This window comes from Balaenoptera borealis (genome assembly GCF_965194805.1).
Source record: "Balaenoptera borealis genome assembly, chromosome: 18".
NCBI classification, from domain to species: domain Eukaryota; kingdom Metazoa; phylum Chordata; class Mammalia; order Artiodactyla; family Balaenopteridae; genus Balaenoptera; species Balaenoptera borealis.
In genome coordinates this window covers 68,686,935-69,840,367 of record NC_138877.1, presented here as the reverse complement: position 1 = coordinate 69,840,367, position 1,153,433 = coordinate 68,686,935, and the positions used below count along the sequence as shown (strand labels likewise).

Here is a 1,153,433-nt window from a genome sequence, read left to right as displayed (position 1 = left end):
TTTTAACTCACCTCCAAATAAGAATGTCTGATATCCCTGGTATTTATCCCAAAACATCAACCACTGGGAAGATTTCTCATTTTTTTCATCCTGAATTCTTGTTCCATTCCTCCCTTTAACTCACTCCTTTGTGGGACACAGACAGCTTGTTCTCAGATTAAGGTAAAACACCAGTGGAGACAAAGCAACACAAATCTGCCCCTGGAGCCCCAGATGTATGAGGTGGCTCTTCCTTTCTTGTAAAAGCTTTATTCCAGAGAATCCTACAGGGCACAGTGTTGCAGGAACACAGAGAGTGACCCATGGGAACCAAGCCTGGAATAAGCAGGGCCTGTGGTCGGGGCCACGATTCAACCACACACCCCTGGCAGGTGCAAAAGTCACACCACATGGGTGACGAAGGCTAGGTGACAGGAGGCCACCTTTGATCCTTAGCCTGTGACCCATCAGATAAAAACCAAATCCTGACTTAGGCAAGGAGGGACTGTATTCAAAAAGACTATTGCAATAGGAAGAACGTTCTAATCTTCTCAAAGGTCAGGCAACAGGGAGGGGTAAGCAAAGCTAGGAAGAACCACGTATGGCTGTCGGGTGGGGGATGAATGGAGGGTGTGATTAGAGATTTGAGCAGGGAAACGTCTTCCCCTGAGGTCAGCCTTAAGGAGTGGTTTCCACATTCCCATTTGGCTCAGGCTTAGGGTGGGTCAAAGTTCGGGGGTCTGGGGGAAGGAGAGAAGTCTGACGAAAGTTTGACCTGGTCAAGCTAGCAGATAGTTTGTCTTAACCAGTCTAATAGTGAGCTAATCACTTATGAGGCAAAGAATGGGAATTGGAGGATCTGTGTCTGGCCTTGTCATAGGGAAACAAGGGACAGCAGAGAGTCCTATCTAAGTTGTGGCGAAGGGTGGTTCTTTGTAGTAAAGAGTTTTTCAGAGCACAGGGGCGGGGTGGAGGAGGTCTTGAGCACCACTGTTTCCCTGGAGCACAGGGCAGCTTTCCCACAAGTCACCGCACCTCACAGGCCTTCTCCTTTCTCTGCTGTAAAATGAGATTCGAATGATACCTGCTTTGCCCGCCTCTCACTAAGACTGTGAGAGTCACATGCGATGTTTGTGAGCATGTTCTGTAGCCTGGAAAAAGGCACACATGAGTAACGCGGGCCATCATCAGCTCTGAGAATGGCTCTTCAGCTCTGTGTTCACAGCGGGTTTCAGAGATCACCCTCGCTGTCATTAAATCTCCATTCTTCACAAAATCTCCGTGCTTCGGGGCCAGAGGTGACAAGACAGCCGTGTGGGAAGCAGGCGTGGGACATCCCGAGCCCTTCAGTAAACCACAAGACGGGCATGCTTCTCCCTCTGAGCCCATTCCCAGTCTGTAAACTGTCTGATCTCACAGAAGGCACCGTCTACCACGCAGCAATAGGCAAAGCAAGCGCTTGTGAGCTACCCTTGGAGATCAGAGTTCTTAAATCTCTCTCCTTCAAAGGTTTTCGGCGGCTCCCGTCAGAAATCCCCACCACTGTCCCCCAGGGGTAGGAGCCTAGCCGAGCAGCGGGTGTTACAATCTGCACGGCTGCTGGCAAAGTGTGACTAATGCTTCGGACGGCAAGCCAGATGGAGATGCCCAGCGAGCAAAGCTTTCTCCAAAACCCAAGGAAGAAAATCAATGTCCCAGGAAGGGGGGCGGGCGGCAATCTACAGGAAAGAGAAATGAGTGATATGTCATGCAATGTGACGATTTTTCCCCCTCAAGCAACTGACTCAATAGAGAGTGAAACCTAACAACCTCTGGTTGGGAAGGTAAAGACTGAAGAAGGGAACGAGCTGGTTCTCGTATCAACTGGCCACGGACTCACAGGCCCCTGCTGACATCCGGGCCTGTTTTTTGTTTGCTTCTGTTTTTTTTCTGATTTATAAGAGTAGAGCTGAATCTCCCAAAAATGGGACATCAAGTTCAGAGTTGAAACGACTGCTATGTCGGTTTATTAATTCTTCTCCCTGCTATGAAGAAAGCCCAAATAAATATGACAGTGTTTGCATTTGATTTCATGACTGATCACCCCAAACTGTTTTTCAACAGGTTTTTGAGACCCTATTTGTAAGCTTCAGAAGCAGTTTCATCAGAAATATTCTAGAGCGAATATCCATTTTATGCATTTATTTAAATGATTGTGATGGAGGCACGATACACCTTCCCTAAATCATCAAATCTAGAATATTACATCTAAAATATTCATCCATCGTTATTATATTATTGACAGAGGGGACCATGTCATAATTATCTTTGCATGTCTTAATTACCAGGCATGGATACATGCACTTTCAGATAATGACATCAGCATCATTTGTCACATGGGCTACTGACCACTCTGGCCCACCTTCTATTTCTCCATCAACATCTTCATTCTTCTTACAACTGATTCTCCCTCAAATATATGGCTGGAAAAAACCAGATCCTCTCAAACAAAGATAAAGAGCACAAAATGACTGACTTATCCTCCAGCTCTTCCTTACATTCTCCTTGTTTTTCTGCCTCTGAGACCACACTGGACCATGGGAATGATAGACAGATAGTGCTTTCTGTCAACTATGCTAGAAACATTGTCTTAGGAAAGATTGTATTGAAAATGAAAGATTGCATGTTGACAGTTGTTACCAGCATTTACTATTAAAATAACCCCACCCCATGAAAAACAAAGGGATAACCCCCCCGACTAAACAGAGGTAATGAAAGAGTTCCTTGTTTATAACCAGTGTGTGTTTATCATTCCACATCTCTTCAAATCATCTGAATATATCAATGTCAGAAGTTGGCCAAGGGAATAATGTAATTTCTCTTTGATATGTTTGTTCACCGAACAGAAGCCCTTGGGGTTAACCTTTCTCTTGCCTTCATTGATCCTCCAAGATCTAAAGGCTTTTAGTAAAATTGACCTGACCAGGGCCTAATTCTTTTTATAATTTGGTTAAATCCTAGCCTGCATCCCAGATTGTAACAGATTTCCTTGTATCTATAAATGATGACAAGGAAACAGGCCCAAGATACTATTGAATTTCTAGCCTTTTTTATTTGAATAAATGATTGGCCATTCTTTAAACATAACTTCTGAACTGTCGATGTAAGGATGGTTTCTCACCAGATACAATTTTTGCCCCAAGAGGAGAGGGAAAAATTAAATTATTTGGGGAATCAGGTGAGAGATGTTCCATATGCCAGCATCCTAGTTGGTCAGACCAGGAAAACCCTAACCAGTAGCCATCATTCTGACTTCTGAAAGAATCATAAAACTTTTTACTTGTAGGTACATTCTTTCAGGCCACATTGTTTTTGGGTTTTTGGGTTTTTTGCATTAGAAACAAGGAAATGAATGGAAAGATAGTCACTGGTGGGTGGATGTTTCTATGACCTCTTCTTAAGCTTTCTCTGCAGAGGGGCTAACTCCCTAATCACAAAGTTGAGACGAATCCACCATTTGCCAAAATCCTGTCATCTCTCAAAAATAATTACGTGATTGACTTGCAATTTCTATAAAAAGTTTCACTTCACAAATTTGTTGTTTTCTAGATTACATTTTAAAATTCATTGACTATCTGCTGTATGGACATTAATTTTTAATACTTGAATAGAGTATTTCTCTGCATTTGGGCAGAGTTCATCTCTCAATTAGCATAACAGGTGGGCCCATTTTTCTGCGCATGCCCACTGTAGTACTCAAACATTTGCATCCAATCTGCAATTACTCTGCTAGTTTCTTTATTCTATCCCAGTAAATTTGTTTCCCAAATAGATAACAAGAATGATCTAAACAAGAAATTAGGGAATTACGATGATGTAAAGGGAAAAGCATGGGATTTGAACTCAGGAGAGCTATTCTTCAGTTCTTTTTTTTTTTTTTTTTTTTTTAATTTATTTATTTATTTTATTTATGGCTGTGTTGGGTCTTCGTTTCTGTGCAAGGGCTTTCTCTAGTTGCGGCAAGCGGGGGCCACTCTTCATCGCGGTGCGCGGGCCTCTCACTATCGCGGCCTCTCTTGCTGCGGAGCACAGGCTCCAGACGCGCAGGCTCAGCAGTTGTGGCTCACGGGCTTAGTCGCTCCGCGGCATGTGGGATCCTCCCAGACCAGGGCTCGAACCCGCGTCCCCTGCATTAGCAGGCAGATTCTCAACCACTGCGCCACCAGGGAAGCCCTATTCTTCAGTTCTTAATTCGCTATTTTCTATCTAGAACGTCTTGAACAAATAATTAAACATTCGCAATCCCCAGTCTCATCCATAAAAGGGAACAGTAGTGCCTCATAAGGAGTTTCTAATGAGGCCAAACGACACAATACATGTGAAAGCTCATGAATAACTATAAAGTTCTTTACAACACATTTATTTTTACCACTGAGAGACAAGTTAATAAAATAGTTACTATGAGCTTTGGGCTCAGACAAACCTAGATTCAAAATCTCACCCTAAGCCTTACTGTTTAAACTATGTGGTCTGGGCCACGTGGTAGGCAGAAGTCTTACGTGGCCCCAGATCTCCAGCCCTAATCACCAGGACTATGACTGCGATAAGATATTACACCCACGGCAAAAGGAATTAGGGAGATGTTATTAAGGTTACTAATCAGTTGGCTTTGAGTTAGTAAAAATGGAGATTACACAGGTGAGCTTAATCTAATCGTGTAAGCTCTTTATTAATTTTTTATAAATTTATTTATTTATTTATTTATGGCTGCATTGGGTCTTCGTTGCTGCACGCGGGCTTTCTCTAGTGGCAGCGAGCGTGGGCTACTCTTCCTTGCAGTGTGCGAGCTTCTCATTGCGGTGGTTTCTCTCATTGCGGAGCACGGGCTCTAGGCGCGCGGGCTTCAGTAGTTGTGGCACGTGGGCTCAGTAGTTGTGGCTTGCGGGCTCTAGAGTGCAGGCTCAGTAGTTGTGGCACATGGGCTTAGTTGCTCCGTGGCATGTGGGATCTTCCTGGACCAGGGCTCAAACCCGTGTCCCCTGCATTGGCAGGTAGATTCTCAACCACCGTGCCACCAGGAGAGCCCCATGTAAGCTCTGTAAAAGCGGGGAGTTTTCTCTAACTGGTAGCAGAAGGGGAAATCAGGGAAATTAGAAACAAGAGAAGAATTTGATGCATGGTTGCTATCATGGAAGAGGGAGAAACTTAGGGTGGTCTCTAAAAGTTGAGAGCAACCCCTAGCCAACAACCCACAATGAAATGGGGACTTCAGTCCTACAACCACAAGGAACAGATTCTGCCAACAGCTGGAATCAGCTGGGAAGTGGCTTCTTCCCCAGGGCCTCCAGGAAAGAGCCCAGCCACACCAACACCTTGATTTGGGCCTGTGACACGCTAAGCAGAGAACCCAATTGAGTCTGTCCAGAGACTGTGAGATAATAGGGGGTGTTGTTTCAAGCTACTAAGTTCATGTTAATTTGCTAGGGCAGCAGTAGAAAACTAACACAGGCAAGTTGAAGATAAAGTGAGTTAAGTAGCCTGCCTGGTGCATAGTACAAAAAGAACAACTTGTAAATATGAAACTCATTCCTTCCTTTAGAGCCGCATTTCTCAAATTTTAATGTATGCCTCTATTTCCTGGGGATCTTATTAAAACGCAGATCCGGATTCAGGAGCTCAAGGTGGGGCCTGAGATTCTACATTTCTAACAAGCTCCCAGGTGATGCGGCTGTCACTGCTCTGCGGCCCACACGTGGAGTGCAAAGCTTGGGAGCTCACTTCCGCCAGTGGATCTCAACCCTGATTACACAATAGCATCTCCTGGGAGACCCCTAAAATGCCCAGAAGCTGGGGTCCACTTTTAATTTAACTGGTCTCAGTTGGAACAGAGGCCTCAGTTCTTACAACAAATCTCCTCTGTGCAGCCAGGGATGAGAATTATTGCCGCAGACCTGTGCTCTCGAAGGCACGGCTCCTAGACCAGCAGCAGCAGCTTCTTGTGGAAGCATGTTAGAGATGCAAATCCCCAGGCCCCTCCAGACTCAATGAATCAGAATCTCTACGTGTAGGCACAGGAATCTGTGCTTTCACTAGCTTTCCAGACGGTCCTAATGCTTCCTTAGTGTAAAAAACATTGCCTCAGGGGCTTCCCTGGTGGTGCAGTGGTTGAGAATCTGCCTGCCGATGCAGGGGACACAGGTTCGAGCCCTGGTCTGGGAAGATCCCACATGCCGCGGAGCAGCCCATGAGCTCACGGGCCCGTGAGCCACAACTACTGAGCCTGCGCATCTGGAGCCTGTGCTCCGCAACAAGGGAGGCCACGATAGTGAGAGGCCCGCACACCGCGATGAAGAGTGGTCCCCGCTTGCCACAACTGGAGAAAGCCCTCGCACAGAAACGAGACCCAACACAGCCAAAAATAAATAAATAAATAAATAATAATTAAAAACATTGCCTCAGATCAATACTCTCATTCTACAGGCGTGGAAATGAAATCCAGAGAGACTGAATGATTATCTAAGACAGAGGCTGGCACACGACAGACAGCCTGTGGGCCAAATCTGGTCACTGTCTGCTTTTGTAAATACAGTTTTATTGGAACACAGCCACGCCCATTCATGTACGTGTTGCCTGGGGCTGCTGCAGTGGCAGAGTTGAGGCGAGGCCACCAAGACGAAAATATTTACTATCTGGCCCTTTACAGAAGAAAACTTGCTGATCCCTGCTCTCATAATACATTTTAAGTTAGTGAAAGACAAGGCAGAATTCAGCTGTTTTGCAACAGTAGCTGATGCAGACTTAAAAGGAACAGAACTCCCAGATGAACGGTGACTGGGATCTGCTCCATCCCTGTGTCCGCAGGGCAGGCCGGGCTCTGGGTCCTGATCCTGGGCACTGGTGTGGAGATGATCAGGGGTGGCAGGGCAGGCCCCCAGGAGAACGGGCATCATCCTGAGGAGCACTGGCCTCAGGCCAGGTCTTCACAGATCTCCAGTCTGCCCTCGGCTGTGGGAGATCATGGTTTCCTTAAGCTCTCCCTAGAGGCCTCTGGCTTTCACAGCGAGCCTGGAGTTGACAGCTGGCTGATCCAAGGGTATCATTTTCTTTTATTAAGGCTTCAGTGAAGTTAAACCCAGCTGACTCTGTGATTCTTACAGCTGTCATTGCCCTCATACAGCTGTCAAAGCCCAGTCACCAATGACCACCAGGGATCACCTGCAGCCAAATGAATTAGCTGAAACTTAGCAGCTTAGAACATCACCCACTGATCATCTTCTAGCTCTGTGGGTCACAAGTCTGGGTGGTCTCAACCGGGTTCTCTGCTGGGTCTCACAGGTCCAAACCAAGGTGCTGGCAGAGCTGGAGTCCCATCTGGGGGCTCCGGGGAAAACCCACGTCCAAGTTCATTTAGCACATGGCAGCAAGGGGGACGCACAGCAGAGAACTGAGCTGAATACACGGACGGATGACGGCCAGACCACATACTGCAGCAGAACTGACCCACACCCTCTGGCAACCAGCCCAGGAAGACAAACCACAGCCCCTGAAGTGGAACAACAAAGACTTGATTAATAGCTAGCAGCTTCCTTAACTTTTGCCCACACTTCCAAGTCAGGACCAAGCAGAGAAAGCCAAATATGCTCCCCTAACCAATCACATGCATGCCCGCTTCTAGTTATCCCGCCTACAGCCTCCCCAGGCGCCCGTCGGGGCATTCTCGAAGCTTTCTCTTGTTATTCTCAATAAAGCCTCCCATTCGCTGCTTCCCACTGGGTCTGCCAAACACCAGTGATGGTGGCTGACTCCCTTCCCAGAGCAAGTTCTGGGTAGACAGTCTTTTCTTGTTCTCAGTTGGGTGGTCTTGTTTATTTCCACAGACCCATGGGATATCTTAGTCATGGGGAACTGAGAGGGGCTTCTTACAGTATTTGCCCCTGTGCTGGGTGATTCTACAGAGATTTTAAGGAAGCAAGGGCAGTTCAAGACTAAATGGGTAAAGACTAAATCAGGATGGGTGCACAATTCACCCATCAGAATGGGTACTGGTCACCTTGGTAATTTTTAACTAGGAGGCAGGAGGTTTGAAGGTGGGATAGAGTAACAGTCAGTAAGAAGTGATAGTCTTTCATGTTAGTTGGAAGAGTGGAATGTTTAGTTATTTGGGGAGAATTGCTAGTGTCCTTGTCTCCATGTTGTCCCCGTACCATTCTAGAATGTTCTTCTCTCTGTCTTGTTCTACTACGGCCATGGAGTTGCCTTGTCTCATTATTGTTTATACCCTGTGTTGTTCATGTTCATTGGTAACATCACAGCATCATAGCTTTCGTGGCCATTTCTCACTTTCTCATTGTTCAAGTGGCTCTCAGTCACCTAAGCCAGAGGTCAGCAAGCTCTGGCTGTAAAGGCAAGATAGTAAATATTTTAGGTTTCATGGGCCACATACACTCTCTGTAGCATATTCTTTATTTTTCATTACCCTTTAAACGTGTGAAATCCATTCTTACATACAAAAACAGGCCACAGGTCATAGTTTGCCGACCCCTCACCTAAGTCATCTTCCAGTGGCAGCACATCTCACTCAACACAGGTGAGAACGGTAGTAGCAAGAAGCCATTGGGTACCAAGGATTATCAGCACCCCTCTTATCACCACCTCTTATCTTTATTGCTGCCTGACTTGAGTCACCCGGCTCTTCCCAGGCTGACTCTCTTAGCCTCAGTTTCCCCCAGAGCTGAGCGCAAGGATTGTACTGGGGAAGTGATCCAAGGAGTCAGAGGAGAACAAGCAAAGCGGAGAAGGGTCGAGTCCACAGGGAGACATCTTTATAGAGTTGGAGTCGGCTGCCACTGTAGGCAACGAGCTGTCCCATTCTGCACAACCCTTGTTCCAGGGGAACAAAAGAGGACATGTTTATCCATCGGCTGCTCTTCCCCCCACCCCACCGCTCATACAACGGCTACCGCACCCGGAGATCCCCCCGCTGCACTGAGTTAACTCAGCACGCACGGAGCAGGTCCTAGTGGCCCCACCACGTGCCAGGGCGATGGCGAAGTCCAAGGTGCAAAGCGAGAGTCAGGTTGCTTAGTGGCACGGTAAGTGCTGTCAGGCTCACCTGCTGGAAGGTGGCTGGAACTGTGCACAACAACTTGCCCCGCAGTCGCCACAATGAAAGATGAGACCTAGAGGAGACGGAATGGTGCTCAAGAGATGACCAGCATGCCTGCAAACTCTACCCTTCCTCCAAGCCAACCACTGGATGAAAGCAGAGAGGGAAAGCTCCGTCCCCAGGTGGGACCCCCAGGAAAGTCCTTGGCAATGAGTCCAGAGGAAGTTAGACGGAGCATTCCAGAAATCCACACCTGGTCCTAGCTACTCAAGAATCATAGACTTCTCAGCAGCCCCGGCCACTGCTGCTTGAAACTCGTCCTTACCCTGGATTCCGTGGTGCCTCTCACTCCTGGTTTTCCTCTCACCTCTCTGACTTATGCTTTCCTCTCTCTTTGTAGGCTCCTTTTCTGAATCTGAAACGTGGATGTTCCCCAGGCATCTTTCCTAGGTTCTCTTTCCTTCTCTTTCCAAATGTTCTCCTGGGGGGACCTTATATAGATGTTCATGCTTCAACTACCACCTATGGACAGACAACTCTAAAATGTATGTCACCATTTGTCAAATGGAGCACTAGGTCCCTGATCGTCAGCTCAGCTTCCACATCAGCAGCGGAGTGAAGGCATGACTCTGTGTATCTGCACGAATAGGCATGAAATGACAGCAAGAAAACCTGAACAGCCAGTAAATTTTTTCCTCTAATTAATACAGCTCCAGAGGAAGGAGGAACAGAAGCATCTTGTACTGAACAGACCCTTGGCTCTTTCAGCAACCTGTAACCTGGCCGTCTCTATCGCTGATGGCGGGCCACAGCTTCCCCTTGGGTCTTCTGTGAAATGTCTTAAGGGAGATAGTAAAAGGAATCTTTCATGGAACTTATTGAGATTTAGCTTTAGTCAGGCTTGAGCGAATAGATGGCTGCCTTTGGTGCCAGCACCCATTGAGAAATGGGTAGGAAGTTGTATATGAAAGAAGAATGCATTTTTGCTTCTTAGCAAGAAAATGGTTTGGAAGAAGGAAAGAATGTGTGTGTGTGTGTGTGTGTGTGTGTGTGTGTATGTGAGAGAGAGAGAGAGAGAGAGAGAGAGCTGACAATTTGAATTACTATCATCTAAGCTGACACGGGAAATTCAGAGATGTGAAAAAGGAAGAAGGAATAAGAGTAAAAGCATCTGTAATTTTATTTTGGAAAATAAGATACACATCTCTTATGGGCTGAACTGTGTCCCCAAAATTCATATGTTGAAGGCCTAACCCCAAGGACTTCAGAATGTGACTGAATTTGGAGACAGGGTCTTTAAAGAGGTAATTAGGGTCAAATGAGGTCATGAAGGTGGGCCCTAACCCAACAGGACTGGCGTCCTTATAAGAAGAGATTAGGACCCGGACAAGTGCAGATGGAGGACCATGTGAAGACACAGGGAGAAGACGGCCATCCTCATGCCAAGAAGAGAGGACTCCGAAGAAATCAACCCTACAGACACCTTGGTCTTACACTTCCAACCTCCAGAATCACAAGGAAATGAATTTCTGTGGGTTAAGCCACCTGATCTGTGGTACCTTGTTATGGCAGCCTGAGCAGACTAATATAACACTTTATATTCATGTTCCTCAATTTCAGAAATGACCTTACTTGAGAAGACATTTCTTCTCCAGTTTGCTCCTATACAGAAAGGATTTATTCCCTTTGTCAAAGGGTTGGCTGAATGGAGTCCCCAGAAAATCTAATACTGAAAAATTCCAACTAAGACTTCCCTGTACAACTTCAGGTGTGCTGTGGGCAAGCCCTGTCTTCTCTGCCGTCTTCCCTCCCAGCCACAGTGGGGCAGGCTGGAGGCTGCTGACCTCCCACGAATCCCCCTGGCTGCGGCAGAGACTTATCATGTCTCTTTATCTGAAATAACATTCATAGCCGTGGACTTCTACGATCTGAAAACCTAACTCTTTCAACAGAGTAGATTAGAAAGGTAATGTGGGAGATGCAGGAGGGAGGGGATATGGGGATATATGTATACGTATAGCTGATTCACTTTGTTATACAGCAGAAACTAACACACCATTGTAAAGCAATCATACTCCAATAAAGATGTTTTTTTAAAAAAAAAAAAAGAAAGGCAATGTGGAAAACGTAACAACCAATTACTTCAAGAAACTCCCCTTTCCCTTCCCCTTTTGACTTATCTCAAAATTTCAGGCAGTTTATGCACACAATCTTCCAATTTTTTAAATTAATTATAAGTGCCTGAAGGTACAGAAGCCCTGAACATTTACGAGACTACATGACCAGACAGAAACAGAAGGACTGCTGATTGTCCAACCAGACAACGTAACTTCCCAATTATCTTCCTCAGGCAAATTGTGGATCTAAATATAACATATTGTAATCTTTGCCACTTTTCCACAGGGCTGAAGCATCAATGCTTGATCTCTTGTTTTCTCTCTTCTGCTCAAGAAAACAAGGGTGAGTGAGGGTGATCTAGATGCTTGTCAAATAAGACATTGCTCACTTAAAAGGGAAATCTTCATGGCATTACCCTGCCAGCAACAATGAGGGGAAATGGGAGGGCTTGAGTTCCTTGTGCCCCGGACACCGGGAAGGAATAACGGTTCTGAATTTAGACCCTTCAGGCAGCATCTCTAAGTGGAGGGAGATGGCTGACTCACAGGAAGCCCTAGCTTGTTATTTCAGGATGACACTAATTGACAGACAGTGGGTCCCCACTAAGCATAATGTTTATGGCAGCTGATGAGAGCCCCCGGAGCAAGCCAGAAGTGGTCCACTTTCCCGAGATGGACCCCCAGACTGTTGGGGGTGGAGGCAGGCTCCAGCAGCATCTGAATGTGGCTGACTTGTACCTCTGTGCTCGAGGGAAGACCTCCCTTCTCAGCTCAAACCCTGACCCGCAACAGCTTCCTGGAAATCTCCAAGTGCGAGTCCTGAAGGCACCTTCCTCGTGGTAGAATCCAGAGCCACTAGACCAGCATCTCCACTGCTCTGTATTCAAATAGTTCTTGACCCCCTACAGTCAAGGAAAACATTGGGGGTCTATCGAACCCCTCCACGTGGCACTCTAGCTCCTAAACACCTCCTGGCCACCTTCCTCATGCCTGCTACCCACCTTTTCAACTTTTCTGATGCTGCATTTTGTTTCTGAACCTTTTTTTGCCCATGTGGTTTGAATTTATGTTCTAGTCTTTTGCCTCCTGTTATGGGCTAAATTGTGCCCCTCCTCAAAGCTATATGTTGAAGTCCTAACCCCCCAGTAACTCAGAATGTGACTTTATCTGGAAATGAGGTGTTTACAGAGGTAATTAAGATTAAATGAGGTCACTGAGGTGGGCCCTAATCCATCATGACATGTCCTTATGAGAAGAGGAGATTAGGACACGGACATACACAGAGGGACGACCATGTGAGGATACAGGGAGAAGGTGACCATCTGTAAGTCAATGAGAGAGGCCTCAGAAGAAACCAACCCTGCCAACATCTTGAGCCTGGACTTCCGGCCTCCAGAATGGTGAGAAAGCACAATTCTGTTGCTTAAGCCAGCCAGTCCGTGGGCCTTTTTATGGCAGACCAAGCTGACTAAGACACCTCAACAGCCTTCTAAGACATATGTTTCTATGCTTTCTTTTTTTTCTTCTCTCACTTCAACCACGGGTGAGGGACATCCTCCCCACAATGCCTTCATCCCTTGGGACCAGGGGTGATATTCAAAATATTTAAAAACTGTTATAGCATGGGCACTTCCCAACCAGAACTGACTCCTGTGACAGCGATGGAGCCACCACTTCCATTTATTAATAAGTTATGAGTGGATCAAGGGACCCAGAGGAGGTGATGATGGTTGGGGGGTTTCAATGGCATGGGACTTGTGATGGAAGCTATTTGCCATGGAAATATTTCAGTATTTCAGTGTATCCATAACCTTAGCGCCACCCCAGCTAAACCAGCTGAGCATCAGCCTGCTTGATCCTCACAACTGAGCAGCTAGAGCTTCCTCATACTCTGTCTTCCTCTGTCATGGGAAAGAAGCACCATCATTTACACACTCAAGCAGCCTAGAAATCTCCACATCACCTAGATTCTTCCCACTTCTTTGTATCATTGGTGACCCTTTCTCACTGATCGTATTTCTGAATGTTCCCATCACCCCTGTTGAACTTCACTTCATTATCTCTCACCTGTACCATACAACGGCTTATACCTAGTTCTTCTGACTTGATCCTCTTCCACCCCATCCAATCTTGGCACTCATTCTAGAGCTAATCTGCCAAAGAATGGTTCTGATGGAATTACCTCCCTCCTCAAAAAAACAAAAACAAACAAACAATAAATAGTTCCCTGTTGTACACCAAGGAAAGTGAAAATATGCTAATTGATTTTTTCAGGATTATCCACAACCTGAGCCCAGCCCACCTTTCATTCAGTTCATTCGTTCATTCCACAAATACTCTACTGAGTGACATGTCCTGGGCTAGGCACTGGAAATCCAATCATGAATGAGATGTAGCCTCTGTCTTTGAGTTTCTTACATGCTAACAGAGTAGACAGGAAATTATAATACAGTGTGAGAAGTGCTATGAGTGGCATAAGCAGTGTGCTCCGGAACACATAGGAGGAGCGTCCAGATCAACTCACTGATGACACCTGAGCTTGTTCCCAATGGATCAGAAAAGTTGATCACTTGACCAGAGGGAAGGCAGTTGAGCATTCAAGACAGAGCGCACAGTTTTGAACAAAGGTCAAGAGCATTATCATTTTTGGTAACTGCAAAGGATTTACTAAGGTTGTATGGTAGATTTCAAGGGAAAGAATGGTAAGACCTAAAACAGGAGAGGCAAGCAGGAGCCAATTCCTGAAGGGTCTTGTGACTCATGCTAAGGGATCTGGACTCACCTGGGAGCAGTGGGAACCACTGATGGTCCACAGAAGGGACAGAACATGGTCAGACCTGCATTCTGGAAGGGTCGTGCTGGCCTCAGAGGGATGCAGGGACTGGAAGAGGACAAGACTGGAGGGCATGTGAGATGATCATGTGGGCAGATGATGAGCTCAGTATTGGACATGTTGAGTGTGAGATGGAAATGTCCAGTATGCAGGCGGAGATGTGGATCTGGAACTTAAGGGGAAGATGTGAGCTGCAGATGTAACTTGAAGAGTCATCCGTGTATAGCCACACCCATTAACCTTGTCTCCTAATATAACTTCCTAATACCCTATGCTCCAGCCACACCAGACCACTCACATTGCCCCCAAACACACTAGGCACCTCCATGCAGCTCTTCCTTTACCTGTACATTTCTTCTACAAAGAGTCACTGTTACCACTTCCTCCCCTCCTTGAGTCTTAACCTGTCAAAATTCTACTCATCTTTCAAGGCTCATCTCTATGAAGTCTTAGCAGATTCCACTATTCAGAATTCATTGCTTCCAGATTTTTTCTTTATACACACACCAAAAAAACACATCTGTTTCCCTCACTGAAATATCTGTCCCTTGAAGATGCTTATTTATCTTTCCGCCTCCTATCACAATGCCCAAAAGAGAGCAGATAAACAATATATATTTTTTAAAAAGGAGTTCCCTGGTGGTCTAGTGGTTAGGATGCAGCACTTTCACTGCCGTGGTCTGGGTTCAATCCCTGGTTGGGGAACTGAGATCCCACAAGCCACGCAGCATAGCCAAAATAAAAATAAAACAAACAAACAAACAAAAAGCCCAATAAATTTTAGTGGAAGGCCAAGATAAGCCTGAGAAAAACAAGGATTGGTGATTTAGCCAGGGTATAGTTAGAAAAATAACCACCCTAGGTAATTCGAAAATGGAGAATTGGTCCCACAGGTAAAGGAGAAAATAAGAAGCCAAAAGGGGATAGTGAGGGAACCCAGCAATTATCTACAGCAGGAATCCTCTGCTATTCTTCAGCTTCCGGGACAGAAGCAGTGTTACCGTATCCCAGGAACTGGGCTCATCTGGTAGATGCCGGGTCTACGAGGACCTTTCAGTCTCATAGCAGAAGCTGGACTCCACCAGGAGCTAGAGCCACAGACAAGACACAGTTTCTGGTGAAGAGGTTCCCCCAAGGTAGAGAGTGGAGGGGAAATTCCCTTGATTTCTCCTTCTCTCCCACCTAATACCTCCCATCAGTATCTCCCATTGGCCAAACCAAATGGAAGCCAGTTGATGTGGGAGCTTGGGAAACACACCCTGCAGGATCCTCCATCTGTGAGAGGATGAAGACTAAAGTAGAGGCAGAGTAGAATGGATCTGAGCACACGTAGTATAAATGGTCAGTTTCACTAATAACCAAATGGAAGTTCATTCCACAAGCTTAAGTTTAAGGGGTTTATTTTCTAATAAGGGGAAGAGATGACAATGACCTCAAAAATGTTTGCTCTCTGGGGCAATGAGCTGGGGCCTGGAATACAAAAGGAAATACATTTCACTGTTTAGCATCTTAAGATCTATAACAGGGCATATGGAAATGAAATGGAAACATAGGAGGGTAAGTAAAGGCCTAATTGTGAGGGGATATTTGAGATGGGTTTTGAAGGATACCCAGGAGTCCTCAAGTAGACAGAACATCATAAGGGCCACTAGAAAAAAATATTTTTTTAATGTTATAGGAGTTTAGAAATGAGAGAAAGTATTTCTAGCTGAAGGGCTTGGGGAAAATATCTTTACAGAGAAGTTAAAATTTTCATCTAGCCTATTTTAAGAGGTGGCAAATGAGGTGAAGGGGGAAGCAAAAGCTAAGAAGTGAGCAAAAAAATTCAGAGGAATGCTCAATTGTTCACTGGGAAGTGGTACCTCCAAATCAAGCAAGCAATTCTCCCTGGTGTTCCTTCCAGAAACAGATATTTGTGCTCACTGGCAAGCGTGGCTGAGAGAACAGTCCCAGCTCCTGTGGTCAGTCAAACCTCTAATATGGTGCCCCCAGACACCACCCAATGAGTCTAGATTACCCAGCAGGACAGACCCCAGCGGGACAGGCCCCAAAGCACATCTCCATGAGCTGTACTCTGAGGCAAAGGGACGCCGATCAGGTGGGTGTCCCCGTCTCTCTCTAAGAAGTAACTTTTGTCCTTCAAAGTTGAGCAGTGGAGACAACAGGCTTCCTCATAACTGCTTGGGAATTATGTTTTTTAATCCTTTGGAAGCTTTGAAACTTGCATCAGCCCTTTCCTTTTGCTGTCCGCACACAGCAAAAACTTCCTAAATCTAACAGCCAGAAGAAAAGCATAGAGAAACCTACAGAAGCTCTGTTTATTGTCTGATTTGAATCTTCCCTGGGAAAGATATTGCTATTATTATTCAGTTACATGATTGCTCCTTCTTAGACATATGACTACAACTAAATATATTCCATTGGTAATCGATTCGGTGGTTCTCCAGTGAAACTCACACTCAGTGTCCCTGTAAAATGTCTTTATGTATACAGAGGACTCATTTAGGGAGACAGCAGTAGAAAGGTCCAAGGTTCCTGATTTTTTTCTCTCCGATTCTCGGAGAGAATAGAGGTTCGCTGCCCTGCAAACATTGTCTAAAGGCTCTGTCAGCAGAACTGCATTTTGAATGCAGGTAACAAAAATTATTTTAGTATATTCTGCACCTGTAGCTCATTTCATCCCTAAATAATAATATTTCTATCACTTTGCTCTTACTCAAGAGCTGTAGCTCCTTTCTTCCCCCAATGAATAGACAGCTGCAGTTTTATTAGGCATGGACCTCAAAAAATATATTTGTATATTATTCCACGAGGCTAAGGTATGTTCACTCCAGGCATAATATTTCAGAGACAACTAAAATAATTATATGTGAAATGCTAGCAGAAGAATTCAAGGCTGCATGTCAAGGTACAATGAAGCAAAGACACTGTCGAAAGAACAATTGCAAAACTTAATCCTATGGTAAATATCTATCAGATCACAATTCTGTATGAAAACAGATGCACCTAGAGTTGTATGTCATGTTGAAAAGTAAGATAAATTTAAATTAAGCAAATAAAAGGGGAGGGGGCAAAGGCACATTTGGGAGATATATAGGACTCTTGGGGCTTTTGTTTGTTTTTAATGAATTGGAAAGTCAGCTGGGGAAAGAGCCACAGGTATGAAAAGAAATGTGATCAAGGTAAGAACTTTAGAAGGTAAAAGAAAGCTCTAACACAGAATATGACTTTAAAAGAAGCAAATAGTTGAATTTTTCATTGGCCAGATAAAATTACAGATCACAGATTTTAGAGAAGACTTGCTGAACAGAGTTAACTTTTGATTTTTCATTTGGGAGATGTGGTGGGGCATGGAGTTTGTGGTTGATACATACATGAACCAAGTCCAAGGTCAATGTCATCCCTAAGTTTACACTCCATGTTGATGCCTGCTCCAGGAAAGACAGCAAAAACACTGAATCAAATTCAACACATGCCATTCAACAGAGACATGGCTCCTCAAACCTCTTGAGAAAGAAGAACCTCCCCCCTTTTTAATTCTCCCACTTCCTTTGCAAGCTCCTTTTTAGTCTTTCTGGTAATTAATGCCCAAATTCTGACCAGGTGAGTAGATTTCTTAAAGTCACCAAAGATTCTTTTTGATGGGAAAAGCTACAGATCACTTTTTCTTATCACATGTAGCTCATCTTAACTTAAAGTAGGGCTAAAATTCCATGCCCCTGCACTGGGGCTTCCCAACCCCTCTCACTCTGTGACAAAGCACCACACACCCACATGTCAACTCCTTCCTGAAGGATCCCCCCTTCAGGAAGGGATCCCCTACCATGGACAGTCAAAAGTTCTCACTTTAAGTTCTATGTAAGCTGGGCTTCCCTGTGGCGCAGTGGTTAAGAATCTGCCTGCCAACGCAGGGGACACGGGTTCGAGCCCTGGTCCGGGAAGATCCCACATGCCACGGAGCAACTAAGCTCATGCGCCACAACTACTGAGCCCGCGCTCTAGAGCCCATGTTCCGCAACAAGAGAAGCCACCGCAGTGAGAAGCCCATGCACCGCAATGAAGAGTAGCCCCTGCTCGCTGCAACTAGAGAAAGTCCGCGCACAGCAATGAAGACCCAACGCAGCCATAAATAAATAAATAAATAAATAAATTTAAAATAAATAAATAAATTATATGTAAGCTTCCTCTAGCCCCTTGATATGCAAGAGTCATGAAGATATTCAAAACATGCATTCACATTTATTATCCTCAATAAAAAGCAACAATTTATCAACTCTCAACTCTTTTGTTCTCTGATCTGATCCACTAGCCTGTAACTAGTTTTTAAATGCTCAGAGACAAACTGTACCCCTGCAAGTCACACTATAGTGAGCAAATGAAATATGTAACCATAGTTTTACATAATATTCATATGAAAAGAGATGGATACATCTCTTAGAAACATAGTTTAATAGACTGTTCTAATAATACACTGGGGAATTTTAATGTATTACACAATAGCAATTCCAAATTCAATAAAAAAGAATAGTGGATACACTCTCTTGAACTAATAAGCAAAATAGAATTTAAAATTCTTTTCTTTGTGCATTTTTGTACAAGAGTTTTTTTTTTCCTTCATCTCTCACAATAGGGTACAAAGAATGATAAATTGTTTGATTCTGCATAAAGCTTGAAAATAGAGTATTAACCTTAGATTGAAGTAAAGAATATCCTATAGTGTAAAAGAGCAAATTGCAGGGAAGGAATGAGACTATGTATGGTTATAAATTCTGAATACCTGTGTAATGTTATGCTCACAGGGATACCAAGTATGATGAATTAAAGTCAGGTTATTCTTCAGAAAGAGGTCCTATGTCCTTTCCCAGCCACATGGGGAATAATTTTGAAGGTATGTTAATATATGTCCCCAAATGTCCTCCATTCATAGCCAACCACCCAGTCTTTACTGTTTGCTAGATTTTATTTTAGTTTTATTTTGTTGTGATATGGTTTCCTGAGTATTATCCTGAAAATTCTCATTATCACCACTGCTATCAATCCACTGCTATTAGCAAGCAAAGTAGGTTAAGTATAGGATCAACTGGATATCCACATGGAAGAAAACAATCTTGACCCCTACGTCACACCATAAGCAAAAATCAATTCCTATAGATTATAGATCCAAATGTGAAAGGTAAAATTTCAAAGTTCTAGAAGCTATCATAGGAGAATATATTTATTCTCTTGTGGGATAGCCAGGATTTCTTGAATAGGTGCTTAAACCACTAACCCTAAAGAAGAATATTTATAAATTTTGACTGTATTAAAATTAGGAATTTCTGTATATCAAAAATTGACATTAAGTAAATAAAATGCCAAAATACAAGTGGGAGAATATATTTGCAAAACATAACTGTCAAAAGATTTAAATCCGAACTTCCCTGGTGGCGCAGTGGTTAAGAATCCACCTGCCAATGCAGGTGACATGGGTTCAAGCCCTGGTCCGGGAAGATCTCACATGCCATGGAGCAACTAAGTACACATGCCACAACTACTGAGCCTGGGCTCTAGAGCCTGAGAGCCACAACTACTGAAGCCTGCACGCCTAGAGCCCGTGCTCCGCAACAAGAGAAGCCACCGCAATGAGAAGGCCTCGCACTGCAACGAAGAGTAGCCCCCGCTCGCCCCAACTAGACAAAGCCCGTGTGCAGCAACAAAGACTCAACGCAGCCAAAAAGATAAATTAAATAAATAAATAAATGAAATAAGATTTAAATCCTGTTTAAAGTATTCTTACAAAGAAATATAAATAACAGAAAATTGTGCAAACGACTTAAATAGGCGCTTCACAAAAGATGGTACCCAAATTGGCAATAAAGAAGAAAAGGTGCTATGGGAATTCCCTAGTGGTCCAGTGGTTAGGACTCCGTGCTTCCACTGCCAGGGTGCCCAGGTTCAATCCCTGGTGGGGGAACTAAGATCCTGCAAGCCGTGTGGTGCAGCCAAAAAAAAAAAGAAGAAGAAGAAGAAGAAAAGGCACTCAACCTCGTTAGTCATCAGGAAAATGAAAATTAAGGCTACAATAAGGTACCACTACACACTTGTTAGAATGAGTAAAATCTTAAAAGACTAAGAGTAGCAAATATTGGGAAGAATATAGAGTGATCGGAATTATCACTGCGTGCTGGTGGGGTCTATGAAAACTCTTATGTACTGTCTATTAAGCTGAGAGTGTATATAATAGAATTAATTTTTATTTTTTTAATTAATTTTTTATTGGAGTATAGTTGATTTATAATGTTGTGTTAGTTTCAGGTGTACAGCAAAGTGATTCAGTTATACATATACATATATTCATTCTTCTTCAGATTTTCATTCTCATATAGGTCATTACAGAGTAGTGAATAGAGTTCCCTGTGCTATACAGTAGGTTCTTATTAGTTATCTATTTTATATGTAGTAGTGTGTATATGTCAATCTCAATCTCTCTAGAATTAATTTTTAAATTGTGGTTTATTCATACAATATAAACAGCAATGAAAACATGCTGCATTTAACTACACTGATGATCTCAAAAACAAAAGTAGACATAGACGTGCACACAAAATTACATATTGTATGATTCCATTTATATCATATGCAAAAACAGGCAAAACTGCCTTCGGTGTTAGAAGTCAGGATAGGGGTTACCTTTGGGAAAACAATAACTAAAAGAGAGCATGAGGAGGGCTCCTGGGTGCTAATCTTCTACCTCTTCATATAAGTTGTAAATATATAGATGCGTTCACTTTATGAAAATTCATCACACTGTGCCCTTATAGCATGGACACTTTTCTTAATGTATGCTATACCTCAATAAAAAGCTATTTTTTAAAAAAAGAATGCATGACAACTTTGTTTCCATACTTAAAATGAAGGAGGTGGATAGTGGCAACTACAGACTAATGATATTCATGTTGATTTCATGGGGGGGGGTTAGTAAATAGAAGTGGAAATCACTTCTATAAGACACCTTTAATCAAACCTATTTTCTGGTAGACCTTTTATATGTTCCTGTAGACAGGTCGATCCTGAACAGTATTATGAAACCAAAAACCAGTCAGTTTTAAGAAAAACAATTAAATTAGTTTATTTTATACAACACGGTACAATTAACTCTACACTCCTATAATATCTTAACTCCCCAGAAGTTGACCTTAGGAGTAACCTAGACCTCCTGGGGTGTGTAGAGAATGGAGAAAGCGAAGGTACAGGCTACTTCATGCCCATCAAGTCTGTTCACTGCAAACTGAAGTCAGAGACTTTGAATATTTGGTGTATTTTCTCTACATTTCTTTTATTAGTTGCAGGATAAAGATTGATTGTCTTAGACTGGAGATAAGGGAACCCCGTAACTCACCCCTCTCTTTCTTTCAAAGAAAAAGACAGAGAACTAATAAAAAACTTAGGCAAAAGTCTTAAATAGGCACTTCACAGAAGACAGGGAGGACCATGGCTGGAGTGTTCAGGTATTCCGGGAGAGGAGCCTGAGGGAAAAGGGCCCAGTCAATGGGAGCGGGCCCCGGCAAGAGAGCAGAAACCAGAACTACTGCAAGAAAGTGCACGTAGAAATATAGTGTCTGGACTTCATATGCTGAGAGATTTTTTCCTTTTCCATTTCTAATTTCCTTACGCTATCCTCAAGTCTCCACTGGGGATGCAGCCGTGAGAAAGCTGCTGGTGATGAGAGACAGCCAGGAACGACAGCTTGCAGGAGCTCAGCTAGTTGGACGCTGGTGGCTAGCAGAAGGGAAACTAGTGCTGCGGATCCTCAGAGGCGCACAGGGAGGGAGGGTGACTTCCCAATCACGTGGGACAGGAGCTCACATGTGACTGCCACATGGTAGATGGAAGGCGTCAGAACACCTGGCTGATGTGTATAAAGAGTCTTGCACACAGTAGGTACCAAAAGCAGGTAGCTATTATTCTGACCATCTAGATAATGCCACAAGATTGTCATGACAGCTTTCACAATACTGTTCAAAATGGAACGGTCTATAGGAACCTATACAAACTCCGTCAGAAAACAGCTTGAGGGACTTCCCTGGTGGCGCAGTGGTTAAGAATCCACCTGCCAATGCAGGGGGCACGGGTTTGATCCCTGGTCCGGGAAGATCCCACATGCCGCGGAGCAACTAAGCCCGTGCGCCACAACTACTGAGCCTGCTCTCTAGAGCCTTCAAGCCACAACTACTGAGCCCGTGAGCCACAACTACTGAAGTCCGTGTGCCCTAGAGCCTGCGCACCACAACTACTGAGCCTGCATGTTGCAACTACTGAAGCCTGCATACCTAGAGCCTGTGCTCCGCAACGAAGAGTAGCCCCTGTTCGCAGCAACTAGAGAAAGCCCACGTGCAGCAGTGAAGACCCAACGCAGCCAAAAATAAACAAATTAAAAAAAGAAAATAGTTTGAATTAAAGACATCTTATAATACAGACACGATATCATAACTAAAGAAAGGCACTGTTTGAAAAATAAGACATTAGTGCAAGAACAATGACTCTCAAGAAAGTGTGGAGGGTTTGTCAATGAGGAAAATGCTGGTAGAGATAGGAAAGAATTTCAGAGGGAGATTTACCTACAAACTGTCAGGACTGTGGAAAATTGTGTGTCACCATAGAGATGCTGCTCTGTGACTTGTTTTTCTTGCTAGTTCTTCTCTGATAGTGAGGATGCAGGTGGCAAATCAAACACCTGATGCCTTTTGCAATGTGAAACTGTCAGGAAGGAAATCTGACACATCAGCAAGGAGCATAAAATTCAAGTTTTTAGTAGATTTATTAAACTATAAAATTTCATCCAGGCCATCACAAATCCCCTACTCCACACATGGTTTATTGTTCAGTGTTAAAGGGTGGAAAATATTCATTAAGCGAGACAAGGCCATGGATGCAGGGTGAGCAGGGATATGTACAATGTATCACTTGGTGCTTAAGAGATGAACTCTCTAGGAAGCACAATGTGAGTGTAGTGTGTCTGGGGCAACTCCGGTGGGCTGACTCAGCTGTATTTAGACGAGGTCTACAAGACAGCAAAGGCAATGAGAGGTTACCAGGGAAACCAATGGAAGGACAAAGCTAGTAAGTGTGGCTAGATAATAGTGATGCTTATGACTTGTACATGAAGTATGTACATGAAAACTTGAAACATCTGGGATGGGGCCTTCTGAGTAAGTCTAGGGAAGCAGTAATTAGTAAAAGTTAAGAATAAAAAGAAAAAAAGTATTGGACTGTTACTTAGACTTTGCTCTGTTTCATTCAACAATTATTTCCTGGAAATCTTTGCAGCTGGGGTAAGCATAAGGACTTAAAAATGAATAAAATACAGTCTCCATCCTCCAGACACTAACAAGGAAGTGGGGACAGATGCAGACTTTCTGGGTGTGTAGGAAACCTAGACACAGGAGGAACGTACTTCATGCAAACCAAGTGGAATGTGATGGGAACAGAGTAAAGAGAAGCAAGCTTCCATGGCATCAACCTTCATTTTCTTTAATCAAATAGCCATAATCCATACTTGATTACAACAGGCTCAACCTGCAGGATTTAAAGCCACTCCATGGTTAAATATGCTTCCGTTCAAAATGGCATTCTGAGTGTAGACATCTGTCCTCTTTCTCCCAAGGCTCTATTAAAATGTTAAGAAAACAATCGTTTCATTTTTAAAAGTATAAGCCCACAAGATAAATAACAATGGGAGAGGGAGATAGCATAAAATAGGAGATTGAACAAGTAAACAGAAATATGCACAGAGGAGGCTGCAGCTGAGGAGGGAGCCAACCTTTCTGGGGGCCCTGAGAGCAGCTCCCTAGTCAGGTGGCAGCTGTGATGGACAGCAGCAAGGGGCAGGGGTATTAATTAAAGTTCTGTATCTGTAATGGTCAAAAACCCCAATCCCATGTAGAATGTCTGGCCGCCAGATATTCACTCATAAAGAAAATAGCAAGTGGGGGCTTCCCTGGTGGCGCAGTGGTTGAGAATCTGCCTGCTAACGCAGGGGACACAGGTTCGAGCCCTGGTCTGGGAAGATCCCACATGCCGCGGAGCAACTGGGCCCATGAGCCACAACTACTGAGCCTGCGCGTCTGGAGCCTGTGCTCCGCAACAAGAGAGGCCGCGACAGTGAGAGGCCCGCGCACCGTGATGAAGAGTGGCCCCCGCTTGCCGCAACTAGAGAAAGCCCTCGCGCAGAGACGAAGACCCAACACAGCCAAAAATAATAAAAATAAATAAATAAATAAATAATTTTAAAAAAAAAAGAAAATAGCAAGTGTTTTCACCTAAAGAAATAGAAAACTATCAAGGGACAATCAAAACAGTTAATGTGGGTTTTGTCATCCCGGAGTGAAGCCCACCACATTCCAGTGTTAGGGTAATCCTTCATTTCATCACTAGGTCTCCACCATAAAAAACATCGCTGCCAATTGACAAACCCCACCAGGAAAACAGGGCGCTAGTCAGTGTTTCCATAAGGTCAATATGAATATGACTGAGAATGCAAGAATGACCAGAAAGCTAAAGGAAGCCTGCAGCATGACAGAAAACCACCATGACAAATCACGTAGAAAAGATAATCCCAGAGGAAAAGGAGGTGAGCTTACACAAATTTCTGATGCATATGAAAATTGATATTAATATGAAAATTAATATGAGAATATATTACATCCAAAAAAGAAGGGGGGAGATACTATGAAAAAAGAACAATTGCTTAAAAATCATACCACTTTTTAGTTGCTTCATATTTGGACCAGGGCTACTTCTATTTAATTTGTTTGCTTTGGAAGAGACTAAGAAAGAAATGTTCAAAGGATCAGTTTGAACTTTTTTCTTAAGTTGCACGGGGGTCATGACATTGGAACCATAGGGAAGCAATGTGATCAGAAGCTACTTGATTCTCAGTTCTCAATAAGTAGTGTTTATATAATCACAGTAATGGAAGTTGTACTTATTCATTCAACAAGTGTTTGTTGAGTATCTGCTATGTGCCAGGCATTGTCAAGGCACCTGGGCTAGATCAGTAAACAAGATAGGAAACAAAACAAACAAAGCATCTTCCCATCTAGAGCTACATTTTCATGGTTTAAGTGCAAGAGGAGAGTTGAGGGAGCTGAGTCGAGGGAGGCAGGCCTGTGTGTCGAGATTTATAAGCCCTTAGAAGGACTTTGGCTTTTACCCTGAGTGAATGGGGGCCATTGCAGGGAATGGGGCCAGAGGAGTGACATGATTTTAACAAGATAGTTCAGGCTACAGCATCAGTAACAGACTAAAAGGGGCAAAGTGGAAGCAGAGACCAGTAAGGAAGCTATGACAGTTTATTGTTTTCAATCATCTATACCCAAAGCACCAGAGACTTAACCCAGATTGTAAATATCAGCAACATGGCAATATCAAAGTAAATGCAGCGCCCACGAAGTCAGGAGGTGAAGGAGGGAGGAGAATGCAGAGAAAACTGTGAGCAGGGACCACTGCTTTTCCCTTCAAGCCCTTTTGTACTCTCCTGTTTCTCAGCTGCCTTTATAAATAATGGATTTTTAAAATGTAGGTCAAAGATGCCCACTTCATTCTAGAAAGTAGTTCAGGTAAATGTCACATGATTAGATCCAAATTGCTCTTTTTCAGCATTTGGGGCAGGACTCATTCTCTAGAGTGGCTTTCCAGGTGATTTTAAAACATTTTATCACCTCTTTGCAGTAATGTGAGTGTTTTCTGTCCTCTTCATTTACACATCTGCAGTTCCCAGTATTAAACAGCTGATGTTATGGTGCAAAGCAAGGACCTTGCCAGACTTAAATAAGCAGCATGACATGGTAGGAAGAAAACACAGGGATACCAGGCTCTGCCACTTAAGAGCAACGTGTTTTGGAAAACCTCCCTAAATCTCCCTGAGCACCTGTAACACAGGCAGGAAATAAATGTCAGATTTGAGCATTCAGTATGCTAATAGATGTGAAACGCTTTGTCAAAGAAAAAGTGCTAAACATTCACGCTTACATAGTTAATGTTTCCTATGCCACCCACCATGACTGCATTGCACAGTGCTTCGTAAGTTCTACACATTTTACTCTTCTTTGATCCTTTATAATAACCTTTGGTGAAGGCATGCTATTAAAGTAAAATAGAAATTACCTTGAACTTTGATCCAGGTAGGACAGGTGGCTGGGCCCATCAATCACTTTGTGATGCTTCAAATCCAACTTCATCCTCTTCCAGTTTTAGGTAAACATAGTTTCTATAATGAATTCTTCATAGTCAAAAGAAACATTTTAGAGGACTGTACCTTATTCCATGCAAAAGTATTCTCATGCAGATGACTTTACTTTTAATCATATAACTAGGATGTTGGTCTTTATAACATGATATTTTGACATATTATTTGAAATTTAAAGGGAATTATTTCAGTTACCACGAAACATCTCTACATATGTCTTATGTCTGAGGCCCCCTACAGTCAGAATGCATAATTCATCCTTCCAACACCCTAACCATTCATGGTATCAGGTCACTGAATGTTTAGAAACCAAGCTTCCACTAGCTTGCAATCAAATAATCTTCAGGCTGGCTGACAACAGCCTATGGACTATACATACTTACAAGAAAACAGAAAAGGTGGCCTCGTATTTTCCCTGAAACTTCATTATGGTGCTAACCTTTCAGCAAGAAATGGCATTTTAGAAATGCCACATGCATTTTAACTCTTGTTCCAGTTGCTAATGGCAAAGATGACCTATCAAAAAAAATAAGAGGAAAAAAGAGCATCATTAACCATGTAATAACCTCAGTCCTTCAGGGTCATTAATATCCTATTTTTACTCAGGCCAATGTCATTTTATTTGTCAATTCACTCCAAAAAATATTACTTTCGATTGCTATCAGAGAATTGGGGTATCCCGGGAGACTTTATAAAGTCCTATAAGAATCTCACTTCCATTATATTCCTATATGTCTGTCTTTTCCTAAACTTCCTCTTGTCAGGTTGATTAGCAGGAATTGCTTCTGATTATCAGTTTCTGAGCCCAAGTTCATATAGCAGACAATGAAGTATGGAGGGTTTTTTTTTTTCTCATCCGCAAATACCTTTCCAAAACATTTTCAGAGATTCTAAATAGAGAGCAAATCTTCTTATCTGTTCTAGTTTGAAGAATCTACAAGCAAGATAATCCACCCCGCTGGACCATCCAGTTTTGGGAAGGATATAATTAGGGTAACGAATAAGTTAAGAAAGCCTCTTGCTGAATCTTGCATAGTAGCTAAATCAACCCTGACCACTAACAGGGTGGTAGTTGAAGCTTTCCATGTGGTCAACATTTGGAATTGCCAAGCATTCAAATCTAAGGCCCTAATTTTAATAAACACTCAAACAAAGGCATTCATTTTCAAAATTGTTTGTTCATCAGATACCAGTTGAGACATAAGTATTTAAGTCAAACACCACTCTAGGTGGTAGGATTAGCAGTGACCAAGAAACCACGTCATTGCCTTCATAGCACTCCCATTCCTGATGGGGCTGAGTGAGAAATAGAGTGAGGAGCTTTGGAGCGCCTGGTGTTGGGGGGATATAGCCATTTTGTACACGGTGGTTAGAAATGTCCTCTCTGATCAAAATGACTGCCTTAGTCCATTTGGGCTGCTATAACAAAAATACCATAGAGTAGGTGGGTGGCTTAAACAGCAAACATTTATTTCTCACAATTCCTGGAGGCTGGGAAGTCCAAGATCAAGGCAGATTCGGTGTCTGGTGAGGAACTGCTTCCTGGTTCAGAGACAGATGTTTTCTCCCTCTGTCCTCACATGGCGGAAGGGGGACAAGAGAGCTCTCTTGCAAGACACTAATCCCAATCCTGAGGGCTGCACTGTCATGACCTGATCACCCCCCAGAGGCCGTACCTCCAAACACCATCATCTTGGGAGTTAGGATTTCAACACAGAAATTTTTTAAAAATTTTGATTGGAGCTTAGTTGATTTACAATGTTGTATTAGTTTCAGGTGTACAGCAAAGTGAATCAGTTATACGTATACATATATCCACTCTTTTTTTAGATTCTTTTCCCATATAGGCCATTACAGAGTATTGAGAAGAGTCCCCTGTGCTATACAGTAGGTCCTTATTAGTTATCCGTTTTATATGTAGTAGTGTGTATATGTCAATCCAGGTCACCCAGTTTATCCCTAACCCCCCTGAGCCCCGCTTTCCCCCCAGTAGCCATAAGTTTGTTTTCTACATCTGTGAGTCTATTTCTGTTTTGTAAATAAGTTCATTTGTACCATTTTTGTTTGTTTGTTTTTGGCTGCATTGGATCTTCGTTGCTGCGAGCGGGCTTTCTCTAGTTGTGGCGAGCAGGGGATACTCTTCATTGCGGTGCATGGATTTCTCATTGCGGTGCCTTTTCTTATTGTGGAGCATGGGCTCTAGGCACACGGGCTTCTGTAGTTGCAGCACGCAGGCTCAGTAGTTGTGGCTCATGGGCTCCAGAGCGCAGGCTCAGTAGTTGTGACACATACACTTAGTTGCTCCGCGGCACGTGAGATCTTCCTGGACCAGGGCTCCAACCCGTGTCCCCTGCATTGGCAGGCAGATTCTCAACCACTGCACCACTAGGGAAGTCCCTGTACCATTTTTTTAGATTCCACATATAAGCGATATCATATGATATTTGTCTTTCTCTGACTTACTCAGTATGACAATCTCTAGGTCCACCCATGTTGCTGCAAATGTCGTTATTTCATTCTCTTTTATGGCTGAGTAATATCCCATTGTATATATGTACCATATCATCTTTATCCATTCCTCTGTCGATGGACATTTAGGTTGCTTCCATCAACATAGGAATTTTGAGGGTACACAAACATTCAGTCCTTTGCAGGCATGGAATGAACATTTATAAAACGCCTATGACATTTAATGCTAGGAACCGTGGTGGGTGCTTGACATATATTTCTCAGTTAATTCCTGGAATAGTCACGTGAGACAACTATTGGTGTCCTCCTTTTGTGAAGGAAATACATCTCAGAGATGGCAGAAAGCTGGCACAACCAGCAAATGACAGAGCCCTGATTCAGACTCAAGGTTGACGGGCTCTGAAATCCATCTTCTTCATGCCTTTTCCCTCTAATGACAAAAGGAGAAGAATCCACCGTAATAACTGTAACTGAATGGGCCCCATATGCTGCTTCCACTGCTGCCCCTCCTGCGAGTTCTCCACGGGGCAGCCGACGGGGCCTCTTAGAGCACGACACGTTCATCCACAGTGCCTCCCTGCTCGCCGTCCTCCAACCCTTTCCACGTGGGGCAGGGGGGGCAGCTCTCCCCACAGCCCGCAGGCCCCTCTCGTGTCACCTCCTCTTCAACCTCAGTGCTCACCCCCCTTTGCCACACTGGGCTGCTTGCTCTTCCGGGAGGGAAAAAAAAAGCCAGCCTTTCCTGTCTGCAGACCACATCACTTTCTGGAACACCTGCCCCTATGCCTTTGTGTGGCTCATCCCCTCACTTTATTTGGGTTTCTACTCCAATGCCATCTCCGCAGAAAGGTCTTCCCAAAGACCCTACCTGAACCATAGCGGCCTTGCATTCTGCAACACCTGCCCCTGCTCTATTTCTCTTCCTAGCACTGCCACCATCAGATATCAAATTACATATTTTTTGTTCATTTGTTTATTTTCTGTCTCGTCCAAAAGCATAAGCCCCACGAGGTCAGGACCTCATATCTCTCCTTCATGGCTGTCTCCCAGATCCCAGAAAAGTAAACAAATGGATGGTGGATGGATGAATAAGCATACTTCCCAGCCAAGGAAATTTAAGGATGCTCTTCTGGTCTTACACCTCTGCCTCAGAGGTGTTTTGTTTTGTTTTCCAGGGCTGTTGCTAATTCTGTTCTATGTCGCCTAGTTCTTTGGGCTTTGGGAGAAAGCAGGCAAGCACCTGCTTCGTGTCTTTGCTCTTTCGTGGCACTGGCATCATCCGCAGAGGCCACCTCCACAAGTGTTTTGCACTTTTCACTGAAGCATCACTTAAGCATTCCCTTTCAGGTTCACCATGCACTCCTAGAAACTTGTTATTTCTGAATCAAAGGAGGAAACTATTTTGTTTTTTTCTGGTACTATCTTATGCCTGGATTTTTTAAAATGTTCATTGCACAATTAACTTCTTTGAAAAACTAAATAGCAACCAATTCTCAGATTAATTACTTACTCCTGTGGAAGATTTTTGATGACCTGATCCAGAAGCTACTCCTTCTTCCTTCCTCTTCCTTTTTCTTTTTCCCTGGAATGCAGACACAATGACTGGAACAGCAGCAGTCATGATGCATCCATGAAGACCAAACCATACACTAGAATATGATTGTAGGAAGGTAGAAGGAGGCTAATATGAAGGTCAGCAAATCCAACTTGCTGCCTGTTTTTATTCAGCCTACAAGAATGGTTTTTACCATTTTTTATTTTTATAATTTTTAAATGGTTGGGAGGAAATCAAAAGAAGCATAATATGTCATAGCACATAAAATTATATGAAATTAAAATTTCATTGTCCATAAATAAAGTGTTATTGGTAAGCTGCCATGCTCATTTGTTTACATTGTCTATGGCTGCTATTCACTTGTCTATTTGTATATTGTCTCTGGCTGCTTTTGCATTACAAGGGCAGAGCTGAGTGGTTGCGACAGTCTGTATGACCCACAAAGCCTAAAATACTTACTCTCTGGTCTTTTACAAAGTTTGCCAATCCCTGCTTGGATAACATCCTCGACACCTAACTTCAGACTTTTTGTTGTATAAGAAAACTAAACCCTTTACTTATGTAATTCACTATTTTTTCATATTTTTATGTCATTTGCAGGCAAAGGCCATCTAATTGGCACACAGCTAAAGGAGACTTGCTATACTGGAAGAACCACCACTTGGCTGGTGGACATTCTGCAGATGTCAGGGCTCTATTTTCCTATAATTTTCCAAGAACTTTAACTCTTTCCTTGGAATAGGCAGTGGCTGGAAGGCTAGAGAGGAGGGTAGAGGTGAAAACTTTAAAGAAAGATAAATCCCTACAGAACTTGGCAGCCAAGTGGATGTATACAGTCGAGGAGAAGGAGGTTGGTGCAGTGGAATAATAATACTTCAGTGTATTAGTTATCTCTTGCTGCAGAAACAACATTTATTACTCATATTTCCCGTATGAGAGGGGCCCATTGGAAGCCCTGTCAGAAATTGCTTACCACACTCATCAAAATTAGTATTCAAAACATTCACGGATTATCTTCACTTGGATCATCTCTGCTGTCAGTCTTGTTGAGAAAAGCCAAGAAAACGGACTCGGGACCATAACGGAATACATTCAAATGGCGCTCCCTGTGTCCCTGAGTAGAAGGTGGTGCCCATTCCCAGCTCCCTACAACACACGTATAACCCACCTCCACCCACTCCATTCCCACCTTCAGAATTCTTATCTCAGCCAAACAATGAGAACATTTCTAACCCTGTCACCTATAATCTAGATACTCTGGGGAAAGTTTTCCTTGCAGGTAGTATACCCTTTACCTTTTGTCTTAAAAACAGTTGTTGGTTTTCCCATGAGCTGAATTCGGAAATGCAGACTGGCGTTCTCCTGAGTACCTACCTGCCGATAAAGGTGACCTGAGAGTCCTTAGCTTACCCCTTCTTCCCCAGTCTCGGTCTTTCCCAGGCTCCAAACTTTCCTCCTTAGCTTTCCTCCTCCAAGAGAGGGCTCCCTCACGTCACATTCCCTCCTCCCTGTGGGAAGCACTTTCTGAAACAAAGAATCCCTCGCCAAGCCCTAAGACTGCTCAAGTGGCCACTTCTGACCAAACAGGCTTCAGGTTGGTGCTACAACCATCTGAGGTCTTGCGATTAGACTCTTTAAAATGTGTAACGCTGCTCTGATCTTGGCAGACAACAGCCCTCATTTCAATGCCCCCTACCTCTTCACTTAAGTGGACACTTCGGCTTCCCTTTGCTGGGCCAAACCAGAGTTAATCAAACCCCTGAAATGAGTCCCAGGGAGTTGGAATCATGGCATTATGCCCTGCCTGCCTATTTCACAAATTTAAAACACTGGGCTTCCAAAGAGCTAATACTGGAGGGTCTTTTAAACGCAAAGAACACTGAGGTTGGGAGGGGGCGGTTTCTGTCATCAGCCTTGAACAGCTGAAAGGGGAGCACAAGAAGGAAACATAAAGTATTTCATTTTCTCCTTTTGGCCAGATTCATGTCTGATCTAAAAGCAGAATAAACCAATAGGCTCAAAAAGAAAAATATGCACAAATGTATACATACCCAATAGTTATTCTCAACTGTTGGCAGAGCTTTTTATCTTAATTCATCTTTTTTTTAACGCAACAGTATGAGAGACCTGTCCTTCCCGGCCACCCAGGAGCAGGTCACGGGGGCAGTCACCAATGGACCAGCTTGCCTGAGAAGGTCCCCAGAGAAACAGAAACAGGAAAAAGATTTTGAGGACTGATGAGATTAAGACTTTCAAGGGAACCAAACTGTAGAGATAAATTTTACCCCCAAGTCTCAGTGGGAGAGGTGCCCCAGGAGGACAGAAGGTCTTAGCTTCCAGGTAGGGAGGATGTTGAGGGAGGGTACCCATTCTCAGGGACAGGTTTATGGTCAGGAGGGAGGGAGGCTTTTAAATATGATAGGAGAAGGAAGGAAGACCACCTCAAGGAAGTAGTCTGTTTAGAAAAAGTAATCATAAAAATAAACAAACAAATGACAGACTGAATATACAAATGGACGATGAGCAGACCCTTTATGCAAATGAACTCTGACCCACAACCTGCAGCAGCCTGTGAGGAAGCCAACCCCCCATCTACAATCAGCAGCCCGGGAAGCCAGCCTGCTGTCAGTCAGACTTGCAGAAGCCAGGTTGCCATCCCTAGTGACAATCCAGGAAGCTAAACAGTAACTTCTGTAACAATCTACCCCAAATGGCCAGGTCTTGATTAATAAATCATAGTTTCCCTAATATTCACCCCTGCTTCCACCTTCCCACCAATCAGAGAAAGCCAAACAGGCACCCTACCCAATCACATAGGGGCCCTGCCTCCAACTTAGCCCACCTCCAGCTTCCCAAGCCAACAGGCTACAATCGGCACACACGCGGGGCCTTCCCTCTTCTCCGCTGCGAAGCTCCCCCTCCCCTGCCCACCTTTGAGTCTCTGCAAACGCAAGTGACGGTGGCTGCCCCCCTGCTGTAACAAGCTCTGAATAAATAACCTGTTTTTCTCACGTGGCTGGTCTTCTTTTATTTCCACAGAAATAGCCTGAAAGGACTCAGGTCTATTTAGGAAGCCTAATAAAAAGATCTCTAGCAAGAGCTCAGAGGACCTCCTGGATTGGGGGAAAAGCACAGTCACTTTGCCTGTAACCATAACCCACGTCTCTGTGTCCCCCGGGCCTGAGGCAGCCTCAGAAGGAAACCTAAATCAATTCAGCTCCATGAGTTCGAGTACTGGTTCCTCATCTCAGTTTAGCTCCTGGCTCTCAGTGCGGCTCTCAGTGTGTCTTTGGCAAGTCTCAAAATTCCCCAGCCCGTCCTGTAACAATTGCTTGAGTTCTGAACATTAACCTCCACAGTCTACGTACTTTATTCATTTATCCTTGTTTTCCTGTATTCCTTTAGTATCGTATTTAGTCTACGACCATCGTCTCTACACAACGCCTTCAAGAATGCTTTGCACACGGAGGCCTTCTGATCACTAATATTAACTGACCTTTAAGAAACTCTTGTCTTTATAAGGATTTGGAATAGATAACTACTGCAAATGCATAGACCTCTATTTGTTTTAACAAAGGTGAATCTAAAATTGCTTGCCGTGGTGAGCCAAGATGTCAGTACGCATTAAACTTAGGTATATGCTGGTTTAGAGTTTTAGTTAAGGAAGAACTAACTAAGGATGTAACAGATAAAACCCTAAGTCTCATGGCTTCAGAGAACACACGTTTATTTTTATCAGTAAAGCCTACTCCCAACCAGTGGGCATTTCCCCACCAAGAGGTGATTCAGGGACCTTAGGGCTCCATCATTTTCAACACCAGGTTCTCAGCGTTACCACATTTGTCTGCATCAAGCCAGAAGGGAAAGACTGTGGAACCAGGCATAGAGGTATGAATGCGATTTCTAGCACATTCTATCAGCTTCATCTCAATCATGTGGACATACCTCACTGCAAGGAAGGCTGGAAAATGTGATCTAACACTGGGCTCAGAGGGGAGAGAAGTGGGTTTGGTTAAGAGCTACCCAGTGTCTGCCTCATGTATTAGGGCAAAACATCACTTCTGTGAAGACCTCCTTGCAAATACCACTCCCCTATCCAAACACCTGGCTTAGTTTCTGGAAAATGTGCACAGGCTAAGCTCTCAACTGGATTCTTCATACATCAAAGGATACAGTCAGCTCAGCAGCTCAGCCTTCTCAAACATGAAGGACAGCTAGCAATGATGACAGCAACAAGAAAAAGCCCTGCCAATTCTCTCTGCCCTTTAAAAAATGTGCTTTAATTTTATTGCGTCTAGAAGCAGTACAGCTTTCATGAGCCAGTGAACTAGTTAATTGGCTGCAGTAATAACTGGGTCTTGGAAGGTGGCACTTAACCAAACAAATATTAAGAAACTGTGAGTCTGGAGTATGAGCTTTCATGGGTGTCACAGGTCAACATGACACCACACATGACAGTTAAAGACGAAGGAGGAAATGACATTTTAGAAAAGGGAAAACTGTGGCAATGCTTAGATTTGCCTCACATTCAGAGCCATTAAAACCAGAAGGTCCTATAAAGCTGATTTTTTTGAGCTACTGTTAAAATACAAAAAAAAGGCTTTTTTTTTTTTTTTTTGCTTGACATTCTGTGTCTGCCTTTTTTCCCATTTATATATGTACATCCTGAGCACATATGATGAAAAAAGTAACTGAGATTTTGGTTCTGAAGCAGATCTTGATTTATGAGACTTATCTGCTGAGTCTAGCAAAATGATCTATGACTTCCCACGGAAATGAGATGTCAAGATGCAAAGAATGCTGCGTGCTGTCCTCAGACAGCCACAGCCTGTCTCCCAGCCTGTCCCATGGGCAACCTTCAAGGACAGTCAAGATGGGGTTCCTTCGTCAGACTGCTACATGCCAAGCTTCACGTCCATTTCTACAGGAGTAAAAGTTGGGAGCCATACTGCATTCGAATTTTCCCTGGAGTTGACCAAAATGTAAGGTCTACTTTCAGGTGATTCACTGAAAAATCAGTTATAGAATAAAAGTAGTCTGGCAATTTTTTTAAATGAAAAAAAATGGGACATGATGTATGAACCTGGCTCAAACACAGCCACCTGTTTCCCATTGTCGTTGGCTGCAAATCCGCTCTCAATTTTCTGCTTCTTGTACAGCTCCCACTGCCTCTGCCAGTGATCACAATGTACACTGTCCCTGGGCAACCTCACTTCCCTACCTTCCCGGTCCCAGACCACAGACCACCCCAGTTGAATTGCAAAGTTATTATGGCAGATATTTATAATATTTGTAATATCTAAAAAGCATGTAGGCCTATGTGGTCTCTTTCCTCTGTTTCTCTCTTACTGTTCACCACCTTGTATTACTAGTGCCTCTTCTCCCCTCCATTAGCACTGGTAAATAGTTGTTGATTAGAGTCCACTTGCTTTTCTAGTGGGTTAAGTGCAGTAAAATGAGCAAAAAAGTAGCAAACAAGGCCTCAGGGTGACATCAACAGCCTGTAATGGCTTATTTTTACCTCTGATATTTTTGCAGATGATTCTGCCTGAAATTCTTCAGTTTGGGGTAATGATGCTGAAAGTGTGTAATATGAGAAGTTGGGGTAGAAGCAACAGATGATGATGATGGTAACAGAAGGGTTATATGTAGATAAAAACCTAGCTCTGTGGAAATGTTGGTCGGGGCTAATAACCTAAGAGCTAAAATGAGCCTCGATTCTACGGTTCCATTAGTAAAAAGATGATGTTTTCAAATTTACTTTTAAAAAATGAAAAGAACATATCTGACAGTATATTTAGAAATGAGGGACCTGACTTCTGGGTAAAGAAAACCATTCTGGGGCTTCCCTGGTGGCGCAGTGGTTGAGAATCCGCCTGCTAATGCAGGGGACACGGGTTCGAGCCCTGGTCTGGGAAGATCCCACATGCCGCGGAGCGGCTGGGCCCGTGAGCCACAACTGCTGAGCCTGCGCGTCTGGAGCCTGTGCTCCGCAACAAGAGAGGCCACGATGGTGATAGGCCTGCGCACCGCGATGAAGAGGGGCCCCCGCTTGCCGCAACTAGAGAAAGCCCTCGCACAGAAACGAAGACCCAACGCAGCCAAAAATAAATAAATAAAAAAAATTAAAAAAAAAAAAGAAAACCATTCTGGCTGTAGCTCTCCAGGGGCACAGGGATCTTTCACCTGGAGTCATCAATCTTTTTAAGACCCCCCCTTTTTTTTTTTTTTGCATTAGATTGTTGGACCAAATGTCATGGGCTTCTGGGGCTTGATGGCATCTCTAGACATGAATCCATATTTATGTAACCATGAGGACCACTGCTACATGGTGGCCTCATGAGCGACTCATCTCTTCTTTAAAAAAAAAAAAAACAAGTTTACCCCAAGCTTTCTTTTTTTTTTTTTTTTTTAATAGTTTTATTTATTTATTTTTGTCTGCGTTGGGTCTTCCTAGCTCCATGCGGGCTTTCTCTAGTTGCGGTGAGCGGGGGCTACTCTTCGTTGTGGCGCAAGGGCTTCTCATCATGATGGCTTCTCTTGTTGCAGAGCACAGGCTCTAGGCGTGTGGGCTTCAGTAGTTGTGGCACGCAGGCTCAGTCATTGTGGCTCACGGGCTCTAGAGCACAGGCTCAGTAGTTGTGGTGCTCGGGCTTAGTTGCTCCACGGCATGTGGGATCTTCCCGGACCAGTGCTCGAACCCATGTGCCCTGCATCGGCAGGCGGATTCTTAACCACTGCACCACCAGGGAAGTCCCCAAGCTTTCATTTCTTAAGGAGCTTTATGTAGAGTAATTACGGTCACAATAAAATGCTCTGGAGTAAGGGGAAAATTAGGAACGACCTGAAATCTGTGCCAGGGGCCCCAGAAAACTTGGTTTTGTGTCTCTCCCATTCTGTGCATGGACCAAACTCACCACCTGTTAACCCCAACCCCTAGCCCCCTGGACCCTCTCTAGTCTCCAATTTTACATTGCCCCATGCTACTTCAACTAATTCCTGCCAAATAGCTCTGGAGAATGTGCAGAGCTATTTTGTAATGGACGTTCACAACCCCCTGGAATTGCTCACCTTTTAGATCTTGACTTATGTCCAACATTGTCTGGGCAGTTCTTTGACCACTTTCTCTCCATTCACCCTGAACTCCAAAGCACTGCACCATAAGACCATGGTAGCATGCCAGTGGGGTCCCCTACAGGTTGATGCAGAACTTTTATTCCTCTCTTGTCTCACAAGTATATTTATTCCCTGCTGATGTTATTGCTAATTTTTCACTCTTATCAAGACCCATGTCCACACCCACCTCCCACACTTTATCTTCTATACTGAACTTAGGTACCTCCAAGATCCTCAATATCCTATTTCCCTGCCCCTCTTATTTCTAAGGAAGAGAACTTGATTATCTTGTTAAGACCCACACTTTCTACCTTTGCCCCTGATCCCATCCTCACACCGTCTCTGGGACTTGGTTCCATCATTCCTCCTCAACTGTACTTCAAATTTCTCCCTCCTTGATACTGTAGGAGACCACGATGTGCCACCTCAAATATGCCTCTTTGGCACAAAGATTATTTTGAGAAACAAGACACAGGAGAAGCTCTGAAAACAGCATAAGTACCTTTTGTAAGAGAAATTTACATTTATAAAGGATATCTCCATTTGCAAGTGTCTCCCTCTTTGTACCAGGAAGAAAAGGATGATTCTAAATCACAAGAAAATCTTATCAACAGAGAAGAATTTCACTTAAATCTACATAACTAACCTTATCCTGTTTACTGTCACCTCCCCTTAACCAGCATCCAACACGATCTTCTTCCTTTGATTTGGCTGAAGATGGTTAAGCCTGAATTCTAAGCCATCCCTTTGAGCCATACTCATTTCCCTGAGTATCTCCCACGTATATATGAGATAAACATGTTTAAAAACTTCTGTTTGTTTTTCTCTTGTTAATCTATCGTTACAGGGTCCCCCAATGAGAACTTAGAAGGATAGAAGGAAAACTGCTTTTTTCCTCCTGTATAATATCTTTCTACTCTTGAGTTATTCCTTACCTTTAACCAAAAGGAAAAAAGTGAATGAAATAAAAATCTTTCTCTGACCCAGTTATGCTGAAGTTGCTCTTTTTTATTCCATTTACTGCCAAACATCTTGAGCTAGACAAAAACCTTCATATCTCCTCCTTCTTTCCACCAACAGAAACTCAGAGCTCTCTTCTCTGCAAAATTGCTTTCTCAAACACCAATATACAGTTTTTTTAAATGTTCTTAGGTCACACCACCAGAATGTTGTATCACTTCATTACCTACTAAATTTTATTGCCTTTTAAAATGCCCATTGAAGAACACACATACAGGAAAATGGATAAGTCATAACTGAAAAGCTCAGTGAATACTGAATGTGTACAGACTGCACACACAGCCACTATGTATCAGCACCCAGACCAAGAGACAGAACTATTACCAGAACTCTGGACTTCCTACCCATGTGCTCTAGCACCTACTGCCCCCTCCCCGCAAAAGTGAGCTGCTCTTCTGACTTCTGAAACCTCACACTGGTTTTACTGGTTTGCAAGGTTTCTATAAATGGAAATATACAGTATGTAGTCTTTTGAGTGTGTCTTCTTTCACCAAACCTTGTGGTCATATGTTTATCCATGCCCTTGTGTGTAGCTGTAGTTCATCCATCCTCAATCCTGTAAATTTCCATTGTGCAAATGTGCTACAATGTGTTATCTATTCCACTTCTGACGGGCATTTGAGTTGTTTCAAGCCTGGGGGATTTTATGAATAGGGCTCCTGTGGACATCTTTCAGTGAACATATGTACAAATTTCTGTTGAATATACATCTAGAGATGGCATTTGGGGGGCCACCGAGTATTCACACCTTTAGTTTTAATGTTATAAATATTGCCAAACCACTTACAGAGTGGTTGTACCAATTTACACCACTACTATTACACCCCTACTAGCAGTATGTGAGCGTTCCTGTTGTTCCTTATCCTCATCAACATCTGGTATTTTTAAAAATCTTTTTCCCTTTGCAATTCTGGTGGGTGTACATCAATGATTTTAATGTATCAGACCCAGCAGCCTCATCCTCCTTCAATATTTAACACTGTAGGTGCCCTTCCTTACATCATGAACGCACTTCTTTCAGGTTCGCTTTATGCTGATCTTCATCGTCTTTCCTGCCATGTCTTGTCCCTCTGTTATCCCTCCCAGTTTGCAGCATTTTTCTTTTTTTTTCTCTACAGACTGCCTCTCTCTCTCTGATCATACTCTTTACTACAGCTTCATTTGCCAACTCTGAATATCTTAAGTCCTGATACCCTCAGACCTTGACAATTTGAGCAGTTTTCTATCATTTTATTCATTTATTCACCCGTTTGTTATTTGATCCTTTAATAATTGTTAATTGCTTATTGTGTACCAAGCACTTTGATAGGAGGTAGAGTTGGGGATTCTAATAAGAAATAGTCCTTGCCCTCTGTTACGAACTGAATTGTGTCTCCCTCAAAATTAATGTTAGAGCCATAACCCCTAACGTGACAGTATTTGGAGATAGGACCTATAAAGAGGTAATTAAGGTTAAATGAAGTCATAAGGGTGGAGCCTGGTCCTACATGACTGGTGTCCTTATAAGAAAAGGAAGAGACACCAGGGATGCTTCTGTGCATAAAGGAAAGGCCATGCGAGGGCACGGTGCAAGAAGGCAGCCACCTACAAGCAAGAAAAGAGAAGCCTCAGAGGAAACCAACCCTGCTGGCACCTGGATCTTGGACTTCTAGCCTCCGGAACTGTGAGAAAATCAATTTCTGTTGTTTAAGCCAACCAGTCTGTGGTATTTTGTTATGGCAGCCCTAGCAAACTAACACACCCTCAAACAGCTTACTATCCTGGGGAGACAAGAAGGAAATCAACATTTACAGCACTATGTGAAATACACTGTGATGGAGGTGTACGGGGATAACATGGAGGTAGAGAGAAAGCACCAGGACAAAAGGATAAGGGTAAGAAGTGACAAAAGAGGTCTTCCCTTGGAAGAGGATGCCCAAACACAGTCTAGAGAAATTAGCAGAGTTATCTGGGCAGAGGGCAGGGAAGGGTATTCCACAGAGAGGAAGCTACACCTGCAAAAGTATGGAGAGCACGGCACATACACGGAAACTAAGGAGTTCAGAATGGGCTCAGGGTAGGTGGTGAGAGAGGGTAGACTCAAAAGATGAGAATGGAAACACATATTGAAGAGGTTCCCTACCTTGTTAGGAAGTGACTGAATCAATAAATCAAGGAATCCATGAATATTTTGGGGTAATGCTGTTTAATTTACTGGAAAGATCATGACTAGGTGTTGGGGCCCAGGGCAGGCCACCCCAAACTATGCCTCAATGGCATATTATTTCGATCAAAGTTATTTAAGAAACAGCTGGTGTAAGAGGAACACTTTGACCCTCTTCTCTGCCTCCTTGCAAGCAGGAAATTAATCTTCCATGTGAAAGGTGCCCTACCTATACAAGAGGTAGAAAGATATCCTTATCACCAGAGAAAGGGAATTCAGGGCCAAGAAGTCTATGAACAAAAACCTTGTTACTTCTAATTTACTACTCAAGCCCAAACATTGCTTAAATTCCTTACTAACTAAAGCACCCAAACCTAAGTTTCTTTGTCCTGTCAAATCCTCACAGATTTATTTTTTCTTTGTATAAGAAGATATTAAAGTTGCCTGCTTTTGGTCACTCACTGAGCATTATTTTATGATCTCCCATGGACTCGAAATTAAATTAGTTTTTCTCCTATTAATCTGTCTGGTGTGTCCATTTTATTATTAGTCCAGCCACAAGAACTCAAGGATAGAAGGAGAGATTTCCCCCATCCCCGACATAAGGAATCCTATTTTAGCACCAAAACTAAGGCAGCCATATGTCCTGGGTTTTACAAGACTCTACTGATTTAAAATATTTTGCCTTATCAGACCATGTGTCAGAACACAGCCCAATTTAGGGTTAGGAAAATTTTGTTACCATAACCTTGTTCCATCCCACACACCATATTGTTTTTTCCAAATAAATGGTGACATCGTTTCTGTTTGGTATCCTGTACAGAAAATAATCCTAATTTGTGAGTTTGCAATTCATACTTATGAATATTCAAGTGCACAACTCCAGTTAAAGCCAGAGCTGAGCAAGCCTGGGCTACAGGCAACAAAAATAATCCTCCCACAGTTACATTTATTTTATTAACAGGTTACAGCCTGAAGTCCTAAGAAAAAAGAATTAATGTTTTATTATAACCTTGTCTCTAATTGAGTGGGAGGTTTTCCCCTTCTTTCATTTACTGAAGTATTAGGGCTTTCGCGACTAGAATAGCAGAAACTTTAGCTACGTTGGCCAATTCAGGTGTAATTCCCATGTATCCAGGGGCTTCTTATGACTCAGTCTCTGCAGGGAATCAAATGCCAGAACCCAGTCCAATAATCAAGAGAAAATTTAAGAGGAATTCCAAGCTTTAGGCTGATCTGAGAACAATTAGCGGTTCCAAGTCACACCCCAGAGCAGTAACGTTTCTCACAAGCTTCCTTCCCCACAGCTTCTCGCATCCCGAACCTGCTCCAGTGCCTCTCCCTTGCCAAGACGCCACATTCACCTCCTCTCTCCTGCCCTACCTCTTTCTTATGGAGATTGTCTTAGTTCTTGGCTTTATTTCTGCTTGTCTTCGCCCATCCCCCCACCAACTCTCCTCCACAAAAGGACACCTAGGGCTTAACCAGGCCAGCTGGAACCCGTTCCATTTTCTTCCCACAATTTCATTCTTCTCTCTACCCATTCTCCTCTATCTACTTCATAAGCAGCCTGGGAATTGAGAGAGCAGAGGTCAAGCACTCCCTAGAGAGTGAGGAGAAGGTGAGCAAGCAATAATGAAATTTCATTTAAAATCTAGTGAGAGTATGGAATTTCCTTAAAAAAATTAAACATAGAATGTCCATATGTTCTAGCAATTCCATCTCTAGGTATATTTGGGTAAATACACCCAAAAGAATGAAAAGCAGGGACTCAAACAGGTCTTTGTACACCAATGTTCATAGCAGCATTAGTCATAAGAGCCAAAAAGTAGAAGCAACCCAAGTATCCATCAACAGATGAATAGTTAATAAAATGTGGTCCATCCATACAATAGAATATTATTCAGCCTTTAAAAGGAATACAATTCTGATGCACGCTACTACTTGGATGAATCTTAAAAACATTATACTAAGTGAAATAAGCCAGACACAAAAGGACAAACACTATATGATTCCACTTATATGAGGCAGTTAGAATAGGCAAATTCATAGCGATGGAAAGTAGAATAGTGGTTGCCAGGGGTTGAAGGGAGGGGAGTACAGGGAATTGTGCAATGGGTACAGACTTTCAGTTTGGGATGATGAAAAAGCTGGGGACATGGATATAGGTGATGATTCCACAATATTTTGAATGTATTTAATGCTGCTGAATTATGCATTTAAAATGGTTAAAATGGTAAATTTTATATGATGTACACAATTTTTGAAAAGGATTTTTAAGCTCATAAGAAGGAGAGAAGAAAGGTTACTAATAGCATTCTCATCATACAGAAAAATTTTAGGTAGAAATGAACAGAGCTGTCTATTGATACCATAAAACTTCTTAATTTGATGAAACTAAGACTATTACTCACTGGATAAAATATCTGCATGATAATTGTTTTTAACCTATGACATGATGTAGCCTCCTTATTCGTAATACACTTTGTTACTGTGTTCATGATCATTGACTGACTGCTTTTTAAGGTTATTATTGTTCGTGTTTATAATAAGTGTTTCCCAAGTATAACATTCTGGAAGAAGTTAGAGAGGCAATTTGAACAGAATATTTTGTGTCCATTTCCACCCATAATTGCAGAAATTCCAGCCACCCTAAAAATTTATCCCCAAATACTTCTAGGAGTCCCCAAGACTCACTTTAGTTGCACTCACAAGTACCCACGGCAACCATTTTCCTCCTCTTTTAATCTGGCTATTAGGGTGATGTCTTCAATTGCTATAGAAGCTACTGTGCCTGGGTCTACCAATTTTGTGTGTATAAGATGTCCTCTTCTGCTTCCTCTCTCTCACATGAAAGATGATCCAGCACCTTACTCATACTCATTATGTTCTCAGATAATGATTTTAAGATTTACCCATGTTGTTGCATGTATTGGTTGTTTGATCCTTTTTATCATTGAGTTGTATCCCCTTGTATACATAGACCACATTTTGTTTACCCATGGGCATATAGGTTGTTTCCAGTTTGGAACTATTACATATAAAGCTGCTATGAGCATTCATGTACAAGTTTTTGTGTAGACATAGTTTTCACTTCTCTTGGGTATATACGATGTAGTATGGGACTGAGTTATATGTTAGTGTGTATTTAACTTTTTAAGAAATTGTCAAACTGTTTCCAACTTGTCTGTGCCATCTTACATTCCTGCCAACAGTGCAGGAGTATTCCAGTTGCTCCTTATCCTCACCAACACTGGGTGTTGTCAGTCTTTTTAATTATAGCCCTTTTCTTGGGTATACAGCGGTATCCCATGTGGTTTTAATATGGATTTCACTGATGGTTAACAATGTTGAATATCTTTTTATGTGCTTATTGGTCATTCCTACATCTTCTTTTGTAAAGTATCTGTTCAAATCTCTCACCTATTTAATTTGTTGTTGGGCTGTTATATTTTATAGTTATACAGGGTTTTTTTGTTTGTTTGTTTTTATATATTCTAGGTAAAAGCCTTTTGTTTGATATATGTATTGCAAATATTTTCTCCCAGACTGTAACTTGACCATCACCAGTGGGCTCAATAAATCTTTGCCCTTTTTTTCTTAAGTCATTCAACTAGGTGGATACTCAAGTAATCACTGGAAGAATGCAAAGTAAGCCTGGGAAGTGTTACCAAACTTGGTAGGAGCTCCAGGTGGCTCCAGGTTTAAACAGCATCCTTCATGTTTTTATGGATGAACATTATGGAGATTATTTTCTGAAGCTTCAGTAGAAGTGCTATTGGAAAGAACATTTTCCATTCATAATATTTCCTTTTATCAGATAATGGACATAATATTATGCTGTTGAATGTGTGGGTAGACATGAAAGCTCTAGCAGATGGTTTTGACTCAGCTGTTGTCACCGTGGGGGAACACTGTGAAGAGGTAACAGTGATGGGTGGAAGGTGAAGATATGTTGATAGATTTATGAGGGAGAGAGTGTCAAAAGGGAAATAAACTAGAAATTCATCTCTTCCCAGAAAGAAAGGAAATAAAAATAACAAGCACCAAAAAAGCCACAGCTGTGGGAGGGAATCAAGCCACCAGTCACACACACACACCCACAAAAAGAGTGCGAATACAAGGATAAATGAACAGCAATCTGCTTTCTTTATTTCCTACTAAAATCATGCATGTCCTAATGGTGGATTTTGGTATATTCTAGATAATAGAAGGCACAGCTGACTATCATTCTTCCTCTGAATCCTGAAAAAGTCAGAGAAAATGTGCAAGATGAAGACTTCAGGGAAGATGAATGACACAAAACCAGTGATCAGTGAGAAACCAACCCAGGAAATCTCCCCACGTCTGCAGCCAATGTCAGCAAAGACAAAAACATTTTAAAAAATAATGATTTAGGCATAACTAGACATTTTGTAGACTCTCTGATCCCTGTTCACTTAATGCCTGGGGTTAGGCAAGGTGTTTGGATATTGGCATAGAAAGACCACGAGCTTTGGCATCAAACAGACCTGGATTCAAATTCTAGACCTAAATGTTTAAATGACTCTGTAAATTTAGTTAAATTTCCTTAAACTTAATTTATTCATCCATAAATAGGAGATAAATAATATCTATTTGATAGAATCATTGAGAGTATTAAATGAAATCACATATGCTCATTTCCTACAACAGATCTCAGTACAAACTAGACACTCATTAAATTTTAGTCATTACCCTTACCCAGCTTCTACTTGCCCTTAATAAGAATGCTATTTGGGAATTCCATGCCTTTTTTCAACATCATAAATTCTTGGGGTTGCACTCTGGCAATTGGCCAGCAAAAGCCACATTTCATAACACATCAGGAATTATCTAATTTAATGTATCCATATTTTTCCCTGGCCTTCCAGGAAACTCTAAGTTAAAAAGTAAAATCTTTGGAACTAGAGATGATTGAGATTTGGGTACATTTATTTGCTCTTCTAAACACGGTAACAATAGCTTTAATTTTTTTTTTAAGTTGTGCTAATGTGATAGCATCAAGCTAAATACTTTGTCACAATAACCCCAAGGTGTAGGTACGATTGTTATTTCCAGTTTATATATAAGGGACTGGGTCTGAGGGGGTTAATTTTCCTACGGGTGTCTTATTTCAAAGACACCCCTGTTGTTTGTAATGTTGATAGATTTATGAGAGAGAGAGTGTCAAAAGGGAAATAAACTAGAAATTCATCTCTTCCCAGAAAGAAAGGAAATAAAAATAACAAGCACCAAAAAAGCCACAATTGCAGGAGGGAATCAAGCCACCAGTCACACACACAAAGAGTGCGAATACAAGGATAAATGAACAGCAATCTGCTTTCTTTTTTTCCTACTAAAATCATGCCTCCACTATACAGCTTCTAATTTCTGACTACTATTTTTAAAGTGTTATTATCATTGCATCTTTTACTGTGTGCTGCTCAAATTCTTTTGGGAAGTGGGAGTGGTGTCAATTATAAATAACTATTCCCAAAACAGACAAATCATCAGAAGCCCACAAACCAAAGCTAGAAAAGAAGAAGCAAACTAGGCAACCAATGAACTAGACCTGGACAATAAAACTACCAGTTTGAAAATAAAACCCATAGATATTATTCTCAACTTAATGTTCACCACCACAAGCTGTGTTATTTATGGAAAACAATACAGAACCTATGTTTCTAGCCCAAGCAGCATGTAAGGCTCCTATCAGACATCTAGGAATAAGATGATAGAAAAGGTAAAACTTGAGAAGTGAAATCAATACACAAAGTCTAGAAAGACTAACAATGTATCTGAGTCTGTGCCCTGAATATGATAGTATTTGGAAAGGCCATACGCTTTATCTGTCCTCCTACCCTGGCTGATACCAAAAACGATACTACCTCATTTCTTCAGCTTAAGACCTTGATTCCTGCCAAAATGCATAGTCCTGGGAGGGCTAACAAAGTTCCATCCATCACTGAGAATGTTGTGGTGAAAAAATTCCCTCCCTCAGAACAGAGGGAGAAAAGCAGCACAAAACTCTGTGTAATGCACATAACTACAGATAGGGAAGAACTACTTCTCAATTTTGCCTAAAGTAGGCATAAGATTGAGCTGACATTCTTCAGCCTTCAAGCTTTCCAGGAAAATAAGCTGACAGAGGGTTAAGTGTTCTTATTTACACAGAAAAATGCTGCCAATAACCTTAGACGCAGGTAGGATGGAAAGAGTTGATTTTCCTTTTTTCTTTCATGATATTTTGTTAGAAGTTTTGAAGACTGACTAGAAAGGGCAATTCTGCAATGGTGGCCACAGAAGGTATTGCATCCAACTACTCTGCTACACCTGGCTCAAAAACAAGATCACTAAATGGCAACATGAATAGACTTGAGTAAAATGTTTAAAATAAGTTTTAAATGGATTTCCTGAAAAATATGATTGCAGGAAAAAAGGGAAAAAGACATTTGAAAGAGAACATTAAACATTAATGTAACATTAGAATATATTAAAAGAATAAAATAACTGTAACATAGCTTCAGGAACTTCCACTACTGATCAGTAGATCCATGAATGAGGGGGAAAAGTTTGTTGCTTTAAGTCACTGAGAAATAGTATGGTTGTTTGTTACGCAGCATTACCAGAGCAAGAACTGATTGACAGAACTCATGGCACAAAATGATTATGGGACAAGACAGTTCCATAACTCCTGGCCTGTGGAAGCAGAGGTAGGCTCAGTAACTGATGAACCAAGGTGAAGGAAGCCATGGCTCAGAATACAAGTGGAGGACTGGCAGACTAACCAGTGAGTCTCTAGAGATTCCCCACACTCAGAGACGCTAAAGACAGCAAAATAGTGGGAGGAGACATGGAACTCAAAACGGGAGAATCAATTGAAAGACATAGGTAACTCCTTCACTCACAAGTGCAGAACTAGGTGTCTGCTTTCCATGGAGAAAGAAAGAAGGGGGGAAAGAAAGAAAAGAGAAAAACACAGATTTCTCCTTTTAAAAAACTGAATCTGGGTAAAGCTGGGGCAAATTTTGGGAGTAGGATCCTGAAATCAAACCCCTCCACATCCTGTATTAATGTATGAATGTTGCCCCAACCTACTGGCTGACTCCATGTCTGCTCAACATGAACTGAAACCTGACAGCTGACATGACCCAAATGCGGCCAACATTTTAAGGCAAACGTGAACATGGCAGATCAAAAAAAAAAAAAAAAATTAACCAAAAGAAAAATGACACTGGTAAATATAAAAGCTAGTACGATTATATTTTTAGTTTGCAATTCCCCTTTTGTTTCCATTATGATTTAAAACACAAATGCACAAAACCATATTTATAAATGGATGCTGAGGGACCCACAATATATAAATATGAAATTTGTGACAACATAAAGGGAGGTACAGAGCTGGATAGGAGTAAAGTATGAAGCTAAGTTGGTATCAATTCAAACTAGATTGGTATTAACTTATGATATTAGCTGTAATTCCCACAATAATCACTAAGAAAATAGATTTTTTAAAATACAGAAAATAAAATGGAAAAAGAATCAAAATTGTTCATAAGCAAAAAATAAATAAAAAAGAAGGCAGTATTGGAGGAAATGAGGAGCAAAAAATATACGAGGTCTATTTTTTAAAATGTATAGCAAAATGCAGATGTAAGTCCTGCATCATCAGTAGTCACTTTAAATATAAATAAATTAAACTCACCAATTAAAAATCAGAGATGGCAAGATAGATTTTTAAAAATCAATCCAACTATATGCTGCTTACAAGAGACTTACTTCAGACCCAAAGATAAAAAAAAAAAAAAGTGAAAAAATAATGAAAGAATAGAAAAGATATTTCATGCAAATAGTAACCAAAAGAGAGCTGGGTGGCTATATGAATATCAGATAAAATAGATTTTAAGTTAAAGACAAAGTACATTATATACTGATAAAAGTGTCAATTAAACAAAAATATATAACAATTATACACATCTATGCACCAAATAAAAGAGTCCCAAAATATATGAAGCAAACATTGACTGAATTGAAGGAAGAAATAGTTCTAAATAATACATGGAGACTTCAATATTTTCCACTTTCAATAATGGATAGAACATACAGACAGAAGATGAATAAGGAATTAGAGGACTTGAACAACACTATAAACCAACTAGACTCAGCAGACATATGTAGAACATTCCAATCAACAGCAGCAGAACACACAATCTTCTCAAGTGCACATGGAACGTTCCCCAAGATATACCACATGTTACATCTTAAAACAATGAATTAAAAAGATTGAAATCATCAAAGTACCCTCGCTAACCACATGGAATGAAGCTAGAAATAAATAACAGGAGGAAAACTGGAAAAGCACAAATGTATGGGAATTAAACAACACACTCTTAAACAACCAATAGGTTAAAAAAGGAATCACTAGGAAAAATAGAAAATACCTTGAGACAAATGAAAATAAAAACACAACATTCTAAAACTTATGGGATGCAGTGAAAGCAGTGCTCAGAGAAAATTTATAGCTGTAAATGCCTACATTAAACAAGAAGAAAGATCTCAAATCAACAATCTAACTTTACATCTTAAGTAACTCAGGAAAAGAAAAACAAAATAAACCTAAAGCCATAAGAAAGAAGGAAATAATAAAGATTAGGGATAAACAAAATAGAACATAGAGAAACAATAGGGAGAATCAAGGAAATAAAAAGTTGTTTTGAAAAGATCAACAAAATTGACAAACCTTTAGCTAGTCTAAGAAAAAAAGAGAGAAGATGAAAATAACTAAAATCATTAATGAAAGTGGGGACATTATTACAGAATCCTTACAGAAATTTAAAGGATTTTAAGAGAATACTATGAACAATTATATGCCAACAAATTAAGATAATCTATATAAAATTCCTAGAAACATACAAATTACCAAAACTGGCTCAAGAAGAAACAGACAATCTTAACAGATCTAGGGATCTGGTCTTAGGGAACAGAGGAGAATAAGCCCTTATTGACACGCATAGGAGAAGAAGCATGCTCCAGAAACCAGCACAGACATAAAATCCGAGGTTGGAAGTTGGAAGCAGGGCTACATAAATACCACGCTGTGAACTGAACATCGAGGAGGTTGATGGAATCAGCTCTCTGAGGTCTCCGTCACCACCCCTCTCCGGGGGCTGAATCCATCATCCTTGGTCTGAGTCTGGATCCATTACTAACGTTCTGTCAGGTGTCCTCATCTAGTGTCTATGAACCTGCTCCAGAAATATCTCACCACCCTCTTGAGAAAGCATAAACCACACATCTCATCCACCTGCAGACAAGTGTCAGTTCTACTTCCAAAGTGTGTCCAGTGGATTTTCTTTTTGCCATCTTCACTGCCAACAATGATCACCACCACCACCGCTGCCACCAAAAACATGTCTGGACTAGTGCAGAAGCGTGTTGAGGGCTGCCACCCATCCCCACTCCACATCCAGCTCCGTCTCCACTCACCACCCAGAACGATCGTTTTTTTTTTTTTTAATTTTTATTGGAGTATAGTTGATTTACAATGTTGTGTTAGTTTCAGTTGCACAGCAAAGTGAATCTGTTATACATAAACATATATCCATTCTTTTTTTGATTCTTTTCCCATATAGGCCATTACAGAGTATTGACATATACCAAAATGATCTTTTTTTTAAATAAATTTATTTACTTTTTGCTGCGTTGGGTCTTCGTTGCTGTGCGTGGGTTTTCTCTGGTTGCGGCGAGAAGGGCCTACTCTTCGTTGTGGTGCATGGGCTTCTCATTGTGGTGGCTTCTCTTGTTGTGGAGCATGGGCTCTAGGCATACGGGCTTCAGTAGTTGTGGCACATGGGCTCAGTAGTTGTGGCTCGCGGGCTCTAGAGCGCAGGCTCAGTAGTTGTGGCCCATGGGCTTAGTTGCTCCGCGGCACGTGGGATCTTCCCGGACCAGGGATCAAACCCGTGTCCCCTGCATTGGCAGGCAGATTCTTAACCACTGGGCCACCAGGGAGGTCCCCAAAATGATCTTTAAAAATGAGTAAAATCCAATCACATCACTCTCCCGCTTGACTCCTTTCAATAGATTCCTCTTATTCCTGAAATCATCCACAATTCTTCCCACGGCTTACAAGGCTCTGCATGGTCTGGCCCCCTGCGGAGTGTTGCCCTTTTCCTTCCTGCTGTGAGGTTCTGGGTGTGTTGGTCTTCTTTTCATTCCTGTTCACCCCAGGATCTTCACACACGCTCTCCCATGCGCCTGAATGTGCATTCCTCCCGCAAGCCCCCCGCTGTGTCCTTAGCTGGCTGACTCCTTCAGGTCTCAAGTGAAAGAACACCTACTGTGGAGGGTTCTGCTACCTCTCCCTTCACCAGCTTAGGTCTTCTGCTGTCCAGTCTCTTGCTTTGTCTTGGTAACATTTAGCAGAATTATAACTAAATTGTGTTTAATTATTTACTTGACTTCCCTCTCTCCCACTAGACTGTACACTCCATGAATAAGATAGGATCTAGAGGGATTTTCAGGCTACTGATTCTTCATCCCTTAACACAGGGTTTAGAACATAGTAGATACCCCATAGATAGTTGTTGAATGAATAAATGAATGATTAAAAATTATTTCTATCCTCTCTAGAAAAAGCCTTATATTTATGGCTGAATGTCTACTACTTTTGCAAGTAAACATTTAAAATTTTAGTTTTAAGCTGCTTAGAAATCTTAATTTCTTAAAGGACAAATGAAGGCATGTCACACAACGCGTAAAGGTAGGAAATGTTAAAAATGAAGAAAAATCCCTTAAAATAAAATTCTTAAAATTCTATCTACCAGTGAATCTGCTCTAATTACAAAGCATCAGTTTGAGGCCATGACAAGGGATTTTGATGCAAGTGCTTTAATAAAGAACTTATTTAAAAAATTTTGTTACCCCAGGTAACAATATATTTTTAAATTTCAGAGCACAGTCACATCATTAAAACAAGGCTGAGGCACAAAGACATTAATAATTTGATGTGTGATTTTCAATATTCCAAGGATCTAGCTATATCATTCTGGCCAGTCACTCTCAGAATGCTACACATGTAAAGCAAAGTGGGAAGTTTCCATAGCAATGGCTTTTCACCAAGAGTATGTAAACATTACTGCTGCCTAGTTCTTCCATGGTCCAAATTTTTCTTGGTTCAGTCAGACTGCAGCTACACATTAGCCCTAAGCTATTGCAACAATAATTTTTCAGAGCAGCTCCAGAGATGGGCATGAGCCCACTGGGCTTCCACACATCTGCAGCAGCTGCCCCTTAACCACATGACATTTGCATAGTGAGGTCTATTTTTTGGAATGTTTTCATGAAAATCTGAGAGTCACCCCGAAGTCATGAAGTAGGAGTTACAGACCCTAGTCTCTCCATATGTGAAAAAAACAGACTTCAGGAGATTGAAGTGTCTTGTCCAAAGGTCCCACAACTTCACATCCGAGTCTAGAACTAGGACTTTTCAGCTTATTCACTCATTAAACTAATATGCAATGAATACCTGCTATTTCCAAGCACTGTTCTAAGTATGTATCAGTTTTTTTAAAGATAATAATGTCTGCTTTCATAAAGTTTACATTCTAGTAGAAAAATACAGGGATTTCCCTGGTGGTCTAGTGGTTAAGACTTCGCCTTCTAATGCAGAGGGTGTGGGTTCGATCCCTGGTCGGGGAGCTAGGATCCCACATGCTTTGGAGCCAAAAAACCAAAACATAAAACAGAAGCAATATTGTAACAAGTTCAATAAAGACTTTAAAAATGTCCACATCAAAAAAAAGACACTATGGGTAAAAGCTCTATCTGTACACAAAAAGCATCCTCAAACTATTCTGCATTCATACACAAAGTAAAGCAAAACTTTCAGCAACCCTAGGTTCAGGAAATAGGCTCCAGCCTGGGGAAAATCACAAGTAGCTGAGAGATCCAAAAAAGCCACGCTCAATGCATCTAAATAACCTTGTCTTTGGTTAACAACGAATTGATGCCAGTGGAATGATCATATTTTAAAACTTTTCCTATAAAAGTAACATATGCATCCCCATGTGTCAGCATAATCTCTGCTGATAACATTTCAGTGAATGACAAGTTGATTGGCCCCAATTTGAAAAGCACAGTGTATAAAAACATAATTTCAGTGTGGCCAACAATATGACAGATTCTATATTTTGCTCATACACAGAACTGGTTTGAACTGTTTGGGGAATTTTGATAGTCTGTGAATGCTTTCAGCAAAGAAAATTGGCCAGAAAGGAGAGGGAGGAAAAAGGAGGAATGGAGTTAACAACTGTTGGACAACGATTATAAGCTAGACATTATTGGAGAGAAAATGATGGGGTAAGTGATTGACTGATAAACACTGTTTTTTACAACCAAAGGAACAGCATGATATAGATGGAAAGAATATTGGCTTTGCAAGTGAAGAGTAGTGCAAATCTCAGCTTTGTCACTACTTTAGTGAGATACCAAATTATGTCATGTCTTTGACCTCCAGTTTTTACATCTGTAAAAAGAGGATAACAATAGATACTTTCTAGGTAGTTGTGACAATTGAACTAGATTTTACTTGTGTACACACACACACACAGCCTGGTTTAGTTCTAATTTCACTCTATTACAAATGGTGTATTAAGGAGGCTTCAATGTGATGTGGAAGGTATTCAGTAACGTACACACCATGGTGGTATAGACAACCAAAAAAACTCCAAAAACCCACAGGTCATTTCTGCTAAGGTGCCATGCAGGGTCTTACTGATTCAAAAACTTAGAGACTTGAAAAGATAAACATAGGTCCCTTCTCTTCTGTCCACTATATGACATCAGCCACATTGGGACCCTTTCCTGTGGTCTCCTCATTCATTTTAATGAGTTTATATAAAAAGCTGTGGCCTTGTGGGTTAAAACCCACCAAAAGAAATGTTAGAAAATAAGATATAGTAGTGAAAATGCACCTTGATAATTTGGGGAGTAGAAGACATCAATAACCTGTTAAATAATCCTTCAACAGTTTTCTATCAGTATACATCTTGCCCCCATATTAAGGAGAAACAAGGGGTCTGTTCTGTAAACTGCTGACTTGTAAGGAATTTGAATCCATTTATTACTTTCATTTTCTTCCACCTGCTGTGAATAACAGTAAGGATGAGGGCCAATTCCAAATCCTGAATCCCAAATAAAAAGTCCAAAAGAATGGATGGCATATGGAGGTTGGGGATTAAGTGGAAGTTAAGATGGCAACAAGAATAAAAACCCTGGAGAGAGAGAAAGGAGGTGGGCCAAAAATGAGGGAAGCTTGGCTTTTCTATTTGATACCATGGGGACCTTAACTTTCAAATAAGAATGCTGCCTCTAATTTGTTCTTTAAACAAGTACTGATTGGGTTTTCAGATTGGCTTTAATGTGAGAAATTCCATGGTGCTGTTAGAAGTAAAAGTGGATAGATCAGCTCCCTTTCAATTGAATTTGCCATCAGAGCCAGATGAAGATATAAAAAATAACAAGTGAGAGGGTAGGGTGAGTAATTGAATGACTTTTCTTCAAATGTTTTGTTTTGCACTAGTCTTCTCTTGCATAACAAAATCATCTCAAGAACTAGGTTTATATTAGCATCTGTATTTGGGGAATTGAAGAAAGAAAACTGAAGTGCCAAACTGCAACATACTTGCTGACAATGAAGTGCTTTCATTTTTTAAAATCTGAGCTACATAAGGCAAACCTCACTGGGGAAGGTAGGACAAATCGTGTGGGACAGGCGGACTTGCAGTGGCACAAGCCGAGAGTAGATGAGAGCTCAGGGCCACGTGCAGGCACACCTGGGAGACGCGTCATGCAGTAGGGTCAAGGTCAAGGACAAAGAGCTATGGTGCTAGTGCTGCAGCTTAACTGTGACCAGACAAGATGTTCAAACCCAGGTCTCTGCATGGAAAGGCGTCCGCCTCTGGAGCATATCCTAAATCAGCCCCCGGTCTGGAAGAGGCAAAGGGGGCTTCAGCCATCTCTGCTGTGTGTTTTAGAGGACAATCTTTGCCCTTGATGCTCTCTTCCTTGGGGTCCTCTTTTCCCGTCTCTTTGGTCCTAAGAGGACTAAGAGTCAAAGGTAAGACCAGGTGTGAACTGAGAGGAAAGGCGTCACATTTAGCAGAGATCCCAAGCCAGGAAGACTAAAGTAATCATTATAGCCTCATGTACTGCAGCCTGGAACAGCGCATGAGCAGTGTGGGAGACGCATTCAGAATCGCTGGGGGATCCCTCTTAGTAAGAAGGGCAGGGTGTACTTCTCACCTAGCAAACTGGCTACACATACACATTTCTGTGCTTCCCATGTTTTCTACCACGAACATATTATTTTGACATCACAAAACTACAATAGGTGCCATAAAAATGAAGACTAACAGCTAAAACACGTGAAATCTAAAGTATAGATACTTTAGGTTATTTACTTGGCTAACTACACTCCATAATTTCTCAGATTAGCGTCTCTCCCAGCGCTTATGGGGTTTGAACCATTCAACAAATAAATGCCACCCATCGTTCACTGTGAAATATCCATTTATCACCATTGGATGCTGGAGCAGATACAACCTATCTTAATATCAGCACATTCCTTACTATGAATCAGTTGAAAGCACTACATAGTTGCTTTTGTTTTTTTCCTCTTTAAGCAAATATTGAAAACTACTGTTTGAGTTTAAAGAGTACAGATAGGTATATACCCAAAATAATTGAAAGCAGGGTCTCAAAGATATATTTGGGTACCCATGTTCATAGCAGCACTAGTCACAATACCCAAAAGGTAGAAGCAAACCAAATGTCCATCAGCAGATGACTGGATAAACAAATGTGGTATATCCATATAATGGAATATTATTCAGCCTTAAAAAGTTAGGAAAAACTGACACATCCTACAACCTGGATGAACCTTGAGGACACTGTACTAAGTGAAAAGTCAGTCACAGAAAGACAAATACTGTAGGATTCCACTTATATGAGGCACCTAGAGTAGTCACATTCACAGAGACAGAAAGTAGAACGGTGGTTGCCAGGGGCTGCTGGTGGGGTGGGGGAATGGAGGGTTATTGTTTAATGGGTATGGAGTTTCAGTTTTGCAAGATGAAGAGAGTTCTGGAGATCCACTGCCCAACAGTGTGAATCTACTTAACATAAATGAACTGTACACTTAAAAATGGTTAAGATAATAATTTTTATGTGTATTTTACCACAATTAAAAACAAAAAATAAATAACATGTACAGAGTATTTTTACTTATTTATTTGTTTGTTTATGGCCACACCGTGTGGCTTGTGGGATCTTAGTTCCCCAACCAGGGATCGAACCCAGGCCCTCGGCAGTGAAAGCGTGGAGTACTGACCACTGGACCACCAGGGAATTCCCCCAGAGTACAATTGATTACTCTGTTAGATGAAAGAGCTTTGAGGGAGAAGTGAAATTTCAGCAGGTAACCCTTGACAGGAGTGGGATTGAGGGCTGGAAGTTTGGGGAAGGGATTCAGAGGCAAAGGGAGCAGTATTCAGAAATCCATTTGGAATCCACTGCATGCTCCCCATGGATTCCTGACATAGTGAGGAATGGTGCTAGGACCAATGTGAGTGCATTTGTATCAGAATGCCGAATAGGTCTAGAAGGTGAGAGACCCTAGAGAGTGAGGGTCTTGAAACCAAGGGGACGACTTCGGGTACGACTGGACATGAAGGGTAAATAGTGAGCCACCATGAGGGTTGGGGAGAGAGGTGACACTGTCCGAGTAGCAGGTGAGAAAAATGCATTTGGCAGCTGCGTGAAGGATTGACTGCTGGGGAGCAAGGCTAGAAACGGAAGCCGGTGAGGAATGGGTTGTATTTATTGGTCTTGGAACATAAGCATTTCCTTGCCATTAAATTGATCTTACCACAATAAGTCACAGTATTTATGCAGCCCTACAATAAAATGGCTCAGTATTTTACAGTAAGAACTCTCCAAGGAAACTCCAATATTCAAGTTCCAACAGATGCAAAGGGGAAACACTGAAGAAAGGGAGACTCAAAAGAGAAATAAAAAATGAAGGAGAAATATAAAGACTAACAAACATGTCAGGGAAAGAATTGCAAAACCAAGTGATTTGTACTTTTAGAGACCTAGCATTCTTTCTTCAAAAATAACTGAACGATTGAACACTAAAAAAAGGTAATTTATTAACATCTCATACCTTGATGCGCATTTTCTCCTAACACTCTAATGAGAAAGAACAGCGTGCACACAAAAAAAGCACAGAAGAAAGAAAGCACTGAACATTTTATGGAACAGGAAGGGTCCCATTCCCAGTGGAGTGTAGGGTACGAGTGAGTTAGGGGCAGAGGAAGGGGTGAGTGTGTGCACGCATGCGTGTGTGAGCATGTATGCAGCACACACGGCTGGTGGGTGCATATGGTGGGAAACACAGGACAGAGCCAAACGGACCCAAGGACAATGTGATGGTGCTGATTTACATATAGACTTTACTGTCAAAGACATTTGCTGGGAAGAATGAGGTCATGATTCAGTTATACATATACACCTGAAAGTAACACAACATTGTTAATCAACTGTCCTCCAATATAAAATAAAAATTAAAAAAAAAAAAGAATGAGGTCATGAAAGAGCATGAACGTGGCTGAAAGTAAACCTACTTTTAAACCCCAGTTTGGGACACTTTTTTGTGCCTTAGACAGGTAGCCTCATGACGCCTCAATAAATACGTGTCTAAAACAAGATGAACACACTTAATGAAAGTGTTGAGAGGATTAGAAAAAAAGGATGTAGGGTGCCTGTAATAATGCCTGACACATAATAGGTACTGAAAAAAATAACAGTATCATGAAACTAGGATTGTATTATTTATATACACATAAAATATTATTGCTAATGATCGTTTCAGGAAATGTACCAAGTCACATGCCTTTAAATTTACTGAGCATGTATTGTATGTCAAATGCTAGGTACTTAAGGGATATGGCCGGGTCCCTGTCCTTAAAAGCAAATGCAACCTGATACAGTCCTTTATTAAATCTGCAGAGCCTCCTATATTGATATCAAGAAGGTCAAGTGCCTGAAAATCCCAGGTGACGGAGGATGGGAGAGCCCTGGTAAGCATCCACGGCAGGACCCCAGCCAAGGTGCTGGTCAGCCTACGGGAGGGCAGCACTGCCCCCTTCTGAAGGGACGACTCGGTGACCAAGGGGTCTCAGACCTCCAGAGTCACAGCTGTGCCCCCCAGACTGTTCAGCCACAGTACATCAGAAAGTGGGGAAGCGGAGGAAGAACACAGTGTAGAGGTGTGTCATCAGGTGAGAGTGGGATAGCCAGCTGACCCAGGGAGGAAGGGCATCTGCTGGCTCTCCCTTTGCAGACACAAGCCATATCCCAAACCCACAGGGATTCCTCGCAAAAGCTAAGATCCAGAGCACTGAGGGTGCTGTGGCCAGAACAACAGGATCAATGTGAAGAATGAGTGTTTCCACCCCAAAGGCCAGCCCACATTGCTAGTTTGATCTCATGTTGCAAACAGAGATTCAGCAGTCTGCAGGGCCCATGGACTGGATGTGGACCATTTTCCTTCAGCCAACCACGTTCATGTCCCTCAGCTACACATGACCACCCCCTTCATGTCAGATGCCCTCACTTCCATCAGAGACGGTAGAACACAGACACACAGAATGACATGTGATGTCACAGTGCTGCTCAGGGGACATTACCGTTAGGTGGATTATCAAGGCAAGTCATATAAGGATGGTGAGCTTCAAAGGAAAGGACTCATAGACAAGAGGAATGGAGAGGGTCACAGGAAGGCTAGAGGGTTCGTGCAGAGGAGTTGGGGGAGAGAGAACAGAAGAGCAGGGCAGGTCTCAAAGATACAAAATGCCAGGCTCACTCTATAGACGGTGGGTTCTTTTCTGAGATGAGCATGATCAGGCAGAACGCAGAATTTGAGGAATACTCACTGGACCATTCCAGCAATGAAATTATTGTCCCTCCCTTCCATCCCTTCTTCTGCTTAATTCATATCTCGCTTAATAACACCACCGCCCACCAGTTTCCCTACATAGACACTTGCGAGTCATCCTTACCTCTCCTTGTCCCCGAACTCAACATCTATACAGACACTAAGTCCTACCTATACTGTCTTCTCTAAATATTTCTGAAAATCCTCTTCCCCTCGACATCCTGCTACCACCTCTATAATTCAGACCCTTATTATCTCTTGGTCATCTCGCCTCAAATTTAATGCGCCTCAGTTTATCCGCCAAGCTGATTGCTCTCAAATTCAAATATGACCATGCTATCACCTACTCACACTATTTTACCAGCTCCCCGTTGCTTGCATAAGAAAGTCCTTGGCTTGTCATATGAGACCCTTTGTGGTCTAGTACTTACTTACTTGCATCCCCTGGCTCACCTACCATTGTCTCTTCTAAACAGCTTGTTTTCCACCTTATCAAACTACCTGCCGTTCCTTGTCCCTAAAACAGGCCAGGCTGTTTCACACCTCAGGGTCTTCGCGTGTGCTGCTCCACATTCTCAGATCCCCATTCTATTCTCTGCATGTCCTTCATCCAATAATATTTACTTATTCCTGGAGGCAGGAATCCAGGCACAGGCATTACCTCTTACCTGAGGCTCTTCTGGCAGCTCAGGCTGATTTTAGAATCCCTCTTCTCTCTCTCCATGGTACACCCTACTCCTTCATTACAGCACACATCACACTGGGTGAACTGTGGACTTAGATGTCTGTTTCCCCCCTCTGGGCCATTTTATCCAGTCCTGAGTCCCCAGCACTGTGGTAGATGTTTAATAATTATATTGCATTTAATATAAGAGGAACATAAACACATTATAAAAATCTGTGCCAAACAGGGATAAAGCTTGGAACTCTCAAGATGTCATAACCTGAGCATCCCTCTGAATGGAAACTTCCAAGAGCAAAATGGAGCCATATCCTGGAGAGAAGTTTCACTGAGGCCCAGGTGACATGGCCCGTTGTGTGCAACCACTTGCAGGGTCAGATTATAAAGGTGGAAATACTTATTCTCCCAGGTATATGTGGTTTGTTTTATTCTGATTGTACTCTGATTGGGCTCAGCATGACCCCTAAGTATTTCAGTTTGGTACATACGGGAGAATTGAAGTTATCTTGCGCGTAACCCAAGATGTCTGCTCAGTATCTTTCATCCGGCCAAACTGGTGTCCCCATTGAGCCCTCTCTCCCACCTCTGCCACCAAACACTCTTCCCATCCTTGGATGTGAAAGTGCACCAGAATGTCAGGACAGATGTCCTACCAGACAGGGCTCTGAGACATCCTGCTATTCTACAGAGCCAAAGAGCTCCCTGCATTGCCTCAAGTGCTTCAGCGTGAACCCAGAAAGACAAGTGGAGGGCAAACACACCACAAATGCGCACCTGTAAAAATAACCCTGTAATAACAGCCGCCCATGAGCTAGGTGGGCGCAGTAACAGATGGCTACATCTGTCTCATTTTCTAATCCCTGAGGTCGTACCTCTCTACTTTCTTTCCATATCTTTTCCTGGAACATGGTTTTGGCAGGCAGTGGGTCCCTTGGAATCAACAGTATCCTTCAAAGTCATTCCAGGATGGTATGCAATCGAAGCCAACCCACATGCTACCAAGAATCAGAAACCCAGAGTTAAAAGCATGAGTCATGCCCCAAACATGTCAGTGACCTTGTCAGGACATTCCTACATTTTAACAAAGCACATCGGTTGATCAATGTCCCTTTTTTTTAAAGCATTTGGGCTCAGATGAAAGTCAAGAGATATGTAGGCAATGTTATTTGCTGGTTGCCAGCCAGGTGCCTGGGTGCAGACGGGCCCCGCTGTCCTAAATCCCGCTTCCGTGCTGGCTCCTACCTGCCCACCACTAGGGCACCATCTGTGGTCAGTCAGTTTCCTCATTTAGAAAAGAGTCTGGAACTCTGGATAAACATTGACTAAAGCTGATCTTCCTGATGGGTGTTCCCCAGAACAGACCACCAGTGTCCTGGCAGTTATTAACATGTGTAAACATTTTATAGTGATTTTAAAAAAATGTAAAACAGAACGTTTTCAAAATCACTCAAACTTATTTTTGAATTCTATTTTGATAACATCCTCTGTAAACTTCCTGAGTCCAGTAATTGAAAGACTATAGCATTTTAAAGTTTTATACAAGTAAAATATTTAATATGTTTCTCAGCATTTAATTTTCCTTATTATAGTTAATAGGATAAAGGAAATGTACTCAATTTCGCCAACTGAGGTTGATGCCCCCAGATCTCCTTCAGGTGACCCTAGTGTTCCATACAAATATTATCACTTTCTGTGAGTACCAAGAGATGAACAAATTTGGGAGGTAATATGCTAAGAAAACCGGGCTTAATCTGTTAGACGTTTATTGAGCACTTACTAAATATTGTTCGAGGCCTCCTAGGAGGATAAGGGTGTCAGCCCTGCCCTCACAGACCTTTCCATCTAATGAGAGAGATAACTAACTCTAATGCCTAGCAGGATACAAGGGGTGGGGATGCACTTACAGAGAACGGAGCATATGCAGAGAACTTAATAGTCTTACTTTGCTTAGTCCCCACCACTGCCCTCAGATGTGGATATTATCACCTTCCCAAATTAGGGAAATCGAGTTCCTGCGAGATTAAGTGACTTGCCCAAGTCCCCACAGAGTAAATCATTGATTCTCCGTGAGCCCAGGTCTGCCTGACTCCACATAGCCCACATTTTTTCTCTTAACTGAGCCGTGTTTCTTCTCAATAAAAGTAGTAAGAGGCTGGGGTGACTAAGCAAGAAGCAGCTCATTCCAGTGGGGTTGCCGCTGTAGGTATCAGAGAGGGAAGAGGTGGCATTTGAGCTGAGACTCGAAGGAATATGAGTTCAATAGGGAATTCATGGGGAAGAAAATGTCAGACTAAGGAAACTGAAGGCGTGTGAGGTTGTGAGCTAGCAGTTGGTGTGGTGTGGCTCTGGAGCGAAGGGAACCTGGAGGGATGGAGTGAGACACGGGGAACATGGAGGGTGGATGAGCAAAATTACCCTGCCGGCAAAGGCACAATGTGGCAGCTCTGGCATTTTCTACACAGCAACCAGGCAAAGCATGTCCATCCTCCATACCTCCTTCACGCTAGATTTAACACTACTAGTTCCCTCCTTCCTCTTTCCAAAATGTTCACCTCTTGTCCTTTCTCCCTATCCCAAGCGGACTTAATGAATGTTTGAATATCATGTCTTCCCAAAACAATTCAGTTGAGCTTGCACAGCATTTTTGTCTCCAAGCTACTCACAACATTTATCTCTAACCAGCTACAGGAGCTACTTCCAGACTCCTGGAATAGCAGCTTGGGACACTGTAACCTTTGTGCCTTTGCATGAGACATACATGGAGCCCAGATGACTTGTAAAATCCACCCAAGAGATAAGAACAGGAGTTACTTTGCTGGTTTCTGTGCAAATTCTACGTCATTATTTGTACCACTTAGTCCTTAGGAGGAACATAGTGGTGCAGATACATGGAAGAGACCATTTGCCTGTCCCACCTCCCAAAGAATGGATCAGGGGCAATGGTCCACACTTACTGTAGCCTAAATTATCCATCAGCATAATACAATGGTGATCTGGAAAAGAGGGTTTTTTTGGTGTGGTAGGAATGGAATAAGACTGTGTAGAGTTATGGTGTGAACAGGAAGAACAGGATTAGATGAAATATATATAGAAAACTGATTGGAATGAGATAAGACAGGATCTAAAAAAAACATGAGGGAGATGGTAGGTTTGGGGGGTTTATTTTTTTCAACACTGGAGAGATGTAATCATGTTTCAATACTGATGGCAAAAGCAACACGAAGGAAGATGCTGAAGCTACAGGAGCAAGGCTAATTGAGAGAGGGATGTCCCTGGGGTGGGGGGAGCCCAGTGGAGGGCATGTGCTCACCTAGGAGAAGGGAAGTCCAATTCATATTGAAATGAATGAAGGGTGTTAGAATGAATGAAGGCAAGTGTTAGAAAGAGGGGACCGTTGAGATAATTTCCATCTATCTTTTGTTTCCCCAGGTGCCAGCAGGAGCATGGGGAAACTGAGGAAACCTTGAGGCAAATACGGTGAAAGCCGGGAGAAAAGTAACTGAGGACCACCAAAGGGCTGTTGCCCTCAGCTCAGGTTAGGACCATGATCAAGGATGGGTAGTAGTTGCAATCCAAGCATTGCACGATTTTCTGCAATAATACTAAGCAGGCTGGGGCACGAGCAGGGAAACTAAATGGACAGATAAACCAAGCTTGGCCTTTTGGTGGGTGAATGGGGCAGAAGTTAGACAGCAAAGGTGTTGAGGGTATTGGCAAAAGAATTCATTCAACAGATATTTACTGAGTGACCAATAGGTGTTAAGCGTTATTCTAGGCATTAGAGACACAGTGGCAAACCAAACAGACAAGGGTTGTTGGTGGTATTATGCTGTGGAGACAAACAAGAAACAAATAGGCAAACAAGAAAACCATAACTGCTGATGGTGGAAGGAGCTCGAATGAAATGCCGTGCTGAGGAGGAGCCTGCATACTGGTGGGTTGTCCGGAAAGGGCTCTCCGAGGAGGTTGAAGTGATGACCCGTGAGGTCTAGGCAGGGTGGGGACCAAGGGAAGACTCCAGAGTCTGGAGGATAAGGAGACTGAAAGTCTTGAAGGGATCAAAGAGGATGGGACTGCTGGAAGACTGGAGAGCTGAGGTCGGAGCAGGGTATGTATTACATGGTTTCAGAGACTGAACAGTTCCTAACCAATAGCTTGAAAGGATGACATCAGGGCTCAGTAAGATTTTTCTACTTTTCTCAGAATTGCAACTTAGGTCCAAAGCTGACTACAAAAGTACTAAGAGCCCCACATTTTAAGTTCAGAGAAACTTCCAGTTATTGGGAAGCTACCTCCCCTTCAGGTTTGCTGGGAGGTATCCCTGCAAAGAGAAGAAACAAAGCACAGAGAGGCTGATGGCCTGGACATGAGCCGGCAGTCAAGTAGGAAAGGTCTGTCTTCTTTTCACCCTCACACCAAAGCCCCACTTGTCCCTGCCCAGTAGAGGGCAGAGAAGACACAGGTGCTATAGACTGAATGCTTGTGTCTCCCACAAGACACATATGTTGAAACCCTACCCCCATTGTGATGGTATTAGGAGATGGGGCCTTGGGAGAAAATTAGGATTGGATGAGGTCATGAGGGTGGAGCCCTCATAAAGGGGATTGGTGCCCTTATAAGAGTCACGAGAGAGTTTGCTTCCCCTCTGCTCTCTACCATGTAAGGATACAGTAAGATGTCTGCAATCGGAAACCGGAAGAGGGTTCTCACCAGAACCTGACAGCTAACTCCCTGGTCTCAGACTTCCAGCCTCCAGACTGTGAGAAATAAATTTCTGTTGTTTATAAGCCCAACCTATTGTACTTTGTTAGGACAGCCTGAATGGACTAAGACACTGGGATTAGAGTCACAGACTGGCCTGCACTAGGTAAGAAGGAGGCCTTTAAACCATAGACAAAGATTAGAAAGGACAGGACTGGAATAAGCCTACTCTAAGACCAGAGAGTGAGCACACAGTTACGAGGGTCATGTTGAGGAAGTCTGCTCTTCAGTAATAACACTTTTGGGAGAAGAACTTGCGTTTTATGTCCATACCCTGAGTTGAGACTTGTTTTCTGGCCTCAAGACAAGGCGACCGAGGAAGGGCTTGTTTATTCATTCATTCAACACACATTTATTTAGCACATATGATGTGCTGAACTCAGCTCTCGGTGCCAAGGAGACACAGGTGAACAAGACGGGCGAATGCCTTCCTACACACGTGGACATTGTAACTGGGGTTGCAAAGTGTGCACGGCTTCAGGTCGAGAGTGATGTTGGGGACCGGGAGAAGAAGGGGCTATTCTATACAATGATCACGTGGTTCTCTGGGGCGAGGACACTCAAGCAGGGAGCAGAACAGAGTGAGGAGCGAGCATGGGGATGTCCTCCGGGGAGTTCTCCAGGCAGAGGCTGTGAGGAGAGATGAGCTTCGCAGGGTTGGAGGATTCCAGTATGACAGGAGCAGCCCAGCAAGGGGGACATTGTGGGGGATGAGGCAGGGAGATGTGTGCATGCCTACCCCAGAGGGCTTTGGATTTCAGTCTAGTGTGATGAAAGCCCCTAGAGGGTTCTGAGGAGGACATGACATGGCAGGATACATCTTGGGGAGACTCCTCTGGTGACTGAGTGGGAAATTGACTACAGGGGCAAGAGGAGAAACAGGAAGCCAACTTATGAGGCTGTAGCGCCTCAGGTAAAAGGCAGTGGTAGCCTGGACTAGGTGGAAGCAGTAGAGGCAGAAAGTAGTCAGCTTTGGGATATATTTGGATAGTAGGTCCTACCAGGTTCCTGGTCTGTTAAGGAAGAAAAGGAGTTAAGAGCCTAGGATGAAGGGTGGATTCTACATACCTGAGATGAAAAGCTTGACAGTGAGCCCAGGGGCTCCCTGACAATGACCAGGAGGTACTGTGGAGGAGGAAAGATCTGCAGGTGACTTTGGGAGCCAGGAAGGCCCCAACCCAAATGAGAGTGTCTACTTGAGAGGAAAGGTTTCAGTGAGAGCTGGGAAATGGATGTCGCACCTGTGACTAGGTTAAGGGTGTGGGGAAGTGGTTTGCAATTAGGTAGAGGTTCCGAAGAGAACAGTGGGAAAGGTTAGGAGGGAAACAATGACATCTGGTCCAGGGAGAAGGAGGCACAAAGATACAGGAGGCTGGGACTTTGGAGAGGTGGGGAACTGGAGGAGCATTTTTCAGCCTGGATGAAAAATGTGGATGAGTCATGCACAAGATAACCGGCCTAGAAATTTCCAAAGAACTGGACCTGGAAGTCTCAGACGGATTGAGGTCTCTGATGGATTGAAGGACTTGGACTTCTCTGGAACAAGTCAGCTGCTCCTGGAAATCCTAGACCAGGTGGGCTGGCAACAGCATTGTTTGGTTCCCAGGAGCCTCACTGAGTGCTGGAAATAGCATTAGCTTCAGATGGATGGCAGGTCTTTCTGGATGGAATCCTTCACAGCTTGTCTAACTGTGAGTCCAAGGGAATGCGTGGGAAATGGTGTCATGGATTTTAAAATAACTCTAGGTGAGATGATTGTACTTTCTGTTTCCCTTGACTCAACTCCCACTCACTTCTCAATCCACAGAAATCTGATTTTCACCCATTTCATTTCACCAAAACAGCTCTGGCCAAGTTCACTAGTGGACTCCATGTTGCTTGATCCAGTGGGCATTTTGCAGTCTTCATCCTTCCTGACATCTCAGTCCTATTGACCACACTCTTCTTCGTGAAACACTTTCTTCCTTTGGATTTCCACAGTGACACCGCCCTCTCGTGATTGCACTCCTACTCCTCTGACCACTCATTTGCTCTGTCTCTAAAATCCTCATTTACTTAGCCTTTAAAATGTTGGGGGTCCTTAATCCTTGAATGTAGCCCCTCTCCCTTTCTTACTTTATCTATTCTCTCCAGGCCACCTTGTTCAGATGCCTAATATAATGGAGACAAGTTAAAAATGCTATAGGAGTGTTCAGAGGTGTGCATGACTAAGGCATAACCAAGGTTGCTTGACTTGGGTCATTGCTACCCAAATGATAAGTGTAACCTTGGGTGGATAACAAAGCCCAAGGAAAGTTTATGTACAGGCAGAAAAGAGAATCCCAGCTGGAACTCTGGGAAAAACTATTCATTGGGTTGGAAGATGAATAAGCACCAATAAATAAAAGTAAGTGCTGTTATCATGTGTCACAATTACCATTATTCTATAAGTTAAGTTAAGTGCTTGTCCATACATTTCAAGACCTGTATTCATTACCTATGCATTAACTTTTTATTAGCATTTCCTACATTCCACCCATTGCCTTTGTCCAGAATACTCATGCCTACCTTCCATTCAGCATACCACCACGCTTTGGTTCATCAATTCAATCCGTCATCAGTCATTTTTATTGACTGCCTTTAGGATGTATGGTGATGTTTAAAGCACTGTAATCGATCTCTATCCTCAGAGATTCTGATGGAGTACTGCAATAATCCTACTACTTATTGTTGTCAGCTTTTCCATCAGCATCAATCAGAAAAGACACAAAGGAGCCATATGTTTATCAATTATTTTATCAAGGGAACAAGTATAGTAACATTACTTGCAAATGATCAACAATCATTACTGCATGAAACTAAAAAGGGTATGTTCTACTTATTAAAAATCCACAATATAGCCAACTCTCATGTATAAACAAGGCAGTTATCTACAATGTATCTCATGGCAATCCTGCTGTTAAGCTTATTGATCTGCTCTAATGAATTACCTGCTTTGTTGACATCTGCACTCTTCAAAGTTAACCACATGTTTCTTTGATAACCATTCTCTCTATTTCCATTTATTTGCAGACTGTCTGCAGTGACAATCCAGTATAAAGGGGATAACGCTCACTTTGGGACCAGAAGGCTCAGGCCCAAGCTTTGACTTGTAATTCATTCAATCATGCACAAAATCTCATTTTCCTCATCTCTGTATCTGTGTGAATAATCCTATACTTCTTCCTCACCTCCCTCCAAAAGGCAGGTGGTGAGAGTATTACTATTAGGAAAAGCTTTGGAAACCCAAACACAGCCATTACGCTTGCTCGCTGGAAAATTTAAGACTCATCTGTTCTCAATAGCTTTATGGCGTGGACTGCAAGAAACTGCCTCATCAAACAACAATCAATTCATTACGCGTATATTTGCAGAATATTAGACATACCTAGTTTCAGGTCTAAACTTGAAGATGCTTTCCACCTAATTAGATGCTCAGAATTGCCCTGGGAGATAAGGAGGGAAGGGCCTATTTTTCCCATCTTGCAAATGAGAAAAAAGGAGGCTCAAGGTTTAGCCAACTGACCAAGAGCACACAACAAGAACATGGCCAAATTAGGACTTAATCTTTCAAATTTTCTAATTCCTAGTTGCACACCCTTCTTTAACAAAAAGGAATAAAGCAGTGCATAAATCCCTTCTCAGGGCAAGGCATGACAATTTAATAGCCAGAGAAAGTTAATGTACCTCCAAAAAGATTCATTTCTCCCCTACTTATACTGAAGAGTCAGGTTTATTCAAAATCCTCACAAATTGATTTATAACAATCAGGAGAAGGCTCACTAAACTTTCTTTACACAATAAAAATAATAATACTTAGCATTCACGTATAACTTCATACTCTGTAGATACTGACAATAAGCAACTAAGAATGTATTATAACAGATTATATGTATTAATGTATTATAATAGATGGCTATTATAATTATTTCACAACACGAAACACCTAGACAGGCTTCCTTTTTATTGGATAGAGATGTTTTAAAGATCAGTCTAACAATACCACTTTAAATGTGCAGCGCTCCGAGCCTTATTCTGGTGGAATGCATTCTTAAAATCTTGCACATTTAGGGGCTTCCCTGGTGGCGCAGTGGTTAAGAATCTGCCTGCCAATGCAGGGGACACGGGTTCAAGCCCTGGTCCGGGAGGATCCCACATGCCGTGGAGCAACAAAGCCCGTGTGCCACAACTACTGAGTCTGCGCTTTAGAGCCCGCGAGCCACAACTATTGAGCCCGCGTGCCACAACTACTGAAGCCCGCACACCTAGAGCCCGTGCTCCGCAACAAGACAAGCCACTGCAGTGAGAAGCCCACGCACCACAACGAAGAGTAGCCCCCGCTCGCTGCAACTAGACAAAGCCCGCGCACAGCAACGAAGACCCAACGCAGCCAAAAATAAATAAATAAAAATCTTGCACATTTAATTTACAGTGAGCTTCCATAAATTGTTCTCCTTAGCCGTCTCACGTGATGGAGGTCGGCACACAGGCTGAAGCTTAGCTGTAGACAGACACTATACCGTGTGTTCTAGTCCTTTCCAGCATTCGACACAGAAGATTCCAAACTCTGACTAAACGCGGACAATCTCTTGGACCCAGTGAACTGAAAAGCTATCGACCCCGGTTTAAATCCTCAAGTTTTCAGGGAGAGAGAGTGATTCCAAAGCAGCTACCGTAGGAGTTTATCTGCATGGGTAAGATATTACATAGCCTGACACTACTGTGATGCTTGGGAGGTGAAGGACGGGTTGGAGACAAGAGGGTTTTGATGCGCAAAGGGGCAGAGACAGAAGGAGACTCACGTGCAAACTCTTCATACTTGACTTGCCAGATCCTGGCTGGGCTGCCCTACTTGGTTTTTATGAGTGTTCAGTTCATTAATAAATGAAATGCAAGATCCAAGCCCACCTTTTTAATTACAAAGTGCTTCTCCCTCCCGACAATCAGACTTCTACTCATTTCAAGGCTGAAAAAAAAAAAATGTCATCATCATAATTCCTAGTAGCTTGCTCCTGTTTCCGCTTCGATAGATACCCTGTAAATGGGAAGTCACATAACAGCTTTGCATCCCGTCAAGTTGCCTCCACACGAAAACAGCTGCAATGCTTATCTAATTAAACCCCAATGCCAAACTGTGAGCTTCTGCATCAATCATTAATATTGTATTTTGGATCACTTTAAATTCTGACTGGGAGTACGCGGCTCCCCACACACTGGTCTCTGAAGGAGATTTTTCAAATAATCTTTAAGCGGCGTTGAAAAAATAAAACCAGCCACCTGCTGTTTGATGAGAGCTCCACTACCCTGCTGCACCCTGATTAGCTGTTAATACTAATTGAGAGAGGAATATTGCTTATTCCAAAATGTGAAATTTTTTTTTATTATTATGAAAAGGAAAATGCTGTTCTTCTTGCCTCGAAAATGTGGCTCCTTGCCCAAATTTTAAACAGCACCAACAGAATAGCGGTTTCTGGGTCTCTCTTCTATAGTCTGCAGAGCCATTATACTGAATCACTTCTTTTCTCTGGGGGGCCATCCACAAGTTAGTGAGCTGTGAGCTCTACGTGGGATTTGCACATGCATACCCTACATCTGGAACATGGAAATGCTCTTCACAGAGATCTGATGGCCCAGAAATATTTATGTAAATTTCTGTCCTGCTAAGGCACACGCTGATGAACTTGGGTTCAAGCTCATAAACCAAGAGGAACAGATTCCTACATCGCCATTCTAATAGACTAAAGCCAACAGGCCAAGCCAAATAGGACAATTTAGACAAAGAGAGACTGGCAAAAACCAAATGAATGTCTGCTTCCTTCTAGCGTTCTAGGAAAAATACCAAGCAGCTGTGCCAAAGCATACTGCTCTTCTTTGTTAGGAAAAATACTTTGACCTACTCGAAATCAGGGGACGCAGTCACCTGGTTTAGTAAATATATATGCAAGACAGGCTTCCTCATGAGGAGCAACTGACTGCAGAAACACAACATGCACCTAGCTCAGCATAAATACAGCTTAAAAATTATAGGGCAGTAGGATGAAGCATGGGAACCGTGAGGTTCTCGTTCCCAAAAGCCAAGAACGACTGGACCCCTGCCAGGGTACTGCCTGGCAGTAAACCACATCTGCTGCAGAGTGATGGGGAGTCTCCGGGAATACGAATAAGGGAAAGAGCACGATTCAAGAATAGCAAAAATAGAAGGAAAAGACAGAGGTCTGAGGGTGGCTTACTGCAGAGAAGAGAAAGCTAAAAGATTTAGGCACAGTTTGAAAGCCCATATGAAAGACCTTCATGAAGGGAGTAATCAGAGGTATCTCCCAAGTCTGTTGAAGATTTGGGTGCAGGGGTTAGGACTGTCAATTTAACTAAGCTGAAACTACATCTCCCAGAATTCATTTGCGTGTGTGTGTGTGTGTGTGTGTGTGTGTGTGTGTGTGTGTGTGTGTGTGTGTTTGAGACTCTTGGGGGAGGGAAAGAGACATCTTGCTGGAGATTAGGAAGATGCAAGTGAAGTAGCAGCCATGCTACCGTGCAGGATTTGAAGGGCAGGGCTGGAAGGCAGCTCTGTCGCAGCCCCTGACATTGCCGTTGACCTGCCTGCTTACCTTGTTGGCCTGAAGCAACTCTAGCTCCTGCTAAACCCGCTCCTTCAACTTCTGTGACTCTGAGGCCAGGAGAGTGTCTAGGTCACTGACAAAGGGTGCCTGCTGCTTCTGGCAGACACCGCCACCACCAAAGTGGGGACTTAGAAGGCTGTCAGAGGCCACAGATCCCAGCCAGGACCCGTGGCTCCCAGCTGGTCCTTCTTTCCCCACTTCCCAACCGTCTCCCTCCCAGCCCCTAATCTCACCTACCCTCCTACGAGTGGCATCACCTTGGCCACGCTCAGAGAGAAGAGTACTTTTCTTTGGCCTGTAATGGTTTAACTACAACATCTTAGATAACTTACCGTGCAGCTCTGTAGGGATTGGGGTGGGGTTGGGAATCCATCTACGATACTTTGTGAGTCATAAACAGTCTGATCCAGAGACCTCATGCTTGCTTCCTGTAAGAATATACATAATTGTTTCAGACTAACCTATTAAGTTGTAAAGCAGGGTGAAATCTCACACGCATCTCAGTTTCAGACCTAACACTGTTTACACAGATCCCCATCATGTCCATATCCCGAACCCATTCTTTGATAATGAGACAAACCAGCAGAGCAATCCCCCTTTCCCTGTTTCCTCTATTTCCTAAGCAAGGCAAAACAAGAATGTGCCAGATTCTCTGCTTCTACTAGAATGAACCCTCAGAGGTGACTGGGAAATGGAAGACTCCATCAGTTATACTTTTTCTCCTCCGTGCCATTTCTACAATCCACACGAGGAAAGAATTCTGTGTCCTTCTTCCAGAAGACTCTTTTTCAGTAACATCACTCCAGAGTAACATCACTCCTCACTAAGTGTTCTGCATCAATGCAGATTCTGAATCCAGCTTCATCACCTGTCAGCTCAGGGACCTTGCACAACTCATTTCTGAGCCCCAGTTTCCTCACATGAAAATATGAGAGAATGTTACTTGCTCTGCCCACCTTACAGGGTGGGAGCATCAAAGGAAATGGAGTCTGTGCCCATGGTTCATAAATGTAAAGGGCTCTAGGGCCCAGCTCACTCTGGTTACTGAAAAAGATCTTGACTTAGTGAAGCAATAAATTGGGAGTCTCTACCTGATTATCATGGTATCCCCGGGGCCTGCATACCAAGGGTGAGCCTCTCAGCTGTGACAGACCCTTCTGCATCCCCATTTCAAGAGTCCATTTATTTCCCTGCCTTGTACTCTAGTTTTTTCCCACTGTAGGATAGAACCTAACCTTCAATCTCAACTAGTATGACTAGGGCCTAACCCTACTAGTTTTCCTTCAGTCTTTCTCTAGAGGACTGGATTCTGCTCCCAATATCCCCTACCTACTGGATGAGTTCTTTTCTAGGAGATGACAAATTATCCAAAATCATAATATCACACACCCACCCTTCATTTTGCTGTCTGGCCTATCTCCTTTATGGTCGGGTGACCTGCTGCTGAACTGGAACCCCACCGTCTCTTCTGATATCAAAAGTTGATAATTGCTTGTGATTTAGAAAGTTGTACTTGACTCCCAGTTGAGCACTGCGTCTTGGAGCACCCAACTGTCCTTCATGGGCCAGCATTAGAGGTAATGTCCTTTCTCACTTTCCATCCATGCATCAATTACTCTAATGGCCTTGTTCTTTACCTGTCCCGCTATCCTCACCTTTTAGTGGACAGGGTACATAATTCCTTACCCCTGGACCGGCCATGTAACTTACTTTGGCCAATGGTTGTTAGCCAGTGTAGCACAGAGTCCCAAAAAGCACTTGCACATTGGTGTTCGCTTGCTCTTGGGCACAGCCATGACCGTGCGAACACAACCAGGCCAGCCTGCTGGAGGGCGAGAGGCATATGGACCAGGGTTAAGTTGCTCCAGTGATCAGCCAAGGCTGTCCTAGAACAACTAACAGCCAATCAACCTCCAAATATACAAGCTCACCCAAAAACAGTAGCATAGGTAATAAACACTTTATTTTAAGCCATAAAGTTTGGAGGTGCTGGATAGGTAGCACTACTATGGCAATAAATAACTGATTCAGAAGTTGGTACACAGAGTGAGGTGTTGCTATAACAAAAACCTAAAGTATGTGGCATTGGCTTTGTGACCAGGTGGTAGGTTTAGCCTAGAAAAATGGAAATGAAACTCTTGTAGGAACCTGGAAAAAATGGCAAGAAAACTGTTATAAAAGGATGGAAAATTGGTGACTCATGCTATCATAGCGGCAAACTGTAAAACGGAAGATAGAAAATGTTCCTGATGAAACTCTGGACTTTGGCAATGAAATTTCAAGGCAGAATATTGAAAGCGTCAGTTGGCTCTAGCTAGCTGGGTATAACAAAGTATTAAAAGGAAAAAATGAACTCAGAAAATAACCGGACAACTTGCAAGTTGAATTCAGAATATAGAGATGCCATTCTCTGCTAATTTGGAAACTAAAACTGTTTTTCATCTCCAGCCTTTTAAGCCAATAAAATATTCTCAAGTTAAGACATGGCCATGGGTACAGACCAAATTATGGGTGTACCCATGAGACCCTTTGTTAAGACTTCTTGGAGCATTAAGGAGATGCCTTGTAGTCCCACTAAGTTCAACAAAAGGGCTTTCAAGATTCTTAAGGACATCATCCCACAGCAATATAAAAAGCAGAAAACATCAGGGATTAAAGAGACAGAGAAGCATGTTTCTAAAGACTGTGGGCTTTGGTTTTTGACACATGGAGTACCTGAACTAAAAGGAACCAAGAGTGTTTAAAATGAAAAAAAAAAAAAAATTAAAAAGGCTTCTGCATACCCAACTTTCCACAAGAAGCAGGCTGAGAACATTGTTCAAAGGGTACCTCTTCCAGGGACTTCCCTGGCGGTCCAGTGGCTAAGACTCCATGCTCCCAATGCAGGGGGCCCAGGTTCAATCCCTGGTCAGGGAACTAGATCCCACATGCTGCAACTAAGAGTTCGCATGCCACAACTAAAGATCCCACATGCTGCAACTAAGACCCCACGCAGCCAAATAAATAAATAAATATATTTTTTAAAAAGGGTACATCTTCCACTCCCTCTTCAGCAGTGATCAAGGAGTAAAACTAAGGACATCTCAGAGGACAGAGATAAGCGTAGTAAAGAACAATGGATTGGGGAACCACCCATAAAAAGCAGAATCTAGGTCTAATCAAGGAACACTCCCCATTCCCGAGGCACATTTGGCCTTGCGACTTGCTTTGGCCAATGGGTATTAGCAGGTATATTGCAAGTAAAGTCCTGAAAAGCACTCACGCTTTGGTGCTTGCTCACTCTTGCCCTCTGCCATCCTCATGAGAAGATGCCTGGGCCAGTCTGATGGAAGGTAAGAGATGTAGGAGCAGACTGGAGCCTCCCCAGTCATCCCAGCTGAACTCATTCCAGATCAGCTGACAGCTGGGCAACCACCCCAGACGCATGAGCAGTAAATTCTAACCATGTTAAGCCTTGAGTTTCGGAGCGGTTTGTTGTCCAGCACAGTTCCCAAACCACCGATACACCACTCCTCCTGGTCCCACGTGCCTTCCCCGCAGCCACAGTCTCAATGTGCCTCTTACCTGTGGCCGCTCTGTTTATAATTTATTTTCATCAGAACCCTCACTTCTATCCTTAGTAATTTTGTTATAGATTTATGCATGCTTGATACAGAGTCCCACCTGAGCTACCTTCCTATCAATAGAGATGTTTTCTATAATCAAGGTACACCCCTCCCCACAGACTCTGTCTCGGCCACCACGTTCCAACCACGTGTCCATTCTTAGGTAACTGAAGACCTTGAGCATGCTGGTGAGACAATCTGTGTCTCATTTTCCTCATCTTTACAATGAGAATATTGGAGGATACTTAGACACAATTTACACTTACTTAGGAGTCCCTTCGTATCATGTTAAATGTGTTTTTATATGTCATTCATTGTCCTAAAACAGGACGTGGTGGATGTTGTTATTTCTATCTCACAGACGAGCAACTATGGGGTACAAAACTTTTCCAAAACTCCCAAAGTCATCGCGCAAGTGAGCAGCCGAATTAAAGTTGTCTTCGCCTTGCCAAAAGAAGAGAAAACCAGAAGTAGAACCAATAACAACAATGCCCCCCTCCACAAAAACAGAAAGAACTGCTAAGTGCTTCCATAGGAAGAAGCCCAAGCTTAATTTATTCTTCTCAGAATTAAGAATGATTTGTAATATTTGGCAGTAAGGACTATAATATGTTTGACGTTTAATAGACTTGGGAGATGTAATTAGGAACAGCCTTGCTTGGAAGTGACTGTTTTCTGTGAATCAGGAATTTTGCCTCTGGGCACTTTTTCTCCACTACTCGTAACTAAACTCTGGAGTTGGCAAACAATTCCTTTACAAGTACTGCTCTTTTCCCTGCTGGTTAATTCAACACAAGCATTTATCGATTAGTGTCCACGTGCCAGGCACTGTGCACTCACTTTGCCAGGCATGCAGTTTAGAGCCAGACAGTCTGGTATCTGAGCTTTGAAGGCCAAGAATCAAACACTTATGTCTGGCATTTTCTAATTAAGTAAACCACTTCTATGTAATGAGTGCAGGGTCTCAAAATACAATGCAACTGGTGACAAGCTGAGTGGCCTCACAGAGAAGATGGCGTGAGCGTCCCGAGACCAGATTAGTAGTAGAGGAGATGATTCCCAAGTCTAATTTTTTCCCTCCTGTGAGGCTCCGAGCACGATGCCTGGCCCACAGCTGGCTCTTGTTTCTCCCACTTGCTATGCCTTGGAGTCTCCTAGGGAACTCTTTAAAAACAGAGGTGCCCAACAACCCTCTCCTCCCAGGAGATGCTCATCCAGTGGATGGGGGGTGGGAGGAACGGGTCTGTAGTCTTTCAAGCCCTGCAGGTGATTCTTTACACAGTCAGGGATGAGAACCACTCAGTGTGAGCTCTATACATACTTTCAATGTATGAAAAATGGATGAGTAAATATTATTAAAGTAAATGGGTACCATACTTTTTAAAGCCATTTGGTACACTGCTGAGTACAAATTCTAAAGGCAAGAGAGGAATAGGAGAAAGTGTAGGATCAGTATTATATGTAGGGGCAACAACATATATTATAATAGGGCAAAAATCTTACTAGAAGAGGGAAGTAACATGGAGTTTCTTAGGTTGAAAATGAGGACCCTTTTAACAGCAAAACATTTCTTAGGTAAGATAGTATTTATATTTTTATAACCTTTTTATTGAGAAAATACATTTTTTAAAAAGCCTCTATAAATTTGTCAATGTTTTCAAAAGATTGAATTTTATTAATTTTAAGTGTCTACTTTCATTTGAAAAATACTCATCCATACATACCCAAGACATTTTTTATTCAGCTTACAGACAATGTTTAGTGGGTATGTGGACTCAGTAAGTAAATCACTGACCCAGTGGAATTCATGGTCCACAAATCAGGAACCTCAGACACAGACCACCTCATCAGCAATGAGACTAGAAGGAAATGTTTACTTAAACTGAAGAAGAGGCAGAATTAGACTATTTACTGGTAAGGAGCATTTTAGATTTCTACATAGTGAAAAAAAATTCACCAGGACCAAATACAAAAGTTTGGTGTTTTTTGATGAGATAAGTTACCATTTCATAGAATAAGTCATTTTAGTATACTAGAGCAAAAGAAATAAATTAGACTAGGTCCTGAGCAATAAAAAATGACACAGAGAATATCTGAGATAAATCTGTAATATTTTCTCGGAATAGGATCAAATTTAACATGATAATATCTGGAGGGACATGACCACCGGGAGAAAAACCATTTGATTATTCAATTTTGTGAAAAGGTACTAATATAAAATAATAGCATTGGTTAAGGAAGTAATGTCAAGTGCATAGTTGAGAAAAGTAAACAACAATAACAAAAATCCCATAAGAAGTCAAAAGATTATATTTTAAAAACTTATCAAAAGTCCAGGAGAAAAATGTATACTCAAGATCAAAAAGTGGTTCTTAAATAGAAAGCATTTGTGATTGAAAGGTAAAATAGGAGAGGCTGTCATAGAAAAAGAAAAATCATCTTATTATTGAATGGATAAGCCACTGATGCATGAAGTTCACAGAAATCACCCAGTGACAACAGAACTGTTGCTCTGCCTTTTCGTGTCTTCATGCCCTGTCACATGGCCCTGAGCTGTTCTCAGGAAATTATTAAGTTAAAGAAGTGAACAAAGTGGTAAGGTTAGGGTTCAACAACATCCAAGGCTCACAATTCCACCTTTTTTTCCCCACATACACTTCACCATATTATTGGCCTGGTCTGGCAACAGGGCATGATTATAATCGGGGTGGGACATGACTTTACATAGGAAAGTCAGGAAAGGCTTTTTTCAGAGGTGATATTTGAGATCAGATCCTTATTATGTTCACTTTGTTTTAATATGAAGTGTATTTTTCTAGTTGTTTGAAAATTGGTGATTGAGAAGTAGTAAGACAAGATTTGCATTTCAGTCATATTCGGTGAACGAAAAAAGTTGATTAAACAGAGCTCTCATTCCCCATCTGTACCACTCACACAAGCACAGGTTACAAGTGGGTTAAAAAGTTGTATCTCTCGGGATCTCACATCAGCTCTCAGAGCAGGTGTATAGGGACATCTCTGAGCCGAAGCATTCAGTGGCAAACCAGGTTTCTCATACAACCAAGAAGCCGGTCCACTCTGTGGGCGCTGCTGTACTTCTGCCTTTCACCTTCTCTGAGCCAATGCACACTCACAATCAGACACCTGGGAACTTCTGTATGGCAAACTGACAAAGGATAATCATCTTAGTGGCTTGTAATTAAGTAGAGTGGTAATGTTGGGAAGTCAAGTTTGGCAGTACTTAAACTACAAACCACTTTTCACTCGCCTCAATTCCTGCTGATTGCTCATCGGAATGACTCCCAAAACTCTTGGGAAAGCAACAAGGAAGGTTGCAAAAAAATTCTGTATTGTTAAGGCACTCTGTAATGAACCAGTTCCTCGCCACAGCAACAGAGCTCTGCAATCCAGGAAAAAGCTTTTAATAAATGTTTTGGTAAATAATCTTCACAATGATCATTGTGTTATTGGCTAAAATGGTGTTGAATAACAAGGCCTCCCCACTAGCCAAAAGGCTTCAAAAGACAAAAAGGCACTAATTCAAAGGAGGCTGTTGTTTTTAATTCCAACATGTTTCTGAGAAATCCACTTAAACATTTGCAGCAACAATGGAAAATCTTTAAGCAGACAAATGAAAATTTTCTTCTCATTGTGCATTGAGTAGTCAAATTGCACCCAGTATCATAAAATGAAAGCAGTTTGTTGCTAGGCAATTCCATGAATAATCCCAAATCGGGTTTTAACCAGACTGATGAAAGTGCGCCCCCTTAATTTGTTTTTTCAGTAGAACACAGTTTTTGCTTGAGCAACAAAATATATGAACTGATCATATGGTAACAGAATTTTGTGTAGCAATAAATAAATCTTACCCCAACACTGACTAATGTTTAATGATCTGCATAATTATTGCTGTAATGCATGGAAATCAGATGTAAATGAGATAAAGCCTAGGCAATGATTGCACTTGGCATTATGTTAACACTGCAGGTAAAAAGTAGCTCTGGGATCAGCCTGGGAGAAGAAAGAATAGAAAGCAGCTCTGAACTGCTCCAGAAAGACCTACTAGATTCATGGACCAAATCATGGGTCTCCCTGATTTGAGAAATGGCATAACTATTGGCCTTTGTTTCCAAGGAGAACATTGAAGGAGGCATCATTCCATTGGTTTGTAGGTTTTAATATATTTGTTAAAGGTTAATCAGGTAATTGGTAGTTACATCTGATAATGAGAAACTTACACCTTTCATGTTATTTAAAAACAAAGTAGGGACTTCCCTGGTGGCGTAGTGGTTAAGAATTCACCTGCCAATGCAGGGGACACAGGTTCAATCCCTGGTCCAGGAAGATCCCACATGCCGCGGAGCAGCTAAGCCCGCGTGCCACAACTACTGAGCCCACGTGCCACAACTACTGAGCCCACGTGCCACAACTACTGAGGCCTGCGCTCTAGGGCTGTGTGCCGCAACTACTGAGCCCGTGTGCTGCAGCTACTGAAGCCCGCATGCCTAGAGCCCATGCTCTGCAACAAGAGAAGCCACCGCAATGAGAAGCCCACGCACCGCAACAGAGTACCCCTGCTCGCCGCAACTAGAGAAAGCCCACGCACAGCAACAAAGACCCAATGCAGCCAAAAATAAATAAATTTATTAAAAATAAATAAATAAATAAAAACAAAGTAAACAGATATATAATCATACTGAATTCAAAGGGAATAAAGGTGACTCTAACTGAAGTATTATCAGTATATAAGTATTTATGGTCTTAGTTTTCTTCACTATCTGTCTGCAAAGTTTATGCATTTATTTGAGGATGCAAATATGAAAAGTCACATAAACAAGTATGGAGATAAATGTTAAGGGCAGCCTTCAATCTTTAAACCAAGTATAAAGCTCTTTCAAATTTACAGTGTAATATAGTTCCTTCTACTTATATGTTTATTAAATACCTTCAATAAGCAGTTGATGGGTCAGAAATCTGCTTTTGTTGAGATTTTGCTTGCTGATGGTACAAATGAAACAGTGTGGACCATTTTGCCATTCTCCTAAAAACACAATGAAGCTTTCATCCAGGCTCTCACAGTGGCTTTTAGTTGGATTTGGGTTTTAACTCCTAATGTCTATCAGCAATAAAGGAAAACTAGAGCAGAACATTTCCAAGGATATTAGGGGATTTAATGAACAAGAATAGCATTTAAAGGAAGAGGGGGAAAGAGGAGCAAAATGAACTTTCCTATGCTTTTCCCTGTGAGAAGTACCCTTGTAATTATGCATGTATCTTAATTAAAATTGCATATTCATGTTTTACATTTTCAGTTGGCCTTGTATAATTAAAACTGCATCACATCTGATGTATCTATAATTATAGCCAAATGGTTATGTTAATGTTCATCTATTCCATGCTAAAAACCAACAAAAACCCACAAAGAACATTTCTTTAAATTGTTTCTACCAGAAATTCAATCTCCAGATATAAAAGCTCAATGACCATGTGTCTTGAAAATAAAATATCTTTGAGATCAATAGTCACAGCTTTAAGTATGAGATCCAAAAATCCTGGTGCTTGCAAAAGCATAACCCAAACTGCTTTTAAGAGATAATCTATAGAGGAAAAAAATAAAATGAATCATAGAAGGTCTAATTAAGGTCTTATAGGAGATTTCACACTAACTTAAAGGAATTAACAGGAGACAATCATATCTCCTCAGGCTACAATCTTTGAGCTTTAAACCCCCAAATCTTTCTTTCCATTAAAAAAAATTCTTGTATTACAGGATCAGTGCTGAATGTAAAAACCATGACCAAATTGAATGCCTATTATTAAATCTTTACTGAGAAATCCTTTCCTAACTTTTCCCAATAAAAGAATCACAAAAATGAAAGCACTTCAAAATATAAAGGTTTTGTGTCGGATATAGTAACACTTGACTTTGGACCTTAGGCTGCTTGGGGGGATTTCAGGTGGGAGATCACCTGGACAAACATTCAGCACTTAGGTATTCTTGTGGATTGAATTGTGTCCCCCCAAAACGATATAGAATGTAGGAGTCCTAACCTCTGGAATCTCAGAATGTGGCCTTATTTGGAAATAGGATCATTAAAGTGTAATTAGTTAAATTAAGATAACGTCGTACTGGAGTAATGCGGGCTCTTAATCCACTATGACTGGTGTCTGTATAAGAAGAAGGAAATTTGGACAAAGAGACATCCAGGGAGAAGGCCATGTGAAGATGCAGGAGAACTTTGACTGAGGAATCTGCAAGCCGAGGAACGCCAGGGATTGCCAGCCGCCACCAGAGCTAGGAGAGGAGCACAGGACAGATTCTCCCTCAGAGCCGCCACTAGAAACCAAGCCTGTCGGCACCTTGATTTCAGACATCTGGCCTCCAGAACTGTGAGAGAATAAATTTCTGTTGTTTTAAGCCACCCAGTTTGTGGTACTTTGTTAGGACAGCCCTAGGAAACTAATACAGATGTCTACGCAACTTGGAAGCTTGTCTTACCAGAATTTCAACTTGTATCCACATCCTACAAGCTGCATTAACCAACATTTTGCTTCCTTATAAATTCAAGAAAGAGTCTTGGGTTCTGGAAACCTTAGAAGCCACCTTTCTTTCCTTAGTTCTCCAGGAAACAGGCAAGAGGAAAACGTTCTCCCTGCAGTTTATCCTCCAGTATTAAAATCACTCGCGGTACCTGCCTGAAAGGTCTCTAGGTTTGAACCCCAGGAGCCGAGACCTGGCGTTTGAGGCAGTGTAGCTGGTGTCGCTCTCCCTCACGCCGGAGGCCATAAGGTACAGCCACTCGACAGAGTAATGAGCCTAAGTGTCAGGCTGCCTTTCAGGCTCACACGTCAAGTCTGAGGGAAACTCTCTTGTGAACCGGTAAACAGAACAAAGAAAAGAAAATCTTTAAAATGAGTACCTGTTCACAGACACTGACGCAGAAACATTTTAGACTAAGAAAGTGATTTGGAAACACAAACCCAAAAGAACCACACACCTTGAACCTACTACACACAGATCAACATGCCGATCGCTCAGCTGGGCATCAGCACCTCTTACATTCCAAGAAATGTTCATAGATGTTTTTCTGTGGATACACAGAGGGGCTGAATGCACAAATCCACATTCCAACACAATCCTAAATAGGATGCACATAAACAGAGGCCTTGGGGAGAAGGTAGCAGGAATCATAGATTAAATTCTACAGCGTTTTTTAATTTTACAGAGCATTTTTACATATATTTCCTGGTTTACTTCTCATAACAGCTCTGTTAATTCCACTATTTTAGAGATGTAGATAGTCAAAAAAAAATTAAATGACTTGCCCGTGGGCACACAAAAAGTGTAACTCACCTCAGGCCTTCCAACCCACATCTCCCGATACAAATTCCCAAGAGAGAGATTCTCATTGTCCAAGGTGATAAAGTGTCCAGTCTGATTCAGTTGCCTGTAGCAGACTCTCTAGGCACAGGCTTACCTGCTCTTCTTAAAATTGTTAGGTGGTCCTGTTACTGTGACATCACTTTTTTTTTTTTTTTAAACTTACTAGGTCACTGGTTTATTATAAAAAGATGTAACTCAGGAACAGCCAGATGGAAGAGATGCTTAGGGCAAGGGATGTAGGGAAGGGAGCAGAGCTTCCATGCCCTCTCCAGGCATGCCAGTCTCCCCAAATTTCCACATTTTCACTACTCTGTAACAGGTTCTGTAACACTACTTCTGATAATGTCCTTTGCAGGGAAATTTTTTCATCATCACGATCATCAACAAACAGCATTTTTCCTTGCTCAAATGAGAAAGCTTTATATTAAATTGCTTTCTTCTCAAAGTAAAATTCTAGGGATTATCTCACAGAACTGTTTCTGAAGAGGGGAACTGGGATTATGGATGGCCCTAGCCCTACCATGATTCCAGATGTCACCTGGGGTATCAGAAATATAAGAGATCTACATGATTGTATTTGACTGTCCTATAGACCATCCTATAAACCAAGAGACTCAAACTTGATTGTTCACATACCCCATAAAATTATTCGGAAAAATAATGTATCCCCTTTGCACACTTTCAAATTGACATTTATACTTCTTTCTTCATAAGCTTAAATAGTTGTAAGGAGTGTGACTTCTAGCAGATTGTAAATGCTAAAGTTTAAAAATTAAAGCTATGGCAACCTTTTAAATATATACGATGAAATCTAAGTTGCATAATGGTTTGAAAGCCACCTGTCAGGAAACAGTTGCTTCTTCTTGTTGCTTCTGACCCTGGTGACAAAGGTACCCTACAGAAGCCAGGGCCCTTCATCACAGAAGTGAACAAACAAACCTGGCCCAAGAGTCAGAGAAGCTAAAAGAGCATCTGTGGGGAGGTGGAATACCTGCAGACCCAGGTGCTGCCTCACACCAAGATGAATTAGTAGATCAGGAACAATGTGCATGAAATACAAAATAGCTGTCACTTCCCATCCTAACTAGAAACATACAGGAAAGAGAATCCTGAGAGACATAGTTCAGCCTAGGCAAGTAGACACATTCCAAAGTCATCACACCATAGCCCTTGCCGGGCACGAGGAGCCAGCCCAGACATGAAGCACATGCTGCCCGCTGTACCCTGAATAATGAAGTCTTTTGTCTCTGACCCAGGAATCTTTTGTCTCCTACCAGCATCCATGAATGAAACTGTGGCAGGCTAACTTGCTAGCTTGCAGGGAAAGTAATATCTCAGACTCTTCACAGCTCTTGACACTACTATTATCAATTTAACAGAATATAAATGAGCTTTCTAAACTTTCAGAAATGTTTATATTTCCTTTCTTTTATTCATATTTCCATTACTTTTCCTTTAGATTTGAACCCTAATGTAAAAAAGTTTAATGCTTGGAAGTCTTTTATTGATCACATCATCACTCTTTATTCAACAGAAATATGTCATAGAAATTATGTTTTTAAAATTTGTTTCATTTCCTATGATTATTATGTCCTAAGTTTTAAAAATTCTTCCATATAATGTAATCATTAAAATTACTATTAGTAAACACCAGATCAAAAATGTAAATGTATTTCAAATTTGAATAAATAATAATCATTAAAAGAAAACTTTTATTGGAAACTAATCATCTATTAATGCAATACTGCTAAAAAATCAATCCATTCAGAAGCTACCATGTATATTTTTGTTAACAAGAAGTTGAAAATATTAAACATTTTATAGCATGAAGTAAGATTAAGACTGACTATACCTAGGATAAATATTTTGTAATATGATATGATAAAATAATTTTTAATCATCTAATTGAAAAACACATCCTGAATCTAAAAGAAATGGCATAAAAGTTTTGCCCAAGGGTTTTATATAATGTATTCTAAAATTTTCGATTCTAGAAGCATTCCACTTACATTTAAAAGGTTCTGCAGAACTAACCTGTCAGGCTGTTCAAAGTTCTCTTCTTTCTAGCTAATAAAACAGACTAAGGATGAGTCCTAAGAATAGCTAAAGAGCTGCTTACAGTAAAATACATGAAAAAGGTCATTTTTAGCATTCATTATGTCTTAAAGTGCACTTTGCTTTTGCTCTCACAGAATCTTACATTCTTTGGCAGAAGGAAAGGAATGTAGGAAATGAAGTCATTAAACAAAAATTGTCATAAGTCTCACTATTCCTATATCTGAACCAGAACATCCCACCCTGGCCTAAAACACCAAATTTTACCCTCAATAGCCTAGTGATAGAGAAATACAGGAATCCTTACAGGTTTACTGACATTTATTAATATTTAAAGAGGGCCTCCCTCCCTTTGTTGGAAGCCCAAGAGGTTTGCACATTTTCAATCCTTGAATAAAATTTGGGAAGGGTTAGGGGCCCGATTCTGGCTTATCAACTGGAAGAAGGACTACCGTGAACTCAGGCAAGTCCTCCAGGAATGAGTTATAGAAGAAAGGACCTATGGAATTTAAGGATCTAAATACTGATTCCCTGAAAATTTGCCATGGCCATATACCCCTTGAAAAACATATTCCAGTTGAAACCACTTCTATAAGCGCCTTGAGCTTCTACCAAGAAGCTCCACCATTGGGCGATAAATCACAGGAGAATGAGAATAGTGGGATAGAATAGAAGAATAAAGCTGGCAAGAATGCGGCCATCTGAAGGGGTTAGGGGGTGGCTTTCAGTTGGCCAAGGGCAGCGTGAGTTGTGAGCTCCAAGGCTCCCAGGAGGTGGAAGATGGGTATACTGGCTTGGTAAAGGGGTCTAGGTGGGGTCCCAATGGCGCCCACTGCACACCCTTGCCCTGGGCTAAGGGCTGAGGATGCAAACTTAAGACGAGCCCGTGCCTTCCGGATGCACTCAAACACAGGATGTATACGTGTAGATAAATAATTCCTCTTAGATCTTTTTTTTTTTTTTTTTGTAAAATAGTGCCCTTTCTGTCCTGTTCTTTGAGAACACGAGTACATCTTTTATTTCATTCAGTAAACATTTGTCTGCCCACGATCAGCCCGGCACTGTGCTCAGAGCTAGGAAAAAGATTAGAAGGGAAAGCAGGTAAAAGAAGGAAGTAGGGCAGCATCCCTGTCTCAAGGAATCTTTACCATCTCCCTACCTGGCACAGTGTTCATGCCTAACCAACATTTATCAGCCCTTGTTTACAGGCTTACTCATTTTTTCCTACATATTTTTTACTGTGGTTAAAATATATATAGCATAAAACTTACCACTTTAGCCATTTTTAGGTGTATGATTCTTGCTTACTCCGAAAAGCAGTGCTCTCTTCTACCAAGAGCTGGACACTTACCGTGGTAATAATTGGAGTCAGATGACCCTGTCTTTGAGCTTTGGGGGAAAAAATCCCTTAGGCTCTGGAATTCTTACTGCAAAACGAGTTTTCTGCCATGCTACCAGTTATGATTTTTTGGTACAAATATCTCAGGCATTCAACGTGTCCATGTACAGAGGGGAAAAATTAAATTACCCTTCACTGGGCTAACAACATCAGCACTGCATTCTGATCCTCTAATCTCCACACGTGCTACCATCACAACGGATGGGGTTTCTGTTTGCTGAAAGAATATAAATAATTAAAATCCTGCAGGGAGCAGATTTTTGTTTACAGGGCTCCACTGTCATGCTTGTACCTGGCGGGAGTATGGCAAAATTACATGAGTTTATTAAAAAACAAAAATTGATGGTTCCAGCTCCGTTCCTCTGTCCCATGGAATGAGATCACACAACGGCTGCACAGAAGCCAGAGCTGTCAGTATTTAAAGTGCTGTCGTTGGAATGAGTAGGGAAGCTAAATTTGGCGAATGAGTTCTCAGATGCACAAGCTCCCCATCGTGGCCAGCACTTCCTGGACATCACCACCTCTTGGAGTTCAGATGTTCACGCTAGGAAATGTTGCCAAGCCCAACCTTAGCCCTTGTTGGATGTTCTGTTTCATCATTCCCTCCTATTTATGATCCCCCCGCATTTCTTAAGATAGAAGCTTACGCTGCAGAAACAGTCTAAAGCATACCCCCTACATACAGACTGATCTCCAGATTACCAGTGCAATTGCTGCCTTTGTATACTTATGGACTGATGTGATAACTGAAAATAACTTCCATTAGCACTATAAAAACTCCAGCTGATACCAAATGAATTTCATTTGATACCAGCAGAGACAAATATTGGCTACTGAGATATTCTTTGTTCATGGTTATTTACAGTTAGCTAGAATCCATGTACAATTCAGCCAGCCAGAAGGCGCCAAATGATTTTCCTCACTCGAGGACCTTGTGTGGAAGGACTTCCACAAAAGGCTGGCTCACCTTTATTTATTGAAACATAGGGACCATTCTTGTCACACCTGGTCCACTACAATACATGGAAATGTCTAGCAATTAAATTCTTTGGCGTAAAAAAGATGTAAACAGGTGTTTGAGAGACGTGTAGTACCTGGACTCTGACATTTTCCCTCCCCATCACCATCCTGTTTTGTAAATTTTGGAAATAGTCAACTAAATGATCAGAGCATTCCCCCAAAACTCTGATTTGGGGCATTTTTAAAATGTAAATATTTCAAATGAACATGTATCACCACTAAGAATTAAGGGCGAACATTTTGTTATGTTCCCTTCAGAACTTATACATTTTTAAGAATCATCACAGATACCATTGAGGTCCCTCCTTTTGTACCCTCCCTCTCCAGGGGAAACCATTGTCTTAAAGTTGTCTGTTCATGTTGTTATACTTTTAACACATATGCATGTATCATAAACAATTTTACAAGTCTTTAAATAATATGTGTACCTATCTGTCTACAAATTGTCTTCTTCATTCAACATTAAGGATTTTTAGATTCTTTGTTGTAAATATACATGCGGTTTACCATTTTAACAATTTTAAGTGTACAATTCAGTGACATTAATCACATTCACAATGTTGTATGACCATCACCAATATCTGTTTCCAGAACTCTTTTGTCATCCCAAAGAGAAATTCTGTACCAACTAAATAATAATTCCCCATTTCTCCCTCCCCCCAGCCCCTGGCCACCACCATTCTACTTTCTATCTCCATGAATTTGCCTGCTCTAGGTAGTTTATATAAGTGGAATCATATGATATTTGTCCTTTAGTTCTGGCTTATTTCACTTAGCATCTCAACAGTATGTTTTTGAGGTTAACACATATTAATACATACTGATCTAGGTCATTTATCTTAAATATTGTATAGTATTGCACTATATTAGAGACAATAACTTATCCATAACTCTATAGATGGACATTTAAGTTTCAAATTTTTTTGCTGTAACAAAAGCAAAGTTGCAGTGAACAGGAATGATTCACTGGAAGTGGAAACGCAGGTAGGTACAACTTCAGCATTACCAGAGAGCTGCCAGGTTGCCCTGTATTGTCATTGAACTGACTTACAATCCTACCTCAGTGGATCCAAGGTCCTGCTTCCCCAAGTCCTTCCTTGCACTGACAGATTTTCATTTAATTTTTGACAGCGTTATGGATGTGAAATGGTATATCATTTTTTTAAATTGTCATTTTTCCTAATTAGTAGTGAAGCTGAGCATCTTTTCATGTTTATTAACCATTTCATGTTACCTTTCATTTGAAATATCTGCTCATAACCTGTGTGCTCTTTTATTTTTATTTTTTTTTAATTATTTATTTATTTATTTATTTATGGCTGTGTTGGGTCTTCATTTCTGTGCGAGGGCTTTCTCTAGTTGCGGCAAGTGGGGGCCTCTCTTCATCGTGGTGCACGGGCCTCTCACCATCGTGGCCTCTCTTGTTGCGGAGCACAGGCTCCAGACGTGCAGGCTCAGTAACTGTGGCTCACGGGCCCAGCCGCTCCGCGGCATGTGGGATCATCCCAGACCAGGGCTCGAACCCGTGTCCCCTGAATTGGCAGGCAGATTCTCAACCACTGCGCCACCAGGGAAGCCCCTGTGTGCTCTTTTAGAGTATTTTTTGCTTTTTTATTGATTTCTGGAGGAGACAGATACATACACTCAAACATAGAGATACCTAGACTATATAGACAGATATTCTGCATAATAATCATTTGACTGCTGTATAAACTTCAGATAACTTTGCTAAACATCCCTGTTATTTCTTTGTTTTCTAGTTCATTAATTTCTGATTCTATCTTTACTACATTTTCCCTTCTACTTTGGTTTACTCTGTTTTTCGTTGTCCTTTTTCTTGATTTGGACACATTTTTTCCAGTTTTTCTTGTTTTCTAATTTGTGCATTTAAGGCTACAAATTTCTCCCTAAGTAAATTGCTTCAGCTCACCCACAAGCATTGATAGGTCATATTTTAAAATATTTTTTAATGTCCCTGTCGCTGAGTCCTTCCTTTTTATTTCCTTCAGTAGAGGCCTGGAGGCAGTAGAGTTTCTCTTCCTTTGTAGATGTGAGTATGTCTCAATTTGCCTTAACTCTCGGATGGTCAGGATGATGCATGTTCTCCCCCGACCTCTTGAAGACAGTCTTCGGGCACCTCTTGTTGCTGCGGGGAAGCAGCTGTCAATCCATGTGCCACGTCTCTCTAAGTCATCAGCCTTCCCTCTCAGGTAGAGCATATGATGTTCTTTTTGTCTTTGATTCTTTACATGTTAATTTTGATGCATCTGGGCTGATTTATTTCATTACTCTTTTAGGACTTGGATATTCCTTAAATCTGAGAACTCAATGTGGAATATTCTCCACCATCATGTGTCTCCTCCAACCTTTCCATTTTAGGGTAGTACATAGGAGATGGGTCAAAAGAAATGAATGATGCCAGAAGTTAACTGCAATGAGTTTATTTGTATCTATAAAAACAGCCCACAAATTTATAAATAGAATGCAATTTTATACTGTGATATATCAGCATGGTGCTAACAAGATGGCACACTCATAACAAGATAATTTGAGAGATAGCCTCATCCACCAGAGGGCAGACAGCAGAAGCAAGAAGAACTACAATCCTGCAGCCTGTGGAACTAAAATCACATTCACAGAAAGACAGACAAAATGAAAAGGCAGAGGGCTATGTACCAGATGAAGGAACAAGATAAAACCCCAGAAAAACAATTAAATGAAGTGGAGATAGGCAACCTTCCAGAAAAAGAATTCAGAATAATGATAGTGAAGATGATCCAGGACCTTGGAAAAAGAATGGAGGCAAAGATCGAGAAGATGAAAGAAATGTTTAACAAAGACCTAGAAGAATTAAAGAACAAACACCTAGAAGAATTAAAGAACAAACAAACAGAGATGAACAATACAGTAACTGAAATGAAAAATACATTAGAAGGAATCAATAGCAGAATAACTGAGACAGAAGAACAGATAAGTGACCTAGACCACAGAATGGTGGAATTCACTGCTGCAGAACAGAATAAAGAGAAAAGAATGAAAAGAAATGAAGACAGCCTAAGAGACCTCTGGGACAACATTAAACGCATGAACATTTGCATTATAGGGGTCCCAGAAGGAGAAGAGAGAGAGAAAGGACCCGAGAAAATATTTCAAGAGATTATAGTCGAAAACTTCCCTAACATGGGAAAGGAAATAGCCAACCAAGTCCAGGAAGTGAAGAGAGTCCCGGGCAGGATAAACCCAAGGAGAAACATGCCAAGACACATAGTAATCACATTGACAAAAATTAAAGACAAAGAAAAATTATTAAAAGCAACAAGAGAAGAACAACAAATAACATACAAGGGAACTCCCATAAGGTTAACAGCTGATTTCTCAGCAGAAACTCTAAAACCCAGAAGGGAGTGGCACAATATATTTAAAGTGATGAAAGGGAAGAACCTACCACCAAGATTACTCTACCCGGTAAGGACCTCATTTAGATTCAACGGAGAAATCAAAAGCTTTACAGACAAGCAAAAGCTAAGAGAATTCAGCACTACTAAACCAGCTCTACAACAAATGCTAAAGGAACTTCTCTAAGTGGGAAACACAAGAGAAGAAAAGGACCTACAAAAACAAACCCAAAACAATTAAGAAAATGGTCATAGGAACATACATATCGATAATTACCTTAAATGTGAATGGATTAAATCCTCCAACCAAAAGACACAGGCTCACTGAATGGATACAAAAACAAGACCCATATATATGCTGTCTGCAGGAGACCCACTTCAGACTAGGGACACATAGAGACTGAAAGTGAGGGGATGGAAAAAGATACTCCATACAAATGGAAATCAAAAGAAGGCTGGAGTAGGAATACTCACATTAGATAAAATAGGCCAGAAAATAAAGAATATTACAAGAGACAAGGAAGGACACTACATAATGATAAAGGGATCAATCCAAGAAGAAGATATAACAATTATAAATATATATACACCCAACATAGGAGCACCTCAATACATAAGGCAAATGCTAACAGCTATAAAAGAGGAAACTGACAATAACACAATAATAGTGGAGGACTTTAACACCTCACTTACACCAATGGACAGATCATCCAGACAGAAAATTAATAAGGAAACACAAGCTTTAAATGATACAATAGACCAGATAGATTTAATTGATATTTATAGGACATTCCATCCGAAAACAGCAGATTACAATTTCTTCTCAAGTTCACATGGAATATTCTCCAGGACAGATCACATCTTGGGTCACAAATCAAGTCTTGGTAAATTTAAGAAAATTGAAATCATATCAAGCATCTTTTCCAAACACAACGCTATGAGATTAGAAATCAATTACAGGGAAAAAAACGTAAAAAACACAAACACTTGCAGGCTAAACAATATGTTACTAAACAATCAAGAGATCACTGAAGAAATAAAAAAAAAAACCTAGAGACAAATGACAATGAAAACACGACAATCCAAAACCTATGCGATGAAGCAAAAGCAGTTCTAAGAGGGAAGTTTATAGCAATACAATCCTACCTCAAGAAACAAGAAAAATCTCAAACAATCTAACCTTACACCTACAGAATGAAGAACAAACAAAACCCAAAGTTAGTACAAGGAAAGAAATCATAAAGATCACAGCAGAAATAAATGAAATAGAAACAAAGAAAACAATAGCAAAGATCAATAAAACTAAAAGCTGGTTCTTTGAGAAGATAAACATAATTAATAAAACTTTAGCCAGACTCATCAAGAAAAAGAGGGAGAGGACTCAAATCAATAAAATTAGAAATGAAAAAGAAGTTACAATGGACACCACAGAAATACAAAGCATCATAAGAGACTACTACAAGCAACACTATGCAAATAAAATGGACGACCTGGAAGAAATGGACGAATTCTTAGAAAGGTATAACCTTCCACGACTGAACCAGGAAGAAATAGAAAATATGAACATACCAATCACAAGTAATGAATTGAAACTGTGATTAAAAATCTCCCAACAAACAAAAGTCCAGGACCAGATGGCTTCACAGGTGAATTTTATCAAACATTTAGAGAACAGCTAACACCCATCCTTCTCAAACTCTTCCAAAAAATTGCAGAGGAAGGAACACTCCCAAACTCATTCTACGAGGCCACCATCACCCTGATACCAAAACCAGACAAAGATACTACAAAAATAGAAAATTACAGACCAATATCACCGATGAATATAGATGCAAAAATCCTCAACAAAATACTAGCAAACAGAATCCAACAACACATTAAAAGGATCATACACCATAATCTAGTGGAATTTATCCCAGGAATGCAAGGATTCTTCAATATACGCAAATCAATCAATGTGATACACCGTATTAATAAATTGGAGAATAAAAACCATATGATAATCTCAATAGATGCAGAAAGAGCTTTTGACAAAATTCAACACCTATTTATGATAAAAACTCTCCAGAAAGTGGGTACAGAGGGAACCTACCTCAACATAATAAAGGCCATATATGACAAAACCATAGCAAACATCATTCTCAATGGTGAAAAACTGAAAGCATTTTCTCTAAGATCAGGAACAAGCCAAGGATGTCCAATTTTGCCACTATTATTCAACACAGTTTTGGAAGTCCTAGCCATGGCAATCAGAGAAGAAAAAGAAATAAAAGGAATACAAATTGGAAGAGAAGAAGTAAAACTGTCACTGTTTGCAGATGACATGATACTATACATAGAGAATCCTAAAGATGCCACCAGAAAACTACTAGAGCTAATCAATGAATTTGGTAAAGTGGCAGGATACAAAATTAATGCACAGAAATCTCTTGCATTCCTATACACTAACAATGAAAGATCAGAAAGAGAAATTAAGGAAACAATCACATTCACCATTGCAACAAAAAGAATAATATACCTAGGAATAAACCTACCTAAGGAGATAAAAGACCTGTATGCAGAAAACTATAAGACATTGATGAAAGAAATCAAAGATGTCACAAACAGATGGAGAGATATACCATGTTCTTGGATTAGAAGAATCAATATTGTGAAAATGACTATACTACCCAAAGCAATCTACAGATTCAATGCAATCCCAATCAAATTACCAATGTCATTTTTTACAGAACTAGAACAAAAAATCTTAAAATTTGTGTGGAGACACGAAAGACCCCAAATAGCCAAAGCAGTCTTGAGAAAGAAAAACGGAGCTGGAGGAATCAGGCTCCCAGACTTCAGACTATACTACAAAGCTACAGTAGTCAAGACAATATGGTACTGGCACAAAAACAGAAATATAGATCAATGGAATAGGATAGAAAGTCCAGAGATAAACCCACACACTTGTGGTCAATTAATCTATGACAAAGGAGACAAAGATATACAATGGAGAAAAGACAGTCTCTTCAATAAGTGGTGCTGGGAAAACTGGACAGCTACATGTAAAAGAATGAAGTTAGAACACTTCCTAACACCATACACAAAAATAAACTCCAAATGGATTAAAGACCTAAATGTAAGACCAGACGCTATAAAACTCTTAGAGGAAAACACAGGCAGAACACTCTTTGACATAAATCACAGCAAGATCCTTTTTGACCCACTGCCTAGAATAATGGAAATAAAAACAAAAATAAACAAATGGGACCTAATAAAACTTAAAAGCTTTTGCACAGCAAAGGAAACTATAAACAAGACAAAAGACAAACCTCAGAATGGGAGAAGATATTTGCAAACGAATCAACGGACAAAGGATTAATCTCCAAAATATACAAACAGCTCATGCAGCTCAATATTAAAAAAACAAACAACCTAATCAAAAAATGGGCAGAAGTCGTAAATAGACATTTCTCCAAAGAAGACATACAGATGGCCAAGAGGCACATGAAAAGCTGCTCAACATCACTAATCATTAGAGAAATGCAAATCAAAACTACAATGAGGTATCACCTCACACCAGTCAGAATGGCCATTATCAAAAAATCTACAAACAGTAAATGCTGGCAAGGGTGTGGAGAAAGGGAACCCTCTTGCACTGTTGGTGGGAATGTAAACTGATACAGCCACTATGGGGAACAGTATGGAGGTTCCTTTAAAAAACTAAAAATAGAATTACCATATGACCCAGCAATCCCACTACTGGGCATATACCCAGAGCAAACCATAATTCAAAAAGACACATGCACCCCAATGTTCATTGCAGCACTATTTACAACAGCCAGGTCATAGAAGCAACCTAAATGCCCATCAACAGACGAATGCATAAAGAAGATGTGGTACATATATACAAAGGAATATTACTCAGCCATAAAAAGGAACGAAATTGGGTCATTTGTAGAGATGTGGATGGACCTAGAGACTGTCATACAGAGTGAAGTAAGTCAGAAAGAGAAAAACAAATATCGTACATTAACGCATATATGTGGAATCTAGAAAAATGGTACAGATGAACCAGTTTGCAAGGCAGAAATAGAGACACAGATGTAGAGAACAAACGTATGGACACCAAGGGGGGAAAGCTGGGTGGGGGGTGGGGGGCGGGGGGAAGGTGGTGGTGGGATGAATTGGGAGATTGGGATTGACATGTATACACTAATATGTATAAAACAGATAACCAATAAGAACCTGCTGTATAAAAAAATTATTTAATTTTTTAAAAAAAGATAATTTGAGGAGGTTTACTTGGAAAAGGTCTGTTTACAAAGGCCTGGGCTAGAAGGAAGGGAACCACAGGAATAGCACAGTAACCTGGGGTTAATAACCAGAGCTATTAACACACCTAGGCCAAAAGGATGAGTGAAGAAAGCAGGTACATGCAACTGGAAGGGAAGCCACCTTGATATGAGCAATGACCTTTGATTCAGGGACACAGCCAGCCTGACGTGACTTCACAGGGGGGAAGCCAGGGCTTTTAAAAATGACCTCATTCTTCTGCTCCCTCCAGTGTCAGGACAATGTTCCTGTAGGTCAGCTGTCTAGACAGAGAGCATGTGCTAGCAGAGAAAAGAGCTGCAGAAACAGGTGGAAAATATGCATTAGTGTGTTTACTGTATCTCCTAAAATAGATAAAGTTCCCTATGGATATTTGAAAAGTGTCTACTTTCTGTAAACCTGTAATCATGGAAATTAAAAGCAAATTGGTGCATCTTCTTTCTGCATTCCTGAGCACGTACAAACCCAACTTACACCTTATCATTTTAAAAAGACATTGGAAATGCTGTGCTTGTTTCGCTTCTCTATTGATCGTGGCAAGCTGTTTCTGAGAGGGCATCAAGAGACATTTAGACCTTTTGTAGAATACTATAGGTTCTTTCCATGAACTTATCTCCAAAATTTAGGGCCATTCTCCCAATCATCCACAGCATGAATAGGCTCTTTCTTCAGCTTTTGTCTTCTAGTCACGGTATGTATTCAAACAGTTTTTGTTGAATAAATTAATGAATAGTTGAAAAATTCCTGATATTCTTTTCACTCTTTCTTCCAGTGGATCATCCCTGATACCCCAGAATTTCCAGCATGGCCACGTCGGAGGAGAAACCCAAGGAACCACAGAAACATATTACTTTATAAGATACTTTTGTTATTATTGTTATTACTGTGGATGAGAGAAAGGAAATTATGGACTAGTAAGTAAATTATAAATTTCCCAAGAAAGGGATAGTTTTGAATTACTCATAGATTTCCCATTCTCAAAAAAAGTAGTAACATCCTCCTCAAAGTGTTCCTATCTGGTTAATTGATTTAGATGTCAAATGGCCTCTAAGAACCTGATCTAGGACCCTTAGACGCCTTAAATTAATAACCAAAAGATGAATAAGCAGTTGTTTTTTTCTTCTCATTATTTCCCCCAAATTTATTTTAGTGACATTCTGGAAACTCTGATTTTGAGACTGTGAAATTTGTTCAATTTCCTAAAGCCAGAAAATAATGGTATAATGTCTCATAAAAGGTAATTGGTACTTCCAAATCTCCACATACTTAATGAACTATTTGAAACTATAAAATAAAAAGACATTATGAACGGTAGAGAGATTGTGCAAATGTACAAAACTGACTCAATAGCTCATCTAAAACAGGAAGCAATTGCAAACAGCCTAATGTATTCAGCTAAGAAGCTGAAAGAGGATCTTCTCCAAAGCCTCCTGTTTAGAGGATTTCTACTCTGAACTATTTGCACATATAGGGCTCCAAGTATATTTGCACAGCACTCTTACAGATGCAGTAAGGAAAAAATAAGACACATTCCCTGTCCTCAAGGAGCTGACATCCAGGTGGTGAGACAAAACCTCCAGATACAGAGCACTAACGTAAACAAGATGTCCGGTGGCACGCAAAGATGAGTGTGGTGAACACCATATACAGCAGCCACTCAGTGGGGAGGGAGACGCTGATGGGCAAGGCGCAGTGGCCAGGAATCCAACCACCGGCAGAGTTGAGCCATGGACTCAGGGCTGAGCATGGCGCTCTGGGAAGCTGACGAGGAAACCAATGTGATGGGAACAAGAAATGTTGGAGAGTGGTGAAAAAATGTCTACAGACATTGGGACATGGCAGGAATAAGCAACCCACAGACTGGCAACACATATATCAGACAAAAGACTTATATCTGAAATACACAATGAACTCCTACAACTCAACACTAAAAAGATAAACAATCAGTGTGTTTTGAAGGGCAAAAGACTTGAACAGGTACATCAAATGACAAATGTATCTACAGTGGCCAATGGTCACATGAAAAAGTGCTCAACATCATTAGTCATGAGGGAAATACAAATTAAAAGAAAAATGAAATGTCACTTGGCACCCACAGAATGGCTAAAATGAGTAAAACTGACAATACCAAGGGTTGACAAATGTTGTGAAGCAACTGGAATCCTCATGTATTGCTAACAGGAACAGAAAATGGAAAAACCAGTTTGGAAAACAGTTTGGCTGTTTCCTATAAAATTAAATACACACTTACCTTGCAACCCAGCTATTCTACTCCTGGTCATTTGCCCCTAAAAAACTGAAAACGTTATGTCCAGAAAAAGATATACACACATCTGTGGCAACTTTATTAATAATAATGAAAAACTAGAAAAAAACTCAAACTTCCATCAACAGGAGAATGGATAGTGTAGATATATCTACACAATAGAATATACACAATAAGAAAGAACAAACCCTTGCACAATATGGATGAATCCCAGAAATAGTACGCTGAGAAGTCCAGAGTAGGCAGTTATTGATATTGCCCAATAGTTCAGTGATGCCTCAGGGACCCAGGATCCTTCTCTCTTTCTGCACCACCCTTACCATCCTGACTTTCATTCTCATGATCACAAGAGAGCTGCCACAGCTCTAGACATCACATTCATGTCAAAGGGGGGAGAAAGAAGGGAAGGGCAGCACCAGCTCCATCTGTCTACTTCTTATCAGACTTTCACTTAACAGTTCTCTTTTATGGCTTTCATATGTTTTGCCAGAACTACATCACATAGCAACCCCTATGAAAGCCAGAAAGAAGAATTACCCATCTTGATTTACACCAATTTTGATTTCTCTTCTTAGAGGTAGGGCATATTATCACCCAGAGTAAAATCAGAGTTCTTTCAGCAAGACAGACAGGAGGAATGGATCTCCCACCAACAACTAGCAGTGTCAGCCATACAACTTCAAAGTCGAAACATATCAATCTAAGTCCCTTGGGCCTGGGACTAGGAAGAAACAATAAGGAGATCGAATGGCCTGAGCCACATTGGAGGCACCCTCTAGGAGTCAGGGCACTTCCTCTCAGGCAGACACCAAGAAATTCATTCAATACAAAGCAAGAAAACAGTGGCATCCTCAAACAGGATATTTTGAAATACTGTAGCTGCTGAGTAATGAGAAGCAAGGACCAAGATGTGTGAAGTCCCAGTGCCATGTGTTGACATTAAGAAACAAGTTAGATTAAGGAATTTAAAGAAGGAAAAACAAGGGTGTATTAGTCAGCTGGGGCTACCATAAGAAAATGCCAGAGATTGGGCAGCTGCCACAACAGAAATTTATTTCTCACAGTTCTGGAGGCTGGAAGCCCAAGATCAAGGTACCAGCCAGTACGGTTCTTGGCGAGGACTCTCTTCCTGGCATGCAGATAGCTGCCTTCTTGCTGACACTGGCATTAGCATGCACACTCGAAGAGTGCACCATACACTCCCAGCAACTGAGTTCTTTTCCCTCCTTCCTATAGGAGAGACTTTGCTGTTCCGAGGCAAAGCCATCAGAGCTGAACCCTCTGTGCTTCGCGAGCCATACTTTATGTTCCATACAATGAAAAAAATATAACTGCCCCTTTGTCATTGTCTCATAAGAACATGGACGCATTTTAGCTGAAACAGGTTTAATAATCTTCTAATCCAATGGTGTCCAAACTCCCTTTAGCAGCAGAACCCTGTTTTCCAGTGAAATATTCTGCAAAGCCCCAGTAACTACAAGAGAGGAAAGCAGTGCCACTGGGCTAAAACACAGATGCAGACAATTCTCACAGCCCCCCAGGGAGGCCCTAAGTGCCTTCATGATACCCTAGATCTCAAAAGAGCCTGGTTTGCAAAGTATTTCTCTAGTCTGTTTCTGAGACTTCTTGAGCCTCTTTTGACTCCTTATACATCTTGGGGAATAGAATCAGGCCTTTCCTGTCAATCGTCAGAGTCAGGAGCCTAGTAGGGAAGACTAGGCAAGAGAATTAAGACAGAAAATTTCCCATTACCTCTTAGCTGAAATCAACTGAGAACTCTGCGTGCTAAAATAGCTGAAGGGAAAAGTAGAGCCCAACTCTCCCAGGCAGGAGATGAACATTAAAAAAATAATAAAAGTAAAATATATATGGGTGGATTACTGACTTAGATGGGGCAGGTGTGAATCCAGGTTTGAATCCTGGTTGAATGGGGTGGGGGTAAGAGGCCTGAGACCTTGTTCACTGGTCATCTGCCCATCCCTACTCAACAAAAGTGGAAGTCTCAGAAGCACCTCTACAGAACACTAAGTCTCCACAGGACACGTTTTGAAACCCATCCTTCAACACTAATGCCCATGATACTAATGGGCATAGTAAATTACGAGCAAGAAGTAATGCTTCTCAGTGGGGCTATCCAAGAGAGATCGTGCCCCAAATCAGGTTGGCCTTAGCATTCTTCACTCTTCCTTCTGCCCTCTTGTCTACTCTCAAACACAAAATACTCTCTCCTGCTGAAGAGAAAACATACCAGATGAACTTGCTTATACGAAAGTATGGGGGCATCATGGCTCACCCCATTCATGACAATTCTAGAGAGACCAGAGGAAAGAGGACAAACTTGAAAACAAGCAAATAAAGCATCTAAAGAAAAACTGAAAACACAGGGGGTAAGGAAATTCACAACCACAAGTCCCCTCAAGTCACAGCTTAGAGGAGACACCTCCTTCAATTACTAAAGTAGAGTTTAAGAAGCTGGTATGAAACAGCCTCGAGGAGACTCCATTCAAGCAGATCTCCATGCACTTATAGTTTAATCAAGAGTTTAACAAACATTTATTGAGCACCTACTATATGCAGAGCACTTTTTCAGCACTGGGGAGACAGAGATTAAGGACACTGGTCCCTTCCTTAAATGAACTCAAAAATCCAATGAAAGAAAAAAGACAAATAGTTGAAGGGAAAAGAATGTGAAGATATATTTTTAGAGAGGAAGACACTAACTCATTTGGGAAGTTGGTAGGGTGAGATATGCCTTCACAAAGGGGTAATGTTTAAGGAGAACTTTGAATAATAAATGAAAGTTCGACCACCAACTAAGAAAGAAAGTTTATTCCAGGACCCAAGACACGTGTAACTGGGAAACTTTTGAAAGCATGAGTGGCATGCTATAGTTTATTTAGATACATTACCCCAGTGGAATGTGGAACATGTATTTGGGGGTATGAAAGCAAACTTGGGTTTAAGGAGCCTGGTTAGAAAGCTGATTTAATAATACAGGCAATATATGATGGAAGTCTAGGGCAGTAGTAGAGGTGGTGGCTTTAACATATCTTTAAGCCATAAAATGGGGAGAAATTGATGACCAAGGGGGAATGGATGGAAGAGAAATTGAAAACAACTCATGCGCATCTCCTCCATCTCCCCATCACACCAAGTTGCTTTTTCCTCTATGTCACTGTCTTCATTTGCACACTATCACTCACCCAGTTCCCAAGCCAGAAACTGGAGAGACAGTCTTAATTCTTCTCTTTTCTTTATCCTGACATTCAATCAGCAAATCCTGTGGAATCAACAGCTGATTATTTCTTAAATATGGTTACTTCTTACAACCCACTTGACAATGCTGAATTTTACTTGAGTCCCGTGTTCATGTAAATCATGGATGATTAATAAGTCCCCCTACCCTGTTGTTTTCTGGGCAACAGCTTATTGCAAAGAACCCCCACCCCTTCCCCAGATGACACAGGCAAGACTCATGGACGTCCCCTTGTTTACCTATGACAAGGCTACACACAGACCCTCCAAATTCCCATTCCTTGCCTCATAAAGGATTGCTTGTCCCCACTGATCAACCAGAATAAAATGCCCATTAATATGACTTGATCAAACTTTAGTCCAGCTTCTCTCCTTCCTTTAGAGCCCTGAACTTGGATTCACCCTCGGCCTGAGTCAGCATACAGCCCCCTCCTTAAAGGTTAATCCCAAAATAGGCTGAACTCAGGGTAAAACTGATCTACTGTCCTATATCATGCCACCCTCCTTGTTCATCCCACTTGCCCACAGCTGGTTCTTTCCAGCCTTGTTCACTCCTCTCTGTAAAAGAGAAACCTTTCCTGCCTGACCTTGGAGATGCTTAAAGGTCTCAGAGCCAGAGAGTTCTCTTTATTGCAATAGCTCCCATTTCTCCCTGTTGCAATAATAATTTCCAATAAAGTCTCTCCCTCCTTAATTTGAATTTGTTTTATTTGGCACAATGCGTCACCCTTGGCCAAGTCATCATTCTCTCTCTCCTGATAGACTACATTGGACTTCAAACTGCTCTGGCCACTTCCCTTCCAGCCAACGTGTTTCATGTCCCACACTCTGCTCACAAGACTCCACAGGGCATGATCCCTGCCTACCTTTCCAGTCTCATCTCTCACTGCTCTTCCCCATGCTGGGGAAGCCATTCTAGGCTATCTCTCAACTACTTAAACATAACACACTCTCTTGTCTTTGGACCTTCCAACATGCTGATTCCCATGCCTAGCTACTCACTGTGGCCAAATAGCTATTATCTGAGCTTTGAGGTATGAGCTTTGAGGTCTCCTGATATGTAATCCCATAGCTCACTTTAATAATAGTTTGTACTCTACTAGATAGCAAACTATGCAAAGCAAGGACCATGTCTATCTTATTCACTTGTCTGTGATATCTCAGACATAGAGCTCAGTTAATATTTGTTAAGAAGATGAAGATAGAAGAATGGGTGGAGAATAAAGACAGGCCATCAGAGAGGGAAGAATGATTTCCATGAGATGAAGTAGCCATAGAGATAGGAGGAAAATCAGGAAGCCAAGGTGTGTGAGAGTTTCAAGGAGGAGAAGTTGTTCAACAACAGTCTAGGACGAGAAGCCAAGTAGGGTGAGAATTGAAAGGAGATAAATTTTGAATAGACTAAGAGATCATTGATGAACTAGGTGAAAGCTGTTTTAGTGGAGTGGTATGGAATAGAAGTCAGATGGAACTGGGTTGAAAACTGAATGAGTGATGAATTAGGAGAGGAAACTACCAAATAGAGACTGATCATTCAAAAAGAATAGATGACAAGGGCAATGGAGTGATAGGACAGTTACTGGAAGAAAAAGTCTCTTCTTTACCCCCTGCCCATCCCCATGCACTACTGCCTTGGTGTGTACAGTCCATGCATAGAGAGACCATGGTTTGAGTAGAACATGTCAGAGTGCTTATGTCAGCCTTTCTTCACATAGAAAAAGGAGTCTACCCAGCTTTCAGCTGAAAAATCTTAATTGTATGACCCCCCCCCCCAACTCAACAACATTCGCATCACCGGAGTTCCGCAAAAGCCTATTTGTCCGGGGTTATTAGACATGTACCTTCCAGTCTTCTTCACTATCCCCTCAGCCTAAAGTAATAACACACTGGGTAACCACAAAGAGAGGAGCATTTTACTACTGTGCTGGTGCTCCTGACCCATGTAAGCTGTTGACTTCCAGGAAACCAACGGTGGGGATCCTTCTCTAATCAATAACAAGGTCAAGATATGAACCTAGACTTTTATTTCTGGTGGAATGGCCAAGTAGGTAAACTGAACGACTCTCCCAAGTGAAACCACTTTTAAAAAGGATAAAATTTGAGAAATACCTTTTTAAATGAGTTGGCCCTAGTGAAAGAATCCACAATGGCCAAAAATAAAGTAAAAGCGAGAACTGTGGCAGACAAGAAAGCCTCAAGCTAGCTCTTTCATTCGAACAGTTTCTGCTGAACTCTGATTTATTGAGTTTACACTCTGATGATTTCAGGTGTTAGAAGATTCAAGAGGAGATGAAACCTGGACTCACCAAAAAGTGGGGGAGGCCAAGAGGAGGCTCGCCACCTAAACTGAGACACCAAAGAACTACACCTTGATGGTAAAGGCAAGGAGACATAAACGGGCCAATCAGAAGCAGACATCAAGGAAATATGCATGTCTTGACATTGGTGCTTGAGAGAAGAGGGTAAAAATTTCCTTGAGAATTCGTAACCAAAAAATACCCTTTTGTAAGTCTATGATCTAATTCATAATAATTGAGAGTACAAAAAGAAGTTCTAGATTATTTCCAAGGTTGATGGTTCCAGGTTATCAATACCTGCAAGAAATAAATTGAAATCCACTCTGAAGAAAGTAAGGCTCCTTGGAAAAATGGCTGATTCTAGGGCCGGGGCAGGGATTATACAGGACGGGCCTGGAGCATCTTTTAGTCTCAGAAGGTAAGGAAGTGCTAAAAATCCCCAAATGATGGGGTCATATCAAAGGGACACAGGAACCAACCTGAAAGAATTCCCAATAGCCAAGGTTGGAACAATTTGAGCAACAATATAAGTAAGGTAATATTGGATTATAAACCCAATGTATAAAATAAATACCCATGAGTCCATATTTGTATTAATGAATGAATGAATAAATAAATGGGAAGTGGAGCATGGCTCCCCATTCCTTAAGTGTGAGCTGCACACAGTGATTTCCTTCCAAAGAATATGGTGTGGAAAGGAAGAGAAAAAGATTAACTTACAGCGGAGAAGCCTTACAAATACCACCTGAGCCAGGTGATCAAAGTTAACATCAACGGTGGTAACTCAGGTTGATAATACATCCCCTGATATGATGTGACGAGGACGGCATTTCATCTCTGTGGTCTTCCTCCTAGAGCCCCAGAGCCCCAGTCTAATCATTAGAAAAACATCAGACAAATTCCGGTTGAAGGATATTCAACAAAACATTTGATCAAAATTCTTGAAAACCATCAAGGTCATAAAAAAAAAAGGAGGGAAACTATAAGAAACTGTCAGCCAAGAGGAGCATAAGAGATGTCATGTGGTATCCAGGATGGGATCCTGGAACAGAGAAAGGTCACTAAGGATATACTAAGGAAATCTGAATAAAGTATGAACTTTAGTTGATAATAACGTATCCATATTGGCTCCTTGTGAGGAACGTCTCCTGCAAGGCTCTTCCCCACGACTTCTGCGTGGCTCACTCCTTTGCTGCTTCCACATCTCTACTCGAACATGAAGTCTTTCCTGACCACCCTATTTCAAGCAAAACCTTCTCACCGCTATTCACTATCCCTCTCCCCTGGTTAGTTTTTCTCCATCACCAATGAACTTGACACATAATTTAGAGAAACTTTGTAGTTTAAAGTCATAGACTATCAGGAACTTCACTATGTAACATTATATCAATAAGAATGAAACATTCCACTCTTGCCTAAGAATCTAAATCACTTCGACACAGGGAAGCATTCTTGATTCACAATCAATGCAGAGCTTCAGATAAGAGGCTTCTGGACTCAGTATTCCTTGTCTAACCTAACTCTGTAGAGTCCAAAGAAACAGGTCCTTGCGTTCACTTTGCAGTCTAGATCTGACAATGCTTTGAACCTAAATTCTACCCTCCCCCCATCCTATACTATCTCCATCTTTTCCTTTGTTTGTTTTGACACCTAATGATTCTTGGTGTATGGTTCCCTCATGGCAGTGGGTCAATGAACCTGATTCTGTCAGACTATAGGTCTCACAGGGAAGCTTCTAAGGTACTGGTACACAGCTATTCATTTATTATTTTTTAATTTGTACATATATATTTTGTGGCACTCACATTGAGGTTTTTTAAATTAATTTTTATTGGAGTATAGGTGATTTACAATGTTGTATTAGTTTTTGCTGTACAGCAAAGTGAATCAGTTATACATATACATATATCCACTCTTTTTTAGATTCTATTCCCATATAGGTCATTACAGAGTATTGAGTAGAGTTCCCTGTGCTATACAGTCGGTTCTCATTAGTTATCTATTTTATATATAGTATTGTGTATATGTCAATCCCAATCTCCTAATTTATCCCTCCCCCCCTTCCCCCTTGGTAACCATAAGTTTGTTTTCTACATCTGTGACTCTATTTCTGTTTTGTAAATAGGTTCTTTTGTACCATTTTTTTAGATTCCACATATAAGTGATATCATATGATATTTGTCTTTCTCTTTCTGACTTACTTCACTCAGTATGACAATCTCTATGTCCATTCACGTTGCTGCAAATGGCATTATTTCATTCTTTTTTATGGCTGAATAATATTCCATTGTATTATGTGTGTATGTATATATATTTATTTTACATAAACCACTCACATTGAGGTCTACCTGTTAAATAAATTATGTTATCTTCATTTACTAGGAGAAGTCAAGATTAGCATAATTATGTCTCTGAGGTAGATACTCAAATAGACCTTGACATATCAAAAACTTCTAATAATTTATATTTTGTTCTCAATTCATGGAATGTCTGACTTTCCCAAAGAGTGATGCCTCTTCCTTTGCTGATGCAGTCCGACTGTGAGTGGACGAATCAAACCATTCAGTTCAGCTGCAAGGAAGCCAACATCCTCAGATGAGTGGGTTCCCTCCTCCTAGAGCCAGTGATAGGCTCTGGAAAATTGGCCCCCACCACTGCATTACTATTCCATCATGTCCTTGCCAGACGTTCTGTCAGATTGATAGGGTGCCCATCCCTCTTTATGTCTCATATTCCTTTAGTAGTCATTACACCAACCTGTCTAGGGGCCCAGACATTCTGTACTCGTTAGACACAGACGTGTCTCAGAGATAAATTACGCACATTAGATTTTTTTTATGTGACTAGTTTATTGAATCACTGTGAATGATAGTGACAACACAGTAGGGCAATCTTTTCAATGAATCACTGATTTGCTGAACATCTGTTGACTTTTAGTGAGAATTCATCATTGAATGACATAGTGTAGTTTGTCTTCTTTCTTCATGTTTTCATTAGAACTTATTGACACATCTCAACTAGAGAATTCCAAGGATTTTTTTTTCTCCCACGAAATAAAAAGCTATTCTCCTTCAAGAAAGAATTAATAAATTTTACTATGTGTTTTAACATTTTGACTCTTTATGAAAACCTTCCGTGGGTCCCTGTTCCCTGGCTGGGATTCTTTAGAAATCCTATTTGGAAACACTATTTAGAAAGTGGTGTCACATATCTAAGTTCTTTTCAGCAGTAGCATGGTAATAACAATAATCTCTAACATTTGCTGTGTGTTTACTATGTGCCAGCTAATTTACATACCTGCATGGTCTCATTTTATCCTTACGACAACCCTGAAAATGTTGTATCCTTATCGGCTTCTGAGGGTGAGGAAATGTTGGCTGAGAGAGGCTGGGTGACCTGCTCAAGGGCACAAAGCTGAGTCAGGATATGGACCCAAGTGTGTCTGCCCCAAAGGCCTACATATCTTCCACTAAACTCAGGCTCCAGTATTGATGCTAAAGCTAATTAGCTGATAGCTAGACCTTTGGCTCGCTATGAAGAAACAGGACTCCATTTTTATTTTTCATTTTTGCCAGTCATTAGGACACTCTCAAGCATGAGGCATGCTAGGACTTCTGAAGTATGAGTCAGAGAGAACAGAGAGGAAACCAGGACCATGCTGGACGGAGGTGAACAAGCTGCCCTGGTGCAAGAAAGACGAACTTCTGTCCAGTGCTCGGTGTCAGACACACACGATGAAAGGAAGTCCAGACTCCAGCTGGAACTGGCAGAGATGAAGTGAAATCCCAAAGGGCCACGATGTGTAGTTAGCATCACAAGGCCTGCATCACGCGATGCTTTAAGTCAGAAGGGGGCACTGGGTTTCCAGGACTGCAGCTGGGGGCCATGGGAGGCTGAGGCCAGCCCCCAGGAGTGCCAACAAGAAACTGGAGAACTAGCAGGGAAAGTAAAGGATCCTGGTGCGGTGAAAGGACACGGCCAACAAGAAGCTCTCAGTGGGTACCCGGCTCCAACTGGTGAACTGATGCTTCTGCTCACTTCCGCTGGTCAGAACTGGCTTAGAAAGCAGGCAGGACTAATGTCACAGATGATAGACACCTGAGAACTGAGCTGGGAGGGTGGAGGAAGACCAGGAATCGGCCTTTGGAGGGATGGATGGGGTGATTGTTTTATTGTTTAACATCCTAGAGGAGTAAAGTTTTTGAAATAGTACATCAATAAAACATTTTAGAAGTCAGTGAAGGTGGCTTGAACCTCCTCCCTCCCACAGATTGAGAGAAGATTTCATCAATTCCAAAGTAAGCAATAGCTCTCCAAATTATTTTTAATGCACAGAAATGCCCATAACAGTGAAAGTCTCCACTGACTCCCTCAATTTCTCCCATCTCCACCTGCCACGCCCCCTGCAAAAATTCAGAAGTATTAATGAAAATACTTTCTCATTTTAATGTGATATAAGTTTTAAGTCTGGAAACAAAGATACAACTATTATTGTGTTGTAAATATTAACAATTCAAAAGGCCAACCCAAAGACCATCCGGAGGATGCCCCCTGAATGCTTGGATAATAACAATTATTGATTACTGCATCATGCTTGTGCTTTTACGTGTTCTTTCATTTAATAACCACATTTTAGGAACATTCTTTCATTTACCCACCACATCTCTACAGTGGTTTAATTACTGTTTCACATTTACAGATAAGGAAACCCATGTCCAGAGAGTTTGATTGACTTGCCCAAGGTGACACAACCAGAAAGATCAAGGCTGGGTCTAAATCCCAGTTCTCTGACTCTATAGTTTATGCCTTGCTTCTCTCCACCACATTGCACTACCTCCGCCCTTCAAGAAGAAACAGAGGCCAGGTTCTGTACCCACTGCAAGCCTACTTGGTCCAAGATGGACTTTTTTCGGAGGGGGTCCATCAGGAAAACAGTGATGAAGCCCTATGATGTCGTTAAGACATAAATATGATGTGTGAGCCATAGGGATTTTGGAGCCTCAGAAAGAAAGGAGCATCCTCGATTTCAATTGTGGACCATTCACTCTGTGATCACGCTTTTCTAGTCTGGTGTGTCGTTCCTTTTTAATCTCCAAATAACTCAAAATGTCACATGTCGTAAAAGCTGTGAAATTCTGAGCCTGCCATGGAAATACGACCCCTCACGCATGTCAAAAGAAATTGGTCAAATCCAGCAGAACTTCTTCCAAGGGAAGCTTTGCATTTTTCAGCCCATTGTTTTCACCTCTGTATCAACTACACTGAACATAACATTATAGGTTAAATGGTTACTTTTACACATATTCGTTAAAGAAGCACCATTTATCTATCTGTGCATAATTCTGGGTAAAATAAATTACTCTATCTAAGACTCTCTCTATTCAAGAGTCTCTTTCCATTATATGAGATAAACTGTGAAATCTGTCGTTTTTCCATGACCATACCATAAAAATCTATTGTCCTTCTCCATGGTTTCCACCTTTCCTTCTGACTTTATAGATAAGATGGACTTTTCCCAGAATATCAATGGAGTTAGATCAGTAGCACAATTAATAATTGCATACATTTGGCCAAGGAAAAAAGCTAGAATGGAGACATGAGGGTGTTTTCCCTCTAGTTAAGGCAGGTTGGCTGAGGCAGGTTGGCTGAGGATGAGGGGAAAAGATCATTGATTTACAAGATATACACTCAGATTCAACCTCAGATGTTTCCAGGAAATTCTAGAAGCCACTGGCAAATGAAAATGAAATGGTTCAGGGCACCAGCCTTTACGTCATATGAGAATGGTTTCTCCTCAATGCTACACTTAAGAGTACGACTACCGGGCTTCCCTGGTGGCGCAGTGGTTGAGTCCACCTGCCAATGCAGGGGATGTGGGTTCAATCCCTGGTCCGGGAGGATCCCACGTGCCGCGGAGCGGCTGGGCCCGTGCGCCACAATTGCTGAGCCTGTGCTCTGGAGCCAGCGAGCCACAACTACTGGGCCCACATGACACAACTACTGAAGCCCGCGCTCTGCGGCAGGAGAGGCCACCACAATGAGAAGCCCACTCACCGCAATGAAGACCCAATGCAGACAAAAATAAATAAATAAAATAAATAAATTTATTAAAAAAAAAAAAGATTACGACTACTACATCTCAGTTAGTTATGAAGATTTACTCACATGATGCTTTTGCCTTATCGGGGCAGTTGTGGCACAGATATGGCCCTGAGCCTGAAAAGAAAGCTCACAGTGCTCAATGATCAAAAGCTATTGATTTTGATATAAGAATTTAAATCTCTTTGTAAATATTGTGATAATGCTGAAGGTAAGTTGTCCTTTCTGCCATATCTTTTATTTACAAAGTATTTGAAACAATTAGAATCTTTATTCCCATCACCATGGGACATGAGCTGTTTACTTTCATTTACAGGAAAAGGAGATTTCCCTTAAATTCCACAGGGAAAGGAAAAAGGAGAGTCAGCAAGGTGAAGTGATTTCCAAAGTCAGAACTTGAGCTTGGATTAGGAACAGTTGTTTATCCATACAATCATTTGTCGACTGATACTCTCATTACTCTCTGTACCCAGGAGATCCTCAAAATTACATTAATCTCCAGAGTGGCGGAAACCTAACAGGGTCAATTGCTAGGTGCAAAATGGGACATTGTCTCACTCCCTCCTGACTCCACAAATAAGGAAGCTGTGGCCCAGACTGGAGGAAGAGTGTCCTCCCGGCAGCTTCTTTAGCCGGGAGGGCTCCGAGGTCTTCTCCGAACTAGAGGATTCTGAAGTTATTGCAAGGGTCCCAGGGTAACAGCTAGGAGGACTATATACCCCAGTTTCCTGGAAGATCTCAGTGTACGTCTGTTGAACTTGCATAGTCATTAATAGTACCTCCTCTCATTTTCAAAAGTGAATATTGGCAAAATATTTGGACAATATACTATATAGCCACCTTAGTCATGACAGAAACCCTAATTCTATCTGGGTTTACTCTATTAAGAGATTCAAATTCTCTAAACTGTTATAAGAAAGCAGTAAAACCAATCACTATAACTAAGAAAAAATATGAAATGCTCTGCTTCATGCATTCAACAAATATGTATAAGACATAGTACTTACTTAGCCTTATAGTGAATATGAAGATGTGTAACACTATGGTCCTTGCCGTTTTTATGAGTTAAGCAAAATTTATCCTAGCTTGTAAGGTCTCATTGTCTCATGTCTGTCCTTCCTGGCTAGCTGTTCCAAAGCCCAAACTCCTGTGAGTTTGGTTTTTATTATTAGAGTTTGGATTCTCCATATTTCTGCTCATGTGACCTGATCTCTGCTATTCCTATCTTGTTCTTGATATAGTGGGAATCCCCTAAGATGGACCCTAGTGATTCTGTCTCATGGTAGACAAATCATTGTGTAATCCTCTCCCCTTGAGTGCTGGTAGACTTACCAGCTCACTTCTAAAAAGATGGGCTTCCCTGGTGGCGCAGTGATTAAGAATCCACCTGCCAATGCAGGGGACACGGGTTGGAGCCCTGGTCCAGGAAGATCCCACGTGCCGCGGAGCAACTAAGCCCGTGCGTCACAACTACTGAGCCTGCGCTCTAGAGCCCGCGAGCCACAACTACTGAGTCCGCGTGCCTAGAGCCCGTGCTCCACAACAAGAGGAGCCACCGCAATGAGAAGCCCACGCACCACAACGAAGAGTAGCCCCCGCTCGCCGCAACTAGAGAAAGCCCGCACACAGCAACGAAGACCCAATGCAGCCAAAAATAATAAAATTTTCTTTAAAAAGTCTTAAAAAAAAAAAAAAAGAATGTGGCAGAAGTTACTGGATATCACCTGTGAGATTAGGTTGCAAAAAGACTGCTTCCATCTTGGGCACCCTCTCTTGCTCTCATTTGCTCATTCTGAGGAAACCAGCTGCTCTATGGAGAGGCTCATGAGGCAAAAAACTGAGGGAGGTCTTTGGCCAACAGCCAGCAAGAACCTAAGCCCTCACTCAGTGCAAGAGCCCATGAGAATCTAGCTGACACTTAGACTGCAGATTCTGGAGAGACCTAGAGGCAGAGACACCTAGCTAAGCTGCACAGATTCCTGACCCACAGAAATTATGAGACAGTAAATGTTCGTTGTTTTAAGATACTGAGTTTGGGGATAACTTTTTACCTAGCAACAGATAACTAATACACTTGACCTGTCTCATCCTATACCAAAGACCTAGGCTTCTCACTATGCCAGCACTGACCTTATTCTCACTCTTAGTAGAGGCTAGTAAACAGGCAGCCCCAGTTCTACTCTGTCCTTCAAAAAGACTGGAGATGACCAAGGAAACTTCCATTGCACAGCAGACTAGTGACCATAACCTTTCCCTGTTTCTTGCAGACCCAAGATTCTGGTGCCAGTCTCTGGGCTCAGTCCAGCCTCCAGGGCTACTGGAACCATGTAGCAAATGCCTGGACCATCTCTTAGGGTCCTTCTCTTTCCTGTTTTACTTTTATAAAAAACCAGATGTAAAGTTCATCTTCTATGTTCTTTTTAGCATTCCTGAGGCAGACTGATGGCTAATTATCTTGCAAGATCAGTTCACAGAGTTTCAAATTCAATTCCCAGCAGGTTTTTAATCCTTTTTCATGAAGGTGAATAAACAGTCGCGACATTTGTATATTTCTGTGGTACTATGGTAAATACAAAACCAAGTGTGTTAGAAAGGTGCCATTGTTTCCATTCAGGAGTTAACGTTCTTTTTAAAAAATAAGTAAATGAGCCCAAGGGCATATATAACAAGGAGAAAACAGTGAACAGCAAAGAGACAGCACCTCCAGAAGAGCACAGCTAGAAGGTGTATGTAGGTGTGCAAATTTTAGTGTTGGTGGGTTTCACACGAAAGACTAGACTGACTTCTACAAGGAACATTACATCTTGTCCTCCTATGAGAACAATTCTCCAAGCACGTAAAAGTGCTTCTGCATCCATTAACGCTTCATTCTGAAAAGCCTGACTATGACAGAGGGAAAAGCTGAAATCTCATCTCACCCTGAACTCATCCTACTTGTTAAAGATCAGAAAACAAAGATTTCTCTTCAGGAGAGCGCAAGGAGTACAGCTTTTATACTCTCAGGTAAGAGCAGAATTACACAGAGGCAGAGTAAGATTTCCTTTGGGGAAATGAATGTCTTTTTCCTAACAGTCATAAACAATTCTAAATACTCTGGCAGGTTGCATATCTCATGCAAGGCCCAGACACAGAGCCACTGTGAGCCACCAACAAGAGCAGGAAGACTCAAAAGTGGTATAAAGCAGAATTCCCCTCCCTTTGCACTGTATCCCCTTGGGATAACTAAGGAAGCTCTGTCCTCAACAAAAAACTGCAGTCATCATGTGATCTTTATCAGACACAATGTGCTTGTGTTTTGAGAACAGGAAGGGTGACCTGGTCAGCTGCATAACACTCAGCTTGATTTCTTCTAGAATTCACATCCAGTGGGCAGGGCAAAGCTGAGACAGCACCATTAGGATGTGTGTCCATTTCCAAAATAGATACAGATGAGCCCCTCATCACAGTGTTTTCCAAGATCTGAGACTGGAAAGAGGCAATGGCAGACAGAATCTGAGCCTCAGAATGTTTCAAAGTTCCACCCTTAGGAAAATGAGAAAAGAAGCCAACTTGGGACCTCCATCCTCTGAGAGCGCATCACTGGTCTCAGAGATTTAGGTTTAGAACTCTGTGTCTGCAAAGGTCAGCAGGGCTAACACAGATGGCCTCTGGCCTTCCTTTAATGGGTTCTCTTCCCCCTGACTGAGGACTGCTGTTCCTTGTAGGTCATTCCTTACCTCTGTGTCCTTGATTTGCCCGGCTCAAACACATCCCCCACCCCACACCATACATACACAGACCCCAAAGCCTGTCCCAGATCCTTTTTCCTTTCCATTCAAACCCAATCAATATAAAACGTGCCCTCCACATAGCTAGTGACACAAAAGCTTCAGTGTACCAGCCCTCACTTATCATTTATACCAGGTACTGTGAAGAATCTGAGTCACTACTTCCAATTCCCAACCACCCAATTATGTAGCAATTTTTATCCAATTAATCTCTAAATAGTCTTTTGAGACAGGAAGGAGCAGTGACTCAGATCAACCAAATACCTTAAATCCATCTTTTTCATGTAGCCCTTTGCACACCGAAGCCAAAGGCAGCCGTGGCTCCATGAGCCCGCTATTGCTATCAGTTGACACTTCCAAGTTCAGCCTTAAAGAGGATGAATACAAATCGGGCACAACTCAAACTCTGACTCAGCTCCTGAAATGCCAGTTAGAAGGATTCAAACAAAGGCCACATCCCCAAAATAAACAGTACTGCAACCTTTTAGAAAAACAAATTGGCTGCATATCTTTATGGGCTGGGTTTTATCCCTTCTAGAATTCATACATCAAAGTCCTAACCCCCAAGCCTCAGCATGTGACTATGTTTGGAGATAGGGTCTTTGTACAGGTCATTAGGGTGGGCCCTAATCAATATGACTGGTGTCCTTCTGAGAAGAGGAAATCCGGACACAGGCATTGTACAGAGGGAAGATGATATAAAGACACAGGGAGAAGGCACACCTACAAGCCAAGGAGAGAGGCCAAGAACAGAGCCTTTCCTCACAGCCCTCAGAAGGAACCAACCCTGGAGACACCTTGATTTCAGACTTCTGGCCTCCAAATCTGTGAGAGAATAAATTTGTTTAAAGCACCCAGTCTGTGGTACTTCGTAATGGCAGCCCTAGCAAACTAACACAATATCCATTTCCACATTAGGAATCAGCATGGTTCCCTGGGTAGAAGTATGTCTTGGGGATCAGATAAAGCTTGGTTGGAGTTACAACACCACCACTGCCTCACTTTGTGAACCGGGGCAAGGTGCTTCACTTTTTGAGACAAGTTTCTTCATCTTTGAAATGAGGATAATAATGCCGAGCTCACTGAGCTGTTGTGAGGATTAGAGAAGACGATGCACACAGAATGCTGAGCACGTGCTAAGTGCTCAGCAACAGTGACTCAGCGTTGATGGCTGCACGAGTCCTTGACCTTGACAGACCATGAATATAAACAGCAATGACATTAAGAAAATAATCTCTCTGGATGCTGGAAATGTCAGTCTTTGTAGTTTATAAGCAGTTCAACATCAAGGGAACATGAGTCATCATGAGTTGAAGGTGTCTTGGATGAATTATGAATAGTTCTGTTGACAGCCTCATAAGTTAAATATGATACTTTCAGGAATAAATTGATGCAATGGATTCAATAAATTTTTACAACTTTTCCAAGAGATGTTGAAAACTGAGAGATAGCCTTTAATTGCAAAACTATTTAGGTCCTAAAGCCCTAGCACCTAATCCAGCCATTGTGCCTTATTAGATTGTGGTTTACAGTTTACTGGATGAAATAAGATTTCTCTTTAGCTTCCTCTACCAAAAATAGAGAATTCTCTTGCCCATTAGAGGATAAGTTCTTGCCCACAACTTTTTCTTTGCCTTATGGATTTTCTGATGCTGCCTTCTTTTTACACTTTACCCAGTGCAGTCCAGCAAACAAGATAATCAAAAGACATGGAGTAAATGTTGTTAAAGGAAAAGGAAATGTCAAGACACAAACTTTCTTCAAGTGAAATCATCCGTGGTAAATGGTCCAGTGTCCTAGTGTTCATCCCCTTATCTTGGATTGCTCCATTATTTCTAGCAAGAGGACAGGACCAGGCCTAGTACAGTATGAAATCACTCCAGTATTTCCGGGTTAAGGTTGTATTAGCTGGTTGGTGCAAACCCCCCCATTCTTCTGGTCCCTGGAGGAAGATGGTTCTTCTTCTCTCTTTTTGTCCCTTCACTCTCTCATTCATTCACCAAAATCTGTGATTACTTCTTTAGTCAGGGAGGGCTAGGATCTGCTGTCAAAAGAAACAACTCCAAAATCTTTGTGTTTTAACACAACCGAAGTTTATTTCTCCCCCTGCAAAGTCAAAGTATATCTCTAGGGCAACTGCCCACCACGTGGCAACTGAGACATCCAGGTTGCCTCTACCAACATAACACAAGGCTTCCTCAGTTGCCACGGCAAAGGAAAAACCTATCAGGGGGTGGCTTGCACTGACAGTTCAATGCTTTGACCCCAAAATGGCACATGTAACTATTGCTTGCAGCCCATTGGTTAGAACTAATTATGTGCTCTCCCAACTGCAAGAGGAGCTGGGAAACGTAGTGGAGCACGTGGATATTTGGTGAGCATTACTGTCTCTACTACAGTCTCCTACTAGATTCTAGACCTGCATTGTAATATGGTATCCAGTATGCTATCTAATATGATAGCCACTAGGCACATATGGCCACTGGGTACTTTGTACTATAGCTGATTCAAATTGAGATGTGCTCTAAGTATAAAATACAGACTAGATTTCAAAGACTTAGTATGATAAAAAATACAAAGCATCTCATTTATAATTTTATATTGATTATATGCTAAAATGGTAGTATTTTTATATATTGGATTAAATATACTATATTATTAAAATGTATTTCACATGTTTATTTTCACTTTTTTAGTGTGGCACTAGAAAAATTTAAATTACAGATGTGGATCTCATTATATTTCTATTGCACAGCACCGTTCTAGACTCTATTCCAAGCTCTGGGGATGGAGAAATTTAAACATGGCACTGCCTCTGCTTTCAGGGTGCTCTGCAAACCCCAGGCCTTGAGTGGTACTTAACCCTTCTAATCCTCTGCTTTCTCATCTGTAAAACCTGGATCCTAACTGTTTTCCCTTCAAAGGGCTGCAGTGAGGACTAAATGAGTTCATGCATATGAAACACCATGATGGGCTCCTAGTGAGCATTCATAATTCTGAGTCATTTTTTTCTGTTGCAATTCTTACCTCTGGACAAAACAAAATACTAAAACCCTCTTCTCCTTTTTCCCATTTTATACTATTCTAGTGGTTCTGCCCTTACTCCTGTCAAGTAGCAAGAAAACTATCCTACCCACTTTTAAATGTATGGAAGAGGCATAGAGCTAAGAACACATGGGGCAAGCCTAGTCTGCCCCACTGGGATGGGAATTTGGACCAAGCCACATGACCAAGAAGTTGACAAAAGTGTAGAAAGAGAGATTCTGGCTAAAGGAATACAAAGAGTAATTTGGAGAACATTGCCATATGTCATATTTTAATCAATCGCTTTGAATTTTGGTAGTCTTAAAGATAATACTGTTATAAGCTTAGTAAAGTCTGAATGAAAAACACAGGATTTCAGCCAACCAAGAAGAAGACAACTGCTTGGAGGAGGGAGTGTATGTGTTGGCATGGGGGTGGGGCTGTAATTAAAGATAAGGGTCAGATGGAGACACATGGGTAAGCTGGAATAAATATAATTTGGAAGCTTCCAAGCCAGCATACTTTAAATATTTGTTCACCACTTACCTGGAGGACAGAATGGGCACCAACATTGGGAGAGCAGGAGAATAGGGGCTGTAGTAGGTGGCTCTCCAGTTAGCAAAACAGTTATCCTTACAGCTAACCTAAGCCACCTCTTTTAAAGAAAGATTATATTGATACAGCCACTATGAAGAACAGTATGGAGTTTCCTCAAAAAACTAAAAATAGAACTACCATATGACCAGCAATCCCACTCTCTGGGCATATACCCAGAGAAAACCATAATTCGAAAAGATACATGCACCCCAGTGTTCATTGCAGCACTATTTACAATAGCCAGGACATGGAAGCAACCTAAATGTCCACAACAGAGGAACGGGTAAAGAAGATGTGGTACATATATACAATGGAATATTACTCAGCCATAAGAAGGAAATTGTGCCATTCGCAGAGACGTGGATGGAACTAGAGACTGTCATACAAAGTTAAGTAAGTCAGAAAGAGAAAAACAAATATCACGTATTAACACATATATATGGAATCTAGAAGAATGGTACAGATGAAACTATTTGCAAAGCAGAAATAGAAACACAGACGTAGAGAACAAATGTATGGACACCAAGGGGGGAAAGGGGGGTGGGATGACTTGGGAGATTGGGATTGACATATATACACCACTACGTATAAAATAGATAACTACTGAGAACCTCCTGTATAGCACAGCGAACTCTACTCGGTGCTCCATGGTGCCCTAAATGGGGAGGATATCCAGAAGGGAGGGGACGCATGTATACATATGGATGATTCACTTTGCCGTACAGCAGGAACCAACACAACATTGTAAAGCAACTATACTCCAATAAAACTTTAAAAATTAAAAAAAAAAAGAAAGTTTATAGCCTACTTTTGTGACTAAAGTATGCCCTTTCGGGGTCTCAATCTTACCTCCATAAGAGTATCAAATTTCCTGGGGGAAGTTCTCATAAGGAACAATTTCTAAATCTTATCACCTTTCCCATGAGGCTTTAGAACCCCATATGCTGCCTGTCTTCTCTCTTAATCCAAGGAGACTGGGTCCCAGGTCAAAGAGCAGGCTTGATGGAAGTAAATCCATTGCACAATGCACAATAAATGAACTTTAACTGGGGAGGTAGACTGTAGTAAAAAGAACTCTCAGAACTCACCTGGGATGTTGTTAGATAAAGTCTGACCAAAGTCCCCTCAAGGCCTTTTCAACCCTTGGATGATGAGGAGAAGAAAGGATACAAAGACGGTTACCCTCTAAGAAGATGGAGGTAGGGATGTGATAGAAAAGAGAGAACCATTCCAACGGGTTGATCTGGCCTGGCAGCTGCTTGCCTGGCAACCCCACAGTGGTGCTGATGCCACAGAGAGACTAAGTTGAAAAGCTTCTAGCAGTGGGGTGGTACAGGGAGTTGTGTTGAACACAGCTCTCAGACTGTGAGTTCTATGGCCTGAACTGTGCCTCCCAAAGTTCATATGTTGAAGCCCTATCCCCCAGTGTGACAGTACTGAGATAGGGCCTACAAGCAGGTAATTAATGTACAATGAGGTCATAAGGGTGGGGTCCTGATCGATAGGATTAGTGTCCTTATAAGAAACACCAGGTGGTGCAGTGGTTGAGAATCTGCCTGCCAATGCAGGGGACACGGGTTAGAGCCCTGGTCTGGGAAGATCCCACATGCCGCGGAGCAACTAGGCCCGTGAGCCACCATTACTGAGCCTGCGAGTCTGGAGCCTGTGCTCCGGAACAAGAGAGGCCTGCGCACCGCGATGAAGAGTGTCCCCCGCTTGCCACAACTAGAGAAAGCCCTCGCACAGAAATGAAGACACAACACAGCCAAAAATAAATACATAAATAAATAAATTTTTTTTAAAAATGTATATCAGAAACTAAACTGTTCCCCCTTTCTAGATCTCCACTCCCGCTTTAAAAAAAAAAAAAAAAAGAAAAGAAAGAAAGAAACACCAGGAGCTCATGCTCTTTCCCTCCCTCTCCCTGCCATGTGAAGACACAGAGAGAAGAAGGCCATAGGCAAACCAGAAAGTGAGCCCTCACCAGACACCAAATCTGCCAGCACCTTGATCTTCAACTTCCTAGTTTCCAGGACTGTGAGAAATAAATGTTTGCTGTTTAAGCCATTCAGTCTATGGAATTTTGTTAAGGTAGCCCAAGCAGCCTAAGACAGAGTGTAAGGATTTTATTTAAAATAAGAGGTATAATTCTCCCTGTAGAAAGTAAGGGGAAAGATTCCCCTCCCTTCTATTTTCATTTACTTTAGAACCCCTAAAGCTGTAATTTCTTCTCTCTTTGAAACGTAGATAAATCCTTTTGAGAACTAGGTAGGTCTTTTGTCAGCTTTACAACCCAGAAATGCCTTTCTCAAAGACTGGGACCCATCTCTTTAAAATGTAAATGTCAAGACAGACAGCGCCCAGATCTCCCATTTTCTGTGAGCACCTGGCTCCAAGCTGTAGGAGGGATCTCATAAAGGGATGAGAAGTTTGTTTTCCCTCTATATAAGGCCAATTAGCTAACACAGATAGTCACCCCAATTACTGGATAAAGTTAGTGACAAATGGTGCTGTCAAGTCCTCTTACTTGAGAACTAGTTACTGTTTATCTTGAGAACGTGTCTGTAATGAGTTGTATCTGCTTGGCTATATAAAAGGTGAGATTACTTTCTGCTTTGCAATCTCTAAGCGGGTTGCCTGTGATGTGCATCACTTGCTGGTTTAATGCTTATTCAATAATAAAACTGGTTTCTTTCTCTACTACCTTTGTGGAGACAATTTCTGGGCTGGAGGAAGATTCTGTTCTTAATTCTATTTCCCCAATAGAGTTCAGTTCTCGGCACCCTCTCTGCAGCCTGAAAGACAACAGGCCGTGTAAGATGGAAGGACTCCAGGGAGGGTATAGGACTAGCAAATCCATTGTTAGGACTGAGCTCTGGAGATGTTTTCCATCTTCTGATTTCTCCTCTGGGCTGGCGAACCCTAGAGAAACACAAGCATTTGGTGACTACTCACTCAAAGAGTATGCAGCCACACGCTTGCCTGTACCCAAGATGATAAGAATGGTGTGTTGCTGCATTTGTGTGACCTCTGAGTCACTCAAATACCAGGTCTCAGGTTGGACCCTGGTTTCCCTCCTCCAGGGCTGTGAGTCTTAGAGATTAGCATCAGAATCACCTGAGGAATTTTTCAATCTGCAAATGTCCACTTCCCACCCCAGACCCACCAAATCAGAAACTCTGGGGATGGGGCCAGGCAATCTGGGTTTAACAAGCTCTCCAGGTTATTACACTGTTAATTAGAGCTTGAGAACCACTGCCTTAGAGCAACAGTTTAAATCTGAGGAGCTTTCAAAAGACTGATGTCTGGGTCTCACCCCCAGTGATTCTGATTTAATGGGCTTGGAGTCAACCTGCTTAAAAATTCACATGATTTTTTAAAACTACCCAGACATTTTTAATATGCAACCCAGGTTGAGAACCTCTGTCTCAGAAAGTCTACATAAATGGACTCCTCATGCATGAACCCCCTGAAATTTTGTGTAAAATTGGGTATATGTGCATATGTGTACTTTTCTGGAAGAGGATCCATATGTAACTTTCATCAAATTCCCAAAACGGGTCTGTTACCCAAAGTGTTGAATAATACGAAACAGTGCATTTTCTCTTGTTTACTTAGTAATGGGGAGACTTCATGAAGAAAGTGGTTCAAAATTTAATGAGTGCCAGAGGTGCTAATTTAATATTAATTAACCTTTTACAACCAATAACAATATGGTTTCATATATCTTAGAGCAGGGAAGGGAAAAGTGAAGATAGCTGTTACTTCATACTGGTCTCTATCATTGTCATCATTAGAATTTATTCAACATCCTAGAGAAAAGGCTACCATATGTTAGGGAAGTTAATAAAAGTAGTCTTCTTCAGGCTTCAGAGGCAATAATAGGCCTTTGACTGAACAGAGACCCTGAAAAGAGTTACATGCCAAAGTGCTAACCAGCAGAAGTCACGAAATTAGGTCTTGAGAACCAACAGATAAGGAAGGGAGTAAGTCCAGCAAGTCTTGAGAACCAGCAAAGGGAATAAGTCTCAAAGCTTCCTAGGCCCTGGGAATCTGGCCAGTTCCCGGCGATCAGCGAACACTCTGAGACTTATGATTAGAAATAAAAACATTTAACATAATAGCCAGAGCTGCACATTTGCACGTAAGCTGGTGATTATCAGCTTGCGGCTTGGCGATAAAAGCAGGATTCCTTGGGATGACACTTTGAAGTCTCACCCGTGGGGTGGGCGCACTGCCCGGAACCTTCCCAACTGGGACTCCAGATTGCTGTCCCAGGGATCTCCCAACATTGCTTGAATCTGGATGAAGTTCTCCCAAATTGCTGAGGTATGCGCTTCTATCTCTTTATATATATTGCTTGTTCTCCCAACCTGGTGATGCACATTCTCCCAGGTTGATGATGTTCCTCGTTCTCTCAATTTGGTGATAAATGTTCTCTCAAACTAGTAACATACTTGGCAATGTAAATGCTCCCAAATTGATGACGTATGTACATATATATCTATTGCTTCTCATACTGTAACCTACTACTAATATAATAAATTTCCTTATTTCTTGCTTATTGAAGTGAGGAGTGGTTATTTTGCCAGTGAATCCTCTGAACCTGAAACTGAAAGTAAGTCTTTGAGCAGAACATAAATCTTTTGGCAAAACACCATACTGTGTATTTGTTTATCTCATCTGACCCCTGGCAACCCTATGAGCTGTGACAGGGCAGGTAATACGATCCTACGTATACATGAGAAATTGAGTGACTTGCTCAAGGTCACACAAGTTGTAGCAAAACAAGAACTTAAAGAAAGATATTTGTCAGTGTTTGGTCTCAACTATGAGAGACTGAATATAAAATGGATGATGAGCAGACCATGTATAAAGATAGAACTCTGACCCACAACCTGCAGCAGCTTGTGAGGAAGCCAACCCCCCATCTACAATCAACAGCCCAGGAAGCCAGCCTGCTGTCAGTCAGACTTACAAAAGCCAGGCTGCCATCTCTAGTGACAATCCAGGAAGCTAAACAATAACTTCTGCAACCATCTGCCCCAAATGGCCAGGACTTAATAACTGACAGCTTTCCTGATTGTTGACCTCACTTCCAACTTAGGGCCAACCAGAGAAAGCCAAATATGCACCCTAACCAATCACATAGGAGCCCCGCTCCTTAGCCCACCTCCAGCTTCCCAGGCCAACAGCCTACAATCAGGGCGCACCTGGAGCCTTCCCTTTTCTCTTCTGTGAAGCCCTCCTACTCCCCTGCCTGCCTTTGAATCTCTGCCAAACACAAGTGACGGTGGCTGACTCTCTTGCTGTAACAAGCTCTGAATAGCCTTTGCTGTTCTCATTGGCTTGTTCTTCATTTATTTGCACAACTATCAACCCAAGCTTGCCCTTCATAGTTTCAAAAACAAAGAATATCACTAAGAGCTAAACACTTCACACTTTCACACTGATACATGAAGAAGAAGATGATACTTTTTCAAGTTAGCCCAGACTTTTCCCAAAGAACTTTCTAAACACTCTACCAGTGTGTGGGTCAATACAGCAGCTGGATCCACGGAATAGATCCTAATCCCAAAGTGATTCCCAGAGTAAGGATCTAAATCAGATGTGAAATGAATGTCCTAGATGCCACCTCCTTCCCCCCTTCCCCTGGGGCCTTATCAATCTGACCTTCACCTTTGGACTTCACTCTAGGGTAATAGTTATTTCTTAACTATGTATAAGTTTGTTGTTGTTGTTTTTGTTGTGGTGGTGGTTGTTTTTACTTTTTTCAAAGCATTCCTTTTTTAATTTTTTTATTGTAATATAGCCAATTGACAATATTATGTTAGTTTCAGGTATATAACATAGCGATTCAGTATTTTTATAAATTACACTCCCGAAGCATTCTTTGTTATCATTCCTCTTATTGATGTGAAGTGTGTGGGGCAGAGAAATGAGAGGAAACTGATCCAAAAAGAGGTTGCATAGCTTCCTCAAGGTCACATGACCAGGGCCTAGGCCTTCCAACAAGGTTCTCTGGTTCTTTCCTGAAAACACGCAGAGCCATCCAAGGCAGAAACACGGGACACTGCTGTCTTCACATTGCCAGCCTACATCTTGCTCATGGGGCCCTCCTGCTCCCAAGGAAAGGCATCCTCTTCCCTCATTACCTGCTCACCTTGTCCCCAGGGAGCCTGGAATAAGTTTCTTTCACAACCTCTTAATGACACAGTGGGGTTGGGGAAGAACATTGCTGAGTCATTTCCAGCCAAAGGAAGGTGTTATTTATAGCAGTCTGCACAAACCAACTGTGGTATTAGCTGAAATGCCTTCCTTCTGGCACAAGATAAGTACCAGGCTAATTGTCACCTGTACCCTTTAAAACAGCTCACTAAGCATATATAGGCTGCTAATTGCCTCCTTCAACTTTTCCCATCTCTCTTCGCTGGACATAATCGGGTTCCTTAGCCTCTCCCAAATGGGTTGCATTTCATACAACCTCAGAGGTTTCTTCTTCCAATATAGTTTAAGTCAATATGGTGCATTCTTGGCAAAGGATGACTATGGGGGAAAACAGAAATCTGCAGTATTCCCATCAATGTACGGTCTGTATATGTTTACTTTATAACTGTCATTTGACCCTCCTCCCTGCGTTTCTACCTTTCAGCCTTTCACACTGCTTCCTTTCCCTTGCACATTATCCTCCACTGTGATCCCAGGTATTTCATCTTTCCCACGTACCAAATGGAAGTTGACTCCAGGGAGGCGGGACTCATTTATTGTTCTTGAGCTTCACATCAAAGTGTCTAGTTGAGATTTATGTGCCAGAGCACAGGTTAAAATGAGAAACAAGATAGATGTTCCTTGACATTGACTGAGTTCTAATTACACACTGTCTTGCATTTTACCCAGAGAGATCATAAACCAAGTTACTACCATATCTTCCCTTTATATTACAGCCCTATTAGTCATCACTGAGTCAGTGCCGAAAGAATTTGGTTGAATCAATGTCTTTATTATATAGTACACCCAGTTCCCAGTATTTGGAAAATAACCCTGTGTGATTTTTCTAAGGTTCTCACACATTCCCATTTTCTTTCTTTGCTTGTTCTTAGATCTGCAGCAGTAAATAATAAGTTTAAATTTTCTCTTTCTCCAACTGACTCATTTCATCTAGCATAATACCCTAAAGCTCCATCCATGTTGTCACAAATGGCAAGATTTCATCTTTTTTATGGCTGAGTAGTATTCCATTGTATATACCACATTTTATTTATCTATTTACCCCTTGATGGGCACTTAGGTTGTTTCCATATCTCGGCTATTATAAGTAATGCTGTGATGAACATAGGGCCAGATAATTAAAAACTTTTTTTTCTAATTAAAAAATAAATAAATTTTCTCTCACATTTAACTCTTACTAATAAGAAATATTATCAAAAGTCTTATGTTTGAAATTTGGAGTAGACATATATACGTATATAAAACTTTACTTGAGATTTCAAACATAGCTAAATGCTTGAAATTTCCATTACTACACTTGTACACAAATATTACAAACTTAAAGAGTATGAAAATTAAAAGAGGAAATGATCATTGAAGTGATATTTTACCTTGGCCATGGGACAGATTAATGTTTGAGGTCTTTAAATGTTAAGATAAAGTGTTTAAAGGAGATAACATGAAATCTGTAGGACACCACATACGGAATGATATTATTTGCTCTGTAATGGAGCTTATTGATGCATGGAAAAATACTTTCACTCTTTACTTTTCACTCTCTTTCTGAAATTTTACAAATGGGTGTAGTTATATTCCAAAAAAACTTTCTTTACAAAAACAGGCAGCAGGCTGGATTTGGCCCAGGGGCTATAATTTATCAACCCTTGGTCTAAACCAATACTGTAGCCACTAACCACATGTGGCTATTTACATTTAAATTAATAAAATTTAAAACTCCTTTCCCTGGTTGCACATGCCACATTTCAAGTGCCCAATGACCACATGCAGCCAGTGGCTGCCATATTGGACAGCACAGATATAGAACATGTCCATCATCACAGAATAAACTCATCTCCCAAGATATTCAAACTACATTAGAATTCTTTCGATAAGAGTGAAAAAAAGCATTTTATTCCCTAAGATACTAAATCCGAGTCATTTTTTACACTTTCTCAATATGAATGATTTAGAATAGTGTCAAGTCATGTGAAAGCTTCATATTCTGCACAAAATTGCCATGGTGTGATTTTAAGCAACATTTTAATTTTCACCAGAGACAAGGTGTTAAAAAGCATGTTGGGGGCTTCCCTGGTGGCGCAGTGGTTGAGAATCTGCCTGCCAATGCAGGGGACACGGGTTTGAGCCCTGGTCTGGGAAGATCCCACATGCCGCGGAGCAACTAGGCCTGTGAGCCACAACTACTGAGCCTGTGCGTCTGGAGCCTGTGCTCCACAACAAGAGAGGCCGCGACAGTGAGAGGCCCACGCACCGCAATGAAGAGTGGCCCCCGCTCACCGCAACTAGAGAAAGCCCTTGCACAGAAACGAAGACCCAACACAGCCATAAATAAATTAATTAATTAATTTTTTTTAAAAAAGCATGTTGGAATTTTATTTAGAAAATTTAAGAACGGAAAACCAAAACTATCTATACAATAAAGATTATAGAGTTGGCCTTCTGAGGAAACTGAAGTTTGAAATACAGTAATTTTTTAAAAAACCAAAAATCTGACATCATCATGTCTAGGAAATGTTTCATTTAAAACTACCATCTGGTTCCAAAAGCATTTGAAAGGAACTTTGTCCAAGTTTTACTTCCTAGCACTTCTACCCAAGAGCTTGTTCTGGTTTCCTTAGGAATCAAGGATGGAAGCAAGATGGAACAGGGCCAACTCCTTTTTAAAACTGTGAGTCGTAAGAGGCTCCAGCTGATGACAAGGAAGCTTGCAAAGCTACACAGGACACAAAGAATAAGGGGAAGGACTTTAAGAGAAAATAGCATCATAGCATTTCCTGTGCATGAGCTGACATTTTTCCCGTGCATTTCTTGGTGAGTTAGGTGGACATACTTCTTATTGCCCACCTGTAATTCCCTTTATAGAGGGAGAATTCACATTCCAGCAAAAACAGAAATTCAGAACCAATGGCTTGAGAGCAGCTCAAGTTCATCCACTCCCCTAGCAGCCAAATGAAGTTAGTCTCCTCAGCAGCCCATTTGAACAGGGGTACATAGGCAGGCGGCCACAGCAGCAGCAATCAGCATTTGTGCTCAAAAAAAGCATGACTGCCAACTACAGAAGGGAGGATCAATTGTGGGGAGCAAGGCAGTTTGTTTTTCACTTTGAAGCCCACACCATGTCAAGAAACCAGTGAGAAATGTGTTCAGTTAACCCTGGCACAGGTAGGGCGGGGGGCAATAGTCTCCTTCCAAACTGCATAATTTTATAATTAAAGATCGGGGTGGCCAAAATAAATAGAATGACATTAATCAAGGCTTAAAAATACCAGTGTACAAATCAGTCTCTTCCCTTTCAAAGAAACTTAGACAGCTTCCAAAGGGCATCACCTTGTGCAAATGACATCCTGTATCCTAACTGTTTAACTAGCTCAGGTATCAAAAGGCTGTTCTGGCTCCGCGGGGAATCCCAACACCACAAACAACAAGCCGGGAAACGGCAACAGCTACCTCTGCGTGATTACGGTCATAGAACAAGCCAGGAAACGGCGACAGCTGCCTCTGCGTGATTACGGTCGCATTCCCTACGACAGTCATCATTCCCAGTCCTTCATCAAGCCCTCTTTTTCTCCGACTCATTTTCCCTTTATAAACATGGCCAAAGTGTGAGTGTCCTCGTGGGAATTTTCTGGGATTTGATGCGGTTTCCGGAGACATGCTTTGAAGATGAAGGCAGTGAATTTCACATGAACAAGCAAAAGTGAGTTGTGGTTCCCTAAAGCTGTGCTTCTCAAACTTTAAAGGGATGCACATCACCTGGGAACCCTGTTAAAATTCTGATTCTGGAGGCTTGGGTGAGGCCTGAGGTTCGGTATTTCTAACTGTCTCCTAGGTGACGGTGATACAGCTGGTCCACTGAGGACACTTGGGCAGCAAAGCTAAGTAGCACATTAATTTTCCATGATCAAAGAATGATCTTTAGGTGTGGGATTAATAGAGGGTATTACTCTTTAAATGCAGAATTGGAAAATGCTAGAGTGAGATGGGACCTAAGAGTTATCTAAGATAAACTTTTTTTTTTTTTTGGCCATGCCATGTGGCTTGCAGGATCTTAGTTTCCTGACCAAGGATCGAACCTGTGCCCCCTGCAATAGAAGCACGGAGTCTTAACCATTGGACCACCAAGGAATAGCCAAACTCTTCATTTTTAAAGGATGTTAAGGTACTCACCCAGAGTCTCACCATAGAGTAATGGGAGACGCTGAGTCTGGCTTCCTTTTAACAGACACGATAGCACGGATCCCAAGCGCTGCACAGCAGGACGAGTGTGTGCTGTGACAGAGGGGAGTGGAGGGGGGCCGAGAAGGGAGAGGAGAAGGGGAGAGCATCTTATTCCTCACCCATCTGCATAAATGAGTTAGATAAAAAAGAGCCTGGTCCACAGCTTTAAGAACCATTGAAAACAGTTCTCAGGCTAGCTAGGTTCCCATAAAATTAATCAACCCTCAAAGATTGTATCATTTCTACCACACTTTTCCTTGTAAGCAATACTATCACATTGTGAAAAAGCAGGAAAGGTGATGTGGATCCCATGCTCACTGTCTAGTAAAAGTCTCATTTCGCTCCACTAAAGAGGAAAGAAACCGACTTGCACTAACACCTACTCTGTACCTAACACACTGCTAGTTTCTTTATGTATGGGTATCCCATTTAATTCTTGCAACAAATCTGTAAAATGGATAGAATTATCCCTGTTTTTTAGATGAGAAAAGTGAATTTGAAAATGACTAAGTACCAAGTCCGTGGTAAAACAGCTAGTAAGCAGCTTAGCTAAGATTCAAATTCATGGCCGCCTTCCCCAAACCCTGAGCTATATTTTTGTTTTCAAGCCTAAAATCATATCAGGCCCATAGCTTAAGTCAACCTATAATTAGCCTCCAAATTTATACAGGCCTACCTCGGAGATACTGCAGGTTTGGTTCCAGACAGCTGCAATAAAATAAATAGTGCAATAAAGCAAATTACACGAATATTTTGGTTTCCCAGTGCATATAAAAGTTATGTTTACACTATACTGTAGTCTATTAAATGCACAATAGCATTATGTCTTAAAAAAAAGTACATACCTTAACTAAAAAATACTTTATTGCTAAAAAATGTTAGTCATAATCTGAGACTTCAGTGAGTCATAGTAGTAACATCAAAAATCACTGATCACAGATCACCAAAACAAATATAATAATGAAAACGTTTGAAAAATTGCAGGAAATTACCAAAATGTGACAGAGTAACACAAAGTGAGCAAATGCTGTTGGAAAAATGGTGCCAATAGACTTGCTTGACACAGGGTTGCCAAAAACCTTCAATTTGTAGAAAACATAGCATCTTCAAAGTGCAATAAAATAAAGTTTAATAAAATGAGGTATGCCTGTATATGTTCCATTCTAAAAAGCTAGAGTTATTTCTAAAAGAAACTTCCTGTCCCACACTTCATCAGCTGTTGGACCTAGGCTTTTAATAACAAGTAACCCAATTTCATCTTTCCAACTCTCCAGCCCATGAAAGTTCCCTACACACTTGAGTGCTTAAATACCTTTTTGTAATGGGCAATAAGAACTTTAAGCTCACCAAGAACCACCATCAAAACTGATGAATAAATCAATTTCTAGAGTCCACTCAATCATGATAGGTGGGTGTAAAAGGACAAGAGAACAGGAAGCATTGCATGTCTGAAAATGCAAGGCCCTCAATGAGAAAAGCATTCAACAGTATGAATGATTTCCAAGAGACAGTGTCTGGTAATAACAATGGTGACTATGCATTAGCTTGTATCATCTGAGAGCTTAAATAGATCATTCTGATTAAAGTCTATCCACAGATGAAAAGTTATCTCCTACCTGGCCCTTTAAAACATTCTCCAGTAGAAGTGTAACCGAGCAGAACCCTATGAGGCCTTCCCAGAATAGACCCCCACCGCCTGCCTTTTGTCTGTAGAAAAACTTTAATCAAAGAATAAATTTAATCGGAGAAGTGAGAAAATGCAGAGAGAAAGGAAAACTGTCAAGCAAGACAAAATAATGATACTTTAGCCATTAAACAAAATCAGGGACTTTTAGTCCTTCCTCAAGGACTATAGATAATATTCTGAGCCATGGCCTTTGAGCTGTTTTGCAGATACTGAAACCCCCAGCAGGTGGAACAAGTTAACTGTATGCTGCCGACAAGCATGTAGACCACAGACCAGTTGGAACCAGAAGGTTGATGATGCTGACTCCCAATTACCTCACCACCAACCAATCAGAAGAATGTCCATGAGCTGATCACGCCCTGCTCCTTGAACACTATAAGACTTGTCACTACCCCCTCCATGGCAGGACACAGTTTTGAGGGCATTAGCCCGCTGTGGCCCCCTTTGCCTGGCAAAACAATAAAGCTATTCTTTTCTACTTCACCAAAAACTCTGCCTCGGCATTTCTATTTGGCACCGGTGAACAGAAGCACAGAGAAATAGGGAGAATTGAGGCTCATAGGGGGACTGGGTCAGCTTCCTCCAGGCAGGAAGGGTAATAGCCCATCAGTGAAATCAGGATTCTAAGCCTCAGGTGGGGTCTCTGAAGGACCAGAGGAGCAGAGGAGGAGGTCATCCATTAACTAACTTTTTTTTTCCTTTAGGATCTTCAGTACATAGATTTTAATTAATCATACCTCTGTGTTGAGGGCATATTATAATAGTTATTTCGTGTAGGAAATAACTTGTTTTTTCCTGTTTGATCCCCAACCCTCATTCCTATTTTTCTCCCCCGACAGGCTTCCAATGTGATTTGTTTGATATGCATCTTTGAATAATTTTATAGATGAATCTGTCTCAGTCAGCTCAGGCTGCCATACAGTGGTTCAAACAACAGAAGTTTATTTTCTCACAGTGCTAGAGGCTGGAAGTCCAAGATCAAGGTGCCAGTATGGTTGGTTTCTGATGAGAGCTCTCTTACTCTCTTACAGATGGTCATCTTGCCATGTCCTCATATGGCAGAGAGAGAGAAAGCTCTCCAGTGTCTCTTCTTATAAGGGCACTAATCCCATCATGAGGGCCCCAGCCTCATGACCTCATCTAAACCTAATGACCTCCCAAAGGCCCCACCTCCAAATGCCAACACACATGGGGTTAGGACTTCAAAATAAGAGTTGGGTTGGGGGACACAATTGGTCCATAGCCAGATGCAAATTAAAATTTGTATAAATTATACTGTTCTCTTTTTTTTAAACAAATATTCCCCAAAGAACATGCCCTGCTTACTGCTGCCCAGGGAGCAGTTTTAGCCATTTTACTTGGGCAGAATATGCTTGAATAGAAGCAGAGAAAGGTTGCCTCAGGAATGGAGAAGAGAAGGGGGCCAGGGGAATTAATTTCTCTCTATTGGCAGTTTTGCCTGATCCTTGGTGTCTTCCCTCCTGGACACAGCACTGGAAAGCCAGAGGTGGATACAGGTGAAAATTTTGCCCATAATCCGCACATAAAATTCAGGCATGACAAACTGTCATAACAGATTGATTTTATGCCATCTAGCTCTTCTTTTAAAAATTTTTACACTTTTAATATTCACAGCATGAGAGCTACTTATTTTTGCTTTTTACTTAAATAAAATTCCATTATAAAGATTCAGGCCATAATTACCCAGGAAACTGTGTGAGAATGATCTAAGACCTGGAGTCTTAGACTAGAGCTTTATTGTGAAACAGACCGTCACTGAGATAATGGAACAGAAATGTGAACGATGTGTAACCATTTATTTTTCTATTGCCTGGAGGACATCCAAACCAAGGAAGGTAGGCTTCTGAGGTTAGATGTGCACCAGTGGGTCTCACACTTGAGTTGGCATCAGAAGCCCCCAGACGGTGTGTTAAGTTTGGGCCCATCTTCAGACGTGCTGACTCAGAAGGTCTGGGGCTGGGCCCAGGGATCTGCATTTCTCATAAATTCCTACTTGATGCTGATGCTGCTGATCCAAGGCTCTTACTTTGAGAATCCCTGTTCTGTCAAGATGCAGATGCACTGAAAGGTTAGAAAATGGACTGGGATTCCCAACTGAATCTTTGTGTTTAGACAGTAGTTATAAAACATATGATTATTTTTATCATGCCCATGTGTGTCTCCTTGTTTTTTAAGTCCTTGTGATTCTCTAGATATATATTTGGAGCACAACTTTTACCCAGTACCCAAGAAAACCTATAATGGGGTATTTAAATAATCTTGTGCCCTCAATTTTTGTCTAGTTGATCTGCCAGGTTCTGAGAAAGGGGTATTAAAATCTCTCACTATGAATGTAGATTTTCAGTTTATTCCTTTGCTTTATTTATATTTCAAAACTATGATGAAAATTATAAATTGCTTTATGATTCTTCTATTTTCCTGGTAGGTGTTTTATTAATATAATTCATCTTTTCTTTTTCCTTCTCAATGCTTTTACCCTTGAGTTATATTTTGTCATTTTAACATTGTTACTCCTGTTTTCTTTTTATTAACATTTGCCTGGCATATAATTTTCCTTCCCTTTACTTTCAAACTTCCTGCACCATTTGGTTTTATATTTGTCTCTTTTAAACAGCTCATAATGGGATTTTTAAATTCAATTCTGAGAATCTGTGTCGTTCACATAGATTGTTATTCCTGACATGCTTTTACTTTCTGCTATCCTGTTTGGGTTTTCTGTTTAATGTGCACCTTTTTAACTTTTTTCTTTCCCCTGTCTCTTACTGGTAAAAATTTCCGTATTCTATTTTTCTCCTCTAATTACTTGGAAATTAAATCTATTACTTACTCTTTAAATAGTTACCTTAAAATTTTTAACATGTACCTTTAAGCATATTTTCCAATGCTTTCCAAAAATTAATTAATTTTTTTATTCAAGATATATTCAATGCCTACTTACTCTGTATGAGGCACTGTCCTGGAAGCATGGATTCTGCAAAGCATGACATGGACAATAATCTCATGGAATGTACATTTGAGTGGGAGTAGAAAGATAATAAAGATGGCCTGTGGGTATTTACAGTCCAGCAAGGAGACCAGTGACAAAGAAAGAGGGCAGTGGGAGGTGAGGTCAGGAAGGTGATTGGGGCCAGGTCACAAACGGCCACGTGGGTCAGAGTGAGGACCTGGGCTTTTGCATTAAGTGAGTTTGGAGCCATTGGAGGGTCCTGATCAGAGGAGAGAAACCCTCTGACCTGGGCTTAAGCAAGGTCAACTCTGGCTGCAGTGCTGAAAATCTAATGAAGGGAAGCAAAGCGAGAAACAGGAAGCTATTGAAAAAATCAGGTGAAATATAATGGTGGCTTGGACCAGAGGAGTGGCCAAGGTGGTGAAAAGTAGTCAAATTCTGACTATATTTTAGAGGTAAGGGCCAAAAATAAAGTTTGCTGGGAAACCAGATTGTCTAGGAGTAAAAGAGAGGAAGACAAAGACTTTCTGTGACCTAACTAGTCAGGGTCCCCTGAGCCTTCAGACCCCAGTCTTCGTCTCTGTCCTTGGCCCATTTAGCCCAGTTTTATCAAGAATTCTGCTAGGTTGGTTTAGTGAAAATCTCCCACCTTTGATATCTGTATGGACTGAATGACTGTCCCTCCCCCAAAATGCATGTGTTGAAATCTAATCCCTAATGTGGTGGTACATAATTAAGACATGAGGGTAGAACCCTCATGAATGGCGTTAGTGCCCTTAAAAGAGTCAGGAGCGAGCTTGCTTCCTCTCTGTCGGCTCCCTCCACCACGTGAGGATACGAGGAGAAGCTGGCAGTCTGCAATCCACAAGCGAGCTCTCACCAGAGCTCAACCGTGCCAGCACCCTCATCTTGGACCTCCAGCCTCCAGAACTGTGGGGAATACATTTCTGTTGTTTATCAGCCACCCGATCTATGGTGTTTTGTGATAGCAGCCTGAACTAAGACTTATCACCCTCACCTACCTTCAGCAAGAATACTGTTGAGTTGATCTAGCATGAATCCCCCTAGCCTTGATGTTTCCTCTTAGAACTTTCCATCCACTGACCACCCCCCACACACCTCCACTCTGCCCTTTGGCTACAAATTCCCACTTTTCCTTGTTGTATTCAGAGTTGAGCACAATCTCTCTCTCCTCTACTGCAAATCCCATTACAATAGTCCCGCCCCCCCCCCAATAAAGTCTGTCTTATCAACTTTAGCAAGTGTCTGAATAATGTTTTCTCTAACCAGAATAACACTAGAATGTTTCGTCTGAAGACTGAAGGACTGGCATTGCCATTAACGGGAGGAAGAACCTCTTATTGAAGGGCAGGTTGGGAAATATTGGGAGGTAAGTTCAGAACATGTTAAGTCTGAGAAATCTCTTACACATCCAAGTGAGATGGAAAGTGTGCAGTTATAGAGAAGGGACTGCAGGCTATGGGACGCAGCAGGGCTAGAGATAAGCATTCAAGAGTGCTCAGCGCAGGGGTGGCATTTGCTGACACAAACGTGGAGGCATCCAGGAGGCAAGCAGTGTGGAGAGAAACGAGAAGGTTCTAAGAACTGAGCTTTGGGACAGTGTACATTCAGAGATCAGCAAGAGAAGCCAGGGGAAAACTTAAAAGCATAAGAAAACAGTCAGAATAATAGGGGGGAAATCCGTGAGCGCATGTCCTGGAAGCCAGGTAAAAACAGTGACCTATCTATGAAAAGGTGAAGTACGATGAGACCAGAGATGGACCGTTGGATTTAGGAATGTCACCAAGATCCGTGGAGACATTCATAAGATCAGTTCAGTAGAGACAAAAACCTGTTTGGATTGTTTTCTAGAGGGAATGAGAGGAGAGAGATTGGAGGCAATTATAGACATATTTCCAAGGGTTTGGCTGCAAAGAAGGGAGGCCATTGGTGGCCACTGTCAGGCCAGGGGAAATTCTTTTTTAAGATGGGGAAAATAGTAACATGTCTGTATGTTGATGGCAAAGATCTGATTGAGAGGAAATAATCCATGCTTGCAAGAAGAGAGAGAAAAGAAATAATGAAGAGAAGGTAGACTATATAGACATATCCCCTTGGAATATATTTGTCGAAAACACCAGATCATTTATTCCATAAAGTTTCCCACAGTCTGGATGTTGGTTGTTGCATTTCCATGTATAGTTTAGAATGGTGGTTTCTCAGCATAACTCTTTAAATAGCAAAACTCTCTCTTTAAAAAAAAAATACGATGTGAGTGATATTCACAGTCGATAAACTGTAGGAAGGCACAGCTTTCATGTTGAGGTGCGGCAGGTTGGGAGAGCCCAGATGTGCCCACTCACGTGCGACCCCTCGGGCCACACCAGAACCAAGGGCTGCACCGCAGTTGCTGTGAGGGCTTCGGTATGAACTAATCTGGGGTGGAGAACCAGTAGATAAGCATGGATTTCTGTTCAAAGTGAGATTTTGAACATCTCCACTTGTTTATGGCATTGAGCTGGAATGAGATCAAAATATTATTTCTTGAAATAAACAGAATGCAGATTTTCCACTTAAAGCTACTGCCGTGACTAGAGATTATTTTCTGTAGAGAAGAATCATAAGTAACCATCCTGTTTTGGATTTGTATCCCTCTTTGCATTTTGAGAGCTTTCACAGACATGATATCATTAAATCCTAACTGCCAAACTCCTGATAGCAAAGCTGAGGCTCTGAAAGGTCAAAGGCCATTATCACACAGCTAATAAATGGGATTTTTCCATATAATGTTCTCTTCTTTGGCTGTCAAGAAAACTGTACTGACCACAAACATCAATAGGGTTTCTTGTGCTTTAAGTCGTTTTGCAGAAGTGGCGATGCATCCGTGCTCAGACATTCCGTTTCCTTAATGATTAAGGGGACATGTTCTCCAGATGACAGTGCAGAACCAGAGGAACAACCTGTGGCTACTGAACTAAGCAAGATTAACCAGGTCCGAACGCGGCCCCTTCAGGGCACTCTCACTAACTGAGCAAGGTCTGGGGAACCTTCTAATTCTAATTAAAATTAGAGAGGGGGTGTTTTTCTTGCTTGTTGTCCATTCCAGGCAGGACGCAGAAACCATTTTACCATGTGTCATGTTGTCTCTGATTAGAGAATGCATAGATTCTGTTGAAACACAGCTTCGGGGTTTCTTAGAACAGTAATGAAACAGAAGGATATCAGCATGTCAAAAAGGAGAGAATTCCACAGGAACATTTCTGTACAGAAACAGAGACCTTATTCAGAACTATGGGTTTCTTGTCTTCTCCAGACTTAACAGTAATGACTTATGTGCCATCAGGAGCTAAGTTATTTTCACACCCTCATATTAAGAAGCAGAAAGTTCATAAATATTTACTAGATAGTTGCCTGTGACATATAACTTCTTCTGTCCCCATAAATTATAAAATGTGTTCACATTTTATACGTCATTGGGGGGAGAAAAGTGTAGGAAAACAATAGACAAAATAGGTCAGTGAAATGGCTAGCCCCACTTTGGTGGGCTGTCTGATTCTTTTCCCTGACAAAACCCCACTATGGAGAGAGAAAGATTCTCAAAGCTCTGGAAGGCAGTAGCTTAAATGAAAGCTCCACATTCCAAGATGAAACTGATCAATCCAAGTGACTTCCTAACTCGGAGTTCTCACACTAACAAAAGTTCAAATAATTAACCACTGAATACTGTTCCCTAACGTAAGCTTCTAAACTGGGCATCAAGTCACATTTTCCAGCTTCCCTTCTGATACTGAAATCTTCACATTGATTTTCTTCTCCTTTTCTCTTGTATCCCCTACATTCTAAACTCATTTTGATTACCTCAAATAATCAAAATAACCTCAAATGATAAATAATAATCAAATAATGACGAAAATCTTAGGCCATTTAAGGACATACTGCCATGATGCCACACCCCCAGAGACAGAGCACATAGGTTAAAAACTGGTGGTTCGCTGTTCAAATCTGTCCTACAAACATGTATTATCTATGCCACAAAGTGTTTTAAAATTTTTAGTTGATTACTAAAATTTACAAATTGGAGGATTTCTAATGATTTTATGGTGCAACTTAAAAATGTGGAAAATCTGGCAATACTAGGGTCACTGATTCTCTTGGTGTTTCCATGTTGTCACAGTTCTCACCACTCCCTATTGTCCTTACACTCAGTCTATTTCACTTTATAGGCATTTGAGCTTACAATCTCTTTCCAAATGTAATCCCTACCCAAATGCACCCCCTTCAATAACAGAGGAACCTCTAAGATAAATTTTAAAATCACATTTTCTTGTTCTATTTAATTATTCATTGATTCATTCCAATATTGGCATACCAATGCTAGCCACTGAGGCTACAAAAATGATTAGAACCTCTGTGGATGCTATTTTATATATCTAGTACAATGGCTAACATCCCAAAAAACCTAATACCACCAAATGCCGATGAGGATGCAGAGCAACAGAAACTCTCACTCATTCCTAGTGGAAATTCAAAGTGGTACAGTCCTTGGGAAGACAGTTGAGCAGTTTCTTTTGTGTCCCCTCACAACTCATATGTTGAAACCCTACCCTGCCAATGTGGTTAGTATTAGGAGCTGGGGGCTTTGGGAGGTGATTACGATTGGATGAGGTCACGTGGGTAATCTCATGAAGAAGATTAGTTCCCTTATAAGAGTCACAAGAGAGCTTGCTTCCCTTCTCTGTTCTCCATCACGTGAGGATACCGAGAAGTCAGCAAACCTGGAGGAGGGCCCTCACCAGAACTCGACTGTGCTGGCTCCTGGTCTCAGACTCCCAGCCCCCAGACCGTAAGAAATGCATTTTCATTGTCTATAGACCCCACCTATGATGCTTTGTTAGAGTGGCCTGAACTAAGATCCATGCAACTGTTTGGAGCAGCTTTATTCATTAAAAAATGCACAAAACTAGAAATAATCAAGATGCCCTTCAGTAGTAAATGGATAAACTGTGATACGTGCATAAAATGGATTATTAAGTGATAAAAAGGAACAAGTTATTACATATACGACATGAATCTTAAAAGTATTTTGCAAAAGAAAAAGAAAAACTAGTCTGAAAGGTTATATAGATATACTTGACATTGTAGAAGAGGAAAAACTCTAAGGACAGAAAACAGATCGGCGATTGCAGGGTTTTGAAGAGGGGGCGGGGGGGCAGTGTTTGCCTAGTTGGAAGCACAGAGCACTTTTTAGGGTCATATAACTAATCTGTATGGTACAGTAGTGGTAGACACATGATGACATGAATTTGTCGGACCCATAAACTTTATAGTACAAAGAGTGAATCTTAGTGCAAGAAAGTAGAAAAAAAAAAAAAAAAAAAGACTTAGGTGGTCAGGCCATCCCAGGATGGAACAGAGACAAAAGAACCTAACTTTATTACGAATGTATGAAATAACTTCAGTACGGAGGTGGTAGGAAAAAGGTGCCGACCTAAGTAACTTTGGAAATGAGTAGAGGTTGCAGGACTAAATTAGGTAAAAGGAAGTTTACATAAGCACAGTACTCGAACTGATAAAGTTCTCCCATCGGGGAAGAGGTTAACAATTTTGAAGCAATGATAGATAGATAGATGATAGATAGATAGATAGATAGATAGATAGATAGATAGATAGATAGATAGATAGGTAGATAGATAGATAGATGATAGATAGATAGATAGATAGATAGGCAGACAGATTTTGGAATTGAACAATTAAGTAAATGGATGGCAGATGGTGGGAGCCAGATTTTTCACTACTGGAGTGGGAGATTACGGACAAGCAAAAGAAGACTAGAGTGATCCAGGTAGTAATGGATTTGAGTTCAAGAACATCAGTATGACTTCATGTTTAGCTTAATTTAGATACAGAAGGATACATATAGAAATATTTATAGATATACGTATACACATGAGTTAGTCTACGTGCATATATCTTCTTGCTCTCTCAGCTGGGAAGGGCTGGAAGCAGTGACACCCCAGTAGCAATGAGCACTCCTAGGGCCACCTATTAGCTTCTAATACCACTGTCCAATAAAAGGAACCAGGGCTCCTTGAAGAACTGGCTGATTCCAGGGCTGGGATGGGGATTACATAGGATAAGCCTGGAGCATCTTGTAGTGCCAGAAAGTCAGGAAGTGCCCAAAAAAAAAAAAAAAAAAAAAAAGATGGGATTATGTAAAAGGGACACAGGAGCCAACCTGAAAGAGCTCCCTATGGCCACAGCTAGAAGAATTTGAGCAACAAAATAATTTAGTACTGGATTACAACTCAATGTATAAAATAAATATGCACGAATCCATACTGATATAAATGACTGACTAAATAAATAAATGGGGAAGAAGAGAGATATCTCCCACACAGAAGAATCCCAAATAATTTATGTAGATACTCCCCCATCAAGGAGGTTGAGTGTGGGCTGCACTTAGTGACTTGCTTCCAACAAGTAGAGAAAAGCAAGTGGGGAAAAGAAGTACAGTGGAGAATCCTGGCAAATACTACCTGAGACAAATGATGAAGGTTGATATCATGTGATAAGTCATGTTGATAGCATGTGACATGTCCCCTTGATCTGATGTGATGAGAATGACACTATACCTCTGTTGTCCTCCCCAAAACAAAACACCAAACAAACAAACAGTTTAACTATGAGAAAATAACATCAGACAAAGCCAACACAAGGGACCGTCTACAAAATACCTGACTAGTACTCCTCAAACTGCCAAGGACCTGAAAAACAAGAAAGTCAGAAACTGTCACAGACCAGAGGAGGCTCAGGAGACATGCTGACTAAATGCAATGTGGTTTCCTAGACTGGAACCCAGAACAGACCATGGACGTTAAGGGAAGCCTGGTGAAATGTGAATAAAGGCTGGAGTTTCATTAATAATATCTACCAAGTTTGGTTCCTTATTTGTGACAACTGTATCATGATAATGTAAGATAATAACAATATCTTACTGAAACCGGGTGAGGGGTACATAGGAATTCTCTGTACTGTCTCTGAAAATCTACCTCTCTACTATCTTTGAAAGCCTATCTCTGTGCTATCTATAAACCTAAAATTATTCTGAAGTTAAAAGTCTACTGTATAACCTTCCAAGACTGAACCAGGAAGAAACAAAAAATATGAACAGACCAATCACAAGTAATGAAATTGAAACTGTGATTAAAAATCTTCCAACAAACAAAAGTCCAGGACCAGATGGCTTCACAGGTGAATTCTATCAAACATTTAGAGAAGAGCTAACACCTATCCTTCTCAAACTCTTCCAAAAAATTGCAGAGGAAGGAACACTCCCAAACTCATTCTATGAGGCCACCATCACCCTGATACCAAAACCAGACAAAGACACTACAAAAAAAGAAAATTACAGACCAATATCACTGATGAATATAGATGCAAAAATCCTCAACAAAATACTAGCAAACAGAATCCAACAACACATTAAAAGGATCATACACCACGATCAAGTGGGATTTATCCCAGGGATGCAAGGATTCTTCAATATACGCAAATCAATCAATGTGTGATACACCATATTAACAAATAGAAGAATAAAAACCATATGACCATCTCAATAGATGCAGAAAAAGCTTTTGACAAAATTCAACACCAATTTATGATAAAAACTCTCCAGAAAGTGGGCATAGAGGGAACCTACCTCAACATAATAAAGGCCATATATGACAAACCCACAGCAAACATCATTCTCAATGGTGAAAAACTGAAAGCATTTCCTCTAAGATCAGGAACGAGACAAGGATGTCCACTCTCACCACTATTATTCAACATAGTTCTGGAAGTCCTAGCCACGGCAATCAGAGAAGAAAAAGAAATAAAAGGAATACAAATTGGAAAAGAAGAAGTAAAACTGTCACTGTTTGCGGATGACATGATACTATACATAGAGAATCCTAAAACTGCCACCAGAAAACTACTAGAGCTAATTAATGAATATGGTAACGTTGCAGGATACAAAATTAATGCACAGAAATCTCTTGCATTCCTATACACTAATGATGAAAAATCTGAAAGAGAAATTATGGAAACACTCCCATTTACCATTGCAACAAAAAGAATAAAATACCTAGGAATAAACCTACCTAGGGAGACAAAAGACCTGTATGCAGAAAACTATAAGACACTGATGAAAGAAATTAAAGATGATACCAACAGATGGAGAGATATACCATGTTCTTGGATTGGAAGAATCAACATTGTGAAAATGAGTATACTACCCAAAGCAATCTACAGATTCAATGCAATCCCTATCAAATTACCAATGGCATTTTTTACGGAGCTAGAACAAATCATCTTAAAATTTGTATGGAGACACAAAAGACCCCGAATAGCCAAAGCAGTCTTGAGGCAAAAAAACGGAGCTGGAGGAATCAGACTCCCTGACTTCAGACTATACTACAAAGCTACAGTAATCAAGACAATATGGTACTGGCACAAAAACAGAAACATAGACCAATGGAACAAGACAGAAAGCCCAGAGATTAACCCACGCACCTATGGTCAACTAATCTATGACAAAGGAGGCAAAGATATACAATGGAGAAAAGACAGTCTCTTCAGTAAGTGGTGCTGGGAAAACTGGACAGCTACATGTAAAAGAATGAAATTAGAATACTCCCTAACACCATACACAAAAATAAACTCAAAATGGATTAGAGACCTAAATATAAGACTAGACACTATAGAACTCTTAGAGGAAAACATAGGAAGAACACTCTTTGACATAAATCACAGCAAGATCTTTTTTGATCCACCTCCTAGAGTAATGGAAATAAAAACAAAAATAAACAAATGGGACCTAATGAAACTTCAAAGCTTTTGCACAGCAAAGGAAACCATAAACAAGACGAAAAGACAACCCTCAGAATGGGAGAAAATATTTGCAAACGAATCAACGGACAAAGGATTAATCTCCAAAATATATAAACAGCTCATTCAGCTCAATATTAAAGAAACAAACACCCCAATCCAAAAATGGGCAGAAGACCTAAACAGACATTTCTCCAAAGAAGACATACAGACGGCCACGAAGCACATGAAAAGCTGCTCAACATCACTGATTATTAGAGAAATGCAAATCAAAACTACAATGAGGTATCACCTCACACCTGTTAGAATGGGCATCATCAGAAAATCTACAAACAACAAATGCTGGAGAGGGTGTGGAGAAAAGGGAACCCTCTTGCACTGTTGGTGGGAATGTAAATTGATACAGCCACTATGGAGAACAATATGGAGGTTCCTTAAAAAACTAAAAATAGAATTACCATATGACCCTGCAATCCCACTACTGGGCATATACCCAGAGAAAACCGTAATTCAAAAAGACACATGCACCCGAATGTTCATTGCAGCACTATTTACAATAGCCAGGTCATGGAAGCAACCTAAATGCCCATCAAGAGACGAATGGATAAAGAAGATGTGGTACATATATACAATGGAATATTACTCAGCCATAAAAAGGAACGAAATTGAGTCATTTGTTGAGAAGTGGATGGATGTAGAGACTGTCATACAGAGTGAAGTAAGTCAGAAAGAGAAAAACAAATATCGTATATTAATGCATGTATGTGGAACCTAGAAAAATGGTACAGATGAGCTGGTTTGCAGGGCAGAAGTTGAGACACAGATGTAGAGAATGGACATATGGACACCAAGGGGGGAAAACTGCGGTGGGGTGGGGATGGTGGTGTGCTGAATTGGGCGATTGGGATTGACATGTATACACTGATGTGTATAAAATTGATGCCTAATAAGAACCTGCAGTATAAAAAAACAAACGAACAAAACAACTAATACTAACCTTTCATTGGGTTATTTTTATGGAAATATGTTAATATAAATGTTTCAGACATTACATGAAATTTCTAAAAATCTAAAAAAATATATATATATATATCATGATCTTCAACTTCAAGTCACTGCAATTTAACAAATGTTGCAGTGCTTACTACATGCAAGGCACTGTGCTAGCTGGTTAACTTCCCTCCTCCCCCACTCTCAGTGTTGTCAGACATGTGTCAGACATGGTCCTTTTAAAAATCCATTGTTGCTTTTCACTTGCCTCTCAGAGAGTATTAAAGATATGAATCGTGAAAAAAAAAAAAAAAAGAAGACACTGATTTTCTGAGACAAACCTCTTGTACAAAATAAATTGAGAGAGAATAAATCTCTATATAAAAATGATTGTACACACACACACTTATATGCCCACAAACACATATTTACCTTTCATTTTAAACGAATCACTAGGAAAATAAGGGTTGAAGGAAAAGTTCCTTGCTCCTTTACAAGGTAGGCAAATCAACATAGGGTAAAAATAATACCCCAAGTCACCTAATCTATTTTGGAATAGTAAAACCAAAAGAGATGAAGAATCAGTTTTATCTTGGGGAAGTTGTTTCTGATTTTAAAATGTAAGCACAATACACATGATGATAAAATGGACTTCTCAACTCAGAATAAATGAACTTTTATGAGTGTACATAACTCTAAAGTAATGATAATGAAGTAATTCAAATAAAGGGAAGGTTGGTGTGTGAGATGTCTCCAAAATTTTTCATAATATTTGGTTTTCCCTTTACTTAGGACTTCTTTTAAACAAGGCGAAAACTTAAGGTTTTCTGGCCTGTTTTGGACAAGTTGTTATGAATTTTAGCATCTCATCTTTAAATCTCTATTCTTGAACTCCAAATGTTTCCCTCGATTACAGTGTACAGTAATAAACAACTGCTACTCTCTGCTTGTTCCCACCCACTTGTACAAGTAAGTCTGTAGTATTTCAGGACCTCTGATTTGGTTTTCAAGAGGCTTTTTCTTGTCACTGGCTCTCCTCCATTTCTGCTGACCCAGGCTTCCAAGAGTGTGAGGGATAACGGGATACACTCTCTGAAGAGTTTGATGCCTCTCTTTTTATTTGTTTTGCTCATCACTGTATTAAAAACATAAAATTCTAACTGAGTAAATTTGAAGATCGAATTGGCTTTATTCAATGATTTATGAATCGGGCAGCATCCCATTGAGCAAGTAGAAAGGAGCTCTGAGGAGCTGTAAAAAATGCAAGAACTTTACAGGCAGGAGGGGGCAGAAAAGGGAAGTTTCTAGCTAAGAGTGGATTGTTTCAGGCAGGGTCACCTTCCTTTTGGGGGAAGGTGGGGGGTCACACCTCTAGTGCTGACCAGGTAATTCCAGATCTATTGGTGAAAGGTCCCATTCCTGAGAGAGGCTGAAACTGCAATTAGGTTAACTATTAAGTCTTGGTTTGCTGACGTGGGACTTAGCACAAGTGACTCCATTTGGGGTTTGTTGTTTCTTTACTGACAACTGTATCTCATTCCTAGCTCTTAACCCCAGTACCTAGATACCTGCTGGAGAATGGATGACCAGACCATTGAATTCAGAATTTCAGAGAAGTTCTTTATAATGAGAGACAGGCAGAGAAATGGCAGTTCTACCACCCAGTAAGTTTTGAACTCTTGCAGGTCTGATGCCCAAATCAAGCGTGGGAACGTGAACAGTGAGACTGAGTGAAAACACAGCAGTTCTTTGTGTTTCTGTTAGAGAAACAGTGGTGGGAGACAGAGGACAAAGGAAGGAGACACAGGACTGGAGTGACCTCAGCTGGGGGCGGGGTTTCACAGTGTTGGGTGCTGCAGAGAGGTAGTCAGCAGGAGCAGGGGCTGTGTACGTCATCAGAGGCATTTTTTATTTTATTTTATTGTTTTTATTGACATATAGTTGATTTACAATCTTGTGCCAATCTGCTGTATGGCAAAGTGACTCAGTTATACACATATAGACATTCTTTTTTTATATTCTTTTCCATTACAGTTTATCACAGGATATTGACTCTAGTTCCCTGTGCTGTAGAGTAGGACCTTGTTGTTTATCCCTCCTATATATAATAGTTTACATCTGCTAATGCCACACTCCCAGCCCTTCCTTCTCCCACCCCCCTCCTCCTTGGCAACCACAAGTCTGTTCTCTATGTCTGTGAGTCTGTTGCTGTTTCATAGATAGGTTCATTTGTGCCATACTTTAGATTCCACATGTAAGTGGTATCACATGCTATTTGTCTTTCTCTTTCTGACTTACTTCACTTGATAATCTCTAGTTGCATCCATGTTGCTGCAGTCATCAAAGGCATTTTAGAAGAGGCTCTGCTTGCCATAGCTTCTGGCAGCGTTGCTTCCTACAGTGGAAAGAAGAATGTTGTTGATGGGAATTCCCAAAGTTAGGCTAAAGTGGGGGTGAAGTAACTTTTCTAGGTGAAGAGGTGATCTTCTTTTTTTTTTGATTTGTATGTGTGTGTTTTATTATATATTAGTCTCTTAAATCAAATAGAAGACAAAAAGTGGAGCTACAAACCAAAGTTACAACAGTACTAGCTTTTCTCGTCGCCCATCTGTCTACTTTTACCAGAGGTCTTTATTTCTTCATAAGGCTTTGAGCTACTGTCCAGGGTCCTTGACTCCAACCTGAAGAACTCCCTGTGGCAGGCAGGTCTGGTGGTTAAGAACTCTCTCAACTCTTGATTAACTGGAAATGTCTTGATTTCTCCCTCATTTTCGAAGGAAAGTTTTGCTAGATATAGGATTCTTGGTTGACGGTTTCTTTCCTTCAACACTTCAAGTACATTGAGTCATGCCATCTGGCCTCCGAGGCTCCTGATGAGAAATCTGCTCAATGACCTTCCTGGCAAACCTTCTCTCAGCTTCATAGACTTTCATAATGTACCGTATCATGTCTTATGCAACAGAACATTTTGTATAGTATCGTGAAGTCAGTTAAGTTGTAACGTTATTTTGAGACCAGAATTTAAGGAAAAGGAATTGAACATTTCAAGTGTAGACATTATGAGGTCTTTAAAATTATTACACACTTTCAAACTAGAAATAAAAAGGCCACTGAAGTATCCTGCAGATTTTTATTTATAACAAAGTGAATACCAATATCTAATAACACATGTAAAGAAAAATTTCTTTGGGATCCTTTTTCCTAAGTGTAAAGGGGCCTTGAACTCAAAAAGTGAGAAAACCACTGTGGTGTATCCCCAGCAGTGATGGGTCCATTTCTTGCTCTGACCTCAGAGTGCACCATTGTGATGTACTTCACAAAGCCCTATGAAAGAGAAAGGTGGGCCCAGGTTTTTGGTCCTTAGAGCCCAGGAAGCTGCTTTTGGTGACCTGACGGCCTTGGACCTACAGTTAGCTTGTGTTTTCCTTGTTTCTGCCATTTTGTTGATTTTCGTTTCTCATTTCTCTACTCTTTTTTATTTGCGTCATTGTTCTTTCTACAGTTAGCATAGTGAGTATTGTTGGTATAGTTAATACTTGATTAGCATAGTTAGTGTAGTTAGTACTCGTTAGCGCTGTTGGTACAGTTAGCGTAGTTAGCGTTGTTAGTAGAGACAGCACACTTAGCCCTGTTAGTACAGTTAGCATTGTTAGTTAGCGTAGTTAGCGTTGCTAGGTAGTGCTGTCAGTCAGTGTAGTTAGCAGATCACCAGGATGCAGGGCCTCACAGCCAAATCTGCTGGCAAGAAGGCTCATATTGATGACTTCCAGATCCTCCACACCATTGGTGAAGGCACCTTCGGTAAAGTGAAGTTGGCCCGGCACATTCTGACCGGGACACAGGTGGCTGTGAAGGTCATAAAGAAAAGGCGTCAGAGCTTCTCAAGTGTCCAGGCACTTTTCCGGGAACTGTGCAGTCTGAAGGCTCTGAATCACCCCAATATTGTAAAACTGCTGGGGGTGATTGACACAGAGGAGACATTTTTCGTGGTGATGGAGTACCTCAGTGGGGGGGACATGTACCGCTATTTGAAGACCCATGGCCGTATGACAGAGGCGGAGGCCCGAGGCCCGTTCCAGCAGCTGGTCTCCGCCCTGCAGCACTGCCACCGGAGGGGCATCGTGCACCGGGACCTGAAGCCACCGAGCCTCCTCTTTGATTCCAAGATGAATATCAAACTTACAGACTTTGGCTTCAGCAACAAGTGTGATGACATTTTCCAACTGGACACGATCTGCGGCACACCCCCTTATGCTGCCCCGGAACTCTTCCTGGGGCAGAGCTCCAGCGGCCCTGCGGTGGACGTGTGGAGCTTGGGAGTAGTGCTGTACACCATGGTAACTGGGTCCCGGCCCTTTGTGGGAAAAGACTTCCAGGAGCTGCGGAAGAAAATCCTACAAGGGCAGTACCCCATCCCACCTTATCTGTCTTTGAAGATAAGGGATCTGTTACAAAAAATGATTGCCCTCAACCCCAGTGACAGAGGCACCTTACCTGACCTCATGAGGCATCCATGGGTCAACATGGGCCAGAAGGAGCCACTCCAGCCACCCTGTGAAGAGGACCCGGAGGTGACAATGGTGAGGACTCCGGGCTTGACTTGCGACCAGATCCAGGACACTGGGACAGGCAGTGTGAGCTCCAAGAAACCCAAGGTGGAGGTCTCCATCATAACTCTGAAGCCCTTCTCTTGCGGGGACCTCTGTGGCAGTGAACTTGAGCCTTCTCCGAGCCCTGTGGTGTCCTCCCTGCAAACCAGGTGGCTCTACCACAGAAAAAGTGTGCAGCTGCAGGAAGACCAGCAGGCAGGGCAGAAGAGCGGTGAGTCTGCCTGTCCCCCACCCAGCCTGGAGGCGAGGACTGCCACCCCCAGCCCAGCCCCCCAGGGTGGCACTGGGACATCCACCTCCAGCAGCAGCAGCAGGATTGGAGCCCCAGAGGGAAGCAGCTGCCCCCTGGGTGTGTCCAACACTGGAAGGTCCTCCCACGCTGGGCAGCCTGAGAGTGTGTCCTCATCCACTGTCTCTGGCCAGAGCCAGAAAAAGCAAGGGGTGGCTCGGAGAATCTGGACCTTTATTTTGAAACATCTTTGTTGCAAGCTGCCCAGCAAGAGGCGTCATAATAAAGTGAGCCCATGTGAACCCCATGGAAGACCGAGGCAGGAAGGTCAGGCAGCCGCGCTCCCTGGGGCCCGGTGCAGGGGAAGAGGAGTGTGTTCTCTGCACGGCCTTCAGAAGCATCGTATCCAAGACCCTGGCCAGCTCAGAGGATGGTCCGGAGCAGGCCGGGCGACCGAAAGCGAGGCCACCGTGGCTGCAGGTCTGCCCCTCAACCCCCACCTGGGTGAAACTTGAGAGACTGGACTGTCATTCCTGGGGCACGTCTCCCCTCCCCTACTCTTCTGTCTTCCGTGTTGGTGGGGGAGGGGGATAGTTCTTGTTCCAAGAACTCCTTGGTTCTTCCAATTCTAGTTAATAAACTTGATGCTCCAGAAAAAAAAAAAAAAGTCTACTTAAAGCAAACAAACAAAAAGAAATCTTGAGAACTTTTCCGATCTAGAAGGCGACATATTTCTTCTGCTTAGAACACTACACCCCTGGTAAACTCTTAATTCTTCCTGCAGATCTCAGCTTAAGCTATTCCTACACCCTGAACTGGGTCCCTTCTTTGTTACTTCTCATACAGTCCTTTTCTCATTATTCCCAGCAATTATGCCACTGTATTTTTATCTGGGGAACACTGGTTAAAATCTGTCTTCCATGAGGACAGATACTGTGTCTGTTTTGCTCCCCACTGCATTATCGCAATACCTAGCAGAGAACGTAGCACACAGCTGATGCACAATAAGTAGTTTTGGAAAGAAAGGAGGAAGAAGGGAGGAAGAGGGTGATGGAGAAAAAGAGGAGGAGAGAGAAGGAAGGGGGGGGATATGCATTATGATAGAGCAACTATCATAAGATGAGGCAAATCAGACTGGGCAAGTGGAAAGTGAGTGATGGGCAGATAGGGCACAGAGGACTTTTAGGACACTGCAAATACTCTGTAAGGTATTCTGATGGTGGATACAGGTCATTATACGTTTGTCAAAACACGTGGAAGATACAATATAAAGAGTGAACTTTAATATAAATTATGGACTTGAGTGATAACAAAGTGGCAAGTAAGTTCTTTGATTTTAAAAATTTGCCGCCCCAAAATGTCTCTCTGGCATGTGGATTATTCTGCACTGAAAACAATCAAGGCCCAAAAGACTCAGGAAGAAACTTTGACCTTCCCTCTAACTGCCTAAAAGAATGTAGATAGAGGACCTATCCCAGGAACGGAACTGTCACCATAGACAACTATAATGTAAACTAGGTAAGGTAGACCAGGAGGAACCTAGCAAAGTCTGTTTGTTAGAATTCCTCCCATTGTCTCTGCAGCGCCCAGGCAAACATTTTCTCTTCCATCTCCCATGTGAATTGCCTTCCTCCTCTTGAAGTCCCAAACCACTACGCCCAACATCCTCTTTTGTGTTTAGCTGAAGATGGTATTTAAGGTGAAGGTTTTGGCCATTTTGGTGAGTTACTCAGTTCTTCTGGGTCTCTCCCATGTATACATGTTATTAAACTTTTGTTCTATTTTCTCCTGGTAATCTGTCTCATGTCAATTTAATGCTTAGTCCAGCCAGAAGAACCTAGAAGGGTAGATGAAAATTTCTTCCCCCCAACAGTAACAAACATACCACTGTGGTGGGAGGTTTGGTACCGGGGAAGGCTATGCATGTGTGAGGACAGGGGGTATTTGGGAACTCTCTGTATCTTCCTCTCAATTTCTCTGTAAACCTAAAACTGTTCTAAAAAATAAAGTTGATTAAAAATGCAATTAACTTTCCAAAATATGAGCTATATGTTTTATAACATTTATACAAATGGACATATACATTTCGTATTTGTATACAAGTATACGTTCTTACACACATAAAACATTTCACACACATATATAAAACATGCGTACAAAGTCTCCTTTCTAAAAGATCACCATTGGACAGTTGTTTTTGCTTCTTTGTTTTTGTTTTCTTTTGTTTACTTTTTGCCCTCTAAAAACAACATTGCAAACTCCAGGTCCAATGCACTGATGAAATCCATAGTTTGCCTGAAATACAATCTTTTATTTTAAGCCATGCCCATTTTTTTAATCGTTTTACATATTTCCTATGTGTCTCTAAAAACATATTTTATACCACCTTGCTATTAAATCTTTAACAGATACAGTTCAACAACATCCAGGGGCAGAAAGGGACGCACTGACTCGTAGGCGATAAAAATTCACAGTAAAGCCACAGATGTAGCAGAGTGAGAACTGCCACACCAGCAGGAACTGGAGATAAAAGAGGATTACACGTGATGAAATGTAGTAACTGATAGAAGTCACCGAAAAATACCAGATGGATGTCACTGCTCTGTATATCTCTAATGAGCCTGTAGACTTTATTGAGTATCACTATAGGCTCACTTTTAGTATTTTATTGAGTGTAATTGAAGTTTATTGGTATGCTATTTTTGCCCAGTTTAGATGTGACCGTAAAAAATACCGTTTGATATACTTGTGTCTCCATAGAAATCTTGGGCTTCTTGCTTAAAATGAAAGCTCATAGTAATAATTGCCATAATATTTATTCCTCTTCCTCCATCAGACCTTTACATAGACTATGAACAGTAACTGCTCCAGATAGCACTGAAATTGCAGGGATATTTTCAGGAGCGACTGGCACGTAAAAGATCAGACGTGCAATTTTGGATACTACCAAGGGAGACAAAGGATTTTTATGTCGAAGGTAAAAGAAAACAAATTTATATGCTGAAATGAGTTGCCATAGGTGGTGCGGTTCTCTATTAGTTATCATGAGTTTATTTCCCATTTAGTTTTCAATATAGGAAGAGGATAAAAATAACTGTCCGTCTGAGCTAGAATATTTATTCTGTAAACACAGAAGCCTCAGATATCAACAAAAGACCTCTCAGCATAATAAGCAAAGGGCATTTCCCTCCACAACAAACATATTAAATTAAGCTGGAAATAATGCGTGTGAAAATGATTGCTTCTCAGAGCAGCAAAGAAAAACTCTCTGTGGGAATTCCAGGTACAGCTTGGATCATATCACAGTTGAGTTCGTATAAACCGATAAGAAGCTGCTCTAAGCCCCAGGTCAAAGGGCCATGTGACTTGACTGTATTTTCACAAGCTGAAAACCAAATTTCCTTATTAAGGAAAACACCTGAATTCTGAACTCTGGTGAGGTGCTTAGAGTAAAGTAAAGCTGACAAAGCGATGTGTGGTCTAGGCCTTGGGACCTAAGGCTTCCCAGAGGCAACAGGCAGGGAACGGAACTCCCAGCTGAGGGAGGCTTTCCTTTTCCCCACCCCCTTCCTCCCTCCAACCCACAGACACATATGCCAGCCGCGCTGGTGCGCCCCGCAGGCCCCACCCAACACACTTTTTCCGCGAACTGCACCTTCAGTGTTGAGAGCAACGTGCCAACATTGGCTCAAGTCTGGACGGCGCCTCAACCTACACTTCCAGCCCTGCTGCAGCATTGCTCAGAAGGCTTGGTCCGTGGGCCACCTTTATGGGACCCTCTGGAGGATTCGTTAAAATTCCAGATGATTCCACACCACACCATTGAACTGAATCAGAATCTCAGGAATCTCTGCATTTTTAATAAGCTCCCAGGGGAAGCTCATTTACAGAAAAGTATAAGAAGTATTGACTTAGAGTTTCAAAGACCTGCTTCTGGACAGAACAGAAACCAAGTAAAGGGTGAGTGGGTACAACATTACAAGAAGGAGAAATCTTCTCGATGTATGGTGCCTAACTTTGTATTTGGCATGTAGTAGGCTCTTGATAAGTCAAATGCATGCATGAATAAAGAAAAGAACAAATTCAAATGAATAAAAGATTCACTCCTTTCATGTAGGCATCAATGAATGTATTTTCACAAATTATGTTAAACATGTCTGCACCTACTTCTTATCTATTTGGGGGAAAATTAATTCAAATGTGTAAGCAGTTTGCTATTCTGAAAATGAGATAGCCACGGGTTGGCCCAGAAACTCTGTAGAGCTGGCTGGATTGGAACAACCAGCCAGAGGGTGAGAAGAAGAAAGCAAGAGAGACGTGCTGAAGCCTTGAGTGACTCCGCACGCCGGAGGCTGTCTGCACACAAAAACCCCCAGGTGGGCAACATGTCTTCTCCCCTTGTTTTCTACCACCTCATGGTCTTGATTATGAAACAAGCCTCATAACACATCCATGGGCATATTCCCGTTTTGCAAGTATCACAGAGTTCAGAGCATTACACCGAGAACCACAACAACAAGCCATATGCTATTACTGTTATTGTTACGCACGGGCATACCTTTCCCATCTGGCGTGTCTGTCTCTTTTCCCTGTTCACCCTCCTCTTCCCGTATACAGGTTTTCAACATGTAATCTGGATTTCAGTTTGGGACCGGGGGCTGTGTACAGCAAACGTCAAATTTGTTTTTGTTTTTTGTTTTCCCCTTAGGAATCAAAGCACATTCATTCAACAAAAGGGTTGAGCACTGACTTGGGGCCAGGTTCTATGTTAGGCTCTGCAGGTATCAGTCCTTGCCCTCTAAGAGTCCTTCCTAGTCATGGGAGATGTTAGGGGCTGAATTGTGTCCCCCTAAAATCCACAAGTTGAAGTCCTAACCCCCAGTACCTCAGAATCTATTTGGAAATAGAGTTTTTAAAGAGATGATTAAATTAAATTGAGGGCATGGGGGTGGGCCCTAATCCAATATGACAGGTGCCCTTATAAGAAGAGGAAATATGGACACAGACATACACAGAGGGAAGAGCACGTGAGGACACAGGGAGAAGATGGTCGTCTACAAGCCAGGGAGAGAGACCTCAGTGGAAACCAGCCCTGCCGACACCTTGATCTCAGACTTCCAGCCTCCAGAACGGTGAGGATATAAATTTCCCTTGTTTAAGCGCCCAGTCTGTGGTACCTTGTTACAGCAGCCACAGCAAACTCATACAGGGAAAAACACAAACACAAGAAACAGCCAGTCTTTCCTTCCATTCCCACTGTGACTAGGTTTGCAAGGCCTGAATAAGGAATTGTGCCTTCTCTCTCCTGTGGCCCTTGCCGAGAACAGCAGCAAATCCATATAACATCCGAACGCTCCGAGGGAAGGGCTCCCTGTCTTAACCAAACCCAACCCTTCACCTTCACCTCTGTGGAGTGGGAATCAGAAGTGCTGGATAATTACCCAGCTTGTGCCTTAAATCCTTCTGGAGAATGGAATTGCTCCTTTCAAGGAAGGTTCAGTTATAGAACAAAAGGCAGAATCTTAGCAGTTCCAGAGCCTGAGGCTTTTGCCTGCAACATCTGGTGTCCCCACTGCAGACGGTGGCACAGAGCACCCCTAGCCTGGCTAGTGTGAGTAGCTTGACATCATTCATCACAAGGACTACAAATGCAAGCTTGAGGGTGCGACTCACTAACGGGGTACTCGGGAGAAAAACATCACACGCGCGTGGGCTTCAGGTATCCACTAAAGACGCGATTCAAGGAGAAGCCGTTGTGGTTGTGCGCACTGTCTTCTCCACGGAAGCATGTCAACGGGAGCCTGGAGCCACTTGTGGTCAAGCCACCCAGGCTCGGAGAGTGGACAGCACACAGGCGCTGGTTCAGACAAACCCAGGTTCAAATATGCTTGAGAAGAACACGTAATATCTCTGACTGTTGAGTTTCCTGACTTGTAAACTGAGATTGTTAAGAGGCTCTGGGGAGTTTAGACCTTCAGAGTCTCAAAGAAGAGAAGTGACGAGACCACATTACAGGCATGAATGCTTCCGTGTTCATCTCATACGGCTGCCAGAATGAAGTACCACAAACTGGGTGGCGTGCAACAAGAGAGATTCACTGTCTCACAGTTCTGCAGCCTAGAAGTCTGAAATCAAGGTCCCTCTGAAGCTCTGGGTAGAATCCTTCCCTACCTCTTCCGGGTTCCCATGGGGTCCGTAAATCCCTGGTGCTCCCTGGCTCACAGCTGCATCCCTCTAAGCTCTACCTCTAGCATCACGTGGCCTTCTCCCTGTGCATCTTCGCTCCATCTTTTTATAAGAACACCAGTCCCACTGGATTGAGCACCTACCCTGCCCCATCACAGCCTCATTTAACTGATTACATTTGCAATGACCCTACTTCCAAAGAAGGTCACATTCTGAGGTTCTGGAGCTTAGGACTTCAACATACCTTTCTGGGGGGCACAATTCAGCCCACAACAGCCTATTTCAAACATATCCAGTGTGATGTACTAGAAAGAGAAATGGCCCCCTCAGCAGGACACTCACCACAGGACCCTCAGCCAGGATTTCCGGACTCACACGCACAGCCGGCATCACAGGCAAATAAGGAAGATTGCTCAACATGACCTGAGACAGCAGCAAGCCTGACCTGAACCCAAGCCTCATTTCATTGTTTTCTCTTTGTTCTTCCACGACGAGACCATAACGAGTTAATTTAACATCTCCCTGACGTTTAGAGTGATTCTCTTGGGCAAAGGAAGTGCTTCCATTTCAGGGTGACTGGGACGCCTTGTCTAGTCGGCCATTTTGTGGCCAGAAGAGCAGCTGGCGCCACCCACCTAACACAGTACCTGGATCAAACTCTATGTTTGAATTAAAAACAAAAAACTAATTAGAACTTTTTCACAAGGAGAATCATAGCTATTAAATGTATTATCTCATTTAACCATCACTAAAGAATCATAGCTATTAAATGTATTATCTCATTTAACCATCACTAAAGAATCATAGCTATTAAATGTATTATCTCATTTAACCATCAGATATTTCAGTCCAAGGACAGAGAAAGGAAGATGGTATGACTTACCAAAATTTACATTTCTAGAAGTATTGTTTATATACATAAATAATATATAAATTTATTATTATTTATATCGCTATTATGTATATTTATAGTTTATTATATAATATATAATATATAAAAATATATAAATAGTATATAGCACTTATATATTATATAATATATAACAAATAATATATTTATATTGATAATTATTTTATTATTATTTATATTTTTTAAATGAGGTATAGTTGATATACAATATTATATAAATTACAGGTGTAAACATAGTGATTTACAATTTTTAATGGTTATACTCCATTTACAGTTATTATAAAATATTAGCTATATTCCCTGTGTTGTACATATCTTTGTAGCTTATTTTATACATAATATTTTGTACCTCTTAACCTACCTCCTTCCCCTATCCTGCCCCTACTCCCTTCCTCTCCCCACTGGTAACCACTAGTTTGTTCTCTTTATCTGTGAGTATGCTTCTTTTCTGTTACTTATTTAACTTAGCATAATGCCCTCCAAGTCCATCCACGTTGTTGCAATAGCAAAATTTCATTCTTTTTTATGGCTAAGTAATATATATATATATACACACACACCACATCTTCTCTCTCCATTCCTCTGTTGATGGACACTTAGGTTGCTTCCATATCTTGGCTTGTAAATAATGCTGCTATGAACATTGGAGTGCATGTATCTTTATAAAAATATATATATTTATATTATATATATATATTTTTTTTTTTAACAGTTTTTAGAAATGAGGAAACCTAACTGGAAACACACGAAAGGAGAGTCTTCCTATTTGCAACAAGCTGCACTAAAAACTGAACAGATCTTTAACAATACCTTCAGTTCACCAAATTAGTGAGTTAATTATGTCAACTCCCCCTTCTATTCCAGGTAACTACAGAATCCACTTTGGGTACTTGGAGCCAAGGTTAATTACCCCCAAAGGTCAGCAGCTGTGGCATCAGCCTTTGGACGACAAGTCTACCTACAGTTAATTAGGACTTAGGGACTGAGAAAAAGTCAAGTGGGCCCACCCAATCCTTGAATGGGGTTGATTCACAAACTGCCCCATTTCAGCAGCACTGGGTCCCTCTGACGCTGGCAGGCCATCCTCAGGAGTCACACACACAGACCTCAGAACCCACAGACTGGCCGGTCACAGCCACAAAGATCTTGTCATGTATAATGCTGGAGACCAAAATCTGTGTTGCTGGTCCTGAGTGCAAGGTTCTGTGGGTTGCCATTCTTAAGAGTTGTCACAGGATACAGATCATGATCATATGAAATTATTATTATTATCATTATCATTTATAATTCTCTTCAGGGTCAACTTGTCGCTTAAAGCACTTAAGCACTTATTCATTCAACAGTATTTGTGGGGTGCCTGCTCTTTTTCAGGGACTGGAATTGGAAAGTCTCTCCACTTATCCTGACAGCAGTGTGTGTTGAGCACTCAGTGCCAGGCACCTTGATCTGCGCTGGATTTGGGGAATCAAAGGCTTGGCTACTGCACTTGTGGGGCTCACATTCTCGGGGGGCGGTGGGAAATGTGCCTTCCCACCGCTGGTTTCCATGAGGAAACCACACCGCAAACACTCCTGGCCTCCTGATCCGCTACTAACCCCTTCCCAAACAGGCGGAAGGACTTAGCCGGTTGGTTTGGTTCAAGCCTCCATTGTGTGGAGCTAATTCAAAGATTCCATGCAGGCGGAGGAGAGTGGGATCTGCCCTCTTTCTTCTCCACCTGGATCAGCAGGAACAGCCCTCTAGTTGAGTGCAGACGCTCTAAAGACTCTTCCTCCCACGAGGGCGGCCCAAGGGCTCAACTGAGGGAAAGGAAGGTGCACACCCATCTGGGCACAGACATTAACCTACACCTTCCAGCCCTACATCCCAGCCTCCATCGGTGACAATGGTGATACTTCAGTTTTCCCTTCATAATGCTTTGTACCATATTTTCCAGCAAATCCAAAACTTAGATGAAGATGGGGTTGTGTAATAGATTCCCTCAAAGATACCAACAGCATCTGAATAGAGGAAATAGAAGGGAAAAAAAAGTAAGCCAACACCTAATTATACAGTCACTAATTGTGTAATCTGGCACGTGCCTTGCCTTCAAGGACCTTACAATCTATTAGGGAAAATAAGACATGAGTACACGTGGTTTTAATAAATAACACACCGCGGCACTAAAGACACAGAAAGTGCTATAGGACTGACAGAGAGAAAGCCAGGCATGAAATTTACACAGAAACCAAATCACATGATCAGCCAGCCCCCTTTTGGTGTGTGCTTCTTTGGCAACGCCTATATGTCTTCTGTGACAATGTCACTCAGGATTTATAACAATGAAGGTGCCAGGATAACTCTGTGTTCCCTGATGAATCCTGGCACCATTGTGGCTTCTTGTATTATCTTGCTTCTTGGATTCAACAGAATTTGTTTTGATTATTCCTTGATAATTCATGTCATAATACAATAATTAAAACTTCACAGTTTCAGCTTTTCCCTTCCTCAGCTTTTAATCTCACAGCTTATAAAAGAAAATGTTTGCAGCTTTCGAGAATTACAGGAAAATACAGTGCAAAAGCCAAAGAGCATGCAACTTCATTGCAACAAATTGGGTGAAAAAGAGGGAGAAGAGTTTGAAATAATAGGACAAAGAAGAAGCTGAAATTTAGGAGATTGGAGGGAGTCACAGATAAAACTGGTGGCCCTGCCTTCAAAATTTTCGTTATCGCTGTAATAAGGACAGTCTTTATGTGGACCACTCAGCCTATGACGGGTCTAATTCCAGAGGGCTCTCTGACCAAATCCTTCTGTTCTGTAGAGAGGGAAATGGTGTGTGGGCTTGATCTACTTCTCAGAAGCATCTTGGGCTCAGCCTGAGAGATCTCGACTTTTTTCTGCTCCCTTCTAGCTTGTCAACTCTGGGTACCAGACTGGTTACACCAACGCCCTCCTAAGTGAAGAGCATGCCATGTATTTCGAGCTCCCTTGGCTTTAAAAAGATACATCACCAAGACCTCACCACTGTGGTCCTGCTTCTCACAGTGCTCTGCCTTATTAGGGAACTTCCTAATGGAGTCGACGAGTGTGTCACACCTAAAAAGAGGCAGAGAGACAAGGGCACCTGGCGTGGATGCCATCAACTGTCCCCACCAGCCCACAGTCGTATTTGTCAGCCCGGCCTGCTCCCACGTGCAGATATGCACCCACACTCTTACGCGCTCACAGCCCCGCACCCCGGGCCACAGCTGGTTAGACTAGGGGTAGGCAGTGGATGCAGCCCAGGGCAGGGTCCCCTCTCTGAGAATTTGGAATTGAGGGGTCCAAGGAGCGACAGAGACAGACACAGACGGGCTTTGAGGCTAGATCCGTACTTGGGAGATGTCAGTGGCCTCCGGCTTTGCTTGCTCCATAGAGCAGCACGGAGAGCCAGTCGGCCCAGAGAAAAGAATGAGGAACAAACCACAGAGAAACAGAGACCAAGAGGTGAGCAAGAATATGCCCTGGAATTTTAGTGGAATTCCTGGTTCCTGTAATGATCGTTTCTGAATCCCAGCCCATCCCTGACCTTAAGTTCTATGACCCATACCTGCCTGTTGCTAAAAGATAAACCGAGGCATATTAAAAAGTTTAAGAGATTATATGAGCAAAAATCATTTCAGGCAGCGCCAACCTGGTTAGGAGGGCTCCACCATCAGGAACTGGGGCAAAGCAAAGCAAGGAAATGATTGATTGGCTGGAGCTTAAAGCCTCGTTGGCTGTTTGTGATTGGTTGTCCTTAGGTTTCGATTTTGTAACCTTTAGGCGTTTACAGGCTTCACGGATTCTGGTTTGCTTACGAGGCCACCACACACAGCATTAGAGCCATCTCAGCCTAATGGGCTCCTTGTTTAATTAATTTAACACTGTGCTCTTATGATAAATTCCTCTTTTTTTATGTAAGTTGTTTTGTTACTTGAAACCCAGAAACCAATACAGTGCAGAGCTGTTGTAACAAGTCCCTGGGCATGTAAGTTGTAGCAGAAGTCATCATGAACAGTGATGCCTCGATTGTGTGTGAGGTCACTCTCCCTGCGAACTCCCTGGGATACCTGAACAGTGCCCGCACGCCTCTCACTTTACATCAACGTTCTCCGGCCCCAACCCGAGCGCCTCCAGCCCCTCCTGGAAAGCACGGCTCGTAGCTGTTGGCTGGGATGTGCCCAGTCACTCCTGTCGCCATGAAGATAATGGACGGGGACAGTGCAACTCAGATAAAAACTCGAGGCTCAGCAGCGTCCAGCCCAGAACATCAAACACAATGGCAGTCGTTTACATCAGTCACAAGTGGCTCCACTTAACAGCCTTTTTGAAGAAAAAAAAGGAGAAAAGAGCATTCTTGTTGCTGCATTGAAAAGTGTGAAAATGATCATTTGTATAACACAGCTTCTGCCTTGAACACTGAGATGCCCACAATGTAAATGGAGATCAAAATAGCGGCCGGCAAACAAATAATGCAAAAGTGTCTCAAGAAGAACACCCAGGGTTTCGTTTTCAGATTTATTTAAAAGGCTCACGGGTTGCAAGCATCCTTTCTTTCTCATTTCCAAAGGGTTTGTCATGCCTGTCCTGTGCCAGTGTGACTGAGCTGGGTCTCCAGTGCCCTTCTTTAAAGCATGCATAAAGCAGAGGTGCCCAGGGCAGGCCCAGAGCACCAGACCCAGCTGCCACAGTCCTGGAATGCAGGCCACCGTGGGCCGCAGGGCGATGAAAGCCCAGCATCAGGCATCTCCAATGCTTTGATTTTCAAGAACAGCTTGACACCCATAGCAACGTGGCTAACGTGAAAAACACAAGATAAAAACATTCCATTTAATTAAAAGCTCACAGTTCAATGGTAGTATAATTATTACAAGTGCATTTTATGGCTGTCTGCATTCATTTTGGGTACATAAATTAATATGCAAATTACCAGCCCCTCTCGCGTTCTTAAGAAGTTCCCCTGTCAGTCTTTTCTCCTCCGACATGTCAGTTGCATAAAGCGTGGCTTTTTAAATGCAAAGTAAAATTCACATTTATGGTTCTTCTGAAATCTCCCTATGCCGGGGAGCTTTGCTTTAGATGAGGAGTGTTGAATTAACAGAGCACACCTCTCTCTGAAGGCCTTCAGGACCACAGAGAGGAGGCCGAGACACGCATGGCCTTCTGACTAATCAGGGTGAGAGACTATTTTCCATCTCAAGGACCACCTATCAAGGTATTTGTGGTTCTCCATTCATCCCTTCAAGGACTTTGTTATGGGAAAATATTGTTCTGATGTACAAAAAAGCAAATTCCCAAACCATAGACAGATGAATTTAATATTATTCACCGGGAAATCCTGTAACGAATTACTTAACAGATGGTCTGTAGGTATTTAGAAAATACTTTGCACACGGGCAGCAGATGCTTAGAAATGGTGTGGGCTCTCAGAACACGATGTGCCCAACTGACCTCATTTCCCTCTTTGAGAGAGTTACTAAAATGGCTTAGCAGCAACATTCCATAAGCGTATCTCACTGTGAATAAGGCTTTCAGAAAAATCTTTCGTGACTTCCCAGTAGACATATACAGAAGACGAACCAGCTGTCTGAACAGTCGCATCCGTTTTTCTTGGGCTACCAGAGACTAAAAGGTGGGACTTACAGGTGAGCTCTGATTCTAGGCTTGGTACCGTTTCATCAGTATCTCTACAGTTGGCCTGAATAAAGTGAAGGAAACCAGAATATGTCACCCCACAATATGCCTCTCTGACATAAGAATTATTTTGAGCTGAAGGCAATTAAGAAGCTGCAATCACGGAAAAAGTTTCCTGCCCTTCCCCTATTTGCTAAAAGCAGGACATAAGTTTACAAAGGGGTCCCTCCTCCCCTCTCTCAGGAAGGACAAAAGCTAATCTAATCTAGACCCTCATCAGCCTGGAGATGGCACCAGAGGAATCTGCATAACAAACTTTACCAACTAGCCTTGATCTACCATTAGTTTTCCCTGCTTCTGACTTCCCTGGGGCCACAAGGTCCTTTTCCTTTGTCTTGTTGCTTTTCTAAAACTTATTGTTCCTATACTAAGATGCTATAGAAACTCAAGTTCTAAACAAACCTTTGAGTTACTCATCTCTGGTCACTCCATGTGTTACATGGGCAGTGCACATGTTAAGAAACCTCTGTTCATTTTTCTTTTAATCTGAAAGTCTCATTTAAAGGGCCCCAGCTGGAGAACCTAAGACGGGTAGAGGAAGAGATTTTTTCCTCCCCTACAAAAGTCAGAGAAAATATGCTTGAATGATGTATAAGTGTCTCAATACTAGAAGGGACAACTAATGTACTCTTTGTCAGAATTAAAACTCCTGAAGTAAAAACATCTCAGGAGACTTAGCCTATTCAATGAAAAAATTCACTTTTGAAGAACAAGAATGACTCAGTTCATTTGGGAAAAAAAAAAAAAAAAAAAAGTTTTGGCTTCCAGTGAATCCAAGAGTGCCTGTTAGCTTGACATGGATGAATAAATAATGATAACAGATTTCATTAAATAAGAATTATAGAAAATAAGCTAAATGAGGGCAAGGGCTTGGTCTTTCTCACCGCCAATGCCAAGAACAGTGACAAGCACATAGTATGTACTCAATATTTATTGGATAAATAACATATTTTCCATCCAGCTTTTAAAATTATAAATAGAATTTACATTGATTGTAGAAAATTTGGAAAGCATAGAAAAGCACAAAGAAGAAATAAAAAATTACCGAGTCCTGAGATAATCTCTCTTAATATCTTAGTATAGTTCCTTCAATTCTTTTCTCTATGCACTTTTCACATGGTCTAAATAAACAATTTTCTATCATAGCTTATTTACATTATAAAAAATTATTTTCTAAATCTCTAAAATCTTCATAAATGCAATTTATATAACTATATAACAGTCCAATTTGTAGATGTACCACCACTAACTGTTGGCTATTGAGATCGTTTAAAATGTTTTATATATTTAAAAGATGCTGGGGAAAGTACCCCTGTGTGTGAAGGTTTTCTGTTTCAGAATGCATGAAAACTTCGCTGCCGTTAGAGATCTCCAAAAGTAAATAGAGTTCCCTTATGAAAATAGCCAAGAAGGCAATCGTTCCTCCTAAAATACAATGCCTGCCAGGAAAAGTGACAGAGAAGACAGTTAACTTGCGTGAAGCATGAGCTTTGGACAGATTTCTGTCTGATTTTGGCTCTGCTGTAAACCAGCTCTGTACCAAGTTTTCTTGCAGCCAAGGCTCAGTTTCCCGTTCTGTAAAATGGGAGTGATAACATGGACTTTGCTGCATTGCTGTGAAGGAAAAAGGGAAATATTGCCTAAAGTCCAGATGTAATAACTTAGGACATGGTGGCTGTTATTGTAAACGTGGACATGACTATCCAAGCTTCAAGCGTCTGTTAACAGAGTTCTGTAACTTTGCTCCCTGGAACACATAACCAGTCACTGTTGGCCAGAAAGTTCCTCCAACTGAACAACGAGAAAGCTTTGAGAGCAAGCTCATTTTTTAGAGGGCATTAAATTCATACCACATGTGCCTCTCCTAACAGTCCCCTGCTACCTTCCATGGTACAGTGTTCCATCTTTGCCTTAAATTTTTTCCAGAAGATTCCAGAACATTTGTTATTAATCTATATCAGTGGCTAATAATTCTATTCAACAACAACAACAAAAACAGTGAGGCTTTCCTCCTTTCTCTAGAATCTAAAGCAGTATTACTGTGGTTTACGTGAACTATAGGGGGAGAAAAATCATTTTCCTTCTACCCTTCTGAGTTCTTGGCTGAGACCCCCTATAGTAAAAGATTAACAAGAGAAAAACAGATTGAAGCTTATTAACATGTATACCTCATGTACACATGACAGAGACCCAGAAAAACTCAGTAACTCCCCAAGATGGTTCAAGCCACCACCTTAAACACCATCTTCAGCTAAAGACAAAAAAAAGAAGGGAAGAGGAGAGGCCAGTAAGGGGAGGTGACCAGGAAAAGCACATTTAAATCTAAACTTTTCTCCTTTTATAAGAGTATCTTAGATTTAGAGCCATTCTTCTCTTCCTGGTACAGAGAGCTATACTCTCACAAATGAAATTTTCCTTTACAAAGGTAACTTCTATTCTATCTTCAGAACTCCTCCTATGTCTGCTGCTTTTCAAAAATAATCAGCTCGAAATAATCCTTATGCCAGAGAGTTATATTTTGGTGTGGCATATTCTGCTTCAGAACAACAGGTGGGACTGCTAAATATCCAAGTAGATGTTGTTGAGGAATGGCTGATTACCAAATTCATATCTCTTCCTACAATCAAAAAAAATTTTTACTATATCCTTATATTTTCTTCTACCAAACTTTCATTTCCCAAGTTTTTCCTTCTGTTCAATATTTCTTTCTGAAGAAACTACCTACAAGTATTGCTTCCTCCATCAAATAATCAAGGTAAATACTGGATACATTATTCCATGAAGGATCCACTTCCCCTGCCCAACCCGATTTCACATTCTTTCTTCAAACCTAGGTCTTAATATAAAGTGTCCCTATGTGGTAAGCTGAATAATGGTCCCCAAAGATGCCTACATCCTAATCCCTAGAACGTTTGTATAGTACCTTATATGGCAAAAGGGACTTTGCAGATGTGATTAAGTTAAGGATCTTGAGATGGAGGATTATCCTGGATTATCCTGGTGGGCTCTAAATGTAATCACAAGGGTCCATTTAAGAGGGAGGTAAGAGGGTCACAGAAGGATGTGACAACAGAACATGAGGATCAGTATGAGGGAGGGGTCATGCATCAAAGAATACAGGTGGCCTCCAGAAGCTGGAGATGGCACAGAAACAGATTCTCCCCTGGAGCCTCCAGAAGGAACCAGAATTGTTGACACCCGACTGTACCCCAGTGAGACTGATTTTGGACTTCTGGCCTCCAGAACTATTAAGAGAATACATCTGCATTGCTTTATAACACTAAGTTTGTAGTAATTTGTCACAATAACAATGGGAAACTAATAATCCTCTTTGACTATCTATTATCCTTCTTCCAGAAAATCTTTACTTCATTACCTATGTCCTGTCATCTTCTTTTGTCAACCTTATGAACAAATTACTTCTATAGGGAAAAGAAATTCTCCAATACCACTGGTATTAATTTAAATAATTATTGTAATAATTTTTCTTGTAATGGTTTTAAAACACAAAAAATATTGAAGTATAAATTCCTTGTGCTTATAGCTCTAAGACAACTTTCCAACCAAAATAAATTTACAAAGTAATTACAAATAAAACTACAACACCAATAAAATTTTTCAAAACTCATTAATGTGATGGATGATGTTTACTGAGAGCAAATCATCAACTTTGAGGTTAAGAGAAGAAAGATGCACACATGCCTTTGGGTTTCACTTATTCTGGAACCTCTTGACTTTAAGCAAGATGGATCATCATTGAAGATTTCACTGTTACCTCTGTTGTTATTTTTCCTTTCCAGCACTAAACTGAAAAATAACCCTGATCCATTTTATTGATGGGTCTGACAATGTCATAGTACCTTTGAAAACAAAATACTGGAATCTTCTACTATGTTATTTAAAGGAAAAAATTCATAATTTCACATTTAATACTATAATTGTTGCTAATCAATTATTGAAAAGAAGTATGTACACATTCAGGATCACAGCAACATCAATCAATACTTTAACATGTTGGTTCTTTCATGTTGAGCAGCTACACGCCATATGTTAATTCAACCTTCACTTTTTTATATTTGAACTCCTACAAATCCCTTTTTCATCCAGTGTCTTAGCACATTTTTTGGCTTATGTTTAGTACAAATATGATGGCAAGTAGAAAAACAAACACAGGCCTGAAATTTCTAGGCAGTACCCAATTAAAAGATAGTCATGCAGGTCGCCCAGCTTGCCATCAAATAAATAGAAGTGAGAATATAAAGAAGGGAACATTTCATAAAACTCATGGACCCTGGAGAATGTAACTATAAGTCCCAGGGGCCAGAGAAGCCATTTTGGAAATTTTTAATCTAGCCTTTTCTCATTTCTCTACCTTCTTTTTTCCTCTCCTCCAGTTGCTGTAATTATTTTGTTCCCATACATTTCCTTTCCTTCCTTAAGGTGGCCCAATACGTTTTACTTCCCTCTCTCTTGCCTAATGGAAAATCCCACAGGTATTAATCTCCCACCTGGAAGTCCTTCCCTCCTCATGGCTGGCGGAGCCCACGCCTCCTGGATGAGCTGAGGAGTGTAATAAGCCAGAAGCCGCCTACTAGTGACTTCAGTGAGCATCATTCCAATTTCGTCTCTCAGCAGGTGCACGGATGATACGTTTTTCACGGTGTTCCTTCCACTACAGTTGCTTACACGGCATTCGAATGACTTACACCACATTATTACCTGACCATGTGGTTCTAAATACACTGACCCCTTGTCCAGGGACTTCCACAGGCGTGACAGTGAACATCTGCTGGTCTCTCCTCACCCTGGACATCAGTTGGAGCACCTTGTGAGAGAATCCATGGCTGGAACACAGCAGCTACATGTGCATCAGGCCTGGGACATCAGCCTCACCCCACTCCATCCAGACAGCTGTGCTCTATCTCCCGAACAAAACAGCTGGAGACTAGGTGGTGACCATTTTTACTCAATTAATATGACTGCTAATGTAGCTGTTTCAGAAAAGAATTTTGAAAACACCCAAATAGTGCAAGCATACTGTCACACATTTTAGAACCTGAACAAAACTACTCAATGCCAAATACTCAAAATAAATATTCGGTTGACTTCAGGTAGAGAAAGCTTCAGACTCATTGAATGTCTTCCACTTTGCGTTTGAAACGACTGCATCCTTGTTCCCGAGTCTTCATCCCTCCCTGGGTCCTTGAATTTTGTCTTGTGACTACAGTTTTTTCTACTGGAGGCAAAGTTTATTCCTTGTCCTGCCAAAGTTAGGTTAGGCTATGGGATTTGTTCCAGCCAATGGAATGTGGGTGGAAGTGACAGTGCAAGTCCTGAGCCAAGGCCTTAAGAGGAATTTCATGTTTCTGCTCCCCTTTGTAGACGCTTCCAACTTCTACCATGAGACAAATATGCCCCAGCTACCCTGCTTCTCCAGAAAATCCAGAGACAGGAGACCTGCCAAGCCCACCTGAGCCCAGGTTAGATCAAATAAACCCCATCTGTTAGGGGCTGGATTGTGGCTCTTCACATTTCATATGTTGAAGTCCTAATCCCTAGTACCTCGCAATGTGACTGTATTTGGAGATAGGGTCTTTAAAAAGAGGTCATTAAAGTCAAACGAGGCTTTAGGAGTTGGCCCTAATCCAGTATGACTGGTGCCCTTATAATCAAGGGAGATTAGGACACACCCGTGTGCACACACAGAGGAAAGACCATGTGAAGACACAGCAGGAAGGTGGCCACCAGCAAGCCGAGGAGAGAGACCTCGGAAGAAACTAAAGCTGCTGACACATTGATCTTGGACTTCCAGCTTCCAGAACCCTGAGAACATAAATTTCTGTTTAAGCCATTCAGTCTGTGCTTATTTGTTATGGCAGCCCTAGCAAACAAATACACACCGCCCAATTCATAGACACCTGAGTGAGAGTAAGTGATTATTGTTTGGAGCCATTGAGTTTGTAAGTGGTGTGTTACCAGTATCACTGTGGCCATAGCTAACCATTATATAGATTTCCAATTTTCATCCACAGTATGGTGTCTTGCAGTCACAGTATAAATGCTATGACTGTATAACACAAAACCAAAGTTCCTGGAGGGCAGGGACCATCTTCCATTTGGCTTAGTGCCTTATACCCAGGACAAGGCCTAGCACAGAACAGGCACTTCACAAATGATGGTGGAGTGAATGGACAGGCGAGGAACAAGGGAGTGTACAAATAAATGAATAGATGCTGCCCCTGCATAAACGGAAAACAACCATCAAGGAAATATGAGAGATGAAAGGTACTCCCAGTTCTGAAAATTTAAGGGCAAAAACTGGCATGTGTTTTAAAGTCGATGTGCAAAAAATAGAAAGGGGTATTGTTTGCTTATTTGTTTGGGAGGGTTTCTTCCCCACTCTGTCCATGAAACTGCATGTTCACTTTTTGTTTCTGTTTAGTCCTTTTAAGTGCTGTATCTCTGGAACAAAAGATTATCTAAGAAGCAAGTTAGCCATTTATCAGGCAGCAACAGGGGCTGCTGCAGAGGCAGCAAGAATGTGACGTCCCTAAGAGCTGAGCACCAGATACTGAGAGCAGCTATCCGTCACCAAGGACTGCAGGATGCTGACAGCACACTTCAGTGAGAAGGGAAAGGAATGATGACAGCAAATGTTCACTGAGGCAGTGCACGTGGCTGCTGTCATTTTTTTTCATACCCGTGACTCATTTATTTTGTAAGTGGAAGTTTATACCTCTTAATCTCCCTCACCTGTTTCTCTCATATGGCTGCTGTCTTATAATAACCAAGACTGACTTCCTCTGAGTTCAACAGTTTCATAATGGTTTCATACGATTCATAACATTCCTCTCGGATATGGTTTTGAAGCAATAATCAACTTATTATTACACTCTATGGACAGAACACCTGTGTCTCTCCCCTAAATTCCTGTGTTGAAACCCTAACCCCTAAGATGATGGCATTTGGAGGTGATGCCTTTGGGAGGAAATTAGGTTTAGATGAAGCCATGAGAGTGAATTATATTATCCATAATTCGATGGAATTAATGCCCTTATAAAAAGAGGGTACACCAAGAAGAGGCCATGTGAGGACATAATCAGGAAGAGGCCCTCACCAGGCACCTGACCATGCTGGGACCCTGAACTCAACTTTCTAGCCTCCAGACTGTGGGAAATAAATGTCGCTGTGGTTTAAGCCCATTAACACCTGTCTATGATATTCTGTATAGTAGCCCAAACTGACAAAGACATTATGTGCTAATGACTGATGACAACAAACTAAAAGATAAGACAATCATAGCTTACGTTTATACTATACGGTGGGCAGTTTGGCATAGTAAAAAGTGCACAGAATTAAAACAGGTCTGTGTTCGAATTGTATCTCTACCACTTACCAGCTGTATGACTTCAAATGTTATTTTGCCTCTCTGAGCTTTGATTACATATCTTTAAATGGTATAGTAATACCTGTGTTATCTGGTAGTGTGCCTGGCTTGACAAGTACTTAATAAATGAAACCTGTCTTAGGATCACTGTCTTTATTATTTGGCTTTGCTACAGAACAGAACTAATTAGCTCAAAACATTTAAACATCTATTTCACTTAAAACTCCTCAAAGTTAGAGACCAATACTCATTCAGCACATTCTTTTTTATTTCTTAACTGAGGACTTTTTTTTTTTTTTTTGCCACACTGTGCGGCTTGCGGGATCTTAGTTCCCGGGCCAGGGATCGAATCCTGGCCCGGCAGCAAGAGCGCGGAGTCCTAACCACTGGACCACCAGGGAAGTCCCTCATTCAGCATATTGTTATTGGACATACATACACACCTGTATTTTCCATAGGAAATGAGTCACTATCACTAGGGATAACTGACGATTCAGAGAATCCATTCATAGAAGGAATTTCCCTCACTGGCGGTGATAAAAACTTAAATAACTAATTTTAAAGAATGCATCCAAGATGAATATTTTGCAAGCATTGGGTAACTAATTCATTTGAGATGAAAAATAAGTTATTTACTGATTTTAGCTAAATAGCTTAGTGACATGTTTCTGAAGTTTTTGTTCCCTGGTCACATTCTCATTCTGGCTACATGACAGTATTTTCACTGGCTTCGCCATGTTCTCATGTTAAAACTGAAAGCTGTAATTAAACTTAAATTTTTCCATTTTCTTTATGGCAGAAAATATCGACATATCTTCCATCCCCACCAAGGTTGTCTTACAAGATTTTTACTACAGGGTGGGTTCTAAAACTTGCATGTAACATAAGCAATAGCAATGATTATACATTGGGAATAGGTAGTGAAGGTTTAATCAACCATTTCTGCCTTCAGATTTGCACTTTTAACTTTCTAGGAAATAAAGGAGGAAAAAAATCCTATTAACCCTCTGCGTCAGAATGTTATCCTAAGTCTATCACCTGAAAAATAGAGATCTTTTTATTTGCTATCCTCAAATTCAGGCATAATACTTAGCAATCAGAAATCTTCTGTATAATAACACTTTGTTTTCTTATTTATTTGTGTTTGTTTCTTGGAGGTATTTATGGATATTTAATAGTTTTATGTTATTTTAGATTTATATAAATGATATAAGCTCATTGCCTTCCCAAAATCAGAAAATACAGAAATTTTTAAAGAAGAAAATAACAATCACCCCAATCCACAACCCAGAATTAACCACAGTTAATATGTTGGTTTGTAGTCTTTTAGACTTTATATATTCATACACAAAAATTGATTTTTATGAAATAGTCATATTATACATGCTGCTTTGTATGTATACACACATGCTACAGTATATAGTTATATTATACATGATTTTTTCCCTTAATAATTTACTGTGGATATCTTTCCATGTCAGTAAATATAGATCTATGCCATTATTTTCAATAGCTTTATAGTATTCCACTGTATAGACCAAAGATTGGCAGACTTTTGTTTCTGTACAGACAAAAGGTGGGCAAAGTGGATCAAATTTGGCCCACTGCCTGTTTTCATATGGCCCACAAGCCAATGATGATTTTTATATTTTTAAATGGTTATTTTAAATTATCATATTAATGCCCATATAATAGCCTCAATTTTGCCTTTTGACCCCAAAGCCTAAAATATTTTTATCTAGCCCTTCAAGAAAAAGTGCTGACCCCGGTACAGGTGTATCATAATTCGCTTAGTCCATCCCAGACTGATGGATGTGTTTGGCATTTCCAGCATCTCTCTACGGTAAACACCGCTGTAGTGAACAACCTGTAGGTATACTTTTGAATGCAGGTCCAAGTTCTTTCTTAGGATAAAATCCTACTAGTGGAATTGGGGAAGCAAAGTAGCTTCGTTGTTAAAGTTATGATACACATTGCCTAACTGTCCTAGAAAAAGTTGACCTATTTAAGTTCGGTTATGGACTGAATGTTTGTTTCCCCCCAGAGTTCATATGTTGAAGCCCCAACTCTCAGTGTGATGGTATTAGAAGGTGGAGCCTTTGGGAGCACATTAGGTCATGAAAGTGGGGCCCTGGTCTGATGGGATTAATGCCCTTCTAAGAAGAGAGAGCAAGAGAAAATCTCTGCCATGTGAAGACGTGGCAGGAAGGTGGCCATTTACAAGCCCAAAAGAGAGCCCTCACCCAGAACTGAATTGGCTGGCACCTTGATCTTGGTCTTCCCAGCCTCCAGAACAGTGAAAAAATACATTTCAGCTGTTTAAGCCCCCAGTCTATGGTATTTTGTTATGGCAGCCAAGAAGACTAAGACAGACTCTCATCCACTTCTGCAACCCTATGGGGGTGAAAGAACCCCCCTTCCCCTCACTCTAGCCTACCAGGGGGGAACAGATCTTTTCAACCTTTGCCAATATGGTATGTAAACAATGATTCCACATTTTCTCTTAATTTTCATCTTCTATTACTTGTGATGTTGACTCTTAATAAGGTAGAATAACCATTAGTTCTTTTGAGAAAAATCAGCTTGTCTTTTCTGCATTTACGCATGTGGTATGGAAAACCAGTAGGCTTCCAGAGAATTGTTTCATCTCCTTGATCTTGTCTTGTGAATAATTAGAGATCCTTCTTAATATACCCTCTTTTCCAAGATTTTAAGCATTTTGTGATTCTTCTCTGAGCCCTTTCCAGCTACTCTCTCTCCACCCACAGGTTTGTAGACAGATGTTTTTAAATGGCTTCCGTCACGTTAATTACTCCTGGCTGATGGTAAACTCTTGCAGGAAGTTCTTGGGACTGGAGGCACAGAAACACGTAGTGAGGGTGAAATGAGGTTATTTCACTGTATTTTCCATCTGAAACCAAGTCCAACAACCTAACAGCCTACTCCTCCCACTATGAGGATGCAGTGAAATTCCCCTCATACATCAGCCTTAGAACTTTTAGCCAAAAGAAAACTCAAGAGAATTTAGTCAGTATCAGCTCATTTTTATCCTTGGAAATGAAGGTGCTTCTGTTCAGAATTTTCTTCAATGCCCAAAACTATAAAAATCTCACTCTCTCTAGCTAGTGAAAAATCAGTATATTCTCCTAATCTCAGAGTTCATTTGAAAACAAATTTCCACATCAAACTACAATATGTTACTATCTAGCCTACTTGGACGACTATGGTACGTGTCTGATAGAATTCAGTAGCAATAACAATCTCCAAATTCTATTAGGAACTGTCAGTTACACCCCTCAAGTGTCACGACTTCATAGGAATATCTCCACACTAAGTATCTAATACTGCATAGAATATAAGCAGTTGCAAGAAAACAAATTTCTAACTAAACCCACCTATAATATAAAAATGGTGAATCCTGAAAGATCTTGGAAGAGAGCTTATGGAAATCAAAGTAAGCATCACCCCTTCCCATCCTCACTGGGAATTTCATTTACCCACACCAGGAAAGCTAAACCTGAAAAATCAATAGATAACTAATTAGTAGTCATTACCTGTCTGCTGTGCTTGAAAAACCAACCAGAATTTAGATGAGAAACACTGGGAGATTTCACACTGGTGCTTTAACTTCAAATGAGGCCACATTAAAGACTGGGCTATTTTCAGAGTATTAAAGAAAGCTGCACCAGGTTATTTGTGTTTGGTTTGGTTGGCTGATTGGTTTGCTTTATTTTTATTCAGTATATATGTTGTTCATTTACTAATCCATTCAACAGACATTTTTTTTAAGTAACAAGATTAAAAGCCTCTGTATGCTTGCATGCAAGCCCCCTGGGACATGTGCAATTGACCCCTCCTGCTTTAGCAGCCACCTCCCCACTTTCTCTCTAGAAACTCTGTAGCAGAAGTATGATGTATCTGAAAGAGAAAGACAACTTGTCAAATGCTTGAAAAATGTAGAAGGAGGAAATCAAAGAAAAGGCTGGAAAACCTAAGCTCTCAGTTTCTTCATCTGTAAAATGGGAATGTCAGTATTTATGTTTTAGATGTACCATGAAGATAAAATGAATTATTACACGTGGGGTTCATAGAACAGTGGCATGTGGTAAGTACTCAATAAATGTTAGCTATTCTTTTTTTTTTTTTTTTTTTTGGCTCAAATTTTGAGTCAGGTACTATACATGGTGCTGGGAAATACAAACATAAGTCACAATTATTGACTATATGTTGCTTACGGTCTAGAGCAGGAAGACATTCAAGTAAATTACATATTACAGCCCCGTGTGATACCATTCAATAAGAACACTACATCCCAGACTCAGTGCTAAATGCTTTACGTGAATTATCCTACTGAATTCAATTATCTTATTAAACTTATCTTTATCTTTTAAATTCAATTATTATCCCCATTTTACAGATAAGGAAGCTGAGCCTCCGAGAGATTACCCACAGTACTCTAAGGGATACAAAATGCCATGTCAGGGACAAAACAAATACGAGAACTCAGGTCTATATGGACACAATGCCTACACATGCTCTCTTAACGTCATGCTCTACCTCCTTGAGCAGGTGACACTGGGTAAACAGAGTCCTTAAGACATGCAGCTGTGGGTCCAAATGAAAGGATGGAGAGAAGATCCCATGGCAGACACACAGCCATGGGAGTCCAGGGGGTAGAACTCCTATCTTGCTCTGAGTCAATTTACTATTTAGCATTGGAGGGTTCAAAATATTCCTAAAGATTTTGAAGTCTAAATAGATAATCTCTCCATCTGTAAAATAATGATTTTGTGAGCATGACATGGGGCAAGGAATGCTGGCCCAAGGGTCGGAAGAACAGAATTCACATCCTAGCTCATTCCCTACTTTGTTCTCTGAACTCTAGCGATTGTATCTGTTTGAGCCTTTGGGTGCATCACCTGAGAAATGAAGAAGCTAGACTAGATGACTCCTAGGATTCCCTCCAGCTCTAACACTCTCTCTTCTCTATTTCACGGCTCTGTGTGGGCAGGATGTGTTCAATCAATTATCCTTCTGAGTCTAGACAATTCTCTTAACTCTGATTCCTAAGACACCCACATACACCTCCACTTCCAACTCCATTTACTCTTTGAGCCATTTCATTGGCCATTTCTTCTTTTTTAACTTTGGGCCCCGTATTAGATTCCCAATGCTGCTGTTAGAAATTAACACAAACTCTGTGCCTTAAAACAACACACGTTTATTACCTCACAGTTCTGTAGTTCAGAAGTTGAAATGGGTTTTACTGGGCTGAGGTCAAGGTGTTGACAGAGAGGCCTCCCTTTCTGGCGGCTCTAGGGGAGGATTCTAAAAGCTGCCCACATGCCTTCTTGCTCCATCATCCAAGCCAGCAAAAGCCATGGCCACCTCTCTGGTTCTCTTCCGCCTTCCCCTTCCCTTTCTAAAGGCACGTGTGATTACATTGAGCCTGCTTGGATAATCCAGAGTAATCTCCCTAGTTTAAGGTCAGCTGATGAGCAAACTTAATTGCACCTGCAACCTTAACTCCTCTTTGCCACAGAACGGTTCCAAGGATAGGGAAGAAGACATCTCTGAGGCTGTTACTCTGCCTACCCCAGGACCCTTTATCCTTCAGAGTCTCTGTGTTACTTTCAGCCAGTTTGGATGACACAGTAGTAGCTGTGTAAGTGGCAGCTGCCAGGGATGTACTACCTGGACACCTGAGGTAAGCTGCCGCCTACCTCCACACCTGTCCCTGAAGTTCACTGCCACCCTTTGATGGGAGAATATCAAAGACCGCCATGCTTTAAGGATGGAAACTAAAAGTGACCCAAGGATTACTTGGCTCGGTCGCAGGTGCCACACTCCTCAGTCTCCTTCTTTCCCATCACACCCCGAACAGTCCCAGCACTTTGCTAGGGCCTCATTCCCACAATGTCTTGTTCTCAGCTAGGCGTCATCAAAGCCATTATTTGCCTATATATTATTGAAGCTTAAACCAATATGTTAATAAAGAAAAGCCCTAGAAAACTAAAAAACCCCTATAAGAACCACAGGAATGAAACGAAAGAAGATCTTTTAGGTAAGGTACCCTACCTATAGGGTTACAATATAAAATGCCCAGTTAAACTTGAACCTCAGGTTAACAACAAATTATTTTTTAGTATAAGTAGATTTCAAATATTTGATGGAATTACTTAAACTAAAAACAATTATTTGTTGCTTATCTGAAATTGACATTTAACTGGGTGCCTTGCATTTTCATTAGCTAAAGCTAGCAACCCCATCTATCTGAACCTCTTCAAATGATAGTATCTTACCTCCAAATTCCTTCTCGCCAAAGGCTAGATATATTTCCAGGGTTCACTGTTCCCTAGTCCAGTAGAGAACTACATCATACAGATCCAAAAATATGATAATAATTGTTACCAGAAAAGTTTAAAGCTACTGTATGGCAATCATTTTTCCTGCATTGTTTCCACAGAGATGTGTTATAACCCTCCAATCAGTCCCATAAGGAGGAAACTCAGTCTTGGAGAGTATCTTACCTTTTGTTACCCAGCTACTTAAAATGCAGGCTGAGAGTTCAAACCCGGGTCCTCCGGCTTCCAGACACTAATGCCATCTCGCTCCGGGAGCCACAGCTTCTGCTCCGTCACATGTTTCCTTGGTTTTGCCATCCACACATTTTAATTCTCTTCACCAGAGCTTTCTTTCTCTGGCACTAATAAAGCCATATTTGACTGTTGTCAAACTTGAGATAAATGTACACGTGGGTCCCAGACAGGAAAAGATGAAAAGCGCAACTGAACTACAGGACCGCAGCGAATACCTTCTGCTGTCACATAGCACAGTAGCTTAGCTATTCCTGCATTGGTAGCTTTTTCTGTATTTCTGTTTTTAAAGTCTGAGGCATATCGTTAGCTAGGCTATATCTTTGACTAAGTTGACAGGATCAACTTTTATTTAATCCCATTCAATACTGGATGTGCTCCAAAGCCTACCTTTGATTATCTGGACTAAAGGAGGGTATTGCAAAATGCAAGGCAAGGCAAAAATTAAATTTCCCTTCAGAATCTATTTCCACACTTAACATTCTGTCTACCACTGTGAAGCAATGAGCCAGAGATTCCCTCACCTGAATTCTGTCTGGCTCTGCCCCACACACCCCCAGCCCTCCCTGCTTGACTCTTCACAACCCCAGGCTAAGAACAGCTACCGTATGCTCTGGTCTTCCCCCAAGACACAGGGGTGGGGTGAGCTTTTGGTCTCCAGAGGGCTGCCCTATTAGGGCACAGCTGAAAACAACAGCTTCATCTTTCAGGGCTATAGATCCAGGTCTACTAGCAAGTTCAAGTGCCTCCAAGTGATGAATGAGCTATAACTCCTTGCCTATCGTTGAATTATCAATAAAAACCATTTATCCCTTCTTTTCTCCAATTCCGCAGGTGCTGGGAGAACAAGATACACTATATATTATCTCTGCCCTCCAGGGACTCATAGTCTGGAGAAGAATTAGAATAACAAAATACAATGTAATATGAATGGCTTTAAAAAAGTGGTACATACATACAATGAAATATGTATTTGGCCTTAAAAATAATGAAATTCTGTTATATGCTACAACATGGATGAACCTTGAAAACATTATGCTAAGTGAAATAAACCAGACACAAAAGGACAAATACTGTATTATTCCACTTATGTAATGTGATTAGAATAGTCAAATTCATAAAGACAGAAAGTAGAAGGGGTGAGGGGGAAGTGAGGAGTTATCGTTTAGTGCGTATGGAGTTTCATTTGGGAATGCTAAAAAAAGTTCTGGAAATGGATAGTGGTGATGATTTCACAACATTGTGAATGTACTTAGTGCCACTGAATTGTACTCTTAAAAATGGTTAAAATGGGGACTTCCCTAGTGGTCCAGTGGGTAAGACTCTGCACTCCCAATGCAGGGGGCCCAGGTTAGATCCCTGGTCAGGGAACTAGATCCCACATGCATGCCGCAAACTAAGAGTCTGCATGCCGCAACAAAGATCCCACTTGCTGCAACTAAGACCCAGTGCAGCCTAAATAAATAAATAAATAAATATTTTTTAAATGGTCAAAATGATTAATCTTACGCTACCTATATTTTGCTACAGTAAAACTCTCACCAACCTGAAAATTTCCTCTTAAGGTAACCAGAAGGCTTACAAAAAACTAAAGTCTGATTATTTCCTTGCCAAAAAAGAAAAAAGTGCTATAGCAGATACATTTTATAATTACAAAAAAAAAAAAAAAAAAATCACCTGAATATATAAATAAAAGCAGGCTGGCTGCTTAATTCAGTAGGAGGCCAGTATGATTTTGCTTTATAACATTCAAAGCATAGGAAAGAGTATCTTTCATTTAGGAAACTAGATAGCATATGACTCAGCTACAAGCTGCTACAGTGGGATGGAAATTAAGTCTCATTTTTGCGAAGGGTAGGAAGAAGGAGCTTTCTTGAGATGTTACAAGAGTCTCAGGGAGTTAGTCATGTCCCTCAAAGAAATCTATCAGAGGTCATAGCTCGGCTGTTTTCCCTAGGACATGGACTCCCTTCACACCTAACTCAGCCACTAGTGTTCAGTCCCCAGTAATCTACATAGTGACCCCTCTCCCCAGTTCTTGTTATCATTGATCAGGGTTTTTCCAAAAAAATTATACATAATATAGCGGTACTTGTGATCTATATATTTCTAAATTGTTCCATCTTAGATTTCATTGGCAAACAACATGTAGAACAATAAACATGAAAGTGTCGCTTTCCCTGTGAAAACTAGATATGAAATATGAAAAGAAAAACTCCATATTGTTATTTAATGCCAGTTTGAGTTAGATTTTGAAAATATCTTGAGCCATAATAAAGGGACTGCCTGTACAAGAGTATTCCCCTTTTACTGTATTCCTTTGCACATCATATGCAAGATATGGGCTTATGCTACTCAGCATCAAAACACCAGGCTCAGCTGTCAATACATGTGAAGGTGATATTTGCAAATGGTAAGGCAGAATTAGGATACATTCCTTTAAAAGTATCTTTGAGCATGTTACTAAGAATAAGAAGTATAACAAAAGACCACTTTAAATACCACACAAAGAAATACAAACTCTATTAATACTGAATTCTTGCAAAGCAAGGCCAAGGAACCTGGGACTTTTGGTAGCTAGACAAGACTGACCTTGGCTTCAGTGATTTAAAAACAAAGAGAAGATTATTGGCGATAAAAGCAGGTTCTCCTAGGTAAAGCTGTCTGCCCTTTTCGGGAATCGACAGTATTGTGCATTCCTCCTACAGTTTTCATTTTATCAACTTGCCTAACATTGTTTTCTTATTTGTAACGTGTTGAAAATACTGTCCTGTTACGGTTGATTTTATTAAAAGTCAGAGAGAAGGATATAAAGTGATTAATACAACTGATTATAAAATGCTTTACAAAGCATCATAGATTTTATTTTCCAAGTAATTAATTCAAAACATTTTACTGAAATGCTAAATGGCCTGGAAGAAGCAGCATCTTACTAATCAATGGATATATACCTTAATCTGAGTTTCCCAGAGAGCATTCTGTTTCCCACATAAGATATGTATATGTTCAGGTCCCTGGAGTTACATCCCCAAATTAACAACCTGAAAATTATGTGACAGTTTCTCAGGAATGAGCATCACACTCTGATATCAATTCTGAAAGTACACTTGCCATGTACCCTAAAAAGATCTTCTACCCCAGCGGTAAATCATAGTAATACTCTGCTGCTGATAATGCCCATAATGTCAGCATCAATCAAGATTATTTGTTGCAGGCAAATATTTGCTGCAGAAACGATATCTGATTTAAGTAGGAACAGCATGACTGAAAAAGTATTGAGAAAATCACAAAATTACTGGAAGGCCATAGAATGGCATTGTCCAATAAAATTTTCTACAGTGATGGGACATGTTCTATATTCTTACTGTCCAATACACATGTAGCTATCGAGCACTTGAAATGTGGCTGGTGCACATTAAACAAAAATTAACTGTAGTTAATTTAAATTAATTTATATAGCTATGTGTGACTTGCATATATCATATTGGACAGTCCTGCTGCAAAACTAGGAACCAATGTGGGTAGGCAGAAGCCACCACAGCTAAATCCCTCCCTAAAAACTAAGGCAATGAGGACTCATTTCCCCACAAGACAATGCAGCCCAGGACATGGAATACAGCCACTGTAACTTCTAGAAACCAATGCTGCTTCTACTGGGACAATCTGCCACATTGGAACCACTGTGATCCCAGTATCTTTGTACAGGATGGAGGCATCATGTTGGTTAAGCCTGGGTTAAGGGCCCACTTCCTTCCTCTCACAGAGGAAAGAAAGCAAGTATCTGGCATTCAATGCTTCCATAGTGGAAGACAACTTGGCATAACCCTTAGCCACTTTTTTCACCAAGATTTATAAGGTAGGGCACTCCTCTAACACAGAAATGGGATCCAGATGCTAGACCGCCAAGCAAAAGTGACAAGTGTCCACTGTGTCAGCCTTTTGGTTGTCTAAGATCATCATACACTCTTCTTCTTTGGTAACATTTGTTGAGAGCTCATCAAGCCTAAAATTGTTCTAAAAACTTTACAAGAGTAAACAGATTTAATTCTCACAACAGTCTTAGGAGGTAATGTAGTAGGTTAAGTAACAGCCACCCGAAGACATCAGTCCTAATCCCTGGAACCCTTAAATGGTACCTTATAAGGAAAAGGGGTCTTTGTAGATGTGAGTAAATTAAGGATCTTGGTATGGGGCAATTATCGGGGATTATCCTATCCAATCACACGTGTCTTTATAAGAGTGAGGCACAGGGAAACTTAACTCACTCAGAAGAGGAGAGGGGCAGGATTGGAGTGATATAGACTGAAGCCCAGGAACGCCAGCCGCCACCAAAAGCCAGAGGAGTCAGAAAGGATTCTCCCCGCGAGACTCTGACGGGAGGAGCGTGGCCCTGCTGACACTGTGGTTTCAGACTTCAGGATCTGAAGTATCAGGCAGGGGTTAGTCACACTCAAGCAAGGACAAGACTCTACTAGTGATGCCTGGGTCTCCGTGTTTTGTGTCACGTGATCCCACCTCTTGCCCCAGCCATGTCCACTCTCAGAGGTGGGCATCTGACCAGAGACTGGACAGGGACAAATGACACAGTCTAAAGTGAAATAATGAGCTGAGACCCTCGAATTCCCCCTCTTTGACACTTAGGAAACGTGGAGAATTGGGGCCAATTCAGAGGGAGCTAAAGCCGCAAGGGAATGAGCGGGGGCAGGGCAGCCATGATGGGCACAATTCAAGCTGGAGTCAAGAGAAAGCACAAGTTGTAACTAAGCTGAGACAGTCAGGCTTGGTGGAAAGGAGGAAGCTGACGGGCGGTAGAGCAGAAATGCCTAGAGAAAGAACTATGCGGTCGTGACAACCGTTAAGACAGCGGGTCCTTCAAGCTGCCTTCAATTCCAAATGTGTTCCTATAATAAACACCCTTTTCATGAAGTAACTCAAGGGAGTCTCTTGGAACTCATATTCCCACCTAAAACAGTAGATCCTCATGCCAGGAACTCCTCCCACCCTGTTATTTGGGCCGGATATGCCTGGGGTGGGGATGGGGAACTTCCAGCTGAAGGTTGGGTGGCCCTAATTTCAAGGCCAGAGTTAAGAAGTTGAGATTGAAGCAGCTAAGTTCCATTCTCATTATTCAGAGATTCCATACTTGCAAATTCACCTACTCACTGAAATGTGTTTGTAACCCCCAAATCAACACTCAAGGCACTTTCACGATCATTTGTGGACATGCTCAGAGCAGCAAAAATTCAAGTCGCCTGGCGTGCACATTCCCAGTGGAGGTGGAACAAGGGGATGCTCTGCCTTCTTATTTCAGGTCAGGCTGTAAACAGGTGTCCTTTTCACTGTATAGTCAAAGCCACTTGCCTCACATCTTTGTGTTTTTTCTTGGTGGTTTCACCATTTTAAACGGCCCCCAACTGCAGCACTGAAGTACTGCTTACAGAGAAGATGTGTTCGGTAAGGTTTTTTCAGGTGTGAGTTATAGTCTTTCAACAGAAACACACATAAAACAAGGTTATGTGTTGACCAGTTGACAAAAGCGTTGTGACCAGAGACTCATAGGAACTTAGCCCTGTATTTCCCCTGGGCACAGTGGTGAAGTACTCACTAACCCAGTGTTTTCAGTGACCACAGAACAAAACTGCCCTGAATACAGAGAATTGACTCTATATTTTGTTAATATCTGGATGGGAAATGACCAGGTCAGTCATAGTCACAGATACCCAGTATACAGTAAGTATGTAGTAAATATTGTTTGAATAAAGGAAGAAACAAATTAATTCATTCACTAAAGATCAAAGCAGCCAATAGCTTGTGTCAGAAATTTTCTTTGCTTTTGGGAATTAGTTCTGAAACAATGGCAATGAGTATCACCTACATAAGGGTGATCACACAGGGTTTTTAAAATTACATCCTATTAACTGCCACCACTGATGCAAAAACTCCCAAACTGTACTCAGCACTCTCCTTTCTACAAATGTTTGACAGCGTTTCACAGCCAACGCATAAGCCCCAGAGCAGCGCTTGCTGCTAAGCATTGTTGCCTGTAGAGGGAGAAACTGACATGGTGAGGCTAATGTGCTTGTCTGAGGTCAGCAGTAACACAGGAGGACGGATTTGAAGCTCCTGGTGTGTGTGTCGTAACCCTTAGCCAGTATTCACTTCTTCAAAGTGAAGTCAATTTCCAAAGAGAATTACTTCACCTCCATATAACTGGAGGTGTCACTATAACCAGAATTGCAATTTTAGTGCTTCTGTGTTGGGGCAATTTGGGACTTAAATTTTACTTCATTATGTTTCATTATAAACATTTCCACTGTCAAAACAGAGTTCAGTTGGCAGTCTTTGCCCAGAAGCATCTCAGAACTAATTTAGCATGAGGAATTGAAAGCTGTCTTCCTCCAGCCTTGTTTTCTAGGTCGCCCTGGAAGCCACATAGAACAGGAGGACGGAGGGGCACTGCATTCACAGCTCCCGGCGTTCACTTTAATCTTCTCCCCAGCGCAATTATCTTACTAGGCACTGAAAAATCTATTACCCGAATTTACAGCAGCTCTGGAGTCATAAGACAGCACAAATTGTTCCCATTTTGATTGGAAACATAAATTGCAGTCACTTCAGAAGGAAGCTCCACATTGGAAGCCCTTGTCAACCAGAGTGATTTTCATTGGGAAAGAAAGCTGGTCACAGAGGATGGCTGGGGAAGGAAATGTTTCTAAGGTATCATGGTTCCTATCATAGGTAAGGCTGAATGTATTCACTGAGCAGGCTTCAAGGAACATCACCAAATGTAAATTTAGAGGGATTAATAAATGACTCATATATTGTATGTCATGTTCATATTAGCCATAATGAAACAGATTGCAAACACTGAGTAAAGTCATCAGCACAATATCTGTCATGCCCAGAGAAGCCAAAAATAATATTATAGTTCTCTCCTCAATTTTAAACATGAGCATTAAATCACAGTTTATGCTAAAAGATTAAGCACACATTAGCCTCTTCCGGGGCATATGGATTGGGGGAAGGAGGAAAAACAACGAGAGAAGTAAATGCCTGCAGCCTTATAGGAAGACAGATTTCAGAGTAAGCCATGGAGGCCGTGTAGAGCAGTAGAAGGAGCACTGAAATAAGACTATGAAGACCAAGGCTTGAGCATCTCTCCACCTATCGTAAATGGCTATGCCCTTTAAGACCAGCCACTTAGATTTTCTGGCTCTCAATTCTGTCTTCAGTGAAATGAGGACAATTAAAAACTTCCCTCTCTATGAAACAGAGTTAGGAAATGCTGTGAAACCATGTCCAAGTTTTTCAGAAGTCTGTATATTACCTGCATATGACATTTAAAGGTGGGAGGAAAGTACCCCAGTGCTCATAGCAGCACTGTTTTACAACAGCCAAGATATGAAAGCAACCTAAGTGTCCATCGACAGATGAATGGATACAGAAGATGTGGTATATATTTACAATGGAACACTACTCAGCCATTAAAATGAATGCAATTTTGCCATTCACAGCAACATGGATGGACTTGGAGAGCATTATGCTAAGTGAAATAAGTCAGACAGAGAAAGATAAATACTGTATGATATCATTTATATGTGGAATCTAAAAAATACAACAAACTAGTGAATATAACAAAAAAGAAGCAGACTCACAGATATAGATAACAAACTAGTGATTACCAGGGGTGTGGGGGAGGGGAAATTTAGGGGTGGCAGAGTGGGAAGTACAAATTATTGAGTGTAAGACAGGCTACAGGGGTGTATTATACAACACGGGGAATATAGCCAATATTTTGTAATAACTGTAAATGGAGTGTAACCTTTAACAATTGTAAAAAAATAAAATAAAAACTTAAAGGTTGGAGGAAAGTTATCTAATGAAAATTTGGATTTTTTATAAATGTAAATGTTCATAAAGGGATTGTTGGCTCTGATACTCTCTCTATCCCCAGTCAAGGCAACTGTGCAGGAAGAAATTCAGTCAAGACACTCAAATTACTTTCCCAGCCCTGCTACTAACTAGCTCTGAAGTTTGAGCATGTCACAGACTTTTTGGATATGAATTTACTCATCTGTAAAATGAAGTAACTGCACTAGGTGGTTTCTAAGGCCCTTTCCAGAAAGTTCTAAGATTTTATGGAGGACTTTTTCCATCGGCTGTTCTGAGTAACAGATACTTCCAATCTCTTCCTATGTTCATGGGTCTTGTCCATTCTAACTTTCTTGGAAATAACACTGCCCTAAATAGTTTTTGGGCAGAAAGGGGACCACTGAAAGCAAAAGAATGAATTTCCTTTCTTCTCCATTTCTGAGGTCCCATTAAAATTTGTAGGAGTTGGAAATGGGATGATTAGGTTTAGGATTCCCGATATCTTGATAGGAAGAGGGTATTTGGAAGGAAAGTTGACTTTGCCAAGTATTACAAACTCCTGAAAGTGATGATATCTGAGCTGAGTGCTTCTATGAAGCAGGTTCAATAAAAGCAAATCGATTGGGCAAAGCAGGCTTCTACGGCTGAGAAAAGAGGGTACAGCGATCAGAGTACAAAAGCTGCCCAGACTTCAATAACGTATTGTTAACTGGCATAATCTTCTGAGAAAGTGTGAGCCCTCAAATTAACAGCACTGAATTGAGCCTAATAACTACATTGCATGACATCCTCTCCCCTCCTCAATCAATACTTAATTTTCTCACATGGCCCTCAGCCTCCCACAAGCTTTTATTACGTTTTGCAAGGAACAGCATTGACCGTGGGGTGTGCCAGTCACCTTCAACCTTAAAATCCCCAAACAGCCAAGTGTGTCTGGAAACATTCCCCAGACAAATAGAGGCTAAAATCTATACCCAGAAAAAAAAATTTTTTCCTACAATATTCACTTCATATTGTGTCAGATGTGTCAGATCTTCATCATACAGTAAGCCTAGAATGATTAAGATTTGGAAATCAGCCTGTGCTTTTAGAAGTAACTTTAAGAGACTTTGCTTGAGGTCACAGAAGTCGAATCAGCAAACTCACACTCTGAGGTTGCATTTTGCTGTGTAAACTTCACATTCCACAATCCTGGAGCTTCAGTCACTGAAACTCAGCCAGTCTTGGGGGAAAATGACTTTTTCCATTTCAATTAACAAAGATTACTCCGGCGTGTGACGATGGGATTAACTTTGAATCTTTGGGGACTTCAATATTTTGTTCTAGCATGTCAATGTTGTATATTACATAGGAGAGCTACATTTTAAGGGGAGAATTTCTCAAAATAAATCATCTTCTCTCTATTTACTCATTTAATTCATAAATGAAGCACTGAGTTGACATTTATTCACAAGGCAAAAAAACCTTAAAGAGACACCTCAAGTTCCATTACATCCTCCAAAATGTTCTATGGTTAACTCTATAATAAAATGTTGCCATTCCTAGCATCTGTATTAGATTTGTATTAGGTTTCTGTTGTTAACAAATTACCACAAACTTGTCCACATCCAGCAGGAAATAAGTGCATCTTTGTCTGAACATTTCAGGAATAATTCTTGAGATTCACTATGATTAGACTGGCTTAGGTCTCATGATGTCCTCTGAACCAGTGTCTGGGACCAAACCAGTCTCTGATTGGTTTAACCTATGTCCTCTGTTCCACCTCCAGAGCAAGACAGAAAGCAAGGCTCTTTTATTAAAGTAAGCATAAATGGATATCAGGCAGCAAAAATGTTGTGCAACTGTCCACTATATCATTATATTTGAATGTTTTCATCAGTTTTGTTGTAAAGGGATGAGAGTACGTTATGTTCTTTTGGGTTTTTAAATAAATTTATTTATTTATTTATTTTTGGCTGTGTTGGGTCTTTGCTGCTGTGTGCGGGCTTTCTCCAGTTGCAGCGAGCGGGCTCTACTCTTCATCGCGGTGCATGGGCTTCTCATTGCGGTGGCTTCTCTTGTTGTGGAGCACGGGCTCTAGGCACGCGGGCTTCAGTAGTTGTGGCACACAGGCTCAGTAGTTGTGGCTCGCAGGCTCTAGAGCGCAGGCTCAGTAGTTGTGGCACAGGGGCTTAGTTGCTCCGCGGCATGTGGGATCTTCCCGGACCAGGGCTAGAACCCGTGTCCCCTGTGTTGGCAGGCAGATTCTTAACCACTGCCACCAGGGAAGTACCGAGAGTATGTTGTATTCTTAACTACTACCCCACTGTTGGATATATTAGGTTATTTCTAGTGTCTTGCTATTCAAAAATAGTCACCCAAACAGCCACTTTGCCCTGGAATATTCATTGTATTTGAGAAAATTTTCCTAAAATATATTTGCAGGAGCAGAACTACTGAGTCAAATACAATAAGCATTTTTAAGGCTCTGAATACATATTGCCAAAGTTCCTTCCAGCAAGCATATATCCCTTTACACTTTTGCTAACATTCTGAAAGAATTTCCACTTCAATGCCTTCTTACCAACATGAAGCATACTCATCTTCCTCCATCTGTGCCAGTGGGATAGACTCAAAGAAGACACAGAGAGAGCTTGATAAAATCAGCACATCTGATCACGCAACCTTCCTGCATATAAGATTTCAGTAACTCCCCATGGCCTTGAGGACCTAAGTCCAAACAACTCCTTAGAATGGCACAGAGTGAAGTAAGCCAGAAAGAGAAAAACAAATATCGTATATGAATGCATATATGTGGAATCTAGAAAAATGGTAAGATGAACCTACTTGCAGGGCAGGAATAGAGACGTAGACATAGGGAACGGACTTGTGGACACAGTGGGGGATGGGAGGGTGGGACGAATTGGGAGATTAGGATTGACATATATACACTACCATGAGTAAAATAGCTAGCTGGCGGGAACAGGCTTTAAAGCACAGGAAGCTCAGCTCTGTGCTCTGTGACGACCTAGATGGGTGGGATGGGGGGTGGGAGGGAGGTCCAAGAAGGAGCGGATATAGATATACATACAGCTGATTCACTTCATTGTACAGCAGAAACTAACACAACAATGTAAAGCAATTATACTCCAATGGAAAAAAAAAAAAAAGAATGGCACACAAGGCCTTCTAATGGTCTCTCCACCTCCCCCACCCCCTGTACCCCGCCCCCTGCTGTTGCTTCCCAACCCACCCCGGCAGACTGAACGACTTAGAGTTCCTCAGTAGCCTTGGTTCATGTTTCTGTTCATATTTCTGTCTTTGCGTATACTCTTCCCTTCTCTACCTGTCATTCTATTTCCACCTTGTACATACCATCTGATCTCAGCCTCAACCACACAGTATTGCATCAGCCCTTTACATGGCCCTTTCCCATAAAAAATATCTCCTTTCCCTTTTTTACAGTAAAACAGAGTCTTTATCCATTTTTGTATATCTAGGCCCTAGCACAGTGTCTGGCACCAAAATAAGACATAAAGTAAATAACCATTGAATAAATGACAGGCGGTAACGGAAAGAGAATGGATATTGACAGAAGAAAGTGGGAAGAAAACTGGTATTATAAGAAGCAAATTCAAATTTGACCTCTGTGATTTCGAACACAATACTTAACCTCTCTGAGCTTCATTTCATTATGTGACATGAGGCTAATCCTTACCATCGTATCTTCTTCACAGTATTAAAGATCATATTGAGTGTATCAATATGCTATATGACTATCAGATGTACAACAAATAATAAAATAAAAAATATTCTTGGGACTTCCCTGGCAGTCCAGTGGTTAAGAATCTGTGCTTCCAACGCAGGGGGCGTGGGTTCATATTCTTGGTAGGGGAACTAAGATCTCACATGCCACATGGCCAAGGGAAAAAAGAGAGAAGGGAGTACAATTATGTTGTGGATGAAGGAATAAAACTTAAAAAATATATATATATATAAATATATATATACACACATATGTATATATATTCTTTAGGATTTTAGGAAGCACTGACTCTGCAACCTTTCATTAGAAGCCTGTCTCAATGTTTTATCCCCTTCATAGACCTCAAACAATGAGATGGGAAAATAAAAAGTATATAGGAATAAGTTAACCAGACAGACTACATTCTGGGGGTTCTAAGATGGACTCCAATTACCCAGTATCGAAGCAAATCTAGAGTTGCAGTGCACACAGCTGCTGGAACCCATTAGCCCAACATGTTGTTGGAGCTGAAATGGCCCAAAGGATGTTTAACATGATCAGGACCAGAACTGCACAGAAAACAGAACCCACAATCATCATCAATGCAGCCAACCTAGTAATGATGTCTCCCGCCTCACAGGAGATAAAATTGGGAAAAAAGCAGAAAAGGGCAAGTAAGTGATAATAGAAACAGAGCAACATCCAAGAAGGAAAAAGATTCATTCAGGAAGATGAATTGGCTGGAGGTCTCTGACACACACCCCTACCTACCGACAGGCCTGGCTCCAGCCACGATAAGAGAAAACACAGAATTATACGGAAGAATGAATCTGCAGATTATGCATATAGTTGCCGACTGGCGGGGTTTGGCCCTTCGGCTGGTATACGCTGACCCTGGCACTGAAGAGAGACTGCATTCACAGCTTCTGGGAAATAGAGGCTGGTTTCAATAGCCGCTGTCACTTCCCATAAGTCGCACCCAAAGATCTGCCACATGTACCTAGACGGGGCTGCCTCATCTTCCGGCAGATGAGGGCCTGGAGCTTGTGGACATTACAGGCAACCGAGGAGGATTAATTAGACCGTGTCTCCAAAGCACTTGGAGTTCCTTGGAGGGAGGCCTTTTAATTATAGTATTGGCCAGGAGCAAGTGGGAAAATAGAAAGGGAAATAATATCAATTTTGTCAGGAGTACAAAAGAATAGTCTCCATTTGGATCATTTTCTTGCCTCAAGTAATGCATCTGTGTTTTCCCACCTTCTTATTCTAGAACTCAGAGTTTTTTTGTTTTTTTTTTTTGGTCTGCATCGGGCCTTCGTTGCTGCACGCGGGCTTTCTCTAGTTGCGGCGAGCGGGGGCTACTCTTCATTGCACTGCACGGGCTTCTCGTTGCGGTGGCTTCTCTTGTTGTGGAGCACGGGCTCTAGGCACGTGGGCTTCAGTAGTTGTGGCACGTGGGCTCAGTAGTTGCGGCTCACGGGCTCTAAAGCGCAGGCTCAGTAGTTGTGGCGCACGGGCTTAGTTGCTCTGCGGCATGTGGGATCTTCCCGGACCAGGGCTCGAACCTGTGTCCCCTGCATTAGCAGGCGGATTCTTAACCACTGCGCCACCAAAGAAGCCCTGAACCCAGATATTTCTTAAATAAGACACATTAATCTTATGTCTCCATTTTCTTGTAGGGTGTGCTGTACTATTCTTTTCATTGATATTATTCAGACACATTATTCAGCTCAATTCATTTTTGAAAATTGCCTTTTAAAGAAAGAGAGATGCTTCTTTTTTCTGCCTATTTTGAATTGTATATAAAATGAAGAGCAAGAGAATATTTACACTAACTTGGTTGCAGGATTTGGTTAGAAATGTAATTTGTTTGTGAATTAATTCTATTTTCAGAAGTAAACATCAGTTACTACCACCTGAAAGAGGCACACAACACAGTTTAAATTTCTAGGAAATTTAGCTGTACTTCAAAATTCAGATAAGAAAGCCAAACAGGGCTTTCTAGTTGTAATACCTTTAACAGGTCCAATCCCACCTGCACAAAAAACTGGTTTAAAAAGTTCATATTTATGGGCTTCCATGGTGGCGTAGTGGTTGAGAATTTGCCTGCCAATGCAGGGGACACGGGTTCGAGCCCTGGTCTGGGAAGATCCCATGTGCCACGGAGCAACTAGGCCCGTGAGCCACAACTACTGAGCCTGCGCGTCTGGAGCCTGTGCCCCACAACAAGAGAGGCCACAATAGTGAATGGCCCGTGCACCGCGATGAAGAGTGGCCCCTGCTTGCCGCAACTAGAGAAAGCCCTCACACGAAACGAAGACCCAACACAGCCAAAAATAAATAAATAAATAAATAAATAATCCTTAAAAGAAAAAAAGTTCATATTTATGTACCTTCCACAAAAGATTGAAATAATCAGCATTCGGGCTCATGCAGGTATTTGTGCATTTAATCATTTGCATTTGGGAAGTGGGAGGCTTGACTTTGTTCCATTATAATTTTATTAATCATTTAGGATTAATTATTTCAATTAATGATATGAAGGAGTTCGATTTGGTGACTTAGGAATAGAGGAAAGATTCTCTAGCATCTACATACTTGTGTTCTAATTTTAATAAGTTGGAAAAGAATTTGGATTGGTGGGTCCTACCCTGGCACGATGGGATATGGACACAGAAAGCAGCATAGACTCTAGGTGGACATACTAGAAGATTAGGGTTGAAATGACAGGGGCTCATGGACTTGCAGGTTTGCACAGAGCTTGGCACAGACATGCCCCTCATTCTTTGCAATCTGTTAAGGCAGGAAAACGAATGCAGGCTTCTCCTACCCTGCCCTCCTCCAGGGAAACTAGGAGAAAGTGGAGGAATGAAAGTGGACTTTGGAAGGAAAGAGAAGCCCAGGGTACAGTCACTTAGCTCACCAGTTCAAAGGCATTTCACCTGTGAGTCTGACCACTTGAGTGGAGGATGACCTTCTTGATAACTAAATTGCAGCCAGCTGGCTTCAGGCATCAAATGCCCTTTCCTGTGGTGCCTAGAAAGCCCTGCCTGCACGTTAGTAGCCATACAACAAACTACGGATGCCTACTTAGGGCTTACACCCCAGCAGGCATGCCCAAAGCCAGGCTGGGGCACCCTTCCAACAGCTACAAGTTCTGCTCAGTGTGCTCTTTTCCCAGCACTATGCAATGCAACACAGAAATGTTTTTATCCTTTTTAAAAATATATATGTTTGTTTATTTGGCTGTGCCGGGTCCTAGTTGCGACATGCGGGATCCAGAAATGTTTTTATCCTTAAATAGAGAGGAAGCAACCCGAGCCAGGGAATTTAAACCATTTGCCCCATCAATAAATAGAACTGAAATCTCCACAGGTCAGGTATTTGGTTGCTCTTGCCGTAATTGCTTCAGTGTCAGTCCTTCTATGAAGCTTCCCAGAGCCATTGTCAGGCCCTCACGGTCATCCGTCCCACCTGGTTCCCTGGATCAAGGGCATATAAGACTGGACTGGATGATTCCCAACTGTAGATCATCTTTTTCATTTGCATTATGATTTCTTCTTTGATCCACTGAGCTATTTAGATGGGTGGTTCAATTTCTAAATGTATGGGGATTTTTCAATTTAATCTTCTTACTACTGATGTCTAACTTAATTACACTGAGGAAAGAGAATGTAGTCTGAATAATACCAGTTCTTTGAAAGTGGCTGATACTTGCTGAAGGCCTACTATATGGTCTATTTTTGTAAATGTTCCATGTGTGCTTGCAAAGAATGCACCTTGGGACTGAATTTTACATACGTTCAATAAATCAAGAATGGTAACTGTGTTATGCAAATCTTCTTTGCCATTTTTTAGTCTGCTTGGTATAACAATAATTGAGAGAGACGTGTTGAAATCTCCCACTGTGCTGATGCATTTGTCAGTTCTTCAGTTTAGTCCTGTCAATTTTGATTTATATATTTGAAAGATATTTTATTATGTGTATACACATTTAAAATATTAAATCTTCCTAGTGAATTAAATATTTGTCATTAAGAAGTGATGACACTGGGCTTCCCTGGTGGCGCAGTGGTTGAGAGTCTGCCTGCTGACGCAGGGGACACAGGTTCGAGTCCTGGTCTGGGAAGATCCCACATGCCGCAGAGCAACTAAGCCCGTGAGCCACAACTACTGAGCCTGCACGTCTGGAGCCTGTGCTCCGCAACGAGGGAGGCCGCGATAGTGAGAGGCCCGCGCACCGCAATGAAGAGTGGCCCCCGCTTGCCGCAACTGGAGAAAGCCCTCGCACAGAAAGGAAGACCAACATAGCAATCAATCAATCAATCAATCAATCTTTTAAAAAAAAAAAGAAGTAATGACACTAATAATTCACTAATAATGACTTTTACCTCATAGTCTATTTTGTTTGATAATAATCTGGCTGTTCAGCAGTCTTTCTAATTGTATTTGACAGGAATGTATTTTTTCACCCTCTTTCAACCTTTCTGTTCTTATAAATGTGTTTTGTGAAAACATCATAGTGCTAGATTTGTTTTGGGTTTTCTTTCCCATCTGACTGTTTTTCTGACAATCTTTTAAGTTGTAAGTCCAGTTTATTTCTTGTTTTTGAGATTAATGAAATACTTGAACTTGCCATCTTACTTTTTAATTTTTATTTGTCTCTCCCTTCCTATGCATCATTTAGTCTGCTTCTGTACCTTTCGATGCCTCTTTTTTCTTCTTTTTTGGTCTTCATTTTGAATTGACAGAGGATTTTTGTTTGTCTTCATACCACTTTTCCATTTATCACCTTTACGAGCTTGGAAATTAAAGCATCCTAAACCTATTCTTTTAGTGATTCCTTTGAAATTGTACTATGTATATTTAACTTAACAAAAGTCTAATAATAGATTATATCTTAACCTCTTTGCCAAAAATACAAGGACTTCAGGGCAGATTTACTATCTTTTCCCTAATATCATTAACAACCTTTTAGTTGACAAGTACTTTCATTCTGGGTCATTTTTAAGGACAAAAATTAATCATTATTCACTTATCTAGAAACACTTTGCGTAAATTTACCATTTTACTGGCTCACCGTTCCTTTTTACCTTGTAATCCTTCTGCAATCATTTTTCTTCTTCCTGAAATATACTTTTCAGAGGGTTGTTTAATGCTAACTTAGTGGTGGTAAATCCTATGCATTTTTATCTGAAAATCTCTTTACTTCTCTCTCACTTTTAAAAGATTATTTTGCTAGGTACAGAATTCTAAGATGACATTTATTTTCTCTCATGAAGATGTTATTCTACTATCTTCTGTATTCTCTCATGGCCTTTGGGACATCTACTCTCTGTCTGTCTTTATTAATGATCTATCTTTTTCTCTGCCAACTTTAGTCTTCTCTTTGGCATTAGTATCTGAAGTTTCATTAATCTGTGTCTGGAAATGGAATCTATATTTTCATCTCTTTCAACATTCTGGAAAATTCTCAGCAATTATCTCTTCAAATATTGTTTTATCCACTCTTCCCTTTCTTCCTAGAATCTCTTAGACTTGTTGTATTACTTCTCATTCTATTCTCCCTCTTAAATTTCCTGCCATATTTTCCATCTCCTTTCTCTGTGTGTATACTGAGTAATTTCTTCAAACATATCTACCAGTAATATTCTCTTTACGTGTGTCAAGCTCACTGTTCCTTTATCCCACTGAAGTTTTTCTTTTTTCTCCCAACAATTATAGTCTTCATTTTCAGAAGTTCTATTTTGTTTTTCCCTGAATCTCCTTGATCATTCCTGATGTCTCCTATTGCTTCCTCTGAGTGGTAAGGGTTAATGTGTCCAAAGCAGATTCCCTGAAAGCTGGCCTCCTAGAAAACGACTTGGCTGCCTGAAAAGTTCCGTGGAAACCAGCCACCAGCTCATTGCTTAAGGCAATCAATCCTAGTCAGCCTCAAAGTTTGGCCTGTAGCCCTCTGACCATGCCAGGGGATGGGCTACACTTCCTCATCCATGAACACTGAGTTGACAGTCCAGCTCTGGAGCCAAAGTTCTGCCACATCATATTGCTACTGTATCCCTTCCCAAAGCATGCAGCTTAAAGCCCCCCAGCCCAAGGTCAGGGTCCTTCTTGTGATGTCTGGCTCTGTGCTACCCTTAATCTATGCATTTTACCCAATAAACACAGCTGCAATGAGACAATGCCAAGTCTTCAGGTCAGCTGCGCTCCAGCTGCTGGCCCTCAGTTTGGTACCCACTCATAGGTCAAGATGCTGCTGTTGGCATTTGCTCCCCTGATAACCCTTTTCCTCCTGCTAACTTACTACTCAGAGTCACTCACAGTTTGCTCCTTTGGGGAAAGTAGGGAGAGAAAATCCCCTCCATCCTCCAAGCTAAGCAATTCTTCAAAAAGTAGGTCTTACTTAGACTGTTATTTAGAATTGTTTTTCAGTAGGAAGATCCCCCCAGAGTATCTCAGCCTCATACTGGTAGAACAGAAGTCTAGGGAACACCTTAAAATTCATTCTAGTTGTGAAGCCTGACATGCAGCGGTGGTCCCAATATGGCACCCATCAGATCTTCTGTCTCTACTTAGCATACCCACCTTGTCCCCCACATACGCTGACTTTACAGCAAAACCAAAGCCAGAGGTTGGCTTCAGCACCCTCCCCTCCATCTCTGACATCCATTTCTCAAAGTTTCTCAGGTGCTGGTGAGACTGCTGGGAAAATTCTAGGATCTAAAATATTGTTGGAAGCTGTTGTTCTCAACCCTGCCTGCAGGTTAGAATCATGGGGGAGCTTGTTTTTTTTTTTTTTTTTTTGACGTGGACCATTTTTAAAGTCTCTATCGAATTTGTTACAACACTGTTTCTGTTTTATGTTTTGGTTTTTTAGCCATGAGGCATATGGGATCTTAGCTCCCCGACCAGGGATCGAACCCACACCCCCTGCATTGGACAGCGAAGTCTTAACTCCTGGACCACCAGGGAAGTCCCCATGGGGGGAGCTTTTAAATATCCCAGTGCCCAGGCAGCACCCCTGATCAATTGCATCATGATCTATGTGTGTGGGACCCACGCATCAGCACTTGGATGCAAAGATAAATAATTCACAGTGCTGGTCCTAGATGAGCTCCTCCACCAGAGGAGGACACAGATAAGCAGACTAGCAAAATAATGTGACCTAGGCCATATACGAGAGCTGAAGGAGATCAGAAAATGCCATCCCAAAACATGTCACTTTGGCATATGGATTATTTTGAGTTGAAGTCATTTGAAAATAAACAGGTGCAGAAAGAAGCCTTCTTAGAACTTCCCTTATCTGAATAAAAGCAGAAATTTCTGACAAGTGAGGACTGCCATAAATCTCTTTTCCCTGGAGTTTTACCACCAGCAAGAAGATGGAAAGTCAGCTGCAAGATAAGTCTGCACAAACAACCCTTACTAAAATAATCCTTATCTTCCATTAGTTTCCCCATACATTTACCTTCCCATAATTTACCATCCCTAGAAGCCCAAATCCCCCTTCCCTTTGTGCAGTCCCTTCTCCACAATTTATTGCCCTTTGTTAAGATGGTATATAAGCTTCTGAGTCTAACCACTTTTTTGGGTTTTTACTTTTTTCTTGTGAAGCCCCAATGCAAGTAAAAATGTTAACAACAATTTTAAAAAATATGTCTTTTCTCTTGTTAATATGCCCTTTGTTGATTTAATTTTCAGGCCCTCAATCACTGAACATGAGAAAGTAGAAGAAATATTTTTCCTCCCCTACAGAACTGTGTATATGTATTAAGAGCAGAGAAAAAGGAGTCATTATTTCTATGAAAGGATGAGGGGAGAAAGGTCAGAGCCAGATTCACAGGGGAGGGAGGAGAGGTCCGTGCTGTCTCTTGAAGATAAAATAGAAGTTTGCCAAGTGGAAAGAATTCCAGGCAGAGGGCACAGCAAAATACAGAGGCATGAAAGAGCAGAATGCCTCAGGAAGCATCAAGCATTTCACTATGGCTACAGAATGTGGTATATATTGGAAAGCCTCTTAGAAAGATATGAAAGTCGTGATCAGAAAGCTCAGACTTTATTCAGAAGGCAATGGAGAAATACTGATGGATCAAAAACAGTAAGGGACTTGCTTGCATTTGCATTTTAGGAAGATGTAAGGCGATAACACCCCTGCTACTGTCCATGTTGCTCTTGTCACGAGACCAAACTCTCATCTTTGAATGTAGTTTTATGCTGAGACTGCAGGGCCAGGCCACACCCTGCTAGGTGAGGGGGTGCCGTTACTCAGAAGGAAGTGCACTCCCAGTCTCACTCCTCTTGAGAAGACTGAGATTCTAGGCCAGGAATTAAGGACTTAGGAGTTTATTGTGAGGTCAAAGGGAAAGGAGATCCCTAGACATGCTTGAAGAACTCGCTGCCTGAAGAGGAAAGAGGTCTCTGCCCTGGTTCAGGAGCACAGAAGCCAGCAGGGAGCACCACAGGTCTCACCAGGTCACTGAGCATCTCCAGTAACCAGTACAAAATGGCTCCTTGTATTGTCATCCCCTGTTGTTCTCATAAAGAGAACAGGTTTTTTAAGTGCTGACATGTCAGTCCCGGTCTCAGCTGTGAGATGGAAAATTAAACAAAGGGTCCACATCCCGAAGCGGCGGAGGGAAAGCGAGCTGTGGACGTAGCAGAGGTAGCAGCCATGACTGATGGCAGCCCCCGGGAGAGGCGGCATATGAAGTCCAGATAACACTCCCCTCTGCCCCCAGGAGCCTCTCCCACCGTTCACTAGGCGGATTGGAGTGTCACTTTATTAAGAAAGCTCAGGGGTCTTCAGAGTAGGGCTATGGACAACAAGGGACAAGCCTGGAGTCAGGAAACTCCATTAGGAAGATCCACACCCAGTTAAGAAATGATGATGACCTAAGACAGTGAGCATGGAGAGGAAGGAGAAGACACACTTAGGAGGTAGACTCCACAGGGCATAATGAAATGGGCCAGATGCCAGGAGCGCAGGGGAGAGTGATGATCTTGCAAACTAGGACCAAGGGAGCATGCGTGGGAAGCAGCAGGAAAAGCTCCTGAAGAGAGTGGAAGGAAATGACTGACGCAGCATTTTCTGGTCCATAGTACCAACCTTAAAAAATGTGGGGCTTCCCTGGCGGCGCAGTGGTTGAGAATCTGCCTGCCGATGCAGGGGACACGGGTTCGAGCCCTGGTCTGGGAGGATCCCACATGCCGCGGAGCAACTGGGCCCGTGAGCCGCAACTACTGAGCCTGCGCGTCTGGAGCCTGTGCTCCGCAACAAGAGAGGCCGCGACAGTGAGAGGCCCGCGCACCGCGATGAAGAGTGGCCCCCGCTCGCCGCAACTAGAGAAAGCCCTCGCACAGAAACGAAGACCCAACACAGCCAAAAATAAATAAATAATTAAAAAAAAAAAATGTGACGGGGTGCAGATTTGGCAGGAAATACAGGAGCCCACTCCTCTGAATGATGAGGACAAAAGTCATGCCCATATTTATATCTGCCAGGGCCCAGCTTGCTGCAGAATACATGTTTAATAGACAAACAGAAGAAAAGGGCACTTTATATTTAATGGAAACATATCAGTGCAGCAACAGTGAGCCTGCTGCCTGACAAGAGCCAGGACCCAAATCAGTCTTGCTCCCAATCCTGCGTTCTTTCCACCATCCAGTGCACTGGGGGCATTCAGTTTGGGTTTTGTTTTTGTTCTTGCTTTTCCAGTTTTTTTTTTTTTTAACTGGGGATGGTCTCAATTTTGTTTAATCGGCGCTGTTCTCCTAATGAGGGCCATATGCCACATGGCAAACAAGGTATATGCGTAAGGAAACTGAAGCTCAGAGGGGCCAAGTGTCACACAGCTAAGCAGGGTATGAACCTGAACTCACACCCTCACCTGTCCTTTTCCAAGCCCATGTTCTTTCCACTGTGAAAGGCAGGTTCAACTCCTGCCTTGCTGAGCTTCTACTAGTCACTGTGTCAGCCTTGATTTCCTTGTCTGCAGTGCCTGCCTCACAGTGCTGGGCATGCACACAAAGACCGTGGTGCAGCCTCCGGTCCAGAGTAAGTGTGCCAACCCGTTGGTGCTCGTGGGAGGCGGAATACTGGCCTCCAAAGACCACAGTCCTAATCCCCAGAACCTGTGGCTGTGCTGGGTTACATGGTAAAAGGGACTTTGCAGATGTGGCAAATTAAGGACCTTGGGATGGACCTGGATGATCCTAGATTATCCTAGATTATCCAGGTGAGCCCAGTGTAATCACGAGAGTCCTTAAAAGTAGAACAGGGAGGAAGAAGTAAGGCATAGAGTTGAGGGAGAGAGTGAACGATCACTGAGTGAGTTGCCAGGGACCCTTCCTCACAGAGGTTTGGACAGGCCATCAGGTCAGGCTCAATGTGAGTAGCCAAGGATGCAGGAGAAACTGAGGTAAGCAAACAGCACAGGTACATGGTGTGAGGACATCCCTCCAGCTAGGAAGACAGCATCTATCATTGAAACCGCCAGCCCATGGGTCCCAGGTTCTCTTTAGTTCAGCCCACACAGCGAAGCACTTTTTTTTTTTTGCCTCAAAACAAAAGGATTTAGTAACAGAAAAAATGTCTCCACAGTTAAGTGTCTGTCAAAATTTTAGAATTATCAAAACTGTGCAAATGCTCAAATCAATGACATACACTAAGCTAGTAAAACTTGTCTTTGTAGCTGCAAACTGAAAAAGTCACCCACTTATATTTATGATCACACAAACCACCTAATTTTCTCAAGGTTCAACTTAAAGCAACATTTAATAGACGAGTTCAAAAAGGAACACATGCTTTGTTTTAACACAGCTGTGCTCAGACGTCTCCATTATGTCCTCAGAAACCATCCTGGACTAAGCCAATTCAAAAAATACAGTTCACACACACACAAAAAACAACTACAGTTCAAAGCAGCATCACACTAGCCACCTGAAGGTATCCTTGGAGATACTGGAGCGCTTCTGCTTGAGGCTTGTGCTCACCATTGAGGGAACCCTTCCTGGACAGGCAAGAAGCGTTTTTTATTTTTAATTAGCTGCCAAAGTTAAAAATTGGAAGATTTCATGTAAAACTCCAGGCAGGCTGTCAACACAGGCTCACATTCCACGAAACAAGAGTGAGCTGGAGAGCAGAGGCTCCCTTTTACAGAGACTATCGCCCAGTACCCACCTGTACACCTGCCTGGCCCCAGAGGCTTGAGGGCTCAGCCCCGATGCTGGAAGCCATGGAAGTGGTGAAGAGTGGCCAGGAGGGGGCAGCTGAAAGCCAGACTGTGGGGTGTTTCAGTCGCCCACTGAGTAGTCAGGAGACACTGGTATTGCCTCCTGTTCTCGTACCTTTCATAAAATGTGACTGGAAATCAAGAAACGGGAGCGGCGGGGAGCACAGTAGAGCTCTCCACTCTGTAAGTGGCTGAGAGGCAGTAAATGCCTTTGGAAAAAGCAGGGCCCAGTTTACCTGTAGGAGGCCAAGCTGGCCCAGCCCCTTTCCTTCTGTTCTAGGCTGGGAGGGCCCCATTAGAGGTTACTGCTCAGTAAACCCATCCTCCAACCTACACACACAGCACGTGCTGTCAGGGGTGGAACTGTGTCCTCCAAAATTCATATGTTGAAGTTCTTACGCCCAGTACCTCAGAATGTGCCCTTACTCAGAGTTAGGGTCTTTACAGAAGTAACCAGGTTACAATGAGTTCATCAGAGCAGGTCCTGATCCCACGTGACTGGCATCCCTATAGAAGAGAGAGATTTGGAGACAGACCCTCATATAGGGAGAATGCTGTGAACACGAAACCAGCCACCTACAAGCCAGGAAGAGAGGCCTGAACAGATTCTCCCATACAGCCTTAAAAGAAACGACACCTTGATCTCAAACCTCTGGAGCCAGGAGACAATACATTTCTATGGTTTATATAGAAGTTCAATAATTCTGGCTCCAGGACCCATGTTTATTACCTCTATCTAGCTTTTCACTGTGCCCTCATGCCCCTTCCCAGGCTGTCAAGAGCTAGCCAGCTTCCCAAGGGCTGATGACATATTTTTTTTAAAGTTCAACTGAGGAAGAGTGTAGTTGTCATTCGTGCTGCTCACCAAATATTTCTAATTCTCCACTCTTCCAGGGGGCCTGGAGCACCACACGTCCCAGCTCCCAGAGAAGTCAGGCAAAAAAAAAAAAGGTCAGGCATGACCACATGACTGGATGGGGACAGTGAAATCGGAGCAGAGGTTTCCTGCATCATTTCCAGGAGGAAGGGTTAAAGGGCCCGTGCACATGTCCCTACACCCCTTTTTCCCACCGTGGTGGCCTTGGAAACACATGTTGAGATGGATAGGGTCTCCGGGTAGCCCAACAGTGTGAATGGACTTAATGCCACTGAACTGTACATCTGTAAATGGTTAAGATGATAAATTTCATCTTACATGTATTTTGCCACAATTAAATAAAAAAAAAAAAACAAGGTAGGTCCCTGTATGACTACAATCAGCAAAGCTCCCTGGACCGTTAGCATGAGCTAGAAATAAACTTCTGTTGGTTAAACCACTGAGATTTGGGGATTGCTTGCAATCTTGCTGCATTTTACTGAACACAGAGTAGATTTAGCTTCTGTAATTCCTCTTGAAAACTCTAGTATTTAACCACAGTTAAAACTCTTACTCTTAAATAGTAGTTTAATTCTACTGTTTATTAGAGTTACTACAAATAACATACTTAAGAATGAGAATAGCGGTTTTTGGTTTCAATACTTTCTGATAGCATTTTTGTTAGATTTTTAAATCACTCCAACAACAAAAAGTAGAGGTAAAACGCTACCCTAACATCAAGGCTTAAACCTACATTGCAATCTAATGGTTACAAAACTCTTTCACCTGTGTTTGTCATGTGCCCCACTAAACAACCTGAGCTAGGAATCATGCCTTCTTACCCCCAACCAACAGCTGAGAACACTGAGGTCCAGAGGGACCAGGAGGTGACAGAAGTAGGACAAGAACCCAAGTTCAAGGGGCCAAGGGCTTCCCTCTCCGTGCCTCACTAATTAGGAGCACTGCAGAGACTATGTTTCCGTCCCATTTCTAAACAGCAGTGCCCTATAGTTAAGACAATATAGCCAGCAATAAGAACTAAAAGTACCTTAATCCAAATTATAGCAATATCTTGCAAAGCTTAGCATAGCATTACAAACAGCTCATTGAACCAAGGCAGTTTGTTTGCAGGGTAAGCAAGCAGATTCTCCGACTACAGCAGTGCAGCTGGCAATAGCAGGCGCTAAGATAAAGGATGAGGTGGGGAGTAAGGGGAGCTCATTTAGCAATAAGCAGTAGACTCTAATGAAATTGCATTTTGGCCCTATCATCATCCTTCTGAGAAAATTCCCCTCAAGGTTTTCCATTTGAATCCTGGGCATATTTATGAAGATCAAAGTAATGGCTTTTCAAAATTAATTACGTGAATTTGTAGCTCAACAACATTGAGTGGAAGGCGGGTGTTGTACCCCATGCCTTGTTACAGCTGTACATCACACACATCAAAAGCCCAGGACGCTCGTGAGAGCATGTTCCCTGCTACATCAAGCCCCAAGCAGCCGGGACAGACGGTGGAAAGAGTGCACAAGATCAGTCCCCAAAGTTGTTGTGACAGCTTAATTGTATTACAGCGCTCGGATAATTCCCATTTATTTGGCTTTTTCCTCTGAGCGAATGCTGGCCCCCCAAGCACAGCTATTACCAAGAGAATTAAGATTCACAACTCTGATGGTTCCTCTTGCTCCCTCTAATACCAGCCCTGCTCAAAAGTCCTGGTAATTGTTCCTCGGCCATCAGACTTCCCCCCAGCCTTCGGCATGCTGAGACCCAACAGCAGCTAACTAATTGCAATTAAAATCTGCCACGTGAGTGGAAGAGAATAACATAAATTAATCAGTACATTAGCAGAATTACATTTAAATGTTCAAGTGTGCATTCAACATAGTGGGACATTTTAAATTATAAAGCAAAGTACTTCATTATGGATGCTGATATTTTAATGAGGAAATGTGATGTTTGGTTAAATAGGAGTACAATATAGAGACTTCCTTAAAATTAGCATCAATGATGCATTTTTAATTCAAAAGACAAGTTGTGGTCTGTATAATTCCTGCATATCAATGTGGAAAAATTGCCTGGAGCTGTGGAAACAGTTGAACATCTCATTCTCTGAAGACTTAATAATTTCAGCTGTACTAACTAGCACTTTATGTAAATTGTCAGATAAATCACAGCAATAAATACAGGTTTTAGAAGAACAGAACAGTATGCCTATCCTTAATTTATTCAATCATCAATTCATGTACGCTGAAGCTAAGGGATATGAAAGATTAAACGTTTCAGGCGGAAAAAAAGAAAAGAAAGGAAAAGAGGAGAAAATGTCTTTGATAGCCATATGGAAGGAGACTCCAGAGTAAAGGTCCCATCCAATTTTACAAAAATCTTGCATATTAAAATCACTCTATGATGCACCTAAATATAAAAGATGGGTTACAATTTTACTGTTTGCTTTCAAGTACACACAGTCAAAGCTTAGTAATCAACATATACACCGGAGTTTTAAAAAGACTTCCTTATAAAATCATTATCGTATTTAATTGCATAAAACATAGAATTTAGGCAATGCACATATATTTAAAGGACTGTGTCAGGTCGTCTTTATAATTTGTATGTATCACTTGAAGCTCACAATGTCGGAGGCACAGATCCAAGGATAAATGATAGAAGCTGCCAGACACTTGGCTTGCTAGTCCTGTCACTGGGTAGAGATGGGGCAAGCCAAAATGGGATTTTGTCTTCTCCAGGACTGGCCTCTGATTTTATTAGCTGTGAGATGAATTCTTGCCGGTTTCTGTGATATATCAAACCCAGGGCAGAGCAGGATTTTGGCTGCGCCGCGCAGCTTGCGGAATCTTAGTTCCCTGACCAGGGATTGAACCTAGGCCCCCAAGCAGTGGAAGTGCCGAGTCCTAACCACTGGACCGCCAGGGAAGTCCCAGAGCGTGTTTTAACAACAAAGAATACACACAGGACCATGCCATTTACTGTATACAAGTATCCAAGCAAATACAGACCAGAAATGGACATCACAAATAAGCAATGCCAAACACAGACCAAATGAAAATGCAAATAAAACCCGTCTTCCATGATATCCATTCTTAGCGTTGGAATCACTGCCCACTCCCCATCTAAGCCCCACTCATGATTCTCTGTTAAAATTGCCTTATTAAGCATGATTTTGCTTCTCTTTCGCAAAGAACAGCAGGTGCTAGCTGGCTCCTTCCTTGGGTTTCAGGAGAGTTTTTCTCTTTCCAAAGCAATCTTTCTCCTTAAACAAAAGGCTTTCCTGAGTGTAATCACTCCTGTGGTTGACTTTCCTTATGATAATGTCATCATTTTGCCCCAGCTGACAGGAAGCCACCTTCTCCCAGGTAAGTTAGAGCACAGCTCAGCAACCTGACATTTATAAATACACCAGCTCACTTAGAAGCACAACCACTGACAATGTTGGATTTTACCTGAGCCCAGAGATCCTGGAAAACAGTGAAGGTTAATAAATCCCCACACTCTTTGGCTTACTGCGAAGCACTCCCCTTCCTCACGACTTAGATAAGACTCATGAATGCCTCCCTTGATTTCCTAGGACAAGGCCACAGACCCTTCAATTCCAACAGTTGGCCTCATATAAGACTAGCTGAACTGCTTGTGCCCAATGATAAAAATGCTTTTTAACCAAACTTTGGATAAGCTTCACTCCCTCCTCCAGGCCCAGAATGTTGGCCCATCCTTGGCCTGAGCAGCAGACGGCCCCTCCGGAGAACTGGCTGGCCTCTGGGTCAGATATTCTCTGATCCATTATCCCATCACTTCCCCAACACCCGATCCTTCTAACCTTGATTACTCCTCTCTGTAAGAGAAAAAACCTTTTTGCCTAACTCTTGCGACACAGACCTTACGGTTATAGCATTCCCCCTGCCCCCCACTCCTGCACTCCTTTGGAATAAAGTCTCTCCCTACTAAGTACAGACTTGTGTTTTATTTGACATCAATAGCCAGTGGTGTCTAAGTGCCTCAGCCGCATGCAAAGAAGTCTCATTCTATTCCACGTGAATTATGAGTACTAAACCTCAGAATGAACCGAGGCTACTGGAAATTACTACACACAATGGGATGTTCTTAGGTACTATGAGAGTTAAAAGCTCATTATTTTTGTTGACCTGCAAACACAGCAGCCAACCTTTTACACCAGTCTCCGCTCACAACAGCCTGAGTCTAGTCTGAACAAAGAATTAGAAAGGAGTGAGTGTGTCTGCCATTCCACAGCTCCCATCAGGATAAGAGTGAATCCTGAATAGTTGGAAGGAAAGTAGGCACAGTGGGACTTTGTATATTAATATGGCAAAGCTCCGAAGCAGGTGTAGGAACAATGATGGTTACAAAAGCTATCATTTCTTTATGGTCTTAGGTCTACTAATTAAAGTGTTAGTTATGAAACTTGCACTTGTGTCTGCATTCATAGATATGTCTATAAATCATGTTTCTTTTATTTTTATATTCCACAAATATATATATAGAAATATTCTCAGGAAAAAAAATAATCATATTAGGGCACATAATTTCCTCAGTCTACTAATTAGAATGGAGTATTTCATCTCCTCCAGAAATAGCCAAAAGTGAAACCAAAACGAAATGGAAACCAAAGCTAAGAATGCTTTCCATATAGTAAGCTGGAAGTTGGCTGTGTCCACTGGTTTGGGCTTAATAACGTGATACCATTTTCCCATGAGTCTGTATTTATTGTGAATTCCATTTTTCACCAAGGGCAAGAAATGATATTGAGCAAAGGCAAAATTTTAAAAAGATAAGTTCTGGTGACATTTATCTTTTCTCATCTTTCCAGTAGAAATGTTGTACCATATACACCATTTTAATAATCCAAAACAAAGCCCTGTGTGGTAAAATAAACAAAGAAACAAAGAGAAAAAAGCCACTGGATTCTATTTTCAGGGCCCATGGGAATGACAAAAGAGGTATGACAACACTTCAGAACATAGTAAAAAGTTTGTTACCGAGAGCAAAAACTAGGCAGATGGTGAATGAGAATCATATACATAAATTAAAAGTTTTTTGTTGTGTGGAGCTTCATTTCAAGTTAAACTTCTCAATAATTAAAGTCCTCTTTACTGTAAACATTTTTGTGAACAGAGCGATATTCACTTTCTCCTCACCCTTTTTCCTTAGTGGGGTAGGCAGTTGGATGCAGAGAGGAAGATAAAAGCTCTTTGACGCAGCCCAAGATCAGGAGAAAGATTTGGGAAATATGTAGTTTCACTCACCCAGGCAACAAAATTTTATAAAAAGATCCCAAATAATCCACAGAAGCACAAAGTTCTGTCGACTTTCAGGACCCTGATTCTAGCTCACCCCCTGCCCTGATGGTAGTCACCAATTCCATTTTTTTGACTAAGCTGGTTCTGTTTGCATGCAAGAGTCTTTAACACATACCTGCTGCATGATTATTTACTGTACTAACTACTACCTAGCGCTTTCTATATGCCAGGCACTCAAAGTGCTCTTGGTACACAACCAACCAAAGGGAGGACTGACCTTTCCTGTTCTACAGACGGGGTATCTGAGGCTTAAAGAGGTTAAGTAAACTGTCCGAAGTCACTCACCTATGAAGAAAGGGAGTAAGGACATAGACTCGGGACCACCTGGATCTTAATCACTCTGCTACCCAGCTTCCCAGGACAGCAGGCCCAGGTCTTGCACCTGCACCTCATGGATGTATAGAAGGTGCACTTCTTCACTGGTTTCCCTACACTCCCTTGTCTCAGCTTCCATAGCTGACTAACCCAGCATAACACACACACACAGAATAACACAGTGTTGATAAGGTTGCAGTTTTGTCTTGGATTAGGATCAGCTTTATTTCTTTGGGTTGACAGTCCACCTCTGCAGTAACTCATTGTGTATAGTTTAGCTATCAGAGGACACTATTTCCCCCTCTTTTTGCAACTTCTTGCTCAAAATACCTTAAGGTCGTTTCCTTTTGTCCTCTATAACAGTGACATGGGAGAAACAACACAACTGCAGAAAGATTAATGTGCTTACAGTAAGCTGGGTATTATAAAATCGAACTGTACCCACCCCCCAAAAGACATGTCCTAATACCCCGCACCTATGAATGTGATCTTCCTTGGACATAGTGTCCTTTCTGATGCAATTAGTTAAAATGAAGTCATAACGAGTAGGTGGGCCTTGAATCCAATATAACTAGCATCCTTATAAGAGGAGGAGAGTGCCATGTGAGGACAGAGACACACAGGGAGAAGACAGCCATGGGAAGACAGAGGCAGATGTTGGAGTGATGCTGCCACCAGCTGAGGAATTCACAGGGCTACCAGAAGCCAGAAGAGGCAAGGAAGCATCCTCCCCTACAGCTTTCAGAGAGAGTATGGCCCTCTGACACCTTGACTTCAGACTCCAGAACTATGCCTCCAGAACTGTGACAGAATAAACGTTTGTTGTTTTAAGCCACAAAATTTGTGATACTTTGCTAGGACATCCCTAGGAAACTAATACACAGGGTGACTTAGAAAGGCTGGACGCAGGTACATTAGTTTGGAGGCTTTCGAATTTGACAGTCCCTACGTGAGATGAGAGGCACCAAGCTCTGGGCCAAGGTGGTTATGGGCAGTGAGAATAGAAAATTTATTGACTAAGAGGAGCCCCACCCATTAAATCATCAAGAAAAAACTCTACTTTAATAACTATTCAAATAGAAATTGGCAAGAGCAAGCACTTGAGTTAAGAATGCCCTGGAAGTCAAACTGGAGAGTCACTGCAATTGCTGTCTACCAGCAAAGATAAAGACATAGTGCATTTATTTGATTTCTGCTCACAAATTAGACAAAGCATGAGAATTTGATAAAATTTAAAACCTAAAGAAATAGAATAAGGGCTTCCCTGGTGACGCAGTGGTTGAGAATCTGCCTGCCGATGCAGGGGACACGGGTTCGAGCCCTGGTCTGGGAAGATCCCACATGCCGCGGAGCAACTAGGCCCGTGAGCCACAACTACTGAGCCTGCGCGTCTGGAGCCTGTGCTCCGCAACAAGAGAGGCCACGATAGTGAGAGGCCTGTGCACCGTGATGAAGAGTGGCCCCCGCTCGCCGCAACTAGAGAAAGCCCTCGCACAGAAACGAAGACCCAACACAGCCAAAAATAAATAAATAAATAAATAAATAAATAAATAAATTTATAAAAAAAAAAAGAAATAGAATTGGAGGAATTAGATAATATAATCCAAAATTCTTATAAATGGGGGAAGAAAATAAGACCCTGAGGAGTTGGGTCTCATAAAGTTTACAGACCTAGATGGACACAGAGCCAAGTGGCCTCCAACCCCAAGTGCAATGCTGATTCTTAACAAGCATGAAGAGGGGACCTGGGAAGCCTGACATCAGCAAGATGGCAAAACAGGAGATTCCAGCCCTCATACCCCCACAGAAACATCAATTTTGACAACCATCCAGAGACATACTTCTGTGAGAACCTGGGAGTCCAGCGGAGAGGTTCCAAAGCCCTGTTTAAGCAAAAAATTCACAGAAATAGAATAAACGATCCTAAAATTCGTAAGGAACCACAAAAGACCCTGATAGCCAAAGCAACCTTGAGAAAGAACAAAGATGGAGACATCACACTTCCTGATTTCAAATAATATTACAAAGTTGTTGTAATCAAAACAGTAATGGTACTGGCATAAAAACAGAAACATAGACCAATGGAACAGAATATAGAGCCTAGAAATAACCCTATGCATACAGAGTCAACTAGTCAGCAAGGGTGCCAAGAATACACAGTGGAGAAAAGATAATCTCTTTGTGTCTCTTTGCTGTTGGGAAAACTGGACAGCCACATGCAAGAGAATGAAACTGGACCTTTATCTTACACCATACACAAAAATCAACTCAAAATGAACTTAAGACTTAAATGTAAGACCTAAAGTCATAAAACTCCTAAAAGAAAACCTCCTTGACAATCGTCTCAGCAATAATTTTTTTGCATATGACACCAAAAGCACAGGCAACAAAAGCAAAAATCAGCAAGTGGGACTACACCAAACTACAAAGCTTTGGCACAGCAAACAATCAACAAAATGAAAAGGCATGGGAGAAAATACTCACAAACCATATATCTGATAAAGGGTTGACATCCAAAATAAATAAGGAACCCATACAACTCAATAGCTAATAATAATAATAACAGTAATAATAATAACAATAATTTCATATAAAATTGGGCAAAGGAACCAAATATACATTTTTCCAAAGAAGACATACAAATGGCCAACAAATACATGAAAAGGTGCTCAGCATCACCAATCATCAGGGAAATGCAAATCAAAACCAAAATTAGATATCACCTCACACCTGTTAGATGGCTATTATTAAAAAAAAAAGATAACAAGTATTGGAAAGGATATGGAGAAATAATGCGGTACGCTATTGGTGGGAATGTAAATTGGTACAGCCATTATGGAAAACAGTATGGAGGGTCCTCAAAAAAATAAAAACAAAACTACCATATGACCCAGCCATCTCCCTTCTGGGTATTTAATCCAAAGAAACTGAAATCAGGATCTCGAACAGACACCTGCACTCCTATGTTTATTGCAGCATTATTCGTAGTAGCCAAGATATGGGAACAACCTAAATGTCCATTAATGGATGAATAGATTAAGAAAATGTGGTATATACATGCAATGTAATATTATTCAGTCTTTAAAAAGGAAATTCTGCCGTTTGTAGCAACATGAATGGACCCGGAGGACATCATGCTAAGTGAAATAAGCCAGACACAAAAAGACAAATACTGTATGATCTCACTTATATGTGGAATCTAAAATAGTCAAACCCACAGAGGCAGAGAGTAGGAGGATACCTACTAGGAGTTGCAGGGGAGAGGTAAATGGGTAGATGTTGGTCTACATATACAAAGTTTTAATTATGCAAAAAGAATAAGTTCTGGATATCTAATATGTAGCATGGTGACTACAGGTATACTTGAAATATGCTAACAGGGTAGATTTTAAGTGTTTGCACCACAAAAAAAAAAAAAAAGGTAACTATGTGAGGTGATGGATATTCACTAACTCACTAACTTCTCTGAAGTGATTATTTCACAATATATAGATATATCAAATCATCAGGTTATACGCCTTAAATATATGCAATGAGAACAAAAACAGGAAGAGACTTTACAGACAGAAGTACAGCAGGGTAAACCACCAAATCTTACCTGGTGGGGTGGAACTTCTAGAACTTCCTCACTTTCCTGATCACAGGAGGGGTGGGGATGGAATAACTCAAGAGGAAAATGTGAGAGTATTTGTCTTCCTTTGGGATGGGGGAGGGGGTTGATTCTCACCATATTTTCAGGGAAGGTAGTAACACCTGTGTTTCTAACATTGTTTAAAATGTAGGTTTTATTATTATTCAGATATGAGGAGGCCAACAGACCAGGAGATGATTATCACTGAAGAGATAGTTTGTTATACTTACAGAACCCAAGGTTGGGGCGGGGGGGGGGGGATGAACATCCCATGGCGCGAGGCCATTCGGGGAAGAACTAGGGTTGGGCAGGGCATAACGAAGTCGGTACGTATAGCAATCATGTTGCTTTAGGAATAAATGAAGGATAAGCTTACTACATAAAATAAAATCCAAACAATTCTCTTCGGTTAGTGTAAATTGCAAATAGTTCCGATAATTCTGGTAATAAAATGACGTGCGCGCCGAACCCTGTTACGGTCACCATTCTAATGCATGTAGTATTTTAAATCTCCTTCCTTGTAACTTTCAGAGAGCGCCATCTTATTCTTGTGTATTTTTGATGGTATTATCACAGATAAAGACAAATTATATTACATATTGCTGAAACTTGGTAAGTAGAAATATATCAGCTGTAATTACATAGGCTCTGTGGAGAAAAATGTGGTTTCTGTGGGAAGGAACATGCAAGGCAAGGTAAGTGGGTTTCGGCTTGGCGGGTTTGAATAGTTTTCGCAGGCTCTGGGGTGCAGGGCTGTCTCCAGCTGTCCGGTACCCGGCCCTGGGGTGACAGGCAAACTGACAGTGGCCCCGACTGTAAGAGCTCAACAGAGGACATGGCCAGGGGCACGGGCTCTGCAGTGATTGGTCTGCATGTGAAAGGTACACTCACACGTGTCATTAGCTCTCTCTAGCAAGCGGCTAATCCCTCCAGGGCCAGCAAGCAAGGCCGCTTGCTTAGCAAATTACAGAAAATAAAAAGGCAGGATTAATACAAACTGTCGCCGGCAAAGCCTATTAACAATTCTCGGGAAATAAAAGTGGAATCTGGGTAATAAAATAAAGTCTAACCTTTTTCTTTTCCTTCGTGTTGAGTTTCGTTGCTCACAGGGGGCCGCACGCCGAGGCCTCGCCCCGGGCCCTTCAGGCCGCAGTTGCCGGTGCAAAAATGGCTGCGCACGCACCTCAGCTGGGCGGGCCGTGGGCAGAGAGGCTGCGCGGGGCGCCCAGCGCCTGCGCCCCGCCCCGCGAGAACCCCGCCCCCTCCCCGCTGCCGAGATCCCTATAAAGCAGCCCCACCCACTGCCTGCTGGGTAGGACTTGTGCTCTAGAGCGCGAGCTCGCGCCTGTCCATTTTCTGGCCAGAGGAGGAAGCTCCCCTTTGCTTCTGACCCAAATTCGGGCTCATTCTGTTGGCTTGAATGACACCAGGCAAGAGAACCCTTATTGGGGACTGACTTGGGATCGGTAACAAAATATCTAAGCCCTTGCTGGTGGGCCCTCAGGAATGAACTGTTTTGTCAGCCAACCTGAAAACGGAAGGATAGGACCCTGAGGGATGGGGAGGCGGGGTGATGAAGAGTCAGGAAAGGAGGAAGAGTCTTGAATCTTTGGAAACTAGATACTTCAGCCCTATCCTGAGAACGCTCTGGGGAGCTGTAAGAGCCAGAACCTGTGGACGAGGACAGGTGGGCAGGGCGGGGAATCTTGCGGGAGACCAGCACCCTTGGGAATAAGTAAGAATGCCCAAACAATCAGGGTTGGCATCCTCCAATTTTTAAATAACTCAGCAGTAACGTGAGAGGCGATCTGTTTACCAAGTCAACAATCTGAGGAGTATCGGGTCAAAAAGAGTAACTCAATTCCCCATATCATCAGGTACAATTAAACCTAGATTATTAATATGAATGTTTTCATCATTATAGACCCATCAGGATGGTTCAGAGCAATCACATATTGATATGTAAAGGTTGGCCTATTAACTACTAACAAATTAATTTTTAAGATTTTTTTTTCCCCTCAATTTAAAATTCCCTTGTATTTAAAATATTCCTTACTGGTTAGGTAAGAAAATCCTGGAGAATTGTCAGTGTCGTTGGTGACATAAAGGTTTTTGCCCTCAGGATAATCAATCATTCCAAAATAGTCAGATGCTATGTTCCCATGCTGGTTACTAAGAACTCCCACGTGGCACAAAGAACTCGTCAGAACACTGTGCTAAGGGACCTGACTAACCTTTAGCCTGGCTTCTACCTGTATAATGCTATATCCCTAAAGGTGACCCCAGCCCTCCACGCTGCGTTTTCATTCAAGAAAACACAATGCTGCTAAATTGAAAAATGTACATTGTCCCAACCCACATTGCTAAATCATTACTAGTAATTCTCCACTTACTCTCCTTCTGCAATTTTCCATTTCCCCATCTCCCTCCTAGTCCCTTTTTGTTCCCTCCTTTTCACTTCCCCACAGACCCCACTTCCCCTACTCTCTTTAAAAACCTCAGTCACCTTGTCTTAATTGGAGTTGAGCTCAGTTGACACTGCCGTCTCTCTTCCCTACTGCTGTCATCTGAATAAAAGCTATCTTGCTGGGTCTTCCCTGGCGGTCCAGTGGTTAAGACTCCGTAATTCCAACGCAGGGGCACAGGTTCAATCCCTGGTCGGGGAACTAAGATCTCACATGCTGTGCAGCCAAAAAAATAAAAAGCTGTCTTGCCACTAGCATTGAGCATCCAGGGCTGGTTTTCTTTGACATTGCTGGAATAAATTAACCAGAATCATTCAGTCTCATCACCAAAATGTGGCTCCCTTTTTCCCTTATGCCCCTGCTATAAGCGACAGATCAAGCACGGAACCTTCTGGCAGAAATATCAGAAGAATGATAGCCTCAGGAGAGCACTGTTCCAGATATTCATGAGGCCATGACATCACTGTGAGGTGATGTCTCCACCTACCAGACTGTCCCTGGGACCAAGATAGGATTCCCAGCACTCCTATAGCCCAGCAGCAGGCAACTCTGTGACAGCCAACTGCTGACCCAAGATCTAGCAGAACATGAATCAACTGTGTAGGACTAACTGGAACTGAAAAGTGTAATTTAATTGTGGTCAGTGTCCGTTTTCTCACAGCTGTTGACCAGAAACAAATAGACTGCCAGATATTTCTCTGGCAAAGTTGAGTTTATTTGGGATCAGCGGAGAATTGCAATTCAGGGTCTGCAACCCCTGTGAGCTGTGTTCAAGTCCCCTGCACAGCAAGGGAAGGAGAACTCTTTTATAGAGGGGAAAAGGAAGTTGGGAGGGCTCTAGTAAACAAAGAGTCCATGGCTTTTCATTGGCTGAAGCCCTGCCAGGGAAAAAGGAGTCTTCATTCTACTTATAGGGGTTGGGCCTTATCTTTGCAGGGTGTCAGAGCTCCCCCTTCTGGCCTCCCAACTCTATCTAATCTGTTTAATTAATTTTTTAATAAACAGATGTCTGTTTATTAATTTTTTACATAGCCACAGGATAAAACGCTTTTCTTTCACCTTGCTCTATCTTTTCTTTCTAGTATTTAGCAGGCTAATCTTGTGCAAGCTGCAAGAAAACACTCGTTGAAAGGTATGTTGCTCCAAATATCTCTTCAGAATTCAGAGGAAATACTGTATGAGAAATCCTAGTATAAGTTATAGGCTAATAAACTAACAAGAGAACTTAAGGATGATGAGTCTGTAGTCCCTTCACTGAGTCCCTTTATTTCTCATGGCAATGTCGTTATTTACGCAGGTGCAATAAAAATCTATCTTTGTAATGATAAAATTGGATAAACCAAATTTAACCATTCCAGAAATGTCTTATTTAAATCTCATTTAATTGGGTATGACCAGCCCATTATTAAGAAAAAAAAACAAGGACTGTACTTCACGTGTGGAAATGATGCCTGCAAAAACCGTGAGGGAAACTGCCTAAGGCCTCCTCTCTGATTTATGGGGTCCCAGCCTTAAAGGAATTCAAGACTTGCCCTTCCTGGCAGGCTAGGACAGGCAAACATGCTGTTATGGACTGAGTGTTTGTGTCCTCAAATTCATATGTTGACATCCTAATCTTCAATGTGATGTTATTAGGAGGTGGGGGTCTTTGGGAGGTGATTAGGCCATGAAGGTGGAGCCCTCATGAATGGGATTAGTGCCTTTATTAAAGGGACCTCAGAGAGCTCCCTCATCCCTTCCGCCATGTGAGGACACAGTGAGAAGACAGTAGTATGAACCAGAAAGCAAGCCCTAACCAGACACCCGATGTGCAGGCACTTCGATCTTGGATTTCCCAGACTCCAGAACTGTGAGAAATTTCTGTTGTTTATTAAGCCACACTGTTCGTGGTAGTCATTATAGCAGCCTGAACAGTCTAAGACACATGGGATCTCAGAGAAAGAAGATAAACTTTACAGCTACAGGTGCTGCAGGAGACACCCAGTTAGCATTCTTGGTTCCTAGACTGAAAATAGATGAACAGTAAAGCAATACAGAGTACTTCTGGCATAATGAAAGTGATCAAAAATATGACTCCAAGGGCTTTGTAAAGGACACAGATTCATTCTTTAACCTGTTGACGAAAAGTTAGTATATCTAGGAATTGGAAAATTTTATTTGAGCCGAATTTGAGGATTATAGCCCGGGAAGAGCATCTCAGAAAGCTCTGAGAACTGTTCCACTGGTTAGAAATGAAGGAACAGTTATATACGTTTTTTGAAACAAAGGACTGTACCTCAGATGACGTATTATTGACAGTTTACATAATCCAAATCTAAGCGTCATCCTGGTGGGTCATGAGACCTCTTACAAGATCAAGAAGGAATGTTGTTTTTTTTTTTTTCATTAATTAATTTATTTATTTATTTTTGGCTGTGTTGGGTCTTCGTTTCCGTGCGAGGGCTTTCTCTAGTTGCGGCAAGCGGGGGCCACCCTTCATCGCGGTGCGCGGGCCTCTCACTATCGCGGCCTCTTGTTGCAGAGCACAGGCTCCAGACGCGCAGGCTCAGTAGTTGTGGCTCATGGGCCCAGTTGCTCTGCGGCATGTGGGATCTTCCCAGACCAGGGCTCGAACCCGTGTTCCCTGCATTGGCAGGCGGATTCTCAATCACTGCGCCACCAGGGAAGCACGAAGGAATGTTATTTTTAAGGAGCATCTTGTTAATGCTGGGAAAATGTTGCTCTTTATGGTTAAGCAGGTATTCCTGCTGATGGAGGAGGTCTGGTCGATGCACAATGCAGATACATGATGCACAGTGTGGGGAGAAAGGAGGCCAAAAGGCAGGGAAGGATTTTTATATCTAAATTTTTCTTGTCTTGCCATAAAATATGAATTTTATTTCACAAACCATAACATCCAAGCTTAAGACAAGCAGGTCTTAATGTAATTATCATCTCTTCTTTTTTGTTCGTAGGTCAGTTAAGCCATCCAAATAGAACAAAACATCAAGTTTAATGGTCTTCTATCAGAAAATCTAGAACAGACACATTTGGTCAAATTTATACCATCAGGGTAGAATTTGATCATAAGGGGACTTGAAAAAATGAAACTGACATTCTTTTCCTTAGCTTATCTCTCTGTCTGATACAAGAAGACCACAACTACCACAGCTCAGGAAAGATTTACATTTTTAAAAGCCATGCATTCCCTGAGATAAGCCTTGAATTACAGGGCCATTCTAAAGCCTTGCAGAGATAAACTCTGATCCTGTTTCCTATTGTCAGAGACAAGACTTTCAATCAAAACAGAACTGTCAACTGCTACAAAATAATTTGAACTATAAATACAACCTTCTCTCTTTATTCTGGGAGTCCAGTTGCTCTGAAAGCTTGACTATGTGATGAAAAAATTGTCTGAGTGGAGTTTTTTATTAGGGACAGAGTGGATAGATTTCTTTAGAAAATAAATAATTTTTTTAAATGAGTGGGAGGGCTAAAACCAACTAAAGGTAACTGCCCCGCCGTCATCCACAACAACTAAAACATGGTTCGTAGAGCCTTTATTGTAACGGGTAAAGAAAATCAAAGTTGGACGGTAAAGCAGTAAAAACAGATTTTACTCAGGAAATATCGCAGTGGGGGAAAGAGACCTCAGTATAGAACTTGCTCGATTCCAAATAAAGCAGAGATCAGCGGGGATTTACAGCGAAGGAGCAGGGTGGAGGGTCAGTAGACGGGAAATTACTGAGAGAAAAGCACCAGGGACAGAAGGGGATTCGGGTCAAAAAGACCTAACAGGACTCTTGCTGAAGGCAGATGGGGTGATCTGACACCCCCTGCGGCATGGTGGAGGATGAGGAAATTCGGCCAGATACCCAGGGTGATCAGGGACGAAGGGTGGGAGATTCTTGCTAGACTGACCTAGCAAGGTGCTTGCTACAACTGGCCTCTGCCGGACAAGGCCCAACAGTAGGACTGAGTCAAAAAAGGGCTAAGAGGGGACTGTCTAGAGTTTGGTCAAGGAGAGAGTCTTTGTCAGTTGCCGAGGGGCCGTCCTGGCGATTGTCCTCAAGGTTTATATAGTCTAGACACGAGTTACCCTGACGACAGAACCTCCCCAACTTGGGAATTTCTGCCGCCTTGACCGTGAAAGGTCACACAGAACTCTGTAACTGTCGGTGCCTGGCTTTGGGTCCGTGGTGGGTACAGGTGGGCTCAGTCAAGGGAAGCTGAAGCTTCCTGGAGAGGGAGCCATGGCCAGGAGAGAAAGAAAGGAAATGGGGAGGAGGCGGGGAGGGCCAGGCTGGAGGAGCTGGTGCAGGGATTCGAGAAGTCAGGAGGAGTGACAGGAGTGTGTCGGTAGCCACCAGCTCACGCACCTTCTCTGCTATTAAAGCTCATCCAAGGGACCCTTAAGCTCCAAAGACAACCTTCTGCGGGGCAGAATTCCCCTTCTAATTCAGCAAAACAATTCCAGGGAGAAGGGACACCCCAGGAGGCCAAACCACAGATGGGCTTCCTGCCTCCTCTGTCCGACCCAATTTTGACCTTGAAGGCCAGCTGGCCAGCGTGGTAACCAGTAGTGCTGCCTTGAGCCTAGCAAGGGGCGGACACGCTGGGCAGCGTGTCCCCGGCCAGCTCCTCGAAGTGCTGGCCTCCACCCCGCCGCGACTCACCATCAGTACCCCGCAGAAACCGCGGATGGACCCAGCACACGCCCCTAAGTCAGTACTCGAGAGAAACTCGCTTTTTTCCTGAGACGAGCGGCGAGCTGAATGCTCAGACACAAAGAAGTGAAGCACCGGATACCATCTCTTCTCAGCTGCTTGGCAAACAGAATGCAGCCGCTGAAGGCCAGGTGTCTTAAAAAGGTACTCAGGCCTCAAGACTTCACCATTAGCCATTTCGGAGTGCAAGGGATACTTTCAAACAGAAGGTGATTGGCCCCGGGCTGCCTGACTTCCTCTCATTGAATCTTGACATGGGTTAAAACTGGCAAACTGATCAAAAAGACGATTGATTGTTACTAGCTCATGTTTATCGAGTGCTGCCATGGGAAAAACTGACCAGGACTTAGTATAGAGAGACTTGTTCAAAAGGATTATTGCAAGGAAGGAAAAGGTACTGTGGCAAAAGGGGGATGGGTATAGCTGTGACCGCAAGCCTGTAAGCGTCTCAAAATCAAGCAGAAAAAAGAGGTTTCTTGGTAAGGTGCGGGAGAGATGAGCAGAATCTTTGGAGAGGAATCTAAGCAAGCAAGGGGAAGTGGCCAGCGGGGTCTGACCAGAAGGGGTCTGGCTGTGCTCAGCTGATTCCCAGGAAACACTGATAAGGGGAAACAGTCCACCGCTCCTGCTAGAGGGCCAGCAGAGTTCAGGGGCCTATAGGAAAGAGAGGGGGCTGACCAAAATTTGGCGAAGACAAAGCAGAGGGTAAGAAAGGGGCAGCTGTGAGCTTCCTAAGGGCAGTGGGCTAACATTCCCACGAAGAAGGTGCTGCTCTCCTTTTTCCCATTTTGCAGAGGGAAACGGATTCTGAAAGTTCAAGCAATTTCCCCAGAGTCACACAGCTAATAAAGTCCATGTAACTCTTGTTACCCAAAGGGAGTAATATAAATAGGATATTTGGAGGGTAACATGGAGGAATTGGACCTTTTCTTTCATTTCACTTCCTCTGTAATGTTCAACACATGTTTGGGGGCGAATAGAGTGAATGAAGAGGTGGAGGGGCTACAATTCTACCAATCCACCCTCACTTAATCCCATGAGTCTTTTCATAACTGGTGTCATACATCCTATGCTTTTGCTCTCCTAAATCTGAAACTAACTGAGCTTTGACTGAGTTTTTCTCCCCGAGTTGCCTACTAAGCTGCACCGGGACACCCCAGAACCATCACGGGAAAACGGAGCCAAGGGAATTGACCACGTCGACACGCCTTTCTCATGAGCTTTCCCAGGGAGTGGGGAGAGGGATCAGGAGTTGCTCCCTGCCAGGTCCACCCTCCTGAGTTTTATGCACCCGGACGGTGGATGCCCTGACCATGTAGCTTCAGCCACAGTGACTTTTACACTCTTACTGTGCACTTAAAAATCCAGATGTGCCTGTCTTGGGGCCAGGCCACCCATGTCACTGCCAACACTGTGTGAAGCTCCTCAGACAGGCACCTCCATCCTTCCCTGCCCTGGGGGAGGCTGGCCTCTTCCCCATGAGACCCCAGCAGTCTCTCAGCTGTCTCAAGACCTCCATGATTCATGACGCTGAAACTGAGTGCACCTCCCCTCAGCTGCGTGGAATAAGTACAAACCTCTGTGCAGGGTTGGCCATGAAGAAATTCGATTTCTTTGGGGTCTACACATACACAAAACCTCAGTTTTGGTTCCTGAAAGTCTGGCACCCAGAGAGGGACAACACCCTTAAGGGACGAAATCAGAATTATCAAGTCTTATCCACTAGCTCCTTTCAAAAGGAATCCCACATCCAGAAGGGAGTGTTTCCCAACAGGCTGCACACACCTTCTAGCACTTTCCGAGCTCCTCCTTCCACAAATGCCCCATGAGGCTCCCTGAGTTATGGTCCCTCCCCAGCCACCTCACGTCCACAAGATCAGGCAGTTGTATACGAATGAGACTCAGAGACTCTGGGTTGCAAACGGATGCAAATCTACCTGAACTCTGGCTTGACCAAAAAAACAGGAATGTTAATAATACCTGTTCATAAGTGGCTATAAATTCCATGAGGTTGGAACCAGATCCACCTGGTTCACCATTGTATCAACAGCACCACACAATGTGCCCTGAACCTGCTAACAATTAATGTGCATTTGTTGAGTGAGTAAAAGAACGGAGGAACGAAGCAATGCTGCCTCGTTAGGTTTTTGTGAATATCAGTTAAGATCCCGTATAATTTGTAAACAACACTTCTCTGCAAATAACAGCTAAAAATAAATTCGCTGTTATCGTTACTCTCAGAGGTCTGTACTGTAGGCATGGTTTATTACAAAAATTAAAATGAACCATATTTATTGTAGAAATCATTCCCCAGAAAGAGCACATTTTTCTCAAATGTTAAAAATGGAAGAAATTCCTAATCTTGAAAGGCTCAATATTTAAGCCACTTGCATATGATAATAAATAAACACATTTTATCCTGAAGACATAAATACCATGTGCAAAGAATTAACAGTGAAATTAAAAGTATTTTCAATCTTTAGAATCAGTGCAGAGAAATAAAAATAATAAATGTCTTACAAATAAGCATCTGGCCATGTTTCTTCTCCTCTGAACAACACATACACAAACACACCCCACACACAAGTAATAAAAGAAGGTCTGTTAGCCATTGTTAGATGCTATAAGCTGGGAAGCTAAATTGTTATTCCGGAATGGAGGGAGAAATTGCTAGAAGCAGCAAATGATGGCTAGAATTAGGCATCTCCCAGAACATTCCCAGAAACAAGCCTTCCTATGGTGTGATGGGGAGAAAATTTACTGATGACTTGGGGTGTCCAGAAGTAGCCATTATAAAATGTAACTAAAGTAAATTAAGCTGTCACCATAACTATGACACATAGGAAGCTAGGGACCCTGAAAAGTCAGGTTTCTCTAACGCATAAGAAATGTCACCATAAAAAAGGAGTGCTGGGGCTTAGAATTTGTCAGCATTTTTGCTGCACAGTCCCGGAAGGAAAACACTGCCTGATGGACACAAGGAAGGTAGCTCTGTAATAAAGTGGAAGAAGAAAGCCTCAAGCAGCCAATAGAATTCTCCACCTCGACTTGTACTGATTCAGTAAGCAACTCTCTGGAGAGTGATTTCCTTCACCAGACACCTCAGCACTGGGAGAGTGCCGTAGATTTTTCTCCCTTCATGCTATCAGGGTTTTCTCCTGGGGCCTTACGCTTCACGTGTAACAGGCGAAATTATCGTGTCCACATTCTCCTCCCTGAACAGACCACGTGGCCACGGCCTGGGAGCCAAGGAACAGAGGCCGCCAGCTGGCAGACAGCCAGAGCCACTCAAGGGCGGCTCGTGCCTCACCCTGTACTTTCTGGAAGGAAAACGTCTCTTCTCTACATTCATCCTGCACCAGCTGGTGTAAGAAGTCAGATCTGGAGTTGTTCCCAGATCAAAGGAGTTGCTTGTTGTAGCCTTGGGAGTGGAAGCAGTTGTGTGTGTGTGTGTGTGTGTGTGTGTGTGTGTGTGTGTGTTTTCCTCGGTTCCAAGTCGCTTGCCAGGGCACTGACAAACACACAATTTGCCTTCTTTGGCAGCTCAGCCTTGCTGAGATCACAGACTGAGGACAGTCTTTATTCAAAGCGAAAGTAGATTTCTCTCTGTTAAATGCTTAGGTGAGAGGTATTTCTGTTTAATTACAATAATTTCTGATTTCCAGCATACAGGCTTCAAACCATAGCAGAAGTCATCTTCAACTTGTAGGAAGTCTCAAACGTAAACAGATTGGGTTCTCAAATTTTGAGAGTCAGTCATTTGAAATTCCTCACAGGAATTTAATGTAAACCAGTACATGGAAGGTACGTGGCGACAGACGCGTCTTCTAGCTTTGGAGTCGTTTGGCCGAGAAATGGGCTTTCTCAGGAGGGATGGATTTCTCGTCAACAGAAGAATGGGCCACCACCCTGGCAAGCTCCAAGGTTCCTTCTCCAAGGTGTTTCAAGTATTACTTTTCTAGATACCTTGTACATATATTTAGAATTTAAAAAACTAAAAGCTCATATGATTTCAGTCATCAAACAAAAAAATAAACAAATAAAATGGAAATGGAAACCATTCTTGAATTACCTTGACTGCTAGTGCTTGAGGGAAAACAGTTTAGTTAAATACAGGTGGGACAGCGTGGAGACGTTTGTGGATCTTCCAGTGAAACTTAGAGAAACGCTGTCCAACTTTCAAGATACAAGTCCAGCACTTTGTCACATGACCCCCCTCCCTCAGTGCAGATGTCTCGATATCCTTAGTTTTGAGCCCTGACTGCGGGGACCCCAGCCCATAAATGGCTGTGCCCTCTGCACATGTCACAGGGCTTTACCCTCTAAGGGTCAACAGCTCTGCCCATAATCTTCATTAGACAGGGATCATGTATCTAAGTCAGCAGGAGAATGAGGTCCTCTTTTTTCCAAAATGGCTAATGAAATAAGTCGCATAGACACAAACCCCTTACCATTATAAATAAATAAATAAATAAGAACTGGGAATGTAATGCAATGATGGCATTTTATTGATAACCTTGTCTGGCCCAGTTATTGAGCAGGGAATTGTTGAGAGAAAAATATTGACATGTTGTGAACAAAACAGATTTGTCACAGAATCATGTCCTGGAAAGGAGCTCAGAAATCACCCAGTTCATGTCCAGCATATATACCCCTTCCTAAACAGTTGTTGTCTAGTGCCACTTGTTGCTACTCTTATTGCTATTGTGAGGTTATTATTTGTTTTAAGGCTCATCTCTTCCCTGGAAAGAAAAGTGCCATAGTTCTTTCTCTGGTTCCACTTTCTTGCTCTGTCTCCATTTCCCATGCTCAGATTCCCAACTTGGGGAAGCTGAAATAATCATTACACTCTGTTTTACTCCTATGTGTTCAGATCATAAAAGACAGACACACTATAGCCTTTGATACTTGACTTCCATCATAGCCCTATCAAGTTACCTCTTCTGCACAGCTTGATACAAAGCTAAACTGTGTATATTTCACGTCAGTCAGATGGAATTTGGAAGGAAATAAATGTTCACGAAGATTATATCACTTTGGCGATCCAGTAACAAGGGAGGAATAAAATATTTGCTTTCGGTCTTCTGAGAATTACATCATTGTGAACTAAGACGGAATGACATAAAATATGTATTGAAATTATACCTCCAAAAAACATTTCATTGAAACATTTCCCTTGAATATGATCTCCCAGTCATAGTGAGAAGAGGTTCTAGGCAAAGTATAACCTGAAGGGCCAAATCCTACCAGAGGTCTGTTTTTGTACAGCCTGCAAGCTAAGAATGGTTTTTACATTTATAACCAGTTATAAAATAAACAAAGAAGAACATGAGACAGAGACCATATAAATAAATAAAACAGCAAAGCCTAAAATATTTACTATCTGGCCCCTCTACAGAAAAAGTTTGTCAAGCCCTGAACTAGACTATCATAGAATAAAGATGTAACCAAAATCCCCTCTGCTATAGGTAAAGTTGACGCCATTCACAATTCCAAATTGAAAAATTGAAGCAAATCACTTAAACAGATTAGGTGAAAGGAGTAATAAGAGATAGTATATATAATAATTAGCCATTGACCCTATTTGTTCTTGTCATATTGAGAGTTGGTAAGTTGCACCTAAAAAGATGCTTTTCTGCTATAATAGAGGAGGGGGGAGTCCCCCCGCACTGCACCAACAGCCAGCATATATTCCTCACTCATCCTGGTACTAGTGATTCTGTGGTCACTACTACACTTAGAGAAAACAGCCCCGTCACCTGGCTGATGCCTTGTCTACAAGCAAGCATCCCAGATGGTAGGGACAATCCCTGTGCTCCTGTGAAAGCCCCAGCCTCCAGAGACTCCATATACCAGGAGGGCTAGATCTGTAGCCATTTGCCTGCTTATTTGCTCTGATCAGAAAAGTTAATAAAACTTCTCTTGTCTCCCTAAAGGCCAAACCATGACATCTGGGAATAGGCACCAGAGTTAGCTCCAAAGGTGCTGGGGGAGGCTAGAGTGTTATCTTCCTGAGCATAAAATCAAGTCACACACAGCTGCCCGGCTCCAGGGGGGATTTTATTTACACACCTAAAGGCTGGAGTTAGGTTAGGATTAAGGACAGCTGCTTCCTTCCCCTTTATAAGCAGCGATGAATCATTTGTCCTCCCCTCTCATCTATGGAGTGTCCACTACTCATGTAGGAAAAATCCCCATTGGCTCTCACATGTAGCCCAGAGGAGAGCACTGGTACAAGGGGCCAACACATTTATTATTTACTGAGCGGTAATAAATCTCTCCAATCCAGAAGACCACATGTGTGTATTCAGAATAAAATTAACAGAGATGAGTATTAGAAACCCAACAGACCCTTTTAATTGTGTCTGTTGGTCATTTTACTTCGAGTTTTCGCTAGAATGAGTCCAAAATGCACCATTAGATATTAGATATTTACTTGGCCAGAGATCCCAGTGCAAAGATGTCTGTGAAACATAATAGATCTAAAGCTTTCCTATCCCATTGTAAAGAATCTTTTTTTCTCTAAGTTTCCAAGGAGATTTCTAACATAAAGATTAATACAATATCAATAATCCTGACAACAGTAGGTATAAATTTTTTTTTATTTCTTAAATATGCTGGAACATGGTATGTTCCAGCCCTTCCCAGTCAGCTGGGAAAGGTCAAAACTATTGAAAGCTATAAAAACAGAGACATGGGAATCTGCAAGCTAAACTTCCACTGGAAAAATGTCGTAACCTACGGCTTTTTTTTTTTTTTTTTTTTTCCTACGGCTTTTTAAATGTTATTTTGTTTTATTTTTAGATCAATGTTTTCCTTTCCTTGGGGGAAATTAAAAACTGATAATAAATAAGTAATTAATTACAGAAATGTTATCTAGAGTTGCCTTGTGCCCCTCCAATGGAAAAAAAAAATCCTATGAAACACAAAGCGATAGTTTGGGGGTTTTGTTTGTTTGTTGTCTGCTTGGTATTGGCCTGAAAGTAGCAATGAAGGTTTTCATATGTTGTCTCAAGCTGATGTTGTCTTTGAGTCCCTGTTAGTTTTCTCAAAGGCAGTCAGGACCAAAATCCCTTAGTCCTTCAAGTGTGTCCAGTCACCTCAAACTCCCCAAACAAAGCTGATAGATGAAAGCAGCTTCCTTGTTCCTAAGACAACTAGGATCTTTCTGAAACTGAAATGAATTCTCAACTCCTTCCTTCCTGAAGCCTTCACTGTATGAGGATAATTTTGGAAAGCCATCTCTGCACCAGGTCTTGTTAGCTATACTACTTCTAATCCCCAGAACTGGATGAGGTAGTTATTGTTATTCTTGTCTTACAGATAAGAAAGCTGAGGGTAAATAACACAAAGCCATCAATGACTAAAAGAGTGAACTAAGACTGGGACAAATGGCCTAAGTCCAAAGCCCAGACCTTTTCTTCCATGTCTCTGGTTTGGAAGTCTCACGGTCAAATATTATCTGGGGAAATCAGGTGAGAGGTTTATTGGTTTGGTTAGTTTGTTTATAAGGATAATTAATTGGTGAAACATCAATAATACAGCCATTCAAAATTTGGGAAGTTCTCACATATAAGGTCACTTGCTTTATAACAAAACAACAACTGCAGGGCAACAGTGATGGAACAATAAACGGGGTGGGACAGTGGATAGCCACATGGAAAAAAAAAGTGAATCTGTTCCTCCTACCTCACACCATATAGAAAAATCCTTCCCAGGTAGATCTAAATGTGAAAAGTAAAACAATATGTTTATAAAAGATGAAATAGAGGAATAATTTATTGCCTCAAGGTAGGAAAATTTTTCTTTAAAACGACACAAAAGGTACTAACCTTAAAATAAAAGCTGTATTAACAAAAAGACAGACATCAAAAAATACAAACTGTCAAAGTGTTGAATAGAGGCTCTTCACAAGAGAATATTCAAGTGGCTAATAAACATATTAAAAGGAGTTTAACTTCATTAGTCATCAGGGAAATTGCAATGTAATAACATTTCACATCTGCCAGAAGAGCTGATTTAATAGATCAAAATATTGAAAGCTGGCAAAAATGTGGAGCCACTTGAACATCTGTATATTGCTGGTAAAGTGTAAATTGGTACAATTGAAACAGGAGGGAAGGGGGCAGGGCACGACCTTTAAAATAATGACATGGCCATAGCACATGACAAAAACTGGTTAGAGGACTTCGCTGGTGGCACAGCGGTTAAGAATCCTCCTGCCAATGCAGGGGACATGGGTTCAATCCCTGGTCTGGGAAGATTCCCACATGCCACTGAGCAACTAAGCCCTTGCACCATAACTACTGAGCCTGCGCTCTAGAGCCCACGTGCTGCAACTACCGAGCCCGTGTGCCACAGCTACTGAGCCCGCGTGCTGCAACTACTGAAGCCCGTGCACCTAGAGCCTGTGCTCCACAACAAGAAAAGCCACCGCAATGAGAAGGCCATGCACCGCAACAAAGAGTAGCCCCCACCCGCCACAACTAGAGAAAAGCCCGCGCGCAGCAACAAAGACCCAATGCAGCCAAAAAAAAAAAAAAAGAAAAAGAAAAAAATAACTGGTTAGAACCAACTAGGTCCAAGATGGTGGAAGATTCGACTTCCAGTGGACCTTGAGCCTCATATAATACATTAGCATCTAAATGACAAACCCACCAGCACCATGACAGTTCTGAGGCTAACTATAAAAGGTCAAAAAGTGGGCAGTGGCCCAATTCCTAGAAATCCCTGACCCTTCCCACAAAATAGTTGGAATAATCTTCCCACTCATTAGCCTATGAAATTACTCAGCCCATAAAAACTAACCAAGCTGTATTTCAGGGCCTCTCACCTTCTGAGATGGCCCACACTATGTCTGTAGAGTGTGTTTCTCTCTAAATAAATCCACTTCTTACTTATCACTTTGTCTCTCACTGAATTCTTTCTGTGATGAGATGTCAAGAACCTGAGCTTCATTAAGTCCTGAGACAAGGTATGTGATCTCAATTAAAAGACCATGGGTTCAAGTCGCAATCTAGGTTCTGGCCAGGTTCGAGTCCTGGCGCATGAGTTCACATCCCAATCTGGGTTGCACGCCTTCACGATCTCTTGGAAAACTGTTAATGTCCATCACTAGTGAACCTCTGCATATGACACAACAATTCCACTCCTAAATCTATCCCATGGAAATATATACATAACACCACACAATACGTGTACAAGGAGGTTCATAGCAGGGCTGTTCTAAGGGCCCAAAACTGAAAACCCCCCAAGTATCTGCCAGCAGTAGAACAGGAAAGTACATTTTGGTATAGTCATACAACAGAATATTATACAGCAATGAAAAAAGAATGAGTTACATACAACAACATGATTGAATCTCATAGACATAATCTTAAGCAAACACACAAAAAACATAATTTTGTATGATTCTATTTACGTAAAGTTTTAAAACAGGCAAAACTAATTTGTGGTATTGGCATTAGGATTTTGATTACGTTTAGAAAAGAAGGTGAGAGTAAATGAGGAGGGGGGCTTCTAGCGTTCTAGGAATGTCCAATTTCTTGATTTGGGTGGTAGTTACAAGGGTACATTCACTTTGTGAAGCTTCCCCAAGTTATACACTTATAATGTGTGCACTTTTTGATAGATGTTTTATTCTTCCAAAAAAAATTTATTAGAAACAAAGGAGAGAAAATTGTTAACCAGAAGTGGACAAATTATAAATAGAAAGGGGGGCTTCCCTGCTGGCGCAGTGGTTGAGAATCTGCCTGCCAATGCAGGGGACACGGGTTCGAGCCCTGGTCTGGGAGGATCCCGCATGCCGCGGAGCAACTAGGCCCGTGCGCCACAACTACTGAGCCTGCGCGTCTGGAGCCTGTGCCTCGCAACGAGAGAGGCCGCGACAGTGAAAGGTCCCCACACCGCGATGAAGAGTGGCCCCTGCTTGCCGCAGCTAGAGAAAGCCCTCGCACAGAAACGAAGACTCAACACAGCCAAAAATAAAAATTAATTAATTAACTAATTTAAAAATAATAATAAATAAATAAATAGAAAGGGGCAAGAGAGAGAGCAAACAAAGGACAAGGGAGGTGAGGACAGATGCAAAGAAATCACTGTGACCTTGGAGAGATTAGCTTCATGAGACTGACAAAATCAAGCATCACTGTCAGGGAGCTAAGGAAGGGGAAGGGAGGAAGGAAACAGAGGAGGTGGTGAAGATTGTTCAGGAGAGAAAATAAAGCAGAAGGTGATGTTTAAAGATAAAAACCAAGTGTGTCTGAAAGCATAGAAGATGAAGGTTCAAAAGCACCAGTAAAAGGAGAATGAAGGAACTAAGGGGTGAATGAATGGATAAATGAATGATCACTTATTGAGGGCTTCCTCTGTATCAGGCACTGCTATTAGGGAATTTCAATTAAAAAAGAAAAGGACAGAAGGTAGAAGAGAAGAAAAGAGAAGAGCAGTTTTGTTCCCTGAAATGGTCAGGCTGCAGCCTGAACCGATGACACTTCCAGCATCCATCACATCCACAGCTAGTGCGTCACCTAAAGTCAAACTTGTCACCACACATAAGGCAAAAACAATCTTCTCCATAAGAAGCACAAGACAGACCAGCAGCCTTTGAGGTAGCTTGGTGCAAACTCCTTTCATAAGGGCTGCGTTCGTTTGCTAGGGCTGCTGTAACAAAGTACCCCAAATTGTGTGTATAAAACAACAGAAATGTATTGTCACAGAGTTCTAGAGGCTCAACGACTGAAATCAAGGTGTCAGCAGGGCTTGCTCTGTCTAGTGGCTCCAGGGAAGAATCCTTCCTTACCTCTTTCAGCTTCCAGTGTCTGCCAGAATCCTTGACCCTCCTGGGCGTGCAGAAGCCACTCCAATCATAAGAGCATCTTCTCCTGCAAGTAGATAAGGTAGGGGGTCCCCAGAGGAAAAGAACTAGACAGAGCTTTTTGACATAAGAGAAGCCATTTTTGGCCTAAGCCATTTTGTGATCTAAACCTGGCCACGATGCTTGTCCTTGAACAGGTCTCGGTAATTAATTAGCTTAGGAGAACAAAAGAATGCAGAAACAAACAACTGTTATCAGGCAAAAGAAGTAACAAGAGCAAAGATAATATATATCATTGTAAAGACTCCCAGTTCTGTTTCAATGGTAAAGATTTGCCTGAAGCTCTCAACCACCAGGTCCACTGGAACCTGAGGAATGATAATGTTGACGCTTTCTGAACCTTGGGGCTTTCAGTCAACTTAAAGCTTGGACTCTGTCAACCTTTGCCCCAATGCTATGCTGAATTCTTCTCTGCTCAAGCCCCTTCATGAATATGCATGGACCCTTAGCTTAAAACTTCAGTTTTGCTGTTTGAGGAGAGACTGCTTTGGGAAAGATCCTCAGCATTCTCCTTACTTGCTGTAAGTAATAAATCCTTCCTTCTCCTGCTCTTTGGCTTGGTTGTGTCTTTTGGCTCGACACCCAAGAGGCAAACCCAGTTTTGGGGGTAACACTCTCTCATGCTTGTGCTTATGTAATGGAAATCTTGTACATGTATTTTGTATTGTGTAGTTTTTGCCTTGCAAACATAAGAAAATTAAGTTAATCGTGCATGAAATATGATAAACAGAGTATCTGCCACAGCGAACACTCAATCACTTGTCCTAACCATAATTGGTACAAAGGGTATTTTACATTGCTCTCCTCATGCTACTATAAATGCCTGTTTTATTTTAGACACGCTCAATAAATGTTTCTCTCGCTAACTCAATTACAGAGCCCATGTAAATGAAATCAAAAGCAACTTGGATTTGTTGTTTTCCTAAGAACTGTGTAGCAGGATCCTCTGATATTTGTAGCCTGTACGTTTTTAATTAATTGCAATCAAGATAAACAGAAAACTCAATCAGGAATCAGCCTCTAAGAACAAAACAGGAAGCTATTTGAGCTGCTGTGGATGACTGCATGGGTGGTCTGATGAAGCCATGTCCACAAATCCAACAGAAAACATTCAAAGGAAAATCAAGAATCAGTTTCAAAGGACGCACGCACCTGCACTGTTATTTCGTCTACAAACTCTGAAAGAGAGCTCGGCATCTCCCAAAGCTTGTGTCAGAAGGAGAGTGAAGAGGAAACAGGAAATGCCAGAGGGAGATGGACCATTTCTCTGTGTCAGGTGTCATCTTAGCTGAATTCAGGAGGACACAGCAATTTGTTTTTCATATATAGCATTTTAAAAATTTATTTATTCATTTATTTTTTTTTTGGCTGTGTTGGGTCTTGGTTTCTGCGCATGGGCTTTCTCTAGTTGCGGCGAGCGGGGGCTACTCTTCCTTGCAGTGTGCGGGCCTCTCAGTGCGGTGGCTTCTCTTATTGTGGAGCACGAGCTCTAGGCGCGCAGGCTTCAGTAGTTGCGGTATGTGGGCTCAGTAGTTGTGGCCCATGGGCTTAGTTGCTCCGTGGCATGTGGGATCTTCCCAGACCAGGGCTCGAACCCCTGTCCCCTGCATTGGCAGGCGGATTCTCAACCACTGCGCCACCAGGGAAGTCCAGGACACAGCAATCCAAGAAAAAGAAACAGCAAGAAGCAAATAGTTTAAAAAGAAGAAGAAGAATTTCACCGGATTTTAATTTGCTCAGACAAGGTGTTCCTTCCTTTGCTCACTGCTCACTGGAATGGAACGTAAGGGGTCCATCTTGGAGCTTCCCTGTCTTCTTGTTTCTAATCCTTTATTCAGTTTGTAAATAGGACCATATTCCTCAAACACTATAATTCTTCCCACTGAGACAGGAGGGAAGGGGACAGGGCGCAACCATCAAAAGAATGACACAGCTGTTAAGGATACAACAAAAACTGGTTAGAACCTACTAGACCCCATTCTCTCTCATGTCCCATTCTCCTGCAATGCCATTTGTCTTTTTTTAACCAAATTGAATTGTAAATTCATGAAATAAAAATTCACTTTCTAAGGCAAGTCAAGGAAAATTTGAACATAAAAATGTTTCTCTGCCCTTGGCCTCCTCTCTCCCCTCTGCTGTGCATTGGATATTTGCATTTTGCATCGACCAGACCTCCCCATTGGCAGATACACCTGCTCAGCCATAAAGAACAACATTCTCCTAGCATCAACAAGATAACTCCTTAGGAGGTAACCTTCCTGCTTAATCTCGTAAGGGACCACAGTGACCCATGACCCACTACTCGCTTTGTACAAATAGACCCGGACTGTGTAAACTGTCAATAATACATCATTGAACGTACAGCCCACTGTCTCAAAACCTTATATAACTGTGCTTTGACGTGTAACGGGTGGAACAGTTCTCAGAGCTTTCTGAGAGCCTCTTCCCGGGGTTATAATCCTCAATTTGGCTAGAATAAAATGTTCTATTTCTTTCTTAGATCAACTGATTAATTCTTTTGTACAAAATCAGCTCAAATCTCCTAGTAATAAGTAGCATCATGTTAATAACCTTGGAGGCTGCCCAATGAGCGGTGCTTCCCCAGCTGCAGCCAGTTCTCTGGCTGCTGCCTTTCTTCTGGTTCTGGCAGAACAAGCCCCAGCCTATCAATAGGACCTTTCCTCACCCTCAGTCCCCTGTACCCATTCGATCCTATCTCTACCTCCCAAGGGACGCAAGTCATCCCCCACAGGACCTCAAAATACTTTTTTTGTTTTGTGAATAGCAAATGGCAGAACGCTGCGTGTACTATGATCTCATTTTCATAATAAATTTTTTTCAATAGATAATCAAGTATGTGTTAAAAATTTGCAGGGCTTTTGTACAACACAATGGGAAGGCATGGTAACATCGGAAACTTTCACTTTCGTTCGTGATATTTAAACTTCATATATATTTATACATCTGTCATCTTTAAAATAAAGATCAATTTTTCTAAGACAACCTCTTCTGATTACTCTTTTTTAACACTATTCACTCTCATCATTTCTGTAATGTTTTTGACAGCTGGATATTTTTGCCACTGTTTAAATGTATATAGTTATGCATATATTTTTCCTTCTTTCTTTTTTTTTTCTATCTGTTATTGTCCTCTCTCCTCCCTTATATTAAAAATCTCCTTAAGATTAATGTAAATTTTATATCAGATAATAGATGAGATTGCCTACAATCAAGAGACATGAATGCCTCTTTTAATACTCCCTAGAACCCAGTTCATGGTAGACACTCTGTTGAATAACTAAATGATGAGTGAGTATGTGTAGTAATGAAGGAATCACACCAGCCCTTGGACCTATGTAAAACCTGCTTTAATATTCATTTTTTTCATCAGCAGTTGTGCATTTTCTCCAAAATATATATAACATGTATTAAATTATATAAGCCCCAGTAATTCTCGAAAACCTCCTTCTCTTTGTTTACAGCTGCCAACAAATTTACCAAAGCCAGATTTTCTTACCAACAATTTCAGTCACTCCTGACGACTGGTCAAAAACCCAGGACCCTTTTCAAAAGATCAAGAGATGTGGCGATTTAAGAATTGCCGTGAGAATTGCCGTGCTATTGCAAACTCAGCCAGGGTCAATAGTGACGGATTCCACTTAGCTTTCTCAGGTTGGATGAAACAAGATTTTACAGCTTTTTATTATCACCTGCTTTTCCAGCCTGGTATTTGTCTATCAACATTTAATTGTACTTCCAATGGCTGGAGACAAACCATCTTTTCTTCTTTCCAAATAAGAATTTGTAGGGGTTTTCTAGTCCCATTTGCCACCAAGTGCTCATCAGAAGATGAACATCCTAGCGGGAGGTCAATGATAACGAAGGAAAAAAAGAGTTCAGCTCCCGGGCCCAGTGATGGAACCAGCAGAGGACCTTACCCACCTCAAGTTGCCATGGCAAACCACCTAATGAAAAAATGCTTCCATTCTGAACTCATCACTAGAGGGTGATTAGAATGTAAATAATGGTGAGATATGTAGGTGATAACATTTTTCTATTAAAAGAAATACGATGCAAAGCACATTCCCTTTGATTAGTCACCTGCAGTAGGTGTGGCTACTGTTTATCCCACACCGAAGCCCTGAAGCCTTTTACAAAACCTACTGTTTTCCATCGGATCTTTCTGTAAACTCCCATTATATTGCATAAAAAATATGCAATAATTAAGGCAATTTAAAATTTAAATGGTTTTTGGGGCAAGTAGAGTGAAGTCTGTCATTTTTCTCACTGTAGGGTATGCATAGTGTATGGGTAAGCATCTGTTCTCAGTAATTCCTCCCATTCAATTACACCACATTTGGAAACTGCAGGGAGATGCAAGGCATCGCTTGAATCACAATTTATCTTTTTTAAATTTATTTATTCACATAAAATTCAGGATATGTATCCCTAACCAAAAGTTGGAATTTTACATTTTCCATTCCCATCTATAAAATGCCCCCAGTATTGAAAACCACAAGGCCCATTGCGGTAACACAGCCCTCTTGTTAAACACAGCTTTTGCCTTCTGGATTACCTGCACACCTACCACAGGAACTCATCTCCTGCATTGGGAAAAGTCACACTGTAACTTCATTTTGGCATTGAGATGAGGTGAGCAGGGTGAACAGGGGCATCAGCACGCTGAATAATCCAAAGAAAAAGAGCTCGGTGTGTTTGGGGCACTCATTTATGTCTTTGTGCATGTGTTCATTTGATAAGCATTGCCTGAGCACCTTGTATAACCGTCATCTGTAGAGTAGGACTGGGTGTGTTAATTAAGCCTTATACGCTTGGCCAAAGGCAAGAGGCTACCTGCTCAAAGTTTATCACCATTCTCTCTGTCCATGACCTCAAAACAGGTAATAAATCTCATCCTGTAACTCTACCTACATACTGCCACTGATGCTACAAAATAAGGTTTAGTTCAGTGACCTAATTCTCTCCAAGGATGCAGCCGTGAGTCACTGCTAGCATCAAGTCACATTTGTGAGAACTACAAAATCGCACCCTCTGAATGAATAAATTACAAAAACCACTCTTTTCTCAGGATTTTAACGCTCACCTTCCCCCTCCACCAAGCTACTTTGACCACGTGCTATCTGCACACTGCAGAGGGATGATGGTTCCTTCCCACTAGTCCAGATCTGACCCCACCTGCCCCAGCAGAAGCCATTTCCTGCATATCCTGTATCTCTGGGGACTAATGCTACCTTGACTGCTCAACCCAATCCCTGACTTCTTGTGGCTGCCACACCCCCTTCCTCCTTGGTCTAAAACTGTCCCTGGCTTCCCAGGTGTCTTCTGAAAGGCGTCTTGGTTGATCCTTACAACTGTTCTCAGTGGATTCCTCCTCCTTTTTGAGAGACCCTCCATACCCTAAAATGCCTTGAGGTTTTCTTGCAGGAAAGAGAGTGGGGTGCGAGAGGATGGTCATAACCCAGGTCTTGGTCAAGTCCCTGGGACGGCTGCCAAGTGTGTGTTCTTGGCTTCGCACAGGAAAGGATTCAAGAGCGAGCCATAGTAAAATGAAAGAAGGTTTATTCAGGGAGAAAGAGAGTGTGGGCCATCTCAGAAGGAGAGAGAGGCACCAGGGTACGGGGTGGTCAGTTTTAATAGGGGTGGGTAATTTCATAGGTTAATGAGTGGGAGGAGTATTCCAGCTGTTTTGGGGAAGGGGTGGAGATTTCCAGGAATTGGGCCACTGCCCACTTTTTGGCCTTTTATGGTCCGCCTTGGAACTGTCATGGAACCTGTGGGTGTGTCATTTAGCTTGCTGATGTGTTACAATGAGCATATATTGAGGCTCAAGGTCTAGTGGAAGTCAATCGTCCGCCATCTTGGACCTAGTTGGTTCTAACCAGTTTATGTTGTGTCCTTAGGCTATGTCATTCTTTTAAAGGTTGGGCCCTGCTCCCTTCCTGTCTCAGTTTAACAGTGCAAGTGCCCTTGATTCTTTACATAGCTCACAGGATGCCTGCCTCACCCCAAACCTATACTTCTTCTAACTCTATTGATGGAAGGTAGAGTACCCTATCTCCACACCTGACAGAAGTGTGATACAAAACAAAACCCCACAGGAATTAGCCTATGGAGACCGAATGGTCATTATGCTAAGAGCATGGGCTTGAGAAACCTGGAGGAAGATGGTGGTTTGAGTGTGTGTCTCAGATCCCTCTCCATCTCAACTCCAGAGCAACACAACACCAGTCAAGCTGGAAGAGTCTGGAGGGTGCACTGGAGGCCATGGGTTCCCCCAACATCTCTGAAAGAGAGATGTCTCTTCTCCTTGGTGTCTGGGGAGACCCAAGGAGCCGGTAGCTGAATAGAAGGGGAGTTTAGCAACTCGAAGTGGGGTATTCCCTAGGCACCAGAGCCTGGATTGTTTTCAGGGAAGTTCTTTATCTGCCCATTTGTAGCACAGGTTCTGGAAGAATGTGCGCATTCCTGTTGACCATGAAAGCTGAGGTGATTTGCTAAGTCCTTTGCTGGGGAAGGCTGTCACTTGAATCACTCTCAGAGAGACATTGCAACGTTCTAGTTTTGTTCATAGAGGGATCACCAGCTTGACACTGCTCAGGAGGCCTCGACATCCTGACCAGTGTGAGCGCTGAAGGAACAACCAAAGTGAGCAGGTTAAAAATATACAAATTTGTATCTAAAAGGACCCAGTAACCTAGGAAAGGGAGAGAGAAAGCCAGGGAAGAAGGCCAGGTCATGGAATATCTGGATAGGGGCTCCCACTGGAGGAGAAGTAGGGAAGATCCAGAGGATAACTTTGAACAGACGACTGATAGGAAACCCAAGGAGATTTAAGTAGAATACCTGAAATACATTCTGGAAGTTTAAGAGAGAAAAAAGAAAACTTGATGCTATGGACTGAATTGTACCTCTCCACCACCCCCCTCAAAAAAAAATTTATGTTGAAGCCCTCACCCACAATGTGACAGTATTTAGAGATGGGGTCTTTGGGAGCTAATTAAGTTTAGATGAGGTTATGAGGGTGGGGCCCTCATGATGGGAGTAGTGCCCTTAGAAGAAGAGATACCAGAGAGCTGAGCTCCCTCTCTCCCTCTCTCCCTCTCTCTCTCTCTCCCTCTCTCCTCCCCCACCCCCATGTGAGGACACAGAGAGAAGGCAGTCTTCTACAAGCCAGGAAGACAGCTCTCACCAGAACCCAACCATGCTGGCCCTTGATCTTGGACTTCCAGCCTCCCAATGTGTGAGAAAATAAACTCCTGTTGTTTAACAGCCCCCCCACCACCACCCACCCAGCCTAAGGTATTTTGTTGTGGTAGCCTGAGCTAATTAAGACACTTGACATCTTTATTTTAAAATTCAATACATGAATTGGAAAAGAAGATGATCATGGCTGGGAACCAAATTAATGGTCCACAAGATCAAGAACTCATAACCCAAAGCAAAAACACAATGAGATGAAAATCCCAAGGGAAAACACAAGAGGTTCAGAGGAGCAATCAGGCCTCGATATCACTCAGATCTCAAGGCAAATGCATATTTTCACACCTGCAAGGATATATACCATCAATGTTCCCTAGCCAAGGAAAATAGGAAGTACTTACCCAAATGCCAATTGACTGAGATCAGACACCCCAAGAGAGGAAAAGATGAGGGGAGAGGAAATGGTAGTGAGCAATGATTCTTTCAATTGATAACTACACTAAATGGATAGTACTAGTGTGTCAGGGAATCTATACTATGAATGGCATAGGAGAAAACTTCACATAGAAGGGATATGCTTATTGGAAATACAAGGACAACTTTTAAAATATTGTAACAGGAGAGTGTAACATACATCTTTCAGAATTTGACAAATCAAGCGGAGAAAAATCAATAATAATAGAGAGGACCTGAATAATATAATCAACAAGAACAATTTAATAAGTATAGAGAACTGTGCTTTCCAGAGAATACAACTTTTCTCTTGTATCCATGTTACAAAAATTAATCATGTGCTTAACCACAAAGAAAACCTCCCCAAAGTAGAAATCTCACAAGCCATATTCTTGGTTCCTACTCTAACAAAATGAGAAATAAGCAATAAGAAGATGATCCCCAAACTTACATTATTAGAATTAAGGAACACTCCCTTAATCAATCTTTTATCAAAAGCATATCAAAATTTGTTTGCAACTTACCTGGAAATGCATCCAAAAACTAAGCAAGACTGATGGATGGACAGAGGAATGCGTAGTTGGGTGCATATGTGATCCAATAAATAAAGCAAAATGTTCATTGTAGAATTTGGTCGTGATGTTCACTGTATGATTCTTTCAACTTCTCTGTATGTTTGAGCCGTTCTGTAATAAAATATTGGAAGAAATGTATAAAAAACTAAAATAAACAATCATCTAGAAAGTACTGAAAGGAAGGTTTTATACCAAAACCATAGCTTTAAATGTTTTTTCTAAATAATGTGATCCCCTTATTTATTATTTAAAGGGGTTCATTTGTTTTCTTTCCAAATATTTTTATCAAGTAGGTACTATGTGCCAGGCATTTTCCGAAGAGCTTACATGTATTAACTCATTTAATCTTCACAACAACCCATTTTACAGAGCAGAAAACTAAGGTACAGAGAGTTTAAGTAACTTGCCCAAGGTCACACAGCTTATAAATGGCAAAACCAGGCTCTGAACAAAAGCAGCTAGTGTTCAGTCCACGTATTTAATCACTGCATTAGATTGTCTCCTCTAAGTTTTTCAAATTAAAAAAATAGATTAAAATTGTTCAAAAACAGAGCTAAAAGGATTGATTTAAAAAGATAAAAGCTGAAATAAATCAACTATACTACAATTAAAAAATAATAAAAATAAGGACATTTCATCAATTTAAAAAAGATAAAAGCTGAAATTAATTAAATAAATATTATGGAAAAAAGATAAAAACTAAAACTTGTTATTTAAATAGATCTCTAAAATAGAAAATCGCTAGAAAGCATAATTACCAAAAAAGAGAAAGCTAATATATAATTCTTAGAAATGAATAAGTCAATTTTACTACAGGTGTGGAGTAAATTAAAATATCAGAAAATATTAGCTGCCCTTTATAGTAATAAATTTGAATATCTAAAAGCAAATTAGTATAACAAAAGTCAGTCAAGAATAAAGAGAACACCTAAACTGACCAATAATGAGAGATGACATTAGAATATTAAAGTGCTCCTATTTAAAAAGGCACTTGGTCCATTTGGTTTTCTTGCTGCTCTCAAACTTTTGAATAAAAGTAAATTTTTTCTTTTTTGGCCACGCTGTGCAGCTTGCAGTATGTTAGCTCCTCGACCAGGGACTGAACCCGGACCACGGCAGTGAAAGCACCGAGTCCTAACCACTGGACTGCCAAGGAACTCCCAAAAGTATATTTTTATTTCTTAGTCTTTTCTAGGTCTTTGAAAAAGATGGAAGATAACCTTAATATAAGTTTCAGAGAACTATGCAAACAGTATGTTTGTTCCATTTTCATAAAAGTGAACAAAAATGTAAACATTACTCATGGTTATATATTTTGTTCAGGCATAAAAAGCATTGTGAACAGTGACAAACCAGGTTGCTAGAGTTGTTTATTTCAAGAGGATGAAAATTGGGAGGGGTGGAAGTTAAAATGGGCTTTGAAGTCAGCCAAACCCGAATTTGGGTCCCAGCTCTGCCATCTACTCCTTGTGTGACCTCATTCATTTGTGTAACCTCTGTCTTCATAAAGGGCTTATAGTGATCAATTAACATAATGCATTTAAAAGCCTGATCCATATATGATAGTAAAGAAACTCTGGCTATCAGAGCTAGAATTCCCTTTTCCTCCTAATGTGCTCGTCGTAGCAGTAAGAAGTGAATGTCTGTGTCACCCAGGTTCACACCTCTAAATGTCAGCTATATCCTGAAATTCATATTCTGCATGTTTCAAAAGGCACATAGGCTTTCTAAAGTTTCCTACATGGTGCCATTAACTTGCAAATTTCCAAACCATGTCACTGAGACCCAAAACTAATGGGGGGTTGGTTCCACAAGATCTAAATGGGACTTATGGAGGAGGGTTGCCATCAAACAGAACATACCTGTTTCCAGTTCTGCAAAAATCCATCCCCATGCATCTGCAAAGAGAGAAAATCTGGTTAACTGCCCCCTTTCTACCATTTTTAGAGATGTGGGTACAAGTCCTGGCCGCCACGATCACAAGGTCTATTTAGGTATACTTCTTCCCCAGTGATGGACTGAATTTTGTTTCCCCCCAAAATTTTATATGTTGAAATCCTAATCTTCAAGGTGATGGTATTAGGAGGTGGGGCCTTCGGGGAGTGATTAGATCGTGAGGGTGGAGTCTGCATGATGGGATTAGTCCTATAAAAGAGGTTCCCACAGAGCACTCTCGAAACTTCCGCCAGGTGAGGTTATAGCAAAAGACTGCCATCTAGGAAGCAGGCTCTCTTGCCAGACACCAAATAGTCTGGCGCCTTGATCTCAGACTTCTGAGCCTCCAGAACTGTGAGAAATACTGGGTTTTTGTTGTTCTTGTTGTTTGTTTGTTTTATAGGCCACCAGTCTATGGGATTCTGTTAGAGCAGCCCAAACGGACAAAGGCACCCACTAAAGACCATGCCTCCACCCAGATATCAAAGGCCAGTGAGGCTTTACAAATACACCTTCACAACTCTCACCAAAGACAATCAAATGTGAAGCACAACTTAATATTTGGTAGAACACAAATGCCTTGCACGCATGCGTACTTCTAACACACGATATATTGGAAACTCAGAGTGTAAAAGAACTGGAGGGAGTTGGTGATAAGCTAAAGGCACATCTTCTAGGGGAAATGCTTCTGGAAACAGTTTTGTCCCGGAAATATGGGCCCTCTCTCCAAATGCCAAATAAACTGAGGAGATGAACCATATAATTCAGGGTTCCCAATTACTTTCACTAGAAGGAAATATCCTGCTGATTGGGCAAAAGTGTTTTCTGTGAGTTGAATAATGTGGGCAATTTCCTTAACTCTATTCCATTTTGCCCATTTCCATGCCATCCAATCAGCAACATGTGAACTCACTACAGCGTCAAGTCCATTGCAGTGCAAAGGTTGTCTTCTCTCCACACAAATCAGCTCCGAATGATCATGAATGGCACGTTGCTGCTGCGGGGAGCCTGCAGTACTGGAAAGCAGCCAGCAGCTGTCACAGATGCCACAACAGCTCGTGGTCCTCGGTCAACGCCTGTTCCACAGACCCTTAACTTCGGGGACGCGCCATTCGTCCCGGCACCAGCTGGCACGGTGACAGGTCTGTCTGTGGAGGGGTCTTCCCTAGCGCCGTCCTCTCGGCAGGGTTTTGGAGCATGAGGTTCTGCAGATACTCATCTTTCACTTCAGGACATGTCATCCTGCTAAATGAAGAAGCCCAACCCCCTTTGGGGTTCCCTGGATCTCCAGCACAGAGGGACACATGTACCGTCACCTTCAATGGCTCCGCCCGGCCTTGTGAACAGCTGTTGTCCAGCAGCAGAAGCAGCCTGATTGCCTGCAACCCGCTCACGGTGGCCGTAGGGGTCACAGCCCCCAATGCCACTAGGTGAAAGGTCTTGCGACCCCCTACAGCTTGAGACCATCAGCAAAGGCAGCAAAGAGACGCACGCCCAGTGAGGAAGCAAAGGGCGCAGCGCTGACATGAAGTACCGCTGAGGAAAATGAAAAACGATGTTTCGCTGACCTCAGCCCAACCCTCTGTCCATTGTCTTGGAGGCGTTCCAAGCTTGCAGGCTTCAGAGGAAGCTCTGGCAGAGGCCAAATGGGCTCTGTGTGCTCAGAAGTTCATCAAGGTCTCTCCTTTCAGTCCCAGGCCCACGCAAGGAGCTGTGGGGCTACAGGGAGGTTCCAGGATGAGGGATGCAGGGGCCGGGGAGTGAGTGAGGGGGAGAATGGAGATGTTGCAGGAAGGGGACCCCTTCCAGGGCCCGAGAGTGGGCTCTTGTCTAACACTCGGAAATGAATTGTCCGAGGAGACACATGTGCTGACAAAGCAAGAGACTTTATGGGGAAGGGGTGCCTGGGGGCGGGGAGCAGCAGGGTTAGGGAACCCTGGAGAACTGCTCTGCCACGTGGCTCGCAGTCTCGGGTTTTACGGTAATTGGGTTAGCTTCCGGTTGTCTCTGGCCAATCACTCTGACTCAGGGTCCTTCCTGGTGGCACGCATCACTCAGCCAAGATGGATTCCAGCGAGGAGGATTCTGGGACGTTGGTAAGACATATGGACTGGGGTCTCCTCTCTCCTTTTGACCTTTCCCGAATTCTTCCGGTTGGTGGTAGCTTGTTAGTTCCACATCCCTTACCAGGACCTCCTGTTGTAAGATAACTCATGCAAGTGGTTACTACGGTGCCTGGCCAGGGTGGGCGGTTTTGGTCAGTGGTTCCCCTAACAGAGTGGGGTGTAGGCTGAGAAGAGGCAGCGCTGTACCTTTTTAGACCTCCAGGCAGGCTGTAGATGGGAGAGGGGAGCGGGTGACGTGCAGGATGACGGAAGCCAAAGGAGAGTCAGAAAATATGCTATGTGTCATTTATTTTTGCCCAAGTTCCAGCGGGGTAGCAGCCTAGAAGCTCACAGAGGGCTGTAGACTTGCTCCTTTGCACCAAAACCCAGTAGGCATGGTTTGATTTACAGCTGAAAAGGTAGCAGAAGAAAGGATTTGCCTTTTTTTTTTTTAACAACAACAACAAAAAACGGGTTTTCTAAATCTCTGTTCAAAGCAAAGAGCCTGAGGCAGGGAATGAGAAACACATTGATCTGGAATCAAACCACCATAATGGCTATCTTTGGGCAGCTGTGTGTGAGTGTGTGTGTATTTGTGTGTGTGTGTGTGAGTCTGTGTGTGTGTGTAGCCTGGAGGTAAGTAGGGACAGGATGTTATTTGTGTTGGATAAGATAATTTTCAGATATTCTTTGCAGGGGTAAGAGGGAATCTTTGTTTCACATGTGGGTGAATTTCTTGCTTTCATAACGTGAAATGCCAGCACCTTGCTACCCAGATCCCGTAAATTTGAGCAAGATTCACTGACATGACCTGTGAGGGCTACTGCTCCCCTCCGCTCTCACCCCAGCCCACCCGGTCTCTGGCAGCACTGTGTTAAGAAAAACAAGCATAGACCGAAGGAGGTACACAGGCCAATTCATAACCACTGCAAAAGTTGGGTGATTAACCCAAACTCCTGGTCCTCACATAGAGTCTATTCACTGAAGTTTAGAAATGGGTCTAAAAGTTGTACTCTGCACCATGCTAGGTTCTAGATATATAATAGTAAACACGAGTGACGAGATACTTCCCCTCATGCAGGCTGTGGTCTAGCTGGGGAGAAAGACTTTATACAAATGAATATGGGATTTAAAATGTGGATAGCCAAACAGAGAAAGTTAAATACCATATGATATCGCATATATGTGGAATCTAAAAAAAAAGATATAAATGAACTTATTTACAAAACAGAAATAGACCCACAGACACAGAAAACAAACTTATGGTTACCAAAGGGGAAAGGGCGGGGGGAAGGATAAATTAGGAGATCGGGATTAACAGATACACACTACTATATATAAAATAGATAAACAACAAGGACCTACTGTATAGCACAGGGAATTAGACTCAATATTTTGTAATAGTGTATAAGGGAAAAGAATCTGAACAAGAATATAAATGTATATGACTGAATCACTGTGCTGTACACCAGAAACTAACACAACATTGTATTTCAACTATACGTCAATAAAATAAACTTTTAAAATGTAATTTAAAAAAAAATTTTTTTAATGTAGATAAATGTGTTGAAGAAAAAGTGCAGGACACTTTGAGAACGATTTGTATGAGAACTTTGTTTAGGTTGTGAGGCCCGCAAAGGCTGAGGCCTAAATAATAAGGAGCCAGCCAGGCAAAAGGGGTGGGAAGGGTGGTCCTGGCAGAGGGCACAGCATGAGCAAAGGCCTTGAGGTAGGAAGGAGATTGGAGAATTTGAGGAACTGTAAGAAAGGAAGAGTAGAAGGAGATAGAGACTTAGAGGTAAAGAGAGGCCAGATCACATAGGGCCCTTTAGTCATGGTACCATTTTTGTATTTTGAAAATAGTAGCTTCACAGTGAAAAAAACCTGACAGACACCATGTTGACCAAATAATAAAAGTTAACACCAGCAGTGGCATATAGAGTCATTCTACACCTCCTGGTAGGATGTGCTGAGAAGGGGACAATGTCATTTCTCTGATATTCTAGCCAAAGCCTGCATAATCTGCATTAATTATGAAGAAACATCAGGCAAACTCAAAATGAAGGGCATTCTACAAGACAAGTGGCCCATAATTTTCAAAAATGTCAAGGTCATGAAAGACAAAGATTGAGGAACTCTTCCAGATGAAAGGAGACTAAAGAGATAAGAGCACTAAATGTGTGATCCTAGACCCCAAAAACGAGGTTGGTGGGACAATTGGTGACAATCGACTAAGGTCTACATATTCGAGAACACTATTGTGACGATGTTAATTTTCTGATTTTGACAGCTGGACTGTGGTTTTGTAAGATGTTAACATTTGGAGACGGGACTTCCCTGGTGGTGCAGTGGTTAAGAGTCCACCTGCCAATGCAGGGAACATGGGTTCGAGCCCTGGTCCGGGAAGATCCCACATGCCACAGAGCAACTAAGCCTGTGCACCACAATTACTGAGCCTGCGCTCTAGAGCCCACGAGCCACAACTACTGAGACCGCATGCCACAGCTACTGAAGCCTGTGCACCTGGAGCCCGTGCTCTGCAACAAGAGAAGCCACCACACTGAGAGGCCCGTGCACCGCAGCGAAGAGTAGCCCCCGCTCGCCTCAACTAGAGAAAGCCCGCGCACAGCAACGAAGACCCAACGCAGCCAAAAATAATTAATTAATTAATTAATTAGTTTTTTTTAAAAATTGGGGGAAGCTGGGAGAAGTGCCTATAGGAATTATTTGTACTATTTTTGCAAGTATTCTTTAAGTCTGAAATTATTTCAAAGTGAAAAGTTAAAAAATAAATTGAAAGAAATGTTTAAAAAATTTTTTTTAAGTTTTAGATTTCAAGGGAATGTTTAGGTTTTAAACATTGTCTGACCAGTGCATGGGAAATGGATTGGGGGCAGGACCACAAGGAGGTGGTCATGGTGCCAGGAATTTTGAGTAAATGGCATCAATTTCCTCAGCTGTCAAATGAGAGGGTCCAGCTATCTGTATTTACAAGGCAGGTTCACGACTTACCTGCATTGGAGTCACCTGGGGAACTTCAGACCTTCAGATCCCTGGGGCCCACCCCTTCACGCTGATCAGCAAGAGAATAGTGGTGTCTTGGTCAACTCCAGCTGCTCTAACAAACTACCACAGATGCAGGGGCTTAAACAACAGACATTTTCTTCTCATAGTTCTGAGGCCGAGAAGTCCAAGATCAAGGGTCCTGGTGAGAGCCCTCCTCCTGGCTTGTAGACGGCCACCTTCTCGCTGTGTTCTCACTTGGCAGAGAGAGAGTTCTGGAGCCCCTCCTCTTCTTATAAGGGCACCAGACCTATCAGATTAGGGCCCCACCCTTATGTCCTCATTTAACCTTATCTCCTTATAGGCCCTATTGTTACCCAAGAACTGGGTTCCCCTCTTGGTGGGTGTCAAGCCAAAAGACACAACCAAGCCAAAGATCGGGAGAAGGATTTACTCCTTGCAGCAAGTAAGGAGAACACCGGGGATCTTTCCCAAAGCAGAGTATCCCTGAACATCGAAATTGGGGAAGTTTTAAGCTAAGGGTCCATGCATATTCATGAAAGGGCTTGAGCAGAGGAAAATTCAGCATAGCACTGGGGCAAAGGTCGACAGAGTCCAAGTCTTGGCTGATTGAAGTCAGGAGGGTCAACATCATCATTCCATCCTCCACGTGGGTGGGGGCCTGAGTTCCTGCAGAACTCAAAGATATATTAGTATGTCTATCCCTTGAGGAGGCACTAGACTCTGCTTTATCACTGCACTGTTGTTTGACTGCCTTCTCTCCATTCCTGCACTTCTTCGTTCCCTCAAGTTTGTTGATGACTGAGACCTGTTCAAGGCCAAGCACTGTGGCCAGGCTTAGGTCACAAAATGGCTTAGGACAAAATGGCTTCTCTTATGTCGAAGAAAGCCATTCCTGGTTGTCTTTCTCTGGGGACCCCCCTAACCTATCTGCTTACTCTATCTTCAAATACAGTCACATCGTAGGGGTTAGAGCTTCAACATATGAATTTGGGGGTAGGAGGGATACACTTCAGTCAATAGCACATGGAGCCTGGGAACCTGTCATCTTGTGTTAGAAACTTTCCCGGGCAATTCTGATGTTCCTCTGAGATTGGCACCTGGTGGCTCTGGGTTGGGGAATTCTGTAATTCCCCACCTTCATCCCCACTGTGAGCGCTGCAGGCCCTTGTGGGCTGCTTGCTGTGCCTCATAACCCATCTTGCTCAGTCCACTGCATTTCGTCAGAGCGCACAGTGTGGCTCCAGGCTTTGCCGCCACCCTCCTGCTCACCAGCCATGTGAACCCGGGAAGGTCACTTCCTTCTCGTGGCCTCAGTTTCCTCATCTGAATAGTGAGGGGATTGCAAAGTTGATCTCTTCAAGATCCCTATGTGCTATAAAACTCTGATCCCTGAGACTAATGTTCCAGAGGCTTCCATTAGGCCCAATTCAGGGGTTAGCAGAGAATCTTAAAAAGCACTCAGGATCCCTCACCCCATGGTAACTAAGAATATTCTATCTCCCATGCAAAATCCACCCTCTCAAAAAAAAAAAAAAGAGCCTCTGGCATATTACCACCTTGTAAAATCTAGGTATCAGGGAAACCTCAAAACAGGAGTTTCCCCCTTGTTTTGAAGCGTTACATGTCAGCGGTCCTTACCCAGAGTCAAAAATCCTCCTCTGCACTGAGTTCAGGTCTTACGTTTCTCTGGCCTCCCAGGCTCATGGATTTGCTGCCCTAAACAAAGAACGGTGCTTCTCCACAACACCCCACAGCCTACTGTGTTGGACAGGGAACATGGGGAAGGATATTTAACCATTTTAACAGCGTGGATAAGTGATACCTAAGACATACAGTACCCATGTCAGAATGCCAAGAGGGGCTGAGTGGCGAGCGGAGCTAGTCTCTGCTTTTGCCGCCTCTGTCCAGCTTAAGCATTGCCTCATCCAGGAAAGCCTTCTCTGAACCACTCCTGTCTACACGATCTTCCCCTTCTATAAATTATTGTGGCATTTACGATCCCTGATCATCGTCCCTCCCGTCTTCGAAGCCCAGAGAAGCTAAGACCATGCGGGTTTTGCACAGCACTGAATCCCCGGTGTCCTACAGATTGCCTGGCCCAGAGTGAGTGCACAATAAATATTTGTGAGATAAGTGGATGAGCCATTTTTACCTGATGGACCCGCCTCCTGTTTCAGTCTGTTTCAGGGACCGTGTTTTCATGTCTCCTTCCTAAGACAGGCATAGTCCCTTCCCTTTTTTTTCTTTTTATCCCCAACACCTGCAAAGAGCCTGGTCCATTGGAAGCACTCCACAAACGCTCCCGTGGAGGAATGGAGAGTTAGAGCGAACTAGCGGTGAGCACTGAAGGGGGACACCTCAGCGGAGGTCTCCGGCGGAACTGAGAAGAGGCGCTGGAATGCAGAGAGCGGACACCCACCAACACGCAGCACCCAGACAGCCTGGGCTGGTGAGGGCGCAACGGCATGGCCAAACTGGAGCTTCTAACAGAAGAGTTTATTGGACAGATTAAGCAGGTGCCTCTTGGGCCCGCGTCACCTCGGATTCCTGCTGCAGCTGCGGACAGCAGTTCTGAGCCACTTTCACTCCATTTACTGTTTTCCCAGAGTCTTCAGTCTCACCCCACACCTCTCTGAGAACTGGAAAGGGGCCCACTTTGTCCACCTCCATGCAGAGCATATGGCAGTTCTGGGGAAAGTTCTCCGCCTCCGGGGCAGCCCAGGATGGGAGCCGCAGAAGAGATGCTTCTCCAAGACCATCCTCGGGTGGACAGTTTTCTCCAGGTCCTCGGAAGGGCCGGTAGGACTGCGTCCAGGTGCCCACAGCAGCGACCAGCCCAGTAATCTTCCCTCCTACTGACTTCTCCTCCTCTTTCACTCTCCCTGGCCCCTCACTTCTACTCTTTGACTTGGAAAATGAGTAGGTTTAGACAGACAGAAGAGAGCACATCTTAAGCAGAAAGAAAGGCAGAGTGGAGGCAAAAAGGGAGGGAGACTAGAAAGACAAAGGACGAGAGACATCACTGTTTGCTGTAGTTACGTGCGAGATTCAGGGTGGAGCCTGTAACCCAGATCATGGGACAAATGAATGCAGGTACCAGACCCACACTGGTTATCAAACGCTGTAAATGTGGCAGGAGGGGTGGGGAAGAGGAAGATCACAAAACAGCCTAGACACGTGTGTGTGAGGGAGCAACCCTGGCAGAGAAAGTCACCAACATGGGTCCTCTCCTGTTTCAGAATGTGAAGCTGCATCGCCAAAGCTGTTCATCGCACAGCTTGCAGCTTTCCAATCCGCTCCGCGTTGGCTTGATCAGTCCCCAATAAGAAGACCACTGTGCCACCCTCATGTACCAGGACATAAATATGTAAGCAGTTTGATATTAGCATAAATTAGCAGCGATAGCCTGGAAATGCTTCACCTAACGCCAGGAAAGGCTGATGGAATTGTGCATCTTTTTCCTGTCGCAGGAGTAGTCAAGAATCATGCATAATGTAAAAGCACAGAGTGCAGCTGGTAGCAACAGGCTGCATCACAGGAGGTTATTTCAACTTGTTTTTATGATCATGAAGGACTACCTTTAAATCAGGGCCCCAAAGTGTATACTATCCTACAGCCCCGGGGTGGTGCGGAATCGTAATACACAACAGTAAATACCCATCCCGCTCAGAGGCCCCAAAGCTGGGCTCTTTATTGATGTTCAGTCCATATTTATAGAGTCTAGGAGCGCAGCAACATAAAGCAGGTTGCCACCTGACCAGCCGTGAGGCTGGTCCGGACGCATGGACGAGCCATCCTCTGGCAGAGAGCTGCTCAGCCCAGGAAAGCCGAAGTTGTTCAGACCCGGAAGAGACGAGCCACAGCTGAGGAAACCCTGTTTCATGGTGTCAGCTCACCTCCTGGTCCTAGAGCTTCCGTGGGCTAGAGCATCTCCGAGGAAAAGTGAGGAAAATCCCAGCAGGCTCCCCCATGTAGCCTGTTGTTTATTGCCCTCCTTTTCTCAACCACTAGGGGTTTGGGGTTCTTTTTCCCCAACAGCTTTATTGGGATATAAATCACATCCCATACAACTCACACCTTTAAAGTGTATAATTGAATGTGTTTTGGTATATTATTCATTTTTTTAACTTGTGGTAAAATTTATATATAACGAAATCTGTCATTTTAATCATTTGGGGTAGAATAATTTTTATTGTGGTAAAATATACATACAATTTGCTATTTTAACCATTTTAAGGCATACAGTTCTCTGCCATTAAGTACAATTCAAATTGTTTAACCATCACCACCATCCATCTCCAGAACTTTTCATCACCCCAGACATAAACTCTCTACTCATTAAGCAGTAACTCAGCATTCTCCCCTCTTCCCCCCAGACCCTGGTAACCTTGAATCTATTTTCTGTCTCTATGAATTTGGCTGTTCTAGATATTTCATGTGAGTGGAATCATGCAATATTTGTCTTTTCGTGTCTGGCTTATTTGACATAGCATAATATCGTCAAGGTTCAGCCATGTTGTAGCATGAATTAAAATTTCATTCCTAATAACGCCATTTGCAGCACATGGATAGACCTAGAGATTATCATACTAAGTGAAGTAAATCAAACACAAATATCATATGACATCACTTATATGTGGAATCTAAAAAAATGATACAAATGAACTTATTTACAAAACAGAAACAGACTCACAGACTTTGAAAACAAACTTACGGTTACCAAAGGGAAAAGGGGGGAGGGATAAATTAGGAATGTGGAATTAACAGATACACACTACTATATATATAATAGATAAAAAACAAGGACCTACTCTATAGCAAAGGGAACTATATTCAATATCTTGTAATACCCTATAAAGGAAAAGAATCTGAAAAAGAATATATACATGTATATATGTATGTGTGTGTGTATCTGAATCACTTTGCTGTACACTAACACAACATTGTAAATCAACTATCCTTCAATTTTTTAAAATTCATTCCTCTTTATAGCTGAATAACACTCCATAATATGTATGTACCACATTTTGTTCATCTATTTATTTGTTGGTGGATACTTCAGTTATTTCCACCTTTTACCTGCTGTGAATATTGCTGCTATGAACACTGGCCTTCAAGAATCTGTGTGAGTCCCTTATCAATTCTTTTGGGTATGTACCTAAAAGTGGAATTGCTGGATCATACGTTAATTTATCTTTTTGAGGAACCACCAATCTGTTTTCATCCATAGCATCTGTACCATTTTACACTCCCACCAGCAATATATGAGGGTTCCAATAGACTTCTTATTCTCTGTTTGTTTGTTTTTAAATTATAGCCATCCTGGTAGTTGTAAAGTGGTTTCTTGTGGTTTTGATTTTCGTTTTTCTGATGACTGGTGATATTGACCATCTTTTCATGTACTTATTGGCCATTTGTATAGCTTTCTTTGGAGAAATGTGGTATTAGTTTGCTAGGACAGCCATAACCAAATGCCAAAGACAGGGTGGCTTAAACAACAGAAGTTTATTCTCTCACAGTTCTGGAGGCTGGAAGTCCAAGATCAAGGTGTCAGCAGGTTTGGTTTTTCTGAGGCCTCTCACTAAGGCTTGTAGACGGCCACCTTCTCTCACCTTCACATGGACTTTCTTATGTGCCTGTCTGTGGCCTAATCCTCTTGTAAGGACACCAGTCCTATTGCATTGGGGCTCACCCCGATGACCTCATTTAACCTTAATCACCTCTTTATAGACCCCTATCCCCAAATACTGTCACATTACGAGGAACTGGGAGTTATGCCAACATATTCATGCAGGAGAAGGGGGGACACAACTCAGCCCATAGCAGGTAACAAATGTCTCCTTAAATCCTTTGCCCATTTTTTAAAATTGGGTTGTAACCACTGAGATTCAATGTTGAATGTGTGGTTTAATTTTTATTTCAGAGGGGTGAAGGTGGGGTTAGGAAAAGAGAGAGAAAAGTGATTACTAGGTTTTTAATCTCAAAATTTTTTTCATTTGATCAGATCTAAGCACACTCACACTGTCCCAAAGGACATATGTCTCCTTCTCTCCATAGAGCTTCAACCATACTAGCACTAAAATAATGCAATACTATCCATCAGCGGTAAGCAAAAAATCACTATATTATGCCTCAGTCATATAGTATATCAGTTTTCAAATGCCTGCTAGACTGTAAATTACTTGAAGGCAAGCATTATTTTGTACTTAACTTTGATTCTGGCTCCACGTTTGTTGAGTAAGTCATAGTCCCAGGCCATAACAACATTTTTTTCATGTAATAAACACAATAACGCATGTGGTAGGTATTATTACTCCCATTCCACAGATGAGGAAATAGGGGCTCAGAGAAGTCAAGCAGCTTGCCAAAGGACACACAGTAAGCAGCAGAAGGAAAAGGTGTGCCTGGATCTAGCCAACTCTTCTTTCCACTCTACTATGATTCCTTTCTCCATAAAGGTGGAAATAAAATATAAGTGAACTGTAAGTGAGAAGCATTTATTCCAATGAGATTTCTGACTGAGCTGAGCCCATCTCCAAAAGGTAAATGTTTGCCTTTTAGAAGATATCATTGTCTGTCTTCACAAACGTTTTTCTTCCTTTCCTTACTCCCTAAATTTTTATTTTAGGCCTTGCTAAAATCAAGGAGAATCACATCTCTGGGTTAGCTTTGCCTACCAAAGGGGCTTAACAAAATAATGGGTCCTAAATAGTTGTGCAGTGTGTTAAAAAACAGTCTCCTGTCTTCGGTGGTAGAAAAACACAACTGTCTAATCAGGCCAATTTCTCCATATTGCTTCAATTTCGTACATTCACTGACAAGAATCCTCTTAGTATTGATACCATAAGCCAAACTTATTTTTTGAACTAAAGTTTTCTAATGTCAATCATAAAGGAGTATGTTTTAATTTCTTATGTACATATGAATTAAATAAATATTATATTAATAAACAAGAACTCAATTTCAATCAATATGCTTTATTCATGGTAATTGTAGTAAAGATAGAGGATTTTTTTTAAATAAAAAATGATAGGATGGAGGGCAAAAGGTTATGAGATGAAAGTTTTAATACACCAAGAAATTGAAAATAGTCAACGATTATTGTACTTTTTAAGAAGTCTCAATCTAAGACAATGATAACATTCACAAATTATCCACACTGGTTTCAGCCCTCTGCTGGTGAGATGAATTTCTTTTTTTGCAAACATCCAAGTAGGCCTGGGCTTTTCTTGGTAAAGGAATAAGAAGCTTTTGCAGACAAGTCACAGCCCTCTCCCAGGGTGCTACGGAGCTGCTTCACACAGGGAAGTGTCTGACCTCTTTATGTCCCCCATGGTGGTGACCTGAGCCATGGTGAATCCAATCAGCACTCTCATCTCCTCTGATGAGGTCTAATGGGCAGCCCTTCTCCAATGGCTCCATTAACCATCAGTCACCGAAATTGTTAGACAAAGGAGAAATCCATCTAAGGAATTTTGCAAATGTTACATGTTCTTCCCTTGCTGAGATAGTTTTCTTTTGAGGAAGGGCATACAGAACCTTGTGGTCACTTGTTTAATAGAGTTTGTTCATTCCATCTTTTTTTTCTTTAAGGGGAAAAAAATAATCGCATGTATAGAACATGTCAATGAAGTCCTTGGTTCATAAAGAAGAATCTGACCAAGGAAATCCCAGAACATCTTTTTATGTCTATATGTGTTTTTATTTTGTGCTTTGCTTTACTTTATGTTGCCAACGTGCTAGCTGCTCCATGGGGCATAATCCACTATAGCACACAGTGGGGAATGTCAGGAAGACACATTACACTCTCAGTGCCAGAAAGATCTCTTGGTAGCATGTAGCCAGCTCTGATTGATTGGGGTCATATACTCTGGACAGTTTTATAGACCAAATCACACATAATCTATCAAAATCATCTGGTTCTTAGTTTTCTATAGTTCTTCTGGTGAGGGTTCAGTAACCAGCAGGGTAAGATTAACTTCTCTGATCGAGTTGGACAATTGCTCGTAGTGCTAGATTCAAAGTCTGGCTTCATGTGTAGGCTTCTAAGAACAGGAATTCTAGAGCAATCCTAAAAACTGGTTTGGGCTGGGCAGTCAAGCAGTCCCCGTGGTTCTTATTTTCTTACCCTAGTTTCAACCAGTGGTGTGCTGATAAATGTTCAACAGCTCTCAAAAAAACATGCAGATATATGTACAAAAATCTACTGCCTTTTAAAAATGTATCTGTTTTAAAAGATGTGTAACACACAATGTACAAATGATAAAGTATACAGTATTCTTCATCGTAAATTCCATCTAGTCGACTGATTCTCAGAACGCTTTCCTTGATCTTTTTCCAAACTCTCGTATCTCTAGTCAACCCACGCTTGCAGCTGATAAATGATGTAATTTTGACAAGAATGTTGGTTGATATTTTTGTTTCCATTAACAAGTAAGGTGAAACAATGAAGATGTCGAAGGTTCACCTGATCGTCAACAACACGATCAGCTTCTTTGCTGAATCAGATCATTTTCTCATGCTGGAAGAATAATAGTTCCTCAAATTTTTGAGCTATTCACAATGTAACGGTCACGGATGTGACAGTCTTAAAGTTTACTCTGCATTATTAATATTTTCCCCATCTCATCCTAAGTCTAGACAGTCATTAAACCAATAAATCAAGCCCTACCTTGTAGCAGTTGTCAACTTCCATGGCAGATTTCAAGCTATGAAAGTGACATTGAACGTGGATTTGGGGAGAGAAGCACAGTAGCACACGATCATATGCTATTTGTATCACATAAACACAATAGATGTCAATAACCTCAAACGTTAGGTAGTAAAATAAGTTGGAAGTGATGAGTTTTTCTTAATACAATTGATTTAATGATAAATATATATAATTTAATTTTTAATAATGGCTCTGTTTAACAACTGATTCTTGGGACTTCCCTGGTGGTGCCGTAGTTAGGGCTCCGCACTCCCACTGCAGGGGCACGGGTTCGATCCCTGGTTGGGGAACTAAGATCCCACATGCCGCAGAGCCCAGCCGAAAAAAAAAAAAAATGGTTCTCAAAATTTCTGAATTTAACAATCAGCTCCTGCAAGCTGGTAGCAGCCAGATCCCTCACACCACTGTACCCAACCCTCAAGAGATTAGGTTGTAATACCAACATTGGGAATGCTTTAAACTACAGGTAACAGTATCTGGCTAAGTGTGGAGCATGTAGCTCCATGAGGGTAAGGATCTTTGTTCACTGATGTCTTTAAAGTACTTTAAAGTGCTGAGCATATTATCGATGCTCAACAGACATTACTGAGTTAAATGTATTGAAATAACAGAAGCATTTAGTTATCACACATAGTGAGAAGTCTAGATACAGGTGGTTCCAGAGCTGATTCATCCAGGGCACTGGGTCAACCACTCTGTGAGGTTCTGGTCTTTTCCTTATGGCTGGCAAGGTGGCTGCTACAGCCCATCAGACTCTCACAACACAATGTTGAAGGAAGGAAGCAGCCCCAACCAGGCCATGAGAGACATCTCCTCCAGTGCTTTCCTGTTTTCTCAAGTAGATAGAACACGATCTGCAGCAAGGAGGCTGGGAATGCCAGCAACCCTCTTTTTAGACTCTGTGATGGGCGGTGGATAAAGAAAATTAAGGTCAGGTATCGTTATGACAGCCAAATAATTTCCTTGGTTTCCTGCCAGACCAATTCAATGCAAGGAATCAAGCAGTACAAATATTTACTTTGGTTCAGGTATCTTGTGAATAAGGTATAATCATTGCTCTGGAATTTTCTGTCTTAATTGAGTTCCTTGAAGTATTGTTTTAAAGTAAAATCTATGATGATTCTTCCTTTTGAAGGACATTTAGGAAGACTAAGTTTTATGTACAATTTGACTAAACAAGGTCTGTATCAGATTATCGCAAGTCAGATTCCTGGTATAATAAACACAACTACAAAGAAAAAAAAAAAAAAACTCCCTTGTAAAAAGTCACTAGTCCATAGAACATTCCAACAAAACACAATAAATACAATAAAATTCCACAGGGAATTTAGACAGTTCTTTGGAGCATACTTCCCTGGGTTTTGATCCACATTAGTATTATTAACAAAGAGAACAACTGAAAACCATTCACACACGAAATGTTTGTATTCAAGCAACCCTCAAATATTTTAAGGAGTCTCCTTCCACCTAATTTTCAGAGTCCAAGGAAACAGAGGCAGCTGACTTGGGGCTCCCAAGGCTGTCGGGACAGATTCTGGTCACTGAAGAAGATTCTTTCCCATCTGTCACTGTCCAGACACATCTGTGGCAGAGAGAGTCCCTCAGTTCAGGGAAAGGCAGCAAATAAATGTCAGAAATAATAGCGTCTGGGGTTGACTCTTTTCAGACTCAGAAAAGAATCACAGGACTTAGAACTGCAGCAGACTCTAGAGAGAATGTTTTTCACTTACATCTGAAACTGTGTTCTCCAAGGTCAGTTTATTCTGGGAAATGGTTTTATACAGAAGAAAAGTGGGGTTTTTTAACTGAGACTTTTCAGGGGACTTGTGTGCTGTAAATCTCAAAACAAAACAACCATAATACCTAGATTTTCCAAACATGATGTAAGCATGGAACAATCTCCCTTTGTTTTGAAATGAGCATGTTTTTAAATTTTTTAAATTTAATTATGGTAAAATATATATAACATAACATTTACCGTTTTAACCATTTCAAGTGTACAGTTCAGTAAAGTATATTCACATTTTATGCAACCGACTTCCAGGACTTTTCCATCTCGCAAAACTGAAACTTTATATCCATTAAACAGCAACTCCCTACTTTCCCTCAACACCTGATAACCATCATTCTGCTTTGTTTCTATGAATTTGATTTTTCTAGGTACCTCATGTAAGTGAAATAATACAGTATTTGTCCTTTTGTGTCTGGCTTACTTCACTTAGGATAATGTCCTCAAGGTTCATCCATGTTGTAGCATGTGTCAGAATTTACTTCCTTTTTAAGCCTGAATAATATTCTCTTGTATGCATATACCACATTTTGTTTATCCATTCATCCATTGATGGACATCTGGTTTGTTGCCACCTCTTGCCTATTATGAATCATGCTACTAAGAACCAAGGTGTGCAAATACCCAAGAACCTGCTTTAAATTCTTTTGGATATATATCCAGAAGTGGAAATTCTGGATGTCGAAGTTCTATTTTTAATTTTCTAAGGAGTTGTCATACAGTTTTCCATAGCAGCTTTGCCATTTGACTTTCCATCAGCAATGCTCAAGGGTGGAACCCCTTTTTCAAAGAACTCTTAACATGGAACAAAGTTGGGAAACACCTGTCTCATCCAAAGCCATCATTTTGCAAATGAAGAAATGGAAACACAAGAGGTAAAGGCTTTATGCAATAGGACACAACTCTTTGATAGTGAGTCAGCCAGAGGCTCAGCCAGGAACATGGAGCACTCAGATGAAATTATGGAGAGAGTTTAATGTAGGAATTATTTACAGAGTTATGGGCATCCTTGAGGGACCAGCAATGAATAGGAAGACACCCAGGAGGAACAGTGAGAAGCAGTTCCCACCCCTCACCCACAGAGGAAGAGGGAGGAAATGATGTAACTGAGCCCAGGGAGACCTGCCATCATGAGGTACGGCAGTCACCTCCAGAGTCACGGCACTGACAGACAGGGAGAGAAATACCCCAGCCACTCTCTCCTCCAGCCCATCATCTCCAGCCAGTTCCTCCACTGGCCAAACCTAAGCAGAAGCCAGATGGCAGGAGGACTGAATAGGTAGGGTCAGTCCTCAGGGCCAGGAGGGGAGCAGAGAAGAATAAGGAAGAAAAAGGGTGAAAGAAGGGAGGATGGGTATTGGGTAGAAAATCCACAGTGTCTGACACAGAGGGCATCACAGGTGATTTTTTTATTGTAGAAAATTGAAAGATTGGAATGTTCAGGCTGTTATAAAAAATGAAGAAAAAAAAAACAACAACCAATAATCTCATTCCCCACAGATATCTAAGCTAACATTTTTGTCTCTAGTGTCTAGTGTACGGCAAGGTACTTGAGGTTTTAGGTTGGGTTTGTTTTCAGGGCTGTGCAGTGGCAGCTCCAGAACCTCTCCCCAGGAGGGGCCACGTGGCTAAAGGGGGGCTAGGAATGAACCTCGATGCCATGCTTGCACCAAGCACGCTGGTTTTAATCAGATTGTATGTTTATTTGGGGGCCGTTCTGGGGCAGCTGATAGCACTATCTTTTTTCTACTATTCTGAAGACATTTCTAATACTTCTAGCATCTGCAGAGATGCTGTTTTTACTTAGATGGCATGTTTATTTTGGGTAGGTCTCAGGAGGAAGATTATGACATACGTGGTAGGCAAAACTCCCCTACTCAAGCCTCCTCTTGACAATGCTGTCGAAGAGCTAATATGGGGCTTCCTGGGGAAGACAGGGAATATATTTACATGTGGAAGGAAGATGAATTGTTGTGGCCAAAGGGCAGCCTCTGCCAGATGGTGTTTTCCAAACACTGCCACCACAAAGTGTTCTATCGCAAGCGTTCTTCGTACAATGTTTCCTCCCATGGTGGGTGGGTCAGTCCCCTCCCCTTTGACCACCTTTACCAATATAGTAAGTGCACCTTGTGACTTCCAAGCCTTGACAACGCCATACATTCCTGCCTTGAGAGGCTGGTGCTTGGAACCCAGGCACCGTGCTGTGAGGAAGCCCAAACTAGACCCTGCGGAGAGATGCTATGAAAAGGACAAGTATAGGTGTCTGTCTTAATAACTTAGCTGAGATCCTACCTGACGGCCAGCACCAACCACCAAACATGTTACTGAAGATGCTGCCACATGATCCTAGCCCCTGGCCTTGGGTTACCTTATCCATAGCCTCCAACCTTCCCAGCTGAGCATCTAGGCATCATGGAGCAAAGACAAGCCATCCCTGTTTTTCCTGTCCAAATTCCTGATCCACAGAATCTGTGAACACTATAGAATGGTTATTTTACACCACTGAGTTTTGTGGTTTGTTACAAGGCCATAGAAACTGGAACAAATAAGATTGAAAACTACGTATTTTATTCTCTGGATTTTTCCTTGCCCACTCCAGGGAAGCCTTTGTGTTCCCTTTCCATAGAAGTAGACTTTTCTGGAACCCTATCACTCTTCTGCAGATTAGATCCTGAGTATGGAAAGGAAGGAAAATGAGTGTCTGGAGCGGGGGGGAGGGGCGGTTTTGTAGAAGGAATGAAAAAAAAAATAAGGGTGAGTCCCCTAAACTAGAAAACTAGAGCAGGGACAAAGGCTGGAACTTACAGCCCAGCACCACCAAGTCCCCCATAATGACCACGGAAGGTGGCCAGACCTCGGGGGGAAGTCTGATGTCGTGCACGGAGAGACCGGGCCCCAGGCACAGGGCACAGCCTTGGCAAGATCTCTCAAGTGGTACAGAAGTAGCAGAAGGAGAAGTGGGCTTCTCAGGGGTAGCCAGGGCGGACCCAAGATCAGCTCCCAGAATAACTATCTCTGCATACGACACCCCCCCAGGACGTTGCTGTATAATGAAGTTACCCCAAAATGACTGAATGAGTTTTTTGCCTACCAGATAACATGGTGGCTTGAAGTTTAATTTGATACAAAGAAAATGTTTTATGACAGACTGTCAATCCCTCCTATATGAAATTCATAGAAATTAGACATTAAAAAGTAAACAAGTAAACACATAGTCATGATGGAAAAGAAAGGAAACTCCAGATCAACCAGAAACTGTGAAGAAAGTAGGCAAGAATAGATTAAAGAGGAAAAAGGGGGCTTCCCTGGTGGCGCAGTGGTTGAGAATCTGCCTGCCAATGCAGGGGACACGGGTTCGAGCCCTGGTCTGGGAAGATCCCACATGCCGCGGAGCAGCTGCGCCCGTGAGCCACAATTACTGAGCCTGTGCGTCTGGAGCCTGTGCCCCGCAACAAGAGAGGCCGCGACAGTGAGAGGCCCGCGCACCACGATGAACAGCGGCCCCCCCTTGCTGCAACTAGAGAAAGCCCTCGCACAGAAGCGAAGACCCAACACAGCCATAAATAAATAAATAAATACTTAAAAAAAAAAAAAAGTTAAGGATGTACCTCACATATCTTAAAAAAAAAAAAAAAGAGGAAAAAGTACAGCCCAGGATGAAGGCGGAAGAGTTCTGCTGAAAGCCCAAAGGGTCCCCCAGACGGAGAGGGTGTGGAATCCAGCAGAAGGAAGAAGCAGCTCAGAGCCACCAAGATTTGAAGAGCAGGCAGGTCAGCCCTGAGCATCGCACCTCTTCCCTGGGCGGGGCAGCGGGCAGCAATGGTGGGGTCCTCCCCCCACAAGGCGGTGGGCACAGGAACTCTGGGAGCAAGAGGTGTGTAGTGTCCGGTGTGTCTTAAAGACCATCTTACCCTGACGTATCACAGAAGCCTCTGCCCCGCTCACTAAAAACAGCGCGTACAAGCCCAGTGGCGGTCCTCACACCCCTTCAGCCAATCTGCATAAATTGTTACAGATTTTGTAACAGGGGATCTTAATATTAAGACACATAATCCAGAATCAAATATTTGGGGAGAACCAACATCATAGGATAGAGGCGGGGGAAATGAATAGAAAAAGGAGAACTAAAGAAGCAGACTGAATAGTGCCATCACTGAAGTTTGTTTGTTTGTTTGTTTTAGACAACTATATCAAGGTTGAAGGAAATAGTGCAGATGAAAGAATACAGAAAGAACCAATAAAAGCTACTAGGCATTAAAATTATAGTTACTGGAGTTGAAAACTTAATATGATGGGTAAAAAAAAAAAAAACAGAATGGGCACAGCTGAGGAGCAAATCAATCGGAAAATGGAGCCACAGAATTTGCTCAAAAGGCAAGATTAAGAGGGTTGTTGAATAAATCTAGCTCCAGCATCCATATAATAGGAATTACAAGAGCCTAGAGAAAATAAAATTAAAGAAATAATTGATTAGAAATTTAGAGAACTGAAGCAAGACATGAGGTCTCTGAAAAAAACTCATTACCCAGCAGGATAAATTTTTAATTAATCAGACACAGCTGAGACTAGAGAACAGTTCATTGTATCCACATAGCTTAACTATTGGGACCAAGAACTAAGACCACCTGTTCCAGCATGACTTATTTGTTCCAGGAAATCCTTGCCCAGAAAGATAAGGCTGTAAATCAACAAATAATTGCTGTTTACCTCAGGAAGTTCCTGAAAACCAAATTGTCTGGGCAAATGGCTTGTACATTTGGGCAAACAGTTTTTCCTCTCTGGATAATAGTGTCTACACCTGAGCAAACAGCTCATTTATCAAACAATTTACATATCAATTCTTGCTTTGAGCTTCACTGTGTCCACCAAACCTAAACTAATAGTTAGGAGCTTTGCCCAGTCCCAATCAGTTCCCCGCCTTGAAAGTCCTGCCCTAAATCCCTAAATCACATGAACTCTGACCCCCCAAATGCTGTAAATAACTCCCCCTGACTGTCTCCTTCCAAGACATTGCTCAGATCCTCTCAAGGTGATGGTCTCTTACTGCAGTAGGTTTAATAACCATCTTTGCTTTATCAAAAAGTTACTTTCAATAGACAATTTGTGGGAGTTGGCAGTTGAAAATCCATGGAGAAACTTCATTAAAATAAAAGAGAACCCTAAAAACCTTCTAGAGAGGAATAAACTAGTTATCTGTAAGGAAAAAGAATCTGGTTTTTCTGGCAACAACAGTGGATACAGGGAGACATTGGAAGAATTCTCTTCAATTTCTAAAGGAAAATAATTTGGAACCTAAAATTCTGTATCCAGATTCTATATCCTTTAAAACTGAGATCAGCAAACTATGGCCAGTGGACCAGACACCTGTTTTTATAAATAAACTTTTATTGGAACATGGCCATACCTATTCATTTATGTGTTGTCTTTATATATATAGTCTAGGGCTGCTTTTGCACTAAATGGCAGAGTTGAGTAGTTGTAACAGACCTTATGGCCTGCAAACCTAAAATACTTATTTGGACCATTAAAAAAAGGTTCCTGACAACTTCTTTAACATAAAGACATTTACAGATATAAGATCTCAAATTTTGCTACCCAATGACCTTCCTCGGAAGAATCACTATGAAAATTATGGGGGTGGGGAGAAGGGAGGAAGAGGTGAAATTTATAAAGGAACAAGTCACAAACACAGAAGTAAAATTTATTGTTACATTTTTAAAAGTATTAAAAAACCGGGAATTCCCTGGCGGTCCAGTGGTTAGGACTCCGAGCTTCCACTGCAGGGGGCACGGGTTCGATCCCTGGTCAGGGAACTAAGAACCCGCGTGCTGTGCAGCATGGCAAAAAAAAAAAAAAAAAAAGTATTAAATAATTAAGTTTTAAATAAAACGTCCCATACAGCGTGAAGTTCCATGGAGGCAGGTGACATTGCAAGTAGGGGGACTAAAAAGGACAAAAAAGTTCTTATCTTTTTGGTGGGAGGGAGGAGGGTAGAGGATAAATATAATTCCAAAGTTTATTAATTCTTCATTATTTCTAGATAATTATTCATTCTAGACAATGTTAAATACTTATGGGTAAGTAGTAGAAGATTGGATGTAAGATGTATACATTTCCAAAAGGAAAAATGAAAAAAAAAAATGCTGATTAGCTCAGTAAAAGGCAACTAGACAGCATAGTAAGAGAAACACAAGTTAAGACAGCAGGAATAAACCCAAACATATCAGTGAAATCAGTAAGTATTGATTACACTGGTGCTCTTAGTTCAATTTCCTATTTATTACATGCATAATTTGTGGCTGGCATTATTATAGACACTAGATAGACAAATAACAGCTCTCATGAAGCTTATGTTCCACTAAAGAAACAGACGGTAAACCAATACGTATGTAATATAATCTCAGATATAAGTGCTATTTTAAAAAGGAAATAAATCACAGTAAAGGGCTGGAGAGTGATTTAAGTTGGTCACCTTGGAGGCTACTGCATCAGTCCAGGCAATATGTGATGGGGGCTCAATTAGGGTGGTATTTGTAGAAGCAATGGCAGGTGATAGAATGGGGGCAGGGGTGGCTAAAGAGAAAGATGAGAGGATTTGCTGATGGAATCTATAAGAAGTGGGGGAGGAGTCAGGGTATATTACAAGGAACATTCAGTTTTGTGTTAAAACACATTCAGACAAGCATATAATCAACTATATTTAGTTTACAATAGAAATGCTGCAAACGCCAAGGGGATCTCACCCACGCCCCTTTTCAGCTGGTGCGTCCACCCCACTGCTGTGAGTGTTGGTTCTCAGGCTGCCTCCCTTCCCTGGGGAACTGCTGATGGCAGCTGCCTCACCTGGGTGGTTATCCAACCAAAAAACCCTCCAGGTGCCAAACAAAAGAGACTTCTCCAAAGATCAGATGCCACACACACATGCATACGTACACACACACACACACACATGCACACCATAGGGCCCCCTGGCTTTCCTGCATTGTACACATTTCTGTTAACTGTTCTCTTGTAAGAAAGTAAGAATTTTGAGCCTTGTTGGGGCATTCTGAATTTCGATAGGGAGTGGAAAGTCACGGTGAGAATAAAACATTTCCTATCTATGATGCCTCTAATATCCCAGACCATGGTCAAAGGATGTATTGGGCTTGAAGGAGAGTTCTCAGGAAAGCAAAGCAGAGAGCTTTGTGAGAAATATTGGATGCAAAAAATGGCTTTTTTCCTTATTTTTAAATGTAAGCAATTCCTTTCAGCTGCTCTCAATACCCGTGACTAGGATATTTTAGCAGCTAGAAAGAAAAACATCCAAATAGTGAAAGCTGCAAGTGCTGTGATTTTTTTTTTAATGTAACTGGATTTTTTCTGGATTTTCAACATGTTTCTGACAAAATTCACAACTGAAGTTTTACGTGATTTCTTGCAGATCGAGGCAGTTACAAAATTTCATGAAATCATACTATGAAATTTTTATTCCAACTATAGTCACTCCTCATACTAGTTTATATTTAGTTTTCTTTAAAATTCTCTAGTTCCTATTAAAAGAAATAAAAATGAAATTGATGCTGCACCCTATCTCATTTTAGCAATAGATTATATTCAACTATCAGATTCCCTTCCTATTGCTGCTGTAACAAATTTCCACAAATTTAGTGGCTTAAAGCAAGGCCAATTTGGGGGCTTCCCTGGTGGCTCAGTGGTTAAGAATCCACCTGCCAATGCAGGGGACACAGGTTCGAGCCCTGGTTGGGGAAGATCCCACATGCCGCGGAGCAACTAAGCCCGTGTGCCGCAACTACTGAGCCTGCCCTCTAGAGCCCGTGAGCCACAACTACTGAGCCCATGTGCCACAACTACTGAAGCCTGCAAGCCTAGAGCCTGTGCTCCGCAACAAAAGAAGCCACCACAATAAGAAGTCTGCACACCGCAACGAAGAGTAGCCCCTGCTCGCCGCAACTAAAGAAAGCCCGCGCAGCAACAAACACCCAACTCAGCCAAAAATAAATAAATTAAAATTAATTAATTAATTAAAAAAAAAAAACAAGGCCAATTTATCCTCTTACAGTTCTAGAAGTCAGAAGTTCAAAACGGGTCTCACAGCGTTAAAATCTAGGTATCAGCAGAGATGAGGTCCTTCTTGAGGCTCTAAGAGAGAATCTGTTTCCTTGCCTTTTCCAGCTTCTAAAGACTGTCCATATCCCTTGACTCGTGGCCCAATCCTTTATCTTCAAAGCCAGCATCATTCGGTAAAGTCCTTCTCATGCTGCCGTCTCTCTGGTTCTCTCTTCTGCCTCCTTACTCCACTTATCATGAGCTTTGTGATTACACCGGGCCCACCTGGGTAATCCAGGATCATCTCCCCTACTCAGAGTCAACTGATTACAAATTTAACTTCTGAAACCTTAATTCCCCTTTACCATGTAACCTAGCATATGCACAGGTTCTGGAGATTAAGAGTGGCCATCTGTGGGTAGCCGTTATTCTGACAATCCAACTACTAAGAAACAACCCAAACAAAATGGAGTTTATGTTTAACAATTATTTATCAAACTCTGTAATATATTGTTGCTTTGATCAATTGTGTTCTAATTTAAATTATAACTAAATACAGAATAAACTTCTCATCAGTAAGAGCCTGATAGAGGAAACAAGATTTTCAATCAGTAGGCATAATTGTATTGCAAACATGTATAATAGGGTGAGCAATAAAGACTCTCAAGCATAAAATTGTATTATTTTAGGATAAAATTTGGTGGGAGAGTGAAATAGAAATGCAAATCAAGGAGAAAGAGGAAATACAGGTGTTCCCAGTGTTTCAGAACAGTTTGTGTATGTGTTTGTAAAGGATGATGGTGTATATCAAATCATGATGACATTTAGGTTCCATTGGATATAGTTAAAAGTGTAATTAATAGGTTTCCTTTAAAATGTTGATACTGTTGAACCTCGAAAACTAATGTTAATAATGTATATGTGTCAATCCCAGTCTCCCAGTTCTTCTACCTAATGCACTGTGGTAACCTAAATGGGAGGGAAGTCCAAAAGGGAGGGGATCTCTGTATGTGTATGGCCGATCCATTTTGTTGTGCAGTGGAGGCTAACACAACATTGTAAAGCAGCCATACTCCAATACAAATTAAAAATAATAATACTAATAATGTTAAACAAAAGTTATCTTCTTTTGCAAGTTTGAGCCATCTTTAGGATGTGTGATGCCACAGTCAAGGTTTTATCAGCATTTTTTTCTGAAAACTCCCCAGTGCAGCTTTCAAATGGGATGTAGACGAGACATCTCTTATTTTCTAAAAGGCTGTATCAAGGAAAGCAGATGGTAGCTGAACGAGTCCTTCCCTTCTCAACCCGATGTTTTATTTTACTAGCTGGTTTCCTGGAAGGGTGTTAACTAATCGCAAGAGAATTAGACCCAGGACAATTAAGCTTGAGAAAGAAGAGTAACCACAAGTAGAACTGATTCTTTTGCCATCAGGTACAAATGCTATTTCCGTGTGCTAATATGACTGATTGTCCTGCCACCCACCGGGATCGAGGCAGCCGAGTTAGAAGTCCCTGAGCCTGCAGAGAATTCTGCCATCCTGAGTGCTGTCCTCTCCTGCTCTTGGCTAGTGTCTCTGCCTCCTGGCCCTGGATTCACAGATGTCCTCAACCCACAGATTCAGTCCCATACCCCCGTGTCCCCCAACCCAACCCCACCATCAAGCGAGACTGGATTCACCACCCTGTGCTATGGACTGAAAGTGTCCCCCCAAATTCATCTGTTGAAGCCAAAATTCCCAAAGTGATGGTATTTGGAGGTGGAGCCTTCGGGGGTGCCCCTCATGATGGGATTAATGTCCTTATAAAGGAGATGAACAGACAACAGACCCAATCTCTCTCCCTCTCTCTCTCTCTGCTATGTGAAGATACAGCAACAAGACAGCCATCTGTGAATGAGGAAGAGAATTCTTACCAGAACCTGATATGCTGGCCCCCTGAACTTGGACTTCCAGCCTCCAGAACTGTGAGAAATAAATTTCTGTTGTGTAAGCCCCCCAGTCTGTTGTATTTTTGTTACAACAGCCCACATTTACTAAGGCACCTCTAGCCTTATATTCATAGTCTATCGCTGCTGTAACAAATTACTGCAAATTTAGCGGCTTAAAACAATATAAATGTATTCGCTCCAGGAATTCTGGGTGGGCTCAGCTATTTCTCTGCTCTGGGTCGAAGCAGGCCGAAACCGACGTGCTGGCCTGCCTGAGGGCTCTCTCATCTGGCTGCCCCAGGGGAGAATCTGCTTTTAGGCTCATTGAGGCTGTTGGCAGCATTCAGGTCCGTGCAGCTATAGGACTGAGGTCTCTTTCCAGAAACCTCTCTCGTCTGCCTAAGGCCACCTGCATTCCTCGTCACGTTTCCCCCTCCGTCTTCAACCCAGCAATGACACATGGAGTTCTGCTCACACATGGAGTTTCTCTGACCTCTCCTGATGCCCTTTCTCTTGGACTCCAGCTAGAGAAAGTGCTTTCAGGGGTCATGTGACCACATTGGTTTCCCCCACGCCTATCCCCTTTGATGCAGGATGTCAACTAGAAATCTTTATTACATCTTCATGGCTCTTTTTGCCATATAATGTAACTTCACAGGCTCCAGGAATTAGGGTGTGGACATCTTTGGGGAGACCACTGTCTACCACCAAACCCCGAGATTCTTTTTGCTGCCGAGCAGATCCAGAGCAAGCCCTCTGCATACAAGAAAGCCTTCCTGTGCGGGACCAAGCCTTGCAATTCACCTCCTGCCTTGAGTCCTTAATCTGACCCATCGTCCTGCCAAGGGCTCATGTCTCCTCCCTACAACGTGAACACCCATTAGAGAAGCTGGTTCTTCTCCCTCCTCCCAAGGAGCTCGCCTATAGGCTAGTGTTGTGCTACAGCTGAACAGCACTCCAGGAACTGACTGCCACCCCCTAAAATCTTCCATCCTGGTCAACTGGCCTCTGCCATGCCCTGCCCCCAGGATCTGGTACCAACAATTGCCAGAATCATACCTCAGCCTCCATTCCCTCCCCACTACAGCCACAGCTGGTGGCAGGAGAACAGGAACAATTATGGGTAACAAAGTTTCAGGTCACCTATGTAAGGCATAAATCAGGACCAGTTAGTTTTTCTGTTGGAAATCCAGTCCAATATTTTTCATGAAATCACATTTCGTAATTTGTAGATGTAGGTGATATGTTCCCCTAAATCTTGCCTGTTTTGCAACATTTGTTCCCCCAAAAGAAATACGTTCTAGCTCTCTTTTCTCTAAGCCCAGGTAACATAAACACACCAAGAATTCCTGTAATAAAGATTTAATGTTTCCCCACCTCCTCATCATTTCTACTTTGCTTTCTACTGCTACTCAATGCATTTCCCTGAGGAAACTTCTTACTTCTTATTGGTAACTTCTTACCCAATTCACAAACAGAATCTTGACACCAAGAACAGGTGCAAAATCTGTCGTAAGAAAAAGGGAGAGAAAGAGCAAAGAAATCTGCCCACAACGGGAAACTGGTGTGCTTCTCGACACCACCTAGCACCTGGTGGATGGATAACAGAACTATCTCCCCTACTTGGTCGCCATCTGCCCAAGACATGAGTGTTTCCATACACACAGTCCACCCTGAACTTGTACACACACACAATGTGAGGTGATGTGTAAGTATTGATTCTATGGTCGCTTTGTTTTTGTTTACTTCATGTAAGTATCATGTTCATACACGAATCAGAATCCACAAACGCAGGTGCAAGAAACACCCCATCTTGATATCAATCAGCCTGATTTCTAATTCCAATGCCAACAACGCAAGGCTGGTAGAAAATGTAACATCAACCACTTTCAGAGTTTCCAGACGGTTCCCTGGAGCTATCAAAATGTTATAGAGGTTTGTCATGCTTCCCTGACCAGCCCTCTGCGCAAGCTTCGGGTGGTTCACACAGGTTATGGCTGAGACATCCTCGTCTCCCTGCAATGCCGGGCAGGTCCATGGGGCTCTGCTGCTGCCGTCCACATGTGGGATTCCACCTGCCCACGTGAGCTGTGTAGCCGCCGTCACTTCCCCCTTGGGTCCTCCAGTGCCTCCAGGTACTTCCAGGGAAGCTATAACCAGGACCCCCTCCTCAAAGCCCCCCAGGCTCCCCGCTCTTCTTACCAAACTCTTACTAATCCATGGTGTGAAGTGTCTCAGATGGACCGGGGGACCTTCCACCATACCTCTCCCTCCTGATTCTCCATAGTATCAGATCTCCAAGCAGAACCCTCTTATTGGAGGTTCCCCCCAGGGATGGACAGCCTTATCTCCTCAATGAGTTTACATTTTGGAAACAAATCAGTCAACAAGCCTGCTCTAGACAGGGAACATCAGCGTCTACTGCCTGTTGGAATAAGGGGGATAAAGGGAAAAAACTGGGCTGAAAAACCATAATTATCTCAAAATGCCGTTTAGCCAATAGTAATGAAAACACTGTCTTTGTCACCCAAACCACAGTTTGCGCTCACCTCCAACAGAGAGTTCCTGAAGTCTAGTTGAGCCCCCGCCAGCTGCAGTGATTCAAGTTTGTCATCGAGTCCTGAGCTAGGAGGGCGGATCAAAGCCGTAGCCGCCAGGATTACTCTTTCCCTTTGGAGGTCAAACAGCATCTCTTCCCTTCGTGAAAAGTCTACACGTTACTTTAGCATTAGTGTCCAAGAATTTAAATGAGAAATTATTTAGGAATGTATGGGTGTTTTCAGCTGGTTGCTGCAACTTTGCTTTCCCAACTTTCTCCACCAGGATGAATTACTCTTTCCTTTATTCCCACACAGTGCGAAATTTGTAGGTATTTTTGGCACTTACTTTATTCTGCCTTCTCTCTGTGGAAATAAATGAAGACCACCCAAATGGGAAGAGGCAAAGACTGTTTATTCAGCACTTGCTGTGGCAAGGAGTCAGCCAGCGTCGCTTGTGTTTGGCAGAGACTCAAGGGCAGGCAGGGCAGGGGGAGAGCTTCATAGACGAGAAAAGGGAAGGCTCCACCTGGGCCCTGATTGGAGGCTACTGGCCTGCGGAAGCTGGGGGCGGGCCACCTAGAAACAGGGCCTCTATGTGATTGGTTAGGTTAATATCTGGCTTTCTCTGATTGGTGGGAAGGTGGAAGCAGAGACAAAAAAATTAGGGAAACTGTCAGATATTAATCAAGCCCTGGCCATTTGGGGCTGATCACTATAAGGGTTACTGTTTGGCTTCCTGGACTGGTTGCTAGGGATAGCGGTCTTACTTCCTACAAGTCTAACTTACAGGTAGCAGCTGGCTTTCTGAGCCAGTTACTGTAGATAGTGGACTGGTTTCCCGGACTGGTTGCTGCAGATTTGGGGTCAGAATGTTATTTTTATAAATTTTACGCCATAGGTCTGGCCATTGTCCCTTTGTATATTGTGTCTCAGCTATTAGAGCTGGCTATTTCTATTCATGATGATAAGCTCCTTGAGGACAGAGATGAAGTCTTTGTATTTCCATGCACAGGGTCTATGACACACATATTTTGAAAATAAAATTGAATCCATACCTCTTTGTGGAAGTAAACTGAATACATTTCATTTTCCCAAGTACAGTCATTGGGTTTACTTTTCCCTTTAGCATGAAATTCTAAATAGACAGTATTGCACTAATTTCCATTTAAAGCAAGTCTCCCCCCACATGCTAAGTCTCCAAACTCCACTTATGACCAATCTGCCCTCAATTACAGCTCTATCCTTTCATCATCTTCCTATGTCTTCCCTGGGCTGGATTCTGTCTAAATTAAGGCAACAGGCCCTGAGATGTTGGGTGTGTCCATCAGCATTTTATTGTTATTAGGAAATCGAAGTGTGTCTACCTTTCCCACATTGGCTTAAAAACGAGATGCATTTGTATTGAACCAACACTTTCCAGGTATAATTTTTTTCTGGAACATATTTTCATTAAACTACACATTTTCATGTTTCAGTTTTGATTGCCTATGTGGGACTTACGTACCCTCTCTGAGCAAAGTGAGATAGGATGGTTTCAGGGACAGAAGAGGTGTTTCAGAGATTTTTAACATTTTTTCTCTTTATTTTTCCACATAGATATCCACGCCAGAAACCTGGGAGGAATCCTAGTCTCTCTCCCCTCCCTCATTACCCACATCCAGGCATCAAATTCTGCCATTTTTACCTAAATATTTCAAACAGTTCCCTTCTCTTTCTTCCCACTGCCACTGCCTTAGCATGGCAGGCAGCCCTCAGCCTCATCCTAGACGGCTGTAAATGCATCCTGGCTGGGCCCCTGACTCCAATCTACTTGCCACACTGGCAAAGAGGATTCTTCTACAATGAAAATCTAGGCACATCACTACTCTGCCTATAGCCTATAGTGGTTCCCCACCGCCTGCCAAATAAACCAAAATTTTGGCCATGGTCTTGGTGATTGGCACCCAATGACCCTTCTTTGGTCTCTTCACATCCCCAGAAGCACCCAACTTCAGCCACATGGGACTGAGTGCTGTTCTCTGAAAGGACACAGATTCTCTTGCTCACTTGCCTTTGTACATCACTTCTATTCTACTTCATAATTCAGATTAATGACTAGTCTTCCTGACCCCCCTTTCCCCAACACTGAGTTCTATGTGTTTTTTAGTTCCTAGTGCTTTGCAAAGTCCCTAAGGCAGAAGAGGCAGTCACTATAGGTATTTCTTTGATATATAAATAATAAATGAATCCGTAATTCACTATCATCTTATCACCTAAAGCAGGAACTCATCAGACATCTTTCCTCCGACTCCCCTAACTTTCCGATCCCCATCCAATCGCACCTTGAAAATTATGCCTGTCCTCGAAAGATCTGCCCTGATTTGTAGCATTTTCCAATTTCTATAGTGTAAATTCTCTCACCCAGGACCAGCTACATAATTTCTAGGGCCAAGTACAAAATTAAAATGTAGGGTTACTTGTTTAAAAATGATTCAGAATTTCAAGACAGCGGCAAGAGAGCATTAAACCAAGCACAGGGCTCTGTGCAAATACATTGGCTGTACGTCCATGAAGCCCCTGCTATGTCCAATTTCAAATGACCAATGTGACATCACCGAACTCAGAGTTGGGAGATATGTACGATCAGCTTGTGCACAGGTGAGCTCTTTCTTGAACACCACTGCCTTCAGGATACCTTAGCATCACATAAAAGGCCTTCTGTTCCTATCTCTACAGCCCCATCTTCCGGTCCCTGCCTCACCTTCCCATTCAGTCACAATGACCTGCCTGTGGCTCCTCCCATCCACCATGTTTTTTCATGCTACATTATTTTGTTCATGCTGTTTCCTCTGACTGCCATTCCTTCTCCCCCTCCTCCTTCCCAAATTCTTCATCTACGTGGCTCCAGTTCATCCTTCAATGCTCAGTTCAGACAGAAGCTTTCTTCTCTGGAAAGCTTGCCCTGAAATCTTATGAACCAGGAGATTCTTCGAGAACAAGAGGTCAGTCTGTTACACATTTCTCCCCCTGCAAAAGGAACGGTAAGAATCAGACCACCTTTGTTTATATTTCAAAAAGTGAGTATAACTGCCAAATGTGAAATAGATAGCTAGAGGGAAGCAGCCGCATAGCACAGGGAGATCAGCTCGGTGCTTTGTGACCACCTAGAGGGGTGGGATAGGGAGGGTGGGAGGGAGACACAAGAGGGAGGGGATATGGGGATATATGTATTCATAAAGCTGATTCACTTTGTTATACAGCAGCAACTAACACAACAATGTAAAGCAATTATAGTCTGATAAAGATGTTAAAAAATTAATTAATTAGTTTAATTTTTTTAAAGTGAGTGTATTTTGTCATAAAATGTACCAGGAACCACAGATAACTTTGAAGAAATCCTTCTTGCTGGTAGTAATGAATTTTCCCAGGTGAGAGGATGAAGAATGCCTGATTGGTGTTCCCTCAGCTTAGTATGATCACTCAGATAACTAGGTTCTCTCCCCATCTCTCTTGCTCTCTCTATTTGAGGTAAAATTCACATACATAAAATTCACCATTTTGAAGAGTACAGTTCAGTAGCATTTAGTACATACACTTGTGTGCACCATCACTTCTATCCAGTTCCAGAACATTTTCATCACCCCAAAAGGCAACTCCATACCTACTAAGCAGTCACTCTCCATTCCCCACTCCCCAGTCGCAAGTAACTACCAATCTGCTTTCTATCTCTTTGGATTTATCTATTCTGGATATTTCATATTAATGGAATCATACAGTATGTCAATATGTGATCTTTTGTGTCTGGCTTCTTTCCCTTAGCATCAAGTTTTCAAGGTTCATCCACATTGCAGCCTGTGTTAGTGCTTCACTCCTTTGTATGGCTGAGTACTAGTCACTGCGCGGATAGACCACATCAGTGTAGCCATTCATCTGGTGATGGGCATTTCCGTTGTTCCCACCTCCTGGCTTCTATGAATAATGCTGCAACAAGTTTCTGTGTGGACATGTTTTCATTTCTCTTGGGTGTATACCTAGGAGTGGAATTGCTGGGTCATAGGCTTATTCTATATCTAACTTTTTGAGGAATCTTCTCTCTTTCAAAAGGAGTGCCCAATCCAGTTGAAACACGCAGGTAAGGAGGGAGACCTGGAATGGGCTTTCCAGTGAACTCCGAGTGCTCCCTCCTCTCTGCAGCCGAGTGAGACCTCTGGGTACCCATTTCACTCTGTAACCTCGACCAGCCTACAAGTCCCTCTCGGGCAGGGGCCACACTTCATTTCTTCATGTGTGTAAGCCGAGTGTTTAGTGTTTAGCACTATGTCTAGCACATAAGAGTTGATGAGTCTAAATCAATTCATGAATAATTAAACTAATTAAAGCATCATTCCTTCCGAGGTTTGGTCCTCGTTTTCTAACACAAGATTCTTCCTCAGGTTTCCCACAGAGAGCTGCTGCCAGGGCACAGCACCATCATCCAACAGGAGGAACAAGTAAATTTGGATAGAAATAAACCCCGGATGCCCTGACAACGATGGTGATAGCTCCACTTTGTACCTTTAACTTGGGTTTAAATTAAAAGTGAGCGCCTTTGAGAATTTCCCATTTCTTAGTACCAGGGCTCATTGTCTTAAGCAAAATACAGCCTCAGATAACACTGACACTAAAGTGCAGTATTGTTTGTGTCTGTAAGAAAAATGATTTCAGTGATACACTGGTTATCTTGTGTCTTTATTGCTCAGAATTTCTGGGTCTGCAAATTCACCCATTCTGCTTCTGCAGAATGATGAGTGTACCAAAGGACCGTGAAGAAGGCCACAGTTAACTTTTTAAATATGCAGGAAACTCAGCCCTACTGTTAACTGTAACCATTTAACAGCTCAATTCTCACAGCTGACTGCTGGGTTGGCATTAGGTGTTATCTAAATGCAGTGCCTGCCACTCAAGAACCTAGAAAAGAAGCCAACACACGGCTCTGTGTAACTTGCTGTCATTGCAATGAGATCTCTTCTTTTTCCCCCCCTGTAAATTCTCCCTTGATGTTGAAGAACTGAGGCTAAAAATGATCAAACACCAATTAAACCATAGCGATCCAAGAATTAGGCAAGATGATGACTTGGAAAGGACTGTCTGCTCCCGAAAGATAAATCAAGAAGCATGCAAGGGAAAGAAATCTTAATTCCAGATTAAAACGTGTGACTTCAGTGTGGCAGACCATAATCAGAGACCAAATTCACCATTTCTTTCTAAGTCAGCCCTTCTTTCCGAGTTTCCCATTTCTGTACCCGGCACCCCGTCTCCCCACACACCGAGACTCGGGACTTGGCATCAGTTTTGACGCCTTCGCCTCTCTTGTCCTCAGAGTCAGTTTCCGTATCATGCCAACACAGCCTCCCGAATCCCGCCCGTGGGTCCCTATCCCTCACCTCCTGCTGCCACATCCTACAAACCTATTTGAAGGCTTCGGTAACCCAGGATTATTAAAATAGCCTTCGAGCTGGCTTATTGCCTCCAAATTCCCTCCACTCTGACTTCTTTATTAATCCCCTTCATACACAGGCTGATTCAGAGTTGAGAAACTGCTAATGACCCCCCATCCCCTGCGGGGTAAACCACTCCTGCCTTGCCTGACGTTCAAGGCCCTCTGCCCTGACTCACCTTTCTTCTCTGAAGTTAAAGCGAGCTATTTCTCTTCCCCACACGCATTCCTACCATCTTAGGCGGGGTTCCCCAGGGCCCCTGAGATGAGAAGTCATGTGCAGGCGACTTATTGAGGAAGCTAGACGGCGGAGGGGACAAAGTCAAGAAGGGGGGTGATTTCTGACCCAGGGGAGCAGAGGCAGCCCAGGCCTGACCTGGGCAGGGAAGTCTGGAGTTTAAATTAAGCCTCAGAGGCTAAGTTTGCTGGAGCCTCCTGCTCTCGCAGTAGCCAGCTGTTGGCGAAGGGCTGGGTGGATGGGGGAGGGAAGATGAGCGCTTACCCCCCCTCCCCCGGCGCTCGGGGAACTCTGCGTGAGGAAGCAAATCTGGCTCCAGCAGTCCGAGGGCAGGCCTCTCAGGGTCACAGGGGCAGAGCTGCTGGAAGCAAAGCACACCAAAGTTTGTATAGAGGGTGGGAGTGGGGTGGAAGAAGAGGGAAGGTACAGGGACCTAGAGGATTTGGGTGAATGGTGACAGTCTGCCTCACCCACTTCCCTGCCTGGAGTCTCACTCAGGTCACCAGGAAAGACCTTCTCAACTCCACTTGCCCCAATCCTGACCAGTTTCACAGCCCAGCTCGAAAATGTCAACAAGCCTTCCCAGCTAACACACACACACACACACACACACACACACACACACACACACACACACACAAGAAGGAGGTGGGTCCAGCCAACCCTGGTGCGTCAGCCAAGTGAACAAGGCACAGAGCGTTCCCAGTCCCAGCCCAGAGGTGGTGGGCGTCTGGGACATAAGGGGGAGCGGGCAGCCCAGCAGGTGTCCTTATAAGAAAAGGAAACTTGGACACAAAAAGAGACACCACAGGGCAGAAATAAAGTCACGGATGTAGAGAATGGACTTGAGGACACGGGGTGGATGGGGAAGCTGGGACGAAGTGAGAGAGTAGCACTGACATATATACACTACCAAATGTAAAACAGATAGCTAGTGGGAAGCAGCCGCATAGCACAGGGAGATCAGCTCGGTGCTTTGTGACCACCTAGAGGGGTGGGATAGGGAGGGTGGGAGGGAGGCTCAAGAGGGAGGAGATATGGGGATATATGTATACATATAGCTGATTCACTTTGTTATAAAGCAGCAACTAACACAGCAATGTAAAGCAATTATACTCCAATAAAGATATATTAAAAAAAAAAAAACAGAACCCGAGAGAGAAACACCAGAGTTGTGCACAAAGATCACAGGAGGACACAGCAATCTGCAGCCATCTGCAAGCCACAGAGAGTGGTCTCAGAAGAAACCAAACAGGCGACACCGTAATCTCAGACTTCCAGCCTCCAGAGCTGTGAGAAAATAAATGTCTGTTGTTTAAGCCACCCAGCCTGTTGTATTTTGCTATGGCAGCCCCAGCAAACTAACGGACCAGCCTTTCTTACCCGCCTCAGAGTTGGCTCACAACCTGCAGGAGTTGGTTTGAAATGTGTGCCCACAATATGACTGTCTTCATTTTCCCACCTAGGATGCCAGAAATCAGGGCGGTAGAGTCCACTAATATCCCTTTATGTGGGAGAGGCACACAGGAGAACAGACCATCCGTCAACCACAGAGATAATACACTGGTGTCCATTAAGATCTGAGCCTAAGCCCCCGCTTTTGTGTGACTGAGGGAAGACAGCAGATACCAGAGGCATTGGCTCTTCCAGATGAGAAGCTGGCTCAGCTTGATAACGCGTATACGTCAGCACTTAAACGCATCAGCTCTGATGGTTGATCTAATTGGGATCACACAAGTATTAGGCACCAGTGATGTACTGTCAGTTGCAAACCCCACCGTCGATAAAGGCAGGACCCACTGGAGGAAATATAAAATGGGTGAGATAGAGCTGACAGATTTTATATGAGTTTTGTTGCCAAAGTTAAGAGCTACAATCCTTTTCTACTTATTTGGAAATATACTGCTGCACGTTATGGAAATCTGATAACATTCTGGCAGGTCTTATGAAAGTGATTGAATAATATTTGCTTCATTGGATTAATTGCCTGCTATAATTATCTGGAGAATGTCTTCATCCTTATCTCCCTTCTTTCTTCTCAGCTCTTTCCTTCCAGAGTGTTTACCAGTGGGTGGTATGTTCGAGATTATAGGACACTGGGTGAGTGGGAGAGGGGAACAATTACTGAGACACTCGTCACTCTAAGGACATTTGCCTAAGCTCCTTCCCTTCCTCTGTACACCTCTGGGCCCCTGGGACCCACCTCCAAGGAAGCCAGCATCACCTCTGGGAGAGACATAGGGTTTGATTTGCAGCTGGAGATGAAGGGGAGGCCAGTCTGGGGTAGAAGTGCCTGAGGATGGAGGATACAGACGTGTGGACAAAAGGGGAAAGTTTTAGAATGGGGAGGAGAAGCTTAATCAGAGGGCAGGAGAAAGAAGAGTTGTGGGTTGAATTGTGACCACCCCCAAAAAACCCATGTTGAAGTCCTAACCCCCGTTCCTGTGAAGGTGACCTTATTTGGAAATAGGGTCTTTGCTGACGTCATCAAGTAAAGATGAGGTTATACTGGAGTAGGGTGGGTCCTAATCCAACGTGACTGGTGTCCTTATAAGAAGAGGAACATTTGGATACAGATTGACACAGAGGGAAGACAGCCATGAGAAGGTGGAGGCAGAGACTGGAGTGATGCTGCCACAAGCCGAGGAAAGCCTGGAGCCACCAGAAGGTGGAAGAGGCAAGGATGGATTCTCCCCTAGAGGCTTCAGAAGGAGCACGATCTGCCAGTACCTTGATTTTGGACTTCTGGTCTCCAAAACCACAAGAGAATAAATTTCTATTGTTTTTAGCCCCCAGTTTGTGATACTTTGTTACCATGGCCCTAGGAAACAGATACAAGGAAAGTGTGTAAAGAAAGGAGTTTCCTAAAGGCGCATACTTCTATCATGCCTGATACATTGGGAAGACTCAGTAAATGTGTTTGAATTAACAAAGTAGAACGAGAGTTACTGGGATTGTACACAAGGTGTTGAGAACAAAAATGGGAGAGGAAATAAAGTGAGAACCAATTTCATATATCTTTTATTTATTCCCTGTTGGCTAGCTCAGTGCCTTGCAAAAAATAGGTGTTTAACAAATGTGTTAATCAACTGATGAATTCATTTCCATCATCATCTAACACTTATTCGTGGACTCTGTGTGCACAGTTCTGCAGTGAGGTAATTTGTTTTTCGGAATTAGAACAGCGATTGATCTGAAAAAAATGACTGGACATCTCATCATTGATAATTTTATCTCCTCATGCTGTACAAAGGGATGAAGGAAAGGAGAACCAGGAGTCAGGAAAAGAGGAAGAAGAAGAGAAGGAGAGAGACGGGAGAGGATGGAGAAGGAGAAGGAAGAGAAGGAGAAGTTGTTTCAGCCTTGAATGTAGGAGAAGTGGTGAGCGTAGCTTACTCATGGTTCATTGGTAGAGAAAATTTCACTCACCACAATCTTCCTTCAAGAGAGAACTGACTTTATTTGGAAGAATGCCTCAGTAAGTTCCTACCCACTGAGAACCTGGCTCAGCAGACGTAAAGTTTTCAGAGCAGGGAAAGATATTTTAAACGAGACCAGAGGAGGAATTTTGCCAGTTTGCCTCTTGAAAGGAAGAGGAGTGATGGTGGTGGTGGGGAGGAGGACTAGAGATGGGGAGAGGATGGGTGAGGGCCACGAGGGATGAGGGATAAACTCAGGGATTGGACGGCTGCTTCCAGTATGTATTGCTCTCTAACAATCCCCCCAAGTCTGGACCCACCTGGGTGTTTCTTTTGCCCCACATGATGTGATCTGGGTCTGAAGGCATCTAGGAGTTCAACTGACATCTTAGCCAAATTCATAAGTTCATTAGATAGTTTCTTCTATTTTCACATCATCACAGGCAGCTGGGGCTGCAAACACGTGGGTCCTCAACTAGACTGGAATATCCAAGATGGCGCACTCACATGGCTGGCAGCGGATGCTGGCCGTTTGATTGGGGGTTCAAATGGGCACATGTTGTCTAGAGCTTCTCACATCATGGTGGCTGGGTTTCAAGAGGGGACATCCCAAGGACAAGCATTCTAAGAGAGAAGAAGCAGAAGCCGCCAGTCCTCAGAGAAACCGACACTGCTTAATTTCTACTGCATTCTCTTGGTTAAACCATCACCAGGCCAGCCCAGATTCAAGGGGAGGAGAAATAAACCCCATCTTCTAACAGGATGGGAAGTGACAAAGAATTTGTTGCCACCTTTAATTTTAACTGCAGGCAGCTGATGAGGCTTTTAAAAACAGGAACGTATTCTATGCCCATTAAACTTGTTTGCTTTGCTTCAATATGAATTTATCTCCAGTCTTCTTCAGGAATGTACATGGTTTATAAAAAACTTTGTGTGAGTGGATTTTTTAAAAATCTAAACATACATTGACTTCTACCTCTATATTAATGTGGGATAAAATAGATACAGCCAGAGTTAATGCAGAAAAACAGAGGCAGAAAGGACCATAAGAACATATGTCCCTGATAATTCAATGGAAGTTAATATGTTCTCTACCACTTATAAATAAATATAGATATAACAGTATTATCTTAGGTCACAGAAATAGTCATTATGAATAATAAAAATAGAAATACTTGAAATAGGGGACCTTAGGGAGTAGAACTGGATCCCAAGATGAGACAAAAGACATATGAATTTTAAATTCTTAAATATTTAATTTGTAATATTTTTGAAACAAAATTAAACTTCTGCTTATCAAACTAGCAAAGATTAAATATATTGACAAAACCCGTTTGGGCAAGAGATGGAGAAATAGACTTTTAAGGACTATTGCAGGAAACAAATGGATATAACTTTTCTAGAAATGTTTTTGCAAAATGTTTGCATATTTTTACTAGCAATCCCACCTCAAGGAATTTACCTTAATATAATAATTTCAAAAATGTGAAAAATGTAGGCACAAATATATTTAGCGTTGTTTATATGGATGAAAATTGGAAGCAACCGACGTGGTCTTCAATAGGGAACTAATTAAGTAAATTATGGTACAGATAACCTGATAATCTCCAACCACCGTAAGTGATTTCTAGATCTAGATCTACAGAAATGCAAAGATGTCTACGACAAATTATTGAGCAATGATGTCAGTTGCAGAACATGTATAGTATACATTTATGTAAAACTGTGTACATATACTTGCAAGGGTCTATATGCACCAATGTGACCACCGTTGTGAGGTAGAATTTCTAGTGTTTTCTCTCTTTATTTTTCTGCTTTATATTAAATATTTTAAACATAAAGTAACATTTTTAAACATAAAGCTAATTTTGAAAAGAGCTAACAAAACAGCAACAATAACAGCCTTTACAACTCAGATTGTACCTAAACCTTTTGTATATCAGCTACGCAGGAAAGATGACAGCATCTCTGCCTTTTATAAAACAAATGCTATAAAGAAAAACACAAAGTGCACTTTGGCAAATGACAAAAGAAAACTAACAGCATGTGTGTCATCATTTGTTCTGAATGAGATCATTCTACCCAGTTCTCTTGAATGTTTTTCCACAAGTAAGAGTAATACAACTGTAGGCGGAAAGCCAGAGTTTTCATAACAAGAAGGGAAAAAAGAAAGATTCACTTACCTAGGGGTGTCTTATAGCAAGATGAAAATTAGGCAAGTCACTGAATGCCTTGTAACTGGTTGAGCTATTTTATCAACCTGGAGAAAACCAAGGTCATTATCCCTTTTATTCTTCTAATTTCTTGCTTGTGCCATTACCTGCCCTATTACTCCGAAATGTCATTATCTCCTTCTGGAAAGCTTCTGCATACGTGCCATCTCAGTGCAAAGAATTCAAAGTTGAATTGCTCAGCCCCCAAGGACCAGGCAGAGGAAAACCTGAGTTTTGCAGATAAAGCCCAGCACCATCTCTCTGGGGCCACCATGCCTGATAGATGCCCAGTTGGCAGTTATGGCTTCTTGGTCTTGGACACAGTTGTACCCCACACCCACACCTGGACCTTAGGTGATATCACATTTAATTCAACCACATGCTCAGCCATTTCTCCAGCATGACTCTTGGCTGGAACAGTTAGATTTGGGAAGCCTGCAAATATTTAAGTCTGTGCTGAACCTAGTTTACCAGCCCAGATATCTTCCCTCCCCAGTAGATCAATATAGATAGATAGATAGATAGATAGATAGATAGATAGATAGATAGATAGATAGACAGACAGAATGATGAATGGATAGATAAATGAGTTCCCATCTGAGTCCTAGGTGGCCTTTCCCATCAACTGACTTCAGCTGGGTTGGGGCCATTTTGATTCATCAGAAAAAGCCTCAAGAACATGGAATCTCAATAGTGAAAGTATAGGAAATGAGTCTCAATCCCTTTCCTCTCAAATCTACCCACCTTCTAATTCAGTAATCATCTCTGCCAACTAGAGATGTTGTTTGTTTTTGGAACGAAGTCTAAAAAAGCTCCTGTTAAATTATGCCGGAATCTTCCCCCAGGATAAATGATCCCTATTCATCTAACATTTGTATCACTAAGAGGGGACTTTGAAGTGACTCCCTTCCCCACCCACCAAAAAAATCTGCTCTAAAGAGACTTGCTACATAGGCTAACCTAGATGAATGCTAGTAAGTTCTCTGTTATAAAATCCTTAATTCTGCCTAACTGGACATCCTATTTAAGCTTTCACTTAAACAAAAAAAGGAGGGCAGGGAAGCTGCGTGTATAACGTAAAATCCCCTCCCCTGTTTTTAATGTGTGCCAAGACTGACTCTCTTAAATCTGACTAAATAATTCCAGGGACATGTTACACACCAAAACAGCTCATGAAAATGATTTCTCCCCAAATAGTATGGTCACTGAGTGACCTGAGACCTGCACTGGACATGAAGCCTTTGCATCATTACATTCAAGTATTCTTATTTTATCTCTACCTTATTCCTCTGTTAGACACATACTGAGTATCTTTCCTTTGTATTTTATGAATAAATATAGAGATAGTTGCAGCTGGTGACTAACATTGAAATACACAAGACATCAGTGGAGAGACTAGAAAAGTAAGTGACTGCCACAGTTGAGAAGTCTTTAAAACTTGGAAATAAGGTTCAAAAGTAGGTGGCATATCCTTTTACTGTCCTAATGGGTGTACTGGGTTGAATAGCATCCCCTCTATCCTTCCCAAAGTCACGCACTTTCCAGAACCTCAGAATGACCTTGTTTGGAAATAGGGTCTTTTCAGATGGAATTAGTTAAGATGAGGTCATGCTGGAGTAGGGTGGGCCCTAAATCCAATATGACTGGAGTCCTAATAAGAGAGGACACCAGGGAAGACACACAGGGAAGAACACCACATTATGACAGAGGCAGAGAGGCGATGTGTCTACAAGCCAAGCAACACCAAGGATTGCCAGCCATCACCAGCAGCTAGAGGAGAAGTGTGGATTCTCCCTCACAGCCTCCAGAAAGAACCAACGCTGGTGACACTTTGATTTCAGACTTCTATTCTCTTGAACTGTGAGAGAATAAATTTTATGTGGTTTTAAGCCACCCAGTTTGTGGTAATTTGTTACAGCAGCTCTAAGAAGCTAATACACTGGGGCATTGTTTAACAGGCTTGTCCACATATTAACTTTTTTAGAGGACTGTCACTGTATTTGCTTCTTCTACTTACTATTAGGTAAGGGCTCTAATCTCTGTGAAGTTACGTTAACCTGTAGACCTTGTCCAGTGGAGATGCAAATCATTTCTGTCTGGTAAAAAAGATAACCCTAAAGGTTACAATTTTATTGCCTTGAAGGACATTAACTAGTTTTGTCTCAAACTCAGCAAAGTTATATCAGAATGTTTTATATATATATGTGTTATATCTGGTGGAGATAATTCTTATTCCTCTAATTCTTGTTGAACTGGTTTTACCATGTCTCTAGTTGCCTCATCAAAGGGTTGAATAAACTCTTTAACACTTCTTCATTCTTTACATGCATGGTAGTCATGTTTTCAACTTTTGGGAAATTATTCTTTAACAGCACCAGAACTGTTAAGATCAAAACACCCTTCTGAGGTCATCTGATTCAATATCCTTCTGAATGCCGGAAAGAATTCCTTCCTCAGTACATTTGTCACAGACTTGTTCAGCCTATGCTTGAAGGGAACTGGGGAACTCATGATTGTTTGAAATGAATGGGGAAATGAAAATCATGGGGAACTCATGATTGTTTTTAAGGCAACCTGTTCTATTATTAGATATTCACTATTAGAAAGTTAATTCTTAAACTGAGACAAAATGTCCTTCCAACTTTTACCCACTAGTTTACATTGTGCTTAACTAAGCACAGAATCTGACAGGCCTTGGGATATTTAAGCTCCTACCCTCCTTGGTATTTTCTCCCCCAGGCTAAACATACTTAGATCCCTATGTGCACTAGAGGTAATTCTACTGAATTTGGAAGTTAAGTTCAACAAACATTTCTGAGTTTCTACTGTGTTAGGCCCTGAGAACATAGACAGGGAATCAGATACCATCCAACTCATAGAGAAAACACTACATTTATGAAGAACAAATAAAGAATTTGTAAGAACAATTAATAGGTTGGAAAGATTCTCACAACTTTGTGGAGGACCCAAAGGAAGATATGATTCATTCTTCCTGGGGGTTTGAGAAAGGCAGACTTCACAAAGAAAGTACTCCTTGAACTAGGTCCTGAAGGTTACGTGGGAAGTCTCCAGGAGGTCAAGTTATGATGGACATCCCAGACGAAGGTAGAAAGTAGTATGAACAGAAAAGCCAGGAGAAAATCTTCAAATAATCACAAGGTATTAGAGTACCCTCCAAATTCCATGAGAGCTACAAAAATATAAATGTAATTCATAAAAAATAAACAATAATCACAGAAACGTAGCCCATTACTAAAAATGTAGGCAGGAGGGTGGTGGTCTGCACAAGGACCATAAAACTTGAGCTAAAGAGCAAGAATTTGACAACCCAAAGAAAGGGGAGCAGATTGGGAAGATCCTAGTATTTTGCAGGGGAAAAGCAAAATATGAAGAAGCAGTAATCAAATGGGAGGCAGTCCTGTGTAATGATTCAAAACATGGGATCTGGTGTCATGCTGTCCAGTGCAAATCCCAGCTCTGCTCCGTAATTTCCACGTGACTTTGAGCAAACTACTTAACATCTCTAAGATTCAACTTCCCCATCCATAAAATCAAGTAATAAGAGAACACTCCTAGGGGATATTAGGTTCATATAAAATAATCCATGAAAGTGTGTATCATGGTCCTGACACATACTAAGCTGTCAGTGAGGATTAACTGTTATTATTGTTAATTATTACTTTATCATAATATTTATTTTAAATAGAGATTTAAGGTGAGACAGTTGGGATTAAGAGAAGAGAATAAGATGCTGGAAGAGGGTAAAGAAGAAAAGGCTGAGGAGATAAAGATGCAGGTTTTGAGGAGTTTTTATAATTCTTGGTTGATCTACACTCCAGGCCGTGTAGGGGCGAGAGAGTGAACTGATAAATCTTGACCTGTTCCTGGCCAGGCTGCCTGACCTCAAATCCCAGCTCTGCCACATCCAGCTGTTACACTCTCTGTGCCTCAATGCCCACATCTATATAAAGGGGGTAGTAATAGTAGGTCTACCTTATAAAGTGTTGTATAGGCCAAATGAATTTATATATACAACATGCTTAGGACAGTACTAGCACAGAGCAAGCTGTACATGTTACTGTTTATTTCCTCTTCTGATATCACACTGCTTTCTCCAATTGTTTCAAGACACAGTTTAGATTCAAATATAACCACATAGGCTACACAAGCTCAGTTGCTTAATTTTTGATTACACACCTAGTGTTGAAAACGTACATTAAAAATGAAAATTTATGGAAATACCATGTGAAATACGAAGCTTTTTAAAAAATATGATGCTTTAAGATCAAGCAGATGAAACCATTTGTCATTCTTCCCAAAGCATTTTTATAAATATAAAAATACCAAAAAATATCTACACTAGGCAAATATTGACTGACCTACAAAAGTTCTCACCACCTCTTACAAAAATCAGGGAATTCTAAAAATAGAAATGATCATGGGCCTCTTGAAAAGAGGAACACTAAGGAGAAATAAAGAAAGGTGGCAGTTAATTTAAGGAGAGAGCAGATAGATAGCTAACTTGTTAACTTGGGAGAACAGGTCAAAATATAAGATGTTTCCAAAAAATCAGACAATACACAAATGGGAAGTTTATGTTATTTAGCAACATTAAATATTTTTTAGCTCAAGGGGAAAAAAGTATCTATTCCAACCTGTCTCTGGATTAAATTTTTTCTTAGTTTTCCAGAGACCATGATCTATATCACATATTATTTATTTTTTCTCCTTTAACTTCAGCCCTTCCCTCTCTTCTGGTTCTTACTTCTCAGCATACAAGCAAATTAAAATCTTTTACATGTTAAAAATAAAATTCTCGGGACCTCCCTGGCGGTCCAGTGGTTAAGACTCTGTGCTTCCACTGCAGGCGGTGCGGGTTTCATCCCTGGCTGGGGAACTAAGGTCCCACATGCCCTGCCGCACAGCCAAAAAAAATCTCCCTTGATACTCTATGCCCTTCCGAGGGCCATCTGGTAAAACACACTGACGGTATCCAACCAACATCTATTCCCCCCAATAGAACCCCCAAATTGCCAGCCATCCACCTTCCCCCATCCCCCATTGTTTAGGGAAAGAAGACTGCATTACAGCTAAGCCCTGATTGGTCCACACTGGTCCTCTTCCTTTTACCAGTGAATGGCTTAGGCGTGGGTATGTGCCCAGGATCTCTGCTAGGCAGTTTCTAGGAAAAACTTCCTCCCTCCTAAAAATGAGTCATCCTAGGAGAAGGTTCCTTCCTGCTTCTAGATGTAGTCACTCCAAATAAGATGCCAGCACTGAGAGAGCCGTTTAATACCATGAAGGGAACTAGACAGTCATCACAGCAGGAAGCAGAGCAAAGACATGGAAAGAAACCGGGTCCCTGATGAATGAGCCAGCCTGGAACAAACCACCTCTGTTTTTCTTGTTAGGAACACAGTAAATTCCTTTATCGTTATGCCAATTTAGTTGAGATTTTCAGTTGTTTGTTCATGAAGATATCTTACTTGATACACACCTTTTCTTCCCCTTTTAGGTAAACTTCTCAGAAGTAGTAACATATACTCACCATCTCCATTTCCTCTCCAGTCCTGCATTCTTCACTCCATGCAATCTGCTTTTTTCCTGACCCAAAAGGGCCTGTTGCACAGTCTGCAATGTCCTCTTGGCCAAATTTGAAGGACATTTCTTAGCTCCCACCTCACTGACCAATTTGGCACTATTATTACCCTCCTTCCTGAAGTTCTCTGCTCTTGGATTCCATGGCCAGACTTGTTCATAGTTTAGGCCCAGTTCAGTCAAAGAATCCTATTCTCTATTGTGGAGTCTTTCCTCGCCTGACCCTCAAATGCTGGCCTCCTGGGCAGTAAAGGATTAACCTTGTACATGGGAAGAAAGGTTTGGCCCTTACCCTGTTCCTGGGAGGTAACCTCAGACTTTGGAATATCCCGTCTGATAAGAATGTCTTTGTTTACCAAGGACATTGGCATGCTGTGTAGTCTATGCTAACAATATGATGTGGGACCACGTGGAATCCGCTTGATATCTGGAGAGACTGGAAATTCACATCAGCCATGCAGGTGGACAGCCATGCCTACTGACAAACCTCCAATAAAAACTTTGAACACCAAGGCTTGAGTGAGCTTCTCTGGTTGACAGCTCTTCAGGTGTGTTGTCACACATCGTTGCTGGGAGAACTAAGTGCCATCCACATGACCCTGCAGGGAGAGGACAACTGGGAGTTTGTGCCTGTGTCTCCTGGACCCTGTCACAGGCACCTAGTTCCGTTGCTGGTTTCCATCTGTATCCTTTGCCATAATAAACTGTAACTGTGACAATAACAGTTTGCTTACTTCTGTGAGTCTGTCTAGTGATTCACTGAAGCTGAAGGTGTTCTTGGAGGCCCCCAGGCACACCTCCCACAGACCTGTGCTTAGTTTCTTCTACTGCGCATGCCCTCTCTGGGTAACTGCATACATGGGGGCAGCTTCAAATGCTCTTAAATCTACAATGGTGGCCCAGACCCCTCCCCTGAGTTGTAGACCAAAATAGCCAGCCACCTCCTATACATCTCCCTGATGGCTCACAGGAGTCTCAAATTCGGCTTATGCCAACCAGCCGCTTGTCCACATCCCCAAACTGCCTCCGTCTGTATTGGCTTGATGAACAGCCCCACCGTCTACCCAACTGTCAGTTAAAAATCTATGTGGAGGGCTTCCCTGGTGGCGCAGTGGATATGAATCTGCCTGCCAATACAGGGGACACGGGTTCAATCCCTAGTCCAGGAAGATCCCACATGCCGTGGAGCAACTAAGCCCGTGCGCCACAACTACTGAGCCTGTGCTCTAGAGCCCGCGAGCCACAACTACTGAAGCCCACGCGCAACAGCTACTGAAGCCCGTGTACCTAGAGCCCGTGCTCTGCAACAAGAGAAGCCACCACAATGAGAAGCCTGCGCGCCGCATCGAAGAGTAGCCCCCACTTGCCGCAACTAGAGAAAGCCCGCGTACAGCAATGAAGACCCAACACAGCCAAAAAATAAATAAATAAAATAAAATAAATTTTTTTAATTTTTTAATTAAAAAAAAAATCTATGTGGAAATCATCCTAGACTTCCCTTTCTACTTTGCTTCCTATACCTAATCAATCACTAAGCACTGTTGGTTGTACTTACTAAATATTTCCCAATCTCCTTCTCTTTATCTCCAAAAATTTATTTTCTTAAGTATCACTTTTCCCATGGACTATCGCAGTTAACTGCTTAGATCTCTTCCTGCCTCTAGTTTTACCCCATTATAATCCATTTTTTTAACACTGCTGTCAGAGTGGTCTTTCTAAAAACATAAATAAGGTCACGTCATTTCCTGTTTATTAACCTTTCCATTGTGTTTCACTACCTTTAGGGTGAAATACAAACTCCTTACAAGGCACTCAAGGCTTTTCTTCTTTGACTTCCCCTACTTATATTGGTCAGAATAAACAAGGTTATGCTGCAGTAACAAACAATCCCAAAATCTCAGTGGCTCAACAGATGACAGTGTGTGCATCTCTCCATGCTACAAGTCCATCCCAGGTGGAAAGAGAACCTTGTATGTTTTATTTCTCAGGGACCCAGACTAATGGAGACTTTACATTGACATATGTTTCCGCGATCACCTCAACAGTAAGAATGACTTGTGGCAAACTCACATTGATCTTACATCCTCCACTCAGAAGCAACACATGTCTCCTCTGTGTAACACATATTTCTTCTGCCTACATTTCATTGGCCAAAACAGGTCACATGGGCTATAACTATCTGCAAAGAGGACAGAGACCAGCAATCCTACTAAGTGTCTGGGAAGCAGAGAGCTGAAACTATTTGGCAATTTGTATTGATCGCTACTCCATTACCTGTTCATACTCACTTATTACCAGTCCCTCAGGTAAGCCCTGTACACCAAGGCAACCAGACACTTATAGTTCTACACATGTATCACACATTTTCATATCTCTGATTTTTTTTTTAGTCTAAACATTTGTTTAGGATGCCCTTGGAATTTATCTGACTCATTGATAACTATTAATCTTTCAAGAACCAACATAGGTATCAGCTCCTTTGAGAAATATCCCTTAACTTAGAGTTTCTCAAAGTATCTGTGGTGGAGACTTAGGTTTTTATTTCCAGTCAATCATGAACCAATACTTTTTAAAAATACAGTAAAAATAAATTACAAGAAAATAAAAGTTAAGCAAAGACACAGAAAATATAAGCCCAAATTTGTTATTAATAAATTCTGCAGGCATTATCAAATTATTACAAAGTTTCTGATGACTCACAATGTCTATGCTTATCTCACAACTGTGTTTCCTGTGTCAGGAACTGTGTTTCTGAGTGACACTGCTCTAACACATGGCCTGTTTTCTCCCTTTCTCCAACCCTACCCACGGGGCCTTGGGCACACTCACAACTCCTTAAGCATACTTCTGTCAGACCCTCATTAAACTTGATTGTAGCTGTTGGCTTATTTATCTATTTCCTCTGTAACTGTTACCTCCTTGGGGTCATGAACCATTTGGCTCTGAAACCTCAGGATCCAGGAGAGTAACCAGCAGATAACTGTCATTCAGCACATTTTTGTTAAATGAATAAAGAGGTAAATAAATAATTAGCCCACCATTTAAGAAAATCTTATTTCATATAGACAAGAGTACTACTCTCTTGGAATCTGCAAGGTTAAAAAAAAAAGAAAATTTATTTAAGCTTAAGAGTGAAATAAAGTCAAATAAAGGTGATTCATTAAAGAACACACCTGTTTTAAATATTGAAGCAATGTAATTTGCCACGACTTGAGTTGAAAGAAATGGCAGAGTTTATTCGTAGGAAAAGATGGTTGTGTTCATTACATTTTACTGAAGAACATGGAAATGTCAATGTAAAAAAATATGGTGTAGTTTCAAGTGACGAGGAGGGAGAGAGTTAGTGGGTAAAACATCCTAATATCTGGAAGTTCCAGGCTGCGGACGAACCACAAGTGAAGTACAGGATTACCTATAGGATGCGAAACAATGTGGTACAAGGCTTATTATAGGAGCCTGCCTGCCCGCACATACTTTCTCCACCCACTCGCCAGGTGGTTCCACTCTCCTACTTGCCTTGAAATGCCCCCATTGGCCATCCTCTGCTTTCGCTGTGGCAGTCACTGTTAAGTGCATGTATGTTACCCAGGGGTGGTGGGAACAGGCTGAGTTGGGTAAGAATGAAATGCCTTTGTCCCTTCTCAGTGCAAATGTCAAAAGGTGTTGGAGGGAGATGGGCCATTTGAGCCTTTTGGGGGATAACTACCCTCAGCTGGTTTGGTTACGGATCGTGACGGGTGGAGCTGAGATGTTTTGGCTTCTGCGAAGTCTTGGGGCTCTGAAGTGTGTACACGTGGGGTGCCTTGCCATTTGTGTCCATGGAGCCCTCTGGAGCTGTGCAGGGCACAGCTCTCACAGGTGTACACAGTGTCGCTTGATTTGGGCGACTCTTGATGAGCTCCCCTTGACCCCGGGAAAAGCGTGAGAGTAAAGAGACTCTAAGGCTTCTTTCCTGCTTGCCAGTTAGAAGTTCCATCAAGGAACAGCGTGTGCACTGGATAGAAGCTACAACCCTCACGATACACCAGCCAGAGACTAAAGTGTGGCAGCTGGGCAAGGGACCCACAACACCTGTCCTCAAAAAAGTATGTGGTTACCCCCCAAAAGGCTCAGATGGCTCATCTCCTCCAACAACTGTTGACATCTGCAGCTGAGAAGGGAGAAAGGAAGCAGGCATGGGGGGAGAAAGATGATGTTTACCATCTTCTGTGTTCTTGTTCTTCACAGCCCCAAGTATCAGTCTTGTTAGGGATTTCAGGGGTTCTCTAAATCTCCAGCATCTCTCAGTCTTGGCTCCACTGAGAAATGCACTAGCTATTTGACCCTGGACCTCTGTGCTTCTTTTTCCTATAGAGGAGGATAATGATATTTACTTGGTAGAACTTTTGTGAGAATTTAAAAAAATAACATATGCAAAGGGTCTAGCACAGTCCCTGGCACACACTAAGTGCTTTCTGTGAGTGATGGTGACCCCAGAGATCCTGTCCAAGGGGCTGAGGCCAAGGGGTGGGTGTCAGTGTATGGTCCAGCAGCAGGGAGATAGTCTCTGCACCTAATACTTCTTATTAAACCATACACTGTGGAAGGCAGAATCAGCACCATGTTTACCTTTATATTCTCCCCAGAGCCTGCCCCTATGCTCAGCACATAGTATGATATCATTTTGATCACGGCTCGCTCAGCAGTTTATGGATCAAAACACCCCTGGATTAAGTCAGGAGATTCCAGTTCTAACTCCAGCATTGCCAGTAACATGCAGAATGACTTTCAGAAATGTACTTCTCTCTGAGAGACTCTGTTGACTGTCTGCTATGTGGTGGGCATGGCAGCTGCAGGGGGTACAGTCGTTAAGACAGATGTGGTCCTTGCCTCCATGGAAGTCTAATGATGGAGATAGACTCGGTATAATGATCACATGGTTAGTTAGTTACAACTGTGATAAGAACCATGAGAGTATATTCAGAGGGACCTAAGGATGTTCGGAGAGAGAATTCAGGGAAGACTCTTCCGAGAAACTGACATTTGAGCAGAGACCCAGATACGAATTAGAGTTAGTCGTGTCACGGAAGCGAGCAGGAGGGAGTGCTCGCGGGATGTGTGAATGGCCCAAGATGGAAAGGAGCAGAGCACACTGTAGGACTATACAAGGCCAAGGTGGCTGAGCTTAGGAAATAAAGGTGACAGGAGCAGCAGGCAAGGGGCCAGGTCGGGCAGCAGCATCTGGGGCTTCAATCTAAGAGCAGTGGGAGCAGTCACGTGACCAGGGTGGCCACAGTGAGAGTGAATCGTCCTGGGGGTAGGCAGTAAGGAGTGCACTGTCTACAGTGAATTGAAAGACAATAGTAAAACTAAGTAGAACCTTTAATTTTCACCATGCACTGGCAATTCTATGTCAATCAGTAGTGTGTTAGTAAATGCTTAACAACTGGTTCTCTGGGGAAAATAAAAATGTATGTCTATATATACACACGTGTGTATTATAAATATTACAAATGTTTATAAATGTTATAAATGACATACAGGATTTTAGTACACAGTTTACAGGTAACGATAAAATATGCAAATACTTTCCTGCAAATTCCACATGGTAGATGGATTCTCACGGAATGCTTTTGTTGATTTTTGTTAAAGGCTTATAGCTGTATCCAACCAATGCTTGTAATGCAACCACGATTTCACAAATGGAATTGCATCTCAATCTGCCCTTTTCCCAATACATTTATTGTCATTAAATCTGATATGTGAGGGACCACCCTAGCAGTCCAGTGGTTAAGACTGCACGCTCCCAATGCAGGGGGCTCGGGTTTGATCCCTGGTCCGGGAACTGAGATCCCACGTGCCACGTGGCACAGCCAGGAAAAAAAAAATCTGATGTGTGATCAGCTCGACTATTTTCCCCTCAGTCGTCAGATGATGAACTGGCACCTGACGCTGAAGCCTCGGCTTCCCCAGCGTGGTGCAGTCACAGGGATGGCAGGAGCGGGCACCTGCGTCCGAAAGGGACGTGTCCAAGGGAGCCATTTCCAGGCCTGCTGGTCAGGAGCCCTCCCTGAGGATGTTGTCAGAGTGAACGCTGACTCCACAGCCTAACAAACACCACAGGTGTGGGAGGGGGAGGGGGAGGCTTAAAACCACAGAACTGTACTTCTCCCAGTTCTGGAGCGTCGAAATCCCAGTGTTGGCAGGCCTGGGCTCCCCCTTCCCAGCCTCTGGTGGTGGCTGGTGTTCCTTGGCTTGTAGCTGCACCACTGCTGCCCCTGCCTCCGTCACACGGCTGCCTTCTCCTGTGACTTCAGGTTGTCTTCCCTCTGTCTCTCTGTGTCCAAATTCCCCCTTTTGATAAGGACACCAGCCGTTATAGATGGGGCCCACCAAATGACCTTATCTAAGCTTGATTATCTCTCTAAAGACCCTATTTCCAAAAGAGGTCACCTTCTGATGTGCTGGGGGTTTGGACTTCAATATATCATATCTGATATGTGATCAGCTCAACCATGTCTCACCCTTGTACAAATTAAACCCATTAAACTAAAATCTTTTCATGTCAGCACTAAGCGCAGTAGTGTGTTAGTAAATTAAGTTTAATCTGCATTATTATTTCCGCCATCACTTTCTTTAGTCTAGCAAAAAAGACAATCAGCAAAACATCAAATCAAGCTCCGATTTGCATTTGCCAATTTCCACAGTGTAAATACTCCCACAGTGGCCAACTGCAATCTACCAATGTGACATCACTGAATGTGGGTTACAAAGACACACACAGTAGCACAGCACTGAACGCAGCAGTGGAAATGGAAAGAAGTGTTCATGTTTGACAGACATGTAGCAAGTAGAATCTTGGTGACTTGTTAACATGCCAAGGGTGAGTGCAGAATTGGGGAACTACTGGACCCATCACTATGACAGGGAGACCTGAAGAGGAGCAAGCAGTGAGAGCACACGTCGCATTTTGCATGTGCTCCATGCGAGGTTCTTGTGACAACCAAGTGGAGAAGCTGAGTGCTCCATGCGAGGTTCTTGTGACAACCAAGTGGAGAAGCTGAATAGGAAGCTAGATACTCGGGTTGGGTTTGGAGCTCAGAGAAGTCAGGATCCGAATTGCAAATTTGGAAGATACTCATTGAAATGGTGGTGGTGTGTTAAATCATGCAGGGAAAAGCTGTGGCTTGTGAGGAAAGGGCCAAGACCTTTAAAATATGTCATTTGGAGGTTATCAAGAAGCAGATAAGCAAGCCAAGGAGACTGGGGAAAAACAGGATGCAGAGTACCGCTCTCACCAAAAGTGTTCTAAGGAGGAAGAATGAACTTTGCTAAAAGATCAGGTAAAATGAAGTAGGAGAGTGTCCTTTGTATTTAGTGATTGGGGGTGTTATTGGAGACTATAGCCAAGGCAGTTTCAGTGGAATGTGGAAAGCAAGTGAATGCGAGTTGGGAAGCTAGAAAAGTGTGGGCAACCTTTCAACAACTTCAGCTATGGAGAGTAGAAGCAAGGCGGGGGGGGGCAGCTGGAAGGGTACGTGGAGGAGAGAGGAAGGCTTGGGGCTGATAAATGCCCATGATACGGATCCAGTCGAGAGGGAGATACTGAGCTTAGATCGGACTCTGTGATACTGGGGGAAAAGGCGGGATGGGGGGAGGGTTCGGAATCCGTGTTTTTAGGAGTAGCTTTGTAGGTTTGGCGGTGGAAAGTGGGGAAAGTTTCCCTTTTTCTTGAAGCAGGAGACAGAGTAATCTACTAAGAATGGGGGTTATGAAATGCGCGGAGTGGCAATGCCGTTGGGAGTGGAAGTTTAGGACACAGTGACTTGGTGAATGGTCGATGGATGGATGGCGGATCTGGCCAGGTGAAGGGCCACAGCAGGGTTCGTCGGTCAGCAGGAGAATGAAGACCAGGGCCGTGGAACAGGATCTGCTAAAAACAAAAGCCCGGGCAGCAGGACCTTGGATGGAAGAACGCAGTTTCAGTTCTTTCCTGAGAGGCAGAAAGTGGAGACACACACTTGAAACAACTCCTCCCAGACAGGAAGAAGTCTAGAGTTCTGGTCGTTACGACCCAGCTCCTTTTCCTGCAGGGACCCTGCAGCACCTCCGCCGAGCGCCACCGACAGCGCGAGGACCGCGAGACAGGCCAGGAATAGGATCCTGCGCGGCGGACAGCAGGAGGGAGGGAGATGCGCCCGCGGCACCCCGCTCGGGCCCGCTCCCGCAGCACGCCTGCCGGGGCCAGGCTGGGGCCGCCCCTTCCCGCCGCGGCCCCGCCCCCGCCCGGGCTCCGCGCCCAGGGCTCCGCGCCCAGAACTCCGCTTCCTCCTCGGCCACCGAGTCAGTCTGTCCCTGCGACTCCTCCACCGCGACTAGCGCCCTCTGGCCTGACGTCACCGGCGCGCCCACCAATGACCTGAAGAGGGACCGGCGGCGGCGTGAAAGTGACGGCAGAAGCAGCCAATGGCCGCGAGGAGGGGGCGGGCCGAGGCGGGAGTGTGAGAGTGAGCGCCAGTACGCGTGGGGAGTTGAGGACTGTGCGGGAGGCGCGGGGCGCCGGGGGCGGGGGGCGGAGAGCGGGGGAGCGGCGCGGGAGGTCCCTCCCCCTGCCCGGCTCCGGGCTGGTACCGAGAGCCGCCGGACTTTCAGCGCCGGGGAGGGAGATGTGGCCGCCGCTCGGGCTCCTAGCAGGTAACGCGCGGGGCGGCCCCTGCAGGGCCGAGCGCGGCCGAGTACCGCGGGGCGAGCGGGGTTGGGTGCGGAGGGGACGCGGGGTCCTTCCTCGCTGCCGCCGCGCCCCGAGCCCCGCGGTCCGGCCCGGGCCGGGCGGCTACGCTGCTGGAGGAGTTGGCTCCGGGACCCGGGCTGTGGCCGGGGCCGGGGTCACCGGGGATGCGGGCCCCGTCGCCATGCGCCCGGGTGTAAGCAGCACGCGGGACAAAGGGCGCGGCGTGGAGAGTGCACGCTCCGCCTGCCCGCGCCCCTGCGTTCTCATCGCCGCCCCTGCTCGCTCCAGCAGCGTGGCGCTCCGTCGACCCCGGGTGCACGGGCGCCTTTGGCGTGTCCCCGGAGCGGCCACCGGGCCGCGGGGCCCCGCGCCACCCCGCGCCTGGCCGCCAGCTGGCCGCAGTGCGGGCGGTGGCTGGGCGCAGGCGGGCCGCTCGGCCGCCTGCTCTGGGTTAAAGGCGGCTCCCCTGCAGCGCCGCGAGTGCCAGCCACTCGGCGCTGGCTACCGGGCAGAGCGGCGTGCCCTGGGTGGGGGCGCACGGAACCACCGAGCTGCCCCTTCTCTGCGCGGGCTTGGAGTTTGGGGAAGCAGAGCAGGTGGCGTAACCGCCGTCTCACCTCCAGCGAACTCCGCGGGGCTTCTGGTCTTGTTGATGTTGTGACTGTAGGCTGTGTGTATTTTCTTTTTTTTTTTAACCACACACAAGAGAAGGGAGGAGTTAGGGGAAAGATCTAGCCGGAGCACTGTGAATCGTGCCACACTGCTCTTTCTCTCGGAGAGCAGATGGATGGGGAGAATTTCTTGAGAAACAATGAACAGTGAGGACTGACTGGATCCCCTCCCTGTCCCCTCTTCCCGCAGTCCCGACCGTGCCTGGCGCGCCCCAGATGGAGGTGGGGTAAAGTGACACCGGCCGACTTAGATGGGAAAATGGCTACAAGCTAGCAAGCTGGAAACTTTCTGGGACAGCGGAACTGTGAATGTCAAACCTCCGCAGTCATTCTTGCTATTGGCAGGCATGGCCCTCATGTGTTACTGAATTAAGAAACTGGGAAGGCAAGCACAAGAGGAAGATACCTCGAGTAGCATTGTGTTCAGCGCTGCGTGGTGGAGAGCGGTAGAGATGATTGTCTCCCGTGCCTTGGGGGCCCCAGGAGAGGAGCAGCCAACTCAGGTCTCCACATGCTGGGCCGGAAACGGCTGTGTTCTTTATTCTGATTTCCAGAGGCACTGTCTCATCTCAGCCTGGCAGAGGGCAACTGGTGTGTGGGTGGATTGTTACTGATGAGGTAGAAAGGCTAGCCTGATGCGAGAAGGCCCTTCAGTGTAGGGGGAAGAATATTCTTTAGTAGGTGGCTGCTGATTTTTCCATGGATCACTTAGGTTTGATCTGCCGTCCTCTTTACTGCAGTCCAGGCTGCTGTGTCAGCTGTCACCAGGTCCCCAGGGTTCTCAGCTCAGTGACTGATGTTTGTTTGCTTTTGAGAGGTGGCATAGGATCCCTGTTCAAGGTCTTTTTGACCTTTTCATTGATGATCGGTTAATTTGTTTTAACCCCCTGAACATAGAGGCTTGATATAAGGAGTTTGAGAAATTGAGAATAAAGAGACTTCTGCTTCGTTCCAAGTCCAGCTACTCATAGGCGCTAGTCAAGTCTCAACACAGTGGGAGATCGATACAGGAGTCAGATAGGAATCAGAACGCCAGCATTGTCACTGGTAAAACTGGCTGGAGCTCTGCTTGGGCTGAGCCTGAGGCCACTCTGTTGCTCCCTTATTCTCAGTTCGTAAGGCAAACTTACTATCCACCTGGGGCTCCTGGGCAGGACATCCCCTGGAGAAGGGGAATGGGGCCATGCCTCCCAGGGCCCATCCGGAGAGAAACAGAACGTGTGCCTTCCTGGTTCATGGCCTGGATACAAAAAAGGTGGAGGGGACCCGTCTCCCTCCATGTACCACCTCATGCCGGCAGGGCTGCTTTTACCTGAGCACCAAGCCTGGCTGGGAACATTGCAGAAAAAAGGCCATCTACTGTTGGAGGAAGAGGATCAGGGTGTACAGCTGTGCACTTTATGCAGGACATACAGATGCCTGGCCAGGGAAGCAGTGCACTGGGTCTGCCCAAAAGAAGGGTGCCCTTTTCTCAGTTGTATCAGGTCACCTGATGGGCTACTGCTGGCCTTGGTTGGTTAGCGCATCTTCAGGAATGGCAACACTGGTGATCCCAAGACAGGAGGTCAGGGGCTGGTCACTTGGTACTAATCTCTCCAAAATGATTACAGTCATGGGAGCTAATTGATTCCACATATGCTTTTATTTAATCCTTAGCACAACCTGCTGGAGTCAGTAGTGATACCCTATTGTGCTGATGAGGAATGGATCCTTAGAGAGACTAGGTAGCTCAAGGTCATGCCGGTAGCCAGTCCAAATCTGTGTGCCTCCAGAGCCTGTGCTCTCAACCACTGGGCTGGACCGAGGTTCCTAACGCACTGTACCTGTATCGCATTTGCTAATCCACAATATTTTCCGAACCATCCTCCTATACCCATTAACAATCACGCCTGAAGTGGAAAGGGCATTTGTGAGTGTTCTCAGGGGCAGCAGAGATGTGAGAATCTTGGCGACCAGGGGAGGGACGCAGCAATGAGGAGGGAAGAGCCAGCCGGGATGGGGACGGGACAGATGCTAGCCTTCCTGATGTCCCTGCCAGAGAAGAGGGGGAGCTCATTCTGAGATTGCCTCACCCATTCTGTTGACTCCCCGAGGAGTCCAGGCCTGGCCCCCCGGGCACCCGAGATGTTCAGGTCTGTAGTCTGCCTTCCGTCTGCCTCGGCTGTTGCCTGAGTACCAAAGCGATTGGTGTGTGCTACAAACAATCTGAGATGAAAAGGGAGGCTCAGCAACTAATTTAGGAGCACAAATTATTTCCTGACCCAGTATTCTTCCTGGAGGGCCATTTGAACCTCACAGAACCGTTTGTGAAACACTATTCAAATATTTGGGCCTGAAGCAGATAACATCAAGATGAGTTATGGGACCGTTTATCAGCTCACAGCTTTGTTTTGCATTTAAAATTGATAAAGAGTATTTGCTTTCCTTCACATTCACTCTGTAAATCAAAGAACGCTTTTATTCCCTCCATGTTAAGTCAGGGTAACTTCCTAACTATTCAGTCCTTTTCACTTATTTATTTTAGTTTTAGTAGCAGGGGTAATTTCTTTAGCTGAAATGTACACACAGTGGTTGGGGCCTGTGTCCCCTGTGACCTCTGTCGTGTTTGCAAGTGTGATTTGGATTTGACCAGTGGTTTATCCTTTCAGTGAAAAAGAAAAAAAAAAAAGCAGCAGATAGTGGCTGGAATATTCCGCCCCCCGCCCCCCCCTGCCCCCCCCTCCCCCCCCCCCCCCCCCGCACTTGCTGAGAGCATGAGTTACATCAGGTGGAGAAGCTCTAGGGCCCAGTGCCGAGACAGTTGCAGAGCCTTACATTTCCGGATTGTAAACTTGAACTGCTTTCCAGCACCTGTGACCTCGGATGGCCTCTTGGGCTGACTTCTTATTGATTCCATAATCTGGGGTATTTCCTTGGAGACCTATAAACAAATACAGTTGACCCTTGAACAACACGGTTTTGAACTGCGTGGGTGCACTTATATGCAGATTATTTTCCGTAGCAAAGACTACAGTACTAAAAACAAACAAAACAGAACCGCAGGGGTCGTGGGTTTGATCCCTGGTCTGGGAACTAAGATCCTGCATGCCCCATGGCGAGGATAAAACATAAAAAAAGGCTACATTACTATAAGATCTGTGGTTAATTGAGTCCCCGGATGGGGAGGAACCACAGATACGAACTTATAATAAGTTATACATAGATTTTCAACTGCGAGGAGGGTCAGTGCCCCTTACGCCTGAGTTGTTCAAGGGTCAGCTGTACATCTAAACTGCCTCTCCAATCAAGGGGCCTGGGGTTTTCTTCCATCTCAGCATGAAGGAGTGGGGCCCTGCTCCCTTACTGGGGAAGATGAGAGCCTCAGTACCAGTACACCAAATACTCCAGGGGATTCTCAAAAGAGAATAGTTCTGTGCCTGTGTTTTCTCCCTCTTTGAAGAAAGTACTAGTAATAACAGGTAACCTTCCCTCAGCGTTCATTAAACCCAGGCAGTGTTTCTAAGCACTCTAGGTGGGTGTGTTGCTTAACCTTCATGACGACCATGTAAGGGGGGGCCCAGTTATCGTCCCCATTTTAGAGGTGAGGAAACTGAGGCCCAGAGAGGTGAAGTAACTTGGCCAAAGTTACACAGGATTGGAACCTCTAAGCAGTTTGACCCAGACGTGATCCTGGTAGAACCAAAGGAAGTGCCTATTGAGGGTGTGGAGAATGGGGACAGATGCAGTGTGATTGGAGGGGAGGGGGAGTTTGATATTTGTTTGGGCAAGTTCCAAGTCAGGAAGCTGTTAGGCAACTCTCACTGCTGGAAAGTTCTTTTGGTTTGCAAAGTACACAGGAAGTGGACTCTTAAGGATAGATGGCACACACAAGGCCACAGAACTAAGAAATGGCAAGGCTGAGAAACGAAATTTCTGGCTTTAACATATGCCCCTTTGAAGGAAAAGTTAAAAGAAGTGTCTGTTTTTAACTTCACTCCTTCACCAATATTGGAGGTCGTGTCCTCACCTGGAATAGCTCCCCCTGTTCTCCTTTAGGGTACAGTTCATCCTTCTGGAATGATGCTGTCCCCAGCCAGTCAGTCTGCAGTGTGCCCTCCTTCCTCTGTCTGTCCCCTGTGTGGGAACCACGGTCATGTGCCCTGCGACCTCACCTCTATTAAACTCTCTCTCTCCCAGATTATCATTTAACTGGCAGGAGTGTCTGTGTTCTGCAGATAGACTGTAAGCTCTTTCAGAATCAGGACCATGCTTCACGCACACACACGAACACACACAATGTGCTAAGACCCAACAATGAATATTTATTGATTTTTCTTGCTTGGAAGAAGCAAGATGGTAACTTTTTTTTTTAACTTTGTAAACTGGTTCAAGGACTATAAAAATGATTTGCCTTATGGGGCTGATAAACATAGGATTCCCTTAAATCAGTGTTTCTCAAGGATAATCCAGCATCAGAAGCCCAAGGACTTCTGACTTGGTAGGTTGTATTTGGGCCCAGGAGAATCTACATGTGTCCCACGTGATTTTTCTGTCCACTCGAGTTTTGAAACCATGATGTAAAGCTGTTAATGATCACATCCTATAAACTCACAGCATAAATGAATGAGACTATCTAGCTCTTCTTCACTTGAGGTAAACATGTCTACTGTATAAACATTCCTAACAAGGCACTGATGAATATTTATGTCGTGTCACTTTTCTTGCAGGTTTCTAGCCAGCATAATGCTGGAGCGAGAGGCCGGCGGCCCGCAGTTTTCAGGATGGCCGAGTGGGATGCCAGTTTGGATCACATCATTCCGTCTTCTGTTCTTCCTCCTCTCTGGGCTAAGTTACTTGTGGGATTTGTTTCCCTCGTGTGTTTCGCACGTAGCTACGATGGAGACTTTGTCTTTGACGACTCTGAAGCGATCGTTAACAATAAGGTTAGTATCTTAACGTCTCTTTGGTAAACTGACATTAACCACGTGCCTACGTCCCTGCGTGATGCTCTGCGTCGGTGTTGAATGATTCTCTACTGAACTTCGGCTGAGCCTTTGCCTGGGCCCCCATCGTGCTCTGGATTTCCCATCTCTTTTAGAGAGCATCTCCTTGATTTAGGGCCCCTTTTATCACTGGCAGCGGGGTCTCCAAGCTCTGCCTAACCTCAAGCTTTACCCTGGCTGTGCGCCCTACGTGAGGCCCCAGTCCACGCACGTATCAGAGAGACCATTATTCTAAGATGACAAGGCCAGGGTTTTGCAGGGCATTGCAGACTATTTCAGGTTTTGTGACAGATTTCCAGAACTCTAGGCCAGAACAGTCGCCGCTTACACACACACACACACACACACACACATCATGCATTTTTCCCCTGCCGAAGGTGCATCCGCAGCAGCAGGCAGCGAGCTGGCTTCTTTGTCCTTCGCTGAGAGCATCAGGACAGCCTGCTGACAGCTGCGGAGGACCAGGATCTTGCTGCCCGCAGAAGCTGCAGTTCCTGCTCATGTTTCATGTTTGGAGACTCAGGTTTGCTGAGTTTGCAAAATCCCAGCCACTTTTGCTCACCAGTAGACGCAGGGAAAATGATATTCTCCTTCACTCGCTGACTAGAGGAAGGGAAGAAGAAATAGGTTTGTGGGAAGGGGAGAAAAAAGGTTTCAGCGAGCTAAAAGAAAATCAGAACAAGAAACTTGGAGGCAGGGAGAGCCCAGAGGAGAAAGAATGTGGAAACAGCACAGGTTAGAGCCTTTGTGACCATCTCACCACTCAGCAGATATTCTGTGCGAAGAGAACTTGAAGGAATTTACTAATCTCTTTCTCTAGTAGATGAAATTGTAGCATCTCTTTGTAACACTGTCCTTAAATGCTCCTAAAAAGTTTGAAGTCATGGATTTCCCAAATTCGGAAAGAGTCGTTTTCATATTGAAAGTGTTGAGAAAAATTCTCTACGTAACAAACAGGTGTTCTGTGGGGCGGGGAAGAGAGGGTAAGGGGTAAGGAGATCGCTGTTTTGCAGATATTTTATTTGTAACATACTCTAAATGATTTTCTGATTTTCTCGATTTCCACGGCAGACTCCAGCCTTGTTGATGTTTATTTTGAATCCAAGTTCTTCACTTGTAATTTCCCTCAAGTTCACCCAGCAGTTTACTGCAGATGTTTCTGTTTCAGTTCTTTTTGAAACAGTGCTTAAAACAAAAAGAAGTAAGTGTGTAGCTCTAAGCAACTATGTCACATGGGTGGCTTAATAGCTACAGAATTGCTTTTCTAACAGGGATATGAGGCTATGCCTTTATTTTTAAAATTCCATTTGGTGAGAGTTTCTTGACTCTTCCACTCTTATAAAGTAGAGGATATATGAAGTGTTAACGCAGGACCCATGTCGAAGAACTTTGGTGAGCGAGGCAGGGGAGACAGGAGCTGTGTCGTACATCAGATGCCCAGGTATGAGGTTGTAATTCTCTTTCTTCTGCGAGGAAAGGCAGATGAAGCCATTTTGTGGCCCTACCGCACATTGTCTTGGCAGTGTTTTCTAGAGCATCACACTGTGCCCCTTTGTTAACTTGCTAGCCCCCTTTTTTGCCTTTCCTGTTTAATGAAAGGCCCTCCTCTGTTCATTGGCACCATGCCTACGGTAATGTGAAACAGGCTGTTACTGGATTTTATTGGTGTTGAAGACTGTTTTCCAGATGCTTCCTTGTAGTGTTGAGTTGCTTTTTTTCATCGAGATGATGATTTTCTTTGAGACCGCGGAGTTAGCAAGAATTTGAGACACGACACATCTTTTCCATAAATCATTAGGAGGAAAAATTGACCTTTCTTCCTGTGGCGTGCCTTGCTGTGTGTAGGCTACACCTAATCAAATATTTAGAGCTTTGCTGGTGTTCATTTTCTGCTCAAATGGAGGGAAAGATCTTCTGCTCAATTCCTTCACAACTGAGCAGGTACTTCTGGGACAATGCAAAAGTACACGGACTTCCAACATGGTCCTGGAGTAAACTAAGTTAGTGGGTGGATCCCACGACCTTCGTGAAATATCGAATCAACTCTTAGAGGGAGGTCCAGACACTCAAGGCCTCTGAAGCTGATACCCAACGGAAGTGAAATTCACCCTCAAAGTGGGTGTCAGGTGACCAGCTCACCTCTGCTGCCTGTCCCCAAGCTTTTCCCTTTGGGTCATTAAGCTCCTAAGTAACAAATACTCACTGAATGCCACTGTGTGTCCTGGACACCGGTTGCTCTCTTGGACTGGCCATGATGTGACACACTTCTTCCATTTGGGGCCTTCTCCATCTTCAAATACTTGGGAGCCGCAAAGCCTGTCCAGTTTGGATGCAGACCCAGGCGAAGGGGCTCCTATCAGATACGCCCGCCTGTTGGAGGCAGGAGCTCGTCCTACAGAGACGAGGTGTCTGCGGGCAGCCGGGCAGCCTCAGCAAGGTGTTCGGCGGTCTGATTTGTTGGTGCCCTTCTGGCTGCACAGCCCCAAACTAGGTCTTCCAGCCCACCTGGGAGTCGTTGGGCCTTGTGATCTTTTTTAAGGCATTCCTTTTTTCACTTAAGTTACTCAGTTGTTTTGGTTGCTGCAGCGAAGAATCTTGACTGCTACACCCTGCGGTGCTTATTACATCATAATTTCTAGATCCTAAAATATTCCTATTTAATTGTGCTGTGCAGAGAAAATTAACATTCAGTTTTGATACCTACTCCCAGTGCCTTTCTTGTTAAACGCAGTTTAAGTCATCTAGTTTCATACTTAAATGTAAAAAAAACAAAAGATTCATTTTAAAGTATCTGTAGTTCAGTACCAAATTAAACTACCCTATATGGTAGGTATCATTTTAACATATTTAGTAATTTTTTTCCTTAAAAATTAGATGGAAATTGTTTTTTCTGTAATTTTACTATCTGCTTAGCTCACGATCAAAAATGGGAAACTTTAAAATCTATATGCTTACTCTTATGTTTGAACTGGGATATTTTTGGTAAATTACCTTACGTATTGGGTATGAGAGAGGGTAATAGTGATCTCACTTAGCTATATGGTCCATTCATGGCGTTCCGCGTGGATTGAGCACCTTCTGTGTACTCCCACCAAACGCAGGGAAGCCCAGGCCTCGAGGAGCCTCAGTCCAGTGGGGCAGACAGATAGGGGTCACATGATGATAAACCGCCCTGCAGCAGGTGCTGTGAGGACAGGCGCGAGATGCCCCAAAGGGAAGGGAATCGCGTCAGCTCAAGAAGGTCGTAGCCCAGTGGCCGAGATACAAAGGGCGGAAGGAGCTGAGCTGTGGGGAGCCGAAGGGTGACCGTCTGGGCAGAGACCTGTGCGCGCACAGCCTTGAGGTGGGTGGCAGCGGGAGTCGCGTGGGGACCAGACGAAGGCCAGGAGCAGAGCACAGAGTGTGCAAGATGAGCCTGCAGAATTCAGCAGGAGCCAGGGCACCGCACACTGGCGTCCGTGTCAGGACGTCGGCTTTGTCCTGGAAGGGGAGGGTGGGTGGGGTGACACGATTTGCATTTCGTAGGGATTACTGGAGAGCAGGCAGAGGGCGCAGCGCACCCGCGAGGAGGCCTGTCTGGGTCCTGGGTGAGGATGACGGTGGCTTGACCCAGGACTGGTGGGAGAGACGGAGAAGAGAGGACTTCCGCCCAGGGTGAGGGAGGAGCCCTGATCCCTCTTCTGGTGTGTTCCCGCAGGACCTCCGAGCAGAAACGCCCCTCGGGGACCTGTGGCATCACGACTTCTGGGGCAATCGGCTGAGCAGCAACACCAGCCACAAGTCCTACCGACCCCTCACGGTGCTGACTTTCAGGTGAGGTGCGACAGGACGGCTGTGTGGGAGGGGCACCCAAGGCCTGTGCGTGACGTTGTACCAGGTGGTATGTGACAGGGGTCCTGGGTCAGTGGTCCGGAGGGACGCATAAGCCACTCACTACATGGGTCTCCAAGAAATACATGCTAATTGCAGCCATTAGGAGTTAGGTTGCAGGAGGACGGCGAGAATGTGCCTGAGGAAGCATCGCTTTAGGGTGATGCCGCTTTGGCGGGGCGGACACTGACGGTGGAACCACACCGAGAAGTTTAGCCTGGGTCTGGGCAGGGATAACTCGGTGAAGTGGTCCATGTTTTTGCACAGTTCTTGGAGGTGGGACCCTTTGTGAGTTAATACTGAGGAAACAATATGTCAAGGCAACATGTAGCATCTGATGAAATTGTGATTTTTTTTTTTCATTATGAAAAACTAAGGTATAAATCCTCCTCCTGTGACCACATCAATATGCAAAAACAAAATGAAGCTTAAAACAGTCTCCCCAGCCCCCATTAATCAGGGAGCCATTTGCATTAAATAGATTTGTTCGTCTCACAAAAGTTCCCATGCGTAGCTGTTTCTTGGATGCGTTAGATACCTGTGTGTAGATCTCTCAAAGAAGCATGGAAATGATGAATTGGAACCACTGGTGATTGAAAAGCAACAGGAATAAGAATCCCTGATTATAAGGAAGTAGCTCCATTGTCTGGAAGGCTGGTGGACAAACTGTCAAGGAGTATTTGCGGGGGGTGGGGACCGGGTGGGGTGGGGGAATCAGCAAGTCACATGACTATCTTAAATCCAGGTCCCTGTGGGGTAGCCTAAGTAATGTGTGGTCTGTTATATCTTCCTGGGAGACAGTCTTGCCTTTATCGCACCTAAAAAACTGTCTAGCTTTCCTTTCGCGTTTCCTCTCCACGTATTTTCTGTCCCACTCCTCTGAGATGCCTTTATCTTACATTTTCCGCTCTGCAGTTAATTATGTTCTTACCTCTTCTTCAACCTTCTTAGCTTGACAGGCATTATTTATCTTGACGCTACTTTTATCAAACTTGCACACTTTCTTTTCTCCCTTTAGTATTTTCATGCACCAGGGTTTTCCTCCAGCTGGTTCGCATTTTGTTTCGCGTGCTTCTGGACCGCTGGTGTGAACACCCTTCTTTCACTGCAGGATGAACTACTATTTGTCGGGAGGCTTCCATCCCGTGAGTTTCCACGTGGTCAACATCCTCCTGCACAGCGGCGTCTCCATCCTCTTGGTGGACGTCTTCTCCGTGCTCTTTGGGGGCCTGCAGTACACGAGTAAGGGCCGGAGGCTAAACCTGGCCCCCAGGTCGTCCCTGCTGGCTGCCCTGCTGTTTGCTGTGCACCCGGTGCACACCGAGTGTGTAAGTATCGTCCGCCCACCACCCCGCCTCTGCACTGGTGTAAGGAGAACAGGCTGTCCACGTATCGGCTCGTTCCCTAAAACAGGCTTCCCTCGGATACTCGTATGGCTGTAGAAAGCCCAAGCTTTCAGACATTTGGAACGATGATTTGTAGGGCCAACAGGTCCCTCTTAGGGCAAACACAGGGTCCCCTATGGGCGAAGACTGTATAATGACCGTGTGGTATGATCTCTGGTGATACTTTCTGTTTCCTTATATGACCACATTGTGAAGGTATGAATGTTGAGTCTTGCCCAGCTTTGGGGTCTAAAAACCAGAGTCTGAGATTACTTTTCTTCCAGGTTGGGTCTGATGCAATTTTCCGATGTTAGCGGAGAGCTTTATAACTTCCTAAATACTTTCTCATACTTAATATGATTGTCACCAAAACCCCGCGGGATCAGCGGGGGCAGCCTAACAATTTCCACTTTACAGAAGAGGAAGCAGCCTGGTGGGACAAATTCAGGACTTACCCAGGTCAGTCACGTAGCTGGTGGATGCAGGGATAGAACTTAAGATCTGGTCATCCGAGCCCGAGCCCAGGAGAGGCCAGCATGCTTTGAGTTGACCTGGAAAGCGGGTCCCTGCATCCTGCTGGGACTTGCTCGTGAATTCTCCCCACCTGGCTTCTCAGCCCATGTAGACAGGCAGCTCCTGCTTTGAATCCGCTGAGCTGCTGCTGAATGTGTTCGGTGCAAACTCTGTTGGGATTTAACCAAACACTTGTGAGGTTTTCAGGAACCACCCTACCCCACTGCCATGGAACCCTTTGAAAATGTAAGTCAGCGTGTTTGATTTTAGTTCTTCGTTCTGGAAGTGTGAAGTACCTAGTATAAAATACCACATGGACCCTCTTGCTTCTCCACAATAGGTTCCTGCGTTCCGTATGTATTTAAATACCTGCATTTTGACCAGTTGCATTGAGCATCTTGAAGTCAGTTTCAAAATATTGGGCGGAATTCCTGCCTTTAGCATCTGATTTTGTTAGTATTGTTAAACTGTCTGTTCTTTGGTATTAAAAGGATTGCAGGATTGTTCTCACAACCTCCTTCTAATATCTTACTACTTGAAAACTTTTTTAAAAGTCTCATAATTTTTTTACTTCAGCAAATTCAGAGGACTTAAGGGATTGGGAACTGTTGTAAGATAAATACCTATCGATAGATAGATAGATAGATTTGTGATCAAATGAGAATTTGCTTCCATGCAAGTTCTCTTTATGGTCTAAATGATAGTGTTGTGCACATTGATCAGAAATAAGGGAATTTCTGGCAAAAATACTGGTTTACTGTTTTGGTCCTTGTCTAATTTTGTGTAATCTTAAAAGCAAAATGAAATAGTTAAATTGTTAACCAAAGAAATGTTTCTAAAATTCTGCTTTTGAATATGAGAAGTTAGTTTATAGAAAAATTTGAAATGCCAACAAGTATAACTGGATGTGTGCAAACACACACACACACACACACACACCCCAGCTAAATGCAATGTGGGAACATGTTAACCCAAGGGAGGTCCAGCTACAGGAGAGAAGGGAATATTTGAAAAATGTCTTCATCTCTCCTTTCCCTCCTTTCCATGAAAGCCATTCAAACTCAAATTGCAAGAAAAAGTTATGGGTCATGGAAAAATAGCATGTCTAAAACAGATCATTTGTATGTTCACCTTTCCTCGTTTTGGCAAATAGTCAGTATTTGACTGACTGTTTCATCTTCTCTATACCCCGCTGTTATTTCCCACTCTACATTTAACCCACTTTAACAGCGAGCAAAAACCAGGCCCACCCAAGGAAACCCTGGAAGGAGAGTTCCTCAGAGCTTTCTGGGCCAGTACTGAGGAAGCACCCTGTGCTCTGGGCTGTGGGTTGGATCACCAAGGGAGGGAGAAGAGCTAAGAGAGGGGGTTTCCTTGCCCCTTGTCTGTTTAGAGACCAGGATGGAGGCCCCAGGGAGTTCCCTGAGGACACCAGTGTTACTGTAGGTTTTCCTTTTCCACCAAGCATTGGTGAACATTTCAAATCGCTTGAATTCGGGTGTCAAAGAGGGAAGCTTGGGTCTCCTTAATAACCCTGCCCATCCAATGAACCCAGAGTTTAACACTGAAGGAATTAGATGGTGAAACATTCCCCCTTTCCCCTTCCCCTCATTCCTTCTATGGCAGATTGTTCCCTGTGGGGAAACGCCACCACCTCCTGCTGTACAGATTCGTGGAGTTGCAATGACTTCTCTAGAAAACTCTGATGTGAGTGCTTCAGGTTATTTGTAAGAAAAAAAAATAGCCTTTGTAAATAACTTTGCCTGAAAAGACATATTATGCAAATATCCGAAAAGAAAAATAAAATCTCTGCGTACCCATGCCCCTTCCCCAAACAGTTAAACTCAGTGCCTCCTTGGGTAGCCTTTAAAATTTTTTTTCTATGAAATCTCTCTTTAATTACTATGCCAAAAATTCATTGAAGGACTAAATACTCTTTACTCTGAAACACTTGCCATACTTTTTAAAACTTGTTTTTCTTCATGTCAGACGATGTGACGTACATTGCTTAAGACTTGGGAGTATCTTCAGTTAGCCAAAGGCAGACTATTTGCTTTAAAAATGAGTTTATGATGTTTAAAGTTCATTTTAGTGGGAGTCTTTTTTTTTTTTTTTGAGGTTTAGCTGATTTACAATATTATATACGTTAGTGGGAGTCTTTAATGTACCTCAGCCACTCAGATAACAAGTGGTTCAGGCTGGCCTTTTTGGCCCCTATTCCTGGTATTTATCCAAACCACTTCCCTCCCCCTCACTCAGTTCAAGAAACCTGGTTCCCTGACCCTCCATATCCCCCAGCCCCTGCTTCCTCGACCCCCTTGCTCTAGGACCTTTTTAGATATACTTCTCTGGGTTGGCTTTGCTCACTTCATCCTCTGAAAGGCTTTGGGATTCCCCGCCATCCTCAGGGCCTGTAGAGAGCCACAGCTCCCACCTATCTCTGGTCCTGATGGGAGGCCCAGAGCACCAGCCCCTCCCTCCATCACTCACCCCGGGGCTGCAGAGCCCGTACCTGCTTCACCCTGAGCTGCTGTGTCCTCTGTCCGCTGCTTTCCGCCCCCCTGCCTCCTCCCAGTGTTTACAGAAGCATCTTTGGGATTCACACAGCAACGGACAGCGACCCAGCACCCACTGTGTGCCCAGCTCTGTGTTGGGTCTCGCTGCATCCCCGATTTCACTGTGTCTCTGAGTGAGTGAGTTACAGGCCAGAGGATTCCAGAAGTCTGATTACATATTCACTGCCTTCATGAAGTAATTGTACCGTTTAACCCTCTGGCATGCTGGCATACTTGGCCCAGATCTGTTCAACCTTTGTTTGTCCTTAGCTTCCTTCCCGGGAGGTTGTTTCATGTGCGTGGCATTCACAGGTTGGACTCAGCTGTCAATCTTCTTAGCAATTGCATGACACCCTGGGCTGCCACGTGCCCCTCCGTCAGCAGTTCACCATCGGAATGGATGATTGCCTCAGAACGTCCTATCTAACCAGCGTAGCAGGAAACTGCTCCTAAAAGGCATTCCTTTTAGCTATTGCTTGTAGACGCACCTGGGAATCGTATGTAAATATAGTAATTTTCATATTCATTGTATACTCTCTCATCTCCATTTGTAGGATAGTCTTTACTCTGTGTCTGACTTATCATATATCTCACTTTAAGAAAAGATGAACTTCCCAGCCATTAAAGCGATACCTAGAGAATCACAGTGAAAGGTTTGACATATGTCCCATCCAGGTGCTAGTTAGTCAAGAATGCCACGTAAACTAGACCAATACTCAGGAGTGGAATTCTGGGTCTTCCGTTGCCATGAAAATCTGGAAAGCAATTATTGGAGTAATCAGCTTCAAAGAAACGAAGCACAGATTTTATATTGCTTCATTGTCACTAAGGTGGAGAAGAGAAGGGCAGTCGTCGGATGTAGAAAATGAGGGGGTGGAGAAGAAATGGTAGAAATTGTATTCTTTTTTTCATCTTACTCATCAACCATTTTTGAAGCGTTCTGCTTTCCAGGTTAACCCACTTCATTGGTTTTGGTCTGAAGGGAGGAAGAGATGGAAGAGGCAGCTTTGAACGTTATCCCTGTGTCTTATTCTCTTTGCCTGATGACTTGTAACATGGACTTCCCACCTTTCCTTCATGTTTCCAATCAAGGTTTCTTTTTTAAATATCGTGCCCTTTGAGCTGCTACCATTTTCCAGTTGAAAATCCACCGTGGGGACCTGATCAGAGCAGAGGCCTCTGGAGCTGCGGGCGCAGCGTGCTGAGTGACGGGCTTTCACTGCCCGTGGGCATCGCTGGCTGCGTGTGGCCCACAAAAGAACCTTCCCTGGGTTCGAGCCAACCCAGCCTTCCTGTGGAAGTGGCTGACCCAAGTCCTAGACCAAAAATGAAAAGAAAATCAGTTGTCAGATCAGACCACAGGGAAGCGTCACAGTTGCAGGGATTGTTTTAATAGATGGCCGAGTCTGATAAGGTTTTCGTTTTCTATTTCTAAGGAATTTTTTTTGTATTTCCAAGGTTTTGTTTAAATGTTTTTTACATACATCTTTTCTTCTGCCCCTTCTTTTAAGGTTGCTGCTGTTGTCGGCTGTGCAGACCTCCTGGCTGCCCTGTTTTTTCTGTTATCTTTCCTTGGCTACTGTAAAGCACTTAAAGAAAGTAAGCATGACATTTTGCCTTCTTAATTTTGCATCTTCTTCGTGTTTCTGTCCTGCTGAGCAGTGTTCTAACAGATGGGAAAATGTCGGTTTATATAAGTTTATCGCTTTGAGGGAATGTGGGTCAAAGATGTCAGCTCTTTTTAGTGATGTCTGTAACTCCATTGCTTTCTTAATAACACAAAGGCTTGTGCTTCGATGTTCACCATATTCAGGGAGCACCTTGTTGGGTACTGAAACCCAGAGCTTCTGCTCTTGGTGCTGAAGCGGTTGTGATTGATTTTTGTGGTTTTTATTTCCAGCAAAATTGAAGGGGGAGGGAAAAAAACTTATGATTTTTTTTTTTTTTTTAAATTAAAACCTGTTGGCGAAAAACCTTGAAAAATGGTAAAATGTGTAGCTATGAATATGCACCTGAACTGTGAGGTTCTTATTTTTTCATTGTTGCGTCATTGATACTTACAGAGAAAGTCCTTGTTGGAAACAACAGAGTTGACATGACCAGTTGTGCGTGTGTGGAGGGGAGGGGAATTGCCTGGTCATTAGTAGCAGTGCAGCCGTGCACTGATAGAGTTCTAGGAGAATCCCTGTATAGCTCTACTCATCTGGGTTCTGATTCCCTCCAAGTCAGATCATACCTTCCAGATTGCTCTGTAGTGGAAATTGGATACAGTACATTCAGCTTACGTAGCATTTGTACATGCTGGCCCCAGCAACGGTGTTATGCATTCAACTTCTGTTATAAAGTCAGTTCCTGACTGTAGAACTCTCTTTATATGTCACAGTCAATTTACATTTGGGGGGAAGAGGGGAAGAAAAGGGGAAGTGAGAGGGATGATCCCCGTGGAATGCTCAGGCAGGGCCGTTTCAGCGGACGCTGGTGTACTTGGGTTTCCGTGAGTCTCTTCCACAGTATTTCTCAAAGCTTAGGTTCAGTCCCCTGCCAGGCCTTGATGTTATTGTTCACGTACTAATGCTTGTACTTGGATTCCTCCGGTAAACTGATGTCTTATTCATAAGGAAGGGCAGACCACTCCTTCAGGATTTTGTGTCTGCTGGGGCTGGTGAAGTGGGGTCACTCAGGGTTGGTGAACAGGGGCCCATGAGCCAAATCCAGCCCCCAAGCTGACAATGATTTTTTCCGGTTTTAAATGATTGGGGGTAAAAATCCCACAAGAATAGTGTTTGGTGACGTATTAAAAGTTACATGAAATTCACATTTCAGTGTCTATATATGAAGTTTTATTGGAACATAGGCGCATCCATTTGTTTTTGCAGAGTTAGGAGTTTCAGCAGAGACCTCCTGGCCTGTAGAGCCTAAAGTACTTACTGCCCTGTCCTTTGCAAAGTTTGCCAGCCCCTGGGACATGACAGACAGGTAACTGTCACCATCCTAGTGCTTCCAAAAGGTTTTTTAGTAAAGAGTAATAGGGAGTTTCCAGCAGGAAGTTTTTTTACTTATGAAGGTAGATGTTCGCTGTTAATATAATAGTTGCCATTTATTGACTATCTACTGGCACATGTGTGTGTGTGTATATTTTTCTCATTTAATTATGTTACAGTCTTTAAGATAGGTTGACTTACTTTCCCTGTTTTTCAGATGTAAGACTCAGAGTTTATGTAACTTACCCAGTATCACACAGCTAATTATGGCAGAACTGGGTTCACCTTTGAGTTTTAACTCACTTCAAAGCCTGCGCCAACTACACTGTATTCTTCTGCTTCCCTGTACTCAAGGGACCAGCGAGGCAAGCCTGTCAAAACAATCATGAAAAATAAACAGGAGGTCCATTCAGTTCTGTTAACGAATTGTTAAAATGTTAGGTGTGATAGTGCATCGAACGTATGTGTTAAAAACAATCCCTTTCGGGCTTCCCTGGTGGTGCAGTGGTTGAGAATCTGCCTGCCAATGCAAGGGACACGGGTTCGAGCCCTGGTCTGGGAAGATCCCACATGCCGCGGAGCAACTAAGCCCGTGAGCCACAACTACTGAGCCTGCGCGTCTGGGGCCTGTGCTCTGCAACGGGAGAGGCCGCGATAGTGAGAGACCCACGCACCGCGATGAAGAGTGGCCCCCACTCGCTGCAAATAGAGAAAGCCCTAGCACAGAAACGACCCAACACAGCCAAAAATTAAAAAAAAAAAAAAAAAAACAACCCAATCCCTTTCTCGTAGAGACACATGCTGAAATATTTATGGATGAAATGGTATAAAGTCTGGGATTTGTCTCAAAATAATCTGAGAGGAAGCAGGAAGCTTGTTGGCATTTAGTTGAAGCCAGACTGGTCAGGAGTCAATGTTGAAGCTGAGTGATGGAGACATGAGTTCCTATATCAGCATCTCTACTTATATATGTTTTTTCTTCTTTACGAAAGGTGTTTTTTAAAAAGAGCAATAGATAACTTTTAACCCTTTATGTTTTTTCTACAAAAAGACTTAGGCAGGACTGCAAACTCTTCTAGGACAGGCTATACTGTTTTGATGTTCTGGGTATTCATAGTTATATACCTAGAACATCTGTATGAAACTATCCATAGTTTCCAAGGATAGATTGGGAAGCGCCCCTCCTCCATCCTGTCCTGTACAGCTGAACACAGGGCTCAGGTTGTATATCTCAAGGTACCTGTTCCCTCAAATCTGCGACTCTACTAAGACACAGTGCGAGGGTGACTCCAGTGGGCCCACACCTCCATGCTCAATGAGGACTGGGTCATACCTACCCACTCCCCAACCTCTTTTATTATTATTATTTTATCATACCACCACTTTTTCCTGTGACTCATCATTTTTCTGATACGGCAGAGAGTTTGGGGACAGCTAAATAGAACAGCTTCAAGAAAAGAAAATAGTGGGAGTAACTTTTCTTCCCAAGACTGAAAGTTAACTTAGCAATAAGGTATGTCCAGCTCTTCTGGGGTTGGGATCTCCCCACCTGTGATGATTGTAAAACTCCCAAGAGACACACAGCCCCCAGGGATCTGGGGGTGGGAGATGGGGAATTGCACCAGCCCCAGCCATTTCCATAGGTAATGGGAGTGGGAGCGGGTTCATTTACTTCTCACCATCGTATTCATTACGAACAGTGGTATTGTTTGCATTGTTATGGGGGGGGGTTTGCATTTTATTTTATGTATTTGTATTGTTATATTGTGTTCTTAAGATGGCAATTAAATCTGAATTTGCAGTTAGGTAGGATAACAACTTATCAGTAGTTGTATTTTTCTTGAAGAAAATTAAAAATTAAGTCTGTTGGCTTTTCTCATAGACATCTCAAAAGTTTGGTGCAGTATCATTTTATTAATTTTAACATATCTTCCCTTAAAGTAACTACTCCTTTATTCTGAATGGATTTCAAAGAAATCAAAAGAGCTTTTTGAAGAACGTACTACATGTTGATAGATTCAGCGTTCGAACACACATCATTTAGGAGATGTAATAAAATTTCTCACTACTTCTAAAGGTTGCTCTTATTGAAATGATGGAAAAATTATCAGAAGACTAAAAATTCTTCTAGCAAGTGAACTGATGCATTTATTAGCCTCCTTTAAGGGAGTGTCCTCACAGGATGGCGAAAAACTACAGACATGTTATATTCTTTCCCTGGATCCTTTTGCTAACCTTTTCTGTGTTCCAGTTCACAAATGTACATATTCTGAACTATGTGTCTCTTTTTCATTCGTTTGTAAATTATAAAATTATTTCCAAGAGCCAGCCACACAAAAGATAGATTTTTAAAATAAGGCCTTTGGAAACTGATACCAAAGGAAAAAGTGCTTAATATATGATGTTTTTTCAGTTAATACTTTGATTCATGAGAAATTGGTGAAGTATATTTTAGTACTAATGGAACTCTAGTATATTAACTCTTAGTAGCGATATAACCTTTCTTTTTTTGTCTGGTAACATTCTTTTAACATTTATAGCATGTTTACTTTTAAATTGGAAAGAGATTTTGTAAAGAGATTGTTATAGGCCTTTAATGTTAAGTACGTAAATGTTTTCGAGAAAGCTCACCTGGAAATACTTAATGTTTGCACACCTGTGGCAGTGGTAGGCATGGCTTTTGTGGAAAGCCTTTAAGAATATGAATAGATTTTCATTTGGTTGAGTTACTTGGAACAGTAAGAAGATGCATAGATCGATTAGGAAGCCTTTGAAGAAGCCTCTCCGTTGACCTCTTGTTTACAGGCTGTCCCACCTTCCCATGCACTTGAACCCCCTTTAGGAAAAGGAAAGAGTCAATTAAAGTGGGACCAAGGAACCCACCTCCAGACTGGTACCGCCCTTTGCCGTCACCCGCAGCTTGTTTAGTCTTTGGAAAATGCAAAGCTACAGGAGGTTACCTGTCTGCACACAGCCAGGCCTCAGTGTCTTGCCCCGGAAAGTTATTATTGGCTGTGGACTTTTGTGTCTTCTCTGTCCTCTGACTGTGTTCACCTGCCCACGCAGGCTTTGAGTTGCAGATCATAATCGTTCTTTCTTGGGAGTTTAAAGTTGATGGAGGAGAACAGCCATCCCTCAACTGCACTCTGTAGCGTTTGAGTTGCTTTTCACTGTTATTTCCAGTGCCCACTCACTGTTTCCACATCACAGACTATCAAGGGAACGGTTGAATTCTATCTCCCAAGTTCGTTGCTGGTCTTGAGGCACAGAGTGACCTGTTTCTTTTTTTTTTTTTTTTTTAATTAGGGTATAGTCGATTTACAATGTTGTGTTAGTTTCAGGCATACAGCAAAGTGAATCAGTTATGCATATACATCTATGCACTCTTTTGTTGATTCTTTTCCCACATAGGCCATTACGGAGTACTGAGTAGAGTTTCCTGTGCTATACAGTAGATCCTTATTAGTTATCTATTTTATATATAGTAGTGTTTATATGTTGATCCCAGTTCTTCCAATTTATCCCTCCCCCTCTACCCCCTGGTAATCATAAGTTTATTTTCTACATCTGTAACTCTATTTCTGTTTTGTAGATAAGTTCATCTCACCCTTTTTTTAGACTCCACATATAAGTGATATCATATGGTATTTGTCTTTCTCTGTCTGACTTACTGCACTCAGTATGACAATCTCCAGGTCCATCCATGTTGCTGCAAATGGCATTAGTTCCTTCTTTTTCATGGCTGAGTAATATTCCATTGTATATATGTACCACATCTTCTTTATCCATTCCTCTATTAATGGACATTTAAGTTGCTTCCACGTCCTGCCTATTGTAAATAGTGCTGCAGTGAACGTTGGGGTGCATGTATCTTTTCGAATTATGGTTTTCTCTGGATATATGCCCAGGAGTGGGATTGCTGGGTCATATGCCTGATTCTTGAGAGAGAGAGACTTACATTCAGTTACTAGCCAGCTTGGGGGAAGCTGGCTAGTAACTCACTAGCCACACCTCAAGCACTTCTCTGACCCCTCCTGACAAGGTCCTGTGCCCTGAGCCCCACCTGCTGTAACCTCAGGGCAGCAGAGCAGGGCAGGACACTGGGACCTGATGCCCAGCCCTGTCCCGCTTGCTCCGCTCAGCCGGGCAGCACCGAACAGCCCCTCCACTCTGCCAGCCTCCTCCCTCCGCTCCCCAACTCCGAAATCCCCCTTTGTCTCAATACCCTGGAACCACTGCTAAAGTCCGGTAGCACCTTTCCTGGTCTCTGTGGATAGTCACTGTGTTTCAGCAACTCTTCTGTGTTTTAGATTTTCCGTCCTCTTTCAACAGGCTTAGAACAGAGACTACTTCTTTTATAGAGAACAACTCTCTGGAATAATTCTTAAACATCATGTTAATGTTCAACTTCATAAATATGGGGGCTGAGAGTCCTTTTTTAAGCTGAGCAAAGGCTTCAAAACTAATAATACCTTCACAGAGAAGAAGCAGTAATAACCCTACCCATTCATGATAAGACACTTGTTTCTGATTCTGTTCTAGAATCACATAGAGGCTTATCAGTTTGGGTCATTCATTCTTTTACCAATGATGAATCAAACATTAAGGGCATCCTGTACCAGGCCCTGTGTCAGAGATGTAGTTTTTGCCCTAGAAGGGCTTAGAGCTCAGTGTATTTGGATTGAAAGGGAGTGTCCATTATTCAGAGTGCTCTGGTTCTCCATTCCTCCCTGTTCTCTTTTCCTCCCTGTGACCACCTCAGAGCAAGCACTCAATAAGTATCCCCTTCTCTTCTTAGTGCATTTATGCAGAATTGATGGCTATAACCTGGGGACTGCCGATTTCTTTTTTTTTGTTTGTTTGCCGTGGAATGTACATTTTATTATTTTTTTCTTTTTTATGGAGATATAATTGACATATAATATTGTATTAGTTTTAGGTGTAAAACATAATGACTCGATATATGTACATATTGTGAAATGATCACCACAATAAGTCTAGCTAACATCCATCACCACACATAGTTACAGAACTTCTTGTCTTCTGATGAGAACTTTTAAGATCTACTCTCTTAGCATCTTTCATATGTACAATACAGTATTGTTAACTATAGTCACCATGCTGTACATTACATCCCCAGGACTCATTATTTATCGTGCAACTGGAAGTTTGTACCTTTTGACCGTTTTCACCCATTTCACACTGCTCCCCCATCTGTTCTCTGTATCTGTGAGTTCAGTTTTCTGTTTTTGTTTTTTTTTTTTAAGATTCCACATATATGTTAGATCATACAGTATTTGCCTTTCTCTGTTTAACTTATCTCACTTAGCATAATGCCCTCAAGGTCTACCCATGTTGTCGCAAATGGCAAGGTTTCTTTCTTTTTACGGCTGAGTAATATTCCATTGTGTGTGTGTGTGTGTGTGTGTGTGTGTGTGTGTGTGTGTGTACATATTTTCTCTATTTATTCATCTGTCTATAGACACATTGTTTTTGTGTCTTGCCTGTTGTAAATAATGCTGCAACGAACATGGGGATCTAGATATCTTTTCGAAGTAGTGATTTTGTTTCCTTAGGGTCAATACCCAGAAGTGGAATTGCTGGATCATATGGTAGTTCCGTATTAAAATGCTAATTTCTCTTATCTACTCTCTATTAAATTTCCTTCAGTGCAGTAAAGCAGGACCCTTGATACTAATGAACATTCAGGTGTATATATTTTCATTTGGACTTTGAGATACCCTATGAAATAGTCACACGTCTTTATTTTCTGCTGTCTCGTCAGTGTGGGTTGTACAAAAAGCCAAGGGCAAACACGTGTCATGGCAGCAATGAGTCCTCACCCCAGCTACTCGGGTCGCCCACATGTTTGTAAGTGTGCAGCTGAGAATCAAAACTTTTTTGTGGTAGAAGTTCAGTCCGGTACTTATTGGATACAAATAATAATAAACGCTGTTTATTGTTTAAACTTACGTTTAAAGTGACCTGGTCTTTGTTCTTTTTGGATCTGAACATAAATTGAAAGAAAGGTCTAGCATTCATTACTCATAAACTTGAAGTTTAAGAAAGGGTTTTTACAGAAGAACAGATTTAGTATTTTTTACAAGGGAACAAAAAATTGAGTGCTCTGAAATTAATGATTTAACTAGTTAGAAAGCTCTTTCAGAGGATACGTTTCTTTTTGATAACCTCATTAGCTTTCTTTATAGATGCAGTGTCTGTATTATAAAGCTCTGGACAATTTTTAACTGCCTGAGTTTATTAACAAGCAATTCTGTGCTAACCTCTGGAATCCTAGCATTTTTAGAGAGTGAAAAAAAAAATCTCATGTAACATTTCTGTCGGCCTCTTTTTTTTTCTTTTTTTTGGTGCTTACATAGAATATCTCCAAGCAAGATCTTTTAGAACAGAATCTTTTTTTAAATAAGAAGATATCCTTATAAAGAAAGGATAATTATTCTTTAAAAAAATAAAGAAAGAAAAACACTAAATCAGATGAAGTTGATGGTGCACTGGTTATTTTTTCTGAATGCCCGAAACAAAAAGTATTATTCTAATGATAAGACATCCTATCAACATTTCTCTCTCTGTTAAAGCCTAGTACATATTTTGGATTGGAAACAGGTAATCTCTTTGCACGATAAACTTGATAGAATAGCCAGAAACAATTTCTTTTATAAACTAATACCTTAAAATATTGTTTCATGGGAGTTCGGACGATGAAGAGAAATTTCATTAGTCTCATTTATAGTGGGAAGGAGAGAATCTTTTCAAGAGGGGAAGGAATTTGCTACAAACCTAGAATAACCATTTTAAATTCTAAACTATTATGAAACACAAGATCTCAAATCTCTGTTCTAAGTTCTTAAACTTTATTTGTTGTGTTGCTCTCCTTACCATAGTTCAGGCAGCTAAAACAGGATAACTCTTGACTCTTGGGGTCTCATTTCCTCCTGTTTTCCACTGGGATTCAAGACATGTTTTTCTTTGACTTAGAATTACACAGCTTAAAAGAAATTCGGGCAATCGTGTAACTCACATAGTCTAGGACACTTGTTTTTAGATTTGGGGTCGTTGCCATCTGAATTGTGACATCAGTATTCATGTGTGTTCTCTTTTCTCTCTTTCATGTTTCGTGGTTCGTACATTGCTCGATTCTCCCAAAACGGTCCTGTATTTTAGGACGGCAGTGTCTGACTCCTCTCATTCTGCGGGTGGATGCACTGCTTGGTTGGCTCCCAGTTTTGGAACGAGAATCTGATGCTCATTGTGTCGCTCTGGCAGAGGGAGTTGGGGCCACCTGTCAGGGCGGAGTGATTCCCCCACACACACACCATGCCGTGCCAGTTTTAAGGCAGCAGAGATGCCAGGCATCAAGTGGTGAAGAGGGTAGCTCCTACAATGTGATGCTTTTTTCTGAAAGAAGAGCCTCCCACTTGAAAGCAGTGCCAAATCCGAGGCGCCGTGCTTCATTAAATTGATCACATCTGTTGGCACTTGTGGGTGTTGGCACTGACAAGTGTCTTTCTGTTAGTGCATGTGGGTGTTTTATTTCCCCCCCCTGTGCTCCTTCCCCCACCCCCATCCCCACTGCCTGTTAGCCTTTGCCTCCCTTTACCTAAGTGATTGGATTATCTCAGGTAACAGAGACATATACTGAAACAAAGAAAACACTTTCTAAACCAGTCTTTATTAAGTTCTGGATTATAAAGTGTTGATGTTTGCAAATGCTGCACAATTATCCTAGTTGTGTTCTTAAGTGATGAGAGTTGTTGCATGGTGTAATAGCTTTTTAGGGTTTTTAAAAAAATTTCCTCTCCTGGGTCATTGGTGCTTAAAATTTAGCAGACTGGATGGAGATGAGATGGAGAACTCTGTCTGAGCCTGAGATGCTTACACAGAGCTATGCACCAGTTAGAATTCCCTATTTGGGGAAGACTTTTTTGAATAAAAATAATTCATAAATGCAACTGCACTGGAGGCGATATCTGCCTCTCAGGATTTATTTTTACTGTTTTTAACAGTTAATTCTAAATTTAAAACTAAAATAATCAGTTTCTCTTATGCCTTTTTAATATTACTTATGTAATTTTTAAAAAATAATTTATTTTAGGGAATGCCCTGGCAGTCCAGTGGTTAGGACTCCACACACTCACTGCCGAGGGCCCGGGTTCAATCCCTGGTCGGGGAACTAAGTTCCCACAAGCTGTGCGGTGTGGCCAAAAAAATTAAAGTAAAATAAATAAGTTTAAAAAATAATAATTTATTTTGAAAAAGAGTCTCTTACATGATGGAGATTCTTCCATTGTGAGGGGGTTCAAAGACTAAATTAAAAGTGAAAAGACGACTTCTGGCTGTATTTGTTCACATTAGCAAATTAATAACTTTTTGCTATTAAATTCCATCTCATAATTGCCTTTAAAATATAGTAATATAATAAGGCTTCTAATAGACATGGAAATAAATGAAACCATTGACTCAACAAATATTTACTGAGTGCCAACTGTATGCAAGGTGGCTTCCTGTTATGTTTCAGTTGCCTTATTAAAATGCTCAAAGTTGGGAATAAAAGAGTAGCTTGCATTAGTTATTAAGTAAAAACATACAAAAACACAAGTCCAAATTTATCTAGATTAGCTGTATATATTGGCAATTATTAGCGTTAGTCACCTTGACAAATTAATACTCAAAGAAAATCTTAATTTGGGGAATTACATGGGTAAAACTGTGCTAGAGGGGGTCTTATTACCAGAAGTCTGCTAGGCTGGTCTGTCCCCAAACTCAGGACCACTTTCCCAGTTGATTAATTTTTATGAGGCCTTTCTTGATTGCCCCCAGTACTAGAAACACTTTATCAATGCTGTGTAGGTTGGCCTTGGTTTATCATGCACCTATATACAACACATTTGTAAAGAGAACCCCTTTGATTTATATGAAATAGTTTAAAACTACAGTTAGCTCTTGAACAACATGGGTGTGAACTGCACGGGTGCACTTGTAGGCGGATTTTTTTCTATACGCACTTCGGTACTACAGGACTGGAAGTTGGTTGAATCCGCGGATGTAGAACCTCGGATACCGAGGAACATGGGGCGCCGACTGTGAAGTTATACCGAGGTGTCAGGCCCTGAATCTCCAATTCAGGAGTCATCTGTATTAGTTTTACCCAGTTTGGATTGTGGGAAAACTGAAGTGTGTGTGCATGCTTAGTCTTATGACTCCTGGTAACATATCAAGTGCTAATCTGGTAGGGATTGGGGGAGAAAGAATTGGATTTAAATAGGCAGCTAATTTCGTATTTTCCGAGTTTTTCAAAGGCAGACTTGGAATGCAAACACAGCTGTGCATATCATTTCTTATATGAGCTGGGTCTCAGCACATGGTGTAAACAGTGCTGTGCAATAGGAAATACAGTGTGAGCCATTCAGGTCATAACAAGATTTCTACTGGCCACATTATAAAAAGAAACAGGTTAGATGAATTTTAACAATACATTTTTAGCCCGATATATCAAAAATATTATAATTTCAGCATGTAATCAGTGTACAAATGGTGAAATGTTTAACATTCTTTTTTTCATACGGAGTCTTCAAAATCAGGTGTGTGTTTGACCCTTCCAACACATCTCAATAAGTAAGAGGTAAATTTCAGGTGCTCAGTAACTGCCATGCCTCCTCTTGGACAGCGGTGGTCTAGAATTTGGTTTTCTGAATGTGAAGCCATCACTGGGTTTATAACTGATCCCTGAAATTGCCACTGTTGAGAAGTGACACTCATATTTAATAAACACTGAAACTGAAGAAACTTCTCTAGCAAAGAATCATCTTCATCTTTCGCACGTTTCCACACTGGACATGTTTGAACAAAATCAGAAGTATAAGAGAAAATGAAAGAGTAGGGCTGTCCCAGAAGAGCTGTGATAAAGATTTGAGAGTTGGAGGGAGTCTGAGTCCCTTATAGAAATTTGGGATTTGAGAAGTGTGGTGAAATTATGGGGTGAGATTAGGGAGAAGGCTATCAATGAACCTGAAGGTTGTGTTTTTTATATGTTATTTTTCTGTATTCAGTGAAATCTCTGATTTAGCCGACTAAGGAGAAATCCATTTTAAATTCCAGACAAGTGGAACGTGAGCCCATCACTTTCACAGCCCTGTAGTAATCTAACTTTGCGTTAATGCAGTGCTTTCAAGAGCAGTCCTTTGGGTGTTTTAATGGAGGAACTGGGAATTTTTTTCCAATCCAAAACCACTGGTCCGTGGGGGGCAAATTAATCCCTCTTACAGTCAAGTAAAACACAAGCTAATTCAGTTTTTCTAGGAAGAAATGTAAAATAATCAAGGGACTTGCTTTTAATGTTAAGAACAGGGAACATTACATTGGGAAATCATATTATGTTTCCTTAAGAGGTATGAACACAGATTGTGGGAGTAGAAGCTTAAAAAATCAAATCCAGGTAAAGGGGCGAGGAAGGGAGAAGTCCATTTGGTTTTTTTTTTTTTTTTTTTGGCCGCACTGCACAGCTTGCAGGATTTTAGTTCCCCGACCAGGGATCGAACCCATGCCCCCTGCAGTGGAAGCGCAGAGTCCCAACCACTGGACCACCAGGCAAGTCCCTCCGTTTGGTTTCTAGTGAACTACTGAACCTAACGCTTGGTGGACATGCAAACAAATGGCTGAGGTCAGCCTACAACGCCATCTCCCATGCAGGGAGGTGTGGAGCCGGTAGGGGCATAGGAGCTAGGGTTGGGGTGTCTCTTACCCTGTGGAGGAGACTCCATGGTAATTAATGGGTTTGTTTAAGGGTTCTATTTGCATATAAACTGCTGATATGAGAAAATCCTGGAAGTGGTTGGATGCAGACTCAGGACGACGTGTTACCAGAGGAAGGGCTAAGTGAACACATGTACGCCAGGGTGGAGAGGACAAGCCTTACGCTGTCACCCTCCATCCGTCACTGTCGTATGTCAGAAGGCATGGGCGTACCCATGCTCTGGCGTGGTGCATTGTGAGTGTCATCACCTCTGCTTTGCCAGCTGGACCCTTGTGCTCACCTGCTAAAACACGTGAGGCCTTTCTTGAAATCATATCCTAAAAGGAATTACTAATACGTTAGCTTGGGTTATTTTGGCCATTTTTTTTTTTTTTTTTTTTTTTAAGCCTTGGTGTCTATGAACACTTGTCTGCTAATGATTGCTACCAAATGCCCAAAGAAAATAATAAATTCCTGGGACTTGCCTGGCGGTCCAGTGGTTAAGACTCCGCGCTTCCAATGCAGGCAGTGCGGGTTCGATCCCTGATCGGGGAGCTAAGATCCCACATGCCAAGCGGCGGGGCCAAAAAATAATAATAAATTCCAATAAATATGTAAACACCCCGGCACAGTCACGTCTAATGTAACAGGGCTCTGTTGTTGTGGTTCGTAACTGTGATCTCTTGGTGTTACATATAAAACGTAATTAATTTCTACAAGTGAAATTATCCGTAGTTTGCTTGATGGAACTAAATGTTCCGATATACAGTGGTTTGCGATAAAGCGAACCTGGCTCCCAGGCAGTGTGCCACCTGGGCTGTTGGAGGGGCACCGCTCTAGGGCAGCAGGAGCTGGGGGGAGGCTGGCGTGGGCTCGCTCTAAGAAAGCGTGTTACGCGACCCAAAGTTAAAACCGAAATGGGCTGTCATGGGAAGTGACACCCATCACTGACGTTCCTGAAGTCAAGGCCCCGTGGCCCCCTGCTGGCAACGTCTTGGAAGGGATTCCGGCCTTCCCATCACTGCAAGGGAGATTATAGGCACAACCTCCAAGAGCGCTCCAGCTATTCCTACACTGTGGTTCTGTGATTCGTCAGTTCCTTGCCCCTTCCGGTAGATAATCAGGTGCTGCGGATTCTGGAGCTTGGAAGAGTTGCTCCAAAGAGCCAGGCCTGGTGCCCGGGATGCAACGGTGAGCAAGCTTCCCATCTAGGGTGTATGAACACAGATTCTGGGATGGGAACACAGATTCTGGGATGGGAACACAGATTCCCATCCTTGACCTTTAACATCAGAATCACCTGGGGGGCTGGTTCAAAGGCTTACAGCTGGGCTCCACCCTCGAGTTTCTGAGTCCGAGGTTCTGGGTGGGGCCTGAGAGTCTGCCTTTCTTACAAGATCTCAGGGCAGGTCCATGGACCACATGCTGTGAGTGGCACTGGTTTAGTGCCATGGTCTCAACTGGGCGTGATCCCCTCCCACCCCCCAGGACATCTGGCAAAGCCTGACATTTTTGCTTGCCACCACTGAGGGCCAGAAGTGCTACTGGCATCTCATGGATAGAAACAAGGGAGGCTCTAAACATCCTACAATGCAGAGAATTGACCCACCCAAATGTCAGCAGTGCCAAGGGTGAGAAACCCCATCTGGGGAAAATACAGAAAAATCAAGCATTTGCAATAAAGTGTGAGAAGAACGTAGTGATTGATTGTGCTGAGGGCAGTTTAGGTGCTACGCTGGGCCTAACTTAATCTAGGGGGTCAGTTAGGGGCACCGGGGTGTGTGAGACAGACCCTGCTCTTGGGCAGTCAGGCGTGCACACAGTAGGACCACTTGCTGTTGTTCTAACTGTGAATAAAGCCCAGTGAACTGGGAAGGGAGGCTGCCCAGGAGAGTGGGGGTGGGTCGCACAGCCTAAGTGACCTTTGGCAGCTGAATAAGACGGCAGGATTCTGCCAGGAACGTTCTAGCCTAAGAGAGTGGAATGTGCAAAGCCCAGTGAGCAGGTTGACCCGTGTACCTGGAATATAGACCCAGGGAACCCGGAGAGAGGCTGTGTCGCCCACCAGCAAGGCCTTAAATGCCATTCTCAGCATTGAGACCCCTTTATCATGTCAGCAGCAGGAAGGATTGGAAAGGCTTACAGCGAGAGTGTTCGTTGTGTTTTATGGGACAGTGGATTCCAAATCAGTGAGGCTTTCTTGTTTGTTGATCATTTGGCCTGGTGAAAAGCCTTCTGGTGCCTCAACTATGCAGCCAAATAAAACTTTTCTGTATTCTATTAATTCTGCCTGTTTGTACATTAAATTTGGAAATTTGACATACGGAGAGTCCCAAGAAAAGCTGAAAAGGTCAGAAAATGTTGGCCTTTGTGTCCTTTTGCTTGACTTCCGAATCTCTCCAGCCATCATAGCCTGTTTGTGGCTAGGACATTTTCCCCGCCAGCCTACTGGGCCCTTGGCAGCATGGGGTTCAGTCCTGTTCACAGTTTGTTGAGAGTCCAGGGGGCTCGGCTGGATGCAGACCCTCGATATGTTGAGAGGAGTCTCCACCCACACGTAGAAAGTTCAAGGCTAGCAGCACTTCCCAACCCAGACCCCACAGCTGTTTCAGGACAGGGAGCCCAGGACTTTCATCCTGGGGTTTTGCTGACGATTCTTACGTATTCACTTCACTCAGGATCTGCATCTCACACACACACACACACACACCCCTTAATTGTTGGTTTCTTGCTCAAGCAATTTAATGAGAACCAAGGTGCATCTTTTCACTGAATAACAAGCTTGGCACATTTTGGTGACAGGGTGACAGATCAGCCACCCCCTTTGCATCAAAGCCCCATTGGAAGACCCTCTCCCTCAAACCTGGGGTGGTTTTGCTGATTCATGTGCAACAAACACTGAATGCTTTCTGGGGTCCCGGCACTATACCAAGTGATTTTTTTTAATGTGTAGTTTTTAGTATGGTTTTTAATACATGCACATAGTTAAGAAAATTTAGACAGTAGGAAACATTACCCGGTGAAAAGTAAGACTTCCTCCCTCTCCTACCTGAATTTTTCTTCTTAAAACTGTTCAGAAACTACTGTAGTTAGTTTCATGTGTGTTCTCCAGAGATATGTTTTGCATTTACAAGCATATATATGTAACTTTTAACACAAGTGGCCAGGTATTTCTATATATTTTTTCTCTCTCAAGTAGGGGATATATAGGTAATGTTGCCTCCATTTTATTGATGAAGTCACTGAGACAGTTAGTAAAAGTAACTTGCTCAAGGTTACTTGGTAAATGGCAGAGCTGGAATTTAGACCAGGAGTTCCGGTTTTAAGCAGAGGTGACCCAAGATTGATGGGCACTTCCTCCAAGCAGGTTCACTTTGCCCTACCTCAAACTTAGGCGTGTTTTTAATTTTCATTTTATTTTTTTAATTAATTTTTTAAATTGAGGTATAGTTGATTTGCAACGTGTTGATTTCTGCTGTACAGCAAAGTGATTCAGTTATACATATATATACATTCTTTAATATTTTCCATTATGGTTTATCATGGGATATTGAATATAGTTCCCTGTGCTATACAGTAGGACCTTGTTGTTTATCCATCCTATATATAAAAGCTTACATCTGCTCACCCCAGCCTCCCACTCCATCCCTCCCCCAACCTCCTCTCCCTTGGCAACCACCAGTCTGTTCTCTATGTCCATGATTCTGTTTCTGTTTCATAGATAGGTTCATTTGTGTCATATTTTAGATTCCATATATAGGTGATAACATATGGTGTTTGTCTTTTTCTTTCTTTTTTTAAAATTTTATTTATTTATTTATTTTTGGCTGCGTTGGGTCTTCCTTGCTGCATGCGGGCTTTTCTCTAGTTGCGGTGAGCGGGAGCTACTCTTCATTGCGGTGCATGAGCTTCTCATTGCAGTGGCTTCTCTTGTTGTGGAGCACGGCCTCTAGGCATGCGGGCTTCAGTAGTTGTGGCACGTGGGCTCAGTAGTTGTGGCTTACGGCTGTAGAGCACAGGCTCAGTAGTTGTGGCATGCGGGCTCAGTAGTTGTGGCGCATGGGCTTAGTTGCTCCGCAGCATGTGGGATCTTCCCGGACCAGGGCTCGAACCCGTGTCCCCCGCATTGGCAGGTGGATTCTTAACCACTGCGCCACCAGGGAAGTCCCATGTCTTTCTCTTTCTGACTTACTTCACTTAGTATGATAATCTCTAGGTCCATCCATGTTGCTGCAAATGGCATTATTTCGTTCTTTTTTATGGCTGAGTAATATTGTGTATATTACTCAATATACTGTGTATATTGTGTATATACATTGTGTATATATACCACATCTTCTTTATCCATTCATCTGTCAGTGGACGTTTAGCTTATTTCCATGTCTTGGCTGTTGTGAATAGTGCTGCTATGAACATAGGCGTGCTAAACTTAGGTCTTTTTTAAATGTTTGTTCACCATCTACCTCAATGAGGAGGTGAGGGTGTCACAAAGGAACAGAGAGGAGCATCACATATGCCCTTTCTTCTCCTCCTGAGCAGTTCAGCTCTGGCCCCCAACTTGCATCCACCAGCCACCCGCCAGTGGATAGCAGACCCTCCCTCCTCAGAAGGCCATTTAGGGACCATCAGTTATTACTGGAGCTCAGCCCCACCCAAGCCGCTTACTACAGCGGTCACATTTCTGGTGATGCTTTGGCTTCCCATTGATGCTTGAGTGTCCATGCATGTGGGCTCAGTGGTCCTGCATCCTGCATCCTTCAGAGCTATTCCACGATGGTAGCAGAGCAGACGTTCCTAAGCCACCAGGTGTTCAGAGAGCCCAGGCTCCACGCGGAAGGGGTAGACACTCTCAGAGCAGTGCTGGACTCCAACCCCGGGAGTTGTCGAGATTCTCAGAGCAGATTGGGGATTCCCGTCGCCCCCTGTTGTGACAGCAGCAGCGACTGCTGGGTCCTGTGCAACCAGATGCAGTGCATACACCCCCAGTGGGAGTTCTCGGCACGCCCTGTCAGAATGGCCTGTTAGGTGACTGGCCAGGTGGGAAGAAGGAACTTGCCCCCTGGGGACTCTGCCTTGAGATGTCTTTGTGGCCAGGACTGCATTACAGTGCCTCCCCAAGGCTCTGGGCACCTGCCGGGGTCCCCTTGAGAAGGGGATGTGTGTGCCATGTAGAGGGTGCTGTCTAACCAGAAATGTGGGTCTACCACACTCACCCACAGAGCAATACTGTCCGAAGACCAAACTGTTTTTAAATTGTGGCTGTTGAAGGTGCATGCTTAGAATTTTAGTTCCAGGTGTTAGCAAGACTGAGCTATGTCGCATGACTTTTGTATTTGTCATTTCTCCTGATTGGCAGCTAACAAGGAGGGGACGCATTCCACGTTCTGGGTGTTGCTAAGTATCCTTCTGGGAGCAGTGGCCATGTTGTGCAAAGAGCAAGGGATCACTGTGCTGGTAAGACCCGAGGTGCCCTCGGGGCCTGTCTCCCTACACCCCCTTTCCCTCCCGTAAGGACATTTTGGGCTGCCCTGCCCCTGTGACCTCCTCTACTGCACCCCGTTACCGGCCTTCAGTCCTACACCGTTCTGGACCAGTTAATTACCTGTGCTGTCATGCTCCTGGCGGTTTGCGTGGGAGTTGACTATCTCAGTCGCCTCTCATTGGAGCTGGTGGACACGGAGTGGGGACAGTTCCTGAAGAGCGGTGAGTAGCCCTCTTGGAGAGGTCCTAGGGAAAAGAGAAGCAAGACTGCTGTGGCTTTTCTGGGGTGCTCTCATGTTTCGGCAGTCCTAAATAAAGCAGTGTTCTAAATACAGCAGTGTTCTGACCCCACCCCTGGTCCCGATTTGCTCCTGGTCCCGATGAAACATGCATTGATGTGCGTTATGTTATACCCAGCTTCACCCGGAAACGTCAGAGAGGAGAGGAGAGGGCTCTGAAGAGTCCAGGCATGCGCCTCCTGTGTCCGCTCTAAGTTGAAGCCCCAAAAAGAGAGAGGCATTGAAATGCACTCTCCTTTTTCTCCATTCTAGCCAGTTTCCCACCTTACATTATTAGAGGGAAACTGAGACATTAGGGATGTGCACGGACGTAGAGAAATGGAAAACAGAGATGTGGGGTGTGTATGGCTCGTATCGGAAGCTGTGGGAAAGAAAGAGCGGTCCGAGCTCTTTGGGGTTTGATACCAGCCGAGGCAAAGATCAGTGGTTTTACTGGGCTTGGTTTGTAAGATTAAGGTTAGCCGGCTAGGAAATGGCATAGAATTACTGTGCAAAGATACTTGAATTTCATGAGTTATTTTTTAAAAGTTTGCTCTAAACCAGTGTTTCTCAACCTTGGCAGCACTGGTATTTGGGGATGAATCATTCTTTCTTTGGGGCGTGTCCTGTGTATCATAGGCTATGTTCCTGGTCTCTACCCACTAGATGCCAGAAGGACACCCACCCTCAGTTGTGACAACCTAAAATGTCTCCAGACATTGCCAGACACCCCCTGGTGGGAGGGGGAGGACAAAATCAACCTGCGAGAAGCACCGCCGTAAACCCGTGCTTGTCTCAAAGTGTGGGTTTTCAGGGCCAGTAACAACTGCACCATCCGGGAAGGTGTTAGAAATTTACAGTCTCAGACCCCACCCCAGGCCTGCTGAATCAGAATCTCCCCTTAACAAGGCCCCCAGGTGACTCCTACGTCCATCCGTGTTTGAGAAGCACTAGAAAAGTAGGTTGAATTTACATGAATAAAGATACGGTGAAATTGAGCAGCTTTCAAAAAAATCTGACTAGAATGTGGACATTTCGATGATGAATTTCAACGGGAAGGAGGAGGGAGTGCCAAACTCGTGTTTGGCTCAGTCCTCGTGACAACATGACCCCGTTATCCCTGGGTGACTGTCCTATAGCTCCCAAGCGGAAAAACAAGTGGTATAAGAAGACAGCACAGCTCAACAGGGAGCTTCTGCCTTCTAGAAAGTGGTTCAGACCCAGGCAGAAATGGCCCTCTGTGACCCACTAAAATCATTCATCGCATGGGTGGATAAAATCAGGATTCTGTGAAGTGATTAACCCAGCACTGGCCTGTGTATTGGATAATTAATGGCTCCCAGCATTTATGGGAGGGGGTTAAGTAGGGGTGCCACCCTTGCTCTGAAAACCACAAATTACCACTGGCTTCTGATGATTTATGATCTTCTTTGCCACGAAGCCCCATACTAAAAAGAGCCCTGTCATTGAGGGACAGCTTGAACCGTCTACGCAGTGTATGTTCTGACCGCTTTACCTGCTTCCGGCAGGGAGTTTGGCCACATGACGTTGCTTGCAGTGGCCACATTTGTAGGAAGTCCACTACAGGGTAGAGAGTAGAGTCCAAGGCCAGATGAGCCTGCAGCCTGTGATCGTAGGTGTCATAGCTTCAAGAGCAGCCATCCCCTGCTAGGAAGGAACTATCGTGATGCTACGGGAAGCTGTTAGCGTCAGTGGAGCTGCGGTATCACACCCCCAAGGGCCAGTGGCTCCACATCATTGGAGTTATTTGTCATCCCCCTAAAAGTTGTGGGCAGAGGTGGCTGTCCTCCACACAGTGGGGTCAGGCTGGCCGAGGCTCTGCCGTCTTCAGGGTGTGGTTTCCAGTGTCACTCTGAATATCTCCATCATCTCTGCCACAGCTGGACAGGAAACCGAGGGGGGCCGGGTGCCCCAGTCTGTGCCCAAACCTCCAAGATGGCACGTTATCACTTCTGCCCGCATCCCATAGGCTGGAACTCAGTCACGTGACCATGCTTTCCTGCAGGGCTGGCTGCGTGCCCGGCAGGAAGGGGGATCTAGCGGACAACCAGGAGTGTGAACCTCAGAGGTCTCCGGAGCCCCACCGGAGGCTCTACGTTCTGCTCCCACTCGTCCATGGCATTTGCCCAAATCAGGCAGCACCTGGGGTTCCGGAAGTGTAATTACTTACTTGGCTGGATTTTCAAGGTTGATGACTGCCTTTATGTTCTTAGGCATGACCACTGCACAGGTGTTGGCTCTTACAACTAAGGGACTCTTCTATAGTAAAGAAAAAAATGGAAGAGGGGCCTCTGCAGAACTTCTCCTGGGAACCCCAAAGGTCTAGCTCTCCTGCATCTTATAGTACTCTTACATGCAGACTAACAGGGATTTACTAGATAATAGATTTGATATGATACATGAGCTCATTTCATAGGAACGATAGGATTTTTTGGTTTTGTTTTTAGAGCTAAAGAGGTCATCTGCGGTGATCTAATCCAGGACATTTCTTGTCTAGATTCAGCAATAAAATTGTGACGGATAATTGTTATCTAATCAGAGTTAGGCTGTCCCATTGCTGATTCCTTGCTTTGCTCTCTTAGGGTTTGAATGCCATCTTTGACATCTTGGTGATAGGCAAATTAAATGTTCTGGAAATGGTCCGGAAGGTACTACGTAAGGACAAATCATTAGAGGTGAGTATCTGCTTTTGTCTCCAGCCCAGATGTGGAAAATGTCAAGTACCAGCGGATTTAAAATGCCATTTTCAAAGTATTTCTTGCGACTTTGAATTCTAAAATAGCCAGCCCTTTAAAGCACGGTGTCAGTGCGGTTCAGCCAGAACTTGCTGCACCTTTGTACCTGGCATGGCCACACTTTTATCTGAAAACTCTGTGACGTCAGGGGCCTTGCGGTGTCCTTTCAGAACACTGGCGTGCTGAGGACTGAGGGCCTCCTCTTCAGAATGAGTCTCCTGGCCTTGGGGGGAACAGGGGTGCTCTACGTGCGCTGGAAGATCATGGGCACCGGCCCGCCGGCCTTCACCGAGGTCGACAACCCTGCCTCCTTCGCCAGTAGCGTGCTGGTCAGGGTGAGTCCTGAGTCTGCCCTCCGATGGGTCCTCTTCTTTGCCCACCAGATTCCCAGCTCTCCTCCTCCCTCCCTCCCCAGCACCCACAAAAGCTCCCATAAGCAGAACACCTCCACGTGTGTTTCCTCTCACTGAGGATGTTCTAGGATGGAACCAGGTTTCTATTAGGGCATTGAGAAGGTATAAACCCTTTGTATTTCCTTTCTAAACAAAATTAAAGAGGAGTGGTTTAGAAAATGTCAGATTTCTTGCCAGCCTCCTTAAATTGTCCCCTAACCCCATCACTTTCGTTATAAAGGAAATTGACATGGCGGGGTTAAGATAAAATATAACCAGATTGGCAGTATCTTTTTTTTTTTTTTTGGCCACACTTCGCAGCTCGTGGGATCTTAGTTCCCCGACCAGGGATCAAACCCGTGCCCCCTGCAATGGAAACATGTAGTCCTGACCACCTCCTGTGGTCTCTTTAAAAGTCTATGGTGTCCAGACTTTCTTGTAAAGGTTTGCTTTTTCTGAAGGCAAGGGTATCTTAGCTGTGCTTTCAGAGACAGAAATCAAGGACCGTAGGACCCTATACTTATGTTGTCAGGCACATGGGTGACCCCTGGGCCTCAGATTTCCTGGGTCACAGACTTCGGGCATCAGTGAGTAATCAGGACATAGTGTCACCAGAAATATAACAAATGTATAGCAGAGTCTGGTGGCTTTGCTGTATTTTTTTTTTTAATTTATTTTATTTTTGGCTGCGTTGGGTCTTTGTTGCTGCATGCAGGCTTTCTCTAGCTGCCGTGAACAGGGGCCACTCTTCGCTGCGGTGCACGGGCTTCTCATTGCGGGGCTTCTTATTGCGGAGCACAGACTTTAGGCGCACGGGCTCAGTAGTTGTGGCTTGCGGGTTCTACAGCGCAGGCTCAGTAGTTTTGGCGCACGGGCTTAGTTGCTCCGCGGCATGTGGGATCTTCCCAGACCAGGGCTCGAGCCCGTGTCCCCTGCATTGGCAGGCGGATTCTCAACCACTGCGCCACCAGGGAAGCCCTTTGCTGTATTTTTATCTGTTAAAAATCTCAATGCATTTAGTAAACTGCAAACTACAGCCCGTGCCCAGTGTAGAACGTGGCAACATCTTATTTTATACAGCTGCTCTCCTTGAGCAGAAACACATGGATGCCTCCAAAGTGAAGCTAGGATATATATATTTTTTTCCAAGTTCAGTATCAAATAAATGTTTGTTTTTCTTTTGACTGACAGGCCGTAAACTATAATTACTACTATTCCTTGAATGCCTGGTTGCTGCTGTGCCCCTGGTGGCTGTGTTTTGATTGGTCAATGGGCTGCATCCCCCTCATTAAGTCAGCCGGGGACTGGAGGGCAGTTGCTCTGGCAGCACTCTGGTTCTGCCTAATTGGCCTGATACGCCAAGCCCTGTGCTCCGAAGACAGCCACAAGAGACGGTAAGCGGCGCAGCTGAATTTTAACTTCCACACGGGGTGGAGTCAGAGCATTTTGCTAAATCCAGCACTGATCATCTTAACGATTTTGTGGAAGTAATATCTAAGGACCTTTATTTCAAATACATGTTTATGGCCAGGATGAGTTGTACCCGTTTGGAATCCATGGCTGGCTTCAACTAGCGGGGAGTGAACTTGGGGGGGGGCTGCAGATGACTGCTTTCTCCCTCCCTCTTTCCCCGTGAAGCAGCATTTTGAGATCCTTTTTGCTGTAGGTGGTAAAGAGTAATTTATGGTCAGAACTGAGAGTGTAATTGATGTGTGTTGTGCCCATTATTTCACAATTCTGCTTCAGAAAACCCTAGTGGATGCTACAGTGATTCCTCCTCTTGTTATTTGGTACAAAATAAATTGCCACCCCAAAGAGCCTATTCTTTCTCACACCCCAGAAAAGGGAAAAAAAGGTTATTGAGAGAATAATTGGGAGAAAAACAAATGTGTTTTATGAGAAAGAAAACTATTTAAGATGATTTCCTTTAAGCGTAAGTGCTGATGGAATTAGATTAGTAATTTCTCAAAATAAATTCAGTTTTAAGTTTTACCTGTGGCTTAAATGGGTACGTAATTCTAAAGGGCGACAAACCATAGTCCCAATCCACTATACACGTGCAATAGGATTTTTCTAGTACTACAGGCACAGGGTCTGGGAAGGAGCCACCAAATTTGACCTGGCTTCTTTTTTTTGTTTGTTTTTTAATTTTATTGAAGTATAGTTGAGTTACAATGTTATGTTAATTTCTGCTGTACAGCAAAGTGATTCAGTTATACATATTCTTTTTCATATTCTTTGCCATTATGGTTTATCGCAGGATATTGAATATAGTTCCCTGTGCTGTACAGTAGGACCTTGTTGTTTGACCTTGCTTCTTAATTCATCCTCTTACATCTGTGGGAGATTTGGAATGATTGCCTACTTCCAAAAGTGTTCGTTGCTCTTGGCTTTCCTTTTTTTTTTTTTTTTTAAACATCTTTGTTGAAGTATAATTGCCTTACAATGGTTTGGCTTTCTTTTTACTTGACTGAAATTTATGCCATAGCACCCGAAAATGGTATTAGTTTATTTCAGATTTCATGAAGTTTAAACCAGTTAAGTAGTATTACTTCTGCTAAGTTTGGCGGGGAGGGGGGACTAAATTGGTCTAATTGGGACCAATATCCATTGAGCTATTCAATGCCTACACAGTTTAAGGTATAGTTAGGAGCAGGTGCATTCATAGGCCTCGCAAAGTAATCATTCTAACTTTATTCATATGAATTTTGTGACTTGTAAGTTTTATCCTTATGCTTGACGTGAAGTGCCTTAGTAAGATTTTTATATCTTATCCTAATGCTGCCTGGTTAGACCCTCTCTACTGATGCCATTTCCCAGTTGCTGGCATGAAAAAAAAGAGGGGGGGGGGCCTTTATCGTGAATTTAATGTTAAGGAGGACATTTTTCTTGAACAGTCTAGAAGTAACCATTTTAATTCTCATCTTCCAGGATCCTCACACTGGGCCTGGGATTTCTCATCATCCCATTTCTTCCTGCGAGTAACCTGTTCTTCCGAGTGGGCTTCGTGGTGGCAGAGAGGGCCCTGTACCTCCCCAGTGCTGGGTACTGCATGCTGCTGACGTTCGGATTTGGAGTTCTCAGTAAACATACTAAGAAAAAGGTATCGGCCCAGAGCGGTGGTGCCATTCCTGACCAAGACGATGGGTGGATTTTACTAATGACATTTCCCATGTCCCTCTCTTCTTAAGAAACTGATTGCTGCTTGCGTCCTGGGGATTTTATTCATAAACACGCTGAGATGCGTGATTCGCAGCGGCGCGTGGCGGAGTGAGGAACAGCTTTTCAGAAGCGCCCTGTCTGTTTGTCCTCTCAATGCCAAGGTATGTGGGCTGCCATGTTTTAACTTCGACAGCTGAGTAAGGAGAATGTTTACCTTCACGTGGAATCCGGCATATGACCTTGATCATATACTTGGGGTTTTTCTTTTTTTTTTAATGATTTTGACAAAATTTATTAAAATTGCACTTAGCCAAAATAATACAAAAGAAATCATTAAAACCAGACAACGTCAGTGAAACAGCAGATTACCTAAACAAGTTTTTACTCATCTTCCAGTTGGTCCAAATCATGGATTAAAGTGGTGGCAGGGAAGGTAACTCCACATATCTAGTCTGGGGTCCGGGGAGGCCCACAGTCGAACCATCTATAGCACACTTTTCAAAACACGTGCTCCGGCCTCCTGAAAGCTATAACTGGAAGATGATAATACCTGTGAGTGGACAGCAGTTCAGTTCAGGAAGTTTAAAGGACCCTGTGGGGTGTTCAGTAGCACACATTTCTATCACCTGTGGCTTCTCTACTTGGGATTCTTTTTGCCAGATTAGGTAAAAATAAATGTACAGACTTTAAAATTGGCAGTGTTTTTGTTGACACAGTCTGGTACGAGTTTGTTTCACTTGTATCCTTGATGAATTCAGTCTCTTCACTTACCCAGCTGCGCCTCTTTGGGCAGAGGGGCGGGGGGATTGGTGGGGGAGGGACACGGGACGACAGTGCCTATCTCCTGGGTTTGTTGTGAGGCTTTAATGAAATGTGGCCTCTGAAGTGCCCTGACATGGTACTTAGAACATAGTAGGTGATCCAGAAATGTTTGCTTTCATAGGCTCCTTTTAGTTTTGGTTGTGCCATTAAATGAAAAGAAGGGAATGATATTTGCTCAAAATGGGAGACCAAGGAGTTAGGTTAGAAGAATTCTGTTAGGATAGATCATTATTATTATTAAATAATGGTCCCGTTCTCCTTTGGTGTCATCAGAATTGGAGCTTTCTAGGATGCTTAATTGTGATGGGGGAGTGGGGGGAGGATAAAAACTCCATGGAATTCTGTCTCATTTCCACATTCTATATTTAAGAGAAAAACGGTGATTTCAGGCAAAATTATATGAAGAAATCTAATGAATAGTTGATGTCTTATTGTGACCGTGGAGTGAGGGATAGTATAAAAGGTGCTGACTCCTTGTTTGTCTTTTCTTTGATTTAAAAAAAACCTTGTTCGTGTTTTATAGTTAGAGGCTGAGATAAAAGAGTGAATTATTTCAAGCTTTTATTGTTAATTTGATTTGCTGACCTAGCCATTTATTTTATGCTATTAAAAATAAATTGCCCGTGATTTAATTTCATAATGTTAATAGATTTGCTTTATTTTTACTTTTCTGTTTGAATGGCAGTAATTACCCCTTCTATTTATATAGTTCTTCCCCAGAAGGAACTCAGATTTCTTTGTAGAGGCTCTATCATTAATCTCCATTATCCTCCCTCGAAGGTTGTCACAGAGAGGTTATTTTCTTTAATTTTCCAAATGAAAAAGGCATGGAAAGATGGAGCTGACTTCATCTAAGTTAGTAACTTAGGTGGTAGATAGAGGCCTGGTATAGTGCTGTGCCCAGGTTACCCTAGTAAATGAGGGGGGATGGGACATATGTGATGTTTGAGCCTATATGTCTGCCTTATGATTTCATATGTCATAGGCTAGAAAACACAGGGGGTGTGCAGATGGTCATGCACATAATCATATGTCTGTGTGTGTGGTTTTCTCTTTTAAATTTACGACATACATACAAGACCTCATCTTCAGAATGGGCCCAGTAGTGATAAGCCTTTCCAAGAACATTTTTCAGTGGTGCCATTCAGTATGAGCAAGATAGGTTTCTTTTTTTGTTTTTTACTTTCCACTATAAACTGAAGTATAATAAAGTTCTCTTTACTTCCTTTTTCGGGATGGGGGGAGCTAGGTTGATTTCAGGGAAGAGATCTCATTTAGAAAGACACTGGTTTCATTCAACTCTATTGCAGGAGATACATTTTCTGCACTCATTTCCACTTTACATTCACTGACTATTAAGTAAGCAGTTGGCACCTGGCTGTCAGTTAGTCCCAGATTTACAAATGAGACTCAGTGCTGTGCCTGGTCTGCATTTGAATTATACCCACAGTGCCTTGCATATGGTAGGAACTCGGTATTAGTGACTGAATTGAGACAATAGAAATTAAATTCCTACTATGGATGAGACACCAAGTATCTGATTGTATTTGCAGCCATTCTTAGTTTTTGAGGCTTGAAAGTGTGTGACACTTTGTATCAACCCTGGGATACAATTCTAAATTATTTTAACAATGAAAGGGATCATATACTACAATGATCATATACCACATCCTTTCCTTAAGGATGAGCCAGGATGGGTTATAGGATTTTTATGTGTTTAAAACATTTTAAGTTTAACATGAAGTTTTAACAGGAAATTTGAAACAAACTGGTTTTAGCGTTGCTGTTGAATGTACCTCCTTCCCTTATGGATGCTTTCACTTCGTTTGCATTTACATATCCTTGGGTTGCAATGGTGGGTTTTCTCAGTGGCTTCTGTGCTGGTTTGTTGCCTCAGCATATGAATCACAAAGGCAGGAGGGAAAGTTCAAGGATAAGTAGGCTTTTTCAATCCTTTACATTCCCGGGAAACAAAAATCACTCATTCTTTAAACTCTATTTTAGGTAAACTGTTTCGTAGGGGTTTGCTTTGGTTTTTCACAATGGGTTATCTAGGCAGCTGTTTTCTATTCAAATACTTCCCTCCGTGTCACCCATAGGATAAGGCTGGCCTCTAGGTAAACCTGTTTACCAGTCTTAATTATGGACAGCTTGTCTTCTAGGGGGCTATCCAATTTTTAACTAGTTCCATTGAATTCACTGCAGTCTGATTTTGCAAAGCAACCCTCCGCCCTCCCCTGATCTCCTGGTCGGTGGCGTCGGGTCTAACAGAACAGCGGCTCTACTGCAGAGGGCAGTTCAGCTCTTTGTCTGAGCTTTTTATTGAGAAAACAGAATTTCCCCGTAACAAAGGAAAACAGCAGGAGCTCAGGGGCGGAAGAGACAGGAGCTGTGTTGAAGTCTGCGTAGAAGCTGTGTTTGTATTCTGGGGACCACAGGCACATACGTCCTCACTCACAGGTTGGAGTCTCCAGATTCGGTCCCTTTGTGTGTGGGGCGTGAGGGAGTGGGTAAACACTTCCAGACTGGGGCTGGGGGAGGCACAAAATCAACCCACTTAGAGCCCACTTTTCAAAACCCACGATCGAGCCATAGCATTAACTAGTCTCCTGCAAGCTATAACATAGAGACGGTAACACCTACAGGTGGACAATAATTTGGTTTAGGAAGTTTAAATTATACAGGGTGTGCTGCGCAATATTATACATTTCTATCGCCTGTGATTTCCCCGTTTGTGATTCCTTTTGTCCGATGAGGTAAAAATGGATGTGTAGACTTTAAAATTGACAGTTAAAAAACAAATCTTGGGCTTCCCTGGTGGTGCAGTGGATAAGAATCCGCCTGCCAATGCAGTGGACACGGTGGGGTTCGAGCCCTGGTCCGGGAAGATCCCACATCCCGCGGAGCAGCTAAGCCTGTGCGCCACAACTCCTGAGCCTGCACTCTAGAGCCCGCGAGCCACGACTACTGAGCCCACGTGCCACAACTGCTGAAGCCATTGCATCTAGAGCCCGTGCTCTGCAATAAGAGAAGCCTGCACACCGCAACAGAGTAGCCCCCGCTCGCCGCAACTAGAGAAAGCCCGGGCGCAGCAACAAGGACCCAACGCAGCCAAAAATAAATTAATTAATTAATTTTTTAAAAAAAATCTCTGTTACATATGTGCTTAAAGAATGTCGCAGTGCTCTATACCCTTCCAGAAATATCAGTAGTTTTGAAGACGTGCTATCACTGTAGGTTAAGATTGATAAGGCAGGATGTGATTATTCTTTTAAAAGGGGTTTTGAATGTTCAGATATAATGCTACTTGATTGTGCTCAAACCATTATTGTGATTCACCATGTGTCGGTCTGCTAGGGCTGCCGTAACAAAATACAATGGACTGGCTGACTTAAACAACAGAGTTTTATTTTCTCCCGGCTCTGGAGGCCAGAAGTCCAGGGTCAAGGCATCAGAAGAGCTGGTTTCTCCTGTGGCCTCTCTCCTTGGCTCGCAGATGGCCACCTTCTTGCTATGTCCTCACACAGCCTTTCATCTGTGTGCAGGCATCTCTGGTGTTCTCTGTGTGTCCAAATTTCCTTCTCTTATAAGACCATCAGTCAGATTGGATCAGGGCCCCGAAGACCCCCATCTTTCAATACAGTCACATTCTGGGGTGCTGGGGTCTAGGACTTCAACATATGAATTTTGGGGTCACAATGCAGCCCTTAACACCCAAAAGAAACATTATTTTACCTTAAAAAAATAATAGGTGGGGTAAATGAGTGGGTCTAGAAATTGTCTTGAGCAGCCCGGCCCCATTTTCACCCAGCACCTTGATAAATGGGTGTGATATAGTGAGAAGAAACACAGGCTTTGGAGCCTGGGTTCAAATCTAGTACCACAACCTAGGGCAAGACACTTAATGATGCCGAAGCAGTCCCTCAGTACCTGCCAGCCGCTGCTGTTAGTTATTATTAGTCACCCTGCACACACCCAACTGAATGAATTTCTGAAACATCATCTCCTCTGAGATTGCTGTTGGCCTTTACACTGTAAGCCTCCAAGAGGAGCTTGATGATTGGTAAATACTTCTGGTAATAGTCCTCATGAGTCCGTGCAGTTCTGCTGCCCTGGGCTCTTTGCTGCCTCAGTGTTCCTCAGATCCCCCCACTTCTTCACCACCACCCAGCTCCGTCCACCATCCTCGCTCTTGGGGCCGCAGCTACAGGCTCTCCCTGGACCCCCAGCATTGGCTTTTTCCTGACTCACGTGAGTTTCCCAGTGTGACTTACTTTACATAAACCTAAATCTGATTCTGACCCTCTGCCACCCTCCTACCCCTGGCTTTTGTTATGGGATGAATTGTGCCCCCCACCCCCTGCCGCCAAGATGTGTTCAAGTCCTAAGCCCTGTTTATTTGGGAAGGGGGGTCCTTGCAGATGTCATTCAGATGTAAGTTAAGATGAGGTTATACTGGAATAGGGCGGACCGTTAATCTGCTATGACTGGTGTCCTTGTGAGAGAGAGCAGAGACACGGACACACAGCGGGGAGAGGACCACGTGAAGACAGAGGCAGATTCGAGTGCTGCAGCCGCAGAGCAAGGTACACCAAGGATGGCCGGCCACGGTCGGAAGATGAGAGAAGCGTGGAAGTTTTCCTCAGAGCCTCCAGTGGGAACCAGCCTTGCTGCTGCTAATTTCTGCCTCCAGAACTACGGCGGAATACATTCTGTTGTCTCTAAGCCCCCAGCTTGTGGTCCTTTGTTACTGCAGCCCTAGGAAACTCAGGCACTTGCAGACCCCGCACTGGCCTCCCACTTCTCTTGGGGCAAAGACTAAACGGGACCCAACGCCTCTCGGGGTTCCCTGTGTAGCCTGGTCTCCCCTGCCCTCTGCGCTCAGCGACGCCAGGCTGCCTGTAGCTGCTCCACCAAACGTACCAGGCTTCCTCTAGGCCAGGGACCCTGCCCCTTGCTGCTGCACCTGGGACGCTCGCTCCACTGCAGCCCCTTTACCGGGTGATCCCCATTCTGGTCTCTGCCGCAAGGCCCTTTATAGGACAGCCTTCCTGACACTCAACCAGGTGCCGTCCTCAGACTCACCTTCCTCCAGAGCCCCGGCCCCTTCGAGTGACACATTTACTAATGAGGGCATCTGACTCCCATCCAGGGCTCAGGAAGCAGGGGTCTGAATGGTTTGCCCACCATTGTATCTGTAGCTGCCGACTTGGTGCCTGGGATGCAGTCGTTATTACCTAAAGGAATGAGGGAGGGAGAATTTGATTAGTGTAAAGTGGAACGATAGTATTGCTACAGAAGAAAGGTGTCATACAAGAAAGTGCTGTATTTGTTTAAAATACAGAATCGTCATTGTTTCCTCACATGCACGTGTGGTTGGACTTTGCCACTCAGCCCTAGTGGGTGCAGGTGTGTGAGAAGGAGGGCGAGTCAGGGTTTCACAGTAAAAACCAGCCCAGCTTCCTAACTTTCCAGTTTTCTCTGTTGAGTTCTTTGGTCAGTATCCTGCTGTCACACTTTAGTGTTACCATCTGCTCGTCACCTCCCTTCCCTCGAATCTTTTCTTACAGGGCAGGGCACTAGAGCACCAGCAAGCTCGGCCCAGCCTCTGTAGGGGTTTAGCTGAAGTTCTGCAGGGGCTTGTTTTTTATACCATTATCTTTTGCTTTCATCTAGAACGTATACTAGGCATCCCAGGTCTGAACAAAGAAGTCTGGCAGCTGATGGCCGATTTTTCTCTCTCTTTTCAGGTTCACTACAACGTGGGCAAAAACCTGGCTGATAAAGGCAATCAGACAGCTGCCATTAGATACTACCGGGAAGCTGTGAGGTACTGCAAGCGTCCTGTCTCACGGAAGAAATGCCGTCTTTACAGTACACGTGTCTTATTTTAACTTTCTAGCGTTAAAAACCTGTCCCCATGAGGACCCCAACTTTAAGATAAATTTGCCAACTCCTGAGAGTTTAGTGAAGACTACAGGCTTGGTTTCTCTCTCCACTTCCAGATTAAATCCGAAGTACGTTCATGCCATGAATAATCTGGGAAATATCTTAAAAGAAAGGAATGAGCTCCAGGAAGCAGAGGAGCTGCTGTCTTTGGCCGTACAGATACAGTAAGCGTTGTTTCATAATCATGCTCATGGCATGGAAATGCGCTCCGGCGTTCTGGGAGCTCAGCCGTTCTTTTCCTTGTTTATCTTCCAGGCCAGACTTTGCTGCCGCGTGGATGAATTTAGGCATCGTGCAGAACAGCCTGAAACGGTTCCAGGCTGCCGAGCAAAGTTACCGGACGGCGATCAAACACAGGAGGAAATACCCAGATTGTTACTACAACCTCGGGCGTTTGGTAAGCACGTGGTGCCCTGTGGCTGCGGAAGAAAAGCTTGGTTTTGTTTCTTTCTTTATAGTAAAGTGAGAAGAGCAGCACCCATTCTATTCCTCTACAGCTTATGAAGTTCTTGCACATACTTTTATCTCAGTTGAAGGTAGCTATTTGATTTCCTCCTATGTAGTTTTTTTTTTTGTTTTTTTTTTTAAATTTTTATTATTTATTTATTTATTTATGGCTGTGTTGGGTCTTCGTTTCTGTGCGAGGGCTTTCTCTAGTTGCGGCGAGTGGGGGGCCACTCTTCATCGCGGTGTGCGAGCCTCTCACTCTCACGGCCTCTCTTGTTGCGGAGCACAGGCTCCAGACGCGCAGGCTCAGTAGTTGTGGCTCACGGGCCTAGTTGCTCCGCGGCATGTGGGATCTTCCCAGACCAGGGCTCGAACCCGTGTCCCCTGCATTGGCAGGCAGATTCTCAACCACTGCGCCACCAGGGAAGCCCTATGTAGTTTTTTTTAGCTCTAATTAGAGAGCAAGCCAACTTGAATTAGCCAAGTTTAAGAGATCATAAAGGCAACAGGTTAAACTAAGGAATAAATTACAATTTTTAAACTCCCTTTGTGCCCTGTAAAACAGTATTCCAAGGGGTTACTTCCTGATAAACACTGGTCTCTCTGTTTTTAAAACACCAATTGAATAAAAACTGAAATTTAAAAAAAGCAAACCCATAATGTGACTTCTGAGCTTTCCTCTTCTGCTGCCTCAAGGGACTGTTCCTGCATTTTTACAGGTAACTATCCCCCCATAAAAGAAAGCTCAGGAGCCCACAAAAGGGCTTTGAGATTATTCAATGGAAATAGAACATAATGTATTCCGTAGAGACTTTCTCTTTTTGGTCACTAACAGGATATTTATAAAGCTGTTATTGCTCTTGACTCTTTTTTTTAAAATATAGTTTCTTTCTTCAAATAAATAATACAGCAGTAGCTCATACAGTAAGTTCAATAATCTTAAAATCTGAAAGCATGGGGCTTCCCTGGTGGCACAGTGGTTAAAAATCCACCTGCCAGTGCAGAGGACATGGGTTCGAGCCCTGGTCCGGGAAGATCCCACATGCTGCAGAGCAACTAAGCCCGTGCGCCACAACTACTGAGCCCACGTGCCACAACTACTGAAGCCCGTGCGCCTAGAGCCCATGCTCTGCAACAAGAGAAGCCACCGCAATGAGAAGCCTGCGCACCACAACGAAGAGTAGCCCCGCTCGCTGCAACTAGAGAAAGCCCGTGGGCAGCAACAGAGACCCAACGCAGCCAAAAATAAAATTAATTAATTAAAAAAAAAATCTGAAAGCATATATTGCTAATGATAGTGAAATAGATTTTGTTATCATTTCTGAAAGGCCTCCATGAGGACTCACAGCTTAATTATTAAAGCTCTTGCTTTCCTTAATAAAGAAAATAAGCGCACACCCAAAAAATGGTAGTTCTGTGAGGTGATGGAGGTGGTAACGAGAAAAACAGTTTATTAACGTGTGCAGCGGGCAGACAAGTGGGGTAACTCAAAGGGATGGTTAGAACTTGGGCTTATGTAGCATCTTAGCAGAGAACTATACATTTGTAGAGAAATGACAAGACAAAGAAAGAGGTTTCAGGCTTCCAAGCTGACGAACTGTGGGAAGGTAAATATATGGGGGAAACCTCACATATATAATGAAGTGAGGTGTGTTTGTGTAGGTTCGTCTTCTCCATAGCCATAAAACTTCCCCAGGAGGGGAGGCCGTCCTCCTTTCTCAGAAGTTTCTGCTTTTAGTCAGATCAGGGAAGCTCCAGGAAAGCTGCTTTCTGCATCTGTTGACTCTCAAATGCCTTCAGTGCAATAATCTTTATGCCAAAATGGTATATTTGGGGTGGCATGTTTGGGTCCTCTATCTTGTTTTCTTGGAGTAGGGGAGAGACAGTAAAACTCCACTGTAATAATATCAGTAGAGACCAGAAAATCCAGTCACACACAGAGCAGGGTGGGTCCCTGCAAAGTTAATGAAGTGAGAATGGGGTCTGGGAACAAATTGGGTATTATCCAAATACTTGCATTGGTGGTGATTGCAGGGATTACTGTTTCTATTTACTGTGTCTACACTAGGACTTGCGTGACATATTATACTTGAGATCCACACAAATTCTTCTTTCATTCTTTTTTTAAAATTTTTTTGGAGGCAGCTCTTTTTTCAGGGTATTGTTTGTGAAGTGAGTGTATCTGCCTGGAGCCCTCGGTTATACTTTAAATCTCTAATACTTAGCGGTCTTCTTCCTTCCCCCAGTAGCTGCCTGTCACTGCAATTCCTTGGGGTTTGGAAAATTGAGAATTAATGCTAAATGAGCCAAGTTACATCCAAAGAAAGGAAGATAGAATGCAAAATAGAGGATTTTAACATGTGCTCCAGGCCCTGGAACTCATCCCCACTCTCACTTAGAAGATCACCTGTAGTATTGACTATATTGAGACCTTGTACTGTTCTCTGTGTACTGTTTACTAATTATGCTACCGTGAAGTAATCTTTCTGTGTTCCCTCCTGCCAGCTGTTCTTGCTTATTTAAAGATTTTGCTCTCCTTTGTTGTTCAGTTATCCAGCTTTTGCCTGCTTGACAGCTTAAAAGCATTAAGAGCTTAATCTTTAACAGCTCAACCAGTATATTTTTATATCGGCAAATAATAGGAACTTAATAACTGAAGAGTTTCTTTTTTGAAAAAATCTTCCTTAGTCACTCTTCAGTAGTGGGAGACAGAAATGTGTTTTGATTTCTGGATACAGGAAAGAAGGGACTATAATGAACTTCTCTTGTGATGTAGGAAATTGGGAAGAGCTGGATTATTTGGGACACATTACTGACATTAGAAAATTATGGTAATAGTGACTGGAGACAGTTCATTTTGCAAGGACTAATTGCATCAGGCAGGATCCATTCAGGAAAACCAAAACCATGCTAAGTATGTTTTTTTAAAATAATCTCTTTTTTTTTAATATTTATTTGTTTATTTATTTTGGTTGCACTGGGTCTTAGTTGTGGCATGTGGGATCTTTTAGTTGCGGCATGCAAACTCTTAGTTGCAGAGTTTGCAACTCTGCATGCATGCGGGATCTAGTTCCCCAACCAGTGATCGAACCCCGGCCCCCTGAATTGGGAGCACAGAGTCTTACCCACTGGACCACCAGGGAATTCCCCGTGCTAAGTATTTTAAATAGAGAAGATTCAGTACAAGGAATGGGTTAGACAGTTGTTGGAAGAACACACATGGAAAGGTGACATTAACTCAGAGAGTAAAAGGAAACCCTCTAGGGTTAAGGGAACAAATGGAACGAAGTGATGCCACCAGAATTTAAGAGCTCAGAGAAGGCACCACATCTCAGGAGCTACCATCACCTCAAGGCTGAGATTGTGACAGAAGGACCACAGTCCAGCCCTGGGACTGTGGAGGGAGGGGACATGGCCACTGTAGAGGCACTGCCAAGGACAAGGAAAGAGAGAGCGAGGATGGGGGGAAAGCGCTACTCCCTCTTCCAACTATCTGATCATCACCTGTGACTTCTATTGGCAGAGAGACTTAACGGGCCAAGTAGCAAAGCACCATGGGAAATGTAGTTTGCAGAGCATAGAAGGATGAGCATAGGACTAATAGGTAAATAACATGCTTATTACCCGTCCACTTTCAGAATGGGTAGTTCTTGCTAAATCACCATTTTTCTCTGTTTCCCTTAAAGTGCTTGTTCACTTTGTATAGATGGTATAAAAGGTAAAGTTCAAGGCAAAATAGGAGTAAGTGTTACCGGGTTCAGGCTGGTGTTGTTCTTCAATAAATAGTAATGAAAAATAATAATAAATAATAAAATATGTAAAGAATGTTTTTGTTGTGTAAACGAAGTTATGTTGGTTTTCCTGGGTGCCTTTGAAAGAATGTCACCACAGATCGTGTCCACATGACTCAAATACCTGTCACTTGCTGGAGAGAACTGGCTGAGAAATCAATGGAACATCAAATATAAAGAGACAATTAAATGTTGGTATAATTAGGCATCCTAAATTATTTTAAGTCTTTGAACTTTACATATTTCCTCATTTAAGGGCTAAAATATTGTAACTTGAGTTTCTGAGTCTCATGGGAAATTCCGACATCTTTAGCAAATGGATATTCACAAATGTTTCCGTAATTCCTAATTCCTTAAACCTTTCTTTTTCTTGCGTGCTGTGCCACCTGCTTGCTGTGTGTGGGGTCATGGGGCAAGTCACAATGTTTCTGTTGTCTAATGAAAAGACAGACTTGACAGTAAGTAAGGAAATAGCCTTAAACTCTGATAAATTGTAATTGTGTGTACTTTTTTGCAGAGTTAAAGGAACCGTGTTCGTTCAGATGAGATGTGCATTTGAACTGAGTTGAAGAGGGCAAGAGGGTCACCTGTTAAACAATCCATCACTTTCCCCCTCTGTGTGCTTTTATTAACTATGCAGATTGACAGCCAGCCATTTCATATTCTGTTATCGATGTTAACATTCCCTCTCAAAAGAAAGCAACAGATCATTCTCTCCTTCCTGAAGGAGGCAAACAGGCTCCAAATTGCCAAAGAGGTTTACATTTACCGCTTAAGACTTTTCCAACCAGTTCATAAAGTATGTCTGATAGACTCACAGTTTTATAGGAAGCTTAGATGTAGGCAGGAAGACCATTCTTCACAAGGTGAATTTGGCCCATAGAGCTTTTAATCACATTAAATATTTTGTTGACCATTTTAAATAATATCTTATCAAAGATAGCCTATGTGAAATCTTTCTGGAAAAATACTAAGGATTAGGTTTTTTCCTTAACCTCTCTTCAGTAGTCTGAAACATGCTTTGACACCTGGAATCACTAAATTACGGGTTATAGTTAAAAGGTTGTAGGCTCAGGAGCTAGGCCACCTGGTCCCAGGCCCTGCTCTCCCATTTCTAGATATGGCATTTTGGGCACATTACTTCCTTTCTCTGTGCCTCAGTTATTTACTTCATCTGTAAAACGGGGATAGTTCTCTCCTTCACTGAGATTGTTGGGAGGGCTAAATGAGTTAATATGAAAAATTAGACGCTCGATAAATACAAGTTCGGTTCGGTTTGGTTGGGGGTTTGGTTTGGTTATATCTTGGAGAAAGAAAACAAAAAAAAGAACTGGAATATTGACTGGGGGTGTCCCTGCTTTGTGATCAGTATGCAGATCTCAATCGTCACGTGGACGCGCTGAACGCGTGGAGGAATGCTACCGTGCTGAAGCCAGAGCACAGCCTGGCCTGGAACAACATGATCATCCTCCTTGATAACACAGGTGTGGAGACGCGATTCGGTCAGTCCACGGTGTAGTGCCCTTGGGTAATTAGGAAACAGATGCTTGCGCTTTTTTTTTTCCCTAGTGTGCGTTAGAGTTGTTTTTTTTTTAATTAATATGGGGTTCAATATTTTACATGACAAATCTGTGTGTACTTCTAGAGTATGGAGTTTCCTTTGACATATTGCAATATGCATGTTTGGGAACTGCGCGTAGAGTTGGTGTTGAGTAACGGGGGCAGGTGTGCACTAACATCTCATTTCTCCTGAAGCCTGTCATCTGGCACTGGCCATCACCTAGCATGCTGGAGGTACCTGGAAGTAAGTAAGAATGGCTTCTGGGCTTATGAAACGGATGGTGCTAGGTCCATGCTCCGAAGTTCATGGACGGTACTCAAAGGAGGTGCTCTCAAACCTACACTCACAGATTCTTATTTTCGATATAATGGTAATAAATTTGGTGACCTGGTTTCTTAGCCCGTGCGAGACTCAATCAATTAGAAGTTTCTCTGTTCCCCTACTTTTAAAAATCCAGCCATCCTATAGGAAATGATAGTTTTCATTTGGCAGAATTTAAAGCTAGTAAGCCATCTACTCAGTGTGGAGGGAGATATGCATCTTGTTCCTAATGAAAGTGTAGAATGTGAGCTTCAATACTATAAATATTCAGTTATTAAACTGTTGCTGTGATATTCTTATTCTGCAGACTTGTTTTCTCTGATTTGGGTATAACTGGTATCTGGGGGAAATTAAAATTAGATTTTACGTGCTTTGACAGAATTTAATCAAAAGCTGTTGGTATGTTATGTCGGAATTGTGCTGGACTGCAGTGGCTTTGCAACTGATAGGTCGTGTGTGTGTGTTGAGTGTTGTGTATGTGTGTGTGAATTACATGTTCTACATTGATCTTCTTAAGTGGTTTATTCATAATCATTGTACATAATGCACATAAGCCCTGTTAATTAGAGAGAGAGACTAAAATACTAGTACAATGCGAACATGTTTTTTAAGTTTTCCATTTTTCACTCACAGGTAATTTAGCCCAAGCCGAAGCTGTTGGAAGAGAGGCACTGGAATTAATACCTAATGACCACTCTCTGATGTTCTCCTTGGCAAACGTGCTGGGAAAGTCCCAGAAATACAAGGTGTGTGAACTGCAGGCCGTGATTTCTTGCAGTGAATGCCGGCATCTGACAGGAGCCATCAATGTAACGTCTGCCCAGTTAAATTCAGAATTAGGCCCAACCAGTGGTAGCTGCGTACCGGTGTGGCTCGGTCAGTTTGCTTTGAGAAGTTGCCCAAGAGATGAATTTGTGGACTCAGACTCCACGTGCTTTCTGGTCAGAATTCACCAGCATCGCTCCAACGTGGGAGGGGAGGAGAAGCCAAAAAAATCCTAGCAGATGCCCCAGCTCCTGGCATGGGGCTGTGATTCTGTCCCTGGCGCTGGGGCTCGTCCTCTTCTGCCCAAAAGGAGTACCAGCCCGTGGAGAATATAGGGTGGGTTCTCGCTGCTTCCAAGTTTTTCCTCACCTACAGGAAGTTACAGGTCATCTGCAAAGCCCTAGAAGTTTCTGACCAACGAAAACCACAGGATATTGCATCAGGCCTCTAACTAACTGGGGTCCCAGGGTGGGCCAGGAGTAGACCGTGAATCAGAAGGCACGTAACTCCCTGGATGTTGAAGGGGAGTCTGTTCCTAATAGCACTGATCTCAGATTTTAGTTTGTGTATCAGAACCACCGAGGGAGCCTGTGAGAATACAGAGGCCCGTATTTCTCCACGTGGCTCCGTTGGGGAAGGTCAGGGAGTATGCATTCTAACCAGCATCCCGGCTTCCTAGCACAGATGTTACAGAAAACACACTTTTAGAAGCAGTGTCTTCGTCCTTTCATGAGAGAAATATTTCCTTTTTGAATCAGGGGACATATCTGATTTTGATCACATTCGGCCTAATAGTGATTAATTCATACTTCTCCTGTTCGGCTCATTATATATCATTATCAGCATAATTTTCTATAACAATACAGTAGTAAGATGTCTCATGCATTTCTATCCTTTTTGAATTGAATAATCAGGGAGTTTAATAGCATCAGAGTACATTTTTGAATTTCTAGATTTTGCCCCCAGATAACCTTTTGAGGGGGTTCGTTTTATTTTTTACAGACCTACTTTTGTAGAGGGGAGGGAGGTGAGGTGTGTGGGTTCCTTTCTAATGACTTTCCAGCCATCTGTCAGCCTGGGACGGGGGGGAGTGTCCAGTGACCATCCTTGAGATGCAGCTTATGTGATCATGTGCTGATTTTTCTATCATCCCACAGCTTCTAAACTGGAATTCCTAGTAAGGTGACGGAACCTGGGGTTGATTTGGGTTCCAGTTCACAGTGGTGTTTTGTGTGTTTTTTTTCCCAGATAAAGTAGAAAATACTCCATAAAGCAGAATGGAGAAATGGGTTTCCTGTTTCTCTACACATTTTGCATCCTAACTGTCTAGGCCAGGGTGTTGAGCCTAAGATAAGGAAACAGAGGGTGAAATCTGAAATAAGGAACTTAACTTTGGGCACTGGGCGGGGACGCTTGGATGAAGAGGTGACGTGGTGGTGACTTACAGGGGTGGAGCAAGCAGACCTTCCAGCTGGGCCACCGTGCCCATCAGGACAGGTGTCTGCAGTCTGTGCAACTCCCTTTCCACCTAGGCATTTGCTGTTTTAGATGATCACTAACTCTTGGTCAGTGTCCTTAGTGAGCCTGGAGCCTCCTTGAGGTCAGAGTCTTAAGTCCCATTTCTGTGTCTCCTTTGCTGCTCCACCCCTCCCCAACCGCTGGGCATTTTGTAAGTGCCCAGTGCACCACTGTGAAATGATGGAACCCGTCCCACATTCGGTTCCGGAACGTTCAGGCTTCCGGAATCTCTTTTGAGACTTTGATGTGAGCATTCTCATTACATCCAGGTGATTATGGGGCACCTTTTTATCCGAGCAGCCCTTTTACCCAAGAGCCATCACTTAACCACTCCTCAGTTTATTCTTCTGTGAAGTGGAGATGGTGCTCAGAAAGAAATGCACAAGAAGGTAATTTTTAACTATGAAACATTGTATACATGTATACATACACAGCAATAATTTTAGTCTAGTGATTATTTAATGAAACTCTAAGGATCATTAAAATCCATTAGCATTTATAATGCCCATTGCCATTTAATTTCCAAAAGTGATGTTTTTCAGTGGTGAACGTTGCCTCTCGTGCTGATTCTCTCTGCATCACCTGTTCCACGGGCCCTGTAGTTTAAGAGCAGATTACGTTTAGAGAGCAGTTTCCCCAACTCCAGACATTTATGTCATACCCTTACGATTTTTTTTTTTTTTGGCCACATCTAGATACTACTTATTATTCACTTGATATATTTCTTTAAATAGATTTTAAACACAAATGGTAATTAAAGTGGAAACATGCTATCTTTACTAGAAATATAAGGTAACTGAAAACAGAATAATTTTACTAAATCTCAGGTAGGTACTATTACTGGCCAAGGCTCTGAGCCTGAGGGTGAACCCTCAGTTAGCCTCAAAGGGAGATTGGCAGGTGTTTGGGGGTGACCCCAAACCACCACCAAATGGAGACTTTGTCTCAACTGAACTGGAAGAAAGGAAGGTGAATTGAAGAGGGAGCTATTCTTGCTATGTGACTCGTGGTTTCAACTTCACGTTGGACCACCCACGTTCCCTTCCCAACCAGAGTGGTCTGCAGGGTGTTCCTTGTGAAAGGCTGTCTGGGAGAATAGATGTGGGTTTAAGGATGCTGCAACCCCGGCGGCCGGCGTGGCTGAAACGACCTCCGACTGCCCAGTCCTCGCCGCCTAGACAGAAAGACCCTCACTTGCTCCTTTGCGAGGCCTTGCTCTGTCCCATGTGTTAAACCCCAGTCATACACATTTTGTCTAACACACTTTAGAAAATAATATGTTATTTTACCTGTCTGTTGATGAAAAACAATCCCTGATTTTAAAGGTGAGTTTATTTATTTGTTCCTTGGCATAAGTCAGCTCGTTACCTGGGTCTTGAAGCATCCTTGAACCTCCACAGAAGATCAGTTTATGAATAGTTCATCGCTTCCCGGAACAGGGCCATTAAAAAGCCTGATTTAATAGGTGAGCATTTCATGGGCTTTGATTACCTGCGGGCATTCGTGTTCTAACGAGGCCTCCAGCCTGTCCTGCCTCCCAGGAGCCACTGAAGCATCCCCTCAGGACTGTCCCAATGTTACCCAAGATGGAGCACGTCTAACCCACACTCACGGTGCCCCACAAACCCACTCTCCCTCCTGACGCCCCTTCTTTTTTCATGACGCCCCTTCCTTTTTCAATGTGCCATTGTTTTTCTGTCTTCCAGGCTTGGAAACGTTTTTTTTTTTTTTTGGCCACGCTTTGAGGCATGTGGGATCTTAGTTCCCCGATCAGGGATCGAACCCGTGCCCCCAGCATTGGAAGCACGGAGTCTTAACCACTGGACCACCAGGGAAGTCCGCAGGCTTGGAAACTTTGAGTCCTTCTTTTCTTCCCCGATTACCTCCCTGATCCTCATAGCCACTCCTTCCCACCAGCCTTGCCTTGCCTAGACCTACAGCCCCTAAACAGGCTGTAAGCCCTCACCCCCGTGCCATTGCCCACTCTCCTAAACCCCACTACATCCTCCAAACCTGACTCTGACTGCACATCGTCCTGAACGATGTCCGCACTTGTGGGCGCTTGCGAAATTAGTTAAATGAATCAAAAAATGAATCTAGCATCCCCTAGAGAACTCCTAACTTGCCTTTTATCTCTGCATCTGTCGTCTCCAGATAACACTGCTTCATTTGCATGTGGAGGAGCATTTTAAAGTAGATTGAGGTTCCCCAGCCTTTCCATTTCTTACATTTGAGGTTTTAAATGGAAACATTTGAAAATCATCAGAAAGAGCACAACTACAAATCTACACAATCCATTTGATTTTTGGTTTGTTTGCATCGTTTTCATTTTTGTTTCCAGCACACCTAACACAGCAGGAAAACTTAGACTTCCTTGAAGGAGTTTTCTCTCCCGAAACTCGGAATGTAGACCCTGACTTTGAACTGAGTTCTGAGAGTGACGTTTGCTGACATCCTGCGTGTAATCCTGACATCTTCCTTCATTCCCTCACAGACCACATTTCTAAAATACAGATTTTTCTCTGCCAGCTCTGTCTAAAAGGTTGTGGTGTCAGAGATGTTTGCCCAGCCAGCACAAGGCAAAGGAAACGGGTCTCCCTGCACTTTATAAAACATGTGATCCTGGATATGGGAGGCCCCCTGGGAGAAGCTCATGTAGGGCACAGGTAGAAGGTAAAGACCTGTCCCCAAACCCCCAGCCTTGGTTGGTGAAGCTGAGCCTATGACCCTGATTAAAGCATGAGTGGCCCTTTAGGGCCACGAATGTAGATGGTGTGACAGTCACCCCCGGCAGCTGTCGCTGAGAACAATGAGGCATCTTTATTTTTCAACGTTATGGTAAAAAGGGGCCATGCAGTCGGCCATGGTCCCACAGTGAGCAGGCGAGAAAACACGTGGCCGTGTTTCTCAGTGGCTGGGTTGGGAGTGAATACTGTATGGGGGAAATGTAAGTCTCTACGAGAATCGGCTCCGCACTTCAGGGGCATTCGGTCACGCTCACGTACAGTCCTGCAGTGGCTGAGGTGACAGGTGGCTGTTTCTCCCTCATCCTCTCTGCTCATTTCCTGCAGCTGAATGGGCGGCTTCTGGTCGCTGAGGGGGGGGGGTGCATTCTTAGGGGGGGTTACACAGGCCCCACCTCCTGCCTTGAGAATCCTAGAAATGAGCTCACCGATGCTGACCAGAAATGACATTTGCGTGGCTGTCCTCAGCCGCCCAGCACTTTCCTGCTTGACCTTTGCTCATCCTCCCCTGCACCCTGAACTGAGCTACTTGCCTAAAGTTGCAGAATTCCCGCCACTTCAGGGAGGCAGGTGGCAGTCATTAGCATATTCATCCCCTCTGCGGCCACCGTCCCCTGACTGCTGCCCCGTCACCTTTGCCCAGTCGCACACTGCCCCGATGGGTCATCCTTCCAAGCCTCTTCTCAACAGCGTGTGGCCCTGCTGGGCCTCCCGAATGTCTCCGGAAGAAGGGTTTGGTGGAGCAAAACATGCACGTTCAAAGTTTGAAAACCGTAGGCGATAAAACTGCATAAAACTTTTGCATCGTGTGGAGTACCTTATTTTTTTATGTATTTCGTTTTTTAGGAATCTGAAGCTTTATTCCTCAAAGCAATTAAAGCTCATCCAAATACTGCAAGTTACCATGGCAATTTGGGTAAGGAAATTTTTCAATTTGAATCATATCGAAATTCTGTGTAATTTTAATGAAACAGGTGCATTTCTGTAAAATCACTGTTGGGAGAGTTGTTTTTCAAATCGAACCCATATTGGCCTTTATAATCTGGTTCTAAAATATGGCATTTTAAGGAAATTATCACATTAATAAGGTAGCTAAATAACAGTCATATTTACAAATCTTAATTGCATGATCAGAACAACTCCTAAAATCCCCCACTAGTTAATTGCCTTCTGATGTTAAAACTCAGATTTTCTTTCTTTGAGTGAAGGGCCCTAGCCAGTTAAACTGAGAAGTACTTTGGAAGTTTGCAGTCTGACGTGTGTCCTTTTGCCTCTTCTGTAGTGGACCTTCCTTATCTAGCCTGGTCTTCCCTGCATTCTTATGTTCTGTGTCTTGGCTAAGAATGAATTCACAATGACTTATTACCTAGAATTCCTTTCTTTCATTTTTGACATCTCAATAATTCAGATTTTTAGAACATAGCGTGTTGATGTTTGGAAGGCTCAGTCATGTGAATATTTTTTCGCCAAATCTCTTCCCTGTAGACTCTGTAGCTTCTCCTTGGAAAAGTGATGAAGCATCAGTGGTTGCTGTACTGCCCACGTAGAAAGATAGTTTTACTTAGAGAATCATTGTAATAGTCAGAGGCTTACCATTCTAATGAGTAGATTTCTTGGGACTTCCCATGTGGTCCAGTGGTAAAGAATCCGCCTTACAATGCAGGGGACTCTGGTTCGATCCCTGGTCAGGGAACTAGGATCCCACATGCCACGGGGGCAACTAGGCCTGCACCCCACAACGACTGAGCTCGCGCACCTCAACTAGAGCCCACGCGCTCTGGAACCCGTGCGCCACAACTACAAAGCCCACGCGTCCCGGAGCCTGCACGCCACAACTAGAGAAGAGAGAACCCGCACGCCACAACCAGAGAGAAGCCCACACACCGCAACGAAAGATCCCGCATGCCTCAATGAAGATCCCGCGTGCCGCAACTAAGACCCGACGCAGCCAAAAAAAAAAAAGTAGATTTCTTTAACTATCATTTTATGGTCAGATCTTGACATTAGAGCCCTGAATTTCAGCTGGCAACAAACAAGCTATTATTTTGCTGAAAGGTATAGGAGACTCTTTGTCAAAGTAAATGGCTGGTCTTCTGCGTGGTCAGAGCGCTAAGCAGTGCTGGAGCCCAGCCCTGTGCAGGCTGGCTTTCGGGAAGTTTCCTGGCAGCATCAAGAAACTTAGTGTACTCTTCCTTTTGCTTCTTTATGTAACAATGTTGCCGTAGGGAGATGGATCACGCCTAATGATATGAAGAACCCTGGGAGTAACTGGGGGTGGTTAAACAGACAGTCACCAGGGAGTGTGATTACAATAAATAAAGTTGGCAGTACAAACAATATTGTTTTAAACAATGATTTTTGAAAACTGCTTGCAGAGGTTCTGTAATACTTCTTTGTACAAGTGGTTGGGAATACCACAAGTTATTCAGAAGCATTTCCAGTGAAATTGATCTCTTGCTATTTCAGCTGTGCTTTATCATCGCTGGGGACATCTAGACTTGGCCAAAAAACACTATGAGATCTCTCTGCGGCTTGACCCAATGGCATCAGGAACTAAGGAGAATTATGGTCTTCTAAGAAGAAAGCTGGAACAAATGCAAAAGAAAAACGTCTGAGCCTTTTTCCTTCATTTTTTGAGTTTGTGTGTGTGTGTGTGCATGAGGCAGATCATTAATATCATGTGCTTACGTTTAACCATTTAAAAGTCTTACGTGTTGTTTATTTTATCATTTTTTTCTATGAAAACAAAGACATGCAAAAAGATTACAGCACCAGCAATATACTCTTGAATGCTTGATGTGGTTTTTGCATTGAAATTGTATTTTTTCAGACAACTCAAACATAAATTCTAAAATTCCAAGGATGAAGTCTTTTTTAATTAAAAAGAAAAAAAGAAAAAAATTACCTTGAGCGACTTACAGCAGAATTAAACCTGCATTTGGGATGTGAGTTGTGTTGTTGTAAAGACTCATATTGTTAAACTTGGATTGTGAACAAGAAATGACAAACTGATTCCTACAATTTATATAAATATCTAATGTGTATATTAGAATTTTTATTTAATGACAAGAAAGAGTAAATTAAGATTTTTTTTTAATCTTTTTTTTTCCAATGTGCTATGAACATCATTTGTAAGGAAATATTTATTTGTATTTTTTTTTGAATGGGGCAAATAATTGAATGAAGAATGGAAATTTTAACATCTAGTGTATTTACACTTTTTCCCTAGGAAGAAATTCACTCCTGCAATATTTTTTGGATTCTTCAACTTGTGCTGTTTCATAACATAGGAAATTATGTAGTATCCTACATAAACTGTCACTATTAATAGAAAATTAAAGCCATGCTTTAGGCAAAAGTAGGCAGCCTGATGTCTTTATTTTTGTTACATCCAGTATTAAGAGGGCTACACACCTCTATGTAAGTTGTTTTTTTGTGTTTTTTGACTGGAAAGCAGTTTTCCATTTAGTTTCATGGAACCATAGTCATTACTATATCCAAAAAATGCAAGAGGTAAATTTTCTCCCAAAAGGAACCACATTTGGGGAGTTTGTGATATTTTTAAGAATTGGATTATTTATCCTGTTTTATTGGGTCAGAATAATCATGTTCGTTTTGTTTTATTCTCCTATATATGCTGTTGACCTAATGATTTATGCAATCTCTGTCATTTCTTATGCAGTAAAATTATTACAGAAACCGGTATACAAGTGTCATAGTGCCTCCTATTACTCATCTATTAAGATGATTTTCAAGTTATTTGACTCTGTCCTCTTTCCCTTAAAATGAAATCAAAGTGACTGATTCATCCTTTCTAGAATGTGGCTTCTATTTGGTTTTAGGGACCATTTAATAGAATCGCACTGGTGGAGTCCTCCAGGTTCTAAAATATGGGCTGAGTAGATCCCACATGGAGATGAATTTGATTCTCTACACTCACTTTGTGGGGGGCCGGGGGCAGACCTGCGTAGAGTTGTAAATCAGTAATTGTAACCTACAGTGGTTGAGATACTTCAGAAAAGAAAGTGCTGTGTTTTAAACAGTTCAGAAATGGTCCCCCAACAACAGTAACAATTTATAGAGCTCTTAGGGGCAGGAGCTGCCTTATTCTTATTTATGTTCCTACAGCACTTAGCTTGGCAGATAATAGAGGTACTATATGCTTGTTGACTTTTTTTTTTTAAGCAAATTTCTCTCTTTGAAACAGTGCTTATCTTTTGAGAATGAAGAAAAAAATATTTCTGGTAAAAGCCCCTTCAGGATTTTTTTTTTTCTTTCTTTCTTTTTGTACTGATACTAAAACTTGAGTGTCAAATGAAGACATGCAAATCTGGGACCACTGCCTGCAGAACGAATCCCCTTAGCTTTCACTGCTCCCTCTCACGATTTCCGTCACAGCTGCCTTCTGTCCAGAGAAAACAGTCCTTCACTTGACTGATATTTCAGGGCGTCTTTTATCTCGGCCGATTTTGGAAGTGCGCCATGCTCTTCCTCTTTTCTTCCTTCTTTTTTCCATCTTAAGCAGCCACCCTGTAATTTATTTCTTGGGTTTCCTTTCTAACGAGACTGAAGTGGAAATCTGTCTCCCAGTTCCCCTCTTATTTGGTATTTTTTTCTAAACTTTGTTTTTGTTGCTAATCACGGTAGGGGATTGGGTTTGGGGTGGGGTGTCAGAACAAACATAGGGATTGTTGCCATTCTGGGAAATCTGAGAGTCAGAATCATCCTCCTTCACCTCCCTGATAGCGAACATCACGAAACCCTGGAATGTGGTTTGGGGTTATTTTTTGTTTGTTTATCTGCTACATTTCTTCCCTGTTTAGATGCACTCTTACATTTCTTAAAAATTCCACCCTATAAATGTAGCCTACTATGCCCTCACAGGGCTCTTCGGGGTTCTGATTCTACCACATTTCTTAAGCATGGTCTTTACATTTTATTTCAAATTACTGAGTTTAAATATCGTACAGAATAGAAGACCAAGCCCCACAGCAAAGCATTGGACGTCTGTGTTCACATTCACACCTATCAGCTTGGACTTCGGGGTGAGAAAACATAGATTTGGGTCTTGGCTCTAGTGCTTTGATGTCATAGGCAGGTCACTTAGCATTGCATAAGTTCCAGTTTCCCATCTGTAAAATGGACATGATAAGACATAAGACCTCCCTCTCAGTAATGAGGTACTTGGCTAAGAACTTGCCTCAATAAATGATAGACTAGACTTTTGGAGGAAGGTATAGATTTTGCAGCAGACAGGTTTGACCTTAAATGCATTCATTCCCTCATTCAACAAATATTAAGTGGCAGATACTCTCCCAGGTACTGGGAATACAGTGATGAGGGAAGTGGACATGGCCCCTGGCCCTCATGCAGCAGACAGTGCAGTGAGAAACAGTAATTGTCAGTCATATAATTAATAACTGAAGCGGGAGACTGGGTCTAGCCTGAAGAGTCAGGAAAGGGTTCCCTGAGAAGGTGACTTTTGAACTGAGATTTGATAAGCAGGGAGGAAGATCACTCTAGGCCAGTGGTTCTCAACAGGGGAGATTTTGACCCCCAGGGGACAGTTGGCAATGCCTGGAGATCTTTTTGGCTGTCACAAGTGATGGGGGTGGGAAGATGCTACTGTACACCTTACAAAGCACAGGACAACCCCCTACAAAAAAGAATGATCTGGCCCCAAATGCCAGTAGTGCTGATGTTGAGAAAACCTGGACTGCACACAAAGAAGAAACAGCATATGCAAAGGGCCTGTGGTGAGAAAGCTAAAGTACTTGGTGAACAAAGTCCAAGGGAGAGGGGGAGGGGTGCTTGATGGAGTTGGTAAAGGTGACGAGGTCCAGACCATGCCAGGGTTTGCAGACCACACGGTCTTTATCTTAAACCACGGGAGGATTCAAAATGAAGGAAATTATCAGATCTATGTTTTGAAAAGATCACTTGGGCTGTTGGTGGGGAAGGAATTGGAGGGAGGCAAAGAAGACGTGACAGATCAGTAAAGAGACCATTGCACGTATCCAGGGTAGAGATGAAGGTGGCTTGGTGTAGACAAGAGGCAGTCAAGTTGATGAAATGTAGACTGACCTGAGAAATACATAGGAATCAATTGGTGATGGATAGGAGGTGGATCGGTAAGGGGATGAGACCCATTGTTTCATCATCCAGATAGATCAGTGCCATTGAGAGGGAGAGGCTGGCGATAAACTGGAGAGGGAATAAGGTCCTTGAGAAGAAAGGAAGGGATGGGACCCAAAATCAAGTGGAATTTGACCCTAGCAAAGAGAAAATAAAGCCCCTGTATGCTACAAGGTCTAGATGGGGACAGATGTGGACATATTGGTCTTTACTTCTCATCTTTGTCCCTAAGGCTTTCCTAAGTGGACTAGTCAGATGCCCTTCTGAAGACTGGATACAGTATGCCTATCACAATTACGTGGTTACCAAATAGCCATAGCTGATGAGGGAAAATAGTCTTCTCTATAGACTAATTAAAGCCAATAAATGTTGAAAGAATGGCAATTAGAAAATCATCCCTTTTTTTTTGTCTCCAATGAATTAATTGATTCAGGCAAAGATCAGCAGTGAATAAAATTATTAGATGGAAGATCAGTGAAGAGCTTTTTAGTGGAAGGGACAGAATCTGTGTGATTTTGTCACATGTAGATTTGTGAGGTCACCACAGTCAAGATACAGAACTGTCCCATCCCAAGGATCCCTTGTACTACTTTTACGCTATTACCTTTTTCAAAATATCTCGTTGGGCACAGACTGTGCAATGGCAGTGTGCTAGCTGCTGGGGATATGATGAAAAATGAAAACATGATTCCTGCCCCGTGGAGCTTGCCATCCAGGTTACCTCACCCTTGTGTGCCCAGGTTGGGCATGCTGGTGTAGACTCGGGGACCGAGCATTGTTACCAGCCCCCATTTCCAGGGGACTCCTGGAGAGTCATCAGGCCCCCCGTGACTCATTCACATCTTTATATTTGCAGCTGTTCCAGGGTCACAGGTTGTCAGGACATTTCTTTCCTTCTCCTGTGTTCAAAGTTCTCCATTAGTTGGTGAATCTCTTTTTTCCTGGAGGCAGTGAAACATCAAATCAAGTTTTCTATTTCATAGGAACAGATATTGGTTCAATTGCCTCTACCTTCTCCTTTGGGCCTCATATTTATCGTAAAAACTTCACCAGGCACTTGGGGGAAATAAGTTATATTGAGACATAAACACCATTGAAGAGTCAGCTGTAAAGACAAGGGGAATCTGGGATGTTCTTGCCATGTTGACCCAAATAGAAGGATCCCAAGTATTGAGTAACCCTGATTTTCAGTAAAGTGAGACATTTCATGTTACTTGAAATATTCATTAATAAATACCAAATATAATTATAGAATACTACAGCCTCATTTTAAAATCACACAGAGTCTTGTCTTAATCACTCGTGCCTTTAAAATTCTACCAAGAAGATATTAATTTGGCTGTGGCCTCTTTTCAGATAATGTTCCTCACAAAATGAAAATCAGAAGCTGGTTTCTCATTCAAAGGAAGAGAAACAAAGGCCCCGTGTGGGACAGTTTGGTTGGGATGAAGGAGACAAGAAAATGCAATGGAGGAGACAGGAGCCGAGAGAACGCTGTCAAACATTAAGGTTTTTCCCTTGTTCTTCTCTCATATTCCAATCTCTTTTCTTTAAATGTACAGGAATTACAGTTTATATTGATATTAACATGAGCTGTTTCTGAGCAAGAAGAAGTGAGGAGGAGAGAGACTCTTCACCTTCTACTTTGCAAATCGCTGCATTATTTGAAATAATTTTTTTTTTTTCTAAAGCAAGGAACATGTGCGACATCACAGAGAAATCTTTCTTCAAGAGAGCCATGGATGGGTTCGTAATAAAGCTGTGATAAGGCGCATTGGTGGAAAGGAGACACCATGTGGGAAACTCAGGTAACCAAGTGTAGTCACTAAAGCGCTTTGCCCAGCAGGTGGGAGATACACTGGGGAGCCTGTGTCTCCAGAGGCATGCTGAGTGAAAAGAACTCGGGAGGCCTCATTGCTCAGACTGTTGGCTGAACTACAAGTGTGCAAGGCACACTCTTTCCTGAAGCATGCCTTTAACTCCTCACGAAACTCTGTATGCTGTGTGACTCTCTTGGTGGTCGTCTGGAAATAACTGGCATTTGGGGGGCATAAAGCTTGAATGTGAAAGGAAAATCTGCGTTCCACCCAGGCGGGAACCTCGTTCTTCCTCCATTTACCAGACCTTAGGCAAGTGTAGCGGGTTGGATAGTGTCCCCCCCCCCAAAATTCATGTCCACCCAGAACTTCAGAATGTGACTGTATTTGGAAATCAGGTGTTACACATCTAATTAGTTAAGGGTCTTGAGAGGAAACCATCCTGGCTTTAGGGTGGGCCCGAAATCAATGATTGGTGTTTTCTAAGAAGAGGAGAGGATACACAGAGGCACACAGAGAAAACAAGGCCATGAGAAGGTGGAGGCGGAGACTGGAGTGATGCTGCCACAAGCCAAGGAACGCCAGGAGCCACCAGAAGCTGGAAGAGGCAAGGAAGGATCCTCCCCTAGAGCCTTCGAAGGAGTGTGGCCCCGCCAGCACCCTGACTTCAGACCCCTGGCCTCCAGAACAACATTTCTGTCATTAAAGCCACCCAGTCTGTGGCCATGCCTGGCCCCCCTAGGGATCCAGTTAGAGCAAGTAACTTAGTCTTTTAGCAGCTCAGAACCTCATCTGTAAAATGGGGCATAATACTACCTTTTTCACAGACTTACTGGAAAGTTTAAATGAGAAAAGGTATGTAAAGCCCTAGACCCGTGCTTGGCACATAATACTATTCAATAAATAATTGAAGGAGGAATAACCCTCACTTTTCTTGAGGTTTTTAATCCTGTAATTAAATGACCCAGAAACAATCTCAGGTTTATATTTTTATCACTTGTGTTCTAAGTCTGATTAGTTCTATCAATACAAGTACTTTAAACCTGTTACACTGTTTATCAAAACTGCCTTGAGTGTCCTGCATTTCTAATCATTTTGTTTTTAAATATGGTATTTTTCCAGGGCCAATAAAGCTTTCAGCTTCCTACTTGTGTTTGAGAAAACATTTTCCCTGTAGATTTAAATTGCAGTTTTATCCATCATTTAAAAACAGTTCTGGGGCTTCCCTGGTGGCGCAGTGGTTGAGAATCTGCCTGCCAATGCAGGGGACACGGGTTCGAGCCCTGGTCTGGGAAGATCCCACATGCCGCGGAGCAGCTAGGCCCGTGAGCCACAATTACTGAGCCTGTGCGTCTGGAGCCCGTGCTCCGCAACAAGAGAGGCCGCGATAATGAGAGGCCCGCGCACCGCGATGAAGAGTGGCCCCCACTTGCCACAACTAGAGAAAGCCCTTGCACAGAAACGCAGACCCAAAACAGCCATAAAAATAAATAAATTTAAAAAAAAAACAGTTCTATGTCAGCAGTTACGTTTCAATAGCATTAATTTTGCTGAACAGACTTGAGATGTGTCTTGAAAATTTTCAAAACTGCTCATTTCTAGAACTTTCTGATAATGTATATGGATGACAGCTTTTATAGTACTTAGTCTAGGAATCTGCAGACATCAGCAAGCAAGGTGATAAGGTGGAAAGAACAGAGACCAGGAGTGTGAGATCTACCCTAGGGCCAGCTTCACTGCCATAAGTCATTTTTTTAAGCTTCAACAATTCAATTAGATACAAACACTTCCAATCCTGTCATTAGTTACCAGGACCCTGGAATGAGTCACCTAATTACTGCATGCCTCAGTCGCTTCTAATAAAAATAATGGTGGTGGTGGTTGCTTTTGCTGTTAATTTCTCCTCCATGAAATGAGAGAGTTGGACTAAACCAGTGTTCTTCAAATATCCTTAGATGCTTAACCTTTTTAAAAACAAAAATAAAAAAAAACCTAAATCTTGTACAGAAGTCCACTATAAAAATTTGCAAAGTGACCTTCTTTGGGTGCTTATATAAACCCTCATTAAAAAAATCTGTTGTGTAATGTAAGAATGTTTGAAATTCGAGCACTCTTGTGGAAACAAAATACTGTGAAGCTTTCTAGTCCTGATATATTCTGGTAAGGTAAAAAGTCCCTCAGACTGACAAAAGTCCAATTCTGCTCCGCCATTCATCAGGCTGACATAGCACAGATTAAGGCAGCTGGGAAGTGAACAGGAAACCACATTTCTCCCATAGACACACTGAAGTTGTAATGTGTCAAGGAACCCACTTCTAAGGGCGACTGCTGCTTTATTACTCTTGGAGAAACCTTCTGGAAGAGCACTGTCAGAAATGTTGCTGTTTGAAATCATCAGGAAGAATGAGACATCCTGCTCTACCTGGAGGGTCCAAGTCACTTTGACATGACAAGCAGCCTCAGTTTCCAACCCACGTGCAGAACTTCATTTAAAGCATTTCTGGATACACCCATTCACGTCTATCAAAACTTTTAGTCTCTAAGTACATAAGCCCCTGGGTCTGTTCTGCTGTCCAGACCTGATACTGACCATTGGCACGCATCCCTCTTTTGCCTTCAGCCTGTAAAAACACTATTACCTTTAAATTCCTCCCCCCCTCCCCCCAAACCTCCTAACTGCATCTTTGTTTGGTGAGGCATCTCAGGGCTCCGTGGGTGTGTGGTCTCCCCCATGGCAACGAGCCAATAAATCGGACTTTGTCCAATGATGGTTTTGTACTGGAGATATTTGATTGGGCTAAGACAGGGCACAGCTAACCTTATGAGCTTGGTCAGGCCATCCAACCTCTTTACCTCATCTGTAAAGTGGAGGAAATTCTCTACCTGGCCTTTATTGTGCAATGCAGGTGTATGGATCAAATGGGATCATGTATGTGAGAGCTCTTCATGGGTAGAACCATACGTACGGCGTTATCCATTGGAACTAGCACTTTGAACAAAGAGTTTCCAAAATAGAATTATTAGTGCAGATGACACACATTTCAGCACATGTGACCCAGCTACCTTGTTTTAGCCCTTATGTTATAGAGCATGAGTTTCAGGTTCAGCTGGATATGGACACTCTTATTTCCTGGCAGCATGTCTTTGAGTGGGTTATTGAACCTCATGGAGCCAATTCCTATGTAGACTAGCAATGATAATATCTGCTTCATACTATGGCTCAAAGGGTAACGTGAGGGAAGAGTCATACTGTACCAGGCACATAGGAGCACTCAATATGTGTTCATTTCCTGCAACGACGGCTCAAGGGAATCAGGCCACGTTTCCCCTTGTAATGTCCACATTGCTAGGCACCAGGCAACCATTATTTCCTTTAAAAAGTTGCTGTTTGGAGAGCAGGACCAAATAACTTGCTTCTGGCTTTAAGCAGAACAATGGCAGCAATGGTACAGGGTTAGAGATTGGTTTGTGGCCTCTTTGCAATGTAATTAGCTTCCTCCATGGTGGATGGCATATTTCAGTTATCGTCCTATTTGTGATAAGGGGTTTATTCACCAAAACAATCTCACATAGTGCTTTACTCTGGTCTTTGCTTGTTATTCCAAAAACTACAGAAGGTAGGCAAGAAGAGCATAAACCATCTCAACCGCAATTGCTTGGAAAATTCCGTCGCCTTTTTAGACAAGATATTGCCTATCTTTTGTGGAGAAAAGGTCAATGCCTTATTTTTAAATATCTGACAGCAGCGCACATCATCTTTAAAACAATAATTTCAGAAATACCAGGATTGCATTTAACGTGAATGAACTTAGCTTCATGAGGTTGGTTTTCTCCTCTCATTAATTTCTTTGCCGTGGAAATTGTTTAGCAGTGAGACCTGTTGTACTAAGTAAAATAACTCAACAGAATGACAAGGAAAAAACAACTCTGCCACTTTCAAATTTAACAACAAATTTTTAGAACCTGGTTTAGAAAATGGAAGCAAGGAATCCCATTATTTGCAGAATTTTTTTATTCTATTTTGTTACATACAAATTTTCTAAATTATCCTGATTAATGGATCCTATGTTGATTTTTTGTCAAGTTCATATTGATTTACCTAGGGGAAAGGATCAAAAAATAAAGTTCAATGAAATAAATATTATTGAATACCTACTCTGGATACCATGGTGGGAAGTGCTGGAAACATCCAAAGGAGACAGGTCTGACCTCATGGAACTCAGTCCAGGAGGGAGGCAGTCATAAATCAACTATCACAGAACGAAGAGGCAGGGATTATAATGGTGCTGGAGCAAAAGACTACGGAGCAGCGTAGACAAACTTTTTCTGTAAAAGGGCAGAGAGAAAATATTTTAGGCTTTGCAGGCCACCTTGTCTCAGTGGCGGCTACTCAGCTCTGCTGCTATCACAAAAAGCAGCCATAGAGAGACTTCCCTGGTGGCGCAGTGTTTAAGAATCTGCCTGCCAACACAGGTGACATGGGTTCGGGCCCTGGTCCGGGAAGATCCCACGTGCCGCGGAGCCTGTGCGCCACAACTACTGAGCCTGTGCTCTAGAGCCTGCGAGCCACAACTACCGAAGCCCGCGTGCCACAACTACTGAGCCTGCACTCTAGAGCCCACGAGCCACAATTGCTGAGCCCGCATGCCTAGAGCCTGTGCTTCGCAACAAGAGAAGCCACCGCAGTGAGAAGCCCACACACTGCAAAGAAGAGTAGCCCCCGCTCACCGCAACTAGAGAAACCCTGCGTGCAGCAATGAAGACCCAACACAACCAAAAATAGGTAAATAAATTAATTAATTTTTAAAAAAAGAGAAAAGATTGTCGTTTATTAAAAAAAAAAAGGCCATAGATAACCCATAAATGAGTCAGCATGACTGTATTTTCAGTAAAACTTTATAGACACTGAAATTTGAATCTCATATAATTTTCATGTGTCATGAAGTTTTATTTCTTCTTCGGATTGTTTTCAAGCACTTAAAAATGTAAAACTCATTCTTAGCTTACAAAAACAAGTGGTGGGCTGGATTTAGTTTGCAGGTTATTTAGGGCCAAAGATGATTATTTGTAATAATTTACTAGAATAATTTGATAATATTTCAGTAGATTTTAGAGTGTTATCCAGTTAGACTTCAAACTCTGTATATAGCACCCTGGTTCTGTTGCTTATTTCACATTATAAGCATCTTTTCAAGAGATGCAGAAGACATTTTCCCATCAATTGTGTGGTCCTTGCAATTCTGGAGACATGTGGGAGGGGTAACAAGGAGATGAGGTCGGCTTCTTTTGCATAATACTAAGTAGCAGTGCATTCAGTCAAATATAAATTAGGCATCTAACACCAAAGTCTAGAAAACAGAGCTTGGCAATTACCTGCTGGTATTTAGAAAACAAAAATGGCCAAACTGGATAATTCCACTGAAAGACAATTTGTTAGTCTAAATCCTTTGAGTTGATAAAGGAAATGTTTGTGCCCGAGCTTTGAACCCAGGCATAGCATTTTGCCAGCTGCCTGACCTTGAGCCTGGAGGGTATGGGAGACTGTGGACCCCAGAGCAACAGACCAGAAAAACAGCTGATGGCGGGCTGAAACGTTTTCGGTGAGGGACTCACCTATACCATTTGCGTGCAACTGACAGCCTCCATGAGTCAGCTCAGTTCCTAAAACCCACCAGCGTAGTTGGCTTGCTAAGGGCTCCTGTGTAACCCACCAAACCTAAACTGAAGCCAAGACTTGTCTACACTGACCAATCAGTTTCCTTGAGAAACTGTGACTTTTTTTCTAACACAGTGTTGTAGGTCAATTACACTTCAAAAGCAAACAAAAGAACATACAAACAGTGAAATATGGGTCAGATTTGTAGTTACGGGGGGGTGGAAGGTGGGGCGATTGGATGAAAGCAGTTAAAAGGTACTGCAAACTTCAGGTTGTAAGATAGGTACTAGGGATGTAATGGACAACATGATAAATATATTTAACACTGCTGTATGCTATATATGAAAGTTGTTAAGTAAATCCTAAGAGTTCTCATCACACAAAAAATTTTTTTCTATTTCTTTAATTGTATCTATATAAGATGATGGATGTTCACTAACCTTATTGTGATAATCATTTCATGATATATATGTCAAATCATTATGCTGTACACCTTAAACTTATACAGCTCTCTAAGTCCATTATATCTCAATAAAACTGGGAAAAAATTAATTACCATTATAAAAAAAAAAGAAGTACTTGTTAAAGTGTATTTCTTTCACTGGGCCCACCCCCAGAGTTGCTTATTCAGAAGGTCTGGGGTGTGGCCTGTGAGTTCGCATTTCTAAATTTCCAGGTGCTGCTAATGCAGCCCATCTGGGACCACATTTTGAAAATTACTACCATATTTGTCTGTGGGTTATTTTTTGACAGTTAAACTGAAGATCTCATCCCACAGAGCCTAATCTATGTCGGATCAGACTCTCCCAGCCTTATCTGGCACTAAATGCACTTTAACACTCACCTTATTACCATCTTTAATTTTCCTTTACTGGAGGAGTTATTTATTCATGTATTTTCCTCACACTTTCTTTTGCTGACATGATCTTCCTCCCTCAAAGAAAAAGAATAAATACATAAAATGGAAACATTCTGCCCTTTGAAAAAAAATTAAGATGCTACTGCAACTCTTTAAAAATAGTATGTTAAAAATACACACCAGACAAGATTTTTAATAAATTTAAATTTAATCATGAGCTTCCCCAAACAAGAAAGAACTCTGTGAAAATTATGGTTTATGAATCTGATCTTTTAGATTCTTTAGGAAAATCTGTTCAAAACACAGCCACATCAGCATTACTGGAAATGTTTGAATAGAAACCAGATTGTAAAAACCACATGGATCCAGCCCACATACGTGAGAAAGTGGAAAGGCAGACAGTGAGTAAGGGGGATTATTGCTACTCCAACGATTAGTACTTGTGAGGGGGAGGAGCAGAAGGGCCCCCCCCACCTCTCTATGCCATTCTTGTCATCTGGGTCCCCAAAGTAGCATTGCTTAAGCCCAGAATGAACACAGTCTCTAGAAAAAATCCTCCTTCAGCTTTTGGTCTTTACTCCTCTAATTTCTGGGGCTCAAATTCAGTCCTAGGATCCAGGAACAGACGGTAGGTCATTACTTACATTGTCCCCTACAACCACAGTTTTAACTGAAAATGGAGAATTGGTAAATAAGTGGCAGTATCAAGACTATATGATTATCTGTATCCAGTATGGTATCAGCGCTGAGTGTGGATGCTGGAGTGTGAGGCCTTGGTCATCACCTTGTGCATCTGCCTTACGGGATGCATCCCCAGGTGTTGGCTCATTTCTAAGCGTGTGAGTGTGTGTGTGTATATATATGACGCGGTGTGTCTCCAGGTGTATCGGGGTCCAACATGGACTCAAAAGGCTGACCCTGGACGCCCCGGTGGGACGCGTTAGAGCGTGGGCGCCCTTCTGGCTCCCGGCGTGTGCCCAGGTGTGCGCGCGGCCCGCGCCGGCAGGTACACGGTCCCTCCTCCAGGGGGCGCCGCCGGGGGCGGCCTCCCGGGGCGGCTGCGCCAGCCTCGGCCAGGATTTCCGCTCCGCCGCCCGAGCCCCGTCTCCCCGACGGCGCCGCGCTCCGAGGCAGGTGAGGCGCTGGGCTCGGGCCGAGCCGGGGCCCCTGTCCCCGCCCCCGCCGCGAGGGTGCCCTAGAGCCCCCGGGGACTCGGGGTATTGCCGCCGGCGCGTCGCGCCAGGGCAGAGTTGGTGGCCCGCGTGAGTCGGCGAGGGAGGGGGGGGAATGGAGCGGGGAGGGACGGCGTTGGGGGGCCGAGGGGCGGGGGCAGAGCCTGGGCTGTGAAGGGACGCGGGCGCCTGCGGGACCAGCTGGAAGGGAGGGGACACGGGGCCGCTACGCGCGTCCACACGTTGCTCCGCGCAGCGCGAGGCGGACGCCACCGCCAGAACGACGCGGGGCAGGAAGAGTTGGGAACTGCCTTCAGGTGTGCGCGCTGCCCCTTCCCAGTAAGGAAGAAGCGATGACCATTTAGAAGGTAGTTGTAAAAGGATCTCGCAGTATAATGAGGCTGACGCTTTAGAGAGATTCTGTTTTGAACTGGAGATTCTTGTTTGCGAGGAGACCAGAAGCTGCAAAAGAAAAAAAACAAAGAACTTCTGGCGTTTGTCAGTTTCTGAGCTCAGGTTTCTTTGGAGCCGGTAGTGACACAGCTGAGTTTTTGGAGAAATTTCTCTTACTGTCTTGATTACGAAATATGGTTATTGAGCTTTCACTCTGTTGGCCGAAGAGAGCACCGCAGCTGCACTGGAAACCCTAAATAGGTGCACGGTTTTTTGAACACAACTTTCTGACTCCAGGCTGTTAATATTGAACTGATAAGAAAATAAGACTTGTGGCCACGTCTTCTCAAAGCAGGTTATTAATTTTGCTCAATGTCCCAGGGAGAAATCCTGTATTAAAAGCTAAAGTGTCTCTCTAAGGGTGTGGAGAAAAGGGAACCCTCTTGCACTGTTGGTGCGAATGTAAATTGATACAGCCACTATGGAGAACAGTGTGGAGGTTCCTTAAAAAACTAAAAATAGAACTACCATATGACCCAGCAATCCCAGTACTGGGCATATACCCTGAGAAAACCATAATTCAAAAAGAGTCATGTACCACAATGTTCATTGCAGCTCTATTTACAATAGCCAGGACATGGAAGCAACCTAAGTGTCCATCAGCAGATGAATGGATAAAGAAGATGTGGCACATATATACAATGGAATATTACTCAGCCATAAAAAAATGAAATTGAGTTATTTGTAGTGAGGTGGATGGACCTAGAACCTGTCATACAGAGTGAAGTAAGTCAGAAAGAGAAAAACAAATACCATATGCTAACACATATATGGAATCTTAAAAAAAAAAATGGTTCTGAAGAACCTAGGGGCAGGACAGGAATAAAGAGACAGACGTAGAGAATGGACTTGAGGACGCGGGGAGGGGGAAGGGGAAGCTGGGACGAAGTGAGAGAGTGGCATGGACATATATACACTACCAAATGTAAAATAGATAGCTAGTGGGAAGCAGCCGCATAGCACAGGGAGATCAGTTCGGTGTTTTGTGACCACCTAGAGGGATGGGATGGGGTGGGTGGGAGAGAGATGCAAGAGGGAGGAGATATGGGGATATACGTATGTGTATAGCTGATTCATTTTGTTATAAAGCAGAAACTAACACACCATTGTAAAGTAATTATATGCCAATAAAGATGTTAAAAAAAACCCCAAAAAACTGAAGGGCCTCTAAATCAGTTGGATTGACCAATATAAAGAGTAGATCTTTTTTTTTAATATATAAATTTATTTATTTATTTATTTTTGGCTGTGTTGGTTCTTCATTGCTGCACGCGGGCTTTCTCTGGTTGTGGCGAATGGGGGCTATTCTTCATTGTGGTGCGCGGGCTTCTCATTGCGGTGGCTTCTCTTGTTGCGGAGCACGGGCTCTAGGCGCGCATGCTTCAGTAGTTGTGGCACATGGGCTCAGTAGTTGTGGCTCATGGGCTCTAGAGCGCAGGCTCAGTAGTTGTGGCTCATGGGCTTAGTTGCTCCACGGCATGTGGGATCTTCCTGGACCCAGGCTCGAACCCATATTCCCTGCATTGGTAGGTGGATTCTTAACCACTGTGCCACCAGGGAAGCCCAAGAGTAGGTGTTACACACACGTTTTTTGTTTGTTTGTTTGTTTGTTTGTTTTATGGACTGAGTGTTTGTATCTTCCCCCCAAATGTTGAAGCCCTAACTCCCAATGTGATAGTATTTGGAAGTGGTGCCTTTGGGAGGATAATCAGGTATAGTTGGGATCATGAGTGTGGAGTCCTCACGATAGAATTAATGATTTTTTTTTTAAATTTTATTTATTTATTTATTTATGGCTGTGTTGGGTCTTCGTTTCTGTGCGAGGGCTTTCTCCAGTTGCGGCAAGCGGGGGCCACTCTTCATCGCGGTGCGCGGGCCTCTCACTATCGCGGCCTCTCTTGTTGTGGAGCACAGGCTCCAGACGCGCAGGCTCAGTAGTTGTGGCTCACGTGCCTAGTTGCTCCGTGGCATGTGGGATCCTCCCAGACCAGGGCTCGAACCCGTGTCCCCTGCATTAGCAGGCGGACTCCCAACCACTGTGCCACCAGGGAAGCCCACACACGTTTTTATGTACTTTTTCCTGTAATTGAAGACATTCTCCCTGGTCTCAATTAATTGAAATGCTAATATGGAGAGCCCCCGCAGGTTGCCCACATTTTCCCAAAATGCCTTGTTTTCCTGAACTGACTCCCAGGAGACGCCGGAAGTTCCTGAATAAGCAGCCTGCCCGGGTAGAGAGCATTTGTATTTCAAACGCAGAGTTTGCAAAGGTAAATTAATTTCTAATTGGTGGACCTTTGTACAGAAGTGTTTTAGACTAGCTGACCTCGAAAACAAGGGTGCTGACGATTAGCAGTAGTCCTAGAGAAGGTGGTTATTCACGCTGGCCTTAGGTAGCCGGCAGCGGGAAGTATATAGAATAGAGCAGGGATAGAAACCGGTACTGTTTAAGTTTTTAAATTACCTGTTCATTTCCCTCTTATTTTATGTAGTAAGATATCTTGAACGTTCCAATCTGGGTCAGCTCTTCCAAGTGGAGTCATTGAAGGGCTTTGTACCCACAGTCAGCTGGGCCTTTCCGAGGGGGTAGGGCAACCCCTGCAGGCGGGCGTGGAGGTGAGTGCTGCAGTGTTTGCAGACGGACTGGTCCCAAGGAAGGTGATAATAGGAGGACAAAGTTCAAGTGCTCTTAGCAGTCTTTTCTAGAACCTTCTCCATCTGGAGGTAAACCTTAGATTAGAGATTTTATTAAGAGAGTGTTGGTTAAACAGGGCCAGCGTCTTGTTTAACAGGAATTTGGTCTTTAATTGAAGGTCTCTCTGGTCAGTGAAACTGCTCAGGGCAAGTCAGCCTTCCCTCGGTTGGATCTGAGAGCTGTGTAGGCAGAGCTTACACTGTGAAAGGTGTTATTATTACCCTCCCTCCCCCCCACCCCGCCACACACAATGGGTTTACAGAGAAGACCAAGTTACTAGAAGTCTCGGGGTTTGTATGGCATCATGAGGTAATAGACATGGTCAATAGCTAAAATGTTAAGAAGGATGAAGCATAATAAATGCCCAAGGGCAGTTGGAGCCCAGGGAGATGAATTCCCTCCAGAGGACTTGGGGAGGTCACGTTTGGGCTTTACCTTGGGCCCAGAGTAGAATTTTTATAGGCAGAGGAGTGGAATGGGGGCGGGCATTCCTGGTGGTGGATACCTGGAGCAAGGTAAGAAGCTTAAAAGGTAACCATTGTGAGAGAGACGGGCGAAACCCTGTAAGGAGGGTGGGAGGCCTGCCTAGAGAGGCTGTCTGGAGATAAATTCTTTTTGATCAAAGCTCTTGATTTTTTCCCCCCTTTTTATTAAAGCAAATATAAAAGTAAAGGGAATAGTATAATGAACTTCCATATATCCATCAAATAGATTTAACAGTTGGTTAAAACGAGTTCTCTTTTTGGCCATATCTGCTTTATCTTCTTGTTGAAGCAGTTTAAATTGCAGATAACAATATTCACCCCTAAAAAAAAAACAAAACAAAAAAACAATATTCACCCCTAAGCAGTGTGGTGCGCACCTCCAGAAAAGGGCATTTTCTTGGATAAGCATAATACTATTGTCACCTCCTAATCAGATTGACAGTAATTCCTTAATGTTTTCTAAAACCCCGTCCACAGATTTCCTTGATTGCCTCAGAAACGCACTTTTACTGTTGGTTTGTGTGAATCAGAATGGGCCACACATGTGTTGAGTATCTGTTGTCTCTTAATCCAGGACAGGGGGTTGGCAAGCTTAATGAAAAGGGCCAGTTAACTAACTCTTTAGGCTTTTCAGGCCATGTGGGCTCCATTGCAGCTACTCAGCTGTGTTGTCCGACAGAAGCAGCCGTGGCTGATACGAACATGAATGAGCATGGCTGTGTTCCAATAAAATTTTGCTTTCAAAGTTTTTTTGTTTTAAACTCCACCAGCAGGCAGCAGTTATCCGAGGGCCAAAGTGTGCTGACCCTGGTCTCGAGCAGTGATTTACTGGTATTGCTCGGTTGGCTATGGGTGGCTCTCATTCTGGATTTATTCAGCTTTCTGTATAGTGTGGTTTAGCTTGTTCCTCTGTCCCCTGTATCTCCTGTAAACTGGAAGGTAGATCTAAAGGCTTAATTAGAGTCAGAGTCACCATTCATGGCAAGTATACTTCAGATGTGGTTTGGTGGTTCGAATTTTTTTTTTTAATAAATTTATGGCTTCAAAAGACTCGGAAACCCCCATTCAGGAAGCTCCATATTCCTAAAATAAGCTTTGCCTGATGGCTGAAGATATGCTTTCTTTCCGTTCTCATTTTCCTTACTTGAAGGAGAGGACGTAGCTGCTATTTCTCAAGAAAGTCCAGAACTTTGAACCCCTGTGCGAGCTTACTGCTCTTTTGGGCATCCTGCAGCCCCTCGGGCTGGTGGGTCACGTTTTTGCACTGAATGGCGGTTCCTTCCATGGCCCACCCGCAAGGTCTGAGATGCCATCCAAGGGGCTGGGTGAAGTGCTCTTGTCTTTTAAGCCCCTCGTCTCTTAAACACTCGGCTTTCTTCACTCATCTTCCTCTTCCTCTCACCCCTGGCAGGACTGAGAACTGGATACTTGTCCGTGGGCTTCTGGTCACGCTGTGAGGCGGGACGGCTTCTGGTGTCCTGTTCAGAAGGATTCTGAGGTCAAACGCTTTTCAGACTCAGACTCACTGTGATGTGAGATTCCAGGGCAACACGGTTTTGAAGAACAAGCTTACAGGTGAGAATTGTTTTTTCCTCTGTTCTGGAGTGTTTGCTGTTCCTAAACTGTAGAGCACCAGAGGAAGTATGTTGATAAGAGTGTCAGTTGGAAGTCCTGTCTTTTTGTCTTTTAGGAATATTAGGGAAACTGTCTGTTCTTCCCTGAACACATTTTTCCAGATAATGTGCCTTTGGTCTTTTTCTTACTGATTTGTAAGAATTCTTTATACATTGGGGGTGCTATTCTTTTGTCATATATGTTACAACTACTTCCCCATTTTTTTTTTTTTTACTTTGTTTACAGTACTTATACTCTGCAGAAACATTTAATTTTAACATAGGGAAAAAAATGTCAGTCTCCCCTTTACAGTTTCCTTGTTTTGTGTTTTGCTTAGAAAGACCTGCCCATTTCAAGATCTTTTTTTAAAAGTCTGTGTTAACAGAGATAAATGACGAAAACTAGGAACATGTGATTCTGAAAAAGAAGGATACTGAAGGGGGCTCTTTCTACCAAAGAGTATAATATTTTGGCTTTAAGATGGGCCCTACATTGATAAGTCTTGAAGTTGGGAGATGGGTATTGGGGGAATCATTATATCATTATTTCTGTATATATTTGACTTCCCAAAATAAAAAAGTTTTCTGAAAAAAAAGAATAGTAGGTGGAAAAGCCATTTTGTCCCATTCATTCATATTCAGCAACTATTATCTACTGTGTGCTGAATACTGGGAGTATTTTGTTAATAAAGGCACAAGATCTCGGAACTTATATTTCTCACATAAGAGGCAGATGTTAATGTCATGGTTGAGGACACAACTCCTGTGTCAGACTGCCTGGCTTCAAAACCTGGCTCTGCCACGTACTGGCTGGGTGATTTGGAACTTTTTAATTTAAAACATGCGGGATAATGATCGTGTCTACCTGATAGGGTTTTGGGGAGGCTCGAATGGGAAAACGCACGAAAATTCCTTTGCGTGGTACTTAGCATTTAGTAAATGCTCAAGCGTAAACTCTGAGGAAGAGAATACGGTAACTTCAGTCGAGCCAGGACCACGGGAGAGGAGCAGCTGCTGAGAGATGTATGGAGTGGGGTCATGACCTCGCCTGGGCTGCCTGAGTAGGGTTGGGAGAACTGTTCAGAGGAGCAGACTTTCGAGTGGAGATGTGAGACGTGGAAAACACGTCTTTTAATCAAAAGTGCCTTCCTTTGTGGCGGAATGAGGAGGGCAAGGTGACAGCAGAGAAAGGGCCCAGGCGAGGGCTTGGCGACTGGAGGAAGCAGGTTTGACTTTGTCTTAGTTTCCTGGTGCTGCCAGAGCAAGTGCCACCAACTCCACGGCCTGAAACCACCCAGATTGATTGTCCTGTTCTTCAGACCAGGAGTCCAGCTGGGTGTCACTGGGCTGAAATCAGCGGCTGTGTCCCCTCCTGGAGGCTCTAGAGGAGAATGTGTTTTCTCGACTCTGCATCTCCCACTTGAGGGGGAGCACCGCTGCGTCCCTCGGACACCCCCTCCCGCCCCAGGCCCCGCCCGCTCACAGGTCCCCGCACCCAGCCAGGAGAGCGGCTGGGTAGTTTTGGTGATGTAACTGCTCTATATGGTTACAGGAATCAATCAACTTTAAAACTCATAGAATTATACAACAAAAAAGGTCATTTTACTTTATATAAATTCAAATAATAATAATAATAAAGAATGAAAGCATGAGAGCATGCAACTATTGTAAAACACTGAGTTAAAAATAGAAGGTAGACATAAGAGCATTCTGAATTAAGCTAAGATGGCACAATCCACTATTACTATTAAAAGAGACTTCAGCAAGATACAAACCAAAGACAATGAAAGAGCTTTGTTTTGATCTTGCTTTGAAAAAATCAGCCGCACAGGCTATTTTAGACAACTGGGGAAATACGAATACAGCATATTAGGGATTCTTTGTTCATTGTTAGGTAGGATTGTAGTTATTTAAAAACCTAAACTTTTGGGCTTCCCTGGTGGTGCAGTGGTTAAGAATCCACCTGCCAATGCAGGGAACACAGGTTCAAGCCCTTGTCCGGGAAGATCCCACATGCCACAGAGCAACTAAGCCCGTGCGCCACAACTACTGTGCGCCACAACTACTAAGCCTGTGCTCTAGAGCCCGCGAGCCACAACTACTGAAACCTGCGCTCCCTAGAGCCCATGCTCTGCAACAAGAGAAGCCACCGCAATGAGAAGCCCACGCACCACAATGAAGAGTAGCTTCCACTTGCCGTAACTAGAGAAAGCCCGCGCGCAGCAACGAAGACCCAATGCAGCCAAAAATTAATAATAAATAAATAAATAAATTTATTTTAAAAAACAGAAATAAAAACTAAACTTTTAAGTAAAATTCAGTACCAAAATATTTAGGGGTGAAATGACATAGTTTTAGGTATTTGCTTCAGAATTCTCCAGAAGCAAGCAAACGAACAAAAACTCAAAAAACAAAGAAAGGAGGGCAAATGGAACAGGTATGGCAAAGCCAGGATGGTGCATGGATCCTGATGCTGTGTGAGTACACAAGGGCTTACTGTGCTCTGCTTTTGAGAAGGGCTGGAAATGTTTATAATGACAAGAAAAAAAACCCCAGTGACTTATTCTTTATAAATGCTCCCAAGAATGCCATCTAACTGTTCTTTATTCATTTAGAAGATGTACTAATTTCCCCTCACAGCTTTTATTAGGCTTTTATAATCTGCATCTAACTTTACAGAAAATCAAATCAAGGGAGAAAGAGTAATTCAAAGCAGTTGTGATTCTTCTCAAAAATAAGGGCTAAAAGAATGCTTTTCAAAACTCATTTAATGCTCATAAATTATTAAGACCATCATGAGATGTAGAAATATTAATAATTTTCATTAATTTGTCTGCTGTATCCTCCTAAGTGCAGATGACAATGGCAGGAAGGGGTAATTAATGCTCAAATATTTTAAATAAATTGAATAAGTTACTGAATTAAATTTATTTTATATATCTTATAAATATTTTTGGTTTTCTGGTGATGTTCTACATTTAAATATGTTAAATATTCTATATTGGAAAATAAGTAAATTAAAACCAGATTATTTTATATAGATAAGGTCTTTCTTGAATCTCACCAGTTGACACATCATAGTTGGCAGAGGATTACAGAATAGTGTCTGGGTACATGATCCATTTTGCGGTGATCCATTGTATCACTGCGTACATACGTATCTTGTGCGTGTCTCCTTCCTGTTTTACCGTTAGTGTCGTAATTGCTCTTCCCGTCAGTTTTGTGCTGGCTTACATTGATGGGTGAATAGTTAATGACATGAGAGCAAATGGACATAAGCAGAGAGTAATTTCTTTGAATGCCTTTTAGCTGTGGTGAACACTGTTGTAGTTTAAAAATGGACTGCTTCCATATGTCTGAGGCAGTAGAAAAAGCTTGCGTTTCAATCCCTTTTTCCTTATTAAAGCATGTCGAGCTCAAGGAAGAAAACCATTTGAAATTTGTGAAATAAAGCTCATACATCTCCCTTTGGATGATTTAGGGACCATGGTCACTGGTCACTCTTGCTTGAAAGCATGGAGTTGACTCCTGGACTAATTACCAGTATGTCCCTGCTGTTGTCGTCACCTCACTGCTAGCATTAGGTGAAACTGTGAGGTCTCAGCGTGGACAAGGCCATTGCTGAGGGAGGGCCTGTCTTTAAATTCAAGTCTCACCCATTAGCTGCTGTGGTTTGAGCTTCCAGTGGGTAGTATTATTGTTTAAAAAGAGTGGACATTACTGTCATCTAATTGGAAGAATGGTGTCCATATAGGTTTTGCTTTGTGACTAGAACCTCTCTGCTTTTGCTCCTGAAAAGTTGCTGAAGGGTTAGACCTATTGACAGACCTTCCCTTGTGACACAGGGCATCAGAAAGAAAAGCCGAGCCTGACAGAGGAAGGGAGATTGAGGACAGGTGGCCGGGTGGGCTTGAGGTTGCTGTGGTCTAAAGCCTTGGAGGCCAAATACTAGGAAAATTCGGTTCAAAATGTAAACAAAAGGCATGGGTTTCTGTGGTTAAGTCATTTTTGGTTTAAAACTAGCATATGGGGACTTCCCTGGTGGCACAGTGGTTAAGAATCCGCCTGCCAATGCAGGGGACGCGAGTTTGATCCCTGGTCCGGGAAGATCCCACATGCCGCGGAGCAACTAAGCCCGTGCGCCACAACTATGGACCCCGTGCGCCGCAACTACTGAAGCCCGTGTGCCGCAACTACTGAAGCCCGTGTGCCTAGAGCCCGTGCTCCGCAACAAGAGAAGCCACGGCAATGAGAAGCCTGTGCACTGTAACGAAGAGTAGCCCCTGCTCCCCACAACTAGAGAAAGCCCGCGCACAGCAACGAAGACCCAACGTAGCCAAAAAAAAAACAAAACACTAATATGAATTGACCCTTACATCAATTAGGATTGGAATAAGTCAAAAATACTGAAGGATTAGTAAGGATGTTGCCTCCATTGGACCCAAGTCTTTGTTTTAAGAGTTGTTACAGATGTTCTTTAAATTTGATGCTTGTTGACATTCATTAAGTCTTAGGTATATTTTTTTTGGAGGAGGGTTGGAGGAAGGCATAATGGAAATGTATTGGGGCTTTAAGTCCAGGGTTTGGAACAGCAGGCTAATACACCTGCTGCCCCCTGGTGGCAGCGTATTAAATAGTGCAGTTCAGAGGTGAGGAATTCTGGAGAGCTAAAGTCCACTGTATTGATAGAAGTGGATTGTAGAGGGAGCCAGGAGATGGTTTCTCTTTCCAGCTCTTCTCATAATTTCTACCTGTAGTTATGATCTTAGGCAAATAATTTAGTTCGGTTAAAGTCTAGATTTCACTTCATTCTACTTTAAAATGTAATTTCTAAAATTTCTTCCTATTTTAACATCTTAAAATTCTCCAATAGTAATGGCAAATAATATGTAGTGAAAGATATCAAGCTCCACTTTTTCCTTTACCAGCTGAATTTTAAAAAATCCGAGATATTTATTTAAGAAAGCAGACTCCAGAGCAACTCCTCAAACTTAATACGGATTTGGCTCTGGACCGCAGGCTGCACGGATCTATCTGCAGCACGGTCCATAATGAATCAGCATGATGACCCTGCGTTATTATGAGCGCCTACAAGGTGCATCGTTTAAAACTTAATTTTCTTATATTTAATAGTGGTTAAAAAACCCATAAAATTTACCATCATTTTCAGTGTACAGTTCAGTAGTGTTAAGTGTAGTCACATTGTTGTACAACAGATCTCCAGAACTATTTCATCCTGCAAAACTGCAACTCTGTACCCACTAAACGACAACTCCCCATTCCTTTCTCTCTGCAGCCCTCGGCAACCATCATTCTTCTTTGTCTCTGTGTATTTGATGACTCTGGGTACCTGGTATAAGTGGAATCACACAGTATGTCTTTTTGTGATTCACTTATTTCACTTAGTATAATGTCCTCAAGGTTCATCCATGTTGTAGCATGTGCCAGGAGTCCTTTCCTTTTTAAGGCTGAATATCAAACGTAGAGACCACATTTTGTTTATTTGTTCATCTGTTGATGGACACTTGGGTGGCTTCCACCTCTTAGCTATTATAATATTATTATAATTATTTTTATAATTATATATTACTAATGCAGAGAGGGTTTATTTATACAATTTCTTTTCTGTGTATAAAAGGTCAAACTTCATTATAAAGAACACCATTCAACCGCGCTAGATAACTAGGATATGGCTTTTTGTATGGATAAGTTAAAAAGGAACTAACGTCTGTTGGACACAAGCTCTGTGCCAGGCACTTATATATCTGTGATACATTCTAGTGTTTAGTCCTTATAATAATTCTGTAATTTACCCTGTCTCAGAAGGGGACCAGTACTTACTAAAATCACCACGTGCCAGAATTTTGATATACATTACCTCATATAATCCTCATACGTCAGTCCTTGAGGTGGGCATTATTATCCCCTTTTTTAAAAAATATTTATTTATTTATTTGGTTGCACTGGGTCTTAGTTCCAGCAGGTGGGCTCCTTAGTTGCGGCTTGTGGGCTCCTTAATTGCGGCATGCAAGCTCTTAGTTGCAGCATGCATGTGGGATCTAGTTCCCTGACCAGGGATTGAACACGGACCCCCTGCATTGGGAGCGCAGAGTCTTATGCACCGCACCACGAGGGAAGTCCCTATCCCCATTTTTTAGGTGATGTTAACTGAGGTTCAGAGGGATGAACCACCTTGAACAAGGTTACACCACTAAAGGCAGCAGGGTTTCACCTGACTTGGAAATGAAACACGTCCAGTTCAAAAGCATGTGTCCTTCAGCCTACACCCTGCTCTCCCGCTGCCCGTAGTAACACCTACACCTGTGATCCGAAGGGTGTGGGACCAGCATCAAGAAATTACACTGCTGTCCTAATTTATAAGTAGAGAAACTTCTGTAGTGTCTTCCCATTAAATAAACAGCCCTTTGGGTTTTCTTTGCAGAGATTCAGGTGAATCTGAATCTGAAACACAACCAGCCTGGCCTCCCGGCTGATTTTGTAGTCTCCCTAGGACTTCCAAAAGAGTGGCTCTCATGTCCAGTGCCCCCATTCCTGAGGTTATTTTTCTCTTTCTCTCTTTGGCTTGGTGGGGAGCCGGGACCGTTTTCGCTGCTCTGAGCTGCCACCTCTCTTGAATGCCGTGGTGTTTGGGGCTGGAGCTTTGATCTGCTCCCTGCATGGTGTTTTCACACAGGGAGGGGGTCCTCGACTGTCCTTGTAGATGGTGGTTTTCTTGGGGACTCAGCAAACTCTTGGAGAGGCCCAGTGCAGCATTTCCTCACGTAGGGGAATACAGATACAGATGCGTAAGTGAACAACTGGCAAGTTTGATGGTAAATGAGATTTTTACATAGTTTCAAAGTATCTCCTTATGAAATTTTCATCAACTCGTGTCACGCGGGGCTTGGGGGAGAATAACTTCACCGTGAAGCTGGGAGTGGCCTGGCAGTCACCACTTTCTCTGGGTGACCGGAGTGAACGTCATCAGTGATGGGACAGATTGGAGTCATGTGCCATCCAGTAGGCAGTGAGAAGAACACAGCATCATTTCCAGAAGATTCCCGCTGAAGATGGGTGACCTGAATCTAACCATGAGGCAAAGCCGGAAAAAAAACAAGTTGAGGAACAGAAACAGATGGCCTGAAATCATTAAAAGCATGAAAATCAAAGTCAAAGAAAGACTGAGGGATTGTTTCAGTTTGGAGGAGATTGAAGGACAAGACGAGGAATGCAGTTGGGATTCTGCACGGGGTCCTTCGCTATAAAGAACATCATTGGACAAGCGACAGAACTTGAAAGGGGTCTGAGAGAAGGTGGTCAAGTGCCTGTGCTGATGTCCTGCTGTTGAGGGCTGTGGCGTGGGTGTATGAGGGGGTCCTGGTGGGAAACGGACATGAACACGTGGCGGGAGGGGCATCAGGTTGGCAGCTCTCTGAGCAAACGTCTCCTGGATGCCCGCCCCCTTCCCTTGTCCGAGGGCTGAAGGCTGAGTATCTGGGCCTCCTAGAAGATGGGGAGACAGACCTGGGTGGCCCTGCTACGAAGGCAAAGGGGCTGTCTGTTCTGGGGTCAGTTCTGCCCCCAAGGGAGGGTGTTTGAGGTGACCTGGCAACGTTGCAGGCCGAGTGGGATTTTGCACCTTGAGGCCTGAGGAGTGGCCTGAGGCAGTGGCAGCCTCGTGAGCAGAGGGGGGCACAGGTCGCACCCCCAGGGCAGTGTGAGGCCCGGCCTGGATGAGGCGGGGAGAGACGGGTCTGGACGGTGAGCCAGCACGAAGAGCCTTGGGCTTGACCCTTTGGATGTGTTACCTGTAGCTGCGGAACAAATCACCCCAGCATCAGTGGCTGCAAACAACAGACACCCTCCCACGGCTGGGGGCTGAGACTCTGAGAGCCGCCTCACTGGGTGCCTCTGGCCCGGGCTGGTGGAGCTGGGGTCTCTGGGGGCTAAATTGGGGGCATCTGAGCTCGCTCACGTGACAGCCAGCAGGCCTTGGGTCCTTTCCGTCTGTCTTGGGAGACTCTAGCTCCCCTCCACGTGGCAACGCTTCTGCGTACTTCTGCTAATTTGACCTTGTTGCGGAGCCTGTGAGGCAGGCAAGATGGGAGTTTGCTCCCAGTGAGGCTGAGTGAGGCCACCCAGGGGCTGCCCTGGACCCAGTCCCTTTGAAGCCCACTGCCGTACACGGCCTGGAAGACGCCCCAGGCAGCAAGGCTCCGGTTCCGCTGTCTTCTCAGCGCAGGGAGCCTCTGGAGGGTGATCTTTTGAGCAGAACTAATAATTTTTTATTTGTTGTTTATGTCATTCAAAATAACTCTACTACCTGTGGCCTGAATGTTTGTGTCCCCCCAAGGTTCATATGTTGAAATCCTAACCTCCAGTGTGATGGTTATTTGGATCTTGGGCCTTAAGGAGGTGATTATGTCATGAGGTTGGAGCCCTTATGTATGGGATTAGTGCCCTTATAAAGGGACCCCAGAGAGCTCCCTGGCCCCTTCTGCCAGGTTGAGGACACAGTGAGAAGATGCCCTCTGTGAACCAGAAGGTGGGCCCTCACTGAACACTGAATCTGCTGGTGCCTTCTTCTCAGACTTCTCAGCCTCCAGAACTGTGAGAAATAAATGTTTGTGGTTTATAAGTCATTCCGTTGATGGTAATTTTGTTATAGCAGCCCGAGCAGACTAAGACAAACTCCATTTGTTGGGTGCCTGCACGTGGAAGGCTCCGTGCTGGGTGCTTTCCTGTGCTGTCTCGGGGTGCCACCCTTCTCCGTGAAGTACGGCTGAGCGATTGGGCAGAGAAGGAGATGACAGAGGCCCAGAGGTTCTGTCATCTGCCAGCGTCGCTGCCCAGGCCTGTCTGATCCCGAAGCCAGTCACCCCCTGGCACCGCTTCTGCCACCTGGGGCCCCAGGTGGAGGTGTGAAGAGCATCCCCGGGCAGCACCGTGGCCGAGTTCTTCTAAGTAAGGGGATGTTGACACACAGATTTGCTTTTCTTTTGACAATAGCAAAAGAGGACCACATGGAGAATGTTTGGCCTGCACTGTGCACGTTTCAAAATCACATTGTTCGGGTGTTCGTATCACCAGGAAAGAGAGGCCTCATGTCTCAGAAGAGCCCTCAGTGGCAAGACAGGCTCTAAACTGGGTCAGAAATGGGAGCAATGAGGCAAGAGGTGGGTCTTACCTCTTAATAACAATCAGGAATAAGCAGCTCACTGGGGCAGTTTGTAACTAATAGGGAACTTTTGCGTGTATGAGAAAATGAAAACCAGTAAAACAGAGTTCACGGAAGTTTAGATAATTAATGGTGAGTTCAAGGAAGTTTAGATAAACAATGGCGAGTTAATAAGAGAAATGTAACTTGAAATACTGAAACTGAGAGATTAAAGTGTCCCGGGAATATTGACGTTTAATGAGACAGGTGAGTATAGCCAAGGGCTCACCAATGAGTGTGGAGTCGAAAGTCAGGGAGGAAAGAGAGGACTGTTTCTTGGGACTGGGTAGATGAGACCATGCGTGACTGATGGGGTCTGGGGGCGTGTGCTTGGGATGAAATGACCCCCACGCTGCCGAGCCCTGGAGGAGATGGGGAAGGGGTGCAGCCTGGGCCGTGGAGATATTCTGGATATCAAAGATTTCTCCACATACACATCAGTCTTGCTAGATCACATTTCCTGGTTCTTTAGAAAATAACTTGGTTGTACTTTAGGACACTCAGTCCCAGGACCACACTTAAACATAAACAGAAAACTTGGACAGGAGTCTAGCAAAACAAAGATCTATTATGTGAAATGGAAATGCCTATAACAAACAGAACCAAAAACACAGGCAAGCCAAAGGGATCTAACGGGGTCAAGTGATGCTGGCAGGTGAGGTGGATGTGAGTCTTTAACTGGGAGGGTCATCTGGGGAGAACAGTAGGGACAGGCGATGGTCAGCAGGACTTGCAGGTTCTTGCTTGATGTCCTGGGGACATTTTCTTCCTGAGGGCCTGACTGAGGAAGGGGTTTTCACCCAGCTGGGAAGTGCGATGCCACACAGGCTGGAACTTGACTCCAGGGTGATTCACATTGTCTCTGGAAATGGACTTCAGTGAAGCTCCCCTGGGTAGAAGCTAAAAGAGAAAAGGCTTCTCAGCCATCTTCATTCAAATTGGAGCAGAGAGGAATGAGTGAGTCACTTTGGCAAAGAAAAGGCCTAAAGTTTATGGAGTGCAAACGTTTTACAAGAAGCAAGTAAAATCATGGTGGATAAAAGGACTTTGTTCAAATGCTGATGTTTGATAGGCATTTAAAAAAAATAGATAGGCTTTATTGATTTGCGTGTGATAAAATATGCCCATTTAATATTTCAAGTTTAATGAATTTTTAAAAATTTCAATGAGTGTTTATAAATGTACATACTCATGGAATCACCACCATAATCAGATACGGAACATTTCCATCCACCCAGAAAGTACCTCATGCCCCTTTGCGTCAGTTTTCTCTCCCCTCTGCCCAGCCCCCAGCAGGTGCAGCTCTGTTTTCTGTCGCTGTGATTTGCTTTTTCCAGAATGTCATTGGAATCATATGGCATGTGGTCTTATGTGTCTGGCTTCTTTCACTCAGCATATGCGTTTAAGATTTATGCATATTATTATATCTACATCCCTCAATTTGTCTATGGATTCTCAAGTTTATGGACATTTGGGTTGTTTCTAACTATCGCCTATTGTGAATAGAACTGCTATAAACATTCAGGTATAGGTCTTTATGTGAATATATGAAATCATTTGTGGCAGGTGTATTCCCAGGAGTGAGATTGCTAGGTTATATGGTAAATATATGTTTAACTTTTAAGATTGTCTTCTAAAGCTGCTGCACCATTTTGCATTCCCAGAAGCCATGTTATAAGAGTTTCAGTTACCCTACATCCTTGCTGCCAACACTTGATATTAGCAGTATTTTCAATTCTGCCCATTCTAGTAGGTGCATGATGGTATACTTTGTGGTTTTTATTTTCATTTCCCTAATGATGATGTTGAGCATCGTTTCGGGTGCTTACTTGAGATTCATGTATTGTTGGTAAAGTGTCTGTTTAAATCTTTTGCCCATTTTTAATTGGGTTGTTTTGCTTCTTCCTGAGTTTTAGGAGTTCTTTGTATATTCTGGATACAAGTCATTTATCAGATATGTAGTATTTGTTTTGCAGATAGTTTCTCCCAGTCTGTGTTTACCTTTTCATGTAATCATGGGTACCTTTTGAGAGCAGACGTTTCTGATTTTGATGAAGTCCACCTTATCCATGTGTTCTTTTTATTTACTTTTTGTTTCCTAATAAAAGGTTTTTCTTCTAGAATTTTAGCTCTTGCAGTTGGATACATTTTGAGTTTATTTAAGTATATTTATATGGTGTGAGATAAGAGTTGTAGTTCTTTTTTTTTTTTTGTATATGGGTATCCTATTTTTCATCACCATTTGTTTCAAAGACTGTCCATTCACTTTGGCACTTTTATCAGAAACAATTGGCCATACAAGTGTGGGTCTACCTCTGGACTCTATTCTGTTCCATTGATTTATTTTTACCAGTTATTTTTATTGAGATATAAATCACATACCATAAAATTCACCATATCAAAGTGTACAATTCATTGGTTTTTAGTATGTTCACAAGATTGTGCAACCACCAGCACTACCTAATTGTACATTTTCATCACCCCCAAAAGAATATTTCGTTGATTTTTTTCCAGCTTTGTTGAGATAGAATTGACATATAACATTTTATAAGTTTAAGGTATAATGTGTTGATCTGATACACTTATATATTGCAATATGACTACCATCTTAGTGTCAGCTAACACGTTTATCGTGTCACTTAATTACATTTCTTTTTTGTGGTGACATTTAAGATCTACTCTCTCAACAACTTTCAAGTATATAATACAGTGTTGTTAACTATATTCACAATGCTGTGTGTTACATCTCCAGAACTTATTTGTCTTCCAACTGGACATTTATATCCTTTGACCAACATCTCCCCATTTCTCCCAACCCCCCAGCCCCTGGTAACCACCATTCTACTCACTGTTTCTACAAGGTTGGCTTTTTAAAATTCCACATATAAGTGAGATCATACAGTATTTGTCTTTTCTCTGTCTTATTTCACTTAGCATAACGTCCTTAAGGTCCATGCATGTTGTTGCAAATGGCAGGATTTCTTCTTTCTCATGGCTGAATAATATTACACACACACACACACACACACACACACACACACACACACACACAACCTTCTTTATCTGTTCATCTGTTGACAGACACTTAGGTTGTTTCCATATCTTGGCTGTTGTGAAAAATGCTGCAATGAACATGGGAGTGCAGGTATTTCTTCACTATCCTGTCTTCACTTCCTTTGCATATTTACCCAGAAGTGGAATTACTGGATCATATGGTAGTTCTATTTTTGACTTTTTGAGGAGGCTCCGTATTGTTTTCCATAGTGGCTGCACCAATGTACATTCCTACCAACAGTGCACAAGGGTTCCCTTCTCTCCACATCCTCACTTGTTATCTCTTCTTGATGACAGCCAATCTAACAGGTGTGAGGTGATATCTCATTATGGTTTTGATTTGCATTTCCCTGATGATTAGTGATGTTGAGCACCTTTTCGTGTACCTGTTGGCCATCTGTATGCCTTTGGAAAAATGTCTATTCAGTTCCTCTGCCCATTTAAAAATTGGATTTTTGTTGTTGTTGAGTTGTATAAGTTCTTTATATATTTTGAATATTAATCCCTTATCAGATATATAGTTTGCAAATATTTTCTCCCCTTCCATAGGTTGCCTTTTCATTCTGTTGACTGTTTCTTTTGCTGTACAGAAGCTTTTTAGTTTGATGTAGTTCCACTTAACTGATTTTTGCTTTTGTTGCTTGTGCTTTTGGTGTCCTATCTAAAAAATTGTTGCCAAGACCAGCATCAAGGAGTTTTTTCCCTGTGTTTTCTTGTAGGAGTTTTACAGTTTCAGGTCTTATGTTTAAGTCTTTAATCCATTTCAAGTTGATTTTTGTGAGTAGTGTAAGATAAGGGTCCAATATTATTTTTCTGCTTGTGATTATCCAGTTTTCCTAACACCATTTATTGAAGAGACTGTCCTTTCCCAGTTGTGTATTCTTGGCTCCCTGTCAGTATTACTTGACCATATATGCTGGGATTTATTTCTGGGCTCTCAACTGTGTTCCATTTGTCTTTGTGCTTATTTTTATGCCACTACCATACTGTTTTAATTACTGTAGCTTTGTAGTATAGTTTGAAATCAGGCAGTGTGATGCCTCCAGTTTTGTTCTTCTTTCTCAGGACTGCTTTGACTACTTGGGGTCTTTTGTGGTTCCATACAAGTTTTAGGATTTTTTTTCTATTTCTGTGAAAAATGCCATTGGGATTTTGATAGGGATTCCATTGAATCTACACATAGCTTTGGAAAGAGTGGACTCTTATGTCTGTTGTGATCCTGTGTATTTCTGTGGAATCAGTTATAATGTCTTCTCTTTCATTTTATTTACTAGAGTCTTCTCTCTTTTTTTCTTAGTCCAGCTAAAGGTTTGTCAATTTTATCTTTTAGAAAAACAGGTTTTAACTTTTGTTGTTCTATTATTTTTCTGGTCTCTATTTTATTTATTTTTGCTCTGATCTTTGTTATTCCTTTTTTCTTCCAACTTTGGGCTTAATTTGTTTTTCTTTTCCTCATTCCTTGAGGTGTAGAGTTAGTTGTTACTATAGGTATTTATCACTGTAAACCTAAAACTGCTTTTGCAGTATCCCATAGATTTTGGTATGTTGTTTCCATTTTCATTTGCTTGAAGATTTAAAATTTTTTTCTTTTGATTTCTTCTTTGACTAACTGGTTGTTCAAGAGTGTATTGCTTAATTTCCACATATTTATAAATTTTTCCAGGTTTTGTCTTGTTGTTGCTTTCTAGTTTCATACCACTGTGGTCAGAAAAGATACTTGCTATGATTTCAGTCTTCTTAAATTTGCTAAGACTGGTTTTGTGACCTAACATATAATCTATCCTAAAGAAAGTTCCATGCGTGCTTGAGAAGATCGTATATTCTGCCACTGTTGGATGGAATGTTCTATAAATGTTTGTTAGGTACATTTGGTTGAATCTATGGTTCAAGTCCAATGCTTCCTTGTTGATTTTCTGTCTGCATGATCTATCCATTGATGAAAGTAGGGTATGGAAGTCACCTACTATTGTGGTTTTGTCTGTTTCACCATTCAGATCTGTTCCTATTTGCTTAACATATTTAAGTGCTCCCATGTTGGGTGCATATCTTTTTCCATCCCTTCACTTTGAGCTTATGTGTGTCCTTAAAGCTGAAGTGAATCTCTTGTAGGCAGCATATAGTTGGGTCTCGTTTTTTTTAATCCCATCCAGGCACTCCATGTCTTTTGATTGGAAAATGCAATCTACATTTTAGGTAATTGTTGGTAGGTAAGCACTTACTAATGCCATCTTATTGTTTTCTGGCATGTTTTATAGTTCCCTTGTTTCTTTCTTCCTTTCTTGCTGCCTTTCTATGGTGGTATGCTCCAATTCCTTTCTCTTTATACTTTTTGAATTTACTGTAGGTTTTTGCTTGTGGTTACCATGGGACTCACATAAAACATCTTATAGATGTAACAGTCTATTAGTACTCTGCCCTTTAACCTTTGTACCACAGTTAAGTGGTTACACCATATTACAGTATTAGAGTGTTCTAAATTTGGCTATGTATTTGCTTTTACCAGTGTATTGTATATTTTCATGTGTTTTCATGCTACTGATTAGAGTCTGTTCGTTTCAGCTTGAAGAACTAAAGCATTTCTAATAAGGCAGGTCTAGTGATGAATTCTCTCAGCTTTTGGCTGTTTGTCTGGGTAATTCCTTATTTTCCCTTCATTTCTTTTCTTTTCTTTTTTTTTTTAAAGAATTTATTTATTTATTTATTTTAGGCTGCGTTGGGTCTTCGCTGCTGCGTGTGGGCTTTCTCTAGTTGCAGTGAGCGGGGGCTACTCTTCGTTGCAGTGCGTGTGCTTCTCATTGCGGTGGCTTCTCTTGTTGTGGAGCACGGGCTCTAGGCGCGCAGGCTTCAGTAGTTGTGGTACGTGGACTCAGTAGTTGTGGCTCGCAGGCTCTAGAGCACAGGCTCAGTAGTTGTGGCACATGAGCTTAGCTGCTCCGTGGCATGTGGAATCTTCCCGGACCAGCGCTCGAACCTGTGTCCCCTGCATTGGCAGGCAGATTCTTAACCACTGTGCCACCAGCGAAGTCCTCTCTTCAATTCTGAAGGATAGCTTTGCCAGATAGGGTATTCTTCATTGGCAGGTTTTTTTTTTTTCTTTTCAGCACTTTGAATATATTATTCCACGCTCTCCTGGCCTGTAAGGTTTCTGATGAGAAATACACTGATAGCTTAATGGGTATTCCTTTATAGATTACAGTCTCCTTTTGCTGCTTTTAGGATTTTCACTTTGTCTTTGATTTTTGACAGTTTCATATAGTGTGTCTTAGAGAAGATCATTTTGGATTGAAATAATGGGGTGATCTACATATTTATGAATGTGGATGTCCAGATTTTTTCCCCAGGTTTGGGAAGTTCTCAGCCATTATTTCTTTAAGTAAGTTTTCTACCTCCTTCTCCCTCTCTTCTCTTTCTGGAACTCCAGTAATTCATATATCAGTTCTTTTGATGGTGTCCCATAATTCACCTAGGCTCTCTTCTCTGTTTTTCATTCTTTCCTCTTTATTCTCCTCTCACTGGGTTATTTCAAAGTTCCTATCTAACTCACAGATTCTTTCTTCTGTGTGGTCTGTTCTGCTGTTGGTACTGTCTGTTGCAGTTTTCATTTCTTTCTTCGAGTTCTTCAGCTCCAGAATTTCTCTTTGGTTCTTTTTTATAATTTCTGTCTCTCTGTTAATTTTCTCATCTTGTATGCATATTGTTTTCCTGATTTCAATTTTTTGAATTGCCTTTCTGGGTTTTCTTGTAGCTCAGGTTTCCTCAGAACAATTATTTTTCATTCTTTATTGAGTAAATTGTAGATCTCCATGTATTTGGATTTGGTTACTGGGAAATTATTGTGATCCTTTGGTGATGTCACATTTCCTTGATTTTTCATGTTCCTTAGAGTTTGTGTTCCTGTTTTCATATTTGGGGTAGTAGTCACTTCCTCCAGTCTTTCCTAACTGCCCAGGAGAGGTTCTGAAGCTTCCTCACACCTTGTATGAATACACCTGCTCCACACCTCCTGCATTCCTTTATGGCAGAATTCTTAGGCTTGTGTGTCTTCTCCTGATCTTACAACACACTAGGCTGGCCTAGTCGATAGCCTCTCGTTTTCACAAAATAGGTGCTGCAGCTCAAGTTGGTGTTTTCTCCCTAGCCTTATACCACATCTCGCTCTCAGGAGCATGTAAAGGGAGCTAGCCTGAGAGTGGGAGGAGGTGTGGGTGAGGCACGCAGGGTGCTGAGGGTGCCCGCAGGCCAGTTGGGAGGATCCTTGAGTGAGGCTTCCCCAGGGCTTGTGGACAGGCTTCCTGAGGCAGTCCACGATGTGGACAGCAGTTAATGACCTCCGAGAATCTAATCGGCTCTTCTTCCCATCTGCTCCCTGCCTCCAGTCATGGAGCCCCTGATTTAATACTCTGGATTCTGTGAGAGAGAAATGAGCCTCTTTGGCAGCGTCCCTACAGCTGGGGAAGCTGGGTGCTCACTCACCCTCTCCCTTTTCCCCGGGGGAGAAATCATGGGCCGAGAAGGTCTTGTTTAGCCATAAGTGTTCCACCTTGGGGGCGGGGTGATGCTGGCATAGTCAAGCTGTTCCTCTTACCTGACCAGTGTGTCCAAATACATTTTTTTCTGCTCTGGTGGAGTGCTGGAACCTCTCTTCTGGAAACCTGGATTACACCAGGGCTCTCTCATCCGTGGGTGACTGGCCAGGTCAGTGTTCTCCAGGTGCTCCGAGATGGCGGCTGAGAGGGGCTGGAGCCACTCACAGGTTCCTGCTGGTTCCACAGCCCCTATTACCTGATGTGCAGGTGGGCAAGACTCCACCTGAGTCCCTTGGCGAATGGCGCTGGATCCCACCGCTCCCACAGAGGTGCTTTTGTTTGTGGATGGATGCTAATTTTTGTTGTTGGCGGGGGGAGGGACAAAATCGAGGGACATCTTGTGACTCAGTACAACGTTGATCTTGATGTCTGTAATTTCTCTAATTCCACAGTCTTCTATGTACAGCTCTATAGTAAATATTGAAATACAAGCTTTGTTCAGCTTTTTCAATATTGTTTTTGCTATTCTGTTTGCTACTTTGAGCTTTTATATACATTTTAGAATCAGCTCATCAATTTCTACCAAAACAAAAAACAAAAAAAACCCCAGAACCTATTGTGACTTTCATTAAGATTATGTTGAATCTATAATTCAATTTGGGGAGAATTATCATTTTTACAATATTGAGTTCTGATCCATGAATACATGGTATATCTCTCCACTTGTTATATATTTAATTTCTCTCAACAATGTTTTAAATTTTTAGCTACAGGTCATGCACATATTTTGTTAATGTCCATTAAGTATTTCAGATTTTTTGGTGCTATTGCAAATGATATTGGATTTTTAAATTTCAAGTTCCCACTTTTTAATATATTTTATATTTTAAAATATACTAGTTCTCTGGTAGTATATAGAAATACAGTTGATTTTCACATATTGACCTTGTAGCCTAAGACTCTGCTATATATTCACTTATTAGTTCCAGTAGCTTTTTTGTCAGTTTTTTAGGATTTTCTGTACAATCATGTCAATTGCAAGCAAAGATAGTTTTATTTCTTCCTCAAGTGTATGCCTTGTATTCTTTTCTTCTTTATTACCCTGGCTAGGCTGCAGTATCCCATGTTGAATAGAAGTAGGAAGAGTGGAATCACTGCCTTGTTTCCAGTCTGAAGGGGGAAGTGTTTGATTATGCACCGTTAAAAAGGGTGTTAGGTGCAGGTTTTTCATAGATGCTGTTTATCAGATTTGAGGAAGTTCTCTTCTATTCCTAGTTTGCTGGTAATTTTTATCATGAATTGTTGAATTTTGTCAAATAACTTGTCCCGCATCTATTGAGATCATTGTAAGGTTTTCTGTTCGAATCTGTTAATATGGTGATTCATTGATTAGTTTTGAAATATTAAACTTACATTCCTCGGATGAAACAGTCCTTGGTACTGATGTATCATCCTTTTTATATATTGCTGGATTTGATTTGCTAATATTTATTTGTTCAGGACTTTTTTGCATTTATGTTCGTAAGAGGTATCTGGCCTGTAGTTTTCTTTTCTATGAATGTCTTTATTTGGTTTTGTTATCAGGGTAATATTGACCTCATAAAAGGAGTTGTGAAGTGTTCCTTCCTCTTCTGCTTTCTGGGAAAGTTTATTTAATATTGGCATTATTTATTCCTTAAATGTTTGGTAGAATTCACCAGTGAAGCCATCTGCCTCTCTGAGTAAAAGTTATAGAAAAGTTATAGTTATTTTTTCTTTAGTGAGCTTTGGTAGTTTGTGCCTTTAAAGGAATTTTTCCACTTTAAGTTGTAAAACTTACTGGTATAAAGTTGTTCACTGTATTCCCTTATTACCCTTTAATGTTTGTAATATGTATATCGATGTCCCGTCTTTGATTTCTTATGTTGGCAATTCATATTTTCTCTCTTTTTTGGCAAGGCGCATAAAAGTAGAGCAACTAGTACAATGATTCTCATGTATCTATCACCCAGAGTCAATAATGATCAACATTTTGCCACATATGCTTCATTAATCCTTTTTTTTTTTTACTTGAATATTTTATTTATTTATTTTTAAAAGCTGCTTTATTTTTTTTCATTTGTTTTTGTTTCTTTGGCTGCATTGGGTCTTTGTTGTGGTGCGTGGGCTTCTCATTGCAGTGGCTTCTCTTGTGGAGCATGGGCTCTAGGCACATGGGCTTCAGTAGTTGCAGCACGCAGGCCCTAGAGTGCACGGGCTTCATTAGTTGTGGCGCGTGGGCTCAGTAGTTGCGGCGTGCGGACTCTAGAGCGCAGGCTCAGTAGTTGTGGCATATGGGCTTAGTTGCTCTGTGGCAGGTGGAATCCTCCTGGACCAGGGATCCAATCCATGCCCACTCTATTGGCAGGTGGATTCTTAACCCCTGCGCCACCAGACAAGTCCCTACTTGAAGTGTTTTAAAGTCCTACACATTATATTTCACAACCCCCAGATACTTCCATATGCATCTCTTAAAAGTAAGGTTTATTTATTTTTTTAATAGAACCATATGCCATTATCCATTCCTAAAAATATTAACTGTGATTCCTTGGTGTCATCTTTTACCTAGGCATATGCCTGTAGGATTTTCCTGATTGTCTCAGAAATGTCATTTTATAGTTGATATGTTCAAATCAGAATCCACACAAGGTCCACACCTTACCCAGGGCTGTTATGTATCTTAGGTCTCTTAATCCGGGGCAGATCACCCTTACTTTTATTTTTTATTTTTTTAAATTTATTTTTATTAATTTATTAATTTATTTTGGCTGCATTGGGTCTTCATTGCTGCGCACAGGCTTTCTCTAGTTGTGGCGAGCAGGGTCTACTCTTTGTCGTGGTGTGCGGGCTTCTCATTGCGGTGGCTTCTCTTGTTGTGGAGCATGAGCTCTAGACATGCGGGCGTCAGTAGTTGTGGCACGCAGGCTCAGTAGTTGTGGCTTGCGGCCCTGGCGCGCAGCCTTCAGTAGTTGTGGCGCACGGGCTTAGTTGCTCCGCGGCATGTGGGATCTTCCCGGACCAGGGATGGAACCCGTGTCCCCTGCATTGGCAGGCGGATTCTTAACCACTGCGCCACCAGGGAAGTTCCACCCTTACTTTCAAAAAAATTTCTCCCACAGAATGTTTCACATTCTGGGTGTATCTGTTTGCTCCCAGTTGGTATCATTTGACTCTTCCATGATAGGAGTTTCTTCAAGCTGAGAGTAACTGTGATATGCCTTCGAGCCTCTGTCCCCCTGGGGATCCTTCCTTAGCTCTTATGCCCTGGAGGGGTGTGGAGTAGGGGCACCTCCCATTTCACGGCCTGGGGAACACCTGCTTCTCCGTCCAGCTCAGGCCAGGCCACTTCTATGAAGCCTGGGTCTCCCTCACCTCTGACCTCCACTACCTTATGTGTAGCACTGAATTATGTATCTTTGTCTTGTACGCTGTGGTTTCCTGTGTGTTTTAAGTCTTGTCCTCGCAAATCTGTTCTCTGTTACTGTATGTGTTCTTTAAATGTAATGTAATATTTTATGAAAGCATAACGCATCAGAGAAGTGTAGAAATCAGATAGCTTGGTGGATTTTCATAATTGGAGCACACCTATGCACCCAGCCCCTAGATCCGGCGTCCTCATGTCCTTCCAGGCATCGCTTTCCTCCCAGCGGTAACCTCTGTCCTGACGTCCAGCAGCAGAGATTAGTCGGGCTGTGATTTACCTCCGTGTAAATACAGTCATGGGAGTTCCCCGGCGGTCCAGTGGTTAGGACTTGGCGGTTTCACTGCCACGGGCCTGGGTTCAATCCCTGGTCGGGGAACTAAGATCCCGCCAGCCTCAACGGCACAGCCAAAAAAATTAATTCATTTTTTTTTAAAAGTAAATATATAATCACTCAGTATGTGCTGTTTTTGTCTGACTCTCACTCAGCATTGCTTTGAGGTTTATGTGTGTTGTTACACAGAACAACTTTGTCTGTTCTCATTGCTGTAGCGTTTTTCTCAGTTTACCGCTGTTCATTAGCCCACTTTACTGTTGAGGGACATTTAGGTAGTGTCTAGTTTTGGGCCATTCTAAATGGTACTGATCGGAATATTCTCATAAGTGTCTTTTTGGTGAACCTGTGTCTGCGTTTCTGCGGCACCTCTGCCTGGAGTGGAGCTGCCGGGTCGCTGGGTCCGCAGAGGCTTAGCTTTTATAGATGCCGCCAAATGGTCTTCCACTGCGGTTGCACTAATCATTTTTTAAAACACAAAATCTTACCCTGTCACTTCCCAGGCTTACCTGCTACCCTTCATTACCCCCATCACATGGAGTTGAAATCCAGAGTCCCAGCCTCCCTCCTTGGCCCCTTCTCCAGTGCTCCCGGCCCCCAGGGGTGCCCAGCTGTCCCCGCGACTCAGGCACCCCGACCCGTGCCTGCCTGTTGCCTGTATCTCCTGGAAGACTCTGCTCTTCAGGACGTGTGATGCCCTGCTTCCCTGTACATGTCTCCTCCTCCCCCAGCCCCCTGCCCACAGTTTGTCTTATAATCATCTTTTAGTGTATCCGCCTCCTCAGGCCACGGCTCCGTAAAAACAAGGGCTGTTTTGTTTATCATCGTGTTCCTGGCACCTAGCACAATGCCTGGCCCAAGCAGTTGCTCAGAAACTACTGAATGAGTGGATGAATGAATAACCTTCAACTAGCCTGGAAGTACTGAACGCTGGGCAGATGACAGTAACAGAAACCTGGCGGCTGGTGGGTCACTCCTCGCCTTACGAAAACTTTAAACCTGGCTTTGGTCTGTAAGCGGAAAAGAGCAGGGCTTAAAGCACAGCCCCTCCCCCAGGAGTGGCGACAGGTGGGGAGCCGCAAGGCAGTTTATCATCTTTCACATTTCACAGCCGTCATCTGCTATGAACACCAATGAGAGCTTCAGTATTTCTGCCACTAAGAAATGGCGGCAATGTGTGTTTCTCCTAGTTGGCCGCAGCATGTATTGGGAGGAGTTGTAGAGATTTGGGATTAAGCATTGACTTTAAATCCAGGCCCTTCCATTTAATAGCTGTGCTGTTCTGGTTAAATAACTCTTCTGAGCTCCAGTTTCTACGTGTGAAATGGGACAATAATATGTACCTTGTGGGGCTGCTGGAGGATTGGCGAGTTCTCAGAGATCCATGGACAGTCCCCATACGACGAAGTTTCTTCCCTTCTCCCGGGGCAATAGGTGAAAATAACAAACTGCGCTTCAGCCAGTTTCTGCTGGGCTGGGTCTTCCCTGAAGATCTGGGCGGAGCTGGATTGCACTGGCAGCTCTCCTTTTTCGTGGAGAAGGGGCTCAGCCTGCAGCTTGGGTAGAGAGCGGATAGGAGGACAGGGCCCCTCAGCTGCGGGGGGCGGGGGCCAAGCGGCTGCAGAGCTCTGTCTCAGGCCCCCAGGGGGACACCGGGCCGGGAAACACCTCCTTTCCTCTTGGGTGCTAGCACCTGGGGAGGAGGTGTAGCCCCCTGGGCAGTGTGGTCCCGGTGAGTTAGGGACCAGTGCTCTGGAGAATTGTCTTTAGTCCAAGATGGGTGAGCAGGAGGGGAGAGAGAAATTCCTTAACTCAAAAATAATTGAAATCATTACTGACTGTATTGAAACAGTTTACGTGGATTTTGAAGGATCAGCTCCCCGCTGCCTCTGCACCAGGTCCTCACTGGACAGCAGAGCCCAGGTCCCGGTTCTTGGGGGCCCATTCAGAGGACCGGCAGAGAGTGCATTGTTTTTAGGGGCTTCAACTAGGACTTTGGTAACCCTTAGACAGTTTTGTGAAGCATGGCCCTCTGGGGGGATTGCTCTTTTCCTCTTTTGGGAGGAATACCTGAGATACCAGGGAAATCTAGAAATACCAGCACAGGAGGGGAAGAAGATTCAGCTCATCCCACTGACCACGGGCTGGACCCACGACAGATGGGGCTGGAGAGAAGAGAGCGCTGATTTTCTTGCCCTTGGCTGACATTGCTTTGTTTGGGCTTTTTTTTTTTTTTTTTTAGGAAACTATTTTTATTTAGTTATTTATTTATTTTTGGCTGCATTGGATCTTTGTTGCTGCGTGCGGGCTTTCTCTAGTTGTGACGAGCGGGGGCTACTCTTCATTGTGGTGCATGGGCTTCTCATTGCAGTGGCTTCTCTTGTTGTGGAGCACAGGCTCTAGGTGCGCGGGTTTCAGTAGTTGTGGCACCTGGGCTCAGCAGTTGTGGCTCGTGGGCTCTAGAGCGCAGGCTCAATAGTTGTGGCACACGGGCTTAGTTGCTCTGTGGCATGTGGGATCTTCCCGGACCAGGGCTCGAACCCGTGTCCCCTGCATTGGCAGGTGGATTCTTAACCACTGCGCCACCAGGGAAGCCTGCTTTGTTTGTTTTTATATAAGAAAGTTGTTTGGTAACTAAAGTGCTCGGGCTATTCGATTAGGAAAATGGCTGAATAAGCCCAGTGGAGGTTCCCTGAGTCCTTCTCTTTATTATGATCGAAAGAACACTGTAAACTTAATTAAAAAAAAGAAAATCCCCATGATGAAAAACAGTTCTGTTGTTTTTGAAACAAGTTTGAAAAAGTGATTAAACTGAATGTAGCAGCGTCTTTTCTCTGATGACCACAAAGCGCTAACAAGGGATTTTTACATTTTAACTGGATTTTGCTCTCCTAGGAGTGGACCTCGTGTTGTCTTTTAAGTGCTTTTCAGAAGCCAAGTATAGACCAAATTGGGCTTTTTAGTAATATTTCGGGTCCTGGGATCCGCCCCCAAACACCAGAGGCCGAGGTGTGTGAAGCCGGGGAAGGCTGGTGTCGGCCTCCAGCCGGTCCCAGTAGCTTTTAAGGTAGGTTTTTGCTTTGCTTGTTTGGGTGGGGATATAGTTTCTAAGAGGGTTGGATTCACTTGGTTCAGCACATCCAGTTCCTTCATAAGCCCCAGTCACTCCAACAAAATATATTTTTCTGGGAATTTTGGACTCAAAGTATTCTGACTTCCGTCAGCGAGCAGTGACCAGCTTCATGTTCAGGACTCACGGGAATGTGAGTAAATGGATCCACTTTATGTAAAATATTTAAAAGCATGTTCAAATGGAATATTACTCAGCCATAAAAAGAAACGAAACTGAGTTATTTGTAGTGAGGTGGATGGACCTAGAGTCTGTCCTACAGAGTGAAGTAAGTCAGAAAGAGAAAAACAAATACCGTATGCTAACACATATATATGGAATCTAAAAAAAAAAAAAATGGTTCTGAAGAACCTAGGGGCAGGACAGGAATAAAGACGCAGACATAGAGAATGGACTTGAGGACACGGGGAGGGGGAAGGGTAAGCTGGGACAAAGCGAGAGAGTGGCATGGACATATATACACGACCAAATGTAAAATAGATAGCTAGTGGGAAGCAGCCGCATAGCACAGGGAGATCAGCTCGGTGCTTTATGCCACCTAGAGGGGTGGGATAGGGAGGGTGGGAGGGAGATGCAAGAGGGAGGGGATATGGGGATATATGTATACGTATAGCTGATTCACTTTGTTGTACAGCAGAAACTAACCACTGTAAAGCAATTATACTTCAATAAAGGTGTTAGAAAAATAAATAAAAAATAAAACTATGTTCAGCAACATGCCCTTAAGTTCCTCCCTGACTCCCTTTTTACTTGTAATTCAGAGTTTTAACTTCTCTCTCAGCTGTTTTAGTTGAATTTTACTTGGGTTACAAAAGCACTGAAAGGATTGGAATGCTTTGGGAACACTTATTAATCAAAAAACCCATCAGGCTTAATTTTGAGTTCTGTGTTTTCATTTTTTAAAAGGGGTCTTTTTAAAAAAGTCTTTAAAACTGGAGTTACGTGTGTGTTGGGAGTGGTTCCTCCTTCGGGCGCTCTGAGGAAGGCGTTGACTTTTCTAGGTTCGCACTCCTCTTGCCCACCTGACTGCCTCTAGGTAGCCAATGTCTTGTTAGAGAACTTAAGCTGCTTTTTAATAATAATCTTAGCAAAAGGTAATTCTGAAGGTGAATCTGTTATCGCTACCGCAAGCATTGAGTCCTGGATTCCAGAGCCCCTGGAAACAGAGTTCGGGTTGTTCCTGATTTGCTGGGGCCGGCAGTGCCGACCAGCTGGGGGCCCTGTGCTGGTGGTTTCTGAGCGGTGCACGGGGTTCCCTTTGTAGTGGAGGTGCTGTCCCGGGCTTTGGGGTTTGACATCTTGCAGTCGTATTTGGCGGTCATCTGCCAGAGCCTTCCCAACTAATTCATTCTGTCCCACAGCGTTGGCCCCTGGCTGGCTCTCGACGGTAGCCGAGCTCCTGTTGCCCACATCTCTCACCACCTGCTGTGGCCTTGCCCCCTTGGCCTGGGTGAGGCAGGCCCCTGCGAGGTTGGCAGTGGCCTGGCTTTGACCTTTGATCCCTCTTGTTCCTCCAAAGCTATGAAATACTACATTAAATACAGGGGGCCTAGCCTAGCCGGGGCCTTACCTGCATTTGTAACTATTTTATTCACTTTCGGGTAGGCCTGACTTCTAAAATGGTTATCCAGGAGTTGTTGAAGTGGGTGTATTTCTCTTCTTTCTAGGACATTTTGTTAGCCAACAACCTAGGAGGTAATAGCTTTGTGTGATATTTTCTAATTGTTCTGTGCTGCTTCTAACTTAAAGTTGCGTTCCCAAACTCCCATTTCTCACCTAGGAAAGCAAAAGAGTCAAATAAAAATCATTTTAAGTTAAACAGTTCAGCCTTAAAATGTTTCTGAAAGACGAAACCTTTTAAATTGTCCACTAATGGGCAGTCATTCCCGTTCCCTCCACTGCTTTCTGCCTGAGTTGTCTTCAAGAGGAAAAAAAAAGATCTTTGGGGGGCATACCACGTAGGGTGGGAGTTACCTGCCTTCACCCAGACCTGCTGGCCCTTCAGCGCCCTGCAGAGGGGGTGTGGCTGGGGGCAGACCTAGATTCCTGGCTCTTCCCCATTGACTTGCTCCAGGCAGAATAAACATGCTTTGAGCAACTGCCGGCAAGCAAGTTAAAAGATGCTCCTCTAGCAGGCCTGCAAAAAATATTCTAAAAGGCAAACCATTTGCTGCATTTCCTCGGAGCCAACTGTGGGAAGTGTCTGCTTGGTCAGCAGCCAGTGCAGACGGGCCCTGGGTGGCTGGTGACAGCTGGCGAGGCCCGATCTTAACCCCATTCCCCGCCCCTCGGAGGCCCCTGCCTCCTGGGCCACACCTAGGACTTCTCTGCCTTTCCACTGCCCTCCTTCCAGGAACCCAGGTAACAGTCACAGAGAAGTCTGTCTGGTTTCATTGTATGTTGGGTTCCAGAAAATAATTGAGTTTAAGGGAGGCCACTACAAAGCTGTTTTAGAAATACTTTGGAAATACTCAGATGATGGTGGAAATCGAAATGAAAGATGCTAAGTTTCTGCTGCTGACTAGGGATTGTGAAGTGTGTTGAACTCAGATAAAAATGTAAACTGGTAATAATTACGGAGTGAGTAGCCTACGGATTGCCTTCTTTCCATGATCCCATTTAATCTTTTTTTTAGCTCAACTTTCTTTGATGTGTGATTTACACACAAGAAAACTCACATTAAGTACAGCTGTGGAACTACTGCCCTAATGGAGATAAGAACGCCCCCCATCCCATACTGGCTGGTCTGAGCACTGCCCCTAGAGGTTGGTTTTGCAGGATCCGGATGGTGGCCTTCTGTCGGGCACGGATGCTTACCGCTGCCCCTGCTCCCGGGAAGGCTGGGGGGCAGCGCCGGCCCCAGTCATGGTCCGAGTCCAGAGCACTTCGCCCTCCCTGGCCCCCGCATCCGTGTCTAGGCATCTGAAGGAAGTGCCGGCGGAGCCACAGGACTGAATGTGACCTCCATCGATTTGCACCCTGAGCAGTATCTGAACCTGCGGTTTTTGTGACAGAGAAATTGAGAGATTCCAAACAGGCTGAAGGCCTGCAGGACCTCTTTGGGAATCTGGACTGAGAGGGAAATCCCTTGGTTTACTGCAGCAAGTATTTATTAAGTGGCTACTGCATGCACTGAACTGTGCTGGCTGACGTGGAGGATGTGAAATGAAGAGAGGGTTAGGCCCCCCACCCTTGAGGAGCTTTGTGGTTCCAAGAAAGAGTTTAGAAAGAATGATTCCAGGCAAGACAAAGTGCAAAGTGAAAATGCGGGGTCCCTTGGTCAGAAGGCAGGAGAAGGTACTGTTAAAGTTCCTGAAGTAGGCAGCCTTTTCCTTTCTTCAGTCTCTCTTGACTTGTCACGGTGTTTTTCAGTTGCTATTTTATTATTTATTATTTTATTTATATTTTATTTAATTTTATATTATTATTTATTGTTATACTACATTCTCAGCCTTGAGTTTTTCATTTACCTTTATGTTGCACAACTTCAGTTTTAAGTTTAAATGCAAACATAGGAACATTTGACTCGTATGTATGACAGTATTTTGTAACTTGTGCAGGCCTATGTACTTTATTCTTGCGAGAACTGGAAGCTCTGCTCAAAACTGTCTCAACTGTATTGATTTCCCTTGTTGACATGTGCCAACTCTACCAACACTGTCCGCCTTCGGCGCCTGGTGCTGGAGCGGAGACTGCGGACGGGGACCCGGGGGCTCTGCGGGTCGCCCTTGCCCCCCATGTGTGTCTCGTGTGTGTGGCTGGCCTGTTGGGAGAGGCACCCAAGGAAGGAAGGAGAGGGTAGAGTTTCTGGCCTGCTGGTGTTTCTATGCGTCCTTCCTGCGGTCAGAGCCGGTTCTGCTTGGAATGGAAAGGTGGCCTCTCCCGGCTGTGCCAGGCGTCTATGTAGCTCGCGCCTCGGCCTCGCTCGGAGTCTCGCTGATCCCACCGGTCGTGGGTCCGCCGGGTCCTGTGCTCCTGGGTCGTGGAGAACACGGTGAGCCGCTGGGGCTGCACGGACCTTCTCTGCTGGCGAGTAGGCGCTCGTGCCCTCATCAGACATCACTTACACAGCACGCGTCCAGATACGATTGCTAACCGTCCCGGGATCGGGGCCGCTTCTGGGTGCTCATTCCCCGGGCAGGCTACCCTGGTGTGTGCCCCGCGCCCGCGCAACACCTGTGGGCACCTTAGGGACGAGGATGGCAATGGAACCTGGTGGGGGGCGTTCCCGGGCCGTGGCTGCGGGGGGCCCTTCGGGGCTGGGAGTTGTTCCTGTTCTGCGTCTGCGCAGGAGGCAGGAGGCAGGAGAGGACGCCTCCTCCTGGAGCCGGTGGAGCCCCTGCAGGGCAGGGAGGGGTGTGAAGGCAGGTCTTCAGCCTGGCCATCTGTGTACGTCGTTTCATCTCCTAGTTTCCCCGTCTGTAAAATGGACAGCGGTGGGGAGTGAGGCGACCTCGCTTTGAGTGTTAATTTGAGAGCGTAAGCGAAGCATCTGTCATCTAACACGGTAAAAATGCCCTCGGTCCTGGTGGTGGCATAATTCATATTTTCCCCTCTGAGCCGCAGGTGGAGCCCGGCTTCCTGAAGCCACGCCCACCGGGCAGGTGGGCTCTCGGTGATGAGGGCTGTTCCGGGGGTCCGACTCGCGAGGACACGAGTGGTGCTGTCTCGGCCGCGCCTCCGCTCCAGCCGCCCGCTCCCCATCCCCCCCGTCCCCTCGGCGCTGGGCCTGTCCAGCTGCTGCTGGCGGACCTCAGAGTGCGCCTGGCGGCGGCGGACCATCACGTCTCCCTTGTGGTCACTGTATGTTTAAAAGCTGGCAACACAGTGGCCTTTAAAATGGTGTGGCATTAAAAGTTTTCTTTTTCTTCAAAGAATTTCTGGCGTGGGCAAAGCGTAAAAGCCCGCGGGCCGCTTGCCAGGCAGCACTCCGAGGCCCCGTGGGGCATCAGGACCGGGACGCGCCGCTTGTCCTCACGGACCCGCGAAGGCTCGGAGTCTGGGGGGCGACTGCGAGTGTGGACCCAGCCTCTGCATTTCAGAGGCGCTGCGTCGCCCGGGCCGCTGGGCTCACGTCAGAAGGGTGTCCTGCCACACACGTTTCTGGGGTCCCCAGCGGGGCGGCGGGCAGGAAGTCCTAGCGGCTGCTGCAAAGGCGGCAGCGCGAGGGGGAGCATCAAAGCGGCCGCAGGACACGCGGCCTCCTTGGCAGCGCCCGGCCCGGGAGAGGCTGACCGAGCCCAAGGGCAGAGGTCGAGGCGGCTTGTTTTTTCACCTGTTTCCTACAGCGCTGGAAACCTCTGAAGAATGACCGTGTAACTAGAGCAGACACTCAGGCGTCTCTCCGGGGACAGGAACGTTCCAGTAGGAAGGGAGGGCGGTTCCTATACAAGGAGAAACGAGCACACATCACACGTGCCTTTTACCGACGTTCGGCGGCCCTGAGTAACGTCTGCTGAGGCCGTGCCCGGGCCAGTGGCCACACGAGGTCCAGGGCAGCGCGTGGCTTTGCTGAAGCTGGCCCTCGCTGTGACAGGGGCCGTCACGGGTTGGGCGGGAGCCAACTTTGACCCACGATGTTGAACGAGAAAAGCTCCTCGTACAGCAGGCAGGCGGGGAGGCAGAGATGCGGGGCTGCTGGGCGTCCAGCCAGGGGCGGGTGGCAGAGCCGTAACTCGGCGAGACCACAGCCGGCCGTTTCACCTGTCTTTTCTAGCACAGCCTATCCTCTACAGCAGGCAGGCAGTGTTCACGGCTTAAGGATTTATCACTTAGAGAAAACAGTAAAATCTGTATGTCATCATTTCCAGCTGTCTAGCATTTCCTCCTGTCATTAAATATTAATACAGGATGAATATTTTGTGGAGACACCTTTTTTCATTTTTAAAGGTTGTTTTCACGGTAGAAGCTGGTGTCCATTTAAATCCTTTGGCACCTGGTATGTGTGTGTGTTTCTAAATATGGTCCCAGTGTGTGCAATAGTTAATTTGTAAACTAGCAGATTAAACTCTGAAATTAAGTCCTGCCTTTTACACTCTTGCCACCAGGTGGCTAAGAAAAAATATTAAGCAGGAAAACCCCAATAATTATGCGAAGGACTCATAATGACTTTCAATTTCTGCTTCAGCGATGAAATATGAAACTCTAGATGGACTGTTTCAGTAAGAAAGCTGCTGAATAAGTGACAGAGGCATTTCAAGCAGTGCCAGGCCAGATGGACATTTCCATGAGTGTTGTTTTCTTAAATATTGACAATGTTAAACTAACCAAATTTTGCTGAAATAAAACTTTTTGAGACTCTCTCTGAGCCTGTTCCACCTCTGGGCTGACCCCTGGATGTCCACATTATTCCTAACTAGTTGGGTTTGAGACAAGGGTTCAGCTTTTGGGCTTTAAGACTCCCAAGGGGGAGGGTGACTAAGTCCTGATCACAGCAGGGCCTCCCAATCAGGAAAGTTGCTTGCAAAGGCATCGCTTGAGTTCATTTAGAATCAGTTCTAAAACCCAAAAGTAAAATGCATCAAGTTGAATGTTTATATATCTTGTATGTCTCTTCCATAGATTCTTTTATTAATGATAAGATATTATAGGGAAATCTGTGCATGGGGGGTGGTGACATGATAGGGTGGAAATGCTTTTAGGCTTCTCTTCATGGAATGCACCTATTAAAGACAGCACCACGTGGCAGAAACTGTACCCCCCCACCCCGTCCCATGTTGCTACGGCATCTTGAGACGGTGGATCTTGTCCAGTGAATTCAAAACCCAGTTTTGAATACAAAAACCAGTTTCCTCGCCGGTGCTCATGTGGCCACTCAACTTCTGTGCGTTCCACTTTGCCCTTCAGTTCTCTAATTTATTAACTTTGACAAGTAACCTCTTGGTTGTACATGATTTTATTCACAATTCATTTTTCTGACTCAAAGTGAACATGAGTGCCTTAATCCTCTAATGGGAATTAATTGCTTGTTTCAGTGCTTAACTCTGATCCTTTCTCAATCCCCACAGGGATGAGGCTCTTCCTGAAGGATCTGTGTTTGTTGTTCAAAACGCAATCGGAAAGGTAATGATGTTTTTCTTGTGAAAGGAGCCAGAAATGCAGAATATTAGTTTTCTTTTTTTATTACATAAGTAGTATTCTCAAACTATTATTATAAAGGATAAAATTCAGTAGATAAAATGTAGAAAACTATAATTTGGTCATTCTATCAGGCTACATTATTTCCTAGAAAAGTTTAAATTTTTATTGCCAGGTTTTGTTTTGTTTTTTTTTTTTTAAATAAGAAATAAGCTATCATCTTCTGTGGAAGAAAGTTACTGAACTAATTTTCTACAGAGGAGTTGGAATCAACACCCTGTGGCTTAACCATGATCATTTCTATGTAATATCAATCAATCACCTTCCCAGGTATTTGCTTTGGCTCTGAAAAATTAAGGCCACAACTAATGCTTGATATGGCTTGATTCCCTCTCCCATTTATTATGTAGAATATTCTTTTTTGTTTTATTTATAAGGGTCTTCCTTGAGAAGAATATAAGCTAGTAGATATATAAGATCTTGATAAAGGAAGGAGTTGGGGTGGAGAACTTAGGTGGGAACAGGGTCAAGGGGAAAAGGGAATTAATTAACCTTCATCGGGTCCTAAGGCCTGGCCCACAGTTGGCAGTCAGTAGTGATTAGCTCTTAGGGAGACAGGATGAATGCAGTTTTAAAGAACAGGCATAGAAGTTCAGAGAGAGAGTTTAAATAACGTTCCCAGAGACCCACAGTTGTTGTTTGTTAGGTGGTGGAGGTGAGAATTTGATTCAGGCCTGTCATTGTACCACAGTGTCCTTCTTTTACACTTACCGTGTATGCATTATGCCCTTTAATGGCCATCTGGCCCAGTGATGTTCCCTGCCGGGGCTGGCCTGACCTGACCATCAGTGTCCTAGAACAGGCCAACCTGGGAGCATTTACTTCACATTAAAGCAGAGATGGAACCGCTCCTGATGGTCACTCTTCAAGTAGCTCTGGAAAAGCCCAAATGGCTCACCTACAGCTGTTTCTATCCATTATTTATTGACTCAAGTACTTGCATTTTATCCAAGACTCCAACCATAACCCACTGCCGTGGAAGGAACTACCACATGGCAGGAGGAGAATGGGGTGGAAGACAGACTGTAATGTATGAGCCTCAGAAGGTAGCATTCCCTTCTGCAGTGCTACCCTCTCGTAGCCTGGCCCAGAGGTGTTGTGTGTCAGGAGGGGCCCAGTGTGTTTGTTTCTGGCCTGAGTGAATCACAGGCATATTTTGAGTTAGCCCTGGCTGTGGTCTGAGTGGATCTGGCCAATGCAATAGTCTTTTCACATGTTCTGATGGCTGTGACCTTCACAGCAGCCCTTGGAAATCAGCTGAACGTGACGTACAAGGAACAGGAGTATAGGGCAATAAGGAACTCGAAAAAGAAAAACTAAACCCAAAGCTAGCAGAGGAAGGAAATAATACAGATGAGAACAGAGATGAATAGAGAAAAATCAATGAAACCAAGAGTTGATTTTCTTAAAAGAGCCACAAACTTTTTTAGCTAGATTAACTAAGAAAAAAAAGAAGATGCAAATAACTAAAATCAAAAATGAAAGCAAGAACATTAAAACCCATTTTACAAAAATATAAAGGATTGTAAGAGAATACTGTGAACAATTTTATGGCAACAAATTGGTAACCTAAATGAAATGGATAAATTCCTAGAAACACACACCTTACTTACTAAGACTGAATCATGATGAAATAAATAGAAAATCTGAACAGACCTATAACGAGTAAGAAGATTGACTCACTCAGTAATCAAAAGTCTCTCCACAATGAAAATTCCAGAACCAGATGGCTTCACTGGTGAATTCTACCAAAAACATGTAAAGAGAATGAGCATGAGTTCTCAAACTCTTCCCAAAAATTTAAAAGGAGGGAACACTTCCAAACTCATTCAGTGAGGCCAGCACAACCCTGATAACCGAAGCCAGAAGAACAGACACTATAAGAAAAGTACAGACTAATCTCTCAGATGAAGATTGATGCAAAAATTCTAAACAAAATACTAGCAAAGAGAATTCAATAACACATTAAAAGGATTATATACCATGACCAAGGAAGATTTATTCTTGGAATGCAACGATGGTTCAACATATGAAAATCAGTCAATATAGTACACTACTTTAACAGAATGAAGGAAAAAAAACTATCATCTCAATTGATACAGAAAATCATTTGACAAGATTCAACACCACTTCATGGTAAAAACACTTAAACTAGGAATAGAAGGAAATTATCTCAGCCTAATAAAGGCTGTATATGACAAGCCCATAGCTAACATCACACTTAATGGTGAAAAAGCGTTATAGATAGGGATGTTTGCTTTTACCACTTTTATTCAATATAGTGATAAAAGTTATACATGGACAATCAGGCAAGAAAAAGTAATAAAAGACATCCAAATTGGAAAGGAAGAAGTAGGATTCTGTCTGTTCACATGATCTTATGTAGAAAATCCTAACGTTTCCACAAGAAAACTATTAAAACTAGTAAATAAATTCAGCAAAGTTGCAGGGTACAAAATCAGTGTACAAAAATCAGTTGCATTTCAATACGTTAATGATGAACAATCCAAAAAAATTTTTTTAAACAATTCCACTTACAATAACATCAAAAAGAATAAAATACTTAGGAAACTTAACCAAGGAGACAAAAGACTTGTACACTGAAAACTACAAAACACTGTTGAAAGAAATTAAATAGAAAGACCTCTTCATGGATTGGAAGACTTAATATTGTTACGATGTCAGTACTACCTAAACAGATTTAATGCTATTCTTGTCAAAATTCCCAATAGTGTTTTTCTTTCAGAAAGAAAAAAAAAAAAAAAAATCCATCCTGAAATTCATATGGAATTTCAAGGGACCCCAAGTGAGCAAAGCAATCTTGAGGAAAAAACAAAAAACAAAGTTGGAGGTCTCATATGTCCTGATTTCAAAACATAATACTGCAAAGCTACAGCAATCAAAACAGCATGATATTGACATTAAGACAGACAGATAGGGCTTCCCTGGTGGCGCAGTGGTTGAGAGTCTGCCTGCCAATGCAGGGGACACGGGTTCGAGCCCTGGTCTGGGAGGATCCCACATGCCGCGGAGCGACTAGGCCCGTGAGCCACAACTGCTGAGCCTGCGCGTCCGGAGCCTGTGCTCCGCAACGGGAGAGGCCGTGACAGTGAGAGGCCCGCGCACCGCGATGAGGAGTGGCCCCCGCTCGCCGCAACTGGAGAGGGCCCTCGCACAGAAACGAAGACCCAACGCAGCCATAAATAAATAAATAAAATTTTAAAAAAAAATTAAAAAAAAAAAAGACAGATATGTAGATCAATTGAACACAACAGAGAATGCAGAAATAACCCAGAAATAAATCCTTAGATATATGGTCAAATGATTTTTGACGAAGGTGGAAAGACCAACAGGGAACAGACAGTCTTTTCAACAATTGGAAAACTAGATATTTATATGCAAAATAATGAAGTTGGGCCCTTACTTTACACCATATACAAAGATTAACTCCACATGGATAAAAGTGCTCAACATAAGAGCTAAAACTATAAAACTCTTAGGAGAAGACACAGGGCAAAAGCTTCATGACACTGGGCTTGGCAAAGGTTTCTTGGCTATGCCACCAGAATCACAGGCAATAAAAGCAAAAATTGGGTGACATCAAAATTTAAAACTTCTGTGCAGCAAAAAACACAATCAACAGAGTAAAAAGGCAACCTCAGCCTATGAAATGGAAGAAGATATTTGCAAATCATATATCTAATAAGAGGTTAATGTCCAGAAGATACAGAGAACTCCAGTAACTCAACAAAGAAAAAAAAAATCTGATTAAAAAACAAACAGGCAACGGGGCTTCCCTGGTGGCACAGTGGTTAAGAATCCTCCTGCCGGGGCTTCCCTGGTGGCGCAGTGGTTGAGAACGTGCCTGCCAATGCAGGGGACACGGGTTCGAGCCCTGGTCTGGGAAGATCCCACATGCCGTGGAGCAACTAGGCCCGTGAGCCACAACTACTGAGCCTGCGCGTCTGGAGCCTGTGCTCCACAACAAGAGAGGCCGCGATAGTGAGAGGCCCATGCACCACGATGAAGAGTGGCCCCCGCTTGCCACAACTAGAGAAAGCCCTAGCACAGAAACGAAGACCCAACATAGCAATCAATCAATCAATCAATTAAAAAAAAAAGAGGGCTCACCAAAAGCAATCCATCCCCTTACAGTGAAAGACTCGTCCTCAAATACAATTTCTCTCATAAAAAAAAAAAAGAATCCTCCTCCCAATGCAGGGGACATGGGTTCTAGCCCTGGTCAGGGAACTAGATCCCACATGCATGCCACAACTAAGAGTTTTCATTGCCACAACTGAGGAGCCAGTGAGCCGCAACTGAAGGAGCTGGCGAGCCACAACTAAGGAGCCCCACCTGCTGCAACTAAGACCCAGCGCAACCAAAATAAATTTAAAAAACAAAACAACAACAAAAGAAAAAACAGGCAAAGGACTTGAAGAGACATTTCTCCAAAGAAGATATGCAATGGCCAACATGAAAAGATGTTCAACATCACTAATCATTACAGAAATGCAAATTAAGACTCACAGTGAAGCAAAATGAAAAGACAACCCACAGCATGGGAGAAAATATTTGCAAACGAAGTGACCAACAAGGGAATTAATCTCCAAAATATACAAACAGCTCACGCAGCTCAATATCAAAGAAACCCGATCAAAAAATGGGCAGAAGACCTAAATAGACACTTCTCCAAAGGAGACATACAGGTAGCCAAAAAGCACATGAAACAATGCTCAACGTCGGTAATCATTAGGGAAATGCAAATCAAAACTATTATGAGGTATCACCTCACACAGGTCAGAATGGCCATCATCAAAAAGTCTACAAATAATAAATGCTGGAGAGGGTGTGGAGAAAAGGGAACCCCCTTACACTGCTGGCAGGAATGTAAATTGGTACGACCACTATGGAGAACAGTATGGAGGGTCCTTAAAAGCTAAAAATAGAACTACCATATGATCCAGCAATCCCACTCCTGGGCATATATCCAGAGAAAACCGTAATTCAAAAAGATACATGCACCCCAATGTTCATTGCAGCACTATTTACAATAGCCAAGACATGAAAGCAACCTAAATGTCCATCGACAGAGGAATGGATAAAGAAGATGTGGTATGTATATACAATGGAATATTACTCAGCCATGAAAAAAAGAAGGAAATAATGCCATTTGCAGCAACATGGATGGACCAAGAGATGATCATACTAAGTGAAGTAAATCAGAAAGAGAAAGACATATATAATATCACTCATGTGGACTCTCATTTAAAAAAATGATACAAATGAACTTATTTACAAAACAGAAACAGACTCACAGATTTCAAAAACATTATGGTTAGCAAAGGGGAAACGGGGTGGGGAGGGATAAATTAGGAGCATGGGATTAACATATACACACTACTATATATAAAATAGATAACCAACAAGGACCTACTGTATAGCACAGGGAACTCTCCTCAATATTCTGTAATAACCTATATGGGTAAAAAATCCGAAAAAGAATGAATATATGAATATGTATAACTCAATCACTTTGCTGTACACCTGAAACTAACACAACATTGTAAATCAACTATACTCCAATAAAAAACAAAACAAAAAACCCACAGTGAAATAGCACCTCACACCCTTTAGGATGGCCACTATTAAAAAAAAAGGAGAGAGAGGGAGAAGGGAGGAAGGGAGGAAATAACAAGTACTGGTGAGGACGTGGAGAAATTGGAACGCTTGTGCACTGCAGGTGGCAGTGTAAACTGGCCGTCAGCAGCCTCTCTGGCCCCCAGGGTTGCTACATGACTGGCTTTCTCTTGGCGACACGCTCCCGTCGCCGGCACCCTAATGAACTCTTCCCACCACCCGTCTAAGCGAGCAGCTCCCGAGGCGCCGCTCCTTCCCGTCCCACCTCGAGCCTCCAGAAGGACACAGCGGCCGAGCCGGGGGCCCCGTGGTGCGGTGGTGGGAGGAACAGGCTCCTTTATCCCCGCTCTGTCCCGAAAGGCCACACCCCCCCCCCCCCCCCCCCCGCCGACCCATGAAGACAACAGATGGGAGAGGATGACGAGATTCCGGAAGATAGATAGAACAGAGAGACGAGTGCTGGCCGACTCAGCAGCCTCGAGACACCGGAAACCTAAATCCCTGCTGGAGAGCCCGCCAGCCGGCGCCCCGGACGCCAGAGAAGCTCCCACTGCCGCCCTGTAGGCGTGTGAGGGCGGGGTGAGGGGTGGAAAAGGGGGAGGCGGCCGTCCGAGCGGGGAGCAGAGACCCCGACCGTCCCTCTGCCCAGCAGGGCAAGGGTGGGTTACTGTCCAGAGAGGCTTAGCGGGAGGCCTGGTGTCGGGAGGACCAGGCCCAGCCGACGGTGCGGGCGAGGGGCCCCCTAAAGATGGGGAGGGAGTGGAGTCCACGTCCCGTGGATTCCGTTATCCGGCCCCCACGCCGGGCCGGCCAGTCGACAGGCTCCCCCTCACACAGCTTCCTGCATCGTGTCCCACTTTCCACGTGAAAGGCCAGCCAAGCATACTGAGACGCTTGAAGAAAACCTCTAAAAGAAGCATAAAACAGAAGAGAGGAATTTTGGAGAAATAGAGGCAATAATGGGAAAGATAAAAACTTAAAACCCCTCCAAATTCATGATAATTAATATCTTCCCGAAGAGGAGAGATGGTATTATGTTGAGAAAGAACAGGACGCTAACGAAACGAGGGAACAGGAAAAAGATAGTGGAAATAAATATGGTGGCGAAAATATTCTTCAAAATAATAGAAGTGTTGGGAAGATAGTAGACTACCAAGAGAAAATTGGGAGATTAATCCAGGATATGCAACATCTGAGTTCTGGAGACCCAGAAAGAGAACAGGAAGGAAGGAGAGGGAAGAAAATTCCTAGGACCCAAGATAATGAGTCTTCAGATGGAAGTTTCTGGCACAATGAATGAAAAAAATCCCACGTGGAGACTCCTCATTATAGAACCTCCCAATCCAAGGGCGAAAAGAAGACCCTAGGAGCCTCCAGAGAAGAACCTGAGTCCCGTTCAAAGGGTTGTGGGTCCCAATGGCCCTGGACCTCTCAGCATGAACGGGGGCATCAGAAGACAAGGGAGAAACGCCTTCAAAATTCTGGAAGAAGGCAGTTAGAAATCTCCACCTAGTTACACTGTTAATTGAGGTTGGGAAGGAAAGAACGAGCTTCAGTAACATGAGGGAGTCAACCAAGAAGGGGCCGTGGGACCCAGGGACAGGGCTCTGGGAGAAGCGTGGGACGCACCACAGACCAGGCTGGAGCACGAGGGGCGCCGGGAGCCACAGCTCCAGGGAGGAACGGAAGCCGCGGGGGGGTCAGGGCTGGAAGGGTTCTTCAGGTGCCTTCAGAAAACATGAGGCCGGAGGGCTGTCAGAGGAACTGGAGCAAAGCGCAAAAAAGGGGGAAAAAAGGCCGAAGCAATTTTCAATTCCAAAAAAAACAAGAAGTTGTCCAAGAAAGGAAATTAATCATAGTACACTGTGTGCCTTATCTGAGAACAGTGTCTACACAGTTCTAATGCTGAACTGAATATGGATTTGACCAAAAATTGCGATGTGAGCCTATCGGAGGAATGTGGGGCGAGAGGCAGGCGCTAGGCTCTACAGCAGGAACCCCTGACGCAGCCTTACCGAGCGGGCGGGACCTGCCCGGGCGTCAACTCCTGCACCACCACAGCAGTCCTCCAGGCAGGTGGCTGTCTACCTCCTCTTGACAGTCCAGGAAGCCAGAGCACAGAGAGGTTAAGTTGTTTGCCTAAAGTCACACAGCTAGTAAGTGGCAGAGCCAGGATTTCAACCCAGGGAAGTTGGTTCTAAAGTCTGTGCTTTAAACCGCTGTGCTCACCTGTTTTGGGTAGGAAGGCAGACAATTTAAAACATCGGTAAGCAGCGGTATATAACCAACAACGTGGAGACAAATACCAAATGCAACAACAGTTCAGGGGCTTAAACGGGTCTCTTCAAGGGAGTGGGAATGGGTAGGGATTTTATCTTCTTTGTAAAGTTATTTGACTTTATCTTACAGACACGTGTTGCTGTAAAATCTAATCAAAGGGTGGGGACACGAGAACACCAGGGATCAGGAGAGCGACGCGACACCGCCAGTGTCGACTGCTCTGGCCCAGCTGTGCGGCCTCAGTCCTCACCGACACGACACTCGGCCTCGAGGGACTGGGCAGTTTCCCCGCTCTCTCTCCACTCTTCACGTTCTGGTAGCGAACAAGGCAAGCAGTGGTTTACAGAACATGCGCCGCGAAGAGAGCCAACCAGGGTGACAGAGGCCAGAGGGCTGGGGTGGGTGCCGCTCAGGGAGGGTGTCACCTGGGAAGGGAGGCGAGGGCTCACGGCCACAGGCCCCGACGGGCCGAGCCCTGGAGAGTGTGCGGCCAGGCCCCTGGGGGCTGCACGGGGACAGGCCGGAGGGACCAGGCAGCGGGCCCACCAGGGTTCTGGGGGACGGTCCTGGCGAGGGTGGGAGCCACGCATCCTGCTTCGACCTGGAGTTGTTACTGCCAGAACGTGCTGGAAGGCGGATACAAGTGTGGGAGAGGGAAGGCGGGGCTGGCTGGGCTCCCTCCCGCCCTAGGTCCCCGTCTGTCTCTCCATCCTCCCAGGCATGCCCGCCCCCAGCAGCAGTGGGCCTGCCTCCTCCTCGGCCCCTGCACCTCCGAGTCCAGGCTCTCCTCGTTCACATCTTGACTTGCATACCTGGGCAGTTGCCGCTCAAGCCCCACCACTCCGGTCTGCCCTTCCTCCGCCGTCAGTCACTGCAACGAGAGCTCCCATCCCGTCTCTGTCCTGCTCAAGGCTGGCGGCTGAGACCGAGGCGGCAGAGAGGAAGGGTGGGCCCGAGTGGGCAGCTGTGGGGCGCCGCCCATCCTCCCCGGACGCCCTGAAGAGGTGGGGCGAGGCCCAGACCCCCAGACCAGCCCGTGTTTGCTGGGAAGAAAGTCGAGTCCTGTGAGTTAAGTGTGACTTCTCCAAGGGCCACTTGGCCATGTGACTGGTGGCAGAGCCCTCTTGGCACACCGGGGCCATGTCCCTCGGGGTCTGAAGGGCTGGGGGCAAGCGGGGCAGCTAGATGCCAGGCTTGGAACAGGGGCCCAGACATTTAACTTTTCGTTTCCATCTTTGTTTGAGTCACTCTTACACAAATCACTTTGGTCGGTTATGTAATAATCTGTGGCCCAGACCCAGGAAGGGGGGTAAATATTTACCTTCTCTCTCTCTGGAGCCACAGTCGGTCGCTGTGCTGAGTCACAGTGAGTCACAGGGAGGCAGTGTCACCCTCTAGGACCTTGAAGAAGGAAGGAACACAGAAAGGTGCAGGTAACTGTTCTGCTGCGTCTTCCCGGCGCCAGAATGTAAATTTAGTGCTGAAACCGGAATTCTCTTTGGTAGCCGATGACAGGTGATTATTCATGTATATAGGTATACACATATATATACATATATACGTTTCTATTTGCTTATCGTTTTTACTTTTCTGTAATATTTACTGTTTAAAGTCATCTTAAAGAGATTGAAAACTAACTGCTCTACGAAACCGCGGTTCTACAGGGCTTGCTGCCACGACAGGCTGCCTCATCTGACACGAGTCGCTCTTCCTGGAACCCTACCTGGAAAGGGTGTCTGGTCGGGAGTGGGGGCCCGGGGCGAGGCCGCCCGTTTCCCCTCCGCGCGGGACCTGTGCGTCCGTCCTCGCTCGCTCGCAGCTCCCGGCCGCATGGCCCACGTGTTCGTGTACGGGACCCTGAAGACGGGCCAGCCCAACCACCGGGTCCTGCTGGAGGGCGCCCACGGTCGCGCAGCCTTCCGGGGCTGGGGTCGCACGGTCGAGCCATACCCGCTGGTGATCGCGGGGCAGCGCAACGTCCCGCGGCTGCTGAACCTGCCGGGCCGGGGGCGCCGAGTGGCTGGGGAGGTCTACGCCGTGGACGAGCAGATGCTGCGCTTCCTGGACGAGTTCGAAGGCTGCCCGGACATGTACCAGCGCACCCGGGTGACAGTCGCTGTCGAGGGGGCGGGCGGGACCCTGCAGTGCTTCGTGTACACCACGGCCACGTACCCGCCCGAGTGGGTCCACCTCCCATACCACGACGATTACGACTCGCAGGGGGAGCACGGGCTTCGCTACAGTCCGCGGTGAAGCAGATGAGAAGCGCGAGGGGAGCGGCCGCCCGAGGACCGAGAGCCTGGTGGTTGGAAGACGGCCTCGCTGGGTCCGCACTCGCTGAACGCAAAAGCCCGAGAACACCCTCTGAAATAAAATTCTTTGGGGGGGGGGCCGGGGTGGGGGAGTGTCTTCTTCGGTGGCAGCCGATTTCCCAAATAATTTTGACATGACTGATAACAAGATTGTTTCCTGAAATCTGTCTTGCTGATGCTGCTTTATCGCTTGCTGCTTAAAAGAGCATCATGGGCTTGAACATACTGGATGAGAAGAACTCAGGATTTTAATTCCCCTAAATGACATTTTGAAAACGCACGTTATGCTTTTCTTATGTTTTTGTTTTTTGCTTTGCTTTGCTTTAGTCTGAAGATAACATTTAAAATGAATATAAAGACTTTGTGTGGCAGCTAGATTTTAACAGCCCTGCGGTATCAGTTCTGTCTGACCTGTAGCACTGAGAAATTTTTTTAAAGCTGATTTTAGACATCTCAATGTAATAAAAGAACCTCAAGAAAAACACGCTGTATTTTAGAGTACTTCTGAATATATATAACATCATTCTTCATAATTTTCAGATCAGGCTTATACAGAGATTATTAAAGATCACTTAACCTAGATGTTTTGGGAAATCAAATATAAAAGTATTGGTGCTATTGTTGGCCCTCTTTTTGAGTCTACTTATTTGGTAGAAGGTTCTTTTCATTCTCATCTAGCAAAATAGCAAGCGCCCACTTGCTGGCAGAGCAGCTGAACACCCCAGTTTCAGACGGAAGCTCACGGGAGCGCAGGGCAAGGCGCGGTTCCTGCCCCCACAAGGGAGCAGCGTTTGGGGGCGGGCCTTTCAGAGAAGAACCAACACATTAGTAATTTGTTCTTCAGGCCTGACAGAAAGCTTCGCTTCCAAATACAAACAGCACCTAGAATAATTTTAGCAAGGCACGAAGTACCAATTACTACCCACCTCCACCCGATAATCTGTCAGGGTTAGAGTCAAATCAGCGCACGACTCTGCCTCTGCATCCTTACCAGCAAATGTACGAAATGTATCCTACGAATTTCAGAGCCAGGTGAAAACGCAGCTGCTGGTCCCGAGTAACCTCGTTCTCCATTGGGAGAGGCCACTTGCTCTTCAACTTAACGGTAGACTGTGATCTTTAACTGCATCTGGCACAAAAGCATGATCGTGATTTTTAGCCCTTTTTTCTTAATTGGAAACTTGCTTCACAAAAACACAGCAAGGCGAGGATGGGTGTCAGCTGATGAGCTGTGGCAGCCCCGCCCACCATCACTGGGCCGGGGGAGCCCCAAGTGGTACCCGCGCCGGTGCCCTGGGACGGGGAGGGGGGTCGCCCCTGGGGACTCGGGGTCCACGCTCACCGTTAGAGCCACACAGGAGGGATTTCCATTTCCAGGGCCGTCATCTGCGCTGTCTGGGCTTCGAGAGGTTATGAACTACCAGAAGCAAGAGTTAGGTCCTCAAGTAGGATGAAGCAGGTAATCAGGTTACAAAGTGGCAAATGCTAACTTAATGAAACTGAGGGCCAAGAACTGGGATTTATATAAATTTTTAAGAAGGATCCCAATGAAACGCTAGTATTTAAAGTCTACTGGCACAGCCCATAGCCTCTTATGTACATTGTCTTCATTCAAAAAAAGGGCAAACTAATATTTAGACAAATGCTCAGTTTTATTGATTTAATTTAGACACTAGGAAATCTCACAGCAGAAGTACAAATCATATGTACAAGTATTTATATCAATAAAAATTTCCATTGGTGATTTTTTGGCAAATGTTGGTTTTGACTATATGTGGAATAAATATGACCATGTAAAATCTGCTACACAGGGGTGTTCCTGCAAAACGCTTGAATAAATTGAGTGTGAAAGAATAATAATACAAATGGCTAATTAAATTGGGTGATGACTGAAAGGCTATAAATACTTCATTCCAGTTCCACGAGCAGATCTCCTTCTGCAACTGTGTCTCCAGCTTTACAATGCACCGATTTCACCTTGAATTCAAAAAAAGAGGGGAGAGTAAGAATTATTAACTAGACCAGGAGGAAGCAATCCCGTCATCCATTTCTGGAAATGAAGGGACAGCCTGGCGGGCTTTGGAGCACAGAACACTCGGAGGTATAGGGCGTCCATCAGAGGGGACCTCGAGCACAGGGACGTCCTCGCCGCGGGCTGTGACTCACCACCTTCCCCTCTTTATCTCTGTCGGTCCTAAAAGCCGCTGGTCATTTGTGCTGTCCTTTGCACAGGGTGCCCTCGGGGGTCTCAGCTGGCAGTGATGATGCTGGATGAGTCCCCACACCCGGGAGAGTTAATGGTGTACTTAGTGTTAAACAAACAAACCGACCAACCCACTCACAATTATACAAGAGTCAAAACAGGTACTAATTAACAGCAGAAATTCCCTAGCCTGACCGGAAGCCTCCTTCTGAAGGGAAATGAAATTCCTCCGAGCACGAGCGCGTGGTCTTGCTGGCGCGACGTGCAACAGGCACTGGGCTCCCGTGACGCTGCCTCCGTGCCCTTTCATTCCACGGATTTCTCCCGATTTTAGTCAACTTCTGCTTTCCCAAATTTGTGTTCACTTTTAAAACTAGAGACAGTCATTTGACTTGGAAGTTCTTGCTGGGGCATGAAGGTGAATGATGGGTTGGAAGTTAATTGGCCGTCTGGGCAAGCGGCAAACGGGAAAAGTGCCAGAGACGTGGGGTTGGGTGCCCTGGCCTGTGTCCCCGCGGCTCTGCCATGAGCTAGCAGCGGCGAGAAGGGCCTTCTCCCCCAGAGCTCCAGCCCGGGGTCTCTCGGGACGAAGAGAACCTGTGCAGTGACCCTTGAAAGGCCTCGTTCCACAGGAGCTATTTGCACTGAAGTGGCTGCTTTTTATGATCTGAAGCCACCGGTGTTTTTATAGGATGTATCTGTCATGATGCTGCGATTCCAGAGTGGAGGACCTGCTTCCACCGTGAACGGGCCCCGGGAGGAAAACGGGCCTCTCAAAGCAGAAACTGCCAGCCCCAGGCTCAGGGGCCCGCTGCTCCTCGCCCTGTGGGGCAGGGCCAACGTGCGAGTTCACCCAGAGCCCATCACCACCCTGACAGCAGCAGGGCCTCCCCAGCAGACAGACCACGCGGACGGGCAGGCTCCTGGCTCCTTCAGGGAGCTGAGGCCACATTCCTTGTGGCGCCAGTGCCTCAGTCCAGCACACGGGCCGCTGGTGTGCATCTGATGTATATTCTGGGTCCCCCAAACGAGGCCAAGTGCTCACCACAGAGGGGAAAGCGCGTGACAGTGATGCAGCGTAAATGCTGACTAATCCCAAGCGACAAACAGAACAATTTTTACAAGAGCAGAAACCAACACTTTCTTGTTCATTTGTTCTTAAAGGGTCATCAGGTATGGAAAGCAGGATTCCCCCGAAGCCGCAGAGCATGCCAATCTCCTCTCCCAAACCCCGAGGAGACTGGGTGCAGCCGTCTGATGCCCCTCCGGCCTGGTCACACGCCGGGCCTCTGCCCTCCTCCTGGCTGGGGCTGGACTGGGGCGTCCCCCTCGGCCTGTTCTCTGAACATCAGTTTCATTTCCTTTGGGGGAGGCAACTGGAGGCTGCGTCTCTCTGATGCAGACTTCACTGGCAGCTGACAGTACCTTCCGCCAGGACACCCACTGTCCCCACGGCTCAGTCGCGCCTTCCAGGACACAGCCAGCCTACGCTGCTGTCCCCACCCCACCCGACCTGCCCCGCCTCTCCTCGCTCCACCGTGCGGTACTTTCAAACCAAACCATCCTTCAGAAAAGGATCATTCTGCTACAAGTGGTGTCTTTCTAGTCGCAGAAAGAATAATGAAGTTATTGCTTAAAAGGACTTTTCTATTTTCTTCAATGAGAAAATTCATTTAAGAAGTTTTACTCTTAACAGATATCAGTACTAATACATCTTTTTTTCCTCCCTAAATCGTTAAGTTCCACGTGTGGATGTGGGTCTTTCAGCTCCTTTTGTCTTGTTTTTTTTTTTTTTAATTTATTATCTATTTATCTATTTTTGGCTGCACTGGGTCCTCGTTGTGGTATGCAGGATCTTTAGTTGCGGCATGCGGGCTCTTAGTTGCGGCATGTAAGCAGGATCTAGTTCCCCAACCGGGGATCGAACCCGGGCCTCCCGCACTGGGAGCACAGAGTCTTACCCACTGGACCACCAGGGAAGTCCCCCTTTCAGCTCGTCTTGATCTAAAAGTGAATTGTTCTCTTTGTGAAGAAATTATCTTGAAGAGTTGCATTAATTTTTGCAATCTCTAAAACCATTTCCTGCTGTGTCACCTAAGTCTCAGATAACTAACTGCCTCTAAGACAGATGTAAACATTAAAAATTAAAGACCCCTTAATTCGAAAGACATTAAGGTGAAGAACAACTGTTCTTCGACTCCCTGGATGTCACACAGACTCTCCTGGAAGGCCTGCAGGTCACGTGGATGCAGAACGTAGGGCGCCCCGATCGCAGCGCCCTCATCCGCAGGAGGGAGAGGCTGGGAGAGACCCCCTCCGCCGTCCCCCTCAGGCCCCAACCGTCCAAGATTCAAAGGTGGAGGTTCTGCTTCCTGTCACAGCGGCCTGGGCTGGTGGGACCCTGGGGGCATACCTTGCCAGTTTTCCCAGCTGTCATACTGTTCTGCATCTTCATGGCTTCAATCACACAAATTTCCTGACCTTCTGCTACCTGGAAAATGAACAAAAAGTGGACAGAAGTTTTAAAAGCATTTGAATTTTGCAACAATGTTCAAGAGTGAGGCCATTAAGATAATCTTTTTGTCAAATGCTCTGAAATATAATCCAAACAGCAGCAACAGCCTCTAATACTTCATATTCCAAGTACATCTTTGGGGGACCGCAGAGAAAGGCCATTCCCTCTATCAAGTCCTTGTTAGAAAAACATCCCTGATATTGGAGGTTTTGGGTGCTGCTTGTGGGACCTCCCCGGGAATCTCTGAATCTGCCTCTGCCACAGAGCTGTGGCAGAAATGGAATGCCTTCCACTTACGTGAAACGTCCAGGATTAGCACGTCTCTACGGACAGAAAGATCTGTGGTTTCCAGGGGCAGAGGGAAGGGGGGAGTGCTTGCGGGTGGGTGCAGGGGTTCTCTGGGGGTGATGAAGTGCTCTAAGATTGACTGTGGCGATGGGTGCACAATTCTGTGAACAGACAAAAACCACTGAAGTGCACGCGTTAAAGGGGTGATTGTATCGTATTGTGAACTTTATCTCAGTAAAGCTGTTAGCAAACAATGGAGTTTCTGTCTGCAGCCCTGGGGGGCTGGGAACCACAGCCAAGCACCCAGGCCGTGGGGACCACTCTCCCAGCCTTTGCACGACTTGCCAAGGACTGACAACCAGGTGGCTCCCAGAAAGTGCCTTCAGGGAGTGATTTCTGGAGCTCCACCCATTCCTTGCAAGGAAGCTGGCAGCTCCCAGGGGCACTGGCTCAAGCTTCGTGCTCAGCTGTTTTGCCTTCCGGGGTGAGGGAAATCCAGGCAGAGCTGGGTATAAATCCCCTGGGGTTAAACCTGGGCCTCCCACCCAGGAGTCAGCTGTGACTAAAGGCCCTTCTATCTATTCTCCTTTCTCTGCCCTTGATGGGTAAGCACCAAGGAGCTGGGCTTGCATTTTTCTCCCATCTTTGTGAAAAGGGCCTTGCAGTCTTTGAAATGGGAGAGTTGAATTTCCTGGGGCACCCGGCTGTGTGGGGTGCTGGTGGGCCTCCTGGCGTGGGGCTCCTGGACCCTTGTGCTCATCCAGCGTTGCAGAAGTGCCTGGAGAATCTTCTTTCCTGAAATCCCCAGATGATCTCCAAGCCCCCCTCCCGGCCCCCCGTGGGGCACAAGCTGCCTCGCTGGCATCAGGACCGCCTGAGCCCTATGCGTTCCTCTCCTCTGCTGATCAGGTGGTGGGCTGCTTTTTCCTGGCACAGAAATATAGGAAGAGAGGGGATGCCAAAGCTTCGGTGCTGGCACGGAGGCGACACTGCGCTGGAGAGTTGGGCACACACGCCGCGCTCGCGGCCCGTTGTGACTCACCGTCACCTGGCACCTGCATTCCAGAGAGCGGAGAACTAACTTGCTAGGGTCGCTCTTCAACATGCAGAGGGAGAGCAGTGAGGGAGGCTCCAGGGCAACGCGGGGCCCAGCTGGGGTGTCCAAACAGCCAGCCCTCAAGGCGTCATTTCCGAGCCTTTTTCTCTCTTTTCAGAGGCAGGCAGGGACCAGGCAAGATGAGAGGAGGGCACGTCCCCAGAAGTAGCGCCTGCCATGTAGCTCCACACGCAAAATGCTGGCGGGCCCGGGGCACGGCTCTCAGGCAAGAGGCTGAGGGTCCAGAGCCGGCCTCACGCAGCAGCAGCCCCACCCAGAGACGGGCATCCCGGCATCAGGGCCCGTGGCTCTCTGGGAAATGGATCTGATAGTCAGCCACGGAAATTCCATCCAACAGTCAGTGATCGGCTCTGGGAACTCCTTCCTCACCGACGGACCGGTGCCCGCAGTGGGCGGCTGCGTGCGTTCGCCTCGCCCCCTCCCCCAGCCGGGCTTCCTGCGCTGGCGTCTGAGCGCCCAGGGCCCGTCTGACCAGCCCCAGCCCCGCGGGCTCCTCTCGGGCGGGCGTGAGCTTGCCCTCCTGCAGCTGCTCGGCCCACTGCTCGGCACCGCTGGCCAGAACGCTCTGCGGGATCTTTACGTAAGTGAATTCGCAGTTAAGGCGACTGTGAAAAGGAAACGAATGAAGCTGGGAGATTTCCAGTGGTCACTAAGGGGGCGGAGACCAAACTGACAAAGATGCCCATAAGAAACGGGCGGAAGGACGGCCGGGCCCCGGGCCACAGCCCCACTCCAGGCCCGAGCTGGCCGGGCTGGAGGTGAGTGAGAGCAGGGCCCGAGAGCCTGGGAGCAGCGGGAGACGGACGTGAAGCTTCTGGGGCTCCACTGTCGCTGTCCAGTGACCGCCTTCCCCGGCAGCTCTGCGTGCTTGTGGCGAGGGTGATCTGCAAAGAGGTGACACGCAGGCAACTGCGAGTGGTCGGTCCCCAGTCATCCATCAGAAAAACAAAACCTATGGTTTAGCCGGAGATAATCCGGGAGACGTGGGAAAGTCCCCCAGGTAAAACACCCCCTTCTCTCAGACTGTGTCACTCTGGCAATTTGATTAAAAGGGCTTCAGAGAAAGTGCCTGCGGATTGGAAGTGCCAACCTGCTGCCAGACGGGCAGCGCTGGCTGCCCTGAATCTGGGACCATCCTCATGGCTCTGTCGTCCTTTTCTTTCCTGTTTCTTCTCCCTGGTTTCTTGCCCTGTTTCTGCTGGTCTCTACTTATATTATTTGGTGGAAATTTAAGTAATTCATTTCTCTTTCTCCGTTCACTCACAGCAATCTGCTTTGTAGTTTGTTTTTGCTCATTCGTCCCTAAAAGAGAAAAAACTCTTGGAAGTTGATCCTTGATGTTCCACCAAATAGTGAGACACATTTCGGTCAGCAGAGACATGTTATACGCGCACGCACGCAAACACATATACACACATGAACTTGACCTAAATTCAAGCGATTTCATTCCTCAAAAACCGAAGTCAGGGAAGCAAACACAGTACACACTGTACGTCAAAGAACACAGACGGGGCTGTAACTGGGGGCTGCTCCACCACCCTGCTGGGCCCCCGAGGGCCGCAGTTCCAACAATAACCCGGACAAAAATGACACAGGCCTCTCACCTCAACAATCTGGAAGCCTCCTGGTCCAGAGGTGCCTGCCCCCTCCCCTGCCCTCCCCGAGCTCCGGAAGGCACTGGAAACACCGCCTGGATTCCCCCGTGTGCTCAGAAAGCGGGGACATTAACTGGGTGAGCAGAGAGGGCGCCTCCACGGCCAAGTCTCCCTCGGACAGCGCGCACCCAGGGTGCAGCCACTGCAGGGCTTGTGGGCGCACACTTCCCCAACGCTCTGCTGAATCATCGCGTGACGACTTAATGATTGTGACAGGATGTCTCCAACATCGGGCTTACAAAATGGTCACAAGCCTCGCAAGTCTCTTTGATAAACCTACTCAGCCTGATGTACTTCTCCGCTCCCTGTCTAATTGGTGTAAAGTTTGGAGGTCTGAATCCTGTATCTTTCATCCGGCTTATTGCGTCCTCTCCTTTGACATGGGGTCAAGGTTCACATTCGCATCTGATTATCGGAGCGCACTCATTAAGCGGGAGCCTGCCTTGCCCCGAAATGAGTAAGCTGGGGAGAAACCTCAGCCCATTTACTCAGCGGACTTTAGCATGCTTGGGAGGCCTGAATGTCACCCGGCACAGCTCTGTGCTGCGGAGTTTCAGACATCCCCAGCTGATGATTAATTGCGAGTGATGGGAAATAAAATCCAGCAAAGCCAGCTGCTTGCCACGGTCGGCAAAATGGCTCTGATGGATACAGGCTGCCAATTTTCCAGTTTTACTGGCAAGTCTTCCAAGTGTAATTAAGGGAAGTTATAAATGATATGGAAATCTATCAAGTTCCATTTATTTTCAGAGGACTCTTTCCCCAGAGACTTTTATCTTCAAGCTTATAGTCTGCTTTGTTGTGCTAATGATTTAAACCACTTCTTATTTCTGATTAAAGCCCCCAATATCCTCTACCAAGTTTGCTTTACTCCTTCCCCAGAGATTAAAAGACACAGAACCTTCTCCAGCACATGTCCCTCTGGGACAACATGCTAAGGCTGGGACACATTTGGCAACTTGTATAGTTCAAACTGCAAATGCATGAAGAAAGCCCCAAGAAGGTGCACGAAGAGAAAGAGAAGAGAAGGGGGGGAGAAAGATCTCCACCAAACATAAAAGGAAGTCCCCAAAGTACAGACTTGAAAGCTGTGCTCAGGACCAGATATTCATCAGAAGGTGGTGTAGCTCACTAATGTTATTTGATTTGGAATAAAAGCATGAAAATGATGGCAAAGGCCTAAAATTGGAGATGTAAAGGATGACTGCACAGTATTCCATTTCTCAATTTCATCCTTCAGAGCCACAAAATGGGGGTGATACAGTGACGGGATGAGATTTACAGTAACAGCTGTGGTCTTCCCACACAAGGGAGGCCCTTCTAATGGGCTAAGGTCTGTTTTGAACAGACGGGGAGAAACAAAACAAGGTTCCCTGTTAAGAGTGTGCAGTCATATTTCTGATAAAGAAAATGTTTATGGGAGTCAGATTTCCTCCAAAACAGTCCCTAACCCTCTTTTGTCGTCCACAACCAGGGCTGTTTTAAAGGTGTTGTCCTTTAGATACAGGGAAGAGGCCATAAACGGCATGGAGGGTTTTCCCCCGTAAGCCTACTCTCTAGCAACTGTAAAGGATGTACAGGAAACTGTGCCAGTGGCATCTGGCTTTCTACTGTGCTGAACATTCATACAAAAGACAGGTTCATCAGTCATTGGAGTATCTGGATAAAAAATGAGCTCCTGATGGATGGTATTTTGAGCTTACCTGCTGCTAGTACATTACCAGAGAAACACAGGTTTTGAAACCCACATGACATTAGAAACTGCAGACCATGAAATACGACACGTGCAGGAGCACATAATGTACGCCAGATTATACAAAATAATAAATAAGCTATTTAAACCCTCTGCCTAAAATTGGGCCCACTGCAAGGAACCCTGGGTCACTTCTACACAGGCCAATTAATGCACAGCATCTGCTGTATAGAAGCCGGGCATGAAGCACTTCCGAATGATTTCAGCAATTAAAAGAGAACTGTTTCCTGCCTGTTCAGACAGCAACTGTTTCAATGCAAGAGTGAGCACCAAATCACTGTGCAGCTGAAAAATTAAGTCCCCTTTTTTGGGGAAGAGGGGTGGGTGGGAGGGAGAATTTTTATGGAAAAAGGAGCCTCCTTTTGTTGTCCTACATTCTGTGTTTTCTGCCAGATTAGACAGAAGGCTCGGAGGGTGCAGCGGCCCGCCGCAGTCTCCCCTTCTGCTGCGCCGGCCACCCGAAAGCGGGGATCAATATCAACCCTGCTGCCGACTCCACACAAGTGAAAATCCTTCAGTTACGTTTTTTAAGGTTGTGCTACTTAGAACACAGGTGCCTGAATGCAATGCATCTTAAGGCCCTTAGATCTGAAGAAAGACGCCATTAACAGCCACAAGGAAAAGGCACCTCGGATTTGGTTAAAAGGCACTGGCGAGGATCTGAGTATAATAACTTCCTCTTCCTGAGCCGGTAAGATAGGCTGGTTAATATCCCCTGATACTTCCTGAAGAAGAAACATGCGTTCCCATCCCAAGATCTTCGTGTAAAGAGGGTGGGAGAAGAGGTCCCGGGAGACAGGGCAGTATGTAAGCAGTGATGGAAGGAACCATCATCGGATTACAAAGAAAAGAGAGGGCAGGTGACAGAAACGCTGCCAAGCCCCTCATCCGCCGCGTAAGGCCTCCCTGAGCGGGTCTGATCACCAGCGACTCACTCGGGAGGGTGCTGCTGGGGCCTCCTCAGCCCCGCCCCCCCCCCCCCCCCCCCGCCCCGGGGCTTCCTCCCTGGATGTGCATTGGACGTCAGAGCCGGGAGCCGGGAGCCGAGAGGCTCGGGGAGAGAACACAGAGAGGCGGCCAGTATAAAACGAGCCCAGTTTTTCCGAAAATTCCTTAAAATGAAGAAAATTACTACTCCGTACCACCCTCTAAGTTAGCTCAAAACTGGAGCCAGAACCTCTAAGTTACAAAGAGAACCAGTTAAAACTGATGTCATTTATTGTACCTTTAACAAATCAGTCTGGATCCTCGACCTCTGTGAAGTAGGCTGCTTTAAAGGACTCAGTGAAATAATGATTTTTTTAATTTATTAATTTTTTTTTTTTTTTTAAGCAAAAAGGTGAGAGGAGATATTTTGAATCTTGTTAAGGCTGGGGACTGTCATCTTCAACAGTGTTTAAAACAAAGATAACATACCCTCTAATTCCAAGTAGATCCTCCCTTCAAAAATAAAATCAAATGCCAAACTTGTAGAAGACTTGCCTACAATATTTATTGATTGATCTATAAAAATATTTTATCTTATATTGATAATTATCATTAAGTTAAACTGTAAAAATTCCCAAATTGTTACCACCAACAAAAATTAATCATAACATTCAAAAATAAATGTCATCTGGAAAAGATAAAAAGGCCAGATTCAGGATAGCCATTACCTCTGAAGAGGGCAGGACAGGAATTCTCCTGGGGAGAGGCCACGGGGCAAGTTCACCATATAAGCAATGTTTTATTGTTAAATAAAATCTGAAGCAAATATGGTAAAGGTGAGCAGAGAGCATATGAGTACTTGTATTATTCTCTACAACTTTCTGTATGTTTGTAATATTTCATAACTTAAAGTTTAAAAATGTTACATAATGAATGCATGAAGCTATATACCTGCTTTGGAATACAATCTGAGGTGTGGGTGAAAAACTGGCACCTTGTCAAATAAACCATTTGAATAACCACTGCTATAAAATATGGAAATTTAATCACTGCAATTACTTCACGAGTGTAAATCAAGGCATCCAGAAACTGGAAAATCTATCAAACAGCCGAGCCAGGACCTCTGCCAGGGAAAGATGCAGCTACTGATACTGGGCCGCGTGAAGCCCCCGGGTCACTGGCAGACAAGCACCTCAGGAAGGCCCCACCCGGCCCTTCCCATGGGGAAGACCTAAGGGCAAGGGAGGCTTCAAATCCTGCTTCTTCCAGAAATGAAAAGAAAGGTCTCATGCCAAGTTTATTCTCAATTTCCCCTACATCAGCTGTAAGCTCAGTTACAGATGGTTTAGGGACAAAGGGCAGGTGTGAATATCGTTCTCTGAAACAGGGCACCTGTGTCTCCAGAGCGGTGGTGTCCCCCTGCCTGGAGGCCTCTCCCCAAAGGAGCACGTGCACGGAGGAATATCAATCGGGGCGAAATCTGGGTGGTTCTCCCAGAAATCATTACACAGCTTCTGTTCTCCTTGGTACACTTTTATAGCATATACCACTTTTGCCTAAGACATTGTTCATGAGAACAGCAATCTCGAACAGCTAATTACCCTTCTGCTAAAGATCAATTCCGTCATCAAGCGGATCTTCCTCATCTTAGCCCCGCAAAAATACTCCAAATTCTGTCTTACTAACATCAAACGGACTAAGTGGTAAGAAAAAGCAGCAACAGGTACTTAATATCCATCTATTATTTTACCTGGTCTTACAAACTAATAACTCACAATATAATAATTAAGAAAGAAGGAAATGTAAACGGGTATACAGCCTGCTTCTGGTTCATGTCTCACTTAATTTGTGATGTTATTAAGTAAGATGAATATTTCTGATGCAAAGCTGAGATGACTGCACAATCTAAACGTAACTAGAAACCATCTTAATTAAATGCAATATTAAAATATCCCCACGGGTTGCCTCATTTTTATTTTTTGTTTTGTTTCTGATATCAAAGTCAAAACGAAAATTGTGCCACAAACTCAGCAGCTGTAAGTCTAATGCTGGGAAAGAAATGTATTCAGCATTATTCTGAAAGAATATAGATTTTTAATATTTTTGTTCAAGGAATCATAAAGATAGAAGTTTAAAAACTTAATACACGTTATTTTTTAAATGCTAACTTTGATTATAGAAGTGCCCCTGGTTTATGATATTATTAAATGTACAGAAAAATAGGTAGTTTTCAAACTGAAATGAAAATCAGTTATTGTAAAAATATTTTCAGAAGGCAGACAAAAAAGGCACATAGGAAAGGCATATAAAAGTCATTCTTGGCAACTGTTTCCTGAATTACATGTGTGATTCTAGATGTTCTCAATCCACTCCGACGTCATTTCTTTCTGGTTTGCGTGCTTGTATGCATTTTACTGCTTATGAACTGGCATCCCCTCCCGACATACTCAAAAAGGTTATTATACAATCATTTCAGAAATGATTTTCCTACCACATTTAATGTTAAATAGCAGGCAACAGACACTGAAAAAGTATTAGCGATGTTTGCTGGGTGAACTTGAAACAAGCACTTAGAGTAAAACCCAGCTTCTGAGCTGAGAGGGAGGGGGGGCCTCTGCCCACAAAGCTCTCTGAGCACACTGGCCGATTCCAAATGGCCACCTCGGATTATTTCGTCCTGAGCTTCTGAAGCTCTGTTAACGCTATTTACTTCGCAGAGCAGATCTGTCCTTCATTGTCTATGACACTTCTGTGGAGCAGGTTATCGCCAGGCTCACCATTGTAAGATTTGTCAAGTTTTACTTATGCTAAATATAAAAATTACAGATAACTGGGATTTAAACTATAAAAAATAACATTACAAAGAAAAATAGAATACTTGTAGGCCCTTAGCTGTGTTTTTGGTCCTTGTTTTCCTTGAAAATACACAGAGATGACTGATTCCGTTATCTTCCTACTGATAAGAGTGGAACCTGGCTCAGCTAGTGTTATTGCTAAGGACAAGACAACACGCCCTACAGTGTTAAAATAATCTTAAACCGCAAAACTTAAAAGCTACAAGTGTTATTTTCTTATAATGGCCTCAAGTATGTGCCGTGCCTTAGGTCCAAGGAAATTTTCGAGTGTTTTAATTACACAAGGCAGATTTAACTCTAGAAGTTGTTGTAAGAGCCGACGATTAAACATCCCACCCCCTGCTTTTGGTTTAGCTATTAGCAGTTTGGGACACTTTTCACAAATAATAACTCAAGGGAAAATACTGTCTTATCAAAACACAATGGTACAGAATATGGAAGGAAGTTCTGCCAGGACCAAAAGTGGCACTGTAAGCTGGAGAGAGGAATGAAAGCAGGCCTTCCGTGACCAGCCCAGGCACATGCGTGTGCAGAGCATTTATTTTACAAGGAAGGGGACCCGGAGACCAGGAGGCGGTTCAGCAACCCGCCCCCCAACCCCCCACGGTGTGCTCTGACTTTAGAGAAATACATAAAATAGAGGCCCCAGTTCCTTCTCAAATCAAACCAGTCTTGAATACCCACGTTTAATTATCAGTGGTGGTTTCCAACATCTGAGCTCCCCCCATGAACCAAGGACTAACACCACACTGTTCCATTTCACCAAAATGCCTAGCTTTCCCACGTTAACTTATTAACCGGGAAATGGAAAGTACGAAGGCTCAGCCCTTCTGGTATCTGGAGCAGCTGCTGGCAACAAGGAGGCTGCAGGCCCCCTGCTCTCCGGGGAGGGGAGACGACAGCCTGAACTGCCCCCTCGAGCTCCCAGCAGGGGCTGCCACCCCCTCCTCCTCCCTCCTCTCAGGTTCTGTCTGACTCAGGTGTTGGAAAAGTGAGGATTTCAGTGAAATGTATATTTTTCTTTTTCTAAGCACAAATGTGATTTTATAATTAAAGCCACGCAGTTAGGACCGACAAGCTCAGGATGGCTGTACACAGCCTCTTGTGGCTTCTAGAATAAGCTTAAGGAGGAAAATGGAAAAAACAACAAAAACCCCTCCCGCTGTTTACCAACCTACACTTCTAGTCACTAGGAGATTGTCCTGACTGCTCTGGTAATGTAGTGAGTGTAGACATTCTTAACGTCAAGGCCAAGGGGCTGTCTTCTCAGGGCCCTAATCCTTCAGAACCAAGAGATACAAGACAAACCCCTCCCCGACATTCAACACAGAATCTTCATTAAGCATCGCCTCTCCCAAATCCTTAACACTGGCGTGTTTGACAATCTTAATGAGTGTTTTCTTCCAGCAATGTCAATGCTTTCAAAGTAAGCCTGACAATTCACAGCTCCTGAACCTCTTTTATGCTCTTCTAGAAAAGCTGGTAGTTGTTCCGTTTCTATAGCATCAGGTAAAGCAACTGTTGAGTCAGTTTTCCAACTTCACATATCAGTTTCAGGGGCTAATCATTTAAACAACTGAAACTGATCATTTTTTCTTAATATTCATCTACTGTAAGTACTTTTCTAGAAGCTAATGCCAACCAACTACATGAGTTTTCCTCAACGTTATTTTACTTACGTTAATAAAGAAATACAGAGGCAGTTTTAATGTAGTATTTATAGGAAAATATATAAACTCCTGTGACATAACTGAAATACAAAATGGGATCACCGTATCATCCATTAAAGACTGTCTTGTTTGGATGTTATCTTCCGGCACATAAACAAAAATGTGGGGACTTAAGCGCTCCCTAGAAACCTTCTGGTTACATCTTTGTCTTCTATTTACTTTTGCTGCTGATCAATAGATTTCTATCTATGCGCTGCTACAGTGAATGTATCCTTTTGTCCATAGCGTGCTACCTTGAGACTGAACATGTGAGGAAATATTAACATTGCTTTGATTTGTGCCTTGATGTCACAAGGTCAAGATGAAAAAATTCAAACTGTGATCCTAAATTTTATTTCGGAAGTGCTCTGGTGCTATACAGATTACGGAATTCACTTTCCTTAGTACCCTTCCTATTTATTCCAGAATACGTGCAAAAAATTCCCCCATCGGGGGATCATTTCTTGGCATGACTTCTCTAAGGATGCTTAAACCACAGAGAGCTAGAGAGTAAACAGAAATTTTAAATGAAACGCTTCCTGAACACTAAATTTGCCAAAAAAACAATGAATCTGGCCTTATTTCTGTTCCAGTCCCCGGTCATTTGGGAGGAGAGGCACTCAGAGATATTGTTACTAACCTAACTCAGATGTGAAACTGTTGGACAAAGAATGCACAAAAGCTCCTCTGCTGTTTTGTGGGGTAGTATGACTCAAGAACGAGATCCTGCTTCAGTCTGCAACAGCCCCGAGACACACACACAGACACACACAGAATTACGGTCCTTACCAGGTCCCCAGGCTTGACAGAGACGGCCACCACCACGCCAGGCATTGGGGAGCGCAGAATACTGCTTGTGTCCTCAGCCGCTTTTTCCAGCATAAATTTGTTCAATTCTGCGGCGAGTTTGGTTAGGATATGCACCTTGTACTTAAAGGGAAAAGAAAGTGAGATTAAATGATGAACTTTTCCTCAAATGTAGCATTCATTCAAAATCAGTTTTTAGCTTTTAAATTACACCATCTCTCATGGTTTTTCATGATTGTACACAAAAGCAAAATATATTAGTTTGTTCCTGCCATATGTTGTGAGCCAGTTGTTTAAGAAATTTCTTGAAAGTAGAACTACTCCGGTAATTAATTAGTGATAAATAGTAATCATCCTGTATCTTTTAAGAAAAACACCTCAAAACTTTATAAAGGAAACAGTGAGAATTTCCTTGTATTCCCTTCACCACTTAGAAACTTATCCCAATTGACACAAATTCCGCAGCTGGGCCAGCCCACGGGAGAAAGGGGTGCTGCCAGCAGACACCGGTAGGTGGCAGCAGACAGCCGTGTCAAACTGCCTGCTCCCCGCAAGACAGCGGCTGGACTATGTATCAGTAAGTTAAGACAAAGGGTTTTGGTGTTCATTTTGGGCAAAATAATATTTAAAAATGCACATTTTTTCCAGTGACATAAAATGTTATGTTCACGATTGAAAAAGTTAGCTTTTCTTTTTAGGCACAACACTACGTGGTCTTTCCAATGTAACAAGATGGTTAGAGTTGATAGAGATGAAATATAATGTGAATATCCTCTGCACTAAGAGGCAATAATTCTAGATTTTAAAACCACTGAAAGAAACATGATCTGTAGGGCTTCCCTGGTGGCGCAGTGGTTAAGAATCCGCCTGCCAACGCAGGGAACACGGGTTCGAGCCCTGGCCTGGGAAGATCCCACATGCCGCGGAGCAACTAAGCCCGTGCGCCACAACTACTGAGCCTGCGCTCTAGAGCCCGCGAGCCACAACTACTGAAGCCTGCGCGCCTAGGGCCTGTGCTCCGCAGCAAGGACAAGCCACCACAATGAGAAGCCCCCGCTCGCCGCAACTAGAGAAAGCCCATGCACAGCAAAGACCCAACGCAGCCAAAAATAAATAAATTTTAAAAATAAAAATAAATTAAAAAAAAAAAAAAAAAAGATCTGCACAGCCCAGAACTTTAACGGCACATTTTGTAGGTGGCTCTCAAATAATGGGGGGTACATTAAACGCAGTTCAGCCAAACAGAACATTTCTAATAAAGGGAATTTCTGCCTGGCGGGAAAAATCCTAGATCTCTGTGAATGAACACATGAGCCACAGTTTGCTCTGTTCAAACAGAAACAAAATAACATGGCCGGAGGAAGTGTTACCTGGTGAAGTTGGAACCACCACCTGAAGATTTTCAAATTTCTACCAAAGTGCGTTTCCCCGGGGGAAGACAGATGCAGTATCCGGGCAGCTCCATTTTGTTCGGAAAAAGCTGCTGTAACTCAAAGCCTCCTGTGGGCATCGTGATGGCAGGGAGGCACCAGCAAAATGGAATCACCCTTAACTCTGTCCAGGGGCCGTGAAATCTCTTAAGTGTGCTCTCTACGGGGCCTGTTTCAAAAGGCGTGGCGGGAGGGCCCACAGAAGAGCTTCGATGGCCTCAGTTCCAAGCAGGTTTGCGACACCGTGACAGGTTGAATAATAACATCTTTTGCATGTTTCTTTACTCCTGAGTGTGTGTTTTGCAATCAAGAAGTACAAGTGTCTGCCAGTTTCTGAAGGATATGATCCTTAAGTGAAATTACAGTGCAAATAAAAGCTTTTTGCTCCTATTAAAATTCATCTGAGTCGTAAGTGGTGAGGGAAAAAAGCAAGGAGAGTGCATTCTGCTGTCAGTCTAATAAACATTCTGGGCAGAGGGGCTATTTATCAACGACGAATTGTACCTCAAAGTCCTTCATTAAATCTATGGGAGGGGGGGCTACAGGGAGAGGGGAGAATATAATGGTACCAAATCGCACAGTTTTAGTATCTGTGCTCTGTCTGCCTTGGAGAAGAAAATCCAACATCACTAGAAGCATCGGGGTCAACAAAAAAAAGTCCCTTTTCTGGCTGGCGCCATCCTGTGCGGCTCCCCCTCGTGACTGCTCAGCGCTGGGCCCAGTTGGCTCGTTCTCCCCGGAGCGAACAGATCTTTTTTCTTCTTGTTTTTCGCACAATTTGACTTCAACATGTGAACTCAGGGAAAGTATCTTTCTACATTGAGGACAATGAGACTTATCACATTTCACCACAGTGGATATACCCTTAAAAACTAATTTTAGCTATATCACAAACAAGCCTTAATATAAATAAAATGCTAAGACTGTCCCAAGCTCCATGTCTCCCCAGAAATGACAAGATCCTGACTAAAACTGGATCCTTTTACTATTTTTATAATTTTCATATCTTTGTGGATTCCTTTCTCTGTAGGACTCCTGCTTTGCTTGGAAAGAGATGTAAAAGAGTCACAAAACTCAATGCCTTTAGATGCAGTCTTTGTTACTGACGAGATGTCCCTTTTCCTTTTGTATTTGTTTATTGTTCTTAAATCTGTTTGGGGGATAAGCGACTTATTGTAATCACAAGTAAAAAATAACAGCGGCGTAAGTGCCTCAGGAGAGGCCCTGTTGCACATAGTTGGCTGAGACATGACCTTTCTGAATATAAAAAGAGGCGGCAGAGAGAAGGTTCTCTTTTTAAGACTACCTTTGATGTTGTCCTGACCTTCAGCGTGCCCACACAAACACGGCTTCTGGAAACAACCCCTTGGCTGGCGGTGCAGTGGGGCACGGGGCGCAGGCCAGGATGGGAGCTGAGCAGAGAGCAGCATATGGGCCCATCAGAGTGAACTGCCTGGTGAGAACCGTAAAAGCTTTTCGATGCCCCAGAAAAGAAGTCATTTAAGAATGTACACTAGGGCTTTCAGAGCTTATGATCAAAACTGCTATTTATTGGTTCCTCTGAATTCTAAGGGGGGCACGGGCAGAGCAGCCGACGGGGTGAGAGATTTCAGGAAAATGCCCCGTGACCTGTGCAGACTTTGATTTTATGCTAAATATTTGAATATTCCTCATGGGCTCCACAGAACTTTCCTGGAGAGTTTTGATTTTCAGTTGTTGTTGTTATTGTTTTCAAGCAGAGAGACCACCAACTCGATGTTTTGGGGGTGGGAGGCCAAGATGTTAAAGGCTCGTTGACGGGACAGAGAAGCACAATCCTGGGAGAAGCCGGAAGGTTCTCCCTCTGCAAGGTCTGGAGAAAGGTCAGCAAGCAGGATTCGAGCCTGCTTGCTGGGGGGGCCGGAAGCTGAGCTGCTCCCGGGCTCATGAGGATGGAACCTCACCCTGGGGGTGGAGGGAGGTGCTCTCCAAACCACAGTCAAATTGTTACGTTCTTGAAAACACACCTCGCAGTGTAAGCTGGAGCAGAGGACGGGTGCTCCCCGGGCGCCAGCTCCTCAACCCACGGGGCACCGCAGGCGGGAGAGAGGCCCCACCTGATAACCTAACTCTGGTCAAATGACCCCAGCGCCGGCTCCTAAGCAAATTAATTTTGTGGTGTCTGCAATGTAAAACCATGTCTGACAAGAAAATTTCTCCCAAAAAGTTCAAAAGAAAGAGAGAAAAATCATACCAGACGTAAAAAGGATCAGGAAGAAAACCATAAGAGATGGACAGTTAAAAGGAACGCAATGGAATTGTTATAAAAATGAGCATACAGCTCTTAACAGGGAACCTGACCACGGGGAAAAGGTGGGGGGGCAGAGCCGGGCGGCTGCTGGCGGAGGAGAGGGCCAGTCCTGGTTCTGGGGGGAGAGCTGGCTCTTTAACCAGACTCGGTTAACGAAAACATCCTGCCAGCGGGCATGCCCAGCCGTGCCCTGCACACGCCCCACTCGGCGCCCCGGGCAGCAAAGAGCCCTCATGGCGGACACGCGGCCCTCAGATGGTCACACGACACACCGTCCTGCTGGTGTCCGTGTTAGTTTAGCACATGCATCTCCTCATGGGGCTTAAATCCCTGCTTCTCCCCAAGGCCTCCAGATCCACCGGCGGTGTAACACACCCCACGTGCTCACGTGCTTGTTAGACTCAGGGGTCTGGGGGCCCCTCCAAGAGGAGTGCGTCCAGTTTGTTTATGTATTTTTTCAGTCCCGATTTCAGAGCCTCTCCTGTCCTTCCTCGTAAAGTAGGCTCAGCTCTGGTTTTCTTCCCTACGTCTTTCTCCCCATAATGAGGAGCATACACATGTACAGCTGACGCACTGCTCATGCTTTTTCACATCGACTGTGGGCCCGCTCAGCCAACACGGACTCAAGGATAAATGATGAAGCTTCACTGTCAATTACTTTTCATCAATTATCTTAACATCCTGAAGCACTGGCCTTAGACTGTACTTCGACCTTCACTAAGTAAGGTGGCAAAAACATTTCTTCCAATACAAGGATCTCTTCTCATTCAAAGTTTTACACCTTCTGCCCCAAGGGTCTCCAACCCTTAAGCTGTGTCTTCATTTCCACCACATGGCAGTGAGAGCTAACACTCAGATGCTCCTCTAAAAGTCTACTTTCCTGACTCTGAGCCAGAGGTAAACTGTCAATGTTTTTAAAGTGACAGAAACGACTAGATGCAAAAATGAGGATGCATCTTTGAAAACATCGGTGTTTCAGAAAAATAGGGGGAAAAAAAAAAACCCCACAAGATATAAAGCATTTAGGTGGAATTAGAACTGTAATTCAACCTTGTTTTCCTTTCCTACAGTCTTCGTGGGATACATAATTAACACTGGCGGAAGAACAAAGCGAGGGTTCCAAGCCAGGCAAAATACATTCCCCCTCTACTTCAGCATCAGGCCCTACAAAACCAAACCAACAGAAATGTTCACGGAACAATACTGAAAGCACACAGAATTAAAGCTGGAGCTGTCCTGCTGGAGGTACACCCAGGCGAAGAAGGGGGAACGAACAGACAGCAGTTAGAGCGCCTGGCACCGCCGCAGTCACCGGGGCAGCCTGTTAGCATAACGCTGTGACAGCTCCATCGGTACGGTCTCAAGGTAGCTGTCAATCAAGGATGCATCGTTTAATCCAGCAGCACTCGGAGGACTCTCTCCGATAACCCACATGACAGCATATCTACAGCTCTATTTATATCAGCACCCAGTTGTGTTTACAATGCTGTTGTAATTAGAAAAGATGCAACAGGCAGCAATATTATTGAGATCTCCATTTTGCAGTACTGCCCTGTAAAGTGTGATCTTGCTTCACAGAGTCATGCTAAATGACAAAAGGCTATTTTCTTCCATCTCCCAGCTCAGACAGCACTTCATTTGCAGCTATCTATAATTAGATTAATGGTGTAGTGCAGTACAAAGCAGGCCCACTTCACATCAGATAGCATATGAATTAGGACAAACACTGATTTCAATTCCAGGCAGAGAAAGCAATGACTGGGGTATTTAGCATACCCTTTATGGTGGAATGAGATGTTAATTGTGTACCATTACCTCTAAACTGCTTGCTTGTTGTATAAATCACTGTGCTAATTGATGCAGAGATAGAAATGTAGCCACAGGCAAGAAAGCAAAGGAATGAGGGCTGAAGATGGTGGATAAAGGATTATCGAGTAAAACCATATGGAGATGAGGTTCCTTTGAAACCTCTCCTTTCTGCCCATGAACAGGATCTCTTACAAGTACAGAAGAACTCTTGAATCAGGAAAGAAAATTTAATTTTTCGCATTTCTTTTTAAAAACACAAATTTCTTTTAAAAGTTCCTAGCTGCCAGAAATCCAAATAAGAGGCAGGTGGAATTAATCTGAATATACGCTTATAAAAATACGGAACGCGTAGTTTTCAAATAGTTGGAGCACCCTAACAGGGCTTCTGGATCATCGGTTACTAAGTAACACTTGGAAACTACCTGAAGCAGATGTTTCTCTGTTACACATCCACAGGGCAAAAATAAGTTTTTCCCAAGACTTGAGGTTGTGCTTGTAGACCAAAGCAAAATACAAAACAAACCTGTGCTGGTTTAGGAGTATGAAAATGAAACTGCACAACTCAGATGGGACTTGAAACCACGGTCTTTTACTTGAGATCACACATCTCGTCTCAGGACTTAATGAAGCTCAGGTTCTTTAAGTCTCATCGCAGAAAGAATTCAGTGAGAGACAAAGTGATAGGTAAGAAGTGGATTTATTACATTATAAAGCAACTATACTCCAATAAAGATGTTAAAGAAAAAAAGAGAGAGGTGGATTTATTTAGAGAGATACACATTCCATAGACAGAATGCAGTCCGTCTCAAAAGGCAAGAATGGCCTTGGGAGAAACACACTCCACAGACAGAGCGTGGGCCATCTCAGAAGGAGAAAGGCCCCGAAATATGGGGTGGTCAGTTTTTATGGGCTGGGTAATTTCATAGGCTAATGAGTGGGAGGATTATTCGGGGGAAGGGGCGGAGATTTCCAGGAGGTGGGCCACCGCCCACTTTTTTATCTTTGATGGTGGGCCTCAAAACTGCCATGGTGCTGGTGGGCGTGTGGTTTAGCATGCTAATGTATTACGATGAGCGTATAATGAGGTTTAAGGATTTACTGGAAGTCCAATCTTCTGCCATCTTGGACCTAGTTGGTTCTAACCAGTTTTTGTCATGTCCTATGTCTGTGTCTCATTCTTTTAAAGGTTGTACCCTGCCCCCTTCCCTCCCATTTCAATAAGATTTTAATGATGTAGAAGCATTTACTGAGGATGTGAAGCCAACAGAAGAGAACCATTTTTATCTGCCATTGAAACAATGGTAATGCCATCACCAAAACACTCAAATCCGACTACTGCAGTTCATGATTTCACATCGATAGGGAGGAACGAGAAAGGAGATCTGTATTCTTGTTTTTTCTTTTTTTCCCTAAAACTAGCAAAAAATAATAAACAAAAGCACATAATAATTTAAAATGCTGCTCCTTCCTTGTTAAAATGTCCCATTCAGCCATGCAACAGCTCTTATCAGGGTAAAATGAGCATCTCAGAAGCACAAATACAGACACCAAATGCTATACTCGAGAAGTCCAGCTGTTAAAGATCCACAGATAAACGTGCTCTTCGGAAGCTCATGTGTTCACAATTTTTTTTAATAGCAAAGCAACAATAAGGTGCAAATTACTGCTGTGCACTTTTTCACAAATTCAGCTGCTTAGTAATTAGCACCGTTATAACAAAACTTTATTATAGTAAAGTTAATAGTTCAAATTCTCAACTTGATAGTAACAGTTAATATATCCATCTATTGCAAATGCACATTTAAGAAATACTATATACGGTTTAGCCTTGTGAAATACAAATACCGTATTAACGTGCAAGACAATAAAACAAGGTCCCAAGAAACTAGAACGTCTTGTTCAAGTTATCACCTCTGCAACTTGGGGGGAAAAGTCCGGCAGCTCCTTGGTTGGGGGCAACAGAACACCTGTATTGCAACTGCAAAGTCAACAGTTTAAGGTCTGGGTCATAATGCTAAATAATACTTAAAAAAAAAAAAAAAAAAAAAAAGCGCAACTCTGAAGAAACATCAAGGGCCCTTGAAATGGAAACAAATGCCAGCAAAGTAAAGAGAGTGAGCTACCCTGACATAAGGCCTCCCAAGCGTGCAGCAAGGTGACAGAAATGGAAACGCACTGAAGGAAAGCTCTGGAAGCAGGGTAAGGGCCCGCTCCTGATCATTAATCACTTGCTTAGACCACTTAAACCAGAGCAGCCCAGCCTACAGCAAAACTCCGACACACCCCTCACTTGTGGGTCAGCCATGCTGGTGTTAACAGGAGAAGATATATGGCTTCTGATATTGCGTCCCAGTTCCTCAGCATTTGCTCCCTTTAATCGAAAAAGGCAGTTAAACACAAAGTAAATCATTCAGTTAGGTTAGCCGTTTAAGGACATGCAATTGACACTGTCAATATGCTGCAGTGACATAATGTGTCACTTTCAACACGTCCAACTACATTTATGAATCAATCTAGCCTCAAGGTTTCATTTTTTAACTGCTAAGTTGGTTCTTGAACTTCAATGCGCCACAAGGAGCCTCGACGGCAGTAAGGAACAATCTCATTAAGGACAGTGTTTGAGGGAAGAATCACAAAAATAGAGATGGGAGGAACATTCTAACAAAATAAAACAACAAAAATGCATGAAGTCCATTTCAGCAACTCACCTTTCAAAATGCTGGCTAAAAAGGGAAAGGTTTCCAGAAAAAAACTTAAGGCTAATATCAAAACCTTCAATGAAATGAGTTAGTAAGTTTGTGTACATCTCCAGCTAGTTCCTAAAATACAACATCCTCTGGAGAGGGGATGTTGGTCAACAATGCAAAAATCTAACCTAATTTTTCTTATTGTGTGTTTTAATCACAAGGGTCCTTCCAATTCTAATATCCTAAGATAAGCAACTTTCCTTTTTTAACAATAGTGCTGAAAATTAAATTGAAATTAATTAAATATTAAACATTAAATCCAGCACTTAATAATAGGATTTATTTCCTCAGTTGGGCTCCACTGAGGTTACTTTCCTTGGAATTTGAAACACTTGTGTCTTAATACAAACTCAAAAATGATGGAAAAGAAAAAAAGCTACTGTATGGGGAGCCAGCCCCACTCCCAGTCTGCAGGGAAGGGGAGCTTGGAGAGCAAGTCATCAGCGGGTTCCTGAAGGAGTCTGTTAATGGGGCAACTTCCCTGGAGCTGGGCGCCGTGGGACGCTGTGTGCAGGTGTGCCCTGATAAAGGCACCCAGCCTCTGCTTTGCCCAGGTGCCCACAAGCTGTCTAACATATGCCACAAAGGTAATTTGCTGGGATAAGTGGCACTTTCCCATCCACAAAGGCAAGTCCATTGACAATGCACTGTACAGAACTCACAAAATAGAACATGTGCGTTCTGTTCGATCAGGAGCCTCCGTGACACGTTATGACTATAATGAGTCATTTCTTTCTATTCTACACAAGAAAAATATTATAGATCTTTGAAAGCCTTGTGCTCAAATAAAACCAGCTAACATCTATTAACATTACAGGCTGTTTCTATTCTGCATCCTGAATTGCTTTATGTAATTACGAGTTTATAAGGTATTTGGTAAGCCAGTTAAGAAGGTGCCTTTTTAAAGCACTGTATAATTTGGGGTACAACGAAACGTTCTCTTGAAAATCTATAATTAGGGCAGCATCAGCTTACAAAGAAGTACAGGAAATGTTATAAAAACACAATTATGTAAATAAGCACACAGGTAGGGAAGTGTACCATTTTGCTATGTCCCCACCCCTCTTCTCTTCTCCTCTTCTCTGTGAATTATTCTTTGCTCATCTCAAGTTAAAGTAATGCTGTCTACAGGGTGCAGAATAAGCAAACTCTGGGGAAGAGACTTTGGGGAGCTTGGCCTTCCCTTGCAAGTTCTTCAGTGCTGAGTCGGAGCACCAGAGGCCTGGGAAGTGTGCCAATGCCAGGAACTCTTCAACAATGCTTTGACTTTACAAGGATTTTTTAAATGATAAAATATTTTTGCTATTACGTATTCACTGAAGAAACTCAGAACCTAATACACCAAAATGCTGGCTTACATGGGTCAGAAATGCAGAAACTAAAACATGTAAAGATAAAGCAAACAAAGCTCAAGAAGACAGTACTACCATGTAGTAAACTGTTGACCAAGAAGATCAAAGCAGAAAACAACTAAAGAGAATTATAGCATGCCTCCCCAAAATATGCCCCTTTTGGTGAAAGGACTGTTTTGAGCTGAAAGCAATTAGCTCTCTATCCTCTCCTTCCTGTCTAAAAGTTGGACATAAATGTCCTCTGTAAAGGTGTCTCCCTCTCCCACACCAGGAGAAGAACCACTCCAAAGACAACTCTTATCACCTGAGAGGACTCTTCTCTGCATAATAAACCTTACTAAACAGCCTTTTTTAAATCACACATTTCCTAGTTATCTTCTCACAACTTACCCTACCCCAGAAGCCCCAAACCCCTTTGTCTAACCTCTTCTCCACACTGTATTGCCCTTTGTTGAGATGGTATACAGCCCCAAATTCTCACTGCCTCAAGCGACATTTCTTTATGAACTCCCATGTATATGTAATATAATCTACTTTTTCCCCTCTTGTTAATCTGCTTTGTTAGTTTAATTTACAAGGCTCTAGGCACTGAATGTAAGAAGACAGAAGAGAAAGTTTTCCTTCCCTACACAGTCCAGCAACCACTGGTCCAAATTACTGGGAATGATCTCTATCAGGGGATCTCTATTGCTTAGCAATTTTACAGCTTAGAATTCTGACATATCTTAGAAAATTTAACCAGGGCTACTAAATGGACTTCTGACGTGCTACATATTGTGCATTACAAAGAACATACAACACTGAAGGTAGATGAGACCTGAAAAGCCACGTGCCAATCGAGGGAACAGGAGGTATGGCTGTCACATTGGAAATGGCAAAAGTGAAAAACACAAGTCTTCGAAGCCAAATGACCTGAGTCTGACATCACCTTTTGGCCTACTGACGTAACTCCTCAGAACAAATTTCTTCATTTCTAAAATCAAGATAATAATTAAATGATTAAATCAACAAAGATTTGCAAAGTAACTAGGAAATGCCTGACAGTAACTATTCACCAAATATTATTTCCTGTCTCCTTCTCAAACATCTCAGATTGTCATCGTGGATCAGTAACTTCTAACTGTTATAGTTCTAGCTCTGTGGTTCCACATTTGGGAACAAATAGATTCAATTTTGCAAACACCACCTCTGACCCTAAGATCAAAGAAAGTAAGTTGGTTTTGGTATTAAGAGAGCTTCTAGATGAGGCAGTGCAGGACTCTGGGGTTATCCTTGCCTTAGAGACTTAAAGAGGTGCGTGGTGAACTGGAGAAACAGTTTGGTTCATTCACTCAAAAACATTTGTCAAGCATACCTGGGCAACATGAGTATACAAGATAAACAGGGGAAAAAATGGCTCCTGACCTCAAACACCATAATCTGGCCAGAGAGAAAAGACATTCATGAATGACACAATATAAATATAAATACAAATATAAATATAAATGAGTCCTACAAAGGATGTGATCAATATGAGGTAGGCTTTTTGATTTTAGCCCCGCTCTTAAAGAAATCCTCCCAGGTTGGGATTCAGGGGAGAACAATGATTTAACTTTTAGGAGCTGGAGTCAGATACTTAAGACTTCTAACTCGCTCACCTAGGAGCCTGGAAACAGAACTTAAACTTTCTACATCTTGAATTCCTTGTTTATAAACTGCGGATCGTAATAGTGCCTACTACAAAAGGTTGTTGTGAGAAACAACCAATTGCTCACTGAAGAAATCGAACAGGAAACCAGAAAGTACCTAGAGACAAATGAATATTAAAACACGATGATCTAAAACCTATGGGACACAGCAAAAAGCAGTTCTAAGAGGGAAGTTTATAGCAATACAAGCTTACCTCAGGAAACAAGAAGAATCGCAAACAACCTACCTAACCTTACACCCAAAGGAACTAGAGTAAGAAGAGCAAACAAACCCAAAGTTAGTAGGAGGAAAGAAATCATAAAGATCAGAGCAGAAATAAATGAAATAGAAACTAAAAAACAATAGAAAAGATCAATAAAACTAAAAGCTGGTTCTCTGGAAAGATAAACAAAATGGATAAACCTTTAGCCAGACCCACCAAGAAAAAAGGGAGAGGGCCCAAATCAATAAAATCATAAACGAAAAAGGAGAAGTTACAACCAACACCACAGAAATGCAAAGGATCGTAAGAGAATATGACGAACAACTATCCACATATGCCAATAGAATGGACCACCTAGAAGAAATGGACATATTCTTAGAAAGGGACAAGACTGAACCAGGAAGAAATAGAAAATATGAGCATACCAAGCACAAGGCATGAAATTGAATCAGTAATTTTAAAACTCTCAACAAGCAAAAGTCCAAGACCAGACGGCTTCACAGGAGAATTCTACCAAACACTTAGAGCAGAGTTAACACCTATCCTTCTCAAACTCTTCCAAAAGGCTGTTATGAGGATTCAGTGAATTCTTTTATGAGGAATGCTCAAAACACAGGAAATGCCACATTAGTATTTAATTAGCCATTATTACTACTGTTTTTGTTGTTTTTATTATTAACACATGTCTACAGATAGAGGGGAAATTAAGTAAAAGGGAAAAGAAGTAACATCTTTTTCATACTCTGCTCAGAATATTTCTGGCCACCAAATGTGTGAGCATTCCCCCCCTCCCCCGCAAAGCAATTCTCCAGCTCTCTTTGAATGCCAACTGGGTGTCCCTACAATTCAATTCAGTTCTGATGCTATGATTCCGCAGGTTAAGGGCTCAGTCTCATGAGCCTGCCCCCCACTTCAGACACCAATTGCAAGTCCAGGTTGTCACCTGTGCTTCTGACAGACTGGCTATAAACTGGAGGTTCCCACAACCCTCTCCTTTGTTTTGATAATTTGTCAGAATGGCCCACCGAACTCAAAAAACAGTTTACTTCCTGGATTACTGGTTTATTATAAAAAGGATACAAAGGAACAGCCAGATGCGAGATGCCTAGGGCAAAGCAGGGGGAAGAGGTACAGAATGTCCATATGCCTCTGCAGGTGTGTCCTCTCCCGGCACCTCCACGTGTTCACCAATCCAGAAGCTCTCCAAACCCCTTCGGTTAAGAGAGGTTTTAAACGGAGGCTTCATTACACAGACACGGGTGGATTAAATCACTGGACATCAGTGATAAAGTCAACTTCCAGCCTCTCTCCCCTCCCCGAGGTTGGGGGTGAGGCTCAAAGCTCCAACTCTTCAATCAGCGGGCTGGTTCCCCGCCCACCAGCCCCTCCACCTCAGGGGCTTCTCAAAAGTCACCTCATTAACCTAAGCTCCGGTGTGGCTGAGAGGGGCTCCTTATAAATAACAAAAGACACTCCTTCTACCTTTATCACTCATTTCACTTAGGAAATTCCAAGGGTTTTAGGAGCTCTGTGCCAGGAATGGGACAAAGACCAAATACATACTTCTTATTTATATCACAATATCTCAAAAGTCAGAATTCAGACGCCAGAATTCTTGCGCATGTTCCCTGGGAAGACACTGGAGGCTGCTCTGGGTAGGTCTAGAATTAATGAAAACACAAGGACCTACATCTCTCTCAAAGAGCACATATCTCACAAATACACAGCTTATTAATCCTTCAGGGAAATTCACTTGGAATTTCCTCTGATAAAATTGTCAGCCTAAGAATTTGGCCTTCTATTCAATCCTCCTGAGTTCTCTCCTGACCAGAAACTTTACCCTACCTATGCTGATCCGACTACCAAAATCTTTCCCCAGACTTTGGGTCTGTGTTTCTAATTCCACATGGCAGGGGAAGTCATATTTGAGGAACTTGAGATTTACTAGGAAAAGAGAACTGGGGACTCAGTGAACCTTGAAAGCTCTTATAAAATTTAAGATGTATTTTATGGACTTAACAACAGTTACAGGCTGGCTGTACAAGTCCTACAATATAAGAGGTGTGCAGAACAAGCTAACAATCCCCTCTCTCCTCCAGTCTCACTCCCCAGAAGTCACAGTAATAATTTGTGTTGAGAAATCTACTCACATAAATCTATAAAAACATAAACATTCACATCCATGTTTATAAATGCTTTTACACTGGGTAAAATACAACAGTGACGTCAGCCTATCTGAAAAGGGGGAAATCCATGATGTTTTGCCATTTGCCATCCTTGACTCACTCTATAAACTTTTAAACACAAGGATGTTTAAGACAGAAAGAACTTTAGGTCACTTCTTTTTCTTTTCACGTGCTTAGTTCATCTGAAGCAGAGGGAAAATCCCCAACCCCCTCTGTAACACACAAACTCGGCCCTGGACAACTCCAGAATGTCTCCGAAGAGCCCCAACTGGCCCCGTCAGGCCCTCTTACCCAGGGCTCAGCTCCCTTGTCCCCAAGAATTACAAACCCAGTTGTAAATATGACCTGAAGGCCCTGGGGGTGCTCCCCGCTCAGCTTCTCTGACCCTTCCCGACGCCGCACGGACAAATCACGCATTCTGCCAACTGTTCTACCTCCCTCTCCTTTTCTCAAAGTTGTTTCCTTTTTTTCTAATGACCCCCAACAGCGTGACTTGTTATCTGTATACAACAGATAACTGTGCCTGGTTGCAATGACTCCATGATAATTTCTCGGAGGTCTCCGTCCTTCACCCGCATAAAAGTGCGCATTGTCTCAAATACTAATGTTCATACTAATCATCATAAAGTTCTCTTAAATTTACAAATTGTCACCACTCAGTGATTCAGAGTCTGGAAGGCCAGAAATGCCAAAAGCAATCACCAAGAGCTTTAGTCATAGAAGTTAAGATCTTTTCCCTGTGGACTAATTTGTAAGTGATAGCTATCTAATCAAATTGAAAAAGGTCTACCTAACTTTTACCATTACTGTTAAATAATGCTACACAGTAGCTGCGAAATAACGCTAGAAATACTTCACTTGTATAATCTGGAGACCAGGAGTACTGAATCTCAGATATTCTTTGCTGACCTGCAGTTCTTTGCTCTGGGTTGCAAATACTGGAAAGAGAGAGTCCCAGGAAGATGGGACGGGATGGCTGCCGTCGAGCAGCCTCACTCCATGGCATCTAGCTTAGTGAAGCCATCCTGAATCAGGTTCTGGGCCTCCGTTACACAGGCTTAGAAACCACACTTCCTCCAATAAGCTTAGAATGGATCATTCTCAGCTAGACGGATTCACTGTCAAGCTCACAAGAAACTGATGTGTAAACCATCTTACGAATTTACAAGATGGTTGTACAGAAATATAGTTATAAAGGGAACTAGCACACCCCCTAACTGTAGTATGGGTACATAAATTATGGTCAGTGGTTGTTGGATAAATATGGAATGAGCAGAAGGGGCATCAGCTGATCAAAGGCAATGCTTTCCACTAAGTTAGCTTGAGCAGTGGTTTTCAAATGAGAAGCATCAAAACTCACCTGGAGGGCTCGTTAAAACCCAGAGTGCTGGGCCCCACCTCCAGAGTTTCCAATTCAGGACTGGGTTGGAGCTTGCATTTCTAACAGGTTCCCAGGAGCCACACTTGGAGAAGCATGGACACAAGACACCTTTCTCCATTACTGGAACAGCCTTTCTAATGGGACTATCTTAGACCATTTGGGCTGCTGTAACAGAATACTATATGTATGGCTCATGGCTCATGGCTCATAAACGATAGACACTGGTTTCTCACTGTCCTGGGGGTTGGGAATCCAAGATCAAGGCACTGGCAGATCTGGGGTCTGGTGAGACCCACTTCCTGGTTCACAGATGGCCATCTTTTTGCTGTGTCCTCATAATGGTAGAAGGGGCAAGGGATCCCTCTGGGGTCCCTTTTATAAAGCACTAATCCCATTCATGTCCTAGTCAACTCCAAAATGCTCCACTTCCAAATACCATCACATTAGAAGTTAGGTTTCAACATATGAACTTTGGTGGGGAGGCAATCATTCTGTTTATAGCAGGGACCTTAGTTCATGTCCACTGAGAAGCCTTTCTCTCCCTAGACTCAGCTGAACTAGGGAGAACTACACTGCTTCTTTGACTCTTGCTCTAGCTAGAAAAATCTTCTAACATATTCTTTCTTCATAAAACTGGGGTTCAGTTTCTGACTTTGTGTGGTCTATGATTGTCACCTCACTTTCTAGTCTCATTTCCTCAACCAACAGAAGGGGGAGAATATTGCTTGTCTTATAGAATTTTTTTTAAATTGTGTAAGAAAACTTACACGTCTATTTTAAGATTTGAATGAGATAACGTATGTGAATTATCTGGCACAATTCCCAGCACACAAACTGCCCCGTGAATGGTAACTACTGCCATGACTCTTGTCATGAAGTGAACTGTATCTCCCCAAAATCTACATGTTGAAGTCCCTAACCCCCAATGTGATTATATGTGGAGACAGGGCCTTTAAGGAGGTAATTAAGGTTAAATGAGGTCATAAGGGCGGGGCTCAATGCAATAGGACTGGTGCCCTTATAAGAAGAGGAAGAAACACAAGGAGTGCACCCACACAGAGGAAAGACCATGTGAGGACCCAGGGAAAAGGACAGCCATCTGCAAGCCAAGGAGAGGCCTCAGAAGAAACTGAAACCCAGCAGGACCCTGCAGGGCCCTCCTGAGTACAAAAGCCCCTCTGTGTTCCCTGTTTCTTGTCTGCAGAAAAAGGCTTTAGGGACTTCCCTGGCACTCCAGTGGTTAAGCCTCCATGCTTCCAACGCAAGGGGAGTGGGTTTGATCCCTGGTGGGGGAACTAAGATCCCACATGCTGCGTGGGTGGCCAAGAAAATTTTAAAAAAGAAAAGAAAAAGAAAAAGGAAAAGGCTTTAGTCTCCTACAACTTCTCTGAGTTCCAAAGAACAGACTCAGTTACTAATAAGGGAAGCAAGGGAATGCAGAAACAAAGGAAAAGCAGTCAAGCAAAAAACGTAATGATAGCTTAAACAATAGTTCAGCAATAAAACAGAGTCCTAGTTCCTCCTCAAGGGATACACACAACAATCTGATGCATATCTTTGAGTTGTTCTGCAAAAACTAAGACCCCCCCCCCCACCCAGGTGGAGGATGGTGACTACCTGCTGACCCTGACCCCAGGCTGGTGGAAACCAGAAGGTTGATTATTAAGATTCCTGAAACATCACCCTGTTACCTCACCACCAACCAATCAAAAAAAAGTCCACAAGCTTCAACCCTCACCCCAAGTGCTGCCTTTAAAAACCCTCCCGAAAGCCATCGAGGAGTTCAGGTCTTTTGAGCGTTAGCTACCCATTCTTCTTGCTCGGCACAGTGCAATAAACGCTGTACTTTCCTTCACCACAACCCGGTGTCCGTAGACTGGCTTTGCTGTGTGGTGGGGGAGTGGACCCGAGTTCAGTTCGGTAACAAAAACAAACCTGCCGACACCCTGATCTTGGACTTCCAGACTCCAGAACTGTGAGAAAATAAATTTCTGCTATTTAAGCCACCCAGTCTGTGGTCCTTGGTTATTGCAGTCTGAGCTGACTAATAACCCTGTTCACGGAAGGAACGTCTTTAATGTAGCTTTTGCATGTATTCAGTCTTGCCTATTTGATGTTTCAAAGTTTTGGTGTCTACAGTTTCTATCTCGTTAATTTTTCTTTGACCTCAGTGTTGCTGTCCCTGAGTTAGACCGTATACATTATTAGAAGGGTGAGATTAGGAAAAGAAACACGTTAATATAGGTGGAAGGACTCTCTGGTTCCATAAGTAACCTTCTGAGGTTGGAGAACAGCACTGGGCTCAAAGTATCTCCTGGAGAGGGGTTCTCTTTAGATGAGCACACATTTTAGATGGACTGAAACCAGGCATAACTGCCCAACATCTGGGCAGCCGGGGCAGTATTCATTTGATCTCTTGGTTTATTGAAAACTATGGGGAAGCTAGAAAGTCGTAGAAAAGTTGGCAAGGTAACTTCAAATGGAATGCATATGTTATTGAACAAACTTATTAAGTACAAAACCCTTGAAAAGAAGCTTTAATATTAAAAAAATTACAATATACCCAAAGGAGAATTCTATCTAGTCTCAACAAATGACAACAAATGTAGTGCTAGATCACTGTTGCCTTTGGTCTGGCATCTGCAAGAGAAAATTATACACTGAACAAGGTTGACTTTTAACTTTCAACCTTTCTACAACCTTACTAGAATATGGAGAGTCCAGTAACTCCATTTGTTTTAAAATTAATCACCTCAATCTGAAAAAGTCCCCAGGAGAAAATGGATTGAACCAGAATTGTTTAGATCCTCTCCTGGACAGGACTCCATTCTTGCCAAATTTCTTACTTTGGTTAACTTCAGAGGTGATTTGAGACCCAGACTGATCTGAAGATGGGTTTCAAATATTGTCTATCTTATTTTTAAAAAATGAATCTGTTATTCATTCCCCCTGAATGACAGAAGCATGATTTAAATGAATATTCCTTCAAAACTCTTCATTAGAGACTCTTAACTTGGGGAGACAATAAAGTACTAGCACCTCTAGTAAACTCTCAGGCCACCTGTGATTCAGAAACACACAAAATATTTTTTCCTGGCTTCTTCTGTGTTGTTTTGAAAATCATCATCTGTGAAAGAAAAAACTTTTTTAAAACGTCAAATATATTTAAAATTTGTTTACATCAGGAAGTATGACAAAGTTCACATGAGCTTTGGTCTTATCTTTGTCGACACGATGGGCCAATGTGCTACTCTGCGGCAAAGTGCTCGGCAGTGGAAGTGTGGAAGCCGGAGCGTCAGCCCCCTTGGGAACCCTGGCCACTGCGCTCTACTGGGAGAAAGCACAGCACAAAAGGCTGGAACCAACTTTACTAAAATGCTACTTGTCCCAACATGAAAGTCTGTCTTGAGGCATCCTGGATGCCTTGCCTATCATCCTGCCAAATAAAAGAGGTCACCTAGTACTAGAGAGCTGAGGATAAAGCTGAGTGGCCTAGAAATAGTGATGCCTGGGCCAGGGAAAAAAAAAAAAAAAAAAAAGGAACAGTTTCTCTGTCAAACATTGGAAGTCATCATTATCAGAACTACAACTATTTTACTAATATCTTATATCCCAAGGGATGGATAGATAAACCATCTATTTCAGCCCAACATCCCAATAGGACGATGACCATCTCCCAGGGCGATAAGCTCTAGTGTCTCCAGTATGTGAACACTGATGCTGACAAAGGAAAAAATCTTATTTTCTAAGCCTCTTTTGGGAAGAGCAAAGGCTACTGATATTTTAGAACCGGTGAAGCAGTTCCAAGCTGAGCAGTGGAAGCAAACTCAGTGTTCTATGCACAGACTTTGCACCTCTGATTTCTACCTGTGACCAGTGGAGTCCTCCCCGTCATCCCAACTCGTGGTTTTCCACACGTCATGAAGTGACAACAATCACTTTGCCCACAGTGCCAGTGGAAGCCTTGCTGGCTGTCGCTGCCGAGTTCTCAGAAGCAGAGAAGTGAGTCAGCGCCCTGTTGAAAGCTTTCAGCAAGGTGTGGGGCAAAAGACATTTTTCTCTACCGCAAAGAAGTGTGCCAACATCACAGAGCTGGGTCTTCAAACTGCTCCCACCCCAGAAACACCACTGTGAAACAGTTCAACAGGGAGGAGTTATACTTTTCAAACGTACTTAAAGAGTACAGCTGGCGATGGAACATTACTCAGCCATAAACAGGAACGGAGCGCTGATATATGGCACAACACGCGAACCGCAAAAAAAAGATTATGCCAAGGGAAGGAAACCCAGCACAAAAAGTCACATATTATATGATTCCCTTTATATGAAACATCTAGAGTAGGGTGATCCAGAGAGAGAAGGCAGGATAGTGGTCACCAGAGCCTGGGGAGAGAGGGAAACGAGGAGTGATTGCTTAGAGGGTACAGAGTACCCTTTGGGAGCACTTTGGGATAAAAAATGCATCGGGAGTAGATAGAGATGACACCACTGCTCGTGTGCTAAATGCCACAGAACGGTACATTTTTAAATGGCTAATGGTTAATTTTATGTTACGTGAATTTGAACTCAATCTTTAAAACAGAACACATTTGGCCACATGAACACTGTAACACTTTCCTTTCAAGGCTCTTTAGTTATGAGTATGAATGCTGCTGATTTGTGGCTGGCCTCTCTCTTTTTTAGTGTCTTCTCCAATAGACAGTAATAACCTCCACAAGGTAGAGATCACAGTGTCTGGTACATAGAAGACACCAATTTTGCAGATGATAAAAGAAGAGAATCTATAATCTTTGGGCCAAGCTACACATGAGTCCATGAGAGCCAGAGGAGGCAAAAAAGTGGCCAGCTATGAAAAGTTCCAGTGCTGAAGAATCAAATTCCATGAGCCTCAAACCTGACAATTTCCCTTAGAGAAATTTATGGGGTCTTGGAAACCTCAAGGAATTCTTTTGAAAATTTATTTCTGCCTAGACATCACTGAAATTTAGACAGAGGTTCATACTCTTTTTCTTGCCGACAGTATCACTAATGTTCACCTTGCAAAGATGACCTCACTGATAGGAGAACAGAGGAAACATCTTGGTATGAATTTAATTTGAAGACTCTTAGAGAGTCAGTTTGTTGACAGGAGCCTGGAAAAGTCCTGGCCGCTTTCACTGTATCTGCTGCCTCTTGCCTGGGTAAGTCAGCATGTGTTGCCACTAAAGTTTAAAAAAAAAAAAAAATTTAATAGACTGAGTGTCAGAGAAGAGAGAGAGGCTACACTGCTTTACCATTTCACAATTTTAACTTCTTATTCAAGCTAAAGGATAGCCGGCTTCTCAGATATATACTTCAAAACCAAAATCAGGTTAATTTTTTGTTTCATTTGCACAATTTTTCATATTTTTATTTTCATTAATTTTTACACTCAAAAAATGAGAGAAAAAAGTGACAATTCTTGGCAAAGATAATGTTTATCTTCTATGAAAAGAAAATTGATTTCCAGGGCAATAAAATAAATTGTACATCTGAATGATATAGCTTCTGTGACTATCGAATACTGTGATTCCTCCCCCCGCCCCCGAGGCCCCATCTTTCTGCTATTTTTGGCTCTGTGTAAATTAGGGGAGAGAGGACTATGAAATTCAGAGACAAAAGAGACCCCACAAATCCTGAGAGACAAAGAGCACCGCCTCTGCTTCCAGCTTCCCATGAGACCTTGTGCCCTCAGATTTCCATCCTGGGAATTTCATGGTCTGAGAATTCAATCCTAGAACTCAAGCTGCCAACCCTTGTAGTTTCCTGAACACACTGTGCAGTTTCATGGCTCCATGGCCGTGTCTGTGGTATCATATCCTTCTAGAATATTCTCCCCATTTTCCTTTGCTTGCCTGACTCACAATCATTCCTTAAGCCTCAGTCAAGGTGTCATCAAGTCAGGAGCCTTCCCCAAATTCCACTTATTGGCTCCTATGTCACCCTGGCTAACGGTCGGTCTTATCTACCATATTATGTTGAAATTACCAGTTTAGGTGTCTGTCTCCTTTACCAGACAGACAGAAAAAGGAGAAGCAGTCATTTTACAGTGGCGAAACCAAGCACCACCTTAACCAAGTCATCAGAGAAATGGCACCAGTAACGGGGAGACAGAAACATGCTCTTCCTCCTGATGTGATATACTGAGACGGACACAGCATCTCTTCCATGCCCTCCCTGCCAAAAATGTGTAACCTAATGTGATGATGAGGGAACAACAGACAACTCTAAATTGAGGGACATGTGACAGAATAACTGGCCTGTCTTTAAAAGCGTAGAGATCATCAAAGACAAAGAAAGACTGAAGAACTGTTCCAGACTAAAGGAGACTAAAAGGACATGAAAACTGAATGCAATGTGATTCTGAATTAGATCCTGGACCAGGAAAAAAAAATTTTTTTTCTCTTGCTATAAAAGACATCAGTAGAAAAACCAGAAAACTTTGAAAGGCTTACAGGTTAGACAATGGTACTGTAGCAATGTTAATTTCCTGCTCTGTGATTATACAAGGGAATAGCTGTCCTCTCATTAGAAAATACCCACTTAAGTGTTGCTAGCAACTTACTGAAATGGTTCAGAGAAAAACAATCATACAGAGAGAGTGAGAGAACACGATAAAGCAACCACGATAACATGTTAACATCTGAGAAATCGATGAAATTAGATGGACATTCTTTGGACTATTTTCGCAACTTTTTCTAGAAGTCTTAAGTTATATCAAAGTAAGTTTAAAAAATTTTAAAGCATAAAAATCTAAAGAAAATTTTCCTTTTAGATGAGAAGAATAAACTACAGGACTAGAAAAGTACATGTTATGTTCAGGGTAGATAAGAAAATCTGCAGTAGTTACTTTTAAAGTGAAAGCAGTGGTTACACAGGGTGCTAACCGGAAGTTGGCACAATTCCAGGTCACTGACACTCTCTCCCAAATTAACCCAACAACCTGGACAGCAGAGCAGTAAAAGATATTATCTTTACTGTGCAGTCACAAATGAGAAGCAAGACCACTGTGAATAATGCTGAGCAATCTACCTGCTTTACAAATAAATATTTTTCTCAGAGACTTAACCAACTAAAAAAACCCATCTCTGCCTTAAAGGCAACCATCCTACAAACACCCTACACAAAATATAAGGGACAACACGTTGTACCAGGATTACAACTGGTGTAATGTAATGTAATACAATGTCTGTGGATGCTCTCTGCCAGCAGTGGTACCACCTCTAGGGGGCTGGTCATTTCAGAGAGTTAGCATTTTCTATCACAAGATGAACTGTACTAGCTACAGGGCTGTGAAACATGGAAGAGTAAGACTTCCATGAAGAGTAAGACTTTGTATCTGCCATCAGGAAGTTTGCCCTGACATTTGGGGAAGATGCACATGTAGAGGTAAGTTGTGGAACCAGGCATAACGTAGAGACTAGGGAGGGCTGTGGGAACTGCCAGGAATCACAAGGGAGCTCTCTATAAACACCCCAAAGAAGGGAAAGAAATCGATTTACTGGCCCAGACCAGACACAGAAGACAGATTCCAACCCAACACAGGGAAACAATTTCTAACAGAGTCCTCCAGCAATTGAATGGGTGGCCTTGTGAAGCAGCAAGCCTTTTCACCACTGACTACATTCAAGTATACCCAAGATTTCCTCTTCAGGTACTACAAGGATATAGATTCTTACGTCATCTAGGCCCAATCTAGAAACGCCGAAGGTCGGGTTTCTCAATGGTTAGCATCCAGGGCCTACCCACCAGATGTCATAGGCCCCACCTCCAGGTTTGACTGCCAAAACTGTCTCCAGACATTGCCACGTGTCCCGGGAGTAAAACTGCCCCCAGCTGAGGCACTCCTAACAGCAAACTTCTCTGCGTCTGTGTGTTAAGAAAATGAAATACTACAGAAATTCAGAGGGAAGGGCCTAAGGTAGTCAGAGGAAGACTCGTGGGGAAGATCGGATTTGCGATAAGCCTTGGAGTAAAACAATTCCAAAGCAGGGCAGAGGTAACAGTGAGCTTTCTTGGACAGGGATGGTATGATTCAGGTGTGCAGGAGGTAGGAGAGGACAGACTGTCATGGGATCATTAAGAAGCCAGTTGGCCAAGTAGAAAAGTTCAACAGTAGATAAGGCTAGAAGTATCCGTAATGTTGTGATGCGTTGAAGGAATTTCCAATCTAAAGTCAAGGTTGCTTAGGTTGGCATCTTGACCTATCCACATCACAGGGAAGTCAACGTTGAACGCAGTCCTGGAAGAGGCAATGTTCTGAGAGAAGGATGGGGTTCTGGAGAGTCAGGGAACTCACCATACCATCCACTCCTGTTTAACGTTTGCTTTCTCACCTGCCATTGCTCTCTGAATGACAGAGAACTTGACTCTCATTTTAAAGTCTCCTTTGAAGAGAAGCTGAAAGCAAGCAAGTGGGGGGCTGGGGGAGGAGGAGAATAGCACTCTCCAGGCGCGGGACTGAAGGGCATCATGTTTCCTGAAAGACGGTAGAATGGTTAACATCCTGAAATATTCAAGCAACACTCATGCCCGGAAGGCTGGGGTTTGCACACGTGTGGATGACCAATACCTTCAGCTTTTATTCTGATTGGTTCTAAATATCCAAACCCGGACCACAAGAGCGTTTCCTCAAGTTACACTGGGAGCGTGAGACAGCTGGGGTTGCGGTGCTGAAACCACGCCCCACAGAGTTAACGGAAGCTGCAGGCTAACGGGGACTCGAGCTTGTCTTGCACAGCAACAGACTTCTTGAAACCCTCCTGCTTGTAAACTGCCTGCCCTGATGAAGTGCACTTTCGTTACGTTTTCTTTCTTTTCTTCCCTCTCTTTCGTCGCATACCTTCCCAGCTTCAGGGAGCCCACGTGTTTTACAGGAACTGGGAGTCAGCTCTCCTTTCCCCGCCGCCGCTCACCTTTCTCCAGGCCTACGACCACCCTGCTTGCCCCAGAAACGTCCCAACCTCCTCGCCTTCAGGGAGGCGGATCTGAGACTTGATCTCCTGTCTCCTCGCTTGGCTGCCTTGTGACTAAACTCTTTCTGGGCTGCAAACCCGGGCGTCTCAGCATTTGGCTTGCTGCGCGTCGGGCAAACGCACCTGGTTCAGTAACAGCATCTGTAGGGGGCGGCAGGGTTTGATCAAGGCGAGCGTTAGCCTTAAGAACCACGTTACCTTTGAGTGGGTTAGTTCTCTCCTTGGTCTGTGGCTCACACGTACTGAGAAGGGCTCTGGAAAGGCTCTGTTCAGAGGGGCTGGTGGAATCTTGAAGGCTCTAAAAGGGATATTTCTAGTCTACTGCCTCTGGACGGGCGCTGGCTGGCGGTGCAGCAGGGCAGGCCTCCAAGGCACCCTGTGTCCATCCAAGAGGCCTCTGGAGGTCCGAGAATGCCAGGAGAGTCCCCACCCACAGTGAGAAGTTCAAGCGGGCTGGCCCTAGGGCCACTTCCGTTGCGCGCCCCACTGCGTGAGACAGCAGACACCCTTCTGCTGACTCCACCGTTTCTGGCTGTTACTGAGGAGCAGGACCACCTCCTCTCCAAGCAAATGGACCTTTTCCAAGTAACTCTTCCCCTGCATTCCGAAAAACTTCTGAAGTGGGACCTCCAACTGACCTTTGCCCAGGTTCTTGATGGGTTCTAATTCTGCATCCCTCTTTGGGGTCATCTACTGCTTCCGCTTCGTCTTTTGGGAGGGATGAGAAGCCAACTCACCTTTATGCAGACTCGTATTCACTAAAATATTTTGATTTTAAAAAACAGAGAAAAAGACACCAAAATATTTACATTTAGACTAGAGGAGCTTTAAAATGAAAGCGTTACAAATGCAACTGAGTCTGTACAAACGGAGCGCTTTTTCAATCCGGGCCTCCGGCTGAGCCAGCTGCTGAACTGCAGGCACCCTTCTCCAGGGCTAAGGAGAGTTACGAGGAGGGTAAGCGTGGCCATTACTTCACAATTGAGTTAACCTCTATCCCAAGGGCAACATTTTGCAGCAGTCTGCAGTGAGTCAGTACTTTCTTTTCAGTCTTTTTTTTTTTTTTTTCTTCTATTTGGGTAAATTACCCTTTCCATTTTTGCCTGTGACTAGAGGCATAAGAACAAAGTTTGGGTCTGCTTCTTGCTGTTGTGATAGCTGTCTACTTTTTAAAAGGTAGAAATGGAAATAGCAGAGTCACGTGATGTTAATTCATTCGAACTAAAAGTTACAAAATGATCGACAAATAAGGTGCACGCACACAAAACAGGCCGCGATGCCACTGCAAAGGTGACTGCAAACCTCACTTTTCGGACGGTGGTTAGTGGTGATGATTACAAGTTACTCTCACAGCATACGTTTCCTTCCCCTAGAACTAGGGATATTTGCTTGCCAAGAATACTCTGGTGCAGTCTGGGCCAAGCACACAAAACAGACCCATCTCAAGAGTGATCATTTCTCACAACGTTTGAGGTTGTATAGACAAGGGCTTCTCAAAGTAGGGTCCCCTGACCAGCAGCATCAGCGAGAACTTGTTGGAAGTGCAGATTTGGGGGCCTCACCCCAGTCAGAAGGAACCAGGAATTCGGAGGGTGGGCCCGGCTGTCTGCGTCCTAACAAGCCCTTCAGGTGATTCTGATGTGCAAGTGCTCAGGTCTGCAGTGGCTCAGAGGGCCCCGGCTCCTGACAGCCTGGGCTCTCTCTGCCTCACTTTCTTCACCCGTATAACTGAGATGATGGTAAGTAACCTATCTTACAGGATTGCCACGAGGAGTAAAGTAGTTAATAAATATAAAATGTTTATAGTGATTGCCTGGGGCTGGCGGTGGGAGCAGAGGTTGGCTGCAAACAGGCAGAAAGGAACTTTGGGGGTGATGGAAATCTTCTAAAACTAGATTGTGGTGACAGCTGCACAACTCTATAAATTTACTAAAAATCCGTAGCTTGTAACTTACAAGGGTAAACGTTAGTGTCTGTAAAGTGTACTTCGAAAAAACTTTAAAATGTTTAGAAAAGAACCTAGTTCCTAGTAATCGGATGACGGCTCTTATCATTTAAGCTATTCAAACAGACTTATCAAACTATACATGTTCTACACCAAGGGGGGAAAGCAGCGGGGGCGGGGGGGGACTGGGAGACTGGGATTGACATATATACACTAATATGTATAAAATGGATAACTAATAAGAACCTGCTGTATAAAAAAATAAAATTCAAAAAAAAAATTATCCATGTTCTAAAAGGCACTAATCTCCCTTCAAAGTGTGAGGGTCTTATTCTGCCTTAACGTCTTGTAAGGGATCTGTGCTGTTGCCTGTGACTGATTCAAAAAGTAAATTAGGCCTCTGGCAATCATGCTTATTATGAAGATTTTACAGATGGATAAAATGATAGTAATATCACAGAAATATATCAATGGCAAACTGATATGTAACCAATCCCAATATATTCCTCCACAGATATCACTTTCCTTTTAAAAAAAACTGGAAGTATATATTTGCTCTAATTCATAATTGCTATCTCTATTTCAATAAACAACGACTTATAAACTGTACTGACTACGATACAGGCAAGAGACGTGGTGGAAGACAAAATACAGAAAGTGACAGAAGTGGCCTTGGATAAGAGCTTAGAGAACAACCATATTTTAGTGCCAAATCTATATATAAGCGGGTATTTAATAATATGTATTGATTTGGTTAACAACTGACAATGTTGAATCTTCCCCGAGCCCTGTGCTCCCGGAAGAGAAGAACAGTTACAGAACCCTCCACTCCTTGGCATCTGACAAACGGCTAAGGGCAAAGAGCCACTCCCCCACGTGAAGTCACGCAAGACCCACGGTTCGCTCCTCCTCATGAGTCCCACAAGGCTTGCAATGCTCCTGTGTACCTGCCTCTGTACCACACAAGCCCTTCCTTGCCTTTGAGACATTCCTCATTAATAACCATTCTCCCTCTTGCAATTGCCTGAATAAAATTATCTTCTTGATTGTCCGGTGCATTTTGTTGTGGCACAATAAATATAATGAACAAGTCTGGCTGTTGGTTAACAAAGTTATTCGACACGTGATGTTTCACAATATTTTAAAATATATACAATATGCACACACATACATATACCTATATTAGCTTTTTAATTGCATGTCTTAACGCTAGAGTACAAAACGGAGAGAGTAACATTAATTTGCACATACAACTACCTACAACTAATCATCTAGGGCAGAGATGGACACACTTTTTCTATAAAGGGCCAGACAGACAGTAAATATTTTAGGCTTTGCATGTCATACTGTGTCTGTCTAAACTACTCAGCTCTGCCACAGTGTGAAAGCAGCCACAGAGAAATCATAAACGAATGGCTGTGACGATGTTCCAGTAAAACTTTATTTACAAAAGCAAGTGGTGGGCTGTAGTTTGCTCCCATCCAGAGCAGTGCCTCCCAAAGGTATTCCAAGGAATACTACTTTTAGGGCTTGTTAATAGGTAATACGAAAAAAATTAAAGATGGGGATACGGAAGTCACACATGGCAAAACAGATTTGGGAAAATCTGGGAAGCAGGTTTCTTTACTACAGCACTTTTCAACGACTTAAAAATGCTAATGTGCACTGTGAATCCCCAGAAAGATCCCTCGCAAAAATTTTCAACACCTTAAATCAGAGTTATTATTTCTTAAGAGTATTTTAAAAAATCTATAGAATCATTAGTAAGCCAATACATATACATATGTATTTTTTCAAATACTAATTATATTTTTAAAGTACTTACAGATTTGAAACATTTGGGTGGGGTCACCTTTCTGCAATGTATTATATAATTTCTACTTATAGAAGTATCAATATAATATAGAGAACATAGTTTATTCTAATTGAGACAAGTTCCCATAAATCCTGCTACTGTGCTTCCTATAAGATTATACTGTAGTTTTGTGGGGGGCTTTTTGGTGGGGAGAGGGGTCTCTTTCTCCAAGTCATTGGAGTTTCAGCTATAATTTCTGTTCTCAGTCCTTTCTGCCATCCTGCTTCCTTCAATTCCTAATTTAAAAGGTCCCAAGGCAGCATCTCCTATGTTTTCTACAAAACTAGTTTTAGGAAAGGGCTAATACACACCCAATGAATAAAAGGATTCAGTGGCCGAAATAAGTTTGAGAAATACTGCATTCCATATTCCCTTTTGGAGACTCAAACTGATTATCAGTTTAGTACTGAGAAGTCCTGAAGTAAAAAACATTGTTTAACTGAACGTAGCGTTTCCCAAATTTATCTGAAATAGAATATCTTTTTTTGTAGTGCTACTATTTACACTGCTTGGCAAAAATTGTCCTAAACACACACACACACACACAGACCGATCAGCTAATGGAAATTCTTAGAATTCTAGGTAAGAGTCGATAAAGTGATGAACTAAATGACACCTCATCCAGTGATTCTCAAGTTTTTTCCAGGTATTCCCGGTAAGAAAAAAATCCATGGTGAGATACTTCCAGATACCAGAAATCTGGAGTGTTACTGTATTAAAGAAATGTGGTTTTTTCCTTTTACCTCCTTAGTAATAACACTGCTTTTTAACCAAGTTCACACGGTTATGCCCCCTTAATTTATTCTATTATATGGGTAAACATAATTATTTGTAGTTTGTAGCCTCTTTGTCTTATTTTCATTGTTTTCTTCCTCAAGAATCAGTATTTTTCATGTCAGCTACTTTTCATCATAGGATTTCTGTACCTTGAAATGTTTGTCAAACATGCTGAACATATAACCAATATATGTTCATTATTTTTTAAAAAAACAGACGTTCCCAGAAGAGCGTGATAAAGATTCTATCCAAACTGAACAACTCTTAATATTCCTGGATTCAATCTTCCAAGTTTGGGTTTTCAAAACAAAATATCCAACACATATAATTTTAACCTTTTTTTTCTATGTCATAGTCTAGTTCATATTGTATCTTTCCATGTTAATACTGACCTACTCATAATATTAATGGCTACATATTAGTATTCTACCATATGGAATACCATAATTTCTTTAATCAAACCCCTGTTGATGGACAGTCTGGTAGTTTGTAATGATTTTGCTAATGTAAGTATCACGGACAAATATCTTTGGGAACTCATCCACTTAGTTCTCATGGTGGGCTTCAATCTTGGGACCTTTCCCATCAGAGTCGTCCTAGGTGGCAGCCCACAGCATCACGTAAGCCCCACCTCCCATCCCTGGTATTGGCTGATGGGATTAAAAGTCAGCAAGCCTTGGATTATCCAGTGATCCACCAAACATCTAGGTGAGAAAAGATGAGATGGGCCAATCAGAGTCTCTCTCTCAGGAATGAAGCAGTTTCCAGGGAGCGTATGACTTAGAGGACGGCTGATGAGTCTGTGACAGGGGATGATCTGCCATACGCAGTCCTCAGTTAAAAGGCAGAAACTGTAGCCAGTAGAGGAAGGGAAAGCCTCTTATAGAAGTATCAATCAGAGGATTATTGATTATGGATTGGGCCTGTGTTTCTGCATTAGCCACTTTGTCCTTTAAAGCCCTGGCTAGCGGGGCCACCTCTTGGAGGCAGACCTGGGGGGAGGGGGGAACTGTCACATTAATGGTGGTGCACAGAGTGAGAAGATTCAGGAGCTGCGTTTTCTTTTTTTTTTTAACATCCTTATTGGAGTATAACTGCTTTACAATGCTGTGTCAGTTTCTGCTGTATAACAAAGTGAATCAGGTATACATATACATATATCCCCATATCTCCTCCCTCTTGCGTCTCCCTCCCACCCTCCCTGTCCCACCCCTCTAGGTGGTCACAAAGCACCGAGCTGATCTCCCTGTGCTATGCGGCTGCTTCCCACTAGCTATCTGTTTTACATTTGGTAGTATATATAAGTCCATGCCACTCTCTCACTTCGTCCCAGCTTCCCCTTACCCCTCCCCGTGTCCTCAAGTCCATTCTCTACATCTGGGTCCCTATTCCAGGAGCTGCTTTTGATGAGCTTCTGGATCCCAGCTTTGCCATCGGAGAGCCCTCAGGCCAAGTCCTGTTTCCGGTACAGGCTATGTGACCCTGGAAGACTACTTAACATCTGTACGTTTCAAGTCCTTCATTTCAAAAGCAAATAGTTAACAGTATTTACCTCATGAGAAGATTAAATGAGGAGGCAGTCCAAAATGCCTCATATATATGGTGTGCTCAATATATGTCAGCGCTCATGATTACAGTATTATTATTTGATCTGAGAAAACCACCAGTGAATGCATTCCCTTGGGCCTGGACGACTGGCCTTTTCCAAAGGTCTCTGTACACATACCCTGGTAATAAGTTTAGGAAACGAATGAATCTCCTGAAAGCCAAAGAACCTACCTAAAACAATTCCTGAAGATAAATTCCTAGAGTTGGGATTGTCAGGCTGAAGAGGAGTATAAACTGCCTTGGACAAACTCCTATTACAAGTTACTCTCATGCTGGACATTGGTGTGGACTGCTCCTCTGAAGGACTGACCCCACGGATTACTAACTAGGAACGCTTGAACCCAGGACCTGAAGATTTGTAAATGACTGTTGTTACCATATGGTTATCTGTGTTCAAGTTCAATATGGGGCTCAGGAGCCACAACTAGAAACTGACAGAGCACCCCACCTCCCCACCAGAGGTGCCAGAGAGCTGGTTCTGGGTAAAGACTCAAGGATACAAAGGATGGGAGGGAAAGAGGTGGCTCCGCTAGCCAGGGCTTTAAAGAACAACGTGGCTAATGCAGAAACACAGGCCCAATCCATAAACCCCTGCCACTACCGCGTGAGCGCAATGGGGTGGGGCAGTTTCTCCCTCCCACACACCCACTCTCTCCCTCCTCCCCCCCCACCCCCATTCACCCCTTAGCCCCCCTCTGCTTAGAGGGCTAGATCTTAGAGCAATGCATTCTCTTCAGCTTTGAGCAGAGAGAGAGAGAGAGACAGAGAGACAGAGAGACAGAGAGACAGAGAGTAAGAGGCAAGAATAGGAATGGAAGGGGGAGTAAGCCAGTGTGAAACTGTCTCAAGTCTATATATCTTAGAATGGCCCTAGGTCCTATCACTGAGTCAATACTGAGCGATAAAAAATAAACAAAACAAAATCATACCCAACAAGAATTTACAGTAGTGATTTTACAGAGATATTCACCAGAATCACTGTGGGAGCCTCTTCAAAATGGATTCAGCCAGGTTCCACCCAGACCCAAAATACTGCTGGGTTAAAACTTATAGGGAAAAGAAACAATAGTGTTTTCTGAGTTCCAGTAGTTTATTTTGAGTTCCATCTGTCTATCTGCTATCTGGTAATATCTGGAAGAAACTGATATTAATAGTGGACTCTCAAATTCTACATATGCCAAATATATCTACAGGAAGAAAAAGAAAAATTCAAACATCTCCAATGATCTTTGTAACCTCAGGCTTTTATCTCAAGGATATTGAACACAGTGTTTAGAAGTTTAGAATGGGAGTACAGGAGTGATCACAATACATCAAAAACTTTACGTACATTTTGATGAGTTTTTCTAGTCCTTCCTTAGTAAATTTAGTTTTCTATTTTTGGAGGACATAATCACGTGCATACTGCTTACAGCGTCTGAGCACTTTCCTTAAGATGCGTCAAAGTGTCAAGGGCTTCGGGAGAGCCTCGATCAGTTCCTGCAGACCACTGTGTACTTGCTATTGACTTAAAAGAGGGCCACAGTTCTTACAGTTTCAGCGTTAGGATCATAAACACAAATGACCACCTGAGACCACAGAGGACCGGATATGAGCTACTTATAGTAAAACTGAACCAGAAACAAGAATAGCAGGAAAGCTGCCTATTTTCTTGTAGTGAAGTCCTTTGAAGTAAACTATTTATTAAACATTACATTACAGTGTTCAAGACAAAAATCTTTGAAGGCAGGTTATCCTACTCTGCACAGTGGCCCACTGCTAACGAATTGCTTCCTTTTCCTTTTAGATTTTGTTTTTCCATTTGTGAAACTGAAACCTGGATTGTTTTCTTCCATCTATGAAACTAGCTGGCACCAAGCACCACTTCTGGCAATGATGTCAATCTATAGAAAGGGCATTAAAAACATACACCAACCCGTCACCTTCTCACCATCACAATGTAAGAAGATGAGCTCATCAAGAAGTTGTTATATAAATATAAAATAGGTAACTAGTAATACTCTGTAATGACTATATGGGAAAAGAATCTAAAAAAAGAGTGTATATATGTATATGTATAACTGATTCACTTTGCTATACACCTGAAACTAACACAACATTGGAAGTCAACTGTACTCCAATCAAAATATTTTTAAAAGATTAAATATGAGGAAGAAAATCACAGAAGAAAACAAAAACAAAAACAAAAGAAGTTGTTACATAAAGTTCAGCACCCTAACATAAAACTAGGTTACAAGAAATGATGAAATAAAAGGAATAAGAATTCAAACAATAGGATATTTTAAAATTTAAAAGCAAAACTTATCTACTGCATTTCCTATTTCAAAACTATAGATGAATATGACTTCTTTCAACTAGCATTTTTCTACTTCTCAATAAAGCCCCCTAGATATACTAATAACAGTTGCATCTTAAAGAAATATTCAAAAGAAGAGCAAAAGGGCAATATAGTCTATTTTTCCAAACCAATCATTAACTTAAGAATCTTTGCCCTTAATCAACTATACTCTAATATAAAATGAAATTTTTTAAAAAAAAAGAATCTTTGCCTGGAGAAGGAGTACTGGGAAGTGAAACTCCCATCGGGCCAACACCTGTGCAAATACATCCCGGATGCAATGGTCCGGCCCTGGCCGTTCATGGACAGTGTCTCTAGCTCAGCACGTGCTAAGGAGAAAAGGACATCGGCATTGCTGGACATGTGACTGGGTCTGTCTCAACGTGGCGGGAACAACGGGAAGCTTTGTAAAATCTAGAAATACATCAAAGGGCTAATGCAGATTAAGCTCTGCTCCTTTTTTTCCTGAAAGGCTCACTTTTGTTCCTAATATAAAGACTTAGATGGTATTTCTTTAGATCATAAAGCAAGTTGTACTTTTAATGATGGATTAAAAATTATAAAAGTAAAAGATGGCTTGTTCTCCCCTGTTCTTTCTTTCTTTCTTTTTTTTTTTTCCCCCTTTTTAAGTGATGAATGCAGAAAAAGACCAGTCTGGGCCAAATTTATCTCTTGCTGACCTTCAGGGATGTTGAGTAAGCCAAGCACGATGTTAGTACAAAGTTAAATTTGGGTAATTTAGTCACCTTTTTGCTAATTCCATTATTAGACACATTAGGTAATAAATTTAAAAAAGCACCTATGGTATACTCAGCTTTAAAAATAGTATGAATCTTCACTCTAAATTAGTGTAAAGTAAAATACACTGTGCTTACACTGGTCTTTTAAAATAGAAAAGCTTGTTATAGCAATAGAATAACTATTACTAAATGGATTAACACTTTCACAAAGGAGAACAGAGCCCACTGGGCTCCCTACACAGCCTGCCGCCCTACAAACTTCCCTAGATCTGCACCCACTGTCAGCTCCGTCCCCCCAGCCAGAGAGGTAGCACTCTTCCTGTTCGCCTTGGGTACTCAGGACTCCTGGCCTGTCCCTCCCCCGCTTCACTGGGACCCTGCTTCATCCGCTGTACTCTTTTTTTCCTCCCAACTGGCTCCTTCTCCTCAGCCTGAGAACAAGCTTGAGTCTCCCCTGACTCCTCGTCCCTTCTGGGCCCCCCTTTCCCTGCGGCAGGCCTGCCCCAGTCGTCACCAGCACCCGCCGCTCTCGCCAAGTCTGCTGCAGGGCGCCGTCACCCCGCCGCTCTACCCAGCTGTCGACTAGCTGAGGCAGCCACGCACAAGATATTCAGGGAAAAAGACTGTGTTATAGAAATGTTCATATCAGAATGAAGAAACAGAAAACAAGTCCCACTGAGTGAGTTACAGGCTGTAGATCTAAATTAGTTGCCCTTGGGAAACAGCTGTGGCAACTAGAAAGTTCCCAGGATCATGTCTCATAAAGGCGAATAAAACTTTATTCTTGGCTATGAAATATATTTCCACAATACTAGTTAAATTTACTGAGTGATTACTTTGTGCCAGGAACTACACTAAGTGCCTCGCCCGCATTCTCTCATTTAATTCTCACAACAGCCAATGAAGGAGATGCTGTTATTATTACTCTTATTTTACAGACCAGGAAACTGGTCTTAGAGAGAGTCAATAAAACTAAGATCAAATAGCCAATCAATAAGTGTCTGCCTGACTTTAAAACGTAGGTGCCCTCAATCACCGCCCGGTAAATTACCTTTTAAAAAACAGACTTTTAGAACAGTTTTTTAGGTTTAAGCAAAATTAAGCAAAAGATAGAATTTCCTATATACCCCTTCCCCTACACATGTATGACCTCCCTCACTATCAACATGTAAATTACTTTTTGTGCACAAACAGAAGGGGTATACATAATTGAAGTAACAGATATAGAAGCCAACATGAAATTTAAGAAAGGAAGCAAGATCTTTACATTCGTGGAAAGAGACTTAAGACAACAGAATGAAAAAATGGCTCTTAACTTTAAAAAGGGAGAATAAAGTGACCAACATCAGAATCCAAAGGCTTCACTCCCCCTTACGGGACTTCCCTGCCCCACCCCCAACAGGGTACACTGAGAACTGACCTCAGGGTCCTCCAGTTTCGCTACGAGGAGCTACGAAAGGTGATTTTTGTGGACATGCCAATATTCACTTACTACACTGTATACACCAGCTGGTTGCCATTGGATACCTATTTGTGATTCACACTTCTGTCCTATTGAAATTGGTCCACTTCCCTAGTACCTAGAACATGGTTTGGCACATAAGAGCACCCAACAAAAACTTGTTGAGTGAATGAATGAATGAATGAACGAGGAAATGGATCACAAATTTCCACAGCTGTGCAAAATAACAGTGCAAAATAACAGTGCAACATAGACAAGGACTTTTTCCTCCAAGCTTCTGCTAATTTCGAACTAGTGACTTGGAAAGATACTTAATATGTTTTTTCCTTCTACACAATATTGGTGCTAATTAAATACAGTGTCAGTTATTACAGCCCTTACAAACACATGTAGGTGGTCTACAGAACAAGATTAATACCTAAATGACTAAAGAATTAAAGCACTGGTATTTGAAGGTTTGACAAATATTTTCACTATCTGAGTTTCCAAAGCAAAACATCAGTTCACAGGCAACAAGAGGGGAATGCTCAGGAATGTGCAAAAAATATTATTAGTTGGTTTAAATCTCAAAACGTTACAAGATGCCTATTAAAAAATTATACCAACAGCATTAACTTCCTCTTTGATGCTGGATATTCTTTTTTCCTCTCTTTATGTAATGACCTTCCTGCACAGTATGTGCTACCATTAAAAAAAAACAAAAACAAAGCCTAGGGGAAATAAAAGGAACTGCTTGCTTAATATAAAAAACATTTTATTTGAAGAACAGTCAGCAATGTAACAGAAAACATATAATAATTAAAATTATATGCTTTGTTGTTTTGTTAGGGGTTAAGTTTGTTTTAATAAACAAAACAACTAATACACACTTTTGGATACTTTTGCATTTATCATGAGTTCTAGGGAAAAGGAGGAATCCTGCATAGAAAATATTTTAAAATGAGTCCTGTCCGCATACCTACTAGGTGGTTAGAATCAAAAAGACATTAGATGCCAACTAGACTTACTATGGTGACCATTTAACAATACATACCAAAACTGAATCATTACGTTGTACACCTGAAACTAGTATAATGTTATATATCAATTATATTCCAAAAAACACAAAAAGACAGTAACACATGTTGGCAAGGATGTGGAGAAATTAAATAACTCATACATTGCTGAGGGGAGTGTAAAATGGTGTAGCTGCTTTGGAAAAGTCTAGCAGCTCCTCAGAAAGTGAAACACAGCATTGCCACATGACCCAGAAATCCCACTCGTAGGTATACACTCAAGAAAAATGAAAACATACATCCACACAAAAACATATATAAAGGAATGTTCATAGCAGCATAATGGGTTGGCCAAAAATTTCGTTCGGGTTTTTCGACGTCACGGACTTTTTGGCCAATGCGATATATAATAGCTTATAAGACAAACAATTCAGATGTCCATTCTGAAGGAAAAATTGTGGTATATCCATAAAATGGAATATTATTTGGCAAAAAAAAATGAATGAAGTACTGATGCTACAACATGGATGAATCTTTGAAAACATGCTAAGTGAAAGAAGCCAGTCACAAAAGACCACATAGTACATGATTCTGTTTATATGAAATGTCCATAACAGGTAAATATACAGAGACAGAGAGTAAATTAGTGGCTGCCAGGGGTTGACAGGATTGAAGGAAATGGGGAATGCCTGCTAATGGGTTTGGGGCTTCTTTTCGGGGTGATGAAAGTGCTCTAAACTGACTGTGGTGATGGGTGCATAGCTCTGTGAATAGACTAAAACATACTGAATTGTATTCTTGGAACAATGGGTAAATTGTGTGGAATGGGAATTATATCTCAATAAAACCGTTGTGTGTGTGTGTGTGTGTGTGTGTGTGTGTGTGTGTTTTAAAGGCTTCAGAGGCAGCCATTTGAAAATTCTCTATAAATCAAGCACCTATATTCCAGCCAGAGGCAAAAGGTACAATTGGACACACAGGAGAAGAAAATAGTAAACATGCAAAATATCTACAAAAGCAACAACAAAAGTAGCAATGTTGCAATAAATGTAAGTATTTGCTCCTAAGGGCAAATATTTAGAATTATGTAGCAAGCAGGATGTTGACAATTCCAGTCAAAAATAACTACTTTTTACACATATAAAATAACAATGTGAGTCTGTACCTTGGAAATTCCACTTAGAAGTCAAATGAACTTATTTGCATTTGAAATTGAAGAACAAAAGAGGTTTCGTTTCTAACAGTTTTGACCTATTTTAGACAGATATTTATTAAATATTTATTAAAATGCTTTAGCTTGAAATACTATAGGCACCAGAAAGCAAACAAATATGAGCAATTCAATTCTATACCTTCTGTTCAATAAAACTCGCTTCTCCATGGCAGGTGGTACAGAGAACACTACCCAGGGGGTTAATCAAAATTCCCTTAGAATAATTGAAAAGCATCTGCATTTTTTTCCCCAGAAACCACAAAAAAGTCACAGTAAGCAGAACATTCAATCTTGATTATTAGCACTAAGCCTGTAGCAGCACAATGTGCTGTCCCCAGAAATCAAGTGACAGGACACAATAGCAGTATGTGATAAGCCAGTGATGTCTGCCCGCATGAGACTCAAGGAAATTTTTTAAAAATCAAAATCAAAAGATAGACAATGATAATAAGTTGCACATGTGATGCTCTGCTACTGCTGCAAAGCCAACTGCACATTGTGACAAATGTAATCATTCTCAGAGCAGGAACGGTGCCAGGAAAGACCTTGGAGGTCACCGACCTCGACCTTTCATTTTACAACAAAGAAAACAGGTTTAGGAAGGTCACACAACCAGTTTAAAAGCATTACTGGGGCTAGAAATGAGATCTTTCAGGGCTCTTTCTGTAAAAAAAAAAAAAAAAAAAAAGAAAGAAATTTTCTGAGGATATATACTACAGAGGGTGTTACCAAAGAAATGGAAGATTCTTAGGAACTTCTGAGAGCCGTGCTGGTAAAACTCCACACAGAAGTGCTATACCAACCACCTATGAAAAGTGCACGACCACAGAGTTTTGGGGACACTCAAAATTTAAATCCACGTGATGTGCACGTCAGCCCGAGGGAAGCAGAACTACATTCTATACCGTATAGGTCCGTGATGAGGGTTTGGGTAGCTGCAGCCTGACTGACCGCGCGGGTCCTTTCTGCAGGAAGATGACAGTAGCGCCAAGGCACAGAAAAGGGAGACGGCAAGGAGGAGGGCCCCAGAGGGTGTTCTGGATGAAGGTTAGAAGTGATCTGCAGGTTTCAGCACAGCATAGGTACACTCAGTCTCCCTTCGCTCTTGTTAGCATGTAACCCAGACCAGCTCTAAAATTATTCTGACTAACTAGCTTCCTAATTATTCTAGTACCACCATTCAGTCAACATTCTGGAGGGCAGATTTAAAGATCTGGTCACTGGAAGAAATCTTCCTCACCTCAAATTAATATAAACGCACTCTGGTTTAGACATCAGTCTTCATGAGTTTAGTTACCGGACATCAGTTCCCTTGATTCTGTTACCAGGTTCTCTGTGTATTAATCATGGTTTTTTAAAATTTTCTGTATATCTCGGGGGCCTTACAGGCCTGAGAGAGCCTGTCCCCCCAGGGCCAGCTAACTCCTAAAGACAGTGACGCTCTCATAGGCAACCAGCCACCCCTTTTATCTAACTCACACACCAAGCCATGGTTTCCTGCCCCAAATCACCCTAAGGCCAGGGACCAGACAACTAGAGACCACCCCTAGAGCCCAAAGCCTACCAACATTATTCAAACTAGCCAATCCTAAACGGTTTACCCTGCCCTACTTGGCCTTTCCTGCAGAAACCCCAGTAAAGGCTCCCACCCATGCTTTCCCCTCATTCCTTTTGTGCTTCCTGACCAGCCTGGCGCTTTCCCAGTGGCCCTGTGTGGCATGGGGGACCCCCTTCTCTTAGGAGATGTAAGTAATAAATTCTTTCAGTAGCATTAACCTCTCTGTGTTGGCACTAAGTCACCTTTATAAATTAAAATCCTGCAGGTACATTTCAGAACCCCTTGCCAAGTGAAGACCAGGCCAGCAGACCCACTGAGGGCCACGATACAGACTGCACGGAGTGGAGGTGGAGGGAAGTTATCAATGAGGGTTGAGGCCACCACTCTCACCTCCTCACAACCTGGCCTTCAAACCACAAGAGCTGCCAGTTGGAAGATACAGGCTTTGTCAAAAGCTCAGACACGCTGTGTGCACACGTGGATCACACAGCATGTATTTATATAGGTTTATTTTCAACAAATTGATAAACTGATACAACAATATCTAATTGATCTTTTACTCTAAGTAGCTGTGGCATTAACAAAGATGATCCAACAAGAAAACTCTACTGATGGGCGAGCGTGAACTATAAAAACTTTGTTCTTTTTGAAAAGAAACGTAGGTACAATCGAGAATATAAAAAACCAGTATCAAAGCCCTTTGGATCATAACTGCAGACACTGATTAAGAGAAAACTTCATTTATAAAATTGATATATTGGTCAAAATTTTGTGAAGACACAAATGCACACAAAAGAGAGTCATCAATATTAGGAAAAAATAGTAAAACAATATATATGACATACATGTACATGGGGCCCAGTTCTTCCTCTAGTATAATCGAGACGCCTGCGGTTCCTTCAGTTTACAAAGTAAGGCTTCATGAGATAACACAGAACAAACAGGGTGGAATAGCTGTGGACTCCTCATCCAGGGGCATGCTAAGGGTAAGTCTGCAGAGTGTTAGAGAGCTTTGTGAAGGGCTGAGGAGATGGTCACAGATGTTTATATGCCCTTCCATAACTACTGTCTGGACAAAGACCCTTTGGCACTACTGACATTTTAAGTCAGATAATTCTTTTGTAGGGGGCTGTCTTATTTATTGTAGGATGTTTCAGAAGCCTCCTTGGTTGGTGATGCTCGCGATAAATTTAACAAAATTTGCCCATTAGATTCCAGTAGCAGCCCGCCACTTCTAACAACCAAAATGTCTCCAGACACTGTCAAAGGTCCCCCAGGGAGCAGAATCAGGCGGGTTGAGAACCACTGGTTTAGACTTGCAATGCTGCAAAATATCGCCAGGCATTATATTTCAAAACCCACCTGCGTTATTCCTAAAATCCTTCAAGAGGACTCAAAGTTTGGTTGAATAAAGTAGCGGAGGGTAGAGAAACAGAGGTTAAATACTTAAACTAGAACAATTAATCTTTCACGACACATGTTAACATGTATTCCACACCCCAATCACCTTAAGTGTCAGCTAAGGTCATCTTACATTCTCATTGAGAGGAAAGGCTTTATATCAAATGTATATCAAATTACCATTTTAATCTATTTTTAATATCTACAATAATTACTTGGATAAAGATTACCTTTTCTAAGAGAAAGCCCCCGCCCTCGGCCACAATATGAAAGTAATTCACAAGGGGAAGCTGAGGGACACAGACCTTCAACACTAGCTGTTAGGTGGCTGGGCTCTAAGTTCAAACACAGAAGAAGAGGAGGGTTAGTCCCCCCACCTCCGCACAAGCTGCTCTCCACCAGGTAATCAGGAATCATACGGAAGTGCGAAGGGCCACGGGAGGACCTAAATCCCAACCACGCACGTGCTGGTGTGAGGAAGCCAAGGTGTGCCGCCAGGTCCAGGCATGACACTACGGCTGCCCTCACCGTACGAGCCATTCTGACAAATCACAGCCGAGGCATCGCCTCATCCGTGAGGTGGGGGGCAGGCTGATGATCTCAACGGCTGTGGGAAGCAAACGAGGTGACCAGCCGAAAGCAGGAGGCTTGCTGCAGGCGCTCGGGGCTCGTTGTCTCCCGGCCACCCCTGTTTTAAAGTCCACTCTGCCGAACAGCTGAGACAGGAGAGGGGTGGTCTGAGCCCTAGGACACAGTGGACTCCAAGGGGGACTGTTTGTTAGAACTTACACATGAATTATCTCCCCACCCTTAAACTAGGCAGGGCTTCCATTTCACACAAGGTCACTGGGCGGTTTCACGTGTCCCCTGATGCTTGGTAATTACCTAGGTAATTAACACTGATACCTTAGTCATTACCTCAGCTGTCCCCCACAATCTTGAGAATTTACACCATACAAAACATATGCCAGCCTGGGAAAGCTGCCTCTCAGAATACGCACCTGAGCTACTAATGACTACTGGACTTCCCACGCCTTGCCAGGCGTCCTGCCATATACCTCCCACGCACAGGGAAAGTGCCACAGAATACCACGGAGCTAGGCAATTAAATGTTAGCTGAAAAAGAACAGAAAAGTACTTCTTCACCGATGCCGCTGTGAGGTGATGCACGAAACGTACTCTACCTGATGCATCTCACCAGGACGATGACAGGCAAAGTGGAGCCCATGGAAGAGCAGTGGCTTCTACGATCGGGTAGTAACTGTACACTCTCGCTGTGGACTCAGGATGGGAGGGTCTCATGTGAACAATAACAGTACGGCTATTCCAATGGTTAAAAGGATCCGAATAAACAGAATGCAATTACACAAACTAGAACTTGGCCTACCTTTCAGGAATGGCTGTCCAGAACAGATCTGAGTTATGATCCAATATGAGGAAGACTAAGAACAAGTAACCCACACAGCCAGTAGTTAAGCATGTTCCTAAGTCAAATCAAGCATCAGGCTAGCTAAAGTTCACTGTTATTTTCTTTGCGTAAGGCATCTGAGTAGGTCGGGGTGTATAAGCACGTATATGTAAGACCTCGTAAGCTTCAGGCCACTGAGAAGTATCACATTTGTTCTAGAGAGCTCATCTCTACAACATTATATTTATTAGTGAAATGAGAAAAGAAAACTCTGAAATCCCAACTACGACATATAGTCTAGGCCAGTGGTTCTCACCTAGGGATGATTTTGCCCCCTCCCTATTCCCAGGGCCATTTGGCAATGTCTGGAGACAATCGTGGTTGTTATATCTGGGGAGGTGTTCTGGCCTCTAGTGGGTAGAAGCCAGGGAGGCTGCTAAACGTTCCACAGTGTACAGAGCAGTCTCCCACAACAAAAAATTATCCATTTCAGAATGTCATTATTGACAAGACTGAAAAACACTGATCTAGGCCCAAAATAAAAATTGTCACTGTCCTGTGGGTCTAAGGCTTGGAATAATTCGGACTAAATCTAAAAGACTGCAGTGGATAAGTAAACTTAAAAGATACAGTTGATGATACTATGGATTTAATTATACTTTAGGTCCTATCATGTCCCTACCTGATTAAAAAATATGTATTATGAACACATAATCAATTATTTCAAATAATCAAATGCTTGTCCTATCCTCTTACTATAACAAGAAACAACCACAACATTGTTCCTATGCTCGACTCATAAGACCAGTAATACAATGTAGTTTTTGGTATCAATTTCCTAAACTAGATACTAATTCTACATTAAGTGTGAAAATATACTCCAAATCCTAGTCCTGGGCTACTTTAAACTGATTTTTACAAATGCAGATCCTTAGGCCCTACTCAAACCTAGGGAATCAGCTTCACTGGAACCCGGGGATTTGCATTTTCAGCAAGTTTTCCAGGTGATTCTTACACATGCTCATGTTTGAGAACCACTGTCTGACTTGGCTTCCATGAGAAAGAGCTGCCATTTCCACATCATTCTCACCATAAGGTAAATAACAACAATCAATTAATTTTATGTATGAAAGATCAGCAATACGTAGTACTACACCACAATGGCCTTAAATGGTTTTCCTAAACTAAAATCCTTTCAAAGTGAGGCTGGTTTATGAAGTCCCATAAGCACCATCATAACAGGTCCTATATCAAAAGTATGCTGCCTTTCAAACACAAGACACCAAAGCCGAGGCTGTTCTTGGTGAACTTCATTACGCTTCAAGGAAGCAGATGTTCTTAAGCATCTTGCTGCCACAGGTGCAGGTTTAAATACGTGCTTCATATTTAGCATTCAATGACAAATGGTATGCTAACTGTGTGAGGCGGTCAGAAATCATAGGATGAACAAAAATTAGATTTTCCAAATAAAACAGAAGTATTTTCCTTCTGAATATTTTGATAGATTGCCTACCAAGTGTGATCTCAGTTGAGATTACAATTTCAGATGACAGCATGTCTCCAAAGCAAGCAAGAAAAAGGAGGAAAAAAGCGAGGTAAAATGATTGCAAAGGGAGAGTGTATTCCTTATTTTCAGGGGCTATAATAATAGTTGAGCCACTGTATGCTAAGTTCCTACTATTTTCAAACATTTTACCAACATTTTCTTATTCAACCATTACCAATTCCATGAAAGTAGATATTTTGCTGATGAGAAAATTGAGGACCAGAAAGGTTAAGTAACTTGTTCAAATTCACAAAGCTGGTAAGTGGGAGATATAAGATTCAAACACAAGAAATCAAGCTTTATTTAGTATACCTCCCCCAAACCCCTCACCTCAAAATTCACTAACATCCTGGTAGTTTACAGAAATTTCTTGTGAACATATAACTGAGTAACTGCAAATACTTTAAATTGACAACATTTCAAAGAGTGTTGTGTGTGTAATTTTTACAACTACCTCTAAGATGCTATATGGCCTATCTTGGAAACTGAATGGAATCAAACAAGAATTCTAAAATCCTAAAGCATCGCACAAATGTAAGGCGTTCTGTTATTCATTAAAATCAATTTTAGTTTGAGGATCTTTGGCAGACGGCAGCAGGATTTTGAGATACTATGAAATAATTAGAGACACCCTAGGATACTGTGAAATCATGATTGAGGTTGCACTAAATTGGTTTCAATAGCCACACATAATAGAAATGATTTGGACAATAGATAATGTCATTTTAAAATGATTATATTAGAGACGCTAGATGCCTCCCCCGGATGTGGGCATTGCCCAGGGGTCCGTTCTGGGCCTGTCCTTTCACCATCCCCTCGGGCGACTTCACCTACTGCAGGCTTCAGATATCACCTCTTCATGCCCACAAAGTACCCGCTGACATGCTCACCCTTCATCATTTTCCCTGTCTTTCCCTTACATCATAGAGGTCCCTCTGGCATTTCAAACTTAAAATGGTCAAAACCCAATTCATTATCTATTCCACCTTTCCTCTCGTGTAATCCTTCCTTCCCTTCCTCCTCTCTTGCTCCCACAGTTATCTGCATCGTTTATCACATCTAGAAACCTCAGTATCATCTTCAATTCTGCCTGATATATAAAACTAGACTCTGGGTCCTTAAGAGGAGACTCTCAAATGGACCTCTTCTTTATTTGCTCACTCTCTCAAGATCTCTTTAAAATCAAGACAAAACAAAATACACCTCAGGTGATACTGAGATTCTCTTCTTTCAAAGTCTAAAGAGTAGAGTCTAATCTCCTTAGCATGGTCCTGCAACACCCAGCTCCTGCCATTCTAGTTTCATCTCCCACACAGACCTTTGCCACCTGCCTGCCACCCTCACTAGCCAACCTGCTCTTCCTTAAACCCACGGGCAACCTCATGCTTCTCACCCTTCATTTGTTCCCTGGGCTTTCTCCACCATTATCACAGAGCAGTTTCTGAACATGCTGTCTCAGGGACTCTGCAGATGCTGTTCCCTTCTATCTGAAATGCCCTTCCCTGCCTGCAAATTCTATTCATCCTTAGGGTCTAAGCATGAGCCGGACATATTCACCGGGGAGCTTTTCGCAATTCCCCCATCTCCTTTCTCCAAGCCCCGGAATACCTCTCCTTCATACAGACGTCTATTATCACTCTCATCACACTCGTATTTCTATATCCTCAGCTGACAGCGGGTCACTGCTGGCAGAGATGTCTTTTTCCTGTGGATTGCCAGAACTCAATGTCATCACATGATAGATGCTCAATCAATGGGAGGTGACCGACTACCATGACTACCAATAAATGCCAAGCTTTATGTATGCTCATTAAAAAATGTAATGACTAACAGGATATGAAATGTAGATTCTTACTCAAAGAGCTATGCCCTATGGTCTATACTTTATCTACTGATACAAACAGCTTTTGTATCAGAAGGGAAAAAGTAAAGCTAAGAGATCTATAATTTCCTCTGTCGGCACGTTAGCCTCTGCATAACCCATCTCAGCACTTACGCATGATACTGGTTTGTCTGCGTTTCCCGGCAGCCAGTGTGCTATTGAAGAACAGAGGCCAAGTCACATTCATCTGTCACACTTCCTAGCATGTAGCGGAGCAGGCAGTCCACAATTTCTTTTAAATTTGTGTTCAAAATGCATCACACAATGGGATATTAACAACTGCACTTTCAAATTATATTAGCCGATTTCAAAAGGCTAGAAAGTAAACTTATAGTCTAAAAGTTAATGCTTAAGTTGGTCACAGGATACACAGAACATACGTTACCACGAAAACAATGTTCAAGATTAAGACTGCATATAGAGCCCATCTCATAAAACCTTATTTTACCCACATTTTTAGCTGACATTTTGAATATTGGAGGGAAATGCTGGATGGGATGCTATAGATTTGTTTTCTTCTGAGCATTATAAAATGCATTAAAAAAAACCCAGAGAGACTTCCTCAACCCTCCACAAAACGTCTAGCTTGTGGTCACCACCTGCTTTCTATGGCTGGAGGGGAAGAGGGTCAGGAATAAGGACCGCTTGACCCAGTGGGGATGGAGCCCTGTGTGTACAGGGTGGAAGTGCTTGTCTGATGAAGGCTCTGGGGTTCTATGCTAGACACTTCCCAGTCCCCTCTCTTTTCCCCATCCAAGGAAATTGGGACCAGTGCAGCTTGGGTTAAGTGGGGCAAGTCCCAGGGTTAATTCAGTCAGATATCCTGCCAAGGGGTAAGCACACAGGGAAATAGGCCCCCGGGTGCTGCAAAGGCTAGGACATGGGACCAGCATGCAAGAAATCCCAATAAGCCATCGTGCCCCTCCTGAAACCCCAGTGATACAGAGAAAGGGTGGAACAGAGAAGGGAGAAAAAGGCAAATGAAGACTAGAGATGAGTCAGACATGTAAAGAGAGGGATTTATAAGGTACAGAAGACCAAAGAAGTTCTCTGGATGTTTATTTTTCGAAGACAATAATAACTGAAAACGCATGACATAATTTACCTCTCAAAAGAGTACTGGTAAAGAAAAACAATAACAAACCTAGTTCTTTTCATTTTCCAATTATTTGGATTTTTAACAAATGGGAGTTTACTCTATTAAAATTCCATATGCATAAGTGAGTTTTCAGAAAAAGTAAAACTTCTTGATGATGTTCCTATATCTATAAAAATGAATGATGCAGATTTTTGGGTCCTATGATATCAGATGACAAGACTCAGCCCAAGCTTCAGCTCTTGCTAATTAAACAAATCAATTAAGAGACTACAGTTGCAACTGTGTAGCTGCTGTTCTATAGTAGCAATAACAACCCCAGGGGGAGGTCTTTTACTACATTAAAATGCTGTCCTCCACAACTCCATCTGATATTATTAGAAACAGTTATTTGTGTCTTGCTGTCATATTAGTAGCAAAGGCAAATTATGGAAATATGCAGACCAGAATGGTCCCAGTATGAGATCAGGTTGGGTTTTCAGCCTCCAAGGGAACAATTGCTGAAATTCCGAAGTTCCCCCAAGTTCTTTAATGGAACTGATAAATCTATCAGCACAGCATCCGTTTAGAAACTAGGTACGGGTCACATATTTACATACTTTCCTGCTAAGCTGATACAATTCAACTAGATGAATTATCATATTAAGTTTACCCTCCTGAGTTAAACTGATGGAGTTCAAGATTGTTTTCGATGGTTGTCATTAATCGCTGTTACTTCGTGAATGCTTACTTTGAAATCTAATTGTGCTAGTGTAACAAGGGTCATATTAATACCATTCTTAATGGTAAATCTTTGTAAAACATGTTTGTTCTACAGATATTGTTACTCAAGCTTTCAAGGCTAATAAGAAATAAAGTATATTTATTATCAATAAAAACTTAATTTAAAATGTACAATTTGAGATTTAAACTAGCTTTAAGAACTTCAGCATGATTTGGTTTCATTAAGATCTCTGGCTAAGCTTCAAAGGCGTATAATTTGACAGTTTCTCAAGAGTCCTTGGGTAAATGCCAAAAGCACAGCTATGAAGAATCTGCTCAAAGTAGTCTAAGCTTATTCTCTCTTTCGGGCAATAGGTATTGTTTTCACAAGAAAAAAAAAATTCCGTCTTACTGAGATATATGTTTGTCTTAATATTACGGCGTTTTAAAGATAATGGAACTTTAAAAAATTAAATATAAACAATGATTGCAATACAAGATTTGGAATAAAACGGTAACTTCTGCATTCTTCAAGTTGTAACAAAATATTCTTCCTTATTGTGAAGCACAGTTCAAGTAAGGAAGTCGGGTTGCATAAAATACTGGATCTCTTCCACTTCTCTGTGAGCTTATACTATCTGACATACACAAACTCACTGCTTCACCAAAAAACATGCAAACAAAACAAACCCGGACAATTTACTATTTGAAATAGGCACAGATATCCTGGAAAAGTTCTGGGGTATGTAGCTCTACCAACTAAGTGTATACTGTGAACTAAATGTTTGTGTCCCCCCCAAATTCATACGTTGAACTCCAATCCCCAATATGACGGTATTTGGAGGTGCCACCTTTGGGAGGTAATTAGGCTTGGATGAGGCCATGAGTGAGGCCTGGCAGGAGAGAGGCAAATGACGAGGCCCTGAGGCCTGTGCCCGACACGTTTGAAGAAGAGCAACAAGGTCGGCTGAGTTGATGTATATTTTAGAAAGACCACTTTAACTGCTACATCAATGATAAAGCAGGGAGCAGGGGTGGAGGTGGGAAGACTGGCAGCTGCAAGACTCTGGTCAGGATGGGGGGCAGTGGGAGTGGTGGACAGAAGAGGGGAATCAAGGAAAAGACAAGGCTTCAGCTTATGCTGCCGTTTTCTGAGATAGGAAAAACTGCCTGGAGAAATTTTATGTTGGTTTGGTTTCTTTGCAGGTTGTGGCTATCAAGAACTCAGTTTTCAGTATCTGAGCCCTGAGAAATCTACTGGAATCCAAGGAGAGATATCAAGCGGCAGAGACAGTATAAGTGCCCCTTCTAGCATGAACACAGAGGTACAGAAAAACCTTCACGTAATATAATTCCAGGTAGCTGTGAAAAAGAATGACATGGATCTTTCTGTAATGGCTTAGAAAGATATCCACAATTTATTCTTGCATGAAAAGATGTATAAATCTATCTCTGGAAGCATATGTCTATTGTTAAAAACTTAAATACCTCTAGGGAATAAAATGAATACTTCCGTGATGGTTAATTTTATGTGTCAACTTGGCTAGGCAATAGTATTCAAATATTTGGCCAAACATTATTCTAGATGTTTCTACGAAGGTATTTTTTTAGATGAGATTAACACTTAATTCAGTAGACTTTGAGTAAAGCAGATGACCCTCTAATAATATGGGTGGGCTCATTCACTCAGTTGAAGAAAAAGGACTGACCTCCCAAGCAAGAGGGAATCCTTCAAGCACACTGACTTTGTACTTGAACTGCAACTCTTCCCTGGTCTACCCTGCAGGTTTTGGACTTGCATCCACAATCACGTGAACCAATTGTTTAAAATCAATCACTCAATCAATCTCTCTCTCTGTAATATATAAAAATATAATACACACACACATCCTGTTGGTTCTGTTTCTTTGGAGAACACGAATACAATTTCTTATGACATGCATTTAAATAATATTTAAATTTTCTAATTAAAAAAATAAGCATGTGTAGTACTTATTAATCAGAAAAACAAGAATAACCACAAGCCTCAGGAGCAATACTTAAAATTTACATCACGTCGGGCAGGTGCCTATACATATACTTTAATATGTAAACTTTACTACACCTCTATACATATACAAAGCAAGCAGTAAATGCACATTAGCATTAATATCCTTCCCATCTCAATAGCTGCAAAATCACTCTTCTTTTGATCTAAGCCACAGGTCTGTCCTCTGATATTCTCAACACACGGACCTAACAGAAATACCCAGTGTGAATTTACAACCTGAACAAGGTACCCAAAGGACATGAACAGACATTTTACAGATTATAAATGATACCTAGCAAGTGAATACATGGAGAAATATTCAAATATAATAGCAATAAGCAGAGAAAAGCTAATTAAAACAATAAGGTACCTTTTCAACAAATTATTTTGAAAATTATAACTAATACTGCTAATATGATAATTATAAACCTATAAGTAAAAATAATAACTATAAATTAAATTTATTTTCACTGGGTAGAGTTAAATAATTTTGAAATTATGATTCAATTTCATTAGAAATGTGGACTCGAAAGCACCTAATAAAAAAAGCTAGAAGGAAAACTGAGCAAAAACAAAACAAAACAAAAACAGAACAGAACAGCAAGGTCACGATTTTCTTTGTTTTTTGGCCATGCCGGGCATCTTGTGGGATCTCAGTTCCCTGAACAGGGATGGAACCCCGGCCCTCGGCAATGAGAGCGCAGAGTATTAACCACTGTACCACCAGGGAATTCCCAAGGTCACTATTTTCAAAAGCATCTTTTTAAAATATGTTCTTATTTTTATTAAAAATGGGGAGAAAGGCTCCAGTGAAAAAAGTACTTAAAAGACTCAACAAACTACAGATACTTTTAAAAACCATTTTGTCTCTAATAAGAAATAGCTAAAATTACTCTATCATGGAATCTTTTCCCACACGTTTCTTATACAAAGACATCTCATTTAACAGCAAAACAAAACCATGATGAAGCCAAGTTCAAACACATGGGTTATATAACTAGATGATCACTTTTTCTCTCTGTAAATTAAGAGAATATACAAAATAATAATTCTTTCATACTTACCACGGTACCAAGAAACTGAATGCTCATGTTGCCACCTGCTTCTCGAGAAAGACACTGGGGGAAAAAAAAGAGAGGTATAAAATGAATTTTCATGCATACAAAAACATGTACATGAATGTTCATAGCAGCATTATTCCTAATAGCTGAATAACCCAAATGTCCATCAACTGATAAATGGATAAACAAAATATGGTATATTCATACAGTGGAATATTATTTGGCCATAAAAAGGAATGAAGTACTGATACATGCTACAACAGAAGTCAGTCACAAAGGAGCACATATTATATGATTCCATTTAACATGAAATGTCCAGAAGAGGCAAATCCATAGGGATAGAAGTCGACTGCTGTAGTTTGGCTCTTCTTTGCAGGAAAACTCTCAGCCACCCAGAAGACTTCCAGGTCATCAGTAACTCCTCAGGCCCCAGCTAGCACAGGCTACAGGTATTATCTTAGTCTGCTGCCTAAGAATATACCATATATCACATCTTTTCACCAATATAGATTACTTTATATGACTTTGTCAAAAAAAGGACAAGAATTTTCTGATGACCCAAAGAGTTAGGGGGAATAAAAATCGAAAGTTGGAGCTTCATGGGCCTGTTGGCAATTAAGGAATGGAAGTAATGAAGGTGCACATAAACTCTGGTGTGTCCTACTTAAAAAAGAAACACGTTCCTAACTCTAGAGCAGGAGGCCGGGTGGGAGAGACTGCCAATGCCAAGTTCAGAACGGTAAGAAAAGGTAGTGGATTCCATGGATGCATTTTTTTAAAAATTTATTTTATTTATTTATTTACTTTTGGCTGCGTTGGGTCTTCATTGCTGCACGCGGCTTTCTCTAGTTGCGGCGAGCGGGGGCTACTCTTCGTTGTGGGGCGCGGGCTTCCCATTGCGGTGGCTTCTCTTGTTGTGGAGCTTGGGCTCTAGGCACGTGGGCTTCAGTAGTTGTGGCACATGGGCTCAGTAGCTGTGGCTCACGGGCTCTAGAGCGCAGGCTCAGTAGTTGTGGTGCACGGGCTTAGTTGCTCCGCAGCATGTGGGATCTTCCCGGACCGACCAGGGCTTGAAATCGTGTCCCCTGCATTGGCAGGCGGATTCTTAACCACTGCGCCACCAGGGAAGACCTGCATTTTTTTTTTTTTTAAATACATGTTACATTTTTTAATTTTTGTTTTTAAAATTTTATTTATTTGTTTGTTTGGCTGCGTCGGGTCTTAGTTGCAGCATGTAGGATCTTAGTTGCCCGACCAGGGATCGAACCCAAGTCCCCTGCATTGGAAGGGGGATTCTTAACCACTGGACCAGCAGGGAAGTTCCCATGGATGCATTTAAGTTGTCCAGGAAAGAGAAGATGCCCTAAGCCTTCTTCAGATTGCTCAGGGAAAAGCTAGACCTGGTGCCTGGATAAAAGACATCTGTGGGGGGATTGCCTGGTGGTCCAGTGGTTAGGACTCGGGGAGGGGAGGAGAGGGGAGGGAAGGGGAGGGAAGGATTTGAATGGTGGTTGATTGGGGAAAGGACGGTTGGGAGGATACGGGGAATGATTTGCTAATTCATATGAGGTTTCTTTTGGGGGGCATGAAAATGTTCTAAAATTGATTGTGGTGATGACTGCACAACTCTGTGAAGAGACTAAAAAACACTGAATTGTACACTTTGGGTGAATTGTATGATATGTGAATTATACCTCAATAAAGTTGTTATAAAAACGAGTTAGCGGGCTTCCCTGGTGGTGCAGTGGTTGAGAATCCGCCTGCCAATGCAGGGGACACGGGTTCGAGCCCTGGTCTGGGAAGATCCCACATGCCGCAGAGCAGCTGGGCCCGTGAGCCACAACTACTGAGCCTGCGCGTCTGGAGCCTGTGCTCCGCAAGAAGAGAGGCCGCGATAGTGACCCGCGCACCGCGATGAAGAGTGGCCCCCGCTTGCCGCAACTAGAGAAAGCCCTCGCACAGAAACGAAGACCCAACACAGCCAAAAATAAATAAATTAATTAATTAAAAAAAAAATGAGTTAGCATTTGTTTAAAATAACAATAAGAACAATGCAATTCTTCTATGTCCAGAGAGTAGTAAAAAAAATAAATAATCTCTATGTTATGCATTTATTTGTAAATAAATTATGTTCAAAGTGAATACAATATTATTTATGCATATCTTCCTTATTTGAATTTTACTTTACTAAAAATGGATGATTAAATAGTACACTGGAAGTAAATTATACTTTTTCAGATAATTCTCACTTATAAAATTCCTCTCGTTATTCCTAACCTGTTCTTCAAAATTCTTCCTTTCCTGTGCTAATCAGAGAGGGCTCAGTGGCTTCAAAGACTACACAAATAAATTAAGCAGTTCTAACGAAGCAGCTATGATATTTTTTGTAAGTTCTCCGATGTAGCCCTGGAGAAAGTATTAGTAGTCTCCACTCAACTGCATGCCATGAACTAATTCTAGACGTATCCTAACTGTATTCTTTTTAAAGAAGTGGAGGTTTACCAACTCTGATCTTTATGATCACTAAAGTCACAGAACCCAGACTAAACCTCTAGAATTCAGGCTGAACCCCTGGTTCCTTGACTGAGGGAAGTCAAATCAATAAGAAGAAAAGCAGTTTAATACACAATGATACCAAAATGTTTACCCCTACCTGCAAATACTGCCAAGTGACTTGAGTAACCTGACTGGCGTACTCAAGGTGGTGTGATATAGAGTAGAAAATTCACAGTCAGTATTTTTATCCAATAATTTCACTTCTAAGAATTTATCTTAAGGAAAAAAGTCATGAGTGGGCAGAAAAATAAAGCTATGAAAATGTCATCACAGTGTAGTTTACAGAATCTAAAAATTTCAAGCAATCTAAATGATGAAGAAAAGTGGGGCTTCCCTGGTGGTCCAGCAGTTAAGAATCCGCACTCCCAATGCAGGGGGCGCAGGTTTGATGCCTGGTCAGAGAACTAGATCCTGCATGCCGCAACAAAGAAAGATCCCGCACATGGCAACGAAGATTGCACGTGCTGCAACTAAGGCCCGGCGCAGCCAATAAATAAATATTTTTTAAAAAGTAAATAAATGATGAAGAAAAGAAACCGGTTAAATAAATTATGGTATACCCATACAGCCATTTAAAAATTTTAGCGACATGAAAAATGTGTATGGTATATTTCTAAATGCAAAAAGAAAGAACAATATGTTCAGAATAAATCTTGTTTAAAAATTCTATACATTATAGATAAAACTCTAGAATAAATAATACACATTAAACAGTTAACTGTTATTTCTGGGTGGAAGATATTAGTTGACTTTTCATTTTAGCTTATCTGTTATTCCTATTATGCACATGCATAACTTAAGGCAAAAAGAGATATAACACAGGATGGAATAAAATAGATTCTTTCCCTCAGTGGGGAAGAGATTAACAATTGAGGCTTGAATCCTAGGTTCTGATGCTGGCACTTGTACTTTAAGTCACCCGGCTAGCCAACCATCCATCCAACAGCTATGTACTGAGTACTGCTAGCTGAATTAAGACTCACCTCCCAGGAGACCAAAGGAAAGAACAGAATTCTACAATAAATTATAATTCAATATGATAAAGCCATAGTACAAAACATACAGAGTGTTACAGGATAAGAAGGCAGACCAGCTAAGTGTCCAGAAAGATTAAGGAAGATGTGAGATAGACAGAAGAGATGGGTATTAAAAAATGAGCGGGAATTCTCCAAATGGGAAGCAAAAGAGAAACTTTAGGTCTGATGGGACAGTTTGTGCAAATTTCAGATTAAGAAAATGCATGGTGAGTTTAAGGAATGGTAAGTAGTTCAGCATGGCCAGAGATAGGTTTGGCTGATGGAGGGAAGTACCAAGAAAGGAAACTGAGAAGTCACATCTTGCCCAGAGGGAATGCAAACTTTACAAAGTTCTTATAGTTAAGAATGGGAAGTGACATGCTTATGTTTCAGAAGGACTGACGGCCTGAGTTAAGGTTGAAGCTATATAGAAATGTGGGGGGACCGGACTGGAAGGACAAGGAAAATGCTACTGCAATCGCTCAGGAAGGAGGACTCGAGGACTGAGCGAGCACAGCAGTAGAACTAAACCTGATTCAGTGACAGAACTTCAGAATTTGGAGGGCAAACAGATCTGAAGATCTACATTTTGTTTATGGGGAAACTAAAGGTGCAGGAATGTAAAATGCAATTTGCCTACCTCGCAGGGGGAGAGCGAGATTCCCAACCCAAGTATTTTGACTGTACAGGATAGAATATCTCTACACTGTCTTAGACTAGGTCATCAATTAGATGGTGAGTTCCTTAAGGGCAAGGACCATTTCTTGTACTTCCTCCTTAATCCCACAAACATATAAGTCAGTGCTGCAGAAATGGAAATGTAAGGTCAATCTTCACCAAGAATTCTTAAGTTTTCCATATTATGACAGATAAGAGTGACTTTCGTATTTCTCACTCTTCGTCTAGCAGAAGTTTTAGCTGGGGGAGAATTAGAAGTGTAGCTGTCAAGAAATCAGGGAAAGGAACAGTGCAGAACAATTTAGATTGTGGGTAGGCAGCCCAACAACCTGATGAATTCTACGCTGCTGAGGTTTTCAGAGTAGTGAGGAGAAAACCTCGGTTGAAGCATCCCCGTGACTACCAGACCAGGACCTCATCCCAGCAGTGGTTAAACTTTCCCTCCTCAGAAGCCTGTCGCAGGAGAGCCACAGGATCCAGGCCATATTTCCCAGTAAAGAATCAGCAGAGTCAATCACCTTTATACTACAGCAGTAGACCCAATCACAACAATGCTTCAGAATGAGAAAACTTCTGACTGAAAAGTGAGGCTACTGGATTCTGGTAAGATGACACTGGTGGCATAGTGTCTGAACCCTCCCCAGAAACACTGAAAAGGCCTCACAGCAACAAGCACCCCCAGCACCCCAACTGTTATCTACAAATAATACCATTTCCGCCTCAAAGAAATCAAGGCTTCTTGGAAAAATGGCTGAACCCAGGTCTGGGGCAGAAATGAGGCTTCTATATCTTGTCATATCAGAAAGCAAGGGAGCTATCAAAGACTGTGGTCACGTCAAAAAGACGCAAGAACCAACCTGAAGAAACTCCCTCTGGCCAAAGATGGGATAATCTGACAATCAATAAGGATGTTAACTGCAATGGAATAAAACATATCGAGTATGTTTAAACCTGGTGAGTTCAAAATGGATACCAAAAGCAAAAACAATACCCCAACTGAGTCACTTTTGAAGAATGATACGGAACTCACTCTTTGAGAACTGGTAAATAAAAGGAAAGGATCAAACATTAATTTTATCTTTCCTAGGCAAATACTCCTGGGTAACCTAAGAAGTAGCTGAGGTGGAGTTTCTCTTTAAAGTACTGTTCCAGGTAATAAATGACGAAAGAGTGGCAAAATTAGAATATTATCATTTTGTAAATCTTAATGAATTTATTGACCTAAACTTGAACATCAACAGAGGATGACCAGACAGTATGGCCTCTTAGGGAGGCACTCCACACCACTCATGGCTCAGTCTTGCCAAAGATAATGGCACCTGAATCTGATTACATCTTTAAGATCCAAGTGCCAGTTTACAGGAAACAGAGGACAAAGCACGTTGCACTACACTACTGGGATGCAATCAGCTAAATCCTGGCAACACACAACTCTACAGGACAAATGACTCAGTTTCTTCAATAAACAAAACACAAAGAATAAAAAAAGTTTCCACAGATATTTCTCTCAAGCTAGCCCACTTCTTCTCCTTCAAAGCAAGATACCTTGACAAGCTATCTTCACGGTCTCCACTTCTTCACTTTTCATTCACATTTAAACCTACACCCATCTGGCTTTTGTCCCCACTAATTTTCTGTAGTCATTGTTGTCAAGGTCATCTACAATTTCCATCTTGCCGTATCTATTGGTCAGCTCTGTCCTCATCTCATTCACCTACACTATAGACGGTTGACGATGCCCTTTCTCAAACACCTCTTTCACGGGCTTCACGGATATCTCATGCTCCGTGTTCTTCTCCCGCCTCCTTGGCAGCTCTTTCTTAGCCTCGTTTGCCAGCTTTGCCTCTGCATTCAATTTCTAACTGCTGGAGCGCCCCAGGACGCAGGCCTCAGCCCTCTTCTCTTTCCATCTATGTTCTTCCTCTGTGCGCTCTCATCCAGGATCCATGCTTCTCCCTCCATTCCCTGATACTTACTTTTAAAAGGTTTACTTCATGGAAGTCTAATTTATGTACCAAAAACCCAGCATTCTATTTAAAGTATAGAATTCTATAACTTTTGATGGTTCTACAAAACCACCACCACAATCAAGATACAGAACATTTCCATCACCTCCAAAAGATGCTTCCAACCCTTCTGCAGGCCAGCCCCGGTCCCTGCCTAGAGGCAACCACTGATCTGCTGTCTAATAAATGCGTTCCTTTTTTCCCCAAATGGATATTTAGTTCTGCCAGCACCATTTGTTTGAGAGAATTTTCTACTAAATTCCTTGGTGCTTTTGCCAAAAACCAATTGACCATTCTTATCTGGATCTTATTTCTAGACTCTATCATGTTCTGCTGATCTGCATGTCTATCTACCAATACCACACTGTCTTGATACTGCTGTCCCATAGTCTTGAAATCAGGTCGTATAAATCCTAAAACTTTGTGTTTCTTTTTAAAAATTGCTTTGGCTCTTATGATTTTCAATTAATGGAACTTTTATTGTGTTAAAAAATAATAAACTTTACCACTTTAACCATTTTAAGTATACTGTTCAGTAGTGTTAAGTGTATTTACATTGCTGTGAAATAGATCTCCAGAACTTTCTTCATCTTGCAGATCTGAAACTCCATACCCACTGAACAAGAACTCCCCTCCTTCCCCTCCCCCAAGGCCCTAGTCACTACCATTCTTCTTTCTATTTCTATTAATTCGACTACTTTAGTAGGTGCTTTAGATACCTCATACAAGTGGATTCACATAGTATTTGTCTTTTGGGGACTGGCTTATTTCACTTAGCATAATGTCCTCAAGGTTCATCCATGTTGTAGCATGTGACAGGATTTCTTGCCTTTTTACGGCTGAATCATATTTCACTGCATGTATGTACCACAGTTTGTTTATTCATCCATCCATCGATGGACATTTTGGTTGCTTGGCTCCTGTGAATAATGCTGCAATGAACATGGGTGCATAAATATCTCTTCAAGACCCTACTTTCAATTCTTTTGGATATATATTACAATATCTAGAAGTGGGATTGCTGGATCATATGGTAGGTACTATTCTTGATTTTTTGAGGACCCTCCATACTGTTTTCCATAGCAGGTGCACCATTTTGTAATTCTACCAAAAGTGCACACAGGTTCCAGTTTTTCCACATTCTCAGCAACACTTGTTATTTTCTGTTTTTTGTTTTTTGACAGTACTCATCCTAACGGGTATGAGGTGATATCTCACTGTGGTTTCTGACTTGCACTTCTCTTTCGATTAGTGATGTCAAGCATCTTTTCATATGCATGCTGCCCATTTGTGTATCATCATTGGAGAAATGTCTATTCAAGGCCTTTGTCCACTTTTTAATCAGGTTATTTAATTTTTTGTTGTTAAGGTGCAAGAGTTCTTTATATATTCTGGATATTAACCCCTTATTAGATGTATGACTTCCAGATATTTCTCCCATTTCACAGGATGCCTCTTCACTCTGTTGTGTCCTTTGATACACAAAGTTTTTAAGTCTGATGTAGTCCAATTTGTCTATGTTTGCTTTTGTGCCTATGATTTTGGTGTTATATCCAAGAAATCACTGTCAAGTCCAAAGTCATGAAGCTTTTTGCTTACATTTTCTTTTAGAAGTTTTATAGTTTTAGGTGTTGCGTTTAGGTCTTTAATCCACTTTGAGTTAATTTTTGTATCTAGTTTAAGATAAGGGTCCAACTTTAATCTTTTGTATGTGGCAGATCCATGCTTTTAGAGAAAATCTATATGAATATGACTATCAAATTTATGTTTTCAACTCCCATTTGTCTTCTGAGTTCAAGACTCATATAGTCAACTGTTAACTGGACATCAACACTTGGATATCTAATGCACATATTAAACCTACCAAGTCCAAACAGAATTCTTTTTTTTTTTTTTTAATTTATTTATTTTTTTATGGCTGTGTTGGGTCCTTGTTTCCATGCAAGGGCTCTCTCCAGTTGCAGCAAGCGGGGGCCACTCTTCATCGCGGTGCGCAGGCCTCTCACCGTCGCGGCCTCTTCCGTTGCGGAGCACAGGCTCCAGACGCACAGGCTCAGCAATTGTGGCTCACGGGCCTAGCCGCTCCGCAGCATGTGGGATCCTCCCAGACCAGGGCTCGAACCCGTGTCCCCTGCACTGGCAGGCAGACTCCCAACCACTGCACTACCAGGGAAGCCCCAAAACAGAATTCTTGATCTGCCTCCCCAAACCTGCTTCTCCCCTAGCTTTCCCATCTCAGTAAATATTACCATCATTCACTCACTTTTAATTCTTTAATTTCCTTCATACCCAGTATCTAATCCACCTGCCAATCTTTTCCGTCTTCCCTCAAAAATATATGTCAAGTTGTTAGGGGAACCACTGACCAAAACCGCCCACCCTGGCCAGGCAAGATAGTAACCACTTGCATGAGTTATCTTACAACAGAGGGTCCTGGTAAGAAATGTGGAACTGACAAGCTACTACCAACCAGAAGAATTCAGGAAAGGTCAAAAGGAGAGAGGAGACGCCAGTCCCTATGTCCTACCAACCTCCCAGAATCCTCCTCGCTGGAATCCATCTTGGCTGAGTGACACGTGCCGCCAGGAAGGACCCTGAGTCCGAATGTTTGGCCAGAGACAACCCAGAAACTAACCCCATGACCATAAAACCCGAGACCGCGAGCCACGTGGCACAGCAGTTCTCCTGGGTTCCCTTACCCTGCTGCTCTCCGCCCCCAGGCGCCCCTTCCCCATAAAGTCTCTTGCTTTGTCAGCACGTGTGTCTCCTCAGACAATTCATTTCTGAGTATTAGACAAGAGCCCACTCTCAGGCCCTGAAAGGGGTCCCCTTCCTGCAACAAAATTAGTTCACTTCAAGCCATCTCCATTGCTACCATCTTAGTCTAAGCCAAATGTTGGCAATTTTTTTTCCCCAAAGGGCCAGATTTTGCTAGATTCTTCTCTTGATATTTGCCTTTAGCATAACATACTGTAGTTTAATCACTTCCAGTTGAAGGTTGAGTGGAAGATCCTCAATTGCAGTTATACAGATTTTGAAATATGGAAATTTCTTTTGCTTTTATAAAAATGCTGCTGGAACTGTAGTCCACTTCTTGCTTTAATCTTTTGACAGCCTAGGAAGTATAAAAAGCAGCTTGCCATTAGTTGTGACTCAAACATTATTTGTCAAAATGACTTTACCACAGTATGCATCTTGCACGTAAATGTTGTTTTGCCTTGCAATTTCCGGTTGACTTCATTAAGAAACATCATCAAGTCTGCGACACAAGCTAATTTTCAAAGCCATTCAATGTTTGACGTTCCATAATAGTGGTTGAGGACAGTTCTTTTTTGTTCAGAAAAATTTCAATCTTGGTCCTGCGTCAAAAAAATCTCAACAAACTCCTAAGCTACTGAACTGCTGTGTGATAGGGGCAAATCAGGGCACTAAGCTTCTATGTACAATAAAAACTCCAAAAGCAGCCACGGACAGATGAAAATGAATAAATGCGGCTATGTTCTGGTAAAACTCCATTTACAGACCTGAAATTTGAATCTCATATACTTTTCATGTGTCATGAAACATTCTTCTTCTTTTAATTTTTTCCAGCCATTTAAAATGTAATACTTGCAAACTTTAAAAAACCAGTCAACTTGTGAGCAGTACAAAGACTGGCAGTGGGCTGGATCTGGCCGGCTCCTCATCTAAACCATCACCAGCACCTCTCGTGAGGATGACTGCAATGATCATACAAACGACTTCCCTGTCTCCACCACTGGCCCCCTAGGGTCCATCCCTCCTCACAGCAGTAATTTTAAATCACATCATACCATTCTTCTACTCTAACCCTTCAAAAGCTTCGCAATAGGAATCGAATAAAAACCAAATTCCCTGGCCTACAAAGACCCTATATGACCTGGTCCCGGCCTATCTTTGTCCACTCTCCTTGAGTGTCCACTCAAGGAGACACTGGCCTTCCTCCTGGCTTCCACACAACCCAAACGTGTTCCTGTCTCAGGGCCTTTGCACGTGCCATTCCTTCTACTTGGGACTTTCCTCCCCCAGATTTGTGCATGGCTTCCTCCTACTCCTCACAGGTCGCAACTCAATGTTAGCTATTCAGAGAGGACTTCCTAACCCTACCTAAAGCTACTTCCTCCTAATTGCCTTCTATGAATTATCCTGTTAAATTACCTTTTTAACATGGTCACGTGTTTGGTATCTACATCCCCCTGCTGCAGTGTAAGTCTTGGTCATTGCTGTATCTCCAGAGTCTAGAACACTGCCTAGGTCGTATCAGAATTGCCTTCTATGTAAGAGACATTAAAAAAATATAACAGTTCCTTTTCCTTACCCTAAGTGGGTTGGACTGATTCCAAGGCAAACAGAAGTAATTTTGCAATATGTAAAATGGAAACAGGTTTAGAAACGTTTTTTTCACATTAAAGACACAATTAAAGTGTAACAGTGAATACGTAAACCATAGATATAAGTACCAATAAGTTACCCTTAACTTTGCATTCAATCTAAAGCAGGTTAAAATTACGTACATAATGAGTATCAGATATTCCCCCACCACAGCTACCACAGTCCGTATATGTGCACTGAAAGAAAGAAAGAACCCAAACCTGACGTATCTCAGCAATAAGGATTGATGTAATAGAAAACAGGGAAATAAAATTCCATTCAAAACTGGAATTTACTTCTACACAGGAAACAGGAATACACACTTTTCCCACAGTCTAGGATTAAGACAATTCAGTTTTAGAATCCACGAAGAACAAAGTACTCAATGCCTACAATGAGTCTGAGGTATGCCAAAAACAAATACGAACTGGCCCCTTGATAAGCTAATAGCAAAAAGCAAAATAAAATAAAAATTAAGACTTTCATTTTCATGAAACATATTCTGTCCTAAAATATTTTACCCCCTTTTCTATTTTAAGTGGCACTTCACAGCTAAAGTAAAACGTCCTTCTTTTCTTATTCTGATAGTCTGCTCCAACATTTACAAAATATACTTCATTTTTTCTTTCTTTAAGGAAAAAAGTACTTAGGAAGACTTTGTTAACAAAACAATTTCAACATTTGTTAGAATCAAATTCATACAAAGATTGCTCACTCAAAAAAAGCAAAAACATTCACAAAATTTTAAAATGTTCCAAAAATATCTTCCTAAGATAATAAAATCAAAGGCAATTTCACCTTTAAAAGTAATCTCACTGAACAGTATGAGGAAGAAACAGTAATAGTTTTCTTTTTTCCCTCACTGATTTCCGACTTGATAATATGTTTTAAAGGCCATTACTACGGGGTTTGTCTTATCGGACTGCAGTGCAGCTGCTTGTATTATTTTCCATGTTTTCCATAATCAGTGTTTATACTATTCAAAATCCTCTTCTTCTGGCAGCTACTAAAACATAATTTTCTAGTTAACAGAGAGTAGAGGAGAAAAAGTATGTGTGTGTGGGGAGGGGATACAGAAAGACATTTTCCCATTATATTAAATTTTTAAAAGCAACTCCAAATCATAAAACATATGCCACTAGAGACAAGAAAATGGCTAAGCTTCTAGACTACACTACAAAAGCAGGTAGACTTGCATCAAAATTAATATTTTAAATTATAGTTGTAAATACATCCCAGCTGTTAAATAGTGATTAAATATTTTGAAGCATAGTGAAAGGAGTTATTTCTGTTCTACTGGTGGGCTTGTTTCTAAGATGTGTAACTATAATTGATGTTTTCAGGAATGTGAAAAGGAGATGGTTAATAATTACTCTTTCATTTCCTACTTCGTTAGAAAAAAATACCATCCTCTACTTCTTCTAAGTTGTACATTTATATATCCTATACATCCTAAATAGATGGTTTCCTATTACATTTGATGAGTCTAGAGTAATCACATGCATATAGGACAAAACAGCTAGTTACTGCTAAGGGGGTGGGGGCGGTGAGGAGAAACGTCGGAAAAACATGGGATACATTTATTTGGGGACTGAAAACGTAAGATGATTACTTCCAAATCCACTTTTTTTTTTTCTTTTTTTTTTGTACTGGCAAAGTATAAGCAAAAATGTAAGTCGCTTCATTTAATTTTCTACTTAAAATATTATTAACATATTTATTTTAGCATCTATACACATACATTTATTAGGATTAAAACTAAACTTTGCTCTCAGAAGTTGTGGGAGTTATTTTAATCTGAAAAACAGAAAAAAGAAAATAACATTTTAAACTTCTCTCCTGAAGTGGTGAGGAAATCCATTCATTTTCTTCAAAAACAGAAAATCAAGGTTAAATTTTAAAAATCTATTCAAATTCCGTGTGGACAAGCATTTGCAAATATATCACAGATACACATTCCACAAACGTTAACATCTCTTCTATTATATTCATGTGCTTGTATAATATTCTATTTTACAAAGGCCCACTGAGCATTTTAAGTTATCATGTTATATAATCTATTTAACACTGCAATCAATTCACAAGTAATCCATTTAATCTGGTATTCTGTAGTAAATAACATGAGATTCATGTGACACTATTCCAAATTTGTCTGCTTTAACACAGAAAATTAGTTCCACTTAGTTGAATACCAATGACCTATTCAATGCAGAATGCGATAGTGCTGCAATCAGCTTTGTACTGTTATTTATAATAAATTTATCTTCTCTTGAAAATATTTAAGCAAGAATATGAGAAATAAAAAGAAAAAAGCCTTCAAAGGTACACCACGAATAGCTTCACATCACACAAATGCGGAAATTGTTAGACCTTAGCAGGATCTCAAGATATTTTCAAAAGTATTTAGCTACTCTTCAGGCCTGTGGACAACCTGCTGTGAGCAGGTGGAGAGAAGAAATCATGCCACACAAAGAAACAGGCCAATAGCAGTTAGTCGGCTCTGCTTGCAAATGTTCAAACAACGTGACTATGCAAAATGAAAATCCAGCATGTAAAACGCTAACGAGAAACAGTATATTAAATCCCAGCAGACAAATTACATTGTAAGAAACCGAAAACTATTTGAGTTGTTCACAGTAAAATTAAAGAGTCTCTTCAAGGTTAAAATAAATTTACTTCACAGGAATACAGTCATAGGAATAATAAAAAAGTTCTATTCATCCAGCACATTCCATAGTTGGAAGGTGCTTGGATGTGTGAAGAAAAGCAGTGTTAAGAAAGCAGTGAGCTTAACACGTATGGAACAGCAAAACCTTTTGTTTTGTTTCAACACTTTAGTTACATGCTCCAGATAGGAAATCACTCCACTTTTTAAAAATAGTTCTAATTTCTGTTAAGCTTCTAAGTTAAAATTTTACAAGGTTGTCACCTAGATGAGAAATTCACCTTCTGTTTTAAAATGAATTTAATTCATCTATTTCTAATTTTAAATGATAAAAACCAAAACTGTGGCTGACACACGGGGGGGGCCCTTTTTCTTCTGTAAACACTGTCTGACTCACAAAAGGTTCTGCTGGTGAGCCACCTAACTAGCCACTCACGGCCAGTAAGAACCTGAAACGGGACGAGTGCAACTGAGAAACTAAATTTATAATTTCATTTAATTTTAAACACAGACGTAGCATAATGTACTTTCCCTTTTAAACACAACTTCATTGTTTTGGTACATTCCACTTTAATCGTTCCATTACTTATGTTATTGTTGTCATATACGCGTCAGGAGTATGTTTCATTTCCGGTATCACACTAATAATTTGTGTTTCGTGTAGAAATGCTAACCTTTTGGATACAGTGGGTTAAATAAACTGGATTGGAAAAATCAATTTCACTAGTGCTTACTTTCTTAACGTGGCGACTAAGAAACTTAAAGTGCAAATATGGCTCATATTAGATTTCTATTGGACAACCTGTTTCATTCCACAACTTTTTAAATTGGTAATGTGGAAATCAGAATTTATCTTTCCACAAAAGAATGAGAAAAGATTGTTAGTTTCTCAGATTATACCATTAAGACACATTTAATAAGTGCCATTACTGAGGGACTCTACATATGCAATGAAAACAGTAGGAATGTGCTGGTATATAACCAACAATAAAAATATAAATAAATATAAAATACTATCATTTTATTTTCCTTGAATGATAATATTTGAGGGAAAATGGTTTCATTATTAGATGAAGAAATAGATTAAAAACTTTAAAAAATTCTAAAGAAGGCCTTTTAGTATCTTCAAGAGTTTTCAAGGTTTATATCCCCAGTTCTTTATTATAAATTATTTCATTTCAAAATATATGACCTCTTCCCCCAGTCAGATAAATACATCACTAGCTCTATACTTAAAGTTATTAATAATGACTAGAATTTGTGTCCAAGAGTATGATTTTCTTGAAGAGAAAAAGACGTAAAGCAGCTCGCACATATACTAGAGTAAGAGATGGTGTGAAGTAGACTCAACTGAGCCGTGAATAATCAGTGCCACTGGGGGAAAGAGAGTGCAAACAAGGTGTGCACACACCTTGCGAAGGCGGAAATGAGGAACAGCCTGAGGTGGACCCTTTTCAATACCTACCAATACCTATCGATACGTGGTACTGTTAGCCTTCAGCAGCTCAGGTGCTCCCACAGCAAATGAAGGCAAACAGGAAAGCCATGTGCTTGACTGGAAAGAGTCGTGCTACATAAGCAAGAGACTTCTGTGGGCAGGTCCTTGGGAGCCCTCTTGTCTCTCTTTGCTCTCAAAGGAGCTGCAGTGATTCTGTAAATGTAGAGATCAACCAGCCATGTTACCTAATAGAGCATGGATTTTGCGAATGTTGGAAAATCAGGAATTAAAGAGAATTGATGAAACGGCTAGGAAGGCTATCTGATGAACATAGCTTAATTTGACGACGGCTTAGGAGAAACAAAATCTAAATCTTAAAATGAAGGTATAGATAAGGCAGATTTATTTCTGAGATTACAAAAATGCAAGATGACTATCGGTTCATCCACCCACTCAGCCATTCATCCAGTTATTGAGCTTCTGCATGGGCCAGGAACTCAGCAAGACAGTGGAAATTCAAGGTCAAATAAAAACTGAAACAGGTAATTTAGATCAATTAAAAGAATTTAGTAATTTATAAATGCATTATCCAAATAATGTACATGCCAAAATACAATTTATTTTTAAAGAAATTAATGGATAATATTAAGCTCGTGAGGCTTACCAATGAAAACCGGGAAAGTGAACAGACAAATGTAATCTGATTGGATAAATAGGAAGCTAATTACTAAAACAAAGGTAATGCTTCCTCCCCAAGTAATTTCATCCTCTAATCAGATAAAGGTTTTAAGTGCTACTTTCCATGTGGTCACAGAGATTCAGCAATAAAACTAAATAGGAACTAAATACCCACATATCCTTAAGTAAGATGCTAGACCAAGCCACCTACTAGGACATGCTAAGAAACTATGAAACCAACAAGAGAACATGAAAGACGTTAAAAACTAATTAGAGGAGGTGGAATTCTTAAGCTAAGAAATCAAGGTTGAACACTTTACACCAAGTGAAAGGAATTCATGAGAATGATTTGATTTTCTATATCTCCTGGATTGTGAGGGACACCTAGGGAAGATAAGCAATGCTTTTGGTGACAGAGAGAGAAGATTTTGGTGAGGCAAGGATTTATAACTATTTCTTGTGGCCCGGATGTGGATCATGGAAAAGAGACCCAGGCTGGGTCATTATGGGAGACCCTGCCTATCAAGAGAAATAGGAATCAGGAAAAGACAGAGCAGGCATTAAGGGTTCTACAGGTGAGGAATTCTCCCAAACCCACAAAAATGTCCTAGAAGACACAAGCCAGCTTTGGACATCTGTCATTCCCCAAAAGAATGCATACCAGATTATATCTGCCCTGGCCAACCTAGCTCCTCCAGCAGTGTGCCACTCATTCTTACACCACACTGCAACCCTGGAGAGACCCCAGATAGCAGGTGGGAAGTGGAAGAGGATATAAAGCAAGAAAGAAGAAAGCAACGCTCTCGTCTTCCCTATAAACATTCCTCAGACTGAGAAATTTTACCAGTTTTTACCAGGAGAGGTTTTACCAGTCTTGACATTACAATGAACTAGACTTTTAAACACACTCTCTGCCAAATAGACTATGACTTGCTTACTACCTGGTAGCAAGTTTACAAACTGTGAGAATTGTACATGCGTTTATGCAGGGGAGGAAAGAATTGTAAGGCAATTATACTCCCCCCACCCACCCGACAAAAAAAAAGAATAAGTTGAGAGAATGAGTTTGAAAGAACAGTTGTAAGAAAGTTGCTACTACTGGCACTAAAAAAGCTCCATTTATCAGTTTTACACAGTAAAACTGATAAAGAAATGGCAAGTATTGGGAAGTACCCTGAATGCTTTCTCAATAACTATCCAAAAATATCCTGTTCCACAATGAGATACCACTTCATATCCATTAGGTTAGCTATTACAAAAACAAGAGCAGTAGCCAGAAAATATCAAGTGTTGGTGAAAATGTGGAGAAATTAGAATCCTTGTGTGTTGCTGGTAGGAATGTAAAATGGTGCAGCTGCTGTTAAAAACAAAATGGAGGTTCTTCAAAAAATTAAACTAGAATTACTATATGACCCAGCAATTCCACTCGTGTGTATACACCCCAAAGAACTAAAAGCATGGACTAGAAGAGGTATTTGCACACCCACATTCATAGCAACATGATTCACAACAGCCGAAAGGTAAGAACAACCCAAATGTCCATCAACAGATGAATGGATAAATAAAAGGAAAGAAATTTTGACACATGCCACAACACAGATAAACCTTAAAGATATTACGCTAAGTGAAATAAGCCAGTCGCAAACGTATAAATACTACATGAATCCACTTACATGAGGTACCTAAGGTAGTCAAATTCATAGGGACAGTTGCCAAGCACTGCGGGGAGGGGGGAATAGGGAGTTAGTGTTTAATGGGAACAGAGGTTCAGTTTGGGATGAGAAAAAAGTTCTAGAGATGGACAGGGGTGATGGTTGCAAAACAGTGTGAATGTACTTAATGTCACTGAACTATACACCTAAAATTGGTTAAAATGGTAAATTTCAGATTTTTAAATTTATGTATATTTTACCACAATTTAAAAAATCCTGTTAAGGTTTCAAAATAGTGTTGAAGGAAGAAAAATCTAATTAAAGTGCAGCAGATTTAATCCCAGATTGGCATAGAACTCTGAATTTCTATCCTTTTTTCCTGCTTCTAGAAATTGGTAGATGATGGGTGGCTTGGTATGTAAAAGCACAGAATGCAGGGTTCACTTTCAAAACCTTGCTTTTAAGAGGATAACCACCTAACAACGATAGGGAAGGCCATAAAAACCTATTAGAAAAAAATGTTTAAATGGTCAAAGCAGAGGACCAGTGTTCGTTGGAGACAGAATTTTGAGCTTGCTATGGTACCCCACTGAACGCATAGAGAATTCAACAAATTGTGTCAAGTTTAATCAGCAACTTCTCCCAAACCCAACCCCCTCATTTCTGTACACTGCCAGCACCCCAGTTTAGGGTCCATTACCTCATGAGTGAAGTAATAGGAAATATCTTCTAAATGAACTCCTTTCCCACTTCCCCCTTCAATTCCTTAACCCCTCTTTTATTATAAAGACACCCTAACCTCCCACAACAGCATTTTTTTTTTCTTGGCTCAACAGCATTTTGATGGACATTACTTTCCTCTACAAAAAAGTTTCAATGACATCTCCATTGGTGATTGAAAAGCATAGACTCCTTAACCTCCCATTCATAACTTGGCTCCTCCAATCTGTTTTCCATGCTTAGCTCACATTATTTCCCTATTTGAATGATTCCCAATCTACCTCCCATTTCATGAACATGCTTTTCTAAGGTGTATCTCAAATATCATCTGAGACCCTGGGCCTGCAAAACACACACAAACTCTCACACACACACACACACACACACACACACACACACACACACACACACCCTCTTTAAGTGGCTAGGGATTCCCCAGAGATAAATGACAAATGAAAGTAATCGACAGACAGCTCATGAAAGCAAATATAGTGACCAGAACTTCATATTAAGGAAAAAGTCACCTTTTTGTTTACAATTAATTGAGAAACATTTCACAGAAACAATAAGCCTTTTAAAGAATTTTGGGGTTGGAAAGGTGAGAAGGTGGCAAACTAGTAAGGGAAAGAAGAGCAGGGTTGTAAGTAGTGGCACAACTGGTTATCCATATTTTAAAAACTAAACCTGGATCTTTCTTAACTCACACCATATGCAATATTCAATCCCAGAAGGATTGAGGGTTTAAATGTGAAAAAGCACAACATAAAAGGTTTAAAAGAAAATAGAGCCAAGTATCTTTATGAGCTTGAGAGTAGAAGAGGACTGTTTAAACAAATACAAAATACACAAACCATAAAGGAAAAGACTGAAAATTCTCATATGGAATCTCAGATTTAAAACTTCACCTGTATAACTTAAAAAGGGAAAAATACAAGCTACAAACTGGGAGAAGTTGTTTGTAACACATATAACTGACAGAGGCTCAGGACACACAATATGAAGAACATTTATGAACCAGTAAGAAAAAGACAAACAATCCAATAAAAAATTGGGCAAAAGCCATGAACAGGTATTTTGCAGAAGAGAAAACAGGACTGTCAATAAATATATTTTTTAAATGCTCCTTGTCATTACTAATCCAGGAAATAAAGTATACTTTAAAACCACTGAGAGAGATTATTTAAACCCACCAGTCAGGAAAAACTTAAGTCATTTGGATACTAAGGGTTCATAGGACATGAAGAAAAACTGGTAAGGGCACAGATTCCTGGCTTCAAATTCTGGCTCTTCCATTTACTAGCAGAATGCCTTGGGCAAGCAATTTAGCCTCTGTAAGCCTCAGTTTCTCCAACTACAAAATGAGAAATAATACTAGCACGTACTTTATTGACTTGCTGTGAGGATTAAATAAATTAATGCAAAGAAGCGCTTAGAAGAGTCAGTTCCCGGCATAGCAAGCATACAATAAAGTCAGCTCGTTGTTCATACTGCTAATGTCACCGTCTTCATCACTACTGGTAGCATGTAAATTGGTACAACCGCATAGGGAAAACCATTCGGCAACACCGTGTAGGGTTAAGGGTGCATATTACCTAAACCCAGCCATTCTACTGGCATATTCCTTGAAGAAACACTTATTTCAAGAGGAAACACGTAGTAGAAAAATGTTCACAGAAGCATTGTTTGTGATAACAAAATAAATAAAACAAATGTCTACCTAGGGGAAAAAGAATAAACAAATTGTGTTATATTAACATGATTTAATAACATATAGCATGGAAATAAACTAAACTACATTCATTAACATAGACCAAACTCAAAAACATAGCACTGGAGGAAAAAGCAACTTAGAGAAGCATAGAGAGTATGGTGCCATTTATATCAAGTTCAAGAACACGAGTAACTAAATAATACAGTTTACAGTTTTACTCTATATGTAAATCTCCGTAAGGAAAAGGAAGTGCTAAGTTTAAAAATCGGGATGGTGGTTACCTCCAGGGGCGGGAGGAAGGAGGATTTACTCAGCGGATGCACAGAGGAAAGTCAATAGCATTGGTAAGGTTTCCTTGTTTAATCTGGATGGTGGGTGAACAGACTCATTAAGTTATTCTTTACCTCTTATAAGACTAATACATGTTACTTCGTGTATATCAACTGTTGCAATAATAAAAAGTTTAAATGTATATACAAAAATCCAAGGAAAAAAGAACAGGAGTTATTACTGTAAAATCGTTTTGAAAAACACCTGTGGTAATATCCATCCCATAGTTCTTCTCTGAATTTACCATAAACAAGGGCAAGAGAACTATAAACAAACACATTTTCATAGCTATTTGCTTGGAGGTAATGAGCTGAAACTCTTGGGCAATGCAGCCTAGGAAGTCAGCATAGAGACAAAAGGAGTTAGGAATAAACACTGAAGATCTATTCATGCTTCAGGGCAGGTGCAAGAGAAAGCAACAAAGATCACCGTGAGGCCACCAGTTCTTTCTGTCCTGTGGTTCTTTCAGACCCCTTCCTCACAGTGCTCTTCATCCTGACTATTGCTAATATTTTCCAGGCAAAATGATTTCCCATTTTTCTGATACCTCCTAATTCCTCTCTTTGCCTCCAATCTCACTCTTCTTCGATCCATTCTCCACACTGGAACCGAAAAAAGCTCTTTCTAAACTCCAATTCTGTTCACACCATCACTTCCTTAGTTATAACTCTTCCATGGGTCCCGCTGGCCTAAGAATAAAGCAGAATCTATACTATGTAACTGACAAGTCTTCAAACGACTTGGCTCCTACTTAAGTCACTTTGCTCTTCACTCCCAGCTTATCTTCTGATCACAAAAGGTTAAAGCAGTGGTTCTCAAACTGTGGCCCCTACAGCATCAGCACTACCTAGGAACTTAGAAATGCATGCCTAGCCCAGACCTACTAACTCAGAGTAAACTCCGCAGGTGGGTCCAACAATCTGAGTTTTAACAAATCTTCTAGTTGATTCTGAAGCGCACTAAATAAAGTCTGAGCAGCACTGGTTTACAGCACAAATGAGAGGTAAGTTAGTATCCGAAGAACTCTATGGGAAAATTGAAAAGTACTGTACAGCACAGTGGCTAGAAGCACATACCCTGGGGTCACAGTGCCAGGGTTCAAATTTCTGCTCAGCTTCTCCCTGGTTTTGTAATCACAGGGAAATTACTTAGCTTGCCTTAGCATAGTGTAGTGGCTGACAGATCCTACAGCAAGGCTGCTTGGATTTCAATCTTGGCTCTATCCCCCATTAGCTACGTGACCCTGAGCAAGTCACCTACTATCTCTGAGCCTCAGCTACCTCATTTACAAAAGTATAAATAATAGCACCTGCTTCATATAGTTGTTGTGAAGATGAAATGAGTTAATATACGTACTATGCTTAGAATTGTACCTGATACACATTAAGCACTATTTATTATTATTATAATTATTATTAATTTCACAGGGACCACATTATATTTTGGAGATAAAGAGAGTCAACACTGAGTGCTAATGCCTACAGAAAGAAAGTAAAACTCATCTGTTCTGATGAGGAAAATTTTTCCTCATCTTTTATTAAGTAAGTGACTTTTTCTTTTTCTTTTTTCCCCAGTATACCATTCAACTCTCTGAGTTTACTTTTTTCTGACGACGCAGCACTTAACTGGAAGCGATGACCTCCCCCAAAGAGTCCCGGGGTCTGCCCTGAGTGCCGTTTGTTTCACAATAATACTTCTTTTTTAAGCAAAGCACTTATAAGAATGAAAAGGGATTTACTGAGCATTATCCCTATGCTAGTGAAAGTATTTCTGGGGATTATTCCAAATACATACCCAGTGTTAATTTACCTAGAAACTCTACATGTAAAAGTGCTATTAAGACACCCATCTGCACAGTCATTAAGAACACTGAAAATAACATGATACAAAGATTTGGAAAGTAGAACTTTGTATCTCTCTCTCCTCACTACCAAGAGGTCCTACTATGTCTCCCAGACCAAAACACATGAATGTCAGCCACAGTACATCCAGTGCAGAGTACATTCTATTAACATAAACAAGTGTAACAAAACCATGTTTTCTGAAGACATAATAACTGGATCTCAGTGATATGAAATTATGCAGTGAAATTTTTCCAAGGGTCTCCAAGTGTTTAACCTCATACTTTGAACATGAAAGAAAATATGAGAGAGAGAAAATATACTGGAGCAAGTCACAAAACCAAAGTCAAAATAAAGGGTTCATTACTGAGAGTTCAATGCTTCTTGTGACCATAAAGGTAATATACTAAATTGAACCCTGAAAATTAGTTTAGTAATTAATATTTATTGAGATTCTGGAATCCTCTGCCCCACGGTTTCTAATAGAAGTATACATGAACCTGGTGTACAGTAATCTTTAAATGTGATTTTCTTGATTTCTCTAGGCTTAAAAAATCAGTTTCCTGTGTAAAATCAACTTAAGGGAATGTGAAAAAATTTTCATAGAAAAAAAAGAATGAGCATTTAATGCTATGGAGAGTTTAGGATTTTTATCTGCATGTGAGAGCCACATGTTCTGTGCTGTTTTGTTTTGCTTTTCCTGGACCTCAACTATGTGGTGAGGTAAAGGAATTTTGGCAGAACCTCTTTTCATGATTTTCTACTTTCAAATGAAGGACACTGCTTACAAAGAACATTCAATCAACTCTGGATTTCAAGGCACCTCCTCAATACAACAGATTTTATATTGGGGGGAAAAGAAAGGTTAACAAATTAAGATTACTTAATTTTTAAAAGGCATTGAGGGACTTCCCTGGTGGCACAGTGGTTAAGAATCTGCCTGCCAATGCAGGGGACACGGGCTGGAGCCCTGGTCCGGGAAGATCCCACATGCCGCGGAGCAACTTAAGTCCATGCGCCACAACTACTGAGCCTGTGCTCTAGAGCCCGCGAGCCACAACTGCTGAGCCCGTGTGCCACAACTACTGAAGCCCGCACGCCTAGAGCCTGTGCTCCAGAACAAGAGAGGCCACCACAATGAGAAGCCCGTGCGCCGCAACTAGAGAAAGCCCGCGCACAGCAACGAAGATCCAACACGGCCAAAAAATAAATAAATAAAATAACTAATTAATTGATTTTAAAAGGCATCGATGTGCTATGGCAAGTCAACCCGAACAGCTCTGCTTCTGCTGATTTAATACCACACAATTTCAATTACAGAGGAAAGAAAGGTAACAAAGTAAGTCATATTTTACAACTAAAAACCCACAACGGCAACTAAACTTCCGATATTTTTAGAAAAGCACGCAGGATGCTTTATAACAAAGTATAATACATAACCTTCCCAGACTGCCTGAAAAAGGAACACATTGATTCCTCAGAATAGGACTTAACTCAAGATCCTCTAAAATAAGAAAAAATGTTTTCAACTATAAAATGTATGAGATGGATAAAATGTAGGTTTTCCGTACTCTATCTGTACGTATTAACCACACAGGCATTGGTAAGGAGTTTGGACTTGATGGAGCCCTCTAAGTACCTCACCAGAACATTTACCTGTATCATCCTCTGGGTGCCATCAACGTTGACAGACAATAAGGGTGAAGCCAGGTTCCACGTGCCGGTCACATTTAGTTTCGACTCATCAACTTCCACCTGTTGTGACACCAAATAAGACTGTTACCATGAAGAAAGACAGAAAACTGATCTCAAGTTCACTGCTGCATACAAAGCAGCAGCCATTTTAAACAGATGGCTCCCCAAACAAACTGTCATGTTTACTGCTCTCGCCATGAAAGACAGGGTCCAACGAGAGTCTTCTCAGCCATCTCTGGGGAGAGGTGAGGACCTGGGCACAGCTGTCTCTGGGTACTGAGGTTTCAAGTGATTTCCAGTAAGTAACAAGCAGCCTTCTAAGCCTAACCCTATCCGGCGTGCTACATTTACTGCAATTAGACGAGTAATGCATATAAATGCCAGTGACATTTTGCGACCCACACAACAGGGCTTGCACATAATATCCTCTCCAAGGACCGACAAAGAACTTTTTCTGTGTTAATTTTAATGAAGGACTATGCATTGTTATCTTAATTAAACAGAAGCTTTAATTAGGCAAAAGTCTTTGGCGTTGTTGAATATCAAGTCTATTTGAACTTTGCAAACTTCTGTCCTATTTTTGTCCATCATAAATGACTGACTTCATCCAGTCAGCATTCATGAAGTTACCCCCAAAAGCCCATAATCTTTTAAAACAGATATTCTTAACAGAAAAATTTTATTATCCAAATAAATAAAAGTAATTGAAAGAAAAAAACCCTCAAAGCTAACTTAAAAGTACCATTCCTTACTTCTTCCTTTTCATTCACTCATTTGCTAACTCTTCAATATGAGAGGTAAGCGAAAAAAACACTACTTTAAGTCTACAGTAAACAACCTAACAAAGAGAGATTTAAGTTTGCTGAAGTTTCAAAATAAACCTGTAGCACAGCCAAGATACATGATCCCTAACAATTCTTTCACTATCAATTCTCTTAAGAGATACTCACTCACTAAAATCAAAGACACACAGACTTAACACTGTTTAGAAGAATACGTGTGTACCTATATATTTAAATGTGTATGTCTGGATAGGTATTTATGTATATATACTTCCCCAAAGATATGTTATTGGCTATGTACTGAAGTATCTATCAGGACATATATCACACACTGACTTGCGTTTCTGGGTTTAGTGGCCTCTCTGTACCCACAGTACAGTCCGGTTACAGGGAAGGAAAAACAATGGCTTTGGAATCACACTGACTTGGGTCTCACTTGACATTGCTGCTTTATCAAGTGAAAGTTGTTTACTAAGTTGGAGTATTTAACCTCTCTGAGCTTCAGTTTCCAAACCATAACACAGTAAAAATAGCTATCTGAGAGGGGGGTGCTCTAAAGATTAAATAAGTTAACATATGAAAGTCTCTACCAATATGCTTGCCATGGTAGGTCCTAAATATTTTCTCTCTTCCCCTGTCTCTAGTAATTTTACTGTCCTACCTTTAAACTAGTTTTAAAAATAAGGTCAGATAATCATACTATCTCATAGATTACTTACTATTAAAATACTACATGATAAAGATCTGAGAAGCAGAAACGGCTATAGTTTTGATTGAAGCAGCACTGATACATTTTAAATGATCCTATTTAGCCCTCCCCCCCCCCCAAATTAAGTATCTCCTTATGCAATGAAAGAGTTCCAAAAGAAGCTCTTAGCAGGTAGAGTTTTACAAATATTAAATGCTAAAAAGATCTTCTAAAACTGAAATATTGCTTTAAAATGCTTCTAAATTTAAAAGTTTTAAAAAGCTCAATAATCAATTATAAAAGTTTTATTTGTTAAAAAAGTTAGAGGTTGTAAAGAAAGATTTTGAATGATAACCATTTAAAATTTGTAATTTGATATTAATTTCCAATCAACAGGGCTGACAATGAAACCGTAATTGCTATCTTTGGGGCACATGAAGGGGAACTGAGGAAAGAATCTAATCTACTCAAATCACGTTAGAGGAAGAACCAAGTTGTTACACCCTGAAATAAACCATTTTTATGAATGTCAAAACAAAGTGTGATATATCCATACGGTGGAATATTATTTGGCAATTTAAAAAGGATGAAATACTAACACATGCTACAACACAGATGAACCTTGAAAACGTGGTAACTGCAAGAAGACAGTCACAGAGGACCACAGATTATATAGTTCCACTTATAGGAAATCCAGAATAGAAGAATCTGGAAGAGACAGAAAGCAAACCAGCAGCTGTGTTAAGCAGGAGTGGGAAGGGGAATGGACTGGGGCGGGGGAGGTTGAGGGGTGATGGCTATGGGTAATAGGCTTTCTTGTTGGACATGATGAAACTGTTCTAAAATTGACTGTGGTGATGGTCGCACAACTCTGTGAATAAACTACACTCTACTGAATTATACTCAAATGGGTAAATTACACGGTATGTGAATTATATCTCAATAAAGCTGTTAAGAAATAAGTAACAAATGAAAACATGGGGGGTGGATTTTACTTTTTCAAAAACCAGAAGCATTACTTTATGAGAAATTAAAGAAGACCTAAAAAATGGAGACATATATCATGTTCACGAATTAGAAGAGTTTTAGTGCTATTAAGATATAATTTCTCTCCCAAATTGATCCATATATTCAATGTAATTCCAATCGAAATCACAGTAGACTTTTTTTTTTCGGTAGAATTGATAAGCTGATTCTAAAATACATACAGAAAAGCAAAGGATATAGGGTAGTGAAGACAATTTTGAAAAATAAGCAAATTTGGAGAACTCATGCCACTTGATTTTAAGACTCCCCATAAAGCTACAGTTATCAAGACACTGGTGTAAGAACAGACATATTCATTAACAGAACAAACTTGAGAGTTCAGAGACCCACATATAAATGCCTAGTTGATTTTCAAAAAAGGTGCCAAGACATTAAATAAAGTATAGTTTATCAACAACAATTGAACATTCATATGTAAAAAAATAAACCCTGGTCCTTACCCCATACCATTAAAAAGAAAAATCAATTCAAAACAATTAAAACTAAATGCAAAGCCTAAAACTATAAAACTTTTGGAAAACATGAGAGAAAATTTTTATGACTTAGGGCCAGGCAAAGATTTCTTAGGATACAAAAAATGCAAATCTTATGAGAAAAAATAGATGAATTTAACTTCATCAAAATTACAAACTTCTGTTTGAAAGACACTTTTAAGAAAAGGAAAGTCAAGCCACAGGTTGTGAAAAAATATATGCAAAATAATGGACTTGTATCCAAAATATATAAAGAACTTATAACACAATAACAAAACCAACTCATGGGGCTTCCCTGGTGGCGCAGTGGTTGAGAATCTGCCTGCCAATGCAGGGGACACGGGTTCGAGCCCTGGTCTGGGAAGATCCCACATGCCGCGGAGCAACTGGGCCCGTGAGCCACAACTACTGAGCCTGAGCGTCTGGAGCCTGTGCTCCGCAACAAGAGAGGCCGCGATAGTGAGAGGCCCGCGCACCGCGATGAAGAGTGGCCCCCACTCGCCGCAACTGGAGAAAGCCCTCACACAGAAACGAAGACCCAACACAGCCAAAAATAAAAATAATAAATAAATAATAAATTTTTAAAAAATTAAAAAAAAAAAACAACTCATTTTTTTTTTAATGGACGAAAGATTTGAATAGACACTTCATCAAAGAAGAGAGACGGATGACAAGCACATGAAAAGATGCTCAAAATAATGAAATGGGCATTAGGGAAAGGCAAATTAAAGTGATAATGAAACAGTGTTCCACATCCACTAGAGTGGCTAAAATTAAACAGAGTGGTAATACTAGGAGCTGGTAAACATGTGGAGCAATTGAAACTTTCATACATTGCTGGTAGGAATGCAAAATAGTAGACCCACTTTAGAAAACCCCAGAGAATTGAAAGGATATGTACACACAAAGACCTATACATGAAAGCTCATAGAAGCTTGTTTATGATAGCAGAATATATATAGCAGAATGTTTACATCAGCCTCAAACTGGAAAAAACCCAAAAGTCCAAATGAACTGAATAATGGAAAAACAAATATGGTATATCCACACAATGATTTGTAACTAGCAATAAGCATCTCAAAAACATTATGCTAAGTGAAAGAAGGCTGACACAAAAGAATACACACTGTGTGATCCCATGTATATGACATTATATGGCAGAAATCAGACCAGTGGTTGGTAGGAGCCAAGGGTAGGAGGGTGACTGACTAGGAAGGGGCATGAGGGACATTTTTGGGGTGATGGAAATGTCCTAAATCTTGATACTGGTGGTGATTACACAACTATATATTTTGTCAAAACTCAACCAAACCACACAATTAAAAAGAGTAAATTTTATACAGATTATACCTCAATAAATCTGACTTTTAAAAAATGAAAACAAAAGGAAAAACCATACCTCTTCAAAAACTGAAAACAATATTTTTGAACTACCTTTGATTTATCTTCCTTTCCTGATAAATCGATTTCTCTCCCTGTATCCTCTGCTACTGGATGAGTGGATGTGAATGTTACCTTGGCAAGAAGGACAGAACGCAAGTTCCTTCCAGACAGAAACATGAAAATTAAATTACATGAAGGAAAGACAGAAGATGGAGAGATCACAGTAGCCCCATTTCCTCTTTTTCATGGATCCTTGGGAACAGGTATGGGGTGGCAGTAGAGAGAGATGGTATTCTGACTGGTATCAAGTACCCTAAAAATATCTGGGCTAGAGGTCTACTTCTGGAACATAGTGGGAATAACAGTATAGCACTGATGGAGAAACAGGCTGGAAAGATGATCCCAGTACATCACAGTAGTAGGAATCTAAAAGTTTCTACCTGTCCTACTGAGATGACTAGAGAGAGTCTGGGTCAGGATAAAGACCACATAGAACTGGGGACTCCATGACTGAAGGCAAACAGTAACCAGGACTATGGGTAGCAGTAGCCTCTTTGATGACAAATAGGATCAACAGTCACCGGTCCAGGTCCTTGCAGCAAAGCCTTGCAAGGACACTGTGGGTCTGAGTTCTCTGTCCCACCTCCATGGTTATGAGACCAATGTGACCGCATCCCCAAAGGCCCCTCTCACATTCACCCAGAATCCACACCTTAGTGGAAGGGGGGAGGGAGGGGAAGAAACCTGAAGTACTATAGTACCTGAAAGAAACTAGTTAAACCAAAAGAGACCAAGATCCTGCTTATTAGCAAGTTTTTCTTGCCCCTCGCCCCCTACTAAAGATCATATGTGATTAAAAAAACAAACAAACTACATTTCCTTATACACCTGGTAAGTAATGAGTCTAAATTTGCAACTTCACTATATAACTGAAGAGATGGCTCCAAATCCTAAGCTATGAAACATATCTGCAAATTTTAAATGAGGAAAGAGAACATGCTGAAAGCCATCACATGCCTTGTCAGGCCTCAAGCAATAAACAGATTTCTAAACAACAAAAACAAACAACAAGACAAAACTCCCATAGTTCTGAACAGTAGATGCAATGATTCTACTGATGCTATCATTAGATGAGTGGAAGCTAGATGTAAGTATAAGCCGTAGGAGAGGTAGGGAATGTCTCTTTAAACCACAGTTTAATACCATAAAAAAGATGGGGGCAGACCACTGAAGAATTCTTGTTACTATGCCATACATATTGTTTACACCTAACTCTTCAGCCAAGGGGACTGAAGCAGCAGATGCAGAGTGTAAGTAGCATTTCACTATTACGACACTGAGAACCTGACATAAAGAACCACCCTATCTTTTCAATGCCAAAACTAATGGGAAATGAAATCTAGGGCAAAGGAAATAACAGATATGGTGAGAGGGTATTAGGGTAACAAGCCTGACAAGGAAAAGCTGTAGGCTGCTCATGCTTATAACCAACCACTTACCTTACTGCAACATAAATAATAATCAGAAAACAATCAATGCTGAATCTTCGCATACAATTCTCAAAAAAAAATTTGTAAAAAGACAAAGGTAAATAAAGAGCATGTAACACAAGAACTCCTCAAAGAAACACAGGAAGAGTTCAGATAAATAATTCTCCAAAGTCTCAAAGACAACCATAGGAAACGTGACCCTTCTTTAAAAAAATGAGCTCAAAGAAGAAAAACAAAGGTTCAAAGAAGAGATTGAACAACAACAGAAGGAAATGAAAATCAAGCTGGCAGAACTCAGAAAAAAATGAAGAGAAAAATAACATTATAGAGATAAAAGCCACATTAAGAAGCACTAAAAATAGAATAAATGTGACTAAAAAGAAAGAAAAGGACATACAGAAATCATATAAAACAAAGTGGAAAAGACCAACAATATAAAAACAATTTATAGAGAAGACAATAGATATGGAGGAGGGAGAAATGGGATCCAAAGTATATACAAATTCTCCTTCGAAAATGCTATAAAGAAAGAACAGGGAATTCCCTGGCAGTCCAGAGGTTAGGACTCAGTGCTTTCACTGCTGAGGGTCTGGGTTCAATCCCTGGTTGGGAGAACTAAGATCCCACAAGCTGTGTGGCACGGCCCAAAAAAAAAGGAAAGAAAGAAAGAAGAGTAAATGTAGATTAATTTAGGGTAAAGCTTTGCAAAATAAATAAAACCTTGAATTTATAGATCATGATGATTATGGAACTTTAAGAATAAGGAAAGAATTATGTGGCTATTTAGGCAAAAATAAGAAATCACGCACAAGCAAGGAAAAAACTCAGGTCAGCCTAACTTCTCAAGAGCAACACTGATACAGAAGACCACAGAGCAATGTGGTATAAGTACGAAAAAAAGAAAATGTTGCCCCCCAACATTCTCTTTTTATACCCAGCCAAGCTGTCCTTAATGTGTATCATATAAACATAACCTGCAGCATACAAGAACCTAGTGTCCCTTCTTTAAAAATGAGGCATCTCTATACATACTGATATGAAACCATCCCCAAGAAAATACAGAATACTATATAAAATATGCTATCATTTATTAAGGAAAAACCCTTTAAGTGTGTGTTTTAAATGCATAGAATATCGCTGGACAAATGTATAAGAGGAGCAGAGTGGCTGAGGGACAGGGATGGAAGGGAAGCTTGCTTTTCACTGCAAACCCACTCACACTTTTTGAATTTTATATATATATAAAATTGTATATGTATATGTATTTTATAAAAATTTTTTAAGTAAGGAGAAGTGTAAGTGCCTAATTCCTCTTTCATTATAGCATACAATCAATACCTACTTTAGATCTTTCACTAATAGCACACAATAAATAGTAGCTGTTGTTTTAAAACTTCATTTTGGTTAGCAATACTCTTTTCAGTTTCTCTGGTTGTAGATTTACTGATTTCATCTACAACACCCAAGTTGACAACACATTTCAGACAATCTCTCTTTCTCAACTCTCATTCTCATCTGAAAATGAGGGAGTTAAACCAGCAATGGTGAGTATCTCTTCCAGGTCTCAAATTCTACAGTTTGATGGCTGCAAAGCCCTTTTATTTAAGATATATTTAGAGAGTTAATTTCTGATATGGCAAATTCTAGTACAGGAAAGGGATTTTTGTTTTGCTCAAAGACCTCTGTTTGAGGTTGGAAGTTTTTAAGATCCTTCCTTTAATAGGCAATAAAAGTTAACAAATTAAGTAAAATTCAGTGTGGGGATAAGAGAGACCAAGAGTGAAGTGACAAATGACATAAAACTCTGGGACTCAAATAAAATTTCACACCTTTCAAGGCAGACAATATTGTGGAACTGTTCTAGCACCATGAAAACACTATAATATTTTAAATTATTTTAAAACTCTGTATTTAAAAAACAATCCAAAGACTCAACATCTCTATTTAGAAACACTAACTCAAACATAAAGATTTTACGTCTTTAAACACGCATAGGACTCAAGTGCACAACTTTACATTAATTATCATCTAATACTGACCCACACTCTTGGCAGATGACCTCCTCTTCTCTTTGCCAAAACCGGCCATGAGACGTAAGTCCTGTTATTTTCATGCATCATCAACCATCTTCTTTCCTCTACTGACATTCACACACTGGCCGCTTCCCCTCTGTTTTCAAGCACACGCAGGATTCCCATATTTTCAAAGCACGTGCACTTGGCCCACTATGCCCTACAACCACCAAACTATTTATTTTCCTCTTCTCTCTGACAGGTTCTAGAATAAGTTGCTCCGTACCTACTTTCTTACCACGTACCTTTCCCCTTAACCTTCTACAATCTGGCTGCTAAAACTGTATTCTGAAAGGTCACAAATCTTCTTCAGCAATTTTTATACTCTCTTCTTATCCTCATTACTCTTTACTTCTCAGCAGGAAGGAAGACCTCTCTAAGGAGGTGATCTTTAAGCTAAGATCTGAAGGGTGAGTGGGAGTTAACGTGGTAGTGGTAGGTGGGAATATCCAGAGAGAATATCATGTAGAAAAAAAATCCCTGAGGCAAGAAAGAGCTTAGCTTATTTGAAACCAGTGTGCAGAAGACAGGAAACCAAGGAGAACATGGCACTCAGAGAGAGGACGGAACAGTGGGAAACACTAAAGGATTCCAACTGGAGAGTGACATCATTAGCTTTGTATTTTTAAAAGATCGTTCTGGCTACAGCTTGGAGAATGTATTAGGTGAAACAAAAATAAAAATTATGGGGACCAGGTCTAGACTACTGGTAGTGGAGAGAAGTAGGATATTCAGGAGTAATATAAACTGGGGAAGGAAACTGGGAACTGGGAACACAGAGGTCAAGATATGAAATAGTCACTGAGGAAAAGGGAGAAGAGTGACCTTTTGGAAAAACAGCAAAACTGCCACACAGGGTTCAAAGCACAGCTGCAGTGAGACACTGTGCCCAGGTAATGGTATGGACCATCCTCCAGCAATGCTCAGGTACGTTGTTTGAGATGGGCATGAAGAAAGCAAGAGGTTGAGTTCATTTGAGCTTGGTACTGATGGAAGAATGAAGGGGTTGAAGAAGTTAAGGGTATTTGTTAAGTGAATGACTACAATTATAGGCCAGGGAATCTAAGCTGGATAAATGATAGGAAAACGGGAGTGGATTCATGAATGGAGGGAAAACATAAGGACTAATGGTTGTGTTGAGGCAGAGAGACAGACCATGAACTGACTGCGAGGCTTCAGCTGCAGGGGGAGGGGTGCAGGGGAGGGAACGTGAAGGTTGACAAGAGGAAGGGGAGGTGGCGATGCAGACCAATGAAAGTGAGCTTCAAAGAACAAGGGTTTTATAAGAGGGAGGGGAACAGTTATCTAGAGCGACACGAGGAGAAAAACATTCCCAACTCCTGTCTCTGAGGTGCATGCAGTATGACAGCAAATCTCCCACCAGGTTTCTTTCTGTTAAGGCAAGTTAAGAGGCGGAACATTCAGAGAAAAGGCTGAGAATCCAGGGGACTTTGTTGATGACAAAGCAAGAGATACAGAAGGCACAGTGGGAAAAGGTTAAGAGCAAGTAGAGAGATTATGCCGAAGAGCATAGGAAATAGGTTTAGGAGTAACAGATGACTCAAGAGGCTTTCAAACTGCCCAGCTTCTCTCCGTCTGCACCACTACCGCCTTACCCAAACCTGCCACCATCTCACACCTGGACTACTGAGAAAGAGACGTCTTCCCACATATATCCTTCCATATCTACAATTGGTTCCCCTCACCATAAGCAGAATAATCATAAAACTAATCATTTACAACATCAGAGATAAAGGGGAAATAAAGACAATGTGAGAACATCCAAATGGAGGTCCTGCCAGCTTTTGAAAAGTGTAAACTCTAAAAAGACATGTACTACTGTAATCTTTAGTATAAGGACACCACATTTCACACCATTCTGTAATCATTTCAAGATTAAATTCTATTTAAAATATTGACATTATAAATTTGAATTAATCAGAGCAAGGCTGTGGTGGGTGGAATTCATGAAATTCATCTCAACATGCTCTATTTTCTGATAACTTTCCCCTGGCTTAATCAAAGAGATCAGTTTAGACGAAAATTATTCAAAATAAGAATATTTATGATGTTTGAAACAACTGTTCAAAAACACAATTTCCTTCCTATTTCAAGAAAGCATTTTCTCATATTTAACAATCTACCTGTAACTTTGTATGCCATTAAAAGCATTTAACTGTATTTGTGGTACAAACAATGTTGATGTGGAATATTTTCCATGAGCTGTTTGGAACATTCAATTTTCCTACCTACGTAATCATAAGGGAAAAAGAAAGTACACACCCTAAATTAATCTGACATTTGAGAGAGATTACTTACATCCTTTACCATTAAAAAACAAAAAAGGCACTTCCTCAGAGATACCTCATGACACAGTTATAGCTTCTATTGGAGCAGGCACCTGTTAAACAATTTTTTTCAACATTAGGAACGTAAAACTTACAAAACAAAATATTTGCCAAAAAGCATTTCCAAAAATAATAAAAACTGGGGACAATGCAGGCTGTTAAGAAGTGTTTTTGATTCACCATACGAGTCTTCTTTTTTGTTATACACAAATTCTAAATTCTTTTTTTTGTCATCAAATGTTAAGAAGATTAGCATTGCGTAGAATTAAATCTAAGATAAAAATCAAGGTATTCCACTAGTTTAAAAAGACTTTGATCGAATATCTTGCTTCTATTTCTGAAAACGATACCAAGGATGAAAAAGACTTGCTTGTTAATCAAGCCATAACTAATTTTCAGAAAGGAATAACTAGTTCCTGCACCTTTAACAGGCTTTCAGAGTTTACCTTAAAAATAATTAATCTGCACAAAAAATGGAAAAAGATCTGCAGTTTTCTGATTTGACTATAAAGCTGGAAAGGATCCTGGAAATAATATATATATTTCATATATAAGGAAATTATAGAGCCATATAAATTATATAAGTTATAGAAGCAATTATCTTGCAATTCTCCTCAGAGTATATCACTTAAATCCACATGTCAAAAGCTAAAGTAACAAATGTAAATCTAAATACTAAGATATAGTGCTTGTACATAGTAGTCACTCAGTGCATATTTTACCTTGAAAGAAAAGAAGACTGTTTTAGAGATAAAGATATTTATTGGTTCTTTTGGTTCTTATCTCTTTAACTATTGCTAACAAAAATATGATAATTAGATGTATATCGAACAGATGAGGTATATTCACACTCCCCAATAACAAAGGAATCTGTATGTCATGCAGTTAATTAAAGTGGGATATTACCACCACCTAACATCACCATAGTTCACTGACTTCTACATAAACTGCTGTTGGATATGTAGAATACAAATATACTTTTTAAAAAAATTCTAAAAGTTAAGATATTGACAATAAGAAGCACATAATTTTCCTATTATTTATATCTAATAACTTTGCTAAGTTATTTGCCTCAACATTTACTTCTCAGGTAAACTATAAGAAAAATAACTCAAATATTTTATTCTATTATAATAATGAATAATTCTTAATACTTTAATATGAACTATAACACAGTCTTACATCTTAATATAACACAAAGAGAGTAGGTTTCCTTTATCCTGTTCTTCTATTTACTAAAATACTTTATTATTCCAGAACACAGTTATGATACCTCTCGTGCCCTTCTAGAGAGAAATGAGAAAACTTGTTTTCTGAAAACAAAAGGAGACAACCATTTTTCATAAGTTTCTTCTTTATCACTATCACCTCGGAAACAGTCTTTTACTTCTCTCCCAAATATATATGTAATAATGACAAAAACATCAAGAGGAATTAGACATAAGGATGGTGAAGGTCTGCTAATCTGTCACAAAAGCTTATATTAAGTATGCATGTGTTATAAATGTAATTAAATATATCTCAAAGGATGTGAAATGCAAAGACAAATTTTAGGTACTGATCTACAATCAGCCAGGTTGACTAGTTTCTGTTTAATTATCGCCTCATTAATTGATCAGTAACAACTTGGATTTCAGTTGGATGGTTTTTAAAAAATTCTACATTACTTTGCCCACAGTTTAATTATAGTCGTACTTTCTTTTGTATTGGTGTGAAAAGGTCATTCTCTGCAGATAATACTGTAAATTTTATCAGCTTAATGAATAACTCTAGGTGGATGAGCTTAACATAAGGAGCAACTGAAGCTGCCTTTACTTCACCTACCAAATCTACCAAATCATGGTGGAATCCTGTGTTTTCTATGTAGTATTGTTGCCGATAGTCAGAATGCTTGCATCTGAACCTCAGCTCCACACAAGTTACCCAATTATTCACGTCTGTTTCTTCATATGTAAAATCTCTTCTCATAGAGTGGTTGAGGAAAAAAGTCAAGCACTTAGAACAGTATCTGGCACACAATAAGTCCTAAATAAATTCTATTTGTTGTTGCTAGTTCAATTTACTGGTACCATGTACTCTTCCCACAATAATGATTATTCTCAATCTATTTTCTCCTTTTCCAAGCATACCTACTTTTGCTTGTTCTTAATACCTCCTCCATTATTTAGCCTTTTAATTTCATCTGATTTCTATCAGCATTTATTTTGCATTTCATATGTATTTTGCTACCACAGACATCCCCTGATAAAATCCCATTATCTAAGCTGGTGGTTCACCACCACAGAACCCGCCCATGAACTAAGCAGGCTAGGAGACTTTACGACAGTGTCTAAGTCTTCCCACTCCTAAATTCCTATACACTGCAATTGTGACATGCTATTTCTTAATCTTACCTACATTATATAATATCTATCTGTGACTGTTTAACATTCTAGTATTATCCTTAGACACACAGTTTGTCCTAATATACTATTTCTCCTGGCCCAAAACAAATATATTTGGTATTCTGTTTTCCATGTTCCTACCTACCAAAGATTATTCAGCAGTTCTGTCCTCTCTTCACAGCCTCTGCGGCCTTCAGTGACATTATTCCTAATAGATATACTAAGATATTTTTTATCTCTTTTTTTACAGTGTAATACCAGTAACATATATTTGATAGTTTTATGTTTGTATCTTAAAATTATAGTAGCAAATTTACTCCCCCAAAATTAGTATACATTTTATGTCCTTAAAACTTTTCATGAGGTACAAATCTAATAACAGAATGTTTTATAAGGATGAACAATAAAATAACTTCTCTCCTTTTTTTTCTTATCATGGTTTATACCAGTTTCTTTGATAGGTAAAGGTCAGATTCATGAACTGACACCCAAGACCTACATATCAAAGCCATTCACTGAATAAGCTAACAATCAGCCTTTTACTCTGCAAGTATCCATTATATCTCAAGGAAGACCCTGGTAAAAATCTAACTGTCTATTAAATTGATTATAATAAACAATGCATTTGCAAAGAGTCAATAAGGCAGCTTATCAGCTCTATAAACCATTGGCATAACCCTACTGGTAAGTAAGGTTAACAGAGTTACCAATATTCCTTCATTGGTCCTAACAGGAAATAGGAAAAAGGTGCAATCAAGTTCTACCATTATAATGAATGGCCTGGGAAAGTATTTTTTAAGTTGTTCCTTTTCTGTGAAATAAGTTCAAATATACATAATAATTATAGCAATAGTATATCAAGCTTAGATTCCCCAGTTGTTAATTTTTTTGTCAGTAAAGAGTAAGTGTTATGATGTTTCATTGCCCTTTAATACTCCTAAGTAGGAGGATGCTCTCTGTCCACAAGCACAGTACAACCAGCAAAATCAGGAAGTCAATATTGATCCAATATTACTACTGAATCCACAAACCCTATTCAAATATTGCCAATTGCCCCAATAATGACCTTTATGGTATGTCCAGCTTCTAATTTAGGTTCCTGCATTTAGTTGTCAAGCCTCTCTCTCTCTCTCTCTCCCCGCCGCTCCCCCACCACAGCCTTTTTTTTTTTTGCAGGTCTTTAAAATAACATTCATTTTTGTCAAGTCTCTTTGGTCTCTGTCCATCTGGAACATTTCCTTGAATTTGGTTTGTCTTTCATGAGCTTGACCTTTTTGAAGAATAGGGACCAGTTACTTTGTGGAGCATCTCTCAATTTGGAAGAATGCTTCCTCGTGTTAATTTTTACCAGGACCACTACAGAAGTGATGTTGTATTTTATTTAGCATCATACCAGGAGACACATGATGTCAACCTGTCCCATTACCAATGAGGTGACTCTGTCACTGATTGAGATGGTTTCTGCCAAGTCTGTCCACGGTAACATTAAGCACTTAGTAAATGCATCCAGGTCTGTTTCTATATCTACCTATAAAAAAATCCTGAGTTCACACTGATCCCTCTGATTCCAATCCTAGTCTCCCCGATTCTACATTTGTATCTCTCTTCTCTGACAGTGAAAACCAGCTTTCCATTATCCACCTAACAATAAGTTTGCTACTTTTGTCTTTCTCAGTTTGTCCAACATACACATGTATCTTCTTTTCCTAAATATATTTCAGGTGCTTCAACTTTTAAAAGGTCAACTGATTTGATACTGATGTGAAATTTAAAAAGAAATAGGTTTCCCTTTGGATAAAAAAGGAACAGTGTACTAGGTGCAGACACAGGTTTGCAAATTTAGGACACTGGAAGATCTTCTGCAACACAACAAACCTTAAAAAAAAAAAAAGCATCGATTTGTAGAATATGCGGTATCTGCCTTAAAATACTCCAGGTAAATTTTTAAAAGGTGAGCAAGGCTAGGTAAAACAAAAATGGTGCATGGTACTCATTGTACTATTCTCTCAATTTTGTGTATACTTTTAATTTTCCATAAAAAGTTAAAGAAAATAGATCTTCAGGTCAGGCCAACTATTTGGACGGTCCTGCTTGGTACCAAAGAATTCCAGTCCACACTGTCAATTAATCAAGACAACGTGGCCACAGGGAGAGAAGGTTTACAGATTGAGTCATGTCACAAGTGGGGCTGACAAAAGCTGACTCATTCTGAAAAATACTCCATCCACTAAGTTTGACTTGGCTTGGCCCTTTCTCCTCCCACTATTGCTGACATCTCACTAGTCTACCTCCCCAAATTCTGTTATCAACTACTAGGCTAAATACAAACTCTTTTCCTTTCTTTCTTTTCCTGCTCTCAACCCATCCAAACAGAAAACCTCCCCAAAGCCTTATCACCTGTCTTCTACAATTCTATTTATTTCCACTAACCAGTCAATAATGTGGCTTTATTGTGTCTTATGAGTTTTCTCAGCTCAAAATCTTTCTTGGCTTCTGGTTGCTTAATAAATACAATTTTAACTTCTCAATGTGGCCCTCAAGGTCTTGTGCACTAATGGTCTCCATCTAGCGACCTATCATTCCAGTTTTTCTCCCCTCTTTCTCTTACATTCAACAAACGTGCACAGACCCTATTCCCTGATCTTTATTCCCACTATTTCCTAAACTTGGAACAGTCAGCTCAGCCTAACAGATGTCTACCGTCTATTCATTACCTATGATATTAAGTTCTTTATTGTGTCAGTTTGCTCTTGATTTTCTGCTCCATCCCCCCTGAAGCCAGCTACATCATCTCTAGTCCTCTGCTAAACTGGACAGTATCTTTCCTTTTTTTTGGAATTTCTATAACATTTTATATTTCTATATACTTATCAAATTATGCCTTATGTCACAATCAGTAGTGCACTGATCCCAACACCTCCCAACCAACCTCACGAAGGCTGGTTGATGTCTTGTTCCTTCATGTCCCTCACGAAGAGCCTAGCACAGTGCTTTGACGGTGAAGATCAGTGTGCCCTAGATGAGTACCTGTTGTATTAAAAATTATCTAATTCTGGGAGATAGAAAATCATTTATTTTCATGATTACAGAATTACTGGAAAGCTCCCAAAGCTATGTTTTTAACTTAAATAGCACAACATAAAGCAGATAAAAGCATAATGACTTGCTTTCATACTCTTACTACATGTCATACAGATAAGTGGCTTTTATTTTAGACTGTTGACCACTGACAATATAATTCTGATTCAAAACACCCAAGACAGCTTTTGGTAAGACCAATAAAGTAACTTTTAAGTAAAAATATGTTTAGTCACAATGTCCTATAAAGTGTTGATAATACCTGTATTTAAAAAATCCATATGTGCTTATAATAGCAGATTACAGTTATCCAACAACATAAAGGACTCCATCAGCCCTCTGATGAAACAAAATCTACAAAGGATCTAGTATTTCAGAGGTGAACACCCCAAACCTTACTCGCAGGTACGCATCCAAGCACGTTTAACAGAGATCATTTAGAGGCAGACAGACAGTTTCAAAACAAAATTTAAATGCTATTTAAAATTCTATCCCATTCACTTTCATGTCCACACAAATAAAATCATCCATTCAAATTGTTAGATAAATCCTTTTAATTCTGATGATTACAAACAAAGTAAGACCATTCTATTATTTGTAAAACTATGCTCCCAAACAGAAAGGAGAGTAAGCCTGGCACTTTTCCAGGAGCCTTGAAAAAGGCCAGGGCTAATATAATACATCAGTTCTGGTAGCAGTTACTAGACATAATACATCTATCATGGCCATACTAAAAGCTAACAAGGAAAGGGATGAATGGAGAACAATCGAGAATAGTACAGGAGATTAATGAGCAAACAACATTCATTCCTCCAGAGCTACAAACTAAAAAAGAAATAGTGAAATTGTTTTTACATTTTAATTCCTTAGAAAGCTATTAAAAATCTAAAATATTTCAAGCAATGCTACTTTGAAATAAGGATCAACCCAAATCAATCCTCTGGACAGCCCAAAAGCATGGAAAAAGAAGCAATAGTCTAAAAATTTATCTTGGCTTCTCCACTTCTTACTAGTCTAGAATTAACATCTTAAACACCTTCTAAAAAGTTTGTTTACTTGATTGTAATAAATCTCAAGGGAACTTTGATTAAAAGCAGAGTACAAAATTTATATAAACTACTCATCTATGTAATAACCAGTAGACAGAAGGAAGGGTGACAGTGACTGTTTTCAGCCCTTAACTTTCAAGCTGAAGCCTCTAGCAAGCTTCTCTTCCTAGATACTCCTTTGCAAAAGGGACCTCTGAGTGAATGAAACAAGACTCAACTCTACTTTTTAACACAGGTAATTCTAAATCATTTGGAGGTGGAGAGGGGACCAAAAACACATAGAAATACCTACAGGAGCAAACACAAGGCAAACAAGAGTCACAACACCTCCTAACTCACATAAAGAAAAACACTTTCTTTATGGAAAGTATTTCTACTGAAGGAAAATACATCATTATCTCTAGGACAAAAATGCTAAGATCAATCATTACACAACCCTACAATTGTTAATACTCTGTGAGGGGTGGTCCTCATACAGACAGAACAGGCACAAAGACCCACCCCAGTGATTAAAAATTCCATCTGGGAGTCATTCCTTTCGATTAAGGAAGTGTCTTTAGAAAGCTCCTGTTATAATCACACTGCCTAGAAATTAACTCATTTGTGCATGAGCACACAGATGAGTTTATTAGGTTATGTAGCTCTCACTTTAGATGACTCATTTTTGATAAAAGGAATCAGGAAAAAATTTTAAAACAGGTACCAGGATGGAACTGGCCAAATACAGAAGACCTTATAATAGTAGGGGGTAAGGTCACTGGGCATATGAAACCAACCAACAAACAAGCACCCTTCTGTAGCGGAAAATTTCAAACATATGCAGAAACAGCTAGAATAGCTTAATAAACCTCTATGGTTCCATCATCCAAGTTTAAAACTTATCCACTTAAAGCCAATCTTGTTTCATCTATATCCCCAATGATTTGCCCACCTGCTCCAAGACCATTTAGAAGCAAATCCCAGACTTCTTGTTTCATCCATAAACTCAATGAATATGTTTTATTAACTTTAGCCTAAAGTACTGACACTCATCAAGCTTTTGGCAAAAAAAATCAATCAAAAAATTACTTTAATATTCAGTCATAATAGTTATCTCCTTTTTATTCCACACATATACTTTGGTTTCTTTGAGCCCTGGAAGGTGGGTGGGGAGAGGTGGGAAGTGGGTAATGGAGCAGAGAGCTGTAAAAGGTTACCTGAAGAACAATCAGTAATCACACACACACTGCATATTTTGCTTTCTATAATTTCTGTTCATTGAAGGATGAGGTCAGAATGAAGTGTTCCTGTTAGTCTGGGTCACAAAAGTAATTCAAGATGCATATAAAAATGCTTATTATCATTCAAGTTCTCTAAATCCATTCAACCATTCAGCCCTTTGCTTTCTGATAAGACTGCCAACAACTATGCCAATTAGTGTCAATTGCGATGTTAGATTTTGTAATATTTGCACCTGCCTACCAGTTAGTTTAGTGGGCAGAAAGGACTGACGGTTACAAGTTTCAGCAACACCAAACCCTAACTGTTTTTGTGTTAACATTTGCAAGTCTACAAATTCACCAATCCGCTTTTTAAAAAAACACATATTTTGCATATTAGCTTCGGGAGAGGATTTCTTCTTTTACAGGGCGAGGGCAGGTTTAGCCACTACATTGTGAACTATAACAGTAATAATAATTTTTAAAATCCTGAAGTTTTATAAGTAGGGACAATCTAATTTATAAGAAACTTAGTGAATTATACATTTACTTGAAAGTTCCACTAATGCTAAATTCATGGATTTCATTTGACAAACATGATTAATTTTTTAAAAACCACCTATTCATATTTTGAATCAGATGTTTCTCATTTTAGAACAAGATTTTTGGTTAAAATTTCTCTTTTAGAATTTGTAAGCCAAAAATTAAAGCACATATAAAAGAGCAAAGTATATTTAACATGAAAGAAATCATGAACATCTGGAATTTGATCTTAATATCTTTGTACTAATTAATGTGTATATTTCATCCTTTTTAAATTTTGAATAATTGTCCCTAATTTAAAAACATGAAATACTTTTGAAATGCCCAAAACAAAACACAGTCGTTAATTTATCCTCAGATCAAAATGCTTCACTTTGGTTTATTATAATTAATAACAACAGTATTTTTTTTAATTTCACAATTGAAGCAAATTGCATGTAGCTGATGAAAGCTACTGGAAGTAATGTAGTGGTTAAAGGCAAAGTGCATTACTAAAGAGAAATAAAAAGTTGCATGTCAATATCTAAAAGTATGGGAGATGTATACAACGTACCACATTCTATCTAGTGTCATTACTTAAACTGCTGCTTCTCCTCAGCAATCTATTCTCCAGCTCTAGCAAGCAGAATAAATGGTCATTTTACCTGCCAAATTTGGCACAAAAAAGGACAAGCAACTTCATTAACAGAACAATGCTTTCAATATGATGTTTTTCCTTTTTCCAACCAGTGCCAAGCAGTAGAACAATTCAAATCAAGAAATCTAAGCAAAATTACCTCCTCTTGTTGAAGTTTTACTGCTTGAATAAGCAAATGATACATACGGAGTGCTAGCAAGAATATCCTCCTGGTAAATTACTATATTTCTTGTATTGCAGCTTAACTCCAAGCTGGTATGCTAAACTCAACAAAAAAGAAACACCTCTCCACTGAGGTAAAGTTTTTAATGTATGGTGTGGTGTGGTGTGGATATGTAATTTAAAACCCAACGGAATAGATGAAACCTAAAAGATTGATTTAGATCAAACTTTAGGTCACAACATCCATCAGTGTACCTAAACCAGTATGTGCAGGAAACGAAACAGATCTTTCTTCAATCTTTGATAAGTTAAACCAATGGAAAACACCCACCACCAGCAACCTTGCCAGTCACCACTGCTCTCACACTTCACTGGTGTTTTCGGTAGCTGGCTATAAACAAAATCATAAATTCTTCTAAACTTGGTTTCAAATCTGATCATAAAAACAATAAGCAACAACAATTCCTCTATTAATCAAGCTGGACCTGTATGATTAAAGAGATATATTTAAGCTAGTTCTCAAGTAGCCATCATTAGATTGTAAAAGCTAAACATAAGTACTTTTTGTCTAATTGGGTGAATTTACTAGCCACTCACAAGTTTGTCCACGGCTATTTACAACAGAGGATTGTGCTTTGTTTAATCTCCAGCTGGTTTCCTTACTCTTGTTCCATAAGAAACCGTACATTGCACATCTAAACATACTCAGCATGTTTTATAAAAAGCCAAGTAACAAAATTAGGCAAGCACAATATAAACCCATCATCATGCTGGCATGGCAATAGGCTAAGAGCAAATCCATCCACACAATATGCACCCAAAGTCATTTGCACTAAATCTTAAAATTTCAAGCAATACCTACTTTTGTGAGATTTAAACACTGAGTTAGAAACAAGAGGCATGATTTATTTTGTAATTCTACCTTAGAAATAAAGTGCCTTTAAAAAAGAAAACAATACATAGAAAATCCTAAAGATGCCACCAGAAAACTACCAGAACTAATCAATGAATTTGGTAAAGTTGCAGGATATAAAACCAATGCAGAGAAATCTCTTGCATTCCTATACACTAACAATGAAAGATCAGAAAGAGAAATTAAGGAAATAATCCCACTTACCATCGCCACAAAAAAAAATAAAATACCTAGGAATAAACCTACCTAAGGAGGCAAAAGACCTGTACTCAGAAAACTATAAAACACTGATGAAAGAAATCAAAGATAACATAAACAGATGGAGAGATATACCATGCTCCCGGATTGGGCGAAATCAATATTGTAAAAATGACTATACTACCCAAAGCAATCTACAGGTTCAATGCAATCCCTATCAAATTACCAATGGCATTTTTCACAGAACTAGAACAAGAAATTTTACAATTTGTATGGAAACACAAAAGACTCTGAAGAGCCAAAGCAATCTTAAAAAAGAAAAACGGAGCTGGAGGAATAAGGCTCCCTGACCTCAGACTATACTACAGAGCTACAGTAATCAGAACAGTATGGTACTGGCACAAAAACAGAAATATAGATCAATGAAAAAGGATAGAAAGCCCAGAGATAAACCCACGCACCTTATCTTTGACAAAGGAGGCAAGAATATACAATGGAGAAAAGACAGCCTCTTCAATGAGTGGTGCTGGGAAAAACGGTAGATACATGTAAAAGAATGAAATTAGAACACACCCTAACAGCATACGCAAAAATACACTTCTAAATAACACACACAATACATAACATACATGATAATAAACTCCTTAAAGACCTAAATATAAGGCCAGACACTATAAAACTCTTAGAGGAAAACATATGGAGAACACTCTATGACATAAATCACAGCAAGATACTTTTTGACCCACCTCCTAGAGAAGTGGAAATAAAAACAAAAATAAACAAATGGGACCTAATGAAACTTCAAAGCTTTTGCACAGCAAAGGAAACCATAAACAAGACGAAAAGACAACCCTTAGAATGGGAGAAAATATTTGCAAATGAAGCAACTGACACAGGATTAATCTCCCAAATAGACAAGCAGCTCATGCAGCTCAATATCAAAAAAACAAACAACCCAATTCAAAAATGGGCAGAAGACCTAAATAGACATTTCTCCAAAGAAGACATACAGATGGCCAACAAATACATGAAAAGATGCTCAACATCACCAATCATTAGAGAAATGCAAATCAAAACTACAATGAGGTATCATCTCACACTGTTCAGAATGGCCATCATCAAAAAACTAGAAACCATAAATGCTGGAGAGAGTGTGGAGAAAAGGGAAACCTTCCCGCACTGTTGGTGGGAATGTAAATTGATAGAGCCACTATGGAGAACAGTATGGAGGTTCCTTAAAAAACTAAAAATAGAACTACCATACGACCCAGCAATCCCACTACTGGGCATATACCCTGAGAAAACCATAATTCAAACAGACACATGGACCCCAGTGTTCACTGCAGCACTATTTACAATAGCCAGGACATGGAAGCAACCTAAATGTCCATCAACAGATGAATGGATAAAGAAGATGTGGCACATATATACAATGGAATATTACTCAGCCATAAAAAGGAATGAAATTGAGTTATTTGTAGTGAGGTGGATGGGCCTAGAGTCTGTCATACGGAGTGAAGTAAGTCAGAAAGAGAAAAACAAATACCATATGCTAACACATATATATGGAATTTAAAAAAGCGGTACTGATGAACCCAGTGGCAGGGCAGGAATAAAGATGCAGACGTAGAGAACAGACTTGAGGGCACAGGCAGGGAGGGGAGGCTGGGATGAAGTGACAGAGTAACATTGACATTTATACACTACCAAATGTAAAATGGATGGCTAGTGGGAAGCTGCTGCATAGCACAAAAGATCAACTCGATGCTTTGTGACCACCTAGAGGGATGGGATAGGGAGGTGGGAGGGAGGCTCAAGAGGGAGGGGATATGGGGATATATGTATACACATAGCTGATTCACTTTGTTGTACAGCAGAAAGGAACACACAACATTGTAAAGCATTTATACTCCAATAAAGATGTGAAAAAGAAAGAAAGGGAAGAAAGAAAGGAAAGGAAAGGGAAGGGAAGGGAAGGGAAGGGAAGGGAAGGAAGGAAGGAAGGAAGGAAGGAAGGAAGGAAGGAAGGAAAGAGAGAGAGAGAGAAAGAAAGAAAGAAAGGAAGAAGGAAAGGAAGGAAGGCAAGAAAGAGAGAGAGAGAGAGAAAGCAACACTGAAACAGACTAGAAACTCCAGTAATGGTAATATCCAGATTATGAATGCCCCTTGATGTTCTTTGCAGCCAAGTTTTTGCCACTTGTTCAGAAAAAATGAGTCAAAATCAAAGAAAGGGAACATGCACTGAGTGGCTAACATCTAGCAGATATTTTAATAAACATTAAACTCACTGAATCCTCAGAGTAATCCTACAATGGGGATGTTATTAACCACATTTTATAGATGCCAAATCTGAGGTTCAGAGAAGTTAAAATAACTGCTCAGGGTTCCACGGTTAGCAAAGGAGCATATCCAACCCTAGGTCGATCTGACTGCCTCAACTGAGCCAGTTTAGATATTTGTTGGTAAATTCATTTGGAGGGAAAATACAATAACAAAGGTCAATATCTTATTGCAAAGCATTGTCACTGTAATAATTGGTGTGGTAATTCCATGATGCCTGGAGTTTTTAACAACGGGTAGAGCATCCATGGATAAGAGAAAGGCTTTGAAAGAAGGGACAGATCCCCCATAGAGCCTGATCCGCCAGCCCTGCCCCTTTAACAGTGAAGGTGCGCCTGATAGTGGGGGAAGGAGGAACTGCAGACCCCGTGGGATTTCAAACCACAGCCGGGTCCCAAGGGCAGCAACAGGGAGGGGAAGGCAGGCGCACTGACTGGCTCACTGAACAAAATTTCCCAAAGTGAACGGCGAGAGGCGGAGATTACCTCTGTAGCTACTCTCCAGGTATTCTGCGGTGGCCTCAAAAAGGGCCTCATAAAATAAATGAAGACTATAATTCTAAGCAAAGAATATTAGAATCTTAGAATATTAATTGATACCCACAAGCCTCGCCAAAGTGTGTACGTTTTTAGTCTTATTTTTCAAACTTTCCACAAATTTTTCACAGAATAGAAAGCACTGCTTGCAAAAAGCTACTTTAGATTCTTTTGAAAAGCAAAATGTCTATATTTAAGGGGGAAGGCAGATGGTTTCTTGAGTACCTACTAAATGCCAGCCACTGTACTAGAGACTTTACATATATTATCTTATTTGATTTTAACAAAACCCTGGAGACTATTATCCCTATTTTATAGATGAGGAAGATGAAGACTCAGAAAAGATAACTAACTGCTACTGGTTTGACAGTCAGCAGTCTCAGGGCTGGTATTTACACTCAAATCCATTTGACTCAAGGCCTTTATGTTTTCCTCTGTACCAGCATTTATATAAAATACTATTATGGCAGTGGCTCAGAGAGGTTAAGTAATTTTTCCAAAGGTTAAGGACTGTATGTCTTCAAAAACTGTTGTTTTAAATACAATGTTACATTATTGTTTCTCTACCACCCCCTTACCTAGCCCCAAACAAAACCCTGTTAGTAAATGCAGACAGTTAATTTTTACATCATTTTTAAAACCGAAGATAATGGAGGAAGAATATGATTGCCTATGTCCCTGTATCCAATGTGATGGATGTTTCTTTTTTTATAAGACAGCCCAGTCTGAAGAATAGAAAATGGGATAACTGTAATATGTTACTTATTATCTTCAAATACTAGAAGTAGGGTTCCCTAACAAATGGTCTTGGAAATTTATATAAAAAATAATTCACAAATGTTCTGTCCTTTGTATTTGAGATTTTCTATCTCCACCAAGATTTGTAAGAAACAAAAACACTGCGAAACCACGTAACACCGTACTAAAGACCGAACTATTAAAAGAACTCCTGGAGTAAATCACATCCATAAAATTGTTTAAAATTATAATATTTTCATAAATGTAACAAGATATTCCTGAGCCACATGTCCATAATTCTCCCAACACGAGGATTTCCACAATATAGTCACAAGTCACAAAACATATATAATCAAGAACACAGATCAATTCCCAACAGTATGCTGGCCCTTTCAGTGAAATCTCTTTCTGACTTATTGTGAGCATGGATCAAAATATTTTTTTAAGAACTGGTTTTAAGCCTTTGTCTATCTTTTTCACATATCTTCAGTGGTGGAACATGCCTGACCTTTGAGTTTTAGAAACTGGCACAGTTATACAGAACTGAGTCTGGTGAATAAGATGGGAAAGATCACTTATGGCTTTCACAAGGCAGAAACATAAGCCTGAGACTCTACAGATTCTTGGATGGAATACTGAAACAAGACACCAAAAGAATCTGTGGGATATGTATTTTTCAGTGCGATGTATGGCTTTGGGACAATTTTAAGCTTCAACAGTCTAATTTAACTTGGTCTTTCCATTAAAAGGAAAGAGGAATAAGAAGTTAAAGAGTATCTTTTAGGATTTTTATACAAATCAGGATGTTGGAGCAAGAGGAGCTTTTAGAGATGCAAAACCTGTGCCCATGAGCGAATAGCCCCCAAACCCCCTGAAGCACTTCATCCTAAATACAATGAATGACCAGGATTCTGGGAGAGATTACAACCCCCTGAAATGTAATTAGAATTGTGGGCATGGGCGATAAAAGCTGCCTTGATGATGAAGCATGCCAGACCCTCAGACACACTAACTGGAAAACAGAAGAAAGTGCATTATTTTCAGGGTAAATTCAAGTAGCTCTTCTAATAAAATGTGAATGTTTATGGATAATTTTTTTAGAAAACAGTAGTAGTAGGATACATTTTTTTTAATATATAATTTTACTGTAGAGAATATGTTTTCATTCTTTCAACATATTTACTGAAAGCATACCATGAGCTTACACTGCAGGCAGAGTAAATCAAAATTACAATTACTATGAATTACAGCAACTCTAGTTAGTTGATTAGCTCTGCTTTTGTGGTTAATATTATAAGCTTCTAAATCAAACACCTGCCCTATTAACATATTCAGTACTGGTTTTCACCTTACACTGCATTCAGACTTCGGGTTTAGAGAATTTATTCCACAAGTCTATGCCACATTTTCAGTCCACACCTCTCCTAAGCAAAATATGCAAACACACAGCTGCTCTAATAGTCTGACAGAGCAAGATCTACTCCACAGACCTCTGACTTCCACCAATAACCAGCAATGATACAAAAGGACCCTCGTGAAGAAAGCTATGTTTTCTTAATAATAACAGTTGTATAAACATAAGGTCTTCTCAGTTAAAGGGAAACCAACATCAAAAAGCAGTAAAACATAGAACCCTAAACCCCTCTTTCTTTGAAGAAACCCGTTTGAAGCGAGGTGTTTCTAGTTATGGGTGAATGAAATGAGAATTCAGCTGCAACAAACGGACATCCAGTCCTATGAAGGACTAATTAAATCCATCTGAGAAGCTGCATCTAAAACTGCCTCACATGTTTCAAAGTATGCACCAGTCTGCCTTTTGCAAAGCCATCAAAACCTTCAGCCACAAATGACGCACATCGAGGCTCTACAACGATGCTGTTTTTATGGACTACAAAGCTCCATAAAAGGAATGTTAAGAGTTTACACTATTTCATTACTGAAAAATCAGAGTTAGGGCAGAACACGTTTACTTATCACTATCTGAAATTTCTCTCCGGCTTCCAACTCTAGTTTTGTGGATCTTCTCCAAGATCTCAAAAATAAAACAGGAGATGCATCAGTATTTAAAGTGCTTCATATACTTGTTGAGCAGAAGTGGTTAAAAAAATTAACACAAGAATTAACCACAGTTGCACAGTTACCTTTTTCTTTCTGATACATAAAACCAGGATTTTGATGTTCTGTTCAATCTTGAGTAGTTAATAAAAGCCAGCAGAAGGAGCGCAAAACTTAAATAACTCATTGGTTTGACAAAATATTCCATTTAGTAACCATTATTTGGCCTATGAAGTGGTAGGAAAAAAGTTACATTCAGAACTTGGAATATTACCCCAACAGAATGAAACAGTCTTAGTGTCTATGTCTATCTTACCAAGCCTTTCAAACCTTCTATAATTGGTTTTGGGGAGCTCATATAATCATATTGAGGAATCACATTTTTTTAAGTTGTATCATAAATACATATATATATATATATTCTTTTTTCTTAAGGAACACTATTAGATGTGACAGTAGGCAACAAGCTCCCTAAATAGGACAAAGTCAATACTTCAATTCTTTTTCAATATATTATAGAGATAAAACTAACACCATCTGCCTAATTGCTAAACTTAGAGTTTCTTCCCATTGCAGAGAGCTCAATATAAAGAGAAGGACTGGCCATCTGGAAACCCAGGGCTTCTGGCTTTGCTCTCTTTAATCACTGAGCAACCCTGGATGAGGCACTCAATCCCCCAAGCCTAGTGTGTTCTCTGCTTTTCCACAAGGGGTTGGCCTAGGAGAGCCAAATTCTAATCACTCCTAAAATTCTGTAATTTTTCTTTTTTCTTCAAACATGAACTCATGAAAATACTAAATAGATTCTGCTCGGAATCCTATGTACAGTTATTCACACCACAGACACATACTAACCCCCCAGTTCTCTGCTACCTTCTTTGTCCCAAGAAAATTCTGGGCATACCATAGCAATTTAGAAAATTAACTCCAACTCGAAGATGTCAGTTCAGAGGAAATTTCACAGCAGAGAAAAAATTCCTGTAAACAAATACACACTGCTACATTACTGACAGAGAAAAACAACAGTTTAAAAAGAAATACATCTTTTTTTCTCTAAATACTGGTAATATGAAGTGGGTTGTTGTTGTTTTTTTTAGGTAGCAACAAAAAAATTTTAAAGGCATTTTCTCTCTACCAAGAAGAACATGATTTCAACCTCTTAGAGGGTAAATTTAAGGAGCAGAGCCAATCTGATTAGTTTCAATTGTGCTCTTAGAAAAAGTTAACCATTAAAGCAAACTCAATATTATACTTGGTCATAGGTAAAAATCAGCACCTTGAATGATACCAAGAGATTAATCAACAGTGGAAACTACAGGTGTAATGACTTCCTGTGGGAAAAAGGAAATAGTGTTAATATGGCATATTATTTTAACAGGAGGGCAACTGGTCCATTCAAATATGTTACCTGCCTACTTAAATCCTGTAACCTATTATTCATATTAGCATTTTACTTTGTCTTTTACTAAGAGTGAGGAATCTGAAGTACTGTAAGAATGTATCATTCAACACCTTCTTGTATCCTAACAAATGTTTAGCAGTTTTATAAATCTAAATGTATTTCAGTTTTTGATTTTTCCTCAAAAATGATTAGGTAACATTCTCTAAAAATGTACTTCACACTGATAAAGTTAGAATGCAACTCTTATCAGAACAAGTTAACCTCTTAAGTTCAAGTGAACTTTACTAATAACTTCATTGAAAATTTAATGAAATATAAAATTCAAAGAAATATGTTTCAGTGTAAAGATTTTCAAAACTTTCAACCAAAATAGGCAGTGGATATTTAGCCTGCATTTAACCTACTCATAAAAGTGTTTTGTTTCTTCAAAAGCACACTACTGGTATACCAAGCAACTTTCTTTTTAACAAAAATTAATGTTTTTCAAACCAACTGGTATCTCGCAAGGAGGTGCACAATAAGACTGCCACCTCCCATCCTCTAAAGGAGGGGCGCAGTCACGTGACCTGCTTTCACCAATGGAACGTGAGCGGAAGGATGCTGGCTGAGGCTCTAAGAACCAGCCATGACTCCCTGTGCTCATCCTTCTCCTTTGTCAGGGCGACTAGCAACACGGCAGCCTGAGGCTCCTAGAAAGGATGCACCCCAGCAGACACACAATGGACATCTAACGTGTGTAAGAAACAAACTTTTGGTGTTTTAAGCCCCTGCAATATTAGGGTGATTGTTACTTGCAGGATATCCTAGCCAACTCCAAATGATAAATGAAGCTGTGTTTTGAGTCACGTTACATTAGTAATGTGGGTTTTTCTTCTTTCCACCAAAGTCCTATGTGAGGGAAAGAAAAAAAAAAAAAAAAAAAACTAATGGTATATTAAGATTCATTTGAACCTATAACTAATGTCAGTAACGTTAAATTGATCCTTTAGAAAATGATCTTTTACAAAACATCTGATCTGATCATTCCTAGCTCTCGTGGCAGACTAAAGATTGACAATTAAAACTCAGTTTGCAAATCAAAAATTGACTTTCACTGCTAATAACATTTAAAGAACCGAAAAGATTTTTCAGCCTATTTATTGCACAGATGAGTACTGTATTTACAAAAAGAATAAAACTGATTATTTTTTAAGGTCAAACCCAACTTTCTGCACTGTGTTCAAGTTCTAGAGTGTGGAGGACACCACATTCACTGCAAGCAAGCTGTCATCACTCAGCTCATTCTCCCATCCGTCCCACAGTCCCACCGTAGGAGGCGTTCCTCCCTCTCCCTTTTCCTCCCTTCTCCTCCCTCCCTCCCTTCCTCCCTCCCTTTCTTCTTCCCCTCCTCCCATCCCCCTCACTCAACAAATACTTCCTGAGAAGTACAAGGCATAAACAACAAGACAAGGTCCCCATCCTTATAAAGCTTATATTTTAGTGTGAAGAGATGGAAATTAATCAAGTGGGCAAAGAAATAAAGAAAATATAAAGTTTATGATAAATGCAATGAAGGAATTAAACACTATCATATGATAGCAAGTAACTAAGGGGTCACTTTAGAGACCTAAGATCTGTTCCTGCTCCTCAGGTAAAAACAACAATGAAGACAAAACAAAACAGTAACCATAACCAAAAAACCTCTCAACTTCACCAGAAACAGTAAGAGAATCTGATTTCAAACATGAGTTTACTAAAAATATGACACAAATTTATTCATTCATAACAGTGATCAAGGTACAGAGTCTATTAATTCTCACAAGACATCAATTTAAGCCCAATTCAGGCTTTCTAAAAATCTGTCAATCAATAGTATTCTCTAGACCATACTTGTAAACTGCTCTGATAAGAGATGGCTAGAATAACAAACAACTCAGAACATTATTACCACACAATAAATGCTGTGTAGCTGACTCTACATTTTAAATCTCTCTACTATCCATCCATTTTTTTCCCACTGCCATAATAACCATAGTTGAGGTTACTAGTACCTCCTACTTGCATTCTGCCTCAGTAGACGCTAACAGGTCTCCTTCACTCTGCACTCCTCCAAGCTATTCTGCATAATGCAGGCAGATTGATCTTTCTCACAGGCAACTCTGATCAGTTTCCTGAGGGAAGGCCTCGTCTGGTTCTCCCTGCCCTCCAGATAAATCCAGACCACTGAACATGGCTCACAGATTTCCACATCGTCAGGTCTCTGCTTACTTCATTACGGCCTTTTCCTTCACGTATCTCCTCTCACCACCCTCCCTCCCTGCCGCCAGGTCCCCTCCTTCAAGCTTTCCACATCCCAGTCGCATATCAATGCTTCCAGTTCCTCAGACACCTCACACAATCTTTTAGCCCTTTTTATACTTTGCACATCTGTTTTCAAACTCTGACCCCCACCTACCCCACCCTCCACCCGCCTTCTGTAGGACCCAGCTTGGCCTTTACTTCCGCCCTAAGGCTGCACACGGCCACCTCCACATCCAGGTTAGGGCTCCCCCAGGTGTTCTCCGCAGTGCCCGCCTCCCCCTGTCATCACTCACTCATTGTTCTACCTGACACAGCCTTTGTCCTTGCCACCCTCCACAGGTGACAAATTCTACAAGGAGTCGGACAAGGAGTCATCTCTCCTGATTACTATTGATTCTCCAGGACCTATGTCATTTGAGGTACTTAATAAACAGCTATTAAACCATGTTACAACTAAATGGTAAACATATAGTGGCTACAAATATTTTGAAATTCATCGAATGGTCGAGTCACTCAGCAAAGGCACCTTAACTGTTTGCTTCACCATTCACTGTATTTATAAATAAGTTTGAGGGGCCAATAATATTAGGCCAAAATGAATAAAATAACTTTCAATAAATTTCTGTGGTAGAAATTTTACCAGTGCCCATAACAGACTACTAGACTACTATGGATTATTTATAAGGGCTTATAAAATTGAACTGAACTCAACCTGAATATCTGGTGTCAACACTGAAAGTTCTATTCCAAATAAAATTCTTCAGAAAGTGGCTGAAACAAGGCGATAATACTAAAAATCGCTTGAAGTCTTAATTATAGTGTTTGCCAACCCTAATACGATAACAACTGATACCATTTAGTGATTTTCATTTCCAAAGTAGCTGGCTTTTATAACTTATTTTTCTCTTCATTTAGTCACATAAGAAGTTACTTGACTCTTGAGCACACCATGACTGAGTCATTCAAGAGGGCACAGGTGCAACTGTGCACCCAATCAGACAAGCAATTTTCCAGATTACACGAGCAGGAGCCTCACCTCTTTATGAAATGCAGTCCTATGGTTCAAAAGAGCATTACCAGACCCACTGAACAAGGTGGCATTTAAAAAGTAAACAGATCAAGCTGTGCAAGGTTACTCTTCAGCCCTGATTTTTCTACAACCTCGTTTATCTGAACCCTTCCTATCACACATCAAGCTGATCTGGATGAGTTTGCTTTGAAAGGATGTTCTTGGGAGTTCCCTGGTGGTCCAGCGGTTGGGGTTTGGCGCTTTCACCGCTGTGGCCCGGGTTCAATCCCTGGTCGGGGAACTGAGATCCCGCGAGACACGCAGAGCAGCCCACACCCCCCACCCCCCGCCAAAAAAAAGAGGATATTCTTTAACCTGAGGTAAAGAAGTCACATTGAAAAGCAAGTTACTTTTGGACCTTCTTCCTGAAACCAAGAGGAAGGAAGAATAATTCCATTCTACCAGTGATGTTTCAGGACCAATGAAGTTGCTATGAATTCTGGGACACTGAGCAAAACTTCTGGAATGAGCTCTCACTACCCTTTTGCTATTTAGCAAAACATACACGTCTCTAACTCTTCTATGTAGTCATCTCTCTGGCTAGTTTATAGACCTAAAGAAGGAAAAATGAGAGGCTACTGGAGGGGTGTCCAAATCTACTCTGACTCAACTTCTTTTCTCTCACCCATGGTACAGTCCTTTCTTTGCTTTTTCCAGTTTCTTAATTCAGATTAGATCAACCTCTTAACACAGCCTATTAAGTGATCTCCAGCAACTACCTCCAAGCTCAGCGTGCTAGCTAAAGGAGTTTCAGTAATTGCACTTGAGGTGCTCATATGTGTAACACCAGAGTTCTTTACTCAATGAGCCAGCTGCTCATCTACTTCCCGGGATGGCCCAAGCATTGCAGAAGTTTCGTGGTAGGTGACTAAAATTCCATTATTTCAATAGTCTCATATCTTCCAGACCCTTCCACTGCAAAGTTTTGAAACCCCTTTTTTTTGGGGGGAGCGGGTATTCGGTAATACACATACAGGGTTCAAAATTCAAAAAGTACTAACAAGACATCTATTAATAGTATATGGTATGTATCCTTCTTACTTCTGTCACGGGGTCGGCCATCCAGCTCCCAATTCAAAGGCAACCACAATTATTAGTTTCTTGTGATTCCTTCCAAAGAATTTTATACACATAACAAGCATAAATACATATTCTTTTTTACACAAATAAAAGTATACTGCTTCTGTCACTTAATATATCAGCATATACGGAACATTCAGATCCTTTTTAATGGCTATACAGTAGTTCAAGAATATGGATGTAGAACACCCACTGGACGCTGGCAGAAGACGTCAGACCTCCCAAAAGGCAAGAAAATCCCCACGTACTTGGCTGTGTGGAGGAAAGGCTCTAGGTGCTCCAGCCAGGCATCAGGGCTATGCCTCGGAGGTGGGAGAGCCAACTTCAGGACACTGGTCCACAAGAGACCTCCCAGCTCCACGTAACACCAAACGGCGAAAATCCCTCAGAGATCTCCATCTCAACATCAAGACCCAGCTTCACTCAACGACCAGCAAGCTACAGTGCTGGACACCCTACGCCAAACAACTAGCAAGACAGGAACACAGCCCCATCCATTAGCAGAGAGGCTGCCTAAAATCATAATAAGGCCACAGACACCCCAAATCACACCACCAGACGTGGACGTGCCCACCAGAAAGACAAGATCCAACCTAATCCACCAGAACACAGGCACTAGTCCCCTCCACCAGGAAGCCTACACAACCCACTGAACCAACCTTAGCCACTGGGGACAGATACCAAAAACAACGGGAACTACGAACCTGCAGCCTGTGAAAAGGAGACCCCAAACACAGTAAGATAAGCAAAATGAGAAGACAAAAAACCACACAGCAGGTGAAGGAGCAGGGTCAAAATACACCAGACCTAACAAATGAAGAGGAAATAAGCAGTCTACCTGAAAAAGAATTCAGAATAATGATAGTAAAGATGATCCAAAATCTTGGAAATAGAATAGACAAAATGCAAGAAACATTTAACAAGGATGTAGAAGAACTAAAGAGGAACCAAGCAATGATGAAAAACACAATAAATGAAATTAAAAATACTCTAGACGGGATCAATAGCAGAATAACTGAGGCAGAAGAACCGATAAGTGACCTGGAAGATAAAATAGTGGAAATAACTACTGCAGAGCAGAATAAAGAAAAAAGAATGAAAAGAACTGAGGACAGTCTCAGAGACATCTGGGACAACATTAAACGCACCAACATTCGAATTATAGGGGTCCCAGAAGAAGAAGAGAAAAAGAAAGGGACTGAGAAAATATTTGAAGAGATTATAGTTGAAAACGTCCCTAATATGGGAAAGGAAATAGTCAATCAAGTCCTGGAAGCACAGAGAGTCCCACACAGGATAAATCCAAGGAGAAACATGCCAAGACACATATTAATCAAACTATCAAAAATTAAATATAAAGAAAACATATTAAAAGCAGCAAGGGAAAAACAACAAATAACACACAAGGGAATCCCCATAAGGTTAACATCTGATCTTTCAGCAGAAACTCTGCAAGCCAGGAGTGGCAGGATATACTTAAAGTCATGAAGGAGAAAAACCTACAACCAAGGTTACTCTACCCAGCAAGGATCTCATTCAGATTTGACAGAGAAATTAAAACCTTTACAGACAAGCAAAAGCTGAGAGAGTTCAGCACCACCAAACCAGCTTTACAACAAATGCTAAAGGAACTTCTCTAGGCAAGAAACACAAGAGAAGGAAAACACCTACAATAACAAACATAAAATATTTAAGAAAATGGGAATGGGAACATACATATCGATAATTACCTTAAATGTAAATGGATTAAATGCTCCCACCAAAAGACACAGACTGGCTGAATGGATACCAAAGCAAGACCCATATATATGCTGTCTACAAGAGACCCACCTCAGACCTAGAGACACATACAGACTGAAAGTGAGGGGATGGAAAAATATATTCCATGCTAATGGAAATCAAAAGAAAGCTGGAGTAGCGATTCTCATATCAGACAAAATAGACTTTAAAATAAAGACTACTACAAGAGACAAAGAAGGACACTATATAATAATCAAGGGATCGATCCAAGAAGAAGATATAACACTTGTAAATATTTATGCGCCCAACATAGGAGCACCTCAGTACATAAGGCAAATACTAACAGCCATAAAAGGGGAAATCGACAGTAACACAATCATAGTAGGGGACTTTAACACCCCACTTTCACCAAGGGACAGATCATCCAAAATGCAAATAAATAAGGAAACACAAGCTTTAAATGATACATTAAACAAGATGGACTTAATTGATATTTATAGGACATTCCACCCAAAAATAACAGAATACACATTTTTCTCAAGTGCTCATGGAACATTCTCCAGGATAGATCATATCTTGGGTCACAAATCAAGCCTTGGTAAATTTAAGAATATTGAAATCGTATCAAGTATCTTTTCCGACCACAACGCTATGAGACTAGATATCAATTACAGGAAAAGATCTGTAAAAAATACAAACACATGGAGGCTACACAATACACTACTTAATAACGAAGTGATCACTGAAGAAATCAAAGGGGAAATCAAAAAATACCTAGAAACAAATGACAATGGAGACACGACGACCCAAAACCTATGGGATGCAGCAAAAGCAGTGCTAAGAGGGAAGTTTATAGCAATACAAGCCTACCTCAAGAAACAGGAAACATCTTGAATAAACAACCTAAACTTGCACCTAAAGCAATTAGAGAAAGAAGAACAAAAAAACCCCAAAGCTAGCAAAAGGAAAGAAATCATAAAGATCAGATCAGAAATAAATGAAAAAGAAATGAAGGAAACAATAGCAAATATCAATGAAACTAAAAGCTGGTTCTTCGAGAAGATAAACAAAATTGATAAACCATTAGCCAGACTCATCAAGAGAAAAAGGGAGAAGACTCAAATCAATAGAATTAGAAATGAAAAAGGAGAAGTAACCACTGACACTGCAGAAATACAAACGATCATGAGAGATTACTACAAGCAACTCTATGCCAATAAAATGGACAACCTGGAAGAAATGGACAGATTCTTAGAAATGCACAACCTGCCGAGAATGAACCAGGAAGAAATAGGAAATATGAACAGACCAATCACAAGCACTGAAATTGAAACTGTGATTAAAAATCTTCCAACAAACAAAAGCCCAGGACCAAATGGCTTCACAGGCGAATTCTATCAAACATTTAGAGAAGAGCTAACACCTATCCTTCTCAAACTCTTCCAAAATATTGCAGAGGGAGGAACACTCCTCAACTCATTCTACGAGGCCACCATCACCCTGATACCAAAACCAGACAAAGATGTCACAAAGAAAGAAAACTACAGGCCAATATCACTGATGAACATAGATGCAAAAATCCTCAACAAAATACTAGCAAACAGAATCCAACAGCACATTAAAAGGATTATACACCATGATCAAGTGGGGTTTATTCCAGGAATGCAAGGATTCTTCAATATACGCAAATCAATCAACGTGATACATCATATTAACAAATTGAAGGAGAAAAACCATATGATCATCTCAATAGATGCAGAGAAAGCTTTTGACAAAATTCAACACCCATTTATGATAAAAGCCCTGCAGAAAGTAGGCATAGAGGGAACTTTCCTCAACATAATAAAGGCCATATATGACAAACCCACAGCCAACATTGTCCTCAATGGTGAAAAACTGAAACCATTTCCACTAAGATCAGGAACAAGACAAGGTTGCCACTCTCACCACTATTATTCAACATAGTTTTGGAAGTGTTAGCCACAGCAATCAGAGAAGAAAAAGAAATAAAAGGAATCCAAATCGGAAAAGAAGTAAAGCTGTCACTGTTTGCAGATGACATGATACTATACATAGAGAATCCTAAAACTGCCACCAGAAAACTACTAGAGCTAATCAATGAATTTCATAAAGTAGCAGGATACAAAGTTAATGCACAGAAATCTCTTGCATTCCTATATACTAATGTTGAAAAATCTGAAAGTGAAATTAAGAAAACACTCCCGTTTACCATTGCAACAAAAAGAATAAAATATCTAGGAATAAACCTACCTAAGGAGACAAAAGACCTGTATGCACAAAATTATAGGACACTGATGAAAGAAATTAAAGATGATACAAATAGATGGAGACATATACCATGTTCTTGGATTGGAAGAATCAACATTGTGAAAATGACTCTACTACCAAAAGCAATCTACAGATTCAATGCAATCCCTATCAAACTACCACTGGCATTTTTCACAGAACTAGAACAAAAAATTTCACAATTTGTATGGAGACACAAAAGACCCCGAATAGCCAAAGCAATCTTGAGAAAGAAAACTGGAGCTGGAGGAATCAGGCTCCCTGACTTCAGACTATATTACAAAGCTACAGTAATCAAGACAGTTTGGTACTGGCACAAAAACAGAAATATAGATCAATGGAACAGGATAGAAAGCCCAGAGATAAACCCACACACATATGGTCACCTTATCTTTGACAAAGGAGGCAAGCATATACAGTGGAGAAAAGACAGCCTCTTCAATAAGTGCTGCTGGGAAAATTGGACAGGTACATGTAAAAGTATGAAATTAGAACACTCCCTGACACCATACACAAAAATAAACTCAAAATGGATTAAAGACCTAAGTGTAAGGCCAGACACTATCAAACTCTTAGAGGAAAACATAGGCAGAACACTCTATGACATAAATCACAGCAAGATCCTTTTTGACCCACCTCCTAGAGAAATGGAAATAAGAACACAAATAAACAAATGGGACCTAGTGAAACTTAAAAGCTTTTGCACAGCAAAGGAAACCATAAACAAGACCAAAAGACAACCTTCAGACTGGGAGAAAATATTTGCAAATGAAGCAACTGACAAAGGATTAATCTCCAAGATTTACAAGCAGCTCATGCAGCTCAATAATAAAAAAACAAACAACCCAATCCAAAAATGGGCAAAAGACCTAAATAGACATTTCTCCAAAGAAGATATACAGATGGCCAACAGACACATGAAAGAATGCTCAACATCATTAATCATTAGAGAAATGCAAATCAAAACTACAATGAGGTATCATCTCACACCAGTCAGAATGGCCATCATCAAAAAATCTAGAAACAATAAATGCTGGAGAGGGTGTGGAGGAAAGGGAACACTCTTGCACTGTTGGTGGGAATGTAAATTGATACAGCCACTATGGAGAACAGTATGGAGGTTCCTTAAAAAACTACAAATAGAACTACCATACAACCCAGCAATCCCACTACTGGGCATATACCCTGAGAAAACCATAATTCAAAAAGAGTCATGTCCCAAAATGTTCATTGCAGCTCTATTTACAATAGCCAGGACATGGAAGCAACCTAAGTGTCCATCATCGGATGAATGGATAAAGAAGATGTGGCACATATATACAATGGAATATTACTCAGCCATAAAAAGAAATGAAATGGAGGTATTTGTAATGAGGTGGATGGAGTTAGAGTCTGTCATACAGAGCGAAGTAAGTCAGAAAGAGAAAAACAAATACAGTATGCTAACACATATATATGGAATCTAAGGAAAAAAAAAAAAAGGTCATGAAGAACCTAGTGGCAAGATGGGAATAAAGACACAGACCTACTAAAGAATGGACTTGAGGATATGGGGAGGGGGAGGGGTGAGATGTGACAGGATGAGAGAGTGTCATGGACATATATACACTACCAAATGTAAAATAGATAGCTAGTGGGAAGCATCCGCATAGCACAGGGAGATCAGCACGGTGCTTTGTGACCGCCTGGGGGGGTGGGATGCGGAGGGTGGGAGGGAGGGAGATGCGGGAGAGAGGAGATATGGGAACGTGTGTATATGTGTAGCTGATTCACTTTGTTATAAAGCAGAAACTAACACACCATTGTGAAGCAATTATACTTCAATAAAGATGTTTTAAAAATAAATAAATAAATTGAAAAAAAAAGAATATGGATGTACTTACACACACTATAAGTATGTACTATACTTATTTAATTATCCCATTTTGATGGGCATTTCAGTTGTCTCCAGTCTTCTGCTGTTACACACAATACCGCTATGAACATACTTGTGTATCTCCCACATGTGAACATATCCTGTAGTATAAATTCACTGTCAAATTGCTCTCCATGGAGGCTTTTATCAATTTATACACCTACCAATAATATATGTGGGCCTATTTTCCTACAACCTAATAAAATTAGAAATTATCAAAATTTTCATGTTTGTCAAAATGTAGGTGGAAAATAGTATTTTAACTTGAATTTCTCTGTGTAGTTTAGCACATTTTGTCATTGTGCAGGAGCCATTTATATTTCCTTTGCTACAAGTCATCTTTGAACATTTTTTACCTGGGTGGTTAGTATTTTTCATATTGATTTGTAAGAGTTCTTTATACACTAAGAACATTCCCCTTTTGTCACTAAAATAAGCTACAAACTTTCCCTCTGGTCTGCTGACTTCTGTATTGGCTTTACTTATGATGGTTTTATATTTTTAGCAGAAAAATTTAACTTTTGTTTAGCATTACCTTGACTTATTTCTCAGTAATTTTTTTCTCAAATGGACAATTTAATCAAGAAAACAAATGTTTTTGCCAAAGTGAAAGAATTCCATTTTTATACAATATTATGTGTTTCCATTAAAAAAATCCATTAACAGAAAATATTTTCCTCAAATAGGATAATATTTTTTGTTGCTTTGTCTAGGACAGCTTTAAAAACTGGGGGGAAAAAGGTCCAAGTGAAAAAATTACCTAATAAGAGAAGGAGTTTACATGATCATAACACTGAATTACTGTCACAAGAAAAAAAAAATGAAATAAATGTTTTAAATATAAAATATTGCATAACTTTGAAAACTTGCTTCAATTTTCTTACATTTATCATGTACTATAAGTAAATTTTCTAAACAGGATTATAGTCTTTTATTATAAGCCTCTAACAGTACTATGGTATTCATTTTATTATTATTATTTTTGCCGCTCTGTGTGGCATGCGGGATATTAGTTCCCCAACCAAGGATTGAACCCTTGTCTCCTGCAGTGGAAGTGCGGAGTCCTAACCACTGGACTGTCAGGGAATTCCCCACTCTGGTAGTCATTTTAAAATGCTACTATAAAAATGTTCTTTTCTTTTTCTGTTTGCCTACTGTACACTTAAGCCATAGATAAATTTTTATTAAAAAGTCTACCATAGGGCTTCCCTGGTGGCTCAGTGGTTGAGAGTCTGCCTGCCAATGCAGGGGACACGGGTTCAAGCCCTGGTCTGGGAGGATCCCACATGCTGCAGAGCAACTGGGCCCGTGAGCCACAACTGCTGAGCCTGCGCATCTGGAGCCTATGCTCCGCAACAAGAGAGGCCGCGACAGTGAGAGGCCCACGCACCGCGATGAGGAGTGGCCCCCACTCGCCGCAACTGGAGAAGGCCCTCGCACAGAAACGAAGACCCAACACAGCCAAAAAATAAACAAATTAATTAATTAATTTTAAAAAAAAGTTAAGGGAAAATATATCTTAAAAAGAAAAAAAAAAGTCTACCATAGATATAAATGTAATAGTTATCTGACTTTGTTTGCTATTGTCCTTTTTATGTTCAAGAATAAGAGTCTATTCTAAAAATTGACCATAGAGGCAAAAGGAGAGATATAATAATGTTTTTTCCCTAAGAAGGGTATTTGAAAATTATTTCTTTAAAAGAACAACCATGATTCTTACCATGTCCCTATACAAATTCCAGTAACTGCATGATTTAGCATTACTCTCTACAAATGGGATGAAAGAAACAGATTATGACGTACAATGCAGGTATAAACTCTACTGAAGATACATTTAAGGTTCTTTTCATTAATATTTGAAAACATAAAGAAAATGTTAATTTGTGCACAAGATTATTTATTGGTATACGCTAAGTTCATTTAATTCTTCATCTTTATGAAAATGTTACATAAAAATACTTAAATAGCTCTACCTAAAACCACAATTTCAAAATGTTCTCTAAATATCAAAACAAACTCTGGTGGAATGTTTTCTTAGTCAAGAAATCTAGAACAAAATGCATGGTGGTAGAACAAATGGGAAAGGGTTGGCTATATTAGAGAAAGAAAAACCTCAAACAATGCGTATATAATTATTTCTTATTATGCATCCATATGTAATTATTATTTTTTATTCTTATGTTCATCACCATATTCTTTCTTTGAGAAGAAAAATAAAGGTTGGTAATTTCAATAATATGACTACTACAAAACATTTCCCTCCCTCCACCACAAGCATCTAAAGTTGAGACAATTTTACATCAACCAAAATGAACATTATTAAAAAAATGAAAGCACAAACAAAATCTTTTAGATGCAAAAAATCTTACCTATTTCAAACCTTGTATGTCTCTAAAAAATTATTACTTGGACAAGACTGTAAAATCACCACTAAAAATCAGTATTTTGAATTTTAACATAATTTGAAAAATACGTTAACATCTACAAGAGGTAATAAGATACTAAAAATGCTTTCTGACAGTTACTCTTAACCAGTATCTCTAATTGTATACTTTGTAAAACTGTACATTGTGGGTGTAATACTGTGTGATTTATTCATGTCCTTGCAATGCCTTCTATGCTTCCTTTAAATGGTATGACTTGAGCCTCAATGTTCAGCAATCACAAAGAAAATTCCGCTTATCATGTGACAAAACTGTTCTGGCTAGAAGTAAGTGTATTATTCCTTATATTAACAAAGATTTATCCACAGTCTGACAGAGCTAATTTTCCATGTCAGTGCTACTATTTCTCAGAATTTTCTCTAGCAAAACTACTTTGTAAAGTTAGATACAGAGAGGTACTAGTTCACAGGCCTTGGAATCATACTGATCTGCGTTTAATCTTAGAGTCTACACTCCCGAGCTGTGTGACTTCAGCTACCTTACTTAGTATTTCTGAACCTCAGTTTCCAACTCTTCTGTAAACTAAGGCTAATAACATCTACCTTGTGGCTTACCACTATCTCATTTACAACAACAAATGTAAAGTGTTTACCACAGAGCTTGAGACAAGGAACATACTCAATAGAATAGACCAGAGTAATCAGTTGCCTCATGAAAATACCTTTGAATAGGCTAAAGTAAGTATCAAAAACAATAATACAGGGGCTTCCCTGGTGGCGCAGTGGTTGAGAATCTGCCTGCCAATGCAGGGGACACAGGTTCGAGCCCTGGTCTGGGAGGATCCCACATGCCACGGAGCAACTGGGCCCGTGAGCCAGTTACTGAGCCTGCGCGTCTGGAGCCTGTGCTCCACAACAAGAGAGGCCGCGATGGTGAGAGGCCCGCGCACCGCGATGAAGAGTGGCCCCCACTTGCCGCAACTAGAGAAAGCCCTTGCACAGAAACGGAGACCAAACACAGCCATAAATAAATAAATAAATAAGACTTTCTCTCTATTTCAAAAAAAAAAACAAAAAAAAAAAACAATAATACAACTACAAGACAAGGAAATCCTTTTCTCACTCTACTATTTCTGGACAATAACAATAAAGAAAGTAAATACTCCCATAATAAAAAACTAAAATTATCTATAAAAGATGTCTGATTTTTCGACAAGCTTTGCTCTCCCATGCCACCACGTCCCAATGTTTTTCCTCACCTTCTTATACTCTGATTTAGAGGCAAGTCCTGGCTTATGTATAAATCATGTTCTAAATGGTTATTCATTAGTCATCTCTGCCATCTAGAACTTCTTCATCTCCCCCTACATCTTTCCTTTCCCCCAGGCAGTTGAGTCCTTAGCTCTCTTTCTCACGGATTTAATTCGTTGAAGGCACCTCCATTAAAGCATTTATCTCTGTATTTTAATCACTTTCAACTCTCCTTTACCATCATAAGTAGAGACTGTTTACGTGGATATCTCTAAGGGAAACTGCCATTAATTCATCTTTTTCCCCCCAAACGCAATACCATGTTCATATTAGCAAATTTTCACTGCTTCCTTGGGATGGATTTCTAGATGTAGAATTAGTAGACTGGAGAATATCAATGTTATCAAATTATTTTCAGAAAGGGTAAACAAACATATACTCCTATTTAATTTGTCTTTTAGTTGCTGGCATCTAGCCCGATAACTATTATTTGGAAAAATTATTATTTGAAATATTATTTAAAAGGTAAAATACATCCACCACAGTAACAAGGATATAAATAAGTCTAAAAATACTTACTTAAATATTCATGATAAAATACTCATGATAGAACTGAGTCAAGGTTCTGGATAACCCAGGTGTTTAACCTTTTGAGGAAATGCGAGATTGTTTTCCAAAGTGGTTGCACCATTTTACACTCCCACCAACAGTGTATTAGGGCTCCAATTTCTCTACATCTTCATCCGTATTTGTTATTATCTGACTTTCTTATTATAGCCATTCTAGTGGGTGTGAGGTGATATCTCATTGTGGTTTTGATTTGCATTTCCCTGATGACTAATGATTTTGAACACCTGTGCATTTGCTTATTGGCAACTGGATATTTTCTTTCAGAAATGTCTGTTTAGGTTCTCTGCCCATTTTTATATTGGGTTGTCTTTATTATTAAGTTTTAAGTGTTCTTTAAGTACTTTAAATACAAGTGCTTCACTTGATATATGATTTGCAAATATTTTTTCCCATTCTGTGGTTTGTCTTTTCAATTTCTTGTTAGTATCCTTTGAAGCAAAGTTTTACATTTTGACAAAGATCAATTTATCTATTTTTTTCTTTTATTGCTTATGCTTTTGGTGTCAAATAAGAAACCAATGCCACATGCAAGGTCATGAAGATGTACCCCTATGTTTTCTTCTAAGAGTTTTCTTGCTCTATTTACATCATTTATCCATTTGGGGTTAATTATTATGTTTTTTTTTTTTGGCTGTGTTGGGTCTTAGTTGCACCACGCAGGATCTTCATTGAAGCATGCGGGATCTTTCGTTGCGGCACGCGGGCTTCTCTCTAGTTGTGGCATGCGGGTTTTCTCTTCTCTAGTTGTGGCGTGTGGGCTCCAGAGCACGTGGGCTCTTTAGTTTGTGGCACGCGGGCTCTCTCGTTGAGGTGCGCGAGCTCAGTAGTTATGGCGCATGGGTTGAGCTGTGCCCCGTGGCATGTGGGATCCTAGTTCCCCAACCAGGGGTTTAACCCGCATCTTCTGCATTGGAAGGCGGATTCCTTACCACTGGACCACCAGGGAAGTCCCTTGGGTTAATTTTTTTATATTAACTCACTACGAGGTAGGGACCCAACTTCATTCTTCTACATATGGATACCCAATTGTTCCAGCACCATTTGTTGAAAAGATTATTCTTTCCCCACTGAATTATTTTGGCACCTTCGTCAAAAATCACTTGACCATACATTTATGGATTTGCTTCTGGATTCTCATTTTTATTCTACTGATCTGTATGTTTCTTTATGCAAATACTACACTGTCTTGATTTCAAGACAATTTTGTAATAAGTTTTGAAAGGGGGAACTAAGTTCTCCAACTTTGTTCTTTTTTTCAAGATTATTTTGGCTATTCTGGATTCCTTACATTTCTATTTGAATGTTAATAGTATCACCTTGTCAATTTCTGACAAAAATAAAGCTTGGATTCTGATAGGAATTACACTGAATCTGTAGACCAATTTGGGAAGTACTGCCATCTTAATATTTAGTCATTTAATTCATGAATATGAAATGATCTTTATTTATTTGGATCTTAATTCTTTTCAATAGTTTGTAGTTTTCACAGTATAGGTTTTGTATTTCTTTTGTTAAATTTACTCCTAAGCATTTTATTCTTTTCATGCTCTTGTTAATGAAATGGTTTTCATAATTTTATTTTTGGATGGTTCATTGAAAGTGCACAGAAATACACTTGATTTTTATATATTTATTTTGTATCCTGTACCCTTGCTAAATTTGTTTACTATTTGTAGTAGTTTCTTAATGGGTTTCGTAGAATTTTCGACATACAACAACATATAATCTGCAGAGATTTTTTTAAATAATATTCAGCAATTATAGTTGGTTTGCTGCTGTTCCAGAAGTGAATCTTTGCCATTTAACTTTTTTTTTTTTTAATTTATTTTTGGCTGCATTGGATCTTCGTTGCTGCGCACAGGCTTTCTCTCTAGTTGCTGCGAGCAGGGGCTACTCTTCATTGCGGTGTGCAGGCTTCTCATTGCGGTGGCTTCTCTTGTTGCGGAGCATGGGCTCTAGGCGTGCGGGCTTCAGTAGTTGTGGCGCACGGGCTCAGTAGCTGTGGCTTGCGGGCTCTAGAGTGCAGGCTCATTAGTTGCGGCGCACGGGCTTAGCTGCTCCGTGGCATGTGCAATCTTCCAGGGCCAGGAATTGAACCCGTGTCCCCTGCATTGGCAGGCAGATTCTTAACCACTGCACCACCAGAGAAGTCCCGCCATTTAACTTCTAATATAAATTTTATCAATACAAAACTTACTTGAAATTGAAAGAATGAAAGGATTGTGACTGTAATTTAAAATGGTAGCGAAGTTTTATGCCTATCAAAAAGTTAGCTTTTGACCTTTATTATAAGAAGCAAAAAAAAAAAAACCACACATTTAGGAAAATAAACTGAAAAATTTTTTTAGAAACCAAAGTATTATTTTCCTTGACCTTAATACTAAATGTTATTTTAGATCATTTAGATTTTTCTTTATAACCATTAGCACAAAAATTACATTGATATGCCAAAATTCAATAATCTAAAGATTCTGATTATTCTTAAGAAGCAGTTTACAAGGTCCGTAGAAAAATGTCTATCAGTGGATCACTGTGACAAAGAATATCTAATTCAATATCTAGGATCATATATAACTTTTTCCTAGTTTATTAGTAGTTAACATGAAATATTGGACAAAAAACTTTTTTCAGTGCATGTACAGTGCTCATTTTTTCATCCTTGGGAAGGCCAAATTCCTAAGCTAATTTTCTTCATATCAAGAGTACTCTGACATTTTTCTTCAAAGTGAATTGTCTTCAATATGAATTTAGTCCATCATCTTTAAGATAAACACATTAATCTTTTCTTTTATCCTGAACTATTTTGAGCAGTTTTGTGTTATGCAGAATAAAAGAGAAGTGGAAAACATCTTGGGAATCCAGAAGGGAACCATGAAAATATAGATAAAAAATCAATTTGTTTTTTACATTTATAAGTTTATCATCTTAATAAGCTAAATAATATTTCAACTTTGTATTTACCAGGTCGTATACTTCTTAATTCTGCTATTCATTCTGACACTTGTATTCAGTTAGAATAAAAACCTAAAACACATAAAATACTTTATCTTCTACTACTTCTTCACTGCTTTCTTTATTTCCCCAAATTTTCATCCTCCCTACTTTAAAATTTTTTTCACTAAAATACTAATTTGCATTGGCTTGTATCAAATTTGTAATGAATTCTGACAAAAGGTGTCAGAATTTTCTTCCTTTTAAAGGCTAAATAACATTTCATTTTATGATATAACATATTTTATTTACCCATTCACTTGTCACTGGACCCTTGGGTTGCTTCCACCTCTTGGCTGTTGTGAATAAGGCTGCTAAACATGAGTGTACAAATATCTCTTCAAGACCCTGCTTTCAAGTTTTTGGATAAACACCTAGCAGTGGAATTGCTGGATCATATGATAGTTCTATTTTTAATTTTTTTGAAGAACCACAATACTGTCTTCCACAGCAGCTGCACCAAGAGTGCACAAGGGTTCCAGTTTCTCTCCTCTTCACCAGCACTTATTATTTTCTGGAGGTTTTTTTTTTTTTTTTCCCCTTCTTTTTTTAATGGTGGCCATCCTAACTGCTGTGAGTTATCTCCAATTATAGTTTTGATTTGTGTTTCCTTAATGGTTAGCAATGTTGAGCATCTTTTCATGTGCTTGTTGGTCATGTCTATATCTTCTTTGGAGAAATGTCTATTCAAGTCCGTTGCCCATTTTTATATCAGGTTGTTTCTTCAGCTGTTGAGTTCTTTCTATATTCTGAATAATATGGAAATATATCACATATATGCAAATATTTTCTCCCATTCCACGGACTGCCTTTTCACTTGTTGAGTTTGATGCACAAAAGTTTTAAATTTTGATGTAGTCTAACTTATCTATTTTTCTTTTGCTGCCTATGCTTTTGATGTCATACCCAAGAAATTATCATCAAATCCAACATCATGAGGCTTTTCCCCTATTTTCGTCTAAGAGTTTTACAGCTTTAGCTTTTACATTTAGGTCTTTAATACATTTTGAGTTAATTTTGCATGAGGTGTAAGGTAAGGGTCCAACTTCATTCTTTTGCATGTGGATATCCACTTTTCCCAGTACTATTTGTTGAAAAGACTGTCCTTTCCTTATGGAATGGTCTTGGCACTCCTGTCAAAAATCACTTGATTATAGGGACTTCCCTGGTGGCACAGTGGTTAAGAATCTGCCTGCCAATGCAGGGGACAAGGGTTCGAGCCCTGGTCTGGGAAGATCCCACATTCCGCAGAGCAACTAAGCCTGTGCGCCACAACTACTGAGCCTGCGCTCTAGAGCTGGTGCCCCACAACAAAAGAAGCCACCGCAATGAGAAGCCCTCGCACCGCAACAAAGAGTAGCCCCCGCTCGCCACAACTAGAGAAAAGCCCGCGCACAGCAACAAAAACCCAATGCAGCCAAAAATAATAAATAAGTAAATAAATAAATTTATTTTTAAAAAATCACTTGATTATATATCCAAAGGTTTATTTCTGGCTCTCAATTCTATTCTATTGGTCTATGTGTCTGTCTTACTAGTGTACCACAGTTTTGATTACTGCAGTTTTGTAATAAATTTTGAAATCAGGAAGTGTGAGCTCTCCAACTTTGTTCTTCTTTTTCAAAATTGTTTTAACTATTTGGGGTCCCTTGAGATTCCATATGAATTTCTGGATTTTTCTTCTATTTCTGCAAAAAATCAGTTGGGATTTTGATAGGGATGACACTGAATCTGTAGATCGCTTTGGATAGTATTAACATTATAGCAACATTAAGTCTTCCAATCCATGAACCTGAGATGGCTTTCCATTTATTTGTGTCCTCTTTAATTTCTTTCAGCAACATTTTGTTGTTTCCAGTGTACAAGTCTTTGTCCTCTACGTCTTCAGTTTATTCCTAAGTAATCTTATTCTTTTTGGTGCTATTGTAAATTGAACTGTTTTTGCTTTGTGTATTTTTAAATCTTACATAAATGGTATCATTAAGTATATATATTTTTCACAATTTTCTTTTTCACTATTATGGTACATGAAATATTTCACTATTATTATGGCACACTGAAGTGTAACAACGTGTACAAGAAAGACACATGATACCTTCAGGACAGCTGTCACCGCTGGGGAGGAAGAGGCAGATGGGATGATGTAAAGAAGAGATTTAGCTGTATCTAGGGGTGTTTTTCTGTTGTAATAGGAGACCTATATAGCAGATTTGTACATTTGCTACATTTTCCTCATTTGAAATACCTTATAATTTTTTTAAAAATTTTAATAAAAGAACTTTAGAAAACGTGAACACATTACTGTGAGGTAAACAAATACGTACTACCTCTTGGGTCATTAACCTGGACTGTCACCTCCAGGCTGATTAATTTTCTGTTGATGTGGCAGAGGGTGACACTATTCAGCTTGTCTCCTTTCATAATACTGATGTCAAATGAAGCTCAGTCCAAATACAGTTAGGAAAAAGGGATATACTATCAGTAATACTCCATTTTTATTAGGTTTGATGCTTCTGATAGTAGCTAAGCCAATACATACAGGAAGTAGTTTTTGGTACTATATATCAAGGTGGATATTTTCCAGGGAAATTCTTAATGCATTAATTTTGATGTGTTTTTTAAATAAACCTACTTTCTTCATGAGCTAAAAAGTAAAACAGGGGGTAATTCTACAGGAAAAATTCAAAAGACACCATTTGAGCTGTCAAGCCAATGGTCTCTACTAGCTTTCCAACACGGAATCTGAAACAAGCACAACGAAATAACAGCTCTAAGAAGTAATCTGGGCAGTTTTCTTATTAAGGCAAGGCACTGCTTAGAGAAACACTGTATCAGAGTATCAGATTAAGAATAACACTTCAGTGGTGACTCAGTACAGAACTGAAAATTATGCTAAAGTCTACATTTTTGTAGAGTTAACCTTCCCTGAGGAAAATACTACACTATAATATTTTTTACTATTCAATACATGTAATTTGTTACTCAACCTGATGTACAGTTAAGTGTCCACTTACAAAGCTATTTTTTAAAATAATCAGATAGAAAGGAGGAACATAAAGAATCACATAAATTCATACAAACTATATCATAAGACCATTGTTTATCATAGTTTTCATTTTAAGACAGTTGTGGGAAATATCTTTTAGTAACAAATGCTTTAGCAATTTTGGCATACAGAATGAATCACAAAATTTAAAGACAACCAAGGAGACCACCCTTAATTCAGGAATTAATCTCATTTACTTGTGACTCTGACAACCACATAGAATGTCACCTTCTCCAGTGTAACAGCCTCATACTTAGCTAGCACACATTAGGTATGTAATAAGTATGTGCTGAATAAATGAATTCTCATTAATTCTTGATGCAGTATTTTCTACCTGGGATCAAGAATCTGCCGTATACTTCAAGCCTCTCTGGGTGTTGTTTCAATGAAATTATATTATTTTGATTTTCATATCCTGTTTAAATCTTTTGATGAAAAGTCATTTTCCCCCCAGTAAAATGACATCTCAATGCAACTTAGCCATGAGAGGAGAAATGTAGATTAATATTCATTATACTAACTTATATACTATATATAATGAACATATAATATTCATTATACTAACTATATAACTATATAGCAGCTTCTGTGGGTTCATGCTGAAAGTAAAAAAGGACCCAAGTTATAATAGTAACTCTTGGGAATTCCCTGGCGGTCCAGTGGTTAGGACTCGGCACTTTCACTGCTGGGGCCCGGGTTCAGTCCCTGCGGGGAACTAATATCCCACAAGCCGTGTGGCTGGCATGCATGAATGAATGAATGAATGAATGAACGAATAAATAACAGTAACTCTTCATGGTATTTTTCTGGCAATCTTAAGCCACAGAATTTAAACATGTCATTCATACCACAGAAGATCAATGTTAAACTAAAGCAGTTCTGTCATGGATACTATCCAAGGGGTTTAAGTTCTTCTAAACAAAAGGAATGTCACTGTCAGGTAAATTTAGCCTAAAGAATGTCTCACAACATGAAATCTCAAGAAAATGTTACATGAGGCTTCAGATTACTTGTTTTAAAAGAAACACAGCTATCATACATTTGGAATTATCATTAAAGATGCTCTTCTCTATAACAAAGGCAAAAGTGTTATTCTCAATAACAAAAGAAAAATCAGGTGTCAGGAAGTGGTTTTAGAATGTGGCTAAGTCTGGGAATACATTTCCTCTTTAACATAAGAGACAAAAACTTCCATTTACGTTCAGCTTCCTAAAGAAGATGAAACAGATACATAGCTATGTCACAGATTCAAAAGATGAGACTCATGGAACGTGTTAAAAATTGTTTCAAATATTCACAGGTAATTTCAAGATTATCAAAAATAAAAAAAATAAAACTCACAGAGAATGTTGGCCCACTGTTGGATGCTACGACATTATAAACTTCATCATGCAGTTTTATTGAGAGCTCCCAGTTGGCCACTTGTGGTTTTACAATAGGCACTCTGAAGTAGAAAGAAAAGAAAAAGAGTTAATAATTTTATATTATTCTCTCTCAGTAAACTGATTTTCCTCTGACATTAAGTGTACAGAGTAAAACCGCCAAACCCTGCATTTCAGAACATTTTATTTCACAAGGTTCTATCCTTGGAAAAAAGCTTTAAGATGGAAACTAGAGAGATTAAAAACAAAAAAGCACACACACACACACACACACACACACACACACACACACACACACACAGCGACACTCCAAAGACAACAGCAGTCATTCTGAAATAACTGTGGTATCATCACCTCGTCTATGAATTTGAGCTGCTTAATTTTGACAGTCCTTCAAAAATTAACCTTCTTTAAGCAATGTTAATTTCTTTTCAATATTTGGTCATTGTTCAAGACCGTTTTTAAAACCTTACAATGCTAATCTTTTCTTTTCTTCCAGGTTGAGTTATAATTCGTATGCAAAAAACTGCACATGTATACAATTTGATGCATTTGGACATATTTATTCACTCATGTTACCATCACCACAATCAAGGTAATAAATATATCCATCACCTCCAAAAGTTTCCTTGTGCCCAACTGTTTTGTTTCAGTTTCTTGTTTGTTTGTTTGTCTGGGTGAGAAAACAACATCAGTGATGCTAGTCTTAACACACAGGTCTTTTCTTGTGAATGATCAATATTACGTGCTCCAGAAAAATGGGGACAAGCAGCCAGAGACAAAAAACATTTTTGGAATACAAATGTTTCTCCCCAATTTTATTTTTTTTATTTTTTTTTTATTTTTGGCTGTGTTGGGTCTTCGTTTCTGTGTGAGGGCTTTCTCTAGTTGCGGCAAGCGGGGGCCACTCTTCATCGCGGTGCGCGGGCCTCTCACTATCATGGCCTCTCTTGTTGCGGAGCACAGGCTCCAGATGCACAGGCTCGGTAGTTGTGGCTCACGGGCCCAGCTGCTCCGTGGCATGTGGGATCTCCCCAGACCAGAGCTCGAACCCGTGTCCCCTGCATTGGCAGGCAGATTCTCAACCACTGCACCACCAGGGAAGCCCCCAAATTTTTAAAGTAACAAAATTTTAATGATTTCTGAATTAACCTAATTTAAGTATGGCATATTTACATTATTTATAGTTGTGAAGTAATATTGACTAAGCACTAAACATGTAGTATCAAGACTCTGGCTTAATTCTTAGTTCTAAAAAAATGTTGCAGGCTACGTTTTAATTTAACACCCCCCTGAATTTCAAAGGAGTCTCTGTGTAGTCAATAAAAAAAAAGTCATAGTCAAAAAAAAAATTATGATTAGAATCAAATCACCTCTAGTCACGATGTCTAACGGAGGATGATTAATAAATTTAGGTGAATATTTGTATTCAGCACACTACTTACTGAATTATTTTCTGAAGATGAAGAAAATGTTTTTAATACTACACCGATAAAAATTAAAGTTTAAAAAAATGCATAAACAAATCAAGACTAATGCACACTGTAGGCCTGGAAGATTCTTTTTTGGCAATCTGAAGAGGATCGTTTCAGAGGACAGAGCTTCACGCACGAAAGCTTGAAAGAACAACAGGGGAGGAGAGAGGAGGGAGAGGAGGGGCGGGGAGAGAGAGAGAGAAGGCACATGGGGCGGAGAGGAGGGAAAGGAGGAGGGTGACTCCGCGATCCAGCGTGGCCTCTGTTGGCATCTTGTCCACAGGGCATCTGTTTGTTCATGTTTGTCTCCCCCATTGGCCTGTGGGCTCCTAAAAGCCCAAGATCATGCCTTATTTTATATCCTCAAGCCTCAGCACAGGCTGGGGAGAAAGGGCTGAGGGGGAAAGTGGGAAAGAAGCAGTGGAGCATCCACTAGGTGCCAAGCCCCTCACAGGAGACGCCGTGTCTCCCCAGGGACACGGCGTGAGCCTCGAGCTCCCAGGCTCCCCCCGGCGGCCTGGGACGGTGTGCACGACCTCACTACGCTCACCTGGTTCAGCTTCAAATGAGCTGAACGCCCCATCCGCTCAGGAGTGCTGCGACGACAGAAACCACCTCACAGCTAGGTTACTGTGCAGCCTGCCTTCCTGGACTCCGCTATCCTCGGTAATTAGATCACTCTCCTGCGCAAGACTGTTCCACGGTTTTCTATTTTACATCAGGTTAAACCTTAATTAATCAACCTATCATTCAAGTTTCCTAAAGAATAAGTCCCCACTCTCTGCATTTAATTTTATTTCTGATTATTCTCTGACTTGTATATCTAGTTGGGCCAAGGCCTGAAATTCCTTCACAAACCAAACTGAGCCAAGCTGACATGAGCGGGAGAACCAAGCACAGTGGTTACAAACTCAGGCGCGAGTGACTTGCCCAAGTTGGTAGAAAACCCAGCTCTGTCATTAATCAGCTCTGATCTTGAGCAGAGCAGAAGTCTGTTTCCTTATGTATAACATTAAGATATAATAGCGTCTGCATCATAGTGATGTATTGAGGATAAAATTAAATAATGCATATAAGTGTTCATTTTTATTATGATGATTAGTCCCAACTCTAGGCCTATACTCTTGTTTTCCCCCATAACTGAAATCCCATTAAGGAAACTTTAAATTCCTTCTCTCTGCTTCTCAAACTAACAGATTTTTCAAAAAGAATATTTATCTTCCTCACCTAATTATAGTACAAACTTCAGTGATCTCCTTTCTACTTAACCTCTAGTATACGCTTAATACTTTTCACAATTCAGTGGCCCAATAAGTCTTTCAAGCAAATGTGGAGCCCAATTTCCCAAGAGGCTTCTTGGGAAGTTGTTGATCCTGACATCCTGTTCGAAAGCAGAACACATTTTCCCACAGAAAGCAATCTTACAGATGGTGGCGAGATGTAGTCGCCACTCTTTGGAACCTAACTACTATTTATTTTTCCACTGTTTTATTTTGATCCACATCTGTTTCATATGTTTTAGAACCTGCCCCAAGAGGACCTGTAGAGAGAGCATAGGCTCTTCTGAGTTGAAATGCTTAGGTCTAATCTCAGCCCGTTCTCTTACTAGCTTTGTACCAGGAGCTCATTCAATCCTTTTGAACCAAAATTTCCACACCTGTAAATTAAGGATCAGAGCAGAGTTGGTGAGGCAACAGGGGAAAGCTGCTGCTGCTTCTGAGCATACGACTCCTGAAGCAGCACTTTTCTAACCATATAGAAAGAGGCTTCTCTGTGACAGCAAGACCTTGAGACACCAAGAAAAGAGGGACAAACTGTGGAATCTCTTTATATGAGTTCACTCTTCTACAAACAAAGTTTGCTAAGATTCCTTCTGGCTTTACATAAGTTTGAAAGTAGTTTGTTTTGTTTTGTTTTTGAATAAAATGGATGGGGTTGGGCATATATGCCCAATATAAATATCAATAAGCTCTACAATAGAAATAAACTATTAACTATAAAGACAATAATACGTATCAACCTGAAAGTATATGTGCTCTATTTCTGCAAAATTATTGAAACCAGATTAACAAGAATTACTTCGAAGCAATGAAATTAACTCCACCAGCACAAACATGTCTATAATGATAATAATTACCTAAAGTTATATTTTAAATTTTAAAAAAGAATTATATTTCTTCACTAAATCCAAAACAGTCTCAAAGAAGATTTTATGAACAACTCTCTGAAAGGGGGGGGGAGGGGTGGGAGTCTTGGAGCTTTACTCAACTCACTGTAGTAATGATATACAGAAAAGAGCCCCCTCGTCTGAAGTGTCTGTCTAGTGAAAGAGGCTGATATCTGATCAAAAATTTCATCTATGTGACTTATTAGTTAACTGGAAAGCTGATACCATTTAAGCTACTACTTCAAAAACAAACAAACAAACCAGTAAAAAGGAATTCACATAAACAGCTACTCACAAAGTAAATCAAATAACAGCTCTTACCCAGACCTGTCCACTTTGATTATCGTCAGCCAAAATGAATATGCTCAATTAAACTAAATTTTTCTACATTTTATGGTAAAAAGCTGTCAGCTGATTGTCACAACTGTTAATGCTAATACATTTCAACTTATTGGAATACTTTACTCAAAAAGGTGCAAGGAATACTAACTCAAGTATGTTGCTATTGCATGTCATTTGTTAAAGCAGATTCTGTGTAAACATAACTAACAGCATCTTTAGTTATCAAGGATTATAAGCATCTCAAAACCGTAGTATCAGACACTCAGAAATGCTGGTTTACAGTTGTGCCATTACCTATTTAGGAGTGAAATACTGAGTTAAAACAATGTTAGTGGTCAAAGAATCATTAAGCAATCCTTCATCATAACTTTCACAGTGGGTGGTCTGTAAAATGATCAAGAATAATATGCTGCATTCCACGGCTGCAGAGGTCAGCTTCTGCATACAAATCTTTGCAGGAAGAAAAAGGCCTTCAGAAAAGTGGGCCATTCATCTGCACCAAGTTCAGAGAATTTCCAGCACGGTGAAAAGATATGTTATGCAAGCACATAGATGTATTCAGTGGGGGTAGACAGAACCAGCTACATGGAGACTACAAAGGAGCCCTCCCATGGTTCATGAATAAGTCGAGGAAATGATCAGAAAAAAAAGGAGAGAGATGTTTAGACAGATGGCCCACTTAAAATGCCTGAGACAGGGCATAAGCAATTTTAATGAAACTTTAGATCTAGCATATGAATTGCGTCTTATTTCCTCCAGAAAAAAAAAAAAAAAAAACCCAAAGAAGACAAAAATTCAACAATTTGCTGAAAAACCCACTTTTAGCAAGTTGGGATGGAGGAAGAGTTTTATTAGTGTGATAAATTCACATAAAATTCTTCACAAAGCCATCAGCTATCAAAATGAATATACAAAGCATGGAATGAACAGATTAAAAGAATTTTAAACAGAAGTCTACTGCCAAACCAAACAAAAATCTAAGCCTTATTATGTGAGAACTTACAACACTCCAACATTAAAGTTCACTGCAGAAGAAAGATAAAAGCAGCATTTTCAGAGAAACTCTTCAAAGCTAGAACTTGTTATAGTGGAGGAATAGACTTCTGACTGTATGCAGTTTAAAATGTGTACATTAGAATGTAGGAGACTGTGTAGAAGAATGTGTATCACAAAATAGTGCTAGAAAGAGTTAAGGAACGTTACCAAGTCTGGAGTCTTAGCATTACACAAATGACACCTGAATCTAGAAATGGAGAGTATGACTTATAATCTTAAACACATTTTAATATTATGCAAAGCCTATTTTCTTCTTCCACCAATAAGGGTTTATGGTTCTCAATTTGAACTTTGGGCACAACTAGTGAAGAAAGGCAATGATGGTGGTGATTAACCATCACCCCTGCAGGCCCTCGTGTCTGACTGATTGATCACTGACCACAAAAGCTACATGACCTTTACAAGTTACTATACTCCTTGTGCCTCAGTTTCCTTATCAGTAAGACAAAGACAATAAGAATACTTAATTCACATGTTGATTAAATGAAATAAAAGGTATAAAATGGTTAGACTGGTGCTTGGCACATAAAGGCTAAATAAGAGACACTATCATCATTATCATAATTTGGTGCAATAATATCTGAAGTCCGCCTCTATTATTTCAACAACTTGTTGTTCAACATTAATATACAATTTACATACAGTGAAATTCAGAAACCTTAAGTTCCATCATTTATCTTCCCCACAACAGCTCAACAATAGCGTCACATAAACAAACTTCAAAAATATGCATTCTCGTGTGTGGTTTTTGCCCGCTATAATTCTTCTGAGGTTCATTCAAGTTGGATCATTCATTCTTTTTCGATTGTGGAGTAGTACTCTACTGTATAATACAAGCATACTAAAATGCGTTCACCCTTTTGTTGATGGGCATTTGGGTTGTTTCCAGTTTGTGACTCTTATGAACAAAGCCGCTATAAACATTCTTTGTACAAGTCTTTTTTGAGGACTTACGTTTTCATTTCTTGTGGGTAAAAAATCTAGGAGTGGAAGTTCTACGGTGAACGTATGTTTACTTTTACAAAAACTGCCAAACTGTTTTCCAAAGTATTAAAACATACTTATACTCCCATCAGCAATGGAGTTTGCTCCACAGCCTTGCCACCATGTGCTGGTGTTAGTCTTTCTACTTCTAGCCAGACTGGGGGCTGAGAAACCACATCTCTTCATAGTTTAATATGCATTTCCCTTAGGACTAATAATGTTGAACACCTACACGTTAGTGCTTATTGGCCACTTGTACTCAAGTTTTTGCCCATTTTGTATTAGGATGTTGGCCTTATTATTACTGATTTGCAGGAGCTCTTTACTTCAGATAGAAAGCCTTTGTCAGATTTATGTGTTATTAATATGTTCTCCCCCTCTGTGGCTTGCTTATTAATTTTCTTAAAAAATCTTACCTTCAGGAGAATTTTTAATTAAAAAATTAATTTTTACTCTTTTACAGCAGTTTAAGGTTTTCAGAAAACTTCAGCAGGAAGTACAAAGATTTTCCTAAACATACCCTCACTCACCCCACCCCGACACAGTATCCCTGTTAATTAACATCCTGCATTAGTGCAGTACATCTGTTACAACTGATGAACCAAAGCTGATACATTATTATTATTAACTAACGCCCACAGGGATCACTGTTTGTGTTGTACATTCTAGGGTCTGAACAAAGGTATAAGGACATGTATCTACCATTAAAGTATCATACAGAATAGATTCCCTGCCCTAAAAAATCCCGTGCTCTACCTATTCAACCTCCCGTCCTCACCCCCGCCAAATCCCTGACAACCACTGATCTTTACTGTCTCCACAGTTTTGCCTTTTCCAGAATGTTGTACAGCTAGAATCATACGGAACATAGCCTTTTCAGATTGTCTTCTTTTCATTTAGTATTATGCATTTAAGGTTCCATGTCTTTTGTAATTACAGAAGAAATATTCTTAAAGAAAACGCCATCATGCTAGAAGAAAGATACAATGATGTCTCATTTTAATTTCTAAAATTTGAACTTCTATTACACCATCAGGAAAATAAATTCTTAAATATAAAATATATAATAATTTTTTAAAACTGTAAACAGCTTTAGTGACATAAAATTCACACATCATAAATTTAACTCACCTGAAGTGTACAATGCATTGGTTTTTGGTATATTCACGGAGTTGTGTATCCACCACCACAACCAATTTTAAAACATTTTCATAACCCCAAAAGGAAACTTTGGACCCATTAGCGGTCATTTCACATTTCCCCCTCTAGCCTATGCAGTCCTATGCAGCTACTAATGTACACTCTATTTCTACACTTTGCTTATTCTAGACATTTCATATATAATGAATCATAAAATTTGTAGTCTCTTGTGCCTGTCTTATTTCATTTAGCATAGTGTTTTCAAATTTCACTCATGTTGCATGAAGTATCTCATTTATTTTTATTACTGAATAATATTCCATTCTATAAATACACCACATTTCATTTAACATTATATATCTATTAATCACTTCATGGACGTTAGGGTTGTTTCCACTGCCTGCTTATTATGAAAAATGCCCACTATGAACATTTGTATACAACATTTGTGTGGACATATGGGTTAATCTCCCTCGGGTATATACAGCTGAGAGTGGAAGAGCTGGGTCATGTGATGCTGTCTTACATTTTGAGAAACTGCCAAATTATTTCCAGGTTTGCATCATTTTACTCATAAATTTCCACCAGGAATGTATAAGTGTCCCAATTTCTCCACATCATCAGCAACACTTTGTTATTGTCTTTTTGATTATAGTCAGCCTAGTGTATGGAAAGCGGTATCTCATTTTGATTTTGATTTGCATTTCCCTAATAACTAGTGATGCTGAGCATCTTTTCATGGGCTTGTTGAGCATTTGTATATCTTCGCTGGAAAAATTTCTATTCATTCCTTTGCCCATTTTTTAATTGGGTTGTCTTTTTTATTACTGAGTTATAAGAATTCTTTATATATTCTAGACAAAAATCTCTTATCAAATATATGATTTGCAAGTATTTTCCTCCATTCTGTAGGCTGTCTTTTCACTTACTTGATGGCTGTCCTTTAAAACACAAAAGCTCTTAATTTTGATGAAATACAATTTATCTATTTTTTTTCTTTTGTTGCTTATGCATTTGGCTCTTACATAACAAATCACTGACTAACCAAAAGTAACAAAGATTAACTCCTATGTTTCCTTCTAAGAGTTTTGTAGTTTAGCTCTTAGTTTCATGCTTTTTTTTTTTTTTTAAGATTTATTTATTGATTGATTGATTGATTGCTATGTTGGGTCTTCGTTTCTGTGCTAGGGCTTTCTCTAGCTGCGGCAAGTGGGGGCCACTCTTCATCGCGGTGCGCGGGCCTCTCACTATCGCGGCCTCTCTTGTTGCGGAGCACAGGCTCCAGACGCGCAGGCTCAGCAGTTGTGGTTCACGGGCCCAGTTGCTCCACGGCATGTGGGATCCTCCCAGACCAGGGAACGAACCCGTGTCCCCTGCATTAGCAGGCAGATTCTCAACCACTGCGCCACCAGGGAAGCCCTTCATGCTTTTTTTTAAAGCTCATTTTTGTGCACAGTGTAGGGAGGGATCCAACTTCAATTTCTGACATGGAGATATCCAGCTACCCCAGCAGCATTTATTGAAAACAATTATTCTTTACCCATTGGATTGTCTTCATAACACTTGTTGAAATCAACTGATCATACTGTTAACAATTTATTTCTGGACTCTTAGTTCTATTCCATTGATCAACACATCTACTATCCTACGCCAGTACCACACTGTCTTGATTACTGTAACTTTGTACTAAGTTTTGAAATCGGGAAGTATGAGTCCCCCAGCTTTGTTCTTCTTTTTCGAGATTGTTTTGGTTATGCTGAATCTCTTGCATTTTCGTACAAATTTTGGAATATGATTATTTCTGCAGAAAAACACAGCTGGGGTTTAATAGGGATTGCATCAAATCTGTATGTCATTAATATTAGGTCCTCTGATCTGTGAATGTGGGATGCTAACCCATTTATTTAAATTGTCTTTATTTCAACCATTGTTTTGTAGTTTTCGGTACACAAGTCTTACACTTTTTTTTAAAAAAATTTGTGCTTAAGTACTGTATTCTTTTTGGTGTTTTTGTAAAATAAAATTGTTTTGTTAATTTTATTTTTGGTTTGTAACACCGCTATTGCAAAAAAATAAAATCGATATTTACATATCATTCTTATATTCCACAACCTTGCAAAAGTCATTTATTAGTTCTAATAGGTTTTTTTGTGAATTCCTTAAGATTTTCTACATACAAGATCATGTCACCTGCAAACAGAGGTAGTTTTACTTCTTCCCCATCTTGATACCTTTAATTCTTCTTGCCAAACTGCCCAAGCTAGGAACTCGAGTACAATGTTGAAAAAACTAACAGCAAACTTCCTTGTCTTATTCCTGACCTTAGCAGAAAAAACATTCAGTTGTATACCACTAAATATGATGTTAGCTGTGGATTTTTTGTAGATGGCCTTCATTAGGTTGAGGAAGTTCCCTTCTATTCCTAATTGGATTTGAGTGTTTTGGTTTTGTTTTTTTTTTTACTAGATTTATTGATTTATTTTGGCTGCGTTGGGTCTTCATTGTTGCATACAGGCTTTCTCTCTAGTTGTGGCGAGCGGGGGCTACCCTTCGTTGCAGTGCACAGGCTTCTCACTGCGGTAGCTTCTCTTGCTGCGGAGCACGGGCTCTAGGCACACGGGCTTCAGTAGTTGCGGCACATGGGCTCAGTAGTTGTGGCTTGCAGGCTCTAGAGCACAGGCTCAGTAGTTGTGGCTCACGGGCTCTAGAGCACAGGCTCAGTAGTTGTGACGCACGGGCTTCGTTGCTCCACGGCACGTGGGATCTTCCCAGACCAGGGCTCGAACCTGTGTCCCCTGCATTGGCAGGCGGATTCTTAACCACTGCACACCAGGGAAGTCCCTGGTTGAGTGTTTTTATCATGAAAGGCTGCTGGATTTTGCCAAACATTTTTCCTGCATTTATTGAGATAATCCTGTGATTTTTCCCCTTTACTCTATTAACATGATTTATCACATTGACTGATTTTTGGATGTTAAACCAACTGTGTATACTAGGATAAAACTCACTTGGTTATGGTATATAATCATTTTATATATTCATGAATTTAGTTTGCTAGTATTCTGTTGAGGATTTTTTGCATTAATATATATGAGGGATATTGGTCTTCAGTTTTCTTTTAACATCTTTATCTGGATTTGGTATCATGGTAATACTGGCCTTGGAGAATGAGCTGCAAATTTTATCCTTCTTTTCTATTTTTGGAAGAGTTTGTGAAAGATTAGTATTAATTAATTTCTTTCTAAATACTTCACTGAATTCACCAGTGAAGCCATCTAGTCCTGGGTTCTTCTTTCTGGGAAGTTTTGTGATGACTAATTCAATCTCTTTCAGGTCTATTCAGATTTTCTATTTCCTCTTGAGTTAGTGTCAGTAGCTTGCATCTTTCTACAAATTTCTCCATTTTATCTAAGTTGGCATGCAATTGTTCACATTATTTCCTTATAATCCTTTTAATTTCTGTAAGGTCTGTATGTATAATCCCTATTTCATTACTGATTTTAGCTATTTGAGTCTCTTTCTCTCTTGGCCAGTCTACCTAAAAGTTTGTCATTTCTGCTGATCTTCCCAAGGACCAAATTCTGCTTTTACTGATCTCCTCTATTGTTGTTCTATTCTCTATTTCATTTATTTCCTCTCTGATCTTTAGTATTTTCTTCCCTCTGCTTGCTTTGGGTTTAGTTTGCTCTTCTTTTCCTATTTTCCTAAAGTGGAAGATGAGGTGACTGATATGAGATCTTCTTTTTTAATATGTGTTTACAGTTCTAAATTTCCCCCTAACCACTGCTTTAGATGCATCCCATAAGTTTTGAATGTTCTGATCTTGTTTTAATTCATTTCAAAGTATTTTATAATTTCTTTGTGATTTCTTCTTCATTCTATTAGTTATTTAGGAGTGAATTATTTAATTTCCACAAATTTGTGAATTTCCCAAATTTCCTTTTTTGTTGATTTCTAATTTCATTCAACTGTGGTTGGAGAACATACTTTGTAAGATTTCAATCTCATTGAATTTATCAAGGCTTGTTCTGTGGCCTAGCATATGACATGGTTTACCCTGGAAAATGTTACCCTTGCACTTGAGAAGTTGCGTGTTCTCCAGTTGAATGTATTGTTCTAAATAGATAACTATTAGATCTATTTGGTTTATAGTGTTGTACAAGTCTTCTACTTCCTTGTTGATCGTGTCTAGTTGTTCTATCCATTATTGAAAGTGGAGTATTAAAATCTCCAACTATTATTGTTGAATCGTTAATTTCTCCTTTCAGTTGTCTCAGTTTTGCTTCATGTATTTGGGGATTGCATTATTGGGTAACATATATGCTCAAAATCATTATAGCTTTCTCAAGGATTGATTGTTTTATCATTATAAAATATCCCTCTGTCTCCAGTAACAATTTCTTAAAATTATGTTGACTGATATTAGTATTATTAATAATAATTATACTAGTATTACAAACATAGTATGTCTGATAACTCTCTCCTTTTACCTTCAGCTACTGTGTCTTTGAGTCAAAGTATATCTATTGTAGAAAGCATATAATTTGATCTTTTTTTTTTTTTTAGCATCTTTATTGGAGTATAATTGCTTTACAATGGTGTGTTAGTTTCTGCTTTATAACAAAGTGAATCAGCTATTGATCTTGTTTTTTATCCCCTATACCAATATCTGCCCTTGACTGGAGTGCTTATTCTATTTATTGATACATTAAATTAAGCAGGATTTATTTTTTGCTCATTAAGCAGGATTTATTTTTTGCTTTTACTTTTTGCTTTCTATCTCATATCTTTTTTGTTCTTCTATTCCTCCATTACTGCCTTCTTTTGTTTAAATAGATATTTCCTAGTGTACCAATTTAATTCCCTTGATGGTTCATATACTATTTTCAAAAGCTATTTTCTTAGTGGTTACCTTAGGGATTACAATTAGCACCTTAGATTTAACCACCATAGTTTGGATTAATGCTAACTTAATTGCAAAAGCATATAGAAAATTTGCTCTGATATAGCTTTGTTTTCCCTACCGTTTGTCTTCCTGTTGTTATACAAGTTATATCTGTACATATTGTGCGCCTATCAACTTAGAATTATAATTATTGCATTATGCAGTTGTCTTTTAAAGCAGAAAGAAAACAAAAAGATATTACAAACTAAAAATACGTTTATATTGTCTTTTATATTTACTGATGTAGTAATCTTTAACCAGTGCTCTTTTTTTTTTTTTTTTGGAGGGTTTTCATTTTTGTTTTTAATGACTAATCTTGCTTTTTGTCACTTGGTAACCAGTGCTCTTTTTAATTCACATGTATTTAACAGTTTCCGTTTAATGTCCTTTCATTTCACCCTGAAGAACTTCCTTTCATAGTTCCTGTTGGATAGGTCTGGTAGCATTGGATTCTCTTGGGTTTTGTTCAGAATGTCTTAATGTCTCCTTCATGTTTAAAAGATAGTTTTGCTGGATATAGCGTTCTTTGTTGACATTCTTTTTTTTTTTTTAATTCTTCAGCACTTTATATATACCATCCCATTCTCTTCTGGACAACCTGGTGATGTCCAGAAGAGAATGGGAGCTCTTAACCTTATTAAGGATCCCGTTTACATGATGAGCCATTTTTCTCATGCTGCTTTTAAGATTCTTTTTGGTTTTTGACAGTTTGACTATGCTCTGTGTAGGTGTAGATATCTTTGAGCTTATTCTACGTTGGAGCTTATTAAGCGTTTTGAATGTGCAGATTAATGTTTTTCATCAGATTTGGGATGTTTTCAGTCACGCTTTCTTTAAATATTCTTTCTGCTCCTTTATCTTTCTTCTCTTCTGCTTCTGGGACTCTCAGCATGCATGTTGGTATATCTGATGGTGTCCTAAAGATGTCTGAGGCTCTGTTCATTTTTCTTCAGTTTTCTTTCTGTTCCTCACACTGGATAATCTCAATTGATACGTCTTCAAATTTGCTGATTGCTTCTTCTGCCGTTCAAATCTACTGTTGAGTTCCTCAGTGCATTTTTTCACTGTGGGCACTGTACTTTCATCTCTAGAATTTTTATTTGCTTTTTTAAAAAAAATCATTTCTCTCTTTTATTGATATTTTCTATTTAGTGAGATATGGTTGCCCTACTTTCCCTTAATTCTTCATATCGGATTTCCTTCAGTCCTTTCAACATATTTTTAACAGGTTATTAAAGATCACTGTATAATAAGTACAACATTTGGGCCCCTCTCGGGCAGTTTCTATTGACTTTTTATCCTGTGAATGGGACATATTTGCATGTTTCTTTACATGTCTTGTAATTTTTTTATTGAAAATGGGCCATTTAGATAATGTGGCACACCTGCAAATGATATTCTCGTCCCCTCACCAGGACAATCTGGACTTTTCCTCTAGCCGTTTTCAGAGTTGATCATTATCTGTTTAATGTCTACATATCTCATTCTATTTTAAGCTTCCTAAAGGGCAGAAACTGTTTTATTATTACTCTAAGCCCAAGCATCTTATCACAAGGAGTACTATTTGTTACCTTTGGAACAATCTAATAACTCTAATTCTAAAGGTAGAAAGTTATCATTAAAATACATATTCAGGAAATTACTCTAATGACAGAAAGTGACCTTTGTAAAGTAGATGATCAGGATATTGGTCATCTAAACCAATGTTATCTAGATTCAGGGCTGTTAGTTACATATGAACATTCAAGGTATGAAATTAGTCTGACACACCGTGAGAAAACAGAAATCCCAAAGAGCACTAAATCATAAAAAAACTTTTTAAAAAAGTAAACTACAAAAGTGGTTTAAAAGAAAAAAATAGGCAGCTTAATTCAGAGTTTATCCTACAGATTAATGTGAAAACTTCAGTGATTGTAATAATGGAATATAAGGATACTTAAATAGCTACTAACGTTAACATCTTTTAAAAATAACAATGTTTTCAAACAACATGGGTTACTAGTCTCTGCCTTTCCTTTTCTTACACATTTCTTTATATTTCTCAGAATATTCCAAATTTCATAAAATTTATTCACAGAACAAATTTTACTGAAACTATTATTTGGGATAAAGATGAAAAGGTAGCTCTGTAAGTAGAAATTCAAATCTATTCAAATCAAAGAATCAAGATGTAAACATAATGCATTTTCAACTTTCACTAATATATAATACACACACAGAAAAAAACATTTTACTGAAAAATCATGTAATGTCTTCAAAAGATATATTTCTCCATTTGCACCAATTCCATTACTCTTGCATTTTTACTTAACTCAGAATCTCTCTAAACCACCTTTAAAGCTTTTTTTGAAACAAGGCTGAACATAAATATACAAATATTCCTCCATTTCCTACAGCAAATTGCCTTACACAGATCAGCTCACTTGGATTTTTAATAATAATTTTTGAATTATGTAAATTAATCATTTGACATTTTATTATGAATGCAGTGATAGTGTTGATTTAGTTTCAATTCCAAAATCAAGGATTTCATTATCCTATAAAACATATCCAGAGTTCAAAGTATTTAAGGGGGGGTTAAACAAAATGCAAACATTTAATGCAATATTAAGCATGTGAAATAAAAACTTGATGGCCTAAAGAAAGCATGCTATGCTGTTACCCTGGTGACAGGTTAAAAAAGGGATTGTGAGCTGAATAGCTGTATGATATGAAATTAAAATGTTTCACATTGAACAATCCAAAATGAATTGGGAAAGGTTAGAGTAGAGGAGAGAGAAATCAATTCTCCAATGGCAATGGGTGAATGGGAAAGAAGTATGAATAGGATTTGCCAGTGGGGTGCAACAGCTGCCAAATATCCTGCAGCCAAAGAATTACAATAATACTGATGAAGTGTGCAAGAGCTTTTGGAATCATTGCGGGGAACAGAGAAATTCTCCTTCAATAATGAGGTTATTCAGTCTTTCCATTCAGCTCTTATAGTAGAATTAAAAAAAAAAAAAAAAAAGAAAGAAAGAAAAATATTTTAAAATGTAATATTTAGCAAAAAGTGTATAAATATGACATCCACTTAATCAATATTTTGCGCTTAGTCTCAGATAGGTTTCTAAAGCGTCCAAGACACAGTCATATTAAGTAACTGAAAATATTATAACAGAGATATTAAAAAGTAAGGCTAGCGTAAAGGATGATGACTGAATTGACATTTTCTTCCCTCTTGGTGCTTTTAGGGGACTCACTTGCTTAAATGAAAGTAGATATTTCCAGAAGCATAGTATAGCTATGTATATTCGTGAGCATACACCCAAAGTACTGTTGTTAATTACATACTTAGTTATCAGAACATCAATTTCATTGTCATAATGAAGTAGCTTATCTGAGAACATAAATGAAACAAGTATGATATAAAAGTTGTCATTTGTTGTCACAGATGGTATAAATGTGTTAATAATTTGGTATGTCCTTTTAAATTCAGAAATACTTAAGTAAAAGAGTCAATATGCACTGTCCAACAGTACTTGCTCTTCCTTGGGAATTACTTTCACATGGCTATTTTTTTCTATGTTTCTCTCCCCAGTTATATTTCATTGATTATGATCATATTTCAAAACCTTAAACTTTTATCATCTAACTGAAAACTTAATAATGGGTGAATGAATTATAAATCTAAAACCAGGAAACAACATTCTTTTTTAACAGCAGGGAAAAAAAAAACAAACACAGATAATTGCATCTGTCAGGTAAAAATCAGTAAAAAATTGATTCTCCATTTTATCAGGAAGCCAGCTGAGGAAAGAAAATACTATACAAATGTAGACACAATGACTGCAGTTCAGGTGGCTGTACTTTCCCATTCTGCTACTGTGACTAGAAGAGTTAAACTGATGACAGGCTATGTAGCCAGTCAAGATACTAGATAATATATATGTTCTACTCAGTAGGAGCTCAAAGTGGTGGTTGTACACTGACTCCACACACCCAAAGTAATCCTCCACAAAAGTGAACGCTACATTTTTAAAAACCTTTCAGACTGAAGTCTTTTCATCAGTATTATCACAGGCCATAGTGAAGGTGTTCCATTTCCTAAGTCTTTAACCTCTGCTCAAATATCAAGAGAGAAAATAGAGGGTTTAAGTAGAAACCAGAAAGTAAAAGGGTCAGCCTCATGCGATCCCATTAGGATCAGAGCTGAAAAAGATTTCAGGAGGACTCATCCAATCCAACACTGCCATTTCTCAGAGGAGGAAACTGAAGTCAAAAGTTGAAGCATTTTGCACAAAGACTTTACCACCTTGATACTTAGTAGTGGTGCTGGGACCAAAATCCTGACTCCTGACACCTTACTCGGTGCTGGTCCCACTGCACCACACCAAATACTGTGACATTTCAGTGCCAGATGAAGCAGCCAAAAGAACCAAAGATGATACAATTTTCCTAGCCTGAATGACTGAATAGAAGGACTGCCATAAATAAAAGAAGCTACACAGAATTCTGTGTACACATCTACAGTGTTGAATAGACGTGGGGTGCACCATCCCACTCTGCACTGCCAGGGACCACCAATATCACATAGCCTAATGCAAATTAATTCGCAGATTTATCAATCCTATATGAGCAAGATTTTCCATTGTATGTTAATTTTTTTTAAGTACTAATGTTGCACAGTCCTGGAAAACCACTTTTTCAAAAACCAATACAGAGAAATGTGGACAACGTAATGGTACGTAAAAAGAAAAAAAAAAAAGACACTCTTTCAAAGAGAATGGTCCATTTTCTGTAGAATCTAAATAATACATTAACTATATGTACATAAATATAGAAACCCTAAGAGTTGCCAGTACTTGCAGTCTCCAATTTCTCTCTTCCCATGTTTTCTTGAACCCTCATCAATTCAACTTCAACGACCACGTCCCACTCAACATTCCTGAAAACTGCTTGTCAAGGTCTCCTATGACCTCCACATTGAGAAATTCAATGGTCAACGGTCATTCTCATATGTGACATATTTCAGTTGAACACTCTTTTCTTCTCTTGGTTCTCTGAACTCCACCTCCGCCTACTTTTCCATCTATCTCCTCTGCCGTTCCTTCTCAGTCTCCTTTGCTGGATCTGCCTGATCTTCCTGACTTGTTAATGTGGGGTATCCCAGGGCAGGCCCAGGACCTCTGCTCCCAACTGGTCTCCCAGCTTCCACTGTCACCCTTTTTGAGGCATTTACAGCAATGCAGGCACAATGATCTTGTTATTACATAAGTCACATCAAGCTCTGCTTTGCTCAAGACCCTGCAAGGGCTCCCCATTCCTAGAAGACCACCTAACACAACTCCATCTCTACTACTCTATGGCTTCCTCCCTCCTCTCAAATTGCATTTGCCTCCTTGCCATTTCTCAAACAGGCCGACATACTTGACCTCAGGTGCTTTTTACATTAGCTGTCTCCTCTGATTAGAAGGTCCTTCCTGCAGATATTCACATGACTCACTCCTTTCCTCCTTCAGGTCTTTGCTCTAATGTGAATCCTCCCATCCTGCTAATCCATCCTGTCAATCCATCCTGCCATCCACTTCCCTGCAATCCAAAGTAAAACTACAACTAGCCCACCATCCACCCCAGGATGTTCTATATCCCTTCCCTGTTTTGTTTTTCACCAAAGTATTTATCATCATTTGATGTATTACTACATCTGTTTTGTCTGTCTACCTTCTACTTAAATGTAAGCTCTATGGGGGCAGGATATTTTTTTAATCATTTTGTTCCCTGCTAAATTCTCTAAATTTTCTAACTCAATTCTTATAATGATCAATAGGTAATTTTAAAAGACGTGATTATATTTAATATCCGTATCTGACTTTCTTATTCAGTAAGGAATGGAAGGCTACATATTTAATGTAAGAAGAAAGATTTCAAACCAATAGCTAACGTACCCATTGACGTTGAAACACTCAAGGCATTCGAGTTACTCAGGAATAAAACGAGTATATATCATTGCCACTACCCTTAAAATAGAATCTTTGTCATCAGAGATTTTAGAAAAAGAAAATTAGGGAGGGACAGCTAAAAGTTAATGAGCATCATGTTAAGTATTTTATATCTCATTTGACACTGACAAACACTCTTTAAGAACCGCTATTATCTCCATATTACAGGTGAGGAAACTAAGTCCAAGAGAGGCAAAATAATTTATCCTAAAATAGTAGCTAGGGATCAGCAAAACCAGGGAGAAATCTAAGTCTATGGAACAAAAGCCTGTGCCCTTAAACATGAAACTATAGTGGTAGTTCTAGCCAGTAGAACAGGACAAGCAAAATAAATACTGGGTTGGCCAAAAAGTTCGCTCAGGTTTTTCCATAAGCTCTTATGGAAAAACCCGAACAAACTTTTTCACCAACCCAATATTACATCCCATACAAAGGAAGGCAGGGAGTTATTATTAGAAAATGTAGTGGTCACTTTAGTTGATCTCTCAACATCTATTTCACACCAGAAAATCAGTCCCAGGCAAACACGATAATCCAATTCCCTTTGCAGTGACTGGTTTAGGAACGGGATGAGTTCTCTCTGGTCAACGAGAACTGAGAAGTAGCTGGTTGGGTAACACTTGGGAGAGATTTCCTCACTTCTCAATGACAGACACAATCTGGATTTGACTCCTGAAACTTCTACAGCTATCCTGCTATCACAGCCTTCTGACAAAGCACAGAAGAAAGCAAGGCTGAGGAGTTACAGAGAAGCGATGTCAGCAGATGCACTTCCGGAGCCTTGTCCTCTCCATTCTCCGAGCCTCCTGTTCAACAAAGATGTGTCGGTTTGAATAAGGGTTTCTGTTACTTGTACACAAAAGCACCCAAGTGATTCAGGAGGTTATATGATTGCCCTTTTTGAAATCAAGTAAAAAGTTATTACAATGGCAGAGGTTGACCTGAACCAGAGTAAAGTAAGAGGAGGGTCGAAGATCAGAAAGGTGAATCCTGACCAGTGAACAACATTTGGATCTAAGGAAAACAGGCATTTTGACCAAAATTAAATGAAAGATTACTGAAAGAAACTAAATTTTGTTCTTTACAAGATTTTCCTCCAATCATTAGCAGTTAGTGAAACAAATTATTATACCAAACCACAATGCCAACAAAATAATTTTAGCTTCAAATAACATGAGCAATTGTTTAACACAACTTTTACTGATTCATTTCTGTCAATAAAAGTGTTTAGGGAAAGAATGATTACAAAGAAAAATAACTCCATGCTAAGACAGTATATGTATTTATGTAAAAACTTAATTCACTTCATTTACAGTCAAAGAAAAATTGCTATTGTTTCTGACATTAACTGTTCTCTTTTTCTAAAATACACTATCTTTTTACTATCCAAATACTATGGGTACATATTATTAAAGTTTTTTCCAAGTCATAAATGATGAAAGCGTAAAACCCATGGAGAAATTGGGAAAATAAGACCAGCAGCCAAAACAAGCAGCACAAAGGAAGTGCTGCAGGCTACTGGGTTTGGAAGCAGAAGAGTACATGAGCACACCCATGACACAGCAACATGCAGCCACACCCGGAGGCTGACTTTGGACTCCATTCCCCAGGCAATAATGAAAACACGACTGTGAAGCCAAAATGTGAAGAGCCAACCACTTTACACCAGCTCTGGTGTCAGGGACCTCTTCAGCAAATAAGCAAAAATAGCTTCGATTCACTTTTGCCTAAACAAGATTACGCTCTGTCGAAAAAGACCAGTATATTTTGTTAAACGTTATAGGTCTCTGGTGGTAGCAACTTTACGGTAAACTGGCCTACTAGATAAACGATAAGTTCAATAGAAAGTAAATGTACCGGGCTTCCCTGGTGGTGCAGTGGTTGAGAATCTGCCTGCCAATGCAGGGGACACAGGTTCGAGCCCTGGTCTGGGAAGATCCCACATGCCGCGGAGCAACTGGGCCCGTGAGCCACAACTACTGAGCCTGAGCGTCTGGAGCCTGTGCTCCGCAACAAGAGAGGCCGCAATAGTGAGAGGCCCGTGCACCGCGATGAAGAGTGGCCACCACTCACCGCAACTGGAGAAAGCCCTCACACAGAAACGAAGACCCAACACAGCCAAAAATAAAAATAATAAATAAATAATAAATAAAAAATTAAAAAAAAAAAAAAGAAAATAAATGTACCAAAAATAAAATAATTGTTAGTTACATAGGTAATACATGCACAATTATCTACATAACTGCATATTTTATGAATCTAACTTTTTTCCAAGTTCTAAAGGGTAATGAGTTCAACAGTAATATAAGAGGAGGAGGATTCTAGGAAGATGACAGAATAGGAAGCACCAAGAATCTCTCTCCCCACCCAGACAACAGTCACGCTGGCAGAATCCGTCTGATAGAACTCTTGTGGAACCTTCAGAAGAAGGCTTGGGGGTAACTGTGCTAACCTGTGGTCCACTTCAGCTCTGGCACAGCAGCAGCTCCCCGTCCCCCACCCCCCGCCTCCTGGGCGCAGCTGTGGGTGTGTTCACTGGAGCAGCCCGCACACAGCTTGTGGAAGCCAGGGTGGGCGGAAGAGAACCCTGCCCTCCAAATACTAGGGATCTGTGCTCCGACTGCTAACTGCTGCTTCTGACCACAGAGGTGCAGACAGAAAGGCAGGCAGCCAGCTACTGCACCTCCCTCGTTGCCGCAAGCCCCTCCTCCTCTGACTGGAGCGACTTCCAGGAGATTTAAGGGTCTAGTGCTTCCCTGGACCACCCCCCCCTTCATTTTTCTCCCCCCTTTTCAGGAGCTAGGCCTTAAAGGCTGAGACATTCAAAAACAACTGCATATACAAGGAGAATTGGAAAGTGACTGCACATGCCCATGGAAAGTCTAGGAAAAGACCAGAGAACACCTTAAGTTTACACCTCAGGCTGATCATTGGCACGGAGGCAGCCTATGATAATCAGAGAAACAAAAATGATAAACAAAGACAATAACATAAACCACTAAACCCTGGGGAAGGAGGAGAATCTGATTTCCAAAGTTACCACATCATTGGATTGAAATGTCCAGTGTTCAACCAAAAAATCGAAGTCATACAAATAAACAAGAAAGTATGGCCTACTCAAAGGAAAAAAAAGAAAAATCAACAGAACATATCCCTTAAAAAAAGACCTAATGGCAGATATTTTAGACAAAGACTTTAAAACAACTATCTTAAAGATGCTAAAAGAACTAAAGGAAGATGTGGAGAAAGTCAAGAAAACATGTGTAAACAAAATAAAAATATCAATAAAAAGACAGAAAACCTAAAAAGAAATGAAATTCTGGAGCTGAAAAGCACAATAATTGAAATGAAAAACTCACTAGAGTAATTCAAAGGCAGATCTGAGCAGACAGAAGGAAGAAAATCAGTCAACATGAAGACAGGACAATAGAATTATCAAGTCCGAAGAACAGAAAGAAAAAAGATCAAAGTAAAGTGAACAGAGCCTGTGGGTCCTGTGGCAATACCATCAAGTAGACCAACGTATACATCGTGAAAGTCCTAGAAAGAGAAAGAGAAAGGGGCAAAGAGAATATTTGAAGAAATAATAACCAAAAACTTCCCAAATTTGATGATAGACATGAACATAAACATTCAAAAAGCTCAACAAACTCCAGATAAGATGAACTCAAAGACCCACACCAAGACACACAGTCAAACCTTCAAAAGCTGAAGACAGAATCTTGAATGAGAGGAACGAATTTTCAAGTACAAATAAGATTATCAGCAGATTTCTCATCAGAAACTCTGTAGGCCAGAGGCAGTGGGCTGATATACTCAAAGTGCTAAAAGAAAAAAAACCATCAACCAAGAATCCTAAATCCAGCAAAAACGTCCTTCAAAAGTGAGGCAGGGGCTTCCCTGGTGGCACAGTGGTTGAGAATTTGCCTGCCAATGCAGGGGACATGGGTTCGAGCCCTGGTCTGGGAAGATCCCACATGCCACAGAGCAACTAGGCCCATGAGCCACAACCACTGAGCCTGCGCGTCTGGAGCCTGTGCTCTGCAACAAGAGAGGGCGCGATAGTGAGAGGCCCGTGCACCGCGATGAAGAGTGGCCCCCACTTGCTGCAACTAGAGAAAGCCCTCGCACAGAAACGAAGACCCAACACAGCAATCAATCAATCAATCAATCAATCAATAAGTGAGGCAGAAGTTAACACCTTCCCAGATAAACAAAAGCTGAAGGTGTTTGTGACAACTAGACCTGCCCTGCAAAAAATGCTAAAGGAAGTCCAGCAGGGTGGAAAGAAAGGACACTAGACAGTAGTAAGAAACCACATGAAGAAATAAGTATCTCAGTAAAAACAAATACGTAAATCATAAAAGCTAGTATTATTATAACAATAGCTTGTAACTCCACTTTTTGTTCTTTATATGCTTTAAGGGTCTAATGCATTTTAAACATTATTAAAATGAAAGCTAGTGTCATCTTAACTTTGTTTTGTTTTCTACATAATTTAGGAGACTAATGCATTTAAAATAATTATTGGTTTATAGTTTTGGACACAGACTGTATAAAGGTGTAATTCTGTGATGTCAACACCTGCACCGAGGCAATCGCTGATCTTTTTTCTGTCTTTTATACTTCCATCCTTCCTAGAAATTACAAATAAATGAAACTGTACATTATATAGTCTTCTCTAACTGGTTTCTTTCTCTTAGCATGATTTTCTTTTTAGGTTTATGCATGTAGATGCACGTATCAGTACTGCATTTCTTTTTACTGCTAAACAGTATTCCACCGTATGGATATACCACATTTATTTTTCTACTCACCACTTGATGTACATTATTCTACCAGGTGTGTGGTGGTGTAGCACTGTGATTTTAGTTTGTATTTTTCTAATGATTAATGATGTTAAACATCTTTTCATGGACTTATTTGCCATTCACATAACTTCTTTGAAAAAGAGTCTACGCCAAATCTTCTATTTTTTTTAATTCGGTTGTTTGGCTCATTTTTGAGTTTTAAGAATTATTTATACATTATACATTCAAGTCCTTTATTGGACGTGTATCTCTGAATACATTCTGCCATTTGTTATACTGTTTTATAATATTCTTGATGGTGTTTTTTTTTAATTAATTAATTAATTAATTAATTTTGGCTGTGTTGGGGCTTCGTTTCTGTGTGAGGGCTTTCTCTAGTTGCGGCAAGCGGGGGCCACTCTTCATCGCGGTGCGCGGGCCTCTCACTGTCGCGGCCTCTCTTGTTGTAGAGCATAGGCTCCAGACGCGCAGGCTCAGTAGTTGTGGCTCACGGGCCCAGTTGCTCCGCGGCATGTGGGATCTTCCCAGACCAGGGCTCGAACCCGTGTCCCCTGCATTGGCAGGCGGATTCTCAACCACTGCACCACCAGGGAAGCCCCGATGGTGTTTTTAAGAGCAGTTATTTTGCATATATTTTAAATTCACTATAATAGAAATTTTAAATGTGCTTTCAAAGACTAGTGAATAAAGAGAAGAAATAGTCACAACGTAATATGAAATTTTAAAAAGTAAAATTCAAATGACATTTCCAATATGACTAATTATGTAGGGTATATACACTACAAGTATGGATATATATAAACATACACACATATACACTTGGAAAGGAATATATTAAAATGTTGAAAGTGGTTATTGCAGGATTACAGGAAATTTTTATTCTTTTATTTTTTAAAACTTCTTCAGATTCTTACCAATGTTAAGTCAGCACTCTCTGAAAATAACCTGAATACACTGCTTAAAGATCAAACCAGTTCATCATTAGCTATACTCAGGACTTCTGAAATAGTTAAGATCCAAGTAACACCTGAAGGTAAAGGAATAAAGATATGAATACTGTATTTACCAAAAAAATAATAACAATATTATTCATACAAGGTATGATTCTGGCTTTAAAGCAAAAGCTTAGATCTCTCCTACACACACATCACTCCAAAACAGCACTGTCCAACAAAGCTTGATGGAAATACAACAGCGATGATGGAAAGGTTCTTTCTGTTACCCAATACACTAGCCACTGACCACAGTACAGTAGCGGCTATGGAGCACTGCAAGTGTGGGTAGTGACTATACTGACACTGACATTGAAATGTGACTGAGAAACTGAGTTTTTAATTTAATTTTAATTCAAATAGGCACACATGGCTAGTGGCTTCCACATTGGGGAGCACGACTTTAGGGGGAAAACAAACAAACCAACCAGATTCCTGGCTCTACTGATCATTTTCCTCCTCCTTCCATTCATTCAGTAATTTACAGAAATTCAATATCCTCTCATCTCTCCCTAGACAGTCACCAAATTAACTTCAAAAAAAGATGATACATTAAGCTTTTTGTACTTTCCCTTGAGGATAAGAACAAATGAAAAGTACTGGTTACCTGGGATTCATCCCAAGTTCACAAGAATGGTTCAACATATGCAAATCAATCAATGTGATACACCACATAAAAAAAAGACAAAAACCACGTGATCATCTCAATAGATACAGAAAAAGCATCTGACAAAATTCAACATCCATTCATGATAAAAACTCTTACCAAAATGGGTATAGATGGAACATATCTCAGCATAATAAAAGCTATTTATGATAAACCCACAGCCAATATAGTACTCAATGGTGAAAAGCTTAAGGCCTTCCCACTAAAATCTGGAATAAGACAAGGATGCCCACTCTTGCCTCTTCTATTCAACATAGAATTGGAAGTCCTAGCCACAGCAATCAGACAAGAAAAAGAAATAAAACGTATCCAAATTGGAAGGGAAGAGGTAAAACTGTCCTTATATGCAGATTACATGATACTATTATATATATAGAAAACCCTAAAGACTCCACACAACAACTACTAGAACTGATAAACGAATTCAGCAAGGAAGCAGGATACAAGATTAACATACAGAAATCGGTTGCATTTCTTTACACTAACAATGAAATATCAGAAAGGGAATGTAAAAAAACACTATCTTATAAAAATCACACTCCCCAAAATAAAATGCTTAGGAATAAACCTGACCAAGGAGGTAAAAGACTTATACACTGAGAACTATAAAGCATTAACAAAGTAAACTGAAGATGAATCAAAGAAATGGAAAGATATCCCATGACCTTGAATTGTAAGAATTAATATTGTTAAAATGGCCATACTACCCAAAGCAATCTACAGATTTAATGGGATCCCTATCAATTTACTCATGATATTTTTCACAGAACTAGAACAAATAATCCTAAAATTTATATGGAACCATAAAAGACCCAGAGAATTGCCAAAGCAATCCTGAAGAAAAAGAACAAAGCAGGAGGCATAACCCTCCCAGACTTCAGACACTACTGCAAAAGCTACAGTAATCAAAATGGTGTGGTATTGGCACACAAACAGACATATGGATCAACAGAACAGAATAGAGAGCCCAGAAATAAACCCACACACCTACAGCCAATTAATCTTTGACAAAGGAGGCAAGAATATACAATGGAAAAAAGAAGAATCTTCAGCCAGTGGTGTCGGGAAAGTTGGACAGCCGCATGTAAATCAATGAAGTTAGAACACACCCTCACACCATACACAAAAATAAACTCAAAATGGCTTAAGGACTTAAACATAAGACATGACACCATAAAACTCCTAGAAGAGATCACAGGCAAAACATTCTCTGACATAAATCATAGCAATGTTTTCTTAGGTCAGTCTCCTAAGGCAATAGAAATAAAAACAGAAATAAAAAACGGGACCTAATCAAACTTACAAGCTTTTGCACAGCAAAGGAAATCATAAACAAAACGAAAAGACAACCTACAGAATGGCAGATGTTTGCAAACTATGCGAACGACAAGGGCTTAATTTCCAAAATATACAAACAGCTCATACAGCTCAACAACATCAACAACAAAAAAACAAACAACCCAATCGAAAAATGAGCAGAAGACCTAAATAGACATTTCTCCAAAGAAGAAATACAGACGGCCAATAAGCACAGAAAAAGATGTTCAATGTCACTAACTGTTAGAGAAGTGCAAATCAAAACTACAATGAGGTACCACCTCACACCGGTCAGAATGGCCATCGTTAAAAAGTCTACAAATAACAAATAATGGAGAGGGTGTGGAGAAAAGGGAACCCTCCTACACTGTTGATGGGAATGTAAGTTGGTGCAGCCATTATGGAAAACAGTATGGAGGTTCCACAGAAAACTAACAACAGAATTACCATATGATCCAGCAATCTCACTCCTGGGCATATATCCAGACAAAACTCTTATTCAAAAAGATACATGCTCCCTCCCCTATGTTCACAGCAGCACTATTCACAATAGCCGAGACATGGAAACAAGCTAAATGTCCACTGACAGATGAATGGATAGATGCAGATTTGCAGCAACTTGGATGCAACTAGAGATTATCACACTAAGTGAAGTAAGTCAGAAAAAGAAAGACAAATACCATATGATACCACTTATATGTGGAATTTAAAATATGACACAAATGAACCTACTTATGAAACAGAAACAGACTCATAAACATAAAGAACAGACTTGTGGTTGCCAAGGGGGAGGGGGCTGGGGAGGGATGGAGTGGGAGGTTGGGGTGAGCAGGTGTAAGCTTTTATATACAGGATGGATAAACAACAAGGTCCTACTCTCTAGCACAGGAACTGTATTCAATATCCTATAATGGAAAAGAACATTTAAAAAAAGAATGTATATATATGTATAACTAAATCACTTTGCGGTACCGCAGAAATTATCACAACGTTGTACATCAACTATACTCCAATAAAAATTTTTAAAAAGAGAAGTACCGGTTACTCAGAGATTTTCTGAGTAAAACCACATTAGCCATGAATATATAGCCTGAGACCCATTTAGTTTTCCTTCTACCTAATTCTTCAGGAGTAACCTGAGTTTCTGATCTGTGCTCTTCAGAGCTGCTCGGTCACCTGCCATCTTTTTTCGAATCTTTATTCTTCCTCTTGAGGAAAAGTAAAAAGAAAGGAAAAGGGCTTGACGTAACACAATTTTATCAACTGCCTTTCTAGCAAGTAATGGACTATACTTGCTAAGTAGGATTACTCTAGCAAGTGCACAGACATTCATAATAAATAATCCTGTCACTCAGAAGCATGAATGTCACAATGATTTTGTTTTTACTTGCCCTGGTATAAAGCATGTTTTCCCTTTTGTTTAGGTTATTAGGAAGCTAAAAGGTACACTTAGGGCTCACACATAACTAACTCAACCTGTTGTTAATTCTTTCTTATAGCTTATAAACAAGTTTCTTACATACATATTTTTAACTGTTCAGGTTATTTCCTAAAGTTTAGTACTATAACACTTCTCAAAACATTTTTCCAGATTAACAGAGTAAGAAAACAAAAGTAATAAATACAAATTACTTCAACAGATTTCCTAAAAGGTTTCAGAGTACTTTCTCCAATAATGTCCAAACTTTTCTGCTCATTTATTCTGTTTTAAATGATCTCACATACCTTGAATTTTCATCTTCTTGAAAACGATGGGCTCTTAACTGGGATGCCACAAACAAGGATGAAGCTATTGCCAATAACTGGTTTCTCTCATTCTCTGTTAACTGGTGTCCTGAGTGAAATCAACCAATCAGTCAATCAATCACACGCATAATGCTAACATCTATGCTTCTATATTACAGAATTATTAGTCATTCAAACAAGTATTTTATCAAGCATCTCTTATGGAGCTAGTATTGTACCAGACACTGGGCTGTGCCAGAGGGAAAGGAGGGAGCAAGATGGTTCAAATAAAACAAAGACCCCTGCTCACTGGAAGTTTATAGTCTAATTTGGGAAACAAGATATTAAACAGATGCACAGAACAAAACAACTGCAAATAAGAAAACTACTCACAGAGATCTCTAGGAAAAACTTAGGGCTCCTCATATCTGCTTCTCCTTATCACTCCCCACCCCAAATTTTACTTCTAAGGAGAGAGAGGATAACATGAGGAAAAGGAGTGTTGCCGGTCAAGGACAGTGGCTGGGCCATGTTTTCTAATGTGAAGGACTAAAAGAAAATAAATACGTGATTCTCTTGCCTCTATACTTACAGTCAGGGTTTGAATCCCAGTCAATCAACCAAACAACCAATCGATTTCTCTCTCCCTCTTTAATTCACTCTTCTTACCGTAATACAGCTGGACCTGGGGGCAGTGGTCTAGCCTGACAAGCCCGGGGAAGACTCCCTGGTCTGGCTGAGTGTGGTGCAGCGGGGAAATCTGCTCTATGTGCATAATAATTCCTCAAGAAGTGTGTGAGTCAAGGCAGAACTGGATACTCCAGGGTCTGCCAGCTAACACATCCCCCTGAGTGCTCTGTAATCTCACCACAACTTCTAACACTATTTATTTACCACCACGCTATGTACAGGTAATAGAGTTTATGAGATGGTACAGGACGGGCACTCTGAGCGCTGGGTCATCAGCCCTAAGACGCTGCTTGTACAATTCAACAAAGAAAAAACAATCAGGTAGTTATTTAAATTTATCGGAAAGAAATGAAGTAATTTCAACACTATGTCTTAAAAAATTATTCAGAACAGAAATAAGACTAAAAATATTCACAACTAGAACATAAAGACTTTCCAGATCGGCAGCACATTTTTCTACGGAGAGGCGTTCCATGCAAATGAAAGGTGCAGTGTTTCATGACGCTGAAGGGAAAGGAAAGCCCCAGTAACCCATTCTTCGAGACAAACCTAGGAGCACCATAAACTATAACACCAGTGTGGGACGCCTCGTTGGTCTGGGAATTCAGTAACAGAACCCTCAATGGCCTAATAAACCACATTCCTACAGGCTTTGAAAAGTTCCTAATCATCCCCAACACTTAAGCAGTGATGGAAACATTCCATATGCTTCCATAATAAACTACCCTACATGAGGATTACAGAAATTTGGTCTTGGTCTTCTCAAAAACATACCATCTATACAAGAGCGGTTCTCAAAGTATGGCCTGGGGATTACTGGGAGTCCCCAAGAGCCCTCTGGGGGTTCTGCAAGGTCAAAACTATCTTCATAATAATGCTAAGATTTATTTGCTTTTTTCCCTCTCATTTTTTCAGGAGTATACTGTGGAGATTCCCTGATCCAAGAGATATGACGTGTGATGACATCACTACTCTGATGTCAACATATAATGGATTTACTATCGTTACTCTGAAAATGAATTAATAATTATTTTTAAAGTTCCTAAATTTTAATTTACAATATAGCAAGTATATAACCACAAAAGCTCTTTGCGGTATAAAGAGGAGCAGTGCTTCTCAAACCTCACTGTGCATCAGAATCGCCTGGATTAAAGCACAGATTCCCGAGCTCTACCTGCAGAGAATGACGGGTAGTAAGTCTGAGGTGGGACCCAGTAACTTGCATTTCCAAGAAGCTCCAGAGTGCTGCTGAAGCTACATTTCTACGGATCTCACTGTGAACAGAAGTGGTTTAGACTCACGTTTATCAAACTGTGAAATACAAACCACTTAGTAGTTCATGAAACCAGTTCAGTGGGTCAGACCAGCAAAACAAGTTATGAGAGCACTTTGCTCATACTGTTTTTCACGAGTGTGTGTATCCTAAGTCATGCTGTAATATATATTTACTACAGTGGTTCACAAAGTTGTCACTTCTCTAGACACATCTGCACAACATGTATCGCCAACAGAAAAAAAGGCAAAACATTGGAATCCTTTAAACTGTAAGATGCTAAATCCGTGTTTCATTTGTCTAACAAATTATTAGATGTACTGACTCAGACAATATTAAGGAGAATCCCAAATAAAATCGAACATCATCACATCTCACAGGCAAATTGATACAATGCATGGCAACTTTAACCCTTTTACTGATACTGGAACAGATTCTCAAATTTTACCAATGACTAATTCTCAATAAATTTGTCTGATATAAGCATGCTAAAGACTTCTTGTCTTCTACAATTGAACTAAATTTGTTTCTACAATTTTTTAAAGAATCTCAGGTAATTGTAATAGGGAAGTACTGCAAATATCGTCTACTCTATATCCTCCACGCAGTGTGGGTGTCTCTTCTACTGCAATGTTGGACAGATCGCTATATATGACCTACAGAGCCCCTACAATATAGGAAAATGAAAAGTTCTTACAAGGATTTCTAAATCATTAGCCAGTCACTTCTCATACTGAGTTAGACTGTTTCTTTGTGATTTCCACCCATCGATCTGACTTTTCTAACCTAAAGTAACACTGAATAATTCTATTCCCTCCTACACTTGTACATCACCAATCTAGACTGCAGTTACACATCCTGAAACTCGTTAAATAAAAGAACTATTATATCCGGACCACTCCTGGAGTACTCTGGCCATGTCAGAAGAGGGGTATTCAGGTCCAAAAAGGCAATGCATCAGAGATTCTATCATAACCAAGGATATCTTATCCTTTATATTGTACTTTTTATATGTAGAGGCTTTGCAGTATGTTTTAATATATAGAAGCCAATTTTCCTCTTTACTTTTCATAATCTCCTTGGCTGTTCTTGGAAATCTATGATTACATATAAGCTTTTAAATCGCTTATGTAGTAAGCCTTGTGAATCTAACTGGAATTATATAAAATCTGTGTATTAATCTGGGAAAGACTGGCACTCATATATACTGAGTCCCCCCAAAAAATAACTGATTTTTTTCCCCCATGTTTTCAGATTGTGTTTCTTGTTCCTTGACAAGATTTTATAGTTGTCTCCATATAGGTTCTATGTCTTTCCTATTAAATTTTCTCTACAGTCTTATAAGATATTACAGTTAATAAGAAAAGGTTTGGTTTTCTCCATTTTCATATCAAGCTAGCTCTCACACAAAAAAAGAGTCACTGACTTGGCATACTGTTGCATTCAGCCACCTTGCCAAATTTGCTTATTAAGTCTAGAAGTTTTTAGTAGGATCTTCTGGGTTTTCTAGGAATATAATCATATCTGGAAAAAAAAAAAGACTTTGTCTCTTCTTTTAAAAATATTTATACCAACTACTTCCTTTTTTTCCTTTTTTATCCTCTAAAACAATATTTAGTAATAATGGTAATTTTATAGTAGACCTCATTTTGTTCCTGATTTTAAGGGAAATGACTTTAGCATTTCATCATGCAAAATGAAGCTTTTTATTAGCTTTCAGTAAGTAGCCTTTTAATCAAATTTAATCAGTTTACTTTTTGTTTATTAGAAATGGGTTATTAGAAAAGAGTTTCATTAGAAATGGCTACTGAATTTTTATCAAATACCTTTCTAACATCTATTTTTTTTATAAGCCATCAGGAGTTTTGATTTTATTTTAACTGCAATGGATACCCATTAACAGAGGTGGGGTGTTTTTTTTTAAACTTTGAGGTATAATTTGCATATAATAAATGCATCCATTTTAAGTGTACAGTTCAGTGAATTTTGACAAATGTATATGCCCACATAAACACCACAATCTATACAGAATTTTCCATCACCCTAAAATGTTCCCTTGCACCTCTTCCCAGTCAACATCCCTGTCTCTGCTTTCCCTCTGTGGCCCCAGGTTACTAGATTCTTTTCTAGTTTCATAAAAATGGAGAAACATTTCATAATGTTTCTGGGATTCATCCATGCTGTTGAATGACTCAGTAGTCTGTTCCATGTTAATGCTGAATAGTACTCCCCAGCATGGGTATACGGCCATTTGTTTAGCCATTCACTCACTGAGGGCTTCCAAAGTAAGGGAGAAGGTTTGATTTGGTTCTAAAAGTTAACCTTAGCTGCTGAATGAAGAATAAATTGGAATGTGCAATGGCAGCAGTAAGGAAGCCAATGAAGAGGCTCTTCTGAGTCCAGGCAAAAGTACAGCAGCCCAGGCTAGCTTGGTGTTGAGTCAGTCACTCTTACATTCAATTTCTGCTCTAGGCGAATAAGCTGAGGCGAGCGCACTTCATTTATGTTTCTGAGCAGGTTCTCACCTGTAAAACGCTGCAGAGTTGCTAGGAGGGGAGCTGAGAATGCACGCTGCCTGCTAACTCACTGGAATGTAAGTCCCGTGAGGGCAGCAAGTTCTTTTGCTGACTGATAAATCCTAAGCATCTAGGAGTTTGGGACCTAAATGAGTGTATTTAAATTCTTCCTGTCCTTTTGTCAAATGTGAAAGTAAACTAAGAGAGCTGTACAATTCGACACCTGTTTTCCACCTCTCTGCCAACCCTGGTTGGGAAGATTCACAGGCATGACTCTGGGCGTCTGTAGGAGGCAGAAGAGGTTGAGAACCTCCAGCCTTGCACATACAACAGATGCAGCCAAAAGTGCTCTCGCAGCTGAGGTCTTCAGCAGGTGAAGGTCTAAGGTTTCTCAAACCCACCTCTTGACCTTGAGAGCATTAAAGCTTAAAACCCCTTCTGCAATGTCAGCGAGTCAGGGAGCAGGGGATCTCTGGTGAAGACATGGCTGGAAAAAGGTGCGTCTCTTGGTTTTAGAAAGCCTTTGGCTTTTTAAAAATAATTTCACCTCTAGAGCTTAAACTACTGCCTTTGATGTAGTGGGTTCAGCAAATATTTGCAACTGAAAGGAGAAAAACTTCTTCCTCACAATTAACGCTCACCTTCTTAACCTTTCGGGGGGATAATTTCAAACAAAGCCCAAAGCCCTAAATGATGTCTATGGCCTCCACTCCAGTGGTTACTGGAGGTCAACCCCCTGTGGCAGCACCTCTGTGACGTGCCTCTGTAAACCTCATGCTATTACCCACCCTCCTTTGCATGACCCAGTTTCTAAGAAGCCAGATCTGTGTTCTCCTAAGTGGTTTTAGTCCTACTGTCTATTTTTAATACTCATTTGGTGGTTCCTTTTAAATCTAGTGTAGTATGAAACATTTTTGATAGGTGTCCTGATACTGATCCGTGCATGCTCTCTCTTTGTGGGATGCAGCTTTGTTGACCATTGGCTTCATGGGTAGGGTAATCTGGTGGGATCATTTTGTTGGGGGAATCTTTGGGTAATCTCTCTAAGGGCTGCTTAGATTTCTCAGAGAAAGATAGTCTACTACTGTGCGTGTGCCTGTCTGCCTGCCAGCACTCTGGGAACCAAGTGGAGAACAGGGCTGGGAGCAGCAGGTGTCACCACATTATGTCCATATTCACTTGACCCTCTGCCAACTCTGCCTGGTATCGCTCAGTACAAAGACTGTTTTGTTCTCTACAGGGAAGAACCCCCAAGCTTTTGCCAGGGTGGAGGAGACAGTGTCACCCTGCTTTGAAGAATGAAGGAGGTGATATGGAGAAAATCTTCCAGAGATTTTAGACCAATATTCCCTCCTTTGGGAGTTTTCCAAGTTACTGGAACTAATAATTACTGAGACTTCTGAAGGGTTCCACAGTGACAAAGAGCTACTTCTCAGTTTTTCATATTGTCAGCTTAGGATTCAACATTTCTAGGTTGCTAAGTCAGTTAAGAATCACCCTTCAGCTTTACATTTTCTAAAATCATCTCTCTTTTTTCCTTGTGGGCTTGTGTCTTTAAAAAACTCAATTTAGGGGGTTTTGGGATGAGGAAAAAGGTGTATATTTAAGCTATCATCTTAACCACAAATTGTTAAAGTATTTTCTTCAGTAATTTCCTCAAAATGGGTATATGTGATGGTACATCTCTGAACTTTTATTTTAAAATCTCTCTTTTCACATTGACACATGAGGGATATCTTAGTTGGGTATAGTACTCTTGGAACAAGTTCTTTCCTATGGAACAGATACTCAGTTTAAGGTTCTCTAATCTCCAGTTTATAGAGCCTGAAGATGATTTCATTCTACATTCTTTGCATATAACTTTTTTCTCTCTAGAAGCTTTAAAAAGATTTTTGTTCTTGATATGCCTAGAACAGTTACTCTTTTTCATTAATTCTGTCTGAAACTCAGTGAGTCTTTCCAACAACATCTCAAGTCTTTCTTAAGAAGAGTTGGAAAAAAAAAAAAAAAAAACTCCCTTATTATTTCTTTTAAAATTAACCTTTCCTTGTCGATTTTATTTCATGCAACTCTTACTATTTACACATACAATCTCTTGGCACTTCTCTCTACATCTCTCATCATTTCGCACATTTCATTCTCTCTACCTTTCTGCTACATATTTTGAGATACTTCTTCCATGTATTTTTTTGGGTCACTATAATTTTGTTCTTAGCAGTCCTTTCACTTTGCTGAAATGTTTCATTTCTAAAACTCACAGTTTTTTGTACTCCTCTAATTTAATACCTTTAAGTGTTCTCACAATTTTTCAGTCAGCGCAGTCATCTGCCTCCCATACCTGCAGGTCTAAAACTGAGTACTTCCTGTCTTCAGGGATTCTTCTAGGTCTCCCTCCCTAGACAGGTAATCTTCTTCCTTTGTATGCAAATGACTCTGTTTGCTCCCAATAGTCAGGTCAAAGTATAGGCAGTGGTTTGCTGGTAAATGTTTAATAACAACCAACTGGGGTGTGAAGGAAGAAGTGCGGTAGTGTGCAGCATTTGCCAATTTCCTTACTGTAAGTACTTTCTCCAAGGCTGATTTCAAACCACCAACATCACATCAAAGAAGATGGATTAGGAAGAGATACACACAGTGGCTCTCCTGAGGCAGTATGACAACCCCTGCACCTACGGAAGAGAGTCCTTGGAGAGGTGTTTCAATAGTCTACACTACCTCATCCTTGAAGCCATCCTTGATTCCCCAAATTGCAACTAGTTTCTTTTTTTCTCCGCTCCAAGACACTTTGCTTATATCTTCACCTTAGCACTTCTTTTATTCTGTCCTGAAGTGTAGTTAGTTCTTTACATGTTTATTTCCCTAATGATATAACCACTTTAAGGACAGGGAAAATATATTATTTCTCTTTGATTTTCTTCTAGAGAAATTATTTATTGAATAATTTATTTATTTATTGACTGAATTTTTAAAGGCAACACTTCAGTCACATATTTACCACTTTTAAAGGTACAGAAATACTTGACTAAATTCAAAGGGAAAAAATAAAGAGAAGTGTAATTAATAGTAGACTTCTTGTGCTAAATCAAAGTTGTCTAAACATTCTGCAACGAAGAGAAAGATAATTCTAATGATTTCTTTTGATGGGGCTGGTGGTTCAAGTGTAGCAAGGCAGCAGAGAAGTAAGTCCAAGACGTCCATTCTAGGCTAACTGAAATACTTCTTAAAATATCTTCTTCTTCAATTTTCCCTTTATTTCAAAATCAAAATATCTACTTCTCCATTTTCCATTTATTTTTCAGAATCAAAGGAAAATACCTTTTCAACATCAGAATCTAATAAGTTGACGTGAAGAACAAATTCTTGTGTATTCTATTTTTAAATTTTAGACACAATCGTTTCAAAGTTCAGTCTAAGAGACTTTAGTAACACTGTCCTAGTCTACAAATAAACTTGGGATAATATACATATATAATAAAAGAGTTTAATGCAGTCATAAAAACAGGCACTTGCCTATGAATAGTGTCTAGGATAGCTGGACAGATGGGAAGCAGATGGGTAATCCCAAAGGGGCAAAATGACTCAGCCTCAAACATATGGATAAGATCCTGGATTAACTTCAGTTGCCACTTCCTGCTGTCTCTTTCAGGCACATATATCAAACAATCAAAGATGATACAGTTTAATATATCTAAGACCTGCTCTGGGGAAAAATCGGGAAGGAGAAATACAGTAATCTGAAGAAGAAGAACAAGAGGTAGTAGTCATTCAGAGAAGAAAGAACTGACATGAAAATAATATGAAGGAATAAAATAAGCAGTAGACATTAAGAATGGCAAATATAGGTGTGTACTTTTAAACTGTCATATCGTACATATTGAACAGACAATATGACACATACAGCATACTCTGAAAACTTCTGTGGTTTATGAATTTGAATCCTAGCACAACTGAATGAGTACTGAAACAGAAGTTGAAACCACTAAGTTAAACACTAAGTTTAATTTCTGGCTTTATTATATTACTGGTCACTTAGCCTTATCAGTCTTTCTGGGCTTCGGTTTCCTCACATGTAAAATGAAGGATGAGATTAAAAATTGCTAAAGGCCTTCTAACAACTTATAACAATTTAAAAATTGTTATGCATAAGAAACAGAATTATGGTGTCTGTGCTGATAATTGCCTGCCAAAAAAGAAATGTAATACATTAAGTTTATTACAGCAAACTGCAATATTCGGTTTTAAGAAAATTTCTGAGTTCTCTTGAGAATTTGGAACATTTTCAACTGCTGCTAAATGTATAGCACATAGTACCCAACTCCAATTAGAAATTTTAAATGCTCCATTTTCTTTTCCATGGTAATGGGATATAATACCAAATATGTATAAACACATGTATAAATGTGTGTATGTATATATAAATACCCATGCACACATACAATATGTGTGTTCTAAAGGTTCCCTTAAGTTTTGACCTGTTGTCTCCTTCTGCCTACTGTTTCATGTAAGCCAGGCAGACACAAAAGCACATGGAAATCTGAGTCCACTTCACAACTGACAATAACTTTTAATTAAAACTTTGGAAAGGACAAGAAGCCGAAATGTTAGGATCAAAATAAAACCAATTTGTAATCTGGACACATGTACAGTTAAGTAAAAATAGTCAAGGTAATACCTTCTCACCCATACTATGAACAAGATTCTTTTCCCTTACTAAAAACCATTGAATTGTACACTTTTAATTGTATGGTATGTGACTCATATCTCAGTAAAGCCATGATAAAAAAAAAAAAGAATCATCTAAATCAAAAAAAAAAAAAGATTCTTTTCCTTAATTCAACAAATATTTATTTAATGTCTGTTTTAGTTGCTAGTGATACAATAAAAAGCAATAACATTAAGTGGTTCCTGGCTTCATGAAACCAACAGATATTAATGAAATAATCACACAAGAACAAAAGTGCAATCATGTTAAGGTTGTAATTTATATTTTTAAAAATTCAAAAGTTCAGGAAAAAGAACCTGATGATTCATTAGTCTCTGTTTTAAGTTTGTAAATAAAAATAAAACACATTCTTTATTTTTCTTGGTACTAATGATAAAGCCCTGTAACACTAAAGTTGTGAAAGAACAATCAAATCAGTAATCTCCAGTTATTCTTATGAAAACTCTGTATTATAAATTCTGATGTAATAAGTTGCTTTGTAAATGTATTCAATGAAGCTGACCTGAATCTATATACGGCTCCTAAAATGAAGGAGTCGTTTTATATACTAAAACACTTTAAATGGATATAAAGAACACTTAAAATTTGTGAGAGAAGACCTAATCTTCATATGTCCCCAAGTTCATTAGAAACATATGTAGAGCCTTTCACGTGAGTAACATTTCTGGTAAGTCTCATGTTAAGTCCTGTCAGTGTCTTAATACCACGTTAACCATGTTTTCAATGCTCACTCAAGGGTTTTCTCTGTCTCTCAGTTAATGAGCCATTTTTCTACTACCTGGAAACACTCACTGATAACTTTGCAGTGCTAAGTTTCACAGTCCACTCACTAATTTATTCAAAACTCATGTTTCAGAATAAAGCCATCATCTTCTTAGACATCCCCATTTTCATTAATAGGAATAGCACCTAGTAGTCTGAAATTTTCCATGCTAATTTTCATAAAGATACAGTTTTAATATTAAAGAAGAGTTCCTGTATATACTTCTATCAGCGAGGAATACAAACCTGTATTGACTTTCAGAAACACAACATTCCACATACTAGCTGAATTTCTCACTCAACAAAATTACAGATTATTACACATTCATGAGTCACTCATGAATACTCAAAATCATGAATGTCTATAGTCTAGGATACTCTAAGTATATCAATAAATCAAGTACAATATAGGCCCAAGGCCCTAATTTAAGAATAAAGTATATACTGTAATAAAGTATAAAAAATAATAACTTTAATACACTAAAATACTTCAATATATACAAACCTTTAAAGCCATCAGGATACACATCAGAAAGAAATTTAGTGTTGATGTCTCCTTTCACAAAGCGTGAGTTGATTATCACCTCTCGAAGTAATGCAATATTATGTGTAACACCTAAAAATAAAATGGTAACAGGCTGAATTAAAAACAATGAGTCTGTTAAAAATCTAATTCCTATTATCTGGAGAAATTTATCATCAGTGTCCTATGGCCTAGCAAAAAACCATGCAAGATTACTTACCTCCTTGATTTCAACTGACAACAAAAAATGTCTGAACTTGAGGCAGCAATAAAACTCTGAATGCAAATTTTAGAAATTCAATGGAGAAATCAATGTCTTTTCAATAAATGTTAGAACTACTAGATACACATTTGGGAAAAACAGAAAATGAACCTCAACCCTAACTCACAGCATACATAAAAATTGACTCAAATTGGGTCACAAACCTAAAACTATAAGACTTATAGAAGGAAATCAGGAGAAAAATCTGTTACCTTGAGGTAGGGAACAGATTCTTAGATAGTACAAAACCCATGAACCATGAAAAGAATATCAACAAATTATACTCCATCAAAATTTAACAGTCTGCTCTTCAAAGGATGTAATAAAGAAAATGAAATGGTAAGCCACAGAGAAAATATTCACAACACAAAATAAAGAACTTGTATCTGGTATATATAAAGAATGCTAACAATATAATAATAATATGACAAGCAAGCCAGGTGAAAAAAGATAGGCAAAAGATCTTAGGAGACATTTCACAAAATATATACAAATGTCCAGTAAGCACAGGAAAAGATGTTCAACATCACTGTCAAAGAAATACAATGAGATATACCCAAACACCAATTTAAGTGGTTAAAGTTTAAAAGACAGATAATACTAAGTGTCAGCGAGAATGTGGAACAAGTGGAACTGTCACCACCTGTGTGGGTGACAGGGAATAAATTGGTACGTTTTTACAGTTTACTTCCACTTTGGACTGTCTGGCAGTTTCTTTAAAAGTTAAACATATACTCACCATATGATTCAGACAATTCACTCCTAAGTATTTACCCAAGTTAAAATAAAAGCATATGCCTATACAAACACTTACACACACAGGTTAACAGCTTTATGTGCAAAGTCAAAAACTGGAAACAATCTAAATGTCCAACAACAGTGAATGGATTAACAAAATGTGGTTTGTCCATATAATGGAAATCTACTCAGCAATAAAAGGAAGTGAGTCCCCCAATACACACAACAAGGATGACTCTCAAAATATTATGCTGAATTAAAGAAGCAAGACCAGAAGCAATGCATACTGAATGCAACCTACAGAAAGCGGATCATGTGGTTGCATTAGGACAGGGTTGGAGAGAGGGTGGAGAGGCAAAGGCCATGAGGAAACTTTGGGAGATGACAGAAATGGTCAGTATTTTGATTGTGGTGATGGTTTCACAGGTGTATACATACATATGTCAAAACTCATCAAATTGAATACTTTAAATATGAGAAGTTTATTATATGTCAAGTATACTTCAAAATAAGTACAGAAGGAGAAGGAGGGCTGGGGCGGGGGGCGGGGGGCGTGGGGACGGGAGGGGAGGAGGGAAAGGGAGAGGACAAAGAGGACGAGAAGAAGAAAAAAGCCTGTGATCAAGTAGGAAAAACTGAGCCTAGTACACAATGACTATTCCAAAGTAAAGTTTAAATAAGTAACTACCACAAGAGGGATATGAATGGTATGAGGAGGATTCTGTGATATAGAAAGACTTTATGAAGGAAGTAGATTACAAAGATATTAAATAGGAGTAAAAGGTAAAGCGAAGAGGCATCTCAAAACCAGGGAAAGCAGGAATTAGAGTAGGTGTCCACTGGAAGGGTGACTGGAGCATAAGAGAGCTGAAGTTGAAGTAAACAGAGAGGTTTGCTAATTCCTTCCAATTCTTTAACCCACTCTTGCATAGTTCTAATTTGTACCACTATACTTCATAACAAACCTAGAAAGCCTGATTCTGTTGTTGCTTGTTCTTGATCTGATTCAAGTCTTACAGAATCCTCACTTATACAAGAATGATTACAAAGTAAGCAAAGAATCACTCAGGTTCAAGCACCTCATCTACCTCTCACCTTGAGTAAGCTATTTAAACTCCCGAAGTTTTAGTTTCCTCATTTGTGAAATGGTGATAATAATAGTCTAGTTAGTATGATTGTCATGAGGTACAAATGAAATAATGTTTAACACAATGCCAAGCACTCAAATAGGTGCATTACTATTACTGTGCTCATTATTATCCTTTTATATATGAGAATAAATATAGAGCAGAAGACAACATGTAATAAACAAACATCAGACAGAAGCTGTACAGCATCCTAAGCCTCAGCACTGACCTACCTACCTAACCTCTAGTTAATATTCTGTAAGAATGCAGCTCCACAAATTTAAGCTTATCGCTATTTCCATCTGGAGGGGGTATCCATCCTATAAGGCAAGGAAGGATCAGCGAACTATGGCTTGCGGGTCAAATCGTAAATAAGGTTTTATTGAAACCCAGCAGTGTCTATATACGGTTGTCTTCATGCTAAACAGTAGAGCCCAGTAGTTGCAACAGAGACCATGTGACCCACAAAGTCTAAGATGTTTATTCTCTGGCCCTTTACCAAAAGTTTGCCCACATCTGCTGCGAAGTTTTAACAACGTTGATATTCTGAGCAGATTAATCTCTCTGTCTCTCAACATTTTCTCCACACCTACTACTCATGCAGGAGTTAGATATCACAGGAAGGAACAAGAAAGCAAACAGTATGGTACATGCTTTGGGGGAACTTTCAGTAACCAGTTATAGAATATTACAAGGCAAAAGGAGACAAAAATAAGAAAACTGTGATCCAGAGAGACTGAATCATTCATCTTATGTTTAGTACAATATAAGTTACAACAGTAATATATGTAAAAAAAAAAATTTTTTTAAACAGAAGTATATTGTGACAGACTGCAGGTTTCCTCTAAAATTTGCTTTTTATTTTTTCCACAATAGAATCTTAGCTGAACAAAAGACCACCCAGACGCAGACTCCATTTCCCCATCTATCTTATAGCTAGACATGGCAAACCAATTCCTAGACAAGAGACTACAGTTAAAGTGATGTATCTGACTCCAGCCTCACTTACATGAAAAAAAGAACTGCCAGAACTTCCTTTCCTTCCCTTTTCCTAAGGGCTTCCTGATACAGCAGGAACTCAGCTTTGGCAATGCGGATGAAGAGGAGCAACAGGGTCAGTGTGCGGATGAGCAGAGGGGGGAAGAGACAGATGTGTGTGTATCTCCTGAAATGACCACAGGAAACTAACTTGCCCCATCAGCACAGACCAGCCAGATTGTTAAGGGAGAAGTGACTAAATTTCTATCTTATTTATACCACTGGATTTAAGAATCTTTGTTACAGCAGGTTACCCTGTACCCTAATGTGTACACATGGGGGAGAAGGTCATACTTTTTGATACGACTTCCTACCTCTGAGCCAACAAAGGTTAACAACTTAATACAGCCTTCCAGGCAATTTTCTATGCATCCCTTGTACTAGCCCATACCAACAACCATATGGAAAATTCTTAGCATCTCTCTTCCTGACTCAGAAGACATTACGTGTCTAAAATTTTATAAAATCCAATTTTCAATCTATTCAAACTACTTCAAAACATTTAGAGAAAGTTCCAAAATTCAAATTTTAATGCTATTCCTTTAGCTACACAAATATTCCATGGGAGAAGTTACCCTAGACAATGATCTAATAAATATCTTTCCCAGCACATGCCCAGGAGAAACGCATAGTTATCCCAACCTTGCGTTGTGGATAACGACTTGGCCCATATTCAATAACTAACGTTTTGAAGGACTTTTGTAATTATGTACATTTCTATGAGGAATTACTGAAAGGTATAGAAACTTCTGATTGCATCAATATATCCAACAAATCATTGCAAAAGTTGACATTTACCTATATTATAGGTGATATTTTGATAGACAAAAATGAAGAGCAATTAATTAAAAGCAAAGTGTTAGGATGCTTAGAAAGACAAACTAGGTAGGCAAGAATTTAAATAGAATATTCCTTGAAAAGAGTTCAGGCTATAAAAGGGAAATGAATCCCTCTGTCATATGTTTTACAAACAGACAAAACTAAACCACTTTAGAAGAAGAAAAGAGTTACAACTTGCCAGAGAGATTTATATGCATAGTAAATGACAGATGTGGTGTTCCAAGAAGAGGAAAGTATTTGTGACTTACACAAACTTTCCTGGCTGGGAAAGAAAATAGAGAAAGATGCAGAAGGACACAAAAATGGGTAATATTAGGGAGGAACTTAAAGTATCTAAGACCTTTCATTGTGGTAAAAAGTAAGTGGATACCACCAGGTATTTCTATGAAGAGGATTGAAAGAAGGACACCATGGCCAAAGCGTATGAGCAAAGAGAACGGTGCACCGGAAAAGTCAAACAGGGGCATTCAGGGTCTGACAGCCATGCAAAGATTTCACTTTACCTTGAGAGCACCCAGAGTGGTTGAAATAGGGTAGACATGACTAGATTTGTGCACTCCAGGAATCTCTGGCTGCTACTGCAAAAGGGATTGGGAAGAGTCAAGACCGAAGATGGGAAAAAGCAAGCTGACAATTGCAGGAGACATGTTGAAAAATGGTCAGGCCTCAGACCACAGCTAGGGAGTGGACAACACAGAAGGAGAAAAGCAGCCAGAGTTGAAAGATATTTGGGAGGCAGACAGGGCTTGGTGATTCAGTGGACGTTAAGGATGGGGGAGGTGAGTCAAGGGCCAACATCCAAACTTCTGGCTCTGCAACATCATAGAAAATGGTATTTACAGAAAAGGAATAGGTTGAAAGGAAAAAACCTGATGCATCTTTTGCAAGTTAAATTAGAGACGCCTGTGAGATGAGATTGATAATGTCTAAACGATCAGAGTTCAGACTAGCACGCAGATTAGAATGTGTATACATCAGAATATAGAGGTCACGGAGGTGGGCAATCACATGAAGGAGTCCAGAACAGAATGTGAAACACAGAAATGCAAGACAAATCCAGTAATGTGTGAATTATCTGCATATAGTAACTGAAGTTTTGGAAAACGTAAGATCCTAAAGGAGGGACTGGACAGGATGAATGTTAGAAGATCAAGGTGCTGCTATAATTTTATTTCCAAAATACAATGTTCTTATGTACAAATTAACGATTCAGAATGTTTCAATTTATAAGCTTTTTTGCGTAAACAGTAAATAACTTAGAAAGACGACACTCTAATCCTCAGGATTTCTGTCCTTTCTTCCTCCAGTTAAATAAAAATAATACTGTTCACTTTACATGCACCATATTCTGTATTTAAACTCTACTGGCTTTCCTGTTACAGCCTAACGCTGGTATAAATTGCCTTGCTCTCTGTGTGGCCAATGCCAGAATAGTTGGCATCGGACTCTGTCTTCAGTAAAATACAATATAACTTTCAGAAATAGTTAATGATAATTTGAACAAAAATAAGATTATTTTCTGATGCCAGTGATCAATTCATGACCATGACATCCAAAAAATTTAAATGCATGCAGTTTTACAGGATAAATGATGTTCTACTTTAATTCCATATTCAAAGTTGAAAAAGAGGTGATTTTAGAAAATGTAACTCAAAAGAATCATAAGCAAATATTAATTTACATTTTGGACATCAAAGAACAGAGATGCTCAAGCACACAAACGAAGCATGGACTTTTAAAAATCTTTCTACTTCAATAGTAAATACAGCATGAAAATACAGACTTTTACCTTGCTAAATAGTGTTTCAGGAATAAAATTAATACACAAGAGCATTTTCCCTTTAACGTTCTCTGAGTAAAATATTACATATTACTATGCAATGTTATATATTACTAGTCATTATCTATTATTCTTTCCTAAGGACCGTAAGGTAAAACAATGGCTAATGGCAGACAACCAAAATCTAGATCCCTCAACTGACTGCTCCAGAAACTACTGTAAATTAATTAATTCTAAAGCCAAATAAGGGAATAATCAAAAATTATTTTATATCTAAAAGCTCAAAAGATCAGATAAATGATAAAAAGCATTGAACTGTTAAAAGATATCCTACATATCTGAAAGTTACCATTTTGTATTTAGTTTACTTTCCATGTTTCAGTTAAGACAACGCTATTATATAAATTGATCTTGTTCAAACAATAAGCAGATAGTAGAGGTACTCTCAGGCTTAGTTTGTAACTTTTACGATATTATTAATCACATACTCATAAAAATTATGACTCTGAGATTTGGACTGGGAATTGAGGATGACCTCTGCCAAAGTTCATGAGGTTCCATCTGTATGGGAAATCACGACCAGGCCACAGAAGAGAGGACCCCTAGGAGCAGCTTTCTCCTGACTACCTGCTGGTTCCAAAACACTGGCCAGACATTAGCTGCACACACTGCCAGGATCAAACAGAGGCCAAAAGCCACTGCGTATTTCATGGGGACTCAGAAATTAACTTTAACCAAATTACATTTTTGCTCTAAAGAATCTTTATCTTAACAAAAGCTCACAATCAGCTCGGGAAAAAAGAAAAAATCATTTGAACAACTAAACAGTTATCAAACTAAACAGTAAACTGTCCACTTTCTGTTCTTCATAAAACAACTTTTTAACCCCTCTATCCTTTAGAATTAGTCAGATGAATGATATTTAAGTACAAATCACAAATGCTTCTCTGTTTTTATTCCTTGAATGTTAGCTTTGGGAGGAGGGAAGCACGTGGCTCCTCTTCACTTATTTTTTAAAACTTTTCATTTTGGAGTATTTTCAGAATTACAGAAAATTCACAAAAACAGTACAAAGAGTTACTGTATGTCCTTTACCCAGATTCTCCAAATGTTAATATCTGACCACATTTCTTTGCTTTGTCATTGTCTCTTTCTCTCTCTTTTTATGTATACACACACACAATTTTTTTTCTTAAATATTTGAGGGTAAGTTGCAGATAAGATGCACTTTACCTCTAAATACTTCAGTGTACATTTCCTAAAACCAAGCTGAGTCTCTTCTGTAATCTCAGTACAATGACCAGATCAAAAAATTAACACTGATAGTAGTATCATTATCTAGTCTACAGACCTTATTCAAATTTCACCAGTTGTCCTATTTATGACCTTTACTACAAAAGGAAAACTTTTTTTCTGGTCCAGGAACTAATCCAGGATCACACGTTGCATTTAGTTGTCATGTGTCCTTAGTTTCCTTTGATGTAGATAAGTTGATCCATTTTTTTGTTTTTTGACCTTGACATTTTGAAGAGTACAACCCATTTATATTGTACACTTTCTTTCAGTATGGTTTGTCTGTTTCCTCTTGATTATATTCATGTTACACATTTTTTGGCAAGAATATCACAGAAAGAATGTGTACTTTTCAGTGCATCATATCAAGAGGTGCATGATATTGATTTGTCCCATTACCAGTGATATTAATTTTAATCATTTGGGTAGGTTGCTAGGTTTCTCCATTTTAAAGGTACTATTTGTCCCATTGTAATTAATTAGTTATCAGCTTAGGCGATATTATGAAACTAAGCAAATACCTGTCTCTCATCATAACTTTCATCCACTAATTTTAGCATCAATCATTGATGATTCTTACCCAAACAATTTGGTGTTTGCCAAGTACTGATTTTTCTACACTTGTTAGTTTAAAATCTACTGTAAGGAAGAGCTGTGAGCTCCACCCTCATGTATCTTTCTTACCTATTTGTATCAGTATAAATTCATGGACTTATATTTTATTTCATGGGTTTTAATCTATTGCTAGCATTATTCATTTTGTTGCTGAGGTTTTTCCCAGATTGGCCAGCAGAAGCCCCTGAAAGCTGGTTCCTGTGTCTTTTTGACACATCACCATTTTTTGAACACTTGATTACGTTCTTGTATAAGATCTTTCAGGCTCACCTTATACTCTTCCTGAAAGGAGCCGTTCTGTCCAGGAGTGCAGGTTCCATTTATGGGGGGTGGTACTGAGAAAACCAGACCTGGGCGCTTAGTGTGCTCCTCGCTCTGGGTGTCAGTGCTGCTGTGACCTCTCAGCAGGACAGCAGTTCTCAATCATTTGGCATGACTGTCCCCTCACGGGACATACGGCAATGTCTGGAAGTATGTGGTTGTCACAACTGAGGCGAGGCTGCTGTCATTTAGTGGGTAGAGGCCAAGGGTGTTGCTAAACACCCTACAATGCACAGGACAGGACAGCACTCCCCACAGCAAAGGTGTGTCTACCCCAGACGTCAATGGTGCTGCAGTTGAGAAATCCTGAGCTAGAGGGCATGTGTATGTGTGTACACACACACAATTACAAATGCGGTAACATACAGTTATATATTTATCTTTCAATCTAGGTTAAGAAGTATGAATTCACACTGAACTTCCAATTCAACACCATGGGGTTCATTCCACACTTTTCCATTCCCATATCTGTAACTCCTTTCTCTGACAGTGAGAAACCTGGCTCTTCTTATCCACCATACATGTGTTTATTTCCTCAGTCCCAGAATATACATAAACTGGTTTCAGAACTGCTAACCGATGAACTAGGAAAAACAAACCTACTAACTAGAGTTTAATATTTGTTTATACATATTTTATCTCTGCCTTGAGGGTATCCAGTAAAAATACTATTAAAAGTTATTTAGATTAGCTTTTTTTGTCCCCCTCCTTCAGCATGATTGTATTATTCATATAGTCCTGTCCATTTGTTTGTATTCCATTTTGAGTTTTTTCCACCGGAACATTGATTTTATTTATTTATTTTTAAATATTAAAATGGATCTAAAAGTCAGAAATATACACAAATGTATAATCAAAGAAGTCTTTCTCTTTCATCCCATGTACTGTTTCCCATCCCCCAATCATTTCCACCAGATCGTCCCTCCACCTCCTATAGGTATGCCATTTTATTAGTTCTGGTCTTGTGTACGTGTGTGTGCTTCCAAAAATGAGCAGATACATGGATATATTCTTATTTCTCCTAGTTGTCTGCCAATATCTATTTTCCTTTCCTTCAATAAGAGAAATGCTACACTCTACCTGAGGATATGGCCACCTTGTATCAACTACATCTCCCATTTTCCGAGCATCTAGGTATGACCACCTGGACTAACCACCAATAGGACAAGAGCAGAAATAAAGGGTGCTTTCTAGGTTATGCCCTGAAAAACAGTGAGCGTGAACTCCCCTGTCCCTGCTCTCTTCCTGCTGAGGCTGGATGATGGGCATGAAAGCAGCCACTTTGGGCCCCCAAATGAAAACCATCTGCTGTGAATGTGTGAGTCACCCTATTGGCCCTTGACAACCCCTTTCTCAACTGTTACATGGAAGAGAAATTAAACTGTGTCTTTCTTAGGTCACTGTATTTTTGATTCTCACTGTCACAACTGCTTAGACTAGCTTAACTATGAAAGGTCTTCAGGTGGGAAGAAGACGGTGCATACCAGTAAATGAAGACAACAGTCAAGCAGGAAAAAAGGGGGCCTGAGAGAAAGTGGTATAAATCAGACTGCAGAGTCCATGCAGAGGCAATGGGAAGACACTAAAGCAGGGAAGTGATCACTGGCTTTGTACTTTAGAAAGATTATTCTGTGCATACTGAAGAATGGATTGATGTAGTAAAGAGTACTTGCAGAGAACCCAATCAGGAAGCTACTGCACTCATCCATGATATAGATAGTGTTGGCTTGGGACTACAGGGCCAGAGGAAAATAAATAGACTCAAAAGTTACCTAGATGAAGTGTATAGACCCAGCCCCCTCAGAATGCCTTTGAGACCACTTTTCTGAGCCCAAGTGCTCACTGCTGTTACTTCAGGGACTCTGCATCCGTTACCAGAAGTACAAGCTTCCCTGCCCATCCTCGGAACCTCAGATAACTCAACCACCTCCTCCCTCCCCAAACACCTGCTCCCTCTTTTCCAGGCCTTTCCACAATACCTTCTGAGAGTGCGCTCCATGATCAGTTGGGTCTACCACAGATCCGGCATCTTCATGGGACATTCCACTCACCTCCTTCCCTCACCTGAAATACTCAACGCCCTCAAGGACCTCACTTCTCCAGCAACCCTCACTGCCACTTACAAAACATTACCTCTTCTAATCCTTAGAAAAACTTCCGTTTCCTTGAGGTTTATTTTCTCTGCTCAGGAAAACCTTCTCCAATTCTCTGTCATCTATCAACATCCTTGCACAGTGCAATACTCTCTAAAGAATTTATGTTACCCAACTCATGACCTTCCCTCTGCTCCTAACTCATATCACCCATGTGGACGAGCCACACAACATTATCTCGGCTCCGTTCTTAGGATCTCATGTCAAATAATCTGTTCTTCCACTTTAGCCACCTGGTCCCATAATCACACCCTGAAATCACCTAATGTTCAGTAACTGCACCACTTTCAAAATCACCAGTTCAAAATACATCACTTTCCAACGGCAATCCCCATCTTTCCAGCTTATTTCCCAAGTGCCTTCTCTGGGCCAATACTGAAACTTCCAATCTAGAATGTGAGACATTCTATATGTCAACTGCCCCTGACTCTTCTGAAGAGTTAATGTTAAGACATACAAAGAGGGCAAGAAAATAAAGAGACATAACCAATATAAACTTTGATTGGACCATGCTGGGGCTAAAAAGCAGGTAAAAAACACACTGTGGGGAACAACTGGGGAAATTCCAATATGGACAGTACATTAGATGATATTATGAGATTGCTGCTAATTTCCTTTGGTGAGATAATGGTATTGTGGTTTTGGAGGAACATAATCTTACCCTTAAGATGCATTCTGAAGTATTTAGGAGTGATATGTCATAACGTCTGAAACTTTCTGTCAAATAGTTCAGGAAAAAAAACAGGAGAGAAGGGTGAAGGGGAGGGAGAAGACAAAGAAAGGAAGAGATGGAGAAAAAAAGCAAATGTAGAAAAGCTTAACAATTCATCTAGATGAAGAGTGTGCCAATGTGTAAAGTACTACCCATTCATCTTTTCTCTAGGTGTGAAAATGCCTAAAATTAAAAAGTCTGGGGGCTATGTATCAAGAACCACCTCCCGCTTTTGAGCTAAAAAAATAATATAAATTTCAATATGATGTGTATATATCCACGCCTTTCTCTGTGCTCATCCAAACATAACTAAACATACTTTAGGACAAGAAGGTTTTAACTAAAAGCTTGCATTACTCTCCAAACTGCTTTTCTACTTTAATAATACATACAGACATGACTTCAAGTCACAGCTGCGCAGTATTTTATCACGAAGATATGTCCATTTGGTGGACACTGCGGCTGGTCAGAATTATGGCTACTACAAACAAGGCTGCTGTAAATGTCCTGTAAACAGCATCTCACAATTCAGTCTTTTAACACTATAGGGTAGATTCCCAAAAACTGAACAGCTAGGTGAAAGGACATGTACTTTTAACACCTAGTGCCAGTTTATCTTCCCCGAAGACAGCAGCAGGTCATACTTCAGAGATGCCTGAGTGTGCCCATCACCTTTACTTCACCAGCATGGTAAGTTACCAGTCTTTTTAAAAATGCTGCTCCTCTGGAGGAGTCGTTTTAAGGAAGCACAAGTAAAATATTCTCAAAAGAGTCACCTATGAGTCCTAAAGCAGTACTCACATTACTTTCAAAGGACAAAAAGGGAGAGGTGTGAAAAGAAAGATACCCTCTCCACCTCTGAATTCCCACTATACTTTTTTCACTCCACTATTATGGCACCTATGAATTTATATTACACTTATCTTATGTATTTTCCATACCAGGTATACTAGAAACTCTTTGAAATAAAGATAGTATCTCTCACTCATTCATTCACTCATTCAACAAATATTTATTAATCACCTACCATGTATCAGGAACTGCTAAGCACCAGTAATACACAAATAAACAAGATAAACACCATCACTGCCCTCATGTACCTAATACTCTTATGGGATAATCCAACATTTAGCAATTAATTATACAACTAATGCTTTAATTACAGTGATGGTAAATGCTTTGAATAAGCAGTAGAACGGGGTGCAATGAAAGCATATAACTCAGCACACAGTACTGGGAATGGCCTAAAATGGGCTTTCAATATGGCTTATCCGTGGTTTAATAAATTTCACATAACACCAACTGATTGACAATGATTTATGACATACAGTTTTTAAACCTGTGGTTTTGCAACTGTAATGAGAGAGGGAGAAAAGAAGATGGGAACTAAAGTTACTGAACTCCACAAGGCAGTACTGTTGCCAAGCCCTTCTACATACCGAACCTCATTTAATCCTCACCACTAATTTATAAGGCAGAGACTTACACTCTATCTCGTAAATGTGGAGTGTGAGATTCAGAGACACATAGTTACTAAATGGCATCCAGGACAGGATATGAATCCAGGCCTGTCTGATTTCTTTCTATTCTATCACAGTAAATCAAAGGTAGAAATTTCAGACCAAGCCTGGAAAAATCTATCTGCACAGTAAAATATATTTTGCTTTACACATGATACATTTAAAGTTAGGAGAATAATAGCAAGCCTACTTTGTATTTAAGTCACTTAATTAAAAAATATAGTGACTTGTGTACTTATACATAAAGTATAATAAGTAAATTAGTGGAAAACACGTTCATTTAAAAAAAAATACATGAAGGTGTATTCTGTAAATATAAAAGAATATTCCTTTCAGAAGCCAGACACAGTAGAAGAAAAACTTTTAGGTGGGACCAATGCTAATTTCATATTTTGACAAACTGCCCATATGCCATGCCACTATGTTATACCAAATCAAAGTTTAATAGAGATATGATACGACAAAGTATTCTTACCCAGATTGACTATCTCAGATTCATGAATTTACCATTCAAGCTCATTAGAATGAAACCTAAATTAACCACCATCTAATAATTCAACAACCACAATAAAAAATTCAATGATAGGGCGGCGGCGGCGGGGGCTGGTCGGGGGAACATACAGAAAACTCTTACAAATACTTTAAAGGCCTCTGGGAATAATCTTGCCAAGTACCTTGTTTTTGTCTATGTATGTATAGTTAAACACACACACACACACCCCCACACACCCGAATTAGATGTGTGTTCCAAACATGCATGAGAATAATTTTGTGGCAATATTATTTCTGTAGGGCAATAGACTTCTCAAGGCCTACTTAACCAATGTACAGCTAAAATATGCATCTGCTGCTTATGGTAGAACACAGCAGAGTTATAAAACCAGAAAATACTCTACCGTTTAGGCTAAAAAGGAGCTAGAGAAATAGCCAGAAAGAATATGAAGGGAAATTTTCAAATTCTTAGAGACTCTGGATGTTAATGGTACTTCTTAAAATTACACCTAGGTTCACTTGAAAGCTTTCCTTTCGTGGATGGAGGTGAATCACTACCACATGAGATTAGATACAATCACCATCACTAGTTAACAGATGGGAAGAAAAGAGGGTGACAGTAAAAGGGAAGGGAGGGAAGAAAGTTCTCCTGACCTAACAAAAGAAAAGCTGGAAGAGAAAACATGACAACAAGTGAGGATTGCATGACTTATCTACCAACAGATGAAAATTAGCAGGGCAAGGTAGATGTGTAAAAACAGTCACTAAATTGTCCTGGGCCGCTATTGTACAGTTGTCCAAACTGTCCACTGCACAAAGGAAGTTGGTCAAAGGGGCAAAGTAAGGGTTTGGCATGCTCCACTGCTAAGCTGGGCTCCCTGTCTCAGGGCTAGAGTCATCCAGAGAACACAGCACTTTTTCTAATTCACACGAAGTTGCAGTCGCTTGTCAAGACTTTCGACCTACGGGCTGTATCCACTCAAAAGGAGGCTCTTTGAAATTGCAGAAAAGCTCCATGTGGGCTTGAGACGGGCTGTGTAGTCATATTCCACCGCCATCCCACCCCTTCGGCCTCCAAAATATAGCCTCCCAGCCTCACTGCTATATTCAGTGAGCCACCAGAAAAGAGCCAAACTATACAGCCGGTCTTTCTTACGGATGTTCTTAGACCCACGCTATTCATTCACAATTCAAGGTGAACTTATATTTCACACTTCAAATTTGATATTAAACTCCATTATTCTGAAGCTGATGATAATTTATGTTGGGCTAAAGTAAAACGATCTTTTCATTACTAATGAAAGTTGCTAATAAAATTTATACTGTAATTTACTCCTTAAGGGAAATAAGTATAACTTTAATTATTTAAATTTAATGGCTCCTCCTAATACCATTATCACTACACACCCTAAAGGCTTGTAGGATCACACTTTGTTACACATTAGAATTATCCTGTATGCACGTGAGGTAAGAAAATTGCATTTGCTAGAAAATATTTTATAGTTTGCTCTAATTCAAAGAAGCAAAGAGCCATTCCCTCTACTCTCAAAGTAGTCAAATGTGGGTCACTATGGTTTAAATCTCCATACATTTTTAAGTTTCATACTTCAAAACTATACAAACAAAAAAACAAAGACAATAATAGAGCAAATTGGCTGTCAAGCTGCACTAGACAATAAAAGACTCCAGAATGAAGAGTCTATAAAATACTAAATGCTCATCCAGGGAAAGTCATAAATCATAAGTTTAATTAAGTAACTTAATTTCAGATGTATATGGAAAGTATACGATTGCTACAGAAAATGAAATACCTATTCTTAATTAGTATGTCAGTTTAATTCAAGTTTTTATTTCTATTTAAACGCATAGTAAGCAAATGTTCTATCGAATTCTCTAATTAATAAATCTTCAAGCTGTTTTCTAGACCTGGACTCAATGTATAATAACATGACCTCAAATGTTTGTTTTTACCTCGAATAACATAATTATCCAGTGCATCTTCCATTCTTTTCAGTGCTTCCCTTCTATCAGAACCATATGTGATTAGCTAAAAGCAAGCAAACAAACAAAACAGTTTATACAGATATAGGTCAATCTATCTATCTATAAGTCAAACATTTCATCCTAGTAAAAACTAAAATATTTCATAACAGATTTCCAGAATACATTTTGAAATTTCACAGTGGTTCAGTTTTTAGTATAAACTATGTCAATTAAGATTTTTTTAAAGTAAACTAATATTAGAATCAAGCTATTTCAGACTTTTCTCCGAGATTTCACTATCACAGAAAAGAGCTATTTGAGGCAAACCAAAATGTAACAAAAACAAGCATATAAAAATTTAAGAGGAAAGATACCAAAATTGTGAACATTGAGGATGGGATATAAACATCTGGGATAGTGGAGGATTAGGCAAAATCTGTTTTTTCTCTCCCTTCAAATATGACTCCCTGAATAGCTAATTTTACACATAATATAGCACAGAAGCAAAGGGTTCTTGTATTAGAAAAACAGAAAGATCTTACTGTTCTATATGATTTTGTGCCTATTTATATGTGTTAGACCTTTTATAAATTAGCAGTAAGAACTATTCGTAAAGTATTTTTCTGGTTACTATGTTAGTCCATCTATAGTTTCCAATTTTTTAGTACATTTAATTAGCTGTTCAATATCAAGCCAGGTTGAAAATTAATTTGCAGGCCATTTTTCTGAACAGAAATGTATTCATCTAAAAATGGAACCCTATATCTATAATATTTTATTGTATTTTTTAATTTTTTAATTAAATAGTGTTTCTCTAACAAACAAAATACCTAAAGTTCACTTTAACAATATTAGTATAAAAACTTAAGTGAAAAAAAAAAATGAAAAAATGGGTTGTTTACTACAACTACAGAAAAAAGTACACTTGGAAGAAAGAAAAATCTTAAGAAATAGGGCTTGGGAATTCCCTGGTGGTCCAGTGGTTAGGACTCCGAGCTTTCACTGCTGAGGCCTGGGTTCAATCCCTAGTCAGGAAACCTAAGATCCCGCAAGCCACTCGTCATGGTCAAAAAAAAAAAAAAGAAAGAAAAAGAAATAGGGGTTTGGGTAAAGAAGTCATCCTTCAATACAGGTCTATCACTTTAGAAAAAAAAGGATATTCTAAATAAAATCCAGTTTCAACCACTACAGTAAGAATTTTACACTTTATAAGATCGTAAGATTTGAAAATGCCAAAAGATCTAAAATTTTAAGTAGACTGGTTAATTTATTCTGGAAAGTCAAATTTCAAAAAGGGAGCAAAAAGACATCTTATAGTCTTACACAAAATTTAAGTATCTTAAATCTACATAAATTAATTAGTAATTCATAAAAACTGAAGAGAAAAGGTGAAAAGTCCTCTAACAAACACAGCCTATCACCTCAACTCCTTGACATCACCTGCATTCATACTTTCATCTTGGACAATGTTCACTGGCCAGAAAGCAATGTAACTCCTCCCTGCAGTGGACTGGGTTGGTGCCACTGGTTAGCTAAGCTTGTTACTGTGGCGGCTGGGGTGATGGGGTGATGGGCTAATTTCACTGGGGAGGAGGGAGTGTTGCCAACTAACATGATGTCGAAATTTCTCTTAAGAGAAAGAAAAGCTGCTCAGCTTTCACTTTTCCATCAGTGGCCATCATTATTTGTTTAATTATAGCACATGATTCAGATAAAGTACCCATCCCAGACTTTTTTTTTCCCCAGACTTTTAAATTATATATGTCCATTGTCTCTTCAGAGGAAAACTGAAAGAAACCATTAAGAAGTCGAACTAACTTTTGAAATCATTGGATCATAATAAATGCTAATATCACTTCCTGGCTGGATGCCACTATCAACGCGGACCTGGGAGGAAGAAAGAAAAGAAAAGAAAGTTCATATTGTGAAGCTATCTTTCTAACAACAAATTTAATTTCCACGAAGCAGATGGATAATTTCAATCTCAAATAACATTTCAGCTTCCAGTAAGTAGAAAAACAACCTAAAAATATAGAGACCAGACTATCTTGATCTGTTATTATACAGTACAACACATATTTTTTTGTTCTCCCACTAAACGAAGGAACTAAGAAAGAGCAAAAAAAATACCCAAACAAACAAACAAACAAAACTTTATACATCACTTTCGTGGGATGTGTTTGTAGCTATTTGACGGTGTCTTCCAACTGAAGGAGAGCATGAACGACGCCCCTTCTAATCACACTGCCCACTCTACTCTTCCGGGAGCTCCAGTGCGGACCCCAGTCAAGCCGTGCAGCAGGACCCGGGAGCTCTGCTCATCAGCTCCATAGGAACACTGGTCCTGTGGCTTTCATGTCTGTAACACTTTCCTTTCTTGCCTCACCCTCTCAACTGTAAAACGCGGTTTTTTTCTGTTACTGTTAGTCCCCTGAGACCTTAATGTTTATACAGCTTTTCTCATGGCTTTCCTTTGTAAGGACACAGCCCCAATTAAAGTTCTGATTTTGTGATTTTCACGGGGAAAAAAAAAAATAGCACAAGTTCAAAATATTCTTTTGAAGAACCTGATTGCTGTTAACCAGCCAACAACTTAGTCAGTACATCGCTGATTCTTGTTTTCATCTCCCTGTTTGATACCAGCAGTAAGGCACAGAGGTTAGCCATGTAAAACTTTAAAATGAGCAGTTGCTGAGGATGAAATATTTATTAAATTATTGTGCTTAAGTTTTGGAATCTGAAGTATTTAAAAGCTAATCAAAATAGTTAAGATAGTCCAGCATGTCCTAGGGGGTTTGAGGATAGAAGAATTTAATGGAAGCTGCTAGAACAGCAGGACTTTGGTGCCCAACATGGTAAAGGGGCGGGAAGAGAAGAGCAAAGCTCACATAGCTCTTCACCTGTGGGAAGAAGCCTCCCTAATAAACAGCAGCTCATCTGTCTGCAGCAAGGCAGAAAAAGGTCAACACAGCGGCTGTTAAGCCTTTAATATTTTAATTTAGGCAATTATCAAGGGACCACATGTAGAACCTCTTGTCTAGGGTATCCACATGAGGGTTCGATGATGGCTTTATTATACGATGACATCAAAAGATAAGCCACAGTTTCATTCTCTTAAAAGAAAATCATACTGTTATCCTCTTTGTAAGGTTTTAGAAGATAACATTATCACATACCCAGAGTGCTTTTATTTCTGTATTTGCAAACAACTCATGAAATAATATGGATATTTATATTTGCATTCACATTCATATATGAAAATCTTCATTCTAAATGAAAATCATTCAGCACACTTAAAACATATATTTGGCTTTCTATTTTCTGAAAACACACTTCAGGACATCAACTGAAGTTCTATGAAATTCACAGTGTTTATAAAAACTATAAAAGAATTAATGGGGCAGCTGTGAAAGCAATAATATCAAAATCTACCTCCTAGACACATTTAAATTGCCCCAAAATGACAACTGGTGATCAAGTTACATAACAGAAAAGACATCTCTGAACTTGCATTTTTTTCATTGTAGTAGCAAAAAGTTAAAGAGCTAATTTTACCACCATGTATTATTTAAAACCATAGCATGCTTGCTAAAGCTGTGTTTAAAACTGAGATTGGTACAAGTTCTAAAACTTTTGACTTAAAACATATGCTACTATTTGCTACATAAACTGCTGCAAAGCTAGTGTGGAACTTTGATGTTCAACCCACTAGTAAAATAACAGACAATAAAGAATATTTTTTACATTCTCCTATAGTAACTTAAAACTTTAGTTACCTTGAATAACATCACCCTAAAAGTTAGGTTACCTAGGGCTCTTAGATATAACTACGTCTTTGTTATTTAATAAAATTATCATCACAGAAGGTATGTCTTTTTAATTTAAAAATATATACGGTAAAATAAAGATGTATTAAATATAATCAACACATATCTTTGTATAAGCAAATCAACATTTCCAATTTAAAACTGTAACAAAGCATGAAAACTCTGACTTACAATTTACTGTCTATGCAGCTTTTTCCAAATGATAATCAGAATTCAAAAAAACGTCTAACAATGAATTAAAATTAAGTCTCCATTCCTCCACTGAAACAAAGCCTATACCAAAAAATATATTTTAGCTTTTGCACTAAAAGCTTTAAGAATAAAGTCAAGTGGAATTGTAACCAAATTTCTAAGCAGAAAAAAACTGCAGTCTGAAAAAAACAAATTTACAAAATATAGTGATCAAAGATAAGAAAATCTTCATCTTTGCCACATAAGCAAATAGGAGGCTTAGAGAAGAATGTGAAAAACACAAACCAGAAGTTAACTCTGAAGTATGTATTCTTGTGATCAAAAACGGTTAAGAGCTGCAAAGGATCTCCTGAGTTAAAACTAATCTAGTTTAAGAAGGCAAGGAAGAAAAACTACCACCACCACCACCCAAGCACCTGTGTATGAGTCTCAAACCATTGCTCAGAAACCTCGGGCATAATTTAAATGTCTTTCTTCACACAGTGGACCCTGTGAAACTATCAGCCAGCTCCCACCCTTCATTCTTGATTCACCTCTCCCCCTCAGCACAACTCCCAGCCCGCCATGTCTACCTGACAAGTGACAGCCCAATCTGATTAAATGCTTCCAAGGGAGGGGACTCATGGGCCTCCATGACAGGCCAAAAGTGATCACCATGGAGATACATAATTACAGCTGTCAGCGCATCTACTGTCCTGCTGACATCAATTTGATTGCTCCCAGCAATAATGATAGACAAAGCTTAGTGTGCACTCTCCCGCACCCAATCACTTTATCTATTCCTTGGTCCATTTAGCTGACATGCAACATTCACACAAGCAAATAACAGCAGTAAGCAGAACATTTAAGGCATTTTAATTGTTTTTTCTTTCTATGGATGGCTCACAACTGCAAATGTTATTACATAAAGCTCCTGCTGCAGCATTAATTGAAGAAAGATTTGGTGGGACAAAGACTGTAGGGGGTACGGTTTGTCCATTATCACTTGTACTTTCAACAGGTCTCACGTTTGAAAATTGCAAATTGCAAAAACTTGCGAGGGCAAAATGTTTGACATCCTGTTAGCTATTACAACATGGTGAAAACTTCTAACAACTAGAGTAATCATTATGAATTCTTATTTAATACTTTTTTGTTTGATTAAAAAAATGTTTAGATATGTCCCTATGATACTTGTTTTCTCATCTGCTATTTAACGTCACATAATGCCTGTTAAATCTTTACAATTTTTCTTCTGCCTTCAGGCTTTGAACACAGCATGGAGTCTCCGAGCCTAGAAAGGGTCAAGTCCCTTTAGAAAGCACATGGGCAAAAACAATTTAAAAAGTGAAATAAATCATATATCCAATAACATCTTCAAATTTAGAATTCTTCCTGTAATCTTTCACCATCTTCATGCCAGTAATCAAACTGAATAATCATATTCACAGATGGTACAGCCTTGTCATCCACTAGCTAACATAATGTCATATATATACGCACTTACTACCTTGATTAAGATAAAGGGTATGTCCTTGTTCTTTTCATGCAACAAGAACTATTTAAAGAACAGCTATTAAACACAGAAGAAGTATAAATACAGTGGACAGCGGTCGCCTTTCTTTAAGTGGTGTACACAATACGTACTTCTTAAAGGCTTTGACACTTCATAGAAAGAGGTACACTTTGTTTTCCTTAATCCATTTAGATTAACGAGCTGATTCTGTGCTTGATTTCTTGACATCTGACTATACAGGGAAGCAGGATTAGATTTATTGAAAAGATTAAATTGTAACACGGAAATGTCATTTCCCATTCTTAAGATTCCATGAATCTTCTTCATTATGACTTTCAAAAGAACTGGGAACACTGTAAGCTATCATTTATTTAGAAGTCAGATGTCTCCAGACTTCCCCTGTTAGGTGAATTCTGACTTTCCTGAACATCATACAGTACAAAATATGAAAAAACAAAAAACTGTGATTCCCCATGAATTTCACTTGTCATCCAATTTACACCCTTTGGTGTTGACATGCTTTAACATAAAAGTGTGACATAAATCAAGATTTTTTAACCCCTCACTTGATATTACAGCTTAATGACTTACACCAGGTAGATGTATTGGTTCTTGGTACTGAGACAATCTCCCAATAGACGGTAAACCAAAAGACTTGTAGGGGTCCTGAAAGTTCAAAGGACAGGAAGCACAGTCTTTGAAATATAAATCAGCACAAGTAAGGTTAAATATTTATACAGTGAAGAAGCATTTATAGGCCTATTTACCAAATCACAGATTTCAGAATATTACTGTCTTATCCTCACTCTAGACAACTTAGAAATGTATTTAAAAATCAAACAGAACTGTAAGCAGAATTTAGCCTGACCTTGATCATACTTTATTGAAATTGGTAAAATTCCAACTTTCTATAATCTTCTTAGAATGCCTTGGGCAAAAATAAAATAACCTAGGAGCTACATCAAAACATACTCAAGTTCAGAACAACAAATGTAGTGCACTAAAGATATTTGTTTTTCTTACTCTCAAACCAGCTCACATATGGTAAAATTTGAGCATTTTAGTTCTTCAAACAAAGGCCTGAAAAGTAACTTTGAATGTGCTACTAGATATATGCTCCATTTATAAATATCTTAGATCAGAATAGTAAGTTCAGTGTTATAACAATAGGAAAGAAAAGAATACCACTTAAAATATAATATAACCAAGCCATAGATATTTCTCAAGATCCTTAAAAAAATTTCAAAAAAACTTCCAGAATTTTTAAACACAGATACTACTAATTTGTTTTTTATTTTACAGATAGGCTTCGATGTCTAAAAGTAAAAGATGGTATAAATGTTTCCTTGCATTTTTGTTTTAACCATTTGAAAAAAAGCATTTTCAGATGTTGACTGCTTTACCTGATTAATTATAAAATAAAATTAAAGTATTAAACAGAGTTTTTGAGTTAAATCCATAATTAAAACTATGAATTGAAGCTTTGCAATTTAAATTTTAGTTGTTATTTTTACATAATCATAAGAGATAAAATTATTAGGGAAAAACTGTTGGAAAAAATTTAAACACTGAATTAACAACTGATGTATAACTAAGGTAGCTCTTTAAAACACACACACACACACAAACACACACACACACACACACACACACACACACACACACACACAGAGAAACAAATGCCCCTTTTCATTTCGAATGTGGTTTGAAAATAAGCAAAAACAAAAACCATGGTCCATTCAAGCACAACAATATTTAACTAATGCTTTCTTGTTCCTTAAAATGATTAGTAGCTATTCCTCCAACCAGAAAAAAACACATGAAAATTAATTAAACTCAATTCTTTAAAACTATTTTGAGTTACGTTAAAATGATCTAACCTTTTTTTCTGGTTCATTTATGGATTACATAATCAAATACTTGACACAAGTTATAAAACCCTAAGTTTACCTTGTGCTTAGCTATATGTGGTCCCATAACTCAGGACACAACCACCATCCTTCCTCCCAACATCATTCATTTTACCTCGGCATAAACCCGACATTCAACTGCCCAGCCGCTGATGGGAATATCAGCTTGTTTGTGCCTGAGAGGGTAACCCTTGGCAACACGGATCATTTCTTGGACTAGGTCCAGGCCAGTAATGCATTCTGTGACAGGATGCTCAACCTGCAAGGCCAAGATGTGCCAGTCAATAGTTGTAGGAAAAGGTAAATAAACAGAAATAAGAACAATGTCAACAATTTCTGGGTAAAATGAGGTTAATTATATTTAATATTTAATCATATTTGACTATTTTTTTAAATTTTTATTTTATTTTATTTTTCGGCTGCGCTGGGTCTTAGTTGTGGCACGCGGGATCTTTAGTCGTGGCATGCATACTTCTTAGCTGCGGCACACATGCAGGATCTAGTTCCCAGACCAGGAATCAAATCCGGGCCCCGTGCACTGGGAGCGCACTGGATTGGTGGTCTTACCCACTGGACCACCAAGGAAGTTCCCATATTTAACTTTAAAATGATCTAAGAGAATAAAATTAAAGAATCAACACCATATAGTACAAAGCTGGGTAAGAAAAATGACACCCCAAAATTATCTGTAAACTATCTGTACTACTTTTCCCAGTTTTTATTTAGATGTGGTCCAACAATGTTTAACACTTTTAATTTTGAGACTAATTCTTACCTGAAAATTACATATTTAGCTACAATCCTCAATGTGGCTGATAATTAACCTATTCTGCTACACTTAGCATGGCATCTATAGAGGCGGCTTATGATTTTCCAAAGCACTGGTCTCGCCTGAGTTTCACCAACTTGCATGCTTTCACTAACCTGTCCTGACAAGCAACCAGACTAGCGTACTCTTACATCAATGCGGCGTAGCAGAAACGAGCAGATGGGTCCTGCAGGTTGTTCTCCCTCCAGACCTACGTGGGGAGTGCTTAGCATGCACCGTAACAAAACGGAGCCAGTGAAATCACGGCTCTCTCAGCAAACTGCTGATAACTACTCTGGACGATGCTGTCATGGGGATCCCTGGCCTTCCACACTAGCACACGGGATACACATATACAAAAACACGCAGAGACATACAGGGATACTAACAGACATACACATCCTTATAAATCTGATCGACTGCTTACAAGATCCTAAACTTAACTGAGCTAAAATAAAGCCACTTTGGCACTGGTAAAGAGTAGATAATCTGTCTGTCATGCAAAACCTTGAATACATTTTGAAAATTTAAATTAAATTTTGGCCACATCTGCTGCTTTGATACCAATTTCTTTTCTCATAAAAACTACGCATGTTCTAAATGCACTTCACAATAGTTTCTTTATCATGACATGTCATATTTCATACACTCTGACACGGGAAAAGGTCAATGAACAAACGAATTGTCTTCCCATCTTCAACTACGCTAATTGAAGGACAGGACTTAGTCATTATAATAATCTTGAAGCTTATCATAAGCAGACAATGCCATGGTCTTTTAAAAAAAAAAGCTTTGTAAAAATAAACAGATGGCATCCATAATTAGCTCTGTGTGTGTTATGAGTTTGTTTACAGTTTCAACAACATTTTAAGACATTTTGACATAATTTTAATGACAAATCATGACTAAAATAAGCATTGACCCTTTGTAAAATAAATGTGACACTAAGTAAAGATCTTATTAGATAGTTTAGAATATATCAATATATTTTTGGGAGCAAACTATGGTTTTGAGAGAAACAAGATTTTTTAATTTATTTATTTATTTTATTTTTTCGCTGCGTTGCAGCGAGCGGGGGCTACTCTTCGTTGCGGTGTGCGGGCTTCTCATTGCAGTGGCTTCTCTTGTTGTGGAGCACGGGCTCTAGGAGCACGGGCTCTAGGAGTAGTTGTGGCACGCGGGCTCAGTAGTTGTGGCGCACGGGCTTAGCTGCTCAGTGGCACGTGGGATCTTCCCGGACCAGGGCTCGAACCTGTGTCCCCTGCATTGGCAGGCAGATTCTTAACCACTGCGCCACCAGGGAAGTCCCAAAAAACAAGATTCTATATGATAAATATAATAAGAAAGGAACGAATGTAAAGCCCCTCTATTAGTGCTAGAAACAAATTTCATGTGAGAAAGCATCTTACCACTATAACTATTCAAGAGCTGAACCTACTATGTGCCCAAGGGCTCTATATCAGTACTATCCACATATCTTTGTTAAGTGAGAAAACATTTTTAAAAGCTCAGAGAATGATTTAATTTCATCCTTCTACGTCTAGTGCCCAGAAAAGTACATACTATATAGTAGACAAATAAATATACATTGAATGAACGAGCAGCAAATCCAGAGTCACACCTATAGTAAGTGGTAGAGGCAGGGTTGGAATTTATGTCACTCCAGAGGCGATATGACCTTCCTGTTCTTCCTCGTGGAAAAATGTATATGAAAGAACGTAGTTAACATAAACAGCTATATAATTATGAGCTGCTGTCTTTTACAAAATACATTATTACAAAGTCTAAAGATTTGGTCAGTCAAAAATTCATTGTAAGGCTCTCTTTCACCTTAGAAGACCTCCCTATAATGTATAGGAAAAAAAAGTTTATTAGACCTGTACTGAATAGAATCTAAAAATGGACCCACTTTAATCCAACTTAGAGTTACATAACAGTAACACACATTTTACAATCTTAATTAGTGAGCTGCAAGTATTTCAAAATAAAATAAGTAGATAACTAAAATAATAACTAGCTGCTAAAGGCAAAATCATTAAAGAATTTTTAAAAAAATATCCACTTAGGTTCAAGTATTGTTAAAGTATACAAAATAGTCTGACATACCTGAATTTTTCAGGTAACAGTAATATGTCTTTTTAAAGTAAAACAATTTTAAACATTTTTGAAAGAAATCTTTCTAAATACATTTTAATAGAATTCTGAAGTTATTTAACAGGATGTGTGAAACATTTCCTTTAGACCCTGTATTATTATTATCATCATCAGGAATCTCGTAAATGTAACACTGACTAAATAACCATGTCTATCCCCCATCCCTGAGAATTTAGGCATAGTTTGCCTGTGCAAGTTAAACTCAACACTTAAGAGATAAGGGCAGGGGCTTCCCTGGTGGCGCAGTGGTTGAGAATCTGCCTGCCGATGCAGGGGACACGGGTTCGAGCCCTGGTCTGGGAAGATCCCACATGCCGCGGAGCAACTAGGCCCGTGAGCCACAACTACTGAGCCTGCGCGTCTGGAGCCTGTGCTCCGCGACAAGAGAGGCTGCGATAGTGAGAGGCCCGCGCACCGCGATGAAGAGTGGCCCCCACTTGCCACAAGTGGAGAAAGCCCTCGCACAGAAACGAAGACCCAACACAACCAAAAATAAATAAATAAATAAACAATAATTAAAATTAAAAAAAAAAAAAAAGAGATAAGGGCAGAGGTTACAAAGAGACAAAATGGCTGACAGGCCAAAATATAATTCAATGAATGATTTTAAAATATCATTAAAATACTATCCTCTAGCCCTTGAATAAAAATCTAGTGTTTAAAGACAAAAGGCCAGGGATACCCCGTTCTTGCCTGGAGAACCTACCCCTGCAGGACTCTGAGGCCCAAAAGTCAACCCAGGAAGAAGAATGAAAGGCCTGGAAGCTTCTGAAATGCAGAGATATAAAAAAATGACTGTGAACCCTCTGAGCACACAGCCTGTTGTCCCTTATTTATCCTCAGATATTCCAAATGTTTCCCTTGTTTATCCACGGAAAATAAAACTAGTGAACTGCGAAAAAAAGAAAGAAAGAAAAGGAAAGGAGAAAGGAAGGGAGGGAGGTAAGATCAATGGAAAGTAAAGGTGGCTAACTGGAACAAAAGGTTATAAAAAGAAAAAAAAGCTCAAAGATTGGCCTCTGGTAAGCCAACAAGTTTACCTCGTCCAACCTAGAAGAAAAAACTACCTCTGAAAGTATGATGCTAATAAACATCTATTCTGAGGGCTATTATGTGGGGGGAGGCAGTGGGGGGACAAGGTTTCTGAGCAACTTCTCTCTGGGAAACACTGAGTTAACTGAAGTTAAACAGGTTCATTTAAGAAAAGACTCCTCAGACTCATTAATCTGTGAATATGCCTCGGGACTCTAGGAGGAGGCTGTACAGCACTTATGTCACCACGCACCTTCTTCTGCAGACTATCTTTATGGACTGAGACTTCCACAGGACACACGTTTAGAAACAATGTCTTTTCTAAAGGTTCAAAACACAAACATTCAAAATACAAAACTCAATTCCCTTATGTGACTCTGTCCTCACCAAACAAATTTTTGGTCTTCATATATGATTTCCCTATTCAACAGAAATGTGTGCTAGTTCCAAGAAACATATGAAAGAGGGATCCACCAGATAGTATGATTGTGCATTAGAGATTAATATATTGACATTCTAGTATATAAATCTTGTGATTTAGTCAGCAAAAGTAATACCTAGCCATAGAGAGAGAGAGAGAGAGGCAAGACATACACATACAAGCCAAAAAAAGAGTAAGCCATCCCATCCAAGTTAGAATTCCTGAATCCTCAAAGGCAAATTATTGAATGGGATATATTCATCAAGTCAGTGCTACTCTGCAGGTTCTATTAGTAGCTTATAAATCAGTTTGTACTAGCAATGCCCCTATCGCGCCATGAATCTTTTGTTCAAACAGATACAAACAACTACAATCATCAAATGCCTTATTATGATACATAATCACACTCAAGATCTAGAATGAGTATGTACAGTTCTATACACCTACATTAGATGGTCACAGTCAGCCAGCTTTTTATAGATCTATTTGCTATTTTAATTTAGTCTTCTTAGTCACCATCAAACTGTCACTATTGTCAGTGTTTGTGTAGACCTCTTGCCACTCTCTTACTAATTTGTTGCTTCAAATGTATTTCTCAAAAAAATAAATAACTGAGCTTATCAAATGCAATGGTGAGGTAAACTAGGTTTTGATTCACCTGAGTTTTGATGTATCAAATTTCAATAGTAATAAATTTAGAAAAGCTAAATCTTTCTGGCATTGTGTCGTCATTATCTACCTTCTGATTCTAAAAGTTAAAATCGTAAATTCTGCCACTGCCACTGTAGTCTTTAGCCTTATTCCTCCTTAAATACAAACTAGGAAGTATCTAAAACTAATGAAGGAGAGAATGAGATATGCCCAGAGCCTCAAAGTATCTCCCTATAAGATACCTTCATTAATGACAAGGGGAGAAACACTCACACTACGGTGGGGAAATGCAAGAGATGCCACCTTTTCTTTTTTTTTTAATTGGAGTTTAGTTGCCTTACAATGTTGGGTTAGTTTCTGCTGTGCAGCAAAGTGAATCAGCTATACGTATACATATTATCTACTCTTTTTTAGATTTTCTTTCCATTTAGGTCACCACAGAGCACTGAGTAGAGTTCGCTGTGCTACACAGTAGGTTATCATTAGTTATCTATTTTACACATAATAGTGTATACATGTCAATCTCAGTCTCCCAATTCATCCCACCCACCCCTTCCCCGCTTGGTAACCATAAGTTCGTAAGAGATGCCACGTTAACCAAGCCAAAATTACCAGTAATGGGATAAACAGACATCGCATGCCTCCTATATGGTGCTCAGGGAAGAACAATAGCATTTCTGTAGTATTCTTGCCAAAAACGCAAAGCCTGAATACAATCAAGAGAAAAAAGACAAATGCAAAATGCAGGACACTCTAGAAAATAAATGGCCTGTGCTCATAAAAAAATGTAAAGACCATACTTGACCAAAAAAAAAAAAAAAAAAAAAAAAACGACTAAGGAACCGTTCCAGATGGAGAGAGACTAAAGAGGCATGACAAGTAAATGTAACATAGGATCCTGAACCAGAAAAATGTTGTATTTTACTATAAAAGACAATAGTGAACAACTGGTGAAATGTGAATATGATCTATAGACTGGATGATAGTAATATGTCAATGTTAATATTCTGATGTTGATAATGGTACTGTGGTAATGTATAAGAATTTTCTTGTTTTTAGGGGTAAAGAGGCACCAGGCCTGCAATTTACTCTGAAATGTATCAGGTAAAGAAGATAGACACAGAGAAACAAAGACGCAGATATAGATACAAGGATAAAGCAAATGTAAATGTTAGTAAAGGGTGTTCAGAAATTCTTTGTAATGTTTTGCAGTTCTTCTGGACATCTGAAATAACTCCAAAATAAAAATTAATAAAAATTAAAGCAATGTCACTAGAATTTTTGTTTTTATATTACAAAACATTATTAAAATAAAGATATCTGACTTGATCAACATTATTTTCTCTTCAATCAGAACCCTCTCATTGTGCTAAATAAAAATAATCAACAACAGATAATTTGTTCAATGTGTTTTCGCTAACTTAAACTTCTAAATACTTTATTGTGTTGACGACCTAATAATTCTAAAGATTTTAAGAATGGGTAACTAGATAACAGGCAAGTATTCCTCGAGGAGAAGATGATTCAGGCAAATTTTAATTACACACTAAAGTTAACTTCAAATGAAAATTAACACTGAGGCAAGTTTAAAAGAGGAGAAAGTCCCAAAAAGTGTGGAGAGAAGTCAGATCAATGAAATTATGTGTTACCTTGGCCATTACAGAGAAGGAGGGTGATGAAAAGTATTCAAGGTTCCTTGAATGGAGGGTAATTGTTTTTCAGGTGGTAAGTGGAGGTCCAACTGCTTAGTCAAAGCAGAAGCTGTCCCTAAAAGCAGAAGACCCATGTACATACCATAACTAACATCTCTATGACACTGAAATTTACCAAATCCCTCCAAATGCACAAACTTGTTCCCTATTCCACTGTCATTTTACAGACAAGGTGCAAGAGATACTCGCAAGGGGTAGAAGGTAAGTAAATATTAAGAATTTTCTAATATTCAAATAATGTTATTTTAAATTAATGTAATTTAAAGTAACTTCTTTATTAAATATGTCTAAACAAGATATTACAAAGACTTAGTTTGCGAAAGCCATCTTTTGTAAGCAGAACTTGTTTAATTCAACTCAGCAAAGCAGTACAGGTATGATTACCTGTTGAAATGTGAGGAAACTGTCCTGTTATATAAAATCAGGTTTCATAATGGTATTTGGCATAATAGGTCTTTTTCGTTTGTTGTTATTCTGGCCTGAAAGGATAACTGATGTCATTATTTTTGGTTTTGCTCTTTCAGTTCAGAGAGATTCTTTGTCCAGAACAGAATCTAACATATACCTATTAAAATTCTGAAACTCTACCTCCTGAGAATACAGGGTTTCAAAATAAAGATCTAAAGTTATTAGATTTTGATCCACAGGACTCAAAGATAAAAAGCATGTTGGGAAATAGGCCCCAACACACCATCCCTGTAAACTCACCTTGAAAATAATGGCTATATTCAAGAGTGGCAGTGAAAACTCAACAGTTTCTATTATAGAGCTTCCCTGTTGACCCCAACACAAATAGTCAGATGAAGAAAGGATAAGAGAACTGTTAGGCACTGAACTGCATCTCCTCTGCCCAATTCATATCTTTAAGTCCTAACCCTTAGTACCTCAGAATATGACTGTGTTTGGAGATACGGTCTTTAAAGAGGCAATTAAGTTAAAATAAGGTCATTAGGGTGGCCCCTAACCCAACATGACTGATGCTCTTATAAGAAGAGATTAGGACACAGACAACACACAGCACAGAAAAAAAGACCATGTGAAGACACAAGAAGACGACGTCCATCTGCAGGCCAAAGAGAAAGGCCTCCAGAAGAAACCCATCCTGCCGACACCGCAATTTTAGACTTCTGTCTCCAGAAGTGTAAGAAAATAAATGTTGTTTTAGCCATCCAGTCTGTGGTAACTTGTCAAGATAGCCCTAAAAAACTAATACAGGAACAAATTTGAAAAGTTAAAATCTAGATAAGAATCCAGAACTCAAAGACACCAAAATAGTTTATAAAATGCTTTAAAACAAAAAACTAATGAAAAATGCCTGACAAGTTTAACTATTCATATCCATATAACAAAAACTTCTTTCCTTCAACTTTCTAAAAAGACTCAATAAACATTAAGTGAAAGTATAACATGCCCTTCGTTATATTCTCTTTCCTAGGAGAGTAACTTCAAGTATTCCAGAACATCCCAGTTCTGGCTAACTCTAGCCCGTCTGAGAATCCTGGCCTCTATGACTTTAAATATAATCAAAATGTCAACTTCCGTCCAGATCTAAAATATCACTTCTGGCAAGAATGGAATTTTACAAATTAATTACAAATCCATTTCCCTATAATTTCTCTTATTTCCACCAACTATTCTTTCAGTCAAACACCCCAATTCATAAAAGACCAAACTCTTTCAGTATTTTTTAAATTTAAAACTGCTCTGAAATTAGAATACAATATTTGTTCAGTTACAGTCGATTCTCAGAAATCAGAATTTAGGTTGCAATAATTTTTATTCTTTTAATAAAAGAAACAGCAAAGGATAAGAATCAAGACGCTAAAAAAGTGTTTCTAAAGCCCTCCTGGAATGTAAGGTTCCATACGATACAGGACTCTCTGACGGAAGCTCTGGTGGGACGTGGGGATACGCAGCCTCCGCAGAATTTCCACAGTTCTGTTGTACTTTTCTTCCACAACACAAGCAGATTCCTCCTCCACTGCAGCAGTCGGTATAAGCCACTGACTAAGGTCTAACAAAAGGGGTACAATTTAGCTCTCTGTTCTCAAAATGGGGGAACAGCCAGCAGACCACATTTGGGCATTTAATTACTTTAAGACTTTACTCCTTTCTATTTGGGAGTTTTCTAGGTTTTTTGATCTTTGTAGACTATAAAAAGACTGCTCTTCCAAAAAGATAACATCTAAAAATTGCCTAGATTTGGAAATTAACAATTATACACACACACAATTTGGAACGATATATTCAAGGTCCTAATATTAATCTTAGCACAAAAGCCTAAGCAGAAATAGTTTATCAATGTAACACTTTTATCAGTTCATTTTTAGAAGAAAGAGTTCCATATCCATTTCTCTCCTACACTCTTACGCAAACACCTTTACAATGAAAAGGAAGCTTCTTTCAAAGCAGTATTTCCACTACATTTGTTCATTTGTAACAATAATTTTTCAGTCAACTGACAAAAGAATAATAAGAGAAAGTTATTATTAACTAATTTGTGGCTCAGTTTGCCATCTGAAAAAAAAATGACTACTGACAGGGTTTATTAATTATAATGACAACAGTAATAGTAAACGTGTTGGGACTTCCCTGGTGGCGCAGTGGTTAAGAATCCACCTGCCAATGCAGGGGACACGGGTTCGAGCCCTGGTCTGGGAAGATCCCACATGCTGCAGAGCAACTAAGCCCCTGTGCCACAACTACTGAGCCTGAGCTCTAGAGCCCGCGAGCCACAACTACTGACCCCGCGTGCCACAACTACTGAAGCCCATGCACCTAGAGCCCATGCTCCGTAGCAAGAGAAGCCACCGCAACAAGAAGCCCACGCACTGCAAAGAAGAGTAGCCCCCGCTCGATGCAACTCCAGAAAACCCACACGCAGCAACGAAGACCCAACACAGCCAAACATAAATAAATAAATAAATAATAAAAAAAATAGTAAACATGTTAACCAATGTTTAACAAACATAGCGTGCAGGATGTTACTGGTAAGATTCTTACAGTTAGGAAGAAAATGAGTGCTTGGTATAAACCAGGCACTATTCTGAGCATTTAGATGTATTAATTCATTTAATGCTCACAATCCTATAAAGCCAGTGCTATATTACTGTCACTTTACAGATGACGGAAATGAAGCATAGAGAAGCTAAGGAACTTGCTTACAGACACACAGCTAGGAAGGAGCAGAGTTAGGATTTACTTGTACTAAGTGAAAATAGTGGATGTTTGCAATTTACGGAAAAAATGATTAAATGAGTCCCCGTTAGTCTACTACAACTGTTCTGAACCATTTTAGGGTCTAGAACCTCACCAAATTTCTCCCTAGAAAAGTGTGTATCCAATTTCAGAGGGTCCACGGACTCCCCTACAACTCATTAAAGAGTCCAGATAACCCAGGTTAGATGTTTCTGCTTTGGGAAGATGGCAATTCCAACATGGCTCACTCCCTCCCCACAGTCTCTATTTCCCCAGACTCAGGGAGCTGCTGAGGATATGTGAAGTGCAAAGATTTGGGGCAAAGTGACAGCCAACAACAGGTAATAGGCTCTTCTCTCTCGTGGGCTGGGCAAGACTGAGAGACTAGCTTCAGAGAACTCCAGGGAAGAATGAGAAAGGCACAGGTCACGGAGACAGCTTGGCCTGCAGACATCCACGGACCCTGGAGAGAAACTCAATAAAGGCTCCAGAAGAGTCCCTGGTCTCTTCACCAAAGAGTCCAAGTAGTCAATAAACGATAGCTGGATTCTGTCCTTGAGACAAGGGGAATGCTAGGAGACATATGCTCTTGCTGTCCTCAGGAGTAGATATGGTTCTATCTGCAACCACTTGAAGAACTACTGCCCCTAGAATATTACATCAAAAGACGTCAGTACTGAGCACCCAAGACAACCACAGTAGACGGTGTACCCCACTGAAAAAGGATAAACATTCGGAATAACGATCATATATGTCAAGTGAAATAGAGCGGCTGAGGGACAGAAAAAAAAATTTATCCAAAAAACAGTAAGGGCACTTAGAAACTTCGAGAGTAGCAATATAAGCACACACACACTCCTTTATGCAATTAGACTTTCTGGGATAAAATAACATAATTTCCCAATTATGCAATTCAGTCAATTACTTAGAAGATGATCACTGCTTGAACCTGAATTAGTAGCCTGGAAGGAGAACATAAAGAATAATATCAAGAAACAGAACACAAATACAAAATGAGAGTAATCATGAGGGAAAACATATGAGCCCTAGAGGGCTTGTCCAGAATACCTAACGGGCAAATAACAGGAGTCACCAAAGGAGAAAACTAACAAATGAGGAGAGGAAATAGTTACCAGAAGAAATTTCCCCTGAAATGAAGAGACACTTGAATCTGTACAACTGAAAAGGGCACATGGAGTAAAAGGCAGAGTTGATGGATATAAACATATACCTAGGCATGTAGGCATGTGAAGAAGAAAAAAAAAATTTCTGAATTCCAATATTTAAGAGAAAGTTGGGCCACCTTTCAGACAGCAAGAATACGTTACCTACAATGGAAGAGGAATCAGAATGACATCAGACTTAACCCTAGAGGCTAGAACACAGGAGAATGTAAAAACTACAAAAGACTAGAACAGAAACTCAAGGATCCTATACTCAATCAAAATATCATTCCTCTTTCACGGCTAAAGAAATATATTTGAGGATGGGGCATTTCAGAGCATATCATTCACATACTCCAGCTGAGGAAATTATATGAAAAAACTTTCTAAACAAACAAATGAACTAGGGAAGAAATCTTAAGGAGAAAGACAGAGAAGCTACAGTAAATGAGAGACATGCCTAGGGGGTGTGTACATAGAAGCTAAAGGGACTCTGGAAAAAGAATAGATAAACTACAAGGGAAAGTAACATATAGCCTAGAAGTATGAAATTATCTCAGAGACTCTTTACTGCTGGAAAGTCGAGAGAACCAGTTATATCATCTTTACAAATACTAATGGAGAAAATGTCTACCTGAAAAGGAGGATGAACATAAATACAATTTTAAAGGACAGAAAATCTCCAATTTATCAATGGGAAGCAATAGGAATAATTAGCAATTTAATTCAAGCAACAAATAGAAAAAAGAAAAAAAACTGGAATATTATTTATAAAACACAAGTAAAGATGAAATAAAATCAAGTATTTAAAATCAGAAGGACTAAAATTTCATACTGAAAGAAAGAGTGTCAGACTGGGTTTTTCAAAAAAAACTTACGGAACAATTAAAGCAAGTGATACAGAACAGGCAAATAAAACAAAAAAAAGCAGGACACAGACATAGAAAACAAATTTATGGTTACCAAAGGGGAAGGTGAGGAGGGATAAATCAGGAGAATGGAATTAACATATATACACTACTATATATAAAACAGGTAAACTACAAGGACCTATTGTACAGCACAGAGAACTATACTCAATATTCTGTAATAATCTATAAGGAAAAGAATCTGGGGTTTCCCTGGTGGCGCAGTGGTTGAGAGTCTGCCTGCCAATGCAGGGGATACGGGTTCGAGCCCTGGTCTGGGAAGATCCCACATGCCGCGGAGCAACTGGGCCCGTGAGCCACAATTACTGAGCCTGCGCGTCTGGAGCCTGTGCTCCGCAACAAGAGAGGCCGCAATGGTGAGAGGCCCACGCACCGCAATGAAGAGTGGCCCCACTTGCCACAGCTGGAGAAGGCCCTCGCACAGAAACGAAGACCCAACACAGCCATAAATAAAATAAATAAATAAATTTTTTTTAAAAATCTGAAAAAACATACATATATATATATATGTATATATACATATATATAAATAAAAAACTGAATCACTGTGCTGTACATCTGAAACTAACATGACATTGTAAATCAGCTACATTTCAATTTTTAAAAAATTTTTTAATAAAAAATAAAGTCAAAAAAATTTTTAACTGGGATTGACATATATACACTAATATGTATAATATAGATAACTAATAAGAACCTGCTGTATAAAAAAATAAAATAAAATTCAAAAAAAATTTTTTAATAAAAAAAAAAAGTAGGAAATGCAACATGAGTCAGGGTGGAATTTAAGATTAAACCCCTTAAACAAGATAAAGATATTATGTCATGATAAAAGGCAAACAGTAAGCCATTTCCTTACTGTATTTATATTACTCTCTTCCTACCTTCCAACTCCTGAACACCCTCTACTACCACTGTCTTGGGATGTTTTTTCCTAAAAGAAAAGGGGAGTATAGAGCCAAAAGGGAGGTGCTTCCATTACAGGTGAAGTTAGATCAGGTAAGATGTAGCAGTGATTTAAACTCCAGGAATATGAAGAATAAATTCTAGTGCCCAGATAGTTGGGAAGGGCTCAGACAAGTATAGGAGCAACACTGGCTAAAATGGGGAGCAAAGGTTGCCTTCGGAGTTTAGACCCAGGGAGGTCTTCACTTTTGCCTAAACTCAGTTTGCCATGAAAATTCCAAAGAGAGCAGACGTTTGGATTTGCCCTCCTTTGGGCATCTGCCTGACTATGATTAGTGTGTGAGTGTATAACGTGTTCATGAGTGAGGGTTTCGTCGAGCCGAGTGGGTAGGTGTATTGTCCGTATTTGTGTTTACTTTTTTTTTTTCTGATCTCATTTGTTCAGATTTTTTAACCTCTTGTGTTTTCGAGAGCCGCTCATGCCCCACCCCCACCTTTGTCTTTGCAGTATTCAAAAGTTATTTTTTTCCCATCAACTATATGCTGGCTAGAACAAGAGTTATTTCTGCTAGGCAGCATCTTACCCCCAGAGCTCTCCAGCTCTTCTGCCTAACAGCTTTAAATCGGAGATTGAAGAGTCAGTTTTTCCAAACCACCCGTTTTCCACGTTAGCTTGCGAGGCCTTTTCAATTCTTTTTGACTCCATGCGCCTCTGCTACACTGAGATAGGACACAGTTATGGTTATGGTATCACCAATTCTAGAGACGAAGGGGAAAAGGTGCACCAGGGCCCACCTAGCAGACAGGTTAGGTTGCTGCTGGGAGGTGGGGTGTCACTGTCCCCTTTGCACAGGCAGGCTGTTTCCAGGACCCCTCAGAAACTGGTCCCCACTCCTCTCCAGGGCTGTTCTCATCCCTCTATTTACATGCATGTGTGTGTATTTTCCCTGTGACACCGGCAGTGACAGTAATTTCCCACCCAGAGAGAAGCTTGTGGTCCATGATGCTCCAAGAATGAATTTCCAAGTATTTGCCAGTGGAGGTGCAGAAGCTGTGACAAGAGTGAGTCAGTGCTGCACTTTCAGAGCAACTGTCTACTGCAGTAATAAATGGAAAATATCAGCAAAAAAAAAAAAAAAACACACAGGCAAACAGTAATAAACCTATACTGTACATATTAAATTACTTTGTAGATATATATGTAAACATTATTACAAGTGCAAGGAAAACTGAGAGATGTATACTGAAGTAGTTATGGATGAAATTATTTAATGTCTGACATTTGTGTTAAAATACTCCAGCTATAAGGAGTAAAAGCAAGGAAAAGGAGGCATACATACAGGAAACAATACTGGCCAAGTAAACATGAAGTGAGGTAACAGATTCAGGGGCCTTTACCATACCACTCTCGCTATTCTTTATTTTTTTTTTTTTAACGTATTTATTTATTTTGGGCTGTGTTAGGTCTTCGTTGCTGCACGCAGGCTTTCTCTACTTGCGGCGAGTGGGGACTACTCTTCGTTGCGGTGTGCAGGCTTCTCATTGCAGTGGCTTCTCTTGTTGCGGAGCACGGGCTCTAGGCGTGCAGGCTTCAGTAGTTGTGGCACGCAGGCTCAGTAGTTGTGGCTCGCAGGCTCTAAAGCACAGGCTCAGCACAGGCTTAGTTGCTCTGCGGCATGTGCGATCCTCCCAGACCAGGGCTTGAACCCGTGTCCCCTGCATTGGCAGGTGGCTTCTTAACCACTGTACCACCAGGGAAGTCCCAGCTCTCACTATTCTTGAGTACTTTTATATGTTTGAAAATCACCATGAAGAAAAGAGAGAAAGACAGACAAATGGAGGAAGGGAAAGAGGAAAAGAAAAATGAAAAAGGAAAGGAAACAAACAGGGAAAGAATCAAGAAAAGAAATGCAAGGATGTCATGGTGCAAGAATTTTTAGGGCAGTGAAACTACTCTGCATGATTCTGTAATGAGGACACATGCAGTTATACGTGTCACAACCCATAGACTGTGCAATCCAAAGAGTAAACCCTAATGTAAACTATGAGCCTTTGTTAACAATACCATATTAATGCAAGATGTTAATAATAGGGAAAATTGGCAGTTGGGGGTGGAAGGTGGAGTGAGCAAAGGGGTATATGGGAGCTGACTGTACTTACTACTCATTTTTCGGTAAAACTAAAACTGCTCTAAAAAATAAAATCTTATTTTTTAATAAATTATGAAAAACTTTATATATCTAAGATATCCTTGCATTTCTTTCTAAATAAAATAGATCCAATTTTTAAAAAAAGAGACAAAAGATATAGAGGAAGTGAATAAAACAATCAATAACCTTCAATAACATTGGTTTTTCTTTTGCTTTTTTTTGTGACCTTGGGCAAGTTAATAACCTTGATTTTTTAATAGATATTACCTCATAAAATACTGAAAGTCTATCACAGAAGGGTCTAGAAAGATCTTTAAAGGCCTGCCACTGAGAATGATACCAGCATCAAATGGATTCACATCTAAGTCTGAATTTTTAAAGAACAGATAATGCCTATTATTAACTAAACCCCAGAAAAAGAATACTCCCACAGTTAGCTTCGAAAAAATACATGTAACTTTACTACTCAAATCTGGTAAAGACAGTATTTTAAAAAGAAATAAAAATCGAAATATTTATATTCACAAAATCCAGCAAAATACCAAAAGGAAAATCACGATGTCTAATTAAAATATATTCCAGGAATGTAAAGGAAATGTATCAGAAGAGTCTATAATGTTAATAAATTAAAAGATAAAAGGGCCAGTTCTTTCCTTATCAGTAGTAATTGGTAGATAATTACGAATTTTGACCACAACTAGGGACAAAGAGGAGATCTTACAAGCCTTTAGAAGGAGAGAAAAATTTTAAATGATCAATAATCGGATGCATCTCAATATCAAGAATAGAAATTAAAAGAAAGCAATATAAGGCCTTCAAAAAGTTAATGAAAAATTATTTCCAATCCAGAATTATATACGCAAAATTCTAAAAGAAAACTTAGAAAAAAACTGCGACCTTAGGTCAGGCAAAGATTTCTCAGGAACTACATCAAAAGCACAATCCATAAGTTAAAAACTTGGTAAATTGGGCTTCATCAAAATTAAAAATTTTTGTGCTTCAAATGACATCATTAAGAAAATAAAAACAGGAGAGGACCTTCAAGATGGCGGAGGAGTAAGATCTGGAGATCAGGTTCCTCCCCACAAATACATCAAAAATATAACTACATGTGGAACAACTTCTACAGAACACCTACTGAACACTGGCAGAAGACCTCAGACTTCCCAAAAGGCCAGAAACTCCGCACGTACATGGCCGTGTGTCTGACAGAGTCTTGGTGCTCCCACCAGGTGTCAGGCCTGAGCCTCTTAGGTGGGAGAGCCGAGTTCAGGACGTTTGTCCACCAGAGACCTCCCGGCCCCACATAATATCAACCAGTGAAAGTTCTCCCAGAGACCTCCATCTCAATGTTAAGAGCCAGCGCCACTCAACGACCAGTAAGCTCCAGCACTGGACACTCCATGCCAAACAACTAGCAAGACAGGAATTATACCCCACCCATTAGCAGAGAGGCTGCCTAAAATAATAATAAGGTCAGAGACACCCACAAACACACCACCAGATGCGGTCCTGCCCACCAGAAAGACAAGATCCAGCCTCATCCACCAGAACACAGGCACCAGGCCCCTCCACCAGGAAGCCTACACAACCCATTGAACCAACCTTACCCACTGGGGGCAGACACCAAAAACAACGGGAACTACGAACCTGCAGCCTGTGAAAAGGAGACCCCAAACACAGTAAGTTAAGCAAAATGAGAAGACAGAGAAATACACAGCAGATGAAGGAACAAGGTATAAACCGACCAGACCAAACAAATGAAGAGGAAATAGGCAGTCTACCTGAAAAGAATTCAGAGTAATGATGGTAAAGATGATCCAAAATCTTGGAAATAGAATGGAGAAAATACAAGAAATGTTTAACAAGGACCTAGAAGAACTAAAGAGCAAATAAACAATGATGAACAACACAGTAAACGAAATTAAAAATTCTCTAGAAGGAATCAATAGCAGAATAACTGAGGCAGAAGAACGGATAAGTGACCTGGAAGATAAAATAGTGGAAATAACTACTGTAGAGTAGAATAAAGGAAAAAAAAATGAAAAGAATTGAGGACAGTCTCAGACACCTCTGGGACAACATTAAACGCACCAACATTCGAATTATAGGGGTCCCAGAAGAAGAACAGAAAAAGAAAGGGACTGAGAAAATATTTGAAGAGATTATAGTTGAAAACTTCCCTAACATGGGAAAGGAAATAGTTAATCAAGTCCAGGAAGCACAGAGAGACCCATACAGGATAAATCCAAGGATAAACACGCCAAGACACATATTAATCAAACTATCAAAAATTAAGTACAAAGAAAAAATATTAAAAGCAGCAAGGGAAAAGCAACAAATAACATACAACGGAATCCCCATAAGGTTAACAGCTGATTTTTCAGCAGAAACTCTCCAAGCCAGAAGGGAGTGGCAGGACATATTTAAAGTGATGAAGGGGAAAAACCTACAACCAAGATTACTCTACCCAGCAAGGATCTCATTCAGATTTGACAGAGAAATTAAAACCTTTACAGACAAGCAAAAGCTGAGAGAGTTCAGCACCACCAAACCAGCTTTACAACAAATGCTAAAGGAAGTTCTCTAGGCAGGAAACACAAGAGAAGGAAAAGACCTACAATAACAAACCCAAAACAATTAAGAAAATGGTAATAAGAACATACATATTGATAATTACCCTAAATGTAAATGGATTAAATGCTCCAACCAAAAGACACAGGCTGGCTGAATGGATACAAAAACAAGACCCGTATATATGCTGTCTACAAGAGACCCCACTTCAGACCTAGGGACACATACAGACTGAAAGTGAGGGGATGGAAAAAGATATTCCATGCAAATGGAAATCACAAGAAAGCGGGAGTAGCAATTCTCATATCAGACAAAACAGACTTTAAAACAAAGACTATTACAAGAGACAAAGAAGGAAACTACATAATGACCAAGGGATCAATCCAAGAAGAAGATATAACAATTGTAAATATTTCTGCACCCAACATAGGAGCACATCAATACATAAGGCAAATACTAACAGCCATAAAAGGGGAAATCGACAGTAACACAATCATAGTAGGAGACTTTAACACCCCACTTTCACCAAGGCATAGATCATCCAAAATGAAAATAAATAAGGAAACACAAGCTTTAAATAATACATTAAACAAGATGGACTTAATTGATATTTATAGGACATTCCATCCAGAAACAACAGAATACACTTTCTTCTCAGGTGCTCATGGAACATTCTCCAGGATAGATCATATCTTGGGTCAAAAATCAAGCCTTGGTAAATTTAAGAAAATTGAAATCATATCAAGTATCTTTTCAGACCACAACACTATGAGACTAGATATCAATTACAGGAAAAAATGTGTAAAAAATACAAACACATGGAGTCTAAACAATACACTACTAAATAACCAAGAGATCACTGAAGAAATCAAAGAGGAAATCAAAAAATACCTAGAAACAAATGACAATGAAAACACGACGACCCAAAACCTATGGGATGCAGCAAAAGCAGTTCTAAGAGGGAAGTTTATAGCAATACAATCCTACCTTAAGAAACAAGAAACATCTCAAATAAACAACCTAACCTTACACCTAAAGCAATTACAGAAAGAAAAAAAAAACCCCCAAAGTTAGCAGAAGGAAAGAAATCATAAAGATTAGATCAGAAATAAATGAAAAAGAAATGAAGGCAAAAGATCAATAAAACTAAAAGCTGGTTCTTTGAGAAGATAAACAAAATTGATACACCGTTAGCCAGACTCATCAAGAAAAAAAGGGAGAAGACTCAAATCAATAGAATTAGAAATGAAAAAGGAGAAATAACAACTGACACTGCAGAAATACAAAGGATCATGAGAGAGTACTACAAGCAACTATATGCCAATAAAATGGACAACCTGGAAGAAATGGACAAATTCTTAGAAATGCACAACCTTCCAAGACTGAACCAGGAAGAAACAGAAAATATGAACAGACCAATCACAAGCACTGAAATTGAAACTGTGATTAAAAATCTTCCAACAAACAAAAGCCCAGGACCAGATGGCTTCAGAGGCAAATTCTATCAAACATTTAGAGAAGATCTAACACCTATCCTTCTCAAACTCTTCCAAAATATAGCAGAGGGAGGAACACTCCCAAACTCATTCTACGAGGCCACTATCACCCTGATACCAAAACCAGACAAAGATGTCACAAAGAAAGAAAACTACAGGCCAGTATCACTGATGAACACAGATGCAAAAATCCTCAACAAAATACTGGCAAACAGAATTCAACAGCACATTAAAAGGATCATACACCATGATCAAGTGTGGTTTATCCCAGGAATGCAAGGATTCTTCAATATACGCAAATCAATCAATGTGATACACCATATTAACAAATTGAAGGAGAAAAACCATATGATCGGACTTCCCTGGTGGCGCAGTGGTTGAGAGTCTGCCTGCCAATGCAGGGGACACGGGTTCGAGCCCTGGTCTGGGAAGATCCCACATGCCACGGAGCAACTAGGCCCGTGAGCCACAATTACTGAGCCTGCGCGTCTGGAGCCTGTGCTCCGCAACAAGAGAGGCCGTGATAACGAGAGGCCCGCACACCGCGATGAAGAGTAGCCCCCACTTGCCGCAACTAGAGAAAGCCCTCACACAGAAACGAAGACCCAACACAGCCATAAATAAATAAATAAATAAAATTTTTTAAAAAAATAATAATAATCACTTAAAAAAAAAAAACAAAACCATATGATCATCTCAATAGATGCAGAGAAAGCTTTCGACAAAATTCAACACCCATTTATGATAAAAACCCTCCAGAAAGTAGACATAGAGGGAACTTTCCTCAACATAATAAAGGCCATATATGACAAACCCACAGCCAACATCGTCCTCAGTGGTGAAAAACTGAAACCATTTCCACTAAGATCAGTAACAACACAAGGTTGCCCACTCTCACCACTATTATTCAACATCGTTTTGGAAGTTTTAGCCACAGCAATCAGAAAAGAAAAAGAAATAAAAGGAATCCAAATCGGAAAAGAAGAGGTAAAGCTGTCACTGTTTGCAGATGACATGATGCTATACATAGAGAATCCTAAAGATGCTACCAGAAAACTACTAGACCTAATCAATGAATTTGGTAAAGTAGCAGGATACAAAATTAATGCACAGAAATCTCTTGCATTCCTATACACTAATGATGAAAAATCTGAAAGTGAAATTAAGAAAACACTCCCATTTACCACTGCAACAAAAAGAATAAAAAGCTAGGAATAAATCTACTTAAGGAGACAAAAGACCTGTATGCAGAAAATTATAAGACACCGATGAAAGAAATTAAAGATGATACAAATAGATGGAGACATATACCATGTTCTTGGATTGGAAGAATCAACAGTGTGAAAATGACTATACTACCCAAAGCAATCTACAGATTCAATGCAACCCCTATCAAACTACCACTGGCATTTTTCACAGAACTAGAACAAAAAACCTCACAATTTGTATGGAAACACAAACGACCCCAAATAGCCAAAGCACTCTTGAGGAAGAAAAACAGAGCTGGAGGAATCAGGCTCCCTGACTTCAGACTGTACTACAAAGCTGCAGTAATCAAGACAGTATGGTACTGGCACAAAAACAGAAATATAGATCAATGGAACAGGATAGAAAGCCCAGAGGTAAACCCATACACCTATGATCACCTTACCTTTGATAAAGGAGGCAAGAATATACAATGGAGAAAAGACAGCCTCTTCCATAAGTGATGCTGGGAAAACTGGACAGCTACATGTAAAGGAATGAAATTAGAACACTCCCTAACACCATACACAAAAATGAACTCAAAACGGATTAAAGACCTAAATGTAAGGCCAGACACTATAAAACTCTTAGAGGAAAACATAGGCAGAACACTCCATGACATAAATCACAGCAGGATCCTTTTTGACCCACCCCCTAGAGTAATGGAAATAAAAACAAAAATAAACAAATGGGACCTAATGAAACTTAAAAGCTTTTGCACAGCAAAGGAAACCATAAACAAGACCAAAAGACAACCCTCAGAATGGGAGAAAATATTTGCAAATGAAGCAACTGACAAAGGATTAATCTCCAAAATTTACAAGCAGCTCATGCAGCTCAATATCAAAAAAACAAACAACCCAATCCAAAAATGGGCAGAAGACCTCAACAGACATTTCTCCAAAGAAGATACACAGATTGCCAACAAACACATGAAAGAACGCTTAACATCATTAATCATTAGAGAAATGCAAATCAAAACTACAATGAGATATCATCTCACACCGGTCAGAATGGCCATCATCAAAAAATCTACAAACAATAAATGCTGGAGAGGGTGTGGAGAAAAGGGAACCCTCTTGCACTGCTGGTGGGAATGTAAATTGATACAGCCACTATAGAGAACAGTATGGAGGTTCCTTAAAAAACTAAAACTGGAACTACCATACAACCCAGCAATACCACTACTGGGCATATACCCTGAGAAAACCATAATTCAAAAAGAGTCATGTACCACAATGTTCATTTCAGCTCTATTTACAGTAGCCAGGACATGGAAGCAACCTAAGTGTCCATCAACAGATGAATGGATAAAGAAGATGTGGCACATATATACAATGGAATATTACTCAGCCATAAAAAGGAATGAAATTGAGTTATTTGTATAGTGAGGTGGATGGACCTAGAGTCTGTCATACAGAGTGAAGTAAGTCAGAAAGAGAAAAACAAATACCATATGCTAACACATATATATGGAACCTAAGGAAAAAAAAAATGGTCATGAAGAACCTAGGGGCAAGACGGGAATAAAGATGCAGAACTACTAGAGAATGGAGTTGACGATATGGGGAGGGGGAAGGGTAAGCTGGGACAAAGTGAGAGAGTGGCATGGACATATATATATACCACCAAATGTAAAACAGATAGCTAGTGGGAAGCAGCCGCATAACACAGGGACATCAGCTCAGTGCTTTGTGATCACCTAGAGGGGTAGGATAGGAAGAGTGGGAGGGAGACGCAAGAGGGAGGAGATATGGGGATATATGTATATGTATAGCTGATTCACTTTGATATAAAGCAGAAACTAACACACCACTGTAAAGCAATTATACTCCAACAAAGATGTTAAAAAAAAAAAAAACCCAAAAACTTCACATGGAAAAGTAAGAGTAATAAGAAAGACTATTCCTACTGGATGCTGTATTATAATAAAAAGATATAACATCTAAAATAGTGTGGTACCAGCACGTGAATAAACAGAAAGGTTAAAAAAAGAAAATAGTAAACATCTGCATACATATGAGAATTTAGTACATAATGAAAATGACTTCTAATTAATGTTGAAAAGAATGATTATTCAATAATGGCTGTGACAAACGGGTAGCCATTTGAAAACAATAAAATAAAATAAATTCCAGATGAAGTGAAAATTTCACCAAGGAAGATGAAATTAGTACTAAAAGAAACCATGGAAGAAAAATGTTTCAATTATAATTGAATAGGAAAAGTCTAAGTATATCACAACATCAGAAATGATAAAGAGATTTAGAAATTCAACTGCAAAATTTAAAAATAAAATTTTCTCCCTAGGAAGAAAAAACATATACGAAGTCAAAAAGACAGGCAACAGGTGAGACAAAAGTAGCCACAAACCATATCTGTATATTGTATATCTACATTTCATTTGTTAATCCTGCCATGAAACAAACACAGTTTCCGGACTGGAGAAGGAAGCAACTGTTTACTCACAGAGCACTTTCACACCATTTCTCACACCCCAATTCCCCATGGGTCTAACGTCCCTGTGCGTGCAGGGGGTTGTGCACCTATCACAGGGGCGGAACCCCAAAAATATTTATCTCAGAGCTTATATAAGAGTTGCTGGGGACTTCCCTGGTGGCGCAGTGAGTAAGAATCTGCCTGTCAATGTAGGGGAGACGGGTTCGAGCCCTGGTCCAGGAAGATCCCACATGCCACGGAGCAACTAAGCCCGTGAGCCACAACTACTGAGCCTGTGCGCCTACAGCTCATGTTCCGCAACAAAGAGAAGCCACCGCAATGAGAAGCCCACGCACCGCAACAAAGAGTAGCCCCCATTCACCACAACGAGAGAAAGCCCATGCACAGCAACGAAGACCCAACACAGCCAAATATAAATAAATAAATAAATAAATTTTTTTTAAAAAAGAGTTCCTGGCATGTCTGCCCTTCTTCATCTCTGGAGAGAGAGCAAACTTGCTCTGAGAAGTAAACAAATCCTTCTGGGGAGAGAGGGGGAAGGCCTCTATTTACCAATCTGGAATGTCAACAAATGGCTCTGGGGAAAGATAAGACTTTCACTCTAGCACTCTATCTTTAAAGCTGTTATCAATTAATCAGGTGCCAGAGGTCTTTGGTTGGAAAGCCCTCACTCTTTAAAAATGGGAAAATATTCATCGAGCAGTGCTTCCTGATGATATCACAAATGGCTAACTTCCTGAAAAAATAAAAACATCTATAAGTCAATAAGAAAACCCAAAGGGCACAGGAAATGTAAAGGAATCTATGAAGAAAAATTCATCCTCACTCATAATAAGAAAAATGAAAATGTGACACATTTTCCACTACCATACAAAGATCCAAAGGCAAAACTTGCCTTTTGGCCAGGCAAGTTCTTCTATAAAAGGCAACTTGATAATACTTCACTAAATTATAAAAGGACATATCACTTTCCAGGCAATTCTACTTTCACATGTGCAAAATGATGACGTATAGGGTCTTTCAATAATTGCACTATTTGCTAGAGCAGAATACTGCAAAAATTATCACTAGGAAACTAATGGAATTATATGACTGTACATCCATACGACTGAATATTAAAAATCACAAAAATGAAGCAGATAATGCTTTAAATTAGGTATGGAATACTACAAAAGATATATTTTTAAGTAAAACAAAAGGTTGCCTCTACAGGAAAAATACATGGTTGTGGTAACAAAAATGTGGTATGGGAAGTTGTTTTTCCAATGTATACTCTTCTGAACAATTTAGATTTTCTTTTAACCAAGTATTACCAATTCTTAGTATTTCAACTCAATAAAGTAGGAAACTAAAGTTATTCAAGCAAAATTACATATCATTTATTTCATTAAAGTAACATTTTAATAAAATTGTATTTTTTGGTAAAGTATCCATCTATCTATCCATCTTTCAAATGAAGACAGAAGGAAACAGGTGAGCATGGGGGGATACATATGTGCACTCCTACTAGAAGAAATGAACAGAGACCATTCCAAGCAAAGGGGTAACATGATAAAAGGCACACAGAGGTCAAACTGAATTCAGGGAAAAGAAAGGAGAGATTAAGGCCACAGAGAAAAGGGACTTGTAATGCAAAAGCATTTGAATTTTATCTTTCAGCAAAAGCAAACAATGACTTTAAAAACAAACATATATGGGGATAGCATAGGTAATCCTAATACATAAATTCTGACCAGACTGAGAACAAAACCAGTATTTATGCACCAAACCTGGTGACTTTCTCAGTGTTTCTCTTTAAGGAGAAACAGTATTTATTTCAAATATCGCTCTTAAGAAAATCTAGCAAAGTGAAGATGCTACTGACATTTCTGTTACCAGGAAAAAATGTACAAGTACTAAAGCTTGAAAAAGTGACAGTTCAATCAGGAAATCTCAAGGAAAAAAAAAAAAAACAAAGAAAATTATAGCTCCCCAGGCTCAAACTGAAACACTAAATAGAGATAACATATATCTTAGAAGATAAACAATTTGGTGAATGTGCCTTAAGTATTATAATTTAAGGTTAGCAAAGAAATTTGAAACAGAAAATCTACTATTAAAAGGACATTTGAATTGTTTAAACAATATCAGAAAGACGTCATTGAAATATCTAAGAATGTCTTTCTGAATACTATGAAATCCAAGATCCTTTTTTCATGCTCCCATTCAGTTTCACCCTCCACCACCAAATATCCCTCCATCACACAGATGCTTCTTAAAAAAAACAAAATTTATTTGTCTGGTAACTGACAAGATTACTGCCACTGGAAGCAAATGCAAGAGAGAAAAGAGATACTGTTACACATTAAATGGGAGACAAATTATAAAAGTGCTATTCAACAGCATAAAATTAGGTACTATGAGATCTAATATGATAAAATTCTTTATGAATTTCATTTTTTTCCTGAAATTCATTTATAATCTTTTTTGAGGGTACTGAACATAATATTTCCTGGCAAGCCATCCATGAAACAAACTATAAACGTAGGTACCTAAATGATTTAGACTCCCTACACAGAATTATTTGATAATAAATATCAACTTTCAGAAGTCTTATACCAAAAACAACCATGGGTCAAACTTAAAAAAACTTACAGGCTGAGATAAATGAGCCAGAAACAAATAAAAAATAAATAGATTGAAAAAAAATTAGAACGTAGTAACAAAGTGCCCTAAACAAACACTGGTTATTAATTTTGCAAATTCTGTTAAGTACCCCAACTAAACCATCTAGTATTGTGCCTTGAATAAAATAAAAATATACTGTAGTCACTTCAAATTGCGTTCAGAATCGTATTACAAGCTATTAGTCTCATCATGACATAATAGTCTCCATTTTAATCAAAAACATGATTTCCCAGCTAATTATCTAATTAGACATTTTCATTATAAAGACATATTTTTAATCAAAATCAAATTAATCTTTAAAAAGCAAAATTCTGCCATTTCTAAAGATGTTCACAAGAATAGAGTACAAGCTAAATAAGTTATTTCAAGCAAGAGTATCGTAAGTTTTGAGCAAAAACTACTGAGGTTAATACCTATACAAACTATAAATATGTATTACCATTGGTCTCAAAATGCATCTAGATACATAAATTCTGCCACAGTAAATGAAAATCAGTCTCATGGTATAATCTCATAAGCACAATGTTGAGAAAAGAAACCAAATATAAAAATCATACAATATGATCCCACTGATTTAAAGTTTAAATAAGAAACAGGCAAAATTAATTCTATTTCCTAGGTGTGCATAAATAAAAGAAAGAACTATCCAGAAATATAAGGAGATGTTTAGAATTCAGTCAGAATAGTAAATAAGAAGATGGAGGCGGAATCACTGAGAAGGGGAAGAAGTTGAGGGGCGGGGGTAAGAAGCGCTGGGCATTTTGGTACTTCCCGATCCTACTGAGGCTTACGTGAACTCTTGCTTTTAATAATTTTTTCAACTACACATTTGTATTCTATGTAATGTTCTGTATGTGTGTGTTAGTTTACAATTTAAATCAAAGAAAAGGGGGAAGAAGGAAGGAAATAAAGCCACTAGTGAGTTACAGCACCAGTGGCTTCCAGAGACCTTGACTGAAACTGAGGAAGCATGTCCCTAAAGTCAAGTTCCGGGGCAGCCGCTTGATTTCTCAACCTCATAACTGTGGCAGAGGTGTCAGTTCCTCTAGAAGCCAGGTTGGGTGGTACAGTTCTGAGAGTCATTACTGCAAGTTCACTCTAGATACCCTTCCTTCCTCCATCCCTTCCAATGATTGGTAAGCCCTTAATCCCTTTCTATTAATCATATCTAGAGTAGTTTCTCTTATCAGCACATGAACCCTAACTAATGCACTTCATCAAGAAAGTTCAAGAAAAAAAAAAAAAAAGGAATTTCCAATATGAAGTATTAACAGTAACAAAGCAGAAGGGCTAGACACTGACCATTAACCTGATACTTACCTGTCATTTACAACAGATTTCTTAGCACAAGCATAAAAACTAAATATTTAACACTTTAAGGAGTTGATTTTTAGCTTTTATAACACAAAAAGGGGTGGTGAAGAAGGGAAAAGTATAGAGGCGTGAAGAGGAATGAAAACCAGAGTTTCTGTTACCTGGAGTCTCGTATTCATTTCCAAGAAATAAAAATTCTTTTTTGAGTCCACAAGGAATTCTACGGTTCCAGCAGAAGAATAATTTACTGCTTTGGCAAGGGCTACAGCTTGTTCTCCCATTGCTCTTCGAGTCTCAGAATCCAGAAAAAGGCTGCAAACAAGAAAGAGTAATTTCCTTCATTTTGAACAAAAATTAAGTAACCTTTTGTGTGCATTACATAAAAATTTTCTTAACGTTTACTCAGATATGATCATCTGTATCAACTTAAGATTTCATATTATATGCTTTACATATGCTTATAATGTATGCTTATTGTGTTATTAAGCATAACATATTTAAATAAATCAACTTAATATTTTTATAAAACATTTGAACTTTCCACACTACACTGCAACTTCAATCAATCTATAAAATATACAGTTACTTTAGCACAAGTAGTTGTTTTCTACGAGTAAAATTTAACATATGTATTCATTTCTCCAAGTAAGATTGGAAGTCGTGCCCTATGGAGAAAACGTGTATTAGGTGAGCTTCCTTCAGGCAAGCATTATAGCACTGCTGGCCAAGACGGTGAGTTCAATGTTAATGAATCAATAGTATATATTAAAATAAGGTGTCTTTCAACAGAAACACATACAAAACAAGGTTATGTATTGATCGGTTGATGAAAATGCTCTGACCAGAGGCTCACAGAAACTTAATTCTGTATCTCCCCTGGGAGCAATGCTTCAGTATTTATTAATTCAGTATTCACAGTGACTTTATAAAACATAACTACCACAGGACTTCCCTGGTGGTGCAGTGGTTAAGAATCCGCCTGCCAGTGCAGGGGACACAATTTCAAGCTCTGGTCCAGGAAGATCCCACGTGCCGCAGAGCAACTAAACCCATGTGCCCCAACTACTGAGCCTGCGCTCTACAGCCCGCGAGCCGCAACTACTGAGCCCACGTGCCACAACTACTGAAGTCCTCATGCCTAGAGCCTGTGCTCCACAACAAGAGAAGCCACCACAATGAGAAGCCCGTGCACTGCAACAAAGAGTGGCCCCTGCTCGCCACAACTAGAGAAAGCCCGCACGCAGCAATGAAGACCCAACACAGCCAAAAATAAATTAATTAATTAAAAAAAAACATAACTACCACAAATAACAAGAATCCACTGTACATCTAATAAATCCTCAAAACTTTTATTTCACAATAAAAAAGCACCTTCCAGCAGGCAAGTAAAGGGTTTCAATGAACCCTGAAAAGAATATTATCAAATCATTTCTGCATTTTCACATATTTTGCTTCTATGCAAAAAAGGCTCTGAGAAATAAAACACTGACTACTTTTCTATTTGTGGATTAAAATTATTCTCAAATGTGTAAGATTTAGATGACATTTCATGAACTTTTTATTATGGAAGAGTATAATGAACTTGCACATACCTGCTTCCCATATGTAACAATTATTACTACATAGCTGTTCTTGTTTTGTCTATGCTGCATGTCCACTTTTCTACCAGCCCCACCCCCCCCCTTTTTTTTTTTTGGCTGTGCCACGCAGCTTATGGGATCTCAGTTCCCCGACCGGGGACTGAACCCAGGCCACAGCAGTGAAAGCCCAGAATCCTAACCACTAGGCCATCAGGGAACTTCTCCATTTTTTTTTTTTTTTTAAAACAAATCCCAAATTAGGTATCGCTTCTTCCATAAAAAAGACTTCCATATCTGTTTCTATAAGTACTCTTTTATAACATAATCACACTTTTAAAATTAACAAGAGCTCCTTAATAGCTTTAATATCCAGTTAGTATTCAAATTTCCTGGATTATCTCATAAATATCTTTTTAGAGCTAATATCTTTGAATCAGGATCCAAATAAGATCTAGCCACTGCATTTGACTGGTTTTTACATCTTTATGATTCTTTTAACTTGTAATGCCCTCTTCTTTTTTTAAGCCAAGGATCTGGTCATTTTCCTGTCTCATTCCTCTACATGCAATGTCCACAAGGTCTTTTAACATCCATATTACATTTCTATTTCTTGTAAACTGCTGATTAGATCTAGAGCCTTGAATAGATTCAGGTTTGACTGGCTGAGGGTGAGGCAAGGATACTTCACAGGTGGGAAGTGTACTTCATACTGTCTCCCTGTCGATGACATTAGGATTCATCATTGGATTCGGATGTTATGAATCTTATCTACCTATTATAAATAACAGTTCTGCATTAACCTAACAAATACAGGCATAGATGACATTTCAACAATAATGGCTGACAAAATTAATGCAACCAAAAAGAAAAAAAAGGAAATGCAACTAAAGATTAACATCGTAACATTTGGATAATCTCAAGCACAGGTGAGTAAAACTATTTTTGTCCTGTCTGGTCTTATTCTTTCCCTTGTCATAAACTCTGCTAGTGATACTCAGAGCTGCAAGCAAGCTCACCACTGCACTCAAAGCACAGAGGGAGATTCTTACTCCAGGAATTGAAAACTGCATATTCCATTTATTTTAATATTTCACAATACACAAATACATATCAAGTCACTATTAACCATCGGTTCTAGTTTTTTTTCCTACTGCTTTAAGTTTTCCTTGGATTTTTCTCTAAATTAATAGATGAGATGTTCATATGAAAAACTTACATTTCTAGAGAAAGAAAGGAAACAAATAAAAATCATGATTCAAGGTCCCCAGTCTGTGAAAGATTTCTATCCCAGGTAAGACTTGAGTGGATTTCGAATAAAAAGAGAAAGTTAATTATATTGGAAATGTTAAGGCAAGAAGATAAGAAAACATAAGACTGCAAAAGTGGTATGTCAGAGACTATTACTGTTCTACCATCATCCCGTCCCCTTTTTCCATTCAACTAGCTGGGCACACGGTTACTTCGGGAAAACAGACATATCCCAGACTCCCTAGAAAAGTACCTAACTTCGGATCACTGCCAAGTCAACAACACCGGCAGGTTCAAAGACTCTTCCTAAAGACATAGAACGTTCCTTTTGGTTCTCTTCTTCCATTCGTCTTACATCCTGGTTCTGGGCCAAGAGATAAAGGGCTACACCCCATGTAGGCCACAAAGGGCTGTTCTTCACAACATGGTGAAGGTGAGAAAGATTCTGACAGGTTCATGTTTTGGGGGAGGAAATCAGGGTATGAAGATGGACAAATGAAGGTTGAGATGCCCATTAGATATCAAAATGTAGGTGTTGCGCAGACTGTTGGATATTTAAATCTATAATTTGAGGGAGATATAGGATTTGATTTTTACCAATACTCCGTGATTTAAAAAATCCACTCATATTCAGACCTAATCTTTTCAGAAATCACACACGCACATTTTTTCAAGGCACACTGGCTAGGCTGATTAAGCTACAATTGGTTATATTCCTTAATGTCTGGTTACTAAAAATACCAATGAACACTCAACTGGGGATTTTTAAGAACTAAGAGGAAACCAGAATATATATAAATACCAACCTAGCGTCAAAGTAGAAACAAAGCTCCATGAAATTGCTACACCAAACACATGACAGGTGGCTTGGAGAAGTGCCCAAAGTAGTTCTGATGAATCAAGGAATCTCTAAGAACCATGCCCCAAAAGCCTCTTCATGGTAGGATAAACTCGGGAAATTCAGGATCAACTTTATGAAACTTTTGCCAACCGGAGAGCCCAGAAGGTAGGTATCCCAGAAATTCCACGTGCTCAGACACACCAACAGGGTCGAGGCTACCTAGAAGACTATGGGAGTCAGAGTGGGTTATCACCCCACTTTTTCCTCTAATAAAACCCCAACTTCTTGTTCAAGTATTCTCTCACTTTCATGCACTGAAGTACTGAGAAAGATCAAGTGGCAAATTCTTAATTATAGAAATATACATTAAGACCACTTCAAACTAAAAACCTTCTACACAGCCAAGGAAACTATCAACAAAATGAAAAGGTAACCTACTGAATAGAAGAAAATATTTGCAAATCATATGTCTGATAAGGGGTTAGTACTCAATATACATAAAGAATTCATACAACCCAGTAACAGGAAAAAAATCTGATTCTAAAATGGGCAAAAGATCTAAAAAGACACTTTTCCAAAGAAAACACACAGATCGCCAACAGGTACATGAAAAGGTGCTCAACATCACTGATCATCAGGGAAATGTACATCAAAACCACAATGAGATATCACCTCACACCTGCTAGGATGGCTATTATCAGAAAGACAAGAAATAACAAGTGTTGGCAGGGATGTGAAGACAAGGGAACCCTTGTGCACTGCTGGTAGGAATGTAAGTTGGTGCAGCCATTCTGGAAAACAGTATGGAAGTTACTTTAAAAGTTAAAAACAGAACTACCATACGATCCAGCAATTCCACTTCTGGGTATTTATCCGAAGAAAACAAAAACACAAACTTGAAAAGAAACATGCACCCCTATGTTCACTGCAGCATTATTTACAATAGCCAAGACATGGAAACAACCTAAGTGTCCACTGCTGTATGGATGAAGCAATGTGGTATATATATATGTATGTGTATTATATATATGTATACACACACACACACACACACACACACACACACACACACACACACACACACATGCAGTGGAATATTATTCAACCATAAAAAAGAATGAAACCTTGGGAATCCCCTGGCAGGCCAGTGGTTAGGACTCCGGGCTTTCACTGCCAAGCGTGCAGGTTCGATCCCTGGTCAAGGAACTAAGATCCTACAAGCTGCACAGCCAAAAAAAAAAAAACCCAAAAAACAAAAAAGGAATGAAATCTCGCCATCTGTGACAACATGGATGGACTCTGAGGGCATTATGCTAACTGAAATAAGTCAGACAGAGAAAGACAAACACTGTATGATCTCACTTATACGTGGAATCTTAAAAAAAAACAAGCTCATAGATGCAGAAATCAGATTGACGGTTGAGAGGGAGGGGGACATAAACGGTACAAACTTCCAATTATAAATAAGTCGTGGAGATGTAATGTACAGCATGGTGACTATAGATGATAATACTGTATTGCTTACTTGACAGTTGCTAAGAGAGTAGATCTTAAAAGTTCTCATTACAAAAAAAAAAATTCTGTAACTATATATGGTGATGGATGTTAATTAGACTTCCTATGGTGATTTCACAATATATACAAATATCGAATTGTTAATATTGTAAACCTTAAACTAATATAGTTGACCCCTGAACAACACAGGTTTGAACTGTGAGGATCCACTTACGCTTTTCAATACTAAATATTACAGAACTACAAGATCCAAGGTCAGTTGACTGCAGATACAGAGGAACCACATATACAGAGGGCCTACGTTAAAAGCTGTACGTGGATTTTCAATTGCATGGAGGGTCGGCACCTTTAACAACTGTGCTGTTCAAGAGATAATTATGTGTCAATTACACCTCAATGAGGAAAATTTTTAATATATACACACTAATAGATTCTACTATTACTAGTAAAGCAATTTTAGCTAATAAAATGGGAAAGAAATATATGAAATACATAAAAATCAGACTACTATAAAGTTTCCCTGGGAGAAGCTCTTACCTTGGTGCTTCCTCTACCACCTTCTGATTTCTTCGCTGAATTGAGCACTCTCTTTCATTGAGCCACAAGGCATTCCCATGTTTATCACCTAAAACCTGAAAGAGCAATAATACCACTTGAAAAATTACAGAGCCATCTCCATAGCATATGTGCCCAATTAACATTTTCTCCACGCAACACCCCTTGGATTTTAACACTCCAACCTCGTAAAACATATGTACCTCTCAAATACAGTCTTCTTTTGGTTGACATTAGTGGAGGAAAATTTTACATTTACCACTCCAAAACTCAACTGAACATTTTTATTAAAGACTTGAGGAAAAAATTCTCATCTTACATTTCCAATACACTGGGTAAAATATCAGAATCAATTGTACCAATTTTGTGAGGGACAATGAGTATCAATAAAGGGAATATAGTCTAGATTTCGGTGGCACGTAGGAGAGCCACAAGTATTATTACAAACGTCTGTTTGTTGTTAATATTATCATGTCTGTTGATCAGGAAATGCTATTTCATTTGCAACCAGTATGTAGTCTGTTACTTATATATGGATATTTTTACTGTGCTTTATTTTTGTTATAAGAAATTGGTAAAAGGTCTGGGGTTAATATATAACATTATGCTTTTTCCCATTTGTAATAATGGGAAATAAACTGGAGTTTTTAATTTTAATAAAAATATATCCCAAATACTGAATGGGACATACTTTTACTTTAAAAAAAAAAAAAATCACTGTTTATCTGAAATTCAAATTTAACATATATCTTATTAGCTAAATCTGGGAACAGTAAAACATGCTCTTTATTAATGTTTTTGCATAGAATATTTGATCTTCAGAAACAGATTAATCTATTTTCATGATTAAGGAGTAGACGCATATTATTGAATGCATATATTTAAGTTCACGGAGGTAAAAGCTCTTCTAGAAGCCAAAAACAAGGCACTAATTTAAGCTCCAAACAGCTATGCCACCTCTCTGGGCAAGTCACTGTTTTCCCATGCATTATAAATAGTAGATAATATCATCTTAATATTTTATATGGCTGCTGAAAACATCAAATCAAAAGAGATCATGGTTTAACAAGTATAATAAACTATACAATGAACAGTTAATAAATGACTGCAAGGTTAATTTTTAGGAATAAAACCTACCTAAACCTCAAGAATGCTTCCAAACAAAGGAAAACATTACAGTAATGAAATGCCAGTAAGTTGGAATTTTATTTCTAAGACTCAAAGGTGACTGCATGAAGTACATCTAGAAATATTTTTAAACGTTAAATTTATTCTACCTTCTTTTTTATTCTAATTGACGTGGAAGTGAAAGTAGACTTAGTCTCCAAGAAATAAAGCCACAATAACCAAGAATTCTTCGAAACATTTTCAACTGTAAAATATTAGATTCAAATATACACAGAATCAAGTTTGTTTTTCCCTGAAGTCTGTGTAACTGTGCCGCGCAGCTTGTGGGATCTTAGTTCCCAGACCAGGGATTGAACCCAGGCCATGGCAGTGAAAGTGCCAAGTCCTAACCACTGGACAACCAGGGAATTCTATTAATCAAATGAAGAGACAAAGTAACCAGAAAACATTATAAATAAAAAGTGCTTGTAAGGGAAGTTAATACTTAAACACATCATGAGTTTTTTAAACTTTGAATATAGCCCTTTACAGATATGCACGTACTGAATATGGAAAGATCTCCCAGATATATTGCTTACTGAAAAAGCTTTACCATAATAGACTGCTCCACATAATGGCAAGCCCTTTAACATCCGTGGATCCAGCCCATAAAATGCCATCAGTGCCCTGGTTTAAACCACACAGAGCTGTGCCATTCCTACTGCCAGTACACAGTTTCAGCACGAGAAAGAACACAGTATGTGATAGCTCGTGTGAAAAACAATAGTTGATATACATGTATATACTTCACAGACTATGGCAGGATATTCAAAAAACAGTAACAGTGCCTGCTTCTAGGGATAGAAACCAGGGGACTTGGAGACAAGGGTGAAAGAAGGCTTACTTTTCATTGAATACCCTTCATCATGTGCACAAATTATTTAACATTAATTAATTAAAACTGAAGAAAATAAGTAAAAAACCTTCCAAGTGTAGATCAGATATGGGAAACATCTGTGTTGCCTATTTAAGTTACTGGGAGATATTTTCACCTAAGTTTAAAAATATCGGCTAGAATATACACCATGGTTAATTAAAATAAACTAAAAGCTTATGTAGAAATATAATTATTTAAAACAACTGAACAAACATTTACTGAGTATTAGTAATGTGAAGGACACTGCCTGGTTGCTAGGGACAACAAATGAATAAGATCCAGCCTCTGCCCTCAAGGACTTCTTCGTCTACGAGGAAAGTCTGATAGCTAAAGATAAAATGGCATAAGTGGTCTTCGAATAGCACAAATAAGTGCTAGATGGGGAATATAGAAAAGGGAGGGAAATTAATTTTGCCTCTAGGATCTTACAGGAAGGGTAGCCCAAATACCTCCCCTAAATTATAGACTTAAATATCCAACAGTCTACTCAACACCTACATTTTGATATCTAATGGGCATCTCCACCTTCATTGGTCCATCTTCATACCCTGATTTCCTCCCCCAAAACATGCACCTCTCACAGTCTTTCCCTTCTCAGTAAGACAGTCCCATTCTTACAATTCGCCAGGCCAAAAGCCTAAAACTATCTTTGATGCCTTATTTTTTTCTTATACATCACATCCGATCTTTAGAAGATCTGGTCTACCTTCACAAAATATCCAGAATTCAATCACATCTCACCACCTCCACCACACGCTGGCCCAAGGTGCTACCCTCTCCCACTAGAATTATTACAAAATCCTCCACAGGGACCTCTCAGCTTGAATTTCTGGGTTTCAATTGCTAAGAACCATTGAATACTGTGTGCCTCCCTTTTTCTACCTTGTTGAATAGGGGGTATTCGTTGCAGTGTCATATCCTTTTCTCATCATTGTATTTTTGATAAGTGAGTGTCACACTGTCTTTAAATACAGAGATCTTCACATCACAAAAACTGCTCTTGAGAAACCATACACAAAAAGCCTCATCCATACCTGAACCAAGTTTGAATATGAGATTCTGGTTTTGGAAGGAAGGTAGGTATATTCTGCCTATGGAAGGACATGATCATTGGGGGCCACAGAAAGGGTTGTGATAACTAGTATCCAAAAATAGCCCTAAATATAACAAACCATGGTATGCACACCCTTGCATAAGCACTTATGGCAATGATTCTAGGCTGGCCAAGTGACTTGCAAAATGCAACAAAAGTGATCCTGTGCCACCTAAACTTTAAAAGGCAGAATGGCTACTTCACATAGCTCTGATACTCAATATAGAAGTCTGGATATCCTGACAGAAATTCCACATGGAGAAGTCATGTGGAAATGCCCCAAGAATGAATAAAGAGAGAAAGAGAGAGGCCCAGCTGTCCCATGTCTTGGCTGACCTCATCTTCAAGTCAATCCTCCAAGGCACTAACATTGGATGTTCCAAACCAGTCAAGCCCCAACGTGACTACTGGCCCAGTGGACAGACACCTAGTGAGGCAAAAGATGTGTCCAGCCGAACCCAATCAACCCACAGAATAAGAAATAGTTAAATGTTGTGTAGTTTTTTTATTGTGGCAAAATATAGGTAAAATTTACCATTGTAACCATTTTTAAGTGTACAACTCAGTGGCATTAAATAAGTACATTCACATTGTTGTACAACCTTAAATGTTTCGAATCACTGCATTTTGGGATGGTTAATCACTCAGCAATAGATAACCAAAACACAAAAAATAAACAAGTGGATTTAAAAAGGACACTGGATACAAGATTAATACATAAAATTCAATTGTTGCTACATATAAGCAACAATCAACAGGCAAATGAAATTTAGAAAATAACATTTATAATAGTGTCAAAACTTATCAGACATCCAGGAATAAATCTAATGAAAGATAGATAAAACCTCTACATTCAAAACTACAAAAAAATGCTGAGAGAAATTAAAGATACAAATACATGAAGAGATATTCTAGTTCATGGCTTAGAAAACTCAATATTGTTAAGATGTTAATTCTCCCCAAAATAATCTCTAGATTCAATATAATCCAAATCCCATCTGATGTGGGGGGAGGGTGGGAGTATAGGTAGAAGGTAGAGACAGATTGACAAGACAAAGTCTAAAGGTTACATGGAAACTCAAAGAATCTAAAAAAAGCCAACATTATCTGAAGAAAAACAATGAATTTAGAGCACTTACAGTACCAGATTTTTAGACTTACTACAAAACCAAAACAAGACAGTGACCAAATGTCACTTAATTTACAGCAAATGTACACCACAATAAATGATGCTGGAAAAATTGGGTATGAGAATGTAAGAAAATTTACTTTGACTCCATCTCACACCAAACAAACAAACAAAAAATTCAAAGAGAGTAACAGGCCTAAATACCAAACCTAAAACAATAAAGCTCCTAACTTGGGTATGCAAAGTGGACTTAAACTGGACTTCAACAAAATTGAGAACTTCTATTCCTTGAAAGACATTATTAATAAAGTGAATAGGTAAGTCGCAGATGGGGGGAAGATGTGTGTGTGTGTGTGTGTGTGTGTGTGTGTGTGTGTGTGTGTGTGTGTGGTGAAGGACTCATAATCAAAATAGATATAGAACCCTGAACACTCAATAATTCTAAAATATCTAATTTGAAAAAGGGGGGCAAGGGTGAGACTTGAGCAGTCGCTTCACAAAATAAGATATCCAGTTTTGGTCAATCAACTTATAAAAACATGCTCAGCATCAATATTCATCAGGGAAATGCAAATTAAAACAGAGATACTATTACATGTCCAATAAAATGGCTAAACATTAAAAAACTGAGAACACCAAATGTTGGAAAAGATGGCTGAACTGGAAACATTCATATATCATGGGCAGGAGTATATGTTATTGATAGAACAACCACAGTATCTATTAGAACTAAACATAACCTGACCATGTAATCCAACAATCCCTCTCCTCAGTATATGCGAAAGTATGTATGTTCATAAAAAGACATAGCAGTTTATTCATAATATCAAAAAAATGGAAACAACCTAAAGGTTCACCATCAGAAAAATGGATAAATTGCAGGTTATTCAAATAATGGAACACCACAGAGCAATTTTTGAGCGAATGATAATGCACAGCCTCATGAACCTCAGATACAATGTTGTGTGAAAGAAGCCAACACAAGCAAGTATGTATCGTATGATTCCATTTACATGCAGTTCAAGAACAAACAAAAACAATCTATGGTATGCGATGTCAGAACAGCTGTTAACTTTGGTGGCCAAGGAGAAGGACTGACTGGAAGTGGCATGAAAGAATCTTCTGATATAACAGAAATGATCCATGTACAGATCTGGATGGTTGTTACACAGTTACACATGTGTATAAATAAATTTTTATTAAACTGTACGCTTAGGTGGACTTCACTGTATATGTGATATTTCAATTTAGAATATCTAAAAACAAAAACTAACAAACAAAACAAAATCTGCTAGCCTCAGAAAGAAATACATTATGTTCAATGTTTTAAAAATATAAATGGACTATATGTTTGCAATTTGTTTTTTCCACTCTGGAAGATTTGAGGATCTACATGAAGATTTCCTAACTAAAAATAATATCTATGTAAAGTGATAATTAAACTTAGAAAACACAATGACAAAATCTAAGACTTTGTTTTATTATGCCCCATCAGAAGTCACAAGGGCAGCAAATAACCTTTTATTTAATTTTCTGGAACTCTATCCACACAAAATTAAGAAAAAAATAATAATACTTTCATTTCAATATGATTTCTAATCTGATATTTATATTTTATCAATTTCAATTGTTACATATCAATTCATAGCCACAATGTGTAAAATTAGCAAAAGGCATTTCTGACAGAAAAATGAAAATTTCGGTAGACGTTCCTTCTGCATCTGTGTTTTACTTCAGAAAAAAACATTTTCTTTTGCTGAAAGCCACACCTCCACAACCACTTTAACAGATGGATTACAATCTTAATCTGAGTAGAAGAAATGATTTATTCATCTCTATCCAATAGCAGAACGCCTGTCACAATAAGCCACACAGACATCTGTGAACCGAAATGATACAAGAGTCCAGGTCAGGCACTTTTCTTTTAAAAATGCCCCAAAGTGGCCCAGTATCAGAAGGGGACTGAGTGCGCCTCTAGGTAGAATATATTCGGCCTGGAAGGACATCTTGTGACTATTGCTTTCTGGAGCTGGCTTCTGTATCATTCCCCATCCAATCAACATTCTGGCACTTGAAAAAAGGATACCAGATTCCAAAGGGAGGCGATCAACTTATGTACATTCTCTATTTCATACTTATTCGAACATACCAGAGCTTTCACAATCACTCTAAATGTAAGAAAGGATGTGTTTCTAATAGGAGTAAGCAATATTATTTTAAAGTTATAATAATGCAAAAGCATCTTAAAATGTACCAACCTGGACTTCTATATGACGAGGGTTATCAATAAATTTTTCTATTAGTAGCCTATCATCACCAAAACTAGAAGCAGCTTCTTGAGATGAAAATCTAAAACCATCCCTGTAAAGAAAAACGGAACAGTCAAACGAACACAAAACAAATACAGCCCTCGATATAAAAGAAAACTAATTAAAGGTTTATTTGTGCTTACTTCTGAACAAAGCAGAGAAAAATTCACTTAATATACAAATAACTCAATTAATTTTGGTTGAACAACTCTTCTACTCACTAGCTCTGTGACTCTGGGTGAATGCTTTAATTTCCCTGATCCTAGATTTTTATAGAAACAGGAACACCAATACTTATTTCACCAACTGTTAAAAATGAGGTATTTTCAATAAACCATACAAATCATATAAAATTTCATTTCTTTGACCTTACTATACCTTAATTCCACTAATAAAAATATATAAAAATGCATATCCATTTGACTCGGAAGTCAGAAGATGCACACAAAAATGTAAAGGACCTAGACAACTGTACAACTGGGGCAAAGCCACAGCAAATATACTCAGTAAGAACACAAAAGGAAGGTCCTCAAGAAGACTCCCTGATATTTTAAATACACAACTTTAAAAGCAATGACCTCCCACACAGCCATACAGATCATCACAATTTTATCTTCTTTAAAACTGTTCAAAAATAATAATTAAAAAAGTTCAATTTTTTTAAATAAAAATATGAATTTAATTATTGCTTTGTATATTTTATTTCCAAACTATAACTTAAACATTATCATTATTAAAATATGCTTACTAAAGTCATACACTTTGAAATGAGTTCACTCAGTCTATTAAAAACTCAAACTTGCTTACCTAACGCTAACTAGGGTATGTTATATTCCATTCATTGATATACTCAAGAGTATAAAATTTAATTCCTTTTATATGTAATTAATAGTTTCTTAATCTTCAGATCAAATACCTGTATTTAATGTTTAACATTAAAATTCTTTTAATCCTTTCATTTGCAAACACTCCATCTGGCAATATTAGAAATAACTATCTCATTTGTTTGTGTGCTTGGAAAATACAACATTGCAAGTAAACACAGACTAGAAGGATAAATTTGAAAACATATTGCAAAAATTTCTATTTCTCAGCATTCTCAGAGAAAAGGTATCACGTTTTCTTAGTCCTCCATTACTCCCTTGATTTTAGGGAATCGAGTTCAGATCTCAGACTACAAACCTCGAAGAAACGAAAGCACAATGAACCATTGTTTTCAATACCATATAACCAACTTTTTATTAGGTGGGATACAATGATTCACAAGGAAAAAACATAGTACTTTACAGTTTGTCTCTGCTCTAATGACTTTAAAGTTTTCATTTTGCATTTAAATCAAAAATACCAAAAATTTAAAAACTCAAAGTCACCCAAATAAATTATCATGTTTGAAAGCATTACCAACATGTTTTGGAGCTCATGGAAAACTGCATTTAGATCATTTGTAGCACTCAGTAATATATTCATTCAATAAATACTTACTACTCATGAAACTATGTGCCTGGTGCATATATATATGTGATGGAAATACAAAATTAAAACAGAAACTGCCCTCACAACACCTGAAGTCTAGTGGGGTTACTCCAAAATGTAGACATGATCAATTTTCCATTTATGCCATAACATTTCATTTAAATTGGGATAAGGCAGCAATTCCACTACTGGCATATACCCTGAGAAAACCGTAATTCAGAAAGAGTCATGTACCACAATGTTCACTGCAGCTCTATTTACAATAGCCAGGACATGGAAGCAACCTAAGTGTCCATTGACAGATGAATGGATAAAGAAGACGTGGCATATATATATACAATGGAATATTACTCAGCCATAAAAAGAAACGAAAAAAACAAATACCATATGCTAACACATATATATGGAATCTAAAAAAAAAAAAAAAAATGGTTCTGAAGAACCTAGGGGTAGGACAGGAATAAAGATGCAGACGTAGAGAATGGACTTGAGGACACAGGGAGGGGGAAGGGTAAACTGGGACGAAGTGAGAGAGTGGCATGGACATATATACACTACCAAATGTAAAATCGATAGCTAGTGGGAAGCAGCCGCATGGCATAGGGAGATCAGCTCGGTGCTTTGTGTCCACCTAGAGGGGTGGGATAGGGAGGGTGGGAGGGACACCCAAGAGGGAGGAGATATGGGGATATATGTATATGTATAGCTGATTCACTTTGTTATACAGCAGAAACTAACAAACCATTGTAAAGCAATTATACTCTAAAAATAAATAAATAGGGATAAGGAAAAGAAAGCCAGAGATTATTATGAAAATATCTGAGTCTACTTTCAACAACCTCCATGACTCTTACCCTAATTTATTATACAATACAACAAACACTATACTTTTTTAAATCTTTCAGATGTTCTAAAGATTCTAAGATAAGTATAGATGCTACTTCCCTGAAGATGTTACAAGAGGGACACACTCCTTAAGATACAAGAATAAAGCAAAATTATAAAGCAGAAACTAACACACCATTGTAAAGCAATTATACTCCAATAGAGATGTTAAAAAAAAAAAAAGAATAAAGCAATTAATGGCTACTAAGTTTTCCATCTGAAGAATGTTAAAATTTTTGTGGATTATGTACAAAAATTTCTTCCTCAAGGGAGGAAGGAGTAAATGCAGTGCAGCACGATATTAACAGTTGGTGACACCCGAAGACAAATATCTGGGTGTTTTCTGGACTGTTCTCTCAATTTTTCCAAAGTTTTGATTTTTTCCAAATTAACAGAGGATAGACAGCAAATTTTTTAAATGAGGGTCCTGTATCATTATATCAAATAATGTTATACTTTAGTTAATTTCAACAAAGTTTTAGAGATGGCTTATTTATCAAGTTGAAAAGAGTAATTTTAGGTAGGAAATGGTTTATGTATGTATTTTTACTAATTATATGAAAATATTTTGAAACAATGTGACATTTACTGACCAAGAAAGGGTTAACTTATTTACCAAAGATGCCCAATATATGAATAGATACAGCGATTTCCAAAAACACTAAATTCTAAATTAAAATCCATTGGTTAAAAGCAGCATAGCAAATCTCATTGCCAAGAAACTGAAGAGTAACCCTACCGTAAAAGAATATGTTACTGAGAGTAGCCCAGGAGAAATGACTGATAAATATGAGATCCTGGGGCTTCCCTGGTGGCGCAGTGGTTGAGAATCTGCCTGCCAATGCAGGGGACACGGGTTCGAGCCCTGGTCTGGGAGGATCCCACATGCCGCGGAGCAACTAGGCCCGTGAGCCACAATTACTGAGCCTGCGCGTCTGGAGCCTGTGCTCCGCAACAGGAGAGGCCGCGATAGTGACAGGCCCGCGCACCGCGATGAGGAGTGGCCCCCGCTTGCCGCAACTAGAGAAAGCCCTCGCACAGAGGCGAAGACCCAACACAGCCAAAAATAATAATAAAAAATAATAATAATAATCAGTGTTTTAAAAAAAAAAAAAAATGAGATCCTAAGAACAATAATGAAAAATAAGTGCTAAGGCTTTCAGTGAAATGGCTATGTAAGTGCCATATAAAAGGGGATAACACTGATAAAAAAAAAATTAGAGTTCACAAAATACACATCTCTTATAAAACCATTAAGTAGTGTTTAACATCTTTATTACCTCATTCTTTACTATAAATAGACTGTAGCAGACTGTCTTTTCCAAACATGGCCACAACAGCATCTCCCATTCCATATGCTCTTCTAAGAAACTTGCCACTCCTTCACAAGGAACTGAAGTCTAATGCCCCTCCCCTTGAATTCAGGTAGAATTTGTGCTCACTGGTAATCAACAAAATATGGTGAAGGCAAGCTGTGTGACTTCTGAGACTGGATCATGAAAAGTGATACAGCTTCCACTTGGATTTGAAACAAATACTCTTGGATCCCCGGGTCACTATGTAAGAAGTCTAAAGTCACCATCCCGTGAGGAAGCCCAACCAACCCATGGAGACGTCCACTAACTCACAGGGGTTACAAATAAAGCACAAGAGATAGCTTCAACACCTGAACTTCAGAAGTCAAATAAGACGAATTATGTGGTAAAAATGGGGCTAAGTATGCCTCCTACCCTTATGCCTGCTTCCACCCACACACAACTAGCCAGTCCAACTTCAAACATTTCACATAGTCAACCAATGCTCTGCAAGTCTCCACTATCAAAAGGAACCATGCCAGGCAGAGTTCCAGAGAGAGGTTAAGAAGCAGACCATTCTTCAATTAAGCATTCTTCAATCCTGAAGATAAACGCCCTCACTCTGACCTTAACTTCTCAGCATTTCCCAAGAAATTTTCAAGTAAATTAGTGTTGCACCATATCCATTTAATTCTTATAAATCAACACTAAGGCCAAAGAGAGAATAAGAGCAAACAAATAAGATAACTTAAACAGGGCCTGCAAGTCATCTTCAAGTACTCAAACTCTATATCCAATCACTCAGAAAATCCTGTTGCCTCTACTTTCAGAATTAAACTCTTTCTTACCACTTCCACCATTACACTGGTGGAAGCCACCATCACCATTATTTTGCGTGGATTATTTCAACAGCCTCCCAACTGGTTTCCCTGATTCTAGAGTTCATGATTCTGTCCCCTGTTAAGTCTATTGCCAAGAGAGTAACCAGAGTGATCCTTAACTTAAAACTTAAGTCACAAAATCTTGACAATTGGTAAATCTGGATGATACGTATATAGAAGTTCATTGTATTCTTCTACATCTTTGTACATTTGAAAATTTTTATAATTCAAAACATGTAAATAATGTTAGGAGTTTGTTGAAGTTCCATGATTGTGACTTCTCTACTGAAACCCTCCAGTAGCCCCCCATCTCACTAAGAATGGCCTACAAGGTCCTAGACAAACGGCTCCCCATCTCCTTCTACTCCTCCCCCTGCCCCCACCAGCTGGCCAGCCCCGGATCTCTCCAGACACGCTACTGCGTCACTGCCTCCACACTTGCTCTTCCCTTGCCTGGATCCTAATCCCCGCACTCTTCCCTCCTCGCTCAAATGTGCCTTCTCAGTGAGGACAGCCCTGATAATCCTGTTTAGAATGGGAATTCCCTCCAGCGCTCCCTATGCCTCTTCCTTTCCTCCTTTACTTTTCTTATACTGCTTATCACCTTCCACAATAGGATATGATTTACTTTGATCTTGTTCATTGTTTGTCTCTTCCTACCAGAATGGGTTTCTGAACCTTGTTTATGTCGTGGATGCCTTTGGCAGTCTCATGCAGCATAGGAACCTCTTGTCAAAATAAGGTTCAAAGTGATTTAAAATGTAGAAAAGAATATGCATAGGATTGCATAAGAAACAAAATATATTGAAATACAGGTATCAAAATGTTTTTTAAAAACAAATTTGGGATATCATGCACTTGGTTCTTTATTCGTTATAAGCTCCAACAACAAGTCTCACAATCACTGTAACTTAGAGATACCTGCAACAATGTAATGTGATAATATAAGGGATCTCCTAAAGGGTGAAAAGTCCCACAGATACTACTACTATCGTATAGCTTGTCTATATTGGAGGAAACACTAAATTCCAGTTAGAGGCTAGCGAAAGAAATATGTACTTTTTTTCCTTATCCAGGTGCACGAACGTCCCTGAACTTTACGGGTCTGTGAATCCAAAGGTTAAGAACTCCTGATCCAGTTATATACTGGATATAGAGGAACAGAGAGAGAGAACTGCATAGAGGAGTGGATTATTTTGTCTGTTTCTGTTCATTGCTGTATTCCTGGAACCTTACTAAAACACTGCCTGTCACACAGGAGGCTCTCAGTATCAAATATCTCAATAACAAGTATCACCAATCCATGCAATGAGTTTATTTATGCTGGGTAAGTGTAAGATGGGAGAAGAGAATCTGACGTTACCTCAGTCAGTATCTGGTATCAGTGCCACACTGAACGTGAGAGTGGGGCTGAAAGGTCTGTATTGGGCACATGTTATCACCCCACCTCTAACACACAACCAAAGAAAACAATGGTGTCCTGAGACAACTGTCTTCTAGAGTTAAAACTATCTGTACAAGTCTGCAGTGTGGTGTCTTCCCCTCAGATTTTAAAGGGTAATATATTGCCTCTAAGAGAGTTTTACCTTGTATGTTCACTTTAGAACCTAATTTCTGAATTAGATTTGTACTGGATGACTTTCACACCAACTCCAGATTTCTCTCTTTCAGAGATTTCAGGGAATAGGAAGAAAGGGAAAAGAAAGGGAGAAAACAGAACTAACCATTTGGAAGATCAAATTACTTTTGGGTAGAGAAAGGGCAGGAAAGGCAACATTAACGATAATAATTCAGTGATTTTTTAAATTCCCCTCCTTCAAAAAATGACATAAATCTCTCTTGCTGCCAAACCTTGAAGTATGTGATACAAATCTGAATAGAGTCCCTTGAAACCTGCTTGTACTAGGCAGTTGTTCAAAAAAATTATTTTCTAATCCCCATGATGTTATCAATACATTAGGTTTTTAAATTTTTGTTTTAAAAGTTTCTTTTGATTTCTGAAACTACTACTAAGAAAGTGTTCTAAATTCATAAGAGTGCACTGCATATAAAGGACATACAATAATTTCAAATTCAAAATGAAATATATTTCACACTATAAAGTTATAATAGTAGTTCACTATTTTTATAGACAAAGGGAAGCAAATGCATAATAATACATAAACAGATAAAATTATGACTGCTTTCAAATATATACGGTTCAAATCTTTGATCACATTCAGAATTACATAGCCAAACGTCAGTAATTTTTGCCTAGAAGACAAAATCATGACTATAATTTTCAAAAATACACTGTAAAAAAAAAGATAATCCTTTATTAATGTTTAAGAAGGTAAAAACCTTTTGATAATAGGATAATCATCATCAAAATATAAATAAGAAACTTTTCTGCATAATTTCAATTTTTCCCATCTAGAAGAGTAAAAATTAGATGATTATTATAACTATTCCATTATGCTTTTGTTATCTGTTTACTTGTCAGTTTAATAAAACTCTAGTAACTGCAATTTTCATCAAAAGTGTATTTTGGACAGAATCTCACCTGGTCTCTTCATCATCCCAAGCGATTCGCATGCCTTTCCCACCACCACCTGCTGAGGCCTTGATCATGACAGGGTAGCCTAACAGCAGGGAAGAATTAGACAGAAATTCAGACTTTGATCATTTGGATGCATGAACATGACAACTGACCACATGTTCGATAACACAGAAGACAATAACTAATTTATTTAAAAGTTCCTTTCTTTAGAGTCAGGAAAATAACATCAGTGTAATGATCTTACATATATTTTTTAAATGAGTGTGATCATATTAAAAGAAAAAGACTATGTGTATCAATAAATATAACATTTTCCCCAATAATGAAATAAAAAGCTAAGAAAACATAATTTGACAGTGGATTCCAAAAATGGAAATAGATACAGTGTTAATTAACCAAGGATATAAGAAACAACTTTTATAGCATTAAGGACACACGCGCGCGCGCGCACACACACCCACAGGCACACACGCATTCTTTTGATTCCCCAAAACTGCTGTTTGCATACATAACAAATTAAATTCCCTTTTTTTCAAAAGTAATGGTTTACAGGTACTTGAGGTATTTTCATCTGAAAAATCACAGGGAACCCCTGCAGCTTTTATCTGCAAGAACTGACATGACGGCTTTGGGAAAAATCAAGCCATGGCTGGTATATTATGACTGGAGCAGAAGATGCAGAGCTCGCTGGTATCAGTGGAGAAGCTACGGCACTACTCCACTCAGGCCACAGGCAATGAAATACCTAGACTTAGGGAATATTATGAAAATACGAAGTCAGGCCCAAAACAAAGGACAGTTCCAGCCAAAGTTTTATAAGAGAAAATTAATAAAATTGTTGTTAGTAAAGAGGATTGTGTATTTAGAGTAGTTATTATAAAGTAAAATTTCTGACAGCATGAGTCATCTACAATGATTTATCAAGAAAAGCTGTGAAGTCTCTTTGTTTAGAGGTTCTCCGACAATACGGTGGAGATACTCATGTCTGAGACCACTTGTTTATGATCTTTTCTGAGGAAAGAAGAGGTCAGTGAGCCCTTAAAGGACTCTTCCTGGCCTGTGATGCTCTAATAGCACTACACTCTAGCTATAGGATCTTCCCGAAAAGGGAAGACAGGGCCAAATGTCACAGACCTTTGACCCCTAAACCACAAAACATCACTCTTAACTTCAACTTAGTTAAAATGGCACTTGCTTCCTAAGTGATTCATAAGTAATTAAATTTTTAAAATTCTGATGTTGGTTACATTTATGTGAGATAGACTTATGTGGGACAGCATTTTAAAAGCAATACTAAGTGCAGTAAGAACAAGAAAGATGAACATGGTATTTTCACACTGGGAGCCTTATAATCTAGGAAGAAAGAGGGAAAGTACCCAAATAATTCTCTCAATGGGAATTCAGAAAAGAATCACAGGGAGGTAAGAGAAAAGGGATTAAGAAGAGCATATTATAGATAGGGCCACTGATATAAGGCTATGAAGGATGAGCAGGATATGAACATGTTAGGCAGGAATAGCAGAAACAGAGGTGGGGGAAGCACAGGACAGGTTTAAGAAAGGACTGAAACAATTTGAAGTACACAGCGTATCTGCAGGATGGCAGAGGAAAAGAGAACTGAAAACATAAACTGGGAGCACATTACGCTACACACTCTTGCGTGCTACAGATCCTGCTTGAGAGTAATAAGAACGGTGTTTGTCTTGTGCAGTGCTGCAGCCTCACAATGAGTATCACATAAAGGAATTAGACTGAGATCAGTAAAGAAGAATTAGCTTGTTTTTGAGCAGTGAAGAAACAATATCTAAAAATTAGAAACCAGCATGCCTGAGAAATCCTTTTAAAAACAACTTAAGGTCTTTTTTATCCCCAAAAAACATGTCATCAATTCACCATCAAAAACTAGTTATCCATGTGAACAGGAAACCACGAGAGGTAGGATATCCACATCCCATATCTCTACTATTTTCAGTTCCCACTGAGGATTAGGAAATTTGCAGTTATTCTGATTCCAGTATTAATCTCATGTTAGTCATTTATTCATCTATGGACCCTGGACTATATAGGGATTTGTAAGGTTCAAAATAAGATTGGGAAGTTGTCCTTGGTAACAAGGAACTAGGATGGCAAAACAAAACACATAAAATAATTGGTCAATGAGAAACTATTGTATGTTCAGAAAAGGTGAGAAATTGTCAGGCAACAGGGCAATACATAATAAGACAACTGCAATATGGTCCTTCCAAAGGAGGCAATGCAGCGTTAGGCCTGTGAACACACATAGCCCAGAAGAGAAGACTCCCTGACAAAAATTTAACAAGCCAAATATTAAACAACTGGGAGAGAGGGAGAAACTGGTAGAAGTTAGGGACATTACAGTCACGAACTCAATATAATTTCTGAGCTATAATTGAAAATAATATAATAGTAAGGTATTCTACTCAATTTCTTATGCCAAGTAAGTCATTAAATTTCAGACAGTACATATTTTTATGCTGTCACCATGCCATGGAGAAATGAGATCTAGCTATTTGGAAAGCAGGGAAAAGAATATTCTACACAGATGATATCAAATAATATCAAAAAGCCCAGTCTGTCATCCCTACTTTCTTATTGTGCCTGTGGCTCTAACTAGGGTAAAGCCATGGGGTGCCAGGAACTGGACAAAAAAGGAAAAAAAAAAGATTCAGTCAAAAGTTGACATGCCTGGAAAAATCAGAAATGATCAAGTTGATGGCTATTGCTTCCTCTCTTTTCCCAGCCTGGGTATGAAATATCCACTAATGTTCTCTCACATTTTTTTTTTTTAATCCATTGGAGGACTTACTCCTCTGTTCAACTTTTGTCTAGAACACATTTCTTTAATTTTATATTCTTCAGTTGACATATGTTTGAAACAGAACAACCTTCCTTATCATAACAAAACAAAATGCTTCAAGGTTTTAAAAGGAGACGAAACTCCTGGTATGATAAGATGGCTTAAAAAAAAAAAAAAAAAAAAAAAAAAACCCTCAGGTCCTAGTGCTGTTCACAGATATTTCCTCACCTTTACCATCCTCTCACTGAATGCCTACTCCCCATTACCTGACCTCCCCTCCCAGATCCAGAGATACATGCCCCACTCCTTCTAACACCCCAACTCCAACGTGCACAAAGTCTCCATTCCTTATTTCCCTTCTGCATGATGCTTCCAAAAAGATATCTACTAAGTACTATGTGAGAAAAATGTTAATTTTTTTTTTTAAAAAAACAGAAACTTAGTACCAAAGTACTAAAAGGTTTCTATTCCTACTTTTCTGTACTCAACCTTAAAGGAAGGGCAGGTTTAACTGCAGGACAAGACAACTTCTCTGGTTTCCTTTCCTCCCAGCAATCAGTATGTCTTACTTTCGACCATAAGCAGCAATCCTCTTTCTAACTCTACCATCAAATTTTCATTCATCAACTCAAAAATATTCACTGAATAAATACTTTGTGCCAAACACTGATCTGGCTCCAGGGGATACAAAGATGAACAATTCAGAAAATTATCTGCTCTTGTGGCACTTACTATATTTGGTATCTAGTAGAGAACTATATATAAATATACATGCACCTAAGTGTATGTGTGTGTGTGAAACACATTAAGTGGTGATAGTTGCTACAATAAAAACAACAGAGGGATGTGATTCAGAGTGATTAATGTTACTTTTCCATGAAAAGGCTTCTCTGAGAAAACTGATATTTAAACTGAGACTTACATTGACAAGCTAGAGCAAGTCCTCTGAAAAATCAATGAGGGCAGAATATTCCTGACAGAAGGAACAAGGTGGAAAGGTTATATAGGAGAGGACATTGACCTAATGTAGTCCTAATTTTTTAAGATCACTTTGGCTGCTCTGCAAGGTATGAAATGAAAAAGGGTGAAGATGGGAGAAAGGAGACTGATTAGGAAGCTTTGTGGTGGTCCAGGAGAGAGTGAGCTGTAAGCTGGACTTGGCTGTAGATACAGAGAGAGAGAGAGAAAGACAGAGACTTGAAGGTTGTTTTACAGGTAGTCAGCATGACGTGTTGATAGTTAGGATATGGATGACAGGGGAATGAAGGAAGCCTCTAGGAGCTTAGGTGCTTTCCCATTTAGTGACCGTTATGGATTCCAAGTCTAAAGAAACAATTTTTCTTGACCAACTAATAGCACCATGTTGAGCTACACAAGACACACACTACATAACCCCCCCCCACCCAACCCCCTTCAAGCAAAACCTGCTCCTATACAGGGTGGCATAAACTGATAACTTAAAGGCTGATGAAATGACATCTTAATGATATAAAAATCATGAGTCATATAATAATCTTAGGTAGTTTTTTCACCTACAGTTTCTTGAATAAAAATTTCATAGAATATAATGACTGATGGAGAAGGAAAAGTAAAAAGAAGGGAAAAGTGAAATATTTCTTGGGAAATGTCCTAATTCATAATTTGGTAGCACTAACCAGAAATCTCTCACGGGTCAAACAGAAGGTGTGATTTTTTTTTTTTTTTTTTTTGGCCTTCTTTTTAAAACAATTAGGGGACGTCCCTGGTGGCACAGTGGTTAAGAATACACCTGCCAATGCAGAGGACACGGGTTTGAGACCTGGTCCGGGAGGATCCCACATGCCGCGGAGCAACTAAGTCCATGCGCCACAACTACTGAGCCTGTGCTCTAGAGCCTGCGAGCCATGACTACTGAGCCTGAGTGCCACAACTACTGAAGCTCGCACACCTAGAGCCCATGCTCCGCAACAAGAGAAGCCACCGCAATGAGAAGCCCGCGCAGCGCATTGAAGAGTACCCCCCGCTCGCCGCAACTAGAGAAAGCCCGCGCACAGCAACAAAGACCCAGCGCAGCCAAAAATAAATTAATTAATTAATTATTTTTAAAAAACCATTAGGAAACACTTATACAAGGTCTTTATTTCCCTAAAGAAAAGGTTCAAAGCAAAAGGAAATAAAAGTTGTTTCAGAGAGTAAAACAGTCCTCTACATGGGCAGAACAGGCTCTCATAATGGAACGTCAGAAGAGAAAACCAAAAAATCAGGGGGGAAAAAGCCTAAGACAGACAGGAAGGAAATCCCCAGATGAAAATTATAAATACAAGTATTATGCATTATATCAATATTTGTTATATTCCTTTACTCTCCTTTAATGTAAAACAGTTCACTTACCTTTTGGGGTTGGGGGAGGGGGATTTTTGAAAAATCCAAGGTGGGACTTCCCTGGCAGCGCAGTGGTTAAGAATCTGCCTGCCAATACAGGCGACACGGGTTCGAGCCCTGGTCTGGGAAGATCCCACATGCCGCGGAGCAACTAAGCTCGTGCGCTACGACTACTGAGCCTGTGCTCTAGAGCCCGTGAGCCACAACTACTGAGCCCGCGTGCTGCAACTACTGAAGCCCGCGTGCCTAGAGCCCGTGCGCCGCAACAAGAGAAGCCACCGCAATGAGAAGCCCGCGCACCACAATGAAGAGTAGTCCCCACTCGCCACAACTAGAGAAAGCCTGCACGTAGCAACGAAGACCCAATGCAGCCAAAAATAAATAAATAAATAAAATTTAAAAAAAAAGAAAAAGAAAAATCCAAGGTGGTTTTTGTATAGAGTGGTCCACAATTTGAATTTACCTGATTGTTTTCTCATTATTAGAGTCAGAATTTTTTTTAATTTAATACTACACAGTTGATGCTATACTCTCATTCTTAAATTACACAAGCAAAGAAAAAAAAAGTCCATTTGTCCTTTTTCTCACAAAGTTAGGTTTGATTACTTGATTAAGATGGTGTCCATTAAATTTCCTCATGAAATAACATTTCCATTTGCAATTAACAAATGATCTGTAGACTGGAAACTTGGAAACTGTGACTATCCTATACTCAATATTTCAACCAATAGTAATAATAAACATTAATGATTCTTGCTTTAACTAATTTCTACATTGTTTGAAGTAAAATGAGTTTAAAAAATGAAGATACAGTTTTTTTGCCTTCCTCAGTATTGCTTCTCCAGTAGCTAAAAGAGTGCCTGAAGAATAGCATGCAAAATAATAATCACTAAGTAAATGTACTAATTAATTTCAGTAGTTGCACATCATTTATTTTTACTGATGTGATATATTTCATGGTATAAGCATACTGAAGCATTATTCATTCTACTGTGAATGAACATTCAGATCTATACACACAATGCTCCCGTGAATATTTTTGCAGGTGTTGCTTGGAATACTGTGCAAGAGGTTCCTGGAGTGTATGTCTAGGAGTACAACTGCTGGATGGTATGCAACTCTTATGAAGTCTTTATTTTTAAAAAGTCCAATTTCTCCAATTTTATCTCCATTATCACTGTACTTTTATACAAACTACCAAATCTCTTCACAGGACTCCTATAGTAGCCTCCTAACAGAGCTCCCTACCAGTACAATTGGTCCCATCAAACTACAAAGAGGTCAGCAAAATTTCTTTTATATATATATATATATTTTTTTTATATATATATAATATATATATATATATATATATATATAAAATAAATAAATATAGGATCACCTCTCTCTCCTGTCTAAAACGCTAAGGGTTTACATGGATGAATAAGCCATACATGTAAGAACCACAGATGTATAATGAAACAGAAACTATGAACTCACAGATAGGAAATATAGAAGGTAAAAAGAGATAGCCTAACATATACTTGTTGAATCAGAATACCAAAAAAAAGGTATGTTAGACTTGCCCTAAGAAAGCTTTAAAAAAAAGCCTAAAAGGTATTAATCTGAACATCAATTAACTTATCTATCAAGCAAAATAAACTTGAACATCTTTTAAATAGAAATAAGAAAATCCAAACACAATATTTAACATTCACAATGTCTACAGTCCAATAAAAAATTAAGAGACATGTTTGGAGGCAAAATGTGATCCACACAGAAGGAAAATAGTCAACAGAAACAAACCCAGAAATGAAGAACCTTAAAACAGCTATTACAATCCTATTATAAATTACAGTCATTACAAACACTGTAAGCATGGGAACGGAGTTAAAGGAAAAATGATCATGATGAGGAGAGAAATAGAAAATATTTAGAAATTAAAAATTGAATATCCAGGTTTAAAAATAAAATGACTGAAAAGAAAAATGCAACAATGTATAGAAAGAATTATACCATGACCAAATGGGATTTATTCCAGGTATGCAAGGCTACTTCCACGTTCAAAAACCAGTTAATCTACCTCATCAATAGGTTAAAGAAGAAAAACTATATGACCATATCAGCAGATGCAGAAAAGGCATTTCACAAAATCCAACAGCCATTGAGTTCAGCAAACTAGGAATAGAAGGAAACTTCTTAGACTTCATAAAGAACATCTACGAAATACCTACAGCTAACCTCATTCTTAATGGTGAGAATCGAGATGCTTTCCCCCTAAGATCAGGAACAAGGTAAGGACGTCCTTTCTTACCACTCCTATTCAGTATCTTACTACAGGACCTACCTTATGCAATAAGACAAGAAAAAGGTAAACAAATTGGGAAGAAAGAAATACAACTTCATTAGCAGGAAATAAAACTGTCTATGAAGAAAATCTCGAAGAATCAACAACAACCACCACCAAAAAAAATCTTCTAAAACTAATGTGATTATAGCCAAGTTGCAGGATACAAGGTTAACGTACAAAAGTTAACTGCATTCCCAAATACCAGCAATTAAAACCTGAAATTAAAAACACCACACCATTTACATTAGCCCCCTCCAAAATAAAATACTTAGGCATAAGTCTAACAAAATATGTACAGTATCTATATGTGGAAAACTACAAAATGCTGATAAATGAAATTAAGGAAGATCTAAATAAATGGAGAAAGATTCCACGTGCATGGATAGGAAGACTCAATATTGTTGAGATAACCAATTCTCCCCCAAAATGATCTATAGATTCAACGCGATCCTAACCAAAATCCCAGCAAGTTATTTTGTGTATATCAACAAAAAGATTTTAACATTTATATAGAAAAGCAAGAGACTCATAATGGCCAACACAATATTAAAAGAGGGTAACACATGTGAAAGACTGACATTACCCAACTTCAAGACTTACTATAAAGCTAAGTAATAAAATCACCATGATATTGGTAAAAGTACAGGCAAATCAATCAATGGAATAGCATAAAAAGCCTAGAAATAAACCCACACAAATACAGTCAACTGATCCTTGACAAGAAAGCAAAAGCAGCTCAATGGAGAAAGGACAGTCTCTTCAACAAATGGTACTAGAACAACTGGACATCCATAGGCAAAAAAATGAATCTAGACACAGTCCTTATACATTTCACAGAAGTTAACTCAAAGTAGATTGTAGACCCAACTATACAATGCTAAACAATAAAATGTCTAGAAAATAAATAAGAGAAAATCTAGGTGACCTTTGGTTTGGCGATAAGTTTTTACAAACAACACCAAAAGTACAATCCATGAAAGAAAAACATTGATAAATTGGACTTTATTAAAATTAAACACTTCTGCTCTGCAAAAACACTCTTAAGAGAATGCAGACCCAAGTCACAGCCTAAGAGAAAATATCTGTAAAACATATCTGATAAAGAATTTATATCTAAAATATACAGAGCTCTTAAAACTCAAAAATAATAACCCAATTAAAAAATGAGTAAAAAATTTGGACACCTTAACAAAGAAGATAGACAGATGGCAAATAAGCATATGAAAAGATGTTCAACATCCTATGCCATCAGGGAAATGCAAATTGAAACAACAATGAGATACTACTACACACCTATTAGAATGGCTAATATCCAAAATACTGATAACACCAAATGCTATCAAAGATGCAGAGCAACAGGAAACTTACTCTTGGATGGTGGGAATGCAAAGTGATCCTACCTAAAGCTAAATATAGTCTTACCATGTGACCCAGCAGTTGTAGTCCTAGATACTTACGCAACTGAGTTGAAAATTTATGCCCACACAAAAACTTGTGCACAAATGTTTATAGCACCTCTATTCATAATCGCCAAAACCTACAAACAACCAAGATATGCCCAACTTGAGACAACTATAAAAGACCAACCAATATGCAGAATTCTCTCTAGGATTAGCTAAGGCCTTTGCTGAGTCTGCATCTCAACTCAATTCAACTTCTCCTTCAATCCAGTTTCTTTCACTCCCTCACATGTGCTGGTCCCAAAAATATTCCCCAATAAAATTCCAGTCTGCTTCTAAGACAGGTATCTAATCTGTGGCAGAGGAGCACATTTGGAAGGCTATTACAGTGATCTAGGCAAGAGATGACACTAGCTTAAACAAAGACAACAGTAGGATAAATGGAGAAAGCTGATGAATTCAAGATTTAGGAAATGCTGACAATGATATGCAAATTGCAAAACCACATAACGCAATATAATAGTGAATGCTGAGCCACAGAGAAAGCCTCACTGCTAATCAAAATCGAGACCCCTCTACTTCCTGCCTCTGTGATCCAATCCATTTCAGATGGCAAAGAACAGAACTCCTCCCCACCCCACAATCTTACCAATGGGAAGTAAACATGTAGGATAAAGAAAAAGTAGGGGCTTCCCTGGTGGCGCAGTGGTTGAGAATCTGCCTGCCAATGCAGGGGACACGGGTTCGAGCCCTGGTCTGGGAAGATCCCACATGCCGCGGAGCAACTAGGCCCGGGAGCCACAACTACTGAGCCTGCGCGTCTGGAGCCTGTGCTCCGCAACAACAGAGGCCGCGATAGTGAGAGGCCCGCGCACCGCGATGAAGAGTGGCCCCCACTCGCCGCAACTGGAGAAAGCCCTCGCACAGAAATGAAGACCCAACACAGCCAAAAATAAATAAATAAATCAAAATTTAAAAAATAATAATAAAAAGAAAAAGTAAATTTTTGTTGTTTAAGGTCACAGGGGAAGGGCAATAAAAGTATGAAATACTGGAGCTCTGATAAACTAATGACAATTGCATAGACTCAAATAAAATTTAGCACATTACTAAGTTTTCCGAGGAAATGTAATTCAAAATCTACTAGGCAATTTGGCTGTCATGCAACACTTGGCTACACTGAAAAGTTCATATTGTGAATACAAAGAGATAGTTCCAAGCAATTTGGGAAAATAAATTCCATCATCAATGTATTTCCCATGTTGTGTTTATTTGGTCATAATTTTCCACTTTTTACTGTTGTCTTTTAATTACAAATTAGTTATATAGTTCATTTAGTTTTATCATTATCAATTTAGTTTTGGTATATCTTTGGTTTAGCACACTTCAGACTGAGGTGATGCATATTTGTATCTATCTGTGGTCTATAATTATCCAGTAGCTAGAATGTAAACATATATGTGTTGCAGTCCAACTATGAATTATTCCTATCTACTACTACCACAGATACACACAACCTCTAAAAAAAGGTATGTGTATATGATATTTATTATCACTGAGTTTTTACCACTGGAAAATGAAAAAGGGTGAAGTGGGCACAGGATATTTTGTCTTTCCTAAGATAGCCATGCACACATAAATACATAAATAACTATATAAATACACTGAGTTTAAATAAGAATGAACTAATATTATACACATAAAGATATAATCAAGCTGTGTTATAAGAAAGTAAACCAATACATAACAGTACTTTGTTTTAATATGGCAAAGAAAGGCAATTACATTTTTTTGGGAAAAACTGATCTGGTCTAACTATTTCCCTCTACTCGGACAAATAAAAAATACTAGATCCCTAACTCTGATCCAGGGATCAGAAATCAAGCACGCATCAGTGTATAGATTAGAGCAGAATGGGTTCACAGACAGAAAGTTTCCAAACAAAAACCAGTCTTAATGTCTTCACATTAGTGTCCGAACACTATGCAGAGCCTTTTGCAATAGAGTAATAGAAAAAAGAAAAGGCATGCAAGAACGAACTACAATAAAACAAAGAGAGAGAGGCAGTGGAAACAAATATGACATGGCAAAATACAGAGCGAGAACTTGTGAAATCATGCTTAAACCCAAAATGTGTATACTGGCGTAATAAAAGAAAATGTAAGTACCCAACTGACAATGGGAAAGAAAGAAGGGACACGGAATACACGTTCCCAACTCCCAGGGACTACCATTCTAACCTCAAATGACTGCATTACTTCAATAATAGGAAAACTGCAAAATAAAAACCTCATCCTTTAATGAATTTTACAAAGAATACTTTAACACCATGTTCTTCAACCTTAGGCATTTCTTAATAAATCTCATAAATAAATAAATAAATAAATAAATAAATAGTTAGTTAGTTAGTTAGTTAGTTAGTTAGTTAGTAAATGTGTCTTCTACTGAGGACCAAATTGGAAAATGAATTAACATTACCTAAGATTATGAAAAAGGTATAAATTGTAATATCTTTTCAAAGGCTTCCTCAATATATCTTTAACCACAAAGTCACATATTACATGTGCAAAGTTTTCTAAGCAGCATGAAATAAATAAAGGAAATAAAAGATTTCAGGGCTTAGCTAAGTATTTCTATCCCTCTTCAGCATGAACAATTTGTTCTTCTATATTAAAAAAAAAAAAAAGAGCAACCTTTTTTTAACGTTATACCATGCCAAAAGGAAGATGAGAAGAAGAGGCAAAGGACAAGGAAAAAAATAGCCAGGGCAGAGAAGAAAAGACAAAGCAATTCCTATACACTTATCAGAGACAGAGGCCAAGGCATATGTGAAAGCATAACTTGCAAAGAACGTTAAGATGTCACGTCAACAGTTAGTGTGAAGGCAATAAGGTACAGGAAAAGACTCTCATACATTTGAATCTTAGATTCCTAAAAACTTCCTTTAGTCCTGCCTAGTGAATCCAAGGACAGCCTATATGAATTGATGAGCTATAGTCATTAACAACCACATACTAAATTTACTTGAATAATTCTAGATTTTTTTTTTAGTTATCTATTTGCTGAGAGTTTATCATGGTTTACTTAATATTCCTATTCTTCCCAGGCATCTCCATTACAAAACTGGAGATTAAGGAAAAACAGTGAGAAAATTATTGTCAAATCATGATCTATGAATACTATGAAAAAAAAAAAACTTTAAAATGTGACTACTTAACTTCATTTCCATACTTATATATAAATTTCTATTTTGATTCATTCACTGAATAACCATTTGCTCAATATATACTATGTGATGATCATTGTCTTAAATACAAGAAATACAAAGGAAACTAACCCATGGTCAATTTTACCATAAAATAGTAACCAGATGAACATAAAGCAAACATTTGCAAAGACAAAATTTACTTAATGGAGGGAGCCCCACACTATTTTAAGAGAAGAGCAACCCATCAAGATAATTCAGTAAAAGGGGCAGGCGGATACTTCCACATCAAACTAAGTCCCAGGAATATTGTTGGACAAGGAACATACTTTATGAGATACTGTTCTGGTTTGATACTATTTTCTCCTTTCCTTTAAATATCCTTCATAACTCAATCATTCACTCTTTCACTCTTCCTTTTAATAGAGAATTACTTGAGAAAAATATGTATTCTATTGTTGGGTAGAGTGTTCTATATATACATATAATCTATAAGGTCTCATTTGTTTAAAGTGTTAAGATCTCTACTTCCTTACTGATCTTCTCTGTAGATATCCTACCCATTATTTAAATTGTACTACTGAAGTCCCCAACTATTATTGTAGAACTATCTATTTCTCCTTTCAATTCTGTCAATGTTTACCTCATATATTTTGCATCTCTGCTGTTTGGTGCATATATGTTTATAATAGTCAATATGTTTAAAATAATCAATGTATAATGTCTTTGTCTCTTATGACAGTTTTAGACTTAAAGTCTGTTTTGTCTGATATTAGTATAGCCACCCCAGCTCTCTTTTGATTACTATTTGCATGGGATATCTTTTTCCATCCTTTCGCTTTTAATGTATTTCTGTCTCTGGATATAAAGTGAGTTTCTCATAGACAGCAAATAGTTGGATCATGTTTTTTATCCATTCTGCCAATGTCTGGCACAGTGAGATACCATTTCACACATACTAGGATGGCCATAATATTTTTTAAAAAAAGAATATAACAAGTATTGGCAAGGATGTGAAGAAACTGGAAACCTCATACATTGCTAGTAGGAATGTAAAATGATTCAGCCACTGTGGAAAACAGTTTGGAGGTGCCTCAAAAAGTTAAACATAGATTTACCATACAAACCAGCAATTCCACAACTAGGTACATACCAAAATAATTGAAAACAGGTACGCAAACATATACCTGTATATGCATATGCACAGCAGCACTATCTACAATAGTCAATAGCTGGAAACAACCCAATGTCCATCCGCAGGTGAACGGATAAACAAAATGTGGTATAAACACACAACGGAATATTATTTGGTCATAAAAGGAATGAAGTACTGATATATGGTAAAACATGGATGAACTTCAAAAACATAAAAGACACAAAAGGTCACATGTTTTATGATTCCATTTATATGAAATATCCAGAATAGGTAAATCCATAGAAACAGAAAGTAAATTGGTGATTGTCAGGGGCCAGGAAATAAGGAGTGAATGTTAATGGACAGAGAGTTTCTTTTAGGGGTAATGAAAGTGTTCTGGAATTAGCCTGTGGTGATAGTTCATTAATCCTGTGCATATACTAAAAAACACTGAATTGTACACTTTGAAAGGCCAGATTTTATACTATTTAAATTTTATCTCAATTTTTAAAAATCCAATAATCAGTATAAAAATTTAGAACAGGTTGTCTCTAAATCTGAGGGGGTGATACTGACATGGAAGGAGTATGAGGGAACTTTCTGGGGTGACAGTAATGTCCAACGTCTTAGTGGGGTTTTGGGTTACACAGGGTGGGTATGCATATATCAAAATCAGCAAATATACACTTCAGACCTGTTCATGTTACTGTATATAAATTTTGCCTCAAGATAACCAAATTGTATACAAATACTGAATTAAGTTAAAGACATCTATGTTGAAGTATTTAGTGGGATGCATACTGATATTTGCAATGCACTTTGAAATGCACCAAAATTAAAATGGATTAACCAATGGATAGATAAGCGATAAAGCAAATCTAGCAAAAGATTAATAGTGGAGTATTGGTGTTGGGTATATAGGTATACACTGTAAAAGTCTTTAAAAATGTTGTATGATTGAAAATTTTCAAAGTAACACATTGAGGAAAAAGTTAACAAACAAGAAAAATATCCAAAAGGCATGAGTACTTTGCAGAAATTTGGAATATGGTTATAAAACAGAATTACTGAGTGGTAATGTTAGAGTGTCTGCTCTTGAAAACATGACATTTAAGCCAAGATATGAAAGGCTACAAGGAGCCATCTATGTGAAGATATCAGCAAGAGTATTCCAGGCTTCCTACCCCACCCCCAAAAGTCTTATTCTAAGGCCCTGAAGTTTGATGTAATCAAGAAAGCCAGTGTAGGGACTTCCCTGGTGGCACAGTGGTTAAGAATCCGCCTGCCAACGCAGGGGACACGGGTTCGAGCCCTGGTCCGGGAAGATCCCACATGCCGCGGAGCAACTAAGCCCGTGCACCACAGCTACTGAGCCTGCGCTCTAGCGCCCACGAGCCACAACTACTGAGCTAGCGCTCTAGAGCCCGCGAGCCACAACTACTGAAGCCCGTGCACCTAGAGCCCGTGCTTCGCAACAAGAGAAGCCACAAAGAGTAGCCCTCGCTCGCCACAACTAGAGAAAACCCACGTGCAGCAACGAAGACCCAACGCAGCCAAAAATAAATTAAATAAATAAATAAATAAATAAAAAGAAAGAAAGCCAGTGTGACTGAAGTATGGTAGGCAAGGAAGGGAGTAGTATAAAATGAGATTGGAGAGAAAGGCAGGTGTCAAATCATTTGGGGCTTGTAGTCACAGTAAGGAATTTTAATTTTATCTAAGTGCAATGGAAAGTCATTAACAGGTTTAAGGCTGGGATCAATTGGGTGGGATGAGATGGGGTGTGTCCTTATTATTTAGAGTTTTAAAATATCACACTGACTGCTATGTGAAGAATGGCTTTGAAGTGTTTAAGAAAAGAAGTAGGAAAACTATTATCATAGTCCCTGCAAGAACAATGGTAGTTTGGAGGAGAGTGTTGGTAGTCAAGATAGTGAGTAGTGAATATGGGAGATATTCTGAATGAAGACTTGACAGTATCTATTGATAGACTGACAATAGGATGACAGGGGAAAAGGCACCAGGATAGATCTTGGGTTTTAGCTTTAGCCACTGAGTGAATGGAGTGACTTCTACCGAGATGTAGAAACCGTGGGAGAAGCAGGTTTGGAGTATGGTGGATCTGAGGATCAAAAAAATTTTTCTTAAATTGGGTATGATTTGTGACTGTAAGGAAGACAGGCAGAAGAAAAGAAAACAATCAGAATAATCTGGAAGTTGTTAAAGAACAGGGTTTAGATTTACAAATTCTTTTCCTTTTAAGAATCAATTTTGTCTTGATTGTATTAAGGACCTTTGATCCAGTAAAAAGCTCAAACTTTAATGCAAATCAAGCTTACTGATTGCTGTTGCCTATCTCTGGGGTTAAAGATAAACTGGGGATCAATAGCCCTGTATCTTTAAACTTGAGAGGTCAAAAGGAAAAAATCAGGAGTGAGAATGAGGGAGACAAGGAAGACCAAAAAACAAGTACATAGAAGTAACATATTAAGTCTTAACTGTCTCTCACCCTGTCAATAAGGGGCTGTCTGATTCTTAAATTCCACATATAACATGATTAAGTGCCTTATACTACTTTACACAAAGCAGTAACTCAAATTTTAGCTCTCAACCTCTAATACCATTAGTTTTCCAAAGTATATTGAAAAATCCATGCTCTTTGGAGCTAAATGACCCTAAATTTAAAGTAGCCCACCACTCAGTAGCTCTGTGACCTTGAGCAAATTACTTACCATTTCTAATCCTTAGTTTCTTAAATGTAAATGAAAATAATTAACCCAATAATTAGCATTAGAAATAACATTCACAAAGTGCCTGCTACATGGAAAAAGTGCTCCATAAACAAGAGCTACTATTATGCAAAAGGCACCTAATTCATCAATGCTCAACGCGGTAGTTTCCTCCTCCGGCAGCCCAGATCCCTGTTTCCAGAAAGAAGTACAGATGTGAGAGAGAAGGGAACCACAGAAAAGACAATTTCATTTTCACCATGTAACACAGAAAGAAGTAAAACAGAGAAATCTGTGAATAGGCATGACAAATGGACCATCCGCAACCTACAAATGGATAGGTTCAAAGGTTGATTATAATTCAGTTGTTTAGAAATGGGAACATATTTTCCCACGGAATCAATGTTCAATTCAACTCTTAGACAAACTCACAAGAAGTCATCAAAATCATAATGTAGTTAAAATGTGATATATCTCAATAAAATTAGCAGAAAAGTGATGAATCAACCAAACAATACAGAAAACCAAGTAACTTTAATAATATGTAATTTAACTTATTTTAGAAGCTGGCACTTGAGGGAAAAGGTTTTATGGGAGGTTTCAGTAGTGATTCAGAGGGGGTTTTCAGGGAAATTTCAAAAGCTTTATAAGGCTGATGACCCTGGTTCTTTATTATGTTTTACTTCACCTCAAATTTTATGGCTTCCCTTTCTTTCAGCATAAGCAAAACACTAGCACTCTTATACTTAATAGCCATGATTGCGATCATTCATTTCACGAATGAGAAAGAGCAACTGGGGAAGAACTAGAGGAAAGACAGGAAAGAAGAAGGACCATAACGGATGTGCCCAAATATAAAGAAAAGAGCCTTCAATTGAATTAGATAAACTCAGTAAGTAAAAAACTGAAGCGGGTTGAGGGTGGTTAAGTACAGCACTAAAATAGTAAGGGAGGAAAGAGCCAAGTGATGAGAACTGGTCAGAGTCCCACCATGATTCACTGGTTATTTTAAAGGTCACAATTTTTTTTTTTTCCTTAAAGTGGAAGACAAGACATGAAAGAGCAAGCAAAGCAACCTGCCATTTATACAAAGGGAATTCTCAAGAGTTGAAGATTCATAATTCAAATTGTGACACACCAACGGAATTCAAGATTTTCTCCTAACCCCTTTTTATTTCTCTAAATTCCTCCAAATATTCTGTTCTTTTTATGTAGATACTATTGTGATAATAGTATTATTATGTCCTGTTATATAGATAATAATAATATCTAAACTAGAACGAGAAAGATGACTTTTGACATTTACAAGTACACAACAGAATAAAATTATTTTAGGAAAGTCTCCTCAAAAGCCAACAGACATGTTATAGTCTCTTAGGCTATGAGGAATGCAGTGATTTCAAACCACAGAGAGAAGCTTTTGATTTTCTTAAAGATATAAACCAAAAATCAGTTCCATGAAGTCCAACCTATATTCAGAACCTAGCAAATCTTCCTGAGAAGTACTGAGATGCTTTTTGATGCTTTTTGAAGCCTGAAGAAATGATTAATGAAGAGATGTTACAGTCAGATAAAATAAGATTTTCTAGGGCCTGGTCTTAAGTCCAGGACCTATATCAGTCAAATCAGCCAAAGTAAATGCTCTCCAAATGAATAAAATAATTCTAAATAATCAGAGAAAACAGGACTAAAGAAATGTTAATGTGGGATGCTGAAAAGCTTGGCCCCATCAGTGCAGGAATGCTAAGATGCTGTGAATTCCTAACTACCAAGCATTGTCTAATTTCTCTCATCTACCTACAAATATTTGTCAAATGTAAACAAATATGAACTGATTAATAAAACTGTAAAGTTATTTAATAGCATTGCTAATCTATGATAACAGTATGCCCATGCATTTTCTTAATTAACAGGTACTGAAAATACAATACTTGTCAAGAGTGCCAGGAATATTTTTGAAAATAGAAAGTCAGGAAGCACTGCCCCAGTATAATTATATATACAACAGGCAAGTAAAACAGTCATTAATATGTCCTTCAGTTTACCTTTTACTCCAATTTAGAATATTCTGTTCTCATTTCTCACATTCTATTTTCTCTTTCCTAGCAAGATTTTTAAGTTGATACTTAAATTCTTAGGAAAAGGTAAAAACTTGAAGAGCCTTGTCAAATACGAAATCTTCATGTTAATCATGTATGTCCTTTAGTAAGTTGCATTCAACTACATATATATAAATTTACATTACATCCAATCTCAAGAACTATTAAGACAATTCTTTCTTTTAATTAGCCAGTGATTTTCTCTTACAAAGGAACTATAATTAAGGTCAAATTACTCTTTAAAGTTCCCTTTAATAATAGAATATGGTAATTCCGCTGATAAATTCTTCCAGAGGAACAAGTAATCAGAAACCTGAAACTATTAAACTATTATTTGCTCCACGGGAATTACGTATTACATGTTTACTCAACCATATCTGCTAAAAGACATAGAAATCCTACCAAAGTTAATTTAAGAACTTACCAATTTCCCTTGCAATTCTGACAGCTTCATCTGCATCCTGTAAAAGCAGGAAATGAGACCCAACATTAATCCCATCAACCATTGCACAATGTCTTTAGGGCAGTCATATATTGCACTACTGTCTCCTCCGATTCATTTAATGTTCAATTTTACAACCTTCTAACTCTTTTTATTCAGAGAAATGTAAAATTAATACCATAAGTGGAAAGTAAATTCTACCTCATCATTATTATATTAAGAAACTCAAAGCAGTTTGAAATGAGCTGGCAGGAAGCACTACCAGAATTGCCAAATGATTTGGTGCCGTTGCTGGAATTTAACGGCAGAATCTAGATGTTTACAATCAATACTGAACCATAAATCAGATCATTAAAGCTTGTCCACAGCCAGCTTGTTTCTGTCTCTGATATTTATATGTCATGTTTTCCTTGATTCTGTCAGCAGGGGGAGTTGATTCTCTATTGTTTGGGAGGAGATCAACAGATTTTCCAGAAACAAAAAAGTAAATTTCTAGTATCTATAGGAATTGCCAATTGTTCCCCTCAAAAAATTCCTTTAGTAATCTCCATTACTTTTTCTTTTTGCTTTTTTATTTCATCCATTTCTGGGGTACATATTTTATCTTTACCAGTTACATCTTGTTAACATAAATTAAAACCTGAAATTCAATGAACCATCTAGTGGGGGGAAAACTTCCAAAAAGCCAAAGAAAGAAAAGGCATTCTAAAACAGTACAAGGTAACACTGTAAATCAACTATACTTCTATAAAAAAATTTAAAAATAAAAATAAATAAAACAGCACAAGGTAAAAGTTTATGAATGTAAGGATTACTTACTGCTAAATATCAACCAATGCCACTGAATGGACCAAAACGTCCCTTGAATCTAAACCATTTCATTGATCATTAATTCTCACCTAACAGGTCCAACACAGGACACTCCTGATACGTTTCCCCCAGATAACAGTAAAGAGAAAGCTGAAAAGATCTTAAATCCAAGTAAATTCTAGTAAATTTAACTTTTTAAATAATTCAGTGACATAAAGTAAACTATCACAGGGAATGACAATAATGTTTTGAAACCAGTAGCTGGTAAGAATGCCTGAATTTTTAGAAAATAACTTTAAAATATCAAAGTAAAGGTTGGTATTTTTTAAGCTTTTAAGCTAATACTTTAAAAATGTAGAGTAACCATGTCAGAATCCTCCCCCAAAATGGGAGGGCGGGGGATGTTTATAACTGCTTCATTCATGTCTAATAAAAAAAAAAAAATCTTCCTTAAAAGTCTTCAGTACCTAATAACATCCCCTGAATAAGGAGGTTGGCAGGGGAAGTTGTCAGAAAAATTTAATTTCCTTTCATTAGCCAGTCTGCTCCACAAATAGGTGCTTGTTAAGTTCAAAGCAGTCCTGTAAGCAACATCAGTTTTAAGTCTTTTTTTTTTTTTTTTTAACTCCAAGCAGTCACATCTGCTAATGAGATTTTCCAAATAACAATTGTTTTCAAGTCAGAGATAAATCTATACTTCCCATTCTACCCCCGCAAAAAATCAGCAAAAAATCAACGTTTACTGCTTTATTACACCTTGCTGTTTTCAGTGACCTTACATTCTCCAAATTTTAGCTTAAAGGGATAAAAATCCATGAAAAGGGTCATTTAATAATGTTAGTGGTTTCCACACATTGAGTTTGAAGGTTCTTTGTTCAAGCCAGTGACAGTTATTGGAGAATACTTCCCCTTAATAGCCTCTCTGTCAGGAAGTGTTAAACCTGCCAAATGCGGACAATTAGTGCCTCGCGAACAAAATACAGGAAGAGTGCTGGCTGATGGAGACTGGATTATAAGAAGCCTAGAAGGAAACTTTTAACATGTCTTTTCTTTCAAACGTGTAATAGTATATTTGCAAAAGATATTCAGAGAGAAAAAACCCTGCTATCTAAAAGGTTCATTACCTGAGAGAACAAACAGGCAATGTTAGTTCATTAGTAATATTTTAATACGTATTTATATATACATATTATGGATGGACTGTGTACAGAGAGAGATATATGTTTACACAAAGCAAAACTTCTAAAAATTCTTTAGCTGCTACAAATCCAACACTTTTATAAACTGCCATAAAACAATCTTGTGTTTTAACTAATCAGTATGCTTAAGTTTTCTTACTATGAAAAGCAAATTCTACTAAATGACCTTCCAAGTAAAATCAAACTGTCTTTAAAATTAATTTTTCACTTGTCATTCATTCATCCCAAAATATTTAATTGCGCACATATTATGTACTAGACATTAAAATCCTCTAGTATCAGTTTCAACAATAAACTATTAAGTACACCTAGCTCCAATATGTTCTTTCAGCACATATACAAAACTACTTTCAAAGAGATAAAAAGGTCCTATATATTGGGGTTGGCCAAAAAGTTCGTCCGGGTTTTGCCGCACAATGTTACAGAAAAACCCGAATGAACTTTTTGGCCAGCCTAATAGCTCCAAATTCAATGGCACTGACACATCCCACAGTGTAACCTCCCTGTAGGGCTATAGGTAGAAAAACTTTTTGTAGTAAAAAAAAAAAAACTGAACCAACAAGAAAAAGACCAACAATCATCTGACGAGGAAAGGGTTGCAGGAAAGTATTAAGCTATATAATTCTAAAACAGCAGTTCAAGAAATGGAGAAAGAGGAAAGAAGCCAACAGAACCAGTAACCATTTCTTTTACTCCTCTATTTCAGCACAGCTTACATTAAGTGAGCTCTGTCATCCAACCGAAGAATAAAACAGTAAAAAATTCTGTTTTACAGAGAGTATGACGGGAGAGGTAGGTGATGTTGCTATAACCAAATAAGTAGATCACAACAGTGTAAAAAGGAGCTAAAAAAATTGGATGCTTTTTCTTCAGGTCCAGTTTATCTGTTAATGGTCTGTAGCAGCCACCTGTGAGGCAGCAAAGCCCAGCAGCTAAGAGCACAGATACTGGAGCCCAAAGGCATGGGCTCCAATGCTGGCTCAGTGACAGTGAACGCATTACCTACCAGTATGCCTCTATGGAATCAGGTTTCCTCATCTGTAAGATGGACATAATATCTCACAGGGTTATTAAGAAGATGAAATTAGTAACAGCTGAAACGCACTAGAACAGAGTCTGGCAAATAGTAAAGCACTCAGTTAAGGTTGGCAATATGTGATAAAATGGGCAGCCCGCACCCCCAACTATCAAGTTTGTTCCTTTCCTGCCTGCCCTTGGTTGTCCTATCCTGTGGTCATCACTCATTCTCTGAACCTGTATGATACAGAACTAATACTGGCACTACAATACTGCAAAAATGTACACTTGTACCTCCAGTGCCCTTCACTGGATCAGATGATCCGAGTACTCTTTACAGCTGGTAAGCAGGGTTCTTCTTGGGCAGGGAAGGGAAGTAAAATCTATAACAAAGGCAGGCAAATTCAAATAGTCCTCCCTGGTGTTAAACACCCAATTTATTTCTACAGTGACGGTAGTGTCCAATACTGGCTCCACCACCCACGATTCAGACCACACCTCTCCCTTCTCACTTGCTACATACAGCCTACTTACCAACCCCGAATTCTGCACTCACTGGATGAGAGTCCTGCTACTCATCAGTATGGGAAGCTACTTAGGAGTTTACTTTCCTCAGCTGGTTCTGAACAAATCAGTGACTGTTTCTGAAGAAAACAAAAAAATCATTGCTTCAAGACACTATGGACATGGGACTTCCCTGGCGGCCCAGGGGTTAAGGCTTCGCCTTCCAGTGCAGGGGGTGCAGGTTCAATCCCTGGTCGAAGCTAAGATCCCACATGCCTCGTGGCCAAAAAAACAAAACATAAAACAGAAGCAATATTGTAACAAGTTTAATAAAGACTTTAAAAATGGCCCACATAAAAAAAAAAAAAAAAAAAAAAAGACACTATGGGTAAAAGCTCTATCTGTACACAAAAAGCATCCTCAAACTATTCTGCATTCATATACAAAGTAAAGCAAAACTTTCAACAATTCTGGGTTCAGGAGATAGGTTCCAGCTGATTCTATTTTCCAGATAATTCCAAGTCAAACCGAAGACTCTTTCTGTTTAATTTATTGATATTTTCGAACCTAAGATTTAGTACACGTTTCTCTTATTGTAAAACAGCATAGTAAACATAACCGAACCCTTTTTCAAAAATATAAAGCCTTAAAGCCTTTGAAGCATCATCAGGAAAGTTATTCTCGGTTTAGCAGGGAAAAAGGATACTGATGTCTAATATTGTACTTTTTAATTACTAGGACACAGCTTTCTGATTTTTTGGTTTTTTAAATGATTCCCTTCTCACTAGTTTTTTGTTGTTATTATCTGGCTCTTTCTGCTAAAGCAAAAGTGCAGTGTTTAAAATCTGGCTAATCAGGTGATAAAAACAATTACTACTTTAAACCTACACTGCATAATTTATAAACCTCATTCAAATATACTACCACACTCTGCTCTGAGATGTAAATATTACTATTCTCTCTTACAGAACAAGAGAAACTCAGAGAAGTCTAATAAATTTCTGGTACACTGGTAGGTAATTAGAACCAAATGCAGCAATTTAATCATTGCTGATTCCTCCCTCTGCTTCACACCTGACATCTAACAGATCACAAAATCTTACAGATTCCACTTCCAGTGTCTCCCCACAACATCTACTTTGCTCCATCCTAATACTTTATCTTAGGCCCCTAACATTTATTGTCTGGGTTAAAGGAAGAGCATTCTAATTTGTCTACCAACCTCAAGTTTTGCACTGCTCCAATCCATTTTCCACATCACAATCAAAATAAGTTTTCTAATTCCACAAGTTTTATCACGTTAACTCTTCTGCATGAAACCATTCAGAGGCTCCCAAAGCCACAAAAATAACCTCCACGTCCAGATGCATAGCATTCAAAGTCATACATATCTGGATCCTAATTCTCTCTCCAGCCCTGTCTAACTACAGCCCCTCACACTTGCATACCTGCAGTTTGCTAAAGCTCCCATGGTCTCCCAGCTCCAAGCTTTTACAAGGTATTTTCACTGACCATAATGCTGCGTCTCCATCAATTCCCCTCACTTTTTAGCTAACTCACTACTACTCAGACTTCAGGTTATCACTTAAATATCCTTCCATTGGAAGTTCTGCCATGACGCCCTTAAACTAGGTTAGGTGCCCCTCCTACACGGGCCAATACACTCTGAGCTTCACATTATTAAAATGTATTAAATTGCCTGTCTATCTGCAGGTCTCCCTAAGGGCACTTGAAGCTCTTTGAAATCAGGGTCTTCGGCTTGTTATTTCTCGCTAAACAAGTGGGCTGGGATTCCAACCCTGTCTTCCAACAGCTTCAGATGAACACTCTTCATTCATTCTGCTCTCAAGTTCCTGAGATCAAGTTAATAAGATACTGAAGAAAATGAAAGGCAAATACTTCATACCAGATGACTACCTGAATACTTGACTACTTTAAATGACACTTTAAAACAACATTAGTTTCTCTCTAATGAAAAGGGTGACTCAAGAACAAGACAAAAGGAAACCGTTCCAGAAGACTCCTTAAGTACTACACACAACGTTTTAAAGGAATGTGGGAAACCATCTCCATATAACGTCCAAATAACATTCAAAATAATCAAATGGAAAAGGAACAAATGTTTTAAGGAGAAATATAACAAACTGAAACCACATTAATTTACTCAAGTACTTGGAGGAAAAAAAGTAGACTATAGTTTCCAAGAAAAAGAATTGCTTTAAAAATACCACAGATCAATGGGAGGAAAAAAAAAAAAAAAAAGTATGGATTTTTAAAAGATGGAATTATCTATAATTAGCACATATAGTCTTCCAATGCAAAAGTATTGCTTAATGCAGTTGCTAAAACCACAAGGTATTCCAAAAATTTACACTATTTATCTGCATCAGCAAACCTCTATCTGCATAGATACCATCAAAAGCAATCTTTTACACCTAACAAAACTAAACTACAAAATGTGAAAAGTAGTGTAGTTCCAAATGAATGTGGAATTACTATACAAGGTTTCTAAAATAACCAAATTTAAAAGAAAATAAAATATGTACAGTCTCTTATATCAGAAATAATTTAAAGCAAACTAGAAATAAAACTAGTATTAACATCTGTCTGAAAAACAAAGGGGCATTCCTTAAAATTATTTTTAAATGCTTATCTGAAAACTATATCCTACAGGTTCAGTTGTGGTTTAACAAATTAATTCAGACAAGAGGCGTTAGAAACTGTATACCATACTTAAGTTAACACAGGTAACGAGAATCTATCATCATTTGAGAGTGTAACAGGATCTTAAAAATCACCTAAGGCATACAAGGAGACAACACTGACAAGACAGTGGATTTATTTTCTTCGACTTTCTACTTTTCCCTATTTTCCAAATTAACCGAGGTTGGAAATTCAAATGCAGATTGTCAAATGGCAGCCTCCCTGAAAAGACAACCAAAAAAACCTGTTGATCAAGCAAAACCAAGTTTACTACCTACTACAGTAAAGGATACCATCACTTTGAGGCAATCTTGGAGGTTCCACTGGAATCAGTTCAAGACCTACTAAAAGCCACAGTTCAAGATCCTAGCTTCAAAAACTGCAGTGCTCCTCTGATGCCCACTGAGCCCCCCACGCTCAGGGGTCTCCCCAACCACAATGGTGAGAAAAATCTCACATTGGGGAGAGCTCCAAAAAATCCTCAACATTTTTTGTTCTGAGTCCATAAGACAAAGTTCATATGGAAGAAGACAAGCATAGGACCTATAAGTTCATGTTCATGTGCCCTCCAGGAGCCAGTGACTTCAGAAGGTTTCAAGGGTATCCAAATAGGACAAAATTTGCCTTTAAACCCATATCAAAACCTTGAAAACTTTCCCCTGTCTTGACTCATTTTTTTGTCCATGGGAGTCTGGGTCTGGAAGAGATCTCCCCTCCAAATACTAAACCACCAAGGCACTGCACATTGTCAGGTCTGCAGTTAGAGATGGCCAACCATGACTTGGTAAGCCACTACAAGACTTTCGTAAACAGGTTTGTCTCAGGCTGCCTGCGCTGTAAGTCAGACTACTCCTCAAATGTATTAAATCTGTAACTCAAATTCATGTTCTTATCTTTCTAGATGGCATAATTTCACCAAGGATAATTTAGAATTATAACAGACTCTTTCATAAGATTTTGGTATGAATGATTCATCTGAGAGGCGCACCTTAGGGAAAAACAGGGAAGCAAACTCTCAAACACCTAGTGTTCTGCATTACTAGGTGCAGAATAAACTAATGGCCTTACAGATAAAATTAGATGCTCCCGCTCCAGAAATTAATATCGGTCTTTTGATAAAGACACCTGCAGATTTTGCAACCAGAAGTAACAATGAGTAAACAATTGTTCTGTATTAGCCAAGAAAATGAGGGAAAAAAATATAATAGGCTATGTTCCAAAAGCGAATCAAGTACCCATTTCAGCCATCAACTCAAAAGGAGAGATTTCACTAATTATTACTTACTGATACTGGTGGTACACTATCAAACTTAAATCCCTCCATCTTTACAGACGCTCTCTCTCAGCATCAACAAATTACTCAGATAATGGTTATCTCTAATATTCCTCACATTTCCCACATCCCAGCCCCCAACTGTCACCTTTGAACCTCTATTCAAGGAACATTCCTTCCTCCTATGAGACACTATACACACTGACTTCATAAGAAAGGATCTACAATGCAAATAGAATTTCCAGATCAAATGCTCTCCTAATGAGTTTGTCCTTTAACTCCTGAGGACTCTGCTACTAATCATCAAGACAGAATTAATTTGGACTCTGACTCATCACTACCCTTGTGACTAAATCAAGCCCAAACTGACGATCTCAAGAAGGCCAGATTTCTTGCTCGAAAAAAAAAAAAAAAATACAACTATACCGGCAGAAGTATTAGGGCTGAATAGACCAAGGTTCATAAAACCACTACCCAAACTCTCTAAAACAAGAATGTAAAGAAGGACTAAAACCCAATAGTTGACAGCCTGATAAAGAAAAGACTTGTCATACTCTGCTCAGGGCCTTTCAACGCAGCAATCAAGGTATGGGCCAGACTGCATTTGCATTTGGAGGCTCAACTGGGGACAAATCCAAGTTCATTCAGGTGACTGGCAGAATTTATTTCCTTGAGGCTGTATGACTGAGGCCCCCACCGTTTTGCTGGCTCTCGAATGGAGATCATCTTTACTTAGATCCTCAGAAGCTGTCTACAGTTCACTGCCATGTGGGTTTCCTCAACATGGCTGCTCTCTTCATCAAGCCAGCACCTAGAATCTGTTCTCTAGTCTCCTAAAATGGAGTCTTTTATAATAAAACATAATCACAGGAGTGACACTCAATTACTTTGCCCTATTAATGTAAGTGAACGTAGTGATATTCCATCACCTTTGCCATATAATGTAACTTAATTAAGGGAGTGACATGCCATCACCCTTTACCATCGTCTCTTAGTTAGAGAAGCGAATCACAGGTTTTACCCAAACTGAAGAGGAGTGGATTACACAAAGGCTTGGATGCCGCCGGGAAGTTCCTCAAAACGTTAAGCGCAGACTTTTCATCTGACCCAGCAACTCTACTCCTGAGTATATACCCAAAAGAACCTAAAACAGGGATTCAAACAACAGGTATCCTACCCTCCAGCGTTCCCTCTCCCCGTTCCCTGTCTTATGTTTCTTATTTTCTTATTTATTATTTGTCTCCTTTTTCTATAGCATAAGCTCAATGAGGGCAGGAATATTTTTTTGTTTTGGTCTGCTTTGATCCCTACTATATCCACAGCACTTCAAACAATGTTAGACAAACAGTGTGCACTTGTTAAATATTTACTGAATAGATGAGTAAACAAATAATTTTAAATGTGGTAAGTGAAGTACAGGGTATTAAGGGAAAATTCAGTAGAGGGCCTAATCTAATACATAGAGTCAAGGAATGCCTCTGTGAGAAATGTATGTTTAAGCCAAGACCTAAACTATGTGTAGAAGACAGTCAGGAGTGAAGACCGAAGCAGAATCAACACACGTGTCAGAATTAAGAACAGAAGTTTCAAAAATCTGAAAGATGTCATATATGGTTGGTACATCCAGTGCAAAGGGTAAGCTGGCACAGTATCAGTCTGAAGAGAGAAACAAAGGCCAGCTATTCAAAGGATTTAAATGAGTAGTCATTCAAGAGTTTTTAAACACAGGTATGTGATCAAATCTGGATTTCTGAAACATCACTCAAGCTTTAGTGTCGAAATTTAACTGGACGGGACCAAGACCAAGACTGGCTACAAGGGGACTTCCCTGGTGGTCCAGTGGCTAGGACTCCACGCTCCCAGTGCAAGGGGCCCGGGTTCGATCCCTGGTCAGGGAACTAGATCCCACATGCCGCAACTAAGAGTTCGCATGCCGCAACTAAAGATCCCGTGTGCCCTGACTAGGACTCGGTGCAGCCAAATAAATAAATATTTAAAAAATAAAAATAAAAAAGACTGGCTACAGGGAAAGCAATTAGAAGGCTGGTGAAGTAATCCAGACTATATCATGTTAGTTGGAACTTGGAGTTAGTGTGAGGAAAAAAATAAAAGTAATAGATCAGAAAGATATTTAAGTGAATTCTCTGTAGCAGTATTTATTAGGAACTCCAAGTTTCTAGCTTGTGAAATGGTGTGGAAAGTGCCAGCATCTTCTCAGGCAGGAAAGGAAAAAATGAGAAGTTTACAGCAGGAGTCAGCAAACTTTTTCTGAACAGGCCAGGTAGTAAATATTCCAGACTTTGTGGGTCTCTGACACAATTACTCAACTCAGCCATTACCATGGAAAAGCAGCCATGGACAACATATAAAGGAAAGAGCATGGTTGTGTTCCAATAAAATTTCATTTACAAAAACAGGAGTGCATGGAGCCACAGAACGCCAATCCCTGGCTAGACAGAAAATAATGAGCGGCTTCAACTTGTTACTTGTACGGTGCCTCAAAGGCATCAGGCAGACCTGTTTAAGAAGCAACTGGATATGCAGTTCTAAGGCAATATCTAGAACAGATATACAGGTTTGAGATGTGTAGCCATAAAAATAAGTTATATTGCTTAGAATGAGTCTGTCCAATAAGAGAAAACCCATAATGAAACCAACATTTAAGGGACAAAGGTAGGAAGAATAATCAGCATGAAAACTAAGAAGCAGCATTTAAACCAGCCAGAAACACGAAAACAAAACTGGAACTGAGTAATGTGCCAGAAGTGAGTATTTCCAGAAGGAAAGAGTAACCAAGAGATTGAAATGCTTTGAAGAGACTGACAAGACCAGGATTAAAAATTACACACTGGATTTCATGAGAGGGAGAGGTTGCTAGTAGCCTTTTCAAGAGAAATTTCGGTGGGAATGAGGAAAGAAGCCAGATGTAGACTAACGATAAGGGGGAAAGTGTGGAAATGAAAGCAAGTGAGGACAATTCTTCTAAGACGTTTGGCTGTGAAAGGAAAGAGAACTAAGGTGGCAGCTGTGGAGTGACAAGAGGCTACTGTGCTCTCTGAAGAGGAGGAACATATATTTCTTTCCACTAAACTGGAAGCACCGTGGTGTGAGGGATCACGGGTTTCTTTTATCATCAGATGCTTCCCACTTAGCTCAGGGATCAGTAGACTTTTGACTGATTGAGCATTTTTAATAGCAATAATAATGGAAAGGCATTAAAAGACAAGGAGAATTTTAAGACACAGAAGAGAGGAAAGATAATGAGTGAACACTGTAGCCCATGAAGTCTATAAAGGGTATATCTGGAGCATAAGAGGAAGAATTGGCTTTACAGAGGATGGGGAACATCTATTCTTTGTAAGATGAGAGAAGAAAAAAAAATGGATGAATACATATTGAGGTAAATATAGGTAAATATGGGCAAGAAGCTGAGGATATTTACTAACCAGGGGCCATGCTTGCTAACTGTCCTGTAATTCATGAAATAATCCAGCACAATGAAGAACTGCCCAGCCCAGAAGGTACAATAAGAAACACTGAGATGAAGAGTTCCTGCAGACTAATTCAAATCACAAGGTTCTAGTCTACATAGGGACTCTTTTCTCATGAGAAAAAAAATGAATAATTTTTCCTTGGCAGTGGGGAGGAGCGCAGAGAGGAAGGGGAGACACATACTCCAATTTCTGCGTTTCTTCCTTAGAAGACTTCATCTGCAAAAGCGGCTTGCTGGTTGAGGAGCTGTGCTTGGGATCTATAGTGACACACAGCTATACCAAACAAGTTTACAATTCACATTTTATGCATACGGACAGAAGCTCACCATAAAGATACAGAGAACATCATAATGTTTCAAACATTAAATATATACCACCAACAAATGAAATCCACACATCTAACAGCACATTTTTATATCACCAAGTTTTTTCCTACGAAAGTAAAAGTCAACACTGATCGTTAAATACAATGCTTCAGGGGCTTCTTGCTCTTTTTAACTTACGCCATTCAAAATAATCCAAGTGTAAACAACATTGATTTTTTTAATCTATACATGAATATTTTAAAAAGCAAAAACTGCATTTTATCTTACACTTTTGACAAAATGTCTGACTTCAGGACATGTACTATAAAGATTAGAGTAAAACAGTTTCTCACCTTGACCACTCCATCAAAGCCAGGGATTGTGTTAACCTTTGCGTTCTTAGCTAATAATTTGCTTTCAATCTTGTCACCCATGGCTTGAATAGCATGTGTATCAGGTCCAATGAAGATGACATCTTTTGCTGCCTGTGAAGAAATGCCAGGAGAAACTTATAACAAAAACATTTCAGTGCTTGATATGGAGTCACAATTTTATAAAAAGAAAAACCCATATGTATATTTACTAGTTACTCACAGACCAAGAACAACTTAAAAGCAAGCATTTGAGCCAATATATTACAATATATAATACTGTGTTGCATATAGTATATGTGAACAAAGATATATGAAAGTCAGGTCAAAGAAAAATAACTAGAAGTAATGAAGAACTCTTTCTTGATATTAACAGTATTCTTTGGAAAAGCAACTTCTGTGGTGTTGTAGTTATATCTAGTATTCTGCCACCCAATCTAAACAGTAAGTTCACCTTTAAAAATGCCTTATAAATCTTTGTATTCTCAATACCCGGCAGCACAGTGCCTAGTTTAACACGCCAACTTTGTGCCAGGCTTTAAGCTAAGTGTAGGGGATAACATGGATGAAAACCACAGAATATCAACTAATTCAAGGGAACATGAAGCAGATCACCAGCACCTCAGAGAAATAGACAAAATAAAGTAGGCAATGTTGACATCCTTGTGACTATAAGAAATGAGTAAAGAGTACAGTGGGAATTTACCAGGTAGAGTTATGATTTCAGTCAAAACTAGTCTATATAAATCACGATTAGTTCCCCAGCAATGGGTCCACCTCTCTGTGTATATGATATTAAAGTAAACAAAGTGCTAATGGAAACTAATTAGGGACAGAAAAAAATACCGATGGAGTTAGTGCCACTGTAGGGCATGGTCTAGAGAAGTAAAAAGGGGGTTTGCTGAGGTAAAGAATGAGGTCACATTAGGTAAAGAACGGAGGTTAACTATGAAAAAGGAAAAATTAGATTGTATGCAGGGCATCATCAGAGTAAGGTACCTAACTGTTGATTCTCCCATGACCTTTGGTCAGGGTCAGTATAACGAATAAATCATATAATTTATATCTCATATTCTATCTACTGGCACTGCTGCCTGAAAAGACTCTCGGCTTTAGAAAGGAGCTTCATTCTCCTTATGAGAATATCATCCAGAGTAGCTATTGCAGTGTGGTGTTTGGATTGCTCTCAGCCATTGTGAGCAAAGAGGATTAAACCCACCCAGAGCAGGAGGTGGAAGTAGAGCAGGGACACAACAAGAGGAATATATGAAGAGATAAATATTTGGGAGATATGACAGTTTCAACTTTATACATGCTGAGGTGAGATGCCTGTGGGATAGTCAAGTGCCCATGTTCAGGAGACAGACAGAGAGGTCCAGAGGTTAGAAGATAGGTCCAGGCTGAGATACGGATTTTTAAAGGCATCAAATAAAGGACGGAATTAAAAATTGTAGATGATATCATTCAGATAAAATGTACAGAAAAGCCAATGCCTTTAAACTCAGGATGTATACTTTCCCTCCTGCCCAGAAGCAAGACAGAAGAAAGGGGAATTTTTAGATTCTGAGTTTAAAGCCTCCTTTCTTTGTGTGACAAGGGGGTAATAACCACCCTGCAAGTTTGATCGAAGCACTGAATAAATAATAATATAAAACACCAAGCTGAGTGCCACAACTGTTAGTCCTTGTCCTCTACCCAGAAGTCCTGATAAAAAGAGAACACTAGAATAATAAGACAGCTAGGTCCACAGGACCCCAAAATACGTTATAGGAACCCAAATACCAACACTTACCAGTGTTACAATAACAGAATGCTAGATAAGAAACCTCTTCAGCCATAACAGATGCTCATTAAGTACCTCTCCATCAAATGTTTGTATGTAGTTTTAACAGAACATCATTTTCTTTAAAAAAAAAAAAAAAAAAACTTTATGTGAAACCCCCAAAATGTAAAGCACATGAAAAATGGAACTGCTCTGTAAGAGGGGAAAGTGGTAGTAGGACTACACCTCCACATACTCTGTGTCTCTAGCTGGATAAACTAGTCATTTTGGACCAGAGCAACAATCGTACTCACTTCTCTTTATCCCAAACCTACAACCCAATAAACACTAAGTCAAGAGGAAACAATCATGTTTTAACTATCAATTGTCTTTCCATATTCTCATTTTACTTGCTAAGATGGAGGAATTTTTATCATAAATGATGTTTTAAATACCACTATGCCAGGCAGATGTAATCAAGGAATCAGAATGCCTACACAAAGAGTTGAAGAAATAACATTAATGAGAACATCCAAAATACATTATGATTATACAGTAAAACTTCTGATTAACAAGAGCCCAACGACCAGGAACCACTGATTAACCAGACTTTTTTCATGCATTCTAATTTGAGGAAAATTACTCACCCCAAAATGCGAAATTACCAAGAAAGAGAGCTCACATCAAGCATTTAGTGACTATTCTTTCTCCCATCCAACACAAAGAAAAATAGCCAGTAGTACACTGAGTAACTACTCAAACAGATGTTTCAATAAACTAACTTCCTTTCTATCTTTATCTTTTTATGTTTTGGTAGTACTCCCTGGGTTAGCCTTTAAATGTAATTAAGGCAAATTAAGAAAGCAGTATCATAGCTCTGACTCCCTTAATTCTTTGACCAAAAAAGCAAGGATAAGACAGTATGGTAATTGCAAAGTGATGAAGCATGTTTCAAAAGTCCTGAGTTCTTGACCAGAGTGATTTGTGTGACTTAGAACTTAAGGCCAAAATTTATGCACTAATAACCTCTCAATACTCTACCGTTAACCCTGTATCTTTTGCTACCCATTTTCCCTAATCACCAGTAAGTCTCTTTGGCATGCCAAAGCCAAAAGTAAATAAAATTTACTTCTCAAACTATGCTTTTCAAGGAACTTGTAAATTTACCATGAATGATAAATATAATAACTAAATACAGGTAAATGTATAATGGTCGTGAAAAAAGCAGGAATTTTTTCATCATCACTGGAAGCACTTTTGTAGTGATACCTAAGAAAGAAATTACAAAAAGCTGAAATCACTGCTCTAAGACTGGAGAAAAAAAAAGGATTGTTTTCACTTTCTAAATTCCGTGATTTTATGGTTCTGGTCATATTTTGATAAAAGAATGGGGAAAAGAGTTGGGTTTGAGCAATGTGTTAGGGAAACAGAGATTTAATTTACAATAGGCTTTATGTTGCAAATGCAGAAATAATCATCATCTGTAAAAATTAAAATGTATGATACATAATTCATTCTTAGAAATACCATGACAGTTAGTAAAGTGCTAAGCTATGAATCCAGTTTGTTTGTTTTTTTTTTTAATGTATACATTTTAGGTTCATAAAGAATTACTACTTGGATAACTGTAAAACTAAGGTCAGACAGACATGAGCCATAGCCATGGAAAAACTGCTGAACTGCCTGAAGGACCTAGACTCTGGACGTTAATTTTTATTCCGTGATAAAAGAAAAAAGAATTTCTAGTAGAAAAGGCCAGTTTCAGGACTGGTGCAGAGAAGTTAGCACATGAGTTAAAAAACTGAGTCAGTGAGAAAGCTTTCAAAAATTAATACAGTTATCTCAAAAGCACATATTAGTGCTACCCACTGAATGTGTTGATAACAATATGAGTATCAAAAAGAATAAAAGAAATTACAAGGTTAATTCATCTTTTCAAGACCTCGAATAAATCTTTTCCTGCTATCCCTGTTCAAGTATTTGAACTTCTCAGACATGTATCACTGATTTTAAAAAATATATAGCTCTTTAAAAAGCAACATAGAGGAAAACTAATTTCACACATAAAACTAAGCAAAATAAAAGTGTCAAGGTAAAATCCCATACACTGTTTTTATAAGAAAAAAATAAGAACTAGAAAAACATCCATGGAGGGAAAAAAGCACAAGAAAGACATGCTAACACAGCAGATCAAACTGTCACCTATTATTTCAAAACAAGCTGAAAGACATTTTAAAATAAGAAAACATGAAATAAGATATCAGAATTAGAAATGTTCTGAAATGAGGTGATAGACCTAAGGATAGAATTAGAAATGCAAAAGAAAATAATTTTGGGGCTTCCTTGGTGGCGCAGTGGTTGAGAGTCTGCCTGCTAATGCAGGGGACACGGGTTCGCGCCCTGGCCTGGGAGGATCCCACATGCCGCGGAGCAACTAGGCCCATGAGCCACAACTACTGAGCCTGCGCGTCTGGAACCTGTGCTCCGCAACAAGAGAGGCCACAACAGTGAGAGGCCCGCGCACCGCGATGAAGAGTAGCCCCCGCTTGCCACAACTACAGGAAGCCCTAGCACAGAAACGAAGACCCAACATAGTAATCAATCAATCAATCAATAAATCTTTTAAAAAAAATAAATAAATAATAATAATAATAATTTTGGAAGTGAAGACTAAACTAGAGGGAAAATAAGAGTGAATAAAGAAAACAAATAATGCCTTACAAGAGATAGTCAAAGGAAGAAACTTTTTAAAAATGTAAATATAAAAAAAAGAAATATTTTCTAAAATGCAAGAGAAAATGGCAAATACTAAAGATAAACAAAGAACATCCAACATACGGATAAGAGGAGTCTTTGGCCTGGTGTGGGGGGGTGGGCGGGGACTAAAACAAAGAAAAAATACTAAAAACCATAACTCAAGCAAACTTTCTTAAAACTGAAAATACATAGTAAACATACTACAGCACACCTGAAAAATTCAACCCAGAATGAACAGTACCATGATACATTCCAGCAATACTACTTAAGGAAAAAAAAAAAAGAATACGTGACTTGTACAAAAGAAAAGTTTAAATTCTCACCAGACTGGGGCTTCCCTGGTGGCGCAGTGGTTAAGAATCCACCTGCCAAAAAAAAAAAAAAAAAAAAAAGAATCATCCACCTGCCAATGCAGGGGACACAGGTTCGAGCCCTGGTCCGGGAAGATCCCACATGCCGCGGAGCAACTAAGCCCGTGCGCCACAACTACTGAACCTGAGCTCTAGAGCCCGTGAGCCACAACTACTGAGCCTGCGTGCCACAACTACTGAAGCCCATGCTCTGCAACAGGAGAAGCCACTGCAATGAGAAGCCCGCGCACCACAATGAAGAGTAGCCCCTGCTCGCCGCAACTAGAGAAAGCCCACGCGCAGGAACAAAGACCCAACGCAGCCAGAAATAAATAAATGAAATAAATAAAACAAACAAACAAACAAAGAAACCAATGCATCTTAGAAAGGTGGCTGATTAAAAGCCTGAAGCAAGAAATGTAAAACATGAGCCTAGAATATCTTGTCAGATCAGAGAGCAAGGACTCTATAAAAGATTATGAGGGTCAAGTCCAAAAGACCATGAGCCAACTTAGGTCCCCCTGGCGAAAGAGGGACAACTTGAGCTTCACTAGTAACTCCAACAGATTTAAACCTACAAAATACGTTTAAATCTATGACTTCATAACGATACTTTTAAAAAGAACTGGTTAACTGGTTAACCAATTTATTACCTCAAAAACTAGTAAATAAAGATAAAGAATTATACACTCATCTTGCTCTTTCTATATGAATTACACCACTAGGAAACCAAACAACAAATGAGGGGAAGAGTCTCTTTATAAATATATTCCAATTAATTAATGAAAAAGATGTCAGAATTAAAATATCACCATTTTGCAATCTAATGAAGCAATAGCTATAGACAGTAAGCTTCAAAGGCTGCTTAGATCTTAAAAAGCAGTAACAAGACATGTGCCTCCTACAGTCTTGGTCAAAGGAATTGAAACCTAAGTCTGATCCCCATCTCTGAAGCCAGTTTGACAATCTGTAGGAAATGCCAAGAATGGAGGGAAATGCAGAACTGCACCATGATTATGCAATCAGCTAAGTCAAGACTGAGAGACACTCTACAGGTCAAACAGCCCAAGCTTCTTCGACAGATAAACTGTAGGGAAGAGAAATGTACGTGAGGAGAACCTATGGATTGAGAGAAATTTAGAGGACATATCAGAGGTGAAAATAAATGGGCAAGACAAATCACAGTGTCCAGGGATGCACACTTGGACCATAAAATTATTTTAAAATGCATGAAAATGATTACTGTATAAGTCAAAGTAGTGGATACACCCGGGGAGAGACCAGAGGTTAGGACTGAGATGGGTCACACGGACCGGCCTTCTGGGATTCAGGGCAAATGTCTCATGACTGAACCTACGTAATGGCTACAAGATTCCTCTCCTCACGCAAGCTCACACTGGTTCTGCATAGTTTTTTTCTGTATCTGTCTCTTCTTCTACAATAAAAACTTTGAAAACATTCTCAGAGTAGCCGCCAGCTTAGAGGAGTAAAACCAACGCCTAGCCCAGGAGCAGCCACAGCAGCAGCACCCACAGCCAGGGAGGCGTTTCTCAGGCCGGTTTGCTAACCTCTTCAGGGGACTTTTTTGGCTTTTTTTTTAAAAAAAAAAGACAGAGAGAAAAAGAAAGTGCATTCTCACGTTTGGCTGGGATGCTTCAGTAGATGGTCATTTTGTACAAAGTGAAGCCTGACGAAGTGGTAACAACTACTGCCACTGTTAAATGTGAAAACTATAAAGTACAAAACATCACCTTTGCTGGCTTAACCGGACAGCATCCAGCCTCTGCAGCATCACTACTTCCAAAACACTCAGATTTTGCTCTTTGTATGAGGTCCAAGAAGAGCTCATGAGGATGGTGGCGGAAGGGTTGATCTGGGATTCCGTCTGACTAGTGTCTGTTTGCAAAGAAAAAAGATCTTCCTGTTGCCATGAGCACTGCTGAAATCACAGGTGAGCTTGGACTGCATTCTCTGAGCAACAGAAGCTGGTCCATCAGGCCACCTGTGGCAGTGGAGGAGGACTGCACTGCTGTCCAATCCGTGACGAAACCAGAAACCCTCAGGGAGAACTCATCTTCCTCCTGCTTTCCGCCTCCCCTTTCACTACCTCCCCTTAACTCGCCTGTGGCACGCTGCGCTCACTGTGGACTGAGTGCCTGAAGCTGTATTTCAATTACACTTTTGGTCACAGTGTATTACACTATACTGTAAATGTGACAGATGCAACACCTGCAAACTGATTTCTTATTTAATGTAAATAGTCTTTGCTTCCAATGAGACCACTTCTGGTATTTGATACAATATTACTCAGCCCTTTTTTCTTTTTCTTTTTTTTTTTAAGTTAAAAACAAAAAACTCAGTTCAGTCCCAAGAAGGAATTTCAGCCAAGTTGGCACTTGGGCTCTAACAAGTTACTGTGTAAAAGAGGGAAGGCTCCTCCTCTCAGCTTATGACATCAGGGTTGAACCCTGTTTTGGTGGTTAGCTTTTAACCTGCACTCAGTGTACTTTTCAAAATAATGATTAGAAATAAAAGATAAGGACAACATTTGAACACACAGAAGGGAGAAATATTCCTAGTGTAGTTTCCATGGTCATCAGTAAATACCAGTCGGCTGGGTCTTTACCCCAAGATTGGGTACAAGGTACGGACGAGCACTTACTGGAAGCCCCAGGCTGTGCAGTGGGCACGATTAGAGAAGACCAGAATATGAACCCTAATTCATTTTCCTCAACATTGACTGTGGGGCATCCACAAAGGGAGGTACAGGACAACCCTAGCAGAAGGTGCCATCAGCCTCCAACCCCCTACATATATAGGAGGCATTTTCCTTAAGTGCTAGTCTGCTCCTTGCAAATTAAGAACCCAACTTATGTGACTCACTGGGATGAGAACCTTAAGGAACTTGACTGTTGTGGAGGAAGGGTACTGGAAGGGAGACAAAGATTCTTTAAAATTCTAAACATAAATTTATAAACCAGCACCGCTTTTCAATTTGTTTGGGATGCTAATTGCAAGATCGATTGAAATCTAATGACATGCTTACAAACTGCATTTGACTTATGGTACACTGTACATGCTGTGAGTTAGTTTAACCAAAGGAATCTGTGTCTTTCTCTGTCAGTATTACTAGTATCTGGATTTCATTCAGTCTAATGTATATTCTGTATTAAGTGTCCACTTGGCACAATGCACTCAAGTAATATTATTACTTCCAGATGATAGCCACGCACAATATTCAGTTAGAGAAACAGTTTCCACACTGTAACAATGGGCAGAAGTCAGGTTTTCTAGTGAAGGAATATCGTTAAATATAAAACCTTGTTTTTCACGCACAGGAAGTGAACAATACAGCAATAGGACACCTTCCATTTCTAATATTTGACAGCAGAATGATTTTCATTTCTATTTTTCAGCTATTATTAAGTCAAAAAAGTTAAATTTTTTTTATTAAATGTTCTGGGTTTCTGACAAAGGTACTTAGGGCAAAGAAGAGGTTTTTGGTACTTATTAATTTAATAGAAACCATTTAAATAAACAAACTATAAATCTCTAAATATCTTTGTACTTTTGGGGTAAGCTTTTCAAGCTCATGTGGAAAATAGTTTACTTTTAAAACTTCTAGTTACTGTAGTCTATGTTAATTCTGTAAATGTTCTTTCCCTTTTAAAAGACTAAGATTGAAGTTTGTTAGTGTTTGCCATTTTTGTGTGCATATCTGATTTCTTTTTATTTCCCTGTAATCAGCACTGATACCTATTTCCCGAGTCTCCTTGACTGCTAAGAAGAAAGAGGCTGGGCGTTCAGCTTCCACATTCTACACTCTTTGTGCAGATCAGGACACTAAAAAGAGATGAGTTAACAGAAACCTGAGTGGGCTGTTAACCTTTTTTTTTTCTTCGGGAAATGTAGATGCAATAACATTTCCAGCTGAAAGACTCAGATTCTAAGTTCCTAATGTTTAAGAATGCAAATGAAGTATTCTGTCTTTTCTGTGCCTGGAGGTGTTCTGTGAGAAAACAGAAAGAGGTTTCTAGGATTAGTTCCACAGATTTCCTTTATCATGTAAAATCTTAGACTGGTTGCACTGGCAAGAATCAAAGAAAAGCAATACCGAAGATACCCAGAGAAAATGAATTCAATAACTTCTTTAGCAATAACACTGAGAAAATTAGAGTTAACTAAAAAGTCAGCCTTTTGGATAAATTTTAGCCTTCCTCCTTTAAAGAAATTCTAGTTTTAATATTAGAACATTTAAAAAATATATATTAGCAAAATACTGATGATCAAGTCAATGACACTAAATTTTCTTGGATGAAATTGTTAAGTTTATCACTCAGCTACCTGGCATTTTCAAGAAGTTAAGCTTATTTTTGCTTTGTAATACAATAGTAATAATGCTTTAATTAAAGATGCAAGTACAGCTGTGAACTTCTTGTTGAATTTCCATATAGATTGATCTTCTTACTTGATGTTTGAAATATGTAAATAGGATTTTATGTTGAAATGTTTTTTAAAAAATAAAATTTGAATATATAAAAATTTAAATTTGTTTATATAAAATTATTTATGTAAAACCTTGAACTCTTTTAATAATTTCAATTGGATTGAACAAAGTATGACATTCATGATTCGAGGTCCCAATGATCTAAAACCCACAAGGAATTCTATTTCAAATACAATAATTATATAAGGTTTAATGCATATTGAACGGGGCTACCTGTGGGAATGCGTTTGTGTTCCAGTAATTCTAATAAATGTTACTGTAAAACAAAATTTTTTTTAAAAGATGTAGGCACAAATGTTAAAGTATTTCTTCTAGATGTATTTTTTAAGAGGGTAAGATAAGAAGCTTCATATTTAAATATGGTTGTGTATTGCTAAGGTTCTCCTTATATAAACTGGTCATAGGAATTACTTAGTTATGAAGTTGTAATTTCCTTCTTTTGCACTTCCCATAAAATACTTTTAATTTGATACCTCAACAATTTGGATATTAAAAATGAGTTGTTTTCATTTCTCCCTGATCCAATTATTTTTATTGTTTCATGAATACTAAAATTAATTGTTACTTTCTGATGGAAAACTAATTTTTCCAGTTCAATTTTGGAATATACCTTATAACAACTATGGAACTAGATGAGCGACTTAATAATGCCTCAATTAGCATGAGGGGATGTGAATGCAGATGCCCCCTGACTCACCTTCCTGTTCCTTCCTCACAGTCCATTAACATTGACTGCTAGTCGTAAGCTGGTAAACTGGTGGAAGGCTAGAGATCTTGTGTTTAGTCCAAACAATGGATAGTAACTTTAATTTTTAAACGTTTAAAATTGGTCTGGGATGTTATCTGAATTATGTACTCTTTCTATTTCCTTTGATAATATGAATTTTTTTAAAACTTGCTACAAGTAGAAGTCCTTCCACACTCTGTGCTTAATTTACTGCTTTCTGGAACACATCAAGTTCTCGATACCACCGCTGGATGGAAATCAGAGTCATATGGTTTGAATAAAGCATGCTCTACCTACAGTTGGGATATTCTTTTTTGTTAGCACATTTAATTGCTGTGCTCTAGTACAGCCTACATTATAAAGCTTATTTCAAATAACGAATGGAATGCTAAAAAAGCAGAGATCATGATTTCCAGTTAATTGCCTCGAGCAGCTAAGTAATTCCTCACACTACTCAGCACCAGTCCAACAGGCCAACCTGCTACTTTCACCCTTTATTTTGGTTATTAACAAGGATGCAATGAAGTGAAAGTGACAATAAGATGTAGTGGAATGACCCAAGTAGAGACTGATTTATCTCTAGGTAGGAAACATTTTTTGTTTTAAAGTTTGAAGGGAGTAAAAGAACAAGGAATGCATTAATACTAACAAGAACAACAATATGTATTTTACTTACTTATTTAGCACCATCTAAAAGGCACTGTAGTAAGGCTCACTCTACCCTAAAAACCATTTTATACATAGATAAACATTTCAGTCATCGGGTTCTAGTTGGTTTACAAAGTTAGAAAGTCTTCAATTTATTCTAGAATTACACAGTAAAATATCTTAACTAACATTCTACAGTTTTTAAAGTTTCTTTTTAATTTTTTTAATTGAGGTACAGTTGATTTACATTATATTACTTTCAGGTGTACAACACAGTGATTCAAAATTCTTACAGATTATACTCCATTTATAGTTATTATAAAATATTGCCTATATTTCCTATGCTATAAAATATATCCTTTTAGCTAGCTTACTTATTTTATATATAGTACTTTGTACCCCTATTTTGCCCCTCTCCTGTTTCCTCTCCCCACTGGTAATCACTAGTTTGTTCTATCTGTGAGTCTCTTTCTTTTTTGTTATATTCACTAGTTTTTTAGATTCCACATAGAAGTGATAATATACAGTATTTGTCTTTCTCTCTCTGACTTACTTCACTAAGCATCATATCCTCCAGGTCCATCCATGTTGCTGCAAATGGAAAAACTGCATTCTTTTTTATGGCTGAGTGGTATTCTACTGAATATCTGCACCACATCTTCCATATCCATTCATCTGTTGATGGACACTTAGGTTGCTTCCGTATCTTGGCTACCGTAAATAATGCTTCTATGAACACTGGGGTGTATTATCTTTTCCAATTAGTGTTTTTTAATCATTTTTCCTCAAAAAAAAAAAAAAATGGGGCTACAAAACCAGCAGGACATAAATAGTCATTTCTACTTAACATGTCAGTAAAACTAGGAATTGAGAGATGAAATCAAATGCCCACCACACTTAAACAGGTAAAGTGATAGAGATAAGATAAGACCCAAACCAGTGGTTTTATCTGTAGCTCTGCTGCCTTCTCATGCCCCAGGTTCAGGTGGCACGCGCTGACCACTGGGAAGTGTCATACATAAGTCTGCCTGACACAGTCCCAGGACACACCTATTACCTCAGCACCCATCTGACTAGTGCCTCTTTTCACTCTCCAAAGCATGCTTGTTTGGACAGACCTGGTTTCTGAATGCAAAGAGTTTACAGTCTAGTAGAACAAACAACACATACCAAACAATAAAAACAATAAATGGTAGAGAGTAGTAAATGCACTAAAAGAGGTTAAAAAAAAAAAAAATCAGGCACTGTGAACAGAGTCCAACAGAGGAATCAAGGAAGGCGTCACAAAAAGGGTAGCATTTGAAGGAAAAAAGACAACTAGGATTTGAAAAGGCAGCATGGAAAAACAAACATTTAAATATTCAGGAAAACAGTCTGTAAAAGGTTCCATGATCTTCAGAGAATCATGATGAAGCTACACACAACCAGTGTTCATCCTAAAGGGTCTCCTCCCCTTCTCTCAAGCCTTAGAGCAACCAGACCTCAACTGCGTACTGCTTCAGTATACAGGTAAAGCCATGCATTCACTCTACAAACACCTGCTAAGCACCCACTCTGCGTCAGGCACCGTGTCAGGTCTAGGGAAAGAATGATGCACAAGACGAAGATGCACCACTGCCCTCTTTTAGTTGACAAACCAACTGGGAAGGCAGGACACAACAAGCAATTAAAGTCACAAGAAAGCATGGGTGCTGTGACAGAGCAGTACAGTAGTATACTCTGGGAAACTAATGGTACTTAGGATAAAGCATACATGGATGGAAACTGTCAGCCAAATCAACGTAAGTTTATTGCAATGATACCTCTACATATGAAGTGGCAATATTTCAATCACCAACTGCATAAACAATAAAAGACGAGGGGATTCTTTCCAGAGATTCCCTCCCCTTTGCATCAGAGAATTTTTCCCTTCTGTTCACATTAAATTTTGCTACAATTTTAACATGCTCAAATCACCTGATATGTCTGTCTTTCTCAGAAAGTCCAACCAGGGCCTTTCTAACCTGCTAGATAAATGAGACTTGAGAATGCAGTCTTCTCCCTTCAATTCAAGCCTTGTAACTGATGAGGGCGGAAATGTACATCATATATAATAGATGAAGCATCATTTTATATCAACTACCGATAAGCATAAACATTAATTTCAGCAAAATCATCTTCTTAAAATGTTTTACCAGCCTGTGCGACTCCCTTGAAATGTACGCTATCACCACCTTACGTAGCCTTTTGAAGTTTTCAAGTTATGACTGACACCACCTATAAACCCCTCACCTCCCATGGCTCTTGAATCGTATAAAACAACTGTCAAGCAGGGTTTTAAATTATATTCTTGTATTAAAAAAAGGCAGGAATTAGAAGCAGCAGAGTGTAATGGTTAAGAGCAGGAGGCTGCCTAAACTCCAATTCTACCATAAACTACCTGGGTGGCCTTGGACAAGTTTCTTAACTCCTCTGTGCCTCAGTTTCTGTATCTGTGAGGATTAAATGAATTAATATATGCAAAGCACCTGGGACAGAGGGGACCCTAATGAGCTGCTGTCTAGCTGTGAAGGGATTCAGGAGGCACAGCTGGCTGTGGCTGTGACTGGTGAGGACTCCCCGCCCGCCTTCCCGTGTGCAGGGGTTCAATGCATTCCAGGAGCCTTGTTCCTGAGAAGGCAGCCCTTCCTGAAGAGGCTAAACCTACTTCTTCCCCACACCTTTCATCTCCTCCTCTCAACTGGCTCCTTCCTCTCACCCTAAAACCCTGCTTGCCTGTAGACTTGCTCATCCTTCCATCACACGGCTAAAGTTGGGGCAAGCAAGCAAGCCACGGCTCTCAAAGGAGAAAAGATGTCGCTCGGACAAAATGTTAAATGCCCGCACAATCACAGCAGGCAGCCAGCCAGCCTCTGGTAACAGAAGTTACAGAGGGGCAAGCACAGATAGTGCTGGAAGGCAGGCAGAAATCAAACTACTGTGCATGCCAGCTTGAGGAATACAGGCTCTACAGACAACAGTAAGCCACTGAAGGATTCTGAAGTACTTCAGGAAGATCAGTCTGGCCCCAGTACTGACCAGGCTCGCTCCAAGGAGGAAAGATTGAGAGGAAGTGATCAGTGGTCCAGGAGAAAGACATGAGTGAGGAAGCAATATGACAGCAGTGGGAATTCAGCAGAGAGAAAAGCAGTGAGAAAAGCTGCAGTAATACTAATTAATAGTACACCTGGCAATGGATTTAGGGAGAAAGACTGAATTAGGAAGTGCAAGGGAGGGGAATGGTCAAAGTTGACTATAAGATTTGCAGACCAGAAAACAATTCAAACAGAAAACCGAAAAGCAGGTTCTGTTACAAGGATAAGTTCCACTTTGCACATAAGTGACCTGTTAGCAGGACAACCAGAGGAGACTTCCATGGGAGACACTCTGACATGGAGCTGGAAATGTCTTCAGTAAAAAAGCAGACACCAAACCAAATACAATTTCTTGGGATAAACTACCCTGCACTTGAAACCTTAAGAAGTTTATGATATCACATTTACCTGTATAATCACTACGGTGATGAGCTGTGAAGTACTTCTGAGAGATTTTAAATAGTTTACTCATGTTATTACTACCTTAAACACTTCACTTCCAAATCAAAAAGGGCTTTTGGAGTACTACTGTTCATGCTCTGTGGCTTAGAATGCTTTTCAGTTTCAAAAGCTCAATTTTGACACAGCAGTTACTCTACTTGACCAAAGACTTCAACTCTGATTTAATAATGCTATTTAATAACAAATAAACTTCAAAAGTCTTTTTGAATTTTTTGGCTTCAATATCCACACTAGAAATTGCATAAAGAGAATACTGGAAGTCAGCAGAACACATAAACAAGCCATCAAAGATGAACTCCATGATCTGGGATGACGTGCCGAGGCATTATCACAGAATACTAAGGCCCACCCACCATACCAGTCAGAAAACAGCACTCTGATGCTATAATATTAATCCGCCATAGGCCATTTCCAACTATCCTAAGAGGAGTCTAGCCTCTAGTTAGACAGCACTCTGATGCTATAATATTAATCCGCCATAGGCCATTTTCAACTATCCTAAGAGGAGGCTAGACTCTAGTTAAGACCTACCAAGAAATAAAAGTAATTTGAAGTAAGTCTTCTATCTTCTTTAGGTTACCTATAATAAAGCCCTAAAGACATTCAGTCCTTTTCCCATATGGTTGTCCAGTCTAGTAAAGAATTTTCAAATTAACAACAATGGAAACTGATTTCAGGGTTTTTTGGATAAGAGGACAGCACAGAAATGATCTTAGGCTGAAAAAGGCATAATTTTATGGGTTTAAAATAAAAACCATACAGTACTGGAAAACAGAAAATTATAATCCTTGTTGGTACTACTAAACGGTCAAGATATATGCAAAGTAATTGTTTTAAACTCATTCATCGACAAATTTCTAAATAAAATTTAAAAAGTTATTTAAAATAATTTAAATCTATTTTCAACAACTCGGGATGATGTCACAGGTCATCCAGAGACGACATACAATATATTATCCCCACCTCGTGGTCAGCTTCATGAAAATGAACACACTAAAAATAGCAACAATCCCTGTACCTTTCTAAAAACCTCTCCTACCATTTATTTCACAGATTTGACTTGTATTTCCAAGAATTCCTTCTTCCCATGTTACTCTCAACATGAAAAGACATAATTCTTATTTATTCCTACATGTTTACCCTCTTTGGCTAATTTTTTATCACAGAAGATAATACCTAATCCATAAATTTAAACATTAACAATCAATAGGTATTAATTTATTATATACCCACAGAACGGGGTATTTTTAAATCTCTGTGTGTTTCAATTTTACATCTGTTAGGTTGCCAAATCCTGCACCACTATATTGGGGGTTGGGGGAGTGAATCCCTTGCCTCTTCTACAGCATAATTCAAATTTTGGGGGAAAACCAGAAAGTTTATAAATCTAATCCAACACTAATATTTACATATGTTACTATATTTTACACATATTTTATCAGTGTGATTAATTCTCACTTATCCACAAAAATTTTTTAATTCTGAAAGCAATTCCTCCACAGCATTTCTGAATTAATTGCCCACATTCTCAACTGATATGCACTAAAGGGAATGTAAATCTAATGTTATTGAATATAATTACTAATCACTTCTTGGCCTTTAGGTTAAGATCAAGTAAATATAATCAGTAGGCCCTATACATTTAAACTATACGACACATTCTCAGATTACTTGTATGTTGTCCCTATCTATATTTTATCTTCCATGTTACTACACCCTGCCCCCATGTATTAGCAGAAATAACTGTACCATGTGCTTTTTTATTCACAATGTCACACAGAGTCTCTTTCTAGTGGCTCTAACCACACGTGTGCTTATGAACAAGATAGTGAAATGTGTATTAAACTAAATATATTCATACAGATGTGTAGCTGTTTCAAACACCATACTTTGACCATAGAGTAGTCAATCTCCGTCCAAGTACAATAAAAAGGAACATTTGTAAATAGTTGAAAAAAATATATTTCATGACATGTTAAAAATCACATAAAATTCTAGTTTTAGTGTTCATAAATAAAGTTTTATTGAAATACAGCCATACCCATTATGTTCACTTACCTATACTTGAGGGCTGTTTTCATGCTACAACTGCAGAGTTATATAGTTAACAACTGAGTTGAATACTTCTGACGGTATGGCCTGCAAAGTCTAAAATATTTATTACCTGGCCCTTTACAGAAAAAGTTTGCCAAACACTGGGCTATATGATAAAACGGTTTAAAATTCTAGTGATTATACGCATGAGCAACAGCTGAATAGCCATCTTAGCAAAGATAATAGAAGTGATTTCTGTATTTATAAACATCTGCCTACTTTGAATTTAGGGTATCAAATCTATCCCATGAATGGCCCAAAAATAGAGCTAGACAATCCACCTCTTACCCATTTATTTGCTTATTAAGCAAATATATATGAGCCAGATATTGTTCGAGGCACTGAGGAAACAGTACGATCACAAGGGTGGGGGGGTGGGAAACTCCTGTGGTTGTGTAGGTTACATTCCAGTGGGAGAGAAAGACAGACAAAATAAAGTATGTATCAGGCTGAAGTAAATACTTTAGAGAAAAATAAATTAGGAAATGGGAATTGAGAGTGTGAGGTGATAGGAGAATAATAACTAGCAATTTTAGTTACGATAGTCAGGGTAGGCATCTTTGAGAAAATGACTTTGAACGGCCTAAAGAAGGCACATCTGGAGATTCTGTGTTCTAGGCAAAGAAACTAGCAGGTGAAAAGGCCCTGAGGTTGTAAGCATACCTTACCTCAAGGAAGAGGTAAAATACAGTAAGCAAGAGAGCAAAATACTTAGGTCAGAAAGGGGGATGGGGACTTAAAGGACTGGTTCTTACTCTGAATGAAAGGGGGATGGGGACTTAAAGGGCTGGTTCTTACTCTGAATGAAATGAGAAGCTATTAAATGTACTTTGTTGCTTGGTTTTCGGCAGAGAAGCTGATATTTGACTTACTTGTCCAGGAATCACTCTGACTGGGTTTTGAGAATACTCTAGAGGGACATAAACATGGAAGCTTGGAGATCAAGTAGGAAACTAATTTGATGATGCAGATGAGAGATGCTGGCAGCTGGAATAAACGGCAGCACTGACAGTAGTGAGAAGTGATCAGATTCTAAATTAATTTTGAAGGTAGAGCCAAGAAAATTAATCCCCTTCCTGAGAAAGTCTTCCCCTTTTTTTTAATCTCCATTCTTCTCCCCAATCACCTTCTCTATGTAAACACACTCCTATTTTCAAGAACCACTTCAAATGCCACCTTCTTCATGAGACTTTTCTAGACACTCCTCCCCCATCAAAAGTAAGCACTTCATTCTCTGACTTCCCCACAAGGCCATCTCTGACTCTCATGAGTTAAACTCCTCCCTAGGTCTCCTCCCTGTTGTATCTCCTCTCTATAAACTTCTTCAGGGTAGTGAATCTGCTTCATCTTTGTATTCACTGGTATCTGCCACATCAAGAGATATACACCAAACAATCAAATTAGATAAGTTCTAAGTTTCCTCTTGGAAAGCTCAAAAAGTCCATGATTTTCTTCTCTATGTGTACTTTATAACTCCAATGATGCCACAATTATGAAACTCAGCTTTACAGGGGCACAGAGTTTTTATGACAGGAGTAAATTCCTAGTGAGGAAACCAATAGCTATACAAATACAAAACACTCTTCTTCACTAATCCTTTCATACACACCCACACCCCTCTTATTAGAAATTAGACAACTGTCTCTCCAGCTATACCCAACCCCCAAGCTACCAGAGTTAAGCATTACCTTCAGGCAGCACCTACACGAGACATACCCTGATTGCTGCGATGACCACACTGCCCTATAATTATGTGGTATAATAGACATTTTGTGGAAAAGTTAGCCAGCCCGCAACTCTGTGAGCTGCACTTTTCCCAACCACAGCAAAAGACCTCTCAACTGCAGCCCTTTTGGGGTTTTGTTTGTTTGCTTGCTTGTTTGTTTTGGCCGCACCACACGGCATGTGGGATCTTAGTTCCCCGACCAGGGATCGAACCCGCGCCCCCTCTGGTGGAGTTAACCACTGGACCCCAGGGAAGTCCCTGCAGCCCTTTTGCAGGATGTGATCTGGCTCCCTGAACACAGATGACTGTAGCAAAAAAGCAGCTAACCCAAACTCGATCTATCGCAGTCCCTTTCCCAGGAATGGGGACCAAGAGAAAAAAGAGGCTTTCCTCTTTTCAGGAGGCCAGACCTAAAACACATAAGCTCAGGGGGTATGGAGTCAGTATGTTCCACGGGACCACTGGAGCAGAGAAGCAGAGGATGAAAGTGGACAGGCTTGCTGAAAGATTTCAAAGAATGAAGCATAAACACAGAGCAAAAAGACCTGACAGCTGGCTAGTCTCTGTTTCCAATAGTCTCCTCAAGCCTCCCTATCTTTTCACTCTTGGAATCCTCAAAACACCCATGTATAATATGCACAAAGTTCTAGCTGCCCAGCAACATCGTTAAAGCAACTCATAGCCTTGACATTGTTTTCCTTACTTACTAACATAAGGGTTTAAGGCTTTAAGCTCTGGTTCTAAAAGTTTTAACTGAGTAGTAACAACAGAGTGTTCTTTCAGTCCCCAAGACCAATACAACGGACAGTCACAGAAGGAATCAAAATCTAATACCCATAAATAAGTTTCCTGGAAAAGCAAGTTCTGTGCCCTACTTTATTTTTTAACTAAGTTTCTCAGTGTCTAGCACAGTGGGATAAGAAAACTTTTCAATAAATGTCTGATAAAGAACAGAAGACTGTCAACCCACTAAACATCCCAACTCTCCCCGCCCCTAGCACACACCCCCTCCAACACCAACAGAAATTCTTCTGAAAGTACTGATACATCTCCCAATTCTGGGTTTCTCTGCCATTCTCTCAGACCTGTCCCATTCTGTAAATCAGCTCTGCCCTTGGCTAGCTATCCTCACAGTCACAAAATGGCTGCCAGCAGCACCAAGCCCTCTCACTCACAAAAGGGTGGGCGTGGGGGGCCGATGTGGAGCTTGAGCACCAAAGCCTCTCTAATGAATGAGAAAGTTTCTCTCCTAGGAATCCCAAAAAAAGCCTCGCATTCTGTTTCAGCGGTCCAAACTGGCTTAAGCCCTCACTGAGTCATCCTTGAATAATAATTGTCAGAAGAGATAACATGATTATAACTGGCTTAAACAAATCACCAGTGGTGGAAAGAATGTCAGAGAGGCAAACTGTCCACTGGAACGTGAGTATACGTGTGCACACGTGCATGCCTACCAGATACAAGCATTCACTGAAGCCTATTTGCTTGGTATAACCATCACCTGCTAGCCAGACAAAAAGTTAAAGAAGCTTACCAGTAATTAACACTTGGCGGAAAGATATCAAAGGAGACAGAATTTCGAGTGGCCACCTTAAACTGGGATACCATATATTATTCCCTTTGTATCCACACCTTCCCCCTAACTGTTCTCAAGACTTGAAGGGTGAAATGTTACCATGTACAGCCTTACTAGAGTGTTTTTCAAGACTGAATAATCGAGACTTAGGGAAATAAACCATTGTGAGAAGAGGAATGATTCTTGGTATCAGATTAATCTCTAAGTAAGGGCAGGATTTACTGAAAAGCAGATGATTTGCGAAGTACAAATCAGAAGATAGCTTTGTGTCCTAAGAACTGTAGGACATAACTAAGGAGTGAAGATTTCTATAGGAAGGCCAGCATGAGACTTTTAACTTCTTCTAAGGCATTGTTTCTTATTACATGTAGTTTGCATTTTTCTACTCCTGTTATCATAACTGCTTTTAATTACATAATTCTTCAGTCTGATACGCATTCTTGTTATAGTTAATATAGAAATACATCACATTACGGCACTACATGCTTAAAATTCCCCCCAGTGGTTCCCCAAGGCTGCTGAAATTAAAACCCCAGCTTCTTACAATGGCCCTCGCTGATCTGCCCTGAGCCTATCTTTCCAGCCGCATCCTGCACCACACACCTCCTCGTTCATCATTCTCCTGCCACGCCAGCTTCCCTCTATCACAAGCTCGTCTTCCTGCCTCAGAACATCTCCACCTGCTCACTCCCTCTGCCGGGGGAGGGTTCACCGCACAGCCTCACGTGCTGGCTGCTGCGCCGCCTCCTCCCCCTCCAGTTACTTCAGTTCCAACGTCACACCTTCCCCGCCCCCGAGCACCACCCACAACCCCGCCACACGCATCCCCATCCGCACCCCCCCGAGCACCACCCACAACCCCGCCACACGCCCGCGCCCGCACACCCTGGGCCAGGGCCCTTCTACAGATGACCGCCTCTGGGTCAGACACTAATCCCCGATCCAATCAGTCGTCAACAGAGTGACAGGCTCACGTGATAAAGAAAGCTTGGTAATTTAAACAGCAACTACAAGCAATGAGGCGAAGAGAAGCAAGAATGTAAGGAACAAGTCAAGTATTAGTGACCAAACTGAGCTGAAAACACAGAAATGATTAACAAGTCAAGCCTACCATGATCTGTTTCCTAAAAGATCGTGAGAGTATTTAGGGGCAAAAAAGTAAATTATTACCCCAATTCAAGTACTAGCCATAGGCTTTAGTCTTCTTTCCAGTAAAATACATGTATCAACTATTTCCCTCATTCCTTAATGAGAGCACAAGCACGAAAGGATGACACAGAAGCCACTTTGAGCACCTCTAGAGAATGCATACCTGAGGTAATATTATTCATCAGTATATAAATCACATTTACTAATAATATCAAAGTTATTTACAGAAGCAATAATTGTTTTAGGATACTTCAAGGTACAAATATTTATCTTTATTATTGTTTTGTAAAATTCAAGATAAAAAAAGATCATACAAACCAGAATTTAACAGTGAAAAAAATATGGTTAAATGTTGTGTCTAAATTATTTTTTTAAAAGAAACAGGCATTAAAACAGGATTCAAAGAAAGAAAGATATCATAGAAAACAGTAATTCTGTATCTGAAAAGAAAAACCCCTTAGCATTTGCCCAGAAGACACTGCCTGAACCTCCCATCCATCCTTCTAAATTTGGGGAGTCTTAAGAAATCCTGTGTCAGCAATCAAAGCCAGTGCTGTAACCCAACTATAGCAATCCACTTTCAAAATTCTTAAAAAACCCATTTGGGGTTTGTCGGTAGGAGGTAAATTAAAGCCTTATGTATTGAGAAGCAAATAATTTGAAAAATGTACAGGGGCAATGAACCCTGAGGTTATCAGGCATCGAAATGACTATAAAAGTGTTTTGTATAGTTTAGCAAGAAGATCTAAATTTTCTATTTTTCATCTATTTTCTAAAAATGTATAAGAACTGTTAAACTTGGCCCTTGGGCTTAAAATGCTACTTATCAACTGTTAATTTACCTAAGCATCTTTTCTAGTTTTTAAGTTGAAATAAAATCTATACGACATCCAAGTAACTGAACAGGACAGATTTTTCTGAATCAAATTAAACAATGCAATGATTTTCTGGTAGCAAAAATACATTACTACATAAAACATTTATCAGGTATTCTTAAGTGGACAATAAAAAAGAAACCTGAATTAAACTGAAGTCTAGTAATATTAAGGAACTAATCTCAGAAATGTTGCTACAAGTCCTAACCACTTTCAAAACAGAATTCTACCTCCAATATACAGATCTATTCAAATAGGAAAAGGAAAAAATCCACTTTCATATTAACGATTAGGCAAAAAAAAAAAAAATCATCTTCGTAGTTGAATTTTTAAAGACACTTTCTATAAAAAGACTACTTAGTACCATGCTGAAATTTTCAGTAACTAGAAATTTTAAATGTAGTCAGTCAGTATGATGGGAATATTTTCTTTGGTCTCTTTCAGGTCTGAGAATGTTTGAAGTCTTGAGTTATTTTTACATGCTCTTCTTGAAGGAACTGATTTCTCTACCCTTAAGTTTTATATCTTAAAATGTTTGAGAAATGGTAAAAACAGAAATAATCAATTTTCTTTTTCAAAACGGGGGTCCATGCAAGGTTACCTTTGTCAAGAGTATGTATAAGAGAATACCATCTTAAAGCTCATTTTTAGATTTTTTTTCCATTGTTTTACTATAAAGAATTTAACAAAGAAGTTTACTAGATAAATAACAGACTTGAGAAACAGAAGACTTCTACAACGCCTTACCCGACCCCAAGTCAACTAGTCCAAGCATCACTAAAACTAGTTAAATGCTAATTATACAAGAGGCAATTTGCCAGTAATTGAAAAAAGCCTACGAAATTAACAAATGAATACTATCTGACACAAGAAAGCTGGCAATGGTTATAGAGGCTTTTTTGCCTTCTAAAACCAGAATCAGAACTCAAGACGATTAATCAACATTTTAACACTTCCCATCTGTAAGCTCAAGGTAGTGCTTACTGTCACTTGACAAGTTGCTTAGCATTGCAAAATTTGATAATTCATGTCTTACTGAATTTTTACTGACTTGGAAGAAAATAAAACACCAATTAAAAGCAGATGTCACCTTTAATTCTAACTGGCTGACAAAGTTCTAATTTTTTTACCCAGTGCTGAGACAGAACGCCTGTAGATGACAGTTTGGACAGTTAAATATTTAAAGTCACTGATATCCCCCCACAAATTTGCAAGTGATTTTCCAGAACTTAATCCCATGGGGCTTTTTTATCTGGCAAACATCCAAAAGGAATAGTTCCAAGTAGACATCTAGAAGGTAAATTTATTGTTACATTTTTGCAAAGGCTACAAATACTGATCAGAACATTACTAAGCTAATATCCTCAAGATTCCCAGCTTTATCTTCATAAACATAAAAAATTTTCCAAAAACCACAATGCTCCATGTTGCTCCTCTATTAAAATCTAGCTTAAAAAAACACAGAAAACAAAAAACTAATAAAAAGATTTAATAAACTGTGCTTAACATACATTCATGTTTAAATGATCCAAGGGCTAAATCATATCCAACTGAACTTACCATAACATAATAACAATCTGATTTGAGTATTGATATTTTTCAATGTCTTTCAATACTGTATTGTTAGTCATAAATTCACTCACTTTTGCTTCTACTGAATTCTGAACAAAACTTCTTAAATTCAATGTTTTGAAAAACACCACAAAAATAAATAAGTAGACAGACAGATGACCATACTAACACCCAACTGACAACATTAATATCCACTTTCTTGCAATAAACCCAAATTTCCATATATATGTAAATAAACTTAAAATGTATAAAGAATTACAACATTATTAACCTTCTAAAGATAGCTAGGCTAGTGTTTCCTAATGCTACTGTTTCCATGCATAAAGTAACTTAGAATAAAATCCTGAGGTCTAAAAATGCTTCATTATAATACAATAGGTTTTTCTACAAGAAGAAAACTTCTGGATTTTCCCAAACATCCCAATTTCAAAGACACTATAATAAGAGTCCCGGCCCAATGTCCAGCAACACTGACCACAGCCTCCACGGACTACCCCTGAATGATCTAAGCGAGCTTTCAAAAGCCAGAACAAGCTGCTACCAATCAGGCAAAGAGGGAAAATGAATCCCAGAAGGAATCACCACAGAGATCCCAGTCATAATAACAGGGTCCCTAGGAGCTGTAAAGGCCTAGCAAGGCTTTGCTTGCGTCTACTCTTTACATAACAATCAGACTTGGCTTAGCAGTCAGAAGGGGTAAAGGAACCAGGTTGATCCTCTATTGTTCACTTCCTAGGTCTAAGAGAGTATTTGCACTTTAACAGAAAGTCTGTCATGAAAGAAGAATTTGAGGAAGATGAAATGGAAAGGTGGTCACAAAAAGGGGATTTAAGGGAGTGGCCTACCTGTGACAACTTTTGTAGACCTAATCTTTGCATTTCCATCCTGCTTCATGCATTGCTAATCAGAGATCCACTGGAAGCTTCAGAACCAACTGAAAGGCCTGGCAGGGTATTTGGCTTTCCATTCTTCTACTCTGTTTATTCCCAATATATATTCATCACGCTTAGAAACAACTCTTGAACAAGGGCAGCCACTCAGCAATGAAATGTAAATTACTGACATGTGCTGAAACCTGGACTTGCCACCACTAATGAGCACATTAAAGGAAAAATGCTCACTAGATGACTGCAACCTTTTTACTGAACCCTGTTGTGCATGGAAAGCCGCAATTCAACATCAATTAAAAGAGCTAGCTGCAAAACAGTAACAGAGCAGCCCTGTCACCACTTTTAATACCTCAGAGACCAAAAAGCTAAGACAAACATGAAATTTTTACACTTCATCGACTAAAAATGTTGTGCAAAACATTATCGTAAATGTGGTCCACTGCGGTTAAGATTTGTGAATCATTATTTCAGTCTCTTAAGAGTGAAGAAAATAAGATCTCTGGTGGTTTAAAAAAAATCAACAAGGTATTAATCTATTGCTTTATTCATTAATGCAGTCAACAAATTCTAAACTTAGTGATCTAAAACTCACCAGAGACTTGGCAAGACTAAAACTTATATAAAGCTTGTCAAGAAAAAAATTATAAACCATAAACTAATGATTTAGATCTCAAAATACGCAAAATATTTGGTTTATATGAGCAGGGGCTCATATATATAGAGGCAAAGACTATTATTCATCATAATCTAATCTGCAATTTAAAATGGAAAATTCTGAAATAAAATGTGAACAGACACCTAGTAGCTATTACTAACTTTTAAAATATAATTTTCACAGTTAAAATAAATTTTTAATCAAAATTTCAAAGTAAATGTGGCAATAGAATGAATGAATAAAGGTATCATTAGTTAATTTACTATTAAGTTATTGTGTGACAAATATTTTTCCAAAGAATACTATAATACAAGTCAGCACTCATAGTATTAACATGTTTGAATATAATTTTATCTTTCTTTGATGACCTAAAAAGCATAGCAGATTCTTAAATGCCCTAAAAAATTAATAACAACAAATACTGTACAACAATGTTAAAAATCTGGTTATTTTCTCTTTGTGGTTTCTGGCTAAATTTAAGTTTTCTATATAATGCTGTACAGTTAAACTCCAGCTTTTTAGAACCCTCAGGGCTTGAAAACACAACAGGCTTTAATCAAAAAAACTGATAACCTACTAGTATGTGATTAGGAAAATCATTTTATTTCTGATTCGGTTTCTTCATCTAAAATTTAGAGATAATGATACTGCAGAATATACACAGATGGGGGGAGCACATGTGAAACCACTTTTCATACTATTTGACAATCCCCTAAACAAGAGATTCATTAGTTCACTAGGAACCCAAGACCTCATCCCTCCCCTATCAGAAACCCATTTAACAAAGTCTTCTCTCTTATTCAGAAGTATACTTGCCTATCCATCAGGAATCCAGGAGCTTTGACTTTCTTTTTCCTTGAAGAAAATGTACACTTGTCCAGGTGATTTCCTCAGAGGATATGTGTCTACCTTCTACAGGAGATATACTTCGGCATTACTGGTTACTTTCTGACACCTCAGAAGGATTATTTTATCTTCTATCTCTTCTTATTCCTTATTTGATATCTTATAGTATCTGTAGTTCCTCATCCCCACTGCTGTTTTTAACCTCTACCAAATTCTGTTATTGCTACCAAGACCCATACACGCCACTCACTAGAACTGTACTGGTCAAGGCATCAGAAAAGGGAGGCCTCTACCACGTGTGTCCCTGGTGGCTGAAGCAGCTGCCACATGCTGACTCACCCAGGACAGACAGCCACACCTCAGACTCCATGCAGACTACCACCGCTGCTCTCCACTGTTCTCTTCTTTTTTCCTATGTGCTTTTCTTCTTATTTCAACTGCTTCTTTTCCTCACTTCCAGCTTTTAGGGGGAAAAGCTTAACTTTTGCAGACAACTCTTTATAGAATCCCTATATCAAGAGGGCTAACAAATTATAATTATAAAATTATATAGTTATAGTCTGCCGGGAAAAAATAATGACGGGTGAGAAAAAAAAAAAAAGAGTTGAAAACTTCTTAAGGTTTTATTTTGTTTTGCTCTACAACGCGTTGTACGATCTCTTCTTCAGAGGCAGTACAGCCCAGAAAATAGGAGTACAGGCGATGCCTGGGTTCAAATCCTTGCCCAGGCACTAAGAGCTGTGTAAGCAACTTGCTTAAACCCAACTTCCTTTTGCTTCTTACACTTATCAAGTAAAGACAGTACTAGCCACCTGTAGGGCTATTACGAAAAGCAAATGAGTTAGGTACATGTACAGTGCTTGGAACAGTGCCTTGGCACACAGTAAATACTCAAAAAAGTTAACAATTTGCTGAAGGTAGAAATCTCATCAATTTATATCATGGTCACAATCAACCTTGCGGCTTGTACTCTTATCTAAACTCACATTTCCTGTTTGTCTTTCTCTACTATTCACTTTTAAAATTGCTTTTGCTTTTAAATGGTGTGATAAAGAATGATAATAGCAGGAATGATGATAAAAATCACAGAGAGTCTTTATACACTATACTAATAAGTACAGGCACAAACTAAAACTCCAAAGCATAAAGACGGCAAAACAAATTTACCATTATATATATACGGAAGACATCAGACTTCCCTGGCAGTCCAGTGGTTAAAACTCCACGCCTCCACTGCAGGAGACGCAGGTTTGATCCCTGGTTGGGGAACCAAGATCCCACATGCCACACAGCACAGACAATCAATCAATCAAGACAGAGCCACATTATACTAAAAGTCATATACAGAAATCCAATATATGATTTTCTTTCATGCAAAAGGAATTAACAGGAAATAATAGATTCTAACAAATACTTGTTAATTTTTTTAAGCAATAAAAATATATTTCAAATTAGCTTGGTGTGAACAGCAAAGAGGTTAAGCCTCTTTCTAAAAGTCTGTCTCATTTGTTTGGAAATGTATGTAAGCGATTCCATTAAAACTGAAGAATTGGGACTTCCCTGGTGGCGCAGTGGTTAAGAATCCGCCTGCCCATGCAGAGGACATGGGTTCGATCCCTGGTCCGGGAAGATCCCACGTACCGCAGAGCAACTAAGCCCGTGCACCACAACTACTGAGCCTGTGCTCTAGAGCCCACGAGCCACAACTACTGAGCCCACGCACCACAACTACTGAAGACTGCGTACACTACAGTCCATGTGCCACAACTACTGCGCCCATGCACTGCAACTACTGAAGCCCGCGTGCTCTAGGGCCCACGTGCTGCAACTACTGAAGCCCGTGCACCTAGAGCCCATGCTCTGCAACAAGAGAAGCCACCGCAATGAGAAGACCGTGCACCGCAACGAAGAGTAGCCCCCGCTCACCGCAACTAGAGAAAGCCCGCATGCAGCAATGAAGACCCAATGCAGCCAAAAATAAAAATAAAGTGGTTAATTGAAAAAAAACAAAAACTGAAGAATTATTAACGACTGGTAAAATGGTAAATAACAGGAATTCAGAAATGAGTTAAGTAAAGGTCCTTGACTGACATCTAACTAATTATAAAGCCAGAAAAGGATGTGGTAGTGGGTTGGGAAGGGCAGTCAGAGAAGTCTTGCTCTTTCTTCCTAGAATGCTCTTCTCCCATGAAGTCCCAGTTTACCGGTCACCTTCTCAGAGAGGTTTTTTTGGTACCACTTTATCTAAAGAGGCCACCCATTCACCTTCTGGCACAGTGTTTCTCAAACTTTTTGGGACCAGAATCTCTTTACAGTTTTAAAAAAACTGACGATCTCAGAGAGCTTTTGCTTATGTGTGTTATATCTATCAATATTTACCACATTAAAATGAAGAAAATGTTTAAATATTTATTATTTTTAAAAGAATAAACCCATTTAAATTTAACAATTAGAATTAACAAATAAATGAGTAAGAGTGGAAATGTTTTATATTTTTTGCAAATCTCTACCATCCGGCTTAATAGAACACAGCTGGATTCTCCTATCTGGTTCTGCATTCAATCTGTTGTGATAACATACATCATGTAGCCGCTGAAAAACTCTACTGCACAATCGTGAGAGAATGAGGGGGAAACTATTTTGAAAACAGTTTTTACTTGGCAGAGTCTGTGAAAGAGTCTCAGGGATCCCCACATGCCAATACTCTATTGCATCATCCACTTGTGTTTTCTTTATAGCACTCATCATGATCTGAGTCTGTTGGCTAATTCATTTGCTATATGCCTCCCTGTACTAGAAAATAACCCCATGAAAACTCAGATTTTTGTCGTGTTCACCCTGAATATATGTAGTATCTAGAACAGTGATCGGCACCTTGGCACTCATGCCAGAAAGTATGAGGTAAACCTCCTATGTAAATGAAATGGTCTCTCTTCCATTTTCATAATCCATCCAAAAATAATCCACATAGATTCTTAACCTTGCTAGGTAAACTCACTTGAGTTCACCTGTTTGGTTCCTTGCAATTAGAAATCATATATGCCCATCAGTTGAAGCGGCTCATCCTACTGTACTACATCATTCTTCCAAACTGTGCCAAGTGTTAACGGATATTCTGTGAAGGGAGGGAATTAACGGTCTAATGAAGTAACATGACAAAGTAAGGACTTCTCAAATTTTTCTTCTATTGTAAACAAAACACAATGAATCAAAATGTGATTATTTCTTTGGGCAGTTTATCTGTCTTGGAGATAATTTTCTTTGTCTACTTTAATCCAAACACACATCATAAGAACAGAGCATGGTAAGAGCTCTTTGAGAAATGCAGTTCTGTGTAATAGTCTTCGCAGAAGTAGCCTATCATCATAAGATATAAAGCATAAATACTTTAATGGGATACCTAGAATAATAAAAGTTACTTTTTATTGCTCTAGATTAAGCCCTTTTAACAAGTGGATTTTTCTTTTTTGCAACCGATATTACACAGGAGGGAGTTTCTTATGTACCTCCCCTCTAGTCTAATAACCAGTTTATACACATGAGAAGGATACTTCTCATGACTCTGTGATGGCCATGCTTGTACCAACATGAGATAAACCAAAACGAGCTGGAAAAACTTAATGTTTTTAGATACCATACTTTGACTTTAATTTGGTGTCTACTGTATTAATCTTAAAGGATAAAGACAAAACATTGTTCTATTTCTTCTGCTCATGAAAATATCAAGTATAATTAATGAAGAAGACTAAAAGCAGACATTTTGGTAACAAAGGAACATTCCAAAGACAAAGGCTGAAATCCCCTCATACTGGATGTGAAGAAGAGCTTTAATGTCTCCCGCGTTTAATATGTTCTCCAAGACAATCAAGTTAACACTGAACCCATTATATACTGTATGATATTCCAGCCTCTCGGAACAATATAAGATTAAAAAAAAAAAAACAACAAAACTATTTCTTCTGAGCTTAATGTATTTCCTTTCATGGATTTCTTTTAATGAAAAGCTTCAAACATAAGCAAAAGTAGACAGACGATATAATAAATTCCCATTTATTCATCACCCAGATTCAATTATTTTAAAACTGATATTAAATTTGTATTTCAGCAATACTGTAACCAAGTTAGCCTTCTAAATATCATGCCATTGTACAATTAATAATATCAAACACTGAGCTAATACGTGATACCCTAGTGAAATACACTGACATTTTATATATAACATATAAATATATAACTCATTCTGTCTATAGACTCAATATATTTTATATAAATTGTGGCGTTCTAATCAACAGCAGCATCTATCATTTACCATCAAAACATTTCCTTATAAATAAAGTATAACGGTTAAGAAATGTAACATAATTTTTATCTAATGATATGTTATTTCTCTTAACAACTGTATTCCACAACCAACTACTACGTGAAAGACTGAATAAAAAGCTAAGAAAATGCACACATCAGCAAATACACCCTAAGAACGTTGGGAAGTACACACATACACAAGAAAGGAATACTCTCTGCTAATGCAAATTAGCATATCACACATTGTATTCAATATGGTACTTCAGAAACTTTGTAACAATATCTTTAAATAAGGTCCAGTCCAAAAACAAAGCCCCAGAAATGATCTCATTATTTCTGCCTCTTTGCCCATTTTAGGTAGCGTGCACTTAAAAGCGTAATTTTAGAATGTATCTGGGGCAGTAAGAATCATTAAATATATGTAACCGTGATAATTAATATCACTTCATTTAATCCAACAAAATCCTCAATCTATTACCTTTATTAGAACAACAACAATCTTTCCTACTAAATTCGAAGCATAAATGGATAAAAATAAATAAATGGATAAAAATAAATTTTAAGAGATTACAAAGTTATTATAAGTTAAAAATAGCATTACAACATTAAAACACAGAGAGGTTACTCAAAGTGCCCCTCCTACATTTATTTCCAGAATTCCAAATTTTAATTCAGCAACTTCTCTCATCTAATGAAGAGTTAACTAGCATGTACTGAAAGGCTGCTGAGTGATACAGAAGAATTTGAAAGTATAATTTCCACCTCCTACTCGTGTACAAGTTGGGTGACAATCAACAGATAAACAAGATGTGGTATATCCATACAGCAGACTATTATTCAGCCTTAAAAAGGAAGGAAATTCTGACACATGCTACAACATGGATGGAGTTTGAGGACATCATGCTAAGTGAAATAAGCCAGTCACAAAAGTACACATATTGTATGATTCCACTTATGAGTTACCCAGAGTAGTTAAATTCAGAGACAAAGTATAACAGACATTACCAGGAGGTGTGGGTAGGGGAAACAGAATGTTACTATTTAATGGGTACAGAGTTTCATTTCTGGATGATGAAAGAATTCTGGAGATGAATAGTAGTGACAGTTATACATTGTATCAATAAATGTACTTAATGCCACTAAACTGTACACTTAAAAATGGATAAAAGGGTAAATTTTATGTTATGATTTACCACATTTAAACATAATAAAAAATAAACTTAAAAATAAATTCTTCTATGTAACCTAAAAATGGACCAAAATAAAAAACAATATTAATTTCAACTGAATGATATTTGGGTCATTAATGAAGGAAATATCTTAACCCATTTCAAACATGTTTAAAGGAAAACTTATGACTTTTTCCATGGAATTTATAATATATGCAGATGAAATACATATGACAACTCTTAACACAGAGGATGGAGATAGAGAGAGGGAAAGTGGGCTACGTGACTGCAAAATTTCTACATTGCACATAAAATGGTATAATACTAAGTTCAAGTAGACCATACAAAGTTAAGGATGTATATTGTAATCCCTAGGAAAACCACTAAAAAATGTAAAAGATAGATCCAGTAGATAAATTTAAATGGAATTCCAACAATTAAAATAATCCAAAGAAGATAGTAAAGGAAAGCAGAAGGAAAAACGAGGAGACAACCTGAAAACAGACAAAAAAAGGGTAAACATAAGTCCAGTCACATCAGTAATTTATTAAATGGTAATAGATTCTACTGAAATTGCACACTGGTGACAGTTACCTAACTTGAATAAACAAAAAAAATCAGACTTTTACATTATAAAAGGGTGTTATGATGTAAATTGTATCTCAGAAAAAGCTGTTATTAAAGAAAATAAACCAAGGCAACCCAAAAAGCTTAAAAGACCAAACACCACAATTAAAAAATACAGATTATCAGAATGATTAAAAAAGCATGACCCTCCAAAAATGGACAGAAGACCTAAATAGACACTTCTCCAAAGAAGATTATACAGATTGACAACAAACACATAAAAGGATGCTCAACATCACTAATCATTAGAGAAATGCAAATCAAAACTACAATAAGGTATCACCTCACACCAGTCAGAATGGACATCATCAAAAAATCTACAAACAATAAATGCTGGAGAGGGTGTGGAGAAAAGGGAACCCTCTTGCACTGTTGGTGGGAATGTAAATTGATACAGCCACTATGGAGAACAGTATGGAGGTTCCTTAAAAAACTAAAAATAGAACTACCATACGACCCAGCAATCCCACTACTGGGCATATACCCTGAGAAAACCATAATTCAAAAAGAGTCATGTACCACAATGTTCACTGCAGCTCTATTTACAATAGCCAGGACACAGAAGCAACCTAAGTGTCCATCGACAGATGAATGGATAAAGAAGATGTGGCACATATATACAATGGAATATTACTCAGCCATAAAGAGAAACAAAATTGAGTTATTTGTAGTGAGGTGGATGGACCTAGAGTCTGTCATACAGAGTGAAGTCAGAAAGAGAAAAACAAATACCATATGCTAACACATATGTATGGAACCTAGAAAAACAAAAAAAAAGGTTCTGAAGAACACAGGGGCAGGATAGGAATAAAGACACAGACGTAGAGAATGGACTTGACACTGGGAGGGGGAAGGGTAAGTTGGGACGAAGTGAGAGAGTGGCACTGACATATATACACTACCAAATGTAAAATCGATAGCTAGTGGGAAGCAGCGGCATAGCACAGGGAGATCAGCTCGGTGCTTTATGCCACCTAGAGGGGTAGGATAGGGAGGGTGGGAGGGAGAGGCAAGAGGGAGGAGATATGGGGATATATGTATATGTATAGCTGATTCACTTTGATATAAAGCAGAAACTAACACACCACTGTAAAGCAATTATACTCTAATAAAGATGTTAAAAAAAAAAAAAAAAAAGAAGCATGACCCGACTACATGCTGGCTACGGGAGACATGTTTTCAATATAAAGACTCAGATGGAGAAAAACAAATCCTGCCAACAGTAAGCGTAAGACACTTGAGAGTCTTCAGAGTGAAACATTAAGCAACTTGTCCAAGATCACAGGGATATGAAGTGGCAGAGCAAGAATTTTAACTCTGACTCCAGACTGTGCTAATAACTGCAGGGGAGAGAAAGAAGAGGTAGAAGGAAAGCTCGAGTATAAAATTCAAACTATTTTAACCTCAAGCAAAGCGCAGAAAATCCCAGCCTCATCAAATCCCAGATTCTCAACCTTCCTATTGAAATCACCCACCAAACCCCACAACTCTAAATGTATCTGCCTTATCTACATCCTTAAAGACTCCCTAAAAATAGATTTTTCTTTTTCAGGTATCCACTTTAGAGCATTTCTACTCAGCATCATCTTCAAATTCTTCAACAAACAGTCTAGAAGCTGAACTCTAATCCAACATGTTCTCAAACATCTCAAAGGACATTCTGTTATGATAAGGGTTTTATGAAGCTTGTTTCATAGATATTCATTAAGCCTTTTGAACATGACATATTTAAAGTCATAATTTAAAACATATTACAAAATTGCTGTCAAAAGGATAGAGTCACCAAATTTCTCCTCTAAATTCAGGGAGACATTACTAATTCAACATAAGAATATCCCAGAGAGGAAAAAGGCATCAGTGACTCTTCTGTAGCTCTACCAGCTCACTCAAGTATTGTACTTTACCTATAAAGTCAGCAAAACCAAGTGAAGACAGTTACTTTCACTGGCATCCAAGATCACAAGACCAAAAAAAACAGAAGAAATATTCTGTTTTTAGACCTTAACAATAGTACACCAATGAGGGGGAAAAAGGGAGCAGAAAGAGAACAACTTCCACCAACAGTAAAAAAAAAAAAAAAAAAAAAAAAAAAAAAAAAAATTGGTGCCAGCCAAAGCTATCAATTAAAAACAAAACAAAACGAAACACTAACAATCCAGTCTAGTTCCAATTCATCTTAGAAGTAGTTTGGAACATTAACTGAGCATGGGATTTATAGTCAAAGACTTTTGTAAGAAACTATACTCTCATTTTCTAGCTGTGTGACATTGGGCAAGGCATTTATTCTGAGATTGTTCTCTCTTCTATAAATCATAATATACCACAGATTGTCATAAAGATTAAATAAGAATGTTGCAAGTGTATCTGCAGGTAGGTGTTCCACACCTATTTTTAAGAGCCTGGGGAAGGGAAGAAAAGTTCTGTGCCACTTTTCTTATGAACAAACAAAATCCTACTTCAGCAAATAAGAGTACCCTGTATAACAAATCTATAGCAAATTCTAGCAGGCAAACACACACGCATGCGTGCACTCCAGAAGAATATAAATTTGGTAGCAGTGGTAGTCTCTAGGAATTTAAACTGGGGGCTGGGGTCAGAGGTTCACAGATGGAAGAAACCTTATTTTTCAATGTATACATGTGACTTAAGTTTCTTAAGATTTTACATTCTCAAATTTTTTTCACTTTAACATAATAAAATCAAAGACCTGTGTCCAAAATGGAAATTCTAATAATGTTAATGGTAAGAATATCTATGTAGTTAAAACTAGATGTCTACAAAATACAGTGTAGTATTAACCTTTCTTAAGCCACGACATATATGTCACACACAAAACATACTTCCAGGAGCTACCTAGATCACAGCCTATGTAGATAAAATAAGAGTTATAAACAACTTTGGGCTTGCAAGATCTACACCTCTTTTTTTTTTTTCCCTACTCAAAAAAAAACTTTTTCTGCAAATATGAGTGAACAGGGTATCATATTGTTTTAAATTCACTCTAAACTATTTTAAGAACAAAAATATTGTTAAATAAAATCATTAGCAAACTTGCTAACTTCATAATTTTAGTATCAGTTGCCAAGTACTTAAAGCACATTTCACAACTCTAACACACCATGGATTACAACCTCACAACAGAAGACCAATGACCTAGCAAAAGGCTTTCTTCAAATTTCTATCTACACAACCTGATCATGTGCTGCCTCTGTTATTATGAAGTGCGGGAACAGATTTCTATGGCCTTTTTGGCTAAGTTCCCTACAGTTATTTGGTTTTCACTGTTTGGTTTCTCACTCTTTCCAACTAAGCAAACCAGGGTACAGTATTTTTTTTAAGTGCTCTGTACTTATGGTCAGCCAACCTAGGTCAAGTCCTGATTCTATTACTTACCAATACAGTGTGATTGTTGGCAAGTCACTGCACCTGAGTCTCAGTTTTCTTTTTGTTAAATTGTTGCATGAATTAAATGAAATCATATATGTCAAAGTATTTTGTAAACTACATTATCATATGTGTGTGTATAGGAATATATTATCAGATTATTAATCTCAACAGGAAAAAAAAATCTAAACTCACAAAATACACATGAAAACTATCAGACTAATTTCCCCAAAATGCTAATTTTAACTATCTCATTCACAAAAAAAACAAACAAACAAAAAAACCCCACAACTCTTCAGTAGCTCTCCCCATCTACTAAAGTAATAATTATTAACTAACACCTGTAATGATAAGGTGATTTGCCTGGCAATGCCAGACTCTGTGCTAAGTTCTTTATACATGTTGTTTCTAACTTTCACAACAACCCTACAGGGTAGGTGTCATTCTCTTCATTTTAAAGATGAAAAATCTTCAGCTATTTCCCAATTTCGCTATTACAAACAACCTTACAATGAACATTTTTAAAGTACATCTTTGTAGGTGAAATTCTTAAGAGTGGAGCTGTTGAGTCAAAGAATATATACATTTTAAATTTTGGTAATACCAGCAAATTTCTGGAACAAAAGAAAAAGAAAAAAGGGGGCTGAAATAATTTACACTCCCAAGAACAAGACACTTCCTGTACACTTGTCTACACTGGATGTTACAGCTATTTTTTAAAAGTTTGGTGAATCCAATGGATAAAAAAACATCTCATTATTGTTTTTGAAGTAGTTACATTCCTTACCTTGCTAAAAAGTCTCCAACAAAAGGAGATAAAAAATACAATCATCAAACCTCAACTGCTTCCCACAGTTCCCTTCTCCACCCTCAATGGTGAGCATTCTGGATAGAACACACTATCTGTATGCATATATACACATACCTTCTAAATACATGGATAAGACCCATACATGAAACACAAATTATTAAATCTAACATAAATTTCTCATAAAGGTAACTACTGTAACTTATGATGCTGTGCTGCATTAAAATATGATATAACATGAAAAAACATACACATAAGAACCAGAAAGATAACTAAAAACACTATGAAATCTCTTTAAATCTCATTTAATCTTTAAACCGCTTTTTCCAGGGGCAGATAGTTTAACTTCCCAAACCTCTTTCGTAAACTCCAAAAGAATTTCTTTTCTTAACCCTAACAGTCCTCACAGCCTTCCACCACTGTTCCTTTACTGCTCAGAATACAAGGAGCCCAGGGGGGAAATACAGAATGAAAAACATTTTGGAAATAAAATGTTTGCTCAGCATATTAAAATTACTGAAAATTACTATTCTTTATGAGGATTATTTGTAGCTTTGTATTTTCCATTAATTATTTAAGCAAAAACAAACAAGACATGATTTTGTTTAAATCATGTACAGTAGGGATTCTATATAATCTGATCCCATTTCGTGTAAATTAAGTGTAAAGAATAATTAGTCTTGTAAAGAAAACATATAAAGTTTAGAATGCTTTTAACATTTGGCTTATGGTATTTTCTAAAGCAAATAAATAGCACAAACTCAGAAAAAAATTCAAGAAATCATCTTACTCAAAGCTGTTAACTAGAAACAATATACCAGATGATAAGGCACAAATAGTTTTTCTATAAACAAAGTAAATATTATGCTGATCTTTGAACAGCAATTTAAAAAAAAAAAACAAAACAGAACCAGAAATTAATGGGGGGAAAAACCTCCACATTTGATTACATTTCAAACATAAGTTACAGCATACATAAGTTACAGTAAAAGGAACTCCACAGTATTAAACTTAAAAAATTTCTTTTCCAGACTTCCCTGGTGGAGCAGTGGTTGAGAATCTGCCTGCCAATGCAGGGGACACAGGTTCGAGCCCTGGTCCGGGGAGATCCCGCAAGCCGCGGAGTAACTAAGCCCGTGCGCCACAACTACTGAGGCTGCGCTCTAGAGCCCGCACGCCTAGAGCCCGTGCACCGCAACTAGAGAAAGCCCGAGCGCAGCAATGAAGATCAACTGGCAGCCAAAAATAAAATAAATAAACTTTAAAAAAAATTTTTTCCATATTCTGCTCATCTTTCTTGCCAAAAGTTGCTGCCAACATAGTAATCTATTACCACTATCTTAGAAATCAGATTCTAAGAATATTCCCAGTTTGAGACAATAACAATCAAATTTCAATGGTTCATCACCATCCACACAAACAATGTTGATATGCATAACAAAATCTGTATGCAATTTTATTTCACTGTGTTATTTTTATGGAACTCACCAGCTATAGCCAGATATTTCAAAAGGTGCATTTTAAATGGCACACTCCAATGGGAAAAGTTTTTAAGCTAGGAAAATTATATCCCAAATAAGAATCTTGCCATGATGCACAAAAAGAGAAGGTTAGTTATCACCAGCTACATATTTTCATGGTGAATAAAAACACACGGCACTACCGCTTTCTAGTTACAAAACAGTCCCTTCTGTGACAGGAGAAAGGTTTTCTTGCAGGTTATTGTTCCATAATTCTTAATCTAATAATATTTACTTAATCTTTCCATAACATTCATTGAACTCACTACGTAGAAATCATTAGGATATAAAACAAAAGGGAAACAAAGAATGAGACGACCAAGTCTCTTACCTTAAGAACAGATTAAAATACAGAAACAATTTTTACATAATATGGAAGGTGGTATGCCAGATAAGAAAAAAAAAAAAAATTTTAATGCTCTAGAAGACAGAGAAAAGAGATTACTTCTCACCAGAAGAACATGGAAAACTATCCTGGTAGGGGTAACATGAACTGTGCGTTTAAGAATAGACAGTAGTAAGAAATGTGGGACCAAGGGACAGGTGTGACCACTGAGGAGAGCGATGGAAAAGATAGAACAGGAGAGAACCAGCCACGTTTGGGAATAGCATGCAGTCTGGTTTGCCTAAGGCATAGCACTGATAAAGGAAAATGGAGGAGATAAAATTAGAAAAGCAAATGAGAAAGGAAGGTAGTCATACATTTTATACCCTTTTCTCTAACATGAAACCCCTGACGGCACAATCTTATCTTCATTTACGGAGAATTTGCACTTCTTCATAATATTTTTTTCCCTGAAGTCATTTGTGTACCTGACTTATTTTCCACAACATGACTGTGAGCTCCTCATGAGCAAAACACACATCCAATTCATTTTTATACCCTTCTCAACTGCCTTGAACATAGATATCAAATAAGCCCTTTTTAATGACTGAATAAATGCATGAATAAATATACTTGCCATATAATTTCACTTCTCCCAGACTCAGATATTCATCTATACCAGGAGCCGGCAAACTTTTTCTATAAAGGGCCATACAGTGAATATTTACTTACAGGCCATTCGGTCTCTGCTATAGCTACACAGCTCTGCTGTTTGAGAGCAAAAGCAGCCACAGACAACAGGTTAAGTGAACAAGCAGGGCTGTGTGCCAATAAAACTTAATTTACAAAAACAGGCGGCAGCTGCATTTGGCCCATGGACCACAGTTTAGAGACTCCTCACCTATACAAACTTAAATATATTATATTGTACAAATACATTTAAAATTTATTATATTCGAATCATTTTCTTACATAATGACAGAACCTCAGCCAAAATTTCAAACTAGAAGATAACAAAAAGAGATATAAACAGGAAAATGTGGATATACTGCACAAAACCTGGTAAATCTGGACCTTTGGATACTTACATGCCGCGGAGGAACTAGGCCCGTGAGCCACAACTACTGAGCCTGCGCGTCTGGAGCCTGTGCTCCGCAACAAGAGAGGCCGCGATAGTGAGAGGCCCGTGCACCGCGATGAAGAGTGGCCCCCGCTCGCCGCAACTAGGGAAAGCCCTCTCACAGAAACGAAGACCCAACACAGCCAAAATTAAATTAATTAATTAATTAATTAATTATTTAAAAAAGAATAAAGAATTTTAAAAAAAAGAATTGTCCAAATTAAATTTATGAATTTTAAGTGAAAATTTCGTCTTGAAAATGGTAATTGCATTCAGAAATAATTTTGAATCCATGGAAGAACAAAATATAAGCATATCACAGAAACAAAGTATAACATATTAAAATATTAAGTTAACTTAATACCTGAGATAATTGATCTAATGAGCTTTTCGAAACATTATCAATATCATATTTTAGTACCTGAAAACTGAGGTTTCAGTACCATCTTGAATGTAGTTATAAATACACCCGGAAAATCAGTTTAATAGCAAATATAGGGTCATGTACCTAGTCAGGATGGTGATATCAGGAGGATACTCCTATCATAAAAAAAAGAAAAAAATTTCCCAAAATAGACGCAGTAGTAAGATTTGATATTAAATGCCATAATATGCAATAAAAGGGAAAAAACAGAATCTTACTTCTGGCTTCACATTCCATGCTCATGGTAAATAATTAATGAATCACTGGACTCCCTGACGTTATTTAGCTAAAAGTCTGAAATGTTTAATTTTAAAAGTCAAAGTCCACACAACATGTTATAAACTAGGTATCATTCATTAGGTGTAATGGTGATTTTACAACTTTTCCATTGTCACGCTTCAAATCAAGACTTAGGTTACAGAATAAAAGTCTTCACTTTTCCCAAACTATTTTCAAAGAATCGTTGGGTCAATGAAAAGTCTATAAGTCACCACTACCCACATTTACAAAAGCAACACCATTACACTGCTTTCTGAAATATAAGTTAACAGTTTCTGGTTCCTTATAAACTTACCAAACATTTGGCAAATTCTTTATTTTCTGAAAGAAATCCATAACCTGGATGTACCTTAGAAATGAAAACAAAAAGCACTTTCAGTTTTACCAATTTGCAAAACCTTTACAGTAAGCAAGACAGAAAGAGCGTTAACGTGTTTATTGTTCAAGGGCCCTGGAGTAAGGTTACTTACTCTTAACATACTGATGAGCTCTAACGCAGTTCTCCTGAGTTCAGACCCAAACGCCACGAGATCGCCTACTGTATGCTCACTTGCAGCACGCTACCTGTCTCAACCACAGTCAGGGCCGTCTCCCGTCCCACCTGCCTGTCCGCCTGCACTTGGCTATGCACTTCAACCCAACCCAAACTCTCCCCACTTTTTCTGAGACTAACTTCGGCTCTAAGTTTGCAGAATTTTCTAACAGCTTGTGGGTCAAAGAATTATGTTAAAGGAAACCTTTCACAAGATGGATGAAAAACTCTTATTTCCCCTTTCTTTAGAGAACCAGGAACTGCTACTTTCCCAAACCCTGGCTACTAAGCCAATGAACATATTTTATTCCTGACGATATTAATATATTCAGCCACTACCCAATGAACAGTTTTTGTCAAACCTAACTAAAACAGAAGTTTGGTTTTACCTTTCCATCATTCTCTGAATTTATTTTTCTTCTAATATCTACTCTTCTTTCCCTCCTCATCCCACTCAGCCCGTCACAACCACTTCACGCTCTCCTCTCTCACAAGCCACGTTGCAACAATTTAAATTCTACCATCCTGTTCTAACCAAGTAACTTTTGACCAAACATGAATTTAGCCACCCTATTATCAGTCAGTACTGAATATATTTCTAGGAAAATAATTCTGCTATAAGTCAAATTTCTAAATGAGTCAATATCATAATCTAATTTAGAAGTATCTACACATTTGAGATTTTTTTAAATGCCAGACTAAGCTTTATGAACACAGTGCAGAGTAATTTACACTACTACATCACAGGAAAAGAGTTTCACTCCAACAGTTTCATTTCGTATAAACACTCAACTAAAGATTGTATTCTGATAATCTATAGTTAAAAGGTTAAAAGAGTTTTACCTTCATTAACTCTGCTAGTAAACTGCAACATCTATAACATGGGTTCATGAATTCAGTTTTTTATTTAAACATGCATCTTACTAAAACATTTCTTTCAAAAGAAATGTGAACACTAACTGAAGCACTCCAGGCTAACTGCTGGTGTTGGCTGCTTCCATCCAATTTTAGAGATAACTCTACATAGTTTTTTTTAACATTACATGTAATTAGTTCTCTGATAAAAACATACACACACACACACACACACACACACAAACAACAACAATAACAAAACACTATTCCTGATGTCAGAACCCAGTTTTTTCCTTGGATTCCACTCCAAACAGGATTGGGGGTGGGGAGAATTACTGATTTCTCCATGTAAATTATGTATATTCCATTGACACTATCAAACTAAAATAATTACCAATTGCATCATTTTTATTTCTGGAAGTATAACGAGGCACACATAATTTTTAAATGATTAAAATAGAATTTAAAACAGGGTCTTTTGGATCCTGTTTATAATAGATTTTTTTAATACTCTTATTACACTGAAAGGGTTAAGTCTCAAAATTAATTGGGATTTCTTTTTTTTTTTTTCCCCTAGCAAATTTGGAAATGAACTGAAACTGCTCCCTGGTGTGAAAGCTGAATCCAGCAGCCACCTGCAGGATCAGTAACCAACACTGCCAGACGCTACAAAGCCTCTGATTTCCAGTAGCGAATTCGGCCACATTTAACTCGTGTGACATGAACTGCAACAGCATTTTCAATCATTCTTTCTTATTTTTTTTTTTTTTAAATACAAACTCTAGTGTTCTGCTCACTACACATGAAACAGCTGCAGTGGACAGATTCATTCAGACTCACAGCTTGGGCCCCGGTTTTCTTAATGGCTTCCATGATGGCATCCATGTTGAGGTAGCTTTTACTGGTGGGAGCTGGGCCAACACAGACCGCCTCATCCGCCATTTTCACGTGAACCTGAAGAGACAAATCTCTGCATTAACAGATCCTCCCAGCAAAGAGAACTATCTTCATCTGCAAGTATACACAAAATTGCAAATCGGAGTGTTTCCCATATCATTTTTGTAGTCAGCTCTCTCTCTGAATATGCACTAAGAAATTACAATGTAACAAATAAGCCCAGGAGTTATATTAACCATGATTTCATTTATTACAAGCCTAATCCACTGTCTAACCAGATAATTTCCATAATATTCCGTGCCAATTTGATTAAGTAAAATCACAGCAAACAACTTGAGCGTCCTATTCAGTTCATCTGTACGTAAACTTTATACCAAAAACTACTCTGTTACACGTAGCCAGGGTAGCCCCGTATTTTCCTAACAAGCACTCATGCCCAGTTCTAAGCAAGCTCCCCAGGAAGTGGGGGTAATCAGAGAAACTGAATGAAGAAGGGATGTGGTGAGTGTCCCTGCACAGCATTAGGTCAGCACCAGGCACAAACTAAAGCCCAGGACTAAAGAGTTCAGTATCACTACACATAAGCCAGAAAATCTTGAGAATCGTTTAAATACTCTTAACATTGGATCCTCACCCATTTTAACCTTTATTCCTAAAAGAACCGATATGTGCATTCAGTTCTAAACCTACTCCTACCTAATTCAGGAATATATGCTCCATTTTTCAGACTACTTACTACACAATGTTTCAAATCTATTTTTGCTTAAGAAAGGCTAGGCATTCAATACAGAATAAACTGCTTACTTCTAAAAGAAATCTATTCTTTTAAAATGATGAAAGGGATTCATGTATTTTTGAAACAGCTTTTCCTAACAGTTTCCCAGTGTAAGTTTAAGTAAATTTAAACTCCATTTAAATTTATTTTACAAGGCATACATTAAAAACTGGAACACATTCATATACCTGGACATGTATGACCCTCCTCCAAAAAGTCTAAGGTGGAAAATACTCTTGAGTATTGCTAAGTTATATTCTTCAGCTGTAAAGTAGTTTTTAAAGAAGCACTTTGTTTTAAATGAGGTCTATCAAAAAAAAAAAAAAAAAAAAACAATCAAGTCATCTTTTAGAAAGCTCAGAATTCTTTTTACCTAGTCAATAAATATTTTCAAACTAAGTAAAAAATTATATTGTGTATTGAAAGGTTAAAGATACCTGCTACCCAAGGGATTAATAGATCAATATCTTAATATAAAAGACTCAAATCTATGCAGTTTAATTTCTTTAATAACATCCAAGGAAAAGCAGCCAAGCTCGCAAAAGGATCCTAAATATTCCCATGTTCAAAGCAAGGCTCTCCTTTGTATCTTGCTTATTCCCAACTTCAAGTTGCTCTTCTCCCCTCAGACCAGAATGCCCCCTCTTCTACTGCCCTCTGCCCAGTTCAGCAATTTTTTACAACAGCAATTTTGTTTTTGTAATTGTGGTTGTGGGGTTTTTTTCTATAAGAAAGAAATTGAATACTGAACAATCCTTTGAAAAAGATGCATTAGTCAGGTGGGGATAAAGTATTTAAAGTTAAACCCACACTTACTCTGTATATTTTATTTCCCACCAGGTACTACCTATTATTAAAGATGCATTTAAAGTTCCACTTCTACCACTGGGTCTTCAGATGAATCTCCTTTAATCTGAACTCCAGTAGTACCAGGTGCAAATTTTGGCATTTAATCGCATCCTGCCCAGTAATGTCATTTTGACTGCTTTACAGATTATGTCTGTTACAATTTATACACTCTCCTTTTCCAGATCATAAGGTCCTGCAAGGCAGAAGTTCTGTCTTAAATTCCTTTTCTTAAAAAATCTCTCCCAGCACAGTTTTATTGCTACAAGCTTTTAAATTCATAGATACACTTGGATGACAGTTTATTTAATAATTTTCATTGTTAAGCCACTGTCTTTGAGGTAAAAAGCTACACTAAATTAAATCTCCAATCTTAGCAATACATATGGCAACTGAGGGTTGTACGTGGTGGGGAGGGGGATTAAAATATATACACATGCATCCCTGTGTCCAAATTTTCTATAATAAATAGGCATCAAAAAGTTAAAAAGAAGGGGAATCCTAATAATATTTTGACTTATTTACTTCCAGTCTTTTCTCTAAATATACTTTTGTAACCAAACTGCATATATAATTTTGCATCCTTTTGTTTTTTAAACTATCATCATAATAGGCATTTTTCCTATGTTATCACAAACTCTTTGTAAACATACTGAGAATCTAGCTCAGAGCCTAACATTTTAGCAGATCATTAATATTGTTTGAATAAACATTCAAATAAATACATCAAAAGCAGGTCAAAACTGCTTAGGGACTTTACAAAGAAAGGCAAAACATGCTGTTTCTAAAGGGGTTGGTTGGTTTCTTTTCTTCTATTTCTCAGAAACAAACCTTACTTTAGGGTAGAAGCCTATATTAACATCTCAAGCCCACAGTCTAGCACAGGGTCAGTACTAGCAAAAATGCTTGGCAAAGCCATTTGAAAGAAAAAACTAGAACCCTCTGCTGCCTTAGTTCCCAAGGAGATACTTCTGAGTCAACCACGAAAGGATAGTTTAAAAAAACTTTTGAAACTCAATTTCAATTTTGTTATTGTTGTAGAGTTTAGGAGAGGCAGAGTGATAGCTGAGAAAGGGTTTGGAGTGTGGTTTTAGCTTAGGAGAAACTTGAACAAATGCCTTTGGGAAGAAATCTACGGAAACTAAGGAGCTAGAAACACCCGAGAGATGAAATCATTTCCAGTATTTCTGACAAGCGAGCAGCGGCAGAGCTAAGAGGTATTGGGAGGCAACAGATGGGGGGGAGGGATAGAGCCCATCTCTCCCACACACACACACACACAATAAATACAAGCTAGTATTTAAAAAGGGGGTAAAAAAGAGAAAGAAAAGAAGGAAAGGGGGAGGGAGCGAGGGAGGCAAAGACAGAAAGAAAGACAGGAAACAGAGAAAGAAAAAAAAGAGACGGAAGGAAGGCAAGCAAGCCTGTTATGAACTCCAAGACAAGCTCCCAAAGCCCCCACTCCCCACGCCCTGTGCTGCCTGAAGCTCTTCTCTACAGAAATTCTCGAGCCACAACTGCAGAGAAAGCAGCAGGGGTAGGATCAAATTTATCAGACACTCGTGTGTTGTAAGTAAGTTCATGTCATTGGGATCAGAAAGTGAAATGTACAACTTCCAAATTATCTACAACTTAAACACAAGCATATTTCTCTAAATTTTGACCGTGTTCTTTCCCTTGACCTGGAACATAAATATTGCAGCAACCAAATTCAACTATGCAAACTAAGGTAATCCCTAGGGCAGGGGACAGCAAACTATAGTGAAGGCCAAATCCAGCCCAGTGTCTGTTTTTATACATGAAATTTTATTGGAACACAGCCATACTTATTCATTTACTTATTGCCCACGGCTTCTTTTGTGCTACAATGGTAGAGTTGAATAGTACAGTCCACAAAACCTAGTTTACTATTGGGCCTTTAGAGGAAAAGTTTGACCACCCATGCCCTAGGGCGAGGGTCCCAACCCTCAGGCCACACAGCAGGAGGTGAGCAGCGGGCAAGCTAGCGAAACTTCATCTGTATTTACAGCTGCTCCCCAGCACTCGAATTACCACCTGAGATCCGCCTCCTGTCAGCATTCTGATGAGTTGTATAATTATTTCATTATATATTACAATGTAATAATAATAAAGTGTACAATAAATGTAATGCGCTTGAATCATCCCAAAACCATCCCCCACCCCACCCCAGTCCAAGGAAGAACTATCTTCCACGAAACTGGTCCCTGGTGCCAAAAAGGTTAGGGACTGCTACCCTAGGCGATGGCAGAGCAACAAAACACTAGGAATCAGAGTCCCTGGCTGTCCTTTGAAATAGACTGGCCTCCCTAACCTAAAATGGCCAGATGTTATGTAAGAGAACATTTGAAAGTCATCCTATTTGAACCACTGTATTGCGTAACATCAATATCTATTACTTGTAATAACATAATATAATCACTACCACAAAAACTGACTCAATTCTTATTAATGAGACGAAGCACATCAGTGAAATGCAAGTAGTAACTGCACTAGAACAGGGCATGTCAATCTGAGAATTTATGAGAATCAGAGAGGGAAATAATTGGTAGTTTTACACTTTTCGCAGAGACAGTTCACCACAGGGCCCGAGCACCCCGAACATCCTTGCTGAGTGCTCCAAACAGCAAAGTCTAAACCATCCCTTGATCCTGAGCTGCTTCTGTAACTAGTCACGTTGGCAACAAAGACAGAAAAGCAACCATAGTGTGACTATTATATACTCGCTTCCTGAGGGAGGGGCACTAGTTTGTTTGCTACTTTGCTACAAAAAGGTGCTGAATCCTTGGCTCTAGCTAGCAAAAATTTTGTGCTCACATCATGTGAGCAAGGCACTAACTGCCTTTTTTTTCAAACTCTATTTGCAAAAGCGTCCATATAGCCAACAGCCCTAGAAGAGTAGGGTAGTGTCTCACTCTGGAGCAAGAGGCAGGGGTGCTAAGAGCCCGTCAGAAAAGATTCATTATGTAAGAAGAACCTTAAAGCTCAGGGTTCTTGTCCTATGATGCAAACCACTGCATGTGCAGGTATCACCTGACCCTCTTCGTATCACCTGTGGGAACTGGGACTTGGGGAATCAGGGTAAAATTGCTGATACTCTGGGGGAAGGGATAAATTGGAAGATTGGGATTGACAATATACACACTACTATATATAAAATAGATAACTAATAAGAACCTACTGTATAGCACAGGGAACTCTACTCAATACTCTGTAATGGCCTATATGGGAAAAGAATCTAAAAAAAGAGTGGATATATGTATACGTATAACTGATTCACTTTGCTGTACACCTGAACCTAACACAACACTGTAAATCAACTAAGTTCCAATAAAAAATTTTTTTAAATGCTGATACTCTGATCTTGCTACGGCTGTGAGTAATAAACTGTTCTTCATCACTGACCCAGCAGTCTTGTATCTTCTACCAGCACCCATGAAACAGGGAGAGGCTAACTTGTTAGCTTACAAGTAAAGCTTCAGACCCTTCACAGTTCTTGACAGCCCTGTGTTCCTTAACTGTGACACACCCACTGTATTTGCTGCTGCTCAGTAGACCAATCACATCCCCCTGTGGGACTCACGATGCTACTGTGCCATGCCCCTACTACGAGCTTTGCTGAGAGCAGGAAACGGTCTTCCTTTGGTCACTGAAGTCCTGCTGTCCTCCTTCGGCATCGATGGAGTTGTGACAGATTTAACCCTTGCCACCTTCTACGACATGGGGTACTTCCCTGACACACAACTCTTCTAGGGTTTTTTATTGTTGTTTATTTGTGTTTGGTTTGTGGGCGGTGAGGAGAAGAAAATAAGAATAAATGTCATAACTTGGAAAGTTAAAAAGAAAAATCACTGATATTGGTTGGTATCTGTCATGGCAAATGCTGCAGGTGAGCTCACTAAATGATATTCCAGCACTCCTTTCTATCCTGCTTCCCTCCACTATCAAGGGCAGAAAGCAAAAAAGAACATTTCCCAGACTTCTTGGCAGTCAGGGCACATATATGTGACCTCGGTTCCACCAGTCAGGCACACTCAAAGAAGTGAGAGCAACGTGAGGCAGGACCCCTGCCGGCAGATAATATCTCATTGACAAACATGGAACTAAAGGTGTCAGTTCTTCTAGGACAGCTCTAGAAGAACTTCTGGGTCAATCCCAGAACATCACAATTGCCAGCAATGGTCAGTAGTGGAAGTGGGGTTTGTTCTGTAACAGACTCATTTTGCCTCCCGGGGTTATCCATATCTTTTGGCCCTTCTGGAGATTCTGAGAGCTACCTTATATGCATTAGAACTAGGATCAGAAAACTTTCTCTTTAAAGGGCCACACTGTAAATATTTTCAGTTTTGTAGAATACAGTCTCTATCAAAACCACTCAACTCTGCCTTTGTAGCACAAAAACAGCCATAGACAATACAACACCAAATGGCCACGGCTGTGTTTCAATAAAGCTTTATTTACAGAAACATGCACTGGGCCAGATTTAGCCCATGGGCCATGGTTCCCCAACCCCTACCTTAGAAATGCTTTTCAGTCCAAATTAGTATGTCAGTCAGTTCACCAGGAATAAAGTGGCACATTCAAACATGTTTGGCTGAAAATAACAAAGACGTGAGCAGAGTTAAAGGACCAACAGAGGATGGCAAGGTTTCCAGGGACTAACAACAGTGGGAAGCCATGGCCACTGTGGTCATGAAGGGGCTCAGAGTGGGAAGAACACAGACAGCTGGGGAGCATGGGTGACCCAACAGTTACTACCACCCTAGAAGGTTGTGGCCACCGCGAGAACTGCAGCAAGGCAAGGAAGTGGAGGTGGGATAAACAGCCTGATCTGCTGCTCATGTCTTCAAATAGCCAACCCGAGGCAGAGGTCAAGGAAGCTCAAGAGATATACTCCACAGATGTCAGCCTCCTGAAGACTGATCCATAAAAGAAAACATTTGATAAATTAGAGTTAATTAAAATTTAAAACTTTTGTTCTTCAAAGACACCGTTAATCACAATGTGATACCACTTCCCACCTGCTAGGATGTCTGTAATCAAAAAGACAGATATATCTGACAAGCATTGGTGAGAATGAGGAGAAATTTGAACGCTCATACGCTGCTAGTGGGAATGTAAAATGGTACAACTCCTTTGGGAAACAGCCTGTTAGTACCTAAAAAGTTCAGTAGTTATCAAATGATGCGGCAATTCCACTCCTAAGTATATACCCAAGAGAAATGATAATATATGTCCATACAAAGACATATACACAATTGTTCATAACAGCCTTATTCATAGTAATCAAAAACTGGAAACAACCCAAACGCCCAGCAGCTGGTAAACGGACAAAATGTGTTCTGTTCATATAACAGAATATTACTCAGCCAAAAAAAGGCAACAAACTGATACATGCAACAACATAAATCAATCTCAAAAACGTTATTCTAAGTGAAAGAAGCCAGACACAAAAGACCAAATATTATATAATTCCATGTATTTGAATTTTTAGAAAATGCAAAACTATAGACAGAAAGCAGATCAGTGGCTACCTAGGTGAAGGTGGGAACAAGAGTGACTGCGGAGGGACACAAGACACCTTTCTGGGTGATGGCTATGTTCTAAAACTGAACAGTGGTGAGCGTTGCACAACTCTAAAAATACACTATAACTCAATATGCAAACTGTAACTCAATAAAACTGTTAAATAAAAATCAGGAAGTTTCATATAAAAATTTTAAATCCACTGTGCTGTGAGGTCTATATGAGACACTCCTGGCACACAGCACAGTGTTATATGCTATTAATGTTTGATTAACGGCTCTAACCAATAAAGAGAAAGTTAGGATTCACCTGACAAAGAAGATTCCTAAGATAGAAGCCAACTGAGAAGGGCACTCTAGCAGTACACACAGTGTATCAAATGCATGGAGGCCCGAAAGGGACTAGAAAATGGTAAGGAAGCAATAAGCATCAAAACAGAAGAGACAGCCACCAGTGCTGTGTGCTATAGACAGACCAAAGAAGGTGGGGATTTAGCTATTGGATCGAATGAACCAGATCTCTGGCAACTTTGGGGACCAACTTAGTAGAATAACAGAAATAGAAGCCAGACTTCCCTGGGTTGAACAGCAAATTCGAAGCAAGAAAAGAAAGAAAAACCGAAGACTAGTCTTTCATGTGGTTTAATCATAATGCTAGGAAATGCTGGGGAATGCAAGAATAGTTTACTTTATTTTCTCTATAACTGTTGGTAAAGCATAGTACACATACAAGGTATTCAATAAAACTTTCTGATGCAGACTGATACAACTTTTCAGAGAGATATCCTCAGGGAAATACCTAACAGACGTGTGTATGCCTAGCTCACAAACCTGACTAGAAGTCCCCAGGATGAAAACAAAACCACCGTCAGCAGCCAAGCACACGGCCATGAAAACAAAAGACAACCTGGAAAGAGATCCTAGAAAATTTACAGAGATTCAGTGGAAAAAGTTCTGGAGATGGATGGTGGTGATGGCTGCACAACACTGTAAATGTACTTAATGCCACTGAATTGTACACTTAAAAATTAGTAAAGTGGTAAAGTCTACGTTATGTAATTTTACAATTTAAAAAAAAAACTATATAGCTTATCACAATTTCCAGACTATCACTGACAAGCAATTGTGATAAAACAGTTTCAGAAATTAATTATATAGTTATAGTTATATATATATATATATGTGTGTGTGTATATATATATATGGTACCACTTAAGCACTTAAGAAAAATTGTAACAAGGGAAGAAGAACACAAAACAAAAGAAACAAGAAAATACCAATAATGAGAGTATGGGCACAGCTCTAGCTTGTAATCATTTTCTACTTACTAAAGAAAAGCTATCACACATTCACTCAAGGCTCTAGTCATGAAGGCTTAAATATAGTTATGTATTTCTGAATACAGATTTATGAAACAATGGCAGAGTGAGATTCTAGAATAGGATTAAGAAATATTTCCACTGTAATCAGTGTATTTTTTTTAAAAAGTGTTTCCAAACCATATGAATAGTTAAATGCCAGTTCTAATAATTTAAATACAAATAGCCACCAATGTCATGAGATATTGAAAACTACTAGAGCCTGGCCAGCACTACCATTGCTCATTATGTGCCACTAATTGATAATACTACACATAAAAGTGAGTCATCTAGATGTTGTTTTTTATTTTATTTTAATTACCCAAGTAATGTAAGAATATACACTAGCTTGAGAGAAAATTTAAGTTTAAGCAATACAGATAACCCCTACTTCTCACCCCCTTAAAGGCCTCCCAGTCCCACTTCCTACCCTAAAAGAAATTATCAACTGTTTTGTATGCATCCTTTCAGACTTACCTAAATATTTTCATATGCCTAGTAGACATAAAAGTGTACAGTTTTAGGGACTTCCCTGGTGGCACAGTGGTTAAGAATCGCCTGCCAATGCAGGGGACACGGGTTGGAGCCCTGGTTCGGGAAGATCCCACATGCCGCGGAGCAACTAAGCCCATGAGCCACAACTACTGAGCCTGCACTCTAGAGCCCGCGAGCCACAACTGCTGAGCCCACGTGCCACAACTACTGAAGCCCGCGCGCCTAGAGCCCGTGCTCTGCAACAAGAAAAGCCACCGCAGTGAGAAGCCCACGCACCACAACGAAGAGTAGCCCCCGCTCGCCGCAACTAGAGAAAGCCCACGCACAGCAACGAAGACCCAATGCAGCCAAATAAATAAATTAATTAAAAAAAAAAAAAAAAGTGTATGGTTTTGTATTGTGCTTAAGATTTTCTTCCCATAAATTTTATCACACTACATATTATTCTTGAAACTTGCTTAACTGCTACATAACATTCCTGGTAACCTGGGTAAACCATAACATATTTAACCTTTACTCCAATAATGGATATTGCTTCCAATTTGCAGATGTTACAAGCTGCAATAAGATTCCCTGAACATGTCAACCTGTATGCATGTATATATTTCTGTGAGAAAAATATTTGGAAGCATAAAGGCTATAAACTACATGCTTAAAAGCTTATGTCTATTAACACGTCCAGCAGAGATGAATATCCCCACACCACACCATCACTGAACATGTCTAATTTTATATCTAATGAAAAATGATTCCTTACTAGTTTTTTACTTTGCATTTCTCTAATTATTAGTGCCTCTGGGCATATTTTCATGTTTGTAAGCTATTTGTATTTCTTCTTTTGACCACTGACCATTTTTTAATTTCACACAGGAGAGATCTTAGCAAAGGTATCTTTTGGTTTCTTTCTTTTTTTTAATTACACATAATACCAAAACACTGTTATTGTTCAAACTAAAGCTAACAACTCTACTGACCATCCCTCCATCCCCATTACCTTTTCTCCCTCCGGTAATCACTTCTCAAGTGAGTACGCGTTCTTAGACCTTTGTCTATACCAGGGGATCTCAACAGGGAGCAACTTTGCTCTGCAGCGCCCAGTTGGCAACGTCTGGAGACAGTTTTGCTTGTCACAACTGTGGGATGCAGGGATGCTACTGGGGTCTAGTGGGTAGAGGACAAATACTTCGAAACATTCTACAATGAGCAAGACACCCACCTATAAAAAAGAATTACTTAATCCAAAACGCCAATAGGGTCACAGTTGAGAACACCTGGTCTGTGCTTTTATGTGATGTATGTAACTATAAAAACATAAAATATTTTGTGTGGGGTTTTTTTAAACATTAATAGTATTTTTATATCATATAAGTCATTCTACAAGTTCTTTTTCGATCTTTAACATGTCTTAGAGATGTTGTCAATATGTAGAGATCTACCTCATTATTTTTTAATTACTAAAGAATTCCAAGATATGGCCCTACCAGTTTGCCAACCATTTCCCTGCTGATGGACACTTAGCATGGAGGAATCACCCAGCTGGATGATCATAATGACGTTTCCTAACCAGACATCCTGTCAATTGCCCCAGGTCCCCCTTCCTGCTCTGGATCTTTCTCTTCTGGAGCTGCTCCCTTCTTTTACAGCCATCCTCTCCTGTCTATGTTATAGACTGAGGTTTTCTATTGAACGATCCCATCTGCTACCTTTTAGAAATTCCTCATCATTTCCAGCACTATACTCCCCACTCTGTTTTACACCAAAATTCTGGTTTGTTATTTTTCTTTTGGATTTTTCTTTTTAACTGTTTCTTTTCCCTGGGAATTTGGGACGGGAAGATGAAGTCTGACTCATCCCACCAGCCTGAATTAGAAGTCAGGAACTTTAAAATTTTGTAATTTTTTACCACAGAAAATACAGCGTGTATATTTTAATTAAAAAATCAAAACTAATGATCAATATAGTTTTCCAAATGAAACAGTTAAAATTATTTTTAAGACTGTCATGAAAAAATATCAACAAATCCTTACAGAGAATCTAATTTGGAATAAAAATAGGTATGTGAACACGATCATACAGTTCCTAAACTACTACAGCCACAAATGCAACCTGGCTACAGGTAACACACGTTACCATTCCTCTATTCATGCATCCTAATGTTGGGTATCTTTTTCATAGCATCCATTCTACCAGGTATCTGGGCATTCCTAGGAACTCCAAACTCTGGCTTTCTAACCTCAGATTCTGTTTCCCAAATTATCCAATATTGCTGCTGGGCTCACAAAGGACATGAAAACCCTCGATTTACAGTGTATGATTGGTTGGTTTCTCACCAAAGAGCTTCAGATGAATATTAAAATAGCAAAATCAACCATCCCAATGCTCTTCTTTCTGAAAATTCCTGGTACTCTACAGTTAGCTCCCTTACATGAAGCAGCGATCACCAAAAGCAGTTAAGGAGCTTAAAAAAGTTTTCACTAGCACAGTCATTCTCAATAAGCAGGGAGAAGATACATGAAGCCATCAAAAAACCTGGGAAACGTTTTTATTTTCTCTCTAAAAATAAATACTCTTCCTTCTCACCAACTCCCAAAAAAGAACACTCTTCTTTACCAGACGACTGGATGAGTACTTTGAAGGAGATTCAAAAACAACTTTGATTTCTCCTTATTCCAAGCCTAATACTTAACCTTGATAGTTACAGATCCAAAGTGATTTTGCCATTCATTGAATTCACCTGCGACTCCATGACTGGGCCCAGCTACCAGGAACAGAACGAAAGCTGAGAAGTGCTTCTCTGGGGACTTAGTCTAGAGACTATGAGAAACAAACTCAGATAAACAGAGCAAAGGTATCAGGAATGAAGCAAAGATGGGTCTCTCATCTTCTACCTTCCTTGGAATTGAAACACCATGTAAGGTGGAGAGTGAGAATCAAAAAGGGGGGAAAGCACATCAATGTGTCGGGGGACATGAAGTTACCTGCTAAGTTGAGGAAGGACCCATCTCCTGAGGCTCTGCCCCTTACAGCGAGCCTGGCACAGTCTGTTAGGCCAGAGGCGAACATCATCAGATAAAAGTCCAAGCATGTAGCTTCAGTGAGCTTACCAGCTGCACAGAAGTACTGTAACAGAGCGGGGCAGTGCGCAGCCCTTTGCTGCGCACCTATCAAGGGCGGACGTTGCTGGGCGCCCTTAGCAACCCATTACCAGGCAACGGTTATGGATACAGGAGCGGTTAGAGGTCCCGCTCAGCCACCGGTCGGAACCGCAGTGGGCCCCTCCCCCAAGGGAGCAACTGTCAATGAGCTGCCATTAGTGGGCTATTCAGCCAATGGTCGGCAGAGCGGTGATCGTCAGGTGGAGAGTGAGGTAAGAGGCGGATCCCGGCCTTCTCCCTGGGGCCCTCCAGCTCACCTGGCCTCTGCGACCTAACGGCGGCAGCCGTCTGCCTGGGACGCAGTCTGCAGGACGTGGCCCCCGCCCTTTGGGCCGCCTGAGGAGCCTGAGGGCCAGTTGGGTCCTGGGCGCCTGGCTCCCTCGGTGACGACGGCTGGGCGGGCTCTGGGGACCCGGCCCTGAGGGCGCCGCCAGCTGAGATCTGCCTCTCCGGCCAGGCCTGGGCACTGGCGGGAGGACCCAGCCTGGGTGCTGGATGAACGCTCCGGGGCAGGGTAACCGGCCCCTGCAGGGATCCCCTCCTCTTAGCCAGGACCTGGACCTCGGCGGGTGAAAGTTGTGCCTTGGGACCTTGCCCATTTCTTGTCAGAACAGAGAGTAACATTTGTTTGGTGGAGATTTACAGGAACGTCGTTACCTGACCATGCCTGACCTCAAGAGCAAAGGATCCGACACCAAGAAGTCTGCAACAACCAACCACACCCGTCCCTCACCTTTCCTATAAAAGGGCTTTGCTGAAAACTTTCGGGGAGTTTGGGGCTTTTAAGGCACGAGCCACCCATCTCCTTGCACGGCCCTGCAACATACATTTCTCTGTTCCAAACTCCGATGTTTTGGTATTGTTTGGCCTCACTGTGCCTCGGGCACACAGACTTGCGTTTTCAGTAACAGTACTAGGGTACAGACGTTAGCTTGTAGAAAGGCTCATTTCATCTCACAGAGATTTCAGGATGAATTAGGTCTTTACTTTTGGAAAAGATATGTGACAGGATGCTGTAAAGACAGGTGAAAAGGTACCCAACCTGGCAGGAGCAATGGGCAAGGAAAAAACATAAATGATTTAATAAGGCTGCAAGTTACTTGGCTTTTATTTCAAAATATAACTTTTCTCCAAATCCAGATGTCTGGCTGGCTTAGGAAAGAACACTTGGTGCAGCTGTCGGCATGCCCCTTTTGTATGAAAGAGTAAATAAATGTATTCAAATTAAAAGGAACGTCTGGAGAACACAAGGTAGAAAAACCTTGTGGCAGCTGGCTCTCTGGACAGAAAGAACTACAGGAAAAGCTGTCCCACCAAAAGAAAAACTGTATATAATTAAAAGACCAGGAAAATGAGTATCTGAGTATTATTTCCAAAACTCAAAGTAATGAAACATTTTCCCCACAACATCAGCTCCTAATTCCATTTATACAGTACTGGTCCCCACTTTCCAATCTCTTTTCTAATTCAGCTATTTTATGTTCCACCCACCATATCCGTTTACCATTAAGTAAACCCTGAACACTTCCCTGACTCAGTCCAACATTAATCAGAGGTGCTCTGCTACAGCAGGGTATAAAGAGATGATAAATCACAGTGCCCTCCCCTCTAGGAGTTCAGTCTCGTGAAAAAGACAGACTTCTATACCAACTGCAATAAAAATAAACAAGAGTATGTATAAACTGCTAATGCAGAAAATGGTTTCACAAAGAATCAGTTATTAAAGTATAAAACTGGATTTCTAATCAATGGAAAAAAGTGAGAAGGGAACTACCAACAGAGAAATCATGGAATGTAAAAGGCCCCAGCCTATTAAGAAATTAGTGAAATGGCTTGAAACCAAGGTGGATAAGGAGACACTAATACGAGAGGATGGCGGAAGAGAATGGTCAACTATAAGGAAAACCAGCGTGAAGGGAATCTTGAATGCCACAGTAGTTTGGGCTTTAACCAGGAAGTCAGTGGTTCTCAATGCTTACCTCCCATGAAAAGAAGATAATGGATCATGTGAGGAATGCTATATTCCATCGTAAACAGCAGCTTAATATCCATTGCTGCAGTTGGGCCACTCCAAGCAATTAGCTGCAAACATTCTCTTCTCTCTCCCAAGACTCTCACACGAAGCTTAACAAGTAGTGCTGTTGACAATGAAAACATTTCTTTTCCTCTGATGTTACCTAACCAAACTTTTCCCATAATATAGGATACACAACGTAATATATAGGATACAAAAACCCATTCGGATATATCAAAATCCTTCTCACACTTTAATTTTTGAAAAACACCACTGGTCATTCTAATTTCAGGTAAAATGGAGCAAGCATATTCCATTCTGTTTGTCCCACTGAATGCAGCTATGAAATCTGAACAGAATACATTAATCAACTATTTGTGAACTCTGAAAAGTACATAGCAGCAGGCAGATGGAGGAAGAACAGAATTCAAATTACCATGAACCAGTGGCGAGTTCGGCGTTTTCCTCTCCTCCATGATCCCTCTGCCTGATCAACAATCTGATACCCACTAGGCAATGGGGTGCTGACAGAGAAGCCCTGTGTTTCTGACTCCAGAAGCAGAAAAGGGAGCTCCTAAGAGTTAGAACACTACAGAAATCTCCCAGGGTTTTTTTGTGTTTTTCACTCCATTCTTTTGTGCCCCAGCTCCCAAGTAATTCCATGGCTGCAGTAGCGATGGTAAAAATGGGGGCCTACAGGAGCCGAAACAGTCATAGAAGGAACAATCTTCTCTAATCAATGAAACTGTGGCCCCAAGAGGATGGGTAAATTTCCACTGCTTTCTTTCTTTGTCACGTAAGAACACATATGCATTTGGTCTCTGCCACCAGTTCCTGACACAAGCTCCTAAAACGCTTGTCATTTCCTGATGATAGGGGTGCTAGGAGCATCTTTTGTTCTAATATTTGGTCTTTGACCCCAGTTCCTGACAAGAGCTTCTAAGACCCTTGGAATCTCCGGAGTGCTAAGAGTGTCTTTTTGTATGCTAATGAGATGACTGGTGGCTGGAAGCCCCTAGATAGCTGCAGGATGGGGGCTGGTCACCAAAATAACCAAGACTCCCTTAGAGGGTTGGAACTTTCAGTTCCATCCCCTGAACTCAGGGGAGAGGGGAGGGGAAAGAAGTTGAGTTAATCACTGATGATCAAAGACTTAACCAACCATGCCCACATAATGGAGACTCCATGAAAGCTCTACCCAACAGGGTTTGGAGAGCTCTGGGTTGCTGAGCACTTCCACATGCCAGAAAGGTGGCACACCCCAACTCCATGGGACAGAAGTTCCTGTGCTCAGGACCCTTCCAGACCTTGCCCTATATACCTCTTCAATTAGCTGTTCATTTGTATCTTTTATAATATCATTTATAGTAAACCAGTAAATATTAAGTAAAGTGTTTGCCTGAATTCTGTGGGTAATTATAAACTGAGGAGGGGGTTACGGAAACCCCTGATTTACAGCTGGTTGGTGAAAAGTACAGATGACAACCTAGTACTTGAGACCAGCATCTGAAATGAGGGCAGTCTGTGGATGTGACCCTTTAACCCATGGAATCTGAGTTAACCGCAGGTAGTTAGTGTTAGAATTGAATTAAATTGTAGGACACCCAGCTGGTGTCCAGAGAGTTGGAAAACTGGTTGTTAGTATGAGAAAGAATCCTACACATTTGGTGTCAGCAGCATTGTGAGTAAACAGTTTTCTTTAGGTCCCTCCGTAATCTCCATACCTGGCCACAGTGTGTGCAGCAGTGCAAGGTAACTAAATTCCCAGCCTTTTAAACAAGAGGAAAGAGAAGGGAAGGCCAAAGGAATAAGAGGAGATAATAGGAGAAGCTAGCATGGAAAAGTGACTCAATAAAGTTGTTTATGAACTCCTAGGCTCATTCTTAGGTTGGGCATGTATAGACATGATCCTAGTAAGCAGACCGAAGAACTTAAAAACTGAACAAAGAGACCACATATCTCAGACTGACCAGTGGGTTATATACATGTGAGACAGTATGAATAGCATTACAAAAACCCACAGCACACAGAAAAAGGATAAGAACATGCACTCTGAAGCCAACCATGTCAACTGCTGCTAAAACAAAAATATCAACATTCTCCAAAGGATTCAAGCAACATTCACAGTCTCGTAATATTCAAAATATAAACCAAAATTACTTTGCACACCAAGAAGCAGGTAAATCTTAACTCTTAAAGGAAAAAATCAACAGACTCCAAGGCCAAGATGACAAAATTGTCACAATTATCTGACAAAGACTTTAAGGAAGCTATTATAAAAATATTCTGGCAAGCAACTGTGAACACTCTTAGAACAAATGAAAAACTAGAAAAGTATCAGAAAACAGAATTTCTAAAAAGAAATCCATGAAAAAACTTTAGAATTGAAATATACAACCAATTTTTTTTTTTAAACTTAATGGATGGGCTCAAAAGCAGAGGAAAGAATCAACAGACTTGAAGGTAAATTAAAAGAAATTATCCAATCTGAGTCAGAAAGAACAGAGATTGGAAAAAATTAACAAAGCTTCAAGGAACTATGGAACAATCACAAAAGGTCTAATATACATGTTACCAGAGAAAAAGAAGAAAAAAATAGCATGGTGCTGAGAAAATATTTTTAAGAAATAATGGCTAAAAATTCCCTAACTTTGTTAAAGACATAAACCTACAGATTCAGGAACCTCAAAGAATCCCAAACAGGATAACAACAGAAATTGACGACCAAACACATATAATCAAACCACTGAAAACTAAAGACAAAGAAAAAATTCTGAAAGCAAAGAAAAACAACACATTAACTATAGGGGAACTCAGAAGCTAGAGAGACCAGAAAGAAGTGTTCAATATTTTTAAACTGCTAGAAGAAAGAAGTGTCAACCCAAAATTCTATATGCAAACACAATATCGGAATGAAGGTGAAATAAAGACATTCTCAGATGAAGGAAAGCTAAGAGAATTAACTGCCAGCAAATCAGCTCTACAAGAAGTGCTAAAGGAAGTTCTTCAAAGAGAAAGGAAATGACATTAGAAACTTGGAACATCAGGAATGAAGGATTAGCAACAGAAATGGTAAATATCTGGGTGAACATAATAAACAATTTTCCCCCTCTTAGTTCTTTAAAATATGTTTGATTATTGAAAGTAAAAATCTTAACAATGTCTGACGCAGTTTTCAATGTATGTAGATAAAATACATAAGAAAACCATAACATAAAGGGAAAGAATAAAGATACCTATATGGTAGAAAGATTTCTACATTCCAACTGAGGTGGGAAAACATGGATTCTAAATAGATTATGAAAACCCTGCTGGCGCAGTGGTTAAGAATCCGCCTGCCAATGCAGGGGACACAGGTTCGATCCCTGGTCCGGGAAGATCCCACATGCCACGGAGCAACTAAGCCCGAGCACCACAACTACTGAGCCTGCACTCTAGAGCGTGCGAGCCACAACTACTGAGCCCACGTGCTGCAACTACTGAAGCCCACGCACCTATAGCCTGTGCTCCACAACAAGAAGCCACCACAATGAGAAGCCCACGCACCACGACAAAGAGTAGCCCCCACTTGCCATAACTAGAGAAAGCCTATGCACATCAATGAAGACCCAAAACAGCCAAATAAATAAATAGGAAAAAAAGAATGTATATTGTAATCCATAGAGTAACCATTAAAAAAAAAACTAAACAAGATATAGTCAGCAACACAACAGAGGAACTAAAAAGGAATACTAAAAAAGGTTCAAATAACACAAAAGATGACACAAGATGGGTAAAAGGAACAAAAACTAGATGGAAAAATAGGAAATAATAAAATGGCAGCCTGAGACCCAAACATATCAATAATTAATCATAAGGGTCTAAATACACAAATTAAAAGATACAGTCAAATGGTTTCTTTAATATGACCAAACTATATGCTGCCTGCAAGAAATTCACTTTAAATATAACGATATAGGTAGTTTAAAAGTAAGATAGCGGGGGAAAAATACCATGCAACATTCAACGAAAGAAGGCTGGAATGCTGGTATTAGTATCAGACAAAGCAGACTTCGGAGCAAAGAAATTTACAAGTGATAAAGAAGACTATTACATGATAACGAGGGTGAATCTGACAAAAAGATATAATAATTCTTAATATGTAGGTACCTAAAAACAGTGCTGGAGAAACAAACACCCAATTATTGTTGGAGATTCCAACACGCTTCTCTCAATAACAAACTAGTAGTAGAAAATTAGCATGAATAGAGAGAAACTGGACAATACTATCAATCATCTGTATCCAATTGACATTTATACACTACTGCATCCAACAGAAGATGAAACAATCTTTTCAAGGACACATGAAACAGTCACCAAGATAAACTATACCTATATCATGAAACAAACCTTAACGCACTGAAAAGAAACAAAACAAATGTGTTCTCTGGCCATAAAGAAATTAAACTGGAAATCAGTAACAACAGAAAAATCTCCAAACGCTTGAAAATTAAACAATTGTAAATAACTCATGAATAAAACAGGAAAATTAGAAAATATTTTGAACAAAAGTGAAAATACCATATATCAAAAGTTATTAGATGTACCTAAAGCAGTGCTTACAGAGGAAAATTATAGCATTAAATGTTATATACTAAAATACATCTCAAATCAGCCATCTAAGCTCCCACCTTAACAAATCAGAAAAAGAAGAGGGAAAAAAACTCTGAAGCAAATAGTAAGAAGAAAATAATAAAGAACAGATATCAATGCAATTGAAAGGAGAAACACAATAGGAAAAAAATCAAACATAAAGCTAGTTCTTCAAAAATATCAATAAAATTGATAAACCTCAAGCAAGACTAACAAAAAGAAAAGAGAAGATACAAGTCATTATCAATATCAGAAATGAAAGACGGATTATCACTACAGACTACACAGACATCAAAAGGATAATAAAGAAATTCCAAGAACAACTCCATGCATATAAACTGGACAACTCAGGTGAAATAAACCAATTCCTTGAAAACAACATACTAAGAAAACACACTCAACATGAAATAGATACCTGAATAATACTATAACTACTGAAGAAAACAAATTCATAGTTTAAAATCTTCTGAATAAGAAATCTCCAGGCTCAGTTGATTTCACTGGAAAATTCTACCAAATATTTAAAGAAATGAAACCAATTCTATACATGCTCATCCAGAAAAAGAAATGAGAAGGAACGTTTCCCAGTTCATTTTGTAAGGCCAGCATTATCCTGATACCAAAGAGAATAACACAAAGAGAAAACTGCAGACCAAGATCCCTCATACCAATGATGAAAAAACTAGTAATAAAATATTAAGAAATCTAATCTAAAGGTAAGACTTGAGGAACATTGGCTGTCAAGTTGGAAATAATTGTTTGGTACAATCAGAAAAAGATTTCCCTAAGGATAGTTCGAGGGTGATTTTAATGGGTTTAAAGTAATCTGAAGTAGCTGGTTCTGATTACCAGTTTTTTATTTTTTCTAAGAATAATACACCACAATCAAGCAGGGTTTATGCCCAAAACACAAGATTGGTTCAATATTTAAAAACCAGCCACTCAATGTAAAATATCATATTACAATCAAAAGAAAAAAATACACATAATCATGTCAATTGATTCAGAAAAAGCATTCATGATGAAAAAAAAAAACTCCTGGAAAACCAGAAGTAGACAGGATCTTCCTCACCCTGATAAAGGGCATCTACAAAAATCTACAACTAACACCAAACTTAACACTGACCGACTGAATGCTTTTCCACTAGATTGGAAAATATGCACTATCACCACTCTTATACCAAATCATAATGTAGAGTTCCCAGCCAGTGCAATAGGGAAAGAAAAAGAAATGAGGCATACAGATCATAAAAGAAGAAATAAAACTGTTACTGTTCACACACAACATAATCGTCTTCATAAAAATCCAAAGGGATCTACCAAAAACCTCCTAGAACTAGTGAGTTTAGCAAAATCACAAGATACAAGATCAACATGTAAACATTAATCACACATCTACTATTAGCAATGTACACTGGAAACCTAAATTTTAAAAACAAAACATTTTAGGAACCTCACAAAAAAATGAAATACTTAGGTATAAAATCTAACAAAATATGTACAGGATCTGCATGCTGAAAACTACAAATGCTGATGAAAGAAATCAAAGGAGACCTAAATAAAATAAGAGACCTCCCATGTTCATGGATAGAAAGCCTCATCATAGTAAAGAAGTCAATTCTCCCCAAACTGATACAATTACAATCAAAATTCCAGAAGGATTTTTAGTAAATATAGACAAAATTCTAAAATTTATTTGGGAAAGCATAGAAACTAGACTAGCTAAAACAATTCTGGATAAAAAAGAATAAAGCTGGAGGAATCCAATTTTAACACTGATGATAAAACTACAGTAATCAAGACAATGTAGTATTACCAAATGGACAGACAGATACAGATCAATGGACTAGAAAATAGAGTCCAGAAACAGAATCATACAAGTCACTAATTGATTTTCCACACAGGTACAAAAGCAATACAATAGGGAAATGACAGTCCTTTAGTCCTTTCAACAAATGGTTGGAACAACTCAACATCTATATGCAAACAAAACAACATGAACATAGATGCAAAAATCCTCAACAACATACTAGCAAATTGAATCCAACAATGTATTTTAAAAAATTATACACCACAACCAAGTGGGATTTACCCTAGGCATGCAAGACTGGTTGAACATTCGAAAATCAATTAATGTAATCTATCATATCAACAAGCTAAAAAAAAGAAAAATCACATGATCATATCAATGAAAGCAGGAAAAGCATTTGACAAAATCCAACACCTGTTCATAATAAAGAACTCTCAGTAAACTAGAAATAAAGGGGACTTTCTCAAATTGATAGACTATCTACGAAAAACCTATAGCTAACATCATATTTACTGATGAGAAACTCTAAACATTCCCATTAAGATCAGAAACAAGGCAAGGATGTTCCCTTACCACTGCTTTTCAGCATCATACTGGAAGTCTCAGCCAATGCAATAAGACAAGGAAATAAAAAGTATACAGATTGGGAAGGAACATATAAAACTATCTTTGTTCACAGATGACATGATCATCTAATAGCAAGAATGCAGGATACAAGATTAATACAGCAAAGTCAATTTGTTTTCCTATATACCAACAATGAACAAGTGGAATTTGAAATTTGAAACACAATACCATTTACATTAGCACCCAAAAAATGAAATACTTAGGGACAGGTCTAATAAAATATGTACAAGATCTGTATGAGGAATACTACAAAACTCTGATGAAATCAAAGAAAAACTAAATAAATGGAGAGAGATTCTATCTCCATGGATAAGCTCAATATTGTCAAGATGTCAGTTCTTCCCAATTTGATCTATAAATTCAATGCAATCAAAATCCCACCAAGTTATTTTGTGAATATCAACAAACCTATTCTAAAGTTTATATGAGAGGCTAAAGACCACAAGAGCCAATACAATACTGAAAAAGAACAAAGTTGGAATATTAACACTCAACATCAAGACTTATTATAAAGCTACAGTAAGCAAGACAGTGTGATAATCAGCAAAAGAACAGACAACTAGATCAATGAAACAGAATTGAGGACCCATAAATACACCCCCATAAACAGAGACAACTGATCTTCGACAAAAGAGAAAAAGCAATACAATGGAGCAAAGATAGCCTTTTCAACAAATGGCGCTGGCATAACTGAACATCCACATGCAAAAAAATTATAATCTAGACACAGACCTTACACCCTTTACAAATATTAGCTCGAAATGGTCCATGGACCTAAATGTGAAACACAAAACTATAAAACTCCTAGAAGATAACAAAGGAGAAATCCTAGATGACCTTGGGTATGGCAATAACTTTTTAGATAAACACCACCAAAGGCACAGTCCATGAAAGAAAGAATAAGCTAGACTTTATTAAAATTAAAAACTTCCCTGCAAAAGACAATGTCAAGAGAATTAGAAGACAAGCCACAGACTGAAAGAAAATATATGCAAAAGACACATCTGTTAAAGGACTATTATCCAAAATATACAAAGAACTCTTAAACTCACCAATAAGAAAACAAACAACTCAATTAAAAAATGAGCCCAAGACCTTAACAGATACCTCACCAAAGAAGATATACAGATGGCAAATAAGCACTTGGAAAGATACTCCACATCACATATCAGGAAAATGCTAATTAAAACAACAAGATACCACCACACACCTATTAGAATGACCAAAATCCAGAACACTGACAACATCGAATGCTGATGAGAATGTGGAACAACAGGAACTCTCATTTACTGCCACTGGGAATGCAAAATGGTACAGCTACTTCGGAAGATAGTTTGGTGATTTGTTACAAAACTAAACATGGGGGCTTCCCTGGTGGCGCAGTGGTTGAGAATCTGCCTGCCAATGCAGGGGACACGGGTTCGAGCCCTGGTCTGGGAGGATCCCACATGCCGCGGAGAGACTAGGCCCGTGAGCCACAATTGCTGAGCCTGCGCGTCTGGAGCCTGTGCTCCTCAACAAGAGAGGCCGCGATAGTGAGAGGCCCGCGCACCACGATGAAGAGTGGCCCCCACTTGCCCCAACTAGAGGAAGCCCTCGCACAGAGACGAAGACCCAACACAGCCATAAATAAATAAATAAATAAAATTAAAAAAAAAAAAAAACTAAACATGATCTTACCATATGATCTGGCAATCACACTCCCATGTCCACACAGAAACCTACACACAGATGTTTATAACAGCTTTATTCATAATTGCCAAAAGCAAACAAGATGTCCTTCGGTAGGTGAATGAATGAATAAACTGTAGTAATCTAAACAACAGAATTATTGTTCAGCACTAAAAAGAAATGAGCTATCAAGCTATGAAAAGACATAGAGAAACCTTAAATTCATACTACTAAGTGAAAGAAGCCAATCTGAAAAAGCTACATACTGTACGATTCCAATTATATGACATTCTGGAAAAGGCAAAACTATGGAGACAGTAAAAAGGCCGCTGGTTGTCAGGGTTTGGGGAGATGGCAAGGGATGAACAGGCAGAGCACAGAGGATTTTTAGAGCAGTGAAAATACTCTGTATCATACTGTAATGATGGATACATGTCATTATACATTTGCCTAAACCTATATAGAACGTACAACACCAAGAGTGAACCCTAATGTAAACTACAGACTTTGGGTAATTATGTCAATGTAAGCTCATTCACTTGCAATATATGCACTACTCTTATGGTAGATGTTGATAATGAAGAGGCCATGCACGTGTGGAGACAGGGGGTGTATAGGAAATCTCTATACTTTCCTCTCAATTTTGCTATGAACCTAAAACTGCTCTTTAAAAAAAAAGTATTTAGAAAAAAGTACATGTGAAAGCATTTCTTATCAAGAGGAAAAATTACATGAAACCCTTCACAAATAGGTTTGTGTAGTTTTGAAACTGTTCTCCCCTATAAAGACCATCCCTGCTGAGTTTCATCAGCGTAGCCTAGGGATCTGTAATACTTAATTGAAATAGCTCGCTGAAGTTACTTTGCTATATTTAATTATAAATTCCCTTTTACTAAAATATCTAGCAACCATTTAGGGAATACATTATAGATCTGGAAACTAAACTAATATATGATTAATTCACAGGAAGACTTGGAAGGCACTAAACAGTTGTTTACAAAATAAGACATTTAAAAATACTATCTGTATCAGTTTTACCTGTACTCTCTCCCACATAGAAAGACATGGTTCCTGCCCTTTGTCCGACGCCTACAAGCTTCCACTGACAGACCACACCTCACTCCCAGTATCTAGACAGTGCTTTGCAATAAACATATTGAATGGATGTATGACTGAAGATGGCAGTAATAGAATTTATCTGAATTGGAGCCTCTCTTCCTTAGGATAGGCTTTGACTCAAATAAATTGATATATCATATATAAATCTACTACTGCCATTCAGACAGCCTTATATCTTCCTGAAGATGCCTCCTGGACTCCTCCTTTTGCTACTCCAAATTGGCAGTTGCCGTTGTGACAACCGAGAAAAGAGGAGAAGCAAGTACCAAAAGAAGCTGTCCCAAGTAGGGTCAATGCACTGGCTGTTGCTAGAGATAGCTAGCAAATGAATGCCTACACAAGCTGAGCAGTGTTGATTCACAAATTAGGAACCAATCCATTGGATTGGCTCAGGACCTTTGCACACACTGCACCATCTGTCTATCTGACTGCCTAGCTAATAGTTGACTCTCATCTCTCAGGTCTCACCTTACATTTTACCCCCTTCAAAGAATTTCCCTGACCACCATTATTCTCTCTCAGCAACTAGTCTGTTTCCTTCATAACACTTACCACAATTTGTAATTATTTGTTTGCATATTTTCTTATTTTATATCTGTCTCTACCACTAGACTCTAAGTGCCATGAGAGCAAAAATCATGTTTCTCAGGCTTCCCTGGTGGCGCAGTGGTTAAGAATCTGCCTGCCAATGCAGGGGACACGGGTTCGAGCCCTGGTCTGGGAAGATCCCACATGCCGCGGAGCGACTAAGCCCATGAGCCACAACTATTGAGCCTGCGTGTCTGGAGCCTGTGCTCCGCAACGGGAGAGGCCGCGACGGTGAGAGGCCCGCACACCGTGATGAAGAGTGGCCCCCCGCTCGCCGCAACTGGAGAAAGCCCTCGCACAGAAACGAAGACCCAACACAGCCAAAAATAAATATAAATAAATAAATTTCTTAAAAAATAAAAAAAATCATGTTTCTCCTGGTCACTATTCTAATTTCAACGACTAGCATAGCATCTGGCCCACAACAGGCACTAATAAACAGTGGCCTTCAAGGTAATAAACCTGACTTTCTTTGGGGGAGGAAAGGGACTTTTTCATACACTTAGCATGGGAAGCAATATGCTACAATGGAAAGAGTACAATTTGGGAACCACACATAATTAGAACCTCAGCTCCATTGCTTACCTAGCTAAATGATCTTTGATGACCTATTTTATATCTTGAAGCCCCAATTTTCTCAAAACGATGACAGTAATACTTCCCTTACATAATCACTCTGATTCTCTAGTATACTGTAGATATGCAATAAGTGACAGCTATTAGTACTTCTTAAAATGATCATCTTTCCACCACTAAGAGGACTTAAATGAGACTATAACAGAAACAAGTCAAGTCAAAGTCTTATAAACACGGCAATATGAAAAATACTATATTTATAAAGGTGAGCTGTATTTTCAAACCTTTTATTTAACATACGCTTTTTCAGTAAGACTACAGAACTTCTAAACCTACTTCAGTAGATGTTTAGAGAAAACTAAGTCCATGTTTAGGTATTTTTTCATACCATCGGGTACTAACTACATGGAAACACAAAATGTTCTTTTTCAAACCATGCTGTTTAAAGTCACCAGGAATTTTCAAAAACACAAAAACAAAAGATAAACTCACAATATTTCACAGTGTTTTGTTTTTAAACTTTTAGTATCAGTAAAAGGATAAAGGTCTTACTAACAAAAATTAAAGACTTAGGGACACCCTTTTCATTTTACAAATGAAAATTTTCACAAGTCACTTCCCACAGATTAAAAATTGGAATGTTTTTATTAAACAGCAAGTATACAAACATATATACGAATAAAATAATTCATACCTAAAGATACTGATATAAATCCTTTTCTTTCCTGCCCAAATGTAATTTCTGCCTTGCTGCTAAATACTCACAGTCCTTCCTTACTGGAACGACTGGTTTATCTTTAACTCCACAGAGCTTAAACTATCAGTCTTTTAAGAAGCTTTGACAGGTTTTGACGATTTAACCTGCTGAGCTCACAGCACCCAAGGGAGGGTCTTGGTTGCAAGTTTTATTTCTAATACAGCTGACCACTGATACCGACTCCACAGATAATGGATTTCAATAACCACCACCCACAGGTTAACACCTCAAGTAGTACCCATAATATTGCTTTAATTAAGTTAATACATGAAGGTCACAGTTTGGTAGAAAGTTTTATTAAATTTGGCAGTGCTTACAATAAAAAAAAAAAAAAGGAACTGTATGTATTCATCTGTACAGTAACTCTATCAATTTGCCTATAGATGTAATCCAGTTTGCTCATAGATTTATACTGCATTTCAATTTATTTTCTAAAAGGAACTCAATTTATTAGTTCCATTTCCCCAAAATATGTACATTTCTAGCATTTCTAACCAGTCGTTTCTCTAACCATGCTGGGCACAGAATGGGTCTACCTGGCACAAAGAGGCCACCCACTAGTGCAAAAAAAGATTCCTACCACTACCATGCCCACCCCCTGATTTTGGAGCATTGTGATGGTAGAAAAGATTAATGCTTTGATTTGTCTTGTGTCTAATGATTAGCTTTATGTGTTAAATATTAATGCCTTTCTGACAGAATGAAATTATTTTTTCATTTTGAAAAATAAAGATATATAAAATTTGTTTTTGAACCTAAACACTTTATGCAGTAGAAAACAAGCCAAAGAGTCTTTTTACGACAAATATTATGAAAAGGCAAAGCAAACAAATGTTTAAATGAATCTGAAATTAAAGGTTCACTCTAAAGTGTTAAAATGAGATACTGTATTTTAATACACAAATCGCAGAGTCAGTGGGGTTGATACATTTTTCTATTTTTTATATGTAGTATTAGGTAATTTGAGGTTATTTTAGAGAAAAGCAAAAAAATGGTGGCTGGATTTATATATATTGAACTCAGCAATAATTGTATTTTTTAAATACACAACCTGACAGGCACTATGGTAGATAATAATGAATCAGCATGGGAGCCATTTAATATACTTCTTGATTAACTCATTGCCTGTCCACTTTGCACACAGACATGCTTACATGTCATAATCGTCATAATTCCCATCATCCCCACTGCTAACACTCAAGCTCCTTGATTAGTGCACAACTCCCAGACGAGCCATTGCTAATGCTAAATAATTCTCTTCAGCCTCCTGCTACTATTCTGCAGGATCTCCAATTAAATATAATGTCCCTGATGAGCCATATTAATGTGAACAAATTCCTACCAGGAATCCTATCTTATTCCATTTTCCCCAAAAATGTAGAGAAAGTAATTTAGCCAAGCCAAAGATAATCAAAACATTTTAAACTGATATAGTATAATGTCTCGGCAAAATATGTTTTTCCAAAGACAATAAAAGAAAAAGGGTGGAAAAAGTAACGTCTAAACATGTTAAATGCTTTCTTCTCCTGATTAATTTGTTCTTCACTGAAAAGTCTAGTGTTTTAAATATGCACAGGTAGATACATTGCCTTCTTAATCCAAAAAGGTTACTAAAAGCTAAGTTTTATGAGAAAAGTGAGCAGTAGCAAGTTTTAAAGCAAATATGCCATTTGAAAACCCTTTAATTATCTAATTACCAGAACTCCAAGGTCCATAATCACATTAATGAAACCAATTCTTCCTTCCCATTAAATGCAGTATTACAGTCACTATCAGAGGCTTTGCCATGGAATTTTATGTTGCTGATAAGAAAACTTCATCTTGAACAATGACAACTATAAGTATTTTTTCCAAGAATGAATTAAGAATCTTACAGATTTTCTATTGCAATCTAAAAGACTGGGAAGGCTTCTGATCTAATTAAGACTAACTAGGAAACATGGACTATGACGGCCACCATCTTAAAATATTCTGTACTTGTAAAAGCAATTTAAGAAAATGGTATTTAAATATACCATCTCAACTACACACATACATATAACAAAAGGTCACCTGGTTTTTCAGTTACCACCCCCAAAAAGTTTTACAAACTTGACTCTGGTCATTTATTCCTATTTGAGGATTAATAATTACATTAGCTGAAAATAAGTCCATTAACAAATTTTGTGAAGTAATTTTTTATAAATTAAGAACTTTAACTCCTTTTCAAATTAAAAAAAAGGTTGAAAAATATCCTGAAAAGTAAATCATGTAAATGAGAAAAGGTAAATGGTTTTGACACTTAAATTGCTTTCAACTCTATGTACACCTAGGATAAAAGTGAAGATATTCTAACAAAAATATAAATAGATAAGTTTATTAAAAGATATATATATGAAAAGATATAAAATAGATAATTTAACAACCCCATAAAATTTTTAAAAGGTTTTCCCTAAGGTCTTTTATACCTTCGCCTACATTAATGTATTCCATCTCCATTTACCTGATCATTACCCTCCAGTTTGTTCAGCTGGAACCAACATACACTAATTACATAGACATCACGAAGTCCTATTTGTCCTCAGTACCTCCCCAGACAGCGGGGAAATCATATCAAGGGTAGGCATGCTAAGTGATGATTCCCCCCACCTTACTGTCAATCATCCCAGAGTGCTCACAGCAAACCCCACTCAACCTCATTACTGAATCCTAAGGGTAAGACTACAATACTCACCAGGAATCCTACTTCAAACAGCAGGCTGCCTGGCCAAGATGTGAGTCACAATGACTACTTCCCTGATTTTAGGTTTTGGTGTTAATGCAGTAAATACCAAGTATTTCTCATTTCAATCCAATGTTACTATACACAGACAAAGCAACAAAATATTGCTAAGTTCAATTTAGGAGTCCAGCTAGGAAATACAGTCAAAGGTTGAAGTACAGAATCATTTAATCTCATTTAAAAAAAAAAAATCAAAACCCTAACTTCAGAGGTTTAAAACAAATATAACAATATTTTGCTACTTCTTATGGAAAGGCTTATTAGTCTTTTTACTTGAAAACACACATACATACATAAAGTAAGTTATCATAAAAGTAAATAAAGTTATCTAACAAGTATTTCGAGAAGTACAAACACAACAATCTCTAAATTCTCATAATTATTTGTTCCCACTATTCACCAAACTAATGAAGTAAGACCTACCTTCCCATTTAAAAAGTCCCAGTCACCAAAACCATCAAACATTTCTCATTCCTTATTATTTCTTAACTTCTCTGGGACTACCTAAAATCACAGTACATTAGTAGGCATAAAACCCGACAATCCACCTGTCCTGCCTTCTAAGTCAATATAATATTAAAAAGGTCCTCTTAAACAAATAAAATCTCCCACATCAGCCCTCTACCTAAAATCTAATGAATTTATTTCATAAATGTGTCTCTTCTTGCTCCAAAATTTTATGTAATGGTCCTAATAATTTTCACTTTATAAGGTATTACAATTTTTTTTTTTTTTGGCCGCACTGTGCGGCATGCACCATCTTAGTTCCCTGACCAGGGATCAAACCCATGCTCTGTGCAGCGAAAGCGTGGAGTCTTAACCACTGGGTCGCCAGGGAAGTCCCCAATATTTTTTAATATCTGTTAGTACAGTTCCCTCTTCAATTTTCCTCAAAATTGTCTAGGCCATTCTTGCATATTTACTCCTCTGTCAATCCCCCCCACCACTGTTACATTATTACATTTATTAGGATTTAACACAAAAACGCAGATCTAGAAATAACTAGCATTTACAATATTGTTTCCTTATATAAAAATAAGAAGTCCTCATATAAGTCGTACAAATTCATTTTAAATTCATATCATAAAGTGTTTTATCTTTGCCACTACTTCCATGAGGTTAAATATTTTTAAGTTGTATTTTCTATCTTGTTGATATTTAGGAAAGCTACAGATTTCTTTGTATTTATTTTTTAACTACCACAGAGACTTTTCTTACTGTTTCTAAAGAGTTGTTCAGTTGCCAGTATAACTAGAAACTCGATACAATCTTATAATTTCTGCCTTTCCTGTCCACCATTTTATAACTCTTGCCTAATTGCATTGCCGAGCACTCCTAGGACGCTATTAAATACTAGTGGTGATAGTAAATATAAGGGTCTTCATCCTGGCTTTCATGAGAATGCTTCCTATGAGGTATGACCTTTTCATTCTGGGAGGGCAGTATTTATTTAATCCTGTTTTGTTTTTTGTTTTTTTTTTAAATAAATTTATTTATTTTATTTATTTTTGGCTGCATTGGGTCTTCATTGCTGCGCGCGGGCTTTCTCTAGTTGCGGCGAGCGGGGGCTCCTCTTCGTTGCAGTGCGTGGGCTTCTCATTGCGGTGGCTTCTCTTGTTGTGGAGCACGGGCTCTAGGTGCGCGGGCTCAGTAGTTGTGGCACACGGGCTTAGTTGCTCCGCAGCATGTGGGATCTTCCCAGACCAGGGCTCGAACCCATGTCCCTTGCATCGGTAGGCGGATTCTTAACCACAGCACCACCAGGGAAGTCCCTAATCCTGTTTTACTAAGGATTTTACAAGGAGAAGACAGTGAAGTTCTTTTACGTGACATCTAGGCTTCCATCAAGATGATCATATAGTTTTCCTCCACTAACCTACTAGTATATTTAATTAAATTAATAGTGTCTAATATTGAACCATACTGAAATGTCACGAATACACCCTGCATGAATGCAGCATATTACTTAAATAAATTTTATTCTATTTCCTATTACTCAGAATTCTTCTATCAATATATAATTAGTCATTGTAATTTTATTTTTTGCTTACTATCTTTGCCCAGATTTTGATTTCTGAGTTACTATGCTGGTTTCATAAAAAGAAATGGAAATCTATTTTTCTTTCTCTAAGTCTAGAGCAATTTAAATAGTGTCAAAATTTCTTGCTTCCTGAAAATTTCAAAGAATCCTTGCGAGAATCTCTAGGCCTGGACATTCAGAGTCTTTTAGTCAATTATTTCCTACCTTATTCAGGTGCTCTCATGCACAGAGTTGCAGGCCTATACATAATTATTTGTCACCAGTTTTGTAAACTGAGCAAAACAAAATAACTATCTAACATTTTTTAAAGGCTTTTAAAACCAGGTTAAACCCCACTTTCAATAATGGATAGAACAACCAGAAGATCAGCCAGGAAACAGATGACTTAAATATCCCTATGAGCCAACCAGTCCTGAAAGACATCTGTAGAACACTCCACCCAGCAGCAGCAGAATACACATTCTTAAGTTCACATGGAATGTTCTCCAGGACAGATCATATGCTAGTCCATAAAACAAACATCAAAAAATTTTAAAGGATAGAAACAGTAGAAAACACATTCTCTGACCAAAAAAGAAGGAAATTAGAAATCAGTAATAGAAAGAAACTTGGGAAACTCATAAATATGTGGAATTAAACAACAAACTCCTAAATAACAAGTGGGTCAAAGAAGAAATCACAAGGGCAACCAGAAATTACTTTCAGAAATGAAAATGAAGATACAATATGTCAAAACAGGGAATGCAGCTAAAACAATAGAGAAAAATGAACAAACACCTATATTAAAACGACCTCAAAACAACCTAGTTTTCTACTTTAAGAAACTATTTTTTAAAAGAGCAAACTAAACCCACAGCAATCAGAATGAAGGAAACAAAAACTAGTGTAAATAGAAATGAAGTAGAGAATTTAAAAAGAGAGAAATCAGTGAGACCAAAAGTTGGTTCTTTGAAAAGGTCAATGAAACGGAAAACCATTAGCTAAAATGACAAAGAAAAAAATGAAAAAACTCAAATAACTAAAACCAGGAATGAAAGAGACATTACTGCCAGCCTTATAAAAATAAAAAGATAAAGAAATACTATAAACAATCACATAACAATAAATGATAAGATGAAATGGACAAGTTCCTAGAAAGACAAACTATAGACACTAACTCAGGAAGAAATAGAAAATCTCAATAAATCTACAAGAGACTGAATTAGTAATCAAACAACTACCCACAGAGAAAAGCTCAGACCCAGATGGCTTCACTGGTGAACTCCACCAAACATTTAAGGAATAATACCAATTCTTCACAAACTCTTCCAAAACAACAGAAGATGAGAGAACACTTCCCATCTTATACTATGAGGCCAGTATCACTCTGATACCAAAAACAAAGACATCAAACGAAAAGAAATCTATAGACCAACATCTCTTATAAACATGGATGAAAAATTCTCTACAAAACACCAGCAAACTGAATCCAGCAATATACACAAAGGACTATACATCATGACCAAGTGTGATTTATCCCAGGAATGCAAGGCTAGTTTAACATCCAAAAATTAATTAATTAATGTAATATACCATATCAATGGAATAAAGGATAAAAACCACATTATCATCTCAGTAGACACAGCAAAAGCATTTGAAAAAAATCCAACACCCAATCATGACAAAAACTCTCAACAAACTAGGAACAGCAGGGCACTTCCTCAACCTAATAATGGGAATTTATGAAAATCCCAGAGCCTAAATCAAACTTAGTTGTGGAATACTGAATGTTTTCCCCCTAAGACAAGGAACAAAATAGGATGTCTGCTCTCACCACTCCTTTTCAGTATCATTCTGGAAATTAAAGCCAGGGAAATCAGGCAAGACCATGAAATAAAAAGCATCCAGTTAGAAAAGAAAGAAGTAAACCTATCTCTCTTTACACATGACATGATCTTCTAGAGAGAATCCTAAGGAATCTATTATATTTCTTAAAACTATTAGAACTAGTAAGTTCAGCAAGGTTGTAAGACACAAAATCACTATAAAAAAATCAACTGTATTACTATACACCTGCAATTAACAATAAAAATTGAAATTAAGAAATTGCAATTCTAGGGAATTCCCTGGAGGTCCAGTGGTTAGAACACCACGCTTCCACTGCAGGGGGCACAGGTTCGATACCTGGTTAGGGAACGAAGATCCTGCAAGCCGCATGGTGCGGCCAAAAAAAAAAAAAATGAGAATAAAATTGCAATTCTAATAGCCTCAGGAATAATATTAAACTACTTAGGAATAAATATAGCAAAGTCAGTGCAAAACTTATACTCTGAAAACTACAAAACATTGTTGAAAGAAATTAAAGCAACGTAAATAAGTGGAACAACATCAAATGGAATATCCATGCTCATGTATATAGGAGGACTTAAAAATGTCGAGATAAAGATATTTCTCAAACTGATCTACAGATAAAACACAATGCCTATCACAATCCCAGCAGGATACAGTTTTCCACTAGGACCATTTTCCCCTCATAAACCATTCTCCACAAATCTTTTCAAAGAATAATAAGGGCCTGGAGAATGACACATAAAAGACAATTCATGACTTGATAAGAGGCTTAACCTCTATTTTGCTCTCTCTGGCCCTGACCATTTCCCACTGGAGTACTTTACACTGCTTGTTGACTCTGGCCTCATCCCCTGGATGCAGTTGCACTAATCTCATCAATACGTATGAACTGTTTTCTTGGGTAAAGCCTGACTTCGAGACTGCTCTGGGTTAGTCTTCTCAAAGAAAGCAAGAGAACTTCCTCAACAGAGAATAAGATATCATACTATTTTAAGACAATCCAACAATAAGCAAACTAGACTGATAACTGCAAACCCTTCCTAGAAGCACCTAAAAATCCCAGATTAAATATAACCAACTTCTTTAAATGAACAGTTTGGCTTACAAGAAACCACAAGCAATCCCTAGGGATCAAAAACGAAGAAGCAGCTAAATTAAGCCAGACAGTATCCACTAGAGCCGATACCACTAATCTTGGAGAGTATAAGTAGGGATCTGAATAACCTAGAGAACTGAGTTTTAACTCTCAGAGAAAGGAACCATGTGTGAGCTGAAGATCTGAAGGAAAACTCCTACATAAGGCCATGTTGCTCAAAGGTTACATCCTCAGGACTTCCCTGGTGCTCCAGTGGCTAAGACTCCACGCTCCCAGTGCAGGGGGTCCGGGTTCGATCCCTGGTTGGGGAGCTAGATCCCACATGGCACAACAAAGACTACATCCTCAGTGAAGGGGGGTGGGGTTTAAATAATCTACTAAATAGGTAGAAGACACACTTATTATCAGCTGTGCTTCAAAGTAAAGGAAAAAGTCTCCTCAGGAAATTAGAAACCATGGGCCTGTCTAACAGAGGGAGGGAGGGAGGGAGGGAGGGTGGGTGGGTGTGTGGTGTGTGTGTGTGTGTGTGTGTGTGTGTGTGTGTGTGTGTGTGTGTGTAGTTTCATCTTGTTTTGACCCATCCTCATAATTCAGCAACCTTCGTGCCAAGAAATTAATATAAAAATTAGTCAGTGATACCCTGGACAACCCAAACCATGCGGAGTTCAACAATAAAGATACCAAATATGCGGTCACAAGACAAAATCTACATATGTGAGGAAACAATCCATTGTGAGGAAGAGTCAGAAATAGAAATAGATGCGTAAGATCTTGAAGTAAAATAACAAAACGATAGAACCTTTAAAATAAGTATGCTATAAATAAGACACGAAAGGACTAAAATACGTAAGAAAAAAGACAAAACAAAAATCAGGCAGGGAATTTCCTGGCAGTCCAGGGGTTAGTACTCCGCACTTTCACTGCCAAGGGCGCAGGCTCAATCCCTGGTCAGGGAACTAAGATCCCGCAAGCCACATGGCGCAGCCAAAAATAAAAATAAAATGTGCTTTAAAAAAAAAACCAGGCAGATTCAAAAAGGAGCCATAGACCCAACAGATTCCTCAAAAGACAGCAAAGATGACAAATGCAACCAAAGTAATCACAGTGTCAGGCAATTTTCATTGGTGAATGCAAAAATGTTAGATGAGAAGTTGTTGTGGGACAAACCTGCATGTGGATTCAACGACTCACCCCCCCAAAATTAATTTTAAAAGGGGGGGGGAATGCACCATTTTAATGGAAGGGACCAATGGAAGAAAACTGCATAATCGTCTTTAAAAGTCAACTTTTTCCCATTCAACATTCATTGTTTGCAAGTTACTTGGCTTTCCTTCTTTGTGTGACTTACCACTTAATAGTTGTAATAACTGTTAGTCTTCTTCCCCTGCTTAACTGCTTAAAAATTAGTTGCTTTTAACATAAAATTAACAGTTTTCACAATCAACTGTTGCAGTATTTTCCTACTATAATAGTATTTACATTTCAATTTATGAAATTAACACATGAAGCATGTAAGATTTTTTTACTCCAAGTAACACTGAAAATGCTCACCTCTTGAAAATCAATATTGAAACATTTATAATACATCTGAATAGCATGCCTTGTTCATAATACCGATATTATACAGTTCATTAGATATGATGGTAACCTTTGTGATCACATGTTAAAGAAGCAAAATATGCTGTTAGAGGAATTCACCTTTTTGTCTTTCTTGAGGCTGAAGCAGAAACCAAATAGCAAATCCGGCCCTATTTCTAAGGCTTAAATCAAACTTTGAACATTCTAACCATCATTATTATCCTGCTTTTACTTATAGTATCTTTCTAGAAACCGACTTACAGGAGGTCATATAAAGAGGAAGCTTTGACCAAGCATGCATTGCTTGCTTCCCATCGTGGGGCCTGGCAAATCTTATTTTAAACTATATATCATAATCTCTGGTTTAAAAAAAAAAAAAAAAGTGGCTAAAAGTCTTTAAAATATAAAAACTACCACCTCTGCTTCAGGAAGGATAAATGACAAAGACTTAAAACTCAAACCAACTCTTTTGAAACCAGTTTTGCCAAAGTCTGGAAAGTGACTGTCCACAAAGCTAGAAATGTAACAGTGAGAAAAGTTAGTCATGCTCTTTGGAGCAACAGCTTACAGAAGTAGATTATTCTGTAATACCACACTGAAATATAAACAAATAGGAAAAAGCTGAAATATAAATAATTTTGGCTATATGCCAACAGTCACCTCTGTGAGAAGCATAGAGAATTAACTATACTGTGATATGAAAAAAAAAATTACAAGTGAAAGGTTGTTGTTAGGCTTGAAATAAAAAGTGATTGTCCACAATTCAAACATTTTTCTCTCTCAATTTACCCATGAATGAAAACACAGCCTGAGCTAATACACTGAAAAATAAACACAAGATGAGAAGAGTGAATTTTAAATCTACTATTAGCTTGACGGTAACAAACTTTTTTCTGAAGGAGCTTTACTATTGGTAAATGCCTTAGTTTACCAATCACAAATGACATTAAAGCAACAGTTTTCTCATTATTTCATGAACATTTTGTGAGGAATATAAACTACTGAAACTATCACAGTTAAAACAGATTATTAGTAAAGAAACCAGAAACTAATATTCAAAAAAAATCAAACAGTATATATGCAAAACAAGTTTTTTTAACTGCTTAATTACTTTTAAAGTAAAGGATAAATCTTTTAAATGTACCAGCCAAATAAACTAGATAATATAAATACTTAACCTTTATTCTGGGGAAATTAGAGTAGCTTACAATCATTTCCATTTTGTTTTTTAAAAAAGGAAGAGAGTCACAATAAGACAACAGGAACAACATACTTCTAGATAAAATTTTAAAATCACAAAGACTGAAAAGTCTTTGCATTAAATTACTATACGATAAAAGCTGACATTACCAATAGGTCCTGTTATCAGAAGTTGTGTGAAAGAATGAAAAACAGTAACTTATATCAAAGTACAACTACTTACATTTCATTCCATACAGTTCCAATAATTCATACACTTTTCCTATGGAATTTTTTTCTACTCATTCATAGTTTATTACTGCTAAAAATGCCTGTTTTGATAAAAATCCCCAATAAAATTATATATCAGTCACTGCTTTACGCTATACCTTCTTTTGTTCATGCCAATTAGCATTAGCCTATCTTTCATTTATCTAACTTTCAGCTGCACATGGTAAAGCATTTAAGAAGGTTAAACAATTACAGCATCCCGAGTGACACTGGAGTTATCCTGTGCGGACATGTGCTCCCATAAGGCAGCATTGTATAAACATTTCATTAGGGCTTCCCTGGTGGCACAGTGGTTGAGAAATCTGCCTGCCAATGCAGGGGACACGGGGTCTGGGAAGATCCCACATGCCGCGGAGCAACTAAGCCCGTGCGCCACAACTACTGAGCCTGCGCTCTAGAGCCCGCAAGCCACAACTAATGAAGCCGGCACGCTTAGAGCCCATGCTCCACAACAAGAGAAGCCACCGCAATGAGAAGCCCGCGCACCACAACAAAGAATAGCCCCCGCTCACAGCAACTAGAGAAAGCCCGCGCTCAGTAACAAAGACACAACTCAGCCAAAAATAAATAAAAGAAAATAAATTTAAAAAAAAAAAAAAAACATTTCATTAATCTTTGAATCTTTCTCATGCTTTGCTTAAATGTACTTGGTGACCAGAATCAGTTTACCAAATTTTTATTCTATTCTAGGCTTTTAAAGCCTCGAAAATAAAAGAGTTAAGACACATATTGAAGACATTATGATGTTCCCATTTTGCTTAATACAAGAGTGAGTAATTAAACAGGTATTTTTTTTAATTGTGTACCTTTTCAGGCCAACAAAAAAAACCCTACATCTTTCACTTTTTTTCTATTTGATCCAAAATAAGGTCCTGATTCAAACAAAGCAAATATACTTACAGAACTAGCATCAACATCACTGTGGATGGCAACCGTCTTAATGCCCATCTTCTTGCAAGTTTTAATAACCTATATTAAAGTACATTAATGTTATCTATTAACAGTAATTCATATTTAAAGGGATTTAATAATAATAAAATTCACAGAGTAAAACGGAAAATAAGATTAAAATTCCACTCACCCTACATGCAATTTCTCCTCTATTAGCAACAAGAATTTTATCAAAAGTCTGAAAAGAGAAAAAACACGTAAGAAATTGTCACTCTCGCTTTGGGACCAGAAAACACCAAGCTTTTCCACAATTACCATTGGGCATGATCCTAATAAACATTATTTCCTATAGTAGTATTAAATACTATACATATGTTATTTACAACCAGACTGCTACTAAACTCATCTGGTAGGATCTGGCGTTGTAATTATCCTGTTAAAGCATCAATTGACTAGGTTAGATAATTCATAAGGGGACTAAATTCTCTTGCCAAAAGATAATCTTCAAATGATACTTCAGAATACTAAGAAACTTTAGAAAAAATTGCTTGAGAATTTACTTGATTATTTTCTAAATTCAGGGAAATTCTGTTATGTTTATCAAAGGGAAGTCTGATATAATTTATATGCTATCTCTTTGGGATTGGGCTACAGCATTAAATGATACTTTTGATAAATGAGAACAGATACTATTTATGCTTATTTCCAAAGATTCCCAGACAAAGCAGGTTATGCTATTTGAGTACAATGTTAAGTTTGAATAACCACCAAATTTTGAAACAGCTGAGGCCATATAACAGAAAAAGAAGTTCCATTCTGTGTGGGGCTAGAGACCTAAATTTTAAGCCCAGCTTTGGCATTAATGATCTATTTGACTCTAAGCAAATCAATCTCTGTAGATTGAAATCTCTTTATTTCCACATATATAAATTGATAACATTCTAATGGGAAACTACTTAACAAGGTTCTCTCCCTACTCTAAAACTGTACAGGGTAATCCTTTTAAAGAAATGCACACAAACAATTATAAGTAATTTGGATGCAACACATTTTAGTACACAACGATTGCTAGGTTAGTGAATTGTTACACGTTAAATGGAACTATTTTTTAAAGTTTTAGTTATAGTTCTAAAAGAAAAGTTAAAGTTATATATGATCTTAAAAGTACTCATATAACTTAAAGCTATATTTTAACCCAACAGGTAATCACAGAATCTCAGAACTGGAATAGGCCTTTAAAGTCTTGATTTAACCTTTGTATCACACATGGCTTATTCCACCAAACTAAGACAAGCCTCTACCTTAAAACTGGTAAATTCCTAATTTGATAGAATCCTGAGTCATTCAGAGCCTTGAGCGGATGGGCCCTTAAAATATCCTAATCTCACCTCAGGCGTGAGGCTATAAAATCATCTGCCTTTCTATTCTCATCTGCTCATGGTAAATTCCTGTTAAACAATAAGCATATTCCAAGAAAAAAAATGTTCATACTTCCTTGAACTGCATTTTAAAATGTGAATTTTTATTAAGTATTAAACACACTACATCTGATAAAAGCAGCACAAACACTGGAAGTTACACATTAAGCAACTGTTACAGTAAATATAACAAATTACTGACATCATAATATTACAGGGAGTACAAATTCCACCCTAATTCCTATCCAAGAAGCAGAATAATGGTTAAAAGCCAGTCTGGAGCCAAACTGTCCAGGTTGGAATCCCAACACTACCACGTGCTCTTCTGTAGACAAGTCGTCCTCCTGAACCCTCATTTCCTGGTACGTAAAATGAGAGTAAGAATAGCACCTGCCACAAGAGGTTGCGGGAATATGATTAACACCCTTAAAGTGTTTAGAGTAGTGCCTAGCACATAATATATACTCAGTAGGTGTTAGCTAGAGTATTGTTATTCGCTCCTTTGGTCCACAAACCAGATCACAAACCCAGGAGTGTGATTCCAACAGGGATAAATCTGTACCAAAATGAACACTGCACCTCACACATTTCTATTCATCTCTGTTCAGGGCTTGTGATGGTTAGTTTTATGTGCAACGTGATTGGTCCACAGGGTGTTCAGACTACACGTTTTCTCTGTGGGCGTGTTTCTAGATGAGACTAACGTTGAATCAGTGGACTCGGTAAAGCAGACAGCCCTCCCCAACGTGGGTGGGCACCATCCAGTCCACTGAGGGCCTGACAGACTAAAAAGTGGAGGAAGGGAGGATTAGTTCTGCCTGCCGGATTGAGCTGGAACACTGGTCTTCTCCTAGCCTTGGACTGGGACGTACACCATCAGCTCCCCTGGTTCCCAGACCTTTGGACCTGGACTAGAATTTCAGTACCAGCTTTCCTGGGTCTCCAGCTTGCCACAGCAGATTGTGGTGGGACTTCTCAGCCTCCATAATTATGTGAGCCGATAAAAAAATCTCCCTATGTCTCCTACTGGTTCTGTTTCTCTGAAGAACCCTAATACAGGACTATTAATGGATTACCAATTAGTACACAAGCTCAATAACGCTAATATCAATTAATCTTCCATACCTAAGATTTTCTTTTAACTAAGTAACAGATGAATATGGTTCAGAATTTAGAAGGTACACAAGGGGACACACTGTAGGGACACCTAGGCCCTTGCCCCAAAGGCAACTACTACTAGTTTCCTGAATATTCTTCCAGGTAGGCTATGCATATAAAAGAATACATATACAAATAATTTTTTTAATTAGCCTTTGTTGTTTTTTTTTTGGCTGCGCCATGCTTCATGCGGGATCTTACTTCCCCGAACCAGGGATCAAACCCGCGCCTCCTGCAGTGGAAGCGTGGAATCTTAACCACTGGACCGCCAGGGAAGTCCCCATACAAATAAAGTTAAACCAACTTTTTTGGGGGGAGAGCCGCACCATGTGACTTGTGGGATCTTAGTTCCCAGACCAGGGATTGAACCTGGGCTGCTGGCAATAAGAGCACGGAGTCTTAACCACTGGACCGCCAGGGAATTCCCTAAACCAATCTCTCCCTCTACATCAACAATTACAGGTAAACATCAAGTGCATTCGATAACTTCAGTGTACAATATGGCACAATCACAACAAAATGTGTTAAGTGCAGCAAAGGGAGAGAGTGAACAACATGCATTAAGGCAGGGACACTGAAAGCAGACAGTAGCACCGAAAAACTACAAGTAATTTTTAAGACAGCTCAAGCACAAAACAAGTATGGGGGCACTGTGGCAAATAAAGCTGGGGTAAAAAGGCCAGATTAAGGAAGGACCTTCTTTCATTTCATTTCATCTCGTTCATGTCATTTAAAGACCTGGGACTTTATCCTGTATCTGGAGAGCCGTATATAAGACACTCCGAAGATACTCTAAGGGGAAAAACAAAACCAACTTTAAGCCAGGAACCTGAATCCTTGAAGCCAGGGGGCTTTCAGGTACCATGAGAGATAAAGAACTTTTGCAGCAGCTGTTTGTTTTTTAAATTTTTTATTTTTATACAATTTTTAAAGGTTACTTTCCATTTACAGTTGTTACAAAATATTGGCTATATTCCCTGTGTTGTACGATACATCCTTGAGCCTGGTTGGGTACTGAGATAAACTACTGGGTACTGAGGTACCCAATGGTCTGTACCTCCCACTGCTGCACCCCTATGTTGCCCCACACACAGGTACCACTACTTTGTTCTCTGTATCTGTGAGTCTGCTTCTTTTACGTTATGTTCACTAGTTTGTTGTATCTTTTAGATTCCACATATAAGTGATATCATGTAGTATTTGTCTTTCTCTGTCTGACTTATTTCACTCAGCAAAATGCCCTCCAAGTCCATCCATGTTGCTGCAAATGGTCAATTCTCATTCCTTTTTATGGCTGAGCAGTATCCCGTTGTGTGCATATACCGTATCTTCCTTATCCATTCGTCTGGTGATGGACACTCAGGTTGTTTCCACGTCTTGACAACTGTAAATAATGCTGCTATGAACACGGGGGTGTGTAGCAACTGTTCTATACCTTTGCTATTGCTGCCATGGGGTAAAAACCACACTGGAAGTTTCATGAGAATTTTTTTAAGTTATTTTCTTTTAATCCGTTCTCTCTCTACCCCTCCTTCCTTTTTTCCCTTCCCTATGTTTAGATCATAGCTGGCATCTAAAACCACCAAGGACACCTCTCTCCATTCAGGGACCAAGAGAAGGGCTGAGCTGGCCTGTTCCACCGGGTACTTGGAGGAATGACGGCAGAACTCTAGACCCCGAGTCACTCGCCAAGCACTTCCGAGAAGGAGTACAGCACAGTGGGTAAACCCACCAGCTCAGGAGAAAGACAGACTTGCGTTTACACCCAGCTTACACTTACTATTGTGGGTTTTGAGCTTCAGTTTCCAAATGTACAAAACTGAATGAACAAAACAGTTAAGGATAATATTAAGCAGCTGACATTTGGGGCACATGCTTTCTATATGCCAGGTACTGTGGCAAATCCCTTCTGCGTACTACCTCATTAATCCTCGTTAAGAGTCCTATGAGGTCAGTTTTGATAAAATCCCAATTTTAAAATGAGAACATTGAGAGGCTTGATGAGGCATAATCACTTGCCTAAGTCACCGGCAAAGTTAACTAGCAGTAAAGCCAGAGTTCACACCTGGGTATTTTTGTCAAAACACACCATGATGCGACATAATCAGAGTATAATGGTGCAAGTTTTAAACACTGTATTATCAATGCCAGGACTTCCCTGGGATCCAGTGGTTAAGACTCCGTGCTTCCAATGCAGGGGGCATGGGTTCAATCCCTGGTCGGGGAACTAAGATCCCTCATGCCTTGTGGCACGGCCAAAACATAAAAAATAATAAAATAAAATAAAATACATTAAAGCTAATTTCACCTGTTTCTTTTTAATGTGGCTATTAGAAAATATAAAATTACATATGCCCTACAATTGTGTCCACATTATATTTCTTTTGAACTGCAGTGATATACACCCTTTTTTCCCCGAGGCTCCAGATTCTTTTGATTAGTTTTGCATACGTCAACAGACAATTTAGAACACTATTTCATTCTCAGATAATCATTCATATTAGTTCTACTTTTAATGACATTCAACTTGAACCATCTCTACTTAACCACGTGTCTCACCTCCAATCACCACTTCTAGTTCCTTTATCTCTCCTCTTACAAGCCTCAAACATGATCATATATCAAGATTTTAACTGGAATTTCCCTGTCCCAAAATTTACAATACCCATAATTGCCTTCACTCAAAATGAATCTTACAAATATTAAGTAAATGAAAAAAAAAACCCAATAGTTTAACCGAAATCTCTCAACTGCCTAGTCTAAGAAAGAATGTTGTATTAGGGATCCTGCTGAAAACAAGGGAAACACATTGTAAATTTATTCGATTTGTGGTATAGGTAAAAATACAAAATTTAAAGACTCAAGTTGTGGCTCACAGTGAAAAAAGGAACAAAGATTGAGCACTTATAAAACCTATGATGTAGAGCAATAAATAATTACACAGCATCAATAAAATGTAATCTGCCCAGTGAACATAACGTGGAGGCAACAAAGTAAAACCATTATAACTTAGCTGTTAAAAGTATTTTTTAAATACTTACTTTTTCATTAGAATCATATCCCGCTGAACAGAGACTACGAGACACCACTAAATGCCGTCTTGAATAATGTGGAACATGCTACCAAAAGAAAAAAGAGAAAGTGAAATAAACTACAGATACTTGAATGAACTTTATTTTTCAAGTTCATTCATTTTCAAGTAAATATTTTTCAGGGTAATTCTTCCAGTATGCTTCTAGCTACAGTGTTTCATCAATCAATATATGTAGTTCTAAGCAACATACCATAACTATAGAAGGTAAATCATAACTAGACACATCCCCTTGGCACACATGAGGAAACCAAAGGCATCAAAACAATCTCCAGAAAAGTATAATAAGAGTCAATGGGTCAAGTAAAATTAGAAGAAAGGTCTTTCTGATCATGCAGACTGATATGGCAGGATCAGAATGTCACATACCACGCAGAACTTTATACAACATAAAACAAGCGACTTGGCCTTCAAAGAGCTTCAATTTTAACAGTGGCCAGAAAATAACAAAATATTATTTTTTATTTGCTAATGTCTTAAACATGATTTCTTATTTTACTTATTCTGGTATAAACGTGGTTTGGCAGATAAAAATGAAAAGGTAATACTAATAATCAAGTTCACTTCTAATTCATTACCATAAATGTTTGTGGAAAAAGTGTATCTTAAGCCTTTAAAACATTAAGAATAATCACTAATAAAGGTTATAGCCAAAGTTTAAGAAAATAATTTAGCCAGTAGTCACTGATGAAGGTAGACCAAGAAAAAAAAGGCGGGGGGGGACTTCCCTGGTGGTCCAGTGGTTAAGAATCCACCTGCCAATGCAGGGGACACAGGTTCGATCCCTGGTCCAGGAAGATCCCACGTGCTGAGAGGCAACTAAGCCCGTGCGCCACAACTACTGAGCCTGTGCTCTAGAGCCTGTGAGCCACAACTACTGAAGCCCGCGTGCTCTGAGGACCTCGTGCCGCAACTACTGAGCCCATGTGCTGCAACTTCTGAAGCCCGCACGCCTACAGCCCATGCTCTGCACAAAGAGAAGCCACCGCAATGAGAAGCCCGCGCATCTCAAGGAAGAGTAGCCCCTGCTCGTTGCAACTAAAGACCCCGCGAGCAGCAACCAACATCCAACGCAGCCAAAAAAAAGGGGGGTGGGACGGGGGCAAAAGGCAACAGGTACTACGTCGGAGAATTTTCTAAGAGCATAACTCAAATAGGAAGCAAAAAATTTTTATAGCAACATTTTAAAATGAAAAAGATGTATACAGTTATTTTTTTAGAAGTATCAAGCCCCAAATTACAAAATGTAATCTTTATGCAAAAGTGAAGGTAACAGATACGAAACATACACTTTACAAAACAAAACCTGCATTACCAAGTAAAAAGGACTGGTGATGAACAATGAACTGAGAATGGGAAGAAAACTGACTTTATTACTGTGTCTCTTTCACAGACCAAAACTCACTCTCATAGTCATGCAAGCATCCCTGTGAGTTAAAGAGTATTAGTCCCAATTTTAAAAATGAGAAAACTGAGTCTCAAGAATTTTAATTTTTCAAGTCACAAGGGCTAGGCTGTAAGGGTAACAAGATTTAAGCACAGATCTATTAAAAGCATTCTGAAGTTTTTTATTTTGAGATAATACAAGTGGTGGCACTTCCCACATTAACACTAACATGTGTGCAAAGATATGATTTAGGGTAAAAAACAATCTACCAAGGGGGTCTCACCACTCCTATGTGTTCAAATAAAAATTCAGTCTTCCACTGCCCTCAGCAGAATAGCTATAATCTGCCAACTTTACTCTCATATCAAACTTAATAGGATAAAGATAATACTCCCTCCCCTAAAAATCATATCTTGTGTTTACAGCCTCAGCCAATGCAGAAAGCAAACTCTAAATATAAAGAAAAGCAAAACCTACCTGGGAATTTCTCACATTTATTCTGCTGCAAGGTAGCGCTAGGATATTTACACAAGAAAGTAAATAGCATACCAGCTTCCTATCAATTTTATAAAATGAAACAAAACAGTTTACAGTTTTACAAATTTTTCCTAATATCATAAGGCACATAATGGTCTGTTGTAGGAACATGTCAACATATCCTTTTACAAAAGGCAAAATCATACATGTGTCTTTAGTCACTAACAAATAAAGGGCGTAACTGATTCCTGATGGCAAAAAACAAATGTGAGTCTTCCAGAGACAAAACACAATCTGGGGTAGACATTTTAGGTATTCTAATTAGCTTTGGAGAGAGAGAATAAACAGTGATGTTTATGTCTGGGGAAGGGAACATTTCCCAGAATACCGCCTGGGAAAGAGCTCTGGGAGAAGAAATCAAGGAACCTGAGTTCTAACCCTAGCTCAGCTGACACTATTTCTAGGACACGGGCAAACCACTTTAACTCCTCTGCCCTCTACTGAGAAATGAAAGCTCAGATGAGTTTTCTGTAAGGTCCCTACTAACCTACACCACTATTATTCAAAAAACAAGAGCTTAGTACAGGGATTCTAACGTGTGCAAGCATCGGACAATTATGAAGGATATGCAGTTAATCCAAACTGAACATGTGGGCCAAGAAGATGGTGACACGGATCTCACTGCTGAACTGCTCCGAGAGCAACAAACGCTGAGCTATTTGGTGGAAATAGAGCTAATTTCAGAGATTTAAATAAATATGAATTAAGCATTAAGTTTCTAGAATACCTTTGGGAATAAAAACCTCAGGACTCTATCTCATCAGATGGTCTCATGAAAAATGGACTAAGCTAAACTTGGTCCCAACAGAACAGTTTCTAACCTAGAACAAGTCAAGCTCTGAGAAATGTTTGGGTCAGCTGACTCAATGTAATACACATTTACTTTCAGGAAACTACCAATAACATAAAACTCAAAAATGTCTATACCACACAGTTCTTAAAACTAAATCAACTCTTACAAATTACACCTGACCAAAATGTAGGAGAAGAACTAGCACTACACCTAACTGATCAAATTGGAGTTTTTTAAATCTTTTTATTACTATTTTTAAATAGTTGGTTCTGAAGATCTAACAGATTATATTTTACCACCATTATCAAAAAAAGAAAGCATACAGCTTGTACACATATGAATTTGTGATAATGTGGCCCCAAAATTAAAAAAACATAGATGCCCCTAGTTAGCCAAGGAACTAGAAGTAGACATGGTACAAGCAATCAGAACAAACTACTGAGGAAAAACAAGAGTTTGGGCCATTCCCACAGCAAGCCCAAACTGGTTTGCAGTCAGCCCCACAATGGCTCTCTTGTGTTCCTGTTTACTTCTGGCAGACCTTCACAGAAGTTCAAAGTTATAAAGAACACAAGTCAAAAATCAGATAATTTTGTAGAGCTACAACATAATTTTTTTTTTTTTTTAATACAAGGGACAAGTTAGTAGAACTCTGCTAATCTGGACCTCTACATAGCATTTTTAATGTTCATTATTTTTCTTAAGCATATAAAAAACTGGCTACAAGCCCAGTCCAAAATTCTTTTAAGATACTTCCTAGAGCAAGTGTTCGAAGGAGAAACTTTAATCAACTCTATTTATAAGGACTATTTAGCCTATGACAGCCAAAAGGAGAAAGGTCAGTGTATGCAAAATGACTTCCCAATAATGTACTGCATTGGTTCTCTTCTGCAAGAATAAAGATTTCCTATATTTTCCACACTTAGAAAAGAAATGCCAGCTAACAACGTGGCACGTGGGAAGTAGCACGACCTTCAGAGCCACAAGACCTGGGTCAACTCTTAGCTCCACTGCTTCATAGGTATGAAACGTTGAGCAAATAATTTCTATGGACTCCAGCTCCCATCTATAAAATGTAGAAGATGACACCTCCCTTGCTTTCCTACAGGGCTGCTAAAAAAAAAAAAAAAAAAAATCAAGCCTTTATAAATGGTAAAGCACCAAGAAAATGGAAGATATTACACAAAAACTAAATCCAATTATGCAGCTGTAGCTTTCTTTCTTAAAATTATACCAGGCCAGGGATTCCCTGGTGGCGCAGCGGTTAAGAATCCGCCTGCCAATGCAGGGGACACGAGTTCGAGCCCTGGTCCGGGAGGATCCCACATGCCGCGGAGCAACTAAGCCCGTGCGCCACAACTACTGAGCCTGCGCTCTAGAGCCTGCGAGCCACAACTACTGAAGCCCGCGTGCTAGAGCCCGTGCAGAAGCCACTGCAATGTGAAGCCCGCACACTGCAACGAAGAGTAGCCCCCGCTCGCTGCAACCAGAGAAAGCCTGCGGGCAGCAATGAAGACCCGCTGCAACTAGAGAAAGCCCGCAGACAGCAATGAAGACCCAATGCACCCACAAAAAACCAAACAAATAAATAAATGAATGAATAAATGAATAAATAAATACAACCAGGCCATTTGGGATTTCCCATAAAAGTAATAATACGGTAATTAAGAGCTGTGATCTAGACTCAGATTCAGACCCTGGTTCAAATGCTGGCTCTGACATTTCTTAAACATAATTTTCCTCACATATAAACTGGGCATAAAAACTACTTATCTAGGACATAAGGCTGCCATGAGGATTAAATGAGAATGTGTAAAACGCCTAGCACAGTTTTGCATATGTTAAAGTATGCATACAGTAACTGTTAACCAAAAAAAGGGGTACAGCTTTTACACAAACTGTTCACATGCCTTCCGGCCACTGCCAACAAGGACTGCCCTTTTCTAACTAGGAGACCACCTACTTTCACATTCTGGATGTGGCCTCAGGTGGCAGCCCAAACTGGTAAATCCACTAGACTCATGTTTAAAGAAGAACTTAAACACTAATCCTGCCAAACCAAAAGTATTCCTGTTAACATAACCACAGCGGCATTCAAGTGTATAATACTAAAACAATTCTGTTGACAGGTTAATTCATTATCAGGATGCATGCTATTGGGGATGGCCAAAAAGTTCATTCGGGTTTTACTGTGTTACGGAAAACCCCGAACAAACTTTTTGGCCAACCAATACTTCAAAGAAACCATCCTCAAAATTGGGGATTAATGGAGCCATAAGATGCTCTTACCAAGTAAAAGTAAATATTTGATAGTGCTTCATCTTCAAAACTTCCAGGCGAAGGTCCTCTCTTCCACATTTCATGACATAGAGCTGGGACGCACCAGGAAAATATTTCTTTCAGCATTTTAACAGAACCACAGTGACCAGAAAAAACGCCCTTTAAAAACACTGCCGGAAGTCAGGCTTTTTCACTTAAGTGCAGCTTTTCCTTCACAGACACTGACTAGTTAGCCTTCAGGACCTCACTAGCCATCCCAATCGTCAACTGTCCGCCAAGACCTTCTGTTACAAGCTAGGCTGAATACCTAATATTTGAGAGAGATGATCAAATCTCAAGATTCATGTCAATTACTTCTCAATAAAACTGGGGGAATAAAACTCAAGATTCTCCAGCTCTGCCTCCATAGTAAAAGCTGGAACACCAGAGAACTATATACATCAACTTTAAAACTTCCTCATTCCACTACAGCTCCCCAACCAGGCCGTTCCTCCCACCTCACCTGTAGCAGATGTTGTTGGTGTCATCCAGAACCTGTTCACCAGGCGGTGAAGGCCCCCAGTTGGCGTACTCTGGGTGTACTCTGTACATGTATCCTACTCATGGCTCACACCCGCTCCCCAGTTTGCCCCATTTGCCTCAACTAGACAGGAGTTCTCCATCAAGCCTGGGAGCTACATCCCTCCCAGCCCACAGCCAACGACTGACTCACACAGGGTTCAAAAGGCTGCCCCCGCCCCTCATCTCAAGGTGGGTCCAATTTAGTATTGCAATCTGTGCGTTAGTGCTGGCTGTCCAATATGGCAGCCACTAGCCACAGGCAGCTTCTGAGCACTTGAAATATGCCAGTCCCAATTCCAGTTTGCTCCAAGTGTAACATACACACCAGATTTGAAGACTTAATTCCAAAAACAAACAACAAAGAAAACCTTGTTAATTTTTTACATTTACATATTGAAATATTTTAAAGATACTGGGTCAAATAAAATACATTAATATTTAACCTTTTAAAAAAATTTTTAATGTGAGTGCTAGAAAATATTAAATTACATTTGCAGCTCACATTTCATTTTTATTGCACAGGGCTGAACTAGAGCAGTGCTTCTCAAACCTGACTGTGCATCAGTATCACCTGGAGAAGGGCTTGTTAAAACAGATGGCTGGGCTCTGACCCCAGATTTTCAAACCTGGCAGGTCTACGGTGGAGCTAGAAGATGTGCATTCCTAACAAGTACCCAGATAATGCTGCTGTCGCGGCCGGCTGGAGTCCCCTGCTTTGAGAACCACTGCTCCAGGGCTCCCCTGTGGGATGAAACTGAATCCAGTTTCCATCTGAAGCCCCTTCATTGCTTAGATTATTTTCCCCTGCTCTAGCCTGGTTTCTTCATTCTTCTCAACTACTACCACCTGCACAAAATCCCTCTTCAGGCTCTGCTTCTAGGAAACCTAACCATCCCACTGGATAGAACTGTTCTTACACACTATAACTTTCACAAAGTGCCAGATTAATAGCAACCAATGAGATGTGAACTATCACTGCATCTTTTGTAAAACAGTAACAAAGAACTTTTTTATCGGATTGTTAGTTGCCCTTATATAATGAATTCTACACAGTCAGTGCTAGGACAAGGTTTGTTTATCCTGATTAACGAACGTTCCTTACTGTAGGGAAGCCTAACCCTCTTTTCCGTAACTGCTATGAAGCTCAGACTAGGTTTTGTCCCCCGAGATGTATAAATCTGACCTGTCTCATTTTTACTAAGTTTGTTAATATGGTATAAATAAGAGTGTTGAAGTCAGATCTGAGTTTGAATCCTAGATCTATTGCTTAATTGTTGTGTAACCTTGGGCAAGTTACTTAACCTCAGCTGTAAAAATGAGAATCATCTGTAGGTTGTTTGATAATTAAACGCTAACACAGCTTTCCTCCCCCTCTTTTGCCATTTTCAGCAACCCCAGAATCATCTACCAACCTGAGAACGTGGTTTCTAACTCCTGCTCCTTTCCCATACCCATTACATGATCCCACAAACAACAAATAAAATCACCACCCCTCTGTATTTCATAAATTCAATCAATTTATTTTAATGTAACTACTGTCTTGATCTTCCCTCCTAAGCTTCAGCCTTCCGCATCTCTAAAACACTATCACATCCAGGGGCTTAAGTCAAGGACTTAAGAATCATTCTTTTTTTTTTTTTCAATTGAGATATAATTCACATACCAAAAATTCATTCTTTTAAAGTATACAACTCAGTGGTTTTCAGTATATTCACAAGGTTGCGGAACTGTCACCACTATCTGACTCCAGGACAGTTTTTCTTCACCCCAAAAAGATACCCCTCAGTTGTTAGCGTCTCCTCCCTCATCCCTCTCCCTAGACCCTGGCAACCACTAATCTACTTTCTGTCTCTGTGGCTCTGCCTATTCTGGACATTTCACACTAATGGAATCATACAATATGTGGCCCTTCGTGTCTACCTTTCAAAGGTCCTTGATTCCTCTCTTTCCTTTTACCCCCCTTCTAACCCAACATCAAGTACTATTGGTTCTAGCTCCAAAATATATCCCAAGTCTTACCAGTTCTCACCAACTCCAGTGCTACCACCCTAGCACAAGTTACCATGATGTTACCAGCTTGAACTTCTACAACAGTCTCCTGACTGGTCTCCCAGCTCCTACTCTTCTTCCCCTTCCCAGCCCCAACTAGGATATTCTCCACACAGCAGAGTGGTCTTTCCAAAACATAAATCCAACTTGCTTAAAACCCTCCAATGGACTCCCATTATTGGGATAAATTCTGAATACAAGCCCCTACATGACTGTCCTGTCTACCTTCATTCCCCCCTCATTCACTGTGCTCCAACCAGTGGCCATGTCGACCCCCTTGATCACACCAAACACAATCTCACCTCAGAGCTGTTGCCTTGGCCTTCCTTTGGAAGGCTAGTCCCCCAGGTCATCACATGGTGGGCTGGGTCGGTTTTCTGATCAAATACCACATTCTTAGAAATATCTCCTCTCTTTTCCTTAGGTAACAACCCCCCAACACCACTACCACTTTTTATCCCATTATTCTATTTTTTTTTTCCTTTCAGCACTTACCACTCTTTGAACTTACATATTTATGTGAATACTGTCAGTCTCCCTTAGTCAAATATAACCACAATGAGGGCAGAAATGTTCACTATTATATCCACAGCACTAAACAGTATCTGGCACAAAGTAGGTGTAGTGGGTTGAAATGGTGGACTCCAAGATGATGTGTCCGTGTCCTAGAACCTGTGACTGTAACCCGTTATTTTTTTCTTTTTTTTTCTTTTTTTTTTGGAAAAAAGGGTCTTTGCAGATATATTTAAGTAAAAGATCTCAGATAGATCATCCTGGATCCTGCCAATCCCTAAATCCACTGACAAGTGTCCTTATAAATGAAAGAAGAGGATGCACAGGGAGAAGGAAAAGAAGGCCAGGCTTCTGAAGAGAGAGGCTGAGAGAGACTGCAGTGATACGGCCACAAGCCAAGGAACAAGTGGAGCCACCAGAGGCAAGGAAGGATTCTTCACTAGAGCCCTCGGAGGGCCCACGGCCCTGCTGACATCCTAATTTCAGACTTCTGGCCTCCACAGAACTGTGCCTCAATTTCTTCATCTGTAAATGGGGATTATATGGCTGTTGTGAGGACTGAATAAATTAATTCAAGCAAAGCACCAGAACAGTATCTAGGACACAAAGCTCAAAATCTAGACTTGGTCAAATCCCTCCATTTTATTTTCTTCTATATAGCACCAGGACCTCTCCCGTAATAGCATTTTACACTTGTTTGTCTCCTTAACAGACTAAAATTTCTAAAAGAGAAATTATATTCATTTCACAGAGATGGAACACAGGAAGTAGAGAAAGACTTGCTGAAAAAAAAAACAGCTGAAAGGAAGAAGCGGAGGCCCAAAGAGGTGACTTATTTAATATACCAAACTTCATCTGTGTTGACTCCAAAGCCTATGCCTTCCCACCACACCATGCTGCCTCCTACGCATCAATAAATGCATTCAGAGTTTTGCAACTGCAAGTGAAGTGGCCAAAAAAGATTAAAAGATTAAAGAACACTAAAGATTAAGAAACAATAAATTGTGTGCCCACACAAACTTTGGGTTTTTTGAGAGTGGGCATTCTAAAGTTGCCACTAAGCTAATGTACCTGCAGACTTACTTTCACTTCCATGTTCAGCTCTAGCGCCCACATTTCACACCTGGGCCTAAGCTCCCTCCTCTTTAAAAGAGTAGGATGGGCCAAATCATCTCTAACGTGTCTTTCAATTCTAAAAGTTCAATGACAATAAATCAAGTTACGGGCCTATTTTTTTTAAAGGAAGATAACAGGTGGTTTTCAGAGAAACTTTTAAATAATCTGTTCAAGTCACTTAAACTCTGTTAATAAAGTAAGCTAGGGAGTCTTCGTTTAGAAATTACAAGAGACTCCATGTTGAAGAGAAAAAGTGTTAAGAGCCACACACAAACACTCCAACGTATAAGTCATGGCTGCCACCATGAAAACCCTAGAACATACAGTGCAGAGATGTGTTTAGAACAGCACAAACATCACGCTAACCACTACAGAGAAGAGAAAAACTCACAAGATGCATATACAGTATATAATGTGATGTAATACAATTAAAATAGGCTCTCAACTCAAGCAAAGGTAGTAGCAATCCTGACATCTTATACTTTAAAAGGTGAGACAAACTCAAAACCCTAACTCTACTTGAGCAGCAATTTAGTGTCCCTTCAAAGCAGGAAGAAGGCAAAAAAAAAACGGAAACGATAAGGACCCTTAAAAATAAACCTGGAAAGCTCAAGACAAGCCAAAACCTCATGGCCCAAGAGCGGGAGCACGGGAAATGCACGTACATTACAGCCAGCTGGCTGTCAGCCGCTCCCGAGAAAGCAGAAAACTCACGCCTACAGGCTCCTTGGGCCGCTCGGCCCTCCATGATACTCGGAGTAACAGCTGCGGCGAGGGACGCCGGCTCTGCCCCGCTCCAGGGCGAACTCCGGAGGGAGAGAGAGTTAGGGGCGCGGTCCGACGCGGAACCCGGAGCCGGGTGTCGGCCGGGCACCTACGGAGCGCTCTCCGCAGCACCGGCCACCGCCTGGCGGTGCGGGGCTGGGAGCCCAGTGAGGCCCAGGCCCACGGGGAGTCCCGGCGCTCCTCACCTTCAGGGTCCATAGCGCCGCGCTCCGCAACAGCGGCTGCGGCCACCGCCGTCCACGCCGTCCTGCTGTGACCAGCGCTGCCTCCCCGACCCAGAGCCCCGCCATTGTTGCCCCTGCAGACCGGAGCTCCGCTGACCTCTCACCCCGCGGAAGGGGGCGGAGAAGAGTAGCGCCTAGGCTTCGGCCAATCACGAGCCGGGGATCCGTGGCCCCGCCCCCTACTGCGGGGAAGGGAGGGACCGGGAGCGGGACTCGCCCAACCGCGGGAGCCGGGAGCCTGGCCGCTGGGCAAGCGCGTGCTGGGCCCGGAGGGAGGCTGGCCGAGCGGCCCGCCAGGAGCCAGCTGGGGGCTGCCGGCCCGACACTATCCCGGGAATGAGCGAGGCAGGGAGGACACGCGTGTGTTCTGGCGGCGGTTGATCCGCGCCTGCTTGGGGTAAAGCCCGTATTGCGCCAGCTTCCACTTAGCAACCTACACGCAGTGCGGCCAGCGAACGTCAGTGAGGTACCTCCGCCCCTTGACCACCCCTCAGCCCAGGGCCACCCTACCGTCTCGAGTGTCCTAAGTTCCAGGCAGGTACCCAAATTAAGATCCTGTATGTTTGAAGGCGTAAGTTGCAAAGCGCCAAACCAAGGTAAGGTTTTGGACAAATGTAACATAGAAAACGCTCTAGGTCTAGAAATCAGAGATCCCAGCTCAAGCCCTACCTCTTCTGCATATTACTAACATCTGCGTGTCAGAGGAATTAGCCATAACCAAAGTCAGTTTCTGTTGCTTGCAAGTAGGCACCCTTATTAATACAACTACTAAGGGCTAGACCTTGTTAGATGCCGCAAATCTTGTCTCTTAATCTTTACAAGAACCCTATTGGCCTATACATTTCCCATTTTGAGAAACTGAATTTATAGAGAGGAAAAGCCACTCAGCTAGTAAGTAGTGAAACTAGGGTTTGAACCCAGGTCTGGCTGTCTTCAGGGACTGGACTTTTGTTTTATTATGGACAGTTTTTAACAGACACAAAAGAGAGAAAATAGTCCTATGATCACCCAGGCACCCATCACACAGCTTCAACAAATCAATATTTTGTCAATCTTGTTTCATCTATTCCCCCTGCTTATTTTTTGCTGGAGTATTCTGAAGCAAATCTCACATATCAGGTCTTCTCACCTATATATACGACAGCATCAGGGGCTCTCTCAACTATTTTGCTTCTCGTACAGAGTCACCTTGAGACAGTTAACAAAGCTAGGAATGACACAGAATGTCTTACAACATGGCAAATGCCAAAAGAGATACAAACTGATTAAGGATAGCTGAGAGGTGACACTTAATGGAATTTTAAAATGTAAGCAGGAACTTGCATGACACACAATATAAAAAATTGTATCAGTTTCACAGGATTTCTCACTTAGGTATCTAAGGCTGGGCTCATTTCCTACCCAGGAAACCTGCTTTTCTTTTTTCTTTTTTTCTTTTCCTTCCTCCCATTTTTACCCTTTGGAGTGATTCTCCTTAGATCCTATCTGTTTTGTCTTATAGAAGTTATTTTCTTGAACAGCAGTTGTGGCAGAAACTACTTGTTCCATAATATCTATTCTCCACTCCTTTCTTTAGTAAAAGAGCTCCTGAGCTTTAGCTGAGCACACGGCCACCCAGCTAAAGGCTGCAGTATCCACCCTCCCTAACAACAAGGTGTGGACATGTGACTAAGGTGTGCTTTATGGAATGTAAGAATTGTGCCCTTAAAGAGTAGAGGCATGCCTTCCATTTCCTCTTCCCTCCTTCCTGAAAGAAGACATACTGGTGGGTGCTGGAGCAACCATCTTAACTCGTGAGATAGGAGCCCCATGTTGAAAATAGCAGAGCAATAAGATAGGAGGAGCCAAGGTCCCCTACTCTGTGGAATCATCTTATCAGTCTTCTACTGCTTAATGCATGCACTGTTATGTGACAGAGAAATAAACTTTTATCTTGTTTAAATCACTGTTATTTCTGTCTTTACTATAGCAGCCAAAACTGTATCCTAATCAACTCACAAGTGAGGTACTGACAAAATGAAACCTGATATATGTGGTGATAACTTAATGGTGACCACCCCAATATAGCAAACCAGAATCTGAAAGCTGATGACCCCTGTTATGCCATGGTACCTCTTTAGTAAAATGGCTGCTTTCAAAGCCTGGGACAATATTGTTTTTGCTTTCTTTGATATAGCCTCTAATTCTAATACTGTGTTTTCAAGGGAATATAATTGCCAGTTTTGAGCTGAACAGTTCTACCTTCTCCAAGCTATGCCACACATTTTGGGATGTTTATATCATCTCCAAAACCCACTTCCTGTTACCGATGTCTGAAAATAGTTGCTTCATGTATTTTGTCCAATTTTCTATTTATGTACAGTGGGAGGGAACCAGCTACTCCATCTAGAACCAGTGTGGAACCAGTCACTCTGCCTTTGCTAGAAATAATAAATCTTCTCTCAGAATTCTGAAAACATTTTACATAATCTTCTAGCTTCCAGAGTTGCTCTTGAGAAGTCAGATGCCAATCTCCCCTGTGATCCCCCGTATCCTGTTACAAGATACTGCCCTACTGTTGCATGGTGTGAATGGAGCCGAGGGAAGCTGGGGTGTAAATCAGGGAATCATGAGCAGTCACATGAGCAATAAATAGCAAGACTGCACTCCACCTAGAGACCCTGAACTTTGAGCTACATACATATATTTGGCTCTCCCTGAGTTGGGAGCACTTACAGACTAGGTAAACCGGAGTGGAAATTATGTTTCCCCAAACCCTCTGCCCTATATGGTTCCTGGTTAGAGTTAACCAAAAGAGGACCCTGTAAGATATTTAGAAAGCAGGAGTGGGGGCTTCCCTGGTGGCGCAGTGGTTACGAGTCCTCCTGCCATGCGGGGCGCGGGTTCGAGCCCTGGTCCAGGAAGATCCCACATGCCACAGAGCAACTAAGTCAGTGCACCACAACTACTGAGCCTGCGCTCTAGAGCCCACGAGCCACAACTACTGAGCATGCATGCCACAACTACTGAAGCCTGAGCGCCTAGAGCCCGTGCTCCACAAGAGAAGCCACCACAGTGAGAAGCCCACTCATCTCAATAAAGGGTAGCCCCCGCTCACCACAGCTAGAGAAAGCCCACATGCAGCAACGAAGACCCAATGCAGCTGAAAATAAAATAAATAAATAAGTTTACATATAAAAAAAAAAAACTACAATGAGGTATATCACCTCACACCAGTCAGAATGGCCATTATCAAAAAGTCTACAAACAATAAATGCTGGAGAGGGTGTGGAGAAAAGGGAACCCTCCTGCACTGTTGGTGGGAATGTAAATTGATACAGCCACTATGGAGAACAGTATGGAGGTTCCTTAAAAAAACTAAAAACAGAACTAACATATGACCCAGCAATCCCACTCCTAGGCATATACCCACAGAAAACCATAATTCAAAAAGATACATGCACCCCAATGTTCATTGCAGCATTACTTATAATAGCCAGGACATGGAAGCAATCTAAATGTCCATCAACAGAGGAATGGATAAAGAAGATGTGATACATATATACAATGGAGTATTACTCAGCCATAAAAAAGAACAAAATAATGCCATTTGCAGCAACATGGATGGACCTAGAGATTGTCATACTGAGTGAAGTAAGTCAGACAAAGAAAGATAAATAACATATGATATCACTTATATATGGAATCTAAAAAAAAAGGTACAAATGAACTAATTTACAAAACAGAAGTAGAATCACAGATGTAGAAAACAAACTTATGGTTACCAGGGGATAAGGGGGGGAGGAATAAATTGGAAGATTGGGACTGACACATACACACTACTATATATAAAATAGAAAACTAATAAGAACCTGCTGTATAGCACAGGGAACGCTACTCAATATTCTGTAATGGCCTATATGGAAAAAGAGTCTAAAAAAATAGAGTGGGTATATGTATATGTGTAACTGTTTCACTTTGCTGTACACCTGAAACTAACATAACATTGTAAATCAACTATACTCCAATAAAAATTTTTTTTTAAAAATACGTATAAAGGGCATTACTGGGGACAATTAACTAAATTTACATGTAACTGGATTAGATAATTGGGTTTTTCTATGCTAAATTTCCTGCTTTTGATCCTTGTACTGGGGTAATGTAAGAGAATGTCCTTGTTCCTAAAAATATATACTTTGAAGTATTAAGAAAAAAAAAGAAAGGTAGATAAGTGGATATTCTAGGTAAAGGACTTAGAAGCAGAATGAATAGCACGTGTACGATAGTGAGCTGTGGGTCCAGCAGCATGCTTTTGTATCACAAATGGTATGACTTCAGCAAAGGAAGCATTTACAGACAAAACTGAAGGAATAGGAAAGGGCCAGATCCTGAAGAAAGTAAATATTATACTATAGAGTCGGGGGTTTTTATCTTCGAGGCCAGAAATCACACTGTGGCACAATAATGGGCCACATATGGCACAAGGCTAAGTTTGGTTTTAGCCCTGGGTGTGTGTGTGTGTTAAACTGAGTTAGTTAACTATATTCAAAATATGGCAGCTTTCACATAAAATTCCAAATTTTATACTTCTCTTGAGAGATCAAAAGATTTAACAATGCAGGGATTCCCCAAAAACACTCAAAGGCATCTCCCTTTGCCCACCAGGTCCTTTACTCATCCTCATTAGCTGCTTGTGTTTTGGGGTTTTTTTGTTTGTTTGTTTTTAAATTTTTATTGGGATATAGCTGATTTATAATGTTGTGTTAGTTTCCGGTATACAGCAAAGTGAATCAGTTATACATATACATATATCCACTCTTCTTTTTTTTTTAGATCCTTTTCCCATATAGGCCATTACAGAATATTGAGTAGAGTTCCCTGTGCTACACAGTAGGTCCTTATTAGTTATCTATTTTATACATAACTGCTTGTGTTTTTTATCGATGTTCTTTGAGGTAAGAAACCTGAAGCATCTTAATCCAGGAAGTGATACTGTAGGTGCATTTTAGAAAGTATTGTGCATCATTCTAGAACTAGAGAAAAGTATCCACATGAATAAATCTCACAAATATAAGATGAAGCAAAAAACAAAACAAAAAATAAGTAAAAGGAAAACAAGCTGCAGAAGAATACATAGTTTGATACTACTTTTATAAAAGCTTTAAGATATGTGAAACAATCTCATATTATTGAAGACCACATACATAAATAATAAAGGATGAAATAATGTATGCGAATGCTGGTCTATGAATTTGAGAGACAGGTTGCCCTTCTTGAGGGAGGCTGTATTCATTTCCTAGGGCTATCACAACAAAATACCATAGACTGGTAGCTTAAACAACAGAGCTTTTTTTCCTCACAGTTCTGGAGGCTAGAAGTCCAAGATGAAGGTGTTGGCCAATTCAGTTTGGGGAGAGAGGTCTCTTCCTGGCTTGTAGACAGCTGCCTTCTCATTGTGTTTTCACATGGCCTTTCCTCCATGAATGTGTGCACAAGGAAGAAGAGAGAGAGCTCTCTGGTGTCTCTTCTTATAAAGTCACTAATCCTATCAGTTCAGGGTCCCACCCTTATGACTTCATCTAACCTTTAATTACTTCCATAAAGGTCCTGTTTCCAAATACAATCACACTGAGGGATTAGGGCTTCAACACATGAATTTGGGAGAAGTCCATAACACTTTCCCATGAGGGGTCACACAGAGCATACTCTTCCCCCAGCAATGAAAATGCATATGTGCAATGTTTCTGCCCAGGGAAGACTACTAAAGACTCAGTGATCAACGTTTTTATTGGGAGGGCTAGTCATGTAGGTACTCTCTGCCTAGCACATACCAAAACTCCAGATTCCCAGAAAGAAAGCAGGCATTCCACATAAATTATTGAACATTGTACATTGTTTGCACAGTCTGAGTATAGTGGGCCACCCTTATCAGTGGGGAATAGTGGGAACACTCCCAAAATCCAGCCAAGGCCAACCCTGCAAGCAGGCCCTTCTAAAGATAGTCACTTCAGGTTTGCTATGTTAACTTATGCACACTTACCAATGACCTCCTCAGCTCTGCTTCATTGCTCCCATCTCATGAATAAAGATTACTGAGATAACCCAATTGCTAAGCACTGAAACTGGTTCAATAACTGTCAACAAATTATTTTGTTTCTAGGTTTCAATACCATTATCAATCAAGGACAATCATAGTACACTTTATGACTTAAAAAAGTCCCTGGAGATTTGTCGATGTCCTTACTGTCCAGAACATGTTCTCTCCCAAGGTAATCATTGATTATACCCTTCTAAGTTAATTGTGTGTCATATTTCCAGAGAGGACCGCACCCTCTTCCATTCCTGAAGTGCTGATTAACACAGCAGGTAAGCTCTCCAGTCTTATTACCATAGCCCAGATAGTTTGGCGACCATCTTAATTCTACAGTGGGGGTGGAAACACTTTAAAGCATAGTCAAGGATATTTCTAGAGTGTATCCTACCTGCCTGCAACAAAATCCTGGCCAAACTGTAAAGATAGAAAAGAGAATAGAGGGCTTCCCTGGTGGCACAGTGGTTAAGAATCTGCCTGCCAATGCAAGGGACACAGGTTCGAGCCCTGGTCAGGGAATATCCCACATGCCGCGGAGCAACTAAGCCTGTGCACCACAACTACTGAGCCTGTGCTCTAGAGCCCATGAGACACAACTACTGAGCCCGCGTGCCACAACTACTGAAGCCCACGTGCCTAGAGCCCATGCTCTGCAACAAGAGAAGCCACCACAATGAGAAGCCCGCGCACCGCAACAAAGAGTAGCCCCCGCTCACCGCAACTAGAGAAAGCCCACACGCGGCAACGAAGACCCAACACAGCCAAAAATAGATGAATAAAATAAAAAATTTTTTTTAATTAATAAAAAAAACTAATTCCCCATTTTCCCCTCCCCCACCAGCCCCGGCAACCACCATTCTACTCTGTCTCTATGAATTTGACTATTCTAGGTATCTCATGTAAGTGGAATCAATATACAATTGTATCAACAGATGTGAGTAGCTTTTCCAAAACATCCTTCAGAACAACCCTATTCACTCTTTAAAACTCAGAAGCTTCATCTTCTGAAAGAGACATCAGAAAAAGACTGCCCTTGACGGCAGTGGAAAGGACCTTACAGGCACTATTAACAACTAACACAACAGTTAAAGTCTGTGGCTTCGATCCTTGTACCCTTGTTTGTTAATGAAGGAGAAATAAATCCCTCTTGAATCAAGAAGACTGTTCCTGCCAGAGACTTCAACCTGAGAATTCTTAGGAATCCTCCAGAAGCAGAAAACAGCCTTCACTCAAGACTATCAACAAAGTAATGATTGTATGAAGGAGACAGCCCAAGACATGGAGAGTCAAGGAGCTGGTGCTATATATTGTTACACTTCAATCTCTATGCAAGATTTCTTAATGTTCCTAGATATTTTCCTTCACCTTTGTTGGTTTAAGGTTCTGAATTGTTGAGTACGTCTTAACTATGGTATCTGTAAGCAACAGTTTGCTGGAGCCAGATAGAACCAGCTTAGGAGAATCAATTGTTAAATTGTCAGGAATCTTGCCAGACAGTTGTTAAATTCCTGGTAGCTTGAAATCAGCCTATGGAAATATTTACACAATGGAAATCAGAAAACACTACAAATCATGGCCCCGCTCACTCCCGCTCTCCCAGAGAATCTGCTGTTAAACATTTATCAACACACCACTGCCTAAAGGGCACCTATCCTTGATGTTGCCCCTTGGATCCTTAGTCACTGCTAGGCATATGTCCAATACTGGCTACACTCTGCTTATGACATGGCTAAAATATACAATTAAACCAACTGTTGAGTTTGTATTCACTTTCCTTTGGGGACCACCCAGCTTCACTTGGTATCAGTTCCTAGGTATCATATGGTTCCCTAGGTAACTGGACTTAACCACTAAGTGACTTTTTAGATGGCAAACACCTCAGTAGGCCAGACAACAAGAAATCTGAAACTCAGAACTTCCCTAGCGGTTCAGTGGTTAAGACCCTGTGCTTCCATTGCAGATGGCACGGGTTCAATCCCTGGTTGGGGAACTAAGATCCCACATGCCAAGGTGCAGCCAGAAAAAAAGAAAAAGAAGAAAAAAGAAATCTGAAACTCTTATCACATTGTACTAGAAAGGGAGATTCCTATCTCCATCTGTGGACCTTTCATGGGTGCTAGTCTTAGCAACTAAATTTTCATAGTAACAGGGTTTTAAAAAGAAGTAAGAAACAGATGGTGTATATTCAGAGGTTATCTCACCTTTACACACCTTATGAGATTGGCACACCACTTAAGCTCAACCCTGAGCTCTTTTGCTTTAGATCTAGCTCATGATTTCTCTACTATAAATTTAGTCACTGGTGCTGGACCAATCTTGATGAGTGACACCATCACTCAAGGCGGTGAACACTTACTTCCCATGAAAATTTTGGGCTGAAAACTAGCTGTCAGTTCCTCTCACACCTTGTGTGGCTCCAAAGCAGGACGTTTCTTATTAGAGGGAGATGGGAAGATGCAGAACATTTCTCAATCTTGTCTGGGAAAGGTGGGCCGCACGGCTTGTCAGCACAAGCCTGGGCAACTTGGCACCAGCCTGTGTGTTTAATTTCTGTCATTAGAATACTAACATTCCCACACACGTGGAGTGATCCCAGTTGTTCATTTCTAGGCACAAGCTGCCCTCACTCTGAGAGCTTAAATGTATCGACCTTCTGGAATTTAAATTATAATAGAAAGGCTTTTCTCATGTCCAGGTTATAAAGAAATGGACATATGTTTTTTTCTTAAACTTATATTTTCATTTTTGTACATCGAAATAACTCACCTTTTTGGAGTACATTTTAATGTTAATTAAAGGGAACATAAATCCAAATACGTACTTTTTTCAAATGACTCTCCAGTCATGTTAACACCATTTTCAACTTTAAGTTAAACCTTTCCCTCAATGATTTAAGGTGCTACCTCTGTCATATGCTAAATTTCCATGTGGACTTGGAACTATTTCCATTGGTTTGTCTATCTAGTCAGGCATCAACACCACAATGTTTTAATTATAGGGTCTATAATATTTTTTTAGTATGTGATAAGGCCAGCCCCCTCTCATTGCTCTTCCTTTTGAAGACCTTCATAGGTATTCCTGCTTATTTATTTTTCCATTTGAAGTTTAGGATCCAGTGCCAGGAAAAGCTTTGCTGATATCTTTTTGGGGAATTACGTTAAATTTATATATTAACCTGAGGAGGTCTGACTTATTTATGATGCTGAATGGTCCTATCCAAGAACAAGGAATGTGTCTATTTTTGTTTAATCCTACTTTTGTGATTTTTCAGGACTGATTCAAAACCTTCCTCATATAGGCTTTGTGCATAATCTTTTCAAAGCACAGTGATCCCCTTCTCTATGTGACTAGGTCAGTTGAATATGACTAGTCATATCAGCAACTCTTCTCTTTGAGGTGAGGCAATGGGCTGACAGAGAGGGAAGCAGAAGAGCAAACACCTTCTACGTCCTACTTTCCCTGATGTTAATTCCACTAACTCCACTGAGGGTTTGCATATGTGTACGTTGCTGGCTGTGCTGTTATACAGAACTCACTGGAACCCTGTCTTTAGTGAGCTTTACTGGACAATATGGATGTGCAGAATGCAAGATGGGAAGTAGACTAGAGTGAATTTTTGGATCTAGTGTATAACAGGGCTTTGGAGTTAAGCTATTTTACGCTCAATTCAGAAACTTCTGAAGAGACACCTCATCTGCCCAATGACCTGATTCCAGAAAGAGTGAAAGGAGAAACATCAAGCGTCCGGAAAATGGTTTCCCAAAGGTGAAAGCAGGACTTCCCTGATAACTGTGTTAGCTGCCTCTCCTGTGAGAGAGAGCTGTACTCCAGGTTAACCCTAGGCATGCTTTAAAACCTACTAGCATAACAGAGTATATAAAATAAGGAAGTATAGGAGGAAAGGAAAAAGCCAATTTCTTTCTTCAAATCCTTCCAGCTCCTCTCAGCTCAGAGAACAAAGGGGTTTATTATGTAGGACCAGAAGCAATCTTGTGTTAATAGGTTCAGCCATCTCTTTGTTGGCACAATCATCTTAGCCACTATAGGACCCTTGAGTTTCCCACAGATTGGCAAAAAAATAAAAGGTCTCCTCTTCCAAAATGTTTCCACTGCTTTGAATCTTTCCTAATACCCTTATTCTATCTTAAAATGTACCAGAACATTCATAAAATGGGGAACTATGTACCTGTAAAAAGAAATGAGGAAAATTTCTACATACAACAGTGGAATGATTGTCAGGATATATTGCTGAGAGAAAAAAATCAAGGTAGATAAACTATGTAAGGTTGTTAGCATTTATCTAAGAAAAGAGAACTATAGATACGTGGAGACTTCCCTGGCGGTCCAGTGGTTAAGACGTTGCCTTCCAATGCAGGGGGTGCGGGTTCGATCCCTGGTTGGGGAGCTAAGGTCCCACATGCCTCGCAGCCAAAAAACCAAAACATAGAACAGAAGCAATATTGTAACAAATTCCATAAAGACTGAAAAATGGTCCACATCAAAAAAAATCTTAAAAAAAAAAAAGAGAACTACAGATACAGATACATAGATATGTTTATATTAATAACAAAAAATGGAGATGGTCCACAGCCCTTGTCTCTACTCCTGCCAGCCTGGTCAGCTCATGCCTGCAGATCCTGTAGCTCCACGGCGCCATGTGCGGCATCTGGACTCTTTGGCAGTGATGACTGTTCCTCTGATCAGTGTCTGAGTGATATGAAGATTGCACACAAAGGTCCAGATAGACACATTTCATCTTTAGAATGTCAATGTCTATACCAACTGCTGCTTTGGATTTCACTGGTTGGCAGTAGTTGAACGACTGTTTGGAATGAAGCTAATATGAGCAAAGAAATACCCTTAATTGTGGGTCTGTTACAATGGTGAGATCTATAACCACAAGGAGATACAACACCATTTTAAATTTGATCACCAGACCAAAGCAGATGGTGAGATAATCCTTCATCTTTATGACAAAGGAGGAACTGAGCAAACGATCTGTCTGTTAGATGGGGTGTATGCATTTATTTTATTGGATGCTACCAATAAGAGAGTGTTCCTAGGCAGAGAGACACCTATGCAGTCAGACCTTTCCTTACAGCCATGATAGAAGATGGATTTTTGGCTGTGTGTTCAGAAGCTAAAGGTCTTGTTAATTTGACACACACTACAACTCCTTTTTCAAAGTGGAGCCTTTTTTTCCAGCACACTCTAAAGTTTTGGATTTAAAGCCAAATGGCAAATTTGCATCAGTGGAAATGAACACTGTAGAGATGAACTTCTGTCTGCCCTCTATAACACTGTAGAGAAACTATTCCCAGGTTTTGAGATAGAAATTATGAAGAAAGGGCTTCCCTGGTGGCACAGTGGTTAAGAATGCGCCTGCCAATGCAGGGGACACGGGTTCGAGCCCTGGTCCGGGAAGATCCCACATGCCGCGGAGCAACTAAGCCCGTGCACCACGACTACTGAGCCTGCGCTCTAGAGCCCGCGAGCCACAACTACTGAAGCCTGTGCACCTGGAGCTGGTGCTCCACAACAAGAGAAGCCACCGCAATGCGAAGCCCACGCACCACAACGAAGAGTAGCCCCCGCGCACCGCAACTAGAGAAAGCCCACACGCAGCAACGAAAACCCAACGCAGCCAAAAATAAATAAATTTTAAAAAAAGAAAATAAATTATGAAGAAAGGTGAGGAGAATTGGAGAGAGCAAGTATGGACAACTCTTTTAAGGACTTTTGCTATAAAGGAGAGTGAGAAATAGAAGAGAGATATTACAGCATGTACAGATATGCATATGCTATAAATGATCCAGTAGACAGGAGAAAAACTGATGATTCAAGAGACAGGGAACATCCTTAAACTGAAACTCAAACAACGTATACATGCTGTGATTCCACTGGAATAAAGTAATTAATGTTTGTCTAGCGAAACAGATTTATTCATGTTATTTTTTCTACTTCATATACATGCATACTTCTGGATCCTTTTTGACAATGTTACTAAGAAATGTTTGATGACAGACAGAAGGATTGGATGCTTTTAATTAGGGGACTTGGATTCCAGCTTGGCTGCTGTCTCCGTGTTGAAGCAGCTAAAAGTGACCCAAGTATAGTACGCTCCAGACATTTGCAATTGTCATGGAAGACAGTCTCAATTTACTGGCTGCTAGAAAGGTAGCAAATCATATGGGGAGGGAATATCATGAAGTCTTTTTTAACTCTTAGTAAGGCATTCGGGTCCTGGACGAAGTCATATTTTACTTGGAAACTTATGACATTACAACAGTCCATGCTTCAGTAGGTATGTATTTAATTTCCAAGTACATTTGGAAGAGCACAGATACCACAGTGATCTTCTCTGGAGAAGGTTCAGACAAACTTACACAGGGATACAAATATTTTCACAAAAATTTCTTCTAAAAAAGCCAAGGAACAGAGTAAGAGACATCTGAAAGAACTCTGATGTTCTCCACACAGATCAAACTACTGCTGCCCATGGCCTTGAACTGAGGATCCCATTCCTGGATCATTGATTTTCTTACTATTACTTGTCTCTGCCACCAGAAATGATAACACCAAAGAATGGGATAGAAAATATCTCCTGAGAGAGATATTTAAGTACTCTAGTCTGATATGTAAAGAGATTCTCTGGTGAGCAAAAAAAAAAATCCTTCCGTGATGGGATAGCCTCAGTTAAGAATTTCTGGTTTAGGATTTTACAGAAATATACTGAACATCAGGTTGATGATGCAATGGATGGCAACTACAGGAAAAACATGTCCCTTCAGTACTCCTAAAACTAAAGACAGCTATTAGTATCATCAAATCTTTGAATGTCACTACTCAGGCCAGGCTGAGAGGCTGACTAATTCCTGGATGCCAAAGTAGATCAATGCCACTGACCCTTCTGCCTGCACTTTGACCCATTACAAGTCAGCTGACAAAGCTTAGGCACTCTCTAAGCTATAGACTGAAAGTGTTTCTTCTTCTTCTTGTGAAGGGTAGCAAGTTTGGGGGCAGTGGGTAGAAGTAGCAGTGAGGGTCAACCACCCAGACTTACTTGGGCATAAAAAAAATGAAAGTCTCAAACCTAAAAAGCAAAGGAAAAATAAATCATAAAATTAAAAAGAAATGGTTACCAATGGGGTGGAAGAAGGAATAGGATGCAGGAGACAGAGAGAGAAGCCAGACATGTTTTGCATACTTGACTTTGAAACTATGTAAATATTTTACATAGATCTAAAACAAAATTAAATTTTAGAAATCTCTAAGTATCCAAAGCAAAATGAAACAAATAAAATCAGTTAGTGACCTCTTAACTACTAAATCCAATGCCTTGCTTCAGGGCACACTCAATGTATCTTTGACATTGTTGACCATTGACTCATTATTACAATTCTCTTCCTTTTTGGCTTTTCTGAGACCAGTCTCCCCTGGTTTACCTTACAAGTCTCTGATTTCACTTCTCAATATCCCTCACTGGGCCCTCTTCTTCTACCTGTCCTTTCAATATAGGTAGTTCCCATTCTCAATTTACTTTTTTTAAATCTACTGCCCACTCCCAGCAGTAAAACACTCCCCTGGCTTCTATTAGACACATTTACATCAAATGATTACGAGAAAATAAACTTAAGATCAATATGAGTTCATCTACTATAGGGAAATACTGTCATGGGAGATTCAATTTCAAGGGAACTGCTCTAACAGTTTCTTTGAGTAAGCTGTTTCGCCCATCTACTAAATTCCTGTCCATTCCTCAAAACCCACCTCCCTCAGATATTACCTTCTCTGTGAAGCCTTCTTAGATTTGTCTGGCCAAAATTAATTATTATTTCCTCTTCACTCTGATAACGTAAAATCTCTCATGATATTTATTATATTGTGACATATATCTGTGGGTATGTGTTCTCCAATGCCTAGACTATAAACTTTTGAAAGCAGTGAAACTGGGTATATTGTGCTAAGAAAGTAGGAAAAAAGAGAAGACTAAAATGAGGAAAAGAGAACAGAGTTGGAAGAACAGAGTTGAGCCCACAAGGAATCAAAGGGAAAGTCAGCTAATTTTCTTCCCCAAGAGTAAAATATAGGATAGTAGGATCTCCAACAGAGACACCAATTTAAAAGTGAATTATATACTGAAGAGTCAAGAAATTCAAGGAATCTAAGACTGAGATTTGCTAATTTCTGACCAACTGACAGAAGTTTTATTGATAAAGCAAAAGGAGAAAATCCATACTTAACCAGTTAGCACAAAGTTACCTTAACAGAATCTAATAAGCCACAGAACGATTCTTTTTTAAATATATTACAGAAGATGGTGGTGATAGTGATGTAGTTTTTATCTCCCAAATCCACCCAAACAGACAAACTAGGGCAACAAAACTAAAAAGCATTAAACAACACCTACAACAAAACTAAGTGACAAGCTATGCCCACAAACACCAAAATAGAAGTGGTTAGGAAAAAAACATGAGAAGCCACAAGAGCTGCATAATATCAGTATTTGTGAGGGAGGAAGCAGATAGAAGCAAGGGTATCTTATAAGCTTGAGAAAATGGAAACAGCAAAAATCAGCAATAGGACAGAATAAAGGCTCAAAATGAGAGAAACTGCAGGGAGTAGAACCCAAATTGACCAATTCAGGGACGTGAGGGCAAAGGTAAAAGAAGGTCCAGATAAAAAGTGAAGCCAAGAGATCTCAGAAAGTACAAGGCAATATTTTTGAACACTCTGTAAAAACAATAGAAAAGGGAGCTTTACACATGAAGCTAGAAAAGTTATCTTGACTAATTCCTCCCATCTAAAAGTTTGGACAGGGACTTCCCTGGTGGTCCAGTGGGTAAGACTCCACGCTCCCAATGCAGGGGGCCTGGGTTTGATCCCTGGTGGGGGAACTAGATCCTGCATGCATGCCACAACTAAGAGTCTGCATGCTGCAACTAAGAAGTCTGCATGCTGCAACTAAGAAGTCCGCATGCTGCAACTAAGACCTGGCACAGCCAAAAATAGATAAATAAATATTTCAAAAATAAAAAAATAAAAATTTGGGCAAATTAATTCCACATGAAAATTAATAACAAAAAGGGAAGCAATCAAATCTCAAAGTTATTATGAGGAAAAAGATGTTAGGGTAACATCAATAACATTCCTAAAGACAATAAAAGCAAAGCTTAAAACATGTCCACAAAACAGATGAAAACCACAAAGTAATAATTCAAAATGAGCTAAAACAAATTAACAAAATAACAGAAGATTTGAGAGAATAGCACAAATAAAAATTAGAAAAACTAAAAATGAGATGATAGAATTCAGGAAAGAACAACAAACATAACAAAAAAATATATCTTCAGAAATTAAGATTACATTAGAAGTAGTATAAAAGCAAATTTCAAAAAAAAGAAGGCTTATAAGAAATAGAAGGTGAAATAAGAAAAAAATGTTAAATCAAAAAGAAATTAAGAAAGTGATTTTAAAAGACTTGAGAAAAAGTGGCAGATAAGATGGTCATAGAGGGAGACCCCAAAGAAGAAAACCAAAGCAGGAGAGAACAAATACTAAAATACTAAAAACACTACTTATTTTATTTACTTTTTTTTTTGGCTGCACAGTGCGGCCTGCAGGATCTTAGTTCCCTGACCAGGGACTGAACCCAGGCCATGGCAGTAAAAGCACCGAGTCCTAAGCATTGAACCACCAGGGAATTCCCTAAAAACACTATTTCAAGAAAACTTTCCAAATGAGAAAAAAATGACTTGAAGTTATATATTGAAACTTCATATATAAGTTTCTTACACATGCAGTATATGTATAAGTAAGAAAATCAGCTAGGAACAACCAACTCCAAGATACAATTTACTAAAATTACTAAATGTGTAAGAAAAAAATATACTGAGCACCCAGGTGAAAATATGTCCGGGACTTACTTCATAATAATCTGGAGTTGAGGACAGTGGGTGGGAGGGTAACTGAAACAGGACTAACCATGAGTTGATAACTGTTGAAGATGGACAGAAAATGCGAGTTCACTATACTATTCTGTATGCTTCTGTGTATGTTTAAGGTTTTTCATGGAGTATGAATGAACTATCGCTACCCACACAATAAGGAATAAATCTCACAAATATTGGGCTGAACAGAAGAAGCCAGGTAAAAGTGAGAGTACAGTGGGATCTTATTTATATTAGGTTTAAAAAAGGCAAAACAAATCTATGATGTTAGAAGTCAGGATAGCGGTTACCCCTGGGGGAATAATAACTGAGAGGGGGCCAAAGGAGGATTCTGCTATACTGAAAATATTCTCTTTTTGATCTGGGCATTGGTTACATAGATGTGTCTGCTTTGTTAAAATTCAACAAATTGTACACTTACCACTTAAAGTCCTTTTGTCCTTTTCTATATGAATACTGTACTTCCTAAAAAGGTTTTTTGACTTGCAAAATTAAAAGTAAAAATGAGTAAATAACAACTATTTGTTGTATATTCTAAGAAAGCTTATTTCTATACTCATCTTCAGTGGATACCCTTACAAGACAGTTTTACTACTAATGATATACCCAACTCTCTGACAATAAAAACAAGTGAGCATATACCCAAACCCAGATACTGAAAGAAAGTAAAGTTAACCAGGACCTTCAGCCTCTTGAATGAATCAGTATTTCACCACAATATCTAACAAGTAGTGAAACTGACTGCTATATATACATACACACAGAGATGCTGCTCAACATTGAAATGCCTCAAGCAGTGCTCAGTCCACAAAGCCTACTCTGGTCTATCAATAACACTGCAGCAGTTTGACTTACCATATTTGACCAACTTGACTAACCAGAATAGACAAAAACATATTGTACAACATATGTAACCTTATTCTTCAAGGCATTGCGGGACAATCGTATAAAGTGTTGATGAACACACTCTGCCTTTGTGAAAGAAGATACATACACCCTCTCACCAATACAACATATAAGCTGGACAAGATAAAAAATTTTTTTAAAAAGCTGGACAAGATATACCAACCTGAGCCACATTCTGACTAGATACAGTCCTTGTTTAATATAGAAATAAAATCCATTGCATGAACTTCCTTAACTTTTAACCTCAAATACATTACTTTGCCCAAATCAAACAGCCTTCATTCTGGATACACACTCAAAATACTGGAAGCAGAATCTCAAAAAGATATTTGCACACACATGTTCACAGCAGCATTATTCACATAGCTAATAAGTAGAAGCAATCCAAATGTCTATCAATGGATGAATGGATAAACAAAATGTGGTATATACATACAACAGAATATTATTCAGTTTTTTTAAAGAATCCTGTCTCAAGTTATGACATGGGTGCCCTTGAGGACATTATGCTAAGTGAAATAAGCCAGCCACAAAAGAACAAATACTGTATGAGGGACTAGGGTCTAGGCAAATGGACAGTCATTGTTTAATGAGTATAGAGTTTCAGTTCTGGAGGTCCATTACCCAACAATGTGAGTATACATAACACTATTAAACTGAACACTTGAATATGGTAGAGATAGTAAATTTTATGTTGTTTTTTTACCACAAATTAAAAAAATGTTTAATGTTTTCAAATGAAATCTAAAGGAATATGTCATATGCAGGCTTGAGTCTTAAGAACTAATAAAGAGAGTTATTCAAGCTGAAAGAACATGATCTCAGATGAAAGAATAGAACTGCTGGAATAGATAAAGAGATAAAACATATCCCTAAATTTAAATATGTTAAGGTTCAGAGGTTAAGTATAAGCAAATGTTGATTGCTTAAAACAACAACAATAAAATCTGTGGAACTTAAAACGCATGAAGTAAAATGACAAAAAGCAGGAAGAGGTAAATGAAGTAGACTGTTATAAGATTCTTGTATTCTTCAAAGTACTAACTTAAGTAGACTATACTAAGTCAAGGATGTACACTGTAATTTCTAGAGTGACCACTAAAAGAGTAATAAAAAGTTATTAGTAAAAAGAGAATATGGGACTTCCTTGGTGGCGCAGTGGTTAAGAATCCACCTGCCAATGCAAGGGACACAGGTTCAATCACTGGTCTGGGAAGATCCCACATGCCATGGAGCAACGAAGCCCATGTGCCACAACTACTGAATCTGCGCTCTAGAGCCCGCGTGCCACAACTATTCAGCCCACGTGCCATAATTACTGAAGCCCACGTGCTCTAGGGCCCGTATGCCACAACTACTGAGCCTGCATGCTTCAACTACTGAAAGAGCCTGTGCTCCGCAACAAGAGAAGCCACCACAATGAGAGAAGCCTGCACACCGCAACGAAGAATAGCCCCCGCTCGCCACAACTAGAGAAAGCCCGCACGCAGCAAGGAAGACCCAACACAGCCAAAAAATAATTTAAAAAGAGAGAGAATAGAAAAGGGATTAATACAAATATTTCATTCATGTAAAGGAAGGAAGGCAAGAAAGTAGAAACAAGGAGACAAAAAACAGAAAGAATCAATAGAAAACCAAGGAATAAACCCAATAAAATGAATAGACTTAGGGACTTCCCTGGTGGTCCCGTGGTTAAGAATCGGCCTTCCAATGCAGGGGATGTGGGTTTGAGCCCTGGTGGGGAAACTAAGATCCCACATGCTGAGGGGTAACTAAGCCCGTGTGCTCTAGAGCCCAAATGCCACAACTAGAGAGAAGCTCGCGCACTGCAACGAAGAGTCTGTGTGCGGCAACTAAGACCCGATGCAGCCAAAAAAATTAATTTTTTAAAAAATGAATAGACTTAAACTCAATTATAATAGTAACTATGTTATTTGTAAAAGGACTGTATAGTCCAATTCAAAGATGAAGATTTCAGATTGGATAAAAATATACCATATGCTATTTACAAGTTAAGTTTAAATATGAAAACATAGGTTGAAAGAAAAAGTATGAAAAAAGCATGCAAACACCAGCTAAAATAAAGCTGGTATAGTCATATTAATATCTGACAAGTAGACTTTTTTTAATCATGAAAGTGATTTTATTTAACTGATTATAAATAAAATAAAAACATATAAAAGGAATAGTCTAAAAATCAGAGTTATAACCTATTCAGTGAAAGGTCTTTTAAAAAGCTAAGTCGTTCTCTTTTTCAGGATTCATAAACAAATATAATTGAATACGTGTAAAATATATTGTGCAACATATAAAGAACTTTATCTATAGAAATGGCTGTACTCTTTTTCTTTCACTTTTACAAACCCATTTTTCTGTGGTTACAAAATTGATTTCCAATCATGATATGGATCAGCCAGATGAGAAAAATATATTTTTTTCCTTCTTTTTATTTTGAGATATGACAAGCAGACTTTAAGGCAAAAAATATTACTGAAGATAAAGAGGGATGCTAGTGATGATAAAAGTACCAATTTGAATGAATATATAATAAACCTAATTTCTATTCACTGATAGAAATCCTTTATTAAATGTTTTGTTTTCTCCCAACTATTAGCTAGTCTGAAGTTTGTTTTTTTTTAAAATAACAGCTTCATTGAATTTTAATTCACATACCATCCAATTTACCTATTTTAAGTGTACAAATCAAAGTGCTTTAGTATATTCACAGACTTGTGCGATCATCACAATCAATTTCAGAACATTTTCATCACCCCCTAAAAAAACCTTGTGCCCATTAGCAGTCATGCACACACCCCACTCCAATCTCTAATCCTAGGTATCCACTGATCTATTTTCTCTGTATATTTGCCTCTTACGGACATTCCCTGTAAGTGCAATCATATAATATGTGGTGCTTTGTGATCTGGCTGTTTTATCCAGTTACAACATCAGGCTCAAAGTCCAATTTTTGTGATCTATATCAGATCCAGTGCAGCTCCTTTGATGTGGCTGCTCAAGACCCATAAACTAAAATCGTCTGCCTCACGCACACCCAACATGCAATGGTGAGAAACGGAAAGGATAACCATAATAAAGAGTCCCATCATATAGGAGAAGAGTGGGAGACACATGACAGTTACTTGTTCACAGCACTTTTGTAATTCAGCTAGGCAATGTTGCCAGGATCTTCTACTCTGGTGGCAGAGACTGTTCCTTGATTAGGATCCTGTTTGTCTCCTTAGGAGTGGCTCCTAGTCTATTGTTCTATACTGCCCTTGGCTATATAGATTCAAATCCTGGTCAGATCCTCCCCAAGGAAACAGACGTAAGTGTGTGTCCCTGTGCTACTTCCCCATCCCCCTTCAACCTCTCATCTGCTCAGTGGCCCCCAAACCCTCATCTCTTTTAAGATTCTTATTAAGCAAACTCTCCTGGGATATTCATGCTATCAGAAAAGTAGGCAAACTAAATTGCTTATCGTCTGTAACATTTACTATTTAGAACAGGATTCACACACACACTTTCAAAACACCAGAAAAATAGGAGAGTAGCTATATAGGCTATATAGTAAACCACATAACTCAGAAGGCAGCTTAGAACACCCATGGTAAGTGGTAGTTGAAGAATCCTGAATATCCTGTGCAGTTGGAGCCCAGTTAAAACCTATCGTAATTTACTTCCTAGAATAATCACACTGGGTCTTCCCTCAAAGCCATTTTTTAAAAACGATGGGAGAAACTGAGAAACACCATCCAATTCAAGTCCTACAGCACCCTCACTTACATTCCACAATATTCATTTGGCGTTTAAAAAGAAAAACGTTTCTCTCACCCTACCTCTCCACCTGGCTCTCCTTTCTTCTCATCTCCGGCTTTGTCTTCTACTATGAAGCAGCAACACATTTCAGCTCCCCAATGACAGCTTCCCCAATTAAAATTATAACCACTGCATTGAACAAGCAAGATTCAAGGGATGAAATTAGAAGGTAATTTTATTTGTGTTCATTGTGTCCTCTTAAATTTTTTTTCCAGAAATGACCTTAAATATATGAAAAGATACACACCTTCTCTCCTAATAAGAAAGATGCAAATTAAAATTACATTGAGATGCCATTTCTCACCTACCAAACTGGCAGAATTCCAGAAGTTTAAAATGCATTGTTATTGAATCTGTGGGAAAACAAGCACTCTCATACATTGCTGGTGGGATTTATAAGGGTACAACTTCTATGGAGGGTCTTTTAGAAATATTTACCAAAACTGCAAATGCATTCACCCTTGATCTAGAAATTCCACTTTTAGAAATGAGTCCCACCGATATACCTGTGTATGTAACCTGTACATGTACAAATTTACACACACACACACACACACGGTTTTTCATTGCATCACTGTCTGTAATAGTGAAAGATTGTATAAAATCCAAGCATCCAGCAGTAGGGAACAGGTTAAATAAACCATGGTACATCTACCATGAACTCTAGATTATTAGGTAGCTGTAAAGAGAATGAGGAAGAGCTCTATGTACTGATATATATCAATAGAAAGATCTCCAGGATATATTGTAAACTTTTTAAAAAAAAGCAAATGCAAGGGGACTTCACAGAACCTATCCAGGAAACCATCCTTCTACCTAAACAACTACAGAACCAGCAGGAACTGTCTAAAGGTAAATATTTTGGAACTCTGGAGTTTAGTCAAACACTTGCAACATTTGTAGCAGAGCTTGACAAAGAGGTTGGTAAATTTTGGTGCATTTTAACCATTTGCATAACAGCCATCATGCCTCAGCCCCACAGCAGGCAGCCTTGCATACAACAGCCCACATCCCAGGGGACATCTTCATGGCATTAGATTTGACAATGATTTGTTGGATGTGATACCAAAAGCACAGGCAAAATTAAGCATTTGTACATCAAAGTACACTACTGAGAAAGTGAAAAGACAACCCACAGAATGGGAAAGAATATTTGCAAATTATATATCTGATAAGGGGTTAATATCCAGAATATATAAAGAACTCCTGCAACTCAACAACACAAAACAACCCAATTCAAAAATGGAGAAAGAACTAGAATAGACATTTCTCCAGAGAAGACAAACAAGTGGCCAAAAGGCACGTGAAAAGGCACATCATTAGTCATTAGGAAATGCAAATCAAAACTACAATGAGGGCTTCCCTGGTGGCGCAGTGGTTAAGAATCCACCTGTCAATGCAGGGGACACGGGTTCAAGCCCTGGTCCTGGAAGATCCCACATGCCGCGGAGCAACTAAGCCCGTGAGCCACAACTACTGAGCCTGCGCTCTAGAGCCTAAGAGCCACAACTACTGAAGCCCATGCGCCTAGAGCCCATGCTCCGCAACAAGAGAAGCCACCGCAATGAGAAGCCCACTCACCGCAACTAAGAGCAGCCCAAATAAAATAAATTTTTTTAAAAAGATTATTAAAAAAACTACAATGATATACCACTTCACACACATTAGGATGGCTATTATCAAAAACAAACAAACAGAAAATAAGTGTTGGATGTGGAGAAACTGGAACTCTCCTGCATTGCCGGTGGGAATGTAAACTGCTACAGCCACTGTGAGAAACAGCTTGGCAGTTCCTCAAAAAGGTAAATATAGAATTACCATATGATCCATCAACTCTACTGCTAGGTATATACCCCAAAGAAGTGAAAACAGAGACTACAACAGATATTTGTACACCCATGTTGATAGCAGCATTATTCACAAGAGCCAAAAGGCAGAAAAGAACCAAATGTCCATCAACAGATCAATGCACAAACAAAATATGGTATATACATAAAATGGTGTATTATTCAGCCTTAAAAAGGAAATTCTGACACATGCTACAACGTGGATGAAACTTGAGAACATTATGCTAAATGAAATAAGCCAATCACAAAAAGAGAAATACTGGATGTGGAGAAATTGAAACCCTCCTGCATGGCTGGTGAGAATGTAAGATGGTGCAGCCACTGTAAAAGAACAGCTTGGTGGTTCCTCAAAAAGGTAAACATGCAGTTACCATATGATCCAGCCATTCTACTTCTAGGTTAAAATGGTAAATTTTACATTATGTATGTTTTACAGCAATTTTAAAAAAGAAAGAAAAGTTCTGAAAGGTATGCTCCATTTTTTGTAAGAAACAGGAGTATGAGATTCATATTTGCTTATATTTGCATAAAGAAATACTGGAACAATAAACACATAAAAATGTTTACCTGTAAGAGGAGAATGGCAATTGAGTAGAGGGGGACAGATGTGAGAAGAATATTTCTTAGTGTACTCTCTTCATATCATTTTATTTACTGAAGTATAGTTGATTTACAATATTGTGTTAGTTTCTGGTGTACAGCAAAGCGATTCAGTTATACATTTACATGTATTTTTTCAGATTCTTTTCCATTATAAATTATGAGATATTGAATATAGTTACCTGTAAAATAACGTATAGTAGAGTGTATCTGTTAATCCCAAACTCCTAATTTATCCCTCCCCCCTTTCCCCTTTGGTAACCATAAGTTTCTTTTCTATGTCTGTGAGTCTGTTCCTGTTTTGGCAATAAGTTCATTTGTATCATTTTTTTAGATTTCACATGTAAGTGATATCATTTGATATTTCTCTCTCTCTGACTTGACTTCAATTATTATGATAAACTCTAGGTCCATCCATGTTGCTGCAAATGGCATTATTTCATTCTTTTTTATGGCTAATATTCCATTGTATATACTGTATATACCACTTCTTCTTTATCCATTCATCTGTCAATGGACACTTAGGTTGCTTCCATGTCTTGGCTATTGTAAATAGTGCTGCTATGAACACTGGAGTGTATCTTTTCGAATTAGAGTTTTGGTCTTTTATGGATATATGCCCAGGAATGGGATTGCTGGATCATATGGTAACTCTATTTTTAGTTTTTTAAGGAACCTCCATGATGTTCTCCATAGTGGCTGTACCCTATTCATATCACTTTTATTTTAAATCATGTAATGTATTACCTATTCAAAAATGAATAGATTTTTCCAACAAATAAATTTTATTCAGAAACATTCTTCCCTGCCCCTCAATGAAAACTAAAGCAGTCACAATTTTTTTGATCATTCTTACATAATTAAAGGTCCTGTAGTTACTTTAAATCACAAACGTTGTCTCGATTCCATTTTATTTATTTATTTATTTATTTATTTGGCTGCGTTGGGTCTTCGTCACTGTGCACAGACTTTCTCTAGTTGCAGCGAGCGGGGGCTTTTCTTCGTTGCAGTGCGCAGGCTTCTCATTGTGATGGCTCCTCCTGTTGCGGAGCACTGGCTCTAGGCACACGGGTTCAGTAGTTGCAGCATGTGGGCTCAGCAGTTGTGGTGCACGGGCCCAGCCGCTCCACGGCATGTGGGATCTTCCCCGACCAGGGAACGAACCTGTGTCCCCTACATTGGCAGGCGGACTCCTAACCACTGGGCCACCAGGGAAGTCCCTCAATTCCATTTTAAATAAAAATGTTTGATCCCATAAAATAATGAGAGTTTCAAAGTTAATGCAATGGTAGATCTTATCCTGTCCCACAGATGACCTCTGCCGTGGGTACACCCCTTTCAATGACAGAGGAAAGCATGGCCCTCTTTCCCCTCCTTAAGTGTCTACCCTTCCTCACTGGGATTTTACTAACCTTCCTATCTGACCCACCCCACTCCACCCGGAGGGGAGGAAATGTCATTTTACCAGTAAAGTCATGAGATGGTTTCACACTTTCTGTCCTTGCAGATAGTTAAAGCTCTTTCCCTTCAGAGGCTCTTCATGGGTTCTTAGGAGATACCACCCACAAGTCGTTGGATTTTCACCTGCAGTTCCCTTGACCTGAAAGGAGGCACTCTATTCCAAGTAATTTATTCACTCCTAACCACTAGAAATTCCATGGGACCCTGCCAACTCCTCCTCTGTGAGCCTGCTCACCTTTCCGTGGCCTTTAGGTCAGATTATGCAATGACCCCAACAGGCTCTCTTCACATCTCATTCACGGGGAATACTTGTGTGCTGATTGTCTAACAAACTCTGTAAGACCAGGTTGATTCCAATCTACTAGGTACTCTCCTTGCTCCACTTCCAAGCAGCAAGCCAGCTCTTCCCTTGATCTCTAGATTTCCTTAAAAGGAGGCAGACATCAGTGAGCTGTGAGCTGATAACTTCAGAGGACACACATTTAAGCTTTCCAAGTGGCCTCTCTCTTTTGACTTGAGGTGAGGGGGATATCACATGCCTATTTCTTTCCGTTGAGAACGGAGCAGGGTTCAACACTCACCAAGAGCTCTCTCCAAAGAAATCCTTAAAAAAAATTCCTCTCCCTTATAGTGGAGAAACTGCAACACCTTCGACAAATTATCAAAATTAATGTAACCAATGAGAGCCAGATAGATACGCACCTCAAGATGTGATAACTCTGAGAAAAATACATCATTTGTGTAGCATTTTGACTAGGGATCATAAACAATATAATCACGAGAAAACAGTAAACAATCTCAAAATGAGAACTGTTCTCTTAAAATAAAATAAAAAATTGTTACAGTATTCTTCAAAACTATCATTGCTATAAAAGACAAAGAAAGGCTCAGGAACTGTTCAGATGAAAGAGACTAAAGAAACAATCAAATGCAATACGTATACTGCAACCTCTAGTGGAGGAAAAAACAAATGCTATAAAGGACATTATTAAGTCAATTGACAAATTGTATAGCAGATGGTAGATTATTTTAAAGTGCTGTTTCAATGTTAAAAATTTCCTGAAGTTAATAACTGTACTGCGGTTATGTAACAGAATGTCCTTTTCTTCAGGAAATATACAATGAAGCATCTGGAGACAAAGGGGCATGATGTCTGCACCTTATTCTTAATTAATTTGGAAAAAAATAGAGAGGAATAATAAATCTCTCCTTAACAAAAAATCAAGTAATGTAAAATGTTAACAGTAGGTGAATCTGGATAAAAGGTAAACAGGTGTTTTTTTGTACGATTCTTGTAACTTTTCTGTAAGTTTGAAAGTATTTCCAAATAAAAAGCTTTTTATTTTTTAAAAAATTGCTCTCTCTTTTAAGTCTCCAACAACAGAACTCATTTGCATCCCTGTTAAAGGTAAAGGGATCAAGAGTCATAGATCTGATTTTTAACAGATCTTTCTTTATAATCATTTTAATGTAAAAAATAGCACACAAATAGAAGAGTATTATTATGAAAACCCGGTTTGAAAAATAATAACACAAACACCTGTGCGACTAGGACATAGCTTATAAAACAGAACACTGTCAACATTTTTAGGAGCTCCCTCACCTACAGTGTGCCTTTTCCCAATCACACCTCCATCATTCCACTCCAGGTAATCACTATCCTGAATTTTGTGATAATTGTTCTTTTCCTCATGTTTTACCACAAATGTACGTAAAGCTTTACAGTGTATAATTTAAATATGCCTCTTTTACATTTTAAGCAAATGCAACATACTATGGTCTGAATTTTGTGTCCCCTCCCAAAATTCCTATGTTGAAACCTAGCCCCTGAGGTGATGGCATTAGGAGGTGGGGCTTCTGGAAGGTGATTAGGTCATGAGTGTAGAACCCTCATGAATAGGATTACTGATGTTTTAAAAGAGATCCCCAGAGCTCCCTAAGCCCTTCTACCATGTGAGGATATTAAGTCTACAACCAGAAGCCGGCTCTTACCCAACCATGCTGGTACCCTAACCTTGGACTTCCAGCCTCCAGAGCTGTGAGGAGTAAATTTCTGCTGTTTACAAGCCACCAATCTAAGGTATTTTGTTACAGCAGCCTGAATGGACTGAGACTAAATGGATAATATTTAGTTTTCTGTGACTTGCTTTTTTCACTCAATATTAAATTTTTGAGATTCATTCTTACTAATGAGTACAGCTAAGATTCATTAATTTTCATTGCTATAAAACAGATCAATGTATGACTATACCATAATTTCTTTAACCAGCTTACTATTGATGAACCTGGTGCTGCTTCTATGTTTTTGTCATTCTTAAATAATATTGCTGTTCCAATTGGATTGTTCTTGGACCATTTTTTTAAATAACCATCTTTTCTGCCCACTGCTTTGCAGTACCCTTACTGTCTATATATCTGTGGGGTTTGATTCTGGATTCTCTATTCTGTTCCACTGGTCTATTTCTCTATTCCCATGTCAGTTCGACACTGTCTCAACTACTATACCTACAGAGTAAATTTTAAGATCTGGTAGCAACCTTACTATTTTTCTTTAGGAATGTCTTGGTACTCTTGGATCTTTGCTCCTTCGTATCAGTTATAGATTCAGCATCTCAAATTCAAAGAAAAAAATCTGTTGGGGAACTGGAATTTCAATGACTCTTTGGGCAGAATTAGCTTTCTTACAATATTGAGTCTTGCCTACCCACATAAAATAGCTCTACATTTTAGATCTCTTGAATAAACTCTTTTCATTTTTCTAAGGTAGTTCATAACTTTGGGTGTTAAAATAAATGGAGTTTTTAAAAAATCATATTTCTAATAGATTTTTTCCTAGTGTTTAACTGTAATTGAGTTTTTAATAGTGCTTTTGTATCCAGTGACCTTGCTAAACATTCTTATTTATGCTAATAATTCATCTGTTGATTATTTAGCTTTTCTATATTGACAATCAGATCATTTATAAAAATGTTGGTTTCTTCTTTGTAAATATTACACCTTCTTTTTCTTCTCACATTACTTGAGAATAACCCTCAATACAAAATCTGAATGGAAATGATGATTTGGGGCATCTCCGTCTTATTCAATAAAAGAAATGTTAACATTTCACAATCAAGTATATTTGCTGTTGTTTTTTGGAGATGGGCTTTATCAGGTTATGGGGGTTACTTTATGTTCCTAGCTTGTTAAGAGCGTTCGCTTTTTCTTTTTCTGCATTTAAGATGATCATATGGTTTTCATTCTTTATTCTCTTAATCTAATAAATTATATATATTAATTGTAATAAAATGGATTCTTGAATGTTAAACTAACTTGCATTTCTGGGATGAATCCAATTTGGTCATGATGTATTTATCATTTTTATTCAACAGTGGATTCAATTTGCTAAGATCTTACCTAGGATTTATAAATGAGATGTACCTATAAGTTTCTTTTTTTTTTTGGCCACACCACACAGCATGCAGGATCTTAGTTCCCCGATCAGGGACTGAACCTGCACCCTCTGCAGTGGAGTCTTAACCACTGGACCGCCAGGGAAGTCCCCTATAAGTTTCTTTTCTTGTACTATCTTTGTTAGCTTTTGGTGTTGCTCTAAGTCAATCTCTTTCATAAAGAATAATGAAAATTTCATAAAGAAACATTACTGACAGTGACAATAAATAAGATCCCTTATATTAAAATAATTACTCTCGGGCCTCCCTGGTGGCGCAGTGGTTAAGAATCTGCCTGCCGATGCAAGGGACACGGGTTTGAGCCCTGGCCTGGGAAGATCCCACGTACCGTGGAGCAACTAAGCCCATGCGCCACAACTACTGAGCCTGAGCTCTACAGCCCGCAAGCCACAACTACTGAGCCCACGTGCCACAACTACTGAAGCCTGCGTGCCTAGAGCCCATGGTCCGCAACAAGAGAAACCACGACAATGAGAAGCCAGTGTACCACAGCGAAGAGTAGCCCCCGCTCACCACAACTAGAGAAAGCCTGAGCACAGCAACGAAGACCCAACACAGCCAAAAATAAATAAATAAATAAATTTATTAAAAAAAAAGAAATTACTCTCACCATCTTCCTACCACCCCCTTTCTTATATCCTCTTCTCATTTATGAGTAAAAGAATAATGATAGGGCTTCCCTGGTGGCGCAGTGGTTGAGAATCTGCCTGCCAATGCAGGAGACACGGGTTCGAGCCCTGGTCTGGGAAGATCCCACATGCCACAGAGCGACTAGGCCCGTGAGCCACAACTACTGAGCCCGCGCGTCTGGAGCCTGTGCTCCACAACAGGAGAGGCCGCGATAATGAGAGGCCCGCGCACCGCGATGAAGAGTGGCCCCCGCTCGCCACAACTGGAGAAAGCCCTCGCACAGAAACGAAGACCCAACGCAGCCATAAATAAATAAAATTAAAAAAAATTTAAAAAAAAAAAAAAAAAAGAATAATGATATATAGTGTCACATCTTTTTCTTCAAGTTTTCATATTTTGTAGAAATTGAGCAAGTATAGGAAAAATATAAATAATGATTGATAGAATTAAATACTTAAGTTACAATTCCTAATTTCTAATCAAGCTAGCTACCTAAAACAGTTTGCTTACTAATAAGGAGTAAAAATTATACTTTGGAAATAAATCATGTTCTATAATTTTCCACTGAATTTGTTTTAAAATAAATAAATAAATAAATAAATTTATTTTTGGCTGCATTGGGTCTTCGTTGTTGCACGCAGGCTTCCCCTAGTTGCGGTGAGCGGGGGCTACTCTTTGTTGCGGTGCACGGGCTTCTCATTGTGGTGGCTTCTCTTGTTGCAGAGCACGGGCTCTAGGCGCGTGGGCTTCGGTAGTTGTGGCGCATGGGATAAGCTGTTCCGCGGCCTGTGGGATCTTCCCGGACCAGGGATCGAACCCATGTCCCCTGCACTGGCAGGCGGATTCTTAACCACTGCGCCACCAGGGAAGTCCTCCATTGAATTCTTTATAATTGTTTCTTAATACCATGTCAAGCCAACAGCTGCTATGTTATTCCACTTAGAAAGATATGTTAATGAATAAGCATGAAAAATAATTTTAAGAAATACTGATAGGAAAAAAATTAAAAATAAAAGCAAAGACCTATGTATTTTGCTGCTTCCTCCAAAAATGTAACTACAGCTGCTGAAAGCATTCATGTACTAGCTTCAGAGTACAGGAGAGGAAAGTTGGACTTGAAGTAATTCCGTATTAGTTAAGTACAAACAAAACTGTTGATTCAGTTCTCAACAGGGAAGGGCAATGTCCTTGGCCCAGGAGTTCAAAACCTAAACCAAATGCTGTATAAACTACCAAATGACAATTTGAATGAAAATAAGGTAATTATGTTCTAATCTTTTAAGAATAGGAACCTAAAATAAATGTGTAAAAACTTTACCTCTTATTACCTTATCTTGAAACTGTGGAACATTGTTTTCTGAGATTGCTATTTTAAAAGTTATAAAAGCAATATTAAATCTCTGAGTTAAAAATATACAGTGTAGTTATTTAGGCATCAGTTCTCATACTCTGGATCCTTCCACATGTCACATGGCTACATGATATTCCCAAGTCATGGATTTTGCCGTTTGATCTCTGATGTACCTTGAAGATATTTCAGGGCTCCAGAAGCTAGGCAGTTCTCTGAATACACTAAGTATACACATGAAGCAGCTCAAATGTACAAGTGCTTCCATCAACAATCACTTCAAAGGTCATTAATAACTTACAGGTGTGAGAGTGGAAATGCCCTCTGCACTCCCCTGCCCCTTCTTGAACTCTGGCTACTCTCTCTGGGCCATTTCTGTAACAGTGAATTCTTAACTTGATATTTCTCTTTCTCCATTTTCTCTTCTCTGGCCCTGGGGCTTTTACGATGACATTCCAGAATCTTCTAGGAAACACAAAAGCAGACAAAAATGCTTCAATTAATTCTAGGGGTTTTCTCATCCTTATTTTATTAGTTTCTTGAGAGTAGAGGAAAACAATTTAAATCCTTCTGGAGAAGACATCTAAAAAGAAATGGAAAGACAGAACAGGTGGGTAGAAAAATCTGCCTGGCTTGAAACATGGGAATATTCTGATGGAATCTAACATCTGCTTGGTTTCTACCATTGCTGAAGATAGGCTCTAAAACTTTACTAGCATCTCCAAAAAGGTCAATGAACTGTGTATGAGAGAGAAGCTTAATTACTCATCTAAATCAAAGTTTCTGAACAGTGAAATTATTCACGTTCTGGACCAGAACCTCTTTGTGGGGGCTTCCTGCGCATTGTAGGGTGCACAGCAGCATCCTTGGCCTCTACCCGCTCGGTGCCAGCAGCACGTACCCCTCCCAATTATGACAACCAAAAATGTCTCCAGACACTGACAAACGTCCCCTGAGGGCAAAATCAACTCCAGATCAGTTGAGAACCACTGATCTAGATGGAGGTGTCTTCTGATCTTGAGCCTACGAATATGAATCAACTCCACATCAGGGCAAGCCAGATAAGGCAGTTAAGTGCATGCTTGCTCAGTGCGGGAAGGGATATTTGCACAGTGCTGAAGCATCACTCCACAGATTACCTGTAACAACAACGGAGAAAATGATACAGAGAACTGGCAATCACCACCTTAACCAAGTGACCAAATGTCGCATCACTAATAATGGGACAAGCTGACATTATATATTTAACCTAAATCTAATCAAGCCGCTAGACTTAACATCAAGTTTATAGAAAAGAAAAGGGATAGAACAGGTTAAGTGACACCGTGAGGAAACAATCAGATAAACACAGAATGTGAGACATACTATAAGAAAAGTAGGGCTTCCCTGGTGGCGCAGTGGTTGAGAATCTGCCTGCCAATGCAGGGGACACGGGTTCGAGCCCTGGTCTGGGAAGATCCCACATGCCGCGGAGCGACTAGGCCCGTGAGCCACAATTGCTGAGCCTGCGCGTCTGGAGCCTGTGCTCCGCAACAACAGAGGCCATGACAGTGAGAGGCCCGCACACCGCGATGAAGAGTGGCCCCCACTTGCCGCAACTAGAGAAAGCCCTCGCACAGAAACGAAGACCCAACACAGCCATAAAGAAAGAAAGAAAGAAAGAAAGAAAGAAAGAAAGAAAGAAAGAAAGAAAGAAAGAAAGAAAGAAAGAAAGAAAAGAAAAGTAGCCTATGGGCTTCCCTGGTGGCGCAGTGGTTGAGAATCTGCCTGCCAATGCAGGGGACACGGGTTCGAGCCCTGGTCCGGGAAGATCCCACATGCCGCGGAGCAACTAAGCCCATGCGTCACAACTACTGAGCCTGCGCTCTAGAGCCCGTGAGCCACCTGAGCTCGTGTGCCACAACTACTGAAGCCCGTGCTCCGCAACAAGAGAAGCCACCACAATGAGGAGCCCGCACACAGCAATGAAGACCCAACGCAGCCAAAAATAACTAAATTAAAAAAAAAAAAAAAAAAGAAAAGTAGCCTGGACTGTTTAAAAACTTAATATAATAAAAAGAAAATTAAAAGTGAGGGACTACTCTACATTTTAAAAAAAAATAACTAAAGAGACATAACAATGTGGAATATTTCACTATATCTTTTTTTAAAGCTATAAAAGACATTTGTTGAAACAATTAGAGAAATCTGAATATTAACTGAATATCAGATGGTACCTAAGTTGTAATAATGGTAATATATTTATACTGGAGAATATCCTCATTCTTAGCAGGTTCATGCTGACACTTTAGGAGTGAAATTTCATGATGTCACACAGCACAGCCAAATATGTTTGAAATTTTTCAAAATAAAAGATTGGGGAAAAACAAACAACCCAATCAAAAAATGGGCAGAAGACCTAAATAGATACTTCTCCAAAGAAGACATACAGATGGCCAATAGGCACATAAAAAAATGCTCAGTGTTGCTAATTATCAGAGAAATGCAAATCAAAACTACAATGAGGTACCACCTCACACTGGTCAGAATGGCCATCACTAAACAGTCTACAAATAACAAATGCTGGAGAGGGTGTGGAGAAAAGGGAACCCTCCTAAACTGTTGGTGGGAATGTAAATTAGTACAGCCACTATGGAAAACAGTATAAAGGTTCCCCAGAAAACTAAAAACAGAATTACCATATGATTCAGTAATCCCACTCCTGGGCGTATACCCAAACAAAACTATAATTCAAAAAGATACACACACCCCTATGTTCACAGCAGCACTATTCACAGTAGCCAAGACAAGGAAACAACCTAAATGTCCATCAACAGATGAAAGGATAAAGAAGATGTAGTACACATGTACCACAATGTTCACTGCAGCTCTATTTACAATAGCCAGGACATGGAAGCAACCTAAGTGTCCATCAACAGATGAATGGATAAAGAAGGTGTAGCACATATATACAATGGAATATTACTCAGACATAAAAAGAAACGAAATTGAGTTATTTGTAGTGAGGTGGATGGACTTAGAGTCTGTCATACAGAGTGAAATAAGTCAGAAAGAGAAAAAATACCGTATGCTAACACATATATATGGAATCTAAAAAAAAAAACAAAATGGTTATGAAGAGCCTAGGGGCAAGACAGGAATAAAGACGCAGACATAGAGAATGGACTTGAGGACACAGGGAGGGGAAAGGGTAAGCTGGGACGAAGTGAGAGAGTGGCATGGACTTATATATACTACCAAATGTAAAATAGATAGCTAGTGGGAAGCAGCCGCATGGCACAGGGAGATCAGCTCGGTGCTTGTGAGCACCTCGAGGGGTGGGACAGGGAGGGTGGGAGGGAGACACAAGAGGGAGGAGATGTGGGGATATATGTATATGTATAGCTGATTCACTTTGTTATAAAGCAGAAACTAACACACCATTGTAAAGCAATTATACTCCAATAAAGATGTTAAAAAAAAGAAAAAAAGATGTGGTACATATAAACAATGGAATACTACTCAGCCATAAAAAAGAATGAAATAATGCCATTTGCATCAACATGGATGGACCCAGAGATTATCACACTAAGTGAAGTAAATCAGAAAGAGAAAGACAAATACCATATGATATCACTTATATGTGGAATCTAAGATACAACACAAATGAACTTATCTACGAAATAGACTCACCGACATAGAGAACAGACTTGTGGTTGCCAAGGGGGAGGGAGGTTGGAGGAGGGATGGATTGGGAGTTTGGGATTAGCAGATGTAAACTATCATATATAGAATGGATAAACAACAAGGTCCTACTGTATAGCACAGGGAACTATATTCAATATCCTGTAATAAACCACAATGGAAAGGAATATGAAAAAGAATATATATATATATGTATAACTGAATCACTCTGCTGTACAACAGAAATTAACACAACATTGTAAATCAACTACACTTCAATAAAATAAAAAATTTTTTAAAAGATTAGGGGAAAACAAAAGATAAAAGCATGGTTTTCCAGACAGGGCTAAACCAAAAACTAACGCATAGGTAAAACTATCTCTTAGATAAAGCTCGCATTTGAGATCTTTCACCCTAATACCAAGCCCCAAGCAGTCAAGTGCTTTCATGTGGCTCCTTAGTTGCCCAAGGACCCACTCCTAGAACATATTGTGGCCCATGATTGTGACATTGCCCAACCCCCCAGCTTCCAACAGAACTTTCCTGAGTATTCCATGAAACTAATGAACAAAACTTTAGATTCTAAAGTATATTAAATTATAAATGGATAATTATCTGCATTAGCAGTTTACACATTTACATTTTAACTAGGAACCACTGAACATAACCCCTTAGTTGAGATCAAGGACTCAAATTAGAAACTTCAGGCACTTTGGTGGCAGGCCAGTGGCTCACAGCCTCCTTAAAAGTTAAGCCTTATAAAAATCTGTCTAGAAAAAAAAGCTGTCTAGTTCATGAGGTCTTATTTTTACTACATATTTTCCTGATTCAAAAACCAAAATAATACAAAACAATTCACTGAGAAGTCTCAGCTACTTCTCCAGTCCCCCTCATACTCATTTTCTATGCTTCAATCCAGTATTTATTTATGTGACATAAGCAAAATGTATTTTCTCCCTTATAAAAAAGGTAGAATAATATATAAACTTTTCAGCTCCTTTCTTTTTTCACTTTTCAATATATCCTAGAGATCTCTATACATACCAGTACAATGAGATCTTTCTCATTCTCTTTTACAGCTGCATTATATTGTATTTTGTAGATACCCCATTGTCTATTTAACCAGTCCCTTATTACCAGACACTTGCATTGTTTCCAATCTTTGGCTATTTGTTATGAGCAATGATATCCTAATACACGCAGATGTTATCTGTAGGATAGATTCCTAGAAGTGGAAATGCTAGGTCAAAGGGTGTGGTAGACAGAATAGGGGCCCCCCAAAGCTGTGGACATCCTAACCCCAGGAAACTGCTACCTTACATTCAAAAGGAACTCTATAAATATGACTAAGTTAAGGACCTCCTTACTTTCACCCCGAATTATGGGTGAGTGGATGTAATCACAGGGGTCCTCATAAGAGGGAGCCGGGTCAGAGAGGAGAGAAGCTGCTACACTACTGCCTTTGAAGATGGAAGAAGGGACCATGAACCCAGAAATGTAGATGGCCTCCAGAGACTAGAAAAGGACAGGGAAACAAATACTCCCCTAGAGACTCCAGAAAGAACGGTAGCCCTATGGACCCATTTTACATTTATGACCTCCAGAATTGTAAAATAATAAATCTGGGTTATTTTAAGCCACTAAGTTTGTGGTATTTTGTTACATATTGTATTTTGTTATAGTAGCAATCGGAAACTAATACAAAAGGTAGATACAATGTAAATTTTCTATATATTACCAAATCCTCTCCATAAAGTTCGTACATTTTTGTACTTCTACCAGCAATGTGCCTATTTTTCCACTATCTCTCCAACAAAATATTGTATCAAACTTTTGAATTTTTGCCCATATAATAGGTGAGAAATTATTTATCTCAGTAGTTTTAATTCTCCAGTGAAGCTGACTTAAAAGATTTCTTTTTCTGAAACTATCTGTTAAAATATTTTCTACCTATCAACGAAGCAGAAACAGACGCACAGACATAGAGAACAGACTTGTGGTTGCCAAGGGGCGGAAAGGAGGGATAGACTGGGAGTTTGGGGTTAGTAGATACAAACTATTACATATAGAATGGATGGACAACAAGGTCCTACTGTATAGCACAGGGAACTACATCCAATGTCCTGGGATGAACCATAATGGAAAAGAATATAAAAATGAATGTATATATATATATGTATAACTGAGTCACTTTGCTGTACAGCAGAAATTAAAACAACATTGTAAATCAACTATACTTCGATAAAAATTTTTTTAATGAAAATAATAAAATATTTTCTACATTTTTCTCCTGGGTTGTTACTTTTTTAGATGTTTTTCTAAAAACTCTTTATATTTTATGGATCTTACTTCTTTGTAATATGAATTACAAATATTTTTCCCACTTGATCTTTTGTCTTTTTACATTGCTTATGGTATTTATTGTCCTGCTTAAGTCTTTATTATTTGAATTTATTTTTACTTAATGTTTAAAGTTTTCCTCATATATGTTTCCATATTCAAAAGATTTCAGCATGGCCTGTTTTAGTATATCAATAATCCATTAAGACTGTCTCCTAATCTCAAGGGCCAAGTGTAGTGGTTGACTTGTTTACCTTTCTTATTTCTGCACAGATACTTCAAATGGAAGAAAATTCCAGTGTGAGAAATACACAGAAGATGGCAAAAGAAAATTCCAAGTAATCTAACACAATTTTTAGCAATGCTTTACTGCTTTACTTAAATTCATTAAAATAAAAGAATTTAAAAATCCATAAATTTGCTGAGAGAATTACAAAGTATCACATGAATACGTTTTTTATCCCAAGTGTATTCTTTTGAATTTTATTTTTGAGAAATCTATCCCTGTATTTATAGCAAAATATTCTTTCTCTTTTTTTTTAATTTTTGAGCTTTCTTCTTATTTTTTAAATTATTTTTTACATTCTTTTTTTTTACATTATTTTCCATTACGTTTATCACAGGATATTGAATATAGTTCCCTGTGCTATACATTAGGACCTTGTTGTTTAAGACATCCTTTCTCTTAATGAAAATGAATTAAGAACCATTTCTGGATCACAATGAAGCAACAACATGTAACTGAGTTACTACTAATTAGGATGGAAATGTAAGCATCTTAAAAAATGGAAGCTGCATAACTTAGGTAATCTTGCACAAAAACTATTTTAAGTTTGTTTACAATTTAAACATTGTTGGAGACAGGAAAATATTGTGTTTACTTTTTATACTATGTTGCTTTCAAGTTTAAGTTTTCCAAAGAATGTTTATATAGTTGTGGGATTTTAAAAATTGTTTTGATGATAAAGTTATATACCTATGTATAAATAAAATTTAAAAAAACTCTTTTTGTTGTTCTTGGGAGTGAGCCTATGTTAGCCTTTGCATTTGGGCCTATTTTTACTACTTAGAGTCTACTGAATGTTGGCCACCGGGTACTGAGACCAGAAAAAGAGGGCATGATCCCTAACACAAGAAGCTGCAGCAAGCATCTCATCCACTCCTGTGATGTCAATGGCCATAAAGTGACTTTGAAGTCTGTGACCTGCCTCCTTAGCAGATGTGTACTTCCAGTTGCCTTCTTGATATCTCCACTAGGATATTCCCAAAGAACTAAAATATGAATTTTAATAGCCCTAAGCTGAATGCATCATCTTCTCTTCCAAAATCCACAGCTCCTTCTGAATTCTATTTCAATTAGTGATCATTCTTTCATCTTCTGTCTCATCAATTTTATCTTGCACTCTTCTACTTTTTCACCCTAAATTAGCTGTTAAGCACTCTTTTTTTTATTGAAGTATAGTTGATTTACGATGCTGCATTAGTTTCAGCTGTATAGCAAAGTGATTCAGAGATATATATATAATTTATAACCTTATAGGTTATTACAAAATATTGAATATAGTCCCCTGTGCTATACAGTATGTCCTTGTTTATCTATTTTATATATAGTCATGTGTATCTGTTAATCCCAAATTCCTAATTTATTCCTCCCCCTTCCCTTTCCCCTTTGGTAACCATAAGTTTGTTTTCTATGTTTGTGATTTTTGAATCTTCCTATGAAATGCATTTCAAGATCATAACAGTTTACAATTATTGTATTTCTCTAATATTGTAAAATCTTTTAATTGTAAGTTATTTCAAACATATAGAAAAATATCAGAAAATTAAATGATACCTAAAGATATTATTATTTTGCCATATTTGATTCATATCAACTTTTTTTAAAAAAGGAAAGAATGTTACAGATTTTTTGGTCACGTCACATGCAGGATCCCCGACCAGGGATCAAACCCATGCCCCCTGCATTGGAAGCACAGAGTCTTAACCACTCTTCCCTGGACCGCCAGGGAAGTCTCCACAACTGAAGTCTTACCTTACCTGTGCCCTCTTTACCTCCAGAGAGATAACCACTATCTTTTTTTTTTTTAATTTGGAGTATAGTTGATTTAAGATGTTGTGTTAGTTTCTGCTGTACAGCAAAGTGAATCAGTTATACATATACATATATCCACTCTTTTTAAAATTCTTCCCCCATATAGGTCATTTCAGAATATTGAGAAGAGTTCCGTGTTATACAGTAGGTCCTTATTAGTTATCTATTTTATATATAGTAGTGTATATATGTCAATCCCAATCCCCCCTGGTAACCATAAGTTTGATAACCACTATCTTAAAGTTAGTGTGTATTCTTCTCATGCTTGTTTTTTGCTTTTACATATTCACTACTGTTTTATGTTTTAGAAATTTATATAAATAATACACTCCATGTATCATTCTGAAACCTACTTTTTTCATATGTATGTCTGAGATCCATGTTGATCATATAGATGCAGTTCATTCATTTTAAATGCTGTATGGTGGCCCACTGTATGAATAAACCACAATTTATGTCCTCATTTTCCTGTTGAGTGACAGATTATTTCCTGTATTTGCTATTATTGATATAAATAGTGATGCAATGAAATCCTTGAATATGTCTCCTTGCATAGATATGTAAAAATTTCTTTAGAGCAGACATTTTTGTATCAGAACTTAGCTAGAACTTAGTCACATGGCCACACCTACCTGCAAGAGAGGATGAGAAATGCAGTCCATGGACCTGGCTAAAAATTAGGGTTTCTATTTCTAAGGAAGAAGGGAAAAACAGATAATGGCACTGTGGTAAGCAACTAGCAACCAGCAGCTGATGCTATTTTAAGTATTTCCAAATGTCTTTGAAAACTTCAGAGGTTATTCCAATTTATATTCCCATCAACAATGAGTAAGAGTTCCAATTTCCCCATATGTTCTCCAATAACTTGGGCTATCAAATATATTAATTTACCAATCTGAGGGACATGAAATATTAGTATCTCCCTGTTGTTTTAATTTGCATTTCCCTGATTACTACCAAGCATAAACATCATTAACCATTCTAGTTTCCTATTCTGTGAAATGACTGTTTAATCATTTTTCTATTTGGTTGCCTGCTCATTTCTTATTGTAGAAGTCTACATATATTCTTGATACAAATTTGCTTTGAAAATAATTTCTACCAGTCTTTAGTTTGAGTATTCCATTTTTTTTTTTTAATTTATTTTTATATTTGGCTGTGTTGGGTCTTCGCTTCTGTGCGAGGGCTTTCTCTAGTTGCGTCAAGCGGGGGCCACTCTTCATCGCAGTGTGCAGGCCTCTCACTATCGCGGCCTCTCTTGTTGCGGAGCACAGGCTCCAGACGCGCAGGCTCAGTAGTTGTGGCTCACGGGCCCAGCTGCTCCGCGGCATGTGGGATCTTCCCAGACCAGGGACTGAACCTGTGTCCCCTGCATTGGCAGATGGATTCTTATTCACTGCTCCACCAGGGAAGCCCTTAATTAATTAATTAACTTATTTATTTATTTTTGGCTGTATTGGGTCTTCATTGCTCCTCGCAGGCTTTCTCTAGTTGAGGTTAGCGGGGGCTACTCTTTGTCACAGCGCGTGGGCTTCTCATCGCGGTGGCTTCTCTTCATTGCGGCGCAGTGGCTCTAGGCGCACGGGCTTCAGTACTTGTGGCATGTGGGCTCAGTAGTTGTGGCTCACGGGCTCTAGAGTGCAGGCTCAGTAGCTGTGGTGCACAGGCTTAGTTGCTCCGCGGCATGTGGGATCTCCCCGGACCAGGGCTCGAACCCATGTCCCCTGCATTGGCAGGCGGATTCTTAACCACCAGGGAAGCCCCTGAGAAATTGCTAATTTTAATATCGCTATTGCAGAGATTTCCAGCTATCCACCAAATTCCATTCTCTCTCTTCCACAATAATGGTGGGAGCTAGATACGTCTACTCAGCTAAGCTATATTTCCCAGCCTCCCTTGCAGCTTGGTGATTAAGTTCCCAGCACTGGAATGTACCTGTTAGTAATGTGTGCTGCTTCTGGGTATAAGCCTTAAAATAATGGACGTGTGTTTGATCACTGTCTCTTCACCTTCCTTCACACTGTCATGTTAAAGTTAAAATCCAGAGCAACTTAAGAATCCGCCTGCCAATGCAGGGAACACAGGTTCAATCCCTGGTCCTGGAAGATCCCACACGCTGCGGAGCAACTAAGCCCGTGTGCCACAACTACTGAGCCTGTGCTCTGGAGCCCGCGAGCCACAACTACTGAGCCCACGTGCCACAACTACTGAAGCCCATGCGCCTAGAGCCCATGCTCTGCAGCAAGAGAAGCCACCACGATGAGAAGCCCGCGCACCACAACGAAGAGTAGCCCCCACTTGCCACAACTAGAGAAAGTCCGTGCGCAGCAGCGAAGACCCAGCGCAGCCGTAAATAAATAAATAAATAAATAAATTTATTTATTTATTTATTTATTTATTTAAAAAATCCAGAGTAACCTTGCAAGCTATATGTTGAGGATAACAAAGCTACCCAACTAGTCTGGGTCTCTGTGAGAGTTTCATGGAGCAAAGCCTATCTACCTACTCTGAACTATTACATCAAAGAGAAATTAATTTCTGTCTTATTAGCTGCTGCATTTGGGGTATTTTTTTTTTTTTTTTTTTTTTTTTTTACAGATACTTGGCCAAATATGCCAAATATGTTTAAGAAGGATTTCTTAGATGACAAACAAATAGTAATTATTTTAGGCTGACTTTTCTTTGTGTCTAGTATAAAAAGTCCCTTTTGAGATCATAAAAATCTTTGGAAAAAATACAGGAGAATATCTTTAAGTTTTTCTTTTCAAATACAGGCTTTAATACTGAAATGTGGTTTGTGTATAGGTGAGATAAAGATTTATATTTTTATATGAGATTGGCCAGTTGTTTCAGCACTGTTTATTGAATATTCCATCCCATTGATTTATAATCACCTCTGTCATATACCAAATTATCATTGACACATGACTGTCTTCTGTTCCACTGGTCTGTGCTTATAACCTTGTGCCAATGTCACACTACTATGATTACTAAAACTTTATACTATATCTTGATATTTGGCTGGATAAATCTCTCACTATTTTTCAAAATTATATTGGCAATTCTTGACATTTTACTCTTGCATTTGAGTTTTAACATTCACCTATCAAATTACACACACACATACACATATACAACTATTAGGATTTATAACAGAACTGCACTGAATGCATGAACTGACACAGGAAGAAATTACATCTTTACAAAATTGAGTCTTCCCATTCATGAGCATGTTATATCTCTGTAATACACACACTTTTATAATTTTCTCCATAAAGATCCTCAACATCTTTTTTTAGATATATTCCAAGGCCCCTTAGGTTTTTGGTCATTTCATATGGTATTTTTTAAATTGCATTTTCAACTTGTTTGTTGTTGGCATATGGGAATGCTGTCAGTCTTTTTTATATTTACCCTATAACCTATAATTTTTCTGAATTCTCATTAATTTTAATGTCTTGGTTGTATAAGATTTTTTATACAGGCAGTCATAGTGAATGATAACAACTTTAATTTTCTTTTTTAGTCTTCATGTTTTTCATTCCTTTTCTTTTCTTATTGCCCTGGATAGACTCTTCAGTAAAATGTAGAACAGAAGTTGTGAGATTAGCATCTTTGTCTTGTTCCTGACTTAAAGGGGAACGCTTTCTAATGCTTACTCTGAGTTTTACGGGATACTCTTTAATCACATTAATAGAATTCCTTTATTATTCCTACTTGGATAAACTTACAAGTATGTTTTAAATTTTATCAAAGCTTTTTTCTGAATCTTTTGAGATGATCATATCATTTTCTTCCTCTAATTTGTAAATGTGGTAGATTATATCATTTTTTTATAATATTACCCCCAAGCTTTTATTTTTTTATTTATTTTTAATTTTATTTATTTTTTTGGCTGCGTTGGGTCTTTGTTGCTACGCGCAGGCTTTCTCTAGTTGTGGCGAGCAGAAGCTACTCTTACTTCGGTGCATGGGTTTCTCATTGCAGTGGCTTCTCATGGAGCGTGGGCTCTAGGCGTGCGGGCTCAGTAGTTGTGGCTCACGGGCTCTAGAGCTCAGGTTCAGTAGCTGTGGCGCAGAGGCTTAGTTGTTCCACGGCATATGGGATCTTCCTGGACCAGGGATCGAACCCATGTCCCCTGCATTGGCAGGCGGATCCCTAACCACTGCACCACCAGGGAAGCCCCAGATTATATCATTAAATTTTTTACTTGTAAGACCATCCTTGAATTCCTGAGATAAATCCTCCTTAATTAAGACTGTGGTTTTTATACATGACACATTTGATCTGCTCATGTTTTATTTAGGATTTCTGCATTATAAACATAGAGTGAAACTAGATCACAATTTTTCTTTCTCTTACTATCCTTGTTAAATTTTACCACCCTCATCAAATGAGTTGGGAAACTTGCCTTCTTTTTTTAAATTTTATTAAACTGTGGGTATAAAATAGGAGTTATCTGTTCCTTGAAGGTTAAAAATCATTATGAGCCTTAAAGGTTTAAAAGCATTATCAGCCTGGTGTGTTTTACTATGGAAATTTTTAAAATAAATAATTACATTTGTTTAATGGTTGTATGTTCATTTAGGTCTTCTATTTCTTCTTAAAGCAATGACTCAGATAAAGACTACATTAGGCTCCAGTACAATACTGAACAGAACTGGTGAGAGCTGGCATCCTTATCTTGTTTCCAAACTCACGGGGAAAATATTCAGTCTTTTCCTTTGAGTATTATGTTAGCTGTGGTTTTTTTGTAGATGTTTTTTCTCTAGTTGAGAAAGATGACGTCTACGTTTACTGAGAGTTTTTATCATGAACTACGCATATTTATTTTCTATATCATATTCTCTCAGTTGTGTTCCCATGATATTTTTAAACACCCTAAATTAGTCATTATCATCATTATTTTATGAATACTTGTTTCAATATTCCCACATATTGATGATCCTCTTCTTTATGTACCGTTTCTTCTTGCTGTCTACTCCTTCCTTCTAGGTTTAACAGACTTCTTCCTCCTGTACCTCCTATAACTTTTATTATGATTATCAAAGATGAGTGGTAAATTCCCACACTTTTTTGTCTGAAAAAATTTTTATTTAGTCCTCACTTTTAAATAATAGTTCAGTTGGGTATGGCATTCTGAGTTATAGTTACTTTCTCTCAGCCCTTTCAAAATATTATTCCTTTATCTTTAGATATCTCTTGTTAATGTTGAGAAGTCTGCTACTAGCTTAAATGTTGTTTCCTTGTATATAATCTTTTACAGTTTCTGATGTTACCTCATTCATCTTTGAACACCCTAAAACAATTTATTGGCATTTCTTCTTCTTTCAATCGCATACTTTAGTATTACTTACCTCATATTATTTAGTCATTTTACATAATTGCCTTAACTTCCCCAATATAGAACAAGCTACCTGATGCTGTACTAAATGCTATACGTCTTTTCCTATATAAAGAAGCACCATGGGACTTCCCTGGTGGCACAGTGGTTAAGAATCCACCTGCCAGGGCTTCCCTGGTGGCGCAGTGGTTGAGGGTCTGCCTGCCAATGCAGGAGACACGGGTTTGAGCCCTGGTCTGGGAGGGTCCCACATGCCGCGGAGCGGCTGGGCCCGTGAGCCACAATTACTGAGCCTGCGCGTCTGGAGCCTGCGCTCCGTGGCAAGGGGGGCCGCGATGGTGGGAGGCCCACGCACCACGATGAAGAGTGGCCCCCGCTTGCCGAAACTGGAGAAAGCCCTCGCACAAAAAAAAAAAAAACGAAGACCCAACACAGCCATAAATAAATAAATAAATAAATAAATAAATAAATAAATAAATAAATAAATAAAATTTAAAAAAAAAAAAAAAAAGAATCCACCTGCCAATGCAGGGGACACAGGTTTGAGCCCTGGTCCGGGAAGATCCCACGTGCCACGGAGCAACTAAGCCCGTGTGCCACAACTACTGAGCCTGTGCTCTAAAACCCGTGAGCCACAACTACTGAAGCCCATGAGCCACAACTACTGAAGCTCACGTGCCTAGAGCCTGTGCTCTGCAACAAGAGAAGCCACCGCAGTGAGAAGCCCGCACACCACAACGAAGAGTAGCCCCACTCGCCTCAACTAGAGAAAGCCCGCGCGCAGCAACAAAGACCCAATGCAGCCAAAAATAAATAAATTAATTAATTAAATTATATATAAAAAGAAGCACCATGCTCTCTTATGGAATGGGGAGTGGCACATTAAAAAAAAAAAAGATCAAAATGCCCTGAGTTTAGCAACAAAAGCTTGTCAAGAAAGATATCAATCTGTTGACAATTGGCTAATGTTTAAGTACAAACAGCAAATGAGTAAATTACCTATGCACTGACTATTCTGTGCACAATTTATTGTTTGGCTTTCAACAGATGGGTAGCATTCTTATTAAAAATTGTTTAGGGGCTTCCCTGGTGGTGCAGTGGTTGAGAATCCGCCTGCCAATGCAGGGGACACGGGTTCAAGCCCTGGTCTGGGAAGATCCCACATGCCGCGGAGCAACTAGGCCCGTGAGCCACAGCTACTGAGCCTGCGCATCTGGAGCCTGTGCTCCGCAACAAGAGAGGCCGCGACAGTGAGAGGCCCGCGCACCGCGATGAAGAGTGGCCCCCGCTCGCCGCAACTAGAGAAAGCCCTCGCACAGAAACGAAGATCCAACACAGCCAAAAATAAATTAATTAATTAATTTTTTAAAAAAAATTTTGTTTAAACATCAAAAATGTATTCATTAAGCTCAGCAAAGATTTCGTCTGCCAATATGGTAATTTATAGTGTGTATATAGATCTGACTCTAAGTGAATTTACTGTGAAGGGGAATAGTCCCGACTATTTCTAAACATACAATCTAAGCTGTTTCCATCACTGGGGTTCAAACATATCTGAGTAATTTTGAAAGAACAGGAAAACAACCACCTTAAATCTATTCACATGAAAGACTGAGAAGCCTCCTGGGAGTAAACTTATTATCTTAAGCAAAGAGAAGATTAGGTAGCTTGATCTTGAAACAAAGTCTTGGTGCCTAAAGGAGACATAATTGTGAATGTACCATAGTTCCTGAGATTAGGCATTATCCCTAGTTCAGACCACTGTGGGTTCAAATCTAGGTTCTAAGGAGACAGAGGGCTATAAATAAAAATGAAAATACCTTGTTCTATTAAAACCACTGACAGAATACATTGTAGACCATTTTGGAACTCTCTTACAGAGTATATCACAGATAATCAACAATTGCAGAGCTTTGGCATCTCCATATTACCAGTACATTCATCACCAGCTGTATCCAAAAGAAGCAGCTACAATGCACACAGAAGAGATGCCTGACAAGAGGGACAACACCCAGCAAAACTAGCAACCAAAAGGCATGAAAAAACCACAGAAGAAGGTAAATCTTTGGAAAATGGATTAAAAACATAAAATACTATTAAGTACTAAATCTGGCAGCTTACCAGACTTGTTCTGAAAATACCTACAATATCTCTTGAGCACCCTAGAAAAATTTGGATGGAATTTTACCAGATGCATACAGCGCAAGGAGCAGGGTTATTTTAACAATATGGTCAAGGTATGAGAGACAGGCATGCAGCCTCAAATTGAGAATGTCAGGGGACTACTATCTGGGAAGGTAAATTTGTAACCTATTCCTCAAATCTGCAATGCAGTTGATTTTTGTCAATCACACTCACTATGATATGATATTTTAAAATTAAGGGCTTCCCTGGTGGTGCAGTGGTTGAGAATGCGCCTGCCAATGCAGGGGACACGGGTTCGAGCCCTGGTCTGGGAAGATCCCACGTGCCGCGGAGCAACTGGGCCCGTGAGCCACAGCTACTGAGCCTGCGCGTCTGGAGCCTGTGCTCCGCGACAAGAGAGGCCGCGATAGTGAGAGGCCCGTGCACCGCGATGAAGAGTGGCTCCCACTTGCCGCAACTAGAGAAAGCCCTCGCACAGAAACGAAGACCCAACACAGCCAAAAATAAATAAATAAATAAATAAATTTAAAATTAAGATACTTCTGACTTTACGAAAACATTTGAGTATTTTAATAACTGAAAATTCCTACTTTTTCCCATAGTTTACACTTTTTTTTTTTTTTTGGTTGTGCCGCACAGCATGTGGCATCTTAGTTCCCCCACCAGGGATCAAACCCGTGCCCCCTGCAGTGGAAGCAGGGAGTCTTAACCACTGGACCACCAGGGAAGTTCCAGTTTACACATGTTAACAGCTAGAAATAGAATGTCCACAGAAATCTTTCACAGAACGACAACCAAGATGAAAGATGTCACCCAAGGAAGTAAAGTATGGGAGTGGGGGGGTAACTCTAAAGTGTAATCCCAAAAAATAAATAAATAGAGTGTAATCCAATTTCAAAACAATATATGTCTTTTTACTATCAAATAGTACTTTGGACTCACCTTCCTCAGAGGTTCTCAGATCGTGTTAGGGTAACATCTTTTCCCAGCTTTTCTAAGTAAGAGAATGAATACAAAAACTTAAATGATTTACTAGCCCAGATCCCAAGTTAAAGCCCAGACCTCATCTCTCCTACTGTCTTTTTTGCCAGAAGCAGTACTAACCCTCTTTCCAACAAAGAGGGTGGGAGATGCCATAGCAATGTCACAGCAGCAGCAGAAACTTTGAATATGAGGAGGCTGAGAGGAAACGACAGAAAGGTGACTCCCAAATACTGAGTTGAGTATTAACCCTGTATTATACACACTCTGCAGACCAGCTGAACTTCTTTCGTGGGCTGGACAAAGGCATTTCTAGACAGGGCTGAGTGCAGACTCAAAGTGAGTAAGCTAAGAAAGGGAAAGGGCTCCAGGAGGTGCCCAATAATCTCGGAGTAGTTTCCTTTCTACAACTCCGCAGCCAAAAATAACCCAACAGTGAAAGGGAGCTACGCCAAGTACTTCAAGTATCAGTTAAATTTCCTCCTCTTCTTTATGAATTTGTATTATTTATTAGACACTTGACACATGTTTAAACACTTACATAGCTCTTCCGTTTCAGGAAATATGGCTTGTTCAGCTGAAGGGGGAAAAAAAGCATATAATGAGGGAGTTAACAAGGGCTATTTTTTTACAACATTCTTTAAAAACTGAAAAACCTCTTTAAACACCAGGAACACCTTAAATAATTCACTCTAGGCCTGCGGCGCCCATGATGTGGACGCTTCCCTCTCGGTTCCCTGTCTGGCCACGTGCTCACCGGATTTCGGCCCAGACGGTGGGCATGACGGGCGGCGCGTGCAGCCACGTGGGGCCTCGAGGCCTCCTCGCCGCCGTCCCCGCGTTGGGGGCCCACGGTGGGTCGGCACGCCCCGGGGAGGTCGGACCCCGGAAGGCGGGCCAGCGCCCTTTGACCTCGGACGCGCAGGACGCCAGGAGCAGGCGGAAATGGGCCCCAGGCCCGTCGCGGCCCTTCGCGGCCTGGAGGCAGCGGCTCCGAGGCTGCCGGGCGGGCCTGGTGGGCGGCTGGGGGAGTCAAACGGTGCCCGAGGTGCTCTGTCGCCGGCCCTACCCCGGGGACTTGTCCGACCGCTGTGGAGGATCCGGGAGGCCACAGCCTCGGGCCCCCAGCCCCTTCTCCCTTGGCGGGCGGGAAACGGCGCCCTACGGAGAAAGGGTCCACGCAGAGGCCCTGGAGGCGCCCGTCGGCCAGCTTGGCGGACCTTTGGCCTTCGTGGCCGCTGTGGTGCGGGGGGAAGGTGAACGCGAGCTGCGTTCTCTCAAGTCCCGCGCACTCCCGTGGGGGGGAGGGGGAGGGGGAGGGGGAGGGGGGAGGGGCGGGAATTGGGAAGCGGGGACTGAGGGCCCGGCCGGGAGGAAGGAGTGCGAAACACGGCCACCGAGCGCGTCCGGGACTGCGCCGGCTGCGGGGGCGAAGGGACGCACCTGCCTCCGCCCACCTGGGCCCCGAGGCCGCTGCCGCTGCAGAGCCATCCTCGCGGACGTCGCCGGGGACCGGTACCCGGAACCTCGCGGCCCTCGAGTGCTCCCCTCCCTGGGGGCGACCCGAGTACCCTTGACCGAGCCCCGCTCCCCAGGGCTGAGAGAGTTTGACGCTCCCAAGGAGCGAGTCTCAATGCAGGAATTCCTCCTGCCTTGCTTCCAGAGTTGAAACCCCGGAGGCTGTCGGTTCTGCAAAGAGGAGCAGTCGGGCGCGCAAGCAGCTGATGAAAATAATTGTCCTCGCACACAACCCTGCGGCCAGGGGCGCGTGCGCGCGCGCGCGCGCACACACACACACACACACAACTTGCCTCATCTAGCTGCCCAACCTTAGTATTCCGGGCATGCGGTTTTCAACAACTTGCTTGACACAATAACAAAGACATTTAAATGCCAGGACGCAGACTTCACTTTTTAACCTGCTGAGAGAAGCTACTTTCAAAGCTTCCCCACCGCGAATAAACTGACAAAAAATATGGGGTGCACTTATAAATTAAACACCTTACTCTGAAAGCAACGTGCGTTAATCAGGTTTCTAAGGCAATAGCCATCTCTGTCTTTTCCTATTCACCCAAATAATGCCCCAAGAAGGAACCCCTTTACCCAAGAGAGAGCTGGGGAAAAAAAAAAAAAAAAGAATTATACCCACTGCTAGTAAAAATCATCTTAAATCAATAGAGCACCACTTGAACTTGAGTTTCCATTGTTTCACTGAATCATCAATGTTTTTAATTAAACAGCTACCCTTTCTGTTAAAACATTACATAAAAGGGTTAGGTTTCTACTTTTGTTGAGGCAGCTGGCGTTTGTTGGCTGTTGTGTTTGAGCAACAGACTGTTCAATAGAAGCGAGAAATAGCTCAACGCGCTCTTAATAGACCTGTTTCAACAATGTACCTTGAAAAGGAATACATTGTGTTATTGTGTTAGTTTGCTACAAACCTATTAAAAGAAAAATAGCATCCATCAGGTCTAACAAAACGCATTTGTATTATATGCACTTATCTGCTTCAAATACACTTCTTGGCACAATGTCTAGAATTCAACTAGATCACCAAGAGCTGGATGGAAGAACACATACCAGTTAGGTAATGATACACGGGCTAAAAATAATAATAAAGGAAGGTCTAAACAGACGGTAATTGCCACTTTTGTTTGTTTATCATGAGAAATGCAGGCAACCCTACTTCAATTGAAAATATCTTGCAGAAGCATGGACTCCTATGACAAAAACAATTTTAAAAAAATTTCCAGCGTAGGAATATTGATTCAGATCCCATATTTGGAACGAATCTGATACACTTTCGATAGTAATTTGTTTCAGAGAAGGATTCAGGGCAGAAGTGATGCATTTTAAAAGCAGAATTAAATAGCGCAAAGAGCTGGGTTCTTTAGGGAAATGTGTGAAACAAACAAATCGAAAGCAAGGGTTTCAGCCAAGAGGTTGGGGAGCAACGCTGTCTGGCAGTAAGAAAGGAGGTGCTTCTCGAAAGTGCTCTCTTTAAAATGATTTTTAACTTATTTTATTGTATTTTAAACACAGAACGAAACTTGAAGCAAAGAAAGAAATAGGCGGCTTTGCCACTATGGACAGAAACTATGGTATGTTTCAGGGAGGGCTGACACTTGGACCACAGATCTTCGGAAACAGAGCCGCAAATGATGAAGCTAATTTAGCTCTGAGATCCGCTTAGTGGAAAATACACCCAAAGTAGCATCTGTCAGAGGGAGACATCTTTTGCTCCCACAAAAGGCAATCGATTTCGTTTCCAACCTCAGAGTGCCCAACATTCACTTTCAAGGGCAAAAATGTTTGGGGCACGAGAGAATAGTATACTGTCTACAATTGAACTCAATTGTCCATAAAAGAGAACTTACATAGATTACAATAGCACGCTTTGAGAGATGTCTATGTTAACAAATAGATGAAACAATATTCTGCCCAATGAAGTCAATTGTGTTTTACATTTCTGAATTAGTTAATTATCAGGTGAAGATTTAGAAAAATGTCACACTGGAACTTTAGATGACAGTTTTACCATATTGTGAAATAGCTATATTAGACTTTTCTAGAAGGCATTTGAAGTCAAATAGCTGATATGACTGCTCTCCACAGTTAAGATAATCTTTTCCTCAAGAAGGGTGTGTGTATGCATGTGCTGGGAGCTAGCTGAGATGTGTTTGATGTATACTTTACGACTTTTCACTGATAATGTCTCCTCTCTAGACCAAATCAATTTTTGAATTAATTCCCTTGAATTTAAAAAATGGAAATGAAATCATAAATCCCAAATTGCATGTTATGAAATTAGTTTCTCATAAGATTGACAGAAGAGTTGACACTTTCAAGGTGAGATTTTTTGATGTATCAAATAATCTACCAAAGATGAAAGAAGTTCACAATAAATTGGTTTGGCCATGATATGAAATATTGTTACTAAGCCTTTCTAAAAAGTCTTTGATTTTTAATTTATAACTTTTAGAAATGTTTGTGTGACAGAAGTTAAGCTATCTAGGGGAAATATTCAATGATTTTAATTTGAAGAGAGTGTTCAAACAAACAAAGAATCACCAAAGAGATCACTTGAAAACCCAGCAGAGGAAGAAATGTATTTTAGAGGAAGACTGTAATTTGATTCCTTGTTTTATTATTGGTCTTGAAAATCCTTGATTCTCCACTCTTGCAAAGAATTTTCAATAATATATGAATGCTAAATATTTTTATCTCTTTATCTAAAGTAAAAAAAAAAATCCAAATAGTATGTACTATAATTTGCCTCCCCTTGAAGAATAGGAAGAAGACCATATGTAGATTATGTTCTATACGCCCCCCCCCGAAATCTCCCTCGAAAGAGACCTTTAGACTATTAATTTATTCTCACTCATATCTAGAAAAGTTTTAACCAGTCAAATCTTTTTAAAAAATCTTTACTGCCATTCATCCTAAGCAGCATCTAATTTGAAAGATTCTGTAAAGTATAAGTTTCAAAGGATCTTCTCTTTTCAGTTTCTCGGTCTGCCTTAGGTAGGTAAATGAATATCATTTCAGATTTCCTTTTAGTTTCTCTTGCCCTTTAGCTCAGAAGTATGGGAAGTAAGAGAGGTTAATATTTTTTAAACATTTCTGCCACACGGAATTATTTCAATGCCATTCTCTAGTGTTGTGTCTGAAAAACGGGTGGCCGAGCCCGCTGCCTGCAGCGCCAGACATTCAGCCGGATCCACCCCTGGGCACAGTCGTCAGAGGGAAAAGATTCAGCTTCCAAACTTGATTAAAAACAGCCTAACAGTCTCTGCCCCGCTAAAGAACTGTGAGGCTTGAGAAGCTGAGTAAACTGCCTAGGAGCAGAGGTGGCTGAGGTCTAGATCCCTTTCAGATGGTTATTGAGAGAAGCTCAAAAAAAAAAAAAAAAAAAAGCAGTAGATCAGTAGATAGTGGGCTGCAGAAGGACAACTTGTCCTCCTAGATCCGAAGTTGAAATCGACTTTACACAATTTAGGTGCTGACAAAGAGCGATTCTACCTTGTAATGTTTCACCTTAATTTGAAGGGAGAAAGGAAACACATGCACATACCAAAGACCTACTGAGATGCTGGGGAAATGTTAACCTGTTTCTGAGCTACTTTTTTTTTTTTTTTTTTGCTTCCTTTTGGCAAATACTTCAAAATATCCTTCTCCCCCTGAAGATATATTCTGCGGGATACAATTAACAGAAAAATACCAAGATGGAAAACTGAAAGAGAAATGAGGAGTGTATAGGTTGGTGAATAAAATAGATGTCTGTCAGCATCTTCTTAAGAATATGTTGTCCTCGTTGTTTTTGCATGTGACATTTTTACAGTGAAAAACTAAAGACATCCAAACAGGAGTCCAAATATCAAGAGAAGTGGGAGGTTTCCTGATGTGTTTCAATAGTAAAATGAAAATTGTGTCTGTGTGTGCCTACGTGTTCTCCTTCGATTTGAAATTTTTTCCAGAACGTGGTGCAATTTGTTACTTTTTTTTTTTTTTGGGCACAGGAGGAGGAAAATATGATACATTTGGGGATTTTTCAATAGTGCTGTGTTTAGTTTTAATTTTCCTGTATTTTAAAATAAACACTTTGACCAAAGCATGTTTGATCTCTGCAAGAAGGAAATATACATTGTGAAGGAATGTGCAGCGGTTGGGTATGAAAATGGGGTTGTGACTCACAGCTGCAGGCAGAAAAAAAAGGCGTCATGGTGTCAGCCAGAGGTGTTCAGTCTAATAATTCAAGCTGTAAACTGTATCCCCTAAAATTACCTACATAATAAATCATTGTGTGAAGAAAAAAAAGTTTGGACTGAAAAGTGTAAGTGAAACAGAATCCTCAGGAGACTTCAATGCTGGGACCTATTGGCAATGATGTGAAATATGGGTTTATTTTGTCCAAAACTTTAAGAATCAGAACAATACTGGAAATTATTCTAGTAGAGCTGACTTTTTTTCTTTTTGCCTTGGGTTTCAACACATTTTTACATAGTTTGTTACAGAAATGGGTTGCACTTTTTCTCCTCTCCTGATCACACAGCCAAAGCTGCTTTATGGGATTTCCAGTCAATTTATACAGCTTCAAGAGAAAACTCAATTCAAGAACGGCTTTATTTTCAGAAAAATAGTATTACTAAGTTATCAAATACATATCAAGAATGGAGGCAGAAATCTTTCTGGAAATTACCTTAGGTTCCTGTCTCAGATTTCACTGTTGCTTATAGGTAGCAAATAAAATATCACTTTTATGTAATCTGGTCAATTCACTTGCCTAGGAGTTCACTGCAAATTGAAACACTTAGGCACTGTGCTTGGGAAAGCCAGTGTCAAATTCTGGAGACTTGAGAAACGGGAAACTTTGGGATGGAATGCACCCGTTTGGAGTAAAAAGGAGCTCAGTGCCTGGAGAAAAGACGCAATTGTCAAGAGGAAGTTTAAAGGCCAAGGACAGACGAAGTCTTTGAAACAATGAGGGTGAGGAAGTCAAGAAGCAGACTCACCAAAACCACATTGAAACAATTAATTTTATAGTCTCCCCTACATTTCCAGAATTAGTGAGCAGAGAAGCGCCACACTGGGAACGTGAGCTGTGAGCTCTAGCGTGCACACCGGCCCTGCGAGAGGGAGAAAGTCAAGTTGACACGGGTCTCTTTCGCCTGGGCATTTCAAATGAAAATATAAGGAGGAGGGCGGAGAGAGAAGGAAACAAAACGAAGCTCGAAAATACTGACTCCGAAGTCTGCAATAAAGATTAACTGGAAAAAAAGGAAGTCCATAGCAATTAAAACTCCTACCCCGGCTCATTAGTATTCATGACCTTATGTCCAGCTTTTCTGTTTATCTTTCTCCCAGGATCAATATCGAAGCAGCGTGGGCCTGGGAGGAGCCCAAGCCGGGCCCCGCGTGCGCCCGACCTTTCGCGCCCTCCCTACAGGTCAAAGCATCTTCAGAACCGCCCGGCCAACGCCCGCGCCCATGCTCATTAAAGCCACCATTCATCTGCCAGCGGGGAGAGGGAGGGGGAACAGGCCCGGGGCGGTGGTGGGGGGTGGAATGGGCAAACAGACCCAACTGACTCCAAAGAGTTTCGAGAAACCGCACGCAGCCACACCAACCACCGTGGGCCCAGTGGGCCAGGAGTAAGAAAAGAAAAAGGATGAGCCGCGGCTGCAGCAAGAGTCCCAGCGCGGCTTCTGGCCAGGCCCTTGCTGGCTCGGCCTGGTTCCAGACCCCAGATTTTGTTAGGGGGAGGCAACATATAAGAGCCACCTTCATGTCCCCCCCCCCAAAGAGAACCCCACGCCCTTCCCAGCCCAAAGTGGTCTGGAGCCTCCCCAGGCTTCCGCCGACGTCTGAGAAGCCACCCAGTGTCAGAGCCTTAACTACAACTGTTATCTTTGAAACTATTATTATTATTATTATTATTATTATTTCTATCCCCCACCTTCTCTAGGGGCGCTGCGCTCCGCAGGACCACCGGCTTGGCCTCAGGGACAGAAAAAAAAACTGGCTTCGGAGGTTAGGCAAGGAAGAGGCTGAGGCAGGGGTTGGAGAGGTGCGGTGTGTGCGTGCCGGGGGACAGTCAGCTCCTCCTGGTTTAACTGAGAGATGCGGCGCGACCTCCACCCACCCGCACCCGGGGGTCAGAGGGTGCGCGGGCAGGCCGGACGGTCTGGCCCATCACGTTCCCAGGGAAGTGGGCCTGAGGGACCCCCGACTGTGGGTAGCTCCCACCCAACTTCGTTTCACGCTGGTGGCCACCTGCCCCAAATCTCTGCGGCTCAGGTCCACCCCACCCACGCGAGCCCGTGGCTGGGGGATGGCGGAGGAGGTGAACATGTGTATGTGTGTGTGACTCGGTCTGTGTGTGTGTGCACGCACGCGAGGGAAGAGGCGTCCCCAGCTCCCGCCTGGCGGCTGCGCTGAACCTCATCCCGAATAAGGGGCAGGCGGGATGCCAGATGCGGGGCGAGGGCGGGACGCAGGGCTGGAGACGAAGCGAAGTGTCACCTCTTCAAAAGCTCGTCGGCCCCTGGGAACAAAAGGGAAACTTGGGAGGGCGAAGAGGGAGCCCCGGCACGGACCTTTCCCCGACAGGGCCCTGGGGGGCGGGGCGGGAGTGGGAGGACCCGAGCCCCACGTACCCCGTCCGAGATCTGGGTTGTGGCCGCGCGGGGGCGGGGCGGGGCGTGGACGCTGCGGCCCCAGTCGCCCCACAGCCTTGACCGTGAACTCGAATCCTCGGGCTGCCCTGGTTATGGTTTACAGGAGCTCTCATTGGTAACACCCCGTTCAGATTGCCAGCGCTGCCTTTTCGTTCTCAGGCGCCCAGCTGGTCGGGCCTGAGGGTTTATGTCAGATCACCCGATTCAGTCTGGAAGGATCTGGATTCTTCCCTAAAATAAAAACCCAGCAGCAATCTGTTGGAGGCCCGCGGTGGGGTTGGGGGTAGAGAAGAGGGCGACATTTCTCAGGCCCTGTTCTGAGCTGCCAGTTAAAAATAGAACCCATTCATTGCGGTCTGCTGGGGGTAGCAGTGGGCCGAGGCGCTGCAAGTTTCTGTGGAACGAGAGCGATATCAGACTGTAATCAATCAATCCACAAGTCTTTCTTTATTGAACGCCTACTTTGGATCCCGAGGGTCGCTTTCCGGGCCACGTGTCCGTTTAAGTGAAAACGCATCCAGTGGTTCAGCCAAGTCTTGGTGGGATGTTATTCTGAGGCCTTTATTTCTTAGCTCTTGGTCGCAGGCCTAGCGCTCCCTTTGGGTTATTTCGGTGGCGTTATGTGGGGGAAGGTAGGACCCGAGTCCCTAGTGAATAGTCGGTGGGTCCCCTCGAGTCCCACCATGCCACCGGTGCGCTCACCAGGGACCTACCAGAATCCCCTCCCCACCCCACTCCTGCCGACCTGGGCGGGCAACCGGTCGCCTGGAAAGCCCAGGCCTTCCTAGCCAACCCCAGGTTGCAAGAGAACAGCGGGGAGCACAGGGAAACCCGAACCTCCGGTCCAGCCTATGATCTGCCCTTGATCTCAGAGTTTTGTGCGGAAAATACACCACTCGAGACTGAAAACATCCGTCTGAAAAAGAGACAAAGGGACCAGGGGGTGGGGAGGAGGAGGAAGAGAGAAGATGCCAGCAGAAAGGAAAGGGGCTGGGACAGCGTGGGATAGCGGGGTGCTGGGCCTGTGACCTGTTTCCTTTCTGCGCGTCCCGACGGGCCTCTGCCCTAGCAGCCTCCCCTTGCTCGCGCCCGGAGCAGAACCGAGCCTCTGCTCCCGGAGTGACCTTCTCCCCCGCCTGCCCGGGGCTTCAGGGGGCATCACTGAACCGGGAGATACTGATACCGATGCTAGTTATCATTGTGGTCATTAATAATGCAGTGAGGATCACGATAATTAATAATAATAATAATGATGGGCCTCCCGAGGGGGCTCCAGCTGCCTCCAGATAAAGCGACTCTCGCGTTGAGGGGAGTTATTTGGTGGTGGATGGAGCGGAGCGGAAAGGGAGCGAGCTTGCGAGTTCTGAAGTTCAAGTTGACAGCGTTGACCTGCAGGAACAGTCTCCAGGCCCGGCAGTCGGCCTCCCTGCGGGCGGCGAACCACAGCGCAGCTCTGGATCCCCTGAGGGAGGCGGAAACTGGCCTCAGTTTGGTGGTTCTGGAGGCAAGGCAGGGGCAGGTTAGATTCGGGTCCCTATAGGCGGGGGAGGGGAGACGCCTGCACCGCCCACTCCCAGGCCCAGGTACCTCGAGGCCGCGCGGGACCTTGGGCCGCCTGCCTCCCCGCGCGCGTCTAAGTTGAGGCGTCCTGACATCTCTGATGCTCTCACACCTTCGCCATCTCCCTCTCCCCCATCCTGTCTCCGGGAACGCGCAGGGCCGAAGTGAAAGGCGGAGACCGGGCCACACGGTCAGGTCCGTGACTTGTTTGGACAAAGCGGCGGGACGCAAGGGCTGCAGAACGGGGAGAGATTTCGCTGCAAAGCTGCTCCCACCCGCCCCCTCACACCCTGGGGTGGCCTAGGAGGCCGCTCCCGGGCTGTAGGCCCCCTCACGCCAGGCCCCTTCCCCGTTTTATTTCCTGCTCACAACCAGGAGCAGCGCCCCCGGACCTAAAAGGCGCCCGGCAGCTCTCCGACGTTCACATCTGGAAAGCGATCCCGCCGACGCAAGGCTGTGACAGCGTCCTCTTCTTGCAGCCTTCCTTCTTCCCCCAAATGAGAAGAAAAGCCCCCAGGCCTTGAGTTGATACTAAAATCACACACCCACCCCCCACCCCACGCTTCTGATCTTCTCCTTGGGTTCGGGAGGTTGTCTCAAAGCCAATAATTTCCACCAAAAAACAAAAAAAGTTTAAAACATTTAGAATAGACCATCTCATTCTTGCACAGGTTATGTCAAACATTTAATCAGATTCCTGCGCCCTCTCCCCCGGGGGCGGGGGACGTTGGAAAACTGTACACGTTTTCCTCACAGCTTATAATGTGTTCATTTAAATCTCCCAAGGATCAGTAACATATGCCACTTATTTGAATAATTTTCCTTAATATTATTAGGGGTTATAAATTTGATTTTAATAAGGGATTGATTGCTTCAGGAGCTGGCGCTTAGGCAGTTTGCTGGACCGCTGGGGAGGGCTGGCCCGGCGGCGAATGTCACCCTCTGGGACACACACACAGCCCCCAAGCTAAAGTCTTTCCCTCCCCATTGAATGGGTAGCATGGCCTCCGGGAGGTCAGGGTTGCCCTTCTCCCCAAGCAGCCCTCCAGCCTAGCCTGCCGGTCCCTGCGGCTCAGTCCAGGGCCAGAGGGGAAGGAGAGAAGCGCCGGCCGCCGCAGCCAGTCGCGCCATCGGCCTCCGCCAGGAGAGCCCTGCACGCCGCTAGGCAGTCCTATGGGGGTGTCGCCGCTGACGTCCAAACCTTTTCACCACTGGGGGGTGACTCCGGGACTGCCAGGGCCTCTCTGAGCAACACCAGTACTCAGGAAGTTCTGGAAATGTCTTGATGGCTCAGGGATTTAAAAACAAATTCCCTCATTCCTACCCTTTGATTATTAAAATTATTTTCCCTTTCTTCCTTAGAGCATCTTGTTTGAAAACTCTGTTAAACTCTTGCAGGGTAGGGGAGTGAGGCTGCAAACCTTAGAGAAAGCTGGTGGTCCGTCCCTTGCCTCACTCACTTCCACCTGGCCATTTTCGTCTTTGTAGCTTATTCTATTTGATTTCACTGAATTCTTGAAGAGGTTCTCTTTTCATTTGGGGCCGATGGTTTGTTGCTTTCCTAAATCAAAATGCAGTCTATTTGTCACCTTCCTCCCTTGAACATCGTGCTTATTGGTGAGCAGCGGCTGGGCAGATAAGCAGGATTTCTTGAGCAAGCTCTCTGTTTAAAATTTCAAGAAAAAAACTTTTAGTAGAAAGGGGCCCTTAAACTATAATCATTGAGCCAAGTTCAAAAACAAAGTACTCAGCTCAGTTTTAAACGTGCAATTAAAAATAACTGTACCTCAGCTTTTCAGAGGGAGGGAAAGGAAAGGGGGCAGGGAAGAGGGAAAACAAAGAATAAGGAAATGTTTAGTGCTCTTAAATCCAGTCCAAATAGCTGAAAGAAAGGCATTCCCTCAGATAATGGAGCCATTAGAAACCCTGAAGGTTCCTGCCGCCATTCCTTACAGGGGATTTCCAAAAATTTAATTCACTCTCAGCTACGACACAAAGGACAGAGAAAATAATTTTGAGACTTTCTGCCAAAGGGGTAGTTTGGCCCAGTTTCTAGCATACACCTTCCTCCCCAGAATGCGAGGTGGTGCCTCCCATTCAATCAGGCAGCTGATCCAGACCCATGTCAGTCCTCAGCTGCCTCCCCCCCCATTTCCTTAAATAAGTTTGCTAGAAAAAAATAGTATGTTCATGCAGTTTCAACACATTTTATTATATTTCTGTATGCATTACTCTCAAAACATATCACAAGAAATGATCAAACCACTTAAAACCTTCAAATAAAAAATCTGAAACAGTTTATGCCCACAATTGTACATATTTATAGTTAAGAAACATTCTTTATAAATATTGTTTCCTCTGTAGCAAGTTAATACCATAATTTAATTACAAATGGATAAATATGGTAACAGATATTTACAGAAGGAAGGGTGTTATTACGGAAAAAACTAACGGCACGACGTTTATTCCCACCCCCCCACCAAAATCTTTCATACAGGAACTAACAAATTGAACTTGCAAACGCACTAAAACATCACATGTAAACCCAGCTAACAGAAAAATACATTCACAAGCGTTGGTGGTGGTGATGTGTGTGTGAGTGCTGTGGATCAGCATGTTGAAGAAACAGAAGGGAGACTTTGGCACGGCTTGTTTTTTCCAGTCTATAGTTGCATGAAGTTTACAATCAGGTTGCCTCATAAAAAGGAACACAATATTCAATACCACAATACAAAATAAACCATTTTCTTCCACATTACTTAAAAAGAAACCGGGGAAACTAAAAAAGAGAAAAGAAAAAGCCCATCACTTGGGGAAGGGAAGGGAAGAAAGGCATGAGGAACGCAATCCAGAGAATTACAAATGGACAAACTTCTATACACCAAGAAGCCATTAAAACCACCTTGGAGAAGGAAGGAGGAGCCCGCTATGTACACGGTTTGTCAGAAGCCTGGGAAAGGGGTGGGAAGGAAAGCGCGCATGGGGGAAGGCATGGGGGGTTTGGTTCAATTTTTTTATGGGTTTTTTTATTTTTTATTTCTTATTTTATATTTTTAGCTTCAGAGACTCCGGAAGGGATCTTTTTGCTTTTCATGCCTAGATTAGATTTAGAAAAAAAAAAAAAAACTTTAAAAAATCCTTCTGCTGGTAAAATCGTTTTCATCATCATAAAAATCAGATTCATAATTTTAACAACACGGTCACAGGGTGCCCTGGGCGCTCGCCACCGGAGGGTCGCCGCGCCAGGGTGGGGACCGGGAGAGGGAGAGAGGCCCCGGCCTCTCACACGTACCATTCATTGAAGTTGGAGGAGAGGCCGCTGTGGCCTCCAGCTGTCCCACTGCCCCCGCCAGAGCCGCCGCCGCCGCCGCCCCCGCCCGCCCCGCCGCCGCCTCCGCTGCCCCCGCCGCCGCCTCCACCGGAGCCTCCGCCCGCACTGCCGCCGCCCGAGCCTCCGCCCCGATGCACCGCGGACACCGCCGCCGCCGCTGCCGCTGCCGCTGCTGCAGCCGCTGCCGCCGCCGGGGAGAGGTTGGAGCTGCTCTGGGGCTCGGCGCTGGGGGACACCAGCCCCGGGGGCGTGGACGACTCGTAGCCGGAGCTGGCGGCAGGGGAGGACTCGGAGCCCTGCGGGGAGGACTCATGGACCTTCAAGACAAAAGCCGGGAGGGGAGACCAAAGGGGACTGGGTGTGAGTGCAGCTGCTGTGGGGCCGGGCCTCCGGGAGGAGCACCCCCAGAAATGCCCCCCCGCGGCCCCGGGGAACCCTCGCCTTCCCGGGCCGACCACCTCGCCCTCCTCCCGGCCTCCCCGGTGGTACCTTCATGTGTTTCCGCAGCGAGCTGGGGTGCGTGTAGGACTTGTCGCACATCTTGCACAGATAGGGCTTATCGGAGGTGTGGACGTGCATATGCTTCTTCCTGTCGCTGCTGTTGGCGAAGCGCCGGTCGCAGCCCTCGAACTCACACTGGAAAGGCTTCTCCCCTGTGGACACGAACATGGGCACTTGCTGCCGACGCCCAGAGCCCCCCCCCCGGGACCCCCACCCACCCCGGAGGGGGCCAGGCCTCCGGGAGGAGGAAAGAGGGGCGATAAGGGCCTGGCTTCCTTAAACAAGGCGGATCCCTTCTGTGGCAGAACCAAGACGAAATTAACTGCCTTCCCACCTGACAGTCGTGCTCATTAATTTCGTATTTTACTTTTCTTCCAGGCTGACCCGCATTTCCTCAAATTTATGACGAGTGTGGGGTAGCACCCCACCCCTGCCTGCCTTTCTATAGGGCTTCTTGGATTCGCAGCTTCTAACGAGTTGGTCTCGCCCTGGAGAAGCTGTTATTATGACAAAATATTTGGGGCATTATCAGAATCACACAGGCTGCTGGGCTGCTGTCGGCTTCTCTCTGGGGCCAGTAGGCAATTACGTTTGGAGTTGCTGTGTGTTGTTTGGGGACTGTGCTGTGGATAGCGACTGAGCCAGTATTTTTCGTCCAAAATTCTGCAAATTGAATTAACCATAATTCTAGGCTCACTTCCAGTCTTTTTAAAGAGAAGTTGGGAAAGAGATAAATATCAGACGTACGGCAGCACCTGGCGATTGCAGAGAGGCACAGGCTGGGCTGTGGGTGTGGGGGGATCAGCAAACGCTTTCAGAATCTCCCTGTTTAATTTTCTGGCGGTCCCTGCATCCTGTTGCCAGAATTCCAAATGCTTGGAGTCATTTAGAGGTGTGAGAACTCAAACATTGTTCCACTTGGAAAGGGGACCATTTAACGTTAAATTCCATTAGCACCTAAATTGTTTTTTAAAGACATCCGCTCAGACGCAGGACTCGAAAGCGAGCATTTCATGCAAATAGATTTCTCAAATTTTAAACCTTGTTAAAAGCTTGTCTCGCACCTCGGCTCCCTCCCTTCCCGGAAGAGAACAATAGGCCGCTGGCGCATCCCCACTTCGGAGTAAATATTGACGGGGGAAGTTGCTAAAACATTTGGCTTTCTTTTAGGAAATCGTCTGGCACGATTTCGGCTGGGACCTGGTCATAGATGAATAATCTATGAGGCGAGAGGCGCGTTCTTTCTCGGCTCCCTCTTCTCACGCGATTGCCCCGCGGGGCCTCGCTGCCCCGGGCTCTTGCTGACCCGGTTGTCGGTCCAAGTTTGGAATCGCAAACCCTCTGGTGCCCATTAGAGAATTTCACAAACTGCTGCGAATCCACCGTAAAGCCCCGCGACCCACCTCGAGATGGGCTTTAAAAACGAGAAATGCTTTACAGCTTCGGCTCACACCAGACTCATTTTTAATGGGAAACAGTCCGGGTAAGGACGTTTGGACCCCGAGTAAAAGAAGTGGGAAAACACACAAACCACTCAAACGCAGACACACACCCGGAGCAGAAAAGCACATTCAGACAAGCTGGCAGAACCCTCTCTAGGCTCGATTCCCGGGCACCAAGTTGGAGAGCAGTTTTATTTTGTGCGTTCTATTTAGGACGGAAATTATTAACCGGGGCCGAGCAGAGACGAAGCAACTGCACCACCCAAAGCATACCTTTGATGTTACCGTGATCATTTAAAACTCAATTTCCGCACATGGAAAAACCCAACCCAATAATATTCTTTCATTCTCCAACAAAAACAAGCTGCTGGCTCTCTCGCACACACAAAAACATCTCCCATCCCAGGGCAGGGGCTGGCGGTCGGCGCGTTTCTCCCAGCCAACCAACCACGGCCTCTCTTCCCCTCTGCGCCCCGTCCCTGTCCCGACCCCTGGTTACCTGTGTGGGTCCTTTTGTGGATCTTGAGGTTCTCGGAACGCGCGAAGACCTTGCCGCAGCCCGGGAAGGGGCAGGGGAAGGGCTTCTCGCCGGTGTGCACGCGGATGTGGTTGACCAGTTTGTATTTGGCCTTGAAGGGCTTGCCCTCGCGCGGACACTCTTCCCAGAAGCAGACGTGGTTGCTCTGCTCCGGGCCGCCGACGTGCTCCACGGAGACGTGGGTCACCAGCTCGTGCATGGTGCTGAAAGTTTTGTTGCAGCTCTTCTTGGGGTTGCTCAGCTGCTCCGGGTCGATCCACTTGCAGATGAGCTCCTGCTTGATGCACTGCTGCCGCATGTAGCGGAAAAAGGCACCAGGGTGGTGGTGGTGGTGATGGTGGTGGGCGGCGGCCGCTGCCATGTTCATACCCATGTTCATATTCATGGGGCCGTATTGGTTGTGGAGCTGCGCCGCCGAGTAGGGGTCGGTCCGCGGGCTGGCCACCTGGCGGTACTGATCCGAGCGCCCGAACACCTCGCCGGGCAGCCCGAGGCGCATCTGCCCGTTGAGCACATTCTGCGAGCCGTGCGGCCCGTGCTGCTCCGGGAGGCCGGGAAAGAGGAGGTGGCCCTGCGCGTCCGAGTGCGCGTGGTGCAGGCCGCCAGCTCCCGGCCCGAACAGCCCATGCTGCCCGCCGCCCGGCGCCGAGTCGCCGAAGCCGCGGCTGCGGAACAGGAAGTCCCGGGTGGAGTTGAAGGGCGGCCCAGAGTAGGAGCCGACATGCGCGGCATGGGGCCCGAGCGCGGCGGCGGCCGCGGCGGCCGCGGCGGAGCCGGGGTAGGCGCCGGGGCCCTGCGACGTGAACGCCGAGCTCTGGCCGGGGGACAACTCGTGCGCGCCCGGGTTGAGCTTGAAGGCGCCCATGTGCGCGGCCGCCGAGTCCACGAAGCCGTTCTGCGCCGCCGCCAAGCTCAGTTCGCGGTCCTGCATCTCCGCGGCCGCCGCCGCCGCCGCGGCGGCCGAGTGGTGATGGTGGCGCGCGAAGCTGCCCACCCCGATGGCCGGGAACTGCGGCCCCGCATCCAGGAGCATGGCCAGCGCGTCTGCCCTCCCCGCCGGCCCCGGCGAGCCCCGCGCCTCCTCGGCTCCAACTCCCGCCCCGCGCGCAGTACGTTCAGCGGCCGCCCAGCTCCGAGCGCAGGCGGCGGAGGTGGTGGCGGCTTCAGCCCCGGGAGCCGCGCTCTTGCGCCCGCCGCCTCCGCCGCCGCCTGGATCTGCCTCGGGCGGCCAGGCGCGGAGCGAAAGCGCGGAGAGGAAGAGGAGGAGGCGGCGGCGGCGGAGGCGCGGGAGGAGGAGGAGGAGGTGGTGGAGAAGAGTCCAAAGCCAGGCGGAGAACCAAAGTGTATTAAAGGAGCTGCGGCGGGGGCGGGCAGGGCAGGGGAGGACGGGCGGGAGGAGGGAACGGGAGGGAGGTGTGGGGAACTGAGCAGAGAGGGGGGTCGACGGGGGGCGAACGCAGCGCAGCGGCCCCCACCCCTGCGCGCACTCGCGCGCGCACGCACTCACTCGCTCGCACGCCCGGCGGCCCCGGGGCCCGGCAGCGCCAAGCCGCGCCTGCAGAATGAAATCACAGCAGCCGCGGGACCAAGGTGCCGGACTGCGGCGGCCGTGCGCGGGCCAGGCAGGCTGGCGAGGCGAGGACCGAGGCGACCTCCGCGCTCAGCGCCCCGGCCCGGCGCGCCCGCGGCTCCACCTGACCGCGGCGGGGGAGCTGGGGCGGCGGACGGAGGCCGGGCGCCCTCTCTGCGGCGCGCTCTGTCGGCTGCTCCTTCCCCCGCGGCCCTAGCCGCGCCACCCCGCGCGCGGCGGGTATTGTTCGGCTCCGCGGCCGCGGTATTTAGCCCTCCTCGTCCTCCGCGCTTGGCATTGGCTGCGCCTCGTGTAGTAAACTGGCAGCGGCCACGAATTCCCCCAGATGAAGGAAGCTGCCGCGCCGCTCCCTCTTTCTTTAAGTTGTGCGGGAGGAGGAGGAGGCGGGGGAGGAGGCGGGGGAGGAGGGGAGGAGGAGGGAAGGGGGCTGTGGGAGGGGAGAAGGCAAGCAGAGGGAGGGGAGGAGGGGAGGCTGGGCTGAAAAACAATAACAACAATAAAAAAGTGTTCTCTAGCTCGCTCCCTCCCTCTCGCCGGTCGGCCCGGGGCACTGGACCCGGAGCGGGCGGCCGTACCCGCGAGGACTCAGCGGAGTGCGCAGCCCGAGTAAACGCGAAGAGGCCGAAGTAGGTTTACCGCTTTCGGCTGCGGTGGACTCCGTTCGCCACCGCCTCCGCCTCTGTTTATTTCAGTGGGCGCCAAAGCCGCAGCCCTTTATTTTTTATTTTTTGTCTCCTCCTTTTCCTCTCCCCTCCCCCCTCGCCCCCGCGCCTCCCGCCCGGGTCTCCCTCCTTCCCTCCGGCTTCAGGCCGGGCCTCCCGCTCACACCGCCCCTTTAACGGTGGCTCCCGCCCCGCCCGCCCTCCCGGCGCCGCCATTGGCCGCTGAGGCCCCGTCAATCCGGCGCCCCCGCCCCGCGGCCGGTCCGCCCCTCCTCCCCAGCGCCCCTCCAGCTCCCCTCCAGCTCCCCGCCTCCCCGGCTGCTGCTGTTGGTGGCAGCCCGCCGGGTCTGCCAGCCTGTCGCTCTTCACCCGCGCTCCTGGCCGGCCGGCCGCGGCGCTCCCCGGAGCCGGGCGGCCCGCATCGCACGGGCCTGGGCCGCGGGGTCACAGCGCCCTTGGCTGGGCCCGAAGGGGACGGCACCCTGCGCTCGCGCCCTTCGGTAGAGGCCACCGATTCCCCGGGGACCCGAACCGCTCCCGGCGGGCACCTAAAGCGGGCACCCCTGGTTGCTCGAGAACCTGGCTAGCAACCAGGCCTCGGAGCGGGAGGTTCTGCGCGCCGGGCCGCTGCAGACCCGGGCCTCCCGCCCCGCCCTCCCCCGCCCCTGGAGGGCGCCGCGGGGAGCGGCCCGGGGGCCGGTCTCCTGCCCGGTTGGCACGCTCCTTGTCCGCGCCCATCCCCCCAACACACACTTTGTCAACTTGTTCTGTGGTGTTGAAAACACAGGTGCGGGATGGAGGGCCTAGAGAAAGCCAGGCGTGCCCCTTCCTCCCACCCTCCGGACACTCACCCAGACGCCGCCCCCTCCCCGGCCGCGGCCCCCAGCCGGAGCTCGGCGCGCTCCGCTCCCCCCGCCGCTCGCGTCCTCCTCTGATTACGGCTGTAAACACTGGGCAGCGGCCCCTGCGAGGGAGGTGGTTGTTTGGAAGTGGTTTAAAGACGGTGTCACCCTCGGGTGGATGCCCAGATGCCCGGGCCTCTGCCACGGTAGGGGGAGAGGTGTGGGGACGCCCTGGGCGCGCGGCCAGGCAAGGCTCAGGCTGCAGTTTGGCCGAGGGTCAGGCTCAGAGCCTCCAGAGAAGAAATCTCCATACCGGTAGGGCTTAAACCTTCTAGAAGACATTTATCAGCCCTTCTCCAGGAGCGGGGACCAACCCCCGAGGCGGTGGCGGGCCCGAGGCTGCTCCCTGTGCTGCGCGGGGCCTGCCTCGCGGCCCCGGGGCTCCGGTCATCCCCCAGGTCCCCGGTTGGCCGCTGCGGACATTTCCTGTGCCGCCGCTGAAAGCTTGCGCCCCGGAGGTAACCGGAGAGGGCCCGGCGGGCCCGGAGGCTGCGGAGGTGTGAATGGAAGGCCTGAGGCCAGCGCCTTCGCCTAGCTAGCGTGGGCAACTGCTTTTTTATTTATTTTTTCCTTTAAACAAATCTCCGGGAGTTGAAATAAAATTCAAGTAAGAGAAAATAATCCACACGCATTTCAAAATTTCATGTTGAAATGCAATCAACAAAAACGCGGGAAGACAACTCTAGCCGGCGATCGCTGGCCGAACCGGGCTCTCCCGCGCCGGCACAGGCAGCCTCTCCCGGCTGGAGCGGATCTCTCTCTGAAGGTCGGAGCGGGCCGGAGCCCCTCGCATAAGGGGCCCTATGCCCTCCCGCTGTCCCCCTTCCCTGCCTAGAGGGGGGTGGGAGAGAAGGAAGGAGGCCGGGGCATCTTGTCTGAAAGCCTGCGAGTTTGCCTGAAAGCTGGGAATTCTCGATTTCTCTAAAGGGAGGAAATGTTCCTCTTCTCCACACACCTCTCTCTATGTCGGGGGGAGGGGGAGGCAAATGCCAAACTGCCCTCCTAAGCGGAGAGGGACCTGAGAGACAGAGACGGAGACGGAGACGGACTCCAGGCAGGAAGGCTGCCCTGCTACAGTGAATCTATAAAATTGCCCAGTGCACAGCCTTTCACACTTGCTTATTTTATTCATCAATATGTACGGCGGGGGAACTGGAAAAGCTTACTCCAAAAGTGTTTCCAAAAGAAAATATTCTCTTAGAGACTGGTCGTGAGAATAGCGATCTTGCACATCTCCAAACCTCACTTCCCTTCCTTCTCCCAAGCCATCAGACTTCTTCAAGTTCTCCTCCCTCCGCACTTTCTCGCCCCCGCTGCGCGCCTCTGCCCCTCTCCTCTCCGCCCCATTCTCTCCTTTCGCTTCTATTCCGCTTTGCAGCGCCCGTTTCGGGCCGACGCCGCTGGGCGCTCGCTGGCGCTGGGTCCGGGGCCCGCGCGGCCGGGTGGTGGGGCGGAAAGCTAATTCCCGCCGGAGACCCTGCGGGCTGGGCCCTCCTGGCTATTCTTTCCGGGCTCCAGTTCTCCTCCCTCTGCACGACACGGAGGAGCTGAGCCAAGTTCAAAGTCACGTCGCCGTCCCCTCTTAGAAGCGCTTTATTTCTCTACAAACCGCAAAACACCTTTGCCTCAAGACACAGTTTTGTTGTTTTTTTAAAAAGAAGGAAAGGGGAGAGAGAGAAAGCAAGAGAGTGAGACAGAGAGAGAGAGAGAGAGAGAGAGGAAAAAAAAAAACCTGCAAAGGCTTTCAGAGTCATTGCCTCAAAAGTACATTTGCGCTCCTTGGCCGAAGGAAAAAAAGCGGCCAAGCTGAGTTCCGCATCCTGTGAGTGAATTCAGTTTTTCAACAGGTTTCTAGAACGGCCCGCCGTGTCGGGGTCAGACCCTCGGGACCCACAACTGTCCCCATCGGGCAAACATGTGCCCTCTTTGTAAGTTTTGCAAAATTGTTCTTTGGAGATCTCACAGACCCTGCGCCGGGCTAGGCCAGCGAGACTCTAGGCTTTGCTGCATGTGGATGGCCCTGTATGGCGGGCCCCTGGGTGCCAGGGCTGGCGTCCCTTTCCCGGCAAGTGGAGAGAATGACAGTGTAATAGAGAATTAGGGTTGTCTTCAAAAAAACAGAAAATCCCAGCAAATACCCAGGCACTCATTCACTGAACACCTTGTTGCGGTTTGTGGGCCTCTGTAAAGGGTTGACTATGATGAGTATTTTGTGTACATATACATACAAACAATGCAAATGCACACACAATATACTCACACACACACACACAGGTGTATCTCATTGGCCAGGAGAAACCAAAAACAAACAAGCAAACAAAAGTGATCTTTGAATTGGAAAGCAGAAACACTCGGTGACCATACCACTCAAACTTTTAATTTTCCTCTTAAGGACTTAAGGAAAGGGATGGAAATGGGGGAAGAGATGGGAGGGAAAAAATGTGGAATCAGCTGTCTATATATACTGGACAAAAAAAAAAAAAAAAGGATTTCACAGGATTTCAGCACTATCCTCTGTATCACAGACTCATAAATTCAACAAGATCATCAACAGGATATTAAGTTGCAGGTCACCTTTGATTCAGCCTCTCAGTCACTCCTGGGCTGGGCGACCCCTGACCCATGAAGGACCACATGTGTGGTGGGGGACACCCCTCCCCTGTAAAACTCACCTAGAACAAAAGATCTTTGTCTGAGGTTTAAAGAAGTGTAATGTAAAAGAAGGGGAAATCTGTAAGGTAAAAGAAAGGGAAATCGTGAAAATCTCAGCCAATGTTGTAACTTTTAAATACCATTTTTAAGAAGGGGGAGATTTAGTGGAGGTGGAGATTTAGGATAAGGCCCTCTCTAGTCTGCTAAAAGAACTTCTTTCTACAGTTAAAATTTACTGTTCTGTAACTGGGCTTATAAAAAGTGTCTATATAAAATAAATGCTCACTAGCAGTTTAGTGATAGGGATGCAAATGTTTGTGTATTTGTCATTAGGGACTCAGAAAAAAATAGAAGCCAACATTTCTAGGTGACAGTGGTTGGTTGTGCTTTTGCAAAAGTAAGAGGACTAACTGTCCTTACTTTGTCTCCTTTCCTGATGGGAGAGTTTCTACTGCTGTAAAACAAAGCAAAAACAAAAACAACCCCCAAAACAGAAGACATTAGCTTACTTCAATGTGTTTAATTATTTTGAGGGCCGTTATCCTTTGGGCTCCCAGGAAAACTACATCCAGGGAGGCTGAATACCGGTGACAGGCGAGCAGCTTTCCAATAAACTGCAGTATTATTGCAATAGACTTTGTAATACAATTTATGCTGTCATTCATAAATAACAATGCCATATGTCAACCATATTGCTTACACCAGTAAATCCGTCAACGTGTCACTATTTGATTTATCTCAACAGCTTCTTCAAATATTGAAGTATAGATATTGGAAGGGGTATGGAATGGGGAGAAACTACCCACAAAATTTGAGATTAAAAATAAAAGCACAACCTCTCCTCCTCCTTTATCCCCCATCCAAAAACATTCTAAAGGATAAAGCATGATGGGGAGGAGAAGCATATCTTGGAGCCAACATAAAGAAATATTGGGTGGTTATACGAACTGTGAACACGTAAGGGGGTTTCTGCTTCCTGTGTGGCCCTTCTAGGCATTTTTAAAAAGACAACAATTAGACATTTCCCAAGAAATTACCAATCTTAATTGTTGAACGTGGGTCAGAGGCCATTCTCCAACAACCCCCATCCCTGAGGGTAAAAATGATTGATAACCAAATGATAATATTTGATGACAGGTCAATTTTACTCAACTTATTTTTTCGTAGTGGGGAAGTGAAGAGAGCCATAATTTTTCAAGGGCTTTTAAGCACTAAGGTCAGGTGGAAATGGGATGAGTCCAATTCTTGAGTGTCCAAAACAAACGAACAAACAAACCCCAACGTTTCAATTACGGTCACATAACCCAAGCTTCTGGGTTTTTTTGTTTTGCTTTGTTTTTAATCCTCATTAAGTCCATGTTCATGGGACAGGGATCAAAAACTTTATCAAGAAGCACATTTTTGGTTACTCTTAGCCTCACACATAGCCGTGGAGTCTGAGGATTCAGCTCGGGCTCAGAAGGGCGGGAAACAGAGGCAACCCTCCGAGAAGCTCTCAGAGAGCTGAGAATTGCGCGGTGCTTCCTGGCACCCAAAGCCCCAGGGCTGGGTCGCAGGTCCCACGAGGTCAGGTCACCAGTGGTGAGGGCTAGACGGTGGGGATCTGGTCCCTGCCGAGTGCAAGCCGGGCAGGTGGCCGGGTACCTCATTGCCTAGTCGCCACCTGGCGAGCTTGATTTGGGAAAAAGCCCTTGAACCCAAAGCCCTCATCACTTCCGGCCATGTCAAAGCTCAACTAAAATGCAGTTTTTGTGGGCCCCTTTGCTCACCTCGCCCCGGCTTTAGAGAGGACTCACCACTCCCTCTTTCATTGTCAGCTGATTACCCTCCTCCTCCCAGTTGAGCACCCACTGGAGCCCTCGGGCTGGACTACAAAAGTCCTCTGATCCCTCAGGTGACTCGGGGCACCCTCTCCGCCCTTGAACCTGCCTCTGGCGCAGCCCAGATGGCACAAGGCTCTCCAAACCCGCCGGGCACCCTCTGCAAGGAGGCCGCCCTTGCGGAAACCACGCGGGACGGGCGAGCCGTAAAGCAATTGCAAAGGCAATAAAAGGCAGCTCGGTGGGTCCCCCAGCTCCTTTCTTGTCCACCTCACTGTCCCCAGCGTACCCCCTCCCCCCGCCTGCCGAAACAATCAAACAAAGGCTCAAAAGCCAGGAAATGTCCAATTCACTTCCCTTAGAGTTTATTAATTGCCCACACCCATCGCAAGGAAACTTGGCTGTGTTCAGGGACGAACGGAGGGCACCGGGGAGCCGCAGACCCACCTCAGCGCAGCGGGAAGCCGTGAGCGCCGGCCAGGGCATCCCCAGAGACCGGGCTCTGCCGCCTCCTGGCAGCGGAGCGCGGCGTGGCCGCCGGGTTCGGGCCGGCTCGGCGTTTACTGTCCCTCCCCACCCTCTTCCCGCCTTTGTTTGGGGCCGGGAGCCGGTTGGGGTTCGGGGTGCAGCAGAGAAGGCCGGAAATCGATGTTCCCCCAGGAGCACCTGTCGACCCCACAAAGGGCGTTTCCACGGATTGTCACGTTGCTGCCCCACATAAGCACCTCCGCTGCAGAAGTGCAGACAAGGGCATGGGTTTTGAGGATCCGCCCTAACGACCAGCACCACCGCGGAAATACGGGGCTAAATCCACAGGAGAACTGGCATAACGACTTCTACAGCCCCCTGCTTTAAAAAAAAACAAAAAACCAAAAAAAAAAAAAACAAAACCCACACTACTGTTTATTATTTTCTTCAACGTCCTGGAAACTGTTGGTATTTACTTAGGAAGTGTGACACAGTTATTGGGTCCTTAGAAACTCGGGATGTTAAGGGGTTTTGATTTGGCTCCCAAATGGCTTGAAAAAGAACCAGCGCACCTGGGGTCAGGCGGGTCATCACAATAACAAAAAGCGCGTCTACAAAATAAAAAGCTCTTTTATAAAGAAAGGCAATCCGGAAATCCACTGCGAGCCTTCCTGATGACCATCTAGCTAGGCCTATTCTCAGGTTTAATTGGCAGGCGGTTTATTGGCGCCTTATTGGTGTTGATTGAAATTTTGCTCCCAGTTCTTTCTTTTAAGAATTAGCATCTCAAGTCGATTACCTGAGTCAATTATCTTTTTAGGGTCGGAGTTTGGTCATAAATTTGCAAATATTCATTAAACACACTTTGTAAATCTCTCTCTTTCTAATCGCTACTCAAATCTCTAACATTTCCTTAAAAAGTCTTTCTTTTTTAAAGCTTCCATAAAAAGAAATTGATCAGGGAGCTATATTTGAATTAAGACATATTAAATAGATGACAGATACATATCACGCTGTGTTTAACAAGAGTTGTACAAGGAGGCGGGTTCCAGATTCCGCACGGCTCTGCTGCACCATTATTCACATTTTTACAGCCTTTCCTTCATGCCTTCACCCATTAAACCATTAAATTTCAGCAATTCAATAAAACAAAGCAGTTATAATTTTGAGGAAAAGCTATTTTGAAGGAGGTGGAGGTACCCATTTTACTGCACAATAAAAATGCTCAACAGTGTATATTAAAGGCTAGGTTGGGTTTATTTTCTTCTTTCTTTATTCATTCTTTCTGTTTTGTTTTGTTTTCAACTTATAACCTGCAGGATTGAACGCAAAGCTGCCATTATGGAAGTATTGATGATTATTGCTAAAAAATTCAAATAAAGGAAATATTTGAAATGTTCTGAGAGGAAATGAAGACAGTGGTGACAATTCCACATATGATGCTTTCTCCATAAAGCATTCATAGAGATGACACAGTCCTCCTTCCACCTTGCCTAGGTGGCTTGAGACCTTTTAAGTCTTTGAAAATTGTGGAAGGACTCTTCCTCTCCAAATACAGATGTGGATTTTGTCACTGTTGTTTATTAAAAACTTTTCGTTGTTTTTGCACTCATGCCTCTCTTATTTCCCCGTATTTGAGCTTCATTGAAACTAAAAGAAAATGCCCATTTGAAATTTGATTGTACTATTTTCTTTGTTTGCTTGTCAGTTTTATAAGAGAAATGACATTCCCAAGGCTCACAGGGAAATTCCTTGTTAAACATTGTTAGCACCAGTGTAAATGGGCTATCGAATCAGCTCTTTTGAAAATAATTCTTACCACTTCTCAGGACGATCTCGCAGATGATGGCTTTATGTAGTCTTTAAAAAAAAAAAAAAAAAAACTTGGACAGCAAACGAATTAAGTTGGTAACATGTTTTACTGTATCCCAAAGGGGAAAAAAAAAACACTTTTTAGTCATTATCCTTTTTTTTTCCAAATAATTTTATTTAGGGCAGCAAAATAAAAATTAAAAACCCTGAGCTTAATTTTTGAGCATCATGGAACATGGCAAAATTTTAAGGTGTTTTCTTGTTAAAGCTGAAGTGACACTCTGGGGCAGTAAGGACCCTAAAGTGTGAGGGATGTCACATTTCTCCCCCCCCCCCAAAGTGATGCAAGGACCTATTTCTCTTTTTAAAAAGATTTGATAGCAACTCGCTTGAAAGGGATGGGGCTCACTTTTTTTTTTGAAGTCAGTTTTTATGGTTTTCAAGTAAAACATCTCTCCTGCTAGATGAGCTTATTAGAAAATAACAGGATAAAAGGTCATTCTATCAGCATATAAATCGCAAAGATACTGATCCAATAAAATGATTATTTTATTGGATCAATTCTAACTTGTGGTCCTTTCAAAGAAACTGAGGCACCCATGTGGAGTGCGTTCTGGACCGGAAGGAGAACTGCTTAAAGGATATCGTTTATTTAGCCGCTTCCCTCTGGAGAGATGCTGTTTGGCCTGCCCTGCCACTGTTATCTCCGAGAAGCAAAGTTAGAATCGCTGCCCGATGTTTTTTGCCCCCGGTAGATCTAATTGGAAGTGGCAGATCTAGAACCGATGAGCAGTGAGATTACACTTCGAGCCAACTCCTTTGAACCATGTTGAAAAGGATCCCATGAGCTAAAAAGTCGAGGTAAAACGGTTCCTTCTGGGAAAGATTTATTTTGACTTCACCTGGTGTTTTGCAACCAATAGGATTTTAATATCCTTCCTCATTCCGTCTACTGTCTGTGCGCCCTCTGTGAGCGCTCGGCAGATTGACTGTCCTTCCCAAATAAGAAGTTTCTAGCACCACCTCTACGAGTAGGGTGACGGGCATACATCTGTTCACCCTCCTCCCCCGTCAGCAGCTCGGAGCTCTTCCAAGGGAAGGGACGCTGCGTGCAGTGAGCGAAGGCTTTTGAATTGGGGGGCTCCCCCCGCCTTTTGCTCCCCGGGGGGTCCCCAGCCCAGAGCCTCCAGGCGCCCTTCGGCCGCGTGCCGGCGCACGTTCACCGCAAGGCGCGTCATGGGAACGCGGGGCGCTGCGCGCGCAGGCCCAGCGCAAACTTTCTGCAAGTGCAACTTGGGAATCCCCGGGGAGGCGGGGACGCAGGGCTCCTGGAGAGGAAGGGGCGCGAAGCGAAAGCGAAGGCGGCCGCGAGCACAGGGGCGGATGCCCGCTGAGCCTGAAAGGGAGCCAATCGGTCAGCCGCGGCTGCTGCCAATCACGCGGCTCCCTCCAATCCCACCCTTGCTATTTCCAAAATCTCGGTCCCACTGCGCAGCTCAAATGTGGTGTTCGCTCTGCCAATCGCTGGAGGACAGAGTGGGAACGGGAATAAGCAGAGTTAGGAGGCCAGGACAAAGAAGTTAAAGAGCGCCTAACATATACATGTTTCTGAAGGCGGGCAGAGGGAAAAAAGTCCCCCCAGTGAGGGTCTATGAGTCTGATTGTGTAGTTCTGATGGAGACCCCTTTGAGCAAGAGGAACCCGCCAGCGCTGAGATTAGCGGATTTGGCAACGGCTCAGGCCAGGCCACTTCAGAATATGACAGGCTTCCCGGCGCTGGCCAGCGCGCCCGCCCACTCCCAACTCCGCGCCGCAGCCGGGCACCTCCGCCCTCGGGACCTGGGCGCTGACCCCGGCGTGGCCATCACTCCGCTCGGACCCGAGCACATGGCCCAGGCGAGCGCGCTCAGCCTCAGCCCTCCCTCCCAGGCGCTCCCGGCACAGCCCGATGCCCCAGCGGCCACCGCCCGCGCTGCAGCCTCGGTCACGCACCCGGGCGCCGGCACCTACCCAGGCGGCGGGGGTAGCGGTAGCGTGCAGTCTTCCGCGCCCGCGCCCCCGCCCCCAGCCCCTCCTCTTCCTCCCTCCCCTTCACCCCCTCCCCCTCCTCCTGGCCTCTCGGGCTACACCACCACCAACAGTGGCGGCGGCGGCAGCAGCGGCAAAGGCCACAGCAGGGACTTCGTCCTCCGGAGGGACCTTTCCGCCACGGCCCCCGCGGCGGCCATGCACGGGGCCCCGCTCGGAGGGGAGCAGCGGTCCGGCACCGGCTCCCCCCAGCACTCGGCCCCGCCTCCCCACTCGGCCGGCATGTTCATCTCGGCCAGCGGCACCTACGCTGGCCCGGACGGCAGCGGCGGCGGGGGTCCGGCGCTCTTTCCCTCGCTGCACGACACGCCGGGAGGCCCCGGCGGCCACCCGCACCCGCTCAACGGCCAGATGCGCCTGGGGCTGGCGGCAGCGGCGGCAGCCGCGGCGGCTGAGCTGTACGGCCGCGGGGAGCCGCCCTTCGCGCCGCGCTCAGGGGATGCGCACTACGGTGCGGTGGCGGCCGCTGCAGCCGCCGCCCTGCATGGCTACGGAGCAGTGAACTTAAACCTGAACCTGGCGGCGGCGGCTGCTGCCGCGGCGGCCGGACCCGGGCCCCACCTGCAACACCACGCGCCGCCCCCGGCGCCGCCACCGCCGCCCGCGCCCGCGCAGCACCCGCACCAGCACCACCCCCACCTCCCAGGGGCGGCCGGGGCCTTCCTGCGCTACATGCGGCAGCCAATCAAGCAGGAGCTCATCTGCAAGTGGATCGACCCCGAGGAGCTGGCCGGGCCGCCGCCGCCCCCGCCCCCGGCCGGCGGCGCCAAGCCCTGCTCCAAAACTTTCGGCACCATGCACGAGCTGGTGAACCACGTCACGGTGGAGCACGTGGGCGGCCCCGAGCAAAGCAGCCACGTCTGCTTCTGGGAGGACTGTCCGCGCGAGGGCAAGCCCTTCAAGGCCAAATACAAGCTCATCAACCACATCCGCGTGCACACCGGCGAGAAGCCCTTCCCCTGCCCCTTCCCGGGCTGCGGCAAGGTCTTCGCGCGCTCCGAGAACCTCAAGATCCACAAGCGCACTCATACAGGTGGGTGTCTGTCCCCGGCCGCGCCGCCGCCGCCGCCTCCCGCGCCGCCGCCGCTTCTGCCGCTGCTTCTCTTCCTCCTCCTCCTGCTCGCCTTAATTTTTTCCTCTTTCTGCTGCTTCTCTTCGCATACGTATAACCCGGACATGTGACTTCTTTTTTTTCTCTCCCCCCTTTTTTTCTATGAATAAGTAATTCGATAGCACACACAGGCCCCGCGCTGGGTTCCCACACGGTGGAGTCTCCAGCGCTCCCGCAGCCCCTCCGCCGGGACCGGCAACGCGCTCCAGCCGCCGCCGCCGCCGCCCCGGAGCAGAAGCAGCCGCCGCCGGAGCAGGAAGGCGCCCAGGACGGTCGGCAGCCCCCTTCCGCCCGGCCCCGGGAACTTGGGGAGGGCGATGGGGAAGGAGGGCCGGAGCCGCCCTGGCGGCTCTTCCCTCCGCATCGGATGTCAGGCCCCGCGCGGTCGCCGTGCTCCAAAGAGCGGGCGTGCGAGGGGCGCGTGGGATTTGCTGCGGTATTGGGGCCGCGAGGCCCAGCTCGGTGTGGCCCCTCCTGGAGGGGAGAGGGGGCCCTGTCCCTCCGGGGCGGGGTGCAAAATGCGAAAGTAATGCGCCCTCGGGCTCCCGGGGACCTTCCCCCTACACACACGTACACACACTCGCCCACCTTTACACACCCCACAGTACACCTTCACGTGCACACACACATCACACGAACAACTTCACACACCCATATACCCTCATACACCCCTCCCTCATCGCTGGGATGTCCCTATGTCCTGATGACACAATCATACTCATTTACACACCTTCATATACACCTGTACTCACACGCGCTGTCACACAGTTTATCACACATGCCCTAGAGGGTGCTGGAGAAATTGGGTTCTGTCCTTTGAAGGAAGGTTCTCCTTGGAGGAGGACAGGGCGAGCTGCAGAGTCTCCCGCGGTCGTTGGGGCCTCCCCCCCCCCCGTGGGACTTGGGAGGAGACCCCGGCACCCTGGGGGGCCCTCCCGCCCCCACCCCGAGCCCTGCCGTAGGGGGGTGCCACGGCCGCGGCCTGGGGCGTGGCGCGGCGTCTGTGGGCCGTGTGCCCCTTGGAACGGACGAGCGTGCTGGGCAGAAACGCTGATGAGCGCGAGCGCAGTCGGGATTTATAGGGACAGACAATATTACCCCTCGGAGGACACTTAAGTAACTAGAGTTTACATTCAGTAATTACTTGGCTGATTTATCGGCGCGGCGACGACGAGGAGGCAGCCGCCGGGCGTGGGCCGCAACGCCTGGCCAGCGGCCGGGGCCGAGGCCACTGGCGGGGGGGGGGGTGGTGAGGGGGATCTGCGTGGGAAGCCGGGTCCGGGGGCCCGAGGCTGGAGCCCCGGGCCTTGCTTCTGTCGCCGGTACCTGACAGGCCTCCTGCGGACTGGCCCGCTGACCGGCTGGGAGCGCGTTTTCCCCCGAGTTCCGTTTGCCAGCCCCTTTCTTTTCTAATCGGGATCAGTCCGACTTAATGATTTTGCCAAAAGGAAGCGTCCCGCAAGACTCTCGGTAAAAACTCTCTGGCCCGCTAAGCCAGCTGCTGGCCCCCGTGCCCAGCACTTGCCGACGGGACAGGGGCCTGGGGCTGTGAGCGGGGCGCGCGGGGCGCGGGAAGTGAAGTCGCCCCCAAAGGGAACCCCTAAAAGTGGAGCCCGCGACCTCTGGCCCTTCCCGCATTTCCAGGCCTCGGAGGGGAGTGGATCTTCCCTTGGCGGGCAGGGGGGCTGCCCAGAGCTGAGGGCCGTTTCCGCCCGGGTCAGGCAAGGAACTGGAAATTGACTGCGCGGCAGCTGACCGGGTGTCGGCTCTCCGGCCCCCGGGGACAGGCAGCCTCCCGCCCCCCTCGAGGGCGGGCCCCAAGGCGGCGTGCGCGCGTGCTGCCGGGGGCGGAGACCCGGGCGCCGAGGGAACCCGGGGCTGTTTTGTTTTCGGGTTCCTTGTGCGCAAGGTTGCATTCCCGCCTGGCTCGCGGCGGCTGCGTGGGCCTCGCCGGGTCCCCTCGGGCAGGGATGCGAGCGCTCTGGCGTTGATGCTCAGACCCGCGTCGAGGGTTTTGGGCCGTTCCTGGGCCGCTAAGCTACTGAGCACTGTGTCCAGAGAAAGGCCAGGCCGGACTCCCTGCCCCATCACAACGCTCTCCCTTTTTGGGGGTTACCCGGGATCCCAGAACGGCTTGATCAAAGGGAATAATCCCCGGCCACTCCTGAAGGCCCATTTCCTGACCCACGTGCCCCCAATTCCATTTATAACCTTCCTCTGGGCTGGACTCGAGTTCTCACACGTAGCTTCCTTCACTCTCTAAAACTCTGTAAGTAGTTAAATTCTGACGTGATCCCTCTGTCAGAATCTGAAGTGTAAACACTAGGGTCTCTCACCCTTTCTAGGCAGGGAGAATTTGCTAACTGCCCCCCTCCCCATACGTAGGCCCCCCCCCGAATAAAATAGGCAATTCTATCACCCTTTCCATTTTTTTCTACTTTCTTCTTCCATGTCTCCTTTATCCCTGCATTTCTACCTTTCTTTCCACTCCGTATCTGCCTTTTCTGGGTCTGATTCTTAATGCTTCTCTTTAAACATGTGCAGTGGTGGAGCCAGCAATGTCCAAGCCGTTTATTCTGCACGATCCGAGATACTTAGCTTGTGCAGAAACATGAGAAGTCTAAAAAGCAACATTGCACATTTGCATAGGGTGAATAAAATTACTTAAACCTCCATGTTGAAGAAAAGCTGATTATAATTGTTTTTGGAAGAACGCTACATTAAATTAGTATTATCCAACTTAAAGTGGAATGTAGAAATCAGGACAGATAACCAGTGTTTTGATAAAACTCGATTAACTGTTTTTGTTGCAGCCTCTCTACAGAGAGTTTTTAAAGGTTGTGATTATCATTGCATTATGTTGTGTTTTTCCCTCTCTTTATGGCCCAAGGCAGGAGGTATATTAAATAATATAAATATATTATAAATATTAAATGATAATATTTAATTTTGTTTTTAAACAATATTTCCAGGTAGTATAAGTTATATTCCAGGCATCTGAATACTTTCAGATGTGCTAACGTACTCTGGCATTGAAGCAGTTAGCATTGATGAAATTAAAAAAGAGGAAATTACACTGAAATATTTGTACAGGAAAGTCCACCACAGAAATTTATGTACACTAAGCTGTCTTAATAGTTGTTTGGCTTTTTAAAAAATAAATTGTCAAAAACCAAGGAAAAGACCATACCTTGTGTGTCACCAGAGTAGCTGCTGAAATGTAGAGAAATTCAACTATTTTTAAAATCATTTAAAGATAAGGAATATATTTATTATACCACAATATGTATGAGATAACATGTTCAGTTATGGACTCAAATACATCAAGTTCATGGATACTAAGGTGAGGGGGAAAATTCATACTGTTACCTGCTGTCTTCCTGTTTCTGCTTTTTAATACCGAGGTGTAGTGTGGCTGAATATCTTGTCTTACTGAGCATTTCTACTACCTGGACCTGGGGGCTTGTGTTGAAAGGCCCTGTGCTCCTGGGGTGGATAGGGCAGCTTAAAGGGGCAATGGGCCCAAAGACTCTGGTAAACAGTTGATCTTTTTTGATTATTAAACAATGTTAGAATAAGAAGTCTGCTTATGCCATCAGGGGATGCCAGGTTCTGGCTGAGGCTTGTAGCCTTTATTAACGTTTGTTAAGGTTCTGTTCCTCTAGGGTCTCAACTGCCCAGCAAGTTGTGAGGAAAGCTGGTAGAACGAAGAGGGCAACAGCCTATTCTCTGCCCAGCTAGGCTTGTAAAAAATCTAGTGGTGGGATCATGTTTTTCACAGATGTCTTTATTTCTGGAGAGAACAGGATTTTGGTGTATTTCCTTTCCTTTCCCATCAGTGAAATCCTGGGGAACACTCTGAAACAAAATGCCATTATTATAATTTTACTGCATCACCCCCAGTTTACTTTTAATTGAGAATGCGTGTTTATCTTTTTTCTCTTTTTCTTACGGTCTTCACCCAAGCTGTGGCTTTGCAAGTATTTTATCAGCATTTATCTTGACAGGGGATCGGCTTGAATTTTTGTGTGTATAGACCCTGAGGGGAACAAGGATGTGGGAATCTGGGTCCTAGCTGGATTTCAGTGTTAGAGCCTGGACCATGCTCTAGCCATTCTCATCTCGACCCCTATGGTACTTCGGGGTTGACATCCAGCCTCTAGCAAGCCCAGGTCCAAGAAGAGCCTCCAGGCCAGGGGACACCAGGCCCATCCCCCCAGTATCCCTTCCCTGTTGCATCCTGGAACATGGGAATTAGGAGTTAGGCTGGGAGTTGGTCTTCAAGAGGATGGGAAGATGCACCCTCATGTCTGCTCTAAGATTTCTCTCTCAAGTGAGAGGTCTCTGAAAAGCACTTGTTAACCTTTCCTATGTTTTATTGCAGGGGAAAAGCCTTTCAAATGTGAATTTGATGGCTGTGACAGGAAGTTTGCCAACAGCAGTGACCGAAAGAAACATTCCCACGTCCACACCAGTGACAAGCCCTACTACTGCAAGATCCGAGGCTGTGACAAATCCTACACCCACCCGAGCTCGCTGAGGAAGCACATGAAGATTCACTGCAAGTCCTCACCACCCTCTCCAGGAGCCCTGGGCTACTCATCGGTGGGGACTCCAGTGGGTGCCCCCTTGTCCCCTGTGCTGGACCCAGCCAGGAGTCGCTCGAGCACTCTGTCCCCTCAAGTGACCAACCTCAATGAGTGGTACGTTTGCCAGCCCAGTGGGGTCCCCAGTCACCTCCACACCCCTTCCAGCAGTGGAACCACTTCTGAGTCTGACGATGAGGAGATGTACCGGAACTCTGAAGGCGTGCGGACCATACATTAGATTTTATTAGTAATAATAATAATAAGTACAATAATAAGTGGGAGCCCTTGGACCGTATCCTAACCTGAGACAATGCCGAGGCTGAGACAAACTCGTGACTCAGACTTGCCACCGGGTCTAATTAGCCCTATTTATTCAGTATGAAACCCTATGGTGTTTGTACATTTAATTAATTTAATTAAGATATTTGGGTTTTTTTTTTTCTTCCCCTTAGAAAACAAACAAAAAAACCCAACCAAGCTGGACTTGTGTGTTGCAGGGGCACAGGACTGAGAGCAGATTGTACCATGGAAAATGAATGGAGAGATTAGTGAATCGAGACACACACTGTCAATGCCATATATATAGTTTTTACAAGGGTGAGAGAAAGAGCGTTAAGTCAGAACTCAACACAGCACCAAGGCCCTTTGCATTTCCTGGAGTGCCTCACGAACGCCTTTGACACCATCATGGGCTTCTCTGGAGCCTCTCTGCCTCCTGCTTGGGCCCTAATTCTGCAAAGGCCTCTTGATTGTAAACCACACACTTGCTGCATTGCCAACAGATCTTGGACTGTACCTGTGTCCAAAAATATTTGTAAAAACCCTTTAAGTTCTAATACTTGTAATTTTTAATTTCCACTCTTTTATTACTGATCTCACCTTAACACTGTATTTTTATACAGGATTATTTCTTCAGTACCCTGCTTGTATGATTTTTTTTTTTTAAAAGATGCAGCAACCTAGTACATCTCCATATATTGTGCTACCATGATTGTTCCAGCAACAGTGGAGAGAAGAAAAAGCTGCTGCGGTAGACAACTGTGAAACTGTGATATTTTATAAAATAGAAGAAATTCAAGTGCTTGCTTTTTCCTCTTTTTTTTTTAATCTGGAATCTCAGAGCCTGCCTCTTTACTCTGTCCAAACTTCTTGTGTAATAAAGAGATTATGTTTTAGATCATAAGTTCTTTGGGATGCCAATATTAACAGGCAAGTGTAAGGAGGTGTGATGTTGGCAACATGCCTATTTTTTGGGGAAGGCTGTTGTTTTACAAACAGGGCAATCTCTCTTTTATACTGTTGTATCGACCTTTTAAAAAATCTTTATTTTTCAGTGCCGGAAATTGCATTTTAATGCATTTTCTTCCACCTGAGCACGCGGAACTCTGTCCCACTTGCAAATGACAGTGTATGATTTACATTAAAAGAGGGGAGGGAGTTGCTATACATATTAAAATTTTTAAAAGGTTTATAGTTACCACCAAACACTGATGAATGTGTGACCTTTGCCAGAGCTGTCAAGCTAGGACAAAAAAGGTCAAGGACCTAGGACAGTAACTCTTAGTCAATTTATTTTCGGTTGGTACAACACATCTCGTGTGCAAAACGCAGTCCATCATAAACATCATACAGATATACTAAAGAGCACTAATTTATCCTCAGAGACCCTGAAGACACCCCCTTCCCAGGGTTTGTAGAAATTTGTTTTGTGTGCTGTGAGTGGTTGATGTACTCTTGTCGTTGTTAATAACTTGTATGTGAACACTATTTGTACAGTTGAATTAATTTATTTTCAGACATCATCCTTTTTTTTTCCTGGAAGAGTTCAAAGCACACCAAAGAATTATATTATACATTTTGGTGAAAGATTGTCATTTATGATCTACGATTTATTTTAAAAAAAGGAAAGAAAATGGGAAAGTATATTTTTAAGCTTACTTGAATGAACAACGTAATGTGAAAACCAGGACTCTTCCTGCATGTCTCTTTTGCATTGTGTTGATGAGATTATATATAGTTTATAGATATATTCTATTACTAGTACAGTGCATGGTGCTGTCACTTTGAAAGCCTTTCAATGTTGTCTTCAGTTTGTTACGGTGAATATGAAACATGCAGACCCTCCTTTATAAAGAAAAAGACCATAAAACTTGAATATAAAATAATTCTACATTTTAAAAGTTTATTTGATTTTCATATTATTCACTTTCAAAGCTCTTTCAAATAGACAAAATAAGATGAGGTGTGAACTTTGGGGGGATAATTTATGTATCGTAAACTTATTCGAACAAAATATTCCTGATTTATAATTTGTTTTATTTATACAACTTTTTCAATGGCAGTTTGCACTATTCTTTATTATGCTACAGGTTTATTTATTATGAAACAAAGGAATATGTATTTTATGTATTTTGCCATGCATTGGTTAACTCTCTGCCACAGATTTATTGGTTCCTGATACACCTAAAATAAAAACTTAAAATGTGTACCTCCAATAGAAAGCAAGAATGATTATGAAGTAAAAAATTTAATAAAGGGTATTCTTCATATGTATTGCTTACGTTTTACGTGATGGCACATCTCTGCCATTCTCTTCCAGACAGAACAGGTTGCTCATGTAGTAATCAGAAGGTTCTCTTCCCTTGATCTCTATTTCTTCACCCTCCCCAAGCAATGAAATATTTTAACAGCTTGGTCTAATTTACAATCTAATCTAGAAAGTACAGTATATTTATGAAGACTAAGCCCTGCAGGTTGCACAGAACGGTAGCATAAATCTTAGGGGTTACTGCATTCATTTGTTAAGATAAGTAATATCCTTAGTGATCCTAATCAGTGGAGAGCTGAAAAGCAAATTTTAGTATTTCTTTGCTGCCCAGCCTCTAAAGAAAAAGGGTGAAAAAGAACGAGGAAAAGATAGAGAAAGGGACAGTGAGACGTTTCCAGACACAAAGAAGATGAAAGCAGAATCAAGAGCTAAGATGGGTATGGAGTTAAACACATCCTGAGTGAAGTTGTGTAGTGGGCATCAAACACCTCGTGTATCAGGTGATAGGATCAGAACCCAATTTTACTGTGGTTTATTTGGAAGTTGAGTGGAGATAAGTAACTTAGCATTTTGGGGCAGGTGTTAAGGAGAAATGAGCTTCATGGCAACAAAATGCCCAAGCGGCTTAAAGTAATGCGATTGGCTATCCACATAAACAAGGCTGAACACTTGCTTGTTTTTAGGTTGGCTGATACAAAGCTGATAAAAGGCAAGTAGTTAAAAACAACTGGTAGTGATGTCAATAAACAGTTCTCCAAAGGGTTATAGCGATTTTTTAAAGTCAGGTTTGTTAAATGTATTAAAGGTGAAACAGGTTGCAAAGGGTTGTTTGAAGCCAGGTGACAATAACCAGCACACGAAGGAGAAAAACACGCATAAATGAAGGCCCCCATCAATGGGAAAACTTAGAGCTCTCTAATGAAGATTCTCGTGAAAAGAAGGGTGACACAAAGCCACCAAGACATGAATCATTCATGGGAAATATAAAAGATAAAAGATATCTGACAATGAGCAGAACCTTGTATAGAGTGTATAAAACAAGTTTCCCCTTCTTATTTTCTGCTTTAAAACGCACAATCTCCCACTCCCAGCGTTCTCTGTCCAGTCTATAGAGTTAAAATTGACCACTGCTCGTCCTGCGCCACTTCAAAGTAATTTAGTCCAGAACGGAAGGCTTGGCGCTTGGACAATCTTCATGGTGTGTTAAGATTTCTATGGCAATTGGCAAGCAAGACGTTCCCATCTGAATATGTCTCAAAGAAAGCCACTTATTGACACTAAGTTGGCTATCATCAAAGACTTCATCTTCCTAGGCAAAACGTGGCCCTTGGGGCCCTTGCAAACACTGTTTAAATCATCTACCTTTGTTTTCCAGGCTAGGAGGATCTCCAAACACATGATTATTTGTAGTTTATGTATATTTTCCCCCATTCAGGATGTTCTTTGGTAAAACTAATGCTCCTAAAATCTAAAGTATTGAGAAAGAGCTTGAGGGTGGGAATTATATTCTTTTAAGGAGTTGGAGATGGCCACCCAAGAGGGATAACCCTGGAGACAGGAAAAGAGGAGGCCCAAACTCCTTGAAAGCTAAGGCCCAATTATCTGTGACATTGCAGTTTTGCCATTTATATCTTGTATTTTGTGGAAGCTTTTGGAAACCACAGTGGTTCTGTCTCTCTATCTCCCTGTCTCCCTATGTATCGGTCTGTCTGTCTGTCTGTCTGTCTATCTATCTATCTATCTATCTATCTATCTATATGCCTATCTCTTCCTCTGTGAAAGGGGACAAGAGATGTTTACCTGAAGTATTTGTTATTCCAGTTTGGCTAGGAAGTACTACTGTGGAGGGGGCTGCGGAGACAAACTGATTTCTCAAGTGACCACTTTAAGTCAGAGGAAAGGAAAGCTGAACACGGGAAACAAAACAATCCAGACACGTAGTAATGCTTTCAGCCTGTCACATCACACTGCCCGCTGGCCCAAACACCCACCCGTAGTCTACCAAAATAGACTCATGGCCAGGAAACCCACCCTTCCAGGGCTGTAGGGTTGGCGAAGGAGGCCCACGGTGAGACGGCCATGGGGTTGCCAGCACACTTGCCCTCCAGTGAACAAAAACTCACAGCAACTCATACTCTGTCACCCCCACCCCTACGCCCACGCACAAACACTCAGGAGCACACATTCACACGCACCGCGAGTGCGTAATCAGGCACGGAGAAGTTCAAAGGCGTGTTCTTTGAAATTCAAAGTACTGCTTTTATGGTACATCCACACGGAGCGTAGGCATTGCTATGGCAATGGGCAGGGCCAGGGGAGTCTCTGGCAGAGGGTCCGCAGTGATTCGAGACACTCTATTAAGATACAGTTGCAGTGACCTTTCCTTTCACGCCAAGTTAGCTCAGTCGATTCTCAGCTGATCAGAAATATATATTACATATCACATTACATAGATGTAATACTATATGTATTACGTGCAATACATGTGTATGTCCTTCCATCCACTTTTTGTTAAGATTCCCCCTCAGAACCTCCCAGCTTGAGAGAAAGGAGAAAGAATGACGAGAGGAGAGAAAGGCGAGTGGGGATGGGGGTCAGTGATGTCAGAAGAGGGGGGAGAGGGGCAGGAGCGCCCCAGCCCCAGCTCCTCTTCCTTCTCTCCCCACCTAAGTACTTTTATTTGCAGAGCGATTGTTCTTTGTTTATTTAATACAAGTACTGTGTGAATGGTGAAAAATAAACACGATGAAAAATAACCAAACAGATGATTCCTCCGAGTGAAAAAGCCCGGACTTAATAAAAGTGCGAAGCAGTCACCGCTGAATGAGAAACCCTTTGAAGTGGAACTTATTATAGGAGGAATACTTTGGGGTTGCCTTAACGACGCCGCTGAATCGAACGCGCTCGCCTTTGTCAGCGATTTGTTCTCCTTTGCTGGGGTGCCCGGAGAAATTACTTACATGGGCTGCCTTAACATGCAGCCTGCAAATCAGTAACTTTGCAGCTCAGACTTGCAGACGCCACTCGGCAACGGACAAAAAGAAGTCAGGGGGAAACGCACCAAGCTTTCACGCCGAGTCTCCGGGGATGGGGGAGCACGGGCGTGTTGGGGACGGCAGATAAGAAGTTGTCTTACAACTGGTCCCCCCGCCCCTCACCGGGGCTCCCCACCCGCACGCCGACCCGCGAGCCTGGGTCGGGGCCTCGGCCGCCCGGCTTCTCTCGGAGGTAGGGGAGGTTCCGGCCTCTCAAGGGCCCTCCAGTGAGGGGCGCTCTTCCGTGCGCTGGCCGGGCGCGGGACGTTCCCAGCAGCCCCGGCCATATTTAATAAGGGTCGTTTATCACCCAGGCGCTTTGAAGGGTCGCCTCCAGCCCTGTGCCCATTAGAAAGGCGGAGGTGACATTTAAACTCCGTTTTCAAGGATCGCGGGGGGATTTCCATGAAAAGGCAACTCGTTTGTCTTATGAGCCTGGAAACAACTCCCTTCTCGCTCCTTTTGACCACATGGCATAACTCAAAAACAATAGTTCAAAAGTGAAATGGCATCGTGGTGTTCACTCGGAGACAGGCCCCCATCTAGCACCAGAGAAAGGAGGTAGTCCGCAAGACAATGTGCTTTTTGTGTCCGACTCTGTCACAAGGACTGTGTTGTTTGCTTTGGGGGCTGCGCCTGTTATACTTGCCTGAAAGTGCTTGTGTTAAACAAGAGTTATAAGTCATCCAAAACAACAAACATTTTGATTTTCTTTGCCTAAAGGGCTTTCCCTGGCTATGGGCACCGTGAAAAAATAATGTCCTTGCTGAGAAAGGAACACCAGTAGTAGCATTAGAAGCGGGCGCATTAAATATTGAATGACACGGGGAAAAAGAGCTTGTCGAGGGGCACTCAGCCTTAAAGTCTTTCTTCAACTTTGTCTTCGGTGGCTGCTGGACTAGTTAAGATGGTATTAATTAAGGCAGCTTCGGATGCCGCCGAGCCCGCCGGCCCCTCGGCCGCGCTCGGTCAATGGGCCTGTGTCCCTGCTCTCTGCTCACGCGTTGGCTGAGCCGAGTGCAAATGTCACTTCTCATTTGGAGGCTGAAGAGAAGGGCCCATCCTACATTAAGGGCAGCAGGGATGCAGGCAGCAGCAGGCGTTAAAGAAATACCAGGGGCTGTGGTGAGGGGAGGGGAGGCGGGAACAAAATGGGAACATCTGCCCTGGGCCGGGGAGGAGAGCCCGCCGCCGGCGTGCACTGCTTTTGGCACATTTTGGATAGTGTTGTTTAGCAAACAAGGGCCACGCGGGACTCGCTGGGCTGGAACACCCACCCGCTCTCGTCTGCTCCTGCGTGGGGGCAATTTAAACCCCAGCCCTGCAAAAATCTATTAGGTAGTCTGGCGGGGCGTTATTTTACAAAGGGAGTAGCTTCTACAAAGAAAGACAAAGGCTTGGCGCAAACCGGCTTCTTTCCTGGCTTCCTCCAACCCCCTCATGTCCCTTCACAGATCACAAATAAAGCCCATAGGGCCTCAGCCAAGAACCTCCCATCCAATTTTACAGACGGTGAAACTGAGACCTCAGGCAAGACTCAAGAGATTTTTGTCAGTTTCCCGGGGCGAAGAGTGGGAAGTTGAGACCTTCACTGAGACTGAAGACCCAGACAGGGGTGGAGCTCTGTTTAAGGGTGCCAACAACCACGCCAAAAGATCCCCTTCTCCCCAATGCCAAGCATTTGATTCAAAATCAAATGGAAGTTGGTTTCAGCAGCTGGAAATTCCTAACATTAAAAAAAAAAAAAAAAAAGGAATGAAGCTTACTGCCAACTAACTGTGGCATAAATGCAATGCATGCTTTAAGAAACTCTCTGCTAACTATCAATTCTTGATGAGGAGAGACAAGACTTGGCTGGGTAGAAGGGTGCAGAATACCCTGGCAGATTGATTTCTGCAGCCAGAATCCCCCATGGGAGCCCCTGTCTCCTGGTGTGGAGTTCCAGATGGACATGGGCCTTCTCTTATCACAAGGTCCCTTGGAGGTGGGGAGAAACGCAGTCAAATGCTGTTTCCTCTGTGTGTGTGTGTGTGTGTGTGTGTGTGTGAGAGAGAGAGAGAGAGACAGAGACAGAGAGACAGAGACAGAGAGAGAGAGAGAGATTGATTTTGACCCTTGCTGCCCCTACAGGGGTTTAGCACCCTTAACTCTAGATTCATTTGCATGTCTGATTCTCCTTCTCAGGATGTGTCCCCTCAAGGCTCCCTGGGCCTCCTGGATAAGGAGAGGTCACATTTCCCACCGAGAGCCATCCTGCAGGAGAAGCAGTTCCGGCCGGGCGGGGCTCTGTTAAGACAGGGGTTGGGGGTGGGTAGCTCGAATCTGTCTGACTAGAGACTCGGGCCTGCGGCCTACACCCTCTGCCCCATTGGGAGCTGGAGGTGTCGCTCTAGGGTGGGGAACCGCCTGGCAGGGTCTGGACGCTGGCCGAGGTGGGCGGTGGGGAGAAGAGAGGGCTGTGCCAGAACGACCCCCGCCCCCTCCGGCAGCAGGTCTGCAAAACCTAAGACTGGCGCTCACATGCTCAGCCGCTGACCTGGGTGATCTTTCTTGCCTCTCTTTCTTCGGTCCCTTTCTCCCTACCTCTACTACTTCTTTGCACGAACAGGCCCCAGGTCAGGGTAAGGGATGCAAAAACATGGCGTTTTGGCCCGGAACACACTGTCCAGCGCGCGCGCGCACACAGAGACACACACGCTCAACTCACCCCCCCCCCCGCGCGCCCCCGCCCCAGCCCGTGCACTGGGCACACGCCCGGGCTCCAGGCACCTTGCCAAGAGCGCGCGAGCACCCTGCGTGGCACACTGGCTGAAGTTCCTGCACGAAGTGGCGGGGGTGGGGTGAGGAGGGGGGTGGGAGGCGGTGGACGCCGCCGACTGCTGGCGGGGCGCACAAGTTCAGTGCTCAACTTCCCGCTCTTAACGAGACCCGGGATCCCTTTGGAGAGGCCCTCGGGAGCTGGCGGCGGGGCTGGGAGTGGCGTGGGTAAGCTGGCCGGCGCGGGGCGCGGGCGGCGGGGCAAGAGGGCGCGACAGGAGGAGGGCGCGAGGGTGCCCGCGGCCGGCCGGGCGCTCCAAGAAGTCAGCGCGAGCAGCTGTGACTTCACCTATTAGCCCCGATGTCTTTCCGCGGAGCCTGGTGGAGTTAAACAGCCCACAATGGGCGCTCTGGGGCGCCTCCAGCCTGACCTCCACCCGGGTTTAATAGTTTCATAGGAACTTCATTAAATCAATTACTTAGTGAGCACATCATCATTTATTTGTAATTAGCAGCGAGGAGCGCGTTCTCTCCCCCAAGCCCGCGGCCCGGGTCCCAGCGGGGTTGGCGGAGTTGTGCAAGCACTTTTGTTTGCTCGAGTGTTGACTCCCGGCATTATTCGGCCCCGGTAATCTTTACGTCTTAATCTAGCATTCAGGGGGCGAAGGGAAAACAAACAGGGCGCAGGCCAGAGGCCAGCCCTGCGGTCCCAGCCGCGCGCGCGCAGCACGGCCCTCGCTCGGCGCGCAGGGCGCGTCTCCACGGCCCCCTCTCCTCCGGGCAGAGAGGGCGAGGGGCACCACGAGGGCAGCGGCGATAGAGGGGAATGAGCCAGGCCAGGGGACTCGGGAGGAAAGTGGCGAAGGAAGAGGAAGTGAAGGAGCGAAAAGAGCGAAGCCGGAGCAGGAAAGCATGTCCCGCAAAGCGAGCACAGAAAGAAAACGTCCAGGCTCGTGCGCGTGTGCCGGCGGCGTCGGAGGGGAAGCGCGTGTGTGCGTACGCAGGATGTGCGTGAAATCACATCCATTTCAGCTGCCAGGAGCTGGGCGGAGAGAGGGGAGCGCGAACAGGAGGTGCCGGCCTGGCGTGCGCGGAGGCAGCTCGATGGGTGTCCGGGACTGCAAAAGTGCTTTCATTTGGGGACTGCAGCCGCGGGCGCAGCTCCACCGCGGCCCACAAATTACGAGCGAGTGGTTAGCGAGCTGGGGGAGTTGCTGAAAGCCAGGCCAGAACCTGCGCGTGCGGAGCGACGCGAGTAATGGCCCCGCGAGGAGTCGTGATTCCTTTCGAGTGTAATCATCTTTCCCTACACGCCGCAGCGCCGGCCAAGAACCCGGTGGGTCGTAGGAGTCTCGGCTCCCGGGGCTGGAAACGCGGACGACGCGTCCTTGCTCCAGCGCAGGGATTTCCGCTCCCAGTTGGAGAAGTCCCTCCGGCACAGGAAACGCTCAACTTCTGCGCGAGATCCCAGCGCAGGAAATGGGGGGCGGAGGAGGCGAGGGGTCACTGATGATCCGGCTCCGGTTCTCAGGAGCCGGCGAGTGTGCACAGCTGTGAGGTTAGGAACAGGCCCATGGGACCCCCTCTCCCCTCCACCCCAGGAGTGGGCTTCCAGAAGAAACAGTGATCCCAGAGGGTCCTTGAGGCTAGTCTCCTAGGTGGACCTCGTATCTGTGAACTTTTGAGGAGAGGGTCTTGAATTTCTCCACTGGTTTTTGTGGCCAGGCCTGTTTGATTCAGGATGATATTTGGAGGCTATGAATGTGTGAAGGTTACCTTCTTGATTCAGTGTTTGGAGTGTTCGCACTCTAGTGGGCCCGGAGAGAGCTTGGTGCATCAGTGGGTGGCAGCATGGTGACAGGATCTGTGCTGGGGTTGGGGTGGGGAGGGAGGGTTGAGGCGTGGCCCCAGGGCCTGGCTGTCGTTGTGTCCCTGGGAGTGGCAGCTTTGTTTGCCTGGGACCCTGAGGTGGGCTCTCCTGAGGCCTCCGGTTGGGTGAGCCTGTACCCATGACATTGCCTTGAGTTTCAGAGACCCCACTGAGACCCCCCAGCTGCTGCTGACCCACCCTGGATTGTCTGAGAACTTGGGGTCAGCCTGAAAAACAGGAAGTGGATCCAGAGAAGGACCATCTACTGGCAGGGCAACCATCTGGGAGAAGCACCTTTAAAAATACAAAAGCACTTTGCAACTTTGCATACTTCTCCCCACCCCTAAAGTGATATATGCTGAAGTAGTTAAAATGGTCAGGCTTCCAGAAGGATTACCAGCAAAAGCAAGTATGTCTGCATAACGTGAAACACAACTTTCTCAAATATCTCTCCAAACACTGTAAACACCAGCCCGCCTTAGAGTCTGTTGTACATGTTTCTGCTTTGACATAATGAATACCTATGCATGTTACATGTATATTTGATCGTCCAAGACTGTACACACACACAGTTACAGCATATTTAAATCCAACCTTGCAAATGATCGGGGGGGGGGGGGCCTACCCATCCTGGACCTAGCCAAATTTAGGGCAGCCTTGAAGGAAGCAGAACTGAGAAAGACTCCCTTTAAAATAACAGTAAAATGGAATTCACCCCTGACTTCTCTCTCCGCTTCTCCCCCTCAACCTCGCGGCGACCCGCCCCTTCCCACAGCTTCAACAATGTTTAATAAAATAGCATCATAGGGAGAAAACAGGCAAGTCAGGCAAGCATTTTATGAACTGGCAGGGAGTTTCGTGAAATGGCTGATTTAGAAAATCTAGATGTTGGCTGCAAAGTTTTCTTACAGATAAGCAGGTTCGGCATCTCTCTCCCTGCTTTGAGTCCTAACAGCTTTGAACCCATTAGCTGGCTGCCATCTCAGACTCTGTTCTGCTTCTGCCTTTGCTGGGCCGCATGTCCCCGGCACCCACCCTGCCCAAGCCCCCCCTCCACAGTGGAAGCCCTGTGCTCTGCTCCCCACCTCCTTCCAGTGGGGCTTCCCCGTCAGGAGGTGTGGGACCCTTCTAGCCCACTCCCCTTACTTGTCTGGGGTCCTTGCCACTGGGCCCATCAGCCTGAAAATGAATAGGCATCTGCTCACATTTCTGTCCTGTCTCCATGGAGGGTTCTGAACAGCCTTCGCCCTCACCAGCTGCAGGTTGCCTCTTCCGGACCTGCAAGGAGAAGCAGGCCGGGCATGACGGACTGTAGACACAAAGCTGACCAAAGCCTGCGTGATGGACCCAGGAGCTCTCAGCAGCCTGGTCTGGGGTAATGACGTGTAAGGGAAATTTAAGGGAGGGCCAGGGGAGACTTGGAATGGGAGGAATTATGCCAACGTTTGTCTCGTTTTAGGGGCGAGGGCAAAGGTTTGACCACTCTGGCTTTTCTTAAATAAACTGACCCCAAAGTGCAAGCGTTAGAAAACCGGTGACCTAGGTCGAGCGGCTGCTGTGTTACTGAGAGAAACTTCTAGGTAGGCACGGGCACTCCTTTCTGCCTTCAGACCCAACCGCACGGGTGGTTCCCTGCTTGTATCCGTGAGGGGCAAAATCATGAAGCGATTCCAGGCAAGTGCCTCTCAGGAGGGAGCAACGCCAGACGACAGAGAGGCAAGCGCAGGCAAACGCTGCAGCCCTCCCCACCTTCTCCCCCTAACTTCGACTCTCTAGACCTTTCTGGCCACCCCATAAATCAGAGGGCTGGGGTGGTCCAGAGGCAGAAAAGTGCCTTGAAAGCACTGTAGTGTCCTTGGCCACTGGCAAGGAGATTGGAGTGTTGGTTTAGATTCCTCCGATCTGAATAATGCCTGTTAGGAAGGAGCAGAGAAATGATATCATGAAAAATCTCCTTCTTGGTTCTTACATTCCTTTAATGGGAAGGTTTCCCTGGGCTGCATGCCTGTCTGGAGAACTGTAGACACAAAACTTCCCATTTCTTTAAGAGCAAAGGAAGCCCAGCTCGCATCCTGGGGGAGCCAGAGGCAACCTCCCTCTGAGGCCCTGGGGAGGCTGCCCTGGGCCCTGGGCAGGGGACATGAGTAGGAGCGGGGGGGAGGGGGAGTCGTAGAGAACTCTGATGTCCATTACTCACATGCTTTTCTCTATTTAAAAAATTCTGAGGACTTCCCTGGCGGGCCAGGGGTTAAGACTCCACATTTCCACTGCGGGCGGTGCAGGTTCAATCCCTGGTGGGGGAACTAAGATCCCACATACCGCGCAGCCAAAAAAAAAAACCATAAAAAATTCTGGTAATTTTTTGTGTCCGCGCTGCGGGATCTTAGTTCCCCGACCAGGGATCGAATCCATGCCCCCTGCAGTGGAAGTGAGGAGTCTTAACCACTGGGCCGCCAGGGAAGTCCCTGAACCACTTTTAATTATACAGTTTTGTGGCATTACGTACATTCACATTTTTGTGCAGCTATCACCACCATCCATTTCCATAACTTTTTCATCTTCCCAAACAGACCCTGTACCCATTAAACACTAACTCCCCATCCCCACTCCAGCCACTGCTAACCTCTATTTTACTTTGTCTCTATGAATTTGACTACTCTAGGTACCTCATATAAGTAATCATACAATGTTTGTCTGTGTCTGGCTTATTTCAATGAGCATAATGTCCTCAGAGTTCAACCATGTTGTAGCATGCATTAGAACACCATTCGTTTTTATGGCTGAATAATATTCCAGTGCGTGGCTATATAACATTTTGGCTATCTGTTTATCTGTCAGTGGACCTTTGGTGTGTTTCCACCTTTCGGTTACTGTGAATACTGCTGCTAGGAGCACGGGTGCCCACACATGCTTTTATATGTACCCATGTACCTATATATTTTTTTGTGAACCGATGTAAAACACTTTAAACTAAAGGGGGAGCTTCAGCCAAGAATTTAGAATATCCGATTTCTCACTTGGATCTGGCTCTCTGAGGTCAACGAAGTGCAGGTGGATTTCAAGGGAGAGCCAAAGCATTGTTTTCCAGTTCCATGGTATTCCCAGCTGTATTTGCACACGTGTGTGTGTGTGTGTCCGGCCCTACCCAGCGCTGCTGCTTCAGAGGAACTATTAACACATTAATATTATCAATAGCAGGCAGTGCCTGAGCCATTAGGGATTTATGAAAACATCTGAAGCAAGTCGTTTCAAAGCGCTGATTTGTTTTATAGTCAGTATTACATTTTATGACAGGCTCTTTTGCCAGCAAAATGAGCGTATAAGCATCATACGCAGCTCAGTAGACGGAAACCGCTGCCCTGTGCTGCCCTGCAAATTTGTGTTCCAGATCCCTTGGGAAGCTTCTGCAGTTTGCAGACAAACACTGACCCTTTGCTGAAGGGTCAGCCCAGAACCAGATAGCGAGTGTGGGCACCCCCCCCCTTACATTTTTAGCTGTAGAAAAACTACGGCTCCTTTTCCTTTCTGTCATTTTCCTCACACCTAGAGCACAAGAAGCAAGCCAGTATCCAGCAGACCAAGGCCAAACATCTTCCTGGCCGCTTCTGCTTTTCTGTCGCGGTTGTTTTCCCTCCTGATTTGCCAGAGTTTCCCAAGGTAATTTCTCTAGCTCTGGGGAAGTAGTCTCAGCCCCGCTTAGAACGGGGTGACCAAGGAGGGGGGGCAAGCAGGTCCCTTGGAGGAGACGGATGTGTGTTTCTCAGCGCCCCACTCAAACCTGCAGCCCACCCCCAAGGGCAACCAAAGGAGGAGGCGGCGGTGTGTGGTCGAGGAGGGGGTGGGCTGCGGGAGAGGGGGGAGGGGCAGCGGGGCCGCGCAGGGAGCGGGCACACCCACCCTCCCTCCGCCCCCGCCCCCAAGCTGGGACCTGGGGGTCCCCTCGCGGCGGCCCCCCTCTGGGACGGGAGGGAGCACCCGGAAGTTCCTTCCCCACGCTCCCAGGGAGCGGGGTTTGTAAGATTTACAGCAGCTGTTTAACATCTCCCTACCTAGTCATTAAACGCGGAAGGGAGAAAATTAAAATGGCAAAGTAGGATGAAATAAAAGGCGTCTTTTCCTGTAAAGAGACAACACCTAATTAGGGAGTATTTGAATCCCACAGAAATGCAGACGCTCATGGGTGACGTAAAACTTCTCCTTTTAAACCAGGAACAAAACCCAGAAAATTGGGGACCCGGCCCAAAGGTAGGCAGTCCCTTAAAACGACAAGCTCCTTCCTCTCACGCCTTTTGCCTGGCTTCCCCCTGCCCTCCTCTTCCACAGCCCTGGGGGAGGAGGAGACTCAGACGACGCCGTGGAGTTAAAGTTTCTGGGGGCAGCGCCCAGCCCGGAGCCGGTTCCCTCCCCCAGGGCTCTCAGGCCTGACCCAGTTCCGTCCCAGTTTCCCTCTTTTGTCGCCTCCCGACTCTGTCTCATTGTTTTGTTTTGTTTTGCAACTTTTTCTCTAGCTTCCCCGTCTTTTAGGGGAGCCCGCCCCCATCTTCTGTTTCCCTCAACCTCCCGGAGCTTCGAGAGAAGTACCTTCTGCCTTTTTCTCCTGGCTCTTATCTGGTTCTTGATTAGATAACAGAAGCTTTGCTCCCCTTCCGCGCGGTTCCACAGCTCAGCCCACTGGGTGTGGGCCCCTGATCCCACCGGAAGCCTGGCTTTGACCTTTGCTCTCCGCTGCCTGCTGCCAATGCTTAAGGACTCTCCTGCCGCACCTGCCCCGAATCAAACTCAGTGAGCTTAAGGGGTGCTCAGCCGCAGGGATCTGGAAGGAGCTGCCTTAGCTCAGCCAGGAAACCTGCCTTCTGCCTCCGTTTTGCTCCCACGGGCTTTCCGGGAGGAAGCAAACGCAGGGAGCGCTCACTGGCCAGGACGGAGTTCTTCCCATAGTGGCTGCTCAGTTCCTCCGCTCTCCGGGTAGTTAGTTATTCTTCTAGGAGAGTGTCTTACTGTTTAGTCCTATGATTCAGGAGAAAGAAAAGACAGCTATGGGGAGGCTTAAGAAAATATGGATCAATGTGTCTTGAAATGTCTACAAGTTAAAGAGATTCTTAGTCACACCTCACCCCAAGTTTGCCTCTCTGGGATTATTTTAGGATTTTGATAGTTTAAATTTTCCCCAACATCACAATGCATAGGACAGAGCCAGAGGTGCCCAGATTCCTGCTTATTAGACTAAACAGTAAAAGGAAATCATTTTTTCCTTTCAAGAAGGAAGGAGAGGCTATTTTGTTGGCATTTCCCTTTGGGGATGGATCCTCTGTCTGGCTTTGCCTTTTAAAAGGGTAGACTCAGATCCCACCAAGGTGGAGTGTAATATGGATAGAAGCAGTGTCTGGTCCTCCCTGATCTGCTGCAGAAACATTTGTGTGTCCGCCTTTGCTGGGGTCCGGGAATGCAGCCCTCGTAGCTTCCTACCTTCTCTTTTCTTTTCTGAAACATGTAGGTAGAAAGAGATTTTTTAAAGTTCTTTAATTCTTTTCTTCTACATTAAAATGCATTGCATATACTATTTCTGAGTAAAACCTTGGGTGGTGTTTTTAGAAAAAGGATCATAGTAATAAAAATATTTTACATCAGTGTTTTGTATCTACCTAACACTCTTTAAGCCTTGCACATGTTTTAATTGATTTGATTCACGTACTACTTCTCTAAAGTAGAGTGGGGAGGCTTCGTTATTCTCATTTCGGGGGTGAGTAAATTGACTCAGAAGGTTAAGCTCACACAGTAGTAAGTGTAGAGCCAAAATGAGTTCAAGTCCATTTTTTTTTTTAACCAAAGCATAATGGACAGAAATAAAAAAATAGAAAGAAAGTGATATGGTGATTTGGTGACCAGATCTCTCACAGTTTCTGATATAATAGGGTCAGTGGATGAGCACGGTTCCATCCATTGCTCTCCTTCAAAAAAGCACCCTTCTTTACACAGATGGGTGAACAGAAAAAAATGGATGTTTGCCCAACCTTATTCCTAAGCAACACTCCAGCCATGGTGCATCTCCTTTGATGTACAATATGATCTTTCCACTGAGAAGGCTCTCATCATCTTTTCCATTGAAATTCACATTATCTCAAACGTCAGCCCTTCCATCATCCCTGTCTCTAGTCCTGTATGATCACTCCTTTTTCTGAATACTAGTAGCCAGACCTAGTGACCTCTGTAGCCATGTGCTTTACTTAATATAACTCATTTAAATCCACAGCAAGGCTATGAAGCAGATGCTTTCATTATCTGCATGTAACAGATGAGGAAACTGAAGCACAGAGAGATTAAGAAGCGAGTTGAAAGTGACATGGCTGGAAATAGCTGAGCTGGGATTCAAACCTCTCTAGTCTGGGCTCCAGAGTCCTTCCTGACTCTTATATGATGCTGCCTTTCAACCATTATACTGTTAGGCATCGTGCATACGTTATCTCACAAGGCAACGCGTGCACTTCATCACATGATGCTGTACCATCTCCCTGTAGCGTGTGTCCTATTCTGCCTGAGGTGTGTAAAAGCACATTTTTCTCCTTCTTACACCATTGTAAGCTGCTTGAGTGGGATGGCTGTGCTCATCAGTTTTAAATGTCCTGTAGTACCTATTGCTTATACAGTGTACATACTTGATACTCACACGTATTTTTGGAATCAAGCTTAATCAACTGGAAAATGGTTTGTTCTCCAAGTATTCACTGAGTACCAACTATGCAAGAAGCCCTATTAGGCCCTGGTGAGCAAGTCAGAGAAGATTCTTCCTCTTAAGAAACTTAATTTTAGTGGGGGAAACAGATGATAAACAAACAGATAAAATAAGAAAACTATCAAGTAGTACATTTAGAAAATTAAAATGGGCTCTGATAGAGAGTGACAGGAGTAGAGGTACTACTTCAGGATGGGTGATCAGAAAGATCTCTAGGAAAATAAGATCTGAGGTGGGCCATGAATGCCAAGGAGTGAGCCATGCAGAGAGCAGAGGAAGGGCATTCTGGGTGAAGGGAATAACTTGTGCAAAGGCCCTGAGGCAGGAAGGAGATTAGTGCCTACTTTCTTTGACAACTTGCAGGATTTCTGAACCTCAGCACTTGTCTTAGTCAGCTTGGGCTAGTATAGCAAAATAACAAATATTTATGGTGGCTTAAACAACAAATAGTTACTTCCCACAATTTGAAGGCTGAGAAGTCCAAGATCAAGGTGCTGGCACATTTGGTATCTGTGGAAGGCCTCTTCTTGATTGTAGACTGCAACCTTCTCGCTGTGTCTTCACATGGCAGAGAGAGTCTCCTCCTCTTCTTTATGGGAACTAATTTCATCATGGGGCCCCACCTTCATGACCTCATTTAAACCTAATTAAACCTCAAAGGCCCTACCCCCAAATATCATCACACTGGGGATTAGGGCTTCAACATACGAATTTGGGGGCACACAAATATTCAGTCCATAGCAGTACTATTGACATTTTGGGCCAGATAATTCTTTGGGGGCTTTCCTGTGTCTTGTGGGACTTTTAGGAGCATCCCGGTACCCCCCAGCCTGTACATGTTAGATGCCAGTAGTAACCTCCTTCTCTCTAAAATGTGGCAATCAAAATGTCTCCAGACATTGCCAAGTGTCCCTTGAGGCAAAATCACCCCTGGCTGAGAACCACTGAGTTAGAGGACCAGAAGGATGGCTAGAGTAGCTAGAACACAGTGAATGAGATGGAATGTGGTTCGTGAGGCTGGAGAGATGCAGCCTGGACTCAGATCATGTAACGAGTTTAGATGTTATTGGAGGTTCAGTGAAAGCCGTTGGAGGGGTTTAAGCTGGAGCATGGAATGATGTAATTTATTTTGGGGGGGAGAGGGAGGAGGCAAGAAGGAAGCTGAAGATCCTGGGATCAAGCTATCGCAGTGGTCTAGGTGATGGGGGAATGGAGATGGAGAAAAGTGGACAGATTCGGGGTATGTTTCAGATGAACAGTTGACAGCACTTGCCAAATCAACAGTGAGAGGTGAGGGAGAGAAGGATCAAGGAAATGACTAATGATTTGAGTCCAGTGACAGGGTGGGTAATGGTGCCATTTGAAAGGCCTTAGCTGGGCCTTGGGACAGAAGGTTTGGGACAGAAAGTCATTCATGTGGAGGTGCCTGCTAGGCAGGAGGATGTAAAAATCTGGAGACCCAGGGAGGGGTTGGAGATGTGGGTATGGGAATTTGGGGCATGTTGATCTTCATAAATAAGTATTTAAACCACATGACTGAATGAGATCACCTAGGGGTACTGTATGAGTCGACAAGAGAAGGACGGCCAGAACAGAGTCCTGGAGACATTTTAGCAGGCAGAGGAGGAACCAGAGAAAGATCCAGATGGAACTCTCTGTGAGGTAGGAAAGGACGGTGCCATGGAAGTCAGGAGTGTATCAAGAAGGCTGAGTGGTCGTTTGATTGGATGACATAGAGCTCATCCGTGTCTTCTCTATGGACAGTCCCTGTGGATATGGAAGGATGGATGGCTGATTGGGTGGGTGAGGTGAGGAGAGAGTGACCTAGAAACTTTCAAGGGGATGGCTGTGAAGGGAGCAGAGTATAGGCAGTAGCAGGTGAGGGACCAGGGTCACAGGCATTTTCTCAAGATAAGAGATGGTGGAACATGTTTGTGTGCTGGTACCAGTGGTCTGGGGGTGGGGGGTTGGTTAGGGGGAGACAGAGAAAGGCCGAAAAAGGTTGATGGCTTGGGAGCAAGAGAGAATCCTGCAGGAAGAAAGTCCTTGAGTGGGATCCGAGCCCAAGTTGGGGGGCTGGGTTTTTTAAAAAATTTTACTGTGGTAAAATAGTTATGATATTTGCCATTTTAGCTATTTTAAGTGTATACTTCAGTGCTATTAATTATATTCACAACATTGTACAGCTAGATTGTACTATTTCCAAACGTTTTCGTCACCCCAAACCAAAACTCTAACCATTAAGCGATAATTCCCTAGTCCTTTCACCCCAGAGAGGAGTTTTTGATAAGAGCAGGACATTTCATCCCCAATAACAGGAGAGAAGGTGCAGAATGTGGCTAGTGGTAGGGGTGTTGATGGGAAGATAAGAGGTTTCTATCAGATGGCTTGCATTTTCTCATTGAAGCTTGAGGGTGAGGAAAGGCATAAGAGTGTAGGAGGAGACAGAAGCAAGTGTGAAACAGTCATTTGGAGAGTGGGAAAGTGAAAAAGCCAGGGAAGTATTGGGTTGGCCAAAAGGTTCATTTGTTTTTTTCCGTAAGATGGCTCTAATAGCGCTTAGTTGTCCTTAATTTCTTTTGAAACAAGTGTATTAGATTGTATTGTGACAGCTGTCATATCAGCGTGCATTTAAAAAAAGAACTTATCAAAATTGGTGAATTTTTGTGTAGCATTTTTAATATTGAAGGTGGAAGAAAAAAAGCAACATTTTCAACATATTATGCTTTATTATTTCAAGAAAGGTAAAAACGCAACTGAAATGCAAAAAAAGATTTGTGCAGTGTACGGAGAAGGTGCTGTGACTGACTGAAGGTGTCAAAAGTGGTTTACAAGGTTTCATGCTGGAGATTTCTCGCTGGACGATGCTCCGTGGTCGGGTAGACCAGTTGAAGTTGATAGCGATCAAATTGAGACATTAATTGAGAAAAATCAACGTTATACCACGCGGAAGATAGCCGACATACTCAAAATATCCAAATCAAGTGTTGAAAATCATTTGCACCACCTTGGTTGTGTGAATCGCTTTGATGTTTGGGTTCCACATAAATTAAGTGAAAAAAACCTTCTTGACCGTATTTCCACATGTGATTCTCTACTGAAACAGAACGAAAACGTTTCGTTTTTAAAACAAGTTGTGACAGGCGATGAAAAGTGGATACTGTACAATAATGTGGAATGGAAGAGACTGTGGGGCAAGCGAAATGAACCACCACCAACCACACCAAAGGCCGGTCTTCATACAAAGAAGGTGATGTTGTGTATACGGTGGGATTGGAAGGGAGGCCTCTATTATGAGCTCATTCCAGAAAACCAAACGATTAATTCCAACAAGTACTGCTCCCAATTAGACCAACTGAAAGCAGCACTTGACAAAAAACATCCGGTATTAGTCAACAGAAAACGCATAATCTTCCATCAGGATAACCCAAGACCGCATGTTTCTTTGATGACCAGGCAAAAACTGTTACAGCTTGGCTGGGAAGTTCGGATTCATCCACCATATTCACCAGACATTGCACCTTTGGATTTCCATTTATTTCGGTCTTTACAAAATTCTCTTAATGGAAAAAATTTCAATTCCCTGGAAGACTGTAAAAGGCACCTGGAACAGTTCTTTGCTCAAAAAGATAAAAAGTTTTGGGAAGATGGAATTATGAAGTTGCCTGAAAAATGGCAGAAGGTAGTGGAACAAAATGGTGAATATGTTGTTCAATAAAGTTCTTGGTGAAAATGAAAAGTGTGTCTTTTACTTTTAGTTAAAACCCAAAGAAACTTTTTGGCCAACCCAATATATTAGGATTGATGGCCTGTGTCAAATGTCCTCTTTCTATTTGTGTACTTGAAATTGAAGTGACACCAGCCAACAACATTGAGTGTGTTTTTAACTTTTTATTGTGGTAAAATGTACATGACACAAAACTTACTGGTTTAACCATTTTCAAGTGCACAGTTTGGTGGCATTAAGTCCATTCAAATTGTTGTGCAGCCATCACCACCATCCTTCTCCAGAACTTGTTCATTGTTCCAAACTGAAACTCTGCAACCATGAACTGGTAACTCCTGATGTCCCCTCCTCCCAGCCCCTGGGAACCACAGGGGGAGTCTTTCTCCCCAGCAATGTTTGGGTGTAGACATGGAGGGGCGGACACAGGCTTGGTGAGGGAGAGGGGAGCAAGGGTGTTAGTGGTGCTTGTGAGGTAGGGGTTACAGTGGGGGACCGTGTAACTCAGGCTCCATGAGCCAGTGGGATGGAGGGGGTCATGAAGAGTGACCGATGGTGTCTTTGGAGCCCCAAAGATGGTGCTGTCTTCTTTCTCTTCCTTCCTCATGATGCTGCAGACGGCAGGAGTCAAACCTCATTTCAAATTTATTAACTAATATGGTTCCCTGTTGCTCTTCTCATCCTGAAGAATGTTCTACGGGAGAGCCCAAAATGGCCACTCGAGTCACCTGGCATGATCCCCTCCCCTTACATGCCACAGGTCCCTAGGATACACACACCCAATTAGGTAAGAGAAGAGGCATATGGTGTTAATTTGGGGAAAAAGGTACATTTTCTATGAATAGCATAGCTATGTGAACAGACAGGCTGACAGGTGATCCCACTTTATCCCATCACACAATATGGGCATCCACACTGTGAAAACCCCCAAAGCTTCAGGAACTTGCAAACGTCCTCCTTGCGTTCTGCATCTCAGCCCTTGCTCTTCCCTTCAAAACTGAAGTAGAGGTGGAAAGGCCCTTTCTCAAACCCTGTGGGCTGTCTACTCAGAAATTTCCTCTGAACTTGCCTCTTTGGTGCTGTTCATATTTGGGGCTGGGCTATTTTCTGCATTGTCGATGAAATCGTCTCTTCTTCATAGTACGCTGGTCATCCTTCTGGTGATTGTGTTTTCTGATTTTGTCCATACATTTTTTTGGGGGGGGGTATAAATTCTATTCCTGAAAGAGACACTTGCACTGTGTATAAGGCTACACCTTAGAGGGGAGCGTTGGTCCAGGCCCCTCCCACAGTACAGACATCCTGAGGAGAAGGCAGAAAGCCACAGGGGGTGGGTTTTTCCATAACGGAAAAAGCCGAGGCAGGTCACATCTTATGTGGTGACACTGGGTTAACTGTTTGATAGATAAGCTTAATCTCATGTAGAGTTATGTTTCCAGTAATACTACCATGTTGGACAGTGGAGCTTGTAGTACATACCAACTTACTAATCAGTTACAAGCTTCTCAATTAACATAACATAATTTTAATTAGATTTACTCAGTATCCAAATGATTATGATTGTCTTTGGCTGTGAGTTATAGGAACCTGAATAACCAGGGCTACACAGGTGAGGGGTTTATGTTTCTCCCATAACAGGAAGGGCAGCGGTAGGCAGTGGAGGACTGGAAATGGACATGGATAAAGAGCAAAGGGCAAACAAAAAGATCTGCAAAGTCAAAATGGTACAACTCCCATGGCAGAGAAGTTGGCAAGATAGAGCACAATTATATATGTTATTACCCTTCAACCCAACAATCCCATGTCTAGGAATTTACCCCAAATGGGATCAGACATAAATAGAAAATGACTCATGCATAAGATTATTCACTGTGGCATTACTGATGATTGAAAAAACCCAAATGTCCATCAATAAGTCACTGCTTGGATAAGTCATAATATAGCCACACAGTCAAACACTATGCAGTAAAAAAGAAACGAGGAAGCACTACACATACAGCTATGGAGTGATCTCCAAGGTTCAAGAATATGAACTTAAAAAAAAGAACAAGGGGAACAACATAGATACAGACATATTGATATATATCCTATTATGTAAAAGAGGAAGGAAAGAAATACACATACATTTGCTTATATTTGCAAGGGAAACAAACAAACACATCTACATCTAAAGGGGGAGGAAGGAACAGGTGTGGGAGACAAAGATGGAGGTGAGACCACTGTGAATGTACCTTATTTCATACTCTTGACTTTCAAATCATGTAAACAGGTCTTCATATCCCAAAACTAAAATAAAAAAGCATTTAAGAAAAGAAGGCTAGGGCTTCCCTGGTGGCACAGTGGTTGAGAATCTGCCTGCTAATGTAGAGGACACGGGTTCGAGCCCTGGTCTGGGAAGATCCCACATGTCGTGGAGCAACTAGGCCCGTGAGCCACAACTACTGAGCCTGCGCGTCTGGAGCCTGTGCTCCGCAACAAGAGAGGCCGCGATAGTGAGAGGCCCGCGCACCGCGATGAAGAGTGGCTCCCACTTGCCGCAACTAGAGAAAGCCCTCGCACAGAAACGAAGACCCAACACAGCCAAAAATAAATAAATTAATTAATTAAAAAAAAAAAAAAAAAAAGAAGCCTCACCTGGACATTTTCTCTTTCATTTCCTTGACTAGAATTGGGTCACATGGCCACACCCAGCTGCCAGGGCATGTGGGAGGTGAATATTTTACTAGGCAGGTGACCATCCAAACCCAATCAGGATTTGGTAAGAGAGGAAGAAGGGGAGGGGACTAGACCTTGGGCAGCAACCATGCAGGGTTGGCCCTAGCTACTTCATGTGCCAGAGGATATTGCCCAGACTGGAAACATCTGTGACTGTGACTGCTTCAGGTCTGAGGAGGGCCAGCACTGACTGGACCTCCACCACGTGCAGCTGTACTGGTGGCTCCACATGGACCTTCTTGCCTCATTTCTTACTTTCAAGCCAGGTAGGGTGAGAATGTTCATGTTTTGTTATTTTACATGTAGCTGTCCAGCTTTCCCAGCACCACTTATTGAAGAGACCATAAGAGACTACTACGAAAAACTATATACCAATACAATGGACAACTTAGAAGAAAAGAGATACCATGTTCTTGGATTGGAGAATCAATATTGTTAAAATGACCACACTACCTAAGGCAATCTATAGATTCAGTGCAATCCCTATCAAAATACCAATGGCATTTTTCCCAGAACTAGAACAAAAAAATTTTTAATTTGTGTGGAAACACAAAAGACCCTGAATAGCCAAAGCAATCTTGAGAAAGAAGAACGGAGAGGGAGGAATCACACTCCCTGACTTCAGACTATACTACAAAACTACAGTAATTGAAACAGTTTGGTACTGGCACAAAAACAGACACATAGATCAATGGAACAGGATAGAAAGCCCAGAAATAAACCCACACACTTATGGTCAATTAATCTATGACAAAGGAGACAAGAATATACAATGGAGAAAAGGCAGTCTCTTCAGTAAGTGGTGCTGGGAAAACTGGACAGCTACATGTAAAAGAATGAAATTAGAACATTCTCTAACATAATTTACAAAAATAAACTCAAAATGGATTAAAGACCTAAACGTAAGACCAGCTACTATAAAACTTCTAGAGTAAAACATAGGCAGAACACTCTCTGACATAAATCGCAGTGATATTTTTTTGGATCCATATCCTAAAGTAAAGGAAATAAAAGCAAAAATAAATAAATGGGACCTAATTAAACTTAAAAGGTTTTGCACAACAAAGGAAACCACTGACAAAATGAAAAGACAACCTACTGAATGGGAGAAAATATTTGCAAATGATATGACCAATAAGAGATTAATATCCAACATATAGAAGCAGCTCATACAACTCAACATGGAAAAATCAAACAACCCAATTTAAAAATGGGCAGAAGAACTGAATAGACATTTTTCCAAAGAGGAAAGGTAGATGGCCAACAGGCACACGGAAAGATGCTCAACATCACTAATCATCAGGGAAATGCAAATCAAAACCACAATGAGGTATCACCTCACACATGTCACAATGGCTATCATCAAAAAGAACACAAATAACGAATGTTGGTGAGGATGTGGAGAAACGGGAACCCTCGTACATTGTTGGTGGAAATGTAAATTGGTACAGACACTGTGGAAAACAGTATGGAGGTTTCTCAGAAAACTAAAAATAGGACTATCACATGACCCAGCAACCCAGCAATTCTACTCCTGGGTATATATCAAATAAAACCCTAAAACACTAATTTGAAAAGATATATACACCCCAATATTCATAGTAGCATTATTTACAATTGCCAAGATATGGAAGCAACCTAAGTGTCCATCAACAGATGACTGGATAAACAAAATGAGATGTATCCATACAATGGAATATTATTCAGCCTTAAAAAGGAAGGAAATTCTGACACATGTTACAACAGGGATAAACCTTGAGGACATTATGCTCGGTGAAATAAGCCAGACGCAAAAGGACAAATATTGTGGATTCCACTGAAATGAAGTACCTAGGGTAGTCAAATTCATAGGGACAGGAAGTAGAAGAGAGGTTATCAGGGCTGGGGGGAGAGTGGGATGGGGAGTTAGTGTTTAATGGGCGCAGAGTTTCAGTTTGGGATGATGAGAAGGTTCTGGAAATGGATGGTGGTGATGGCACAGAAGACTGTGAATGTACTTAATGCCACTGAAACAGACTCTTAAAAATGGTTAAAATAGTAAAATTTATAATATGTATATTTTACCATAATTTTAAAAAAAGTATTGTTGTGAGCAGGATAATGTCTATAACAGGATGAAAAATAATTTGTCCTCCAGGGACAATTGGCAATGCCTGAAAACATTTTTTCACTTAAAATAAAAAAAATTTAATAGACTTTATTTTTCAGAGAAGTTTTAGGCTCACAGCACAGTTGAGGGGAAAGTACCGAGGGTTCTCCTATTACCCTCTGCCCTCCCCCACTACCAACAGCCTACACGGGGCTGGCTGGCGTATTTGTTGTAACTAACGAACCAACACTGGCACATCACTATCACCCCAAGTCCCCAGGGCAGGGGACTTACTTTAGGGTTCACTCTTGGTGTTGTACATTCTATGGATTAGGACAATTGTATAATGACACATATCCACCATTATGGTATCATTCAGGATAGTTTCACTGCTCTAGAAATCCTCTGTGCTCTACCTTTCCGTCCCTCTCTCCTCCCCTAAGTCTTTTCACTGACTCCTGGTGATATTTTTGGTTGTCACAGCGGGGGGTGGAGGTGCTACTGGTATCGCGTGTGTAGAGGCCAGGGATGCTGCTAGATGTCCTACCAGGCATGGAACAGCCTCACGACAAAGAATTATCTGGCTCAAAATAGCAACAGTACCAAGGCTGAGAAATCCTATTACAGAAGCTGAGCAAGAATCTCTTTAATCCATGACTACGTGGGGTACGTAGTAGATACTCAGTAAATACTAAATAAATAAAGGACGTGTTTGAACAACCCAGAGAGAGCTACTCCTGAGTATACATAACATCCAGAAGAACAAAGGGAAACATCACCTGTTAAATTCAGGTCCTGTGGTTGTTCAGTTTGGTGCAGTGGGCTGGCAAGGAGAGGGCATTTTGACAAGAAGAACATGCCGTTTTCTTTCAGGGCCACACCTGGAGATACCATGTGCTGTGTGTGATAGAGTTTGTGCAAATACGCTTGGTAGTCCGTCGGCATTAGGTATGAGTCCTATGACTATTGGGGAACAGCTGGGTCTGTACTGTTTTCTCTGTAAGACAGAGGAATCCTGTGTACGTATTTAGCACAGAAGCAGCACTTTTCTCCTTTGTTTTATGAAGCATCCAAGAGATTCAGAAATGAAGAAAGGCAAGGGGTGGCAAGTTTCTAAACACCACTTGAAAGTGCATTTTTTTTTGTCTCCGGAGAGTTTTTAATACAATATATTGAACTGTCAGAGAGATAACAGAAGCGAGAGACTTTTGATATTTAGTTTGAAACAAAGCATAGAGACATGAGATTCAAATCTAACCAAGGGAGGGATTTCAAAAGAGAAACTGGGCCGCATTTCCTGGTTTTCACTCTCATATATCAAATGAAGCCCATTCTAAGTAACTGCTGCCAGCCTGGCACCTCTGCTGTACCAGGGGACCGGGTACTTTAATGCCACAAGTCCTTCCTTCGGAGGCCCCGTTACCTTTGTTGCGTTTAGTGCCATCCTCAGGGGAAATGAGCCTCACTCGGACATGGTCGAGGGTGTTTTCTGTATTCTGAAGTTGGTCTGCGTGCTGCGTCCCACACTTGCCTTGATAATACGGAGTCCCTTCTCAGCCTCGTCTTCTGCACGTGTGATGTAGATGTGGCTGCAGGACAGGAGCAGGGCGGGTTGCTCAAGTCCATGCCAAGAAGAGGAAGATTCCACCTGAGCGCTGGGAGCTCACAGCTCAGCAAGGGAGACCTGTATGCGGATGAACTGTGTGAACCACGTGAAAACATGCTGATTTTTCTACTGGAGTATTTTCAAAGTGCTCTGGGAACACTGACGGTGGGGCAACCCTGCCTGGGCATCAGAGGATGCTTCAGAGAGGAGGGGACTTTTAGTCTGGGTCTTAAAGGTTGACTAAGAATGGAAACAGGGGAGAGCAGGGGAACATTCCAGGAAGAAGGAGCACAGATGAAAATCCAAGGGGTTGTAAATGGGACCATTGTGTTTGAGGGTAAGATGGTCCATGGGATGGGGGTTGGGGACCTAGTGGCAGATAATGAAGCAGAGGAGTAAGTTGGAGCTTGACTGTGGGAGACGGTCATTAAAATGCAAAGCTAACGGTCAGGGATGCACAGTTGCACAACTCCAGGGGGCACTATTCACACTACAGCCTGAGTGAATGGTGCCCTGGAGTTGGGGCACACAGAGCCCGTGTGGCTGTACCCATCGGCTCAGCGAATTGTTGCTGAGTGATTACTTCTAGACGGTACACTGACAGCTCTGTATATTTTATCTTATTTGATTCTCACTACACCATGAGGAAAGTGCTATTTCCATTCCCAGTTTACAGATGCGAACCTGAGGCACACACAGGTAAGCTTGTGCGGCTATGAAGCAGTGGAATTGGGATTTTAATCCAGGCAGTTTGCTTCTAAATCCAAGGCAGAATGCTTCCCAAGTTTTGTCACTTACGGCACTCACAGGAAGTGATGTTCTATGACACAAGAGGGTAAATGACAAAGCTGCTCACCATCTGAAGTGCACTCCTGTGTCCCAGGCTGCATCCTGACTGACCTGACGGCTGAGGACATGCCCAGGGTTGTGGCACACCAGTGACCCATTTCCGCAGTACCCCTGGGCAGCAGGTGGATCTCAGACCTAGGGAGTACACCTGAGGTCACTTTTCCAGCCCAATTCTAGTTATATTATAATTAAGCTCTCAAATGGGGCATAGGAAAAAAAAAAAAAAACACTTTGCTTCAGGGTTCTAGATGGTTGGCTCTCGGTTTTGTAGTTGTAGAGATCAAGGGCAAAATGGTTGTGGAAAAACCCTGGGCTCTGGAGACAGACAAATCAGGTCTTTATTACATGACCTGGACAAGGTATTTGCTCTCTCTGAGCCTCAGTTTCTCTTGATGAAAAGGCTAGAGTAAATAGGCACTTCACTGACCTGTATTAAGTGCAGTAGCTTCTGTAAAGCAGCTGGCACCAGCCCTCTGTAAAGGCCAGCCTCCTTCTCTCCTTCCTCTCCTCCCTCCAACCCCGATATTTCTGACTGGGAACTACAGTGAAGCCATGCTGCAGGGCAGTGGTTTGCGGAGAGCCAGGCAGTAGCCATCTATCAGCAAAACCACTTGTCATGATTGATGGGGACTTTGCTGGTGACATCACCCTTCAGAACTCCTTTCTTGTGAAAGTACTCCTGAGTTTTGTTGGTAGAAGTTTATAGCTGTCAAAACTGTCCATGAAAACAAATGAGAAAACTGTCCCACTCTTGTTTCCACTTTTTCCACACTTGCTGTGGTCATCTTGATAATTGTTTAAATATCTGCATTTATTTTACTGTGATTAAAAAACATATAACAGGAAATCTACCATCTTGATCACTTTTAATTGTACATTTCACTAGTATATTCACATTGCTGTAAAACAGATCTTCAGAACTTTTTATCTTGCCGATCTGAAAATCTGTACCCATGGAACAGCAACTCTCCCCTCCTAGTCCCTACCACCTTCATCATTTTATTTTTCAAAAGACAATTCAGTTTCCTGATAAGATGAACATTCTGCACTGCCAGTCTAGCAAGTTGCTTTTGAAATTATGACTAGATTAAATACTCCTGTGTATTTATTTACTGATCATAATTACTGGGTCTTTTTTTAAAATTAGTATTCAGAGGAGACTGACGATCAGTGATACTACTTGAAGACACATATATCTCACATAACAACCAAATCTTTTTTCTTCCCTAATAGTTGATTTATCCCACATTCATCCAGTTGTCTGAAAGTATCCTAGGTTTTACAAGTTCCCTAAAAGGCCTGTTTACTGAGTTTGAGTTACAGATCAGGCAAAGTGCGAGTAAAGGTTGAGTTAGTAGAAAACCACAAGCACGTGGACTGTTTTCTGCCTTTGAGAAAAACAATCCCCCCTCACCCCCCAGCACAGTGTGGAACTTACCTGTGAAATCCTTGGGGAATGAAAACAACATGGTACCTCTTGTTGGATTTAGTCCCTTGCCCTAAGAAGGGGCTCATGCGATGCCTGTGCTAATCAATAAAAGACAGAAGGACTCTGGGTGAGCAGAAAGGAAGTACTGAGGACCAACAGTCAAGGGGTGTTTTTCAGATTCTGCAAAATCGGGTTTGTAAAGTTCATTATTGTCTATCTGGTTCTGGCCAGTTCACAGAATATCAACGATGAAAGGCCCCTTTTCCCAAGTAAATTGCACCAGGAAGTAGAAATCAGCCCACAACAAATGAGTTCTCTGGAAGAGGCCTGGTACATCTGGTTGGGGCACGTCTGCCTTATTTGGGTGCGATCAGGCAGCAGGCTAACACTTCTATTTTCTTGTGTGTGCGTTTGTGCGCACGTGCACGCGCGCACCTATTTCTCATCCCACGTCTTGTTTCCTCCACGGATGGGTTCGGAGATGCTCAGCTGGCAGTAACGACGCTCCCTTCCTTTGGGACACGTTTCTGAGCTGGTGTGTCGCTGGGCCCTTGCCCGAAGATAAGAATCTACTTTCCTTGGCCATTCAGGCCTCTGTTTCTTGGACCAGAAGCAGTGTTTGTCTTTCTGCCAGTGGGCATTTATTCATGTTAACCGGTGGGATTTTTCTGGATCCCACACCCTGACAGTAGACTTTGGCTTCGCTCCCAAGCAAGCCTCCACCTCCCTCCTCTGCCAGCTGCCTCAGTTGCCTGGTCTCTGCTCCCACTACTCAGCAAGCTGCACCCCACACCTCCTTCCTACACCCCCTTCCTCTTCACCTGGAGTCTAATCTCTATAACTTGTGTTTCCTCACTTTGGTTCCCCTGTTCATGGCAGAAATTCAGGATCTGGGCAGACACTTGAAAGTGTTTCAGTGACCACAAGTCATGCAGCCTTCCTCTGCTTGGTACTTTCTGTGCTTACCCAAGGGACAATTAATAATAAATCAATGAAATGTGTTTCAATAATTCTCTTGCCTTATATCCTCAAAGACGGCTCTCAGGGAGGTATAAGGAAGCGGCAGCCTTCAGAATTTCTTCTGTCCTGCATCTTCAAACAGTTGGCGTTGATTAGTGGCTGTAAAGAGTCAAGGGGGTTAGAACTATGGAAGGGGGAAGGCTGAAAGGAAACCTGGAGCTGCTAGGTTCAGTTCAGTATATTCTGTGCTGGTTCGGCGCAAGACTCGAATGTTCCCCAGGTATACAGCTGCCAGAGCAAATAAGGAGTGTCAGCAGTGGAGAAGGAGAAGGAGGAGACAAGGAGGCCCATAAAGGGAGCAAGCACTGGGTGTCTGCTGGGTCACGATGGGAGAGAGAGGGCCATTGAACCACAGCAGTTTTCATACTTCTGTCATTAAGAAAATATATGAGCTTCAACTAAAACATGGCAGGGGAAGCAAGATGCCTCTTTAGTGATGAACTCTGAAGGAAGAACCAAAGCAACCGTGAGGCCCCGACCACAGGCCCGAGGCAGGACCAGGAAAGGATGAGCAGACTCAGCTAGAGCTGGCGGTTGGGGAGCTGGGGGAAGCTGTGGACACAGCCCGCCCTGGCGTGGCCACAGGAGGAGGTCATGGGAGAAGGCCATCCTGGAAGCAAGCGGAATTCTTCCAAAGCTTTCCACTTTCATCCTTTTGCATAATCAGATTTATGTTTCTCTTCTTGTCATATTCTCTCCAGCCTATTTCTAGATGTTAATCATGGGTAATTCCCGTTTTCATTGCATCAGAGTTGGTTATAAAGTGCCCCGTCCGTGACCTCCCTGGCCGGCTTCCTGGGGTAGACAGCTGGGGTGAACAAGACATACTCCCCTGTTCTGCTGGCTCGAGATGGGGACCCTGGTGGGTTCTGACTGGTGGACTTACGATGTCCAAAAGGAACATCATCAGTAGGCGTGCTCCACAAGTGGAGATTATGGTGATTGCTGTTGCAGGGGAATAAAATTCTGTGCACTTGATGTAGCATTGAGGGAACCTGGAGTACTCTATTTGTATGGTACTTGTTAATAACATCCAGTCCAGTAGGTTCTGTGGGCTGAAACATCCCTAAAGCCATGGGTGAAGACCCATGCATATTGCTGCCCTATAGTTTATGGCAGTGACGTGGGGACATGTTCTTAACAATGATCCACATTAGGCAGGAGAGCGTTTCCTGAGTTCTGATTCAGAACACCAAGTCTGGTGGGGCCCTGACATCTTCAAGCCCTAGATGGTTCTCCAACTCACCTCATGATCCAGGTTCTGAAGAAGGTGGCGGTGGTGGGGTCCTGATGAGGAAGTGTGTTTTGAAGCAGTAAGGGTCGAGCTTCCTTTTGATTCCACGCTGCTTCAGGAGCTACATCAGTTAGCGCAAGGTGAATTCTGTTACCTGTCTGCATATGTGGACAAACACAAAGTTCATTGTCCTCTCATTAAAACGTACTATTATGATTACTACCTACGGTTAATTAAGTGCTTATTGTATATCAGGCTTTATACACACACGTACCGTACTGAGTGCTTTATCCGATGGTCTCACTCATTCCTGAAAGAGCTCCATTAGCTAGGAATGCGATTACCATATCCCCATTTTACAAGCGAGGAAACAGAGGCTTAGCGGTTTCACGGCTCATCATGGGATAAGTGGCAGAACGAGCATTTGAACTCCAGTTCTGTCTGATTCCAAAGCCCACATTCCACACTACAAAGTGACACTGCCTCTCACTTTAAGTCTTTGGGTTTGAGTGATTTATCTTCTTCATGTCCAGCGTGGTCTCCAATAACCATCTCTCTAGACCTCTCATTCCTGTTGCCGAAACACTGACCGGGCTCCTCTTCTGCTCAGAATTAATGATGGTAGGTGGCTGGGGTGACAGCCGGGTGGCCTCCCATGGTGAGTCCCCCATCCAAACCAAATGGCGAGATCAAGCCCTTTGGGGGTGTCATTTCCTCACCCCTCTAAAAGTAATTCAGTTGTTTCTGCTTGTCAAATGCTTCTGTTTCCTCACTAAGCCCGTGTTAGTAATTGGGATATGTCAGTATGAATGGATTTACTGTGTTCCAACAGCTGCCGAGGCCCAGGCACATGCCCCACACATGGCAGCCACAGGAGCGGGCGGGGGGCCAGCCGACAACCGGGATCCCCGAAATTGCACGCAGGCCCTGAGGCTGGAGACAGGATGCTGAGGAGAAACCGTCCTTCTGATGTTCGGATGTCTGCCCCGACCCCGGCAAAATGATGAGGATACTTTGTGTGCGGCGAGGAGACAGCCCTATAAAACATGTCGTCTCCGAGGTGTGGCTCTTCCCCGCTCGGAACGGAGCCCATCTGTCCAACAGTGTCTGAAATAACACCGCCGGCCAGCAAAGGAGTGTCCATTGTCACATGCGCATTTGGACGGCAGGTAGTCCACATGGGCCCCTGTAATTCAAGTCACAACAGCCTCTTCCGTGACAGGGAGGCGGGGACTGAAAGTGGTAGTTGTGATTCCGACAACCAGGAGGATTGTTTTTCTAAGATTTTCTGCCAGTGGCCGTTGAGGATTCTTTGTGTGCGGCACCTACGGGATACCTCAAAATTTAGGCAGCTATCAGATTCCAAATTAAACACCTAGTGCCCCTGGCGTGCTGGAGAGGCAGGCTGGTCCTGCGGATCTGTGTGTGGGAAAGGCCAGAAGTTGATTGTGCTGGGTGCTTTTATATGGAAATCCTCCTAACAGGCTTTCGCAGGATCGCAAATTAGATGCTAGGGTCTGAAGCTAGCAGGCCAGTGGAGCTGTTGTTTAAAAACGCAGAAATAGTCGGCTTTGAACCTCGGGTCTCAGAATTTTCTAGAATGGGCTATTGTGATCCAGTCACGTGGGGATTTTCTTACTGCTTTAACACACATTGGGGCCTGGAGCTGACATCTGGCCTTTTGTCACTTCTTTTTCAGAGGTGAGCAGCGGTCAGATTGTAGCAAACATTTTCTCCTTTCCCCTAAATATTAACATCAGTGAGGGAGAGAATCGAGATGGTGTCATCCATGATTGAGGTTTAGGAAAGAATTCTCATGAACATGGGCTGTGAATCAGTACAGTTTCATATCCTGAACCTGCATCTCTCCTGCTTTGGGACCTTGGGCAAATTACTTAGCAACCTCAAGCCTCAGCTTTTTCTTCTATAAAATGGGGATAAGCGTTAACAAGAAGAACTAACTTGTTAGATTGTTGTGTGAATTAAAATGACATGATTGGGCTTCCCTGGTGGCACAGTGGTTAAGAATCCAGCTGCCGATGCAGGGGACACGGGTTCGAGCCCTGGTCCGGGAAGATCCCACACGCCACGGAGCAACTAAGCCCGTGTACCACAACTACTGAGCCTGCGCCCTAGAGCCCACGAGCCACAACTACTGAGCCCATGTGCCACAACTACTGAAGCCCACGTGCCTAGAGCCCGTGCTCCGCAACAAGAGAAGCCACCGCAATAAGAAGCCCATGCACTGCAACGAAGAGTAGCCCTGGCTTGCTGCAACTAGAGAAAGCCCGCGCGCAGCAACGAAGACCCAAAAAATAAATAAGTAGATAAATAAATAAATAAATAAATAAATAAATAAATAAATAAATAAATAAATAAAATGACATGATTGGGAATTCCCTGGTGGTCCAGTGGATAGGACTCGGCGCTTTCACTGCCTTGGGCCTGGGTTCGATCCCTGGTGGGGGAACGAAGATCCTGCAAGCTGCATGCCAAAGAAAAAAAAAAAAAGGACATGATTAACAAAACGTTTAGCATAGTACCTGGCACGTTATCAGCACTTACTATATTACTAGGGTGTTGTCTAAAGATGAAGATGGAAATTGAGTTTTGATGTTCCCTTTTGTTCCCTTATCCCTCTTGGGTTTTGGTGGGGGCCAGGATTTGAGCACCACAGAAAGGCAGAAGGCCAAGCCACTCGAGGTCAGTTCGTAGAAGCACAGGCACAGACACTGGGGGCATGAGGCAGCAGCCCCAGCCTTGGAATCTCCCGTTCACCTTCTTTCTGTCCTCTCCTGAATGCACCCCTCGTACATGTCTCTACTTCCCAGCTTCCCTTCACTTTGAGTCTTAGTACCTGCGTTTCTCACCACCTGAAGCTTTACTAGAAAATCTAAAAGGCTTGATTCATCCTTGTTCTAGATGGCAAGTAGCTTCAGTCTAAATGTGCCAAGTGGGATTTAGAAAATAAAACGAGGATTTTGGAGAATGTAAGTATTTGTCCTTTCCACATTTATGAGCATATTCTATGTCATGTGGCTGTGGCAGTTGATGGGGACACAGGTGATGGAGGCACTCACTCCCCCCACTCTCTAGGAGTCTGTTGTGTGGCGTAGAAGCCAATGGATGTGGACAGTTTAAATGTGCCAGGTGCTATAATGCAGATCGTCCACGGTCGGGGCAGGGGCAGGCAGGGGCAGTTGGGGGTGGCTCAGGGAAGGCTTCAAAGCGGAGGTGACACCCAGCTCACTCAACTTGGCTACAGCACGAAATAACTGGGGTTTGAAAGGCGTCAAAGTCCAGAACCCACCATGCTATTCTATATATGGAATTGTTTCTCTACTTAATTTTCCTATTGTGTGTTTATATTTTAAGAGAGAAATATATCAGAAAATGAAAGGCCACTAGCCGGGGTTCCAGGTGTCCCTTCGTTATGCTGGATCTCAGGCGAGAGCTGTTGGGTTACGTGTTTCCCTATAGCTTCTCCCTCCCGGGACTGTTGGGGGATTTGCAAATTGATGCTCTTGAAGCTTTAAAAGGCTTGCATCGAAAAACCATATTAAGTTAGTATCAAGTAGAAAGCATTTCTTATTTACTTAGAGGTGGTCGAACAACAGAAGTATATGTGAAAGCAGCTTTAGCTCTTAGATTGATCAAAAAGAAAATGAAAAGATGTTAAAACGTTATACTTTAAACTCATGAGTAAACAAAAAATACTGTGTTTTACCCCCAAGTGTATTCATCTCTCCCTTTGAAAGTTAGTGCACACTTAAGGTTAGTGAATAATAACTAGTAAATCTACTGTTATAATGGCTGCAGATGGGAGTAGAGCATTTCATTTTCTTAAACTCAGCAAATATGTTAAAAACAAGATTAAATTTTTTTGCATTTTGTATATCTACACGTTATTTTATTCTTAAAAAGAAAAAGCGATATTTTCTATGTTTTTTATTTTAGGGATCCATCACATAGTTTTTTTGTAACTCCTGATATTGTCTAAAAAAAAATAGGTTTTAAAATGACTGCTGGTGATTTTCAGGCATTTATTCAAGTATTTCCCTCTGTTTCTAAAATACATAGAAAAGTGATACAACTGCTTTCTTAAAGGATTTACCAGGGATTATAGCCTTCAAGTAAAGGGATCCTGAATTCAGTCTGGTTGTCAGTTTGATTAAGAAGGAAGTAGCTCATCTTGGTATAAACATTCTTGAACAACGCTCTGTGACAGTCTGGCCAGGAGCACCCGGTGGGAGAAGCCTTCTCACTATAGTTGGAAATATTCTAAGAATAATTAATTTATTTTAGAATTAGAGGTGGTAGGTTTTAAGAAAAGACTTCTTTGTGGGCTTGAGACTTTCCTTGGGTAGCAAAGTGAAATCTGCACACCTGGGGCTCTGCGATGGTGAGTGTGTGGACTCTTCCCATCCCTCCCGGAATCCTCCACCTCACATTCCTTACTTTATCCTACGTAACCTCCCCGTCAGTAACATTACACTTACATATTTAAGAAACATGCGCTTACAGTTCCTTATGGATTCGCAGCAATTTCTGTCCTCTCAGAAGTAAGGTATCTTTGAAATGATGTATTGACAAGAAAGTTATGGGTGAGGGATGTGTCTAGATCAGGTGGTTCAGGTAAGAAGGGAGGAAGAAAGTTTTGAAGATGTTAGAAACCGTTGTTGACGTTTTGGGCTGTCAACTTGGCTAACTGGTAAAAAGAAGGTGATAGTTTCATTCTCTAGTAGGAATGTGAGGTGGGCTGGAAGAATATTTAAGAATTAGGTGATCAAAATGTTGAAATTGTCAGGTGAGGTACAGCAGACAGTTGCAAGATTTTGTTGAAGTCATTCATATGAAAGTCAGAATCATAAATTAATTCTAAGTGAATGGCATACTTCTTAGTTTACCGAAATTATGAAATTAGTGATAGTAAAACAATGTGATCTGAGTGTTAGGTAATGAGACTGGACTGACCGTGGATGGCTCGTCCGGTCTGGGACATGAGGACTTTTGTGTGTTTTCGACTAGGCAGGGGAAGGCTTGGACAGTCACGCTAGTTTGGGATGCTTTGTGTCAGCCAGCAGTCATGGGAATTTGCCTGCCCTGTTTGTTATGTTTGAGTTTGAATTTGGCTATATATGGGTTCTGTGTAAGATTTTAATGTCTTACTTGGTTGGAAAGAATCTTTGCATGAGAGCGCTTTTGAGGAATATTGGTAACGAAGCTGGGAGCCATTTAGGGAACTGGCATACGAGCTACTACAGGAAAGGGTCAGATGCGTGGGATTAGCAAAAGGAGTAGCCCAGGAAATGGGGAAACGAGCTGGTCTCACTTACCACCATGTGGCCGGCAAAGCAAATTCCAAGCTGTGTGTGCCAGGGAGAATTCTCAGGAAGAGGAGACGACCACACCACTTTCTTTCCTGGCAAAGGATATGAAGTGCAGATTATACCACAGGTGGCCAAATCAATGCCAAGCTTCCCTCTGGATAATTAAGGCCATGGAGATGAAGGAAGAGATGCACAGTACAAAGATGGTGGATGGGATAAAAGTGAAAATTTACTGTAGTGCTTCCAACATTTTATCCACTGTGGCACACAGAGAAAATAATATTTTTATAGTGACTGGGCAGCTCTTGGCAGGAGATGACCAGCTTGGAAGCTCCAGCCATGCTTGGCCCTGTCCAGTCACCCAAGGGCTGAGGCGATCAGAGGCTCAAGCACACACCTGAAACCAATTCTTGCACATTGACTGGGGAAATTCTGGTCTAGTGAACATTGTGATTGCATCGTTACAAGATGGAGGTCATGGAGCCCTTTGAGAATCTGATGAAATTTATGGGCCCTCACCCCTCACCCGAAGGACCATTATGTACATACACATAGAATTTTACTCACAATTTCAAGGGATTCATGGAAGTGCTCAAGTCTACTTCTGGACCTCAGGATAAGAACCCTTGCTTTAGGTAATTAATCAAAGAAAGGATGTTGATGAAGAAATGGAGGCGAAGTCATATGGATAAATTCAGCAACTCGGATAAAAAAATCCATCTAAAGAAGGATAGAATCACAGACTCTATCTAAAGGGGTTCTCAAAGACCCTTTCTATAAAGCTCTGGCTTTGGAAATGGTTAAAAGGCTGGGGACACCAAGCAGAAAATATACAGGCCAGGTAATTAGATCCAAACAATTGAGCAAATTGCAATGGTTGAGCAGATTGCTTAGCTCCATGTTGTCTACTTTTTAAAGGTATTAGTGCTAACTTGGTCAGGGTAATTATTTGATAAATGGTCAGCTCAGTGGCACAAGTTTAACTTCTGAATCCTTCCCTTCTAAACCATTTTCAAAAGGAACCTGCTCTAATTCCCTCAGTATGCATGGTGGAATGGGCAGGCCCTGGTGAAGCAGGCTCTTGCAAGTTTAGCAGGGGCTACTTGGGCACTTATTGCCCCAAGGGCTCTGCTGCTTGGTTTGTAATCAATTGTTCTGATTGACTCAGCTTCACTTGCCCAACTAAGCCCCATGCACCCTCAAAGCGCCTAGAGTCCTATGATGACAGGTACTCAAAACAAGCCATTCAGGGCTAAATGCCTTACCAATTATTTCAGAAACAAAATAAAAATCAGATCTCAAAAGACTAAGTGGTGAGGAAGGGATGGAGTGTCAGCTTTACCTTGAATAATGTAGGACTTCTGTTAGTTTAATCTCAGGTCTCACATCACGTGAAAAGTTGTCTCTTTGCAAAATATAGGCTGGAGGGAAATTTTGCCAGTGTCATGCTCTGGTGAGTTAATATGCATTGCAACCGTTTTATAACAGATTATTTACCAACGGGAACAGAATGCCTTGGCACGAGATGCCTTTAAGAGAGCAGTTCTATTGCACTAGCTAATTCCATATTTCAAAATCATTTCCACACACCTCCTAGTTCTTGTAGGTTCTCTCAAACTCTTCCCTCTACTGGTGAAATGAAAGAACTGACTACTAGGTGAGATTATGTTGCCCTCTGGTGTCTGCCAACCCAAAAGAAAGAGCTAGAACTCAAGAAGGGGATAAGAAGTAGAAGTAAGATAGAAACAAGACACTCCATACCATGAGGAAGATGGAGGGATGGGGAGGGAAGGGAAGGGAGAGAGAAGAAGGGAGATGTGCCTTACATGGATCTTCTTGCTGGTGAATGACAGGTTTTCAACTCACCATTCTGGCTGAGGAAGAGAGTGATTGCCAGGGCTCTCGGCCTGATCAACCTGGAGCCTTTCTGATCTGTGATGGAAGAGCAGGTTCATGGAGGGAGGGGGCTTGGCTTTTCTCTTTGGAGAACCAATGGGGAAGAAAACTGGGTGATGGCTATCCATCAGAATTGCAGATTGCCTATCTGAGGACCCATCTCTTGTTGAGATGGAGACTGAGATTTCCATCCCTTTTAGGAATCTCCACCAATACCCCTAAAGGGGGGCAGGGCCTCACTGTCTAGCCCTTCAGTATATGCCTGGGCATGAGGGCCTTGGCTTTGGTGGTGGGATGGTGGCAGTACCACTGGTCCTTGGGGTTCCTCCTTACCCCTGCTATTCCCTCTGGCCCCATTGTCAGGGTTTGCCCACTCGATGGTTGTGCTTGCCAGGGCACATGAGCAGGGTCTGGTTCGCTCTGCCTATTAAATCTTGAATCATTTTTGGATGCATCTGTCTTGTTCTTGACTTTTGATGCTCTATACAGGGACAGGTATTATGTCTTCTTGCTGCAAACTGGAAAGTCAGTGGAATACTGTTGATGACTTTTGCTTATAGAAACAATTGATGACTATTCAAAGAAATCAATGGAAGCCTGGAGCAAAAATGTGGGCAAAGTTTGGGCAGAGGTATGGGGAGGTCAAGCATTCCATCTTTGCTCAAGACTAGAGGAGATAATGGAGCCATGGAAAGGGATCCTTTGGGCAGCAGAGCCCTATAGGGAACAAGGAAAGGACTAGGGATGCTTGGTTACTTGCAAAGAGGCAGGAAGTGAGGCAAAGGAGGGAAGTGAAGTTGGGAGAAGGGGGCACCATCACATGTAAGTTCTTTTTGTATATTGACTTCCTTCCTTCCTTCCTTCCTCCCTCCCTCTCTCCCTCCTTCCTTCCTTCATTTTTTAGAATTTCTTGGCTGCACCGCACGGCATGCAGGATCTTAGTTCCCCGACCAGGGATCAAATCCAAGCCCCCTGCAGTGGAAGCGCAAGTCTTAACCACTGGACCACCAGGGAAGTCTCTCTCCTGGGATCTTTAAATCCTGGTTTAAAAGACAGTAAAGCTGGGACTTCTGATGTATTCCTCAGGCTGACAGAACTCTTGAGTGAGAGAGGGATAATAGTCTGGCTCTTAGCACCCAGTTAATTCAAGACATTATTGAGTGAGTGGATGAAATATTATAACTCACTTTATTATTGGTTTTCAAATAGAGGGCATATATGGATGGTTAGTTAAGAAGAGAAGAAGGGAAACAGATTATAATTTTTTCCCACTCTATGACCATGTAAGAAATTCAGGTTGGTGCTAATTAGAGTCACGGAAACTATGAAAGACTAGAAAATACAAGGGAGGTTTAGAGGAAAAAAAGAAAGCCAATGGAATAATTTTCAAAAATAGCTAATTCATAGATTTGCAAATTATTTTAATTTATTAAATCATTATGCAACTGAAACAGAAGTAGGCATAATAATAGTAGTTTCCCCAAGCTCTTATCTATAGAAAGGTAATATGTGGTGGCAGGGGATTGGGTCAGGAACCCTACTGGGCACTTCCTGCTTCTACCCCCAGCTATTTTCCCCACAGGTGGGACAGCTTAGATGAATGCATATGAATACCTAGGGTTGGCTTTTAGGGCAAAGAAGCTGCAAAAGGACACTCTGAGCCCTACGTGGCGTGTGTGTGAGATCCCACCCATTTTACCTCACTGCCTTCCAGGTGGCTGTGCCTTTGAACTTGGGCTCCTTGAGTTCCCATTCACCTCAACCCACTTCCCTTGCATTTGCTCCCTCAGAGAAGGTGGCTTAGTTTATTCTACTCTAGCACTGGTTGTACCAGTAACCTGCATGCTCTTTTCTAGAAAAAGATTTGGTGAGACTCATCGTATTCAGACTAGGTTGTTCCTTAAGAAATCAGTTCGTTTTGGCTTTGTTTTGTCAAAATACGAGCTACAGCGAACTGGATCAATCGTTTTGCTAAATCCTCCCGCACCCCACCCTTTCTTCCTTTTTAAGTCAAAGCTGTTTTGGATTACCCAAGCAACAGAATGATTTACAAAATGAAAGAGAGGGACAATCTATTCTAACGGATGGAAGGCAGTAAAAAATATTTATGTGTGCCTGGCCGATGCGGACTTCTGGAAAGCGTTCGCTTATGAACTGAAAGCTAGGGAAACGAAAGACGAAAATCAGCCCTCGGGGTTCTAATTTCGAGCGCACACCTTCTTAGGAAAAAACAACCTTCATTTCTTGGTTCCAGATTCTGCATTTGTCAAACAAAATTATTAGCCTGGACGCCTCTGTTGGTGGTGCTGTGCAGAGTTGTAGTTGATTTCTATGAGGCTGATTCTCAGAACTGGGGCTTGGAGGTGGCAGTGGAGAGAGGGGGGCTGGGGGCTGGGGGCTGGGGGCTGGGGGATGGGATGGGTAAATCCTTAAAAGGCAATAATCCTGTCAGTTTCCTGGGCCAGGGGTTGGGGGAGGGTGGTCTCTTAAATTTGAACTCTTCCTAGGCCCCATCTTTTCCTCTATATTCTTTCCTCACTCAAATAATAATGCGCTTGTGAAGAAAAATATTTTTTAAATTAAAAAACAGCAGCCAGTTATATATGCCCGTCTCATCCTCCTGCTGGCACCTTCCACCTCCCAGGGCTGGGCTGGGCGTGCAGGAGATTTAGGGCTGTCAGGGTCGGAAAACCCGCTTGCACCCTGGCTGATGAATCAGTAGTAAAGCTTGGCTCTGTAACATTTGTATGGAAAATGCAATGTTTGCACAATAAAGCTCTCCAGATTTTTAAGCTGTAAGAGTGAAGCCAGTTTACAACCAACAGGTTTCCCTCGTTGCCATTACCGCAAATAGCATCTTATTTCGGCAAAATGGTGGCAGCCAGCAGGAGGTCCAACAATGCAGATTTTAATCAGAAAATTTAATTTTATATACAATTCAGTTTGTGCACGGTGAGAAATGTTTCTCACGGCATGAACTTTCAGGACTCGGCTCTGAGCAAAAGGAGTTTCAATTTATGTAACGCCTTTCTCAGCACACAATACCCCGAAGCACTTCCTGGTAATATAAGGCTCGCGCTGCTGCTGCAGACGTCTCTCTTAAAATTACCCGGGATATTTATTTGGAGCAATTAAAAGAAGCGGCTGCATTCCCCCCAAATCCATGTTTACTGTAGATATTAAATTAGCCAAGATTTCAGTGCCCAGTGGCTGCATTGGGCTCTCTGCCTTGATGAGCTCCCTCGTAAGGCACCTGTCCACCTGCGCTCACTCTGTTTGCCAGTTGACTTGTAAACTCTCGAAAGAGAAGCCTGAATTGAAAATCTTGACAGAGCCTTTAAGAGAAGGGCCCTGGAGGAGTTGCCTCTCAGGCTGGGCCCAGGAAGAGTGGTGGGTACAGGGAGGAGAGGAGGGTCACAGGCTGTCCCGTGAATGACCAAGAGACGCCGGCCCTTGACTCACTTGCTGGACTTGAACATGGGTTGGGTCCAAAAGGTGCAAGGCCGCTTTTTCGGGGTCGGGGGTGGGATGGGAGCAGGACCTGTTCCTCTGGGTGACGGCGAGGGATGTCACACACATACTCGGTAAGACAAGGCAGAGGGAGACAGCCAAGGCTTCTCAGGGAACAACCCTCTCACTTGAAGAGGAGACAGGAACTCATAACTGAGTCGTCCATACCGAGGTCCAGCTGGGAGGAGGTAATGAGAGCGGCTCCAGAAATAGGGGGTCTTAGCCCTGAGTGAGGAGGTGGAGAAGGCAGACAGGAGGGACTGTCCCTGTGGTCTCATCCTGGGCCGTGTGCAAGGCCCCCTCTCTGCTTATGGGAGTAATGTAAACCCCCCAGTGCCCCCTCCCATCGTTTCCTAAGAGGGTCTGAGACGGAGTCCCTGTGCACACCTCAGGCGTCCCTCACTCCCCATTCCTCACCACTCCTACCCCGCTGGCCTTCACCTATTCCCGGCTGTCGGAGCCCATATGACCTTGAGTTCATTGACAGTTGAGTGGGGGCCCTGGTGCCTTAGACAGGAGCACCCCAGCCCTGTTCTATGTTATGCAGGACCCTGGGGGTGAAGTCACGAAGGTGCTGTGCCTGGCTGGCGGGAAGACGGCACCTACCTTTCACCGAGAGCCCACTCCAGCTGGGGCCACTCACATGCATGATCACATTCAATCCTCACGAGAATCTTGAGGGAGGTTCTATTTACCAAGAAGGAATCGGTGGCTCAGAGAGGGGTTAAGTTACTTGCTTAGCTGAGGTCACAGAGTTAGCCAGTGGCCGTGGACCCACAAGGGAGGGCAGAGTAGAACCGGCTCAACTGGTGATCTCTCAGGAGTGAGGGCTGGCAGGCCACTGTGGGAGCTGGACTTCAGTCCTGGGAGAAGGGCTGTCACACTGTGCCTCTGGCAGCAGGGCGACAGGAAGGCCGCCCAGTGTGTCCAGTGAGAAAAATGACCCTGAGGCTGACCCAAAGGTAAGGTTTAGGCCAGAGACACGGAGACACAGAGACTGGCACTGGTTTACAGTCACTGCCTGGGGCCCTGTTTGGAAATAATTCTGAGCCTGATTCTAGACTCAGTTGGAAAGGATTCTGAGGTTGATTAGCCATGTCTGCCCTGGACCAGGGATAAGGGAGTAGTGGTTATTTAGAATGAATTTGCAATCCTCATCTAGGTGTCTCTTGGCTTTGAGAATTTTTTTCTTTTGGCTAAATGCTCATTATTTTCCACAAACAGACAGGAATCTTACCTTTCCTTCCCTGATTAACCCGAGTCCACAGTTTTGGAGTTATGTTTGGTCACAAGTCCTATCTGGGGAGAATCATCAGGCATGCACAAAGAGAAAGCCAAACAGAGTTCTTAATGAGAGTTTAAAATTCAGAGAACACAGGAAAGATTTATTTGTATTTGATATTTAGTACAAGCTTGGCACTATCCTGAGTTTTACAGATATTAACTCATTTACTCCTCATAACATCCCTATACGATAGGTCCCAGTATTAACCTCATTTTACAAATGGGACAGTTAAAGGCCAGAGAGGCTAAGCAACTTGTCCAAAGTCACACAGCTTTGTGAACTCAAGCAGTCTGATGCCAGAGTCTACATGATTAAATTATACCGTGCTGCCTCTCTATCAAGTCCATATTTCTGGTTTGCTTTCCTGGTGGTATTGTGCCTTGTGCTTCGTGTTTGTTTTCCAGATTAGACTGTGAACTTTGAAGGAAGGGATTACATTTTACTGTGTATAAGTACCTGACACATAGGAGGAGCTGAAACATGACTACATGAAACATTAGTGGTATGATTTTAGGAATCAATCACATTGTATTTGAGTCGTTTTCTATTTGTGTGTCTAGCTCCACTACGAGAGTGAGCTTCTAGGAGTGGGACTCTGAGGTATTTGTTTCTATATCCCCACTATCTAACACAATATAGAAGAAACCCTGTCTCATTGGTTCATCAATTCATTAATTCATTCAACAAAAATTTATTAAGAACAAGTACCATGCTCAGTGCTAGGGATGAAGAAAGTAGATAAAATTTCTGTCTCTGTGGTTTGATTCCAACCTCACAAGAATAGATAGAGAAAAATGATGCTGACATTCTTTAAATTTGACACATTTGTCTATTTTTGCCAAAAATAATACTAGATTATTTGTCATCGCAACTTATCAATTCCCTCCTTTCCATAGTATGTGATGAAGTCAAGTTGCAAACAGTTATTTTATTCCTATTTTATTCACCAGGAGCATTGGTGGCCCACATTAGTCAGATCTAATATTTAAAGGTAAGAGAAAACCCTTTTGGTGTAGAGCCAATGGAAGAATTATTGGGTTCCCACAATGTGAGGTAGGGCTGTTTCATCCCCTTTTGTTATATAAAAAGCTTCAAGCATTATTAAGTGATGACAGAGAGTGCACTTGGCTTCTGGTATTTCTTTGAAGGCTTGCCTGTAGCATGCTGCTTGGAAGCAGGAATGATTCCACAAATGGTCAGGGAGCCACCCTGCAAACCGCCCTTCGCACCAGGTCCAGGTGTGTAAACAGAGCAGATGGGCCCTCCACCCTGGGAGAGGGAATTCCGAGGCTGGACAGCTGGAGTGGAGAATCACAGAGTTCAGGATCTCTTTTCCCTCCAACCGAGGCAGTATCTCAAAAATTCCCTCAACCACTTTTCTAATTCTCTGAGGCTGCTAACCGCATCAAGATCTCTCCTTATGGAGAAGGAGCAGGTTTTCCCCCAGAACACACAGGGAGTAAGTGGCAGAGGGGGCACTGGAAATCAGGTTACTTTCATGCCAATGCTGGGCGCAGCCCACGACCCGACACAGCCAAGCTTGTCCTTCCTGTGATAAGAAGTGACCGTGGTGCCCAAGGCAGAAGGAGTCCTTGGAAGCCGGTGCCTGAGTCCTGGCAGCAGGAGGTTTCAGATCATATGAAAACTTCCTGCCGGGGCCTCTCTACTCAGGGCCTACTAGGTTTAACTGTAGAACGATCAAAAGCAGTGTTTCAAACATAGATTTTGTTTATAATTAGCTCTAAATTAGTTTTAAAAATTTTGATATATATTTAATGAAAAATTTGGAAACACAAAACTGTACAAAGAAGACAAAATGAAAATCACCAGTAGTCTCGACATCCAAACACAGTAATTGCTAACATTTTGGTGTATTTTCTTCTGTTGTTATTTCTTTTTAACATGGTTGTAATCACATTATAATAGTCATAGAAGCTAACATTTGTTGAGGGCCCTGATGTGTCAGGTACTCATCTTTATATGCGTTAACTCAATTAAGTCTCATAACAATTCTATGAGATAGGTGCCACTATTACCCCCATTTCACAGATAATAAAACTGAGGCACAGAGAGGCTAGTTCCTTGCCCAAGATTACTCAAAAGTAAGCAGTAGAGGCCAGACAGTCCAGCTCCAGACTCTACATATACAGCTTGGTATCTGGAGGATTTTTTTGGAATTTTTTTTCTCTTTGATTTTTTAAAAATTAATTTATTTTATTTTTTTACTTATTTCTTGTTTGACCACATTGGGTCTTTGTTGCTGCGCGCGGGCTTTCTCTAGTTGTGGCGAGCGGGGGCTACTCTTTGTTGGGGTGCACAGGCTTCTCATTGTGGTGGCTTCTCTTGCTGCAGAGCAAGCGCTCTAGGTGCGTGGGCTTCAGTAGTTGTGGCACACGGGCTCAGCAGTTGTGGCTTGCGGGCTCTAGAGTGCAGGCTCAGTAGTTGTGGCACACAGGCTTAGTTGCTCCGTGGCATGTGGGTTCTTCCCGGACCAGGGATTGAACCCATGTCCCCTGCATTGGCAGGTGGATCCTTAACCACTGCGCCACCAGGGAAGTCCAGTATCTGTTTTTGAACAAACCTTTTTCTTATTTTCTTCAGAAACACAAGCTTTAAGCGTCTGCCTAATATTCCATCATGGTTTCCACGGTTTTCATGCCTCTCTAATTTAAATGATGCAACTGTGAGTTGTGTTTGTGAATGAGGCTTTTTCTGTATTTAGGATCACAGAATTTCCCAGATCCAGACGTAAAAGGCACAGGTAAATGACAATAAGTCTGTGGACACTCATTGCCAAATATTTTCCAGGAGGACTACCTAGCCTCACTGCCATCAGCCTTGTGAGTGCTGGGCCTTGGAGGTTATCACTCAAAAAATGATTTAGTTTGACAGTCAAAAAGCTTATTGCTTTAAATTTTCTCTGGTCCAATTTCTGACTACTCTTGTAATAATGAACTTCCGCTCTCATCCAAATTCTAATTTTTGCCTAGACTTATTTTCCTCACTTCTAGTCATCCTTACTTAAAACAACAATAAAATTAAATGGTAACACACATTTTTCTGATTACAAAACTTATAAATGTCCATTTTAGAAAATACGGATAATCCAAAATCCCATCTAGTTACATTTACTTATTTTATCGTTCATCTTATTTCTTGGCTATCACAGTGATGTGGGTTCACTGTAGCCAATTTGGAATGTACAGAAAAGAGTAAAGGAGCAGAAAGTGAAATAACTAAGCAGGGGCAAACTTTTCAGCAGTTCTTGCCATTAAAATTTTTATAAACTTTTTTTTTTAATGGGAATCTACCTCTAAGATACTTTATTCGTTTTTTTTTGGTCTCAGGCCTGGAGCTATGATGTTGGTTAATTTTCATGTTTGTTGTAAAGGATAAGGAAGAGTAATTAGAACAGGATGCAGGGCGGGGGTGGGGCGGGAGAACCAGAATAAGAAAGGCTTTAGCCACCCACCTGCTTTCCCTTCTGATGGAGCTACTGGACACAGGGGCCTCAGGGCCACCCCAGGGTTACCCTCATAGCCCATCACTACCACAGTGACGTCACTCACCGCAGGCACACAACAGAAGCTCAATTAGTATCTGCTGGAGGAGTGAATTAATGAACGTATTCTTATGTAGGTATGACCTATATTAACTTACCGTCTCCTAGTAACTCTACAGCTTTAATCATTGCATCTCAGCATTCCTTTTGTTAAAAAAAAGAAAAAGAAAAAAGGTTTGCATCTGTGATCCCAGGTCCTGGCCTTATTAGGATCCTAGAGGATCGGCCAAACAGAGGTCTTTCAGCCCAAGGCAAATAATTGAGATCAAAGCTTCCTGGATCTCTCCCGGGAGGTCCTTGGCCCTCCAGTCAAAGTGACTGGAGCTCTCCTTTTCCCTTCGTGATCTGCAAGCACGCCATCCCGCCATCCGCCATCCCTGATGGGGAAGGGGGAGAAGGAGGCAGCTGAGGAGGAGCGGGAAAGGTGAGGGAGGTGCTGTTCTTGAGGGAGGGGGGTGAGGGCAAGCGTTTACCAAGCTGGCTCAAAGGCCCGCGGTGCCCCCAGCTGAGGCTTCTTACCAGAAGGAGCCCTTGCTCTCAGCGTGGCCCCCCTTTGCTCTCCTGAGGCCGTCAGAAGTGATAGCTAAGCTCAATTCTGCCTTCGTGGGGCTGTCATTCTCACTCGGATGAGTTGTTATTTGATGTCTCTTTGCTTCTGTTTTTATAAAAATGGTACAATGTAAAGCTCTAAGGTTCATCTGTTTTGTGATTGTCAGATGACACTAGGAGAAATACTGCTTTTTGCCTATATATTTTAAATATATGTAAGAAAAATAAATTTGCAGAATATTAGTCAAGAAGCATGACACTGCCACTGCAAAGGGCAAACTTAAATGAATTTTCAGGAAGGGCAGCCATCTACACAAGTATACCTTATTTTAAAAATTAAATGTGAGACATTTCAAGGCTGTGATTATTCCAACCTATTCTGTGATCAGTGAGGGATGTGAATGTGTATAAAATTAGAAAGTGTATCATGTGGGAAGAATCAGTCAACTATTTTACAATTCATGTGGCCCAAAACATAATTATGGAAACTTAATTAAGTTTGCTTTGTAAAGTTTAGCATGGCCAGGAGTTCCCAAATGATGTTACAGTATTGTACTTTAGACAGTTCTAATGTAAAAGCCATCCTGCATCTTTCAGAGTTCTGTTTGGTTGTTTCTCTTTTTAATCTGCAAAATGATGGGTTAGACTAGAGTATTTACTAAATGTTCGCCAGGTACTTCTAATTTGCAGCCAGGGTCCAGATCGTTGGCCTAGACGATCTCAAAAGTCCTTCTCTGGCACCAAAATGCTGTGGTATCTATAATTTTAAATTTTAAATCAAAATAAATAAGAAAATCAGATTCACCTAGCAGATAATTCTGCTTAAAAACATCTTCCTAAATTCAGAGGTCTCAGAAGTCCTACAATGAAACTTACTTCATAAGTGGCCCAACCCTCATGAAATATTTTGGACAGAGCTTATGAATTTGGAAAGTTTATGTTCGTTCCACATTCCAATATTCCTATATGAGTTTTAAGTCAATACCAAAAAAATTATTTTTCACCTTTGAGAGTCAAGATGTGGTCGAAGTTTTTGATTTCCAGGTGGAAATCAGAAGGCTTGAATGAAAATGTTTATGGATAAAGAGAGGTGAGAAATGAAGATATTGAATCTTTGTCATTAGCTTGGGATGACAACTCCGTGTGTGTGTGTGTGTGTGTGTGTGTGTGTGTGTGTGTGTGTGTTCGCACATGAGCCTCTGCTGGGATCTGGGAGGAACAGCTGATGTTGTGGGAATATCTCATAGAAACTATAGGGACAGATGGTGGCAGACTGCAGCCATGGGACCAGCATGCTACTGATTTCAACCTAGGAACCCTTCTTATTGAAGACTATGTCCCCAGAACCATCAAGTTTTAAAATGTAGTTGAACTGGAGATGGTTTTTATTTTCTTGTTATGAAACCCGGGCTCCCACATTCTGGACTCAAATGACTATATTCCATGTCTACTCAAGAACAGTATCTGTGGCAAAGAGATGTGAGGTTGAAGCCTCTCCAGGAATAAGTCAGGAAACAGAATGATCCAAGTTTGGTATTTAGATTAGAAATACAAGTGGAAGAAGTAAGGTTACCATCAGAAATGTGCATTTCTAAAGATATTCATTTGAAAGTTTTGAAAAAAGTAAAGCTCATGCCCTGGGGCTCTTGGGAGTATGTACAAAATACAATAATTAAATTAAGTCCAGCAGTTAAAATTCCTCATAAAAAGAAAAAGCTGGAGTGCTTCCCAATGGGGAATGCTTGACTTAAAAGAAAGGTTTTACTCTGTGGCCTGAAGGTCAACAAACTGGGACTCTGTGGGAATGTATAAAATTTCTTAAAGGGGTTCTCCGGTCTTTGTTTTGTTGAAAGAAAATAAAAGAGCAAAAAGGGACAAGTTTTGAAAATTCAAAAAATGAAGGTGCAGTCCTAAAATCATCATGATTTTTATAAACGCAGCACTAGAGGCTATGAAAACACGCTCTTTTCTGAGTACTAATGCAACACATATGCTCTTTGAGAAGGAAGGGAAAAGGCCAATGGCGCCTTTTGAACAAACTGTTTTCAAATGTGCTCATTTCCAGAGGCAGTGCATGCAAATCCACGACCCATTCATTTGCTACTTATTTTGAAAATATTCACCTTAAATATTGTCATAAATATATGTCACAGTTTAAAATTCCTTAGGTGATACAAAGACTGATTGTTTTTTAAAAAGGTCTTTATGAAGCAAAGTTGAAAGAAATGATTTTGGGGGGGGGTCACATCCTCAGTAATCTTAAATGGAACGCTTATCATAATTTGAAAATACCTGTTTTTATAAATAATCATTTATTGTTACCTTTCTGGTAACGTCCTCCCCCGAAATAAAGTTAAGAAAAGGATAGAAATGAAATTTTATATCCTTAAACTTTGTTATGTGTAAGCATCATTCTGGGTTCCTACGTGAGTTTCAGGCCGCACACTCAAATGACTTCTCCTAAAACATAAAGAACCAATAACCAGTTTGCCAGGTCCTCATCTTCTTTATCGCTTAAATAGAATCTGAATGTTGGCTCTGCATTAAGACAGCATGATCAAATGTAGGACATTAGAAATAGCAGCTGTGGCAGCAATATTTAATTTACTGAATAATTAGCAGCCTCGCTGACATTTCTCCGTTGATTCCCAAAGTGCAGCATTAGCTGTCCTCTGCACTCAGGCTCTCTGCAGTAAAATGGGCCAGTAAACTTCCTGTGCCAAGTTCACAGTAAATGAAGGACTACGCAGCTTCCTGCAAGCAGCTCACAGCTTAAGACACTAGATTGACTTCCAAAACACAGAAAAAACATTAGAAATGTACATTTTTACCCACTTTTGTTTTCTTTCCTACATTTGTTAATTTTTTTTTTTTTTTGGTTTGGGAATTGCGAGGAAAGGAAGGAAGGTAAAATTATAAGAAAAAGGAAACGGGAAATGGAAGCAGGACAGTAGCCGGAGGAGGGACTATATGGAATGAGAAGTGATGCAGAGAATGATGGAGGCCATGAGGGTAGGGCCGCAGGAGTGGGGAGGGTACAAGAGGAGGCGTGGGGAGTGAACCCGGCTCTGTCCTTGAGTCTGCGTCCTGCTCCTTCATCCCTCCACTGGAACGCCTTTCCTCATGCCACCTACGACACTCTCCATGGCCACTAGGCCATTCCCCCCCAGTGCGCCATCCTGCAAAATGTGCGAGGGACTGTTTGTTTAGTCTGAGGGGCAGAGAGGGGGGCATGAAGGCCTACCTCGAGGTTGGACTTGCCTGGTTGCCCAGCTCCCCGGCTGCACCGGATGACCGGCTGTTTGAACTGTGATGAGTTCATGTACCCTTGCCAGGGTCAGGCACTGTCTCTGAGGCAGGCAGCTGTTGAAAAAGAGGCTTCAGCTATTTTCCTGTTGCTTCAAAAAACTCATCTAGAGCTTCCTTCGTCGGGAACTTAATGTGAAGCTATAATCTGGGGAGTTCTCGGGTGTGCAACTGTGTGGTTTAGTGGTTTCATTTCCAGACTTTAGTTGAAGTCTTGGTTTTGCCAGCTGTGTGACCTTGAGCAAGTGCACTAAAAGGGCCAATATTTGCACAAATCTGGGAGGCAAGATGTCTGATGGAGGAACAGACGTCTCAGGGCCTAATTGTAATGAACACACCTTTAGCGAGTTCTTGCGGGGGGGTGGTGGTTGGGGGTGGGATGGGGGTGGGGAGTGAGAGGTGAGCAGGAGAGGGATCTGGGGTACATGGCAATGTCCACTGTTCAGGGCCTCCACACTGCTGTGGGACACACCACACACAAAGTACTACAATAGAAATCTGATCCAATGCAATGGAAGGACTGGGAGAGGGCCAGCAAGCTGTCTCTGGGTAGTTGGGAAGACTTCACAGAAGTGGTCTTCAAGTTGTGTCTTGGAAAATGGTTAGGAGTTTGCTGGGTATGATGGAGAGGGAGGGATTACAGCTTGTGTAGAGCCTTTGCACAGGAGTGTCAGGCCCTGCAGCCGGGCACAGTCCACCTGCCCCGTGGCCAGGGCCCCTGGGGGAGGCGATGTGTCGCTGGGCTGGTGAGGAAATGCCAGCGAGGCTCCTGGTGGCCGGAGCTCCCTCACAGCACACTGGGAAAAGCATCACAGAGCTCCCCTGGAAGATGTTGCATGAATCCCAGTCCCTGGAAATCCCACGGAGGAAACAGATGTGCTCCTCTCCTCATCTGGGAGTTTGGGTTATTAACACAGTTTTCCCAGAGATTCTAAGCCAGAAGTTCATGTTGGTTTTATGTTCTTCCTTCCATGGAACTCAAGAGCCCATTAAAAAACAACAACAACAACAAAAATAAGCCAGATGCCTAGAGTGGATAGCCTTCTGAAGGAACTCTCCACCACAAAGCTATCTGAAATGGAATGCTCGTTTTCTCTTGATTCCTTTACTGTGTCTGAATAACTAAGGCAATTTGATTCATTGTTTAAAAAAACAAAACCCAGCCAAACCAGCTATGTGGCATGATGTAGACAACAAACAAACATTCCCCCCACCCCCGCAGCAAAACAGTTTCTTTTCCCTGAATTTCTCCCCTTTAGCTAGGTATTTTAACATCACAATATAGTCACTGTTTGGTCTCTTTTGTTTTCATAAGATGGGGTTTTCAGTATATCAACTCTCTTATTTATGTAATGAAGGGAATCTGGAAAGTTCCTTCCAGGGCTTAGACTAATCCCTGGGACCATGTCCAGTTTTCTATACGTCTACATGCTGCACACAGTGTGAGAGAGAAACTGATTTTGACTGAGAAGTCTGACATTGTTGCAGGATTCCCCCTCGGTCAATAGGTAGGCACAGGTGATTTGAGAGTGGGTTGTTTTCTATTCTTCCTGGTGACACGAAGCTTTGTCTTTGACTCAGGTTTGGCAGTTATATTCCACCAAGAAGTGTGGTCCCTCTGCCCTTCCGGAATGCCCATCCTGATTCCTGAATGAGAGCTCACATTGGAGAAAACCACCTCGAGTTGGCCAAAATCTGCCCTAAGACTGAGCACAGCTTTCCAATTCCCTGTGTCTGGCCGAGGGCAGAATGGGGCCAGGACCCAGTGTGTTTGATCCTTTAGCAAATCTGACAGGCTGTTTACAAACATACAGAAGGGCTGACTTCGTTCCTCAGACCTCAGGCAGGACTCTAGTTTCAGGACTGCAGCCTGAAGGAACTCACAGGGACCAAAAGAATTGGGGAGGAGATGAAATAGTTGAAAAAAGTGGCTGGTTTTCAAAGCATATGGCGAGTTTTTCAAACGCTTTAAATTCTTAATTCGCTCCTCTCCTGTTACTGTCGCTATAGTAGCCAGTGGCACTTCTTTTTGTTTTGACATTTGACATTATTTTACGCCTTTGCTCCTCCTTTCACTTCACACAAGGGCATTTTAATTTTAAAAGAAAAGTGCATCCGGAACCAGTCCTACCGCTTTCCGACTAGCTGTCTGGCATCCAGTCGGGCTCAACAGATGTTTGTTGAATGAATAAACGAATGCATGAAGTGATTCTCTCTAAAAAGTTCCGAGAAATCTTTACTTTTAGCAAAGTTTGGGTTTGTCTTCTGTAAACTCGGGATTATCACTTAAAATATCCTCTGTGGATTTGATAGGAAAATAGGCAAAGTTAGAGTCTTTTGAAGAAACTCCACTAAAAAGCTATCTGAAATGGAATGTTCATTTTTCTCTCGATTCTAAAACCGTGCTTGAATAACGAGGGCAATTCCACTGAATGACTGAAAAGCAAGGGGACCCGGATCCTCCGCAGGTCCCCTGGCCAGAGATCGGCTCCGAGCAGGACAGGCTAAGGGCGCCGGGATCGGGTCAGGGAAACCAGGACCCGCGAGATGCGCCTGGCGCTGCCAGGTCCCCCAGGGCCTCGTCCCGGCGCCTGGCCGCGGCGCCGACTTCGGAGGAATACACAGGGGCCGGCCGGTCCCCAGGGCGGGCGCGAGGGCCCCGCGCAGGTGTCGGGTCTGTGCGCGGGGTGTGCGGGGCCTGGGAGACCCGAGAGAGACGTTATTGTTACACTGTAACGAGTCTGATTAACATGCTCCTGACACTTTCTCTTAGTTTCTCGGGCTCCTAGCAACAGCGCACAAAGGCGCGGGATTGTCCCGGGCTCCGCGGGGACACGGGGCAGCCTTTGATCTGCCACCATTACAGCGGGGCTGCGCGACAGGCTCGCAGGCTCCGGGCGGCCCGCGGTCCCGGCCCACTGCGCGCCCCGGCCCCGCCCGACGGTCGCAGCTCCGGGAGCGGCCGCCGCGCGGGACCGGGGCCACGGGGCGCACTGGCCGGGCCCCGCCGGTCTTCGCGTCGGGGCGCCCCCGACCTCAGCCTTCGGGAAGCGCGGGCGCTGGGGACGCGGACTCGGCGTGTCCTGGCCCGGCGGGCCACGTCCTTCCGACGGGGCGCGCGGTCCCCGAGATCGCCGGCCCTCCCCGTCGCAAGAAGTAAACAGTAAAACCGAGCGGGTCGCTTACAGCCGAAGAACACAAAAATTAAAAAAAGACAGGCGTGAGCGACAAACAAATCCCGAAAGATTTTGTAAAACATCTTAAAAATTTAAAAAAATCTGCAGGCTTCAGCCCGTTTAGCTGAAACTGGGCTCGATCGGCAGCAAACCACCAAAAGGCGCTAAGGATGATTTCGGTTCCTTCCTACAAATCACTTTCTTTTCGTCGTTGGCAATTCTTATAGATTCATAAGGAAATATATTGCCAAATAATCGCTGGAATTTAAACAAACTCACCACCACCACCCGTCACAGAACACTAAAAAGCCGCCCGGTCCCACCGCGCAAGCTTTCTGGTACTAAGGTATTTGAAAGTAATTTATTCTCCATTTGTTCGCTCTCTTAACCCCCCATCCCACCCCGATTTAAAATAAAGCGCGGAAAGAAAGACCAAGGTTTTAACATTTAAATGTTGAGGTCGGCTGACTACTTTCCCCCTAAGTTGCAATGTGAAAACCTGCCGGGGGGGCGGGGGGGAGGGTGTCAGGGCTGGGAGGACAGTGTCCCCCAGCCTGGGACGCAAGCTTTGCGGTTACAGACCGGTTCGGTGACCCTCCGCAGCACCAATATGCACAAGATCCTGCTGTTAATCTCAGAACCCGTTTTGTACCTTCAACTGCCTTCCAAGTATTATACTAGAGGTAAAAATCAAAATCAAAACGGAAGACATTTAGCCTTCCAAGCTAACCAGAAACCACAGAAGCAGAATGCCCTTCAAATAAAAAAGCACGTATTAACTCTTCTCTTAAGACATCATTAGAAAATTCATCGTCCCTATTGAAGGTCAGTTTCCCGAACTGCCGAAGAACTATTAGGGGCTGGGATGTTCATCATAATATTTTAGGAGAGAAAAGAAAAGAAAAGAAAAAAAAAACCCTACACGGTCTATTCCATTTATGCAGCAAAATATGCCAGGCAACGAGTTACTTTCAAATTCAAATTGGAGGCGGCAAGTCTTCGTTGTTGAAGACACTTTTCCCAGTCAGTCCCTGGAGGAGAGGATGTCAGGGCAGTTAGCGGTTCAATACTTGTAAATCTGAAGGGAACCGCACCCAGATGCGGGAGGACTTCCCAACTTGCGCTCAGGGATAGTGCCTGACTCCGGACTCTGCTGGAGTTCCCCTCGCCATTTCAATAAAACATGATTGTACTGATATAATCCTCTATACATTAAAATGAGGTTGTCACAGATTGTCATTAAGACCTCAGTAAAACAATGAAGACATTATTGGGAACCCCCCCTCAGGCAAGGTATTAGGGAATAAAACAATCTACACCACTCGGGTCCTATTGAGATTAATGAAAAAATTATGCCAAAAAAATCTCAATTTCATTTTCCCGTGACGGGGCTTTGCATACATACAGTCAGTCTTGCCTTACACCTGATGATTTATTAAACTAATCTGTAGTGATCACCACTGATGTTCTCAACTCAATCTTGTCCTGGCTCATTTTCTAAGTAATTGTTTCTCATTAGTTCTGATAATGTTTTAATAGTGTTATCCATAATTTAGCCCCCAAGAATTAATAACAGGGGGGTAATATGGTGAAGCAGCTTGTGATGAGCTACACAAAATATAAACAGGTATAGTTTTTAATTAATCAGATTACTGCAAGGTTCTCTTCTTGTAGTCAGTCCATTCCTAGCTGGGAGGAATTCCCCGGGTTGGGCACTGTCACATACCAAGTGGGGTCAGCTCACCCAGCCCTCCCTCCCACCCTCCCTGTATTACCTTCACCCACCCGAGGCACCAAAGAGATGTGGGTGGGAAAAGTGGGGATACCTCTTGTCTCCCAACATCTCCTTGCCTTTGTTCCTCAAGGAATGAGGCATGATGGATCTCTGACTCTTGACTAAACCCTCTTCTGGGTCCCTCTTGGAGGGTCTGTGCTCAGAGAGTGGGACCTTGGTCCAGATTTTTGGCTCTAGTGTGTCCCAGTGTCATGATCCTATCATAATTGGGACCCTGGGGTTATGAGGAAGATGATAAATCTGACACTCAGGGAGACTTAAACAACAAGGTGGTTTTGTTGGAACAAAGTGTGGTTTGAGATAAAGGGCGTGGTGACCAGTCCAACAGGGTTGGAAATCTAGGAACCTGTGAACCCGTTGGTGATGAGGGTGGGGAAGACCTAGTCAGGTCCAGGCTCTCAGGGCCCCCTGGAGACCTTGCTGAGAGGATTGCTCTTCCTGAGGTCCGCATGCCTTCACCCTGGCATCTGGGGTCCCTAAGAGTGGAGGGCTTGGCTCTCAGTGAGCCCCAGGCTCGAGGAGGTCCATCTATAGGGTTTGGGGGTTGCCTGTGTAACAGGGGTGGAGACTAGAGCGTCTCCCTTTCATCCTGTCAAAACCCGAGGTGGGGTTATCTGGACCAACACATGAGGATGGGCAGGACGGCAGAGTTGAAGTGGGGGCTGCCTGTAGGGAAGTATGAAGAAAGGCTTTTATTATCGTCTTTTGTTTAAGACGGGTCCTGCCTATGCTTCCAACACCCTGAGGGTGTCAAAATGAGAGGAGTCTTCCCTCTGCCTTCCGAGCGGTCCTCCCGTGTTTGTGTGCTGAGCGGTGGGGTCCGGCTGCGCGGGCACCTATGGTCCTGGTTTACCCGGCGGGCACAGCTGCGCAGTGGGTTGTGGGGATGGCTTCTCCTGTAACTGCTGCCCACTGTCACTGTCCGCAGTCCTGAAGCCCAGTTTGGCTGGAGGCCAGTCATCTCCCAAGTTGGCTGAGACACTGTCTTCCTCCTTCCAGCCCCTCCGAGTGAGGACGAGGCAGGCTCCCACCTTTCTTTCCAGCTAACTCTGGAGCAGCACCGGGTGACAAGTGCTCTCGAGGGGTTAGGGGGGTGCGATGCCCAGGGTAGGCAGGACCCCAGCGCAGCACATCCCATCTCAGTTAAGAGCTGCCTCGTCGGATCCCATGTTTGAGAATGTTAGTTGGTGTCTCAAAGCATGTGTTTCCCAGAACTGCCCAGCCTGGATCAGGTTCCTTTGCATGCCTGTCGGAACTGCCCTGCACTGGTGGTGGATGTCGTATGACCGTATGTGGGCCTCTCCCACTTTGCTTTGGTTCCATGATGCCTTTCCTTGTATATAACCTTCAGCCCTCCTCCCCTCTTGGGCTTCCTGGAGGAACTGGAAGGGGTAGGGGAAAGTAGACCCCTGGGTGGGGCACATGGTAGGGGCCACATAGGAAATAAACAAAAAGGGCGTAGGAGGAGGTGAAAAATGAAAATAAAAAACAACTGTTTTCTATTTACGAATTTAAATAAACAGAACAGCCTTCCCTGCGGTGTTTGTCTAAGAGTAGCAGCTTTGCTGCTGTGTAGGTCACGAAAAGGTTGGTGTAGAGTTTAAAACTTCCCATTCTGTTAATTTCTTAAAGAACAGTCGTCCAGAGTCTCCACACAAAAGCTCATGATTTAATGAGGAGCAGAAACAAAATCTCTGATTGTTGGTGTTTCAAATTTCATTGGCGTCCTCTGGCAAACACAAGTTGATCCTTCGCAGCTTCAATACCCTTCAGCCTTCAATATAAGAGCACATGCTGAATAGGGAAGAATGGCTGGTTGTTATGTTTATTTACCCTTACTACAAGCTGGGTTAACCTCTTCAAAACAGCTTTACTAAGCCCGTTAACCACACCACCCATATGACCTGTAGCAGCATCTCTAATGTGATGCAAATCTCACAGGGGACCATATGCACCAGCTCTGTGGCATTGTGTCTTCTTAGAGGCTACAAGTTTATTGCTGAGGGGGCCCTGTCCCAGCCATACATTTACAGGGGGGAAATGGCCTCAATGGCAAACAGTTAAACAGGGAAATAAAGGGAAAGAATGGATGGTCTTGTGTTTCTGCACATTTATTTTTTAATTGCTGGTAACTGTTGACCCAAAGCATTCACCCAGGATGAGGGCTTTCATAGTGATCACCTAGCAGTCCAAGGATAGGGATATTTCATTTTTTGGGGGGGTAGGTGGAGGTTAAAGTAATCAGTTTTGAAGATTTATTTTTAGAAGATATCTATATAAACCAGTATGGTACTTAATCAACTTTTCTATGCCATCTCTGTTGTTTTATCAGATTACTAGTGAAATAAACACCAACCCTTCATTGAGTTATTATTTTTTAAAAGGTTGGCCTTTCTTAAAATTATTTCTGGTGTCGAGTGAACAATGCACAATGTGGGAAACATCTAACGTGAGCAGGGTGAAGGGAGTATACGTATTTGGGAAAGATCTGTTTCACTAAAGACCGAACTTCCCCTGGAGCAGCCCATCTCTCCCCACTATTTTATCTCCCTGTGAAATCATAAGTCCGTACTTGTAACACACTCATGAACAATAAAATCATAAGCTTGGAACCCAAAAGAAGAAAGTTCATTTTTAGAGGAATAACTGGCCAGTGAGATAACCAAAAAAAAAAAAAAAAAAAAAAAAAAAATGTGATTAACATGAACTGTAAATGAAGAAAGGCTCCCATCTGGCATACTAACAAGTTGCCTTGAGTATTATGGCTTGTCTTTAAGGAACCCACTGTATATGTTCAGCCCACCTGATGAGAGCTTCATTTAGCAGATCATTTTTCCTTGATGGATATGGCAAGCCTAACAATGTTCTGGGCCTGCTTCAGTAATGGCATGTCGATCACACTCCCTCGGAAAGTAAAGGCTCCCTGCAAGACAGAGAATACAAACTTCCTGAAAGAATGCTCGGAAATTACAGGCTTCCTTTCTGCACACACTTGTACAACAAGAACGTTTTAGATTCCACCTGAATTATACTGACTTTCCTACCCAACTTTTGAGAAAGCCAAAGTAAATTACAGGGGAAAGATTTCTTTTTTCCTCCTAAAGAGGAAAAAGAAAACACTTCAGCATTTTAATGGAGAGGAAAAACATCAGGCACAAGGTATTGGAAACTGCTCATTTAACTCTTGAAATCAAGCAGAAAACAAGGGCGGAAGGAAAATGTAAATACTTCCTTATATACTTTTTGAAATATTGCAGAGAACTGTGAAAACAGTAATATGCTCTGGCAACTGATTACTGTTTGAATAAATAATTGTATGATCAGGTTAAAGGAAGAATGCTTCCTTCTTCTTGTAACGTAATTGAGGGGTAACACTATCACGTGATGAGAAAATGTAAGGTAGGATTATACTGAGTAAAAAGAGATTCTTCTGTCGGTACACACTTTTGCAGAAAAGGATTACAGTGACAGGGGACATGAATCTGTAACAAAGAAATCATAGGTCTGTTGAATGGTGAGCCTGGAAAGAACCTGAAATCTCCTGATTTATACCCATTTTACAGATTCACTTTTTAAAAACTTCTGCAAAAACTCATTGAATGTGTCATGTGATCTCAGTGCTGTTCTAGATGAGGACTCTGATGCCCAGAGTAGTTAAGTGATTCTCCAAGGTCACTTAACTAGGAAAAGTTAGAGCTGGGGCTAGTACTTGGGTCTCAGAACCTCAAGCCTTCATTAGAGACTCCCACATTATGATGGTAGGGTAGTTTCTTTAGTGCCTCAGAAAAAGAAGAATTAAATGGACAGAAGCAGTATGAATCTGAAATTAATGTCTTGTTATTCATGTTCTTTTAATCACTTCTTTTTGCTGTTTTCAATTACAGCTCTTCTTAATTCCCCTTCTTTCTACCTGTTGGTAAGGATGCTGGTGTGAGTGGGGAGCAGGTGGTCTTTTGAGACCTGAAGGTGGGTTGGAGCAATTACAATCCTTGATGATGGTCCATTTGTATATATTGCCATCCATTTCTGGATTTTACAAGTACCACCTCTCAACAGTCAATGTTGTCATTATTCAGGACTTCTGGGATGGTCTCCTGGGCTCGCTGGAAACCCTCATCTCTTATAATAACATAGAGTTATACACAGAATGGAGGTTAAAAACATTGGCAGGGAATCCTTAGCAGTGACTTTGAAATTTGTTTTTTAATCAAGAGAGATTTAAAAGTCATTAGGATTAGAATTCTCACCAGTGCTTAGCCTTCTCAGCCCTAGAATGATAAATCGGATTCATATGAACACCTGTGTTGCCTAAAATCCTATACCGTTAAGTCATTTTCCAATCTGCCCATTTTACTATTTATACTCCCAGATTGGTCTGTGCCTAATTTCATTCAACCTAGAGCTAATTTTGGTTGTCTCTGTGACCATGATGAATTTTATGAATTTGGTTAGAAGTTCTAAGGATATTCTGTGGGTTAGCATGACATGTGAAATCAGGGCATGGGACTCGTGCTGTTTTACAAGGCAAGAGTCTAGTTTTCTTATTGGAGTATATGATGAAGACCAAAGGCCTCCTGGTTATCCGTCCACCACGTGGATTCTGGCCCTGTAAAACAGCACATGTGTCCTGCTAAAGCTTAAATAATAGGCTAATAATAATAGAGATGAAATTAGCCTAGATGCACATGAAATCAAAATGATGCACAGAGAATCAAGATGACTTGGCTTTGGGTCTATGCCATGTTCCCTGAATCCGCTTTGGATTCCACATGCACATCAAAGATGCAAAATATTTCATGTAGTTTTTCACGACAGGGAAATCATTTCTTTCTTTTATGTGGCAGATTTTGCTTGACTTCCTTTGTTAAGCTTAAGCTGGAAAACAAAAGTTAACATTTTTGTTCTTTGTTTCCTTCATCTCTGCAAATTGAGGATTTTAGTGTTAAGAATCAAGACTTCCTAATATGAATATCCTCCTGTTTTCACATCGACCTAGAATATGGTTGGTTTTTTAACATATGGATCTACATGTGAAATGTGAACAGTCTGTTGGTCAGGATTTGGAAGAATGCAGATTGTCAAAAGCTACCTAGATTTGTGGGGAGGGTTTGAAACATTCCTTAATGTGTGATCATAGATAAGTTTTGGTTTCACAGCTCAGTGCGTTTCTGAGAAACTGGTGTACCATTTTGAAAAGAAGAGGGAACTTCCATCAGCTTGAAGATTCGGAATATAATTTGGTTTAAAATGCCTCTAAGTAGTAACTCATTCATGGTTAAAAGCCTTAACAACCATGACTACAACAATAATAATAGCTATAATTTCTTGAGCAGTTGCTAGCCCCAGGACTGTGCCTGGTCTTTGACATGTTTTATTTCAGGTAATGCTTGTAAAAACACTGTGAGGTAGATACCATGACCCATCCCCATTAACAAACTGTTTTTTTTTTTCTTTTCAATTGTAGTAAAAACACATAACATAAATTCACCATCTTAACCATTTTAAAGCATATGAATCTGTAGTGTTAGATTCACACTATTGCGCAACAGATCTCCAGAACTTTTTCATCTTGCAAAAGTGGAATTCAGTACCATTAGACAACTACTCTCCATTCCCCCTCCTCCATCCCCTGGCAATGAGTATGTATTCATCTGTTTCTATGAGTATATATCCATCCCCATATTATAACTGAGGAAACTGAGGCACAAAGAAACTTGTACGAGTCTGCCCTGTAGCTCGCTAAGTATAGAACTGGTATAAAACCTAGCTCTATTTGATCCAAAGCGTGCGCTCCAGGCTTATGCCCTGGGCTTGTAGATTGTTCTCCGAGTGGGTTGCCTGGCCGCCTGAATCAGAATCATCTAATGGGGAGGTGGCTTGTTAAAATGCAGATTCTTGGGCTCCATCCTATAAGGTTTCATGCAGAAGGTCTGGGCGTTGGCCAGGAACCTTCTGATGATTCTAATGCACATTGAACTTTGAGAAGCTCTGTGTTTTAGCTCTCCTGGGTAGAAATGGTTAGGCTGGCTTTTAAGTGGGTACAACTCTATCCCTGCTCTCAAGGAGCCTACAGTTTGCAGGAGGAGACACGGAAGAAAAGAAGCAGGTGCCATAAAACGCAACAAGAATTAGAGAATAAGCCAGTGTTATGAATAGGGAGATCAGAGGCCTGAAAAGGCTGCCCTTCTTACCAATCAGGACCATGTTTGCCATTTCACACTGTTGACTTAGACATGATATTGTGTACCTAGTTCATGTCATGCATTTCCCGCTAGAGTTGTCATGGGGCTCCACCTCCGTGCACAACGGGCTTTTATTCAGCAATTACCTATTGAGTTATTTGTTGTAATAAATCACCAGTCAGCCACTTTGGCACCTCTTACTATACACATGTCTATGGCTTCAGCCTCCTGGAAATGAAGAGCAGTATCACCTTAGCATAGGTGTTATCTGTATAGGAAGGAAAACAATTACTTATTGGGCTGTACTTTTTCTAACATCTGGGTCATTGCCTGGTGGTAAGATAGGCACAGAAATAACATGAACTTTATCAGACCCTGAAGTTCTTCAATGGGGGAGAATCTGACTTACAATTTGATGGCAAAAGGACTGGTGATCATGATGGTGGTGATGACAAGAGTAGTCACATCTATGGGAAATATTCATATATTTTACATTTCTGGCACTTAGCACTTGAGAATTTTTTTCTGTAGAGTACTAAAAGAGTACTTTTCTGGCACCCATAAATTGATCTAATCCTTTCCCTACTCATTATATTTTCAAATAACTTCTCTGGGCATTCAGGGAGCTCTCTCTGGCACATTCCCATGATGATGTTGCTCTGTCAGAATTAATGATAATATTTGAGCACAGCTGCTATACGCCTTCTTTTTCAGAGTGACACTTTATTTCTTCCTCTATGATGCTAAGTCTTATGCCCAATGAATTATTTACCTCATTACAGTTCCCAGTGAATTCCTAAAACTTTTAGTCAGTGTTGGCCACTATGGAATTTGTCTTTAGGACCCTGGTTGTGCCCTCTTCTTGCTAAACTCTCTCAGGCCCAGCCCTGACTTCCCATCACATAGCTCTTCCTTACTCCCAAAGTTAATTGCTCCTTGATACCCCTCAAAATGGGGAAAATGATGCTCACAGAGACACAAATGGGCACTGTTTCATTCTTTCTTTCCTGTTTTTCAACCTATCACACTTGGAGTCCTTGGACAGGCCCTAGTATGGCCTTGGTCCCCTCACAATTTGGCTAAGGGGTAAGGATTTAAGTTTGGTTGCCAGGCACCCAAAGCCCAGTGGGGAGGCTGCCTGGTTCCCAGGCTGGCCAGCAGAGGTCTTGCTGAGAGACTGCTGGGACACCTTCCTAATGGGGACCGTGATGTTATTTTTCTAAAATATCAGGTAAGATCATCCATTTGCTTAAACCTTGCTTTGGCTCCCTTTGGACTTACAAAATCAAGTGCAATCTCCTTAGCTGGGGGCCCAGGGCTCCCCACGGTGAGACCAGGCCCTGCCTCTGCTCTCAGCTTAGTCTCCTGCCAGTCTACACACACACACACACACACACACACACACAACCGCTGCACCTCTCCCACAGGCTCTGCTCTCTGCTCTGATGGTCCTTTCCCTGTCTGTCCGGCAAACTGCTCCTTATGCTTCAAGACGTCAGAAGATGTCATGTCCGTGAAGCATTTTTAGACTTCCCTGGTTGGGCTCATTTCTCTCCTTCTTTCCCTTACACGTCCTCCTGTAACAACATTTGTCACACTCTACTGTAATTATTTGTTTACGTCGCTGTCTTTCTCACTATGTTGGGAAGCCCTTGAGGACAGGGTCTCACGTATCTTTGAATCCCCAGAATCCAGCACCCAAAACATGGTTCTGAGTGAAGCTTGTTTCTTTTGTGGGGCCTGAGCTGGGTGACTGAGGGGACAATGACTTGGGAAGACAGAATCACTCTTACCTTTCTGTTCTCCTATACCTGCAAGTGTCTTTCTGTGCCACTTGATCTTTCCCTGGTCTGGTAATACTCCCTGGTCAGTTGGCCAACACTTGCTGAGCCTCCAGTAGGACACAGGGACTGACCTAAGCAAATGTGATGTTGGGTTGGGGTCAGGTTAACTCATGCAAATGACTTAACGGTTGAAGTGCAAGTGAGTCTATCTGTAAGTGGTGCTTAAGGAATTAGACGCTGCAGAGAGAAAGAGCCATCAAAACGGGGTGGTTTGGCCTCGGAGGGGCTTTGGGGAACAGTACTTTATTTATTTATTTAGCTGCACCGCATAGCGTGTGTGATCTTAGTTCCCCAACCAGGGATTGAACCCGGGCCCTCAGGAGTGAACGTGTGGAGTCCTAACCACTGGACCACCAGGGAATTCCCAAGGGAACAGGTACTTTTAAAGTCAGCTTTAGAAGGTGAGAGATGCCAAATGAAGGTCAAGAGAGGGGCAGGGGAAACAGAGCAGTGTATCCATATGTGCGAGTGGGGTTGGCCTTCTGTGTTCGACAAGAGCCCCCTGTACTTCTGGTCATCAGGGACTCAATAGATCAAGCAAAATGAAGGACCACAGTATGAGTTACTGGATCTGTCTGTTGATGAAGGGGTTTCTCTAGGGCCTGAGGAAAGGGAGCCTAATCTAGCCTCAATGAGAGCAATCTGGAAGAGGGACAGCAGACTTTCCTCACAACAAAGCACACAGGACTCAGTCCCTGCTTGATGCAGCCAGACTGGAACCCACAGGGCTCCCTCTGTTCTTGCTCCCTGCCCTGGTGGACCCAAGGGGGCCCTGGACCCTGAGGGGGAGCAAATGGAACCACTTGTTTCCTTTCCTTTATTCTGGGTAATTTTTTCTCTGTTCTAGAGTAGTCTGGGGATCCAACAATCTGATTTACAGATACAAAAACTGCAGTTCAGTTATTAGTTCATCTTTTTAAAGGAACTTATGAGTAGGATAGGACTGGAATCTTGGGTTTTTCACCCCAAATCTCAAACTCTTCCCACTAATCAGTATACCTCAAAGCATGTCTGGTAACCATGGTACATAAGATGATTATAGAAAAAATTAATATCAAAAAATTTTAATATATATTATTTTACATATACTATATTTAAAAAATTTATTTTGATGTGATTTATAAAAAATAAATAGCATATCTAAACTGTTATTTCAGAGATATTATTACTTAGAATGAGGCTGAAAAAATTAATATATAGAGGTAAGGCCCAGATAAGCAAGTATGTGAAAATGCAATTTTAATAACTGGCTTGGGAACAACTGAAGTGCAACGTGCTTCCATCCTGAGTTTCCACTTGGACGCTTTTACTATAATTATTATGATGGCAGAAATACCAAAGGATATTTTCAGTGAGAAAAAATTCAATAATAAAAATGTGAATGACATTTTAAGTCCTCAAAAAACCCAAAGCATTTGTAAGAAGGATTAAAGGAGGTGACATTTGATCTTTGTGCTTCTGAATATCAGTAACCCTTTGTTTTATGGATAAACCATCTTTTAAAACTGCCATTGAGAGTAAAAGAATACTATTGAGGACTTGGGGAATAGAGAACATGTTTTTCTTTTTTTAACACTTTAAATTGTAGTGATAATTTGATAGGTATTTTAATATTTTGAATTAAAATTCAATAGTCGTTCACTCTATGACCAGAGAATTTACAGATGTTAATATATCTCTACTTGAAATTTCTAAAAGCTCAACTGAAGTCATTCAACATGGGCAATTCACATTGGGCTAATCTGTCTTTACTACTAGCACTGAAATTCTGACAGGTGATATTCCATGGCCTTTGAAGGGGTGGCCCTTTAAATGATTCATAAGAATGTAACAGTTGAAATATTTGAAGGGGGTTTGTTTTGTGCCTGAGTGGGGAATATAGTGACAATTCGGGCCTATTGAACTGCTTCAACAGGATCCCTTCAGCCCCTGCCTCAGAGCACAGCCTCTGAGGGGGTGTCGGGTGCTGGGTATCTTGCATCCTGGGCAGCCTGTTGGATTTATTTTCCAAGTTCTGAAAGGTGGAAAAGCCTGGAGAAGCTCCCTCCTTATCCCTCCCATCCCTCCCCCTGTCTTTCCCCTGTGGCTCTCTGGCTTGAAAAAAGAGCACAGAACCCTCCATGGAGAACGGGATGGAGGGTCCTGTATGCCCCCCAGTGCAGTTCCAGCTGCCAGGTCAGTGCTGCCTGAGAGGGCGTGGGGAATCACCTGTCCAAGCGGCCCCTCTGTATTTAATTCTTTTAAATCCATTTAAAAGAATTTAAAAACTTATCAGCCAGAGGAGATAGGAATCAGATGCAGGTGACCAGCAGTTGGGAGCACGGCTATGCCGGAGGCAGTGGTGAAACAGGATAGTTTTCAGCAGACGGTGAGCAGGAAAAGGAAGACTACTAGCGAAGACAAATGGCCTGACACGTTTATAAAAAGAGGAAATTCTTTGGAACATGGCACCTGAGTGGATGTAAAATGAAGGGACATCATTAACATCTTGCTTTTTAAAAAGGAAGCATGAAATTATTTAGCTTTAGCTCTACACAGGAAATAGAAACACTCATGTGTTGGACATTGGTAAGATTAATTTGGGACTTTACCAATAGTTTTAGGAAGCTGGAGGAGTAAAGAAGAATTAGTAGAAGATTTGGAAGATGAAGTTGGCAGGGAAGATGGAGGTGGCTGAACAGTAGGGAGGAGAGCTGAGGTGAATGTTTAGGTCAATTATCTTAATATGTGTCCAGTCCTGAGTTGTCTACTTGCCCAGATGGAGGGTCTCAGTGGACCAGAGCATCCTTACTTCACAAACGGATAGGGAGACCAAAGGTGCCTTCTGTTTTTAAAATTCTTCTCAGAACCCACTAAATGTAGGCAACAGGATTTATCTTTTAAAATATTCAGGCAAAATGATCAGACAGGAATAGACAAGTCTTTATTTTAAATATCTTTTGATAAGGAAATCTGGAAAAATCAGGCCAAGTATGCCACATGGAAAGCTACCTACCGAGGTGAAACAATTGGATTTATAAGCATATTGCAATCTAAAGGAGTTTCCACATTTGCTAGCAAACTAAACGTTGTGCTTAATTTTCTGTTTTTTTAATAGCTTTATTGAGGTATAATTTGCATACCATAAACTTCACCCATTGTTAAGTGTATAATTCATTGACTTTTACTAATTACATAGAGTTCTGCAACTATCACCTCTCAGATTTTTTTTGAAACTAGAAATCTTGGAAAATATTTTATTTTTAATCCTGAGATAAATGTGTAAATACTTGCATTTAATTCAGAATATTTTATGTCAAATTTAAGCTGATATTGCCTATGAGAAAAGCAGAGAATGAGGGCCTTTTTATAGCAGCTTGCAGCTAAGACCAATAATATTAGACTTCTATTTTAAATGCTGTAGCCTTATTCTTTCTTTGGAAAATATATCTAAATGAACTAACATTAACTAGAAGGCACTTTAAACTTTAAACATTTACTAAAATACAACTGATGAACAATAACTGATGAAATAATTGGTGAAAATTTTTCTTTCAACTTTTCTAGAAGGGAAAAAAGGTCAGTATCATATATAGTGTTAAAAAGTAAAACGAATAATTTCTTTTTAGCACTGTCAGAAATTTAGAAACCAGTTAGCTAAATAGTATTTACTAAATGTGTATCGTGTACCTATTTCCATCCAAGATGCTGCAGGGAGATCTGTGATAGAAAGAATTCTTTACTCTCTGGGGTAGTGGTGAGAAATTCCCCCACTTTTTTTTTTTCATTGAGGTCCACTAACCTAAAATGGAAAAAAAAGAGAATTCTAGAAACTCTTGATTTATATTTCTTAGTAAAGTAAAAGCTCCATTTGACTGCTTTTAATATAAAAAGAATTACAAAATTCTTTAATAAGTACCACAAAATATTAAAAGAAAGCTCTGAACTTCTCTCTTATAATCAGTTGAAGGAGAGAAGGCACGGGGTAGTGGCGGGGTATGGAGGTGATGTGGTGAGAAAGGAAGAGAGATATAAGGAAAAAGAGGAAACAAAAAAGAATCCATGGAAAGAGGAACGGGGAAGGAACAGGAAGGACATATACAGAAACACACATGCAGACCCACACATCCTAAGAGGGAGAAATACCGTAAGAGGAGAAGAGAGAGAAAGATGTCCAAGGAGTAAAACCATCCTTTCATGGCCCTTATTTGGCTCTTGCTATTAAAGGCACTGAAAGGCATGGTGTGTTTTTTGCAACCACAGGTGTAACTGAGAACAGGACTTTGGGAACTTGTCCTTTGAGATAAAACTGAGCTCGGGGCCAGATACGGCCTCTTTGCCAAAGGCCCCCGGTCTTGCTCTGAGAGTTTCCAACCTACCTTAGGAGACTGAATGACTAATAAAACAGAATGAGGTTTGCAGTGATCAGAGCCAAGAAGTCTTTCTGGGGCAGGGCAGTGGACAAGCGCAGGGTTCAGAACTGAGAAGGAGGGAGCGATGTGGGGAATAATAGCTAGGAAGGTTGGGAAGGTACAGGGATACTCTCTGCTCTTTCCTTCCTCATCAGTTTCTGCTCATGCAAAAAAAAAAAAAAAAAAAAGTGCATGAGTAAGAAAAAGATTCTAATCTGAACTAATGAAATTCACATTTTGTTTGTGACTGAATACTTTTAAAGCTCTATCTCGTTTTGGTCATTAGCATGCAGATTCATTGTGACTGAATTGAAACCAGATTTAAGCTATGTTCTTATCTTTATTTACAAAGTGAGCCCCAAATTCTGGTCAGGTCTCTATCACCATCTTGGCTGTGAGTGACCTTGGGTAACTTCCAAACCCAAGATGGGTCTCAGTGTATTTTATAAGTTGTAAACCGAAGGGATTTAACTAGAATATTTCTGAGATTTCATCTAACAGAATTACATTTTTTAAAATTGAAATTGAGCAAGAAAAAAATCCTGAAACATATAAACCAGAATACAAGTATTTTGATTAAAATATCCTTCAGAATGTGTTATAAATTAAGGATGAAACAAACAACTTTAAAAATTATCAGATTTAACCTACATACAAAATCTCTTATCCTCTAATACTAAATCAGCCACTTGCCACTAAGCCTATGTGAAATAGGATATGATCAGCAGTAAAACCGTACTGCCTTGCTTTAAATGTTTAGAAATCTGCAATTTGTTGTTAATCAAATCAACCTTAAAGTCACCATTGGCAGACTATCAACTCTTCTAAGAACTTGACTTTTTAAAGTCAAAATTATGGGATATAGTTCTAAAGATTTTCAATGAACAAGGAAATAAATGGAGAAATGCAATAACTAAGCATCTCAAAAGTAGAGTGATGTCCCTTCCTCTTTCATTTTCACTGGCAATCACTCAGTTCTGATTTTAGCATTTCTGCTTACAAATAAAGGGGGCAAAGCTGTAGGCAGTGGGATGCATGAGTGTGGGAGGGCACACTGTTGTCTATTAGTGGAATCAACCCCTTCCTTTGACAAAGACAACAACCAAATCTTTGGATGGTTTATTTTATCTGCGTGAAAGAGTGGCAGTGGGATTTCTGGCACTTGAATAAGCGGAAACAATATTTTTGGCTAGAGAGACTTCTGAGTTCTCTCAGGGAGCCTTCTAGAAGGCCATCTGGACCAAACAGTATTTCTTTTGTAAAGCCTTGCATTTGGAAACACAAACGAAAGGTGTCTGAGCCGTAATCAGATACCTATGAAAATAATTTGCTTTCAATATTGGGGAGGGGGAATTATTCTTTGTAATTTTCTAGACGAAAAGACTTGCATGAGGGAAAAAAACCTCTTTTTTCTTTCTTTATTAAGATATAAGTTCCCAATTTATATTCCTATAGGGGATTTGCTTATTAATGTAAACATATTAATCTGCATTATTGCTCTCTCTTGAGTGAAGTTAGGATGTTTCAGTTATGTGTGTTGTTTATAGTTGTTATGTCAGCTAGTGACCTTATTTTTGACCTTTATAATTATTAGTGGAACCTAGTAGATTTTAAAGGTGGACACTTTCCCTTCCTCGGTTTTTAGCCAGCTTGAGAAGCTATAATGAACAAAAAATATTGAAAAATTTAAACAAAATCCTTCCAAAACCAAATAAAGCATTTACAGATTTACTATGAATAGAGTGCTTAGAATACTGAAAATGAAGCAAAGCTATATTGGTAGCCAGACACTGCAGAAATATGAATATTCTAGCAAAGTACCTTTAAAGATCGATCTCATGTAATACATGTTGCTATTCTTAATACCTTTTGCTATTTTTTCATATTTTTCTGTTAGAGCCTCTATTTGAAAAGAAATGGTAAATTCTAAATGTAGGATCTCCTGGGATTATCAATCATTTTAAAAAAGCAACCGACTATTTCCTTTAGCTGTCATTTTTGCCTAAGAAGTGATGAATTTAGCACTGAGTTTATAATATAGATGTGAAAAAATACTCAGTAGCATACATATATGAATGTATATATATATATAGTATAAATATGTATATGTATTTATTTATATACAAATTACAATTTTATTGATATCAACTAATATTAACTAATTATTTGCTTGGGATGATTTCATTTCAATTACCTAATTTCATACTAGATACAGTTCTTAGTTGATAACAAAAGAAGTGTTAAAATCATATTTTAAACAATACTAAATTCAGTTCTGAATGGAGAATTTTCAAATATTAGAATCATTGTTATTATGAAAAAAATGACATCAAAAATGAAATTAACTTTTAAGAAAATACTTTACAAATTTAAAACAAATCACATGGCAGTGATTTATCCTGGCTAAAATATTTCACCAAATAATTTGAGACTAAAATAGTTAATGACATGCAGGTTGTATCTCAAATTATATTTTTCTGGAAGGATGAAAGAAAGAATCAAGTGTGATTAATAGTGTGGATATATACCTCACAACTGGTGTCAGCTAAAGTAGAAATATTTTAGCTTATGGGAATTAAAATAGGAGCACAGAGTATGTGGAATGTTTAAACTTTTTCCAACAGATTTTAATGAGTCCCTAATATCAATCTATAGCCCTAATTCTTATGATGGGGACTGTCATGCCAGACAAAATTTTTTAGCCTGAAAATAAATATCTTTAGTTTCCTGAAACAAAGCAGTCACAAGTATCATTACCTGCCAAACAGAGACAGATTATATGAGCAGATTGTTATTTTTTATTATTTTTTAATGTAAAGTATTTTTTAGCCAACATTAGACTAAGGGCATCAAACTTTATTTCCTTAGAACTTTTAATTAATATAGAACAAAAAAAATTCCCGTGATACTAAAGACTAAACCCCAATAATTTATCTACTTGTGATCTAAGTATTCTCATGAAGTTTGTTATTTTGAATAATAATATTATTATCACTATAGAAAATACAAATGACCCAGCACTAACTGTGAACTTCAGCTATACCTTTCATCTTAGGGCAGAATATAATTTAAGATGGGAGCAGGAAGTAGAGAAAAGCAATGATACATAATTTTGCCTTCTTGGGTCATTTCTACTTGAAAGCATTACTTGAATGAAATTTTCATCAGAGGGCGAAAAAAGGTCTTTTAGAAATTTATAAATATCTCACTAGGACACAAACCATCAGTTTCCCATCGTTGAGAGAGTCACCTGTGCTTTGGACAAAGTATCCGAGGGTTTATGTTTTCATCAGTGAGTCACATTTGAAATAAAACAGATTAGATGTTTGTTGGAAGCAATAGTTTATACAACTGAGCGACCTATTTATACTAAATCTTTACAAACAGAACCTACATTATTTAAACCCCAAGACCCCTCAAGACCCAGAGTCACCTACCTGCAGACCCAATTTTTGTGACCAGCCAATTTATAGGCAAGGTGAAAGAAACATGCGGATTGGATAAAATAACCATATGTCCCCACTGGAAGCCCCATTACTTGAATCATTTAAACCTTGCTGGACAAAGCACCAGGAGAATTTGCTGTAGGAAACAAACCTACACGAATGGGGCAGGGAAGAAGTGACCTAATAGTGAGCCTCCCTTCTGCTCTAATTTCTATGGTTCTGTGTTAAGAAAAGCTATTCTACCACACTGTTGTGAAAGCATATGTCCCAACAAGAGGGCATTTCTTATTTAAAAAAAAAACAAAAAAACAGTTCAGAATTTAACATCTAAGTTGCCGTCATCAAAAGGCAAGGACACTTTAGGGCAATTTTCCCTGGGAATAGCACTTTCAAGATAAAATGGAAAAGTGTTTTTCCCTCATTCAAGAACTTAAATGCTGGTAAAAGAGTGTGTTTCTAGTTTGAATTTTCTTTGCTGACTACGGAAACTTAGGTAACTTCTTCCACACCTCTAGCTGCTTATAATGCCAGTGGCGCCCTTTGATTTTATCCAATGTGAAACCCAGTGTAGACAGTTCAAGAAGGCAGTGTTGGCCCAGACTGGAACTCTACTTGGTCTGCCGTTTGGATGGTCCCCATCCTGCCTCAGTTTACTTCAGTAGGAAGTATTTATCAGGTACATATCCTTAGCTGGCATAAGGCACACACAGAGGTACAGAACATTTAGTGAGTGTGTGCACAGGCAAGCATGCAGGAGAGGGGAGTGGATGGAGTTATTTGCATGTATAAATGTAAAAGTATATGGCTCTTCTCTCTAGATAAGGATCTATATTTATTCATGGAGGATCTGGATTTTGGGATCAAGATATAGAAGTGGACATAAAACATAATGTCAACTGAAAAAATCTTTTTACCCACTGCAATATGTTTCTTTTGATAGTCACTACTGATTTGAAACGAAAGGTTGCTGTTTATCCCGAAACTGCTATAGTCCAAATGGGATGTCTCCAGTGTCATATATTCCGTCTTTTGATTTTAAGTGCAAGTTTGTGCAAAGATGAGCCTGAAAGTGTGTGAGGGTGAGCATGCGAGCATGGCTGGAGCTGAAGGCAGGTAATGAGAGGGAGGGAGTGACCCACTTGATATTGTTACCTACTTTCGAAAGCCCTGGGATTTTTAGGTGTTTTTACTGCCAGTGAAAAGTGTAAGCCACACTTCTCACACTGATGTCACCGGTTCACCACTGAAAACCAATTTTGTTCTTTTTTTTTTGTAGGGGGTACTGTTTAACATTTAGAACCTTCATAATGTTTCAACATTCTTTCTCCCCTAAGTACTTTTGCATTACGGGCATCAAAACTTCACTCCTTATGTAAGTGACAAGGCTAGGTTTAGATACAACCTCTAGGATGGATTTATAAATGCAACTTTCCCCCCATCCTCTTAAAAAGAGGCAAACGGTATTATTGCAAATAACCTTTAAGATAATTAACTGACAATGCTGCAACTAGCATAAAATCTTCCTTCAGGCGACACCTAATTTAAGTGTTACTGGCACAAAGTGGAGACAGATTGTGCATCACCACTGCAATATTTACATAGCAGAAACCCACAGAGCAGGAAACGCGAGGCTCAATGATGCACTAAATTAGGAACAACCATACTCCAGTGTTAATTTGCTTTCCATTCTATCCAAATCTCAGGTCCAGAAATTGGTACTAACACATATACAACCTCCCACTCTTAAATGACTAAACCGGAGGAGATTTTTGTACTTTTTTCCCCCCAAATTAAAATAACTTGAAATTTATTTCTTCTCTCCACAAGAACCATTTGATCAAACTGTGTTTATTTCATTACAACTTGTTCTCATTCTGATCTAAAATTATTTTCATATGAATGCTGCATCAGGTCTGTAGAGTAAAACTAAACAGACTTCTATTTTCTCAAAGGCTGCCAATATAGTTTATGAAAAGAATAAAATGAGAGACTTGAGATCCAGTGAGTGAAATATTTAGGAACGTGGAAGGGCAAATTTACCTTAAGTGAATTTCTCAGTGATAAATGTTGTCCCCCCTAAGCCCACACATATCCTCCTCCTCAAAATACGAGTTTTTAAAAACCACTCACACAATATATATTTTTTCATTCTTCCCCACAGTATTTTAAACGCCAGTTTCACCAATGTTTCAAGGCATTAACAAAACATTTACCTTTCCTAATTGTTGATGTTCTTCAAAGGCAGCAATCAGTTCTTCCGCCCACTTAATTTTTTCAGGGGAAGGAGAAAACTGCTCCTGGACCACTGCAATTTGGTTAGGGTGTATCACCTGCTTACCTACACAAAGATTAATAACACCGGAAACACAAAACAACAAACAGATGTTCAAACAAAATGTCTCAACCACGCCAGTCTCCTGAATGCCTTACAGTCTGTATGTAAAATAACTAATTATTTTTAGAACTCTTTAAAAAGAAAATAACACAATCAGGCAGGCTTTTCCAGAATACCACATAAGAACAAATACAACAATGGGAGTAATTGTGTTTCCGATCCTATAGAAATGCCACCTTAGAGCAGATAATCTCTCATTTTTAGTTACAGGTGGATTGACCAGGCAGCACGTTGAATAACTGCTTTGGCTGGAACTTTAAAAGGATAATGTCTGCAAATTAAAGTGATTATTTTAAGTTAAAGTAGAAAAAAATTACATGTTAATTCTTTCCAATTCTGCAAGTTGTCTTTTGCTTATTCTGTACCATTATCCCATCTTCCATGATTTCTTTTAAAAGTGGTCTGTTGGTTTTCATAAAGCTTACAGAAGCAGACATTACAACTATATTAATATCAATACTGTCTTACAATAATACATTCAATTTTCTTTCTTTTAGATGAATTTAGTGTATCCCTTCTAACCACTAATAGAAAATCGGATTTCAATGAAAAAAATTTTATTCAGTATAGCAAAACAGAAGGCAGATTTGAACACTGTGATCTCTAGATTACTCCATTTAAAAATGTTTAAATAAAAAATTACATAAAGTTTCTCTAACCAAAAAAAAAAACCCCTCAGAGTTTCCCTTTTTGCTTATGGAATGAAGATTGGATATTTCTCCTTTACACAGATGCTTAGACACCCCAGAAGAAATCTTATTTCTGTAGTAATGGTTTTAAAAAAGCTTTAGAAAGGAATCTTAAATTAAAACATTATACAAAGATAAGAGTCACAGGATTCTATGAAATCATGTAGTCATTAAAAAAACAATTTAAAAATCAGGGAAGAGTGGAATCTAATCAGGTCATTGATAAAATGCAACATAATTTAATGTTATAATAATGATGAGATTATATTTTATTATATGATAAAATTATAGACATATTTGGTTCTTTAAAAATGAATGTACACTTAATGATAATTTACTCTGCTAAGTATATTTGTTGGCATATCAATTTGCTTTGCTTTTGAAATAGCAGCTTTAACATATAGCCAGTACAAATTATATCCGTGATGTTTTATAAAAGGTCCATTCCTGTTACTGTCATTATTCTGTCAAATAGAAAAAAGAACAATGTTTCTAAAAAAATTTTAGTATTTCATGAAAAAGAGTTTAAGTAAATAAATATAACAATATCTTTTCTTTACAGTAGCATAATTAAAACATCCTCATGTTGCTATTTCATTATCTGTCAGCATACTAATAAAACATTAAAATCCTATATAAATAAAGATGCTTTAAATTATTTGAGGAATAATTTCTGGGAACAAATAACATCAATTATGACAAATGAGACTTTTTTTCAATAGTAGATATTGAAATTATATTTAAGTAATCTAACAGTTGTTACAATATTATTAATAAAGGATGTCAGTTCTGGTAGTCATTTTGTACTAATTGTTAGTCCTGAATTTTATAATTTATGTACATAATTTACACTGATGTGTAAAAAGCCAGATTTCATGGGAACTTCTTGGTACAGACACTATAAATTGAGAAGCAAAACATAAACTATTTACAATGCTGTGAAACTAATGATGGCTTTTAAGTAGCCATATTTTGGTACTGAGGCTAATTTTAAGATATGTGTTAGGTTTTAGAAATTTATGAACCTCCATATGTGAAGTTATCTTTCGTCAAATCTTATATATCCCAACAACTGAACATCAGACTTTAATGCCATGTGGGAGCAAAGCAAATATTTTATACAGAAGAGTTGTTATTGACAAGTTACTGAGAGGGTGCAAAATTGGAAGACATTAAAATTTATGACCATGAAATCCTTTTTACAGTACCACTTGATATATCGTGCTTTAAATCAATACCTGTCAAGTCTTTTAGGTAACTGTATGATGGTGTCATTTTTGTCTTCTACAAAAGATTGCAAAAAAGAAGAAAACCTATAGTGCTTCATATTTATAATCTTTCTTCTCAGCATGTAGTACTGGAATAACTGTGATGACTAAGTCGGCTGTTAAAGCTTTATTCCAAGATTTATTTTCGGTTTCTTTTTATAAAAATAATTCCTAAAGTTAATAGTCATTTATACAGCCAATGCATTGATTTAAAATCAATTTACATGGATTGCGGCCCCATGAAACAATGATTACAGAAAAGAAACTGTAACCAGCTGTTTGTTACATGGCTAAGTTGCAAAAAAACTGCAACTCATTAAAAAATATCTAATTTTAAAAAGTCGAGAAAATCCTTATTAGCACAGATCCTTATCAGTGTTATGGATAACATAATACTTTATTGAATTTTAAAACTTTCAACCACTTGCTTCAGATAGGGTGTGTAGCTCTCCTTTTTTCTTCCCCTCCTTCCTTCCCTCCCCTTTCTTTCCTTCCTTCTTTCCTTCCTTTTCTCCCTTCTTGTGCAAAGCCCAAAGTACGGCAATTAAATGACAAATAATTAGGACAAGCAGATCGTGAGTGGTCTAAAATACTCATTAAAGCATTTATTGTTTAAAAATACTACAAATAATCTATCTTATTATCAGACTAATTACCTTTTCTTGGTGTATAGAAATATAATTGGGACAATAAAGACCTTCTTTCTAAAAATTACAAAATGGCTCTGAAGTTTAGCTTCCTACTTTAGTGACTTGTTCACTTGAATATATAATGGGCACTGTACCCTCCGTGCCTCCTCATTCTCTCCCCTCTCCCTCCCACTTCCATTTTTTTTTTGTGATTTAATACTCCCTGTTGTTGAGAAACAATAGTGCCAAGTCCGTAAGCTCCTCATGCTGAGTTGGGCACAGTCTAGAAATTTAAATCTGATTTGCAATAACTTGTCTTCTACGATTGAATTAGGGACCAATTTAATTCAGTCCTGTCTCTTGGAGAAACTCTCAAACTCCCTTATAAGTTCTGGAGCAAACATTTACCCCAGAGGAAGCAGGGGACACCCAGGTTATCCCGAGAGATGGTGAGAGAGGCCCCCATCAATTTAGTGTTTTCTATTTTTTATTGTATTAGTGCCCATTTCAGAGCAACATCTGGCTGCTTGGCAGCCAAAGCCACATATTTTAGACCAACAACATCAGGGTCTATTAGATAGATTTCATGGAGTTTTTCTCCAACTTTTCCATTTGGGCCACATCCTAACAGGTCGTTGGAAAGAGGCAGGTGTCACAGGCACAGAGACAAGGACGACGCCAGGAATTCAGTGGAGGGACTCTTTCTTTCTCAGTCACTATTAAATGTAGGAAGGATTCATTTATTAATAGTTCAGATGACTGAGAAATATTTCTCTATAATAGACATTTATTTATTTATTTAACAAATTGGGGGAATCACATTTTAACTCTTTATGTTAAAAACACAAACACAAAGGTCAGAGCTTTACTTAATTCTACTATAACACTAAAATGGTTTCTACAGTCTTTCAATTTCACTTTGGGTTAAATTAACATCCACGAAGGTATCTTTAACATTGAAGGTCACTTTATGAAATGTTTCTTTCATTGACCTCTAAATGAACACATTTCAAAAATATTTACAAAAGGAATAGCATGGATGCTTGTCTCTTTTCCTTATTTTTTGGGTGCATCTCTGATCAGGATATCCTTAGAACTTGCAGCAGGAGAACAAATAAGAATAAAAGAGCTTATGGTGTTTTTTACCCATGGTTGTGTACGTGTGTGTGTGTGTGTGTGTGTGCAACTGCTGACATGTGTTTTTGTATAGAATCCTATTGTGGTTTTTCAAAAAATAGATTTCTGTTGCAAAAATACAATTTTCGGCTGCTCCCTGGGCTCCTGGGTATCTGAGCGATTGGGCACACCAATCAACAGATATCTGCCTGTTCTCCAGGACAGGATTTCGAGGACCCGCTGATCTTAGTGCCAGCCAATGCCCATAGGTGTCACCAGGTGCACAGACACTTACTGGGAGGTGGGAGAGTAAGGAGGGGGTTGAAGTGCCAGAAGAATAAAAGGCTAGTTATGAGCTTAAAAAAAAAAAAAAAAAGAAGATACCACTAAATTTTTTTCAGAAATAAATTAATATTTTGAATATTTGAGGAATTTTTTTTCTCCCCATCAACTCAAATTCTTACGGCAGTTCCCTCAAAAACACTTCTAAAATGGCCTCATCCCTCCCCTCGTGTCAGCAAAAACTGCAACAAAATACTTAAGAGGACAGAAAAAACTGGTAAGTAATATTAGGAGAAACTAAAACGAGTGCTTTGTTTTTTGACTTGTGGAGCCAAAGACAAACATGACAATTTGTTTGGCAGGTTCTGGTCCTGGATAACTTTTTCATGTTTCAAATAGTGGAATAAGTGTATGAGACACCTGGCTACATTAGAAACACCAGTTCCTGGTTAAATTTCTGTTTTTCTGGAATGTTTGCTTAATCTAGATACTGCTTTCTAAGATATTATCAAGAATCATACCAGTAAATCCCATTGCAGCTCCTTCTCTCGACTGCTTGAGAAGCCCCTCTCCATCCTGGAAGTCGATGTACACCAGGTCTATGGCCTGCAGACCGAAGGCCTTTGCTACAACAATAATCTTTTGTCGGGCGTAGAGAATATCTTGGGTCTCCTTACTACTTGTTGCAACTGAAAACAGAATGTTGACCGAGAAAGGAGACGTTAACTTTGGAAACTGGATCTAGATATCTATTATAAAAACGCCGTTTGTAAAGACATCTCTATTTTCCTGGGGATTTCTCCCTAGCGAAATGATGATTCAAATATAAATGAAGAGAGGGCTATGTGGAGGCAGAGTTAAATCTCACATGTATCTCTTTATATTGCAAGGCATCTTTTCGTGTAATTACTTGCACGTGCATTAAGAAAAGCCCCCTTCCCTATCTCAGGAGCTAGACACAAATGACTTGATAGGTCACAAAGGACTCCCGGTGTATTTTTTCCTTCTTGCCATTGCTCAGAAAGTGTCAGTCCAAAGATAGCACCACAAAAGGTAGCCAAACAGCTGTGCGTGGAAATAGTTAACTTCCGTCACTGAGCACAGAATTCGTGTGCTGTGGTTGTAATGCCATGTCATAACAGGTTCTGAGCCAAATACTGCAGCTTCAGGGTGTGGATGGAGAACTTGGGGAAACGAAAGGACACTCATTTTGAGGGAGGCAGAAAGTGTCCACTGAGCTGTTGGATTCACAAAAGTCTCCTGGAAAGACTGGTTCCTCTTTTTCCCCCAGGACGGGGGTAACTGTCACTGTTTATATTTGGACCATATCACTGCTCAGGGAAAGCTCTTGTATTCAGGTCACTGGGAGTGGTGTTCTGAAAACACTTTGTGGCCTTGGCCTCTTTTCTAGATGCACTCACAGCCTCTAGTTAGTTATACATGCACCCAGACCAAAGACATAGTGCCCAAGGGATGGGGAAGATCAGTGAAAACAAGCATACTATCTCAATAAATATTTCATAATAAAGGGGTTCTGAAATATATTTTAGGGGGAATTTAAGATCTATTTTAAATTTTTATATACTTCATTTAATGTAGAAAATGATTCATCAAAGCAATGTGAAACTGCCTTAAATTTGTGTTAGAAGCCTAGACAGCCGTCAGACTGATGGGAAAACAACACATTTAAGCAACAGAGAGGCTGTTCACATAATGTAGTTATTATGAACACAGTAGACGTCATATATGCCTGAACATGTCTGAGGCTACGACAGGCTTTTTATTAGTTATTTTATAAATGAATGGAAGTGATGATGTAGTGTTCTGGAAGAAGGACAGCTATGAGGTGCCCTAAATTATCAGGAAGTATTGCTCATTCAGCTGAAAAACCATTGTCATGGTTGGCAAATATATATTGTTATGTAAATGCCCATTCTTGAAGGAGCAAAGAAAAAATATATACACATATGCACAGAGAGAATGAGAAGAGAAGCATGTCTTTGACACCTATGCTGGCTCGAAAGTCTTCTCCTCCAAAAACGACTGCATCTAGAAAAAGACCCACTTGAGGCCCGTTCTTCAGTGCTTCTTCACACACTGCCTGTAAAAGAGCAGAACAGAACCAGAGCTCACAGAAATGCACCCATTAGAGAGAAGAAGCATGGTATATTTCAGTAACAGAAAGGTCCACCTCTTAACACAGTTTAGCTGAAAGCAGTCCTGAAAATGCAGCCCCAATTCACCCCTTTCAAAAGGTATTTAATATTGTCCAAAGTAAGTATGTTGCATATATTTGCTTTGCTTAATGGATTATATTAATATAGTTAGTATATATTAATAGTTACAATGTTCAAGTTTTAGTTCATCCACTCTCTAGAGAAACTTTCAAGTTAACTCATTTTGATTGGACTGTAAGTTATTTCTGTTCTTCCAAAATTTGTTTTTGCTTTAAGAGACCCTCCAACAATAAACATAAAACCACAGGAGAAAAGGAAAGAATTTAAAAATCAAGCTAATTGGATTATTTGCATTGGGATCAAGATTTCTTAGTAAATGGTCTCAGGATTAAAGACAAACAATACAAAAATCGACAACTCCAGAGGGGAAAATAAAAATGCAATAAGTCATCCAAGATGTATGAATAAGCAACTTGGACATTTCTCTGTGAAATTAAATATGAATAACAGTCATCTTCGACAGGACTGTGGTGCTGCAAAGGTGGAGAGAAAGCATGCTAACATATGTGAGTGGGGAGGACATGAGAACCGGTGAGGACACTGTTGATTAATTTCAGGGGCTGTGAGTGCTTCTAAGTGTATTATGAATAAAATGGCAAACCAGCGCTTAAAATGAAATCACTGTATGAATCTAGTTGCATCTAAGAAATATGCGTTGACTATATTCTCAGAATTCTAGGGCAGGCTGGAAGGACTCGTGCTTAGTGGTGTAAACATGCTGATCACGAGGCCCGAAGCAGCTCCCCAAACATTTGCACTCTGCCCCTCCTGCATAGGCCAGTAGGTCTCTCAAAGTTTCCTCTTGGAGCCTTTGCTCACATATTATCTCTCCAGTACAGTTCAACTATCTTTTGTTTTTGTTTTTAGGTATTTCTTCTCTCCTGCCCTCGGGGATGGGGTGCTACAGTGATGTTCACAGGTCAGGTGGAACGTGAGGCGTATTTTGGAAAACAATGTAAATGGCCACTGATAAAGAGGAAGAAACAAGCCAGCTATGAATTCGTTAAGGCAAATAGTTTAATACAGCCATACAATGGTGAAAATGCTTGGCTCAGCTAATCTTCCTGAATGTATTTTAGGAGATATTTTATGTTCTAATGTGGCAAACTGAAATAATATAGTACAAATTAGTCTGTATACTAACTCAAAAATAGTAATCTTATGTATTAGACATTATAGATTATGTTGCTACAAAGAGGCCTGATAATTTCCCAATAAAAGGCAATTGTTACAAAAGAATAATTGAAAGTTAATTCATAAGGGTGACAAATGTTCATGTACATTTATTCTATAAATGTAATAATTCACAGCAAAAATTTATATAGTGATTATTTAATTAAAATTAATGCCAGGAATATATAAATATTTCATGTAAATATTTAAGACTGGGAAGTTTTTCCTTGCTACTGTGTCTATTTCTCTGTTTTCTAAGATGCTCGCAACCTGGTTTTGGTTATTACAGATAACAAATGGTGCTCAAGGTTTACTTTGCTTATAAATCTTTCTAGAAAAATATTTTAAGTAGATGTTAAAATTGAAAACAAAAGTTCTCTTTAGGTAATAAATAAAATACTAACTTACTAGCCACATTATGGTTTTCTTACCTTAAAATTGAGTAAACCCATTGCAGTTTCCACAAAAGGGATTAAATTCATAGGTTGTTCAAGTTTTCGGCCTTGTAAGTAGAATGAAAATTTGTCTGAAAACTAGAATAAAAAGTGTCATAGGTGACTAGTGGGGGAAAAAAATGTACAATCATTGAACTGTAGAATAGAAGTAGTATTTAAGTCTTTGACCTGAGGAAGTAATATCCCAGCCTCTTTCATCCACACAAAGAATAAAAAAAAAAAAAAAAAAAAGAGGGAAAAAACAGAGGAAAGACCAAAGAGAAAAGGTAACAAAGTTCCTAGCAAACTAAATAGTAAAACCCCAAGCATTAAAAATTGTTTTTTTTTTCTGAAGGAGCCATTTGAGGCCTAGGAGTTAAGAAGTGGAAGGAGAGATTCTCAAGTTTAAATGCTTTCCTTGAAAAGGTTTTTACTTAAGGCCTCTCGCTTTCCCTTCGTTCAGTGCATGTGGCAGGCCCCTAAAACAATGAAGGCTTGCTCTACCTGCCATTCTGGTTTTGTTTCGGACCCCGCACAGACATCGGTGTAACTGTTCAGCAGCTTTCTACGTGGAATCCATATTATTCATTATAGCAACACTACCCTTTGTTCAGAGGTTTTTCTTCATAATTTTTTAGCTTACCTAGGAAGACCTTAAAAAGGAAGTTTAATTCTTTGAAGACCAAAGCTCGCCAATTTTTTCCATGAGACCAGTTCACAGCTAGCTCTGTGCTGCCAGTGGGGTAGCCCAAATTCCAAAATCTATCATCTGGAAACATACAAAAGCTCTTGCACAGATCTCCCCCCCACCCCTTTCAAAGGGGGAAAAAAAAAAAAAACCCCACCACACTCTAAATTGTAAATCTATTATGTCTATCTAGATCTAATAAGATGTGGGGAGATAAAAAAAAAAACACACAGGTACGAAAAAGCTATTTTTGTAAATAAAGATAAAAACATATATATCCATTTTAAATTTAAGGAATATTCAGCCATTAATGGATATCAAAGGAAAAGGGAATTTTAATCATCTCTCCATTCAGTCTCAGTTGGGTAAATCATATCTAAGAGATTTGCATAAATATAAACCATCAAAGACTTTTCATCTTCAAAGGGGGTTTCAAGACCCTATAAGCTTTGTACTGTAATCATCGCAGGTCACCACCCTGCAGGAATAGGGCTGCTATGGCAACATAAAAAAACTAATGCTTGAGGCTTAGCATAATATTCTGACTAATAGAAAGGAAACTCATTTTAAAGGCTGGCAGCCTATTTACCAGAAGCAGGATTAGAGGTGTTATTTCCCCTTTTAGCTGCCCCCCCACAACTGCCCATGCAGCACCTCCCTCCCCAACCAAAAAAAATCTAATCACTGGGATCTTTAAAAAGCTTTTGAGCGATTTGCAGAAACTTTACAATTAGGCTAAAATAAATCACAGCTTTCAGTGATGAAGAATTATTCCCAGTTGCTCCCACTGCCCCTCCCTTCCTCCACACCATGATCATCACCTCCTTAGCAACTTTACAAGGGAAGGAATAACTCAACCAAAATAGCAAGAAGGAAGAGAAGCCTACAGTTTCAGGGGACAAAGTGTACAGTATTCCACGAAAATGAAAATAAAGCCTAATTTATGGCACATTTAAGCTAGAAAATGGGTGGTAAAATATTAGTGATTTTGGTGTTACCTGTGCACTGGAGAAATTTTGTTTTTCTTGTTAAAAAAAAAAAGAAAAACTTGCAATGTTACTTGCCCCATTCTTTGTGATAATGGTTATAACCACAAAAACTGCAGAGTTGAAAACTAGGTAAATCCTTTACAATATATTCCCTGTTCCTAGTGAGAAAAATCTCTAATGCCTTTTGTTTTTACGCCAATAGGGGCATTTAAAAATTAAATATTCTAGCCCATCCTCCTCCTCCTCCTCCTCCCCTTCTTTCTTAAAAAATTGCATTAAGTACTAACACAAAAGGTAACTAGTGGAGAAGTTTCCATTAATTTTTTTCAAAAGGCGACGATTAAATGTTTCCGGCCTGGTACAGCGCTCATTTCAGCGAGGTGGAGGGGACTGGGGGCGTGGGGGGAGGAAAAGAAGGGGAAGATCACAAAGAGACTGGGGAGGAGATGAAGTAGCCGGGCTCAGCAATTCTTTCAGTTCCAGTGCACACCCGGCAACGTGCTGGGAGAATGCGCCCTGTCCGGGATTTGCGGGAGAATTGTCCCGCCACAAAGGAGGTCCAGTCACGCTTGTTACCGCCCAATAAGCCGTGCCAGTCAAACAAGAACCCACACTAGCGACAAAAGGCCAGCGAGAGATTCTCACACAAAAGAAAACAAGGAAGCCCATCTTTCAGTTGTGCATCAGGCTCTGGGTTTTATGCTTCACATAAATACAAACGGAGAGGAAAAAATAAACAGCCCAAAAGACTTCTGTTAACTAGAAATCCTATTTAGATTTCGGTATGTTCCTCACATCCAAGGATTTAAAACAGCGAACAGAGGCCTTAGCTGAAGGCCGGGGTGAGCCCTCCCCTCTCAAATGAGGGGTAATAACGGTGATAAATAGGCATTAACTATGAAACCAAAAGGGAACAGTGACTTCAGATTCCATTTCAATCAACTTAAGACACGTACGAATGGGGTAGGAACTCTTGAGGACATTAACCTGCTATCACTAGGATCTCCCAGCTCCTGAGGGGTGACCTTGCTGAGAAGAGCTCCAGTTTTGAAAGTAAATATGGGCCCTTGAACGGAGGTCTTCAGGAAGACACCAATGCAGAGTTGACGGACAGAAAAATAATGGTAGCTACATGTGTAATTCTAAACTTTCTAGTAGCTACATTATAAGAGTAAGATGAAACAGATGGTGAATTTAATTTTAATAAGAGGTTTATTCAACCCAATATATCTGAAATATTATCATTTCAACATGTAATCAACATAAAAATTATTGAGAACATTCTTTTTTCGGGGGTGGGGGGCGCCAGGGAGGGTGCTATGAAGTCTTCAAAGTCCCGTGTATCTTACAGCGCATCTCAATTTGGACTGGCCACATTTCAAGTGCTCCGTAGCCACATGTGGCAGGCAGCCATGGCACTGGAAAGCACAGAGCGGACATAGCTACATGCACTGAAAAGGTGAGCAATGTATTTGGGTGCCACAACTAGAACTTGGCGTATTGCTACAGTTGAAGCCACAGCCTTAGGGATCACCCTAGATGTGGCATCAAAATCACCACTGTCCACACGCCCTTACCATGCTTCCAGCACCTGGGTGCCACGGGCCCTCCTCTCAGGAGTGGCACAGTGGAACCGTACTGTATTCGGCAGAGATCTGCAGAATCACAGCAGCCCCTAAATAAAATCTAGCCTCACCCTCCAACCTCCACCCCACTTTAACAATTAAAACAATCATAGTATAATTAGGCCCATTTCAAAGTTTTCTTAAGGAATTTGACATGCCAGGGGTTTATTGGCTGAAAAGTCTGTCATGAAACAAACACACCTGTCAGCAATTTAAAAAGGATGAACTAGAAAACTGTTCAGGAAATAATATCTGTGCTAATTAAAACCACTAGTTAAAAGCTTCCTGTCTCTTCCTACAGTTGCCCTAAGGAGTGACCTTTTCCTCTCCTCCTCTAGGTTCATTTTTTCCTTTGCAGCTAATGTGCTTTCACTGTCTCTGATGACTTCAAATGAATCTGCCTAAGAGGTATGCAATCACTGCTCTTCCAGGTGGAGGGTTAGGGCCTGGCCGGTGTCGTCTCGGTAAGCTGGTTTCCAGGGGCTGCTCTGGAGGAGGCTGATCTGTCTAAAGCACAGATCTGTTAAGGCAGCAGGAGCATCATTTCAAGCGCAGAGCTGTTCCAGTGAACACTTACGGCAAAGCCAGGTTCTCCTCGTATGCAGGAAATGGTCTTTGGGGCCTGCTCCTTTTTCTCAGTTCCCTTTCTCTCTGCTCTGTGTATGCATTTTCAAAACCTACAGCACCCAAATCCTTCCTTTCTGCTACTCCTTGTTAGCCTCTCCTGAGTCTTTAATTAAAGCAAAGCATGAGCTACTCACCCACTGGATTTCTTCAGGATCTTCTACCTTCGGGAGCATCAGGCTGGAAGGAAGGACCCGGGACTGCAGGAGGGCCTGCAGGTCTTCTTCGGCCAGACCACTGGACACTGAGTTGATTCTTACACACTTTTCAGTTGGGCCCAGATCAAAGTCTTCAAGAGTTTTTACTATTCTCAATCGAGCTTCATCCTGTAAGTGTAGATAAAATGTATCTCCTAAGTTTATTTATCATTAAGAAACACAAACTGTCTATGAAACTCTTACGTGGATTGAGAGTCTGAGCACCATTACGACGTCTACTATGTCCACCAAATAACTGGTATTTGAAATGAGTTGTCCAATCTGACGGGCAAGTGACTGATTTCCAGACTTCATTCCAGATGACTATAGCAGAGATGAGAGCCATTGTAATGCACGATGGTGAAAGAGTGGTCTAAATAGTGGTCTCAGGACTTCCCTGGTGGCACAGTGGTTAAGAATCCATCTGCCAATGCAGGGGACATGGGTTTGATCCCTGGTCCTGGAAGATCCCACATGGCGCGGAGCAGCTAAGCCCGTGCGCCACAACTACTGAGCCTGCGCTCTAGAGCCTGCGAGCCACAACTACTGAGCCCACATACCACAACTACTGCAGCCCGTGCGCCTAGAGCCTGTGCTCCGCAACAAGAGAAGCCTGTGCACTGCAACGAAGAGTAGCCCCCGCTCGCTGCAACTAGAGAAAGCCCGTGTACAGCCATGAAGACCCAACGCAGCCAAAAATAAACTAATAAATTTATAAATAAATAAATAAATAGTGTTCTCATTTTGTGCATTAGCATTACTTTCCCATTGGAAAGGTAAAATAATTAATAGGTAACATTTATTGAGCATTTACTAAGCACCAGGCATGGTGCTACGTGCTCTACCTGCATTTTCTCATTTAATAAATACAAGAAACTAGAAACTTATGGATTAATGGTAGTCTTGACTGCCAACATATTCACATTAGGGAAAAAAATAAGGATTTGTTTTTCTCTTTCCACATGCGTCATGTTTTTTTTATTCACTTAAAAATTTTTTTGCAACTGAGTTGAATCTTAACATTCAATTAAGAAGGCACTCACAGGAAAATGACACGTCACACTACAAAAAAGCTCCAGCTTATTCAGATGGAAGGCAGTAATATCACTAAGAAATCCCTTCATGAAGTGGTAGACAAATACATTTTTTTCTTTGATTTGGCAGGCTTTGCTCCACAGTTAAGAAAAGCTGAAAGGGTGAAAGTCTGCTTCGGTATTTGAATTGTCCCCAGAAAAACTGTATAAAACCAAACATGTTATTTATTGGCTTTGAGTTGGGGTGATGAAGGGGGGATAGGGGTTGGGGAGAGAGGAGTGCACTGGGGGCGTGGGGGCCGGAATCAAGGGAAAGAAAGCCCTTGGGGTCATTACTTCCTGCCAATTTCAGTTTCAAAACCAAATTCCTCCAACTTGCCAACAGCCCTCAACAAATTCTCATTGTCAGAATGAACACTTATCAAAAGTAGTTTCATTTGGGAAGGGTTTTTATGATACTAATAAAACTTTAAAGCTTCTCACTGCTGATGAATGTAGTTTGAAAAAAAAAAAGGTCTTAACAATATATGGCCATTTGGATAGCAATAGTTATCTAGGAAAATAATAAACCAAAGCAGAGAGAAAAAAGAATTATTTGAGCCAATATTGAGTCGAAGTCCAATCAAGGAGACAAGCCAAGACAGTAGATTTAAACCAGGCGGATGTAGGTCTACGACCGGGTGGAAGCAGGGAAGGTCTCCAAATGTGGTCTGAGTTAAACAGTGTGAGGAAACCAGCTTAGAGCTGTCAAGTCGGATGGACGCAGAGTACATAGGAGCAGTTTGAGACAGCTCTGTCCTGGAGTCCTGATTTACTGAGCTCTGACTGCCAATAATTACGCCAAGCTTAGACAAAAGCAAGAGAGAGCTCACGCCAGCTAAAGTGAGGAAGGATGCAGCCGACAGTGGCTTGGTTCCACGCCGTGCTGTGTGCTGTCCCACAGCAATAAAATGCATCCGCTTGCTCTGTCCTGCCCTCTTGCTGCAGCCACAGGATAGGAAGATCCTGAAGGTGAAGGTCAGAAGTCAACTCAGTAGTATGGTTCCAAGGCCATCGACAGCTGTCGAGAGAAATGCTTCCTGTGTGTATCGAGATCCATGGCCTCAGGGAACCTAAGATGTGCCATGCTCCATGCAGCCTGGCACAGCTACAAATCCGGGATGGCTTCAGCTCAGAAAAGTTTCAACTTCCAGGTTTCCTCTCAAGGGCAGGTCGGGCTTGTAAAGGGTATGCTGGGACAAAGTGAATGGAAAATGGAAGGGAACTAACTAGATCGTTTGGGCTGAAGTGCATTTTAACACTTGAGGTATTTGAGGGACTTCCCTGGTGGCGCAGTGGTTAAGAATCCGCCTGTCAATGCAGCGGACACGGGGTCGAGCCCTGGTCCGGGAAGATCCCACATGCCGTGGAGCAACTAAGTCCGCAAGCCACAGCTACTGAACCCGCGTGCCTAGAGCCCGAGCTCCGCAACAAGAGAAGCCACCACAATGAGAAGCCCGCGCACTGCAACGAAGAGTAGCCCCTGCTCGCCGCAACTAGAGAAAGCCCGCGCACAGCAACGAAGACCCAACGCAGCCAAGAATAATTAAATAAATAAATAAATTTATTAAAAAAACAAAAAACAAAAAACTTGAGTTATCTGAATCATCATCTCCATCCTCTAGTTTAATCTGCATGTGCGCTCAAGGACGCAGGATCCCTGGCAACGTCAGCTTCCTAAATTGTTAATGTTGGTGTCAAACAAAATCTGACCTCTAAGCTGTTTAGTTGTTTCACTTGGATTCGAAGGGGACTGTTTGTTCAAAGCTCATGTTCTAAACCTGTTTGTGATTTTTATGTAAAGTCAGATTGCCATGGTTTCAGCACATTCTGGTTTACTTAGTAAAATTCAGCCCTTGTGAAATTGGCTGCAAATGAAGTACCCCATTCCAATTTTAGGCATAATCTGATTAGTACTTTTCATGCTGTAATAATGAGCAGTGACTACTCAGCATTTTATTAGACTTTTTTTCCTCTTTCTGGCTCAGAATTAAAACCAAGCTCTTTCCACTTCATCATTCTGTACCTTTCCAGAAAAAGATGATGGCTTTGGAGGTATATTGCCATACAACACCCTTATTAACGGGCTGTTGCTTGTGACAATTTACATAAGTGAAGTGTGCATCCCTCCGCTGTGTATCCCAAAATATCCAACAACTTCACTGAATTTACACCAACCAACAAGCATGTTGATTTTTTTTTCTTTTTGGTATTTTAATGGTGAAATATGTTACTGTGCTAGCAAACACACCCATGCCATCTGTTGGGTGAGAGGAAGGCAGTTTCTAAGAACAATTAAATTTAGTTCTGGGTCTTCAGCTAGAGAGAACCACAGTCCACCAGTGGTGAAAAGAAAGAAATTCTGTTCATGCTGTTCTCTCTCTCACACAGGCCTTACCTCTTGCTACCGTGTCTCCTACATCTCTCTCATCTCCATCACCTCGCTCCCTTCACACTTTCATTCTCTTTCTCTCTCTTTTTCTTTGGCTCCTGTTTGGCCCTGACCATCCTTCCAAGTGCCATCTCATTAGGGGGATTAGTAAGACTCGGCCTGGCAGACACCACCTTCTCAGAAGGGCTATCCGGGTGATCTGCTGAGATTATTGGGAGGTAAATGCTCCCTGGAGAAAGAAGGAAAAGGAAATGAAGGCAAAAAGAGGCCACTCAAAAACAACCTTTATTGGGGGGTGGGGTGGTCTTACATTCTGGAAGCAAAACAGGTTGTTCAAAATGAAGTTTAGAAGGAACTGCACTCTAAATGTGTTAACACTGCAGGACAGCCTTGGTAATAAGCATTTCTCAGTGTAGGATGAACTTGTCCTCCTAAAATCTGACAACCTGAAAAGAGGGAATAATGAATGTAAGGCCTTCCTCAACAGTTACATGAGATTTTTGCAGAGACTAATTACCTTTGTGTGTTTGTAGCATGTTTGATTCCAGAGGTGGGCTCTGCAAAGGCCACAAAGAAAGTTGGCACAGGTCAGACTCTTCACAGGCCCTGGTCCTAAAAGGTGGTGTTACCAAAGTTCCCACATTCAACTGATATTTTGTGCCATGGGCTGCTCAGTGCAGTGGACCAGTGGCTAATAAACTTGTCCTTATACATAAGCCACCGTATTATGTGATTCTGTCTGGGCCAGGAACCAAGGTGTGCTATGATTTCAGAGACTGGGTTCTTATCACCTGGGGAAGAGACATGCTCTGCTGACGTAAGAAAGCGGATAAATCAACCATCACCGAGACCTGCAGACTCTGAAATTAAAGGAGAAAATATGCGTGCCGTTGGTTCAATTGGCACCCATTAAAGCTAATAACTAATCAGCCTTGCAAGTTTCTAGCTCAGAATGATCAAATCTGCAAAGAAAACAACATCCGTCCACTTTTACACTCCAGTGGAAGAGGTGGTCCCTCGCGGCGGGGCGGCACAGTCTCGCCATCTGGAGAATAAATCGAGTGTGAAGTACAGTATAGTTTGGGACCAAGCTCCGTGGCAGCAGCTCAGCAGTCAGTTCATTAGTTCCAAACTTCCAGGGATTAGAGCGGCATCAATTCTACTGTCGGATAGGAAGAGACAGACAGGATACGAGATTCAAGGAGGATTGTGACAACCAGGAGGAGCCCCTTGGGCTTATTTATAAAACTACAAAGTATAAACATACCCAAATAAGTGTCTTAAATAATAGCATGATTACAGTTTCATAACATCTGAATTAACACCTTTCTCTTCTTCCACCTCCACCCCGAAACCTTGTATGTTAATAACATATAATGTTTTCAGATGAAATCACCGAGACGACCCTGAATGCAACAGGAGCAGTGAGAAAGCTGTGCGGCCGAAACAAGACTTGGGAGTTAAGAAATACGGAATATTTTCTAGGCTCTGGGGAGATGCATAACCTTTGCGATTTTTAAAAATGAGCAATTACTATTTTCATCCTACAAAAGGCAAAGTGCCATGCCACATACTCAAAAACACTAGTGAATTCTGTCTTTTCTGAATTTGTCCATCTCACCTCACTTCGATTTCATCTAATTCATAAAATGATGTCATAAGCATGGATTGGAATGGACAAAAGGCCCTGATATTGGCATCTACATAAAATGATTTTTTTTGAAAATTTTGAGATCGTTTGGTTTAAAATTAAAAGTTCTGATGTATTGTTCCATTTAAGGATCTCCTTTTTCATATAAGTTCTTTTCATACACTAATATTAAAAAACAGAAGTGCCTGTGACAAAGTCATCATTAGAAAATTACTGTATTTTTCTTACAAATGTATAAAATGTATTATAATCACAGAGACTGCTGCAGTGACTGCATTAGAAAAAAAGCCAAATTCTCATTGATTATTACAACCTGGTAGTGTTTCTTTAGGTAAGATGGTAGTGTTGAGTTTTCTAGCACCCCAAAAATTTTGGTTTGCCTGTTTTTTTTTTTTTTAACCTTTGTTTTTTTTGGCTGCACCACGTGTGGCATGCAGGATCTTAGTTCTCAGACCGGGGATTGAACCCATGCCCCCCTGCAATGGTAGCACAGAGTCTTAACCACTGGACCACCAGGAAGTCCCTTGGTTTGCCTGTTTTTGAAAAAAGAAAATCTACAGCAATATTGAACATACCATGAGTTAACTGGTTAAAATTTCATTCATCAATAACACCAAAAGCACCAGTAACAAAAGAAAAAATAAACTGAACTTCATGAAAAATTTAAAATGTTGTGCATCAAAAGATACTTTCAACAGAGTAAAAAGGCAACCCACAGAATGGGAGAAAATATTTGCAAATCATATGTCTGATAAAGGAATATATATTCAGAACATATATAGAACTTCTAAAACTCAGCACCAAAAAAACAAACAACACAATTCAAAAATGGGCAGAGGACTTGAACAGACATTTCTCCTAAGAAGATATAAAAATGGACAATGAGCACATGAAAAGATGTTCAGTATCATTAATCATTAGGGAAATGTAAATCAAAACTACGAGACACCACTTAATACCCATTAGGATGGCTACTATCAAAAAAACAGAAAAAAACAAGGGTTGGAGAGGATGTGGAGAAATTGGAACCCTTGTGCACTGCTGGTGGGAATGTAAAATGGTGCAGCCGCTATAGAAAATAGCATGGCAGTTCCTCAAAAAATTAAAAATAGGACTTCTCTGGTGGCGCAGTGGTTAAGAATCTGCCTGCCAGTGCAGGGGACACGGGTTCGAGCCCTGGTCAGGGAAGATCCCACATGCCGCGGAGCAACTAAGCCCGTGCGCTGCAACTACTGGGTCTGCGCTCTAGAGCCCACGAGCCATAACTACTGAGCCTGCGCTCTAGAGCCTGCGTGCCAAAACTACTGAAGTCCGCGCACCTAGAGCCCGTGCTCCATAACAAGGAAGGCACCTCAATGAGAAGCCCGCACACCACAACAAAGAGTAGCCCCGCCCGCCGCAACTAGGGAAAGCCCGCGTGCAACAACGAAGACCCAACGCAGCCAAAATAAATAAATAAGTAAAATAAATGTATTAAAAAAAATTAAAAATAGAATTAACATATGATGCAGCAATTCCACTTCTGGGTATATACCCAAAAGCGCTGAAAGCAGGTCTTGAAGAAATTATTTGTACACCCATTTTTATAGCAGCATTATTCACAGTAGCTAAAATGTGTAAGCAAACCAAGTGTCCACTGACAGAAGAATGGATAAGTAAAATGTGTTAAATACGTGCAACGGAATACTGTTCAGGTTTAAAAAGGAAGGAAATTCTGACACATGCTACAACATGGATAAACCTGCTGTGCTAAGTGAAGACATTATGCTAAGTGAAATAAGCCAGTTACAAAAGGACAACAATGTGAATATATTTAATAACCACTTAATGGTACACTTAAAAAATGGCTAAGATGGTAGATTTTATATTTTATCACAATAAAAAATGAGGAAAATGTTCATTTATTGATTTCATCCCACAAGTTATCACACTCTAGGCATTCTGTTTACTCTGAAACCGCAGATTTTGGTAGAGCAAAGTTTCTGATACGCTAATTATGAAAGATCCTTTAAAACTCAGGTTTATTAAAATGCCAAACCAGCTTTCATTCAAAGGACTAAGAAGGCTCAGGATGTGTATGGTTGGATACACTGGCATACAAGTACAAGTAGCTCTTTGAGTCTCTGTTTTCAATTCTTTTGGGTATATACCTAGGAGTAGAATTGCTGGGCCATTTAGTAATTCTATGTTTAGCTTTTTGAAGAACTGCCAAACTATTTTCCAAAGTGGTTGTACCACATTTTACATTTCCCACCAACACTGTATCAGAGTTCCAAACTTTTCCACACTCTTGCCAACACTTGTTATTTTTCATTTTATTTGTTTTTGATAATAGCCATCCCAGTGGGTGTGATATGGTATCTCGTTGTGGTTTTGATTTGCATTTCTCTAACGATTAATGATGCTGAGCATCTTTCTATGTGCTTACTGGCCATCAGTATACAGATCTTCCTTGACTTATGATGGAGTCATGTCCCGATAAACCCACTGTAAGCTGAAAATATCATAAGCTGAAAATGCATTTATACACCTAACCTACTGAACATCATAGCTCAGCCTAGCCTACCTTAAATGTGCTCTGAACACATATTAGCTTACAATTGGGCAAAGTCATCTAAACATGAATATCTCACGTAATTTATTGACTACTGTCCTAAAAGTGAAAAACTGAATGGTTGTCTGGGTAGAGAAGGCTTGCCAGTGCATCGATTGTTGACCCTCGTGATCGCACTGCTGACTGGGAGCTGTGGTTCACTGCTGCCGCCCAGCATCACGAGACAGGATCGGACCACATATCACTAGACCAGGAAAAGATCAAAATTCAATATTCAAAGTATGGTTTCTACCGAATGCATACTGCTTTCGCACCATCATAAAGCTGAACCATTGTAAGTCAGGGACCATCTGTACCTTCTTTGGAGAAATGTCTATTCTAGTCCTAAATTTAAAAAAATGGGTTGTTTGTCTTTTGGTTGTTGGGTTATGAGTGTTCTTTATATATTCTAGATATTTAATCCGTATCAGATATATATGATTCACAAATATTTTCTCCCCTTCTGTAGGTTGTCATTTCCCTTTTTTTTTTTTGGCCACACCATGCAGCTCGTGGCATCTTAGTTCCCCAACCAGGGATTGAACCTGCATCCGCGGCAATGAAAGCACAGAGTCTTAACCACTGTACCACCGGGGAATTCCCTGTCATTTCACTGTCTTGATAGTGTCCTATGATGCACAAAAGTTATAATTTTGCTGAAGTCCAATTTATCTGTTTTTTCTTTGGTAGCTTGTGCTTTTGTTATCATTTTGAGATCACTGCCTAATCCAACGTTATGAAGACTTACACCTATGTCTTCTTCTACTAGTTTTATAGTTTTAATTCTAACAACATTTAGGCTCTTGATATATTTCCGGTCTACTAAGTTGTATACAATAGGGAGGCTTGTGATATTTTTATTTTGTGGTTTCAGTCTTCATCTCTCAACAAAATACAATGAAAATTCCCTGGGAAGAGGAAACTCAAGTGGAAAGAAAGGGCTTACTTCCATCAGCCTCTTCACTCAGCCCCGCCCTCACCCCTGACTGGTGAGTGGCTGGTGTTTAGCCTTCCTGTTGCCAACGCCCTACCCATCACCTCCCCCCCATGCTCTTCCTCTTTTACTTTGCCCTTTCCCCATCTGCTCCTAATGGATTTTCCTCAACTATATACGACAGGTCTTGTGTTGTTGTGGGTTTTTTTCTGAGGACCTTGCCAGGCTACCCCATGAGCCTCTGAGGGACCTCAAACCCAAACCTATAGGGAACTGGGAGCTACTCCTGAGAAGATGTCCTGCATGGGCATAGCTGCCCGTGTTTTTTACATTTCTTGTTAACTTTATGATTTCACAGTGAGGCTTTGAGGTACACTTTGCACACAGCTCTTTGCAAACACAAAGTATTTGCTTACTAAAGGCTTGCATCGCCCTTCCCAAAGCCAATAACGACCACCACGCTCAGATTGGACTGGAGCTCCGGAGTCTGCAAGTTCATGGCTCTCTCCACTCATTATTTTCTTTGTTCTCACTCATTGCTTGTTCTCAGCCTCAGAGGAGTAATGTTATTTCTGTGTTCTAGCAGGGCACAAGAAGCCATGAGATCTGTTCCAAGTGGGATGATCTGAGTGAGGAAGGGGTGCTATGGCTGCTCTCTCCTGGGGGGTAGGGGGTGGGCAGGAGCCATGGCTCCATGATGGGAGGGATCCAGAGGAAAACTGAACAGTGTCATCACTCATGAGGTGTTTTATGTACTGAAAACCAAATTTCCAGATACTTGAAAACATTTAGATAACAGATAGGATTCGTCCTTTTTTAAAAAAGAGTGTTGGTGATTCTGAAAAGAAAATTTTCTGAATACTATTCTCACATTCTGCCTGATGTTCCTGGTCTGGTGCAATTAAAATTTTTTAACAAGTAGGAGAGGGCTCAATCAAATGTTATCCACCATGCCCGGTGGTGGGGACAGGTGTGGAGGAGAGGGAACGATATATAAATCCTTTATATTGACATATGAATCAATAGAGGAATGTATCATCTAGCTGGGGCGACGCAACGCCCGTAGGATGAGAATTGAAGTAACAGTTCAAGTCAGTGGAACAGACTTGAGGGGACTTAGAGGCAGGAGGGGGCACGGCAGGCTGAGCTGGGAGGCAGGAAACTGAGGATTTCAGTAGGTGCAGAGGAGGGAGGGGCACCCAGCAGAGAGCTGGTAAAGGGCGAAGGGCAGAGGTGGGAATAATGAGTGAATCAAAAGGCAGATGGGGGGCTTCCCTGGTGGCGCAGTGGTTGAGAATCTGCCTGCCAATGCAGGGGACGCGGGTTCGAGCCCTGGTCTGGGAAGATCCCACATGCCGCTGAGCAACTGGGCTCGTGAGCCACAACTACTGAGCCTGCGTGTCTGGAGCCTGTGCCCCGCAACGGGAGAGGCCGCGATAGTGAGAGGCCTGCGCACCACGATGAAGAGTGGCCCCCACTTGCCACAACTAGAGAAAGCCCTTGCACAGAAACGAAGACCCAACACAGCCAAAAATAAAAAATAATAAATAAATAAATAATTAAAAAAAAAAAAAAAAGGCAGATGGTCAGTATCTATGAGGTTAGGGAGGGAAGGTGCTGGCGCCCGGAGACGGACAGAAAGGAGATTCCCAAGCGGGCAGGGGAGAGCCCATGATTTAGGAGGCCCTGTTCCGTTGGGGGAGGAAAGGGTGATGGGGGAAGTGGGACAAGAATCACAGTTCACTTGAGGAAGCAGCTTCCACATCGGAAGCTGCCTGGTGCCCGGGCCGGACTGCAGGAAGGTCCACCCCGCAGCCCTTAGAGCACGAAGTGGAGAAGGTCCCTGCTTGAGTCAGCCCTGCCCGTGGGCAACTTCCCCATCCCCCGAGAATGCTTTTATCCAGAGATGGCCTCTAGTCCCAAAGCTACTTTAAAAAAAAATAATAATAAAATAAAATAATTTATTTATTTATTTTTTGGCTGCGTTGGGTCTTCGTTGCTGCACGCGGGCTCTCTCTAGTTGCGGTGAGTGGGAGCTAGTCTTCGTTGCAGTGCGCGGGCTTCTCATTGCTGTGAAAGCTAATCTTTTTGTCTGGAATGGGTGTTTGTACGCGGGTCTCGAATCTGGGGGGTTCACAGTACCATACCTTGAAAGCCCTTGAAAGCGAAAATGGAAAGAACACGTGGAGTGGGAAGGATACCCCACGCCCCTACCCGCGCCTTCTAATTGGTCTCCCTCTGCCCTGGCCCTCCGACAGCGGAGAAGACGGCTCCCTTCCCACCTGGTGCAAAGCACAGCCGCAAGCAAAGCTGCCCTCGCCCTCTCAACCCGCTCTATTTGTGTTTGGCGACTTCTCTGGGCTAGAGGAGGTAATGAACTGTTTTGGTTTAAAAGCCCTCCTGCTGGGTTGCAGTCTGCGTGGGAGAATAATAGTAAACAAGCGAAAGGGAACTGTGTCATCAAAGGACTCTGCACCTGCCCTTCTTCATTGTAGGGTGCGAACCTTGCCATGTGCCACAGGTGGCATGGGGTACCCACACAGGGCGGGGCCGCGGGCCTTTCATTCTTCTTTAACAACAAATCAAGAGTGATTGGTTCATAATTTAATGAGACAGCCTTGCCATGGTTCCAGATACGTGTCAGGTAACAGCCGTGTCATCTGTATCCTGGCCTGAGCAGTTTTACTGTGATGCCTGCCACATATTTTGGCTGATGACTTCCTTTACCTCTCAAGCCAACAGTGAGATACCTTGCTAGAAATGGATCCAAATGGTCTTAATGTAAATATAAAGAACCAGTTTTTTCTTTGAAGCCAAAGCTGCTTCACTTCTTTGGTGGAAAACATTTGTTTCCCTTCCCATCACCAAATTTTGGAGGCAAGTTGGCTGCTTCTCTCTGAGGCTGCGCTAAGGTAGGTTATGAAGGAGCCCGGCTGCACCCACGTTTGTTGCCGCTGGGAAATTCCTGTCTGTGCGCCAAGTGCTTCAACAACACTTCGCTAAGGTGCTGACACAAAGAATCTTGTCTCCTTAAGTAGGAGGTTATAAAAGCTTACAGATAGAAGTATAAATGTCTAATGATAAGGCACAAACAACCTTGCAATTAAACGAACCAAGCTAACAGGAATTTGAGCTAGCTGCAGGCTCAAGGCCTTGACTTCTATTCTGGGCAGGAAGCTTTACCCTGGGACAGAAGAGCATCCCAAACAGGATTCTTTCCATTCCTTAGTGTTAATTAGTCTTCCTGGCAACCATGAATGAAGAAATCAGGTAACTGAATAAGCCCTGTGATGGCAGAAACAATGTAAAGAAGTATTTCTTGCAGCACATTAAACTGGATCATTATTTTCACAAACTGCTTTTAAGGTAGGTGAGGCTTTACAGCTAAAAGGAATTTTAAAATTCCCCACACAATATTACCTGTTGGTTCTACCTTCGTATATTTTGATTTCTGTTGCCCAAATATACACTCACAGCCTCATTTTATAGTAGCTGATCATTTATTTTTCATGGTTTGTCGTTGTTTGTCTTGCTTCCTAGCTATTTCCCAAAGAAAGTGAATTAAAAAAGACTGTTTCTTTTAGGTGGCAAATGTATAAGTATTTTAAAGGGTAGAACTTTTCCACCTTATTCCTTATACATTTTATTTTATTCTAAAATCAACGAGGAAGGGAATTCCCTGGTGGTCCAATGGTTAGGACTCCGTGCTTTCACTGATGGGGCCCGGGTTCGATCCCTGATCGGGGAACTAAGATCCCGCAAGCCACGTGGCACGGCCAAAAAAAATCAACGAGGAAAGGGAAAGAAAAATATAACGTGTAAAATGGAAGAATGGAGGATGATGATAGCCATCAGAACATTCTATTTTAAAAAAGGCAGATTCTGCCCTTTGAGAACTAAGCTTTGGTTACAGCAAAGAGTGCTTCTCAAGGACCAGGCCATGTGGATGTTTCTCTCTGCTGACTACCACATCTTACGCCATAATTCCTCTGAAAATGGGTACCGTGGAGAAAGTGGCAGAGCCCAGAGTCATCTTTACTAGCTCACGGATACCAGATCTTCTATAATTAAATGTTTTCCTCGAGAAAATACTAATAAAACAATGCAATGGCTGGCACCACACTTGGTTTTCATTGCATTTGACACCTTTTCCTCTTGCCAGCTCTTCATGTTGACTTTCTCCTCGGCTTCATTCTTTCACTGGTGCCAGGCAGGCTCACTGCAGAACCACTTGGGTTTTCTTCCCTCTTTTTGCGCCCAGTAAATTTTCATAAAGCATTTAACGTGAGAACAAGCAGGTTAATTTGCTGTGCCGGTGAGCCAGGCTCTCGGAAGGCTTCCCTGCAACACTGCCGTGTTCTGGCGTCAGGGTCAGAGGTTTTCGTCCCAGTGGCGAGGACGCTTACCAGAGCCTTCTCCGCGCGGACACCAGGTGTGATTTAGCATAACGGGCTGTGCGGATGCTCAGTGGCTCCTCTAACCCAGGCGTCAGAACCAAGTCGCTCTTTGCTCTTCATGCAAGGTGAAGATGAAAAGTCTCCTGGGCTAGAAGTTCTGCCAGGAAAGGCTTCTGGACATAGAAGAAATGGAAAATCACCCCATCTTGCAACAAACACCTGGTTTCAGGAACATGAAGTTCTTCTTCATGATATCAGTACCTGTTAAAATCCCCGGTCATATCACAGTGCTATTTTCCTCTAATGACAGGTAGGCAGTGAGAACCAGATTTTTTTCATATATAAAGAGAATATGCAAAAAACAGAAATAAGGAAATTTAAAAACTCACTGAATCCAGCCTTTGATTTATACCTAGTCAGTTGACATTGACTTTGAATGCTGATGCTCTAGGTGTCAGCCCTCATAGATAATGAAGGTGACTGAGGAAGACTCTCAGGGAAGAAGCCAAGCTTGGTGGCCAGCACAGTGTAGGTCCCAGGGATGAGAAAAGCAAGCTCCCTGCAGATGGCAAGCATAGTGACCCTTGAGAAAAGGGCAGGCTCAAAGAAGAGGCAAAGGTTGCCCCACAGGGAGAGTGGCTGAAGTCACACAGAAGATGATTTTAGGACAAGCTTAGCAAACACAACTGCTGGAATTACCAGCCTTTTTGTCCAGACCACTGCCACGGGGCAATTTAATGTGCAGCGACGTACAGTTAGTTAATAGAGAGGACCAATGCGTCCCAATGCCGAGCAATATGGTTTTAGAATGAAGTCTATGTGCTCAGACATTCAAAATCACCTGAAAACGATGATGTATGTGCATACACAGTTCAAAGGGCTTGTCTCTCATTTGCCATCACAGCAGCCCTGAGGTGTAGACAGGGCAGGTATTATTATCCATGTTTGCTTGAAGAACGTGGGGGTTATAAGACTCATCCAGGGATCCCACAGCCAGTCAGCAGTCGAGATGAGGAAGAACTCATGTGTCAGGCTCCCAGTCTTGTGCTCTGTCTGCAGAACCCCTCTTTGCATATCTTACAGAGTCTCTGATTTACCCAATAGCCTATAATAAACTATTTGTTTTCTGCTTAAACTCAGTAGAGCAGATTCTGTGGTTGGTTACCAGGAACCCTGGCCGATATGGGGATCATATACACATGCATTATGTCATGTCTTTTTCACACAACAGGTAGGAAATACCTTTATGTAGGGGATAATCTATGTAATCATTTGTAATGACTGCAGAGTATTCTATTGCTTGGATATGCCATAATTTAATCAATCCCCTAATGATTAAGATTTAAATTTTCTCCAATATTTTTGCTATTAATTCATTCATTTTGTTCAACAGATATTTACTAAATACTCTTCACGTGCCAGGTACTATTTTAGGTAATGGAGATAACAGCTCCCTGACTACACAGAACTTACATTCCAGTCAGAAAACAACTAATAAACAAGTAAACCAATAAACAAATGCAGACTATGAAACGATTTAGTATGAGAACAGAATTTAATAATGGGAGAGTGATGGGGGGGAGGTGCTTGAGATAGGGTAGCAAAACAGCTTCTTTGAGGATGTGACATTTGCTCTGATGCCTAAAAGATTATATACACAAAGCTGTAATGAATATCTGAGAACATTCATCTTAGAGCACTCGTCTGAATATTCCCTTAAGCTAAATCCTAGAAGTACAAATGCAAAGTCAAATCACATGCTCATTTAGGCGCCAAAAGAATGGCCATGAGGGACCTCCCTGGTGGCACAGTGGATAAGAATCCACCTGCCAATGCAGGGGACACGGGTTCAACGCTGGTCTGGGAGGATCCCACATGCCGCGGAGCAACTAAGCCCGTGCGCCACAACTACAGAGCCTGTGCTCTAGAGCCCGTGAGCCACAACTACGGAGCCCGCGTGCCACAATTACTGAAGCCCACGCGCCTAAGCCCGTGCTCTGCAACAAAGAGAAGCCACTGCAATCAGAAGCCCGTGCACCGCAACGAAGAGTAGCCCCTGCTCGCCGCAACTAGAGAAAGCCTGTGTGCAGCAACGAAGACCCAACGCAGCCAAAAATAAATAAAAAATTAAATCTTAAAAGAAAAACAAAACAAAACACATTCTCCATAAACGTTTAAAAAAAAAAAAAAAGAATGGCCATGAAATTTCAACTCTCACAGCCTCCTTCTAAACTGGCTCTGAATCTAGCAAGTCTAGGTTCCAGTCCCAACTGGGCCAGTGACTGGCTGTCTAAGAGACTGGATAATCTGCTATCCACTGCACATCACTGCACCTCAGTGTCCTCATCTGAAAAATGGGGACAATAAAAGTGCCTGACTCAGGAATTGATGAGGATTGAAAATGGTGTAACATAAGTGGTTAACAATGTTAGATTTAAAAAAATACATACTCATTTAAACATGTATACTAAAATTGCTTTTTAAAAAAGGGGTGTACAAATTTATTATTATTTTTAGTATTTATTTATTTAGGCTGCGCTGGGTCTTAGTTGCGGCACGGGGGATCTTCATTTTGGCACGTGGGATCTTTTAGTTGCAGCATGTGGACTCTTAGTTGCGGCATGCATGTGAGATCTAGTTCCCCGACCGGGGATTGAACCCGGGCCCCCTGCAGTGGGAGCGTGGAGCCTTGGCCACTGGACCATCAGGGAAGTCCTGGGGTGTACGAATTTAAACTCCCATTTCCTGGTGCCCACCCACCTGGGGTTGGTTCTGAGCTCATACTAGCTTGACCTGTTTTCCGGAACCCAGCGCCCACCCACCAGGACTGTAACCCCATGAGGACAGGGATGGTAGCTTGTGGCTCTCATGTCCCTAGTGCCCAAACCACAGGAAAACTCAGGGGGCTGGTCTCCTGGCACTGAGGAGAGTCCCCAGAGAAGTCAATATACTCACAGATAGTGGGATAGCCTGCCTATTAAATCCTACACCTTTCATTTTAGATGACATCAGATCTTAAATATCTAAAGTCTTCTTTCCTACAGGCGCCATGGCCTTCTGTTTGCTGGATTCTTCAGGAGGGCAGGTAGGTCTAGTGTGCTCACCACTGCTTGATAAAAAACCACAGAGAGCAACCTGCTGAATGTTTTCGTTTCAACATAGAAACCCCAAACCCGGAATCTTGAATTGGTGCCTTGTCAGGAATGGAAGGCCACAGGTTGCAGACGGCAAATGACTCACTGCCATCTGAAAAGGTCTATGCTGTTGGTACAAAACGTGACCACATTCCATTTCTTCCTTTGTCCATCTGCTGCTGTTGTGGTCTAGGAGTGATGATGATTTTAAAGATTCAAATTTGGACTGTGTGTAAGCTGATTTCTCAAGCCACATCAAATATGGTTTGGCAATAAGCACTACTTTGGTGCTGTTTGACTAAGAAGGTAGTCAAGCACACGAAGGTTTCTGTCCTTTTTCAGGCTGTATGCACATGTCACCTTATTGAACGGAGGTGGCGGTGATTAAGGTGGCTAGCCACACAGCTGACTCACAAGAAGGCTGGTAAGAAGTTTTGGTTGATTACGATGTTGGACTAACTCTTTATCCACTCAGTGTGCTTAACAACATGGCTTCCATTGTCGTCTTCTTAAATCCAGCCATTCTTAATACCAATTTTTCAGTTTTTCAAAAGGGTGTTAAGAACGTTTGATGTTTAATAACATAGTAACATGGAAGATTACCATATTTCATAAAAGTCAGGCTTCGACTTCTTCCAAAGCCAAACAACATACGTATTCAGAATTATTTTCTTGGCAACTCACTTTTAACTGCTATGGAAAATATGCCACAAACGGTAGCATTCCTGAGATAAAAATTCGATGTGTTTGGGGCCTGAAAAATTGGTTTCTGAGTTTCTTTCTGGCTTTAACATTCATCATTCTCTGTATAGCCCTACTCTGGTCAACTGTCCAAGAGAACCCCCTCCTTCCAATAGTACAAATACGTACCCTTATTACTTCCTTTTGGATAGAAATAATAACGTACTGCTGGCCTAATATTTTAATGGTACAAAAATGCAAAATATCTAATATTTGAGTATTCTTTGGTTTTAAATATAAAAGCTTACAATCTTTGTCATTTTAGATGGAATAAGTTTTTTAAAAGTTAGCTTAAATTTATTATTTACCTTTATAAATACATTTAATATATAATTATTTATCCATAATCAAAGAACAGATAATGCCTACCTATCTTTAAACTGCATTGAAGAAGCATTAACAGGGACTTCCCTGGTGGCACAGTGGTTAAGAATCTGCCTGCTAGTGCAGGGGACATGGGTTCGAGCCCCGGTCTGGGAAGATCCCACGTGCCACAGAGCAACTAAGCCTGTGCACCACAACTACTGAGCCTGCGCTCTAGAACCCACGAACCACAACTACTGAGCCCACGTGCCACAACTACTGAAGCCCGTGCACCTAGACTACTGAAGCCCGTGCACCTAGAACCTGTGCTCCTCAACAAGAGAAGCCTGCACACCACAACAAAGGGTAGCCCTGCTAGCCACAACTAGAGAAAGCCCGTGAGCAGCAATGAAGGCCCAACACAGCCAAAAATAAATAAATAAATTTATAAAAGAAAAGGAAGCATTAACAGATATAAAAGCACTAGGATTTTGAGGACTTCAAACGAGTTGATTTGGAGGAGTGCAAATCAGACATGTCAAGTAAAAAAACCAATATGTGCCATTTTCAAGATCCATTTTTCATTTATAGTTAAGAAACTATATGACAAACCTTTTTAAGTATTTAGCAATGTACTTCTCTGCTCTTCTTGATATTTGGCTTCCTTGAGCGGATTGGTTTGGGTGGGGCTGAGACAGGTATTTTTCAAGGCTCTCTTGGTGATTCTGATGGACAGTCAGGGTTGAGAACCCTCTCCTAAAGGCACACGCACATGCCTTGCCTGCTGGACAAGCAGCCCTCAAGGCAGAGATGAAGAAAAGGCTGCTGGGGAAGAGGAACCCAGCAGCCCCTTAGCATTTGCCAGAAATCTGCAAGTAGCGTTTTATTTATCACATAAATCCTTACAAGCTAGCTCCATTTCACTATGTGACATACCTACTTGAGACACTGTTGGAAAATACTGTTGCTGAAGCAAACTGGAATCATGATACAGGCACACCTCAGAGAGACTGCGGGTTCGGTTCCAGACCACCACGATAAAGTGAATACTGCAGTAAAGCGAGTTGCATGAACTTTTTGGTTTCCTAGTGCATATAAAAGCTATGTTTACACTATACTGTAATCTATTAAGTGTGCAATAGCATTATGTCTAAAAAATGTAAATATGTTAATTAAGAATACTTTATTGCTAAAAAATGCTAACCACTGATCTGACAACACAGGGTTGCCACAAACCTTCACTTTGTAAAAAATGCAGTATCTGTGAAACGCAGTAAAGCAAAACACAATAAAATGCCTTTATTTTTTGCTATTATAGTTGGTGACTGATACCCTGATCCTTATTCTCCTGTTCCCACTTGTGAGCTGAATGGGGGAATCACATGACAGTTGAACAGGAAGAGAATCATAAGCATTAAAGTGGGAGACCATTGAGGCCAACCCCTCATCTTACAGCTAAGCAAATTAAGGACCACAGAAATGAATAATCCTCCCATCACCACCATCTTGGAAGACTTTAATTCTAATGGCATTTTTTTCTCACTATAAATGAAATATATACTCTATGGAAAAATTAGATATAGGAAAGTACATGTATGTATTTAACAGATACTTGAAATCCATTTCACTGTCACACCATAACGTCATCATTTGGAGCACTGGAGCTGGGCTGTACAATACATAATCTAAGGCCACCACTCCTAAGTCCCAACTGCCTGCTTCCTTCATTTTCTTTCTTTTTTTTTAAAAAAATTTTTATTTATTTATTTTGGCTGCTCTGGGTCTTAGTTGCAGCACGTGGGACCTTTTTTAGTAGTGGCATGCGGCATCTAGTTTCCTGACCAGGGATCTAACCTGGGCCCCCTGCATTGGGAGCACGGAGTCTTAACCACTGGACCACCAGGGAAGTCCCTTCCTTCATTTTCTTAATAAATTGTCACTCGACACTAGTTGAGTCCATTCTTCATGCTCCTCCGTTTGGCTCAGGCCTATTTTTTCCTGGCCTAACCTGCTACCTTCGTGGGCTGTAGCTTCTGGAATGTTCTGAATTCTCTTGTATCAACACCCATTCCCTGGAACACTGTTCATTCCATTCATCGTAACTGTTGCTTCTTGGCTTTGCCCTGCTGACTCTGTCTCACTACTCCCTCAAGGGAAGGAAAGGACGTACACCCTGTTTGCAGGGCCAGGAGTAGAGGGGGGCATCCTCTTCATCCCACCGCCAGCTCCTTGTCACTGCCCCCCCCCCGCCTTGTCCAACACTCCCCCCGCTGAACTCCATGCAATCCAGTTGCATCACCCTTTCAAATCCCCATCATGCTCATCAGTGGAAGCTTCTCCACATCCCTCCAGTGGAAATCCATTCTCCAATACCTATCCTGATGACTCAGATACACTTTGATCCCACCTTTCTCAAAGCTGCCTCATCCCTAAATTCTCAAGCCTGGAAACCACCCTCTCCAGTTTGCCTTCACACATTTCTAAGTCCTGGACACCTGGGGTGGGGGTCAGGTCACCCTCAGATTTTCTTGGCTGTCTACCACCTAACCTGGACTTCATGGTTAACTGTTCCAACTGCTGCCTTCACAAGCACCCTCGATTCTTGTTCCCCTTTAACTTTTTTTCACTCTTGTTTGGGTCCGGGGTTTGGTTTATCAGGGGGAAGATGCATTCATCATTCACTCATTTGTTCAACTACTCAAGTATGTTAGGTACTGTACTAGGTCCTGGGGATATAAAAATGTGTCCTTCTTAGGAATGAGCCTTGAGGATGTTGTGCTATGTAAAGTAAGCCGGTCACAGAAAGATAAATGTGTCAAAGTGTATGAATCCACTTACATGAGGTACCTAGAGTAGTCAAGTTCATAGAGACAGGAAGTAGGATGATGATTGCCAGGGGCTGGGGGGAGGGGGAAATGGGGGAGTTGTTGTTTAATGGGTACTTTCAGTTTTGCAAGATGAAAACATTCTGGAGATTGGCTGTACAATGTCAGTATTCTTAATACTACTAAACTGTATACTTAGAAATGGTTAAGATGGTAAAATTTATGTTACGTGTTTTTTTTTTACCATAATTAAAAATATATTTTTTTAAGTGCACCAGTCTTGCAATAAACAAATGAAAAATTGCGATGTAGGGTGATGTATGTATAACAGGGAAGGCATCACATGGTGGTTGTGCAGGGGTGTGCCAAGACTGCTAATGGCCCCAGCACTCATTCTCCCCTCTTCCTTTGATTTGAGCAGGGCACATGGTTTACCTTTGAAAGCCTGCATGTCCCAGCCACACTGGCAGCTAGGATGTGAATGGAACCGAAGTGGTGTGCGAAACGTTGAACCTCTTAGAAGGAAGCCACTTGCCCTCCACTCTCTCTTCTCCCATCTCACAGGCTGAAACTCAAACGTGGTATGAAGAGAGTCTCAGCCACGCCCTATTACTCAGGGCATCAGAGTAATAGGTAGAAGCAACATGGGTCTCTGGATGACCTCAAGGAGGAGGGCTGCTTACCTGCCTGGACTACCCGCCTGCCTCTGAACTGTTAGGTGAGAGAGAAATAAACTTCATTCAGTTTGAGCCACTCTAGCTTTGGGTCTTTCTGCTGTAGTAGCTGAGCCCGTACACTAACAAAAAAGGAGGTCAACTGCACGTGGAGGATGGGGGTGATGGTGAGAATGGAGTATGCAGTAGGGGCAAGAAGACTGTCTGGGAAGATAATATAAAGATAGGCTCTGCTACCAAGTCCTGCCTTCTAGCTTCTGAGCCCTGGGCACTGATCAGCAATCCTTTTACTGGTCCAGGATAATTCTGTTTCTCACTTCTCTGTGTGTGTGTTAGGAACTGGGGGGTGTCTTCTAACAAAGGAGGGAGGAGACCCAGGAGGAACCACAGGTGAAATTTTGGGGTGTGTGTGTAGATGATAAGTTGGATTTTAGATGTGTTTGTTTAGCGCCTCAATGAATAATACCTCTTGACCATCAAGGTTCTGAACCAACAGAACAATAAGGTAAAAGAGTCAGCAGGGGGAGATTTAAAACATCTCCTTTATTTCTGATAAGAGCTGGGTTAGGGACACAGTTTAGTGAAAGAGTTGTGCTGGCTTTCTAATACTGAACCCTGGATTTGGATTGGCCATTATGCAGTTATGGCAGTAGCTCAAAGATTCTGATATAACATAACATTTAGGGTTTACTTAATCATTCTATCCCTTTAAATGATAAGAACTGGTAGAATAAAGAAATATAAATTATTTAACTAAATATATAAACTTTTCCATTAACATATAATGGTTATATAACGCATTCTTTCATTTTTAAATTTCCCACCCTTCCTCTCTCCCATCCTTCCTTCCTTTTTTCTTTTCTTCTCTCTCTCTCTCTTTTTTTTTTTTGGTTTTAACAGATTTAATATGACATACCCCACATGCAGCTGGCCGTTGGTCTCCATTGGTGGTCAAATGGAGCCATTATTGACATTCTGCTCCCACTCTCTAACTAGAAAAACCAAAAGTTATTGTGAAACCCACACTCCTAATTCTTTTTTTTTTTTTTTTTAAACATCTTTATTGAAGTATAATTGCCTTACAATGGTGTGTTAGCTTCTGCTTTATAACAAAGTTAATCAGTTATACATATACAATATATTCCCATATCTCTTCCCTCTTGCATCTCCCTCCCTCCCACCCTCCCCATCCCACCCCTCTAGGTGGTCACAAAGCACCGAGCTGATCTCCCTGTGCTATGCGGCTGCTACTAGCTATCTATTTTACATTTGGTAGTGTATATATGTCCATGACACTCTCTCACCCTGTCACATCTCACCCCACCCCCTCCCCGTATCCTCAAGTCCATTCTCTAGTAGGTCTGTGTCTTTATTCCCGTCTTGCCACTAGGTTCTTCATGGCTTTTTTTTTTCCTTAGATCCCGTATATATGTGTTAGCATACTGTATTTGTTTTTCTCTTTCTGACTTACTTCACTCTGTATGACAGACTCTAACTCCATCCACCTCATTACAAATACCTCCATTTCATTTCTTTTTATGGCTGAGTAATATTCCATTGTATATATGTGCCACATCTTCTTTATCCATTCATCTGTCGATGGACATTTAGGTTGCTTCCATGTCCTGGCTATTGTAAATAGAGCTGCAATGAACATTTTGGTACATGACTCTTTTTGAACTATGGTTTTCTCAGGGTATATGCCCAGTAGTGGGATTGCTGGATCGTATGGTAGTTCTATTTGTAGTTTTTTAAGGAACCTCCATACTGTTCTCCATAGTGGCTGTATCAATTTACATTCCCACCAACAGTGCAAGAGAGTTCCCTTTCCTCCACACCCTCTCCAGCATTTATTGTTTCTAGATTTTTTGATGATGGCCATTCTGACCGGCCACACTCCTAATTCTGATTGTGACCAGTGGTAAACGGCTGGCTTGCCCAGTCCACTTAGGGGATGGGTTCTTGAGCTCCCCTGGAAGATAACTTTAGGACTAGAGAAGTCTGTCTGACAATAAACTTCCTTTCCAGGTTATTTCTCAGTTTTGATACATAAGTCTGAACACACCGGCTCACATCCATCTCTGTACAGTTACCCCTGTCAGTTTTTGCCACCATCTACTGAAATGACCTGTCTACGTGTTGGTTTCTTCTACCTGGTGAGCATGTTGTACCTACTTAATAAATGTTTATTGAACTGAATAATTAAAAAAGAAGTAGAAGTAAGGTAACAGTGGGGTCTAAGGTGGGTTCTTTCAAGAGATCACCTTAAGGTGTGGAAGGAGAAACCAGTGGTATGAACCAGCGGTTGGCACCATGGGAATAGAGAAATGTCAGGAAGATCCAAGACCAGTACAAGGTAAGTGCTTTCATAGTTTTCCTACTGGAAGTCAACCATCAAAGCTAAGTTGCAAAACTGGATTATAAAAAACAAACAAGCATACAGTGTGCTGTTATTTAAAAATCACTTGTTTGGAAATAAATAAATCCAATATTGTCACAAACACTGTAAGCTGTTCACCCTCAATTGTTAGCTAGCGAGTTGATTAACATCATATTCTAAATTTGAAATGAAAACTACATTGGAAAACAGTTTTTAAAAGATGTACTGAGACAGAACTCTGAGAACAGGCCAACAAATTCAGGCCAAAAGACCAGCTAGTCGACTGTTTGATAAATGTATAATAAAACAGCAGAATTTTATTGATACTATTACTCGGTGAAGCTGAAACACCCTAAAACAGAAAGGCTAATGAAGAGGGTGGATCTGGTACAGAAATGAAGATACCAAAACAAAGCTGAGGATGGAGGAATGAAGCCCTTTTCTCTGATAGTGGGGTGTTTCCTTCTAACAAAAAATTTTAAAAAACGGTGGTTCATTCAAAGGATGATATTTATGGACAGCCATTACGTGAGCAAAAAATGTTTATTTCAAAAGAGATCCAATATTCAGAATAATATTATTAATATGTTTTAAGTCGGCATTCTTTGATTTTTATTATTAGTAAGACTGACCATGATGTTACTAGAAAAAGAGATATCGGAGTTCCCAATTAATGTCCATCCTTTGAAATATAGTCCTCTGAAGTGTATTAGTTTCTTAAGGCTGCCATAAGCAATTATCACAAACTTGGCTGCTTAAAACAATGGAGATTTATTCTCTCACAGCTCTGAAGACCAGAAGAGTTTGAAATCAAGGGGTCAACAGGGCTGTGCTCCCTCCCTAGAGAACCCTTCCTTGCTTGTCCCAGCTTCTGTGGGCTGTCGGCATCCCCTGTGGCTGCATCGCTCTAATCTCTTCTCTGTGTCTCTTTTAAGAATACTTGTCCTTGGACTTAAGGCCCACCTGGGTGATCTAGGATGACCTCATCTTGACATCCTAACTACATCTAGAAGGACCCTTTTCCACATAAGGTTGCATTTATAGGTTCTGGAAATTAAGATGTGGACACATGGTTTGTGAAGCCACCAATCAATCCACTACGGGAAGCATATTCCATGAACAGTGGAATAAAAGGTTCTTCAAAAGAGCTACTACAAAATAGTGTGTTAATGAAGATGAGTTCTCCCTTTTCCTTCCTTCCCTCTTAAATTCTACATTAAAGGTCATAGTGCTGTCTGGCGCCATATTCAGCCTTCCCATTCATTCTGTGCATCAGTGCCTGTTCTTGTCCTTTTTGCTTTTCACCTCCTCTGAAAGGGCACCTGTTAAGGGGAAGAGGAAGACAGTATTTCTGAATCACTGTCTTTAGGATGTCTGCTTGGTTTAATTCTTTCCACCAAGAACGCCGACTTTTAAATTTAGGCCTAGTAGATATCTTTCAAAGAATGCATTTTTAGATGATTGGCTAAGATTTAGAATCATAAAAACATACAATTTTAGGGCTGAAGAAAGTTCAGCAATTATCTAGTCATTTTAGAAACAAGGAGAGAAAAGTTCCAGGGAGATCAATAAATCACTGAGGGCTTCCTTGGTGGCGCAGTGGTTGAGGGTCCGCCTGCCAATGCGGGGGACGCGGGTTCGGGCCCTGGTCCGGGGGGATCCCACGTGCCGCAGAGCAACTAGGCTCCTGCGCCACAGCTGCTGGGCCTGCGCTCTGGAGCCCGTGAGCCACAACTACTGAGCCCGCGTGCCACGGCTGCTGGGGTCCGTGCGCCTGGAGCCCGTGCTCTGCAGCGGGGGAGGCCACAGCAGTGAGAAGCCCGTGCACTGCAACAGGGAGTGGCCCTCGCTCGCCGCAGCTGGGGGTAGCCCGCGCGCAGCAACGAAGACCCAACGCAGCCAAAAATAAATAAATTAAATAAATAAATAAAAATTTTAAAAAATAATAAATAAATAAATAAATCGCTGAAAGTCATCAATGTGATGGGGGTAGAGCCAAGACTATAAATGAAGTCTCCTGATGCCTATTTAGGCACTTTTTCACTCTGTCACACACAATACAGAATGTGACGCAAAGCTCTCTCCTCCACGGATTACTCAAGATGTTGACCTCATTGGTGCCACCCAATGAGAGAATCAACCTTCTATGGACTGAATGTTTGTTTCCCTAAGATTCATATATTGAAGCTCTAACCCCCAAATGTGACGGTATTTGGAGGATGGGGGTTTGGGGGGTAATTAGGTCATTAGGGTAGAGCTCTTGAATGGGATTAGTGCCCTCATGAGAAGAGACACAAGAGAGATGCTTTCCCCCATGTGTAGGCACAGAAAGGAGGCAGCCATCTACGAACCAGGAAGAGGGCTCTCATCAGGAACCAAATCGTCCTGAGTGTGTGTGTGGGCAGAGCTTGCATACTCAGGTGAGTGAATGACTGACAGTATCTGAAAGGCCGCGAGGCTTTGATCCAGGTTTCACGTTAGGGTGTTGTTTGGGACAAAGGTCACCTAGTTCAACTCTTGATTCTTCACTATACCCTTAGGAGAAAGGTAAAGTACCTGGAGTTAACGTCCCCACTTAGAAGTGTTTCTTAACTTGTCAGATGTCATCATTTGAGTCAAAAGCACCTATTGGCCTAGAAAATAAGTCTCCTCAATTCCTCTCTAGCGCTCAACTCTAAGATGAAGCAGGATTCCAAGGTCAACAACCCAAGCTGTGTTTTTTTTTTTTTTTTTTTATTAAAACTCATCATTGCCCATAAAATCAAGTATATCTCTGGGGAATAGTAAAGCCGTCAACTAGCTACTTGTAAATGAGAGAGGCATTTTCTGGTTGACACAGTGAGCAAAAAAGACCCAGATGGTGGATCCTTTTGGCATAGACTTATCTGCTCCGGCTGTCTAATACATTTCTTCGCTGTGTTAATTCTTGCATCAGAACCGTCATGGCAGTTTGCTTATTTACAAGGAAGACAAAAATGGAAAGATTTTTGTCTGTAGGATTCTTGCCTTCCTCCTTCAACACTGGGGTGGCCTGTTCACTGCAGGGGGCAACTGAAATGACCTGGATCCTTTGGTGAAAAATTTCAAAGCTCTGTCCCATGTAAGATTGAATATAGTCCCTTCCTCATGAAACAGGAAAGGGGATTAGACTTTTGGGGAGGTGGTTATGTTACCTCGGCTGGACCTAATGCCTGATGAAGGTTCAGAATTTATTTTAAAATGGGTTTTGGCTGCTTGGATAGAGCATGTTGCATTACTGCTGGCTGGAGAGTGAGTCCCGCAGGCTTTCGGCCCTGTCTTCTTTCATGAGGAATCCCTGCCAATCCAGGATCCGTGAACTGCTTCTGCCATCCGATCTCTAATTTAGCGTGTGTACAAAGCCAGTTTTTGGACACCATGATGGAGCCTGGCACCTCTGCAGCCCACCATGCTTGCAGTGCTCACAGTGAAATAAGTAGCTAGAAAAATATATGCCATGAAAAGGCTTTTTAAATTCACAGATAAATTGTCTATGTATTATATATGTATACGTGTCTCTCTCCTGCTTTTTTTTTTAATTTTTTTAATTATTATTATTTATTTTATTTTATTTATTTATGGCTGTGTTGGGTCTTCATTTCTGTGCAAGGGCTTTCTCTAGTTGTGGCAAGCGGGGGCCACTCTTCATCGTGGTGCGCGGGTCCCTCACTATCGCGGCCTCTCTTGTTGCGGAGCACAGGCTCCAGACGCACAGGCTCAGCAATTGTGGCTCAAGGGCCCAGTTGCTCTGTGGCATGTGGGATCTTCCCAGGCCAGGGCTCGAACCCGTGTCCCCTGAATTGGCAGGCAGACTCTCAACCACTGCGCCACCAGGGAAGCCCTCTCCTGCTTTTTGAACATAAACTTCCCCCATGCCTTTCCTTGTAGTTATTTCATTTAGATTTTCAATCTGGGATGCACTTAGCAATAGCCAACACTGACAAAGATAAAACCCTGCTCCCCACAGAGAACATCTGATTTTTAAAACGTAGAAATGCTGCTCGTTACAAAATAGGACACTTCCCTTTTAATTAGTTTCAAAATACACCCAAATAATTTGCAACTAGGAAATGATACCATTTTAGAGTACTTAAAAATAATTCCCACGCAAGCAAAACCAATTTGATGAGAGGCACAAGCTAGTGAAACCTTCAGTTTTGAGATAAATTCAACTGCTTCTTTGGGGACACCTGTCACAACCATGGGAACATTCACGTAACCCTCTGGCTTTGATTGTTGCTTTCTCTCAGAAAACCCATGTCTAAGGTGTACTGAAATAGTTGGGAACAAGTGCTAATTGAGGCTCGAGTGCACCCATCCATCTTTGCTGAAAATGTGGATCTTCCTGCCTCCCTCCCTTCTATAGATTTTCTTGCCAATCATCTAGTTTTCTAACAGTTCTTCAAAAGAGACTAGGTAGCCACAAAAGCTCTATGGTGTCACGTCATGCTATCTTTGAAAATAAATACATGTATTGTGCTCTCTCACCTTGCAATGCACTGGCCCTGAGTCCTCAGAAGGGTGCCCATCAGGAGGGGCATTTTGACTTTTCCCTGTGCATAAATGAAATCAAATCTCTGAACAAAAGGGAGGGGAAAATGATGTGATTTTCTGATGTGTGTTTCTTCCAATGCTTAGATTGTGACAATGGCCAACTTTTTGACTCCTTTGGTAAATGAGATCCCTGCTCTCTCGGCCAGGTGAGCCATCGCTGATAGGTTTGCTTACATGGGATGAACGAACCCTCTCAAACCATACCCAGACCTAACCTGCTATGGCTTCTGTTGGTTAAAAATGAATCTGAGCCCTGCCTGTATACATATAAATATTTCAGGAGCTTGGCTGATGGCGAGCTTTGCACGACCATGCAGAAGCCAAACTTGATTGCCCTGGCCCGCCTGGTACGGCGCTCCCCAGGTGGCAGGGGCTGAGAGCGGGCCGTGCAGTTGGCAGGGGTGGACGTGAGGGCCTACAGTCATTCTGAGTAGCCCCTGGGCTGATTAGTGACAAGGGCTGACAGGCTCCTATGGGGAGGTCCTGTCCAGTTTCTTTCTGCGGCAGCGATGATGGGCCATGCATGGGGTCCTGAGGCAGAGACTGGGTACTTTCTTGTGAGACTGTGACTACATTCCTCATCAACAAGGCCACACTCACGGTCTCTTTGGAAGCCCTTGGCTCGCTGGAGGATTACCATCAAGAGACGTCTGCTCAGCAGGGCCAGGTTCTTTCCCCACCCCTCAAGGGCCAGCATGGTGCCTCCATGTGGCTTCACCCAAGCCAGAGAGAAGGGCAGGGCACCAGGTCTGGGAATTAGAAAGGGCGATCGTTATGTGTATACGGAACAGTCATGGACAGTTGGAAAGGCTTACACGTAACCCCACTGGGAATGGCTTAAAACTGAAGCCTGTGATAAATGACTCACAGAACCCAGACCCTGACTAGTATGCCTGGGAATGGCGAGAGGTGAGGTTCCTAACATCTGTGATTCTCAGAGTTCAAATGACTGGAATGTATGTAAAGGATTCCAGGACTGGTCCTGCAAACAAAAATAACTCTTTAAACAGGGAAGAATTTTTCACTCCTGAGTGATCCTGAAACCTTAAAATATGAGATTATCACCTTTCAAGTTTAGTGTCAAAGGAAAGACTACTTCATTGTAATATAAAGCTTACAACTTCAGTCCCACTGTCTTAGCACCCAGAGACAACTGCCACCTCATTGGCATACTGAGGTTCCTTACTGATGGGTATGTGTTCAAGTGGGGAGACCAACTAGGTGAATAGTTAGAGACTATAAAGTTGTAAGAACTAAGGCAGATATGGGATTCAAATGCAGATATTTTGAACTTATAACTTTTGATAAGGTAAAATCAATAAGGGTTTTAAAAATGTACTTCAGTTATATCAAAGATTACTAGATTTTAAGATCAGAGTTGGATTATAATTTGGGATTAATTTACATGGTTTGTTGTTTTAGTAATGCAGTTGATTTTCCTAGTGTAAAGAAAACACTTTGTACCCTGGACCACTGAGAGTTGGGTTTATAATAGAGACAAAAAAAAAAAGGCAAACTCTGGATAGAGAGAAGCTGTATCAGTCAGGGCTCTCCAGAGACACAGAACCAAAAGAAGATAGATAGATAGATAGATAGACAGATAGATTTATTTTAAAGCATTAGCTCAAAAGATGACAAGTGAAAATCCATAAGGCAAGCTGGGGGGCTGGAAACTTGGGCAGAAGTTGACGTTGTAGTCCTAAGGCAGAACTTCTTTTCCAGGAAACCTTAATTGTTGCTTCTAAGGTCTGCAACTGATTGGATGAGGCCCACCTATGTTACCCAGGGTAATCTAATTTCTGTAAAGGTAATGTAATTTATGTAATTTATGTAAAGCCCACCTATATTACCCAGGGTAATCTAATTTATGTAAAGTCTAACTTATGTAATTTATCTAATTTATGATTGCAGATGTTAACCACATCTACAAAACATATTCCTAGCAACATCTAGATTAGTGTTTGATTAAATAACTGGGTACTATAGCTTAGCCAAGTTGACACATAAAGCAGATCATCACAGTAGCTTTCTTCCAAACTGTGAAAAAATAATAGCTGTCTTCAGTCCATGAAGATTCAGCCTTCTTTCTCACTTTTGGAAGGGTCCAAGCCACAACCCATCACTTGAGGCATGATACTCTAGTGATCTACTGTCTTCCTCATCAGATACCCATTGGAAGAGGGCTGCAGGTCCTGAGCCTTGTACAGACGGTGTGCAGACAGGGGACTGGCAAACAAGCCGAAATGGAGGGGAGGAAGATCCACCTATTTTATGGTTTCCATTCTACTAGTTCTACTAGCGTTCTACTAGTGTCTCTGGAGCAATTCTTCCAACTACAGCCAATACACAAATGGTTGTCTGCCCACTGACCGGTTCCTGGTACATGCTCTCCATCACCATCGTTCTCAAATAGTCACTCAGTATGCCCTTTGACCATGATGTGCTCTTAACACGTGAGATTATGAACGTATTGCACTGGGTCAATAAGTCATGGGTGTTCTCATCCCAGAGGATCATAAGCTTCCTTCCCTGCTAATTATACTCTAAGTCTTTCCTGTCATAATTTTTATATTTATAAAATACTTTAAACACAAAACATCCTTCATCTAAGAGGACTAAATCAAAAGAAAAAAAAAACCTTGGAATACGAATGCATCCTTTTGACCTCTGAGGTCAGATAATGATAAGTAACATTTACACGGTACTTTATCATTTATAAAGTGCTTTCACGTACACTTATTTTATTTTTATCCTTGCAGCAACCTTGGGAGGTAGATGGTATTATCACCATTGTACAGATGATGGCTCCAAGGCTCAGAGAGGTTAACAGACTTTCCTGATGTCATACAGCCATCAGGCTGCTAAGCAGGGACAGGGGCTGCAATCTTCTGATCCTAGCTCCACACTTGGCTGCCTAGACTACTTTGGGGCTTGTTGCTGGTGACCAGCTTAACTCTCAAACCTTAGTTTACGAAGTTACATAAATGTGGCCAGAATCTGACTGCCCATTAAATCATGAAGTGGCTATCTACTATGGAAAACCTTCGCTGGAGGTAGTGTTCCCACATATGGCCAGGTACCTTTCCCCTCCCCGTGTCTTACTCGGGTGCAGAGAGCTCTATTGGAAATCAGTGGGAGGCCTGCACAATGAAGAGCAGGGAATGAGAAGCAGGATGCGAATCTCTTTCATACAGTGGAAACTTACATTCTAACAAATAATTAAGAAAAAATCTGAGGTCGTTTCCTCAGCTGATCATCACCGGCAGAGCCAACTTTGGATTAAACACTTCTGCTCAGTGGTTTTGACATTCTCAGTCAGGCATATCTTTTTTTTTTCCTATAAATTTATTTATTTATTTAATTTATTTTTTGGCTGCGTTGGGTCTTCGTTGCTGTGCACGGGCTTTCTCTAGTTGTGGCGAGCAGGGGCTACTCGTTGTTGCGGTGCGTGGGCTTCTCATTGCGGTGGCTTCTCTTGTTGCGGAGCACGGGCTCTAGGCGCGCGGGCTTCAGTAGCTGTGGCACGTGGGCTCTAGAGCTCAGGCTCAGTAGTTGTGGCGCACGGGCTTAGTTGCTCCGCGGCATGTGGGATCTTCCCAGAGCAGGGCTCGAACCCGTGTCCCCTGCATTGGCAGGCGGATTCTTAACCACTGAGCCACCAGGGAAGTCCAGTCAGGCATATCTTGATGAAATCAGAGATGCAGAAAATATTTTTTGATGGAGTTCAGGGACAAAACAGCTAGAAGGGAAGCCAATTCTGTGTGCAAACTTGTGCAGACAGAGATAAAGAGGAAAAGTGAAAGCAAGAGAATAAGAAGTGTGTGCTTGTGTGAGTGTGTACGTATAAATGAAGATGAAAGCAAGTGACAGAAGAGGAAAGGCGAAGCTGGGGTGATGCTAATTAATTAGACTTTAAGATCTTGGCAGCAAGAGGTGTGTTTATAAACAATCTTCACTAAAACATACCTTTCCAACTATTAACTGTTTTATTTGCCAGAAAAAGACTCTAATTATTCTGTGCTTGTTTCAATCCAAAAGTGGAGAAAGAAATATTAATAAGTAAACATAGCCATTCTCATGCTATAATATATATCTCTGCACAGAGGTTAATGTTTCGAATGCTCAATTAATAAAGTGAGTCCAATTCAAACTATTTTACAAAAAAAGATTAAGTGGGGGGCTATTAGTCTGAAGGCTTGAAAATAGTGGAAAAGAAAAACTAGACCAAAGATATAAGAAATAATAGAATGTTAACCACTTAGGAATCTCTTAATAACATGCTTATACTAAGTCACCAGCAAGTCAACTAGTTTTCCTCTTAGGATTTAGGTCTAGAAAAGTCTGATCTATGAGGATAGAATAAAGACCTGCAGACATGCCAAATCTTTTAAAAAAATTATCTCCCATGTATCCCTTCTGAGGCAGTTAATAATGGATATACTCCATTAAAATGAGGGAACAAACCAAGAAAGAAAAAGACATGAGATCCAGTAAACAGAATATCCAACTCAGGAATTAAATCAAAGGACTTCCCAGATAGGAAGGGAAGCTCCCAGATAACAATTTAGTAAGTAACCAGCACAAGACTGGAGTGGTAGACGGCAACTCTGTTGGAGAGTTTGGGACGGAATTAGTGAGAGAGATGTAGAAAATAAAGCAAATTCAATAGGTGAAAGGATAAACAAACTGTGGTACACTCATACAATGCAATACTATTCAGCAATAAAAAGAAAAGCTATCAAACCACAAAAAGACATGAAGGAAACTTAAATGCATATTGCTAAGTGAAAGGAGCCAGTCTGATTCCAACTATATGACATTCTGGAGAATGCGAAACTATGGAGACAGTAAAACGATCAGTGGTTCCCAGGGGTTCACTGGGAGCAGGATGAACAGACCAGAAGGGATTTTTAGGGTAATAAAACTATTCTGTATGATACTGTAATTGTGGATAAATGATATTATGCAGTTGTCAAAACCCATAAACTGTACAACACAAAGAGTGAATCCTAATGTAATCTATGGACTTCAGGGGCTTCCCTGGTGGCGCAGTGGTTAAGAATCCATCTGCCAATGCAGGGGACATGGGTTCGAGCCCCACTCTGGGAAGATCCCACATGCCGCAGAGCAACTAAGCCTGTGCGCCACGGCTACTGAGCCTGCGCTCTAGAGCCCACGAGCCACAACTACTGAGCCCGTGTACCACAACTACTGAAGCCCACGCACCTAGAGCCCATGCTCTGCAACAAGAGAAGCCAATGCAATGAGAAGCCCATGCACCACAATGAAAAGTAGCCCCTGCCTGCCACAACTAGAGAAAGCCCACACGCAGGAACGAAGACCCAACACAGCCAAAAATAAATAAATTTTTAAAAATACTCTGGAAAAAAAATCTATGGACTTTAGTTAATAAATTTTAAAGATTAAATAAATAAAACCAAAGCAATTATTAATTTCAGGAAAAAGAAAGCAAATATAATCACAGTAAGCCATATGACTCAGTTGTGAAAATACTTAGACACATTAAGTAAACATTGAATATTGATATGATCCTAAAATATTTTATATTTATAGTGGAAAAATGCGGATAAGGGAGAGGAGTGAGAGAGCTCAATCCTTATCTTACATAAAAAGAGGTCACTAGATAATATATAAAATTGAAACATCAAGAAATAATAGTATAAACATGCTATTTAGAAAAAGCAAGAAAGTGAAAAAAGTTGAAAGTAGTTCATTCTAGGGAGCAAGACTTGGGGAGGGGCAGGAAAGTCTGATTTTCTCTAAGAGCTTTATCACAACAAAAAGGAAACCCATAAATCAGCTATGTTTCCCTGACCCCTCAGCACTCTGAGGCACAATTATGTAGTGGGTAGGGCACCATATTAATAAGGTCAGAGCTATGACCTCTCTCTCTGAGCATATGGACCATACCTTACTCCTCAGCTCACTGCAGACATGTACCTTGTCTGAATGGAAACTGGGCTAGAGCACGTGGACAAATCAGAACAAATCCATGATCACCACTTACTAAGGCCCACTGGTCTGATCTGTCAGCATGTTGCACTTGATCTTGTTGAGAATGGCTCTTTTAAGAGGCACCAAACCTGCCCCTGTCAAGGCACCAACACAGACGAAGACATTCAACTTCCATGAGTTAGTCTCAGCCTTGCTTCTGAATCATTTTCTTGACTCTGATCCTGTCCTAGTTTTAAGCCTCCCAGCCGCCAGTCCTGTTGTTTTGCTCTCCTGTTTACAGTCTTACCTACTCATTTGGACTTGATGGTGTGGGTACCATATTCGTGTAATAAACCACCCCAAAACCTAGTGGCTTACAACCACAACCATTTTATTTGCTCAAGATTCTGTGGGTCAGAATTTGCCCTGGCCCACCCCAGGTGGTTCTTCTGCTGGTTCCACTGGGGTTTGTTTATGTGCATCCAGTTATCTGGTGGCTTGACTGGGGCTGGATGATCTAAGATGGCCCCACTCACCTGTCTGATTATTAGTATTAGTGCAGGCTATCATTAGGGCCATACGTCTCCAGCAGGGAGCCAGGGATCCATCATGAGGTGGCAGAGTTCCAGAAGGGCAAGCCCCAATATGTTCCCCTGACCAAGGCAAGCCACATGGCCCAAACCAGAATCAATGCAGGAGGGAACTACGCAATGGTGTGTATATGGGAGGTTTGAATCACTAGGGTCTACCACAGACACTTTCCCCACTTATGCTCTGGCTTCCTGCTTGGTCTCCAGCCTGCAGGTCTCAAAAGGAATATTTCCAGGAAATGGATGTGCCATTTTTTCTGTCTAAGAAGACTGTAAGCTCACTAGGGATTTATTTTTCACTCCTTCATAACCCATCCATAGTAGAATACAAAGGCAGTGTGCTTTCTTTTCTTTTTTTTTGTTTTTTAAGTTATTTTATTTCATTTATTTTTGACTGCATTGGGTCTTTGTTGCTGTGCACGGGCTTTCTCTAGTTGTGGCGAGCGGGGGCTACTCTTCGTTGCGGTGTGCGGGCTTCTCATTGCAGTGGCTTCTCTTGTTGTGGAGCACGGGCTCTAGGCACACGGGCTTCAGTAGTTGTGGCACGTGGGCTCAATAGTTGTGGCACGTGGCTCAGTAGTTGTGGCTCGTGGGCTCTAGAGCGCAGGCTCAGTAGTTGTGGCACACGGGCTTAGTTGCTCCGCGGCATGTGGGATCTTCCCGGACCAGGGCTTGAACCCGTGTCCCCTGCATTGGCAGGCGGATTCTTAACCACTGCGCCACCAGGGAAGTCCAGCAGTGTGCTTTCTATGAGGGGAACCAGGTTGTTGTGAGCCTGAGGTCAATGCCACTGGGCTAGGCCATACCTAGGAGAGCAGGGGGAGAGGAAGGGTCTACACACATGCAGTGCCTTGGTGCTGTCTTGTAACACACACAAAAATTCCTTGGCTATGCCCTTTAGGGAGCACAACAAGCCTGATTTTCCATAGGAAATGAAAATTATTGATATGCTCATCCAAAAACAGGAGCAATTTTGGATAAATGGTATCTGTTCATTCATTTATTCACAGAATAATGTGAATTAAACCAATTCAGTACCAGGTACAGTGTTAGATGCTCGGCATCCAAAGATGAATACATTATAGTTCCTGTCTTTAAGATGCTCAGAGCCTAGTAAGGGATACGGATAAATATAGATACCCTTCAACACCCAAAATCTAATCCATCCCTTGAAAATGGCCAGATAGCAAGTTTTTGGATGGCAAGAGCTTATATTCCATCATTATGAATGGAACAAAAAGTATGATGTTCTCAGCCCGCCCAAAAACCTTCAGAAAACATTTTTAACAGTTTAATTGCCGGGACTTCCCTGGTGGTCCAGTGGTTAAGACTCCGAGCTTCCACTGCAGGGGGTGAGGGTTCGATCCCTGGTCCGGGAACTAAGATCCCACATGCTGCGTGGGACGGCCAAAAAAAACCCACCCAGTTTAACTGCCCATATAACAACCCACCAAGTATTTTCTACATAATGTAAAAGATTTAAAACACTGATTATAATTATTTAACAATGAATGAGCACTCATGGGTGTATTTGTTACAGTACATGAGACTGTATAGTAGTGGATACAACTTATGTTTTCCTTCTATGCCATATTAAACATGTATGGTAATGTACATAAACAATGTAACTACATGCTAAGGAACCTCTCATGGAAGACAATAACATGAGATGGATTGGACATTAGTGATAACACACCCGTTTAAATGACATGCAGTGTGATCCCAGCGGGGATACAGCTGAACACGCTCTGATCCTCTGATCTGAATCCATACAAAACCTAAATTTTTTGCCAGTACACACATACAAACCCATGTTGCAATTTTGATCAAGATGGTGAATGCTGTGTTAAAAGTTTCTGCAAGTTGTTATAGTGACTACTCCAACGGTGAGAGTTGAGCTAGTATAGGAGGTTTTTTTTTTGTTTGTTTTGTTTTTTTTAGTACAGGAGTTTTGTACTAATATTGAGACTGTGAAACAATGTGACAATGTATAGGGTTACATGATGGAAGGAGGAAACAAACTGAACACAGATGAAAACAGCTAGGCATATTATGTGTGCATATGGGCAAGGTAAACAAAGTATATTGAAGAAGCACATCTACCGTTACTGTGAAAAAATTCTGAATGATTTTTTCCATTTCTCTTATTCTATTATTGCTGTTATATTGTTGTTTTTGCAGTTAAGACACGACTTTTAAAATGTGGGCATGTGCAAAAATAATGGATGCAAATATAAGTGTGAGAGCCCGTGAATGCAACCTCTCACCCCACCCCCACCATGGTCTTCAGAGCCTGGTTAGACCATGGCAAGTGGAGGAGGTCCAACACTCAGGAAAGATCACCTGGATCAGGTCTGCTTTAGGGAAGCTGGGATTCTCTGCAACCAGCAGCTACTGAATGCACATGTCAAAATTTGTATATATTAAATACAAGTATCTTGCTTTGCATAGTACATGGCTGAGGGTGTATTACATTTTTGTAATTTAAATTATACTTAAAGAAACACAAGGGGAACTCAGTATTTAAAAGTCCCTTGCAGAGAATTCTTTTGATGAGTAAAAATTTCTTTCACTTTAGTGGTTACCCCCCTGATTTAACGGTTTTGATAAGCTGGATTTTCTCAAAGCCGGGTATAACAGCAGCATCTCACACTCGTTTTAGACAATTACGGGACATCAGCTTGATGGAATATTAAGCAGTCATTAACATTTATAATTATGAAAACTGTGGCGATGTGGAAAAATGCTTGTGGTGTGTTAAGTGAAAAAGAGCTAAATATAAAATTATATTTAAACCATTACTGCAACTGAGTAAAAATGCATGGGGAAGAACACAGAATAAAGAAAGTATTTTTACACACATCACGTTTTGATCTCAAGGGGATTAAGTGGAGCTTTTCAAAAAGCAAATTCTACCTTTCAGCTATAGAAACTGAAGAGGGTAGACCTCACATTTTAGCGGTGTGAGCTGCTATAACAGACACCCACAGTCACAGGGGCTTAACCCACTAGTAGTTCCTTTCCTATTCATGTCAAAACTAGTCTGTGGTGGGGTGGAGTTGCGAGGCTGTGTCTTCAGGGACCCAGCCCGTCAGTGGCTCTCATCTTAACCCACAACGTCCAAAGTCTTTCTCTGGCTATTAACAGTCAACAAGGAGAAAGAACATTGAGGATAGAGAAAAGTTTTTGTGGGTGAGGGATGGAAGTATACATCACTTCCACCCACATTCTGTGGGTCAAACTTTAATCACATGGCAATATGTAAATGCACAGGAGGCTCAAAAATATCATCTGTGTGCCAGGAGGAAGCAGAAGCAGGTTTTGGTGAACAGCTGGCTGATCTCTACCACACAAATACTCACATCTAACAAGAGGTAGGGCAAGAACTGGAAACCCAGGTCTTTCTAGCTTAGCTCAGTACTTACATTTTTATCTCTCATTCATATTCTCTCTCTCTCTCTCTCTCTCTCACTCTCTCACACACACACACACACATGCACTAAAGATAAAGATTTACGTGTGGAAATCTAAACAGAAGACAGCTGTTGTACATTTAAGTACAACCAATATACAATCTAATTCTTTTTAGGAAACACATTATATTCTCAATGAAAATCATCCCTGGGAAGGAAATACCAGGTATAAATCCAGGTTCTTGAGCAAGAGAATTTGGCTAAGAGCTGACTTGGCTGAGAAAGAATAAACAAATTCCTACATAATTACACGGCCCTTATATTTCCAGTGTCACTCACATCTCTGCTTAAGCATTATCCCATTGTCGATAGGTAGGAAGAAAATCAAATCCTACCTGTCGCATACATTAAGAGACCCCCTACCACTTCCCATGAAATCCCAGCCAGAAGGCACTAGAAAAGTGTTGGCATATTTATCTTCTTTGAGGCCTGTTTTTACTCGGCTCTTGCCCAACTTTTCAGATCTCCTCCACTGTGGTTGTGACCAACAAAAGGAAGGACACAGACATCGGGAGATATTTTCAAGCAAAAACAGCTTACACAGCACATTAAAATATTATTTTGGGGTTACATCCTGAAAAACAGGTATCTGTCCCAAATTTGGCATTTTTGATGTTAAATGTTTTCATTTGGTGAAAAATCAGTTCAAACCAGGACAAATTATGAGATCTTATTGGAACTGGGTGAGGCTTGGTGAGTGTTGTTTGTGTCAAACATCTAAGTTACAGCCAGAGCTTAAATTGGACAATGAGAAAAATAAAATTGCTATTTTATATTTCTTTGTCCCCTGCCAAGACTAACCAGTACAATGCTCTGAACATTTAGGCACTTGGTAAATACTGAGCTAATCATTATAAACATCATTATTATGTTATGCTGTTTGACTATAGTTGAGAAACTACTAAAGTAAGAATGGATAATTGCATCTATAGTAAATGCTGCCAGGCTACTCTGCTTATAGGCCTGCTCTGAACTTAGTAAGGTTCACTCATTCCCTCATCCACACCACACACCCACCCTCCCCCCCACACACCCACCCATACACACCATCTACACACACAAACACATCACCCCCCCAGAGACGCAACACACACACATGCCTCTACACACCCATCCACACACACACATGCCTCTACACACCCATCCACACACACAAATTCTATCTTGCTGCTTGCAGGGTTTCAGGTCCCTTTTGGGATTGTGACTTCTGTCCTTTATTCTTGGGAATGCTGCTCCTGACAATCGTTCCATGGGGTGATCCTAAGTGTCCTGGTGAGCAATTGGGTCTGAAGTGCCACCCCAAGAGGCAGAGTAGGATGACCCAGGCTGGGTATGCTGCCCAGGGGCCACTAGAGAAACCTGTGCTTCAGGAGCCCCACCCTGGCTCACTCTTTCCCAACTTTTTATTGCAATGTTTGAAAGAAGAAACCTTGCTTTTGGGATAAAGGAACGTCTAGGAGGCTCAATTCCCATGCTCTGAGTTCAGTCTCTGTTTCTAACTCTAAGACCTGGGTGAGTTCCTTACTTTTCCAATGGGTTTGCCAGCCCTTGAACCAGGACTTGCAGTAACCCATAAAATCTACATGGTGAGGAGGGAGGAAAGGGTAACTTAAGAGCTGGTGTCAGGGCTTCCCTGGTGGCGCAGTGGTTGAGAATCTGCCTGCTAATGCAGAGGACGCGGGTTCGAGCCCTCATCTGGGAAGATCCCACATGCCGCGGAGCACCTGGGCCCGTGAGCCACAACTACTGAGCCTGCGCGTCTGGAGCCTGTGCTCCGCAACAAGAGAAGCCACGATAGTGAGAGGCCCGCGCACCGCGATGAAGAGTGGCCCCCGCTTGCCGCCACTAGAGAAAGCCCTCGCAAAGAAATGAAGACCCAACACAGCCAAAAATAAATAAATAAATAAATATTAAAAAAAAAAAAAAAAAAAAAGAGCTGGTGTCAGAATTCTTCAGGGAGAAAACTGTCATAAAAAATTTTTATTTTAATAATTGCCTTTAATAAAATTAGTATAGAAAGGCTAAGGGTAGAAAGAACTATTTCTGTTTGTTTAAAAACAAATAAACAAAAACTGGTTGGGCCATTTGCTAGTGGAAAGAGCCCTCAGGGCAAGGCTGGGATGGACTAGAAGTGAGACAAAGAAAACCAAATTTCTCTGCAAAATAAAGAAGAATAGACAGGTTCTAGCAGTTTGAAAAGGAAGCGGGGAGGGAGTAGGAAAGGTGGTGGGACTTTGGTCCCTACTATGGCCTATGGATTTTTCTGTTTTAGAAAGTTTTGTGCTATAATATGATTCCCAGGCACTGGAGGACTTGGGGACAGCAAAGTGGCTGTCATCTAGTGTCAGGTAAGATATGTTGAGCACTTACTGTGGGCCAGGCACTAGGTTATGCAGTTGACATGCACATTCTGATTTAATCTTCAAACCCACTCTGTGATAAGCCTGCCGCTATCTCCACTTTACAGAGGAGGACATGGAGGCTTGATGAGGGACAGACACCCAGTAAGTCAGAGTCCAAATCTGAGTTTGACTGATTCCAAAATCCATCCTATTTATTAGTCACTAGAGCATACTGTCCTCATGAACACTGAAGACTATAGCACTAAGCTATGGAGCAGAAATTATTTGTGGTTTACTAATTAAGGGTGATAAAAGCATCCCGGAAATGCAAAGCACTAAATAAATACTAGTATCACTGTCCTTGAGCTTGACCACTGACATCTGAAGGAAGCACTGTCATCTAAAATGGAAACATGACAAGCCAGTAAGGGCTTATTAATGTCACATGAAAATGATATAAATACTCATGTTTGCATTCCACTGGATATTTACATTTCTGAAGACCATCTTCTCAGGCACTGGACTCCCATTAAAGTCAGGATCATTTGCAAATCCAGTAGAAAATACAGACATATCACTTCATTTTTTTCTGAGACAATAAGAAGAAAAGTGGTGCACCATTTTGGCGCAGATCCGTAAAGCAGAAATCATGGTGCCTCTACCACTCCTGCTTCAAAAAGAAGAAATTATAGCCTTTCATTCTCCAAGCAGCATGTAACTAAGGTTTAGATGAGTGAACAGATGCATGCAAAAATCAGCCACGCGCATAGAAAACATTCATTTTCACAATCTGGTAAATCTGCTAGGTATGCATGAAACGGAGCCAAATTGATTTCAGCAGAATGCAATGTCACAGCCTCGGCATGACAAGGATCCTCCTCAGCCTCACTCATTGCCAGGCCTGTTATCATCCAGGGTCCTGGGTGTATTGATCACCCAGCACCAAGGGTCTGTGAATAGTCCCATAAATGGTGGCATGATTTGCCCAACCCCAGTTGACTGGCTGTGTTATTTCCATCCCTAGTAATGGACTGGAACATGCAACCGTGTTCTTGCTTTTCCCTCTTTGAGGCCTTATCTGAGCTTCTTGCTACCCAGCTCCTTATCCCTCTTGTAGGTAGTTCATGGAATTATGGAATATAAAAACACAAAGTGTCCTTAGGGATCATCTTGTCCAAGTCTTTCATTTTATGGATGAGATCCAGGGAGGAGAAAAGTCTTGCCCAAGGCCACATGGGTCATTAATAATGGCCCAGGCACCTTCTGACTCCCAAACCCATGCTTTTTTCACCACATGCTGTCTCCATTGAAATTTGGACTCAGACTACGTAAGAGTAAATTTCTGCAATTCCATCAACCCCAAACATCTATATGGCTATTAAATATTTATAGTGCAAAGGGCTCTATTTAGTCTGCCCTTGGATTTCCTGATTATCTACTAGACCACAAGTCCTCAAACCCATAACAATACAAGTTTACAATCCCTCATTAGAAAACCTGGGAGACAAAGGTATTTTATTTTTTTTTAAGGTTTGTTATAAACATTTTATTCAACAGATAACATTTATCTGGCAACTAATAGGTGTCCATTCTTGTGTTAGTTTTCAAGGAAATGGAAACACAATAGACTTTCTCAAAGGTATGAATGAAGAATTTTAGAATGAAGAATTTTTTGGAAAGGCAAAAGGCTACTCAGGCAGTTTATCTGACATCACCCCACCCGGAAACCTGGAGCAAAATGCAGGACTAGTCACATCCCCTTAGGGGATGGAGTCGACAAATCACCGTACATCAGTTTAGGGCAGGTTTTGCTGCCAAGTGGGTCAGCTAAAAACTTATAATAAAATTTTTGGCTTTCAGAGCTCTTTGGATTTTGGAAATGTGGATAAAGGATTGTGGATTCATACTCTCCTCCTCACACAAGTGGCCTTAAATAAGTATCATGGACCAGTCGGATAGTATCACTTTATCAATAAAAGGGTTGAATTTTCTTGGCCAGACTTCGGTTTCTCTGTAGATTTCAGTTACGCCAGTTGCCTCTCAGTTATAGCCCAGATAGAAAATGGAATGGCCCGACACTGGCCAGACCTCAGGGAACTTGGGTTCAGAAGCTGACTGCCCTGTTCCAGCTGGGATCACCAGAGGGGCAGGCACGTTACGAGGCAGCTGGGGCGGCCGTGCGGGGACTGGCAGCGGCACCTGTCCTCTTGGGCTTCGGTAAGAGCAGCGCAGAGTGGACCTGCCACCAGGTCCCCAACGGGCAGCTGATCGCGCCTCCATCTCTGGGCTTTCTTGGGCTCCAGCCACTTCTCAGCTCCCTCCTTCTCATCAGATGGGCAGGTTTCCAGAGCTGTCAGATTTTCTTCTGCCCAAGTTAACAGGGACATTGATTTTGGAGGAAGGGAGGCCCTTCCTCCCCCAGCCCATCCTTCCCTCGCTCCTGGCTTAGCCACGCCAGCTCTGTGGCATTGTCCGGTTTTATTAGTACTGCCTGGCTGAGGCCTCCTTTCCCAGGTGGCGCCTGTGATTTCCAGCTCCTCTCCACTTGGCATGTCGACGTGCACTTCTGGTCTCCCACGGAGAGCCTGCTTACCTGGATAATGGGCACTTGACCCCCTGGTTTCCAAAGTGGGCTTCTGTACCAACGCAGGGCTTGCATCTGTTTTTATTGTTTTCTGGACTGTTGCCAAGAGGGAGTCCTGTAAATGTGACCTTGCTTGGCTGGCTTTGGGATTGATGGAAATCAGATCACTTTGGGGGTTCTAATGGGCCTGGAAGGAGGGCTTCTGGAGTGGCACAGGAGGTCTACTGCGTTTGTGAGAAAGCCCTTTGCTTCTTCAGAACTGAACATGGCTTTCCTAAAATCTGCCATCTGGCATAGAATTGTAGGCCACTGTTTCTTTGAGGAATTTCCCCACAGAGACAGGAGGATGGAATTTTACTTAGAAAACTGTAAAAATCTTCTAAGAAAAAGAACGCATTTCTGCCTTTTGGAGCAGAGAGAGCAGATAGGTTTGGAGGGGAAGGAGGGAAGGAGGGAGGGAAGGAAGGAGGAAGGGAAGGAAGGAAGGAAGGAGGGAGGGAGAGGGAGGAGAAAGGAGGGGAGGGAGGGGAATCCTGTCTCCCACGTCTTCTGTATCCCTCATCACCTCATTTCTTCCCGCTGACCATTGTGATGGCGTGCGGATGGCCTCCCCATCCACCCCGGCCCGGCTCCAGTCCACTCCACCGCATTCAGAATAGTATTCTGTAAGACACCCATCTCTGCTGCTTAAAACCCTCAGTGGCCTTCCACTGTCCGTAGAATACATGTGTAGTCCTGGCTGTGGCACCTGGCCCTGCATCACCCAGCTCATGCCGCCTGTCTGGCCTCATCCTGCATGACTCCTGGGCTCTGGGCACTCCAGCCACACGACCTTTTCACAGGCTTCTTGCTGCTCCTGGGCCTTTGCATGTGCCTCTCCTCTTGCCCACAGGCTTTCCGCTCCACTTCCCCCTGTATCCCACCCTTAGTCAAGTTATCGCCTTTGGATCCTAGTTCAAATGTCATTTCCATAAGGACTCCTTCTCTCCAGCCTGGAGTCCCGTTTTATACCCTCATAGCAGTTGTACTTTGTCTTCCCATCATCTATCACATTTATCACAACTGCACATAAACTGCGGTGGCCATCGGACCGATGTCTGTCCCTCTCTCCAGTGCACAAGCTCTGTGAGCGGAGGGACTGCATTTTCTTTGCTCACCTCCAGCACTAGCAATCTCTTGCCAGATAGTGGTTTCTCAATAATTGCTTGATGAGTTACCGAGTGAATCATTTTTCTAGCTGGTATGCCTACCTTCACCAACTATGCTATGCCTATCTAAGAGGAAAGCTCCCACGTTACTCCAGCGCACAGTGGAAACTTCCAGTTGCCAGCAATTTGGGCAGGGGTCATTCCTGAGGGTCTGAATGATGAGCCTGTGTCTCTTACTCCCTGGGGGCTACACCCAGCTCCATGCCTCTCTCCGGAAGCTCCAAGGGCCCCGTCTCACGGCACGCTGGTGTGTCTTCCCTGAATTTCCGTGTAGTCCAAGAGGAGCATGTCACGTTGGTAATAACGTCAGTAAACTCTGAAGCTGCCAAGGAGCACAGCAAGCGAAGGCCAAGAGGAAGCCGGCAGAGCCTTAAACACGCAAGCCCTGGAAATCGTCTCATTACCAGAGGTGCCAGCCGTCACACCCTGGATGGAAGGGCATAATTGCTGAAAACAACTAATCACTAACAGTGTGACAGCCAAGGGACTATAGCCGCCCCTTTCTTCACTTCATGATCTGTCCCACCACGAGGGGAAAGGTGCCAGGAGAGGATACCATGCATGACGACACAGCTCCTGACTCAGAGAAGGGACTCCCCTCAACTTTCACAAGATGCTTTGGGAGCCCTCTCTTTGTTACCAAGCTTGAATCCTTGATGCTTTTATCCAAATGCAGTGCCTCTGGACTCCAAAGATGTGATCACCAGCTCAGCATGGCAGAGGACAGTTTTCTGTGTGACACTGGCCATTCAAGGAAGGGAGTCTCACAAAAGTAACCTTTTTCTTTCTCGGGAGAGCACTTGGGCAAATACCGATTGGGTACCCATTATGTAGACACTACTGCATAAGGTCCTTAGGGGGAAAATAAAAATAACAATGGTCCTCATAATTTCTTTGCTCAATTATTTTTGTTATATAATGTATTTATGGCAATCCATTAAATTAAGTGGATGGCTTCATCCAGCAAACATCTGCATAGATATCAAAACAGAAGTTGTTGCAGGTATCTGGGAATTATGTGTGTACAAAATTAACAAGCATAGCACCTGGATAAATTCAAACATATCTTTTCCCCATAAGCCACCTCCTTCAACCATCTGTTGAGTGCCTTTTTTATGCCTGGAGCCGTACGAAGTGTTTAGGACACAAACATGGTTGTGGCCTCAAGGAGTTTGTGTACTAGTAGAAGAAACCCACATACAAATCAGCAACTATGCTGTGGAGTAGAGTTCTAGAATTGGAGCAGTCATTATAAATTTTTTAAATGTCTGAGGGCAGCTTTTGTGCACAGAAAAGACCATGTAGGTTACTTTGGTTTTAAAAATTACCAGCTTAAAACATCTATCTTCCTTAGGCCTTTGTGTTCAGCCTACAATATTATTAGTCTGTTTATAAAGAAAATGGATTAATCCAAGTTGAAGAGATTTAAATAAGTTCAAGTCTCAACTGGTGCCATTTACAGCTTTATTAAATTCCCTTAAACTTTAAAACCTGTATTTATGAATTTAATACATTTATTTTCTTTTTAAGTGCTTCAAATGCTTGACCTAACAAGCAAAACCTTCCCAAATACTTCAACAGTGCTTGTAAATCTTAAATTACTGATAATGTCTGTGTGGACTGATGTTTCCTATAGACCAAAGATGACCTCCAGGCACACAAAAGCCCAGGTGATTCTTTCTTTGCCAAGAGGATCCTGAGCCCTCTTATGGTTGCTACAACAATGGGGAATTTCCAGTTCCTATCCTTTGGATAGAGTTGGTTTTCTTGAATCTAAATTACAATCTAACCTAATTCTTTCCTCTCCTTTGAGTTGTAACCTTCTCCCCCAAGTTGCTGTTAACTTTTTTCAACTAACCTCTTTTCATGTTCTTCATATTCTTGGTTGAGTCCCAGTTTTTTTTTCTTTAAAAAAATATTTTGGGCTTCCCTGGTGGTGCAGTGGTTAAGAATCTGCCTGCCAATGCAGGGGACACGGGTTCGAGCCCTGGTCTGGGAAGATCCCACATGCCGCGGAGCGACTAAGCCCGTGAGCCACAACTACTGAACCTGCGTGTCTGGAGCCTGTACTCCGCAACGGGAGAGGCCGCGACGGTGAGAGGCCCGCGCACCGCGATGAAGAGTGGTCCCCACTCTCCACAACTGGAGAAAGCCCTCGCACAGAAACGAAGACCCAACACAGACAAAAATAAATATAAAACATAAAAAAAATTAAAAAATATTTTATTGTGGTAAAACATACCTAACATAAAATTTATCATTTTAACCCTTTTTAATATTTTACTGGTATTAAGTAAGTTCTCATGGTTGTGCAACCATCACCACCATCCATCTCCAGAACTTTTCTCATCTTCCCATACTGAAACTCTGTACCCATTAAATAATAATTTTCTATTCCATCCTCCCCCTAGCCCCTGGCAACCACCATTCTACTTCCTGTCTCTATGAATTTGACTACTCTAGGTGCCTCATATAAGTGGAATCATACAGTCATTTGTCCCTGGTGACTGGCCCATTTCACTTAGTATAATATCTTTAAAATTCATACATGCTGAGCAAGTATCAGAATTCCCTTCCTTTTTAAAGGCTGAATACTATTCCACTGTATGGCTACACCACATTTTGTTTATTTATCTGTCATGGACACTTGGGTTACTGCTACAGTTTGGCTATTATGAATCATGCTGCTGTGAACATGGGTGTGCTGGGTTCTAGTTCTTATAGATACTTTAATGCTACCCAACTGGATTTCGCATCAGATCAGACCTTTGTGGCTTAGTCATACTCATGCTGGGGCATGAGCCTAACTCTCGGGAGCCCAGAGGAGAAGCACCTAAATCAGAGTGGAATCGTACAGCTACTAAGAGTCAGAATCTTTATGAAAATAATGGGTCTGGACTCAAGGTGAAAATATGGAAAATTAAAAACAAAAACAAAGGAGACAAAAAGAAAGAATGAGAAATAAGCATGCAAGAAAAGGAATTTCTTTCTACTATAAAAATATACATTGCGGTATATCTTCAAATACATGAATAATGACTAACATGCAGATGAGTTATGTAGTCGATAGTATAGGCCTTGGAATCACTTGGTGGTCTTGGGGCAAGTTGTCAAACTTCTTTCAAGTCTCAGTAAGAAAGCTTATATAAAGTGCCTGTCGAGTACTAGGTGCTAAAGAGACATGGACAGGACCTTCTGCCCCCTCTTGCTCTGTCTGAGGAGAAACAGCCAGATGTAGTTTGCAACTGCAACAGTGGAGCCCGAACTGGCTGGGGGTGAGGAGGCTCCTTTTTCCCTCGAACATCCTTGCAAGTAGGGTAACTCTACCTCAACAATCCTGGGCGAATGCCAGCTCTAATGGGAAGCATTCATTAGAAGCACAGGGCAGCTAAAATGGGGTCTCTGTACATCCTTCCAACTCTGCATTTCCACTGTTTACCATCCACCCACTTAACATAAGAATGCAGACACAGACATCTGGAGTGAAAACTCTGTTTAGCCAGATCAGATCATGCCCATGTGTGAACACGATGGCAGGGCTGGCCCTGCACAACTCCACCACCTTACCTCTGACTCCCAGCAGCTCAATCACCCAAGGGTGAGAGGTAATGGGGAAAAAAAAAAAAAAGAAATAGAAGATGATAAAGACGAAGAGAAGGAAATTAGGTAGGGGGATGACTTGAAGTAATAAGAACAAAGACGTTTAATATTAATTGAGCATATTCTATGTGCCAAACACTGTACTAAACTGATTCATATACATTACCTCATTTAATCTTTGCAATAATCCACTGAGGTAGGTACTATTATTGTTTCTGTTTTTAAGAATGAAAAATCTGAGGCTTAATGAAATTAAATATAACTTGCCCAAGATTAAGAAGTAACACAGGTGAAAACTGAATCCATCTTTGCTTCTGGCACCTAATGTCTTCATTTTAATGCAAAACTGCTAAAGTCACTCAATAGATAACTGGGCAAAGGGTGTAAAGAAACAAAATATAGGAAATTCCCTGGCGGTCCAGTGGTTAAGACTCTGTGCTTTCACTGCCGTGGTCTGAGTTCAATCCCTGGTTGGGGAACTAAGATCCCACAAGCTGCTAGGCATGGCCAAAAAAAAAAAAAAAAGAAAAGAAACAAAATACATGTGGAAATACACCTACTAAACACATGAAAACCATGCAAGTAATTTTTAAAAAAGCAACAATAAAGCATAATTTTACATGTACTAAAAATAGTAAAACAAAGTTAAAAGTAATACTTAATGTGGAGACATTGGTACACTCCAATACTGCTGTTGAAAATGTATTATTAATCTTTGAAAAGTAATTTTTTATATATCCCCCTGTAAAATAATTTGACAATATATAACAAAAGCCATAAAAATGTTTCTACCCATTGATCTGGTAATCCTAGTCCTAGAAAGATATTATAAAGAAATGTCTTTAAAAAAAAAAAAAAGTCTAAGAAGGAAAAAGTTATATAGATGAAACCCTTTATTGCTAAAATTATAAAATTTTAAGTTATATAATAATTATACAATAAAATTATATAATAACTATATTATAAACTACAGTGAAAAACTGGAGACAATCTAAGTTTTCAGTAGTAGGGGAATGGTTAACTTAATTGAAATGTAACCACTTGATGCATATACACATCTATTAAAATAATAAATACAAAGATTTTTGTAGCAATAAAAAAGCAGAGTATAAAATTATAACTATTCAATCATGTAAAAATTATGGCTTCAAATGGGCAAAGCCTGAAAAAGAACAGGGAAGTATTGGATGGAATTTTGTGTGAGACTGGTGGATTCAAAATGATTTCTTCCCTTTTAAAAATACTCTTTATGGCTGTTAAAAGTAACAAAAATTAAAAATTTGAAGTAGTTGACAAGAATTGTCCATAAAAATAAGGGTACCTGCTGGGTTGTTTTGATGATTAAATAAGTTAATGGTTGCAAAAGCTCCTAGAAATAGTCCCTGCAGGCACTCAGTAGGGTCTCCCTCCCAGCCCTCCCTGCCTCACCCCTCCCTCTTTCCAGCTTTAGTATCCTGAGGTTGTAGGATCAACACTGGTCTCACAGTACCTCTGTACTCTCTCTTCCTCAGTATGAGCGCTTCTTTTGCTTTTTTATTGCTTTTATCTATGACTTCCAGAGCTCAATAGGATCTAGACACTTAACACTTTCTAATTCTCTCATCAAAATAAACTTGTTATTTTCTCCTTGGTTAATATATGGTTTTTGTTTGTTTGTTTGTTTTTTAAGCATATAGTATTAACCGACTGGCAGTTCTCCCAAAAATTAAACATAGAGTTACCATATGATCCAGGATTTCCACTTCTGGGTATATATCCAAAAGAAGTAAAAGCAAGGACTTGAACAGATATTTGTACACCCATGTTCGTAGCAGCATTATTCACAATAGCCAAAAGCTGGAACAACCCATGTCCAATGACAGATGAGTGGATAAACAGAATGTGGTATATACATACAATGGGATATTATTCCAGCCTTAAAAAGGAAGGAAATTCTGATACATGCTACAACATAGACAAACCTTGAAGACATCATGCTAAGTGAAATAAGCCAGTCACAAAAGGACAAATACAGTATGAATACACTCATATGAGGTGCCTAGAATAGACAAATTCAGAAACACAAAGTAGAACTGTGGATAGCAAGGGCTCGGGGGAAAGGAGAATAGGGAATTATTGTTTAATAGGCACAGCCTTTCAGTTTGGGATGATAAAAAAGTTCTGGAGATGGATGGTGGTGACGGCTGCACAAAACTGTGAATGTACTTAATGCCACTGAATGTACACTTAAAAATGATTAAAATGGTAAATTTTATGTTATGCATACTTAACCAAAATTCTAAAAAGGTATATGGTATTAATATCCCTCCTAGATAATGTATTAACAACTTACCAAGCACTATACGTATTGAGATCTTACCAAGTACATTATGGAGGCAATGCCTTAGGTGAAAGATGAGGAAAATGGGAAAATTTCAGGTGTTGTGGCATGCGAGACAGAAAGACTATAGAGCAGGTAGGCCTTTAAGTTCCCTAAAAACTGCACTGCAGAGCCCAAATCTCATTACCCTGTCTGTGTGTACAGGATCACTCTGGCTGTCAATGGAGCATGGGAAATAAACATTCGAGGTGAGAGGTGAGTTTGAAGGATGAGGTGGAGGTGGTGGTCATGGGGCCAGCAGAGGAGGGATCAGAAAAACCACAGGAACAGCAAAACCTGAATCCACCTGCTAGAGCTCAAACAAGAGTCTCATCGAACAGTTCAACGTCAAATCCAGATCTTTGCAAGAGCCCTTGGGGACCGGGTGGCCCAAGCTCCTGCCTGGGGCTCCTGATGAACGGGTGCTCAGGCAGGCCTCTGCTTTGTTGATGGGCACTCGCTCTCCCCCATTTACTCACTGTTCATTCTTCCATGGTTCTTTCTCCCACTGAAGGAAAATCTATATTCAAGTCATTCGCTGATGGGATCTGTCCTCGTTCTGCCCCCTGAAGCAGTGAAGAACATTTCCATTCCCTCTTCTCTTTGAAGTCTTTTCTGGTTTCAAGTCTTCTCTTTTTCAGAATTAATAACATCCTCAGTGTCTTCGACTGTTCCTTGTCCTCTAGACTATGGCTTCAAGACCTGAACTCCAGCCTTTGTGTGTGGACTGACCAGTACTTTTACCTTCCTTCAGTAGGACATGTTCTCCAATTAGGGCTGCTCTAGAACCCACTATAATTATGACTGTGAATGTCTGACTCCCGTGCTAGATTGTAAACTACTTGACGGTTCATGTGCAAAGGACCTGGGAGATTATTTATTTCAGTGTTAGTTCAACCCATTGGACCCCCAAGATCAACGCATGAAACATCTCCTAAATGGAAAATAAATAACAATTGTTGAGTACTTAACCTGTCTTAGGCACTCTGGTAGATGTTTTACATACATAATTTCATTTAATCCACACATTAACTCCACGTTAGAAGTATTACTTTCTCCACCACGTTTATTAAGGTAGTCAGTCTGAAGTTCACACCAATAAGAATCAAACCCGGGGTGGGATAGGGAGAGTGGGAGGGAAATGCAAGAGGGAGGGATATGGGGATATATGTATACGTATAGCTGATTCACTTTGTTATACAGCAGAAACTAACACAACATTGTAAAGCAATTATACTCCAATAAAGTTGTTAAAAAAAAAAAAAAGAATCAAACCCAATGCATTGGACGCCAAAGCCCATAGCCTTTCCACAACGGTTCCATTTCAGTTAGGATACATTAGGCTGCAGAGAATAGAAAACCCAATTCAGATTGGCTCAAGTAAACACTAAGGACAGTTATGTGACAAGAGTCAAAGGTGGGGGAGCTTCTGGGTTGGCAAAGCCAACAGCTCAACAATGTCAAGGATGCCTGTTTCTTCTGTACCCCCTTTGCCACCCACAATGTTGTCTTTGTTCTAAGGCAGACTGTCCTTAGTAGTAACTGCTGTGACATGCTCCTTTGTCATCGTTAGCAAGAAAGAAAGACTGATTCTCTTTTAAGAGGAAGGAAAACTTTACTAGAAACCTTCAGCAAGCCATTCCACACATCTCACTGGTGAAGAGCAGTAGTGGCTGGCAAGGGGAATTAATTACCCTTCACTGGCCTAGTCAGACTTAGTCCTTGAGTCAGGATGGGTTCCCCGAACTCATTTCCTGATGCTCAAGGTCAGGGAAGGGGAGTCCACCACAGTTGTACCACTCCCACCTCCACTGAGAGCAACAAAGTAGCACGTGTGGGCACAGTGCTGGCCGCTAGGGATCCAGACTCAATTCCTGCCCTCATGGGGCTTCCAGTCTATAGCAAAAGATAAGCACTGTACAGGCATTACAGAGGCGATGAATGGTACAGAAGGGGAAGTACATATAGCACAGGTAGAACACAGAGCCAGGGAAATCACTGAGTCTCAGTGGTCCTGGAAGCCCTCTGAGGACCGATGCTCCCAGTGAGGCTCAGAGGATGCTGGGCAGAAGGAAGAGCACAGGTGAAGGCTGGAGTGGAGAATAAATTGTACAATGCTAACACTAGACCTTAAGTCCATGACACACCTCCCAGCCAGAGACCAATCGTTTGTTCAGTTCATGCATGCATTCATTTCACGAGTATCTACCTGCAGCAGGTGAGAACATATGGACATCACTGGCAAAAAGGACTTACCTGAGAGATGATTAGTCTGTGAATGAGCCAAGCCTTACACTTTCCCCCTCATTCTCATTACCCATCTACTGTTTATTTGATCTTCCCCTAGAGTCTGCCCCCAAAAAAGGTGAATTTCAAACCACAGGTAGTACATTTTGCTATCTCTAATGTTTGGGGAGAAGGAGAAGAGGAGGAGGCGGAGGAGGAAAGAAAGAAAGAAAGAGAAAAAGAAAGGAAAGCAGGAAGGAAGGGAGGAAAAATTTGGAATCATTAAGTTAAAATATGGTTTTAAGATTGTAAGTAAATTTCAGTGATTTATGTTCTCTTATTAGGTGTTTATGAATAGGCCCATTAGCTTCTGATTTCAATCTCAGCATGTACACAAAGTGATAGTATCAGTAAGAACACAAACTGAAGGAGAAAAGGCATAAGTTGCTTGACACCAGAATTTGGGAAACAAAGCATATAAATTCCATTTAGCTTTTCTAAGAAACATTCTATTCAGGATAGCAGTAACTTTTACTTCAAGGAGAATTCTTTCTTTATATTACTTTCTTTTCCAAAACTTTTGGCTCTTTCCAAATCAATAACCATCAGGATGTAGCATTCAGTCTGATTAAAAAAAAAATCCCACTGCCTACTGCACTGTCAATAAAGAAGGCCTGAGAACAGTATGGTTCTTGCCATGAGGATATCTATATATTTTTTCATTTATTTTGGTGGTAGAAACTTCACTTGGACAATGATGTATAACTCACACATTGTGAGTATTTGATAAATATCAAAATAATAAGAATAGGCAGGGTGAAAAGGGAAAACACGCAGGTCACATTTAAAGGTCTTTAATCAACCTTCCTCACAGCATGAGCTCAGATGCCTACAGGCCAGGAGACCAGGGCACTCCAGCAGGGCCAAGTGCAGCTCCAGGCCTAGGCTGAGGGCGATGGTGATTAGTCTTTAACCAAGCCCAGCCTACCCTCTGCCCCTTACTTCCTTCCTCAGAGCTAGCCGCTCCTTCTCCTACAGGGCCTGCTCTGATGAAACCTTTTTCTCAGGATAGGAGCTGATAAACTTATTCTATCAGTTAAGACTCTCTGAAGCAAGGGGCAGAGAACTGCCTCCACTACTGGCTTCTGCCAAAGGGGATTTTAATGGCTCAGGTGAGTGCTTTCGGGTCAGAGATTTTGCTCAGCACCCGCTGGAATTAGGCTCAAGGAACATCCTCAGGGCCAGCTTCCTCCCTGCCTCTCAGTCCTGACTTCTCAGGACTTGATTTTCTGTTCCATGTGGTAAACTCTGGGCACTCTGAGCTTCCCAGGCAGGATGGCTGCAGCAGCACCGTTTCCAACTCTGCTCAAGCAAGGTCCAGAGAGAAAGAACCTCAGCCCTTTCTCCCATGGAAATTTCGAGATTCACCCTGACTGGACTGGCTAATGTCACGTGTCCTGGCCTGAGTCAATCACCATGGCCAGCGTAGTGTCACTGATTGGTTAATCTTGAACCCCAGACTCCTTGGGGCCTGAAACCACACCTAGATGACCTGGGCTGGAATAGAAATCAGTAGCTGACCTCTGAAGAAGGAAAAATAGATGCTCAGTGGTAAACCACAAATGTCCTCTACACCTGTTCACATTCTTCCCAGGAGTATTTCCACTCTGGCAGGAGACAAAGCCTTCAAACAAAAGAGCCTCAAAAGGCTCTTTAATCATGGAGTTTCCAGTGCTCTACTGGGGAAGGCCTTGTGGGTGGCGCTGCTTCTTCACCCTGCCAAGCCACCTGCCCTGGTGTGTGCCCAGGGACACCAGGCCTCTCTTCCAGCATAAACAAACGTATGACACGACTGCTTCGCGTGTAAACCTCTACCAGAAAACCAGCGTGTTGACATACACGTAATTATCCCCATTAGTACATGAGATGGATATGCACAGATTATCTACCTCGATACCTAAAGTGATTGATACCCATGTGATTATCTGCCATGAAGACACGCCCTTCCCTGCTTCTAATGCAATTACCTTCCTCCATATAGATGGAATTGATGCCCACATGATGACTTGCTTCAGAGACACACGTGATTGATGCCCGTGCAATTATCTAACACAATGATATGCCATTGATTGATACCCATGTGATTATCTGCTAAGATGATACCCGTGCAAATGAAAATTGGCAAGACCTGCCAGCTCTAATAATAACCCTCACCAGCAAGCCAAAACCAATGGCTAAGACTTAAGGAAGTTTCTTCTTTAAAAATAAAAAAGCCACCCATACACTGTCGTGTGTGTGTGTGTGTATGAGAGAGAGAGAGATCCATCTTTTTGTGGTGTTTAAAGTAAAACTTGGAATAGGACTATAAAAATAAAATAAATGTCAAGGTCCTTCCCAGCTCTAAAACTGTCAGATTCTAGGGTCTAACAGTAACTGAAAAAATGTTATTGATTTCACAAAGTAGCAAAATATTTCTTCCACCACCAATTTGTGTTTTAATTCATGGACTTTGGTTTCTAGTGACTTTTTTGCCCTTTGGTGACCATATAAGGAAACCAGGAGTAGGGAATTACTGATGCAAATAATTATCTACAGCTGAAGCTGGGGCGCCGACATGGAAATCAGCAAGGCCACATTTCCAATTCCAGAGCGCGTGCCAGTATTATAGACAAGGCCACACTCAGCTTTACTTCCCAGCCTCCACTGCTCTTCTTAAAAAGAAACAGTCTAAGTAATAGCATGTTTGGTCATTTATCTTGTTCCCTTTTCCCAATTCGCTGTTCTGACTTTTGAGAAAAGCATGTAATATCCCCATAGCATTTGATGATTTTCTTTGTTATTGTCAAAAAATGCTAATCCATGAAGAGAACCTTCCTGGGTAATGTTAATTCAGCTGCCTGTTTTATAATAGGATTATGTTTTCCAGGATTTAAAAATCCCACTTGTTAGCTACCAAATGACTTCTACAACAACTATAAAATCTAATTTAATCCCTATTGGCATTAACGAAATAGCTGAGGTACAATTTATGTCTAACTACACTTAACACCCTACAACCTCCAATAAATATGTAACACTGCTTTTGAAGTTATAAAGGAAACTGTTCAGTGGGATAACCAGAGTCTCGTGGGTCCAATCATGCAATATCTCTAAGGCAGAACAAATGTTGTTTACATACAGTAAGGATTATGGGGAAAGCTTATTTAAACAGATTAATCGATGTTTACATGTATTAATGCTCCCTTTTCCATCATGCAAATTCAAGTTAAAATGATCTTCATTTCTCTCATTTGAAAATAATTAAAGGGGGGAGTCAACTACTTGGTCTCTTACCATTTAGTTTAAGAACCTAATTAGGTTAGAATAAATTCAGAATAGAGCACCACACCAAACTCGAGGTAGAAGGCTAATATTATATTTCACTTAACTAAGGGGGAAGGCATTTTCTGGAGGATGGGTGAAGATAAGGGAAAGGGAGGGGGCCCCAAAATGATCCTGTGGGCCAGACAGAATAGTAAGCAGATTCCCTTTTGTCTTTGGCTGTTCATCCTGTATCATCCTCTCTTCACAAATGGAATAGAGTTGGCATTAAAGGGCCTTCTGGGAATGTACAATTCAAGTGCGGTGAAACAGAGACATATTTCTTCTCCGGCCCCTACCCACCCCCTCCTTCTTCAGACAGGTGACTATCAAGAAGCTTATGGTAGGCCAGATGGGAAAAGAGATGCGCGGGCAAATATTGTTTCAAGATGAAGGAGAGGAAAACAAGGAGGCTGACATGTAACATATCAAAGACTATCCAGGCACTGGGAAGTTGAACATGAATCTCAGGGCAGCCCAACCTCTTTAAAGATGCAAATTGCAGTCAAACACAGAAAACAGTAGGGTTCTGTTTATCCTTTCACAAAGGGTGCAAACTGCTAATCAGGCTCCATTGCTGGGCTGGCCACTTTGTTTATCAATAAACAGGAAGACAGTTAGACTATAATTTTCCTGCCTAGTACTGGTAGCCAAAAGGAAATGCTGGCAGCTTGGTAGTACTGAGTTCCAGTTGCATCAAAACCCAATTATTATTGTAATAATGTATGGGTGTTTGCAAGTTGCACAGGCGTGCTACACATGTCCCCAGAATCATGTGAAACATATTGGCAGAGAACGAGCTTGGTGATACACGGACTAAGGGGAGCTGTCAAAATAGGCTGGTCCTCCAAGGGCTCAGCTGTGGAGTGTTGTTTAGAAACACACACGCTGGAGTTAACATGGCAGATATGGAAGTCTTCTACATGTTAATACAACACAACAAAAACATGGCTTGACTAAAATCAAACAACACATAGACTCTGAAATGGGAAATTTGATTGGAAAATGCTATAATTGCCACTACAAGCTCTGTTACCACAGAATACTTGTACACCCTTTAAAAGAGATGTTCAGAGTTATTTTCATGTCAGTGGAGCTCCCTTCCTAAGAACCTACAAGATCCCAAATCTAAAATATAGTGCAAGATCCCAAATCTAACATGTAATAAAAATTTAATCATACGTGTGCTTAGGCATTCGAATTGCCCAAATCATGACCTTAGTTCTTTGTTTAATTTTGTCTGTATAGACGCACTATGAAATTAAGATACACTCCAAGCTTCATATAGCTTCCAAATAGGGCATAACAAATACAAAATACAAAGGGACTATAATTTCCACAACACAATGTTTCTACTAATGTTGAAATAATACATGGGCAAATAATAGTTTATCATTATATTGACCACATGTAACTCACTTATTCATCAAATGTTTCCTGAGCACCTACAATGTACCAGGCACTATGGTAAGCTGTGGGGTATCCAATGGCACCCTCTTCACAATGCTGACAGTCTAGCAGGGAAGCGGACACAGGACAAGTCATTACATTAAGGTGTGATGACTGTTATAACAGGGTAGGTGAGCATCCAAGCAATCCTTACTCTGTGTCTGACTCTCCAAGGTACCAAAGCACAGCTACCTACCCTGGCAACTCGAGGTAGGGGACTGTGGCTCAATTCTGCTCGGGCAATACTTGGACAAGTGAAAATCTGGCAGGTTCTGTATGGCTCTGTTAATAAGTTTCATCAGCAAGTGTAGTGGCCAAAAGTGCATCATAGGGTATGAACTGCCTGGCTTCCCTACTTGTTAGCTGTGTGCCCTTGGGCAAGTTTGTTAACCTCTCTGTATTCCATTCTCCTTGTAAGTCAATGGGGATAATAATAGCACCTCTTTCACAGAGTTTCTGAGAGCATGAAATAAGTTACTCCAGGCAAAGCAGTTAGAAATAGTGCTGATACACAGAAAGTACTATGTACTCACTAAATGTTCCCCAGTATTGGTCTTGGACCATCTTCAGCACCATGGTCAGCTCCAAGAGGCCTGGTCCTCTTTGGAAGGGCAGAGCTGGAAAGAATGATTGTGGGAAACTGCCTTCGGCCCAGGAATGGGTCAAAAGTCAAGGAGGCCGTTGTCATCCAGACCACTCAGGAGGAGGTGTGATAATGCCTGTCCCCCATCTGACCCTCAAAGTTGAAGATGTATATATGCAGTATGTCTCCTGGGGAAATACGGAAAAACCCAGTCATGGCTCTCAGTCCAGAGAGCCATGACTGCCCTAACCACTGGGAGTTCTGGATCTGGTTCTCCCTAACCTTCTTATGACTGCAAACTTGGGCACTTCACATCCACTTCAAACTTGCTTTGCTCTCACAGACTACTTGGAATAGTTTTTTCATTTATTGGCCCTGTCTACTCTGCCTTCTCCCATGCATCTATCCATCCACAGCTCTAGGGAAGAGAAGCTCTTGAAACCCCCTGTGCTGTGAAAACCTGCACCAGTTGGGCCAGACCATCAGCCTTCCCCTGCTAGTAGGGAAGGGGGATTAGATGGTATGGATAAAAGGCTTAGTGGAACAGCCTACTGGTGCTCAACCCTAGCTTCACTCTCCTATGCTGTACTGGAAAAGCTTGAGGAGTCTTTCAGAAGCTCATGTTTATCTGAGGCCAGCCCCTTGGCTCATCTTTCTCTTTTGGTTTTTGCTCTTCTGACCGGTGTCTAGGAAGGTGTTTTTGGTCTTGTTATCTGGAGCTAATCAATACTTTGCCCAAGAATATGCTGCTGCTTAGACTAGATCTGGCTGGGAATTCAGAGCACAAGTGCTAACTTTTGAAGGTTAATTTTTGATCAGTGAATGGCTAGTGCAGTTGCATCAAATGGGAAAAAATTGCAAAAACATATCTGAAACAGACACCATACCTTTAAGTAGAAGGCAGGCTATGCCTTGCGTTAATTCATGACTTGGTACTTGCCCCTGACTAATCCACACTTTCATTTTCTTTTCCCTTTAAAACACCATCTTTCCTAACCTACAGAGCAAGTACAGAATAAGAATTAAACTATCACCACCCTGAGAAGCTCTGATGTACTTGAAAATATCTGGCAAAAGTAGGATATTATTTCTTTTTTAAAAAATTTTATTGAAGTATAGTTGATTTACAATGTTGTGTTAATTTCTGCTGTACAGCAAAGTGACTCAGTTATACATATATACATTCTTTTTCATATTCTTTTCCATTCTGGTTTACCACAGGATATTGAATATAGCTCCCTGTGCTATACAGTAGGACCTTGTTGTTTATCCATCCTATATATACCAGTTTGGATCTGCTAATCCCAAGCTCTCAGTCCTTCCCTCCCTCCCCCTCCCTCCCCCTTGGCAACCACAAGTCTGCTCTCTATGTCTGTGAGTCTGTTTCTGTTTGGCAGATATGTTCATTTGTGTCGTATTTTAGATTCTACATATAAGTGATATATAGTATTTGTCTCTTTTTCTGACTTACTTTGCTTAGTATGATAATCTCTAGGTCCATCCATGTTGCTGCAAATGGCATTATTTCACTCTTTTTTATGGCTGAGTAATATTCCATTGTATATATATATCACATCTTCTTTATCCATTCATCTGTCAATGGACATTCAGGTGTTTCCATGTCTTGGCTATTGTAAGCAGTGCTGCTATGAACATAGGGGTGCATGTATCTTTTTGAATTAGAGTTTTGTCTGGGTATATGCCCAGGAGTGGAATTGCTGGATCATATGGCAACTCTATTTTTAGCTTTTTGAGGAACCTCTATACTCTTTTCCATATTGGCTGCACAAATTTACATTCCTACCAACAGTGTAAGAGGGTTTCCTTTGCTCCACACCCTCTCCAACATTTATTATTTGTAGACTTTTTAATGATGCCCATTCTGACAGGTGTGAGGTGGTACCTCATTGTAGTTTTGATTTGCATTTCTCTAATAATTAGTGATGATGAGCACCTTTCCATGTGCCCATTGGCCATCTGTATGTCTTTGAAGAAATGTCTGTTTAGGTCTTCTGCCCACTTTTTGATCGGGTTGTTTGTTTTTTTTTGTTATTGAGTTGTATGAGCTGTTTGTATATTTTGGAAATTAAGCCCTTGTTGGTTGCATCACTTGCAAATATTTTCTCCGGGTCCATAGGTTGTCTTTCTGTTTTGTTTATGGTTTCTTTGGCTGTACAGAACCTTGTAAGTTTGATTAGGTCCCATTTGTTTATTTTTGATTTTATTTCTATTGCCTTGGGATACTGACCTAAGGAAACATTGGTACAATTTACGTCAGAGAATGTTTTGCCTATATTCTCTTCTAAGAGTTTTATGGTGTCATGTCCTATATTTAAGTCTTTAAGCCATTTTGAGCTTATTTTTGTGTATGGTGTGAAGGTATGTTCTAACTTCATTGATTTACATGTGGTTGTCCAACTTTTCCAATACCACTTGCTTTAGAGACTATCTTTTCGCCATTGTATATGCTTACCTCCTTTGTTGAAGATTAATTATCCATAGATGTGTGGGGATATTATTTCCTAATTGTCTCTCTAAATCAGAATTTTAAATTCTGCCTTAAAATATACCCACTAGGGGCATTCACTTTGTTATACAGCAGACACTAACACAACATTGTCAAGCAATTATACTCCAATAAAGGTGTTAAAATATATATATATATCTCCACTAATTTATTATTGAAAACATGGTGGTATTTAATACTTTGGTATGAACTGTGGCCACTTAAATAAGAAAACTTGAAAAAAACACTATTCTTTGATATCAAGCATGTTACACTGCAAGATTTCATGCTGTATCCCCTTTATTTTGGTGGTGGCTATATGTACTTGGTTCTTTAGTCACAGAGATTTAGCAAACTGAAACCTCTTGGGCTTATTTTGTGAAAATCACCTCTGGTCCCCTGTTTAAAAAGAACAGATTTTAATTGGTAACCAAAGTTGAAATAAGCAAGTTTACTGGTTTTCACTATAGTCTCCAAGCTATTTCTTAGTTCATTTCAGAGGAAATGGCTATAGTTTCCACTTTTATAAAGTTTCAGTTCATTTAAGCTGAGTTCCTTTCTTTCACCCTTAATTTTGAGCTGGACCTCAACCATCTGTTTCATTGCCTAGGCCTGGCCTTTCCATAGTCAGGTATATCATGTTATAGATTATACTCAGTCTTACTTAGATTCCTAGAAATTGCTGGAAAAGATATTACTGGCAACTTGAAGCCTGCATCTCTTTGTAAAGATATTTTGCTGAGCTTATTAAATGGAAATTGCTGGCTATTATGACCCTAGTAGAGATATTTGAATCCTTGCACTAAGAAGATGCCCATTTGAAGAACAAAACGAGGGAGAAAGAGGTGGGTTTTTGTTGTTGTTTTTTACCATTACTCCACAAAAGGGAAAGCCTATTTATGCTTGGGTATGAAGAGATTAATAAAAGACTGAAAACATTTTACTGCTCTTATGAAAACTTGGATAGGTTTTTCTATCAGAAGCTTTAAGGATCAAAAAGAATTTACAGAGTTCCTAAGCACAGTTCAGCTCTCCATACTGTTCCCACAAGACTCAAAGACATCCCAGTTCCTAGTGAAGAAATCTCCCAAGCTCTCAAGTCTTTTTTAATAAAAGCAAGGTCCCTGGGAGAGGAGCCTTCCCATCCTAATTTCACTCCCCTACTGAAGAGAAGTTAGCTCCCCACGCCCTGTATACATTTAATCATTCATTGCACATCAGTTAGCTTTCTGCCTGTTGGGAGAATACACCTCCTCGCTACTCTACTAATTTATTTCAACTAAAGTGACAGCACAGGAGTATTTAAAATTTAACCAAGTGGGGACTTCCCTGGTGGTGCAGTGGTTAAGAATCCACCTGCCAGTGCAGGGGACACGGGTTCAAGCCCTGGTCCGGGAAGATCCCACATGCCGCGGAGCAACTAAGCCCGTGCGCCACAACTACTGAGCCCGTGTGCTGCAACTACTGAAGTCCGCGCTCCTAGAGCCCACACTGGGCAACAGGAGAAGCCCGTGCACCACAACTAGAGAAAGCCCACGCGCAGCAACGAAGACCCAACGCAGCCAATAAATTAATTAATTAATTAAAAAAAAAAGATAAAAAAAAAATTCAACCAAGTGGATTTGTGTATGTGTATGGTAAGTGTAAGTGGTAGTTTAGCATCTACATACTTGTGTGTGTGTGTGCGCACACGCGTGCACAAAAGGAAGCCAAATGAGAGAGCACAAATTAGAGAGAATACATAAGCTCAGGGTAGAAAAAAAGTTTACATCTGTGTGGCAATTAAAGGCATTACAGGGACTTCCCTGGTGGTCCAGTGGTTAATACTTTGCCTTCCAGTGCAGGGGATGCGGGTTCGATCCCTGGTCAGGGAGCTAAGATCCCACATGCCTCATGGCCAAAAAACCAAAACATAAAACAGAAGCATTATTGTAACAAATTCAATAAAGACTTTAAAAATGGTCCACATCAAAAAAACTTTAAAACAAAACAAAACAAAACAAAACAAGGCATTACAGGGGCTTCCCTGGTGGCACAGTGGTTGAGAATCTGCCTGCTAATGTAGGGGACACGGGTTCGAGCCCTGGTCTGGGAGGATCCCACATGCCGCGGAGCAACTAAGCCCGTGCGTCACAACTACTGAGCCTGCGTGTCTGGAGCCTGTGCTCCACAACAAGAGAGGCCGCGGTAGTGAGAGGCCCACACACCGCAATGAAGAGTGGCCCCCGGTCGCCGCAACTACAGAAAGCCCTCGCACAAAAACGAGGACCCAACACAGCCAAAAATAAATTAAAAAAAAAAAAAAGATAATTGGTGACCTCTGAAAAAAGAAACAAATATATATATATATAAAAAAGGCATTACAGAGGAACTCAAGAGTTAACTGGTTTAAAATGATGAGTGTCAGGAAATCTATTTACATTAATTGAAGATTAATGATAAGCCAACAACCTTGACTGACATTTCGTGTTTCTTAATGAGCAACTCACACTTGCAAATGCGATGACTCCCGGGTTCTGCAGAGTCTGACAGGTAACTATAGGAGTTCCTGGTATGAATTACTGTTTATGAAGAGTACTTAGAAAGTGGCTTATTGTGGGGTACAAAGCCGTACTCCCCTCATCTCTGCGGTGTTGCTTCCAACTGTCTCTCCACAACCGCAATCCTTTGGTCCTTACGTATGTCCTGGTATCCAGGATGGGTGGAGGGAGCTGGAGCAATCAAAGAACATGGCCCAGTGAGGGTGATCCTGTGGGGTTTCTGAAGCACCGACTATTGCTTAGAAGGCAAATAGCTTCGCCTTGCTTTTCATGATAGAGGGCAGCTTTGACAAGATGGCCTAGGTCCTGGCAGCCCTAGGTCCTCTGCATGCAGAGCAGGTTGTAGGGAAGGTAGCTGCTGCTCCAACCCCCCACCGACCAGGGGCTCCCCTCCACTGCTGAGGGCACCTCTCCTCAGACACCCCAGCCCCAGCCCCGGGCCATCCTTCTCCCTCTGTTTACCATAAATGAGAACAGCATTGTACATGGGGTTGCTCAGGACCCAGACCCCAGCCCAGTGCTTCTTTGCTCTGAGCTGCGGCAGGGGAATGCCTTCACAGTGTTGGCCACCTTCCTCCATCCTTTTGTTACTCCCTTTCTGTCAAGTACCCAGCACAGAAATGCAAAGTAAAAACCTATTGCTTAGCTGCTTAAGAAAGATAATTTTCTCTTTGTTTTCCTTAGGAAAAACATAAGTAAGATCTTTCTATAGCTGTTTCTAGCCCCCTAGTGTTAAGAAACCTTTGAGGGAGCTTGAAAGAAAAAGTGGTATTTTGCTGTCTCTAGAGTCTTTTCTTTGTCTACCATAGTTGAGGGAGAAGGTTAAAAAAATAGCAAAACTTGCAAACTCCATGACATTTAGAGCAAAAACCTATCTGTGCCAGCATATTACCCTGAGAGTCAGGAATCTAAAGTACGAATCAATACCAGTAAACCCTGGCATTGTAAGCAATCATCAGTGACTTGAACTGATGCATCAGACTCTTGGCCAGGGGTACAGCTAAGACAATTGCTATTTAGGTATTTACGAAATATTCATACAACACTTGTTATGTGCCAGGCACTGCTCTAATCACTTTACAAATACCCACTTAATATAATTCTGTTGTGGTAGATACTATTGTTACCATTATTACCTTTATTTTACAGAAGATGAAACTGAGGCACAGAGAGGTGGGGTCATTTGTCCAAGGTCACACGGTTAGGACAAGATGATGTCAGAATCCAGACACCAGAATCCGACAGTCTGGCTCCAGTCTATGTTCTTGACCATCAAAGTTATGTTCCTCTACTTGAAAGAGACATCTTAAGACACATGTTAAATATCCATTCTCCTAAATTTTCTAAGCTTTATTTTTTTTTAAATGACGCCTGCTTTTTTCTTTTTTTAAAGCAATATTTCTATAGCAGTTGCAAGTTTACAAAATGCTTTTCTATTTGAGCCTCACAGCTGGCCTGGTGGTGGGTCATGTAGGTTTCATTATCACCAATCTCATGGGACAGAGAAAGAAACAGAGGCTCATGAGATTACAGAACTCAAGTTCCCTGGGTAGACAGTGTTAAAACTGGGAAATTTAAATGAGCCATCTGTTGTCAAACCCTCTACCCTTTCCACTGAACCGGGTTGCTGGTCTCAAGTCAAGGTGCCCGTGAATGACATCCCAGATTTTACTAGCTTAAGTTCCCTTAGAAAAGCCTTCCTTGAACCACAATTCAGAGCTCCTCCTTTGGCTTCCGGAAGGATAAATGTAAGACACTCATTACCTTAAATTCCAAATATACTCCTGCTCTTTACAAATCAAATTAGGAAAAAATCAGACTATGTATAAGTTGCTTCTGGTCTTCAGAGGGGAACCTTCTCTCAGGAACTATTAGAGGGTGTCCTCACCCAAACAGGGAACCATACCCAGATATAAAGAGTCACAGAATCCAGAAAACAGGATATCCAACCCAACAGAGAGGCAAAGGGAATTCCCAGGGTGGTGGAAAGGGAGAGTTCAGGATTCCAATTGTGCTGCAGGCCTGAAGGACAAGTAGTTCAGACTTGAGGGGATCTGAAGAGTCAAGGAGAGATTTCTCCAAGAAGATGAAACTAATAAAATACCAGATGCTTCTAAACATATTAAGAGATTTAGACAATTAGTGAAGATGTGGGTGTTGAATTAGCGACAACTGAATAGAAAAATAAACCAGGGGAAGAAACAGATAATTATGAACTCCAGGAAAAACAACAGGCTGGCAGAAAAGGAAAGGAGGGGACTTCCCTGGCGGTCCAGTGGCTAAGACTCTGAGCTTCCAAAGCAGGGGGCGCAGGTTTGATCCCTGGTCGGGGAACTAAGATCCCACATGCCGCACTGCACGGCCAAAAAAGAAAAGGTGATCAGTTTATTACTATGTGACTCAACTCTAATACTTTTTACACTGAATACCAATCTCATCAAAGTTACATATAATTGTACTGGGACAAGTGAAGGATGGGAAAGGTTCACATGTAATGGGGACAGGGTGGTAGCAGGAGGGAGAGATAACTCCCACAGCAGGGAGTCAATATCGTGCCTGAAGTTGAGAAAATAATTCAAAAAGTGTATTATTTAGAGATATGGGAATAAATGCCACAAGAATAAGCTAGAAGAGATAAAAGGGATTATCTCTGGAGAAGGGAATGGAATAATGATTAGGGGCTGCTTTATTTCACAACGATTTGACTCTATATGTAAAAATAAATTTTACACTAATTTTTTAAAGTTTATAATTTAAAAATTTGAAAGGATGGGTACTTTACTTTTGGCAATATGGCAGACTACATTCTCTGAAGGGCCGACAGCTATAAAATAGATACATTGCAACAAAAGTACTTTTTAATGCATTGCTGGGTTCATTAAGAACATAAGGACCAATGTAAAACAACAACAACAACAAAAAAATGAATTCTGATTTATGAGGAGTCAGAAAAATAAGAAAGCTAGGAACCAAATACCTATATCGACCTGGTAGCAGGATACTAGCCTGAGATCACTGCAAAGCTGAGGAGAATAAACAAAGACTCCAGATTAATACTATCCCTGACTCCAAGCAGAAGCAAATACAAACTCTCTTTAGAGGAAAATCTTCCTACTCTTGGATTCCCTTGGGATTCCCAAGAAATAATTCCAATCAATATGGGTTCCCAAGAAATAACTGGCCCTTGGGATTCCCAAGAAATAATTCCAATCAATATGGGTTCATACCATGAGTATGAGTCATTGAATAACAAATAGCAATTTAGATGCAAAAATATTGAAATTATCAGATTCAGAATGTACCAAACAGATATGAAAAAGAATCAAATGGAAGTTCTAGATATGAAAAATATAATCATTAAAATTAAAAACTCAGAGGATGGGTTACATAAATTAGACACAACTGATGGGCAATTAGAAAAATGTTGATTAGATATGAAGAACTAACCCAGAATGTGGCAGAGAGAGACAAGGAGATCGAAAACATGAAAAGATAGTAAAAGACAAGGAGGATAAAACAAACATTTCCTAATATGTCTACTTGGCATCTCTGAAGGAAAGAACAGAAATGATGGACTAGAAGTGATATCTGAAGTGCTAATAGTAGAAATTTTATAGAACTGATAAAAGACATGAGCACACAAATACACAAAAAAAAACACTTACACCAAGCAAAAGGAAAGAAGGGGGAAAAGGAGGTAAGGAGGCATACATCAATAACTATTCAATATTTTAGCAAAACTTCAGTACACCAAAGACAAAAGATCTTCAGCACAGCCAAAGAAATGACAAATAACCTAGTTTTTAGATTTAACAATAGAGTTCTCAGTAGCACTAATAGTAACCAGAAGGCAATGAAATAATATCTTCAAAGTCCTGAGAGCAAATAACTGTCAATCTAAACTTGTCTACCCAGGCAAACAATGAAGACATTTCAAATAAACAAAAACTATGAGAGTTTACTATCAACAAACCTTCGCTATAGAGAAATTCTGAAGGGTGAACACCAGGAGAAAGAAAGATAACCCCAGAAAGAAGGTCTGAGATACACGAAGGAATAAATGATCAGAGAAAGTGGTAAAATATGTAGCTTAATCTAAATTAACAACTGTACATATAAAATAGTGATATAGTAACAATGTAAAATTCATGGGATTAAAAAGAGATAACTGAAATGTTCCTTAAAAATAATATAAATTGGCGAGGGAGATGATTGAATTTAAATCTTTCTAAAATTCTTGTTTTGTCCAGGAAGAAGACACAGGTTAATTTTAGGCTTTGCTAAGTATACTTGGTAAAATTTCAGGAGTAACCGATAAAAATTAGAAACACAGCCATAACTTCTAAACTAAGAGAGGAAAAAATGGACTAAGGAAATAAATCAAAAAAGTCAAATAATCTTTAAAAGGCAAGTAAAATTAGAAAAAGAGGGAATTCCCTGGCAGTCCAGTGGTTAGGACTCTGCACTTTCACTGCCATGGGCCTGGGTTCAATCCCTGGTCATGCAACTAAGATCCCATAAGCTGCGTGGTGTGGCCCCCCAAAAAAAAGAAAAGAAAAGAAACATAGAACAGGTGAGAAAAATGGGTCAAATATAATGGCATATTTAAATCTAAATTTATTAGTAACTATATTAGAAGTAAGTGGGTTAATGTTCCAGTTAAAAGACACAGATTGTCTACATGAATATAAAACTTTTAAAACAATAGGAGACATATTTAAATCATAAAGATATGGAAAAGTTGAAAGAAAAGGCTGAAAACAGTATACTGGGCAAATACTGATCAAAAGAAAGCTGCTGGGGACTTCCCTGGTGGCGCAGTGATTAAGAATCTGCCTGCCAATGCTGGGGACACGGGTTCGATGACTGGTCTGGGAAGATCCCACATGCCGCGGAGCAACTAAGCCCGTGCGCCACAACTACTAAGGCTGCGCTCTAGAGCCTGTGAGCCACAACTACTGAGCCCACGTGCCACAACTACTGAAGGCCACGCACCTAGAGACCTTGTTCTGCAACAAGAGAAGCCACCGCAATGAGAAGCCCGTGCACCACAACGAAGAGTAGCCCCCGCTCGCCGCAACTAGAGAAAGCCCGTGCGCAGCAACAAAGACCCAATGCAGCCTAAAAAAAAAAAAGAAAGAAACCTGGTGTATTCTTATCAGATCACATAAACTTTAAAGAAAAAAAGCGGGCTTCCCTGGTGGTGCAGTGGTAAAGAATCCGCCTGCCAATGCCGGGGACACGGGTTCGAGCCCTGGTCCAGGAAGATCTCACATGCCGTGGAGCAGCTAAGCCCCTGCGCCACAACTACTGAGCCTGCGCTCTAAAGCCCGTGAGCCACAACTACTGAGCCCACGTGTCACAACTACTGAAGCCCGCATGCCTAGAGTCCGTGCTTCACAACAAGAGAAGCCACTACAATGAGAAGCCCACACACTGCCACGAGGAGTAGCCCCCGCTCTCTGCAACTGGAGAAAGCCCGCGCGCAGCAACGAAGACCCAACGCAGCCAAAAATAAATAAATAAATAAATAAATTTATTTTAAAAAAGACTAAAATATAATGAAAACAAAGCAGTGTTGTTAAAAATAATAATAAAATAAAAAAATAAAGAAAAAAGCATTACAGGGGATGAAGAGGGTCAGGCATAATAATAGATAATTCAATATACGTGGAGGATCTAATAATTTTAAATTTGTATACACCTTATAACATAGGCTCAAACTATCAGCAGCAAAAATTGATAGAACTACAGGGAGAAATTGGTGAATTCTCCATTGGAGGGTAACTTTCAACTAGCCTCTTAATTATTAATATATCAAGCAGATGAAAATTATTAAAGATTTAGCTATTGGAACAATATAATTAACAGGTTTGGTCTAACGGAAAATACATAGAACTCTGCATCTAATAAACAGACAATATACATTCTTATTAAGTATACATGAAACATTTACAAAAATGGCTCATGTAATAGGCCATAAAGCAGAACTCAATAAGTTTCCAAAAATCAGCATCATTCAGATCACATTCTCTAACCATCATGCAACCAACCTTGAGGTCAGCAACAAAAGAATAAATTAAAAACCTCATATACACTTAGAAATTTAAAACTTCTAAGTCCCTTCTACTCAAACTGTGGTCTGTGGGCCACTCTTTATCCACAAACTCTCACCATGACCATGCCACCAGGAGGTTAGTACAAAATAGGGAACATGGGTTTAGAAACCTCTATAGCACTTGACATTGCTGCAATACCCAAGCAGCATTTAATTTTTAGAGCAATTCATTTTTATTGTATTTTATACAAGTATTGGTCCACAATAGTTTAGAATTTTTTTAAAAAATGAAACAAAGTAACAACAACAAATAAAAATAACCAGACTGGTTCTTCACCACAGAGAGTTTGGGAAGCCTCTTTGTATCTCACGGCTCAAGCAAGAGATCAAAACAGAGATTAAAAAAATATGTAGAACCAAATGATAATAAAAAGTATGCATTCTTATAGACCTATCTTGTTAGATTACAATTTATTTTTTTTGCCTGTCTCTCCACCAACCTTTGACTCCTCTGGGTTGGGGACCATGCAACCATCTTTGTTCTCCTCCTGCTTGCCATGGTGCCTGGTTGAGTAGGTACTCAATATTTAGTTAAATATTGAGTATTAAAAAAATTTACATATTTAAACTTAAATATTAAATAAATTTAAATATTTACTCAACTAAAATAGCAGCTCTGGAACCCTGCCTCTATCTATTTTACTCCTACCTTCTTGGCCTCACCCCGTGTCATGGAGATTTCACCAGAAATCTGTGCATTACTTGGCTTATTTTCACTGTGTCCCAGCAAGCAGTGGCTTAGACAGCCCTGTATCTCCTCATGCATTTGACAATGAAAAGGAGATGATAAGAGGGTAGTGGAGATGATCTTTTCATCATCCATGCTTGGAAAGGTGAGCTGGTAGCGCCATCCTTGACATGAAGGAGCCGCTTAAACACAAATTGGATTAACAGGACAGGATTAGAGCCTGCTGGAAGGTATTATATACTTATAAACTGCTCTGTGGAAGCTCCTCTTGTTTTCATTACAAGCCCATACTCCACAGAGTCAGTTAAATGAAATACGGAATTAGTCAATTACTAAAAAAGAAATGAAATATCTAAAATGAAGTGACTAAGTTTTAATAATGCCAAGAAAGTTGAATTAGGCAATAATAGTTCAGTTTAGCAAAACCATAACTAGATCATTTGAAATGACAGTTTTAACATGGTAAGAAATAAACTCACTGAAAATGTTCTCTATTCTATCTTCTCCATCAAGAGGAATAATATTCAAACAAAAATATGATTAACAGGTGACTTCAAGAAAAGAAAAATAATATGAGTTACGTGAGAAGTTTCAGACTTATCTGGACATTTCAAATGAATTGAAGTCCCTAGGTTTAAATGCATTAAAATCCCAAGACGCTGAAAGAATCTGCAAATGTGAACACGGCACTCCTGTCGGTAAACTTTGAGAAACTACGGAGTATACAAAGGTGACAAAAGATAAAGAGAAGCCAAGGCACTAACGTTCCGAGAAAGGAGGAAAATGTGAGTTATGTATGGAATATGCCAACAGGTGAACTTGAGGCTGATTCCTGGCAAAAATTCTAAGAGGTTCAAATCTGCCATTTAATGACCCTGGACAAAACTTTGCTATAAGGAGAAAATGAGATAGTTAAAGCATTTATTATAGCACCTCTTACATAGAAAACTCTCGGTAGATGGTAGCTATTACCATTTTCGTCTCTCCAGCACTTCAAAGCAAAGGTGGTAACAACTAGGTAGTACTGACGGGTTCTTCAAGATTAAGTCTCATCTAACTAACCTCATTTTTCTGGCAAGGTGGAGGTATGTGGAGAGAGAAGGTATTGCTAGACCATGTAAACCAGGAAGGTGTCTTCATTTTGAAATGGCATTAGATGAAGTCTCTTATACTATTCTTGTGAAAAGTCTGGATTTTAGGAGAGTTAGGTGACTGAATAACCATATTCACAGAACTGCTTCATGAACTTGACCTCTCCATGCTTGTTTCCTTATCTGTAGAAGCAGTATTACTTACTTGGTTGTTATACAAATTAAAGCCCTTAGAACAGTGCCTGGCATTTAGTCACCATTATATAAATGTTGGTTAAGTGAACTTGAACAGAAGTTTCTAGTGGCATGCTTGCACAGCACTTGGCTCCAACCTCTTCAACATTTCTATCAGAAACTTGTTAAATTTTTCTAGTGTGCTGGGCAAATTCTCAGGTGGTATAAATGTTGGATGATGAAATCAAAATCCAAAAAGACATTGACAGGCTAGGGCTATGAAATGAAATATATGAGATAAAATTAGGGGGAAAAGTGTTTTATAAGTACTAGCCTGGCTTGCCAGAACTCTCTGTGGATAAGAAAGGGAAATTTGGTTGACTCCAAGTTCAGCATACGTAAAACAGTGTGTCTGGCAATTAACGCAGTGGTTAAGAATCCGTCTTGCAATGCAGGGGACGCCGGTTTGACCCCTGGTCAGGAAACTAAGATCCCACATGCCGTGGGGCAACTAAGCCCACGAGCCACGACTATTGAGCTCATGTGCCACAAACTACAGAGCTCGCGCACCACAACTAGAGAGGAGCCCACGCATTGCAACGAAAGATCCCGTGTGCCACAACTACAACCTGACGCAGCCAAATAAATAAATAAATAAAAATAAATAAAGAAATTAATTTAAAAAGAGAGAGAACTGCAGTGCTCTGTCTGAACAAAGACACTGTCTGGACATAGATGCCAAGATGGCGGGCACAACTTGTCCATCATAAACTCTTCTCTCCCCTGCCCCTCCTTAGGTTCCTCCTCAGTAGTGGCTCCGGGTATAAGGATGGGCTTCAGAACACAGATAAATAGTAAGGAAATACGAGGCAGGAATGAACCATATTTCGAACTCATCTGGGTAGCAGGAAACATCCTCAGGTGGGAATAGGAAGATAGCCTCAAGGTTTGTGAAGAAATACAGTTAGAAGTTTATCAGGGCACCTAATGGCTCACTGTGCTACAAGCTAAAATAAATTCCCCTCTAATCATGATTACTACAGGATTTATCTAATCTATTCCCTATAGGAAATCAAGCTACTCCAGGCATTTTATCAAGCTTATTCCTTGTAATAATCCCTATCCCTGACAAAAGAAGATTTTGTCATCCCACAGTACAGATAAAAAATTGAGGCAAAGAAGTCAAGTGAATTGCCCTGGGTCACACAGAACTAGAATTACAATTTAGTATCTAATCTTAGAGTGCACTACATGAGTTTTGGAAGGGAGCATCCTGGAATCATATTATGTCCTTCAAGAAAAGCCCTGTTTACCTTAATCTCTGAGAAAGAAGATGAATTGCACTTTCCTTGGTGCATCCCAAAGATGTTGAGTAGACGCTTTAGATTCCACATGTTTATTCTAATCCCTTCCCAAACACTTGTAAAGCCTTGGTTTGACCATTAGAAAGATGTTGTAAATTAACTTAAAAAAAAAAAATAAGGCAAATATTTGTTTGCTAGAATCTCCAAGGAAAGCGATTAATCAAGAAAGTTGTATAGGACAACCACGTTATTTCAGACCACCTAGGAAAAGAAACTATCCAAATAGATATAAATCCAGACGGCCAGCTCCTTCTGTGCCACCAGCCCCACAATCCATTCCCAGCCCAACCTCATTGTCTAGGGACTGGATAGATGAAGGTTGAGGGAAAGCATGTGTTTAATTTAAAAAGTTCCATGCAAACATCAGTTATTGTTAAAATAATTTATGTATTTCACCCAATTATTGAACAAATCTTTGCTCATTATAAAAACCTAGAAAAAGAAGTTAGGCAAACCAAAATGAAACAAAAAGCATCCACTATGCTACCACCCAGTAAGAACCTTTTGTACCTATTTACAAATTGGGTATTTTCTACGACTCATTTCTTTGATCAGGCCATGAGAAAATCAACCAAAAGCTGCAACCTTAAGGTTCTGTGTGTAGTTTCTCTTTAATTAAGGAGGGAAAATGGTGACTCATCCATTGAAGTCTATCTTTTCTTTTATTGGCACTTGTCCCAGAAGAGATAAGGCCACTACACAATATACCTGGCAGTAAAAAAAAGAGATAAATTCCTAATTCCATCTTACTGGTCTGAAAAATTTACACCACAATTCTAGGATTAAGTCATTTACCCAAACCAGCAAATATCACAGCCAAAATGGATTGAGTGTCTATCTCTCTTTTTTTTTAAGTGTGTATCTCTTTATCTATACACACACCATAGTCACATATACTGAAGGCCATGATTTTAAATATATCTTGGCTGGATTCTTCCTGTCTCTTGGAGAAAAGAAACATACACATTCAGAACCCACACAAGGGCTGGTCAAGAACACGTCGATAATCAGAAAAAGGTGAGTACAGTAGACTCTTTCCAAATAGTGAGCAGTGCTACCAGGAGAGCACCAAATTTCAATTCATTTCCTTTTTCCATCATAAGGAAAAATCATGCCATTTACCTTTTTGTTCACAGCCACACCATCCTCACAGTCGAGGACTGCACAATCCACATTCAGAGAGGGAATCTTCTTAATTTTCTTTTCATCATTTCCAGGTACATAGAGCACTGCCCTTCGGGGAATGTATTTGTGATTGGGTGAGGAACTGTACCCAAGCCTGGACACATCAGCTGCCAGAGATGCTTTCCTGCAGAAGACATAATTAGAATTAGTCCAGAATAGGATTCATTTATAAATTTTTGAAAAACCTTATTTTAATACAAAATTAAAATAGAAAACATGGATAATTTTTTTAACTTCTGGCAGAACATAATCACACATAACAACTAGGAAAACAATAACAACAGAAATAATCAAGCAACAGAATGTCATTTTGGCTGAGGTTTAAGAAATATATAATACTGTTTACTGACACAATCTTCTGAGAAAAGAAGGAGGGTGTAGCTATCTCTTCTTGGAAAAACACTTCCAGCATTAGTATGCTGTCCAGATAGCATCCAGGGAGAAAAAAGTTAAGAAATTTACATCCAAAAGGCCCTAAAGAACAATACTATCTACAATTATATGAAAGTAAAAAGTAGAAAATGAACAATCTATGTAAACAAAGTCTATGGCTCTCTCCCTGACAATGAATCTTTTTGAGTAGACAAATAAGTGATTCAAGTTCAATGTTAACAACAGACAAGGCTGGCTGGCTACTTCTTAAGTCAGCAAAGACCATTATTAGCTCTGTAATTATGGGCAACTTGATTGCTGGAAACTTCAGATTCTTCATCTGTAAAAATAATACTCATGTTGCAGGTTGCTGAGAAAATTAAGTTAAAGGAAATAATGCACATGAAGCGATCAGCTGGAGCCTGGGGGTTATTAGCTTGATGTGGTAGGTGGGTGTAGCGGGAATGGCAGCCACTGCTGCTGTTCTTAACGGAGAAACTCTAGCTGTCAGTAGCCCTGCCTGCTCGTAAACTCTGCTCTCTCCCCACTTCTCCTATTGTACTAAGTTTAGCCTCATTCCCATTTCCTGTGGAAATAAGAGGAGTTGGCCAGAAGCTCCCTTGGCTCACCGCAGCCCTCTCCCCTAACCTGGTCCATAGTTTGGTCCCGTGAAAACCATGTTTTAGCCCATAACACACGGCAAAGGAAGATGAAATCAGCTTTCACAATCAAGACCAGTTACATAATTTGAAGCACCCTGTGTAAAATAAAAGTGCAGAGCCCTGTTCAAAATTTATTGGGAATTTCAAGATGGCAACAGAAAAACATCACACAAAGCACCAGACCCTTCTAAGCATAGGGCCATCCGTGACTGTGCAGGTCACACATCCATGAAACCAGCCCTGCCATAACAGATGGAGCTATACGTCATGAAAATCCCAGTTAAAGAAAGGTGAAAGCCCCAGCAAACTTGGTAACACCCTAATGTTTTACCCCCCCAGGGTAAACAGCATGATCCTTTCAAAAATATGCCAGCTGTATTCTTCATGAAAGCTCTTGACATTTAGCAGTTATCCTCCGTTAGTGCCATCAAATATTTTACACAGTTGTAACATTTTCCCATGATTAGTGTGCCTTGTGACACTGTATCTCAAGAAAAAATCAGCATCTTTTTGGTGGCCTATCAATTTTGTTAAGGGCTCCCTCATTCTTTCTTGAAGCTAACCTTAATAAAATCTAAAATGTGAGTCGAAGTCTTATTTTTGCATAACATAAGCATTGTGCTATGTGAGATATGGTGACATATAGATGGGTTTTAAAAGTATACATATATTACAAGACATTTATCTAATATTGATATAAAATATAGTATGGACAGATAATTGAAGAATTCCCAAAGTATCTGTCATCGTTTTATATTGATTAAAAATATCTGATTTATCTTAAAAAAGAGAAAATATAATGATGTAATAGCAACAACCACATTTTACTTATTCGTACTGGAAACCAGAATTTGCAACATATCCATTTCCTTTAAAATCGTAAAAATGAAATTAAAAGATGAAAATTTTATTTACCAAGAAATGCTTAGGGCAAAATCACTCCTCATGAGGATTTGTTGTAACTGCACATGTAAAAGCCAAAGACACCTTCATTTCATGAAAACTGAGATTTCCTCCATGCGAAATAGCTTCTGACTGCCAATTTGGATCCGGCCACTGTGATCTCCAAGCCACACCACCTGAATCTCAAAGCCTGAGCCACTCAGACATGGCTGACAGGTCATACCACTGTCACATGTTAAGCACTAGAGCAAATCATTCCTAGGATGTTTATATATGATGTGTAATTTTTTAAAACATGATCATTTAAAAAATTGTCTGCCACTCATAAAGATGTTTCTGATTTCCCAGATAAAGTCTCCTATAATCATTGAAACATTATTTTCCTCTTATATCCCCTGCTCAAAAACTGTCAACAGCTCCCCATTATCTACAGGATTAAAGCTCAGTCTCAGCTGAGAGCCCTTTTCTCAATTTATAGTCCACTATTCCCATGTTGCAACTATCCACCCTCGGAAAATTAGATTATGACTGTCCACAATATGCTGTATTGTTTCCATTGTACCTTTGCTTCTGCTCGAAAAGTATTTCCCCTAGGTTTATTTGAAACTTACAGATCTTTCTAGCTTCAAGGTTTATTTGAAACTTACAGATCTTTCTAGCTTCGTTCAATGTCCACCTGACTGCCGAGTCTCTTTTGACCATTCATCTTTAGACTCTCTCATCTTTAAAAACAGCATTTATCACTGGTAACCAAACCAGAACCAGCAAAGGATTGGCTCTGCCATCATGGCTAAAGTTAATCCAGGGGCACATGCATTCTGGAAAACCAATGGACGCTACAAATCAAGACACTTAAAAAAGTTTCCTGCTTTTTGACCCAGTAATTTCAAGTAATTTGACCCAATTCCTTTTGGGAATTGCTATAGATAAAATGTGTCCCCCCCCAAAATTCATATGTTGAAACATAATCCCCAATATGATGGTATTTGGAGGTGGGGCATTTGGGAGGTGACTAAGTCACGAGGGCAGAACCTAGGAGAATAATGTCCTTATAAAAGAGACACCAGAGAGCTCCCTAGCCCCTTCTGCCATGGGAGGACATAGTGAAAAGGCTGACATTTATGAACCAGGAAGTACATTCTTATCAGACACTGAATCTTCCAGAGCATTGATCTTGGACTCCCCAGCCTCCAGAATTGTGAGAAATAAATTTCTGTTGTTTATAAGCCACCCAGTCTATGCTATTCTGTTACAGCAGCCCAAATGGATTAAGACAGGAATCTATCTTAAGAAAATGATCAGGAATAAAACTAGATATATATAATATTAAGAACTGAAAATAACCTTTAGGTCCAACAGTGGAATAAATTACAGTACCTACATTCAATGGAATATTACACCATCATTAAAAATTGTGTTTATAAAAATATTTAATTAAGTGAAGATTGTTATTTTTAAACAGGATATAACATTACATATGCAATAACATCTCAACTTTATAAAAAATGCAAAGAAAAATATCTGGAAGGAAATACATCAAAATGTGATTAGGGATGTCTCTGAACTGTAGAATTTGGGATTAAGACTTCTCTGCTTCCAGGGACTTCTCTGGTGGCGCAGTGGTTAAGAATCCGCCTGGCAACGCAGGGGACACAGGGGACACGGGTTCGAGCCCTGGTCCGGGAAGATCCCACATGCTGTGGAGCACCTAAGTCCATGAGCCACAACTACTGGGACTGCGCTCTAGAACCCACAAGCCACAACTACTGAAGCCCGCGTGCCTAGAGCCGCAACTACTGAGCCTGCATGCCGCAACTACTGAAGCCCGCATGCCTAGAGCCTGTGCTCTGCAACAAGAGAAGCTACCGCGTTGAGAAGCCCGTGCACCGCAACAAAGAGTAGCTCCCACTCGACACAGCTAGAGAAAGCCCGCATGCAGCAACAAAGACCCGACGCAGCCAAAAATAAATAAACAAATAAAAGATTTTTCTGCTTCTGTACAGTTTTTTCCTATTTTGCACATTTACCAGAAAAAGTGTCACTCTTTTTAAAAAATCCTTTTATAATAGGCTTAAAACAAACCAATAAAATCACTTGAAAGGTCTCAAGTGGCAGCATAATATGGTGGAGAGTGTAAGAACCACCTATATGAAATGGCTGATATCTAACCATTTTGGCCTACAAAAATGCTAATTTTATGTGGTTCACGCCAATATTGTGACTGGCAGTCAGAAGATGGGGTGAGAAGCAAGCAAGAAATGTCAACTTCCTCTTAGGTGAGAAGCAACATAATAGCTATCTCATACCGGGGAGAGCTCACCACAGGCAGTAAAGCAGTATGTACGTCCATAGCTACTATGATCATCTGACACCTGTCACCCACGTGTGATGCTGGTCCGTGTAGACCGGCATCAGGAATCTTGTTGGATACAAGTGCCCTCAACTAGATCACAAACTCGCCGAGGGAGGGGAGGTCTTACGTCTCCCCCACGTTGCTTACCACAGGGTCTTGCGCACAAGAGCACAGAATTCCTGTTACCTCGTTACCCAACCAAAGCCAGCTGTCCAGAAGTGGGTATGTAAGACTGATCTGCCACCACAATGTCCTTATTCTTCTTGGGCAAGAGTCAAGTTTTAGTGGTGATTACAGGTCGGAGGTCATTTTTATTCCCTCTCTCCTTTGCCATCCTGGAAGCTTTAACCCAACCCATGACCTGTTGCTTCTCCTTTGTTTATCTCCTCCTTCCTGTAAACACAGATGACGTCCTAGTTTGGGGCCTCGTTCACCTTTACCGAGATGACTGTGGAAACCTCTTATTTATCCTCACTGCCTCCACTTTGTTCTCTTGTTCATACATCCAGTGAGCACTTAGGAAGCATGCATTGGGTGACCTGCGCAGGGTCTCCACTAGCACACCTGGCAGGTCCCTTTGTGCAAATTAGAAAAAGGTGTCCCCTCGAGCCTGCCAGCAGGTGGAAGGGCAAAGAGGTGCCTCCTGCTCCTGAGGCGGCAACTTTGATGCGTAGAGGAGAGCTGAAGCTCAGCCCCACGCGTGGCCTCTGTAGGCACCCTGAGCAGGGCACACCCCGTACAACCGACCGCATGAGACTGCCCTGACCCGCACTGTGCTGAGCACTGCGGGGAGGCGGCCCAAAAGATACAGGTGAAGTCCGGAAGGTCCAGGGAGGAACACCCAGAGGATGGCCCGCAAGCAGCTCAGGAAGGCTAAAGGCCTGTACAGAATGAAGCTTCAGGGAGAAAGATCAAAGGCAGCAAGACTGTTTGGAATACTAAGGAGGAGAAAGGTGTAGAGGGGGTTTGGGCTTCAGGTCCTGTTGCAGACTCTGAGGTCCCCGAGGGGGCTGTCACTGGGCAGATGGCAGGAGCCCGTCGTGGCTTCCCCAAGCCTCCCTCCTCCCGTACTGCTGGCATGTCCTCTCCTTCCCCCATCTCCGGCTGTTTCAAAATCTGTTCCCTACTTGAGTTGTGTTCAGCACTGACTACTGCGTATGAATACAATTGCAGTAGGTGCAAGATCTAACTTATTTTATTTTATCTTACATATTTGGAGTTAGGGCCTCTTGATAGTCAACATGTAAATATATTCAAACAATATGCAAAGCAGGGGCGTAAGATGAGTTGAAAAAAATCTGGTAGCCTTATGGTGAGTTCTCTCTACAGAGGGAACTTTTTTTAGATAAGACATCCCTTGGCAGGTCCAGGGGTTCTTCTGGCTGGAGGGGTTCCCTCCTGGCCTTGTTTTGGTCTTCTCCCTTTCCTCCTCCACCTGATACCATTTATTAACCATTTATACCACAGGAGGCAGAGCTAGTCCCTAATACTGCTGGGGTTCTCCACCTGGGATTCAATATCACCACCACCTGGGGAGCTTTTAAAACTTGTCAATTCTGGACCCCACCCAGTGCAATCAAATTAAATTCACTGGTAATAGGGCCCAGGCTCAGTATATATTTTTTCTTTTTTTTTTTTTTTTAGCTCTCTAGGTTCTTGCCACTTAAGTGAGATGTTGCTATAGACCAGCACCATTGGTCTCTTATCTGTTCTCATGTGAGACTCTCCCATGTCTCATGGGAGCATCTACCATCACCATGTGGGAACTTGTTAGAAATGCAGAGTCTAAGGCCCCCACCCCAGTCCCACTGAATCAGAAGCTGCATATTAACAAATCTCCAGGGGATGCTTATCTCATGAAAGTTTGAGAATGCTGTTCTAGGCTGACTCAAACTCAGGGGCATAGTGGAATCACCTGGGGAGCTTTCAAATATGCTGATGCTAAAGCTCAGTCACAGAAATTCGGAAGTCACTGGCCTAGGGCAAGGCTGAGGCTCTGGAACTTAAAAGCCCCCTAGGTGATTCAGATGTATAACCAAGTTGAAGGACCACTGTACTAGATGATCCCAATGTGTAGCCATTGCCCTGATGCAGGAAATTTTGCTCCAACGAAAACTTCTCTTAAGTGAGTCATGTGTTACTATTATATACAAGTAGATGCTATGAAAGTAATAATAAAGTCATAACTGAAAATGCAGCAAACTTGGAAAAAAATCCATGTTTAAGGAAAAGTCTTTCTGATAAAAAAAACTGACAAACTGCTAACAATATTTGAAATCGCAGCAATAATTAACTAAGCTAACGTCCATTTGAGGATCTGCCATTTGGTATGTGACTTCTCATCCAAGCTAGTGGTTTCTTTACTTAGCTGATAGCTAGTACAGAAGTCTCTACTTTGGCTGCACATTACAATCACCTGGAGAACTTAGAAAAAGATAAAAACCTCAGGGCACACTCCAGCCCAATTAAATCAGAGCCTTGTGGTGAGTCGCAGGCATCAGTGTTTCTTGAAAGCTTCAAGGGAGACTCCAAGGTGCAGCCAAGGATGAGAACCTCTGCACCATGGTTTCAAAGTACCACCAAAGTGTCTTACTGGTCCTAGAAAGGATCTGGGATTGCTGGACTTTAAAAGTTGCCAGCACGTAATCCTACCATATTTAGGCAGGGGAGCTGGGTACCAATTATGCAACTTCCCGCTAATGAAGTGACTGGGAACGATAACTTTGAGAGGAACGGCAGTTTTCCTTGCTTGGAAACCATGGCGCTGTACATGCCCACCCACTGGATCAGTAGCCATCATGGCAGGGTTTGCAAGTGGGTGGGGAGAGGGTGAACACCAAGAAGTCCTTGCTGAGCCTGTAGTTCAAACTGGATTCTTAGATCAAGTCCACAGTGAACAGAAGGAAGTCTGCTAATTTCCAACTGCTTGAGGGTCCGAACCTCAAGCTCCCAGGAGGCAGAGTGAGCAAGGACAGGGCATGTGAAGTAAAGGAAGTCCCTGCCAGTAGCAGGGACTAAGCTCTTCAGATGCTGAGAGAAGCTTGTGGGGGGAAAGCATGAGTGATGAAACGGGAATATTCTGCCTGGCCTCCCACTCTTTAGGAACTTTCTATTTGTCTTCTGCAGTGAGGGATATATTGGGTTAGCCAAAAAGGTAGTTCAGGTTTTTCGTAAGATGTTACGGAAAAACCCAAACAAACTTTTTGGCCAACCCAATAGCTCCAGGGCTAGAAAATGCTCTACCCTTACCCAACTTAGTTTCTCATGACCGGTGAGCCCTGAGGTTAACAAAATAGTTGCATCAGAGGAGTTTTGCTGAAGCCAGTACTAGTGCCTCAGATTCGGGTATTACACTGCTGAATCTTATCCATTTATGTATTTTCCAAAAAGTCACATTTCCCCTTAGGTGGAGGCAGTGTAACTTAAATTTACAGCTTTCACAAAAACCACATGATCATCTCAGTAGATGTAGAAAAAAGCATTTGACAAAATCTTTTATGATTAAAACAGTCAACAAACTAGATTTGAAGGGGAACCCACAAATCTTGAGAAAGGACTAAATTGAAGGCAGTACAAACAGAATCTCAATTTAACAAATATCAATCCATCTAGCCTCTCGTTGGCTGAGAACTCTCCAGTGCTCCAGCAAAGTGTCCAACCTCATGCTGTTTTGCTTTTGAAGTTCTAATGAATTCATATTCCAGGAAGAGGCCTGTATATCAGACACTTTTACAAATGCTGACCCAACTCACGGTTGGCTTACTTAACAAATCTATTTTTATTTAGGTGAAATGTATTTATATAGCAATTGGAGTTTTAAAAATAGCAACGGGGTATTAATGTTAACTCATATTTAGTTCTTGTTAGAAAATCTGACAGGCTTTTCAAAATACATTGGTGAGGGACTTCCCTGGTGACGCAGCGGTTAAGAATCTGCCTGCCAATGCAGGGGACACGGGTTCAATCCCTGGTCCGGGAAGACCCCACATGCCACGGAGCAACTAAGCCCGTGTGCCACAACTACTGAGCCTGCGCTCTAGAGCCCGCGAGCCACAACTGCTGAGCCCACGTGCCACAACTATTGAAGCCCGCGCACCGAGAGCCCGTGCTCCGCAACAAGAAAAGCCGCCGCAGTGAGAAGCCCGCGCACCGCAACGAAGAGTAGCTCCCGCTCGCCGCAACTAGAGAAAGCCCGTGCGCAGCAACAAAGACCCAACGCAGCCAAAAATAAATAAAATTTTAAAAATATATACATTGGTAAGTTGGGGAAGGGAGGATTTTATGTCAGCACACACAGGTCAGGAACCAGGGCGTGTTGGCTAGATGCTGCTTTCAACACCAGATCTGATTCTAGTTTTCACTAGGTAACAAGTGATCACTAGGGGGTCAGATCCTTGGGAAGAGCACAAAGATAAACGAAGTCCCTGCAATTCTCAGGCGGTGACCACTCAGCCCTTGTCAGGTGGCTGAGGCACTGAGGGGCCAGAGTCCGTGCAGAGATGGGGAGAACGTGACCACATGGAGTGGGGAGCACAGGGGGCTTGGGGTATGGATCGGCCACTGCAGACCAAGTGCTTCCCGTGTCCTGGGAACCACCATGTGGGGTCACACTGCCGCCTCCCTAGGAAGCAAGGGCTATAGGAACTTGGCATTAGGAGAACTTCTATCATATTCAGTGAGAGGGGACCTAGCCCTGTGCTCAGGGGGCTGAAGTGGATTCTCCTCCAGGTCTCCCTCTCCTCCCATCTTAAGTAAGAGGTACCCTTTCCCAGGGCCTCACAGCACCAGGCACTGAGGACCTGCACCACCTCTGGTGAGGCAGCCAACAGGCACCAGCAGGGGCTGGAGTTAGACCTGCTCTCCTAAGCCTGAGGTCAGGTTCGCAGGGGCGAGGGCTGGGAAGGCTGGGAACCTGCACGGCCAGTGCAGCACGGCCCCTGGGGACCCCCCCGTGGCAGGATGCCTGGGTTTGCTTCTCAGGATCCTGCTGCCTGGCCTGGCTCTTGTGGTGGTCAGCATCACACTGGCGGCTACAGCACCTGGGAGCATTCCCACTGCTTAAAAACTTCTGCTCCTCAGCTGTAACCCCCAAGTAGCCAACATACAAGTCTGAGTTTGCCACACCCCCCGGTGATTCAATGCTGGCCACGCCCTGTGGGGGCAGATGCTCAGCTGGGCTGGTTCCCCTGCCCTCAAGCTACCAGCCCAGATTCTACTCCTCTCCTCTGGCCCAGGCAGCTGAGGCTCCAGAGGGCCCCAGCGCGGGGTTCCACCCAAGTTACAACCAATGCAGATAGAGAAGGAGCTTGCCAGAGCCCAGGCAAACATCCAAATCCAGGGCTTGGGAAGGCAGGTGGGACTGAGGGTGGAGGCCTCAGCTGATCTCTCTTCACAAGCAGCAGAGCTCGCTGAAGCCAAGGCCAGGGGGTATATGCTGTACAAGGTCCAGGGACCCTAACTGAGGACTCCACATCTTAGCCTTGACGCTGATACTTGGCTCTGAGATGCTCTTGCCTCGCCCAGGGATGACCTTCAGCCAGCACCATATGCTGGAGGGCTCAGATGGAAACAGGGAAGGCCAAGGAACGTCCAAGTTGTTCCCCTTGTCACATTCATGCTATCACTCCATACACAAAAATGTACTGATCCTGTAAGTTCTGGGCCTAATACTTTTTTTGAATTATCTAAATGGCAGTCCAGACTTAACCAAGTGCAGAAAAGAACTTGATTCAGGACTTTTCATGATGTCACTCTTAAATTCAAAACTGAGTTGAAAAGCAATTGTAACTACAATAATGATTTAGGCAGCACAATTAATTCTAAATCATTTTAGTAAATAATACCATGATGGTTAATTTTACGTGTCAACTTGACCAGGCCACAAGGTGCCCAGACATTTGGTAAAACATTATTCTAGGTGTGTCTGTGAAGATATATCTGGATGAGATTAACATGTGAATCAGCAGACTGAGTAAAGCAGACTGCCTTCCCTAATGTGGGTGGGCCTCATCCAATCAGTTGAAGATACCAAATAGGCCAATAGTCCCCTGAGTAAAAAAGGAACTAACTCCTCCTGCCTGATAGCCTTCCAGATTTTCCTGCCTTGAGACTTGAACTGAAACATTGGTTCTTCCTGGTTCTCAAGCTTGCCAGCCTTTGGACTGGAACTTACACCAATGGCTCTCCTGGGTCCCCAGCTTCCTGACTGCAGCTCTTAGGACTTGTCGGCCTCCATAATCATGTGGGTCTTATTGCCCTTATACTACATCTCTTATATATATCACACACACACACACACACACAGACATACCCTATTGGTCTGTTTCTCTGGAGAACCCTGATGAAGACAACGCCTAGACATTACTTACTAGATAGTTAACACATATCAGGGCCTAGCTGCGTGCTCTCCACACACCTCTGCACCGCCTCTCCCCATCCTGACCCAACACGGGTGTATGTGCAGCTCTCAGCACCATGCCGCCCAGCACATAGAGGGACTGGACCCGAGAGCGGAATGAAGGAAAGGATGGACTCAGGGCTAGATGGGCGGTGGGCTGGCAAGCATTTAAGGAGAGAGGGCCACATGTGTCCATTAGCCTCTGTCCTCAGAGGGCTAAAAGGGATAGTGGGCGTGATCATGGTTATGCTCTTCACAGACTTCCCCAGACTGTCTTCACAAAGGGTTGTACTAACTTATTTTGCCACCAGCGGGGCATGAGGGTGCCTAGCTGGCCATGTGCTCATGCACAGCCCTTTGCACTCTTTACACCAAGGTTTTGGACATTCCAGGAAAAGAGGCATGATATAGTGAGTGAAGGTGCCCATGGAAAGGGGCTGGAGATCCGAAACGCTGGGTAAAGGTTTATAACGGCCTTATTTGAGCAATGATGAAACAATCTATGGATCGTGTTAAACCTTCAAGATCAGTATTTCCCACCTTGAGCTGATCTGTATTCTATCATTTTACACCTCTGCTGGTCAAATTTTTTTTTTTACTGTGGTAAAATACACATAACATAAAATTTACCATTTTAACCATTTTTATGCATACGATTCAGTGGCATTAAATACATCCCCACTGCTGTGTAACCATCACCACCATCCATCTCCAGAACTGTTCATCAACCCGCCCATTCCCTCTCCCCCCCAGCCCCTGGAAACCACTATTCTATTGTACTTTCTGTCCCTATGAATTTGAATGCCCTAGGTACCTCATGTAAGTGAGATCATACAGTATTTGTCCTTTTGTGACTGGCTTATTTCACTTAGCATAATGTCCACAAGGTTCATCCATGTTGTAGCATATGTGAGATTCTCCTTCCTTTTTAAAGGTTAAATAATACTCCATTACATGTATGTACCACATTTTGTCTACCCATTCATCCACTGATGGATACGGATTATTTCCACCTTTTGACTATTGTGAATGATGCTGCTATGAACAAATATCTCTTCAAAACCCTGCTTTCAATTCTTTTGGGTACATCCCAGAAGTGGAACTGCTGGATCATATGGTTTTTTGAGGGAAAACCATACTTCTTTCTATAGCGGCTGTATCACTTTACATTTCCACTCAAACATTATTTTAAAATATTTTCTGCTGCATTCAAGTCCAGTTACCACTAAAGGGATGTTTTTGAACCAAAAAAAAAAAAGAATCATCTTTTATGTGCCCTTGCCCTTTAGAAACCGCCTCCACAAATTCTAACAAATTTTGCTAAATTCCCATTTGTTTATAAACATAAAAAATAATAAGAAAACAAATAAATCATTTTGAAATAATACATCAATAAATTGCTATTTAGGACACCACACAGAAATGATACGGCCCTTTTGTTTTGTTCTGTTTGTTTGTTTTTCCTGGGGCTATCCCTACCGTGCCCATGGCAGCTCCAAGAGCAGGTTAGCACTGTGGAGCAAGGAAGTAGGGAAAGATGGGGGACAGGAGTTAGGGCGGGCCCTGTGTGGGGATGTAGGGCCCCTGCGTCCCTCTGGGATCTGAGTCTAGATGGCTCGGGCAGAGGCTGGCGAGTGCCTCCGTGGAAGCGGTACTTTCTGGCTGGCTTGAGGCTGACGTATGTGGCCTTCATTTCCTCAGCCTCAGGGTCCCGCACATCTTTGAATCGCTCCCCTTCGGTGCTCGCTACCTGGTTGTCGATGCACTGGATCAGCTTCTTGGGAGCCTCCTTAGGAGCCATAGGCCGGCGAATCTTCTGATCCTCTGCGCTATCCACCATCATGTACTTCTTCCTGCAGGATGAAGGACTTCAGCTCATCCTTTTGGGGGCCTCTGAGGCGCCTGGGCAGGTCCTGGTTGCGGCCATCCCAGGCTGGAGGCCTTTCCTCCTTCCCCTCTACCAGCATCTGCACAGCTTCTTCCAAGTCCCCTCGAGCTCTGGCCAACACCCACTGAGCCTGCTCCACCGAACAGGGAAGGAACACCTCCAGAAGTACGTCCACCCCCAGCAGCAGCTCCTCCTCAGCGCCGGATGCCTCTTCTTGGGTGTCCCGAGCAGCAGTCGGAGAAGACATCGTCTCTTCTTTGAACCGCTGCAGAGGCTCTGGGGCGATAGATACCTGACCTTGGACCTCAGAGTTCTGTGGTTGCAGGTTCTCTTTGTTCCTGGCACCACTCAACTGCCCTGAGAGCCTCTGCATCATTTCCCCTCTTGTACCCCTTGGGATGTGGGAAAAGCTAGGCACATAGGCCTCCATCATCTCAGTGAAGGCCTCCATATCGAAATTCTCCTCCGATGGGCCTGAGGGGCCCAGGTCCTCAAGGACCCCGAGCACACAGAAGATGACCTCATCCCAGCTGCTGAGGTCAGCCTCTGGGAGGTGCGTCTGAACAAAGGTAAGGAGGGCTGCACAGACACCCCTCTCCAGCTCCATGCCCTCTCCCCTTCTGCTCCGTCGGGCGCCGCCGGCGACTCGTCCCGCGCGGTGCAGGTCTCATCCCACAGCCCCACCAATGAGCGATATGGCCCTTTAAAAGTTCTCTTAAAGCAATTTTGACTCTAAGAGCTGATAAAGGTTGAAAATAAAAATTTCTCACAGAAGATTATGCACAAATCCTGATTCTTAAAGGACTCCTGTAGTTGGGGCTGCACCTTCGATCCTTCGAGGGAGCTGGAGGAGCATGACTGTACTCTCACTGCCTACTCCCTATGCTGGGAACGTACGTACCGGGAAAACCGAGCTCTCTGTCGTAAGGCCCATGGTCTGACCTTGTATGACAATTCCGATGCTCACAGAAGAATCTGTGGGACTAGAATAAAGAGCCCATTCATCTATCCTTTCCTATACACCCCCCAAGTGACAGTAAAATTCACCTACAAATTCCAGCCACGCTTACGACTATTGATAACTAGGTATTTACACCAGCATCTGTAATAATTGAGGCCTACGTATGTTCTCAGTTTGCTAAGTTCCCAACTGCCCAGAGAGATTCCTTCCCTATTTTGAAGAACCATGTCTCAGTTACTATGGCAACAGGGCAAGGAGAAGTGGGGAGCTTTCCATGGGCACAAGAGCAAAAGAACAGCTATTTGTCCTCCCACTGGCAGAACAGGGCCATTCGTGAGATTAGCATGTGGTACAAACACAAACAAGCATGCAGTCCGCTTCAGAAAAGCCAAGAACATTTTCAGGGCAAACTCTCTCACAAAGCAATTATATCACACCTTAATCAAGTGCTCCATTTTGTACTGAAAGGGAGAGATACTCTTTTGTGTCCAAAGCAGACACACACAGGATAGCAGTTTGTGGTCCGCTGTAGATTCACTTCGAAGGAAGGAGTCAGGGTACAGGATGGGGAAGACCCACGGGCTGTGGGCCGGCCTTTCGGCCATTGTGGGGTGCCATGGAGAAGGAGGGATACTGGTGAGGGACTTCCCTCCTGGCCTATACTTGCCATGGAAACCCCAGGAAAAGAGGTGAGTGTCAAATAAGGGACAGATTTATCAGAAATAGAGAAAAAAGCAGAACCCTTATTTTTGTTCACTTCGGTAAAATTTGTGTAATGCTGTTTCAGTACAGATCTCTTCCTCCTCAGACCATCTAAATACCAAAGGGCAAAAACAAGTGACCCAGTAATGGAACTCTTTTTTTCATATAGAATGAGAAAGCAAACAAACATCCATATCAAAAATTACTCATTATCCTAATAAGTGAAATAAGCCAGACACACAAGGACTAATACTGTACGATTCCACTCCTGTGAGGTACCTAGAGTAGTCAATTCGTAGAGACAGGAAGTATTATAGAATGGTGAGGGGGAAGGGGGAGGAGAATTACCGTTTAGTGGGTACAGAGTTTCAGTTCGGGAAGATGAAAAAGTTCTGGAAATGGACGGTGGTGATGATTGCTCAACAGTGAGAATGTACTTAATGCCATTGAACAATAAGCTTTAAATAGTTAAAATAGTAAATTGTATGTTATGCATATTTTACCACAGTGAAAAAAAATTTAAAGTTAACAAATCTCTTTCCCTTGTTATATCCATGCTATTGTTTCATAAACACAAATGTACTGATCAAATTCAGTACGGATCATGCATTCAGTAAATACCAAGTCCACCACGAGCTGGCCCTTAGGCCAAGGGTTGAGCAAACACGGACAAGAAGCCATGTGTCCAGCAGACCCTGGCTGGTCACTGAATCCACTTCTTTGGCCACAGAACTGTAGTTCTCCAAATAGGTGCATGGGTGCGTTAAGTCCCAAGAACAGGGAAAACCCTGTACAACTGGGTGACCATTAATGGGTCCCGAAGAAGAGAGCAAGTTTTCCACGAAAACAGAGATCCACGTTTATATCTCGAATGGATTAGTCCTTATAAATAAATGTGGCCACAGCACCACTCTGCCCCGTGTCACTTGGCTGCGCGGTAGCACTTCTAAGGGCAACGCTGCCATTTTTCCGAAAGGCAAATGAAGAGGAGTTTGATACAAGCTAAGGCCGAGTCAGCCCAGCAGACGATAAGGAGGAAGACAAGGGCAGGGGTATTTGAGAGGAGGTGAGGGAGAGGAAGAGAATGAGGAAAAGAAAGGGAGAGAGGAGAAAGGATGGGTCCTGAAGGAAAGCAGGCGGGTAAGAAAGTGGGAGGGAGGGAAGGAAGGCGGAGGTGAGGGCCAAGAGGGAGAGTGGGGGATGGGACGAGAGGAGAGGAGCTTTGTTTTGCTGCAAAGCTCCTTGATTCCGGTTGAAGAGGGGATGACAATAGAGCATGTGCCTGCTAGTGGCATTCACCATAATCCCACTTTCTTGCTCTACTTTTGGTGAGAAGAGGAGGAGGAGAGGTTTTATCTGAATGGAAAACTGGAGGGATTTTATTCCCCCACCCCACCCCCGGAGTGACACTGAGGTCAAGAGGGAAACCTGCACTCCTTCACTGAACACGTTTAAGAACACAATGTGATTAGCATCTCTTCTGTTTCTGGGCTGCTTCAACCTGGGCCTCCTGGAAACACAAAGAAGGCTAAGGATGTTGTTTATCAATAGTTAACTGAGTTAATGTCGCTGAGAACTGCAGGAATGATGCTCAGGACCCTCTACCCATAGTGATTTTTTTAAAGTTAATTAACTAATTAATTTTTGGCTGCGTTGGGTCTTCATTGCTGGGTGCGGGCTTTCTTTAGTTGGGGCAAGCGGGGGCTACTCTTCGTTGCGGTGCGTGGGCTTCTCATTGTGGTGGCTTTTCTTGTTGCGGAGCACGGGCTCTAGGCGTGCTGGCTTCCGTAGTTCTGGCACACGAGCTCAGTAGTTGTGACTCGCGGGCTCTAGAGCACAGGCTCAGGAGTTGTGGCGCACGGGCTTAGTTGCTCCACGGCATGTGGGATTTTCCCGGACCAGGGCTCAAACCCATGTCCCCTGCGTTGGCAGGCGGATTCTTTATTTTATATTTATTTATTTTATTTTTGGCTGTGTTGGGTCTTTGCCGCTGGGTGCAGGCTTTCTCTAGTTCTGCAAGCAGGGGCCACCCCTCGTTGCGGTGTGCTGGCTTCTCATTGCGGTGTGCTGGCTTCTCATTGCGGTGGCCTCTCTTGTTGCAGAGCACGGGCTCTAGGCGCGCGGGCTCAGTAGTTGTGGCTCGTGGGCTCTAGAGCGCAGGCTCAGTAGTTGTGGTGCATGGGCTTAGCTGCTCCGCGGCATGTGGGATCTTCCCAGACCAGGGATCAAACCCGTGTCGCCTGCACTGGCAAGCGGCGTCTTAACCACTGCGCCACCAGGGAAGTCCCCATAGCAATTTGATAAATGCATTTCCCAGTGTTGGGAACGATGAGAGGAAGCACCTGTGAAGTACAGAACGTGGGAGCTTTCGGTAAATTGTAATTAAAACCTAAAGGACATGCCAGTCGACTTCTCTTAGCCTCTGTAGAGACGATTGGGGGTTTTGGATGGTGAAATTCTGAGTGCAAGGAACCAACAGCTTACTTGTTCCACTCCTGGCCATAACTGAGCACCCAGAGCAGAGCCTTATGTTTGGATTGTTCACTGCTGGCATTCCTGCCTAAGAAGATCTGATTCTAAGACAAGTTGCAGAAAAGACAATATTTAGTAGTTAATGTAGTAAAACAGCCAATGGAGAGTATAGGAAATATTATCACCACAGCCCCACCAGAAAATTTCACACAAAAAAAGACCATTCACAAAAGTTCTCCATTTAGAGATTCCATTAGTACTGGGTTATCTTAGCTCAAAAAATAATAAATTTAAAGCTGAGATGACTAATTCCTGGCTTGGGCAGAACTTTAGAGGTAACTGAGCAAATGTGAACTAGAAAGATCAATCTCTCCTTAACTTTTTTTTAAGGTCACGAAAGAAGACTGTCAACCTGACAGATGTAACCATGGATTCTTTTACAGAGTCCTTCAAAAGCTCAAAGGCTGCTAAATGTGTCAAATTATGCATCTCCCCCATGACCGGGTTCTTTGATATGAAAGTAATCATGGGAGAATTTTTTTTTCCTCCAGAAAAATGGATCTGCAATTTTGAGAAAACAGTTCTCTCCACGTCTTATTTATTTTATTTTTTTGGTAGCTGTCATGAAAATCATCTAGGTTAACGGAATCTTCGTTTTCTCCCTAGACTCTCTCAAAAATTCCTTTCAAGTGTCAGTCGCAATGAAATGAGGCCAAAATGTTACACAGCTTAGAATTTTGATATTTTGTTAGCTATAGTCCTTTGATTACCCTGATATGTAGATTTGGGGAAATTTTAATATTGATCTCTCTCTAGCACTGAATAATTTTTAGAAAAAACACAGTCTGAGTCTAATTGCCAGACCCATACCACACACACGAAAGCTGTGAATACAAGCTGTGATCACGAATCACGTGTATGTGGCTTTGACTGTGTGGGACCCACAATAAGATTAAGATTGTTTTTTTCCTTCTTAATTATTCAGAGCTAAGTGTGATGAAAATTAAAACTAAACATATGGATGTGATCATGAAGGCTTTCTCTAACATAGTTTTTTTTTAAAAGTATGTTTAATGTGCTACAGGCACTAACTCCTTTAAATATTTAAGGCAAGACTTCCTAGAACTTCTAATTTTAGGGGAGCTTAAGATTTTTTTCTTATTCAATGCCACACTTAGCAATGCACCAGCCAAAGTGCAAAACAGCCTCTTTTTCCTTTATATTTAGTTCTTAAAAAACCCACTCTTACTGAATATGTATTGTTACTTAGTTTTCTGTGGAATGAACTGGTCAGACTCAGAGAGTAACACTTTTATTGTAAATACACAGGGAATAAAATGAAAAATTAAGAGGTGAATCCTTTCCACAAGCTGTATGTCCATGACAATCTATGTTATGGTTTATTTTTGACTTGATTCAGGGTTTTCTATGATAATGGAAAGAGAGATGGAATAGGTTATCCAGAGAACAAGATAACCAGACAATTTTTTGCATGTGTCTTTGTAATGTATTAACTAATTTTAAAAGCTAATTTAATCTTATTTCTATCTGGAGTAACACCGATATTTGTCTTCCTTTGGTATGTGCAACTGATATGCTAAGAAATAGGTGGCTCGGAAGTCTGTTGGGTGACAAGGACAGACCACTTGAGATTGAAAAGTTGTTGTAGGTTATCATGGTACCATATGGACAATCTCCAAATGGTCCTTCCTCTGACTCTGGTTTCAGAAATGCAAACAGGGGACAGAGGAGCTCTGAGCTACAAGTTAGGAGGCCTGAAACATCCATGCGTAGATAGACTGACGTTGGATTTCAGCTTCTGCCTGCCTGGCACATTTCCCTGGCACCCTGGTTCCGTGCTTCCGTCTCACATGTCCTTTCTTTCCATTCCCATTTGCGCCTCCCAAATCTCTCACTGACTCCACATTTAGCTGAGCTCACATTTCTTTGCTAACCCCAAACTCCTAGATGCACTTCCAGGGGGAATTCAACTGCCATCCATCACTCTAAATTGGTCCTCACCCTGACAGTCACTTCTGTCTTCCTCCTGGTTCTGCTCACTTAGCTAAGGTTAGGCTGGAGGGCTTAGCAGCATGCTGACTGTCCGTATTGGCCAACCAGCTCCCAGTTAGTTTATGTTTGACTAAGTTACCCTTGCCAGGTCTCTGTGACTATAGTACAAGTGCTGAATACAAGAGGCTCTATTTTGGTTCAAAAACCAAATAATAGAGCAAACTCTGTAGTAGTTCTCCATGGCATCCAGCATTTTAAAGAAAACAGAGCAAAGGAGCAAAACCTAAGAACTCAGTTTATCTCATTCCCAGCAAGATCAGTAGACTGCAATAACAGCCCAAAGGCAGGAAAAACCATAGGATATTAAATTACAAAATACCAACATTTACATAGTAATTCCCACTAATTAAGAAAGAAAGATATAAGTTGTTTGTTATAAACATCACCAGGTCTTGAGCAAACACCAAGAGCTCACCACAGAGCCAAACCAAGCATTTGTCTAATCAGAGCCACTTTCCAAAGCGTTTTATTGGTACAGCTGCAGAGCGCACATTTTATCACACATGCTAATAATCCCAGTTATGGTGCCTACATTTTAATCATTTGTTCTGGGCTTGTTTCTCAAACAATTAGCACTAATGAATGGTCAGAATACCTCGGATCATATATGTCTAATTGCAGTCAAGAGCGGTTCTGGTCTGCATGTACATTTCAATTTACCTCTGGGGATAATGTTTGTTAATTGTATTTCTTTATATGCAAGCTAAGAAAAAGGCAGCTCCCGCAAAAAAGGGACTAAGTGTTCTCCTCTTTCCCTTTGTTCCCACAAGAAGCTAAAGTCACTTCAAGAGGCACTTAATCCCATCATCCGCGGTTACAATTGCCTTGCAGCATCAATCAAAAAGAATCTGAAGTAAAATGATGCAGCTATATTGTGTAATTAAAAGCAATTCAGGTAGTTATTGCTTGGGGCCCTTTATGGGTCCAAATACTTAAAATGGTCCTGCAGGGATCCTAAACACTGTAGTGTTTTAAATTTGGTCAGTAATAAAATCTGGAGAAAAAAAAAAAAAAAATCTGGAGAAAAGGAAAGAATATGCAAAAAAGAAAAAAAAACCCAAAAGACCTCAAACAGCAAAAAAAGCCCGCTAGCCTCTCCTAGTGCGAATTGTAAAGCAAAAGACCAGGGAGAGCAAAAGCCTGAAGTGAAAAAACCCATGACTCGCAACTACAAAGTGAAATAAACGTAGAAAAAAAGGAAGGAGAAAAAGAAAACAATTGATGTTTTCCAAATTCAACAGTCCCTGTCCCAATCCAACTTTTGCACTTAAGAAAAAACAGTGTCATAATGTTGGCTGGGTCTCTTCAACCTGAAATGAAACAGCCTTGTACGACCTATATTATAAAAAATAGAGGCTGTGTGAAAATCCAAACTTATTAAGAAAATAAAGTAAATTTATGGTATGTTTAATGCCACAGTTACTTATAAAGGCAAGATGTGAAAAGTACTTTTTAAAAGTTTGGTACAGTTTTTTTAAAGTGATTTACTTAAATCATTTTTAAAAATTAAATGCTTTGGCTTTTAAGGCTTCATATATGGCTTTTTAAGCCAACAAGAGTTTAGCACAGTATTTTCTGTAGTGTGCTTTTAACAAAGAGCCATCCTTGACAGGAGGCTGGGAAAATGCATAATTCTCTGGTTTTGATTCTTGGCTAAAATATTTTTAAGTAAAAACACAACTCCTCAACAGATGTAAGACTAGATGTTAAAATAACAATGTGTGTTTAAGTTTTATCATTAATTCCCCTTTTATAATAAAAATGGGAAAGAAGGCTTCCTGTTGATTTACGAAAGGATTTCAGGGAAAAATGCTAAGCGTGTGCCAGAGTGAGCTATTGGACGTTAAGGAACTTTTTATGAAAGACACCAGTTTACTGCCAGGATAAGGTGCATTCTGGAAGCAGATGACTAGTGAAAATACTCCATATCACTAGAATACAGCACTTCGCAGCAGCCTCTATAAATACTTTCTAAAATACAGCTTAGTGGCAAATGTTAATTGTGGCCTGAAAAGTATTATGTGTGAGCATGTGAGGGTCATAAGATTTAACATTCAAATCACAAAATGACTGTCAGGTGAGATAGCCAACAACAGTTCATTTAAACACAGAATTGACCTCATTTTCCACACAAATATTCTAGTAATTTAAGTGAGTGCAAAAGCCTACAGCTGAAAAATGCAAAAGTACTCCCTCAAAGTTTAACCTTATACGAACTACTGATACAAAACGGCAGAATGGAACCAATCGTGTTTCATTCTTTAACAGAACCAAACTATAAAAAAATCTGTCATTTAAAAAAAAAATCTGCTGACCATGCTTCTTCCATTATATTGATCATAGTGTTAGGGATACTATATATGCTCAAGCGGTTTTGTGTCGTAAGTACTTCCTATAAACTTAAACCTATTTATTATTATTCAGCGTCCAGTCATCAAGCATCCGTTCAAAATCATTACCCTCAATGGGTGGGGAGTGGGGTCTGACATCCCACCACTGCAGTATTCTCATCATCCTTATCTTCTAGCTGCCCTTGTGAGGCACCACACTCCGTGGGACTAAGAAGAGCAAGTGGGTGACAGAAGTGCCCTGGGATTACTTGAGCTTGATTCCCTGTCTCTCCACCACCACCACCAAAGTGCCCAGATAATTTACTTCATGATCAGGTACCGGTGCTTCTTTGCCACGACTGTGCTGCCCTACCTGAAGGCCAGGCACCAAGCTGAAAAAAAACCCTCTATTTTGGATCCACCAAAGTATCTGTTCATGTCTTACAGTTTTTATTTCACTAGCCTTTGGATTTAGATAGGCAGGTACTTATTCTTAGGGAAAGGAAGTGTAAACTTTTAACAAGGGACATTTTAGGAACACCCAAAACTGCACTAAGTAAGAAGGAGAAAAACAGATCAATGATAATGAATTGCAGGCAAAAGTCTGTACTGCGATCTGTCTCCTGTAACAATTCCCAGACAGGCGCTTATCAATATCCTATTTCTTTCCTCCCGCGCCCCAGGTCTCCTCACTGCTCCCCTGTCCCGGATGCTCCCCTGGAATTCCCCGTGGATGGTGCCCACCACAAGCTGCCAGGAGCAGCCCTACAACCGGCCCCTTCAATTCCTGCCATTGATCCAGCTGTGTGCATGCTGGCTAAATGCTGCCAGGTCAAGCTGGAGAACAGGACTTGAAAATTCAGTGCTAATTACTCTGATTACAATCTGTGTCTCAAGCAGCCAGAGCCTCCGGGAAGCTGTCTACATGCGACCTGTCTCTGAATCAAAAATCTCAGTTTGAGAGATGTAGAATCTATACCTGAGGACTTTTCAGCTTGTTAAGTTATAATATGGGCATCAAGTCGTTCATGATACCTTCTCCCGAAGCATATGACTAAGGCAAGCCCAGAACATGGAATGTACAAGACAGATGCAGAGGGGAAAGGATCAAACAGAACCCAGGTAGCCACAAAAATTGCAAACGCCAGCCCTGCAACATGATGCTCAGATGGCGATTTTCTTGAGATGACTTGAGACCCTTTGAACTCAATGAAGGAGTGAGTAGGGGCTTAAGGGAACATGCTCCCAGGCGTCCTCGGTCCGCAAAGAGCCAGAGCCAGCTTGTCGTGAGAACCTTGAACTTCTCAGGATCCACGCCAGTTGTGTATTTACCACTGAGCTCCCAAAGGCAGATGTACTAGAGTCAGAGAAAGTGATTTCATGAATATGTTTATATGACATAAAGAATCCAAAAAACGTTGATGCGAGAGAATGCTAAGATACCAGTTTGTTTTCCTGGGCTCACCAGCGTTTCTTTACATAAATTTGAATCATTTGGAAATAGGCTGGGGAGCAAGGCAGCTAGTTTTGCTTGGGAGTACATGGCTCATTTTCCTTTCTTCACAGACTATGTGCAGATATGCTTGTCCCTGACCAAGTTTATATAAATAGAGTTCTTCCTGGGGCATGAAAATTAGAACAGAATTAATTGCTCTGAATCATCATGCAGAATTCTAAAGGGATTTCTATTCTCACAGTGACATCACAATGCTAGGTTTCCAGACGCTGCCAAAGAGTTGAGTGTGATTTCGCCTCTAACCCATCACGGGGGCCCTTCTGCAGCTGGCGGGCACCACACAGGCTTTCTGATATGTGCCCAAAGCAAGGATTCTGAGGAAGACAGGCTTTTCAGGGGACAATTTGGCGCTAAGTGGAGTCCCAAGACAGTAGGCAAAACCTGAACTGTCATTTTGAGCCTGGCCTGAATTGGCCAACACACGTCAAACACCACAGGGCCTTTATGAAAATATGACTTCAAATATTTTTCTTTCCTCCCCTCATTTCCTCCTTTCAAGTACTTAGTTCACAAGGTGTGTCTGTTATGTGTGTTTATTTGAAAATGAAACTGCTTTTAAAGGGCTCAGTTGTTTTACATCAAGAACCCTGAAAATAGAAGATAAAAATTTCAGTATGAACCCATTCTACAGAATACCATTATTTGATGACTTATTTAAATTATTTGCTGACTACTCAATCTAAATACAATTTTGAAAATAGAAGTGATTGTATGTTTTAAAATTTTGGTAACTTCAAATGGTAATTTTTCTCTTTTTAAGAATTAAATGAAATCACAGTGTTAGCTTACCAAAACATACAATTCCTGCATTTAAAAAAAACTTACTGAGCTCCATGTCAGGCGCTCCTGCCACTCAAAGTGAACAATCTTGTAAGTCAAAACTTTTGGATACCTTAAGTTTTCATTTTTTTGTTTTTTCTGTGTACAACGAGAGAGCCAGCAAATCTCCTTAGTCTGTTTCTGAATCTGGGTCTATGGGTCCGAATCTCTGGGTCTGTTTAGTTGGGAATAAGAACTTGGCCCTTTGCTTAATTTCCAAAATGTACAACAGCTCATACAGCTCAGTATCAAAAAAACCAAGCAACCCAGTTGAAAAATGGGCAGAAGACCTAAATAGACATTTCTCCAAAGAAGAAATACAGATGGCCAACAGGCACATGAAAAGATGCTCAACATCCCTAATTATTAGAGAAATGCAAATCAAAACTACAACGAGGTATCACCTCACACAGGTCAGAATGGCCATCATCAAAAAGTCTACAGATAATAAATGCTGGAGAGGATATGGAGAAAGGGAACCCTCCTACACTGTTGGTGGGAATGTAAATTGGTGCAACCACTATGGAAAACAGCATGGAGATTCCTTAAAAAACTAAAAATAGAGTTACCATATGATCCAGCAATCTCACTCCTGGGTATATATCTGGAGAAAACTCTAATTCAAAAAGATACATGCACCCCAATGTTCATTGCCGCACTATTTACAATAGCCAAGACATGAAAGCAACCTAACTGTCCATCAACAGATGAATGGATAAAGAAGATGTGGTACATATATATAATGGAATATTAGCCATAAAAAAGAACGACATAATGCCATTTGCAGCAACATCGATGGACCTAGAGATTACCATGCTATGTAAAGTAAGTCAGAGACAAATATTGTATGGTATCACTTATATGTGGAATCTAAAAAAAAATGATACAAATGAACTTACTGACAAAACAGAAACAGACTCACAGACATAGAAAACAAATTTATGATTACCAAAGGGGAAGGCGGGAGGGGAGGGATAAATTAGGAGTATGGGATTAATAGATACACACCACTATACATAAAATAAACAACAAGGATTTATTGTATAGCACATGGAACTATATTCAGTCTCTTATAATAAACTAAAATGGAAAAGAATCTGAAAAAGAATACACACACACACGCACACACACACACACAACTGAATCACTTTGCAGTACAACAGAAACTAACACTACATTGTAAGTCAACTATACTTCAATAAAAAATAAAAAAGAACTCGGCCCTTTGGCTTGTGGACACTAGTACAAGTTGACTAGCATCCAGCAAGGCCTGGAGTGGGGCCACGCTCCTGGGTGTGGACCACCTTGCTTACCATCTTCCTTCCTGGTTAATTGTAGGGACCATCCAAGTCATCATCACTGGGTTCCTCAATGGCCAAGAAACCCTTACATTTGTTCCTTTTCTCAGACAAATTCTTCTAACAACCGTCTGCCCTACGTCATACCACAGGCATAATCTGTCCCCTGCAGGCTGAAAAACAGCTCACTCTACAAGCCCACTAAATAGAAAATGCACCAAAAATAGGCTGTGATCAATACAAACATGTACAAGGAAGACTGCTCCAAAAATAATTTCAATTTTATACAATTGATTTGTTCTTTCAAGGAGCCCTTAATTTACTCAATCCCTGATTGAGTTGTTACATGAATCAGGAAGGATTAACTATGAAGATAAAGGCAGATATTTCAATCAGGGAATACCCGCGATGGTTTAATTAAAGAATTTTTGCATCTCACTTACAGAACATTGCTGCTTAAGTATGGCATGGCATTTATTTAAAATGTCCCAGAGGCAATTAAGCCCTTGATTAACAATAAAATTTTCTTCCTTAACTTCATTCTCAATTACCATGAAGCTCATTTCTCATTGCCTGGAACTTCCAGCACGTGGTACTCATGGCTTTAACTTGCATGTGATTCCACATAAGCCACTTAAAAAGGTTAGAAGGATTTGAGGTACACAGGAACTAGCCTCTTCTAAAAGTTGGAAGTCTTACTTGTTTTGCAGTTTGCTCACTCATCTCCTTCAGCTTGCAGCCTAGCCACGTCCATGTATGTGTGACGACTCCACTCCAAGTTATGGGAGGAACAAGGGGATGTGGTGACCAGGACACAATTCCTAACTCTGAGAGTTCAGTTTTTCTTTAACTCAGAGCAGACCTGGATCTGGTGACACCTTAAGCGTATCACTTAACCTCTCAGTCTCAGATTCAGATTCTGAGTTGAATGTAATAATAGGATTGTTGTGAGAAGTCTAATGAAATGATGCACGTGACACACCTGATAAAGTGCCTTGCACACAGGAAGTCCAATCAATAATAGCTCCTACTATTAAGGATAGGACACCCCTCTTCCTCTTCCCTGACCTCTGTGAGCTAGTCAGGTGGGTCTGGAACAGAGGGTCGCCTAGGATTCACACACCCACACAGACAGATGGTGGGAGGCACTCTGTCACACCCGGGAAACACGCCTACCAAGGGGACTGGGGAGCCCGCTTCCATGCTAAGGGTCGGCACCACAGAAAATAAAGAAGCCAGATTTATGTCTCCTCTCTGATGCCCCCCAAGTCTTCACAACTTAATAGCTGGATAAGCGATCTACACATTTTGACTTATCTGTGAATTTGTCATCAGCTCTACAAGAGTGTTTCATGATTATCTATGTACATTAACCTACGTCTGAAAAGAGAGAAGAATCAAAAGGGTTTTGCCATTCATTTTATTTTAACGTTATACAAATTTTTATTCAGTAATTCACTGATTCAACAAATAGATATTGGACATGTAAGCCAGGCAGGGATATCCAAATAGGGAGGAGAGAATCAGCCTTGGGGGAAGTCGAGGTCTAGCTGGGGAGACTGGGATCTCTAAGGCAAGAGGGCAAATTCTAACTCTAGTTGGAAAACAGTGGGAGGGGCGATTCTGAGAAGGCTTCTCAGAGGTGGTGACAACAGATGGGGCCGTGGAAGGAGGAGGATAAACTCCAGAGGCAAAAAGTGCATTGTGGATGCAGTATAATGAGGAAGATTGAGACCATCTCCTCAAGTATCACCAGTGATTTTCTTTCTTTGCAAATGCCATGCCTACCTCTAATTCTTATCTGTTGCCCTCGTGCATGTGGGGGATTTCCAGGTATAAACACCAGCTATTTGAAATACCAAGACAATGTCCTTTTTCCAATCCTGTACTCTGTCACAGATGGTGACCAAAACAGTGACACTCAATATCCTAAAATTTTCTGACCTAAAAAAAACTCCCAGACTTCCCTGGTGGCGCAGTGGTTAAGAATCCGCCTGCCAATGCAGGGGACACGGGTTCGATCCCTGGTCCGGGAAGATCCCACATGCCGTGGAGCAACTAAGCCCATGCGCCACAACTACTGAGCCTGCTCTCTAGGGCCCATGAGCCACAACTACTGAGTCTGCGAACCACAACTACTGAAGCCCGCTAGCCTAGAGCCAGTGCTCTGCAACAAGAGAGGCCACCGCAATGAGAAGCCCGTGCGCTGCAACGAAGAGTAGGCCCCACTCGCCGCAACTAGAGAAAGCCCGCGCGCCGCAACGAAGACCCAACGCAGCCAAAAATAAATAAATTTAAAAAAGAAATTTATATTTAAGAAAACTCCCTTTTTTACTCTTCAGTAACATTTATTTATGCTTTTAAAATCATCTTTGAAATATATAGGACTTAAGTAATAATTCTTCTCAAGTAGATAGGGTGTTCCTTTAAAATCAGAATCATGTTGAAAGGAGATACAACCAGATTATATTTTGCATTACCTGAAGCTTACGAGAGCATTATTTAGGGACTTCCAGTATACAAGGGACAGTATGTCTGTACACAGATACAAAATGTTAAAATGAAAGGCACCAGGACTCATACACACTAAGGCAAACAAACTTAAGTTCTCAATGGTAGTCTTTGTTCTTTTTTTTTCTTTTTAACATCTATTGAGTCCTTTACTTGCATTATCTCACTTAATCCTTCCCAAAATCCTACAAAATAAGTACTATTATTGCCATCTATTTTACATCGGGCAACACAGGTTTATTTTATTCTGTAACCTTAAATTTTCAAACAGGCAGCAGCTGACACTATTATGCCACATTTCACAACTGATACCAGTTTTTTCAGGGCACTGCACAAGCCAAAGAATATTAACTCCATCCATACTGGCTTCACGCTTAAAAAAGAAAATTGAAATAGAGATATAGGCAAATAATGACAGTAAAGATGCCTTTTTTTCTCTTCAAAATTTTCTTTATGTGACAGTTTAGAACAGGACTCAGCAAACTTTATCTGAAAGGGCCAGATAGTAAATTATTTCAGACTTGTGAGCTGAGAGACAAACTCAAGGATATTATACAGGGACTTGTATAACAAGAGGGAACACAAATTTCCACATACTTGGTAATGACAAAATTCAAAATTAAATTGCGTACAATTTTTTTGTAATACAGTTCTACTCACGAGAAGAATAGCACTCCTTTTGGGGGGATAGCATCTTGCTTAATTGGAGTTCAAAGGTAATGTTCCCTATTCTCAATTCATTCATCTGGAAAAACCATTCTTAGTTCGAGAGCTGCACAAAAATAGGTGGCAGGCAGAATTTGGCCCTGGGACCCTGGTTTAGAATATTTCTCTAAGGCTAGAGCCACAGACAACTTCTTTTACCCTGGAGACCCAGAGTTTCACAGACACAGGGCCCAAGTCACAGAGAAGTACCCATCTTTGAATCACAGGCCAGTGTACTAGTCCTGATTATTATTCAGAGACATCAACAAGCAGAAAGCTTCCAGGGCTCCTGGCTCCCTTCCCATGGGATTCTCATTTTTTTATATCACTTGTTAACTTGGGAGGTTTGAAGTCGCTGCCACACCTACTAGTTTGTGCTGAACTAAAGAAAAGTAAGTTTGGTGTAAATCACGAAAAGCAACTGTATATTCTCCTCTATTTGTGGCATTTTAAAAAAAATCTCAGTTTCTCTTATTCCCCTTATCCTGACACCAACAAGTTTCTTTTTTGGCAAAGTTTTAACAGATCAGTTTTGTGTTCCTAAGTATATCCAGCATTTCACCCTCCTTTTAAATACAAAACCGAGAAACTTAGTCTTCTGTGGGCTCCCTGCTCTTTGTGCGACCACAGGGTAGGGGTGGGGGAGGACAGGGGAAAGAGGTGAAGAAGGAAGATACTGGCTCACAAAAGTCCAGAGAGTATTTGACTAAAAAAATATAGAGCAGGGTGGAAGAGATGAATCAGAAATCCCACAAACAGAGGAGGTTATTTTTTTCTTTTAAAAGATTAAGGATTGCAGGTTTTCATGCTTACTCAGATGGAACAAGAAAATATTTCAACCTCTTTGCCTCATTCAGTTTGGGTATGAACAAAATAAAGGTCAGGCACATTCAAAACATCCATTATAATTTTCTTATTCCCTTTAAGATGATGAGACAACTGGTGAGAGATTCGGGATTACACTCCACTCAGTGAACGATCATGGGGAAGGAAAGTGGGAAGCACCCGCAAAACTCAAAGGGGGCCGGAACTGGTACTGCTCTTCCCTGCCTTTCACGGTGACAGACATTCTAGGTAAAGCCTCCTCGCCATTGCGAGTTAAATTCCAGTTCTAGCATCAAGCCGGACACTCTGATTCCAGTTGTTCAGAACGAACAGGGAAGTGCACACAGCTGTTTTATACAAGTGTCCAAAGGAGCATGAGCCGTTTCTTTTGAGGAGAGGAACCATATTTTCCAAATTAGTCCAACTTGTGGTTGACAGGCTGAACGCCCATTTATCTCCAGCTATAAGGAACGCGTGCTCCTGATGACTAAACATGCCTTCCAGGAAGCAGTTCACCACCACTGTGTTGTACACTGGGAGTGCACAAGATAAAACGCAAGGGAAATAGACAAATGAGGAGAGGGAGGAAGTGAAGGCAGTAATTTTGACAATGAAGTGGAAAGGGTTTCAAGGGTTCAAATTACAACAGGGTCCGTTCAATTCAGCTTGAGCAGCCCTCCTTGTCTACACGGATAAGTCTGTTGATTTGCCTGTTAGCGCCAACTCCCCAGTGATTAAAATTTCTTCAAGATCTCCTCTTCTTTAACCAACCCTACTGCACAGTACATCACTGAGACTCCAAGATCTTAAAAAATAAATCTAAATAACTGGTCACAATGAGAAGGAAGAACAGAAGGTAATATTTGAGAGGGGGAAACAGACAGAGAATTGACTTTAAGAATCATGATTTTAGGGAGTCGTGATTGTAGGAAGCACTCTTTTTGCTGACCCTGGCACCATACCTTGTACATAATGTATGCTAATTAAACATATAAATGAGTAAAAACAGAATGTAAAAGCCAAAAATCTTAAACTAGCTTTATATAAATATCTGTTCCTTAATCATGTAGTAGTGATAATTATTTGTAAAGAATTTTAAAAATTAGAAGAGCAAGTAGAATCACACTGCTTACCTACCAACCAGTATACTGCGTTAACCATGAAAATGAAAACAGTGATACAGTCAGGAAATTGTGAAGGAAGTCGATGTATTCATATTTTTAAATATCTTTGAGTGAAGTATAAAGTTGTCCTGCAGAAACTGAAGGTGGGGTGCAGGTAAAGAATGCCTCTTTTACTACACACTGTGTTTTTATATTTTAGCTCTATTTTTAAGCTCTCAAGATATTTATAGCACTTATTTAATGGCTATGTTCTCAGAGATCAAGAAAGGGGGTTCAGGTTTTATTCAAAACTCACTTAAAATAGCAAAATTACAAAACAGTGATTCATTATCATAATCCTCCTGTGGACATAGATTAAAATACACAGGAAACCAATTTCTCTCTGAAAAGTGAAGAAAGAAAAGACCTCTTTAAGACGCTGCTATACAATGACAAAATCCTGAAAACAATTTGGTCTGAAAGATGTAGGCATCTTTACATAATATAATGCATCCAGAAAAGAGGAAAAAGAAAGAAAAAAAGAGAAAACCGAATATATACTACCAACAAAAACAAAGCCCCTGCAGAATATACTGCAAAAGTCCAAAGCTTCTGATACTATTCATGCAAGTATACCTATACTTCCTGTGTTTGAAAATGTGCCAACCCCTTAGCCTCCAATGCAGAAGTAAGTGACAGTTTTACTAAAGAATTGAGTACAGATTCCTGAAATGCTAAAGCAATGTGAAACCATTTTGTTGTGGAGTTTGTTATTCCGTTTCCTTCTTAGCTAGAAAACAAAGAAGTCGGAAGTGACAGCACAGGCCTTCTGAATATCAGAAGACTCCTAGGTTTCCCCCTCGCCATCATGCAGTATGGCCACTGTCCATGTTTTCCCACACTCTATACATTAAATGTGTCCATTAGAACTCTCCTGCTAACCCTCCCCCACCTCACAACCTGTACCTTCTCCCACTTCTGAAACCAGTACATGGCCTTCTCCATCATCCACCACATTGCAAATTGCAATATTTCTGTTCTTTCAGTGGAATCATCAGTGGTTTGATGCTTTGAGACATTCTTTCATTTTTAAAAGCAAGCTAGAGAGTCATTTATTCTGCTGTTAGGCTTTTTATTTAAGTAAAGAAATTAAAGTCATCTTCAGCTTAGAAGCAAGGTTTGCTAGCCCTATTTTGACCATACCAATCCTTATAACTTTTCCGCCCATGTTTACGTTTCTTTATAGAGTGCAACCTGCCTATATTGACAAAGTACAGAGTATAAAACCCTCAATGCCCCTCCCTGAAGCCCTCCTAATGAAGCTCTGTCTAGGGCTCCTGGGGGCTCCTCTCACAGACTGGGGCTGGGCTGCTTCCCTCCCAGCCACGGTTTCCATGATCCTCGCCACTGTGGTGTCCACCCCAGGCGTCCCACAGAATCATCTTGGGCTGCTTTGCTGCTCTCTCCGGGGCCTCTGGGGCCCTTGTCTGGCCAGCCCCCCTGTACACCACTGCTCAGAGGCGGCCCTGGGCCTGAGTCTCACTGTGTCTCCACCTGCAGATGGACCCACCTTGCCCCTCCTCTTGGGCCTAGCTTGGCGTGTCCTGAGGAAAGACGAAGGGCAAGTACTTGAGGTGGCAGTCCCAGTTCTCACTAGCAAAGAGGTCAGCGAGGCAGCCAAATGCTTTCTGCCCAGACTTGGCCAGTGCTGGGGCTGCCCCCACTAAGGCCCATTTTCTGTGCCTCCTGCCTGCCACTGGGCCTGCCACGCCGTCCTTGCACTTGTAGGCTGTGGTGGTGATCATTTCTACCACATCTGCTAGTCAAATTTTAAAAGGCAAACTCAGATGTCGAATGATGTCCGTTAACACAGGAACGTAAGGCCTCAGCCGCCCAACTGAGAGGCTGGTTTCCTGAGCATCTGCAGGTGTACCTTGAGATCCACAGCTACAGTGACAAGCCCTTGGAGAGATGGGGCCCTAAAGCACCTGTCACCCTCCAGCCAGTGGTTGGTCTCGTAACGGCACTAACAACAGTAACGCAGCACTGATTGCGGGTGAGGAGTCGGGACAGTCACACCCTTGAAACACTCAAGTACAGGCTGAAAGTGGCCCAGGATGTGGTGCTCCTCTTTCTCTCTTCCTAAACTTTATCCACACAAGAAAATCTCACTTTGCTAACTGACAGAGAAAGAAAAAGAATCTTTCAATGGCTCTTCAGTACCTCACCAATGGGCCACCTGTACTGTCTCTGGTCCCCGCTGGAGGAGGGAAGGAGTGATGAAGTACCTTCTGGCCCCTCTTTCCCCTATTCCCATTTATGTACATTTCCAAAGCCCATCAAACTCTGAAGATATTCAGCCCCCAAAAGACCTAGGTGTCCAAAAGTACACACCTTACCAGCTGAAACTATGCCTCAGAGACATAGATGGCAAGCACCACCAACCACCACTTCCCGTGTCCTTTCCTTACACCTAATTGATACTCAAGCAGATGACTGATAAAGGAGTCCAACCTAAAAGGTCGTAGAAGACAGGTTTAGGAACTGACTTATAAGTAGAGGCCCTTTTGGCTAAGATCCCATATACACTATCTCCACAGAAACAGCTGAGTACATTTGCTAGTCACCGACAGTGTATAAGGCACACTGCACCACGCAGGCACACCGCAGCACGCACGCGCACCACAGCACGCACGCACACCGCAGCACACACGCACACCCTCCCCCACTTAGGGCTCACACGCTGGAAAGACGAGACATCGGGCAGAAGCATTCTTTTCAGCGCTACCTGTTTTGAGCTTATGATGAGAGAGAACTTTTAATGCAGACCTTCATCCTAATCTACAGGAAGAAGACAATTGGATGGTCCTTGACATTATGCTTTCTCAAGCTCTGAAACAGCAAGGCCCCGTAGAACTTCCAGAACATAATTATGCAGAAAGTTTTCAGCATTACAAAGCAGAAGCAACAACTGTCTTGGACATTTCAAAAAAACTGCTGTTTTAAATCAAGTATTAAGAAAGACCCAAATTATACTGAATGGGTTTTCAGGAATACTCACCAAACACAGTAAAAGCGGTATAATGGGATCTGTAAGATTACTTCTAACATTCTCTGTAAATAAAGACCAAAAGGTATCATTTTCTGTGAGATCTATTATAAGGTAAAAGGACAATTTTCTTAAGCTAGCACTTTGTATAGTTGGCCGTGGGAGAGAAAACTAGGGATTTTTTAAGCCCAGATCTGTTACTTGCCTATGTTTCAAAGGAAATGGTTCATTTGCTAGGTGGCCTACTCTTGCTACTTTCTGGATCCTAGACCTGACCTGAGGGTGGTTTGGCAGAGGCTGAAATGTGCTTCTGTTCATCCTTTTTTCACTTGGTGTCAGAAGACAAGGTGCCCAGACGACCACAATCCTCCGATTTTATTAGAGACCTTCCACCCTGCCTCCCCGCTGAGACCTTTATCTGAAAAAGAACCTTCAGCCCAGGAAGAAACGTGGCGACAGGCTTGATTTTGTTGAGGAGATTAAGGCTGTGGCCTCTTTCTTCTCAGCAATCACCATGCTGATTTTGTGAAAAAAGTAACAATGGAAGATTTCCACTGTAGGGAAATATTTAAAATATCTGCAATTATGCTTCAAATAAACAAATGAGGCAGGTATTCCCTGGATCTAAAAAAATCTTTGAGGTATTTTCCACAAGAATGAGGTGCTAAATATACATCCTTGCTCTCTTTTTGGTGGCACAGAGAGAGAACGACCAGATAATTTCCCGGCCCCTGAGTGTGCATGACGGGAATGAGAATGTAAATGCTGAGGCCCCGGGGATACCTATTTCTTAGGAATAAGGGAGTGGGATTCCCAGAGGATTCCACATGGGACAAGCCAGGTGCTGGATGCTTTACCACATTCAGAGAACTTAATTCACACACCAAGCCCTGAGCCCTTGCCTTTCAGTCAAGGAAAAGTAAGTGACAGCTTGTGTCCTTTCCATGACACCATTCTGCCTCCCTGGCTCTCTCTAGTTTCAAATCTGGAAAAATCTATCAATCATGCAACTTCAGTTAGCATTCCAAGAACTACTCAGGTCAGGCCTGAGTGATCTATTCATAGACAGGCTTCACCCTCACAAAGAGTTAAAGCTGATTATCAGAACTAGTATACTTAGGGGTTTCCAATATTTATACTAATCACTGTAAATATAAATAAAAAAACAATTACATTGACAATTATAATAATGGTGATACAACACTATGAGCCTGGTATACAGTAGCCATTTAATAAATAATATTTGATGAATGAACAGGTATGTCTTTGGGTTCTTAATCTGGGAACAGTACCAAAAAAGAATCAACGAGAAGTCTAACATCTTATTCATTTCAAAATGATTTTTAAAACTCTTATGATTGGCTATTAAACCATTAGCAGGAAAGCAGTAATTATCATGAAACATACTCTAAAATTAGTTCTGAAATCTTGCCTTAACTTGTTTACATAAACATGTCTCATATAAATGCATTAAAATAAACCCAACTATCCCTCTATCAAATAAAAAAAGCAAAGAACAAAAAACCAAGTGCTTCAACTGGAAAAGAAACAATTCTATCTACCCATACCCAAAACTATCTTCTTGAGTCAGGACTGTTAACCTACTGCCTTCACACGCATGTGCAGTGGCTGAATTCTGTCCTGTTAAGGACAGAAAGCAGCAGCCCTAAGAACCGACCCAACTATCTAGTGAGTAAACCACAAAGGAAAGGGGATTTACACAATCACAACAACGTTCCCCTGGGAGCCGTCCCAGTCCATCAGAACCCAAATCTAACTTTGCAGTGGCACCTAAATGCCACTTTGCATTTGCAATAAAGTAAATTGTATACCTTTCCAAAATTAGCTTATAAAATACAATAACTATGTGATTAAGTTTTTAACTAAGTGCTTTAAATACATCCTAACCTGTTTCTAGATGGCAACAGCCACTGGGTTTCTACAGCACAGGACTCAAACGTTCCCTCGTATCCCTGATGGCCTCTCAACAAAGTTGGTAAATAAAAGAAAGCAAATGACAAGAGAATCCAGTTTCCTACCTGACCTGACCAGCCCAGGGCTAATCTTCAACTCTCCCACAGCAGCCTCAGTGAAAGCACATACTGGTGGCCCTCACTTTGTCCCTTTCTTGCTTTTGTTTCCTTTGAGAGCCATGCCTGAAACTTCCCCAAGCTGTGAGTTTCTGAGTAAGAGGCAGATCCAGTACCTTTAAAAAAGTTCACCATGGTAAATCACCATCATACTTACTGTTAGTTCTTTCCTTCTGTTACATCAAGATTTCTTTCTGCCACCAACCTGAGAGCAGGCTCTTCCCTGAGCCAAGATCTCAGATACCGGTCATGCTTAAAGACCGACCCTGCTCATCAAAGATTAGAGAGCGGTCTGCAGCATTCACTTCTCTTCACCATAGCCAAGTAGGCCCGATAAATGCTAATACTCAGCATGATGCGTCAAGAACTTTAAGCCTCAGCAATGGCTAAGCAGAAAGTATCACAAATTTACTGAAATTATCTGTGGCACAAAAGAAAAGAGAAGGAATTAAAGTCTCTCTCTTAATGCAATGCTTGACTGAACTACTCCAATCCCTTTTTAAACAGGATACTGGTGGCAAGTGACCCTGATGGCAGGCCCTAGTGAGATACACAAGGAACACTTGTTCTATTTTTCTCTTTTATGACCTCATTAAGGAGGATTTTGAAGATTGTTCCTGAATATGAGAACAAAGTGTCTTAAGACATCTCTAGCTTTTTATGTCTTTAGCCTTTTACTGCTGACATGGCCTTTGGGTCTGTGTTTATAACTAGGTACAGTTACGCTCACACTCATCTCCCCCCCGCAAAACAAGAATCAAGCAAGGTGATCTGGCTGAAAACAGCCAGAGCTGCACACCTCTAGATGCAGAGATGTGCTAGTTTCTTACACTGGAAAGTTCTGCCAAGACCTACTTGGGATCCACTCTTTTTTCATCTCCTCCGAGTTGTAGCTGCCATTAATTAGCTCTGGCGGCTGTTTTGAGGCTCTTACCAAGGGAGGGTGCAGGCTGCCAAATCTGCTAGTGTGAAAATAGTCCACCGCCAGCAACATTTTTCTGAGTGTTTGTTGACTCCACGCTTCACTTTAATATGGGAGATTATATTTTACGATCAGAAACAAACAAACAGATTTATAACCAAAGACTTGAAAGGAGGCAAACAGGGAAAAAGCCAGCCAAGGACTGAGCCTAAATGTAGTATTTTTATTGACTTCTTGGAAACCAAATAACCTGGCATATTAGTGTGTGCATTTTGCAACAGACATTCAGCCCCATTGTACTACTTAGAAGAGAATAAAAAGAAACCCTACTGCTTGAAACCCAGCGGAACATCCCCACAACAGGGCACAACTGTTCCCTCATGCATGAATGGGAAGGAGATGAAAGAAAAGATGGACTTCTGAGGTACAGCAAAAAACAAAGACAACAAAAGTGCTGATCATGAGGGAATGACACAACTCGCTGCAGCAAAAGGGATGAGAGAAAGGAACTCAGACAATGGTGGGACAGCTAAGTGACACGTAGGAGAATTGAAAAATCTACAGAAGTGTCATTTCTCTCCACCCTTGATGAAAAACAATTAAATGTTGGTACATCTGTCATAAAAAAGATCACTGAAACCTGTTACCATCATTATGTATGGTAAACTCAATTGCCCAAACTGTAACTCTCCAATTAAACATTGCCACCTCTGTTTCTCACCCTTGCTAAAATGAAAAGTTTTAACTTCTATGATGCTTTACAACATCTGAATATGTTGAAACAAATTATAAAGGCTGAGGGGTACTGAGAATGTGTATGTACACATGTATGTGTACACAGAGGTTTAAAACACCCTGTGTAAAAGATGGGCTTTAGGAAATTGGTATATAAACTCAGCTTTTGTTTATAAATATTTTCCTCTTGACTCACACTATAATTATGGAGATATTTGCTCTAAATTTTGGATTGGTTTTCATCTAGTAGCAGCTCCAAATATTTTGGCATTAAGTTTCTTTGCTCTCAAACCCCACTACCAAGAAGATATTGTTTGTAAACACTTAATATGAATGAAAGAAGCTCATGATTTAATGCCACTTTTAGGTAAATGCAGTCATGTGTAAGGAATGGGAATAATTACTTTTTGATGTTTCTGTTTTTCTTAAACAGAGGCACACCTGTCCACACTTCACTAATGTTGAGCCCTGCTAATGAAGTGTTCAGTGAGAAAATCCCATCAACCAAAGACATTAAAAAACCACCATATGAAGTCTGCATGAGATGTTTATTGCTCCAGAAGTCCACCAGCCTGGGAAAGTCACACTGCTTTTAAGTGAGCTCCTGAGCGTTATTCCTTGCTTGATAACGTGCAACCCCTCACGAAACCCAAAAAGCAGTTATTGACCCTGTCAGAATGCCTGATTAATGGATAAACGCTGTAATTGATTAGCAGAGAAGTGTGAATTAAAACAGGGCACGGCATCAATAACCAGCTTCTAACAAAGGTGGTTGACGTAAAATGTGAAACAAGAGCCTGCGGCTATATCTCATCAAAGGCAAGCTTTTCTTAAAAACAGGGGAGAGAAAGGGAAATAAACAGGCCTAGTGTCCTGCTCCCTGTGATTCTTTAATCTTTCCTCCTGGTGAGGATGCCGAGTGGAGCCACCAGAGAATGGTATGGGAACTCACTGTTCGCCCACTTTCAGTCCACCTTCGGATATCAAGCAGTATGAAGCAGTTAAACGTCTCCATTGTTCCAAGACTTAAAGAAAAAGCACGTAAGAAGTCCTATTCTCTCTTCATTTTGTTTGCTTGGAACTCTCTTCACTTATGTCCTCATAGAAAAATAAACTCTGCTTGCTCCGGTGCCCCTGGAGAGGTAGAATGTTGCTTCCATCTGCTTCTGGACATGAAAAATAAATTCATTCATTCACTCAGTCAGTCAGTCAGTCAGTCAGTCAGTCAGTCAGTCATCTAGCACCTGGTACGGACCAGTTATTCCTCTGAGCTGGGGAGTACAGAGATGAATAGGTTTATGGTAAGCTGAGTGGATGCAGACCCCACTCCTACTTAAAAACACACAGAAATATTGGAAAAACTAAAGCAAAAGTTAAAAAAAAGAAAGGTTTAACATATAGCTGAGCTTGAAAGAAAAAGGAAAAGGAAATCTTCAAGTACTGAAACAAAGCAAGAACGCCAGGGCCAGAGTTCCTGGAGCTGATGCTGTGTCTACAGAGGGGTATCAGCCCTGGAACAAAGACTAGGGGCCGGAGTGTCAATACCCACGTGGGACAGAAGACACCAACTTGGGCTTGTGCAAGGTGAAGGAACGGAACAAAACTGGACCCCTTTAAAAGCTATCTAATCCATGAATAGGGAACTGGAAGAATTATGCCCACAAAGAAACAGCAAGGCAGCCTGAGGTCTGGCTTGGGCTCTGTGAAAATAAATAAACCTTTTGTATGAGTCATCCAAACCATGATCCTGTGTTAAGAGCAAGTGCGGGCGTTAAGTTTATACCACCTAGATGGGTTTGAAGTCACAGATAGAGAAGTTAAAATTAAAAACTTGAGTTCAAGACTCTAAAACAACTGAGTCTTGGTTTGCAGAAGAAAAATGCTAAGCAGTGCTGCAAGAATGTATCCACAGTCCAGGGCACATGGACTCCCAGAGGCAAAAACAACCCCTACTGAAGATGAGCTCACAATACCGTCCCAACCATGTCAGGAAACAAACCACCAGGTGGGAGGGTCACTAAGCACAACATAAGGGTGAATAGGTACCTGAGAACTAGAAATAAGTGAAAATTTCAGAAGGAATATGAAATATGTAAGTTTGAAGTTATTAAAGTGACACAGGAAGGAATAGTAACCATGGAAAGGTTAGGACAGTATTGGAAATAAAAATTAATTTGAAAGAATCAAATAGCATTTTTAAAAGGAAAATATATAGTCACAAAATTAATTAGTAAGTAAAACAGTAGATTAGACATGCCTGAAAAAAGAATCAGTGAACTATAGGATGGATGAAAAGAAACTACACAGAGTGGTTTCTGTGCCACCACATGGCACAGAGAGGTAGGTGATGGAAGTCATGAAGTTAGGAAACAAGATGGGCAGAATGAGACATTACAATAAATGTCTAAGAGAGAAAGGAAAGAATGAGGATTCACAACTGAGAAGTTTTCAGAAGTGAAAGGAATATTTAAGTTCTCAGATGAAAGAAACAGAGTCACAAGCTAACTAAGTAAACAGAAAAGACTGATGACTCACGAAGAGAGAACAATTTTGCTGCACAATATAATGTTCCTAGGCAGCAAAATAAACCCTAAAATAATGGAACAATATTTTCAAAGTATTGAAGGAAAATAACCTTCAGCCTTGAATTCAACTAAGTTGTCATTCAAGATAGGGTCAAAATACATACATTTTCCAGACAAACAAAGGCTGAAAGAAGTTATCTTTACTGAGAGAAGTGACCAAATGTATATTACATAATAAAAGAAACTGAATCGAGAAGCAATAATAATGTTGTCTCATTTAAACAAAGTACTAAAAAAAAAATCAACAACAAATAAAGTACTAGACTTTGATAACATACTAGACAGAGAACATGAAAGATATGAGGTGGATATCAGAGCTAAAATATTCTACAACACTTTGTTCAGAAGGAGAATAGAGATATTATCAGTTAATTTCAGGCTTTGTTAAATCAAATATGCATATTAAAATTATAAAATAATCACCAAAAGAAAAAAATTGAATATATAACTTCCAAATCAATGTGGATTAAGGATGTTAATATTAAACAAGATAGAAATTAAGGCAAAACCCCCCCCCAAAACCCCACCTAGGAATAAAGAATATCATTATCTAATGATGAAAAGAACATTTTATCAAAAAGAAATAATATTCTTCAAACTGTAGACATCTGAAATAAATGCAAAAATTACCAGAATTACAGAAGTAATTGACAAATTCACAACCAGAGGCAGAAATTGATAGGTCTAAAAGACAAAAATTTAATAAGAATATACAAGATTTGAACATCATGTTAATAATCACTAGCTAATGGACATACAAAGAATTCCTCACTGAATTATTAGAAAATACACATTTTTTCAAGTAGACATGGAATATATACAAAACATGACCACTTACAAGGCCATAAAGGAAGTCTCAGGAAATACTAGTCAATTTTGTACAAATGGAATTCTCCAACCACAGTGCAGTAAAGTCAGAAGTCAATACTTCTGAAAACTTAGACATGTATTTTTAAATAATTCATGGATCAAAAAAATATAATTAAGAGGAAATATTTAAAATATGTGAAAATGAAACATTACATATCTAAATCCAGGGATACACTAAGAACTAAGGTAGCTCTTAGGGGGCAATTTATAAGTTTAAATGTATATACTAGAAACGAAAGAGTAAAATATTAATGAATTCGTTTTTCTACTCAGGAAAAAAAATTTTTTAAAGAGCAAAAGACAATCCTAGGAAAGTAGAAAGAATAATAAAAATACGAGTGAAAATTAATGAACTAGTTAACAAAGTAGAAGGAAGGTCATCAAAATCAAAAAAGATTCTTTGAAAAGATAAATAAAATAGGCAACCTCTGGCAAAATCAAGAAAATATTAGGAATAAAAAGAAACTAAAACTATAGATGCAGAAGAGATTGAAAATAAGAAGAGAATGCTAGGAACAATATTGTGGCAAGAAATTTGAAAACAGATAATAAAATAATTTTCTAAATAAATATAAGTAACCAAAAGTGATTTAATAAGAACTAAGAAATCTGAAGAGATCATATGCTACTAAACATATTGAATTAGTAGTCAAGATACACACACACACACACACACACACACACACAGTACAGATAATTCCTAATAAGTTTTGAAAAGCCTTTAAGAAACAGATAATTCATAACTATACAAATTGCCCTAGAGAACAGAATATGAGGGAAAGTTCCTCAAATAATTATTCCCAATTTATTTTGAAGAGAGCATAAAAACCAAAGAAGGCAAAAACAAGAAAAGAAAATTATAGGCCTGTCTCACTTATAACATAAATGCAAAATTCCTGAATTTTAATAAACAAAATCCAGAAAATGGAAAAAAATTGTTTTATATCAGTAATGCAAGGATGATTTAACATTAGAAAACATATTGGTATAGTTCATTATATTAACAAGTTGGAGAAAAGTCTTTTGAACATCTCAAAAAATGTAGGAAAAGCATTTGACAAAATTCAATAATCTAATAATTTTTGTGCATCCAAAGACAATTTCAACAGAGCAAAAAGACAACCCACAGAATGGGAGAAAATATTTGCAAATCATATGTCTGATAAGGGATTAACATCCAAAATATACAGAGAACTCCTAAAACTCAGTAACAAAAAACAAACAACATGATTCAAAAATGGTCAAAGAACTTAAACAGACATTTCTCCAAAGAAGATACACACATGGCCAGTAGCACATGAAAAGATGGTCAACATCACTGACCATTAGGGAAATGCAAATCAAACTACTGATATAATACAATGGGATACTACCTCATACCCGTTAGAATGGCTACTATCAAAAAAACAGAAAATAACAAATGTTGGCGAGGATGCGGAGAAATTAGAACCCTTGTTCACTGCTAGTAAAAATGTAAAGCCACTATAGAAAACAGTACGGTGATTCCTCAAAAATTAAAAATAGAATTACCATGTGATGGAGCAATTCCACTTCTGGGTATACACCAAAAAGCACTGAAAGCAGGGTCTTGAAGAGATATTTATACTCCCTTGTTTATAACAGCATTATTCACAATAGCTAAAATGTGGAAGCAACCCACATGTATATTATGGATGGATGGATAAGCAAAACATGGTATATACATACAGTGGAATATTATTCAGATTTTAAAAGGACGGAAATTCTTACATATGCTACATCATGGATGAAACTTGAGGACATTATGCTAAGTGAAATAAACCAGTTACAACAAGACAAATATGCTATGATTCCACTTATATGGCATACTTAGAGTAGTCAAAATGAAAGAGATAAAAAGTGGGGCTTCCCTGGTGGTGCAGTGGTTGAGAGTCTGCCTGCCAATGCAGGGGACACGGGTTCGAGCCCTGGTCTGGGAAGATCCCACATGCCGCGGAGCAACTGGGCCCATGAGCCACAACTGCTGAGCCTGCGCGTCTGGAGCCTGTGCTCCGCAACGAGAGAGGCCGCAATAGTGAGAGGCCCGCACACCGCAATGAATAGTGGTCCCCGCTTGCCGCAACTGGAGAGAGCCCTCCCACAGAAACGAGGACCCAACACAGCCAAAAATAAATAAAAGTAAAAAAAAAAAAAAAAAAAAAAAAGATTCTAGATTGTACCAAGGATGTTGTTTTAAAAAAAAAGTTGTAAATGCTCTTTATTAAAAAAAAAAAAAGTTATTCAACCCCAAATATTTAAAAAAAAAAAAAAAAAAAGTGGACTGGTGGCGGCCAGGAGCCACAGAAGGGGGAATGGGGAGTTGTTTAATGGGTACAGAGTTTCACTTTTACAAGCTGAAAAGAGCTATGGGGATGGATGGTGGTATGGTCATAATTCACAAAATTATGAATGTATTTAATACCACTAAATTGTACACTTAAAAATGGTTAAAATGGGGACCTCCCTGGTGGTGCAGTGGTTAAGAATCTGCCTGCCAATGCAGGGGACATGGGTTCAAGCCCTGGTCCGGGAAGATCCCACATGCCACGGAGCAACTATGCCCGTGTGCCAGAACTACTGAGCCTGTGCTCTAGAGCCCACGAGCCACAACTACTGAGCCCGCGAGCCACAACTACTGAAGCCCGCGCGCCTAGAGCCCGTGCTCCGCAACAAGAGAAGCCACCACAATGAGAAGCCCACGCACCGCAACGAACAGTAGCCCCCGCTCACTGCAACTAGAGAAAGCCCGTGCACAGCAACGAAGACCCAATGCAGCCAAAAATAAATAACTATTAAATAAATAAAATAAATATATATATTTTTAAATGGTTAAAATGGTAAATTTTATGTTATATTTTACCATAATAAAACAAAATTAGGGAAAATGGTCAATAATCATTCATTGTTTTTTTAAAAAACTAATAAAAGTTCATAAAGTTGGCTGGATACTAGATCAAAATACTCAAAAGCAGAAACATGGCAGATGAACATGTGTTTATCTCCACTTCCTTTCAAAAACCCACATTAAAGTGGGGAGGAGTATGAAGCCACAGAAACAGATGTAATGGAAGAGAGATGTCAATAAATTTGGAGAATGGAAAGTGAATCAACAGGTGTAAAAGCTAACTGCTAACTGCCCACAGCACTGGGGCCAAAGAAGTGTGGCAGGTCCAAAAGAATGGAGCTTCTCTCCACAACAGAACTCTGCAAAAGCTTAGGAACTGAGGTTCCTGGTGCCTCTGAAGGCAAGGATGTGGGTCTGAACAAAGGATTGTTTATACTGTATAAAGGGCAATAAGACCCTCCCCCTACTAACATCCTCAATCCAATAGTCAAAGGAAGTAACTCTCTCTGGAGAAAATGAACCAGAACAGCTTCCAACTTGCGGATGCAAAACACAGCAATGCGGAGGACTTAATCAAGGAGCTGAAAATTGGGACTAAGTGAAAGTCAGCACATAGAATGGTGAGGATTCCCCAGGCCTTGTCCCCTTGGCTTCCAGAATGCTGGCAGCCAAGTTTCATCCCCGGAGACCGGAAGCTGGAGGATTCCTCTCTAAGAAACAGAGGGCCTACAGACACTGATATCTGGCAATCCCCTGGTGAAGGTGTCAGATCCCTATCTGATAACCCTGCAGTGAGGTCGGATCAATTAGCATGCATAATGAACTCTCCAGCGATTTCTAAGTTCCTCATTCTTAAATATGGACTGATAACCACAGATCACCAGACATTTGATGAAAGCCGTTAACATGAAAGATAAAGACTAAAACAAACAACCAAGCAGAGCACTCAAGAAAACTCTGAGTACAGAAAAACTCTAAATCTTGTATTATTTCATAAAAATTTAAATTTACATTAAAATAAAAATCAAGCAGCATTCCCATACACCAGCAACAATCAAGCACAGATTTTGTTTAAAGCAACACAAGTCCTGTCTTCGTGGCATTCAAATTTTAGTTGGATTGAGAGACATGCAAAGAGATAAATCACAACACAACATTGTAAGTGCTAAAAACAAGCCATTATTTAGACCCAAAAATCAGGAAAATGTTTTCAAGAAACCTAATGAAGTCAGGTTTGGTATATACAAAATTTGAGTAGCCGTGCAAACATCCCAAGTTGAAGGAAGATTCTGAGACCATCATAAATGAAAAGGATGTCATCATCGAGGGGAATAACTTAGAGAGAGAAGGACACCCTGGGCAGGATCGTGACTTTAGTGCTCAAAGAAGGATGTAAAAACCCTTCTGGAAAACCAAGACGGAATGTTCAGTCAGAAGAAATTCCAGGGAGATGAGTATCCTTGATGCAGGGAGAGAGAGGAGAGAGTTCTGGGAAGTGGAGCATGTAACAGCACCAAGAGCCGGAGAGAGTCAACTAGTATGCGAATTAAAAAACGGGGCCTTGGAGGGACTTCCTTGGCGGTCCAGTGGTTGAGACTCAGCACTTCCAATGCAGGGGACTCGGGTTCGATCCCTGGTCGGGGAACTAGGATCCCACATGTTGTGCAGGGCGGCCAGAAAAAAACAAACAAACGGGGCCTTGGAATTGGCCATTCTGAAGGCATTTGAGACCTAAGAGGACAGTTTCAGAGTCAGAGGGATGAATATGTTCCTAGCAAGCTGAGAAGTCAGGGTGACTTAGTGGGAACTGACGAAGGTGGACACAGACCTCTTCAAGAAGTTAGGCATCAAGAGAAGTTGGGAGACACATCAACAGCTTGAAGATGTGGACACAAAGGAAAGTTTATGTTTTATACTCAGCTCTCCTACCTGTGGATTCTGCATCCAAGGATTCAACCAACTTCAGATCAAAAATATTTGGAAAAAAAATTCCAGAAAGTTCCAAAAATCAAAACCTGAATTTGCCACAAGCTGACAACTATTTACATAGCATTTACATTGTATTGGGTGTTATAAGTAATCTAGAGATGATTTAAAGTATAATATAGGGAGAATGTGCATAGGTTATATGCAAATACTATACCATTTTATATAAGGGACTTGAGCATCCACGGATTTTTGGTATCCTCGGGGTTCCTGGAACCAAAAATGACTGTACTTCATTTTTTTTTTTTTCTTTTGTACTTCATTTTTGATAAAGATATGTGTAGAATATCTTTGCAGGCTGTGGGGAAGGATTGCACAAAGGGGCAAGGAGGAAAAGATGAGGAGAAAGAGGGACTGAATTTGTGTACCAAGATTCTCCAAGGAGATGGAAGAAATGAGGAGGGGCCGACACAGGAGAGGAAGGATGACCCCTTCTCATTTGAGAAACTTAAGGAGGCAGGAAGAAGGTTCCTTTCCAAGTGGAGGGGTACGAGATGGAGAGAGGCGAGCTGCTTGAGTCAATGGGTGCACTTCTGGAGACCAACGATTACTCTTTTTTTTTTTTTTTGGCCGCACAGTTTGCAGGATCTTAGTTCCCCGACTAGGGATTGAACCCTCGCCCTGCGGCATGAAAGCGTGGAATCCTAACCACTGGACTACCAGGGAAGCCCCTGAGTAATCCCTGATTAGTCTTTTTTAAAAAAAGGATATTTAAATGACAGGGAAATTGAGATGAACCATGGAGAAACTGAACAATCAAGGAGATAGATTTTATATATTCTGTGGTAGCAGGAAAACTGGTTGGGAGCTATGTGACAGTACAGATGAGAAGAGGCAAATCAAAAGGGTGGTGAGGAGACAGGGCTGGAGGTGGCGAGTTCACAGGTCACTGTACAGCACGTGAAAGGAGAGTGTAGGAAAAGGGCAAAGAAAGGAACTGGGAAAACTGAGGGAGTTTAGAAAAGCAACACCCCTGGAAAGATAACTCCCTCCTTCGCCTCTTTCCCCTGCCTGGGTAAAAATTCACAAATTCCCTCATGTCCTATGTTGACTTCATAAGTCTCAATGACAAAGACCACTGACAAAAATGCTGTGCAGTGTAAATAATAACAGCTTTATTACTGCCCTAGCTCCACTGGGGCAGAGAAAAGCAGCAGACGGTCTCCGGGAAGAACAAATGTTAGTGCTGCCCAGTCCAGAATGCAACCCACCACATTGCTCTGGGCCTCTGGAGGGGAAGAAGAACACTGTCCGATCTCACGTTTCTTAAAAACAAACAAAGAAAAACCCAAGCCACCAATTTAGAGATAGGTAAGCGTGAAGTCAGCTACAGAAATGCAGTAAGAGGGCTCTCTCCTCCACTAGATCTTTCATCTTGCTTCATTTCATACAGCTGCTCATCTGCATTTCCTTTTTATTGAAAGAACACAACATAAAAGCCTACAAATAAACTCTTACCTCTCATCAAGAGTTTGGGATTGGGGCAATCTCTAGGAGTTAACAATTTATAAGGGGTTGTGATCTTTCAAAGAAAGAAAAATCCAGCCGAGAAGGTGAGAAATGTGATAAGAGAGAAAAGAAACTTTTCAACTACAGCTTTTTAAAAACAGACATAGGAATGAAGGGCAGGGAAATTTTCTTAAACACTTGTTCTTGCTAGGAATTTTTTTTGCATGCTCTTTCAAGAGAAAGAAAGAAAAGGAAAAAATACAAGCTGCAAAGGAGCAAATGTAATTCCCATGGGCCAGAAAATAGAGGCTGGTTCTCAGATCAATGAGAAACATGGTGGGCAGGGGATGACAACATCAGCTGTATTCATTAGCTACGGCTGCCATAACGGAGTTCTACAAGCAAAGTGGCTTACACAGTTCCAGAGGCTGGAAGTCTGAAATCAAGGCAATGTTGGTTCAGAAGTCTGAAATCCAAGGAGGGAAGGACTTGTTCCAGGCCTCTCTCCTTGGATTACAGATGGCCATCTTCTTCCCATCTCTCTTCACATTGTCTTCCCTCTATGCACGTCTATTTTTGTGTCCAAATTTCCTCTTTATTTAAGGACACCAGTCATATTGGATCAGGGTCCCCCTAATCTTAAATTAAGATTAGTTAAGATAACATCATCTTAACTAATTTCATCTACAACAACCATACTTTCAAATAAGGTCACATTCTGAGTATTGGGACCTCAATACATGCATTTTGAGGAGGAAGATAATTCAACTCATAACAACAGGTAGTATTTATTGGGTTCTTACTGGGTGCCAGGCACTGTGCAATGCACATTTCATGTAATTCTCTGAAACTATTATCCCCATTTTATAAATAAGGAAGATTGGGCACAGAGAAATTAAGTAATTTACCCAAGATCAAACAGCTGGTAATTAACAAAGTTAAGATTTCAGAACCTGGTCCAAGGGAGTCCGATGTGCTAAGTGCTACCCTTTACTCTGTATTTAATAAGACAGTGTTTCACCCATTCAGAAATCTTTGTGATAGAATCAATACATAAATGCCCAAGAGAATGAATGAAGTACATGAACGGGGAATGAACATGTTGATGGGTGGCTGAGAATTTCTACACAGTAAAGTAGGGCCATTGCCCAAAGCACCCATCAGGTCTCCAGCAGTATCCTTAGGCCCAGGGTGGACGCTAAGTGGCACGTGGCAAGGAGCACACAGGCTGTGGAGTCCGACAGAACGTGTTTAGTGGCAGGAGACACACGCATTAGTGATTTGTGTGTGTCCAATTCTAATGAAACAATTCTGAAATGATTTTTGAACGTAAGGGAAATGATGAGATTTGAGGAGCTAGCCTGGGAAAAACACAATCTGGGCAACTACACAAATCACCAGGCTTTATCAACTCCCTAATACAAAGTCAACTGTCATTTTAGCAGCAACGAGATTAACTGCCATTACAAAGAGAACTTTCTTTAGCAACTAGTGTTTCAAACTTTTAAATCTGTTTTATTATAGATCATATAGAAAAAAAACAGTTGAAAGAGAAATACTTTAAATAGTATAATATATGCCTGGCTCCAACAGCCACTTAACTCACTAAGAACAAAGATGTAAATCAGCCTATGAAAGTCTCCCAGATCCTCTGAGCCTCTCATCCTGTCTTGGGGGCTAACTGTGACGTATGTGTTTAAAATCAAATTTCAAAATATGCATTTTTCCAAGAATCTGCCTCTAAATGTAGCCACCTTCCCCTTCTGGCACTTTGCTGAAGGAATGGAGATCTGCTCCAGTGCTGGAGGGAAAATAAATCTGTGACTAATTTAATGACATGTTATCTAACATAACAGCACAAGAGATTTGAACTTGACTGTACATGACTATCCCTTTTCCAACTGTTTTTATGCCGAATACCCAAGAAAGGTGCAATTACTCCATATCACCTTCCACACAATGATACTCTATTGATAAGCTTTTATCTCAGAAATACAGGACACAGTAATCCAAAACTACTAAGAAACCAAAAGCCATCTCTACCATATGCAGCCCCCGTGCCTCACCCACAAGAGCCTCATAATAACTGGAGCCATTCAATGAGGGACCTCTCAGGATGCAAACCAGGCAAGAGACCTGGAGGGTGGTAGACAAAGTTTTGAAATGGTTTTATATTTTGCTCCTCTGGGTGTATTTGGCTCAGGAGCACATTGTATCTTTTCCAGTGGCCTTGCCTTCATTGTGTTTTTGTTCTTTTAATTGTGGTAAAGTACACATAACAGACAATTTACCATTTTAACCATTTCTATTTGTACGGTTCTGTGGCATTAAGTACATTCTCACTGTTGTGTAAATGTCACCACCATTCATCTTCAGAACTTTTATCATCATCCCAAACTGAAACTCTGTACCTGTTAAACGCTAACTTCCCGTTCTCCACTTCCTCCAGCCCCTGGTAACCATTATTCTGTGTACTGTTTCTATGAGTTTCACTACTTTTGGTACCTCATGTAAGTAAATAGAATCATATAGTATTTGTCCTTTTCCATCTGGCCTATTTCACTTAGCATAATGTTTTAAGGTTCATCCATGTTGTAGCCTGTGTCAGTACTTCCTTCCTTTTTTAGGCTAAATAATATTCCACTGTATGGATATACTACATTTTCTTTATCCATTCATCCATCAATGGACATGTGGGTTGCTTCCACCTTTTGACTATTGTGAATAATGCTGCTATGAACCTGAGTGTGCAAATATCTGTTCCAGTCCCCGCTTCCAATTCTTTTGGGTACATTAGGGTATACACCCAGAAGAGGAGTTGCTGGATCATATGGAATTCTATGTTTAATGCCTTCACTGTATTTTTCTTACAAACATGGTAAATGTTGTAAACAGACGCATCCTTGCAGTGTGTGCTGAGGTTTCTAAACGCCCTAGGTAACTGACAGTCACCTCCGAGTTCTTTGAGTCTGGCTGTGTATAAAATGCTAAAGGAGATAAAAGACTAAGCCTAGGACCCCTACACAGGATAATCTGTGCAGATGAAAAAAGTCTGTCTGTCGACAACTGAGCACTTAATAATCTAGGAAAATGAAATATTCTACTGTAGTGTGCTACTTCCTTTTACATTCATTTCAGTAATTTAAATAACAGATATTTATTGAGTGCTGACTGTCATACAGTCCCCAAACCTGGGGTGTGGCCCTCTCCCTTCTGGGATTGTCTGCACATTGCTGAACACCCAGGGCATAGGAGGTACTCAACATGTTGGTTGGTTTCCCTGTTCACGTGTCATAATGTGAACACATAAAATATCAAAGAAAGAAATGCACTGAATTAGACAAACAAATTAGTAAATGGATATGATCATTATTTAAGTCCTACTTACATCCAAATTAGTTTACAATCATGATTTAGATTTATAGGAAGTCAACCTATGCCAGCTGAGCTATTTTAAAACTCACAACTGGACTTTAAATGTTCCGAGAACATTTCTATAACTGAGTCATTGGACCTCCAAAAAGAAAATGAAACCATCACAGTAATATGAATATATCTTTCCTTATTCTTCCCTGAAATGTGTCAGATAAAGCAGTGGTCCCCAACCTTTTTGGCACCGGGGACCGGTTTCGTGGAAGACAATTTTTTCACAGACTCGGGGGTGGGAAACGGTTCAGGCGGTAACGCGAGTGATGGGGAGCAATGGGGAGCGGCAGATGAAGCTTTGCTCGATTGGCCGCCGCTCACCTGCTGCTGTGCGGCCCGGTTTCTAACAGGCTGCGGACCAGTACTGGTCTGCAGCCCGGAGGTTGGGGACCCCTGAGATAAAGGAAAAAGACATCTGAAGGCTTGGAGGGAATGGATGGCACACTTCACAGAGAAGGAGAGGAAAGATCCGAATGTCATTAACAGCATAAACAAGGCTAACTTGCTTAATGAAGGCTTGAGTACTGACATAAATAACATCCACAGACGCTTTTCTCCTTTACAGCAACTGCTTTCTCTAGATGTCATTGACCAGTGTAAACACAGGAGTATTTCTACATACACAAGCTTTGGTTTTGTTCTGTAAATGCAGAATTTACAGAATGTATAAGCATTCTACATATCTTTATGCATGCTATACATTATGATACATGCACAAGTTTATAAAAGTAGGAAAGTTCCCAACTAGTGGATGGAAGAAGACTAAGGCCAAATTCTCCATTCTACCCTAAACCCAGAAGATGAGTTTTCAAGGAAAAAAACAAATGCTTTATACAAAAGGGAAAAAATACAAACACACACACAGAGGGAGAGATCTTTCTGAATATATCTCCTATGTGGAGAAAGAACATATATATGAAACAAATGCAATCCAAAGAGATCCATACATTAAAAACAAGAGTTGAGAGGTAGGAAGGAAAAAAAAAAATCACCTGACTTCATACTAAGAGGCTATGGTCAATTAAACAGAGGATGCACTATGGAGATGGTGGCCCAGGAAATAAAGGATGAAGTGGAAACACAAACTGGGTGTTACGGCAACCCACGAAATAACAGAGTTTAGGACTACTGGTGTTTGTGTGATAGTCTGAATCCAGTGAAATTTTCATTTCAACTAGATTACCTGAGGTGGCCTTTTAAGAGAAAGTGCCCTTTTCTGTTGAAAAGGTATTGTATTCACATGGTTCCAGGAGGGTACCAAAGAGTTCACAGTGAAAATCTTCCTCTCACCCACCCTTCCCTCTTTCCCCAGTTCCTCGGTGAAGCCAGTCAACGTTACCAGCATCTTGTGTAACCGGAGCAAAGTGTTTATATATACATTCAGAAGACCTAGAGGCAGCTCCAGATGCCCAAAGTAAATGAGATGGAGCCACAAGTGGATATTTTCTAGGGAGCATTTTAATCTTTTCCCCCATCCCCCTTCTTTAAGGCAGGAAACTCAAGGCTCTCAGAATATTGTTTTCTTCTGAACTCACAGGGAATTCTGCATGAGGCTTTGGTTTCCAATGGTGAGCCAATTTTTTTAAAAGCCCCAAATAAGTAAATTAAGTTAAAAAGCAGATTAAAAAGACAGATGTGATGAAGATGGTGCCTAACATATAATGGAAAATCAATAAGTAGCTGTTGAATGAATGTGAAAGTGGCTCTAAAATCTAACATACCTGGGTTCAAATGTTGGCTGCCACTTACTGGGGGTGTGACTGAGTCTTGCTTCACTCCTTTGATAAAATGGGGATAAACACACATAGCTGCTGTTATGTTTTTGGAATTAGATGAGACAATATATGTGAAGTGGTGAGAATTCCCGATATGCATTAAGTGTTCCATAAAAGGTTGCTATCCTTATTGCTGCCATAAGCTACTCATGACCTCTAACTACTTTTGGTCACAGAGATGATTTGGAGATTTGGTCCCCCCCAAGGACACCCAAGGCTGTCACCGAAACACCTCTAAGCTTGTACCATGCTGGGGTGAAGTGACAATCGACACGGGCTTATGGCTGTCTTACATCATCCTCTGCAACATCACTGAAGCAATGTCAACTTCCTCTGTACCCAGAAGGGAAAATTCACACTCCCAAACTGACACCAACAAAGGAATCTTGACAATCAGGGCGGTGGGGCGGGGGGGGGGGGGGGGGGGGGGGAATCCAACTTTCCCATAATGAACAGTAAATCACTTGTTTTAAAGTTCATTCGTGCTGTGCTCAGAGACAAGAGAATAGATTGACAGGGTCCCACAAATACCTTAACACCAAAAAGAAGAGCATTAAAATGTTGATTCTTGAGGCATTACCTTTATCACTGTGGCAAATATACATTTGGATTCACTGAAGCCTTGGTCTAAAGGCCATCCATAAAATGCAAAAAGCCATGACCGGCCATGTCTTCAAGCATCACAGTGTGAAAAAGAATATAGAGGCCTCTGCACCCTCAGCTACTGGGTAAAAGTTGTCTGTTGTGATACTTTGTAGCACAAGGGCTGTCACAGCATTGAACAGCAAAGGAGTCACAACTCCAGACTTTACAACACCAGTACGACTGACTGCAGGACTGTCCTCATTTTCCTACATCATGGGTCCCGTGCCCAACAAGGGGTGTTTACAAGTAGCTATTTAGCACCTTCCTCGCAATATTTTTACACCGTGTTCTTGCCTTTCCTGTGGAGAAGAGAAGTGAGGAAAATACATTTTCTCCTCTGTGCCAAAATTTAAAATAGGAAAATGTAATCACATTAGGGTTGGTTATTTTTAATGGCAATGTTTAAAATCTCCTCTGTGTCAATGATGAAGAAAAAAATCTTACTCCTTAAAATGACTCTTTCATAGAACATCAGGGTTAGTTTGTGAGTGGCACGTTTTAAAAACATTTAATCAGTGATCTGAATATATGTCAACACCTTCTGGCAGTGTGCTATAAAATGTGAACCTTGTCAACAGCAACAGAAAAAGGTGACACACTTGGGACACAGAGCTTTTATGCTGACACACAGTAATAATATAATTTTAAAATTTATCATCTGTTTAGCTGCAAGCAACAACAATTAATCTTTTTGACAATTCATACAATGCTTTAAATGACACCTGGGAAGAAAAACAACGCATTCTAATTTTTACTTTCATTGTCTTCCAGGGCTTCATAGCTACAAATGCGTATAAAACCACACACAATAAATTTTGTGATTAAGATTAAAATGTTAGCAAAAAATATTTCCCTTGTCACCTCATGCCCCTCCTTGCCTCAGTTAATAAAATTACTTAACATGAGAACCATAAGTGAGAGCGAGTCCCAGAGGAAGTGTGGGCCACCGAGGGTTCATTTCTGTCACGTCAAATGACATTTTATTCCCAAATCATTTAACCTACAACTTTGCATGACTACTTATAGCCTGAATGGATTCTGGTGGGGGCCCAGAAATGACACTAATCCCTCTACTAGAAACTCCATCAGGGCATGACAATCCCAAGCCCATCTAATACCAACAATATAAAAAATACAGCCAGGCAAATTGTCTTCAAAATGTTCAGAAGCATGTGAATATATACATGTTGTATGGATTGCTGTTTGTGTGTCCTGTGAAGCTTCATGGGATTTAGTGCTAGATTACATTAACATCCTTAATTAATCTCTTTCCTATTATACATTAAACCAAAACATTTTTCCTAATACACCTGCTCACCCAGTGCCCTGCTAACCCTGAGATTTAAAAGCCTGTGGGTTAAAAAAAAAAAAAAAAAAGCCTGTGGGTTAAAGCAAAGGCAACATCAGCACAAAAGAGGGCTGATGTTACTCTCATTAGTAAATCACAAGCTTGTGACATCTGCAGGTGAAATGAAATGGGAAGGTAGTTGCAAACCACCCCACTGTCCACACACTTCTTTCAACCAGCCTTCCAAGACTCTGATTGTACCCATTTGACAGATAAGGAAACCCGAGTGCTGCAACTCTAACTCAGGGATTCACCAAAGCCACATCCAAATCCCAGGTGTTTTCTATTGTCACACACCCTAAACTACAGCTAAGACTGAAAAATAAGAAAGTAGCTCAAAGAGCTTGGCCAAATGGGTTCAGGCACTGAAGTACATGGCCCATGCTTTGGAAAAGTATTGGTCGCAGAAATATATGGAAAAATATGAGTTCTGCTGCAAAGCATAGAGAAGATAGGGTCAGAGGAAGATGTAGGTCATGATATATAGGCATGCACGTTTGTGGAAAAAAATAGAGGGTTGAGTATGTATAGCTCTTTGTCTACAGGTATTTTCTTCTTTTCTGATCTTTGTTTTCATTCTTTTCTTTTTCCTTCTTTCCCAAGTCTGGCCCTCCTAGGAAGTGATCAAATTGAGTTTTACCACGTGCCATGTGTCTTTTATGCAGATTAGGACCTGAGTAGTGGATTTTAATTCCAGTGTTTCCTAATGAATGATCAATATTACATGATTTTAAAATTTATTTATTTATTTATTTTTGCCTGCGTTGGGTCTTCGTTGCTGCACGCAGGCTTTCTCTAGTTGCGGAGAGCAGGGGCTACTCTTCGTTGCGGTGTGCGGGCTTCTCATTGCAGTGGCTTCTCTTGCTGCGGAGCACGGGCTCTAGGCGCGTGGGCTTCAGTAGTTGTGGCACGCGGGCTCTAGAGCGCCGGCTCAGTAGTTTTGGCGCACGGGCTTAGTTGCTCTGCGGCATGTGGGATGTGGGATCTTCCCGGACCAGGGCTCGAACCCACGTCCCCTGCAGGCGGATTCTTAACCACTGCACCACCAGGGAAGTCCCAATATTTGTGATTTTGAGGCCAGACTTCTATATGCCCCACAACTTTGTCTACATGTTTCTTAGAAAAAACTGCAAATTCTTTTTCAGAAAAGATTTCCAGAGGAGAGCTTGCCATTCTACATCGCATGTCAGACTTTCTCTAACGGCTATGCTGACTTGGGGACCATTACTCTAAATGTATATTTTGAGCCTTTAAGCAAAAACTTTATAAAGGTTTCCTTCATCCTTTGTTAATTACCGATGAACTGATCCCTCACATGACATGTCCCCAGTGTGTCCCTCTCTGTCTGAGCTCTAACAAGCTGCTTGTGTAGCATTTGAAACAGTAGCAGGAACTTTTAATTATGGACACGTTATTTTGAAAGGCAGAATTCTGGAATGAATTCTAGATCTGTGAGAGGGCTGTAGCATACCCGAGCCACTCCATTCTCACTGTGGGGACCAGGAACCTGAGACGGAGGGCTTGGAGAATTTGCTGACATCTGTGATCCTCATCTCCTGACGTCTGTCCAATTTCCTCTCAGTGCTTAACCATTTTCCTAGCCCTAAAAGGCATAAAAGTTACTTTCCCACCGAGGAGTTCTTTCCCCAGCTATCAAAGAGGGAAATAATCTCCCATACTTAATCAATTGATATACAAGTTTCCTTTTAATTATAGCTAGTGTTAATATTTAAGTCTCAGGCCTGAAACAGACCTCTCCAGCTAGTGGGAAAGGCCATAGAACATACACAAGAGAACAACTCTTAAAATGTGTTTAATTACAGGGAGCCCCTCACAGCATGGAACCGGAGCACAGGGATCTCAGAAAGCAATTTTCCACTTAGACTGTGCTTCTCAGCTAATTAAAAAACCAAGCGGGCCAGCAATCTGGACAAGGAGACGATGCACACTCCGCACGTTACAACACAGGTAAAGGTATGTGTGAGCCTAAATGGAAATGAGAGCTGCAGGAACCCAAATGTGAAAAACAGCCATTTATAGCAGTGGCCCTGACGGATGGGTACGTGCCTGACTGGCGAATGACATACTGCCCTCTTACTTCGTGGCTGAGACACGGGAACGCTCCGGCCATCTGCTGCATCTGCAGAGATCCCCAACTCAGAGGAGGAGAAGAGAAACACACGCTTCAGTTGCAGCTGGAACGCACATGCTTCCTGCTGACATGGGCTCTTGGCACGGCCAGGATTTCAGGTTTGAGCCCTCAATGACTGATATTTCCCCCCAACTGTCTGATCAGGTTTCCCAGGTTTTTGCAGGAATCTGTTTGTTTGGGGGATGGGAGACATATAAGGGAGGGAGGGTACAGAGTGGTCACTGACTTTCCAAAGAGCTCAATTCTACTCTATTGAAATGCCTCACAGATGAAGGAAGGAGGTTCCAGAGATTTGGTGCAGGTTTGCGCCAACCATAAATCCTGCTCAGCTTCCTTCCATTGACAGTTTATTGCATTAACATTTCTTTTGTGCCGGCTGCTGCTGGGAAGCTATTGTAAATTTGGGCAATTACAACTTTTGTTCCATCTGTCCCTCCCCTCCTCCGTAGGCAGTGTAACATCAAAGGTGGCCCATTCAGCAGAGGCTGGCTCTGTCTCTTAGATCCAACCTGAAATAGATGTTAGTAGAAAGAGCAGGCTCTGAGTGAAAGGTAGCAGGATAAATCATGAAGATGCTGCTCTGGCCTTCTGAGAAAGTCTTAAAATAAGCTTTCTTAAACCCCCTGCACAAGCTCCCAAGTCAAAGCCTGGGTAGGCATTTGAGGGCCTCCTTGTCCAAATCCCCCTAAAGTAGATGTGTGAACCATGTCAAACAGGGGCGTGCCCCTGAATGTCAAGGTTTCCAGCCCTGCCTCTGCTTGGGTTTCAGTGGTGCTTAAAATAATCTCTCTCAAAGTATCTGCATAAACTGGAGTGGGTCCTAACTACTGCTGTGGGGCTGAGGCAGCCTGGAGAAATCCCAAGAGCCTGGTGAGGCCCCCGCAGCAGATAAGAAGGGTCAGCAACCAGCTGGAAAGCTTGATGGACAATACGGAGCTGCCTATATTCCTGACAAGCTGTCACTTGTTACAGGGAAGAGAGAGAGTGTGTATATGTCTCAGGGGTGTTGGGAATTTCACCGGTCAGTTTCATTCTCAAGAACTTTCTAAGAACCTACTATGTCCCTTGATGGGTGCTGGACTGGGAGGGTGGCGTTCAAAGATGAACAAGAACAACCCTTGTCTCAAGAAACTTAAAACCTAGTGGAGGAGATAGGCCTAATGATAACTGACTATAAGTTGCTTCATAATGAGCTTCATAGCACAGTCACAAAATGGTATGCATTCCAGTTCTTCAAAATGTTAAACACAGAGTTACCATATGACTCAGCAATTCTACTCCTAGGTGTACCCAAGAGAAATGAAAATGTATGTCCACAATGTCCACTGATGTTCATAGCAGCATTATTTGTAACAGCCAAAAAGTGGAAATAACCCACATGTCCATGATGGATGAATGGATAAATACAATGTAGTATATTCCTACAATGGGACATCATAAAACGGAATGAAATGTTGATCCATGCTACAACAGGGATAAACCTGAAAAACATGACGCTACAGTGAAAGAAGCCAGACACAGAAGGGCACAGCTATACGATTACAATTATATGAAATGTCCAGAATAGGCAAATCTAAAGATTCGGAAAGTAGATCAGGGGTTTCCAAGGGAAGGAAAGAGGGGAACGTGACTGCTAATGGGTGTGGGTTTCTTTTCGGGGAGAGGAAAATGTTCTGGGATTAGGTAGGTAGTAGTGATCACTGCATAACTTCGTGAATAGACTAAAAAATTTTCAATCATACATTTTAAGAGGGTGAATTTTATAGTATTTGAATGATATCTCATTTAAAACTTTTTTTTTGTTGGTCGCGCCTCACGGCTTGCGGGATCTTTGTTCCCCGACCAGGAATTGAACCCCGGCCCTCGGCAGTGAAAACGCGGAGTCCTAACCACTGTACTGCCAGGGAATTCCCAAAACTTATTTTAAAATGCTATGGACCATTGTAAAGCAATTATACTCCAATAAAGATGTTAAAAAAAAATGCTATGGGAGGTTAGGATTGGAAGTAATGTGACTAAGGGAACAGGGCTGTTATATACACCTCCTCTGCTTGTATTAAGAACACAGTATGGATTCTAAGCACTTTGTTAACATGAAAGAATGAAGGAAGAAAATAAGTAACTGGATTCATTGCTCACTTGGATACCTCCTGGCTATGAAGAATGGACACTGAGTTTCTACTTTCTGAATTATTATTACTGCGATACAGTCCATAGAAATAACATTCTAAAAACATAGGGATTTGGAGCTCTCTGTGCAGTGCAAGTTTCAGGTTTTGAGGATTCTAGAAACTCCTGTCTGTGTTCCCACCACCCCATGGGCTCTGTTTTCATCATCATGTGGAACAGCTGGTATTTATTTGTCTTTTAAGTGATTTGAGGGCAGCAACTATACCTTTTATCCCTAGCCAGCAGTATGTAGAAGGGACTCAACAGGTGATTGTGGAAGGAAGGAAGGAAGGGAGGGAGGGAGGGAGGAAAGGAGGGAGAGAGAGAAGGAGTCACTATTTGCTTATAATGAGCTTATAGTCTAATTCTTTGAGCTTTCTTTTTATTTATTTATTTGTTTGTTTATTTATTTATTTTTGGCTGTGTTGGGTCTTCGTTGCTGCACGCGGGCTTTCTCTAGTTGCGGCGAGCAGGGGCTACTCTTCGTTGCGGTGCACGTGCTTCTCATTGCAGTGTCTTCTCTTGTTGCAGAGCATGGGCTCGTGGCACGCGGGCTCAGTTGTTGGGGCTCGCTGGCTCTAGAGTGCAGGCTCAGTAGTTGTGGCGCACAGGCTTAGTTGCTCCGCGGCATGTGGGATCTTCCTGGACCAGGGCTTGAACCCGTGTTCCCTGCATTGGCAGGTGGATTCTTAACCACTGTGCCACCAGGGAAGTCCTCTTCAGGCTTTCTTATTTCTCCATTTTCTAATCAGGAGGTGTTATTGCACTAAAATTTTTTTGGTATTCTAATGCTATTTTTATACATCAGAAGTGGTCAAACAGTGGCAAATTCTTATGGGTCAATCTAACACATAGTCACAAGAAACCATCATTTTGGTCCTATTTCATTACACGAAATGTGTTTTAAATTTGGGGCTCTGAAAGCTCCTTAAGGAACACCAACTGACAGGCAAGGGAGAGGGTCTCTGATCCCCGACTATCTCCTCCAAAAAAATAAATCAGAGTGTCTATATAAGGGTTGGTTTGAACTAAAGATCTAAAGACATGTGTCTAAAAATTAGTTCATACAACTTACTTACAAGTCTTGATCAACTTAGTTATTCACTAAGAAAATGACCCTCAGGTCAAGGAAGCAAGGAGTAATGCTTCAGCTTTTTGCTTTCAGTTCATTTGAAAACCATAGTGCTTACAAATTCATCCTGTCTACCAACAGGGCATCTAAGGAGAGGCATCTACAGAAGAGGCAACCATGTTGGAAATTCTGCATGGGGCAGTGATAGTGGGTTAGAAACTCAAAGCAGTAATCCAAGGGTTAATCAAGAGAGAGACTAAATCCAGAAAGCGCTGTTAACCCAAGCCTTTCTGTAGTGTCTATACCGCTCTGCTGCCTCTAACCAAATAGGACACTGTAGGTCTCAGTATGACAGAAAGCTTTTGTTGAAGTAGGAGGTTGACAGCTATTTGTGAGGAGGGGTTTTTGTTTACTTGTTTGTTATTCAAATAACTTTTCCCCCTGTGGAAATTCAAAAGGAAAATGGCAGAAGTATGTAATTAATGGTTTTTTAAAATAGATGGGATCCCCCTCCCCGTTGAACTGAAAGTATGCATTGAAAAGGAATCCACCCTACTAAATGGTAAATTCTCATGTGTAAGTTTGATATTAATTCCTTCAAAAGAGTTGTGCTTGCAAGTCAGGTAAATGACAGGAGGGTCTGTCTAAGCATCAACATCCTCTGAAGGGCAGCTGCTCAGGAACATTCTCAGATCATAATGACAAACAGAACTGGAACACTGATGATATTTGATCAATTCGTGACGGGGGAGTCACCTAGTTCTCTCTTCTCCAAGCTGTGTGGTATTAATGTGCTTCCTAAAATACCTTCAAAATTATTTTTTAAAAAAGTGCATGCCGTGGGAGGTGGCGGCGTTGGGGGCGGGAAGGTGGTGATGGGGGGGAGGGGGCTGGAGACAAGGGAAGATTCCAGAAAGGAAAAACCTACAATAAAAACTACCTTTTTGTTTTTTTAAGATTCCTTTTAATTGGCTCTTAAAGCAAAGACAGAAGCTGAAAACATTCCATGTAAATAAACGGCAAAGAACTCCAAATGCTTAGCAGACCAGAACACAGGAAAGAGCTTGCTTGGTACCGCCAGGCATGACTGGCTTTAGTGGATTTAACAATAAAAAAGAGGACGGTGCGGAATGACCAAACTACATGTGAACTTCCCTTCCAGCAAGAAAAGTGGTTAACACTTTCCACTGGGGGTGGGGGAAGGGTCCAGAGAGATAAATTCTACTTAACACAACAATGTGGATAGCATTTAGGCCACATGCAAATTTCATCTGCAGGGCTTTGCAAATGGAATGCAATTTACTGCTCAGAGGATGTAACCTATTTGAGTTAGAGAGCTAATTAATAAAACCTTCAAAAAAGAATGCAGAGTTAAGTGCCATCCATCTCCTGGGCTATTTCAACTTGGTTCTTTACATTTGCTGTTAAACAAAATTCCAAATATTGTTATAGCAAATCATGTTTTAGATATCTTATGAAAAGGCAAGTTAGGTTTTGGTCAAATTTAAGCCTCTTTGAAAAACACTTGGTAAGTTGAAGCTGCTTTTCTCCTCTGAACTTGTTCTGTGATGGATACAATTTTCAACAACTATAAAAGTTTCAAGTCATGTCACATCTAGAAAGTAATAGTAAATAAATGTAGCTGTTCATAAATGGTGCTAGATCTTTTTTGCAGTTACTGAAGTTGAAATAATTGAGTACAATCTTCAAAAAGCATACTCTCACAGATACAGTTGGGCACATGGGATGTAAACTATACTCCTTCCTTGCTGTGTGAATCACGGAATTAAAGATAGAAATGATTTTTATCTCCAGTTTTCCTCTTGACTTTTTCTTCCCTAAAGGACACCTGTGCTAGATAATTTTTGTTTTTCAGTGATAACAAGGGAAGTTTGAGTCTGATTATTCCTTTGGGACAACCTGTCAATGATTGCGAGGATACAATTCAAAATGTCCTGCAAATAATGCACTCATGGCTCATTCTTGATTCTGTTTCCCCCTGAAGCTTGCTGAAGGAAAGCACGATGCTTCTTCATTCTGTCTTGGTATATGTGCTTCTGAATCCTGAAATTCAGAATGAACTATGACCACTTTTCAATAACTAGGCTTAAAAATTCAAAGACTTTATAAGAGGATGTTGAGTACAAGAAGATACTTTATGAATCTGTATTAAGCCCCAAGGACTAGATCCTAAGACCTCCTACATTTTAGCCAGAGTGTACTTGCTAAGGATGGGAGGGGCAATGCTTGGGGTGTGAGGCTTATTTTATGGAGAGTCCTTCAAACCCTGAGTGGGCAGACCTGGAAAATGCAGGTCTTACCTTGGCCACAGTCCCAAAGGTACATCTGTACCACTGGCTTTTGTCAGGATGAATGATGGTATTGAGTCATTTCAGGAAAGCAACTCATCTGCCAAAATATGACTGCCAAGATATTTGGAATAATGTAATTTAGCACTTCAATGTAATTTTACTTCCTGAATTTACAAATAAAGAAAAAGTTGCCTCTGGCCATTATAGCTTTTGCTCTGTGCTTTAATATCCAGGAACAGCTATTTTCACCATACTCCATTCCGTATAGAAGCTGGAAGAGATATATTGAGCATATTTCTTCTCTCTTTATGTCACCACTTCCTCATTCTCAGTTCACTTCTCATTCTTCTAGTAATGCCAAACTTGTACACTTAAAAATTTTTTTGAAAAAAGAAAAGCTTCAGGAATGATATCATTAGCAAATGCAAATATGCTAATTCGCATAAAAAGATAATGCTTTAAAAGTCCAACCTGTCATATGTAAAATTATTGTAATGACATATTCAAGAAGAATCTGGAGATATGCTGCCAAGAAGGCAACACATTTAAGGCAATCTTATTACAAAGTATATGAAATCACAGACTGTAATATCCTGCAACTATCTGAATTTTAAAAGCTCAGTTTACAAATATATACCAATATTTTTCTCACTTTTAATCACTCCCCCACTGTTTTAGCATAAGAGCTAAAATAACCTAAAACGGCCCTCTAAAACACACACAGCAAGTCTGTTACACAGATCTAGAAAACAAAAAAATGTATGAAGGAAAGAATGTCTTAAATAATCTGAAACAGAGTAGCAAAAAAATGTGTGGTTTCTAGGTTTCAGCTACTAATAAAGAATTTCCTGGGAGAATTTTACTTTAAAGCAACTCTAGATGAAAATGCATATAATTAAGGGAAAGACTATTGCTTCAAACAGATTGACTGTCTTTAACAAGTTTCTCTCTTTCTAGCTACTCAGATATGCTATATTTCCTAATTATCACCTTTTAAGGGCCATCTGGGCCCATTCCTCCCCATCAGGGGGCAATTCCATTTGCATTGTTCCTGGGTTTAGTCATGATCAAGTAGTCTGGTGGTAAAGTTCATTAGAAATTAGAACAGAAGCAGTCAACCCAACACAGTAAACCAAGTATCTGATACTCAGGCACCCACAGTAGAGATGATAAGCACTTCATACCTATTCTCACATAACTAACAAGTCTTCCATGTGCATTTTATCAAATTGCTTAAAGAAACATTCAGCTAGTCCCTGACCAGGTGTGTAATAAAATTTGATTAAGTCTCCTCATACTGCAAAATATTTCTCAATTAAGGCAACATAACTATAGTCCCTTATGTCTTTTGGTTCAAAAGTCTATTAAAAACCCTTTTAATGATTCCCTCATTTAGCCTACCATTCACAAGCAGTATACTACTTCCTTCCTGTAGAGAACACACAAGAATTATCCTAATTGTATTTTCTGTGAAACGAATGCACATTTCTGAGAAAGCATATCCAACCCACAGACCGACACTGATGGGTATAGGTTCCAAAGACATTCCCTTTTGTCCTAATCAATAGATCATCCTATACGTTCACACGCTCTTTACAAACATGTTTGTGTGCCAAAGGCAAGCTTGGCCCCTGGATATGCTAGATGGTTAGGCAGCTGCCCTACAGCAGGGCTGATTGGAAACGGCGTGGCTAATTCAAGGCAGCCACACATGAGGGTTCCCTGCTTCATACCTCTTAAGGTCAGATACATAAAACCCAGGAAATAGTTACTGCCTCATCTTGCAATTGCTAAGCCTGGCTTGCAATGGCCATCTTAATCCGAAATGCCAGCCTGTTGAGATCGAGAAGGAGCACTCCCTGCTGAGACCCACAGCCCCATCGGGCTACACCTTAGTCTTGCAAATGAAGACAGCTGCAGCAGGCCCTAATCTATGCAAGGCAGGTGTAGCCCTGGGGCTCTCCGAAAGTGACCCTAGGAGCTCTTAGGGCTGTGAAGTGAAGAAGTTACTGTTATAAAAAGAACTATTTCATAGCCTCTCATTATCGAGGTTACTATGCTTTTTAAAAGAACAATGGCTTATTTCCTCCCATTTGTACCTTGATTTTCTCCTCTGCCTGTCTGAAATTCCCTTATTTAGACAGTCCCTAATTCTGAGCCCAGCTGGGACACTTCAAATTGGTGGCATACCTCACCCTTAACCGATGCTATTCATTCAATGCTATGCTGAAAAATTGGTCCTATGTCAAGTTGTCCATTTTTAAAACCTATCCTAAAATCTACTCTCCATACATTAGTAGAGATTTCAGGAGAAAATTATACCTATAGGATCTTCCTGAGATCCAATAATGAATAAAAATAATTCAATATTGCTTCGTAAAAAGAATCTACAGCAAAACATAGCACCACTGAAACTGAGCCAACAATAATTAACTCAAGAAGTCATCACTGAGTTCCCCCATTTCCTCTCTTACCCTCCCTTCTCTCTCTCTCTCTCTTTCTATGAATGGGTTAAAACAAATATATCTAGGTCTGAAGCCAGTTCCTGGTCTCCAGTCTCCCCCCAGGAGCTGAGGAAACAGAACTCCAGGGCTGTTTCTGCCTTAAGAGGGACTGGGGTGCACCTGGAGAGTGCTTGGCCGGGTCACCAGCAAGGCCACCAGCTGAGTCTGTGCCAGGTCACTGAGCCAGCGTATGTGGAGGGTTCCTGGCAGAAAGGGGACTCAGCAAACCTTAAAGCTTCTCCTCTGTGAAGACCGCCCCTCCCCATCTGAAGGACTGAAGTTTTTGCTGAGATGATGCTTAAGTTCTGTAGGTTTCAACAGAAGAGGTGATTGAAAACCCAACACCTTGTATGTGATTACTATACTGAAAGTTGGTCATCAAACGTCATTTTTAATAGTATTACTTTAAGGCATGCTTTAAAAATCTGGGAGCTCATATATGAATTTTGAAGTAAAGATGATAAATACTTTTAAACATTAGGATTTTCTTGGAGAATTATTTTAGAACTTTATCAGTTCTACTATATTTTCCTACCCTTCACTTTTGGAATACACATAATAGGCTTTCCCCCCCCCAATTCCTATAGAACTGCTGAGTCTTTAAAAAAGTATAAAATTTGAAACAAGTGCAGAAAGCCTGTAAATGTGCCAGAAATACCGGGCTACACTTCCACACCCATTACTTCTAACAATTTCACAAGAAGGAGCACATTTTCATGAGTTGTCTGATGTTTTAGCAACAAGACTCCTATGGGCTTTAATGGAAGTCACACAGCTAAAACTCCATGTACCACTTTGAAAATTTAAGAGTAATTGCAAAGTCCCCCTTAGAGGGTCATAGAAATATTAAAAACCAAAGTATTTTGCTAAGAACTCCAATTATGCCTGAAGGCTTACATCAGATTTTATAAATGATTGGTCACATATATAATGTACTCTAATACTGTTTTATTGGCTGGTTGTTTTCTTTATAAAAGAGGGTCTTTGTGAAGTCCTGTCTGAAAGGGAACATACAATACAGTGAACTGCAGATCTGGTGTTCACTTAAACCCATGGCTCAATCTTACAGGGGAGGTGTGTGTGAGAAATAAATGGACTTGGGAACATTTTATCTTGCTATTTATAGACTCAGAGGGGATCATTTAGTTTGCTATTCCATCAGGCTGATAGATTTTCAGGAAATACATTAAACTGTTGAACAAACCCAGTCTGCTGCCCTGGTGAACGTTCATCCTAATAATCCGTTTTGACTGGCTGAGTCAGTACGACTGACCCCCTGCATGTGATACAGTGGCAGCCTTTGTCTGAGGATCCTTGTCATAAGTAGAACTTCTGACTTCTTTCCAGAATCATGCACAAGAAGTTTTATTAATTTGGGGGAAGAATCCAACATTTCTACTTTCATTTTTAAAAATAATATCAAACTAACAGAAAAGCTGCAAGGATAGCACAAAAAATTCCTGAATACCCCTTACCCAGATTCACCAGTTGCTAACATTTTGCCACAACTGCTTTATCATGACTGCCCCTCTCTACTGGTTGATTGACTGATGTTCATATATTATGCATATGTTTAGTTTTTCTTCTGAACCATTCGTGAGTTGTATTCATTGTGCCCTCTTACCCCTAAATACTCCCCCAAACCAAGGACACTCTCCTACACAACTGCACTATAATGTTCAAAATCAAGAAATACAACACTGGTACAGTGCTGTTATCTACTCTACAGACCTTATTTAAATCTCATAAATTGTCCCAATAATGTAATATATGTCCATTTTTTTCTGGTCCATGATCCAACCCCAAATCACTCATTTTATTTAGTTTTCATGCCACTTTAGACTCAGTAAACTGCAATACTACATCCTTCTGAAAGACTTTGTTCACAGACAAATGACTCCTCTCATAATCCCTTCATGTTATGGCTCTGGTCCAAAATAGTCACAAGGGAAAAATCAAAATTTATAGAAAAATGTGTAATTTTTATCTTCCTTTAATGGGATAAGAAAGAGCATGTAGGATTGGCCACGCTAAGACATCATGAAAAATGTGACACATTTTCACAACTAAGCTGTTTATTTGGTTCTAGCCTGATACCAATATGACTAAAGTTTCAGGCTAGTGAGAGAAATACAAGTGGTCTAGACCCTTAAGCTCAACAGCATCCCATGCCTGTGCTGCTGCTCAGAGAGAAGGCTGGATATGGAGCACAGGTATTCCACAGGTACGCAGTAGTGGCACCAGAGAACACACACCAAATTCCTCTTCTACCCTGATGGAATCATCATCATTCAGTGATGGAAGCACATTGGGTAACTCAAGACCTTACTTAGGTATAAAACAAATGAGTTTTTCTACTAATCGTGACAAACTCTAGGTGTGGGATTTTGGGGTAAGAGATTTGGTCTGTTACTGACCAGCTCCTGTCAATTATTTTTGAAGGTCTCATGAAAAATTGCCTTTTATACGACTAGGTCAACTTAGGTATCATTCTTTTATTTTAATGGGACAGGAGTATCTGTCAGGCAACTGATATACCATCCCTACTAATGACCACTTCATGAGGCTATGTTATGCAGCTTCTAACTTTATTCACAAAATACTTCACATGGAATCTATGAAATGGGAATGCGTTTTCCTGCAAGGGTGCACTGCGTCCTCAGACCTGCAGGCATGAGTGCAGAGAAGTGTCAGTACAATGCGTGCCCTGGAAGTCAAAGGTGGCATCAGATATTCTCTTGTACATGTGCGGAGGAAGACAATGCTTTTAACGAATGCCTCCCGTTTGTTGTTACAGGCAATGCCGTATTGAAATTCTCCCATTAGTAGACCAACTTCTACTGCCATTACCCATAAAAACACCAGCCAGTGAAAGCTACTCTATACCAGTTTGCTTTCAGCCAAAGTCTTGAATACAAAAGCTTCCAGCACAAATATTGAAAAATGCAAACTGGGCATCCTAAATTTTTATATTAATTATTGCCCCAAGAATAAAACATGGTCATTTAGATGTTGTTATTTAAATTCTAAGTATGCGTGCTAGAGAGTAATATACACTGCTCTTTGGAATGCTGTTTCTCACACCAGGACCTAGTGGGCCAAATATTTTCTTTGAATGAAGTTTAACAACAGGCTCCTGGAAATCTGAGGGCAGCTGCTGAATTTTGTATATAATTAATGACTAGAGGAATCCATAGTTAAAAACATTTCTTCCGGGTGGGATAGGGAGGGTGGGAGGGAGGGAGATGCAAGAGGGAAGAGATATGGGGACATATGTGTATGTATAACTGATTCACTTTGTTAAAAAGCAGAAACTAACACACCATTGCAAAGCAATTATACTCCAATAAAGATGTTAAAAAAAAAACCAGAAAAACATTTCTTCCCATTTCTAATAGACATTTCCTTCTCCCTCTTCCTCTCACGTTTTGTAAACAGTAGAATTACGGTTTATATAAAGTGGATTGTGGTTACTCATTACATGACACTTGGACAGATGTGTCCTTTGCAGATATATAGCAGGTCTGTGCTTCACTACTCCCCAACACAATTACTCGTATCTCCATCTGAGGAGCTCTAAGAGTGATTCAAAAGGTAAAAAGAAAGTCCCAGCACAGTGGACATCTGAATAACACTCTGGTAAAGAGAAACACAGATCCACCAAGTGAGGAAGATGTAAGCGGAATACCCCAAAAGACCACATTGTTATAGAGGAGTTCTGGGCCATTAAAGAGCATTTCTTCAGGCCTAAAAAAAGTGCAGTTCCCCCTTCATAACATGTATCCAAGGCAGAGTCTAATTAGCTCTACAATTTAGGCCACAAAGCTTTTTTTTTTCTAAAGGAGCAGTGTATCAGCAATATAAACAGTTTAAATATTATGAATGCGAAAAACCAATCACTGCACACATACATGCTTGGTTTTCCACTGCATGGAACAAGGATCGCACTTAGTAGGTCCTCATTAGATGTGTGGTAATGCTGGGAGAATTATCCTGTACTTTCCATTTTTAAAGAGTTAACCTACATAAAAATATCAAGAGAGTGAAATATTTCACACTAACGCTTACTGCCTACCTTTTTGTTAATTATACAACAGATGATTCTAACGAAGCTGCTCTGGGAGTCTCCTAAAACAAAAAGGATAATAATACTTTCTTAATTTTGGTTTGGCTCTAGAAAAGGCAAATTGGTACATAATTAACAATTTGTTGGTGCAAATTTATCTGCATCTTTTAATTGGTGTTAATTAGATTAGGACTAAAATTTCTTTAATCCTCTATCTTGCCTTTTTTGATGCAAACTAATTTTCTCAGCTGGATGTCAAAGTTTCCCATTAATTACACTTTTGTAACTGGAGCTTCTTCAACCACGAAGACTCAAACATATAGAACAACAGCAGTTTTCAGAAGGCCTAGGGACCAGCCTTTTGGGGAAAATAAGGAATGGTGAGAATTGACACTTTGGAGATAACCAGTGAATTCACCCAGATTCACTGGTGAAGCAAGGCTTCCACAATTAGCAAATCATGGTCTGTCTGATGAGAGCCTCCAGCATTTGGTGGCTGTAAATAACATCCTGTAATGTAACTCTGCCACACAATGCAGATGTTAGGGCAAAACAACAGTGACAAAATGTTTAGCCTTACAGTGAAGAAGATAATCTGCTTTTAAATGCCAAGGATAACAATATGCTGCCTTTTACCCTATTACCTAGGAGCCATTCCTAATACTGGTAGAACCATTTCCGATGGAAAACAAACACAAATGTACACCATCTTAGGTGAATTAAGTTCCACATTTCATATGGCTTCCTCTAAATATTGTAACCCTTCTATTATGGTTAACATGTCAGGGGGAAAGCCACAAAATACATTCAATATCTTTTATGACAAGGTGACCGGAAATAAAATTTTATGTAGTTAAGGATTTTTGATAGTTCTTTATCCATCGCATTCCTCTCACTATGCAGCAGTGATGAGTGAAACCTGATGAGTACTGCAAAAAAAGGCTATAAAACATTTTATGTGCAAATAAAACAGTAGCCATCAAGTTTTGCTATGATGTCCGAGTAGATATTCAGCATGAAAACATGATAAAACAACTGTAAACTGATTGTGATCAAATATAATTACAATGACTTGTCTCCAGTGAATGACATGAACTGAACACAGTCACAGACTTCTCCAAAATTACTTTGGGCAAAGAACCAAGAGAACACTATATCCTTTCTTCACTAAAGGCATTTTGCCAAATAAATCGCAAACACACAAGCTTTAATAACCACTGCCAAAAAAGCACTTGGGAACTCATTATGGAAATGTTTAAAACCACACACACACACACACACACACATATACATGCATGTGCACATGCACACACATGCAATCATATTTGATAAAACTCTTTCATATTAATATAATTCCACTGAAAAAGCCACATGTTTGAGATTTTTAATTGGTGCTTCCCTGAAGTAAATCCAAGGACTGATAGGCAATTACAAGTCTTTTTTCCTCTCCTCAAAGTCAATGTATTTGGCTGCCTTTCCTGGCATCTTTATTTTGGTGATGCTGTAAGAAGATCTACTTGAAGATTTTTACGCAGCTAAAAGTAAACAATGACCTGGATTCTGAAATAACCTTATTTTTTCAATAAGCCAATGCAGGTAGATTCTCTCCCTCACTCTCTGCCCCTTTTGATGAGGTTTAAATACAGTATTATGTTTCAAAACAGAACAAAGAAAAATATCCATTCATTGAGCACTGCAGTAACTCAAAGTAACTATGGCCGGAACAGCTCTAGGAACTTAGGGACCAGGAAAAGACAGAGAACAGCATGCATTCTAGGTCCTCCTTTTTAACCCTGTCTCATTTCTTGACCTCTTGCCCTGAAATGTTGGCAGTACTGATATAAACTAATTATTAATATTAGCAAGAAAGTAGAAATCTAATTCCACTCCTAAGAATATACCCCAGAAAACACATGTCCACACAAAAACTTGTATTCAAACATTCAGCAGTATTACTCACAATGGCTAAAAAGCAGAAACAACCCGAACATCCATTAACTGACCAATGGTATTTACAAAGTGGTCTATCCATACAACAGAATATTTTTCAGCCATAAAAAGAAGTACTGGGGCTTCCCTGGTGGCGCAGTGGTTAAGAATCCGCCTGCCAATGCAGGGGACACGGGTTCGAGCCCTGGTCCGGGAAGATCCCACATGCCTCGGAGCAACTAAGCCCATGAACCGCAACTACTGAGCCTGTGCTCTAGAGCCCGCAAGCCACAACTACTGAAGCCCGTGTGCCTAGAGCCCATGCTCTGCAATGAGAGAAGCCACCGCAGTGAGAAGCCCGCGCACCACAACGAAGAGTAGCCCCTGCTTGCTGAAACTAGAGAAAGCCCGCGTGCAGCAACAAGGACCCAACGCAGCCAAAAATAAATAAATAAATAAATAAATAAATACATTTTTTAAAAAAGTACTGATATTGATACATGCTAGAACACAGATGAACCTTGAAAACATTATGCTAAGGAAGCCACTCACAAAAGACCGTATAACATGACTCCACTTATATGAAATCCAGAAGAGGCAAATCTATAGAAACAGAAAGTAAATTTGTGGATGCCTAGGACTGAGAGGTTGCAAAAGCAATGACTACAAACAGGTATGAGGTTTCTTTTTGGGCTGATGAAAATATTTTAAAATTGACTGTGGTGGTGTTTGTACAACTCTGTGAATAGAGTAAAAACCACTGAACTGTGCACTTTAAGTGGGTAAACTGTATGATATGTAAGTTATATTTCAATAAAGCTATTATACATATATTTTTAAAAGTAGAGATCACTACGTTTGGGTCCCTTTAACGCGTGTTCCAGTAGAAGCTTCAGGGTCAACCATAAAGATTGATGAGTGCTCCAAATACACTTTTATTTAAACTTTGTCCTCCCCTGAAGAGGAAGGAAATTAGGAAAAATCCATACTTCCTCCAAATTTGCTCTTGTTGAGGCCACCAATGAGCTCCCCACCAACGCTGCTAAATTCAGAGGCCAATTTTCAGTCCCAAATTATGTGACTCACCAGCTACATCTGGCACAATCACCACCCTCACCCCATCTTTTTTTTAATACTTTATTTATTTATTTATTTTTAATTTATTTGGCTCTGCCAGGTCTTAGTTGCAGCACATGGGATTTTTAGTTGCGGCATGCAAACTCTTAGTTGCAGCACGTGGGATCTAGTTCCCTGACCAGGGATCGAAACTGCACCCCCTGCATTGGGAGTGGGGAGTCTTAGCCACTGGACCACCAGGGAAGTCCCTCACCCCATCTTGATATATTGTTTTCATTTGATTTCCAGGACACACAACCCTTGGTTATCATCCTATCTCACTGCTTGTTATTTCTCCATCTCCTCTGCTGGATACTCCCTCTCACCTCCCCCCAACCCTGCCCCTTAATGAGTGTCTCACCAGGGTCTGCAGCCTTGCGCTCACTCCCAAAGTGACCCCACCCAGTCTTACTGCTTTAAATACCACCTCTATGCTAGCAACTTGCACATGTAGATCTCCAGTCCAGGCCTCATTCCAAATGCTAGACTCCTATATTCAACTGCTGTCTTGGCATCTCCACCTGGATTTCTAATACATAATCTCAGATTCAGCATGTCCAAAGCTAAACTCCTGATCTCTCCCCCTCTCCCTGCCCCCAAACCCAAGAAAACCATGCTCCATCTAGAGCCTCTCCCATCTCACTTAAGGGCAACTCTTTCCTTCCAATCACTCAAGCCAAAGATCTGACAGTCATCCTTGTCTCCTCTTTTATTTCCAACTGAGAAACATTCAACCCACCAGGAAATCTTACTGGTTCTGTTTCGGAGTATATCCAAACCACAACTCACCACTTCCCACTCTGGTTTGAGCCACCATCAGCTCTCACCTGGCTCAAGGCAACCATCTTCTGACTGGTCTCCCTGCTTCTACCCTTGTCCCCTACAGTCTATTCTCAACACAGGTTCCAGAGGCATCAGTTTAAAATATGAGTCCTACCATGTCTCTCCTTTGCTCAACAACCTGTGATGGTTTCCTCTTCACTGTGAGTAAAGGTGAAAATCCTTACAATGATCTGGCCCCCGCTACCTCTCTCATCTCATCTCCTCCTGCTTTTTACCCCTCTCACTCCACCAGCCTCCAGGCAACCTTGCTACCCTTGGACACACAGGGCTGTTTCCTTTGCCTAGCGCACTCTCCTCCAGATATATGCATATATATGATACGTAAGTCCCTCACTCCTTCAAACCTCTGCTAGCATTTCACCTTCTCAATGGGGCTTATCCTTATCCCCTATTTTTCATTATTATTATTATTATTATTATTATTATTATTTTGGCTATGCCTCGTGGCTTGCGGGATCTTAGTTCCCCAAGCAGGGATCGAACCCTAGCCCTTCCACAGTGAAAGCACGGAGTCCTAACCACTGGACCGCCAGGGAATTCTTACCACCCTATTTTAAATGGCAACCTGACTCCCAACCCCACCCCTACCCATTTCCTTTGCTCTGCTGCAACTTTTCTTTCACCATCTTCTAAAATTCTCCATGATCTACCTATTTACTATTTCTGTTGTTTGTTGTCAGGCTGCTAAAACACAAGTTCTGGGAGGGTGTATCTTTGTTCTGTCCACTGTTGGATCTCAAGTACCTGAACATGGTAGTTCCTCAATACATATTCGTTGGATGAATGAATGACTGCTGAAAATCCTACTGGACCCATCACCTGCCAACATTTGTTTAATGGTGACTTTATGAGTTAAGGGCATAAAATTTTGTTACACAGAATGTTAAACAAAACAACAGTGGGGAAAACTGAGGTAAAGAGTTATTGCTGCTGTTTAATATTTATTATAGCCCTAAAACATGCTAGGTAACACAGAGGACACTCTCTCAACTCCATGAGTCTTCAATGAAATTGTGGATGTTGAGATATTTACAGTCGTGTAGCAAATGAAAATTCACAGGTAAAGGAGGAGAATGTGGTATAGGTCTCATAAGAGCTTAAGTACCAGCATTTGGAGCAGAGAGGAAGGAGCAGATTAGAGAGATGTCCATCTGACTTGGTCTTTGAGGTGTTCAAAGGTTTTTTTGTGTGTGGGTTGTTTTCTTGTGTGTGGATTGTTTTCTTGTTTGGCCGCACCGTGCAGCTTGCAGGATCTTAGTTCCCCAGCCACGGATCGAACCCGGGCCCCTGGCAGTGACAGCGCCGAGTCCTGACCACTGGACCACCAGGGAATTCCCTGTTCAGAGTTGTACGGTGGTGCTTCTCCCTGCAGTGATATGTAAGATGGTCCTGAAATAGAGAGAGGGTCTGAAAATAGCCCATGCTGTAACAGGAGAAAAGTTAAAGTGACCTATTTTGTTTGTTAACACTGGTCTTGTAAGCAAAATGCGTTGCTGAGTTTAGAAAAAAGAACACATTGATGTTACAGTTTGCAATTTTAGAAATGTTATATGAAATTTTCCAATGAGACTGTGGAAGCACTGTCATATCCTAAGTCAAAATTTTATCCATTCAAAAACTTATTGTTACGGCATTTTCTGATTAAGACTAAAAAAACTCGCAAAGCAAAAGATCCAAAGTAGTCACTTACGGTGTATTTGCTTTTTCTTGAGAAGGGCTTTAACAGGGACTAGTAATAACATAGTTATTACTAACAATAATATTCATAATAATAAGAATAGCTAACAGCTAATAATAATACAGCTCTATATTAAAGAGCTCTCTCACCTTCTAAAAGACATGAGACAGATTCAACACTCCAGCATCACCCAGGAGGCCTGCAGCGCCTGCTCAGAGGTGACAGCTCCAACAAGCAGCATCTCATCATCCCTGTGCTCACAACTGCAGCTAGCACAGTGGAACTTGGAGTTAAAATTAAAAAAATAGGGACTTCCCCGGTGGCGCAGTGGTTGAGAATCTGCCTGCCAATGCGGGGGACACGGGTTCGAGCCCTGGTCTGGGAGGATCCCACATGCCGCGGAGCAACTGGGCCCGTGCACCACAACTGCTGAGCAACCCCCGCTCTCCACAACTAGAGAAAGCCCGCACACAGCAACAAAGACCCAGTACAGCCAAAAATAAATAAATAAAAAAAAATTTAAAAAAAAATTTAAAAAATAAAAACAGTAGTAACTGATTATGATTTATACTTCTGGACCTTCAGCACAGCTTGCATTTTTTTTCTAAGCATATTTTTTCCTTTTTTCTTTTTTTCATATTTTTTCTCTTTTAATTACAAAAAGTCCATATCATGTCCCAATACTAGGTCAAAAGGAGAGCAGGAATTCACCCAGGCTACTCAGGAACCCCTGTGGTCTGTGCTGGGTAATACCAGCCCACACATGAACATCTTTGAGTTTTGCACTAGCTCATTATAAAGTTCTCATTTATTCAATATGATTCTTTAGAATACACTTCCAGGCAAACTTTAATGTTGCCCAGAAGTTTCATTTTTGTATACAAATATCGTTTAAAAAGATGAGGAGCCCCACAGAATGTGAAGGATTGAATAAAACAATAATGCTTATCATCTTAAACCCCAATGTATCTGTTCTGATCAGTAAACTTTGAATCCCAAATCTATTTTCTTTTGCTGCGCTGTGTGGCATGTGGGACCTTAGTTCCCCAACCAGGGATCAAACCTGTGCCCCCTGCAGTGGGAGTGCAGAGGCTTAACCACTGGACCACCAGGGAAGTCCCCCAAATCTAAATGTACTAAATTGCTTTCATTATGATTACTCCCAATACTAATTACAATAAATTATGATTAATAGTTATATGACTGAGTTCTAACCATATGCCAGGCAATGATCTTAGGAGTTTAGATACACAGTCTCATTTGACCATGATAATGGTATCCTCATTTTTCATAGGAGAGAACTGAGACTCAGAAAAACCAAATAACTTCCTTGGGGTCACAGAACAACAAATATGGTGACAGGATACTAACCTCCAGGGCCTATGCTCTTAACCATTAAGCTCTCCTGCCACCAAATTAACACCAGGAAGTGAAGGAATGTGCATTAACCACTACAAGGTCACAATATAAATTACTAAAAGTTTGCATACTAAGTTGCTCAGGTTTGATTTATTTGTTCAGTAGTATTTGTTGAGCACTTACTATGTGCCAGCTATTCTACTAGACACTGGAAGAATACAGTATGACAGGATCCTTGGCCTGGAGGCTGCAGGCCTGTGTGGGAGTCTTCCAAAGGGCATGAGCTGAGAACCGAAGGTGAAGGAGAGGAGGTGAGCTGGGGAGTGTGCACTTGTGGTGGGTGGGTGGCATGATTCCGGAGATGAGCCCAGGCAGGAGTCTCTCACCCATGGCTTCCACCTACCAGATTGGGTCCCTGTCACCTACTGATAGGACTTCCACAATAATTTCCTAACTTAAGTTTGCTGCTTCCAGTCTTTCCCTTGCCTCCACCAAGCCCTTGAATTTACCTTGCCCACTGCCATGGATTAATCTTCCTAAAATGTGATCATACCTGTCCCTAGTTTGAAAATTTTTAGAGGCTCCTCCCAGCTCAGACCTAAGTCCCTTGTCTTGGTAGTCCAAAGTCCTTCATTAAGTCTCCCATCCTTCATTAAGGGTGGGGCTGATAGATGCCTGTTTTTAGAGCATGTGTCTAGAAACTGTGAACAAGTTATAGTTCAGGAAGTAATAAACTGCCATGGGAAACTCCACATACAATGATTTGGATAGTGAGAACTTTTAAAGTATCATTTATACCCAGGGTAATTTCTAACAGATCTTTCACTAAAATTAAATAATAGAATGAGAAAACATGCCTATAAGGAAACCTAACAGATTGACTAAGACCAAACCTGTCTTGCAGTTCCAGGAACTGTGACTCTAATCCTAAGATGTGTACTGTGTGGGGTGAGGAATACTGTTTATATCTCAGCTGCAACAGCTTTTAAAAGCTAAAAATAGGGACTTCTATGTGGAATGAAAAAGCAACTTTATAAAATCCATGCAGTTAAAGGCTGGCTCTCAGTGAACTAGGAAATCTTTCAGAAGTAAAGAAAACTATAATTTTAAAACATCACCCAACTTTACATTTCCTATTTGGCCAACTGGGGCTGCTGGCGATACCCAACCTTTTTAAGGCTTATGACCCGCCCCCCCATTCTTAAAGGATACTGTAAAAAGAGCCTGTGGATTTTTTGCAAATGGCTAGAGAAGGCTCTAGAAGGAAGGAAGGAAGGAAGGACAACTTCCATGTTCTTCACAGTATCTTGGGCCCTTAATGCGTCACTCCCTGTTCAAAGCTGAGGCCCTATGAAAGCACCAGTGGTTCTGCCTGGTACTGAGGACACCTCCGGGGGCTCCACCTTCTGCCCTCCGCCCTGAACCAGCATTGCCCAGCTCCCTGGTGCTTTGAGCCCAGCTTCTGTCCCTCCAGTTCTTCACCTAGATTAACACCTTGATTTGGCTGTACCACAGCCTTTGAGTTTGGTTTTATCCCTTAATCCTATTTCACGGATTGGCTCCAGTACCTTGAACCTGGCCAGGTCACCCTCAGCCCACCCCTCCGGAAGGAAGCCCGGCTGGGGTTGCTGTGCCGGCCTCATGTCCACACCTTGAGGAAGTTCAGTCACAGGCAATGGAGAGCGGTAGGTTTCCTCTTTCTTCTACCTACCAAACACATCTGTCTACTCCAAATGGCCAACAGTTCATTAACAGTGAAATTTTATCTTTGCTCCTCATTTTTTCATACTTATTTGGCAAGCATTATTGAAAAATAATGGGCAACAGCTTTATTTCTCAGATGGCCACAGAATTCTTCAAATTATATATACACACACATTACATACATATCCTTTTGTTCTGAAACAGACCATTTGCCAACTGGTGTATTAGGGAGACTTTAGTCTTTAGAGGAAACAGGTGAACGTGGAATGAGTTGATTGGTAAGATTTACAAGAAAATGTGTGACTATTAGGAATATCTACTCTAGTCAAAAAGGTAAAAAATTAGCTTTTTAGATAATACCAAATACATTATATAACTTCACAAAAATAATTTTTAATGTGGGTGTTAATTGTTTCCACTAAAATGTTCAATTTTATTCTGTAAACACCCAAAGACTACCTAGGAAATTGAGGCTGACACACAACACACATACACACAAAATTGTGTCTTACTGATCACTATTGAATCCTAAACCTGTTACAGAATAAGATGCAGGGCGGCCTCTCCAGGCTTCCAGAGGCAGTTTACCGTCTATAAAAAGCAATATCCTTTAAGCAGGACTATACTGCAATCCATTCCATAATCTGGCTGTGTGTGTGTGTGTGTGTGTGTGTGTGTGTGTGTGTGAGAGAGAGAGAGAGAGACAGAGACAGAGACAGAGACAGAGACAGAGACAGAGACGGGGGTGGAGGGTGGAAGAAACAGTGACAGTGGCAAGATTACAGTAGATTTAAGATGAAAACAATGGATTATGTGCTCCATGTTCCTCCTTCCACTCTGTTCAGAACTTATCTAGCTTCACACCCATGGGATGATTACATGCGGGGGGTTAGTTACAAGTGTCAGCTCTAGTATATCCTGGCAGAGCAATGACTTCTGACAAACCCTGAATCCTAAAGCTTCCAAAACAAAACCTCCCAACACAACTTCCTTCTCTGTTTGCTTTGAGGTCTACACGAAGGTCATTAATTTAGGTTGGAAACCCTCCAAGCAGAATTCTGACATGTCTTCAGTGTGCAGATACTCAGTTGGGGTACAGGACATTGGGACACCACCCCCATGTGCTCTGCTACATTCAAGGGTGAGATGCACTGGCCTCCCACGAGACCCCCAAGTACAGGCAGCATCATGTGACAAACAGGAAAACCACCACGGAGCAGCCTGAAGATCATCAAGAACATCCTTAAAGTCGGCAGGTCATTTTAAATTTTGTTAATATAGGTGGGTCTGGTGGCTTCTGGGGGCAATGGAAATTTTCACATTAATGGTGTGAATTTTGCACCATATTTTGACACCTGCTACATCTGATTCAAATGCAAAAACAACAACAACAACAACAAAAACCTGAGTCTGCATAATGAAAAGCTATTCATTTTTCTGTTTCCTGTCCCAGCAGGAATAGAAAGCAATTCCAAGCCACTCTGCAATATATCCAAGGTTAAAGATTTTGGAGGGAGGAGCCTGCCAGCATCTCATGTCCCAAATCACTGAAGCATTTCAGTAGACTAACTGATTCAAAATAATAAAGAAAGAAGAAAGAAGAGAAATCCTGTGAGATTTGTGAAAGTTCTGGTGCAGAACAGGTTCTTTCTAGAACCATCTCAGGGCAGCTCATCATGTTGGACCCGACCTCTGGAGTCTGCTCCAAGTCACACTACCAGAGCCCCTCCGATTCAGTGAGGGTCGACTGCTCAAAGCCACCCTAGTGTGGTCACAGTCAGCACTCGGCCCCTGGGGGGGTCTCGGCTTGCCAATGCAAGAGTTCTCTGGGTGACAATCTATTTATCTCCACTCCCCCATACCCTTCCTAAATGTCCGTCCCCTCTTCCCTTAATCCCCATTGCTACTATTCTCTATGTGGCCTTCTCAGCCTGCTGCCTAGAAAATGTTCCAGAGTCCAAGGTCCCTCAGGCCTCCTGCCTGGAGTTCCTCGGAGCAGGTAGCCCTGAATTGGGAGGTCTCTTCTTTCTTCTCATCCTCAGCTTCTCCAAATGAAGCCCACAATAAATCCCTCCCCAGACATATCTTGGAAATGATTAATCTCTCAGATTAACCGAATGGGCTCAAATATAAAAATATTTTTAAAAAACAGTAGGGTCGTTAAAGAGTGACAGATTTAAGCGCCATCTGGGCTCGCTGGTCAGGGTGGCGCGAATTCCATCAAACGGCTGAACGGTGCACGATCTGGGAATCCCATCTGTTTTATTTAACATGAATCAGTCCAACAGTTTGGCCATTTTGATGTTAGAGTTGTTTAAAGAAAACCCCAGACGTATAATACCAATAGTTTTTCCTCCTTTAAACTTCTAGAATGCAAATTACATGCTTGATTATCACAATTAAAGAAATGAAGCTTGATTTGATTCTAAGAGCAGCCCTAGTGAAATTCTAAATAGATTTTTTTTTTTCATAAAATGATTATTTTCCCAGTTTTACTTTTTTTAAACCTTTGGGACCATATGTGGAGAATTTTCTTAGGGTTATCATATGAAAGTTTACTTTAATAATTTTTTTTCACTGAAAACTATACTGATAAGATTTTGGATCTTGTAGAATAGCAAATTTTGGGGTCTCATTTCTCATTTTAATTTTTCCTTCTCTGCTCCCCTCAACGAAAATATTTTTAATGAAAATAATATGAAAGTATTATAATGAAAAGTAATCAAGAATATCACTTAGACAATTTTAGTTATTCTTAATAAACATGTATTTATTTATTTTTTAAACAAAGTCTTTTCCTAGTTTTTATAAATTGCTTTTAACCTTAAGCACTTTGGAGTGCTTCCCTGTCTTGCTGTGCTATAATAATTCTTAGAAACCCTAATCAGATTTTCCTGTGCCCAATAACATAGTTCTGTTTCTGAACGGTAGCAGTAAATTGTCCCAAAACGAATACTCTGGCTACTTAGTCTTTAACAAGCAGGGGGAAAATATTATTATTAAGAGTAAATATATTTTGCCTGTTTTGAGATCTCATAAGAAAAAAATCATACTGTCAACTACAAATCAAACTATCCTTTAATTGGAAAATACTCTTCTGCTGTGACATTGTGATTATAACCTCTATCTTTAAAAATATGGGGATAATTTTCCTATTTTTTTAATTTTATTATTATGCTATAACATAGCATACTATGGTATCTTACATGTGAAACACATGAAAACAAAGCAATCATACAACAAAAAATCACATAGCTGTGCATTAAAAGGGGGATTGCACATTATCACATGATTTTATTCCTGCTTTTTATCATCTTTTATAGCTATGATGTGGAAGTAAAATAAATTCTTCAGTCCTAGATTTATGGTTTTTAGTCATTTTACATACCAAATATATTTCCTAAAACACAGAATCCTCTGGAAATATAAAGTTGGCACTATGTGGTATGTTACAAGTATGTGCATTTACTGTTTCCTCATCTATAAAACCAGGATAATAATATCTTCCTGTAGAACTCTTTCAAGGATTATACTTAATCATGTTTGTAAAAGTACATTAAAAATTCTAAAGTGCTGTGCAAATGTAAGGTATCATTAGTAATCATAATAACAATAATTCCATATTCTTATGGAACAAAAACTACTAAAAAATAAAACATCCTTTCTCTAAATCTCCTTTATGATTAAATAAAGAAGCACATTTATATGAATTGTTTCTAAAGTAGCATTTTACAATTGGCTTTAAAGTACCCACTTCAGGGAATTACAAAGAGTCAGAGAAAAAATTTCCTACAATTGACACGTTTTTAAATGCAGAAGCAAACAGTCAAATTGTCATAAACTTTATTTGTATCCTTTACTTTCCTAAAAGTTGCTGTGGCGAATTCAGAATTCTAAAAAGCACATGAAAACTTTTGTCCGAGGGGACTGGCCCCAGAGCTGAATCAGGATTTATCTCGCTAAACATCAGTGGTCAAGAGTTAAAATCCATTTAGGTAACTGATGAAGGCAAATGTTGGGACCACAGATGTTTTCTCCTTTTCCTTCAAGTTTATAAAATCACAAACAGAGAAGAAGAGAATTTTTTGGAGGATAAATGCTATTTACAAAGTCTTTAAGGAGAAAAATTCTGATTACTAAAATTTCAGTAAATTTGCAGTCTCATCCCTCCCTGCATCACCTGAAACAAAAGAAATGGGTCCCAGCAACGGACCCAGTGTATTCTTCCCCTTCCCCTATGGGGACCAAGGCTGGCTGTGCTCCTGGAATAGCAGTAGCGAATGGGATCCATCCGAACCCAGCTTTCGTGACACTGGAGCAGCTCAGGTTGTCCCTGTGAGATGCCAGCTGGCTTCTGCACAAAGGTGTTGAGCTTTGTTTGTTGTTAATCCCTTTGGCTTTCTCAGTATCCCCAGGTCATGCAGACACGCAGTGGACACTTCTATCAGGTGGCCACAGTACTGAGGTCTGGTCCCCATGACCGTGTGGTGCTCACATCCCTAGGCATATCCCCAACTCCAGGGCCTGGAGCACTCACTCAGCGAGCATACCCAAAAAGAGCTCAGTTACACTTGGTTGTGAGCTGGTTCTGCTACCCAGCAGCGGAGTATGAGGACACACTAGGCCATGGGATGGGGGGTGGGCAGCAGTGACTGCTTCAGGTAAAAATGACAAGCAGTTACAGTCGTGGGAGAACTACCACAGTGACATTCTTCCTTGGCCAGGTACAATGACCTTAATGAGGCAGCGCACATTCAAAGATGCCAACCAGAAAATGTTATTATTGATATTTTATACCCACTCATGTGGCTAGTATCAAACAAAGCCCTGTTTGCTCCAGTTTCATACAGACACACAATTTGCTTGCTCCAGTTCAATCAAAGGATGCCATTTCTAGGGCTTATGAAGTATAAGAAAATATTCCCCTTGGGGTTCACCTAAGTAGCACGATGTGAGCTAAGAGAAGTGGTAAGCCTGTGCTGCCTAGTTTTCTTCTAGCACACTCTTTGACAAAATAATCATATTTTGAAACCGTAAGTCATTTAAATGTATCTCATTCCCCATATCTGGATGTATCTGAGTAATTTTATTTAACCTTGGTTGAAAGAAAGTGCTGTGTCCTGCATCCAGCCTGAGATGTTCTTTTCTTTGTACCAACAGTGATCGCCTCGGATCTCAGCGCTGTATTTTGAGCCACTGAACAGTGGCCTCTTTAAAAGTAATGTAAACCAAAAAAGCACATTACAAGAAAGAACAACAGCAATAAATAAGTGCTTGTGCGACCTAAAAAATACCTAATTCTCAATCATGTCTCATTATCCCTTACCAAAACTAGTGTAATGTGCAGTGAGACAGGGAAATACTTTATAAATGTGCTGTACTTTATACGTTATTAAGTCAGATGGTGGCAAAAGGTAAAATGGTAGGATCCATTTGTCAGGTTATCCCATAAATCTGTACTTTTAAATGGGACAATCTGTCAAATTAGCAATACGAATGAAAAAATAAGCCTTCTCCTAAAAAAATCTTTATTTTCTACTCATTATGACCATTGCCTGACAAAAACAATGTTTTAAACACTTAGAAAATATAAATCTATTTTTCAAAGAATAATTACAACAAAACAAGACGAATGGCCTACCGTCAGTAGCTAATGATTCTCTCTGGTCGAAAGTAGCTATGGGGAAGAGACACTAGAAGAAATTTAGAATCTACTTTGGCTCAAGATAATTGATGAAATTCTATTCCCCTTTGTTTTAAGAAAAACTGTTAGTAGCTGTATCAGACTTTTAAAAATGATTTTGAGTGCTAACATCTAGTCAAATTATTAAAAATCACACAACACAATTAAATCTGTGCTGAGATGTATCTTAAATAATCCCAAACTTCCAAAACTCCTGTGTCTTTGGTAAAAGCATCATAAAGTACGCGACAACCACAGTAAACCTCTTTAAAGTGACAAAATAGCAAGGAAAGGTCAGGGAGCCAAGCAGGTCAACAAAGTTCTTCTTCCCCGTTTGGGGTCATTCTTCCCTCCAGCACTGACTGGTCTCCCCGTAAATTCCACATTAGCTCCTCCCATCAGCGGCAGCAGAAACACTTGAACTGCCTTCTCTCTCCACAAAAGTTTAGTTTGCTGATTGGGCATGAAACAAAGGGAAGACAGCAGGGGTACAGTTTATAAGGGGGCAGGCGAGGTTGACAGGCTATTGTGCTCTGGAGGCATCCACAAGCTGTTAATTCTATTTTAACATCGTTAATAAGACTGTTAACACATCAGACTTTGTTTAAAGACCTTGAAAACATCAACAAACTATTAAACGACCCACCTGAAATAAAATAGTATCCACTTTGTAAGTATCAAAATCATACTTTTTTAAAAAAATCCTTAAGATGAAAAGACTAAAGAAAGGAAAAAGGAAATTTATTACTGTAAAATGTGTGCAAGGACCCCAAATTCTTATGTTTAATACTCTTGAAACATTCTTTTTTATTTTGACATCATCTTCGATCTATGGATTTTCCAAATAAGGAAGTTACATCAAAACACAGTCAATTCCTTGTGCATATGCAAAAAGGGATTAAAAACACAGGCTTAACTAAATATTTTAAATGAATAATTAGTCTTTCAGATTAACAGCAGTTAATTTTGCAATAGAATAGAAAAATGTTTTGATCTCAGTCTTTAAAGAATTAGGAAAACACTCCATTATATCTGTAAGGTCAGTTTTTGTATACCTTCATGTCCAACTAAAAAACTGCTGAGTAATTTCAGTAAGAGTGAAAAGCTCCAATTCATGACTTAAGGAAAATAAAATTTTCTAAAAATTATTTTATTTTTCCCTCTTTTTCTTCACTTAGCTTAATTTTAGAAATTAAGACTATTCAAAATGAAAAGTATTATGCTTAAAATCAAGGAGACTAAATAAGCAGTAATCTATATTCAAAAATAAATATTTGTAAAGAAGAAATTTTCATTTGAATTTTTTGGTGTAAATTCATTTTTCAGTGTCAAACTTTTTCAATTAAAATAGCATATTTCTTATGGGATAGTCTACTAAAATTATTATAATTGACATTTAACTATCTTTTCATTCAAAGCAAAACAGCCCAAAATATATAGCAAATAATTTGTAGTAATTTTAAAAACAATTTTTAGACACTGTATCTATCTGAAACCTAATGACAGAAAAAATTTAAAGCATTCTGGATGTGGCTTAAAGTACTGATTTTCCACCACACTGTAATACAAAATATGTAGGTGTTAATTTTAAATATCCTTGTCTGTGATTTAAAAGAACAATTATTTCATACTCTTGCCAGTATGGGAGAGAAAAATAAAAAAGCATGAAAAATTATGATAGTATTAAATTATGGAGAAGGGATATACAGCTTTTAGAAGAGAGCAGAGAATGCTCAGCAATATTTAAGTATTTTGACTCTTTTGAGTGCTGCTGTTTGTTGGTGGGCTTGGGTCGGGGGAGACAGTGAACGAAAAGACGGTAGAGAATAATCACAAACAAGGACATTAATACGAGAATACAAACGTGTAAACTCTGGGCAAACGCTGAGGTAACTCTAAATGCATCTTCGTGCTGAACGCTTGTACGTATGACAGTGTGCTCTCAACAGGTCACAGGACCAATGCACAGAGGCTGCTGTGTACAAGGCGTGGCGACTTCGAGTGACACAGTCTGGGAAAGCATCAGTCACCACACATTTTGAAAAGTGGAAATCGAGGCAGTAACCCTGAATGATGACCGACGGAGAAATAATATTTGGCTGCCACTGTTCAATCGCCCTTCCCAAATACAATGCCGTGCTTATTTCTCCGGCTTCTCTCATGTTTCAGACACACATATTTCAATCCAAGTGTTTCAGTTGCCATAACAACTTCATAAATTTGTTTTCAGATGTCCCTTTTAATCACATCATTTACAAAAAGCTGGATGGGTCAGGACAGTGCCTCAATTTATTCCATTCACACCTGGCTCCTGAGGAGTCTCTGTATTTGTTCCTTTTCTCTAAGAAGCTCAAACACCTGGAAATAATGTCACTATTCCTCTCTCTCCATAGGCAAAGGAGATTTTAAAAATAATCTGTTTGTGTGTGGCCTTATTTTCAAGTTTTTAAAACCCAGGCGACATAATGCCCAGGAATCATCCTCTGGTTCATGAAGTACCGGGACTGCGGTCGCTACCCAGTGGTGTACAGCAGGGCCCTACGCACAGAGCGGCCGCTTTATTTCCAGATATCAATTATTTATGCCACCAAACAGGTTTCTGATAGAATCTTTAGCAATTTTAATTGGCTTCTGGTGACGACTACTACTACCTAGTACCTTTAAAATATTATCTACCTTATGATGGGAAAATGAAACTATGCTAATTTATAACAGTTCCAATGGCATGCATTAATTTTTTAAACACTCTGGGATATTTTTGGATTTTGTTCCAATAAAGAATAAGGCATAATATCCCTGGCACCATTAAATAAATGACTTTTGCCAACATCAACAACCAAACAATGGAAAACAAGACTCCACCAACAAACAGAGAGGGGGTGTCAAAAAATTCGGCTGGGCTTTTTGCATATGTAGTGAAACCGAAGGCACTTCCCCAGAAGGTATTGAAATGCACAGATAAGAACACAAAAGGCCCTGAAGTGGTTTTGAGGGTCACAATTTGCTATTAAACACAGCAGATGGAAACATGTGAAAGTCCACTTAAGGATACTCAAGTGTAAAATAAAAAACGAGAGTAACAGACAAGTTAGGGCAATCTGACGATTCTAGAGTTTTATTTTTAATTGCACTCTCAGTTTGTTAGAACAGAAATACATAAATTTAAACTTAGAGGAATGAGTTGGAGGGGGAAAACACTCTTTATAACCCCATCTGTCGAAAATTAAGATGCATGGTGTATGGTATGCAACTAAGTACCAGAAAAAAGTAAATATTGGTTATATTTAGGGAAGAGTATAAGAACAGATGTTATATAAAAAGTTAGACCTTTTACTTCAAAAAATACTATACATGACTAGTTCTTTGCCACTGGGGGAAAAAACCTCTTTTAATTATGTAAAGAGCGAAGAGAAGGTAGGATTCTTTACCTTTGAATACTAAATTAGGAAACAGCAGCATCAAAGGCAGGCTTGATCTGTTCTGCCTGAAAAATTAATAGGCTTGACAAGTCTTCTACAATAGCTTCTCGGGTTGCAAAAAAAGAGGCTCTAGTGACACCAACAGTCCCGGGAACAAAATGCAGCTGTGATGGAGGGTTTGGGGCTGGGGGAGGGCTTTTTTGTTTGTTCGGGGGTTCTGGTTTGTTTTTCTTTCCTCCCAACGGTAAAGGCTTCCGCCACAACCCCATGGAGGATCTGCCCGGGGCTCTCCCCCCTTCCACCAGCTTCTCTCTCCCTCCTTCCCTACACAGCCAGCGCCCCGATGCCCGTCGGAGAGAAGGCCTGAGCTACAAGAGGGCCTGGCTGGGGGGCCGGCCACCCTAACCCCGCAGTTTCAAAGGGCAGGGAGTTGAAAGGAGGGGAGGACCGCGAGAGGGGCAGGGATGCTGAGGAAAGACATCAATTCAGCATTCCTCAGTGGCTTCAGATCTTCACACTTGTTTTCTTTCCCCCTCTTCCCTCCTGGAAGGGTGAGGCGGGAACCAGCACTTCAAAGGGGAAGCCTTCTCGGTGCTTGCGTGGAAGGACGCGTTAGCTAGCTCTGGCTCTTCCCACCAGCGTGATTAACATTAGAGGTTGTTATTGTTTCTGACAAAAATTATCTCTCTTAAAGAAAACCACCTTTCATCTCCTAAGTCGCTTGCTGATGAAGCTGTTGGTGTCAGAGAGGGTGGGGAGGGTGACAGCACAATAGCCGGGCCCTCGCTCAGTCCCCTTCAGAAAAATGTAGGGAACACCTCTGTAGAGCAGGGGCACCCAGGCGGCCTGCTGCTCGCACATCAATCCTCATCTTTTGTCCACCACCTCTCTGCACCCCACTCCTGTGGTATGGAGTAGGGAGGGCCGGCAGGGGCCAGAGCTTAAACGGAAAGGGGAGGGACGGAAAAAGATTGCCAATTCAATAGTAGGAAACCAACCGTATGGGGCAGGATGAGGCGGGCGCACAGACTTGGGCTCCCCGTCTGGGACTGAGAGGAAACATGGAGGTTCAAGGCAAGTGCCTCCTGATGAAACAGACTTGGCTTAGTTACTGGGAAACGCTGATAAAGAAACTAGCTGAAGACGACTATTTAAAGGTGAAGGAAAGCAGAGCTGCTTAAAGCACTCAATAACAAATCTTAATTGCTCAAAACAAAGCAGCTGAGTTTCAAGAGTGCTTAGGAGGCCTTTCAGCTGTAACTTGCGGCACAAAGCCCGTGCCATATTATCTTAAAAAAAAAAGATTTTCAGGATCAAGGAACCAGTTAGAACTTTACCTTTTTTTAAGGGTTTAATTTTTTTTCTATCTCCGCTCCCCTCCCACAATTAAGTCAAAATTTAGATAATGTTACTACAATTTAACTACAAGCCATTATTTTACTGCCCTTTTAAAAGCAAATATAAGGAAAAGAGACCCACGTGCCTTAATCCTAAAAAGCTCAAAATCTGGACTGAAAGGAAGAAAACATTCCTGAACAATTATATAGAAAGTCAAGAAGGATTTTTGAAAGAGTTATCAAAAGACAATATTTGTATAGATTTTGAGCATTAGCAGCTAGCCTGACACAGCAAAACCATTGTATTTTCCACTAGTTTTGTTTGGCTATATACAGCTGTGTTTTCACAGATGCAAAGCCATGTGTCTCCACCAAAAGGTCCAGCCTTCCCTTCAGATGTGAATGCAGATCAAAGGTTCAAACGCAGAAATACAAGATCCTTTTCCCTTTGGAACATGTTTTTATTTTTCTGCAGTGGCTGCAAACCAGAATTTCCATCTGTTGTCCTTCTGCGGTGCACAGGTTAACCTTAACAGTGGGGCTCAGAGCACTGTTATCTCAGCTAAGAAGTGCACAGATGAATCATGTCTGCATGGACGCCCCGAACGCGCCCCAAGATGTCCACGCAGCTGAGACAGAGCTGAACCAGGCAGTAGCAGAATCCATAATATTTGACAGATAGAAATTAGTTTCCTTATTTCTTTAAATATCAGAGCAGATTATACAATTTTAAGATGGGGTTTAGCTTTTATACAACATGCACCTTTATAAAGATAACAATATCAACTGATTTCCTGCTTATCCCTTCTCCCTCCTGTCCCCAGATATTTTGCATTTGAATCTCAGCTTATGGGAAAATTCTCCAAGAAGAGAAAATAATTTCATAAAATAACTTGCTAATCTTAAGTGATTTTTTATTTCAGTACAAGTTACTAACCCATAATTTTTAACGGAAATGTTTTAAACATTTCTTTCACCTATTACCTTTTCTTTCCCCTCAATTTCTCCTTGAGAAATTGAAATAACTCCTTCCAAATAACTCCTTTCCCCTCAATTTCCATTCCTTTTATTGAACACACCCTCAGAATGACTGAAGAGAAACAACTTTCCCTCTGTTAAGTACTCCAAAAATAGATTTACTGCCATGTAAACATGTGCTTAGGAAAACAGTAAAAATACAGCACTGCAGCTAAAAAGGTGGGAGGCTTTTAAGGTATTTTTGGCAGGTTTTTAGACAGAGGGAGAGACTTATCTACCTATCTGTAGAAGATCAAGAGAGGCTAGAGGGAGGCATGGATGGAGATGGCACATACAAAGCTTTGGCTAGTCCCTAGAGAGATTTTATAAAAGCCCAAAGTGGAAAATGGCATGGACCAGTCCTAACACTAATGTGTGAGTGCCATCTAGTGGTCTGCCTAAAACTGCACCCTAGTCTACCTACACCTAGAAACACTCCGTCCTGTCTGTGGCTCCCGACTTGCTTCCCTGCTCCACTTTGGCTCATTCCAGCATGCCCAACCCTCCTGCCCAATAACTGTAGTTTTTCTGCCCTAATATAAACCAACAAACAAGAAGAAAACAAACAATAAGAGGGATGATCCCAAAGGTTGGAGGGGTCTACCAAAAGCAAACTGTGTTGTCACAGGTGTCCCCCCAGGGCTACTTCCAAGCCACGTGGGGAAGCTTAAAGGGGCTGTTTCCACATAAGGAATTGTTGTGACCACACCTGAAGGACCAGACCAAATAAACAGGGAGTCTGTTGTCTACACAGGCGCACTCTCTGGTGTCAGTGTATCAATCTTCTGGAGGGAAACAGCTGTATGACTGGACATCAATATTCCTCCGCAGGTACTGAGAGGCAGAGAAAGAGAGGTCATCTGTTACAGCTAAAAAGTCCCTATGCCAACTATCACTTTCCAGCTCAAGTGACTCAGAAAGGTGAAGACGCCCCAACCCCAGGTGGCCCAGGGAAACTAGAACTCATCATCCCCTCCTGTTCTGAGAAGGGGTCGCCAAGAGGAGGGTAGACAGCTCACGAAAGAATAAGGGGGGCACCCATGTTTCCTGCAGACAGAGCTGGAGCGAGGCCCCTGCCAGGGCACACGGAGACTCACAGAGCTTAGTAAAGTGAGAGACTGATTTTCCTTAGATGACCCACCTCACCTCTTCTCCCCTCCTCTTTCACTTTAATAATATAAGGTTACGTCACACACACTGTGCTCACGGCCCACACGTGGTATTAAGCTCTTTCAATCTTATCTCACCGAATCCTCACAAAAACTCTCTGAAATCCTCCCCATGTCACAGAGGAGGAAACTGGACTAGAGAGAAGTGTTGCCAGCTCACCACCAGCACGTGGCAGCACTGGATCAAGGGTGGCGGTCTGGCTCTAGGCTGTGCTGCCTTCACAGGAGCACCTTTTCCCTCTGAAAGAAAACATGGGCACTTAAAGCTTTCAGCGGCTAAAGAGGCTGCTTAGGGACTAACAGGGTCGGCTGTCAGATATGCAGGGTGAGGGCTACCGGGTAGTAAGTGCTCTCCAGCTGTGTGACCTTGGGCGAGCCATGTAATATCAGAGCATGAGTTTGTCCATCGATAAAATGGGGATGTGCTATCTGCCTGTCCGCCTCAGAGGAGTTGCTGGAAATGCGATGAGATCGTGTGTGGACGAGCTCTGTGAAGAGTCAGGTCCAGTGGAACGTAAGTGGTATCACCATCATGTGGGACCATCCCTGCTACCTGACGTAAAAACAGGGAGGGCTGTGCCACAAACTGACCACAGAAGCAAGGCCAACGACTTCCACGCTTCACATACTTATTTTGATTTAAAGTTCCATGGAGGACAGACACCTCCCCCACCCCCTGTGTGTCGTTTACTGGGATGAGAGAGGACGCCACCCCAGTTATGCCACGGCCCAAAGGGCAAACCTGGAATTAGGAAGCTTGTCTTATGAATGATAATGAGAAACAACAGTGCTGATATTAATCCTACTGGACAAACGCAGTGGTTACTAGCTCAAGCATGCTTCCTTGCAGTGCCCCTCACCCCTTGGGCCACCAGAGGCCTCATCCTGCAGGACCTACACATGTTCCTGGAGGCCCAGGAGAAGGGGGGATGCCCAGAGCCGACTCTCCTGTCCCAGTCACAACAGGCCGCTGTCCTGGCTTCATTCTGTGAGTCACACACCCAGAAGAGCACATACTATCCTGACGGTAACAAGATGCAACACTGCAGCACTCGCCATACTCCCATGGGTTCTTTTCCCCTTCCAGCTTTCCTGATATAATTGACATATAATACTGTGTACGTTTAAGGTGCACAATGTAATCATTTGATATACACATATATTGCAGAATGATTACCACAGTAAGGTTGGTTAACACATCCATCACTTCACATAATTACTATTTTTGTGTGCGTGGTAAGAACACTTAAGATCTACTTAGGCCTGGCAAGGAGAAGGGTTCTCGAGACAGATCAGACATTACACAGAAAGAATGGGCTTTGGAGTGGGTCTGAGCCAGTATCTGGTTCCGCCAAGCATCCGTGTGTGATCCTAGCAAGACACTTAACTCTCTGGGCTTGTACTCATCCAGTATGAAACGGGGATGACAACAGCTATCCTGAAGGGCTGGAATCAGACTTAAATGAGATGATGTATTCACGAAGCTCAGAGCCAACCTAGGAGTGGGACTCAGTGCATAGTCAGTGATTGACAGAAAGGAGGGAGGGGATCGCCAAGGGATGATGGTGGTGTGCATTGCCATGGGAGCTACATACCGAACGGACTCAAAGCACTGTCCACACTGCCCCTGCCCACGCTCAACAGGCCAGCTGAGCACAGCTGAATGCTTAAGAACACATTAAGGTTCTGAAGCCGGGCAGACCCAGGCATACGGGTTGAGCTTCTCTACCTGTTCTCTCAGTAACCTTGGCCAAGTTTCTAGAGCTCTGTAAACATGTTTTCTAATCTGTAGAGTGGGGCTGATAACAGAACCAAGGTTATAGGACTGTTCTGAGGCATAAAAGTAGGTAAAGCACCGAGTACAGGTCTGGAACACGTGTGGCAGTGTGAGGTTTGAGATATTAACCATTGGGTTTGACCCTATAGGATTAAAATCAGCATGTGTGTGGACATGCTGCATGTGTGTGGACACGCCAGTGTGTTCGTCCAAGTCCTGCATGTGTGTGGACAGTCCTGCATGTGTGTGGACACGCCAGTGTGTTCGTCCAAGCTCCACGGCTCGCCCTCCAGTCCCACCCCACCCTTCAACTACCCCTCGCGTCTGGGGCTCAAATGCTGCTACTGACACTGTCTGTCCCCTAGGATGGACCACCTATCAATGCCCAGCTAACGAGGACATTTCCCAGTCTCTCCGACGTCTGGGTGTATTCCCGGGAGGATGTCCTGGTTGATGAGGTGTGGTCGGAGTGGGAGGAACTATGGAATCCCCTAAAAGGAAGGAGTGCATCCTCCTACTTCCCATGTGATGGGCCGGGTCTGAGCAGCCTTCTTAGGTAAGATGTATGCCGTGTGCTGAGGATGCAAGAGCCACAGGATAAAAGGAACCTGGGTCCTCACTGAGCCACCATATGAGCCCTCTACCACCTACCCACAGTTTAAGTGAGAGACGAAACTATCTTTGATAAAGGCATCGTATTTTCGGGTCTTTTTGGTCACAACACCCAAACCTGTATCCTGACTTGTATACTAATTACTGGATGCATCTGAATGAAATGGGCACCTACCCCATTGTGTCTAGAGTATTATCACTTGACTCAATCTAATTTTGAGCAGGAGAAGGAACAAGTAAACCAAAGCTATCCTGTTGATCCACTCGGACATTGGACCACTGTGGGATAAAATATCTGGAAAACAGATGGAAAGCCAAGAAAAGGAGAAAATAATCATAGCAGGTTCACGTGTGGTGTTTTAAATTTTTCAAATAGATGTAGGTAATTGAGGAGGTATTTTAAAATGAAACAATTATTTCATTTGATCATTAAACTGACGAATGAACACCATTACCTTCAGGTGAGTAATCTGAGGCACAGACACTTGCCCAGGAGACACTTGCCCAGTGAGTAACTTTAAGTCCAGATTCCAAGCTTCCTAAGTGCTCCCTCCCAGAGATGATTTTCTTTCTTTCATCCATTTTTGTCCCTAGATTATCAGCCTCATGACAGACTCGTCAGTGTCCCGTCACTTAATCCTGCTCTTTTAAAACAGCACATCCATCACGATACTTGCATTCTGAAACATCTACAGGTGTTCCTAGTTGCCTACAAAGCAACATCTAAAATCCTTAGCCTAGAGGTCCAGGCTCTCCAAACTTGACCCAAACGTGAGTTTCTGATCTCATTTCCCACCACTCCCTCAACACACCTCTGCCTTCAACTGGCTTGTCTTTTCCCAGCACAAGGCACACCTTCCTGCCTTCGTGATTGTGCTGACACAATTCCACCTCCCCAGTGTTATCCCCCTTCTACCATGTGTGTTCAAAGCCTACTCATCCTGGAAATGTTATTTTGTCGCCACTTGCTGGTCATCTTTCAGGTTGTGTCTCCCCTCCAGCTCGAGACTGCAACTCCTCCCACCTTTCTATCAGCCACCCCAGGTGGCCGGCACAGTCCTTCCCACTGTTTCAGTTGATTGATTTACAAGGAGAAACAAGCTTCAGGGGCATCTTAGCCTCCAGGGCCCAACCAAGAACCGACTGTCCCCACACAGAGGCATCTGAGAAGCTTCGCCCTCGAGTGTGGGGATGAGAGAGGACGTGACCCCACTGAGCAGTGCGAGGGGTACTGCGGGCTCCCACACTGCCTTTTCTCACCTCACCCACGCTGCTTCCTCCACCCTGCACCCACAGTTTCCACTTCTGGCTAATTGATGCTGGCTAGCAGGGGCTGTGTTATCATCCCTTCCCAGGGGTATATGCATTTTAATAGAACTTCCCTCTTTGGGGAAGAAAGGCTTGCTCAGAATCCCTAGCAAGTCACACCAGCAAGGCCAGTCTGGGTGCTCAAATGCTAGAAATGGAAGTCAGTCCCGTGCAAACGCTTATTGGCTACTGACTGCCCCAAGATCCACTCCACCTCTTGAGAATTTGCCTCATCCTGCCTATAGCTTACAGTCTGCTGGAATTATCATCAAGGCGCCCAGCTCTCTCAGAGCCAAATGGTGGACACAGACCAAGCAGACACTCCCTTCCTGGAGTTTGCATTTTGTGCCGGCAGCACATCCATTCTGGTGGCTGAGCTAGGACAAGATGGAAGAGTGATGCTAATGCCAAGATGCCTAAGCTGCCTTCCCACCGATTTTGTGAGTGTCCCCATACCCTTCCAATAAATCCCCCTTTTGCCTAAAAGAGTATTTGTATTTCATTATTTGTTCCTTAAGAATTTTTGTTGCCTAAAAGAGCCAGATTCAATCTATTGATTAACCAAGAATCTTTTTTTTAAATTAGTTTTTATTGGTGTATAGCTGATTTACAATGTTGTGTTAGTTTCTGTTGTACAGCAAAGTGAATCAGTTATACATATACATATATCCACTCTTTTTTAGATTCCTTTCCCATATAGGTCATTACAGAGTATTGAGTAGAGTTCCTTGTGCTATACAGTAGGTCCTTATTAGTTAATTATTTTATATATAGTAGTGTGTATATGTCAATCCCAATCTCCCAATTTATTCCTCCCCTCCCTATCCCCCTTGGTAACCATAAGTTTTTAACCAAGAATCTTAACTGACTGAAAGTCACAACCCAGAATTCCATTTCATTCAAAAAAATATTTATTCAGTTCTTGCCATGTACTCAGCACCAAGACAGGTGCCTGTTTGAAAGCAGATACAGGACTCTCTCTACCCTCCAGGAGGTTTAATTTGATATGGGGGACAGGATAGGGTGCAAAGAACAACAATTACACATGAGCAAAGCCATAGGGATGCAGAGGAAGGGTGTCTGTTAGCCAGGGTGGGTGTGGGTGATCGGTAAGACTTCATAAGAGCAAAGTGATATTTGATCTGCAAAATTTCACCAGGGAGAGAATGGGGAGAAGGACCCTGCAGGCAGAAGGAACAGCATGAGCAATGTCAAGGAGATGGAAAAGAGCGAGGGTGTCTCATTACAGTAAGAATTTTAATGCGACTATAGGATCAGATACAAGGGTGGGAAGGAGATAATTCTGGAAAGGTGATTTTGGGTCAGGGTGTAAAGGACACAGTATGGCCATGTAAGGTCTTCAGTCTTCAGTGTTGGGAGCTATTGGAACTTTTAGAGAGTAGAGCAATGAGCTTTGTATTTAGAAAGCTCCTTCTGGAAGATGGAGGGGATGGAGGAGGGACCAGCAAGAGGGAGACAAGAAGGGGCCAGGACGTAAGCGAGGAGGGGATGGCGGGAGCTATGGCGAAGATATGAAGAATCAAAGGGCTTGGATGGGATCAAGGATAACTCCAAAGATTTCAGCCACAAAACATGGAAATGTGACTTCAGAGCCATGGCCTTGAGTGGTGCAATGACCAGGGTAACACACCTAACACAGAGACCTCCCCGCTTACCTTACTCCCCAGAAGAGCACATTTACCTTTGGCCAAATCAAGATTCAATCTCACCCCTGAATGCGCATTTAGTGATAAAGTTTCTATCTCCTAGGCAGACAGAAGTGGTAAGAGTGCAGGAACACCTGATGTTTCTAACACTGTTTTCTATTCCCCCCTTCACAAATATTTTTTCATGAAGACTCACAGAACATTTAACACATAAGTCCTTCATCACTGTTTCAAAATTTCCCCACCCTTCATGTCCTTTAACAGCAAATAAATTAAGATTTGCCAAAGAAACTGTGACATTGTAAAGGTACATCTCACTGAAGTCTGCCTAATTGTTACGTTTGTTTGGCTTTTTGACACAATTTTTAAGGTGCTTATATTCTTCACGGAACTACACCTGGACTATCATATGAAAAATGGGTGCCAATTCAAAGTATTTTGGCTAAAACCAGTTCCCGCACATCATTGTCTTATGCTAGAAGTGAGCTGGCATGAACAACAAAGGGTTGCTATTAATAGTAGAACACAGAACGCAAGCAGAAAACTTCAGTGAAATTTTGTTTTTTAAAACCTACTGTTTAGTGCCCAGAAAAGGGACAGACCGTGCAGCATCTGTGCTGGGCGGATATGGAACTAATAAACCATTGCTGTTTTTACTACACATAGGCAGAATATCATAGTACATCCAAAGCCGAACATTTGCTGTCCGAGAAAAATGATTTATGTTCCAGGGCTTTTCTTTCACTTGATATGAAAGTTTATGCGCATTTAGGCATCCGAAATGATTTTATTAATTTAACTCTCCTGTAATCATTAACAGTTTTTTTTTTAATTTGAGAGGGGTTACATTTATGAATGAAATATTACTATAAACATATATACATCCTTATGTTCAAACGTAAAACATCAATTTCAAAGTCTGATTTGCAGATGTAAAGCCATATAACACATAAGATTGGGCTGGAAAAAAATGATGCTTTGATGCATGTAAAAAAAATGACTAGTTTTGGTACTTCCCTGGTGGTGCTGTGGTTAAGAATCCGCCTGCCAATGCAGGCGACACGGGTTCGAGCCCTGGTCCGGGAAGATCCCACATGCCACGGAGCAACTAAGCCTGTGCGTCACAACTACTGAAGCCCGTGAGCCACAACTACTGAAGCCCACGAGCCACAACTACTGAAGCCCACACCTGGAGCCCGTGCTCCGCAACAAGAGTAGCCACTGCAGTGAGAAGCCCACTCACCGCAACAGAGTAGCCCCTGCTCACAGCAACTAGAGAAAGCCTGTGCGCAGCAACGAGGACCCAATGCAGCCAAGATTAAATAATAAATAAATTTTTAAAAATGACTAGTTTTTAGAAAACTACTAGTGAAGCTAGATGGCTAACTTTCTACTATCAGTCCAAGAAAGCCGTAAGAAAAGCGTATCTTCTTACTGAATTAATTTTATCGGAATATCAAAGCAAGTTTATAAAAGACTCTAAACATCGATGACAGTACAATATCCTTCCTCAATAAATAACTACCCAAGGCTGATTTCTTAAGCCTTAGGCACACTTGGCCGTCCTATCTGCTCTGGAATACATTAATGTAATAAAAAGGCGCTTCTAAATAGTAACACAGGCAGTTCCACTAATCAGATTATCATCATAATGTACTGACAATGAGAGAAGTCACAGAAAACAAGGACTGACAGAATACTGTTTCAGAATTCAAAGAACAATGGACTACTTATTTTGGCATTCCATAATCATTTTACCTACACACTCTTTTAGAAAACTGGTAAAATTCAGGAAGCAGAACCTAGAGGGCTAATACATATTTGGAGTCTTCTGAACAGTCAATGGCGTTCAGATTTTTGTCCTAGGACTTGAAAAGTTAAAGGCATGGTCCTGCCAATTGTGAGATGCCCTCTCCAACACAGACCACCCACAACTGCGGATTTTCCATCTGGTGAACAAAACAGGCAGCTCCCTAATTATTTTTAAAAAGGATTTTTTCCCCCCTAACATACTTTCTTTATTTGTCTGTGACCTGGAACTTAATGGAAAACCTGGTGTATGCCAACTTCATTTCTTCTAATGAAACATCCTATTTTATTGTTTTAACTGGGTTTTTTCAAAAACTCTAAGATAGAAATTATCACCCCAGAGCTAACACACCAAGTCACCAAGACAATTCCAATGAACAACTGTTTTCTCTGAACAGAGAGTATCTTGTTTAAATATTAACCACTGAAGTTTTCGCTTACAATCAACATGATGAAAATAGGAGGGAAATTATTTTCAATCGTTTTCAACTGGGCACCCATACTGCTAATGTCAAAATCTATGGCTTTTCCAACAAGATGGCCACCTCTGCCAAAAGCATGTTCAGAAATGCCAACTGTAATTAAAATCTGGCACCTGTCTTGGGCACCAAATTTGCTTCTAATATCTCCATGTTGAAATGTGTCTCAGCTTTGAGAGGACGTTAAGATGCTTCTTGCTCTCTGCCCTTCGGAAAAACACTCGAGTGGAAAAATTGACGGCTGTTTTCCCAAAAATTACATTTTTACATCTTAACTATCCTAAATCTTCTCTGCTTTCTTTCCCTGAATCTGTTTGTTTAATTAGTCCCAAGAGAATCAGCATACATTCCCTTCACACATTTTTTTTTTTTAAATAAACCTCAGAAAAAATGGGCAGTGAAATGAGTTCTTCCTAGTATGGAGTTGTGCTTGGGGGTGGCAGTGTGGCATGGATAGATTTCACAAGGGTTTAGATACTATGGAATTGGGAGGCTATAGAAGCGGTGGGGGGGTAGGGTGCTTCTCTAAGAAGGTTTTTCAGATACCAGAGCAATAAATCTTGATGTGATGTGCAATGTCCTCTCTAACTGTTGTCTATGGACAAGCCTGTGCCCCAACTATTGTTTTGTTGAGCTGGGGCCCTAGAATCTAAGGTTTTTGTTCTTTAAACAATCCATAAGGGCTTCCCTGGTGGCGCAGTGGTTGAGAAATCTGCCTGCCAATGCAGGGGACACGGGGTCTGGGAAGATCCCACATGCCGCGGAGCAACTAGGCCCGTGAGCCACAATTACTGAGCCTGCGCATCTGGAGCCTGTGCTCTGCAACGAGAGGCCGCGATAGTGAGAGGCCCGCGCACCACAATGAAGAGTGGTCCCCACTTACCGCAACTAGAGAAAGCCCTCGCACAGAAACGAAGACCCAACACAGCCATAAATAAATAAACAAATAAATTTTAAAAAATTAAAAAAAAAAAAGAATCCATAGCATTTCCCAAAAAGAAAATCCCTTCTCTCTTACAAGCCTTTCACACGCTGGACACCTGGCTCCACTTAGGTGAGGCCAGAGTGGTCCTCAGGCCCAGCTGAACTTTGGAAACTTAAATCTATTGCACAGCTTGGCCCCAACAAGCCCAGTGGACAAAACGCCAGAGTGTGAGATGGCCCAAAAGCAGGCTGGTGCCCGCCTTGCTCACCATCAGAGCCCAGGGCCTAGCAGGGTGCCTCCCATGGAGAGGGTGCTCCATAAACACTACGAAAAGAAGAGTGGGTGGATCCCATGTGAGCACATCTATGTAAAGACCACCTTATACTAAGACACTATAAGGTCACTTTGGCTTCAATAGTAAAAGGAAACTGATGAAGTGGATTGTAAACCCTTCAAGTGCTAGAAGATGCGCTTCTACCAAGACTCGTTAGGGGGCGCAGACACACAGATGTTCTGACTTTGAAACTTGCCAGCCTCCCTCCTCGGCTGACTGTCAGCAATGCTATGCACCCCAGGGGCCCCTTGAGTTCCTGTAACACCTCACTCTTCATCAGAAGTGAGAAAGGGGTAAGGAAGCACGATAGACCACTTAAGGTACAAACAGATTTTACTATTAAATAAAGCAGAAAGTATATAAAAGCAGAGCCTAATTTATGACAAGGCTATGCTCAAAAAGACTCATCAAATCCTTAAAAAAAAACTCACCAAGAAGTTGCTTCTTTGGAACTGCAAATGAATTTTTCCCGATGGAAAAGATGTTACAAAGGATGGTCAGGCACTCAGGAGAGCTCATAAAAGCCCATTTAACCCCACAGTGTTCTAGAGTGCTGGTTTAACTACACCCAACCACTCTGCAAAGGTGTGCTTATGGGACGAGAATGATGAGTTTCAACTAGGGAACTCCACAGCCGCAGGAACAAAGATACCAGGACACGGCTCGCAGCCTATGAATGCCCCATACTCCCTTAAACAAAGCCATCTCCGGGGATCAGAAATTCCACTAAGGCAGCATTTTTCAACAAAAATTTTTTACTGCAATGCACAGGAAAAAACGTTTTATGTGGAAAGCCCATAAACACACACATCCACCACATATTAAAAGAAATAAAAGTTTTATAAAACAAAACTTCGGGCTTCCCTGGTGGCGCAGTGGTTGAGAATCTGCCTGCCAATGCAGGGGACACGGGTTCGAGCCCTGGTCTGGGAAGATCCCACATGCTGCGGAGCAACTCGGCCCGTGAGCCACAATTACTGAGCCTGCGCGTCTGGAGCCTGTGCTCCGCAACAAGAGAGGCCGCGATAGTGAGAGGCCCGCGCACCGCGATGAAGAGTGGCCCCCGCTTGCCGCAACTAGAGAAAGCCCTCTCACAGAAACAAAGACCCAACACAGCCAAAAATAAATAAATAAATAAATAAAATTAAAAAAAAAAAAAAATCAGCAAAAAGCATAGTATGTCAATTGGGGTTGTATCAACTGCAAACAATGTATGATTGTAGGCTTACATTGGTGATCTGAGAAAAGACTCCCAGCAGGATTGAAGGAGAAAACTCCATAGAAAAAAATTATATATTTGTTGTTTGGCTATATGGTTTATAAAGCCAACCAATGAAAATCCTATGTTAGACAGACAATAAACGTGAAACAAAGTAAAACTAGGCACATATTCTTCTTGTTGAGTCCTCCCATAAGGGGAACATTTTTAGGAGATGGATCGGCATGAGCAGTTGGGTCTGCACTGCCCACCATATATTCATATACATACATGTGTGTATTTACGTATCTATGTCTACGTCTGGGTACGTGCATACTTATTTCCAGAGCAGTAACAATCGTACAGCCCTGAAGACAAAATAGCAGGGGGCACTGCCCATTAAGTTATCGGTTCCAGGCCTTCGCTTCCTAATTGACAACTTCAGGGCTACTTTCCTCACTTGTCAACTTCAAACCCACACTCAATTTTTCCTTTTAGATGATGCTGCATCTGTAATACAGCAGTGTTTCTGAATATTGCAGCATGTCTGCTAGGAATATTTCTTCGGAAGTACAGCTTAATAAAGGGTGGAAAGGGAGGAAACCTGCTAAATGTTTTTCACATCTATCAACAACTCAAAAGAACACTGTGGGGAAAAAAACGTATTTTTATGCTTAAAATATTTTCCACTAGCCTTAGCAATAATTCAAGCTATTTAAAGCAAGTAGATATGGATTTAAATAAAACATAAAAGGGTATTTGATACAACCAAAAATACCTTCAGCCTAACACGGTGAAGCTAGTGAAACATTAAAGATGACATTTTATGTCAATTCACATACAAAAACCATAGTGAAATATATATGGCTCCAAACTAAGTGATTTTTAAAACCCATAATGAGACGAGCAAAGTATTAAATAGTTTAGTATGCAACTGTCCAGTCTATTAAATTGCCTTGTTTGAAAAAATAAAATAATTGTTTTAAGTTGATAGGTGCTTTAAGCATTATTTTCATGATTAAAAGAACACCAAAAATAAATGAACAAATTCAAATTTTACTTTTATATTATCAAAAGCTAGATTAAAATCACATCATTCTGTTTAATTAAACACTACAGTACATAGAAAATATAAATTTTCAACTAAGTATACATCAATCACATGCCTGGAATTTTCCCAGATAATTTCATTTTTAAATACTTTGTTCAATTAGCCACTTCCATAAATGTATTCAAATCACGTGTTCAAACTGTGTATACTAATTTGTGGTTCTAAAAATACAGTCACCTTGTGTAGGCTAAAAGGATAGGTTTTATGGTTTGTTTTTTTTTCTTTCCTTTTTTGCTTTTCATTTGTTATATATAAATGCAAAACCATTGCTAAACCATTGGGGCACTCCTTTAAGAATGATTCTAAAAACATGTTCTAGAACTGGATTTGGTCAAGTATTTATTGTTATGGTTACCAATATTTATGAAACAATGTACGATTAAAGCATAGTAATTTCTGCATATTTAGAGGCTTAATGCTCCGTACTGCCACTGTGACCATAATGGAGTGGGTTAGGACATGGAGAGAATCCAGAACCATTCATATTTTCCTATTCGCCAGCAGAACTATCATTTCATCTGTACACTAGCCAAGAAAATAAGATCCAAGGCACACTGTACACAACAAAGTTAACCATAAATGTCCTCTTTTAAACTTTGCCCCTTAGAATCAGACATCCTTCTCAAGAGTGTGGGGAGGCAGCAGTGCCCAAACAACTCTAGTGAGAGGAATGGGCTCAGACCACAGGGTGTCCAGGCCCATGGGGATAGCTTACACTAGCCAGGCAGAGCTGGTTGACACACCGTGCTCAGAGCGTGTTTGCGGCCCTTTCTAGCCCAGACATTTGCTGACACTGCATCAGCTGAAGCTCAGCCAGTCCCAGCAGATACTGTCTCTGTTTTCATGCGTCATAGCTAACAGGTAATCTTTTCTTTAGATCACTCAATCAGTATTTTCCTAACAGGATTTTAAGACCTTGGTAAAATCTAATAGTCCTATTTAGCCATACGTTTAACGACCTGTAGCAAGGGTGAGCAATGGAGAATGGTTAAGCTATACCTATAGTAAAGCATTTGTCAAAGCTGGGGTTAGTGTTTTGCTTGGGGAGGTTAAATTGCTTCTTCAAAGATACAATCTGAGGAGTTTCTGCTGAAAATATGCATAAAGCTCCAAATTTCACGTTACATGAAATTCCACAGAGTTAATGATAATCACTCCTTTAACTTAGCAAGCCTATTCTCTTAAAGTTCAAATTTATTGTCAAGAGTTCAATTCAACAACACTGCTGTCTCAAGGAATACAGTCTAATAAGAGGGAGACATCTTATCAGGTAGATTCAATACAAGTCCAAAGTGTTGGAAGAATAACAGCTATAACAGGTACCATGCTAAGCTCTTTATTTATATTATCTTTATTCCTTCTGTTTCAGCAAAATAAATAATAGTACTGCCACCATACAGATGAGGAAACTGAGGTTGGGGGATATTAAATAACTTGCCTGAGCTCAGATAGCCAAGAGACTGAAGGACAAGAATTGAAACCAAATCTGTCCAACACCAGACCCTGTCATTATCCCTCTCCAAGGTGAGTCAAGGAGAAGTCACAGGCTTCTGCACGACCTCTCCAAGAGTAGGACAGAAGCATTAACAGGAGTTATGGGAGTAGAGAGGACCACTTGGTCCAGCTTGGTAGGGAATAAGTAAGGCTTCTAGACAAGATATTTCTTTTTTTTTTTTTTTTCCACAAAACTGGTTTTATTTATTTTATTTTTTTGACCGTGCCACAGCATGTGGGATCTTAGTTCCCCGACCAGGGATTGAACCCATGCCCCCTGCAGTGGAAGCGTAGTCTTTAACCACTGGACCACCAGGAAGTCCCTAGACAAGGTATTTCTGAGGTGAGAATAATTTTCTGTGTGAAGACAAGAAGGGAAAACAAGAATAAGGAATAACAGGAGAAGGCCAGGAGTGAAAGTGTGGTAAAGAACTGGAAACAGTACGGCTGGAACCTAAAGTGTGGGAGATAAGGCTGGACATGAGGTAGGGGCTGAACTAGGAAAGCCTTGTGTTAAGGAACGTGGACTTCATCCTGTAAACAATGGGAAAGTGCCCATTCAGCCCTTGGGGAGGCAGGGTAGATCATGGAAATAATGACAGAGAGAAGAGACAGATTTGAGAAGTATTTAGGTCAACTGGCAGAGCCTGGTAACTACATGTATCTGGGGTTGTTAAAAAGGTGAGTCAAGGAGAAGTCACAGGCTTCTGGCTTGGGTGACAGCACAAGTGATGGTACCATTACCACCTGAGATGCAGAACCCAGGAGCAGAGGGAGCCCTGGGGCCCTAATATCAGCCACTCACATGTGAGAAAGCATTAAGCCAGATTGTGTGTGGGGATGGCAGTGTTAAAGAAAGAATTTTTGAGCAAGAACTGCTTCTCTGGAGTTTTCCCCTGAGTGAGAGGGGAAGTCCAGGGATGAAGAAGAAGATGCCAGAAATGGAAAACAATGTCAAAGGCCAGAGAACACTATCTGACAACCCCATCACAGCCTTAGTCAAATGACAGTGTCCTGTTGACAGAGCAAGAAAGAAATCCAGAATCCTGACTCCTAGTCTATATTTTCTTCATTTCTGTCAAACTCCTTATAAGGAAGAGAGAGAGATTATTTTCCCACCTCATACCAAGTATCTCTATTTTTTCCCAACTATTTCAAGACATTTTAAAATTTACTTTTTAAAAATAAAAGTGATACATACACATTAAAAAAACATTCGAAACAAAACTTTAGTCTCCCTTTTCATACTCTAAGCCCTCAATCTCTTTCTCTATCTGTTCATTCATTGTGCCTATATTTTCCATTAAGTTCTTGAACACACTTATGATAGATAGTCCTTGTCTGATAATTGCAACATGTGGGTGATCTTGAGTTTGGCTTCAATTAACTGCTCCCCCCATTTTTTCATCTATGTAGTGACTGTTCCCAGTTTTATGGATATAATTGACATATTATATTAGTTTAAGGTGTACAACAGAATGATCTGATATATGTTACATAGTGATTTTTGAAAGGGCATTAGGCATTATGATTAATATGTTGTAGAGACTCTGGATTCTGCATATTTCTCTGAAGAGTGATTTTTTTATTCTAGCAGACAGTTAACTTTGCTGAACACAAACAACAAACCCTGTCTCCCCTACAATGGGCAGTAGCTAAGATCTCTGCTCAGTTCTTTCATCTTTCAGCTTCTGCTTTTTCACCAGTTCCCTTGGGATCTTCCCTCCACACATACAGTTTAGTGGCTAGCTAAGGATTTGTGCCATTTTGTATAGAGATTGTGGGGTTTACCCCCTTTGTAGCTTCCTCCCCTCTGGGATTTCCCTCCTAATTTTCTGGCTGCTCTGCCAGTCTCCATCTCTCCCTTCTAACACCTCAATATAGTAAGGCTGTGGCTTTTTGCCACTTAAGTTAGGTGGATTTGGGAGTGCCTGTAGGTAAAAAGCCACAAACTTGCAAACTTTACCCACTGTAGTTTGTCTTTCAAGGGTAGATTCTCTTCCAGTTTCTGCCTGATTTTGTTTCCTCTCTAGTGCCTTAAAATGAGTTAGTTTTAAAAAATACTTTGTGAATATTATAAATGTTATCTACAGGGGGGATCAAAGCAATCAAGCTACTCCACCATTCATGGAAACTATCTTATTCTTTTTAATAGCTACATCATTACTATGGTATGACTATATCATAATTTATTTAACAAATCCCCAATTTATGGGCATTTTATTAATATATTAGTATCTGTTTTGGTAACAGTAAAAGAATCCTTCTTTCCAGAGGTGTCCAGACTAGCTGGCTGAAATGTAGTGGTTCAGCAAACAGGCTTCAGAAACAGGCGTTTGGCTCCTGATCCATCCTTTAGTAGGTTTGTAAATCTGGGTAACTTGCCTAACTTCCCTGAATCTCACTTTCTTCATCTGTAAAACAGCTAAAAGATATTTAGCTAAATATCATACTTTCCTCATGATAATATTAATGTATAAAAGCATAATCCTTGCATATAGAAAGAGCTCAATAGAGTGTAGTCCTCCCCAAGAATAAGAACTGGATCCAGAAGAAGGCAGAGATGGGGTCAAGATAAAGAGTACAGTCCACTGGGGACAAGAGAGCTCAGCTGGGATGGGCGGTCGTAGAGGAAGGTGAAAGAAAAGAGAAGAGAAGAAAAAAGGGAGGCCAAAAATAATATGTCTTTGTTCAAGGTAAGATTCCATCAAACACTATCTTGTTCAAAACTCTTTGGTCAACACTTGCAGAAGGCCCTGCCTACAACCCTTCCACTTTAGAACTTCTCTGAACTTTCTGGGCTCCTACCAGCCTGATGCATGAATTATTACTAGGAATTCTTTTCAGAGACTGTACTAACCATCAGCCTTCCTAAAGCCTCTCCCAAACCCAGGAAGACCATCCTCACAAATACATTAATGCTTGTACTACAAGTGGCTCCAAGAGTACAGAAAAGGGAGGAGGCATAAAAGAAGCAGATGGCTTTGAAAGAGGCACTGCATGATTTATCAGGACAATATCCCCCATTTTCCCTCTCGGAAAAGCGTTGCTTAAGTAGGCCACGTGATAGTTAAACAAGGAGTGTCCCAAGCTGCTTCTGCAGGAGAGGATGGCAGTGTGTAGCCAGCATGCAAGCATGTTTCTGCTTGATGGGAATAACCCACTTCCAGCTTGGGCCCCACCTCACAGTGATGTGGACCACAGGGGCAGCAAGCAAGGCTACCTAAGTAGAGAAGCCACATCCAAACAACTCCAGGCACCTCTCAGGGCCAGTGGGGTTGAGCAGAGCCTTTCTGCCACATCATTGGAGAAGACTACCTGCTGACTTGTAACAGGTACATGAGCAGAGGTTACCTTCAAATGAATAAACACCAGCTCCAAGCAGAAAGGCACATACTAGAACATTCTGAGATCCTCAAAAGAGGATCAGCATAAAATCTCCTTGGGAAAGGAAGAAGTCTTCAAAAGAAACCGGGCTTAAAACAGGAACTCTAAGCAACGGGAACCTGGGGCCCAGCGGGAGCAGTGGTTTCTCAAGATAATACTGATCTCTTGGCGTGGAGCCACCTCACTGCAGCCCAATCCCATCTGTGTCCTCTGGAAAGAACTGGACCTTGATACGGAGGATGGAAATATTACTGAGAGCCTACAATTTCCACTGTGATAGTCCCTCTGGGTCACCCATGGAAATCAGAGAAAGAGACAGCAAGAGGGCTGCAGAAGGACCTGAGGCTCTCACCGCAACAAGACCTGAGAGCAGGAGGGCATCGCTGAGCATCAGGGACAGCTCTGACCAGACTGGGGGCAATTCAGGTAACATATCTTACTCTTGGAGGAGGGTAGGCGCGGGGACTTGGAACACTGAGATTTAAACAGTCACATTTGTACTGGTTAGGAGGCAAAGCCTGGAGCACCCTTGGTCACACACATTACGCCCAGGTGGACTCTGTAGACCTTTCTTGATCTACAGATCGTTGAATTCTCACCTAATCTGCTTTTCTTCATCGTTTCAGTTAAAGAACTACTCTTAGGATAATTAGCAGAGATTCTGAAGCTGGGCTGGCCCGCTGTGAGGGCCATTTGTCATTCCCACAGGCAGCCAAGAACCTGAATCCTGTCTCCATGTTGAAACTCTCCACCTTATGAGTCAATGGAAGCTGGAAATGCTTCCCCATTCTCCCAGCGCCAAGGGCTCTGCCTGTCACACACACCTGCCCCAGCCTGGGAATTCAGAGTCAATCACACAAAGATGCAGGAACTGTGCAGGAGTAGCTGTTTCAAGGTAAAACCCCCATATTAGCTGTGACACAACCATCATCAGAGCCAACATTTATTTTCAAACTAACAAAAGTATTCGGTTTTACTTGTTCCACTTATAGCAGGGCCCCCTTCCTCCCCACCCTCATTCACAAAGGCAGAATAAGAAAATACAATATCACAGTAACAAGTAGGAAATAACTGGCCACTGTCTTGGCCTTTTACAGTTAGATGTTTCATGGGATTTGCCCACGACACTTAAAGGCACATTTGTGATTCTGATAACCCAAGACTTTAAACTGTATTACAGACTGATTACCTTCCAGAGCCTAAAGCTAAGGTTTACAAGCCTGTTCTGCCTTCCTGCAGACCCTCCATGCTTATAAATGACACCTTCCAGTGTCTTAAAGTATGAGAGGTAGCTAGCCCCAAATTCTCAGGCTGCTAATGGTTTCACATAAAATGAGCTCCTACAATTTTATTACCATCCTGGTGTGAATTCACAGGTGAGGGGCCACCAGGGAAAAGATGAGGATATGTCTCTCACTCCTGGCCTCCTGACTTTTCCAACTTTTCCACTAGATGTTTCAAATGATTTCTTTAACTCCCAAGGCTGCTGACTAAGCCAAAGCGGCTCTACTATGTTACTTAGAGAAAGCAGGAGTAAGTCATCAAGTCCCTCTGGAGAGACAGGGAATACAAATTCATATCCTACCTTACACTTGTAAAGCTGATAAGGCAACTGATCCAATATATTTTGACTTAGATACACATTTAGTGGGTATCAGTCAATTTGCATGTTAAGAAGTAACTACTGGAAAATGTTAAATTTCACATTTCAATCAGATAAGCCAGACATCGGTTCAGTATACATCATATATGATACAGTATCTCTCAACACAAAGATTACTATACTTAGAAAAGTGATCATGTTAGCATACAAGTGAAAAAGTCCTGATGGGTTCTGTAAACTGCACGATTCAGTACCTCTGCATTCATATGAAGTTTTAACAACACTCAACATGCCAAATACAGCACTGATGAGCCGCTTTTGAAAGAAACCTTTAAAACAGAAAATACATGAAATTCACATGTTCAGATATATCTAACTTTGTATGACTATTTCTTACCTTTGAAAGTGACTTATGACAGACTAAATAGATAAATGGATAGATGGTAGATCTAAGAATATTTACATTATTTCTCCTAGAGGAATCAAAAAAACTAAAAACCATACAATTAAAAATAATTTTTCAGTTTTCAAAAGCAGTTGACCAATAAATAATGAATACCTAGTGGTAGGGGCAGCGGATGTTTCTCAGTGTCTTTTAAAAATAGAAAAGGTAAATTAACTTTTAAATGTCTAAATGTGAAAACAGTTCAGTATGGCAGGCTCTAACTACTTTTAAAACTTCTTAAAAATTTCAAATTCAAATAAAACAAAATTCCACCAAATGGCTTATATATAAAAAAGCCTTCAAAAAACAGCTGAACTTAAAATTCACACACAAAAAGCTTTCCTTTTTAAGGCCAAAATTCTTCTAAGATCATTTGTCATATGCTTAGAAGTGGTGAAAACCAAACCAGCTGCCAAGAATTATTTACTCTGTAGCACAGACAACTAAGGATGTAACTAACACCCACTAAGTGACCTGCAGAGAAAATAGAAGGTTAATTTATTCTGCATGCTTTCCATTTTACTTTCTCTTAAAATAATACTCATCACCATATTCAACTCTTTCTTCATGCATTTTATCCTAATCAAAAATAGAGGCGAAGGAACACAGGGGAAAAAAAGTGGGAGTGGCAAGAAGCAAACAGATCGGGATTTCTCAGTCAGAAATTTAAGATGAACCCTTTCATTAAGAATAAATCTATGGGGCTTTCCTGGTGGCACAGTGGTTAAGAATCTGCCTGCCAATGCAGGGGACACGGGTTCGAGCCCTGGTCTGGGAAGATCCCACATGCCGCGGAGCAGCTGGGCCCGTGAGCCACAATTACTGAGCCTGCGCGTCTGGAGCCTGTGCTCCGCAACAAGAGAGGCCACGATAGTGAGAGGCCCGCGCACCGCGATGAAGAGTGGCCCCCACTTGCCTCAACTAGAGAAAGCCCTCGCACAGAAACGAAGACCCAACACAGCCATAAATAAATAAATAAATAAATAAATAAATTTAATAGTGGCCCCCACTTGCCACAACTAGAGAAAGCCCTCGCACAGAAACAGAGACCCAACACAACCATAAATTAATTAATTAAAAAAAAAAAAAAAAAAGAATGCTTCTGTTTAAAAAAAAAAATGAAATTTCCTCTGGTTCTCTCAAAAAAAAAAAAAGAATAAATCTATGATAAAGTACATCATGACTACTTTTTTCCTCTCAAAAATGTAGGATTAAAAACTGTAATTATTATAACATCTACGATATTCTCAACATATTTTTATATACATAGTAGCTTTTGGATCTTTCTAGATTCAAAAGCACCAGCCGAAACACAGAGCCAGAGTGAATGCAGTGAACCGAGCCCATGCCAGGTAAGCCAGAACTGTAGACAGCCCTGCAAGTGTAGTGACAACAGGGCCGGTTTGTTAGTCCTGAAAATATATAAGTTCTTTGTAACTGAAGCTCTGGAATGGCATCTGTCTTAAATTACATCCACCTGGGATTGCATTTCAACAATCAATATAGAAGATAACTGGAACTTGAAAACCTCACTTTTTTGGTAACTGACATTTAAACTATTTGAAGTTTCTCATTAAGGTCTCTTAAGAAATTAACTACAGATGTTGGAAACTAAGTGTACAGTACTCAGAGAAATGAAGTCACCTGAAGTCTCCAAATAACGAGAAGTATTTAAAGATAGTAAATGCATTGGAAAGAAAGGATGGACGGGCCTGCCCCACAGGCTGAGTTTCACCACTTTTTCTCTCTTCCAATTAGGTTTCCCAGCACATTTTGAATGTAATTAAAAGAAAAGAGAGAGGCAAGAGGTTGAAATGACATGGGACTACCACTTAGACCAGAGTACAGAGTGAAGAACTAACTTGAGATGGAGGCTGACAGAGATTTAACATCTCCACTGCCTTCCGGTTACCAACACAACGTACATCTGAAATCCTGGTAGGACCTTAGAAGCCCTTCACAGCCTGACCCTAACTGACCTGCTCAGCTTCATGTCCAGCCCCTCTGCCACAAGACACCCCACACTCCACACTGACCCACTCCTAAGTCCCCTGCTCTGCTCTGCACATGCAGTTCCCTCGGCCAGGAATGCCCTTCTCCTGTCATCTTTTCAGATCTGCTCAGAGGTCCATTTCCCTGTGAATAGACCCCATGCCCTATGAAAGTCACTCACCCTCCTCTATTCCCACGTAAACTATACACTTCTTAGAACAGAGCCCACATCTTACATGAAATGCACCAAATAAAGGACCTCCAGGTGCCTGCCACGGAAAAGACCTTCCGGAAATTTTCTCCCATTCCCCCTTCTTAGCTGCGGCCTAGGACTTAGTAGGGGCATAATTCTCCTTCTTTTCAGGAGAATGTATAAATGAATGACTGAATAATAAAAATAGATGTGTTATAGGGACTTTTACTTAAAAAGAAGACCATTGATATGTTCTAGAACTTTCTGTTGAAAAAAATTGTTCTATGAAGGAAAATACTTTCCCCATTTACCTGCATAATAAAATCAGTGAGTCCTGCAAGAAAGTGCTTTTGTCCTCACTAAAATAAAAATCAAATTTAAAAACATCAAGAGAGAGAGAAAACCACATCAAGCAGTAAACTATATGGTTGTGAAGATAAAAAGATAAGCTTCTCATCCCTCATTAACAACAATCCTGAAAATACTAACATTTTTACTAATTCCTCAAAAACAGTACACTAATTAGTAAAAGGCACCTGTGTCAACAGTCCTATTTCCATTTTTAAAAGTTGTTTCTTCAGCTGATACCTGGGGTCCTCACTTAGCACATGACACGTTTGCGGAGCCTAACCGCTCATCACCGCTGGTCACTGGCTAGCTGCTAACGCTTAGCAGTTCCCACACACAACAGAATGTGTGGAGCCATCCAGCTGGTTTCAGAAACTTGCTAGTTAGTAGTCCACCCAGGCGCTGCACAGAGACAGGAATTAGGAAAGGTGGTAACTTTTCCTCAAGGAGTGTACAGCTCGATGGGCCTCAGATGAGCAGAAGAGTTCCCGAATGGGGGATTCTGCCCCAAATCAACCCGTGGGTTCCTTAATTCCTGAAGGAGAAGACATGAGACTTCTCCAATAGCAGCTCAGTAATTCCAATGTTGGCGAGAAGGGGGTCCATGCTCTCTGCAACACCTCACTCTAGTATGACACCCCAGGGTGTCTGGGGTGGAGGTAGTGGAATGATGAGGGGTAGGGAAGAAGCAAAAGCAGAAAAGATTTCTGAATGAAAGAAATATTGTTTCGGATCCTGCTAAGCTTCCTCCATTGAGCTGAAAGACCATGACTTTATTTAATACACCTTCCAGATGCTGAGTTGAGGAAAAGAAATGTGTTCCACAGGTGAGAAATTCTAAAATAAACAGAATGTACCTGGGGCAGAAACACTGGCTGGGGAGGTGCTTTTGACCACATAGACTTGGACTGTACCAGGTTCTCCCAGTGACACCTCTGTGTTGGGGTACAGCCACGTACTGCCATTAAAATCTCATCTTCCCCTCCCCACACTCATGCTGGTAAATGAAAAATGTAGACAAGCATGTACAGAAGACACCCACTTTATGCTTTCAAAAACTCTTTCCCAAAAAGAGAATATTGAGGAATCTGAAAACAGCCCTGGACTGTGTTCAAAAACTCAAGCCAAGAAACAAACTTCAGATCTGACATCTTAAATTAGCAGGAATGTTTAGACAAATCTATAATCGAGGAAAACATACATACACCCACACTCACAGCAAAAAAGTTTGCCTTTCCACCCTCTCATGTCAAGTGGATAATTAGTCATGAATTCTGTTTACTGTGACCATATGATGATTTTTCTCAACCAGGTATTTTTTAATAAATACCTACTATGTGTCAGACACTGTGCTGGGCACAGGCTCAAAGGGGTGGACGTGGAGATTCCCATCTCGTGGAAGAGACCAAACATAAGAGGGAAATGCACCCGTTCACATCTCGTGACTAAACTGTGTGATGAGGAACAAGATGCCTTGAGGGAGGAAATGGGGGTGGGAGGATATGTCTTAGACAGTGGAGCTGAGGTGGATGAAGAGGGGCTTTATGTATCTATCTTGTTTCTTTTTTTCTTACATCCACTGTTTATCGGTGTTATGAGCCAGCACTCATTTCATTTAATTTTAACCACACTCTGTGGTATCACGAGCCCCCTTTACAGATGAGGGACCTGGAAGGAGCTGGCTAGTAAGTGGCGGGGCCAGGGCCCTGGCTCAGCTCTGTGTGATCCTGGGAAAGTGTCTGAACCCCAATGATCCTCAAAGCCCATCGTCTTTGCCCTCCTTGCTTAAGGAAGCAAGAGAAGGCCTATGATGCTGGGGTGAGTAGAGTGTGTGAGAAGGGTGGAAGTAAGTGAAATGCAAGACATAGAAGGGGTGAGACCAGACACGCCCTGGAGGGCCACGGGAGGGAGCTTTAAGGATGCTAAGCAGGGAAGTGAGATGAACCAATTAGTGTATTTAAAAATAGTTTGGGGACTTCCCTGGTGGTCCAGTGGTTAAGAATTCGCCTTCCAATACAGGGAATGCAGGTTCGATCCCTGGTCAGGCAACTAAGATCCCACATGCCACGGGGCAACTAAGCCCGCACACCACAACTACTGAGCCCGCGTGCCTCAACTAGAGAGCCCACGAGCTGCGAACTACAGAGCCCACATGCTCTGGAACCCGTGCACCACGACTAGAGAGAAAACCCGCATGCCACAACGAGAAGCCTGCGCACCACAATAGAAGATCCCATGTGCTGCAACTAAGACCCGACAGAGCCAAAAAATAAAATTAAATAAATAAACAAAATTAATTAAAAAAAAAAAAAGTTGTCTGGGAAAAGTGAATAGTTTTCAAAAAAAAAAAATAGTTTGGAGGACACCACGAGACGCCACTTCACACCCACTAGGATGGCGACAATAAAAACAATAGAAAATAACAAGTGTTGGCAGGGACGCAGAGAAATTGGAACCCTTGTGCATCGCCAGTGGAACCGGTGCAGCCACTGTGGGAAACAGTTTGGTGCTTGCTCAAAAAGTTAAACATAGATTTACCATATGACCCAGCAATTATATTCTTAGGTATACCCCCAAAAGAATGGAGAACAAGTACTCAAATACTTCTGCATGAATGTTCACAACAGCACCACTCACAGTTGTCAAAAGGTAAAAACAACCCAAATGTCCATCTACTGATGAACGGATAAACAGAATAAAGTATATACCTACAATAGAATACTATTCAGTCATAAAGGGGAACGGAATACAGGTACATGTTACAACATGGATGAATCTTGAAAACATTGTGCTAGGTGAAAGAAGCCAGTCACAAAAGGCCATATATTGCATAACTCCATTTATATGAAATATCCAGAATAGGTAGAAAACAGACTAGTGGTTGCCAGGGGCTGGGAGGAGTGGGAACAGGGAGTGACTACTAACAGGTACAGGGTTTTCCTTGGGGTGATGAAAACTAAATAGAGGTTATAGTTGTACAACATTGTAAATGTACTAAATTGTACACTTTAAAATGGTTAATTTTATATTATGCAAGTTTTACTTCAATTTTTAAAAATGGGTTGGAGGGGTATAAGTGGATGTAAAAGACCCCCTTCACAGTGGTCCAGATGAGAGATGACCACTAGGATGGTGGCATTGGAGACAAAGAGAAAGGGACAGAACCACGAAATATTTTTGGAGGCAGACCCAACAAGTCTTGATAACAGAATATATATCCTAATATCTATGCAGGTGGCATGTAACATGGGAGGTGATGAGGGAGGTGAGGCAGGCAGCTCATCAGACAGCTACTCCGAGAACTCAAACCTGAAGCTAGGAGAGTGGGTATGGTAAGCAGAATAATGGCCCCCAAAGACATCCATGGCCTATCCCCTGGAACCTGGGAATATGGTAGGTTACATGGCAAGGTGGAATTAAGGTTGCCAATCAGCTGACCTTGAGATTGAGATTAGCCTGGATCATCCAGGTAGGCTCAATATAAACACAAGCATCCTTATAAGTGGGAGAGGGAGGCAGAAGTGAGAAAACCAGAAAAAGGGCAGCATGAGAAGAATGTGACCCACTGTTGCTGGCTCTGAAGATGGAGGAAGGGGCCATGAGCCAAAGAATATGGGAACTTTTAGAAGCCGGAAAAGGAAACGGATTCTCCTTTCATGCCTCCAGAAAGGAATGCAGCTCTGCTGACACCTTGGTTTCAGCCCATTGAGACCCATTTCAGACTTCTGACTTCCAGAAGTTTAAAATAATAAATCTGTGTTGTTTTAAGCCACTAGGTTTGTGGTAATCTGTTACGGCAGCAATAGGAAACTAATAGGGTGGGGAAGAGTTGACAACTGAAGGAGAGAATCAACAGACCTGGCAACAGATGTGGTATGGGTAGGAAAGGGAGATGAGAGCATCAAAGATGACTAGGAGTTTGATCCTAGATAACCTTAATGAAGGGAAAAGGTGGAAAGAGCCATCAGAAGGGGTTGGCCTTCAGAGGGAAGGGGCAGATGGCTGTTGTCTGAGAGGTCTGGGGAAGGACGACTTCTAGGAGGAAGTGGCATTTGTAACGGGCCCTGAGGTGAGAGGCATGAGGAAGGGTGTGAGCCAATCAGAGAGGGGAGAGGGATGGGGGGGTGTGAAGAAGGATGAGCATTCTGGCTAAATGCCACAAGGTGAAACACTGGAAAGGTGGGTGATGGATGAGGTGGCCTGTGCTGCCACACTAAGGGGTCCAGACTTCACGCAGCAGACAGTTGGAAGATATCAGGGAATTTATGCTGTGTATGGGGGTGGGTAACAGGATTGGAGGCCAGCTTTAGGAAGCTAAGTAAGAAGTGGGTGCATGAGTATGAGCGTGAGGTCAGGGGTTCCTAAGGGTTAGGCTTCTCCCCAGTCTCAGGCGTGTCACCAGACCCCTGGTAAATCCCAGACTGTTCTGTAGCACAGGGAGAGACTGACGACCCGAACTTACAGCATGGACCTTCGACTAGAGGATGGGGGGTGGGAGGGGCACCACAAGCCTCTCTGACGTCCACATTTGCTTTCCTGGTAGAGGAGAAATTCTCTTTATGGGACAAATCCTTTGCAGGTGAGGCATTTGCAGAAGACATTCGTTCAAATGTACAACATTTGGGTGGGGCTACACACACGACATTTGCACATCCTGGTTTTCTCAGAGTCTCTGGGCATCACTAGGTGAACGGCTGACCATGGGACCTAAGAACACTGTGCTTCAAGCACTGGGGCATTTGTGGGGCAGCCTGAGGGTTCCAGGAGGGCAGGAGGAAACTGGAAGCGGACAGCATACAAGCAAAAATCATGTCTCTACTTTCCGAGTCATTCTTGCAGATAATGCTAATTTAGGACATCCACCTCTTCTTACTCCTGAGTTCTTCTAGGTTCTGTATTCCCACTATACCCCAATTACTTCAGAATCATAGCCCCTCTGTACTGCGGCAGTCAGCAGCCACTTGATTGAGGGCTTAAACAGAGCACCTGGCAGAGGTCCCTACTGCAGAGAGAGAGAGAGAAACGGTGAAGACACCTCCTGACCTGAGGATATGAAGGATGAGGATGAATAACACACGAACAAAAATCCCCCAAGATGGCAGGAGGGAGGAGTGTAAATCAACCGGATGCAGGCTGTGCCCATAAATTTGGGGGAAGCAAAACTTTTATTATCTTCAATCTCTGAAGTCAAATTGAGCTGAAATGGACCAAAATAACCCAAAGCTCAAAAAGCCATATATTTTATATTTCTGAATTCTCCAAAGTCCTCTTGCTTTAGGTCAATAATTCCTTCCTAGATTATGGAATGTCAGTGGGCAGGAGGCATCTAGTCCACCCTCCTTGTTTTCATTGTGAGAAAAAGGCTCAGTTTAGACAAGGGCCTTGAACAAGGTCAAGGGCTAACTGTGGCGTCAGCACTGGACTGCAACCCCAGAGCATCTATCCAGGATCTTCCTGCTCAGAGCAGAGAGTCAGTAATTTGATCTTGGGAACTGTTTTTTCTTTTTTGACATTTGTAAAAAAAAACCTGAATAGCACCAATAAGGGATATTAAACCAACTCTGATTTTTAGGAGCTTGAATAAGTTTCTACTTTAATCTGAACTAAAAGTATTTTGTGAAGGCAGAAATCACCCACTGGTATGATTTAAAGATGTTATCATTGTTTCAAAGGAATCCACTTTAGACTCAAAACCTTAACATCATGTTTCTGTGCTCTATATAAAACATGCACTAACAATAGCCAAAGGGTGGCAACAACCCAAAGATCCACTGATGGATGAATAAACAAAATGTGGTATAGACATATAATAAAATATTATCCAGCCTTAAAAAGGAAAGACATTCTGATTCCCTACAATATGGGTGAACCTTGAGGACATTATACTAAGTGAAATAAGCCAGACAAAAGACAAATATCGCCTGATTCCACTTCTATGAAAATACAGAATAGCCATTCATAAAGACAGAAAGGAGAATAGTGGTTACTGGGGACTGGAGGTAGGGGAATGGGCAATTACTGTTTAATGGGAACAGGGTTTCAGTCTGGGATGAGGAAAAGGTTCTGGAGATGGATGGTGGTGATAGTTGTAAAAAAAAAAGGTAAATGTACTTAATGCCACTGAACTGTATACTTAAAAGTGGTTAAAATGGTAAATATATGTATACTTTATGATAATAAAAAAGGCACTAATCTCCAGATACAGTACCTTTCATTCAGCAAATCTATATTGGACACTTATCGCATGCCAGGCACTGCTTCATGGCCAAGGTATATAGCAATGGGATAAACAGACCAAGTCCGTGTGCTCATGAATATGGGGGCTGCGGATGGGGTGCAGACAACCAATAAATAGATAAACATACAGTACGGCAGGTGGAAATGAGTGCAATGGAAAAAAACATTAGGCAGAGTGAGGTGGAGCGAGTGTAGCACGTTAAGGGGGTGTGTGCTTTGTTGTACAGGGTGGTCAGGAAAGACCTCTCCGGTGGGTGACATTTGAGCAGAGACGTAAAGGGACAGAGTGCTGCAGGCTGAGAACACAACCGTGAGCAGGAGGCCGGTATAGCTGGAAGGGGCAAGAGGAGGGAAGAGGTAATAATGAGGGCCAGAGCACAGAGCTACTTCTTAAATGTCTCACAAACTGTGCAAGGGGCCATTTATAGGTCAGTACAGAAATATGCCCTCACATCTAGCTGTCTTTCATTTGTGTTAAAACAAACAGGAAAACCAATTCTCCTGCCTTAGTATACTAAGATGCATGCACCTAAGGAGACAATTTACATCTTCCATTGCTAGAGCGCCCTCCAGTGTTTCTATATGAAAACAGCATCTGGCATGGATTCTTTTTTTTTTTTTAACATCTTTATTGGAGTATAATTGCTTTACAATGGTGTGTTAGTTTCTGCTTTATAACAAAGTGAATCAGCTATATGTATACATATATCCCCGTATCTCCTCCTTCTTGCGTCTCCCTCCCACCCTCCCTATCCCACCCCTCTAGGTGGACACAAAGCACTGAGCTGATCTCCCTGTGCTATGCAGCTGCTTCCCACTAGCTATTTATTTTACATTTGGTCGTGTATATATGTCCATGCCACTCTCTCACTTCGTCCCAGCTTCCCCTACCCCTTCCCCGTGTCCTCAAGTCCATTCTCTACGCCTGTGTCTTTTTTCCTGTCCTGTCCCTAGGTTCTTCAGAACCTTTTTGGTTTTTTTTTTAGATTCCATATATATGTGTTAGCATATGGTATTTGTTTTTCTCTTTCTGACTTACTTCACTCTGTATGACAGACTCTAGGTCCATCCACCTCACTACAAATAACTCAATTTCGTTTCTTTTTATGGCTGAGTAATATTCCATTGTATATATGTGCCACATCTTCTTTATCCATTCATCTGTCAATGGACACTTAGGTAGCTTCCATGTCCTGGCTATTGTAAATAGTGCTGCAATGAACACTGTGGTACATGACTCTTTTTGAATTATGGTTTTCTCAGGGTATATGCCCAGTAGTGGGATTGCTGGGTCGTATGGTAGTTCTATTTTTAGTTTTTTAAGGAACCTCCATACTGTTCTCCATAGTGGCTGTATCAGTTTACATTCCCACCAACAGTGCAAGAGGGTTCCCTTTTCTCCACACCCTCTCCAGCATTTACTGTTAGTAGATTTTTTGATGATGGCCCTTCTGACTGGTGTGAGGTGATACCTCATTGTAGTTTTGATTTGCATTTCTCTAATGATTAGTGATGCTGAGCATTCTTTCATGGGTTTGTTGGCAATCTGTATATCTTCTTTGGAGAAATGTCTATTTAGGTCTTCTGCCCATTTTTGGATTGGGTTGTTTGTTTTTTTTGATATTGAGCTGCATGAGCTGCTTATAAATTTTGGAGATTAATCCTTTGTCAGTTGCTTCATTTGCAAATATTTTCTCCCACTCTGAGGGTTGTCTTTTCGTCTTATGGTTTCCTTTGCTGTGCAAAAGCTTTTAAGTTTCATCAGGTCCCATTTGTTTATTTTTGTTTTTATTTCCTTTTCTCTAGGAGGTGGGTCAAAAAGGATCTTGCTGTGATGTGTCACAGAGTGTTCTGCCTATGTTTTCCTCTAAGAGTTTTATAGTGTCTTACATTTAGGTCTTTAATCCATTTTGAGTTTATTTTTGTGTATGGTGTTCGGGAGTGTTCTAATTTCATTCTTTTACATGTAGCTGTCCAGTTTTCCCAGCACCACTTATTGAAGAGGCTGTCTTTTCTCCATTGTATATTTTTGCCTCCTTTATCAAAAATAAGGTGACCATATGTGCATGGGTTTATCTCTGGGCTTTCTATCCTGTTCCATTGAGCTATATTTCTGTTTTTGTGCCAGTACCATACTGTCTCGATGACTGTAGCTTTGTAGTATAGTCTGAAGTCTGGGAGCCTGATTCCTCCAGCTCCGTTTTTCTTTCTCAAGATTGCTTTGGCTATTCGGGGTCTTTTGTGTTTCCATACAAATTGTGAAATTTTTTGTTCTAGTTCTGTGAAAAATGCCATTGGTAGTTTGATAGGGATTGCATTGAATCTGTAGATTGCTTTGGGTAGTAAAGTCATTTTCACAATGTTGATTCTTCCAATCCAAGAACATGGTATATCTCTCCATCTGCTTGTATCATCTTTAATTTCTTTCATCAGTGTCTCATAGTTTTCTGCATACAGGTCTTTTGTCTCCTTAGGTAGGTTTATTCCTAGGTATTTTATTCTTTTTGTTGCAGTGGTAAATGGGAGTGTTTCCTTAATTTCTCTTTCAGATTTTTCATCATTAGTGTATAGGAATGCAAGAGATTTCTGTGCATTAATTTTGTATCCTGCTACTTTACCAAATTCATTGATTAGCTCTAGTAGTTTTCTGATTGAGTCTTTAGGATTCTCTACGTATAGTATCATGTCATCAGCAAACAGGGACAGCTTTACTTCTTTTCCAATTTGGATTCCTTTTATTTCTTTTTCTTCTCTGACTGCTGTGGCTAAAACTTCCAAAACTATGTTGAATAACAGTGGTGAGAGTGGACAACCTTGTCTTGTTCCTGATCTTAGTGGAAATGGTTTCAGTTTTTCAGCACTGAGAACGATTTTGGCTGTGGGTTTGTCATATATGGCCTTTATTATGTTGAGGTAAGTTCCCTCTATGCCTACTTTCTGGAGAGTTTTTATAATAAATGGGTGTTGAATTTTGTTGAAAGCTTTTTCTGCATCTATTGAGATGATCATATGGTTTTTCTCCTTCAATTTGTTAATATGGTGTATCACATTGATTGATTTGCATATATTGAAGAATCCTTGCATTCCTGGGATAAACGTCACTTGATCATGGTGTATGATCCTTTTAATGTGGCACAGATTCCTTTCCCCCCCTAAATTTTGGTATTTGGCCAAAAAGTAAAGTGGGTATATCATCCTTCTCACAAAGAATACTGTGAGATTAAGTAAGAAGACAAGTCAAGTGTAAGTGCTTTAAAATAAGCCTGCACTACTTGTAAAGTGGTACAACGTATACATATGCATGCAATTATGTTTTTAAATGACCATATAAATTTTAAAAAGGTTCATATTTTTTAAATATACAATTTTTTAATATTTATTTTATTTATTTATCTTTGGCTGCGTTGGGTCTTCGTTGCTGTGCGCGGGCTTTCTCTAGTTGCGTCGAGCAGGGGCTACTCTTCGTTGCGGTGCACAGGCTTCTCACTTTGGTGGCTTCTCTTGCTGCGGAGCATGGGCTCTAGGCGCGCAGGCTTCAGTAGTTGTGGCACATGGGCTTAGGTGCTCCGTGGCATGTGGGATCTTCCCAGACCAGGGCTCGAACCTGTGTCCCCTGCATTGACAGGCGGATTCTTAACCATGCACCATCAGGGAAGTCCCAATATACAATTTTTTAGCAATGTAGAACTTTCATCTCAAAGGCAAACACAGTCTACCACCAAATTGTAACCCTAATTTTACTGGGGGCGGCAAGGAGGACAATAAAGTACAAAGTGCTGTCTTTAAATTTTTTCAGTATTCTGGGGTTCTGAGTATTAATATTTGAAAAGTGTCCTGCAAATACTTACATAGCACTTTGGTCACTCTGCCTTCTCAGTCAGAATACAGCATGGGGGACTTCCTTGGTGGCACAGTGGATAAGACTCTGCACTCCCAATGCAGGGGGCCTAGGTTCGATCCCTGGTCAGGGAACTAGATCTTACATGCATGCCACAACTAAGAGTTCACATGCCACAATTAAGGAGCCTGAGAGCCACAAATAAGGAGCCCACCTGCCACAACTAAGACCCCACGCAACCAAATAAATAAATAAATATTGAAAAAAAAAGAATACAGCATGAGGAAACAGTTCAGACAGACTTGTCCATACCAAGCATACTATTAAAATGGAATCCTTACTTTCTCATGGAAATTGGCTTTGATTCCTTTATTATGAAATCAGGCACTTTTGTCAATCTCCTAGCCTAAGAGGAAGATGTTACACGTGGCATAGTTTTGAAGAGAACTTGTAGAAGTAAAATTACATGGCTGTTTACAGAAACACCTGTAGGCTGGGTCAGTATGACAGCTGAGGCCACATAGTGAAAAGCCGCTAGTGGCTGACAGCCAGGAGATGGGGTTCTTTCTAGGCCTGGCACCGCCAGCTATGTGACCAGCAAAACAAGACAGTCTGTGCTTATTTTACTGTGCATGGGCCTGCTGACGCCAAGGAAAAGAGGTAAGTAAGCCTTTAAAAGGCATACTGCAATCCAGGTATCTATCACCATTTCTGGAGGGCAATTTGACAACAAGCATCAAAAGGCTTAAAATCTTTGACCCAGCAAGTTCACATATAGAAAATTACCTCCAAGGACTTAAGTAAGGGTAGCCACAGAGACCTGGATATAGGGATATTTATCTCTGCATTTCCCAAGGGAAAAAAAACCCCCAAACTTGGAAATAAACCCAAAGAACAACTGTGGTTATATACAAACAAATATATATGTGATAGCTGAGGAACAATAGTGAACATCAATGCTCAGAGATTAGGTTAACATCCTAAAATTTAACCAAAACATAAAATCAAAGCAACTAAATAAAAAGCCATCTTAAGTCTGGCTTATAGTTGGAGAAGGAAGGAAGGGAGGGAGGAAGGAAGGAGAAAATGAGACAAAGGAGGGAAAGAAGGAAGGAAGGAAAGAAGAAGGAAGGAAGGAATCTCAATTCTGGGGCCCACTGATTGTCTACATCATTCAAATGAGTTATTTAACTGATAAGCTATATTCAAGTAAAAACATGAAATAAATTAAACCTTTATGAATTATAATGGATTTAAATTCATACCCAAGTGACCTATAGGAAAACACAAATACTATTTCCTTGAAATTTTCTTTATTGATTAATAAAGTTCTAAACTTAACCTGTCAAGATCATGAGCAATGCATAAGGGAATAAATAAGAAACATGTAACAACAGAACACAACCCAGTTGCACTCAAAGGCAAGAAAGTATATTGTTTCTTACAATTAACAACTCTTCCAATCTTACGAATATTAATCAAACCCACCAATAACCACTCCCCAAGGAGCCCAGCTTTCTTCTCCCTGTCTTCCTAAAATCTTAGCCACATGCACCTGCAGACTTCCCCACAGGGAGTCATGCATAAAATGGCAGCTCCTACAGAGTGGCCACTGTAACATTTAGTTAAGAAAACTGTGACCAAAGGCTGTTTTCAGAAATTACATCAATCAAAACTTGGCTGTTGCAAAGCCATCACTGGAGAAAATAACCACTTCAGGGAAGTGCCAACGCTGAGTGGTGTCAGCCACTCTGGATGCTACCTCATTTGACCATGTATGATGTCCTCCACCGGGCTTAACTACAACCAAGCATATGCGTCACCTTCTAACCTCAAATGTAATTTCAGAGAATACTCCATCCTCAATGCACCACTATGGAGTATTTCTAGAAGAATGAAGTGTTTATGCCACTCAAACATTCTGCAAAGCAAGGGCACTCAGGAGAGTTCCCTGAGAGGGCAGAGACTTCGGTGGCTACAGTTATTCAGGGTAGAATAGAGAAAAGCACATGTGATGAAACTGTCCTCAACTCCCTTCTGGATCATGGGCCCCGGGGAGCAGCGGGTAAAGGTTTTTCAGTTCATCTTCGGGTCCCAGCCTTTCCTCCCCACCCTCGGTCTCTCCCTGGGGCTACCCAATATCCTTCCTCCCAGCCTGCGCCCACACAGATGGTTCTAGTTCACAGTGAAACTCTCTAACAGGGCAATGGTACAATGGGAGTAGAAGCCCTCCACAGCTGGTATGGATCCACAAGCGAACCTTATGCTGTTCCACAGGCTTGGCACAGCCTTGCTGGCACACAGCCCCTTGCTGCGAATTTCCCTACAGCTACATCTTCTCCAGGAGGCACCACCCACATGCATGTGCATCTTCCAGTTCAGGCCTAGCTACCACTTTTAGTTCTTGCTCACCAGCTTGGCTACTGCCCACTAGTTTTGGCTCTAGTTTTACCTCATTTCCCACCAACTCCTCCGTCCAGCCCACAGGCATGTCCCCTGCCTCCAGGCTACTCCTGGTCTATATACCGCTTTATGGTATTTCCTATTTCCTCAGAGTCTCCTCTATCTTTCTCTTCTCTTCAGCCCTGCTCCTAGCAGAGGCCCTTCTTTCTCCGTGAAAACATTCTGAATACTCTATCCCATCCCATTCTCTTAGGAAGCCATTCTAGAAGGCTCTAGCTCCAATTCTTGAATCTCTGGTCTACCATCTTAGATTATCTTTACTCCATTCTTCAGTCCTTCATTTCTCTATCTCTAGAGTAAATAACCATCCTGGTTTGCCTGGAACAGAGGGGCTTCCAGGAACGTGGGACCTTCAGCGCTAAAACCAGGACAGTCCTGGGCAAGTTGAGACAGTTGGTCCCCCTACCTCCCCGGACTACTTAAAGTTACTTTCTGCCTCATAACCAAAAACATGATTTTTGCTTACAGCATCCCATTTAGCTTCTCACCATGCATTTGGGCAACTCAAGTCTATTTCTAATGATGTCAACAAACATTTAAAAATACCTAACACTTCACATTGACCTTTTAATACCAATTCAAGTGACAAAGTACACATATTCTTATTCTGAGTTCTTTTCAAAATGATCATTCTAAAATTTCTCAGTTCTTTTTAACCCCTGACTCCTCTTTAGCATTCTTTCTATAAAGATTTCTTCCCTTTCTCTCTCACTGCTTTCATTCTTCTCTGCCCTACAATTTCTCCCCTCTGCACCCTTCTTCTCCCATTTCCATCCTCCATTTGGATGGCATTAAAAGGTCAAATTAAACCCAAAGTAAGCTGAAGATAGGAAATAATAAAGATAAGAACAGAAATCAATGAAATAGAAAACAGAAAAAATAGGAAAAATCTATAAAACCAAAAGATAGTTCAAGAAGATCAATAAACTGATAAAACTCTAACCAGACTGACCAAGTAAAAAGGAGAGACAAAAGAATTACAAATACCAAGGAAAGAGAGCAAGTCACTACTGACAATATGAACATTAAAAGGATGATAGCAAAAAAAAAAAAAAAAAGGATGATAGGGCTGGAGGTGGGAGTGAGGGTTAACTGCAAACGGGCTCGAGATAATTTGGGGGATGGCAGAAATTTGGGGGTGATCTAAAACTGGATCGTGGTGATGGGTTGCACAACTCTACAAATTTACTAATGATTATTTAATTAACACTTACAAAGGATGAATTTTATGGTGTGTAAATTATACCTCTATAAAGCTCTAAGAAAAAGGATAAGGGACAATCATAACTCTATGCCCATGAATTTGACCACTTAGATGAAATGGACAAACTCTTTGAAAGACACAAACTACCAATGCTCACTCAAGAAGAATTAGATAACCTGAGTAGCCTTTTATCTATGAAAGAAATTGAATTCGTAGTTTAAAATTTTTTCCACAATGAAAACTCCAGGCAAAAACATTTATGGAAAAAACATTACCAACCTGATCAAAGGCAATTTAGAATATCAGTAGCCATTATGAGGAACATTTGAAATCTTCAAACTTAATTTCCTTAAAACCAAATTGGACTACAATAGTTCAAAGTTTTCCAGAACTGAGTGGAATGCTTATTTCGATTGGTATTTTGAGGCTTTCCAATGATATCAGGAATCTAAAATTGCCTCTCGGTAAAGTAAGGTTTTAAGACTGAGGCAAAGGATTAAAGAAAGATAAAATGGCTGCTGAAATCTCAGGCTCTTCTTGGGCTTCTTTGTCTCAGACTCCACCTCTGATGCCATCTTCCTCCTTCTCTTCTACACCACCTATGCCTCCTCTATACCCTCAATTCTCCCATACTAATTCTCTTGCCAAACTTCCCCTTTTCTCTGAAACTCTCCCCACTCCCTTTTCCTCTGAACTTGTCAGAATTTATCCTTTTAAAATTAAGTCTTCTGAGGGTCCAGAGGCTAAATCCTTAATTTCTTATTCTCCCTGGACTAAGGGTGAACTGCGAGCCATAGTCAAAGATTCTGCTAAAGTAACCGAAGATCCTCACAGGTTTGTTGAAGAATTTAATATAGTCATTCAAACTTATCAAACTTTTTTCCTGACTTATATTGGCCAGTTCATATGCTTGTTGATGAAGGCCAGGCTCAGCTTTGGATGAAAACCACTAACTGGAAAAGTCCTGAAAGGTCTCTAGAATTACAACTGGGAGACCAGCCCACTAACTTCTTATACAATCAGGCTCAGGCAATCACGAGATGACTTCATCAAGCAATCCCTAGGGCTTTTCCAAAGCCTGTTCATTGGAACAAAATTCAGGCTTGCACACAAAAATCTGAGAACCTGTTCATGATTATTACAATCAACTTCAGATTGTTTTCAAAGAAAATTCTGGTCTTCTTTCAGATGTTGATTCCACCCAGGTAGCTTTTAACTCCATGTTTATTAATGGGCTGAACTGGGACCTTCCCTTGAAGTAAAAAGGACCAGGTTGGAATGGGAAACTGTGTCCATTCCAGATTTAGTTAATCTGGCAAAACAGATCTTTCCTGCCCTAGATGAGTCACCTCCAAGGAAGACCACCAAAGTTCTTAATCTTCAGCTCTAGCAAATGAAAGCTCCCAGAGAAAATGAAAACCCTCCTGTTTTCTGCTGTTATTGTAAAAAGCTAAGACACTGAAAAAGAGACTGTTACAAATTTAAGTGCTTTAGGCAACTCTGGCCCTCTAACCAACCTTTCTGGAAGAGATTTTGAGGGGTCTATTTGAATTTTGATGGGAGGTGCACTGTGAATTTTGCCAACATCAGTTGGAGATTTTGCCCATAAGGAAGTGGTAGCTGATTCAATGGGGACAAACAATCAGTGTTTCCAGAAACTGCTCTAGTACCGTCAGAGATGGAACAAATAAAAGATGTCAAAGGGTCATTTAATTCACCTGGTAGGTCACTTTGATGACTACTGTCAAACTGCAGTTTGCCCAAACCCAGTTTCGATGTTTAGGGCATCTGATATCAGAACAAGGGCTAAACCTAGATCCAGATAGACTTTATGGTATCTTAAGTTTCCCAAAACCCAAAACTAAGTGCCAAATGTGAGGTTTACTCAGGCTAGTTAGTTACTGCCAAAATTGGGATTCCAAATTTCTCTCTTATGGCCAAACCTCTACATGTTTTACTCAACAGTAATAACCCTGACCCATTTTTATGGGATGAACTGAATGACATAGACTTCAAGGCCTTAAAGGAGGGTATGATGAACCCACCTGCCCTTGGGCACATCCATTATAGATTCCCCTTTTCTTTTTTTGTATATGAAAAGGAAGGGAACACCCTTGGCGTACTCACCCAAAAACATGGGGACCACCATTGACACACAAGGTATAATAGCCAGCAACTGGGCCCTGTGGCACAGGGATACTCCCCTTGCCTTAGAGCCATTACAGTCACTGCCCTCTTGCTTAAGACCACCAAGAAAATTGTTGTGGGATCCCCTTTAACCATTTTTGTACCTCATGCAGTAGAAGCTCTCCTGAATTCCCACCATACTCAACATTTCTCAGCCAGACATCTCACCTCCCCTGAAGTCCTCTCATTACCTGCCCCTCACATAACTCTTTTACACTGTAATAACCTTAACTCAACTACTCTTCTCCCCTCCGCCACGGAAAGAGTTCCTCACCACTGCTTAACTCTGACGGACCACTTCCTGACTCCTCACAATGATCTACAGGAAATTTCATTGGGTAACACTGACTTCTCACAGTTCACTGATGGTTCTTTTTCTTAAAGGTGATGAAGGCAAATATTGTGCTGGGTATGCTATTACTACTCCTTTTGATGTTGTTGAGGTAGCATCTTTATGGCTACTTTGGCCCAACAGGCTGACTTATATTCCCTTACACGTGCTTGTGATTTAGCCAAGGATAAAACTGCCAATATTTAAACTGATAGTAGATATGATTTTTGGAGTAACTCGTGATTTTGGAATGTTGTGGAAGCAACACGGCTTCCTTATTTCCATTGGAAGTAAAAATTTAAATGGCCCCTATTTTCAAGAATTATTAAAAAAAAAAAAAAAAAAGAATTATTGAATACAGTACTCTTACCAGCTGCTTTAGCTATTATTAAGGTTCTGGGACATTCTAAGCTTGATTCTCTGGAAGCTAGGGTAAATCACTTTGCTGATAATTCTGCAAGGAATGCTGCCTTTAAAAGGACCACCAGCATCCAAACTTCTGTCATGATCCAAAGGGATATTTCACCAAATGATAATTTAGAAAAACTGGCTAGAGAAGCCCAACAATTGGCCTCAGAAAAGAAAAAACAAAATTGGAAATTCAATAATTGTTGTTTTGATAAAAAGAGAAAGCTCAGGTTTGGACCAAACAACAACCCAGTCCTACCAGACACAGTAAAATTCCCACTCTTCACCACCATACATTCATTAAACCACTGGTCTACTGACAAAATGACAGCCTTCATGAATCAATATTGGTGGGGAAACATTAAGAAGGCCACAAAAAGTGCCTACCTCACTTGTCCCATTGTCCAAAGTACAATCCAGGGAAGTTGTTCGTGTTGCTCCCAGACATTTTAAACTGTTTAATGAACCATCTGAGGTCTGGCAAATGAATTTTATACAATTTATTCCATCTAGTGGAATATGTCATGACCTATGTTTTAGTCATGACCTATATGTTTACACACTGGACTGAAGCTTTCCCTTGCAGACAGGGAACTCCTCTCAAACTTCATAGAGATTGAGGAATCCATTTTTACTGGCCAGGCACTTACAAAGTATGTGCTGCTTGTCTGGTTTTATAACACTTTCACTGTACTTCTGACCCTCAATCCTCTAGTTTAGTTAAACAGACTAACGGCATTATTAAGACTCAATTGGCAAAATTTGTAGAGACCCTCCAAATACTTTGGCCAAAAGCATTGCCATTGGTCCTTCTAAAACTCAGATCCATCCCTTTTGGAACTCATAAACTCTCACCCTTTGAAACAGTCACAGGATGCCCAATACACTTGGCTCCTGCTTCTTTTGACGCACAACTGATAAAAGGAGAGACACTCCAATATTGCAAAGGCTAACTGGTACTATTAAAAGTAACCATGTTTTGGTAGAGCAATCTTTTCACAGTGTGCCCTCAGGAAATGAAGACCTTAAGCATCACACATTGCAACCTGGAGATTTCATCTATTGGAAAAGACACCTCCAGAAGAACTTTCTTCAATCTCACTGGAAAGACCCCTATCAAATACTGTTAACCAACCCTTGTGCCACCAAACCCCAAGAAACAGACTCCTGTATTCATGTGACACACCTAAAGAAAGCACCAAATTCTGACTGGAACCGAATGTCACCTGGTGACCTGAAAGTAAAGATTTCCCAGAATTGAAGCAGATGCTAACTGATCAGACAGCTTTCCCAAGAAATCTGTACCAGGCCTTTTCAAAGTTTGTTGCCAAACCTTTGATGACGTAACACTTCAGATGATCTCCAATGTCTACGACCTTGTTAACACAGAGACTTCAGATAAAAAGTGCCTGAGAGTTCCCCCTCCGGCCCCTCCTTGTTACTGGAATGTGACCTTAATAGGTTCCCAATCTGTGCACTTTCCCTACAACATGAAACACTATACGTAGGGAAGGTCCTTCCAGACACTGCAGCACAAAAAGCTGCTGAAACGAGAAAACCTGACTTGATCAGCAATGCTTTCTGAGAAAAATCTTGATCAAAAGGTGGAAATATGAAAAATTAATTAAACAGAAACCTTAATTACATAGAGTTGGGAAACTAGAAGGGGGTACTCTCATCACCTGGCACCACTGCAGAGCCCAAGAGGAAGAAGAAGACTGCTCTTTCCTGCCAAGGACTCAATAAATGCAAAGCCATGGACTCTGCTTACTACGGCCCTCCCAACTTCCTTTCCTTCTCTATAAAAGGATTCTCCTTCCCTTGTCATGCAGGAAGTTGAACATGTATTGCCATGGTCGCTGACCCTGAATTGCAATTCTCTGCTGATCCCAAATAAACCCATTTCTGCTAGAGAACTATCTGGCAGTCTATTTGCTTCAGGTCAACAACCCTTTCCCCAGTTTGGTGGTAGCCTTGAAAACCAACAGCTAAAACTACAGTGAAAACCAGCAGCCTGGCAGCCACTGGAGGGGGCAGGGCAGGACTGGAGCTCTTTCAAAGCTACACTCCCAGAGGACTGCCACTACTTGACCTGTCTGGTGGTTCCCTGGAAGACCCCACTGACCTGACTCAGAGTTGAACAGTGGTAACAGCATTTTCCCCAAAGTCATTTTTCAAAAACCATCAGAAGCAATTATTTAAGATCACAGCTACCTGAGATAGTAGATAACAGTTGGGGTAAACAACAGGTTAAAAAACAGCTTAAACAGAAAAGCTGGAGAATGAGATATCCATAGAGTTTGAAAAGCTCTGACATATTCCTGGGAATCTAAAAGTCTATGCATATGTGTAGGGCAGTTGATGGCAGATCCACCTTACAAGAAATACTAATGGAAGCTCTTCAGGCTGAAAGTAATCCCAAACAATAATTCAAATTCATACACATACACAAAGAGCAATGGTAAAGGTAACTGTGTAATTATAAAACACTGTTTAATTGCATACTTCTGTTCCTTTCTTCTCTTGTCTAATTTTAAAAGCAACTATATAAAAAAAATTATATAATTGTATTGTTAGGCCTATAACATTTAGAAACCTAATATATTTGCCAGTAACAATACAAAGGAGGTGGGTAGGAGCAAAGATGTACTGGGTTAAAGAAATGGCACCAGATGGTAACTCAAATCCACAGGAACATTTGAAAAGAACCAGGAACAGTAAATAAGAAGATTACTATAACAAATACTATAAAGTAAGTGTGTGTTTGTGTGTGTGTGTACTTGCATCTCCTTCTCCTAGTTTCTTTAAAAGACATAAAATTATATAAATGATAACTACAAGCCAAAGCAATCTTGAGAAAGAAAAACAGAGCTGGAGGAGACTCCCTGACTTTAGACTATACTACAAAGCTACAGTAATCAAGACAGTATGGTACTGGCACAAAAACAGAAATATAGATCAATGGAACAGGATAGAAAGCCCAGAGATAAACCCATGCACATACAGTCACCTATCTTTGATAAAGGAGGCAAGAGTATACAATGGAGAAAAGCTTCTCCAATAAGTGGTGCTGGGAAAACTGGACAGCTACATGTAAAAGAATGAAATTAGAACACTCCCGAACACCATACACAAAAATAAACTCAAAATGGATTAAAGACCTAAATGTAAGACACTATAAAACTCTTAGAGGAAAACATAGGCAGAACACTCTGTGACATAAATCACAGCAAGATCCTTTTTGACCCACCTCCTAGAGAAAGGGAAATAAAAACAAAAATAAACAAATGGGACCTAATGAAACTTAAAAGCTTTTGTACAGCAAAGGAAACCATAAAAAAAACAAAAAGACAACCCTCAGAATGCGAGACAATATTTGCAAATGAAGCAACTGACAAAGGATTAATCTCCAAAATTTATAAGCAGCTCATGCAGCTCGATATCAAAAAAAAACAAACAACCCAATCCAAAAATGGGCAGAAGACCTAAATAGACATTTCTCCAAAGAAGATATACAGATTGCCAACAAACCCATGAAAGAATGCTCAACATCACTAATCATTAGAGAAATGCAAATCAAAACTACAATGAGGTATCACCTCACACCAGTCAGAATGGCCATCATCAAAAAATCTACTAACAGTAAATGCTGGAGAGGGTGTGGAGAAAAGGGAACCCTCTTGCACTGTTGGTGGGAATGTAAACTGATATAGCCACTATGGAGAACAGTATGGAGGTTCCTTAAAAAACTAAAAATAGAACTACCATACGACCCAGCAATCCCACTACTGGGCATATACCCTGAGAAAACCATAATTCAAAAAGAGTCATGTACCACAGTGTTCATTGCAGCACTATTTACAATAGCCAGGACATGGAAGCTACCTAAGTGTCCATCGACAGATGAATGGATAAAGAAGATGTGGCACATATATACAATGGAATATTACTCAGCCATAAAAAGAAACGAAATTGAGTTATTTGTAGTGAGGTGGATGGACCTAGAGTCTGTCATACAGAGTGAAGTAAGTCAGAAAGAGAAAAACAAATACCATATGCTAACACATATATATGGAATCTAAAAAAAAAAAAAAAAAAAAAAAGGTTCTGAAGAACCTAGGGACAGGACAGGAAAAAAGACGCAGACGTAGAGAATGGACTTGAGAACATGGGGAGGGGGAAGGGTAAGCTGGGATGAAGTGAGAGAGTAGCACGGACATATATACACTACCAATTGTAAAACAGACAGCTAGTGGGAAGCAGCCGCATAGCACAGGGAGACCAGCTCGGTGCTTTGTGACCACCTAGAGGGGTGAGATAGGGAGGGTGGGAGGGAGACACAAGAGAGAGGGTATATGGGGATATATATATATACATGTAGCTGATTCACTTTAGCTGTTTCTGTTATACAGCAGAAACTAACATAAAAATGTAAAGCAATTATACTCCAATAAAAATGTTAAAAAAATGATAACTACAACAAAGTATCACTGGATTTGTAACATATATAAATATAATATGTATAACAATAATATCATAAAAAAGAAGAAAAGGGAATAGAACTATATAGATATAACATTTCTCCATCTTCTGGAATTTAGTATAAATCAAAAGTAGATTCTGATAAGTTAAGATGTATATGGTAACATATTATACATACAATGAAATATCCAGCCATAGGAAGGAATGGAGTTCTAATACATGCTACACCATGGAAGACTCTTGAAAACACTATGCTAAGTGAAATAAGCCAGAAACAAAAGGACAAATATTGCATGATTCCACTTCTATGAAATACCTAAAATAGGCAAATTCAGAGACACAAAAAGTAGATTAGAGAATACCAGGTGCTAGGAAGGAGGAGTTATTGCTTAATGGGTACAGAGTTTGTTTGGAGTGACGAAAAAATCAGGGGGATAGTGAATATGATAATGCCACTAAACTGTACACTTAAAATGGTTAAGATGGCAAAGTTTATGTTATACATATTTTACCACAATTTTTTTTAAAAGATGCATATGGTAAGCCTTAGAGCAACCACTAAAAAAAAAAAATAGTAGAAAAAATCATTAAAGAAATAAAAAGTATTACATAAGAAAATATTCACTTAATGCAAAAGAAAGCAGTAGAAAAGGAACAGAGAAACAAAAAAGACATGAGACATATAGAAACCAATACCAAATAAACACATTACAAGAAAGGAAAAGTACAGACCAATGTCACTCATGAATATAGATGTAAAACCCTCAAAATATTTTGCAAATCAAATCCAACAATGTATAAAAAGAATTATATGCCATGACTAAGTGGGATTTATGCCAGGTATACAAGGCTGGTCTAATATTCAGAAATCAATTAATGTATATGCCACATCAACAGGCTAAAGAAGAAAAATCATATGATCATATCAATTGATTACAGAAAAAGAACCTGACAAAATTCAACACTGATTCACGTTAAAAAAAAAAAAACAACCTCAGTAAATAGGGAATAAAAAAGTTCTACAAAACACCTACAACTAACATCAGACTTAACAGTGGAAACTGGATGCTTTCCCTAAGATCGGGAACAAGGCAAGAATGCTTCCTCTCATCACTCCTATTTAACATGCTACTAAAACCACTAGCTAGTGCAACTAGACAAGAAAAGGGAAAAGAGAATCTTACCGTATGATGAATATATGAAACAACTTCACTGAAGGGGATGGAAGAAAAAGGTGCTAACCTAAGTAACTGTGGAAATGAGTGGAACCTATAAGACTAAAGGGAAAGGAACTACACCTAAGCACTGCACTCTAGTTGATAAAGCTTTTTTCCCATGGAGTATGGTCTAACAAGTCAGATACTGCTACATGTGTATGCTGAAACTGAATAACTGAGTAACTGGATGGCGCATGGTGGGAGCCAGGTTTCTCACTGGGGGAGTGAAAATTTACAAACAAGCAAGGTGAAGAGGCTAGAATGATTCTATGGTTACATCAGAAATATTTCTAGATGTGTATTTATGCATGGGTTACTATTCACACATATTTCTTTGAGGATTTAAAAGACATCCCTAGCAATAGCACACCTACCTGTGGGCAGTTATGTCCCCCCAACTTGAGGACAGGGTATTTATATAAACTGAGAAGTGGAAACAGAGAGCTGCAAGGCTGGAGACAGGATAGGCGGGGAAGCATCAGGGACAGCAAGAGAGGCAATTGTTGGAGGGTCGGGAAGAGGTTTCAGCACCTGCCTATCAGCAATGTTGCTGATACTCTAAAAACAGAAGAAAAAAGCCAACCGAAGCCAGTCCACTGGCCTGAAGCTGAAGTGCAACACAACTGGGATAGAAATTAAGGCATGTCTAGGCAGACTTTTCTAAGATGACCTTGGGCACATTTACTTTTCCCATCCCCACATGTGCTGAAGGCGCCACGACCCACAGGATTTAACTTGGGGTGTAGGCTCTGGGAAGGGCCCTGCATGAAAGCCTGCTGCCATGGCCTTGGTGGGGTGTGCAGGCGTGCTGAGAATGAGCCAGTGTGCTAAGGGAGATGACGAGCATTATGAGCTGGGCCCCAAGAGCCTTAGAAGTAGGTGACTGGGTGTGGTCACTTGACCCACTGTTGAACAGGCCACAGAAGCTGGCCCCTTCACAGGCCAGGAAAGGACTTTCTGGAAGGGTCTGGGTAGACCCCTTCAGGGGCTCACCTCTGGCTCCAGGGGTGAGCTCCGGTGTCCAGGGACATTACCAGGCCCAGATGTAGGAAATGGGAAGGTGGGATGCATAAAACCAGGTGGGCCCTGGTATGGGACACCAGTGAGTCAGGAAGCACCGAGCAAGCAGATGTAAAAAAGTTCCAGACCAGGGCTTCCCTGGTGGCACAGTGGTTGAGAGTCTGCCTGCCAGTGCAGGGGACATGGGTTCGAGCCCTGGTCTGGGAAGATCCCACATGCCGCGGAGCAACTAAGCCCGTGAGCCACAATTACTGAGCCTGAGCATCTGGAGCCTGTGCTCCGCAACAAGAGAGGCCGCGATAGTGAGAGGCCCGCGCACCACGATGAAGAGTGGCCCCCGCTTGCCGCAACTGGAGAAAGCCCCCTCGCACAGAAACGAAGACCCAACACAGCCATAAATTTAAAAAAAAAAAAAAAAAAAAAAAAAAAGTTCCAGACCAGGAGCCACTGACTTGGTTTCTGAACCCAACTCTGCCATTCTCCGCTTTGAGAGTCACTTAGCCTCTCCTAGCCTCAGTTTCCTCATCTTTATGAACGACTCACCCAGCTTCTTCACATGGTGATCAGCGAACAGAATGCGATACCGTATGTGCATGTAGTTGGCAAACAAGCAAGTCTCAACCAGCGGTTCTCAAAGTGTGATCTGGGGACACCTGGGGGTGGGGGCGGGGTGCCCCGAGGCCCTTTGAGAGGGTCTGCGAGCTCTTCCCTTTTCCAAATAGATTGTGCATGAGCCTGGAATTTCCTGGCAAACTTCCTCCAAGACAGCTGATATGAGACTCCAATGGTCCTTAATTAAACTGAAGAGATTTTCAAACATATAAAACCATGCCACTTTTTTTTAAATAGTTATTTTCATTATAGATGTCATTTGCGTTAAATTTGAATGGATTTGTTATTTTTAAATGAATAGTTAAAATTTTTGTTTTAATTCCTCATACCGTTAAAATCAACAGATACAAGCAAAAGCTCTTCGGGGTCCTCAATAATTTCTCAGCCTGTAAAGGGGTCCTGAGACCAGACAGTTTGGGAACCGCTGTGCCCAACAACAGCGGAGGCGAGCCGCCTCTCAGCAGCCTCTCAGCATCCTCTGAGAGGCTGACTCCAGGCCCCCTTTTATAAAACACGCATACGTTCACGGTTTCCACGTGTGGGGACGCTAGTTTTGTTTTCTGGGTCTCAGAGATCCAACGCTTGTACCCATTTCCCCGGCTCAAGCAAGGGCCCTCCCACAGGGAGGCACGGACAGTGTGGGGCGACCCTCGCGGGGCGTCGGCGACCTTGGCAGAGGTCGAGCCCGCGCGCGCGCGGGAGGCGCACGGTGCTCCCGGCCGGCGGGAGTTCCCGCCAGTGGGCGAGAAGGCCGCGCCTGCGCGGCGCTGAGCCGGGTACCGACCCACGGCGAGCCTGGCCGGGTGGCGGGGGACTGGGGACGTGCACTCACAGCCTCGGCAGCGCCGCTGCCGCCGCTCCGCGCGCCGCCCTCCTCAGCAGACGCACCGCCATCTTGTCTGCGCGTGGGCGCCGCCCCCGCCATGTCCGTCTCCGCTTCGTCCCGCCCCTGTCGCCACGCCCCCACGCCGCCGCGTCCCGCCTAGAGTCCGTCTCCACGCCCCGCCCCGTCCCCGCAAGCCACGCCCCCCTGCTTTTGCGCACCTGCCCCCTCCGGCTGTCAGAACTTCCAGGCTGTAACGCGAGGCAGAGCAGAGAGTCCGAATGGGTGGATTTTTGGGTGACTGAATCCAACCCTTCCCCGTGCTTCTGGGTTTTTAGGGCGGGTTTTGAGAGACCTTGCATTTTCCCAGCCAGACGTGGCCAGATTTTCTAGGGATTTCTTTACTGTTTTTGTTTAAATACTATACCTAACAAAGATTGTGACTCTCACCGTGTGCGTGCCTCGGTTAACAGTTAATCCATTATGGGACATATATGACTGTAATAGGATCAGAATAGATGCTGCTGGCAGCTTTCTGGGCCAAAGAAATGCTTGTTGAAGACACGGGGCAGCAAACACAACGCTTCACTCCAACTCCTTCCTGCCAGTCTGTCAAAACTCCGGCTTCACAGTCAGGAGAATGCTAAGGTATTAAAACAGCTTACCAGCTGTGCGACTTTGGACAAATGACTTAAACTCTCCCTGCTGCAGTTTCCTCCTATAAGATGGGAATATAAATAGTACTCACCTCGGGGGCTTCCCTGGTGGCGCAGTGGTTGAGAATCTGCCTGCCAATGCAGGGGACACGGGTTCGAGCCCTGGTCTGGGAAGATCCCACATGCCACGGAGCAACTGGGCCCGTGAGCCACAACTACTGAGCCTGCGCGTCTGGAGCCTGTGCTCCGCCGCAACAAGAGAGGCCGCGATAGTGAGAGGCCCGCGCACCGCGATGAAGAGTGGCCCCCGCTTGCCACAACTAGAGAAAGCCCTCTCACAGAAACAAAGACCCAACACAGCCAAAAATAAATAAATAAATAAATAAACCTTATTAAATAGTACTCACCTCATAGGGTTATCATAAGGATATGTTGTGTTAATATACCGAGAGCTTAAAACCTCTTCTGGCCCAGAGCACGTGCTCAGTAATGTTAATTACTTCTCATTATTATTATCATCACACCAATTCCTTTCTTAAAAATCTTTGGTGACTTCCAATGAGAAGTGTTAAAATGAAAAACAAATGAAGAACAACCTTGAAAATTCCCTGAGCAGACAAAATCTGTTTCACCATACAAGCAAAGCCTAATTTAGCTTATTTTGCAAGACAACTTGACCTAGGTCATTTCTTGCTTATGCCTCTGGAAATCACAAGCAAAAACTTGAACTATTTCCCAAGGTAACCACTGACCAATTCCCTATATTGAAGAAAACTCTAGTATTGTAACCAATCACTGTGAAGAATAAACAGTCACTACTCTCTCACTAAATAAGCTGCTTTGTAACAATATATCCCCGAGCCTCGTTCCATGTTTTGGTTTGAGTGCTCCCAGTTTGCAAAATGTCTTTTTGATGTGGGCACAATAAACTTTTACCAATTACTACTTTGGGGATTCATTGGTTTTACTTCTGTTATTTATGAAATTTTGACAGAAGCACTTAGAATAAAACCCCAGTTCTTCACCATGACCCTGAAGTCCTTACTCTGTCTGGCCTCTGCCTGTCCCTTCAACCTTATCTCAGCCCCACCCATCTTCTTTCTGTGGGTTTGTTTTTGTTTTTGTTTTTTGTTTTTTTAGTGCGATAAGCCCCCTCCCACTTCAGGGCCTTTGCACATGCTGTTTCCTATCCCCAGAACGCTTATGGCTATACTGTCGCATCCTCCTGGACATTTACCCTACCTGCCACCTGCTCAAAGAGCCTGAGCTGACAACCCAAACTAGAGCATCCCCCTGGTCTATTTCACTGGCACAGCAACCTGATCATTTCCCTCACAGCCCTCATCACAATGTTTATTTATCAATTTGTGAATTTACTTTCTTATTGTTGCCTTTCCCCTGGTGGTTCTCAAGGTGGGAGGGAACTACTGCCCATAATCAGGTGGGCTTTCAGAGTGCATTATTGTCATTTAGGGTGCAGGGCTAGGGATGTTCGGGCAATCCCACTCATAGAAAGGCTGCTAGTGCTCTGGTCTAGAAACACCATCTATAGGAATAGAATGTGAGCTCTTTGAGAGCAGGGACCCAGTATATCTTGTCATTGCTGTGTGCCCACAGCACCTGGCTCAATGACTTGTAACCTGTAGGTATTTAATAAATATAAGATGAAAATGTTCCTCTAGCCTCATTATAATTCTGAGAACTGCCATATGAGTTGTTATCCTTACTAAAAATGCCCTGGTCCTTATGGCTTTTTAGGTAAAAATACAACCTCCAATGACTTATTTGCTAAATGATTCAATTTC

General features: G+C 41.3%; 7 protein-coding genes, 3 long non-coding RNA genes and 2 pseudogenes across 34 annotated transcripts; 5 read left to right on the top strand and 7 right to left on the bottom strand.

The window, feature by feature from the left end:
- Window positions 1-10,136: 10,136 nt before the first annotated feature.
- LOC309616029 lies at window positions 10,137-124,731 on the bottom strand. Of its 3 annotated transcripts, XR_014237216.1 has the most exons (5): window positions 111,740-124,731; window positions 70,952-71,047; window positions 30,220-30,291; window positions 26,680-26,756; window positions 10,137-26,273 (listed from the first exon to the last, which is right to left on the bottom strand). It is a non-coding gene; the product is annotated as an uncharacterized lncRNA (long non-coding RNA). The 3 variants fall into 3 exon arrangements; XR_014237215.1 differs by having other exon boundaries at window positions 10,137-26,756; XR_014237217.1 differs by lacking the exons at window positions 10,137-26,273; window positions 26,680-26,756 and adding an exon at window positions 28,240-29,139.
- Window positions 124,732-286,336: 161,605 nt separating this feature from the next.
- TMTC4 (transmembrane O-mannosyltransferase targeting cadherins 4) lies at window positions 286,337-410,233 on the top strand. 7 transcript variants are annotated; one of them, XM_082366100.1, is made up of 23 exons: window positions 286,469-286,606; window positions 287,505-287,817; window positions 292,021-292,236; window positions 295,994-296,109; window positions 297,278-297,494; window positions 302,131-302,218; window positions 319,707-319,804; window positions 322,713-322,805; window positions 323,036-323,200; window positions 324,449-324,651; window positions 326,189-326,360; window positions 326,449-326,580; window positions 332,992-333,071; window positions 333,247-333,354; window positions 333,446-333,587; window positions 338,798-338,912; window positions 339,944-340,056; window positions 345,184-345,253; window positions 346,804-351,981; window positions 352,164-352,280; window positions 365,021-365,184; window positions 395,930-395,984; window positions 409,659-410,233. In XM_082366100.1, the coding sequence occupies exons 2-19, from the start codon at window positions 287,767-287,769 to the stop codon at window positions 346,950-346,952; spliced, it is 2,328 nt and encodes a 775-aa protein (XP_082222226.1). In that variant the 5' UTR covers window positions 286,469-286,606; window positions 287,505-287,766; the 3' UTR covers window positions 346,953-351,981; window positions 352,164-352,280; window positions 365,021-365,184; window positions 395,930-395,984; window positions 409,659-410,233. The 7 variants fall into 7 exon arrangements, with proteins under 7 accessions (XP_082222230.1, XP_082222229.1, XP_082222231.1 ...); XM_082366101.1 differs by lacking the exon at window positions 395,930-395,984; XM_082366102.1 differs by lacking the exons at window positions 365,021-365,184; window positions 395,930-395,984; window positions 409,659-410,233 and adding an exon at window positions 352,319-352,504 and having other exon boundaries at window positions 352,164-352,218.
- GGACT (gamma-glutamylamine cyclotransferase) lies at window positions 365,046-406,773 on the top strand. Of its 3 annotated transcripts, XM_082366171.1 has the most exons (4): window positions 365,118-365,184; window positions 395,930-395,984; window positions 404,109-405,043; window positions 405,644-406,773. In XM_082366171.1, the coding sequence occupies exons 3-4, from the start codon at window positions 404,700-404,702 to the stop codon at window positions 406,230-406,232; spliced, it is 933 nt and encodes a 310-aa protein (XP_082222297.1). In that variant the 5' UTR covers window positions 365,118-365,184; window positions 395,930-395,984; window positions 404,109-404,699; the 3' UTR covers window positions 406,233-406,773. The 3 variants fall into 3 exon arrangements, with proteins under 3 accessions (XP_082222298.1, XP_082222297.1, XP_082222299.1); XM_082366172.1 differs by lacking the exon at window positions 404,109-405,043 and having other exon boundaries at window positions 365,046-365,184; XM_082366173.1 differs by lacking the exons at window positions 365,118-365,184; window positions 395,930-395,984; window positions 404,109-405,043 and adding an exon at window positions 405,052-405,494.
- On the bottom strand, window positions 392,303-405,386 carry LOC309616017 (uncharacterized protein). Of its 2 annotated transcripts, XM_082366187.1 has the most exons (3): window positions 405,301-405,386; window positions 403,715-403,928; window positions 392,303-394,306 (listed from the first exon to the last, which is right to left on the bottom strand). In XM_082366187.1, exon 3 carries the CDS (start codon window positions 393,702-393,704, stop codon window positions 392,982-392,984), a length of 723 nt encoding a protein of 240 aa, XP_082222313.1. In that variant the 5' UTR covers window positions 393,705-394,306; window positions 403,715-403,928; window positions 405,301-405,386; the 3' UTR covers window positions 392,303-392,981. The 2 variants fall into 2 exon arrangements, 1 of the variants encoding a protein (XP_082222313.1); XR_014237212.1 differs by lacking the exons at window positions 392,303-394,306; window positions 403,715-403,928 and adding an exon at window positions 404,825-404,898.
- PCCA (propionyl-CoA carboxylase subunit alpha) lies at window positions 407,938-777,241 on the bottom strand. Of its 2 annotated transcripts, XM_082366112.1 has the most exons (24): window positions 777,088-777,240; window positions 766,831-766,908; window positions 761,404-761,451; window positions 761,223-761,291; window positions 723,524-723,637; window positions 721,592-721,645; window positions 681,612-681,743; window positions 669,936-669,972; window positions 651,439-651,517; window positions 644,312-644,414; window positions 637,770-637,864; window positions 632,210-632,360; window positions 605,284-605,427; window positions 603,850-603,924; window positions 599,563-599,631; window positions 597,733-597,808; window positions 582,853-582,963; window positions 572,384-572,492; window positions 544,741-544,843; window positions 495,152-495,250; window positions 471,819-471,872; window positions 422,103-422,243; window positions 410,908-410,985; window positions 407,938-408,268 (listed from the first exon to the last, which is right to left on the bottom strand). In XM_082366112.1, exons 1-24 carry the CDS (start codon window positions 777,190-777,192, stop codon window positions 408,200-408,202), a joined length of 2,193 nt encoding a protein of 730 aa, XP_082222238.1. In that variant the 5' UTR covers window positions 777,193-777,240; the 3' UTR covers window positions 407,938-408,199. The 2 variants fall into 2 exon arrangements, with proteins under 2 accessions (XP_082222238.1, XP_082222239.1); XM_082366113.1 differs by lacking the exon at window positions 495,152-495,250 and having other exon boundaries at window positions 777,088-777,241.
- LOC309616054 lies at window positions 733,347-744,465 on the bottom strand. Its single transcript, XR_014237242.1, has 2 exons — window positions 735,862-744,465; window positions 733,347-734,398 (listed from the first exon to the last, which is right to left on the bottom strand). It is a non-coding gene; the product is annotated as an uncharacterized lncRNA (long non-coding RNA).
- Window positions 777,242-787,851: 10,610 nt separating the features above from the next.
- LOC309615880 (asparagine synthetase [glutamine-hydrolyzing] pseudogene) lies at window positions 787,852-800,471 on the top strand (annotated as a pseudogene). Its single transcript has 3 exons — window positions 787,852-788,564; window positions 788,947-788,950; window positions 789,134-800,471. The product of its transcript is annotated as an asparagine synthetase [glutamine-hydrolyzing] pseudogene (transcript).
- A 35,231-nt stretch (window positions 800,472-835,702) lies between these two features.
- Window positions 835,703-840,356, bottom strand: ZIC2 (Zic family member 2; the record flags this gene model as incomplete). The annotated part of the gene is made up of 3 exons (XM_082366119.1): window positions 835,703-837,159; window positions 837,332-837,495; window positions 839,285-840,356. The coding sequence occupies 3 exons, from the start codon at window positions 840,354-840,356 to the stop codon at window positions 836,794-836,796; spliced, it is 1,602 nt and encodes a 533-aa protein (XP_082222245.1). The 3' UTR covers window positions 835,703-836,793.
- Window positions 840,357-846,370: 6,014 nt separating this feature from the next.
- ZIC5 (Zic family member 5) lies at window positions 846,371-865,170 on the top strand. Its single transcript, XM_082366118.1, has 2 exons — window positions 846,371-852,351; window positions 856,814-865,170. The coding sequence occupies exons 1-2, from the start codon at window positions 850,833-850,835 to the stop codon at window positions 857,254-857,256; spliced, it is 1,962 nt and encodes a 653-aa protein (XP_082222244.1). The 5' UTR covers window positions 846,371-850,832; the 3' UTR covers window positions 857,257-865,170.
- Window positions 865,171-895,407: 30,237 nt separating this feature from the next.
- Window positions 895,408-1,151,091, bottom strand: CLYBL (citramalyl-CoA lyase). 11 transcript variants are annotated; one of them, XR_014237207.1, is made up of 11 exons: window positions 1,150,982-1,151,091; window positions 1,016,244-1,016,430; window positions 943,183-943,371; window positions 939,117-939,218; window positions 937,283-937,376; window positions 935,797-935,964; window positions 931,110-931,234; window positions 915,837-915,956; window positions 904,727-908,119; window positions 904,306-904,351; window positions 895,408-900,659 (listed from the first exon to the last, which is right to left on the bottom strand). XR_014237207.1 is itself a non-coding variant. In XM_082366165.1 (9 exons), exons 1-8 carry the CDS (start codon window positions 1,151,041-1,151,043, stop codon window positions 915,861-915,863), a joined length of 1,023 nt encoding a protein of 340 aa, XP_082222291.1. In that variant the 5' UTR covers window positions 1,151,044-1,151,091; the 3' UTR covers window positions 895,408-908,119; window positions 915,837-915,860. The 11 variants fall into 11 exon arrangements, 6 of the variants coding, with proteins under 6 accessions (XP_082222291.1, XP_082222292.1, XP_082222288.1 ...); XR_014237204.1 differs by having other exon boundaries at window positions 904,306-908,119; XR_014237205.1 differs by having other exon boundaries at window positions 895,408-904,584.
- LOC309616041 lies at window positions 948,760-961,754 on the top strand. Its single transcript, XR_014237228.1, has 2 exons — window positions 948,760-953,143; window positions 953,464-961,754. It is a non-coding gene; the product is annotated as an uncharacterized lncRNA (long non-coding RNA).
- On the bottom strand, window positions 1,020,044-1,032,600 carry LOC309615999 (CUE domain-containing protein 2 pseudogene; annotated as a pseudogene). Its single transcript has one exon. The product of its transcript is annotated as a CUE domain-containing protein 2 pseudogene (transcript).
- Window positions 1,151,092-1,153,433: the final 2,342 nt, after the last annotated feature.

Coding starts and splice junctions, on each gene's coding strand:
- TMTC4 (XM_082366101.1), top strand. CDS start 287,767: ATGATTGTCTCCCGTGCCTTGGGGGCCCCAGGAGAGGAGCAGCCAACT. Junction 323,201..324,448: donor CCAGTAGCGTGCTGGTCAGG/GTGAGTCCTGAG, acceptor TTTGACTGACAG/GCCGTAAACTATAATTACTA. Junction 324,652..326,188: donor GAAGACAGCCACAAGAGACG/GTAAGCGGCGCA, acceptor CTCATCTTCCAG/GATCCTCACACTGGGCCTGG.
- LOC309616017 (XM_082366187.1), bottom strand. CDS start 393,704: ATGGTCCGCCGCCGCCAGGCGCACTCTGAGGTCCGCCAGCAGCAGCTG.
- CLYBL (XM_082366165.1), bottom strand. CDS start 1,151,043: ATGGCGGTGCGTCTGCTGAGGAGGGCGGCGCGCGGAGCGGCGGCAGCG. Junction 937,377..939,116: donor TGGGTTTACTCAATTTTAAG/GTAAGAAAACCA, acceptor GCTCTTTTACAG/GCAGTGTGTGAAGAAGCACT. Junction 915,957..931,109: donor AACATCAACAATTAGGAAAG/GTAAATGTTTTG, acceptor TCTGTCTTGCAG/GGAGCCTTTACTTTCCGAGG.
- ZIC5 (XM_082366118.1), top strand. CDS start 850,833: ATGTTTCTGAAGGCGGGCAGAGGGAAAAAAGTCCCCCCAGTGAGGGTC. Junction 852,352..856,813: donor CCACAAGCGCACTCATACAG/GTGGGTGTCTGT, acceptor GTTTTATTGCAG/GGGAAAAGCCTTTCAAATGT.
- GGACT (XM_082366171.1), top strand. CDS start 404,700: ATGCCCGCCCCCAGCAGCAGTGGGCCTGCCTCCTCCTCGGCCCCTGCA. Junction 405,044..405,643: donor TGGGAAGAAAGTCGAGTCCT/GTGAGTTAAGTG, acceptor GCGGTTCTACAG/GGCTTGCTGCCACGACAGGC.
- PCCA (XM_082366112.1), bottom strand. CDS start 777,192: ATGGCGGGGCTCTGGGTCGGGGAGGCAGCGCTGGTCACAGCAGGACGG. Junction 603,925..605,283: donor AATGTCGGGTTTATGCCGAG/GTAAAATGAATG, acceptor TTGAACTTTCAG/GACCCCTACAAGTCTTTTGG. Junction 599,632..603,849: donor AACCAATACATCTACCTGGT/GTAAGTCATTAA, acceptor TCTTCCTCCCAG/GTCCGCGTTGATAGTGGCAT.